Source organism: Gopherus flavomarginatus, chromosome 2 (assembly GCF_025201925.1).
Source record: "Gopherus flavomarginatus isolate rGopFla2 chromosome 2, rGopFla2.mat.asm, whole genome shotgun sequence".
Lineage (NCBI taxonomy): Eukaryota > Metazoa > Chordata > Testudines > Testudinidae > Gopherus > Gopherus flavomarginatus.
The window spans coordinates 2,629,529-3,527,488 of NC_066618.1; the positions used below are offsets into that span (position 1 = coordinate 2,629,529).

General features: G+C 50.3%; 28 protein-coding genes, 1 long non-coding RNA gene and 1 pseudogene across 82 annotated transcripts; 11 read left to right on the forward strand and 19 right to left on the reverse strand.

Annotated features, from left to right (window-relative positions):
- Window positions 1-20,060: 20,060 nt before the first annotated feature.
- On the reverse strand, window positions 20,061-22,451 carry LOC127045900 (gastrula zinc finger protein XlCGF52.1-like). Its single transcript, XM_050942747.1, has 2 exons — window positions 22,352-22,451; window positions 20,061-21,878 (listed from the first exon to the last, which is right to left on the reverse strand). The coding sequence occupies exon 2, from the start codon at window positions 21,811-21,813 to the stop codon at window positions 20,716-20,718; it is 1,098 nt and encodes a 365-aa protein (XP_050798704.1). The 5' UTR covers window positions 21,814-21,878; window positions 22,352-22,451; the 3' UTR covers window positions 20,061-20,715.
- A 9,297-nt stretch (window positions 22,452-31,748) lies between these two features.
- Window positions 31,749-48,556, reverse strand: LOC127045870 (zinc finger protein 436-like). 7 transcript variants are annotated; one of them, XM_050942633.1, is made up of 7 exons: window positions 48,408-48,556; window positions 40,598-40,680; window positions 40,313-40,439; window positions 36,222-36,326; window positions 35,538-35,624; window positions 34,655-34,756; window positions 31,749-33,579 (listed from the first exon to the last, which is right to left on the reverse strand). In XM_050942633.1, exons 2-7 carry the CDS (start codon window positions 40,628-40,630, stop codon window positions 32,450-32,452), a joined length of 1,584 nt encoding a protein of 527 aa, XP_050798590.1. In that variant the 5' UTR covers window positions 40,631-40,680; window positions 48,408-48,556; the 3' UTR covers window positions 31,749-32,449. The 7 variants fall into 7 exon arrangements, with proteins under 7 accessions (XP_050798590.1, XP_050798594.1, XP_050798591.1 ...); XM_050942637.1 differs by lacking the exon at window positions 48,408-48,556 and adding an exon at window positions 41,234-41,400; XM_050942634.1 differs by lacking the exon at window positions 48,408-48,556 and adding an exon at window positions 41,230-41,393.
- Window positions 48,557-54,677: 6,121 nt separating this feature from the next.
- LOC127045807 (protein KRBA1-like) lies at window positions 54,678-97,607 on the forward strand. The gene is made up of 22 exons (XM_050942433.1): window positions 54,678-54,760; window positions 69,372-69,498; window positions 74,470-74,583; window positions 75,375-75,473; window positions 75,588-75,740; window positions 76,223-76,378; window positions 76,787-76,945; window positions 79,711-79,884; window positions 80,399-80,560; window positions 81,101-81,283; window positions 82,174-82,335; window positions 82,884-83,057; window positions 83,241-83,405; window positions 85,589-85,753; window positions 86,678-86,845; window positions 87,772-87,951; window positions 88,802-88,975; window positions 89,911-90,057; window positions 90,222-90,365; window positions 92,059-92,214; window positions 93,729-93,902; window positions 94,535-97,607. Exons 1-22 carry the CDS (start codon window positions 54,734-54,736, stop codon window positions 95,437-95,439), a joined length of 4,068 nt encoding a protein of 1,355 aa, XP_050798390.1. The 5' UTR covers window positions 54,678-54,733; the 3' UTR covers window positions 95,440-97,607.
- A 5,571-nt stretch (window positions 97,608-103,178) lies between these two features.
- On the forward strand, window positions 103,179-104,401 carry LOC127045946 (zinc finger protein 777-like). The gene has a single exon (XM_050942845.1). The coding sequence runs from the start codon at window positions 103,210-103,212 to the stop codon at window positions 103,861-103,863; it is 654 nt and encodes a 217-aa protein (XP_050798802.1). The 5' UTR covers window positions 103,179-103,209; the 3' UTR covers window positions 103,864-104,401.
- A 5,486-nt stretch (window positions 104,402-109,887) lies between these two features.
- On the reverse strand, window positions 109,888-181,889 carry LOC127045842 (zinc finger protein 436-like). Of its 11 annotated transcripts, none has more exons than XM_050942547.1 (7): window positions 181,789-181,889; window positions 124,519-124,677; window positions 120,712-121,086; window positions 117,270-117,393; window positions 116,364-116,477; window positions 115,775-115,888; window positions 109,888-114,465 (listed from the first exon to the last, which is right to left on the reverse strand). In XM_050942547.1, exons 1-7 carry the CDS (start codon window positions 181,810-181,812, stop codon window positions 113,222-113,224), a joined length of 2,154 nt encoding a protein of 717 aa, XP_050798504.1. In that variant the 5' UTR covers window positions 181,813-181,889; the 3' UTR covers window positions 109,888-113,221. The 11 variants fall into 11 exon arrangements, with proteins under 11 accessions (XP_050798504.1, XP_050798512.1, XP_050798513.1 ...); XM_050942555.1 differs by lacking the exon at window positions 181,789-181,889 and adding an exon at window positions 162,968-163,173; XM_050942556.1 differs by lacking the exon at window positions 181,789-181,889 and adding an exon at window positions 145,881-145,901.
- LOC127045869 (zinc finger protein 282-like) lies at window positions 164,763-177,835 on the reverse strand. Its single transcript, XM_050942630.1, has 7 exons — window positions 177,120-177,835; window positions 174,003-174,129; window positions 171,525-171,638; window positions 170,063-170,176; window positions 169,409-169,522; window positions 168,100-168,219; window positions 164,763-167,590 (listed from the first exon to the last, which is right to left on the reverse strand). The coding sequence occupies exons 1-7, from the start codon at window positions 177,561-177,563 to the stop codon at window positions 167,028-167,030; spliced, it is 1,596 nt and encodes a 531-aa protein (XP_050798587.1). The 5' UTR covers window positions 177,564-177,835; the 3' UTR covers window positions 164,763-167,027.
- Window positions 181,890-184,729: 2,840 nt separating the features above from the next.
- Window positions 184,730-292,305, reverse strand: LOC127045844 (zinc finger protein 777-like). Of its 7 annotated transcripts, XM_050942563.1 has the most exons (9): window positions 292,267-292,305; window positions 216,876-216,945; window positions 209,302-209,703; window positions 206,541-206,667; window positions 205,345-205,458; window positions 205,042-205,155; window positions 204,644-204,757; window positions 187,986-188,099; window positions 184,730-186,163 (listed from the first exon to the last, which is right to left on the reverse strand). In XM_050942563.1, the coding sequence occupies exons 2-9, from the start codon at window positions 216,897-216,899 to the stop codon at window positions 185,052-185,054; spliced, it is 2,121 nt and encodes a 706-aa protein (XP_050798520.1). In that variant the 5' UTR covers window positions 216,900-216,945; window positions 292,267-292,305; the 3' UTR covers window positions 184,730-185,051. The 7 variants fall into 7 exon arrangements, with proteins under 7 accessions (XP_050798520.1, XP_050798519.1, XP_050798518.1 ...); XM_050942562.1 differs by lacking the exons at window positions 216,876-216,945; window positions 292,267-292,305 and adding an exon at window positions 232,023-232,295 and having other exon boundaries at window positions 184,730-186,160; XM_050942561.1 differs by lacking the exons at window positions 216,876-216,945; window positions 292,267-292,305 and adding an exon at window positions 232,023-232,293.
- Window positions 236,078-305,347, reverse strand: LOC127045999 (uncharacterized). Its single transcript, XM_050942900.1, has 14 exons — window positions 305,197-305,347; window positions 303,936-304,334; window positions 260,847-260,973; window positions 259,786-259,899; window positions 258,622-258,732; window positions 257,181-258,129; window positions 254,008-254,137; window positions 253,200-253,375; window positions 253,031-253,094; window positions 250,412-250,804; window positions 246,386-246,512; window positions 244,274-244,390; window positions 243,242-243,496; window positions 236,078-239,008 (listed from the first exon to the last, which is right to left on the reverse strand). Exons 1-14 carry the CDS (start codon window positions 305,218-305,220, stop codon window positions 237,909-237,911), a joined length of 4,086 nt encoding a protein of 1,361 aa, XP_050798857.1. The 5' UTR covers window positions 305,221-305,347; the 3' UTR covers window positions 236,078-237,908.
- LOC127045845 (zinc finger protein OZF-like) lies at window positions 279,708-544,952 on the reverse strand. Of its 10 annotated transcripts, none has more exons than XM_050942571.1 (7): window positions 544,789-544,952; window positions 317,818-317,850; window positions 315,867-316,256; window positions 314,723-314,849; window positions 314,160-314,273; window positions 313,787-313,900; window positions 311,392-313,457 (listed from the first exon to the last, which is right to left on the reverse strand). In XM_050942571.1, exons 2-7 carry the CDS (start codon window positions 317,839-317,841, stop codon window positions 312,139-312,141), a joined length of 2,088 nt encoding a protein of 695 aa, XP_050798528.1. In that variant the 5' UTR covers window positions 317,842-317,850; window positions 544,789-544,952; the 3' UTR covers window positions 311,392-312,138. The 10 variants fall into 10 exon arrangements, with proteins under 10 accessions (XP_050798534.1, XP_050798533.1, XP_050798532.1 ...); XM_050942570.1 differs by having other exon boundaries at window positions 315,867-316,259; XM_050942569.1 differs by having other exon boundaries at window positions 315,867-316,259; window positions 317,818-317,849; window positions 544,783-544,952.
- LOC127045866 (gastrula zinc finger protein XlCGF57.1-like) lies at window positions 331,258-344,691 on the forward strand. Of its 2 annotated transcripts, XM_050942626.1 has the most exons (4): window positions 331,258-331,365; window positions 333,486-333,593; window positions 334,101-334,227; window positions 338,937-344,691. In XM_050942626.1, the coding sequence occupies exons 2-4, from the start codon at window positions 333,561-333,563 to the stop codon at window positions 340,388-340,390; spliced, it is 1,614 nt and encodes a 537-aa protein (XP_050798583.1). In that variant the 5' UTR covers window positions 331,258-331,365; window positions 333,486-333,560; the 3' UTR covers window positions 340,391-344,691. The 2 variants fall into 2 exon arrangements, with proteins under 2 accessions (XP_050798583.1, XP_050798584.1); XM_050942627.1 differs by lacking the exon at window positions 333,486-333,593.
- Window positions 355,485-355,966, reverse strand: LOC127045942 (histone H2A-like). The gene has a single exon (XM_050942838.1). It carries the CDS (start codon window positions 355,964-355,966, stop codon window positions 355,538-355,540), a length of 429 nt encoding a protein of 142 aa, XP_050798795.1. The 3' UTR covers window positions 355,485-355,537.
- On the forward strand, window positions 365,640-382,368 carry LOC127045872 (zinc finger protein OZF-like). 4 transcript variants are annotated; one of them, XM_050942639.1, is made up of 4 exons: window positions 365,640-365,706; window positions 373,549-373,675; window positions 374,258-374,374; window positions 376,147-382,368. In XM_050942639.1, exons 1-4 carry the CDS (start codon window positions 365,647-365,649, stop codon window positions 377,421-377,423), a joined length of 1,581 nt encoding a protein of 526 aa, XP_050798596.1. In that variant the 5' UTR covers window positions 365,640-365,646; the 3' UTR covers window positions 377,424-382,368. The 4 variants fall into 4 exon arrangements, with proteins under 4 accessions (XP_050798596.1, XP_050798597.1, XP_050798599.1 ...); XM_050942640.1 differs by having other exon boundaries at window positions 374,261-374,374; XM_050942642.1 differs by lacking the exon at window positions 365,640-365,706 and adding an exon at window positions 365,953-366,133.
- Window positions 371,845-373,259, forward strand: LOC127045965 (uncharacterized). Its single transcript, XR_007772882.1, has 3 exons — window positions 371,845-372,839; window positions 373,012-373,097; window positions 373,183-373,259. It is a non-coding gene; the product is annotated as an uncharacterized LOC127045965 (long non-coding RNA).
- On the reverse strand, window positions 390,834-399,149 carry LOC127046000 (oocyte zinc finger protein XlCOF6-like). Its single transcript, XM_050942901.1, has 3 exons — window positions 399,074-399,149; window positions 396,008-396,109; window positions 390,834-394,112 (listed from the first exon to the last, which is right to left on the reverse strand). The coding sequence occupies exons 1-3, from the start codon at window positions 399,147-399,149 to the stop codon at window positions 392,122-392,124; spliced, it is 2,169 nt and encodes a 722-aa protein (XP_050798858.1). The 3' UTR covers window positions 390,834-392,121.
- Window positions 406,079-414,342, reverse strand: LOC127045913 (zinc finger protein 585B-like). Of its 2 annotated transcripts, none has more exons than XM_050942794.1 (4): window positions 414,262-414,342; window positions 411,572-411,698; window positions 411,082-411,183; window positions 406,079-408,584 (listed from the first exon to the last, which is right to left on the reverse strand). In XM_050942794.1, the coding sequence occupies exons 1-4, from the start codon at window positions 414,274-414,276 to the stop codon at window positions 407,935-407,937; spliced, it is 894 nt and encodes a 297-aa protein (XP_050798751.1). In that variant the 5' UTR covers window positions 414,277-414,342; the 3' UTR covers window positions 406,079-407,934. The 2 variants fall into 2 exon arrangements, with proteins under 2 accessions (XP_050798751.1, XP_050798750.1); XM_050942793.1 differs by having other exon boundaries at window positions 411,076-411,183.
- On the forward strand, window positions 453,787-462,895 carry LOC127045861 (uncharacterized). 2 transcript variants are annotated; one of them, XM_050942613.1, is made up of 4 exons: window positions 453,787-453,852; window positions 456,145-456,821; window positions 459,069-459,272; window positions 460,336-462,895. In XM_050942613.1, exons 2-4 carry the CDS (start codon window positions 456,284-456,286, stop codon window positions 461,373-461,375), a joined length of 1,782 nt encoding a protein of 593 aa, XP_050798570.1. In that variant the 5' UTR covers window positions 453,787-453,852; window positions 456,145-456,283; the 3' UTR covers window positions 461,376-462,895. The 2 variants fall into 2 exon arrangements, with proteins under 2 accessions (XP_050798570.1, XP_050798571.1); XM_050942614.1 differs by lacking the exon at window positions 453,787-453,852 and adding an exon at window positions 454,527-454,599.
- On the forward strand, window positions 499,497-500,443 carry LOC127046002 (zinc finger protein 239-like). The gene is made up of 2 exons (XM_050942902.1): window positions 499,497-499,577; window positions 499,640-500,443. The coding sequence occupies exons 1-2, from the start codon at window positions 499,497-499,499 to the stop codon at window positions 500,441-500,443; spliced, it is 885 nt and encodes a 294-aa protein (XP_050798859.1).
- On the reverse strand, window positions 515,291-517,105 carry LOC127046003 (zinc finger protein 436-like). Its single transcript, XM_050942903.1, has 3 exons — window positions 517,021-517,105; window positions 516,648-516,761; window positions 515,291-516,315 (listed from the first exon to the last, which is right to left on the reverse strand). Exons 1-3 carry the CDS (start codon window positions 517,103-517,105, stop codon window positions 515,291-515,293), a joined length of 1,224 nt encoding a protein of 407 aa, XP_050798860.1.
- LOC127046004 (zinc finger protein 850-like) lies at window positions 519,358-578,060 on the reverse strand. Its single transcript, XM_050942904.1, has 14 exons — window positions 577,335-578,060; window positions 558,159-558,252; window positions 556,131-556,487; window positions 555,347-555,473; window positions 540,284-540,397; window positions 538,285-538,398; window positions 536,290-537,622; window positions 532,438-532,639; window positions 528,676-529,077; window positions 527,993-528,119; window positions 527,240-527,353; window positions 524,962-525,075; window positions 524,415-524,534; window positions 519,358-520,241 (listed from the first exon to the last, which is right to left on the reverse strand). Exons 1-14 carry the CDS (start codon window positions 577,403-577,405, stop codon window positions 519,526-519,528), a joined length of 4,005 nt encoding a protein of 1,334 aa, XP_050798861.1. The 5' UTR covers window positions 577,406-578,060; the 3' UTR covers window positions 519,358-519,525.
- LOC127045925 (gastrula zinc finger protein XlCGF64.1-like) lies at window positions 547,853-549,806 on the reverse strand. 2 transcript variants are annotated; one of them, XM_050942814.1, is made up of 2 exons: window positions 549,443-549,806; window positions 547,853-549,291 (listed from the first exon to the last, which is right to left on the reverse strand). In XM_050942814.1, the coding sequence occupies exon 2, from the start codon at window positions 549,218-549,220 to the stop codon at window positions 548,534-548,536; it is 687 nt and encodes a 228-aa protein (XP_050798771.1). In that variant the 5' UTR covers window positions 549,221-549,291; window positions 549,443-549,806; the 3' UTR covers window positions 547,853-548,533. The 2 variants fall into 2 exon arrangements, with proteins under 2 accessions (XP_050798771.1, XP_050798770.1); XM_050942813.1 differs by having other exon boundaries at window positions 547,853-549,294.
- Window positions 575,872-609,715, reverse strand: LOC127045848 (zinc finger protein 777-like). Of its 3 annotated transcripts, none has more exons than XR_007772831.1 (8): window positions 609,596-609,715; window positions 608,356-608,712; window positions 607,608-607,734; window positions 602,367-602,522; window positions 601,580-601,693; window positions 601,231-601,335; window positions 592,099-594,367; window positions 575,872-576,919 (listed from the first exon to the last, which is right to left on the reverse strand). XR_007772831.1 is itself a non-coding variant. In XM_050942584.1 (7 exons), the coding sequence occupies exons 1-7, from the start codon at window positions 609,617-609,619 to the stop codon at window positions 593,247-593,249; spliced, it is 2,004 nt and encodes a 667-aa protein (XP_050798541.1). In that variant the 5' UTR covers window positions 609,620-609,715; the 3' UTR covers window positions 591,007-593,246. The 3 variants fall into 3 exon arrangements, 1 of the variants encoding a protein (XP_050798541.1); XR_007772830.1 differs by having other exon boundaries at window positions 575,872-576,242; window positions 591,419-594,367; XM_050942584.1 differs by lacking the exon at window positions 575,872-576,919 and having other exon boundaries at window positions 591,007-594,367.
- Window positions 578,062-579,814, reverse strand: LOC127046005 (gastrula zinc finger protein XlCGF52.1-like). The gene is made up of 2 exons (XM_050942905.1): window positions 579,439-579,814; window positions 578,062-579,290 (listed from the first exon to the last, which is right to left on the reverse strand). The coding sequence occupies exons 1-2, from the start codon at window positions 579,452-579,454 to the stop codon at window positions 578,062-578,064; spliced, it is 1,245 nt and encodes a 414-aa protein (XP_050798862.1). The 5' UTR covers window positions 579,455-579,814.
- Window positions 609,716-612,347: 2,632 nt separating the features above from the next.
- LOC127045835 (zinc finger protein 282-like) lies at window positions 612,348-703,381 on the reverse strand. Of its 8 annotated transcripts, none has more exons than XM_050942531.1 (9): window positions 703,201-703,381; window positions 627,040-627,633; window positions 624,338-624,739; window positions 621,698-621,824; window positions 619,936-620,049; window positions 619,637-619,750; window positions 617,522-617,626; window positions 616,789-616,902; window positions 612,348-615,028 (listed from the first exon to the last, which is right to left on the reverse strand). In XM_050942531.1, exons 2-9 carry the CDS (start codon window positions 627,391-627,393, stop codon window positions 614,028-614,030), a joined length of 2,331 nt encoding a protein of 776 aa, XP_050798488.1. In that variant the 5' UTR covers window positions 627,394-627,633; window positions 703,201-703,381; the 3' UTR covers window positions 612,348-614,027. The 8 variants fall into 8 exon arrangements, with proteins under 8 accessions (XP_050798488.1, XP_050798491.1, XP_050798492.1 ...); XM_050942534.1 differs by lacking the exon at window positions 703,201-703,381 and adding an exon at window positions 628,414-628,754 and having other exon boundaries at window positions 627,040-627,465; XM_050942535.1 differs by lacking the exon at window positions 703,201-703,381 and adding an exon at window positions 628,414-628,754 and having other exon boundaries at window positions 621,698-621,779.
- On the reverse strand, window positions 628,891-646,537 carry LOC127046006 (gastrula zinc finger protein XlCGF7.1-like; annotated as a pseudogene).
- On the reverse strand, window positions 660,511-674,113 carry LOC127045899 (zinc finger protein 777-like). Of its 6 annotated transcripts, none has more exons than XM_050942745.1 (5): window positions 673,859-674,113; window positions 671,674-672,260; window positions 669,426-669,546; window positions 666,467-666,559; window positions 660,511-665,197 (listed from the first exon to the last, which is right to left on the reverse strand). In XM_050942745.1, exons 2-5 carry the CDS (start codon window positions 672,037-672,039, stop codon window positions 664,665-664,667), a joined length of 1,113 nt encoding a protein of 370 aa, XP_050798702.1. In that variant the 5' UTR covers window positions 672,040-672,260; window positions 673,859-674,113; the 3' UTR covers window positions 660,511-664,664. The 6 variants fall into 6 exon arrangements, with proteins under 6 accessions (XP_050798702.1, XP_050798700.1, XP_050798699.1 ...); XM_050942743.1 differs by lacking the exon at window positions 673,859-674,113 and adding an exon at window positions 673,781-673,844; XM_050942742.1 differs by lacking the exon at window positions 673,859-674,113 and adding an exon at window positions 673,678-673,768.
- A 731-nt stretch (window positions 703,382-704,112) lies between the features above and the next one.
- LOC127045851 (zinc finger protein 398-like) lies at window positions 704,113-719,616 on the forward strand. 2 transcript variants are annotated; one of them, XM_050942588.1, is made up of 7 exons: window positions 704,113-704,221; window positions 705,921-706,304; window positions 709,907-710,033; window positions 712,862-712,975; window positions 713,110-713,169; window positions 713,587-713,700; window positions 716,218-719,616. In XM_050942588.1, the coding sequence occupies exons 1-7, from the start codon at window positions 704,198-704,200 to the stop codon at window positions 717,318-717,320; spliced, it is 1,926 nt and encodes a 641-aa protein (XP_050798545.1). In that variant the 5' UTR covers window positions 704,113-704,197; the 3' UTR covers window positions 717,321-719,616. The 2 variants fall into 2 exon arrangements, with proteins under 2 accessions (XP_050798545.1, XP_050798546.1); XM_050942589.1 differs by having other exon boundaries at window positions 716,221-719,616.
- A 2,094-nt stretch (window positions 719,617-721,710) lies between these two features.
- LOC127046007 (uncharacterized) lies at window positions 721,711-772,097 on the forward strand. Its single transcript, XM_050942906.1, has 14 exons — window positions 721,711-721,928; window positions 724,104-724,502; window positions 725,377-725,458; window positions 725,859-725,966; window positions 726,277-726,390; window positions 734,307-735,852; window positions 744,817-744,942; window positions 745,600-745,780; window positions 746,000-746,271; window positions 746,418-746,788; window positions 761,830-762,068; window positions 763,350-763,476; window positions 764,214-764,321; window positions 767,003-772,097. The coding sequence occupies exons 1-14, from the start codon at window positions 721,737-721,739 to the stop codon at window positions 768,232-768,234; spliced, it is 5,097 nt and encodes a 1,698-aa protein (XP_050798863.1). The 5' UTR covers window positions 721,711-721,736; the 3' UTR covers window positions 768,235-772,097.
- On the reverse strand, window positions 742,363-754,558 carry LOC127045827 (zinc finger protein 135-like). Its single transcript, XM_050942497.1, has 4 exons — window positions 754,481-754,558; window positions 750,013-750,139; window positions 747,806-747,910; window positions 742,363-746,954 (listed from the first exon to the last, which is right to left on the reverse strand). Exons 1-4 carry the CDS (start codon window positions 754,505-754,507, stop codon window positions 744,757-744,759), a joined length of 2,457 nt encoding a protein of 818 aa, XP_050798454.1. The 5' UTR covers window positions 754,508-754,558; the 3' UTR covers window positions 742,363-744,756.
- A 2,497-nt stretch (window positions 772,098-774,594) lies between the features above and the next one.
- On the forward strand, window positions 774,595-790,150 carry LOC127045883 (E3 ubiquitin-protein ligase TRIM39-like). Its single transcript, XM_050942686.1, has 7 exons — window positions 774,595-777,088; window positions 780,638-780,724; window positions 783,298-783,528; window positions 784,672-784,694; window positions 785,798-785,913; window positions 786,957-786,989; window positions 789,537-790,150. The coding sequence occupies exons 1-7, from the start codon at window positions 776,669-776,671 to the stop codon at window positions 790,046-790,048; spliced, it is 1,422 nt and encodes a 473-aa protein (XP_050798643.1). The 5' UTR covers window positions 774,595-776,668; the 3' UTR covers window positions 790,049-790,150.
- An 8,204-nt stretch (window positions 790,151-798,354) lies between these two features.
- CDC25A (cell division cycle 25A) lies at window positions 798,355-823,532 on the forward strand. Its single transcript, XM_050942629.1, has 16 exons — window positions 798,355-798,527; window positions 801,434-801,519; window positions 803,176-803,224; window positions 804,083-804,121; window positions 804,310-804,346; window positions 804,746-804,847; window positions 809,045-809,164; window positions 811,278-811,415; window positions 812,733-812,807; window positions 814,620-814,772; window positions 815,145-815,234; window positions 815,842-815,904; window positions 816,002-816,100; window positions 817,774-817,904; window positions 818,254-818,365; window positions 820,655-823,532. Exons 1-16 carry the CDS (start codon window positions 798,355-798,357, stop codon window positions 820,793-820,795), a joined length of 1,608 nt encoding a protein of 535 aa, XP_050798586.1. The 3' UTR covers window positions 820,796-823,532.
- The last annotated feature ends 74,428 nt before the right edge of the window (window positions 823,533-897,960 follow it).

Sequence of the window (897,960 nt, forward strand, 5' to 3'; positions counted from 1 at the left end):
CGCAGGGAGCTGGCGAGGGAGGCAATGGGGCAGCCCTTCACTTAGCAGGAGTTGTCCGGAGCAGAGCTCCGGTAAATATTCCAAACCCATGGGGCCAAAGTCCCAAGCCCTGGCACCTCCTGCAGGGCTGAAGCCCTGAGACCCCCCCTCCCCACAGGTGAATCCCGGAGCCCAGCCCCACCACCCCACCGCAAGGCAGAAGCCCAGAGTTCCCCTCACAAGCCTAGCAGCCGAAGCCTGGAGCCTCCCAGCCCCACTGAGCCCTGGGATTTTTATAGTACTGGTGGGAGGGGGCTCTGGGAAATACTCCGTGACAGTGGTCCTCAAACATTTTTTTCCGCAGGCCACTTGAAAATTGCTGAGGGTCTCAGCGTACCACTTAATGAACTTTCCAAATGTTGTTTGTGCCATTAGCTAACTATTGTAAAGCGCTTTGGATAAAAATGCTATATAAAAAAAATTAACTTTTTTTGTTCTACAAATAAAAGCCCACAACTCATATTTTAATATCAGTAGTTTTATCTTTCTAATACGATGGATGTGCCCTCTCTTCCCCACTGCAGCAGCTTCCAAGCTGGGGCTGGAACAGAGGGGGGTATCTCCCTCTCTCCCCCACTGTGGCAGCCCCCGAGCTGGGGCTGGGAAGGGGGGGGTCTCTCCCTCTCTCCCCCACTGTGGTAGCCCCCAGACTGGGGCTGGGAAGGGGGGGTCTCTCTCCCTCATGGCAGCAGCCCCCGAGCTGGGCCTGGGAAGGAGGGCCATTTCTCCCCAGCAGCCCCTGGAGCTGGGAAAAGTCACCTCTTTCTCTGGCTGCCGCAGCCCTGCACATCCCAAATTCCCCCCACCCCCCTGGTCTTACCCCACTGCCCCCTCCCACCTACCCCCTATTCCCCCCCCAAGTCCACCACCTCACCTTACATGTGCGTCTTCTCCAGGGTCCAGGCCGCTCAGGCACACACCTTAGAGGGAACTATCCGCGGACCAGCTGAATGGAGCTCGCAGGCCACTGGTGGTCCATGGACCCCAGTTTGAGAACCTCTGGTCTATGAGAATTTACGCCCTGGGTGTGGGGCTCAGCTAGGCCCACAGGTCTGGGTTCTGGAGGAGGGCATGTGCTGGCCATTGACCCTCAGGGAGTGGGGTGGGAGGACAGGTCTCCCCAGAGCACGGGTATTGAAGGCTATGTGCTGTTCAGAAAAGACAGGAAGAAAGGCAAAGGTGGGGGAGTAGCCTTGTACATCAATGATGAAATTAAATGTAGCGAAATAAGATGCGATGGAATGGATAAGACAGAGTCCGTCTGGGCAAAAATCACGCTGGGTAAAAAAGCAACTAGAGCTTCCCCTGAGATAGTGCTTGGGGTGTGCTACAGACCGCCGGGATCGGATTGGGATATGGATATGGATAGAGACCTCTTTAATGTCTTTAATGAAGTAAACACAAAGGGGAAATGTGTGATTATGGGGGACTTCAACTTCCCAGATATAGACTGGAGGACGAGTACTTGCACGAATAATAGGGGTCAGATTTTTCTGGATGTGATAGCGGATGGATTTCTTCATCAAGTAGTTGAAGCACCTACGAGAGGGGATGCCATTTTAGACTTGGTGTTGGTGAGCAGTGAGGACCTCGTAGAAGAAATGGTGGTAGGGGACAACCTTGGTTCGAGTGATCATGAGCTGATTCAGTTCAAACTAGATGGAAGGATAAACAAATGTAGATCTGCGATTAGGGGTTTTGACTTCTCGAGGGCTAATTTTAAAGAGTTAAGGAAATTAGTTAGGGAAGTGGACTGGACGGAGGAATTAGTGGATTTAAATGTGGAGGAGGCCTGGAATTACTTTAAGTCACAGCTGCGGAGACTGTCGGAAGCCTGCATCCCGAGAAAGGGGAAAAGAACCATGGGCAGGAGTTGTAGGCCAAACTGGATGAGCAAGCAACTCAGAGAGGGGATTAGACAAAAGCAGAAAGCTTACAGGGAGTGGAAGGAAGGCAGGATCAGTAAAGAAAGCTACCTTGCTGAGGTCAGAACATGTAGGGATAAAGTGAGGAAGGCTAAAAGCCGCATTGAACTGGAACTTGCAAAGGGAATCAAAACCAATAGTAAAAGGTTCTACAGCCACATAAATAAGAAGAAAACAAAGAAAGAAGAAGTGGGGCCGCTATACACTGAGGATGGAATGGAGGTTAAGGATAACCCAGGCATGGCCCAACATCTAAACAAGTACTTTGCCTCAGTTTTTAATAAGACTAGTGAGGAACCTTGCGATGATGGAGGGATGATAAACGGGAATGTGGATATGGAAGTGGATATTACTGCAACTGAGGTAGAGGCCGTACTTGAACAGCTCGATGGGACGAAGTCGGAGGGCCTGGACAATCTCCACCCGAGGATATTAAAGGAACTGGCGCGTGAAATTGCGAGCCCGTTAGCGAGAATTTTTAAGCGATCGATAAACTCGGGGGTTGTGACGTATGACTGGAGGATTGCTAATGTAGTTCCTATTTTTAAGAAAGGGAATAAGAGTGATCCGGGTAATTATAGGCCTGTTAGCTTGACGTCTGTAGTATGTAAGGTCTTGGAAAAAATTTTAAGGGAGAAAGTAGTTAAGGACATAGAGGTCAATGGTAATTGTGACGAATTGCAACACGGATTTACTAAAGGTAGATCGTGCCAAACCAATCTGATCTCCTTCTTTGAGAAGGTGACGGATTACTTAGATAAAGGAAATGCGGTAGATATAATTTACCTAGATTTCAGTAAGGCGTTCGACACGGTTCCGCACACGGAGCTGTTAGTTAAATTGGAAAAGCTGGGAGTGAATATGAAAGTTGTAAGGTGGATAAGGAACTGGTTAAAGGGGAGACTCCAGAGGGTCGTATTGAAAGGTGAACTGTCGGACTGGAAGGAGGTCACCAGTGGAGTCCCTCAAGGATCGGTTTTGGGACCGGTCTTATTTAACCTTTTTATTACTGACCTTGGCACAAAGAGCGGGAATGTGCTAATAAAGTTTGCGGATGACACCAAGCTGGGGGGTATTGCTAACACGGAGAAGGACAGGGATACTATTCAGGAAGATCTGAACCACCTTGTAAACTGGAGTAATAGAAATAGGATGAAATACAATAGTGAAAAGTGCAAGGTCATGCATTTAGGAATTAATAATAAGAATTTTGGATATACATTGGGGGCGCATCAGTTGGAAGCGACGGAGGAAGAGAAGGACCTTGGGGTACTGGTTGATAGCAGGATGACTATGAGTCGCCAATGTGATACGGCTGTTAAAAAAGCAAATGCGATTTTGGGATGCATCAGGCGGGGTATTTCCTGCAAGGATAAGGATGTGTTAGTACCGTTGTATACGGCGTTGGTGAGACCCCATCTGGAATACTGTGTGCAGTTCTGGTGTCCCATGTTCAAGAAGGATGAATTCAAACTGGAACAGGTTCAGAGACGGGCTACGAGGATGATCCGAGGAATGGAAAAACTGCCTTATGAAAGGAGACTCAAAGAGCTTGGCTTGTTTAGCCTGGCCAAAAGAAGGCTGAGGGGGGATATGCTCGCCCTATATAAATATATCAAGGGGGTTAACATTAGGGAGGGAGAGGAATTATTTAAGTTTAGTACTAATGTAGCCACGAGGACGAATGGGTATAAACTGGATATTAGGAAGTTTAGACTTGAAATTAGACAAAGGTTTCTGACCATTAGGGGAGTGAAGTTCTGGAATAGCCTTCCGAGGGAAGTAGTAGGGGCAAAAGACTTTCCTGGCTTTAAGACAAAGCTTGATAAGTATATGGAGGGGATGTTATGATAGGATCGTTAATTTGGGCAATTGATCTTGAATTACCACCAGACAGGTCTGCTCAATGGTCTGCGGGGAGATGTTGCATGCGATGGGTACTGAGTTGCTGCGGAGAATTCCTTCTTGGGTGCTAGCTGGTGACTCTTGCCCACATGCTCAGGGTTTAGCTGATCGCCATATTTGGGGTCGGGAAGGAATTTTCCTCCAGGGCGGATTGGCAGGTGCCCTGGAGGTTTTTCGCCTTCCCCTGCAGCGTGGGGCACGGGTCGCTTGCTGGTGGTGTCTCTGCAGCTTGAGGTCTTCAAACCATTTTTGAGGATTTCAATAACTCGGTCCTGGGATAGGAGTTGTTATAAAATTGGATGGGTGGGGTTCTGTGGCCTGCCTTGTGCAGGAGGTCAGACTAGATGATCAGATTGGTCCCTTCTGACCTCTGAGTCTATGAGTCTATGAGTCTATGAGAAGCTGCGAAGGGAATGTGGGTGAGGATGCAGGGGGATGGGGAAAGCCCTGCAGCTTTGGAGTGGAGCCCGGCGGAGGCGGAAAGGGGGCATGGGGGCTCCCCTCCCCAATGGAGTCACCTTCATTTCCACAGGCTCCTGCTGCAGGTGATGGTACAGTACAGCTTCCCCTTGTCTCTACCAGACAGCGGGTAACTTGGCATCTTCCCCACAGTCGGGCCCCAAATGCTTTGCAGACAGATTGGCCTGTTACAGTCACACCCTGTCCTGCAGCATCTCCTGCTTCTCCTCTCAGAAAGCCGAGCCCTGGGGCACCATGGCAGTGGAGGTGCAGCCTCGATGGGAAGCAGGGCCTGCCTGTGCGCTCCCTCCTCCCACAAGACGCCTGCCTCCTCCTGTGCTAACCAAGCCAGCAGCATCCTCCGGCTGGGCTGCAGCAGGGCGGACACCGGAGACCCACATCCAGCCCAGAATACCGCTGTCAAAGTTAGAATCAGGACTCACAATTTGTCAGACCACTCTGTTTTATTAGCGCAGCGCTCCACCAATAACACCCAGGTAATGTGAGTGGCCATGCAAGACCCAAACAGTCTTATTTATACAGATAAAAGAGTGGGAATTAGACAAAGAGACAAAGAAAGCAAAACAGTAAAATTCACCAGGGGCATAGCATGCATATTCTATTTCCTTACTAACTCATCGATCTAAGGCTAATACTTTACCAATTGCCCTTAAATGGTGCAATTGTTCTATGTGAATGTCTGTATTCCTGACACCTGGATTGCAGCATTCCAACAGTTTTGCTTAAAGGTACAGACAGCATTTCTTTAATCCTTTCTATTTTCACAATATAATTCATTCTACTTTCACAATCCCTCCTTTTGGTCAAGCGCACGCCATGACCAACAATTACTGGGTTCCACAAATTAACCGTTCCTTATCTCTTTGTTCATCAGTGATATTTAAAATCATCATATTAGCACTCTGTTTTGGGGCAGTCATCTGGGTGACACAATTCTGGATAAAACAGGAGATTAACTGAAAGCATACAAAAATCACTAAGATTCCAAACAGGATAGTTAGGGCTCCCTGAAACAACCAGTTTCCTGTGCCAGAGAAATTGAACAGGTTACTTAGCCACTTTCATAAAGAACTCGACTCTTCATGGGGAAGATATGTGATTTGTTCTAAGTGGCTAGCACGATGTATTACCTCATTGGTATTGTCAGGTATAAACACACAACATTCTTTTCCAATGAGAGCACAGGTCCCTCCTTTGGCTGCCAGCACTATGTCTAATGCCTGACAGTTTTGGAGGGCCACCTGTCCGATCGCCCCTATTTCTTTAGCCAGGGTTTTTAAACTTTCTCTAGTTTCATTTGCCATTATTTCAACTACTGCTGGTAACCTCAGGAGCCTTTTTGCCTGGTGTATTACTCCCCCAAGTGGGATAAAGGAACTGCCAATAGCCTCTGCCCAGGTGTCATTACTGTTCCATATCGTGTTAAATTGACAAGGTCCTCCAGTGAGGTCTGGGGAATTGAATGGGTAGCCAGGACAGGAACACCAGTTTGAGAGTGGGCTGGGATGTGGCTGCAGACCCAGCATTTAGAAATATTAAGGGTCTGAGCTATCCACACTTGCTGCTGGATAAAAGAATTGTCATTGTGGGCTCCCCAGACCTTAAGACACCAACAGCCGAGGAACAGGCACCACCAGAGGTGCATGTTGGAGGCAGGGCCCTTCTGGTTCTGACAACCCCAACTGAGGGAACTGCAGTCACAGTTTTATGTCCACCAGGCAGCAGGCGCTAGGCTCTCTACTGCTTCTTCTTGGGCCTTGCTTCATGTAGTCGTCTGCTTCCGGCAACCCTTACGAGAGCGTAGATTGTAAGGTATTGCAGGCTGTTTCTCTACGTCTTCTTCTGGAGTCACAATTGACTCTGCGTGGTCCTGAGGTGATGACTGGTTCACTGGGGGTGGTGCATTCTCACACTGCGAAGCATGTATCCACTCTGAGATGCCAGACAGTTTAACAGCCGTCAGGGTAGTAAGCACTGCCTGGTGATTCTTTAATGTTCTTTAAGTCTCTTTACTACTTCTTCCTTGACTCTGGCTATAATAATGGCCTTCATACTTTATTTTTTCCTGATGCATACATTCCTCATTCACACAAACAGATTGAGAATACAAACAGTAGTATTTTATATTGAGCAAAAAAAAAGGCATTGCAAATTAAACCTTGCTAAGTTTTACAATTGATAACCAAGACAATTTACATTGAGACCCAGGCCTTTAATGTTTTTTTAATTTATTTAACATAGACACAATAGAGAATCCTGTCTCTTACTAACTAAATCTTAAAGAGTTAAGAGAGGGCCCAATTTGTAATGCATATGGGAAAACAGAATCTTATAGTCCCAGGGGGTCATTTCTTTCTGCTATTTAAAAAAGTGGCTAGCAGGATGAAATCAAATTATACTTTAATTCTTATGGGACATTATAAAATCCTGCTCCTACACATCCTCCTTTTGACACTAAGATTATTAATCGCCAGTGTCACTTTTTATTTAGTTCACGTAATAGAAAATACTGGGAGGTGATTTGGGCCTGTGACTTTAGCTTTGCACACATTTGTTTTATTCACCAGCACATTTTAAACATTTTAATTAAACACATACAATTTAAAACCAAAAACATAATTAGGGGTAGTAACATTAGTATGCTAGTAGTTGTGGGAGACCATAGAAAATATATGTTATACCAATGGTAAGCTGTTATGTTTTTTTGTAGTGGCAATTTTTAACATGTTTTTATTTCTGTGTATAATATGAATGGTTTAGTTTTTTACATTACCTTTTTACCTTTTAACAGATGATTGGTAACTGTTTGCCGTTTAATGCCAAGCTTGACAGAGAACTGAGCTAAATTAGTGCTTACAGTAAGCTGAGACTTTTTTGTTGTTGTTGTTGTGGCAAATACTAAATGTGATTATTGGTAAACACAGTACTTACATTACCTTTACATTTACATTTATTTATTGGTGGGTTGCTAACACTTTTTAAACACTTTTTTTAAAGAATTAACACATACACATAGCCCATTATACAGTACTTTGGATTATTTGAAAGACAAAGATAACATTTTTTTACCCCTTTTGGGGTGGCATTGATTATTACTTAAAAGATTTCTTTCTTTTACAAATACCCTTGCTGATTGCAGGCAAAACAGAGGAATTACCCCCATATTTTTGTGGGTTTTTTTGTTTGTTTGTTTTATAGGCAGGCCAAGTTTTAATGGCTTTTACTTTTTAAGGGTTATGCGGAAATTATTTTACTGTTTAGTTATTAAATTCATGAGGTGGTGTACCTCAAGTTGTTTTTTTATATAGCAGACCAAGTTTGTAATGTTTTTTCTGCTGTGTTAAGCTTTAAGTTTATTTACAGGTAATAGCTGAGAAGCATTATTACCATATTATTTAAAGGATTTTTTCAAAAATTATACACACTATAAGTTGTTACAGAGGTACTTACTAACATTAAATTTATTTTAATGTTTAATATTAACAATAATATTAGCATCAAATCTATTAAAGGTATCTTGTTATACCATGCCTTTTATGTAGGCAATTTGTTTGCTGACCAGGTATGTTTTTTATTTGCAGCTTTTTTTGTGCTGGCAGTTCTTACCTTTCTTTATCAGTTAGGTAATTTGCATTAACACAGGCTTGGCTTTTGGATTTAAAGCCATCAGCAGAGCTCAGAGACTCTGTCTTAACACACAGGGATCTGAAAAAGAAAACACAGCCTATTGCGGCTTTTTTTGGAGCCCTAATAGGATTTTAATTTAGCAGCACGTTTTATTTGCATTTTTTTTTACCCCTTTCTACAATATATACTGCACATGTCCTAGGGAAAATGCACATTTTTTTATACTATAACTTTTCTAAAAACATTAGCCATATTAATTTTTACATATGGTGTAACTGTTTGTTTTGTTCTTGCAGAGTTTTTATGTACCCTTGTAAAAGTGACAGTCTTTTTACACAGAGCTATTTTAAGGCTCAGTGTTTTTAACATTGCTTTTTTTTGTTTTATGCACCTTACCTTTGCTGTTGCTTCAGAGGGTTACTGTTAATTTCTTATTTTTTTATTACAGCTTTTACTTGCTATTTTTACAAAAAAAAACCCAACCAAACAAAAAGACTTTAGAATTTCTTTCTATTTTTCTGATTTTGACTGCTCTATTGCAGCCATGACTTGGTTTTTATTTAAAAACATTTTAATTTTTGTAAAGAATTAAGATATTTCTTAAGGGTTAAATGCTAAATTCCAAAGCCAAACAGCACTAATTACCTGGGTTTTGCAAAAAGGTTTGTCAGTTTTGCAACTTTGAATTAAAGAGTCAAATGAATTTTTAGTGGCATTAAAAACAAAAACAAAACCAATTTATCTGACACCTAGAAAACAGGAGTTTTACAAACCAGATGTGTTGGTTTAGATTCTTAGAATGTTACATATTTTCACAGACAAATATATACATACACATATTCTTTTCCTTAACATTTCTTTACACTGCTTTGTTTTTACATAGCTGTATATATATATGGATTATTTACAGGCATTCTTCTGGAAAAAGGGCCTATTTTCCCTTCAGAATGGCTGCACAGAAACCAAGAATTTTTTCTCTTTAACATGGTCCTTTTTTAACATTTTCCACAAAGTTTAACTGCTTAATTCTCTTCAGCCTCTGTAGAGTTAACTTTTTACTTTCTTTTCTTAAATCACTTGTTTGTTCCAAAATGACCCCTTTATCACCTCAGATTTTACCATTTTAAGTATTGTTCCAAGGGTTCATGCCTGCATTTACTGCTTTTTTTACTCCTGACACTATTTCCTTAGGGCTTTCAACCTGTTTTTCAGTTTGTTTATCTGTTACTTGCCTGCTTGTCTGGGCCCGATCCTGCTTTTTTTTTTCCAATGAACCGTTTGTGAGTGATATTGTGGTCATTTTACAATTTTGAAAGAAATGTTCAAGGAAAGGGACCAGGAAGGGTGGGGGCTAGTTGAGGAGCCCACCCTCCTTGCTGAATTGGTAGTGGAACACTAAAGAATCAGTTTTTGAGGCAGACAACAAAGGGGAACAGAACAAGGGGCTTTTTGTCCTTTTTACAATTAGATGGGAGTATGAAGGGGGTTGGATCGATCCGGGGTTTGGAGAACGGGGTAAAGGGGAGCGCTCAGTCTAGTGGTGGGAGAGGAGGCTTTTAATAAAGCTTTTAACTTATTATTTGAATATTTGAGAGAGGTGAGTTTTGATTTTGTCCACCTATGATTTGCCTCTTGCCACCACTGCATGAAACAATTAACCTCTCCTTTAGTCAATTTAGTTTTAGGTTGGCCGAGTTTGTCTTTTAAGACGTCCACTCAGTCTTTGTTTCAAGATTTTAACAGTGGTCACTGAGTTTTGGAATCCCCCTGAGTTAGCCTAGACCATTTTTCCAATAATTTACAGGAGTCTGGACCCTTTTTACAGGAGTCCAGTCCCATCCTAAATACGTAAAATGAGCCGGTGTTCATCTAGGAAACTGTCCCGACGTAGACATCTGGTTACCAATACAGGAGGACTTCACACACCAATCACACAAGAAGGAAATTCGGGTTCGTCAGAGCGATGCCCAGTGCAACACACAAAAGGAGCCCACAGGCTACTGCCTCAATCGCCCTTGCTTTCACACCAAGGGTTTTACCCAAAGTGCGGTGCGTCTGCGATTGTGCAGATTCCACTCACTCAGACCGCGGGGACAGGAACCCCTTGGTCGGCCTATCCCCAGACGGAGACGGCACCCAGACTCAAACACTCCACAAGAGGACGGATAGACACAGAGACAGAACAGTCCTCAGTCCGGACAAAACACAGAAATAATTACCTGACCAGATTCCTGATGTCAGATCCCGGGATCCCTACCAGAACAGAGTGGGAACCAACAGGTTCGATGGCGTAGACCTCACTGTGGCTGTGCGCCTTTCTGCTCTAGTGGAGGACCGCTTGGGCCAAATGCCCAGGTGCGGCTACCATGGTCATCCTACAAAAACGGTCAGGAATCACACAGTCCCAGTGAAGACGGTTGCCATCTCGGTGGAACCTCCAAATTGTCAAAGTTAGAATCAGGACTCACAATTTGTCAGACCACTCTGTTTTATTAGCGCAGCTCTCTGCCAATAACACCCAGGTAATGTGAGTGGCCATGCAAGACTCAAACAGTCTTATTTATACAGATAAAAGAGTGGGAATTAGACAAAGGGACAAAGAAAGCAAAACAGTAAAATTCACCTCGGGCACAGAATGCATATCCTACTTCCTTACTAACTCTTATCGATCTAAGGCTAATACTTTACCAATTGCCCTTAAATGGTGCAATTGTTCTATGTGAATGTCTGTATTCCTGACACCTGGATTGCAGCATTCCAACAGTTTTGCTTAAAGGTACAGACAGCATTTCTTTAATCCTTTCTATTTTCACAATATAATTCATTCTACTTTCACACCGCTCAGCTCAGGAGGCCTGAGACTGCACCACACTGCCCGTGGACCGGCCCAGCTCTGCTCTGTGTCACGCCGAAGGCGATGGAGTGACAGCAGGCTGGGATGGGGGAGGAAGGCAGGGACTCCAGGAGGCAGGGTTTGAAAAGAAAGGCAAACAGGTGGCCTCGCAACAAGAGGTTTGGCAAAGACACTCAGTGAATGGCTGTAAACATGAGGTGCTCTGAAGAGGAAAGCGCAGGTGTCTAAACAGGACGAAGATCACGAGGAGGGCACAGAATCGGGGCCAAATCAGAAAAGCAGGAGTGGGAGAAACCCGCATATCAGCACGTGGTCTCCTCTCCTTGGGCCCAGCAGTGTTAGCGGCACAAGTCCCGTGGGTCTCTCCCCGAGTATCGGTAGCACCGGAGAGCATGGGGTGCCTGCCAGAAGGGAAGCAGGCGCTGAGCAGAGCAGAGGGACAGCCAGTGTGGTGATACAAGTTCATGGGGTGTGTGTGGGGTGGGGATGACTCAGCTCACCCCCTCCAGGGAGTTGCTATGTGTCACCGATTTACCACCGATTTACTCCCCATGGCTGCATTTTCTGGTGTGTGTCCCAGTTCCCAGTGTCAGTTTTTTCCTGCCTCTCCTGAATCCCCTTCAGGGCCCACCAGCTGCAGGGCTGCCAGGAGAGTTAATTTAGTATCACGTGGCCCAGTGACACAGGTGGAATTCCTAGGGGTTGCAGAGCTGTGGGGCTGAGCATGAGGCCATCCTGCGCCTTGTGGACAAACTGAACCAGAGCAAAGCTGCCTTGCTCTTTGGAGCTGGGAAGACTCCTCTGCTGAGGATCTGAACTCAGGTGAGGGCTGCGGGGGCTGCTCCCCTCCCCCAGCTGCTTCTCACAGGCAAGAGAATAATGAAGATGGCTGTGACGGGCCCCTAACTGTGAGCTGGGCATGAAAGGCCAGTGCAAATCCTGCCCTTCCTGAATCAAACCCACCCCTTTGCTCAGAATTCCAAAGTGCCTTTTTGGTGGGCAGCACAATGCCTGTGCCCCAAAGTGCCAGCATCCAGGGAATGCATTTCCCATCTCCAAGGGTAAGTCAGTTCCATCAGATCCCAGCTCCTGGGTTTCTCCAAACAAGTACGATTCCAACACATGGTAGAAAGTGGGTCAAAAGACAACTTGCACGGTTGCCATTTGCTAGAAGATTAAAGCGAATGGCGACAGACCTCAATTAATGAGATTGCAAAAACTGTATTCAATGTGTCAGTGCCCTGCCAGTGCCTCAACGGTTTGTATTTTTCTCGCTCATCTGGGAAGCTGCTACAACCAATTTTCCCCTTGTGCCCTGATAATCCCTGACCCACAGTTCTTCCCTTCAGTCCAGCCAGGATCAAATATCCAATCTGGAAACTGGGAGCCCTGTTGATGGGACAGAGAAGGACAAATTGCACTCACAGCCTGCTCTGTAGTCAGCTGTAAATTAGTTTCACACTGTAGGTTTTTCTCTTGCACCACAGGTGTTGTGTATTCTTACTGCTGGTGCTCCCATGCGGCCGGTTCCCTCAGCAAGGAGTCCGTGAGGGTGAATTGCTCACAACATGAAAGCGCCGAGCCAGCATCCATGGTGCCAGGTTCCCCAGTGGGAAAGTCACTGCAGAGATTCTAGGAGGGAGATGGACAGGGTCAGAGTGGTGGGAAGGGAGATATTTGAGCCATAGCATTTGGGATGGATGGGCCTGGGGAAGGATGTAATTTAGTTAAAAATTAACTGGGAACATTTACAGCCACCTTAGGGAATCAGTTCAGAAGTACCTGGGCCTTACGATTTTTTTAACCAGTTTCAGAAACTTGTTTTAAAAGTTGCTTGTTCCGGAAGCTGCTCTCGGAGGGCTGTTGAAATCAGTGGAAAGGCTGTTACTGATTTCTAGCAGCTTTGGATCAGGCCCAGGGTCAACTGCTCTAATGAGGGAACAACAAGGTTAAAGTCACTGTATGGGATGAAACAAAGACTATCAGGAATCCCATGCTCCGTTGTTCCACTGAGTTCCCACATTGAGTCACGCCATTCTGCAGTCACCAGCGGTGCACACGCAGCACCTGTGACGGCCACACCTGAGTCTCAACCAGGAGGGAGCCTTTAAGAAAACCACAAACATCATGACACTTGTGATAAAATTGCAAGAGTTGACAACACTATGTTTGCAACAACATAAAACTTGCTCTTGCTTAAAGATGCACAAGCATTCTTGTGACCACTGGTGTCAGCAGGCAGCTGACAGGTCCAGCAGTTTGTCCTTTCTCCTTAGCCATAAGGAGTTCATCTACCAGTCCTCATAGACTCATAGACTTTCAGGTCAGAAGGGACCATCATGATCATCTAGTCTGACCTCCTGCGCATTGCAGGCCACAGAACCTCACCCACCCACTCCTGCCAGAATCCATCTCCTGATCTGAAACCTGGTTGTGTCAGTCCCCAGATTTTGGAATGGACCAAATGTTATCAAAGTTGGTTGCAACACTACCTTTGTTGATTCAGCTCAGGGAGGCTTGCTTAGAGATTGGATACGTGGAGGGACCGATTCAGTGTGTTTTTGGAAAGGCAATAATTAATCAACTGGACTAACCTGGCCAGTTCAACAACTTTGAACAGTATTTTTGGTTGCAGTTTCATTTACATAGACATTCAAGTCAAGTGTGTTCATCTAAATGTCTTAACCATTGAATAGCTGAGGGAAAAGCATTGTGCAAGGCCATGGGGGAATCAGGCAGCCCTTCCTGATGGCTGCAGCCTGCAGATATATGATCTATGTGTTCTAACTGGCCACAGTGGCGAAGAGGAGAGTCATGGCTGCCCCACTCTGAGGCATTTGTCACAGCAGCGCATTCTTTAACCGTGAGGGGAATTAACTGTTGGAATAATTTACCTAGGGATACGGTGGATTCTCTGTCACCTGAAGATGGTAACTCAAGACTGGCTAGCTTCTAAAAGATCTGTACTAGCTCAGACAGCTGGGGTGGACTCGATGCAGAAATTATGGGAGGTTCTTTGGCACGTGTCATGCAGGAGGTCAGACAAGATGATCATAATGGTCCCTTCTGGCCTTAAACACTATGAAACCCGGCCAGCCGTACTGACAATGTCCCTGCCCCCAAAGGAGCACAAAGCTGTCTAAGGGAGACAGGAGAATGTTTTTATCTAGCTACATCTGGGTAATTAATGAATTGCGTTTATTAAATTTAATGAATTGTATTCATTAATGAATTGAATTAATGAATTCATTAATTGTATTCAAATGAATTGTATTCCTTAAATTGTAACCACTGGAGATACTTTGCAGTGTCATCTGAGGAGCTCAAAGAGCCTGACAATTGTCCAACCTGCTTCGAGAATGGAAATGAACAGATACGCCTGTTACTCTGCCTTGAAGGACGGGGCTGTCACCAAGTGGCGCCATGCTGCCAGGCCCATCTGCTGGGGTGCTCAGTAAAAGCAGCAAAGAATCCTGTGGCACCTTATAGACTAACAGATGCATCTGAGGAAGTGGGTATTCACCCACGAAAGCTCATGCTCCAAAATGTCTGTTAGTCTATAAAGTGCCACAGGATTCTTTGCTGCTTTTACAGATCCAGACTAACACGGCTACCCCTCTGATACTTGGGGTGCTCAGAGCGCTCAGTCTGGCTTGAGTAGAGGAACTTTGATTAAGCCACACAAACCCCTGCTAAGAAGGCGAGAAATTTGGGTTTCCACAACCAGTCAGTGCTGGAGTTGGGAATAGAACCCAGGAGTCCTGACTCCAGAACCGCTGCTCTGATCAGGGAGAATTCAACTGACAGTGCTGCCATTTGCATGTCACTGGGTTTAATCCAGCTAGTAGAGGTAACTAGCTGTCAGTTAACGTGAGTCCCAGGCGCACGTTTACACACACTTGGAGCCTGGCTTGAAGCTGACAGCTCTGCATAGTTTGTAAATCCCGGTATCCAACCAATTAAGGAAAAAGACTCATTTGGAGAGTGGAAGATCTGAGGACTCAGAGACATCCAAGGTGCCAAGCTGGTGTCATCAGCACTGGGTTAGTCACAGCCAGGGGACCAGGCTGCCATGTCTGTGAATAAAGAGCTGCAGCATCCTCGCACCTGTAATAAATGGGGTGCTGCTGAGCATACCTTTTATTCCTGACCCCGCGCCCCTCCCCCCAGCATACGCACCCCTGTTGGGAAGTGTCAATCATGGATCCTCCCCGACTGACTGGAAGAGTTTGGCTCAGTTACCTGCAGGGAGCAGTGATGCAGCTCTGAGCACCAACAGCCCCATCACCAAAGGAGAGGCTCAGCGCCTCACCAGGAAGTGTGAATTAGCTGATTGTCCCTGTGGGGATCCGGGCGACTCTCCCTGAGCAGAGAGGTTGTTCTGCTTGTGCAGAGCGGTTCGGGGGGGGGAGGGCCGCTCTCCAGTAGTCAGGGGGATGGTGGCCATTTGGGGTCTGAAGCCAGCTGGGTCTGCCTTGGTAAGGACTCTTAGGGTCTGTCCACACCACAGTGTAAGTCCAGGGTTAGGAGAACTCAAGTTAGCAAACCCAACCTAGGGCTTGAGCGTCTACACTCATTTGTAACCCCAGGTTAGGAATTGTTGCACTCAGGTCCCCTGGGGGCTCCAGTGTCCAACCACCCTCGTCCCGGACTTTCCTAGCCCCCCTCCCAACTCCTTTGTCTGTGGTGCAGTGTGAGAAAACTTGACTGTCCACAGGACGAAGCAAGCTGACCCAGGGGACTGTGGGATACTTTTGGCAGCCCTGGGTCCCAGCTTGACTCAGGCTCAGAGCTTCCACCTTTGTGGGGTCCTGGAGCTGAGCCGGGGGTTAGCGCAATTTGTGTATCAACGAAAGGGGGGTTAGGCCTGAGTCTGGGTTCAAAGTCTGGCCTTACACTGCGGTGTGGACACACCCTTAGCCACAGACCACCCTTATTGACAAGTGAGACGTGGTAATGGGGAAATCCCCCTTCCAAGGAGAAATGGGGCAGCACTGATCACCCCCATGAAGCTGCCGACGTAAAGGCCGCTGAGCGCTGGGAAGGGAATGACCTGCTGGGAGAGCTCATCCCTCTGGGCAATCTGAGTAGCACAAGCTGAGACCTCAGGCCACGTGCAAGGCACCAGAAACGTGGCCCCGCGGCTGTGAGGGTGGATCCTGGGAGGGGCTGCAGGAATGACGGGGATTCTGGGCACCGCTCATCAGGAGAGAGCACTGACAACCAGGATCTTCTGCATTAACCGGTGACAGTGAAATTACCCCATGAGCCAGGAGGGTGTGCAGGATACCAGGGTATTCCTATGCCGAGGGGAGCAGCAGGGAGCTGCCATGGGATAACCGGACAGGGAGGGCCCACCTGTGTGCGGACAAGTGCGTGGAGAGGGGAGGAGACAGAGCAGGAGGAGCTGCCAGAGTCGATTCCTCTTAAGTAAGCAGCTTTCAGCAGCGGGGGTGGGACGCCCCCTTGTGGGGAAAGACGCACTTCCACAGCTGTGAGATGCAGGAGCGCCACAGATGCCCTACTTTCCCCTGGCGCTTCTCCTGATTTCCCACACAGCAGGGGGGTGACCCCCTTCCTCAGCCCCACACCGTCCTCCAGGGCTGGGATTGAGACACCAGCACCACCCTCTGCCCCATTCCCTCCCTCTCACTGACCCCCTGCCACCAGCACAATGTGCCAGCTGCCTGGTGGGGTGGGGCTGTGCCCACAAGGAGGGTTCCCCCCTTGGAACAGTCAGTCTCTCCCCCATTTCTCTGTGTCTTGGTTCTCGTTCCCCAGGGGCTGAGCTCTGGTCTCTGGCCAGTATGGGCAAGAACACGGTGATGCTTTTGGCCGGGCAATGCAAAGGGATGATATAGGAGCCCTTGGATAGGCCAGTGCAATGGGGCTGCCGGGCAGAGTAACCCCAGTGGAGGACTGTCCCTGCACTGGGACCTCGACCCCCAGGCACAGAACCACCAGCCCTGCGCTGCCCCAGAGCAAGGGGCATTCTGGGGTGGGGAAAGACAGGCTAATGGCAGGGACCTGTGCAGAGCCCACAGGGGCCCCTGATGCAGGAGCCGAATTTAAAGCAGTGCTTGGGGCTGCTGAGCCAATGCCAGGGGCACGCTGGTCCCTGCAGTCTCCCCCCGCCCCTGCCTGGGAAACGGGCCCAGTCTCCCCTTTGTCGCTGGGTGATGCGGCTGGGGAGGGAAGAAGGGAAATCCCTGTCTCTGGGAGATTCTGTCCCTGGAGGATGTGGGCGGAGGAAACTGGGGGGAGAAACCCTGTGTGCCTGGCCAATGGGAGGGGGGAACCCCCGTGTGCCTGGCCAGTGGGGGTGGAGGAGGAAACTCCTGTGTGCCTGGCCAATGAGGGGGAAACCTCGTGTGCCTGGCCAATAAGGGGGGGAACCCCGTGTGCCTGGCCAGTGGGAGGGGGGAACCCCCATGTGCCTGGCCAGTGGGGGTGGAGGAGGAAACCCTTGTGTGCCTGGCCAATGGGAACCCCTATGTGACTGGCCAATGGGAGAGGGGAACCCCTGTGTGCCTGGTCGAGGGGGGGTGCATTAATTCCATAGCATCTGGCACAGGCAATATCTGGTGCACTCTGGGGGGAAGAGCCCCCCTCCCCAGCCAACTCTGGGACTCAGGTGGGGCGGGAATCCTGTGCCTGGCAAACTCCAGGCCTGGGGGAAATTCCCTGTCCTTGGGGTGAAGCGTAAACACTCCCCGCTCTGGTAGACCCAGGGAGGACCTGCAGGAAACTCTGGATCTGGCCACCAGACTGATCCTTCCCCTTCCCACACAGCCCCGCCCCAGGCTGGCATATCCATGGCCCCAGGGCCCCCAGGTTCTGGCCCATTTACAAACCCTGCTGTCTCCACCTGGCTTCCCTCTCTCCCTAGTTTGTCACTCACAAATCTTTGGGAGCATTTCTCCCCCTCCCCCTCCCCTTCCCTGGACACCCCAGTTGGACTCAGGACAGGACAGAAGCCCCCAGCCCCTGCGCGGTTCCTCTCCCATTAACTGTCATTCCCAACTGCCACAGGACCGGCCATCTCCCCTTCCCAAAGCAAAGGGGCTGTCCCCCTCCTCCCCCCGTGTAACATGCTTCCCCAGCAATGTCCACCAGCCCCCCAGGAACAGGCCACCCCGCAGAGACTGCAGCCACCTAACTCACCCGCACTGCTGGGCTCTCAGGCTGCCTCCTACAGCTCAGGAATGTCAGTGGCGCAGCGGAATGGCCCATGAGGCCACAGCTGCATGGCAATAAAAAGCCCACAGCAGCGAGTCGCAGATCCCAGGTCAACTGACTCAGGCTCACGGAGCTCGGGCTGCGGGGCTAAAACTAGCAGTGGAGTCGTTCAGGCTCAGGGCAAGGCCTGGACTCTGAGACCCTCCCCCCTCACCAGGTTTCAGAGCCTGGGCTCCAGGCTGAGCCCAAACATATACACGGCCCAGATGTGTATGTACTAGAAAATCTGTGGAAAGTGAACACACAATGGACACAAGGTTCACGGTGACTAGATACTCAACACAATGAATATTAACAACCAGGGGGAAGGAACGCAAGCCGAAACAGGGAAAGAACAGGTTAAAGAGTATTTGGATAAGTGAGATGTATTCAAGTCGTCAGGGCCCGATGAAATTCATCCCGGGGTCCTTGGAGAATTAGTTGAAGCCATCTTGAACTGTTAGCAAATCTCTTGGAGAACTACTGGTGGGCGAGTGAGGTCCCAGAGGACTGGAGAAGAGTAGACATAGCACCTACCTTTCAAAAGGGGAACAAAGGGGACCAGGGAATAAGAGACCAGTCGGCCACATTTCGAGACTGGAACAAATGATGGAACAATCAGTTTGTAAGCACGTGGAGGATAGCAGTGTTACATGGAATAGCCAGCAGGGATTTATCAAGAACCAGTCATGCCAAACCAACCGAATTTCCTTCTTTGACAGGGTTACTGGCCTAGTGGAGGGGGGAAGCAGTGGGTGTGATATACCTTGATGTTAGGAAGGCTTTTGACACAGTCCCACATGACATTCTCATACACAAACTAGGGAACTGTGGTCTGGATGAAATGACTATAAGGTGGGTGCACAACTGGCTAAAAGGCTATACTCAAAGCGCTGTTAAACTGACAGGGCGTATCTAGTGCACTTCCACAGTGGTTCTGGTACTATTCAATATTGTCATTCGTGACTTGGCTAATGGAGTGGAGAGTATATCAGATATAAAATATGCAGATGACACCAAGCTGGGAGGGGCTGCAAGCACTTTGGAGGACAGGATTAGAATTCAAAACTGGCCTCGATAAATTGGAGAACTGGTCTGAATTCAACAAGATGAAATTCAACACAGACAAGTGTGAAGTACTTCATTTAGGAAAAATCAAAAGCACAGCTATAAAATGGGGAATAACTGGCGAGGTGAGAAGGAGCGGAGGTTACAGGGGATCACACACTGAATCTAAGTCAACAATGTGAGACAGCTGCAAAAAAGGCTATTATCATTCCAGGGTGTATTATCAGGAGTGTCATAGGTAAGGCGCAGGAGGTCATTGTCCCACTCTGCTTGGCACAGCTGATGCCTCAGCTGGAGAACTGTGCAATTCTGGGTCCCAAACTTTAGGAAAGATGTGGACAAATAGGAAAGTCAAGAGGAAAGCAACAAAAGTGATAAAAAGTTTTGAAACCTGCCCTACGAGGAAAGGTTAAAACACTGGACATGTTTAGTCTTGAGATAATAAGAGTGACGGGGAGATCTGATAACAGTCTTCACATGTGTTAAGGGCTGTTCTAAAGAGGACGGTGTTGGATTGTTCTCTGTGCCCGCTGAAGGTAGGACAGGAAGTTGAGTTTAATCTGCAGCAAGGGAGATTTAGGTTCGATATTAGGAAAATCTTTCTAACTATAAAGATAGTTAAGCTCTGCTGTGGGCATTCAAGGGGGGCTGTAGAATCCCCTCACTTGTGGTTTTTAAAAACAGTTTGGACAAACACCTGTCAGGCATGATCCTGCCACAGCACCACTGGGGACTGGGCTTGATGACTTCCCGAGGTCCCTTCCAGCCTGACATTCCTAGGATTATAAACCAACAGCCTGGGAAGTAAGGCAAAAAGCAAATGAACTGGTAACCGGTTCCAATTTTTTTTCAGCTTTCTTTTAATTGATATTCAGGCAACTGCCAACAATGAACAAAGCGCCAGCAGGGAGTGGCTCAAACCTGATGTACAATGCTGGGTGAAAAGAGGCACCCCTCATATAAGAGAGAGAAACATGCACCTGTTCTCACTGACCTGGTGGTGTGGATGGGATTAAGACTCCCCTCTCCTGTATTGCAAGATGACTGTATTCATATTATCCATTTGGACTGGAGTCAAAACATGCCTCTATACCTTGGTGGAGGGCAATGGGAAAACCCAGCCACCATGCAACAGTAAACAGAAGGAATGTTAGAGCTAGTCTGTAAAATGAACCGGGAAGAAACAGCCATTGAAACACCAGAGGCTGACAGAGCCGTTCTCAGCTCAGACCCCTGAAGCACCCAGGCCATGCCCAAGGGGGTCTGTCGCTGAGAGTCCTGGCTGACACTGACCCTTCCCCCACATCCCCAGAACCACTTTTGGATTGACCCACAGAACTGGCATCTCCCTACATCTCCCAACTCCTGCTATTGTTCCATATCTTTTCAGAGTAGAAAAGTCAAACGCCCCAGTACATCCTGGACTGATATTCCCTGTAACCACCTTGTACTGAACTACAGGCTATAAACTTCTAACACACAAAGAAACTGTCAAAAGGCCCTCATGCAGTCAGTGCTCCCAGTCGGCTGCAGAAAGGATTGGGCCATGCAGGCTCTGCCTTCCCAGGACTCCCTGTGGTGCAGAAGGCTATCCCGTTTCTAGGGGCTGAGCCGTGGGTGGGTTGCCTGGTGTCGCACCAGAGTGTGCTTAAGCCGGAAGCTTTTCCCACATTCGAGACAAGGGTAGGGCCTCTCTCCCGTGTGAACGCTCCGATGTCTGTTCAAATCCTTCTTCTGCCGGAAGCTCTTCTCACAGTGGCTGCAGGAAAAGGGGCTTTCTCCCGTGTGGATCCTCTCGTGTCGCAGAAGATCTTGCCTCTTGAGGAAGCCTTTCCCACAGTCCTTGCAGGTGTGGGGCCTGGCCCCCGTGTGCACCTTCCGATGGGCGTTGAGGTTTGACACGTGGCTGAAGCATTTCCCGCACTCAGTGCAGGGGTAGGGTCGCTCTCCCGTGTGGGTGCGCTGGTGTTTTTGGAGGTCTTGGCTCTGCTTGAAGCGTTTCTCACAGGTGCCGCAGGGGTAGGGCCTCTCTGCCGCATGGGTTCTCTGGTGGGCAGCGAGATGCGCCAGCTGGCTAAATCCCTTCTCGCACTGGGAGCACAGGAAGGGTCTCTCTCCTGTGTGGGTTCTCTGGTGGCTTATCAGCTCCTGTCTCAGGCAAAAGCTTTTCCCACAGTCCATGCAGGGAAAGGGCCGATCCCCCAAGTGCGTCTTCTGGTGCCTCGTAAGTCCTGCCATTTGGCTGAAGCTTCTCCTGCAGTCCAGGCAGCTGTAGAATCTGTCTCCAGTATGGACTCCCTGATGTCTGGCCAGATCCTTCTTCCGCAGGAAGCTTTTCCCACATTCCCAACATTCATGTGACTTCTTCTGACCATAAAACCTGCCCAGGCTTTGGAAGAAGATCTTCCCCTTCAAGCTCTGCTCACAGGAGCAGCTGGGCACCTTCCCATGGGCCTTGGCTCCCACCTCTGAAGAGGATTCCGTGTGCTTCCTGGAGCACTTTTCGTTCTCCCTTGGACTGTCCGGCTCCTTCTCTGCTGGGATTCTCTTGGGTGTTTGCAACTTGCGCCGCCTCTTGTAGGTTCTTCTTTGGCTTGAGCTCTGGAAAACTGTCTCTTCACCGTCTCCTGGTTGCACTGTTTGTAGAGTCGGGGTCTCAGACCCTTCCTCCGGGTGCTGCTCCTCAGCTCTGTTCATGTCCCCTCTGCTGTATTTCCCAGGGGCGGTTTTCTCTCACCCCCCCTCCTTTTTCACCGTCTCTCCTAAGCAGGATGGGAACCCAATAAGACAGCGTGAGCCAAACTCCCAAAGCCAATGCAAGAGGGAGAAAATTCTTCTAATAAAAAGAGTTAAAAAACACCAACACAACCCCCTGGAAGTGACCTCCTGGGTAGCTGGGTGGGAGACAGGGGCAACAGAAACTAGGGGACACCTTCAATTGCAAGGGTGTCAGAGCACTTTGCAATAGAATGGAAGGCTCAGAATCTAGGCTGGGCAAAGTAAGCAGAAGATCGCTGTGGTGCGGTGAGACAGCTGGAGACCCAGCTGCACCAGCCCAGCAGAGGCTGGGTTCTTCCTATCCTTCAACACCATGGGAAAATTCTAGTAATAAAATCCGGAGTAACAACACTCGGTGCTCACCCAGGGCTGGGGAGCTGGGCACTAGTTTGAAGAGAACAGAATTAAATTTCCCAAGACAGCAGCACGACAGACCCTGCTGCACAGTTAGACTCACCTGAATTTCACAGCAGAAAACCCAAGGAAAGACTTAAGGACCTGGAAACACTAAGGGGAAATCAGAGGTTTGCAGAGCACCCTGGGAGTTACCAAGTTGGAACAGGAACCTGGAAAGAAAAAGGCTCTGATAAGACAAATACTTCATCTGACCTTCCTGCTGCTTCGCACCATAGCCCCAAACCTCAGGGGAGACTGCAGGCTCAGAGGGGATCCTGCCTGCTCACAAGGTGTGGAAAGCTGCTGCATTTGAGGAAGAAGATCTCACGCAGTTCCATGGACGTCTGGAGAGATGAACAGAGTGAGGGGGCTAAGCAGGTAATTTACACATAATTTCACCAATATGATGAAGCTCCAGAATTCAGCCCAAGAAAAGGGACTGAGTTAGCCAGACTGGGGAAAAGCCTGCGCCTTGGGGTTTGGGACCCATGCCAATCAGAACTGGGCAGGGCCAAGCCTAGAGCAAGGAAGGGGAAAGAGAAATCACAGCCCAAGCTCCCACAATGGAAGAGCTGAGAAAGTCTGTGTATCCGCCGTATCCAAATGGCAGCACAGACACCCAGAACCAGTTAAAGGCACCTCAGTAGGTATAGGACTCATCAGAGAACACATTTAGAGCAGAGAGGGGGTGAATCTGTGAGCTCAGTTAAAGACGGGACATCCCCGAGTAACAGGAAATTGCTGGTGAATTGGGAGGGCCCAGCCCGGGAGGAATGATTAGCGACTGACGGAAGACAGGAAAGTACAAGGCTCCCTGAAGGTGCCCAGCAGAGGTGCAGCGCTGTGCCCTGCTACAGTTTCTCTATCTGATGGGGGCTGGGAATGTGGAGAAGGAACTTGGAAACTGAGAGTCTGAGTGTCCGGGGGCCCCGGGTCGCAGCAATTTTCAATGTATTTTAAGCAGATTTTTGACAAAAATGCCTGTTAAACTTTTCCCTGGCAGTCATAGGTGTGGAACTAGGGGTGCTGGGGTGCTGCCGCACCCCTGGCTGGAAGTGGTTTCCATCATATTCTGGGTTCACAGTTTGGTTCTATGGCTCTCAGCACCCCCACTATAAAAGTTATTCCAGCAGAAGTGAGTTCCTGTGTGACCCAGAGCAAACAGGGTCCTGTCTACAGTGATTAAAGAGGCGAAGCCATTAGGCAGTTGTTTAAATCAGCAGCTCAGTGAACTGAAAACTTTCAAACCATCCCCAGAGAAGCTCCCTTAAAGCAGTGGTTTTCAAACCTTTTTTTCTGGTGACCCAGTTGAATAAAAATGGTTGAAGCCCGTGACCCAACAGAGCTGAGGATGAGGGGTTTGGTGTGTGGGAGAGTCTCTGGGCTGTGGCAGAGAGTTGGGGTACAGGGGTGAGGGCTGTGAGGTGGGGGCGGGAATGAGGGGTTCAAGGTGTGGTAGGGGACTCTGGGCTGGGGCAGGGGGTGTGTGCTGAGGGTGCAGGCTCTGGGGTGGGGCTGGGGATGAGGGGTTTGGGTGCAGGAGGGGGCTCTGGGTTTGGGGGGCCCAGGGCTGAGGCAGGGGGTTGGGGTACAGGAGGGTGTCAGGGCTCTGTGCTGAGGGTGCAGGCTCTGGGGTGGGGCTGGGGATGAGGGGTTTGGGTGCAGGAGGGGGCTCTGGGTTTGGGGGGCCCAGGGCTGAGGCAGGGGGTTGGGGTGCAGGAGGGGGTCAGGGCCCTAGGATGGGGGTGCAGGTTCTGGGGTAGGGACAAGGATGGGGGTTGGGGTGCAGGAAGGGGCTCTGGGTTTGGGAGGTTCAGGGCTAGGGCAATGGACTGGGGCATAGGGTTGGGGTGCGGCTTTATCTCGGGCGGCTCCCAGTCAGCAGCGCAGGGGGTGTTAAGGCAGGCTTCCTGCCTCTCCTGTCACCGCGGACCGCACTGCGCCCTGGCTCCTAGGTGGACTTTTAACAGCCGGATCGGCAGTGCTGACCAGAGCCGCCGCGCCCAGTGCCTTCCGCTCCACGACCCGGTACTGGGTCCCGACCCGCAGTTTGAAAACCACCTCCTTAAAGTGACTCGGAGCAGCCTGATTTCCACTGGCTGCGGCTGGGCCCTGAGGTCTCCGTGCCGTCGGCCTCCAGCTGGGCAGAGGAGGGCGAATCCTCACTCAGGCGCCAACTCCACTAGCAGAACCAGTGACACAGAGCAGGGGTGGGAATCAGAGCCACTATTCGCCCCAGTCCGTGCCGGCCGGGCCATATCGGGTTTAATGTACATGAGGGCCCCACAGTCTGGGACAATGACTGTTCTGGCCATTGTAATCCCTTCCCCACTGGAGCACGCAATAGCCCCTGTCCTGGCTGAAGATGCAGCCCCAGTGAGCCCTGACAGCCCCACCTTGCCCGAAGAGACTGGCCTGGCCAGGGCAGTTTCCAGGAGGCCCTCAGGAAATCCCTGTTTCTGCTGATCTCTGACCCAAGTGAATACGCCCACCTAACTCAGATGGGGACCTGAACTCAGGGCTGAGCTCAGCCCGTGCTCGCTGTGCTGCTGGAAAAGCGGAAGGCCGCTCCTGGGACGCACTCAGCCCAGCAGCTTGGAGTGGGCAGCTGCAGCAACAGAGTAGAAATCTCCCTCAGAATTCCTGCTCCCGCACCTCGGCCCCACGGAGGCCATTTCACAGCAGCCTCTGCCGTGCCTGGGAAGATGGCGGCTGTCTGCCAAGCTCTGCAGTGGCGGTGAAGTCAGGCTGCCCTCCCTGAAGATGGCCACCACCAGCCAGGAGATAGGGAAGGGGCACTGTGAGTGCAGGCAACTCTGGGAAGGACACGACAGCAGCCTGGTGAATATGGGGTGGGGCAGGGACGGTCACTGCAAATGTCTACATATGTATTCAAGCAGTTTTACACACTCGCACAGCTCTGCACACAGGGGATCAGCCTTACACACTCACACATCTCTGTACACATGGGACCAGCCTTACACACACAGTCCTGACACACTGGACCAGCCTTACACACTTGCATGGCCCTGCACACACAGGATCAGCCTTACACACTCACACTGCCCAGCACACATGGGATAAGCCTTACACACACACATCTCTGTACACATGGGACCAACCTTGCACACTCACACCACCCAGCACACACAGGATCAGCCTTACACACATAGCCCTGCACATATGTATCATAACCTTAGTCCCAGATTTGGACCTTAGCGTCCAAAATATGGGGGTTAGCATGAAAACCTCCAAGCTTAGTTACCAGCTTGGACCTGGTACCTGCTGCCACCACCCAAAAAATTAGAGTGTTTTGGGGCACTCTGGTCCCCCTGAAAAACCTTCCCTGGGGACCCCAAGACCCAAATCCCTTGAGTCTCACAACAAAGGGAAATAATCCTTTTTCCCTTCCCCCCTCTCTGTTCCCAGTCCTGGAAACAAAAGTACTTTCCTATTCCCCCACTGCTGCCTACTCCACAACTTTGAATGAGCAGAGAAGAAATGGAGGGGATGCGTGGGCCACATCACTGCCACTAAATAACTAACTAACCCAGGAACATACATGAAACGTAAGCTTGGGTGCCCTGCTTTGCCACTGATGTGTAATATACAGGTGGGGAGTGCCGGATTTTAAAGCCAGAAGGGACTATTAGAACATGTAGTCTCACCTCCATGGCCCAGGCCAGAGAATTTCACCCAGTTACCCCTGGATGGTCTATTTCTCTGTCTAACGTATCCCCCAGTTCTAGGAGCTGATGCACCTGGTGCAGGAGGAACTGCTGGACTGGGGCCTTTGACTGTAAACTCCTTGATGCTTGGCTCCCCTTCGGTACTCAACTCAAGCGAGCACCACCCCGTTTGCTCTCAGTAAATAATAGTAGTGGTTTTAGGAACAAACTTTATGTAAGACTCTTCCCATAGAAAAAAAAAGGCGCAAGGAAGTTAATGGTCAGCCTGTGAAATAAACAATGCTCACTGGGTCATCCAGTCATTTAAAACTTTTCTAGGTTTTCCTTTTATGAAAAGTCAGGCCAAGAGAAACAAACCACAAACATACAGGGGAGAGCAGCTCTCATCTGACATACAGTGCCAAATAGATTGTACCTCAAACTGCCCACAACACAAGTCCATGGTCCAAGAATAGACATAAGAATTACCTTCAAAACAAACTGTTAAAAAAACATTCAGGTTGCAAAGTCAAGCACTGAGGTCAGGAAATGCCAAAATTAAGTTGTTCTGGCCACCTTAATTCTGTCTCCTCTATATCCCAGTCAGGCCATTTCCTTCTCCCCTGATCTAGAAAGGGTCTTATCCGGTGCTCATCACTGGAGTATCTGAATGCCTCCACGCTGCCTGGGCACCAGCATGACACTGAAAGCACAGGGCAGCCTCCTTGCTCTCACTTCCTTGCCGCTGGGAGGAACAACGCCAGGGAAAGTCCTGCTCGTCCTTCACACAGCCCTGGGCTGGAGCATGCTCAGAGTAGACTGAAGAATTTAGCTGCAAGCTTTCAAGTCCCAACTGAGCTTGTGCAATATTTGATATTTTGGATGCTGATAACTGGGCCAAGTCTGCGTGGTTTTTCAAGGGAACAGCAGGAGGCATATCCTGTGCCAAATTTCAAGTCCCTGCTCCAGAGTATGAAGGCAGTAGAGCTTCTCAATGAAAAGGTTATACGAATATTTTAACATGGGCAAAACTGTCCTTTCCCCTAATCTCATTCTTGGAGATGGCTGAATTGTCTCATCTGAAACTTTCCCCAGTTGTTCAGCCTGAGGCAAACACCTGGCATGGAAAATGTCAGGCCCCATGGTTAAAGTCTGGCTAAGTTCCAAGCAACTGAACACAGAGCCCAATAACGGACAGTGTTAGGCGAACTGTACTATAGGTCAGGAAAGTCTATTTTTTGCCAAGGTAGAAATTTCTTGGTCAAGGTACAGTCAAGGCCCAGACGCAAGAGAAAATAATAAAATAAAATAGAATAACAAGTAAATAAAGATTCCGGCCTCCATTCAAAAGCATCTGGCTGTGTGGATTTGGCCCATGATCCACCTATTGACTGCTACAGGCAGTGCTACCAGCTCCACCTATAACAACTGCCATTTATCTTTACAAAGGACTTAGGTTCAAACCCAGGGTCTGTCTAGTCTGGGATGCTGGCTCCAGAAGTATCCGGTGCCTGCTGTTTCAGAAGACAATGCAAGAAACCCCCTAGTGGACAATGATAATCTTGTTTCATTTGACTGGATGATTTAGGTTTCCAGCATGTCAGGATCCAATGCCAGTAATACTATCCATTTCTGTGTGGATAAAGTACGAAATAGCTTCAGTCTTCCACCACAGGGGGGTGCAGCAGTATAATTGCAGAGAACAGCGATCATGCAAAAATTAACAGAAAGGGACAGAGAAATCATTAGTTCTTAAGGTCTACAGATTAGTTGAGACTGGCCACTGAAAGAAAGAAATACAATACTCAGTGTAAAACACAAAACAAAAGATACCAAGTGGAGAAATCTCAGGCCCTTGTCCACATGACAAGGCCAACTGTGGGTTCTGGAATCATTTCCCAATGTCTCCATCCCACCTGCTCACAACAAATATAGTGGAGTTGTATTCATTCACCAGTTTTTTTCTGGTGTGAGGCCTTGTGCTGAAGCAGCGGGCAAGCTTTGCTGATATAAAGCAAAATTAGCAAAAGTCAGGCTGTGAGCAGACGTCAGGCTCTGCCTGCTCACAAGTCCATAGAATTTGGCAAGAACAGGGCTGATATTGCAGAAACACACACATTCCTAAGAAGTGCTAGGCACAAAGTGCTCACGCAAACACCCTCCGATATCAAATGGTACCAGAACATCCCGATGTCAAGGATGGTACAGACACATTGAACACACTGACCCCTCCTAAAGATGAGGTCAGGATGACAGTACTTAATAGAGATGTTTTAATTGAACTAACACGTACAAGGTGCTGGGTAATAACTAGCAATGTCAGAAGGCAGTAACTAACTATAACAGAGGGGCAGTACTAACTTGTTTGTATCAGTATAAAGATGGATCTCAGAGGGAGCATCTTTGTCCAGCTGAGGGGGAATAGAAAGTCCTGCCGCTCACTGAGCTGTGTCCAGTGTCCCAGGCATACGTGTCTTAATATCCTTGTAGAGTCTGACAGGTGCTATTACCACGCTCTGTCGACAATAAACCTGGCCTGGTGCCTTTGTCCCTTAACTGATCTTGTGGTCACTGGGCGGTTTGCTCAAGGTCTGCTGTGCTGGCTGTCTGCGCAGGGCTGGGGCAGCACACAGTGAGAACACACACACGCAGCCGAACATCTAACCACACTGCCACATTCACTACAGATTTCTTCACAAATTCCAAGAACAGAAGCAACCTTTAGATCAGGGATCAGCAGCCTTTGGCACACAGCACACCAGGGAAAGCCCCCTGGCGGGCCGGGCAGATTTGTTTACCTGCCACATCCGCAGGTTCAACCAATTGCAGCTCCCACTGGCCACAGTTCTCCGCTCCAGGCCAATGGGGGCTGCAGGAAGCAGCACAGGCCAAGGGAGCCTTGTCCTTCATTGGAATGCAGTCCATTGGAGTGGTAGAAGGTCAATGCACAGCATTTTCCAAGGTTGGGAAAACTGGCAAAGAGTTGCCCGTGCATTCCAGGATTGTCTGTGCCTGCAGAATGTGTGTTTTATAACGCTGGCCTTCCTGTTAATCAGCTGCACACAAGACCAACACCAGAGCATGTAAACAAAAATCAGCAGTAGAGTTGAAATTCTAATGGGACTTTTTGTGTTTTAGGGTGGCTCAGGGATATGATGTAAAAAGTTAAACAAAAGAGAGGGTGTTTTTGTTGTTAGTAGACACTTGACAAAGATAATATATATGTGGGGTAGATTGTGAATTGTTAACAATTAAACATTTACCCGATACAATTTTAATGGTTTGAATGTTTACTTTCTTAATGCTATTTACATCCCTAATATGCTTGAGAGCTCTTTGACTGAGAAACTTTCCATTGGCGCTGCTGGGTCTCTGAGGATCACAGGGTGTGATCCAGTTACACGTGGTGCATCAAACATATTCTGAAGGAGCTCTACATAAAATCTAGGGCGGGGTAGTCAATTATTTTTTGTCAAAGTCCAAATTTCTTGGGCAAGGTATAGTCAAGGTCCAGATTTCAGTCAAAGTAACCAAAACCCAACAACAACGACAAGTACAGTAGAACCTCAGGGTATGTTTACACTACAAAATTAGGTCAATTTTATAGAAGTTGATTTTTTAGAATTCAATTTTATACAGTCTATTGTGTATGTCCACACTAAGTGCATTAAGTCGGCAGAGTGCGTCCTCACTACTGCAGCTGCATCGACTTACAGAGGGGTGCACTAGGGGTAGCTATCCCTCAGTTCCCACAGTCTCCGCTGCCCATTGGAATTCTGAGTTAAGCTCCCAATGCCTGATGGGGCAAAAGCTTTGTCGTGAGTGGTTTTGGGTACATGTCGTCAGGCCTCCCTCCCTCCATCCTTCCTTCTGTGAAAGCAACGGCAATTGTTTCGCACCTTTTTTCCGGGGTCCTGTCCACCGGACCCGCTCAGCCCGCTGCCTGCCTGGATGATCTGAACCCCAGGCAGGCAGTGGGATGAGCGGGGCCGGCTCAGTCTGCTGCTAGTCTGGGGCTCCGTCCGCTGGCTCCTGCCAGCCGGGGTCCCGCTCAGCCCCACTCAGCTGGCAGACCTCAGTGAGGTCGATCGAGGTGCCTGGACAGACATGGCTATCCTCCTCACAGAGCACCGAATGGGAGTGACTTCAGGTCATTCTCTTCTTTAAGTTTTGTCTCATGGAGATTCAGTCCTGCCTAGAATATCATGCGAACTGGAGGCTTCTGCCTCAGGCTGCTCTCCCAGCCAGCAGCACCGCGTGGTCGCACCTACCCCAGGCTGCCTCTTGCTCCCATGGCTCATAAAGCCTGGACAGTAGTAAGGAGCAGTTCAACTTGTGCAATGACAAATCCAGAATGAAGGATTGCACTCTGTGGGCCTCATTAAGATTATTTCAGAGTCCTAGATAGCATTTAGTCCCTATAAAAGGCTTCATGAAAATTTTCCCTCGCCCTGCAACTCATCACACGGAAAGGAGGGGATTTCAACCCACCTAAGGGCTCATTCACAAATGGCCGATGGGAGCTGGGAGCACTGGAAGATATTTGGGTTGGGTTCACAGATTTTAAAAATTTAAGGGGAGTTCTCATACTCGCCTGGGAGCAGGAAGTTGCACTGTGAAAACCCAGATGACCAGAGTGACTGTTCCTTATTTAGATTCTCTCTTCTCCAGCACTAGATCACATCGAAAAGGCACAATTTACATAGTCAATAGGGGAACCATAGACAACTCGCCCCTCAGGCCAAGTTCTGCTCTCACACTAAAGGACGGGGATCTAATGCTAAAGTTAGTGGTGGAACTTTGACAGACTTGAATGGGAGCAGCACAGGGCGCCAAGCATGGAGTAACCCCGCCGACCGCCGTGATATCGCTCCGGATTTCCACAGGTCAAACGAAGTAAAACAGGCCCGAGCCAGATGCTACGCCAGGTCTGCCTTATTTGCTGCTGTTCAGCCCCACTGAAGACAATAGGGTGGGAGCCGTGTAACGGTGTCTGGTGCCTGTCCTTCCAGCTGCTTTTCTAGAGCAGGGTTCTCACAACCACCAAACCTCACTGGCGGCCGCTCTCACAATTTTTCCTAAAATACTTAATTAACTTTAGGAAAAACAAATCAATATGCACAGATACACATCCAGATCATTGTAATTTATTTATGTAGGGTTTTTGCAGACTCAATATTAAAAATAATGCACAGCAGTCTCTATTCTTTACTGGGCCTAAACAGAATAGAAACACAAGGTGCTCTGCACGTTCTTGTCTTTTGTCTTGTTGTTTCTTTTGCTTTTTTGGTTGTTTTTTAGACTTGCTACAGAGTAAGTCTGTTGTGAGACGTAACAAACGTACAAATATCACTTTTCCCAGCAGACTTACTCAGTCCTGGCAAGCCTGGGGACAAATTAAGCCCTGGATGGGGGAGTGGGCATGGAGACAGTGGGGATCAGTGACGATGGGGCACAGGATGAGGAGTGGGGGCCAGGGTGAATGGGGGGGTGAGCTTGGGGCCAGCGTCAGCCACCCCATGGCCAGGGAACAAAGCCTAAAGTGCCATAGCTGGAGCTCGCCACTAAAGGGCTGATGCCCGACCCCACTCCCCCCAAGAAGGTGAGGAACTCACGGGCTGCCTGCTCCTCAGGTTTGTCTCTCTCCAGATGGGGGCAAGACTCAACCACTGACAACCCTGGAGGTGGGGCCAATGCTTTGTGCCCCCCTACCTCACCCCGTCACTGCTTAGGAGGCCGTGGCTGCAAGAAAAGCCCCTGGTGGCCGCATTTGAGAAACTCGAGACTACAGCCCCTATTACCGCAGTCACCTGCACTGTCTGGGCCAGGCAGCTCCACCCAGGGGTGAGGCCCGGTCAGCAGGGCGAGGCTCCCATCGGGGTGAGCCGCTCAGGAAGCAGGACTAAGCAGTAATAGAGTGTAACACACACAGAGCTGGTTGCCAGGGCCCAGGCCACAAGAACACACAGGGGAGATGGATGTTACACGGAGGTTAGGTTCTGAAGTCAGCGCGTAAGGCGAAAATCGCGTATAGTCAAATGCTCATTGAGTGGAATGGCGGGCGGAATCGCCCGCGCTACAGGTACAGTATTTCAATTGTTATTTCTCTCTTTTGTTTTGCCGAGCGCGTATAGTTAAAATCACGTAAATTAAATGTGCCTGTGATGCGACTCCACTGTAACTTCGCTTGCTTGAGATGTCTGGGGGCGGAGAATCAGACTCTGGTGAAAGTGCTGTTGAAACCAATGGGATCTCAGTCCTGGAGGTGCTGCCAGACATGTTGGCTGGGGTGGCTTGTTCTAGCCCCCGCAGCTAGTCCCTTTCCCTGCTCCCCCCTCCGCTCAGCTCCCTCAGTTAGCACATCTGCTGACACTGGCTCCTCATTTGCACCGGCTGGAAGGGGAGCAGAACACGGGTCATGGCCCAAGTCACGTGGTTCCATCACCCACCCCAATTTCCCGACCGGCTCACAGCAGCACCCCGATGGTGGTTCATTCCTTGCCGGGCTGGGCCCGGCCGGCCGCTGGGAGCCGCTGGCCCAGGTGGGTCCGTTGGTGGGCAAGGAGGTTGGACACGTTGCTGAAGCTCTTGCCGCACTGGGCGCAGGGATAGGGGCGCTCGCCCGTGTGCACCCGCTGGTGCTTGGTGAGGTCCTGCTTCTGGCTGAAGCTCTTGTTGCAGTCCGTGCAGGGGTAGGGGCGCTCGCCCGTGTGCACCCGCTGGTGCTTGGTGAGGTCGTGCTTCAGGCTGAAGCTCTTGCCACAGTAGGCGCAGGGGTAGGGGCGCTCGCCTGTGTGGGTCCGCCAGTGCGTGTACAGATTGGAGACCTGGCTGAAGGCCCGGCCGCAGTCGCTGCAGAGGTAGGGCTTCTCTCCCGTGTGGATGCGCCGGTGCGTCTTGAGCCGCTGGCTCTGGCCGAAGCTCTTGCCGCAGTCAGCGCAGACGTAGGGCCGCTCGCCGGTGTGGATGCGCTGGTGGATGGTCAGCTTCTGCTTGTCCTTGAAGCTCTTGTCGCAGTCAGTGCAGGCGAAGGGCCGCTCGCCCGTGTGGATGCGCTGGTGGCGGACCAGCACCTGCTTCAGGGTGAAGCTGCGCCCGCAGAGGTTGCAGGCGAAGGGCCGCTCCCCGGTGTGGATGCGCTGGTGCTTGATGAGGTTGGAGACGTGGCTGAAGCTCTTGCTGCAGTCCGTGCAGGGGTAGGGGCGCTCCCCCGAGTGGGTTCTCTGGTGCTTGGTGAGATCCCACTTCCTCCGGAAACCTTTCCCGCACTCCGGGCACTTGTGGGGCTTCTCTTTCTTGGGAACGCTGCTCTCCTGCACGCCGGGAGGGGCCGTCCCATTGGCTCTCGGGGCACACACCAGGCACGGGCTCGGCCCCTCTCCAGTCTCAGGCCCTGACCGCATATTTGGGGAGGTGCTAGAGCACCAGACACACCCCCGCATGGCCCCCAGCTCACTCTCCAGTCTCTGAGACCCACACGAGCTCAGGGCAGCTCCTTGCAGCTCAGGGCTCAGGACAGCTCCCTCTTCTGATCCCCGGAGTAACACCCTGTAGGGCTGCAGGGTCTCAGCCCCTTCATCCGGATGCTGCTCCTCAGAACTGCTCCTGGACCTGCCATCTGCTGGGTGGAAAAGAGAGTCCAGAGATTATCCCTCAGGGAAGAGGGGGCACAATACTCTGGGACCAGGCACACCCCTTCTTGCACGACACTTCTCCCAGGAAGCACTGCAGCTCCTGCAGGAAGTGGAGAAGGGCCTGCGATTTCAGCAGGGAATAGACAATGGGCCAAATTCATGCTGAGGTAATTCCATTAACTCCAATGCAGTTACCCCGCTGGCTCAGTGTGTTCTCAGGAAAGTGAGTTTTCTCTTGTGATTGCCCCAGAGCTCCCAGTGCTGAACTGCCAGCCCCAGGCAATGGGCATCTCCAGGGTGAAGGCCTCACCCTGAGCAGCATCCCTGACAGGCGATTTGTGCCGTGTCTCCCAGCATCCGGTGAGTGCAGCAGCCACCGGGAGAAAGTCACCAACACTGCAAAGCACTGAGGGTAAAAGAGCAGGGAAGAGCCTGACCTGCCCCGTGCAGAGAGAGTCCAGCATGGGCAGAATCAGTGTGGGGATGACCAGAGGGAGTTTCCCGGGGGCTCTCCTAGCAAGCCCACCTGCGCCCAATCAGGGGATTTAGGGAGAGTGAATCCAGCAAGAGTTTCCCCTAATCTTAACCACCTGAGCATTAAAAATAGCCTCCCATGAGAGAGGCACCGGGGTGTCTGACCCTGGACGTTCTGTAAGGGACTGAAGGCATCAGGGCTGTAGGGAGGAAACTGTGTGTGTAAGGGGAGAAGGTGAATATTCCTCATCTAAACACCCACTGACTGGAGGGGCCGGGGTTCTGCCCTGTGCGTGCGCCGAGTGTGAACGCCCAGTAGCTGCAGAGAGTGCAATGGAGAGTCTGGGCGAACAGCGTGGCAGCAAAGCAGTATCTGCTCAGCAGCTGCATTCTCAGATCTCTCCGCAATATCCCAGAGAGAACAGGAAACAGGTGGGCAAAGAGCTTGGCCTGAGAGGGGACGGAAGGCCGAAGGGCACCTCCTGAGACACAACAAATCCTGCTGGAGGAAGCCCGGGCAGCAGCAGGGACAGAGTCACTGCTCCCTACTCTGGAGTCAGCGCGGCTCCCAGGATCACTGCTGCTCACCTCGGCCGATGCTCTCGGGTCTCTCCCATGCCACGGCGCACTGGAGGATGCTGGCCCATAACTGGCGCTGCTGCTCCCCGGACCCACTCAGGACATCGCCGCCTGACAGGTGAAAAAGAGAATCCAGAAATTGTCTCACAAGCTGCAGCCAACAGCTCCTAACCACCAGCAGTGGGATGGGGCTGGGACATCCCCCCAGCTGGCACGCACAGCCTGGCACCCGCAGCACAGAACTCCCAGCTCCTCAGAGCACAGAGGGGTGGTGGTGTCATTTGGGGAGGGTTGGATTGCAGCAGGGAGGAAGCAGAAACAAGGGGCCAAATCTCCTCTGCTGTACACAGGTCCCACTGCATTCAAGGCTTCCCCCAGGGCTGATGATACCCCAGGAAGCCTGTTTCCTTGACCAACGTCTTGCGAGTCCCTCATGGGTACCAGATATGCTGGGAAGGTGGCATCGCCCAGTCACACCCACCTGGGAGGACACAGCCCAAATCTTCCCCCACAGCAGCCTGTGGCAGCATTCCCATGAAGGGGCCCCTATCCATGGGCTGAGAATAGGACACCGTCGCTGCCCATACAGAGACACTGCTGAGGATGAAAGCCCAGAAGCACCTACCCTCTCCCCAGCAGGAGGCGGGGGCCAGTGAGCAGGCAGGGAAGAGTCCATGCTGGATGAATGGGATGTAAGATAACCAGACACAGGTCTGCATGGGCCCCCAACCCAGTCAGTGATCTTAGGGTAACGGAGCACAGGGCCTTTTCCTAACCTCAGCCCCATGTGAACAAGGAACAGAGCCCTCAGCAGCCTGGGACAGGGTCTCTGCCCAGCTCTTCTCTCCGGGGTCCAGGCAGCACCAAGGGAGCTGGGCTGGGTGCTACTCACCTCGGCAGTGACTCTCTGGAGGCTCCCACATCCTGGAGTCCTGCTGGGGGCTGACCCATGGCTCACAGAACTGCTCCTCCTCCTCTGCTGGAAGGAACATAACCCAGATGCTACTTCCTAGGCCTGGGAAACACTCAGACCCCCTTGCAGTGGGGCCTGACTGAGGCAGCCCCACATCCTTCCCCCAGCATATGCGTCCGTACGTCGCCCTGTCAGCACAGCGCTGACAGCTCTGCCTGACCGCGGTCGTGCGGGAGGATGATCCCACTTGGGAGCAGCAAATACTAGAAGTGTCCAGGAGGGCAGCAGGGATGTGGGGGTGAAAGAGCCAGCACCTAACAGCCCCCTCCCCAGGAGAGACCGAAAGAGGAGAGCGTGCCCGGTCAGCGGACAATTCTCACTGAAATAATCATGGTCCACAGGGAGCCTGAAAACTGAGGAGCAAGGGCTTGTGCTGGGGATGAAAGGGCAGGGGAGGGGAGGCAGGTGGGACAGGCCCAGACATGACACCTGGGCTGGAGGAAGCCGGGGAGAAAGAGAAGCCAGGGCAGCAGCCTGGGACGGGGTCACTGGACTCTGACCCTTACAGCCCCCTCTAACCATACGGTTCTACGATTCTGCGATTCCAGTGTCTCACTGCAGAGCATGAGCAGCGCGGAGGGAGCTGGGATTGCTGATACTCACCCGGAGAGGGGCTCTCCCACGCCACGGGGCCCTGTGGGGTGTGGACCCACGGCTCTTCCCCACGCTCCAGCCGATATAAGAGGTCAGGCTTGGGGCCCAGGTAGCCTGTGAGTGGGAAGAGACTGGTACGGTCAGGGCTTGGTATATATGAACAGTTTTGTCTTGATTTCAGTGAACAGTTCGCCATCACCTGAACAATTGATGTAAAACCCCTCAGGAGCGTCCCAGTTCTGAAATGGACAAGGACTAAGAGGGTGGATAGGAACAGGCTGAAAGGTGTGGAAATGCCACAGAAGAAACAATACGTTTATCACCTTGAAGTGTTCCTTTTAACTGACACTCAGCCAGTGAGACGAAAGGGCCACGTCACACCTCTCTGTGCCCCTACGTGCTGCAGAAGGGTGCGCAGATCCTGCATTTATCGACTCCAAACACCATTTGCTGCAGCACTGCCCATTCAGCTGGCTTGTTTAGAGCTCTCTGAGCAAGCGTCTGCCCAGGGACACCGGGGAAGTGCCAAAGGGCTTGTCTACACTTGAAATGCACCATTGCTGTGCATCAGAGTAGACGCCACCTGCACCGACAGGAGGGGTTCTCCCATTGGCACAGGTAATCCACCTAGCCGAGACACAGGCAGCTAGGTCAATGGAAGATTGTTCCATCAACCTAGCGCTGTCTACACAGGGTTAGCTTGGTTTAAGTACATCACTCAGGGGTGCGAATTTTTCACACCCCTGAACAATGGGGCTGGGTCAACCTAACTTTTCAGTGTAGACCAGGCCTTAGTTTGCTGGAATTTATTCCTCCTCCAGATTAAATACAATGAACTAAAGCCCCTGTACTCCTGAGTGAGACCATCCATATGGGAGTTTAATGTGCTTTCATTTATGCCCATTGACTTCACAGCTTTGGTGGATCTGTGACACTGGCAGATTGAGTGCCAGCTCTTGCCCAGGCCCCTATGCCTCAGTGAACACTGACTAATGCATCCCTGGAAACCAGTTTGACTCACCAGTGTGTTAGTATTGTTAAAATAGATATTAGAGTGATAAGATTGTGTTTAGACTTTATGAAATGCATCTAGGATGCTGCCTGTATAAATCTCACTTATAACATCTGTATCCTATGTTATAAGGTAATATTTAAATATTTGCTCTAATGTAGCTATAAAAGTGTTTGCTATGAAGTTGGAAACCCTCCCAGTCAGGAGAGAAGCATTGCCAAGTATGAAATACTAGTTTACCACAAGAGGTGTCTCTCCGGCCCAACAAAAGAAGTTCTGTGGACATCAGGCAAGCCCATGTGTAACATCAGTGGACAGAAGACTGTTAATTGCTTCCCCCATACCCACGAAGAGGAGACATACACATACACTCGACCAATCGGTGGGAATTCTAGGGAAAGGTAACAAAAATGCCAGACCAGAAGGAACTTTATCTTTATGCTGTTTGGACTCAGAGAGGCAAAGATCCCCAGCTGCTCAGGTTGGGTTAGCCCTAAAGGACATATAGAGCTTGCTTCTTATAGAAGCTTCTATTACCTTTCAGACTTAAGACTGTAACTCATTTGTGTGTGTCTGTTTACCTGCCTTAACCTTGTAAATAACTATTTATTTCCCCTAGTTAATAAATCTTTAGGTAGTTTATTACAGGAGCGGCTTCAAGTGTTGTCTTTGAACAACTTGACCTTCAGGACTGGGAGTAACCTGAATATTGCTGTGAGTTTTGGTATATCACAAAGGCAGGCTTGCCTGGATGGCCAGATAGACAGCATGACCAAGGGGACTGTCGGTGACTCCATGCCTGAAGCGTTCACACTTGTCACTTGAGGGGTGAAATCTACATATTGAACACAAGCAATTGGGGGTTTATGCCACCCACGTTTATGAGCCATTCCAGACAGCCTGACAGGATCCACCTTAGCTGTTCTGATTGTCCCTATGCAGACATGGACTGCAGGCCCTCACAGCCCTCTCTGGGCTTCAGTAATGTACCTCTGTGCCATCTGCGCACCTTCCTTTCTGGAGCAGTGAACACCACAGGACCTGCTAGAGAACCTCCCGGCCCCAGCTGCTACCTTCTGTCATGATGAAAATGGACCACTGAATCCCACTCTTGGATTTCCAGCTCCTTGCCAGTTGCTGAGCCATGCCAATACTTTGTCTCTCAGGCTCTGGGAGCTGGCAAGAGCCACTGGGAGTCTGTTGTAAGTCTGGCTGAGGAAGGGCTGGCCCATAATAAGTAGCGTTATGTGGTGTGTCTCAGAACTGTAGTCACTCCTTGGTCTGCGTGCGCACTGACGAACCTTCGCTGTGTTAGAGGTGGGAGAAGCATTACAGTATGTGACAAAAGGGAAGGAAGCTGCCATGTGAGGGTGATGGACAAATTCTTGGGGTTAGGGCACAAGGGATACGAAGTAGGGGCATCTTCTACAGTCACCACAACAGGACGACGAGAGAAAGAGAAAAAATCCCTGCACCAAGCCCCAGTCCACACACCTCTGTAGCTGTGGGGGATCTGAATTACCCAGATATCTGCTGCGTAATAAATACAGCCAAGCAATCATTCTCAAACAGGTCTTCTGAAAAAGGCAGCTTACGATCCTGGCTGTAGAGTTACCAACCAAACAGGAGAGGCCATCCTGGGTCTGTTTCCTAATTCTAAGGAAGAACTGACTGAATGTAACAGGAAGGCTTGAAATATACCACCATAAAATGCCTGAATTTATCCTAGTCGAACAGATTCACACGGGGCCTTATCCAAAGCCCACTGAAACCAATGGGCGTCTTTCCGTTGACTTCAAAGAGCTGTGGAGCAAATCCAGAATGCAGCACTCTTCTGCAGGATGATTCACAGGGATGACTCGTGAGAAAGGCCTACAGGATTCGATTCCTAGCAAGTGAGGGGCAGTGGGAGGAAGTAGGGACGTGAGCCAGTGCGGAAGACGACAAGATAATTAAGGCACAACAGAGCACAGTTCCTCTGAAATGAATAATGTAAGAAAGAAAAAGCGGGCATAGCTTCCTTCAGGAGGGACTGTTCCCGGTGCAAGGGTCTGTGCTAGAAACAGAGGGAGGAGGCGACTGAACAGAAAATGCACAATGCAGAGAAAAGATGAGGGCAGTAAAGAGGCCAAATGAATTAACGCAGATGAAGGGCAACGGTGAAGAGAAAGGCTTTTACGAGTGTGTCATGGAAAAACGTACAAGGGGGAATCATCAGAAAAGGAACCCAAAATGGCCACGGTATCTGCTCCTTTTGGAAATCTTTCTTCAAGAAGAAAAATAAAGACATCTGAACAACCTGTAAGGACGGGAAACCCAGTAAAAATAACCATTGATCTAGAACTGGTGAGAACACACTTGGAAAATACACACCTATCCAGATCAGCCTGTATGGGTGGGATGGCACCCTAGGGTACTACGGGAATTAGCTAGCCAATTTACTGGCCATTGCTTGCAAAGAGTCGTGAGCAGATGGACAGGTAACAAGCCAGTTTGGTGCCGATTTTCAAAATGTGCAGAAACGACACAGAAAATATAGAGGTTATTAATAGCGTAATAGACATCCATGCATAGGTCAGAATCCTTGACATAACTCAGGCCTCAGCCTATAGCAGCAAATGCTGCTTTTGTGTTTCACACACAGATGTAGGCTGGGTAGCTGCAATGGCTACCTAGCTAGGCCTAACCACAAACCCTCACACAGCTGTGAAGTGACTGGCCAGTGAGCACGCCCTGTTTGTCTTGCCCCTGACAAGCAGCCTATTACCCGTTTTTTTTGAAACCTCACCTAGGGAGATCACTTTGACATCTGGAGAGAGAAAACAGCAGCAGCTGTCATAACACCTTGAATGAGTCACCCACACGACCTGCGCAGCTTGAGAAGCTGGTCATCCCTGCAAGCGCGAAGCAGAGCTGGAGAACCCACCGTCATGCCAGAGTGTTATTACACAGACTTTCAATGGTTTTAAATCACCCCTTGCTTTTCTGGGGGACGGCTGGGATTCTGAATGCAGATCAAACATGCTAATGGAAGCCCCAAAACAGAGCCCACACACATCACAGCAAAAGAACGAAAAGAGCTCTTTACCCAAAGAAAGCAGCATTTCATAGTTCTCCGTCATCACCTCCCGGTACAGCTCCTTCTGCCACTCTGCAAACATGTCCCACTCCTCCCGGGAGAAATAGACAGCGATGTCATCAAATACCACTGGCACCTGCAATCACAAGCATTCCACGCTCAGCACTGCCTGTAGCCCCGAGTCCCAGCAAAAGGACTTTCTAAGGGGGAAATTCACTCCATGCAGAAGGCTAGCACAGGACCCAAGCCCCATGTCAGCCCTAGCTCTGTGAAAAATTCACAGAAATAACCCACAGAAAATATCTTCAGGGGGGTATCCATCCCCATGTAACTCAGCCAGACTGGGTGATCACAGTGGTCCCTTCTGGACTTGGAGTCTATGGAAAAAACATGCAACATCAGCACCAAATGCAGCCTGGAGCAAGTAGGTTCAACCCCCACGGGAGTGTTTGGGCCAGATTCAGTGGTGATGTAAGTGGCAGCATGAGAGGCTAATAGAATGTGTGTCCTGATCTAGTCTGGGCTAGCTCCCAGTCCGGTGTGCAGGATGAGGGTAATGCACCTGCCAAACCGGCCGAAAAGGAATTATTCTTGTGCAGCCTTTGTCCTGTCCATAGCTATCCGTGTGCGTGGCAGCACCCACCCCAAGGAAACCCTGGGCTGGGGCACAGCAGCTGCAGTAAATTCGAGCAGCCTGATTCTGTGCTTTACCCGCTCCTATATCACTTTGGTACAGGTGTAAATACTGAGAAACTGCACTGAAGCCAATGACGTTACACAGGTGTAACCTATATCACAGTCTGGCCAATGAGCAGTTCCTGGTCCCACTGAAATCAGTGGCAAAATCGCCAAGCGGTTGCAGGAATCGGCCGGAAGTCCCCCGAGAGTTTACCAGAGCCAGGGTGCAAAAGGAAAACGTCACTAACGTACGCACGGCGGGGGGAAGGAGGATGCTGAATAGATGCTCTGCACCACTACAGTCCAGGGTCCCTGCAGTCAGCCCGAAACAATGGGTGAAATCCAGAATCCATTGAAGACAAGGGAGGTTTTGCACAGACTTCAGTGGGGCCAGGCTTTCACAAGGCAGCTCTAAGAAAGGCGTGAGCTATCCCCACTCACGGCAGTGTGTTCATCAGGAAGGTGGTCTGGGGACTATTTAACTATCACATTGTTCACTCACTGATCAGCAGTCCAGCCTTATTAGGTAACTGCCTGGTTTATGCTGCTAACCCAGACAGAGAAACATGGACTTGTGCTTGTCTCTGCTTTTCTAATGAAGCATAAGACAGACCTGTTCACACTGAGATTGTATTTGGGTCTTGTCTGCCCTGGGTCTCCTGGAATGCTCTGTGCATGACTGGAGAGCTAGGGGGCTATTTACTGAAAGTGCTAAAGAATGTGCCCATTGCATGCTCTGGGCACATGAACAAAAGCAATAAAAATAGCATCACAATTTACAAATAGGACCCAATGGCCCAATAACAAAGACCCTGCTAAGCCCCAAAACCTCTCACAGCGCCCCTCATCCACCATGCAACATTCCCTCCTCCCTGGAGACCTGGCACATGGCCCTGGCTGCTGAGGGCATGGGGCAGCCCACCCATCCCAGAGCCATTATCCCAAGCTGTATTGTCTGCTCATAACCCTGGCTGCTGAATGCACGGACACCACACACCACAGAGCCGTGTTCCCAGGCCATACTGTCTGCACATGGCCCTGGCTACTGAGTGCACGGAGCGCCACACACCACAGAGTCATGTTCCCAGGCCATACTGTCTGCACATGGCCCTGGCTACTGAGTGCATGGAGCACCACACATCCCAGAGCCATGTTCCCAGGCCATACTGTCTGCACATAGCCCTGGCTACTGAGTGCACGAAGCACCACACACCGCAGAGCCATGTTCCCAGGCCATACTGTCTGCACATGGCCCTGGCTACTGAGTGCACGGAGCGCCACACATCCCAGAGCCATGTTCCCAGGCCATACTGTCTGCACATGGCCCTGGCTACTGAGTGCATGGAGCACCACACATCCCAGAGCCATGTTCCCAGGCCATACTGTCTACACGTGGCCCTGGCTACTGAGTGCACGGAGCGCCACACATCGCAGAGCCATGTTCCCAGGCCATACTGTCTGCACATGGCCCTGGCTACTGAGTGCACAGAGCACCACACATCCCAGAGCCATGTTCCCAGGCCATACTGTCTGCACATGGCCCTGGATACTGAGTGCATGGAGCACCACACACCGCAGAGCCATGTTCCCAGGCCATACTGTCTGCACATGGCCCTGGCTACTGAGTGCACGGAGCACCACACATCGCAGAGCCGTGTTCCCAGGCCATACTGTCTGCACATGGCCCTGGCTACTGAGTGCACGGAGCACCACACACCGCAGAGCCATGTTTCCAGCCATACTGTCTGCACATGGCCCTGGCTACTGAGTGCGTGGGGCAGCCCACACATCCCAGAGCCATTGTCTCAGGCGGTATTGCCTGTACATGGCCCTGGGCTCAGGTCCACAAGGGCTGTAGCTTCCTTTCCTTTTGACACGAAGCTTGAACTCTGCAGACCCAGCTGGGAAGGCAGCTGGCCTTGCTCAGCTCGTGCGGTGGGGACTAAGGCCTGGTCTACACTAGAAATGTACGTGGGCAGTGCTACGGCGTCTCCGGGCAGGTCTATGCTTAAAATGCTGCGACACTGCAGCTGCGCCGCTGTAGTCAAGCCGCCGTGTGCCAGTGGGAGAGAGCTCCCGGTGTAGTTAATCCACCTCCGAGAGAGGAGGTAGCTGTGTAGGAGAGAGAGAAGCTCTCCCGCCGACATAGCGCTGTCTACACCAGGGTTACAGTCGGTATAATTACATCATGCAGAGGTATGGATTTTCACACCTCTGAGCTGGGAGGGCAGTGGCTTGGGGTCATGGGGGGGGTCTCACTGGGTGGGAGGGGGAATGGCTGGGGAGGGTTACTGGGGGTCCTGCTGGGTAGGGGGCAGTGGCTGGGGGGGTTCACACGGGGGGGTCCCCACTGGGTGGAGGAGCAGTGGCTGGGGGGGTCACACGGGAGGAGTCCCGCTGGGTGGGCTGGCAGTGGCTGAGGGGGTCCCACTGGGTAGCGAGGCAGTGGCTGGGGAGGTCACACGGGGGGGTCCCCACTGGGTAGGGGAGCAGTGGCTGGGGAGGTCACACAGGGGAGTCCTGCTGGGTGGGAGAAGCAGTGGTTGGGGGCTCACACGGGGGGTCCTGCTGGGTGGGGGGAGCAGTGGCTGGGGGGTCACACGGAAGGGTCCTGCTGGGTGAGGGAGCAGTGACTGGGGGGTCACACGGGGGGTCCTGCTGGGTAGGGGGAGCAGTGGCTGGGGGTCACATGGGGGGGTCTTGCTAGGTGGGGGGAGCAGTGGCTGGGGGATCACACAGGGGGGCCTGATGGGTATGGGGAGCAGTGGCTGGGGGGTTACACGGGGGGTCCTGCTAGGTGGGGGGAGCAGTGGCTGGGGGGTCACATGGGGGGTCCTGCTGGGTAGGGGGAGCAGTGGCTGGGGGGTCACACGGGGGGTCCTGCTGGGTAGGGGGAGCAGTGGCTGGGGGGTCACACGAGGGGTCCTGCTGGGTAGGGGGAGCAGTGGCTGGGGGTCACACAGGGAGTCCTGCTAGGTGAGGGAGCAGTGGCTGGGGGGTCACACGGGGGGTCCTGCTGGGTAGGAGGAGCAGTGGCTGGGGGGTCACATGGGGGGTCCTGCTGGGTGGGGGGAGCCGTGGCTGGGGGCTCACACGGGGGGTCCTGCTGGGTGGGGGGAGCAGTGGCTGGGGGTCACACGGGGGGTCCTGCTAGGTGAGGGAGCAGTGGCTGGGGGGTCACACGGGGGGTCCTACTGGGTAGGAGGAGCAGTGGCTGGGGGGTCACACGGGGGGTCCTGCTGGGTGGGGGGAGCAGTGGCTGGGGGGTCACACGGGGGGTCCTGCTGGGTAGGGGGAGCAGTGGCTGGGGGGTCACAAGGGGGGTCCTGCTGGGTAGGGGGAGCAGTGGCTGGGGGGTCACACGGGGGGTCCTGCTGGGTGGGGGGAGCAGTGGCTGGCGGGTCACACGGGGGGTCCTGCTGGGTGGGGGGAGCAGTGGCTGGGGGGTCACACGGGGGGTCCTGCTGGGTAGGGGGAGTAGTGACTGGGGGGGTCACACGGGGGGTCCTGCTGGGTAGGGGGAGCAGTGGCTGGGGGGTCACACGGGGGGTCCTGCTGGGTAGGGGGAGCAGTGGCTGGGGTGTCACACGGGGGGTCCTGCTGGGTGGGGGGAGCAGTGGCTGGTGGGTCACACGGGGGGTCCTGCTGGGTGGGGGGAGCAGTGGCTGGGGGGTCACACGGGGGGTCCTGCTGGGTAGGAGGAGCCGTGGCTGGGGGGTCACACGGGGGAGTCCTGCTTGGTAGGGGGAGCCGTGGCTGCGGGGTCACACGGGGGGTCCTGCTGGGTAGGGGGAGCAGTGGCTGGGGGGTCACACGGGGGGTCCTGCTGGGTAGGGGGAGCAGTGGCTGGGGTGTCACACGGGGGGTCCTGCTGGGTGGGGGGAGCAGTGGCTGGTGGGTCACACGGGGGGTCCTGCTGGGTGGGGGGAGCAGTGGCTGGGGGGTCACACGGGGGGTCCTGCTGGGTAGGAGGAGCCGTGGCTGGGGGGTCCACACGGGGGAGTCCTGCTTGGTAGGGGGAGCCGTGGCTGCGGGGTCACACGGGGGGTCCTGCTGGGTGAGGGAGCAGTGGCTGGGGGGTCACACGGGGGGTCCTGCTGGGTAGGGGGAGCCGTGGCTGGGGGGTCACACGGGGGGGGTCCTGCTGGGTAGGGGGAGCCGTGGCTGCGGGGTCACACGGGGGGTCCTGCTGGGTAGGGGGAGCAGTGGCTGGGGGGGGTCACACGGGGGGTCCTGCTGGGTAGGGGGAGCCGTGGCTGGGGGGTCACACGGGGGGTCCTGCTGGGTGGGGGGAGCCGTGGCTGGGGGGTCACACGGGGGGTCCTGCTGGGTGGGGGGGAGCAGTGGCTGGGGGGTCACACGGGGGTCCTGCTGGGTAGGGGGAGCAGTGGCTGGGGGGGTCACACGGGGGGTCCTGCTGAATAGGGGGAGCAGTGGCTGGAGGGGTCACACGGGAGGTCCTGCTGGGTAGGGGGAGCAGTGGCTGGAGGGTCAGACGGGGGTCCTGCTGGGTGGGGGGAGCAGTGGCTGGGGGGCCACACGGGGGGTCCTGCTGGGTGGGGGGAGCAGTGGCTGGGGGGTCACACGGGGGGTCCTGCTGGGTAGGGGGAGCAGTGGCTGGAGGGTCACACGGGGGGTCCTGCTGGGTAGGGGGAGCAGTGGCTGGAGGGTCACACGGGGGGTCCTGCTGGGTAGGGGGAGCAGTGGCTGGGGGGGTCACACGGGGGGTCCTGCTGGGTAGGGGGAGCAGTGGCGGGGGGGGGTCACACGGGGGGTCCTGCTGGGTAGGGGGAGCAGTGGCTGGGGGGTCACACGGGGGGTCCTGCTGGGTGGGGGGAGCAGTGGCTGGGGGGTCACACGGGGGTCCTGCTGGGTAGGGGGAGCCGTGGCTGGGGGGTCACACGGGGGGGTCCTGCTGGGTAGGGGGAGCCGTGGCTGCGGGGTCACACGGGGGGTCCTGCTGGGTAGGGGGAGCAGTGGCTGGGGGGGTCACACGGGGGGTCCTGCTGGGTAGGGGGAGCCGTGGCTGGGGGGTCACACGGGGGGTCCTGCTGGGTGGGGGGAGCCGTGGCTGGGAGGTCACACGGGGGGTCCTGCTGGGTGGGGGGAGCAGTGGCTGGGGGGGTCACACGGGGGGTCCTGCTGAATAGGGGGAGCAGTGGCTGGGGGGGTCACACGGGGGGTCCTGCTGAATAGGGGGAGCAGTGGCTGGGGAGTCACACGGGGGGTCCTGCTGGGTAGGGGGAGCAGTGGCTGGGGGGTCACACGGGGGGTCCTGCTGGGTAGGGGGAGCAGTGGCTGGGGGGGTCACACGGGAGGTCCTGCTGGGTAGGGGGAGCAGTGGCTGGAGGGGTCACACGGGAGGTCCTGCTGAGTAGGGGGAGCAGTGGCTGGAGGGTCACACGGGGGTCCTGCTGGGTGGGGGGAGCAGTGGCTGGGGGGGCCACACGGGGGGTCCTGCTGGGTGGGGGGAGCAGTGGCTGGGGGGTCACACGGGGGGGTCCTGCTGGGTAGGGGGAGCAGTGGCTGGAGGGTCACACGGGGGGTCCTGCTGGGTAGGGGGAGCAGTGGCTGGGGGGGTCACACGGGGGGTCCTGATGGGTAGGGGGAGCAGTGGCTGGGGGGGTCACACGGGGGGTCCTGCTGGGTAGGGGGAGCAGTGGCGGGGGGGGTCACACGGGGGGTCCTGCTGGGTAGGGGGAGCAGTGGCTGGGGGGTCACACGGGGGGTCCTGCTGGGTGGGGGGAGCAGTGGCTGGGGGATCACACGGGGGGTCCTGCTGGGTAGGGGGAGCAGTGGCTGGGGGGTCACACGGGGGGTCCTGCTGGGTGGGGGGAGCAGTGGCTGGGGGGTCACACGGGGGTCCTGCTGGGTAGGGGGAGCAGTGGCTGGGGGGTCACACGGGGGGTCCTGCTGGGTGGGGGGAACAGTGGCTGGGGGATCACACGGGGGGTCCTGCTGGGTAGGGGGAGCAGTGGCTGGGGGGTCACACGGGGGTCCTGCTGGGTAGGGGGAGCAGTGGCTGGGGGGTCACAAGGGGGGTCCTGCTGGGTAGGGGGAGCAGTGGCTGGGGGGTCACACGGGGGGTCCTGCTGGGTAGGGGGAGCAGTGGCTGGGGGGTCACACGGGGGTCCTGCTGGGTAGGGGGAGCAGTGGCTGGGGGGTCACACGGGGGGTCCTGCTGGGTGGGGAGAGCAGTGGCTGGGGGGTCACACGGGGGGTCCTGCTGGGTAGGGGGAGCAGTGGCTGGGGGGTCACACGGGGGGTCCTGCTGGGTAGGGGGAGCAGTGGCTGGGGGGTCAAACGGGGGGTCCTGCTGGGTAGGGGGAGCAGTGGCTGAAGGGTCACACGGGGGGTCCTGCTGGGTGGGGGGAGCAGTGGCTGGGGGGTCACACGGGGGGTCCTGCTGGGGTGGGGGGAGCAGTGGCTGAAGGGTCACACGGGGGGTCCTGCTGGGTGGGGAGAGCAGTGGCTGGGGGGGCCACACGGGGGGTCCTGCTGGGTAGGGGGAGCAGTGGCTGGGGTGTCACACGGGGGGGTCCTGCTGGGTAGGGGGAGCCGTGGCTGGGGGATCACACGGGGGTCCTGCTGGGGTGGGGGGAGCAGTGGCTGAAGGGTCACACGGGGGGTCCTGCTGGGTGGGGGGAGCAGTGGCTGGGAAGTCACACGGGGGGGTCCTGCTGGGTAGGGGGAGCAGTGGCTGGGGGGTCACACGGGGGGTCCTGCTGGGTAGGGGGAGCAGTGGCTGGGGGGTCACACGGGGGGGTCCTGCTGGGTGGGGGGAGCAGTGGCTGGGGGGTCACATGGGGGGTCCTGCTGGGTGGGGGGAGCAGTGGCTGGGGGGTCACACGGGGGGGTCCTGCTGGGTAGGGGGAGTAGTGGCTGGGGGGTCACACGGGGGGTCCTGCTGGGTGGGGGGAGCAGTGGCTGGGGGGTCACATAGGGGTCCTGCTGGGTGAGGGAGCAGTGGCTGGGGGGTCACATGGGGGTCCTGCTGGGTGGGGGGAGCAGTGGCTGGGGGGTCACACAGGGGGTCCTGCTGGGTGGGGGGAGCAGTGACTGGGGGGTCACACGGGGGGTCCTGCTGGGTGGGGGGAGCAGTGGCTGGGGGGTCACACGGGGGGAGGGTCCTGCTGGGTAGGGGGAGCAGTGGCTGGGGGATCACATGGGGGGTCCTGCTGGGTGAGGGAGCAGTGGCTGGGGGGTCACACGGGGGTCCTGCTGGGTGGGGGGAGCAGTGGCTGGGGGGTCACATGGGGGTCCTGCTGGGTGGGGGGAGCAGTGGCTGGGGGGTCACACAGGGGGTCCTGCTGGGTGGGGGGAGCAGTGGCTGGGGGGTCACATGGGGGTCCTGCTGGGTGGGGGGAGCAGTGGCTGGGGGGTCACACGGGGGTCCTGCTGGGGGGGGCCCGGTGCGGGCTCCTACCTGGGCAGGCGGGGCGGGTCGGTGTCTCCCGGCCATGCCCGGCGGGCGGCTCCCCGCGCAGCAGGAGGCTCCGGGCCGCGGCCCCTGGGCTCGGCCGGCCCGGCCCGGCAGCTCGGGGGCCCAGCGACACCGGCCCGGCCCCGCACGGCTCGGCGGCCACCCGGGCACGGCATGCTGGGAGCTGGGGGCCGGGCCGGCAGCAGCGCCCACCCACACACTGAGAGTGACACACGGAGCGCGGACTGCACACACACACACACACACACTGACACACACACACACACTGACAGTGACACACGGAGCGCGGACTGCACACACACACACACACACACTGACACACACACACACACTGACAGTGACAGACGGAGCGCGGACTGCACACACACACACACCCACACACTGACACACACACACACTGACAGTGACACACGGAGCGCTGACTGCACACACACACACACACACACACACACTGACACACACCCACACACTGACAGTGACACACGGAGCGCGGACTGCACCCATCCACACACACACACACACACACACACACTGACACCCCCAGCACACACACGCACTGACAGTGACACCCACACACACACTGACAGTGACACACGGAGCGCTGACTGCACCCACACACACACACACTGACACCCCCGCCACACCCACACACTGACACACACACACACACTGACAGTGACACATGGAGCACTGACTGCACCCATCCACACACACATACACACACTGACACCCCCGCCACACCCACACACTGACACACACACACACACACTGACACTGACACATGGAGCGCTGACTGCACCCATCCACACACACACACACTGACACCCCCAGCACACACACTGACACTGACACACACACACACACTGACAGTGACACACGGAGCGTTGACTGCATCCATCCACACACACACACACTGACACTGACACCCCACCCACACACTGACACACACCCACACACTGACAGTGACACACGGAGCGCTGGCTGCACCCATCCATACACACACTGACACCCCCGCCACACACACACTGACACTGACACTCCACACACACACTGACAGTGACACACGGAGCGCTGACTGCATCCATCCACAGACACACTGACACACACACACACACTGACACACACACACACACACACACTGACACCCCACACACACACACACACTGACACTGACACACAGAGCGCTGACTGCACCCATCCACACACACACTGACACCCCCACCACACCCACACACTGACACACACCCACACACTGACAGGGACACACGGAGCGCTGACTGCACCCATCCACACACACACTGACACTGACACTCCCCACACACACTGACACCCCACACACACACTGACAGTGATGCACAGAGCACTGACTCTGCACCCATCCACACACACACTGACAACCCCCCACACACACACACACTGACAGTGACACTGACACACACAGAGCACTGACTCTGCACCCATCCACACACACACTGACACCACACACACACACACACACTGACACACACACACACAGAGCCCTCCCTCTCACACACACAGCTCTCACACACACACTGACACAGCAACACAGACACACACAGAGCACAGACTCTGCACCTATCCACACACAGCACTGACACACACAGAGAGCACTGAGTCAGCGCACACACACAGCACTGCCTCAGACTGAGCTTACACACATACAGAGCTCACACACACACTGACATACCTATCCGCACACAGCACTGACTCAGCACGCGCACACACACACACACACACACACACAGAGCACTGCCGAAGACTGAGCTCACACACACACAGGACTGAGCTGACACGACACCCACTGACACAGACTCACACACACAACTGAGTAGGCACTCACACTGACACAAACACAGCACTGAGCTGACACGACACATACTGACAGAGCTCAGCTGACAGCGCACACAGCACTGACACACAGCGCTGACTAGGCACACACACACACAGCACACACTGATACAGACTCATACACACAGAACTGACACACACAGAGCACTGATTCTGCGTGCATGTGCACACAAATAAGCACGTAAGAACGGCCACACTGAGGCCTTGTCTACACCACAAAGTTGCAGCGCTGGTGAGGGAGTTATAGCGCTGCAACTTAGGAGGTGTACACATCTGCAGGGCATCACCAGCGCTGCAACTCCCTGTTTGCAGCGCTGGCCGTACACCCGTTGAAACTCGGGTGTAGAGGATCCAGCGCTGGTCATCAGGTGTAAACACTCACCAGCGTTTTTCTTGACCTCCGTGGAATAAACAGGTATCCCAGCATACCAGAGGAAGCCTCTCTGGTAATCAAGCAGGTCTCCTTCCCCGCGGTTTGCTCTCGCGTTCCCCTAACCCCCGTGCAAGCAGATCTCCTTCCCCGTGGTTTGCAGGGGGGTTCGGGGAACGCGACAGCACACTGCGGGGAAGGAGATCTGCTTGCACGGGGGTTCAAAAAACACCGGAGCAAACCGCTGGGAAGGAGACCTGCTTGCACGGGGGTTCGGGAACGCGAGAACAAACCGCGGGGAAGGGGCAGTGGCTACCCAGCAGGACCCCCGTGTGACCCCCCAGCCACGGCTCCCCCTACCCAGCAGGACCCCCCGTGTGACCCCCCAGCCACTGCTCCCCCTACCCAGCAGGACCCCCCGTGTGACCCCCAGCCACGGCTCCCGCTACCCAGCAGCTTCCCCGCGGTTTGCTCTCGCATTCCCCTAACCCCCCTTGAAGCCGCCCAACAGCGCTGCAGTGTGGCCACATCTAACACCACTTGCAGCGCTGGTTGCTGTAAGTGTGACCACTCTGCAGCGCTGGCCCTATACAGCTGTACTAATACAGCTGTAACAACCAGCGCTGCAAAATTGTAGATGTAGACATACCCTGAGTCAGGCCAAAGGTCCATCTAGCCCAGTTTCCCGTCTCCTGGCAGTGGCCAATGCCAGGTGTCCCAGAGGGAATGAACAGAACAAGGAATCATCAAGTGATCCATCCCCTGTCGCCCATTCCCAGCTTCTGGCAAACAGAGGCTAGAGACACCATCCCTGCCCATCCTGGCTAATAGCCATTGATGGACGTGTCCTCCATGAACTTGTCTAATTCTTTTTTTGAACACTATTTGTATGAATGTATCGTTCTTGTATCTGAAACTAGGAATATGTAGCATAACTCTGAGGTCCTGTTGTAATTATACAAAGTGTTGGCCATTAATGGTGGTTTAGAATCTTGATGGCTCCCATTGACTAGGACAATTGACTGTGGATGGCTCTGTTTACCTGCAAGACTCCACTGCATACCTGCATGCAGCCGGTCCTGGAAGAATAGATGGGGGCTCACAGGACATGTGAGCATGTCACATGATACTGGAATCCATCTTTAACCTGGTGCTTTTCCATTTAGAAGGAGGGGTGTGACCCCAGAGAGGGACAAAGGATTCTTGCCTTGTGCCAAAGCTATAAAAGGGGGTGGAACAGAACAAAGGGGGCTGCCATTCACCTGAGCTGGAACAAGGAATGTACCAGGGGAAAGGATTGGCCCCAACTAGGAAAAAGTCTAGTCCGTGAAAGAAGCTTATAGGAACATCTCTAAGAGTCAGATTTACCTGTATTCAGTTTCTTAATGTATTAGATTTAGACTTGCATGTTTTGTTGTATTTTGCTTGGTAACTTACTTTGTTCTGTCTGTTATTACTTGCAACCACTTAAATCCTACTTTTTATACTTAATACAATCACTTTTGTTTATTAATTAACCCAGAGTAAGTGATTAATTCCTGGGGGAGCAAACAACCGTGCATATCTCTCTATCAGTGTTATAGAGGGCAGACAATTTATGAGTTTTCCCTGTATAAGTTTTATACAGAGTAAAACTGATTTATTTGGGGTTTGGGTCCCATTGGGAACTGGGTGTCTGGGTGCTGGAGAGAAGTGACCTGCTGAGCAGTTTTTGGTTATAGTCTGCAGCTTTGGGGGCCTGGACCAGACCTAGGTCTGTGTTTGCAGCTGTCTAGCATGTCTGGCTCAACAAGGCAGGGTTCTGAATTCCCAGCTAGCAGGGAAAATGGGCTCAGAGGCAAATTCAGCACATCAGGTGACAGTCCCGTTGCTTCCCTCCTCTCCCAGCCCTCCCGGGCTACCTTAGCAGTTATCCCCCCATTTGTGTGATGAATTAATAAAGAATGCAGGAATTTGAAACAACACTGACTTTATTGCCTCTGCAAGCAGAGATCAAAGGGGGGAGAGGAGGGTGGTTGGCTTACAGGGAAGTAGAGTGAACCACCATTATTCACTTGCTCAGCCTATAGTTGAACTGCTCCTTACTACTGTCCAGCCTTTATGAGCCATGGGAGCAAGGGGCAGGCTGGGGTAGGTGCGACCACGCGGTGCTGCCGACTGGGAGAGCAGCCTGAGGCAGAAGCCTGTGCTGATGAGCTCTGCATGGTCACCTTGCTGATCAACTCTCCGCTGGCCAAACAGGAAACGAAATTCAAAAGTTCGCGGGGCTTTTCCTGTCTACCTGGCCAGTGCATCTGAGTTCAGATTGCATCCAGAGCGGCCACAATGGTGCACTGTGGGATAGCTCCTGGAGGCCAATACCGTCGAATTGCGTCCACGCTAACCCTAATTCGAACCAGCAATGTCGATTTCAGCGCTAATCCCCTCGTCGGGGAGGCGTACAGAAATCGATTTTAAGAGCCCTTCATGTCGACAAAAATGGCTTCATTGTGTGGACAGGTGCAGGATTAATTCGATTTAACGCTGCTAAATTCGACCTAAACTCATAGTGTAGACCAGGCCCGAGAGTCTATGGTCTGTGTGTTCACAGCAGTTTGGATGACCCATGTGTAATGATTGTGTGGGGTGTGATTATCCCTTCCTGGCTGTATATGGTCATGCACAATATTTTATCACCCTTTTTATGTCTTAGGTGTGATTTTATGGGCTAAAAGTGTTTTTCACGCCCTACCTCCTTCCTCAATGGTGCCCACAGAGGTGTCTGTGATGGGCTAAGCTATCCCCTGTGGAGGATGTGCACACTGACACCCCTCAGCTGCTGCAGCCAGTGGGTCTCTCTGGACTGACTGCTGCTGCTTGATTCCTTATAATGTTTATTGACAGGCCTAGCAGAGCCACTCGCATCAGTGCCTGAGGGAGGGAAGGAATCAATATGTCTGCGTGAGGGGTGGCATGTCCCTGCCAGGCTGGAGGCGTGTGAGACAGTTCCCAGCCGGAAGTTTTTTGCCTTCCTCTGCAGCATGGGGCACGAGTCACTTGCTGGAGGATTCTCTGCATCTTGAGGTCTTCAAACCACAATTTGAGGACTTCAGTAACTCAGACATAGGTATGGGGTTTGTTCCAGGAGTGGTTGGGTGAGATTCTGTGGCCTGCGTTGTGCAGGAGATCAGACTAGATGATCATAATGGTCCCTTCTGACCTTAAAGTCTATGGCTAGAGGGGCAGAAAATGTACTGATCCCAAAACCAGAAGGGACCAGCCTGATCATCTAGCTCAGGGGTTCTCAAAGTGGGGTTTGGGACCCCTCAGGGGGTTGCAAGGTTATTACATGGGGAGTCCTGAGCTGTAGCCTCCACCCCAACCCTGCTTGCATTCCAGCATTTATAATGGTGTTAAATATACAAAAGTGTTTTTAGTTTATAAGGGAGATCGCACTCAGAGGCTTGCTATGTCACAGACTTTTGAGAACCACTGATCTAGTCCGACCTCCTGCCTAACCGGCTGGAGAGCTGCCCCCAAATCATCCCTGGAGCAGATCCTAGACCCCCACACCCACTTGGCCCAGAGAGTGGCAGCAAGTGGCCACCGACAGCCGCACAAGAGCCCCGGATCCCTGCGCCCCGAGCCGGGCACCCCTGGGTGATCCGAGCCCAGGGCAGCGCGTTGATCTGTTTCCTTTCCAAGGCGGCCCCGCTCCGGGCGCGCCTGCCTGGCCCGGCGCTGCAGGCTGCAGCGTGTGGAGCGCCCGGTGCCGCCGCAGGGTCCCAGCCCCCGGGACTGCCCCAGCCCAGGGCTGCGCGCTCCGCCCCGGCGCGGGGAGGCTGCTGGGAGCTGTAGTCCCCCCGGGCAGGGGGCAGGCCCGCTCCCAGTGATGCTTTGCTCCCGCGCAGGGAGGGAGGCAATGACAAGCGGCTGCTCTGCCCACGGAGCTTCCCCCCTTCCTGCGTGGGCGCCCCACGCCCCTGTGCCGCCCGGCTGCGCCCAGCCCCCGGGAGAGGCCGAGACCGCGCCGCGCGAGCGGACAGCGGCTGCAGCCCCGGCCCGGGCTCCGGGAGAAGCGGGGAGCGAGATGTCTGCAGGGGTCGCCGCTGCCCAGGTGAGGAGCGAGGCGGGGGTGGGGGATCTCGGCTGGCCGGGGCGCGGCGGGGCTGGGCTGGCAGGAATCAGGCACCCGCCTGGCCCTGGGGCTCCTGGGTCAGAACTTGGGGCGCTGATCCGTGGAGTAATTGTCCGGTGAGCTGCCTTGTTCCCGATCAGGCTGGGCACCCAGATCCCGAGTGGGGAACGGGGAGGTTTGAAGGGGCAGGAAACCCAGACAATTCCCGGTGCAATGGGGTGGGGGGGTTAAAAAGAGGAGATTGCGCGTCCCAGTGCTGGGAACGGTGCTGGGTGGCACCGGGACACCTTACAGGGGTTTCCAAAGAACAGACCCTGCAGATTTTCTTCCCCCCTCGGCTGGGTTTCAGAACATGCCCAGCCGGTGACACCAATCAGAGTCACTTAGCACTTGCCAGTGGTGGGCTCTCACTGGAAACCCCCTGGGACGGGTATGGGGCTGCCTGACACCGCCCAGAGTTAGTTTCTCCTTGGGCTGCCCTCGCTGAGCCATGTGCATGCTGGAAAGTGCTGGGTGAAATAACCCAGGCTCACTCCATGCTTGGGACACAGATATCCCCGGAGCTTGTCTGGCGCTGAAATGTTGCTATTTTCACCAGCCTGCAATCAGCAGGCACAGATTTGTGCAGGGAAATTCTGTCTGTTAGGCACATGGCTGGTTAGCCTGACTTGTCACCGGGCAGAACGCCTGCCCCTTCTCCCGACTAAAACCCCTTTCGCGGTGCAGCCTGCGCCACGGCTGTCATTTGTGGAGTGCTTTGCCTGCCGTGAAGAACCCCAAGTGCATCCCCAAAGTTCTTGCTTTTCCATGAGCCCTCAAACCAGCCAGCGCCACTTTGTTCTGTTCGGGCAGGAGTGTGAATGTGTGTGTGGAGCTCTGTGCTGCGCCTGCAGCTTGGCTGGAGACCATCCACAGCTCCTGAGAAAGGGGGGTAAAAAGGGGGGAAACATGCCGAGGTTCCTTGCTCTTTCTTTCAGTAGCCAAAGCAAAACCCCGCTGTGCCATGGGGCTCATTAGGGATGGCTGTCTAGGACATACGGCTGCTGTTCAAAAGACCTGGGTTCTGTTCTACTCTGTCACTGACCTGCTGCATCATTGACCTTGGGCAAATCTCTTCATCCCTGTTTCTCCTCCCACCCTTCGACTGTCTTGTCTGTTTAGATCAGGGGTCGGCAACCTTTCAGAAGCAGGGTGCTGAGTCTTTAGTTATTCACTCTAATTTAAGGTTTCGCGTGCCAGTAATACATTTTAACGTTTTTAGAAGGTCTCTTTCTATAAGCCTATAATATATAACTAAACTATTGTTGTATGTAAAGTAAATAAGGTTTTTAAAATGTTTAAGAAGTTTCATTTAAAATTAAATTAAAATGTAGAGCCCCCCGGACCAGTGGCCAGGACCTGGGCAGTGTGGAGTGCCACTGAAAATCAGCTTGTGTGCCACATTCGGCACCCGTGCCATAGGTTGCCTACCCCTGGTTTAGATCATAAGATCTTCAGGGCAGGGTGTGGCCTGGCTTTCACTATGTGTTTGTACAGCGCCTACCACAATGGGGCTCTGATCTCAGTTGGCGCCTCTAGGGACCACTGTAATTCAAATAAATATTATAATAATCCTCACTGTTATTACCGGTAAGGTTTGAAGTTGGGACCTTTGACACCAAAACAGTTTTGCCTCTTGAACTAAAGGTGCAGTAGCTTCAATAGTGGTTAGCAGTAGTAAGCTGTTATCCACAATAACGTCTAGCCCCTAGAGGGAGAAATGAAACACACTTTACAACCACATTACACAATATTAATTTCCTGGAGACAACTTTGTCTTAGTTCTCTTTCAAGCCTTTTACTGCTGGATGACTAAATACAACACAGCTAAAAACAGCAGCAAACAGCAGGTCAGGAGCCGAATGACATGGGACCATTTTTTTTAAAAAATGGGGTTTGGGGAATGATCCTATTCAGGGGCAACAGAGAATGCAACTGCAAACAAAGCTGGTGTGTTCAGAGGCTGTTTAGACTGGAGGAGGGGATCAGTCACAGGGGAGTCTCTGGGGGGGACAGGGCACACATGCAGCACGTGAAGAAATGCCACAGCCACCATTCCATCCCCTGCCTAGCTGAGGTGCAGTGAGGGACATGCTAGATCACAGGAGGTGTCGGTCAGGGCACTGAACCCAGTAGGGAAGAGGCCCTGGAGCAGATCTCACCAGAGCAGATATTACAGGAGGAGCCCATATTTATTGATGAGCAGGCTGGTCGGTGTCTCTGAAATGGAGTCACACAGGTGTGTGAATTGAGTGCTGATGGAGGTGCCAGCCTGTGGAGAGAGAAGCCCTCAGTTTATCCCTGTGGGGGATACAATATGGACAGCGGCAGGGCAGTCCTCTCCACACAAGCCCAGCCCAGAGCGGAGCGGCGACTTCGGCCTCCATGTCCAGGCACCCCTGGTCTCTCTCAGCACAGAGCTCAGCTGGCAGCTGCTGCACTGGTGCTGTGGGACTCGGGAAGGAGTGTGAGCTCCACCAGACCCTGGTGAAATCAGGCACCCTTCGACCTGAGTGAGGGTCTCCGAATCTGGCCCTTGCTGGCCAGTGGCACAACGGGCTCTCAGCCCAGCAGAGGGCACCCTGAGGCAGGTCAGTGCAGTTGCCCTGGTCGGTGATGTAATGTCAAGTGGTCTTTGGGAAGAGCAGCCCTGCTGTCAAACCCGAGCCTTCTGACCAGCAGCTTGTTGTCAGTGTCACGCCAGCAAGGCTGTGTCATCAAATCAGCATAATAGGGCCCAGCAGCCTGTGTTTCACCGGACACTGCGGGGTGAAGTGTTCCTTCAGAGGCTCCCTGGGAGGACATGAGGCCCTCGGGGCAGATCCTGAGGGGTTACTGCAGTGGGCACAAGGAGAAGGTCAAAGGGCAATCCAGCATTGCATTAAAACTTATCATGGCTCACCTGTGACTCTCCCTGAAGCAGAATGTGATACCCCCACAGCCCGGACACGCACATGCAGGGAAGTGTGTGCAGAGCAGGGACTTTGCACGTTGATGTAAACACACATGGGCCTGATTATTCCCTGCCCCCACCCCCGCTGCCTGGTGTATTCATTTGCCCCTGTGCAAAATAGATACAGGCCCCAGCAGAGGGAGATGTGTCAGGAATGTGGGGGATGGGCAAGGCAGTCCCAGGTAGTGCTCTCTGCTGTGGGATTGGGGGCTGAGGTGCAGCCCATGGGGCTAGTACCAGGGAGGCTGCTGTAAGTTAGGGGCTCATCTTCGGGAGAGTTTTTTGCCTGGAGCTAGTTGATGGCCAGTTAACTCGAGGTGATTAAACACCCTCCGTACAGAGCAGCTGGGACACTCCCTTCATATTTGTTCCAGGGCACAATATTTGTTCTTCCCCCAAGACTCTGCACTAGGAGTTTATCTTGGCCAGCTAACACGTATTAAAATGATCCCTTGCCTTGCCTACACTAGGATTTTGATGTGTGGTAGTTAACACGTGTTCAAAAGGCACCTCTCTGCCTAGTGTGGACATGGCCTGAAGTCCCGCTTGGGTCATGTTTGGAGAGTCTAAGGGGTGCATAGGCCTTTGGGTGGGCCCCAGCACTGGATGTCTTTCACCCTGTGGTGATAGTTTATAATGAGACTTGCCTCCTTCCTGGGGGCGGAGGGTTGTGAAGTGTAATTGATCCATCCTTGTACCCAGGGCCAGCCCCAGGCGTCAGCTCAGCAAGCAGGTGGTTGGGGTGGCCAATGGAGAGGGGCGGCAAGTCCGACTCTTCAGCGGCAATTCGGTGGCCGGTCCCTCACTCCCTCTCAGAGCAATGGACCAGCCGCCGAATTGCCGCCGAAGACCGAAGCGGCGGTGGTAGAGCTGAAGTGCCGCAGATTGTGATCGCGGCTTTTTTTTTTTTTTCGCTTTTTGCTGCTTGGGGCTGCAAAAACCCTGGAGCCGGCCCTGCTTGTACCATGCTTTGAGATCCTTAGATGAAAGGGTCAGGTGGTTTTCTCTTCCTGTGCCCTAAAATGCAAATGTCCTTGGCTAATCTTTGCATGATTGATGTAACCCAACCGGCCAGGATGTTAAAGAACCATGAACGATTATCACACATTCTACAGGAAGCCGAGCCAAGGAGCACATAGAATTAAAGGTTTGACAAAGTTACTTCTTTTGAAAATATCACGGTGTCGGACTTAATTATGTCACGTCAGCATCATGTCATCCCTGAAGGAGCCTTAACCAAACACTGAAATGTCAACAGGCAGCGGGGGGAGAACAGCACTAGGGATACCTTAGATCCTGCATCTGACGGTGCACATACGCACAAGCACACTTGGACCAGAAACCTTTTGCAACAGAGGCAACGGATCATTATTATTGCTGTACCTGGGCTAGAAAGGGGCAACACAGGCTGCTGAGGAGAATGTGGAGTCGCTTCCTGCCGCTCTAGGTGGACGCTCACAATCCTGTTGGTAACCATAGGGACCGTGGCCTTTTAGAAGGTATCAGTTAGGTAAGATGCCCAAGTTTCTCAGTGCTCAGGCTGAGAAATCTTAAAGGGCCCTAATTTTCCGAGGGCAGGTGCTCAGCACTTTGTGAAAATCAGGCTCCTTTTAAGACCTCTCAGGTTGGGCGCCCAAAATCACTAGTCACTTCTGGGAACATTGGCCTTGTCAGGGTCTGTCGGGGGGAAACTTACATTGATCCATGTACAGCAATGGGAGTGCCTATCACCTGACACGGGAGACACATGCCTTACGCCCTGCATGTCATTCTGTCTGCAAAACCAAATCGCCCTGTTGACCGAATGCTGGGAGACTCCAGCTCTGGATCAGAACTTGGGGGTTGGACCCATCTCGAGCAGTGAAACGTTTTGTTTGAAATGTGCTGCGGAGTTTGATTGGTAGCAGATTCCTTGTGGAAGGGATTGTTCCTCTACCTGACAGTACCCTGGGTAGTGGGGCTTGGGGCCAGTTTGGAGCAGTACCCAAAAGTCTGGTTGGTTTTCCTACACATTCACCTCTCCCAAGTAGCATGAGAAGAAGCCTGGCCGTGTTTCCTGCTTTGCGTCGGGATGGAAATAGCAGAACAGCCTGCGTACCCCAGCATGTACGGTCCAGGTCCCCACTGGTGCCTGAAAGAGCAGCTGTGCCAGTGGGAAGAGCGGGCAGCAAACCCTTCTGGAATATTTGATCAAACAGTTCGGTTCCAGCACCGGGCAGATGCTTCAGGGCTGAGCCTGGGGTAGAAGCATCTAATCCAGGGGAGTTTGAGAACTTGTTTTCAGATCCCTAGTGGGTCCCCAGTAATTTAAAACACTCACATTCCCTGACCCCCCACGCATTCTCTCCTCCCTACACATACCCTCTCCCCACATAACCCCTCTCCCCACACCTACCTTCACCCCTCACACCTCTCTCCCCACATCTTGTTCTGCTTACAGGGCATGGAGGCCTGTCACATTTGCTTGTGCCATTTTGTCCTCATCTTGACATGGGGTTTCCAGAGGTCAAACCTTGCTGCCCTTTAGAGGGGCTCCTACCCCAGGGATGTCTGAGTAACCTGAGTATCGTCTGCAAACTTTATAAGTGTACTCTCTATGCCATTATCTAAATCATTGATGAAGCTATTGAACAGAACTGGACGCAGTATTGATCCCTGTGAGACCCCACTCATTATGCCCTTCCAGCTTGACTGTGAACTACTGATAACTATTCTCTGGGAACGTTTTCCAACCAGTTCTGCACCCACCTTATCGTAGCTCCGTCTAGGTTGTATTTCCCTAGTTTGTGTATGAGAAGGTCATGTGAGACAGTATCAAAACGTAAGAATGGCCATCTAGCCCAGTGTCCTGTCTTCCAACAGCGGCCAATGCCAGGTGCCCCAGAGGGAATGAACAGAACAGGAAATCATCAAGTGATCCATCCCCTGTTGCCCATTCCCAGCTTCTGGCAAACAGAGGCTAGGGACACCTTCCCTGCCCATCCTGGCTAATAACCATTGATGGACCTATCCTCCATGAATTTGTCGAGTTCTTTTTTGAAACTTGTTATAGTCTTGGCCTTCACAACATCCTCTGGCAAGGAGTTCCACAGGTTGACTGTGCTTTGTGTGAAAAAATATTTCCTTTTGTTTGTTTTAAACCTGCTGCCTATTAATTTCATTTGGTGACCCTTAGTTCTTGTGTTATTAGGAGTAAATAACACTTCCTTATTTACTTTCTTCACACCAGTCAGGGTTTTATAGACGTCTGTCATATCCCCCCGTAGTTGTCAATTTTCCAAGCTGAGAAGTCCCAGTCTTATTATTCTCTCATCATACAGAAGCCGTTCCATGCCCTTAATCATTTTTGTTGCCCTTTTCTGAACATTTTCCAATTTCAATATATCTTTTTTGAGATGTGGCAACCACATCTACACGCAGTATTCAAGGTGTGGGTGTACCATGGATTTATATAGAGGCAATATGATATTTTCTGTCTTATTATCTATCCCTTTCTTAATCATTCCCAGCATTCTGTTTGCTTTTGTGACTGCCGCTGCACATTGAGTGGATGTTTTCAGAGAACTATCCACAATGACTGCAAAATCTCTTGAGAGGTAGCAGCTAATTTAGACCCATCATTTTGTATGTATCGCTGGGATTATGTTTTCCAATGTGCATTACTTGGCAGATGAAATTCAATGTCGATAAATGCAATTTGATTGTCCAGTCACCCAGTTTTGTGAGATCCTTTTGTAGCTCTTCACAGTCTGCCTGGGATTTAACTACCTTGAGTAGTTTTGCATCATCTGCAAATTTTGCCACCTCACTGTTTACCCCTTTTTCCAGATCATTTATGAATATGTTGAACAGGATGGGTCCCAGAACAGACCCCTGGGGGACACCTCTATTTACCTCTCTCCACTCTGAAAACTGACCATTTATTCATAAGAACATAAGGACATAAGAACTGCCGTACCGGGTCAGACCAAAGGTCCATCTAGCCCACTATCAATCTACCGACAGTGATCAATGCCAGGTGCCCCAGAGAGAGTGAACCTAACAGGCAATGATCAAGTTATCTCTCTCCTGCCATCCATCTCCATCCTCTGACAAACAGAGGCTGGGGGCACCATTCCTTACCCATCTTGACTAATAGTCATTTATGGACTTAACCACCATGAATTTATCCAGTGTTCTTTGGCCTGGTCTACACTACGCGTTTAAACCGATTTTAGCAGCGTTAAACCGATTTAACGCTGTACCCGTCCACACTACGAGGCCCTTTATATCGATATAAAGGGCTCTTTATATCGGTTTCTGTACTCCTCCCCAACGAAAGGAGTAGCTCTAAAATCGGTATTACCATATCAGATTAGGATTAGTGTGGCTGCAAATCGACGGTATTGGCCTCCGGGCGGTATCCCACAGTGCACCACTGTGACCACTCTGGACAGCAATCTCAGCTCGGATGCAGTGGCCAGGTAAACAGGAAAAGCCCCGCGAAATTTTGATTTTCATTTCCTGTTTGCCCAGCATGGAGCTCTGATCAGCACGGGTGGCAATGCAGTCCCAAATCCAAAAAGAGCTCTAGCATGGACCGTACGGGACATACTGGATCTGATCGCTGTATGGGGAGACAAATCTGTTCTATCAGAGCTCCATTACAGAAGACGAAATGCCAAAGCATTTGGAAAAAAAATGTACAGGCTACACAGTGCTGCGTGACAAGCGTAACGGGAAACCAGAAACTCAAACGGATGCTCATGGAGGGAGGGAGGGGGTACTGAGGACTCATAGACTCATAGACTCATAGGTCAGAAGGGACCAATCTGATCATCTAGTCTGACCTCCTGCACAAGGCAGGCCACAGAACCCCACCCATCCAATTTTATAACAACCCCTATCCCAGGACCGAGTTGTTGAAATCCTCAAAAATGGTTTGAAGACCTCAAGCTGCAGAGAAACCACCAGCAAGCGACCCGTGCCCCATGCTGCAGGGGAAGGCGAAAAACCTCCAGGGCACCTGCCAATCCACCCTGGAGGAAAATTCCTTCCCGACCCCAAATATGGCGATCAGCTAAACCCTGAGCATGTGGGCAAGAGTCACCAGCTAGCACCCAAGAAGGAATTCTCTGCAGCAACTCAGTACCTATCGCATCCAACATCTCCCCGCAGACCATTGAGCAGACCTGTCTGGTGGTAATTCAAGATCAATTGCCCAAATTAACGATCCTATCATAACATCCCCTCCATATACTTATCAAGCTTTGTCTTAAAGCCAGGAAAGTCTTTTGCCCCTACTACTTCCCTCAGAAGGCTATTCCAGAACTTCACTCCCCTAATGGTCAGAAACCTTCGTCTAATTTCAAGTCTAAACTTCTTAATATCCAGTTTATACCCATTCGACTCCAGCTATCCCACAGTCCACAGCAGTCTCCGAAAAGTATTTGCATTCTTGGCTGAGCTCCCAGTGCCTATAGGGTCAAACACATTGTCTGGGGTGGTTCAGGGTATAGCTCGTCAATTTACTCCCTCCCCCCCACGTGAAAGAAAAGGGAAAGAAATCGTTTCTTGACTTTTTTCAATGTCACCCTATGTCTAATGAATGCTGCTGGTAGACGCAATGCTGCAGCAGTGAAGAGCAGTATCCGCTCCTCTTCCCTCCCTGGTGGCAGATGGTACATGCTTGATAACTGCTGAATACCCCTGGCTGGCCTCAGGGGCGCCTGGGTAAAAATAGGAATCATTCCTATTTTTAGGATAGTACAGATAGTACAGAACGGCTGGTAACCGTATTCATCATAGCAACTGGGGGCTGAGCTCCATCAGCCCCCTCCCTTTCTGGTGTAAAGAAAAGATTCTGTGCTGCCTGGACTGTCATAGCAGCAGGATGCTGGGCTCCGCTCCTCTCCCCTACACCGCTTAATGTCCTGCCTGGACTGTCATAGCAGCTGGAGGCTGCCTCCCCCTCATTTTATCTCACTAACAAGTCACTGTTTCTTATTCCTGCATTCTTTATAACGTCATGACACAAATGGGGGGGACACTGCCACGGTAGCCCAGGAAGGTTGGGGGAGGAGGGAAGCAATGGGTGGGGTTGTTGCAGAGGCACCCCCCGTGAATGGCATGTAGCTCATCATTTCTGCAGGACCTGACACAGAGCAGCTGTACTCTCTGATACACTGCTTGTCTAGTACGCTTGCCCCAAATTTTAGGCAGGACTGACTCTATTTTTAGAAACCATAAAGGAGGGATTGACTTGGGGAGTCATTCCCAGTTTTGCTTTTGTGCCCCCAGCCGACCTCAGCCAGGGGTACCCATGATAGCAGGAGACAGCACAGAAGGACAGATAACCGTCATCTCATTGCCAAATTACCCTGGCAGCAGACGGTACAGAATGACTGGTAACCATCTCTGCTATCATGCAAAAGCAAATGAATGCTGCTGTGTAGCGCTGGAGTATCGCCTCTGTCCACGGCATCCAGTACACATACAATGACTGTAAAAAAAAAAAAAGCTGAACGGGCTCCATGGTTGCCATGCTATGGCGTCTGCCAGGGCAATCCAGGGAAAAAGGGCGCGAAATGATTGTCTGCTGTTGCTTTCCCGGAGGAAGGAATGACTGACGACATTTACCTAGCAGCACCTGTGACAATGATTTTTGCCCATCAGCCACTGGGCTCTCAACCCAGAATTCGAAGGGGCGGGGGAGACTGCGGGAGCTATGGGATAGCTACGGAATAGCTACCCACAGTGCAACGCTCCGGAAATCGACGCTAGGCTCGGACCATGGACGCACACCTCCGAATTAATGTGCTTAGTGTGGCCGCGTGCACTTGACTTTATACAATCTGTTTTATAAAACCGGTTTATGTAAAATCGGAATTATCCCATAGCGTAGACATACCCTTTGTTTCCTAGCTTTTAACCAGTTAGCAGGACCTTGCCTCATCCATGATAGCTTACTTTGCTTAAGAGCCTTTGGTGAGGGACCTTGTCAAAGCTTTCTGAAAATCTAAATACACTATATCCACTGGAACCCCCTTGTCCACATGCTTGTTGACCCCCTCAAAGAATTCTGCTAGGTTGGTGAGGCATGATTTCCCTTTACAAAAACCATGTTGACTCTTCTCCAACAAATTATGTTCATCTATCTGTCTGACAATTTTGTTCTTTACTGTAGTTTCAACCAGTTTGCCTGGTACTGAAGTCAGGCTTACAAGCCTGTAATTGCCAGGATCACCTCTGGAGTCCTTTTTAAAAATTGGCATCACATTAGCTATCCTCCAGTCATTTGGTACAGAAGCTGATTTTAAAATGATAGGTTACAGACTACAGTTAGTAGTTCTGCAATTTCTCATTTGAGTTCCTTTAGTACTCTTGGGTGATACCATCTGGTCCTGGTGACTTATTACTGCTTAGTTCATCAATTTGTTCCAAAAGCTCCTCTAAGGACACCTCAATCTGGGACAGTTCTTCAGATTTGTCACTTAAAAAGAATGGTTTGGGAATCTCCCTCGCATCCTCAACTGTGAAGACTAATGCAAAGAATTCATTTAGTTTCTCTGCAATGGCCTCATCATCCTTGAGTGCTTCCTTTAGCATCTCGATCGTCCAGTGGCCCCACTGGTTGTTTAGCAGGCTTTCTGCTTCTGATGTACTTTAAAAAAAATTGCTATTACTTTCTGAGTTTTTGGATAACAGTTCTTCAAATTCTGTTTTGGCCTTCCTAATTATATTGTTACACTTCATTTGCCAGAATTTATGCTCCTTTCTATTTTCCTCACTAGGATTTAACTTTCAGTTTTTAAAGGATGCCTTTTTGTATCTCACTGCTTCTCTTACTTTGTTGTTTAGCCACGGTGGCTCTTTTTTAGTTCTCTTACTGTTTTTTAATTTGGGGTATACATTTAAATTGAGCCTCTATTATGGTGTCTTTAAAAAGTTTCCATGCAGTTTGCAGAGATTTCACTTTTGGCACTTGTAGTGGGGTGATCTGCCCCACTCCCTGTGAGAGTGGGCTGCGGCAGGCTAGGGCGCCTGTGCAGACAGGGAGCCAATCACAGAGGGGCTTATTGGGAGCCAATCAGGGCCCAGTTTGGAGACAGCCAATCAGGGCCAGGCTCCGCCATATATAAAGGCTGCCCAGAGCAGGAGCAGTCTGTCTGTCCCAGGCATTTGACAGGTAGGGATGGTAAATTTAATTATATTATGGTCACTATTACCAAGTAGTCCAGCTATATTCACCTCTTGGACCAGATACTGTGCTCCACTTAGGACTAAATCAAGAATTGTCTCTCCTCTGGTCGGTTCCAGGTCTAGCTGCTCCAAGAAGCAGTCATTTAAGGTGTCAAGAAACTTTATCTCTGCATCCCAGCCTGAGGTGACATGTACCCAGTCAATATGGAGATAATTGAAATCCCCCATTATTATTGAGTTTTTTATTTTAATAGCCTCTCTAATCTCCCTGAGCGTTTCACAGTCACTATCACTATCCTGGTCAGGTAGTCGGTAATATAGCCCTACCGCTGTATTCTATTCAAGCATGGAATTACTATCCATAGAGATTCTATGGTACAGTTTGGTTCATTTACGATTTTTACTTCATTTGATTCTACGCTTTCTTTCACATCTAGTGCCACTCTCCCACCAGCACAACCTGTTCTGTCCTTCCGATATGTTTTGTACCCTGGTATTACTGTCCCATTGATTATCCTCATTCTGCCAAGTTTCTGTGATGTCTATTATATCAATATCCTCATTTAATACGAGGCACTCTAGTTCACCCATCTTATTATTTAGACTTCTAGCATTGGTATATAAGCACTTTAAAAACTTGTCACTATTTAGCTGTCTGCCATTACATGATGTAATTGAATGACACTTTTTTTCATTTGACTGTTTCTCATCAGATCCAACTTGTATTTTATCATCTTCCATCCTCTCCTCCTTACTAGGACATAGAGAATCTCCATTAGTAGATCCTTCCCTAGGGGATGTCTCTGTCCGAACCACGGCTTCCCCCAGCTCTTAGTTTAAAAACTTTTCAATGACCTTTTTAATTGTAAGTGCCATTTAAAAGCCTTACTAAAGTCAAACTATACCACATCTACTGCTTCCCCTCATCCAAAGGCTTATCTGTCAAAGAAACCTATTAGGTTGTTTGACATGATTTGTCGTTTTGTCCTGTTGGTTTAACTGGGTGTTTATCCTTTTTAAAAAATTGTTCCCCCCCACACTCGCCCCATCTTTTCATTGCTGTCTCTGTCTGAGCAGGCACGGGAAATGTTAATCTACTAACGAATGTCGTTTCAGGGGGTGTGATGCTGTATGGAATCTGAGGGACACTAGGTTATTATGTATCAGAGGAGTAGCCGTGTTAGTCTGGACTTGTAAAAGCAGCAAAGAATCCTGTGGCACCTTATAGACTAACAGTCGTTTTGGAGCATGAGCTTTCGTGGGTGAATACCCACTTCGTCACCCATGAAAGCTCATGCTCCAAAATGTCTGTTAGTCTATAAGGTGCCACAGGATTCTTTGCTGCTCTTAGGTTATTATGAATACCAGTATTGTAAAACTGCAATGAGTTATGCCATGTAAAATATCTGCAAAAATATTGTGATTTGCCAGATATGATAATCTTGTTTATATGTTTGTATCGCCTTTTGTATTATGTGTTATAGATATGTCTGTATTTCAAACTTGTGCTATGCTTCTGGGTGTCACCCCCAGACAATTTGACATCAGCACTCCCTAGCCTGCTGGATGGCTTGTTAAGGACCATCCGCTAAACAATTGACCCATTGAGAGAAGACAGATACATCTTATGACTTAGCAAGGCAGGGACATGCCTATGGATAGAACTCTAAGGTTTTCAAGTAGGGTGACCAGACAGCAAATGTGAAAAATCGGGATGGGGTGGAGAGTAATAGGAGGCAATATAAGAAAAAGACCCCAAAATTGGGACTGTCCCTGTAAAATCAGGACATCTAGTTACCCTACTTTCAAGCCATGTGCTGGGCAGCTTGTGTTTGAAACAAAGGAAGCACAGGTTGCATGGCAAAAGACTATAAAAGGCAGCTGTATCTTATCCATTTTGTCTTCAATCCTGCTTCTTACCTCTGGAGGGACTTTGCTACAAACTGAAGCTCTGAACAAAGGACTGATTGGCCCATCCCAGCTGGGGATGTTCCAGGGGAACTTTCAAGCCAGCAAACTCACCAGTACTGCTAAGAACCTGATCTATGGACTCTGAAGTCTTTGTATGTGACTGTTTTACCTTTAACAACTCTCTTCTTGTTCTTTCCTATTTCTTTATAATAAACCTTTAGTTGTAGACAATAAAGAATTGGCTGCAGCATGGGATTGTGGGTAAGAGCCAACCTAATACTGACCTGGCAATGTGGCCGGCCCTTTGAGGTCAGAAGAACATTTTGTAAATGTGAGCAGAGTTTAAAATAACTTCTCACTGTATTGGTCCTAGGTGCTGATTGGGAGCCAGAGACTGGAATGCAGTAAGGGGGCTGGGTGATTTTTTTTCTTTTGCTTCTTGATAACCAGTGTGGGAATCAGAAGCTCAGTTTGTGACTGGTTGGGAGGTTTAACTTCAGTGTTACTCCCGAGCCAGGTGGGTATCTGCTCTCCCTCTTGCAGCCTGCCCTGACCTTGGCATTTCCAGCAAGGGCTGCCCTGAGCACCCCCGGTCCCAGGGAGTTCCCCTGTATTGAAGTGAGTGTGCGAATGTCCATGACGGGTTCTGAACATGAGCAGGACTGTATAAGAAGGGCTAAGAATTGTTGATGCTCGGGCACGTTCTTCAGCGTGTTTCAGCTCCCTGGATCCCATTGGCCATTCTGGCTCGTCACTGCTCTCCCTTCCTTGCTGCTCAGCCCAGATATTCAGGCTGGGTGCCTGGCAGCGGGTAGTTCTTTCAAGTGCCTTCCCCTTTAAATGGGTCTCTCCCTGTTCCATCCTGCCCCACTCCTGGGCTGTGTCTGCATGTTGCAGCAGGCAGGACATGGCACTGCCTACCCGGAGCACTTCCCCTTGGAGTGTCTCCTGCTCTCGAGGCAGAGAGGCTGGTGGCTCGGAGGCCTGTTACTGAAGTGGCTTGGGGAGTGTTTGGAGGGGGTGTTACCACAGGTGCTGGAACTGGGGGCGCTGCCGCACCCCCTGGCTGGAAGTGGTTTCCATCATATCCAGAGTTTGCACCTTGGTTCAGTGGCTCTCGGCACCCCCACTATGCAAATTGTTCCAGCCCCCCAGGGTTTCTGACAGGGAGAGTTTTTTTTCTTCCTGCCTCAGTCTCATCCATACTCTCCTCCTAGGCTTTAGGCAAACACTTGGTGTGAGGGTGGGAGGGGTGAGGCCGGAAGGGGAGGGGTAGAGATGAGCTACCGTATGAAAACACTTGCGCCTGCTTGCTCTGGTTAGCGTTCTAGGTGCAACGGGCGTGTTAATGACGGTCTGAGAGAGATTTAGCAGGGAGTGCCTTTCCCCATTAAAATCACAGAGGGAGCAAAGTTAATAAGGCTCCGAGGCATGGTAAGCTCGTTTATAGGACTCCCGTACTCTGCCCCAGGCCCGGAATCGACCCAGCCGTTTGTTTGTCTTCAGGTGCCAGTGACATTTGAAGATGTTGCTGTCAGGTTCTCCGCAGAGGAGTGGCAGATCTTGGAGGAATGGCAGAAGGAGCTTCATAAGGAAGTGATGGAGGAGAATTACCAGTTGCTGATCTCGCTAGGTAAGGAGCGGCACGTGTCATGTCTGCACGGAGGGCTGTGGGCCATTCCCTGGCATTGCAGTTACAAACGTGTGTCTTTCCGACTCTGCCTACGTTAAAGTGCAGGAACCGTATTTAAACCTCTCTCCAGCTACGCTGGTTTTCAGTGCCTGTATAGGGAGGGCCAAACTGTCCCTGTCTACACTCATAGATTCCAAGCCCAGGAGGGAGCATTGGTGTGTCTTGTATAACACAGGCCACAGGTCTTCCCCCAAAATAAGCCCTGCAGCAGATCTCTTAGAAAAACATCCCATCTTGATTTTAAAATTCCCAGTGATGGAGACTCTACCCCTTCTCTTGGTAAATTGTTCCAGTAGTTAATTACACTCACTGTCAAAAATTTACACTTTATTTCCAGTCTGAATTTGCCCAGTTTCAGCTTCCAGCCGTTGTATTGTGTTAGACCGTTCTCTGCTAGACTGAAGAGCCCATTATCAAATATTGGTTCCCCATGTAGGTATCTATAGGTAGTAACCTTCTCTTTGGTAAGTTAAATAGATATGAGCTCATTGAGTTTGTCACTCTAAGGCAGGTTCTCTAATCCTTTAATCATTCTCATGGCTCTTCTCTGACCCCTTTCCAATTTATCAACACCCTTCTTGAATTGTGGGCACCAGAACTGGACACAGGATTCCAGCAGCGTTGCACCAGTGCCAAATAGAGATGGTAAAGTAACCTCTCTACGCCTACTTGAGATTCCTTTCTTTCTGCATCACAGATCTCGTTACCTCTTTTAGCCACAGCGTCACATTGGAAGCTCATGTTCAGCTGATTATCCACCACGACCCCCAACTCTTTTCCAGAGTCACTTCTTCCCAGGACTTAAGTATGGCCTACATTCTCTGATGCTAGAAGAATGCATTTACATCTAGCCGTATTAAACAGCACATTGTTGGCTTGTGCCTAGTTTACCAAGCAATTCAGATCTCTCTGAATCAATGACCTGTCCTCTTCATTATTTACCACTCCCCCGTTGTGTGTGCCATCTGTAAACCTCATCAGTGATGATTTTACGTTTTCTTCCAGGTCTTTGATAAAAATGTTAAATAGTGTAGGGCCTACAACTGATCCCTTCGCGGTGCCACTGGAAACAGACCTCCTCAATGATGATTCCCCATTTACAGTTACATGTTGATGCCTTTCAGTTAGCCAGTTTTTAATTCATTTAATGTGTGCCATGTTCATTTTATATTCTAGGTTTTTAATAAAAATGTGCGCTACCAAGTCAAACACCTTACAGAAATCTAAGTATATTATATGAATACTGTTCCCTTTGTCAGCCAAACTTGTAATCTCATCAAAAAAAGATATCAAGTTAGCTTGATAGGATCTGTTTTCCATTAACCCATTGACTTGCTTTAATTATATTACCCTCTTTTAGTTTGTTTTCAATCAAGTCCCGTATCAGCTGCTCCATTATCTTCCCAGGGATCGATGACAGGCTGACAGGCCTATAATTACCCAGGTCATTCTGTTTACCGTTTTTAAAAACTGGCACAATATTAGCTTTCTTCTGGAACTTCCCCAGTGCTCCACCTCTTGTTGAAAATCACCGTTAGCAGTCCATTGAATGCCTCAGCCAGTTCTTGTAAAACTCTTGGATGCAAGTTCTCTGGACCTGCTGATTTTAAAATGTCTAACTTTGGTAGCTTCTGATTAACATTCTCCACAGATTCTAGTGGAATGGAAGGAGTGTTATCATTACCATATGATGAGACAGCATCATCAGTTTTTCCTCAAATACAGAACAGAAGTATTTACTGAACACTTCTGCCTTTTGGCATTATTGTTGATAATTCTACCATTTCCATCTAGTAATGGAGTCTTTTAGTTCCTAATATGGAATCCTAGAAAATCAGGGTTGGAAGGGACCTCAGGAGGGATCTAGGCCAACCCCCTGCTCAAAGCAGGACCAATTCCCAACCAAATCATCCCAGCCAGGGCTTTGTCAAGCCTGACCTTAAAAACCTCTAAGGAAGGAGATTTCACCACCTCCCTAGGTAACCCATTCCAGTGCTTCACCACCCTCCTGGGAAAAAGTTATTCCTAATATCCAACCTATATTTAATAAACTTCTTATTGTTCTTAACTGTGCTTTCAATAGATTTCTCCTTGCGTTCTTTTGCTTCCCTTATCAATTTTCTAAAGTGCCTAACTTCTGTTTTATATTCATTACTATCAACTTGCCATTTCTTCTATTTGTTACATGTTGTTTTTCTATTTTTATAGCTGCCTTCGCTTCCCCTCTAAATTAGGTTGGGTTTTTAACCAGCACCACCTTCTTCCTCAGTTGTGAGATTGAGGCTTTTGGGGCAGGAAGGTGTTCTTAAATGATTCCCAAGTATCATTCACTGCAACATTAGCCGTGTTTAACCACCTTAGTTACAGCAGTGTTTGTTCTTGCTTGTGTGGAAAATACAGGTTCTATCTATGATACAAGAATGCCCTCCATCACCGCAGTATATGAGCACCTCATATTCTTTAACTCGTTAACTTTCACAGCACCCCGTATTGTTATTTCCATTGGTCCTGCCATGAGGGCAGGGGACTGGACTTGATGACCTCACAAGGTCCCTTCCAGTCCTAGAACCTATGAATTATGCAGATGAGGCTCAAGGCTACACAGCAGCTCAGGGCTTGCGTCCCAGCTCGAATAGACATACGCCGCTGGCTCTGCTTGAACTAGCAGAGTGGCCATGGCAGCAGCTCCGATGAGCCACACGAGTATGTGCCCAGGCTGTCAGGCAGGTTGGCTAGCCAAAGCCACCACCCATGCCACTGCAGCCATGGCGCTATTTTTAGCATCCTAGCTCAAACACAGCTGGTGTGTGTACGTCAACCTGAGTGGGGAATTACGCCTCCCAGCTGTTGTGTAGACGTGCCCCGAGCAAGTAAGTGACTTGTCTGGGTCACACGTTAACCCTTGTGGCTACCCCCTGGTTCTCTAATGCATTCCTCCCCCATTTCTTTTTTGCCTGTTCCCAGGCAGGAGTGAACTCTGTTATAACATACTTTGGCCATAGCTGGGCTGGATTTTGGTTTTGTAGTGTAGATCAGTGGCTCTCAACCTTTCCAGACTATGGTACCCCTTTCAGGAGTCTGACTTGTCTTGTGTACCTCAAATTTCACCTCACTTTAAAACCACTTGTTTACAAAATCAGACATACAAATACAAAAGAGTCACAGCACATTATTACTGAAACATTGTTGACTTTCTCATTTTTACCATATAATTCTAAAATAAATCGATTGGAATATAAATATTGTACTTACATTTCAGTCTATAGTGTATAGAGCAGTATAAACAAGTCATTGTCTGCATGAAATTTGAGTTTGTACTGACTTTGCTGGTGCTTTTTCTTTAGCCTGTTGTAAAACCAGGCAAATCTCTGGATGAGTTGATGTACCCCAGGAAGACCTCTGTGTGCCCCCAAACTACAGGCAGCTTCCATTGGGAGTGGCTCATGGGAAGGTTGGGGACCCTCAGAAGCCGGAATGAGAGGAGAATCTGGTTCCTTCATTTCCTCTCTGATCCACATGGAGGTTCCTCCTCTGTCCTGAGCTGGACTGGTGTTTCAAAGCAAAGCTCAGCCCAAAGCTATTGCGATACAAACCCGCAAGTTGCCCCAGGTTTGCTGAGGATACTGACGAACATTGCACCAAACCAAGCATGTACTGTGAGCCTGGAACTAGATCCCGAACCAGGTGGCTCTGGTGCACTCATGGGTTTCACGGGAACCCCGCTGGCTCTGACTTCCATTGGGAGGTTTTAATTTCAGCTAAGGCAATTGAGCAAATACAAAATCTCTGACTGCGGCAAAGAGCCATCTCCCCCCCACCCCCACCACCCTCTGCACAGAACCATCTCCGTCTCCAGGGGGGCTGTCTCTTCCCTGGCCAGGGGGATTCTGACATTTACAGCTGCAGGATGTAGACCATAGATAAGTCAGAGTGAAACTGGAAAGGATCCAGAGGCAAGCAACAAAGATGATCAAAGGGATGGAACACAAGCCATATGAGCAAAGGCTGAAGGAACTGAGTGTGTTTAGTTTGGAAAAGAGGAGATTAAGGGGGAGGATGGGATGATAGTGGTCTTCAGGTACTTGAAAGGCTGCCATAAAAAAGATGGAGAGAAGCTGTTCTGTCTTGCAACAGAGGGCGGGACAAGAGGCAGTGGGTTCAAACTACAGTGTAGCAGATTTAGATTAAATTTTGGGAAAACTTCCTAACTGTAAGAACAGTAGGGAAGGAACAGATGCTGGGGGAGGGTGTGGAAGCTCCTTCACTGGAGGTTTTCAGTAGGAGGCTAGAGAGCATCTGTCTTGGGTGGTTTAGACACAACAAATCCTGCATCTTGGAGGGGTTAGACTGGATGAGCCTTGCGGTCCCTTTGAACGCTGTGGTTCTGTGATTCTAGGAAACATGTCCCCAGCCCAGGCAGCAACACACACCGAGGTTTGCACCAGCTCCTGCCCCTGCTTTGCACCGTCCTGCCTGAAGTGCAGGGTCACCCTGTTTGTCAGCCCCCACTCAGACTGGGCCTCGAACCAGGACCCAGTCATATGTTAAGGGCCCTGTCTGGCACGCAGCTGAGCTGTAGCCAGGTTCCTAGACATGCGCGCAGAGAGGGCTGGATTCTGGCCCGAGCTGAATGACTCTGCTGGCCGTGGTGGACAGAAGAGAACTGGGGAGACCAGATGGGAGTTGCTCTGAGCTCCATGGATGGCCGGTGAGGTGCAAAGAATCTTTGGCTCCGTCTTGCTCAGCAGCTTCATCTTTTCTCTGCCCCCAGGACAGCTCCGTCCCCAGCTGGGGTGGCTTTGAGCTCCTGGGTGGCTGCTCGGACTGGCTGCTGGTCGTCCAGCCTCTGGCTGCCTGGGGTAGCTTGCCAGAGTGAGACTCCTTGTTCTGGGTCTTGTTTTCCCTGACCAGGTCAGCCAGTTCCCACGCTGGCTCTTCTGGCCCTGGCTGCGGAGAGGGAGGCTGCTGGCAGCCAGATCCACGGCGTCTCCGGAGAGCCAGAGCTCGCCAGCGGCAGCTCGGAGGGTGAGTGAGCCCTTCAGTAACCAACGCTAAGCCACTGCCCCCGATGCCAGCCTGGCAGTGGGTAGACTGCAGACGCCTCTGGCTGGCTGGTGTGTAAGGGATCTGCTGCACACCCGTCGCTGGGCTGGCTGAGACCTGACAGCGGGCCCAGCCCCCAGAAGGTATAAGCTAGATCCAGAGTGTCTGTCTTCTCCCCTCCCGCACCTTCCTAGGGCCCCTTTCCGCTGTCCGCAGAGGGAGCCCCATTGGGTCCAATAGAGCGCCTAGATTATTACGAACTGACTCTGCCCCCTCCCCCTACTCTAGCCCCACACACCTCTGGTGGTGCCTAGGGGCTGGTGATGCAGCCCCAGGGTTCAGGGGAGAATTCCCCCAGTGCAGGCACCCTGGCCCCTTGCAAGCCCCAGCATAGATGGCAGATTCGGGGAGGGAGGAGCTGATGGTGTTAGGGGGAGTCTGATCCGTGCAACAGCCCAGGACAGCTGCTTTGACTTGCACTGGGAGCTGTCAGCCCAGAATCTGCAAGCACAGCCCCTCCTCCGGGGGGTACCACACAGAATGGGACCCCCTGTGGTCAGCTTTCTCCTACCACCACTGAGTAAAGATGGTCTCCTGATGCGAATTCCACACTGGCAGCCAACAAACCTCCCAGCGGTGAAGTGATGGGAGGCCTCTGGTTCTGCAGCCTGAGGCATTTCATAAGGGTAATAGGAACCATGTGGACGGAGACCCCCCCATAATAAAATGGTGCCCATGGTGACATCCACTATTCCATGCACCCGTGTCTTTAGGTGAAGAACTGGCCTTTCCAGAGGATGACCCAGATGTGGGCGGATTCTGGGACTCAGGGCAAACAGAAGAGGACGGGTGCCCCACAGGGGATGAGGAAGGTAAGAGATTCCCTGCCCAAGGTGGAAAAAAAGGAAAGAAAGAACTGCTCTTTCCTCAAGTCAGGTGCTGATCGCACTGGGCTTCTGGTAAGTTTTTCTCCATGTCTCAAGCAGGAGCGCATCAGGGCAGCCTGCACCTTAGCGCACTGATGAAGCTGGTGAAGGAAATCCCGGAATTTCTCTTGGGGAATTTAAAGGCCCCTGTGGAGCCAGCTGAGGCTGCCGATAGTGAAGCTGAGATGGGCTCTGAGAGGGCGTATGCTGATGGTAAGCGGGGTACCATACACAACCGCAGGGAGAAAGTCATGGATCTATTTTTTTATGAACCCTGAGCTTGGCTTTAAGGTGCAGTTTGAAAGCTGAGAACTTAGTGGCTTTGTGGATACCTACCTGAGATCCTTTTGTGCACCAGGGATGGCAGGGGGAAAAGCAGGAAATTGCAGGGGGAAACTGGACTAAAGGATGGTAAATCTGGTCTCTCTGGCAGAGCAGAGGAGGGGTCAGTGGGTCAGTAACATAGAGAAGTTGATAGATACAGATCTCCTGAGGCCGAGGCGAGAGCCTTTTGCCCACAAGACCATCCATCCTCGCCATTAGTGGTTCACGGATGCCCATCCAGTGACAGTGGAGAGGTTTCTCTTTAACACTAGGTCTAAATATCCACTGTCAAAGATCCAGGTTTTATAGGGTTAAAATGAACCCACTCCTCAGCAACAGGCCCTGAGCTGATACTGGCTTTGTCTGTCTAGTTAAACCAGAAGTAACTCCAGAGACTCCACCTCTCCTTGGCCTGGAGAACTGTTTAGTGGAAGTATCTGTCAATAGACCCAGTCATCCCGACACACCGAGCAGCTGCGTGTCCACCAGCAGCACAGAAGGGGCTCCGCTTAGGAGACTGTACGCAGGTGAGTCACAGAGGAGTCAGACTATGCTAGGTACCAAAACTGCCTTGGCAGGCCAACACGTCCCAGAATAGTGCTGTAGGAGTGTGGCACACAGCCGTCCCGTGTGTGTGAGGTGCATCGGGGCAGGAGGGTCTTAGAATGATACGGATTTGGGCTGGACACAATCTGTTGAGTCCCATCTGGCTCATCCTGGGGCGCCAGATCTGAATGCCTCGTTCCACAGGCAGTTTTGTATAGACGACCTGCTCCGGGACGTGCTGGATCTGTATGGCTGGCAGGAGCGTGAAGAGAGAAAAGAGAAGTGTTGGGGGTTAGTGTAAGTTCCTGTAGATTTGACAGGGCTCAGAGACCGGCTGCCATGGCTACGCATCTCCCGCTGATCTATTTCTTTTCTTACTATTAACACAGAAGTGGCTCCAGAGAACAGCCCCCTCCAAGGTCTGCTGAACTGCCTGAAGGAAATTCCCGTCCACAGACCCCGTCACCCCAACATGCAGAGCCCCGGCGCACAAGGAGACGTGGAACACAAGGGAGTTGTGGGGGAGGTGAAGAGCTTATGTGCTGCAGGTGAGTTAAAATGTGTTCATACCTCAATGCATGAAGAGACAGTATCTCGCTAGGCAGAGCAGAGAGATCAACCACTCTGTTTCTTCCTGCATGTGGTATAATCAGAGAATGAGCTGGGGCTGGCTGACTGACACTGGTTTTACACTGATGTAATTTCCGTGGAGCGACTCCTGATTTACACAGAATAAGTTAATAGCATCAGGCCCCCAGGGTGCAAAACTACACAGCCTGAATTTGGGGCCCAGTTAAGCCCAGATTATTTGGGTGCCAGCTGGATAGGAGCCATTCGTTATTCGAGAGTCTGGGTCGATCCAACAGCGATGTCACTGCATTGGTCAGGATTCTTGCCTGAATCTGGGAGCCCCCCCTTTGGTACATGCATGTACCAAAATCCATATTGCCATGTTAACCTCCATATGGCCATGCTCTGTCCTTCCTACACTGCGTCTCCTTCCGCGCACTGGTCACTGGAGAGAGGTGTCTCAGAGAGGGGAGAGGCGCTGAGGCCATGTGATTTCTGGGATTGTGGATTTCCCTTGGTTTCAGGCATTCTAAAATCAAAATGAACCTAGTTTCTGGTTGAACGCTTGGCAGTTGAAAGAGGCGTGTGTCCTGTCTACGGTCTAGCCGCTGATCCAGTCAGCTGTGTTGACCGTGTTCAGGAGAGAAGGAACCGAACCATTCGGCTGCAGGACTTGGACTGAGATTGAGTTTGTTTCTATAGTTAAAACAGAAGTCATGACAGAGAGTTCCCCCATCCAGGGGCTGATGGACCTCGCTATAAAGAGGCCCAGTTATCCAAGCACCCCAACCAGCAGCTCGTCTACCAACAGCGCACAAGGGGATGTGGAAGACAGGAGGCTGGAGCTGGGGCTTTGGAGATGTTCTCATGAAAGTACAGTTCAGTAAGGCAGAGGATAGCGCCTGACGCGTCTCCCGGTAGAGTCCATGAGAAGGCCTGTTGACCTCAGTGTCAATGGATTGGCCCCTCCTCCTCAGAAGGAGGATGTGGTTTGCAAATGTATAAGATTCGTGTGGGATGGAGTTTTGGCAGCAGAGTGATGTGCCATTAGCCAAACACTCTAGGTCTTGGTGATGGATTTGACCTAAAACCTCAGTGTGTTCTCAGGACCTGGTCACTCCATTGCTGGGGCTTGTGAGCTGACAGAAGGGTCTGAAATTCTCAGAGATTTGGAGAGAATGTGGAGGGACGTCTGGGGATCGGAAGACAGGACTGCATAACCCCATATGAACACAACTGATTCATACACCAAATCAAATAGGTCCAGAGAAGCCCTTATTTCCTCCCCGGTCAGGACCAACTCAGCCAGTGCACACTGGCACACGAGAGGTAACACGGTCACCAGTCAGGCTGTCTGGGAAGAATCTCCGTAAAGGCCCCTAGAAATATAAACTCTTGGATTTTCAGGGTTAAATTCCATAAACCACTCATCAGCCCAGAGTCCTGTTTCCTACAACCCTTGGGGTACTCTACTAACCCCTTCCACCCGTATGTTATCTACAAGTGTTCACAGGCTCCTGATTGCTGGCTCTGAGCCGCCACCTCTGCCCTGCTGCTCTGGCTGATCAGGGCTTCACTGATGTTCCCAGTATTGACCCTCTGCATTCTAGATCAGCGGTCCTCAACCGGGGGTCCGCAGCCCTATGGGGGTCCATGAGCCATTTCAGGGGGCCGCATGGCCCACTGCTGAAACCCAAGCCCTGGCGCTGAAGCTGGGAGCAACGCAGGGCTGAAGCCAGAGCCCCCACATCACATGAAGCCAGGAGCAGCGCAGGGCTGAACCTGCCTCCCCCAAGCTGGGAGTGGCGTGGGGCTGAAGGGAGGCGCCTGAGCGCCCCCTACCCCTACCCACTGAATCTGGGAGCCCCCCGCTTACTGTACACAGCCCCTAGTCCCCCTTTCTGCACCCTGAGCTCTCCCCTCCATTGCACACAGCCCCTAGCTACCTCTTCCCTGCACCCTGAGCGGTTTTCAAACTTTTAAACTGAGTCCCCCCTTGGAGTTATATTTTTTGGTTGCATCCCCCCACATCCCAGATAGGCTGGGTGGCCTCCTGTGTGAGTCAGGGGGTGGAAGTGGCATTGCCATCCTGGACCCCGCAAACCATGCCAGCCTTTCCCCCGCCCCCCCCCAAAAAAATAGAAGTAAAACTATGCCTATGCCCAAGGGTCCTGCCTGGCCCGGAGCCCGGAGTCCCCCTTCCCTGGGCCCTGGAGTTTTTATAGCATGTTGAGGGGTCCTGTCCTAGATCTGTGCAGGAGGCTCTCCTGGCAATGGGGAACCCGCCCCACCCACTCTCCTGGGGGTGGCACTCAGTGCCTGGTGTTTAAAGGGCTCGGGTCATTGGCACTTTATTTTTCCTGCATCATTCAAATGAAAACCTTTCCCCGAGCTTTTCAACCCAATTTCCTGGTTAATGTACCTCCAGTTACAAATGTGACCCTCAGTCTCATCGGAATTCAGGAACGTCTCTGAGCTACTCGGCTGTGCAGGGAAATGGAGACCTGCCCTGACTTTGTTGGTCTTCCTTTACTCACTGAACACAAATGAGCTAGTGACCAAAATACAACATCCCACCCAACTCAGAGTGTGGGACCCCACCAGAGAGAATTCCAAGCACGTTCTGGTGCTGGGATTTGGTTAAAGACCTAGGCATTTTTGTATGATTCAGAGTCAGGTGGAATCTTCTTCGTGCAGGGCGAGGGATTGAGTTAATAGTGTGTTTATTTTAATATTCACACAGCGGGGACGGCAGAGAATAGCCCCCTCCAAGGCCTGCTAAACTGTCTGAAGGAAATAATTGTTCATAACCCCCATCATCCCCACCCATCGCCCTGCAAGTCGGCCAAGGGCAGCACGCGAGGAGACTCAGGAAAGAGGAGGCTGGAGAGCGAGGATGGGAGCTCGTCTGTAGAAGGTGAGTGTGTGTAAAATTATAGCATCCCCTTTGGAATCGGGAACAGCTCTCTGCAGCCGGTGCTTGGCTGCCCCTCGCCTGACGGTCGCTGTAAGGGAGGGGCAGTTGGCGAGAGACACAGGAGCAGGGTGACTGGCTCTCACAGTGTGTCTGCCTGTGGTGCCTGGTGCATGTTTCCCACGTTGTCTTGCACGTATTTGCACAACCTTGGAGGGGTGCCTCTCGTAGGGAGCTGGCTCAAAAAATCTGCTATCCGCATCCGAGGAACAATAACGCTAAGCACGTGCACCGAGAAGCAGTCGCATGGGCAGGGCTTGGCAGGCTTTGTGGGGGTGGGAAGGGTCGTTATCTCTGCTCTGGGTGAGTCTTGCTCAAGTGAATCATTGACAGAGGTGGGGATAAAAGCCAGGCTTCCCCATCGGTCTGCCAGACCCTCAGCTGGCTTTAGGAGGTTTGGGGATGGACTCAGCCAGCCCCACAGGTGCTGACCCTGACTTTGCTGTTCCGCATACAGTGAAAACAGAAGTAACCGCAGGGGATCCACAGGACCCCGGCTTGGAGAGCTGCCCTTCAGCCAGGCCTGTGAGCAAAGCCAGCCCTCCTGCCACGCCGTCCAGCCGCTCCCCCCGTAACAGGGCGGAAGGAGAGGCCGGGGGTAGGAGCCTATTTGGTGAAGGTGAGCCATCGAAGTAACACCCCATCCCCTGTACGTGCCTTGTGTGAGACAGCACCAGACAGGGCGCAGGCCATATGTCGCTCTGTGGTTCAGACAGACGGCCGTACCCCAGCCTGCCTTTCCTCTCTGGCCTTGCCACTGCTGATCAGCTCCGCCGAGATGACCAGGTGGTGGATGGCTCTGTGCTACTGGGGTCTGTCTCTCCTGTCAGCCACTATCACTTCCAGCGGCCCGCCTCCGTCCAGGCCTCCTGGTCATCATATTTATACCTGGAAAGTAGATCCAGTCCGTCCCTCAGGCCACACTGCTGATGACTGATGTAAGGAATCCCTGGCCCCACAGACAAATATGGGGTCAGCCCGTCCTCCAGGGACCTGTCTGAGGGGAAATGCTATACCAAGGTATCGGCCTCGAAGGGGGAAGAGGCAGAGAGTCACATGGCTGCTGCCTGCGGAGGTCAGAGGAGGGGGGCAGCGAGTCTCTATTGTGCCCCATAGCAAAGTGACCCACCGAGAAACTGAAGTTCTGACTTGTTCATAGGAGCTGTTAAAAGGGAAGGAGCTGCGGAGAGCTCCTCCGCCCAGGGCCTGCTGAGCTGCTGGAGAGACGTGATCAGCCCCTGTCATCCCGCCCGGCCAGCCTGCAGCTCTCCCACCAGCAGTGCCCACCGGAGAGTGGAGCAGAGGGGGCTGGAGCCAGGGCCCTGGTGCAGTCCTGGAGAAGGTTAGACGGGGACTGGGAGGTTCTCCCAGACTGGGGAGGGAGACGTGCGCCGCAGACCTGAGGCCCTGCTGGTTTAAGAGGCAACAACCTCCCACTTATCCCCAGGCTAGTCGTTGCTGAAAACACTTGCAGAGCGTCAGGAGCTGAATGCTCCTCGAGCGGGCCTCCAGGGCTGGGGAAGAGGCTCAGGCCAGGGTAGTGATGAGATGCGCAGCGAGGGAGCGGAGGAACGGCCAACGAGTCACCCGCTGCGAGCGGGATGGCCTGGTTCCCTGCTGAGAACCCAGCCAGACGTTAGCAGACCAGGTGACCGCCAGGGCACATGCTGGGGAGCGGTTGCCACGCTGCATTCACACTCTGGCACAGACCTAGGCGTTCCCTGTGCAAGGGGGGTTGCACTGATATAACTGCACCAGTGTCGCTGGGCGGCGCTGGTGTAAAACAGGGCTTGCACTAGTGCATTTGAAATGGGGGCAAGCCACAGTGATGCACACCCCAGTACGCACTGGTGCAAAGCATCTATTGCACGTTAGCTCTGCCAGTGGAAATAAACCCTGTCTAGACAGTGTCCTGCTAGTGCTGTAAAGGCCTGTATGCCCAGCATGCACTCAGCACTGCCCTGTGTTACCAGAGCCGTGCCTAGTAACTCCGGCTGGCTGCTAGCCTCAGAAGCCAAATTCTCTCCCCAGCACAGGCTCATAAAGTAAAGGCCTCTCAAAGTGCATCTCAGGTCAAGACCTGCACAGCCCCCTGTGACTCTGCCCATGTGGGGATGGGGGATCTCGCTGAGGGAGTCCGGGAGGGCTGGCTAGTGAGTGGTACAGCGTGTTGGGAGCAGACACAGCCTGTCCTGCACCCGCAGGCCGTGCCCTCTCCATTGTCCGTTAAAGCAGAGGCAGCACCTGAGGACTCCCCGCTGCGCGGCCTGGAGAACTGCCTGAAGGACATCACTGTGACCAGCCCCCGTTGCTCCCACCCGCCCGCCAGCCACAGCGCGCAGAGAGCCCTGGGGGAGAGGCCAGAGCGAGGAGCTGGGAGCCTGTCCGCCGAAGGTGAGAGCCATAGTGTGTGGTGGGAGGCACCCCCACTGGATACACTTCGGAGACAAACGCTCTGTTGCTGGGTAGGAAGGGTCAGCTCCTCTGCTTGGAAACAGGACTGTGCGGGGGGGAGGTTCAGGTCCCTAAAATCTCAATTATTTGGGCACCAGTGGTGTCAGACGCATTCCGTCCACACGGCGTTGCCCCAGACATTGGTCTGCCTGCTCTGCAGAGGAGGGACTGTACTAGGGAACATGCAGAAATCAGCGTGTCCTTACCAGGTCCTCCTTGGTTCCCTCCCCAGCCCTTTCTGTGCTGCCCGTCCCACAGGGATGCAAGGGTGGCAAGGAGGGTCCTTGGAGTGCAGTTGATTCCTGGTCATGTCCATTTTGAGTTGAATTCGCCGCTGGCCCAGTCCCCGGGCTCTGATCGCAGGGCATCTAGTTCTGGGAGCTGGGGAATGGGCTGGTGGGTTTATCATGCGCAGAAGGGCCGGGATGCCTTTTCCAGCCACAGGCACTGGGCTGTTATTCTGGGCATTGTTCCTGTCCTTAAAACAGAAGCAGCGACAGAGGATTCCCCCCTGCGTGGCCTGCTGAGCTGTGTGACCAACACGGCTGTACCCTACCCCCAGCATCCCAGCCTGCCAACCTGCAGTGCCTTGGCCAGCGGCGCCGAGCGGGAGATGGAAATAGGGGGAGTGGAGGCCAGGCTCTGGAACTCGTCCCCTGAAGGTAGGACAGTGTGCCAACCAGCGGTCCCAATTGAAGTCCATGGGACTCTGCCACGGACTATATGGGACCAGGACTGGGCCCTAGAAAGGGGTGGGATCCACTGTTCCTATCTGCGGCTTAGGAGCAGGTCGATCCTTTGGCTGCTGATCCTGAGCTGGAGCTTGTCACTCCATGTTTCTCAAGCAGAGATGACGCCAAGGACCAGCCCCCTCCACGACCTGGCGAACTGCCTGCAGGAAACACCAGTCAGTACATCCTGGGCTTCCCGAGTGCTGGCCCGCAACGCAGGAGCAGATGTGTCATCGAGGAGACCTGCAACGGTCATGGTGCGGAGCTGGTGTGGAGAGGGTGAGCGCGTGTGTTCTTGGGCTATCACACTGTGGGTGTTGTCGACGGCTGCCCGGGTTGCTGGAGGGTCCCGGCTGCCCACAAGCAAGCGCCTGTCACTGAGCGGTCTCTGCCTTACCCATCTCCGACCCTAGCACAACACTTAAACATCCTTTTCGGTCACTCTCACGTTACGATTCCATTTCTAAATGGCTTCAAAGGGGTACTGAATGATGAATGGATGTGACGAGCAGGATGTTACAGGTGCATCTTGGCACCTCACTGGGAGATGCTATAGATTGTTATAAGCAGGAGAGGTAGAGTTCAGGGTGTTTTAAATATTTTTGACATATAATATTGATACTGATTTTTAAGCATTTTTTCCTATTTTTAGCCATTTAAATGCATCAGTTGCACAAAACTGTGAGGCGGGGGAGGGGTCAGACACTAGGGGGGTCAGACAATAAATATTTAGTGACAGTAAACACTGAGGTTCAAAAATGTAAAGCTTTATAGCCATTAAAACACACGTCAGCATCACGTGTCAGTAACTATCCTTACATTAAACCCTACGTTCCCAAGCAGGATTCTTCCTGCTTTGCCCATAAATCACAGGACTGGAAGGGACCTCGAGAGGGTCTGCTAGTCCAGTCCCCTGCGCTCATGGCCAGACTATGTAGATGTACATTTTGATGGCGATTGAGGGAAATATTTTTGTCAGTTTGTGTGTGTGCAGTGAAACGCATGTTTGCTGACACAAATCTAACCCTGCCAAGCCTAGTTATAAGCCATAATCAAAAGCAATTTGTTGGGCTCAGTAACAATTGATTAACGTGTGTCAATCATTTATTAACCCCTTTATAAGCTATTTATACAGGGAACCTTACTGTAGAGCAGTGGGTCTCAAACTTTTTTATTGGTGACCCCTTTCACATCACAAGCCTCTGAGTGCGACCCCCCCCTAAGAAATTAAACGCTCTCTTTAATATATTTAGCACCATTATATATCCTGAAGGCAAAGCAGGGTTTGGGGTGGAGGCTGACAGCTCGCAACCCCCCATGTAATAACCTTGTGACCCCCTGAGGGGTCCAGACCCCCAGTTTGAGAACCCTGCTGTAGACTTTGACCTCCTCTTCTCTCCCTGCTCTTGCTGCTATCAGCACTCTGTTCCTCCCATGAGGCTGTGAGGTTGGGTTTCCTCCTCGTCTCTCCTGTCTTTTCCTCAGTGTCTTGCACAGCTGTCCGTGCTCTCTGGTGTCTGTGCTCAGGTCGCTCCTCCTTTCCCTTCTCCATTCCTCTGCTACAGCTCCAGAGGGGTCTGGTTCCTCCTTTCAGCCACCTGGTTCCCCCCGGTTCTGTGTGCACTCTCTGATTCGCTTGGCTATGCTAGCGTTGCTGCATTCCTTGGCTCTGGTTTCTCTCAGGCTTTGAGTTGGTTTGGGGGTCTGGAGAGGAAGGATGGCACGGTGGGTAAGGCACTGGTGTGGAACCCAGGAGAGCTGGGTTCTGGTCCTGGCACAGGCTGTCTGTGTCCTGGGTCAAGTCACTTTGGATCTCGTTTACACTGGTAAAAACAGCGAGGAGTCCTTGTGGCACCTTAGAGACTAACACATTTACTTGGGCATAAGCTTTCGTGGGCTTGAATCCACTTCATCGGATGTATGAGGTAAAAAATACAGGAGCAGGTATGAAAGGATGGGGGTGTTTTACCAAGTGTGAGGTCAGTCTAACGAGAGAAATCAATTAACGGCAGGATACCAAGGGAGGAAAAGTAATTTTGGAAGTGGTAAGGGAGTGGCCCATTACAGACGGTTGACAAGAAGGTGTGCACTGGTGTACATCACGAGTAGGTGGGCCAGGTCCTTGGCACTGCCGAGATCCCTTTGCCTCCCAGAGACTAGGTAACAAGCTTCATGTGTTCAGGATAGCAGGAAAGGGATGAGTGAGACACTGGGGAACTTTAGATCATCTAGCCCGACCTCCTGTATAACACAGGCTGTTACCGTTACCCCTGCGCCCAGCCTGCCCTGCGCTGCCCCTACAGCCAGTCCCTGCGTTTGGAAGGGAGTACGTGTCTCTTCAAAAGCAGGAAGTGGGCCTAGTGTCTGCCCAGGCCGAGCCTGTCTATGGCCCAGTGGGTATGACAGGGCTCAGCGATATGGAGCTCTGGCTGATACTGGCTTTGGATCTTTTCTTTAAACAGACATCAGAACGGAGACCTCACCCCTCCGAGGTCTGGAGAACTGCCTGAGGGACATCCCAGTAAATAGCCCCCACATGCCAGCCAGCATCTCCTTGACCAGCGCCACGCAGAGAGACATGGGACAGAGGAGGCCAGGGGCCGGGACAAGGAGATCACTTAGAGAAGGTCAGGTGAAGTGTTTACACCAGTACCCAGTGTCACCACCATAAGGATCAGGTGGCAGGGAGGGTCAGATGGGGCCAGAACAGCACCCCATGGCACCTATTCCAGTGCTAGACGTATTCCTGTGCAACCTGGCTCACTTCCATCTCCATTCCGCACAGTGAGCAGAGTTCACCCCTCGGCAGTGTCCCAGCATGCGGCCTGGGGGCCACTTAATCCTGTGGGCTCCAGGGATGAATTCCGCCAGACCTGCGGCCCCTGCACTGCTGCTGACTTTCACTGTGTGTCACACAAGTGGAAATAACTGGGGAAAGAGCTGGCGCTCCCGGCATGCAGGTTCTGATCTCGCATACGTCTGTTTTGGCTTCTGCTTCGCCCTGTGCGGATGAGTGCAGAAGCAGACCTTGGTTCTGAGTGGTGCGTTGTTCTGGTACACGCTTTGCCTTATGTAGACGTGGGGATGGCATGTAACCTGTTATAACCACAATGGGGTGGGGGGGGGGGTGTTTAACCCAATAAAAACAAACAACGGGGGTGGAAGCCAGAGGTGTCTACAGCAGATTCTCCCCTAAGCTTTTCCGAGAACCAGCTGGAGGTAAACCCACTTCTTCCAGCCTGCTGCTCTTCCTGCAGCAATAGACGTGAATCCAGACAGATTCGGTCTCTTCCCTGCAAAGGCTTCTATTTACCCCTGGTGTAACGGCTGACCTGAGTGGAGTTCCTCCAGGGATGAACCCAGCTTAGTACCTCAAAGTCCCTGCAAGACACCTAGAATTCATAGCCAGAGGTATTCCCAGCCTCTGCCTGGCCAGTCGCAGTAGGATAGCGCAGGTGAATTGCACTGGACGCAGGCTCATTCAGCGATGCGGGAACCCATCCCAGAGCTGCAGGCCGTGCACTGACGCGGGCTTGGTGTTGTTTAAACAGACATCAATGCAGAGAATTCACCGCTGCGAGGCCTGGAGAACTGCCTGAGGGACATTCCTGTACCGTGCCATAATCAGTCCAATACCCCCAGCAGCCGCTCCTCTCTGAACAGCTCTCCGGCTCCGCAGGGCAGACTGGAGACAGCGGGGTGGCCAGTGAAAACAGAAGGTAAATAGAGAGTTCACAGTGTCCCTGGTTCAGCTTCGCAGAACCGAGCATGGCATGGACCTGAAAGGTAACGTCTGACTGGGTCGCTTTTCGGTCTGTTTTACTAGCCCTGGAATCACAGGGGGCTGGCGGGGGAGGAGCGCTAGTTTTCATGGAAGCCTTTCACTTTTTAAAGCAGGATTTTCAGATGGGGAAGTAGCCCCTTGTGGACCCACTGGAATTGGAGCTCAGCCCGACTTTGGGGGGAAATGATACGTTATGGGCATATCGACAGCACTGTATGTCAGCCGCCAGTGAAAACCTAATACCCTCGAATGAGTCTGTTCCTAAGTTCCCTGTAAGCCGCGCAGCTGCCTGGTTAGCACTCCGCTGCTGCTCAAGGAAGGTTTGGACCCTCTGAGCTCTCCTTCGCTGGAATACTTTTTGCTTGTCTCACAGACTTTAAGTGCTGCTCCTCTTGCCTCTCGCTGCCTTCGGTTTCGTTCTTAGGATCCCTCAGTCCCAATACTCAGCTGATGTACATCAACAGAGCCCCAGTGGCTCCTGTGGCTTTGTGCTGGGCATCTGGCCCTCGGCGCGCATGCAACACGTGGTTCCTTTCACACTTTTCTGGCGGCTTCTCCACGGATTTCCACTCCCCAAAGCCCCCAGGCCCTGAGGTACAGTGAGCCGTGGCTTGCTGGGAAACCCATCGCTGCGGCTCCTTGCCATGGCCCCGGCTGTGCTTGGGGCTCCTTTCGGGGCTCCGTTTGGTAACACACTGCACTCCCGCTAGAGAGCCGGAAAGGCTGGGGGTTTCAGCGGGCCTGGCGGGGGCTGGGAGCTGCTAGCACTGCCAGTTGGCTTCACGAGCTTCCGAGGCGGATGGAAGCAGGGCTGTAACTCCCAGCCTCCCGCTGACAGAGATGTTATGCCTCTCGTTAAAGCAGGGTCTGTCTCAGAGGTCACGCCACCCCTCCAAGGCCTGGAGAACTGTCTGAAGGACATACCCGTGGCCAGGCCCAGAGGCTCCAGTGCAACACCTAGTTCCTTCTGCACCAGCAAAGCCCCAGGAGAGGTGGAGCAGAGGAGACCGGTGCCGAGGCCCTGGAGAGCATGTGCGGCAGGTGAGACAAGGAGCCGAGAGGGCTACAATGGGTGGGAGCTCGGCAGGACAGTGTCCGGCTGGGGCTGGGCAAGCAGCGCACACAGCGGGGGCGCACGGAGGAGGTGGGAACTGCCTGTGACTCCTCAATGCACCTCTGGGACAGAACGGGACCAAGGAGGGCGAGAAGGCAGGATTAAGATTTGACCCTTTTTGAAATTCGCCTTAACCCCACTCTTCTTAAATCTAAAAATGTTTTGGGCCACCGGGTCCTGAAATCCCCTGAGTGCCCATGACACGTCCCAGCCGACCCTGATGCTGGGGTGTTTGTATGGTTAATCCAGCAGCTAGTACGGAGAGATCGCCCCTCTACGGACTGCTGAACGGCTTGAAGGAAATGCCGACCGGCCGGCCGCGCTGTGCCAGCATCCCGTCTAGCTACTCCTCCAGCAGCAGTGCCGACGAGGAGAGGGACCCATGGGGCGCCAGGCGGGGGGTGTGGAGGTGGGGCAGTGAAGGTGAGCCGGGGGCTTCGTGGCGTCTCGTGGACCGTCAGACTGTGCCGATCGCTCCGTGAGCTCTCCCCGGCCTCACACAAAGCAGCGGGAGTTACCGTGCCAGCCAGTTCTTACAGCTGCTGTGCTGGGGATGGGGTTTTGTGTCCTGGCAGGTTATCTGGGGGCATTGTGGGGGTGGTGGTGGGCTGAGGAGCAATGCTGAGAGCGGGGAGCTGTGGGGTGAGGGGACCAGTGGGCTGAGGAGTGATGGTGGTTGGGGGGGATCGTGGCTGAGGAGCCCTGGTGAGCGTGGGGGACCGCTGACAGCAGCTGCTCTGTGGCCCAAGCTGTGCTGGTTCTATTTTGTCTAAACAGAACTGAGCCCCGAGAACTCCCCTCTCCGAGGCCTGGAGAAGTGCCTCCAGGAGATCTCGGTGCCCAGGCCCCGGGCCCCCAGCGCCCCAGCCACAGCCGGTGTGGTGGGCAGCCGGCAAGGAGACACAGCGCGGAGGAGGCCAGAGACAGGGCACTGGGACTGGCACGGTTCAGGTAAGAGAAGGATCAGGTTCACCATGTGAAAGGAGGGGCTGTGCCCTTTCCTGCTGCCCCGCTCTCTGCCAAGGCCCCTGGCTTGTCTGCTGTGAGAGACCCCAGTGCCGGGCCTCTCCCCCTGTCCTGTACAGAACGGACGGGACAGTCAGTGAATAGGACACATGGAGGGGGATAGTGGAGTTTTCCTTCTCCCTGTGTCTGCCCCCCAGAGTCCGGGTAAACAGAGGCGCGGGGCAGAACTGTGAATGCGGGGGAAGAACGAAGCGATGGAGCCTCCGTTGGAGGTGGAAGGAACTGGACAGTGAGCTTTGCCGAGGTCACTGCAGAACGCTCCCTGCTCCATGGCCTGCAGCGCTGTCTGACAGGCCTAGTGGTGAAAGGCTCCAGCAGGCCTGCCAGTGACAGCCCCGCGTGGGGGTAGCACGCAGAGCCCTGAGGCAGGGTTTGGGGATCACAGGCCAAGGTGTCCAGCCGCGGCGCTGGCCTGGGTTAACAATCTGAACGTCGTGGGTGGGGCTCGGAGGCGAATGGAGGTCATTGGGGTACGAGTTCTGCTGGGCGAGAACAATGGTCCCTACGCGAACCACCTGGCTCGAACGAGACGATCTTACTGCAGGCATCTGGCAGATCCAGGACAGCCCTGGGCTGTGACTCGGTGTCCAGGGTTTCCATGCAACGGCCACATGGCTGGGATTGCTCGGGGGAACCGAAACCAGCACAGCAGCAAATGACTTGTTAGAAATACGCGCTTAGCCGTGCTTCCGAGACCCCACAAATCCACAGGGCCCTGGCACAGAGAGGCCATTCCCCAAGGCCTGTCTCAGAACCGGCTCGTGCTAGCGACCCCAGGGCACGCTCTGTAACGCTGCAGTGTCTGGACCCAACGGCACCTGGCAGGAGTCTGACTCTAGCTCTGTCTTTGTGTGTTGTAGCTACAGTCAGCGCCCGTGTCCTCAGCCCAGAGAGCTGTCTGAAGGCTCTGTCTGGAACCAGACCCAGGCATGCCAGCCGCTCATCTCCCCACAGCACAGAGGGATGCAGCAGCCCAGAGACTGGGATTTCGAGATTTCGGGCTGAAGGTGACCAAGTGAATGCAGTTTAAAGTCCCACTGAACTGGGCTGGTTCCTGGCTCCGTCTCTGGGCAGGGAACTGCAAACCCTTAGGCCCGTTGGTTTTCCAGGGCTTGAGGAAAGGCCTGACCTGGCCTCATGCCTACACCCATGTCTGCTTTCTCGGCTGCAGATAAAAGGCAAGCGGAAAACCTCCCGGGCCTGGAGGAAGTAGCTGCGCCCAGCTCCTGTCCTGCCCAGACCCCTCCCAGCAGCGCTCGAGGAGATGCAGAGCAGCAGGAACAGGACGTACACGCGAGGAGCTCTGGTAGCAAAGGTGAGCGGAGAGCTTGGATGTTACGGCTCTGTCTAGATCAGGTATTTATCTGGCCCCCAGCACCAGAGTGCCTGGCTGCCTCCCGGTCTGCAAAGGCATTTACCCCCCTGCACGGCTGTGGGCAGGGCAGGGATGAGATCCCCACAGTAGGGATAGGAACTGGTCACACAGTCTATGGCTGAGCTGGGGCATGAACCCCGGTCTTTGGAGTCCTAGTCTAATGCCCTAGCCACGGGATCACCCAGCCTCTGCTTGTCCTGCCTCTGGCTCTCCCACATGATGCAGGGTCTGTGCTGGTGAAATCCAGCCCATCTCGGGGGAGCAACAAGGACAGCCATAGCGTAGACAGGGCTCAGGAGGCTGCTCAGTTCAGACTGGCAGTACAGACTCAGCACAGCTCCATGCTGTCCTGCCCCTAACACAGCGGGCCCAGTTCCCATCGGCTGCAGTCGGAGCTGCCCCCACGGAATGGGAAACATTCAGTGATCAGCCCTGCTCATGAACCCTGGCACTTGGGAAGTCGCTCTCAGCCCCTGAGAGCCTCCTCCCCCGGCGGCCCTTTGCCTGCCAGCCCGTCGTGCCAGGCGCTGCTCCTCGCCCAGCTTGGGGCCTCCATGGCAGGGACGTCTCTTTCCGCATTTGCCCTGCAGGGGCCTGGCTGACTGGTCTCCCGTCTCCTGTGGGCATAGGAAGGGGTCTGCCAAAGCTGAACCAGGCAGGAGAATCCAACCTGCTGCCACGGGTCTGAGAGGCAGGAATGGTCACAGAGTCTGTGAGCGGCTGACTCGGCTTTCCAGCAAAGGGCCTTGAGCAGCTTTTCAGTTTGCTTAGACCAGAGGGACCAGCCATCAGTGACCCACAGAGCTGTCGGAAGGAGAGTCCTGTGACCAGCCTGTCACCCCAGCATGACGGGAGTTAGGGGGCGGAGGAGACGGGGGATGGGTGCTGGGAGATTCCCGAAGGTGTCAGAGGGTAAGCCAAGGTCCCAGCTCAAGGTACAAAAGTCTAGTGCAGACCAGCCTCAGGAGGGGCTGGTGTCTGCCTCTTGCATGGAAGGCAGCGGGAGAGGCAGTCCTCAGCCCCAAGACTGGGGTGTCATCTGCACGCTGGTGCCGCTCGTTCTGGGGTAACCAGGGACTCCAAACCCCAAAGGACACGGCGAGTAAGGTACCAGTGTGTAGCCCCTAGAGCCACTCCTGTGGAACCGTGTGTCGCACTCAGCAGAAAGCACCACTCGCGCTTAGATTATAACGAGCGTGCTTCTGCTTGGGAACACCCATGCTTCCCGCCTCTCCCGGGATGGTGGAACAGAACATTAGATCGGCCAGACTGGGTCAGCCCAAAGGTCCATCTAGCCCAGTATCCTGTCTGCCGACAGTGGCCAGTGCCAGGTGCCCCAGAGGGAATGAACAGAACAGGGAATCATCAAGTGATCCATCCCGTCGCCCATTCCCAGCTTCTGGCAAACAGAGGCTAGGGACAGCATCCCTGCCCAGCCTGGCTAATAGCCATTGATGGACCTGTCCTCCATGAACGTATCTAGTGCAGAACAGCTCGGGCAGAGCATAAGCAATGGACGTGGGACCTGGGCCACAACCCGGCTCGGGCTTGATGTTGTTGAGGGGCAGAGGGAGCTGGCCCTTGGCTACGGGCCAGGAGCAGGCAGCAGACTTGGGTATTTCTGCATCGGCAGAAGTGACGGCGAGGAGCTCGCCCCTGCCCAGGCTGAACTGTGTGAAAGAGCTCACTGCCGACAGAGTAACGCCTTCCTCGCCGCCTGCCTGCGCTGCGCAGGGGGACGTGACGCTGCAGGGAGCAGAGAGCAGGGGGAGGACGCTGTCCGAGGAAGGTGAGCAATGGAGTTCATGGCTATAACACCTCCTAGGCAGCAGCACTGCAAGGCCTGGCTGGTCCACGGGGTCTGAGAAGCGTGAGAATAAGCCCGGGGCATGTGGCTTGCCGGGGGCCAGTTTCCTCCCCTGAAATCGAGGTTCTGCAGGTGCTCGAATGCACACACAGCGTGGTCTGCATTAGGGCTTGGTCTGCATGCCGGGCCCAAGGCTTGTCGGCTCAGTGGAGATGCTCCTAGACTCGTAGGACCAGACAGGATCGCGAGAGGTCACCTGTTCAGCCCCCTGCACTGTCATATGTATCACTCGCCTGAGGTGGAGAGGGGGAGAAAACCACAGCTGCCACCACAGTAGATTCAAGACACGGGTGGCCCTCAACCATTTCCCCAAGGGCTTTGGTTGTACGTCTCGGCTGGGGACATACGGGAGAGGAGAGTGTTCCCATGAGACAAGGGGGCTAGTGAGGGGGGAGGCCAGGGGATGTGCAGCCCCTCTTGGAGGAGGCTGGGGAGGATGCGGTCACACGGTGGGGGGCTGGGGGACATGTTGCCTTGGGGGGAGGCTGGGGTGCAGCCCCATTGACTCCACTCTGGCCCTCGGGGTGTGTGGGCTCTGAATGTACCTACGGGGTCCCTGCCCCTGTAAAATCAACGTGTGTACAAGCGAGTGTACGAGTGGGTTGAGGATTCCATCCCGAGTGGGGATTGGGGAAGCCCCAGTCAGTGTCCATGGCTATAGCAGAGGGGCCTGGCCTGTCGCTGACATGGATTTCTTGGTTTAAAACAGACAGTGCAGCTGAGAGTGCCCATCTCCCAGGCCTGGAGACTTGCTGGAGCGCAGTGCCTGTGAGCCGATGCAGCTGGGCCAGCACCCCCCTCGGCATGTCCTCCAGCCGCAGTCCACGTGGGGCCAGGGGGAAGAGGGGTCCACAGCCAGGGCTTTGCAGGCTGCACAGAGAAGGTGAGCCAGCCAGCGGGCCTGGGACGTGGGGCATGTGATCTGCACTGCAGGGGCAATCAGCCAAGTCAGCGGAGCTGTGCCTTTGTGTTGTGAAAAACAGCAGAGAAACTCTGTCCGCAGCTCCATAGTCCACAGGCATGAGGGGAGCTGGGGGGTGGGGGGTGAGGACAATTCCTGCCAGTGCCCCGTCCTCCTGGAGTATGTGGGGTACCTGCAATTCTGGGCTGGGAGCCCAGCTTCCGGTGGGACTGATGGCCCCTAGAGAGGGTCACCGCTCCTCCGTCCTGCTGTCCTGAGCTTGCTACGCTCCTATGTTCACAGACTCTGAGACACTGGAGCTGGAGAAGACCCACTAGATCTCCGCGTCCCAAGCGGTGCAGGGCTGTTCCCAGGGTCTATTCCCGCTCCAGACGCTCCAGTGACGAGAGCCCTAGACGTGCCAATAGATAAATGGTTTCCCTTAGGAACAAGGCTCCAGCAGGTCTGTAGCACTCGGTGGAGGGTGGGACCTGGCTTAAGCTGATGCAGGTTTTGTTTGTGTTGGTAAAATCAGAAGTGATGCCAGCTGACGCCCCTCGCTATGGCCCTGCAACCTGCCCACAGGGAACCCATGGAACTGGGCCCAGTCGTTCCAGGACGCCGAGTGATACCTTGCCTGCCCGCGATGCCCCGGGCCACAGGTGTCCAAAGAGACCAGGGACAGGGGTTAAGAGACCACACACTGAAGGTACCTCGATCACCATGCGCCTTCCCACTAGGTTCCTCGTTAGGCCCCCAGTCTATTTTCAAAGGTGCTGAGCACCCGCAGCAGGCTTAGTGGGTGCTGAAACCAGGCCTGCCTTTAGTCTGATCCAGTTCTTCCCTCCTGGGGCTGGGGTCTCATTGCTCTTGTAAGCCAAGCTGAGTTTGGATGGGAGACCTCCAAGGAATTGTGAATGAACAGGTGGCGATCTGCCCCTGAGTCCATCCTGAGCCAGCGCCCCAGCCCCACCTTTCACATCTGCTGTAAGACCGAGGAGCAATGTATTGGTGGGCGTTAAAAATCCCATGGCACTTTGTGCACAAGTAGAGGGGTTAGCCTGGGACCTGATCCAGTGCCAATTGGGTATTTACACTCAGTTTTACTTAACTCCCTCCCACAGCATAATGGGATCTCCTGCCCTTAGCTCCCTGTCCTAAGCTGTTGGGTAGCGTGGCTGGAAGACAATCAGCCGCCACCTTTCACTCCAAAGGAGGCTGCTGTGCTGTGGTGGGTGTGGGGTTTCCTGCCTAATACAGTGCTAGGGAATTGACTCTAGAAATGGTGCTGACCGTTGCTTTGTGTTGCCGGGTCTGATATGTTTGTCCCCTGAACCGTAGCCAGGACAGATGCTGCCCGACCTCCGAGCACCGGCTCCTGCACTTCTAGTGAAGATGGTGGACAAAAGGCAGATGCCGAGTGGGAGGAATTTCCCAAGAGACATTGCTCCAGTGCAGCGCCATCTCCCTGGGAGTGCTGCGGCTGGGAGAACGGGACGCCCCTGGACCTCAGGGTGGAGAGGAGCGCGCTCGAGGCCGTCCTCTCGGAGAGAATGGACCGGGTCTCCCAGGATTTCATGGCCATGTGCAGGGATGTGTCAAGCATGCAGAGCCGTGTGGCTCAGCTGGAGCGGGACTCGAGGGGCTGGGCTCTCGAGCTGGCTGCCCTCCAGAAAGGCAACAAGCGCCTGAGTGAGACCGTCCGGCGGCTGGAGAGCCGCTGCCATATGCTGGAGAACCGTGCCCACCGCAACAGCCTGCGGCTGGCGGGCCTGCCGGAGGGGGCGGAAGGGGGAGACCCTGTCGCCTTCCTGCAGAGGACCCTGCCCACGGTGCTCAACCTGCCGGCAGACTGGCCACCCCTGGAGATCGAGAGCGTGCGCCGTGTGCACGGGGGGGCGCACTGGGACCCTGCCACCCGGCCCCGGGCGCTGCTCTTCCGCCTGCTGCGCTTCTCCGACAAGCTGGCCATCATGCGAGCGGTCAGGAAACGCACAGAGCCCCTGACCTGCGGTGGCGCCAGGGTCGCCCTTTTCCCGGACGTCTGCCCCAAGCTGTGCTGGAGGAGGCGGGTGCGGTACGCGGCCGTCAGGAGGCTGTGGCGGGCAGGGGAGCTCCGCTTGGGCACTCAGCCCTCCGGCTGCTGCCACAGCCGGGCACGAGGACACTGGGAGCCGCTGCCCAGCCCCCCGGGGCGTGCGCCCGCTGCAGACGAACAGGGGAGCAGAGTCACCAAAGGGCAGTGACAGAGAGCGGGGGACTTGGAGCTGCTGGCTCCGCTCACCCCCCTTTGAGTCACAGGTCCGTCTCCATTCTGCCCTTGAGATCACAGCACCCCCTGGGTCCGGCCTGGAGCTCTCCGGGTTCCCTGACTGCAGCTAAGTGGCAGCACTCGGCTGTGTGATTCCAGCGTGTCCGTGTTTTCCCCTCCGCGGTGTGCACCTGCTCTGCTCAGCTCACAGGCTGGGGGGCTCCGGGAACTGCAGAGCAATAGAGACTCGGCCATTATCAGGGCCAGCACTGCAGGGAGCCCTTGTATTGTAACAGGTGGGATAGCATCAGAGCCGTGTGTTAGCGAGTGCTCAGGGAGCCGACCGGGTGCTAGGCAGTCTGCGGTGAGGGGCTGGGCTAGGGTCAGGCACTCGGATTTGCTTTGCTCCCCCTGACAATTGCTCCTGGCCAGCAGGGGAGAAATTTGACATGTCCCTTTTTTCCCCTGTCCATCGCCACTGCTCAAGCCAGCGTCTTTTCTGTCCAGCTTCTAACTAGCCCCCGACTCTGGGTGAGTCGCACACGCTGCTACATCTCGGCAGCAGCTTCCCAGGGAAGAGCCTTCAGGTGCCCGGCCTGTGTGTGCAGGGGCAGAAACCTTCCTGGTGCATCTCACTCACAGGGCTGTTGTCAGAGTACAGGCTGCCCAGCTCCCTACTCTCCTCTCCAACTCCCCAGGCATCCCCTGGCACTCCGGAGAGTTCCTGGTTTTTCGGCACAGGGAGAAGCTGCCAGATTTGGAGCCCTCTGCACCCAAACAGGTCCCACCCCCCACATGCATGAGCCCTGCCTTGGAGGGACCATCTCTGAGCCAGAGGGAAGTTCATTCTCAGTGGCCTCCTTCCTCCCCGCTCTGGCCGAGACTACAAACAAAGGGACCGAAGGCTCGATCCTGCCAGGTGCTGAGCACTCCGGCCCTGCTGCAGCTAGGTATGTTAGCTTGTGCTTAGCTTTAAGCACCTGAGTAACCCCTCTGAAGTCAGTGCTTTCCTGGATCGAGGTCTGAGTGCTCAGTGCTGCAGGATTGAGCCCACTCACTCCAAACCCAGCTGCACCTGCCAACTCTCCCAGCAGCCATCTGTATGCAATCGGAGCTGGATTTGAAGTGGAGACCTGCAGTGAAAGGCTCCTGCACGCATAACTAGGTCTCCTGTGCCCTAATCTCACACTGATCTCATCTCAATAGGCCCTGATCACTTCAGTGTCCAAGTGCCGCTCTCCCAACAGAGTTTCTTTATCAAATGTATTTCCAAGCTGTCCTGTCTGTGCAGCCCCGTCCTGCGTGTAAAGCACAGAGCTGAGCAGCGAGGCTGAATGCAGACTAGGGCTAGGCAGGACTACGGTAGAGGATGTGCCGTGTATTGGGCCAGGCGGCCCTGTGAGTGGTTGCCTGGACGATCCCAGCATTTTAAGAGTTAATCGATCCAACGAATCATCCTGTTTGCTGAACAGAAGTGACAGGTGCCTCCCTGGAGCCGTATTTATTAAGTTCCCTAAGCTGGCCCCATGTCTCAGCCAAAATTTACTGGAGCTGGAATTTCTTTGTCTTCAAGACACCCTCTGCCTATTCCTACTGGGCAGCTCAAAGACGTCTGGTTACAGGTGAGTCACCTTCTGGTACCCACACCTGCCGCTTGAGTTCGCCCCCACCCTTAGCTCTGCTGTGTATTGCACCAGGGCCTGCTTTTCCGTGCTGGGCGGTGGCTGCTCTGCAGAGCAGGAGAGCTCTAACCCTGCTGGCTGTCCCATCGCGCTCAGCTTTCCTCTACCTTGATGGCCCTATTCAGTAGCCTCGAGGCACTGTGGGCCTGATTCTGAGCTCTTAGTGAAAGCGGGAGTGACTCCGCCATCAGGAGCAGAGCCCTGCTGGAAGCAGGAGTGACAGTGCCGGCGCTCCGGGCTGGAATCAGGAGTGACGCCGTCGGGAGCAGAGCTGGGCTGGAAGCAGGAGTTGCGTTGCTGTTGGGAATGGAGCTGGGCTGGAATTGGGCACTTCATGGCCTGGGCTCCCTTCTGTTACCAGCGCGGTGTTTGTGAGATCCTTTCCTGCTGCCGGGGTGGGCGACACGTGGCTGTGGTGATTGCCCTGTGTTCTGTGCTCACGGCACAGCTGAATTGCATTAAAACACTGATTTGTAAAGCTGCTTGGCCCCCTGGCCTGGTGTTTTGAGTACCCTGCACCTGCGTTACGGGCGTATGTCAGGCAGGCTACAGGCCGGAAACTGCCATCTGGGTTAATCCGAGACACTGCACAGCCTGCAGACTGAGGAGTTCCCTTTGTAGCCTAGAAGTTCAGGCACCCCCTGTATGAAACCCCCCTTCGGCCCCCGGAGAGAACGCAGCGCATTTGCTGGAGATTTGTGAGTGGGCATGAGGGATTATGGCCTGGGCTGAGGTCCTGAGTGTTATAAACCAGGAGCAAACCCCACCAGCCTATGGATTTCCATCTGGGTGAGGCAGTGCGAAGTGCTAGGGAATCAATCCCCTGTGCACTAGCCAATCAGATTTGCTCGAATCACCACCCAGAATTCCATTCATTTGAATAAATCTACATGGTAGATGGCTTCTTAAGCACAGAGCATGAATGTTCCCTTCCCCCATGTTCAGTCTGCAGCAGCAACTTTCATTCACTTTTCTCTCAAGGCCCCAGTGTGCGAGGCTGGTCGTACCCGGCAGATGGCAGCTGTATACAGAAGCCCTGGCCTCAGAGATACAGTGGGGATAGAACCCAGGACCTTCCCCTCCCAACACACCAGCTAAAGGAGGTGCTTTGTTCGGTATGAGCCCGCCCCAGCCTCCCTGAGCAGCCGCTGGAGGGAGACAAAATCTCTCACGCACACGTGCACACCTACATGCACATGGAGCAGCCACTGGAGGGAGACACCATCTCGCACGCGCACAGTTAAGGGATCCAGTGATGGAGAGGAGGGGAGTTGGTGGCTTGCTGGGTGTGGCTGTGGGTGCAATATAAATTAAGACCCAAAACCCAGTGTGAAGGAGCATGACTGGAGAGGGCCCAGGCCAGTGCCCTCTGCATGGGGGTCACGGAGGCCAGTGTTGCCATGGGGGTTCTACCCAGAGTGCCCTCCCTGAGGGGGTCTCTCTCTCCCCTCAGCTCTGCCCATGTTTAAGACTTAGGACACTGGCCAGGAACTGGTGTTAAAGCACCATGTGCTGGGAGTTTCCAGGGCTGGGGAACCTGTAGGGGGCACGGTGGCTGGATCAGGAGCTGGGAGAAGGTATGGGGGGGGGAAGTCCGGGTCTAAGCCAGTTCCACGTCACCTGCTCCACGTCACCTGCCTCTCCTCATCCATGAACCCCACACCTCTGTGGGGTGCTTGGCCCTCCTAGTGCCACCCCGCCCCACCCGGGGGAGTAACGGGGAGGAGGCAGCGCAGGCATAGGGCATGGGCCCAGGCACAGAGGCGTCTGGGGATGGGGCCTGTGGGGCTCTATAGAGCCGGGGGAGAGGGTGCTGTGGGGCTGCTGCAGGAAACTCTGCTCCCATCCACCCCGGGAACCCAGACAGCAAGTGGCCTCCGCCCTCGGGGCTGGGGGCTGCCCCAGCAGCTCCTCTGCTCTGTGCAGGCAGCCCCTGGCAGCAGGGCGTTTGCAGCTGAGGCCTGGTGGTGGTTTGGTGCCCAGAGCAGGGCACCTCGGTGAAACACGGGAGCACCGCGGGTCCGTGCCAGCCCCAATCGCACCCAGCAGCAGCCGCGGGCGCCCCAGCCCGTCAAGCGGCAGTAAACGCGTTTCACGCTCCTCTCCCCTCGGGGCACGTGAAGGTAATCCGAGCTGACGGCGCCCCTGACATTTCCCGCTGTCCCCTGAGCCAGGCAGCTTCTTGGCTCCCGCCCCGCATCGCACAAGTCCCGCGCACGCCCACCCGCCCCATCGCTCCCCAGCCCTCACACGCTCTCGTCCCGCGGGGGAACTGCCCCGTGTCCGTGGCGATCGGCGGCTGGTGCAGCTCTGAGCCCCTGGCTCCGAGGGCGGAGAACGAGGCCCGGGCTGCTCCGGTGGCTGAGTTCTTGGACCGCCTCCCTCCCCGTGAAGGACTGAACGAAGGGCCCTGGGTGCTGGCGGAGCGGGACGGCTGGAGGACCGCTGCTTGGACACGCTGGCCGGAGGAGGGGAAATGCAGCCTCCCCTCGCGCGCTGAACTGCCCATAAATGTAGCAGTGGGTCCGTTCGCCCGCATCTCGGCTGCTGTGGGTTTGCAAGGTAATTATGTTGCTTCAAAAGCAAGTGAATTAGGAATAAAATGAGCCTGTGACAGGTGTGGGGTCCCTCTTGTGGCCATTTCAAGCCAAGGCCCCCTTGAGTGGGGTTTTCTGCAGACTGCCCCGGTCAGACTCGGGGTGCACAGCCCCGGGGTGTCTCTCCTGTGACCGGCAGGGCTGGCAACGGGCAGCCTCCCTGCTCGCCACTGCAGGGTTTCCTCGAACTCAAAGGCCTTCACAAAACACGCTCTGTCTTCTCCCCCTCCTCTGCTTGGTGGTGTAGCTAAGCACCTAGTGCACCAGGAACACACAAATCTGAGGCCCTGACCTGCTCTGCTCATTAAAGATCCCACGAGCCTGGGCACCAGGGGCCTGACTCTGGTAAGTCACTCTGCTTCCCTGCACTTTCAGTTGGCTGTGCCATTCTTCCCTTCCTAGCCTACTACCATACCCGTGTGCCGTGCTAAACAGCTGCTGCATCCCACCCAGAGGTGGCTGCATTTACTTGGTGTGTGACTGATCCGGTTTATAGTCTATGGGGGCCTACAGGCTCGTCATGGCTAAAAGGCCCTAGCCAGGCCCATGATCTGGTCGCTTTCTTCACTGCGGTATCTGCACCTTCCAGCGGTGCATTAAACGCAATGAGACTCAGATCCCTCCCGTCCCGAGGGAGACGCGCGGGCAGAGCCGTGTTTGGTTTTGCAGGGGGTCGGTGTTCAGAGACGCGTGGGTGTTGGTAGAAAGGCGATAGCCAAGAGCTGCGCCTTGTGCTTGGAGCAGAAAGTGGGATGTTCATGCCAGTCTCGGCCCACCCCCCTGAGAAAGTTCTGTCTCCCGCATCTGTCCTTATTACAGCTTCCACTGTGCCAGGGGCCCCGGCGGTCCCCTGCCGGTTTTGTCACAAACCCCGGGCCCAGGCCCTGTGGCGCTGCGAACAGAAGGCCTGAGAGCCAGACCTTGCTTTGCAACCCCATGGGCAGGGCGCTGAGGAGACCTGCTACTGCATCTGTCCCAGCTGGAGTTTCCTAAGAGCTGAAGCCTCTGGTGCCCAGACGCGGCTGGTGTTTGACCGGCGCTTAACTCCCCAGCTCACAGCTTTAGCACGCTGAAAATGGGCCTGATCCTGTCCAAAATCCAGCCCCGGCCATTCATCGGCCGGGTCCGCGCCAACTCTCGGCGCTCGAGGCTTTCCCGGCCTGTCGCGGCTGTGACTGCACCGGAGAATGACGGTGCAAGTCCCCAAGCCCCCCCTTGGGCCCTTCACAAGCCCACGCGCGGCGAGCGCTTTGCCTGGCTGCTTTGCTCGCCTTGTTTTCCGTGAGGCTGCGGGGCAGGGGGGCCGGACGCTACGGATGATCAGCGGAGGCTGCCTGCCCCTCGGGGAGGGGGCGTTCGGAGCAATTCTAGCCTCAGTATTATGTTACTGGGGGGGGGCTCTTGGGTGCTGTTTTCATAGCTGCGAAGCCCCCATAGCTATGGCCCCCGCTGGCCAGGCGGTGGGCTGAGAGCTGCAGCACACGGGGGTTTAGGGCACGTCGTGACCTCGCCCAAAGACGGGGGCTGCAAGTGCAAAACTCAGAAGGCAAATTCAACAGAGCCCCAACGCATCTGTGTAAAATCTCCTGAGCGTCTGGGTCCAGTTCACCTCCCTCGCTTGGGGCTGGAGCTGCAGCCAGCAGGAGACTCCCCGTGGGTCAGAGACTGAGCTAGGCAGAGTGGGAAGCGGATGCTGACATGCACCGTCCTGGGCGAGGGGAAATTAAAAACAGCCCCGTGCCCCGCCCCAGCCGATGTTTGCTACCGCAGCAGCCGGCTCATCCCCTCCGTGGGGTTTCCCCTCCGCTCCGCCACCGCCTGGCAGGGCCGGTGCCCTGTCCTGAGCCCTGGCCCCGGCCCCTCTCCAGCTGTTTGATCGGTGTCTGCAGGGCCCCCGCCCACCCCCGCTCCCAGGGGCCTCCGCTCACCCCGCGGCCGGCCGGGAGCAGAGGGCAGAGCCGCGGTTCGGCCAGCCCAGGAGCGTCTCCCCCAGGAGCCGAGCCCGAGCCCGACCCCCATCCCCATCCCACGGGCGGGCCCCGGGCAGCCCCCAGCCGCAGCCCTGCTGGACAGCTCCGCCCCGGGGCCCCCTGCCCGGCCCGGCGCCGCGATCCCCGCCGGCAGGGGCCGCTGCCGCCCCGCTCCGCCCGCCGCTCCCGGCCCCGCAGCCAGGCCGCGGCTCCCTGCCTCCCTCCCGGCTGCGCTCGCTCTGCTCCGCCCGGCAGCGGCGCCGGGACTCTGCCCAGCCCGGAGCGGGAGCGGAGCTCGGCCGGGCCGGGCCCGCTGGAGAAGCCCCGCCCGCCCGGGGGGGCCATGGCCGAGCGGGCCGCTGCCCAGGTAAGGGCCCGGCGGGCGGGGGAGCCTCGGGCCCCGGGAGCTTCTCCCCGCCCGGCCTGGGCCCCGGGAGCCGGGCCGCGGGGAGCGCGGAGCTGCCCTGCGGGGCCGGGGCTGAGCTCGAACTGATCCGGTTTGTGTTGCTCAGCTTGGCTGCACTTGAACAGGGCCTCATCCTCCCTGATTGAACTAACCTCTTTATCTCTAGCTTGCCTGCATATATATACCTGCCCCTGGAAATTTCCACTACGTGCATCTGACCAAGTGGGTATTCACCCAGGAAAGCTCATGCTCCAAAACGTCCATTAGTCTATAAGGTGCCACAGGATTCTTTGCTGCTCTCAACATAGTTACTGCCTCTTGGGGAGGTGGATTCACTACAGTGGTGGGAAAACCTTCCCTCGCTGCAGGAAGGGTCTACCCTATGGCACTACAGCCGCGCAGGCACAGCACCATGGCTGTGCCACTGGAGTGTGGCCATGGTCTTTCAGGGACATTGGTATAAAACACAAACCAGAAATCCAGGAGCTTGAGTTAGTTACATTTACCCCAAACACTTGGGTTTCCTGTATGGAAACTCACAGTTAAGGTGGGCAAACAACCTTAACTGTGCCCCTCAGCAGCATCTGAAAAGAAAATCAGGAAGGCGGTCTGCCCTATCTATCTTGAGCACACATTTTCATCTGCTCTGAGACTAGAATACAGGAGACTCTCCATCATCTCTGCCTTGTAGGCCTGCTAGGTAGGTGTGTGATGACACTTGGCTCACTGGCTGGCGTGGGCTACGCTGAAGAGCTTTGTTCAGGTTGGGGAAGGCAGGCTGCCTTCTGGAGGTTTGGTGCTCCTGGATTTCTAGTGTTAAAAAAGAATCATAAACTGCAGAACAGCCCTGATACAGGGAGGCTGCAGTTTTCTTGCAGCCTTGATTCCTCCTACGCGTCCCCGTGCCCTCCGTGGTTACAAAACCCCAAACCAGGTCAAATCTCATGATCCCGTTCCAGGAGCATCCCAGCTGAGTTTCTGTTCCTCGAGGATATCGTACTGACTCCATTGCATGAGCTGAGTAAGTGTCCGGATTCTCTCTTTCTTTCTTTCAGTGATCAAAGCTGAGGAGCGGCCGGTTGAGAAAAGCCTGAAATCCTGGAGCTGACGATGACATTACTGGGAAGAGCAGATGAAGAGGCTTTCCAGAGCCAAGACCAGCCTGTAGAGAGTCCGTGCGGCTCAGACAGGCAGCAGGGAGCCGGAGAGGGCCTGGAAGAACCCACCGCATGCGGGAGCAATCTGTGCGAATTCAAGCCAGGGGCGGCGCAGAAGGAAGCCCACGCGGACCAAGGTCCATGTAAACCTGCAGACCATGGGCCAGGCGCCCAAATGGAGCAGCTATCTCCCCTGCCCCCGAGAATCCTGACAGGAGAAAAACCCTATAACTGCGCTGAGTACAAGGAAAGCTTCTGCCTCCAGCCCAGCCTCCGGAAGCACCAGCTGTCTCATGCCGGACGGGGGGCTTACGTCTGTGCTGAGTGTCGGCAAAGCTTTCGGCTGAAGAGGAGCCTTCTAACACACCAGCGAACCCACATGGGGGAGCGCGACGGGTCCTTCATTTGTACCGCCTGGGGGAAGAACTTCGGCTGCCACCCGGAGTTCATGCGCCACCAGCGGCTGCACGGCGTGGTGCACCGGTACGAGTGCCCCGAGTGCCCAAAGAGCTTCCTGCAGAAGCGGCACCTTGCGGATCACACGCGGCTGCACTCGGGCGAGCGGCCTTTTCCATGCCCGGTCTGCGAGAAGACCTTCAGCGAGTAGTCCAACCTCAACAAGCACTGCCGGATCCACACCGGCGAGCGGCCCTACCACTGCGCCCAGTGCGGCAAAAGCTTCATCCAGAAACACCATCTTCAGAAGCACCTGCGCGTCCACGGGGGGCCGAGGCTGCAGCAATGGGGGACGTGGGGGGATGGCTTCCCCGTCCCAGCTCCCCAGGCAAATCCGGCTGGGGAGAGAGACTATCCCTGCATCAAATGCTTGGAGAGCTTCACTCAGAAGACGTCCCTGGAGCAGCACCAGCGAATGCTCACCCAGGAGAGGCCCTTTCAGTGCACCAAGTGCAACAAAAGCTTCCAGCACAGGCAATCGCTGAACAGCCATCAGAAGAGCCACATTCCCTCCAGGGGTTCACCCCGCCACGGGCAGGGGACGGAGACAGCCCCCTAGCAGGGGAAAGGCTGAAAACAGGCAGTAGCACAGTGGGCTGGCAGTGAAGAGGAGGCAATATACAGGCTGTTTCCTTCCCCAGAAATACAGCAATGCATTCCATGACAGGCCCATACACTCTATAATAGCAGCTGGCAAGACTGACCTACCTACCTCACAGTGAAAGTGACTTGGCAAAGATCATGGAGTGACTGAGTGGCAGAGCCATGATGAGCACTCACTCCTCCAGGCCACGCTGCTTTTTTAAAGTGTATTTAACTGAGGGGGGGAGGGATAGCTCAGTGGTTTGAGCATTGGCCTACTAAACCCAGCATTGTGAGCTCAATCCCTGAGGGGGCCATTTGGGGATTGGTCCTGCTTTGAGCAGGGGTTGGACAAGATGATCTCTTGAGGTCCCTTCCAACACTAATAATCTATGAAGTGGGACTTGACCCAGGTAACTAACATGTAATGATTGTAAATAGCAGATGCTACATTAAAGACCTTTACCTGAAGGCTGTTTTGAGACCAGTTATTTTTGTTAATGTACATGAAAGACTATCAGGGGGGTTAGGGTTTGGGGAGGCTGGGAAGTCTAGTTGTGGGGCTGGGACCATCAAACAAGCTGGGAGGGGCATGGGGATGGGAGTGGGGGCTCCCTGAGCTGCTCCCAGCCCATGTCCTGCTTTGGGTGGGGGTGGTAACAGTCCATGCCTCTCTCCCGGCAGCCCCTGGCCTACCTGGATGCTGTATCCTGAGCCACGCTCTGCTTTGCTGGTGCAGCTTTCCCCAGAGTCCAGGCACATGTCCCAGTGCTCTTTCCTGCCTGGCTTCAACAGCCAGGGCCAGGTTAATGCAACCCAGGGCCCTAGCAGGTCATCACACTGTGGGACCTGCCTTGCATACCCCTTCTTACTGCTTCTTTGGAGGAGCAAAGGGTGTGGTAGTAGCAAACCCGCCCCCCCTCCCCCGAGTGTGTGTGTGTGGGGGGGTGCAAATAGCAGCCCCCTAGGAGCAGCAAGGAGTCCCCTGTACTTACCTCAACAGCCAGAGTATCTGCCTGGGCCTGCTGCCCTCTTCCCACGCCCTTCCCACCCCCAGCCCCACGCCCTCTGCTGGGGGGCGGTGCTGCTGAGTCTCCTCAGAGCTGTGGCTTATTGAGCTGCACGGGGCAGGTCACACCTCTCTGAGCTATGGTTTCAGGCTGGCTGCAGGCTCAGGCACAGGGCCGGCTTTAGGTCTATTCCATCAATTCCCCCGAATTGGGCCCCGTGCCTAGGAGGGCCCCGCACCCAGTGAGAACCCTTCCCTGGCTAGAGGCGCCTTTTGAATTTTTACTCACCTGGCAGCTCCCTGGGTCTTCAGCGGCACTTTGGTGGCGGGTCCTTCGCTTGCTCTGGGTCTTCGGTGGCACTTTAGCGGCAGGTCCTTCAGTGCCGCGAAGGACCTGGAACGAGTGAAGGACCTGCCGCTGAAGACTCAGAGCACCGCCTGGTGAGTACAAGCCCCACGTGGTTTTTTTACCTTTTTTTTTTTCAGTCATCCCTGCCGGGGCCCTGCCGAAACTGTTCGAATGGGGCCCCGCACTGCCTAAAGCCGGCCCTGCTCAGGCAGGCATGGCTGCAGACTAGACCCATGTTTTTTTCTTCACAACCAGAGCCTTAAAACGAACCCCAGCCGTTGGTGTACTCACAGGACTCCAGGAGCCCAGGCCACAGGAATAGGCCCTTAGTGCCTAAGCCTTAAATCCAGCCGTGGGGGCCATGGGCTAGAGACGTTCCTGCTTCTGTGAGAGGCTTGGGCTGGCGACGTGGCTTCGCCCACAGACAGCAAGCCGCTCTGCTCAGCCTTTAACTAGGTCGAGCCAGGCTCCTGCTTGAGTGCAGCCCTCAGAGCCGGGTGCCACTCGAAGCAACCTGGCCACTGTGCTCCTAGGGAAGGCGGCACAGCCTGGCTTTATAGCCCGCAGCCCTGCCCACTTGCCAGAGCACTTCCTGCCAGGGCAGTCACAGGGCACAGACTGGCCACACCCGTCATAGAAAGGTGGCAGATTACACCCCACCCCCCAGCTGCTGAGATGAGGCATCTGCCTAGTGACACCTTGCTCACCCCCCCCACTCCCTCCCCCAAATATCCCACACAGAGAGGCCTGGACTATACAGCCCTCTGCCAGGGTGGGAGGTAGGTACCTGGGTCTGGCCAGCTGGGGCTGCCTCCTGCTTTAGTCTGCCATCCCCGGGTATTGGGTGATCTAATGTCTGGGAGTGAGAAGAACGGTGGAGTGGGGGGGGGGGCGCTTGCTGGCATGGTGGGGCCTCGCCCACGTGCCTGGGTGGTTGGTGACTGTTAGTCGAAGCAGGACGTGCCAGCCCTTTTAAAGGCCAGTCCCAGGGCAGCGTGGGCTGCCATTGCGAGCTGTGGTGGCTCGTAGAGCATTGACACACACACACACACCCATTTTCTATGTCCTGTACCAGTGATGCCCAGCAGCCCCCGACTCATTAGCGATAGACCCAAACCCATGTCTTGTACTGGGCCTCTCACCCCGCCGCGGCCGCGCAGGTGCCTGACTCAAGCCCCTGACGCTGTTCCGGGTGCTTTGTGACATCCCTTCACTGGGCTCCAGCTAAATGAAGGATTTGGGGCGCTCTGGCCTCAACCACAGGAGGTTCTCAGCCCCGATGGTGGGTGCATGGAGCCTTCCTGCTGCCATTTTAACCAGCAGGCTGCACCCCATGAGGCATTATTGCCACATGCCCAGAGCCTTGGCTACACTAAGGCGCCCATTGAGTAGCTTGAACAGCGAGACCTTTAGGGGGCAAAGTCTAGAGTAGGCACAGCAAGGGCTGCCAGGCCAGCCGCTTCCACCAGCACGAACCAACAGGTGACCCCGGTGAGGAAACAAATGACAGGCCGGTGGGAAGGCCAGGAGATGGGTGAGCAATTGTGCCACGGCCATGGGAGTGTTTTGTCCAATGCTGTTTGCCATTCCTGGTGGCTGTGGGTGAGGCATGAACTGGATGACCTGCAGCCGGCTGCCTGGGCCACCTCACAAAGCCGCCCCCCCACCTTGCAGCAGAGGCCAGACTGAGCGGCCCCTTGGGGAGGGGACACGCCTGCATTGGGCAGGGTGGGGAAGTGTTGCCATACCTGCTCTGTGGATAAATGTGGGACCTTCCATTGAGTGAGTCTTAGCTGGAACAAAACCAGCTAAAAACACTTCTTAGGAGGAGCCACTTAGGGCAACACCCTGGGGGAGGCAGAGGCCGTGTTGGGGCCAGATGGGTCCAAGCAAGGAGGTGCTGCTAGCGCCGCTGTCCAGGAAGGAGTGGGGCTGCCCTGAGAAACCCAGGCCCAGGACAGAGAGAGATCTGGGAGCTAGTGAAAGTGGAGCCTGCTAGGGGCAGAGGCTCTGCAGACAAGCGTTTTCCTCAAGAGAAAGCCATGTCCTCCTGCCCCCAGGAGATGGAGGGATTTGCCACCAGCAGCCTCATATCAGGGAGCTGCTCATAAGAATGGCCAGACTGGGTCAGATCAATGGTCTATCTAGCCCAACAACCTGTCTCTGACAGTGGCCAGTGCCAGGTGCTTCACAGGGAATGACCAGAACAGGGCAACGATCAAGGGACCCAGCCCGGTGTCCAGTCCCAGCTTCTGGCAGTCAGAGGTTTAGGGACACCCAGAGTTGCGTCCCTGACCATTTTGGCTAAGAACCAGTCATGGACCTGTCTTCCACAACCGTATCTAATTATTCTTTGAACGATTATACTTTTGGCCTTCACAGCATCCTCTGGCAATGAGTTCCACAGGTTAACTGTGTTGTGTGAAGAAATACGTCCTTCTGCTTGTTTTAAACCTGCTGCCTGTTCATTTCATTGGGTGACCCTGGTGCTTGTGTTATGTGAGTGGATAAATAACACATCTTCATTCACTTTCTCCACACCAGCCATGAGTTTATATCATATGGGCTCCATTCAGCCCCCAGGGGTGCAGGCCTGCAGCGTGCATCTCTGTGCCCTGGGTGGGGGAACAGATGTACCATGCCATGTTTATACCTTCCCCCTCCCGCAAGAGTACTGCCTGGGGCGCACTACCCCCTCCCCCGCCACTACTGCCTGTAGTGAAGACTGCATGAGGGGGGGTCTGGGCCCACTGTGAGCAGTTGGGTGAGTGGTTCGGACTGTCTATCTGTCCAGCCACCACCAGCCATTGGAACTTCAGGGTGATACTAGGCCTGAATGCGAGATGGGGAATGCAGATCTTCTCCCATGGCAGTTTGATCATCAGTAAGTGGGAAAGGGGGAAGTGTTACGTTCTTCCCACCCTGGATTAATTCATCCGTACGCTGGTGCCGAAGGAATCCATCTACACTTACCACTTGGATCAGCACAGCTGGGAATGGCACCCCTCTGCCCAGCCTACGTCTGCTGCCAAACCCCAGTGTAGATGCAGCTGGACTCAAGGCAGGACTATGTACACTGCTCCCCCGCTATAACACAGTCCTCAGGAGACAAAAAATCTCACCGCATTATAGGTGAGACTGTTTATCAAACTTGCTTTGCCCCCCCTCCAGACGCCCCCCCATCCCTAATCATCCCCAGGACCCTATCCAACCCCCCTGTCCCCTGACTGCACCAACCCCTATCCACCCCCCGCGCCCCACAACAGGCACTCACCGGCAGCGATGCGAAGTGGGGCAGCCCGGCCCCCGCCCGCTCCCTCTGCCACCTCCCAGCCGCAGTACTCCGCTTCCTGCTGCCAGCGAATGCAGGGAGGTTGGGGAAGGATGGCTCCCCGCACTCACCTGGGGCCCCAGCCTGCTCCGCTTTCCTTGCCCCGGCCCCAGCTGCGTGGCTCAGGGGCAGCTGAGGAAAGGTCCTGCACTCAGCACCATGGCTGGGAGCTGGCAGAGTGGAGCTGGCTGGGGCTGGGCTGCTCCGCTTCCCACCACAGGTGAGTGCAGGACCTTTCCCCAGCCACCCCCAGCGACACGGCTCACCTGTGGCAGGAAGTGGAGCCCTGCATCTGGGAGCTGGCGGAGTGGAGTGGGCTGGGGCCAGGCTGCTCTGCTTCTGCCACTGCTGGTGAGTGTGGGGAGGGTCCCTTCCCCCGAGCTCCCTCCCCCAAGTGACACGGCTGGGGCCAGGGCGAGGGAAACAGAGCGGGCTGTCCCAGCCCCCTGCTAATTGCCCAGGGCCACTCTGGGACTGTGGGGCCCACAAAAATGCCCTCCCACAGCTCCTGCCCCCTAGACCTTGGGGGGGAAGCCCCTGATGGCCCTGCAGACCCTCTGCCCCTTATCAAACCCCTCAGCCCCAGGCTGGCCTGGCACTCTTAACAAGCTGCTCAGAGCAGCATCTCCAAGCTTTACCGCACTGTATGCATGTCACGGAGTCCCCGGGCGATGCTCTGGAACTGCTCCCCACAAAGCCAGTCAGGACTTTGGGGAGCCTCCTCTCCCTTGGAGCAGACTTGTTCAGGGCAAGAACCTCACACGGCTTCCTGGGTCTGACCTTGGAGCATTCAGCATCCTCTGCCCCTCCGTGCGCTTCCCACAGCGAGTCTGCCCCAGCAGGGTCCTGTGGAAACCACAGGGTCCTGCACCCTCACTTCACAGTCAGACGTGACACTCAGCCAGCCAGTAAAACAGAGGTTTATTCAATGACAGGAACACGGTCTAAAACAGAGCTTGTACGTACAGAGAACAGGACCCCTCAGCCGTGTCCATCCTGGGGGGCAGCGAGCCAGACACCCATGTCTGCACTCACTTCCCATCCCCAGCCAGCCCCAAACTGAAACCCCCTCCAGCCCCTCCTCCTCTGCTGAGTTCCTTTCCCGGGCCAGGAGGTCACTTGATCTCTTTGCTCTCCCACCGCTTTAGCATTCCCTTGCAGGGGGGAACGGCCCAGGCCATTAGTTGCCAGGAGACAGAGTGTTGGCCAGAAACTGAGGCACCCACACAGTATTCAGAGGAAACATTACAAACAGTCCCACTTCGACACAATGCAAACCCACATTATATCGGGGTAGAAGTGTAATAACTAGACCATCCCTGACAGGCGTTTGTCTAACCTGTTCTTAAAACCTCCAATGACAGAGACTCCACAACCTCCCTAGGCAATTTGTTCAGGTGCTTAACCACCCTGACAGTTGGAAAGTTTTTCTTAATGTCCAACCTAAACCTCCCGGGCTGCAATTTAAGCCCATTGCTTCTTGTCCTATCCGCAGAGGTTAACGAGAACCATTTTCCTCCCTCCTTGTAACCACCTTCTGTGTACTTGAAAACTGTTGTCAGGTCTGCCCCTTCAGTCTTCTCAAGACTGAACAAACCTAATTTTTTCAGTCTTCCCTCATGGGTCATGTTCTCTAGACCTTCAATCATTTTTGTTGCTCTTCTCTGGACTTTCTCCAGTTTGCCCCCATCTTTCCTGAAATGTGGCACCCAGAACTGGACGCAATACTCCAGCTGTGACCTAACCAGCATGGAGGAAAGCAGAAGAATTACTTCTCGTGTCTTGCTTACAATGCTCTTGGCTAGTACAGCCCAGAATGATGTTCGCAACAGTGTGGCCCTGGTGACTGCTGATTAGCTTGGCCTGTGTTAGCCCACAAGGTAAACACACAGCAACAGGCAGCTGACAGTGTCTTCCCTTGCCTGGAGATCCAGGCCAGCACACAACTATGGCACAATAGCCAAGTCAGTGCGCTGTTTACTATACAGCATAGGGAACCCCCTAGTGATGCCGGGATTTGGTTTGGGCTCTTCTCCTTCACACCTGCTCATTGCAGAAGGACATGCTGGGGTTCACTAGCCCCTGTGAACAGAACAGCTACACTGCGTCAGACCAATAGTACATCTAGCCCAGTATCTTGTCTTCTGACAGTGGCCAATGCCAGGAACTTCAGAGGGAATGAACAGAACAGGGCATTTTGGAGTGATCCACCCTGTTGTTCACTCCCAACTTCTGACAGACAGAGGCTACAGATAGAGCATAGGGTTGCATCCCTGCCCATCCTGGCTAATAGCCATTTATGGACCTATCCTCTATGAACTTATCTGGTTCTTGTTTGAACCCTGATATAGTCTTTGCCTTCACAACATCCTCTGGCAAGGAGTTCCACAGATTGACTGTGCATTGGGTGAAAAAATACTTTTTTTTTTTAAACTGCTGCCTATTAATTTTATATGTGACCCCTAATTCCTGTCTTATGGGAAAGAGTAAATAACATTTCCTTATTTACTTTCTCCACCCGTCATAATTTTATAGACCTGTCATATCCCTCCTTAGCCGTCTCTTTTCCAAGCTGAAAAGTCCCAGTCTTTTAATCTCTCCTCATATAGAAGCCGTTCCATAACCCTAATCATTTTGGTTACCCTTCTCTGTATCTTCTCCAATTCTAAAAAGCTTTTGTGAGAGGCAGTGGCCAGGACTGCACTCACTATTCACGGTGTGGTTGCACCTTGGATTTGTAGCGCGTCATTTTGAGAGTTTCTGCCTTAACTATCCCTTTCCGAACGGTTCCCAATATCCTCTGCTTTGGGTGCTCTAGCTCCTGCTGAAGCACTACAGAACAGCAGCCCAGAATGCACCGATCAAACCCCAGCTAGGCCCATGGCAGACCTGCAAACACAGGTATGATCACAGCTGCTCTGCAGGGAACTGTTACCTGTCATCTCCTCAGGGAGTCAAGGCCCCCAAAAACGAACAAACCCAGCTGTGTAGACAGGCCTGAAAGCTTCAAAAGCTCGTAGCTGAAGGTCTCATTTGAGGAAGGCCTGCAGGCGGCTATTGGGAAGGTAAATAGCTCGTAGCCAGAGCAGATCTGCTGTGTGATTAGTGGGGGAGGGCTGAACCCCCAACTGGACGCTCCGTTGTAGTTAGCGCTGCTGTGGCAGATGCAGTGGCTGCTCTGGAGAGTTCTCACAAGCACCCACACTACTCCTAGGTCAGGCGATGGTCATCGGAATTGAGCTTGGCTCCAATTCTCCCCTAGCCCTTTTAACTTCTGAATTACGTGTTTTGACCTTTACAGTGAAATACTCCTAGAGTCGGCCTTCCTGCGGCAGAACATCACACCTCACTGACACTCCCGCTTTGACCACCCTGCACCCAGCTTAAGTTTATTTTTTGCTGCTGCTCCAGGGTATTTGAGGGTATCACCCCCCCACCAGCTGCATGGGAAGCAGGAATGTCACAAATAGAACCGGTCACCAGTAGACCAGAAATCACTGCTTCGAGTTTGCCAATCGCTTCCACAGACAGGCGAGCCAGACGCTGCATACCTGCTCTCATCCGCCAGGGTGGAGCTCGGCTTCCATTTCAGGAGGGCTGAAGGTGGTGAGGCTCAGTGGTAAGAGCATAGGCGGCCTGTAGTGTAGACCTGGCTCTGCCCCTGGCTTGCACTGCAAATGCAGGCACTTCTCAGCCTCACCGCACGTCCGAGCCCCCAGCCGTACGGACTGCGGGAAGCCGTCCAGCACGGGCAAGCAGAGTGCGTTTGTCTGTAGCACCCTGGAGGACAAAGTACTGTTAACCCAGCACGCCTGCCGACGCTCACTCCCAACAGCCTCTGCTCCACTTCTTCAGTCGTGGTAGGAAGTTGTTCATGTTACAGTAGCTCGTAGGCCTGCACTACCCATCCCTGCAGAGCACAGCCTGCTGGCGACGTTCCCACCGGCGGTGCCAGCGGTCAGGAGACTGTTCGTACAAACAAAACAGCTGCGGCTGCTTAGATGCTTCCAACGCATTGTTCAGTCCGTCGTGGGGTCTCTTCCCCAGGCGCGGCACGTAATGGCTGCTTGCAGCTCACATTCAATACGGTCCTGCGTCACCTCGCATCGAGCGCTCCCCTCCCATCTGGCATGCAGAGAGGGCGTGGGATTCACTGCAGTGTTTCATATGGGGCGGATCTGGCTAGTCTCTGGGGGAGGCTCTCCCCGTGCAGCTCCCAACGCAGGGCTCGACCCCTACTACCCAGTATTTTCCATTTTCAGGTACAGCAGCTGGTTCTTGAACTCGGCCCCCGCCGTGGCCGGCGTGCCGCCCTGCTGGCTGGTGTGTGCGCACTGGTGCAGCCTCAGGGACTGCTGGCAGCGGAAGCTCTTGGCGCAGGCGGAGCACTGGAAGGGCCGCTCGCCCGTGTGGACGCGCTGATGCTTCAAGAGGTGCTCCTTCTGCACAAAGCTCTTCCCGCACTCGCCGCACTGGTAGGGCCGCTCGCCCGTGTGGATCATCTGGTGGCGCACCAGCCAGGAGTGGCAGACGAAGCTCTTGCCGCACTCCAGGCACTTGTAGAGCTTCTCCTTGGTGTGGTTGCGCAGGTGTTTGAGGAAGTAGGGCTTCTGGGCGAAGCTCTTGCCGCACTGGGTGCACTTGTAGGCGCGCTCGCCGGCGTGGGTGTTCTGGTGCATGGTCAGGTTGGTGAGGCGGGTGAAGCTCTTCTCGCACTGGGCGCACTTGTACGGCTTCTCGCCAGTGTGCGTGCGCCGGTGCTCCACCAGTGTGGAGAGGCGGCTGAAGCGCTTCTCGCACTCCGGGCACTTGTAGGGCTTCTCGCCGGTGTGGGTGCGCTGGTGCTCCAGCAGGGTGGAGAGGCGGCTGAAGCACTTGGCGCACACACTGCACTGGTAGGGCTTCTCGCCGGTGTGGGTGCGGAGGTGGGTGGTGAGCGTGGACTGGTGGATGAAGCCCCTGCCGCACTCGGGGCACACGTGGGCGCGCTCGCCGGTGTGGGTGCGGTAGTGGTTGGTGAGGTTGGACTGCTGCATGAAGCCCTTGCCGCACTCGGGGCACACGTGGGCGCGCTCCCCGGTGTGGGTGCGGTAGTGGTTGGTGAGGTTGGACTGCTGCGTGAAGCCCTTGCCGCACTCGGGGCACACGTAGGAGCGCTCGCCCGTGTGGGTGCGCTGGTGCTGCACAAAGTGCTCCCTGCGGCTGAAGCACTTCCCGCACTCGGAGCAGAGATAGGGTCGCTCCGTCACGGGGGCCCCCAGGCACACGGTGCTGGCTTTCAAGGGGCTGAAGTCTCTCTCGTGCTGGGTGGGTTTCTCTGGCATATGTACTGCCAGGGTCATGTCTGGACCGTTGGAGGGAAGGCCGTGCTCAGCACTATGGTAAATATTCTCTTCCGGTCTTTGAGCCGCAGTCCAGTGTGGCTCCAGCTCCTGTGAATCCTGCTCCTTGTTCTTCTCGTGGCTGGTGAGCCAGGTGTCGGCTGGAACAGCAGGGAAGGCAAATGTAATTCACAGGGCAGACTGGGAGAAATGAAACTATGCTGCATAAAGGGGTGGGGGGAACCAACTCTCTGGCCATGCATCAGAGACCAAACGAGGGGGAGGCTGGGCCTCTGGGTACATCACTAGAGTCCTTCTCTGCCACAGACCTAGGGCAGAACACAGCCTCTCCCTGCCTCACTTCCCATCTGCTAGTGGGGGACAGCAATCCTGCCCTATCGCTCAGGGCTGTGGGGAGGATAAAGACACAGCTTGGGAGGTGTTCTCCATAAATCGCCCCAAAACTTCCTCGTCATCCATCTTCACATTCCTCCACAAAACTCTCCTTCGGCACACCACCATGCAGCCTCTGACACACAGGCTGCATGGCCTGTCATACGGACCAATATTGTCCCTTGTTCTCCTGTCCTCCCCCATCTGTTTGTACCCACAGGTTGTCTCATCTTACGCTTAGATTGTAAGTCCCTCAGGGCAGGGACCAACTTTTTGTTCTGTGTCTGTACAGCACCTAGCACAGTGGGGTCCCGATCCAGGACTAGGGCTCTTAGCAGCCACAGTAATACAAATAATTACTACCAATCATAATGAAGATCCTGCAGGACTCAGACACTACAGGGATGGGGCTACCGAAGAGACAGACCAATAGGTCGAGATGCAAAGGACGTTGGCATGTCTTTGGGTACAAATCCTCCCTGCCACACAGGCAAGTAAGGTAACGACTGATTCTATCTGGAATCACAACTGAGAGAGTTCTCCCTAAATCCCAACACGGGGAGACACAAAACGGGAACTTCACAAAGGGCCAAGTTCTGCACTCAAATGTGCCCATGCAGCTCCCACTGATCACACGAGCATGCACTTGAGAGAAGAGTTTGCTCCAGCACCTCAGTGCCACTTGGAGCTGAGAGTCACCAGGCAAGAGAGCCTAAGGGAGAACATTTCTTGTCCCTGATCCCTTCTAGTCAATCTAGCCATGCATTTCTACCATGCTCCCCTCCGGGACAGCATCTGAGCACCCCAAGGGGTATCAGCACAGCAAAGTCCCACAGGTGGTGTCACTCCCACCCCCAAAGCAGTCCTGCTAACGGTGTCCCATCTGAATCTTCAAAGGGATAAACTGTCCTGTGGGGTATGCAGCATTCTTCTTCCTGCTGTGACTGAGGCCTGCCACAGAGATCACGCTGCTCACACTGGACTACAGGAGAGCTTTACAAGTGTAACACTTTTCTTTGCGCTCATGCTTTTAAACTGGACTGCCAGGATTCAGACACAGCTGGGCCTATCACACACCTGCCATGGGCTCTGTAGGGGCTTCTCTTTCTTCTGCATCCTGCTGCTCCTCAGCAATTGGCTCTTCCTCTTGTTTAATCTCAGCGGCGGTTTCGAGGATAGAAATCGCAGACGCTGTTCATTGAAAAGAGAACTGAGTGAGGGCTTTCTAACAATCACAGGACATAAATAGCTTGTGCCTCCCGGGTGTCGCTGGACAGCAAAGACTTGCCACACATGCAGCCGAGCCAAGTCCTATTGCTAATGCAGCCCTCGCTCCTTTGGAAAATTGTTCCATAAACCTTTCCAAATGAGCCCAAGCCCCAAAACCTCCATCTCTGGGGCAGGCAGTCACTGAGTAGAAACCTGCCTTGCTAAACAGGATCTAGAGGAAACAAACCAAGTGGTTAAGTGCACTGACTGGTCCGCACACTCAACAAGGAGGGACTAGAGCCAGAAATAGTTTTGATTGCTAGAGACAAAATCTGACATAAGAAAACTACTGATTTTTTTTTTTTAAAGCAAGCAGTTCCAATGGCAGATGGAGGCTTGCTGAAGTTACAGCTGCTCGCTTCCCCCGCTGTTTGAGTCCATTTCAGCCAATCCTCACCTGTGCTGGGATCTGCAGTGGTTTCTCTTTCCTCCGACTCCCGCTGACCCCTCACACATGGCTCTTCTCCTCGCTCAATTCGGGACAGGATGTCAGGTTTGGAAATTGCATAGTCTGTTTATGGGAGAGGACATAGTGGCTATTAATAAACAGATAACTTATAGCAAAGAATTGTGACTTGTTTTAAATCAATCCCCTTCTATCCCTGTAGGCGACCTGTAATCTGAGTAAAAAGCAGCCCCTGCGTAGCACCTCCTATGCGGGATGTCGAAGCACTCCACAAAGAGCGGATGAATCTCAGCCACCCAGAAGCCAGAGGAGTATTGCTGCTGCATTGCACGGAGGGAAGAGAGCAAGTGACATGCCCAAGGTCCCATAGGGTCTGTGGCACAGCTGGGACCAGAACCAAAGTCTCGAGTTCCAGCTCTGAGTTTAGTCCCACCATCATCATTCCCTTATGCAGGAACATCAGTTACTTGCACTGCTTCTCTATGACGCACCTTTTATACAGCTGAATTTACCACACCCCACACAACATCCGATTCGCATCTCTCATGCGCACGTGTAAGTTACAGGTGAGTGAGTACATCGATGCCAACAGGAGTTATACATGTGTTCATGTCAGAGCAAGATCAAAATCAGGCCCACAAAACACGAAGGGGTTTCCACATACAAGGGCTGAGCCTATGAGTAAAGACAACTGCTATTCATGTCTTCAGAGCACCGAACACTGACCACTGCCACCACACTGTGCATCGGCTTTCTGCCATGACAAAACTGAATGCAGGCAGGCGTGCACGGCCCCAGAACTCCCAGGAGTTTGAGAACACCCCTTAGCTGGTGGAGTCCAGCCAACACTCCAGAAGTCAAGCATTTTCTAATAAATAAGTGAAACATGTTCCTTACCCAGTGAGATCATATATTCATAATTCCCCTTCATCACATTCTTGTACAGCTCCTTCTGCCAGTCTTCTAAGTTCTCCCACTCCTCCTGGGAGAAGACGGCGCTGTCATCAAACATCACCGGCACCTGACATCAAACGTTCACTTAGCACTTTGCTTTAACTCACATCTCTTATACTTGTGTCACTAATATATAAAATAGATCAAGAGTGCCTAAAAAAGACAACTAGATTTAATGCAGAAATGGGCATTTTTTTAAACACACTGTTTATGCTACAATTTAATGTTCATTATATTTGAAAGAACAATAGTAAAACGATGCAACAAATGAAAACAAAGGGGGATAGAATTCACTGACAGAGAGAAGCAAAGGAATACAGTCTGTATTGTGATGCCACAGAACGAAAGCTGAGTTACAATGAGACTAACAAAAGCCAGAAGGGTCCCATTTAATACCATCACTCCATAAGATTCCAGCTGCACCAAACATGGAGCAACATTTCTTCCCCTTTAACAAGCATTTTTCTTAGATATTTTAAAGTTTATGGTTGCAAAGATACAGGGCCAGATTCAGATCTTTTGCATTGGTGTGAATCTAGCGTAACACCACTGAGTTACTCCAAGGCAGTGGAAAAGTATGCCTTGTTTTGTGGAAAGTAACCAATTCGTCTCCAGTTGTATTCCAGACCATTAAAGCTGCTTTACAGCACAGTAAGATGCTGAGTTCTGAGTTATGAAAAGCATGTTGGAAACACTTTTTCTAGGACATCTGCACGCTGCACTCGGACACTACACAATGGGCGCTAATACGAGAACCTGGACATGCTGCTGTAAATCACAACAATCCAAGTCGTAACACTGGAAGCGGAAGAGGGATTATTTAGCTTGGGAATGAATTATGAAAGGAGGAGAAGCCAGAGACGACATCACCAGTGTCAGAGGGATGGGTAAGGAAAAGGGACTCTCTGTTAGTGTTCCCCTAGCTTTGGCTGAGGAAGGACTCCTGCAGGTCTGAGCAGCAAAACACCATATCTTTATCTGAGAAGTTAGTGTCTGTGTATCATCATCTGCAGGAAGCCTTCTAGAGACCCTTTAGGGGATCACAGTTCAGAGACAAACTGCAAAAAACAAAGTGTCTGCTTCTGGCTGTACAGACAGGCCTCAGTACAGGGAACGAGGGAAAATGAGTCCGGACATACCCGATTTGATGTCTTTCAAAGCTACGAGAGCTAGACACACTCAGGCACGGTTATTGGGGGGGACTGGATCCTAGGTTGGGGAGGGAGTGTGGGCACAGCAGACAGTCTCCTGGAGGAACAACTATGGCCTGAGGCACTGTTACCAGCACGCTACCAACAGCTGATCTTAGTAACTTACCCTTCCCTTGGAGCAGCATAGCTCCTGGCACAGGCTTCTCTCCTCTCTGAACAGGGATTCTTTGGCTGGCCTGGAGGTTAGGGGTGCTACCTGCATGCTCAAGAACAAAGGACCCTCTGCTCCCAAAAGAGGATAAACTCACCCCAACAGCCAGCACAAGAGGGCTGCAGTGGGAGTTGGGGTTCTCCCGATAAGAGCCCCAGATGGATGGTATAGGAACGATTTCTAGGTAACTATCCAATGAACCCTCCAGACAAATGTGACTAGCTAATGCTAGTGGCTAATCAAGGCACTGACTCTATTCAACCCATTTTGCAATGGGGAATCAAAGGGCCTCTGAATCAGAGATATGAAAAATCTAGGACTATCAATTAATCGTAGTTAACTCAAGCAATTAACTCAAAACAAATTAACTTGATTAAAAAAATTAATCTCAAGTAATCACAGTTTTAATCATACTGCTAAACAAGAATAGAATACCAATTGAAATTTATTATATATATTTTTGGATGTTTTTCTACATTTTCAAATACATTGATTTGAATTACAACACAGAATACAAAGTGTAGATTGCTCACTTTACATTTTATTACAAATATTTGCACTGTAAAAAAAAGAAAAGATAGTATTTTTCAATTCCTCTCGTATAGGTACTGTAGTGCAATCACTTTATCGTGAAAGTGCAACTTACAGAAGTAGAAATTTTTTTTATGTAACTGCACTCAAAAACAAAACATTGTAAAACTTTAGTGCCCACAAGTCCACTCAATCCTACTTCTTGTTCAGCCAATCGCTAAGACTAGCAAATGTGTTTACGTTTACAGGAGATAATGCAGCTCACTTATTTACAATGTCACCTGAAAGTGAGACCAGGCGTTTGCATGGCACTTTTGTAGCCAGCATTTGCATGGAATTTATGTGCCAGATATGCTAAACATTCGTATGCCCCTTCCTGCTTCAGCCACCATTCCAGAGGACATGCTTCCATGCTGATGACAGGTTCTGCTCGATAATAATCCCAAGCCGTGTGGACTGATGCATGTTCATTTTCATCATCTGATGCCACCAGCAGAAGGTAGTTCAGGTTCTGTAGTTTCTGAATTGGAGGGTTGCTCTTTTAAGACTTCTGACAACATGTTCCACATCTCGTCCCGTTCAGATTTTGGAAGGCACTTCAGATTTTTAAACCTTGGGCTGAGTGCTGTAGCTATCTTTAGAAAACTCACATTGGTACCTTCTTTGCATTTTGCCAAATCTGCAGTGAAAGTGTTCTTAAATCAAACAACATGTGCTGGGTCGTCATGCGAGACTGCCACAAAACATATGGTAGAACATGGGTAAAACCACAGAGCAGGAGACATACAATTCTCCCCCAAGGAGTTCAGCCACAAATTTAATTAACACATGTTCTTAACAAGTGTCATCAGCATGGAAGCATGTCCTCTGGAATGGTGGCTGAAGCACAAAACGGCATACAAAGGTTTAGCACATCTGGCACATAAATTCCATGCAAATGCCAGCTACAAAAGTGCCATGCAAACGCCTGTTCTCACTTTCAGGTGATACTGTAAATAATAAGCAGGCAGCATTATCTCCCATAAATGCAAACAAACCAGGTTAGCTACTGGTTGAACAAGAAGTAGGACTGAGTAGACTTGTAGGTGCAAAAGTTTTACATTGTTTTGTTTTTGAACGCAGTTATGTAAAAAAAAGAAATTCTACATTTGTAAGTTGCGCTTTCATGATAGCCTGCTCTACAGCACTTGTATGAGGTGAACTGAAAAATACTATTTTCTTGATCTTTTTATAGTGCAAATATTTGTAATACAAAATATCAAGTGAGCACTGTACACTCTGTGTTGTTTTGTAATTGAAATCAACGTATTTGAAAATGTAGAAAACATCCAAAATATTTAAATGTGGTATTCTATTATTAACAGTGCGATTAAAACTGTGATTAATCACAATTATTATTATTTTTTAAACCATCTGACAGCCCCAGAAAAATCCCTTTGTTACCCAATACAGGCTCAGCCTTTACTTCCTGTATTAACTGGGGTATGATTACCTTTGGGACTTCTCCATTAATACCAGGAGGAAGCCTCAGGATCCAAAAGTTCCTGTTCTTCAGCAGGTTCTCCATGTTCTCCAGCCTCCTCTGCAGCAGCCCGTACTCCTGGATCAGAGTTCCCAGCACAGTCCACTTACTCTCCAGCTGGTTCCCAAACTCCAACTCGGTTTTCTCACACTCAAATATTTTCTTCTCAGCCATCCCAGTTCTCCCCTCCAGACTCAGCAACCGTGTGGCAAACGAATCCACCTTCCTCTCCACAGCTTGGATGGCAGCCACTAGGGTCCACATTGAAATCTCTGCTGTTTGCACAGAGGTTCGTTCAGGCTGGGAAGACATCAGGTGCTGTGACTCTGCATCCCATTCCTGAGCCTGTTTGCAAGGAGAGAGAAGGGAAATGGAGCTAGAGTCAGATACAGAGAATCAGCACAAGAGCCGTTCACATGCCGCAGACTCCTCAGCACCGTGCAACCTTTACTCCGACAGCGTCACTGTCCTGATGCGACAAATGAGCTCTGTTGACATCTTCATTAGAATTATAAACTCCTCGAAATGAGGCTCATAAAAAGTTCAGCTGCCCTGGGCTGACTTGTGACATAAATATTAGCTACGTAACCCAGCTATTTTCTTCTTAAATTAGGGCTGTGACGGCCTGAAGTGGAGTTTGTCAGCAGAGTCAGGAACCCTAGACAGAACTTTATACCCACACAGGGGAGGTTTACAGGCTGCCTCCAGCTTGAAATTGTGTTAGTTTCTAAAGTGCGAGTTAAGACTAGCATCAGCTCTTACAGCTGCCCTTTAGTCAGCCTGCTAGTTTCGATGATGACACACTCCTAAGTTCTGTTAAATGTTTCTCATCCCTGTTGCCGTGTGAAAGACCCAGAGTGAAAACGCCTACACGAAGGGATGTCAAGTGCCCAGTGTAAATAAATAAAGAAAAGATCCTATAATCTTCCTCAAATTTCCTTCTGTTGTAGTCTCTCTCACTGTTACTTGTAACAGTATTAATGATTTTAAGTTGATGTCCCCTTGAAGTTTGCTGACGCCATGTTGTGTAAGTTCATGTTGCTACAGCTGCTGCATGAGAGATGCTACAAACAATTTTAGTGAAATACAAGCGTGTGTACACACTGTACAAATAAAAAGTGGTTTTAAAAGCAGTTTTGGAGGTGGCCAAACTCTCTACCTGCTGGTGGCTTGATCATTTTCCATTCAAAATGCCAAGTTCGTTTATTTGGAAGAAGCTAGTGCAATGTAGCTCTGCTACTGGGAGTCACAACCCAGTGGATTCTGGTTATATAGGAATCTACAGTGCTTTCCTGCCAACCAGCAGATCCTGACTGCTGTACTAGGAACCACAGAGTTAGCAGTTCCGTGTTTTTCACGGAATATCTTTATCCACACTTCTGACATTTACACACTGAGGGGTCCCTCAAATTCTCAGGAACTATTCAGACATGTAAAGTTACTCACATGAGTAAGTGCCACTTTCATTCCTGCAGACTATTATCCTTTGCTGCAGGTCAGCCATGCAATTCTAGTTCATTTCATTCACAGCCTAAGCGACTGAATGGCAATGATGCTTGATAAAGTTTTGTCACTGACATGACCTCTCATGAGAGCGCCAGCGAAACAACGTACAAGCAAGGGAGGTCGTGTCATCTTTAAAACAGTGTCAGACACTAGAGGAATGATACAAAACTGTACAGCAGAAAGGATCTATTTTAAAATGAAGAATCACAGTGACGGTCAGAATCTAGGCTGCCTTTTCAAAACTGATCACCCTTACACACAACACTCAAATGCAAGACAAAGGTTATCTTTGCACACAGCTCAGAGGTAAGCAGCAAAAAAAGGCATGAGTCCTTGTCCACATGGGAAAGTTTGACCAGTTATACTGGTATAGGCACACCAGTATAACACCACACCCCACGTGGACACACTCATTTGGGTATAACAGCACCTTTTCCCAGTTTAGAGTCAGAGCATTTAAGGCCAGAACCACCCACCAAACCATTTAGCCTGTCACAGCCCACCAATCCCAGCCAGCTCCCTCACACTGAACCCAACATGTGACATTTGCCCCGAGTAACACAGCCCACAAGAGGCTAGTAACTCCTTCCCAAGCAACATAACTAGGCTAGTTTAAATTCCTACCTTAGCTTATACAAAAAACCCAAAACAAAACCCAAAATCTCTCCCGTGTAGACCAGACCTGAGTCCTTAACACCCAAATCCTACACAGTGAAAGAGAATTTAGCTCATCAGAAGCTTGGTGCTTGTTTTCTATGGGCCAAACCCAATACATCATCCCCCACATATTTTTTACTCAGGATATTCCACACACTGCTGGGATCAGTGTTCCAAGAACGTCTAGAGGTCCCAATCACAGTCAAGGCTCCACTGAGACTGACATTCCTGTAGCGTCAAAGAGCCCCCATTACAGACCAGGACTCCATTGTGCTATGCCCCAAAGAGTTCACAGTCTGAAGTGTAAGACAAGAGACAACAGATGGAGACAGACAGAGACATGGGGGAGTATAAGGAGACAACGAGACAGTACTGGTCAGCATGTAGGCAGAGGGCTCTGCATGCTAGCTGCCTAACCGTGGTGAAGTTTTTTGTAGGCCTGGTAGCTTAGTGGCTGTTGCGGGGGGAGGGGGGAGGAGGGCTCTCCCAACATGAGGGGAAGCAGGGGAGAAAGCACATAGGTGACACGTTTGAAAATCTAACCAGTGGGTGACAGTGGCTGGCACTGACCTTGAAGGTGGATGGGGAGGGTGGGGCTAGGCTGTCAAGACACTTGAAAGTGAAGATAGGCTTTTGTTTGTTGAACTGGAGAAGAGGGAATGAACAGGCAGCACATTTAAAACAAACAAAAGGAAGTATTTCTTCACACAATGCACAGCCAACCTGTGGAACTCCTTGCCAGAGGATGTTGTGAAGGCCAAGATTATAACAGCGTTCCAAAATGGAACCAGACAAGTTAATGGAGGATAGGTCCAACAATGGCTATTAGCCAGGCTGGGCAGGGATGGCGTCCCTAGCCTCTGTTTGCCAGAAGCTGGGAATGGGCGACATGGGATGGATCACATGAGGATTCCCTGTTCTGTTCATTCCTTCTGGGGCACTTAATTTTGGCCACTGTCGGAAGACAGGACACTGGACTAGATGGACCTCTGGCCTGACCCAATGTGGCTGTTCTTATGAGCCTGTGGAAGGATTCAAAGCAGGGAATGACGTGTTCAGAGCAACAAGCTATGAAAGTGACCTTGGCAGCAGCACGCTGAATGGACACAAGCTGGGCAAGACTGCACTTGCCAAGGCTGGGGGAAGAAGGTGGCAGTAACTGAGAGGCGAGCAGATGAGAACCTGGGGGTGAGTGTTTCAGCTGTGAGGCTGGATAAGAAAGGCTTTCTCTCAGAGATGTTGTGCAAAAAGAATCAGGAAGATTTAGACATAGCTTGAATGAAAGGGCCTAGAAATTGATCTGAGTCAAAGAGGAGGCCCAGGTTACAGGCCTGAGTGACAGGCAGAATGGGGGTGCTGTCCACAATGATCAAGGAACGAGGTAGCAGGTAAGAGTAAGGTGAAGGGAGAAAAATTAAGAGCTCTGATTTAGCCACGTTGAGCTTAAGCTGACAGCTAGAAACCCGCAAGGAGATGTCAGAGACAGGCTGAGAGTCCAGCTTGGCCAGAAGGCGCCAGGTCTGAAGCAGAGGGACAGGTCTGCGTGCCACCAGCATAGAGAGGAGAGCTGGATTTGTGCCTGCAGAGATTACCCGGAGGGATTGTCCTGCGCACCGCAGACGGTCTGTGTCGTGCAGAGCTAACGTGCAAGGACTCAGTGCAGCAGCCCCCTGCCCCGGCCGTGCCCCACGGGTCAGCGGTCTCCCTGAAGCCAAGGGGACTCCCTGCAGGGCAGAAGTGATGCAAGTCTGGAAGCGTTTCCAGGATCGGGACCTAAACAGACCAGACAGACCCAGGGTGAGAGAAGAGCGAGCGCCTCACTCCGCGGCAGCCCGAGCCCAGTGCCTGTCGGCGGGCGGGGGGGCGGGGGGCTGCGGGCCCCGCTAGGGCCGGGCCGGGGCAGAGTGGCGGATCGAGGGGCACTGAGGGAGGCCGGGCCGGGCTGGCGCTGGGGGTCCCCGTTCACACAGCAGCGCCACCGCCCAGGCCGGTCCCCGAGGAGCAGCTCCGGGGCGGTGGGGGCGGGGGCCGCGCGGACCGGCCCGGGGGACTCCGGCAGCTCCCGCCCCGCGGGAAACGCGCCGAGACCCGGCACCGAATCCCCGGCTGCGCTCGTGCGGGGCCGCTCGGTTCCGAACGGAAAACACCGGCCCGGGCCCGGCGGCGCGTCCCCGACAAACGGAGCCCGCCGGGCCCTTACCTGGGCAGCGGCCCGCTCGGCCATGGCCCCCCCGGGCGGGCGGGGCTTCTCCAGCGGGCCCGGCCCGGCCGAGCTCCGCTCCCGCTCCGGGCTGGGCAGAGTCCCGGCGCCGCTGCCGGGCGGAGCGCAGTGCATGCCGGGAGCGGGGCTGGCGGTCCGCGGTCTCCCAGCGCCCCCTGGCGGCCCTGGGGGGAGCAGCCCCGCTCGCGCGCCGAGGCGGGGGGGGCGGGTGTCCCCCCCCTCCGCCGGGACCCTCCCCCACATACCCCCGCCCCACCCCAATCTCCCTCCCCCTCCTCCTGCCCCCTCCCCACCTCTATCCCCCACATACCCCCGCCCCACCCCAATCTCCCTCCCCCTCCTCCTGCCCCCTCCCCACCTCTATCCCCCACATACCCCCGCCCCATTCCATTCCCACCCCACATTGCCTGCCCCAACCCTTCCTCCTGCCCAGCCCCCTCCCCACATTCCTCACCCCCTGGAGATGCTCCTTCAGCAGGGCCTGGGCACATTAGATTAGTGTGTTTGTATTGCTGGGGGTGGGGGGACACCTGCACCCACCTGACTCAACTGCTGGGGGTAGGAACCCCACGGGATCACCCATTTTCACCCTCTCCTCCCCACTTTTCAATCAGTAATTGTTCCTCCTGCCCCATTGTCCTCTGTGGATTTTGGAAGAGGGGCCGGGGCAGGAGCTGTGTTGACGCCACATGTGGCCAGTCTGAACTTGGGAGAGCGGGCAGTGAGCACGCCTGGCTCTGAGGCTCTTTGGTGCACGTGTGGAGTTCCCCAATGATATCACCAGACCTCCAAGAGCAATCAAGCTGTGCCCCAGGGCAGCCCTTGGGAACACCGGCCCCAGGGGCCATTGCGGTATTGAGCGAGATTAACACACTGTTGAAATCCCACGGAGGCTCTGAGTTGCCCAATTTCATGGGCACAGGTTTGGAAAATTCTGGCCTTTGTGCACCAGCTCTATGAGACACCAGCTCTATGGGGCTGAGCCTGTGAGCCCCACAGGAGGGCCCAGGCCTGGGCCTTATCCTGAGTCTCCTTTCCATAAACATGTACACATGCCCAAGCTGACCCCGCTCTTGGGATTCAATAAGAAATTCCAGGTGGTTTCCAGATACGAGATAAGATTCCCAATCCCGCTGCCCTTACCCTGGGGAGTCCTCCCACTGAGGCCTTGTCTACACCACAAAGTTGCAGCGCTGGTGAGGGAGTTATAGCGCTGCAACTTAGGAGGTGTACACATCTGCAGGGCATCACCAGCGCTGCAACTCCCTGTTTGCAGCGCTGGCCGTACACCCGTTGAAACTCGGGTGTAGAGGATCCAGCGCTGGTGATCCAGCGCTGGTCATCAGGTGTAAACACTCACCAGCGTTTTTCTTGACCTCCGTGGAATAAACAGGTATCCCAGCATACCAGAGGAAGCCTCTCTGGTAATCAAGCAGGTCTCCTTCCCCGCAGTTTGCAGGGGGGTTCGGGGAACGCGAGAGCAAACCGCGGGGAAGCAGGTCTCCTTCCCCGCGGTTTGCTTCCGCGTTCCCCTAACCCTCGTGCAAGCAGATCTCCTTCCCCGTGGTCTGCAGGGGGGTTCGGGGAACGCGACAGCACACTGCGGGGAAGGAGATCTGCTTGCACGGGGGTTCAAAAAACACCAGAGCAAACCGCTGGGAAGGAGACCTGCTTGCAGGGGGGTTCGGGGAACACCGGAGCAAACCGCTGGGAAGGAGACCTGCTTGCACGGGGGTTCGGGGAACGCGACAGCACACCGCGGGGAAGGAGACCTGCTTGGGGGGGGGGGTGTTGAGGGAACACTGGAGCAAACCGCGGGGAAGGAGACCTGCTTCCCCGTGGTTTGCTCTCGCGTTCCCCTAACCCCCCTTGAAGCCGCCCAACAGCACTGCAGTGTGGCCACATCTAACACCACTTGCAGCGCTGGTTGCTGTAAGTGTGACCACTCTGCAGCGCTGGCCCTATACAGCTGTACTAATACAGCTGTAACAACCAGCGCTGCAAAATTGTAGATGTAGACATACCCTGAGAAGGAGAAGGCTAATCAGGATTACACTGAATAGGCTTTGGCCCAAGAATGATTAGGAGGCAGACAGGTGTCACAGCAGGTTTAATGAAGTGGGACTGGAATAGGTTGGTAATCACAGAGACACAGCTCCACTCACACTGCTGTATTCTGATTAATTATCTTGAATGCACCTATGTTGTCGACAGATTAAAGGACAATTTCTGCCCTCAACTGCAGCAGCATATCAGGACCAAGTTCACTGAAATCAGTGGGGTTCTCTGGATTTACTCTGGCGTAACGGCAGAACTTGGTCTCCAGTTAGAACACATTAGAATACGCAGCTCCATTTCCCACAGCATGCGCTTCCGTGTCGAGATGGTGGCTTGGCATGGGAGTGTCTGGGACCCAGCATTCTGCCCCAGCTGCTCCTTGTGGTCTCAGCATCCATCAGTACTGGAGGGCCACATTTATCAGAGTCGAGAAGTATTTACATCAACGCTCACGTTGTAGAACAACTGCTAAGGGCCATCTCAATGCCAACACTTAGTCTTAGGTGGTCTATGAGAAGCTGTTCACAAGAAGTAACTGCACCTATGGTACTTGGATGCACTATACAAAGTATGTTAGATTTAAATCCAGCAAGGGCTGTTTCTTGTATATTTCACACATTTCCTACATCTTACAATGACCCAGCACAAGGGGCCAACTTGCAACCCTGTAACTGAAATAACTGCCTTGCTTTTTTCCCCCCACTAAATGTTGCCAACTGCCCCCTGCCCCTCTTAGGTCCTGTACTGAAGGAACTCCCGCAGGTCTGCAATCACAGAATATCAATATATTAGAAGCAAGAGGAAGACAAAGGACAGGGTAGGCCCACTGCTCAGTGAGGAGGGAGAAACAGTAACAGGAAACTTGGAAATGACAGAGATGCTTAATGACTTCTTTGTTTCGGTCTTCGCTGAGAAGTCTGAAGGAATGTCTAACAAAGTGAATGCTTATGGGAAGGGGGTAGGTTTAGAAGATAAAATAAAAAAAGAGCAAGTTAAAAATCACTTAGAAAAGTTAGATGCCTGCAAGTCACCAGCGCCTGATGAAATGCATCCTAGAATACTCAAGGAGTTAATAGAGGAGGTATCTGAGCCTCTAGCTATTATCTTTGGGAAATCATGGGAGACGGGACAGATTCCAGAAGACTGGAAAAGGGCAAATATAGTGCCCATCTATAAAAAGGGAAATAAAAACAACCCAGGAAACTACAGACCAGTTAGTTTAACTTCTGTGCCAGGGAAGATAATGGAGCAAGTAATTAAAGAAATCATCTGCAAACACTTGGAAGGTGGTAAGGTGATAGGGAATAGCCAGCATGGATTTGTAAAGAACAAATCGTGTCAAACCAATCTGATAGCTTTCTTTGATAGGATAACGAACCCTGCGGATAAGGGAGAAGCAGTGGATGTGATATACCTAGACTTTAGTAAGGCATTTGATACGGTCTCGCATGATATCCTTATCGATAAACTAGGCAAATACAATTTAGATGGGGCTACTATAAGGTGGGTGCATAACTGGCTGGATAACCGTACTCAGAGAGTAGTTATTAATGGCTCCCAATCCTGCTGGAAAGGTATAACAAGTGGGGTTCCGTAGGGGTCTGTTTTGGGACCGGTTCTGTTCAATATCTTCATCAACGACTTTGATGTTGGCATAGAAAGTACGCTTATTAAGTTTGCAGACGATACCAAACTGGGAGGGATTGCAACTGCTTTGGAGGACAGGGTCATAATTCAAAATGATCTGGACAAATTGGAGAAATGGTCTAAGGTAAACCAGATGAAGTTCAATAAAGACAAATGCAAAGTGCTCCACTTAAGAAGGAACAATCAGTTTCACACATACAGAATGGGAAGAGACTGTCTAGGAAGGAGTATGGCAGAAAGATCTAGGGGTCATAGTGGAACACAAGCTAAATATGAGTCAACAGTGTGATACTGTTGCAAAAAAAAGCAAATGTGATTCTGGGATGCATTAACAGGTATGTTGTAAACAAGACACGAGAAGTCATTCTTCCGCTCTACTCTGCGCTGGTTAGGCCTCAGCTGGAGTATTGTGTCCAGTTCTGGGCACCGCATTTCAGGAAAGATGTGGAGAAATTGGAGAGGGTCCAGAGAAGAGCAACAAGAATGATTAAAGGTCTTGAGAACATGACCTATGAAGGAAGGCTGAAAGAATTGGGTTTATTTAGTTTGGAAAAGAGAAGACTGAGAGGGGACACGATAGCAGTTTTCAGGTATCTAAAAGGGTGTCATCAGGAGGAGGGAGAAAACTTGTTCACCTTAGCCTCCAATGATAGAACAAGAAGCAATGGGCTTAAACTGCAGCAAGGGAGATTTAGGTTGGACATTAGGAAAAAGTTCTTAACTGTCAGGTAGTTAAACACTGGAATAAATTGCCTAGGGAGGTTGTGGAATCTCCATTCTGGAGATATTTAAGAGTAGGTTAGATAATGTCTATCAGGGATGGTCTAGACAGTATTTGGTCCTGCCATGAGGGCAGTGGACTGGACTCGATGACCTCTTGAGGTCCCTTCCAGTCCTAGAGTCTATGAATCTATGAATCAGGGTTGGAAGGGACCTCAGGAGGTCATCTAGTCCAACCTCCTGCTCAAAGCAGGACCAACCCCAACTAAATCATCCCAGCTGAGGCTTTGTCAAGCCAGGCCTTAAAAACCTCTAAGGAAGGAGATTCCACCACCTCTCTAGGGAACCCATTCCAGTGCTTCACCACCCTCCCAGTGAAAAAGCTTTTCCTAATATCCAACCTAGACCTCCCCCACTGCAACCTGAGACCATTGCTCCTTATTCTGTCATCTGATACCACTGAGAACAATCTAGATCCATCCTCTTTGGAACCCCCTTCAGGTAGATGAAAGCAGCTATCAAATCCCCCCTCATTCTTCTCTTATGCATACTAAACAATCCCAGTTACCTCAGCCTCTTCTCATAAGTCATAAGCAATTCCTTGCTGAGCCATGACAGCAGCTGCTGTGGAGCTTTACAGGAATCCCTGGGAAGGATTCCAGGGCACACCTGAGCCCTGAAGATAGACGCCTTTTTTTGTTTGTTTAAAAGGAAGACAGTGATTCTGCATTGGCAAATTCCCCATAGAAAGAAAGAGTGGAACAAAAGAATAACAAAGGCACCTCAACTTTTCCTCATTTATGGAGGACAGTCTTATAATATGCATCCAGATATCCTCCAATCACACAAGCTGAAAATTGTTCCACTTTACTGCAGCTCTGTAACCATATGGGAACCAATCCTGTCTGTGTTCTGTGCACATCTAAAATTCCTGCTGAATGACCCACCCTGGGAGCAAGTCACCAGTGACCCAGGGCTGCGGTGGAAGGAGAGTGCAGGTGGAGGCGGGGAGGGAGAGAGCCCAAGGCTGGGGCAGCAGAGATGTGGGGGGGGGCAATGGTGGAGGGAAGAGGGGAGCCCAGGGCTGGGGCGGTGGGGGGGAGAGCCCAGGGCTGGGGCAGCAGGGGGGTGCGGCAAGGAGCCCAGGGCAGGGCCGGGGGCAGCAAAATTTTTTTTTGCTTGGGGCGGCAAAAAACCTAGAGCCGGCCCTGGTATTGATTAATCTCTTAGATCGCTGTGGTCAACAAAAGTTTCGACGCCTGAGGACTACGGCATCAGGAATATCATCATCAATATCATTGGAATAAGAGACTCTAGGAGCACATGAGAAACAACTGCAATTCATCATAAGTCCCTTTATTAACAAATCCACCCAGCAGATAAACAATCTCCCACATACTGAAACACAACAGTAGACAGGGCGAGAGTGCAGAGTTTGGCCTCCAAGCACTCCCTCCTGCTCCGTTCCCCAGGAGGGGAAAGCCCCAGTTATCCAACCTGTGGACTCTCCACAGTTCAGACGGGTCCCCTCAGTTCCAAGCTCCACCTAGATGCTAACACGGTTTCTCTGAGACTCCAGCCACCCTAACATTTCAGAGGCAGCTGTACAATGCTCAGCTGGGCATCGCTCCCTGGATAAGGCCAGAAGGGACCATTATGATAATCTGCTTTGATCGCCTGCACAACCCAGGCCAAAGAACAGCACCTAGCACTTCCTGCATCCTTTCCCAAGTGGTAATTTATCAGTCCTCGCTGGCCACTGCCTTATTTCCTGTTCTTACACCCAGTGGGGCTGGGCTGTCCCCGGTGCACTGAGAGCTGGGAAGCCCCTCCCTTCGCCAGTGTGAAATCTGTACTGGTAACTGAGGACTGGTCACAGTGGAAGCTTTTGTTGCAGTGGGTGCAGTGATCACGTCTCTCCTGGGTGTGTTGTCTGGTGAGCCGTGAAGGCTTCTGTGGACTGGCAGCTGGCAGCTTCTCCCTGCAGCGGCTGCCCCGGCGCTTCAGAGGGCGGCGGATGCCGGGCGATCTGTTGGTGTATTCGCCGCATCCTCAGGATCTTCTCCCTGGCATGGACCCTCTGGTGCCGCAAGAGGTTCATCTTGCGGGCAAAGCGTCTCTCGCAGACAGGGCAGTGATACGGCCGTTCTCCAGAATGGACCATCTGGTGCCTGCGGAGGTTGTAGGAGCAAGTGAACGTCTTCCAGCACACGGTGCACGTTGGGAAGATCTTGCCGTGAGTCTTCTGGTGCCTCATTAGATCTGTCTCCTGGGAGAAGCGTTTCTTACACTGGCGGCACATGTACAGCCTCTCGTCGGTGTGGCTCGGCTGGTGCTCCCCGATGCTGGATTTGCTTCTTGTGCTTCTGCGGACGGTTCCCTTGGACTCCATTCCTGGACAGAGTCTCAGCTCCAGATCGCGGCTTTCCCCAAGTCCAGGCGCTAGGGCTCTCTCTCCTGTGTGGATCCTCTGGTGCAGAGCAAGATGCTGCTTGGAAGCGAAGCTGATGTCACACTCAGGACACTCATACGGCCCTCCGTTTGCATGGCTCCTCTGGTGAATGATAAGGTTTATCTTCAGCCGAAAGCTCTTCCCACACTCTGTACAAGGGTGCAGTCTGTCCCTCGGGCGGTTCCGCTGGCAGACTCTCAGAGTCTTTAAGCCACTCTCATTGTCAGTGGAGTCACATAACCTTTTCTTCTCAGGGTTTGCCTGCTGTATCTTAGAGCACAGCTGGCTTTCAGCCTCAGCCAAGGTCTGGAGGACCTTCTCTCTGGCTTTTCCTGATAATTCCCCCTCTGCCTCCAGATTTTCAGGTTCACAATCTCCATCACACCTGGTTTCTTTTGTCATTAACTGGCCATCTCCTGAAATGAACCAGCAACACAAAGGTTATTCGTTTCATTCTCTTGGGACACAAGAGTCCTTTGAAGACTCATGACAATTCTGAGCCACACTCGGGTCCCAACAGGGCGGGTTTCTTTGCAGAAAGGGAGTGTCAAGGAGTCTGGGAACGTGCACTTCAGGGAAGGGGAGGGGCACCATATTTTAGCCTATTTCAGCATGTAGAAAAGGAAAGACTTTAGCAGACACACTGAAAAAACTTGCAGGAACACGGTAAATGCAGGACTTGCAAACGACACTCTCTTCTGCAGCCTCTATACTTTCTGTAGAATCAGAAAACAAAATATGTATAGAGAAATAAAATACACATGCACACAGAGTACAGACATGTTATGTTTTCAGATCCTACTGAAAGTATAGAGAGTAAGAAAGTGGAGTTTGCAGATTCTGCAATTACCTTGCACCTGCCATTCTGACACTAACATGAGCATTAAGTGCTGAATATTGCAGGCAAACTACTTTCCCATTAGAAATGTGTAACTCTAGCAAACCCAGCAAGCTCCGTACAAACCCTCCGAGAGCAGCCATGTGATCTCACTCAGGTAACCCTCATCCTCCCTCCCTCCCATCCCCGTGTTTTCTTTTGTATGCAGTGTCTGCAAGGAGATTATAAAGTGCTCTCTGGAGCAGGGACTGTGTCTTTGTATCAGCTGTGCAAAACAGAGGGTGACAGTCCCAGAGGATGTGCACATGGGCAGCACAGGTTAAGCTATGCATAGATCTTGTACTGGGGTCCTCTGCACAGGAGATGAATTTCACCCTGTAGAAATGAATTTCCATACAAAAAAACCCCACTACGTTAAAAGAATGCGAAGGCTGCAAAGTCAACCACTTGTAAGTTAGAAATGCCAGAAGTAACGTTGCCCGTGCAATCTTTCATTCAGCCTTCTTGTGCACATGCATTATGCCCCCCTCCCTGGCTCCGACACCTGCCCGCTCTGCTCCAGCAACTGAAAACAGCATCTTCTAATAGAAAGTATTAGTCAACCTCCCTGAACCATAACATCACTGCCAGCTCCCCCTACACCACAACAGGGTTGGGAGGGAACCCAGCACACTTGCCAACTAAACTTCCTTTGCCCTCTATCTTTACTCCAGAGTTCTGAAGGAACTCAAATACGAAATTGCAGAATTACTAACTGGGGTAGTTAATGTATCACTTAAATCAGCCTCTATACACCAGACAACTGGAGGATAGCTAATATACTGTTAATTTTTTTAAAAGGCTCCAGAGGTGATCCCGGCAATTACAGGCCGGTAAGCCTAACTTCAGCACCAGGCAAATTGGTTGAAACTATAGTAAATAACACATAGATGAACATGATATGTTGGAGAAGAATCAACATGGCTTTGGTAAAGGGAAATCATGCCTCACCAATCTATTAGAACTTTTTGAGGGGGTCAACAAACGTGGACAAGGAGGATCCAGTGCATATAGTTTACTTGGACATTCAGAAAGCCTTTGACAAGGTCCCTCACCAAAGGCTCTTAAGCAAACTAAGCAGTGATAAGAGGGAAGATCCTCTCATGGATCAGTAACTGGATAAAAGATAGAAATCAAAGGGTAGGAATAAATGGTCAGTTTTCACAATGGAGAATAAATAGCTGTGTCCCCCTGGGATCTGTGCTGTTCAATATATTCATGATCTGGAAAAGGGGGTAAACAGTGAGGTGGCAAGTTTTTCAGATGACAACTATCTCAAGTTATTTACTAAGTCCAAAGATGACTGCGAAGAGCTACAAAGGGATCTTAAAAAACAGGATCAAAATGGGAGATGAAATTCAGCGTTGGTAAGTGTAAAGTAACGGAGGATAAGTCTATTAATGGCTATTAGCCAGGCTGGGCGGGGATGGTGTCCCTAGCCTCTGTTGCCAGAAGCTGGGAATGGGCGACGGGATGGATCACTTGATGATTCCCTGTTCTGTTCATTCCCTCTGGGGCACCTGGCATTGGCCACTGTCAGTAGACAGGACACTGGCCTAGATGGACCTTTGGTCTGACCCAGTGTGACCGTTCTTATGTCCTTAATGCACATTGGAAAAAATAATCTAAACTATACATACAAAATGATGGGTCTAAATTAGCTGTTACCACTCAGGAAAGATCTGTGAGTCATTCTGGAGAGTTCTCTGAAAACACCTGCTCAATGTGCAGTATCAGAGGGGTAGCTGTGTTAGTCTGGATCTGTAAAAGCAGCAAAGAATCCTGTGGCACCTTATAGACTAACAGACGTTTTGGGGCATGAGCTTTCGTGGGTGAATACATGCATCTGACTAAGTGGGTATTCACCCATGAAAGCTCATGCTCCAAAACATCTGTTAGTCTATAAGGTGCCACAGGATTCTTTGCTGCTTTTACAGATCCAGACTAACACAGCTACCCCCCTGATACCTAGCAACCATTAGGAAAGGGATCGATAACAAGACAGAAAAAGTCATAATGCAGCATTATAAATCTGTGATACACCCACACCTTGAATGCTGCATACAGTTCTGGTCATCCCATCTCAAAAAAGAGATATTGGTATAGGAAAAGGTTCAGAAAAGGACAACAAAAATGATGACAGGTCTGGAACAGCTTCCACGTGAGAGAAAAAAGACAGGGACTGTTCATCTTAGAAAAGAGATGACTATGGGGGGAATATGACAGAGGTCTAGAAAACTAGGAATGTTGTGGAGAAAGTGAATAGGGAAATGTTACTTACTCCTTCACATAACACAAAAACAAGAGGTCACCTGAAAATTAATAGGCAACAGATTTAAAACAAACCAAAGAAAATATTTCTTCATGCAGTCCACAGCCAATCTGTGGAACACGTTGCCATGGGATGTTGTGATGGCCAAAAGTATAACGGGGTTCAAAAAGGAATTAGATACATTCATGGAGGATAGGTCCATCAAGGGCTATTTGACAAGAGGGTCAGAGACGCAACCCCATGCTCTGGGTATTCCTAAGCCTCCAGCTGCCAGAAGCTGGGAGCGGACGACAGCAGAGTTCACTCAAAATTGCCCTGTTCTGTTCAGAGGGAACGAAGCATCTGGCACTGGCCACCATCAGAAGACAGGACACTGGGCTAGATGGATCATTGGTCCAACCCAGAGTGGCTGTTCTTGTGTTCTCTCTTTTCCATGTTGATCCACAAATTGCAAGTCCACTGATGACACTGACCCACACCTGAAGAGCACTAGGGCCTTGCAAGATAGTAAGTCAGGCTCCCCTCATCTCACCTCTCTGCCCCACCACCTCTTACAGTGATGTGCCATCTAGCAACACTTGCTTTTCACTTTTCTGATCTCATGCTCTCTGCAAACCAGAATATCAATAGAATTATGATTCTCTCTCTCAGTTAGCACAGGAGGAAAGGCAGCACATCACGAGCTGGTGACACCAAACATTTACACAGTGCTTTTCAGTGGTGGGCCTCAAAGCGCTTTACAAGGGAAGGAATACATCAGTCATTCTCCCCATTTTACAGAGCAGAAAGATAAAGAAGCTGCCCAAGGCCCCAGAAAAGCCTGTAACAGAGCGAATAGAATGCATGGGACCATGTGACGTCCCATATGCAGAAAAGAGGTAGAACCATAGAAATCACAGGGTTCTGTTGGGTTAATCTGTTTCTCACCGGTGCTGTGGTCTGTAGGGCTTGGTCTCTCCTCCAGACCTGGCCGATTGTTCTCACAGGGCTCCTCCTCTTGTATAACCCACGATAAAATATCCGTGATAGAAACAGGAGATTCTGTCCACAGGAAAAAGAGCAACTTTCATTACATGCTGGACACACACAAGGCTTCTGAAAGGTCTGGCCCCCTTTCTCTGCCCTCTGCTGATTCTTGGATGGATGAGACTCACTTTGAATGGATTCAAACATGTTCCCGAAGCTCCAGAGGAAGCTGAAAGTTAAGCAGCCATGAAATGTTCTGAAAGGGAACGGGTCAGTGTAAGAACTAGCTGGGACTGGAGCAAAGACATGGAGGAAAACGACCAGCAAACACCCAGATGTCCGTAAGGGAGGGCCACCGAAGTCCCTCTGGATTCTGGAACTCCAAATTCCACCTTCTCAGTTTCAGTTGCTGCCCTTTCCCCTGCATCCTCAGCTCTTATTGACCTTCTTCACCACTACTACTCTCAGCCCCCACCATGCCCCTCACCCACCTTCCCGTGTGACCCTGCATTTGAAATCCCTCCACTTCCTCCATTCAAAAAACCAACTTTCACATCATCGAGACTTGGTACGTGACCCCATCATCCCTCCTCAGGGACACACCCCAGCTAACAACATTCTGAAATACCCTCTGCCTGCAAAGCTCCGGCTGCTGCTGCCCAGCGAGCTCCTGGGGACTCTCCTTTCCCCCTTCCACCACTCTCCAGCATGAAACAGGGGCATCTCACCCCATCAGTGTCTTCTCCTCTTGCCATGGGATCAGCATCCAAGTTCATGACCCTTCAGACCATCTTCCATCTCCTTCCCAGTCATCCCCCTTTAGCAATCCTATCTACTCTGCCACCTTCTTAGGGTCACACCTTTGGCCTATTCACACTGCTCTCTCCAAGCCTGTTCACTATAACCCTGAAGCCACCCCAGTCTCATGTTCCCATTACCCCTGCAACTGCTACGGTCCTCGTTTCCCCGTTCTCTCCGCCCATCTCCCCAGTGCTCCCCACAACAACCTCCTTTCCTCATCTTTTAATCAAACTCCAGTTGAGTCCTTGTGCTCCCATATGCATCACCTGCTCGCTTCGGTGCTTCCCATCCGCAGGAACTCACCCACCTCTACTGGAGCGAGCAAACAACTTGGATACACACAAGAAGTTCAGCTTATTCGCTGCCAAGCCTCTTGTTGGAGGAGGGGACCCCACTTGTGTTGTCAGTCAACAAGGTGAGTGAGTCCCGAACTATTGTGTCCTTATTCCATTCTACGCCCCACTTCTCTCTCCATCCCTTTTCCAGGAGGACTCTTCTAAATTCTTCCTTGCAACAATCACACATAACCCCATTGTATTCCTATCCCAAGATCTACCTCACAGACCAAGGGTAGGCAACCTGCGGCACACGAGCCGATTTTCAGTGGCACTCACACTGCCCAGGTCCTGGCCACTGTTCCAGGAGGGCTCTGCATTTTAATTTAATTTTAAATGAAGCTTCTGAAACATTTAAAAAACCTTATTTACTTTACATACAACAATAGTTTAGTTATATATTATAGACTTACAGAAAGAAACCTAAAAACATTAAAATGTATTACTGGCACTTGAAACCTTAAATTTGAGTGAATAAATGAAGACTCGGCACAGCACTTCTGTTGCCAACCCCTGTCATAGACTCTAAGGCCAGAAGGGACCAGTGTGATCACATCATCATCACAGGCCACAGAACCTCATCCACTCACTCCTGCAATAGACCCATAACCTCTTAACCCTTAAACTCCTGAAGTCCTCAAATCATGGTTAAAAAGATTTCAAGTTACAGAGAATCCACCATTCACTCTAGTTCAAACCAGCAAGTGACCCATGTCCCAAGCTGCGAAGGAAAGTTGAAAAACCCCCAGGGTCTTTGCCAATATAACCCGGGGAAAATTCCTTCCTGCCCCCAAATACGGTGATCAGTTAGACCCTGAGCATGTGGGCAAGACCCACCAGCCAGACACCTGGGAAAGAATTCTCTGTAGTAACTCAGAGCTCTCCCCATCTAGTGTCCCATCTCCGGCTGCTGGGGATTTTTGCAACTAGCAGTCACAGACTGGCTATGTGTCATTCTAGGCAGTCCGATCATACCATCCCCTCCATAAACTTATCAAGCTCAGTCTTGATACAACTTGGGTTTTTTGCCCCAGTGCTCCCCTTGGAAGGCAGTTCCAGAACTTCATTCCTCTGATGATTAGAAAACTTCATCTAATTTCAAGCCTAAACTTGTTGATGGCCAGTTTGCATCCATTTATTCTTGTGCCAACACTGGCATTTAAGCTAAATAACTCCTCTCTCCCCCTAGTATTTATCCCTCTTGATGCATTTAGAGAGAACAATCATATCTCCCCTCAGCCTTCATTTGGTTAGGCTAAACAAGCCAAGCTCCTGGAGTCTCCTCCATTCCTTGGATCATCCTAGTAGCCCTTCTCTGCACCTGTTCCAGTCCGAATTCATCTCTCAAACATGGGAGACCAGAACTGCATACAGTATTCCAGATGAAGTCTCACTAGTGCCTATTATAATGGCAATAACACTTCCCTGTTTCTATTGAAAATACCTCGCCTGATGCATCCTAGGACCACATTAGCTTTTTTCATGGTTGCATCACATTGACGGCTAATAGTCATCTGTGATCAACCAATACACCCAGGTCTTTCTCCTCTGTCGCTTCCAACTGATACATCCCCAGATTATAGCAAAAATTGTTGTTAGTCTGTAAATGTATGAGCTTGCACTTGGCACTACTAAATTTCATCCCATTTCTATTACTCCAGTTTTCAAGGTCCTTCAGATCTTCTCGTATGATATTCTGGTCTTCCTCTGTGCTGGCAATAGCCCCCAACTTTGTGTCATCCACAAATTTTATTAGCACACTCCCACTTATTGTGCCAGGGACATGAATGAAAATGTTAAATAGGATTGATCCCAAGCCTGATCCCTGAGGAACTCCACTAGTAACCTCCTTCCAGCCTGACAGTTCACCTTTCAGTACGACCCGTTGTAGTCTCCCTTTTAACCAGTTCCTCATCCACCTTTCAATTCTCATATTAATCCCCATCTTCTCCAATTTAACTAGTAATCTCCCATGTGATGTGTATCAAATGCCTTCCTGAAACCCAGGTAGATTAGATCTACTGCATTTCCTTTGTCTAAAAAAAAAAAAAAAAAAAAAAAAAATCAGAGCAGGCCTAAATGACACAGTGGTCTAAACACCCAAACCCTGTCCACCCTAGTGCTCCCAACATTGCTACCAATGGTAGCACTGCACAGCTAGATTTCCTGAAAAAAAACGGGGTTGGGACAGCCATCGTGAAGCATGCTGGGACGCCCTGTATAACTCACCTGGACAGGTGTCTATAGGGGCTTCATTCTCCTCTGATCCCTTTTCACTCTGATCTTTTTCTCCCAATCTATCCTGGGAGCCTGGCTGATCCCTTAGGTAGGGCTCTTCCCCTCGCTCAATCTGAGACAGGATGTCAGGTTTGGAAACAGCATAATCTGTTCACAGGAGAGGACATTAAGAGACCGCATGTTTCATTCATAACCGGTTGAGCTCTTTTTACACAGACCTGTAAGTGATTTTAAGCCAGCTCCTGAAATCACTGGAAGTGGTGGGCGAGCTGGACAGAGGCAAACATTTTATTAGGATTCCTACACAAAAGCGACACAGGTGAGATGGATTTTTTTCTTAGAAGAGGGGAATTCAAGGGTTCACATATGCAAGGGGCCTTGATGCCTTATGGGCTGTACAAGCCAAACCTCTTGCTTATTTTCAAGCCTGCAGCCAGCCCACATAACCAGATGACGACATGAGATCTTACAAAAGGGGACTGGCTTTATTAATAGGAAACATTTTGTTTCAATAATCATTTAAAGAGCAGGTCTTCTGACCCACGTATTATCAGCTGCATGTGCCTGTCTGGGGAAGGGACACAGAAACTACTGCGACATGGAGGTGTCTGGAGAATCAGCAGGAGAATATGCTCTTTCAGTCTCTATAGACCATTCTTCAGAAGTGGGGATCATCCCCTCTGAACAGACTGTAAAGTTACTGTTGCTACCTGAGAGACAGACTTTGACAAAGGAGATTTTACATCACAAACCACACAAGGAACCTAGCAGGTTTCTTTATGGGGACCGGACATGAATAAATAAATGTTCTACCAAGTGATGTAGGAGAGTCTCCATCATTAGCACCTTTTATATCAGGACTGGATGTTGTTCTAAAAGGCAGGATCTGGTTCATACACGAATTATCAGGCTTAAGCCATGGAACTTCACCCAGCAATTCCTGAATTGTGTTACAAGAGGTCAGGCCAGATGATCACCATGATCTCTTTTGCCCTGAAAGTCTGCGTATGTAACACTGGAAAGCACTTGAGATCAGAACCATCGTTGTGTATCTCATGCTCTCCTTATAAATGAGAGAGCGTGTGGATCTGACCACTGAGAACTGTTCCGCTGGCTGTCAGTGCTGACCACCAGAAATCAAAGGAAGGTGGGGGCAGCCAAGCTGGTACCTAGCAGAGCTGGAAATATACAAGTAAAACCCGAGCCCTACCCAGCGAGATCAGGGTCTCATAATTCTCTTTCATCACGTTCTTGTAAAGCTCTTTCTGCCATTCCTCTAAGTTCTCCCACTCCTGCTCGTTGAAATAGACGGAGACGTCATCAAACATCACCGGCACCTGTAATCACACGCATTGCACATTCAGCACTTTTTGCTGCAATTACAAATAACGGTCTTGAATTGAAGATGAAGGTACGCAAGAGAGCGTTTGTCTTTTACTATATGTCTTTGCTGTGCCTTGTACAATGGAGCCCCACCGTGGATGGGGCCTGTGAACGTGAACACAATACATACCACAAAGGTCTGCTCCACTCCCGTTTACACAGTGTCTAGACTAGTGTGTACAAATGTGCTCTCTGACTTAGTTAGCTGTCAATCATAGAATATGAGGGTTGGAAGGGACCTCGGGAGATATCTAGTCCAACCCCTGCTCAAAGCAGGACCAACCTCAGACAGATATTTACCCCAGTTCCCTAAATGGCCCCCTCAAGGATTGAACTCACAACCCTGATTTAGCAGGCCAATGCTCAAACCACTGAGCTATCCCTCAATCAACTCAAGTTGGAAACTCCACTGTACTTATCCTAGGTGAGCTGCCAAAGGCTACACAAATCATAACCAGCTGTGCTGCGTGGCCCCGAGATTTATGTGCTAAACGACAGCTACCACTCTAAGGCCATGTCTACACTAGCACCTTTGTCAATTAGGGGTGTGAGAAAACCACATACACACACACGACTGACAGAAGCGCCAGAGTGGACAGCACACTCAGTGGAGGACGTTCTCCTGCTGACATAGCTCCTGCTGCTCGTTGGGGTGGTTTAATTCTGCTGGCGGGAGAGCTCTCTCCCATCAGCACAGAGTGATCACACGGAGACCTTACAGCGGTACAGCTGTGCCACTCTAAGGTCTCTAGTGTAGACAAAGCCTAAGCCTCAAAGGAATGAGGAAACAGCATGGAGAGCTGGTCAGGCACAAATCAGACAGTTCACTCATTATTAACCATCGTATGATGCTGAACTTCAGAACCTACCTGCCATATATGCAAGGCCCTTTCAATACAGCTGACACAAGGTTGGGCTTTATTTTTGCTGCTGGAGTCTCTGTTCTTGGAGGCTTTTAAGAACAGGTTAGTCAAACACCTGTCTGGGATGGTCTAGATAACACTTAGTCCACTCCCTTTCTCTGAGGCAGGACTAAATGACCTCTCAAGGTCCCTTCCCGTCTTAACCTTCTATGGTATTGTTACCTTGGGCACCTCCCCCTCAGCGCCTGGGGGGAGTCGCAGGATCCAGAAATTCCTGTTCTTCAGCAGGTTCTCCAAGTTCTCCAGCCTCCTCTGCAGCAGATTATTCTCCTGGATCACAGTTCCCAATATGGCCCACTTACTCTCCAGCTTGATATCAAACTCCACTGCTGTTTTCTCGCAGCCTGTTAGTTTCTTCTCAGAACTCCCCAGTCTCCTCTCCAGATTCAGCAGTCGCATGGTGTATGACTTCACTTTCCTCTCCACTGCTTGAACTGCTGCCATCACCGTCCCCAGAGAACACTCTGTAGTCTGATCATGAGCTTCTCTCACTGACCTTTGTTTGAGGACAACAGAGGGGTTTGGAGGCAGCAAATGCCATGAATCTGCATCCCATTCTGAACCCTGTGTAAACAGACAGAAATTGATAGTGGAGTTGTGGTCACGTCCCAGTCAGGCATAGCCAGCTGCAGCTAGAAATGGCCAGACAGGATATGTCTACACTGCACGCTAAGCCCGGATCTGTGGGACCCAGGCTTAAGCACTCCGTGTTTCCAAACCCGTCCACACTGCAATGGGAACCTGGGCTTCACAATTATCCTGGTGCATCCCTCCTACAATACCCAGACCTAAGCGTGTGACGCTGTGAGATACATAAACAGGGCACTCTCAAGTAGGAGTAGAGAGATTATTTTGCCTCTGTATTTGGCAACTGCTGCTGAAAGACTGTGTGAAGTTCTGGTGCCCACCATTCAAGAAGGATGTTGATATCTTGGAGAAGGTTTGGAGCCATGAGAATGATTAAAGGATTAGAAAACCTGCCTTTGAGCTCTTTGAGTCTCTCACTCTATCTATTTAGCTTAACAGGGAGGTTAAGGGGAGACTTGATTACAGTCTATATGTACTTACACAGGGGACAAATATTTAACAATGAGCTCTTCAACCTAGCAGAGAAAGGCAGAACACGACCCAACGCCTGGAAGCTGAAGCTAAACAAATTCAAACTGGAAATAAGATGGAATATACATATATTAACAGTGAGAGTAATTAACCGTTGCAGCAGTTAGCAAGGGTCCTGGTGGAGTCTCCATCACTAACCATTTTTAAATCAAGGCTGAATCTAAAAGATCTGCTCTAGGAATCATTTTGGGGCAGTTCTCTGGGCTGTGTCCCACAGGAGGTCAGACTAGGTGATCACAATGGTACCTCCTGGCCTTAGAATCCATGAGTCAGAACATCAGCTTCTGTGGGCATTTATTACTGTACCCCAGGATTCCTAGCTCCCTTGCCAGCTGAGGCTCTGGGGCTTGTTTCACTGTGGGTTGTGGGAGAACTTGTCTGCCTGTCTCATGGGAGTTGGCAAGAAGCATTCTGGGTGTTTTGAGCCCACGAACACATCCAGCCAAGCCATTTTGTGTCCGCACGCTCCCTGCAGCCAGAACCGATGTGGATCCCGAGCCGGTGAAAGAACTTCTCCACCTCACACTGTCAGCCCTGTTTCCCGTCACAGGCGGAGCATCTGTGAGATGCTGGTGGACATTTCCGTGGCAGTTTTTGACCTGCCCAAGGCACCTCCCAGAGGGGTGTACAGACATGCCAGCTGATCATGTCTTTTGCGTTAGATGCAGACTCCTCCTACGCAGACAGGCACTTCTGGAGCAGGGCCACAAGCACAGACTGGTGGGATCCCATCATCATGCAGACCTGGGATGAAGAAGCAGATGTCCCTGAAGGTTTGTGATCAGCTTGCCCCTCACTCAGGACACATGCACAAGGGGGGCCACGCCTGTGCTGAAACAGGTCACAGTAGCCTTCAGGAAGCTGGCTACCCCTGACTGCTACAGGTCTGTGGCTAACCAATTTGAGGCTGGCAGATCAACTGTGGGGATGGCTGTGGCAGAGGTCTGTGAGGTGACCAGGACTGTGATGCACCCAAAGTTGGTGGGCATTGCAAACGTTCCTGTCATAATTATCAGCTTTCAGAGAACGGGTTTTCCAAATTGTGCCAGGGCCACTGATGGAACTCATGCACCTATTGTTTGCTCGCTGCAGGGAGCACACAAGTACATACACTCCATCATTACGCAGGCCCTGGTCCACCATAGATTCATGGACCTGACTGTGGGATGCACTGGCAGGATGCATGACGCTAGGGCAGGGGTAGGAAACCTATGGCATGCATGCCAAAGGCCGCACGCAAGCTGATTTTCAGTAACACTCACACTGCCCAGGTCCTGGCCACTGGTTCGGGGAGCTTTGTATTTTAATTGAATTTTAAATGAAGTTTCTTAAACATTTTAAAAACCTTATTTACTTTACATACAACAATAGTTTAGTTCTATATTATAGACTTATAGAAAGAGACCTTCTAAAAATGTTAATATGTATGACTGGCACACGAAACCTTAAATTAGAGTGAATAAATGAAGACTCGGCACATCACTCCTGAAAGGCTGCCGACCCCTGCGCTAGGGTGTTCCAGAGATCCAGACTTTACTGTCATGGACAAGCTGGGACATTAGTCCCACTGCATGACATTGTTATACACTGTCCTCACAGTTATTCTACGGGACCCTGCTTTACCCCGTTGCCAGGGCTTATGAAACCTTAGCCCGATTTCATAGGACCTGACAAAGAAGGGTTCAACCACACACTCCGCAGTTGTAGGATACTGGTGGAATGTGCTTTTGGCAGATTGAAATCTCATTGGCACTGCCTTCAAAACCATATTCATTAATGTGGTCTACGTTACTGTGGCCTGCTGTGCTCTGCACAACGTTTGCAAGGAGAAGGGGGAACCTTTTTTGCCAAGAGTAACCTCAAGATACTGCAGGATATCTGAACTGGCACCTACCACCCAAGAGTGCATCTGTCATGACTGGTAGAATATCAGGGTTGGAAGGGACCTCAGGAGGTATCTAGTCCAACCCCCTGCTCAAAGCAGGACCAATTCCCAACTAAATCATCCCAGCCAGGACTTTGTCAAGCCTGACCTTAAAAAACCTCTAAGGAAGGAGATTCCACCACCTCTCTAGGTAACCCATTCCAGTGCTTCACCACCCTCCTAGTGAAAAAGTTTTTCCTAATATCCAACCTAAACCTCCCCCACTGCAACTTGAGGCCATTACTCCTTGTTCTGTCGTCAGGCACCACTGAGAACAGTCTAGATCCATCCTCTCTGGAACCCCCTTTCAGGTAGCTGAAAGCAGCTATCAAATCCCCCCATATTCTTCTCTTCTGCAGTCCAAACAATCCCAGTTCTCTCAGTCTCTCCTCAGAAGTCATGGGCTCCAGCCCCCTAATCATTTTTGTTGCCCTCCGCTGGACTCTCCAGTTTTTCCACATCCTTCTTGTAGTGTGGGTCCCAAAACTGGACACAGTACTCCAGATGGGGTATCTGGAGTATCCAGAGCAGTATTATGCACAGTTGTGAGGCCTTTTGGCCTTTTGTCGAAAGCCTGGCTCAGTAGCATCACGATAGGGTCGAGCTTTAGTGTCATGTTACTTCAAAGCTGGGCAACCCCTGCCCGTTAAATAGCACCTCCCACGCACGTGGGCCGAGACGCTGGGGCCTTTCCTGACTAGCCATGCCCTGAAAAGCCGTTCTCCTCCCCAGAGCTGGCTGCATGTCCGCGCACACCAGCTTTCCCGAGCGCTGGGGGACCCTGGCTCCCGCGGGGGGAGTAGAGGCGACTGCTGGGCGGGGGGTTTCGGACCCGCTGGGAGCCGGGCGCCGCCCCCAACCCCGCCCGGCCGGGCCACGTGGGGACCCCGGGCGGGCGGGCGCCAGGGGCTCCGACTCCAGGCCTGGGCCGAGCTGCCGCCCGAGAGACCCGGCGGGGTCCCGCCCCCGGAGCCGCCGCTCCCCGCGCGGGGCTCGGTCCGGGGGGCGCAGCGCAGGGACCCCGCCCGCCGGGCCCTTACCTGGGCAGCGGCCCGCTCGGCCATGGCTTCTCCAGCGGGCCCGGCCCGGCCGAGCTCCGCTCCCGCTCCGGGCTGGGCAGAGTCCCGGCGCCGCCTCGCCACGGGCCGGGGCAGGACACGGCTCCCCACCGGAATCGGCAGCGTGGGGTGTGCACTGAGCATGCGCACGAACTGCACATGCTCGGTAACATCTGGTGACGCCACTGCCCTTCCCCCTGCCCTTACTAGCCCCAGGATTCTGCGGGCTGCTTTGTGCAGGGGGGCGGGCAGGGTCTGAGCAGGGGTCGGAAGTTGATGGGGGGGTCAAGCAGCTGGAGGCAGGGTTAGGAGGGGGCTGGGGGGAGGAAGAAGAGGGAGTTAAGCCCAGGGTGAGGCGCTGCAGAGGGTAAAGCCCCAGCACGGGCAGGGGGGTGACAGTTACCCCAGGGCTCATCCCCCAGGGTTTGCAATAACAGGGTGGGGGGAGCAGCGGGGCTTTTTTTTTAATCTCCCCTCACACAGACAGCATCTCTCAGCATTGTCACTCCTGCTCCTCTTTAATGTAACCTACTGAGGTGCTGCAGCAGGAGGCTTAATTCAGTGAAACTGCCTCCCCCCCCCCCCAACTCCCCAACACCCTCCAGTGGTCAACTAGTTACATGCAGTGCTGCCAATTTTGTCCTTGGTTGGAAATTGAAATTGAAACATCAGTACACAGTCTAAAAGCAGATAGAGTGTATGATAAAATACTTGTACCTGGAAAAAGTATAATTGGTTTGAAAAGTCTGAACAAAGATTAGCCTCCTCATACAGCTGTTGTTTTTGCTGACATGGTCAGCGCATTGGTTTCAGCAATGTTGGCCAACCTTATAATTTGAAAATATGATTTATAAGCAAGGTCTGAATGAGCTCTGCCCTGATAGCTAGCAGTGACCCACGGACGGCAGAAAGGCTTTAGGACCAGATGGTATTTACATGAACTCACCTCTGCCAAGGCATCCAGCAGACAGAGCTGTGTTGCCCAAGTGATCAATTTTGACTGATGTTGGGAATTTCTGTACTAAACATTTTTATTATATTATAATTAATTTTTACATAAGAACAGCCATATAGGGTCAGACCAATGGTTCATCTAGCCCAGTGTCCTGTCTTCCGACAGTGGCCAATGCCAGGTGCTTCAAAGGAAATTAACAGAACAGGGTAATTATTGAGTGATCCATCCCCTATGGTCCACTCCCAGCTTCAGCCAAACAGAGGCTCTCAGAGCATGGTGTTGCATCCCTGCCCATCCTGACTAACAGCCATTGATGGACCTATCCTACACGAACTTATCTATCTCTTTTTTTAATCTTGTTCTAGTTTTGGCCTTTACAACAGCCCCCGCCAAAAAGTTCCATAGGTTGACTGTGTGTTGTGTGAAGAAACACTTCCTTTTGTTTGTTTTAAACCTGCTGCCTATTCATGTCATTGGGTGACTCCTAGTTCTTCTGTTATGTGAGAGAGCTTTCCATTTTCTCCACACCAGTCAAGATTTTATAGACCTCCATCATGTCCCTCACTCAGTAGTCTCTTGTCCAAGCTGGAAAGTCCCTCCGTCTTTTTAATCTCTCCTCATACGGAAGCTGTTCCATACTAATCATTGTACTTGCCCTTTTCTGTACCTTTTCCAACTCCAATATAACTTTTCTGAGATGGGGCGACCAGGACTGCACACAGTATTCAAGATGTGGGCATACCATGGATTTCTATAGTAAAAGTGGAGGGGCTTGGTTTGCCAGACTGATCAGCAAAGCCAATGCTGACAAACTATGTGAAAAGGCTAATTAGGGCACTTATATTGACTCCTTAAATAAAGAAGACAAGAAGCGTTTGTTAAGCCAGCTGAAAAAGCAAAGTATACTGACTTGATTCTTACATCGCTACAACTACTTCTGGATTCCATCAATCTCTACAGAGCTTCTACTGATGCCTGTCTTATAAAGCACTGACAGCTGAGTGGAGTGCGGCACTACCTGCACTGGGGCTGCCATGTGACCAGGACAGAATAGAGAATTTGAACAGAGTGGAATAACGTACAATGAACTAATATAGATCTGATTTCAGCTTCTTCTTCTTCATCATCACTAATGGTTCAACCCAATTTTTGTGCTCTGTTTCCTGGGATGAAAGAAGTAGGAATTCATCTCTTGATACCTAGTCCCAGTAGCTACCCAGCCCCCAGAGAATAAAATATAGCTGCATGGAGACAAACCCATCCGGCTCATCTTTACTCTATGGACTTCAGAATCTCTCTCTGAACAAGCCCTTTCATCTCCAATGAGGTTATTACCCCAGGAGCTGGCTGAAATCTACCCTCCCTTTGATCAGAAACCTCTCTCGGTCAAGGCAACAGGACAAGTGCATTGCTGCCTGTGCCTGCCTGCTGAGCTGATGAACTGTAACGGTCAGAGATCGCACCAGCATAGAAGTATATTGAAGGTGAACCCTAAGGAAATTAAGAGTTTAAATTATACTCCACGTTTCCCGCATCCCACTAACATGAATCCAGGCAGGGTCGTTTGGAAGCTGAACACTTTATGCTTCCATCCCACACCACTGTCAAGTTTTGGCAGATTAGGACAAGTCAGCACATAAGAACAACCATATGTATCAATAACTGCTAATGGTAACAATTCACTACCTCTCCCTGCTACAGGTAGCAAATTCGTACTGATAGCCATTTCATATACCCTAGAGTGAGAGAAACTGCTATTTGTAGGAATTAGTTACAGCAGAGAGCAGTTTCTAGCAAAGCAGGACCTGTCACTGCTATAGGTAGCGCATTCGTAGACAGCAATTTCACATACCCTGACAGGCCGCAGGTTGCCCATCACTGCCATAGGGTAACCCACTGGCGGGCCGCCAGACTTTGTTTACATTTGCACAGCCGCCTGCAGCTCCCAGTGGCCGTAGTTTGCCATCCCCGGCCAATAGGAGCTGCAGGAAGTGGCGTGGGCCTGGCCGGTGCTTCCCACAGCTCCCATTGGCTGGGAACGGCGAACTGTGATCACTGGGAGGTGCAGGCAGCCATGCAAATGTAAACAAAGTCTGGCGGCCCACCAGTGGATTACCCTGATGGGCTGCAGGTTGCCCACCACTGCCCTATGGTGTAAGCAACTGCTATCTGTAGGAATTAGCTCTATCAGCACGTTTACACACCCAATAGTGTAAGAAACTGCTATCTGTAGCAATTAGCTACATCATATTGCAGTTTTCAGCAAATTAGGACAAGTCAGCAAATAAGAATCTTATGTTCCTGGTGGTGATGGGGGACTTCAACTACTCAGACATCTGTTGGGAAAATAACACAGCAGGGCATACATTATCCGACAAGTTTTTTGAATGTATTGGAGACAATTTTTTATTTCAGAAGGTGGAGAAAGCTACCAGGGGAGAGGCTGTTCTAGATTTGATTTTGACAAATAGGAAGGAACTGGTTGAGAATTTGAAAGTGGAAGGCAGCTTTGGTGGAAGTGATCACGAAACGATAGAGTTCATGATTCTAAAGAATGGTAGGAGGGAGAGCAGCAAAATAAAGAGAATGGATTTCAAGAAGGCAGAGTTTAGCAAACTCAGGGAGTTGGTAGGTAAGATCCCATGGGAAGCAGTCTAAGGGGAAAAGCAATTGAAGACAATTGGCAGTTTTTCAGAAACATTATTAAGGGTGTAAGAGCAAACTACCCCACTGTGTAGGAAAGACAGGAAGTCTGGCAAGAGACCACCTTGGCTTAACTAGGAGATCTTCAGTGATCTAAACATCAAGAAAGAGTCCTACAAGAAGTGTAAGCTAGGTCAAATGATAAAGGATGAATATAAACAAATAACACACGTATGTAGGGACAAAATTAGAAAGGCCAAGGCACAAAATGAGATCAAACTAGCTAGAGACATAAAGGGAAACATGAAAACATTCTACAAATACATTAGAAGCAAGAGGAAACCAAGGACAGGGTAGGCCCATTACTCAACAAGGGGGGAAAAACAATAACAGAAAATGTGGAAATGGCAGAGGTGCTTAATGACGTCTTTGTTTCAGTTTTCACCAAGAAGGTTGGTGGCGATTGGATGTCTAACATAGTGAATGCCAATGAAATCAAAGTAGGATTAGAGGCAAAAATAGGAAAAGAACAAGTTAAAAATTACTTAGACAAATTAGATGTCTTCAAATCAGCAGGGCCTGATGAAATGGATACTAGAATACTCAAGGAGCTGACTGAGCAGATATCTGAGCCATTAGCAATTGTCTTTGAAAAGTCATGGAAGACAGGAGACATTCCAGAAGACTGGAAAAGGGCAAATCTAGTGCCCATCTATAAAAAGGGAAATAAGGAAAACTCAGGGAATTACAGCCTAGTTAGCTTAACTTCTGTACCCGGAAAGATAATGGAGCAAATAATTAGGCAATCAATTTGCAAACATCTAGAAGAAAATAAGGTGATAAGTAACAGTCAGCATGGATTTGTCAAGAAAAAATTGTGTCAAACCAACCTGAGAGCTTCCTTTGAGAGGGTAACAAGCCTTGTGGATAGAGGGAAGCAGTAGATGTGGTATATCTTGACTTTACTAAAGTTTTTTATATTGTCTCGCATGACTTTCTCATAAACTAGGGAAATGCAACCTAAATGAAGCTACAATAAGCTGGGTGCAAACAGGTTGGAAAACTGTTCCCAGAGAATAGTTATCAGTGGTTCACAGTCACGCTGGAAGGGCATAACGAGTGGGGTCCTACAGGGATCAGTTCTAGGTCCGGTTCTCTTCAAGATCGTCATCAAGGATTTAGATAATGGCATAGACAGTACACTTATAAAGTTTGCGGACGATACCAAGCTGGGAGGGGTTGCACATGCTTTGGGGGATTAGGATTAAAATTCAACATGATCTGGACAAACTGGAGAAATGGTCTGAGGTAAATAGAATGAAATTCAATAAGGACAAATGCAAAGTTCTCCAGTTAGGAAGGAACAATCAGTGGCACACATACAGAATGCAAAATGACTGCCTAGGAAGGAGCACTGTGGAAAGGGATCTTGGGGTCACAATGGATCACAAGCTAAGTATGAGTCAACAGTGTAACACTGTTGCAAAAAAAGCAAACATCCTTCTGGGCTGTATTAGCAGGAGTGTTGTAAGCAAGACACGAGAAGTAATTCTTCTGCTCTACTCTGCGCTGATTAGGCCTCAACTGGAGTATTGTGTCCAGTTTGGGGCGCCACATTTCAGGAAACGAGGACAAATTGGAGAAAGTCCAGAGAAAAGCAACAAAAATGATTAAAGATTTAGAAAACATGAGCTATGAGAGACGACTGAAACATGATAACCATTTTCAAGTACATAAAAGGTTGTTACAAGGAGGGGGAGAAGAATTGTTCTTCTTAACCTCTGCGGATAGGACAAGAAACAATGGGCTTAAACTGCAGCAAGGGAGGTTTAGGCTGGACATTAGGAAAAATGTCCTAACTGTCAGGGTGGTTAAGCACTGGAATAAATTGCCTAGGAAAGTATCAGAGAGGTAGCCGTGTTAGTCTGGATCTGTAAAAGCAGCAAAGAGTCCTGTGGCACCTTATAGACTAACAGACGTATTGGAGCATGAGCTTTTGTGGGTGAATATCCACTTTGTCGGATGCATGGGACGGGAAGGGACTCTCCATCACTGGGGATTTTTAAGAGTGGGTTGGACAAACACATGTCAGGAATGGTCTAGATAATACTTTGTCCTGCCATGAGTGCAGGGGACAAACTGCTACCTGTAGGAATGTGCTACATCAGGTAGCAGTTTTTTACAATAGCAGTTTCTTACAATCCATTCTGCAACAGTAACTGCTACGGGGAGCACATTCCTACAGGCGGCGGTTTCCCACACTACGCCAGCCCCACGGCCAAGCAGAGTGAGCGAGTGCAGTCGGATGGGAGCTGCGGCCTGGCTGCCAGGGCCCGGGAGCGGTGGGGAGGGCCCGGCCAGGGAGCTGGACACTAGCCGCCCCTGCTGGCAGGAGGCCGCTGGGACCCAGCAGCATGGGCGGTGCCTGAGGGGGCCAAGGCAGGGTGGGTGGGGGCGCAGCAGGGCTGGAGCCGGTTCCTGGCACCTTCAGGAGCTGGAGGATCCAGTCAGTACCAGGGCAGCAAAGGGAGCCGGGGGCTGCTGGGCTGTAGCTGGGGCCAGGACAGCTCCCTCATTCTGTCTCCCCAAATATACCCCCACCCTGACCAGCCAATGCTGCCTCCCTGGGACTCACACCTTGTCCGAGGCCGGGAGACCAGAAATGAGACACAGGCTGCCTGCCGTGCCGCATCCTAATGCCTCCTCCCCACCAGGGAGCTCTTGTGGCCCAGGGTCCCGCGGGGTAATTGTTTTGTAAAGGAACATTTCCCTTTCCCAGGGGCTGCCCTTGCCTTTCCCTCAGCAGCTCCCTGTTCTTTCATCAGGGTGACCAGGTGCACCCAAGGCACCTGTTCCTGCCCCTTCCTTGTTTTATAAACCTCCATCCTGGCCCCATTTGTCGCATCTCTACACAGCCCTGCTCTTAATAAATCTTCAGTTCTTTGCGATCGCCAGTCATCTTCCACCCTCTATGTCTCTCCTTTCCTCTTGCTCTGTCCTCATCTCCTCCTACCACCCTCACCCCACCCCATTCTTCCTTTTCTCTGTCATCCTGTCTTCCCCTCCTCTCCCACCAGCTTATTCTCTCTCATGCCCATTGGCATCTCAAGCTGGCTCCAGCCCTCATCAGCAGCCCCCACCTCGTCTCCTTTCACAGCCCTGCAGAGGTAGAGGGGAGGGTTCCCCACATTCTCACTGCACAGGACCACAGGGAGGTCAGGTGGAGCAGGGGAACCTGCTGCAGGGCTCCATGCTCCCTGCGTTCAGTGGGCGTTTGGAATGGACAGAGAGTGCAGGATCAAGGACAGACACCCCCACCCCCACCGTGGGCTGCTGGGGGCTTTTACCTCACACAGAGCTGGCAGCACACATGGGCCAGGACCCTGCACCAGCAAACTAGCAGCTGGCTTCCCAGCGCGTGAGCAACACAGTGAGAGCAGCGCCCTCCCCTCTCAGCCCAGCCCTGCCCCCAAAGGTGGAGCCCCAGGATCCCAGGCAATTAACAATTTTCAATCAAGACGGGGGTATTTTTTGTAAAAAAAAGAGTTGCTCTATTTCAGCCGAAGTCACATGGTGTGCGTTATACAGGCGGTCAGACCAGGTGACCCCAATGTGCCCGCCCGGCTTTGGAATCTGTTTAAATACTGACACGTATTAAACGCTGAACACAGGAGTCACTTCTCTGCTGCCGTGAGCTGCCCATCGCCACACTCCATCCATTTGTATTGTCCCATTAAAACCGGAGCTTTTCACTTCAATATTCATTTGCTGCCAGTTCATGTTCCTGTGAACATGACATCCTGCTGCAGTGCAGTCGCTTTATTGTAACCTCTTATCCAGGAACAAATCTGCCTGGATTGTCACGCCTGGGTTTACCATCGGCACTGATGCACTATGGCTTGGCCTTAATTGCCTTAGCAGGATAAGGTGAAATCAACAGACACCCTAGTCTCCCAGGTGAATAGGCCGCAGCTCATTAAAAATCAAAGACCAATCCTCCCCTTGGCTACACCTATGCAGCCCCCCAGCTTGGCTGGCTGTGAACGCGGGCAGGCCAGAGGCAGCTATTCCGACTGGAAGCCGTTGAGCCATTCAGCGTCTCCCTCCTGCAGATTGCCCCGCTGACCCCTCAGTGTTTCTGCAGACCGGCTCTCTCACCTGTTACGATTTCTTCTTCCTGTGGCTGTGTTTGTGCTTGAGGAGGTGCTGCCTGCGGATGTAGGCTTTCCCGCACTCGCTGCATTGATAGGGCCTCTCTCTCTCCGTGTGGATTTTCTGGTGGTCCACGAGGTGGTGGTGCCGGTTGAAGGTTTTGTGACACTGGCCACACTGGTAGGGCCGCTCCCCAGTGTGGATCCTCTGGTGCCGGATGAGGTCAGAGGGACGGGTGAAGCTCTTGCTGCAGTATGGACACAGTATGAGCGACCCCTTGCTGCGGTCGGCGTGCATCCTTTTGTGCACGACGAGACACCTCCTCTTAGAGAAGTGCTCCATGCATTCCCTGCACGTGTACGTCCTTTGCACACGAGGCAGCTGGTATTTGCTCAGACTCGATTTGTGACCCAGCCTCTTGAGCCGTTTGGTGATACCGCTGGAACCGTCGTCCGTCTGGCTTCGGGGCTGGGACTCAGGGGGAGCCGCTTGGCTTGAGCGTTCCTGAGGAGCAGAGAGCAAGCAGGCCCCCGCAGCCGTCTGGTGTCGCAGATGCAGCAGAAATTTCTGCTTGGCTCTGAAACTTTCCCCACAGTGTGTGCACTCGTACAGCAGCTCGTTTGCGTGGCCCTTCTGGTGGATGATGAGATTTATCTTCAGCCTGAAGCTCTTCCCGCACACTGCGCACACAAACAGTCTCTCCCGAGTGCTCTTTCTCTGGTGGTGGATCAGGGCCCCACCCCAGTGAGCGGAGGTCACTGTCCTGCTCTCTGCGTGGCTTCTCTGCTGTGTTACTGAGCTGCACGCAACCTCCTGGGATGTTACCTCGCCAGGATCCTGGAAATCCTCCTCTTCAAATCCTCCCAACATCGTCCCCGGCACCTTCAGGTTTTCAGAAAGCTCCTCCCCAGGGTCCTGGACACGCTCCCAGGATCCCAGGACAGCTTCCTCTTTTGCTCTCTCCAGCGATGTCCCTGGCACATCCTCCACTTGCTGCACCTCGGTTTTGATCACAATCCCCTCATCATCAGCTGGAAATTAAACAGAATCCACAGATTACTCACTCCATCGGTTTGGCATGAAGGAAACCTAAAGGTCTGGACTTTCCTGATTTCTAAGCTCAGGGGCTGGGTCCCGCCTGCAGGGATGATGCTAGGCAGTGGCTGTTCAGAAAAAGGCAGACATCTCCCACCTCAGCGTTTACAGAGATTAGGAAATGACCTACTATTGGCAGAGTAAAATTGACCTCTGGGCTTTAAGTGATGCACAAGCCTCACGCTGGGTCACTGCCCCAGGTGAGTCGCACCAAGAGACTTTCCTGTTGGGTAATCCCCTTCCAAAGCGGCCCCAGGTTTCTCTCGGAGAAGACAGGCTTGGCATCACCCTTGAGTTCTCTCGTTATGCTTCTCTGAGGTATTGTCATGGATAGCCTGACGTTAACAGTATGGGACATGGAGGCTGCTTTGACTGGTCAGTGATTTAACAAAGTCACTCAAAAGTTCCTCTCTGGCTGAGACCTGAAGTGATGAGTTTCGACCCCACATGAATTGTAAGAGCCCTGTTCCAAAGCTCTCTCATTACAGATAGGGAAGGACACTGCTGGCAGACTCTGACCCGGCTGCCCCAGAGAATTAAACAGGAAACAATGGGCACGTTTGAGTGCAGCGCTGGAATAGCAGCTGTCTGTTTTTAACAGCTCTGCTCATTAGGTGACTTCAGTCGTTTCTAGTTCTGAACAACCTCAAAGCTGGGCTGAAAGAGTAGCCAGCCACCTACCATCAGACACGATCACTGGAGTTACATAAGAGAGGAATGGGACCAAATGTACTCCATTCAGCCCGGGGGGAGAGAGGGCGGAAATATAATGAACATACCAGTATCGGGGGTAACCGTCTTCGTCTGTATCCACAGAAACGAGGAGTCCGGTGGCACCTTAAAGACTAACAGATTTATTTGGGCATAAGCTTTCGTGGGTAAAAAACCCACTTCTTCAGATGCACTTAAGGTGCCACCGAACATACCAGGTGTTCCGTCTCTGCAGCAGAAACAGCCAGTGATCGCATACACCATGGCATTTCTTACTCTTTACAACCCTTTCTGGTGGACAGTGCAATCTGTAGTCATTGCTCGACCCCTGGGGACCATCTGCATCCTGTAAAGGCCCATCCTGAAACCTTCAGGCAGAGACAGGCATGGGAACATCACGTCATCACCCGAGCAGCTTAGTGCTGTCTGCAGCTGAGGCACCTGATGAGGTGGTTTAAGAGTTACAACAAAACACAAACGCTGCTTGCAACAAATACCTTCGTCAGAGGGAAGAGGAGGAGACCAGCTCTGCTTCACTGACTCCTCGGAGGAAGGATGGGTGATGGGAGGGATTAAGTGCCTGCAGTTGGTTAGGATTGGTGGGAAGCCATGAGGAACATCTGCCATGAAGAGATACCACTGGATTACATACAGCAAGAAGGCACTTGTAAAGACAGGATTTACTGCTCGTGCTGTTTCTGGCTGGGTTAGTCTGTTACTCACCTGGGCTGCAGTGTGGTGGGTCTGTTGGGATTTTACTTTCCTCCAAGGCCCCTTGATCCTGCACATGGGGCTCCTCCTCTTGTTTGATCTTTGACAGAGTGTCACTTGTCAACCTGGGGGACTCCGGCCCTGAGAAAGAGAATTACGTCATTTTACCGATAGCCACCGATTTAAAAGCAGCACCTTGGGTTTGTGCTGGCCATCCGCGCAGGGATTTCATCCTCACTAACGTTTGCAAAGCACTTTGAGCTCCATGGGAAGACGGTTTTGGAAAGCAAGTCACTAGTTAGTCACTGGGGGATATACTTCATCAGTTCCGGGTGGTGTCACAGCCTAGTGAAAAGCATAAGTGCCGTTTTCACTAGGTCATCCCACCGCAGTGAAAATCCAATCCCATCAACACAACCTCGCCGTGCGACAGACCTCAATCCCTGAGACTAAGAACCTGGGTTCTCAACCTGAGGCTCACGAACTGGTCGCAGTCACTCTGCCCTTCCTTTATTGTTAAATGAGGGAAGGATCACAGTTAGGCAGCACGGGGGATGCTGGTATAGAAAGAATGACCGATTTCGAAGGATTTAGAGCTTCAGATTAAAGAGGAAGTTACTCACTTTGTGCAATAACAATGGTTCTCTGAGTAGGATGCCTATGGGTGCTCCACTGTAGATGTATCTGGGCCTCTTTGCCTCTAATCAGAGAACCTAGGTAGCAGCATTTGTTCAGCCTGCACATGCGCTCTCCCTCCCTTGTGGCCTGCCTGGAGGCCATCAAGCGCTGTGTGGGCAAACCATCCCTCCGTTCCTTCTCTACCGCAGAGCCCCTCGTCGAGAACTCTGAAGTCGGGGGAAGGAGGGTGGGTGGTGGAACACACATAGGGGTCACACATCTCAAAAAAAACATCGTTACTGCACAAGGTGAGCAACGTCCTCTTCTTCTTTGAGCAGTGTCCCCATGGGTGCTCCACCGCAGTGACTTCCCAGCAGTATCCCCCATGGCAGGCTGGGGCTTCGGGGTGGAGTCTGTTACTGATGATGGTGCTGAGGAACTGAAGATGGCATGAGAGGCTGAGTCCCGAGTAATTGCGTAGTGTTCCGCGAAAGCATGGGCAGAGGCCCAGGTTGGAAACGCAACCAAGATAGAAACAGCTCTCGTGGAGTGCTTGCGGCTTCCTTATGGGGCAGCAGGTTACGCACATGGTAACAGTGGTTAGCGCAACCGGAGACCCATTTTGAGAGTCTTTGAGCTGATATTGTGGTGCCTCTGGATCTTTCTGCGAATGAAAGGAAGAGTTTAGGAGACTTCCTAAAGTCCTTAGTCCTGACCAAACAAAATGCTAGGGCTCTCCTAACAGCCAGCATATGCAGTATTGCCTCTCTGTAGTCACAGTGTGGTTTTGGAAAACAGGCAGGGAAGTGAATTAGCTGGTTCATACGAAAGGACAAGGTTACCTTGGGTAGGAGCGTGGGACGTGCCTCAGGGTGACTTTGTCCTTAAAGAAGACGGTGAACAGCGGCTGTGCCAACAACACTGCTATTTCCACATCTGCCGTGCTGAGGTAATGGCCACAAGGAATGCTGTCTTCACGGACCGATGTAGGAGGGAGCAAGTGGCCATGGGTTCAAAGGGTGTTCTAGTTAGTTTTCAGAACCAAGCTGAGGTCCCATGTTGGAGTGGGTGATCCGACCTGTGGGAAGAGGTTTCTAACGCTCGTGAGGAATCTGCGTGTTGCTGGACAGGCAAATACTGAGTGTCCGTCCACCTGATGGTGACAAGTTGCTATGCCCACTAGATGTACTTTAACTGCGAGCTAAGAGAGAGACCAACCTTCTGAGACCTAGAATAGAATCTAGGATCAAAGGGAGGGAGGAAGATGTGGGAGCCACGTTTGGAATTGCACCAACTTTGGAAGCTGTGCCTGGGTGCCCGGATAGGTCACTCTAAGAATGCCACACTCAGGGCAGACTGCAAGAAACAAGGCTCGCACTTCTCCAGAACTGGTGGTTTATTCTATAATGGAGTCACAAAATCAATATCAATCGAGCTTTTGTAGCACCACACTGGTTAACAAGAAGCCAAACACGGTCCCCTTTAAGCATTCCAGTCCTTGGCTGCTATGTAGGCAAACAGGTCTAATCTAGTCTGCCTAATCGGCCTCCTTGGGGGGCACGAAACATTTTTTGTCTGCCCTTTTGCAGGTTGATGCAATAGAGGTGTGTATGCCAGATGGCCGTGGCAGGATCTAAAAGCACCTCATTGACTGGGAGGACAATTCTGGAAGAGGAAGAGGTGTGCAGTATGTCCAGCAATTTGTGGTGTGAGTCTTTCACTTCCTTGAAGGGAGTTTGCAGAGCCTCAGCCACCCTCTTGGAAAAGCTTAAAATCATCAGCTAATGATGGAGGAGGGGGCATCGCCACCTCATCAGGTGAAGAGGAGATGTTCATTGGTGGAGTGGTGTTCACCTCCAGTCTGGCCTCCTGTTGCTTGAAAGTTTCTTCCCAAGCCTCTGGGGCTCTGGATACAGAGTCCAGAGGGGATCATCTGGTGGACTCTCTGTGGGAGATTCTAGATCCCCGAGAGGTGTGGGGCTTGTAGGCTGCCCGTGGATCCCAGCAAGGCCACTGAAGGGGAAGGGCATGGGTGGCATGGGTGACCATACCAGGAAGATTGGGGATCTCAGCGTGGATGCAGTTGTGTAGGTCTCAGATGCTAAAACAGAGGGTTGTGACGTAAGACCAGAGACAAGCGGTCCTTCTGGTCACTGTCTGACTCCCCGCTGGAGTAGGGTGGGGCTGATAAGGGCGCTGGAGGTGAACGCCCCGGTGCTGATGGTGGTTCTGGGGACCGAGATGGGCTCGGTGCTGGAGCCTGGGTACCGAGTAGTGGGGACTCTCGGGACCTTATGGTTGTGGAGGAACCAGAGAAGCAGAACTCCAGTGATATGACTGTGGTTGATGCTGTCAGGAGCTGTTGTTGATGCTGACTCGGTACCAACGGCCTTTTATGTGCGGCTCATTCCGACTGGAGCTGTTTTGAAGTGCTTCATGCCAAGGATCTTTTTGTTGGCACCAATTTTGTAGAGACGGTACCGACAGTGGTGCCCGTTCCCCAGCCTGGGCCCCATGGGTCCCTAGGCATTACGTGGGTCCCTAGGCATATGGAGCTCTTGGTGCCACTCTTTGCGGTCATTGGTGCCAAAGTGACCGAACACACCAGGGATCCCCTTTGGCTGGTCAAGAGCTTGGTTTGAGGGCTTGCAGCCCTTTTCTCTAGAGACTTTAGAGGGGCAGTCAGCCGACTTTCTCTGCAATTCTCCCCCTCTGGAGGTTGAAGGCTCTTGAGACGACCTTCATCCTGGAGTGGATTCGGGACCAGGGGAGGAGTTTCAAATTTTGTTGCCGGTTCTTTTGGGATCTAGCCTTCAGCTGCTGGGAGAAGCTGCACTTCTGCGGAATATGTGCCTCTCCGAGAGACGCGGGACACAACAAGAGTGTCCATCCAGCCCTGGCATTGCCTCCCTGCAGGAGAGGGGCCTTTTAAAACAGGGCGGGAAACGGTCATGCCCCTACTTAGGCGCTGACTTTATGGGTGCTCTGGAGCTGGAACACCCACGGAAAAAAATAGTGGATGCTCAGCACCCCCTGGCAGTCACCAGCATCAGCTCCTTCCCCTCCCCCCAGCACCTCCTGTCCACCGAGGATCAGCTGTTCAGCGGTGAGCAGGGGGCAAGGGGGAGGAGCGGGGGCAGGAAAAGATAGAGCGAGGCAGGGGGGTGGAATGGAAAAGGCAGGGTGGGGCATGGCCTAGGGGAAGGGGTGGAGTGGGGACCGGGCCTGGGGCGGAGCAGGGTTCAAGCACCCCTTGGGGAATGGGCTCTCTAGGCACTACAAACGCTAATGGAAATGCTGAGAACTAAAAACTGAAAACTACTCGTTCAGTTCCCAGGCCAGGGGCGACGAGAAGGAGCAGTGGGCGGTTCGCCTGCACAGCGCTGGATGACCTCCAGGCAGCCCACAAGGGAGAGAGGGCGCATGTGCAGGCCGAACAGACGCTGCTACTTAAATTCTCCAATCAGAGGCACAGACACACCTACAGTGCAGCACCTAGAGGGACGCTAACTGAAGAAGCAGCAGCACTCACCTGTGCAAGGCTCCACAGGGATTTCTACTCTCTCCGAGTCCTGCTGATCCCGGATACATGGTTCTTCCCCTTGTTCAATACGGGCTAAGATGTCAGGCTTGGAAATGGCATAATCTATTTCAAAGAAAAGAATGACAGCAGGGAACACAACACTACAAAGAACTGCAGATTTTCCAAAGAGCACAGAATGGTGGGAGCACGGCTCTTTTGAAAATCTGGCCCAGTGGCGGGGGCTGAGCATTTGAAAATGTGGCTCTTAATCTCTCTGGGCCTCAATTCCCCATCCATAAAAAGGTGACGCTACTGCCCTGCCTTACAGGGGTTTGTGAGGATAAGGCACGCGCGTGCTACCTACAGTACGGAGCGTGCATAAGAACCAAGAGAAGTCAGAAGTGGACATCATCAGATTTCTGTAAAGACAACTCGGGCCGGAGCAGATAAATGCAATTATTATCCAGCGGGAGAAAGCAAAGGACATGGAGAGCTCAAGCCACCACTGGGTAACTTTCACTCTCTGTTCCTATGGGAGGATGTACTGAGTTGAACTTTCAGAAAATCTTCGAGAGCTACAAGTGCTGACCTAGTAAAATGCAACGTAAGTGGAGGATAATTCCGAGCTGGATTCCAGACTACAAACTGCACACAAGTTACCGCTTCTAACAAAGGAGGGAAAACAGATCCTTACCCAGTGAGATCAAAGTCTCATAATTTCCCTTCATCACGTTCTTGTAAAGCTCCTTCTGCCATTCCTCTAAGCTCCCCCACTCCTGCTCATTGAAATACACTGAGACGTCATCGAATGTCACCGGCACCTGAAATCACACGCGTTGCATGCTCAGCGCTTGCTGCTTTTGTACCATCCTGTTAATAGCTCCTTACATCTTTTATTAGTTATGAGACAAGGAGAACAAACAACCCCCAGCCCCACAGTCATCAAGCCAGTCACAACCCCTCTGGACAAGGCAAGGAAGCCTTTCTTCCGTCTCTGTACCTTAAAAGGACTTCAGGACCTCCCCGACTCAAGGGGACCCCTGCACTGCTGTTGCTTAAACCTCCATCCCTCTGCAGGCTGCTGACAAACCTAATTGTGTACGTGCTGGGGCCACATACATCACAATTTGCAACTATAGTGCAGGGACTCATGGGACATCCCGAAGTGGTCCCAAGATTTCACAGCATGGTGGATGAACAAGATCATCTGATAATTCTATATTATATTTTGCTCGCATCCCTCGGCACGAGCTGGGACATAGTTACCTGGGGGACCAGCCCTTTAGTGCCTGGGGGGAGTCTCAGGATCCAGAAGTTCCTGTTCTTCAGCAGGTTCTCCACGTTCTCCAGCCTCCTCTGCAGCAGATTATTCTCCTGAATCAGAGTCTCCAGCACGGCCCACTTACTCTCCAGCTGGTTCCCAAACTCCACCACTGTCCTCTCACAGTCTATTAGTTTCTTCTCAGTCGTCCCTGTTCTCCCCTCCAGGTTCAGCCACCGTGCGGTGTGAGCCTCCACCTTCCTCTCCAGGGCTTGGATTGAAGTCATTACAGCCAGGGAAATCGCTGCTGTGCCCAGCTGAGTTTCTCTCACAGTTTGTTCCGGGACGGCAAGGGGTTGTAAAGGCATCACACCCTGTTGCTCCAAGTCCGGTTCCAGAACCTGTTTGCAAGGACAGCAAGTGAAAACTGAGCCGGAGATAGTACCCTGATCTGGCTGCAGGGGAAAAATTATGGTGACCAGATGTCCCAATTTTATAGGGACAGTCCTGATATTCAGGGCTTTTTCTTATACAGACGCCTGTTACCCCCCACCACCTGTCCCTATTTTTCACACTTTCTATCTGGTCACCCTAGGCACAATACAGAGCTGCTCCCACGCTGCTGAGCACTTCCCAGGTTTCAAAGTTTGCCCGCACTCCGGGTGTGGCAGGCACAGATCTCCTAGTATTTTCATCATAGGCTTCAGGGGGGATCGCAGACCTTAGCACCTGAAAACTAGTGCGACACAGGGCGGGTCTGATTACAAGACTCAAGGGGTTTATTATGGTCCCATTCATTACCTGCAATTCTATTAAGTGGGTAGATGCATTTTTAGATCCCAGCCTTGGCAGCAACCAGGGTCCAGGCAGAGTCAGAACCCACCTTCCAACTCCAGTGGGCACAACGCGCCTCGTGGTGCCCATGCGGGAGGCCGGGCAGTGCCGGCCGGGAGAGACGCCCTGGGGGCCCAGTAAGAGCCCTGACCTCCCCCGCTGGCCTGGCACGACAGCCGGCGGCAGGTGGGTGCTCAGCTGTCCGCTCGGTGACCGCACGGGCCGGGCCCGCTGGCACCGCCCCAGTGACACCCGAGCAGCGCTAGGCCCGGCCTCTGCTCGGACACGGGCCGGGTCCCCACGCTCCTGCCCCGGCTGCCGAGCTCACGTCCCGCTACCCCGGAGGTGACCGCAGCGGGAGGCAAACCCCGGGGGGGAGAAACGGGCCGGGATCGCACCGCCCCCGGCAGCCCTGGCCAGGCTGCGTGAGCCGGACCCGCCCCGGGACCCCGGCACCCCCGCCCGGCCGGGCAGCCCCGCGCTCCCCGCGGCCCGGCTCCCGGGGCCCAGGCCGGGCGGGGAGAAGCTCCCGGGGCCCGAGGCTCCCCCGCCCGCCGGGCCCTTACCTGGGCAGCGGCCCGCTCGGCCATGGCCCCCCCGGGCGGGCGGGGCTTCTCCAGCGGGCCCGGCCCGGCCGAGCTCCGCTCCCGCTCCGGGCTGGGCAGAGTCCCGGCGCCGCCTCGCCACGGGCCGGCCCCGCTGCCGGGCGGAGCAGAGCGAGCGCAGCCGGGAGGGAGGGAGGGAGCCGCGGCCTGGCTGCGGGGCCGGGAGCGGCGGGGCTGCAGCGGCCCCTGGCGGCGGCAGGCGGGGCCGGCCTGTGCGGTGCCAGTCGCGCCCGGAGCGCGGCTCGTTGTCGGATGTGACAAGCCCCGCAGCGGGGATCGGGCTGGGAGCCGCTGGGTTCAGGCCCCTGGCGCGGACCCCGTGGGGCTGCAGCAGAAGCACCCGGGGCTGGAGGGGGAAACTCCTGCGGGGCAGCCCCACGCCTGGGCTCACGCTGCCTCTTCGGCACAGCGCGCTGGGACCCCGGGACCCCACCAGGGCAGACCTGGGGCCATGGTGCCAAGTCTGACTGGGGCCTGGGCCAGCTGCCTCAGAGGGACTGAACAGAGCAGGGCAATTATCGAGAGATCCCTCCTTTGTCAGCCACTCCCAGCTTCTGGCACTCAGAGGTTTGGGGCACCCAGAGCCTGGGGCTCAATCCCTGAGCAGCTTGACTAATAGCCATTGATAGACCCAGCCTCCATGAATGTATCTAGTTCTTTTTTGAACTGTTCTAGTCTGGACCTTCACAACATCCTCTGGCAAGGAGTTCCACAGGTTGACTGTGCCCTGTGTGAAAAAATACTTCATTTTGTTTTAATCCTGCTGCCTACTCATTTCATTTGATGACCCTTAGTTCTTGTGTTATGGGAAGGAGTAATAATGCTTCCTTATTTACTTACACATTCACTGTATGTTAGCGCCTCCCTTGTCTCCCAAGTCCCCCACCGTAAGCTCCTGGGAGGCAGACTCCTGTCTAGCCGGGGAAGTGCCTAGCTCACTTGTGGACACTAAAACAAGGTGTGGTTTTCCCAGCTGCCTGCAAGAGGCCAGCTTGTGATGCTGTGTAGCAATGCAGAGACAACACAAAACACACTGCTACATGCTAGACACACTGCTGAGCCACACGACAGCGCTGCACTGTGACATAGCAGGCCAAAGGTGATGTCTGTTTCCTGCCCTCTGAACACACTGCATCTAAAAAAGGCTGGGCTGAGATCCAGCCGCCCACTCTGGAGCATGTACTGCACACGAACAGGAGCAAGTAACCCCACAGGGTAGAAAAATAGGTTCTCCTTGAAAGTGCTCCCCTCCTTGGCCGCCTGGGGCCTGGCAGTCGTTAAAAAGGAGAAGCCCAGCTCAGGCTCATTCAAATCAGGCTGACCTGCAGGCTACCATGATCATATCCTCCTGGACAGACGATCACAACCTCTGCCCTTTGCTCCTACATTCCTGCGTTTCCTCCTGGGTGCTGCACCCAGACTCACAGATGCTTTGGGCGGGCACAGCCCCTTCTCTTGCTAGGGTTTGAGTTACAAGAAGGCCTCAACCCACCCAACCTCCATTTTTGTGGGTGCAAAGTGGATCCAGTTTCCACTCCTGTCCTGGCACTAATAGGAGCCATCGATACCTGTCTGTTTCAGATGTCCACAGACCATGGGCTACAGAATTCAGAGGGGCTCCACCTGCATATGGCAGGGCTAGAGTTTGTCTGAATAGCTGCAGCAAACTGTACACTCCCCCCTCTGTTATTCAGAGACCAAAACACACTTCTGTCCTCCGCCACAGGAGGACAGAAAGGAGCCAAGGCCCGTGGAATTAGCTTTTACAATTTTATTTACAGACTTTAGAAAAACTCCATTTCTACCAAGCTGCTCTTTACATGTTTTTGGAGCAGACAGGTTTACAGCAGCCCTTTGACCCTGGAAATCATGGGAAGGGGATTCTCTTCCCCTGGCCCCTCCTGAAAAGGAAACCCCAGTGTATTTTAGGTGTTAGAGTGTCAGTTCACCTCTCAATTGGAACTAAAGAAAAACTTCAGCAGCCCAGATCTGTGATGCAAAATAAACACCTCGACATGTGAGCCAAGGCAGAAAAGGAGAAGCCCACACAAGGCTGGTAACAGGCTGAGCTGGGGAGATCAGAGAAGACAGGCAGCCGCCAAATGCAGCATTTTGAAAGTAATTCCTCCCCCCAGCTTATTCTGACATTTCACTGTGTACGTTTCCACTTCCCCTGAGCAGGCAGGAACGTGGACTAGAACCAGCAGCATCAAGGATTTATCTCAATCCAAACAACGTTCTAGAGAGGAGTTAAGCTCCAAGGCTCCAGCTGGGATTTTCTGAAGGCACCTAAAGGGAGCCTGGTGTCCAGCTCCCATTGACTCTGAATGGAATTTAGGCACCTAATTCCCAAAGGCTGTTCTGAAAATCCCAACCTAGCTGTCCTCGCTGGAGAACCGTCCATGAGTGCAACTCAGGGCCTGTGTCCCCCATGCCTTGCACCCTCTGCTCAGTGACGCTGGCCCAGAGGGAGAGGCTGCAGCAAGCTGATCTGGAAGCGTTCTGCACCCACTTTGCATGGGGGAAAAGACTGCATAGGGTGCAAGGCAGCGGATAACTACGCCCTCTGAGTCTTTCCAGCGCCAAGAGTTAAATTCCTGGGCTGTTTCCAAGTCGGTAACAGCTGGTTTGAGGGTAGAAATATCGAAGAACGGCTGAGCGACCTGTTCTGCTTCAGAACAGAGGAGCCCAGGTTTGAGTCCCTGCTGCAGACCCAGGGCCTGTCCCCAAGAAGGAGCATGTCCTGCTGTGACTCTCAGCAGGTAATGGGGAGATGCTCATACCAGGAGTTTTTGCCGCACTTGGTGGTTGTTCTCCAGTCTGTGATCTTGTGTCTCAATGACATCAGAGCAGCCAATTAGCTGGGAACGGGGAGGACTGGTCACAAGGGACCTGGCCAAGCGACGTTATCAGACGTCGTTGGAGCCCATTGGTCAGATCGTCCAGTTACCAACAGGCAGAGCGTGAGACCCAGATCCTCACTGGAGTTTCTGTGGTTAGGAGCAGCCCAGCCACCCCAGAAGAGAAGGGCCTGTTGGGGGCGCTGGTGTGGTCACCATACATGCTGGACCTGCTCTGGGGACGGACACGGTCACTGTCCAGCCCTGGTTAACCTGGCATCCACATGCCCCAAATCCCCAGCCCGGGGGACAGGCAGAGGTGTGGAGGACTCAGGGCAGAGTGGAGAGAGCTGGAGCACCAGGCACTTTGGCCGAGGCCCCTGTACAGGTTTGGGTGGCCAAGGTCCCATGGGAGCCAGGTGCACAAGGTGAGAGCTCCCCTGTGCCCAGGGATTCTCAGCTAGCCCGACCTGGCTGCTTTCTGCTCCTTTTGTGCCGCCCGAACACAGGGGGGCGCAAAGGGACCCGAATGCACCGGCCCAGCTGGCTCGTGGGGTGCAACCAAGGCTGTTCCCACAGCGAGCGACGCCTCCTGCCTGGATTCTCAGTGTCCGTTTAACCTTCCCCGTGCCCAGGAGCGGTGGCTGCTCCTCCCAGGGGGTGCTGGCCCCGGCAGTGCTCTGACACGACGCGTCCCCCCAGAGCTGGGGGAAGCCCTGTCCCCGCACTCTGCACAGATGGTTTCTCTGCAGGGCTCGGGTGGGCAGCAAACCCCTCCCCAGGGACTCTATTCCTAGAGGGTCTCTGCCTCGCCTGGCCCAGGCCCGGCTGGCACATGGGTGGGATGTAACATGTCACATGGGCACAGTAGGGGGTTGGCTCACCAAGCCCAGCTCAGGCCACTGCAGCCTGAGAGGCCCTGGCTCCCTGCTGCCAGCCCCGCGGTGCCCTCGGCAGCCTCGTGCAGGAGACGAGTCCTCTGGTGCTCTGCCGGCCTGTCCTGGTGGGCAATGCCCCACCCACACTGAGTACCCTTGGAGGGACCCACTGGTGCATGGCTAGGTGGGCGAAGCACCTCCTGCACTGGTGGGGCAGCCTCCCATGGCGTGCACCCACTGGTGCTGCATTTACTCCTCGGGGGCAAAGCCCTGGCCACAGGCAGCGCACATGGATTTGTGCTCTCAGAGGTGGGTCTTCTGGTGAGCCAGGAGCGTGTCCCGCTGGCTGAAGGCCTTGCCGCAGGCGGGGCAGGAGAAGGGCTGTTCGGCCTCGTGCGGCTCGTGGGGGAAGAGCAGGGGTCGCTTCTTACGGAAGCGCTTCCGGCACTCGGCGCAGGTGAAGGGCAGCTTGCCCGGGGGCATGTGCTGGTGCTGGAGGCAGCACTGAATCCGGCCGACGCTCTTGCCACACTCCCTGCACTTGGCAGGCTTCTCCGCCAACAGGCTCTTCTGGGGGCTTAGCAGTGACTGCTTCTGCCCCGAGCACTTCCCACGCTCGGCACAGGGGCCGGGCCCCTCACCCCCCACGGTTCTCTGTTGGCCCCCGGCTGCTGTGAGCTCCCCAGTACCCCTCTTGCCCTGAGCCGACCTCCCCAGGACGCTTCTCCGCTGAGCCGCAGGGCCCTCGCGGGGGCTCTGGACCATGGTCCCTTTGGACGTTGCACAAACCGCCCTGGGGGGTCCTGGGCCCTCGCCCCGCTCCTCCGCACGATGCTCCTCTGCAAGTTGGAGCAGGATCTCGTCACCTGCCAGGGCAGAAGAAAGCAGACGTTATTCATGTCACCTGCCGGGGAGGGAGGGAGTGAATTCTGCGATTCAGGGGCTCCTGCTTGGGAGTCAAGGCCCATGAAGCTGGCTATGGTGAGCGAGCTGGGACACTCGTCAAGACGCTGGTTTACCAGACCGGGCTCTGCAAATCCTTTGTTCCCCGAGAGAAGGGCAGAGGGGAAGTTTCCCCATCCCACTGTCTGAGGTGCTGGGGTCGGACCTGGGCTTTGAGATCACCAGTGACGAGGCTGCTTTGAGCTACTCTGGGCTTGCAAAGCAGCCTCACGTGGCCTGCTGGGAATTCCCCAGGTGGAATAATGCTGGCAGGGCCAGGCCTACGCCCCTGGCCGAGGGGCCGTGCTGGCGGGGGATGGGAGGGGCCCGATGAGCCCGGCGCCCCGTTTGCAGTCGCACTGCGCTGGAAGTTGGCTTTGACCAGCTCCTTTAGCCACTCACTGGTTCCGAGCTGTTGCTCCCCAATATTCACCTGCGCTGGGCTCTCCAGGGAGCCCCCTTTGCTCCAAAGCCGGCTGAGTCCCAGCACACAGCTCCAGCTCCGGCTCCGGCTTAACCCAGGGGGAACGGGCAGGCGCAGGAGCAGGAGATTCTGTTCACAGGGAAGAGCAGGCTGGGAATTAGCAGACGGTTTCTAACCATCGGGACAGACGTCCTGGAAGGGGCTCCCGACGGAAGTGGAGGCAAGAGAAAGGGGTTTGAAAGTGGAGCATGTACGTTTCTGAGCGGGTCGGCTTAGTCTATCCAGGGTTAAATGCACTTGACTACAGAAAATCTGGTTTTGCAGGTTCTGTAGAGGGCAGGCACTTCTCAGTTGTGGGAAGAGGTGAAAGGAGGAGTCCAGCCAGCTGTGCCAGGCACCAGGGGAGGCTTTGCTGGAAATACTAAACCAGAACCTTTGCTGATGAAGTCAGAAGGAAAATTCCTTGCCCAACTGGCAAAGGCCAGAGAAAGAACAACTCCGAACTACCTAATCCCTGGCTTTTAGCGAGCTCACGGCCAGCGACAGAACATCACTTGTGTGTGAAAGGGTATAACGGGCTGAGCTTCTGAAGGGGCCATTAGTGTGTCTGCCTGTCCAAGCAGGAGCCAGCCAGTGGGTTTGAGCACCCCCCGCCGGGCCTACTCCTTTTTGGGAGTCTCCGTCGTCAACATCTGTACAGCTTAGCAAGGTTCGTCACTCTCTGGATGTGATAACTCCTGACTAGTGGGGCTTTTAGGCATGTTTGGAGCAACTGCACAAATTCTGCTTGGATTTAATACAGACATTTATGGCTAAATTAATATCTGGTGCCATCCTGGAAAATCAGGGCTATAAACAAATTTCCAGCAATGGGTTCCATGCTGGGGTGGCCTGCGATAGTGGGGACTGGACTCCGGGTCCCAGAGTCCCTGCCGCTCCTGGGGGATTAGGCTCCAGTTTGGTTTCTACTCCCACTTCCCCCCAAGTTGGGGGTTTAAAGCCGGTGCTGGCTCTTGCTGGAGGAGAGACGACACCTCTTTTGAATGGCTACAAAGGTGTTGGTGAGGCGTAAGAGGACGCAGAAAATGAGGGGCTAAGACCAATGGTCAGACCACCCAAAGAGGGAGAGGAGGAGGGGCTCTGGGGGGTGGCAGGGCCGGGGGGAGGAGGAGGGGTGCAACCGGCTGGCTTGCGGCCTGTAAACTAACAACACATTAGAGAGGTTGAGCCCAGACAAGCAGAAATGGTAAAACGGTCCAGCTGGATTCCCCGCTCGTCCCCTCACACCCTGTGCCTACTGCTCTCAGCTGCTACTCACCAGGGCTGGGGCCTGCAGGGGTTCTGCCTTCTCCACAGACCGGCTGATCCTGCGCACAGGGCTCTTCCTCTCGTTTAATCCAGGACGAGGCATCGGGGGGAACAACCTGAACCTCTGTTCAGGGCATAGAGAATTACACCGTGTTCCCCACTCTCGGCCGGAGCCGAACACCCGATCTCAGGCCCCACCACCTTCACTTTGGACCCCTCCTCCACTCCAAGACAAGTTTGTGCGGCTCCGCTGAACGGCCAGAACACTATGGGACACCCCCGCCCCGCTGGGCTTAATGAACGCAGAGCATGTGCACTAACGGCCAGACGGGTCAGGCTCCCACGCTGGAGGCAAGGGAGCGAGAGCATCCTCTGCACGCAGGGCAGGCCCCGTCCCAGCTCCTGAGCGGAGGGGCTGCTCCCTGCCAGCACCCCCAGGGCACTGCCAGCCCCACATGGGGCGAGGCGATGGCAGGGTGTTGCTGTTGAAAGGCAGGAGGACAAGCCAGCAGAAGTTCGGTACAGCAATGCAGACGTGGGTGACAGTCTGCCCAGAGGGTAAGAAAACTGCTGCTGGTCCCTGGAGATGGCTGGGCGCAGACGTAAGAGCTCCGGTTTGATTACTGCACTCGCCAGCTCCAAGATGGCAAAATCCGTTACTCACCAGAGCAGGGGCTTCCACTGATTTCGTTTTCCCCAGAGTCCCTTTGGTCCCCGCAGCCCGGATCCTCCTCCTGGTTAATCCACAATGAAATGTCTGGTGCAGAGACGGGGGATTCTGTTCAGAGGAAAGAGAAGCGCTCCGATTTTCAGAGGAGCCTAGGGGAGTTGGGCACCCAGTTCCCATGGAATGTCATTGGAAGGTGGGGGCCCGAAGTCACTAGGCTGCTTAGCCAATCCCAGCCAAGGATATTAAGGGTACATTGACTTTTGAGCTGGACGTGTAGCTGTGGCGGTGGGAGGGGCTGGCTGCCCCAGGTACATCTGTCACGGCTCAGATGAGATTGTACGTGGCGCAGCTAGTCCCTCCCACCGCGCGCCCCCATGGCTACATGTTAGCCTGCTTGTTTGATCAGAACTCCTGTGGGTCCGGCTCCTTGGCTGGCACTTCCGCTTCCAGCCTGAACGCAGACACACCCTGCGTGTTTCTCCTCCTCACTGAGAGCTGGGCCAAGGAGCTTCACACCCATCTCCGCCCAGCACCATTTTTCAGAGGGGGCCTGCTCTGAATAGACGCTAGCGCAGCTCTGGTGGGAGGGGAAATGGAGGGCTGCAAACGGGTTTGATGCCAGAATGGTCAGGAAGGGGGTGGGGAGTTGAGGTGGGGTGGGGGGAGAGCTGCAGATGGCACTCGCCGGGGACAAGGACAACAGAAATCCACATATGGGGAGGAGCAGCACGTTCGGAGAGCTTGCTGGAATTTCAGCTTCCCTTTGCTCTAGTGCTTCCTCCGGGGGCTGGACGAGCCTGTCTGGTCTCAGAGCCCGTTCAGGACACAGGACGTTCTGCAGCACACAGGCTGCCAGGGTTAAATTGTGTAACTGCCCCTGGGCTGTTCAGGGCTTTGGGTTCTCAAAGCTTTTCCCACTTACTCCTTCCAGAGAGATCTTCTCTCTTCTCCCTGCCCTGCCTAACCTGGGGGTGGGGGGGTAGCCAGGGGACGTCCCGTGTCACAGGGTGTCTGGACACAGGTGATCAAACCAAACTAGAGGGAGAGGGGAGGAAGCGGTTGCAAGATCCTGATCCAAATTTGTGGCTTCATCCCATCGCTGCTTTCACCCGCTGGCTGGGATTAGATTAAAAAAAGCAAAGAATGGGAATAACACACACAGGACGCTCAACCCCCTGGTGCAATCTCAGGGATTCGGGGGAAGCAACGTCCATTTCACCCAAATTCCCCCAAACGTTCTCCTGTCCCTGGCACAAGTGTCGGATTGAAACGGAGGGAATGAAAGAGCTCACGAAGCTTTCACAGGATAGAGCCATTTAACTTCACTCCTGTGCATGTTCACCAGGCAGCCACACCTCCAGCAACGGGAATCCCCGGCCGTCAGTGGAACAGGACGACTGGGAACCCAGCTAAAGCGAGAGGCCTCAGGGCTCATTTCTGAGCGGTTTCAATGTACCTGGGCTGCAGTCTGCAGGGATCTCGCTCTCCTCTGAACAACCCTGATCCCCCACACACGGCTCCTCCCCTCGTTCAATCCGGGACAGAAGGTCAGGTTTGGAAATGGCGTAATCTGCAGATGGAGAGAGACGCTCCAGTGTTTCATTTACACAGAAGGACACTCGTTACAGATCATTATCAATGGTTTTAAATACCCAACCCCCGACTGCTGGGGTGACAGACGACGTGAAGAGACGCTGCACAGTTACAGGGATACCCTGCACTGGGGCGGGCGCTGCTCCTCTGATGGGTGGGGCTCTCTGATTCTTCCTAAGGGACAGGGCTGCCATGGGCACAGCAAGTATTAATCCACATGCCTATTTATTAAGCACCAAGAAGCTGAGCAGGGAGCCACGCACAGAGGGGCAGCAGGGTTCCTTTGGACACTATTTATACTACAATATAACCGTGCCAGGGAGCTGGGGGCCGCCGGGGCTGCTCTCTGACACACAATGTACAGTCACATCCTGAAATTCCAGGTGCAGGATCTTAGCCAAGGAAAACTTGGGGCGAAGTGGGCAGTACATCTGGGGTATCGAATTTGCTGTCCACTGTCAACCCTCGGGATTATTCCCTTCCTTCCTCCTAATTACATGATGTATCCTGGGGATGGAAATATTGGTTAAAAAAGTGACCATCCCCGCCCCTGCCATTCTGACGCGCGGCCGCTGGGGTTAACGGTTAACTTGGGTTAACCAGTGAGCCTCATGCTTACCGGTTACCCGGTTAACCTTTTACATCCCTAATGTGTCAGGCTTTTCCCCTCTTCAGCTGCTTTTCGGATGCTCCAGTTCTCTGTCCGCTAGGAAATGTTACGACTTGCGATTCTGCACTAGTGGTGCTGACTGTGGAGGCTGCGAAATGAAGTGGATCCAACTCATTTTGCTGGAGGATCCAGAAAGGTTCAGGGGCTGGGTTCCCATTACAAAGTGACCAGGTGAACTCAGCCCAGCTCTGCAGCAGCGAACAATGGACAGGTGACAGGAGACGGCTCAGGGACCTGGGACAAGGGCAGTGAAGGTCGTTGCTATGGCAGCCTGGCTCGTGCGAGCCCTGGCGCTGGTCAGTCTGAACTCTTGTAACTGCTGGTCTCTGCGCTGCCCCAGGCATGTTCCAGCTGGCTAATAAACCCGCCCTAGTGCCTAGCAGCCACTCACTGAATAACAGGTCCATGTTCAGTCCCTTCCCTGGGCCTGTCTACACTCCCTTCTCTCAGGGCACTGCCACTTTCCCCAATGGCTGCTGGGGGACAGGGGAGATTTAGACCTGCCCTCTACTCCAGGTCCTAGGCCCAGGGAGCCTCTGAGTATCAGCCACATGCCACACCCCTTTAACTACCTGCGTTTCCCTGGGCCACCTCTCCGTAGCCTGTCAATTGTCCTGGTAGCCAGCCAGCAGCAATTCCCTCATTCTCTGGTACCCGCCAGCAACTACCTGCCTTCGCCCCTGCAGCCAGCCAGGAGCACCTCGTTCCCCTGGTCCCTGCAAGCAGACTTCCCTGTGCTCAGTCCTGCCTGCAGTGAGCTGTCCAGGGTCTTGCTGCTCTTCCCGCCAGCCAGGAACCCAGTTTTTCCTCTTCCAGCTCCAAGCAGCAACTGACAGCTCTTCCTCCGCTGCTCTCTTTTTATGGCCCTTCTGGCCCCTGATTGGCTGCTCCAACAGCCCCTCTGATTGGCTGCTTCCCTTGCCGCCACTCTAGGCTGCACGGGGCCTCCAGATGTAGTTCACCCTGTTACAGGAACCCACACACACCAGCACTGAATTTGGTCCACTATCTAGAGTTGGAATGGGATGGTCCATACAATCAGTGATAGGACATGGAATCTCTCTCCTAGGTGACTGGTTCAAATCCAGCTCAGGTCAGTGGGGAACACAAACCATTACCCTCTGGCGGCTGGTTGGAAAGTACCTGAGTAATGCGACTTGGGGTCTCCATGCAGTCGAATCACAGAAACCACCTTCGCAGTTAGAACTAGTAACTGGCTGTTCTAGCCAACAGGTCACGGAGGGAGTGGGAATGAAGTTCATAGATGAAATAGCGAGACCTTCAGAGCTCCCAGCTACACCATGTCACTATCTTCACTTGGGACCAAAAAGGTTTCCATTAGCTCAAATACAACTTCTGTCTTCAGTCAGGAGATCTGACATTAACACAACAGTGCCAGAGTATCTGTGCATGTGTAGAATATGCACAACTCAATAACACCCACCATTTAGGCTACATGTAGAAAGCACTGGAGGTGGAGCAACAAGGAACAACACGGTGTATTTTAATCTCTTTTTAAAAAGCACCATCAGTCAAAGAGGCACAGTACAAGGATTTTACCTACTGATCAACCAGGAATCAAAAGAACTGGAGAATAAACTTGAGCTGGAGCCAACTCTACCTTCAGTGATCTCACAGCTTCTCGTAAGCGAGTGAAGAAAAAAGAATTACCCAGGGAGATCAGGGCCTCATAATTCCCCTTCATCATGTTCTTGTAAAGCTCCTTCTGCCATTCCTCTAAGCTCCCCCACTCCGGCTCGTTGAAATAGACGGCGACGTCGTCGAACGTCACCGGCACCTGGAATCACAAGTGTTGCACACTCAGTACCTCCTGGGTCAATCCCACCTGTCGTATGAATCAGCAGAGATGGGGAGGATCAATGTCACCTGGCTATTATTGGGGAAATTATTAGAAATGGGTTTCACAAAAAGCACTCCAAACATCACAGCTAAAGCTGCATGAGGCTATGCTGCCCCTACCCCCGCACCAGCAGAGCTGGAAAGGAAAATCTGAATTTGGTCAGGTGGAGAGTAGAGCAGAGACTGCTTCCAGCTCTCCATCAATGCAAGTTGCCACTCTCCCCCAGGATCAGTGCTGGAGCTTCCATCTTGCCCTCCAGGTACCAGGCAGCACAGCTCAAATGCTGCTAGGGACTCCACGTCTGCAGCTGCACCCAGATCCTCCTTTCACAGGGGTGACCCTTCCCAGGCCCTCAGCAGGTTTCAGGAACTGGGATGATGCTATTGTAGAAGCAGTATTCTCCGAGTACTGATCCAAAGGGGATCATCTGGCCCCAGCAATTAACTGAGCTAGGAGGTCCCTGGGGAGCAACTCTTTGTTCAGGTTTTGCCTACAGAATTTGTTCTCTGAAGCTGCAAATACTGAGCAACATTTGAACTTAACCAAGGTTCCTGTTACCACCATATGTGAGCACCCCACCGTCTGATGTGTGTAGCCTTACAATAGGCCTGTGAGGCAGGGCAGTGCTGTTATGCCCATTGTACAGATGGGGAACTGAGGCACACGCAGGCTAAGTGACTTGCCCCAGGACACACAAGAAGCCTGGGACTGAGCCAGGTCTCCTGAGTCCCAGCTCAGTGCCCTATCCCCTAGGCCGTCCTTCCTCCCCTGCAGACATCTGAACACTGCACTCTGATATGGAGCCTGAGCGCTGATAGCTGGGGGCTGACGCCACGGAGTAACAGCGGGGAGGGAATGGCCCAGCACAGCCACGGTGTTCCTAACCAGTGTGATTTCAGGCACCGCCATACAGGTTGGCAGGCAGATCGTATCACTCCGTTCGTCCAAACCACTTTAGGCTGGTGAATAAGGAACAGCCAATGCAGCGTCAGAGCAGCAGGTCACAACACAATTCGCCTGTGTGCTATTGTAGCACGTTTCTGTAACTTGGTTAGAACATACCCTGGTCCTCCCAGAAGAGAGAGGAGCAATCACGCTACAGAGCATGGCCCTGACTGGGGAAATCTTGCTGTAGACATAGGCGCCAACTCCGTGGGTGCTCCAGGGCTGGAACACCCACAGAAAAAAATTGGTGGGTGCTCAGCACCCACCAGCAGCTCCCCGTGGCCCTGCCTCGCCCCCCTGCTCCAGCTCACCTCCGCCTCCTCCGCGAGCACGCCGCTGCGTCCTGCTTCTCCCCCCCCCCCAGCGCTTGCACCGTGAAACAGCTGATTCGTGGGGCAGGGAGGGAGGGGGGGAAGGGGGAACGCAGCACACAGGGGGAAGAGGAAGGGCCGGGGCCGGGATTTGGGAAAGGGACCCAATAGGGCAGGGGTCCCCAACGCAGTGCCCGCGGGCACCATGGCACTCACCAGGGCGTCTAAGTACGCCCGCGTACTGGCTGGTGGATGAGCATCCGCCAAAACGCCGCTGACAAGCTGTGTCATCCAGAGGCGTCGCTGCTGAAATGCTGCCGATTTTCGATGGCATTTCAGCGGCGACACCGCTGGATGATGCTGCTTGTCAGTAGTATTTCGGCGGCAACAGCACCTATTGATGTTGCGGTATTTCGACGGCGACGCCTACTGACGTTGCCGCTTGTCAGCAGCATTTCGGCGGATGCTTGTCTGCCACCACAGTCCTCCTTGGCTCGTCCAGATGAAATAAGTTGAGGACCACTGCAATAGGGGCAGGGAGGGGGTGGAGTTAGGGTGGGGACTTTGGGGATGGCGTTGGAATGGGGGTGGGGCCAGTGATAAGGGATGGGGGGCACGGACACCCACCAGCGCCAGAGAAAGTTGGCGCCTATGGCTGTGGAGATGGAATGTCAACGGGGAAAATAAATCTTTCAATAGACTGACGAGAGAAAGAGGCCACGATTTTCAAAAGTGGATGTCTAAAGCAGGGCCTGGTCTACACCTAAAACTTAGATCGATCTAATTTCATGACTCAGGGCTGTGAAAAATTCACACGCCCAAAAGAAGTCGTTAACCTGACCTCTAAGCCCCAGAACTCTTCTGTCAATTTAGCTACCACCTCTCGGAGAGGTGGATTGTTACAGTGATGGACAAACCCCTGCCATTGCAGTAATGAATGTCTGTAACACGGTAACAGTTCCAGGATACACATACCCATCGGCTCAGGCATTCACCCTGTTATGCCAAGAGGTACAGTGACTGCAGAGGTCACCAACCTCTGACACTGGATGTAAGCGCTTCTTTCAATTAACATAACCATCGGGGGAAATTAATCCCAAAATCTCCACCTAAGACAAAATCTCCACCATAACACACAGAAATGACGACACTGAGGAGGGAGAAAGCCAGCAAGTAACAGCTTGGGTGTTAGGAACACAGGTTAGTATTGGACCCTAGGAAAGCCTAGAGAGATTTTGGCTTTGGTGCTGGCTACAGAGGCTTGGGGCTATAAGCTACGACAACACTCTTTTAGCGTTTGGTTCCTCTCCTGCGTTGGTAGAACCTGGACTTTGTACCTTCCTTGTAAATAAACAGCATTCCAACAAAGAAGATACCATCAATATTGAATTCCAGTGGAACATCCCCAAGGCCCTGCACTCTGACTAGCTGCTCAGGTCACAAAAGGCAATATTTAGGCAATGAATAAATACCCCGATATTCCAGAGTGCCGAGCACACAGCAACACCCGCGGACTCCAACGGTAGCGGCTGGGTGCTCAGCACTTGGAGAATCAGGCCACTTATTCATTGCCTAAATACAGAGGTAGGAACCCAGCTTTAGGCACCGACTCTTGAAAATCTCCGCACGTGATTTAGTTCTGCCCCTCAGTGCCAGCTGGGATATCGTTACCTTGGGGACCTCTCCCCTACTGCCTGGGGGGAGTCTCAGGATCCAGAAGTTCCTGTTCTTCAGCAGGTTCTCCATGTTCTCCAGCCTCCTCTGCAGCCGTCCGTACCCCTGGATCAGAGTTCCCAGCGCCGACCACTTACTCTCCAGCTGGCTTTCAAATTGCATCATTGTTTTCTCACAATTGACTAATTTCTTCTCCGCTGTTCCCACTCTCCTCTCCAGAGTTAGCAACCGCGTGGCATGGGACTCCACCGTCCTGTCCACAGCTTGGATTGCAGCTACTGCGGGCCACATGGAAAGCCTTGCCGGTTGCAGCCGGCTCTCTCTCTCAGACGTCTGTCTGGGGTCAGAGCGGGATTGGAACGGCATCGGGCGCTTTGACTCCGGGGCCCATTCTGGAGCCTGTTTGCAAGGACAGAAACGTAAGCGGAGCTGGGGGCTCATTATTCCACAAACAAAACTCCACTGAAAAGGGACTGAGGCTGAGCAGGAGTGAGATGCCCTGAAAAGCCAGGAAAGGCCAACGACCTCCTCTGAACCTGCCGTCCACACAGAGCACGTCCGCTAAGCACCCAGCTCTGTGTCAGCAGACGGAATTCCCCTGTGGAGACGCACAACGCATTCCTCCCGCCCAGTAACCGCAAACCCTTCCCCGACACCCCCACGGATACTGTGACATGGGCGCACAGGACCAGCAGGGGAGTACCCTGTCTCTAAGGTGGGGAGGGTGACATGGGCACAGGACCAGCAGGGGAGGGGGTGTCCTGTCTCTATGGGGGGAAAAGTGACGTGCGCACAGGACCAGCGGGGGAGGCGGTGTCCTGTCTCTATGGGGGAGAGGGGGCACAATGCTGCCGTTAAGGACGTGCTAGGAACGTGGTGCACAAAGAGCATTTCCAGGTCACTGGCGGGAGCAGCAAGTTCCTTGACACGATGCCGAGTCTCTCGCTGTCTGTGGGAAGCTGCAGTGTGGGGTACGGTGAAGGGGAGCCTCAGACACTGTCAGTTCCTTGCTCATTATGATTTCCCTCAGGGGGGGGGTGTCACACCTACCCAGCCAGACCTGTTAGACAAAGGTTTGGTTTGTGGAATTTCCACAGGGTTTAATACATGAAGTGTAGGAGGCTTTTTTGTGGAGGCGGGGAGGAGGGCTTGGAAAGGCAGAGCTGTCCTTCCTTCCCCCACCCCCATCTCTGATGGCATGTGGGCATATGGAGAGAGTGGGGGTTTCCAGCGGGGGAGAAGGAAAGAACAGGGTGACTGGAGCTGAGGGATCTAACTGGGTGGATGGGGGAGCTGACAGAACCAGCTGTACTCTCCCTAAATCCAGCACAACAGTGCCTGAAGGGCGTGGGGGCTGAGCACCGCTCCGAGCCCTTGTGGGCGAGGAGAGATGGCCACAGTGGCGCTTCCCAACCTCTTTGGCCCAGGACCCACTGGTAAAAGATGAGGGCTTGTCACAGCCCAGTAAATAGGCCCCCCGGGGGGGGGTGTTTTTGAACTGCCCCAGAAAGGGGGCTCAGGGCAGGTGGGTGGACGTGCAGAGCCCACCCCACACTCACCTTGCAGCAGCAGCTCCTGCTCTGCTCAGCTCCCTGCTCCAGGAGTCGTGACCTCCGGGGTTGCAGCACTGCACAGGTTTGCCCCTGCCCCACTAATGGGGGCCAACTGCTCCACATGGGTGCGAGTGGCCTTGTGACTGGGCACATGGGTTCCGCGCCACTCACTCCTCTCTGGCTTGGCAGGCCCCCTGTTGTCATGATGGAGGGGCAACTGGGCCAAACCCGAGCGGCACTGTGACCCCAAAGATCACAGTCCCCAGAGCGGGGTGTCAAGCCCAGCCTGCCTCACGAGACTGGAGCTGCAGGAGCCGCCACGTGGCCCTTTGAAACGTTCTGGCGCTCCAACTTTGGGTCATGGCCCACAGGCTGAGAAATCCTGGACTAGAGCATTGCCTGCTAACGCTCCAGCTCCGTGGGGGACTGTGCGCTAGGTTGCATCTCCCTGCTGGTTGCAGCTGTACAGGACTTTCAGCCCCAAACTCTGCTTCCACTCACCAGTGCTGGCGAGGATCAGGGTCCCCTGGAGACCGAGATACAATAACACTAGGAATCGGCCCAGTTCCAGCTGCCTCTCCTGACTGAAACAGGCCCTGTCAAGATTTCTATCCTAAATAATCCACCTGAGATCTTCCTGCTGCTGCCTGAAATCATCCCCACCCACACAGGGCCATGCAACCAAGCCAGAGGTAATGCTTACACTCTGAAGGCCGGATCCTGGGAAGAGCCAAGCACCTCCTGAAAAGTGGAGCTTTGTCAGTACTTCTCAGGAGATGTGCAGCTCCTTGTCGCAGGAGCAGTTCTTGCCGTAAGACACAGCACAACGAAGGGCGGCAATGAGTATTTGGAATTGTGTGTGTCATGTGGTAATGGCTAAGAGACTCAGAGGTGGCCCAGACCCCCCTGTGCCCAGTGCTGTTCAAACACAATATGATCAAACTGTTCTGTATTTGCAGGGAGCCTGGCACAGAGGGGTCCTGGACCCTGACGGGGGCTCTTAGCCATTACCACAAGACACACAAATAATGTTTGCAATTAATGTTATCTGCTTTGTCCTCCCTTCCCCCACCTGCCCCTCCCTGCTCACTCCCCCTCCAAATACTTGTTACTCTGTGGGAAGAGGGAGGGGTTGCTATAGGACTGGGGCCCTAAGAAATAGCACAAGGGTCCTCAAACTGGGGGTTGCACTCCTCAGGGGGTCGCCAGGTTCTTACGGGGGGAGTCGCCAGCTGTCAGCCTCAACCCCAAACCCTGCTTTGCCTCCAGCATTTATAACGGTGTTACATATATAAAAGTGTTTTTAATTTATAAGGGTGGGGAGGGGGTCGCACTCAGAGGCTTGCTGTGTGAAAGGGGTCACCAGTGCAAAAGTTTGAGAACCACTGAAGTAGAGTACCCCTTGCTCCCTAGCTCAGGGGTAAGCAGTTTTACTCCCCATCCATTGCTCTCTGCCCTGCTGCCATTAAATACATCCCATGGCCGACAGGCTCCAGCAGCCTGGACTGACACTCACGGAGCAGACTTCTCAGCAGCCTGGACTGACTTCTCAGGCTTCAGTGTGGGAGGCCTGAATGGAGAGACTTTGCCCCGCTTTCCAGGGGTGCCTGACACTGGGCCCCAAACGCTGAGGGTATGGCTACACTTGCAGCTGTACAGCGCTGGGAGTTACAGCTCTCTTCGTACAGCTGTGTAGGGAAAGCGCTGCAGTGTGGCCACATTTGCAGCATTTGCAGCGCTGTTGTGAGTCTCTGAACAGGCATTCTGGGATACCTCTGAAGGCCAATTACAGCGCTTTTGGTGGCCACACTGGCAGAGCAGCGCTGCATCACCAGCGCTGCTATCGTTATACCCCAGGCAGAGCAGGAGTACAGCCAGAGCTGCAGAGAGGGAGATGCAGCACTGTATGTGCCTTGCAAGTGTGGACGGTAAGTTGCAGCGCTGTAAACCCACCACCAGCGCTGCAACTCTCCAGTGTAGCCAAGCCCTGAGGTGCAGGTGGTCAGCGAAGGTCTCTGGCAACGCCAGGCTAGGGAACAGGGCACTTCTCTCCAGCTCCAACTGACAATCAGATCCCAAACCGCCAGGCTGGAGGGGCTGGAGAGAGAGTTTCCAACCCCTGCCCCTGACTCCAGGACCCAGCCCCCAGGGAATTTAGAGTTATGCTCCTCAAAGCACAAGGCAGCACTGAAGCCAAGATCAGTTTAACTCCCCTCCCCGTTCAGACACCCTGGAGCTAGAGAGCACGCTTATAAAATTTGCAGGTGACACCAGGCTAGGAGGGGTTGCAAGCACCTTGCAGGACAGATTTAAAACAAACTGACCATGACAAATCAGAGCATGGGTCTGAATTCAACAAGACGAAATTCAACAGAGACAAGTGCAAAGGCACTCCACTTGGGAAAGAAAAATCGAGGCTCAGCTACAAAATGGGGATGGACTGGCTAGGTGACTGGGCTGCTGAAAAAGATCTGGGGGTTCCAGCTGACCACAAACTGAACAGGAGTTGTCAATGGGATGCAGCTGCAAAAAAGCTAATGTGATTCTGGGATGTGTTAACCGGAGTGTTGTAGGTAAAACGGCTGGACTCTGGGGAGCTTCCAGGTCAATTCTGGGCACCACGACTGGGAAAAGAGGTGGACAAAGTGGAAAGAGTCCAGAGGAAAGCGACAGAAACCCTGACCTGGGAGCGGAGGAAGTGCTGAAAACACTGGGCACGTTTAGTGCCAAGGAAAGAGCCCCGAGGGGAGCCCTGCTCCAGGCGCGGAGGGCTGTCCCCCCGGCGGAGGGGCGCACAGGGGAGAGCGGGCTGCTCTGCAGCAGGGACACTCTGCAGCCAGGGAGGGGGGTATTTGAGAGCCGCTTTTCACCCCGAGGCGCTGGCCCGGGCTCCCCAGGGGGCTGTGGCGTCCGCAGCACTGGAGACGTTTCAAAACAAGTTGGACAAACTCCAGTCAGGGCTGGACCGGGGTTACTGGGCCCGGCCTCAGCGCAGGGGCTGCACCCGACCCCCCCCCCCCCCCGGGGCTCAGCCCCGGCCCGGCTCCCGGGGCCCAGGCCGGGCGGGGAGAAGCTCCCGGGGCCCGAGGCTCCCCCGCCCGCCGGGCCCTTACCTGGGCAGCGGCCCGCTCGGCCATGGCCCCCCCGGGCGGGCGGGGCTTCTCCAGCGGGCCCGGCCCGGCCGAGCTCCGCTCCCGCTCCGGGCTGGGCAGAGTCCCGGCCCCGCTGCCGGGCGGAGCAGAGCGAGCGCAGCCGGGAGGAAGCCGTGGCCTGGCTGCGGGGCCGGGAGCGGCGGGCATCCGGGTTTCCGCGCGGCCCAGGACGCTGCTTCCAGGCTCTGTCCCCAGCCCGAGCTCGGCCCGCCCCGGGGGAGGAGGAGGGGGCGGCTGCCGGGGCGCTACGGGGCGGCAGCACCGAGGGGCGGGCCGGGTTTTCCTCCCATTGAGAAACAGGCGGAAACCCGGGCTCTGCATTTACCTAATTTGCTTTGAACTGCAGCTGCCCTCCCTCGGGTCCCTGGGTTAGCCCCAACCCAGGCAGCTCCCCGCAGTGGGGCCAGGGTGACCAGATGGCCCAGCTTTAGGGTCTTTTTCTTATATAGGCTCCTGTTACCCCACAGCCTGTCCCAGTTTTTCACATTTGCTGTCTGCTCAGCCTAAGTGGGCCTGAGGCAAGATCTGCCAGGCAAAGCCCTGCGCCCAGGCTGCAGCTGTGAGCCCGGTAGAAACCAAACTACCCCCCAGCCATCAGCCCCAGATAGAAACCAAACTACCCCCCAGCCATCAGCCCCGGATACAAACCAAACTACCCCCCAGCCATCAGCCCCGGATAGAAACCAAACTACCCCCCAGCCATCAGCCCCGGATACAAACCAAACTACCCTCCAGCCATCAGCCCCGGATAGAAACCAAACTACCCCCCAGCCATCAGCCCCGGATAGAAACCAAACTACCCCCCAGCCATCAGCCCCGGATAGAAACCAAACTACCCCCCAGCCATCAGCCCCGGATAGAAACCAAACTACCCTCCAGCCATCAGCCCCGGATAGAAACCAAACTACCCCCCAGCCATCAGCCCCCGATACAAACCAAACTACCCCCCAGCCATCAGCCGCTTGCACCGGCTCGGAAGCATTTCTCCAGGAGGGGAAAATCTCTCCCATCCATTGCCAGGCCCCTGGGCCATGGAGCTGGCTTGGAAAAGAAGCTTCTCGTTGCTTCTGGGGAGAGACTCGCCCAGTGCCAGGAGCGGAAGCTGGCCCTGCCTGGGAAAGGAAAGGCACAGAGAGGATAACATCTCATGAAGAATAAGGCTCTTTGGCCCCAACAGGGCAATATAATAAGGGAAATGAGTATCTGAATGTTCACGGCCCAGTGGCTCCCTCCAGCCCACCTGCTAAACGCTAACCCCAGTGCAGGCCTGTGTGGGGAGGGCCGACCCTAGGCCCTACGGCAGAATAATCATTCCCGCCATCTCCACTCCCCAAGCTGCATGAGACTCTGGGCCCCCAGCAGTTGCAGAGACACACATTCCCACTTGGTGAGGGCTGGCAGCCTTGGCCAGTCACAGCCATGGCAGGACACACACAGGCTGGGATGCTGCACCAGGAAGCAGAGGAAGGGCTGAGAGGGCTTCACATCCCCAACCCCGACAGGCTATTTTCCAGCCTTCACTTGCCCTTCCCAGCATTTGTCTGACAATCCTCCAAACATTACGCTCCTGCTCTCCCGCTGATTTTATTCATCAACATGTGGCACACAAACATGTCTTCTTTTGGGCGGTGACTGTTACCAGCTAAGTAAAATGGCACCTGATCAGTGCTGGATGGAGGACCAGACCTCCAAGAAAAGGCAGGAGGCGGCAGGCATTTCAGCAATAGCACGTGTAGCTTTACTTGGGGCACTGTATTCTCCCACCCACCCAGTACAAAGAGGTGGGGTGATCTCCTAGCAAGGAAATATGTACAAGCATGGCAAAGGATGGCCAGAGCTAGAGAAGACTGGAAGACGTGTTGTGATCGGCTCAGTTTCAACTGATGAAGGACTGACAGTCTACACTGTATTCTGTTCTATACAGGTTCTCGCCCCACATTCCTCCCCAGAGCACTGGAGCACCTTCTGGCAGTGCATTAAACACTGTGACTAACAGCTGGGACATTTGTTCTCTCCCCAGGTGTAACAGTGTTTGCAGTGGAGCGTCCCGGCTGGATACACGCACAGCTCTGTGGTTATGTCAGAGAAGGCAAGGTCTAAAAACTGCCCCATGCACGTAGGACACGGCTACATGGCCCCGCAGGTCAGACGACCAGGCTGTATGCTGCAGTGTGCATTATAACGCTGCACTGCACCCACCCTGTGTAGACCTTGCAAGTGCAAACAAAAAAGGACTTTAGTTCACATGACCAGAGGTGGACTACACTTATGTGAAGTAGGTCACTCTCCATCCACACTCACAGGATAATCACAGGGCAGCACTGCAGTTTACACCCCTGCAGTTCAAACTACCGGGCCATGTAGATGAGCCTTTAGAGCAGAGAGTGGTGAGGTTTGTGACAGGCCTTAGCTCTGGGGGGAGTTCATTCCATAGTCTTGGGCTTTGTCTTTAGTTTATGCAATGATGGTGAGCAAGATGCCCACCATGCTCCACCTCAGAGATGGCAGCATTTACATAGGGTATGTCTAGACTACCCGCCAGATTGGCGGGTAGAGATCAATCTATCGGAGATCGATATATCGTGTCTCATCTAGACGCGATATATCAACCCCCGAACGCGCTCCCGTGGACTCCGGAACTCCGACAGGGCAAACAGCGGAAGCAGAGTTGACGGGGGAGCCGCGGCCGTCAATCCTGCACTGTGAGGACGGGAGGTAAGTCGGAAGAAGATACGTCGACTTCAGCTATGCTATTCCTGGAGCTGAAGTTGCATATCCTACATTGACATCCTCACCCCAGTGTAGACCAGGCCACAGAGTATTAAATGACTCCTATACATGCACTATAAAACATAGAGGGAACCTTTAAAAATCACTCTGAAATCACCACGTGAACACCAAATAGGTGGAATTCCTTTGTCATAATGATATCAAGTGTTTCAAAAGGAATGCTTTATAAATGTTACAGCACATTAACAAACATTTCACTGCAGGTCAATACTGCTAGCCCTGCCATACAGCTCACTGAAGGCAAGGTGAACGCAGTACCTGCAGGATCAGACTTTCATTTCTTCTTCACTCGTTCCTTTTTCTGTGTTCACGAGGCTTTCACTGTAAAGAGATACCAGCCTATAAGTCTCCCCCCACTGCCAACACATTCTCCATGGACGAGCCTGCTGGTTATACTCCGGCCCTCAGCTGATCCTGTTCTCCCAGGTGACACTTCAGAGTCCACTGGTGTCTAAAGTATTCGGCGCACTCGGGGGCTCTCTCAAGTGGACCCGCCAATGCTCGCGGAGGTGCTGCTTCCGTGTGAAGTTTTTGACACACTCCGTGCACTGGTAAGGGCGCTCCCCAGTGTGAACACGCTGGTGCCCCAGGAGATGATGCTTCTGCGAGAAGCGTTTTGGGCACTGGGTGCAGTGATATGGCTTCTCGCCCGTGTGGATCTGCTGGTGCTTCAGGAGATGGTGCGTGCGGCTGAAGCTCTTGCCACACTCATTGCAGTGGTAGGGCCGCTCCCCAGTGTGGATCCTGTAGTGGTTGGTGAGCTTGGATTTATCCGTGAAGCTCTTCTCACACGCTGGGCATTTATAGGGTCTCTCCCCCGTGTGGCTCATCTGGTGTCGGATGAGGTGGGAAGAGCGGCTGAAGCATTTCTCACAGTATGGACAGATAAGAGGCCCTTGGCCCTTCTCTGCATGGGTTCTCTGGTGTATGAGGAGGTTGATGTGCAGCCGAAAGCTTTTCCTGCACTCTGTGCACATGTACAGCCGCTCTCCTGCCTGCAGGAGATGAGGATTGCTTAGGCTTGAGTTCGGACTGAAGCCGCTATCGCACGCCGTGCTTGGACAGCATCTGCCTCTTGCTGGGTCAGACTGGAGACTGAGCATCTGTGCTACGCTTTGCTGATGGTCTGGAAAGCTGCCAGCTCCCTCTCCTGCATGGACTCTCTGGTGCAGCAGGTATTGCTGCTTGTGACTGAGGCCCTTTGCACATTTCGGATAGTCATAGGGTCCTGTTCTTGTGTGACTCCTCTGGTGAATGATAAGGCTTTTCTTTAGCCTAAAGCCTTTCCCGCACTCGGCACACTTATTAGGCCTGTCTTTGGCAGACTTGCTCTGGTGAATGGCGACTGGCTTGTTGCTGAAACCTCTTTCATGCTGAGCTGGTCCCCTCCTTCCTGGGTGGTTCTTCAGTTGTGATACTGCACTGGACCAACCCTCCTCAGGACCCTGCCCAACGTCCTCCTGGGGCATTCCTGTTAACATTCCAAGTGCTTCCAGGATGGCAGGGCATTCCTCTTGCTCAGTTTTGATCAGGATCCCATAATCTGCTGGATAGGAGAGAGAGCAAGCTTTTATTTCAGCCTTGTTATTCATGTCTATTATTTGTTGGCTGCCTTCCCCTGCATGCACCAAAGTTTTCAAAACTGGGGGCCTAAACTCACAGACCTAAATCCACAGTTACACCTCTACCTAAAAGAGGCCCACTTTTCAGAGCCGTTGAGCACACGCTGGCCTGGCTCCTGGTGCTCAGCTCATGGGAAAGCCCAGCCAGAGAAGAGGCCACAGCAGTCAAAGCAGGAGGTGATCAAGGTGGGGATAAAGGTTACAGCTGCAGGGGGTGCGAAGGAGGGAGGGATTTCTGAGGTGATGTAGACACAAAAGGGGGAGAGAAGCTGGAATGATCAGAAGACAATGGGGTAGGGAACAAGGGGAGCACCTCCTGACTTCCAAACTTCCCACTTCCCTCCCTACTGTCCGCATTTCGGAGCCATCTGCGCCCCAGCTGTGGCCTCCTCTCCTTCCCACAGCCAGGCCTCTCCCTTGCTTTGGATGGAGGGGTGGAGGGAGGTCAGTCATTTGCTTGTGCAGTTCTGGTGTCCCATGTTTAAGAAGGATGAATTCAAACTGGAACAGGTACAGAGAAGGGCTACTAAGATGATCCAAGGAATGGAAAACCTGTTTTATGAAAGGAGACTCAAAGAGCTTGGCTTGTTTAGCCTAACCAAAAGAAGGCTGAGGGGGGAAATGATTGCTCTTTATAAATATATCAGAGGGATAAATATCAGGGAGGGAGAGGAATTATTTAAGCTCAGTACCAATGTGGACACAAGAACAAATAGATATAAACTGGACACTAGAAAGTTTAGACTTGAAATTAGATGAAGGTTTCTAACCATTAGAGGAGTGAAGTTCTGGAACAGCCTTCCAAGGGGAGTAGTGGGGGCAAAAGACATATCTGGCTTCAAGACTAAGCTTGATAAGTTTATGGAGGGGATGGTATGATGGGATAGCTTAATTTTGGCGATTAATTCATCTTTGATTATTAGCAGGTAAATATGCCCAGTGGTCTGGGATGGGATGTTCGATGGAGTGGGATCTGAGTTACTACAGAGGATTCTTTCCTGGGTGCTGGCTGGTGAGTCTTGCCCACATGCTCAGGGTTTAACTGATCCCCATATTTGGGGTCGGGAAGGAATTTCCCTCCAGGGCAGATTGGCAGAGGCCCTGGAGGTTTTTCACCTTCCTCTGCAGCGTGGGGCACAGGTCACTTGCTGGAGGATTCTCTGCACCTTGAGGTCTTTAAACCACAATTTGAAGACTTCAATAACTCAGACATAGGTTAAGGGTTTGTTACAGGCGTGGGTGAGTGAGATTCTGTGGCCTGCATTGTGCAGGTCAGACTAGATTATCATAATGGTCCCTTCTGACTTTAAAGTCTATGAGTTTCATCTACCTGCAACACTTTTCTCTCCCTCTTCTTTTTCTTCTAACCACACCTGAGGATGTCAGCCTATTACCTTGGGTCTACAGTCAGCTGTAACCCCAATTCCCCCCCCCACATACATACACACATTACTGGACTCAATGCAGGAGTCACTGGGTGGGATTCAATGGCCTACGCTATGAGGAGGTCACACTGGTCCCTTCTGGCTTTAAACTCTGCAGACTACAGCCTCCTTCCATCCTGTCCTCTGGGCACGTCTGCAAGAGGACTCGCTTGCCTATCTGCCCCTCCAATACATGAGCCTGCCCCTGTGCCCCCATTCTCCCATCATTTCCTGTGCTGTAAATTCTCTGCTTGGGTAAGAGTCTGCACCCATTTCTGTAGGGTGCTGCCTTTCCATTCACTGACTGGCAAGCATAACTCACCTGGGCCGGGGTCTGAAGGCATTTCTCGCTCCTCCAAGGCTCCTGGATTCCTGACATTCGGCTTTTCCTCTTGTACAATCCAGGATAAAATGTCAGGTTGGGAAATTGCATAATCTATGGAAAGACATTGGGGGCCGTTATGTTTTATTGACACTGACAAAGCTGACGTCTCAAACCAAATGTTTTTGACCAGATGAGAATAAAACAGCTGGGAGGAAATGGATTTGTCCCATGCAAGCCAGTCAGGGGTCCCAGGACACCAGGGGACTGGATGGCTCATATACAAAACAAGCATTAGGGCCTTGTCTCTGTTACAAATTCCTAACCCGAATAGCTGAGGTCTCTGGTGTAGAGGCAGCTTATCTCAACAGGAGGAGTTTTTCCTGTCAGTACGGTAAAATCACCTCCCCAAATGACATTACCGTGCCGATCACTTACACTGGAGGCTTTGCCTGCACAACTGTGTCAGCTACCGGGTGCCGGGGGGGAAGTCACATTCGTGACCAGCACAGCTATACCAACAAAGCTTTGTTAAGACAGACCTTCCCTAGGCAGCTTCCCTGTTTACAAACCTCCTGAGAGCCCAGGGAGATGTTTGGAGAACAGATCGGCTCCAGAAAGAAATCAAGGCTGACTGCTTTGAGAAAGTCCATGTGCCCTGTATGCCGGGCTCCAGAGTCAATGTGCCACCTTCTTCACCCCCACCCTTCTATACAATGGCAGCTGGGGGCCAAAGGAAGATGGGCAGCATGGCAGGACCAACAGAGACACTTAGAGGGAATGGGAGATTCAGCATCTGACAATTTCCTGTCAAACAGGAGGATGTGGGGAACCCACGAGAGGCCCCAGACAGGACTAGGAAAGAGACGGCAGCATCCCAGTTCCCCCAGGCACTGTCCCTGCAGCCGCCAGAGCCAGGCAGCTCCCCAAAATGGAACATGGGCATTTCAGCTTGTTCCTCACCAGGTGGGCACCCAGGAGTCTCTGACTGCAGGGCTGGCAGCAGCATCTGGGCCAGTCCTGTTACAACGCTTAGTCCTCTTCAGATGAAAGACATTTTTGGTTTGTCACTTCCTGATACAGAGAAGGGGTGGGGCCTGCAGGTGACACCGCTGACAACCAGCCACCGAAAGAGCTGGAGGGGAGGCCACTGGCTGAAGGGAAAAATTTTCAGATGGGTTTCTAGGGTATTTAATAACGTTGAAAGAACAGTTCTTCTGACCCATGTCCTATTGTTGCTCCTGTCTCCCCTCCTTCCCCATCTGCATCCACCTGTCCAAGAGCACAGGGAAGGAAGAGAAATTGGCCCTTTTTAAACTGGCGTCTAAACAGAAAGCCTGGAATCACCCTATGGGAACTGGCCACTAATCCCATTTTACCTGGTGTCTGCCTCAGCCAAGAGACTTTGAATCTAGATGCTACTTGGTCAGCTGTGCAATACTGTGTCGCACCATGATATTTCTTTTCAGCCCCTGGCTCAGATTAGTTCTGAAGCACGAATCTCAAGAGTGCACAGAACACTTAAAATCTAGATTTCTTAGCTTCTCAACTTTGTAGAGTAACAGGACTTAGGGAAGTGAAGCACTTCTCACCTGGTATCAAACAGCAGTCCACCTTTAATAGCTAAGGCAGTATTAGGGAATGGAGACTTTACATCCAACGTAATCTACTGACTTTATTAATGCTTAGGAGGCTTAAACAGAAATCATTTTAATTAAAAAACTCCTTATCAAAAGTTAGTTACTGGCTATCTGCTTTCTTCTACCCACCTATTTCTAAGGTGCCTAGTGTCTGCCTGTACCTGCAAAATATTTAGGAGTAGAAAGACACAGGAAGTAGACACCATATCAACCAACCAGTTAACTTCTCTCTCTCACTAATGCTCTGAAATACGTCTTATAACACTGAAGAATTAAAAGATCAACACTAGAAAATACACTAGAAAGAACAATTCTGCACTGGCCTGGATGGGTAGGCTCATACTCAACAGAGTAGAGATAAAAAAAAAGTTCTAGGACTTTACTGCTGTGCTTGTCGTCTTTTTGTAGAAGATACCATAACAGCCTAGAAGTCACCTGTGATTACCGTATTTGTAAACGAAATTATAATTTGTGCAGGCTACAGAAATAATCTCAAACTAGAGAGAGGATTAGTGCAGGAGAGCATGTTACAGGGAAATCAAACACCTGAACTTATGGGGCTCTGCATGGGGGTAGAGATAGCTCAGTGGTTTGAGCATTGGCCTGCTAAACACAGGATTGTGAGCTCAATCCTTGAGGGGGCCACTTAGGGATCTGGGTCAAAAACATCCATCAGGGACAGTATTTGGTCATGCTGGGAAGGCAGGGGACTGGACTCAATGACCTTTCAAGGTCCCTTCCAGTTCTATGAAATAGATATATCTCCATATTATTATTATATCCTTTGTCTTATCCTGTTTATTTTGCATCTTTATCTTGGAAGGTCTGTGAATTCCTTACAATCAAGTCAGGGGCCATGCTGGAGTCAGTAATGAAGTCCGCATCCTCTAGCAGCTGACGGCTTATTTTACTGCCAGGAGGATGTTTGCCTGGATGGCCTGGTCAGTCTGTAAAAGCATCACTAGATCCCTAGTTACTGAGTGGCTCCTTGTTTACACGCCAAGTTTAGAAGGTTCTCTCTGCTGCCTGGCATTTGCATGGGCACTGCCCTGTTCAAAGCTGGTACTGGCTATGCGTGCGCGCGCGCGCACACACACACACGCTCCACTGCTGTATTTTTTAAAATCAAGTCTTCCTGGTGGGAGGTGGAGAGTCACTCACCTATGACCCCTTCTCTATTGAGAGAATGAAGCATCACAAGAATGTCCCCTGGCTTTAGGTTTTGCTCTTAGCAGCAGAATTCCCTCTTTTAGACAAGGCACAGGGGGGCCTTCCAATTGAGAAAAAAGGCCTAAGACACATCACATATTCCTTAGGAGCTCAGTGGTGAAGACTGCGCAGCTCCTCCTTAGCCTGCACCCCGGGACCACGCAGAGCTGCTTTCACAGCTAGGGCTTTGTCCAGAACCCACAACAAGATGGACATCACAGAAAAGAAACATTCAGAACTTCACAGCTTCAGCAGTTTGTTCAAGCTTAATTTTATTATTATGAATAATCAAGCATCTACTGCCGTCAATTTACCCAGCACTTTACAGAGACAGAGACAGGTTCCCTGTCCAAGAGGGCTCACAGTCTAAACAGTACAAGTGTAAAAGGGAAATAAGGGGGTTCAGTGAAGTAATTAAAAACCCAGACACTGAAGAACTGGCTAGTATACACGTACTGGACAAAAGCAGAAGTGTTCCTCCACCTACCACAGGCCCCATGTTGCTAAATGCTAAGAGAGATTCTCTTTTTGCACATGTGGCAGGGCCCTGTGTTTCTGGAAGATCTGAGCTCTATCCCTGCTGCTCTCTGGTGGTTCAGGATGGCCATAGCCTGCAGCAATTTGGCACAGGGGAAGCCTGAGGTGCTCATGGATCAGCCCACTTTGAAAAATGAATACACACACAGAGACCAACAAGAGACCTGATCACAACCCTCAGAGCCCCTGGGAAATCAAAGAACTCACCAATGCTGGGAAAAATAAACTTCTCAACTAAAAATCCAACACAGTATATTAAATACGAACTCCCAGCTGCACAAAGACTAAAACAGTCATGAACTATTTAAAAAAAAAAACTCTACTCAGGTTCATTGGGTTTAAACCCAGTTTGGCTCAGGAGTGCGGATGGGTCCAAATTGGGTTAGGCAGGGAGTGAGGAAAAGGCCTGTAAATGGCTACAGTCCCCACTCCATGCGCCCATAATGGTTACTGTCCAAATTCAGCGCCCTTCTGGAGTTTGCCTTCATTTAAATGACCGAACAAGACCTTACGGCAGGATTGTACTGAAACAAAGGCCTTATCCCAGCCCCCAAAGTCAATCACCAGCCAATCTCTCTCCCGCAAAACTGTATTAAGGTTTCTCCCTGCAGGTCCCCCTTTAGCATTCTCTTCCTTAAAGGCCCACAGCCTTTGATGTTCCCAGCTGGAGCTAATGAGACCCACCCGGGTCTGACTACCAGACTGAGTCAGTGGAACAGCTCTGCCTCTTCATAAGGGGTCTAGTCCTAACAACCAGACAGCAGTTACAGGCCCAAACTGGAACCCAGGAGAGGACAATATAGTTTCTAACCCTGGATTAATATGATGTGACCAACTAAAACAGATTTTAAACCACTTCAGGTAGCAGTTTTAGCCCCAGTGTAGCGGGTATATTTAGAAAATGTACAAAATAAATAAACTCACAGAACTTGGTAACATTTAACAGTCCCGGAGTATGACAAGCCCTGATTCCCAAAAATGAGAGTAAAAGAACTGAGAGGAGAATAAGAGAAGCAGACACACCATGAGATGCACAGAAAGGAAACAAACAAAATACTGTGCAGAAAAATACTGATCAGATAACAAATAAACAGAAATATTATGCTACAGCTACGAGGAAAAAGAGGACAATCAAGACAGTAATTCACTGTAATATGAAATTCAGCAAGCGTTTGAGTGTAGTGAAAGTACTGTCTCCTGTTAACAATTTTTCTATTCAATTGCATTGTTTGTCTCTTAAACAGAGGTATAAAAGGGAACCTTGCAAATGTGCTCTTGCCTGCAGACGTACTCACGTGACATGAGTCTTGGACTGAATTCTGATCACAACTACTGCAGCATAAGTCTGGAATTATTCCAGAGTCTTCAGTGGGTTCCCCCAGACTTACAGTGTCATTTAGAAAGAATTTGGCTCAATTGACAGCACACGAGAAGTCAGTTTCAGTGCTAGATGAGGAGTTGGATGGATAGTTCTAGGGAACTTGGCAGCTGCAGAGCAAACTTCCTCTGTCTGCCCTGTTCATACGCCTCATCACTGCCCTACCCCTAGCAACCAACTCCCATTCCCTGGCACCTGCCCAGAGACGGTCAGCAAGGGTGTCACTTAGCGCCCCGTGTGTGTGTACTTTCAGTAAACTGTAGACCGTTTGGGGCACGTACGACATGTGACTAACTTATGGAACTGACTGCTGCAGGCGTGACATACCCAGGCCAGTGGGGTACAGGAGTCTGGTAGAGGGCAAATATACTGGTCACTGGATGAGTAGTTTTCTGTTCCCTGAGTGACCAAAGCAGGGGTTGCACTAGAGTAATCAGGAACCTGCTAGAACCAATTAAGGCAGACAGGCTGATTAGAACACCTGCAGCCAATCAAGGCAGACTAATCAGGGCACCTGGGTTTAAAAAGGAGCTCACTCCAGTCAGGGAAGGGGGATCCAGAGGAGAGGAAGTGCGGGTGAGGAGCTGGGAGCAAGAGGCACAAGGAGCTGAGAGTGAGAGGGTGTACTGCTGGAGGACTAAGGAGTACAAGTGTTATCAGACAACAGGAGGAAGGTCCGGTGGTGAGGATAAAGAAGGTGTTTGGAGGAGGCCATGGGGAAGTAGCCCAGGGAGGTGTAGCTGTCATGCAGCTGTTACAGGAGGCACTCTAGACAGCTGCAATCCACAGGGCCCTGGGCTGGAACCCGGAGTAGAGGGCGGGCCCGGGTTCCCCCCAAACCTCCGCACTCCTGATCAGACACAGGAGGAGTTGATCCAGACTGTGAGGAAGATCACTGAGGTGAGCAAATCTGCCAATAAGCACAGGACCCACCAAGGTAGAGGAGGAACTTTGTCACAACTAGTGTCAGGGGTGGGATTTTGGTGTGCACAGCGCGGCAGAAGAAGGAAGGTGATTTAAAAAAGAATAGTAGAGGGTTTATTTATTTTTCACCACAATGGATGACCTAGTACGGGCACTGATACAAGCTATGGCGGCCCAGCAGGAGGCTACCCGTGTCCAGGCAGCTGCCCAACAGGAGGCAGTGTAGCTGCAACAAGAGACTAATCGCCTGCTGATGGACCAGGCTTCTCAAGACCGAGCTATGTTGCGGAAACTGGTAAACCAGGTAAAGACCCTTACAGAGCTGAACCGTGGCCATGATGGGACGCAGATCATACGGGCCAGCCATTGGCTGCAGAAAATGACGCAGGAGGATGATGTAGAGGCATATCTTCTGGCCTTTGAGAGGATAGCCCTATGGGAGGCCTGGCCTCGAGATCAGTGGTCTGGCATCCTTGCCCCATTCCTGTGTGGGGAGGCCCAGAAGGCCTACTATGATCTGCCTGAAGAGGCTGCAGCAGACTACCCCCGGCTGAAAGCAGAGATCCTGGCCAGATCTGGGGCAACAACTGCAGTGCGGGCCCAGCGATATCACGAGTGGAGGTACCAGGAAAACAAAACCCCACGGTCCCAATTGTATGACCTCATCCATCTCACACGAAAGTGGTTGCGAACGGAATCCCGGAGTCCGGAAGAGATACTAGAGGTTCTGGTCATCGACCGATTCATGAGGTGACTACCGCCAGACCTTCGTGCTTGGGTAAGCCAGAACGAACCCTCCACCTACGATGAGGTTGTCGCACTGGTAGAGAGGCGAAGGACAGCGAGGGAGCTGACCCGACCAGTTAAGGAAGAGGCACCCCGGGTTAAACTAGCAGCACCAAGCCCTAGAGCTCTGGTGACTGGGCAACCAGGGGATCACAGGTGGAAAAAGAGAGGGGCTGAAGGCCCACCAGAAGCCACAAAGAGTCAGAGCACTGAGGGAGAAGAGAATCGTGATGTTAGACTGCCCAAACCAAGAGACCGGGGAATGCCTAAGGCCCCATACAGATGTTATGCCTGCGGGGAATGGGGACATATAGCTGCACAGTGTCCCAATGCCGAGGAGCCTATGCAGTGTAACCTGGGGAGCTGGGCAGACCCATGCTCCCTAATCCACCTTGTGGGGGTCTCACTAACCCCACATATGTACACCAGAGCAGTAAAGCTAAATGGGGTAGAGACCACAGCACTGGTTGATTCGGGGAGTGCTATCACGCTTGTCTCGGGGAAGCTTGTGAAGTGTAGTCAGCTGCTGCGGGCTAAGCATACGGGGATAACATGCGTCCATGGGACAGTTGGTTATTACCCCACCATCCCAGTAAAACGTGAGATTCAGGGGAACACTACTGAGGTAGCAGCAGGTGTAGTCCCTAAACTCCCATACCCTGTGCTCATAGGGAGGGATTTCCCAGGGTTTGGACACTTACTCCCAGTAGGAGGACTGGAGACTTACTCCCAGTAGGAGGATTGGAGAAAGAGGGGAACCCTGAAGTTAGTGAGGCATCCACAGTAGACTGTCAACCCCCAGTCTTCTCTGAAATATCCCCAGATTTATTTTCCATTCCCAGACAGGGTAGAAAGTTGAAAAGGGAAAGGAGGGCAGCTAAGGCCTTGGGAACTCGAATATTGGCCCAAAGCCAGAGGGTCGCTCTCATAGGTAGGCGAACCCGAGCAGCTGAAAAGAAGGCCATCCAGGATGGAGAAGCACCTGAGTCTGACCACCACCCTCACGCTTCTGAACCAGTAGAGGCAATAGAGACTGGGCCCCTAGATCTTGGGCAGATTAGCCTCGGAAGAGGAAATTTTGGATGGGACCAGGCTGAAGACCCAAGGTACAACAACATTAGAAAGGAGGTGACTGAAATAGATGGGGTCCCCGTGGAAGGGAGAACCCAGGGACCAGGACCCTACTTCATAATGAAGAAGAATCTCTTATACTGGGTTGCACCAGTACAGGGGCAGAAGGTACAGCAGATCTTAGTACCTCAAAAACACCAGAACGCTGTATTAAGTCTTGCTCATAGTCACCTTTTTGGGGGGCACTTGGGGGTAGAGAAGACCCTGGCATGAGTCCTACGACGGTTCTTCTGGCCCGGAGTACATGAAGAAGTGCGGAGGTACTGTGCGTCCTGCCCAGAGTGTCAGCTGCACAGTCCCCGTCCCCACCTGAGGGCACCTTTAGTACCTCTTCCCATCATAGAGGTTCCCTTTGAGCGAATAGCCATGGATCTAGTGGGACCCCTGGAGAAGACGGCTCGGGGTCACCAATATATACTTGTTGTTTTGGACTATGCTACTCACTACCCAGAAGCCGTCTCCCTGCGGAACATAGCCTCTAAAATGATAACCAAAGAGCTGGTGGGGATCTTTGCCCGAGTGGGGCTACCAAAGGAGATATTAACAGACCAAGGAACCCCATTTATGTCAAAGCTAATGAATGACCTCTGTACGCTGCTCCATATACATACCCTGAGAACTTCAGTTTACCATCCGCAGACTGATGGGTTGGTAGAAAGGTTTAACTGAACCCTCAAGGCTATGATAAGGAAGGCGGTAAGTCGGGACAGGAAGGATTGGGACACCCTAGTGTCTTACCTTATGTTCGCTATCCGGGAGATATCTCAGGCCTCAACTGGGTTTTCCCCATTCGAGTTATTATACGGATGTCACCCTTGTGGCATACTAGATATCGTCAAAGAGATTTGGGAAGAGGAACCCAATGAAGGGAGAAATATAATAGAACATGTAATACAGATGCGAGACCAGATAGCCCGTGTCACCCCTGTTGTATGGGAACATTTGAAAAAGGCACAGGAGGCCCAGAGAACCAATTACAATCACTAGGAAAAGTCCGACAGTTCTAACCAGGGGATCGGGTGATGGTGTTGGCACCCAAGGCAGAAAGCAAGCTTCTGGCTCAATGGCAGGGGCCCTATGAGGTGGTTGAATCCGTGGGAGAAGTAACCTACAAGGTGCGGCAGCCAGGACGCCGAAAACAAGAACGGATCTATCGCATCAACCTTCTGAAACCCTGGCATGCACAAGAGGCATGCATAACTGTCCGAAAACACCTAACCCAGGAAAACAAGCCTTCCAAACAGGAGAGTGTGTCTCCCGAATTAACACCAGACCAGAAGAATGAGGTGTCTGAGATGATCTTCCAGAACCAAGATGTGTTCTCGACAAAAATGGGTCGAACAACCGAGACATATCACCACATCGTCACAAACCCTGGGGCCAGAATAACAATGAGGCCCTATCAGGAACCAGCAGCCAAAAGGGAGGAAATAAAAGCAGAAGTAAAAAAAATGCTGGAGATGGGGATCATCAAAGAATCCCACAGTCAGTGGTCCAGCTCAATCGTGCTGGTGCCCAAACCTGATGGCACCACAAGGTTTTGCAACGACTTCCGGAGACTAAACGAAGTATCCCAGTTCGACGCATACCCCATACCTCACACAGATGAGCTAGTGGACCGTCTTGGGAATGTCCGGTACTTGACTACCCTGGACTTGACAAAGGGGTACTGGCAGATTCCCCTTGCAGAAGACGCAAAGGAAAAGACTGCGTTCTCTACACCACCAGAGGGTCTTTTTCAATATACTGTCCTCCCTTTTGGACTACATGGAGCTCCAGTTACTTTGCAGCGCCTCATGGACAAGCTATTACACCCGCATAACAGTTATGCTGCTGCCCACTTGGACGATGTGGTCATTCATACTCCAGACTGGGAAACCCACCTAGGGAAGGTGGAGGCAGTCCTTGATACCTTCAGGTGAGCTGGCCTTAAAGCAAACCCTGCCAAGTGCACTGTAGGGTTTACAAAGGCCAAATATCTTGGCTTCATTGTGGGAAAAGGTCTGGCAAAACCCCAAGTGAACAAGTTGGAGGCCATCCAAAATTGGCCCCAACCACGTCGCAAGAAACAAGTCCGGGCATTCCTAGGTGTAGTGGGGTATTAACGAAGATTTATCCCCCACTTTGCCACAAGGGCAAGCTCCCTGACAGACCCAGTGAAAGCCCATGGGCCTGATCTGGTGAGATGGTCTGACGCAGCAGAGGAAGCATTCACAGACCTAAGGACTGCCCTCTGCAGTAACCCCGTACTGATAGCCCGATTTCACCAAGGAATTTATCCTGCAGACAGATGCATCGGAAGTAGGGTTGGGGGCCATTCTATCACAGATGGTCAGGGAGGAGGAACACCCAATTCTCTACCTCAGTAGGAAACTCCTTCCGAGGGAACAAAAATATGCAGTGGTGGAGACAGAGTGCATCACCGTAAAATGGACCATGGAAGCATTGTGCTACTACTTGCTCGGGCGCAGATTTGGCCTCGTGACCAACCATGCCCCTCTTCAATGGATGCAGCGGAACAAGGAGAAGAACACAAGGGTGACCAGGTGGTTCTTATCCCTCCAACCTTTCCAGTTCTGTGTGCAACACAGAGCAGGGAGCTGTAACGGTAATGCCGATGGCTTGTCACGTGTGCACTGTCTCGCATCCCAAGCTGCCTAACCCCTTGGTGTTGAGCAGGTGGGAGGGATATGTGACAGACCCAGGCCAGTGGGGTACAGGAGTCTGGTAGAGGGCAAATATACTGGTCACTGGATGAGTAGTTTTCTATTCCGAGTGACCAGAGCAGGGGCTGTACTAGAGTAATCAGGAACCTGCTAGAACCAATTAAGGCAGACAGGCTGATTAGAACACCTGCAGCCAATCAAGGCAGGCTAATTAGGGCACCTGGGTTTAAAAAGAAGCTCACTCCAGTCAGGGAGGGGGGAGTCAGAGGAGAGGAAGTGCGTGTGAGGAGCTGGGAGCAAGAGGCACAAGGAGCTGAGAGTGAGAGGCTGTGCTGCTGAAGGACTAAGGAGTACAAGCATTATCAGACACCAGGAGGAAGGTCCTGTGGTGAGGATAAAGAAGGTGTTTGGAGGAGGCCATGGGGAAGTAGCCCAGGGACTTGTAGCTGTCATGCAGCTGTTACAGGAGGCACTATAAACAGCTGCAATCCACAAGGCCCTGGGCGGGAACCCGGAGTAGAGGGTGGGCCCGGATTCCCCCCAAACCTCCCCACTCCTGATCAGACACAGGAGGAGTTGATCCAGACTGTGGGGAAGATCACTGAGGTGAGCAAATCTGCCAATAAGCGCAGGACAAAGAGGAACTTTGTCACACAGGATATCATCGAGGGGAGTAGCTTGCATATTGCCAATTCCAGATAAATAGACATTCCCAAGAAACATATTTCGTTATCACTTCAATCAAGTGATTCAATTCACTTGTTTTAAAACTTGGAGCATTTCACATTAAAAGTATTTTCAAGTGAGCTACGAGATATTGCAACATACCACCACTCCAGCAAGAAGATTGTGTGGCCCCTACCCTACAGTGTGCATCCTTTGGCGATAAACTGTTTCTTTTGAGTGTCTGCAGCACCGAGTACATGGTAAAAGTACAGGGCCCTCGCACTGAGTCGGCCCTGCGTGACTAGAAGAAGATGTTATCTAGCAAAGCCTCTCTCATGTTCTGCACATTTAGACGGTTCCTCTCGCGGGTGTGGATTTTTTGGTGTTGGAGCAGATGCTGCTTTTGCGTAAAGCTTTTTGTGCACTCAGTGCATTGGTAGGGTCTCTCCCCCGTGTGGATCCTCTGGTGTCTAACCAGATCCGAGGGGTGAGTGAAGTTCTTCCCGCAGTACGTGCACATTAACGACCCTCCACTCCTTCCCGTGTGCGTTCTCTGATGCATGATGAGGCTTTTCTTCTGAGAGAAGCACTCCTGGCACTTATTACACTTATAGGGTCTCTCTCGCACGTGGCTTTTCTGGTGCTGCCTGTAAGGTGATTTGACGCTGAAGCTTTTTGTGCATTTAGTGGCACTGAATGACTTGTCCGCTGCCTGGATTCTGGGGTGGGATTTCAGGTGGTGATTCTGTTTGAAGCTTTCCTCACACTCCACAGAGCTGTAAGTGGCCCCTCCGGTGTGGATTCTCTGATGCATTGTCAAGTGCTGCTTGTACACAAAGCTTTTTTCACACGCTGCAGGTTCGTAGCATCCCAGCTTCGTGTGACTTCTCTGGTGCATTGTGAGGCTCTCCTTCAGCCGAAAGCCTTTCCCACACTCAGCACACATGTGTGGTCTCTCACCTGGGCAGCTTCGCCGGTAAAAAGTCACAGCATTGCTTTCCCTGAAGCTTTCTTCTCCAGGCACTGACTCTACCAGCCTGTCCTTGACATGGTTCCTTGGCTGTATTATTGAGCTGTCTGGACTATCCAAAGACCTTCCTTCCCTGGGAGTCCGGAACACAGTTTCTTCGGACAGTCCAGAGAATGTCCTTCGCAGCTGCAAGCGTTTGAGATGTTCCCCATGCTCCAGCAGCTCAGTTTGGAACATGATTCCATTATCTGCTGGGATAAAACAAAAATAAAATACAGAAATTTTTATTTTGTCTGCTTGGGAACAAAGGAAACCTGTTAATCATTCCCATGTCATCCCAAAAGCCCATTACATTGGGTTTCTCCCAAGCAAACGAGCTAGGACAGTCCTGTGCAACAGTTTGGGTTTAGAGGAGGACAGGGTGAAAAGACAGATTCCAGCAGTGCTGAGCATCCGGCTCCCCTAGGAGACCATGAGCTCAACAACAGCCTGTTTTCCTGTTTCAGTGCTTGGAAACAGCAGACTGTTACCAAGGCCACTGGAGAATCGGGGCGAAGCAGCTACATTTCCCCTCACAATCTAAGCTTTCGTTTCTAAAGAGACAAAATGCATTTCACTGGCTGTAATTCCCCCAGTGCAGAAGACTCACCCAATGCACTTAAAGCCTTCACACAGCACTTAAACTTTGTAAAGCCACAAGACAAATGGCATCAGGAGTTTCCATCTTCACTGACTCTTAGCTGCTCTGCATTAGCTGTGCTTAGTTTACTAATCAAACGGTGCGTCCTCTGGCTACCAGCTCTGCAAACTCGGCCTGGGATCTGAGAGGCAAGACGGGTTCTTCCTTATAGCACATCACCCCAAATCCCAAAGATTCCGCAGGCCGGCTCAGGTCTTTAGGGACGCCTTTACAACCTCCCTTGCCTTCAGTGGGCGTGCACAGGCGTAACGGACTATCCCTGTCTCTGGAACCTACCGAACAACTCTGCTGATAATGCACGAGGAATCCAGCTCACTCTCTTTTAGGCTTTGAGTTGTAAGAGCTTATTTTAGTCTCTCATGCCAGCAGAGGTGAATGAGTAAACCTAAGAGCCAGCTGAGTAAGATGGGGTCATGTTCACACACAGCTCCAGAGTAGGACAGGGAGCCCTGGGGAGACCGTCTGCACGGGGTGAATTTCACCCTTTGGGAAAGGTTGTCAAGGGTTTTGCTGGACACACTGGATATAGATTTAAACCAGATTTTTTTAAATATCCTCCTAATGTTGTCCCAGCTGTTGCTGAATTCCTCACACCTGCCTAGCCAAGGGTTGCTGTTCCCTGGCTCCTATATATGGCAGAGGACTCTGTCCATGGTGCCTTTTCCTGGCAAGGCCAGACCACAGTTCTGCCAAAAGCTCTTCCTATGACCTGGGGGCCAGAGAATCCAACCTCTCTTCCTCCACCGCGGGGACATGCAGGCAGCAGCTGTTGCCCCGCGTCAACCAAGTTACAGTAGCATCTAAACAAGAGACTTTATACAAAACAGAGAAAAGCATTTACACTTCGCCTAGTCTGGCAGTGACTGTGGCTAGCCGCACTAGTGCAGGCTCAGAGACTTCGATAGAAAAGGGGAGAAATCAGTAGCTGTGGCTTTCCATGATAAAGCTCTCTCATAGCCACGTCAGTCAGCATTACTTGTCCTTATAGACACTGTCTGTCCAGTGGGCTCTCAAAAATATGCCCCTTGCCTTTGTTCTCTCCCTCAGGTTCAGTGCTTCCTGGAGGAGCCCTCCATCCATCCTCACAACCCCCGGCAGGGAGCCAGTCAAACCCTCTTAAGAATCCTCGGTTTGGGTAATTGTAGTGTTGAGACCTCATGAACATGAGACGTTCTCCACGTAACCACCACCGTCCCATGGCCATTGCCACATTACAGCATCTTTCACTAAGCTTCCTTTGCTCAAACAGTCGGTGCTGCTGCTTCCTTCGCTATACAAATGGGTCAGCATCTTTCATTCTTCAAAGGGAGTGGGCTCATTTCCGATGGCTCCTTGGATCCTGGGCACACACCTTCCCCTTTGCTCCCTTGGGAGTATCTGCACAGACGTCCTTCTTAGAAGAAGAAACATGAGCAGGCTAAATATTTCCCATTCCTCGGCAGGACAACCACTATCTATGCACAAGGATCCCATCACAATGGGTCAGACCACACAGAAGGTTTCATTGTCAGGATATTTGCCAGTTCTCCAGTCACAATCTTCCCAGAACCCTGACAGGCTAATCCTGCCCAGGACTCGTTCCAGGGAGACGAGGCCACACCATCTGGCCATTCCAATCTGAGCATTTCATTCCAACGGGCTTGGCTATGAGCACAATGATATGGACCACAACCCAGCCAAACGGCAGTGCATGAAGAGCATCGATAAATAACAGCTATCGAGTCGGGGGTGGAGTCCAACAGGGCAAGGCAGGGATCAGGCTTATTTTAGGTCTTTACTAATGACTGGAAGGAGGAGTAAATAGCGTGTTAATGGGATTGACAAAGGTTACTAAACTGGCCAGGTTACAAGATCAAGAGGAATAACCAGGAGAAGATAACAAGGTGGGTAAGAGAACAAAAGGAAATTCAACCTGGAAAACACAATTAGCACATTGAGGGGGAAACAACCTGGGACACACGTACCCAGAAAGTGGGAGCAACCTCAAAAATAGGGAGTGACCCATGGGGTGGGAACAGACTGTTCATTAGTTAAGAGCTTTTACAACAACGCTGGTGGCAAAAAGAGCCAATGCAGTTCGGGGCAGCACAGAGACATCTCCCCGCTGGGCAGAGAGAGCATCGTCCCTCTCTATACCCCAGTTGAGAGACTGTACTAGGGTTGCCAACTTTCTAATCACACAAACCAAACACCCCTGCCCCGCCCCTTCTCCGAGGTCCCACCCCTGTCCCACCCCTTTTAAGAGGTCCTGCCCGCCACTCACTCCACTCCCCCTCCCACTGTCGCTTGCTCTCCCTCACCCTCACTCACTTTCACTGGGCTGGGGTGCAGGACAAGGTGAGGCTCCGGGGAGGACCAGAAAGGAGTAGTTCAGGGTGCAGGAGGGGGCTCTGGGCTGGGGCAGTGGGTTGGGGTGCAGGAGGGGGTCCAATAAAAGATATTCCCTCCCACACCTTGTCTCTCTAATACTCTGGGACCAACATGACTACAACATCACTGCATTCAGGGTTATTTCCTTAGTGTTTCTGGTACTATTCAACCTCTACGCACAGCTACTAGGAAAACTGGTGCAGGACTGGGCGTGGAGTGCAGGCTCCGGGAGGGGGCTCAGGGCTGGGGCAGGACTGCGGGCTCTGAAAGGGAGTTAGGGTGCAGGAGGGGGATCGGAGCATGGGCTCCAGCTGGGCAGCATTTACCTCAGGCAGCTTCCAGTCTGCAGCGCAGCAGGGCTAAGGCAGGCTCCCTGCCTGCCCTGGCTCTGCTCAGCTCCCAGAAGTGGCCAACATGTCCGGCCTCTAGGCGGAGGGACCAGGGGGGCTCTACAGACCTCCTGCACCCACAAGCACTGTCCCCACAGCTCCCACTGGCGTGGTTCACGGCCAAAGGTAGCTGTGCAGCTGGCGCTGAGGGCAGGGACAGCGCACAGAGCTTCCCTGATTGACCCTCCACCAAAGGGCTGCAGGGACATGGTGGCCGCTTCCAGAAGCTGAGTGGAGCCAGGGCACAGGGGGCCTGCCTTAGCCCTGCTGCGCTGCCAACTTTTAAACAGGACTTTTAACAGCCTGATCGGCGGTGCTGACTGGAACTGGCAGGAACCCTTTTCAACTGGGCGTTCCGGTCGAAAACCGACGCCTGGTAACCCTAGACCGTACCTGGAATCCAGCTTTCATTTCTAAACACATTGGTGCCAGCATTAGTGAGCAGGTGTGAGGAATTATGGGAAGAGCAGGCAAAGCAATCCGGTGTGTCGGGGCTGATTTATGAGCGAAGACTGAAAGCTTTAGTGGCCAGGTCCTCAGGCCTGGCATCTGGAGTACGGAGCCCTCAGGAGCTGTGTAGAGCACACGAGCCCAAAGCACACCTTTGTGATTCCCCATCCCCTCCTCAGGGCTGGAGTCAGCGACTCCGCTCCATCTGGGTGCCTGGGGATGACAGCAGGGAGACAGTGAGCATGGGCAGGGCTTATGAGACCCCATGCAGGGGGCAGACTCCTCACTGTTGGCCCGACAGACTAAATGGGCCATGCTCCTGGTTGGCAGCCCCAGCACGGAACCGTCAGCTAGGAGCTGACCATGGAGCCCAGTGTCCCCACAAAGTGATCAGGGAGCTGCCTCTCCCAGCCAATGTACTCACCTTGTCTTTCATCTTCGGGACCCTCCCTGGTCATCCGTTGTCTCCCCCACATGGTGGCCACAGCCATAGCATCTGCTTCCCCCAGAGGCAGAGAGGGAGACCAGGAGCATGTGTCTGTTTTATTTTGGGGGTGGGTTACTCCATTGCTTAAGTTGCCACATGTTTCTGGTGCTATCCCTCCATTAGAGGGACATTCTGTACTCAGCTCTGGCCTTAAACCCTTCCTTCCCTTCCCCTCCCCTTGTCCTCAGACTGGCTCTGGACCCTTGTCCCCCTCACGAGCCTGCAAGAACACTCCCAGCTCTACCCTGCTTCCTCCCCCTCCACACATCTCCCACCCAGGAAAGTCCCTGTATGGTGCCAGCTCTCCACTCTACCTCAGGCCGCACAGCATTTTGTGAGACCGCTGATAACTCACCAGTGCTGGGCTCTGAGAATATTTCCACTTCCTCCAAGGGCCCCTGCTCCTCGACACACAGCTCCTCCTCTCGCTTTACCCGGGACACACAGCTTGGCTGGGAAAACGTGCACTCTATTAATGGAAAGAGAAAACAGGCGGCAAGTTGACTTTCTTCTGTGAATCCCCTTTGCCCCCATCGCAGCATCCTTCTGTCCTCCCCTTGCAACAGCCAGCAGGTTCACTCCAAGCTGTATGGCTTTTACACAGGACTTCTTTTTCCACGTCTTCTGCGCCCTCTGCCCCTTTTCATAAGAGCCTTCCCCAGCTCTCTAAAGCAGGAGCCTCTCTCCTACTTCACTCCACACATTCTCTGACAAGCTAGCTACCAAAACACTGCTGTTGCGCATAGCACTCACCGACTGGAGGTTCAGCTGGGATCTCTCTTTCCTCCGAGTTCTCCTGTCCCTTGATGCACGGCTCTTCCTCGCCTTCACTCTGGCAGGTCGCCTCAGGTGTATACACCAGTGAGTCTGTGCACGGGAAAGATAAATCCCATCATGTTGTTCCAACATCTCTACGCTGTAGCTGCTAACAAGTCACTCAGCTGGAGCTGAAAAGCTGCATCTATAGCAGTTCACAAACACCTTTGTTTCCTGCTTAGATATGATGGCGAGGACACCACGGAAAGCCCTACAATAAGGAAAAGATGATGGGTTTACCTGTGCTGGGCTCTGCAGGGATTTCTCTCTCCTCTACGTCTCCCTCCTCCCCCTCGCAGGGCGCTTCCCCTCGTTCAATCCGCGCCAGAAGGTCAGGTTTGGAGAGTGCATAGTCTATTGATGGAGAAACCGATCAGCGTTCCCTGGCTCCAGGCTACATTGAGCAGTGAGAGATTTTAGGCACCCGTCACTGCTCAAAGTGGTGTGTAATGGGAACGAAGCTCCTAGAGAAACAAATGCCTGGTGAGGGAGGAGCAGGGCTGCCTGCTGGAGGTTCAGGGCTCTCCATGCAGAGGGAGAGTGTTATCTTTCAGGCACTAAGTATTAAGCTAATTCCCTAGTTATTAACCTGCAGTCAGGCCAGAGAACCAGCCAGGCCAGAGCCTGTCTACGGGGTAAGCGATGGTTATTTTGCGTCCACAGTTCCTGAGACCAGAATGAGAACCCGCTTGGTTTATTAGTCTCCTACATTAGACCTAAAAGGTGGATTACAAGCACCAGATCCCACCACAAGCTGATTGTCCATCAATCCCTCCCCTTTGTTGAGTTTTTCCCCACCTGGCCCCTGGTCTCTCCTGCCCACTGCCTTTAATCCAGTTCCCATCAAAGCTTGTGAGGTTTCCAGCAGCCCAGGTGTCTCCAACACACAGTTTAGCTAAAGGCCATCAAGTCAATGCCTCCCTAATCAACAGTGCTTGTGTATTACACCAACAGCACATGTAGTCATGCCTCCCTCGAGCTACAAGGATGCCCCTGTGCATTTCATAGACTCATATACTCTAGGACTGGAAGGGACCTCGAGAGGTCATCGAGTCCAGTCCCCTGCCCTCATGGCAGGACCAAATACTGTCTAGACCATCCCCCACCTAACGATTCTCTGCCTCTGGTGTTCTTCCTCTGTTACCCTGTTCAGTGGGAGATTTGACATCAGCACCACACATGGAACATAGCAGGTTTCTGGATGCGTACTGCCAAGTAACTGCAACCATTATCCACAGCCCAAAGGCACTGGAGATGGAGGGACCAGGTCCTCCCTGCATACCTTTCATTCTAGACTGGCACCAATAACAGTGAAAAATGTGCTGACCCACCACCCATCTATGTCACATGCAAATCCATTAGCCCAGTGCTGGAGCTGGCCCATGAATTTCTTAGATTGTAGATTATTTACTAAACAAGTGAGAACCAATATTTACCCAGCGAGATCAGAGACTCATAGTTCCCCTTCATCACGTTCTTGTAAAGCTCTTTCTGCCACTCATCTAAGTTCTGCCATTCTTGCTCAGAGAAGTAAACTGAGTCATTTTCAAATGCCACCGGGACCTGCAATCACAGTGGTTACAGATTCATTCAGCCCCTTTACGGCCCCCCAGTGCCATAAAATCACTTGCCCCTTTCATCTTCTTTAGCATTTAAGAGACTGGTGGGGCGAAAAGGGACACAAGAACATTTCTCATTATTACAATTTGTTTTTACAGTTTCCATAAGAGTTCCAGGTACTGTAGAGAAATCCACAATGCTTTCCCTCCGAATGCCTAGAATTCAAACGCAAACATGAGGAGAGGAACAAAAGGGAGGGGAACGACCACACTCTCTAGAAGAGCATCATTTGTGCTACTTACTGGGAAGCCCATTGTGAATGCCAATGCACTGGTGCCCTCATTCCCACTGAGCAGTATCTTAGAGCGTGTCTACATGGGGCAGAAGCCCATAAGAGCTAGTGCAGAACAGCTATTCGTGCCTTTGTGTAGTGTAGGTTAATCCATTTTGGAAGTGGATTAACCCAGACAGCAAGAAGGCAGTCTTAATGCCGAGTAAGAGCATCCACCTGGGGTACTCTGCTTTTTAGACACACCATATGGCCGAGCATTGTCGTCAGAGGCACCTGATACCAAGTGGAAGTAAGACTGGCGAGCGCCTTCAACTTTCATCATGCACAAACAGACAGAGAGCTGAACGTAGTTCTCAATAGTCCGCGATAAAACACGATTCACACCTGGTCCTTCTAGGCGTCACGTTGAAGAGAACTCTCACATTTCATGACCATCTTACAAAGACAGCAAGTAAGGTCAAAACACGCAACAACCTGCTGGGAAAACTGGCCGGGAAGCCATGGGGCACCAACGCCCAAACGTTACACACTTCAGCCTTGGCACTCTGTTACTCAGCAGTGGAGTGCTGCGCTCCAGCCTGGGCTCGCTCATCTCACATAAAGATTGACGTACAACATAATTCTGCCACGCGTGTTATTTCAGCCATGCTTAAATCTACTCCTCTACCATGACTACCAGCTCTCCGAAATATTGCTCCACCCAGCGTTTGCAGAGAGGAAAGGGTAGCAAAGCTTGTGATGAAATTACGTGATATGCCACATCTGCCACTAATTAAAGACTTGTTTAATCCACCACATGGTCCTCTGCCCTCACGGCGCCCTTTGTGGATAAGTTTACAAAGTGAGGGATTTATGGTAGAGGATGCGTGGCGAGCTTCATGATCCGCAGAGAAAGTGACAAATAACTATCTTGTCTCATATCAGAGGGGTAGCCATGTTAGTCTGGATTTGTAAAAGCAGCAAAGAATCTTGTGGCACCTTATAGACTAACAGACGTTTTGGAGCATGAGCTTTCGTGGGTGAATACCCACTGTGTGAAGTCGGTATTCACCCACAAAAGCTCATGCTCCAAAATGTCTGTTAGTCTAATACGACGAAGTGGGTATTCACCCACGAAAGCTCATGCTCCAAAACGTCTTTTAGTTTATAAGGTGCCACAGGATTCTTTGCTATCTTGTCTCAGACCCCACTCAACACCAACCCGGGTTTGATTTACTGCGAAGGCAATGGTGCCTTGTGAATCGGTTTCATACTGGACATGGAATTTGTGGTACAGCAGAATTTCGGTGGCATTTTAGAGACAGTCCATTAGGTTGATGTGGGCAGCCACAAACCATGACACACATTGCTGAGGACAGCAAAATGACTCAACTTCCGGGTGGTTTTCATGTCTTGAACATCATTGATAAGAATCCTGTGGCTTGGCTTGACCAAATTGCATAGGCCAAATAAATACACACCACAGCTATTTTGCAGTAACATCCCCATGTGGACAAGCCCTTACTTCAAGAGTAGTTCCAGTGACTTCAGTGGGACTACTGGTGGATGAAGATACTGCTCAGAGTGAGTAATGGTTTGTGCATCTGCTCCCTTGTGATCAGATACAATACAACGTTCATTTAGCTGATGAATTTAGTTTTATTTACGACACTTCACAGCAGTCAAGATTTTGTAAAGAGTAATGAAAAGGCAATAATCCGAGTTACCCCTGCAGAGCCCTATTCAATATTAAATGAGAAGCAGAGAGAGGCTGACACCTGCGAGTGAGTTAAAATAAATAGCACAAACCTCAATGACAATTTAAAAATTGAATAAAGCTTCCAAATTCCTTCAAGCAAACTATTTGGCCTATGGACTGCACACACTGTTCAGGCCATACTTGCAGAGCACTAACCAACTTACCCCAAATGTATTTGGTTTGTAGTATTTACAAAGTCCACTGGCTACTGCTGTAGAGTTTATAAATGTGGCAAGATCAAAAAGATTATAAAGTCCACAGACACAACATGGTGCTTTCAGAGTCACTCCAGTTTCTATCATTATAGAACATATTGCACTAGAGCTCACAGAGGAAAACAAATAGATATGGGGTTTCTACACCAAGTTGTGTAAGAGATCAACTTACAAAAATAAAGACTCCTTGAAGAAAAGGTTCCTCTCTCAAAATCAGTGGGCCCATTTAACACTAGACTTTCCCAGAAAACCCCTCTGCTGCCAACAGGCCACGTATACAAAATTTCAGGCATAAAGGCATTTGGGAATGTTAGACTCAGGGTGGTAATAATTAGAGAGATCATGAAAACTGTTTTACTACAGTTCTTGAATATTATTAGCTACATCATTACCTTGGGGATTTCCCCCTTGGTGCCTGGGGGGAGCCTCAGGATCCAGAAGTTCCTGTTCTTCAGCAGGTTCTCCACGTTCTCCAGCCTCCTCTGCAGCAGCCCGTACTCCTGGATCAGAGTTCCCAGCGCAGCCCATTTACTCTCCATTTGGTTCCCAAAATCCACTACTGTTTTCTCGCAGTCAAAGTATTTCTTTTCTGTTGTCACTGTTCTACGCTCCAGATTCAGTAACCGCGTGGCATGAGAATCAACCTTCTTTTCCACTGCTTGAATTGCAGCTAGAACAGTCCAAAGCGAAATCTCTGCAGAGTCTGGCTTTGTCTCTTTAGCAGAAGTTTGCTGAGGAACAGTAGAGGGCTGGAAAGGTGTCCACTGCTGGGACTCCATGTCCCACTCCTGATCCTGTTCACAAGAAGAGAAACTGAGATCAAGTTGTGGTCCCATCACCATCTGTCACACCCAGCTACACAGAGAAAGTGAAAGAACGGCTCACCACGGGCTGCTTAGCACTTTCTATGCCTGGATGTTTATTTTTATAGGGTCACACTCCAGATGTGATCATAACAAGCATGTTAATACTATTATAGAACTAATTTGCTAGTTTTATAACTGACAGTTTAGACTGCATTGGGCTGAAGCTTGATAGCTGCATTGCACAGACAATCGCCATGTTTTACTAATATTTGGAACTGATCCTTGTTTTCAGCAATGTCCCATTACACCAGTAGTTCTAAGACTTCTGTACTGGTGATCCCTTTCACATAGGAAGCCTCTGAGTACGACCCCCCCTTACACATTAAAACACACTTTTTTATACATTTAACACCATTATAAATGCTGGAAGCAAAGCGGGGTTGGGGATGGAGGCTGACAGCTCGCGACCCCTCATGTAATAACCTCGCAACCCCCCGAGGGGTCTCGACCCCGTTTGAGAACCCCTGCGTTATACCATTAGGGAAGCATAAAGGGGCCTTAACTGTTAACGAGGATCAGGTTTTTTTAATTAGCTTTAAACAATTTTCACTTCCAAAATGGCTCTTAAGCAGTTTCAGGCGCTCTTTTTTTTTTCCTCCTTTGCCTTGGTAACTGCATCTTTTCCTAACCCAGTATTTTTCCTGTGCTGGTGACTTTTGCTTTATATTTCAAGATATTCAGTTTATGCTGGTTTGTAATGTACCCGATGCACATATCCAGCAACTCTTTCTCTGGCAAGAGTCAATAACATGCAACTACAAAATGTTACCACTGATACTGTCGCGTAACTCAGGCCTAATGTCACACCAGAGAAAGGGAAAGTGATGTGTGTGTGTATCATATTGAAAAAAGAAACCCTCAGCATTAAACTCTGACATTTTCGCAGTGTCTTTCATCGGAAGATTCAGACCTCAAGGCACTTTTCGGGCTATTCAACCACTGTAGTAATTTGGAAACAAAATGCAGAGTAAGCACTGCCGTTAGCAGATAAATTCTGCTCTCAGTTACACCAATATGAATGTAGAGTAACTCCACAGAAGTCAATGGAGTTACTCTGGATTTGCACCAGGATAAATGAGAAGAAATTATCCTCCTGTTTGAAGGATCATGCTTGGTGTTAGTGACAACACTGAGCACTGGAACTTAACTCCTTTTCCAGGCAGGCCATATCTACACCACACAATTAACTCGACCTAAGTTAGGACTTGTCTCCACTACCAGATCAACGCTCAGAGATGGATTTAGCAGGCCTAGTGAAGACCTGCTAAATCGACGGCAGAGCGCTCTCGGGTTGACCGTGGTACTCCAGCTCTCTGAGAAGATCTCAGAGTAGCAGCTGTGTTAGTCTGTATCCGCAGAAAGAACAGGAGTACTTGTGGTACCTTAGAGACTAACAAATGTATTTCAGCATGAGCTTTCGTGAGCTACAGCTCACTTCTTCGGATGCATAGAATGGAACACACAGACAGGAGATATTTATGCATACAGAGAACATGAAAAAAACTTTTGAAAAAACCTTCTATGGGTCATCTTAATTATCACTTCAAAAGTTTTTTTTTTCCTCCTGCTGACGATAGCTCATCTCAATTGATTAGACTCTTCCAGTTGGTATGCATACTTCTACCTTTTCATGTTCTCTGTACGTATAAATATCTCCTGTCTGTGTGTTCCATTCTGTGCATCCGAAGAAGTGAGCTGTAGCTCACGAAAGCTCATGCTGAAATAAATTTGTTAGTCTCTAAGGTGCCACAAGTGCTCCTGTTCTTTCTCTGAGAAGAGTAAGGGAAGTTGACCAGAGCAGTTAAACACTGGAATAAATTGCCTAGGGAAGTTGTGGAATCTCCATCTCTGGAGATATTTAAGAGTAGGTTAGATAAATGTCTATTAGGGATGGTCTAGACAATATTTGGTCCTGCCATGAGGGCAGGGGACTGGACTCGATGACCTCTCGAGGTCCCTTCCAGTCCTAGAGTCTATGAATCTATGAATCTATGAACGTCTCCCATCGACACAGCGAAGCGAAGACACCGGGGTCAGTCGAACTAAGCTACGTCGACTCCCGCTACGTTATTCACACAGCAGCTGGAGTAGCGTAACTTAGGTCGACTGACCCCCTTAGTGAAGACAAACCCTTAGGTAGACGTACAGCAACCGCAGTAATTACTGCGTTTTTCACGTCCACGCTACCCTCCTTCTGTCAGTGGGGCACATCCTCACCAGGAGAGCTTGCACTGACTTGAGAGGGGCAGGCTGGGGGAGTGAGAGCCCAGATGCCACCCAGGCTCTCAGCTCCCAGCAGAAGGAGCGCTATGCAGAGTGGGAAGATGAGAACCCAGGCGGCAGCCAGGCTCCAGCTGGGAGCTCTATGCGGAGTGGGGAGATGAGAACCCAGGCGGCAGCCAGGCTCCAGCTGGGAGCTCTGTGCGTAGTGGAGTCAGACAGCCTGGGTTACAGCTGGGAGCTCCGTGCGTAGCGGGGTCAGAGAGCCCGGGTTACAGCTGGGAGCTCCGTGCATAGCGGGGTCAGAGAGCCCGGGTTACAGCTGGGAGCTCCGTGCATAGCGGGGTCAGAGAGCCCGGGTTACAGCTGGGAGCTCCGTGCGTATTGGGGGGTCAGAGAGCCCGGGTTACAGCTGGGAGCTCCGTGCGTATTGGGGGGTCAGAGAGCCCGGGTTACAGCTGGGAGCTCCGTGCGTAGCGGGGTCAGAGAGCCCGGGTTACAGCTGGGAGCTCCGTGCGTAGCAGGGTCAGAGAGCCCGGGTTACAGCTGGGAGATCTGTGCGTAGCGGGGTCAGAGAGCCCAGGTTACAGATGGCTCCAGCCGGGAGCTCTGTGCGTAGCGGGGTCAGAGAGCCCGGGTTACAGCTGGGAGCTCTGTGTGAAGTAGGATCAGAAAGTCTGGGTTACAGCTGGCTCAAAGTGGGAGCAATGTGGGGAGCCCACAGCCCGGTCTCTCAGCGCAGCGCAGTGAGGCTCCAGCTGTCAGCACTTCTGGGGCTCACAGCTGGAAAAAAACACTTTCCCTCCCCTCCACCCCCACGCTCAATTTCAAAACAGGGACTTTACCAGCAGTGAAACTGCCATTCTTGTCAACTTCACAGCTCCAGCGGTCAGTCACCCTGGCAGCCAACAGGCGATGCAAGTAATGCAGTGTCTATACAGACACTGTGTCACCCAAACTATGTCGACCTAAGCCTTATGCCAATCCTTCAGTGGATTTACTAGGTCGGAGTAACAGGCGAGTTACAGCAGCGGGAGGAACACTATAGCATGTACACTTACAGTTAGGTTGATGTAAGCTGAATTAACGCTGTAGTGTAGACATGTCCAAACATCACATACCCCCAAACTAATTTTAACAGGTTTCTGAAAAAATGGGAGAAATCTATAGCCATACTAGAAAATTACAGTTCTGTTCAATTTCTTTTAGTAAGAAAACAAACTAAAATAAATTCAGCTGGCTTTTCACAAACATTTGTACAGTATATAGGCATAGCACAGTATTAGCTATGAGCATGTGTTTAATTCTGTGTCTATTGTCTCATAATTCTTTTTCTTGAAAGGAATGTTCACTCATAAGCTCAATGTTTTGTTAAGTATATCAGAAGCAGGAAGCCTACTAAACAATCAGTGGGGCCACACTAGATGATTGAGGAACACTCAAGGAAAACAAGGCCATTGCAGAGAGGCTAAATGAATTCTTTGCATCAGTCTTTACTGCAGAGGATGTGAGGGAGATTCCCACACCTGAGTCACTTTTTTTAGATGACAAATCTGAGATGTCAGTAGAGGAGATTTTGAAACAAAACTGATAAGTTAAACAGTAATAAGTCACCAGAACCACATGGTATTCATACAAGAGTTTTGAAGGACATCAGATATGAAATTACAGAATTATTAACTGTGATATGTAACCTATTGCTTAAATCATCTTCTGTACCCGATGACTGGAGAATAGCTAATGTGACGCCAATTTTTAAAAAAGACTCCAGTGGCGATCCTGGCAATTACAGACCAATAAGCCTAACTCCAGTACCAGGCAGACTGGTTGAAACTATAGTGTGAATTGTAGGGGAAGAGTCAACACAGTTTTTTTAAAAGAAAATCATGCCTCACCAATGTATTAGAATTCTTTGAGTGGGTCAACAGCCATGTGGACAAGGGTGATCTACTGGATATAGTGCAGTTGGAATTTCAGAAAGCCTTTGACGAGGTCCCTCACCAAAAGCTCTTATGCAAAATAGGCAGTCATGGGATTAGAGGGAAGGTGCTCTCATGGATCAGTAACTGGTTAAAAGATAGGAAACAAAGGGCAGGAATAAATGGTCAGTTTTCAAAGTGAAGAAATGTAAATAGCAGAGTCCCCCAAGGATCTGTACTGGGACCAGTGCTGTTCAACATATTCATTAATGATCTGGAAAAAGGGGTAAACAGCCAGGTGGCAAAGTTTGCAGATAATACAAAATTACTCAAGAGAGTTAAGTCCAAAACTAACTGTGAAGCGTTACAAAGGGACCTCACAAAACTGGGTGACTGAGCAACAAAATGGCAGATGAAATTCAAAGTTGATAAATGCAAAGTAATGCACATGGGAAAACATAATCCCAACTATACATATAAAATGATGGGGTCTAAATTAGCTGAAATCACTCAAGAAAGAGATTTGGAGCATCATGGATAGTTCTCGAAAACATCTTCTCTACGTGCAGTGTCAGTCAAAACAGCTATCAGAATGTTAGGAACCATTAGATGATAAAACAGAAAATATCATAATGCCATTATATCCATCGATGACATCCACATCTTGAATACAGGGAGAACTTCTGGTTACCCCATCTCAAAAAAGACATATTAGAACTGGAAAAGGTACAGAAAAGGGAAACAAAAATGATTGGGGTATGGAAAAGCTTCTGTATGAGGAGAAAATAAAAAGACTGGGGCTGTTCAGTTTAGAAACAAGACAACTAAGGGGGGATATGAGAGAGGTCTATAAAATCATGACTGGTGTGGAGAAAGTACATAAGGACGCGTTATTTACCCCTTCACGTAACACAAAAACCAGACGCCTTCCAATTGAATTAACAGGCAGCAGGTTTAAAACAAACAAAAGGAAGTATCAGAGAGGTAGCCGTGTTAGTCTGGATCTGTAAAATCAGCAAAGAGTCCTGTGGCATTTTATAGACTAACAGATTATAGACTAACAGTGCACAGTCAACCAGTGGAACTCATTGCCAGGGAATGTTATGAAGGTCAAAAGTAGAACTGGATTCAAAAAATGATTAGATAAGTTCATGGAGGATAGGTCCATCAATGGCTTTTAGTGAAGATGGTCAGGGAGACAATCCCATGCTCTAGGTGTCCCTACATCTCCGACTGACAGAAGCTGGGACTAGACAACAGTAGATGGATCACTAGATTATTACCTGGTCTGTTCTTTCCCTCTGAAGCATCTGGCACCAGTACCACTGTTGGAAGACAAGCTACTGGGCTAGATTGGTTCATTGGTCTGACCCACTATGACAACAGGAGTCTGGTGGCACCTTAAAGACTAACAGATTTATTTGGGCATAAGCCTTCATGGGTAAAAAGCCCATTTCTTCAGACTAGGTTCTTCAGTTGCATCTGAAGAAGTGGGTTTTTTATCCACAAAAGTTTAGGCCCAAATAAATCTGTTAGTCTTTAAGGTGCCACCAGACTCCTCGTTGTTTTCGTGGATACAGACTAACATGGCTACTGCTGATACTCGACCCACTATGGCCAATCTTAAGTAGTAGGTTTCTGTTGAATTTGTGGAACAACATGGAATTATTTTGGGGTCAAAACAGCACTTGTAAATTCTCACAAATGCTTAGCAAATGTTGCTTATCTTGTACTTCAAAGGAACCAAGAATAAATTTGGGGTCAAATCATGAGCTTCAAGGGGAACAGCAGGTGCTCAGCAACTCTTAGTACTTGTCCCCTTGCTGGAGATGTGGTTTTACTTTTCAAAACAATCCTGGCGCATTTTCAACTCAATTCTCTTTGCCTGACAAACACAAACCTCTTCCACACGTGACTGCTCCCACTGACAATGGGATGCGGCGTAAGGATTTCTCATGTGAGTAAGAGATGCACGATCTAGCACGTGTTGAGTTTAATACGATTAATAAAAACATGGCTTAGACAGAGAATCAAAATGTAATCACAGTACTAAATATAATTTACATGACATTAGTCTACCTCCCTCCCAGAGGGCTATGCAACCATTTTTGGTACACATGGAAACAACACTTTAAAATTCTATATAACACCAACATGGAGTGGCTTTACCGCATTCCCAGAAAACAGTCTATTCCTCTGGGGAATAGTCTCCCAGGAAAGGGCTGGGAGCGCTGTTGCTTGGGAGGCTGGAGCCAAGACTGCACAAAGGCCTAGGTATGGGAATGGACAATATGATTGTATTGTTCTTTCCCATTTCCATGATCCAGATTTGCCTGGTGGTTTATTTTTCCTGTATGAGTTCCAACCACTTTGGCCAGACTTGTGCTTTTTTCTTTTAAATTGGCATTTAATTTCAAAAGCAGTTACAGCTGCTTCCCGGAAACCAATGGCTGACTAGCTCGTGGCGCAGGACACCCCACCAGTAACAGGCCAAGGCCCCAGTTCTGCACCCGTGTGATGTGCCAGGTGAATTCAGTGGGGCTCTGTGCCAGACTGGGGCTCTGCACAGGCACCTACAGAGGATCAGGGCCTAGAACAAAAACCATCTCAAATGAACCCCAAGGGGGAACTCTGAGAGATGAAAAAACCCACAGGGAAAACCATGAAAAATGACTATTCAGAGGCCGGCTGTGACCCAGCCCATCCAGTGCCACGGACCCGTAGGCCGCGTGTCCCGCTGGAGAGGGCTGGGCCGGGACAAGCTGAAACGGGCCAGGCTGGGGGATCGCGGGGGGCCCAGCCCCACACTCCGGCAGGACCGTTTTATACTCGCTGGGCTGAGCCGGGGCCTCGCTGGCTTCCTGGGCCGGCCCGCGGCACCCCCCGGATTTACCTTCGGGCCGGTATCAATGAGAATCAGCCCCCCGGCCCGGGCTCAGCCGGGGCTTTCCCGGCCCCTACCTGGGCAGCGGCCCGCTCGGCCATGGCCCTTTGTCCCGGCCCGGGGAGCGCCGCTGCCGCCGAACCCGAGCTCCGCTCCCGCTCCGGGCTGGGCAGAGTCCCGGCCCCGCTGCCGGGCGGAGCAGAGCGAGCGCAGCCGGGAGGGAGGCAGGGAGGGAGCCGCGGCCTGGCTGCGGGGCCGGGAGCGGCGGGCGGAGCGGGGCGGCAGCGGCCCCTGGCGGCCGGGGGGTCGCAGAGCCGGGGGAGGGTCTCCCAGCCTGGCTGCCCTGGGCGCGCGGCCCCGTGATCCCCCCGCTCCCCTCAGCGGGCCCCCGGCCCCGGCTCACCCGCACCTCGCCTCCCCCCGCCGGGGCCAGCGGCTGCCCCCGGGGCTGGGCCTCATCCCCCGCCTTTACCCCCCCTGCCCCCCATGCCGGGAAACCCGCCCACCTGCTGCCCGCAGGACGGGGCTTGGGGGGGGGGGGGGCTGCACAGCAGGGATCCTCCTGTCCTGCTCGCCCCCTTTCCAGGGAATTACCCCCCCCCCACCAGGCCGGCTTTGGGAGGTGCAGGGCCCAATTCGAATACCCGCCAGCAGGCCAGGTCTTGGGCGGCACTTTGGCCTCAGGTCCTTCACTCGCTTCGGGTTTTCCGCGGCACCGAAGACCCAGAGCAAGCGAAGGACCTGCTGCCAAATGCCACCAAAGACCCGGACCACCGCCAGGGGAGTAAAAATTACAAAGGGAGGTGCTCTTCTTTAGGGCGCGGGGCCCTTGTAAGCACGAGGCCCAATTCGGGGGAATTGCGGGAATTGGCCTAAAGCCGGCCCTGCTCCCCACCCTGATGCGCGCAGCGTGTGCCACTGGCAGGCTCATCTGAGAGACTCCGGGGGCAACAGCTGGCCACAGCAGAATTGCAGGGAGCTTCCCCTCATAAGCATCGCATCATAGAAATGGGGGGCTGGAAGGCACCACAAGAAGTCATCAAGTCCAGCCCCCTGGGCTGTGGCAGGACCAAGTAACCTAGACCAAGGAGTCCCAAACTTCATTGCACCGTGACCCCTTTCTGACAACAGTTACTACATAACCGCAGGAGGGTCACCAGGCAGCAGGAATCGGGCATTGGCAAGTCTAAACACCAGCCCTGGTGACCCCATTAAAATAGAGTCCTGACCCACAGTTTAAGAACCACTGGCCTAGACCATCCGTCAGGTGTTTGTCCAACTTGTTTTTAAAAGCTTCCAATGATGGAGACTCCACGACTTCCCCTGGGAGCCTATTCCCCAGCTTAAATAACCTTAGCCCTAGAAAGCTTTTCCTGAATACCTACCCTAAATCTCCCTTGCTGAAGATTAAGTCCATTGTGTCTTGTCCTACCTTCAGTGGACAGGGAGAACAATTGATCCCCATCCTCTTATCTAACAGCCCTTAAGGTAGACTGTTACCAGGTCTGCCCTTGGTCTTCTTTTCTCAAGACTAAACATGCCCTTTCCACATAGGTCAGGTTTTATAAACCTTTTATCATTTTTGTTGCTCTCCTCTGGACTCTTTCCCATTTGTCCAGCTCTTTCCTAAATTGTGGCACCCAGAATTGGACACAGTACTCCAGGTGGGACCTCCCCTGTGCCAAGTAGAGCAGGACAATTACCTCCCATTTCTGATGTGACACTCCTGTTAATACTCCCCAGAATCATATTAGCCTTTTTTGCAGATGAATCACATTGACGAGCCATATTCAGTTTGTGATCCACCATAACCCCCAGAACCTTTTCAGCAGCACTACCGCCCAGCCAGTTAGTCCCCATTATGTGGTTGTGCATTTTATTTTTCCTTCCTTTACACTTCTCTTTATTGAATTTCATCTTGTTGAATTCAGACCAGTTCTCCAATTTGTCAAGGTCATTTTGAAATTTAAACCTGTCCCCCAAGGTGCTTGCATCCTTTCCCAGCGCAGTGTCATCTCAAATTTTATAAGCATACTCTCCACTCTATCATCCAAGTAATGAAAATATTGAATAGTACTGGACCCAGGCTTGAGTCCTGTGGGACCTCTCTAGATACACGCTCCCAATATGACAGAAAACCATTGGTAACTGCTCTTTGAGTACAGTATTTCAACCAGTTTTGCACCCCCCTTATAGTCATTTCATCATTCTAGACCAATTTCCCTAGTTTGCATATGAGAATGTCATGTGGGACTGTGTCTAAAGCCTTACTGACATCAAGGTATATCACACCCACTGCTCCCCATCCACTAGATCAGTATCCCTGTCAAAGGAGGAAATTAAGTTGGTTTGGCATGATTTGTTTGTGACAAGGCCATACTAACTATTCCTTATAACCAACCCTATTGTCCTCTGGATGCTTCTAAATTCATTAACCATTTGCTCAAGTATCTTTCCAGGTACTGAAGTTCAGCTGAGTGGTCTATAATTCCCTGGGTCCTCCTTGTTCCCCTTTATAAAGAGAGATACTGTGTCTGCCCTTCTCCAGTATTTTGGACCTTTCCCGTCCTCCAGTTCTCAAAGATAATTGCTACAGTTCTAAGATTGCTTCAGCTAGTTCCTTAAGTACCCTAGACTGAATTTCATCAGGCCCTGCTGATTTGAATATATCTAACTTATCTAAATATTTTTAACCTGTTCTTTCCCTATTTTGGCTTGTATTCCTTCCTCCTCGTTAATATTGTGTTTACTGAGGGACCATCTCCACTCATTGATATATTTTGCTTTCCACAACCAAATCCCTGTACAACTTTTCATGAGTGATGTACGTGAGTGTTCAGCTTCTAATATCTAAACTGTATTGCTAAATCTATTCACATAAATTGGGGTTATTGTTGATTATGCACTCTATGTATCAGATGTCTTTTAAAAACAAACTTTGTATTTGTGGCTGATCTAAGCACTATACCCAGCTGTACAGAGCCTTTTCCCAACCTCTGTATTATATACTTTTTTTAACATTAGCTTTAAAATTTTTAAATCCGGTCACCATTAATCTTTTTAGTGAAGACTGAAGCACAATAGGCATTAAGCGCCTCAGCTTTCTTGATTTCATCAGTTATTGATTAGCTCTCCTTTCCCACTAAGTAGAGAACCTACACTTTCTTTCCTCTTTCTCCTAATGTATTTAAAGAACCATTTTTATTGCCATTTTTGTTCCTTGCCAGGTGTAACTCATTTTGTGCCTTTAGCCTTTCTGATTTTGTCCCTACAGACTTGTGCTGTTTTATACTCTTCCTTATCAATTTAACCATGTTTCCACTTTTTGTAGGATCCTTTTCTGATTTTCAGGTCCTTGAAGAGGACTATTTTTACTATTCTTCCTATCTTCACTTTGCAACAGAATAGTCTGCAGTTGTGCCTTTAATATTGTCTCCTTGAGGAACTGCCAGCTCTCCTGAACTCCTTTTTCCCTTTGATTTTCTTCCCCTGATAACACTGGTCTACAATTTTTGAGAAGTCGTCTGCTTCAGAGATAAAATGTGATATTTATTATGTATTTTGATGTGGTGAATTCAAATATGACAATTAAAACAACTGATTGGCTACTGTTTCTAAGATATTTAAGTTTTTACATTTTATGTCTATGTATATTGTGTAGATAGTAGAGTTTTAATCATAAATTGTAAACCTAGGTCTTTGCATGTGTTTATGGTTGCTTTACATGATAATATTTCACCTGTCCTGTTTATGTAACACTTTAAAAATCAGCAAAAGGGTTATATAAATAAAATTTATTATGAAACAAAAGGCAAAAAACTATTATGTACATAGTTTAGTCCTATTCAGTGTCTACTCGGCGCTTCTTGGCTTGTCTCATAAATGGAGCATCTCTCGTCACTGTCCAGCAATAGTCTGCAAGCATGGTTGGGCTCCATTTGCCCTGATTGCCTGCCAGGAGATTCCACTGCTGTAGTCTGGAGCCCAACAGCTCTGCCTTACTCTTGGGTAGTTCCAAATCCCTGACAAGGTCATTCAGTTCACCTTGTGTTATGAGGTGTGGTTCAGAGGAGGAGGATGGGAGAAAATGTGGGTTCTGTGACATTGATGGTTCAGGACCAGAAGTTTCATCCTCTTCCTCCTCCTTGTCTGACTCAAGTGAGAATGATTCTGGTGCATCAGGAACCGGCAGTCCTTCTCCGTGGGGTACTGGGCGTATAGCTGATGGAATGTTTGGATAATGCACAGTCCACTTTTTCTTCTTTGACACACCTTTCCCAACTGGAGGCACCATTCAGAAGTAACAATTGCTGGTATGATCTGTTGGCGCTCTCCAAATCATTGGCACTGCAAAAGGCATAGATTTCCTTTTCCTGTTCAACCACTGGTGAAGATTTGTTGCACAAGTGTTGCAGCATATGTGTGGGGTCCACCTCTTGTCCTGATCTCCAATTTTGCAGCCAAAATAAAGGTGATAGGCTTTCTTAACCATAGTGGTTATACTGCGCTTTTGTGATGCAAAAGTCACTTCACCACAAACATAGCAGAAGTTATCTGCACTGTTCACACAAGTATGAGGCATCTCTGCTCACTTTGGCTAAACAGGAATGTGTCCCTTTGCAAAATCAAACACTGACAAATAAGAGAGCACAACACTGTATGATTTCTAGAGCTGATATAGGGCAATTTGTTCAGCAGAGTGATGTAAGCTTCGTTATGATTGCATCATCCATGACTTCTAGGAATACCATGATGCAATTCATATCATGTATGATGCAATACCAGCTTCAGATTGCATCATTCATTGTTTTGCCTAAAAAGTACTGTCCAAACCCAGTCATAGATTTATTCATAGATCCAGTCAAAGATGTATTTTAGTCATTTCTGGTTTAAATTGAGATCCCTTCCCTTTATAACTCACTTATCCTCCGCCATTCCCAAGTCAAGAGTCGTATATACTGACCCAATAGCATATCTTGAAAACTAGAGCCAATCAACAATTTTAAGCATCATTTTTGTTCTCGGTGACCCAGAATTAGTAAAGTTGGACTACATTTATTTCAGAAGCATTTTGGCTGTAGAGCAGTGTAACTTACCTACCAGTTCTCTGAGTTTGATGAAGTCTCTTTTTTCAAAGCATATAAATAGCAACCCAGTATCATAGCTCTGCTGCCATCAGTTGCCACACTTGGTGGAAGGGCATCCCTCCACCACATTGTTTGTTATTCTGAGTCACTGCATCACATCTAAAATTATACTGTAAACTCTTCAGGGCAGGAGCCTTCTCTACATTCCTTCTGTGAAGTGTCTAGTACACTTTTATGCTGTTTAAATAACAAAGCTGTACTGTACAGAGTAATTTGCAAAAGGGGAAGAGAAACTGAGGCACAAATAATTAAGTGACTTGGCTACAGTAACTCTCCAAGCCAGTAGCTGAGGCAGGAGTAGAACCCAGGTCCCTGGAATCCCACTGAGACACTGCCTTCATGGAAGCATAGAATTGAATCCTAGAATATTAAGGTTGGAAGGGACCTCAGGAGGTATCTAGTCCAACCTCAACTAAATCATCCCAGTCAGGGCTTTGTCAAGCCTGACCTTAAAAACCTCTAAGGAAGGAGATTCCACTACCTCCCTAGGTAACCCATTCCAGTATTTCACCACCCTCCTAGTGAAAAAGTTTTTTCTAATATCCAACCTAGACCTCCCCCACGGCAACTTGAGACCATTGCTCCTTGTTCTGTCATCTGCCACCACTGAGAACAGCCGAGCTCCATCCTCTTTGGAACCCCCTTTCAGGTAGTTGAAAGCAGCTATCAAATCCCCCCTCGTTCTTCTCTTCTGCAGACTAAATAATTCCAGTTCCTTCAACCTCTCCTTATGCATCGTGTGCTCCAGCCTCCTAATCATTTTTGTTACCCTCCGCTGGACTCTCTCCAATTTTTCCACATCCTTCTTGTAGTGTGGGGCCCAAAACTGGACACAGTACTTCAGATGAGGCCTCACCAATGTCGAATAGAGGGGAATGATCACGTCCCTCGGTCTGCTGGCAATGCTCCTACTTATAGAGCCCAAAATGCCATTAGCCTTCTTGGCAACAAGGGCACACTGTTGATTCATATCCAGCTTCTCGTCCACTGTAAGCCATAGGTCCTTTTAGGCAGAACTGCTGCCTAGCCACTCGGTCCCTAGTCTGTAGCAGTGCATGGGATTCTTCCGTTCTAAGTGCAGGACTCTGCACTTGTCCTTGTTGAACCTCACTGTTGTCATATGCTTACCGGTGTGGTGCTCTGCTCTGTTCAATGTTGGTATCACTCGGTTGTGTGCGCGTGTTCCCTCTGTGTGCTGCCCCAACTCTGCAGATAGCTGACACAACAGACCTGAAGAGAACCCCCTAATGACCACAGAGTCTAGTAAGGTACGAAGGCACATCGGCCAGGTTTATTGCCGTATTGGACACAATAGTAGTTCCCTGTAGATTTTTACTCTAGCTCAGGACATGCTACGAGAAAGTGCCCTTTGGCAATGGACTCGGCTCAGTCAGTGGCAGGACTTTCCACTGCCCCCTTGGCTGGACAAAGACATTGCCCCAGGGATGCATTCTTATACACAGCCACAAACAAGTTACACATCACTCCTGACGTATGAGGTGCAACCCCTCTACGTAGCAAGGTGCCGCCTCTCACCTTGTACATGTTGGTTCGAACAAAACAACTCTCCATCATGTTATCCTTTTGGCCCTGTCATTGGGATGGGTCAGCCTGTTCCTTGTTATCTGTGTGGAATGTGCCAGTACGTGAATGTTCTGATCTCTAGTGTTCAGTACCTTTTAGGTACGTATCTTCTTGCAGCATCAGCCCTTTCCTTGCCAGCTTCTGTGAGCAGGGTCTGCCTCTGGCTCACAGCTTCACTTTGCTTTATGTTAGCAAAGTCTTGACCATTACTTTAGTTCAGGCCTTAGGCCTCATACCGGGCCTCTGATACCAAGGTTTATATCTTAGGGCCTCCTCTTACTACACTCATCAGATTTCTTTTCGCCCAATCTTCTAATTTGTCTAGGTCGCTCTGTATACTATCCCTACCCTCCAGCATATTTACCACTCCTCTGAGTTTAGTGTCATCAGCAAACTTGCTGATGGTGCAATCCACACCATCCTCCAGATCATTAATGAAGACATTGAACAAAACTGGCCCCAGGACCGACCCTTGGGGCACTCCACTTGACACCAGCTGCAACTAGACATGGAGTCATTGATCACTACCTATTGAGCTAGACTATCTAGCCAGCTTTCTAGCCACCTTATAGTCCATTCATCCAGCCCATACCACTTTAACTTGCTGGCAAGAATACTGTGGGAGACTGTATCAGAAGCTTCCCTCTTGTTAGTTGGAGGGTTGGACAGCTGCTTCTCAGCCACAAGATCCCTTGTGTTATAGGTTTGGGAAAGACATTTGTTTAAAGGTCCACCTTTCTAAGTGTTCTAAAATTAACATGCTTAGTCAGATTGCTTTGAAATTTGGCGTAACTCAGGAGGGTGCAGTCTACAAGTGATGAGCCTACTAAGAGGCCTATATCCCCATCTTTGTAAACTGCCTGTAGAGAAGTTTTTATTTGGTTGGGTTTTTTTGTATGCTGGGCAATGGACGGGTAGGCAAAACTTTCAAAACAAGCTAACTATTTTTTAAAGGTGGGATAGTATATCTTTTAAACAGAATGAGCATCCTCCTCTTTGGTTAAGACAAAACCAAACTGTCTTATTTGTGAGCGGTGGGTAGGAGGAGGAGGCTGTGCTACAGCTTACAGTTTTAAAGGTGCTGCACAGTGAAGAGTTTTATAAAAGGGCAGGGAAATTAATTCTTTGGGGCCACTTCAATGTGATGACAAAGAAAATAGGGAAAAAGTAATTGTTTTGCAGCTAGCTCTGTAAAGTATTGCTCCAGAAGTAAAGATATTGATGTGTTTTGATTATATTACAGGGCTTTGTATCAGTGAAAAAAATATGTTTGGGCTTGAAGTTTTGCACCAGTGCTACTGCACAGTGCAGCCAATAGCTTTGTTCACCCATCATTCCTTTAGGTTTCATGTTTAGTCACTCTGCTCTTCGTTTAGGGTCCGGTGTGTGTCTTGAGGTACTAATGAACAAAGGTTCTTTTTGCTTTTCAGGTAATTCTATAAATAATCACTCAGGCTGCAAAGAGAAGGAATGGGTTATTATGGTAAAAGGGGCGTTATTCAGCAGAAATGACCAGTCTTGCAGTTTTGCCCCAGGATGTATACTCACAACTCCTGATGCTTTTGTAAATGTTATTTATTTACTATTTCTGTCCCCCTGTGAAAAGTGATTAGAAAAACTGGAAAAACAAAAGGGATAATATAATATGTCATGAGGCTGGGGAGAATTTTTGTATGACACGTGGTTCCCCCAGGCTAAAGCAGGGCAGCTACAAAGAACAGGTATAAAACTGTTTAACAAAATAAAGTTTTTAAACATTTACCAAAATGTTCCTACAACACTCCTAAGAATCCAGACCAACTCTCATCCTTCAGCTCTGTTTGTGTGTATCTTTAAAAGTCTAAGTGTTCAATGATTTTTAATTTCTTTTTTGTATTTTGCTAAATGTCTAATAAGTGAATAGTGTTAAATAGTTACTGCTAAAGTATTTAAGATAGATTGAATGTTAAGAACATTTTATTTTTATCTACTACCTCTGAAATACCAAATATAGGTTTCTATAATATTCCATTGCTGGTTTTATTTTATTTATTAAATCTATGTTAATAATTTTAATTAAATGTGCATTCCATACCTTAAATTCTGAAAGAGTTCCTGGGTTACCATAACAAAAAGGGAACAGTTTGTGGGAAAAAAGACGTCAAAAGTGTTACAAACTCTTTTTACATTAAACATTTACAGTGTTACTTTATACATAAGTAGTTTAAATTGGACTTGCATTTTATCTTATACAAGGGTGTATTACCCAATTTTACAGCATTAGAGTTCCTTGACGTTAGGTTATGTGTGGGTTTTCCATCAAATAATACTGAAAAATAAATGTGTGTGCGCGCGCGCGCACATGTGAGAGAGAGAGAGAGAGAGAGAGAGACACATCTATAAAATAAAACTAATTTGAATTTATGCTTCACTTTGTAAAATAATATGCAGTTTGGTTTGAATGTATGTTTAATTGCTCTGGGAAGGAAGAGGGAGGGGTAGCTGTTGGTGTTGTGTGTACGTGTGTGTTTGTGAGTTACAGGGAGAGGACAGTATTATTATCTCTGATAAAAAGTGTAATAAACTTTGACATAAAATAGTTTAAACTAGGTCTGCATTTTGCCTACTTGGAGTGTATTAAACAATTTTACACCACCAGATTTCTTTTAAGTTAGGCTGTGTGTGTATTTTGTATAAATAATGAAGAAAAATAAGTGTGAAGATGTATGAGTGGGTCTTACCTGTAATAAAACACTATAAAACTAGTTTAAATATATGCTTCACTTTGTAAAATAATATGCAGTTTGGTTTGAATGTATGTTTAATTGCTCTGGGAAGGAAGAGGGAGAGGTAGCTGTTGGTGTTGTGTGTACATATATGTGTTTGTGAGTTACAGGGAGGGGACAGTGTGTGTATTTTGTATAAATAATGTAGAAAAATAAGTGTGAAGATGTATGAGTGGGTCTTACCTGTAATAAAACACTATAAAACTAGTTTGAATATATGCTTACAGTCATTTATCTATAAAATAGTATACAGGTTGGCTTAAATGTATGCTTAATTGTTTGTGGAAGTAGGGCGGGGAGGGGCATCAGTGGTTGTGTATCTGGGGGTATGTTTTGCTAAAAAAGAATAAGAATTTTATGGGCATTTCAAAAACTTTACTAAAAACTAAGAATCCTCTAATACAGTCTAAGACAATAGGTGCTAATTTCTAATAAATATCAAAGGTTATGAAAAATACATTACTTTGAGTAAATGGAATAAGGGAAATTGGAATAAAGTTTAGCCATGTAATTCCATTGTGGTCTCTCTAGCAGTTTTTAAAGACATTTGCCAAAGGAAATGTGTAAAAAGAGGAAATTTTATTCCTGGTCCACAATTAAAAATATATATATATTGCTAAGTTTACATAGCTGTTGTACAAAGTTGGCTACATGTATATGCATACTTATTTTGCTTGGGATTAATTACACTTTAATATGATACGGAGAATAATCCCATAGAAGGCCACGAGATTAGAACAAACCTAGAGACTGGCTCAGGAAGATGTGATGCAATTCGATAAGGTGATATTGTGCAAAAGGTCCCATAGTTAAAGAATATCTTCTGATATGCTCAGCCAATGAGATGTGTTTTTGTCCTATGGTCCCAGAACAGGGGTTTCTGCCATTTGTCTCATGCCAGTCAGAGGGGGTGGGGGGTTCTCTTCCCTCTGCCTTTTTCCTTTTTTGTGTTATTTTAAAAAGAACTTTCCTGGTCATCTAAAAGGGTGTTATCAGGAGGAGGGAGAAAACTTGTTCACCTTAGCCTCCAATGATAGAACAAGAAGCAATGGGCTTAAACTGCAGCAAGGGAGATTTAGGTTGGACATTAGGAAAAAGTTTCTAACTGTCAGGGTGGTTAAACACTGGAGTAAATTGCCTAGGGAGGTTGTGGAATCTCCATCTCTGGAGATATTTAAGAGTAGGTTAGATAAATGTCTATTAGGGATGGTCTAGACAGTATTTGGTCCTGCCATGAGGGCAGGGGACTGGACTCGATGACCTCTCGAGGTCCCTTCCAGTCCTGGAGTCTATGAGTCTATCTCTGAAGGGAGGCTGGAGAACAACTGTATCCTGTACAATATAATTAATTCTCTCCTTATATTATATGTGTATATATCTATATAAATAAATAATGACAAAAAGAAAATCTATCTATACACACACCGTGGTTATATTTTCTCTGTCACTAATACTTTGCAAGCCGTGTACAGTTGTTTAATGAACTTTATTTGAAACTGTACTAACAGCATATGAAATTTTTTCCTTTAAAAATGCATGATTATATGTCAGTAGTAATACTTCTTTATTCCTCTGACCTTAAGGCTTTGTTTAGAAATGCACTAAATGCATATAAAGATATTTTTTCTAAAAATTAGAAAAATGCATGTATATGTATTAAGGTCTCCTTTTCTCTGTCATTAAGCCTTTACACGATTGTTAATGACTTTCTTTGGAAATGTACTAACTGCATATAAAATTATTTTCCTCTCAAAATGCATTATATGTATGTATGAAGTAACACTTTTGGTTTATTCTTTTCTAGTAACCTTTTCTACAATTATTTAATAGATTTTATTTAGAAAAATACTAATTCCAGAAAAAAATATTTTTCTCTAAGAATCCATCTTAACACTTCTCCTTTATTCTTCTGTCATTAAGACTTTGTACAGCTGTTTACTGTAGAATTGTACTAACGGCATAAAAGACATTTTCCGCTATAAATGCACAATTTTATATAACACTCCTTTATTCCTCTATCATTAAAGCTTTGTACAATTATGTAATGAGTATTTAGAAATGTACTTAATGCATAAAAATATTTGTCTGTATACATTTGGTGTACATATGTATTATATTTGTCTATGTATTATACATATATATGTATGTACTACCACTTCTTTATTACCATCTTTAAGACTAGGTACAATTATTTAATTATCTTATTTTAAAATGCACAAAAAATACTCTCTAAAAATGCATAATTCTATATATGATGTATTAACATTTCTGTATTGCTCTGACATTAAAGTTTTATTTAGAAATGCACTAACTGTGTATAAAGATTGTTTTTGTAAAATATAGTGTTAATATATATTCATTAAATCTGTATTCTGTAATTACTAAGGTTTTTGTAAATTATTTATTTCTTTTATTTTGAAGTGCATTAAATAACTGCATTAAAATGATAGAATCATAGAAATGTAGGGCTGGCAAGGACCTTGAGAGGTCACCAATCCAGCCCCTTCACTGAGGCAGGACCAAGTAAACCTAGACTTAAACCTAAACCCGTTTTTCTCTAAAACAGAGAAAATTGCCTGTGGTTTTACATGTATAGATGTGGTTGACATGCATCTGACGAAGTGGGTATTCACCCACGAAAGCTTATGCTCCAATACTTCTGTTAGTCTATAAGGTGCCACAGGACTCTCTGTCGCTATGTATTAACACTTCTCCTTTCTCTGTCATAAAGTCATTATATAATTGTGCGAAAGCTTAATTTAACAAAGTACTAATGCCATAAAAAAAAGTCTCTAAAAATGAATGTTAACACTTCTCCTTTATTCTTCTATCGTTTAGGCTTTGCACATTTGTTTACCAGACTTTATTTATAAATGTACTGACTGCATAAGAAGCATGTTTTCCTCTTAAAATTAGGAAAAGACATAGATATTATGTTTAATTCATTTATTTTTAATGCTTCCAGTAAGGATAAATTAAATAAATGAGATGCATTTACATATTTGATAAACAAAGCTAACAAATTGGGGGAAGAGACAGCCTAGCTACACCTCAGCCAGGAAGAGAAACTTTATCTGAGCTATAAAGATGGGGGGAGCATCTAAACCTCAGATAATGTGCAATTGAATCAGCTGACTGAATGCAATAGTCGAGTGTCATGGAAGGTCTTTCATGAATGCCTGTAATACACTGTGGTTTATATTGTAAAATGTATTAAAACTATAGGAGGACTTATGAATATTCATATATTTCATGTTTTAAAGTGTGTGGTCCAACAAAGGCAGGAATAGTTCCTGTGCAGACAGCAGGGGGAGGGCAGCTATTTACCTGTCTCTTGTGTAAATTAAGCATGGTAGCATCAAAACGGAAGCCCTATTTACATATGGGGAATGGGAAGCTCACGGGAAGGGAACAGGGTGACAAGACAGCAAATGTGAAAAATCAGGATAGGGGTGGGGGTAATAGCAGCCTGTATAAGAAGACAACCCAAAACTTGGGACTGTCCCTATAAAATCGGGACATCTGGTCACCCTAGAAGGGAAGGACAGCAGGAGTTCACTGCCTGGTAGACAGATCAAGCTGAGTATCCAGAAGGGCTTCTTATCTTCTGAAGCAAGATCATTGAACTCTGGGCGATATAAGCATAAGCCATTTCAGGCATCCTTCACTAGATGGACACAAGAGGTCAGAACTCTTGCAAGCTTAGAAAGACAGGTCCTTCAGCAAGGGGGAGCTGAAGTCTCTGAAACTGAATTTACATGAGAAACCTGCTTAGGTAAAGATCTTTCACCTTGGAAGACAAAGGAAACCAGCCCCTTGTGATTTTGTGAAAAGTCCTGAGAGAAAGTCAGCCCTGGCTGGGAAGAAGAATGACTGGTGAGAGAGTCAAGCATCAGAGGGGTAGACGTGTGAGTCTGGATCTGTAAAAGCAGCAAAGAGTCCTGTGGCACCTTATAGACTAACAGATGTACACATGCATCTGATGAAGTGGGTATTCACCCACGAAAGCTCTGCTCCAATACATCTGTTAGTCTATAAGGTGCCACAGGATTCTTTGAGTGTTTTGAACAAAGCTTGTATCTTGCTAAATTAAGTTTAAGACATTTAGATGTGTTTTCACTTTTGCTTATAACCCTTTCTAATTTTTTTTCCTTTTACTTAGCATCACTTAACCTATGTCCTGTTATTAATCATTTTGTTTTATTTTACTATAAACCAATTCAGTGCTGTGTTTGAAGGGAAGGGTATATTCACTGCAGTTAAGCTAATAAGCTGTGGTGTGTTTTGGTGTCTTTAGAGGAACAAATGAACCGTATTATTTCTCCGAACAGTCTAGGACATTGCAGAGTTCATGGTTTGGGAAAATTCGGAACCGAGAGTGTCTCAGGGTGCAAGTAGTAACCCAGTCTGACGGAAATCCAAATGGGGCTGTATTACACTGCTGGGGTCACAGCTGCTTACCCAGGACTGTCTACCACACAGACACTCAGGGTGTGACCTGCATGCTGGCTGCGAGCTACAGCAGCAAAGCATTGTGAGGCGCCCAAGGTTAAAGGGCAGGCGGTGACGCAACCTCTCACTGGTCTGGGTTTGCATCCCACACCGACTGGATCATGACACTAACCTTTCCTTTTTAAATGAGCTCTGTGACCTACACCAAGGATGACTCTGAATTCTAATTGCTGCTCAGACACCTCCTCCTTCGGTTACCATGGCTAAAGTAGTTAACCAGCCTGCCTGAGTTTCCCAACCTGTAAAACGAAACAGTTCAGGGAGTGTTGTGTGGATTAACATGAACAAAAGGTTTTGAAATTAAAAAGTGTAAACGGGAAGCATCATAGATCCTGCTATCACAGAGGAGCCAATGCAATGTTACCAAATTCCTTCCCAAACCTTACAACAGAGTCTGATAAAGTCCTTACCTATCTCCTGGTCACACCTGGTTTATAATATTGCACTTCCCTGTTTCATGATCTTCCAAAATCCTTCCACTCTGATCTGTGGGAGGTCCTGAATTCTGGAGCTAGCCTGTTCTATTAGCTGTGATAGTGAAACATGTCCATGGGCCAGAGTTTTATAGATTTCTCTCTAAATCAAAGTAGTCAGAGGTCTAGCAACCAGCAGATCAAATAACGCCATGTCTAACTACTCATATCTGCGCCACGATTGCAGGCAGAACAGTGCAAACACGATTTTCGGGCACAATATTGTTCCCATTAGCATGAAAGCGAGGTTGTGACACAGCTGATATTAGATACTGTATCCGTCTAATCCTTTGTCATGTTCAATGGCTTCCTACTACAATCTCGGACATTAATTCAAGATTGTTCTCCTCATTGCAGAACTCTCAGCAAACTCATTCCACCACCTCTGCACTTGTACAGCCACCCACACTGTTCTCTACTCATTGTGCGCCCCCTCCCCAGGGTTGTACTGAATGTGATGGTACAGACACTACATGGAACACTTTGCGTCTCCAAGACCCTGACCCACTTCCTGTTTTCTATTCCCTTTGGATTAAGATCTTCTCTGAACGCTATCACCTTTTCCAAAATCTCTTTTGCGATCTCTTCCCATCCTCTCCTGTCAGTAACTAGAGAGCTTTGCTGCTTTTGAAACCTTTGCTACTTTTTTCCTTTCCAGCCCTTTACCTTTCTCTCAATGCCCTCTGCATACAAAAATTCCCTTTCTTCCCCAACATCTCACTGCAATATTTTGTGTAACTCACCAGTATAGGGATCTCTCGCTCCTCAGATCCTCGATGCATGCCTCCTCCGTCTTGTCCACTGTAGCTACAAGGCAGGGGTCAGAAATAGTAGAATCTGTTTATGGAACAATATACAATTAATTTAAATCCTGGCTGGAAGGAATTATAAATGATTATTGAGCAATCTGCTTGTGAAACTGGAGGTGAAGAATGATCCAAAGCAAAGAAGCTACTAAGGAATCTGCAGAAAAGTAAAATGTCTGATAGGAGGTAGGTCCTGCTCCCAACAGCGCATTCAGAACAACACTGGTCTCTAAGCCTTGACCCTCCAGAACCCACAGCGACTAGAGAAAAAAAGCTAGAACTGGGGACAACCCAGAAACGTCACCAATCTCCAAGCTTCTAATAAGGGAGTGGAAAGTTCTCTTCACCCAAAGGGATCAAAGATTCATAGTTCTCCATCATATTCTTGTAAAGCTCCTAAATGATCCCACTTCTCCCAGGAGGAATAGAGCAAGATGTCATCAAACGTCACCAGAACCTGAAATCATGAGTGTTCACACGCCACACTTTCTTACGCATTTACATTATTATTAAATAGGAAGAGGAGGACAAGAATATAAAAATCCTCATATAAACATTCCTCACATTCCCCTAGTACCATCGTTGTGCAGATTACAGCCAACATGTTTCTTTTGCAATTCACGTTCCTTTGCATCTTCAATTCATTACTGAGAGAGTCAACATTTAATTAAACTTGAATACAGCAGTTCAATTAAACTGCTGAATAAAATGTATTAACTGAATAGCCATGTATCTTGAAACACAAACATATTTGAAATGCCCAGATGATCCAGTGCTGGGGATCACAGGAGTGCCTCACAGGTATCTTCCTCACAACACTCCAGAGAGATAGGCAAGTACTATTTTCCCTCACTTCTAAAACAGAGATCTTAGACCCAGAGAGGCAAAATTCCAAGTTATCAGTGGTAGCTTCAGTGTGCCCTCAGTTCCTGGGTATCTAACATTATAGATCGGAAGCCAGAATCTCAGAGGAGGAAACAGCCAGGTCAGCCCTACGTGTCTGAAGATGGGCAACCGGGAACGGAGGGATCCATAATAAGAGACTGCTTTTAAAAATGTGATCCTCACTTTTTTCCTAGATTTGGCTAAACTCTGCTTTATTGTCCATTCATTCCCCGCAGCTGTCTGCTCTGCCCACCTGTTGCATCCTGTCCATCACCTAGACTGCAACCCCTCTGAGGCAGGGACTGTTTTCTTTGTTACTTCTCTGTACAGCAGCTAGCACAATGGGGCCTGATCCTAGACTGGGGTTTCTAGGCACTACGGTAGCATAAATGACTTGCCCAAGGTCACACCGGAAGTCTCTGGCAGAAGCAGAAATAGGACCCAGATCTCATGACTCTGTTGTGTGTGTTAATCACAAAAACTTCTTTCCACCCATGACACCTCTTTAATGTCTGACTCAGAGTCAGCCTTTGCTCCTACCCCCCAGCACCAGCTGAGATATTGTCACCTTGAGAACTTCACCATTAGTGCCCAAGGGAGTCTCAGAATCCAGAAGTTCTTGTTCTCCAGCAGTTTCTCCATTTTCTCTGCAATAGAGTGTACTCCTGAATCAGAGTTTCCAGCACGGCCTGCTTACTTCCCAGCTGGTTAGCAATTTCCATCACTGTCCTCTCACAGTCTATTAATTTCTTTTCAGCCGTTCCCATTCTCCCCTCCTGACTCAGTAATCGTGTGGCATAAGAATCCACCTTCCTCTCCCCAGCTTGAATTGCAGCCACTATTGTCCACAGGGAAATCTCTGCACTTTGCAATGAAGTTCATTCACAGGCTGCAGGGGGTTATAAATGCATTGGATGCCATGACTCCATAACCCATCCCAGAACCCGTTTCCGAGGACAGAAAATTAGAGGAATGCAAGGTCATATTCTCCCCTGGCAGTCAGCTACAAGAGACAGCTCAAGAGCTCTCACTTGCCACTAGCCCCTCAGTGCTTCTTGAGCTTGGATCTTTGTTCTTACAGGGTCACATTCCAGTTGAGATACTTTACCATTTATTGAGGTGTTCATTATGAAGCTGATTGAGGAGGGAGTTAAATCTCTTGACAGCCTAAATTGCATTGGGCTGAAACTTGACATGCACATCACTCACCAAAGCAGGGCTGTTTCATATCCTGCCCCCCAAATTCTTTACATCAGCTTTCAGATATTTTCTGTCTCTAGAGCAGTCCCAGATAAGTCTCTGATCCTTTTGGACCTTGTGTTTGTAAGACAGACTCTGGCCCCCATCCTGCAGTCAGATCCGCATGGGCAGATCATATGATGTATCACAGCAGCACCAAGAGGCCCCAACTGAGATGGGACTCCATTGACCACAGCACTAGACAGACACATGCTAGGCACACAAACCAGTGCCCCTGCACCCACACTGATCTGACTGCAAGATCAGAGGCTCATTTAAGAAAAAAACCTATTTAAGATGCTTGGTGTCTTGTCTGAACTGGTGACTTCTGTTATTTGGTTCAGTATGTTCAGTTTACATTGGTTTGCAGAGCAGCTTCTGCACAAGCCTACAAACTCTTTCACCGAAGCACCTATAACTTGAGAATAATCCAATTCCACTGACAAATACTCATCTCAGAGGGACCCACAGCCCATGTGTCAAGACAATAAGAGAAACATTCTTAAATCTTTAACATTTAGAAAGGAACTTTAATTTAAAGACATACTGAGAAAATAGAGCCAAATTCTTCTAACGGCTGCATTCAGTGCCTGTACGAAAATGAGAGCAGAACTTGATGCTATGGGTTTAAATTAAACTTAAATACAGAGAGTGAAACAATGACAGCCCCTAAGGTTTGGGTTGGCTGGCCTGATTCAAAGGATTACTAGTCTGGGAAAAGGAAATCTCCTTCCAAGCGTGACAATAAAAATAATACATATGCAGTCTGGAATGTACAACACAATTGTCTTTCCCCACCTGAGAGTGGAGTTGTGTTGCACGTGCAGCCGATGCTCACAGGCCAGCGCTGTCCCTTTCTACTAGCTGGACAACACACAAGTCTGAGTTTGCTACAGCCTTTGAGCCAATAGCCCTGAGTCTCTCAGATGAGGCAATACAGCTTTATATTTTCAGATCCTAGATTAAATGGCTCACCTGAGCAGGAGCCCACGTTCAGCCATGATCCACCTTCCCAAGCCCAGATGCAGAAGGAACTCAGTGGGGCAGGAGGACTCCAGATCTCACCCCCTCATCTCTGCACAGGGGTGGACATTAGTGTTTCCCCAACTCTCCCTCTCCCATGCTAGGCTGGGCAGTCCCAGTTTCTCCTCACTAGGCAATGGGCACAGCAGCTATGCTGAAGAGACAGAGTGCAGCCTGGAAACCAGCCTGTAGCCATTTAAAGCAAAACCCAAAGAAAATTCTTCCCCAGCTCTGGGCGTGAGCAGCACCACCTGCACAGGGGAAGAGCTCACAGAACAGGCCAGTCTCCAAATAATATGGACACCAGCAGTGAGGCCATAGTTCAAATGCTGAGACAGTCCTTGACCACCGTATCACTGACTGGGTTTATACTGGTTCCCACTATCTTTGTAGCATATCTTGTTACTTTTTAAATTCTCTTGAGCCAGAATGCTTGTATTTTATCCAGAAGAAGAGAATTCCAAGCATTACAGCCATGCAATTAAAACGGTCAGAGGAAATATGTGGTATTATAATTTAGGGGAGGGAGGCACGACTGCAATTTCCAATGAAATGCTCTATTGCAAAATCAGGTTGTAAGGGCCCTCTAAGCAAGGGTAGTCCAGTGATTAGGCTGTTGCTTCGCATGTCTAGGACCTGAGTTCAATTCCTTACAGCGTGTGAGGGGATAAACACATTACAGGTTGTAAAGTACTTAGACACTATGATAATTGGGGCCACATAAGTGCTTAAGATAGAGCCAGTGCACAGCTAGCTAATACATTACACTTTATATAAACAGTACACTGATACCTCTAAGGAGATGCTTATTTTTAGACAGCACACAATTTAGTCTGAAAAACATGTTAACAGCTTAAAAAAATAAACAAACGCCATGGTTTATTGGAGATATTGTCCAAACTGGTGCAATTTATCTATAGTCAGGCCAGAATAAGGCGCTGGCAGCATTAAAATCCTATTTAACTCACCCAATTGCTGGCCATCTGCACAGGGCAGAATTTCATCCAACAGGCAAGCATTCTGCATTGACACCCAGGAGCGGACTGTACTAATACAACTTTTTCGCTCAAATTTCTCTAGATTTAATCTGTGACAAAGCCAATAAAATTAAACTTGATGCCACTAATCATGTGAACTGCAAGAACCATGAAACGACAGAACTGGAATAATCACGGAGCTGTAAGAATTTCAGAAAGGCACGGGGAGGAACGAGTAATCCAGTAGCACAAAACTGGATTGTTTATAGCCCAGGATGAAGATCTATTGGTCCCTCACTCTGCACTGACTCCAGTGTGACAATAAAATGAAATTCAATACCTGAATATTCACCATTCAGTGGATCCCTGGGAAACACCTACTGACCTGGGCACAACCGGATCTAGCAAGGGGTGTTTCCTAAACCCAACCAAAGGCTTTATTTCTATTTCCACCCTGTCCCTGGGCTGCAGGAGATTCAGAGCCACCTCTTCTACCCCAAAACACACACAGATGAGCATCTGAGACACAGCCACCCCACCCCTGTGCTGCTGCTGCTTTTTCCCATTCACAGCAGGACACACTAGACAGGGACACTGCACAGGGAAACCAGCACCTGGCTTCACATCAGTCTGAACACTGTGATGAAAGTAGGGCTAGGAGGACTCCTCCAAGGACCACATACTCACCAAGGTTCTCCCAGCCCTGCCCTCCCCTCCCAGACCTTACTGAATGAACATGCACTGAGCCAGTGCCCCAGGGCAGTGCTCTTTCAGATGAAATAGAACACCACAGCCCTGACCATAAAGCCCATTAGAGAGTTAGCATATATCCGCAAACTTTCTAAGGCTGAGATGGGGCAGCTGAGAACAGCTGGCCAAGGGATGCTGTGGAAACTTCACCACTTGGGTCATTTGAAATTAGAATGACCAACACACTTGGGAACATCATGTGTTGGCAGGGAGACAGACTGGATAACTGAGTAGATCCTTTTCATCACAAGAGCAGGATGTTTACATCAGTCAGCTAGACAAAATTACACTTTACACTGTCTCCCTTCCCAGAAGGGTAAAGAGGTGGCTGGCTGGCTTCCAGATGGCATGACTATTTTAATGTGACTGGGATTCCACTGTATTGTATAATTAATGACTGTGTTAGGGCAAGCCATCCTTTATCATTTTACATCTAAATAATCCATACAAAATTCTTTTTGTAGTTTCTGTGTGGATATACAAATAACCTCAACCGGGATTGGCGCACATACCATTGCTGTGCACTGTTAAAGAGATGCCATGTTCCACCCTGGGGCAGCTGCATCTCAGCAGCAGGTGACACAATCCCTGTAGAAGGCATGTAAACCACTCCGGGATTTTCCAGATTAAAAGGAACGATGTACAGTGTGATATTATATATTTAAAAAAACTGAAATCTTAAATTTGCTTATCAAATAAAAGTTACTTCACATTTATTATCAAAAGGAATAGATTTAAAAAGCAGTTAGTCCTACTTCAGCAAAATATCCTGTACATTATGATGAATATTTACCCTAAATTAGCTTTTTCTGGTCTTTTAAATTTTGCTGCATATTACTTGCTTTGTTTTACAACAAAATATCAGTCCCTACACACTGTTGCACCACTGCTTCCTTCCACAAAGACTCCTGACTCAAATGCCCCGGTGAGATGCAGCTCCCATTGGCTCCTACTCCCCCGTGTGCGTCCTCAAGTGGTACTTAAGGGACTGTTTATACCGGAAGCACTTCGTGCACTCAGTGCAGGGGTAGGGCCTCTCGCCGGTGTGAGCCCGCTGGTGCTCCAGCAGGTGGTGCTTCTGAGTGAAGTTCTTGCCGCACTCAGTGCAGTGGTAGGGTCGCTCCCCAGTGTGGATGCGCTGGTGCTCTAGCAGGTGGTGCTTGCGGATAAAGCCTTTGCCGCACTCAGTGCAGGCATGCGGCCGCTCCCGCGTGTGGATGCGGTAGTGGTTGGTAAGCTTAGACTTCTCACTGAAGGTTTTCTCGCACTGGGTGCATTTATAGGGCCGCTCCCCCGTGTGAGTCCTCTGGTGCCTGAGGAGATGGGAGGGGCGACTAAAGTTTTTTCCACACTGAGGGCATATGAAGGACATCTCGCTCTTCCCAGTGTGGATCCTCTGGTGCATTATCAGGCTGATCTGCAGCCGGAAGCTCTTCCTGCACTCACTGCACGTGTATGGCCGCTCCCCCACATGTGTGATCTGGTGTTTGCTGAGGCTTGACTTGTGGCTGAAGCTGCTCTCACACTCTGTGCACTTATAGGGTTTCCCTGCCGGTGGCGTTCTCTGCTCTGGCTTGAGGCTGTGCTTGTCTCTGAAGTTCTCCACACGCCGGGCCGGGCCGACTCCCCGTCGTGTGTGGCTGCGCTGGTGCAGGATAAACTGCTGCTTGATCCTGAAGCTTAAGTCGCACTCATTACATTCGTAGGGCCCCTCTTTGAGATGGTTCCTCTGGTGGATTATAAAGTTGATCTTCAGCATGAAGCTTTTCCCACACTCAGGGCAGATATAAGGTCTTTCCCTGGTGCGGTTTCTCTGGTGGACGATGACTGTCTTCGTTTCACTGGCGTCTCTTCCACAGGGAGTAGATTGCCCTGGCCTGTTTCCGACTGGAATTCTCTGCTGCATTTTGGAACTGCACTGAGCCTCACAAGTTGTCCCCTGCTCATGATTCTGGAAAATCTGCTGCTCTGCTCTGCCTGAGAACATGGCATATGGCTCCAAGGTGTCAGGATCATCCTCCTCCTCAGTTTTGATCACAATCCCGTCATCTGAGAGAATTTAAAAGAGAACCAAGACATCATTAATTTCATCTGCTTAGGATAAAGGAAGCCTCTAATGATTAAGACATTCTTGATACACAACGGAAATTGCCTGAAGAGTTTTTAAGAGCAAGTGACATAAGAACGGCCAGACTGGGTCAGACCAGAGGTCTATCTAGGCCAGTAGCCTGTCTACTGACAGTGGCCAATGCCAGGTGCCCCAGAGGGAGTGAACAGAACAGGGAATCATCAAGTGATCCATCCCCTGTCGCCCATTCTCAGCTTCTGACAGACAGAGGCTAGGAAGACTCAGAGCCTGGGGCTGCATCCCTGACTATCTGGGCTAATAGCCATTGATGGACCTATCCTCCATCAACTTACCCAGTTCTTTTTTGAACCCTGTTTTAATCTTGGCCTTCACAACATCCTCTGGCAAGGAATTCCTGCCAGAGTTCCTGTAGAAACCCTCTGGATTTGCTACTTAGAGAGGCAGTCAAAAGATGTTGCTTGCCTGTCTCAATGTTTGGCAATTCTAGGACATTACAGATTCCATCGTTTTAGAGCTGCTCAGCAATTTGCTGCCATTTTCTAAGAGGTTGTTTTGAGGGTATCAGGCTTTTAGCTGTCCCTGTTGCACAGAGCTATTAGGGCACCACTGACATTCTGCTACCAGGTTAATGCAGCTTGGCAGGAAACTGTGCAAGGACTTTAGCTCCATCATCACTCCTGGTAACTCTGTTCTCAAGGCTAGAAGTCTTGCGTTAATCTGTCCTCACTCTTCCACATGTCAGTGATGTGCTGGCAGGGGCTCCCAGGAGCCCTTTGTAAAAATTCTGCTTTCAAATTGAGACAGTGTGGGGCAGTTTGCCTGTCTCAGGTACAGTCACTTCCCTCTTTGGCTCTGGATACACCAGACCCTACCAGAGAGGACTTAGTCTGAGGTTTTCATTGTAAATATTCTTCTGAAGCACCCTTTTTTTTGCATTTGAAATGGATTCGATTTCACTAAATCGCAAGAATTTAAAAAACATTAACTGGGGATGGACCCATGCAGATCACCCTATAAAATCCCACATCAGTGGGCTTTAGATCAACACCAAATGAACGCTGAGCTAAATTGTCTGTATACTCAGGATATTTTTTCAGGAAACCTCTCCAGCAACGTGCAGCTTCATTTAAGCATGACTCCTCAGCAACGTTGTCTCCCTACTTAGGTATGAGGAGGCACATGTGTTTAAATGGGAAAATAAATTAATCTATTCAGCAGCCCCCTCACCCACTTCTCCCTGAAACAAATGTGGCTTGGCATACACTTCAGGGACACAATTCTGTGGTGTCTCTTTGTTAATAAAATATTGGTTGAATATAGATCATTCTCAGCAAGATCAGAAGCATCCTCAATGACAGTGTGCAGCCCTCAACCTGAGAACAGCGCTTGTTTGCCAGCCTCAAGTCCTGCAGCAGGAGTCTGACTCGGTCTTGCCATTTGTATATACACAAAGCTATTAGCTTTTACACTTTAGAGAGTCAGGGTTTGTAAGTGAGACACAGCTCAGTTCCTACAGGACAGCACGACACCACCACCACAGCAGCAGCAAATTATCATCACATGCATCAAGGATCACCTAGGATGGAGCTAAACATATCTATGAAATAAGCTAACTAAAAGTCTTGTCAAAAATTGTTCCAATTCACTGTGTGTGGGTAGGGGATAGGTGAGAACACCGAGAAATGCACATATAACCTAGATAAATAGTTGGCTGCCAGCTACTGAGAGAAACAAGAAAAGGTTTCTTAAATGAAAGAAAGGCTGTTGGGGGGGAAATATGTGTGTTTGCTGATCTTCACAAAAGCCAAAGAGATCCTGGCAACACAAAATACCATAAAGCAGCACATAATACTTAGTTACAAGGTGGGGGACTTTCATCCACGTTTCACTTTGGATGGTAAAGTCCTGGATGGGATAGAGTACTCCACTAATGTTAATTTGGCTAAAACAATTTGATCCATTTTAGGTTTGTTTTAGGATTCTCCCTCTGCATTCCCCAATTGTAGGAAAAGGATGTGTTAGGTAAAACGGGCTGAAATCACTATGATTTCAATATCTTCATCAACGATTTAGATGTTGGCATAGAAAGTACGCTTATTAAGTTTGCGGACGATACCAAACTGGGAGGGATTGCAACTGCTTTGGAGGACAGGGTCAAAATTCAAAATGATCTGGACAAGTTGGAGAAATGGTCTGAGGTAAACAGGATGAAGTTCAATAAAGATAAATGCAAAGTGCTCCACTTAGGAAGGAACAATCAGTTTCACACATACAGAATGGGAAAAGACTGTCTAGGAAGGAGAACGGCAGAAAGAGATCTAGGGGTCATAGTGGACCACAAGCTTAATATGAGTCAACAGTGTGATACTGTTGCAAAAAAAGCAAACATGATTCTGGGATGCATTAACAGGTGTGTTGTAAACAAGACACGAGAAGTCATTCTTCCGCTTTACTCTGCGCTGGTTAGGCCTCAACTGGAGTATTGTGTCCAGTTCTGGGCACCGCATTTCAAGAAAGATGTGGAGAAATTCGAGAGGGTCCAGAGAAGAGCAACAAGAATGATTAAAGGTCTTGAGAACATGACCTATGAAGGAAGGCTGAAGGAATTGGGTTTGTTTAGTTTGGAAAAGAGAAGACTGAGAGGGGACATGATAGCAGTTTTCAGGTATCTAAAAGGGTGTCATCAGGTGGAGGGAAAAAACTTGTTCACCTTAGCCTCCAATGATAGAACAAGAAACAATGGGCTTAAACTGCAGCAAGGGAGATTTAGGTTGGACATTAGGAAAAAGTTCCTAACTGTCAGGGTAGTTAAACACTGGAGTAAATTGCCTAGGGAAGTTGTGGAATCTCCATCTCTGGAGATATTTAAGAGTAGGTTAGATAAATGTCTATCAGGGATGGTCTAGACAGTATTTGGTCCTGCCATGAGGGCAGGGGACTGGACTCGATGACCTCTCGAGGTCCCTTCCAGTCCTTGAGTCTATGAGACCACACGGAACTAGGACGAGGCTGGCTCTTCCTTTTCGGCCACATTAGCAAGACAGACTTAGCAGAATGAAAAACATTTGCACTAATCACAGGACCCAGTTAACCATCACTCTGGGTCTCCTTGGAAATCTTGGCATGGTGATCAGGCCCCTCTGGGTTAAGAATGAGGTAGATTCTGCTTTCCACTGGGCGTGGTATTTGATTAGTTCCCAGTCATGCTGCATGGCACAGAATGTCCAAGGTGTACATACAGGCCCGGTAGATAGTCTGGGTGTCTGCATTCCCTAGCAGGTTCAACCAATAACTTTATACCCAATTCCTTGCCTTGTACGAATAAGCCCTTTAACAGGTTACAAGACTTAATTCTAATTCCTAGTAACAGTCATTCTAACACACTTCCGCTTCTACCTTAATCCTATTTTAGCTTGTAGTATTTACACAGCAGTTTTCTTCTACCCAGAGGGGGTTGCTTTCGACAGCTGACTAGGGTGTGGTAAATCCTCAGGGAAAGCACTGTTTGGGGATATCCGAGCTTGTTTATCTCTGAAGCACTTCATTTCTCCAGTGTTTTGATCCAGTTTCTGAGCAGACTAGCTGGTGATGGAGAGGCAGATATGGCTGGCTAATGCTTTCCTCCATTCCATGTAATGACCGTCTGTAGTGTGGGCTCACTGGCATTTTACAAGATGTTGCACTGTAACAGAGTTCCTCTCACACTCGATGCATTGGCAAGATGTATCACATGACACAAAAAGTGGTCGAAGCCTTCACCCCACCAGGAACATGCTAGTGACCTGTTACAGCCTAATGAATGAAGTCTCTGCTGTGCAGTAGGACTGGTCTTCAGAGAGACGTTTCTGACATGTACTAGATGTGTCTGGTGTGTCTTACTCTGGAGTCCCGTGCCTTGATGTGTGACTTCCGCTGCTCTCGTGGTCACTACTTCCACAGGTTTTCCTCCTGCATGGGTTTCTGGGGGGATTTAAGACTGTTCTTTTGCTTAAAAGTTTCCCCCCAACCCAGGCAGACTCTGGGCTTCCCTCCCATATGGATTCTCTGCTGCACTGTACATCACTGCTGTACCCTGGAGCTTCTCCTCACTCTGTACATTCACACAGTCCTCCTTTTGCTCAGCTCCTCTGATGTAACACAAGGCTTCTCCTTGGCCTAAAGCTTTTCTCACATTCAGCACATACAGCACTCACCTGTGCAGTTACCCTGCTGAACAATGACTCTTCTGATTTCGCTGAAATCTGTTTTATATTCGGTGGACTCATCCAGACAGTTCCCTGAGGGGTTTCTCGGAGGCGTTACTGAGCCATACGGACTACCATGGGCTACTTCCTGGTCTGGATTCTGGAAACTTCCTTCTGATCGTTCCAACATTCTGTCCAGCTCCAGGTTTTCAGGGCAGTCCTCAGGATGAATCTCCTCTGTTTTGATCACGACCCTTATACCTGCTTAAATAAAGAGAGAACCCAGATATGATTCATTCCACTGAGTTGAGATATAAGAAACCATTAGCAATAATCCTTTTCTGATTCACAGAGAATTCTCATCACGGAAAGAATTGAGGACACCACAATTTTAGGGCTGATTTGCCATTTTTGCATTTTCCTGCAGCAGGTGATTTGCCCTGACCTTAAACCACTACTGCCGAAGTCTTTAGTAGAGCCTCAGTCACCTCAAACATTCCCGGAGTTAATGATCTTCCTAAATCCCAACACTGCAAACTTCAGGGGGGTCCAGAATCTGATAGCCAGTATAATCTCTTTCTCCAAGACCATCTCACCCCAACCCTCCATCACCTTTCTGTGCAGCTCCATATCCAGCCTCTTGGCTGACTGCAGCTGTATTGTCTTCCCTGCTGAGTCACTCCACCACTTACAGTGCCCTGTTCCCATGACTCTCTGCAGCCTGGAGAGTCACTATTTTGTAGGCTGACCTATATCTGGATGCTGAGTAATTACCTGTCCAAACCTTGCTCCTTGGGTCTAAGATTGTCCCTAACCCCAACTGTGCTTTCCCTCTCCCCTTACGGTCTCTGTTCTTTCCTCACTGTAGCAACCCAGCAAGGAATACTCTGCCCTTGTTCTCTCTCTGCTCCATCTCTGATAGAGCTCTGCATTCTGCCCAGAATCAGTGCCCCCTGATGTGCAACGCACCGTATCATTCTTCTTCTTCTCAGATGCTACAATTAATACATTTACCCTGTATTGTGTTAATCTGCTACTCACCTGCACTGGGGTCAGTAAGGATCTCTCTCTCCTCATCTGAGTCCTGCTGCCCTCTGACCCGTGACTCTACTCCTTGTTCGGTATGTGACAAAACACCAGGTTTGGAAATTGCAGAGTCTATTCAGTGAGAAAGAGATTATTGTGCCATAAGCTTTAACAACGTTTCCCCTCACCTGGATATGATAGGTACAGTGAACGGACACAAAAATGTTTTAATGCAGACTCTGCAAAAGGGAAATGAATCTCATGAACATTTGACTGGGCTCCCTAGATGAAAATCAGGAATTTCCAGGCCTAATGGAATTTGAGACCCCTCATGTACAAAGAAAGGATTAAAGGGGCACCCTCAACTTTAAAACAAAAAGAACCGCGCTGAGAATTTTTCAGCTTCCTGGATGAAATCCTGGTCCCGCTGAAGTCAACAGTAAAACTCCCATTGACTTCAACAGAGCTGGCAACCCACTCTTGCTACAACTAACACCTAAGACAAATGTAACTGTCAGAGTAGGCAAAAGTTATTCCTCTGCTTCTTCCAATTTGTTCAGTGTGCGGTTGACAGCACTGCCTGCACAGGCAATTCTACTGTTTCTCCTGCATGTGTGTGTGTGGTGGTTGGGACTGGTATGTCTACATTGGAGCTGGAGGATAATTTCCAGCTCAAGGAGACATGGACTAAAAATAGAAGCGTAGCCACGATAGCGTAAGCACCAGGAGAGGTTAAGCACCTGAGTAACTACCTAGAGTTTCAGATGGGTTTGTATTCGGGACGGGCAGTTCCTCCTTCTGCTTGTGCCATTGCCCCTACACTGCTATTTTTAGCACATCAGTTTGATCAGAGCTAGCACAAGCATGTCGGCTTGAGCTGGAAATTACAAACCCAACTTGGGTCAACTTTCCTTGTGTGTGTGCGTCTCTACGCGCATGCACACTCAGGCACAGGTGGGCTTCAAACAGCAAAAGGAGAGTTTATTTTCAGCTTGTTTAAAAAATGCAATGAAGTCACAAAAATCAGCAGGAGGACACAGGAACCAACATAAGACCTGAAATATTATATTTAACTCGGAGTCTGAAATCAGCTAGACAGTGCCCCTTTAGGGTACTTGCTCTTTATCATAATGATTTGAAAAGTATCTGCGTACAGGAAGCATTCCTTGCCATTTTCCATAAAAGTCACTTCTCCCCCACCCCCAGATTCCAGAAGTGATGACCAACCACCACCCTTTAGCAAAGGAAATTTTGTGGGGGACATTTCAGAGGAGTTCAGCATTGGCCAAACTCCATTCCCACTGAAGTCAGTGGTAAAACTCCCATTGACTTAAACGGGAGCAGCACTAGGTCAATGCTGAAAGTCAGCCTTTCATTGTGTGTCTACACGGCATGTCTACAGCAGCTTTTATATCCACAGCATCATTTTAAAGAGAGCTCAGCACTCCTTAAAAGCACTGGATTAAAACTTTTGGAGACCTGTGTCCTGTGCTTATCCAGCAAATAGGTGCAGCATAAGCAGTCAATGCAGGCTTTTCCCATACTGCTCTGCCAGCATGTCTCAGCCCTGATGTGAGGATCACCTAACAGTGTTTATAAGTAACACTAAGATGTTGTTATGGATATTTTTAGTAAAAGTCATAGACAGGTCAAGGGCAATAAAGAAAAATTCACGGAAGCCCGTGACCTGCCCGTGACTTTTACTAAAAATATCCATAACAAACAGGGAAGCTGAGCTGCAGGGTCCCCACACTGTCCCGCAACGGCTGGGCAGCTGCAGGGACCCACTCAGAGCTCCGGGGGGGCAGGGCCACTCAGAGCTCCAGCCACCTGGGGCAGATTCCATGACTTCCACGACCATCTTGAAAAAAATCAGAGCCTTATTTCTAAGGGATGAACACACTCATGTCCAGTAACTACCCAAAGCTAGAAAGCAAGTGAAGGAGGGGTACAAACCTCGTGCATTTTTAAGTCCACTTTTAAAAGGGAGCTGACCTTCTGTCATAAAGGCACTGAGGACACTACGTGCTGACCCACCAAAAGGAATGAAAAAATACCCTGCGCTGAAGCCAGCCTGTAAAATCTCTGAAGTTCATTTATAACAAACAGGTGAAAACTGATCTTTACCCAAGGAGATCAAAGATTCATAATTGCCCTTCATCACATTCTTGTACAGTTCCTTCTGCCATTCGTCTAGTTTCTCCCACTCCTTCTCATTGAAATAGACTGAGACGTCATCAAATGTCACGGGCACCTGGAATCACAAATATTACACACTTAGCACCTTCTGCAACACTTATATCTTGGGATCTGATTTCTTAACTTCAGCAAAGGAGGAATAAAACCTCTCTCCATCCCACTCAGATGTCAAAGCTAATTCAGTGAGGTAAACAATCCACAACACAGAAATCTATTCACATGTGTATCTGGAAACAATTCTCAGGTTCCTATTTTCACAACATAATGGATCTCAGTTGAAATCCTGGCTCTGAACACAGCTGGCTTCAAATCCAGATCAGAATTTATCCAAACCCCACAGATCTGGTTCTGATCTCACTCACATCAATACAAACTGGGACCTAGGCCACTGAAATTATTCAAGTTATAATGTGTGTCAAATTATTAAATGAGATCACAGTCAAGCATCATGGTTGATCCCCATTTCTGTGAAGGACATAACCTCAAACCCCATGTTCAATTGCTGCAGAACTCTGGAGAAATTCTGTTCCAGACCTGAGGTTCACAGCTTGGACTGTCACTAGTTATAATACAAATCTGATTCAGAAATGTTTGCAGTTTTTAGATACACACAGAGACAGCTCTTTTCTGCAGAGCTGGGTAAATATTTGATAATTTTTCATTCATACGGTGAATTCCACCTGATGCAAATCATCAAACAGATTGCAGTTTTCAAGGCTATTTGCCAGCTAATTATTTCTGAAGATAATTCCAAACCGCAGCTAATTTGCAAGGACTCTTATGAGTATTTGCAAGGAGCAGTTTGGATTGGACACACAGCCCTTTGTTTCAGTTCCGATTGGACAACTGTGACTCAGAATGAAGTTTCCAGTCAAGGATTCACACTTATAAATTTGATAGTGTCTGTGAATATGCAGCACTGTTTTAAAAAAAACAACAAAAACAAAAACACCATTTTCATGACATTTCCACAAGTAAACATGCTCACTAAAATATTTGTGAAGCGCAAAAGCTGTCAACGCAAATATAAATGAACATTAAAGGAACTTTTATTTTTTCTTTGGTTGCATTATTCACCCAGTCTCAATTTTAAGTACATCAAGCCTGTTTCCTTCCTCCCGAGTCCCAGCTATGCCCTTTTGCCTGGCACCAGAGAACACCTACCTGTTGCTTCCTGCCACCCTTCCCTATCCTCAGACACCCCTTACCTATTCTTTTCTGCTGCTTGGTTGCCTCACTAATAGCAGCTTGTAATATCAGGGAATCAGTCTGGCTACTGAGGGCATGGATCAGCATTCGCGTCACACTCCCCGTCAGTACCTGGCCTTGGCCGCGGAAGCTAATGATCCACCAGCAGACCAAATACAATGATGAATCCTGGTCAGGTGCCACCTGAGGCACGTTATGCATACACTAAGAAGTCTGGCTTTTGGTAGAAGACTGCCAGCCATGAACCGTTACCCCCAAATCCTAATGAACTGGATCTGAGAAATTCCTACTTCAAAAAAATCCCTACAGAAGAAAAAAAAATGTAGTACATCAGAAGCAGGAAGCTGGCTAAACAATCAGTGGGACCACTGGACAATCAAGGTGCTAACGGAACAGTCAAAGAAGATAAGGCCATTGCAGAGCAACTAAATGAATTCTTTGTATAGGATCTCACTGCACAGAATGAGAGAGATTCTCACACCTGAGCCATTCTTTTTAGATGACAAATCTGAGGAAGCTTAGGGAACATATTGATAAATTAAACAGTAATAAGTCATCAGGACCCGACGGTACTCACCCAAGAGTTCTGAAGGAACTCAAATACGAAATTGCAGAACTACTAACTGTGGTATGTAACCTATCACTTAAATCAGCTCCTGAAACAGATGACTGGACAATAGTTAATGTGACACCAATTCTCAAAAAAGGCTCCAGAGGTGATCCTGGCAATTACAGGCTGACAAACCTAACTTCAGCACCAGGCAAATTGATTGAAACTATAGGACAGAACAGAATTATCCAACATGGATGAACACGTTTTGTTGGGGAAGAGTCAACACAGCTTTTGAAAGGGAAATCATGGCTCACCAATCTATTAGAATTCTTTGAGGGAGTCAAACAAACATGTGGACAAGAGTGATCCACTGGATACGGTACATTCAGACTATCAGAAAGCCTTTGACAAGGTCCCTCAACAAAGACTTAAGCAAAGCAAGCAGTCAAGGGATAAGAGGGAAGGTCCTCTCATGGATCAGTAACTGGTTAAAAGACAGGAAACAAAAGGTAGGAATAAATGGCCGGTTTTCAGAATGGAGAGTGGTCAATAGTGGTGTCCCCCAGGGGTCTGTACTGAGACCAGTGTCGATCTACATATTCATAAATGATCTGGGAAAAGGGGTGAACAGTGAGGTAACAAAATTGGCAGATGATATAAAATTACTCAAGATAGTTAAGTCCAAAGCAGACCGCAAACAGTTATAAGGGATCTCACAAAACTGAGTGACTGGGCAACAAAATGGCAGATGAAATTCAGTGTTGATAAATGCAAAATAATGCACATTGGAAAAGATAATCCCAACTATACATACAAAATGATAGGAGTTTAGATTAGCTGTGACCACTCAAAAAATATATCCTAGAGTCAGTGGATAGTTCTCTGAAAACATCCACTCAATATGCAGCAGCCGTTAAAAAAGCGAACAAAATGTTGGGAATCATTAGGAAAGGGACAGATAAGACAAAAACAACGAGGAGTCCAGCGGAAATTTAAAGACTAACACATTTATTTGGGCATAAGCTTTTGTGCATCTGAAGAAGAGGGTTTTTTACCCACAAAAGCTTATGCCCAAATAAATCTGTTAGTCTTTAAGGTGCCACTGGACTCCTCGTTTTTTTGTGGATACAGACTAACACAGCTACCACTCTAATAGATAAGACAGAAAATATCATAATGCCTCTATATAAGCCAAGGTGTACATGCATCTTGAATACTGCATGCAGTTCTGGTCACTGCATCAAATAATATCTCAAAAAATATATATATTGGAATTGGAAAAGGCACAGAAAAGGGTAACAAAAATTATTGGGGTATAGGACAGCTTCCATACAAAGGGAGATTAAAAAGACTTTTCACCTTGGAAAAGAGACGACTAAGAGGGGATATAATAGAGGTCTACAAAATCTTGACTGGTATGGAAAAAGTGAATAAGGAAATAGTATTTACTCCTTCCAAGAACTAGGGGTCACTCAATGAAATTAATAAGCAGCAGATTTAAAACATATGAAAGTAAGTTCTTCTTCACACAACGCACAGTCAACCTGCGGAACTCTTTGCCAGGAGATGTTCTGAAGGTCAATACCAGAACAAGGTTCAAAAAAGAATTAGATAAGTTCATGGAGGACAGGTCCATCAATGCCAGGATGGGTAGGGATGCAACACCATGCTCTGAGTGTCCCTAATCTCTGTTTGCCAGAAGCTGGGACTGAGCAACAGGGGATGGATCACTTGATAATTCCCTATTCTGTTCATTCCCTCTGAAGCTCCTGGCATTGGCCATTGCCAGAAGACAGGACACTAGGCTAGATGGACCATTGGTCTAACTCAGTATGGCCGTTCTTATGTTAATATTTTTGTTCATAACAGAGACAGTCCCCTCTGATCCACTTCCCACCAACAGCTCCCGAGAGGGAAAAGAGGTATGAAGCTAATAAGGGGCAGTTTTATTTCTGAATTTCTTTGAGCTCCTAGTTTAATTAACTCTCACCCGGGCTCACTTGTTCCCAGCTCCTCCCAATCCCTGACTCCAGCCATAGTATATGTGCTACTGTTCTCTAGTCTGCAGTAGGCACTTGTAAAACGTGCCTCTAATTCTGCACCCAAACTGCAGGCTTGAGCTTGCATGCAAAGCTCTAGAGCCTGGTTTAACATTTAGTCTTCCCTGCCAGCACTCGCTGAGATTTTGTTACCTTAGGGACTTCTCCATTAGTGCCTGGGGGAAGTCTCAGGATCCAGAAGTTCCTGTTCTTCAGCAGGTTTTCCATGTTCTCCAACCTCTTCTGCAGCAGCCCGTACTCCTGGATCAGAGTTCCCAGTGCAGCACATTTACTCTCCAACTGGTTGCCAAGCTCCACTGCTGTTTTCTCACAGTCTATTAATTTCTTCTCAGCCATCCCAGTTCTCCCCTCCAGATCCAACAACCGTGTGGCATGAGAATCCACTTTTCTCTCTACGGCTTGAATTGCTGCCACAACAGTCAGGGAAATCTCTGCAGTCTGAGTTTCTCTTTCAGAGGTTCGTTCAGGGACAATGGGAGGTGGTAAAGGAGATGGGCACTGTGTCACTGCATCCAGTTCTGCACCCTGTTTGCAAAGACAGACATTAGACGTGGAGTTGTGGTCACATGGTTAGCAATAGAGAGAAACAGAGCAACAGTCTCCTGCTCTTAGCAATACCTGGTATTGGATCTTAAGTCTTATGGGGACATTCCCATGGGTTTCAAAAACAGTCAGTGCACATGTCGAGTTACTGCTCATATCTAAGGGACCCACATACTTCAGTTAAAGGGAGAGTTATTTTTCAACCTTGTAATTGATTTAGAAAAGGGGAAATTAACATCACGCTCTTATATGTGTGTAGTCCCTTTCCGCTACATGTACCAGACTCTTAAATAGTATTTAGATTGTTGAGAGTCACAGTATGGATTTGAAGCCATTAAGCAGCTCACTCCTATACCATCCTTAGGTTACATTCTCACTGGAATACACAAAATAAGGGAGAGACACCTTGTCAGTTCTCAGGAGGAAAACCTGGAAGGCAGATACTGGCTGCTGCTGGAAATGGTTTTGGCAAGTTGGTTCTGCACTGATGTCTAAGCAAAGATTTATCAGAAATTCAAGAGGCGCTGTGCTACTGAGGTGCCATCTTTCAAGGTATGTCTACACTGCACTCTCCGTATGGCAGTAGTACATGCCCCCCAGCACAGGTAAAAACAGCAGTGCAGACACTGCTTAGGAGAGTAAAGACAAGTCAGAATCTTCCGGTCTGTACCCTACACAGCTCTCTACAAGCCCAAGCCCAAGCTGTGCCTCCCTTGTATATACTGCTAGATTTAGCAGTGTAGTGACCCACTGTCTCCCTGCTGGTGGAGCATTTCCCCACCGCAAGGAAAGCTCTGGCAGCGGGGAAGATCTCTGCAGCGAGGAAAGGCTCTGGCAGCAGGGAACTGCCGAAGTCTTTCCCCGCCACAGTGAAAAAGACTCCAGCCGCAGGAAAAGGCTCTGGCAGGGAAGAGGCAACAGGAAACGTTCCAGCAACTGCTCACTGCAGAAGCTTTCCCCGCTGCCTCCCCTTGCTAAAGCCTTTGACTGCTGGGTGTAGCTACATACTACAGGGTGGTTGCAGCCTACCTACGACTGCAGCGTGCAGCTACAGAGACCCCTACAAGCCGTGACCAGTGGTGTGCAACACAGACATACCTTCAGATGAGAGAGAAAAAGTGAGAACCTGACTCTTTGTGGTGATTTAACATTCCTCAATACTTTCCACAAGAGTCATGGTATTAACAAGAGAATACTGGACTTTCCTCCTCCGTAGATTTCACCCACAGAATTAGCGTAATAGGCATTTTTGATATCCTGTCCTGGACTTTGTGTACATGTGTTCCACACAGTGGTAAAGAAGGCACATTCCACCTAGAGGTCTCTCTGTTTAGGGAGCCCAGTAGATATGAATACTTTTTATGAAAAGCTTTTGAACTCGGGGAGGATTAAAGTAGCCATACAAAGAATAATAAAAACCAAGTAATTAAATCAGAGAAACAAAGCCACCATTACTAACAACACAGAGCCCTTAAGGTCTGTTGGGATGTGAAATAAAGTCACGGAAATGGGATTGTGGAGTTATGCGTCAAGTCAACAGACACTTTAGGGTTTCACCCCTGCAGTCCAGACTATGAGAGAAAAGAGAGACAAAATTCAACACCTGAAGTGTTGGGAAATAAAAGAAAATGTATTATTAACCATCATTATTAACATAAACATTTTCCCCTTAGTTAGAGAGAGGGACTCTCCAATAGTCACAAGGTCCCATAAAGCTCATTTCTGCCACCTCTGGAAGGCGGCTGCGATGCTACTGTGTGTGCGCGCAACACAATACCCTGAGTTATGGTTCGACAACCAACGGGTATGAACTGCTCCCCTCGAGCTCCGCAGTAGGGGCCCGATCCTGCTCTCCTGGCCAGGCTGGAGCGTTGGCTGGTGCCAGGGCGGGCCTGGCTGGGAGGCCGGTCCCTGCAGCTGGGGGAGCAGCAAAGCCCCGGGCCCTGCTCCCCAGACCAGCAGCAAATGGCCCCGCACAAGCGGAGCTGCCCCCGGTGTCTGAGAAACACCAGCCGGGTCACCCGCCCCAAGGGCTCAAGCCCCTCCTCCCCATTCAGCTTCCAGCCGGGACCGTGCCCTGCCCCGGGGGCGAGCGGGCAGCGCCGCGCTCCCCGGGGCCAGGCCAGGGAGAAGCTCGCCAGGGCCCACTCCAGCTCCTCCGCCAGGCGGTTTCCTGCCCCGCTCGGGGAACCCCCGCCGGGCCCTCACCTGGGCAGCGGCCCGCTCGGCCATGGCCCTTTGTTCCCGGCCCAGGCGCAGCCGGAGCTCGGATCTGGAGCTCGCCCCTCACCGCGGCCCGGGGGCGGACATGAGCGTGTCCCCGCAGCAGCGTCCCGGGCCCGAGGAGCTCCGCCGCCGGCTGGCCCCAGGCAGGCACCGGGCGAGGCTGCTCCGCGGGGACCCGGGGAAGTCACGACGAGACTCGCCCCGCTCCGGGAACGAGCCGCGCGGCTGGATCCCCAGGGGGCCAGGCCCGGCCCGGCCGACCCCGAGCTCCGCTCCCGCTCCGGGCTGGGCAGAGTCCCGGCGCCGCCTCGCCACGGGCCGGCCCCGCTGCCGGGCGGAGCAGAGCGAGCGCAGCCGGGAGGGAGGGAGGGAGCCGCGGCCTGGCTGCGGGGCCGGGAGCGGCGGGCGGGGAGGAGCCGGCCGGGGAGCGGGGCCGGCAGCGGCCCCTGGCGGCGGGTGGGGCGCAGGGCACCGGCCGGGCTGGGACTCGCCTCTCCGCGGGCAGGTGGCGGCAGAGCCGCGATGGCTCCTGCGTCAGCGCTGCAGCCGGGCTGGGGTCACTGCGAGCGCCGGCTCCCGGAGTCAGGGGATCCCCGACGCTGCTTCGGCTAAGGGGCTGTCACCGGCCGCTGTCCCATCAACCGGGGCCTTCCCGGCTCTCCGGGGTCCCAGGGCTGGGGGCTGCCTCGGGGAGTCGGGAACCCGGGCGGGCTCACGCTCAGGTATCCCCCGTGCTCACTCCAGGACCGGTCTGGTACCTCCTCCTCCATCCCCTCTTCCGACTCCTCAAGGTCACGGCCCCTGGGTACCGCACTGCCCGGCGGAGGGGGGTTTGCAGCAGTGACACCATCCGACCCCCAGCTACCACCGCCCCCAGCGCAGCGGGGAGTTCCCTGCGTTCACCGGCCCAGGTTACTCCGCACTCCCCAGCTCTGTCACCGCGGGGGGCACCCAGGTACCTGGCTGAGGCAGCGCAGGCCTGAGGCGGCGAAGAGGGGCCGATGCGCCCGGGGGCTCCGCTCTCTGCGGCAGCAATGGGTCTGACTCGCGGGCGCAGGGGGGTCTCTCCCCGAGTAGCTCAACAAACCCCTGTCAGGGCAAAAGAGACAAGGGGGGGGTCCCTCTACTCCCCCTCAGGCAGGGGAGCGGTACTGGGGGGGCCACCCGTGCTTCTCCGGGCAGAGGGGCAGGCGGGCAGGGCATTGCCTGTGCGCCCCCCCCCCCGGGCACACAGCGGGAGGGGCATCCCCACCCCACCCCTTCCGCAGACGGGAGGGGAAAGCAGTTGGGGGGGAATCGCTCACGCTCCCTTCCGGCGGGGGGCAGAGGCAATTGCGGGAGACGGGGGCTGCCTGCATCCCGCTCCAGCATGGCAGTGGGGGAAGGCAGGCTGGGGGGGTCACCTGCCTTTTCCAGCAGGGGAGGAGGCAGTCGAGGGGGCGGGGAACCGCCCATGCCCATCTCAGGCGGGGGGAGGCTGGGGATGGCTCGTGCTCCCCACAAGAACTCCCCTTGGGCAGGGGGATAGTCGGGGTCGGCCCACTCCCCTCAGGCAGGAGAGACATAATGGGGAGGGGTGGCAAGCGCTCCCCTCAGGCAGGGGAGGGGGGTGGCCCATGCTCGCCTCGGGTGGGGGAGGGGGAGTGGCCCATGCTCCCCTCAGGCAGGAGAGACATAATGGGGAGGGGTGGCAAGCGCTCCCCTCAGGCAGAAGGGGGGGTGGCCCGTGCTCCCCTCAGGTGGGGGAGGGGGGATGGCCCGTGCTCCCCTCAGGCAGAAGGGGGGTGGCATGTGCTCCTCTCAGGCAGGGGAGGGGGTAAGCGCTCCCCTGGGGGGGAGGTGGCTGCCGCACCCTTCCCCTCATGCGGGGGGGGGGCTTGCGCTCCCCTCCTCCCCACTCCAATAGGCTTAGCCAGCCCTCCATCCCCCAGGGTTCACCCAATCACAAGGCTCCGACTTCCTGGGACAGGTGAGCACCCTGCAGCCTTTCCCCATCTCCTCTCATCTGCCCGGCAACAAGCCTGGCTCCCTTCTTCCTCACCTCCCTTAACCCGGGTTAGGCTGGTAATCCTGAGGGCTGCAGCAGAAACTTTGAACACGTGGCCCAGGGGCACATCCCTGCAGTAAATCTGCTGCCCCATCTACCTGTTGCATCTTGTCTTGCAAACTGTAGGCTCTTTGGGGCAGGGACTGTCCTGCATTACGTCTATACAGTTAACTGCACAATGGGGCCCTGACCTGGTTGCAGCCTGAGGTACTACCACAGTATCAATGTTATAATTTAACAGTAAAGGACCCTTGGGCCAGGATGCTGCTCAGGGAAACCAGCTTCTGGTTCTACATCTGTGTGAACAACATGGCGTAGGTGAGTCTCAAAGATCTCTACATGTACAACAAGCTGTTCTCAGCACCACCATTCCCTCCCAGCTTGTGTAGGCTGGGCCCAAACCCTCTGGACTAGATTTTGAACTCCTTTCTCTCACTGGTGAGCACTTATCCTAAGCTCAGTCCCCCGGAAATCAGTGGGGCCAGAAACTGTTCCATTAGGGTTGGAATGGAATTCACAATCAGGCAGATATGGAGGTTACTTCCGAGGATCTTAATCTGACAATTTTTTCAATAAGCTTTTTTTTGTAATTATCACAAACGTCAAGTAAGAATTCTTTTTAAATCACTTCCCCGTCTCATGGTATTTCAGAGCGGACGGATAAGTGCAATGAAAGGTACTGATGCTGCATGCCAGGCTGAGCTGCATTTGGCAGATAGTCTGTTTCTGATGGTATCTTTGTTTTGCTGTTCACTTTATTATTGTGCATTTTGAAAAGAGGATTCGAGAGAATGCACGTGAATGACTCTCAGGGCAACAGCTCTACTCACATGGATACAAACATAGCAGTGGTTCTCAACCTATTTATCATTGTGGGCCGTATATGCAGCCCACAATACGTTACCTGGGCCACAGGTTGAGAACCAAAGCGCGCGCCCACCTCCACCAACCCCCTAACCCCAGCACCTCCCACTCAGAGACCCCTCGACAGAGTGGGGTCAGGAGCAGAGCCCCGGGCGGGGGGCCAAGCAGCAGGAACTCTGGTCCCCACTGTGTGCGGTCGGGCAGGAGACTCGACACTGGACCCAGCCGCATGAGGCCCGATGACAGGGCAGTTGGGTGACAGGTCAGACCCCAACCCCGCGGGGCCAGACAACTGCCCCAACCCTGGACCCCAGACCTTTTGGGGCCAGGCGGTAGCGCTGGATCCCAGACCCCCTGCTGTGTGGGTCTGGGCAGCAGCCTTGACCCCCCACCACATTGGGCAGCCTGGCCCCCATCATGCAGTCCGGAAGCCTTTACCTGTGTGCTAACTGGGCCGCATGCAGGCCACAGGTTTAGAACTACTGGAACAGAGGAATATAAATATTATCCAGCTACTTCCCTTGGGGGATGGGCCCATGTGGAAGAGTCCCCGTTCGAACCCCTCCTGGAAAGTCAATGGGACTGCTGAAAATGTCCCCCAAGCAGTCTGTTACTTCAGTGGACTCCTGGACATTTATCCAGATTTCACGATGCTTCACAGGTTAATAGCAGCCCTGTTACGTCTCAAGCATGGAATCCATCATTTGAATGGTGCCTGAGACAGCCCCAAGGAAAGATGTCCGCTGCCATCAAGAACACTGAACATGAGCCAGTGACAATGATTAAAAATTGTAAAAGAAAGTGAATGTGTTCCATTAACTGACAGAGATGGTTTCCCCTTTCCAAAGGGCACCTTACCTCCGTATCATAAGCTGGGAATCCTGACTGACAGGTCAAACACCTATGGACACTGAAAAGTAGCTCTCCTTGGTTTAAGAAAGATGCAACTACCTTTAGTGTAATGAATTAGCAAGAGAGAAACACAGGAAAAGAGCGACACGCTTCCCATGGAGCACTGAGGCTGCCTAGCTGTCTTTTGCCACAGTGGGAATGGACTCAACTGTTAACAAAGCAGCAGCCAAGACCTCTCCACAGATCATCCCACTGACATTCAGTTCCCTGTTCAACACCCAGAGACTTGGTCTCGCTCCCTTGCTCAGATGCCATCATGATCATTGTCCCCAGCCAGAGTTCCCTGGTAGCATTTAACTCAGCATCTACGGGGGGAACTCCTTTTGCAGCAAGTGCAGAGACACAGGCTCTCCCCTGTGCGCTTTGCCCGGCAGCTCGTGCAAGCGTCTCTGTGCTGCCAGCGTCCCCCAGAGTTTCTCCCCAGTGTGGATGCGTTGGTGTCCCACCAGGTGCTGCTTGCGGGTGAAGCTCTTCCGGCACTCGGTGCACTGGTAGGGCCGCTCTCCCGTATGCAGGCGCCGGTGGGTGAGGAGATGCTCCTTCCGCATGAAGGTTTTCCCACACTCGGTGCAGCCATAGGGTCTCTCCCCAGTGTGGATCATCTGGTGCCTAATGAAGTTCGAATGGTGGTTAAAGCCCCTCCCACATTCGTTGCAGATATACAAGCCCCTGCTCTTCCCCGCATGACTCCTCTGGTGTATCATGAGGTTAATCTTCAGCTGGAAGCTCTTCTTGCACTCAGCACAGGTGTATGGCCGGTCCCCTGTGTGGGAGAGCTGATGTTTGCTGAGGCTCGACTTGTGAGAGAAGCTCCGCTCACACTCAGGGCAGTTATAAAGTCTCTCCCCTCGCTGGATCTGTGGGCAGGATTTGAGACTGTGGTTTTGCTTGAAGTTCTCCCTGTGCTCAGGAGGTGTGTGGGCTTCGCCATGGATCCTCTGGTGCAGTACGCACTGCTGCTCGTAGAGGAAGCTTTTCCCACATTCAGAACAGACGTACGGTGCCTCTCCTGGGAGGCTCTCCTCTTGGACAATGATTGTGGTGAAGTTACTGAAGTCTCTCTCGCCTGCAGCCGAGTCCCCCAGACTGTTCCCATCAGGGTATTCTCCCTGGATGCTGACGTTGCCCTGATCGTCACAGATCAGTTCCTGCTCAGGGTACTGGAAAACAGTCTCTTCTGGTCGTCCAGGCAACATGCTGTACAGCTCCAGGCTCACTGGGATTCCCTCCTCAGCTTTGACTACAACCTTGTCGTCTGCTGGACTCAGAGGAAAAACCAAGAGTTATAGTCTTCTGCCCGTTATCCATCCACCACCTGCCTCTTAGCACCCTGTCATCTTTCTGCTTCCAGGCACCATCTGCCTGAGAAAACTGCCAGCAACTTACTGCCCCACTCTAATAACCCTACACAGGGAGACAGCGAGCAGGGACTTACGGCACAAACACAGTATCTAAGTGCTAGCCAAGGAGGCTAAGAGACTTAGAGGAGAACGTTCCTTTGCCATAAAAAGGAGAAGAATCAATTCCATTCCAACCCACCTTCCAAAGAGCCCAAAAAGAGATGGCTGAATGGAAATCCAGCCTGGTGGGAAGCTGCGTCTGAGCCCTGCGAAAGCGGTCTGAGAAATGCAGTTTGAGAGAGAGGATTATCTGACAACGGTCTTAGAACACTAAGAGCTGACAACGGTCTCTCTTGACTGACAAATTCCTGTTGCACTCACTGTTTGAGTCATTCTAATCACTCGCTCACCTGTGCTGGGCTCTGTAGAGATCTCTCTCTCTTCTGAGTCCCACTGATCCCTGATGTACAGGTCTTCTTGTTTTACCCATGATACAGTGTCATGAGTAAGGCTCAGCAATTCTGTTTGCAAGGGGAGAGAAATTACATTGTGATTAGCTAAACATCCACCCATTCACATTTCTATTATCTAACGTTTACACAGAGCACCCAGGTGCTATACAGAAAGAATAGAGACGCAACCCATGCCAAAAGGTGCCTACAGTCTGGGCTAGGTACAGCACGATGCAGGGAGAGATGAGAGCAAGCGAGAGGGTTGCACAAACTAAGGCAGTGAAGATGCAGCTCGTGTTGGTTCCTGATTTTTAGGTCAATAGAGAAATTTGGTGTGTATGGTGGGGAACCAGGCTGGATTTCACGGCTCTTTGCACTTGCACCCGAACGTTATGGCACTCAGAGTCATTAGTCCCTTTGGAAAATCTTGGCCAGTGGGCACAGGGAGTATGAAAAGCAGCAGGTGGAGGCTCAGTCCTTACCTCCCTCCATCTCTGCTGAAATATGGGGTCCTACCATAACCTAGTACAAACCCTTCTGCGTTGCATTTCCTAATTCCTGGCCCTCAGCTCCAGGGAGTTCAGCCTACTCTGCGCCAGAGAAGGCACATAAGCTTTCCTGGCTTCTTCTCCATCTCCGAACCCCTCCATGGCTCTCTCCATCCTGGCTGGCTGAAGTTAAAGCAAACTGCTTCCAAACCAGCCAGCTCTGTGGCTTCACTCGTCGCTCTCTCTGAGCCATCCGGCGTACCCGATGAGTAAAGAACCACCTCCCACTCCACAGCTGGAGGGAGCTCCTGTGCTTGCTGTGCCTCTCCTTCTCTATCTGTGCATCCAGCTCTGCGCGGCACTGTCTTACCTACCTATCCTGCTTACAAAGCCTCCGCTACTGTAATCTGAGAGCCCTCACCCCAAGTATTTATCCTTAGAACCCACTCTGTGAGGTAGGGAAGTGCATTTTGCAGATAGGGCATATAGACAACGAGGTTGCAAAGAAAGTCTGGGGCAGAGAAGGATTTGAACCAGGGTCTCCCATGTCCCAGGCTAGTGCCCTGAGCACTGAGCCATCCTTCCTCTCGAACATCTGCCAGCAAAGCACCTCATGACACTCCACATAACTCACCTGTGCTAGACTCCATCGGGATCGCGCTCTCCTCAGAGTCCTCCTGAGCCCCCCCACATGGCTCCTCCCCCCGTTCAATCCTGGACAGAAGGTCAGGTTTGGAGATGGCGTAGTCTGTTCACGTCAGAGGACAGGAAGGGGTGGGAGTGTTAGTTATAGGCACTGAGTATTATTTATAGACAAGCAAGGGTGATTTTAAACCAATCTGCCCTCCCAGCTCAGGTGCAGGGAGGAGCCCTCCATTCCTGCACACCGAGAAGACCAGATCCCCAGTTTTCTGCATGCCTGTTTCAAGCTGCAGTGCCCTCCCACAAGCCCAGAGAGCTGGCTGCTAGGAGGGAGGTGCTGGTGGGTTGCTCCCCCTGCCCCACACTCCCAAATTCAGACATCCAAAGGCACAACAGAATAAAGCTATAAGATGTGCTATGTATTGGTTTCCTGACTATTGCATCCTTCCTTCTCCTGAGCTTTTAGCTCTTGAGGTTGGTGATACCAGAAACTGGGAGACCTTTTAATGGCTGGGACTACAATTCAAATGCGAAGGGAGAGAGAGAACACCTAGCACAGCAAAGTAATGACGGCGAGCACCCAAGTCTTCACTCACCACCCTCAGCAGGAGCACCAGCCCCACGAGTCACAGCCCTCCGCCTAGTCCAGCCCAGCCAATAGCAGTAATGTCAGGGCACATTCATAATGCACAGAGCAGGCCTGGAATATTCAAACTGTATCAGCAACAGGGTGTGTAGGCTGAACACATACAATGAGAGGGAACTGCTGTTCAGAGCTGGAAAGCTGCAGACAGAGCAATCGCTGCAGATCTCTCCTTCTCTGCTGAATGGAAGGAACGAGTGAAGCACAAACTGAAGGCTATAAGGGCTGCTGCGCTGGAATTATCATTGCTGGTGAAAGGTGCCTGTTGCAGCTGTGGACTGAATGCCTTTATGCACAGACTGGATATTGCACTACCAACAGCACCGCAAGTCCTAGAAGGACCATCTCTAGGGTTTACTTCAGAGATCACTGACATTCTAACAGATGAGTGAAAGAAAAGTGATCCTTACCCAGTGAGATCAATGATTCATAGTTGCCTTTCATCAGGTTTTTGTAAAGGTCTTTCTGCCAATCGTCCAACTTCCCCCACTCCTGCTCAGAGAAGTAGACAGAAACATCATCAAACGTCACTGGCACCTGAAATCACACGAGTTAACCGTTTGTAATATAGGTAAAGAATTAAAAACAAAACACGATGTTAACATGACAATATCCACTTAACTTAGGGTTTGCCCTTTGTTTATGGGCCTTCCCTCAGTTTTCTATCCAAGTAACAATGCCAATATCCAGCCAATCTAGATTAAGCTTGTAGTACGAATACAAGACACTAAATTAAATGCTTTATTTGTGTTCAGACAGTGCATAGCCCTGTCCTCCAAACCCTCAATCACGCAGGAAGTCTTTACTCATGTGACTTCAGTGAGGTTATACACCCTGAGTTGGTGTGATAAATCAGATGAGAATCCTGCGATTCAATCTAAAAAAAAAAGCAACTCTATGTGGCAAAATATGTCCTTTGTTAACCTTCAGTGCTTATCACTTCTGTTCCTCGTGCCTCTTGGATTCACGTTGCCCTCTTGGATTCACGTTGCCCTGACCTACTCAGATATATAATATAGCCTCCTTACCTGAAATTTGTTTTATATACACCAGCAGCTACACCATCAAGCCTTCCTTGCCTCTTCACTGCTCAAACACCTTGTTTTATTTTTCTCATTAAAGATAAATTTAAAAGAGCAATTCAGCATTTCTGCCATTTTAGACTCCTGATCATTTATCAATTTCTTTCTCCTTAGATAAATGTGTAAAAGCCCTTCTTACTCCTGTTAGCTCCACAGGGCGTGGCTACGCTCGAAACTTCAAAGTGCTGCCACGGGAGCACTGCTGCAGCAGCGCTTTGAAGTGTGAGTGTGGTCACAGCGCCAGCGCTGGGAGAGAGCTCTCCCAGCGCTACACATACTCCACCTCCTCATGGGGATTAGCTTGCAGCGCTGGGAGCCACGCTCCCAGCACTGGGGCACTGTTTACACTGGCGCTTTACAGCGCTGTATCTTGCAGCGCTCAGGGGAGGGTTTTTTCACATCCCTGAGCGAGAAAGTTGCAGCGCTGTAAAGCACCAGTATAGCCAAGGCCACAGAAATCAAACTGCCCAGAAAAGCAGTGATGGCACAGAATCCAAATGACTGGGTAAGCAAGGATGGAAGCAGCCAGAGAGAGTGGAGGAGGAAAACCACACACTACAAATTATATTAAAATAAAAGAGTACATATGATACAAGAGAGGATTGTTTCTCTTCAATTCCCCTTTCAATATCTGATCCAGCTGCAAGACGTTATAGCTCCCCCTCAGCACCAGCTGGGATATACTTACCTTGGGGACTTCTCCCTTAGTGCCTGGGGGAAGCCTCAGGATCCAGAAGTTTCTGTTCTTCAGCAGGTTCTCCATGTTTTCCAGCCTCCTCTGCATCAGTCCATATTCCTGGATGAGAGATCCCAGCATGGCCAGTTGGTTACTAAACTCCATCATTCCTTTCTCTGTGTCAGATATTTTCTTCTCAGCTGTCCCTGTTCTGCCCTCCAGACTCAATAACTGTGTGGCATGGGAATCCACCTTCCTCTCCACGGCTTGAATTGCAGCCACTACAGTCCACAGGGAGATCTCTGCCGTTTGCAGCTGGGTTTCTCCCGCAGCAGTTCGCTTGGGTACAATGTGGGGTTGCAGAGGAGCCAAGTGCACGGACTCCATGTCCCATTCCCGAGCCTGGGTGCAAGGACAGAAATTGAGAGAGTTGAGGTCTTGATCAAACCTAGGAGAGTCTCCTCCAGCCCTTGTCTACATAAGATCATTGTACCAATTTAACTAAATCAGTTAAGAAACTGCAGCCCCACAGTGAGGGCACTTTGACTTCAATATAAAACTGCCCTATAGCCATGTATCTTAAGTGAGTTCCTTACTGACAGACAATGGACAGGGTAGATTTCTCAGACCACAGTGTGAGCATCTGAGATCTCAGTGTTGAGCCAGCTGCTTTGTCTGTTATTTTCTATTTTTAAACCAGTGAAATAATTGTACATCTACCTAATCCCTGGAGTGTTTTCACAGCTGTTCATTTGAATGTTATTACATCTTTTTTTTGTGGACACTGTGGTAAAACTGCTAAGATGGCATTTCCCGCTCAAGAGGGGGCGGTCAAAGGGAGCAGCAGCAGGATGGAAAACACACGAATGTGCTTCAGGGGGTTCGCAGAGGTTTGCATAACGTAGCCGCATCTCAATGGAGGTCTGCCCTCCTGCACATCACCCTTCCTACAGGCCATCACAGAAGAAGAGCCCTGGAGAAAAAGGCAGCTGCTGCTTATGGCAAAGTAACCTGAAGAAAGCAGCGCTGTCCTGTTTGCCTGTGATGCAGGCGGCGAAGATTTGCACACCCGGTGCTTACATTTTGGCTTCTGCACTTGGGTGCCCTGGTTTTAAACCTCCCCCCCGCAAAAACCACCAACAACAGAGCAGGCAGGGAAGACTCCGGGCAGGTTCAGGGGGCGCTGGGGCCAGAGGCGAGCGAGACCCGGTGACCAGCCCGCTGTTCGGTATTTCTAAGGCACAAAGCGCGGGGTGTTTGCCGCGCCAAGCAGCCGGGCCCCCCTCCTGCAAACCCCGCTCCGCCCAGCGCTGCAAGCCCCTGCGCGGCCCCTCATCCGGCCCGACCCGGCCGGGCAGCCCCGCGCTCCCCGCGGCCCGGCTCCCGGGGCCCAGGCCGGGCGGGGAGAAGCTCCCGGGGCCCGAGGCTCCCCCGCCCGCCGGGCCCTTACCTGGGCAGCGGCCCGCTCGGCCATGGCCCCCCCGGGCGGGCGGGGCTTCTCCAGCGGGCCCGGCCCGGCCGAGCTCCGCTCCCGCTCCGGGCTGGGCAGAGTCCCGGCCCCGCTGCCGGGCGGAGCAGAGCGAGCGCAGCCGGGAGGGAGGGAGGGAGCCGCGGCCTGGCTGCGGGGCCGGGAGCGGCGGGCGGAGCGGGGCGGCAGCGGCCCCTGCCGGCGGGGGGATCGCGGCGCCGGGCCGGGCAGGGGCAGGGCCGCCCCCGGGCGCTGACCCACTCGCCCCGCCGGCCTGGCCCGCAGCCCCGACGGGCGCTAGGGGTGAGCCTGGACTCGGCCCGCGGGACCCGGCTCCGCGGGGTCGGTCTGAGAGTGACACCCGCAGCAGTGGGGGCCAGGGGTCTGTCCGCTGCTGCTTCCTTCCCCCAGTTATCGAGGTCTGCATGGGCCACCCCCCAGTCATGCCCGTTGGATAACACTTGGCCTGGGTCACAGGGGGATTTGACTGCACATTGTCCATGGACCCGGCTGGGTCGGTGCTAGCGGTGCTGTAGCCGGGAAGAAGTACTTGGAAAGCTTTTATGTACTGGATGTGCATGTGAACTTGGGCAAGTCATGTTTTCTGTGCAAGTCGCCCCCAAAATGTGTCTATTCATTCGTCCCGTCCCCAACCCTCCTTTCTAAAGTGCATTGGGATCTGTAGAGGCAAGAGAAGCACCAAATTCTGCCGGTCACATTTCACAGAAGGGAAGCAAGATGCAGAAGATTGGCATGACTTGCCTCAGCTGCTGCCTGCTGCACTGGAACAAGACATTGGTGTCACAGCCTTTCAAACCCTTGTAAATGCCAGTGGATCCATCTGTAAAACAGAGCTAGGTCAGATGAAAGAAGGCTTTATTGGGACATCTGCTCAGCGTGCAGCCAACAGAATGTTGGGAACCACTAGGAAAGGGATAGATAATAAGACAGGAAATATCATAATACCACTATATAAATCCATGGTGTGCCCACAGTTTGAATACTGACTGTAGTTCTGGTCACCCCATCTCAAAAAGATGTATTAGAATTGGGAAAAGTACAGAGAAGGGCAACAAAAAACATTAGCGTTATGGAACAACTTCCATCCAAGGAGAGATTCAAAAGACTGGGACTGTTCATCTCGGAAAAGAGGGGATGGGACAGAGGTCTATAATATCATGACTGGTGTGGAGACAGAGAATAGGGAAGGGTTACTTACCCCTTCACATGACACAAGAACTAGGGTGTGACCTGGTGTGCCGAGGGCAGCCCTCACTGGACATGTCAAGGTCAGGGCAGGCTGCAAAGGGGAGAGAAGATACTCCAAAACTAGGGCCGGTGCAACCATTTAGACAACCTAGGTGGTCGCCTAGGGCACTGGCATTTGGGGAGGTGCCATTTTCTTCAGCAGTGACCGCGGCGGCCAGATCTTCGGCCGCCCAAATCGCCACCAGCATTTAGGCAGAAGGAGCTGGGGCAGGGGAGTGTGGGGAGGGCCGTCTGCAGCAAGTGGGGGGGGCAGCACGCAGGGGAACTCCCTGCCCAGCTAACCCCTGCCCCTCCTCCCCAAGTACGCCATCACTTCTCCCGCCTCCCAGGCTTGCCGTGCCAATCAGCTTAGGTGCTGCAAGCCTGGGAGGCGGGAGAAGTGAAGCAGCCACGGCGTGCTCAGGGTGCTCGTGTTCATGTGCGGAGCAGGGGGGAGCTGGGGTGGGGGGGTGCCTCAGGGTGGAGGGTGGGGAGCTTCTGCGGGGGGGTGCCTCAGGGCAAGGGCGCGGGGGGAGGAGGGTGCAATGTGGAAGTTTTGCCTAGGGCGCGAAACATCCTTGCACCGGCCCTGCCCAAAACTGGTAGTTAACGGTGAAGTTAAACCACCCAACCAGTCACAAATTGTGCTTCTGATCCCCCACACTGGTTATCACAAAGCATAAAAAAGGAATCACACAGCCGCCCTTATTGCATTCCAGTCTGGCTCCCAATCTGCACCTAGGGCCAGTAAGGGGAGAGTTATTTAAAATTCTGCTCGCTATACAACATGTTCTTCTGACCCCCAAAGGGCCGACCACATTGCCAGGTCAGTATTAGGTTGGATCTTACCCACAATCCCATGCTGCCAGCCAATCCTTTAGTGTCTGAAACTAAAGGTTTATTATAAAGAAAAAAAAGAAGAACAAGAAGAGAGTTGTTAAATGGTAAAACAGTCACATACATCAAAGACTTCAAAGTCCATAGATCAGTCCATAGATACTAAACTGCGCAAGATACTTAAGGCCAAAGCAGATTGTGAAGAACTTCAAAAAGATCTCACAAAACTAAGTGATTGGGCAACAAAATGGCAAATGAAATTTAATGTGTATAAATGTACAGTAATGCACACTGGAAAAAATAACCCCAACTATACATACAATATGATGGGGGCTAATTTAGCTATGAGTCAGGAAAAAGATCTTGGAGTCATCGTGGATAGTTCTCTGAAGATGTCCACGCAGTGCGCAGAGGCGGTCAAAAAAGCAAACAGGATGTCAGGAATCATTAAAAAGGGATAGAGAATAAGACTAAGAATATATTATTGCCCTTATATAAATCAATGGTACGCCCATATCTCGAATACTGCTTACAGATGTGGTCTTCTCATCTAAAAAAAGATATACTGGCATTAGAAAAGGTTCAGAGAAGGTTCACTCCCTCTGGGGCACCTGGCATTGGACACTGTCGGTAGACAGATACTGGGCTAGATGGACCTTTGGTCTGACCCGCTACAGCCGTTCTTATGTTCTTAGGTTCTTAGCAGTATTGGTGAGTTTGCTGGCTTGAAAGTCCCCCTGGAACATCCACAGCTGGGATGGGCCATTCAGTCCTTTGTTTAGAGCTTCAAGTTTGTAGCAAAGTTACTCCAGAGGTAAGAAGTAGGGGCTGCCAAGTCTGACAAGATAGCGAGCTGCAGGCCCTTTCACAGCAAGCCCAGAACAAGCCATTTGGGGGGTGCTGCCCCTTTCCAACAGCCTCCCTCCCCCACAGCCCCATCACCAACCACAGGCACAGTTTTTTACTTCTACATTTGGGGGGTGGCTCCAGTCAAACCACTGGGTCTGCATATGTGGGGGGTGGTGGGAGGCAAATTCTGTGCTGTCCCCTAGGGGCACCATTTCAACAATCTTATTTTCCTATAGTTCCCTGGTATTGCTTTGATGCATGTTAAAGACACTTACGTTATTCAGTCGAGTCTGTTCAATTGATGACTGGAGATAATTTTTAAATCTTCAGAAGCTGGAGAATGAGTTCAAGATGATACAGGCGTGGTGAGAAGTATTCTTATGAATTTGCAGAGTACTGTAAATGACTCCAAGATCTCTTTCTTGATGAGTAACAGCTAATTTAGGCACCATCAGTTTGTATGGATCGTTGGGATTATATTTTGCCATGTGCATTATTTTGCATTTGACACTGAATTTCATCTGCCATTTTGTTGCCAAGTCATGTAACTCTTTGCAACCTGTTTTGAACTGAACGCTCCAGTAATTTTGTATCATCTGCAAACTTTACCACCTCACTGTTTACCCCTTTTCCCAGATCATTTATGACTGTGTTGAACAGCCCTGGTCCCAGACCAGTATAAGCCCCTCAGGGGACACCACTATTTACTTCTCTCCATGCTGAAAATGGACCATTTATTCCTACCCTTTGCTTCCTATCTTTTAACTGGAGTGCCTGGCAATGCTTTCAGGATCATCTAAGGATTCTTAATTTACTGTGATAAGAAGCCTTTCGTTATCTCAATCACCCTGCCTCTGTTTATAAATAAACTCCCTGCCCCAAGGGCAGAAGTTGTTAGCAGCAGAGAACTCATCACAGTCCACACTCAAGCTCTGGCTCCTGGATGTTGAGCAGCCACTACTTTTTTTCCCCTGGGTGCTTGAGCTACAGAGCACCCACGCATGGAGTCAGCACCTGTGCATGAGAGACCAGAACTGCACCCAGTACTCCAGATGAGTACCAGTGCCTTGTATAATGGCATGAACATTTCCAGAGGGGTAGTCAGAGCCATCCCTAGCCATTTTGGTGCCCTACGCAGCCCCCCCCCCCATGAGGGAGTGTGGCCCCAGGTCTTCATGGGGGGGCGCACATAAGCAGGCATGGGGCCAGGGGAAAACACCCCCCAGCACAAGCTGGTGGAGTGCAGCAGGTTGGGGCCAGGTCGCTCCACTTCCTGCTGCCTGGTGAGTACAGGGCAGGCCCAACCCCTCATGCCGTCCTCAGAGAAGGGGTGGAGTGAGGGCAGGGCCGGGGCAGAGCAGGAGCGGGGGCTTTGGGGAAGGGGTGGGGTGGGGGTGGGGTGGGGCGGAGCAGGGGCTGGGGCCATGCGAAAGAGGCGGAGCAGGGGCCGGAGCAGCATGCAGCAGCATACTTTGCGTATGGGTAAGGACGGCCCTGGAGGTAGCTGTGTTAGTCTGTATCAGCAAAAATAACCAGGAGCCCTTGTGGCACCTTAGAGACAAACACGTTTATTTGGGCATTTATTTTATTAAATTTTTGCCCACAAAAGCTTATGCCCAAGTAAATCTGTTAGTCTCTAAGGTGCCACAAGGACTCCTCCTTGTTTTTACTAACACTTTCCTGTCTCTACTGGAAATACCTCACATGATGCTGCACCCCAGGACCATGTTAGCCTTTTCCATGGCCACATCACATTGACAGCTCATAGTCGTCATCCTCCTGTGATCAACAAATACACCCAGGTCTTTCTCCTCCTCTGGGTCACTTCTAACTGATAAGTTCCCACTTTATAGCAAATATTCTTGTTGTTAGTCCCTAAACACAGGACCTTGCACTTTGCACTATTAAATATCATCCCATTTCTATTACTCCAGTTTACAAGGCCATCCAGATCTTCTTGTGTGATATTCTGGTCCTCCATATTGGCACTACCTCTCAATTTTGTGTCATCCACAATTTTTATTAGCACACTCCCACTTTTTGTGCCACGCTCAGTAATAAAAATGTTTTATAAGATTGGTCCCAAGACTGACCCTGAGGAAGGCCACTAGTAACCTCCCTCTTGCCTGACAGTTCACCTTTCAGTATGAGCCTTTGTAGTCTCCCCTTTAACCAGTTCCTTTCCCCCTTTCAGTTCTCATATTAATCCCCATCTTCTCCAATTTAACTAATAATTTCTCAAGTGAAACTGTATCAAATGACAGCAAGGTATTGGATCTACTGCATTTCCTTTGTTTAAAAAAATCAGTTACCTTCTCAAAGACATTAGTAACTTGTTACCACCTCTTGAATCCAACAATTGAAACAATTGTAGAAAAATCTTCAATTACTTTTTATCATTTATGCTACTCACTTTTTGCAGTTCTCAAGCTTGGAACAGATCATTTAACTTTAGAAAATATCCTAACAGACCTTTTGTATTGTAATCACCTGTTAATCAGTGTTTATAAACACAATTCTGACAGCTCAGGGGCCAAAGGAAGGTTTTTTAAAGGCTTTTTCAGTTCCCCCTAGAATTATGTGCATGTGCACAGCAGAGACTGAGTGAGAAAGCAAAACAAAAAGCAGAAGAAACCTTCTCCCAAAAAAACCCAAACCCACAACCCACTATTTATAACTAAGGCTCCGTGTTTGTCAGAGAGGTCACGGAAGTCCCAGATTCTGTGACTTTCTATGAACTCCGTAACTTCTGCAGCAGCCTGTGCAGATAGCCCGGGAGCCACCTGCGCAGTTCAGGAAGCCCCTGGGCATGTCACACTGGCCACTGTGGGGCAGTCTTGGGCCCCCCCAGCCACAGGAGTTTGGGCGTGGGGGGGGGGGCTCAGGGCTGGAGGTTGGGGTGCTAGGTGGTGCTTACCTGGGGGGGGCTCCCCAGCAGGGTGACAGAAACTTCCCTCCCTCAGCTCCTAGCTCCACCTGCTGCCTCTGCCCACAGGCACCACCCCTGCAGCTCCCATTGGCCGTGGTTCCCAGCCAATGGGAGCTGTAGAACTGAAGCTTGGGTGGGGCGGAGCAGAGGCAGCACATGGAGCTAGGAGCTGGAGGCTGACACTTCCCAAGAGCTGGATAGAGAGTCTGCCCCAGCCCTGCCAACCCCCACCCTGACCACCTGCGGCACCCCCCACCCAGACTGCAAGCCCCCTGAGCACCCACAGCACCCCCCACGGGCCGCAACCCCCCCCAGGCACCTGCGACAGCCCCTTCAACCTGGCTCCCCGAGCACCTGTGGTGCCCTCCCCAGGCTGCAACCCCCCCCGAGCTGCAACCCCCCTGAGCACCCACGGCATCCCCCAGTCAACGTCCCCTGAGCACCTGCACCCTCCCCAGGGCTGTGCCCCCCTGCACCCATGGTGCCCCCTGGTTTGTGCCCCCTGGACCACACCCCCCACGTGCCCATGGCACCCCCAGGGCCACCCCTATACAAGTTTTAGTCAGGGGTATATAGTAAAAGTCATGGCCAGGTCACAGGCCATGAATTTTTGTTTACTGCCTGTGACCTGCCCATGACTTTTATTAAAAATACCTGTGACCAAAACGTAGCCTAATTTATAAGTATCTTTGTTATACCATGCCTCTTGTTTCTTCATATCCCTTGGTTGGCCAGGTGTGTCCTCTGTGCTAACAGCTATGGGCAAATATTCCCCCTCCCTTGTCAGCCAGGTAATTTGTATCAATCCAGACCCTAGCTTTCAAATTGTCATCTGCTAATACTTCCAAGTCTGGACACTGTTCCCATCTGCAGGACTGGGTCCTTCTTTCCCCTCCCTACTCCTTTCTCCTAGAAGGTTGAAATCTGAACCTTCCTGCTTATGGGACTGTTCACCAACTACAGCCCCGCTGTGCTATGAGCCTCTATGCCAGAGGTGGGGAACCTTTTTTCTCTATTGACACACATTAAAAATCAGTCGGGGGCCACACGCAAATAAAAAGCACGGCTAGGAAAACTGGGTGGGTCCCAGCTTTTGGGTGTGTGGGCAATGACAGGGGAGCAGTCTCCTCCCACAGAGGGGGAGTACAGTTTTGTGGGGCCCCCTCCCCACTTCTTTTGCCTGACAGGGAGCAGGATCCAGGCACGGGGGCTTTCCCTGCTCTGCCCACCTCTCCTGATGGGGAGTGGGGCCAGGGCATGGGCTGGATGCATTTAAGCAAGGGTCCAGATCTGGTCCGCTGGCCATAGGTTCCCACCCCTGCTCTACACAGACACTCTCCTGTGTGCATGCTTTTGGATATACCACCACTAGCAGCAGCAGCTTAGAGACTGGACTCCATTTTAAAGAGCTACCAAACATATCCAAAGTGTCTAGAGAGGAGAGTCATAAGGCTGTTCTGTTCTGAAAAAAGAGTAACCCAATATTTCCTCAGAACCTGAGTCACAGACTGCTTACGTAAAGGGTCAGCCTGGAGACACTGATGTTCCAACAACACTGTCTCCCCACAAGACTGTTCACCTTCTGTAGGCCATCCAGACTGGATCTTTCTAAAGCAAGGTCAGTGTGGATCCATACACCTCTGAGAGACCGGCAGTTAGGAACTGAAACAAGTCTCCCAAATGAACTGTTGCTTTCTCCATACAGTGATGCACCCTGAGTTAACTCAATCAAATCACATCCATCATTTGCAGAAAACTGCTTGCAAAAATTACCATGAAGAGTTTTCTCTTCAGGAAACTTTCTGAACAACAACCCATCTTTTTTCTGTTCTACAGAAGCTTTGCTTTGTGGAGCTGCAACAAACTTCTTCTGACTTTCACTTACATCCAGAATCACCTCTGGAACATCAAGAGGATTTTCACATAATCTCCTTTCAGGCAAGCTGCTAAACTCCATGGTTAAAGAGTTAGAGGCACTCTCTTTCCCGCTGCAGCTTTCCTCACTGGCAATATACCCACACACAAGCTTAGGAACAATTCCTTCTTGGGGTCCAGAACCACGTCTGGGACAACTGAAATATCCTCATCCATCGTAGGCTGAAAGGCACCTGGAAGTACAGTCTCCTTCTCTAGCAGGCACACTGCTATTTGCAACAGGCAAACAACTGGAAACAGTTTCTCCCTCAACAGCTAAACTGCTGTTTTCCACAAACAGTGGCTGATCATACTGCGCTACTTTAGGCAAAACATTTCTATTTAGTTCAGGCTCATTTTTACAAACTTCACTTGCCAACACTCCATCACTCACCAAAACCCTGCCCATAGTTAAGGCTTGAACTTGGTTAAACACAGAAAACTGCTTACTGTCAGACACCCCTCCTTCACAAATCTCCTTGTTAGTTACAGATAATAGAGAGGATTGACATTCATACTTTTTCTGGGACTGGGTATGACATTAACCTGATTAAGCATATTTGTCATGTCATAATTAAACAACATACCAACATTGTTATAAACTGGACAGTTTATCTCCCAGACTTCGCTGTTGAGAGGATCTGGACTCCCAGGAAGATACAGTTTTTGCTGTTCTTTTATTACTTTGATTTGGAGTTTAAGTCTGGCAACTCTTTCCTCAGCAGCCAATTCCAGTTTTCTGCATTCCTTGGCAGCTTTCTCCATAGCAGCCAGCATTCCATCTGCTTCTTTTTCCAGATCAGCTATCTTCTGCTTTTCTTGCCATCAAAGATCTGCCATTTCCTTCTCATGCTGAAGATGCTGGCTATTTCTCAGGGCTTGCAGTTTTGATTGTGGATCACTCCTTGTGCCTAATGTTAACCTTTAACACTCTCAGTATCAAAATTTTAAACTTGGAATAATGTGAGGGTTCTGATCCAAAACCCAAATGATCTGAGTCTGTGGATCCTGCCGACTACGCCAATGTGACCTGGCGTACCTAGGGCAGCCCTCACTGGAAATGCCAAGGTCAGGGCAGGCTGCAAAAGGGAGAGCAGATACTCCCCAAACTGCTGGTTAATACTGAAGTTAAACTCTCCAACCAGTCACAAACTGTGCTTCTGATTCCCACACTGTTTATAATGAAGCACAAAAAAGGGAATTACACATCCCCCTTATTGCAGTCCAGTTTTCTGTCTCCCAATCTGCACCTAGGGCCAGTACAGTCAAAAGTTATTTTAAAACTCTGCTCACATATACAAAACGTTCTACTGAACCAGCCACATTGCCAGGTCGGTATTAGGTTGGATCTTACCCACAATCCCATGCTGCCAGCCAGTCCTTTAGTGTCTGAAACTAAAGGTTTATTATAAAGAAAAAAGAAAGAACAAGAAGAGAGTTGTTAAATGGTAAAACAGTCACATACATACAAAGACTTCAAAGTCCATAGATCAGGTTCCTAGCAGTATTGGTGAGTTTGCTGACTTGAAAGTCCCCCTGGAACACATCCACAGCTGGGATGGGTCATTCAGTCCGTTGTTCAGAGCTTCAAGTTTGTAGTAAAGTTCCTCCAGAGGCAAAAGGCAGGAATGAAGACAAAATGGAGAGGATGCAGCTGTCTTTTTATAGTCTTTTGCCATGCAGCCTGTGGTTCCTTTGTTTCTAACACAAGCTGCCCAGCACATGGCAAGGAAACCTTAGAGTTCTGTTCATAGGCATGCCCCTGCTTGCCTTGCTGAGTCATGAGATGTAGCCGCTGACCCTTTCAGTGGGTCCACTGTACACCTGATGTCCCTTGATGGGTCATCCAACAGGTTGGGCGTGCTGATGCCAGTCTGTCTGGGGGTGTTACCCAGATGCAGAGCACAAGTTTGGAAATACAGATGTACCATGCATATCTATAACTTACAATACAAAGGTGATACAAGTAAATATAAAAAAGATTATCATACTTGGCAAATTACAGTATAACATTTTCACAGATACCTTACATGGCATATCTGCACAACTCATTGCAATTTTACAATATTGGTATTTATAATATCCTAAAGTGTCCCCCAGATTCCATACAGTGTCATACAAGGGTCGCCCAATTAAACTAACAGACATCAGGTTTAAAGCAAACGTTGGGAAGTTCTTCTTTACCCAATGCACAGTCAACCTGTGAAAATCATTGTGAAGGCCAAAAATAGAACTGGGTTCAAAAAAGAATTAGATCAGTTCCTGGAGGACAGGTCCATCAATGGCTATTAGCCAGGATGGTCAGGGACACAATCCCATGCTCTAGGTGTCCCTAAACGTCCAACTGCCAGAAGCTGAGAATGGGCAACAGGGGATGGATCACGTGATAGTTGCCCTGTTTTGTTCATTCCCTCTGGGGCACCTGGCACTGGCAATTGTCAGAAGACAGGATACTGGGTTAGATGGAGCATTGCTCTGGCCCAGTGTGGCTGTTCTTATGCTCTTATGAGATTGGCACAGGCTGAATGTTTCAAAAGCAGCTAGTGATATGAGTGTGACAGGATCCCCAGGGTGCAGCCTGGGATTGTGGGACCGCTGTGCCCCCCTGAACGCTCTCCAGCCTGGGCTGTCTCTCACAATGCCTTGCTAGTGATCAGCAGCAAACCTGTCCACGTGCTGTTATCACTCAGCACAACCACATGTGGAGCCCCACATCCAGCTAGATTGCACGAATGCTCGCAGAGCCACTCCTGAATCACACAGCGAAAGACACCAGAGCCAAATCCTCCCAGCTCCCAACCTTGTACCTCAGGACTATACCTTCTTGCACGGCTCAAGACGAACCATGCAGATTTATTAATTGATTCACCACTTCATCAATGGAAAGTGAATATACACCAAACATTGCAAACCTGAGCAGATTTACTACACTTCAGGCAAGCTAACCGGTAAAGATAAGCAGTTAAACAAATGTATTGACTACAAAAGATAGATTTGAAGTGACTATAAGTGACAGGCAAAAAGTCAGAGTTAGTTACCAAAATAAAATAAAATATAAGCATGCAATCTAAACTCTCCACCCGGTTAGACTGGGCAACATCAGGATTAAGCAGTTCTTCTCACCCCACTGGATATTGCAGTTCACAGTACCCAGATTTCACCCTTGAAACCTGGGCCAGTCTTCTCTGTTAGAGTCTTAAATCTTCTCAGTGTCGTTGTTGCTTGCAGCATCATAGGGCAGGAGAAAAGTGATGCCTGGGCCTGCTGTGTTCTGTTTTATACCCTCAGTCCCAAGTGCTTGGTGAACACACAAGTCCAGGCATGTCTGGGGGACACTGCTGAGTCTCCAGGCAAGTCTGAGCAATTCCCCTGGTGCAGCCTCCTGCAGGTGACTCATTGCATTGTAGCTCCCTTGCTGGACAATGGCTGTTGATGGGTTGTTTGACACCCCACCTGGGCATTAGTTTCTTTCCTTGTTGTTGCCTCTGGGGAGCTTAATATCTGGCTGATTTCCTGATTTACCATGTTTTAGTGACAGCAACACAACACAATTCTCAGAACTTCATGTGCATTCATGTTATACAGATACGGACAGAGAAATGACTTTCAGCAGATCATAACCTTTCCCCGATACCTCACATGGTCTGCTTTATATGCAAGGTCACAATTATAGACAGATGAAGAATGGGGGTTACAGTACCCTCCCCCTAAGCTATAGTATGTCACAATGAGGTGACATGTTTGGGTGTCCAAATTTAAATATGTGGATGAGGCCCATGGTTTTTTAAGGGCTGAGTAACCTGCCTCTGAAAATCAAGACCCTTTCCGATGGCTCACATTGGGCACATGGAAATCAGGGCACCCCAAATCCCCCATTACTGATAAAAATTGAGGCCACCGATTTATTATTAGTTTTAGCTACAGTAGTTTATTTTGCGGGCTTGGTATTTTTCAGTTTCTCCACATCCCTAGAATGCAACATAGGATTTGCATAAACCTGGCTCCCATCCCTCACCCAGCCCTAGCCTTCCCCCCTCACAGCCTTCCACCTTTGCCTGTGTGGGTCTGGTGCAGAGACCCTGAGTGAAGATATACAGAGCTTGTGCAGTATAAGGGTGGGGAGTAATTGTTGTTTTTATTTTAAATCTAGGAAATTAAATATAAAAAATGGCATTAAAAATGTAAAGGATTCAACGTGAAACACTTGAAGATCAGGAAACGACCAAGTTGCAGTTGTGTGAAATTGAGGTTTAACTCCAAGGAAAAATTTACATTTAAAGGACTGGACATTGGCGTGATGGGTTGGATCACAGAAATCCCCTTGAAGACTGCCAACTGATGTGCTGAGACTACCTCTGAGCCCGTTTTCCCTGGCAGCTTGGGACTTCAGTGCCCTGCCCAGTTGGAGCCAGACATGCTAGTCTGCTGCAAACCCAGACCCAGGTCTGAACAATGTCCCCCAAAAGCTGCAGGCTTAACTGAAAGCAGCTAACAGAAGTGTTCCTGTCTCTAACATGCAGATGCCCAGCTCCCAATAGGGTCCAAACCCCAAATAAATCCATTTTATTTTGTATAAAGCTTATACAGGGCAAACTCATACATTGTTCACCCTCTATAACACTGATAGAGAGATATGCACAGCTGTTTGCTCCCCACCGCAAGAATTAATACATACTGTGGGTTAATTAATAAATAAAAAGTGATTTTATTAAATACAAAAAGTAGGATTTAAGTGGTTCCAGGTGATAAAAGACAGAGCAAAGTGAATTACCAAGCAAAATAAAATAAAACATGCAAGTCTAAACCTAATACAGTAAGAAAGCGATTATAGATGAAATCTCATCCTCAGAGATGGTCCAGTAAGCTTCTTTTACAGACTAGCCTCCTTCTAGCCTGGGTCCAGCAATCACTCACCCCACTCTGTAGTTACTGTCCTTTGTTCCAGTTTCTTTCAGGTATCCTTCGGGGTGGAGAGGCTCTGTCTTGACCCAGCTGAAGACAAAATGGAGGGGGCTCCCAGGGGCTTAAATAATCTTTCTCTTGTGGGTGGAGACCCCCTCCTCTCTCCTGTGCTGAATCCAAGGCCGACTCTAGACACCAGTGCTCCAAGCATGTCCTTGGGGTGGCACTTTCCAAGGGGTGCCACTCCGGCTCGTTTTTTTCTTTTCACTTGGGGCGCAAAAAGCCAGGAGCTGGCCCTGAGTGGAGGTGAGCTGCGGTGGTGGGGGGCGTGGAGATGGCTGCAGGAAGTAACCCTGGAGGGGGCAGAGGAACCGCTCCCCACAGCTCACCTCCACTCCACTGCCACCTGATCCCCTGAGCACACTGCTGCTCCGCTTCTCCCCTCTCCCTCCCAGGCTTGCTGTGCAAATCAGCTGTTTTGTGGCAAGCCTGGGAGGGAGAGGGGAGAAGCGAAACGGTGGCAGCAGGCTCAGGGGGCAGGCAGAGAGGAGGTGAGCTATGGGGGGGGCACGGGGAGGGCCACAGGAAGTAACCCTGGGGGGGGGCAAGCCTGGGAGCGAGGGATAGGAGGGGAAATGTGGCACGCCTGGGGGAGGAGGCGGGGCCGGGGATTTGGGGAAGGGGTTGGAATGGGGTGGGGAAGGGGCAGAGTTGGGGTGAGGCTAGGGGGGGCAAGGGAAAATTTTTTTGCTTGGTGCAGCAAAAAACTTGGAGCCGTCCCAGGCAGAATCCAGCTGCAAGTTGGAGTTTTGGAGTCACATGGGCAAGACACATGTCCATGATGTCCATGCATGACTCAGAACTTTACAGGTGGCAGGCATTGCTCACATGCTACCTTGAAAGTCCCCAGGTAGAGTCTTATGTGGATTGAAGTCTTCCAAGGTCCCATTGTCCGTTAAGTGTTTCTTGATTGGGCACTTAACTTGCAAATTCCTTTCTTAAGAAGCTGTCCAAATGCCTTACTGAGGCTACTTAAAATCAAACCAGTACACAGCCAATATTCATAACTTTGAATACAAAAATGATACGTGCCTACAAATAGGATTAATAGATTCAATAGATGATAATCTTTGCAGAGATTTGTTACATGGCATATGTAGCATAAAATATATTCCAGTTATGTCATATATACACTCATAAGCATATTTTCATAAAGCCTCATGGGGTGTAATGTCACAATTGGATTTAACCCTTGCTGTTAACAGAAAAAGAAAAGACATTCACGCACACAGATCTCACTGATGATGAAGTAGCTAGTACACACCAATATGTATTTAACCAGGATTTAAAGGCTGAGAGTATGTCACGTAAGGTCCTGCGCTTTGGGGACAGCAAGACGGTCTGGAGTTAGAAGTTCTTCGTAATAAGCAGCTGGCTTCATCTACCTGCAGGTTCATATCCAGCACCAGCAAACTGGATGGGACTGATTCCGTCAATGATTTTCATTCTTATAAGAGCTGGTCAAAAAGTAGAAAAACAATTTTGCAAAAATTTCAAAGTTGTTTCCGTTTGTCAGGATTCAAAATGGAACAATGTTTATGTTTTCTAAAAATCTTCACATACTATTTTAAAAAAAGGAGATTTGCTGTTTTCTCCCCCTTTTTTCCTTCTTGCGACTGTGTGTAATAAAATGAATGCTGGTGAGGCTTTGGGTTTTCTCCACTTTTCACTTTTCATTTTGCTCATCCATGACTTTTCAAAACTTTCCAACTCTGGAAAAGCTACAGCACGGCAGAGACATGTAGTCTCCTTTTGTCTCTTGCCAGAGTTGGGGATGTGAGTATGTGGCAAAAGAAAGAATAAAAAAATGCAGGGGGGCGGGGAGGAGTCCCAGCCTGAGAACTTATTTGATTTCTGGTGTTCTGGGGCAAAAAAGGAGAAAAGCAAAACATGAAATTTGCAGTTTTGACAAAACAAATGGAACAAGTTCAGGAAAAAAGAAAGCCTTTTGTGTACATTTTCAGGCTGAAAGCCAGGCAATTTTTTATCAGAAAAAGGTCTGAATGGAAAAGCAGCAGCAGTTAATCCACGACCTAACAATCCAACAGTGGCAGCTAGTACCACAGGTGGTCACCATACTATGGCCGCCCTCTACAGGAAATGAGCCTTGATCTGGAAGTGACCCCCATTCCCATTAGGCTTACAGAGATAGGGCCTGATGGCCTTGCCTGAAAACTGAGCAGGGTGTCAGAGCAGCCTGGTGGTCCGTCGAACCTATGGTCAGTTTGCTGGCCCCGCACCTAACTGGGATGAGTCAAATGGCTGATCACGCTTTACGCCATGTTACTGCCCAAGATGATGTGCAAGTCAAAGCAGCCGTTAACGTTCTGGACATTGGGGAAGAGACATTCTGTCTCTGTTTCCAGAAGTGGGATCCTCCAGGAAGACGGCCATGTCTGATCACCCTCAGACCTGGGATGAATACAGGAGGCCCAGTTGGCAGAGACAATTTTATTTGAACAGTTCTCCCAGATATTCCCCCCTGGGGAAAAGGACGAGGTCCTATGACATCGACCTGAGATGATGGCTGATGCTGTTTGCCTCAGGGAGAACTACCTGCCAGTGAAGACCCCTGTGATGATGATGCCTCGCAAGGGGCCTGCTAAGGTCAGCACAGACCAACAAGAAAACTGGCCACACCCACAAGGGCACAAGGTGGTTTGGTCTGAAAACTGACCATGTGCCATCCTTACTCCGGCTGATGCTGGTGGGTTTCACCAGCTCTTCTGCCAGAGACGGAGGCAGCTTCTCTGTCATGTTTTTTTTATTGAATTAAAATCAAGGCCTTGCTCTTGCAGGGGGATCCACACAGGCATAAGGGTCCATCTAAATATACCCCACAGCAGGATGTCTTATTGCTGTGGGTGGCCAAAATTCTGGGCTCTCAGTTCCCCCCCCTCCCAAGCTTCGGAGTACATTATTCCAAGGTTCCCCCGACCCGCATGGTCTGTTCTCCCCTCTCCCGCCACATGCCACCCCTTTTCTCCTCCCCCTGCATGTTCTTCTTTTCTCACCTTCTCCATCCCCCAACCCCGACCCTGCATGGGCTTATGGGTTTCCAAAGTCTAGATCCCCCTGTTCTCCAAAGTTTGCCCCCTCCTTTCTCCCCTCTCCTGCAGTTCTCCATCCCTCCCGCCTATCTCCCACCCCACTGCCTTGCTCCTCACTTCCCCTGGAAGCAGCCCAGACTTCAGAGCTGTCTCCAACTCCGGAGATCTGCTCACCAACTCCGGAGATCTGCTCAGCCTAGCTAGGGCTTAGGTGTGTTCTCGTTACACTGTCAGAACGGACAAAGTAGTTACACCGTAAGGGGAATAATCATCATTTATTAAGTGCCAGGACACAGAACACTTGTCTCCTGCCCCTGAAGAACTTACCGTCTAAACAGCCAACACAAACACAGCTAGTCACCTCCACAACTCACACTGGTCATGGGGGTGGAGTAAGTGTGGGGGAAACTACAGAAAGGAAGGGGGTAGCAGATCAGCAGTGGGGAAGGGGCATGGGGTGGGAGCTCTCAAGAGGATCAGAGGGGAGAAAACTGCAGAAAGGTAAAAGATACAGACTAGCACCTGACAGGACCCAGTCACAGCCAGTTCACAGCTTTCCTCCATCTCCTTGCACGCTCTGGAGAGCCTGGTTAGCGGGGTCACTTTAAAGCCATCTTTGCTTATATTTCAGGCAGACATGCGCCAACGGGCTGCCCCAGCACAGAAATTCTTCGTGGACCAACCGGCCCTTGGTGGCCGGCCATCTATGGAGACTGTGAGTCGGACTACTGCAGCGGGCCGGGGGCAAGTCACGTCAGATTCAGTCATGAGGCTGGGTGGATTGTTTTTACCATCCCGTGTGGCCAAAAATAAATCGATCCCAGATCAGACTCTTACTGCTACCAGCCTGTCCCACTCCGCTCCCCATCTCCAAATGGCACCGAGAAGCAGAATGGCCCAGTGGCTAGGGCACCAGCCTTGGATTTCAGTGACCTCAGTTCAGTTCCCTGCTAAGCCACTGACTTCCTGAGTGACCTTGAGTGAGTCACTTAGCCTGTGCCTCAGTTTCCCCAGCTGTAGAGCGGGGTAATAGCCCTGCCCTTCCTCCCAGGCTGTGGCGAGAACTTCATCCCATGGATCTTCCAACCCACCAAGTTCCTCCCTTCTGGCTTTCTGCCCTTGTTTCCAGTCACTGATGGCAGGGGAACGCCCTGCGCCATGAAGTTCCCTCCAGCTGAGGTAACTTCCACAGCCAGGATAATTCCATTCTATTTTCCTAAGTTCTAAATGGTGTTGACTATACTCTCTCTGCTTCATCCCACCCACCTTGGCCCTTCTCAGGCCATGTGCCCGAGGGGCACTCTGCTCTCATGTGCTTCAGGCAGTGTGGGAGCCATGCCCGGCTCAGTGATGCTGAAGCACATGGGGTGGGATCCGTGCCCCGAAGCTGCAGCAGGCGACGTGCTCTGCCCCATCTCGCTGAAATGGCCTTACAGGGGGTGGAGGGAGATTACAACATACAGGGGCTTGTGACCCACAGACTCCTTGGTGGCCCAGGGTTTGCAGGGATCCCCTAGGTCGGATGTACACCTCAGAGTGCACCCAAGGTCTCTACTCAGAGCCAGTAACCTACCGGTCATCAGAATCACTGCATGACATATGTATGGAGAACAGTTAAGGAAAGCTGGCTCTGGATTTCCCAGGGAGGGAACAAGGCAGGTCACCAGGATGCGACACACCTTGGAAATGCTCTTTCAGGCAGGAGGTAGCAGACCCTGCTCTCCCTCCAGAGCCGCGTGTGACGGGGCAGCTCACTTCACGGGCCCAGATGCACACTGAGCCACAGGCAGAAGAGGAGACCATGAACGTCCTCTCATGCAGACTGCACCTGCTGACACAAACAGCAGCTGATGTCCTGTTTATGAATAAAGACAAAGGATGGGAGTGATAGAAGCTAGGGGGCAAAGAAACACACGGAACCCCTCCCCTCGGAGGCAAGCAGCTAGTGGGGGGTGAGCAATGGCTCCCAGCCGTGGGGGCTCTCGGGAATGGAAAGGCCAGGCCCTACAACACTCCTTGTGATTTTATTTTAGCTGGACCCATCTGCTATTGCTTGACGTTCTGGGCTTCGTTAAATAACCTTATCCTCGATTTCATCAAGTACCAATCTAAGCGCTGGGTGGGAGCGGAGCGGCGAACTGAGGGGCAGGAAATCTGTGAATCCTGCGAGTGTCTGGCAGGCCAGGGGCTGGACACTCCAGGGAGACGCTGCAGGTTCCAGGGGGCCTATCGGTAACCAGCAGAGAGGAAGTGGGTCCTGCCAGGCCTAGTGGGGAGGGCCTGTGTTGCCCGAGGGAGTTGGGAAGCTGAGCCCTGGCAGGCACAGACCAAGCTTCCCCATGCTAAAGGCAGGTGGTAACAAGGTGCCCCAGGGAAGCGTCACAGGGCACCCCAGCCAAACACCAGGCAGGTGGGGAAATTAACTGCGAGGAGGATCACCACAGGATCAAACTGGAGAGCCCAAGGAAGGAAGGAATCCTGAGCAAGGTTCCTGGAGGATCATGGCTGAGTCATCCATGGCCCCTGCGATGAGAATACACGGATCCTGCACACATTCCCAGGCTCCACCGGGGCAGCAAACTGAGGGAGCCGAATATCTGAATATACATGAGCTGGGGGATCCCCAGGGAACACCCTCTAAAATCCAGCTGCCTGGTGCGGGCGTTCTGCAACCCAGGCCGTGGCTGCAGGAGACCCAGGGCCTGAGCCGTGGACGCCCCCTTCCCGTGCTGCCGGGCACTTTGCCACTCAGGCACAGCAGGACACAGGGGCTGGGACACTGCAGAGAAAGCAGTGCCCAGCCCCACATGAACAACTCAGTTGAGGTGGGGCTAGGAGGGCCCCATGTCCCCTTCGAGCAACCCCCCATCTCCTCACCTTTCCCTCCCAGCTAGGCTCTGCCAGCCCTGAGTCCAGTATAGAGACCCTCTGCCTCCTCTGTTTTAAAACCAATCTGACATGCCAACTTCTCTTAACAAAGGCTGCACTCAAAATATAGCTTAGTTCCTGTAAAAATCTCCCCGCAATAAAGTCGCTGCAGTGCGTGCTGCCGTGCCAGCCCGCTGGAGCTCCCGGGTGTTGCTTTTGGAGGGAGGCAGCCCCCTGTGAGCACCCCAGGAGCATGGATCCTGGCCCTGCTGTTACCCCACGTGGTCTGGCCCCGGTCCAGGGAAGCCCTTCCCAGGGTGGACGTTCTGGTGGTAGTACAGCGAGCGCTTGTAGCGGAAGCTCTTGCCACACTCGGCGCAGTGATAGGGGCGCTCGCCCGCGTGCATGCGCTGGTGCTCCACCAGGTACTGGTTGCGCGTGAAGCTCTTCTCGCACTCGGTGCACTTGTAGGGCCGCTCCCCCGTGTGGATGCGCAGGTGCCGCGTCAGGTTGGAGTGGTGGCTGAAGTACCTGCCGCACTGTGTGCAGATGAAGGAGCCTTCGCTCCTGTCCGAGTGGATCCGCTGGTGCAGCACCAGGCTCACCCTCTGCTTGAAGCTCTTCCGGCACTCGGCGCAGGTGTAGGGCCGCTCCCCGGTGTGCGCCAGGTGGTGCTTCCGCAGGCTGGACCTGTGGCAGAAGCTGCGCTCGCACTCGGAGCACTTGTAGGGTTTGCCTCCCACCTGGGCCCCGGGGTGGGGTCTGGGGCCGGGTTTCAGGGCGAAGCTTTCCCTGGGCTGCGGCAGGCAGGCCCCTGCTCCCGCGTGGTCCCTCTGATGCAGGGTGAGATGCTGCCGGCTGCGGAAGCTCTTCCCACACTCGGCACATACGAACAGCCTGGCTGCCGTGGGACTCTGCAGGTGAACAAGCAACGGCTTGAGCTCCTGGGGGTCTGTCCCGCACTGAGATGGCTCCTCCAGGCCATTTCCGGGCAGGTCCGCAGGCTCCCTCTCAGGGCTGCACAGACTCTTCTCATGAGTTGTTCCCTGCTCCGGACACTGGAAAACCTCCATTTCCGGCAACGTCCTTTGTAGCTCCAAGTTCTCCGGCTCCTCCTCAGGGCTCTCCTCCTCCACTTTGACCACCACCCCGCTATCTGCTGCAATACAAAGAAAATCCAGGCTTGATTCACTGCATAGGTGGGGGATGCAGACAATCTCCTGAAGCTACGGCATCCTGGATTCCCAATGCAAGCCCATGGCCGGGCTGGGACTGACCAGGGCCAGGGAGCTGAAACAAGCCCCTCACAATACCCCTGGTAAAGAGGGGGCAGTTATAGTGTTTTACCGATCGTTTAAGAAAGGGAAAAAAAGTGATCCGAGTAACTATAGGCCTGTTAGTTTGACATCTGTAGTATGTAAGGTCTTGGAAAAAAATTTGAAGGAGAAAGTAGTTAAGGACATTGAGGTCAGTGGTAATTGGGACAAAATACAACATGGTTTTACAAAAGGTAGATCGTGCCAAACCAACCTGATCTCCTTCTTTGAGAAGGTAACAGATTTTCTAGACAAAGGAAACACAGTGGATCTAATTTACTTCGATTTCAGTAAGGCATTTGACACGGTTCCACGTGGGGAATTATTAGTTAAATTGGAAAAGATGGGGATCAATATGAAAATTGAAAGGTGGATAAGGAACTGGTTAAAGGGGAGACTCCAATGGGTCGTACTGAAGGGTGAACTGTCAGGCTGGAAGGAGGTTACTAGTGGAGTTCCTCAGGGATCAGTTTTGGGGCCAATCTTATTTAACCTTTTTACTACTGACCTTGGCACAGAAAGCGGGAATGTGCTAATAAAGTCTGCGGATGACACAAAGCTGGGGGGTATTGCTAACACAGAGGAGAACCAGGATATCATACAGGAAGATTTGGATGACCTTGTAAACTGGAGTAATAGTAATAGGATGAAATTTAGTAGTGAAAAGTGCAAGGTCATGCATTTAGGGACTAATAATAAGAATTTTAGTTATAAATTGGGGACACATCAGTTGGAAGTAACAGAGGAGAAAGACCTCGGAGTATTGGTTGATCACAGGATGACTATGAGCTGCCAATGTGATATGGCCATTAAAAAAGCTAATGCAGTTTTAGGATGCATCAGGCGAGGTATTTCCAGCAAAGATAAGGAGGTGTTAGTCCCGTTATACAAGGCACTGGTGAGACCTCATCTGGAATACTGTGTGCAGTTCTGGTCTCCCATGTTTAAGAAGGATGAATTCAAACTGGAACAGGTACAGAGAAGGACTACTAGGATGATCCGAGGAATGGAAAACCTGCCTTATGAAAGGAGACTCAAAGAGCTTGGCTTGTTTAGCCTAACCAAAAGAAGGCTGACAGGGGTTATGATTGATATATACATCAGAGGGATAAATATTAGGGAGGGAGAGGAATTATTTAAGCTTAGTACCAATGTGGACACAAGAACACATGGATATAAACTGGACATTAGGAAGTTTAGACTTGAGATTAGAGGAACGTTTCTAACCATCAGAGGAGTGAAGTTCTGGAACAGCCTTCCAAGGGGAGTAGTGGGGACAAAAGACATATCTGGCTTTAAGACTAAGCTTGATAAGTTTATGGAGGAGATGGTATGATGGGATAGCCTAATTTTGGCAATTAATTTGGCAACTGATCTTTGATTATCAGCAGGTAAGTATGCCCAGTGGTCTGTGATGGGATATTAGATGGGATGGGATCTGAGTTACTACAGAGAATTATTTCCTGGGTGTTGGCTGGTGAGTCTTGCCCACATGCTCAGGGTTTAACTGATCGCCATATTTGGGGTCGGGAAGGAATTTTCCTCCAGGGCAGATTGGCAGAGGCCCGGGAGGTTTTTCTCCTTCCTCTGCAGCATGGGGCACAGGTCACTTGCTGGAGGATTCTCTGCACCTTGAGGTCTTCAAACCATGATTTGAGGACTTCAGTAACTCAGATATAGGTTAAGGGTTTGTTACAGGAGCGGTTGGGTGAGATTCTGTGGCCTGCGTTGTGCAGGAGGTCCGACTAGATGATCATAATGGTCCCTTCTGACCTTAAAGTCTATGAGTCTATCTCAGGCCTTGTCTGCACAGAGCTCCAGGCAAGTCTCCCACTGCCCCGGTTCAGTGCCAACAGTGCAGGCTGCCTTTTGGCGCCAGCAGCATCTCAACCACCACATCACTCTTCTGGAGGGCAGGTGGCGAGCGCGTGAGTGGGCAGTTTGTACCAGCGCCCCTCGGGACGGGAGATCTCCCTCCATTGTGAGCGTGCGCCGGCCTCAGTGCCTAGCAGACAGCGTGTGTGTGTGAGCTCAGACCAGCAGCACCTTCTCTCTCTCCTACCTCTGGCCAGAAAGCATTTTGTGAGGCTGTCTAGAACTCACCCGAGCCGGGATCCGGAGGGATCTCTCTCCTCTCGGAGTCCTTCCGATCCCTGACACACGGCTCTTGCCCCTGCTCTATCTGGGACAGGATGTCGGGTTTGGAGACGGTGTAGTCTGTTCGTGGAGAGAGATATCGACATTCACTGGCGACCCAGCACACAGAGCGGGACCGGATTTCAAACGAGTCCCCTCTGGTCGCCGTAGGCGATGGGATGGGGAAGAAGGATGGAGGCAAACACACCACCAGCAAAGCTACTCTCCCCACCCCGATGGGTCAGTGAGGAACCGCAGGGAGTGGAGCCCTGCTTGCTCCATATGGGCCCAGCTGGGTACGAAGGAGAAAGGGCCAGCTGATGGGACAGCCACCAGGACTCACCTCCACGCAGGGAGGGAATGGCACGCTCCCGAGCCCAGCTGCAGGGAAGGAACAGAGAGAGGAGAGCACCCTGGGCATGCGCAGGACACTCTGGATCAGCAGCTAGGTCAGGCCCCTGCCCCACATGTGCATGTGTGCTCTGGATGGGGCCCATTCTCCCCCAAGCACATCTGATGAAGTGGCCAAGCAGCATGTCAGTTGTGATGGCTGCGGCCTGAGGGGTGGGAACCCTCCTCGACTGACACCAGCATTTAATTCAATAGCTAGTAACAGTTGCCCGACCTGCCAGCCCTGCAGCAGGGGAAACCTGCTGGACAGAGGACGTTAAATTCATTTGAGTCTTACAGTCCCTCAACAGCTACCGGAAGGCAGAGACCTGAACGTATCCCTCCCCCAGAGCAAGGTCGGTACTTCAAAGGTCACAGGTTTTACGAGAGGCTCCTTACCCAGTGAGATCAGGGTCTCGTAATTCCCCTTCATCGTGTTCTTGTACAGCTCCTTCTGCCCTCCGTCTAAGTTCTCCCACTCCGGCTCGGAGAAACAGACGGAGACGTCATCAAACGTCACTGGGACCTGCAACCACAAGCATTGCACACTCAGCAGCAGCTGTCAAATCGTAATGGTGGCAGCAGGCGCTGGCACGTGACGCTACAGGAGACCAGGGGAGAATATTTAACACATGCCGCAGAAACACTTTTATTCTTCTTCTAAGCACGTTACTGGGCAAACTGCTCAGATCAACTCGCACAGGCAGGAGGAAATAAACATCATCACATTTCATCCCCTTCTGTCACCCAGGGCTAGATGCTGGTGAATAGGGCGTGCACTCAGGTGCTACTCGATGTGAGTGAGGGCGTGACAATCTGGGCCTGTTTCCTGTCCAGAATTCCCTGTCCCCTGCCGGATCTGTCAAAGCTCCTCCTCCCACTTGGCCCTACATGAAGAGGTGAAGTCACCCGAGGAAGCAGCCCCGGCAGTAGGATCCTTGTGGCATGGTAAGTGACGGGCGTGCTCCAGTGAAGAACACGCAGCAGTATAGCCCTTTCACGCTTTATCCCTCTCCGTTCATTGGCCGGTGGGTAGAAGGAGCAGAATGGGGTTAATCAGCTCTGACTGGGGCTTTGCAGTGCCCGCATAGGCTGGTTTATGTCAGCTTTATAGATCACCTTCCATTGCTTCTATTACTGGAAGGCCCAGCTGCGCTCAGGGCCCCATTGTGCTGTGTGTTGTACACACACATGGGATGTGAGGCCCCCTCCCCGCAGAGCTCACAAGGCAGACATAGGGTGGGAGGGGAAAAAGGCTCCAAGAAGGGAAGAGATTTGCTCAAGGTCACAGACCAGGTTGGTGGCAGAGCTAAGAACAGACCCTCACTCTCCGGATTCCCAGTCCAGTGCATGCTCTGATCCGGTTCAAGATCACTCGTTATTTTTAAAGAGGTGCCCTCAACTTAACCCCCCCACCATCCTTGTTGATATGTAACTCTTACAGAGCCCAGAACTAAAAGAGATGTGCGGGGAGGGGGGGAATATTCCTCTCTTTTTTTCAGCCTCTTTGCTATGTGCACGACAGCACCTTTGTGTGAGTCGCATTTCCGTTGTCTCCTTTGCAAAGCCAGCTGGTTTCCCTGTTGTTTGCATGGGTCTCCCACGGCTTAACATGAAAGAGCAATTTTAAAACCCTCACAAATTGGCCGGGGGACCCAGGGGTGAAAGACGACCTGAAGCCACTTTCACGTTGTTTCGAGCCGTTGATTCTATCCTAGTTCTTTGTATCGTGATGGCCCCTCGTGGTCCCAGTCGGGAGGGGAATCTATAGAGGCACAACACAAACATCCCACAGAAGGGATTCCCTGCTCCAGATAGCTCACTGCCCCCCTAGGGAGGAGCTGTGACTGGTGTGTGCAGAACACAGTGGGAGGAGGACAGGTGGGTGATGGACGGAATCACAAGGTAACAAGAAGCAGATGCTGCTTCTTAGGCCATGTCTACATCTAAAATTTTGCAGCGCTGGTTGTTACAGCTGTATTAGTACAGCTGTATAGGGCCAGCGCTGCAGAGTGGCCACACTTACAGCAACCAGCGCTGCAAGTGGTGTTAGATGTGGCCACACTGCAGCGCTGTTGGGCGGCTTCAAGGGGTTTCGGGGAACGCGAGAGCAAACCGGGAAAGGAGACCAGCTTCGCCGCGGTTTGCTCTCGCGTTCCGCGAACCACCGTGCAAACCGCAGGGAAGGAGACCTGCTTGTTCGGGGAACGCGAGAGCAAACCGCGGCGAAGCTGGTCTCCTTTCCCGGTTTGCTCTCGCGTTCCCGGAACCACCCAGCAAACCTCAGGGAAGGAGACCTGCTTGCTTGGGGTTCGGGGAACGCGAGAGCAAGCCGGGGAAGGAGACCAGCTTGATTACCAGAGGCTTCCTCAGGTATGCTGGGATACCTGCTTATTCCACGGAGGTCAAGAAAAGCGCTGGTAAGTGTCTATACTTGATTACCAGCGCTGGATCACCAGCGCTGGATCCTCTACACCCGAGACAAAACGGGAGTATGGCCAGCGCTGCAAACAGGGAGTTGCAGCGCTGGTGGTGCCCTGCAGATGTGTACACCTCTTAAGTTGCAGCGCTGTAACTCCCACACCAGCGCTGCAACTTTCTGATGTAGAGAAGCCCTCCGTCAAAAAACAATTGATCAGCTTAATACCTGTACATCCTGCATGGGGCTGGGTGGGGTGTTACATCCGGCCCTTGCATGTGTGGAGGAGAAATTGACTCAATGACTTCATAATTCCCTCCATCTTTAATCAGTATGATCTAAGTAGCTGGGATAGTTACCTTGGGGACCTCCCCCTTAGTCCCTGGGGGAAGCCTCAGGATCCAGAAGTTCCTGTTCTTCAGCAGGTTCTCCACGTTCTCCAGCCTCCTCAGCAGTTGCCCGTACTCCTGGATCAGAGATTCCAGCACGGCCCATTTACTCTCCAGCTGGTTCCCAAACTCCACCACGGTTTTCTCACAACCTATCAATTTCTTTTCAGCCGTCCCTGTTCTCCCTTCCAGATTCAGCAGCCGGATGGCGTGAGCATCAACTTTTCTCTCCACTGCTTGCATGGCAGCCACTAGAGTCAGGGAGATCTCCGCAGCATGCAGCGGGGTTTCTCTCGCAGAAGTCCGGTGGGGGACAGCGTGGGGCTGTGAAAGAGGCAAGTGCCAGGACCCCATGTCCCACTCTGGAGCCTGTGTGTACGGAAAGACATGGACAATGGAGTTGGGGGCTGTCACAAACAGATAGTTAAGGGTTAATGTCTCTTATACCTGCAAAAGGTTACAAGCAGTGAACCTGGAACACCTGACCAGAGGACCAGTCAGAAGACAAGATACTTTCAAATCTCAGTGGAGGGAAGTCTCTGTTTTGTGTTGTTTGTTTGTCTGTTGTTCTCTCTGGGTTCTGAGAGTGACCAGACGTACCTACAGGCTCTCTAATTTTCTGTTCAAGTAGTAAGTACAAGTAGAAGGCGGTTTAGTCTTTTTGATTGTTTTCTTTATTTGCAAATGTGTATTTTGCTGGAAGGATTTTAATTTGTATTTGTGCTGGGGGGAAGGTTTCAGCTTATAGACACTAGAGAGAAAGACCCTGTAACATTTACCATCTTGATTACAGAGACAACTTTTACTTTTTTCTTTCTTTTATTAAAAGCTTTTCTTTTTTAAGACCTGATTGATTTTTTCCCTTTGTTGAGTCTCAAGGGAATTGAGTCTGTACTCACCAGGGAATTGGTGGGAGAAAGGGAGAGAGAAGGGCGGGGGGAAGGTGGAATTCCTCTGTTTTAGATTGACGGAGCTTGAATCTGTATTACCTCTTGGGGAGGGGAAAAGAGGAGGGGGGAAGGTGCACTCCTCTCTGTTTTAAGATTCAAGGAGTTTGAATCACAGTGATCTTCCAGGGTAACCCAGGGAGGGAAAGCCTGGCACCGATGGGGGGAAAGGGTTTACTTTCCTTGTGTAAGATCCAGGGGGTCTGGGTCTTGGGGTCCTCTGGGAAGGTTTTGGAGGGACCAGAGTGTACCAGGCACTGCAAGTCCTGGTTGGTGGCAGCACTACAAGATCTAAGCTGGTAATTACGCTTAGGGGGATTCATGCTGGTACCCCATCTTTTGGATGCTAAGGTTCAGAGTGGGGGTTATACCATGACAGGGCACATTCCCCTTTGCCAACATCAGCTCCAAAGAGAAACAACGCTCCCGTGCTGCTCGATGCTTTGTGAGACTCAATTTTTATTCTTACTGAATGCACAGACAAAACCTCCTAGAGCATTAGTATGAGGTTATGCAAAGGTCAGGTGGAGAAATCAAAGTAACGAGATTCCAGAAGCTAAGGTTGAAAGATCAACTACCAGGCACATTTCTGCTTTCAACCCTGATTCTGCAGCAAACAGGCCCTAGGACTCCATGTTTGTGTCTATGATTTTCAGATCAATGTTGCCCAGGGTGGAAAGAAAAAAACTGGTACAAAGATGCTAAGTCAGCCGGTTCTCAACCTATGGCCCATGGACCACGGACACATAGCGTGAGCTCCACCTTCGCCCTTCATAGGCGCTTCATTGGAAGAAAGAGCTGCTGACCTGTAGGAAGCGCAGGGAACCAGGCGGAGGCAAGCCCAGCTGCCTGTGGTAGTAGTTGCTGGAAAGGAACCAGGAGCCACTCGCAGGGACCGCTGCCACCAGAAGAACAATTACAAACAGCCAAACACTTTCCGAAGATCATTTCTGTGTGCAAGGAATTGCTGTTGTTGCCACAGGGAAGCTGTGCAAAGCAGCAGGAGATGGGCTGGGTGCATGGCAGCCGTGGGAGGAGGGCGGGGGGCGCAGGACACACACCTTATTAAGATGTGTCTAGGGTCCTGGTGCTGGTTAGGCCTCAACTGGAGTATTGTGTCCAGTTCTGGGCACCGCATTTCAAGAAAGATGTGGAGAAATTGGAGAGGGTCCAGAGAAGAGCAACAAGAATGATTAAAGGTCTTGAGAACATGACCTATGAAGGAAGGCTGAAGGAATTGGGTTTGTTTAGTTTGGAAAAGAGAAGACTGAGAGGGGACATGATAGCAATTTTCAGGTATCTAAAAGGGTGTCATCAGGATGAGGGAGAAAACTTGTTCACCTTAGCCTCCAATGATAGAACAAGAAGCAATGGGCTTAAACTGCAGCAAGAGAGGTTTAGGTTGGACATTAGGAAAAAGTTCCTGTCAGGGTAGTTAAACACTGGAATAGATTGCCTAGGGAAGTTGTGGAATCTCCATCTCTGGAGATATTTAAGAGTAGGTTACATAAATGTCTATCAGGGATGGTCTAGACAGTATTTGGTCCTGCCATGAGGGCAGGGGACTGGACTCGATGACCTCTCGAAGTCCCTTCCAGTCCTAGAGTCTATGAGAGTCTATGAGTCCCCCCTCCGCACCCACTTGAAAGACCAGCTGAGTATTTGGAATCACCCTAGAGACCCAGCAAAGCAGGAACTGGAGCATTTCCCGGGCTCAGGGCCCAGCAGGCCCCGCATTGCAGGGCTCCATGAATTCCTCAGCGGGTCCAACACGATCCAGGAAGGTGCTCGGAGGCGCAAAGGCGGCTCAGGCCGGGCTGCCGCTAGAAAAGCACCGGGGGGGCGGCGCGCCTGGACCCGGCGATACCCGCCGTTCGTTGGGCCGCACCCAGTGCGCCCCCCACACACGTGCTCGGGCCGGAGGGAAGGTGGGAAATCCCCGCTCTGGCCCGGGGCCGGGGAAGGAAGCGGGGCCTGTTCCCGTGCCGCTGGCAGCCCAGGACCGGCGCTCCCCTTCCCCCGGGCGGCGCCGCAGGCTCCCGGCAATGACAAAGAGCGAAGCTCCGGGGCCGGCAGGCGGAGCAGAGGCCCCAGTTTAACCTGCCCCCGGCCCGGTGCCATTGGCCGCCCGCTGCTCCCCGCCCCCAGCAGGGCCAAGCCCCAGCGCGTGCGGCCCCGGGGCAGGAACCGGCAGCGGGGCCCCTGCCCGCACCGCCCGGCCGAGACCGCACCCCCTCCGCGGCGGGGAGCAGCAAAGCCCCGGCCCGGCCCGGCCCGGCCCCTACCTGGGCAGCGGCCCGCTCGGCCATGGCCCTTTGTCCCGGCCCGGGGAGCGCCGCTGCCGCCGAACCCGAGCTCCGCTCCCGCTCCGGGCTGGGCAGAGTCCGGGCCCCGCTGCCGGGCGGAGCAGAGCGAGCGCAGCCGGGAGGGAGGTAGGGAGCCGCGGCCTGGCTGCGGGGCCGGGAGCGGCGGGCGGAGCGGGGCGGCAGCGGCCCCTGGCGGCGGGGGGATCGCGGCGCCGGGCATCCCGCTCTCCGGGGCCTTGTCGGAGGCTCTGCGGGTCCGGATCTGTCCCGGCCCCACGCGCTGGTCTGATGAGCGAACCCGGTTCAGCCGCCCGGAGGTCGGGCCGGGGCAGGGTCCTGCAGCTCCCCGGGCCGGCTGCAAGGCCGCTCCCGCTGTCAGCTCCCTACCGTGCAAGGCCGGGCGCGGGGGGCTGAGTATCGCCCAAGGGGCGGGGGTGGCCAGCAGGTGCGGGGCCCCCAGCAGACGGGCCCCTCCCGGAGTTCACTCCCCCAGGCCAGCAGGCTCGCTTAGATGCCAGTCCCCTGCTGCAGTGTGACACCCAGCGACCGCTCAAGCTCCCACTCAAACGTCTCAGAGGTACCAATACCCCTGAGCTTCCCCCCCCCCCCCCGACACAGCACTGGCCCCAGAGCCTCCCCTTAATACCCTACAGCAGGCTATGTCTGCAGTGCTGCATGCAGGGGGAGCCCAGAACCCCCACAGCACCATTGCCATGGGAACCACGGGCAGTGGGGGGGTCCCCGGGGTCCCCTTCTTACTGGCCTGCAGCTCTAGATGACACGAGATTGTCTCTGCTTCACCTTCAGGGGACACTGACTAGCAGCAGTGGACACTTCGTGTTGCTGTCATCTCACATGCCCTGGTGTTTTTCTTAACAGCCCCATTTCTGAGCCCTGGCCAATCACCACTTTCACTTCGACTAAAAGGAAGGTTCTAAGTGTCAGGAAGAGCTTTGAAAACACACACACATCTCCATCATTTATTACTTTTAACATCTCAGGATGCTGAAACCAATCTCATGATTTGGAGGTGGGGGGGGGGTGACATGATTTTTCAATGCTTGGCCTTGACAATATTGTTCTCAGTGACTACAAGCCAGAGCTAGTTCAGATCATGCAATTGACAAACTAATTTGGTTGCTAGGAAAGTGCCACGAAAACTTGCAACTCTAATAGGTACAGCCAAGCGTGGGTCAGGCATGGGAGCAGGGAAAGGGAGAACAAACTATACAGCAGGGAGAGGAGGAGACTGGCAGGGAGGTAGGACAGAGCTCCAGCCACTGATTCGCGGGACAAGGGCTTCAGAATGGAAACACTGTATTGACAGGTTTTGCAAAAAAGGTATTACAAAAACACAACCACAAACCAGCAGCTGACATTACACAGAGGAAGAGACATCTAGTTACAGTCACTCCTTAACAACACTTATTTCTTATATAATTCAACCAATATTTACAAAAGTCTGAAAAACTTGGGTCAGTTATTTCATACATTTAAATAGCTTAGATCAACTGTGAAATATAGTGCCACATGTTTTATTGTATCTTAGAATAATATCCTAGTTCTGATATATCATTAACTAAAACAACCCCTTCCAGGGTTAGCATAAGTTGCTCTGACTTGGGTCACTTACCCTTGTGACCAGTAAAATCACCTTCAGTGGAAGTTCATATGAATGAATCACTGGCACCTTTCCATTGGGCCAAGTCCAAAATAGAGTCTAGAGCCTGCTTGGTAGGTAATTTCACCCCCTCGGGGTGGAATGAGAAGAGTATCTCTGCAGTCACATCCTCCTCTGGAGTTAGTCTCCCACCCAACAGCCTTCATCCACGTCCATCTGCCTCCCACCCGGTCGCCTCTTCTCCAGTCCCCTCTAGCGTCCCATTCCAGGACCCTTTCTGCAACCACTTCTTCCTGCTTTTTTCTTTTTTTGTGTGTGTCCCTTTCCCCACCCCGCATCACCTCCCCAGCCAAGTTCTTCTCTTCTGCTAGATTGACTGGCCTGGTGGCTGGGAATGGTGCCCCCTCCATGCTTCCAGCATTGCAACAAAAGCAGAGGGGAAGGGGGGGGGGGACAATGACCTTGAAAATTCATATCACTCCTATAAATATGCACCAGAAACAGGATAGGTGGGGACACACCTGCTAAATGCTGACCCCAGCTGGCAGCCTGGGGAATAGCTCATTTATTCTCTAGGGATGAAGTCCACAAGGCCTATTAAGTCCCATGCAACCCCCACAGGGTTTAAGTGGTGCATAGGCCTCATGCTGGCCCCCGGCATGGGGTGGATTTCACCTCAATAGTTATTAAGAGGAACTCCATTTAAACATCAGGGAAGCAAAGCTTTGTAACATGGCCACAAGGACAGGCCGTGGCTTCCGTTCATTCGCCGTTGTGCTGCACCTCACATGCTTCTATTTTAAATGCAACAGCCCCTTAGTCCCCACCCAGGGGGAGCTACTGTTTATTTTCTTTTTTCACACCGAGGAGGGTGGTCTGGGTTCCCGTCTCCAGCTGCTGTGAACTCTCCAGGGGCTGGGGGTTCCGCGTGTGAATTTTCTGGTGGCAGTTCAGCGACTCCTTGTAGCGGAAGTTCTTCCCACAGACGGGGCACTGGTACGGCGTCTCCCCCGTGTGGACTCGCCAGTGCTTCAGGAGATGATCCCTGCGGATGAAACTTTTCCCGCACTCCGTGCACTGATACGGGCGCTCTCCAGTGTGGATCCGCTGATGTCGGATCGCTTTGGAGAGATCCCGGAAGTCCTTGCCACAATACGTACACGTCAGGGGCCCATCACCCTTCCCCGTGTGAAGTTTCTGATGTAAGATAAGACTCACCTCCAGACTAAAGCTCTCCCTGCACTGAGTGCACGTATAGGGTCTCTCCACCATATGGTTTGCCTGGTGTTTTACAAAGCCGTACTTGAGATTGGAGCTTTTCTCTGGCTCAGGACGCTTAGGGGGTTTTGAACGGACGGGCGCCTGGGTTCTTGGAGGAGTTGTGACTTTGGGTTTCTGTCTAATGTTTTCTCCATGCTCCAGAGAAGAAGTGCAGGCTCCCCCTGACGCATGGATTCTCTGATGTGTGGCTAAAAGCTGTTTGTCTATGAAGCTTTCCCCACACTCGCAGCATATGTACGGCCCCTCTGCTGCATGTGCTTCCTCAGAGACGGTTTTCATTAAATCTCTTCCACGGCGAGCAGATCGCCTCAGTCCACTGCCGGGAGGGTTTCTCTGCAACACTGCTGAGCTGGACTGGCTCTCCTTCGTCAGTTCCTCCTCAGGACTGGAGAAAAGCTCTTCCCAGTCACCTGGTAACAGGCTAGGAAGATCTAGGTTTGCGGGACCTTCCTCACCACACTGCTGCTCATCTGCCAGAACAGAGAGAACAGAGACATTCACATCATCCAGTGGCATAACAAAAGCCTCATTCTGTAAACTCTTGGGGCGGACTGTCCTGTTAGGTGTGTGTACGTGCCTAGCACAATGGGGCCTACAGACCACACTGGCATGCAAATAGACCAAAACATTTCTGATTCACAACTGAAGCCTGAATCTATGGCGACGAGGCCCAGCTAGATTGAGATGGAGGGTTTCTTAGGAGATGAGGCACAACAGATCTCGGAGAATATGGCATTTACTTTGGAAAAGATACAAAATATTTTTGAGGCAGGGCCCCATCTTTGTTCTATGTTAGTACAGCACCTAGCACAATGGGGGTCCTGCTCCGCTTCAATGTTTGGCAGTTATCAGACACTGGAAAGAAACACAGAGCCAGGACTATTGCTGACTCAGCAATTTTGGTGAGATCTGCAAACATCCCCGATTTCTGCAGAATTTCACCTTTGATGGGCTAATTTCGCTACAACTAATCATTGTGGATAGTTTTCTGAAGACATCCACATAGTGTGCAGCGGCAGTCAAAAAAGCAAACAGGATCATTAAAAAGGGGATAGAGAATAAGGTGGAGAATATTTTATTGCCCTTATATAAATCCATGGTACGCCCACATCTTGAATACTGCGTACAGATGTGGTCGACTCACCTCAAAAAAGATATATTGGCAGAAAAGGGCAACTAAAATGATTAGGGGGCACCTGGCATTGGCCACTGTTGGGAGACAAGATACTGGCCTGAATGGACCTTTGGTCTGACCCAGTATGGCTGTTCTTATGTTCTTATGATTTTAAAACTAGTCACAGGTGGGGCTGGGCTGGCAGCATCACTTCTTATTAAAGTTGCCCAGCACTTTCCAGTATAACACCCTGTTTTCAGTTGTTTAGAACTTTGCCAAATGTTAATGCTTCAAGCTGAAATGTTCCGTGCTGTGTATCTGCCTCAGGCTGAATTTTGTGTGTGGGTAAATTTTCAGCCAAAACAGTTCAGCCATTTATGAGAACAAAGCTAGGGGAAAATACTTTGTTTTTCAGTGTTAAAACCGTAGCAACCTTTCTTTCTGAGATGCTCTGGCACTCCCGTGCTTTGGGGCAGGGACTGGAAATTTGGCAGCAAGAGGTGGGTCCTTTGAGCCAAGGATGTGCTTTTTGATTTCCTGTGAAAATCCTCCCAAATCTGGCCAAGTTATAACCCCACATGCTCATTAGACTCTCACAGCTTCACTGATTAGTTATTCAAGGAATCTGTCTGTGCCACACATGCCAGACCCTCCTAGCTTGTGTGTGCTGGACTGCGCATGCACCATCCCCACCGAGCGACTGAGCATTGCATAAGCCACCTTAACCCCAGCATTTCCTAACCCATGAGTGCTTCACTTGCAACCTTAATGTACTGGTAACATGGTGTCTGTGCGTCCCATTACGTGTCCAACGTCCCTTTAAACAGGCTTTGCAGGAAGCCCCAGCAAAGGTATGACTTCCACCCTCCTTCACTTCCATGGGATCCCATCAGCAGAACCCAAGTGTGACACAGGAAGTGCTCAGCTGGCCTCTAGATACTTTTAAATACTATTTTATGTGCCCTCGTCTCTCTAGGCTGGATTCTCCACCCCCGACCCATCAGAGAAGACGGTCATTGTTCCTGCTTGTAGTCCTGGCTACACCGACTACCTATGACCACAGGCTGAAGTCCTCTCTCCCCAACTCCGTTACGGCTCTCCATAGCTTTCCTTTCAAGGCTAGGAGCCTCACCGCTTATCCTTTCCCCTGCAATGCAACTCTACTCCTCTAAATCTCCACTCCCCAAGCTTCAGGGATCAGACAGCCTTTACACCAAGCAACTCTTGCAGTCCTAGTATCAGGCCTGCCCCCTCATTCGCAGGTTTCCTAGCTCTCTCCAGATCCCTCAGCAGATGCTTTCTCCCCTAACACTCTGACCTGTATCTGCCTACTGCACTGCCTGCTGACTCCATCCACGGGAAACTCCTCCTCCTTCCTTCCCTCCCTCTCACCCATCTCTTTCCCAGGGAGACTATGATCCATCCAAAGCCCCAGAGCCCACGGCCTCTCTGTTACTGTCCCCTCCCTCACTGCAATCAACCACTCTCAGCCTCCGCACTTCCCTTCTTTGTCCAGGTGCAGACTCAGAGCCTAGATCGACATAGCGCCATCTCTGTTCCACCTCTGACTACGCAGAGCTCTGTGACGCTCTGTGTCTAAAACTCACATGTGCCAAGGTCCGTAGGGATCCCTCCCTCTTCAGAGACTCCCTGATTTGCAACAGGTGGCTCCTCGTATTTTGTCCACAAGCTCTCACTGGGAGTAGAAACGGGAGATCCTGTTCATGGGGGAGAGAATTCTGTGTTGTTTTACTAACATCCACTAGGTGCTTTAGAGAAGATTTCAGGAGAGAGATCAACATCAGATTAGAACCAGGGCTAGCTAGAAAAGGCAAAAAGGCCTGACAAGAAGGAAAACATTGACAAACTCATCAGCAGAGCTACGCAGGAAAGACTCAGGCAGACTGCCCCAGGTTTCAACATCTCTCTCACACTGTTTATGAGGAGTTTTAATCTATTACTCACCCAGGCCGGGATCTGCAGGGATTTGTCTTTCCTCAGAGTCACTCTGATCTCCCACACTGGGCTCCTCCCCTCGTTCAATCCGGGACAGAAGGTCGGGTTTGGAAATGGCAGCGTCTGTATATGGAAATGGATATTGGGGGCAGCAAGTTTTATTCATACGCACAGAGTGCAGGTCAGAATACATACACACCCTTAAAATCACTGCCAGCTACCCCCTTTCGCTGCGAGGGGTGATCGGAACAGGGGCTAAAGAAGATGCTCTCACACCCACAGTCTGAGCAATCACACTCAATTGCCCGTGGCTCGCTCTGCTTGGCTCAGGCACCAGGAGCATTCCCAGGAGTGCTCCTGAGGCACACACCCTGCAGCGAGCGCCAGGAGACGCACCCTGCAGCATGGGGAGGAGAGTAGGAAGCTTTACCTGTGCTTATCTGAACATTTCCTTTCTTCAAGAAACAAGGTTCCCAGATTCATTGCAACAGGTACTAGAGTCTGCTTGCAGCTTGGGGGCAGAAGCCGCCTGGTCAGCCCTGCACATGCAGTTCTCTCCAGTCGAGGTAACTTCCACAGCCAGGCTAATTCCATTCTATTTTCCTACGTTCTAGACTGTGGTAACTAGACCTCGAGGAAAAGGCACAACAATTTCTCCTACTGCAGAGCACGGTAAATTCCACCTAACAACAAACCCGAATCCCTGGAAGTCAATTTCTGTCTCTATTCTGGAGGATGCATTTGTCTCCAAGGGGGGTGGATCTTTGGACCTTATTACTCAAAGAATGGCTCAATCTAGGAGTTTCCTTTCAAGGCCAGAAAGGACCCTACTGATCATCCAGTCTGATGCCCCTTTAGAACACAGGCCAGAGAACTTTCCCTAAATAATCCCGAGAGCAGAGCTTTTAGAAAATAGCCAATCCCAATTTTAAAATTGCCTGTGATAGAGAATCCACCATAACCCTTGGTAAACTGTTCCAGTGGTTCATTATTAACCATATTTAATAATTTGTCCATTATTAAATATTCCCCCCCATGTAGATACTTGTAGACTGTAACCAAGTCACCCCTTATCTTTTTCTTTCTTAAGCTAAATAGACTGCACTCCTTGAGTCTACCACTCTCAGGCAGGTTCTCTAATCCTTTAATCGTTCCCGTGACTCTTCTCTGACCCCTCTCCAATTTATCACCATCCCTCTTGAACAGTGGGCACCAGAACCGACACAGGATTCCAGCAGCGTTGCACCAGTGCCAAATACAGAGGTAAATAACTCAAGATTCCTCTGTTTCTGCATCCCAGGAAACCTATGTGAATGATGGGAATGTCATTATTCCCCACCCATTCTCCCGGGGGGAGTCCTTAGGCCATGTAATGTATAGACCAGGGGTCGGCAACCTTTCAGAAGCGGTGTGCTGAGTCTTCAGTTATTCAGTCTAAGTTTAGGTTTCGCATGCCAGTAATACATTTTAACGTTTTTAGAAGGTCTCTTTCTATAAGTCTATAATACATAACTAAACTATTGTTATATGTAAAGTAAATAAGGTTTTTAAAATGTTTAAGAAGCTTCATTTACAATTCAGTTAAAATGCAGAGCCCCCCGGACCGGTGGCCAGGACCCAGGCAGGGTGAGTGCTACTGAAAATCAGCTCGCATGCTGAAGGCAGCAAGCGTGCCACAGGTTGCCTACCCCTGGTATAGACTGAAAGGGACCACACTTGCAATACTGTTCACCCACGTTAGCATTGCTTGTGGAAGCATGGGGGGCACTTTGAGCATCAGATGACAGTTCATATTTGTTTATTTTGGTTGGCTGATGTCACCTGACCGTTTTCATGCCCAAAGCAGGGGCTGAAATGACCCCGGGCTGGCCTTGGCTGCCTGAGAAGGGCCTGGAGAGTGGGAAGTCCATTCTTCCAGGTAAAAACTTCCCCCGGTGAGAAACGCTGAATGGCTGCCCACCAGGGGAAATAATCACACTTGTCCTTGTAGTGATACTAGGTGAAACTGACTTGTGCACAATAAGGAAACTTCTGGCCTTAGAAAATGGAGACTGGAGTCAGGTAGAAACTAACAAATGATGGGCCAAGAGGCCTCCTGATTCTTCACAGCCGGGCTGCTGTCCCTCTCCTCACTCCATAACCATCTGCTGGGGAGCAGCGGGGAGGTGGCAAAGCACTGGACAGGCACTGGGCAGGACGTCAGGGCATGTTGCCCCACAGCAGCCATTGGGGATGACAGCTCAATGCTTTCTCAGTCTTTCAGAAGAGGCAGGAAATCCCTGTCCTCCATTACACCTTCACAAGGTGCATGAGGCTATACACAGCTATAGCTTGTCTGGGGCAGCTGCAGACCCCGTCAGCGAAACTCCACAATACTCCATTCGCTCCTGCCAGGAAGAGTCGATCCTGTTTTGTTTTTTGCTATTTGATTCTTTCCTCTGCTTTAGGCTGCTGGCCTCCCTCTCCCTTTGTAGGGGAGCGTGTGCGCACATGGACCTAGAGGAATCAGTGTATTTCCATGGCCTGGTCTTTTCTGCATTGCTCTGCCCTGCCGCACGCCAGGAAGGTGAGTGTGGAAAATAGCGCTAATTTTATTTATTCATTTTCCCCTTTGGGAACACATCCCCATAGGGCCGCTTCAGCAGAAGGTGTGCAACTGGGCTCAGATTGCTCTGAAAATACCGCCCGGGACCTCCCTGTCTGCAGAGGCTGGGGTTCTTTATCTCTTCTGAGTCTCTCAAGGAAGGCACTGCCTGGGGCTCAAGGATGGGCCTCCCAGAAGTTCTACTGCACTCTGTGGCCTGGGATCCACATGGGCAAGTCAGGCCTGGGTTTACTTTAGAAGTGTCAGCCAGGGATATAAGTAAGGATCCAGGCAGGGGAGGATGGGGGGGCTTTAGAGAGATGACAACAGGGGCAAAGCTGGGCTCAGAGGTCTTTCCTGCACTCCCTGGTGTTGGCAGCATCTGTGCTGTGCCAGTTCCCTCCATCCACAACCCGCGAGGAAGTAGAGCAGGAGGTGGCAGCAGAGCTGCAATCAGAGACGTGGCTGCTGGTGCGGGCTCTGGGGACTATGGCAGGATCTCCATGCTGGTTCACTGCCCTTCTAGCTCCATCCCCTTCATGTAGATGGGGCACCCTTTGCCCAAGGGCCAGCGCTTTCCAATCCTCCCTGCTACTTCTCCTGCCCACGGAAGCTGGGCCCAAGGTGGGCTGTGAGCAAGCTGCACTCCGCACACGGCACCGGCTGAGCACTCAACAAGACACTTGGGAAGGGAGTGAAGCAGGAGACAGATCTGGCTGTTCCCAGCCTAGCTCCATCCCCGAAGCCTGGAGTGACAGCAGCCGCTTCAATGCCTCCAAATGGGAAGCAGGGCTGAGGGAACCAGCTCCTCCAAATCCAACGCTGCCCTGGGAAGCAGACAAAATACGGAGCCCCGCCGTAGTTAGGGCGATGCAGTCTGTGTTACTTACATCGCCTGTTGCCTGACAGCCCAGAGCCTGGCCACGGGGACTGATGGCCCCGGGGAGGGACTGGGTGGGGGACAGGGGAGGAAAGCCTGAACTCGGCTGCAGCCCAGGCTCGGGCTCTCCTCCCCCTCCAAATCCTTGGCTGGGAGATGGCTGGGCTTGGACTCCCCTCGCACCCCACTCAATCCCTCCCTGGGAGACGGCAGTGGGGTTCCTGGCTGTCAGCCCTGGCAGGGGGCTCCAAGCGGGAGCCCCACCCCAACCCTGGGGCTGACAGCCTGAGCTGTGTGCCCAGCACTGGGCTCCATTTCACAGCAGGGAGCCTACCAGCAGTGAAACTGACATTCGTCATGTTTTGTCTGGGCTCCAGCTGTCAGCCCCCAAGCTGGGGGGGCTCTAGCTGGGAGCCCTGCCTGGGCTGACAGCCTGAGCCAGAGAGGAAATGTAACACAGCAGCAGCTGCTGGTAGGCTCCCTGCTGTGAAGCCGAGCCCAGCGCCTGGCTCATGGCTAGGGCTGTCAGGCCTGTGGTGGGGAGCTCTAGCTCTGGGCCCTGCACGGCTGTCAGTGCCCCACAATGCACCACTTCAGTCGGTGCAAGCATTCTTGGTGAGGACAAGCAACACCGGCAGAAGGAGGGGAGTGTGGACACCAAAAGCTGATTTCATTATTGTGGTGGCTGAGGACCTAATTTTGTAGTGTAGACAAGCCCTGAGCAAGGTGTGCTAATTGTGGGGGTTCTTTTGTGATGGACACACCCATCCACTGACTATCAATAGGGACTGACAGTGCAGCCTGGATAATTAACTGAACACCCGCTATTGTGTCAAAGTCTCGATATCCCATTATCAGACCCCCCTGCCATCCAGACCCCTGATCCAGCAGGGCGCAATGGAGCTCATACAGCTCAGACCCTGGGGAAATCTGGCACGTCAGAGACCACATAGCTTCGAAGAGAGGAACAAAAACCCAGCCAGTCTTTACCCAGGGAGATCACCGCCTCGTAGTTGCCCTTCATGATGTGCCTGTAAAGCTCCTTCTGCCATTCGTCCAAGCTCTTCCACTCCTGCTCAGAGAAATTAAACGAGTTGTTGTTGAAAGTCACCGGGACCTGCAATGACAAGGATGATACACTCAGCAACTTCTGCTCCCTGTCTACATGCCACCCCTTGTTTCCTCCAACACCCCATTCTGCCCTGTCTTCTCCCTCCCAGTGCTCCCTCGGTCACCATATCCTCTTCTGGATTTTATTGTTCTGCCTCATTCCCACCTGCTGCTCCCCAAGATTGGGCCTGGCTCCCGTCAGCTGTACACAGCTGAAATCCATTCCTCACTGAAGTCTGTGACAAAACTCCCATTGACTTCACTGGGGCCAGGATTTCACCTCATGAGTCCTTGCCTCTTCCTACAGCCGAAGCCTTCTGTATGATTTCCATCGCAGACCCTTAGGACAGCCTGCTGCCTGCTTCATCCTTTTGTTGGGTCTATTGCAATTGACCCCTGATCCTGCAAAGGGAGGGACATGAGCAGACATGGGACGCGTGCAGAGCCCCCCAAACTGCATGAGACTGTGCAGGAGCAAAGGGTCAGCCCACATGGATCAGACAGCAGGATCAGCACCCCAGATTGTAACTAACTCAAAGCAGCAGTGTGTCTTACCTATGTGTTGTCAAACGCCATGCATACACCAGACACTATGCAGGCTGAGCTGCCTTGGGCACTTTGCACAATCAGTATCCAAAAAAAGATACTTTAGTTGCAAAGTCCTGTTCCAATTAGCTGAGTTGGCTTCTCTGGGGATGTCACACCCTGCATTTAAATCCCCCATTAAATACAGCTATGCCATTGCCGCCCACACTGTTACATTTACATTAGAATTCTCCATACAACCAAATACATAAGTCCGATGGGCACAGAAGAGGAAAAGAAACACTGCTGGTTTTCTCTCCGTGGCTGGTTAATGGTTCGTTAGCCTCTTCCCTTTCTCAAATGGTTTGTCACATGATTACTGAAAGCCTCCCCCCGAGCTAAGAGGTCAAATTTCCAAAGGAAGCAATGTTAGAAGCAGAATCCATATATCTTCGAAATGATGGGACAGAGGGAAGCTGCAGAGCAGGTGAGCAGAAAGAATGGGGATGGGAAAACCCACAGTACGACTCCTTTAAAACAAATATACTTGTGCAGAACATTCTGAGCGTACAAAACGCCCCTTCAGTGTCTGGTACAGGGTCTGGCTTTACATCCCCTCAGCACTAGCTGGGACCTTCTTACCTTGGGGACTTCTCCATTGGCACCAGGGGGGAGTCTCAGGATCCAGAAGTTCCTGTTCTTCAGCAGGTTCTCCATGTTCTCCAGCCTCCTCTGCAGTTGCCCGTACTCCTGGATCAGAGTTCCCAGTGCAGTCCACTTACTCTCCAGCTGGTTCCCAAACTCCACCGCTGTCTTCTCACAACCGACTAGTTTCGTTTCTGCCATCCTCATTCTTCCCTCCAGATTCATCAGTTGTGCTGCCTGAACCTCAACCTTCCTGTCCACAGCTTGGATTTCCGCCACAACCGTAAGGGAAATCTCTGCCGTCTGAAGATCTGCTTCTTCCATAGAAGTTGGTTCGGGGACAGCAAGAGGCTGTTCAAGTGACAGGTCCTGGGACTCCATGTCCCATTCAAGAGCCTGTTTGCAATGACAGACATTGGAAAGGGGGTCACATTCCCAAGTAGCAGAGTCAGTCACAGAGAGAAACAAAACAACAAGCAACATGCCATGGCCTGCTGAGAGTTTCCCGGGTCCAGGTCTTTATTACTATCGGGTCACATTAAAGATGCAGCAATGAGAATGTCAAACTTGAAAGCCAATCAAACATGCATTAAAAGTAATTTCAGTTCTTCTCTCTGTTCCTGAAACCCCACCGATGTTTGTTTTTACAGTTGTATTTTTGATATTTTCCTCTCTCCCCTGGTGCTGTGTGAAAGCCTCCTCACTCCCAACAATGGGGGAAACAGACCGCCCGCACCGAGGAAACAGAAACTGAGTAGCCACAAAGGGCTGTCAAATGCACAAAGCAAATAACGGGGGGAAAAACCCAACCACGCAATTTCCTCTTCTCTAATCTGTGACTGGTAAGAACATTTGGCATCCCACGTAACCAGGGCAGGTAAGAGCTTTTCAGCCAGATGGCTCTTTGCACTGGCGGAGCCCTTTGGAGCCTTCTGCCCTAGAGGTTTCTCTGCTAGGGCAAGTCTCTCTGGGCTCCAGAGGCGGCGGGAGCAGCCCTATTCAGAGCATTTGCTGCCATAGAAACACACGGGGGGGGGCGGCTCTTGTAGCTAATGAAGCAGCAAAGCTCCATTCCCCGCCCCCGGAGCCAGGGCGCTGCCCCCAGCGTGAAGAGCCGAGAAACACCCGCCCCCAGCCCCTGGGCCTGGCCAGGGGACCCCAGGGCGCCCCGCTGGGCCGGCTCCCGGCTCCCGGCTCCCCGGCCCAGCGGGGAGGATGCTGCCCCCCCCCGGCGGGCCCTGCCCCCCCGGCCCGCTACCTGCTCGGGCGCCCACTCAGCCATGGCCCTGGGGAGGGATCGTCGAGCCGGAGCCTGCCTGGGAGCGGGGCCGAGCGGAGCGACGGCTCTGGGCTGGCAGAGTCCCAGCGCCTCCTCAATAGGGGCTGGGCACAGCGGCCATGCTGGGGCGCAGTGCATGCTGGGAGCCCGGCTCGCCGGCCGGGGAGCCCCGCGCCAGCAGCGCCCCCTGCAGGGGGGAGGGCGCACGGCGCGTAGGGGTTTGCACAGCGCCCCCCAGCGGGGAGGGAGGGTGTCAAGCTCAAACGGAAAGCGGGAGTCGCGTCACCTGTGGGTGCTGGCCCAGCGCACAGCCCGGCTGCAGCACGCAGGGGGCCCCCGCCCATTGCCTTTGCATTGCCCAGCTCCTAATCCTGCAGCCTTAGCATCGTGCGACTGCAGCGCTAGACTCTAACCCACGGGCTGGTACCTGTCCGCCCGCTGTGTGTCATTGACTCGGTACTGCTAACGGGGAGTCTCCTTTCACGCCAGCGGCAGGGAACTGGCTTTTGGACACACGTCGCGGGGAAATTTGCCTAGCGTGGTGTGTGACATTTCTCAGAGGAGAGAAAGCCAGGGCTGTGGTGAGGGGGCCCAGGCAGCCTTTCGCACTATTGCTGAGGGCGGAAGCATATGAAGCAGCGGGTGGGTGGGAGTTTGGCAGCGCGGGTAGGGTTGGGGCTCCAGAGGATCTTAATAGTGAGACGGGATCAACTGGGGCAGCTGGTGGCTGGCAGGATGCCAGGGGGTACCTTTGGGAGTTGAAATTTGGGGGTGTCTAGGGCAGCTGGAAGTGGGTAGATGTGGGGAGCTGCATTATTTAAGTCAGGGTTATCGGGAGCCGGTCGGGTGAAAGGGCAGCTACCTGGAAGGAATGAGGGGTACCCCAGGGGGTGTTTCTCGGGCAGCTGCCAGGGGGAGCTAGCTCGGAGGGATGCCAGGGGAACTGCCTGGCAGGGACACAGGGAAAGTACCCCTGAGGGGCCAGTGGGTACCAGAGGGCAGTGAGGGAGCTGGGAGGAAGAGGTACGGGGGTCGATGGGGGAGCAGCCTGGGGGTTCCCTAGAGCAGCGGGCAAGGGGGTATCAGGGCATCAGGTGGGGGTCCCTGGGGCAGGGGGTACCAGGGAAGCAGCCTGGGGGGGTTCCCTGGAGCAGAGCGGTATCAGGGCACCGGGTGGGGGGTACTTGGGGAGCAGCCTGGAGGGGGTGCCTGGAGCAGTGGGGTATCAAGGCACCAGGCGGGGGTCCCTGGGGTGGAGGGGTGCTGGGGGAGCAGCCTGGAGGGGTCCCTGGAGCAGCGGAGTATCAAGGCACCGGGTGGGGGTCCCTGGAGCTGAGGGGTATCAAGGCACCGACAGGGGTCCCTGGAGCTGCGGGGTATCAAGGCACCAGGCGGGGGTCCATGGAGCTGCGAGGTATCAGGGCACCAGGTGGGGGGTACTGGGGGAGCAGCCTGGGGGGGGGTCCCTGGAGCAGCGGGGTATCAAGGCACCGGGCAGAGGTCCCTGGAACTGCAGGGTATCAGGGCACCAGGCGGGGGTCCCTGGGGTGGGAGGGTACTGGGGGAGCAGCCTGGAGGGGTCCCTGGAGCAGCGGGATATCAAGGAACCGGGTGGGGGTCCCTGGAGCTGCGAGGTTTCAGGGTACCAGGTGGGGAGTACTGGGGGAGCAGCCTGGGGGGTCCCTGGAGCAGCAAGCTATCAGGGCACCAGCCGGGGGTCCCTGGGGTGGGGGGGTACTGGGGGAGCAGCCTGGAGGGGACCCTGGAGCTGCGGGGTATCAGGGCACCGGGCGGGGGTCCCTGGGGTGGGGTGTACTGGGGGAGCAGCGGGGTATCAGGGCACCGGGCGGGGGTCCCTGGGGTGGGGGGTACTGGGGGAGCAGCCGGGGGGCGTCCCTGGAGCAGCGGGGTATCAGGGCATCAGGTGGGGGCCCCTGGGGTGGGGGGGCACTGGGGGAGCACTGGGGGAGCAGCCGGGGGGGGGTCCCTGGAGCTGCGGGGTATCAGGGAACCGGGCGGGGGTGCCTGGGGTAGGAGGGTACTGGGGGAGCAGCCGGGGGGGTCCCTGGAGCTGCGGGGTATCAGGGCACTGGGCGGGGGTCCCTGGGGTGGGGGGGCACTGGGAGAGCAGCCGGGGGGGGGTCCCTGGAGCTGCGGGTATCAAGGCACCGGGCGGGGGTCCCTGGAGCTGCGGGGTATTAGGGCAGCGGGCGGGGGTTCCTGGGGTGGGGGGGTACTGGGGGAGCAGCCGGGGGGTCTCCTGGAGCTGCGGGGTATCAGGCCACCGGGCGGGGGTGCCCGGGGTGGGGGGGCACTGGGGGAGCAGCCGGTGGGGTCCCTGAAGCTGCGGGGTATCAGGGCACCGGGCGGGGGTCCCTCAGGTGGGGGGTACTGGAGGAGCAGCCAGGGGGGTCCCTGGAGCTGCGGGATATCAGGGTAGCCGGCGGGGGTCCCTGGGGTGGGGGGTACTGGGGGAGCGGGCGGGGGTCCCTGGGGTGGGGGGTATTGTGGGAGCAGCCGGGGGGGGTCCCCTGGAGCTGCGGGGTATCAGGGCCCCGGGCGGGGGTCTCTGGGGTGGGGGGTTACTGGAGGAGGAGCCGGTGGGGTCCCTGGAGCTGCGGGGTATCAGGGCCCCGGGCGGGGGTCCCTGGGGTGGGGGGGCAGTGGGGGAGCAGCCGGGGAGGTCCCTGGAGCTGTGGGGTATCAGGGCCCCGGGCGGGGGTCCCTGGGGTGAGGGGGCAGTGGGGGAGCAGCCGGGGGGGTCCCTGGAGCTGCGGGGTATCAGGGCCCCGGGCGGGGGTCCCTGGGGTGGGGGGGCAGTGGGGGAGCAGCCGGGGGGGTCCCTGGAGCTGCGGGGTATCAGGGCCCCGGGCGGGGGTCCCTGGGGTGAGGCGGCAGTGGGGGAGCAGCCGGGGGGGTCCCTGGAGCTGCGGGGTATCAGGGCCCCGGGCGGGGGTCCCTGGGGTGGGGGGGCAGTGGGGGAGCAGCCGGGGGGGTCCCTGGAGCTGCGGGGTATCAGGGCCCCGGGCGGGGGTCCCTGGGGTGGGGGGGCAGTGGGGGAGCAGCCGGGGGGGTCCCTGGAGCTGCGGGGTATCAGGGCCCCGGGCGGGGGTCCCTGGGGCGGGGGGTACTGGAGGAGGAGCCGGGGGGGGTCCCTGGAGCTGCGGGGTATCAGGGTAGCGGGCGGGGGTCCCTGGGGTGGGGGGGTACTGGGGGAGCAGCCGGGGGGGTCCCTGGAGCTGCGGGGTATCAGGGCCCCGGGCGGGGGGTCCCTGGGGTGGGGGGGTACTGGGGGAGCGGCGGGAGTCCCTGGGGTGGGGGGGGCAGTGGGGGAGCAGCCGGGGGTGTCCCTGGAGCTGCGGGGTATCAGGGCCCCGGGCGGGGGTCCCTGGGGTGGGGGGGCAGTGGAGGAGCAGCCGGGGGGGGTCCCTGGGGTGGTGGGGTACTGGGGGAGCGGGCGGGGGTCCCTGGGGTGGGGGGGCAGTGGAGGAGCAGCCGGGGGGTGTCCCTGGAGCTGCGGGGTATCAGGGCCCCGGGCGGGAGTCCCTGGGGTGGGGGGGGCAGTGGGGGAGCAGCCGGGGGTGTCCCTGGAGCTGCGGGGTATCAGGGCCCCGGGCGGGGGTCCCTGGGGTGGGGGGGTACTGGGGGAGCAGCCGGGGGTGTCCCTGGAGCTGCGGGGTATCAGGGCCCCGGGCGGGGGTCCCTGGGGTGGGGGGGCAGTGGAGGAGCAGCCGGGGGGTGTCCCTGGAGCTGCGGGGTATCAGGGCCCCGGGCGGGGGTCCCTGGGGTGGGGGGGGCAGTGGGGGAGCAGCCGGGGGTGTCCCTGGAGCTGCGGGGTATCAGGGCCCCGGGCGGGGGTCCCTGGGGTGGGGGGGTACTGGGGGAGCGGGCGGGGGTCCCTGGGTTGGGGGGGCAGTGGGGGAGCAGCCGGGGGGGGTCCCTGGAGCTGCGGGGTATCAGGGCCCCGGGCGGGGGTCCCTGGGGTGGGGGGGCAGTGGGGGAGCAGCCGGGGGGGTCCCTGGAGCTGCGGGGTATCAGGGCACCGCGCGGCAGGGAGGGGCCCCCCGGAGCGGCGCAGAAGGGGGTTCCGGGGGTTCCTTGCACCGGCGGCCCAGCGCTCCCTTCCCTGCCCCGCCCACCCCAGGAGCCCCACGGTCCCGGAAGGACGTCGCCGCCCTGAACGCCGCGCGGCAGCGCCCTCGGCGGCTCGGCGGCGGAACTGCAGGGGGCGGCAGCCGGGGCAGGTCTCTGCGCGGTCCGGCAGTGCCTTAGCTGTGGGGCAGGGCGCGGGGGACGCCCCTCACCGTGCCCTGCAGGGGCTGGCTAGACCCCCCCCCGTTACACCTGGCAGGGGCGGGGCGGGGAGGGGAAGTGGCTTCTCCTCCTCCCCCCCTCCAGCAAACATGCCCCGGTGGGCACCCATGTCCCAGGACCCCGGGCAAGCTGGTGCTGGGCAATGGGGGATGTGTCCCTGCTGTCACCCTCCCCTGGCGCCAGCCAGTGAGATTCTCTCGTGCCCACATCTCGGTGCTGACCCCTAGTGGCAGGGGGCATTTGCTAGTCCCTCAGCCACAGGCCTGGCGGGGGGAGGCTGTGTCCTACCCTCCCCCCTGGAAGAGCTTTCAGGGATCGGCAACAGCAGCTCAACACCAGGCACCTCCCCAAAACCAACCGAGGGGACTGGGACCGGCCACCTAGCACCCCCCCTGCCATTCCTAGGCAAGCCGAGGAGATGGGCCCCCAGACTGGAACAGAGGGAGATCAGGGTGTGCAGGCCAACGTGGCCATGCATAACCACAAGCTTTTCAGGAGCGCACACTGGTGGCTCCATTCACACTAAGTCCTAAACTTCAGGTTAATGCACAAGATTCACTTAAGTGTTTCATACACCTCTAACAGGAGCACTAATAACAGCCCTGTACTAGTGCCTTCTGCACTTACTGCCTCTGTTTCCCCATCTGTGCAATGGGCATATTCACTGACCTCACAATGCTGGGGGTGTTAATTAATAGGCCTGACCCTGAAAATGGGTCTTTCACCTGACAAGCATTGGGAAAGTGCTAGTGAAACTCAGCTTGTGACAGGAGTAGGTTAGAGTGGAGGCAGCAAGTGGGAGGAGTGGAAATAGACCAGTGGAAAAAACAGAGGTGGGCTGGGTTAGGGACGCTCAGTAAGCAAGTTACACAGGTGGCTGAATGGAAAGCTTGGCAGAAAGGGGCATGGTACAAAACACAGACGTGCACCAGACTTGAAACCAAGGGAAAGAGATTTCAATAGAGGCACCATGTTCATTCAACTGATATTTACAGAAATGTTTGAATTCCCTCCTTGTCCGCATGGCTTGGCTCATTCAGGAGACACCGTCAGGTTTTACTGTCACAACCCAGCAGCTCTTTAGGAGGTGTACTGGAAAGGGTACTCAGAAACCATGAGCTGCTTGACCAAAGCAGAGTGACACCCCCTCCATTTATGAATCTGAATGGACTGTGGCCCCAAACCGAAGCAGCCTGAGCCTGCCTGCTATCAAGCTCTACCTCACCAGAGGCGGAGCGAGGAGCTGCGGGACTCAGCTCTCTAGCTCTGCCCTTCTCCTGGGAGGCTCACCTCTCTCTTCTCCCCGCACTGCCACCATCCCTCCTCCCTGTCCCCTTTGCTTCATTCTCCTACTCACTGCCACCTTCCTCCCATCCCTTCCAGTGCTGCCCCTTCCATGCTTTCTTTACTCCATCAAGCTGCTCACTGCAGGCCCTCGGGCCCTCTTGCTTTTACGCTCTCCACACTGTGGGTCTAATCCTACAAAGTGCTGAGCTGTGCCATCAACTCCCACTGCAGTCAACAGGACCGGAGCCCACTCAGTATCAGGCTTAGACTGTGCATCTGCCTCCTTCATTCCACCCAGCATAAACGTTCCCTTCCAACAGGGCGGAGAGGAAGTCCCATTCCGTTCCAGCCGCTGGCCCATAGGTACGCATGCTGATCATGGCGTTTCACACCACTGGGCTTTTTAGTCTAGTGCTTCCCTCTCCTGGCTCAGTGGGGCAGCAAAATGAGATGGAACAACCGTGAAAGTGGAACCTGTACCCCTTCCACATATCCACAAGCCAATGAATAGCTGGCAACACCTCCCAACCTGAGAGCCCCCCCCAGGAAAAAGTTCATATTTATTACCAAAGAGACTTTAAACAGGAGTCGGTTGCACATCATGGCCTATGTTCTTCAGCAGTGTCTTGTGATTGGGGGGCCCCCTCAGTTTTCGGTTGGGCCTGCAAGAGGTCTGATTTTAAGCAAGTGCCAAACAGTTACCTTCTGAAAAACCAGACTCCTTTAAGGCTTCTCCAGCTGGGCTCCCAAAATTTAGACCCCGTTAAGATAATTTTAAATTTGGAAAGCACTCTGGGCTCTACTGATGAAAAGTGCCATGTGAGAACTAGGTAGCTTTATTAAATACCCCTTACAGAATGGTGGCATGAAACTGCCAGCAGTTATAGAACAGTTATCCAGCACTGGCTGTAGGCTGGATATTTAAGGAATTTAGTGGGTTGTTTTAGGCTGCGATTTTCCAAGCAGCCTGAGGGAATGTGATGTCCCGGAGTTGGATGTCTAACTCCGGTAGGGAGACACAGTGGGTGAGGTAATATCTTATCAGACCAACTTCGCTTGGTGAAAGAGACAAGCTTTCCAGCTTGACCTGAAGAAGAGCTCTGTGGGGCTCGAAAGCTTGTCTCTTTCACCAAGAGAAGTTGGTCCAAATAAAGGAGATTCCTTCACCCACCTTGTCTCTCTCGTATCCTGGGACCAACACAGCTATGACAACACTGCACACTCCTGGAGGTCCAACTGGAAATCCCAGCCTCCCTGTATGTCACATGACGTCAGGACCTGCAAAGCGCTCCCAGCCCAGGGACTCCTGCCCCGTCTCTCTCACACACAAAGAGGTCTAGCTGGGGTTTGTTGCTCAGGGGACAGGGCACTGCCCATGGGGCAGTGGTTCCCCAGGTGGATTTTCAGATGGCAGTTCAGTGACTGTTTGTAGCGGAAGCTCTTCTCACACTGGGGGCAGCGGTGGAGTCTCTCGCCCGTGTGCACACGCTGGTGCTTCAGCAGGTGGTGCTTGCGGATGAAGCACTTGTCGCACTGGGCGCAGGCGTAGGGCCGCTCCCCGGTGTGGATGCGGAAATGGTTGGTGAGCTGGGATTTCTCCGTGAAGCGCTTCCCGCACTCCCCACAGTGGTAGGGCCGCTCCCCCGTGTGGATGCGGAAGTGGCTGGTGAGCTTGGACTTCTCCGTGAAGCTCTTCTGGCAGGTGGGGCACTGGAAGGGGCGCTCGCCCGTGTGCAGCCGCCGGTGATCGACCAGGTAGTACTTCTGGGTGAAGCTCTTCTCGCACTCGGGGCACTGGTAGGGCCGCTCACCCGTGTGCACGCGCTGGTGTTTCAGCAGGTGGTGCTTGCGGATGAAGCGCTTCCCGCACTGGGCGCAGGCGTAGGGCCGCTCGCCGGTGTGCGTGCGGTAGTGGTTGGTGAGTTTGGACTTCTCCGTGAAGCTCTTCTCGCAGTCGGTGCACTGGTAGGGCCGCTCCCCCGTGTGGATCCGCTGGTGCCGGACCAGCTGCGAGGGGTGGGTGAAGTTCTTCCCGCAGTCCGTACAGAGCAGCGAGCCCTCGCCCTTCCCTGCATGGAGTCGCTGGTGGACGAGGAGGCTTATCTTCAGCCTGAAGCTCTTCCTGCACTTAGTGCAGGTGTACGGGCCCGTGTGACCGACCTGGTGCTTGAGAAGGCTGGATTTGAGGCTAAAGTTTATCTCGCCCTCAGAGCATTTGTAGGGTTTTGCACCTGCCAGGACCTGGCTTCTCTGGGGATGTAGGAGACTGGATTTCTGACTGAGGCCTTCTCCACATGCTGGAGAAATGCAGCCTCCCCCTGCTGTGTGGACTCCCTGGTGCACTGCAAACAACTGCTTACAGACAAAGCTTTCCCCACATTCATTGCATATATACGGCCCCTCTCCTGGGGGACTTTCCTCCTGCTCAGTGGCTGGTGCAAGGCCGCTGAAGTCTCCTCCACATGGAGTGGGCTGGCCCAGGCTGCTTCCTGCAGGGTTTCCCTGCTGTGTCAGTGAGCTGCACTGACTTCCGTGGCTCCATCTCTCAGCAGATCTCTGGAAATCCTCCTCCAAGCTTCCCTGCACCCCCCCGGGAAGTTCCGGGATGGCAGCACTGTCCTCAAGACACCACTCATCTGCTGGAATACAAAGGGAATCCAGAGAGGATTTAACAGCAACCTCTTCCCAGGATGTTCCTCATTCACCAGGAAAGCCCAGGAAGGTTTGAGAGTGGAGAGGGTTCCTGACTGCAGGGTGCCTAGCACACTGCTGGAGCCATATAAATAAATAATCATAAAGCCTTTCCCACTCCTGCCCCCCCATACTGCTTCACCATAGCTACCTTGTCCTTACACATTTATCACTTTCCCACCCCCATGTTCTGGTCCTCCCGCCAATTATCTACCTCCACTGCCCAGTCACATCCCTCTCCTCTGCCGGCAAAGCATTTCCTGTGTACATAACTCACCCTTGATGGGCTCCGTAGGGATTTCTCTCTCCACCAAGCCCCCCTGACTCTCAGCACATGGTGTTTCCTCTTGTTTAATCCATGAACTGTCACTGGGAGTAGAAGTGGGAGATCCTGTTCACGGGAAGGAGAATGACATTAGGTTTCTCTCACATCCGCTGAACCCTGCAGGGAGGATTTCAGGGCAGATGGCAACATCTGACTGGCATCAGCACTAGCTGTGAATGGCGAAAACTCCCACAGAGAAGGAACATGTTGATCAAACTCATCAGAAGAGATATAACAATTACAAGAGCACAGGAAGCTCATATTAATTTCCTGCCCTTGACGACTTCTTGCTGCTTCCAAGTTGCTCTGGTCCATTCCTGCTCACCTGTGCTGGGAGGCGGCGGAGATTCTCTTTTTTGAGATTCCTGCTGTTCCTGGACTCGAGACTCTACCCCGGGTTCTACTGGGGACTGAGCATCAGGCATGGAAGCAGCATTGTCTGTTCATGGGAAAGGACATTAAGGGGATTAGGGTTTGGTTAATAATTCACTGAGTTCACATCTACAAATCCCCAGAATTTTTAACTAGTTTAAACCAGCCCCTTCCATAGGCCATGGGTAGCACCCGGGGCAGTAAATGATAGGGTGGCTGCTCTTTTCTTAAGGACAGGGCTGATGTGGGACTGGCTTTGTCTGGGCTCAGGCACTGTGAGCCGATCACTGCCAAGTAGTGTGGAGCAAAATGGGGCCTGCAGGATACGCTTTAGGCACCCCCTATCATGCGTGGGGAGAGAGATCAGGAAGAGGGGCTCCCTACCTCCTTGTGCATAAGACCAGAGCCTTCCAGAGGCCAGGCTAGCAGGTGCCTACAGCCTGAGCACTATACTGAGGAGCATCTGGCACTTCCAAGATCTGACTGATACTAAAGGAATTTTCAACTCATCTTTACCCAGCGAGATCAACGTCTCATAGTTGTTCCTCATTGTGTTCTTGTGAAGCTCCTCCCGCCGTTGCTCTAAAGCCCCCCACTCCTGCCCGGAGAAACAGCCTGAGACCTCATCGAACTTCACAGGGACCTGAAATCACAAGCGTCACACCCTCAGCACTTCCTGCCCCCACTGGGGAGAGGATTCAGCGCCTCCCCTCCCCAGCACAGTGTCATACAAACCTCCTTCGTCACCACCTTCAGAGCATGACGCAGCTCACCCATGCCTCTCACAGTGCCCCCAACGCTCCCTCTCATGCCTGTACTCTGCCCAGTTCCCTCTTCTTAACACTCTGTCAGCTTCACCAGGTTCTGATGTTATGTCTCCTCTCATGCGGCCCCTTACATCAGGAAAGCATCCAGCAGTGCGTATGCCAAGCATTCTCCCTCATGCCTTCTCCGAACCCAATACTTTCATCTAGCCTTCCACTGCTGATTGAGCATGGCTCTACTCCCCGCTTCATGCCTTAGCCTGCAATAGTTTGATTGGTGTAACTGCAGGTACCTCGCCCTGGCCCCTTCAAACCTCTCCCTGCAAGCAGGGATACCCACTCGCCGAATCTGTGATAGCGCTATGGGCAGAGACCACAGCTAGGATGCTCTGGACCAATTCATATCACCTGTTTTCCCTTTACCTCATTTCCTCCTCTCTCCGGGTGCCGAATCAGCAATTGCATCCCTCGCTCCTTATGAAGGAAAATACACAAAACCAAAAACTGGCACTTACTGATCACTGACCAGTTGCATACCAGGAAAAGCTGCAGGCTCAGTACTACAGGTTAAGACTCGAGTACCAACATTCCAAACAATAGCTCTGGACACTTGCTAATTTCCTGTTCTCGTTGCATGGCTCCCTGTACTCACGTGGAATCTGAGAGCCTGTCACAGCATCTTAGCGTAAGACAGAGTGTCTTGTAGGTCTCCCCCTTTGACTTGTCTGTAGATGGGGAGGAGAAGAATGGAGCTAAGGAGCCCCAACCAGTGCCTTGTTGTGCACCAGTGCACCCAGTCTATCCAAGACATTTTGTAATAGCCTGAATATCCCTGGGCTACACACCCCTGGGACAGCTTTACTCCTGCCCCTCCGTGCTAGCTGGGATATTGTTACCTTGGGGACTTCTCCCTGTGCGCCTGGGGGAAGTTTTAGAATCCAGACATCTTTTTTCTTCAGCAGGTTCTCCATGTTCTCCAGCCTCCTCTGCAGCAGCCCGTACTCCTGGATCAGAGTTCCCAGCACGGCCCATTTACTCTCCAGCTGGTTCCCGAACTCCACCACTGTCCTCTCACAGCCGACTAGTTTGTTCTCTGCCATCCCCATTCTTCCCTCTAGCGTCAACAGTCGCGTGGCATGTGACTCCATGGTCGTCTCCACCGCTACCTCTGGCCACATGGCAGTTTGTTCCAGCGGCAGCTGCATTTCTGCCTCAGAAGTATGATCGGAGGCAGCCAGGGGCATTAAAGGCACCGGTTGCTCTGCTGTGACATCCCATTGCGGAGCCTGCTTACAAGGAGAAAAGAAGAGATGGGCCACAAAGAGAAAGGGCGTAAGGCCGGCTCACGTGTTCCAGGCTGCTCCATGCTCTCTGGGCCTGAGAGTCAGTCTTTTATGGCTGCCTTCAAGACAGGGCCACCCAGGGGGGCAAATGGGGCGATTTGCCCCAGGCCCCGAGTCCTGCAGGGGCTCCCACAAGAATATAATAATCCATAGTTTTGCAACTTTTTTTATGGAAGGGGCCCCTGAAATTGCTTTGCCTCAGGTCCCCTGAATCCTCTGGGCGGCCCTGCTTCCAGATGCAACAACAAAAATGACAACAGACCCTTCCCTGTCAGACTCACATTGGTTTGGGACTCTCAGGCTCGTCACCGACGAACTCGCTATATCCGCTGATCTGAACACTTCTTCCACCAGGGGACCTAATTCTGCTGCCATTTCAAAACAGACGTGGAGAAGGTTCTTGGGGACCACATGCCAGGCCTATCCCACACCAGAGGCTCTTACCACTCAGCTGAGTGGCGCTCCATGCGTGACATTTCTCACCGCTGGAAAGGGCCAACCATCGCCCCCACAGCCTGCCCGTGAGCAGCATGAGAGGTGTGCGGGGGAGGGAGGAGCAGGGTGGACAGGAGTCTGGAGAAACCAGCAAGATGGGGGTATTGGAGAGGGACCAGTCCAGCCTTTGTTCAAGTGGAAGGAGTGGTAGAGCCTGGACAGGCCAGTTGGGGCCTGGAGGCTCTGGTGCTGCCAATATCTGTCTCTTGCAACTCCTCTTCCCTGCTCCTGACAAGCACACGCCAACTGGGCACCAGCGGAAGAGACAGTGTCCAAGCACTCAGTGCTGAGAAAACCCCGCTGGGTCCCTGCTGAGGGGAGAGACTCTGTGAGCACATGTGAGGATGGCACGGATCAGCCTCACAGCCCTGGGACTGCACGGGCAGCCAGGCCTGCTAACCAGGTTGACGCTGCTGTTGCTAGGACGCCCCAGAGTGCATGGCCCCCACGTGCTGCACTGCATGTTGATTTCTGGGCACACGACACCTGCGGCCAGCCGCCACTCGGGTAGGTGCTGGATGAGGCCGGAAGGCACGGAAACAAGCTCTGTAGGGAGGACGGAAAACGGCCCTGGGCTGGAAAAGGGGCTGAAGAGACACAACTAAGGCGGGTTTGATGCAACTGGTTCAGATTCGCCTCCCAAACTGGGCCAAAAACACTGCTGCGGTTATAGAGCAGAGGGACCTCCAGTTCTCATCCCCCTGCAGCCTGAACCCTGCTTGGCTCTCAGCCACTTCCTGGCTTCCCCCAGGGTGGGACCAAGCCCCAGGCCGCCCGGGCACTACCCGACACCGCACAAACCCGAGTCCTCCAGCGGCCCATCTCCCGTGAGGGCCGGACGCCAGCGAGGGTGGTGGGAGCGGGGACCGATCCCTGCTCCCCGCTCCAGCCAGAGCCGCCCCCGCCCGGCCGGGCAGCCCCGCGCTCCCCGCGGCCCGGCTCCCGGGGCCCAGGCCGGGCGGGGAGAAGCTCCCGGGGCCCGAGGCTCCCCCGCCCGCCGGGCCCTTACCTGGGCAGCGGCCCGCTCGGCCATGGCCCCCCCGGGCGGGCGGGGCTTCTCCAGCGGGCCCGGCCCGGCCGAGCTCCGCTCCCGCTCCGGGCTGGGCAGAGTCCCGGCGCCGCTGCCGGGCGGAGCAGAGCGAGCGCAGCCGGGAGGGAGGTAGGGAGCCGCGGCCTGGCTGCGGGGCGGCGCGGGGCGGCAGCGGCCCCTGGGTGTGACCGGAGCCCGGATGAGGAAGGCGGCGCTGAGTCTCGGGGATTCCGGCGGCGCGAACGCAGCTGGGGGCGCTTGTGGCATCCGGGCTTGTCCTGGGACCGGGGGCGGGTGGCCTGTGCCGAGCATCTGCAAGGCAGCCCCGTCTAGCGGCTAGCCTGGCTCTGCTGGTGTTTGTTAGCCAAAGTGCCCAGCTGCCACCCCAGGGTGCCCCTAAGCCTCTGGCTGCCAACCAGGGACAGGCGGGCAGCTGGATGATTGATCTGTTCATTCCTTCTGAAGCACCAGGCATTGGCCCCTGTCCGAGGACAGGCCACTGGGATGGATGGGCTATGGCCCTTGACCCAGTGTGGCCCTTTTTAGGCTTGGCAGGATCAGATTTCATAGAATGGTAGCATATCAAGGTTGGAAGCAACCTCAGGAGATCACCTAGTCCAACCCCCTGCTCAAAGCAGGACCAAGCCTTAATTTTTTCCCCCAATCCCTAAATGGCACCCTCAAGGACTGAACTCACAACCCTGGGTTCAGGGCCGGCTCCAGGCCCCAGCACGCCAAGCACGTGCTTGGGGTGGCATGCCGCAGGGGGCGCTCTGCTGGTTGCTGGGAGGGCGGCGGGCGGCTCCGGTGGCCCTCCCGCAGGCGTCCCTGTGGAGGGTCCGCTGGCCCCGCGGCTCCGGTGGAGCATCCACAGGCACGCCTACGGGAGGTCCACCAGAGCGACGGGACCGGAGAGCAGCAGAGCGCCCCCCGCGGCATGCCGCCGTGCTTGGGGCGGCGAAATGGCTAGAGCCGGCCCTGCCTGGGTTTAACAGGCCAATGCTCAAACCACCAAGCTATCCCTCCCTTGGATTTTTTGTTGGGAAATGTCAATTTCACATACACTTAAACCTACCAGACATGTTCCTATCTTTACTAATGGACATTTACAGACAGGTAAAAAGAGACAAATGCTACCTAAGAACTTATTAGCGTTTGATTTTAAACAAAGGGGTATTTGTATATTTGAACATGTTGACCATTGGTGTTTAACAGTGTAAAGCATTATCTTTTTGACTCTCAAATTTGACTGTTGTAAAATAATTATTGGCTGACCCCCCCCACCCCAATATCCATCAACTGTGAACTTTTGCATTGATTTGATTCCTACCCCTAACTTTGCACAACAGTGAAAAATTAAAATCAATAAGTATTGGGAAGGGAAGGCTTTAAAAAGAACCTTGATATTATAAAATTATTTTAAAAATAAGTATCAAATTCTGCCAAATCTATGGAAAAAGCAGTCAGGACACCACAATTCTCATCTCTGTCTGCCACCAACCTGCTGGGGGAATCTCTTGCACAAGTCTCCACTCCGTGCCTGTTTCCCCTCTGACCGTCCGTCTTTATTTAGATGGTAAGCACAGTGCTCAGGACCCAGCTGGACCATTAATGTTGATATGACTCAGTGTAAAGATATACATCTAGGAACAAAGAATATAGGCCATACTCACAGGATGGGGGATTCTATCCTGGGAATCAGTGACTCTGAAAAAGATTTGGGGATCATGGTGGATAATCAGTTGAGCTCCCAGTGCAATGGGAGCTGTATCTGGCACTGGTGCAACTGCTGCTGGAATCCTGTGTCCAGTTCTGGTGCCCACAATTCAAGAAGAATGTTGATAAATTGGAGAGGGGTCGGAGAAGAGCCATGACAATAATTTAAGGATTAGAAAACCTGCCTTCTAGTGCTTGAGCTCTTTGAGTCTATCTATTTAACTTAACAAAGAGAAGGTTAAGGAGTGACTTGATTTCAGTCTATAAGCATCTACACGAACAAATATTTAATAATGGGCTCGTCAGTCTAGCAGACAAAGGTATAACATGATCCAATGGCTGGAAATTGAAGCCAGACAAATTCAGATTGAAATAAGGTGTAATTTTTTTAATGGTGAGAATCATTAACCACAAGGGTCGCGGTGGATTCTCCATCACTGACTATGGAGTGTTTGGTGAGAAAGCACTTAGCCCTGCAGTCCTTTCTCTGAGTGCAGTGACCCGGCATCTCTGCTGCGTGAAGGCTGGTGTGTTCTCAGCAAAGTTCCTCTCTTGCCATGGGCAGCAGTACAGTCTGCGTGGGTTTTGGAGGGCCTGGTGAGCAGGTGTTGCTCAATGAAGCCTTTCCCACACACAGTGCAGCAGAAGGGCCTCACCCTGGGTGGGTCCATTTGTGAATGGGGAGATACAATCTAAAGCTAAGGCTTTTCAGGCACCTAGAGTGATATGGACTTCCTTCCAGGCCTTCTGAGACCCTGCTCTTGGCTAGAGCTTTCCACACAGCTATATGGTTCCTTCACCACAGGAGTCTCCTGATGTTCAATAAAATCCAAGATCATAGAATCATAGAATATTAAGGTTGGAAGGGATCTCAGGAGGTCATCTAGTCCAATCCCCTGCTCAAAGCAGGATCAACACTTACTAAATCATCCCAGCCAGGGCTTTGTCAAGCTGGGCCTTAAAAACCTCTAAGGAAGGAGATTCCACCACCTCCCTAGGGAACCCATTCCAGTGCTTCACCACCCTCCTAGTGAAATAGAGTTTCCTAATATCCAGCCTAAACCTCCCCCACTGCAACTTGAGACCATTGCTTCTTGTTCTGTCATCTGCCACCACTGAGAACAGCTGAGCTCCATCCTCATTGGAACCCCCCTTCAGGTAGTTGAAGACTGCTATCAAATCTCTCATCACTCTTCTCTTCTGCAGACTAAATAACCCCAGTTCCCTCAGCCTTTCCTCATAAGTGAAGTGCCCCATCCCCCTGAACATTTTTGTTGCCCTCCGCTGGACTCTCTCCAATTTGTCCACATCCCTTCTGTAGTGGGGGAACAAAACTGGACACAATACTCCAGGTGTGGCCTCACCAGTGTTGAATAGAGGGGAATAATCACTTCCCTCGATCTGCAGGCAATGCTTCTACTAATGCAGCCCAATATGCCATTGGCCTTCTTGGCAATGAGGGCACACTGCTGACTCATATCCAGCTTCTCGTCCACTGTAATCCCCAGGTCCTTCTTTGCAGAACTGCCGCTTAGCCTGTCGGTTCCCAGCCTATCGTGGTGCATGGGATTCTTCATTCCTAAGTGATATGAATATGCCATAACTAAGGTATGTTTTATGCAAGATGGGCCATGTGAGGTATCATTGGAAAGGTTATGATATACTGACTATGCTTATCCTATTTGTATACATGTATCATTTCTGTATCTGAAGTTAGGAATATTGACTATGTAACAATTACAACTGTGTTTACACCAGGGGAATGCCCACCAGACAGTAGGAAATCAGCCTGAATGGGCCATTAAGGAGAACAATAGGACTTTGAAGATACTAATCTTCCTGAGAAGCTTCCTGGGATGTTGCTTTGACACTGCAGGGTTATGTGATCATGTCACCTTGTACTGGACACTATCTTGGACTACTAGTATTTTTCCCCTAGTGGGGGTGGGGATCAAACTGGGAAACAAAGGATTCCTGCCATATGTAAATCCTATTTAAGGCTGGGCAATGAGTTAATCAGGGTCAGTTCTTCACTGAATCCCGACCCAAGATGACTGCTAAAAACACCTAAAACTGAACTGGGGCAGAACTGGACCTAGGCTAGAAATGTCTGGCCTGTGAAAGGAATATCTGAAATTCTAAGCTGCCAGCAAAAGAAGTTTGTCTTCAAGAATCTCTGCAACCTGCTTAAAACAACATTTAGGGTGAAAAATTACTACTTGTAGCCAGTTTCTTTAGTGTATTAAGCTTAGTTTGTGTGTCTGCTTTATTTGCTCAGTAATCTAACTTGATCCATTTGCTATTCCTTATAATCACTTAAAATCTATTCCTTGTAGTTAATACATTTTTGTTTTCTATAAACCAGTTTGTGCAATTCAGAACAGGGGCGGAGAGGAACGCTATGCATATCTTCCTCCACATTGAGGGAGGGGGTGATTGTCCTGAGCTTACGCTGTACAGAATTCTGGGTTTGCATCCCGGGGGTGGGTGCACTTGAGTCCTGGGCAATCCCCAAGCTGAGTCTTCCCATGCAGAGCTGATTTCAGTGTCTGTGTCTTCCTGCAGCTGGGCATGTCCCTACCTGTGTGTGTGCGTGGTAGAGGAGGCTTGTGGGCCTGGCACAGCAGGACAGGGTGATGGAGCCCAGGCTGGTGGAATGAGTGGTCTCACTGGGACCCCAGTATGTCAGGTGGCATTCCAGAGTGGATGGCAATCTATCACAAGGAGATTTTCCAAAGGGTAGAGCAGGAAATGACCCATGGGAGTTCAGAGAAACAGCAGACTGACAGGACTGGAAAGAGCCCCAAGGAATCTGCTTGGCATAAGAGAGGTTGCAGTGAACTCCTTGTTCTGGAGGACACTCACATGGAAGAGGGACCACATTTCTCCACAGATCCTGGGCAAAGGCAGAGGGATCTCTTGGAACGCGCCAAAGTCCTGACTCTGGAGGTAGCTATGGATCCTTGCTATGCACTGAATGTGAGTATCTATGCATCAGGAACAGTCAACTTGGATTCACCAAGGGCAAGTCATGCCTGACCAACCTGATTGCCTGCTATGATGAGATAACTGGCTCTGTGGATATGGAGAAAGCAGTGGATGTGTTATATCTTGACTTTAGCAAAGCTTTTGATATGGTCTCCCACAGTATTCTTTCCAGCAAGTTAAAAAAGTATGGATTGGATGAATGGACTATAAGGTGGCTAGATTGTCAGACTCAACAGGTAGTGATCAACAGCTCCATGTCTAGTTGGCAGCCGGTATCAAGCAGGGGCCCCAGGGGTCAGGCCCGGTGCTTGTTCTGTCATGCAGCACTGGCTTGCTGGATCTCCTGCAACTTGTCATCCTGAGCCCTCTTCGTTCTCCTTCTTATCTGGCGCAGACGTTCCATGGTTGAGTAGGGGAAGGCCCTGAGCGCTGCAATGGTAGCAGCTGCAGAGAAAACACACAGAGGTACTGTTGTCAATATCTGGAGGCAGATCCTCAGCTGCTGAAAACCAGTGTAGCTCCATTGCATTCAATAGGACTCTGACCATTTACACCTGCTGAGGATCTGGCCCTTTGAATGCATCCATATTAAGGAAGCACAGGAATGGGTTAGGGAGGAGAACCTAGAACTCATGGAAGGAAGATGAACCAAGAAAAAATTAGATTGGATCTCACCTTATTATCCTCTGGGAGCTTACAATTTTTTAAATCATTTGTTCCAGTATCTTGCCAGAGATCAAAGTAAGGCTGACTGTCTATAATTCCCCTGATCCTCCTTTCCCCCCCTCTTTAAAGATAGGTTCTCTGTTTGCCCTTCTCCAGTCCTCTGAACCTCATCCATCCCAGGAGCTCTCAGAGACAATCACCAGTGGTTCAGAGATGGCTTCACCTAGTTCCTTAAGTACCCTAGTGACTCAAGCTCTGCCAACTTGCATACATCTCACTTATCTGAATAGTCTTTAACCTGCTTTTTTCCTACTCTGGCCTGTTTTCCTTCCCCCTGAATATTAATATTAATTGTGTTAAACATCTGGTCACAATTAACCTTTTCAGTGAAGACCGAAGCAAAAAGGGGATCAAACACTTCAGCCTTCTGTGCCATCTGATAAAATGTCCTTCTGTGTCATTAGCTCTCCTTCCCCATTAAGTAATGGACTTGTACGTTTCTTTGTCCTTGTCTTGCTTCTAATGTATTTATAGAACCTCTTTGTCCTGCCTTTTATGTCCCTTGCTAGTTGTGACTCATTTTGTGCCTTACCCATTCTGATTTTGTCCCAGCATGCTTGTGCTGTCCTTTTGTAGTCATTCTTAGCAATCTGTCCACGTGTCCTCTTTTTACTGCTTGATTTTCAGGTCATTAAAGATCTCCTGAGATAGCCATATTGGTCTCATATTATTCTACCTATCTTTCCTTCACATCAGGATAGTTTGCTATTGTGCCTTTAATATTGTCTCTTTTACAAACTGCCAACTCTCCTGAACTCCTTTTTCCCTTAGATTTTCTTCCTGTGGGACCTCCTTATCTACACATTCCCTGCCTTTAGTGAAGTCTGCTTTTCTGAAGCCATTGCCTGTTCTGCTACTCTCACTCCCTTCCTGCCTTGAGAACAATGACCTCTATCCATGGTCATTTTCACCCAAGCTGCCTTCCACCTTCAGATTCTCAGCCGGTTCCTCCCTGTGAGTCAGAATCAAATCTAAAATAGTGCTCCCCGGGTACATTCTCCACCTTCTGAAACAATCTATTGAGCGCTGTATTTAATTTACCAGAGGAGTGGCGTTTCATGCTTAAAAGCAATTTTAGGGGCATCTGAGAAATGTGACGGGAGCTTTAGATCCTGTGCAGAAGACTGGAGGCACCAGTGCCAGAAGTGTGGCCCTGCTTCCTGCTCCTCTTCTCCCCAAGGATCTGCCCCCTGGCTAGGCTGGAAGCCAGAGCCAGGACATGGTAAGAGCCACCCAGGGAGCCCAGGCAGCTGTGGGGAGCTCTGGATCCTCCACCTGCCTTGCATGCAGGGCCAGGATACCCGAGAGCAGCCCCTGGCCATGTCCTCACCCCCATGAGCACATTGCCCAGGTCAGATGGAGGGTCCGGGGCTCCTTACCATGGCTTGTCTCTGTCTCTGGCCTGGCCAGGGGTGGGGCCTCGGGGAGAAGAGGAGGAGCAGAGGACAGGACTCTGTGGCGAGGGGGGACTAACTTAAGGCCTATCTCAGCCCCCACTGGGAAAAGGGAGGTGCTTTGTGGTGGGGGAGCTGATCACCCTGCTGCAAAGTGCAGCCCTTACTGCTCCGTACCTGTCCGAGGCTCGGAGGGACAAGCGGAGAGGCGCCCTCAGGGGAGCAGACAGATCTGTCACTGAGTGGTGGCCTATGTGAGTTAAGCTGCAGTCCAGTTACCACATGTCCACATCACAAAACCCCACCATTAGCTAACTGGGTCCCTCAGCAGCCTGTGTTTAATGGGGATCCTTTGTTCAGGTAAAATGCATGTTACCATCTACCTTAAAATGTGTTGGTTGGTCCCCTGAGGTTGCAGGGCGGTTGCCTCATTGCATTTCTCCATCCAAGCGGGACATTGTGCCGTGTTTTATTATGGCACGAGGACACAAGTGTCACAGGGAATTACGTTGTCCTGGGAGACAAACTGCTTGGAATGTCTCCTGCTCCATAACAGGGTGAGGCCACATCCTGTGCACCCCCTTGTGGCCACTGTCTGGTCAGGGGCAACGTGCCTCAGTTGCCATCTTCCTCAGGCCTTCAAACTCCACCCACTGGGTCAGTGCTGGAGATGTGGCTTAGCCTTCTGGTCAAGCCACAAACAAACAAGTCCAACTGAAAAGTCCCAGCAAACAAAGGGTTCTTCTGCCCCTCATGGGCTTTTCTTCAGTCTGCCCTCTGGGCCCTGTTCTTAATCCCTTTTTGGGCTACCTTTGAGTCTTCTCCCTGCTCCAGTATAGAGCTCTCATCCCCCAGGCTAGCTCCACCGGCATCCTGTCTGCAGACGCTGGCTCCGGGCCTTCTCCAGCAGGGGTCGGGCAGCCAGCCCACTTCCTTTGATTTCTCTCCCAGCCTGAGCTCTCTCAGCCCTTGTAAAAGGCCCAGGTGCCCATTAAAGCATCAGAGGACCCCTCTAGTCACACCCCCTCAGGCTGGGAAGCAGCTAGCTAATTATGGGTATGGCTACACTGCAGCTGGGAGCGTGCCTCCTGGCCCAGGGAGACAAACTCATGCTAGCGCCGCTCAAAGTAGTGGCTAAAAAGAGCTGTGTGTACTTGGCGGCATGGATGGAGGCCACCCAAGCTCAGACCCTGGGGGTCTTGGACACCGGTGGCTAGTCTGAGCCGCCGCCTGTGCAGCAGCAGCCACATGGCTATTTTTAGCACGCCAGCTCAAGCAGAGGAAGAGGTATGATATAGTAGAGGAAGTAGCATAACATTTTACAGGAAAGGGAAAATGAGGCACCCAGCGACTAAGGCCAAAATATTCCAACTTGGGTAGCTAAAGTAGATCCCTGTATCCATATTAAAGCACTTAATAAGTAGCCTCATTTGCAGACAGGCCGAGTACTCAGCAACTCCCCCTGAAATCAATAAAATACAATCTAGTTCAGGGGTAGGCAACCTATGGCACACGTGCCGAAGGCGGCACACGAGCTGATTTTCAGTGGCACTCACACTGCCTGGATCCTGGCCACTGGTCCGGGGAGGGGGCTCTGCATTTTAAATTAACTTTAAATGAAGCTTCTTAAACATTTTTAAAACCTTATTTACTTTACATACAACAATAGTTTAGTTATATATTACAGACTAATAGAGACCTTCTAAAAATGTTAAAATGTATTACTGGCCCGTGAAACCTTAAATCAGAGTGAGTAACTCAAGACTTGGCACAGCACTTCTGAAAGGTTGCCGACCCCTGGTCTAGTTCCATACCATTCAGCACTCAGCTTTGAAAGGTTTGGCCTAGCTGATCTATCCAAGGTCACACAGGGAGTCAGTTACAGAGCCAGGAATGAAACCAATCTCCTGATTTCCAGCTCTGGATTTCACCACCAACACCCTCCTCCTTGCCCACTTCAGACAGACGTCATGTTTGAAGACTGCACAGTGTGTTCTTCTGTTGCTAGATAATCTCACACACTAGCCTCTCCCACTGCTGAGGGCTCCGGGGCTGACATTTCTGAATCACATGCTCTCTCCAGGTACTCACCTGGCCCCCAACACCTGAACACCTGACGCTCTGTAATGTATTTATCCTCACAGCCCCTGGGAAGGTCAGGATGTGCTACTAGAATTGTTGTACAGATGAGGAACTCAGGCCTTCCTGGAGGGGTTGGGTTTCTGTCCAGGAATCGGGCTTGGTTACTTCATGGCAGGAATCAGTCTCATGGCAGGAACTGGGCTCACCTTCTCTGTGGCCAGTGTCAGGGTCCTGAGTCCCAAAGAGATCCTGGCTTTTCTGGCCTCCTTGTTCTCATCCTCTGATGAGTTTTGCTGGTCATCCTCAGGGGGCCGGGAAGGAGCAGAAAGCAGGGTCCACAGCCTTCCTGGGTTGGGTGATAGTACAATTGTGCAAAATTGTGCACAACCGGTTGAAAGACCGTACTCATAGAATTGTTACCAATGGTTTACTGTCAAACTGAGCGGATGTATCTAGTGGAATCTGTAGGGGTCTGTCCTGGCTCTGGTACTAGTCAGTATTTTCATTAGTGACTTGGACAATGGAGTGGGGAGGATACTTATGAAATTTGCAGATGGCACCAAACTGGGAGGGGTTACAAGCACTTTGCAGGACAGGATTAGAATTCAAAGTGACCTTGACAAATTGGAGAATTGGTCTAAATTCAATAAGATGAAATTTAATAAAGACAAGTGCAAAGTACTTCACTTAGGAAGGAAAAATCCAATGCACAGCTACAACATGGGGGAAACTGACTAGGTGGCAGTGCTGCTGAGAAGGATTTGGGGATTATACTGGGTCAGAAACTGAACATGAGTCAACAATGTGATGCAGCTGCCAAATAGGCTAAGATTGTTCTGGGGTGTATTAACAGGAGTGTCATAGGCAACACACAGGAGGTCATTGTCCCACTCTGCTTGGTGCTGGTGAGGCCTCAGCTGGAGCATTGTGTCCAGTTCTGGGTGTCACACTTTAGGGAAGACGTGGACAAACTGGAGAGAGTCTAGAGCAGAGCAACAAAAATGATAAAAGTTTTAGCAAACTTGATCTATGAGGAAAGGCTGAAAAATGGGGCATCTTTAGTCTTGAGAAAAGAAAACTGAGGAGGGACTTGATAAGTGTCTTCAAACATGGGAAGGGCTGCTGTAAAGAGGGCAGAGCTCAATTGTTCTCCATGTCCACTGAAGGTAGGACAAGAAGCTTAATCTGCAGCAAGGGAGATTTAGATTAGACATCAGGAAAACCTAATTCTAAGGATAGTTAAGCTCTGGAACAGGCTTCTAAAGGAGGTTGTGGAATCCCTGTCACTGGAGGTTTTTAAGAACAGGTTGGACAAACACCTGTCAGGGATGGTCTAGAAGTTATTTCGGTCCTGCCTCTGCGCAGGGGGCTGGACTCGACGACTTCTCAAGGTGCCTTCCAGCCCAGCATTTCTATGATTCTATAAAAATCTTGTCCATCTCCACAAAAAATTGACAGGTCACACTGCTACTACCAGTATCCCTGGTTTTAATGTAAGTCCGACTGAGCTGTTTGCCCTTCATCCAACACTGATTGGTGTCCTGGTTCTGGCCCCTCACAGTCATCTGCTTAGCAATGGTCACAAAAAGATCTCTGTTCTGGTTGGCTGGCCACCAGAGCTTCCTGTACCGATGCCTCTCCACAGATGTGATGAGATTCAGGGTCTCAGCACAGTTCCAAACAGCTGCTCAAGGCATGCTGCAGAGGCTTCCAGAGTAATATCACAGCAAGGTGGATATACTCAAACCCAGGAGCAAAGGGGCAAAGTTTGGCCCCATGCCGGTTTTAAATGGAGGACAGGACAGCTGGTCAATGGGACACCAGAGCAGTAACTGAAAGGAAGCCGGTCTGGTCCAGTACAGCATACCGACAAAAGCCAGCACAGCATACCAGACTGGCTTCCCCAGGCTGGCGATTTAAAGGGCCTGGGGCTCCCAGCGATTTAAATTGCCACTAGAGCCCTGCTTCCGGAGCCCTCAGGTAGTGGAGGTGGCCAGAAGCCGCGGGGCTCGGGGGGTGATTTAAAGAGCCTGGGGCTCTGTTGTTGTACCAGCGGCTGGGAGCCCCGGCCCTTTAAATCACCGTGGGAGCACCGGGCCACTGCTGCTACCCCGGGGGCTCCGGCAGCGGGGCTCCAGGGGCAATTTAAAGGGTGTGGGGATCCGCTGCAGGAGTGGTGGCTGGAGCCCCAGGCCCTTTAAATGGCCCCTGAGCCCAGCCACCTCTGCAGCTAGTAGCTCCAGTAGTGATTTAAAGGGCCCGGGGCTCCCAGCTGCCGCTACCGCAGCCCCTGGCCCTTTAAATCTTAAATATTAATGACCCAGATCCTGAACTGTGCTTTGGATGCTTGCTCCTGGGGCTGTCTTAGTTCAGCTAGTCATGGCCCCAAGGGGCCAGTCCAGTAGCCGGGGATCAGCATAACACAGGGATGCCTGTGCCACCCCCTGTTTTCTTGGCTATGTTCTCTGCTAAGATGGGGGCATGTAAGAATCATTATGGGGGCTCTTCGCCCCCCAAGCTGCCTCCCTTATACAGGGCTTCACAAGCCATAGTTAGTCCCTTCTGGCATCCCCCTGAGGTGAGAGGCAGGTGGAATTCGCTCCATTTCTCAGGGGGAGGAAGTGAGGCACACAGAGCTTAAGTGATGTGCCCAAGGCCACAAAGCATTGTGTTGCAAAGCCAGGATCAGGAGTCAGCTTAGCTCCCAGCCCCATGCTCAGGATCCACCTCTCTCTAATGTAGTCCCCAACAACATGACACTGAGCTCCAGGTCCTGACACACACAACATTTCTGGGCCCAGGGACTGCCTTCTGCTGCAGCTGGGGTGGCGTGACTTCCCATAATGTGCATACAGGGCTTTGGGGCTGATGCCACCTACTGCGCTTGAGAGCCCCAGACCTTGGTCCCACCAGGACAGAGAGACCTGGGTTGGCTTAATGGAAGGGTGTCAGGGACTGGGAACACTGTAGGGTTTACCTGACAGTAGTGTGGGACCCAGAAGCCTGTTGGCAGGAGCCCAGCTTCATCGCTGTCCTGGTGCTGCAGGCCGAAGATCCAGGCTACTCCAGAAGAGGGTAAACTGAGTGATCATTGGGGATCCTGGAAATCTGTTTGCCAAGGGAAAAAATGCAGAATTTGCATTTTTACAGAGAATCTTTAGTTTTAACATTGTGTAAAAAAAGAAAAGCCGGTGTTAACGAGTCACTATTTGTTACTGACAGCACCAGTGTCCCCGACTGAATGCACCTCCCCCTTCTGGGGGTGATTTTTGAAAGCACTTTGAATGTACAGCAGATCCCTGTTTATCCACTTGGACTGGGCCCGGATGGAGAAACCAAACTTGGGATAATCAGGAGAACTGGCAAAGACCTTTCTAACCTTTACTTTTTGATGGGGGGTTGGGGCTGACTGCTCCACCCCCAAGTCACCGTCAGCCCAAGGCGGCTGGTGGTTCGGGTCATACAGGAGCTGGATAATGGAGACTCCTATCAGTGGGGTTCTCCTGTACACAGGGCCACCCAGAGGATTCAGGGGGCCTGTGGTCTTCGCAGGCAGGTTCTGGGGCAGAAGGACCCCCCAGCTGTGGGTCTTTGGGGCACTTTGGCAGTGGGTCCTGGAGCAGAAGAAGCTCCAGGGGCCCAGGCCCTGTGAGTTTTCCGGTACCCCCAGAGCGAGTGAAGGACCTCGCTCCAGGGTCCCCAAAAAACTCTCATGGGGCCCCTGTGGGGCCTGGGGCAAATTGTCCCACTTGCTCCCCCACTCTGGGCAGCCCTGCCGGTACATCAGGACAGGTGTTCAGCACGGATACTGGTGTCTGGACATTTGTGGCTGGGGAAACTCAAGTTCACTTTAAACCTGGAAAAACGCGGATTTTTATGGGTGACTTTGGGGGTTTTGTCACGGAAGATCCGGATCCCTAGTGATCCGGTTTAGCACGGCTACAGGCTGCCTGGTGATCCGGGTTAACACGGCTAGGGGCCGCCTGGTGATCCGGGTTAGCGCTGCTAGGCTCGCCCGGTGATCCGGTTTAGCACGGCTACGGGCCGCCTGGTGATCCGGGTTAGCGCTGCTAGGCTCGCCTGGTGATCCGGTTTAGCACGGCTACCGGCCGCCTGGTGATCCGGGTTAGCGCTGCTAGGCTCGCCCGGTGATCCGGTTTAGCACGGCTGGGCCGCCTGATGATCCGGGTTAGCGCTGCTCGCGCCGCCTGGTGCTCTGGGGACGGATTATCCGGCGCCAGAGGCACTGCTGTGACCCGGGCTCGGTGCCATGGCCGCATGCCCGGAGCGCGCCCAGCCGCGCCGCTTTGTGTCCACACTCGTGCGGGCAGATCGGGAGACATCTCGGGTTCCGCGCGGCTCCGTCCCCTCCCCGCTCGCCAGCCTTTGTCTCCCTCCGCCCCCGGCCCCTCCCCAGCTCCAGTTCCAGCCGGAGCGCGTCTGAGCCCGGCCGCGGCTGCCCCGGGGAGCAGAGCTGCGAGCGCAGCAGGACGGGGGAACCCCCCAGCTGGAGCCGGGGCGCTCCGCGAGGAGCCCTGGCCGCTTGGCCCGCTTCCAGCCCAGCCTCCCCCCCGCCTGCGGCCGAGCCGCCGGGACAATGCCGGGAGGGGCTTTGGCTCAGGTAGGATATTCCACAATAAACTTCCCTTGTGTGGCTATGGAGCGGGATGGGGGCCGTGCGCAGCGCTCGCTGCCCGCCGGGGCCGTTACCCTCTGCACCAGGTGCACCAGGGATGCGCGCAGACATGTCCGGAGAGCCCGCAGCGCGGTACCCTGATGCACACGCTGGCTGGCTGGCTGGCTGGCTCCTGTGGCCGCAGCGTGTGAGCCATCGCCCGAGCTTTTTAACTAAAGAGGTGACAGTAACAATTCCTTCCTTCCTTCCTAGCCGGTGGGGGGGAGGGAAAGCTTGGTTTATTTAATTGGGGTGTGTGGGGTGTGTGTATATGTGTGTGTGTGTTGGTGCATATGTTTGTTGATGTGAAAAACTTCTTAGGGGACAAATAATGGAACAGTTCTAAGGCTACCAACAGAATTTGAACCTAGGTGCTTCAGAACCAAAATAGGAGAGGCCACTACTTGAGCCGAAGGGGCAGCGCTATTAGATGGTAGCAGTAGCAGGCTATTATCTTCTATGCAAACCCGCCACTAGTAGGAGAGGCAGCACACTTCATAAGCATATTGCATTAGGACGTGGTATAAGTTTTGCGTGGGGTATGCACAGGGGCAGAAGAATGGTGCATACTCAGTACAAGAGAGGATATCAGATGAATCTGCAAGACACTGGGGAGAGAGTGGTGAGTAGGTGTCAATGCAACTGGGAGAATTATAATTCCCTGGGTCCATGTGAACCGAAACGGCTGGAAACAGAAAAAGGGAAGCAGCCAAACAGGAATAATCAGTCTGTGAAAGCGAAAGATAAGGGCAGGAGAAAGTCAGGACGACCTTGCGGCAGCTGCCCAGGAGTTGTCTCTGGAGTTGAGTTAATAACTGGGTTTGAGTCAGGGGCCAAACCGAAACAGCCAGAAAAAACTCTGGTTGGCTTCACACCAAAAATGAATTTTAAATAAAATGTTCTCAGCAGAATGAACAAACACAAAATTTCATCTGGGTCAAACTAAAGATCTCAAATGTCATTTGGAAACAACATTTGGTCTGGAAAAAGTCATTTCAGAACAAACTCACCAAATGGTTCAAAATGTGTTACCATTTCTGAAATGTTCATTTTGGTTTTTTGTCCAAAACTATTCATTGATTTTGACCCACATTCACAAATCGTTTCGGTGCCCAGAAAAATGCCTTTACCAGCAAATTCACTGTTTGCCAAAAATATGTTGCCTAGGTCTAGTTTTGTCCCAGCACGTCTTGTGCCAAGCGGAGAGGGGACCTCCAAGCCATCCTGCACTTCGAAATGGCCTGGACCCATCTGAGTAGGCCACCCCGTCACAGGAGCTAAGAGGAATAAGGACGACTTTGAAAATTGTGGTGATTTGGGATAACAAAAAAATGCTGTAGGAAAAGATAAGGCTGGGAGTGAATGCAGGGGATGAAATCAATGAGAGCTCTACAATGGCTCGCTTAATAACATGCTGCTTAAATCTGGCCATCGGTAAGAAAATTACCAAAAAGGAGGTGTGGTCACGTAGCCTGGAGCTGTGGATGGACAGCAGGAGACGGGATACGTGCAAAGAACAAGAATATATACAAAGGAGCTCATCCTGATAACAGGCATTGTAAAGCTTAAAAGGAATTTGCCAATGACCCTGGAGGCTGAGCAGACAGGAAGAAGGTAGATCGTGGCGCGTGGAAAATGAGAGAGATCCTAGCAATCGCTGTGTGGTTTGTCACACTTTAATCTCTAGCAATGTCTATCAATATATGGATAGATATCGATGGTAGCCTAGAGGCTGCAGTCAAGATCCAGACCTAGGATGACCAGACAGCAAATGTGAAAAATCAGGACACGACAGGGAGGTAATAGGAGCCTATATAAGAAAAAGACCCCAAAATTGGGACTGTCCCTATAAAATCAGGACACCTGGACACCCTATCCGGGCCCCATTATGCCAGGTGCTGTACAGACGGGTAGCAAGAGATGGTCCCCTCCACCGGAGGTTACAGTCTAAGTAGACAGTGGGTGGGAGGGGAAACAGACAGGAGGTGTTTTGCCCAAGATCACGCTCCTGCTGCCAGGAATAGAACCCAAATCTCCTTCGTCTCAGTCCAGTTCTCTCCCACTAGATTACCCTACCTTTCATCACTGGAAGGAATGTTAAGAGTTAAAAGCCCTGTAAGCAACTGGAGGCTGGCGGAACCATGAGCAACGAGAACCAACCACGCCAGATGAATGTTAGTGCTTTTATTCTAATGAACTCACAAAAGTAGTGGCTGTCAGGAGATCCGTAGCAGCAATGGAATTAGACGCTAAGGGAGCCTAAGTGCAGGGCGTCACGAAATCTTAATTTTACTGTTAATTGGCACTGGTTGGACACCGCCGCTGTGGTATGGCTTGGAACCTGGGGGCGCGGTGGGGTGGGGTTGTAAACGAAAATGAAGGGGAATGAGTAACAACGCCGGTGGAGCTGGAGAGAGATACCCAGGAGGGTTTTGCTAGGCTTGATTTTTAGCTGGGTTTTAGTTAGTGTGTGTTGCATGATCTGGAAAAAGAGGAGCCCGGCCCATGAATTACATGCACCAATGGCACTGCAGTGGGAAGCCTTTTCAATGCCAGGGCAGACAGGGAAGGATATGATGGGGCCTCGAGAGGTCGGAAGGCTGGGCTGGAACACCACAACTGCCAGGGACAAGTGGTGACTGATGCAGCAGGTGCTGAGGGTATGGTCCTTGTTATTGCAGGTTCCGGTGACATTCGATGACGTCGCCATCTATTTCTCCCGGGAGGAATGGGAGATGCTGGCAGACTGGCAGAAGGAGCTGTACCAGGAAGTGATGAGGGAGAATTATGCAAATCTGATTTCTCTGGGTAAGGATCAACCTTCATTGTTTTACTGGGTGCAGCAAGTTCATTGCAATCCCTGGGCTGTCTTTAGTCTATTATTATTTGTTTGTTTGTTTTACAGTAACCCCTAGGGGCAACCAGCCCAGGATCAGAGCCCCACAGTGCCAGGTGCTGTACACATTGGCTTTAAAAAGCTAGTCCTTGCTCCACGGAGCTCCCCATCCTAGGATAAGACTTGCCTGGTAAGCGTGCAATAGCCCAGATCATCAGCTGAGGCAAATGTCCGTAGTTCCATTGACGTCAATAGAGCTGTACTGATTGACACCAGCTATGGATCCGACCCCTGATGTGACATTGCTGGGGAAAGACAGTGTGCTCCAGAGGGACAGTAACAGACAACCACCCCCGAGTGACACTGCACCCCATGCTGCTCCAGCCTTCACCCTCAAACCTCTTGCATGTGGGAAACACAGGCCTTTCTAATGCTGCTGTCTCTGATGTGGGCTTCCAGCACCTTCCCAACCCCCCCAGAGGCTTTCTGTCTGAACTCCACTTGGTAAAACAGGAAGCAATATTCTTGGAACCGCTCTGCAGCAAAGGAGGACACGGAAAGCAGACACGCGCATTCCCAGCGGCCCTCAATGCAGCTCTGTTCTCAGTGGAATGAGTCCCAAGCAGGTCATTGCTCAGTTTCCCTGAATCAAGGGAGGCAAATTCGCCCCTGGGCAGAGGGCCAGCGCATGGCTGAAGCACCAGACACGTCCCGCTCATGGTAGGGGAGTGGACTGCTACAAAGCAGCAAATCAGGAGGAGGAGGTGTTTTTAGAAGAAATAGCAAAAGCATCCAAAGGACAAATCCCGGGGGTGATGGGGAAATTGAACTCCCCAGAGGGCTGTTGGCAAGGCAGTATGGCAGGACACAGACACTCCAAGCAGCTTGGAATGTGTTGGGAACAACTTTTTGTTTCTGAAAGAGGAGGAAGTAACTAGGGGGCTGCCAGTTTAGATCTGATGCACGATTTGTTTGCACGATTTATCCCTGTCATATAAGTGGCTAACAATAAAAACAGCACCCTGAGCCCGGCGCCCCCCAGGCCTAGTACTCCAGGCTGTCGCCTGGGTTATCTGCCCCTGATTCCGGGCCTACCACAGAACACCCTGCCATAACAAAGGAAGTAGGGGATGTACTTTGTTGTGGGTAGGCAAAAAAACCCCAGACTTTGAGAGTTTGCAGGAAAACACAAACTCTGTTGTCAGTTTACTAAGAGTAGCCGATTTGGGAAATTGCTGATTGTTTTGTTTGAGTTTCTCTTTCCTATCCGTGTGATCTCCCTCACTCCGAATCCAGTGGCCGTCAGGGTCAAGAATCCCACTCCCAGATTGTGTTGTTCGGTGATATCACATACACGCACTAAGTCACTGGGGTATCCATTTGCTCTCAGGGCTGTGAGCAGTTTTTCCCTTAAATGTTTTTTGAAAAGCAATAATAATCCTGACACATAAATAACTTGGATGGTATGTTTCAAAGTTCCAAAATCGGTGCTTAGAGATCAATATGGCTGCCTCTTTAATACCTGAAAATCAAAAAGGACTTGCACAAAAAGAGGAAACATGGACAAATTGCTAAGGATGACTGTAAAAGGGCAGCACGAGCATGTAGGGACAAAATCAGAAAGAGTAAGGAACAAGATGAGTGATAACCAGCAAGGGACATTAACGGCATTAAGAAGACATTCTGTAAATACATCAGCAGTAAGAAAACACAAAGGAAAGTGTAGGTCCATTACTTAAAGGGGAAGGTTTTGCATCAGTCTTCACCAAAAAGGTTAATAACGACCAGATGTTGAACACAATTAATATTAACATCAGGGGACAGGAACACAAGCAGGAAGAAGGAAAGAACAGGTTAAAGACTATTTAGATAAGTGAGATGTATTCAAGTCAGCTGAGTTTGATGAAATTCACACTAGGGTACTTAAGGAACTAGCTGAAGTAATCTCTGAACCGCCAGTGATTGTTTTTGAGAACTCCTGGAGGACGGGTGGGGTTCCAGAGGGTGGGAGAAGGGCAAACAGAGCCGATATAAACCTGTCAGCCTAATTTTGATACCTGGAAAGATACCAGAATAAATTATTAAACAATCAGTTTGTAAGCCTCTAGAGGATGTGAAGGTGATAAATAATAGCCAACATGGATTAGGCAAGAACATATCATGCCAAACCAATCTAATTTCCTTCTTCGATAGGGAAATCTGCCTAGTGGACGGGGGGAAGCAGTATATGTGATATATCTTGACTTTATAAAGGCTTTTAAGACATCCCATGTGACATTTTCATTAGCAAACTAGGGAAATGTGTCTAGATGAAATGACTATAAGGCGGGTGCACAACTGGTTGAAAGACGGTTCTCAAAGATTAGCTATCAATGGTTCACTATCAAGCTGGGAGGGTGTCTCTAGGGGGGTCCTGCAGGGGTCAGTCCTGGATGTGGTACTAGTCCTGCGGTCAACAGGATAATGGAGTGTAGAGTGTGAAATGTACAGATGACACCAAGCTGGGAGGGGTTGCAGGCACTTTGGAGGTCAGGATTAGAAATCAAAACAACCTTGACAAACTGGCTGAAATCAACAAGACGAAATTCAGTAGAGAAGTGCCAAGTACTAAACTTAGGAAGGAAAAATCAAATGCACAGCTACAACACAGGGAATAACTGGCTAGGCAGTAGCGTTGCTGAAAAGGATCTGGAGGTTGTACTGGATCAAACTGAACTGAATATGAAAGACACAAGGTGGGTGAGGTAGGTATCTTTTATTGGACTAACTTCTGTTGCTGACAGAGACAAGAAGTTGGTCCAGTAAAAGATATTACCTCACCCACCTTGTCTCTCTAATATCCTGGGACCAACGTAGCTACACACATTCCGCTCTGATCAGCACTGGTGAGGCCCCAGCTGGAGTTCTGAGTCCAGTTTTGGGCACCACAATTTAAGAAAGATGTGGAAAAACTAGAGTGGGTCCAGGAGAGCGACAAAATGATGAAAAGTTTAGAAAACCTGACATACGAGGAAAGGTTGAAATAATTGACATGTTTAGTCCCGAGAAGACAGGGGCAGGGGAAGCGGGAGGAACCTGATAGTCTTCAAATCTGTAAAAAGTTGTTAAAAAGCAAACAGAATGTTGGGAATCATTAGGACAGGGATAGATAATAAGACAAAAAATCATATTGCCTCTATATAAATCCATGGTACACCCACATCATGAATACTGTGTGCAGCTGTGGTTGCCCCCTCTCAAAAAAGATATATTGGAATTGGAAAAGGTTCAGAAAAGGGCAACAAAAATGATTAGGGGTATGGAACAGCTTCCATATGAGGAGAGATTAAAAAGACTGGGACTTTTCAGCTTGGAAAAGAGACAGCTAAGGGGGGATATGACAGAGGCCTACAAAATCATGACTAGTATGGAGAAAGTAAATAAGGAAGTTTTATTTACTCCTCATAACACAAGAACTAGGGGTTTAAAACAACCAAAAGCATTTTTTCACACAATGCATAGTCAGTCTGTGGAACTCATTGCTAGAGGATGTTGTGAAGGCCAAGACTGCAACAGGATTCAAAAAATAACTAGATAAGTTGATGGAGGATTGGTCCATCAATGGCTATTAGCCAGGATGGGCAGGGATGGTGTCCCTAGACTCCATTTGCCAGAAGCTGGGAAAGGGCGACAGAGGATGGATCACTTGATGATTCCCTGTTCTGTTCATTCCCTCTGGGGCACCTGGAATTGGCCACTGTCGGAAGACAGGATACTGGGCTAGATGAACTTTTGGTCTGACCCAATATAGCTGTTCTTATGTTCTTATAACTCTCCAAACGTTGGGGCCAGACTCATTCCCGATGTCAGGGAAGCCAGTGGAGCTACTCCAAGGATACATGCAAGTCTAGGGTTTTCCTTCAGTTTATCCGAGAGATGGTTAAGAAATGCCTAGATCACAATCTCTGAGTACCTACATAGAGAAGAGATTTTTGATAGTAGATGCCTCTTTAACCTTGCAAACAAAGGCCAAATGGTAGGTGAGGCAAGAGAAGTTCATGTTGTAAATAAGTCAGACATTTTGTAACAGGCTGGGTAATTAACTGTTGGAATAACTGACCTAGGGACGTGATCGTTTCACCATCACGTGAAGGCAGGGCCGGCCCCAGACACCAGCCTACCAAGCACGTGCTTGGGGGGTGGATCTGGGGACGGGGCGGCATTGGGGGCTTGGTTTTGGTTTTTTTTGGTTCGGCCAGGCGGCGTTGTGGGGAGGCGGGGACTTGGGCGACGCGGCGCCATGCTGGGGGGGCGGGGACTTGGGCGGGGCGGCACTCGGCGGGGGCTTCAGCGGCATGGTACTCAGGGGGGTGGGGACTGAGGCGACGCAATGCTCGGAGGGCAGAGCGATGCGACGCTCGGGGGGCGGGGCAGTGCTCTTTGTTTTTGCTTGGGGCTGCAAAAATGTTAGAGCCGCCCTGCGTGAAGGCTTTAAATCAAGATGATGTCACGCTAAAAAACATGCATTAGCTAGCCCAGAAGTTTTGGTCTGGATGTAGAAATCACTAGGTGAAATTTTCTGGCTTGTGTTCTGTAGGAGGTCAGACTGGAAGATCAGAGTGGTCCCTTCTGGCCTTAAAATCTATGACTCGTTACCACCATCCCATCCATAAGTAATGCCTGGACTCTTTTCTCTATCCAGCAGGGGACTGGCCCAGGAAGAGAAGTGAGAAGAAAAATGAGGAGGAATGTGTTGAAAAGTTGGAAGCCCCAGAGCTGCCGACTGGAAACGGCTTGGCCAACGGCTCAGAGAAGGCAAAGAACTGCAGCACTCAGAGCATCTGTGTCCCAGAGCCAAGCAGCAAGAAAGGCAGCTGGCTGGGGCAGCCGGTTGAAGATGGAAGAGAGAACAGCCAGTGCATGCGGCCCAGTGGGCACCAGGCACCCAAGAAAAGGGCAAAGCCACACAAGTGCGACGAGTGCTGGAAAAGCTTCACCTGGAGATCAGAGCTGGTTCAGCACCGCAGGACCCACACTGGGGAGCGGCCGTATAAGTGCGCTGAGTGCGGGAAGGGCTTCAGCCAACACGTCAACCTGACCATCCACCAGCGTATCCACACCGGCGAGCGGCCCTACCGATGCGGCGAGTGTGGGAGGGGCTTCACCCAGCATATCAACCTGACCCTCCACCAGAGAATCCACACTGGGGAGCGCCCGTACCAGTGCAGTGAGTGCGGAAAAAACTTCATCCGCAAATCCAACCTGGCCAAGCACCAGAAGATCCACACGGGCGAGAAGCCCTTCCAGTGTGCACAGTGTGGGAAGAGCTTCGTGCACAAGTCCGGTCTGGTGTCGCACCACAGGAGCCACACGGGGGAGCGGCCACACCAGTGTGAGGCGTGTGGGAAGCGCTTCGGCCACAAGTCGGGCCTGCTGTCACACCGGAAGACCCACACGGGCGAGCGGCCTCACCAGTGCGCCCAGTGCGGGAAGAGGTTCCGGCATAAGTCAGGCGTGGCCTCACACCAGAGCACCCACACGGGCGAGCGGCCTCACCAGTGCCCTCAGTGCGGGAAGCGGTTCTCCCGCACCTATGAGCTCATCTCCCACCAGCGTCTGCACACAGGGGAGCGGCCCTACCCATGCGCTGACTGTGACAAGAGCTTCGTGCGCAAATCCAACCTGGTGAAGCACCAGCGCGTGCACACAGGGGAGCGGCCCTACCAGTGTGACCAGTGCGAGAGGAGCTTCTCCCAGAGGTACGAGCTGGTGGCTCACCAGATCACGCACACTGGGGAGAGCCCCTATACCTGTGCCCAATGTGGGAAGATCTTCAGCCAGAAGTCGAACCTCGTGAAGCACGAGCGCATCCACACTGGCGAGAGTCCCTTCCCCTGCACCCAGTGTGGGAAGAGCTTCAGCCAACGCGCCAATCTGGTCAAACACCAGCGGATCCACACGGGGGAGCGGCCGTTCCAGTGCGCCCACTGTGGGAAGAGCTTCAGCCAGAAGTGCGAGCTCGTGTCGCACGAGCGGATCCACACTGGGGAGCGGCCGTTCCAGTGCGCCCACTGCGGGAAGAGCTTCAGCCAGAAGACGAGTCTGATCACTCATCAGAGGAGCCACGTGGATCAGCGACTGAGTGAATGTGCCTAGGGCAATGCCGTCCCATCCAGCAATGTCTGGCACCCCAGATGATGCCAATGGGGGGCTGACCTGCAGGTCGAGGGGGGTGCATGGCTCTGGGTATGGATCCATTAGTAAATATCTTCTCGCCTACCAGGGAGCAAACAAGGGAGAAATTGGGGCTCTCAAGTTGGGACAGCTTGAGATTTCCAAACATGTCCCAGAAAGAGTTAAACGGCTCCTTGCATTGCCCTTGTCAGGAGAGGGGGGATATTTCAAACCTTCCGGTTAACACAGAGACCGTGTCAGACTCACTAATGCTCGGCAGATCGGGAAACACCATGTAATTGTCGAGAAGTCCAGAAAAGGTCTGGCAAAGCAGGAACCATGTTGAACAGCAGAGTGTTCCCTCAGGAGAAGAGGGGGCAGGTTCAGAAGACACAGGGCTGATTCAAACCTTGTGTTTTCCAAATGGCTGATGATTCATAGATTCATAGACTCTAGGGCTGGAAGGGACCTCGAGAGGTCATCGAGTCCAGTCCCCTGCCCTCATGGCAGGACCAAATACTGTCTAGACCATCCCTGATAGACATTTATCTAACCTAACCTGTGATGAACCTTCTGAGCTTGACTGATCCTCAGGAAGACTGTAGGATGGGGGTATGGTGTGGTAGCCCCCTCAACTGTACCCTCAACTAATGGGAACATGGAGGGCTGGAAGGGGTGGAGAATGATTAATGGGGTATGAAGAACAGCTGGTCAAATAATATTCAGCAAATATATGATTTGGTTCTTGCTGAACAATGAATCAAAGAAATAACTTTTTGAAGTGTTCGTTCAGCTGTTGAAAACTGTTCCCCAAATAAATTATTTGGGGAGAGGTTCACAAAGGTGTTTAGGTGCGTAAAGGTGCCGATAGGTGCTGTTGTCAATCTCATTAGCACCTAAGTGAGTCAGGCACCCCACTCCCCTTGACTCTCAGTGGTATCTCTGGCCCAGGTCCTCAAAAGTAGTTACGCACCTAACTCCCAGGCGGAGTTATACTTGGAAGATCTGGCTGGAGGTGCCGAATCTGCTTAGGAGGTTTTGAAAAGTCTCATAGGTGCTTAGCTGCATCTCTAGACACCAAAATAGTTTTGTAAATCTGGCTGTTAACCAATAATGTAAAGGCCAGTGAGTAATGCTGAATCCATTTTTCTGTTCTTCTCCCAGACACAGTTCTATTTCTATGTGGCAGGTTTAAACGCATCCTGGTGCATGGACGATCAAAAACCATTATTTCTGACGCTTTTTCTGTGGTGAGTATGAAATAATGTCATGCACCAACAGTGAGGGGGGCTTCTTGAGCGAACAGGCCTATGCCGTCTCTAGATTCTGTTCAATAAGCTGATGATTTTAGTCTGTTTCCTACTGGATGGGAGCCCATATATCAATAAGCCAATGGCATCATTGGCACCTCCATTAGCAGGTGAAGCAGAGAGATCAAGAGCGAAATCAGCATGAAGACTGCACTACTATTGGACTGCTACATGTGGGGTGAAATCGTGGCCCCTTTGAAGCCAATGGGAGTTTTTCCATTGATTTCAGTGGGGCCAGGATTTCTCCCTTGCTCCTTTGGAAAGAGCAAAGCAACGGTGAATATAATAATCCAGAGTAGGGAACGATCCTGCATGGTTCCCCTTTGGATTGGGCGACTGAACAGATCTTCCATTTCTAATCAGTGTTTCTCCAGATCAGGGCTAAGATACATTACTCAAAACTATCCCGATAATAGTTATTTCCTGGAGGCTGAATTGGTTACATTTATCCCAACTACTTCATATATATGAACCCGTTCTTTCAAAAACATCATTAAAGAAGGACACTGCCCTGATTATGTGGAAATATATATGCTATGACATGGCTAAGATCATGAAACTGTGTGTTCTGATAGCTTCCTCTCCAGTGTGGTCCCCATACATCACCCATTAACTGAGAGACTCTTTTCAGAACCATTCTTTTAAATCAGGGGTAGGCAACCTATGGCACGTGTGCTGAAGGCAGCAGGCAAGCTGATTTTCAGTGGCACTCACACTGCCCGGGTCCTGGCCACCGGTCCGGGGGGCTCTACGTTTTAATTTAATTTTAAATGAAGCTTCTTAAACATTTTAAAAACCTTATTTACTTTACATACAACAATAGTTTAGCTATATATTACAGACCTATAGGAAGAGCCCTAAAAACGTTAAAATGTATTACTGGCATGTGAAACTTTAAATTAGAGTGAATAAATGAAGACTCGGCACACCACTGCTGAAAGGTTGCCGACCCCTGTTTTAAATGAACGGTATCAACCAGATTTAAACTGGTGTCTTCTTTAGCCCAAGGAGGAAGTTACGTTTATCCAGACAGATCAGAAGAAAATATAACACAGTGGCCTCAAGCTTGTAAAACTGCCTCTCAGGGTGGTATTCCTCTCTGCGCTCCTCACACATGATCCGACGCATCTCTTTAATGAATGCCGTTTGCTTTTTGTTTATGCCCTGATCTCATTGTTTCCATTATGTACCATATAAAAAAGCCTCCCCCATTTTAATAGGTGCCTTTTTAAAGCACAACGTGTAGTTCAAAGGCAGGAGAATTCTTCATGCTCTTTGACTCATTGGCTTTTATTGGTCTGCCTTATGTTTTGCTTCCTGTACTGTAACTTCCATGTCTTGCTGCATGCACGGAGGCCTGGATGTGGAGCGGGGAGCTGGCTTGGTTTGAGCTCCGCACTCCTTATTGTCCAGGGGTTTGGGTTATAATTTGGGTATGATTCTGTAAGTGCTCCATGCACGGGAGTCTGGTTAACTCCGAAGACAGTTCTATGACTGGAATGCTCATGGGAATGGGGCCTGGTGTTTCAATTCATCTTAGCCATGGATGGCTCCCACCTCTACGTTGCCTTCTCATCTGACGTGAATGCTCTGATTTCCGTTACGCCAGAATGGAGAGCTGGGCAAGGAGCAGCCGGCTAAACCTCAATCCAGACAAGGCACAGAGGTGATGCAAGTGGACAGGGGAAGTGTTTTGAGGAACTGTTTGCAAAGGTGACCTTGCCCTTCACTGACAGAGTATATTTACCCTGCTACTCAAAGCAGAATCCTGCTTGGTTACTCATTGCTCTTGAGTTTCAGCTAGCTGCCGTGATCAGAAAAGCCTGCTGCTACTTCCCATTGGCCAAACAATTATGTTCGTTCCTTTCTGATGTGGACCCAGCCACAGAGACCCATGAATGTATTGCAACCTTTTCTAGCTGGGCTTACCAAGGAGCTGCGCCTTCTAAGCAAAACTGTCTGGCATCAGTCAAATGCTGGGTCCATTTCTAGGTGCTTGCCCTGAATGGGCTAGAGTCCAGAGACCTCTGGGGCCACCTGTCTTCTCCATTCCCTGCTATCCTTCCTACACTCAGCTGGGACACTGAGGGTGACAGAGCCCAGATTTCATCTTGTGACAGCGGAACAAGGTTCTTGGTGAAAAGCCCACGCTTGTGACAACAACTTCCCCAGCATATCAGCTTGATACGCACATCTCACTACCTCAAAAGGGTGCTGCAAGAAGACACCCGCTTAAAGTAGCACTTAAACCATGCAACCAGGTTGTAACAACACCATTCCCACACATCATCAGATACCAATGTAAGAAGACAGATTAAAGGGAGAAAGGTTCAGAGTTTTACCTCCTACATGCAGAATGAAGGATCAATACCCTGAGTCACTCAGCCACTGGTGATGAGCGAGACAGCAATACTTATGGATAAATCAAATCAAACAGTGCATTCAGGGAAGAAGGCCAAATCCTCCTTGTCATTAACTTCAGATACAGGACAAGAACAGATCGTATAGCTGAGTGGATAAGGTCTCTGGATCAAATTCTTCCTGGACATAAGCAGACAAAACTCCCATTGAAATTGCTGGGAGTTGCAACCACTCATACTAGAGTGGGATTGGACCTTGGGGCTTTCAAAGGTGTGAATTCAAATCCTGTTACATGAGGATACTTTGTTCTCTTGGCATCAAATCAACTGTTATATTTTCACTACTTAATTATCATCAACCACCAAAAATGCGACTTTATCCTTCAAACACTTAGTATCTGGAGTGGTGCTTTCTATCATGTAGGCAGTTCTGCTGCTGATCTTGAATATTTACAGGATCCGAGTCTTGCTTTGTGTTCGATGAAAGTATTTAAATAGTGTTTTTTCCTCAGTGAAGTAACAAATCATACAGTACATCATAGATAGCTTGCTTGATTATTCACTATTGTTATTTGATTGTATTATTTATGTAGTACCAACACTGTACATTAAATGTGACGTGCATGCAGGTCATGGTTGAAGATCCTTGCTGGTGTCGATCAGATTAGCTCCACTGGCTTCAACAGCTGAGGATCTGACTGACGGAGAGAGGACTTTGCAAATCTATTCCTATGCGTTGTTCAGTTATTGGCCATAAAACACTTTGAAACTGGCAGGTGCTGTATTCCATACAGTGGTTGCCATTTGTAACAGGTCAGGGCACTCACCGGCACAGTGCCTCCTGCTGGTCCGCCTGGGAATTAGCTCATCCAGCTCAGGAGTGCCCTCCTCTGGCCAGTTTCCCTGCCCTTACCTGCCTCTCTGCAGTCCCTTTATCTCTACCATGTGTAGGCCCCACATCCCTCCTGGACCATGATGCCACTTCCCTTGGGGTGCTGCCCCTCATCCAGGGAATCCCACTCCCCTGAGCCCACCTTGCCTCAGTGACCCACTTCCAATCATCATCTAGCCCCTTCTCTCAAAGGGCAAAATGAAGTCTGAAATGGCCACTCATTACTTGCCCTGACTGCCTCTCTGCAGCTAGTACCTCCTCAGGCCTTTGCTGCAAGGCCACAGCCTGGGGGGTCGCCAGGCCAGAGCTCCCCAGGTCAGCCTGCCCTTTCCCAGCACTGCTCTGTCCAAGGTACTGCGGTCTCTACCAGGCAGCTAGGTCCTTCTTGTTCCACTGCTGAAGCAAGACTCACCTCCTTCCCCTCTCCACCCCCAGCCCTTCTTATACTGGCCTAGTTGGGCCCTGATTGGCTGCCTCCAGCCCGCTCGTGATTGGCTCCCTAGGGCAGCCCTCTCTCAGGGCTGTTTTTAACCCCTTCCAAACCGGAGCAGGGTGACCACCCCACTACACCATTATGCAGCCAACATGTGTCATCGCCCTAGTGACGATGTCACAGTTATTTCCTATGCTCAGTAGCATAGCTAGGGAGGGTGCAGGGGAGCAGCTGCTTCCCCTCAGCACATTTTCCAAAAGTGGTGCCTTAGTTAGGGGTTACCATGGCGCCAGTGGGCGGGGCTCACACTCCGCTCTGAAGGTTGGCCTGCCAGGCCAGCGCTGGGCTCCTGCAAGCAAGGAGTGGTGGCACGGCCGGAGGAGCCATTGGGGGGAGCTCGGGGGCGGCACGGCATGGCCAGAGGAGCAATGGGGGGGGGCACGGCATGGCCAGAGGAGCCAGCCAAGGCGGTGGGGCGCAGAGAGGCCGGAGGGGGAGCCAAGGGGGCGTGGCCAGAGGAGGAGCCAAGGGGGGCGCCTTTTTAATGTTTGCTCCCCCTGCTCTGAGAACCTGGCTACGCCACTGCCTAAGCTCAGTATGTCTCTGATAACCCAAAGTTGGCAGAGGCTTGCCTTTCATTGGTGATCATCAGGGATCCTAGTTTTCAGTGATAAAAAAGCCCCAAAATTCTCCGATTAAAAAAAAATGCATGTTTTCCCACGATTAAAATTCAGGATATGTTTAGTGCTTTTCATGTGTTCTACAGCTGTCTGCCTTCGAACGTACATAGCACATTACCATCAGTGGAAAATTTGTCCTCGCCAAACTCAGTGACACGGTCTTTAGGGGTGATTTTCAGGTTTGTGGCATCATTTCATAACTTTAATTACTCATGGCTGGAGGCTGAAGTGAAATTTGAGATGCATTAAAACACGAAGCTCTGTACGCCAGAAGCAGTTTATTGGAGTGTGTTTAGCTAGGTACATTTAAAGCACATTCAAAAATCAACCACAAGGAGGGAGGCTGCATGCACTGAATACATGACACTGGTACTTTCAGTAAAATCTAGTTAATAGTTAATGTATGTTTCTATTTTTTCACAAAATGTAAAAAACAAGATTCTCTGTAACAACGCAAATCCCACGTTTTTCCACAGCAAGTGGATTCCTAGGATCACTGGTGATCATTGTAAGAATCAAGCATTATTTTTTTAAGTTTAAGTTTTAAAATAAACAACCCAATCCAGCTGTCCCACTGAAACCAATGCCCCTCCTGATCCTGGTGGAAATACTCCTGCTGACTGACACTTGCATGAGCCAGATCAGAATCCAGCCCCTTGCAGCTGAAGGACTGCCAGGTGACACAGTTACAAAGTGGTGCAGTGATTTGGCTGAGATCACACAGCAGATCAATGGCAGAGGTGGGACTAGAACCCAGGTCTCTGAAGGGTCAGGGTAGACCACTGCTTACAACTATCTTGAGCAGGGAGTGCTCCCATGAGGCTGGGTTGCAGGCACAGGCCCTGTGTTTGTATTGCAGCCTAATACCTCAGAGTTACAGACACACTAGCCAAGGGGACATAGCCTGGGGGAAGGAAGGCCCTGAGAGGAACATTTTTTCCCTTTGGACTCTTGCATCCCTCAGTACCCTGCTGCATTACTTGTGCTGGGTGAAATCCACCCCCTGGGGCTTGAGCAGCATGTGGAAAATTCCTAGGTCTCCCCTGGCTCAGAGCTGCTGCGCTAAGACCTGGCCCTTCCTTTTTATTGTTGCAGATGTTTCAAGAAGCTCTTTGTGTAGCTGAAGCAAAGTGAGTGCTGGCTCCTTTGCAGGTGCTTGTGCAGGGACATAGGTCTCGGCGTGGCCCAGGGAAATGACTTTGTAGCCCTGCTCTTTGCTTTGGATTTTTTAATGTGGTATTGTCTCTCTATGGCACCTTCCCTTTAGTGGTTTTCAGGCCTGTAAATATGGGTCCGTTGTACCAAAGGACTAGGTAGCCTAATGGGTAACGTCTCTGGTTTGAACTGCCAACTCTTACTGGGGTTATACTTTTATTAAATGTGTAGGCAGACTGCGCCGTCACTGTGCTTCTAGATTAGCTCATCCTTGAACCACGGCTGTAAAGGGAAAAAAATCCAAAATGTTTCCCACATCAATAGATCCAAGCTGGAAAATAAACATTTCAGCCCTGTAGAGATGCCTGTGCAATCCACTGGCAAAGCGCGTGTCATGTCCCCCTCAACTGGCTGGCCCCTATAAGGATAATGGCCTACTACTGCTATTGCTGTTAAGTTACTCCTTTAACTCAGGTGGTTGAGGTTCATTAGGTAGAGCTGAAGATTTGGGACTGAAACCCTGCTGAAGACCTATGAGGCAGGGTTTATTACATCTCCACTCGGTTAGAAAAGGGTTAACTTGTTACGTTTAAAGGGCAACATGCAGATATGGTAATTTGGTCTCCCCTTTTGTGATTGACTGCGGCTTGGTCTACACGACATACTTACTTCAGTCTAACTATGTCGCTCAGAGGCATGAAAAATCCACACCCCAGAGCGATGTATCTATGCCAACCTTCACCCACCCATGTAGACAGTGTTGTCTTGGTGGGAGAGCTTCTCCGGCCGCATAGCTACCTCCTCTCCCGTTGGCTTAGAGCATCTTCACCAGGTGTGCAACCGCGGTGGAGCTGCGCCGACGTAACTTTGTAGTGTAGACCTGCCCTAACTCACTCCTGGGAGCTTTAAACTGAGGAGCGGCAGCTCCACGTGTCACATTAGCCACCCAGCAGGGCATAAAGTCTAGTGGTTACGAACTGACACTCACCCGCTTTTCGGTCCTTTCTCTGCCCTTGAGAAAGGTGCTTCACCTCTCTGTGCCACAGTTTCCTCAAGTGTAAATGGGGGGTTGTATTCATTGCACAAGCGGCTTTATTAACTAAAAGCTCAATCTTGCCAGCCCATTATTTAGTCAATGGGAGGTGTTTCATGTACCTAGGGCTCACAGAATAACATGGCTGCCTCTTGAGCTATCAAGGGCCAGATCCTCAGCTGGTGTAAATCCTCTAGCTCTACTGACTTTACACCGCTGAAAATTTGGCCCCACATCATCATAGAGCTGAACTCTTCATTTTCCTAATTAGGGTTTTTTATTAAAACCCGTGAGATGTGCTGGCTCAGATGTGGTGTCAAGATCCCCGCTGTGTTTATTGACATCCTAGAGGGGAGGGATCATAGTGACACACTGTATTGTTATTTCTACACAGCTGCCTCCGTGAATCCAAATCAAATGGAGGACAGGTCCATCAATGGCTATTAGCCAGGCCGGGCAGGGATGGTGTCCCTAGCCTCTGTTTGCCAGAAACTGGGAATGGGCAACAGGGGATGGATCACTTGATGAGTCCCTGTTCTGTTCATTCCCTCTGGGGCACCTGGCATTGGCCACTGTCAGCAGACAGGATATTGGGCTAGATGGACCATTGGTTTAATCCAGTATGGCCAATCTTACGATAACAGGGGTGCAGCCAGGCCAAATTTGAGTGTGTGGCCATGCAACCCATGCACCAGGTCACAACACCAGTCATGCAAATTTGGCCTGGCTGGCCACCCCTCAGCAAGGGCCAAACCTGAGCAGCACTGCAATCCTGAAGGTCACAACACTGGGAGATGGGACCCGACCGAGTCCAGCCAACCCCATGGGACAGGAATGGCAGGAGACACCCCCACAGTGATGGTATGCACAGCGTGCCTAGTTAGTACTTATTACATTAATGTGTGTATTATATATTGTGGATACGAAATATGTAGTAAACCAGATGTTTTTGCATTAAAGCTATTTACTGGGTCACGACGGGCCGCCAAGGTTACGAATGGGTCCTGAGCCCAGCCAGATGGAGAACCACTGGTCTAGGCGGACCTGAATTCAGTTCAGTATTTTGGTGCATCAGGATCCAGGATGTAGGTGGCCCCTCTGCTACTCATGAGGAAGTAGCGAGTCCCAAGTGAATTGCTTTTATTCAGTTATTACACCAAGAACATAGTGGATGAAATAGCTCACTCAGAGTCTGGCGTCTCCTTGTGTCACCCTAGCCTGTGTCCTCTCGCCTCCGCACCTCCTGTTGGATACAGGCAGTGCCCACAAGACGGCCCTAAGCTGCAGTCTCCACTGCAAGGACTGGGGCTGGTTATCTCTGATTCTATGAACCAATGACCCAGATGTCTCATGCCCCCCGCCATGGGGGAACTGTCTGTGCCGTCCATAGTGTGCTACAGGACAGGTCTTCTCTTGTGGATTTGCTGGCTCCAAGCCTGCACTGCAGCATCTACACTGCACAGCAGACCTGGATTTACAATTGCTGGACACAGATCTCAGAGCCATGCGAAGGCATCCACACTGCACTGCACAGACCTTCTGACTCGAGTCTGTGGCTTGAGCTGTGTGTCCACACTGCAAAGTGATAGGGTTTGGACTCGGGCTCTGACCCACCCTCCTAGCCAGGTCCTAGGCCTTGAGTACTTGCTGATTTGTGTGTGGATGGAAGCGGGGCTTGGACTCAAACCTGAGTCAGAGCCCAGCCTTGGAAGGCATCCTCCTTTGGTGTGCTTTCTCCAGGGTGGAACAAGATGGAATTTACCCTTCTCTGAGCCAGCATGTGTGAATCTACCCCCCTCCTCTGGATGACACTATTTATGAGAGTCAGATTGTCCTTGCCAAATTCCAGTTTAATTACCCTCTGCACCTCCCTCCATGCCTTTTCCTCCTGGTTACAACTGGATCTGCTGTCCTTCTTCACTTCCTTTCCTTAACCGCTGCACTGCCTTGCTAGTGGCTCCATTTCAGTGGTTGGGTGGATGATCTCCACACAGTAACAACCCCCCTGTTATGAATCGTAGGGTCTGAATGGTCACATCAGTTGGGGCTATTAAACCGCGTGTTCCCACACTGCATGAATGAGAGTTTAAGTGTCTCATTAAAATGCCCTGCAAAAATCTGAGGAACCAGACACATGCACAGGCCAGATGTGGCAGAGTCAGCCTCTGCAGTGCCCCCTGGTTGCCCACTGTGACATTACTCACCCTGCCTCAGTTTACCTCCTTTCTTGGTTGACCGCTGCCTCCCACGTGGTCTGAATTACCCCTCACTCGAAGTTCCACCCCTCCCAGGAAACCGACGTTCCCAAACAAATATAACAAAAACAGCAGAAGATCCTCAGTCTCAGTCTTGGGCTGGGCCCCATCCTTCTACTTGGGTTTAGCTAGTTACCCCCACCAGCAGTCCCTGCCTCAGGCCTGCCTTTCCTCCGAGGAGACACTCCCAGGCACTGGTCTCTCTCTGCCCCGGACACACACTTAGACAACAGTCCCGAGGGCAGCATGAAGAGAAGGGCCTTGGCCCCTCATGGGCTCAGCACCCAGTTCTTCCTGCTCCTCTCTTGGCCCTTCCTCCAGGAGCCTCCCCTCTTCCAGGGCCAGTCCCCAGAGCTTTCCACAGCTCCTTGCACTAACTGAGCAATCTCGCCCTTTGTTGGCATTGCAGGACCCCTTCCCAGCTGGGCTTAGTAACTGACTAGGGCTGCCTGCTCCCTAACTGTGGCGGGGTGACGACTCACCAACACGGCGCCTCCTGCTGGTCATCCAGGGAATTAGCTCTTCCAGCCCAGAGCGCCCTCTGCAGGCCGGTGTCTCACCTGCCACTGGCCCCCATGACCCTCCTGGACCCTGGTGCCCTTCTATGTCAGGATTCTGCCCCCACAATAACCCCAATCTGGGTGTCCCCATGCAGGGGAACCCCCAACCCTCTATCTTCACCTTGCCTCAGTGGCTACTGCCCATTATCGTCTAGCCCCCACTTCCTGGGGCAGACTGCAGTTTGTAAACCACTCATCATTGGCAAGGGGGGTTGGACCAGCTGCCTCTGCCTATATCTGGGCTGCCCCTCTGCAACCCCAGTACTTCTTGTGGGCCCTTAACTCGGCCTGCAGCCTGGGGCTTAGCTAGACTGGAGCTCCCCAGCTCCCTCTGCCCTTCCCCAGCACTGCTCCACCCTAGGTACCTGCCTCAGCTTCCCAGGCAGCCAGGCCCTTCTCTCTCATGCAGCTAGAGAGAGAGTGTGTCCTTCTGGCCCACCGACTTCTTATACGGGCCAGCTGGGCCCTGACTGCACTGGCTACAGCTGTGGCTGCTTCCCCACCAGCCCAGCTTTTCCCCTGCTCCAGCCCTCTCCGAGGGCTGTTTTCACCCCTTCAGGGCAGGATGGGGTGACCCCCCCCGCTACATTAGCCAATCGGGATCAGCTGGGGGAGGTGATCTGTCACAGGTGGGCCTGGACCCGACTCTCCCTAAAGGGCCAGCCAGCCTGTGGCCAGCCAGGCCTCTCCCTTTGCATACAGTCCAGTGAAACAGCAGGCGGAGGAATCTCAGCTCCCAGAAAAGCCTGCATGCCAGCAGCTTCCTCAAGGGCTGGTGCGTCTGGGAGAGCCCCTCTGCCAGCCTTTCCTGCACTTGGTCCTGCAGAGCCAGGCACTATTGCCGCCATGGCCCCTTCCCGGAGTGAGGCCCCTGCAATGCACCCCTGGTCCCACGGGCCAAGGAGTGGGGAACACGGGTGGCAGCGGTGCTCGGCTGCACTGGCAATGCACCGAGGGACTGGGGAGTGGATCAGAGCACCCCTTGGTCCCCTGTCCTGCGCCTGGCGCAGGCTATTCCATCCCCTCCGTCTCCTCTGACTGTACAGTCGAGCGCTCAGAGGCCCATCCCCAGCAGGGCCAGCTCGCCCCACGATCCCAGCCGGAGGTGCTGCTGGCAGCCAAGGCCCATCTCAGGCTGAAGTGCTGCAGGTGTCTTTTATTTGTGCCTCTTCTTTTCAGCCAGCGGAGGAGAGGGAGAACCAGCAACCAACAGGCAGGCAGGTGACAGTTAATGGGGCTGGGCTGATGAAGGAGGCTGGCATCCTCTTACTGATGGGGCTTTGTGCACTGAGGGCAGAGCTGCAGGGTCTCCTCTGCCCATTGCTCCCCCGTAGAGACAACCCGCTGCCTCCAGTCCCAGATCCCTCCTGCCCCGCTGTTCCTCTTCTCCACTCACCCAAGATCCTGGCACCACCTCTGCCATGACCCTTAGGCCAGGAGAGAGAAGGACCTGGCTCAGCCCGGCGTGTCCATTACGCCGGCTGCTTTGCCACCTCCTGGTTGGGAAATCCAAGCTTCCTCTGGTGAATTCAGGGGAGAGGAGGAGGAAAATCAGGGGCTCTATTTCAGATTTCGGTGAGAGGGGGGGCAACTTTAACTGTGTTTCCAGGGGCTATGTAGCAGTAGGCACCTGAAAACTCTACTTTGTATGTGGTCTGTAGGAGCCTGAAAACTCTAGTTTTCTAGCAGATAACGTAACAATTAACTGACAGGAGCCCTGTATCTAATTCCTATATAAAAGAAAGAACATTTAAATAACCATTAGCCCCACGCAACTTGAATATAACATGTTCTGACATCTTGTGGCAGTCACTGAAGGGACACCGATTAGGTTTAAAATTGTAATGTCTATTCTTACTTTGTTACTAACTCTGCAGAGAGAGAGAGACCCCGTCAGGACTCCTGGGTTCTAGCCCAGCTCTGGGATGGGAGTGGGGTGTAGTGGGTTACAGTAGGGGCAGGTACATCTGGGTTCTATATAAGAACAACAGAATGGCCATACTGGGTAAGACCAGTGGTCCATCTAGCCCAGTATCCTGTCTTCTGACAGTGGCCAGTGCCTGGTGCCCCAGAGGGAATGAACAGAACAGGGAATCATCTAGTGATCCATCCCGTTGTCCAGTCCCAGCTTCTGGCAAACAGAGGCTAGGGACACCACCCCTGCCCATTCTGGCTAATAGCCATTGATGGACTTGTCCTCTATGAACTTGTCTAGTTCTTTTTTGAATCCTGTTATAGTTTTGGCCTTCACAACATCCTCTGACAAAGAGTTCTATGGATTGGACTGTGAAGATATATTTTCTTTTGTTTGTTTTAAATCTGCTGCCTATTAATTTCATTTGGTGACCCCTAGTTCTTGTGTTATGAGGAGGAGTAAATAACACTTCCTTATTTACCTTCTCCACATCAGCCATGATTCTATAGATTCAGTCATATCCTCCTTTACTCACCTCTTTTCCAAGCAGAAAAGTCCCAGTCTTATTAATCTCTCCTCATATAGCACTTGTTCCATATCCCTAATTATTTTTGTTTCTCTTTTCTGAACCTTTTCCAAATCCAATATACAGAAGCTCTCTGACTTACATTTTACGTAAGTAGGGAACGTATCTCCGACAATTACAAAAAAAAAAGCGTACAGAACTTTTTCTGTAAATCCAGATTTCTGTAAATCGGGTTTGCGTAACCCGAGGAGTGTCTGTATCTCTTTTGAGATGTGGTGATCACATCTGCACACAGTATTTATGATGTGGGCGTACCGTGGATTTATATAGAGCAACATGATATTTTCTGTCTTATTATCTATCCCTTATTATCCCTTTCCTAATGATCCCTAACATTCTGTTCGTTTTTTTGACTGCACTGCACATTGAGTCCATGTTCTCGGAGGACTAGCCACAATGACTCCAAGAGCAATTTCTTGAAAGGTAACAGCTAATCTAGCCCCCCATCATCTTGTATGTATAGTTGGGATTATATTTTCCAATGTGCATTACTTTGCATTTATCAACACTGAATTTCATCTGCCATTTTGTTGCCCAGTCACCCAGTTTTGAGAGGTCCCTTGTAACTCTTCTCAGTCAGCTTTGGACTTAACTATCTTGAATAATTTTGTATCATCTGCAAATTTTGCCACCTCACTGTTATCCCCTTTTTCCAGCTCAGTTGTGAACAGCCCTGGGCCCAATACAGACCCTGGGGGGACACCATTTACCTCAATCGGCTATGAAATACTGACCATTTATTCCTACCTTTTGCTTTCTATCTTTTAACTGGAGCGCCTGACAATGCTTTCAGGATCATCTAAGGATCTTTAATTTACTGTAATGAGAAGCCTTTTGTTATCTCAATCACCCTGCCTCTGCTTATAAACAAACTCCCTGCCCCAAGGGCAGAAGTTGTTAGCAGCAGAGAACAAATCAAAGTCCACACTCAAGCTCTCTCTGGGGGCTGGGGCATGTGCTGTGAGCAGACCTCTGGTTCAAAACCTGGGGGGGAGGAGCTCCCCCAAAGTGGTGCCCCTGCAGGAAGACTAGGATTAGGGGTCCAAAGAACATGCCTGGGCAGATGCCATTGGCTCCACCAGGGAAGATTTGGGACAGACAGCCTTTGTGGAGGAAGTGAAGCTCTGAGGAAAGTTTTGAAAATAGCAGAGGCCTGTTAGATCGAGGGTGGAGGCCTGGCAGACCAACCGACTGACACAGCAGCATGAAAAGTACTAAGGGCTGGAATCTCAGCTGGTGTCAATCAGCAGAGCTCATCCATTGAAGACTTGGAGCTATGCTGATCAACAGCAGCCGGGGATCTGGCCTACGTGATTAATACGACATTTTAAGTTGGGTTTCAAACCAACAAATCTAACATTGTTTCATCTCTCCTCCCCTGCCAGGCCTTTCATGCCCCAGGATAAGTTTGTTTTCCTGCCTTTTACTTTCCAGCACCTTAGTGCAAATTCAGCTGCTCTCATGGGAGGAATGATCAGGCTTCCAGCCTATCACAAAAGACAGAGAGCATAATATGCTGCCAACAGCCATGGTTCTTTAAGCCACGTCTCCATACAGCACCTAAGACTTTATTGTCCAAATTCTGGTCTGTTGAAGCCAATGGTAAAACTCCCATTGGCTTCAACAAGACAGGGTCTAGCCCTTCATGTGCAAAGTGTTGTGGAGATATTGACTAGTCCACGGTAGGTAAAAACTGATTTCTCCCTTTTACAGATAGGGAAGCTGAGAGACATAGAGATTAGGAGACTTGCCCAAGGCCTGACCGCAAAACTGGGATTAGAACTCAGGACATCACGCCTCCCGGGCTCAGATACATCCCATGTGGCACCCTCTTTCTCTTCTCTATATACACTTTTATGAATCCATCCATGGCAATGAAAAGCAGCGCTGGGTTTGTATCTTTTAATAGAGCACGTGGGTGGCTGTGAAAGGGAAGGGTCAAAGTCACTCCTATTTCTCCTGGAGGGTGTTATCCCCCGGCAGGTGAAGACTCTTGCTCCTGGAGGATTTGCTGCTCTTGGCCTTCAGCAGCATGGCCTGGCTGTTGGGTAGGATTCCCTCTTGGAAGACAGCATCACCACCCAGCAGTAGCTTCTGGAAGTCCTTGTTACGGCGGATGGCAAGCCACAGATGCCGCGGCATGATACATCTCCTCGGGTCGTCCTGAGTGGCGTTCCCAGCCAGTGCCAAGAGCTCAGCGGTCAGGTACTCAATCACAGCAGCCAGGTAAATCAGTGCTCCACCTTTGATCCGCTTGACGCAGTGTCCTTGACGCAGCATCTTCTCTATATGGTCCACAGGGAACTGCAACTTCTCCCGAGAAAACTGGGACTTGGAGTTTGCCTGAGGTGCCTCCCTGCTCTTCCCCGGCCCAGACATGGTTGCAAATTCCTGCGGCTCAGTGGCTTTCCCTGCAGTAAACAGCAAGAAGAGCGAAACAGGCTCAGACTGAGGATTCAACACTATGGTGGTGGGGAGAAGGGAGGGAGGAAGGATGGCAACCTTACATTTTGATTTGTCAGGTATGAACCAATGGGAAGCAAGATCCTTTATTAGCCAATGGGGATATTTCCTTTCTTTATGATGTCATTTTCATTAACAGCCTGTTGACCTTTGCAGCTTCAAGGGAGAGGTGGAGACGAACGTAGGTCTTTTTAGAAAAGCTCTTGTGTAATATGATCTTAATTTACAGGATAATTCCTTTAACTCATCCCGTTTACACACATCATGTGCAGAGGGGTGGGAAGATGTTGTCTTCCACTAGCAAACACTTCCTTCTCAGACACGGACCAGCAGGGGTTCTTCCCTGAGCACTCCTAGCTGATGGGCACTCATTGAGCTACACAACCTGGAGATGGAAAAGACCAGGTTGTAAACACTCCCAAAGGACCTTGCCCATCCTCCCTGTGTGGATATAAGGTGGCCTCCTCCCAACCTTCAGGAACAAGCCCCAGAAACACCTTTATACCAGATGCAACGTGCCAGATCGACAGCTCTGGATCCTCAGCGAAAAGGTACAAAGCTGGAGGGGCACAATAGCCTATATTTCCCCATGCCAAGATGCCTCAGTACTGGCCCATGAAGCGTCGGTGCCGACTCCGTGGGTGCTCCGGGGCTCAAGCACCCATGGAAAAAAAATAGGGGGTGTTCTGCACCCACAAGCCACAGCTGTTCAGCGAGGCTGACGTCTGGCGGGAGGTGCTCAGGGGCGGGCGGAGAGTAGTGAGTGGCATGTGGGAGGCCTCGGGGGAAGGGTAGGACTGAGAGTGGGAAGAGGCAGAGCAAGGGCCAGGCCTTGGAGGAGGGGCTCAGAAGGGGCAGGAAGAAGTGGAGTACAAAACTACTCAAGATAGTTAAGACTCAGGCAGACTGCGAAGAGCTACAAAGGGATCTGTCAAAACTGGGTGAATGGGTAACAAAATGGCAGATGAAATTCAATGTTGATAAATGCAAAGTAATGTACATTGGAAAACATAATCCCAACTGTACATAAACAAGTATGGGGTCTAAATTAGCTGTTACCACTCAAGAAAGAGATCTTGGAGTCAGTGGACAATTCTCTGAAAACATCCACTCAATGCACAGCAGCAGTCAAAAAAGCAAACAGAATGTCGGGAATCATTGAGAAAGGGAGAGATAATAAGACCGAAAATATCATGTCGCCTCTATATAAAAGCCTACAAGGAGTGGAAGATGGGCGGGATTAGCAAGGAAAGCTACCTTATTGAGGTCAGAACACGTAGGGATAAAGTGAGAAAGACTAAAAGCCACATAGAGTTAGACCTTGCAAGGGGAATTAAAACCAATAGTAAAAGGTTCTATAGCCACATAAATAAGAAGAAAACAAAGAAAGAAAGAAGAAGTGGGACCGCTAAACACTGAGGATGGAGTGGAGGTTAAGGATAATCTAGGCATGGCCCAATATCTAAATAAATACTTTGCCTCAGTCTTTAATGAGGCTAATGAGGAGTTTAGGAATAACGGTAGGATGACAAATGGGAATGAGGATATGAAGGTGGATATTACCACATCTGAGGTAGAAGCCAAACTCAAACAGCTTAATGGGACAAAATCAGAGGGCCCAGATAATCTTCATCCAAGAATATTAAAGGAACTGGCTCATGAAATTGCAAGCCCATTAGCAAGAATTTTTGATGAATCAGTAAACTCAGGGGTTGTACCGTACGACTGGAGAATTGCTAACATAGTTCCTATTTTTAAGAAAGGGCAAAAAGGTGATCCGAGTAACTATAGGCATGTTAGTTTGACATCTGTAGTATGTAAAGTCTTGGAAAAAAATTTGAAGGAGAAAGTAGTTAAGGACATTGAGGTCAGTGGTAATTGGGACAAAATACAACATCGTTTTACCAAAGGTAGATCGTGCTAAACCAACCTGATCTCCTTCTTTGAGAAGGTAACAGATTTCCTAGACAAAGGAAATGCAGTGGATCTAATTTACGTCGATTTCAGTAAGGCATTTGACACAGTTCCACATGGGGAATTATTAGTTAAATTTGAAAAGATGGGGATCAATATGAAAATTGAAAGGTGGATAAGGAACTGGTTAAAGGGGAGACTACAACGGGTCGTACTGAAGGGTGAACTGTCAGGCTGGAAGGAGGTTACTAGTGGAGTTCTTCAGGGATCAGTTTTGGGACCAATCTTATTTAACCTTTTTATTACTGACCTTGGCACAAAAAGCTGGAGTGCGCTAATAAAGTTTGCGGATGACACAAAGCTGGGAGGTATTGCTAACACAGAGAAGAACCGGGATATCATACAGGAAGATCTGGATGACCTTGTAAACTGGAGTAATAGTAATGGGATGAAATTTAATAGTGAAAAGTGCAAGGTCATGCATTGAGGGATTAATAACAAGAATTTTAGTTATAAATTGGGGACACTTCAGTTGGAAGCAACAGAGGAGGAGAAGGACCTCGGAGTATTGGTTGATCACAGGATGACTATGAGCTGCCAATGTGATATGGCCATTAAAAAAGCTAATGCGGTTTTAGGATGCATCAGGCGAGGTATTTCCAGCAAAGATAAGGAGGTGTTAGTACCGTTATATAAGGCACTGGTGAGACCTCATCTGGAATACTGTGTGCAGTTCTGGTCTCCCATGTTTAAGAAGGATGAATTCAAACTGGAACAGGTTCAGAGACGGGCTACTACGATGATCCGAGGAATGGAAAACCTGTCATATGAAAGGAGACTCAAAGAGCTTGGCTTGTTTAGCCTAACCAAAAGAAGGTTGAGGGGGGATATAATTGCTCTTTATAAATATATCAGAGGGATTAATATTAGGGAGGGAGAGGAATTATTTAAGCTTAGTACCAATGTAGACACAAGAACAAATGGATATAAACTGGACACTAGGAAGTTTAGACTTGAAATTAGATGAAGGTTTCTAACCATTAGAGGAGTGAAGTTCTGGAACAGCCTTCCAAGGGGAGTAGTGGGGGCAAAAGACATATCTGGCATCAAGACTAAGCTTGATAAGTTTATGGAGGGGGTGATATGATGGGATAGCCTAATTCTGGCAATTAATCAAAGATCAGTTGCCAAATTATCAGCAGGTAAGTATGCCCAGTGGTCTGGGATGGGATGTTAGATGGGATGGGATCTGAATTACTATAAAGAATTCTTTCCTGAGTGTCTGGCTGGTGAGTCTTGCCCACATGCTCAGGGTTTAGCTGATCGTCATATTTGGAATCGGGAAGGAATTTTCCTCCAGGGCAGATTGGCAGAGGCCCGGGAGGTTGTTCGCCTTCCTCTGCAGCATGGGGCACGGGTCACTTGCTGGAGGATTGCCTGCAGCTTGAGGTCTTCAAACCACAATTTGAGGATTTCAGTAACTCAGACATAGGTTAGGGGTTTGTTATAGAAGTGGATGGGTGAGGTTCTGTGGCCTGCTTTGTGCAGGAGGTCAGACTAGATGATCATAATGGTCCCTTCTGACCTTAAAGTTTATGAGTTTATGAGTCTAAATCCATGGTACGCCCACATCTTGAATACTGTGTGCAGATGTGGTTGCCCCATCTCAAAAAAGATGTATTGGAATTGGAAAAGGTTCAGAAAAGGGCAACAAAAATGATTAGAGGTATGGAACAGCTGCTGTATGAGGAGAGATTAATAAGACTGAGACTTTTCAGCTTGGAAAAGAGGCGACTAAGGGGGGATATGACAGAGATCTATAAAATCATGAGTGGTGTGGAGAAAGTAAATAAGGAAAAGTTATCTATTCCTTCTCATAATATGAGAACTAGGGATCTCCAAATGAAATTAATAGGTAGCAGGTTTAAAACAAACACAAGAAAGTATTTTTTTACACAATGCACAGTCAGCCTGTGGAACTCCTTGCCAGAGGATGTTGTGAAGACCAAAACCATAACAGGGTTAAAAAAAGAACTAGAAAAGTTAATGGAGGACAGGTTAATCAATGGCCATTAGCCAGGCTGGGCAGGGATGGTGTCCCTAGCCTCTGTTCGCCAGAAGCTGGGATTGGGTGACAGGAGATGGATCACTTGAGGATTCCCTGTTCTGTTCATTTCCTTTGGGGCACCTGCCATTGGCCACTGTCAGAGGACAGGATACTGGGCTTGATGGACCTTTGGTCTGATCCAGTAAGGACGTTCTTATGCGAGCAGGAAGAAGCGGAGTGGGGGCACGGCCTTGGGAGAGGGAGGATCAGGGGTGGGAAGAGGCAGAGTGAGGGCAGGGCCTCAGGGCGGGGACGGAGCAGCCACCGGGAAAAGTAAAAGTCAGTGCAATAAAAGTCACCAACAATAAAGACTGCCATGGGCAGCGCGTATTGTAGGCTGGGGCAGCCTATGGCACCCCAAATAGCCCAGCGTGGCCCCTGTGCTTGCCCTTCCCCCTTGGCCCTCGAGCCCAGGCAGGGTAGCTGCTCCTCTTCAGGAAAGCGTGCTGGGGCTGGGGCTAGGGCTAGGGACTTGGGGTGCTGGGGAGTCCCTGGGTGCTGGGGGCATGCTGCCTGGCTCTTGGGGGGGGCAGGGCTAGGGAGAACCGCATACTGCTTGCCTGGGGGGCTGCATGCTGCCTGCCTGGCACTTGGGGGGCACCCACCTGCTTGGGGGGGCGTGTGCTGCCTGCCAGGTGCTCTGGGGGGGGAGAAGGGGCTGGCAACTATAGGGGTGGGAGCTCTGGGCTCTGCTGGGGGAAGGGGGGTGGGAGGGGCAGGGCCAGCCAGGAGCTAGTCTCTGCAAGCTGATGGGTCCACCGCCACTCATGAAGACCGCACAGTTAGAACGTGGTTAACATTCTGCTGCTGATGCCTGAGATGGACTAAAATGCGGCGAACTCTCACCCACTCTCCAGGACCAGCGCTAGAGTCTTTCGTGTCCTAGGCGCACGGCCATTTCGCCGCTCCCGCGGCTCCGGTGGAGCTGCCGCAGCCATTTCTGCAGAGGGTCCGTTGGTCCACGGCTCTGGTGGAGCTGCCGCAGCCGTGTCTGCAGGAAGTCCACCGGAGCCGCGCGGGACCAGCGGACCGTCCACAGGCACGACTGCGGCAGCTCCACCGGAGCCGCGCGGGACCAGCGGACCGTCCACAGGCACGACTGCGGCAGGTCCACCGGAGCTGCCTGCTGCCCCACCCCCACCCCGTAGCAAAATGCCGCCTCCCGAAAATCCTGGAGCCTGAGGCGATTGCCTAGTTCGCCTCAATGGAAGTGCTGGCCCTGCCACTCTCTGCCACTGCAGGGCTGACTGGAGTGAAAACCAGGAAAAACTTTGGAGCTCAGACGCTGCCTGTGCACAGGGAGTAAAGAGCAAGACGGTGCCACGTTAAAGTTCCCGCCACAATGAAGTTCAAGAAGAATCAAAGTTAAAGTAAGCTCAGACGGGTCCTGTGCAATATTGCCCCTGCTAGGCCAGACCAAACAATGACAGATGGGCATGGGGCATTAAACCTACTGTGAAGCCTGTGACAAAGTGGATTTTTCCTCCTTATTATGATGTATGCAAGCCTATGTGAGTCTTACTCTTTTACACAAACACTGTGCGTGCCTCAGTTTCCCTGTGAATTGCACCAGTGCCTAGGTGGTGGGGATAAGAGTGTGTGATTTTTGCTGAGACCCTCGGGGGCAGGTGAGGGTGTCCAGCTGCCTGCGCATAGGCGAGGAGGGGGATGCAACCAGGTGACACTTGCCCTGGAAGCGAGACAAAGACTAAGAGGAGGGGCAACGGGTGTGTCGGAGGTTGGGTTGCTGGAAGCTGGGCAGTCTCCTGTTTGGAACTCGGAGGGGGTTTCCAGGATGTCTGGCCCGGGATTGCCCAAGATGGACTTTGCTGAAACTCACTGATTTCTGTGCTAACAAGCTCTGTTCTACGCGGTATTCTTGCTGACTAATAAATCTTCTGTGTTACATGCTGGCTGAGAGTCACGGCTGGCTGCAGAGTTGGGATGCAAGGCCCTCTGGCTTCCCCAGGGGTCCTCTCCATGTGCACCCGCCAGGGTGAAGTGTGCGGTGTGAACGGGGGGAGGTGCTGAATGCTCTGAGGTCAGATTGGGAGGGCCGTAGCCAAGGGGTTTTTTTGCCCTGGACAGCCCTGAGGGGTCGCGCTACCCAGAGTCCTGGCTGGCTGCAGACAGAGCAGTTCCAGAGCATCGGGCCTGTGACTCCATCACAAAGCCCAAGATGAAAAGACACGTGGGAGGAAGGGTGGTTTTGTCATTAAGGCATAGGGCCAGCACTCAGGAGACCTGGTTTCAGTTACCGACTGTCACATATGTTTCCTCTGGGGCTTGCATGCATTGCTTAATCTCTCAGGGCTTCAATTTCCATTTGCATAATAAGCACATAAGAGTAGCCAGACTGGGTCAGACCAAAGGTCCATCCAGCCCAGTGTCCTGCCTTCCAACAGTGGCCAATGCCAGGTGCCCCACAAGCATAGGTGCCAACTCCATGGGTGCTCTGGGGCTGGAGCACCCACAGGCAGCCTCCCTATCAGCTCTCTCCCACCTACCCCCAGCGCCTCCCATCCCCCCCCAGCACCTCCCACTTGCCAGCAAGCTCTGCAGATCAGCGCCTCCCCCTCCCTGTCCGTGCCTCCTGCCCGCTGCAATCAGCTGTTTCACAGCATTTTCAGGAGGGGGGGGAGGGGAGAGGTGCGAGAACGCAGCACCGTCGGAGAGGGGCGGATCTGGGGGGGAAGAGATGGGGCGGAGCGGGGGTGAGAAGAGGCAGGGCGGGGTTGATGCCTTGGGGAAAGGGGTGGAGTGGGGCCTGGGGCAGAGCCAAGGGTTGAGCACCCGCTGGCACTTTGGAAAGTTGGCACCTGTGCCCAGAGGGAATGAACAGAACAGGGAATCATCAAGTGATCCATCCCCTGTTGCCCATTCCCAGCTTCTGGAAAACAGAGGCTAGAGACACCATCCCTGCCCATCCTGGCTAATAGCCATTAGTGGACCCATCCTCCATGAACATACCTAGTTCTTTTTTGAATGGTGATAACAGCCCCCATGGGGAATGTTGGTGCTTGTATAAGGATAAAATCATTTGTTTGTGAACTGCTTTGCTCCCTCTACGCTGAGCACCACAGGAGAGCCTGAAAATAAACCTGACTGTATTTGGGATCAAACACTAGAAGGAAGCTTGTATGGGAGAAGCGGAAGGAGACACATACCCATTGCAAAGCCCTACCCCCTGGCCAGTACATTATATCAATGAAACTGGAGATTTAAAACTGAAAGCAGGCAATCTTTTTCACACAATGCACACTTAGACTGTGGAACTGCCTGCCACATGGAATCCAAGAATGCAGTAAGATTCAAAGAGGAATTTGATGTTTGCATGGCTCACCAAGATAGTCAGAGTTTCTATAGTTAATGCTAACAAAGAAGGAAGGGAGCTAAACCTTGTGCTTCATGTTTTAAAACAGTGGTTCTCAACCAGGGGGATGCAGCGGTCTTCCAGGGGTACATCAGCTCATCCAGAGATTTGCCTAGTTTTACAACAGGTTACAGAAAAACACCACCAAAGTCAGGACAAACTAAAATTTCATACAGACAACATGAGACAGTCAGCGATGTTTCAGTAAGGATGCGCTGTGACAGTCTATGTTTTTATGTCTGATTTTGTAAGCAAGTAGTTTTTAAGCGAGCTGAACCTTGGGGTACACAAGACAAATCCCACTCCTGAAAGGGATCCAGTCGTGTGGAAAGGTTGAGAGCTACTGGTTTAGAACAATTTCCAACTATTGGAGAGGAGGATAAAACTCCTAATGGGGCAGATTATCCGACAGCTACTGTGGGGTTTCTTGCATCTTCCTCCGAAGCTGTCCGCTAACAGCGATGGTACTAAAGTTAGTTTAGTTAGTTTAGTAGTAAAGTTAGTTTAACTTCTGTATAAGAAGCGGTGGATGTGATATACCTAGACTTTAGTAAGGCATTTGATACGGTCTCGCATGATATTCTTACAGATAAACTAGGAAAGTACAATTTAGATGGGGCTACTATAAGGTGAGTGTATAACTGGCTGGATAACCATACGCAGAGAGTAGTTATTAATGGCTTCCCAATCCTGCTGGAAAGGTATAACAAGTGGGGTTCCGCAGGGGTCTGTTTTGGGACCGGCTCTGTTCAATATCTTCATCAACAATTTAGATGTTGGCATAGAAAGTACACTTATTAAGTTTGCGGACGATACCAAACTGGGAGGGATTGAAACGGCTTTGGAGGACAAGGTCAAAATTCAAAATGATCTGGACAAATTGGAGAAATGGTCTGAGGTAAACAGGATGAAGTTCAATAAAGATAAATGCAAAGTGCTCCACTTAGGAAGGAACAATCAGTTTCACACATACAGAATGGGAAGAGACTGTCTAGGAAGGAGTATGGCAGAAAGAGATTTAGGGGTCATAGCGGACCACAAGCTTAATATGAGTCAACAGTGTGATACTGTTGCAAAAAAAGCAAACGTGATTCTGGGATGCATTAACAGGTGTGTTGTAAACAAGACACGAGAAGTCATTCTTCCGCTCTCCTCTGCGCTGGTTAGGCCTCAACTGGAGTATTGTGTCCACTTCTGGGCACCGCATTTCAAGAAAGATGTGGAGAAATTGGAGAGGGTCCAGAGAAGAGCAACAAGAATGATTAAAGGTCTTGAGAACATGACCTATGAAGGAAGGCTGAAGGAATTGGGTTTGTTTAGTTTGGAAAAGAGAAGACTGAGAGGGGACATGATAGCAGTTTTCAGGTATCTAAAAGGGTGTCATCAGGAGGAGGGAGAAAACTTGTTCACCTTAGCCTCCAATGATAGAACAAGAAGCAATGGGCTTAAACTGCAGCAAGGGAGATTCAGGTTGGACATTAGGAAAAAGTTCCTAACTGTCAGGGTAGTTAAACACTGGAATAGATTGCCTAAGGAAGTTGTGGAATCTCCATCTCTGAAGATATTTAAGAGTAGGTTAGATAAACGTCTGTTAGGGATGGTCTAGACAGTATTTGGTCCTGCCATGAGGGCAGGGGACTGGACTTGATGACCTCTCAAGGTCCCTTCCAGTCCTAGAGTCTATGAGTCTATAAATCCCTGCTCTGATCCAAGGGGGTAGGTGCTGTGTTTTTGCTTTCAGGTGGCATGGAGACCCTGGGCTTGGGCCTCTTGGAACAGTGGAGACAGAGGCCGTCACAGCTTGTCTGCCATTAACCAGAGCGCCGGTTGGGGGCTGCCGTAGCAGTGCCCCAGGCTCCCCGTTTCAAAGCAGGGGTTCCCCAGGCCAGGCCGGGCACTGCCCCTTCCCCTGACTAGCCAGCAGCCCGGCCCGCTCCCAGCACAGCCAGGAAGGGCGGCGAAGGGGCTGAGGGCGCAGAGCGGCAGGACACCCCGGAGCCCAGCTGCGGCAGCCGGCGCGGCCCCGGGGGCGCAGCGCAGGACGCGCTGGGAAGGGGAGGAGACCGGCGAGGGGCCCTGCGCTGCGGCTCTCCCGGCAGGTCGGGCTGTTCCGAGCGGGGCCGCCAGGCGTCCCTGTGGCAGGACTCCCGGCCCACGGCTCCCCGCCCTCCCGGGGCGCCAGCGGGGGCGCGGCCGGGCGCCATGGGGAGGAAGAGGCCGCGGGCCGGGACCGGGACCGGGGCCGGGGCGCCCCCTGCTCAGGTAGGCCGGGGCTCAGGGCGTGTGAGCGGGGAGCTGCCCCGGCCCAGCAGCGATCACAGCGGGGCCCGTGTCCGCTCCTGCCTCGGGCTGGCCGCAGGGGGCTGCCCCCTCTCCAGCCCCTGGCCCTGCGGGGAGCCCGGGGGAAGGCGCCGCCGGCAGCCGGTCCAGGCGAGCTGCGGGTTTGCCCGTGGCGCCCTGGGGATGCTCTGGGCTGGCCAGAGACCCGCCTGCGGCTGCAGGTGGCCCCCGAGCAGAGTCCTAGGAAAACAGCCCGGCTGGGCTGAAACCTGGCCGGGGACGGGCAATGCGCCCGCCCCGCGGTGCAGCCTTGGCCCTCTGCTTAATTACCCTCCCCAGGAAAGTCCCTGAGCCTTGAGCCAGCAGGGACCGGTCCAGCCCCCGCATTTCCCGGCATCTTCTAATCATGGTTCGTTTTATTTGGTGGAATTTATTGTTTTATCCATTTTATTGCGGGGGGGCAGGGGGAGTCCTGGGTAGGGGCGTGTGGGATCCTGCCCCCAGAGTGGGACAGGAGGTTGGCTCCTGTCTTTTTCTTCATTTCTTATCTGCTAATGTCTATTGATTTCTGTCTAGTTTCCCTAGAGTGACCAGATGTCCCAATTTTATAGGGACAGTCCTGATATTTGCAGCTTTTTCTTACACAGGCATCTATCACCCCCCCATCCCCTGGCCCAATTTTTCTCACTTGCTATCTGGTCACTCTACATTTCCCTTCTTTTTACTTTTCTATTGATTTTTATACCTAATTGCTGCCTCTACTTCAGCACTGAACCGGGATGGGCTGTTAGCCAAAGCTGCCCTCTTGATTAGAGACACCAGGTGGGTGAGGGCCTGTGGTTGACTGGACCAGCTTCTGTGGGGAGAAAGCCGAGATTTGGCACTGTACAGAGCTTTTCTTCGGGTCTGGGAAAGGTCCTGGAGCCTCGCAGCTAAATACAAGGTGGAAGAGATTGTTTATCCACGAGTAAGTCATTAGGACCATTCAAGGTGGAGTGGCTGGTTAACATCTCTGCAGTCAAAGGACAAAAAGTTACAGTTTGTTGTAATAAGGCATAAATCCAGGGTCTCTGTTCAGTCCATGTTTTTTAGTGCCTAGCAGGGTTATGAATTTAAGCTTCCAGGTTTCTCTTTTGAAGGTGTTGTGCAGGTTTCCTTTGGGGAGGAGAACTGAGAACTCAGATATGGAGTGATCACCCACAGGTGACAAGGTGTTTTTGTCTTTTAACATTTTCCTGTATGAGGTCATTTGAGAGCATCGTGATAGTCTGGTGTGACCCACATTGTTGCTATCAGGGCATTTAGTCCAGGGCACTGGACAAGGCACCCCACAGGTTGTGATCGGCATGTGTAGGAGCATGGATCTTGAAAGGGGTGTGGTGGGTAGTGTTGATCATTGTAGCAGTGGAGATGTGTCTGCAGGTTTTGCATCTGTTCTGGCAGGGTCTGGTGCTGCTTTGAGTTGGTGTGGCCAGGTCTGTGGGAAGCTTGTGGCTGATGAGTTTGGAGTTGTGGGGGGCTGTTTGGTGCCCAGAAGTGGGGGTTCAGGAAATATTTCTTTCAGGGTGGGGTCTCCATTGAGGATGGGTTGTTTGATGATTCCCCATATGGGTTCCAGTAGGGGGTAGTAGGTGACAACTAGGGGTGTATAGTCAGGGGGCTTTATTTCTGTATGAAAGCAGGCTCTCTCGAGGTATGTGGGTGGCCCGTTCCATGATACAATCTAGTTCTCTGGTAGAGTGTCCATAGGCGCCGACTCCGTGGAGCACCCACGGGGAAAAATTAGTGGGTGCTCTGCACCCACTGGCAGCCAAGCTACCCTCCCTCCCCCACACCACCTCCCCCTCTCCCCCAAGCATGCTGCGTCCCTGCTCCTCCACCTACCTCCCAGAACTTCCCCCCCTTTGGCAGCGTGCTGGGAGGGAGGGGGAGGGGCGGGAATATGAGCGTGCTCAGGGGAGGAGGCGGGGAAGAGGCAGGGCGGGGATTTGGGGACGGGGTTGGAATGGGGGCAGCGCAAGGGTGGGAAGAGGTGGGGCAGGGGCAGGGCTGCATGGAAGGGGTGAAGTAGGGGCAGAGCTGGGGGCGGGGGGGGTCGAGTACCCAGGGGAAAGTGAGGAAGTCAGTGTGTATGGGAGTGTCCTTGTCTGGTGAAGGTGGTTTTGAGTGTCTTAAGGTGTGAGTCCCGGATTTTCGCCTCAGAGCATACTCTGTGGTATCTGAGTGCCAGGCTGTAGATAACAGATTTCTTGGTGTGTTTTGGGTGGGGCCTGGATCTGTCTGGACAGGTGTGGAGATCCATGGGTTTCTTGTATGTAGTCATCTGTAGGGTTCCACTGCTGAAGTTGATCAAGGTGACCAGGAAGTTGATGCTGGTGTGCAAGTGTTCCAGAGAGAGTTTCATGGATGAGTGGTGGTTGAAGTTGTGATGGAAATCTATGAGGGAGTTTAAGTCGTCTGTCCAGAGGATGAAAATATCATCGATGTATCTCAAGTCTATCATTGGTTTTGTGGTGCATTTGTTCAGAAATTCTTCTATGTGTAATAATAGGGTGGCACATTGGGAAGCCATCCTAGCACCCATGGCTGTTCCCATGGCGTGGACTAAGTGTTCGTTGAGTGTGAAGTTGTTAGGGGTGAGGATGACTTGGATGAGTTTGACGACGTGTTTGGTGTGGATCTCTCAGGGTTGTCCATTGTCTTGCAGATATTTGAGGTAGGCAGCGATACTGTCATTGTGGGGGATGTTAGGGTTAGGGAGGTGGTTAAAGTTGTAGCATTTGTGGAGGAAGCTGATTGTGTCCTGGAAGAAACTGGCCCTTTGTGTGGTGAGTGGTTTGAGGATGGTTTGAGTGAGTCCTGATATTCCTTCAGTAGGAGATACGATAGGTCTGCCTGGGGTTCCCTTTTTGTGTGTCTTTGGAAGCATGTCAGAGGTCCCTGGGGTGGGCTCGTGGGGGATACGTTTGTAGGATTTCTCTTTCTTGATTGTGGAATCGTGGCTTTTTGGCCCTCTAACCAACTCCTGTTAAAGAACTCCCAATCTTCAGTCAAATTTTTCTGTCTGTGTTTTTCCTCCCAGTCAAATTCACTGAAAATTTTCCTCAGCTTTGGGAAATTAGCCCTTTTGAAGCACCATGTATGTCTCACTGGTTGGGACTTTCCTGTTTGCCTATCCTGAATGTAATCAGGTCATGATCATTGGAAGCTGTGGTTGCCTCAGGACCAGTCTAGTGGTTAATTTATCTTTGCCAGCCAGAATGAGGTCCCACACAGTTACCCTGTGTTGGGGGCAACACCTTTCGGGTTAGACAAATAATAATAGCATTGCTGTAGTGTCTAGAAGCGCTTGTCAGACCAGATGCCATTCGTTGGACTGTACAAACACAGAACAAAAAAATAGCTCCTAATTTTTAGAAACTCCTGGTGAGGTTTTATTATTGGCTGCATGGGGCCCCCAACACATTGTTCCAAGTTGAAGTCTCCCAGAGTGGCCCAGTTTTTCTTTTCCCCACATTCCAGACGGTGCCTCTGGAGAAACTCACTCTGTTCTTTGGCTTGATAAGATGATGTGTGCCAGACTCCTACCAGTACCCCTTCCTGTGCTTTGCAGTTAGCACATTGATCCACATGCATTCAAGAGCCTGAGGTTCTGAGATATCAAAAACTCTAAAACAGGTGTAGAAATCTGTCCCCCTGTCAGGGTCTCTTTCCCACTTTGAACTTTAGCCTCCAGAAAGTGGGGACCTGCATGTTCTCCTCTAAACTTAATTCCTAGCTTAGATCTGATAGCGCTGCCACCAACCAGAGATTTCAGAGTCTGGTGCACTCCTTGTCCCCCCCAAAACCTTCCCTGGGGAGACCAAGACCCAAACCCCTTGGGTCTTAAAACAAGGGGAAGTAAACCATTCCCCTACCTTTCCCCTCCCAGGGTTACCCTGAGAGATTACTGTGATTCAAACTCCTTGAATCTTAAAACAGAGAGAAATTCACCTTCCCCCCGTCTCCTTTCCCCCTACCAATCCCTGGTGAGTTCAGACCCAGTCCCCTTGGGTCTTACACAATGACAAAATCAATCAGGTTCTTAAAAAGAAAAGCTTTTAATTAAAGAAAGAAAAAGTAAAAAATATCTCAGTAAAATCAAGATGGAAATGTTTACAGGGTCTCAGTTTTACATAGACCAGAGGGACTCCCTCCCCCCAGCATAAGATACAAGTTACAGAAAACAGAGGTAAAATCCTTCCAGCAAAATATACATTTGCAAATAAAGAAAACAAACATAAATCTAATCCGCCTTTTCTAGCTAATACTTACTATTTTGAACATGGAAGACTGTTTCAGAAAGATTGGAGGAACCTGGTTACATGTCTGGCCTCTCTTAGCCCCAAGAGAGAACAAAGAACAACCCAAAAAGCACAAAACAAAGGCTTCCCTCCAACAAGATTTGAAAGTATCTTGTCTCCCGATTGGTTCTTTGGTCAGGTGTCAGCCAGGTTCACTGAGCTTGTTAACCCTTTACAGGTAAAAGAGACATTAACCCTTAACTATCTGTTTATGTCTTTTAGCTCCTATGTTCGTTCTAAACAGGTTATAGCTGTTCATTTTAACATGCCAGTCTTGCACATTGTCCCACCAGGCTTTAGTAATTATAGAATCGTAGTACTGGAAGGGACTTCGAGAGGTCATCTAGTCCAGTCCTCTGCACTCTAGGCAGAGCTAAGTATTATCTAGACCATCCCTGACAGGGGTTTGTCCAACCTGCTCTTAAAAATCCCCAATGATGGAGATTCCACAACCTCCCTAGGCAATTTATTCCAGTGCTTGACCACCCTGACAGGACCTTTTTCCCAAACTCCAACCTAAACCTCCCGTGCTGCAATTTAAGCCCATTGCTTCTTGTCCTGTCCTTGGAGGTTATGGAGACCATAACCCTCCCTTCTCCTTGTAACAGCCTTTTATGTACTTGAAAACTGCAGTGCCAGTTGTATCAAATTCCTTCTCATCCGTGAGAACTTCCAATTCCCTCTGCTTGTTACCCGGATTCGTACATTGGTATAGAAGCAATGGAAACATTTCTTCCCTTCCTTCTCTGTCACATTCATTCAGATTGTTTGTGAGATGCTGAGTTTGAGTTTATAGCACTTTTGCTTCCTTAACACGCCCCCCCCACCCCCTTTTTTGTTAGTTTAATGCCCTCCTGGTTGCTCCAGCTAGTCTCCAACGAGATTAGCCCCCCCACACACACACACACACCTGTGAGATGCAGGGTGTCCTCTCCATACAGCCCCCTCTCCACTGGAATGTGAGGGGCAGCTGCCAACAAGCCCTTATAAACTCAGAATGGTCTTTCTTTTCTGCTGCTTGCTCCAGACCCCGTGCACCCCCCTCCAATTTGTTCACTTCAGCTGCCCTCCATCCTCACCTCTCCCTGCCCTTGCCTCCCTCAGTCCCTGGCTTCCTCTCCTGCATCTTCCTTTGAGCTAATCAGTTCCTGTGTTCCCTTCCTTCCCACTCCCGTCCTGTTGTAGGCCGACCATGTGTAATAATTAGGGCCCTACCAAATTCACGGCCATGAAAAACGCGTCACAGACCATGAAATCTGGTCTTTTGTGCGCTTTTGCCCTATACTATAGAGGTTTCATGGGGGAGACCAGCACTTCTAAAATTGGGGGCCCTGACCTAAAAGGGAGTTGCGGGGGGGGGAGGGTCACAAGGTTATTTTAGAGGTGTTGTTGCTGTATTGCCAACCTTACATCTGCGCTGCTGCTGGCAGCGGCTCTGCCTTCAGAGCTGGGCTCCCAGCCAGCAGCCGCCGCTCTCCGGCTCCCCAGCTCTGAAGGCAACATCGCTGCTCGCAGCAGTGCAGAAGTAAGTGTTGCAGAACTGCAACTCCCCCCCCACACACACACACACCTGCACGACTCCTTTTTGAGTCAGGACCCCTACAATAACAACACTGTGAAATTTCAGATTTAAATAGCTGAAATCATGGAATTTACAATTTTTTAAAACCTATGAGCCTGAAATTGACTAAAATGGACCGTGAATTTGGTAGGCCCTAATAATAATGTAAGAAAACCCTACCCCCAAATTACAGATCTAAACAAAAATATTGTGGAAGGTACCTGACACTTTCATGGTTTGCTCTGCTTGTATGTGGAAGTAACTGGCTTGGTGGCAGCGCTGCTGAAAAGGAGCTGGGGGTTAGAGTAGGGCACAAACTGAATATGGGTCAGCAATGTGATGGAGTTGTGAAAAAGGCTAACAGCATTCTGGGGTGTATTAACAGGAGCGTCGTACGTAAGACACAGGAGTTCAGTGTCCTGCTGCGCTCACATTGGTGAGGCATCAGCTGAAGTCCTGTGTCCAGTTCTGGGCACCTCACTTCAGGAGAGAGGTGGCTACAAACACCTGTCAGGGATGATGATGATAATAATAGGAGATATACCAATCTCCTAGAACTGGAAGGGACCTTCAAAGGTCATTGAGTTCAGCCCCCTGCCTTCACTAGCAGGACCAATTTTTGCCCCAGATCCCTAAGTGGCCCCCTCCAGGATTGAATTCTCAACCCTGGGTTTAGCAGACCAATGCTCAAACCACTGAGCTATCTCTCCCTACAAGTTTATTTGGTCCTGCCTCAGTACAGGGGGCTGGACTTTCGATGACGACCTAAGGTTGCGTCCAGCGCCGCGTTGCTCTGATTCTGGTATTGTGTGTTACAGCTCCTTTCCCAGCTCGGGTTTGTCTTGCCCACTTACACTGTCAGCTCTTTGGGGCTGGGGCTGTTCCTTAGTCTGCGTGTGCGAAGCCCCCAGGGCAGTGGGGCTCTGGGTTTGCCTGGGGCTTCTGGGCACTACCAAAATGCACGTATTAGATAATAAAAGCATGTCTGAGGGGAGGCCGGACTCAGGCCTGGCTTCCCTGTTAATATCCTAGGATAGCTTATGCACCATCCGAATGAGCCACGAGAGAGCTCTGATAAGGCCCTGGATAGTGTCCGTCAGCCCAGTGAGCCCTGAGAAAGCAAAGGGGCCTCCTGTTCCCTTCCAGGACCTTGACATTACACCCGTGCGAGGTGCTATGATCAGATGACAGCTGGACTCCCCTCAGGATGGGTGCCTCCTGTTCCCTTCCAGGACCTTGACATTACACCCATGCGAGGTGCTGTGATCAGATGACAGCTGGGCTGCCCTTAGGACAGGTGCCTCCTGTTCCCTTCCAGGACTTTGACGTTACACCCATGCGAGGTGCTATGATCAGATGACAGCTGGACTGCCCTTAGGACAGGTGCCTCCTGTTCCCTTCCAGGACCTTGACATTACACCCGTGCGAGGTGCTATGATCAGATGACAGCTGGACTCCCCTCAGGATGGGTGCCTCCTGTTCCCTTCCAGGACCTTGACGTTACACCCATGCGAGTGCTGTGATCAGATGACAGCTGGGCTGCCCTCAGGGCAGGTGCCTCCTGTTCCCTTCCAGGACTTTGACGTTACACCCATGCGAGGTGTTGTGATCAGATGACAGCTGGACTGCCCTCAGGGCAGGTGCCTCCTGTTCCCTTCCAGGACCTTGACGTTACACCCATGCGAGTGCTGTGATCAGATGACAGCTGGACTGCCCTCAGGGCAGGTGCCTCCTGTTCCCTTCCAGGACTTTGACGTTACACCCATGCGAGGTGCTGTGATCAGATGACAGCTGGGCTGCCCTCAGGACAGGTGTCTGCTGTCAGGCTGGTGCACACAGGTGTGACCCTCCTGCCGGGCGGCAGGTGTCAGGAGGTGGGAGCAGCAGCAGGGGCTGAGCGTGAAATGCTTGTGATTGCAGGGCCAGCTGACGTTTGAGGAGGTGGCCGTCTGGTTTTCCCGGGAGGAGTGGGAAATGCTGGCAGACTGGCAGAAGGAGCTGTACCGGGCTGTGATGCTGGAGAACTATGAGAATCTATTTCTTCTAGGTAACAAGTGACTTGGGCTGGAGGATATGGGATTTTGGAGGCCTGGTCACCGCTTCATGTTCAGACGCGTTCAGAATCCCTTTGATAAGCATTTGAAATATCCTGGGATGGCCTGAAATAACCTATGCCCTTTTTCACATTCACTCAGGTGTTAGCCATGCAGCTGCCGTGCTTGCCAATGCGGGAATCAGTTCAGCTGCAGGGAGCTGGCCAGTAGCCAGGAGAGAGCCCTAGCCCCAACCAAGCTAGCCTGGCTAGCGCTAATTTTGCTGCCAGTTGGTTTGGTGACCTCCAAATATGCAGGGATCCACAGATGTGAGTGTTGCAGATCCCAAGATGGGTTTTACATTAACCCTTTGCAGGGGGCACCATCTGTAATCAGTGATGTACTTCCAACCCTGAGGATTAGTTAGATTTTTTGAAGCCATCTCTGCAGTACAAGAGTAGAAACTGATGTTTCCCGTCAGTGAAAGTTAAAACCAGATTGACATTTAGAGCCCTAAAATCAGGCAGACAAGTGAGCTCTGCAGGTGCCAGGGCCTGGCTCTGTCCAAACCTAATGCATTTTTCTCTCTACATAAGCAGGCCATGCAGATGCCAAACCTGAGATCATAACCAAACTTGAACGAGGGGAAGAGCTGGGTGTCGGGGACCAGCAGGCCCCGGAGGGGAAAGAAATTCTTCCAAATGCTTCCAGGGGTGAGTATTCCCAACGACTGCTTAGACCAGGGGTCTCAAACACGCAGCCCGCAGGCTGCATGCAGCTCGCGGGGCTCTTCTGTGTGGCCCGCCAAGCTCCCTGCACCCCCCCCCCGCCTCTCTGCCTACCTCCAGGCCAGGGGTGAGTATTCCCAATGACCCTCAGACACTGCTCTGTCAGCCCTACCAGCCAGCCAGCCTGGGACTTTCCCTGAGCTACGATATCAGGATTTGGGTTGTTGAAGTTAATGCCAGATTTGCCTGAGTTGAGACAGATCAGAACCTGAGACATGAATTCAAAGTGCAGCCCATTATAAACAGGGAGTTTTCATCAAGATTAGTGACAAAAAAGCAGCATTTTATAAATGAACCTCAGTCCCTTGTAGGACCTTGGTACCTAACCATCACAAAAATCGGCTGGGATAATAGTCTTTTCCTACTGCCAGCTAACGTGGTTCGTCTAATACAGGGGTGGGCAAACTACAGCCTGCAGGCTGGATCTGGCCCATCAAGGCTTTGGATCTGGCCCCCACAGCTCCCATTGGCTGGGAACAGTGAACCTCGGCCAATGGGAGCTTCAGGTGAGGTACCCGCAGGTGAGCGCAGCGCGCAGAGCCCTCTGCTCCCCCCTCCCCCAGGAACCACAGGGACGTGGCACCGACCACTTCCGGGAGCAGCGCAGGGCCAAGGCAGGCAGGAAGCCTGCCTTAGCCCTGCTGGATGCCTCTGCCACTCCAGAGCCGCTCAAGGTAAGCTGCACCGGGCTGGAGCCGGCACCACGAACCCCTCCTGCATCCCAACCCCCTGCCCTGAGCCTTCTGCTGCACCCTGCACCCCAAACCCCTGCCCTGAACCCCCTCATACACCCTGCACCCCTCCTGCACCCCAACCCCTTATTCTGATCCCCTTCCTGCACACCGCACCCACTTCCACACTCCGCACTCCCTCCTGCACCTCAAACCCCTGTTCTGAGCCCCCTTGTACACCCTGTACCTCTCCTGCACCCCAAACCCCTGTCCTGAGCCCCTTCCTATGCACCGCACCCCTTCCCACACCACGCACTCCCTCTCGCACCCCAGTCCCCTGCCCCAGCCCTACATTCATGGCCCTGCATGCAATTTCCCCACCTAGATGTGGCCCTTGGGCCAAAAAGTTTGCCCACCCCGATCTAGTAGCTCAGGTGGGAGAAGTTAGGTAGCAGTGCTAACAGCTTGGGGTTCAAACCTGACTGATGATGCAGAAAAGAGTGGGTGGGGTTGCTGCAGTTGAACAGAATATCATTGTTTTTCCCCCCGTTTCCATTTAAAAAATAACTAGGAAATTTCAGTACAAAATCCAAGTTAAAATAACATTATTTGGGTTGCAGAGTCAGACACTCCAAAGTTAGGAAATGCCAAATGTATGTTTACCCATGCAACTTAAATTCAGCCCCTTGTATCATTACGATCTTTAATTACATGATCACATACTGGTTCTGCGCAGGACTCTGGCCTCATTCAGCGCACAGGGCAGATGTACAAGGGGGTGGAATTATGTTTGCGTGGGCATCTGTCAATCTGAATTTTCCAACTTTCTGATGCTTGGCTTTGCCATCTAAATAACGTTCCTTTAATGCAGTTGTTCTGCATGGAATATGTATTAATTTTACCTGGAGAGTGTCTGTAACTTGACCTTTCACAGTGGTTAGACAGTTAATTCCCACCTCATCATGATACAAATTTCTAATACGAAGCCTATCATCAGTGCAGAATTTCTCTGTAATTTTCCTTCAGGGAATTGGTCCAGGAAGAAAACTAAAAGCGAGTCGGACCTGCAAGAATGTCGTGGAAATCCAGAAGCTCAAGGGACCTCATCAAAAACGTTCAAAGAGAAAGTTTTGTGCAAACAAACCAAAAGATCCAGCAAACTCTCCAGCGACCCTGATCTCCAGAGCTGCAGCACAAAAGAGAAGCTGCTGAAATGTACCGAGTGTGGGAAAAGCTTCACCAGGAGGCAGAATCTGAGCACGCACAAGAGAATCCACACTGGAGAGAGACCTTATGAGTGCAGCGAATGTGGGAAGAGGTTCAGCCGCATGCAGCACCTCGTGTCGCACCAGCGAATCCACACGGGCGAGCGACCCTACCAGTGCACCGAGTGTGGGAAGCGCTTCAGCCAGAAGTCCAACCTCCTCACGCACCAGATCATCCACACGGGGGAGAGGCCCTTTAAATGCACAGAGTGTGGGAAAAGGTTCAGCCAGAGAATCTACCTGACCCAGCACCAGAAAACCCACACGGGAGAGAAGCCGCATAAATGCCTGGAGTGCGGGAAGAGTTTCATCCAGAGGAAGGTGCTCCTGACGCACCAGAAAAGTCATGCCGGGGAGGGAGGGCCCTACCTATGTGCCGACTGTGGGAAATGCTTCACCACACGGCCAGGGCTGAGGTATCACCAGAGAATCCACACTGGGGAGCGGCCGTACCCCTGCGCCCTGTGCGGGAAAGGTTTTGCCACCAATTCCCGCCTGAAATATCATCAGCGGATCCATTCAGGAGAGAGGCCTTATCAGTGCAGCGACTGTGACAAGCGCTTCCGGCACAAGTCAGCTCTTGCCTCCCACCAAGGCATCCACACCGGTGAGAGGCCTTATAAATGTACCGAGTGCGGGAGCAGCTTCCGCCGCCGGAACGGGCTTGTCAAGCACCAGAGGATCCACACGGGGGAGCGCCCCTACCCGTGCACGGAGTGCGGGAAGAGCTTCAGCACGAGGAGCACGCTCACGGATCACCAGAGGACCCACACTGGGGAGAGACCCTACAACTGCAGCCATTGTGGGAAAAGCTTCAACCGGGTCTCACAACGCCGCAAACACCAGAGAATCCACACAAAAAAGCGACCGGAATGTGCCGAGTGCGGGAAAAGGTTCCGGAGTGAGAAGGAGCTCGCCACGCATCAAAGGGTCCACACTGGAGAAAAGCCGTACCAGTGTCCCCAGTGTCAGAGGAGCTACCATCGGAAGAACGAACTGGCCAAGCACCTGAAAAGCCATGCAGGGAAGAATCCGTAACCTCGTGCTTATGGAAGCTGGGCGTGGACAGCACCACACTAGACATGTACCAGCCCTCTGGGCCCAGCACTGCCCCATTCCAGGAGTGTCTCCAAGAGACGTTATCTGTGAGTTAGGAAATGTGGGGAGGAAGAGGGAGTGGTCTTGGGAGGGCAGGGTGTGGTCAGGGAAGTATCTCCCGACTGCTGCCCCTATTCAGGGCCTGAGCCAGTATTCCAAGGTGCAGGCGGGTCTGGAACCCTCTGTTTTTAATATTGAGGGATTTAGCTGGTTCTGTATGATGCATCCAGCCTCTCTTTCACCAGACCCACAGAGCAAGGCAGTCTGGGAATTGTAGGCTCCAGAGAAGCCAGGACTGTAATAGGCCTGTTGAGGATGGGCTGAGGTGGAGTATATAAGAACCTGCCTTCCTTCAAATGTGGGAGAGACTCAGAGGAAGCCGGGAGGGGTCTCTGAGAAGAAGGGGCAGCTTATCTATCATTTGGTTTGGTTTGCTCATTTTACAGAGGCTGAACTTTTGATTTAGGGGTTGTGTACACACACATTTGCACCAGTTTAGTTAAACCAGTACAAGCCCTGTATGGACACTCTTAGTTAAGTTTATTTGGGCTTAGATTAAATCTGTTCCTGGTCAGTTTAAAATAAATGAAGTAAGCCTGGTTTAAAGAGAGAAAAAAGTGTTCACATGAGTTTTTGGCCCTTTTAACTAAAGAGGATCAATATCAGACCTGTTAACTGGTGCATGTAAACGTTTGGGATTTGAAATGCCTATGGGACATTCCCTACCTCGAGGGGGCTGGGTGGGGGTCTGTGCGAATTCCAGAAAGCTCGGGGAATGAAAAGCCCTGAACCACAGACTGGGCTAAGGGAAAAGGATTTTGTTTTAAAGGAGGGCCATGGCCATGGCTCCTTGTTTGGTTTAGCGGAGTGACTGGCCTCCCATGGCTCTGCTGAAGTGGAGCTGGAGAACTCCGTTCTCTTAAATGCTGCCTCTTCTAAGTGCTGTAACTTGGATTGCTTGGAAAGATACATATGGAAACAGATGGGGAAAGTTTCCCTCCGAAGTTGAATCGTGCGCAGCCCCTGAAAATTCCTACGAGAAATGGCTGCTTTGTAATAAACATGCTCTGGTTCAACCACAGAATACAGGCTTGGTGCGGGGATTGCGGGGTGGGGTTCTGGGTCTAGGCTGTGCAGGAGGCCAGACTAGATGATCACAATGGCCCCTTCTGGCCTTAAAATCCATGATTAGACCTTTAGCTGTGTGGATTGTGCAGAAGAAAAAGAACCCCGAGTAACTATCTGTAGCCACGGTGCCAGGCTTTGCAGCGGGTGGGACAGGCAGCCTCCACCTGCCAAACCTCATATATCAGAGCTACCGAATCAAGGCCTAACACTGCATTGGATGCAAAGTCAGAGTGTCGGGGCAGGGAGCTCCCCAAATTGCAGGTAGCCGCCGGGGATGCTGAACATCAGTAACCAAGTGTGTCAGCAGCTGGTACGGAGAGTGGGGAGGAAAAATCAAACCGCAGAGCCCAGTGGTGTTGGAATTGCAGCTGTTGGGAACCAGCTCTCGGAACACGCTGTGTGCTGAGCAGTTGCATGGAAAACAGCTAGGTCTGTAATAGTCAACTGGCTGGGTTCCTAGGGATGCTCCGGCTGTAAAACTAAATGTCCCAGAGCGAAACGGGAGAGCTACAGAGACAAAGGGCTGCTTCCAGCAACAGCTCCGGTGAATTGAGATCAGACCACCGATGTGCATAAGAATGGCTATACTGGATCAGACCAAAGGTCCATCTAGCCCAGTGTCCTGTCTACTGACAGTGGCCAATGCCAGGTGCCCCAGAGGGAATGAACAGAACAGGGAATCGTCACGTGATCCATCCCCTGTCGCCCATTCCCAGCTTCTGGCAACAGAGGCTAGGGACACCTTCCCTGCCAAACCTGGCTAATAGCCATTGATGGACCTGTCCTCCATGAACTTATCTAGTTCTTTTTTGAAGCCTGCAGAGTGGGAGGGATTGTGTTGTTGTTTTGTAGGGTACCATTTTGACTGGTAAAGATCACAGAGATACTCGGGGCATCCATGCCCACAAGCCCCTGAAGACGCAGACACTTGGTCCTTCCTGTATTGAGCAGTATAACTTACCTATGGCTGTGGGGACTGCTCCTCTGGGTTCTGCACTGGAGATGAGTACACTTGGTGCCTCTCTTCCCCAGCTGAGAAAAATCACCCCGACTCCCCCTAGCACCCGAACACCTTGCTGACCCCACCTCCCTGCACAGACTCTTGAGCTGAGCGGGCTCCATGCTTGCTGTGGTATGGCGTCTGCACAGTTCACCCAGGAAAAAAGGTGTCAAATGGTTGTTTGCCGTTTCTTTCACGGAGAGAGGGGGAGGATGTACCCAGAACCACCAGCAACAATGTTTTTTGCCCCATCAGGCACTGGTATCTCAACCCAGAATTCCAATGGGTGGGGGAAACTGGGAACTATGGGATAGCTACCCACAGTGCAACGCTCCAGAAGTAGACGCTAGCCTCGGTACATGGACACACACCCGCCGAATTAATGTGCTTAGTGTGACCGCGTGCACTCGACTTTATACAATGTTTCCTAAAATTGGTTTCTGTAAAATCAGAATAATCACGTAGTGTAGACATACCCAGAGTCTCTCCACGCAAAGCCAGTTCCTCCCTGCTTCCTGGCCGGCCCAAGGAACCACCTCCTGCTGGTTCCCAGCCTGAAGGAACGCTCAGGATCTGACGCCAGGGCGGTGGTACAGGGCAAGGCAGGAGGGTGGAATCCTACTAGGAAGGGAGCTTTTGCTGTGACTACCACCCTTATTTCCCCGCAGCCAGGAATCCTCCCCTCCCTGCTCCGGCATGGCTGTCCCTGCCTCTGTCAACTCCTCCACCAATATTAACCATTTCCCTGGTGCCAGCCTCGTTTCCAAGGGTTACAGTGTGTTCCACTGATCTGCTCAGTGGCTTCTCGTTAGATACAGCAATGCTATGACTGGTATCCGGAGAGCTCACAATGAAGGGGAGCCAGGTCCGGGTACAAACCTCGCCTGGAAAAGGCAGTTCCTGTGTCCCTCTGTGCCTGGGCAAGTCACTTCCCTTCTCGCTCCATTTTCCCTCTGAAAGAGGGACTCTCGTGCTTTCTGTGGGGGATAAAGTTTGTCCGATGCCCGGGAAGAGGTCCAGCATTACAGAGCTCTGCCAACGAAATGAGCGCAGCTGTTCTAACTGGAGGCGAGAGGACGAACGTGAACTCAGCCCAGGCAGCTGTAGAGGAGCTAAATATTTCCTGCTATTAAGCTTCTCTCACTTTCTTTGCTGGGCGTTTGGTTTCGTTCCACCACGAGGCCGTAGCCTGACGCTGCAGAGTGGAATGCCTCGAAATGTGTTTCCCTTTGAGGATCAAAATGTGCCTATAGTTGGCAGGTCAGAATCAGCTGCTGCTGCCCTCCAAAAGCACCTGCCAGACAGCTAAGAATTAAGGAGCTGGGTGTGGCTTGAAAGCTTGTCTACCCAATAGTGGCTGGTCTGATAAAAGACATCACCTCCCCGACCTTGTCTCTCTAATCTCCTGGGACTGACACAGCTACCACACCACTGCCATCGAGGCAGTTCTGTTCCATATCCGGGGCAGCGCTGGGGGGGGTTGTGGGGGCTATTGCCACCCCAATATTTGCCTTAGTCCTCCCATAGCCACCCCTCCCAGAGCTGTGCGCCCGGCCAGCAGCTGCCACCAGCTCTGGCCACCCAGTTCCCGCCGCTGGGGCAGTCTCCCCTTCTGTGGCTGGTGTGGCACTGGGGGAGCTTGCCCAACGCTAGAGGTGGGGGTGCCCAAGTGGGTCTCCGCTGAGCGGGGGGCGGAGGAAGGGTGCCTCTGGCTCAGGAGTGAGAGCTGCAGCTGCTTCTGCACTGAACAAGCATTCAGGCTCCTGAGGGTTTGATTTAAAGAGACAGCGCACTGACACACTCAGGCACACAGGCCCCACACACACTCACACAGTCTCTCACATGCGCTCCCACAACACACACACACACTCTCTCTCTCTCTCCCTGCAACATGCACAGTTTCTCTCGCTCTCACATCCTTGTATTATTGTTGTTACTTCTTGGTACTTCCTGTTGAAATGCGCAAGACACACACATTCTGGTATCTTTCAGAGTTCATTCAGGATCACAGTGCTGTTATTTTAGTTTCTGGTCTGGTCTGTGCATTTCATAATTTTATTTCTCTCTTATGCTTAAATTGAATTCTTTGAGTAGCCAGTGCTAAAATGCCTAACCTGTCCTGGCTGGAGTAATTATCATTGTTACATATTGTGCTTTGTCATTTATTATTTAAAGTGGTACAGTCAAATAGTAATATTATGCGACTAGAATGTAAATTTAGCTTGTACTCACCTTAGCAGTGCTAGTAAACGCATAACTTTAGACACTGTGCAGATGAAGGTTGCTTATTTTCAAATTGTATTTTTAATTATATCTGTAAAATAATTTAATACAGATGAAAATAAATGTGGTACCATGTCTGCTACTAATAGTAATGACAGACTCAAACGTTAGTGAATCATGTACATGATTGAGATCAGTAAATGTAAATGCTGAATTAATCAGAAAAATAAATTCCTGTTAATAAAAGAGAAAAACTTAACCATGTTAAAATTAAGTAAATATGTTTATAGTGGAGTGAGAAACAATTGACTGAAATAGAGTAGATAATGGCAGTAACACAGTGTGTCTGTAAGCAGATTTTATTTATTTTTATTTATCTCTACTATCGATAGTGTACAAAGTAACAAACTTGTGTTGCTGATATCTGTGTTAAGGCTCCAAAACTGACACCTCAAAGTTTGGGATTGGGAGTATCGTGCTGTATTATCTTCTAATCGTTCTAAATTTACATATAAACTTAAAATGTGGCTTTAACTGGTGTATGTTTGTTTTTTTTTCTTTCTTTATATAGAAATTAGATGCAGGGCTCCTGTCAGCTAATTTCTAATTATGATCTGCAAAGAAACTAGAGTTTTCAGGTGCCTAAGTAGCCCTTGGAATCACGGATAAAGTTGTGAGGGCCCCCCCCATCTGAAATGGGCCCCTGTAAGGAGGGTTTGTGGAATTTAGGAAAAAAGGTACAAAAATTATGGGATATGTATAAAATTATGGTATGATGAATGCTGCATTATGGGAAGCTGATCCCATGTTCCCAGTCACCCCTGTGCAACCATTTGGGCCCCAGCATGTGTTCCCAAAATACAGTGCAGTGGACTGTGATGAGCTGCCCAGTGGGATACATACCCGTTATGCACCGCACTCTGAATCAAAACAAGCGCTCCTGGGCATATGCTCACCACTGACACAAGGAGCCAACTAGGCACATGAACAAGTGACATACTAACTCCAGCACCTGAATGCTGACGTAATTTAACAAGTTTGTAGTGTAGATATGGCCTTAGGTATATGAATTGTTTGGGAGAGGTAACAGCAAAAGTATGAGGCGAGGCTGAGATTCACTCAGGGGTTTAGACTCCTACTTCTGTGGATCTGGACCTCCTGCATCTGAAAGACTCAAGATCAGAAGGGCACATAAAGAGAACCCAATCTCATTTATTTCTTTTTTAAATGTCATGACTTGGGGTTGCATAACTCATGATTTTTGAATTTGTGTGGTTGTCAAGCAATCTTGGGGCTGTAGATGTGTGTTCAGTATGTTGTGAAGGCCAAAACTATAACTGGGTTTAAAAAAGAATTAGATAAATTCCTGGAGGATAGGTCCATCAATGGCTATTAGCCAAGATGATTAGGGATACAACTCTATTCTCTGGGTGTCCTTAGCCTCTGGCTCCCAGAAGCTGGGACTGGACGACTGGGAATGGATCACTCAGTAATTTCCTTGTTCTGTTCATTCCCTCTGAAACACCTGGCACTGGCCTCTGTCAGAAGACAGGACACTGGGCTAGATGGACCATTGGTCTGACCAGTATGGTGGTTCTTATGTACAGTAAAAATTATAGTAGATTTTTGCCTTTGAGAAGGAGTTAATGTTCGATAGTATGCTGCCCTTAATGAATACTTGGGAAGCAGGTTCAACATGCATGCGGAAAATCACTAAGGGCTGGACTGAGAGGCAATATAAGAGTTGAGAACGGCACTCCCCATTGGTGGATGAAATGAAAATGAAGATGTTTTGACACCAGGCCAGGAAATCTGTCAGACTGGAAATCACATGAGCCAACAGAATACATTTGTGCTAGAAAAAGAAAAAAATTGAATTAAAAATTCCAATAGAAAAATCACAGTAAAATATAGGAAGTGCAATACTAGAAACACAGGTGTCATTGCTAAAACTACTAGCAACTAGTTACTTATAAATATTTTCAATGATTATTTGCTATTAAGCTATAACTTAAATAGCACAATGATACCCATCTGCACAATGGTGACAAAGGTGAATGATGGAAGTGCTACGAGTAATAAGAATAGTAAAAACATTTTTTAAGAAGTAAATTAGAAGGAGCAAAGCTATATTTAAAATTCATTACAAGAAAGTGCAATTCAGGAAATCAGCAGCAGATAAGACACATTTGAGAACTGCTAGGAGATGTTATGCAGACATATACTTTGTCCTTGGTCCTGCGATGACTGCAGGGCCTGGACTAGATGACCTCTCATAGTCCCTTCCAGTCCTATGATTCTATATAAACTGATAAGGGATTCAATACTCAAAATATATGACACACTTTTTTGGAGGGTAGGGGAAGGGGGAGGGTGCATGTAAACTGTGCAGTCAGTTTCTGCCCCCTGCTCATCCCCCCCACTGATTTGCCCCTTTGAACAGGGCCGGCTCTAGGTATTTTGCCACCCCAAGCACAGCAGGCAGGCTGTCTTCGGCAGCTTGCCTGTGGGAGGTCCCCGGTCCCGCGGATTTGGTGGCCCGCCTGCGGGAGGTCCGCTGAAGCTACGGGACCAGCGGACCCTCCGCAGGCATGCCACCGAAGTCAGCCTGCCTGCCGCCCTCGCAACAACTGGCAGAGCACCCCTTGTGGCTTGCCGCCCCAGGCACGGGCTTGGCGTGCTGGTGCCTGGAGCCACCCCTGCCTTTGAAACCCTGTGAATGGCAGGCAGCAGATTTTAACCTCAAGTAAGGGCACAGGGAGGGCAGTACCTTCAGCAGATATTACTGAGCATGCTCAAACTATTTCCACATGCTCAGTACAAGGCAAGCAGCAAATTCTGCCAGGCAGCAGGTTTTGACATTACACCAGCTGGCAGCCGCTGCCCTCTGGCCCTCCTGCTCTGAAGGCAGCCCCCCACCCCCACCCCGCACCAGCAGCAGCAGCAGCACAGAGGTAAACACAGGCGATGGGGGGGGGGTGGAGAGCAGCCCATGACCCACCAGGGCATGCTGCCAAGGGCAGGGGGAGGCTCTGGGGCTCCCCACAGCAGCCCAGACTGACCTGCTCCAGCCCATGCTCCTGGGCCCTGCCCCCCTGCAGCCAGCTCCCCCTTGCCCAGGCAGAGCTTACGGACTGCAAGTGGTCGAAAGGCGGTGGAAGCTGAGGAGCAGCTGCAGCCCTGAGCAGCAAGAGGAGATGGGAGTGTCACAGCCACCTGCACCATAGAATTGTAGGACTGGAAGGGACCTTGAGAGGTCTCTAGTCCAGTCCTCTGCACTCACGGCAGGACCAAGCACTATCTATCACATCCCCAACAGGTGTTTGTCTAACCTGCTCTTAAAAATCTCCAGTGATGGAGATTCCACAACCTCCCTAGGCAATTTATTCCAGTTCTTAACCACCCTGATAGGAAGTTTTTCCTAATGTCCAAGCTAAACTGCCTTGGCTGCAATTTAAGCCCATTGCTTCTTGGCCTGTCCTCAGAGGTTAAGGAGAACCATTTGTCTCCCTCCTTCTTGTTATAACCTTTTATGTACTTGAAAACTGTTAGGTTCCCCCTCAGTCTTCTCCCAAACTAAACTAACCCAATTTTTTCAATCTTCCCTCATAGCTCATGTTTTCTAGACCTTTAATCATTTTTGTTGCTCCTCTCTGGATTCTCCCGTTTGTCCACATTTTCCACGTAAAGTGGCGCCCAGAACTGGACACAATACTTCAGGTGAGGCCTAATCAGAGCCGAGTAGAATGGAAAAATTACTTCTTGTGTCTTGCTTACGACACTCCTGCTAATCCATCCCAGAAGGATGTTTGCTTTTTTTGTAAGTGTAACGCCGTTGACTCATATGTAGCTGGTGATCCACTATGATCCCAGATCCTTTTCTGCAGGACTCCTTCCCAGGCAGTCATTTCCCACTTTGTATGTGTGCAACTGACGGTTCCTTCCTAAGGGGAGCACTTTGCATTTGTCCTTATTGAATTTCATCCTATTTACCTCAGACCATTTTGTCTAGATCATTTTGAATTTTAATCCTATCCTCCAAAGCACTTGCAACCCCTCCCAGCTTGGTATCGTCCGCACACTTTATAAGTGCACTCTCTGCCATTATCTAAATCATTACTGAAGCTATTGAACAGAACCGGACCCAGAACTGATCCCCGCAGGACCCCACTCGTTATGCCTTTCCAGCATGACCGTGAACCACTGATAACTACTCTCTGGGAACATTTTCCAACCAGCTTTGCACTCACCTTATTGTAGCTTCACCTAGGTTGAACTCCATTATCCTTACTGTGCTGTTTCCCCTCCTACAGTCAAGCTGTTTTCTCCCTGTATACAAGTTCCCTGTATTCTTCATACTGCAGAAAAACGTTGACTCCAACTGTGACACTGGCAGACCGGGTGCCAGCTCATGCCAAGGCCCCTAGGCCCCAGCTGAACACAAACCATGCATAGCTGGAAACCAGTCTGGCTCCCCTGTGTGTGAATGTTGTTCAAATAGATGTTAAGCTTCTAAGAATGTTTTTAGTGTTTAGACTTTATGAAATGCTTGTAGGCTGCTGCATGTATTGATCTCATTGCTCAGTAGCCCATTGTACAGTGCTTGTGTTTGCATTGTAAACCTCTGTCTCTGTAAGTCAGCACACAGGAAAGCAGCATTACTGGTCAGCTGCAGGGTTCTACAGATGGTGCTCGGTCCTGCCCACCAAGGAGGCCCATTGAAACCAAACGAGCCATCGTGTGAATGAGTCCATCAGCTCAGACTCTGGGGAGAAGGGGATAAAAAGCCCCAACAAGAAGAATTTGGGGTCCCCCTGCTGCTTGAGGTTTGGGAGGGCACACATTTCTAAGCATGAGGAAGGGTGCCCTGACTGGAGTGCCTAGGTTAGCCCTAAAAGATGTACAGCACTGCCATATTACAGCAGCTCTATCACCTTTTGTAACTCATTTGTGTGGGTATGTTTACCTGCTTTAACCATGTAAATAATGCTCATTTCTTTTCCTTACTTAATAAATCTGTAGATCATTTACTCTAGGATTGTCTTTGGTGTGAGATCTAAAGTGCAATTGACCTGGGGTAAGTAACTGGTCCTTTGGGACTAGGAACGACCTGAATATCATTGTGATTTTGGGTGTAAGTGATCATCTATCGCACAGGCAAGCTTGCCTGGGTGGCCAGACAGACCAGAGTACCCCACGGGATGGTCTGTGACTCTATAGTAAGACGGTTACAGTGCCTGAGGAATTTATACTTGGTTGGTGAAATCTCAGTATAGAACTCACAGCCAATCTGGAGTTTGTGCCCTGGTTTTTAACAGTCTGCCCTGAGGTTGGTACTCGTGCCCTTCCAGACAGCTCAACGGGGGGCAGATACCCTGTATTCGACATACACCAGGAAAAGACTGAAACCCACTTTCAGTGAAAAACAAAGCAAAACTAGTATCAGCAAGACCTACAGCAGACGAGTTACAAGCTGCCTTCAACCTAAACTTTGAGGTGCCCAGATACTCATGGACTTGAACGGGACAGATGGCAAAAAGCTCCAGAAATTCCGCTAACATATTCAGTGTTATGTGATCTGTACCATCAGTTACAGAGAAGGCCATGTTTGGTGCCTACCAGAGCACTACTGGTACCAGAGGCACACTGCCCCCTCTCCTTAGTGATGCGCCTCTGTGCGGAGCCCTGGCACCACCCTGCTGCCCACCCCACAGCACCATGAGCATGAGATGGGGGTCAGGAGCAGCTCAACTTCCTTGTAGGTCAGAGGCGAATGGGAGGCAGCAGACACTGGCTGGTATTCTGCCGCTTGTAAATGACAGCGCCCCCCAAAAAGGTTGGGAGACGTTGCTGTAAGTTCATCAGGGCCTGCCTGGTTGAGCATTTTTACCCATCCTGTTGCAAATGTTCTCTCATCACTAGCCCGAGTCTTCAGCCTTGCACAGCAGCACCTGCTGCGTATGTTCAATCCCCTGAAACTCCACTGGCCTGACAAGGTATGATACAAATGTTGCCAAAGTATAAGGAATAAAAGAAAAAAGGACAGGGCCCTCACCTGTCGCTCAGGGGAGGGTACCACACACCCAGGATAGGGTTACAGATTGTTTGATCCCATGTCCATGTGATTCTCACCAGGAACTGGACTACACGGGTATTATACCACTACAGTTCTGCCCGTCAACTTCGCCATGTAGACAAGCCCTCACTCTGCACCCCTTCTCGGAGTGATTTGTGATGAACCTGGGAAATCAGCATCTTGGCTGTGCAAGGACAGAGAAAAGCCGGGTGGGGTGGAAAATGGAAACATTTACCAGGGAGCTGAAAATTTTGTTTTCGAAGTACTTGTGTAGCTGCCAAATCTCTTGGATGAAGCAGGAGTGTGAAAAACCATTGCCGGGGGAAAAGTGCTCCTTTATTTTATTGTTAATTGCTAAGTTCTAGCTCCAGCATCTGGCTCTTTAGACAAAGTAGAAAATAGAACGGGGCTTTCCCATTCCCAAGCGCTTTTTTCCGAACATTTCAAAATGCTTCATTACTATTACATCTCACAACCCTGCTTTCAAGGAGCTGAGTTTTACTCTGTCTGCAGTTGGGGACAGTGAAGCACAAAGAGATTAAGCAGCTGGCTGGGGTCATGCACACAAATACCTGGGGTGTCCTGACCCCATGCCAATGCTTTAGATACAAGTCCCTCCTTCCTTCCTTGTGGAGAGAAAAATGGAGTCCAAAATGTCCTGGCTGGACTGACCCTGCCAGCAAAGACTTGACAGCAAAGCACTGAGGGCTGTGGCAGATATCCCGGGGAAGGAGTTCCCGCAGTGAGGTGCCTGGTCAGAAAAGACCCTACCCGTAGCCCTTCTCGGGGAAAGTCAGCCAGACAGCACATACCACCCTGTGGAGTTCAACGGCCTTAGAGAGACAGAGGGGAATAGTCACTGGGTTGTTATAGTGGTTGGCTGTGGTGGTTACAGCAGCATCTTTCCCAGCCAGGTCCCGCACAGCAACTCCCTAGAGCGTCACCGTCATTTTGACCAGAGCTGTAGCCCCCACTGGAAGCCCTCCTGGGCCCTGTTTACTGATGGACTCAGACCTATGAGCTGCAGTTTCCCCTGCATCTTTAGTAGGTCCAAGTCCTGGTTCATTTAGGGGAGGGTCACTTTGCCCACAGGTTTGTGCTTTTTGTCCCATGCCCCAGTATCCCTGTAAAACCATATTTACCAAAAATAAGTCTCTGACTCGTCAGTCCCCTACTCGGACCCCTAGACACACTGTCCCCAAGAGTACAGTGACTCGTTGTGCTGCCACCAATGCAGTGTGGGGGGGGGAGGCTGAGGTAAGGTGGCAAATGAGAGTTAACACAGCTGAGCGCTAACAGAACCCAGCTCTTTTTCTCTGCCACTGGGTAAAAATGCAGGCAGGGGGCAGAGGAAACAGAACACGAATCAGCAAAATTGATTCCATGAAGCAGCAGCAGGTGTTTCCATGTTACACACCTGCTGTTGCTTTAATGCCGAGCCTCCAGCAGAACAGACACAAGCTAGATCCAGCAACCCTCTGATTCAGAGCTCTCCCTCCCCCCCCACCCGCCCACCCCAGAAAGGCCATGGGGAGAGCAGGCAGCTGAGGGTTACTCTATGAGTCCCTCCCTTTCATTTCGGTACAGTGTCAGCACATTCTGACAGAACAGGGATACCGCCCAAAGGGTCCAAGCCACCCCAGCTAAACGGATTGCTCTCCCGTCACACCGCTAACTTCCTTATGGGACAACGAGCTGCAGCCAAGCTCAAGTGCTAGATAACCCTCCCTGTGTCCGAGCGATCAGGAAATAGGTCACCAGGACAGTACCTGATCTCCCCAAGCCCCCAAGGGAGTCAGCGTCAGAACTCAGGAGCTCACAGCTCCTAGGCTGCGGCTCACAACATACCTGCCTCTGTGGCTACACTTCGTGAGCTGTTCGCTATGCGGCTATGTCTACACTCCGTGCGAGGGCACGAGGCTCCTGCTTGTGCACGCATGCTTGCACCAAGCTAGCACAAGTATCACTAGCAGTTTCGCGGCAGCAGCACGGGTAGTGGAGGCACAGCTGAGCCATGCAGAACACAGACCCGCTGCTTTCAGGCGTGTTTGTACTCAGCCCAGCTCAGTCGTGCCTCCACTGCTGCCACAGCCACACTGCTAGTGATACTTGTGCTCGCTCACTGAGTGCCAGCGTACGTGTGTGCACGCCAGGGCCGCTGGCTGAAGTGGGATTTGAGAGGTGCACAGGCTATCTGCCTGGGCTGAATTTTCTCCACAATGCTCTCACCATTAGACCTCTGGACAAAATTCAGCCACAACTCCTGTTGAGGGCAATCTATTTATTGGCCCTCTCTTGCACAGCGCCCATGGAAACCAGAGAGCCTCCAATGCCTGCTCTCTCCTCTGCCCACCTCCCCTGCTGGTGGGCAGAGCTGACCTCTCATTTGGATTTCTTTTCCAGAAGATGCACAAGATGCTGGGTGCTGAGCCCCTCCCAGGCGGTGCTGCATGCTCTCCCTGGCATCAGCGGGTGGGCAGAACGTTCCATGCCATGAGCAGCCCAGCCCCACATCTCTAGATGGCTCTTCCTCATGTGGCTAATACCTGCCTCCCAGCTTTATCCCATGAGCTCAGCATCACAAGCGGGGCTCTTGTAACTGGCCTGCAGGAACCTGCTTCACGAGGCTCTCTCTGCACCAGCTGGAGCAAGGAGCTTTCTTCAGCCCTTCTGGGGTTACTGGGTGTGTTCCTACTTGACCTTTTAGGTTGCTCCATGATGGGCACAATGAAAGAAACAAAACCCATCTGTACCCCCCGTCAGGTCTTTTCTCCAGCTAAACTTTGGTACGTTTCTAATAGAACTGCCTTGAAACAAAGCACATGGGATATCCTGCACCCAAGGCTGGACGACTGGTTGGCCTGTCTGTGACACCCCAGCCAGCTCGTTTCTTTAAGTAGCGAAATACACACAAAACACTGGCAATGCTTCCTCTCCTGTTTATAGTATGAGACCAAGGGCCAAATCAATCACTGGTGTATTGCCACTGAAGGCAGGAGATTTACATCAGGGATGCCTTTGGCCTATGGATTTGAGGAGGACTCATTGCAGGGTGATTACTTGGAGCGTTGTCAAACGGCAAATCCACTCACGTCCTTCCTCTGGACACCCCTTTGAAGGACAGCCTGATCCTCAGGTGGTGTAAACTGGGATAGCGCCTTTGAAGTCACTGTTGCTATACCAGTTCACACCAGCTGAGGATCTGGCCTTAACGGGGCATCCCCTTGAACAGTAGGTGGGTTGGGTTTGGTTTTCATTTCCAGCTGTCGTCTTCGAGTCCTGGTTTCTCGCTTCACTGGTCTGCTGTGGATGATAACTTGATTTTGCAGCTGAACATGAGAGACATATTAAGCCACCTCAACCACTCCTAGGGTGACCAGATGAGAGGGAGAAAATATCAGGACATGTGTGGGGAAGGGGATCCGCCGGCAGAGCAAAAAAAAAAAGATAATAAGCCGAGTGCTGCCGGTGGAGCAAAAAACTATTGGGACAAATTGTGTCCCGACCAAAGATAGGTCAGGACGTGGGACAAACACCTAAATATCGGGACATCTGGTCACCCTAACCACTCCTCCCCTTTGCCATGGCAACACCGCTCCCCCAGGCTTTGCTCAATCTTCTTTTAAAAGGTCCCAGCTTTGGGGCTTCCACCACTTCCTCTGGGAGACCATGTCACAGACGAGTAGGTCTCCCTTTCGGAGACTGTTATTCAGCCCACATTTACCATTGCTCCGTTTCAGCCAGCTAGTCCACTGATTCCCCTTTTGCCACGCTAGACATCTTGTCTCCTTCCTTTGGTTATTACTCTGCTCAGCGATCTCCAGTCATACACCCGATCGCTCCATTGATTTGGCCTCTCTCCTGCGTGGGCTCCCTTGTGCTGAACGGTTCCTTGCTTGTTTCTGAAACTCACTCTCACAGCCTTCCCTGGCTGACCAGAAGTTCATACACCTGAAAGATTCCTGCCATTCTTAAGTCCATAAGGCGGCCCACTTTGCTGAAGAGTTTTCCCCCAGATATGTGTTTCTACATCTCCCCATATTTAAAAGGGGTAGATGGTTACCCTGGATTTCTTGTGGCTCGTTAGATGTTCACAACAATTGGGAGCATCTCCAATATCTTTTGTTGATCTTCACTCACCCAAGAGATTTTCCTGGATTCAGTTCCCAATGCTTGAGATGTTCATCTGCCATCTCCTTCCAGATAGGCCATTACCCCGGTGCCTCATTGCCAGGAAAAGGAAAGTCATCGACAATGACCACCCGGAATGGGAGCTCCCCACTCAGCTCCTCCCTGTACAGGTGGCTTTCCAGGGGACACTGCAGACGTTCACCCTGGGGGAAGACGGGTGCGTATCCCCCATCCACATGTGCTCTGTCCCCGTGCTGGGTTCGCTGGTGCTTGAGGAGATGATGCTTCTGACTGAAGGCCTTTCCGCACTGGGTGCACTGGTAAGGTCTCTCTCCCGTGTGAGTCTTATAGTGGCGTTTCAAGTTCTTGCCCTTCTGGAAGCTCTTCCCGCACTCGCTGCAGGTGTAAAGCCGGACCCCTGTGTGCTTGTGCTGATGCATCCTGAGGAGCTTAAGAGTCCTGACGGCGTCTCCACAAAGGCTGCAGCTGTAGGGCTTCTCGCCAGTGTGCGTCCTCTGGTGCGTCACCAGAGTCTGCTTGTGCCGAAAGCTCTTGCCGCAGTCGCAGCAGATGAAGAGGCTCTCCCCGGTGTGAGTCTGCTGGTGAACTTTCAGCACCCGGTGTGTCCGGAAGCTCTTCCCGCACTCGCTGCACAGGTAGGGCCGCTCGCCCGTGTGGATTCTCCAGTGGATCTTCAGGCACTCGCCGGTGCTGAAGCTCTTCCCGCACTCGCTGCACAGGTAGGGCCGCTCGCCCGTGTGGGTTCTCTGGTGCGTCACCAGGTGCTGCTTCTGGATGAAGCTTTTCCCGCACTCGGTGCAGAGGAATGGGCGCTCCCCTGTGTGCGTGTGAAAATGGCGCTTCAGGTTCTCGCTCTTGCGGAAGCTCTTCCCACACTCGCTGCAGGTGTGCTCGGAGGCCGTCTGCGCAGCGTGACTCTGCCGATGCTGTCGGAGCTGCTTGTGCACCGCGAAGCCTTCGCCACAGTCGTCACACGTGTAGGCGCTCCCCCCGGCATGAGTTCTCGCGTGCCTCACGAGCGATTGTCTGTGGCTGAAGCTCTTCCCGCAAGCCTCACACACATGGAGCCTCTTTCCCGTGTGGGTTTGCTGGTGAACGCCGAGATCTCTGCGTATCCGGAAGCTCTTCCCACACTCGCTGCACAGGTAGGGCTGCTCGCCCGTGTGGGTCCTCTGGTGCTTCACCAGGTGCTGCTTCTGGGTGAAGCTCTTCTCGCACGCCGTGCATGCGAAGGGTCGCTCCCCTGTGTGGATCCGATTGTGCCTCTTCAGGTGCTCACTCTTCCAGAAGTTTTTCCCACACTCGTCGCACGTATGGGGCCGCTCCCTCATGTGGATCTGCTGGTGCAATTTGAGATGCACGGGCATGCAAAAGCTTTCCCCGCAGCCAGGGCTTCTGTAAGGTTTCTCTCCAGTGTGGATTCTCTGGTGGACCCTAAGAGTTTGCTTACAGCTGAAACTTCTCCCACAGTCGTTACACACATGCAGCTTCTCCCCAGCGTGAGTTCGCTGGTGAACCTGAAGAACCCTGTGTGTCTGGAAGCCTTCCCCACTCTCGCGGCAATGAAACACCCTCTCCCCCAGGTGCGTGCTCTGGTGTGTTTTAAAGTGGGCTGATGTGCTGAAGCTCCTCCCGCACTGGGGGCAGTTATACGGCGCCACCCCTGAATGGGTTCTCTGATGCGTTACCAGATGGTGCTTTTGGCGAAAGCTCTTTCCACACTCCGGGCAGGGGTAGGGTCTCTCCCCGCTGTGCGTCCGAAAGTGGCGTTTCAGATTCCCACGCTTCTGGAAGCTTTTCCCACATTCGCTACATTGGTGAGGTTTCTCATCTGGGCTGAGCTGCTGTGGATTTGTGGTTTCAACATGCTTTCCTTTCAGGTGGGCTTGAGCTAGTTTGTTTCTTCTCCCCACAGCACGGCTGCCCTGGATGGAAAAAAGCAAATTATATTCCTTTTCTGGGTCTCTGAATGGTGTCTCGAGTTGTCCCAGGTTCTCAGCAGTTTCCTTATCATCCTCATCCTCCTTAATTAGGAGCCTGAAATCAGCTGCTGGAATTAAAAAGAAAAAAAACATTCTGGGCATCCACATATGTTGGTTGCAAAAACCAAATCTGTTACCAACTAACACTTGCTTCCAAGACATTTCAGCCCTTGTCACGCAGGTCTGCTACAGCTGCGGCAGCAAGCGTGAGCCTGACCTAATTACGGGTCTGATTCTGCCACTCTTGCATTAAGCACACCCATTGAAATCAGTGGGACTATCTTTGGAGTAAGGGGAGACAGGGGTGACAAAAATCTGGCTGGATGTTAGAACAGTTTTCCAAAAAGTGTGTGGTATTGAATTAAGCTGTAAGGTCAATGCAGCTGAGGGCTTCTCTGAAGCAGACTTCAGGAGCACACTTGCAGGAGTAAGTCCTGTTTAGACAACACAGGTTTCACAGCATGGACCCCTCGGGGTATGTCTACACTACTCGCCGGATCAGCAGGCAGCAATCGAGCCACCAGAGGTTGATTCATTGTGTCTAATCTAGATGCGCTAAATCGACCCCCAAGGGCTCCCCATTGACTCCACCACCACGAGAGGCGTAGGTGGAGTAGACGGGGGAGCAGCAGCAGTCGACAAACCGCCGTGAAGCCACCGTGGTAAGTTGATTTAAGTAAGTCGACTTTAGCGATGATATTCACATAGCTGAAGTTGCGTAACTTAGATCGATCCCCCTCCCAGTGTAGACCAAGCCTCAGAGTTTTCCTGGATACTCAGATATCAATCCATTCTGTGTTTGCTCTAAAAATCCTTGACTCTCCACTCCAGCTCCACACTCCATTGGATCTCGTCCTCCAGTTAATCTCCCCAAAACAAAAAGTCATTCTTTTCACTAGATAGTAAACTGCCCCATGGGTCCCTGGGATTGATAACAGCCTGGATCACTTTCCCAATACAGCCTGTCATAAACAGATAGCTAAGGGTTAATGTCTCTTTCACCTGTATAGGGTTAACAAACAGTGACCTGCAAACACCTGACCAGAGGACCAATCAGAAGACAAAATACTTTCAAATCTCGTGGAGGGAAGCCTTTGTTTGTGGGTTTTGGGTTTGGCTTTGTTCTCTCTGGGTCCTGGACGGGACTAGAGGTGCAACCAGGTTTCTGCCAATCTCCCTGCTACAGTCTCTTATCTATTCAGAATTGTAAGTAAGAAAAGGCGGTCATAGTCTTTTAATTTGTTTTTTTTTTATTTGCATATGTGTACTTGCTGGAAGTAGCTTAAATTGTGTTTCTGCTGGAGAAAGTTTCTTTCTATTGTTTATAATTGAAAGACCCCGTAACTTTTTACCATCTAAAGTGCAGAGATAAACCTTTTACTTTTTTCTTTCTTTCTTATTAAAAGTTTTGCTTTTAAGACCTGTTTAATTTTTTTTTCTCCTAGTTAAGGTTCAAGGGAATTGGTGGGGAGAATGGAAGGATACATTTTTTCTTTGTGTTAGATTCACGCAGCTTGAATCTGTACGGCCTCTGGGTGAGGGGGAAGGTAATACTCCTCTCGGTGTGGTGATTCAAGAAGTTGAATCAGGCGATCTCCTAGTGTTCCCAGGGCAGGAAGGAGCTGGGAGGAAGAGGGGAGGGGGAAGGGAATGGTTTATTCCCCTTTGTTGTGAGACTCAGGGAATCTGGGTCTTGGGGTCCCCTGGAAAGGTTTTGGGGGGACCAGAGGGTATCAGGCCCTAAAAATTCCTGATTGATGGCAGCCTATCAGATCTAAGCTGGTAATTAAGCTTAGGGGAATTCATGCTAGTACCCATATTTTGGACGCTAAGGTCCAGAATTGGGAATTATACTTGACATAGCCCAACACAAATACTCATCTCTGATTGCTCCTCTTGTCTCAGATGGTAGCAACCTGCTCATGGTTTCTGTGGCAGAGAAGCTAGGAAAGTTTCTACTCACTCTCAGGTAATTCTCTTTCTTCCAGATCCTGATGCTCCCGGAGCGATGGCTCTTCCTCCGGATTGTTCAGCAACACAAGAGCAGGTCTGGGAACTGGATATCCTGTTCACAAAGACAGGATTACACAACAGTCTGCAAGGTTCTCCTTCCACCCTGTGCTCAACCTCCCCATTCCCACCCCTGGAGCAAGAGGCTCTCAACAGCGCTAGCAATCCACACCCGCATCTGAGCAGCATCACTCACAGCAAGGCCAGGACTTGGCACTTCAATGTTCATTTGCAAAAACTCTGCACTTTTTATGTACGGGGAAAGCTGGGGGATCAGATATTCGCCTCAATCTCTGATCCCACCCAGGAACGTAAAAGCTCCTCCAACACGCAGTCGAACAATGAAAACTGCTCTTTACCTAGTGAAATCAGATGATCATAATTCTCCCTCATCACCTCCCGGTATAGCGCCTTCTGCCATTCTGTCAATTTCTCCCACTCCTCAAGGGTGAAATAGACAGTGATGTCCTCAAATGTCACTGGCACCTAAAATCCAGAGGGACATGCATCAGCAGTAGGTGCTGAGTGTCCTGAGACTCAGCCAGGCAGAGGGACATGTTTCTATGCTGTACAGCATGGTTTTATTCTGCTGTGGATGTTTCATAGACACAGTCTCGTTTTTGGACATGGGTAACTCCTAGGAATAGGAACTGTGTCTGGTACAGAGTCAGTGCTCACTAATTTATCCAGTGGTATCTGAGCACCTCAACAAAGAGATAAAAAGCTCTGAAGGAGCTTAGACATTGTAGTCTGAGCTTTACTGCTGCCGCTACATGGCTTCCTCATTGCTCCATCTCTACACACACAGGCCTCTCCTCCACTCCTCCTAGACATCTGGAACTCCACAATACATTGGCCAATCACTTGCTACAGGCCCCTTCTGACCAATCAGAACCTCCCGAGCAACGTCCAGTCAGTGACATAGCGCTTGCATGAGAGAAAAGTAAAGTCCTGATTGGTTGGAGGCACTTTACTATCCAGAGGTTTTGTCTTTTGAGTATATAGTTCTGCACCCTGCCTTTCTGTGCCCCAACTAGTGGGTTATTCCTTACAGTGTGTTCAATCCATCGCCTCTACAAACTGCACATATACAATCTCCACACCTAATAGGAGATTACGGCTTCTCGCGAAAACACATCTGCGTGGTCTATCTCACAGGGGGATGATCCAATGCAAGTCTTTCTAGGACTCCAGTGGGCTTTCAGCACAGCCCAACACTTTTGCATCTCTTCCATGCTCTTCACAGCTCTGAATGCAAATATTTTCTTGGAACATGCTGGGCTCATACTGACATTTATTTTTCGGCTTTTAACAGTTACATGAGGGAGGTCCCGTGTTTACGGCACCAACTTCCTTGCATTTTAGAGCATGAGCAGCCGGTTGCAGGCTATGAAGTGCTGTGGCCAATTTTCACATGGTGAATAAGCACCCCGACTTTCACAATAAGCCCCAAATCAAGCTAATCCCATTTCAAAACAAGGCCAAAATCAGCCAATCCCCAAGAACCCCCAATACTCTATGTGACTAGATCCCCCCAGAGTGCAGCCTGGGACTGTAGTGGGCCTGCTGTACACCCCTGACTCTCTCCCCCCTTGCCGCTGCAGCCTTGCCCTGCTTGCCAGGAGCGATCAAAAAAAGAGCAGCGGCAACAAGCTACAAGCAAAAAACTAGTCAACAAGCAACTCACAAGCCAATTTATATATGAGCACATTATATATGAGGAGAGATTAAAGAGGCTAGGCCACCTCAGCTTGGAAAAGAGGAGACTAAGGGGGGATATGACAGAGGTATATAAATCATGAGTGATGTGGAGAAAGTGGATAAGGAAAAGTTATTTACTTATCCCCATAATACAAGAACTAGGGGTCACCAAATGAAATTAATGGGCAGCAGGTTTAAAACAAATAAAAGGAAGTTCTTCACGCAGCGCACAGTCAACTTGTGGAACTCCTTGCCTGAGGAGGTTGTGAAGGCTGGACTATAACAGCGTTTAAAAGGGAACTGGATAAATTCATGGTGGCTAAGTCCACAAATGGCTATTAGCCAGGATGAGTAAAGAATGGTGTCCCCAGCCTCTGTTCATCAGAGGATGGAGATGGATGGCAGGAGAGAGATCACTTGATCATTGCCTGTTAGGTTCACTCCCTCTGGGGCACCTTGCATTGGCCACTGTCGGTAGACAGGATACTGGGCTGGATGGACCTTTGGTCTGACCTAGTCTGGCCGTTCTTATGTTCTTTTCATGTAATTAACCCCCAAACAAGCCCAAATTGCTGCATTTTTTCCACAGGTTTGGCATATCTGCCCCATCGGTTCCAGGAGATTAGAGAGACAAGGTGAGTGAGGTCAGATCTTTAACTGGCCCAGCTTCTGCTGGGGAGAGAGACAAGCTGCTCCAACAAGAGAGATTCCCTCACCCGCCTTGTCTCTCTGCCCAGACAGCAGACTGGGAAGGGCAGAAGGGTTGAGCGTGACACCTGCAGGGAGACAGGAGACAGGGTACATGTAAGGAGCACCCTGGTCGGGCTCTTTGCTCCAGTCTCGGCCCCATCCTACTGCACACGCCCCGTGCTGGGCAAGGCCTGGCTGGAGCCCAGTCCCGGCGCCAGGGCTTATCCCATGGAGTGCAGGTGCCCGGCGGCGTGGGGCGATCAGAGCCCGCGGGAACGGGGCCAGGGGACCCACCCCCTGCCCTGCCGCGGGGGGGGGGGCTCTGCCTGGCACCAGCTGATGGCAGCCCTGGGAATCCCCCCCCAGTTACAGCCCCACGGCCGGGGGCCGCCCCCCCAGCTCCCCTGAGCGCGAGGCGGGGGCAGCAGCGGGGCAGGTGTTCCCGGGAGCAGGGGAAGCTCCTCCCGCAGCCCCACAGGAGGCCTCCCGGGCCCTGCAAACTCCGCCCCGACTCCCGGTGTGCGGGGTCCCCGCGAGCGGCCCAGCCCCTTTCTCCAGGACCCTCCCTCGTCCTGCTGGGAGCCACCCCCAGGGCCCGCCCAGCACCCGCTGCTTCCCCGGCTCCTACCCGAGCACCGGCCCCGCCAGCCATGGCCCGGGCGCCGCTGCAGCCGAGCCCGCGCCCGAGTCCTGACCCTGCACATGGAAGCCGCGGGCTCTCCGCACGCTCCCGCTCCGCCGGGGCAGCGCCTCCTGCGGCGCTTTCCGACCCCCCAACGCCACGTGTGTAATTACCGGAGACCCCGCCCCCACGCGGCCACGTGCGAGCGGGCAGGAGCTTCAGGGCCCGGACCCGCGCCGCGGCTCTCAGCCCCGCTCGGTGGGGCGGGGGTCGCGGCCAGGCCACTCCTAAGGCGCCAGTAACAGCAGTTGGTTCTGGGTCCAAAAACCACCGACCCTGAAGCATGTTAGGGGTGGGGGCTGGTTCCTCCCATTAGCGACTTGCCCCAGCCCAGGGGGTGACTGGTGGAGAAGGTGAGCTGGGATTTGATAGCAGCCTTCAACTACCTGGAGGGGGTTCCCAAGAGGATGGATCTAGACTGTTCTCAGTGGTAGCAGCTGACAGAACAAGGAGTAATGGTCTCAAGTTGCAGTGGGGGAGGTCTAGGTTGGATATTAGGAAACCCTATTTCAGTAGGAGGGTGGTGAAGCACTGGAATGGGTTACCTAGGGAGGTGGTGGAATCTCCTTCCTTAGAGGTTTTTAAGGTCAGGCTTGACAAAGCCCTGGCTGGGATGATTTGGTTGGGAATTGGTCCTGCTTTGAGCAGGGGGTTGGCCTAGATCCCTCCTGAGGTCCCTTCCAACCCTGATATTCCATTATTCTATGCTCAGTACTTTCTTTCCAGCAGATGTGGTTTGGGGGTTGGTCAGAGGACGCGGTTTTCGTTGTGTAAGGTGATGATGCAAATCAGGAAGGGCAAAGAGCTTTTTCAGCCCTGACTTCAACATGGCACAGGGCTGGTGGGCCCCCAAGCCAAACTCTGGTACGTGTATAACAGCATGCGGTGCAGCTGTCTATATGCTGCTCAGCTCCAGGTGTAGTCACTCTGGATTCACAGCAGTGTAAAAGCAAGAGGAAAATTTCACCGGGTGTCTGGAATGATTTATCAATTCTCACTTCTTCAGGCTGCATCCCACCCTAAGAAAACTCCACTACAACCACTCGATGAGGTCCTCTTGGCAGTGGGCACAGGGGTACATAAGGGTGCAAGGATCCCCTGGGTCTGGTGTGTACGCAGTAGCCGGCCCATAAATGTCATGTAGGGTCTCCAATGAAAGCCTGTGTCACACTGATTATCATCATCATTTTAAGATGCATATATGGAAAATATGCTTAAAACTCTGTTTTCTAGGTTGGTGAGTTAAGGCAAGTCACTGACAGGTGATCCACAAACTCCTGTCAGGCAGGGGGTAATTGGTGCTCATCTCATTCTGGCTGGTCACTGTGATTAATTGAGCAAAAGTATTGGCCAAGCTTAAAATGAACAAAGGCATTGCCAGTGTTATGCCTCAAACTTCCGTTTGGCAGAGATGAAGGGGGCACGCTTGGCAGAGGTGAAGAGGGCATGCCTGGCAGAGGCAAAGGGCAACCTTTGCAGAAGTAAGCTAAGACCTGTGGTCAAAACGCACTGCAACCAGATAACACATTCTAGCCCCTATAAAAGAAGATAAGTTGTGCCACGGGGCACAGCTTGTCTAACTCACAATTAAAACAATTGGCTACAAGAAAATACATAAGTATAAATTATACAGTCAAAGCCACACAAGGAAATAAGCAAGCATAAATTATACAGCCAAGGTGGCAACACTAACCACAATAAAGATTTGGCTGACCCTAATTGGTCAATCTGTTTTAAAACATGGTGGACAGACCAGATAAAAAGTGTGAAGGCACAGGACTGTGTGTGTGTTTTGAACATAAGAGAAACCTGACCCACGCCCCCGAACCGAAGGGACATGCACTTCAGCGTCTGTACCTGGCTGTGCAGAAAACAGCTGACTGAAGGGTAACGTATTCTTGGGTGAATGCAGGCTAAGGTTATGGAGTGAAGAAGTCTGGTTGCTTGGACAGAATTGATCTCAAGTTGTATTGATATTATAGTGTTAAAATAGTAATAAATAGCTAATGAATAATAATTTTACATGTACTTGTGCTTGTCTTCAGTATAACTTGCCATTTATATTAATCCTTATTCCGTGCTGGTCTTTAATTTTGCTTTTCTTATTTTGTTCGTGTTGCTTTTATAGTCGAAAGTCACTAAAAACCTTTTTTGAGGCATAATCAGTTAATTTTTCACATAAAGGCACTACTCAACCTCATTCCATCTGTGCTGGGCAGTGGGAAGTAATGATCACCCAGGGCCCAGTTAGGGTCCTGATGAGAGACTCCCTCTTCCTTTATTTCTGCAGCCATGTGCAAATTAAGTATTGTCCAATTCACAATGGACTGAGCAAAATGCTAGTCACTAGACTGTGGAGGTTGCAGGACAAAACAAGAACACTTGGGCTTATCCTGTTTACAGTATATCTGGGGTGTAGATGAACCCCCAGTTCTCCTTCAATCTATGTGAACAAACCACCAGCAGGCTTGATCTTATGGGAAGGGGTTCGAGCAGAGGTGAAAGTAAGCCGGTCCAATACGGCATACCGGCAGGAGCAAGTGCGCCGTGCTGGACCGCACCAGCTTCCACAGCGGGCACTGAAAGGGCTCTGGGCTGCCCGCGGCTGCGGGCAGCCCAGAGCCCTTTCAATCCGGGCCGCGGCTAAGATTTAAAGGGCTCAAAGCTCCCCGTGGCTGCAGGCAGCCCAGAGCCCTTTAAATCCTGGCCTGGCTGAGATTTAAAGGGATCAGAGCTCCCCATCGTTGCAGGCAGCCCAGAGCCCTTTAAATCCCAACCCGGCTGAGATTTAAAGGGCTCAGAGCTCCCCACAGCTGCGGGCAGCCCAGAGCCCTTTGAATCCCCACCATGGCTCTATCGGCTGGGCTGGGGCCAGGATTTAAAGGGCTCGGGGCTCCCCTCAGGAGCAGGAGCTCTAGGCCCCTTTAAATCCCTGCCCCAGCCCTGCAAAGTTCGGGGTTCTCCCCAGCAGCCAGAGCCCCGAACCCTTTAATTTGACCCTGAGTCCTGGGGGGCTCCCAGCCACCTCTTCAGCTGGGAGCCCCTGGCTGATTTAAAGGCCCTGGGTCTCCCAGCCACAGCCGGTGCCCCAGGGCCTTTAAATCTTGAGAGGCCACGCCCCACTCAGGACTCCAGCAGTAGGGGTAAGTCCTGTAAGTTACTTTCACCGCTGGGTTTTAGCCAAACTGGTTGAAAAGGCTGGGGAAAGGACGGGGGTCAGCTAGCTTGCAGGAGCCAGGGCCGTGCCTTGAGAGTTCTGTTTAGGTGCTAGTGAGCATGTTATGATTTTGTTTCATATGGAACCGTTTGTTTCCAAATTCTTTCTGTCCCTCGCTTGATTCCCAGTTCTCTGATGTTAAACGTATCGCTGTTGTCGCTATACATGTACCAGAGCTGTGTGACGAGGAGCGGGGATCCTGAGCGGGTGTGTTCTGTTCCTTTGGGAGCAGCAAATGCAGAGCTCTGTGTTCAGTGGTATTAGGAATGCAAGTGATAATGTAGGATTCAGGCCTGTATTTTCACCTGAGATAGAATATCGGGCCTTGTTTGCTTGTTTGATTCTTGATACACTTACATTCTTACTAGTATGTGTGAACAAAGGACAGACACCATGCGTGTTGCTTCTGCCTGGCCAGATGGGTTTATTAGTATAACCAGGGACGGCACTTCTATTAGGCGAACCTAGGAAGTCACCTAGGGTGCCAGGATTCGGGGGGCAGCATTTTGTGCGCTCCCCACGGGGTGCACGGGTGCTTCCGGTTCCGCTCCTGTTGCGCCGCCGAAGAAGGACCTCCTGCTGACGTGCCGCGGGAAACAACAGCAGGCAATTGACCATGAGTGCCGCTGTCACCTGCGGCTTTTTGGCGGAGGGTCCTTTGGCAGCGTGATGGGAACGGAACTGGAAGCTGCCGCCTGCCCCATGGGGAGCACACAAAATGCCGCCCCCCGAATTCTGCCTAGGGCGCCAGAAACGCTGGTGCCACTCCTGAGTATAACGGGAACAGATAAGAACAGTTGAAGTGTAGAAGAGATGATAACAGTCGAAGTGTTACTGGGCATGGTGGGAAGGTAACACTTGAAGACTGCCTATCCCTATCTCAAGGCAAGGTCAAGCAACCACTCGTGAGGGACAAGGGGGTTGGGGGGAAGGTATAAAACACTGAAAGGCCAAAGAAATGCCTGTCCCTGACGGTAGCACAACCTCGTTCCTTACCCCTCCCATGGGGTACAAAAGAGGTGCAACAAAGACCTCAGACTCATGACCCCCCCCCAATGGGACACGCCCATAACTTGTAAGGGGTGGGACCCAGGGTGTGCATTGCAGGTATAATTATGCTTGCTAGAGGGAAGGGGGACACAGGCAAAGCTCTGTGGCATTGGGGCCGGGTGGGGGGATGTGAGGTAAAGGCTCTGCAGCGTCGGAGCTGGGCAGGGGGACGCGGGGTAAACACTCCGCAGCATTGGGGCCAGGCAGGGGGACGCAGGGTAAAGGATTCGCAGCGTCGGAGACAGGCAGGGGGATGCAGGGTAAACGCTCTGCAGCATCACAGCCGGACAGGGGGACGCGGGATAAACGCTCCGTGGTGTCAGAGCCGGACAGGGGGATGTGGGATAAAGGCTCTGCGGCGTCAGAGCCGGGCAGGGGGACGCAGGGTGAACACTCTGCGGCGTCGGACCTGGGCAGGGGGACGCAGGGTAAAGGATTTGTGACGTTGAAGCCAGGCAGGGGGACACAGGGTAAAGGATTCGTGGCGTCGGAGCCAGGCAGGGGGACGCAGGGTAAAGGATTCGTGGCGTTGGAGCTGGGACCAGGACACTGGGAAACAGGGCTGTGTGGCATCAGAATTATGGACATGCTTGCTTGAAACTCACCCCAATAAAGATCACATTGCCAGCGCTTCAGACTTCTGGTCTTCTGCTGTGTCTGTCTGACAAGAACCGGGGCAGGGGGTGAAAGGAAAGCCCTTGAACAAGTGGATCAGGGCTGAGCGCTCCAGAGGGATGTTCCAAGGACTTGGCCATTGGCAGATGCTGATCACTAACCTTACAGAGAGCGAGGGCAGAGGAGGCCTGGGAGGCTGGTGGGAGCTAATCCACAGCAGGCCCAGACAAGACGTCCTCCCACTAAGGGCAGGTGGGGGGCTGGGGTCGTGGGAAGCGTCACAAGCTGCCATTAGTGAGCAGACAGCACGGGGATTGGGTGCCTTGCCCTGCACCACGGACTAGACCTGCCTTCGTCCATCCTCTGCCAACCCAGGCTAGGAGCTGTCGGGACAGAGGGTTCCACATGGAGCGGAGGCTGGAGGAGACGCACAAATGAAGGCCAGATTCTCCGAGCTGTAAGTTAAACAGCCCTTAGATGGACTATTGAGTGTAGGGGTGTCAAAACTGTTGGAACTCAGCGAGGAACCAAGAGGGGAGGGTGGCCTGGAAACTACACCTCCTTTGACTCTCTCCCACCCACCCTCCGGCTGTGTAAGTAGGTACTGTGGAGTCTGCACTGGACTCCCTTCTCCTGTGGGATTTAGGAAACTGTTAGCGGGATTTGTTGAGGCATTATGTCAATTCTGCCCCAGCTGAATGCATAGGTACCAGCTTCCTCTCCACCTGGCAGGGTGCTCGACCCCCTCACCCCCCACCCCGCTCACGCCTTGCCCCTACTCCACCTCTTCCCGCAAGCCGTCACCCCACCCCTTCCCACCTTTGCTCCACCCCCAGCCCCACCCCTTCTCTGCCTCTTTCTGCCCCCTCCCCTGAGCATGCCCTGTCCCCACTCCTCGCCTTCCCTCCCAGCACTTCCTGCACACCAAACACATCTGATCTGCGGCAGGTGGGGGGCACTGGGAGGGAGGGGGAGAAGTTGATCAGCGGGGCTGTGGGAAGGGGAGAGGCACTGGGAGGGGGGGAGGGAGGGGAGCTTGGCGGCTGATGGGTGCTAAGCACCCCCAGAGTCGATGTCATAAACAGATAGCTAAGGGTTAATGTTCTTTTACCTGGAAAGGAGTAACCTGAAACACCTGACCAGAGGACCAATCAGGAAACAAGACTTTTTCAAATCTGGGTGGAGGGAAGTTTGTGTCTGAGTTCTTTGTTCTAGTGTTCTGCCTGTACTCTCTCTCGGCTATGAGAGGATTTCTGTCTCCTGCTTTTCTAATCTTCCGTTTCCAAGTTGTCAGTACAAAGATAGGTTTGGTTTTTTTGTATTTACATGTGTGTAGTTGCTGGAGTGTTTTGAATTGTATTCTTTTTGAATAAGGCTGTTTATTCATATTTCTTTTAAGCAATTGACCCTGTATTTGCCACCTTAATACAGAGAGACCATTTTTATGTATTTTTTCTTTCTTTTTATATAAAGCTTTCTTTTTAAGACCTGTTGGAGTTTTTCTTTAGTGGGAACTCCAGGGAATTGAGTCTGTAGCTCACCAGGGAATTGGTGGGAGGAAGAAGTCAAGGGGAAATCTGTGTGTGTTAGATTTACTAGCCTGACTTTGCATTCCCTCTGGGTGAAGAGGGAAGTACTTGTGTTTCCAGGACTGGAAACAGGGAGGGTGGCGTCCCTCTGTTTAGACTTACGGAGCTTGCTTCTGTGTCTCTCTCCAGGAACCCAGGGGGGGAACACCTGGAAGGGAGAAGGGGGGGAAATGGTTTATTCCCCTTTGTTGTGAGACTCAAGGAATTTGGGTCTTGGGGTCCCCAGGGAAGGGTTTTGGGGGGACCAGAGTGCCCCAAAACACTCTAATTTTTTGGCTGGTGGCAGCTTTACCAGGTCCAAGCTGGTAACTAAGCTTGGAGGTTTTCATGCTAACACCCATATTTTGGACGCTAAGGTCCAAATCTGGGACTAGGCTATGACAGTCGGCGCCTATGGCTGAATGGATTGAGGCTGTAATGAATCCCTGCTTGAGAAGCCAGCGGCCGTGCCCTCGAGTTAATTAGATCTGCAGAAGGAGCTCGGTTTGTCATACACTATTTTTATTGCTCCAAACACCCTGCACACGGAACATGAGATTACACAGGATTCACAGGTACTGCTGTTAGGGATGTAACTGGTTTAAGGAAGTACCTGTTTAAACTATTACAATTATATTGTTAACCGTTTAATCATTCACCAGTTCACAATCTACCCCTGGCGTGGGTGGACCCACGCTGCTGTCTCTCCTCGGAGGTGGAGTGCAGTGGCCTGGGGGATCATTTGCATGTGCATGGCTGGGCGCTGCCACCCCTCGCTCTCCCAGTTTCTAGGCACCAGCTAGTTCGGCAGATCACTGCTGGGAGAGCAGCGGTGCCAGGGCAGATCCAAGTGTTTCTGCAGATCTGTGTTTCCAGGCAGACCCACCGCTGCAGCCAGCTGCAAGAGAAGCAGAGCTGGGCGGGGCTGCCGGGCTGCCCCCAGCGGTGCCCTCTCTGGCAGGCACAGGCTGATCCAGCCGCACCCTGAGCTGCGAAAGTTCTGCAAGCTCCCGCATCCCCTGGGTATTGCTGTGCCATCTTTGATGTGCACGTTGGCTATTCCAATCTGTTTTAAACGTTAACTGGAATCTATTAACAGTAAGACTACTGCTAATTGTTAACCATTTAACATTTTACATCCCCAACTGCTGGACGGTTCTACCCCATGCGACAACAATGCAATAAATCCCTTCTCTCACCACGAGAGAGAGACACTGGTTTCTGCCATTGCTCTTCACACCAGTGAACGAGTAGTGTGCATTCCGAGTGAAGTCTGCGGCACACGCCCAACGCCGTCGCTGATGCCAGCCGTTCTTGGGCCTTCCAAGCTCCCAGAGAGGAGGAGGCGCAAGGACAGGAAGATCAAGCCCATGCCTGGCTCAGAGAAGCACCAGGCACATAAACTTCACACAAGATTTTTTTTAAAAGTCTGAATGTTTGCGTGTGTCAGCATGGTGCTGGAGAAGGTGACAGCCCAGGAGACAGGCTTCCTCTATTCCCAGAGCATGTACATAGCGTGGTGCAAGCAACGCAAGCCATGCTCTTGATCTGGGGAAGTCCAGTTCTAGCAGGCAGGACCAGTAATTCTGCACAACTCATTCAACCTCAGCCTCTCTGCTGGGAATACCAGGAAGGGGGCCAATATAGGAAGGGTACATGGAGATCTGTCTACTGGTAAAATGGCTGAGACCCAGCATACTCATTTCCCATAGGCCACATTCCATCACTATCAACCCCAGCGAGATTTAAACTGGCAGCCTAGCAGTAGAAAGCTCACCCTCGCATTAGGAATTGCTATTCAGTGCTCCTCGACTTTTTAAAAAATTGCCTGGAGATCCTGAAAGCCTGGTGGCTCCATCAGCTCTAACACCTCAGCACATGTTGCATCACCTCATGTCTATCAGAAGACAGCTGAAGCACCGCACCACCCTGAAGGTCACAAAGCAATTCCTGGAGACTTTCCTAAGTGACTGATCTGTGTGTGCGCACACACGTTTTCACAGTCCTCTCGACCGACTTTAACGACAAAGATGTCCACTACTTTGACTCCGTTTAGTTCTCCAGCGCTACACCAGGTAAGGGGGAGAGAGATAGATTCTAAACCTTCTTGGACATCAGCGAGAATCACTGTGGGGATTTTCTATGACCTGTGTTATCCAGGTCAGACTAAGGGTGTATTGAACAATGGGTGTAAAAGTGTCCATCCCATCAGATGGGTGGGGGAATACCTCTTACACTTTTTGGACGCTGTTCCTACCTTGGGCGCATGATGCGTTTCCATTTGTTGGGCAAGTTTTCCCCTCGTGCAACGAGATGTTGCATTTTTGTTCTTTCTGTGCAACTTGCTGCTCAGCGGATTAAGCCTCCTGGCTTGTTTTATTGTAACGCACAACAGGAAACGTGAACGTTGGAACCATGATCACCGAGACCGGCGTTTTTCTTGCATGAGTGACCTGGAGGCGCCGAAGATCACAAATGGCTTGAAAACGTCTCCCGCACTCTCTGCACAGGCACGGTGGCTTGGTTACGTGGGTCTCCTGGTGCCTGAACAGCTGTTGCTTCTGAGTGAAGCACTTCTTGCACTTGGTGCATTTAAACCGCTTCTCCCCTGTGTGGACTCTCAGGCGCACTGCCAGGTCTCGCTTTTGAGCAAAGCATTTCCCATACTCAGCGCACACGCAGGTCCACTCTGCATGTGTGAGCTGGTGACGGTCCGGATCTGCATGCTTTGAGAAGTGCTTCTCCCATTGGGTCTTTTTCCTCTTGTCCCACCCCGAGGGATTTGGGATTGGAGCTGACCTCCTGTCACTCAGGCTGGACAGAGCTAACGTCGTGGGCAGCCTCTTGTTCTGCTTGGAGACACTGCTCTCACTTGGGCAGTCTTCTGCCTTGATGGAAGTGTGCAAGGCCTGCTCCTTAGAGTCCCCAGGTAATATACTGACTTGTCCCAGGCTTACATCATACCCTTCGTCATGCCTCTCCACCTCGAGCTGGACCCCGAGAGCATCTGCAGGATTAGAATCAATGGCCAGACAATGGTCAGTGACAAAGAACCTTGACAGGACAATAGATTTTGTTTCACAGGGGATTCCAAGACATGGAGACTTTCAGAAACTTCATATGGGCCTGCCAGGGGGATCACTCGGGACTCACAAATCCACTTGGCAAGAGGAACTCTGCAACGTGTAGCATCAGGCTCTTAGACCAGAACACAAGGGCTCTTCTCAGGCCTTGTCTACACTCGGCAGTTTTGTCAGTAAAACTTTTGTCGGTCAGGGGTATGGAAAAAACCCACTCCCCCGATGGACATTAGTGTCACCAACAAAAGTGTCAGTGTGAACAACGCTATGTCGGTGGGAGACGCTCTCCTGCTGACATAGCTCCTGCTGCTCGTTGGCAGTGGTTTAATTATGCCAGTGGGAGAGCTCTCTCCTGCTGGCACAGAGCAGCTACATGGAGACCTTGCAGCGGTACAGCTGTGCTGCTGTAAGGTCCGTAGTGTAGACTTGGATGGACAAAATTGACTCCACAAACCCACCAACATGTCTTGGCAGGTAATTTGCTATCCAGACACCGTGCTCTAGACCTGAACTGCAAACCTCCCCGCCCCCACCATCTACACCAAGATGTGAATTCAACAGTGAAATGAATACAACTCCCCCCCTGAGGTTTGGGGCCTGGATCTGACCCACATCACTTTCTCAGCTAAGTGCGGGTAGAGCAGAAGCCATTTCATCCAGAACAACAGACTGGCAGAATTTTGTTTTTGGCAAAGGGAGAGAACTGTTTACATTTCTAATCGCCCTGACTCCAACCATTACTGGGGGTTGCAAGGTTGGTCGTTCCAATGCAGCTGAACCCCCTTCCCTGTTACTGGCTGGAGGATTATACCTGCACAGAACGGCACTGAGTTGCTCAAAATACAAGGCAGGAATTCCATATTAACAGAGGTCACTGTCGACACCTTCTTTTCTGAGCCGTGTTGAGCAAAGGAAGGGAATCCCTAGCCAGCCAGACACCACAGAACCCACCGTAAACGTCCCGTTGATAAAGGGAGGCAAGAAGGAAAACAAAAAGTGAGGGAAGACGGGTCTGATCAGAGAGGGGCTGTGAGATGTAGGCATGCCCCGACTAACCCAGGTAGGCATTAGATCTACTGCATGTCCAATCACCTCCTTGATACTTCACCTAAGGGCAGGGTCGTGTGTGGTCTCTGCCGAAAGCTCAGAGCTCCCTGATCATCATGGAGAATATGAGAGGTTTGTAGAGCTATGGAAAATATCGGACGTTACTTGTTGGAGACACAGCATGTCACCTGAGGTAGGGCAGGGCTCAGAACTAACTCAAGAGTGCGAACACGACCAGCCCAGCATCTGACCGCCTGCAGGCCTGAGCACTGAAAGACAAAAGGACCCCAAGAGACGACTCCAAAGAGGGGGCCCTGAGGGCTGGGCTGAGCTGAAGTTAATGTGATGGCCCGATTATGAAAACAGATAAAAGTCTGGGCTGTATAAGGGCTGAAGAAAGGGCACACGATGTTATCCATCCAGAGGTGCTGCTCTGCCAGCGGGAGTGTCTCATGGAAAGGGGATCCCTGCTCTCTGGGCTGGACAAGTGCTGGCTGGACGGACTGACCGACCATTGGGTGAGAAATACCTTATTAATGAGAGCCTTGCCAGTCTAATAACTAACTACAGGCTCTAGTGTGTGTTTTACGTATCTGTATCCTTATGTTTCCAAATCCTTTCACTTGCTTCCATTTGAATCTTTTACTGAAGCTTTGCTAAATAAACTTCCATTTGGTTTTACCATAGACACATCTAAGTGCCTTGTGCCAAAGAGAACACTGAACTGAGGTGAGGCCAGTGAGCCCGAGAGCTCTCCTTCCAGGGAGACCACAGATCAGCGCCCGTTGTGGGTGTCCTGAAGACAGGGGACGAGGCACTCGCTGTACTAATCTGCTAACCTGCAGTGGGAAAGAGCAGGGCTTGCGATAACCTGCTGTGGAATTTGTGTAGCTTTGGGAGAGTTTCCCCTGGTGGGCACAGACAAAACTCCCTCATGCCGTTAGCAGGTGACAGCGATTCACTCCACCTAGGTTAGCCCTGAAGGGTGTCACACATGCACTCTGGTGCCAAGAATAAAACATTTGCTGTTTTCTGCAGTGATACGAACCCTCTCACATCTGCACCAGTGGCCTGACGCTGAGCCTTCTTCTCCAGCAAGGAAGGCGGTAATAACACCAAGCACTTGAGCAGCACTTAGCCAGTGCAATTCAAGGGGCCAGCTCTGCAGGGGCAATGCCTGATCCTGCATTCCTGATGTGCCCGTCACCCGGACTTCACTGGATCCACAGCTCGTGGGACTGCCACAGCCCCAACAACTTCAATTTACGCTCCATCAGCTTCCCCCCACGCCAGGAGCAGATCTGCCCCGGGTGTTGAATGCACTAGGAATGCAGGCGCAGGCCTACTGACTATGCAAATGTTGCCACTCACACTCACACGCAGGTGATTCTTTTCCTTTCAGATCCAGCTGATCCGAGAGGCCCGGCTCTTCCTCTGGGTCAATCTGCGATAAAATGGCAGGACTCTCAAACTGATACCCTGTGAACACAGACAAAGGGATTACAGAGCCATTGGTAGGAGCTGGCCCAGTCCCATGAGCTCCTGATCACCATCTGGAGGAGCTGAGGGTGCTCAGCACTTAGCAGGATCAGATCCCGAAATGTCAGTTGCAAAGAAACATTAATCTTAAACTAGAACAAAGCTGTAAATCCTATTTCTGTCCGTCTGTGCTCCGGAACTCCATCGTGCCCCATTCCACGTGGATGAATGGAACTAAGCGAGATTGCTCCACTTTTGTTTAGAGTGGGCATAGCTGGGCTCCATCAGGAATCCCCGGGTCGGAAGATTAGCCCTGAATCAAAAGCCTTTAAAAAAGCCCTCCAAAGATCCCACAGCTCCATGCCAGAAAACAAACACTGATCTTTACCCAGTGAGATCAGACTGGCACAATTCTCCTTCATCACCTCTCGGTACAGTTTCTTCTGCCACTCAGCTAAAACCTCCCACTCCTCCCGGGAGAAAGAGATGGTGACATCTTCAAAGGTCAGTTGCACCTGAAATCACAAGAAGTTAATCAGCCCTGTCTGCATCCATTGGCTGCCAGGTTTTCCTTCCTCAGTTTCCAAGGTCACCTCCTATCCTAATCTCTGCAGGGAAGGGCCAGTCATTTACTGTGTGTGTGTTCAGCACCTCACACAATGGGGCCTGATCCTGATTGGTGCTAAAGTAACATACAGCCAGAGCCTTCCTTTAAGTAGGGCATCTGATACCTGGCAGTCACTGGAGCTAGACTCCATGCCATCCTGGGGGTAGAGGTGATGGTTCTTTGCATGGTACCTCCTCCAGACAGGAATTGCAGGCTGAGGGTAAGAAGAGCAGGGCAGGAGCCCATGCACAGGAGGGGCTCCAAAGCTCTTTCTATAGCCCTGGTGCACTTACTTTGGATACAGGTCTCTGTATTTTTATGGCACCTTCCATCTGGGGAACCCAGAGCATCTGGTCATTCTCACAATCCTCCTGTCAAGTAGGAAAAGAGAGTTATCCTCAGTCTACAAACAGGGAAACCAAGGCAGAGAGAGGTTAAGGGACTTGACCAAGACCACACTGGCAGCATGTGGCAGAGCCAAGTCAAAAACCAATATTATCAAATGGGGTCATTTCAATTCTCCGAGTAGGAAAACTTGGACAGCCCTGAAATCACTGCACAAGCTGTGCCTCGTTCCCATACCAAACATCCGAACCAAACCACTTCGGTTTGCTCACAGTGGGGGAGGTCACCGTCCATTTCTGTTTCCGTGGCCTGGGCTGCTACAGGCTGGTTCACCTCCTCTTTTATGTCTCATGTGAGCCAGATTCTCAGTTACACCAAGGCCTCTTTACACCACTCTGGCAGCACGGAGCTGCCTGAAAGTGGATGGAGCCAGCCCCTGATTCTATCCCCTTGCCAGCCAGTGTAGGTGTAAGAGCTCCAGGCCTGCCCTGTTCCAGTTCGGGGGCAGATCACTGAATCCTAGAATATCAGGGTTGGAAGGGACCTCAGGAGGTATCTACTCCAACCCCCTGCTCAAAGCAGGACCAACCCCAACTAAATCATCCCAGCCAGGACTTTGTCAAGCCGGGCCTTATAAACCTCTAAAGATGGAGATCCCACCACCTCCCTAGGGAACCCATTCCAGTGCTTCACCACCCTCCTAGGGAAAAAGTTTTTTTTAATATCCAACCTAGCGCTCCCCCACTGCAACTTGAGACCATTACTCCTTGTTCTGTCATCTGCCACCACTGAGAACAGTCTAGATCCATCCTCTTTGGAACCCCCTTTCAGGTAGTTGAAAGCAGCTATCAAATCCCCCCTCACTCTTCTCTTCTGCAGACTAAACAATCCCAGTTCCCTCAGCCTCTCCTCCCCAGATCAGAGGCACAGGCAGAGTACACTGCACTCTGGCTGTTCCCAGCTCCTCAAGGCTCATAGGCAAGTTATGTGTTTACTAAGCAGGGGAGCAAGAGAACTACAGGGTCTGTCTGCAGCCAGCAGCCCCTGTAAGGAATCTCCTTTACACTCAGTACAACCCAGGCCTATCCCTCCTCCCCCAGGAGCCACTGCACCTTCCCCCAGCACAGAACTCCTGCTAATTCCTTCAACCAGTCTTCTGAGCGATAGATGGGCAGCAGGGGGTTGTGTTCACAGCTTAGCATACGTCTGCACTGCAATTAGACGGCAAAGCTGGCCCATGCCAGCTTGCAGGGTTACCCTTAGGAAGCAAGAGACCCCAGCTCAGCACTCCTCCAACCCCCAGCAATTGCAATACTGGCTCCGGCAGGGACGAACGTAATTGTGTGCATGGAAGTGAAGTGCTTTCGCACACGGCAAAGGAAGAGCAAAGTGCACACCTCAGACCACTTCACACTGCAGCCACCTCTCCCTCCCAACCCCCGGGGGATCGCATCAGTGCCGCCCCCCCACGGTCACAGTGGGGAAACAGAAGCAGTGCACAAAGAGGTGAAGTACTCAGCAGGGCCCAGAGACAAAGGGGGGGGGGAGATTCCTGACTCCCATGACTGTGCTCAGGCCGCTAGGCCAGGCTGCCTCTCCCAATCCTTCCGTTTAAAACACCTCCAAGAATCGAGGGGCTGATCCGCCCCTAATTCCTCCAGGCTGCTTCTGGGCCAAGGCAAGACCACTCCTAGTATTAGTAGGGTTATGCCGGTGCTTAAAGACCCCGGCCGGCCCTGGGGAGGGCACAGAGGGAGCCGAGCCAGGCAGAGGATGAGAGCGGACAGCTGCCTTTTGGGTGTGATGAGCTCTGAAGCCGGGGGATTCCCCCCCACTGCAGGCGCCCTGCCAAAGCGCATCTGCGCCGCGGAGCCAGCCTGCCCGCTTTGCTGGGAGCCTCCCCCCCGGGCTGGGGAGCCCCGCGGCCAGCCCCCCCGGGCGGGGAGATGCACCCAGCTGTGCTCACACCACGGGGCTCCAAGGCGGGGTCTGCAGCCGCCTCCCTCCCCCCAGGTGCCCAGGGTGCGGGCTGCAGGGGGCTTCGCCCGAGCCATCACGTGCCGGGCCCGCCGCACCCCAACCCCACGGCGGGGCAAGCCCGGACCCCGGCGCATCCCAGCCTCTACCTGGGCCGCAGCCATGGCCGGGGGCTCCGCCGGAGCGCGGCGCGGAGGCCCACGGGCGGCGCGGCGCGGCCCGGCCCGGCCCGGCCCAGCTCAGCTCAGCTCAGCTGATGGCAGCGGCAGCCGCTTGGTCCACGCTGCCCCTCCCCCTGGTTCCGGCTCGCCTGCGAAATGGCTGCGGGTCCCGCGGCGGAGCAGCGCCCCCAGCGCCCGGGCTCTGCCCGGCTGCTGCTCCGAGGGTCCCCTCCCCTCTGCTTGGCGGGGCCGCCTGGGAGTCCGGGTTCAATCCCAGCGCTGCTGCGAACCGCTGCCTCAGTTTCCCCTTCTTTAAAATCGGGACAGCAGCGTCCCTGGCACGCTGGAGCGTCATTAAGCGAGGAGGAGTTAGGTGAGATCATGTGAGGGAAACCTCTGGTTCGCAAGGTCCTTAAGGCTTCCGAGTGGGGCTGCGGGTGCGCGTCAAGTTGGATAAACCCCGGTCAGGGTTGGGATGGGTTTACTCAGTCCTGCCTCATCGCAGGGGGGCTGGACGTGGCGACCCCCTGTCATAAACAGATAGCTAAGGGTTAATGTCTCTTTCACCTGAAGCACCTGACCAGAGGACCAATCAGGAAACCGGATTTTTTCAACTTTGGGTGGAGGGAATTGAGTGTCTAAGGTCTTTGTTTTCTGGCTGCCTGCTTTCTCTGAGCTTTGGAGAAGTAGTTCTACTTTCTAGTCTTCTGTTTCTAAGTGTAAGGACAAAGAGATCAGATAGTAAGTTCTATGGTTTCTTTTCTTTGGTATTTGCATGAATATAAGTGCTGGAGTGCTTTGATTTGTATTCTTTTTGAATAAGGCTGTTTATTCAATATTCTTTTAAGCAATTGACCCTGTGTTGTATCATCTAATACAGAGAGAACATTTGTACTTATTTTTCTTTCTTTTTATATAAAGCTTTCTTTTAAGACCTGTTGGAGTTTTTCTTTACTTCAGGGAAATTGAGTCTGTACTCACCAGGGAATTGGTGGGAGGAAGAAATCAAGGGGAGATTTGTGTGTTGGATCGCTAGCCTGATTTTGCATTCCCTCTGGGGGAATAGGAAAGTACTTTTTGTTTCCAGGATTGGGAACAGAGAGGGGGAGTCTCTCTGTGTAGTTTCACAGAGCTTGTGTCTGTGTATCTCTCCAGGAGCATCTGGAGGGGGGAAGGGAAAAAGGATTATTTCCCTTTGTTGTGAGACTCAAGGGATTTGGGTCTTGGGGTCCCCAGGGAAGGTTTTTCAGAGGGACCAGAGTGCCCCAAAACACTCTAATTTTTTGGGTGGTGGCAGCAGGTACCAGGTCCAAGCTGGTAACTAAGCTTGGAGGTTTTCATGCTAACCCCCATATTTTGGACGCTAAGGTCCAAATCTGGGACTAAGGTTATTACACCCCCCCACACCCAATCCCTTCCAGCCCCACCTTTCTAGGGTTCTGTGATTCTGCAGCTTCTGCCCTTCGAGAACGCTGAACTCAGCAAACTGCAAATGTCTGAAAACCAGGACATGCTGTGTTATGCACCAACATAACCTTAACTCTGCCTTCTTTGAGCGCTGCCCATAGCTTGCACCCTCCAGCTCTGCCTTCTCCCTGTACCGGACAGGGCGCTGCCTGCATTTGCTCTGTGCTCAGACAGTTACTCTGCTTCCCCCACAGAATGCCACATTTGGGCGATTTAACAACCCCTTCACACCCCTTTATAGCCCTGTCACACTGCACACAGGATACCATCGAGCCCTGGGCTTTCCCCTCCGCATCGCTGAATCCACAGCCCACTCTCCTGTCCCACCTCACTCCTGGCAATGACCCAGAAGTCACCCAATTTCGAGGCTCTGCTACAACCTCGGCAGTTCTGTGCTGAAATGGCGCGGACTGGAAGTTCTTCTCGGTTCGCATGCACCTGGTTCTTTGATAACACACATGGGGCGAGATTTCAAACCCAGCTCTCCTCACATCACAGAGGTTCTCCACACTACTCCAGCTTATTCCTCCTCAGTGTTTGTCCTCCATTTCGGGGAATGTCTGCAGACTGGCCACCTCCAGGGGCACCTCTCGAGTTCTGGGAGAAGCGTGTGCCTGCCCACACCTGAAGGCCCCTCCCCCAGCCGAAGAGGAGGAGCAACCAAACCCAGGGTTCAAGTGAGGTTGGGGGATAATGGCAAATAAGAGGCAGGACTGAGGGTGCTAGGTACAAAATCAGAGATCCAGAGGGGGACACCAAGCAGAGAACCCCAGGCAGCGCCCACTGCTCCTCGAAGGTGTCTAGGGAGCCAGCGGACACGGCCCAGAGGAACGCTGCTCAGACGCGTGATCAAAGGAAGGAACAGAAGTGGGCCCACAGTCCCACAGCACCTCTCTATCCAGCATCCTCCTCCTGGTGCTGGCCAAGGAGGCCATCGATTCCACCAGGAGGAGGTTGGTGAGGAGGTCTCGTGACTTCGTGGGGCCACGGACAGAGCGTGCGTAAATCAGGAGGTGTGGGGAAAAGTGCAGCCAGAACCGAAGCAGAAGATTCTGGAGCAGAAGGAACCGGGGCTGCAACCTGGCACACTCAAGGTAGATGTGCACCATCTACCTGCCAGGTACACGCCCTTGCTCACGGCTCCATGAAGGAGTTGCCAATTAATATCCCCCGCAGGCCAGGGAATCAGGGCAGAATACAGACTGGCCCACCAGGCACCTCCAGGAGCAGCTGAGCCTGTGACGATGGTGTGAATGAGCAGGTAGGGAGAAGAGGGTGAGAGCTGGGCAGGGCTCAGAAAGAGGGAATAAATAGATCGAAGGATGAGGGAAGAGAGAAGAAGAAGGAGCAGAGGGAAAAGAGGATTAAAAAAACCAAGAAAGTAAAAGAACAGAAGGTGTCAAAAAGGAAGAGAGAAGGCAGGATTTGGAGCCCGGAGGCCCCTATTTGAAGAAAGGCCACAAGAAGATTGAGGAGGCTGGAGGGATCCTCCTGCCTTGGCTGAGAGACATTTGAGAGGGGCACATAATAGTCTACCAATATCTGATGGGGGTAAACACCAAAGAGGCACAAGAAATAATTACCAACGAGGGAGAAGTTTATTTAGTGTGTGATCGATTCCCCCACCCCCACCGCCCACTCACACCCAGCCAAGCGGCCGCTACGCAGTGCAGTACTTCTCAATTACCAGCTTGCAGGGACGGGCACACAGCATCCTATTGCTGCTGTGTACTCAGAAATACACTAGTCACTATGATGTGCGAAACACCCTCCGTGACTGCTAGCAGGGATGCAACTGGGCATATACTGCATAGGCCCATGGAGAACAGCACCATCCACAGCTTTCCCCAAAACTTCCCCAGATGGTTGAATTTCATGCCGATCTCCAGCATGGATGTGCAAAGCCTGCCCAGACAAATGCAGTATTTCACAATCAAGATGTTATATTTCACAATCAAGATGTTAAGCTGCCATAGAAATCGCTCTGACACTCAGCTACAAGGCACCTAAATAGCAGATAAAGGCTCCCCTCTACAGCTCAAATTAACTTGCAGTCCGTTAAAACAGGGTAACAAAGGTTCGTCACATATGCACGGACAGTATGGAACACTCTGGTGTTCAGACTTGCTGAGATTTTAAGTCGTAAGCCATCATGATTCCTACTTAGGGATTAGGGCCCAGAGGAAATTAGAAGCCTGAATATCTTTGTAGATCTGGGCCTATATTTTTATTGCTGGTCTCTAATCTTGGGTGTATGACTGCCTGGGAGCCCAAATTGAGACATCTGTCATCAGTGGTGACTGAAAATTTGCGGCTGTATAACTCTGTGATCAGAAGATTCCCTCCTGCAGCACACCTCTGTCAGGAGCACACGCTGTTCCACACTGCACACCCAGCACCACACCCACTGTGCCCCTCTCCCACACAGGAGACCGTGGCCAGCGATGGTTACTATTCAGCTCATTGCTCATCAGATACAGGAGGTGGCAGCTAAGCACTACAAAAAGTGTTCCGGTCTCTACAATGTCAGACTGCCAAAACCTCGACTTCCTGCTGCTTAATTAGGCCCTGCTCCAGCAAAGCACTCAAGCATATGCAATGGGATTATTTGTATGCTTAAAATTAAGCACTTGCTTAAGTGCTTTGCTGGCTCAGAGCCAGAGTATGTGTCCTTGCAAAACACAGGTGTATGCTGGTAGGCTGGAATTTGAGTGAGGGACAGTGTAAAAATAGTTAGCAGGCCACTGCTTGGGAGATCTGATTGGTGTTTGCTGGTTTATATGGAACTATGAAACATCATGAAGCCTTATTAGTCATTCAGTAACCCTCCCTCCCCCCCCCCCCACACACACACACAGACTTCAGCTCCATACATCCCCCAACCAACCTCTGCAAAAAAACAAAAACCACTTCAACTTCTGGTTGTTTGGTTTGGCCTCTGTCCAGCAATGCACTTAAACACATGCAGTGAGACTACTCACATGCTTAAAATTAAGCATGTATTGAAGTGCTTTGCTGGAGATGGGCCAGCGGGCATGGGCTCACAAATCACTGGTGGCTGCTGTAATGAAAAAAAACAGACGTCAGTTTGGAAGGTGCCTCTGAAGCACTGGGTAGGGGACCGTGTAAAACTGCCTTGCACACAGCTGGTTGGGAGATTACGCCAGTGTTATATGTTGGTTTAGATTTTGTAGCTATGAAACATCATGGAATCTTATTCAATCGCTTAGCAGATTTCACTAAAAAAAAGGTTCAGTTCCATTCAATGCCACGTCCCCCACCTCAGCTTCCTGCTGCTTAGCTTGGCCTCAGTCCAGAAAAGCACTCAAGTACGTGCAATGGGACTATTCACATGCTTAAAATTAAGCACATGCTTTAGTGCTTTGCTGGACCAAGGCCAGAGTGTGTGGTCTTACAAATCACTGCTGGGGGCCAGAACAAAGAAACAGATGGATTTTGCCTTTGCAATACCAAGTCAAGGACAGCGCAAAGCCAGCTTGCACAAAGCAGCTTGGGAGAAAGTAACAACTCCATAGTAAAAGTTCAGTTCTGGAAGGCAGCCTTATTGCATGTGAAATTTCATATGGTGTTAGCTGTCATGCCCCTTGAACTTCTGGTGTAGTGTTGGCTGGGTTCTGTGGAATCCATTTGTAATGAGTGGCACAGGCGCTGACTTTCAGTTTTCTAGGTGGGTGGGTGCTCCATTCTGGCTCTGCCCTAGGGTTGCCAACTTTCTAATTGCACAAACCCAAACACCCTTGCCCCGCCCCTTCTCTGAGGTCCTGCCTCAGTTCACTCCAGCTCCCGAAGGGGTTGGGGTGTTGGTGGGAGTGCAGGCTCTGGGGTGTGGCCAGTAATGAGGGGTTCAGGGTACAGGAGGGCTCTGGGCTGGGACAGGATGTTGGGGTACTGGAGAGGGTGAAGGCTCTGGCTGGAGGTGCAGGTTCCAGGGTGGGGCTAGGGGTTTGGGGTTTAGGAGGGGGCTCCAGGCTGGGGTCAAGGAGTTTGGAGTGCAGGAGCGGGCTCAGGGCTGGGGCAGGGGATTGGGGTGTGGGAGGGGGTGCAGGCTCTGGGATGGGGCCGGGGATGAGGGGTTTGGAGTGCGGAAGGGGGCTCAGTGCTGGGGTGCAGGAGGGGGCGTGGGCTCCAGGAGGGGGCTCAGGGCTGGGGTATGGTGTGGGAGGGGGTGCAGGAGCAGGATCTGGGAGGGTGTTAGGGTATGAGAAAGGGTTCCGACCTGGGGCAGGGGGTTCAAGGTGCAGGGTCTGACTGGGCGGCACTTACCTCAAGTGGCTTGTAGTCAGTGGCACAGCAAGGCTAAGGCAGGCTCCCTGCCTGCCCTGGCTCCATGCTGCTTCCGGAAGTGGCCGTCATGTTCAAGCCCTAGGCAGAGAGGCCAGGGGACTCTGCGTGATGTGCACTGCCCACGCCTACAGGTGCCACCCCTGCAGCTCCCATTTGGCCACAGTTTCCGGCCAATGGGAGCTGTGGAGCAGGCGTTGGAGGCGGGGGCAGCACATGGAGCTTCCCTGATTGCCCCTGCGCTTCAGGTCCAGACGTGTCAGCCACTTCCGGGGAGCGGCACCGGGGCAGGCAGGGAGCCTTCCTTAGCCCTGCTGCGCCACCAACTGGACTTTTAACAGGCCCAGTCAGAGGTGCTGACTGGAGCTGCCAGGGTCCCTTTTCAACCGGGCATTCCGGTCGAAAACCAGACTCCTGGCCACCCTACTCTACCCCATAGCCCTGCCCTCACTCTGCTTCTTTCCCCAACACCCCATTCTCGCTTTGCCCCACTCCCCACCTCCGCTGCACCCCCTCCCTGTTTGTATTTCTTATACATTATTGCTGATGTATATCTTCAAAACAATATTGGGTATCTCCGCAAACATTGGCTGAGAGGTGCATCTTGAGAAGATCTGGTACAAGGTGGCATTTTTGCAAGAAATAACTGGGATTAAGGACTATTTTTGCTGTTGTTTTTCGTAACTGAAAGTTTATCTTTCAGTGGAGGTTGGCACATAAAATCTCCTTCAGAGAAACTCCCAAAGAAGTGTCCTCTTTTAAAATGTCTACTTCCATCTCTCCCAATGAGACAGGCCTTTTCCCTACAGCCTATGTAGTTAGGAGTTTTGTGGTGTGAGGTTCTCTGCTTGGTTTCCCCCTCTGGATCCCTTGTTTTGGCTCTATGACTCTCAGTTCCGTCCTCACTTGCCGACTGGACTCCGTGGTTCCTCCCTCTCAGTTGAGGGAGCGGACCTTTGTTTTTGGGGGGACTGGACTTGCCCGGCCCAGTACGCACCATAGGTACAGCCTATGTAGAAGAAGATTTAGTTCAGTGGCAGTCAACCTTTCCAGACTATGGTACCCGTTTCAGGAGTCTGATATGTCTTGTGTACCCCAAAATTCACCTCACTTAAAAACTACTTGCTTCCAAAAATCAGACATAAAAATACAAAAAAGTGTCCCAGCACACCGTTATTGAAAAATTGCTGACTTTCTCATTTTTACCATATAATCATAAAATCAGTTGGAATATAAATATTGCACTAACATTTCAGTGTGTACTGTATAGAACAGTATAAACAAGTCATTGTCTGCACGAAATTTCAGTTTGGACTGACTTTGCCAGTGCTTTTTAGGTAGCCTGTTGTAAAAGTAGGCAAAGATCTAGCTGAGTTGATGTACCCTCAGGAAGACCTCTGTGTACCCCCAGGGGTACATGGACCCCTGGTTGAGAACCACTGATTTAGGTGCTGCTTCTCTTTGTTACCAAGAAGAGTGAAGCCAGGTTACCCACAGGAAAGGGGCCTGCTCCCTATGCCAGGAAGCCTTGGGGCGCCCGGTTTTTTGAGGGTTGATGGATGATTTTTCAGTGCTTGTTTTTTCAGTGTTGCTCCAGTCCTCCTCCAGTGCCGCAGAGAACCAGCGCTGGGCCGGGGGGGCATGCCAAGGACAAGGCAGAGGAGATGCAGCATTGCAGCTCTAGCCATCTGGGACTGGTTTTATACCTGTCTCAAGAAAATACCATGAAAGGGGCCTACTCTGAATTTTCCCTTATTCAAAATGGCCATCATCTCCTATTACTGCCAATGAGTTGAAGCCAGAAAAGTCACTGCCATGGCCCTATAGTCGATATCTCCCCATGGAAGTGTGAGGCTGCCCTTAGTAAAGATGGCTGCCACCTCCCAGTATTTTCAATGGGATTGAAGCCCTGACCACAGGCATAATTGCTGCCACTGCAGGGTTCAGGGGGCTGGACAGGGCACAGGGACTGTGAGGAGCAGCAGAGACCCCATGAAAGGGAGATGGGGAGCGTGAGGGGCAGCAGGAGGCAGATTTAGGTGGTGCAGGGGTTGTGGGAGCAGGAGGGAGGGTGATAGGGGACCAGGGGAGTATGGGGCAGCAAGGAAGCTGAGGGAGATGCAGCCGGAGTGAGGGGCAGGAGGGAGGCTGAGTGGGGAGCAGGGTGGTATGGGGGGCAGGAGGAAGTCTGAGGCGGGAGCAGGGGAGTATGGGGGGCAGGAAGGGAGTTTGGGGGCAGGAGGGAGGCTGAGGAGGGAGCAGGGGAGTATGGGGGGCAGGAAGGGAGTATGGTGGTCAGGAGGGAGGCTGAGGAGGGAGCAGGGGAGTATGGGGGGCAGGAAGGGAGTTTGGGGGCAGGAGGGAGGCTGAGGGGGGAGCAGGGGGAAGTGTTGTATAGCAGTGAGGCTGAGAGTGGAATGGGGGGATTTGGGGGCAGGAGGGCGGCTGAGGGAGTGCACAGGACAGTGACAGAGGTGGGAGGTGGACAAGATTGGATGGCAGCTCCCCCAGCCTGGGGGTGGGGTGGGGAAGGGGAGTCCCCTCCAAGTAGCCGGGGGAAGGAAGGCCATGCTGCAGTGTTGCTATGTCTGTGCTGCACTTTCATCATTAAAACTTTCGTTGCTCAGGGATGTGAAAAAAACACACCACAAATGACAAAAGTTTTAACAAGGAAAGCTCTGGTAGGGACACTGCTTTGTTGGTGGGAGACACTCTGCTGCTGCCAAAATACTGCCCCAAAATACCGCTGGGGGTGATTTTATTTTGTGGTCAGGAGAGCTCTCTCCTGGTGACAGAGGGCAGCTACTCTGTGTCCCTTACAAAGGCGCTGCTGTCGTGGCACAGCTGTGCCATTGTAAGGTGCACAGTGCAGATATAGTGTATCTCTCGTGAACTGATGACCAGTGAGTGCCACAGGTTGACTGTGCATTGTGTGTAGTACTTCCTCTTCTTTGTTTGAAACCTGCTGCCTATTAATTTAATCAGGTGACCCCAGGTTCTTGTGTTATGTGAAGGGGTAAATAGCGCTTCCTTATTTACTTTCTTCACACTATCCTGATTTTATAGACCTCTATCATAACCCCACTCAGTCCGAGTATGAATACCCCAGTTGTAATAGTTTCAGGATTAACCTACTCAGCATTTTTTGCATTATTCTTGTGGGTGTCATAAGTAGCAGAAAGTTTTGCAATGCAGAGAACTTGCCCAGTGGAGTCTACAGCCAGAATGTGCAACGTAACATGTTATGTTTTATTTATTTGTTAGCTTCAAACAGCCCTTCACAATTTGCCCTTATCCAAAGGAGAATATTGGTTGCAACTCAAAGTCAATGTAATTTTTGTTGTAATTTGTATAAAGAACTTGTAAGGGCATAATTGTATGTGAGAATGAGCGTATCTAAATGTAGTTAAATAAAGTTAAAGTAGAAAATATGGGATAGTGTCTGTGTTGAGTTCATTTGGATGTTGGAAAAATATGCCTGCTCCTTATTATTAATGACTGTACTATTAATCAAATAAACACGGGCAGCTTGAAATCTAGTCAATTTCAAAGAAGTCTCACTGCCAAATTTTGGGTGGTTTTTTGTTTTTTGTTTTTGTTGTTTACAATCGTAGGTTCCTATTTTTCCAGACATCTTTCTCTCCCTTGTTGCTGTGTGAAAGTCTGGCAGAAGCAGCAGGGGAAAGTGACTGACTACACAAGGAACAGTGACACCAACTTAACCCAGAGTACTGTTGAATGTACAAAACTCACTGGAAAAACAGATTTTTTTCTGTCTAACTTCTTTCTGCTACAGCCTTCACAGATGTTCCTTTTAGTAACTGGAGGTAAAACTCAGATATCTACGCAGGACACTCCTTACAGTAACACAGGAACAAATCAACATACCCTTAGAGCCCCAACTGGGGTTATTCTATCTACTACCCAAGATCCACAAACCTGGAAATCCTGGACGCCCCATCATCTCTGGAATTTGCACTCTCACTGAAGGACTGTCTGGATATGTGGACTCTTTGCTTAGACCCTATGCCACAAGCACTCCCAGCTATCTGCGTGACAAAACTGATTTCCTGAGAAAATTACAATGCATTGGTGATCTTCTAGAAAACACCATCCTAGCCACCCTGGATGTGGAGGCTCTCTACACAAACATCCCACGCACAGATGGAATACAAGCTGTCAGGAACAGTATCCCTGATGATGCTACAGCACAACTGGTTGCTGAGCTCTGTGACTTTATCCTCATGCACAATTATTTCAAATTTGGTGACAATATATACCTCCGGATCAATGGCACCGCTATGGGCACCCGCATGGCCCCACAATATGCCAACATTTTTATGGCCGACCTGGAACAATGCTTCCTCAGCTCCTGTCCACTCATGTCCCTTCTCTACCTACGCTACATTGATGACATCTTCATCATCTGGACCCATGGGAAGGAGACTCTGGAAAAATTCCACCACGATTTCAACAGCTTCTACCCCGCATCAACCTCAGCCTGGACCAATCTACACGGGAGGTTCACTTCCTAGACACGACGGTACAAATAACTGATGGTCACGTTAACACCACCCTATACTGAAAACCCCACTTACAGCTATACCTACCTTCATGCCTCCAGCTTCCACCCTGGACACACCACATGATCCATCATCTATAGCCAACTGCTGAGATACAACTGCATTTTCTCCAACCCCTCAAACAGAGACCAACACCTACAAGATCTTCACCAAGCATTCTCAAAACTACAATGCCCACATGAGGAAATAAGGAAACAAATCAACAGAGCCAAACGTGTACCCAGAAGCCTCCTGCTGCAAGACAAGCCCAAGAAAGAAACCAGCAGAACTCCACCGGCCTACAGTCCTCAGATAAAACCTCTCCAACGCATCATCAGTGATCTACCACCCATCCTGGATAATGATCCCTCGCTTTCCTAGGCTTTGGGAGGCAGGCCAGTCCTCGCCCACAGACAACCTGCCAACCTGAAGCATATTCTCACCAGCAACCACACACCACACCATAGTAACTCTAACTCAGGAAGCAGTCCATGCAACAAACCTTGATACCAACTCTGCTCACATATTTACACCAGCAACACCATCACAGGACCTAACCAGATCAGCCACAACATCACTGGTTCATTCACCTGCACATCCACCAATGTAATATACGCCATCATATGCCAGCAATGCCCCTTTGCTATGTACATCAGCCAAACTGGACAGTCCTTATGTAAAAGGATAAATGGACACAAGTAGATATTAGGAATGGCAATATACAAAAACCTGTAGAAGGACCCTTCAACCTCCTTGGACACACAATAGCAGATTTAAAGGTAGCCATCCTGCAGCAAAAAAAACTTCAGAACCAGACTCCAAAGAGAAATTGCTGAACTTCAGTTCATTTGCAAATTGGACACCATCAGCTCAGGATTAAACAAAGACTGTGAATGGCTAGCCAACTACAAAAGCAGTTTCTCCTCCCTTGGTGTTCACACCTCGACTGCTAGGAGAGGGCCTCATCCTCCCTGATTGAACTAACCTCATTATCTCTAGACTGATTCCTGCCTGCATATTTATACCTGTCTCTGGAAATTTCCACCACATTCATCCTACGAAGTGGGAATTCACCCACAAAAGCTTATGCTCCAATACGTCTGTTAGTCTATAAGGTGCCACAGGACTCTTTGTCACTTTTTACAGATCCAGACTAACATGGCGACCCCTCTGATACTCAGGCAGGAATGTGATTTTATTTTAAGTCAATGATGTCTATTTAAGCAGAAAGCTGCGTAGATCAAAATGGAGCGAAGCACATTGGCACACACAGGGCCAGATCCCCAGCCCCTCCTCAGATCAGGGGCTTTAGACCCTAAGGAGGTACCTCAGCAGACGGATACAGAAAACTAGGCATGTAAGACCCTTAGCAGTGAGCCAGTTCTCGCTGTCTCAAGGTGTTTGCTACACTGTGTACATACCCTGAGGAGAGCTAAGCCACACGGCTTTTTGGCCAATAACAGCTCTTGCCCATCAGTCCTATGGAGGCCAGGACACAGATGGCCTTGGGCCCTCCAAATACTGCAGCCCTTGATGTCCTGGGGCCTCCAGATATGACCCTCCCCAACTTTGTCAAAGTGGCCTGAATCCTGAGGCAGCTCTGCTGTGCGATCAGGCCAGCTCCCAGGTGGGGTCAGCAACTCCTCCCCCTCCTCTCTGGGCTCCTAGGCACTGGGCTCCTTGGGGTACTGGCATTTCCCCAGTTCCCAGGCGGGCAGTCTCCTGGCTCTCTATACTGCTAGCTGATATGCCACTGCAAGTGTTACCCTTCATGGGGCCTCTCCCAGGGGAGTCCCATTCCTCTCCCTGCGGCCACATTGCTGGGTTGGGATCCTCCTGGTAAGTTCCTGTGGAACTGTCCCTGCACAGAACGGCCAAGCTTGCTCTGGTGGCCAGAGTGTGTGTATCTGTCTTCTACTTTGAGGCGAGTTCCTCCCTTGGTCTGCCCTGGATCGGTCTCCGTAGTTTACATGGGTGAGGGCCAGCAGTCCCTCAGGCCCTCCTCTCCCAGCCAAGGGACAGCTCCAGTCCTGAGCTGCTTCCAGTCCTGCCTTTGACCACGGAGCTTACTGCTGGGACCCGCTCTCCCTGGGCAGCCAGAGCCCAAGCACCTCAGCTTCTACTGCCTCCCTCCAGGCCAGCCCCATCTCCTTGGGGGCACCTCCAGCTGCCACTGCATGGGGACCTTCCCTTATGCTGGAGTCGAGCTGGCATCCAGTTCTGCACTGTCTTGGGGTGGGCACGTCAGGCTGCCTGTTCCTGCCCTGGGTCACCTTCTTTTGGCTATCCGTGTAGCTTCACCTCTCCCAGGAGCTCACTGGCCCAGATTAGGCCTTTGGGGGCCTCCCCTCACCCTGCCCAATCCAGTCTCTGGCTGGTACCTCCAGCATCCTGGCCAACAGCCCCCGTGCTTGGAGTCAACAGTCAAATGGCCATAATGGAATTTCTTGTTTCTGGTGGGTGAGGAGAACAGAGGAGGGATTTGAGCCCTAGCAGTTTTTTGAGCCAGACTCCACTTCCGATGCTGGCATTTTCTGCTGCTGGCCACTCATTCCCAGACACTCAACAGAACTAGCTCAAAGGCAGCCCTTGAATCATGGGAGATGGCTCCTGAACTGGCTGGAGGCAGAGAGATTATTATTTATGTTACTATAGCATGTAGATGCCCCAGTCACGACTCAAGGTGTTTGATGCTGTGCACCTCTCACAGTCTAGGTTTAGGATAAGCACCACTGGCGGATGAAACAGACAAGAGGGAGCGAGAAGGCTGGGTAACAGTAGAACAAGCATTGCAGAAATAAGCAGCAGTCGCAGCTCAGCGCCTGCCTGGCCCATATGAGCCAGCAGTGTCCTGAGGGATCCAGGCAGAGGTGAGTCTTCGGGGAGAGCCAAGGGAAGATAAGGTGGTGCCCAACAATCCGGCTTCACAGAAGAGCTGCAACCTTAACTCTGCCCTGGTGGGAAGCTTGGGGAAGGAGATGCTACAAGTCTGAGGCAGTTCGGGTTACAGATGCGATCTCTAGCATACATTGGCTGTACTAATAGTGATGTCTGATGCTCATTTACCCCAAGGATTTCCACACTGCTTGGGCAGTCCAGAGGAGCCTGAAAAGGCGGGTAAATGTAACTGATGCATTTTAAGGCCACTTTCCCCTGCTAGAAGTAGAGGCCACCACCGAAGCTACACTTCCATTTTGAGTGCAGTAGTTTGATCTGGAAATTACTCCTCCAGCACAGGGCCGGCTCTAGCCATTTCGCCGCCCCAAGCACGGCGGCACGCCGCAGGGGGCGCTCTGCCGCTTGCCGGTCCCACGGCTCCGGTGGACCTCCCGTAGGCGTGCCTGTGGATGCTCCACCAGAGCCATGGGGCCAGCGGACCCTCTGCAGAGACGCCTGCGGGAGGTCCACCAGAGCCACCTGTCGCCCCCCCGGCGACCGGCAGAGCGCCCCCAGCGGCATGCCACCCCAAGCACTCGCTTGATGCCAGGGCCGGCTCTAGCCATTTCACCACCCCAAGCACGGCGGCACGCCGCGGGGGCGCTCTGCCACTCGCCGGTCCCGCGGCTCCGGTGGACCTCCTGCAGGCATCCCTGCGGAGGGTCTGCTGGTCCCGTGGCTCCAGTGGACCTCCCGCAGGTGTGGACCCTCCTCAGGGACGCAAGTGGGAGGTCCACCAGAGCCGCCTTCCGCCCTCCCGGCAACTGGCAGAGCATTCCCCCGTAGCATGCCACCCCAAGCATGCACCTGGTGCGCTGGGGCCTGGAGCCAGCCCTGCTCCAGCACCAGGGCAGACGTCCCCTTTGTGCGACTGGGACTAAGGCTGAGTGTCTCTGGACGGGTCTGTATTGTTAGGTGGTTCAGCCTCATTCCCTTGCTGTGCTAGTTGTGTGTGAGGGAGGTTTATGTGCAGCAACGCACAATGCAGTGTTGTTTCAGCAGGGCTTTCTCCCCCTGCTCCTGAGTGGGATTAGAGCAGACAGAGACCCCTGTCCAGCAAAGGATTTAAGCATAGGAGTAATCCCATTGCACATGCTTAAGGCCCTGAACCAGTCGAGCATGGAGTCATGTGAGTAGCCAGCCAATGAGATGACTCACATGCTAAATTAAGCACATGCTTAAGTGCTTTGTTGGAGTGGGGCCTAAGAGCTTTGCTGGATCAGGGTTTGGGGTTTTTTTTTTTCCTGCTGACAGCAGCAAGTCCTCAAGGCGCTGACCCAGCAAGGCACTAAAATGTGTGCTTAATTTTAAGCACGTGAGCAGTCCCATTGCACGTGCTTAAGTGCTTTGTTGGCTCAGTGCCTAACTAAGCAGCAGGAAGCTGGGAGGTGGGGGGAGTTTGCTGGGGCTGGAGCAGGATGAAGCTGAACACTGTTAAGTGAAGCCTGCTGGGGATTGAATGAGACCCTGTGATATGTCAGAGTCACAAAGTATAAAGCCGCCACCAGCAGGATAATTAACACCCGGCTTTGCTGTGGAACAGTTCTGTTTCTTCCACACCCTACACACCTGACACAAAGCCCCAACAGCAAGAAAAGGAAAAGTTAAACTACCTGACAGTACGTAGCCTCTGCTCTTCTCCCCAAAGGTACCCAGCTTCCCACTGCTCCACACCAAAGACGACACACTCACCATAGCTTTAACTCTAGGAATACCAGCCTTCATGTCCTCCCCATATCAAAGCACCCCTCAGCCACAAGACTGTCAGCCTCAAGAGATCAAGAATCATGAGTCAGACCCTGAAAATCATGAGATCAGCTCCAACACCACGAGATTTAAGAAAAAAAAATCAAATCATGGTGTAGTCTGTGCTTTGACATTTTAAACTCCCCTCTATTCCTCTGCCAACCTGTGTGATAACCTCAGGTTGAAATAGGGTGACCAGACAGCAAGTGTGAAAAATTGGGACAGGTGGTGGGGGGTAATAGGAGCCTGTGTAAGACAAGGCTCCAAATACTGGGACTGTCCCTATAAAATCGGGACATCTGGTCACCCTAGGTTGAAAAGTCAACCGTTAACGAATACCAAATACACGCCTCAGCAAAGTTGTCCATATGGAGGTGGCACTTACTGTCTTCTTGTCCCTAAGACGGGGGACTGCCAGCCATTTCCTGCTACTGTCTTGATCCAGCAATGCCACTTCCCTGCCTCCCAGTCTCCTTCCCCCAGTGTGCCAGGACCTGCTCTTTGCTCTAGGGCCATGTGTGAAGGCAGGACTCAGTGGCAGGCCAGGTTTGTGTTCTCAGCCCTTAGGCTCTCGCACAGAGCTCTGCCCAACCCTGAAAATCATGGGAGGAGCCTCTCATATCATGATGAGAGCTCCTCCTGCAAGCACAAAAATCCTACGGACATCACTATTTATTTCTCCCCATTCTGAGAGCTGACCATTTATTCCTACTCTTTGTTTCCTGTCTTTTAACCAGTTATGGATCCATGAGAGGATCTTCCCTCTTATCCCATGACTGCTTGCTTTTCCAAAGTCAATTTAAATTAAATACATTTTTTAAATGTTTTGATATTTTTTGTTCTAAAAATCTAGAACTTTTATGTGTGTTGGCGTAACTTGCATTATCCATGTGTTAAGTTTGCATTACCCTAACAGAACATTTAATTTATTCGTATTTTTATATGTTTCCGGTCAAAGTGAAAATGAAAAGACAAAAATCAATGCTACAATTTTTGCACTCAAAGATCTCAAAAACCAAGCAAGATGAAGAGCACACCAAGAACCCAGAATATACCAACATGTCATCTCAAGGTTCAAGTGGTGTATCTACATCCAACCAGCCCAAAGCACAAATACAGCTACCTACTGAAGAAACAGTCTCTCCAAAACCTAAAGTTCCTGATGTTTTTTGATCAAAGTTTTCCAATTTAGTGAAGTTACAGAAGATGGTTACCAGTGCACCTCTTGCAAAAAAGCTTACGAAGAAGGAAATCTTCCTAATGCTTCAGTTGGTAAAAGTGGGGAAGCTTGGTTTGCTAGACCAGTCAGCAAAGCCAATGCTGGCAAACTATGTGAACAAAACACCACGCTTCTGGATTGTACTGACATGCAGGAAGCCTTATTAGCCAGTTACTGTCAAAGCCAATTGTAAAAGTACTGAATGAGGCTGTTAAGAATGCTGGAGACACAACCCAGTTTATGTGAACTAATTTGGCTGTCACATCATAATTCGTATTTAAGCAAGAGATACCACATACGACAGACTGGAGGCCATGTTAAGTGCATTGTCCTTTATTAATCCTGAAGGTGGACACTGGTTCCGACCAAGACCAGCAAATGCTCACTATCTTTCTGCAAGAAACTCAACGGACTGGTTAGAAGCATGCAGTGCAACAGTGAAAGACTCAGCAACTGAAAAAGTGAAGAAAATCTCTCACCACAGTCAAAAAATTTGCATACATGGCTGATGAATGGCCTGATGCAAAAGGGTGTCAAGTATTAAGTCATTGCATATCTTATCTTGATGTCAGTGGTAGGCCAGTAGATGCATTTCTAGATGTTCTGGTTATAAAAGACACATCAACTGCATCTGTGACAATCCACATCTTAGAAGAGTTAAATGCTTGTTAATAGAACCCCAGACAGATGGCGGCTTGTGCATTTGATGGAGCTGCAAACTTTTGGAAGACATGGTGGAGTACAAGCTTTGCTCAGAGAAAAGTCTAACCCTAATCTCTCTTATACACACTGCAGAGACCATCTACTCCAGCTAGTGCTAGTATGAGCTACAGACTCTTCAAAAGACATTAACAAAGCTACAAATTTTAATGGCTTCATTATACTCTTTTTTTTTAGCAAGAGTCCAAAAAGACTGAACATTTTGGAAAAAACAGAAGATACACTGGGTCTGAAGTTCAAATTAGTCCACCCTGGGAAAACCCGCTGGCTTTCTCATGAGTGATCCTTGGATGTTGTCTTAAAATTACTGCAATCATTATTACTGGCTTTGGAAAGTATCTACCAAGATGGGATGGATCTAAGTAGTGAGGCTGGTGGACTACTTTTGCTACTACATTCAGAGAAGAGTATCACCAGTCTCTCTCTCTTGTAAGTCTGCTATTGAAACCACTTGGGTCATTATAAAATGCCATCCAGGCATTTGCTACAACAGTAGTAGATCTCTGTCCAGCAATGGAAGCTACATTTGGATCAATCAGAGAGAGATCCACTGAAAACATACAGGAAGAAGCAAAGACTTCAGTCCAGAAGTTGACTAATGAAGCCACTTTACTGAATCCTTAAATGAAGAGAACAAGAAGTGTTTGTTAAGACAGCTGAAAAAGTACACAGACTTGGTTCTTACAAATCTACAACAGCAACTTCTGGATTCTACTCAACCGCTATGTAGTTTTTACTAATGCCTGTCCTATAAAACACCGACAGTTGAGTGGAGTGAGGCACTACCAGCAATGGGGCTGCTATGTGATCAGGCCAGAATAGAGAATTTGAACACAGAGTGGAATATCATACCATGAATGAATGAAGATTTGATTGCAACTTCTTTTTTATGAGCACTAGTGACTAGACCCGATCTTTGTGCTCTGTTTCCTGGGATGAAAGAAGTAGGAATTCATCTCTTGCTACTCCCAGTCACAACAGCTACAGTTGAGCGTTCTTTCTCGTTCTGTTTGGCTGGGCCGATGCTTTGGGGGGGCCTCACAGACCTGTGTAAACTTTGCACGTTGTGGGCCAGCCCCTTATCAGGAGGACTAAAGAGTGACAAGGCACAGCCCTAGGTTTCTCTTCTGGAGACCCCACATGTCTCACCCCAGAGACGAGCTGGATGTGGGAACTAGACGTGAGTTCAACATGGAAAATATCAATCAAAATAAAATAGCCCTCCAGGATCTGAGTCTGGTTTCATCTAGGACCTCAGGGCTTAAGATTCCAGCTCTGAGTTCACAGATATAGCTCCCATAGGATTGCAGCACTCACTGTCTGAGACGAAGTGGGGTGAGGGTATCTGTGAGGTGGATTGGGAGAGTGCCCAGCTCCAGGTTATAAGAACAGCCATACTGGGTCAGACCAGTGGTCCACCTATCCCAGTATCCTGCCTTCCAACAGTGGCTGGTGCCAGAGGCTTCAGAGGAAATGAACAGAACAGGACAATGTATCAAGTGATCCATCCCCTGTCTTTGCAGTGAGAGGTATAGGGACACCCAGAGCATGGGGTTTGAGAAATCACTTACCAACAAGTTGTGGTTGTGAAATCCCCATTTCTCTATTGTTTATTTGTCTGGGCTCTGTCTGGCTCTTCGATTGATTCTGTCTGTTGCATAACTAATTTTGCTGGGTGTAAACAGGGCCGGCTCCAGGCACCAGCTAAAGAAACAGGTGCTTGGGGCGGCCAATACTCTGTCCGCCATTGGGGCGGCTGGTCCGGGTCTTCTGCAGGAATTTGGTGGCGGGTCCCTCAGTCTCTCTCTGCCTCTTTGATCTGCCTCCGAAGTGCCGCCGAAGAGGAAGAGAGGGAGCGAAGGACCCACCACCGAAGAATGGAGCGGCACGATTGAGCTGCCACTGATCGGCTTCTTTTTTTTTTCCCTGCTGCTTGGGGTGGCAGAAAACCTGGAGCTGGCCCTGTGTGTAAATCAACCATGGTGGTGGGGTATGATTGGCTAAAGTTTGGTTTACGACATGTTAGGATTGGTTAGAAAATTTTTTAGTAAAATGATTGGTTAAGGTGCAGCTAAGCAAGTCTCAAGTTTCACTATATAAACTGGGGTCCAAAAGGAAATTCTTTGGAACCAACTCCAGGGCACAGCCCAAGCTCACAGCTGCCAGACCTCACCACCCTGCTGATGACCCTGGGCAGAAGCTGGAGTTCCCCAGATGACCTGATCCTGACTCGCCATCAAGAAAAGTTCATCTGTCTTATTGGGAATGGTGAGCATTGCATGCTTAGTGTGCGCCTTCTGTCTTGGTAATTGTTAATAAATAGAGGTTAAGTAGGATATTACTGTGTGTAACCCTTCTGCCCGTCAGAGTTGGCAGCAGCAAGGGCCGGGTTCAGTATCTAGGGGTTCCATTTCAATAACACAATGCAAAACCGGCTTGAGCCCCCACCCAGTGACCTGGGACAATTACACACCACCCCCCTGGGTGCCTCTTAAGAGGCAACGCTTCCCCTCTTGCAAGCACGGAGTCTGAGTTTAGCAAAAGCCTTTTAATAAAGGAGGGAAACAATGCGGCATTACATTGGGGAAACACTACAAACAGGCTTAATGACACAAACCATGAGCAAAAGACCCACCCCCAAGTAAGTTTGGCAGTGTCCTTTTCCCCTCAGGGTCTTAAGTCCAGCAACCCAACAGTCACCCCACCCACAGTCTCTGTCCTTGGTCAGCATAGCCCCCCCAGAGTTCAGAAGTTCATCCACAGAGTCCACCTACCAGTCTGCGTGGAAGAGGGGGGAGGTATGGGGACACCTTACATGCTCGGCTGCTTGGGTCGACCGCCGATTTCCATGACCCTCCGTGGGGTTCTGCTGCAGTCTTCACCGCCAGCCTCTCCTCTCCGCTAGCCGTCCTGCTGGCCGCTCCTCTCCGCCAACCACCCTGCTGGCCGCTCCTCTCTGCCAGCCGCCCTGCTGACCGCTCCTCTCCGCTAACCTTCCTGCTGGCCACTCCTCTCCGCCAGCCGCCCTGCTGACCGCTCCTCTCCGCTAACCGTCCTGCTGGCCACTCCTCTCCGCCAGCCGCCCTGCTGACCGCTCCTTTCCGCTAACCGTCCTGCTGGCCACTCCTCTCCGCCAGCCGCCCTGCTGACCGCTCCTTTCCGCTAACCGTCCTGCTGGCCGCTCCTCTCCGCCAACTGCCCTGCTGGCCGCTCCTCTCCGCTAAGCGCCCTGCTGTCCGCTCCTCTCCGCCAGCCGCCCTGCTGGCCACTCCTCTCCGCTAAGTGCCCTGCTGTCCGCTCCTCTCCGCCAACTGCCCTGCTGGCCGCTCCTCTCCGCTAACCGTCCTGCTGTCCGCTCCTCTCCGCCAGCCGCCCTGCTGACCACTCCTCTCCGCCAGCCGCCCTGCTGACCACTCCTCTCCGCTAACCATCCTGCTGGCCGCTCCTCTCCGCTAAGCGCCCTGCTGTCCGCTCCTCTCCGCCAGCCGCCCTGCTGACCACTCCTCTCCGCTAACCATCCTGCTGGCCGCTCCTCTCCGCCAACTGCCCTGCTGTCCACTCCTCTCTGCTAACCGCCCTGCTGGCTGCTCCTCTCCGTCAGCCGCCCTGCTGACCGCTCCTCTCTACCAATTGTTCTGCTAGTTGCTCCTCTCCTCCAGCCGCCCTGCTGGCTGCTCCTCTCCGCCAGCCACCCTGCTGACCGCTCCTCTCCTCCAGCCTTCCTGCTAGTTGCTCACCAATATGTCTTCAGGCTCCTCCCCCGTAGTGTGGGCCCCTTCTAAGGGCCCTAAACACCACTTTGACCCCTCCTCTCTCCACTGTGTAATAACAGAGCTAATTTTGCATGATGTCAAGTATCAGAGGGGTAGCCATGTTAGTCTGGATCTGTAAAAGCAGCAAAGAATCCTGTGGCACCTTATAGACTAACAGACGTTTAGTAGCATGAGCTTTCATGGGTGAATACCCACTTCGTCAGACGCATGTAGTGGAAATTTCCAGGGGCAGGTATATATAAGCAAGCAAGCTAGAGATAACGAGGTTAGTTCAATCAGGGAGGATGAGGCCCTGTTCTAGCAGTTGAGGTGTGAAAACCAAGGGAGGAGAAACTGGTTTTGTAGTTGGTAAGCCATTCACAGTCTCTGTTTAATCCTGAGCTGATGGTGTCAAATTTGCAGATGAACTGAAGCTCAGCAGTTTCTCTTTGAAGTCTGGTCCTGAAGTTTTTTTGCTGCAGGATGGCCACCTTAAGGTCTGCTATAGTGTGGCCAGGGAGGTTGAAGTGTTCTCCTACAGGTTTTTGTATATTGCCATTCCTAATATCTGATGTGTGTCCATTTATCCTTTTCCATAGAGACTGTCCAGTTTGGCCGATGTACATAGCAGAGGGGCATTGCTGGCATATGATGGCGTATATTACATTGGTGGACATGCAGGTGAATGAACCAGTGATGGTGTGGCTGATCTGGTTAGGTCCTGTGATGGTGTCGCTAGTGTAGATATGTGGGCAGAGTTGGCATCGAGGTTTGTTGCATGGATTGGTTCCTGAGCTAGAGTTCCTATGGTGTGGTGTGCAGTTACTGGTGAGAATATGTTTCAGGTTGGCAGGCTGTTTGTGGGCGAGGACTGGCCTGCCACCCAAGGCCTGTGAAAGTGTGGGATCATTGTCCAGGATGGGTTGTAGATCCCTGATGATGCGTTGGAGGGGTTTTAGCTGGAGACTGTATGTGATGGCCAGTGGAGTCCTGTTGGTTTCTTTCTTGGGTTTGTCTTGCAGTAGGAGGCTTCTGGGTACACGTCTGGCTCTGTTGATCTGTTTCCTTATTTCCTCATGTGTGTATTGTAGTTTTGAGAATGCTTGGCGGAGATTTTGTAGGTGTTGGTCTCTGTCTGAGGGGTTAGAGCAGATGTGGTTGTACCTCATTGCTTGGCTGTAGACAATGGATCGTGTGATGTGCCCGGGATGGAAGCTGGAAGCATGAAGATAGGCATAGCGGTTGGTAGGTTTTCCATATAGGGTGGTGTTAATGTGACCATCACTTATTTGCACCGTGATGTCTAGGAAGTGGACCTCCTGTGTAGATTGGTCCAGGCTGAGGTTGATGGTGGGGTGGAAGCTGTTGAAATCGTGGTATAATTTTCCAGAGTCTCCTTCCCATGGGTCCAGATGATGAAGATGTCATCAACGTAGCCTAGGTAGAGAAGGGGCGTGAGTGGACAAGAGCTGAGGAAGCATTGTTCCAGGTCGGCCATAAAGATATTGGCATATTGTGGGGCCATGCGGGTTCCCATTGTGGTACCACTGATCTGGAGATATACATTGTCATCAAATTTGAAATAGTTGTGTGTGGTTTTCACACCTCAACTGCTAGAACAGGGCCTCATCCTCCCTGATTGGACTAACCTCGTTATCTCTAGCTTGCTTGCTTATATATACCTGCCCCTGGAATACCCACACATGCATCTGACGAAGTCGGTATTCACCTACGAAAGCTCATGCTCCAAAACGTCTGTTAGTCTATAAGGTGCCACAGGATTCTTTGCTGCTTTTACAGAGCTAATTTTGACTCTGCTTACATGTGTAAGGCTCTTTCACTGATAAAAGACACCATAAACCCACAAAAGATTAAGCCCTGAGTCCACAGGGAATGGGTGTTTGCTCTGAGTCCGCAGGGAATGGGTGTTTGCTCTGAGTCCGCAAGGAATGGTGTTTACCTGGAGCCCTCAGAGGAGTAGAGCCCGGAGCCCACAGAGGGGTAAAGTTCGGTGCCTTTTGCCAGGAGCCCTAGGAACTGAGAAAGGGGTGGGTGCCTAAATCAACCGGCTTATGCCTGGAGCCCTAGGAACTGGGTAGAGGTGGGATATCCTAGAGTGTGCAGACAACCAATTTAGGGTAAAGTTAGATGCCTTAGAGCGTGTATAACAGAGAATTTTGTGCCGGTAACAACCCTAGTGAAAGACCCTGGCCGGGTCTGGCCTGACCCCAGTTCTTAGTTTGGTAATGGACTTTGACTTTGCAGCTTTTACCTGGCCTGGCCTGGCCCCAGACTGATCTCTGCCCTTCGCTTCGGTCCTGATAGTAAGCAGCTTGCTCTACGTCCACCGACTGGCCCTAACGCTCAGCCTGGTGTGGTTTTGTTTTTGATTTTGGTTTTTTTGGGAGGGGTGGGGGGGTTTGCCCCCAGGGCTGGTGCAACCATTTAGGCGGACTAGGCGGTTACCTAGGGCGCCAAGATTTGGGGGCGCCAAAAAGCACCCCCAATTTTTTTTAAATGGTTGAGCAGCTGCTGCTGCTTGGACAGAGAGGGAGTCTGAGCTGCTGGTGGCAGTCGGCAGCCCAGGATGTCCCCTGGGTCAGGGCGCTGTCTCGGCTGCTGGCAGCCATGGGGGTCCCCTGGTACTCAGGTAAACAGAGACAAGCCTGGAGACAGGCTATCGGAGCCCTCCAGGGACCTCCCTCCTCCGGGGTGAGTGAGGGAGCATTACAAGGACCTTCCCTGGATTAAGAATAGACAGTGCATGTTTTTGCTTTGAAACTAATCTTCTATTTCCTATAAATAGACAGGTAAACTAGTTGCATTCATTCACATAAGGCAAATAGCCAGTACTTCATTATAGCATAGATAATTAAGCTGAAGACAATGTAAATAATATTTGTTTCCTGCAGTATCTTACATCTTTAGTACCAGAGGGGTAGCCGTGTTAGTCTGGATCTTTAAAAAGTGACAAAGAGCGACTGACGAAGTGGGTATTCACTCATGAAAGCTCATGCTCCAATACTTCTGTTAGTCTGTAAGGTGCCACAGGACTCTCTGCGGCTTTTTACATCTTAAGTTAACTGAAACATCTGCTTGGATAATATAAAGCAGTTAAGACTTGAAAGGGAATTAGCACCTACAAGCCAATCTGGCTACATTGTTAAACTTCTAACAAGAAAGAGGTAAACAGAGACAAATACATGTAGCATCCAGCTTTGATTTCTATTACTACAAATAAATGGGTGAATGATTGCTCGTCTAGAACATCTCTTTGAAATTCACATGCAGGTAGATTGTCTTGCTTACATTTCAATACCTCTTGTTAAATTGTCATGGGTCACACCTGGGTCGGCTAGTCTGTCAGTATCACAATGGTTTTTGTATTTAAACTCCTTCTTGAATTATATGTTACCAGCATTGCCAGCCCTGAATTTCCTCACAATATGATTTTGGGTCTGCAGCTTGTCTCACGAATGCCCTCTCCCAGGTTTCTGCACTTACTAAGTGACATGGTACCTACTGCACATCTCATGCAGCTGGAAGTGTGGCCAGCACCCAGGTCCCTAACTTGCTGGAACCCACAGCAGCTCTTCTCAGTTTCAGGGACCAGCAGGAAGCCTCAAGCCAGCAGGGAGGAAGGGTATGGTAAGGAGTAAGGTGGGGGAGTCAGGGGCTCATGGGATGGAGTGCGTAAGGTAGCTGAGGCCAACTCTACCTGGCAGGCCCCCATGCTGGAATACATAGTAGCTACTTTCAGTACCAAAGGAAACCTTGAGCCAGCAGAGAGGGTTAAGGAGCAGGGTGGGGAAGGCAGGAAGATATGGCACAGGGAAGGGGGAACCTCTGCTGCCACTACTAGTGGGGCAGGGGGATGCCCAGTTAATGCGCTCCTGCAATTCCCTCCTAGGGAGTGGGGAGCAGAGCTGGTTGTGGGCATAGAGAGGAAGATCCTAAAACCCCTTCCCACAAGGAAGCTTGAGCCAACAGGGAGGGATAAAAACTGGGACTCCTGGAGGGGACAGTAGGTCAGCTTCCTCAGGTCTGAGGCTCCTGGGAGGAGGTGGATAGGGTCTCCGGGGAGGAAATGCAGGGGATCTCCTACTTCGCTAGGTTTCTAACCTTGCGTAGTTTTTAACACAAACTCTTGAAAGTTAAAAGGTACTCCAACCACTGCTTTGTGTGCCCATGTGTGTATGTATTACTGAAATGTCTCTTTATAATACCTAACACTTTTCAATGTTCCAATGTTTTGTCCAAGGACAAAAGTGTAGTGTTCAGTGGTGTTTGTAAGCCTGCACTATTTTACTGAACTATGTACTGTATGTAATCTATTTAGTTTGAAGTACTATCAAGCAAAAATTCTCCATCAAGATTTTTTTTTTATTCTATATTTGAATTCTGATCTGAAAAATTTGCCCTTTCCCCCACTGGATGTATCTGAATTGGCACCAGACTGCCAGCTGTCCATTTTTGTGGTAGTTTTTCCAGGAAATTTGAAAGGGTGCTCAGTACCCACTGCAAGCTTTCCAGTTTATGAGCTCAGGATTTTTTAATTATTATTTTGGTCTCTCAGAGGAAGCAACCCTGTCCTCTGCTACAAAGAGGAGTTTTTGTGTAAGGAAAGGGGGAGTGGAATGAACCAACATCATTCTTGCAGGAGGGAGGGAAGAAGGGAGATGAGAAAGCCCGGCAACTCAGAGCATCTCTCGTCCTTCCGCCTATTCTGTTCCTCCCCCATCCCTCCCTCCAACATCTGGCCTGGGAAGGGAGGAGGGGGGTGAAAACCACCTGAAGCTGTAAGAGAAGCAGAAATGGGGTTGGATGGCACATAATTAACTGCTAGGCTGGGGGACGAGTCAAGTGGGAACCACAGGGGAACAGAATCATTTCAAAATTTTTGAGTTTGGGAAGAAGCCAGAATCACCAGGCCATCAGGCAGCTAGAGAAAGCTCCTGCAGTCATAGGTGATGACTCCAGCCCTGGATCACCAATGGAAAAAAAAATAATGGGTGCTCAGCACCCTCTGACAGCCAGCTCCCAGCGCCTCCCTTTGGCCCCGTTGATCAACTCCTCCAGCCTCCCTCCCAGCACTACCTGCCTGCCGTGATCAGCTGTTCTATGGCATGCAGGAAGCACTGAGGGGGGAAGGGGAGAACTGAACAAGAAGAGACAGGATGGGGGTAGAGCAAACACCGGGCAGGGATTTGGGGGCAGGTGTGGGCAAGGGATTGAGCTGCCCCGGGGCCAGTAAGATGCCTGTGCCTATGACTGCAGCAGGGGATAAAACCTGACAAACTTGGCTATGCTAATTTTCTTACGCATGCACACAGTGGGTGGAGAGCTCAAAAAAAATAATAATCAAGAGAGTCCAAAAAAAACCTCACATGTGATCAAAGAAAATCCTCATGATTTTCAGAGATACAGATGGGTGAGGTAATATCTTTTATTGGATCAACTTGTGTTGGTGAGCGGCAAGCTTTCAAGCTTACACAGAGCTCTACTTCGGGTCTGGGTAAGAGGTCTGAAGAGCTCTGTGTAAGCTAGAAAGTTTGCCTCTCTCACCAACACAAGTCGGTCCAATAAAAAATAGTACCTCACCTACCTTGTTTCTCTAATATGCTGGGACCAACACTGCTACAGCACCACTGCATACAATTTGTGATTTTCTGGTCAGACTCATGATTTGTTGAAGTCTGACTACTGGTAGGGCCGGTGCAACCATTTAGGCAACCTAGGCGGTCGCCTAAGGTGCTGGAATTTGGGGGGCGCCATTTTCTTCGGCAGCGACCGCGGCAGCCAGATCTTCGGCCTCCCCGGTCACCACCAGCATTTAGGCAGAGGGAGCTGGGGCCAGGGAGCACGGGGAGGGCCACCTGCAGCAAGTAAGGGGGGGGCGCAGCATGCAGAGAAACTCCTCGCCCCAGCTCACCTCTGTCCCGCCTCCTCCCTGAGCACGCCGTGGCTGCTTCACTTCTCCCACCTCCCAGGCTTGCAGCACCTAAGCTGATTGGCACCACAAGCCTGGGAGGCAGGAGAAGTGAAGCAGCCACGCGTGCTCGGGGAGGAGGTGTGGCAGGAGGTGCTTCACTTCTTCCACCTCCCCGGCTTGCGGCGCCAATCAGCTTAGGTGCCGAAAGCCTGGGAGACAGGAGAAGTGAAGAAGCAACAGTGTGCTCGGGGTGCTCGTGTTTGGAGCAGGGGTGAGCTGGGGTGGGGGGGGGTGCCACAGGGTGGAGGGTGAGGAGCTGCCACAAGGGGGACACCTCAGGGCAGAGGGGGGACACTGCCATAGGGGGGCGTCTCAGGGCGGGGGGGCACAACCGCGGGGGGGGTGGGGTGCAAGGTGGAAGTTTCGCCTAGGGTGCGAAACATCCCTGCACTGGCCCTGCTGCCAGCCATCCTGCTAGCTGCTCACCAATATGTCTTCAGGCTCCTCCCCCGTAGTGTGGGCCCCTTCTGAGGGCCCTAAACACCACTTTGACCCCTCCTCTCTCCACTGTGTAATAACAGAGCTAATTTTGCATGGTGTCAAGTATCAGAGGGGTAGCCGTGTTAGTCTGGATCTGTAAAAGCAGCAAAGAATCCTGTGGCACCTTATAGACTAACAGACGTATTGGAGCATAAGCTTTTGTGGGTGAATTCCCACTTCGTAGGATGAATGTGGTGGAAATTTCCAGAGACAGGTATAAATATGCAGGCAGGAATCAGTCTAGAGATAATGAGGTTAGTTCAATCAGAGAGGATGAGGCCCTCTCCTAGCAGTCGAGGTGTGAACACCAAGGGAGGAGAAACTGCTTTTGTAGTTGGCTAGCCATTCACAGTCTCTGTTTAATCCTGAGCTGATGGTATCAAATTTGCAGATGAACTGAAGCTCAGCAGTTTCTCTTTGAAGTCGGGTCCTGAAGTTTTTTTGCTGCAGGATGGCCACCTTAAGGTCTGCTATAGTGTGGCCAGGGAGGTTGAAGTGTTCTCCTACAGGTTTTTGTATATTGCCATTCCTAATATCTGATGTGTGTCCATTTATCCTTTTCCAGAGAGACTGTCCAGTTTGGCCGATGTACATAGCAGAGGGGCATTGCTGGCATATGATGGCATATATTACATTGGTGGACGTGCAGGTGAATGAACCGGTGATGGTGTGGCTGATCTGGTTAGGTCCTGTGATGGTGTCGCTAGTGTAGATATGTGGGCAGAGTTGGCATCGAGGTTTGTTGCATGGATTGGTTCCTGAGCTAGAGTTCCTATGGTGTGGTGTGCAGTTACTGGTGAGAATGTGTTTCAGGTTGGCGGGTTGTTTGTGGGCGAGGACTGGCCTGCCACGCAAAACCTGTGAAAGTGTGGGATCATTGTCCAGGATGGGTTGTAGATCCCTGATGATGCGTTGGAGGAGTTTTAGCTGGGGACTGTATGTGATGGCCAGTGGAGTCCTGTTGGTTTCTTTCTTGGGTTTGTCTTGCAGTAGGAGGCTTCTGGGTACATGTCTGGCTCTGTTGATCTGTTTCCTTATTTCCTCATGTGGGTATTGTAGTTTTGAGAATGCTTGGCGGAGATTTTGTAGGTGTTGGTCTCTGTCTGAGGGGTTAGAGCAGATGCGGTTGTACCTCATTGCTTGGCTGTAGACAATGGATCGTGTGATGTGCCCGGGATGGAAGCTGGAGGCATGAAGATAGGCATAGCGGTCGGTAGGTTTTCGGTATAGGGTGGTGTTAATGTGACCATTACTTATTTGCACCATGGTGTCTAGGAAGTGGACCTCCCGTGTAGATTGGTCCAGGCTGAGGCTGATGGTGGGGTGGAAGCTGTTGAAATCGTGGTGGAATTTTTCCAGAGTCTCCTTCCCACGAGTCCAGATGATGAAGATGTCATCAACGTAACATAGGTAGAGAAGGGGCGTGAGTGGACAAGAGCTGAGGAAGCATTGTTCCAGGTCGGCCATAAAAATATTGGCATATTGTGGGGCCAAGCGGGTGCCCATAGCGGTGCCACTGATCTGGAGATATATATTGTCATCAAATTTGAAATAGTTGTGTGTGGTTTTCACACCTCAACTGCTAGAACAGGGCCTCATCCTCCCTGATTGGACTAACCTCGTTATCTCTAGCTTGCTTGCTTATATATACCTGCCCCTGGAATACCCACATATGCATCTGACGAAGTGGGTATTCACCCACGAAAGCTCATGCTCCAAAACGTCTGTTAGTTTATAAGGTGCCACAGGATTCTTTGCTGCTTTTACAGAGCTAATTTTGACTCTGTTTACATGTGTAAGGCTCTTTCTCTGGTAAAAGGCACCGTAAACCCACAAAAGATTAAGCCCTGAGTCCATAGGGATTGGGTGTTTGCTCTGAGTCCGCAGGGAATGGGTGTTTGCTCTGAGTCTGCAGGGAATGGTGTTTACCCGGAGCCCTCAGAGGAGTAGAGCCCGGAGCCCACAGAGGGGTAAAGTTCGGTGCCTTTTGCCAGGAGCCCTAGGAACTGGGAAAGGGGCGGGTGCCTAAATCAACCGGCTTATGCCTGGAGTCCTAGGAACTGGGTAGAGGTGGGATGTCCTAGAGTGTGCAGACAACCAATTTAGGGTAAAGTTAGATGCCTTAGAGCGTGTATAACAGAGAATTTTGTGCCGGTAACAACCCTAGTGAAAGACCCTGGCGGGTCTGGCCTGACCCCAGTTCTTAGTTTGGTAATGGACTTTGACTTTGCAGCTTTTACCTGGCCTGGCCTGGCCCCAGACTGATCTCTGTCCTTCACTTTGGTCCTGATAGTAAGCAGCTTGCTCCACGTCCACCGGCTGGCTCTAACGCTCAGCCTGGTGTGGTTTTGTTTTTTATTTTGTTTTTTTTGGGAGGGATGGGAAAAAGTTGTGAAACCTGAGCTGTATTATCTCGTCCATGGGCCCTTTCTGTAGGAGGGAAATCCCCCTTTGAGTGGGGGTCCTGGGGAGGGGAGGTGGAGACAGGAATGGCCCTGGTAACACAGCTACATTAGATCCGTGCTGCTGGGGGGTGGGGGTGAGGTAATGTGGGTGCCGCAGTCTCCAGATCCTGTGGGAGTGGGATAAGGGATAGCTGAGAATCCCACTGTGCTTGGGGGAAGGCCCTGCCCTGTGATTTGTTCTGTAAACCCAATGGAATGATTTGGGGGGAGCTGCAGGAGCCCAGCACCCCTCAGAATCCAGCCCACAGGGTAGATTTTTATCTTCTGTTATTTCAGTGATCAGAGAGTCAAATATTCTGTATGTTTTCCAAACTCTCAGCCTTATTGCTGCAGAACATCTTCTCTAATGAGCGGGACTTCAGGAGCGTCTAGCTTTGCTGGATGAGGGCTCCAGCTGGGTGTTTCTGACATGAAGATCAGCAATGAAAGGGTTAACAACATCAGCCTTTAAAGGGCACCATCACCCCTGGACAGGTCATGCTTCCTTCAGAGCTGCTGGTGCAGCCCGTACCAATGCAGATCCCCCAGGGAAACAGGGTTACATTCGGAAGCCTCTACCCAACCAGAAGGGCCGGAAATGTGCCATTATTACTAACAAAATGTTAGACTCTGAGGACCACAGAGAGCCACTGACAGGACAAATCCTGAGATCCTGCCTGATCTTGATTGTCCTTGCCCAGGTCTCACCTTGGCAGAAGCCCCTGCAGCCATTTCCCCTGTCACTATCACCTCTGAATTAGCCATCCACAGATTCTAGCGTTTCTCAGGGTACGTCTACACTACGGGATTATTCCAATTTTACATAAACCGGTTTTGTAAAACAGATTGTATAAAATCGAGTGCACGCGGCCACACTAAGCACATTAATTCGGCAGTGTGCTTCCATGTATCGAGGCTAGCGTCGATTTCCGGAGCGTTGCACTGTGGGTAGCTATCCCATAGCTATCCCATAGTTCCCGCAGCCTCCCCCCGTCCATTGGAATTCTGGGTTGAGATCCCAGTGCATGATGGTGCAAAAACAGTGTCGCGGGTGGTTCTGGGTAAATGTCGTCACTCATTCCTTCCTCCATGAAAGCAACGGCAGACAATCATTTCATGCCCTTTTTCCCTGGATTGCCCTGGCAGACGCCATAGCATGGCAGCCATGGAGCCCGTTTTGCCTTTTGTCACTGTCACTGTATGTGTACTGGATGCCGCTGACAGAGGCGGTACTGCAGTGCTACCCAGCAGCATTCATTTGCTTTTGCATGATAGCAGAGATGGTTACCAGTCGTTCTGTACCGTCTGCTGTGCCATTGTAAATTGGTGATGAGATGACGGTTATCAGTCGTTTTGTACCGTCTGCTGCTGTCATGGGTGCTCCTGGCTGAGGTCGGCCGGGGACACAAAGACAAAAATGGGAATGACTCCCTGAGTCAATCCCTCCTTTATGGTTTATCTAAAAATAGAGTCAGTGCTGCCTAGAATATGGGACAAGTGTACTAGAGAACCAATGTACCAGAGAGCACAGCCGCTCCGTGTCAGATCACGCAGAAATTATTAGCTGCATGTCATTCATGGGGGTGCCCCTGCAACCATCCCACCTGTTGCTTCCCTCCTCCCCAACCCTCCTCGGCTACCGTGGCAGTGTCCTCCCCATTTGTGTGATGAAGTAATAAAGAATGCAGGAATAAGAAACACTGAGTTTTTAGTGAGATAAAATGAGTGGGAGGCAGCCTCCAGCTGCTATGACTGTCCAGGCAGGACATTAAGCCGTGTGGGGGAGAGGAGCCCAGCATCCCACTGCTGTGATAGTCCAGGCAGTACAGAATCTTTTCTTTAGATATGAAAGAGGGGGGGCTGATGGAACTCAGCCCCCAGTTGCTATGATAAGGACGGTTACCAGCCATTCTGTACCATCTACCGGGAATGACCAGGAGTCATTCCTATTTTTACCCAGGTGCCCCCGGCCGACCTCACCTGAGGCCAGCCAGGAGCACTCACAGGATGATGAGGACAGCTATCAGTCCTTTTGTACGGTACCATCTGCCACCAGGGAGGGGAGGGGAGAGGATGCTGCTATTCATTGCCGCAGCACTGCATCTACCAGCAGCATGCAGTAGACATAGAATGACATATAAAAAAGTCAAGACATGATTTTTTTCCCTTTTCTTTCATGGGGTGGGAGGGGTGGTAAATTGACGACATATACCCTGAACCACCTGGTAAAATGTTTTTGACCCTTCAGGCATTGGGAGCTCAGCCAAGAATGCAAATGCTTTTCGGAGACTGCGGGGACTGTGGGATAGCTGGAGTCCTCAGTCCCCCCTCCCTTCCTCCATGAGCGTCCATTTGATTTTTTGGCTTTCCGTTATGCTTGTCACACAGCACTGTGCTGTGGACTCTGTATCATAGCCTGGAGATTTTTTCAAATGCTTTCTCATTTCGTCTTCTGTAACGGAGCTGTGATAGAACAGATTTGTCTCCCCATACAGCGATCAAATCCAGTACGGTCCATGCTGGAGCTCTTTTTGGATTTGGGACTGCATTGCCACCCGTGCTGATCAGAGCTCCACGCTGGGCAAACAGGAAATGAAAGTCAAAAGTTCGCGGGGCTTTTCCTGTCTACCTGGCCAGTGCATCCGAGTTCGGATTGCTGTCCAGAGCGGTCACAGTGGTGCACTGTGGGATACTGCCCGGAGGCCAATACTGTCAATTTGCGACCACACTAACCTTAATCCAATATGGTAATACCGATTTCAGCGCTACTCCTCTCGTCGGGGAGGAGTACAGAAACCGGTTTAAAGAGCCCTTTATATCGATATAAAGAGCCTCGTTGTGTGGACGGGTGCAGCGTTAAATCGGTTTAACGCTGCTAAAATTGGTTTAAACGCATAGTGTAGACCAAGCCTCAGGCTTGCTGGGCAGAGGGCAGCAGAGCTGGCTCTTTGGTGCCTGGTCCTCTACGTTTTCCCTCCCCTTGCAGATCAGTCTGTTCTAATGGCTGCTTTGCTCACTCGTTGGAAATGAACTTCCGGCTTAGAAAATGAGCTCTTCAGATCTGTGGGGCCCAAAATCACCACCTACTGCCTCTGGTCCACAAATTCTTATTTTCCTCGGGTAGCATTCCCTTGTGTCCCTTTCCCCCGGCTCGCATCTGTCTCTCATTGCGTGACCAGCTGTTCAGATTTGCTCCATCCTTTGTTTTTACCTGGAGTTTCCCTAATGTAGACAGGTCGCCAGCACTGGGACCACCGGGCATTTGAATCCTATTCAGGGCAGCTCGAGACCCTGTGCTGGGTTAAATGCCAGCAGCCACCGGGCTACGCTGGAGCTGGCCAGCTTGTAATAAAGGAGTGCTTGGCCAGAGACAACTGAATGTTACTTCCTGGCTCCAGTCACCGGATGAGGTCAGGGTTACACAGGTTCCTCCCTCTCTCACTTGATGATGGGACTCCATGCCAGCTGCCCCCATTCATGGATTCCAAGGCCAGAAGGGACCACGGTGCTCATCCAGTCTGACCTGCTGTATTGCACAGGCCAGAGAACATCCTCACAATCACTTCCCTACAGCAGATCCTTTAGGAGAAACTCCCGGTCTTGTTTAAAAATTGCCAGCAATGGAGGGTCCACCACGACCCTTGGTAAATTGTTCCAATAGTTATTTACTCTCACCATTAAGAATTTAGACTTATTTCCAGTCTGTATGTTTCTAGCTTCAATTCCCAGCCGTTGGAGGGTGTCAGACCTTTCTCTGCTGGTACATCTTTCATAATCCCGATAATGCCAATCACAAACAACCCTCACAGACCAACACAGGTTGTGGATAAACCCATCTGTGGACATGTCAAGGAAGGAGGCTGGGGAACGACCTCAACCCCTGACAGATAAAAGCCTCTCGACCTCAGTGGCTTACTGATCACACAGCCACTTCTTGGTCTCAGAACCACTCTGCTCAGTGGCCATGGTGGGACTGCGTCCTAGAGCGTGTGTTTGCTGCAGCGGCTGCTGGTTTTCATTTTCACCAAGGGGGTGGAGACATTGTAAGGAGCCTGCTGGCTCATTTGGGGGGGGGGACAGGGGGGCACTGTGCTAGCCACTAGTTTAACACCCAACCTGCAGAGACTCCCTAATCCCTACAGCACAGCAATCAGTGAAGGAGGTCAGAGTGGACCTGGCTCAGGAGGGAGCCGGAGGCAGCAGCCTGGAAGCTGGCTGCAGAGGGTGGCTGGAGGCCTTGAGAGCTGGACAGACACATCCTGGTGCTGGCTGTAGCTACAGCAGGAGGACACAGGGCTGTGGCCTGCAGGCAAGCGGACAATGTGGTGAGGTTACCAAGGCCTTTGTTAGGTGCCATATCGCTGGACTAGACTGCTGCAAAGGTCTGGCCGAGGATTGGCTGGGTTCTCTTGGTTTAACTGGTGCAGTAACCATGCCCAGCGCGCCTGCCCCTGTTTATTTCAGCCAGCCCTAGGAAAGGAATCCTCTGTCACTCAGAGTGTGTGCCTGTTGTGTGCGGACCCCAGAAGGGCTGGAGTCTGAGGTACAAAGAATTGGGACAGCTGGGACGATCCTGAGCCCATGAGATTGGACAGCTGGTGGTGGGTACAGAGCACCCTGGCAGATTCCCTGGGACAGTCCTAGGAGACCCTGGGCAGGTGCCAACCCTGCTGGAGCCTGCAGAGCTCACTCCATTGCTGGCCTCTGAGTGCATGGTGCACCCTGTGAGCTATCACGCCACTCGCGACTGGTGTCCCCCTGCTCTCAGCCACTCCCTGCAGTAGGGCTGGTTACGGCACATCACAGGAGCACAGGCGGTAGCGTTGTGGATGTCCATAAACAAGGGAACCACAGTGCACCACTGTGACCGCTCTGGACAGCAATCCGAACTTGGATGCACTGGCCAGGTAGACAGGAAAAGCCCTTGGTTCTAGCGACATGTCTCCTGCACCTCCAGTAGCACAGAGCCTCGGGGTGGTTATGACATCAGCTATTGGGGTAAATGGTCTCACTGCTGCCTTGGCTCTAATTTTCTGTGCCACTTGCAGGGAGGGTATCTGGTTGGCCTTTGTACCAGGGCATTTCTTCTCTCCTTTGCTGGCATGTTGCTGCATCGGGGTTAACTCAAGACGTTTATCAGATGCTGGCACCTCTGCCCATGGATTGCTGAGCTGGTGACTCTGATAACGTGCTGTGATGGGTGTTGCAGAGTTCTAACAAAGCTAAATACAGGACCCCTTGAATCTGCTGGGACTTTTTAAATGGTTGCTTCTAGGGACTTTTCTGTTAATCCAGTTGCTGTGAGGGGCTCAGCTACCAAAGAGAATTGTCAAAATGAGCCACTCCTGCATTATGGACTAGTAGTAACTCATCTGGAAACTATAATACAGAACAGAATTATCAGACACATCCATCGACATGATTTGTTGGGGAAGAATCAACATGGCCTTTGTAAAGGGAAGTCACACCTCACCGATCTAGGAGAATTCTTTTGAGGGTGTGAACAAGCACGTGGATAAGAGTGATCCAGTCAATACAGTGTAGTGGGATTTTCAGAAAGCCTTTGACAAGATCCCTCACCAAAGGCTCTTAAGAAAACTAACTAGTTGTGAGATAATAGGGAGGTCCTGTGATGGATGAATAACTGGTAAAAAGACAGGAAACAAGGGGTAGGGATAAAGGGCCAGATTTCACAATGGAGAGTTAAACAGCAGGGTCCCCCTGGATCTGTACTGGGACCTGTAGAGTTCAAAGTGTTCATTATTGGGGAGTGAACAGTGAAATGGCAAAAATTGTGGATGATACAAAATGATTCAAGGTAGCTAAATCCAACACAGTCTGTGAAGAATGACAAGGAGATCTCACAGAACTGGGTGATTGGGCAACAAAATAGCAAATGAAATTCAACATTGATGAGTGCAAAGTGATGCAGATTGGAAAAAATAATCCCAACTACACATATATAATTATGGGTTCTAAATTAGCTGTTACCACTCAAAAGAAAGAGATCCTGGAGTCACCATGGATACTTCTCTGAAAATTTCAGCCCAATGCACAGCAGGGGTCAAAATGGGTAACAGAATGTTAGGAGCTATTAGTAAAAGGTCTAGAAAATCAGACAGAAAATATCACAGTGCCACTCTATAAATCCAGACCTTGAGTATCGTGTCCAGTTCTGGTCACCCCATCTCAAAAAGAATAGAGTGGAACTGGAAAAAGGTCCAGAGAAGGGGAACAAAGATAATCAAGGCTATGGAATGGCTTTCATATGAGGAGAAACTACAAAGATGAGTTCTTTTAGAAAAGAGACAACTAAAGGAGGATATGATAGAGGGCTGTAAAGTCATGAATGGTGTGGAAAAAGTGAACAGAGAAGTATTATTTACCTTTTCCCGTAATACAAAAACCAGGAGTCTCCCAGTGAAATTAATAGCCAGTAGGTTTCACATAAAGAAGGGGAAGTAATTTTTCACACAATCCACAGTTAACCTCTGGACTTCATTGTCATGGGATGCTGGGAAGGCCAAAGGTATAACTTGGTTTAAAAAAGGGATTAGATAAATTCATGCAGGATAGGTCCATCAGTGGCTATTAGCCGGGATGGTAAGAATGCAATTCCATGCTCAGGGTGATCCTAAACTTCAGACTGTTCTGTACAGTCCCCCTGAAGCACAGGTACTGGCCACTGTCGGAAAACAGGACACTGGGCTAGATGGCCCATTGGTCTGACCCAGTATGGCCGTTCTTAATCTAATATTCTTAATCCACGCTGAGCAAACTGCTCCTCAGGCTGTGTTGTGTTGTGATTAAGCACATTGCAGGGTGTGGGAGGGTGCTCAGCACCTCGCAGACCTGGCAGTGGCAGGATCAGGCCCTTTGTGAAATTCTTTTTGTAGGAAACAGAACGCCAGGAAAGGTTGGTCCTCGCTGATGACCATTTACAGCCATTCTCTTCCTTGGGGGCAGAGGCGGTTCACTAGCCAGAGGCAAACACCCTCCCTCTTCACCTGCTTTCCTGCCTAAGCTGAGACTCCCGCAGATATTGCTTGGCCACTCCCTCCTTTGGTTTCCAGGTCTGCAGATGTTGTTGCCGCGCTGTCACTGGGCAGAGAATGAACCAGGCACCTCTTCCCTCCCACTCCAGTTCTGCTGCTGCCTCCTCTCCTCTGACAGCTGCTCTTCTCCAGAGAAACTCAGCATCCAGTGCCACCAGCTGTCCGTGAGCTGCTAATATTCAAATTTGGAATGGGATTTACTAGTCTCTTGAACCTCCCACAGTCCTGTCCTTGACTTGGTCCCTGTACCCCATCACAGGGGAGCCCAAGGGACAAAAGCATTTCTCCTGGAGTCTCAGATCAGCCACAGTCTCCCTGTAACTTTCCTATAAGACCGCACCTAGACATAGCTTTTGTACTGAAAAAGAACAGGAGTACTTGTGTCACCTTAGAGACTAACACATTTATTTGAGCATAAGTTTTCATGGGCTAAAACCCACTTCCACAGATGCATGGAGTGGAAGATACAGTAGAAAAATATATATATACAGAGAACATGAAAAAATGGGGTTGCCGTACCAACTGTAATGAGGGTAATTAATTAAGGTGAGCTATTATCAGCAGAAGAAATAAAAACTTTTGTAGTGATAATCAGGATGGCCCATTTCCAACAGTTGACAAGAAGGTGTGAGTAACAGTAGATGTAGCTTTTGTACTGGTATAACTATTTTGAGTAGGGTGTGATTTTTTTTAACCAACTTCGTTATATCAATATAACTGCTAGGGTGGTCACAGGTTCACCAATATTATAGCTTATTCCCCTTTCTGACAAGTAGCGTTATAAGCCCCTTTATACCAGCAGAACTGCATGCACACTAGGAGGGTTGTACCACTTTCACTATACCGGTATAGTTAAATGGATTCTAATGTGTGTGTAGACAACATATAATCCTCTGTCCTATCAGCTCACCATCTGCTTTTCAAATCTCAGCCAAATCCCCTGACTTTCTCTACCAATCTATTAGATTTAGATTGTGCGCTAGTCTCCCAAGGGAACCTCCATCTTGGACTGGATATAGAACATAAGAATGGCCATACTTCATCAGACCAATGGTTCATCTAGTCCTGTATCCTGTCTTCCAACAGGTGCTTTGGAAGGAATGAACAGAACAGGGCAATTTTGAGTGGTCCATCCCCTGTGGTTCAATCCCAGCTTCTGGCAGTCAGAGATTCAGGGACAATCCAGGAGTGAGGTGCATCCTGGCCATCTTGGCTAATAGCCATTGATGGAGCTATCCTCCATGAACTTACCTAGTTTTTTTTTTTATGTTTTTTTTTAACCCCAGTTATACTTTTGGCCTTCACAACATCCCCAGGCAATGAGTTCCACAGCTTGACTGTGTGTTGTGTGAAGAAGTACTTCCTTTTGTTTCTTTTCAACCTGCTGCCTATTCATTTCATTGAGTAACCCTGAGTTTTTGTATTGTGGAAGCAGATAAATAACATTTCTCTGTTCACGTTTTCCACACCATTCATGATTTGATAGAATTCTATCATAGCCTGCTTTAGTTGTCTCTTTTCCAAGACGAACAGCCCTAATCTTTTGATTATCTCCTCAGATGGAAGCTGTTCCATACCGTGGATGATCTAGAACCTTTTGCAGTTCTATTCTGTCCTTTCTGAGATGGAGTGACCAGAACTGAGCACAGTATTCAAGGTGTGGGGGCACCATGGATTTATACAGTGGCATTATGGTCTTTTCCCTTATCTGTTTTATCTTTCCTAATGGTTCCTAACATTCCATTTGCTTTTTTGACTGACACTGCAGGTTGAGAGGATGTTTTCAGAGAACCATCCAAGACCACTTTCTTGAGTGGTAACAGCTAATGTAGATCCCATCATTTTGTATGTATAGCTGGAATTATTTTTCCCAGTGTGCGTTATCTAGCACTTATCAATAGTAAATTTCCTCTGTCCTGTTGTTGCTGAGTCACCCAGTTTAAGTGAGACCCCTTTGTAACTCTTCACAGTCAGCTTTGGACTAAACTATCTTGATTATGCACCAGGAAAAATCCTGCCCAGGCTCTCCCTAGATGGACTGCATGTGACCCAATGGTGTAGCTTTCTAGGTTCCAAGATTCCTTTTCCTACACTCAGGTTGAATGTAAGAGACATGCCTCATTGTGCAAACGGCTGTGTAGAGGAGTAACAAAGAGAACCGTCCTTGCTGGGGAGTTTACCATCTAGGCGTCAGACAGGATGCAACAAGTGGATATAACAGACTGGGGTTGGGAGATAAGTGAAACAAAACGATACAGAAACAGAGAAAAATTGCATCATGTAACTGCAATCTTTTTATCTGCGTAGACACTTCACCCCCCATCTGAGCACCTCCTCCTAGATATTTATGGATTAATCCTCACCTACTCCCTGGGAGGTAGGGGAGCATTACTGTCCCCCCGTTTAGTGCCGGGGACCCGAAGCACAGCGAGGCTAGGGGATGTGGCCAAGGGTACCCAGGAAGGCTGTGGCAGAGCCCCAGAGTAGAGGCCACCTCTCCTGGCCTGAGGGCTTCTTTCCACCTGAGGGTTCGGTGCTGGGGAGCTCAGCCAGGCAGAGAGGAGGGAGAGGGCAGCATTTGTGCAGCCCAAGGGGAGGGGGGCGGCCGTTCACAGGGTGCCTCCGACGAGCAAACCCCGCAGATGACACCCCCCCGCACCTCCTTTGGAGAACAAGCCTCCGTGGGGCGGGAGCCAGCAGAGGGCAGCAGCAGGCCCGCCGGCGGCGCGTCGAGCCTGCCACTCGGAGGCAGAGGAAATGAAGGCGAGTTCCTCCGAGTCAGGAGCCATTAGCCCGAGAAGCTGGAGCGCCCAGCGCGGGGAGCCGGAGCCGGAGCCGGAGCCGGAGCCCAGCCCAGCCGGCGGCGGAGGGGCCCGAGCGCTGCCGCCAGGCGCCCTGCTCAGGTGGGACGGGGCCGTTTGGCCCCCGCAGCCGGGCACGGGACGGGCGGCGGGGCTGGGAGTTCGCGGACAAGGGCGCCGCGCCTGGCCGCCCTCCCCCTCCGGGCGCCCCCGGGAGCCGAGCCGAGCTCTGCCGCGGGACCCACTTGCTGCTGCGCGGGGCGGCGGGAGCGCGAGTCCCAGCACGGGGCTGGGGCTGCCCCGCTGGCCAGGGCCCTTCCCCGGCCCCAGAGCTTGGGCCGCCGGGCGAACCCCGGGGGCTCCGCGCGTCCTTCCCTGCCGCAGCGGCGGCTCGGCCGGGCTGGAGCCGAGCCAGGCGCGGGGCGGGGGGAGGCGGCTGCCGCGGAGCCCGCCCGGCCGCCAGCGGCTCCCATTGTCCTCGGCCGGGGGCCCCGGGCTGGGCGCGCTCTGCCGCCGGGTGCGGGGCGGGAGCTGCAGGGGGCGGTGCTGGCCGCCCCTGGGACGGGCCTGCCCGGGGTGCGGGGGCCCAGGCGGGCCGGCCCCGCCCCCGGCTCATCCCGGCCCCGCTCCCCGCCGCGGCGGAGACCCTGCGGGGGAGGGGAGCGCGAACAAAAGGCTGCGCCTGCCGGCCCCGCCGCTGCCGCAGGAGCAGCCCGGGGGGCAGGGCGCGGGGGCCGGCCCGAGCCCCCAGCCGGGCGGGCTGCGCTGCGCTCGCAGGAGGCCTCGGAGCGGCTCAGCGCTGGGGCGGGGGGAGGAGAGCAGAGCAGATTAGCTCCCCAGCCCGCCGTGGTATGCAGAAAATGCTGAGCTTGGCGGGGGGGGGGGGTGTGTGTGCACGGTCTGGCTCTGTGTGTGTGTGTGTGTGTGTGTGCACGGTCTGGCTCTGTGTGTGTGTGTGTGCACGGTATGGTTCTGTGTGTGCGCGCATGGTATGCTTTGTGTGTGTGTATATATGGTATGGCTCTGTGCGCACGGGGTGCGTGTGTGTGTGTGCACACGGTCTGGCTCTGTGCGTGTGCGCATGGTATGAATTTGTGTGCGTGTGTGTATATGGTATGGCTCTGCACACGGGGAGTGTGTGTGTGTGTGCACGGTCTGGCTCTGTGCATGTGTGTGTGTGTGCACGGTATGGTTCTGTGTGTGCGCGCATGGTATGCTTTGTGTGTGTGTATATATGGTATGGCTCTGTGCGCACGGGGTGCGTGTGTGTGTGTGCACACGGTCTGGCTCTGTGCGTGTGCGCATGGTATGAATTTGTGTGCGTGTGTGTGTATATGGTATGGCTCTGCACACGGGGAGTGTGTGTGTGTGCACGGTCTGGCTCTGTGCATGTGTGTGTGTGCACGGTCTGGCTCTGTGCATGTGTGTGTGTGCACGGTCTGGCTCTGTGTGTGCGCGCATGGTATGGCTTTGTGTGCGTGTGTGTGTATATGGTATGGCTCTGTGCGCACGAGGTGCATGCACACCATCCGGCTCTGTGCGTGTGTGTGTACATGGTATGGTTCTCTGTGTGTGTGCATGGTATGGCTCTGTGTGCGTATGTGTGTACGTGGTATGGCTCTCCACACGGGGGTGTGTGCGCACAGTATGGTTCTGTGCACACAGTATGGCTGTGTGTGTATGCATGGTATAGCTGTGTGTGTGTGCACGCTATGGTTGTGTGTGTGTGTGTGTGTGTCTCCATGGTATGGGTGTGCGTGTACACTATAGCTTATATTTTATAACCTATTGAGTAATATCTACAAATGAAATAATATCACAAAACCAAATTCTGAAGTCACTTTGAAATGAGACGTCAGAGCATTCCGTCTGGACAAGGTCTCAAGGGACCATTTCAAGCCTTGTCCAAACGCTTGGTTTCTCTGTTTTTTCCCTCTCTAAACCGAATTTCACAGGCATGGGCAGGTTCCCATGGAACGGTTCAATTTTGACAAAGGGGCATTTTCTGACAGAAAACCAGGGTTCTGCTGGGCAATTTTGGACCAGGTCTGGTATCCAACTGTTTCGGTACTTCGCTGGTCCCCATCGCTGTGGTCTCTGTGCGCCTTGCAGTCCTCATAACTCCCCAGTGAGGCCAGGAAGCAGTATTATCCCCATTCACACATGGAGAAACTGAGGCACACAGAGCTTAGCAGGACTGGCAAGTCTCTCTTCTGTAATGCATGTCTGACAGAGCAGGTGTTAGCTCTGGTTCTCCACCCACGGAGGATCCCAGGCTTGGAGTGGGCTGCCAGGTCTCGCTGGGGGTTATTAACTCTTCCACTACAAAATGGATTGTCTAAGGAGAGTGCTTAGACTGCCCGCGTTTACCTCTGGCTTTCTCTCTTCTCTCAGGTGCTTTCAAGCTGGGATGAGCATCTCCCTCGCCACCTGGCACTCTGGAGCAGTTATTTAATCTCCCCAAGCCACCCATCTCTGTCCGGATTTGTGTCCGGGAGCAGGATTGGCTCCAGGCTGTTTTCCCCCTGGCACCATGGATTCCTCAGCTGCTCTGGCTTCTGCTCCTCCTTCTTCAGCTCCCTCTGGGTCCCGGAGCCCGATGTTTTCCTCAGGAGCCGACCGAGAGGAGTGGGGACCTAGGTTCAACTGTGCCCCTTCCACTTCTGCCGCAGCATCCCAGGGGTTGGCCGCATCTGGCCGGAAGAGGAAAGCCAACTTCTCCAACGATGAGACAGAGACTCTGGTCTGGAACGTGGTTCGGCACTTCAGCGCCCTCTACGGCTCCGAATCCCTCCGAGCTCATCCTGTGCGGCGGAAGCAGCTGTGGACCCAGATCCAGAGCCGGGTCAACTTCCTGGGCTACACCGAGCGCTCCATCGATGACCTCAAGCACAAGTGGCGAGACCTTCGGCTGGACGTCAAGAAGAAGATCACCTCCAAGAAGCATCCCCCTATGAACAGGGCAGGGGGGCCTCTCCACAAACCCCGCCTCACTCCCCTGGAGAAGATGGTGGCCTCCACCTTCTTACAGGCCAGCCATGATTCAGAGCCCGAGATCATCTTTGATCCCGGTGAGCTAAGCTTTGGGTTTCTCTGATAGCAGGTCTGGTGCGCATGAGCTTACAATGGTGGTAGGGTCGGGGAGGTCTATGGGTAAAGGAGATGGAGCCAGAAGACCATTCCTCCAGGAAAAGGGGCTTTCATAATCATCTGTTTTCCATCCAGTTGTCACCATCTGAACACATCAGCCTCACCTAATAGTAATGTAACAAATCCCTGGCCCTCTGGGACTTTTTGTGGTGAACATGTACTTACTATGCTAGCTCAGAGAGGATGGTGAAAAAAGACTTGTCAATTTTGCCTTTTTACTAGTCAGTTTCCCTTTTGGGTTTTGCTGCAGTAGGAGAATACTGTAATGTCTCGGTGGCAAAGGCTGCTGGGAAATATTTATACTCAAATAGCCAAACTAAAGGAAATAGTTTTCCCTGGAATTTAAAAAAAAAATGGTGGAAATATTCCTGTTGATCTTCGGTTTTGTAAAACTTTTTTGTTTTTAAAAACGTCTATATACTGCATCTCGCATGATCACATCCTTTTTACAGGTGACTTGCAGGGGGAAAGGTCATGGGTTCGTGCCCCCTTTTGACTACATGGGTATGTGTTCTTCTGAGTTAACAGTGCCACTGTGAAATAGCTCTGAAGCTGTGCAGAGTGGTTGCGTGTGCTGACACGTTGTGCTCACTTGAGCTTTAGCCTATATCCGCAGCTGAGCCAGCCAACGCGAGTTCAGGGTTTTTGTGTGTGGGCAGGATTTGGGCAGCACTCGAGTTAACTCTGCAGTGACGACAAGTCCTCAGGTGTAACAAGTAGGGTTGACAAGTTTCTCCCCCCACATCCAAAAATCAAAAGGAGGGGGGATGGGTAGGCACAAGGGACTCAGCTTGTTTTTACATTAAAAGAGAGCAGAGGAGACTTACATGTCTTCCGGGGAGACTCTTTGCGCTACTGTGGAACGTGAAGGAACGTGACATCAGACAAATCATGCAAGAGTCACCCGATGAAGGCGCTGATTCAGCAAAGCATTTATGCACCTGTCTAACTTTTTAAACATACTTAAGGCCATCCCTGTTAATCAAAGCACTTAAGCACATGCTTTTACTTCAGTTATACTTACCCACATGTGCTTAAAGTTAAGCACGTGCTTAAGTGCTTTGGTGAATTGGTGCTAAAGTTAGCCATGTGCTTAACTACCTTGCAGAAGTGGGGCCTAACTGAGAGAGTGATTAAAATTCTGTTTTATTTGCTTTTTGTTACCCACTATTTGACTCAAATACAGGAGACACACGTGGGAGAAAAACCTCTGGGTTAAAGACTCTCTCCCTCTCCCCCAATGAATCATGGAACAAGCTCCTAGTCCAGATGTCTGGAACTGCCAATAAAGCAGGGAAGACCAGAGTGGACATTCTCAATATGCTGAAGATCAAACAGACAAAACCTCAGAACTTTGGTTCTTTTGTTGTTTGTTTAAAGACCCATCTCAGGCAGCCTTTTATACCTTGTAGAGGACCAAAAATAAATAAAAGGGGCCAAATCCAATTTTCGTTCCCTTTGCTGGTCACCTTTAAGTTCAGATCAGACCACTAGCTTTTGGTGAAGGAGGGACGTACAAGCACGAATTGTTAGTTTAAATATATACTGCAAAAATCCTGGCTGGTTTTGGGCTAGACATGGCTTATATAAAAACACAATGGAAATATCCTCTTGGACTTAATAGAAAATCCTGATCTTTCTGTAAGGTGTTTTTTGGACCGTCCCGTAGAGCTGATCAGAGAATGATCTCCCTGCTCGGTAATTGTATAGGACCATTCAGAAAACCCATAGAAAGGATTTAGTTCACTTAAGTTCTGTAGTTTGTTGAAGTAATTTTTACATGCCCCTGTGGGTTTCATCCCAGTTCCAATGGCTGGGTGAAGCTAGACAAATTCAGATTGGAAATAACACATACGTTTTTAATAGTGAGAGTAATTAACTGTTGGAAGAATTGACCAAGGGTGGTGGTGGATTCTCCATCACTGACCATTTTCAATCAAGGTGGGATGTTTTTCTAAAGGATTTGCTCTAGGAATCATTTTGGGGCAGTTCCCTGGCCTGTGTGATGCAGGCAGTCAGACCAGATGATCGCAATGGTCCCTTCTGGCCTTAGGATCTCTGAAAAGTCCTATAGGATGTTTCCCTAGGGGAATCCTAGCCAATGATACACGAAGCCTATGGAATGATCGTCTCTATCCTCTTAAGTCAATCGTCTCTTTCTCCTGCAGACTTGTTCTTCCCAGGTGCATCCAAGCAATCGATCATGTCCTTCCAGCCTGCAGTCAGCCACCCCAGCATCTACATAGACACCAATGGGCAGCCCTCCTCTTTGCCTGATGTGGAAGGTTCCGCTGTGCCCCGGCTCGCAGTCCAGAGTCCAGACCCTTCTGTGATCTGTGAATACAGCCGAGGCGAGGGGCAGAGCAGCTCAGGTAGGGGTGATGGGGAAGCTGCCCACAGCTACAGCAAAAGCCAGGCTGACTGTCAGGGGCACAGGCCTCTTTGATAGCTGGGGGCAGCAGTTGCTGGTGCCTGTTAAAGGGTCAGCCAGGGAATCCTGAGCATGGGTCTGACAATGACTTTTCTGTGATGCACTGTCTCCAGCAGGCGCTGCAGTAGGGATGCTGTAGAAGGCCCAGGAGTGGTTACTTTTGTTGTTAAAAATGGTGAAATGATTGTGACTCAGAACCTGGGCCAAGCATGTTCATTCCGTAATCCCAGTGAAGTTACACCAGGAATGGAGTAGGGTCCCAGAGTCAAATCTCAGACCTCCACACACTCCTAGAGAAACTCTTTGCAAGGACGTGTCCCCACTGTCAGCTTCGAACAGCCTAGTGGTTAGCTTTAGGACAAACACTTGTGCGTTCACAATGCTCAAACTGTGGGTAACTATTCCAGCGCTCCTGCCCTCTAGTGTCCAGGTCTCCTAACGCAAGAACAAGGAGATGGTCAATGAAACGAAAAGGCAGCAAATTCCAAACTGATCTAAGACAATAGAACATTTTTCCTGCAGCACGCAAGTTCCCTGTGGAACTCACTGCCACAGGATGTCGTCAAGGTCAAGAATTTAACAAGATTCCAAGAGAGATTGAGCATTTATATGGATGAGCAAAATATCCAGCATTATCCAACTTAATCCTCAAAAAGATGTTGGAAGGGATGTGACAGCCTCAAAGTATTGGGGTTTAGGAGGAGACTCCCTCTGGGGGCCAGATTATCCCATATCTGCTACCGCAGGCTTTTTACACCTGCCAGCAAAGTAGCTGGTTCTGGCCACTGTCGGGAAAGGAACGTTCCTGTTGGGTCTGACCAGCACCCATGCAGCCCTGCCAGGATGTGTGTGTCTGTGGCTGCTTTGAGTGATTTTTTTAGTAAGATGATGATCCTGGGGCAGTCCCAGGGCTGTGGGGAGAGGGGACTGATTGGGAATCTAACGCACGGTGCCAAAGGGGGTGAAGCTGATAGACTGACCTGCTAGCTTCTCTTCTCTTTCAGCTGAATCAGGGCCGGAGCTGCGGACTCCAGAGATGTCGGCAATGTCCCCGCCTCTGAGAAATGAGTCCCTCGTCTCCTACGCCTCTATGTCGGAGGAGGAAGAGCGGGAAGGCCAGGAGGTGGACGGGTGCCCCAGTGCAGCGATGGGCCTTCAGCCTGGCCCGGAGCCCCAGCTGTCGGCAGAGGACAGCGCGAAGGCATCTCGGCAGGCCATGCTCATCCGCCGGTGCAATTCCCAGGGCTCCATGAGCTCCCTCCCCGAGGACACGCTCAATCACGTGGACGCTCATGCAGACTGGGCCCACGAAGGGGTCTCTGACATCCCCTCCTTGGGCAGGGTGCTTGATGCCTCCCAGCCGGAAGAGGAGGAGGGCAGCCAGGGCCCTGAGGTGGGCTCCTTGCCCAGGGTACTGATGGGGCCCACGTGGGAGAAGCAGCAGCAGCAGGAGGAGGAGCAGCAGCAGGGGCGCTCCCCGCTGCATGGCGCGCTCACCGAGGAGTCCCTGCCCTCCTCCGCCTCACCTCAGGAGGACCAGCCCCCCGCCCCGGTGCCACCGCCGCGCGGCCTGGGCTGCTCTTGGCTTCGGGAGGGCAGGAGGGAGAGCTGGAGGACTAACATCCACCGGCTGCTGGACCTGGAGGAGCAGTGGGACCAGCTGTACCACCAGGAGCTGGCCATGTGGCAGGAAGAGCGGGCCACGCAGCGCGAGGAGCGGGCGCGGGACAGGGAGCTGCAGTTCCGCCTGCTGGGCGTCCTGACGGACATCCGGGACGAGCTGCGCTACCTGCGGCAGGAGCGGGCCAGCACGCGCCAGAGCCAGGCCCCGCCTGCCGAGGCGGGGCCTGAGGCCAGCGGGCTCTTAGACCAGCCACCCAAAGTGGAAGTCAGCTTCCCCGGGCCAACCCTGGGCAGCACCGGCTGGGGGGAGAGCGCCATGGCCAGCAGGAACCCCTATGGCAGCCGGGGGCGGGGGCGGCGCCGGGGACGGCCGCGCGGTTCCGCCTCCAAACACAGACGCCTCTTCCTGACCAATAGCTAGGAGTGGCTGGGGGCTGTCAATTCCAGTGACGGACATGGTGTGTGGACAGCCCTCCCGGAGCCTGGGGGCGAGCGCACGGGGTGGGCACGCAGCGTGCGCCTGGACATGGAAGGGCAGGGGTGAGTGTTGGGGGGATGCGTGCGACGGGGGCTGTGTGTGTGTGCTGGAGGTGTGTGTGAGGGGGAGAGAGAGAGGCATCTGGGAATATGCCTGGTGTGCAAACGCATCGGTGCATGTGTGTGAGCTGGGGAGTCGAGCGTGCCTGTGTAAGTTTGACAGGTGTGGGTGCAGTTTGAGCATCTGTGCACCAGCACCTGTTGAGGGAGGGTATGTGTGGGGAAGTGTGCAAGCCTGTGGAGTGTGTGTGAGAATGGTGTGTGAATGCATGGGCTGCAGGTGTGACTGCAGCTGTGTGTGTGTGGGTGAATGCATGTGCTTGTGAACTTGCAGCGGCAGATGTGTAAACAATGCACGGGTGTGAGCATGTGGCACGTGTACGGGAGGGCTCTGCAGGGCTAGTGGGGAGTGTATGAGGCTGCAGTGTTGTGTGTCTGAGTGCAGGCGGGGAGCATATACTTCATTGTGCGTGTGCACATGTGAGTCCAGTGTGTCTGAATGAGGCAGCCATGTGGCAGGAGAACGGAAAGGTGAGTGTGAGTAGCCCTGGGAGGCTGTGATTGATTGGCAGGGAGCATGGGGGGGGTTTCTGTGGCACGAGAGTGAGCATGTGTTAGTGCAGGTGGGAGTGTTAGTGCACAGTCCACATACACAGGATGTGTGTGCACACAGCTGGGTGTCCATGCCCATGTGGGAGTGCCAGCTGTGGCAACGGGTGAGTGCAGGGCATGCAGGAGGGGCATGTATCAGGCACGCTGTGTGGGTGTGAGTGACTGGCTGTGATTGCACCCCGAGAGGTGCGTGCACAGGAGTGTGTGACTGCCCGGCAGGGCACGTTGAGGGCACAGGGACAATCAGGCAGCAGCGCACTTGTACAAGCAGGAGCGGCTGGGGGTGGAGGCTGAGTGCACGTGTGAGCGCACGGGGAGGTGAGTCCAAACAGCAGTGGGAGGGTGCGTGTCTGTTGTGCATTTAGGAGAGGTGCTTGTATTGGGGAGGGGGTGTCCGTGGAGCCGGAAGGGGGGGTGCTATTTTAAGGCAAGGCCTTGTGGGAGTGGCTGAGTGAAAGTGCTGCGCTTCTGCATCTGGGAAGTGTATGTACGTGTCACCCGAGGCATGTTCCCGCCGGCAGGGGGTAGATGTGAGAGTGCGCTAGGCTGAGTAGGGTTGCTACTTTCTGGGGGGGAAGGGAAATTAGGAATAGTCGCTGTCCTGCGAGAACATTTTATGCAAATCATTTAATGACCTAATTTGCATATAACATAAACTTCTGTTTAAAAAAAAAAACCCAAACCCAAGCCGTTGTGTGGACTCAGTGCTGGTTAAAGCTGCGGGGATGGGCACTGCACCCATTCTTGGTTAATAGTCAGTTCCACTTTAGATGCCGCTCCTCTGGCTCCAAAATGCAGCTTCTCCTCCCAGGCTTTCCTGGGGCAGGCTAATCAGTGGCTGGAGGACAATGGGTGAGTGCAAGGCCTGTCCCAGGGCACGGATGGCTACCTGGGCACTGGCTTTCCTGAGCGGAGGGCTGATAGGCAGGATGGTGTGAATCCAGCCAAGGGTGAGTCATTGGCCTGCCGGATCCTGCATCTGCATACACCTGTTCCCTGGTACAATGCCCGGGGTTCCCAAATAGCTCCTGAGCAGACTGAGAACTCCATCAACTCTCTCTCCAGGTGGGACACCTCTTAACAGACTCCCCAGCTGGCTGGCAGGCAACATGTCTCCTGGAGCCAGACTGGCTGTGGGATGTAAGGGGCAATTCAAGCCAGGGGTGACTGGACTCTGTTGCCCTGCTGGGCAGAGAAGCGTGGTTTGAGCCGCGCAGGGCGAGGACTTGACCCTTCCGTCTTTAGTTCGACTCGGTCCCTGCCTCACTTGTGGCCAGCTGATCAACCCTGCCATGACGGGGCTGCTCAGTTCCTGCCTGGGCCTTGTGGGCGCAGCGTGGTAAGGATGGCTGCCAGAGTGGGTCCCCGGATGCCCAATCGTGGAGCAGTGTGTGGAGGGGTGCCCGCCAGGTGCCACTTGGCACGGTGGTGTTATCCATTGCCTGATGGCTTCCTTCCTTTCCTCTCCAGTGCCAGGTGTGTGTGGACCCTGCTGCACGGACCAGCTGGGGTTGTGCCAGCCAGGTGATGGGATGGCCACCTGTGATCCATCCGGTGTCTGGCCAGACTTGCCGACATCTTAGTCATATTGGCCACTAGGGGGCTCATTGCTCTTCTGCCCCTCCCCCCCCGGCATGCTTTGCCCAGCTCGGCTGTGTGTTCACACTCAGGCGGCACTTTGGTTTTCTGTGCCCCTTCTGCTCAGTACCATCAGCTGGTCACTCAGAAGCTGAGCCAGCCTGGCCATGCCAGGCAGCGCTCCATGGCTCTGCCCAGAATCGTGGTACCAAGTGTGCTCAGGTCTGGGCTGGATTTTCCCATGTGGAGATGAGACCCACCGGGCAGCTCCATCTGCTTCCGGGCAGCTCCTCCTGGCGGAGTCATAGCAGAACTGGGCCCTCTTCTCCACTCCGCGTAGCGTTCTCCAGGGTAGCCTTGGGGAGCCTGCAGACCTGGGAAGGGAAGTGCAGCTCCTTCCATGGCCAAGGGGGGGCACCGCAGAGCCATCCAGCCCAGAGTTAGATGCTGCTGAGTGAATAGACCCTGGAAACGTTTCCTGCGAGGATTCGTGCCCTGGGCAGGTTCCATTCATTTCTAATTTAGAAGCAGAAAGGCTCTTTTCCTGTTTTCAAGCCGGCCCTGCTGTGCGGTGCCCCCTCGCGACACGCTTCACCACCGTCGGTGTGACTCAGGCTATTGCCAGGGAGGTCAATAAAGGAGCTGGCCATATGCTTTTGAGCGAAACCTTGTTCGCTCCACATTGCAAGCATGAGAACTGTGCCCACCCGGGGCTCCTGGAAGCAGTGTTCCCACGTGCGTGTGCCAACCAAGAAATGTGTTTCCCAGGTAAGAGGAAGGCAGCAGCATCTGATGGGGGCATGGCACTGCACTGGGGCGTATTACTCGTGTCCTGCAGAGCTAATTAATGCACTGGGGCCTGGGCTTGAGTGGAAGTGGACCTTGGTTTAACAAAAGATACCCAAGGGCAGTGGCTCTCAACCTTTCCAGACTACTGGACCCCTTTCAGGAGTCTCATTTGTCTTGCGTACCCCCAAGTTACACCTCACTTAAAAATGACTTGCTTACAAAATCAGATAAAAACACAGACGTGTCAAGGCCACTGTTACTGAAAAATAGCTGACTTCTTCATTTTTACCGTATAATTATAAATCAGCTGGACTATAAATATTGTACTTACATTTCAGTGTATAGAACAGTATGAACAAGTCATTGTATGAAATTTTAGTTTGTACTGACTTCACTAGTGCTTTTTATGTAACCTGTTGTAACACCAGGCAAATCTCTAGATGAGTTCAGGTCCCCCCGGAAGACCTGTGTCCCCCTGCAGGGGTAAGCGTCCCCCTGGTTCAGAACCACTGCCTAAGGGTATGGAGCTCACGCCTGATGCTCTAACTAGCCCCTACCAGCATGGGGGGTTGGAATTGCTGACTTCTCGTGGTCCCTTCCAGCCCTATCCAGCCTGTCTTTGCAGCGAGCAGGTTTGGCTGAAGCCATTAGCAGCATCTTCCTCCCTAGATTTCCACAGCCCGTTTCCCCCAGTGTGGCCCCCCCTCGTGAGCAATTCCCACCCGAAGAGACGTTTGCTGTTCCTCCTGCCCTGTGCTGGGGTGGAGCGGAGAGCCAGGCTGGCATTCTGCTACAAGAGCTGCTCCTGGCAGCAGTGCCCCGCTCCTGATATTAGTAGCCTCTTTAATCGCCTCTGAGAAGTGTTGACAAAACAAGGAGAGGTAGGTAAGGTCCAGAGACAGGGCCCTGGGCTGGGTTCTAGCCCCTGACTCTGCCACTGATTCCTTACACGACCGTGAGAGAGTCCCTTGCTGCTGGCTGCCTCAGTTGCCCCATCAGTAAAGCGGGGTTAACACTGCCTTTGGGAGCTGTGGATGAAGGGAGCTGTACAGGTGCTGGGTTGCGCACTGGCTCTCGGGGGCTGAGATGCCCAGTGCTATGTGCAGCTGGAGAGGCAGTGGCTCTGTTCCTGTACGAACCCAGTGGCAATAGGCATGTTAGCCTCTCCTTGCGGAGATAACTCGTCCTTCCCTGCCCTGAAATGCTCCTAATCCCACTGGCTTCCTGACTGCCACATTGCATGGGAAACTACTTGCTCATTTGCTGCCTACCCAAGGTCCCTCTCCACTTTAATCCTTCCCAAGCCTCCCCTCCTCTTCCTGGGCCTGTGTTATCCTGCTGACGTGTGAGCTGCCCACTCTATTCTGGGACTGCACATACTGAGCAAAACTGCTTAAGGAGGGGAGGAAGCAGGTGACTTTCCCTTTATCAGCTGGCAGCTTTTCACGTGCTACTGAAAATCCAGGGTCCCTTGGCTCCGAGTTCCCCTCCCTTCAGCTTTGCAGAGCACCAGGGGTGAGCTCAGAACCCCCCGGGGCTGATAAACGGGTCCCGCAACAAATCCGTGGCCGACGGCCTGTATGGATTGCATGCTGCAGCCACCCAAACCTTCACACTGGCAGCTGGGACCAAACTCTGAACCTCCTCCACTGACAGCACAGGGCTAAAGGAGAATCTCCATATGGTGCCAGCAGAATAGGGCTTATGACACTGTCCAGTAGAGGTCAGTGCTGCACATACTCACTGGCCGGTGCCTACAACACAAATATGAGAACAATGGACAGGAAAGAGGCCGCTTGCCCTATGTTTGGCTGGCTGCTATCAGCCTGCAGGTAAAAGCTGTTCAGGGCCATGTAAGAACAACTGGTGGAGCCTTTAAATCCTGGTGGATTTGTAATGCTAATTAATGAAAGAGCCCTGTGAGTGCCTCCCACCCACCAGCTCTTCCAAGGACTGTAATTAAATCTCCCTGGCTCTGGCTGGACTGGGAAAAGGAGGCATGTTTGGCAAACCCATTAGCTAAGGTGGTAATTAACACATTCTTAAACCCTACTTAGCACCAAGTGTAGACAAAAAGGGGGGTTTAAAATGCGTTAGGTGGGACTCTGGTACCAGTGAACATGCTCTTAAACCTTACTGTCTGTTTACACTTGGTGCTATATCTAAGGCTTGGTCTACGCTACAAAGTTAGGGTGACATAAGCCATCTTGCATCAACCTAGCTCTGTGTGTCTATGCTTACATCAGTGGGAGACAAATTGAAGCTCCTCATTATGGCGACACGGTAACAACACTGCCCGGCGTGGTGTTGAGCCGTGGTTGAAGTACTGAGCAAGCATAGAACCTGTGTTTCCTAGGTCAGCCCCACCAATCGTCCAGCAGCTGTCTCACAATGCCGGACATTGACCGCTCTGGTCACAGTTGTGAACCCTACTGACCTGGGATCATGGAGACCAGAAGCCCCACCTCCTTCCACTGTAAAACCCTGCACATTTTTGAAATGCCTTTTCCCGATTGCCTGGCTTGGTGAATACACCTAGCCACTCTCCATGCTGACCACATGCTCCAGGAGACATGGGACTTCCTTGGCCGGTGGAGAGAAGAGACCAGCCACAGAAAGGTGGACCTCTGAGCGGATTGCTTGGGTCCGACGGAGCAGCAGCAGTGCCCCATGAAAGCAAAGGAGCTGGGGCAGGCAGTCCAGTCCATCCCCGCAGCTGAGCACGAGTGGCTCTGATACAGGGGAAGGAACCTCGGGTAAGTGTGTAAATGTATTTCCACCACAGTGATGTATTGATAGTGTCTCCAGCTTAACAGGACACAGCTGCCAACTGTTCATTAATTTACTCGTACTGGAGAGGCAGTGATACACCAAAGAGAGGGAGGCACATGTTTATGTGCACAGGGATGTCCCTTGGATCCTCCTGAGAGAGTTCAATGCAATGTCCATGGGGGTGCTCTGTGATCCTGTCCAGGGCCGGCTCCAGGTTTTCTGCCACCCCAAGCGGTCAAAAAAAAGAAAAAAAAGCCGCAGCAGTGAGATTGCACCGCTCCACTCTTCTGCGGCAATTCAGCAGCGCGTACTTCGCTCCAAGAGGGACTGAGGGACCCACCGCCGAATTGCCGCCGAAGACCCGGACATGCTGCCCCAATAGCGGCCAGAGGGCAACCCCTTGGTATTGGCTGCCCCGAGCACCTGCTGCTTTAGTTGGTGCCTGGAGCCGGCCCTGATCCTGTCTCAAAGGGTTCTAGGGATGGGTGCCTTGTTTCTTCCTCCCCAGCAGGACACTTTATCACCAACTGGTGTGGTGGGAACTTTGGCGGGCACCTCTGTGGAATACACAGGCTAGCAGCATACAGGCCCAGGTGGCTTAGGGATGCTAGAAGCAGCTGTGCTCTGTGCCTTTATTACTTGGGAGTGAGAGATCTGCTGCAATCACCACTGTCTGTGGAAAATGGTGCCAGGATTTAGGCCGTTGCTCTGTACTCATAGCTTCATGGAGCCCAGTAATTCCCTCCATTTCCCTCACCCCTGGTGGGCCACACTCACCAGCAGGTCCGTCCCTACCCGTACGCAAAGTATGCAGCTGCATAGGGCGCCAGGAAATTTTGGGCACCACATTTCCTGGTTCCCTGCGCAGCTGCGTGCTGCTCCAGCCCCTGCCCCACCTCTTCCCCATGGCCCCCACCCGAGCTCCCCCCCAGGCCTGCACTCATGGGGCAGTGGGAAGTGGAGCAACCTGGCCCCAGCTCGCTCCGCACCACTGGCTCCCAGCCACGCCACTGTTGAGTGCTGGGGGGCGGTTGCCCCTTGTCCCCCAAGCTTGCTCTTGCTCCCCTGTGGAGGCCTGGGGCAGCCCCACCCCTCGTGGAGGCTCCCCCACCCCATGGAGGTCTGCGTAGGGATGGCCCTGCTTACCAGGGCAGGTGCTGTGGGTGAGGTCATGCACAAGCGCTCCAAAGCAGATGTGTTAATAAACATGTCTTGTTTCACACTTTAGGGAAGCAAGGGAAGGGGGTGTTCCCTTGTCTTTGGCCCTCTGTTGTGAGTATACTGACAATGGTACCTCTGTGTGTCTTATCTGTAGCAAGTGCTACTGTGGCCTGGAGAAGTTCCTGTTATATCCTTGGGGGCAGCCGGTTTAGGAAGAAATCACTTGAGGCCAGAGAGCAGACAGCTAACAAAACTACCATTTATTTACAGACACAGAGCTCACCTAACCAGCCAAAGGTGGCTGAGCTATCCCCTAATAATCTAACTCAGTTGCCATAGGAACAAAAACCATGACAACCAAATACACAACATATTCCTCCCCCCCCCCCCATAAGAACATCCCCTAAATAAAACACACACTAGACTAGAGAAGGAGGGTAGGCTGCCTCCATTCCTGACTAAACCATGGGGATTATTTTGCCCCATAACCGTGGGTTCGCCCTAGCTAAAGATGCAGCCGATGAGGAGGCCTTCTGTCTCTAGGTGGATTACTGCAAACTTCTGGTGTTGCACCTGAAAGTACCATGGGCTCAGGGTCCGCGGCACGAACAGATGAGGAGGTGGTATCAGCTCGTGCTGGGCAAAGGGGTATCTCAGCCGCCGGCAGTAACGGAGGAGAACAGTCAGGAACAGGTGATTTGTGATTCAGTGTCTCACCAGAAGAGGTGAAGTCAGACCACTCAACTGCAGATGTCCTGAGGACTGGCATGACCTGGCGACAGCTGATCTACATGTCGCCGCCAGGTAAGATTCTCTGCAGTCCGGACAGTGTAGGAAACAGGTCCTGTTTGAGTGATGATTGTGGCAGGGACCCATTTAGCTCTGGAAGTATAATTCCTAGCCAAAACTGTCTGTCCCGAGCTAAAGGTTCGGTCTTTTGCTCTGGGTGCCCGTCTGATGACTTGATATTGCTGCTGATGTTGCACAATTTATCGGGGTTTAGAAGGTTTCAGCAGATCAAATCAAGTGTGCAGCTGTCTTCCCATCATTAGAAAGGCCGGGGATGCCTTGATTGTAGCATGAGGTGTGTTCCTGTAGGAAAGAAAGAAGGTATCCAGACGCTTTTGAATGGAGTGTTGTCCCCTTGCTGATTTCAAAGCATGTTTCATTGTCTGCACGAATCTTTCAGCTAATCCATTGGTGGATGGATGATATGGTGCTGAAGTGATGTGGTGTATCCCATTTGCCTTCATAAAATTTTGAAACTCCTGAGAGACGAACTGCGGTCCATTGTCGCTCACAAGTTGTTTTGGCAGACCAAAACGACTTAAGAGTCCCCGTAGTTTTTGGATAGTACTCTCAGCAGTAGTGGACTGCATTATAGAGACTTCTGGCCATTTAGAATGGGCTTCTACTGCCACCAAGAACATGCTTCCTTCAAGGGGGCCAGCGAAGTCAATGTGAATACGTTGCCACGGGTTTTCAGGCCAGTCCCATGGGTGTAGGGGCACCCACTGGGGTGCATTCCTCACACCTTGACATGACATACAAGCTTTTGCTTTCTCTTCAATAGCACTGTCCTATCCAGGCCACCAAAAACAGCTCTGTGCAATTTCCTTCATGTGCACTATTCCACAGTGACCAGAATGTAGCTGTTCTAACATCTGTGATCTCAGTGGTGGTGGAATAATAACACATCTCCCCCACAACAAACAACCAGATTGGACCGATAACTCCTTCCTCCTGGACATGTAGGTAACAAGGTCAGGTGAGACCGGACAGGTTTGTCGAGATTTTCCATGCATCATCAGGTCCATAACTTGGGACAATACTGGGTCAACGTGAGTTGCCTTCTTTATCTGAGTAGCAGTGACGGGTGTATTCTGTACCTGTTCAAAGTAGAAGATTTCCTTTTGGGCACTATCTTCATGTTTGACCAGCAAAAGCAACCTTGAGAGGCCATCTGCATTGCCATGCAGAGTGGATTTCCGATATTTGATTTCATATGTGTGTGCTGAAAGTAACAATGCCCAACATTGCATACAACTAGCAGCTAATGGGGGGAATGCCTGTGTAGGGTCCAAAAATTGATGTCAGAGGTCGATGGTCTGTGAGAAGAGTACACATCTGCCCAAACAGGTACTGATTAAATTTCCGAATTCCGAAAACAATTCCTAATGCCTCACGTTCGATTTGGGCATAGTTAGTTTCTGCTTTGCTTAGAGTGCATGATGCAAAAGCAATAGGTCTCTCTTCTCCCGAAGGCATAATGTGTGACACGACTGCTCCCACTCCATAAGGGGAGGCATTGCAGGCCAATTGTAGGGGTAAGGATGGATCAAAGTAGGTTAGAACTTCAGAATTTAGCAACGCACCCTTAGCTTTGTTAAATGCAACGTCACAGGCTTCAGTCCACTTCCAGGCCTGGTTCTGCCCCAGGAGCTCATGAAGTGGTTTTAGCAGTGTGGCTAACTGTGAGGTGAACTTTCCATAATAGTTAGTAGTCCTAGAAACGAGCGCAGCTGGCTTACATTTCGAGGTAGGGGAGCCTCCACAATAGCCTTAACTTTTGCAGGGGCCTTATGAAGACTCGCAGCATCAATGATGTGTCCCAAATATTCAATAGAGGGCTGGAAGAATTCACACTTGTCTTTGCGAACTCGTAGGCCATACTCTTCCAGTCTTTGTAGGGTAGCCTTTAAATTCTTTAAGCGATCCTCTTCATTCCTTCTAGTGACCAGGATATCATCCAGATTGCACTGAACTCCTGACAAGCCACACAAGATCTGGTCCATAGCCCTCTGGAACAGGGCGGGAGCAGACGTTATTCCGAAGGGTAGGTGACAGTATCGATAAAGCCCCTTATGCGTCACAATAGTCAACAGCTCTTGTGACTTTTCATCAACGTGCATCTGTAAATATGCTTGACTCAGATCAATCTTACTGAACTTTTGTCCCCCAGCCAGGCCGGCGAAGAGGTCATCGATGCAGGGAAGTGGGTATTGCTCTGCACACAACACTGGGTTGACACTGACTTTAAAATCACGGCAAATCCAGACAGAGCCATCTTTCTTCACTATTGGAAGAAACCAGTCTAACCCCCAATAATCTAACTCAGTTGCCATAGGAACAAAAACCATGACAACCAAATACACAACAGTTCCCCCTCCACACCACAGAAACCTTGAGCCAGGGAAGGAGGAGAAAGAAGAGGACTCAAGGCAATATGTTTAGTGAGTGCCTGCAAGCCAGTGTTGCATCGGCCTGTGAACAGAGGGGCTGGAGGATGAATTTTGCAGTTAGCCTGGACAGAGAGAGAGAGAGAGAGAACAGACAGAAACCAGGCTGAGAAGTCCCAGCAGAAACCAAGTCTAAGGGGAAAAACAATAGAAGACACTTGGCAGTTTTTCAGAGACTCATTATTAAGGGCACAAGAGCAAACTACCCCACTGCGTAGGAAAGAGAGGAAGTCTGGCAAGAGACCACCCTGGCTTAACCAGGAGATCTTCAGAAATACCTGAAACTCAAAAAAGAGTCCTACAAAAAGTGGAAACTTGGTCAAATTACGAACGATGAACATAAACAAATAACACAAGTACATAGGGACAAAATTAGAAAGGCCAAAGCACAAAACGAGATCAAACTAGCTAGAGACATAAAGGGTAACAAGAAAACATTCTATAAATACATTAGAACCTAGAGGAAGGCCAAGGACAGAGTAGGGCCGGGGGAAAACAATAACAGAAAATGTGGAAATGGCAAAGGTGCTTAATGACGTCTTTGTTTTGGTTTTCACCAAGAAGATTGGTGGTGATTGGACATCTAACATACTGAATACCAGTGAAAATGAGATAGGATCAGAAGAGGTTAATAGAGAAAGAACAAGTTAAAAATTTCTTGGACAAATTAAATATCTTCAAATCACCAGGGCCTGATGAAATGCATCCTAGAATACTTAAGGAGCTGACTGGGCAGATATCTGAGCCATTAGCGATGATCTTTGAAAAGTCATGGAAGACTGGAGAGATTCCAGAAGACTGGAAAAGGGTAAATCTTGTGCCCATCTATAAAAAGGGAAATAAGGAAAACTCAGGGAATTACAGCCCAGTCAGCTTAACTTCTGTACCCGGAAAGATAATGGAGCAAATAATTAAGCAATCAATTAGTAAACATCTAGAAGATAATAAGGTGATAAGTAACAGTCAGCATGGATTTGTCAAGAAAAAATTGTCATACCAACCTGAGAGCTTCCTTTGACAGGGTAACAAGCCTTGTGGATAGTGGGGAAGTGGCTGAGCCCTAGCTTGGTAGCTTTGCCAGCATCGTAGGCTTTCGTAGGCTATAGGCCCAGATTCAAGGTGAAAATCTGTGAGGACAGTCTTGCACAGTGAGTTTCGTGAGGGCACATATTTGAAATTTTTGGACATTATCCCTTTGTCTGTACCCATGTCTGCGTTACTATCTGTATGTCATCCCTTTGTCTTCAGCTCAGCCTGTTGTACTGTACTTTGTGGGACTGAGTGGGCCAGGCAGACTGAGTCCCCCTCTCACTCTTAGAGGCGGCTGGTTTCCCCACCCCAGCCCTGTGGGGCAGAGGCCCACTGGTGGTGTGGAGACCAGGCACTGATGCTGTCCCTGCTCTGCTGATGATTGCGTTGCCCAGTGCATTTCACCAGCTCGGAAACCCTCCCCCCGCTTTTATCGAATGCCCGCTAGTGAAAGCTCCCTGTGTCAGCGAAACGCCTGGGTTCATCTCCATGGCTCTCCAGCAGGGGAGCTGCGCCTTCCCCTCTGGTGCTCATTCAGAACCCAGCACATCACTGAAACCAGTGCAAACCAGAGTCAGGCCTGCTCACGCGCTGCCAACAGGGCTTCCAGTTCCCGATTTTAGCCTGGACAGAGCAAGAGGAAGCCTGCCTGCCGAAACCCCCGGGGCTGGACTGAGAACCAGCCAGGTGAGAATGACTGGCAAGATCCAGAGACCAGTCCGACTGAAAACGACGAACACTTAGAATGATCTTGTCCCGGCTAATGGCCAAGAGCAGCTGCAATGCCCCAGTTGCTTGCTGGAACAGCTGGAAGGACTTTGTGAAGGGGCCCAGCTTCCTGGGGCCTATCCACAGCTCTGTCCTGCGTGGGACTCGGGTAAGGCATCTGCACTCCATGGTTTTCAGAAGTGGCCACTGAGCTTTTGATGCCCAGTGTGGGCCAGATTTCCAAGGGTGCTCAGCACACCTAGCTCCTGTGGTCATCCACTAGGGCTAGGCATGCCCAGCAATTCCGAATCACAGGCCCCTAAAGGGCAGAGATTATGAAAACAAACTGGAGAAGATCAGTAAGGGCTAAAAACCTCCACAGGGAAGGTGCAGAGCTGTGGAGGTGGCAGGTGGGGGCAGAGTTTAATAGGTGATGGTGGGGTGAAGGGACCCCTCTTTCCCCCTTGCCGGTAAATGCAGGGGTTGTCCTACGGTCTGGTACTCGTGCGATGGAGACTTCTCTAGGCAGCTGCCCCAGAGAGCATTGGAATTAGCTGTTGATGCCAGGAGCAGCCAGTTTCCCAGCTCAGCTGTGACTCAGAATCTGCTGATGTCTAAATTAAACACACTAAGCTGACCCAGGCTCTTTGCTCCACCCAGGCACTGGGTGACTTTTGCTGGGGTATGACTGCAAACCCGGCCTGTGAACTGGCTTGTGCGTAGAGTCCCAGCCAATGGGGATGGAGGAAGAACCCACCGGGGCCCGTTCTGATTTCACAGGGTGGTGTCAGTTACGAGTGACGATTTGCGACGGGTGTGAAATGGCGTCGTTCTGTACAGCTCAATGGATCTGTGCGGGTCTACCCCAGCTGAGTAGCTGGCAGGTGGGAGTGGGGAGAGGCAAGGCACAGTGGTGGTGGGTGGGGTGGCGGATGTAGCATTGTCCCCTTTCACCCTCCTGCTAGCTCCTATCCTGCTTCATTCCCCCTTCCCTTATGTAAACAACAGCCAGGTTTATGTCCCTTCTGGATTTGGCCCATTGGTCTAGGATCTCTGTGGCACAACTGGCTGCCTGAGGCAGGGGCAGCTCTAGCTTTTCTGTCACCTTAAGCATGGCAGGCAGGGAGCCTTCGGTGGCGCATCTGCGGGAGGTCCCCAGTCCTGCAGCTTTGGCGTACCAGCCGCTGAATCCACAGGACTGGTGGACCTCCCACAGGTGTGCCGCTAAAGGCTGCCTGCCTGCCACCTTCACGGGGCCCAGCAGGGCGCCCCCCGTGGCTTGCCACCCCAGGCACGTAAACTAAACCCACCTTCGCCTCCGTTCTCTGGGTCCAGCCCAGCTGGGAAGTAGCTTCCCGGCTCTCCGGCTGCCATGACAGGACCACTCTCTCTAGGCCCAGCTTGCAGAACAACTCCACTAGGGGCCTCCCAGAGCAAGGGCCTCATTTGCTATGGGCAAAGGGGGGCAGCTGCCCCCCCAGCCTTGGTTTGCCCCCATCACCTCCCCCCCAGACTTGTCCTAGGCCTATATGTTCCTCTCCTCCAGCCCCCACTTTGCCGGCCAGAATAGAAGCCCATATAATGCTCTATAGGCCGAGACAGCTCTGTTGTGTCCCGTCCCCTCCCCTCCCCCCCGAATTTTTCTGAAATGATGCCTCCATCCAAGTAAAGGAGCGGGATGGCAAGGACATAGCGCTACCTCTGTGGAGAGGCTAGCAGACGCAGCGAGCGGGACGTTGGTCCTGCTCAGTCCTTTGCTAGCTAGGCAAGAAGCTCCCAGGAGCCTCTCGCCATTGTAAATATGTGAAGAACCTTTAGCATGGTGGGTCGTTTGGGCTGGGAAACGTGAGGGGACGTCTGCACAGCCGTCAGGAGGGGCGATGGCAGCAAATGGCAGCATGCCCCAGCTTGCTAAAAATAACACCATAGCCATGGAACACGTGGGGCGGCCCCTCGAGTACAAGCCAGGCCTGGGCCGACAGACGATCTCAGGTGTACCCTCAGAGAGACAGGAGCGCACCAGGGAGCTCAGGAATGAACCCAGTGCTGGAAATACCAGATTAACATGGGGAGAAGGCATCCAAATGTCACTCATATTCTTAAAACCTCAGGGCGCCCAGTTCCACTTGGTGTGCCCAGCTAGACTCGGGGTGCCTAGTTCTGCTTGGACACCCAGTTCTGCTCGGAGTGCCCAATTGAGGGCAGGGAAGGGCCCTTGGCTAGTAATAATCTCTCTGAGCCCAGGATGGCTTCCATCCATGTCTGATTTTCTCCAGATTTCCTATTAACCAAAGAAAACAGAGTTCAGCTGGCCTGGCCCACATCAGCTTGCCTCAGCAGAGCAGCAGGGAGGGGCAGGACACAAAGCCCCCTTAGCCAGCAGGCCACACCCTAGCCCTTCTGTCCAGAGCATCTGGGTCAGTAGGACCCAGGGAGCCAGCTGGAGTGTCTGGCCGTTGGGGCGTCCTGCTATCAGCTGGTGTATCTTCAAATGGCACGGTCTGACTGATTTCACCCAGCTTTCTGCTGAGCCCACCTGCCCCCTGCCTCTGCATCTCTGCTGCAAACCCCTTCGCATGAACAGGCTCAGAGCGGCCGGATGATCTAGCACAGAAAGATGGTTTCTCTGGGGGAGGAGAAATCTCATTGTCCAGGAGCTCAAGGGACGTGCAGATGAAAACGTGTTTCTGGTGTACGCCGTTAACATGGTTCTACTGATGGGCTGATGTTACCGTCGGCCCTCGGGGCACCAAGCCAGGAGTGTGCTGGCCGGATGCTCAGGACAAAGACATGCTTACAGGTAAATGGCACCTGATGGGGCAGGCTCCTCTTTAGCTAAATCACTTCTTTTGCCAGCCTTCCTACCTGAAGCCCAGGCTATGCTAGCGCTAATGCTGAACCCTTTCACAACCATCAGCTGCGAGGGTAGGGTGGTCTAATGGTTAGATCGGGAGAGTGGGTGCCAGGACTCCTGTGGCAGTTTCCCAGCTCTGCTAGAGTGACCTTTGACAAGTCAGTTAATTACTCTGTGCCTCAGTTTCCCCCTCTTTGAGGCGAGGAGGGCAGGGTTAACAAACAGCTGCCTGCAGAGCCGTGGGGCTGTGAGCACAAGCTGTTCTTTGCTGTGGTGCACTAACCTGCGTGTGTCTCAGATCCAGCCCAAGCCAGGTTCTGGTGGGCTCTGAACATGGCCTTGTTCCATTCCCAACCTAGGAGAAAACTCCCCCGCCCGCTGCACGCTCAGCTGGGGTCAAGCCAGGCGGCTCAGCTGAAATTGACACTAGCTGAGGATCCAGCGTGGTGGCTTTTGGTGCCTATCTGGGATTCATGGAGTGAGGAGAGCAACATATCAAAGTCTTGAGGGGTCACCACATCTTGCCTGCTCAGAAGCCAAGCAGGCCTAGCTGTTGGGTCTTCTGAGATGAGCTGCCTATGATGTGGCCACATCCCTGATTTTGGGGCAAATCTTGAGACAGAATACCCTCCGTCACTGTGACCAACTGGCTCTTATGCCGCCCGCCCACTGGATGGGAACTGCTTCACCTGTGTGTCACAGACCCTATCTTGCTGAGATTCTCCTTCTATTCAAGTGTGCTTGTGGAGCAGGCTGATCTCAGTTCTGTCCCTCCTGGGGCCATGGAGTCCCAGGAGGGGAGCAGGGGGCAGCATTCACACAAGTCCCAGTTGGCCTTGCGTTTGTGCAATGTTTGGGGTTTGGGTTTTTTTGGCAAAGCAACAACGTTAAATCCAATAGCAAAGGGCGGGGGGGTGTAACTGCTACAGCTTTATCGATGTGCCGCAGTTAAATGGAGTGGCCATGCGGTGGCACCAAAGCCAAAGAAAGCAGCCGTGCTGTACTGCACAGGCAAAGAACCAGGGGCGGCGTTCCATTTAGGCGACCTAGGCAGTGGCCAGGGCACCAGGATTTGGGAGGGCGGCGCCGCCCTCGGAGGCAATTCGGCGGCGGGGGTCCTTCCTCGCTCTGGGTCATCGGCGGCAATTCTGCTGCAGGTCCTTTACTCGCTCTGGGACCTGCCGCCGAAGTGCCCTGAAGACCGGGGGCGTGGAAGGACCACCCCCCGCCGCAGAATTGCCGCCAACGACCAGGAGCGCGGAAGGACCCCCGCCTAGGGTGCCAAAACCCTGGCGCCGCTCCTGCAAAGAACCATCTGCAGATTGCTTCGCTCGGGGTCAGAGGCAGCTAAGCGAAAGACATTCTGGGCCCAGAGGCTGATCTCACTTGGGAGCGGGGTGTCAACGCTGAACTCTGAAAATCTGTTATTGCCTCTCAGATTATAATGAGCGATGGGATTGCTGCCGGGTACCCATGGAAGGATCCATGCTGTGTGTAGCAGACACACTATGAGATCAGTTTCATGTGCCTGCTGCCCATAGTACTTTGCCCAGCTCTGCACACACACTCACAAACGTTATAAGAATCTGAAAAATTAAAAACGGGGGGTGGGGTCTCTCAGGAACCCCTGGGCCAAGTGACCCAATTTGCACCACTCACTCTGGTCTGGGCATCCTGCTGATATACTAGCTGTAGTTAGATGAGGCCCGGAAACATAAACCCTTGTGTCAGAGGCCCGGTCTGAGGCCTAAGGCCTGAGCTAAAGTAATGGTCAAGACTTTGCTAACATAAAGCAAAGTGAAGCTGTGAGCCAGAGGCAGGCCCTGCTCAGAGTCTGGCAAGGAAGGGGTGATATTGCACAAACACACATACCTAAAACGTACCTGACACTAGAGATAGAAACCTGTGCCAGGATGGTACCAAGAACACTCCAGTACTTGCACATTCCACACAGATAACAAGGAACAGGCAGGCCCATCCTAAAGAGGTAAAGGGTAATATGATGGATAGAGTTGTTTTGATCAAACCAACATGTACAAAGTGAGAGGCGGCACCTTACTATGTAGCGAGGTTGTACCTCAGTACGTCAGGAGTGAGGTGTAACTTGTTTGTACCTGTGTATAAGAATGCATCCCTGGGGCGGTGTCTTTGTCTGGCCTGGGGGGCAGTGGAGAATCCTATCACTGACTGAGCAGGTCCATTGTCAGGGAGCACATATGTACTAGCAGAACTGTAGACATCTGATCCGGGGAGCTAGAGACTGTGTTTCGTTTGACAATAAACCTGGCCGGGTGCCTTTGTACCTTATTGGAGTCTGTGGTCATTGGGGGTTCTCTCGGGGTCTGCTGTGCCAGTGACCTGCGCAACACACACGCAGCCGACTGAGATCAACACTGGATAGAGCAGAGCACCACACCGGTAGCGTCTGACAGCATTGGTGACCCTGACCGCTGATCGGGTGAGTAAGCGAGCTGTCCGCTGTAGGACTCGCGATCTAACATGGCAGAAAACCACAAGCTCAGGAACCCCCTTATCCCCTCCCTTCCAATCCTCACAGAGTTTGATAACTCGTGGACCCACTGAATTGCCAGTAAAGGGGGTCCATATGAATTTAAAATAGAAAGTGAGGAAACATGGACTGGCCTATGTAAGGCAATGGTAGAAACAGAAACTCTAAAGAATAATAGTAAACGTAGAAAAGGCAATGGATTTTGCAATTAATGTCCATGGCAGTAAAATGGCTTAAACAACACGCTGATATACTGGCCAGGCAAGTAACTAAGAAAACCAGAGAAGTAGAAGAGATGACTGAAGACCTGGGGGAAGCAACCCAGGCGGTTGAGCACTGGAAAGCCCAAGCTCTTTTAACAGGGCAACAGGTGGTCCAGACTCACAATCTGCTCGAACAGATAAAGCAGGAAAACAAAAAATTGGAGACAGCTGTGGAGAACCCGCAGAAGAAAAAGGCACCATCCCCTGTTGCTCAGCAGACTTTGGGTGCTTTTCCAGTCCCTGATGGATGGGGGCAGAAATGGAAACAGGTGGCCCTGGCTAAAATAAAAGATGGAACATGGGATAGCTGGAATGGAGGCTGCATGGGGGACTTGTAGAATGACTCAGCTGGATCATCCTCTCTTAACCCGTGTGCAGGGGCCACTGCACCACAACTGCCACCTCATGCTGAGAACCAGGTTTTGGACAAACCCTCCCCAAAACCTAGATCAATTCCTGTTAAAATAGGAGAAATGTGGGAAAATGGGAGAGAAAACTCTATCGCGGAACCTGACCTTGACACCCCGCCTACACCCACTTTACCCCACAAACTGGTGTTCCACCTCCATTGCAGTGGAAACTGCAACAAAAAAAATTAATGGATACTTTAAAATAGCTAGGGCCCCGTGGCAATTATCCAGAAAGGGAAATGGAGGCACCCAAGTGCCGTACAGATACACCTCACCCACCTCGAGCAAGCGGCTTACCAGCTAGGCTCAACGCTTTAAAAATTGATGAACTAACTGCATTAGCTGGAGCTGTCGGCCCCCTGCCTGCTGAGAATTTTAACGAGTTTATGGCATGGCTACATAAATGCTCGCAGCTTTTAAAAGCGGTGGGAATTGGCATGTTATAGCAACCAATTCTAGTACAAACCCCGTCGGGACCACTGAATTGTCAGACCCTTGGTTTTGATGATGATGTTAACGCAAATGGTTAAACATGGGGCTCAAACGCATTTTAAGTTATCCAGTGAATTAGCTGCACTTAAAGGAATTACAGGAATGCCAGGAGAGGCTCCGGCCAAGCTGGCTGACAGAAGGTAAGTTAACAGCGGGGGATACTGATCTGGAGGATTTGAAGTAACTTGTTTTGGAGGCGCTGCCTTCTAGGGTGCTAGAAGGGATGAATGCTTGGTGTGAGAATGGAGGCAGAGACATACCTTGGAATGAATGGACTGAAAAAGTAGAGACTGCGGTTAACCAGCAGGAAGGAACTCCTGTCAGTGAGCTGTGAACATAGTTAGGACAGTGGAAAACAGAGGGTCCTGGACTGGAGAGGTCATGGAATGAACAGAGTAGAGGAGTAAATAGAGTGAATGCGTGTCACCTGGAGTTCTGAAACAGGAGAATCTAGATCTTAAAGGAGAGAATGAGAAGCTGTGGGCACAGCTACAGGCATGTCTGGTTGGCAAGGGGGTCTCAAAAGGAGGAAGAAAAGGCAGAGATGAAGGTGGCCAAGGTGCCTGGTTTGGCATCTGGATTGAATGATCTGATTGTTAGTAATTCCGTAGCATAGGCCAGCCCTCCCAGCAACTCGGAATGCGTTTTCCAGCACCCCATGACAAGAGATGTCTGGGGCGCCCCCACCTAAGAAGCCGAATCAGGGATGGGCTTGCAGATTTTCTGTTGGACCCAGGGGCTGGAATTCCTATAGTAAAAGATCTATTTAATGTCTATCCAGTTGTGGACTCTGTACAAATACGGGGCATATCAGGAACTAAGCAAACATATGATGTTAAAACCCTCCCTTTCCAGTTTGGTGTACGGACCATTCAGGAGAAGGGGGCTAGTGCAGGGAGAGAAAATCTAATTGGGGCAGAAACTGTCAAACGATTGGGAATAGTTCTGGACTTCCCAAACGTGTATCAGACAAACGATACTAACCTGATCCCCATGGGACTGGCTACTCAGATGATGAAAGTCACCACCTGCGCCGGAAAGCTGGGAAGGCTTGTGGGCTGCGATTCAACCCATCTGGGCAGCGGACTCCCTAGATACAGGAAAAATACAAACCTCCGTTACAGTAGAAGGAGAAATGCCCCCATACATCAAACAATGCCCAATACCTCAGGAAACAAAAGAATCTTTAAGGCAAGTTATAGAAGAATTGGAAAAATGAAAATTTATTCAAAGGTGTCCAGTACCTAACGGAACACCGATCTGGCCAGTTAAAAAACCCAATGGGACATGGAGATTAGCGATGGACTATTGGGGGTCAAACAGAACTGCCAAGCGGGGGGTACCAGTAGTGGCTGCTTACCCAGCGTTGTTGGAGGTGGTAACCTCTGACATGAAGTGGTTCTCAGTACTTGACATGGCAAACGGCTTTTGGAGTTTACCTTTTAACCCAGAGTCTCAATACAGAACAGCTGTTGTATTCCAGGGTATGCAATATTGCTGGAATGTTCTGCCTATGGGGTACTGTGATGCACTCACAATATTTTATGCTGTAGTTTTCATGCTGTAGAGAAATATGCTAGAGAAGGAGGGACTGTTACAAACGGGAAGGATAGTCCAGTACATAAATGACATCTTAATAGTCAATGAAACAGAACAGGCACATGAAGCGTTAATGCGGCAGTTACTGACTAGCTGCCAAGCGTAGGGCTTGAAACTTAACCCCTCTAAATCCCGGGTGAAACCGAGAGAAGTGCAGTATCTTGGAATTCGACTCACTGCAGGGGGAAGGTCTGTGGACAAGGAAAGGGTGAAGGGCATTATTAACCTCCCTATACCTAACCTCCTGGTAGATACTAAATCTTTGCAATCTTTTTGGGGGCTCACTAATTTCTGCAGAAAGTTTATGGTTGGGTAGCAGAGAAGGCAGGTTCCCTGTATGAGGTACTTAGAAGACCACAGTGGACCTGGACAGAGGAGGTAACTAATGCATGGGAAAGCCTGAAAAAAAGGGTTAATGGAGGCACCTACGTTTGCCACCCCTAACAATGAATTCCCCTTTGCAGTGTACCCTAGTGTGAAGAGTGTCTGTATTGTTAGTGTGCTTACACAGGATGCTGGTGCTGGGGAGAGACTCGTTCCTTATTACAGCAGAGCATTAGCAGCTCCAGAAAACAAACTGGGAAGTTGTGAGCCAACTGCTCTCGCTGCCAGCTGGACACTACAGAAAGCTCAGGCAATCATAAGAGCAAGCAAGGTGATTGTAAAGAGTCACCATGTGCTAGGAAAATTACTAGAGTCGAACAATCTGTCTGAAGGACATGTGAGAGTGAGTAAGTTCATTCAATGGGTCTTTGCTCTCATGTCTGAGAATGTTCAATTGGTCTCGCTAAAAGAACCTGAAATATCTGGATGGGGATTGACTATAAATGGTCGAGAACATGTTTGTGAACCGCGGTGGGAATCCAAAGTGCACCTGTCTTTAAAGCAACCCCAGTTGAACAGGTGATTGGAAAAAATCATTTGGTTTGTGGACAGTAGCTCATATTACACCGAAGGGAAATGAGTCACTGGCTTTGCAGAGATTTGTTTAACTGGAAACCTGCAGAGAGTTAACTTCTTCCAGTACAAACTGATCAAAGGAGGAACACAGTCTGGAGAATAGTCAACGGCCTTAGAAGTTTTAGCTAGGATGAGTAACAAGCAAATGGAGCTAATAATAGGAACGGATTCAGATTATGTTTACGAGGGAACCACCATCTACCTACCATGATGGAACAGTGTAGGTTTTACAGGAACTGAAGGATCCAAAATTAACACAAGACCTTATGGCAGCAAAGAGAGCAATTGGCAGGGCGTATCAGAGGATCCGGATGGTTAAAATAAAAGCACGTAAGAGGACAGGTCCATTGACAAAGGGAAATGAACAAGTAGGTACATTGGCTAAGGAAGCAGCCCTCATTGGAACACTGTGGGAGCACATGCCCTTGTCAGTAACCACCCGGGTACAAACAAAACAAGAACAAGAAAGTGAAGAGAACAACCAGAAAGAGCCACAGTTTTTACAGGACCTACAGACAGAAGATGACTGAATATAGCAATGGATAATGGAATGCCTCTCATAGGGGCAGAGGGAACCACTGAGAAAGGAGGGAGACCTAATTCTGGCAAAACCAGAAAATGACTGGGTCCTGGTAATCCCTCAGTGGATGCAGTACCTCCTTTTAGGATGGGGGCATGGTTCAATTGTGGGAGGTCATCCAAAACAGGAAGGGGCGTTAGAAAAACTTAAAAAACTGGGATGGTGGCCTGAATGAAAGAGGATTTAAACCTGCCTATTCTTAGCTGTTTAATGTGTGCTAAGCAAGACCCTGCTAGAAGAAAAAGAGATGGAGAGTAAATGCATCAAATGTTAAAAGGCCCCCTCCAACATTTACAGGTTGATTTTGTAGGACCCTTGCCCCTCTTATGTAAGTAGGGGCATTGCCAGCAGATCAAGGGATGTGATCATTCCCCTCTTCGACATTGGTGAGGTCTCAGCTGGAGTACTGTGTCCAGTTTTGGGCCCCACACTACAAGAAGGATGTGGAGAAATTGGAAAGAGTTGAGCGGAGGGCAACAAAAATGATTAGGGGGATGGAGCCCATGACTTATGAGGAGAGGCTGAGGGAACTGGGATTGTTCAGTCTACAGAAGAGAAGAATAAGGGGGGATTTGATAGCTGCTTTCAACTACCTGAAAGGGGGTTCCAAAGATGGTGGATCTAGACTGTTCTCAGTGGTGGCAGAGGACAGAACAAGGAGTAATGATCTCAAGTTGCAGTGCGAGAGGTTTAGGTTGGATATTAGGAAAAACCTTTTCACCAGGAGGGTGGTGAAGCACTGGACTGGGTTCCCTAGAGAGGTGATGGAATCTCCTTCCTTAGAGGTTTTTAAGGTCAGGCTTGACAAAGTCCTGGCTGGGATGATTTAGTTGGGGTTGGTCCTGCTTTGAGCAGGGGGTTGGACTAGATCCCTCCTGAGGTCCCTTCCAACCCTGATATTCTATGATACTGCTCCTAGGGGAAGAGATTTTTGTTGATAATCATGGATAGTTTTAGCACCACACTGGTGACGTCTGACAACACCAGTTTTCAGGACAGTCTGGGAATGGATGTGAATTTCATACTTGGAGAAATCCCCATTAAACAGTCCCTGCTACTCAAGCAGAACTATGGTGTAGCAATGGTGCCGCCCATTAAGATCATATGGGAAAAGCAGGCACCAGCCTCTCAGAGTGACAGCTGAACTTTGGTTTCTCTGCCCACAAGAGAGTTTCAAACTAACAGCGAGCGGTGAAGAAATGGAAACATTAGTCTGAAATAATAGAAGAATTCCCTATGGGTTAATGACCACCTTTGATCACAGACTCGGATGGCCTGGGACAACCTTAGATTTTAACTTTGGGAGGAGCGGATATATGTTCTGATGCATTTAATTATTTGCATTCCTTTCTTCCATTTTAAGAAATACGTCCATCGTTACAGCTGGGTCTCTTTTTGAACCGCATATGGACTAAAAACCTGTGAAATGTAACAGTCTTGTAGAAACTTAACTGCACCTTGGCAGTGACTGTTTCCTTTCTCTCACCTCTGTGGCCAGATAGAATTTCCTAGTGTGGTTTACTGCCCTCCCTCTTGTGTTAGCCTGGGATAATTGCCTGGAATCAAGCGGAGTTACTGCATGTTTATATGTCCCTGCAACTGACAGCAGAATCTGCGCTTGTGTTTGTATAAGGGATGGTGTGAAATGAAACTCCGATGTTGCAAGTGCCCCAAGTCTGTGGGGCTGTTTGAAAGCAGAGCCATGTTTTGGATCCTGAACCCATCAAGATGACCTTGGCACAATAACGCGGTTGGAAAACTCACAAACATCTCAAGGCCCATTCCTTGAGCGTTCCTTGCTGCAGCGAAGCAGTGAGATAAACCTAGAAGGCTTTACTCAGATCTCAGACAATAGAACTCCTCTCTTACAACCTAATTTGGGGTTGAGGAGTTCATAAAATTGAACATCACAAAATAACAGTATGGCTGCTGCAAACATTGCTGTATGGACTATTGTCTCGCTTTCTTCTTGTCTTTCAAATCACCACATGTTGGTCTCCAGGGGTCTGGAGATGTTGGAATGGGACAGGGTCACTTCATTGTTAGGTGGGTTACTTCTTTTTTTCTGTTGGTGTAACCACTCATTTGGCAGGTCGGTGTTTGTAAACTCCAGGTTCTACTGTATGGGCAAATTCCCAGGGGCAGGGAGACTGAGTGAAAAATGAGGCCAGATTGTGAGCTCAGGGGCTAAATCTGGAATAATTCTGCTGCAGTGAGGAGTTCTGTAGAAATGCCCTGTTGACACCAGTGGGGTCACCCCCAATTTAGACTCATAGAATATCAGGGTAGGAAGGGACCTCAGGAAGTATCTAGTCCAACCCCCTGCTTAAAGCAGGACTAATTCTCAGACAGATTTTTACCCCAGATCCCTAATGGCCCCCTCAAGGATTGAACTCACAACCCTGGGTTTAGCATGCTAATGCTCAAACCACTGAGCTACCCCTGTCCAGTCTGTTTCACACCCCTTGTGCCATTTTGGCAGCAGAAAGGAGTCACAAACTGAACAGAACTGGCCCCTAGGGAGCTAAGTCCAGCATAAGAGGGTGCCCTGGCCAGCACTGAGCGATTGAAAGGGCTGTAAGACAGTCCCCAGCAAGTGAACGTGGCCAGCACAGGGAGGGAAAGTGACCAGGAATGCCTGGTGCTCTGGCTATTAATGGCTGATGAATGGCCCATAGAGGGCTGCTGCAGGCAGAGCAGCCCTAAGGCTGCTCTAACTTGCCTGGGAAGTGAAACAGTGGCTTACAGTCGCTTCTTTTCACACCACACCACCACCACACACAGGAATGGAGAACTGGGGCCTGGGTGAGGACCCCCCAGTAGCTGGCCCAATGTGTGGAGTGGCTGGCACCCAGCACCCTCCAGATCACCCCTTCACAGCATACCCCTAGGTTAGTGGGTTTGGTTTTCAATGAATAAGCAGTAACGACATAGCTTGGGAGGTGGAATCCCCACTGGTGCAGCCTGTATGCAGGGGCTGTGATGCAGCCTGTTCCGCTGCCTTTGTTTCGCTGAGTTCCTCCACAGGTAGATTCTCCATCCCTGCGCTTGCCCTCACACAGCGCCTGGGTCATCCTGGCCTGTGCACCATGCTGGCCGCTCTTTGAACCGTGCCAGCCACGAGGGCAGCGGGACCTACCTGCCCTGAACACTAAGGAGAGAGCCTGGAGGGTTTTCACCTTCTCTTTCAAGGGCAGCACCTTGTTTGCTTGGTGGTGGGTTGGCACAAGGCAAGACTTCGGGGGAGCCGGTCTCATTTGTTAAGACGCCTCTGCATCCCCGGTCAGGTTTCCTGACTGATCCAAGCAGCTAGTCAAAGTTCAGAGCCCAGGGGAGGTTCCCATTGGAAGGAGAAATGTCTGGAATCTGAGATGGGCATTGATACAATCTTGGTTATTTACAAGGAAAGTACAAAGTCCTGCTTCTCTGAATGCAGGAGCAACCAAGAACAGAAGGAGCAGTTTCTTACAGTCCCAAACCTCTTTAGCCAACAGGTCCCAAACTCTCTGTAGCTTTCCCAGGGACACATACCGTGCTCACTGGCTCCTGCTTGGCTTTCTTGCTTTTTGCCACTGCATCTCTCTCTGTTCTGTGGGCTCTCAGTTTGTGTGTTCCATCTTCCTTCAGACAAACACACACACACCCTGGCCACAATACTCCCACCCACATGATGCCACTTTCTGGGCAGACTCGATTAAGCCTTGTTTTAGATGTGGCCCCTTAAAGTGTTCCTTGCAACTATCCAAAGGGTGCTTTCACCCCTCCCCCACCACCACTCTCAAAGAGGTTTGTGATTCAAGCAGGCACCAGTCCGGTCAGCATAACTGTGTTTTAACTGGAACCCATCTTGGTCAGGTTAATCCATAGTTGTCTATTACAGGATTTCTTGCACCTTCCTCTGAAGCAGCAGGTGCTGGCTGCTGTCAGAGCCAAGACCCTGGGTTAGATGAACCTGCTTTCCAGTGATGGCAAACTTGACAACAGAATGATGGTGAGACCGTCTGGAAAAGACCTTCTGAAAAACTACAGAGAGGGAGTATTGTTTAGATGTCAGAACATAGGGCCAGGAGACACCACTCCTGAGTTCTGATCCTTAGCTCGCTGCATCATCTTGGCCAATTCACTTAATCACTCTGTGCCTCAGTTTCCCAACCTGTACAACAGATGAGCTATATTTAGAACTTGTTTTGAGATCTTCAAGCAGAATGAATGATAGAAACTGGGAAAGCAGGAATGACCAATGGAGACAGACATGTCATCATAAACAGCAGATTTGACCTGAATGTACAACATGGTCTGGCTGAAGTAAGGCCAGAAGAATCCAGGCTGGCTCCCTCCCCCACAAAGATGTCCCATCCAGGAGAAAGAAGGCAATAGACTCTGTCCACACAGCTGTGGTGTGAGCACACGTGGAATATAATGTTCAGTTTAGGTCAATGTAAGCTACTGACAAATGGAAGTGAGTTTGGAGCAGAGTGACACAAATGATGTGGGGGTTGGGATCTGAGCAGTGATCGACAGAGCAGGGCATGTGCCATCTGGCGAAGTGAAGGCTAAGGGGAAACATAACAGCTGATGTAGGCTGTTAGCACCCAGGCAGGAGAGTTGTTCGACGTGGGGCATGCTGCTATGAGCACAAGAAGTGAGAGGAAGTTCAGGAAAGGAGAATTTCAGCTGAACGGCAGGGGAGCCTTCCTGACAGGCCGGTAGGATAGTCTCCCAAGCGACAAAACTGGTGAAACACGGGTGAAGTCTGCAGGGAACAGCTCTGTGTGGGCAGTGCCATGGCTGGATGACTCCAAGTTTATGTCTACACAGCAATTAAACACCCTCAGTTGGCCCGGGTCAGCCCGCTTGGGCTCATGGGGCTCAGGCTGTGGGGCAGTAAAATTGTTGTGTAGATGTTTGGGCTCAGACTGGGGCTCTGGGACCCTGTGAGGTCCAGCTTCCAGCTACCTATCACCAGCTTCCTTTACCTCCTGGCCTCTCCAGCTCGCTGGCCCTGTCTCTACCATTGCTCAAGTCTCTGCCACCACCTTCCTGTTCAGCTCCTCACTCAAAAACCTTGGGGCCACCCGAGTTCTGGGGCATTCCACTAACTCTGAAGGGGTTTACAGGAATGTGCCGGGTGCCTTGTCCTCCAGGACGGTTACTCCACTTGGCTGCATTTACCTTCCAGCCAAGCAGCTGCTGGGCTTTCCCAGGCAATCGGCAGCCTGCGTCACTTTCTAGCGAGGCTGCCAACTGAACGCACCGACCAATACAAGATCTGGGGGACCATCTGTTTCCCTGCTATGAAGGCCCAAGGTTCTGAGCCCTCTACACAAAGCTGTTGACTGGAAGTAAGAGGGGGAGCAACATGCCTAGATAAAGTGGGGTGACTGAGCTGGGCGGGGGGGGCACCTTCCTCTTTGAGGGTCTGTCCAATCAGACAAGGAGGCTTGGAGAACGGTCTGTAGGGTCCGACTCAGCACAAGGACGTGCTCTCCATGAGATATCATCTACCCTAAGGCTTTAGGGCTTCAAGCCCAGGCCCAGGGAAGGTGCAGCGAGCAGCAGCATCTTCAGGAAGGTTTCCTGCTGACTCGGCCTCTGGTGCCAGAGACAGTCTAAGCTGGAGTGGGATCTGGGCCACCCTCTGACACGGGGCCGGCCTGGGTGGACGCAATGAGAACATGGCACCTGCCCTTGCCGCGCCCCTCAATGTAGGGACTCTGCTCCCAGCTCTAGCCTCCCCAGCTACTTATGCCGATGGCGCCCAACAGCTCAGCGGGGCTCAGGCTTGGCGAGGGGACGGAGTCACCTTGCACCTAGTGCAGTATAAGAGTCTCCCTTACAACTTTCTCAGGTGGTCTTATCAGAGCCTGCTGGTGGTGGAGTCAGCTCTAAAACCCCAGTGAGCTTCACTGGAGGAAAAACATCAAGTCCACAAACTCAAAGGGCCAAATCCTGGTGCAGACAAAATCGCCACTGACTTCAGCGAGAGTTTGACCACACCCAGGCCTTCAGGGTTTGGCCTGAAAACTTCACCCAAGATCATACACAGATGCAAATTATTCTGCCAGCTAAGCCTATGAAATGAGCTGGTGGGGTCTAGCTGCCTGATAGGCCAATGCATTAAAGGGGTAAAAAAATCCCAGGCAGAGCCAGGCTCTCTTGCTGGAATTCGAAGAGTGTTTTGTCAGGTGACATTTCCCGTTACTCCTGGTCAACAGCTTCAGAGCCCTGACTGGAACTGTGGCCTCAGTGACACCAATGACAAAACCTCCACTAGCTTCAGTGGGGCCAGAACCCCCCGCAATGAGGAAATGGGCCTGTCTTAGGGCTTGAGCGTTGGGTGTTGAGTTCATAACCACAAGAAGTTACTCAGATGTCAGGTCAGGGGAGAGAAGAACACCAGGAAGCCGGCACATGGGGGCCGATGGTTACGATAATGAAAAACATTAATAGTAAAAGTCTTGTGCCAATCGTTTCAAACCTGTGAGCCTACAGCTTAGACACCTAAATACATATTTAATGTATATTCTAAATACAATTGGTCCGGCTTTCTGCAGAGCTAAGCACCCAGCAGTCCCACTGAGAATGGGTTTGGTCCCTCTGGAAATCAGCCCACTCTCAGATAAGCTGCCTAGAAATGCATTCAGGGGCCTGCCTGTGGCTGGAAACACTGGTCTTTTATCATCAGTGGGTCTCAAAGCACATTACAAAGTGGGTAAGCATCATCGGCCCTGTTTTATAATTGGGGAAACTGAGGCACATGAAGGGCTCCTCATAGTGCTGAGGTCTCAGGGCACCAGGGAGCTGAGGCAGGAAATGTCCGTGATTTGGCAACATTCTAGGCCCACAACTAGAGGCACAATGCACTGCACCCCGTGGAGGTGGGGTTGAAATATGAGCTCAGGAGATCAGGGCAAATCCCTGGTCTCATCCCCAGGCTCGTTAATGTCCACACCAGGGAGATGGGACCTAGCATTTCAGTCTCCTCTGAGTGATTCCCACACACTCAGAGGTGCCCCAAGCCTCCGGCTCAGCACTAGCCCCAGGGCCCACTCCAGCAGAGGGGCGAGCGAGTGGGACCGGAACAGGTGCTTCTGCAGCTCCCCTCTCCTATCCAGTGCCCGGCTCTCAGCCCAGGCCCGGCTGGGAGATGTAAAATCCCCTCTTCCCATAGGAAGCTGGGGAGGGTCTGTGCTGGGGACTGTGGCTGGCACATGCAGGCATCCCACAGCAAAGCCTGGGCAGAAGAACTACGTCTCCCAGCGTCCCTCTCTAGCAGCAGCCCACGCGGCCCCTTCCGCCGAGGCTCCTACAAAGGGAGCTGGCTCTGATGTAGGGAGATGCCCCCCTGATTTGAGGACCATCTCAGCAGAGGGGGATTTGATCAGTCAAAGCAGTGACCATCTGGAGCTCTGTTTGGGGTGCTCCTGCTTGTCCCCCTCACTGGCTCTGAGGGCCACCCCCTCCCCATATCCCCTGCCCCTGCTATGAGCTGTGACAGCTAATCTTCCCCAGCCCTGTATCCATCAGCTTGTGGAGCGGGGCAGGGGGCGGCCTGCACTGGCTGACTGGAAACTGGCTCTTGCAGTCACATGAAAACGTGAGCGATGGAGCCCTGCGAGGTGGAGAGATCTGGGTGAAGGCTGCTGACTGGCTCCCAGTCCCGGACACCGCACCTCACCTGCCGACATGTCTGAAGGGCTCTCTCGCAAGGTAAGGGTTGGGTGTATGGTCGGACCCGAGCAGCTTGTGGTTACTGGTCCCTGTTGGACTGACTCAATGCCCAGGGTTCCCTGTGGCCATTCCCACTCTTCTTAACCAGACACCCCAAGCTCACCCAGGCCTCGCCCCCGATTGAGGAGAACAGTCCCCACGTCACCAATATGTTTATCATTGTCCCGTCCCCCCTCCTGGATGGCCTAGTTCAATGGAGTGAAAAGCCCGGCCCCTATCTGCCTCTCTGAGCAGCTTTCAGACGTTGGCAGGTGCCAGTCGGTCGTGGCCCCAGCACATCACAGACCAGGGCTGCTGCTCGGCCCTGACAGGGGTAAATTAAGCAACATGTCTGACATGTCAGTAGGTTTCTGAATTGAAAGTGCCGGAGGCCAGGGCTCTGGGAGTCATGGGCAACGTTCCCTGGTGGTTAATTTCCATGCTGGGCAGTGGGGTGGAGGATCGAGACCTGACCACATGAGTAGGAGCCATTCCTCTGAATCTCCCCAGCATCGCAAGGGTTAAAACTACACACCCACATGCACTCCTCACTCCCCATCCGGACAGCCCGAGAGACAAGACTTGTGTGGTCCCTTTGCCTGTGTTTTAAACACAAATCTCCAGCCCAGCAACAGGAGACAAAAGACCGGGTAGCTCAGGCAGCTTTGTATATAAATCCCCAGCATCAGCTGTGCCTTTCCCTCTCTTTGCTCCTATTATGGGGGTTGAGTCTGCCGGGAACAGAGCCTCCCTCAGCTCCCACTAGCTGCACAGGGAGCAGAGAGTGCTCAGGGGGAAAGGTGCACTTCTCAGGATCAGCCCCATTGCCTTATACCCCAGGGCCCTGACTGACTTCTACAGAGCTCTTGTGGCCCTAGGCTTTCCCATAGGTGGGGACCCAGGGACAGTCTTTTCTGACCTACCTGTCCACTGGCTTGAAATGTTCCTCCCTGCCCTTCTCTCTGCATTGATCACTTGCCATGGAATGACAGGTCTGCACATTGCGTGGCAGTTCCAAGGCCTGCCCTTCCCAGCTGGTAGAAACAGTGTCAGTGTGCTCTGGCTGTGGGAAAGTGCCTTTCAGCCAAGTCTGTTTGCCACGAGTGGGGCTTTATGTGCAATAAGGACAGGGCACCTTCTCTTTAGGATAGATCACAAACGGAGCTTTCCATGGCCTCATGAACATTAGACGCGGGAGGAGAGAGAAAAAAGACTGGGATTGTTCAGTTTGAAATAGAGGTGAGTGAGGTGGGATATGACAGAGGTCTATACGATCATGACTGGCGTGGAGACAGTAAATATATACCCCATTATATAAGACAAGAACCAGGGTCACCCGATGAAATTAATGGGCACCAGGTTTAAACCAAACCAAAGAACATTCTTCTTCAGACAAGCCACAATTAACCTGTGGAACTCATTGCCATGGGATATTGTGAAGGCCAAAAGTACATCTGGATTCAAAAACGAATTAGATAAGTTCATAGCAGATAGATCCATCAACAGCTGTTAGCCAAGATGGTCACGGATGTAACACCATGATCTGAGTGTCCCTAACCCGCCAACTGCCAGAAGCATCTGGCACTGGCCCCTGTCAGAGAAAGGATACTGGGCTAGATGCATAGGCACCAACTCCATGGGTGCTTCGGGGCTGGAGCATCCATGGGGAAAAAATGGTGGGTGCTGAGCACCCACCAGCAGCCCCTCTATCAGCTCCCTCCCACCCCCCAGCACCTCCCGCCCACCGGCAAGTCCCACTGATCATCCCCTCCCCCACAGCCTCCTGTATGCCATGATCAGCTGTTTCGCGGCATGCAGGAGGCTGGGGGGAGGCGAGCAAGGATGAGGCACGCTCGAGGGAGGTGGGGAACTGGGCAGGAAGAGGTGGTGCAGGATGGAGCGGAGGCAGGAACAGATGGGGCAAGGGTGGGGTCTTGGGGGAAAGGGTGGAGTGGGGATGGGGCACAGCTGGATGTCAAGCACACCCGGAACTTTGGAAAGTCGGGGTCTGTGGCTAAATGGACCATTTGTCTGACCCAGTATGGCCGTTCTTATGTTTTTAATATTCTGTTAAGTAATTGAGTCCATCTATGACATTGCAAATTTGTTTCTTATTGTACATGAATGGGCAGATCTCAGTTATCTGGATAGGGTGAAATTCACCCTGTGCAGGGGACCAGCACAAACGGAACTTGAGTGATGCATAAATCTTGTAGGGCTGAAATGGGATGTAACTGGTCTTTGTGCTGGTCCCTACAGGGGCTGAATTTCACCTGTATATTTCTCACCAGTTCTGAACCTTATTCAGTTCTTGGCCTCAAGAATATCCTGTGCCAATGAGTTCCACAGATTAATTAGATGTTGCATTTTTTAAAAAAAGGGCTGTCTTTGTATCCCTTGTAAATCTATTGCCCTCTATCTCTCCCCATCCTTTCTAAAGAGAGGTTTCTAATAGGACAGGGGGTCTCAAGGGTTATCATCATCCCGCACGCTCAGATGGTGACCTCCAGACCCAAATCCAGCACTGTCCCTGCAGCACCTTGGGTATGTAGAAAAATCAGGGTAAGAGATTGGTAAGGAGACAAGACGGAAGGAAGCTTGTTGAATGCGATCTAGTTAATGGCCAACTGGGACCTATGATTAGGCAAGGAGTGAATGGGCAGGGCCAGAAAGATTCTAATCCCGTTCACTTCACTGGAGCTATCCCAGGGATAATCTGACGCAGCGCTTTGCCCATCTCCATCATAGACGATAAACTTCCCAAGCTCCCCTTCCATAAAGGTTGGGGGAGATCCCCAGTGGGCCTCTGGCAGATGCGTCGAAAGTCCAAGACAATGCTGGGATTGTGTCTAGACAGAGGCTCTGCTCTTCACCTGCTCCCTAGCTCCCCCCGGCTGCTTCAGCAGGAGACAAGATTCTTTGTACTTCCTGCCCCAGCCACAGATCTGCACTGTTGAGGTGAAATGCCCTGGAAAGTCTCCACTGTTATCTGTTTGGCAGGCTGGAAAGGCCCCTGGATGGTTCGCTGCCCCAGGAGCCATCAGGTTGAACTAGAGGGGAACTGAAAAAAAATCCAGAAACTGGCAAAAGCTGAGGTTTTAAAACATGCCAAGAGACAAAGGCAGAGGTTAAAAAAAGCAGCTCTGATTTCAGTGTGACTCCGTCCCGCTGCCATCTCCCTTTTCTCCCCGTCTGGGCCAGTCACTCCTCGCGCCGGCTGTTGGCGGTACAGTCGCTCATAGCACGTAGAGGCCACAGCTGAAAGAGACTGACCCTTCCCCAAAGACCATAGTCTAAGGCCTGGTCCACACTACGCAGTTAAATTGATTTAAACAGCGTTAAATCGATTTAACGCTGTACCCGTCCACACTACAATGCACTTTAAATCGATTTTAAGGGCTCTTAAAATCGATTTCTGTACTCCTTCCCAACGAGAGGAGTAACACTAAAATCGATATTACTATATCGATTTAGGGTTAGTGTGGACGCAAATCGAAGTTATTGGCCTCCGGGCAGTATCCCACAGTGCACCAGTGGCCGCTCTGGACAGGTAACTGAACTCTACTGCACTGGCCAGGTATACAGGAGAAGCCCCGCGAACTTTTGAATTTCATTTCCTGTTTGGCCAGCGTGGAGCTGTCAGCAGCACAGGTGACCACGCAGAGCTCATCAGCACAGGTAGCAATGCAGTCTCCTGAGAATAGAAAAAGAGCTCCAGCATGGACCGCACGAGAGGTACTGGATCTGATCGCTGTATGGGGAGAGGATTCAGTGCTATCAGAACTGCGTTCCAGAAGACGAAATGAAAAAACTTTTGAAAAAATTTCCAATACCATGAGGGAGAGAGGCCACAGCAGGGACTCGGTGCAGTGCAGAGTTAAAGTCAAGGAGCTCAGACAAGCCTACCAGAAAACCAAAGCAGCAAACGGCAGATCCGGATCAGGGCCAAAAACATGCCGCTTCTACGCTGAGCTGCATACAATTTTAGGGGGCTGCGCCACCACAACGCCCCCCTTGTCCGTGGATTCTGAGGTGGGGGTTATAATCTCACCCATGGATGAGGATTCAGCAGAGGGGGAAGATGACGAGGAGGAAGAGCTTGCTGAAAGCACACAGCACTCCATTCTCCCCAACAGCCAGGAGCTTTTTGTGACCCAGACGGAATTACCGTCCCTGCCCTTCCAAGCCACTAGCCCAGACAGTGAAGCCATGGAAGCGACCTCTGGTGAGTGTACCTTTGTAAATATAAAACATAGTTTAAAAGCAAGCGTTTTTTAATGATTGATTTGCCATGAGGGCTTGCATGCATTAGCTGGCATTAAAGTTACTGGAAAAGTCTGTTAACATGTCTGGGGATGGAGCGGAAATCCTCCAGGGACATCTCTATGAAGCGCTCCTGGAGGTACTCCAAAAGCCTTTGCAGAAGGTTTCTGGGCAAGGCAGCCTTGTTCTGTCCACCATGGTAGGACACTTAACCACGCCATGCCTGTAGCTAGTAATCGGGTATCATTGCATGACAAAGCCTAGCTGCATATGGTCCCGGTGATTGCTGGCATTCAAGACGCATCATTTCTTTATCTCTCTGTGTTATCCTCAGGAGAGTGATATCGTTCATGGTAACCTGGTTAAAATTAATGTATTTTATTAAGGGGACAGACAATTCCCTTAGGGGTAGAGTATGTCGTCTGCTGCTCCTTGTAAAAGCGGAACAGGGAGAAGATGTGCTTTTTAGCATTTGGCCAGCAGGAATCTTCCCAGCTACTAGCCACGCAGTGGGGCGGGGGGAGGAGAAAGGGGGGGTGATTAGACATCTAATTCCCTTAGCCTGAGAACTAAGGTCCAGTTGATCATCTAGGCCCCTAACCCTAACCCTAACCCTTCCTACGGGGCTGCTTGCCTGCTGCTTAAAAGAAATCTTTCCTTGCAGGTAGCCCTGCGGGGGGAGGGGAGGTGGCTTAATGGCGCTGAGATTTTTAGCATTTGGCCAGCAGGAATCTTCCCAGCTACTAGCCAAGCGGTGGGGGGGTGGGAGGGTAGGAGAAAGGGGGGATGATTAGATGTAGGCCTTACCATGAGCGCATGCAAGCTGAATTGTGATCCCCAGACCTGCGTCTGTGTTGATCTGTTACACCACAGCCACAGGCACTAAATACTAAAAGAATCCAAATGCGACCTTGTAGTGAAATGACATGTGCTTTGTAAGATGAATTGTGTAGTTCACTGTGAAAGAGTATAACCATTGTTCTGTGAAATGTATCTCTTATAATCCTTCTATCACTATTTTCCCCCACTCATGCAGCTGCAAATTTTTCAAGCCTCCCTACTTCATCCCGAAGGCTAGCTCAGATAAGGCGGAGGAAGAAGAGGACACGAGATGAAATGTTCACAGAAATCATGGCAGTAACCCGCAATGAAAGAGCTCATCTGGGGGAGTGGAAGGACATGGTAGCAAAGTACAGGAAAGATGCCAGTGAACGTGAGGACAGGAGGGCCAACGTGAGGATAGGAGAGACGCTCGAGATGAGATGTGGCGGCAGGAAGATCAGAGGTGTAGGCAGGAAGATCAGCGGTGGCGGGATGCAACGCTGGAGCTGCTGCGCGATCAAACTGACATCCTCCGACATCTGGTGGATCTTCAGGAAGAGCTGCGGGGTCACAGAGTGCCGCTCCAGCCCATGTTTAACCACCCTCAGTACTCACCATGTTTCATATCTTCCACACCCAGACGTGTAAGAACGCGTGGGGGAAGGCTCCGTGCACCTGCCCACTCCACCCCTGTGGACAGTCCAACCAAAAGGCTGTCATTACATTGATGGCCTTTTTCTTCCCTCCTATCCTCCTCCCAAACCACTCCCGGGATACCTTGTTATTTCTCTTACTCTTTTTATAATTACATGCTTTTTAAACGAAGTGGGAGGGTGGGTTGCTTACAGGGAATGACTTTTAATAAAGAATACAAGCTTTTTAAACGATAGTAACTATACTTCCATAAGCAAGCTGAAATGGAAGGAGGGGGGGTAGGTTGCTTGCAGGAGGAGTCAATAAAGGGGGGAGGTTCATGAAGGGGAAACAACACAGGCAATGGCTGAAAGGGGAAACGGAGGCACAGCAAGAGGGAGGGACTTGTACAAATCACCCAGCAAGTCAGCAGAAGAGCCAGGAACTGAGCCCAGTTCTCCTGTATCCCAGCCCAGCCCTCTGTCCATTGAACCATATCTTGATTTAAAATTGGGTTGTGCATGCCCGGGGACAGGGCTGTGTCTCCCCATGCGTTTGTTTAGCCCCTGGCCCAATGAGGGCCCATGCGCGATTGGGTGCTGCTGTCCTATGAGACTAATCATACCACACGTGCACTCGTTGCTGTTTCAGGTCCCAGTGACGTTTGACGATGTTGCCATCTATTTCTCTGAGGAGGAGTGGGAGATTTTGGCAGAATGGCAGAGGGAGCTTTACAAGGAGGTGATGAAGGAGAACCTGGAGACTGTGCTTTCTCTAGGTAAGGCACCAATCTACCATCCCTGTACCCGGTCTCTCCCTCCTGCGTTACTTTGGGCAGGATTCTCTAGTGTTGTTACACTGTAATGAACTGGCTCGGGTGCGGAGGTGCACACTGCCCTCTAGTGGATGGGACTAAACTGGCCAACTGTGTGTCCTAGGGCCCATACTGCTAACAGCTAAATGAGATTGTCCTTTGGCTCAGGTAGTAGAAGACTGTGATTTTGGAGCAGGGGGATCCATGTCCTAGTGCCATCCCACCTCCAATTTCCAGCTGACTGTAACAAGCAAACTAGTTAGAACAGTGAAGTCCCAAATGGCCCTGGGTCTGTTACAATGCAGGTGTAGAATTATACATGCTCCTTCTTACATTCCTCCCAGCGACGTTCAAGGAAATTAAAAAATCTCTCTCTAGCGTAACGAAATATCCCCCAGCTAAACTCCCACTGCGGGGCCTGAGTGGTTAGACTGAGTGGAAGAAGGGCGTCTCGAGAAAGAGCCGGCGTTACCAACTCGCATGATATCATCATGCAGCTTGTGATATTTGCTGTTCTTCTTAAAGCCCCAACTCCTGGAATCAGGTGATTACATGAGAGTCTCAGCTTTCCTTAAAAGAAAAAGTAAGTTTCTAGCCCTCCTGTTCACGGAGAAAAGCTCTGCTGAGTTTCTCAGAGACTCCTCAGTCTGAACCCTAAAGCTTGTCATTGTCTTTTTCGGGAAGGATTCCAGATCCCCAGGCCAGCTGTCGTGTCCCTGATGGAGCGAGGGGGCGAGGCGTATGTCCAGTATCCCAGGGACCCTTCACCTAAGACCCACTTTGAGGGTGTGTGTGTGGCTCACAAGGTTCTGTGGACAAATCTGACGGGGGTCCAGTTCTCTCTCCTAAAGGGTTTGCACAGGCTATGTCAGGGGTAGCCGAACTGCAGCTCTTTTACCATTCAAGTGCCACTCGCAGAGCCCCCTAAGCCTCTCCCATTCTCTGCCTACCACACTGGGGGTCGGGGGGAGAGCTCAGGGCTTCTGCCCTGCGGGGGGAGTGGTGGAGCTAGGGGCTTCTGCCAGAGACGACTGGTGCCTGCTGAGAGGGGGCACAATTTAAAGATTCCCCCCCATAGCTTGAGTCATGCCGCACCCTTCTCTTATCCTCAGCGGGGTGTTAACTCCCATGGAGAGGCAGCCGCAAACAGCTGGGAGCTGCAGGGAGGGGCCACTGCTTCAGCTCTTTGGGGAGAGGCAGCCGCAGAAACTGCAGCTTTCCCCACAGCCGCAGCAGCTCCCAGCTCACCAGCTCCCGCAGCTGCTGTGCAGGGAGGGGGCCCTGCTTCACCATGTGACCAACAAACCCTGGCAAAAATCTGGGGAGGCATGTGCCCTACAGGCCCCCCCATACATTGTCTCTGGCTTCTGCCCGACGGGTGTAGGGGTGTCTCAGGAATTCAGTCCTGGGGAGGCATGTCTGCTGGGGCTCAGGGCTTCAGCAGGAGCCCCAGCAGGTGAACCCTGTCTCTCAAATGTCTGAAGATTGTCGTCTGCGGCTCGGAGGGCCAGTAAGTTTGGCCACCTCTGGGCTACTACAAAATCTGTACCCAGCATCTCAGACAAAATCCTGGTGGAGCGGGACCATATTCCCGCGCTTACCCCTAGGAAGCCCAGGGGTTGAATTGTAGTGGGACATGGTGACTGATACGGTGGCTGCATTTATAAAATCCTGGGCTCTGAGAGCCAAGGCCGTAACCCTCAAATGAGTGCAAAAGGACTGGCCACGCCCACAGCCACCCTGGCCCCGGGGCTGGGGTTACCCCTGAACAGGTAAGACAGAGCGACGTCCTTTAGCTAATGCTCAGTGATGGACCTGCCCCCACTGTTCAAACTTCCTCCCGCCCCAGGAGGTGAGTGGCCGGGACAGTGCCCCCAACGGGGGTTTGCAGCACGCAGACTGAGCAGTGAGGGGCTGGGGCTGGGGCTGGGGCTGGGCTGTTTCAGAGAGTCAGTGGCATCATGCTGTATTTGAACCTTTCAGGAAATGGCTTCCTAGGCCCTGACCAAGAAGCGGACGCCATCAATGGGGCTGCTGAGCAGCTGCAGCAGCCTAGAGAAGCCCCCTCTCTACCCAGCTGTGATGCACGTGTCCAGTGGGGCCGTAGCAGCTGCAGTGAGTTTGGACCATGGGTGCAGCCTGGCTGCCAGCTGGGGAAGGCTCCTGAGTTCCTGGGCTGCTGGGGAACTGGCTCTGGAGCAATGCACGATGGGCATGAGGACACCTCCGGGCTGCCGCCGAACCGCCAGCAGAGCTAGGCAGAGGAGCAGCGGCACCGGCGCCCCAGAGGTAAGGGCAGTGTGGCTGCGGAGCACCGCCCGAGAGCTGAGCGGGAGACGAGGCCGTTGCAGGGCCCCCACTGCGTGAACAGCTTCACCGCCCGGCCCAGGCTCACCGAGCACCTGCGGACGCACTCGGGCGACAGGCCCCTCAAGTGCCTGGACTGCGGCAAGCCCTTCAGCAAGCACTCGGTCTTTGTGGTGCACTGCCGCAACCACACAGGCGAGCGCCCCTTCCCGTACCCGGCCTGTGAGAAGCACTTCAGCCACTGCTCCCACTTGACGGTGCGCCAGCGCATCCACGAGGACGAGCACCCCTACCCCTGCGCCGACGGCCGCAAGAGCTTCATCAGCAAGTCCCGGCTCACGGTGCACCAGCGCACGCACACCGGCGAGCGGCCCTACGCCTGCACCGAGTGCCAGCGATGCTTCAGCCACCGCTCCCATCTCATCGTGCACCAGCGCACGCACACGGGCGAGAAGCCCTACGCCTGCGCCTGGTGCGGGAAGAGCTTCATCAAGCGATGCAACCTCCTGGTGCACCAGCGCACGCACACCGGGGAGAAGCCGTACCGCTGCACCCAGTGTGACAGGACCTTCATCCAGCGCTCCAACCTGGCGCTGCACCTGCGCATCCACTCCGGCAAGCGCCCCTACCGCTGCGCCCAGTGCCAGAAGGGATTCATCCGCCACACCCAGCTCACGGTGCACCAGTGCATCCACACTGGGGAGCGCCCCTACCACTGCCTCAAGTGCGGCAAGGGCTTCCACCAGCTGACCAACCTGGCCGCTCACCAGCGGACTCACCTGGCAGAGAGGGCCCTGCCGTGCAGCCAGCCTGCCCATGCCTTGCTGAGCCCCAGGGAAAGCACCTAGGAGGGACACAGCCGACGCGGTCAGAGGCTGTTGGAGCCTGCTCCTGTTCAGCCAGGTCTACATTCCTCTGGAAACTGGGCAACATCCAGCCAAGCACCATACCTTCCCCAGCCCCCAGAGCGTGGCACGGGACCATGTAACACCAGGGATCCCTGCTGCCACTGGGCCCCTGGCGACAGCCACACTCTGAATGCTTTAATGGCAGCTGCGAGCTTCCCCCAGCGTCTGTTGTTATCCTGCAAGGGACCGCGGCCGTGATGGGGAGGGTCTGTCTCTCGGCCAGACTTACAAGGAAATTCCTAATTAATCCTGCCAGGGTAGTCTCAGCTCAGCCGCTCAGCATGCCTGGGTAGATGGTAGCATGCATGTGGAGTGGGGGTCTCCGTCACAGCACCACGGGCCTCTCTGTGAACAAGTGTGAGCACATACGTGGCCCTGTCCCGCTGCTCCGATTATTTCTTTGTATTGCAGAATCATCTAGTCCTCGGCCAGGTGCTAGGTGCTGTACAACACACAATAGAAAGGCCATCCGTGCCCCAACAAGCTTATTGCTAAGAGAGGAGAAAACAAATGGCTAGAGACAGACAGAGGAGCCGGGGAGCCTAGGGAAACAATGAGCTGGTACTGGTCAGTGGGCAGCACACCCACTGCCGAACCGGTGCCAGGTTTCCTATAGCATTTTCGTCTCCCACGGGACCTTTCATCTATCTATGACCTTTACCGGGGGCGGTCTAGCTTTTTTGCTGCCCCAAGCATGGCAGACAGGCTGCCTTCGGCAGCATGCCTGCGGGAGGTCCCCGGTCCCGTGGATTCGGCGGTGTGCCTGCGGGAGGCCCCCAGTCCCGCGGATTTGGCGGCTTACCTGCGGGAGGTCCCCAGTCCTGGCGATTCGGCGGCTTGCCTGTGGGAGGTCCCCAGTCCCATGGATTCAGCAGCTTGCCTGCGAGAGGTCCCCGGTCCTGGCGATTTGGCAGCTTGCCTGCAGGAGGTCCCCGGTCCCGCGGATTCGGCAGCTTGCCTGCGAGAGGTCCCCGGTCCCATGGATTCGGCAGCTTGCCTGCGGGAGGTCCCCGGTCCCATGGATTCGGCAGCTTGCCTGCGGGAGGTCCCTGGTCCCGCGGATTCGGCAGCTTGCCTGCGGGAGGTCCCCGGTCCCGCGGATTCGGCGGCTTGCCTGCAGGAGGCACCCGGTCCCATGGATTTGGCGGCTTGCCTGCGGGAGGCCCCCGGTCCCGCGGATTCGGCGGCTTGCCTGCAGGAGGCCCCCGGTCCCATGGATTTGGCGGCTTGCCTGCGGGAGGCCCCCGGTCCTACGGATTTGGCGGCTTGCCTGCGGGAGGCCCCCGATCCCACTGATTCGGCGGCTCGCCTGCGGGAGGCCCCTGGTCCCGCAGATTTGGCAGCTTCCCTGCGGGAGGTCCCCGGTCCCATGGATTCGGCGGCTTGCCTGCGGGAGGCCCCCAGTCCCACGGATTTGGCAGCTTGCCTGCGGGAGGCCCCCGGTCCCGCGGATTCGGCGGCTTGCCTGCGGGAGGCCCCCGGTCCCGAAGATTCAGTGGCTTACCTGTGGGAGGCCCCCGGTCCCTCTGATTCGGCGGCTTACCTGCGGGAGGCCCCCGGTCCCGCGGATTCGGCGGCTTGCCTGCGGGAGGCCCCTGGTCCCATGGATTCGGCATACCCACCGCCGAATTGCCGCCGTCTCCACAGGACTGGCGGACCTCCCCACCACGCTTGAAGCGCTGGTGCCTGGAGCTGCCGCTGCCCTTTACCTCCTTTGCTGCAGCGAGCCGTGCACACAGGCTCAGGGGCCCTAACTCCTCACGTTTGCTCCTTCTTGCACTTGTAACGCCTTCAGCACTGCAAAACCCACCCAAGGAAGGGCTCAGTCATAGTTTATCTGCACTGAGCTCCACTCCCTAGGCCCTGCATTGCCCTCTGCTTGAGCTAGCACACATTAGCTGCTCTGTCTGAGTCCCGTTGCTCTCTGGGAGGCGGCTGTGGGGGGTGCACTGCAGATGCATTAGGTCCTCCAGCTGGGCTCTCCGTGTGGGCACCAGGGCGCTTCCTTCCCAGCCAGGCTGCTGGCACCCTGTGCTGCTTTAGTTTTTGCTCACCTCACAACAAGCTACCTCAACTCGCTCAACAACCAAGCTAGAGCTACCTCAGCCCCCTTCGGTCCCAGCCTCCTGGCACGTGTTCCTTTCTGGGGAGTCTTCTCTTAGCAGACGTGTTGCCAAATGGCTGCTCCCAAACACAGCACAGGCTCAGTGTCAGTCCTTACCAATGGGGGGGCATCCAGACCCGGGAAAATATACAGCCGCCTTTTCCTTGCACAGGCCCTGCTTGGTCCGACCTGCTTCATCCCCTCTACCCCTGCTAGGCAGACATGCTAATCACCCTCCTCCCGTTACAAGACTTGGGGGGAGACCCCCTAGTTGGCTAGCAGTGTATTAGGGCATTTTCACGCACCCTCTAGGACACTGACGATGACGAGATGTTTCTTGGCACTCAGCTATATGAACCTGCAATATCCAAATGCAATTGACGTCACCCGTTTTACTGGGATTTAGAATCCCAAAAGTTGGTGACAGAAGGACCTAGTAAAATCACATCATGTTTATCCCGGGGGGACAACACAAAGCTGTTCCCTGCTCTGTATTCTCCATGCCTTTGCCAGGCCAGGCCAGGCTTCAGAGACAGGGCTTCCACTGCTTCTCTTGGGCAGCCCCAGGCTCTGGGTGTCCCTACACCTCTGATTACTAGAACCTGGGACTGGCTAATGGGATGGATCACCCAATAATTGCCCTGGTGAGTTAATTCCCTCTGAAGCACCTGGCACTGGCTGCTGTCACAAGACAGGATACTGGGCTAGATGGCCCATTGGTCTGACCCAGTGTGGCCGTTCTGCTCTTAAAATAGTCCCCAAGTCAGAGGTAAGAAACTTGTGTCCCTAGCGCGTTGAAAAGCGATTGGAGGCAGCAATGCGCTCCAGATTTCTATGCACCCTGGCCATGCAGCCTCTGCAGAGTCAGAGACCAGCACAGGGTGGGTTCCCCCATCGCGCTGCTGTTCATGTGTCACTAAGTTCCTACTGTTTTCATGCTCTAGAGACCTAGCCCAGGGATTAGACCACTGGAAACGACTGAGTTCTGACCCTGGCTCTGACCATGCTACCTAGGGCACATCACTTAACCACTCTGTACCTCCACTCCCTCCTCTGTGAAATGGGGTGACGGTATTAACCCTGGGGGAGAGATGTCATGTAGATTCATTAGTGTTTGCTGTGCTTGGCTCTGGGGGACGGAGGGCCAATGCCATTGAAATCCACAGGGCTGCCTCAGTTTCTGTCCATAGATCATTTGGCCCTGAATTGCTGCAGTTTCAGGAAACGGAGGGACTCTTCAGTGACATTAACCATGGGGGGGTCGGCATTTCAAAACATGGCATTTTTTTGAATACCAGCGAGTCCACCCTGTGTTTAGAGGCAGAAAATGCAAAATATTCATTCTTATGAATCATTAATACTAGTAACAATAAATAGACACAGTGATGTTTGTTATCTGGCTGTTTGAGGGGTGCACAGTCGGACTATTGCTTTACTGCCAACATTTCTGTTAGCACAGAGTCCTTTCTAGGGCTCACTTTAACGCCTCCTCCGGCAGGGGGCTGAAGCGAGGTGATGGAGCCTTTAGGACAGACGCGCTGTTTACTTGCTTTCCTAAGTTTAAGGCAGACACTTGGGGCCAGCAGCTCAGTTATGCCAATATAAATCTGCAGTGACTTCTCCTAAGTCATCAGGCAGAACCTGAGGTCAGACGTGCCTCTCGGTCCTTTATAAGCATGTAACAATTGGGCGCATTTCCTCCTTGTGGTATGGGAGTGCATGTGTCAGTCCAGTTTGGAAACTCTTGGGCTCTGTTTCTGAGTGTGATGATGGCCCCAAATGTCTGGTGGTAATTATCTAGTAGCCCGAACACTCTTTGGTAGCCGCACTAGTTTATCTTAAAGCAGGACTCCTTGATCCTCCCTCAAAACTGAGACGTGAACAGAACTGCAAATGCACCTGCTGCATCCCAGAATTCAAAGCCATAGCCAGTTTGCATAATAGAAAATTGCTTTATCCCAGCCCCCTGCCTTTCCATTAGCTGTTTAATCTCCTTCTCATCCTAACACCCTCTTAAACCCCTCCACTACAACGGAATTGTGTGGCAGCCATTTTGCATTGTCACACCAGCCGTGAACATAAGACCATACAGCAAGCATGTGAACATTCAAAATGGCTGCTGGGCCTGCTCCTTTAATTTGGGTTTTTTGGCCATTCGCAGCCCAAGCACTGTTTGTAGAGAGAGGATCTTCTTGCTGCTTACAAAGCCACGGGACAGCTGGCGGGAGTGGGGAAAAGTCATAGCTTTTAATCTCTGGGTTTAAAACTGGATGTAAATAAATATACGAACTCAAGTCAGGAATAAGGATGATCTGGTATTTGTGATTGGGGGGGTACTTCTGTTTTTAAAGGTTTATGTGTTGAGAAATGTATTGAATTGTATGTTAAATATTTCTGTGTATATGTAACCTCACCTAATTTCTGATATTTAATTTCAGTGAATAATCAAATGATTGTTTCTATCTTGGTCATTGATGTTAATGAATTTCACTGCAAATATAGCCTGGAGATGAAACTGACCAGCTGCTGCTTTAAAAGTGACTTTTTCCTCCCAGTGCCTCTGCCTGGGTTTCTTTCTAATGCTCCAGTGGAGTATAAGTAATGCAAAAACCATAAGTAATCATGTGTGAATGTCAGGCCAGGGATCATTACGATTTCTTTTGTGCGTGTGTTGAAGGCAAATGCTTTAAATAAAAACCAAACCAAACCCAACACCCATCCTATCTTTGTCAAACTATCAGTAGGACTCTCTTGTTCTTTTGTGTTAGCTGTTAGGGATATAAATTGAATGTTTAAAAGGTGCAGCGTGCTTGCATTTTATTTACAGATGGAGTTATTTACAGAAATATGAATGAATAAATGAAACTTTGTTTGTTTTAAAAGCACAATGTGTAATTCACCTGGGGAACTCATTAGCCCAAGATATCACAGAGGCTAAGAATCAAAACAGAGCTGTGTATTAGCAAACAGCCACAGTTAGCTAAAGGCAGCGTTTTTTACGTGAGTGATAAAATATTGCACTTCAGGGCGTAACCCAACTATTAGGCGTTTAGGACTAATTTTCCTCCATAGTATGGGCCCCTTTTTATATCCTTGTCCATTATAGGGTTTCTCTCACTCTTCACCAAAGTATCTGGCACTGGCCTTGGTAGCCGAGGGGACATGCAAGTGGTCTGAGCAGGTATGGCGATTCCTGCGTTGACTGTCTGGGAGAAAAACTCTGTGGTAAATGGTTATACTAAAGCCTCTGGTCAGAGCTTGAAAGCGGAACGGTTCCCCTCTGCCCCATGAGGCTTCCTTGTCTGTTTTCTGTCAGTGAACCCATCACCTGCTGCAATAAAGAGCGACAAGACTCACTCTATATTTTCCACGTTCCATATGTAATAGATGGGAGTTCGGGAAGTTCAAAGACTGAGCCAAATTGTCAGGGGTTTTGAGCCCCACAGCTCACACTGAAGTCAGCCAGCCAGCCACGTACACTGGCCCTGCTGGGATCTAGGCCCCATGAAATGCGGTGGGTTCTGGGGATTTGGAGCATTAATAATTATGGGCCACAGGTTTTACTTGCCTAACACGAACTACCTGGAACCCAATTGCCAGCAGGGCTGAGGGCTTGCAGCATTTCCCACACTCGGGACATTTGTAGACTCTCCTGTATCCATTCCCTGGGGTTCTTCAAGACCTGGTTTCCTACCAACCCTTTTCCCACTCACCATCTGAGGAACGGGCCTCTCTCGAGCACGGATTCGTTGGTGAATTTGCAGAAGTGGTTTCAGTCTGAACCAGGGGCAGCGCTATGTATTTTGCTACCCCAAGCACGGCAATCAGGTGGCTTTCGGCGGCGCACCTGCGGGTGATCTGCCAGTCCCGCGCCTTCGGCGTGCCCCCTGCCAAATTACCGCCGAAGCCGCAGGACCGGCGGACCTCCCGAATGCAAGCTGCCGAAGGCAGCCTGACTGCCACCCTCATGGCAACCGGCACGCCGCCCCCCCCATGTTTGTCACCCCAGGCAAGCGCTTGCTGTGCTGGTGCCAGGAACTGCCCCGGTCTGAACCTTTTGCCACATTTCCCCGCATTTATAAGGCGTCACTGTTGTGTGGCTTCCCCTTTCACATTGTACGGCCTTTGGGGCCATTTCTCTTGCCGGGTTCCTCTGACAACTTTTTGGATTTCTTGTGACTCTCGCAGGCTCTTCCCCCCTGAGAACTTCCCATAATGGTTTCACTGGCTCTCTCTGAGGCCATTTTGAGTAGGTCTCATTGTTCAGCACATTCCCTGTGGTGGCTCTTTGTTTTGGTTTATTTGGTGAACCTCTCACCTGCTGCAACAAAAAGAGGGTCAAGACATCATTATAGGAGGCACTGGTAATCCTGGAATCATAGAGCTGGAGGGCTGGAAGGGACCTCAAGCGGTCACCTAGTCCTGCCCCCAGGGCTGAGGCAGGGCCAGTCCATCCGTGACAGGGGTTCTTAAAAACCTCCACTGCTGGGGATTCCACAACCTCCCTTGGACCTTTTCTGGGTCCTCGTTATCCTTATAGCTGGAAAGTTTTTCCTAATATTGAACCTGAATCTCCCTTGCAGCAGATTAAGCCGACTGCTTCCTGTCCTGCCTTCAGGAGACCTGGAGAACAATTGCTCACTGTCCTCTTTAGAACAGCCGTGAGCGTATTTAAAGGCTGTTACCAGGTCCCCCTCAGTCTTCTTTTCTGAAGACTAAATATATCCAGGTTTTTTTAACCTTCCCTCACAGGTCGGGTTTTCTAAGCCTTTGATTGTTTTTGTTGTGCTCCTCTGGACTCTCTCCAATAAACGGTGACATCCAAAGCATCACAGTTCTCCAGCTGGGGTCTCACCAGTGCTGAAGACAGCAGGACACTGACCTCCTGTGTCTTACCTCTGACACTCCTGCTAATACACCCCAGAATATTATACTAACCCCCACCACGCCTAGTCCCCCCGACTCCCCCTATACTCCAGGCCTCACTGGCTCTCCCAACACTTCCCGCTGTCCCCCATTTTCCCCAGGCTGTCCCTGTTTCTGAGGCTCCTGCCTACCCCATGCATGGAGGAGGGCAATAAGGCAAAGGAGGAAAGGGTGGGGATGAGGAGCAATAGGAGGAGGGGAGAATGAAGGTGGAGATACATAAAGAAACAAACCCCCATGTCCCGGCCTGCTTCAGGGAAGGAGGAAGGGGAATTAGGCCAGTGACCTGTTGTGCTTTTGGGTCTCAATTAATAGACAGAGAGATAAAGAGTGAAAGGGAGGGAGGGAGGGAGCGATTTCACCCACTTCAGCCGAAGGAGGCGCCACCGATTCCCAGCATTCAGAGCTGGTTGAGTCTTAGCAATCTGGCATGTTTGGTTTGGATGGGGGCCGTCACTGGTTTAATCCGCTGCTCTCTGAATTCTCTTGGTGTAAGTGGACACTGCCGGCAGCTAACAGGCTTCTGACAATGCAGCCGCTTCAGCTAGACCTGCTCCTGGAGCCAAAGAAAACCAGCAGCCCCGGCCACCCCTCCATACCTTGTTGAAGCGAGGATGGTTACAACATGGGGCGGGGGGGGGAGGTCAGTGGCTCTGAACTAGATAAGGTGACTACTGCTGATGCTTGCACCGATAACTCTTGGAGATGACACTCCTCCCATACTTTGTACACGTTTTCCCCCCCATGAGATCTCTGGTGCATAGAAAGATAATGCTGGGAACTGTAGCGGTTACCAAACACCAGACATCTATAGGCTTCCTTTTTGTAGTGAAGTCTCTGGTGTGACAGGATTTAAACTTTTCCCACATTCAGAGCCTTTGTGTAGTGGCTGCCCTTGGGGACAATTTGGGTGGGATTACGGGTTTTGTTGGAATGTGAACGTTTGCCCACACTCAGCACACTGGAAGGGCTATGCCCCCACCAAATTCTCTGCTGTGCCTTCAGGTATTACTTAGAGCTAAAGGTTTTCCCACACTCGTTCCATTGGCTCTCTCCTGTGTGGGATGTATAGTGCAGTTGAAGGTAACACTTACAAAGGTATTCCCACAGACCAGGCATTGATGCACAATCTCCTGCAGGTGACTTTTTTCATGCATGGCAAGATCACTCTTCAATGAAGTACACTATATCCACTGGATCACCCTTGTCCCATGTCCTCAAAGAATCCTACTAGATTGGTGAGGTATGATTTCCCTTTACAAAAGCCATGTTGACTCTTCCCTAACAAATTGTGTTTGTGTGTCAGATAATTCTGTTCTTTACTATAGTTTCAATCAATTTGCCAGGTACTGAAGTTAGGCTTACTGGCCTGTAATTCCCAGAATCACCTCTGGAGACTTTTTTTTTAAAATCAGTATTACATTAACTACCTTTCAGTCATCTGGTACATAATCTGATTTAAGCGATAGGTTACATATTACAGCTAGTAGTTCTGCAATTTCATATCTGAGTTCCTTCAGAACTCATCTTAATACCATCTGGTTGATAAATGCAAAGTAATGCACATTGGAAAACATAATCCCAACTATACATACAAAATGATGGGGTCTAAATTAGCTGTTACCACTCAAGAAAGATCTTGGAATCATGATCACGATCATGGATAGTTCTTTGAAAACTTCTGTCCAATGTGCAGTGGCAGTCAATAAAGCTAACAGACTGTTAGGAATCATTAGGAAAGGGATAGATAATAAAACAGAAAATATCATATTGCCTCTATATAAATCCATAGTATGCCCACACTTTGAATACTGCATGCAGTTCTGGTTGCTTCATCTCAAAAAAGATATATTAGAACTTGAAAAAGTACAGAGAACAACAAAAAAAATGATTAGGGGTATGGAACAGCTTCCACATGAGGAGAGATTAAAAAGACTGGAACTGTTTATCTTAGAAAAGAGACAACTAAGGGGGGATATGATAAAGGTCTATAAAATCATGACTGGTGTGGAGACAGTGAATAAGAAAGTGTTATTTACCCCCTTCACACAGCACAAAAATTAAGGGTCACCCAATTAAATTAATAGGCAGCAGGTTTTAAACAAACAAAAGGAAGTACTTCTTCACACAACATCCAGTCAACCCTGTGGAACTCATTGCCATGCGACGTTGTGAAGGCTAAAACTATAACTGGATTCAAAACAGAAATAGATACGTTCCTGGAGGACAGATCCATCAATGGCTATTAGCCCAGATGGTCAGAGACGCAACCCCAAGCTCTACTGTTCCTAAGCCTCTGACTGCCAGAAGCTGGGAGTGGATGACAGGATAGATCACTTGATAAACTGACTGTTCTGTTCATTCCCTCTGAAGCATCTAGCCCCAGCCACGGTCAGAAACAGGACACTGGGCTAGATGGACCATTGGTCTGACCTAGTCTGGCTGTTCTTATGTACTTACATAGATAAATTACTGCTTACCTAGTAAGATCAATGCTTCATAGATCTCCCTTGTCACCTCTTGGTATAGCTCCTCCCATTCTTCTAAAATCCCCCGCCCCTCCTGGAAGAAATAGACTGTGAAATCCTCAGAAGCCAGAAGTGGAAGATGGGGACATCACTTGATAACTGAGTCATCACTCATGGCCTTGAGTGGTTGATTGGAGGGAAGGCTTTGAGCCAGGTCACATGCTTCGAGCCAGCAGCCTTATAAAAAGGCAGCCAGTTGTGAATCGAGTGAGCAGCGAACAGAGGACAGGCTAACAGAGGGAGTTTGTCTGCGGGGAGTTTGTACACAGTGTTTAAGCCTTTCAGGCTCCTGGGAGCAGTACATACAACATCTGAGGAGCCTCTTAGAAGGAAGACATGGATAGTGAGCGATCAGCTGTTGTGACCTGGTCAGAATGTGTCACGTTTGTCTTTCTCCCAGAGGACAGACATGACAATCAGGAGCAGCGCCAGGGTTTTTGGCGCCCTAGGTGGGGGTCCTTCCGTGCCCCCAGTCGTTGGCGGCAATTCTGCGGCAGGGGGTCCTTCCCCACTCCCGGTCTTTGGGGCACTTCAGCGGCGGGTCCTGGAGCAAGTGAAGGACCCGCCGCAGAATTGCTGCCGAAGACCCGGAAAGTGGAAAGACCCCACGCCGCCGAATTGCCGTCGAGGATGGCAAAATGCCAACCCCCAAATTCTGGTGCCCTAGGCGACCGCAGTCGCCTAAATGGAAGCGCCGGCCCTGGACTTAATCTGTACGAAGTGCAAGCTGGTCTGCATATTGGAAGAGAAGGTTAGAGGACTAGAGAACCAAGTATCAACCCTATGTTTCTTCAGAGAAAATGAAGATTTTCTGGATAGAAGCCAGCGTTTGGTTCTGGAAGCAAAACATGCTGAAGAATCCAGGAGTGCGGAGCAGAGCAGGGAAGAAAACTGGCAACGTGACCTCCAGAAGAAGACAGAGGAGAACTCATGTATCCCCAACGCAGATAAGAGGTAAGAAACCATTTTCAGGCTCTGTGCACAGCTACTACAGCAGAGAATGATTTGGAAGAGCCCTCTGAGGGAAGGTATCAGAAGGAGACCCCATTGGCTAGAAGGCATGGGATGTATTGTCCTAGGAATGGGGGTTCCATGACCACCACCCACAAGAGGAGGAGGGAACTCCTCCTAAGGGGGACAGAGTCATCCATCTGCCAACCAGACTGGGAGATTCGAGAAGTGTGCTGCTTGCCTGGAGCTAGAATCCAGGATGTGACGGAGTGTTTGCTGAGACTGATCAAGACCTCGGACTGCTACCTCTTCCTACTTCTCCATGCGGCACCAATGATACTGCAGACTGTATTGCTCTGGGAAGAAGGATAAAGGACTTTGAGGTGCAAGTTGTGTTTTCGTCCGTCCTTCCTGTCGAAGGAAAAGGGCCAGGTAGGGACCATCGAATTGTGGAGGTGAATACGTGGTTATGCAGGTGGTGTTGGAGAGAGGCCTTTGGATTCTTTGACCACGGGATGTTGTTCCGGGAAGAAAGATTGCTAGGAAGAAGTGGGATCCACCTAACGAAGAGAGGGAAGAGCATCTTCGCAGGCAGGCTGGCTAACCTAGTGAGGAGGGCTCTAAACTAGGTTCGCCAGGGGATGGTGACCTAAACCCATAGGTAAGTGAGGGAGTGGGATACTGGGAGGAAACACAAGAAGGAGGGTACAAGACGGGAAGCCTCCTGATTTATACTGAGAAAGCAGGGCAATCGGCTAGTTATCTTGGGTGCATGTACACGAATGCAAGAAGCCTGGGAAACAAGCAGGGAGAACTGGAAGTCCTGGCACAGTCAAGGAACTATGATGTGATTGGAATAACAGAGACTTGGTGGGGCCGTTCACATGACTGGAGCACTGTCATGGACGGGTATAAACTGTTCAGGAAGACAGGCAGGGGAGAAAAGGTGGAGGAGTTGTACTGTATGTAAGAGAGTGGAATGATTGCTCAGAGTTCCAGTATGAAACTGGAGAAAAGCCTGTTGAGAGTCTTTGGGTTACATTTAGAGGCAAGAGCAACAAGGGTGATGTTGTGGTGGGCGTGTGCTATGGACCACTGCATCAGAAGGATGAGGTAGATGAGGCTTTCTTCGGACAACTAACTGAAGTTTCCAGATCACAAGCCCTGATACTAATGGGGGACTTTAATCACCCTGACATCATTGTGGGAGAGCGATACAGCGGTGCACAGACAATCCTGGAAGCATTTGGAGAGTGCTGGGGACAACTTCCTGGTACAGGTGCTGGAGGAACCAACTAGGAGCCCTGCTCCTCTTGACCTGCTGCTCACAAACAGGGAAGAATTGGGTAGGGGATGTAGAAGTGGGTGGCAACCTAGGCAGCAGTGACCACGAGATGGCTGAGTTCCGGATCCTCACAAAAGGAAGAAACGAGAGTAGCAAAATACAGACCCTGGACTTCAAAAAAAGCAGACTTTGACACCCTCAGGGAACTGATGGGCAGGATCCCCTGGGAAAATAACATGAGGGGGAAAGGAGTCCAGGAGAGCTGGCTGTACTTTAAAGAAGGCTTATTGAAGGCACAGGAACAAACCATCCCGACGTGCAGAAAGAATAGCAAATAGGGCAGGCGACCAGCTTGGATTAACAGTGAAATCTTCGGTGAGCTTAAACTCAGAAAGGAAGCTTACAAGAAGTGGAAAATTGGACAGATGACTAGGGAGGAGTATAAAAATATTGCTCGAGCATGCAGGGGTGTAATCAGGACTGCCAAGGCACAAGAGGTGGAGTTGCAGCTAGCAAGGGATGTGAAGAGTAACACGAAGGGTTTCTACAGGTATGTTAACAGAAAGAAGGTCAGGGAAAGTGTGGGACCCTTACTGAATGGGGGAGGCAACCTAGTGACAGAGGATGTGGAAAAAGCTGAAGCACTCAATGCTTTTTTTGCCTGTCTTCACGGACAAGATCAGCTCCCAGACTGCTGCAACATAGTATGGGGAGGAGGTGAGCAGCCCTCAGTGGTGAAAGAACTGGTTAAGGACTATTTAGAAAAGCTGGACATGCACAAGTCCATGGGTCCAGCTCTAATGCATTCGAGGCAGTTGGCTGATGTGATTGCAAAGCCATTGGCCATTATCTTTGAAAACTCGTGGCGATAGGGGGAGGTCCCAGACAATTGGAAAAAGGCAGATATAGTGCCCATCTTTAAAAAAGGGAAGAAAGAGAGCCTGGGGAACTACAGACCAGTCAGCCTCACTTCAGTCTCCAGCAAAATCATAGAGCAGGTCCTCAAGGAATCAATTTTGAAGCACTTGGAGGAGAGGAAGGTGATCAGGATTCACCAAGAGCAAGTCATGCCTGGCCAACTTGGTTGCCTTCTATGATGAGATAAGTGGCTCTGTGGATATGGGGAAAATGGCGGATGTGATATAGCTTGACTTTAGCAAAGCTTTTGATATGGTCTCCCACAGTATTCTTGCCAGCAAGTTAAAGAAGTATGGGCTGGATGATTGGACTATAAGGTGGATAGAAGGCTGGCTATATTGTCGGGCTCAATCAGTAGTGATCAACGGCTCGATGTCTAGTTGGCAGCCGGTATCAATTATCTGGATAATGGGATTAATTGCACCCTCAACAAGTTCACAGATGACACTAATCTGGAGGGAGAGGTAGATACGCTGGAGGGTAACGATAGGATAGAGAAGGACCTAGACAAATTGGAGGATTGGGCCAAAAGAGTGTGCCGGGGTGGGGGGAACCCCATGCCCCCTAGCTATGTTGGCAAACCCCCCCAGCATAGGTGCAACTATGAAATGCTTCTGGCAGCAAAGCTCACATGCAGTATTGCTGTCGCCGCGTCGGTCCCAGGATATTAGAGAGAAGCTGGGTGAGGTCAGATCTTTCGTTGGACCATCTTCTGTTGGGGAGAGAGACAAGCTTTCAACTGCGACGAGCTCTGCGCAGGCTCGAAGTGTCTCTCTCCCCCCAGCAGAGATTGGTCCAGTGAAAGATACGAGCTCCCCCGCCTTGTCCTGGCCTAGCGAACATCGTTCAGGGACATGGGGTACCTGCTGGTAGAAAAAATCTGTCTGTTGGCACACCCCGTGTCTCCACTAGGAGGCGCTGCCGGCCTAGCTATACCAGGCGTTTCTAGCGCTGCAGGCCCCAATTCTCCTTGTTCTGGGTCTGCGCATGGGAGGGACACCAGAGAGGACTGCTAGCCGGGTCCCTTTTTTCCATTTCTCCTCCTCCTCTTGCCTCCAGGACAGCCCCTTGCCACAGACTATTGCACGACTACCACTGCAGGCCAACCTTGGGGCACCCTCTGCAGGGAAACTTCCCTGGCACGAACAGCAGCAGGGCTGCCTGTAGCAGTTCACCGCTAGGAAGAACATCGCTCTGTGGCCTCGCAGACTACAGCTTTAGCATTGCCCACTGTAGTGGGAGTGTTAGTGTGGACAAGGTAGCAGTGGTCCCCAGGTCACAGTTAGGCCTGGCTGCATTTGGGCAACGAGCGCCCGTGTAGCTACCCCAGTGCAAACCCCTAACGCAGAAGGGCTGCAGCCGTTCAAAATGGGAGGGCTTTCCCCAGCCGTTCACCAGCGCTGCACCAGGGCAGCATCCCCGCAGGACGGGGCTGCGGTTCTCCTGAGCACGGCAACCTTTGCACAGACATGCAGGGCACTCCAAGGCGCCCAAGGGCCAGAGAGACATGTGAGCTGCAAATTCAGCTGGCTGTACCATCCCAGCAGCTCCACTGCAGGGTTATGTTTTCAAGCAGATGCTGGCTCCCCAGAGCTGACAGCCCTGCTGTGAGAACAGGAGAGAGCTGCCTGAATTGCCTTTGGCTTGGGGAAAAAAAAAAAGGCCCAGTCCGGCAGAATTCAGCCAAACTTTATTTTCCATTGTGTAAGAGAATAGAGGGGAATGGGAGCAAGGTTGGCTACCTACATCCCCAGGAGATCTGAAAGCAGCTGGAGAGGTTCAGAGCAGCAGGAGCTGCAGAGAAGGCTGTGATGCCCGTAGCTGAGACACTGCTCCAGGTGGCAGAGATGAGTTCTACACGAGCAGAGAAATGTGCCCAACTCACATTCAGAAGGGGTTTTAGCCAAAAGAATTTTCCTGCTACAGAAAAGCACTGTGGACTAGTGGTTAGAGCACAGGGCTGGGATTCAGGAGACCCAAGTTCTATTCCTGCCACTGTGTCCTTTCACTTTTCCTGCCCCATGCTTGGGGAGAGCCAGGCTCCCCAAACATTGCACAAGGGCTGAGTATTATCATCAGCTCCCAGACCCGCCCTTGGCTCCCCTCTCACACAGAGGTGTCTGCTTTCTGAGCCCGGATCCTGGGTGCAGGCCACAGGGCAGCCCTGGCTCAGCATCGTGAGTTCTCTGATGGTCTTTGAGGGACTCCTTGTAGCGGAAGCTCCTCCCGCACTCCCCGCACTGGTAGGGCCGCTCCTCGGTGTGGACACGCTGGTGCTTCAGCAGGTTCTGCTTGCGGATGAAGCTCCTCCCGCAGGCGGTGCACTGGAAGGGCCGCTCGCCGGTGTGGACGCGCTGATGGTACTGCAGGTGTTCCTTGCGGATGTAGCATTTCCCGCACTCATGGCACTGGAAGGGCCGCTCACCGGTGTGCAGCCGCTGGTGGTTCTGGAGGTGCTCCTTGCGGCTGTAGGTCTTGCTGCACTGGGTGCAGGCATAGGGCCGCTCGCCGGTGTGGATGCGGGCGTGGTAGGTGAGCCGGGAGCGGTGGAGGAAGCTCTGCCCGCACTGGCTGCACTGGTGTGGCTTGGCCTTGCCGTGGGTTCTCAGGTGGGTAATGAGGTTCTGCTGCTGCTTGAAGCCCTGGCCGCCCTCGCTGCAGGCATGGGGCCTCTGCCCACTGGGCTTGGGCTGGTGGGCGGCCAGGTTCATGGGCTGGGGGAAGCTCCCTTCACACTGGACTGGCTCATCTGCCAGTGAGTGGGCCTGGGATTTCACAGCACTCAAGGCATGAGGCCACTCCCTCGCCTGCGCGGCGTAAGGGGCAGCCACGTCTCGGCTCTCGCAGGGAACTCTGGCCTGCCCAGGGCCTGATCCTGCCCCCGCAGAGGGCAAGGGAGGTTCTGACCCTGGGAGCAGGACTGGCTGCTCAGGGGAATTACTGAGCGCAGCTCCACACTGATCCTCCACCCTGTGGGGATCCTGGGGACCTCTCTGCTCGGGACTCCAGAAAACCCGCCTTCCCGATGCCATCTGGCGCCGCTCATGGTGGGGGTGATGCTCTTCAAGACACTGTGCCTCCTTTTTGGTGATGATCCCACCTGGAACATAGAGAGAGAATCCAGCCACCTTTGTGCCAGGAGAACGAGCCCCCGCTTGGCTCCAGCCCAGATCGGGTCCCTACTGTGCCCGGCATGGTTCAAACACATCCTAAGAAACATCCCTGCTCTGCAGAGCTCCGGTCCTTTGCTGCTAAGGGCCACCTGAGAATCCACCTAGACAGACAGAATCTGAACTGACCAGTGTGGGCTGGGGAGAAAGGTCAGATCATTATCCTGAGTCCCAGTCCAGTGCTGCCTTCTCTCATTAGCTGGAGTTCGTGAAGCCTGTTAGGAGCTATGGGCCAAAAGGCCACATTCAAACTAACGCTCACCAGTGCTCAGAGCCACCGATGTTTCTCTTTCCCCAGAGTCCTGCTGGCTCCCCCCACAGACCTCTTCCCCTTGTTCTGTCCGGGCCACAGCTCCAGCTGGGGAAACGAGAGATTCTGTTGGCGGGAGAGAGAACAACATTACAAAGCGTCCTGCGGAGATCAGAAAAGCAGTTCCCGAAACAGGGCTTGGCCCAGAGGCGTTCTCTCTGGCGGGGGGGGGCTAAACGGACACACCTGGGGATCGGAGCCAAAGGAAACCAGGGGGCCTCGAGACCTGTCGGAAGGTAAAAAATGGCAGGTTTAGCAGCTGGGATTGGTGGGAAGCCATGAGTGATGGTCCATTATGGGGAGGGCTTGTGGCAAGCACTAGCACCTTGTGGATGCTGCTGCAGTACAGTGTTCAGGAAGCTGCTACGGGAAGCAATGAGACTCTGGAGCAATTCCGTAGCAAACGCCATTTCTACCTCTGGCTCTGCCAGGGCTTGAGGGGCGGTGGCTGAGCGGCTACGGTGCTCCACTGCAAGCCTGAAGGGCGTGGGCTGCCACCTCGCCCTGGTTGGCTTCGGGCAGTCACAGGCGGCTGTGTGTGATGCTGACCGCAGAGCTCCCTCGTGTGTGGCTGGCTATGAAGCTGACATGCCTTAACTGCCTCAGCCCAATGAGCTGTTGGCCTGGGGGGACACTGACTTCACCTGTGGCCCCAAGCATCTCCCAACCTTTCATGTGTTTATCTTCACACACAGGCAGCCGTTCGCCTCATTACGCAGATGGGGAACCGCGGCACAGCGTGAGTCACGCAGGCAGGGAATTAACTCAGATCTCCGGAGTTATAGGCGAGCACGCTGACCACTGCACCGGCCTTCCTCATTACATAAGAGCTGATGAGGATTTGGTTAGGTCTGTTTTTCTTTCCAGCTCCAGCTGCAGTAGGTGATTACTGACCTGTCCCGAGTCCCGTAGGGATCACGCTCTCTGCTAAGCCCCCCGGGTCCCTGACACACGGCTCTTCCGTCCAGGACAGGAGGTACGGTTTGGAAATAGCACCATCTGGAAAAGGACATCAGAGGCGGTTACATTTCATCATGTCACCGGCTCCCTGCCACTTTACGAGGCCTTGGAACCAAGCACCTGTCATTGCCAGAGGCCAAAGGACTCTGCTGAGGAGAGAGAATGATTGAGGCCAGTGAGGACTAGGGCAGGGACAAGATGCACCAGAAGGACCCAACAGGAGAACACGGTGGCACGCCCAACACAGACCAGATCAGACCAAGGTCAGAGACACGTCAGCCGGTCAGGTCCACGGAGACTCTGGACCACCTCATGGGCACTGGGGGGACGGGAGATTGGTGGTTACCCCTCCCCCTGCAGTATGCATCTCAAGCAGCTAGCAGCAGCAGGGGCTTCCTCTCACCGCTACCTCTCTGTGCTTGCAGAGGCCGGGACGAGGGACCACCGAAGTCCTATGCACTCACTGGGCTGTGCAGGTGAAGAGGCTTCTAACTGGAGATCACAGAGCGTTTCCTCGTGCCCGCCGAGCTAACAAATAAGGAAATGGCAGAGGAGGGCAGGGGCTGCCAGCTCGTGGGGAAAGGAGCAGCATGTTGCTGGGTCAATACCCAGTTCCTGGTTAGCATGCAAGGACTCTAATCACACCACTGCTGATCAGCCCAACCCGACAGGGCCAGAACCAGCCACTTCCACGTGCCAGGTTCTGATGTGCCTCTGCCTGGCGGCTGGTCCGTTTGGCCTGTAGCCGCCCTAGCTCCGGTGATCCCAGCGGGAAGCTTGTGGGGACCCAGTGGGGGGGCTGTCCTAGTGTGGCGCACATCAGACGAGCCCACCCCGGCGGATGCCAGTGGCACTCTCACTGCACCCAACGTGGGCAGAAGCAAACCCGCAAGGAGGGACTTTCCATTGGGTTCTGATGAGAAAAGGGGCCCGATCCTCATTTACATTAGAAGCCCTGCCCCCGCTCCAGCAGCATAGAGGAGCTTGGAAAGTGGGTGGAGCTATCCCAGCCCCTTCATGCCAGCAGAGCTTTAGTGTAAACGAGAATCCGGCCAGGGTGCGCTGGCCCTGGTGGGCCACCATCAGTGTAAAAAACCCGATTGCTGCGTTCTTGGCAATGGTCTCCCATAGGATTTCATGGGGCCGGCCGGCTGAGTAGGGTTAGCTGTAGGAACGATCCAACACCAGGAACAGGCCAACACAACTTTATTTTGCATTGCATCTGCCATATAAAACTACACCGCCAAACACTTGACAGAGTTTAACTGCACGCTTATGAAATTAAAATGTAAAAACAACAGGGGGGCGGGAGAAGGGCGGGACACAGAGCAACGGGTGAGAAAGAGTCAATCTACATCCAGTGAGAGGAGAAATGTGGGGAGAGGCGGCTCTGGGGGCAGGAGCTGCAGAGGAGAAGGCTCTCACACAATCGTGCTGCTGTGGGTGTGGAGCGGGAGAAAGGAAGCGGGTTCTAGAGAAGAGCCCCAGGAGGGGGTTTAGAACCAGAGCAGGACATTAGTGGGGACTTGGGAGGGACGGGGCTGCTCTTTGGGCACGGGAGGAGGCGGGGAGCAGCGTTCGGCGCATGCACCGGCCTTTCCGGCTCTCTCTGCAGGTTGCATGGAAGGGGCTTGTCCAGGGGATGGGAGATAGGTATGAAAAACGTGCTGGGGGCCCCTCCGAGGACGTGCCAGACAGGGCCCCTCCGAGGACGTGCCAGACATCCCGGCTGCCTCGCACCCCGCGGACGTATTTGGTAAAAGCTTCGTTTCTGGCACTGGTTTTCACTTCGCTGCCTTGGATTTAACTCGCGGTCAGTTACGACCCAGTCCCGAGCTGCCATGTGGTCTAGGCCACGGAGTCCCGGGATCTAGTCCCCACTGCCCAGGGCCGGCGGGAGCCCAGGGGGGGCCCCCAGCTCCGTGCCGTGAACCCGCTGATGGTCCTTGAGGGACTCCTTGTAGCGGAAGCTCCTCCCGCACTCCCCGCACTGGTAGGGCCGCTCCCCAGTGTGGATGCGCTGGTGCTTCAGCAGGTTCTGCTTGCGGATGAAGCTCTTCCCGCAGGCGGCGCACTGGAAGGGCCGCTCGCCGGTGTGCAGCCGCTGGTGGTTCTGGAGGTGCTCCTTGCGGCTGTAGCACTTCCCGCACTCCTCGCACTTGTAGGGCCGCTCGCCGCGGTGGATCATCTGGTGCCGCACCAGCCCCGAGTGGCAGTTGAAGCTCTTGCCGCACTCCCCACAGGCGTAGGGCCGCTCCTTGGCATGGCTCCGCTGGTGGATCTTCAGGCTCTTCTTCACACTGAAGCTCTTCCCGCACTCGGCGCAGCCGTGCGGCCGCTCCTCCCCCAGCGCACCGGCTCCCCGTGGGATCAAGGTGCCTGGTAACTCGCCGAAGCTGGCATCCGAGCGGAAGGATTTACCCAGTCTGTTCTCGCTAGGGTCGGCTTGCTGTGTCACCGAGCCACGCTGGCTCCCGTAGGCAGGGGCCTGGTACAGCGGCTCCCCAGAGCTCCCCAGCAGCCCCAGCTCTTCTGGGCCTGCCTGGCGGTGACGCTGCTCCTCCGACTTCACCATGAGCCCGTCGCCTGCCGGAAGAAAGAAAGAGAATCTCATCCCTGGCTCTTTGGGGGAAAGGGCCCCGATCCACAGCACGGTCCCACGGAGCCGAGGGTCTCAGTGGCCTGGGCTAGGCTGAAGCTGGAATGGAGACCGGCGGTGAGAAGGGTTTGAGCTCTCTCCGTTACATCCAGCTCTTTGCAGAAGGCCAGCCCCAGCCCCGGGAGACAGGGACGGGGGGTCAGTACCAGGTCTGAGCACCATTCAAGTCCCATTGACCCAAGCCACTCCCTGGCTAATGGGTGGACTTCATCCAGAGAGAACTGGGTCACCGCCACCCAAAGCACCCTCTGGTCCCAGCCAAGTAAGAAACAGGGCTTTGCAGATCATTCCCGACACGTCCTCGCAGGGCCAGAGCCAGAGCAGCGGGGCAAAAATCCCTGTTTGTTTGAATGTGTCAGAACAGTACTTTCCCCTCCTAGCACACCTCCCAACCGAGGAACTCAAAAAACTCAGCAAACATTAACCACTTCGCCTCCGGCTGGATGAGCTAATGGTCCCTACTGGCCTCACAATCTCTGAACAGCCCAGGGGAGCTGGGTCCCGACTCCTAAAATCTACAGTATACTCCTTCACGACTTCCTGCCAGGAGAGGCTGGGGGTAGGGAGAGAAACCAGGAGTCCCAAATCCCTCCCTCGAGAGCATCTTTTGTCCCAGTTCTACTCTGTTCTAGGCAGGTCCTTACACCATCCTCATCGCCAGAGCATCTGAGCGCCTTCCAGCCATGCTTTAAATGACGAGACAACCCTCCGTCACATGGCGATCAGATAGTGGAGCGCGAATAAAGGTTTCTGGCTTGGGAAGGGATTGTGTGTGTTAATTGTCCACTCTAAGCATATTACTAAGATCGGTCGAACAGGCACCGAGCTGGCATTCAGGAGATCTGGGTTTCATTCCCAGCTCCATCACATCCACCTCAGCCAAGGCATTTGTCTCTCCAAGGCTCAGTTCCTCATCTGTACAACGGGGATTTTCTCTGTCTGGTCTATGGTGCTCGTGAGCTCTGGTGGTGGGGCCGTCTCTCACTGTGGGGCCGTGCAGCACCCAGCACAATCTCAGTTAGAGCCTCTAGGTGCTACCAAAACCCAAAGGTGCTCTCATCCCTGCAAACACCAAGCCAGCCACTCAGCCACGAAAACCAAACAACCCAAAGTCGTATTTTCACAGCTGAGCACGTTAACCAGTCGCAGGCTGAAGACAAAAGTTCCCAGCTGGGTGCCTATTCCGAGCCAGGAGCAGCCGTCTCCCAAGGTTCGGCATACATGGAGTTGAACGGGTGCTGTGAGGTGGGGGAAATGTGCCACGAGACTCCAAGGCTACAATCCCTGAGGCTCTAACCACCTGAGCCGCACAACCCTCCCCTGGGACTAAACAGCGGGGGAAGTTCCCCATTAGGCCCCATGAACGCGCTCTGTGCAGGGATCAGCTCCGAGCCATCTAGGACCGGGTGTAGGAGAGGAGGCAGCATCTAAGTTCCCTCTACGCTGTGTGGCCGCGCAGCTGCCTATTAAGCCCCATGAAAGGGCTCAGGGCTGCCCCAGCGCAGACTGCCCCAAACTTGCCGCCGCCGGGGGAGAGGAGCCCCTCCCTCAGCTCAGCTCAGTCTTGCCAGAGCTGCCCCAGGGAGAGGTCCCTCTCCCCCGGCCCCAAGCTGCTGTGGTGAGAGAGGGCTGGGGGGAGGGAGGGGTGGAAAAAGAGTCCTCTTTCCCCACCACAGCCCTGGAACAGCCTGCACCCCCAAATCCCTCATCCCTGGTCTCACCCCAGAGCCTGCACCCCAACCCTCTGCCCCAGCCCTGAGCCCCCACACCCACAGCCGGAGCCCTCACACCCCTGCATCCCAAACCTCTGCCCCAGGCCTGAGCCCCCACAGCCAGAGCCCTCACACCCCTGCACCTCAAACCTCTGCCGCAGCCCTGAGCCCCCACACCCCCAGCTGGAGCCCTCACACTCCTGCACCCCAACCCTCTGTCCCAGCCCTGAGCCCCCACACCCACAGCCGGAGCCCTCACACCCCTGCACCCCAAACCTCTGCCGCAGCCCTGAGCCCCCACACCCCCAGCCGGAGCCCTCACACTCCTGCACCCCAACCCTCTGCCCCAGCCCTGAGCCCCCACACCCACAGCCGGAGCGCTCACACCCCTGCACCCCAAACCTCTGCCCCAGGCCTGAGCCCCCACACCCCCAGCTGGAGCCCTCACACCCCTGCACCCCAACCCTCTGCCCCAGCCCTGAGCCCCCACACCCCAGCTGGAGCCCTCACACCCCTGCACTCCAACCCTCTGCCCCAGCCCTGAGCCCCGCAACCCCAGCCGGAGCCCTCACACCCCTGCACCCCAACCCTCTGCCCCAGCCCTGAGCCCCGCATCCCCAGCCGGAGCCCTCACACTCCTGCACCCCAACCCTCTGCCCCAGCCCTGAGCCCCGCACCCCCAGCCGGAGCCCTCACACCCCTGCACCCCAACCCTCTGCCCCAGCCCTGAACCCCGCACCCCCAGCTGGAGCCCTCACACCCCTGCACCCCAACCCTCTGCCCCAGCCCTGAACCCCACACCCCCAGCCGGAGCCCTCACACCCCTGCACCCCAACCCTCTGCCCCAGCCCTGAACCCCACACCCCCAGCCAGAGCCCTCACACCCCTGCACTCCAATCCTCTGTCCCAGCCCTGAGCCCCGCACCCCCTTCTCACACACACACATACGCCTTCCAAACCCCTCAGCCCCATCCCCACATGAATTTTGTTATGTGCACTGACACAAAGGTGATGTGTCCGTACTGTCCAACCTCCATACTGGTGCCCAGAGCAAAATTCATTCCACACATGGACATAAAAACTACAGGGAACAACTGGCCAGCACCTCCTTGTACAGAGGAGACAAAGGCCTGGTCTGCATGAGACCAGAAGGGACTACTGTCATCATCCCCTCTGACCTCCTGTATAACAGAGACCTGCCCCCAAAAAACCCTAGAGCAGATTTATTTTATTTTTTTTTTTAAACATTCCATCTTGGTTTAAAATGGTCAGTGCTGGAGAACCCACCACAACCCCTGGTAAAACCCACCCACAACCCCAGGGGCGGCTCTAGGCATTTTGCCACCTGAAGCATGGCTGGCAGGCTGCCTTTGGCGGCTTGCCTGCGGGAGGTCTGCTGGCCCCGCGGCTTCAGCAGACCTCCCGCAGCCGTGCCTGCGGGAGGCCCAGAAGCCGCGGGACCAGCGGACCTCCCACAGACAAGCTGCCGAAGGCACCCTGCCTGCCGCCCCCGTGGCGCCTGCAGAGTGCTGCCCGTGGCTTGCCGCCCCAAGCACGCACTTGGCGTGCTGGGGCCTGGAGCTGCCCCTGCACAACCCACCTTGACTGTTAAAAACTGCACCTCGTTGCCTGTCTGAACTTGTCTAGTTTCAGCTTCCAGCCACTGGGTTGTGTTAGACCTGCTGCCTCTTCGAGTCTGGATATTGTTCCCTAGGTAGGTACTTACGGACTGTCATCAAGTCACCCCTGCACGTCCTCTTTGCTGAGCTAAACCTGCTGAGCTCCTGGAGTCTGTCACTGTGCTAGGAAAGGATCCCTGTCTGGCCTGATCAGCAAACCCTCTTCGTGCAGATGTAGTTTATACCAGCAAGAGTCCTTTTGCTGTAGTGCTGATACCCGTTCCCCAAATGACATGAGCTATGCCAGCAAAGAGACTTTTTGTCGGCATAACCGTGTCTACACTGGGGCTTTTGATGGCACAGCTCTGTTGGTTGTGTGTGTGTGGAGGGGGATTTTTCACACTTCTCACCAACACAGCTACGCCTGCAGAACATTCAGATGTAGACCCAGCCTGACGCCACTTCTGCCACAGGCAGCTGAAGACTCTTCAGAAGGCTGTGTGCACGAAGGGAGAGAGAAGCTGCCCAGCGCTAGACCTATCAGAAAGCTTCTGCAGGGATCACTTGGAGGGAGATTCTTTGACAAGCCTTATACACGAGATCAGACAACCCGATCACACTAGTCCTTTCTGGCCTTAAAATCTACAAACTGGTGTCTGCCACGAAGACAGGACAAACTTTCCCATCCGCAGAGCTCCCAAAGGGCACCTGGACTGCTGACTTTTGCACTTTACTCACTGGTTCTGGCTTCTTTTAAGCCATTGCTCACCTGGGCCAGGGCCAGTGAGGATTTCTCTTTCAGCCAGCTCCCATGAATCCCGGACACAGGGCTCCTCCTCTTGTTTAATCCAGGATAAAAAGTCATGGGCAGAAATCAGAGTGTCTGCTCCTGAGGGAGAAAGTGGAAACACATTATGTTCTAACAGCCACGGAACACTCTGCTCTCAAACTGATGGGCAGGCTCTGCGTTGAGGGGAGCCAGAAGAGATGCAAACAGGGGCACGAGGCAATTCAGGTCTGTACTGTGCCCTGGAGGTCACACTGCTCACCAAAAGGAGGGATTAGAATCAGAAGAAGCTGGCATCTAGGAGGAAATGGAGGCCTCCTCACCCTTCCCCTCCAAAAAAGTCAGAGGTTGCTAAATTTGGGCCTCAAGGGACTTGCCCAAGGTCAAACAACAAGTCAGTGTCAGGATAAGACCCATGAAATGGATGAGCAAAGCTACAGAGCTAGCAGACTTCTGAGAGGAAGCTAAGCCCAATTTCCTGCTCTTTGCCGCACTCATTATCTGTAAGTTGTTTGAATCGATGAGTCACCTGCGCAGGGGTCCGCGGGGATTCCTCTCTCCTCCGAGAACTGCTGCTCCCCGACAAAAGGCCCCTCCTCTTGTTTGATCCGGGACAGGATGTCAGGCGTTGACATCAGGGATTCTGTTCGAAGGATAGAGAATTAGAAGCTGTTCGCGTATCAGCCACTGAATCGTTCACACCCAGCTCAAAGCAATGCCATTTCCACATGCTGGAGAGGGCATGTTCTGAATAGACACGCATGTGCTGGCAAGACTCCTGGCCGAGGGGTGAATATGGTACACAGCACATCACCTTGCTATGCGTGAAAGTGCCATCAGCGGGAACATTACAGTCAGGGGTGAATCCCTTCCTAAGAGTATGTCTACTCTGCAGTAACACACACGCAGCTGGCCGATGTCAGCTGACCTGGGCTAGGGCCTGGGCTTCGGGATCCTCTCCCTCCCACGGTCCCAGAGCCCAGATGTCTACACTACAGTTTTATAGCCCTGCAGCTCAGGCCAGCTGACGGTGTTTTATTGCAATGTAGACGTGCCCTATGAGTTCCCTTTCTCCAGGGGGCCTCAAAAAAGTGACCAAATACGAACTGAATACAGGGTGCAGTTCTGGTCGCCCCATCTCAAAAAAGGAATATGAGAATTGGAAAAAGGACAGAAAAGGGCAACAAACATTATTAGGGGTATGGAACAGCTTCCATAGGAGAGACTAAAAAGCCTGGGACTGTTCGGCTTAGAGAAGAGACGACTAAGGGAGGACATGACAGACATCTAGAACATCGATGGCTGGTGTGGAGAACGCGAATATGGAAGTGTTATTTACCCCTTCACATAACACAAGAACTAAGGGTCACCCGATAAATTAACAGGCAGCAATTGAAAACAAACGAAAGGACGTACTTCCTCCCACAACGCACAGTCAGCCCGTGGAACGCACTGCCAAGGGATGTTGGGAAGGGAAAAAGTGTAACTGGGTTAAAAAAAGAATGAGATACACTGACTGAGGATAGGTCCGTCAATGGCTATTACAAGATGATCAGAAGGCACAGCCCCACGCTCTGGGTGTCCCTAAGCCTCTGACTGCCAGAAGCTGGGACTGGATGACAAAGGATGGATCACTTGATGATTGCCTGCTTTGTTCCTTCCCTCTGAAGCACCTGGCACTGGCCACTGTCAGAGTCAGGAACAGGGGCTGCATGGACCATTGGTCTGACGCAGTATGGTCATTCTTATGTAAATATATGTAACACCAGAGAGTGAAACCTTCCTCAGTTCCAGTCTGCTCCTGGATTCTGTTTCACATGAGCTATTTGGAACATGGGACCTGCTGAAGTGCTTTAGAAATATTAATTCATTAAACTCCAAAATCTCCCTGTGAGGTAGTTCAGTATTAAGCACTGATCACTTCTACAGGTGGGGAAACTGAGTCACAGAGCGGTTACACCTATACTTTCCAATAGGGACCTAATTTTAAAGTAATTAATTATCCAGGTGCTGAGTATCCATTAATCTGAAGTCAATGGGAGCTCCAGGTGATCAGCATTTCTGAAAACCAGGTATGAGGGGTCTCAAGCTAGGCACTAAAAAATGGAGACCCCCAAATCAGGCCACTTTTGAAAATATGAGCCTAAGTGACTTGCCCAATATCCCACAGCAAGTCAGTGGCAAAATTAGGAGCAGAACCCAGGAGTCCTCACTCCGAGCCTCAATGCGCACCAGCTAGAATTTACTGCTTTCCCATTACGTAAGAGCTGATGTATTGGGTCAGACCAATGGCCCATCTAGCCTAGCGTCCTGCCAGTACCAGACCTTCAGGGGCAGTGAACAGAACAAGGCAATCAAGGATTCATCCACCTGTCTTCCACTCTCAACTTCTGACAGCCAGAAGTTTAGAGACACCCAGATCATAGGACCCTCCTGGCTAATGGCCATTGCCAGACCTCCATGAATGTATCCGGTTCTTTTTTGAACCCAAGTTACACTTTTGCCTTCACAACATCCCCTGGCGAAGTGGAGCAGGAGTTAAGCCTTAAGAGAAGTGGTCTAGCGCCCGAGGTACAGCCATCACCAGAGATAAGGAGCAAGCAGTGAGAGGCAGAGGAGTGGAGCCAAGTAAAAGGGTTCACCAATGGCCAGATGTCCTGAATGGTTAAAAGACCAAACAGAGCCGAAGTGGACGAAGTCAGGACTGGAGGAAAACCCTGAGCGATACCATGACCAGGATACGGCCACATCAGCTGCAATTCACATTCCACTCCCTGCCCCTGATTTGCTCAAATCTCATTCCTCACCTGTGCAGGGCTCTGGAGGGATTTCTCTCCCCTTTAAGTCCTGCTGATCTTGGACACATGCCTCTTCCCCTCGTTCAATCCGGGCCTCGGGATCCGCTTTGGAACGGGTACGGTCTGTCCACAGAAAAGATATCGGGGGACCCAGTGGTTCATTTTACAGCGTGCAATTGTTAGAGACTTTTCATTTATTTCAAGCCAACCCCCTTTCATCACTGGAGGGGACGGGGGGAAACTTTGCAGCAAAAGCTATTGGCAAAGAGCCTGTGGGCCAGGGAAGCATTCAGCGGAAAACAAGCTGTGCTCTAAATTCAGAGCTCTCCACATAGAGAGAAGCTCACAAAGTACAAATGATAAGTCACTCACCTATTCATAAAACTACAGACGCTTAAACCAGTCCAAGGCAGGGCAAGCAACACCCATCTGTACCATTTACTCACCTGGCTCCGCACTAACGAAGCAGATTTTTCATCAGGGCCATGCTAAACGTGCATAAGATCAGATCAGCACTGGGCCAATTTTAGCGCTGATTTCAGCAAGTGCGACTCCAGATATAACAAACCCTGGAGATGGACAGGTTGGACCCACGACAGGGTAGGTGAGTCTCTCCCATTAAAGGGGAGGACGTGTGGATTTGAGGTCTAATTTCTAGCCTTCGGGAGGGTATAGCCACTGCTCCAGCTGAAATGAAAAGGGCTGGGGCTGCCACAGATGTCACACACACTATCTGGTAAGCAAGTGAAAACGCATGTTTACCCAGCGAGCTCAAAGATTCATAGTTCTCCTTCACCAGGTTATTGTACAGCTCCTTCTGCCAGTCTTCCAAATTCTTCCACTCCTCCGCGGAGAAATAGACAGCCACGTCGACGAACGTCACCGGCATCTGCAATCACAAGCGTGTGGGAGGTCAGTAGAACTGGCCTGCGTTAAGCAAGAGCTCACACCAGACAATCGCAATGGGCCCTAAAAATCTACCTGTGTAATCTGGCAGTCTCAGTCCAACGCCCAGGGAACAGTGTCCACACAGCCGAAGTCAGCATCCCTTTTGGTGCCAATTGACACCTTTGTTGGCAGTCTCAGCAAACAGGCCAAAGACCGAATGGGCCATGGAGACCGAACTGCCCTAGTTCAATGGCTCTTCCAGGAGAGGGTCGCAGTGGGGCAATGGAGGGAAGCTTGGAGTGCTGCCCGCTGCTCTCAGACACGGGACGACTTCGGTCTCCAGTGCCACCCAGCCAACACCTTCCCCCAACGTCCATTTCATGCAAAGATTCGCAGGAAAGAAAGGGGACTTACACTGACCCACCATATTGTGCAGCATGCCCACTCCTCCTCATTCCAAGCCATTCCACAGCAGTAAACACAAGGGCCTACACATCATGGGGATAGTACAGAACATTTCAGCACATGCTTCTCAGCACTCGCTGGGATACCATTACCTTGGGGACCTCCCCCTTAGTGCCTGGGGGGAGTCTCAGGACCCAGAAGTTCCTGTTCTTCAGCAGGTTCTCCACGTTCTCCAGCCTCCTCTGCAGCAGCCCGTACTCCTGGATCAGAGTTCCCAGCACGGCCCACTTACTCTCCAGCTGGTTATTGAACTCCATTGCTGTTTTTTCACAGTCTATTAATTTCTTCTCGGCCGTCCCAGATCTCCCCTCCAGGCTCAGCAGGCGCGTGGCCAGCAGATCGATCTTCCGCTCCATGGCCTGCACTGTAGCCACCACAGTCCAGAGAGAGGCCTCTGCCGTGTGCAGCTGTGCTTCTCTCATGTGAGCGCGCTCGGGGACAAGGGGCGGCTGCAAAGGCAGCAGATGTTGCGCCTCGACGTTCCATTCCTGAATCTGTTTGCAGGGAGAGAGATCGACAATGGCTGAAGTTGTGTTTATTCAGTGGCAAAACACTAAAGGATCAGGGAGGATGTGGATCAGGGTCCAAACACCCCAATGTTTGTCTGAACCTCACTGGCTGGGAACTGGCCTGAATCAATAAGGAACTCGAGCTCTCGGCTGTGAATTCCAGCGCATCCTGTTTCCAGCCAGTCTAGAAATGCAAGGCCATCCTTCCCCCTCCCTGTACTTCACTGCTTGGGCTTCCAACCCCAACTGGAAAGAAAGTGCAGAGACTGGCGAAAATCCACAGGCCAAAAGGAAAAGAGGCAAATTAGGTCAGTTCTTATTGTAGCTAATTCCTCCTCCCACAACACCGTTCTACCCTGCAGAGGAATGTCCAGCCAGGCCAGGCCAGTGTGGGGAGAAGAGAGCCGATAGGCCAAGGGAGGAAGGGAGTATGTGCAGGGGAGACAACAGAAATTAGCTTCAGTCACAACAAACAAAGCACCCAGCACTTGAGAGACATCCAAACAAAACACCTCCCTGATGTTACACTGTCCCTGTCCTACGCTCAGTTACTCCAGTGGAGCCTATCCAGGTATTTATACCATGCTCACCAGTGGGGCACCTGGAATAGCCATCGGCTCCCAGTAACACCAGTTAGGACCTGATCCAAAGCCCACTGAAACCAACGGGAGTCTTTCCATTCATTGTTATTCCAGTGGGAGTTAGGAAGCCTAACCGCGGATCAAGGCTCTGTAGTGGTAGATGCTGCACAGAAAAATGAGAGACTTTGAGCTCACAATCTACAGGGCAGAGACAGGACACAACAGACGACTAATCAAATGAGGAGGGCGCAGGTTAGGAGGATGAGGGCAACACAGATCCAAAGAGTTTAGCAGGAAAGTAGAAGCCATAGTCTGGGGACTCTAACTGGCTTTGGGCTGACCTTTCATGGCCATTAGGAACTGGGCCGCCCAGAGGATTCAGGGGGCCTCGGGCAAAGCGGGGGAGCTGTGCTGCTTGTACTCACCCAGAGGCAGGCCGGGTCTTCGGCGGCATTTCAGCAGCAGGGGGCCCTTCAGTTGCTCCGTGTGTTCGGCAGCACTGAAAGGCCCCCCATCGCCAAAATGCCGCCGAAGACCCGGAGTGACTGAAGGGCCCCCCATCGCCAAAATCCAGGAGCGACTGAAAGGCCCCCCGCTGCTGAAACGCTGCCGAAGACCCAGACTGCTGCCGGGCCAGGGCTCACGGGGCATTTTGATGGCAGGGGGCTCTTCAGTCGTTCCACGTCTTTGGCAGCACTGAAGGGTCCCCCGCCACCAAAATGCCGCCAAAGACCCGGAGTGACTGAAGGGCCACCCACAGCCGCAATGCTGCCGAAGACGTGGAGTGACTGAAGGGCCCCTCACCGTCAAAATGCCGCCAAAGACCCGGATGGCTGCCTGGCCAGGGCTCACGGGGCATTTCAATGGCGGGGGGTCCTTCAGTCGCTCCACGTTTTCAGCAGCACTGAAGGGTCCCCCACCACCGAAATGTCACCAAAGACCAGGAGCGACTGAAGGGCCCCCCGCCGTCGAAATGCCACCAAAGACCCGGATGGCCGCCGGGCCAGGGTTCACGGGGCCTCTGCCAGGCCCGGGGCAAATTGCCCTACTTGCCCCCCCACACCCCCCCGGGTGGCCCTGACTAGGCATGAATGGCTAATTTTCCATCAAGGCAAATGGTGAAGAGTGAGGTGCCCCAAGGATCTGCACTAGGATCAGTGACTAAGATATTTACTAACTGGGAAGAAGGGGGCAAAGGTCTGATGATGGCAAAAGAAATTCAGGTTAGTCAGGACTATAGAAGACTCAAGAGGGACCTTTCCAGGCTAGGTGGATGGGCAGCACAAGGGCAGACGATATTCCTTGCTGAAAAACACAACGTAACCCACGCTGGAGGATGTATTTTGAGCTTCCCGAGCACGCTGTGTGAAATTCAAAGTTCAGTCTAGCAAGTCAACATGTAGCTGTGGTCAGAAAAAGCAAGATGTCAGATGCATGAGGAGCAGGACAGAAAACAATACTGAGCAGGTTATTGTTCTAGTGGGCTGAGAATTTATCAAACATTTTCCCCCCACTGGAAAATGCTGATTTGTCTAACCTGAAATTTTTCCACAGAAATGGATCTGTTTTGAGGAAACTTGTGTCCAGAAGCTTTCCCAGGTCTAGGATGGAATTTCCGGTCAAAACCAGAGAGCATCTCACCCCAGTGGTTAGAACAGGGATTTGAACTGGGGTCTCAGACATCCCACCACTGGACTATTGGCTATTCTAGAGGAAATCTCTCATTCATGTTTTTTCATGGAAAATTTCAAAATTTTTCCGTTTCCTTCTGATGCAGAATGAAAATAAATTCTGAAAGCGCAATTTTTTTTTGCGAAATTGAATTTGTGTTTTCCGCCAGCTCTAGTTTTTACACCATTATACCAGTCAATGGGACCCCCGCCGCTGGACTCCTGGGGTCAGTTCTGGTCACTTTCTCAGTGAAAATAAGCAGAGCAGAAGGGGATTAGAGATGGACAACAAACAATTAGAGGCCGGAAAGAGACTTCCTTATGGGAAGAGATTGAAACGATTGGGGTTGCTTGGTATAGACAGAGCGGGAGACGATACAGGTCTACAGAATAGCGAGTGGTCTCGAGACAGTCACTCAGGAACCCCTGTTCACCTTCTCTCAGAGCATAAGAACACAAGGACAGTCAATTAAAGTGAAAAGTAAATTATTTTAAGCAAGTAAAATTGTGTAAGCCAGTGGAACTCACTGCCACAACATGTGTGTGACGCCAAGAGCTCCATGAGGACGAACAAAGGACTGGACATTCCCATGAATCATAAAAGCCTCCCGAGAAGGCTGGGAATGTATAAGGACTCGTGCTTCAGGGAACGAGCCAACTGGGCAAGAGTCTGTAGCGCCGATGATTCCCCAGCTCAGCTGAAAACAACCTCCCTGCCACCGGGAAGCCCCAGTGGCCCTTTCCCAGTTCTGAGCTGCGGCGGCCCCATCCGGCCCAGAAGTCCCCAGCTACCCTGAATCCCAAGGTTCAAATCCCGGCAGGGGCGAGTCAGTCCCCTCACGCCCGCTGTTCCGCGTGGGCAATGAGGAGGGCAGGGCACCTCCAAAGCCGAGAGGCCTCACCCCACTGCCCCTGCCCAGCCACCCCGCACGCTGCTGGGCCCCCCGCTGATTCCCCCCCCAGGTGCTACGGGAGGCGCGGGGTTGGGATCGCCCAGGAGGGCCGGGACGAGAGGGGTCACTCTCCGGGGGCGAGCCCGGGGCCAGCCTGCCCTGCCGGGAGCTGCGAGCCCCGGGCCCCCGCGTGGCCCTTACCTGGGCGGGCGCCCACTCGGCCATGGCCCCGCGCTGGGTGGCTCTCGGGGGAAGCGGCCCGGCCCGGGGCTCGCTAGGGGCGTGGGCTGGGTCCCGCTGCCATGCTGGGGAGGGCGCGGCCCGAGTGCAGCCTGGGAGGGAGGGACCCGCCGCCGCCTCGATGGTCCTGCGCGCCAGGGGCGGCGAGCCCGAGCAGTGCCGCCTACCGGGCACGGGCGCAGCGAGCTCCGAGCCCGCCGCCGGGGCCGGGCACGGGCGAGCGGAGCCGTGTGATCGCCCCGCAGCGGGACCCGGACCGGTCCGTACCCGGGAGCTGGGGCTTGTCCTTTATCCGCGGGGGGAGGGACTCGCCTGGCCCCGCCAGCGCCCTGCCGGACCTCCAGCCTGGGGGGGCTCCCGGGCCCCTCCCACAAAAGCCTTGATTCCCCCCCCCCCCCCCGCTCTCCTGGGTCCGACAGAGCCCCGGCACCGCCGCCCCCGTCTCATCTCGGGGGGCAGAGCCCCTCGTCCCCGCGCACAGCCCGGGTGACCAGATGTCCTGATGTTACAGGGACGGGCCCTAGAGTTGGGGCTTGTTCTTATATCGGCCCCTATTACCTCCGTCCCGGCCTGATTTTTCACACTTGCTGTCTGGTCACCCTGGGCACCGCTCCGGCTGTTAGCCCCGGCCTGGGGTGCTCCTCTCAACGCCCCAGCTCCTGCCGTCCTCAGGCTCTGTTTTCATTGAAAAAGAAATGGGGGGTGGGAGTTTTCCTAGCCCCTGGGGCTGCAGAGAAAAGCTGGGCCGGGGAGCCCCTGAAGACAGGCTCAACCAGGAGAAGGCAAATCAATTTATACACAAATAACTGATATTTAGGGCCAAGCTTTGATCCCGCTCCCATCAATGCTCATGCCATTCCTACTGAGTTGGGGGCAGCCAGCTCTTTGCAGGATCACACCCTCAGGGTACATCTGCACTGCAATAAAATGCTCTGGTCTGGCCCATGGCAGCTGACTGGGCTCTGGGCCCCCCACCCTCACAGGGTCCTGGAGCCCAGCTGACAACAGAGCGATTTTATAGCCTCGCAAGCCCGAGTCAGCTGACACATTTTATTGCAGTGTAGACATACCCTGGGAGACCCAGCATCAACCATTTATTCAAATACCATGAGGGGGCTGCCCAGGAATTCTGGCAATCCCCAGCTCCTGTTATAAACAGCCTGGACTGAGGCACTGACACAACTGGCAATCGAGGAATAACTCACTGCTCTGTCACGTATTCTATTTTGCTCTTGCAGCCCTAAGCCACCATATCGCAGGGGGGAGGAGAGGAAAGGGGGATGCTGCCCATTCTCACAGCGGAGATTTCTGAGGAAAACAGGGGCTGGCAAATCACTGACCGCAGGTGCTAGGATTCCTGAGGTTGAGGATGGTATAAATCCCTAGCCAGAGAAGAGACCCGTGCCTCAGTTTCCCACTCTGTGCAGAATAATGGTGTGAAGCTAGTGGACCTGATTTAACACTCCCTCACAGGCTATGCTGGTGTAATTCACCCAGTGGAGTCACACTGGTGTAACAAAGTGAGACAGGGCCAGTATCTGCCTCAGAAGGAAGTCTCTGTTCCATGGAAACATTAGGCAGGGAAATCCTCGCTTTTTCACTGATTCACTTAGGCCAGTCACAGCATCCCCATGCTTCAGTTCACCCATCTGTAAAATGAGGATAATGATACTCAGCCACCTACCTTCCAGGAGTGACCCCAGGATGAATTAGCTTAGCGTCTGTACAGTGCTTTAAATATGCGAAGAGCTATATAAAAGCTGATGACCTGATCCCTGTCTCTCACACCAGTATCAGTCGGGGTAATGCCACCAAAATCCGTGAAACTACACTGGCCTAAGACCCACAAGATCAGAATCAAATCCTCAGTGTGCTCAGCCCTCCAGGGATGGGTCATTTTACTACTCAGTTGCTCTAGAGCAGTGGCTCTCAACCTTTCCAGGAGTCGGATCTGTCCTGTGGGCCCCAAGTTTCACCTCACTTAAAAACCACTTGCTTACAAAATCAGACATAAAAACACAAAAGTGGCACAGCACATTACTAAAAATTTTTTGACTTTCTTATTTTTACCATATAATTATAAAATAAATCAGCTGGAATATAAATATTGTACTTACATTTCACTGTCTAGTATATAGAGCAGTATAAACAAGTCATTGTCTGTATGAAGTTTTAGTTTGTACTGACTTCACTAGTGCTTTTTATGTAACCTGCTGTATAACCAGGCAAATCTCTAGATGAGTTAAGGTACCCCCAGGGGTTGAGAACCACGGCTGTATAGCACCTCCACTGACAAACTAACCCTCACAGCAGGCCAGAAACTAATTCTCTGTTTCCCAGTGGTTAAAATGAGAGAGAGAGAGAGAGAGAAATGATTCACCCAAAGTCACAGAGGGAACGAGTCCGCACTAGGAGAGGAATTCCCTGCTCCCAGTCCTGTGCTCTGACCTCACCTCTCAAAGCTGAGTTGGGCCCCTCACTGCCCAGACAGAGCAAAGCAAAAATATTCATCACAGAGCCTCAGCACCAACAGCGCCATCTACAGGCTGAAGACCCAAACGCTGAAACAAAATCGCTTTGCTAAAAATAATGTTTATTATTAAGGTGAAAGAACATTATTAGAAAACTATTTTTAACACATACACAGAGGTAATTACATCATTCCAGATCACACACATACCGTACAGGTTAAGCCATATGGTAACAACACGCCACTTTTTAAACCAGAGATGAAGGAAGATACCGTTTCTGACCCGAACTGGTGGCTCTGGAGCAGGTTCTCCAGCAGTGACAAGGTTAGCAGGAACAGCTGAATCCCAGCGTTTGTAGTGATAGGGCTTTTTTGTTGTTGTTTTTGCCTTTCATGCTAGTGTCAAGGTAGATACAAATTTCAAACCTTATTCTTGTTTTATATACAGCTTTCTCCATAGACAGGCTGGGAGCTCAGGCAGCCATTTTTTGGTGTGATTAGAGGTGTTTCCCAATTTAAACATATTACATTATTATTATTAAATAAAAACAACAGGGTTTGAGATCCCAGCCCATTAAGAGAACACATGGCCAGGCTTGAAATTACATAGACACATTTTTTAAAAGGTAACTTGAAAGGGTTTTTACCTGCCAAGATCTCCACTCAGGCTGTATTGCAGGGGAAACCCCCAAATTACTTGCCAAGGACACCATTTTGCCAGTTACCCCCATTTGCTAACCTCTGACTGCTGGCATCTTATCTCTCTCAAGCAACTCACGGGCTCGCCAGGCCTGGAACATACAACTTACACCGCCATTTACTGATTCATTTGGCCCCACTCATTTGGTAAGTGCCTCAGTTTCTCTTCCCTTCAGCACGTCTTCCTCATGCCCCACAGGCGTTTCCCTCCCCCCCCCCCCCCGCATGGTTATCTTTAGGGATGTAGCTTTCACGCTGTGGCCCCCAATTCTAACTCAGATATTGGAGGTGCAACTATAAACGTAAAGCAAGAGTTGTTTTCCTGCATCAAAAAAGCAGACTGGCAGCTCACATTCCCTTGGCCGATACTTCCTCTGCACAAACAGCCTGCGGGTAAATTGCTCATGCTTTTTGGTTCAAAGACGCGGCTACGTTCCCCCACACCCACGTGGCTAGTGCTCTTTGTCAAGCTGCACGGCTGTGACAGGAGGGAGTGTGCACAGGTTCTCATGGACTGTGCAATTTCCCCTGGGACGTAAGGACAGACAGGTGTCTGGGGCTTGTCCATTTCCTGTTGCATTACCGTGTTGCTGTTCTCAATGCCTGTTCACTGGGATGCCATCAGCACCAGTGTTTATTCTCACCCCACGGTGCCCATCTTCAATACCTGCCTGGGATTGGGAGCAGCTTGCGGGTGACTCAGCTCTGTGCCGTGAACCCTGGCGTGATCCTTCAGGGATTCCTTGCAGCGGAAGCTCCTCCCGCACTCCCCGCACTGGTAGGGGCGCTCCCCGGTGTGGATGCGCTGGTGCTTCAGGAGGTGATGTTTTTGGATGAAGCTCTTCCCACAAGCGGTGCACTGGAAGGGCCGCTCCCCGGTGTGGATACGCCGATGGTTCTGCAGGTGCTCCTTGCGGCTGTAGCTTTTGCCGCACTCGGTGCATTTGTAGGGGCGCTCCCCGGTGTGGACCAGCCGGTGCCGGACGAGGTAGGACTGGCAGATGAAGTGGACACCGCATTCGGAGCACTGGTAGGGCCGCTCCGGGGCATGGCTCCGCTGGTGGACGACGAGGCTTTTCTTCAGGCCGAAGCTCTTGCCACACTGGAGGCAGGAGTAGGGCTGCTCGCCGGTGTGAACTCGGTAATGCACCGCCAGCTTGGAGGGCTCGGCAAAGCGCTTGGCACATTGGGCGCAGGCGTAGGGGCGCTCCCCCGAGTGGATGCGGGCGTGGTAGTTGAGCCGCGACTGGTGGATGAAGCTTTTGTTGCACTGGCTGCACTGGTAGGGGCGCTCCCCGGTGTGGATGCGCTGGTGCAGCAGGAAATGCTCCTTGCGGCTGAAGCGGCGGCCGCACTGGGTGCACGGGTAGGGGCGCTCCCCGGTGTGGGTGCGCTGATGCACCGTCAGGTTGAAGTACCTGCGGAAGCTCTTCCCACACTGGCTGCAGATGAAGGGCCGCTCCTCCGTGTGGGTCCTCTGGTGCTGGGTGTAGTGCTCCTTGCGGCCAAAGGTCTTGGCGCACTGGGTGCAGGCGTAGGGGCGCTCGCCCGTGTGGGTGCGGCGGTGGCTGCTGAGTTTGGACTGCTGTGCAAAGGTCTTGCCACACTGGGCGCAGGCGTAGGGCCGCTCCCCGGTGTGGGTGCGCTGGTGGCACAGCAGGGTGTCTTTCCGGGTGAAGCTCTTGCCACACTGCAGGCAATGAAAGGGCCTCTCCGCAGGCTGGCTTAGCCGGGGGACGGCGCCGCCGCCCTGGGGCTCAGCGATTTCATTCCGGCCCCCCCTGCATTCGTTGGGCTGCCCCAGGTCGCTCCTCTGATGCACCACCGGGCCAGACAGACTCTCACAGGGTGCTCCCCACTCGGGAGCCTGCCCCTCGCTCTCTCTGCATGTCCCCAGTTGCACTCCAGGTGGCTCTGGGCTGTTGTGGCCTTCCCTGACAGTCCCGTCCTCCGTTTTGATCACAAGCCCATCACCTGCTGCAACAAACAGAACAGAATCCAGCACTGGTTTTATTTTTCCACATTTCATCTACTTGGGCCATAAGAAACCACTGAGAATGCATTCGCTTAATACATGTGATCATATCCCCTGCGCTGGGCATAGCAAATACAAGAGCTTCCTACTTTCTGACAGCTAATTAAGTTACTCCAGGGGCTTGGGCTGGCAGCTGGACCAACGCTGCCACAACCTGCTGGCCCGAAGCCGAACGCGTGCTGAATTACCCAACCAGCCAGATTCACAGGGGCAGCTGATATACTACAGTGACAGTTTCAGCTTTCCCCTTTTCCAGTCCAGAGCCCAGCACTGATCAGTAACGTCACGTGGGTCAGGCTAAGGCATAGAGCTGACATTTCGGAGCTGGCAGAGACCCCAGTCTACTGAGCACTGACTCTGCATGTCCTCGGGCAAGTCCCTTTTGTGCTTCAGTCTCCCAGTCTGTAAAATGGGAATAATGGCCTTTTCCCACCTTTTCCAAGTCCCTATGGATAAAAGAAGAGCTGTGGAAGTGCTATCCCGCCCCCTCCCCCCTCCACACACACACACACCCCTGCTCAGTGTGATACCCACAATAGATTTGCTGGAGACTCTTGTTTAACTTCTGTCCCAGTTTACGAAAGTCTATTACTCTATAACTCACACAGGCTGCAATCCGCAGGGATTTCTCTCTCTTCCAATTCTTGCTGATCTCTGCTGCACGATCCCTCCTCTCGTTTAACCTGGGATAAAGCGTCAGGTGTCGAAACTGGAGAGTCTGTTCATGTAAACAGAGTTATTTTATGTAACGCCTAGTAGCTCATCCTGCTAGGTTCTGTGCAAACACAGATTTGCATATACCTTTCTAATGCAATTATAATGCTTCACAGAATCACAGAACTGGAAGGGACCTCGAGAGGTCTCTGGTCCAGTGCCCTGCACTCTCGGCAGGGCTAAGTATTATCTAGACCATCCCTGACAGGGGTTTGTCCAACCTGCTCTTAAAAATCTCCGATGACAGAGATTCCACAACCTCCCTGGGCAATTTATTCTAGTGCTTAACCACCCTGACAGGAAGTTTTTCCTAATGTCCAACCTAAACCTCCCTTGATGCAATTTAAGCCCATTGCTTCTTGTCCTGTCCTCAGAGGTTAAGAAGAATTTTTCTCCCTCCTCCTTTTAACAACCTTTTATGTACGGAAAACTGTTATCATGTCCCCTCTCAGTCTTCTCTTCTCCAGACTAAAAGTAATACTTGAATATTATTTTTCATGCAGAAGGCTCAAAATGCTATACCAAGATGGGTACACATTATTATCCTCTCATACACATCCACTTTGAAGGCATCAGGAGGCTGACCTGGCTTGCCTCAGGCCACAAAGGAAGGCAGTGGTGTACCAGTAAGAGACTTCCAGCCTCCCGAATTCCAGTCCTGAATCTGATCCACTAAGCCACAGACACCACTGAACACTTTATAACAGATTTCAAAACTGACTGCAAACCGTGGGATGCTTTGGTATCAGGTATATTCCTTCAGCTTTGGAAACTTTTATTCATGCCTTTTTGGCCATGTTAACTAGCTCCTTCTATCACTCATTCCCTGAGCTCAGATGAGAGGTGATGGCTTAGAATCAGATTGGAAATCCCCAAACACTCTGGAATCACAGGTTCAAATCCCAGGAGAGTCAGTCGAGCTCTTAATTCTTCTCACATAGAGAAATGGAGCCTCGTGTTGTTTACCATGTATGTGGCTGGATGGGTGCTGGGGAAGGTATTTCAGAGAAGACCTTAAAAATAGAGGTGCTCTCTGGAGATGGCAGGAGCTCAGACACGTTCCTCAGGAGTACTCATCCTTAGCCCAAGTATCCTCGCTCCACTACTTCTGTCGAGCATGCAACATGGTCGTTATGGCATTCCATCCCAGAGGTGGCTGCATTTCAGTGGTGCTGTGCACATGCAGTTTGTGACGGCTGCTGGATGAAAGGCCCTTTATAAATGTAAAATACTGTTGTTCACACATAAGAGAAACATTGCTTTGTTTTTTAAATTGTCGCTGAGAAATTAAAACTGGATCTCAGACCTTTGCTGGGGTGAGGCATGCACTGAATGGACATGGGCATGGACATGGACATTAAGAAGGCTCCAGATGGGACAAAGGGAAACTGTAGGGTCCAGATGTGCGGAATGCCCAGAATGCTGAGAACACAGAGGGTCAGATTCAGTCGGCTGGGAACGAGATCGGTGGAGATTCCAAGAGTGACAACTCTCACAGGCAAGGACAACAGAAATCCACGGGCAAGGGAATCATGTCAGAAACAATAGGAGCTACCAAAGGGTTTATTTGATTTTTAGCTAAGTAAATAAAATGAATAAATAGGACAAATGTGGAGTCCTGGGCTGTCAATCTAGCCTCTTCCAGAAGCACTGAAACCACATCATATAAACGTTTACACAAAAAGAAAGTTGAAGTGGAAGGTCAGATACCAGGTAAATACACAGATACCACAGTGAGGGGCACCGTGCAAGTTCTTCGAGAGAGTTTAGTCCTTTGACAGTAAGTTTACAAAGGCTGAAGAAAGCAAACTGCTGGCTAGTGATCTTTTAATCTGAAGATATAAGTAGTCAATTGACAAAGCACTGTCCGTTTCAGATCTATTACTCACCAGTGCTGGGATCCACAGAGGTTCCTCTCTCCTCCTGATCTCCCTGCACCCCGACACCTGGTTCTTCCTCCTGATCATTCGGTGATAGGACGTCAGGTTTGGAGATGGCACACTCTGTTCATGGAAAGAGACATTAAAAGACAAAGTGTCCGATTAATATTCACTAGGCACTTGGCAGAATTTTTAAAAAATCTAAACCAAGCCCCACAGCCTCTGTTTCTCACTAGAAAAAAGAGAGCAATCTGAACAGATTCTAATGTTAACTAAGACCAGAGATGAGCAAACTACAGCCCCTGGGCCACATCCGGCCTGCGCGACCGTCCTGCCCGGCCCTTGAGCTCCCGCCGGGGAGGCTAGTCCCCAGCCCCACCCCTGCTGTTGCCCCTCCCCAACAACCTCAGTTCGCCGCATCACCAGTGCTCTGGCCCACTGCTCCTGCTGGGCAGCGGGGCTGGCTCTGGCGGGGCTCCAAGCTCCTGCTGCTCTGAGCGGCATGGTAAGGGGGCAGGGAGCTGGGGGGTTGGGTAAGGGGCAGAGGGTCCGGGGGGCAGGGAGTGGTTGGATGGGAAGGAGGTTCTGGGCAGGAGGGGGGAGGGGGTGGCCAGGGGATGGGGAACAGGGTTGGATAGGCGTGGGAGTCCCGGGGGGCCTGTCAGGGGGCAGGGGTGCGGACAGGGGTCAGGGCAGTCAGGGGACGGGGGGGCTGGATAGGCGTGGGAGTCCTGGGGAGCCTGTCAGGGGGTGTGGATAGGGGTTGCGGCAGTCGGGACAGGGAGCAATGGGGGTTGGACAGGGTGTGGGGTCCTGGGGGCCTGTCAGGGGGAAGGGGTGTGGATAGGGGTCAGGGCAGTCAGGGGACAGGGAGCTAGGGGGTTGGCTGGGTTGGGGGTTTGGTGGGGGCAGTCAGGGGACGGGGGGGGTTGGATAGGGGGTGAGATCCTGGGAGGGGGTGGTCAGGGATCAAGGAGCAGGGGGGGTTGGATGGGTCGGGGGTTCTGAGGGGGGCAGTCAGGGGGCAGAACATGGGAGGAGGCAGATAGGGGGTGGGGGCCAGGCCTTCCCTACCCCGCCCTTCATACAGTTGCGTAACCCCGACATGACCCTTGGGCCAAAGAGTTCGCCCACCCCTGAGTAAGACCATACAAGAAGGTACATTAAAGTGCTGGTAGGAGCAGGATTGTAACTCCTAGAAGGGATGCGGGGTTCCCAGAAATGATGCAATTTGAAGACTTCTTCACTGCACCAGTATAATCCCCTTGTCCATCGACAAACCTGCAGAAAGGCCAGAGTCCATTTCAAAGGCAAGGCCAGGCCGGGCCAGGGAAGGGATATGGGGAGAGGGAAGACATAGAATGGTTTAGATAATTGCATGTTTCTGAGCCAGTAGAAATTAAAATATCGTTTTGGTTTATTGCTCATTAATTACTATATTGGGGGAAAAACAGCAGCTCCCTTGACTCAAAACACAATCTCCTCTAAAACCTGCGTGCGTGTGCACACGTGTGTACGGTTTTAAATGGTATTAGTAATAAACATGGAACATAATGTTAAACTGCTAGAGGCTACCACTATAATCTATGCAGCTTTGATTCAAGAAACACCCTTTCAAGGCAGCGGTGGCACATAAACCCTGCACACAGATTAGCACAGTTTTTTCCATGCCGAGGCAAAACACATGCATGAATAAATGCAACCTGAAAATAAACAAACAGGACGCTAGTTGAAGGTATCAAAGCCAGGGCTGTATGTGTTCCAGGCTCCTTTCCAATGGAGGATGGGTGGAACTGACCACCCATCAAAGGCTTTGTAGGACCTAGAGGTTCATTCACCAGAAACCAAAGGAGCTGTCACCCCCTAACTATTTATGCAGCTCGCCAAGGGGAAAAACTAGGAAGAACTAGCTGAGGGTGGGGGTGTCCCCCTCTTTCTTTCATCACCCTAGGCTCCGGCTAGGCCTAAGCTTTAGTCAGTGAACCTGGCAACCTGACACTTTGCTAAGCTCACAGCTTCTCATCAATGTGTGAAATCTGATCTTTACCCAGGGAGATCAAAGAGTCATAGCTGTCTTTCATCAAGTTCTTGTAAAGTTCCTTCTGCCATTCTTCTAAATTCTCCCACTCCTCCCTGGAGAAGTGGACTGAGATGTCTTCAAACATAACCGGGACCTGAAATCAAAAGCATTACACACACAGCACTTTCCGCTGCCATCCCATCTGCACACACCTTGCTTTTTAAAAGGTCACTGTCGGTGCCTGCCCAGCCATCAACACCCAGCACGTCCCACCAGCTGTTTGGTAATACACATGAAATGTGTCGAGCTAGTTCTCCTCAGAGGCAGCCACTTCACAAATGGCACGAACTGGTACCCTTGCTGGCATTCTTGCCAGAGGAGACCAGGAATGGATAAGGAGAAGATTTACTCTTTGATCCTTACCAGTGAGGATTAATGGGAAGGAGCATGGCCTAGTGGTAAGGAAGGAAAACTCAAGTTAGCAGGCTTGGGCTCTAACCTCAGCTCTGATACTGACATGCAGTCTCGTAAAAACATACTGAGTCCGACCAATGGTCCATCTAGCCCAGTATCCTGTCCTCCAACAGTGGCCAGTGCCAGGTGTTTCAGAGGGAATAAACAGAACAGGAAATCATCACGTGAGCCATCCCAACTCCCTTGACCATCCTGTGCCTCTGTTTCCCCATACGTACAATGGGGATAAAGCTGCTTCCCCAGCACTTTAATGTGCTGACAACCCAGCTGAAAGGTGCTATACACATGTAAAGGAGACTTCCCCTTCTAGGCTACCTCTTTCTGCTCCTCATGACAGCTTACACCTGGTTTAAACTGTGTCCCACAGGAGACCAGGAAAGCTGGAAAGCTAAATAAAGATGCCATGGCCTAAAACAAACTGCGGCATTTATATATCTGCCTACAATTACCCAGTTCCCTTGCACCAATCAGTGGAGAAGCTATGGCACTGCTCCCACACAACGGGCCCAATATCTCGGCATCTCTTGGGTACATTCATGGGTCCATCAATGGCTATTAGCCAAGATGGTCAGAGATGCAACCCCATGCTCTGGGAGTCCCTAGCTTCTGACTGCTAGAAGCTGGGACTGGATGACAGGGAATGGATCACTCAATTAAATGCCCTGTACTGTTCACTCCCTCTGAAGCATCTGGCACCAGCCACTTGTTGGAGTACAGGACACTGGGCCAGAAGGACCATTGGTCTGACTCAGCGTGTCCATTCTTACGTTCTCTGCTGGGTGTTTTGGGGCTTGCTCTGTCTGAGGCCCAGCAAATGGCAAAGCAGGAAGCCCAGCTGACTGTTGGTAAGTATGCAGCCAGATTGGAAAAGCATTTTGGAGATCATGAGAGTAAGGGAAGAGAACGATAAACCGGGTCCGACAATCAAACGTTAGGCAGGTGTTTACCTCATACCACCATGCTCCTAAATCAGACTGTTCCAAGGTGGTGCAGAGATCATGGGAATATTAAAGATCCTGTCAAAAGGTGACCCAGCACCAACTTTACTTCTGCTCCTCATTGAGAGCTGGGATATTTGCACTTGGGGCCTAAATACCTTTGAGGATCTGGGCCTCAGATACTACAGTGATGAGACAACGGAGGTCCCTAGACAGCAGATAGTTACCTTGGGGACCTCCCCATTGGTGCCTGGGGGGAGTCTCAGGATCCAGAAGTTCCTGTTTCTCAGCAGGTTCTCCATGTTCTCCAGCCTCCTCTGCAGCAGCCCGTACTCCTGGATCAGAGTTCCCAGCACGGCCCATTTACTCTCCAGCTGGTTCCCGAACTCCACCGCTGTCCTCTCACAGTCTAACAGTTTCTTCTCGGACATCCCAGTTCTCCCCTCCAGACCCAGTAACCGGGTGGCGTGAGCCTCCACCTTCCTCTCCAGGGCTTGGACGGCAGCCAGGCCAGCGAGGGGAATCGCTGCTGTGCCCAGCTGGCTCTCTCTCCGGGGGGGCTGCACAGACACGGGGCGGGGGGTGGCCAGAGCCTGTTCAGGACAAGACACCAAGCTGAGGCTGGGGGGCACGTTCCCGGGTAACAAGCCGGGGCACGGGGAAAGGGGGGGCCAGTCCCCAGCTATGGCCCAGGGGAAAGGGGCTTTACAAGGCGGCATGACCCGGGGGCGCGACGCCCGCAGCACACACCTGCTCTACTCCCGGCGAGGGACGGAAGCTGGGGCCGGAGGCGGATCCGGAGGAAAACACCCCAAGGGGGCGATGCCGGGTCCCGCAGGGCTCACACCGCAGCGGCGCCGGGCCGGGGTCTCGCTTTCACCCCGGCCCGACCCCCGAGGCAGCGCAGCCCGGTCCGTGCTCGCCAGGACCCCCCGCCCGGCCGGGCAGCCCCGCGCTCCCCGCGGCCCGGCTCCCGGGGCCCAGGCCGGGCGGGGAGAAGCTCCCGGGGCCCGAGGCTCCCCCGCCCGCCGGGCCCTTACCTGGGCAGCGGCCCGCTCGGCCATGGCCCCCCCGGGCGGGCGGGGCTTCTCCAGCGGGCCCGGCCCGGCCGAGCTCCGCTCCCGCTCCGGGCTGGGCAGAGTCCCGGCGCCGCCTCGCCACGGGCCGGCCCCGCTGCCGGGCGGAGCAGAGCGAGCGCAGCCGGGAGGGAGGGAGGGAGCCGCGGCCTGGCTGCGGGGCCGGGAGCGGCGGGCGGAGCGGGGCGGCAGCGGCCCCTGGCGGCGGGAATCGCCTCCCTTTCCCCGCCGTCACCGGGCGAGAACAGGCTCCGCCCCCAGGGGACCCGCCCATCCCCGTGTCCTCAGAGCACGGGCGGCCCCGCCAGCCAGAGAGCTCGGGACAGCAATGGGGGGGGCACCTAGTCCACGGCACACGAGTGGGACAAAGGACTGACCCCCTGCTGCTAGCCAGTGCCATGGGCCCCACCTGGGGTGACCCTGAGCTCTCTCCGGGGGGGGGGCCTTGGCCTGGGGGGGATTCCAGCCAGTAGCAAATTATCCCCCAGGAAACCAGCTCTGGGACCAGAACATAAGGACGGCCATGCTCGGTCAGACCAAAGGTCCATTGAGCCCAGTAGCCTGTCTACCGACAGTGGCCAATGCCAGGTGCCCCAGAGGGAGTGAATCTAACAGGCAATGATCAAGTGATCTCTCTCCTGCTATCCATCTCCATCCTCTGACAAACAGAGGCTAGGGACACCATTCCTTACCCAGCCTGGCTAATAGCTGTTAAGGGACTTACCCTCCAGGAATTTATCCAGTTCCCTTTTAAACGCTGTTATAGTCCAGCCTTCACAACCTCCTCAGGCAAGGAGTTCCACAAGTTGACTGTGTGCTGGGTGAAGAAGAACTTCCTTTTATTTGTTTTAAACCTGCTGCCTATTAATTTCATTTGGTGACCCCTAGTTCTTGTATTATGGGAATAAGTAAATAACTTTTCCTTATCCACTTTCTCCACATCACTCATGATTTATATACCTCTATCATATCCCCCCTTAGTCTCCTCTTTCCCAAGCTGAAGAGGCCTAGCCTCTTTAATCTTTCCTCCTATGGGCCCCTCTCCAAACCCCTAATCATTTTAGTTGCCCTTCTCTACAACGGAACAGGGAGTGGTGCTTGGGCTACTGGGCCTGCTGTAAAACCCACAAGGGGTGAGGAGAAATGGGGCTGAAGATATTTGTAATGCAAAGTTGTTAGAAAGTTTGCTTGGTATCATATTATCAGTGACTCATGGGGGTGTTTAAAAGAATCTAAAATAACTTTAGGCCTTTTGTCTCCACTCCTCAGCACCAACCCATTTTTGGATGCTGAGAGTCACCTACATTTTTGTTCTGAGAGCTGACAGGTACATCCCCCGTTCTCTCTCCCCTGATTGGCCCATTGGTCTGACCCTATATGGCTGTTCTTACGTTATGGTCTTATGAGATAGTAAACCAACAAAACCCATATCCTAATTGTAGTGCTCAAGTAAATAAGGCACCTCGTACACTTAAACTTTACCTCACAACATTTTAGAGTTTTTAAAAACCAGAACCCAAAGTAGCCCAGATGTGTATAAGAAACTATGATACAGACAATAAATTAAACTTAGCAGCAGCCAGGGAGGCACACAGCATCATGAGAAGGCTTAGATCAGGGAGTGGTTTGGTGAGGAAAAACAGACATGCTTTGAGGAAAATCTGTTAGGAAAATACAGGCTTTGAGTCTGCTCTCACTCATAGTGGTGTAAATCAAAAGTAACTCCACTGAAGTCAAAGGAATAACACTGCCCTACGTGAGAGATAAGAGTCAGGCCCAAGGAAGCTGAAATGGAGTAACCCTAATGGGTCAGAGGCCTTGAGCAGTCTCTGTACAGTGTGGATTCTACCCACACAAAATAAATACTTGCAGCACTGCCAACCCCCCAGGTTAAAAAATCGTAAGTCAGCCCCCCCGGAAAGGTTATTTAAAAAATAAACGTTCCAAGACTCAAGACAAGACTGCAAGAGTTAGCAGTGTTTTTGGGGGGGAGTGAAGGTTCTGCTTCCTGATTAGTGTAAATGTATTAAAAATCAGTAAGGAGAAAACCACATCAATGGGGAGTGCAGTAGCACATGAGCAGCTGGAAGTAGAGCCCTGAAGCAGGACTGGGTAGGCAGAAAAACCCAGAGTGCTGTAATCTGCAGGCAAACACTAAGGGTATGGCTACACTTGACATTTCGGAGCGCTGCCGCGGCAGCGCTTTGAAGTGAGTGTGTGGTCGGAGCGCCAGCGCTGGGAGAGAGCTCTCCCAGCACTGCACATAAACCACAACCCTTACGGGTGTAGCTTCAGCGCTGGGAGCCGCGCTCCCAGCGCTGTGGCACTGATTACATCGAGGCTTTACAGCGCTGTATCTTGCAGCACTCGGGGGTGTTTTTTCACACCCCTGAGCACGAAAGTTGCAGCGCTGTAAAGCGCCAGTGTAGCCATGGCCTAAATCTCTCAATTTATCAAGAGCAGCTTCTCTGAGAAATTGCTCATTGTGTATCTCCCTCACTCTGAATCCAGTGTAATACACCAGCTCAAGCCAGGCCACAGAATCCCACTCCCAGATCGTGTTATTCGGTGACATCACATATGCGCATACAGTCACTGGTGTATCAGCTTGCTGTCAGGGCTGTGAACAGTTTTTCCCTTAATTTTTTTCTGAAAAGCAATAATAATCCTGACATAAATAACTTGGATGGTATGTTTCAAAGTTCTAAACTCAGTTTTAAAAATTCCAGTTTTTTTTAATAACTTACTTTTTATAATCATTAAAAAACCTTTACCTTATAAGGCAAAACAGTGGTGCAATTTGTTTTGACATTCCATGTATTATAAACAGCAGAAGTTTGTCATGGATTTTCAGCAGTGTAAAACAAGATTTTCTTCTTTTTTTTTTAATAAAGGCTTTAATACTAAAATGTAAGCAAGGAATAGAAAGATCTGATGTCTATTATAACAAGAGCTAAAGGTTGGTTTGGGGGTTTTTACATGGTTTAAGCAAGATTTGTTTTAGAGGTAAAACTTGTGTCTGAATTACACACACACACATGCACACTTAACTGACTATGTGTTTTCTTGGTTTTTCTAAGTACCATGGGGGAATCTCTCTCTCTTGCAGGATCTAAGGTTTTTCAGGGTAGAAGCAGGATAAAAATACAAGAAACAATGTAGGAGCAGGTGGAAGGAAGAGTGAGTACTGCAGAGCGGAATGGGAGCAGGATTAAAAACAAATAATCAGGCAAAGGGATCTAGCTGAAAGCAGGAAGCCACAGGAGCTTTCACCCGACTGCCTGTCTCTACACATTGCAATAGGGCCCATGTTAAAAGTGGGATTTGCTTGTCGATATTTACAATATCCTGAACACTGTAGCAGGTAACTGCAAGCCCACTGCGATGTAACGGTATGTGTACCTATTGCTGGGCTCACTCAAGAGGCCCTGTTAAATCTTGGTTAACAGTGGACAATGGAGTGGGAGATGGCGGCTTTCACGGGGGCCCACTCTGCTAAATGAGAATTCACAATGAATGCCATCAACTCAACGACCGAATATCACTCAGCGATCTCCCGGTTATTAGAGAAGCAATTCATTCCTCCTCAGGGCCATACGACATGCTAAATAGGCCCTTGAATAAGAATCCTGCAACTTAATGATGAAGGAGTGTCATGGACAAAATGCGAGTATCTTGAAAACTTGCTTGAAGACTTGTAACATAGATGTCCTCATGTTGCAAGAGACCCATGTTGGCAATGACCAACAGGCTAGGTGGGGCTGCCCTGGTGGGGTCTCTCTTCCACGTGATTTCTTTGGTGCTTCATGAAGCTTCTCTTGAGCATGAAGCTCTTGCTGCACTCAGTGCACTGGAAGGGCCGCTCGCCGGTGTGCAGGCGCTGGTGGCTGAGCAGATAGTCCTTGCGGCAGTAGCTCTTCTCGCACTGGGTGCACTTGTAGGGGCGCTCACCAGTGTGCAGGCGCTGGTGCGAGATGAGCACGGCCTTCTGCCGGAAGCTTTTCTCGCACACCGTGCACTGGAAGGGCCGCTCCCCTGTGTGCACGCGCTGGTGGTTGAGCAGATACACCTTGCGGCTGTAGCTCTTCTCGCACTCGCTGCACTTGTAGGGCTTCTCCCCGCGGTGAATCATCTGGTGTCGCAGCAGCTCCGACTGGCAGTTGAAGCTCTTCTCGCACTCGCTGCACTTGTAGGGCCGCACCTTGGCGTGGCTCCGCAGGTGTTTGACAAAATTCCCCTTCAGCCGGAAGCTTTTCCCGCATTCACTGCAGGCAAAGGGCTTCTCCCTCGGCTGCACCACAAAGCCCTTGAGCAGGCCGAAGTCTCGGTCGCACTGGGTGGATTTCTCCACTCTGATCACTGCAGGGCTAGCTAGCTGTGCAGCCGCTCCCTGCGGTAGGCTCTGCAAAACCTCCTCTTCTGATTTCACCGATGACATCCCTTGCGGCTCCAGCTTCTCCAAACATCCCTTCTGGGGCTTCTCCTTCTCTTTGCTCGCTGTCCCATCATCTGCTAGATTACGGAGAGGGAGACGGGCATTAGGACGGGCTTTGATCTGGAAGGAAACTCCCCTGACTAAGAGACTTTGTTCAGAAAAAAACTGACACTTTTTAATGGCCCAATAAGAAGTTTATTGCTTCAGTGTATGAGTTCAGCAGACCTGAAGTAGGTCTCGTCTTGGCTTGAAATCCTGTGTGCTAGACAGCACAATTTGGGTTGGGTGTCAGGACACTTCTAGCCTACACACTGCCTGCATCACAGCACGACTGATGTTATGAGCCTGAAGCCACCTCTCCAAGCAGAGCATCAAGGGGCAAACATTCCCTCACAGAAGGCATGGGGGCAGGGTAAAGGAGGGGCCCTGTTCCTCTGCATCCCATCAACCACTCAGAAAGCTGAAAGACGGCATAACTGCCCCCCATTACTTCAGACAGGTGGGCGCTTGACCGACACCTGCCATCAAGTGACGGCTGTACATTTCCAGTGGGGCTATCTGACTGTAAGCTCTTTGGGGCAGAGATTGTCTTTTTGTTGTGTTCATACAGCACCTAGAACAACGGGGCCTTGATTCAGGACTGCAGTACAAACAGCACTTAGAATAGGAAGTAAACCCAGAATTGGAGGAGTTCCGAGGAGCCGCAGGGAGCTACTCCACTCACCGCCGCTGAGGTGTTTCAGTCCCTTAGGGCCCCACTCCCCCTCAGAGCCAATGGGAGTTTTGCACAAGGGCAGCCAGCCATTGCTCACCCATGCTGCAGCCTGGGAGAATTCTTCTTTCCCCCAGTTCCTGCTGGTCCCCAGCATCCAGCTCTTCCTCTTGTCTGATCCAGAGCAAAGGGGCAGATGTGGAAACTGGTGATTATGTTAATGAGAAACAGCAACAAATTAGTGTGTGTTTTACCAACACCCTTTGACCTCTTTCTGCAAAGGATTTGGGGCTACACCTCTCTGGGATGGGTGGAAGGGTGAGTAACGTTTTGTGAAGAGAAGGAAAAACAGATGAGAAAACACATCCAGACAGATGCGATTATACAAGCTGATGGGCCAGGTGCTGTTCACTCCCCTCAATGACTCCGAGTTCGAACCCAGTGCTCACCTGTGCTGGGCTCCTGGGGAATTTCTCTGTCTGCAGAACCCCCCTGGGCCCCGATACACGGCTCCTCCCCTCCTTCAGCCCGGGGCAGGATGGCAGGGTTGGAAATGGCATGGCCTATTGATGGAGACAGAGATGAGGGGAAACGAGTGTTTTATTCATAGTCACCAGGCCCTTACATGTGATTTTAAACCTGAGCTGAACAGAGGCAGAACTGGTGATCCTCAGGAAAGCAGATCTCTGTTAGGAAATGGACGGCTTTCCCTGGGGGAGCCTAAGGAATCCTCACACTCCTCTTATATTGTAGCCTGCAGGGTCACACAGCTGCCCCTGCCATGCCCACTTCTCATCCTCTTGTCTCAGTGGGTTCACTTCTGCCTGGGCAGAGGTTAGGGCAAAAAGGGGGCGTGGCAGGGGCTGAGACAGGGCGTGGCTGGCATGTAGTTTTTAAAGTGCAAATCCAGTTTATGAAAACAATGCGCCTGGCAGGTAATTTGAGGGCTCTGAGAGACTCCTATTGCCAGCCAGGAGTAGCAGATCACCTGAGTGTGCTCTGGAGCTGCACTTCCAACAAGGAGTTCGGTGCCTCATATGCTGACCACAGGGCGCTTCCTGGCTCACTGGCCTGCAGCCCCGCTCCTCTCATCTTCCTTCAGCTTGTTGGATGACAAGTAACAAAGCACTGGGCTCAGCAGCCCTGCCGATGACTCTCACACAGCCCTCACCCAAACCCTGCACTGTCAAGCCCTTACAGTGGACGTGTGGGTTTGTGATACTTGGTAGAACTCACCTGTGCTGGGGTCCACAGGGATTTCTCTTTCCACCAGCCCTTCCTTCTTCTGGACTCTTTCCTCCAATCCTTCCAGAGATTCCCACTGATCCCCGACACACGGCTCCTCCCCTCGCTCAATGCGCGATAAAAAGTCTGGCTTAGAAACAGCGTAGTCTGTTCATGGTAGCAGATGTTAAGGGAACATCATGGCCTATTAATATTCATTTCAAATAATACTAAATGATTTTCAACCAGCTCCCCTTCTCTTGGTGAAGCTGATGACAGATCTGAAAGGAGGCCAATACCTAATAAGGATCCTGTAAAAAGAGAATACCATTCCTTATGGAGGTTGGGTGTGCTCCCCAGTAGAAGAGCCGGAGTTCACCACACAGAAGGGGAGGTGATATGCACAGTGGAATATTAACCCATTTGTTTGTGAACCTAACCCTGGACAAAGTCTACAGAGCCCCTTTGAGGCCAGAGCCAGTTCAGGGAGGAATGCTCAATGCTCTATTACCAAGTGACACAAAAGGAGAGGTTACTTAGCTTACAGTAACTTGAGTTCTTTGAGATGTTGTGTCCCTATGGGTGTGCTCACCGTAAGATACGTGCACACCTGTGTACTCTCAACCAGAGACAGCAAAGCAGTATCTGCAGACCTGCACAGAGCAGCCCCTTATGCCTCCAAACAAGAGCCTATAAGGAGGAGTGGACTCGTCACCACTCAATTCCTTCTCTACCACCTAGCAGAGCTGTACAGCTGAGTGGAAGGATGGTAGGAGGTGGAGCATCCATAGAGACAAAGCATCTCAAAGTACTCAAGGTCCTATAAAGTAAGTAACCTCTCCTCCACCTTCAAGTGTATATATGTCCCTATGGGTGCTCCACCAGGGGAGACTCCCAAGCAGTAACTTGATGGGGATGCAAGTCCAAGATTGTTTGGAGGACTGCTTCACCAAAGGTAGTATCCCTAGAAGTAGGTAAGATGGTGGACTGCTTGGTAAAGTTCTGAACAGAAGACCAAGTTGCAGTCCTACACATTTCTCTTATGTGAACATCTTTCAGCAGAGCTATAGCTGTGCAGTGAGCTCTGGGGAGGAGTGTGCTGTTCTAACGGGTTGAAATGCAACCTGAAACTCTTTAGACAGTCTGGGAGTTGAAATAGGTTGTCCATTCCCCGTCTCTGCAGATGACACAAATAATCTTGGAGAAGCCCAGAAGGTCTTAGCCCTGTCAAGGTAGAAAGTGAGATCCCTTCTGACACCTAGTGTAAGTACGCTGGTCTCTCCCCTAGAGGCTTTGGGTAAAACATTGAAGGGCGGCTCTCTTCATTAATGCGGTATTTTGCAGAGACCTTAGGAACAAAGCGAGGATGGGGATGCAGTGTAACATCATCTCTATAGAAGGTAGTAAATGGCGGGTCTGCCATAATGGCACCAAGCTCTCCCACTCTTTGAGAGATGGCTATAAAGAACTAAGTCCTGGGGGAGAAGTGCAGGAGAGAACAGGTGACCATAAGTACAAAGCTGGGGGTCCTCAGGGCACTGAGAACCACATTAAAGTCCCACTTGGGATCCGGAGTCTCTACAAGGAGAAACAAGTTGTGTAGCCCCTTGAGGAATCTGGCATAATAGTGATGTGGGCAAAAACCAAGAAGCCCTCAATGGGTGAGTGGAAGACTGTGACAGCAGCCAAACGTACTTTGAGCAAGGCAAGTTTATAGTGTGGACCTGCCATCAGTATAACTCAGTCACTCAGGGGTGTGGATTTTTCAGAACTCTGAGCAACGGTTATACTGACCTAACCCCCGGTATAGACACTATGTCAAGACGAGGGCTTCTCCCGTCGACGTAGCTACCGCCTCTCACAGAAGTGGATTAACAGGCAGCCCAGGATTTTGGAGAATGGAACCTCTGATGCTTGAGACATGTGCAGAGAACCGCAGGAATGGAAGCTTTTCCACTTCTGAAGGTAAGTTTGCAAGTACTAGTTTTACTGCTAGAGGAGTATTGACTGGACCTTATCCGAATGGGTTACTTCCATGCTCAAAACTCACCTAGAGCGATGTGGTACTGGCAGTACCGGGGCCTCTTTCTGGATGGAGCTCTATACAGTTGTTCACCAAGGTGACCCTAGGGATTCCAGGAAGCTCAACTAACGGGCTGATAGGGGAAGGTTCCCATAGATACTTGCAACGCCTGGATATGGAGCATCTGATGGGGTACTGAGCACTCCTCAAAATAGTGGCTCAGCATGGCTTATAATAAAATAATAATTGGAGATATACCTATCTCCTAGAACTGGAAGGGACCTTGAAAGGTCATCAAATCCTGCCCCTGCCTTCACTAGCAGGACCAAGTACTGATTTTTACCCCAGATCCCTAAGTGGCCCCTTCAAGGATTGAACTCACAACCTTGGGTTTAGCAGGCCAACGCTCAAACCACTGAGCTATCCCTCTCCATATGGAACAATGCTGAAAAAGAACCCTGTACTGAGACGTCAGAGTCCAAAGAACTATTATGCCCTGGGCTGAAAGTGGGAGAACCAGATACGGGTGCCAGTAGCAGAGGCTGGACGTCTGACCGGCGTTCAATCCAGGAGGATTGTGGCTGCAGGTGTCTGAGCGGTACCAGGGAAGGAGCTTTCGTAGAGGTCAGTGATAGAGGAGACGCCGGTTCCTCTGTATGAAAAGGCCATCTGGAGAGAGAAACCTGGAGGGTACTGAAGGGTTACGGTATGCACAAGTCTGAGTTTCTACCAAAGCCTGGACAAGGGCGTAGTGCTGAGATGGTGAGCGTGGTACTGGAGAGGCTTGTAGAGAAACTTCTTTGAACGCCAAGCTCTGGTGCAGGGAAGGCAACAGTACTGGAGTGTGAGAAGGAGGCCTGTGCACATCTCAGTGCCGAGAGGGGTCACTCGGTACAGAGGTATATGACTCCCTGTGCTATTAGAAGACTTCTCTGCATGCTGCTTCTTGTCAGTCCTGGAATCAGACGGAGCCTCAGCTGTGCCCTTCGAGGGACGCGAGGCCTCCTTAGAGTGGGATCTAGTGGGTGACCAACCCCTCTTTCTTGTTTCCCTGATAAGGCAAAAGGCTGCTTCTTCTCAGAAGTCCTCGCCTCTCCAAGTGCTGCTGGAGTGGCCTGGAATGTGGAGGCCAACATACAGAGGAGGCGGCAGGCCCCACTGGGGCTAGTGAGCATTCCGTTAGAAGGAGCTTCAGTCTAGCCTCTCTGTCTTTCCGAGACCTGCCTTTAAACCCGGAACTGCTCTTACACTTGGACAGAACGTGGCTGTCTCCAAAGCAGCTCAAATGCCTGTCACTACAGGGAAAAGACCTGCGGCAGGTTTGGCAGGACTTAAACCCGGGGATCTTTGGCATAATGCAGAGCGTTAATGCAGCAAAACGCATGATAGAAAGAAAAAGGGTGGGGAGATCCCTCCTCTCAAGGCAGCTGTGTTAAAACTAAAAGCAGAAATAAAATAATGATACAAATAAAGCAAAAACTAACAATAAATCACTATGTTGAGAAAGGCAGGAAGCAGAGAACCAGCGGACATGCAACCACTCCATCTCGAGCTGCAGGCAGTTGAGAAGGAACTGAGTGACAGCAGGTCTGCGTCCCTCTATAGCCCGTCATTTGGAGGTGCCATTCTGGCAGGCCTGGGCTTGCAGACGCTGCTTGGTAGTCTCCGGTCAAGAGTGCATGGCGTGTGTGCATCCTACGGTACAGCACCCTATGGACATACGCTCAAAGAACTAGCTGTTACAATGCTAGGACTGAGATTTTAAATCAGCAGAAGTCTGATTTTACCACAGGATGGGATGATCTGGCTCTTTGTGGAAATGAAGGAGGGTCTTGTATTTAAGGCACGGGCTTGCTACTCAGCCCATCTGGGTTCAATTCCTCGCTCTGCCACAGACCCCCTGGGTGACCTGGCAAGTCACTTAAACTTGTCGAATGTGATCTGAAGTCCTTGGAAGTCAATGGGAGACATTTCACATCCTTCAAAGCGTTTGGGAAAACTAGATATTAGAAGAAAAGAGTTTTAAATAGGAGGGTGTGTGATATGAGCAGTCTATCGCTAATGCTCTGGAAAGCAGTGATCCACGGAAATCAAAAGAACTGGAGAATAACCTGCAACGGGAACCAGAGTAGGAACTGTTTCTAATCAGAGAGTGAAAACCGATCCTTACCCAGGGAGATCAGGGTCTCATAGTTCCCCTTCATCACATTCTTGTAAAGCTCTTTCTGCCATTCGTCTAAGTTCTCCCACTCCTGCTCATTGAAATAGACGGAGACGTCATCAAATGTCACCGGCACCTGGAATCACAAGGGTTACAATAAGCTTATTTCTTAGACTGTAACGGCTTGACTCAAAGCCCAGAGTGAATGCCCTTGACTTCCACAGGCTTTGGAGAAGATCCTTATGGCAGGGATTGTATATTATGCTGTGCTCTTTGATGCACCAAGTCTGGACCAACAATTTTAGCAGAAACTTTGAAGAGTCAGGGCCAAAATCAGCTAAAAGACGTGTGTCTCCTGAAAGGTGCAGAGCACCCTCGCCTCCCACTGACTAAATGCAGTATTTGCAGCAAGTAGTCTCTTGAGAGCGTCTGGTTGGCTGGGCACACGGCACTGGCTCTCATCTAGGTTTCCAACCACTGTTTCCAAATTGCAACAGAAGTGATGCATTAATATTAGGAACGTACTTCTTTTCCACATCAGCACTTCCTGGAGGTGAACAGCAAATCAGTGACAGAGTAGGAAACAGAGCCCAGATGTCCTGTACATTATACATAAATGACTGAACCAACTGAGTCTGGCCAGCGAGTTATTGGACATCATGAAGCCCATAAGATCACTCCCTGCATCCACACTCTTATACAGCGGTGAATTAAAGGGCCTGCATCTCAGAAGATAGGAAAACTCGTTCAGTACCTAAGTTTGTACCCCCAACACTAGCTGGGATATTGTTACCTTGGGGACTTCTCCCTTAGTGCCTGGGGGGAGTCTCAGGATCCAAAAGTTCCTGTTTCTCAGCAGGTTCTCCATGTTCTCCAGCCTCCTCTGCAGGAAGTTATTCTCCTGGATCAGAGTTCCCAAAATAGTCCATTTACTCTCCAGCTGGTTACCAAATTCCATCGCTGTCCTCTCACAGTCTGTTAACTTCTTCTCTGTTGTCCCTGTTCTCCCCTCCAGATTCAGTAATCGCGTGGTGTGGGAATTCACCTTCCTCTCCACGGCTTGGATGGCAGCCACTACTGTCCACAAGGAGATCTCTGTAGTGTGATGATGGGCTTTGCTCACAGGAGTGTGTTCACGGACAGCAGGAGCCTGCGTGCAAGAAGAGAAACTGAAAGTCAGTGTCAGGAAAAAAACAGCCTAAGAGCCCTTCAGCGCTATCTGGGGCTGGATCTTCTCCTACAGTCAGGATCCACACAGGGGAAAACTGTTTCCCTTCCTGTACTAAAGCAGATTTGAAACGGAAACCCCACAATGTCTGACTCATATGAAGTACGGAATATTCATAGGCTATAGGGCTACAAGGGACCATTCGATCATCTAGCCCAGTGGTTCTCAAACTTTTGTATTGGTGACCCCTTTCACATAGCAAGCCTCCGAATACGACCCCCTTAGAAACATTCTTGTCTATGTTTAACACCATTATAAACGCTGGCAGCAAAGCGAGGTTTGGGGTGGAGGCTGACAGCTCACAACCCCCAGTCTGAGAACCCCTGATCTAGCCTGACCGGACACAACAGGCCATTCGCTTTTACCCAGTTAGTCCTATACTGGGGCCAGTAACTAGTGCGCTTCTACGGCCAAGAGCTGGTGTTTGACACTGTCCCCAAGCCCGCGCTCTGCACCCCCGGCCGGGCCCTACCGCACCCCAGGGTGCCCATTGCCGGCGGCTCCCCGGAGGCTGAACACAACAGAACGAAGCCCGAACACGATGGAGGGTTTCTCCGGGGCAAGGGAGGCTCCGGCTCCGACCCAGACCCAGACCCTCCCCCGCCGGAGCGGGCCCGGGAACCGGGCTCCTTCCCTCCAGCGCCGGGGCGGGTGTCAAACCCCGGGTGTAACTGGGGAGCAGCGCCGGGCACCGGCCCAGCCGCCCGAACCCCAGCCCGCCCCGGGGCTCCGCCCCCGCCCGGCCGGGCAGCCCCGCGCTCCCCGCGGCCCGGCTCCCGGGGCCCAGGCCGGGCGGGGAGAAGCTCCCGGGGCCCGAGGCTCCCCCGCCCGCCGGGCCCTTACCTGGGCAGCGGCCCGCTCGGCCATGGCCCCCCCGGGCGGGCGGGGCTTCTCCAGCGGGCCCGGCCCGGCCGAGCTCCGCTCCCGCTCCGGGCTGGGCAGAGTCCCGGCGCCGCTACCGGGCGGAGCAGAGCGAGCGCAGCCGGGAGGGAGGGAGGGAGGGAGCCGCGGCCTGGCTGCGGGGCCGGGAGCGGCGGGCGGAGCGGGGCGGCAGCGGCCCCTGGCGGCGGGAATCGCCTCCCTTTCCCCGCCGTCACCGGGCGAGAACAGGCTCCGCCCCCAGGGGACCCGCCCATCCCCGTGTCCTCAGAGCACGGGCGGCCCCGCCAGCCAGAGAGCTCGGGACAGCAATGGGGGGGGCACCTAGTCCACGGCACACGAGTGGGACAAAGGACTGACCCCCTGCTGCTAGCCAGTGCCATGGGCCCCACCTGGGGTGACCCTGAGCTCTCTCCGGGGGGCGCCTTGGCCTGGGGGGCGGGATTCCAGCCAGTAGCAAATTGTCCCCCAGAAAACCACGTCTGGGACGAGAACAAAACAGGGAGTGATGCTTGGGCTACTGGGCCTGCCGTAAAACCTACAGGGAGTGAGGAGGAAAAGGGCTGAAGCTATTTGTAATGCAAAGTTGTTAGAAAGTTTGCTTGGTAGCGTATTGTCAGTGACTTAGGGGGAGTGTTTAAAAGAATCTAAAATAACTCTAGGCCTTTTGGCTCCCTCCTCAGCACCAACCCATTTTTGGATGCTGTGAGTTACCTGCATTTTCCTTCTGAGAGCTGACAGGTAAATTCCCCATTCCCTCTCCCTGGGTTGTAACAGGCTCAGTTCCATCTTTAGCACCCACACTGTGCTGGGGGGATAGGAGATAATAGACACCACGTTTAAAACAAAAGAAGTACTTCTTCACACACCACACAAAGAACAGGAGTACTTGTGGCACCTTAGAGACTAAGAAATTTATTTCAGCATGAGCTTTCATGGGCTACAGCTCACTTCTTAGGCTGCATAGAATGTGTGAAAGTAGAATGAATTATATTGTAAAAATAAGAATGGGTTAAAACGTTGCATGTACCTTTAAGCAAAAATCAGACATGCTGAAATATAGGTGCCAAGAAACATTAGGCATAAACAAGGGTGCTAATGGCAAAACATTAAAAGATCAGTGATAGTTAGTAAGGAAATAAGATATGCATGTTCAACCCAGGTAAACTTATCGGATTCTGCTTCCTTTGTTATCTTATTAAGTTCTTTCCCTTTTATCTGTATAAATAAGATAGTTTGTCTCTTGCATGGTGCTCACATTATCTGGGTGTTATTAGCAGAGCGCTGTGCTAATAAAACAGAGTGGTCTGACAAACTGAGTCCTGAGTCTAACTTTGACAAAATGGAACACATAGACAGAAGATATTTACACATACAGAGAACATGAAAAGGTGGAAGTATGCATACCAACAGGAAGAGGCCAATCAATTGAGATGAGCTATCATGAGCAGGAAAAAAAAAAAAACTTTTGAAGTGATAACTGAGATAATCCATAGAAGGTGTGAGGAGAACTTAACATAGGGAAAGATTCACAAGGATGGACTACAAGCCATCAGGAATAGTATCCCCGATAATATCACGGCTAACCTGGTGGCTGAACTTTGTGACTTTGTCCTAACCCACCACTATTTCACATTTGGGGACAGTATATACTTTCAAGTCAGCGGCACAGCTATGGGTACCTGCATGGCCCCACAGTATGCCAACATCTTTATGGCTGACTTAGAACAACGCTTCCTTAGCTCTCATTCCCTAACGCCCCTACTCTACTTGCGCTACATTGATGACATCATCATCTGAACTCACGGAAAAGAAGCCCTCGAGGAATTCCACCCTGATTTTAACAAATTCCATCCCACCATCAACCTCAGCCTAGACCAATCCACACAAGCGGTCCATTTCCTAGACACTACTGTGCTAATAAGCAATGGTCACATAACCACCACCTTATACCAGAAACCCACTGACCACTATACTTACCTACATGCCTCCAGCTTCCATCCAGGACATACCACATGATCATTGTCTACAGCCAGGCTCTAAGATACAACCGTATTTGTTCCAATCCCTCAGACAGAGATAAACACCTACAAGATCTCTATCAAGCATTCTTAAAACTACAATACCCACCTGCTGAAGTGAAAAAACAGATTTACAGAGCCAGAAGAGTACCCAGAAGCCACCTACTACAGGACAGACCCAACAAAGAAAATAAGAGAACACCACTAGCCATCACCTACAGCCCCCAACTAAAACCTCTCCAGCACATCATCAAAGATCTACAACCTATCCTTAAAGATGATCCCTCACTCTCACAGATCTTGGGAGACAGGCCAGTCCTCACTTATAGACAGTCTCCCAACCTGAAGCAAATACTCACCAGCAACCACACACCACAGAACAAAAACACTAACCCAAGAACCTATCCTTGCAACAAAGCCCGATGCCAGCTCTGTCCACATATCTATTCAAGGGACACCATCATAGGTCCTGATCACATCAGCGACGCCATCAGGGGCTCGTTCACCTGCACATCTATCAATGTGATATATGCCATCGTGTGCCAGCAATGTCCCTCTGCCATGTACATTGGCCAAACCGGACAGTCTCTACGCAAAAGAATAAATGGACACAAATCTGACATCAGGAATCATAACATACAAAAACCAGTGGGAGAACACTCCAACCTCTCTAACCGCTCAGTGACAGACTTGAAGGTGGCAATTTTGCAACAAAAAAACTTCAAAACAAACTCTAAAGAGAGACTGCTGAACTCAAATTAATATGCAAATTAGATACAATTAACTTAGGTTTAAACAGAGACTGGGAATAGTTGGGTCATTGCACTAATTGAATCTATATCCCTATGTTAAGTTCTCCTCACACCTCAATTATCACTTCAAAGGTTTTTTTCTCATTCTGACGATAGCTCATCTCAATTGATTAGACTCTTCCTGTTGGTATGCATACTTCTACCTTTTCATGTTCTCTGTATGTAGAAATATCTCCTGTGTGTTCCATTCTATGCATACGAAGAAGTGAGCTGTAGCTCACAAAAGCTCATGCTGAAATACATTTGTTAGTCTCTAAGGTGCCACAAGCACTCCTGTTCTTTTTGCGGATACAGACTAACACAACTGCTACTCTGAAACACACCACACAGTAAACCTTTGGAAGTCATTGCCAGTGGACAGTGTGAAGGCCAAAATTATAGCTAGGTTAAAAAAAATTAGGTAAATTTGTGGAGGATAGGTTCATCAATGGCTATAGCCAGGATGGCCAAGGGATGCAACCCTATACACTAGATGTCCCTAAACCTCCGACTGCCTGGAGCATCTGGAACTGGCCACTGTTAGAAGACGGGATACTGGGCTAGACGGACCATTAGTCTGACTCAGTAGGGCCACTCTTATGCTCTTATGACATTGGCAATGGGTATTTTTTTGTTTACTAATTGTATTGCTTAAGTAAATAAGGCACCCTCATAGTCTTAAAATTTTGCCTTTAGTTCTCATCAATCACAAAATCAGTTTTTAAAACACAGTATCCAAAATAGAAATGATGATACAGAGGATGGGTTAAACTCAGCAGCCAGAGAGGCACAGAGTGTTATCAAAAGGAAGGCTTTGTTAGGAAAGGGGTATTGTGAGGAATGACAGACATGCTTTGAGGAAAATCTGTGAGGAAAATACAGGTGCTGAGTCTACTCTCACTCATAGTGGTGTAAATTAACAGTAACTCCATTGAAGTCAAAGGAGTAACACTGCCCTACATGATATAAGAGTCAGGCCAGAAGCAGCTGAAATAGGGTAACCGCTATGGGACACAGGCCTTGAGCAGTCTCTGTACAGCGGGGGGACTCCACCCATGTGATGTAGCCACATAAGAGAGATACTTGAATCATTGCCAATGCCACGGGTTCAAAAATCGTGAGTCAGCCCCTCAAAATCATGATTTAAAAACTGATAAATGTTCAGTTCTTCTTTTTTGCCTTCTGAGATTTAGCACCTTCAAGACTAACAGGTTTACGTGGGCATAAGTTTTCATAGGAAGAACACCCACTTCTTCAGATGCATGGAGTGAAAATTACAGGCTGTATTTTTCACTCCATGCATCTGAAGAAGTGGGTTTTTTACCCACGAAAGCCTGTGCCCAAATAAATGTTAGTCTTTAAGGTGCCACAGGACTCCTGGTGGTTTTTGTGGATACACACTAACATGGTTACCTCTCTGATACTTGAGATTTTAGGTTACACTTGGTCACATTTTCAAGTTTTTCTCCACAACAAGGAACAGAAGTGGGGGGGGGAAGTGTGTTGGAGGTGTTAAACAAAAGATTAGAGCCTCCTGTAATCAGTTGCCTCTAAAAGATGAGTATTGAAAAACACCCAGTATCCCAAGACTTGAGACAAGATTGCAAGAGTTAGCAGCATCTTTTCGGGGGGAGTGAAGGTTCTGCTTCCTGATTAGTGTAAACATATTAAAAATCAGTAAGGAGAGAACCAACGCAAGAGGGACTGAAGAAGCATATGAGCAGCTGGAAGGAGAAAGCAAGAGCACCGTCACCACAGTGCCTGTCTCGACACATTGCAGTAGGGTCCATGTTAAAAGTGTGATTTGCTTCATAATGATATTTACAATATCCTGAATGCTGTAGCAGATACCTGCAAGCTCGCTGCGATGTAGCAGTACGTGTCCCTATTGCTGGACTCATTCAAGAGGCCCTGTTAAGCCTTGGGTAACAGTGGACAATGCTAATTACAGTATATACATCAATATAAAATGAAATGAAATGGCCAGGTGGTGTTGCAGGGGAGGTAGGAACAACCGCCTTCTCACTCTGAAGGATGAGGTGACAGTGTTAACGTTAGGTCTTAAGAGTCACGATCAGATTTGTACATGTTACATGGTAATAAGCAGCTCAACTATTTCCCCCCACACACACACCCCACCTGCCCAAGTGAACAGCTCCACTGTGGTGACCTGCCCAGATAGTTCCTGGGTCAGGACTCGGGGAGAACATCTCTTTGAATTTACCGGCAGTACTAACTTCCCATGTGTTCCCAATTCTTTCAGGGCATTTCTCATTATCTCCCTTTTTATTTTACTCCTGAGTCCCTCTTCTACTGGAGTCACTAGAGAATTCACATGACCTCAAGGTGCGTGAAGGCTAAAGCGAGGGTCACATTAGTAACAAGAGCAGACCAGACCTCCGAAACTATATTGGACCTGGGCCATGAGGCTGAACTGGAGATGTCAGCTTATAGCTCAAGCAATTGCAATTGTCTCGTCCAGCGAGGCCCAACGACACGCCTTCTATACAGACTGCCATCCCCCTCTACTCCCAGTCATTCATGTCCCTTCTAGTTCTTCCTCTCCTGGTCTCGTCCGCCTGCCATCATGTGGGGACGTTTCCCAAGCAGAAGTCGGTTCCCCTGCGTGTCCCCATGGTGTCGTTGCTGCATTTTCGGTTGAGAGAGAAGAATCCTCCTCAGCTACTGTCCCTGGTTCCCCTTTCAGGTGGTGACAGAATTTCCACCTCTCCTCCAGGGGCTCAGACACACAGACAGATCTGATGAAGCTCTCTCTAAACCATGGACGTTTCAACTCCTCCTCTTGCCTTTTCTCTGACTAACGCACCTGCTACGTTAACTCCACTGGCTACCACGTATCTTCCATCTTTACAATCAGGAGTCCAGCCTCTGCTCCCTGTCTAGGGCTCTGAGAAACCTCTGGATGCCCTTGCTCTGTGCTGTGGAAACTCTGATGTTCTTTAAGAGATTCCTCATATCGGAAGCTTTTCTCACATGTGCCACACTGATGTGGCCGCTCCCTGACATGGACCTGCTGGTGTCTCTCTAGCTCAGGCTTCCCCATGAAGCTTTTCCCACACTCAATGTGGTGTTTCAGCCCTTCTCCCAGGTCATTACCCTGATGGTTAACAGACTCATCATGGCTTTTAGCAACAGGGCTGCCCTGGTGGGGTCTCTCTTCCACGTGATTTCTTTGGTGCTTCATGAAGCTTCTCTTGAGCATGAAGCTCTTGCTGCACTCAGTGCACTGGAAGGGCCGCTCGCCGGTGTGCAGGCGCTGGTGGCTGAGCAGATAGTCCTTGCGGCAGTAGCTCTTCTCGCACTGGGTGCACTTGTAGGGGCGCTCACCAGTGTGCAGGCGCTGGTGCGAGATGAGCACGGCCTTCTGCCGGAAGCTTTTCTCGCACACCGTGCACTGGAAGGGCCGCTCCCCTGTGTGCACGCGCTGGTGGTTGAGCAGATACACCTTGCGGCTGTAGCTCTTCTCGCACTCGCTGCACTTGTAGGGCTTCTCCCCGCGGTGAATCATCTGGTGTCGCAGCAGGTCTGACTGGCAGTTGAAGCTCTTCTCGCACTCGCTGCACTTGTAGGGCCGCACCTTGGCGTGGCTCCGCTGGTGTTTGACAAAATTCCCCTTCAGCCGGAAGCTTTTCCCGCATTCACTGCAGGCAAAGGGCTTCTCCCCCGGCTGCACCACAAAGCCCTTCAGCAGGCCGAAGTCTCGGTCGCACTGGGTGGATTTCTCCACTCTGATCACTGCAGGGCTAGCTAGCTGTGCAGCCGCTCTCTGCGGTAGGCTCTGCAAAACCTCCTCTTCTGATTTCACCGATGACATCCCTTGCGGCTCCAGCTTCTCCAAACATCCCTTCTGGGGCTTCTCCTTCTCTTTGCTCGCTGTCCCATCATCTGCTAGATTACGGAGAGGGAGACGGGCATTAGGACGGGCTTTGATCTGGAAGGAAACTCCCCTGGCTAAGAGACTTTGTTCAGAAAAAAACTGACACTTTTTAATGGCCCAATAAGAAGTTTATTGCTTCAGTGTATGAGTTCAGCAGACCTGAAGTAGGGCTCATCTTGGCTTGAAATCCTGTGTGCTAGACAGCACAATTTGGGTTGGGTGTCAGGACACTTCTAGCCTACACACTGCCTGCATCACAGCACGACTGATGTTATGAGCCTGAAGCCACCTCTCCAAGCAGAGCGTCGAGGGGCAAACATTCCCCCACAGAAGGCATGGGGGCAGGGTAAAGGAGGGGCCCTGTTCCTCTGCATCCCATCAACCACTCAAAGCTGAAAGACGGCATAACTGCCCCCCATTACTTCGGACAGGTGGGCGCTTGACCGACACCTGCCATCAAGTGACGGCTGTACATTTCCAGTGGGGCTATCTGACTGTAAGCTCTTTGGGGCAGAGATTGTCTTTTTGTTGTGTTCATACAGCACCTAGAACAACGGGGCCTTGATTCAGGACTGCAGTACAAACAGCACTTAGAATAGGAAGTAAACCCAGAATTGGAGGAGTTCTGAGGAGCCGCAGGGAGCTACTCCACTCACCGCCGCTGAGGTGTTTCAGTCCCTTAGGGCCCCACTCCCCCTCAGAGCCAATGGGAGTTTTGCACAAGGGCAGCCAGCCATTGCTCACCCATGCTGCAGCCTGGGAGAATTCTTCTTTCCCCCAGTTCCTGCTGGTCCCCAGCATCCAGCTCTTCCTCTTGTCTGATCCAGAGCAAAGGGGCAGATGTGGAAACTGGTGATTATGTTAATGAGAAACAGCAACAAATTAGTGTGTGTTTTACCAACACCCTTTGACCTCTTTCTGCAAAGGATTTGGGGCTACACCTCTCTGGGATGGGTGGAAGGGTGAGTAACGTTTTGTGAAGAGAAGGAAAAACAGATGAGAAAACACATCCAGACAGATGCGATTATACAAGCTGATGGGCCAGGTGCTGTTCACTCCCCTCAATGACTCCGAGTTCGAACCCAGTGCTCACCTGTGCTGGGCTCCTGGGGAATTTCTCTGTCTGCAGAACCCCCCTGGTCCCCGATACACGGCTCCTCCCCTCCTTCAGCCCGGGGCAGGATGGCAGGGTTGGAAATGGCATGGCCTATTGATGGAGACAGAGATGAGGGGAAATGAGTGTTTTATTCATAGTCACCAGGCCCTTACATGTGATTTTAAACCTGAGCTGAACAGAGGCAGAACTGGTGATCCTCAGGAAAGCAGATCTCTGCTAGGAAATGGACGGCTTTCCCTGGGGGAGCCTAAGGAATCCTCACACTCCTCTTACATTGTAGCCTGCAGGGCCACACAGCTGCCCCTGCCATGCCCACTTCTCATCCTCTTGTCTCTGTGGGTTCACTTCTGCCTGGGCAGAGGCTAGGGCAAAAAGGTGGCATGGCAGGGGCTGAGACAGGGCGTGGCTGGCATGTAGGTTTTAAAGTGCAAATCCAGTTTATGAAAACAATGCGCCTGGCAGGTAATCTGAGGGCAGACTCCTATTGCCAGCCAGGAGTAGCAGTTCACCTGAGTGTGCTCTGGAGCTGCACTTCCAACAAGGAGTTCAGTGACTCATATGCTGACCACAGGGCGCTTCCTGGCCCACTGGCCTGCAGCCCCGCTCCTCTCATCTTCCTTCAGCTTGTTGGATGACGAGTAACAAAGCACTGGGCTCAGCAGCCCTGCCGATGACTCTCACACAGCCCTCACCCAAACCCTGCACTGTCAAGCCCTTACAGTGGACGTGTGGGTTTGTGATACTTGGTAGAACTCACCTGTGCTGGGGTCCACAGGGATTTCTCTTTCCACCCGCCATTCCTTTTTCTGGAATCTTTCCTCCAGTCCTTCCAGGGATTCCCACTGATCCCCGACACACGGCTCCTCCCCTCGCTCAATGCGGGATAAAACGTCTGGCTTAGAAACAGCGTAGTCTGTTCATGGTAGCAGATGTTAAGGGAACATCATGGCCTATTAATATTCATTTCAAATAATACTAAATGATTTTAAACCAGCTCCCCTTCTCTTGGTGGAGCTGATGACAGATCTGAAAAAAGGCCAATACCTAATAAGGGTCCTTTAATAAGAGGATACCATTCCTTATGGAGGTTGGGTGTGCTCCCCAGCAGAAGAGCCGGAGTTCACCACACAGAAGGGGAGGTGATATGCACAGTGGAATATTAACCCATTTGCTTATGAACCTAACCCTGGACAAAGTCTACAGAGTCCCTTCGAGGCCAGAGCCAGTTCAGGGAGGAATGCTCAATGCTCTATTACCAAGTGACACAAAAGGAGAGGTTACTTAGCTTACAGTAACTTGAGTTCTTTGAGATGTTGTGTCCCTATGGGTGTGCTCACCGTAAGATACATGCACACCTGTGTGCTCTCAACCAGAGACAGCAAAGCACATACCCAGTATCTGCAGACCTGCACAGAGCAGCCCTTTATGCCTCCAAACAAGAGCCTATAAGGAGGAGTGGACTCGTCACCACTCAGTTCCTTCTCTACCACCTAGCAGAGCTGTACAGCTGAGGGGAAGGATGGTGGGAGGTGGAGCATCCATAGAGACAAAGCATCTCAAAGTACTCAAGGTCCTATAAAGTAAGTAACCTCTCCTCCACCTTCAAGTGTATATATGTCCCTATGGGTGCTCCACCAGGGGAGACTCCCAAGCAGTAACTTGAGGGGAGGCAAGTCCATGATTGTTTGGAGGACTGCTTCACCAAAGGTAGTATCCCTAGAAGTAGGTAAGATGGTAGACTGCTTGGTAAAGTTCTGAACAGAAGACCAAGTTGCAGTCCTACACATTTCTCTTATGTGAACATCTTTCAGCAGAGCTATAGCTGTGCAGTGAGCTCTGGGGAGGAGTGTGCTGTTCTAACAGGTTGAAATGCAACCTGAAACTCTTCAGACTGTCTGGGAGTTGAAATAGGTTGTCCATTCCTCTTCTCTGCAGATGACACAAATAATCTTGGAGAAGCCCAGAAGGTCTTAGCCCTGTCAAGGTAGAAAGTGAGATCCCTTCTGACACCTAGTGTAAGTACACTGGTCTCTCCCCTAGAGGCTTTGGGTAAAACACTGAAGGGCGGCTCTCTTCATTAATGCGGTATTTTGGAGAAACCTTAGGAACGAAGCGAGGATGGGGATGCAGTGTAACGTCATCTCTATAGAAGGCAGTAAATGGTGGGTCTGCCATAATGGCACCAAGCTCTCCCACTCTTTGAGAGATGGCCAAAAAGAACTAAGTCCTGGGGGAGAAGTGCAGGAGAGAACAGGTGACCATAAGTACAAAGCTGGGGGTTCTCAGGGCACTGAGAACCACATTAAAGTCCCACTTGGGATCCGGAGTCTCTACAAGGAGAAACAAGTTGTGTAGCCCCTTGAGGAATCTGGCATAAGTGATGTGGGCAAAAACCAAGAAGCCCTCAATGGGTGAGTGGAAGACTGTGACAGCAGCCAAACGTACTTTGAGCAAGGCAAGATTATAGTGTGGACCTGGCATCAGTATAACTGAGTCACTCAGGGGTGGGGATTTTTCACAACTCTGAGCAACTGTTATACTGACCTAACCCCCGGTATAGACACTATGTCAAGACGAGGGCTTCTCCCGTCGACGTAGCTACCGCCTCTCACAGAAGTGGACTAACTACACTGACTGGAGAAGCTCTCCCGTTGGCAAAGTGGTGTCTTTAATCAAGTGGTGCAACTGCACAGCTGCAGCATTTTAAGTGTAGACCTGCCCTGGGTTCACTGCTAGACCCTGTGTCTTCAAATCCAACAGGCAGCCCAGGATTTTGGAGAATGGAACCTCTGATGCTTGAGACATGTGCAGAGAACCGCAGGAATGGAAGCTTTTCCACTTCTGAAGGTAAGTTTGCAAGTATTAGTTTTACTGCTAGAGAGGAGAACTGACTGGACCTTATCCGAATGCGTTACTTCCATGCTCAAAACTCACCTAGAGCGATGTGGTACTGGCAGTACCGGGGCCTCTTTCTGGATGGAACTCTATACAGTTGTTCACCAAGGTGACCCTAGGGATTCCAGGAAGCTCAACTAACGGGCTGATAGGGGAAGGTTCCCATAGATACTTGCAACGCCTGGATATGGAGCATCTGATGGGGTACTGAGCACTCCTCTAAATAGTGGCTCAGCATGGCTTATAATAAAATAATAATAATAATTGGAGAAATACCTATCTCCTAGAACTGGAAGGGACCTTGAAAGGTCATCGAATCCTGTCCCCTGCCTTCACTAGCAGGACCAAGTACTGATTTTTACCCCAGATCCCTAAGTAGCCTATTCAAGGATTGAACTCACAACCTTGGGTTTAGCAGGGCAACGTTCAAACCACTGAGCTATCCCTCTCCATATGGAACAATGCTGAAAAAGAACCCTGTACTGAGACCTCAGAGTCCAAAGAAGTATTATGCCCCGGGCCGAAAGTGGGAGAACCAGATACGGGTGCCAGTAGCAGAGGCTGGACGTCTGACCGGCGTTCAATCCAGGAGGATTGTGGCTGCAGGTGTCTGAGCGGTACCAGGGAAGGAGCTTTCGTAGAGGTCAGTGATAGAGGAGACGCCGGTTCCTCTGTATGAAAAGGCCATCTGGAGAGAGAAACCTGGAGGGTACTGAAGGGTTACGGTATGCACAAGTCTGAGTTTCTACCAAAGCCTGGACAAGGGCGTAGTGCTGAGATGGTGAGCGTGGTACCGGAGAGGCTTGTAGAGAAACTTCTTTGACCGCCAAGCTGTGGTGCAGGGAAGGCAACAGTACTGGAGTGTGAGAAGGAGGCCTGTGCACATCTCAGTGCCGAGAGCGGTCACTCGGTACAGAGGTATATGACTCCCTGTGCTATTAGAAGACTTCTCTGCATGCTGCTTCTTGTCAGTCCTGGAATCAGACGGAGCCTCAGCTGTGCCCTTCGAGGGACGCGAGGCCTCCTTAGAGTGGGATCTAGTGGGTGACCAACCCCTCTTTCTTGTTTCCCTGATAAGGCAAAAGGCTGCTTCTTCTCAGAAGTCCTCGCCTCTCCAAGTGCTGCTGGAGTGGCCTGGAATGTGGAGGCCAACATACAGAGGAGGCGGCAGGCCCCACTGGGGCTAGTGAGCATTCCATTAGAAGGAGCTTCAGTCTAGCCTCTCTGTCTTTCCGAGACCTGCCTTTAAACCCGGAACTGCTCTTACACTTGGACAGAACGTGGCTGTCTCCAAAGCAGCTCAAATGCCTGTCACTACAGGGAAAAGACCTGCGGCAGGTTTGGCAGGACTTAAACCCGGGGATCTTTGGCATAATGCAGAGCGTTAACGCAGCAAAACGCATGATAGAAAGAAAAAAGGTGGGGAGATCCCTCCTCTCAAGGCAGCTGTGTTAAAACTAAAAGCAGAAATAAAATAATGATACAAATAAAGCAAAAACTAAGAATAAATCACTATGTTGAGAAAGGCAGGAAGCGGAGAACCAGCGGACATGCAACCACTCCATCTCGAGCTGCAGGCAGTTGAGAAGGAACTGAGTGACAGCAGGTCTGCGCCCCTCTATAGCCCGTCATTTGGAGGTGCCATTCTGGCAGGCCTGGGCTTGCAGACGCTGCTTTGTAGTCTCCGGTCAAGAGTGCATGGCGTGCGTGCATCGTACGGTACAGCACCCTATGGACATACACTCAAAGAACTAGCTGTTACAATGCTAGGACTGAGATTTTAAATCAGCAGAAGTCTGATTTTACCACAGGATGGGGTGATCTGGCTCTTTGTGGAAATGAAGGAGGGTCTTGTATTTAAGGCACGGGCTTGCTACTCAGCCCATCTGGGTTCAATTCCTCGCTCTGCCACAGACCCCCTGGGTGACCTGGCAAGTCACTTAAACTTGTCGAATGTGATCCGAAGTCCTTGGGAGACATTTCACATCCTTCAAAGCTTTTGGGAAAACTAGATATTAGAAGAAAAGAGTTTTAAATAGGAGGGTGTGTGATATGAGCAGTCTATCGCTAATGCTCTGGAAAGCAGTGATCCACGGAAATCAAAAGAACTGGAGAATAACCTGCAACGGGAACCAGAGTAGGAACTGTTTCTAATCAGAGAGTGAAAACCAATCCTTACCCAGGGAGATCAGGGTCTCATAGTTCCCCTTCATCACATTCTTGTAAAGCTCTTTCTGCCATTCGTCTAAGTTCTCCCACTCCTAAGCTTATTTCTTAGACTGTAACGGCTTGACTCGAAGCCCAGAGTGAATGCCCTTGACTTCCACAGGCTTTGGAGAAGATCCTTATGGCAGGGAATGTATCTTATGCTGTGCTCTTTGATGCACCAAGTCTGGACCAACAATTTTAGCAGAAACTTTGAAGAGTCAGGGCCAAAATCAGCTAAAAGATGTGTGTCTCCTGAAAGGTGCAGAGCACCCTCGCCTCCCACTGACTAAATGCAGTATTTGCAGCAAGTAGTCTCTTGAGAGCGTCTGGTTGGCTGGGCACACGGCACTGGCTCTCATCTAGGTTTCCAACCACTGTTTCCAAATTGCAACAGAAGTGATGCATTAATATTAGGAACATACTTCTTTTCCACATCAGCACTTCCTGGAGGTGAACAGCAAATCAGTGACAGAGCTGGAAACAGAGCCCAGATGTCCTGTACATTATACATAAATGACTGAACCAACTGAGTCTGGCCAGCGAGTTATTGGACATCATGAAGCCCATAAGATCACTCCCTGCATCCACACTCTTATACAGCGGTGAATTAAAGGGCCTGCATCTCAGAAGATAGGAAAACCCGTTCAGTACCTAAGTTTGTACCCCCAACACTAGCTGGGATATTGTTACCTTGGGGACTTCTCCCTTAGTGCCTGGGGGGAGTCTCAGGATCCAAAAGTTCCTGTTTCTCAGCAGGTTCTCCATGTTCTCCAGCCTCCTCTGCAGGAAGTTATTCTCCTGGATCAGAGTTCCCAAAATAGTCCATTTACTCTCCAGCTGGTTACCAAATTCCATCGCTGTCCTCTCACAGTCTGTTAACTTCTTCTCAGTTGTTCCTGTTCTCCCCTCCAGATTCAGTAATCGCGTGGCGTGGGAATTCACCTTCCTCTCCACGGCTTGGATGGCAGCCACTACTGTCCACAAGGAGATCTCTGTAGTGTGATGATGGGCTTCGCTCACAGGAGTGTGTTCACGGACAGCAGGAGCCTGTGTGCAAGAAGAGAAACTGAAAGTCAGTGTCAGGAAAAAAACAGCCTAAGAGCCCTTCAGCGCTATCTGGGGCTGGATCTTCTCCTACAGTCAGGATCCACACAGGGGAAAACTGTTTCCCTTCCTGTACTAAAGCAGATTTGAAACGGAAACCCCACAATGTCTGACTCATATGAAGTACGGAATATTCATAGGCTATAGGGCTACAAGGGACCATTCGATCATCTAGCCCAGTGGTTCTCAAACTTTTGTATTGGTGACCCCTTTCACATAGCAAGCCTCCGAATACGACCCCCTTAGAAACATTCTTGTCTATGTTTAACACCATTATAAACGCTGGCAGCAAAGCGAGGTTTGGGGTGGAGGCTGACAGCTCACGACCCCCAGTCTGAGAACCCCTGATCTAGCCTGACCGGACACAACAGGCCATTCGCTTTTACCCAGTTAGTCCTATACTGGGGCCAGTAACTAGTGCGCTTCTACGGCCAAGAGCTGGTGTTTGACACTGTCCCCAAGCCCGCGCTCTGCACCCCCGGCCGGGCCCTACCGCACCCCAGGGTGCCCATTGCCGGCGGCTCCCCGGAGGCTGAACACAACAGAACGAAGCCCGAACACGATGGAGGGTTTCTCCGGGGCAAGGGAGGCTCCGGCTCCGACCCAGACCCAGACCCTCCCCCGCCGGAGCGGGCCCGGGAACCGGGCTCCTTCCCTCCAGCGCCGGGGCGGGTGTCAAAGCCCGGGTGTAACTGGGGAGCAGCGCCGGGCACCGGCCCAGCCGCCCGAACCCCAGCCCGCCCCGGGGCTCCGCCCCCGCCCGGCCGGGCAGCCCCGCGCTCCCCGCGGCCCGGCTCCCGGGGCCCAGGCCGGGCGGGGAGAAGCTCCCGGGGCCCGAGGCTCCCCCGCCCGCCGGGCCCTTACCTGGGCAGCGGCCCGCTCGGCCATGGCCCCCCCGGGCGGGCGGGGCTTCTCCAGCGGGCCCGGCCCGGCCGAGCTCCGCTCCCGCTCCGGGCTGGGCAGAGTCCCGGCCCCGCTGCCGGGCGGAGCAGAGCGAGCGCAGCCGGGAGGGAGGCAGGGAGCCGCGGCCTGGCTGCGGGGCCGGGAGCGGCGGGCGGAGCGGGGCGGCAGCGGCCCCTGCCGGCGGGAATCGCCTCCCTTTCCCCGCCGTCACCGGGCGAGAACAGGCTCCGCCCCCGGGGGACCCGCCCATCCCCGTGTCCTCAGAGCACGGGCGGCCCCGCCAGCCAGAGAGCTCGGGACAGCAATGGGGGGGGGGCACCTAGTCCACGGCACACGAGTGGGACAAAGAACTGACCCCCTGCTGCTAGCCAGTGCCATGGGCCCCACCTGGGGTGACCCCGAGCTCTCTCCGGGGGGCGCCTTGGCCTGGGGGGCGGGATTCCAGCCAGTAGCAAATTGTCCCCCAGAAAACCAGGTCTGGGACCAGAACAAAACAGGGAGTGATGCTTGGGCTACTGGGCCTGCCGTAAAACCCACAGGGAGTGACGAGGAATAGGGCTGAAGCTATTTGTAATGCAAAGTTGTTAGAAAGTTTGCTTGGTAGGTATTGTCAGTGACTTAGGGGGGAGTGTTTAAAAGAATCTAAAATAACTCTAGGCCTTTTGGCTCCCTCCTCAGCACCAACCCATTTTTGGATGCTGTGAGTTACCTGCATTTTCCTTCTGAGAGCTGACAGGTAAATTCCCCATTCCCTCTCCCTGGGTTGTAACCGGCTCAGTTCCATCTTTAGCACCCACACTGTGCTGGGGGGATAGGAGATAATAGACACCACGTTTAAAACAAAAGAAGTACTTCTTCACACACCACACAAAGAACAGGAGTACTTGTGGCACCTTAGAGACTAAGAAATTTATTTCAGCATGAGCTTTCATGGGCTACAGCTCACTTCTTAGGCTGCATAGAATGTGTGAAAGTAGAATGAATTATATTGTAAAAATAAGAATGGGTTAAAACGTTGCATGTACCTTTAAGCAAAAATCAGACATGCTGAAATATAGGTGCCAAGAAACATTAGGCATAAACAAGGGTGCTAATGGCGAAACATTAAAAGATCAGTGATAGTTAGTAAGGAAATAAGATATGCATGTCCAGCCCAGGTAATCTTATAAGATTCTGCTTCCTTTGTTATCTTGTTAAGTTCTTGCCCTTTTATCTGTATAAATAAGATAGTTTGTCTCTTGCATGGTGCTCACATTATCTGGGTGTTATTAGCAGAGCACTGTGCTAATAAAACAGAGTGGTCTGACAAACTGAGTCCTGAGTCTAACTTTGACAAAATGGAACACATAGACAGAAGATATTTACACATACAGAGAACATGAAAAGGTGGAAGTACCCATACCAACAGGAAGAGGCCAATCAATTGAGATGAGCTATCATCAGCAGGAAAAAAAAAAAAAAACTTTTGAAGTGATAACTGAGATAATCCATAGAAGGTGTGAGGAGAACTTAACATAGGGAAAGATTCACAAGGATGGACTACAAGCCATCAGGAATAGTATCCCCGATAATATCACGGCTAACCTGGTGGCTGAACTTTGTGACTTTGTCCTAACCCACCACTATTTCACATTTGGGGACAGTATATACTTTCAAGTCAGCGGCACAGCTATGGGTACCTGCATGGCCCCACAGTATGCCAACATCTTTATGGCTGACTTAGAACAACGCTTCCTTAGCTCTCATTCCCTAACGCCCCTACTCTACTTGCGCTACATTGATGACATCATCATCTGAACTCACGGAAAAGAAGCCCTCGAGGAATTCCACCCTGATTTTAACAAATTCCATCCCACCATCAACCTCAGCCTAGACCAATCCACACAAGCGGTCCATTTCCTAGACACTACTGTGCTAATAAGCAATGGTCACATAACCACCACCTTATACCAGAAACCCACTGACCACTATACTTACCTACATGCCTCCAGCTTCCATCCAGGACATACCACATGATCATTGTCTACAGCCAGGCTCTAAGATACAACCGTATTTGTTCCAATCCCTCAGACAGAGATAAACACCTACAAGATCTCTATCAAGCATTCTTAAAACTACAATACCCACCTGCTGAAGTGAAAAAACAGATTTACAGAGCCAGAAGAGTACCCAGAAGCCACCTACTACAGGACAGACCCAACAAAGAAAATAAGAGAACACCACTAGCCATCACCTACAGCCCCCAACTAAAACCTCTCCAGCACATCATCAAAGATCTACAACCTATCCTTAAAGATGATCCCTCACTTTCACAGATCTTGGGAGACAGGCCAGTCCTCACTTATAGACAGTTTCCCAACCTGAAGCAAATACTCACCAGCAACCACACACCACAGAACAAAAACACTAACCCAAGAACCTATCCTTGCAACAAAGCCCGATGCCAGCTCTGTCCACATATCTATTCAAGGGACACCATCATAGGTCCTAATCACATCAGCGACGCCATCAGGGGCTCGTTCACCTGCACATCTATCAATGTGATATATGCCATCGTGTGCCAGCAATGTCCCTCTGCCATGTACATTGGCCAAACCGGACAGTCTCTACGCAAAAGAATAAATGGACACAAATCTGACATCAGGAATCATAACATACAAAAACCAGTGGGAGAACACTCCAACCTCTCTAACGGCTCAGTGACAGACTTGAAGGTGGCAATTTTGCAACAAAAAAACTTCAAAAACAAACTCTAAAGAGAGACTGCTGAACTCAAATTAATATGCAAATTAGATACAATTAACTTAGGTTTAAACAGAGACTGGGAATAGTTGGGTCATTGCACTAATTGAATCTATATCCCTATGTTAAGTTCTCCTCACACCTCAATTATCACTTCAAAGGTTTTTTTCTCATTCTGACGATAGCTCATCTCAATTGATTAGACTCTTCCTGTTGGTATGCATACTTCTACCTTTTCATGTTCTCTGTATGTAGAAATATCTCCTGTCTGTGTGTTCCATTCTATGCATCTGAAGAAGTGAGCTGTAGCTCACAAAAGCTCATGCTGAAATACATTTGTTAGTCTCTAAGGTGCCACAAGCACTCCTGTTCTTTTTGCGGATACAGACTAACACGACTGCTACTCTGAAACACACCACACAGTAAACCTTTGGAAGTCATTGCCAGTGGACAGTGTGAAGGCCAAAATTATAGCTAGGTTAAAAAAAATTAGGTAAATTTGTGGAGGATAGGTTCATCAATGGCTATAGCCAGGATGGCCAAGGGATGCAACCCTATACACTAGATGTCCCTAAACCTCCGACTGCCTGGAGCATCTGGAACTGGCCACTGTTAGAAGACGGGATACTGGGCTAGACGGACCATTAGTCTGACTCAGTAGGGCCACTCTTATGCTCTTATGACATTGGCAATGGGTATTTTTTTGTTTACTAATTGTATTGCTTAAGTAAATAAGGCACCCTCATAGTCTTAAAATTTTGCCTTTAGTTCTCATCAATCACAAAATCAGTTTTTAAAACACAGTATCCAAAATAGAAATGATGATACAGAGGATGGGTTAAACTCAGCAGCCAGAGAGGCACAGAGTGTTATCAAAAGGAAGGCTTTGTTAGGAAAGGGGTATTGTGAGGAATGACAGACATGCTTTGAGGAAAATCTGTGAGGAAAACACAGGCACTGAGTCTACTCTCACTCATAGTGGTGTAAATTAACAGTAACTCCATTGAAGTCAAAGGAGTAACACTGCCCTACATGATATAAGAGTCAGGCCAGAAGCAGCTGAAATAGGGTAACCGCTATGGGACACAGGCCTTGAGCAGTCTCTGTACAGCGGGGGGACTCCACCCATGTGATGTAGCCACATAAGAGAGATACTTGAATCATTGCCAATGCCACGGGTTCAAAAATCGTGAGTCAGCCCCTCAAAATCATGATTTAAAAACTGATAAATGTTCAGTTCTTCTTTTTTGCCTTCTGAGATTTAGTACCTTCAAGACTAACAGGTTTACGTGGGCATAAGTTTTCATAGGAAGAACACCCACTTCTTCAGATGCATGGAGTGAAAATTACAGGCTGTATTTTTCACTCCATGCATCTGAAGAAGTGGGTTTTTTACCCACGAAAGCCTGTGCCCAAATAAATGTTAGTCTTTAAGGTGCCACAGGACTCCTGGTGGTTTTTGTGGATACACACTAACATGGTTACCTCTCTGATACTTGAGATTTTAGGTTACACTTGGTCACATTTTCAAGTTTTTCTCCACAACAAGGAACAGAAGTGGGGGGGGGAAGTGTGTTGGAGGTGTTAAACAAAAGATTAGAGCCTCCTGTAATCAGTTGCCTCTAAAAGATGAGTATTGAAAAACACCCAGTATCCCAAGACTTGAGACAAGATTGCAAGAGTTAGCAGCATCTTTTCGGGGGGAGTGAAGGTTCTGCTTCCTGATTAGTGTAAACATATTAAAAATCAGTAAGGAGAGAACTAACGCAAGAGGGACTGAAGAAGCATATGAGCAGCTGGAAGGAGAAAGCAAGAGCACCGTCACCACACTGCCTGTCTCGACACATTGCAGTAGGGTCCATGTTAAAAGTGTGATTTGCTTCATAATGATATTTACAATATCCTGAATGCTGTAGCAGATACCTGCAAGCTCGCTGCGATGTAGCAGTACGTGTCCCTATTGCTGGACTCATTCAAGAGGCCCTGTTAAGCCTTGGGTAACAGTGGACAATGCTAATTACAGTATATACATCAATATAAAATGAAATGAAATGGCCAGGTGGTGTTGCAGGGGAGGTAGGAACAACCGCCTTCTCACTCTGAAGGATGAGGTGACAGTGTTAACGTTAGGTCTTAAGAGTCACGATCAGATTTGTACATGTTACATGGTAATAAGCAGCTCAACTATTTCCCCCCACACACACACCCCACCTGCCCAAGTGAACAGCTCCACTGTGGTGACCTGCCCAGATAGTTCCTGGGTCAGGACTCGGGGAGAACATCTCTTTGAATTTACCGGCAGTACTAACTTCCCATGTGTTCCCAATTCTTTCAGGGCATTTCTCATTATCTCCCTTTTTATTTTACTCCTGAGTCCCTCTTCTACTGGAGTCACTAGAGAATTCACATGACCTCAAGGTGCGTGAAGGCTAAAGCGAGGGTCACATTAGTAACAAGAGCAGACCAGACCTCCGAAACTATATTGGACCTGGGCCATGAGGCTGAACTGGAGATGTCAGCTTATAGCTCAAGCAATTGCAATTGTCTCGTCCAGCGAGGCCCAACGACACGCCTTCTATACAGACTGCCATCCCCCTCTACTCCCAGTCATTCATGTCCCTTCTAGTTCTTCCTCTCCTGGTCTCGTCCGCCTGCCATCATGTGGGGACGTTTCCCAAGCAGAAGTCGGTTCCCCTGCGTGTCCCCATGGTGTCGTTGCTGCATTTTCGGTTGAGAGAGAAGAATCCTCCTCAGCTACTGTCCCTGGTTCCCCTTTCAGGTGGTGACAGAAGGAAGTCCACTGCCTGGGTTTCCACTTCTCCTCCAGGGGCTCAGACACACAGCCAGATCTGATGAAGCTCTCTCTAAACCATGGACGTTTCAACTCCTCCTCTTGCCTTTTCTCTGACTAACGCACCTGCTACGTTAACTCCACTGGCTACCACGTATCTTCCATCTTTACAACCAGGAGTCCGGCCTCTGCTCCCTGTCTAGGGCTCTGAGAAACCTCTGGATGCCCTTGCTCTGTGCTGTGGAAACTCTGATGTTCTTTAAGAGATTCCTCATATCGGAAGCTTTTCTCACATGTGCCACACTGATGTGGCCGCTCCCTGACATGGACCTGCTGGTGTCTCTCTAGCTCAGGCTTCCCCATGAAGCTTTTCCCACACTCAATGTGGTGTTTCAGCCCTTCTCCCAGGTCATTACCCTGATGGTTAACAGACTCATCATGGCTTTTAGCAACAGGGCTGCCCTGGTGGGGTCTCTCTTCCACGTGATTTCTTTGGTGCTTCATGAAGCTTCTCTTGAGCATGAAGCTCTTGCTGCACTCAGTGCACTGGAAGGGCCGCTCGCCGGTGTGCAGGCGCTGGTGGTTGAGCAGATACTCCTTGCGGCAGTAGCTCTTCCCGCACTCGGTGCACTTGTAGGGCCGCTCTCCCGTGTGGATGCGGTAGTGGTTGTTAAGCTTGGACTTCTCGCTGAAGCTGTTGTCGCACTGGGTGCACTTGTAGGGGCGCTCGCCAGTGTGGATGCGGTAGTGGTTGGTCAGCTTGGACTGCTGAGTGAAGCTCTTACCACACTGGGTGCACTTGTAGGGGCGCTCACCAGTGTGCAGGCGCTGGTGCGAGATGAGCACGGCCTTCTGCCGGAAGCTTTTCTCGCACACCGTGCACTGGAAGGGCCGCTCCCCTGTGTGCACGCGCTGGTGGTTGAGCAGATACACCTTGCGGCTGTAGCTCTTCTCGCACTCGCTGCACTTGTAGGGCTTCTCCCCGCGGTGAATCATCTGGTGTCGCAGCAGCTCCGACTGGCAGTTGAAGCTCTTCTCGCACTCGCTGCACTTGTAGGGCCGCACCTTGGCGTGGCTCCGCTGGTGTTTGACAAAATTCCCCTTCAGCCGGAAGCTTTTCCCGCATTCACTGCAGGCAAAGGGCTTCTCCCTCGGCTGCACCACAAAGCCCTTCAGCAGGCCGAAGTCTCGGTCGCACTGGGTGGATTTCTCCACTCTGATCACAGCAGGGCTAGCTAGCTGTGCAGCCGCTCCCTGCGGTAGGCTCTGCAAAACCTCCTCTTCTGATTTCACCGATGACATCCCTTGTGGCTCCAGCTTCTCCAAACATCCCTTCTGGGGCTTCTCCTTCTCTTTGCTCGCTGTCCCATCATCTGCTAGATTACGGAGAGGGAGACGGGCATTAGGACGGGCTTTGATCTGGAAGGAAACTCCCCTGGCTAAGAGACTTTGTTCAGAAAAAAACTGACACTTTTTAATGGCCCAATAAGAAGTTTATTGCTTCAGTGTATGAGTTCAGCAGACCTGAAGTAGGGCTCATCTTGGCTTGAAATCCTGTGTGCTAGACAGCACAATTTGGGTTGGGTGTCAGGACACTTCTAGCCTACACACTGCCTGCATCACAGCACGACTGATGTTATGAGCCTGAAGCCACCTCTCCAAGCAGAGCGTCGAGGGGCAAACATTCCCCCACAGAAGGCATGGGGGCAGGGTAAAGGAGGGGCCCTGTTCCTCTGCATCCCATCAACCACTCAAAGCTGAAAGACAGCATAACTGCCCCCCATTACTTCGGACAGGTGGGCGCTTGACCGACACCTGCCATCAAGTGACGGCTGTACATTTCCAGTGGGGCTATCTGACTGTAAGCTCTTTGGGGCAGAGATTGTCTTTTTGTTGTGTTCATACAGCACCTAGAACAACGGGGCCTTGATTCAGGACTGCAGTACAAACAGCACTTAGAATAGGAAGTAAACCCAGAATTGGAGGAGTTCCGAGGAGCCGCAGGGAGCTACTCCACTCACCGCCGCTGAGGTGTTTCAGTCCCTTAGGGCCCCACTCCCCCTCAGAGCCAATGGGAGTTTTGCACAAGGGCGGCCAGCCATTGCTCACCCATGCTGCAGCCTGGGAGAATTCTTCTTTCCCCCAGTTCCTGCTGGTCCCCAGCATCCAGCTCTTCCTCTTGTTTGATCCAGGGCAAAGGGGCAGATGTGGAAACTGGTGATTATGTTAATGAGAAACAGCAACAAATTAGTGTGTGTTTTACCAACACCCTTTGACCTCTTTCTGCAAAGGATTTGGGGCTACAGCTCTCTGGGATGGGTGGAAGTGTGAGTAACATTTTGTGAAGAGAAGGAAAAACAGATGAGAAAACACATCCAGACAGATGCGATTATACAAGCTGATGGGCCAGGTGCTGTTCACTCCCCTCAATGACTCCGAGTTCGAACCCAGTGCTCACCTGTGCTGGGCTCCTGGGGAATTTCTCTGTCTGCAGAACCCCCCTGGGCCCCGATACACGGCTCCTCCCCTCCTTCAGCCCGGGGCAGGATGGCAGGGTTGGAAATGGCATGGCCTATTGATGGAGACAGAGATGAGGGGAAATGAGTGTTTTATTCATAGTCACCAGGCCCTTACATGTGATTTTAAACCTGAGCTGAACAGAGGCAGAACTGGTGATCCTCAGGAAAGCAGATCTCTGCTAGGAAATGGACGGCTTTCCCTGGGGGAGCCTAAGGAATCCTCACACTCCTCTTATATTGTAGCCTGCAGGGCCACACAGCTGCCCCTGCCATGCCCACTTCTCATCCTCTTGTCTCTGTGGGTTCACTTCTGCCTGGGCAGAGGCTAGGGCAAAAAGGTGGCATGGCAGGGGCTGAGACAGGGCGTGGCTGGCATGTAGGTTTTAAAGTGCAAATCCAGTTTATGAAAACAATGCGCCTGGCAGGTAATCTGAGGGCAGACTCCTATTGCCAGCCAGGAGTAGCAGTTCACCTGAGTGTGCTCTGGAGCTGCACTTCCAACAAGGAGTTCAGTGACTCATATGCTGACCACAGGGCGCTTCCTGGCCCACTGGCCTGCAGCCCCGCTCCTCTCATCTTCCTTCAGCTTGTTGGATGACGAGTAACAAAGCACTGGGCTCAGCAGCCCTGCCGATGACTCTCACACAGCCCTCACCCAAACCCTGCACTGTCAAGCCCTTACAGTGGACGTGTGGGTTTGTGATACTTGGTAGAACTCACCTGTGCTGGGGTCCACAGGGATTTCTCTTTCCACCCGCCATTCCTTTTTCTGGAATCTTTCCTCCAGTCCTTCCAGGGATTCCCACTGATCCCCGACACACGGCTCCTCCCCTCGCTCAATGCGGGATAAAACGTCTGGCTTAGAAACAGCGTAGTCTGTTCATGGTAGCAGATGTTAAGGGAACATCATGGCCTATTAATATTCATTTCAAATAATACTAAATGATTTTAAACCAGCTCCCCTTCTCTTGGTGGAGCTGATGACAGATCTGAAAAAAGGCCAATACCTAATAAGGGTCCTTTAATAAGAGGATACCATTCCTTATGGAGGTTGGGTGTGCTCCCCAGCAGAAGAGCCGGAGTTCACCACACAGAAGGGGAGGTGATATGCACAGTGGAATATTAACCCATTTGCTTATGAACCTAACCCTGGACAAAGTCTACAGAGTCCCTTCGAGGCCAGAGCCAGTTCAGGGAGTAATGCTCAATGCTCTATTACCAAGTGACACAAAAGGAGAGGTTACTTAGCTTACAGTAACTTGAGTTCTTTGAGATGTTGTGTCCCTATGGGTGTGCTCACCGTAAGATACGTGCACACCTGTGTGCTCTCAACCAGAGACAGCAAAGCACATACCCAGTATCTGCAGACCTGCACAGAGCAGCCCTTTATGCCTCCAAACAAGAGCCTATAAGGAGGAGTGGACTCGTCACCACTCAGTTCCTTCTCTACCACCTAGCAGAGCTGTACAGCTGAGGGGAAGGATGGTGGGAGGTGGAGCATCCATAGAGACAAAGCATCTCAAAGTACTCAAGGTCCTATAAAGTAAGTAACCTCTCCTCCACCTTCAAGTGTATATATGTCCCTACGGGTGCTCCACCAGGGGAGACTCCCAAGCAGTAACTTGAGGGGAGGCAAGTCCATGATTGTTTGGAGGACTGCTTCACCAAAGGTAGTATCCCTAGAAGTAGGTAAGATGGTGGACTGCTTGGTAAAGCTCTGAACAGAAGACCAAGTTGCAGTCCTACACATTTCTCTTATGTGAACATCTTTCAGCAGAGCTATAGCTGTGCAGTGAGCTCTGGGGAGGAGTGTGCTGTTCTAACGGGTTGAAATGCAACCTGAAACTCTTCAGACTGTCTGGGAGTTGAAATAGGTTGTCCATTCCTCTTCTCTGCAGATGACACAAATAATCTTGGAGAAGCCCAGAAGGTCTTAGCCCTGTCAAGGTAGAAAGTGAGATCCCTTCTGACACCTAGTGTAAGTACACTGGTCTCTCCCCTAGAGGCTTTGGGTAAAACACTGAAGGGCGGCTCTCTTCATTAATGCGGTATTTTGGAGAAACCTTAGGAACGAAGCGAGGATGGGGATGCAGTGTAACGTCATCTCTATAGAAGGTAGTAAATGGTGGGTCTGCCATAATGGCACCAAGCTCTCCCACTCTTTGAGAGATGGCCAAAAAGAACTAAGTCCTGGGGGAGAAGTGCAGGAGAGAACAGGTGACCATAAGTACAAAGCTGGGAGTCCTCAGGGCACTGAGAACCACATTAAAGTCCCACTTGGGATCCGGAGTCTCTACAAGGAGAAACAAGTTGTGTAGCCCCTTGAGGAATCTGGCATAAGTGATGTGGGCAAAAACCAAGAAGCCCTCAATGGGTGAGTGGAAGACTGTGACAGCAGCCAAACGTACTTTGAGCAAGGCAAGATTATAGTGTGGACCTGGCATCAGTATAACTGAGTCACTCAGGGGTGGGGATTTTTCACAACTCTGAGCAACTGTTATACTGACCTAACCCCCGGTATAGACACTATGTCAAGACGAGGGCTTCTCCCGTCGACGTAGCTACGGCCTCTCACAGAAGTGGACTAACTACACTGACTGGAGAAGCTCTCCCGTTGGCAAAGTGGTGTCTTTAATCAAGTGGTGCAACTGCACAGCTGCAGCATTTTAAGTGTAGACCTGCCCTGGGTTCACTGCTAGACCCTGTGTCTTCAAATCCAACAGGCAGCCCAGGATTTTGGAGAATGGAACCTCTGATGCTTGAGACATGTGCAGAGAACCGCAGGAATGGAAGCTTTTCCACTTCTGAAGGTAAGTTTGCAAGTATTAGTTTTACTGCTAGAGAGGAGAACTGACTGGACCTTATCCGAATGCGTTACTTCCATGCTCAAAACTCACCTAGAGCGATGTGGTACTGGCAGTACCGGGGCCTCTTTCTGGATGGAACTCTATACAGTTGTTCACCAAGGTGACCCTAGGGATTCCAGGAAGCTCAACTAACGGGCTGATAGGGGAAGGTTCCCATAGATACTTGCAACGCCTGGATATGGAGCATCTGATGGGGTACTGAGCACTCCTCTAAATAGTGGCTCAGCATGGCTTATAATAAAATAATAATAATAATTGGAGAAATACCTATCTCCTAGAACTGGAAGGGACCTTGAAAGGTCATCGAATCCTGTCCCATGCCTTCACTAGCAGGACCAAGTACTGATTTTTACCCCAGATCCCTAAGTAGCCTATTCAAGGATTGAACTCACAACCTTGGGTTTAGCAGGGCAACGTTCAAACCACTGAGCTATCCCTCTCCATATGGAACAATGCTGAAAAAGAACCCTGTACTGAGACCTCAGAGTCCAAAGAAGTATTATGCCCCGGGCCGAAAGTGGGAGAACCAGATACGGGTGCCAGTAGCAGAGGCTGGACGTCTGACCGGCGTTCAATCCAGGAGGATTGTGGCTGCAGGTGTCTGAGCGGTACCAGGGAAGGAGCTTTCGTAGAGGTCAGTGATAGAGGAGACGCCGGTTCCTCTGTATGAAAAGGCCATCTGGAGAGAGAAACCTGGAGGGTACTGAAGGGTTACGGTATGCACAAGTCTGAGTTTCTACCAAAGCCTGGACAAGGGCGTAGTGCTGAGATGGTGAGCGTGGTACCGGAGAGGCTTGTAGAGAAACTTCTTTGACCGCCAAGCTGTGGTGCAGGGAAGGCAACAGTACTGGAGTGTGAGAAGGAGGCCTGTGCACATCTCAGTGCCGAGAGCGGTCACTCGGTACAGAGGTATATGACTCCCTGTGCTATTAGAAGACTTCTCTGCATGCTGCTTCTTGTCAGTCCTGGAATCAGACGGAGCCTCAGCTGTGCCCTTCGAGGGACGCGAGGCCTCCTTAGAGTGGGATCTAGTGGGTGACCAACCCCTCTTTCTTGTTTCCCTGATAAGGCAAAAGGCTGCTTCTTCTCAGAAGTCCTCGCCTCTCCAAGTGCTGCTGGAGTGGCCTGGAATGTGGAGGCCAACATACAGAGGAGGCGGCAGGCCCCACTGGGGCTAGTGAGCATTCCATTAGAAGGAGCTTCAGTCTAGCCTCTCTGTCTTTCCGAGACCTGCCTTTAAACCCGGAACTGCTCTTACACTTGGACAGAACGTGGCTGTCTCCAAAGCAGCTCAAATGCCTGTCACTACAGGGAAAAGACCTGCGGCAGGTTTGGCAGGACTTAAACCCGGGGATCTTTGGCATAATGCAGAGCGTTAACGCAGCAAAACGCATGATAGAAAGAAAAAAGGTGGGGAGATCCCTCCTCCCAAGGCAGCTGTGTTAAAACTAAAAGCAGAAATAAAATAATGATACAAATAAAGCAAAAACTAAGAATAAATCACTATGTTGAGAAAGGCAGGAAGCGGAGAACCAGCGGACATGCAACCACTCCATCTCGAGCTGCAGGCAGTTGAGAAGGAACTGAGTGACAGCAGGTCTGCGCCCCTCTATAGCCCGTCATTTGGAGGTGCCATTCTGGCAGGCCTGGGCTTGCAGACGCTGCTTTGTAGTCTCCGGTCAAGAGTGCATGGCGTGCGTGCATCGTACGGTACAGCACCCTATGGACATACACTCAAAGAACTAGCTGTTACAATGCTAGGACTGAGATTTTAAATCAGCAGAAGTCTGATTTTACCACAGGATGGGGTGATCTGGCTCTTTGTGGAAATGAAGGAGGGTCTTGTATTTAAGGCACGGGCTTGCTACTCAGCCCATCTGGGTTCAATTCCTCGCTCTGCCACAGACCCCCTGGGTGACCTGGCAAGTCACTTAAACTTGTTGAATGTGATCCGAAGTCCTTGGAAGTCAATGGGAGACATTTCACATCCTTCAAAGCGTTTGGGAAAACTAGATATTAGAAGAAAAGAGTTTTAAATAGGAGGGTGTGTGATATGAGCAGTCTATCGCTAATGCTCTGGAAAGTAGTGATCCATGGAAATCAAAAGAACTGGAGAATAACCTGCAACGGGAACCAGAGTAGGAACTGTTTCTAATCAGAGAGTGAAAACCGATCCTTACCCAGGGAGATCAGGGTCTCATAGTTCCCCTTCATCACATTCTTGTAAAGCTCTTTCTGCCATTCGTCTAAGTTCTCCCACTCCTGCTCATTGAAATAGACGGAGACGTCATCAAATGTCACCGGCACCTGGAATCACAAGGGTTACAATAAGCTTATTTCTTAGACTGTAACGGCTTGACTCGAAGCCCAGAGTGAATGCCCTTGACTTCCACAGGCTTATGACAGGGATTGTATATTATGCTGTACTCTTTGATGCACCAAGTCTAGACCAACAATTTTAGCAGAAACTTTGAAGAGTCAGGGCCAAAATCAGCTAAAAGATGTGTGTCTCCTGAAAGGTGCAGAGCACCCTCGCCTCCCACTGACTAAATGCAGTATTTGCAGCAAGTAGTCTCTTGAGAGCGTCTGGTTGGCTGGGCACACGGCACTGGCTCTCATCTAGGTTTCCAACCACTGTTTCCAAATTGCAACAGAAGTGATGCATTAATATTAGGAACGTACTTCTTTTCCACATCAGCACTTCCTGGAGGTGAACAGCAAATCAGTGACAGAGCTGGAAACAGAGCCCAGATGTCCTGTACATTATACATAAATGACTGAACCAACTGAGTCTGGCCAGCGAGTTATTGGACATCATGAAGCCCATAAGATCACTCCCTGCATCCACACTCTTATACAGCGGTGAATTAAAGGGTCTGCATCTCAGAAGATAGGAAAACCCGTTCAGTACCTAAGTTTGTACCCCCAACACTAGCTGGGATATTGTTACCTTGGGGACTTCTCCCTTAGTGCCTGGGGGGAGTCTCAGGATCCAAAAGTTCCTGTTTCTCAGCAGGTTCTCCATGTTCTCCAGCCTCCTCTGCAGGAAGTTATTCTCCTGGATCAGAGTTCCCAAAATAGTCCATTTACTCTCCAGCTGGTTACCAAATTCCATCGCTGTCCTCTCACAGTCTGTTAACTTCTTCTCAGTTGTTCCTGTTCTCCCCTCCAGATTCAGTAATCGCGTGGCGTGGGAATTCACCTTCCTCTCCACGGCTTGGATGGCAGCCACTACTGTCCACAAGGAGATCTCTGTAGTGTGATGATGGGCTTCGCTCACAGGAGTGTGTTCACGGACAGCAGGAGCCTGTGTGCAAGAAGAGAAACTGAAAGTCAGTGTCAGGAAAAAAACAGCCTAAGAGCCCTTCAGCGCTCTCTGGGGCTGGATCTTCTCCTACAGTCAGGATCCACACAGGGGAAAACTGTTTCCCTTCCTGTACTAAAGCAGATTTGAAACGGAAACCCCACAATGTCTGACTCATATGAAGTACGGAATATTCATAGGCTATAGGGCTACAAGGGACCATTCGATCATCTAGCCCAGTGGTTCTCAAACTTTTGTGTTGGTGACCCCTTTCACATAGCAAGCCTCCGAATACGACCCCCTTAGAAACATTCTTGTCTATGTTTAACACCATTATAAACGCTGGCAGCAAAGCGAGGTTTGGGGTGGAGGCTGACAGCTCACGACCCCCAGTCTGAGAACCCCTGATCTAGCCTGACCGGACACAACAGGCCATTCACTTTTACCCAGTTAGTCCTATACTGGGGCCAGTAACTAGTGCGCTTCTACCGGCCAAGAGCTGGTGTTTGACACTGTCCCCAAGCCCGCGCTCTGCACCCCCGGCCGGGCCCTACAGCACCCCAGGGTGCCCATTGCCGGCGGCTCCCCGGAGGCTGAACACAACAGAACGAAGCCCGAACACGATGGAGGGTTTCTCCGGGGCAAGGGAGGCTCCGGCTCCGACCCAGACCCAGACCCTCCCCCGCCGGAGCGGGCCCGGGAACCGGGCTCCTTCCCTCCAGCGCCGGGGCGGGTGTCAAAGCCCGGGTGTAACTGGGGAGCAGCGCCGGGCACCGGCCCAGCCGCCCGAACCCCAGCCCGCCCCGGGGCTCCGCCCCCGCCCGGCCGGGCAGCCCCGCGCTCCCCGCGGCCCGGCTCCCGGGGCCCAGGCCGGGCGGGGAGAAGCTCCCGGGGCCCGAGGCTCCCCCGCCCGCCGGGCCCTTACCTGGGCAGCGGCCCGCTCGGCCATGGCCCCCCCGGGCGGGCGGGGCTTCTCCAGCGGGCCCGGCCCGGCCGAGCTCCGCTCCCGCTCCGGGCTGGGCAGAGTCCCGGCCCCGCTGCCGGGCGGAGCAGAGCGAGCGCAGCCGGGAGGGAGAGAAGGAGGGAGCCGCGGCCTGGCTGCGGGGCCGGGAGCGGCGGGCGGAGCGGGGCGGCAGCGGCCCCTGGCGGCGGGAATCGCCTCCCTTTCCCCGCCGTCACCGGGCGAGAACAGGCTCCGCCCCCGGGGGACCCGCCCATCCCCGTGTCCTCAGAGCACGGGCGGCCCCGCCAGCCAGAGAGCTCGGGACAGCAATGGGGGGGGCACCTAGTCCACGGCACACGAGTGGGACAAAGGACTGACCCCCTGCTGCTAGCCAGTGCCATGGGCCCCACCTGGGGTGACCCCGAGCTCTCTCCGGGGGGGCGCCTTGGCCTGGGGGGCGGGATTCCAGCCAGTAGCAAATTGTCCCCCAGAAAACCAGGTCTGGGACCAGAACAAAACAGGGAGTGATGCTTGGGCTACTGGGCCTGCCGTAAAACCCACAGGGAGTGACGAGGAATAGGGCTGAAGCTATTTGTAATGCAAAGTTGTTAGAAAGTTTGCTTGGTAGGTATTGTCAGTGACTTAGGGGGGAGTGTTTAAAAGAATCTAAAATAACTCTAGGCCTTTTGGCTCCCTCCTCAGCACCAACCCATTTTTGGATGCTGTGAGTTACCTGCATTTTCCTTCTGCGAGCTGACAGGTAAATTCCCCATTCCCTCTCCCTGGGTTGTAACCGGCTCAGTTCCATCTTTAGCACCCACACTGTGCTGGGGGGATAGGAGATAATAGACACCACGTTTAAAACAAAAGAAGTACTTCTTCACACACCACACAAAGAACAGGAGTACTTGTGGCACCTTAGAGACTAAGAAATTTATTTCAGCATGAGCTTTCATGGGCTACAGCTCACTTCTTAGGCTGCATAGAATGTGTGAAAGTAGAATGAATTATATTGTAAAAATAAGAATGGATTAAAACGTTGCATGTACCTTTAAGCAGAAATTAGACATGTTGAAATACAGGTGCCAGGAAAAGAAACATAAGGCATAAACAAGGGTGCTAATGGCGAAACATTAACAGATGATTAGTAATAGTAAGGAAATAAGATATGCATGTCCAGCCCAGGTAAACATCAGATTCTGCTTCCTTTGTTATCTTGTTAAGTTCTTGCCCTTTTATCTGTATAAATAAGATAATGTGAGCACCATGCAAGACACAAACTATCTGGGTGTTATTAGCAGAGCGCTGTGCTAATAAAACAGAATGGTCTGACAAACTGAGTCCTGAGTCTAACTTTGACAAAATGGAACACATAGACAGAAGATATTTACACATACAGAGAACATGAAAAGGTGGAAGTACCCATACCAACAGGAAGAGGCCAATCAATTGAGATGAGCTATCATCAGCAGGAAAAAAAAAAACTTTTAAAGTGATAACTGAGATAATTCATAGTATCCCCGATAATATCACGGCTAACCTGGTGGCTGAACTTTGTGACTTTGTCCTCACCCACCACTATTTCACATTTGGGGACAGTATATACTTTCAAGTCAGCGGCACAGCTATGAGTACCCGCATGGCCCCACAGGATGCCAAAATCTTTATGGCTGACTTAGAAAAATGCTTCCTTAGCTCTCGTTCCCTAACGCCCCTACTCTACTTGCGCTACATTGATGACATCATCATCACCTGAACTCATGGAAAAGAAGCCCTCGAGGAATTCCACCCTGATTTTAACAATTTCCATCCCACCATCAACCTCAGCCTAGACCCATCCACACAAGCGGTCCATTTCCTAGACACTACTGTGCTAATAAGCAATGGTCACATAAATACCACCCTATACCGGAAACCCACTGACCGCTATACTTACCTACATGCCTCCAGCTTCCATCCAGGACACACCACATGATCATTGTCTACAGCCAAGCTCTAAGATACAACCGCATTTGTTCCAATCCCTCAGACAGAGATAAACACCTACAAGATCTCTATCAAGCATTCTTAAAACTACAATACCCACCTGCTGAAGTGAAAAAACAGATTGACAAAGCCAGAAGAGTACCCAGAAGCCACCTACTACAGGACAGGCCCAACAAAGAAAATAACAGAACACCACTAGCCATCACCTGCAGCCCCCAACTAAAACCTCTCCAGCGCATCATCAAAGATCTACAACCTATCCTTAAAGATGATCCCTCACTCTCACAGATCTTGGGAGACAGGCCAGTCCTCACTTATAGACAGTCTCCCAACCTGAAGCAAATACTCACCAGCAACCACACACCACAGAACAAAAACACTAACCCAGGAACCTATCCTATCCTTGCAACAAAGCCCGATGCCAGCTCTGTCCACATATCTATTCAAGGGACACCATCATAGGACTAATCACATCACCCACGCCATCAGGGGCTCGTTCACCTGCACATCTATCAACGTGATATATGCCATCGTGTGCCAGCAATGCCCCTCTGCCATGTACATTGGCCAAACCGGACAGTCTCTACGCAAAAGAATAAATGGACACAAATCTGACATCAGGAATCATAACATACAAAAACCAGTGGGAGAACACTTCAACCTCTCTAACCACTCAGTGACAGACTTGAAGGTGGCAATTTTGCAACAAAAAAACTTCAAAAACAAACTCCAAAGAGAGACTGCTGAACTCGAATATACAAATTAGATACAATTAACTTGGGTTTAAACAGAGACTGGGAATGGTTGGGTCATTGCACCAACTGAATCTATTTCCCTGTGTTAAGTTCTCCTCAAACCTTCTATGGGTCATATCAATTATCACTTCAAAGGTTTTTTTCTCCTTCTGACGATAGCTCATCTCAATTGATTAGACTCTTCCTGTTGGTATGCATACTTCTACCTTTTCATGTTCTCTGTATGTAGAAATATCTCCTGTGTGTTCCATTCTATGCATACGAAGAAGTGAGCTGTAGCTCACCAAAGCTCATGCTGAAATAAATTTGTTAGTCTCTAAGGCACCACAAGCACTGCTGTTCTTTTTGCGGATACAGACTAACACGACTGCTACTCTGAAACACACCACACAGTAAACCTTTGGAAGTCATTGCCAGTGGACAGTGTGAAGGCCAAAATTATAGCTAGGTTAAAAAAAATTAGGTAAATTCGTGGAGGATAGGTTCATCAATGGCTATAGCCAGGATGGCCAAGGGATGCAACCCTATACACCAGATGTCCCTAAACCTCCAACTGCCTGGAGCATCTGGAACTGGCCACTGTCAGAAGACGGGATACTGGGCTAGACGGACCGTTAGTCTGACCCAGTAGGGCCACTCTTATGCTCTTATGACATTGACAATGGGTATTTTTTTGTTTACTAATTGTATTGCTCAAGTAAATAAGGCACCCTCCTAGTCTTAAAATTTTGCCTTTAGTTCTCATCAATCACAAAATCAGTTTTTAAAACACAGTATCCAAAACAGAAATGATGATACAGAGGATGGGTTAAACTCAGCAGCCAGAGAGGCACAGAGTGTTATCAAACTCAGCAGCCAGAGAGGCACAGAGTGTTATCAAAAGGAAGGCTTTGTTAGGAAAGGGGTATTGTGAGGAATCACTGACATGCTTTGAGGAAAATCTGTGAGGAAAACACAGGCGCTGAGTCTACTCTCACTCAGAGTGGTGTAAATTAACAGTAACTCCATTGAAGTCAAAGGAGTAACACTGCCCTACATGATATAGGAGTCAGGCCAGAAGCAGCTGAAATGGGGTAACCGCTATGGGACACAGGCCTTGAGCAGTCTCTGTACAGGGGGGGGACGACAACTCCACCCATGTGATGTAGCCACACAAGAGAGATACTTGAATCATTGCCAATGCCACAGGTTCAAAAATCGTTAGTCAGGCCCCTCAAAATCATGATTTAAAAACTAATAAATGTTCAGTTCTTCTTTTTTGCCTTCTGAGATTTAGCACCTTCAAGACTAACAGGTTTACGTGGGCATAAGTTTTCATAGGTAGAAAACCCACTTCTTCAGATGCATGGAGTGAAAATTACAGGCTGTAATATTCACTCCATGCATCTGAAGAAGTGGGTTTTTTACCCATGAAAGCCTGTGCCCAAATAAATCTGTTAGTCTTGAAGGTGCCACAGGACTCCTGGTGGTTTTTGTGGATACACACTAACATGGTTACCATTCTGATACTTGAGATTTTAGGTTACAATTGGTCACATTTTCAAGTTTTTCTCCACAACAAGGAACAGAAGGGGGGGGGGCGAGTGTTGGAGGTGTTAAACAAAAGCTTAGAGCCTCCTGTAATCAGTTGCCTCTAAGAGATGAGTATTGAAAAACACCCAGTATCCCAAGACTTGAGACAAGATTGCAAGAGTTAGCAGCATCTTTTGGGGGGGGGGAGTGAAGGTTTTGCTTCCTGATTAGTGTAAACATATTAAAAATCAGTAAGGAGAGAACCAACGCAAGAGGGACTGAAGAAGCACATGAGCACCTGGAAGGAGAAACCAAGAGCACCGTCACCCCACTGCCTGTCTCGACACATTGCAGTAGGGTCCATGTTAAAGGTGTGATTTGCTTCACAATGATATTTACAATATCCTGAACGCTGTAGCAGATACCTGCAAGCTCGCTGCGATGTAGCAGTACGTGTCCCTATTGATGGACTCATTCAAGAGACCCTGTTAAGCCTTGGGTAACAGTGGACAATGCTAATTACAGTATATACATCAATATAAAATGAAATGGCCAGGTGGTGTTGCAGGGGAGGTAGGAACAACCGCCTTCTCACTCTGAAGGATGAGGTGACAGTGTTAACGTTAGGTCTTAAGAGTCACGATCAGATTTGTACATGTTACATGGTAATAAGCAGCTCAACTATTTCCTCCCCCTCCCTACCCCCAACACACACACCCCACCTGCCCAAGTGAACAGCTCCACTATGGTGACCTGCCCAGATAGTTCCTGGGTCAGGACTCGGGGAGAACATCTCTTTGAATTTACCGGCAGTACTAACTTTCCATGTGTTCCCAATTTTTTCAGGGCATTTCTCATTATCTCCCCTCTTTATTTTACTCCTGAGTCCCTCTTCTACTGGAGTCACTAGAGAATTCACATGACCTCAAGGTGCGTGAAGGCTAAAGCGAGGGTCACATTAGTAACAAGAGCAGACCAGACCTCCGAAACTATATTGGACCTAGGCCACGGGGCTGAACTTGAGATGTCAGGTTACAGCCCAAGCAATTGCAATTGTCTCGTCCAGTGAGGCCCAGCAACACGCCTTCTATACAGAGTGCCCATCCCCCTCTACTCCCTTTCATTCATGTCCCTTCTTCCTCTCCTGGTCTCGTCCGCCTGCCATCGTGTGGGGACGTTTCCCAAGCAGAATTTGGTTCCCCTGCATGTCCCCATGGTGTCGTTGCTGCATTTTCGGTTGAGAGAGAAGAATCCTCCTCAGCTAATGTCCCTGGTTCCCCTTTCAGGTGGTGACAGAAGGAAGTCCACTGCCTGGGTTTCCACCTCTCCTCCAGGGGCTCAGACACACAGCCAGATCTGATGAGGTGAAGCTCTCTCTAAACCATGGACGTTTCAACTCCTCCTCCTGTCTTTTCTCTAATGCACCTGCTACGTTAACTCCACTGGCTACCACGTATCTTCCATCTTTACAATCAGGAGTCCAGCCTCTGCTCCCTGTCTAGGGCTCTGAGAAACCTCCGGATGCCCTTGCTCTGTGCTGTGGAGACTCTGGTGTTCTTTAAGAGATTCCTCACATCGGAAGCTTTTCTCACATGTGCCACACTGATGTGGCCGCTCCCTGACATGGACCTGCTGGTGTCTCTCTAGCTCAGGCTTCCCCGTGAAGCTTTTCCCACACTCAATGTGGTGTTTCAGCCCTTCTCCCAGGTCATTACCCTGATGGTCAACAGACCCACCATGGCTTTTAGCAACAGGGCTGCCCTGGTGGGGTCTCTCTTCCATGTGATTTCTTTGGTGCTTCATGAAGCTCGTCTTGAGCATGAAGCTCTTGCTGCACTCAGTGCACTGGAAGGGCCGCTCGCCGGTGTGCAGGCGCTGGTGGTTGAGTAGGTACACCTTGCGGCTGTAGCTCTTGTCACACTTGGTGCACTTGTAAGGCCACTCTCCCGTGTGGATGCGGTAGTGGTTGTTCAGCTTGGACTTTTCGCTGAAGCTGTTGTCGCACTGGGTGCACTTGTAGGGGCGCTCGCCAGTGTGCAGGCGCTGGTGCGAGATGAGCACGGCCTTCTGCCGGAAGCTTTTCTCGCACACCGTGCACTGGAAGGGCCGCTCCCCTGTGTGCACGCGCTGGTGGTTGAGCAGATACACCTTGCGGCTGTAGCTCTTCTCGCACTCGCTGCACTTGTAGGGCTTCTCCCCGCGGTGAATCATCTGGTGTCGCAGCAGCTCCGACTGGCAGTTGAAGCTCTTCTCGCACTCGCTGCACTTGTAGGGCCGCACCTTGGCGTGGCTCCGCAGGTGCTTGACCAAATTCCCCTTCAGCCGGAAGCTTTTCCCGCATTCACTGCAGGCAAAGGGCTTCTCCCCCGGCTGCACCACAAAGCCCTTGAGCAGGCTGAAGTCTCGGCCACACTGGGTTGATTGCTCCATTCTGATGACTGCAGGGTTAGACAGCTGTGCAGCCACTCCCTGCTGTAGGCTCTGCAAAACCTCCTCCTGTGGTTTTAACTTTTCCAGACATCCCTCCTGGGGCTTCTCCTCCTCTTTGTTTGCTGTCCCATCATTTGCTAGATGACAGAGAGAGAGAGAGAGAGACACGGGCATTAGTGCTTTGATCTGGAAAGAAAACTTCCTTGGCTAAGAGACACTGTGCAGAAAAAAACCTGACACTTTTTAATGGCCCAATGAATAATTTATTGCCTCAGTGTATGAACTCTGCAGACCTGAAGTAGGGCTCGTCTTGGCTTGAAATCCTGTGTGCCAGACAGCGCAATTTGGGTTGGATGTCAGGACACTTCTAGCTCACATACCTCCTGCATCACAGCACAACTGATGTTATGAGCCTGAAACCACCACTCCAAGCTGGGTGTCGAGGAGTAAACATTTCCCCGCAGCAGGAATGGGGGCAAGGTAAAGGAGGGGCCCTGTTCTTCTGCATCCCATCAAATACTCAGAAAGACAGGATCAACTGCTCTCATTAGTCACACGGGGGGGGGGGGAGGGGGAGCTGTGACTGACATCCACCATCACGTAATGGCTATACATTTACAAAGGGGTTATTAGACTGTAAGCGTCAGGTCAAGCTATGCCTGCTACCGTAATGAGAGTAGATGGTACTACCTGTGGCTCCTTAAATCCACTGCTTTATGGGCAGTCAGGGAGGGCATAAGGCTAAGGGAGCAAACCCTGACAGAAAAGCCCCACTGCTTTGCGGGTGAATTCAGGGGAATGTAAATCTATGTGAGTAAATTCAGACAGAAAATCTGCAGGGGAGCCCCAAAGGCGGTCAGGTACTAATATTTTAGTATCTTTCCGGCAACTCCTGCAACAGATCAGGTACCAGACGTATTGGTTCTTCCTCTCCTCTGGATTTTACCAGTGACGCCAAGAGGGGGGTCCTGATGCATGGGCAACTCAGGGCCTCCATATCATTTTCCCAGGCTTGCGCCCTGGAGAGGTACTCCAGCTTCACCTCAAGCGTCGACACAACTTGGGAGGCAGCAGTCACCGGTTCTAAGCTCTTACTCTATTGGCGTAGAGTTGAGCACCAGCCGCTGTCTCTGATGGTGGGAGAGATCATCGTATCTTATAGACTCATAGACTCTAGGACTGGAAGGGACCTCGAGAGGTCATCAAGTCCAGTCCCCTGCCCTCATGGCAGGACCAAATACTGTCTAGACCATCCCTAATAGACATTTATCTAACCTGCTCTTAAATATCTCCAGAGATGGAGATTCCACAACCTCCCTAGGCAATCTATTCCAGTGTTTAACTACCCTGACAGTTAGGAACTTTTTCCTAATGTCCAACCTAAATCTCCCTTGCTGCAGTTTAAGCCCATTGCTTCTTGTTCTATCATTGGAGGCTAAGGTGAACAAGTTTTCTCCCTCCTCCTGATGACACCCTTTTAGATACCTGAAAACTGCTATCATGTCCCCTCTCAGTCTTCTCTTTTCCAAACTAAACAAACCCAATTCTTTCAGCCTTCCTTCATAGGTCATGTTCTCAAGACCTTTAATCATTCTCATTGCTCTTCTCTGGACCCTCTCCAATTTCTCCACATCTTTCTTGAAATGCAGTGCCCAGAACTGGACACAATACTCCAGTTGAGGCCTAACCAGCGCAGAGTAAAGCGGAAGAATGACTTCTCGTGTCTTGTTTACAACACACCTGTTAATGCATCCCAGAATCACGTTTGCTTTTTTTGCAACAGTATCACACTGTTGACTCATATTAAGCTTGTGGTCCACTATGACCCCTAGATCTCTTTCTGCCATACTCCTTCCTAGACAGTCTCTTCCCATTCTGTATGTGTGAAACTGATTGTTCCTTCCTAAGTGGAGCACTTTGCATTTATCTTTATTGAACTTCATCCTGTTTTCCTCAGACCATTTCTCCAATTTGTCCAGATCATTTTGAATTTTGACCCTGTCCTCCAAAGCAGTTGCAATCCCTCCCAGTTTGGTATCGTCCGCAAACTTAATAAGCGTACTTTCTATGCCAACATCTAAATCGTTGATGAAGATATTGAACAGAGCCGGTCCCAAAACAGACCCCTGCGGAACCCCACTTGTTATACCTTTCCAGCAGGATTGGGAGCCATTAATAACTACTCTCTGAGTACGGTTATCCAGCCAGTTATGCACCCACCTTATAGTAGCCCCATCTAAATTATACTTTCCTAGTTTATCTATAAGAATATAGACAACTTACTGGACAACAACCGCCCGCCATAAAACTAGACAGTCCCCAGACAATAGGGTGTTGTTCTGCCACAGTCTGCCTGCTTCAAATGGGTGCTTGGAGCTTAGAATTTTATAACTTGACAAGGGGCCTGTGACCAATGCACCAGGGAAATCAAGTAAAAGAAAGAAAACATCCTTAAAGATAGGGTGCTGGAACGTTCGCACCATAACAACTGGATTGCCTGAGGACCTTCAACAGGTCAACGATGCATTTAAAACTGCCGTGGTCAACGACAAGCTGAAACAACTCAACGTGGATATTGCACCCCTCCAAGAAACTCAGCTAGCATCACACAGATCTCTCAGAGAAAAAGACTACACATTTATCTGGCAGGAGAAATGTACAGAAGAAACACGAGAGAACGGAGTGGGATTTACTATCAAGAACTCACTTTGGGGGATGACTGAGCCACCTACAAATGGATCAGAGAGAATTTTGGCACCACACTTGTTCACATCTGAGGGCCTAGTCAACCTTGTGAGTATGCATGCCCCAACACTCCCCCGTCTTCTGATATCAAGGACCAGTTCTACAACCAGTTGAACACCATCAGCAGGATTGTAAAACACAGAAATGTTTTCCTGCTAGGGGACTTAATGCAAGGATGGGAGCTGATCATAAAGCATGGACCAACTGTCTTGGTCAACACGGAACCGGTAAGATGAATGTAAACAATCAGAGACTGCTAGAATTTTATTCCTATTATCTCGGTGTAACAAACTTATTCTTCCAAAGTCGCAACACAAAGTGTCTTGGAAACATCCCAGATCTGGCCACTGGCACCAAGTGGATCTTATCATCACAAGGCATGCCAACCTTAACATTGTCCTCATTACCTACAGTTATCAAAATGCTGATTGTAACACAGACAACTCTCTGGTATGCAGCAAGATCAAACGTAAACCAAAGAAAATACAGAAATCTAAAGTAAAAGGATGTCTTTGTATTAACCTCAGTGCCACAGCGGACCAAGAAAAGTCACAGCAGTACAAGAACATACTACAACAAGCCCTTGCCTCCAGTGATTGTGCCACAAGCACCCAGCTGAAGTGGGAGCAACTGAAGAACACAATCTACGATGCAGCTCTTTCCTTTAGTGAGAAGGAAAACAAGACTAACAACTGGTTTGATGCATATTCCAGTGTCTTGACACCAGTCATAGAAGCTAAACGCACACCCCAGACCAACTACAAGAGATACCCAAATGAAAAAACCTTACAAGTGCTGAGAGTGGCAAAAACCAAGGTACAACAAACTGCTCGACACTGCGCCAATGACTATTGGCTGCACGTATGTGAAAGCATCCAAGTAGCAGCTGATGCATACAAGATCAGAAACATGTATGACGGGATCAAGAAAGCCTTAGGTCCAATTTCAAAGAAGACAGCTCCATAGAAATCAACAACGGGGGAAACAATCAATGACCACACTAAGCAGATGGATCGCTGTGTAGAATACTACTCTAAGCTTTACTCTTATTAAAATATTGTTACGGACATAGCCATCACTGCCATCAAAAGCCTGCTTGTTATGAACCAACTTGACAATGAACCAACTGTCGAGGAGCTTAGCCTTGCCATAGATGGCCTCCCCAGTGGAAAGGCCCCTGGAAAAAAAATGCATACTGTCTGAGGTCATAAAATGCAGAACATCTGTTCTACTGAGACATCTCCATGAGCTGCTCTGCCTGTGCTGGAAAGAAGGCAAAGTACCATAAGAAATGAGGGGCATCAACATCATCACTCTATAAAAACAAGGGTGACAGGAGTGACTATAACAACTATCATGACATTTCTGTTCTTAGTATTATGGGAAAAGCCTTTGCCCGAGTTGTCTAGAATAGACTTCAGACCCTTGCAGGCAGAATCTATCCTGAATCACAGTGCGGCGTCAGAGCTGAAAGGTCTGCTATCGACACGATCTTCTCTACTGAGACAGCTACAAGAGAAACGCAGGGAACAAAGAAGCCCCTCTACAGAGCCTTCATCGATCTCACAAAGGCTTTTGACCTTGTCAGTAGAAATGGACTGTTTCCGCTTCTAGAAAAGACTGGATGCCCCCCACGCTCTTTAGCGTGATTCGATCCCTCCATGAAAACACGTACAGCACAGTCCAATACGATGGCTCAGTGACTGAGGCTTTCCAGATTCATAGTGGAGTTAAGCAAGGCTGTGTACTTGCCCCAGTTCTGTTTGGGATGATCTTCTCCCTGCTACTGAAACAAGCATTGGTTCCTCAACTAGGGGAATCTACTTGCACATAAGGTCTGATGGAAAGCTGTTCAATCTTGAAAGACTCAGGAGGCCCTTATCCAACACCTTCTCTTCGCTGATGATGCACAACCCACACAGAAGCTCACCTTCAAAGCCTAATGGACAGTTTTTCCAAAGCCTGCCAAGACTTCAAGCTTACTATAAGCCTAAAAAAGACATGCCAAGGAGTTGAGGAAGCACCCTCCATCAAGATCAACAACTATGAACTCTAAGTGTTGAATGAGTTCACATACCTGGGGTCCACTATTGCAGTCAACCTTTCACTTGAAACAGAACTCAACATCTCCATTGGAAAAGCCGCCACAACAATGTCTAGACCGAACAAGAGGGTCTGGTAAAACAACAAACTGACAGAACACACAAAGATCTGTGTGCAGCACGCATGTGTTATCAGCACACTTCTGTATGGGAGCGAGACAGGGACCTGATACTCTCATCAGAAAAAGAGGCTCAACAGCTTTCATATGCGTTGCCTTCATTGAATCTTTGGACTCTCTTGGAGGGACAGAGTCACCAACATTGAGGTGCTCAAACAGGCCAGCATACCCAGCATGCAAACACTCCTCCAATAGAGACGCCTCCACCAGCTTGGCATGTGTGCAGAATGAATGATGGGCGCATCCCGAAGGACATCCTCTGCAGCAAACTGGCATCTGGAAATAGACCCAAAGGACTCCCAAAATTGCATTTCATGGATGTGTGCAAGCGAGACCTCAAAGAAGTGGATGTGGACAAATGGGAAGATCACACTCAACACCACAGCCTTTGGAAACAAGAGCTTAACAAAGGTCTCCGGAGTTCCAAGAGGAAGACGTCCAGTTTAGGAGAGGAGAAAAGAGCCTGCAGAAGGCAGAGCCCAAAGGGTCAAGACACCACCTTTAAATGTGACAGATGCGGCAGAGATTCTCTCTCTCAGGTGGGTCTCTTTAGCCACAAAACCAACTGAGTAAATTCTTTACCTCTCAGGGGCGCACACCCATGGGCTCCCAAAACTGAAAGATGCCTACTACTATTAGACTGTAAACCCTTTGGGGCAGAGATTATCTTTTTGTTGTGTGTTCACACAGCAGGTAGCACAATGGGGCCCTGATTCAGGACTGCAATACAAACAACAAACGATCACTTAGAACAGGTAAGAGCACACAGAAGCGGAGGAGCTCCGAGGAGCCGCAGGTACTACTCCGCTCACCTCCTTTGAGATGTTTCAATCCCTTAGAGCCCCACTGGGACTCCCTGACACTTCAATATTCACCACTGTCATGTAGTTAGGATATCTTTTGTACAAAGTCTGTCTCGTGAGGTATCACTCAAAGTCTTGCTCTGCTAAACATTAATATCTCGTTGGATTGTATGTGCTATTGTTGTACGTGAAGTTATGAAGTTTGGCTATGTATGTGTTACTGAGACACACTGGGTTGAAACACCCACAAGCAGCCTTTCAGGTACAACAGTAAAAAGGCCAAACAATGTTACTGGCTTATTGAGGAAATACACACAAACACAAGGATTACTCCAGGAACTGTGTACAACAGAAAGCTCTCAGAGATAGCACTGCACAATGTCTGACCTAGGTCACAGCAAAAGAGCTTTCCAGCAAGTGGAGAGAAGATATAAAAGGGGGACAATGACATCGGGGGGGGACCTCACTCCCTCTGCAACAACACTCCTGGAAACACCTGGGGGGCAAGAACCGAACTGTCAGAAGTGATGGTCCCCGGCTAGAAGGATTTTTAACCTGAGTATGAAAACCTGAGCAAACCAAGGCAGTTTATGCCTTATGAATCTGCCAGCCTGTTTATCATTCAGGGTGAGAATTTGCTAATTTATATCCTTCCTCTGTAGTGTTTTAAGCTCAGTTCGCAGGTTTTGTTCATTTACTAAGGTAATCTGCTTCGGTCTATTTGCTATCACTCACGATCACTTCAAATTATCTTTAGTAGTTCAACTTTTTTTTTTCTCTAAAACCAGTTTGTGGAATTCATAACTGGGGGGCAAAAGGCTGTGCATCTCTCTCTCCACATTGAGGGAGAGAGCGAATTTTATGAACTTGTGCTGTACAGTTCTTTTGGGTTTACACTCGGGGGGAGGGCACTTGAGTAACTGGGCAGTTCCTTAGCTGAGCCTTCCCATGCAGAGCTGATCTCCGTGTCTCTGTGTTTCTGCACCTGGGGGTGTCCTTACCCGTATGTGTGCTGGTAAAGTGCAGCCTGAAGCCTGGGGAAGGGCTTGAGAGGCTGCATAGCAGTACAGCGTTAAGGGAACCCAGGCTGGTGGGTCAGGCAGGCGCAGTGGAACCTCAGTACATCAGGAGGCATCCCAGAGCAGCAGGGCAACCCGTCACACCCACTCCCCCCGCAGAGCCAATGGGAATTTTGCACAAGAGCAGCCTGCAGGATCAAGTCACTGCTCACCCATGCTGAAGTCTGCGAGAATTCTTCCTTCCCCCAGTTCCTGCTGGTCCCCAGCATCCAGCTCTTCCTCTTCTTTAATCCAAGTTAAAGTGTCAGATGTGGAAACTGGTGATTATGTTAATGAGAAACAGCAACAAATTAGTGTGTGTTTTACCAACACCTTTTGACCCCTTTCTGCAAAGGATTTGGGGCTACAGCTCTCTGGGATGGGTGGAAGAGTGAGTAACGTTTTGTGAAGAGAAGGAAAAACAGATGAGAAAACACATCCAGACAGATGCGATTATACAAGCTGATGGGCCAGGTGCTGTTCACTCCCCTCAATGACTCCGAGTTCGAACCCAGTGCTCACCTGTGCTGGGCTCCTGGGGAATTTCTCTGTCTGCAGAACCCCCCTGGGCCCCGGTACACGGCTCCTCCCCTCCTTCAGCCCGGGGCAGGATGGCAGGGTTGGAAGTGGCATGGCCTATTGATGGAGACACAGATGAGGGGAAATGAGTGTTTTATTCATAGTCACCAGGCCCTTACATGTGATTTTAAACCTGAGCTGAACAGAGGCAGAACTGGTGATCCTCAGGAAAGCAGATCTCTGCTAGGAAATGGACGGCTTTCCCCGGGGGAGCCTAAGGAATCCTCACACTCCTGTAATATTGCTGCCTGCAGGGCCACACAGCTGCCCCTGCCATGCCCACTTCTCATCCTCTTGTCTCAGTGGGTTCACTTCTGCCTGGGCAGAGGTTAGGGCAAAAAGGGGGCGTGGCAGGGGCTGAGACAGGGCGTGGCTGGCATGTAGGTTTTAAAGTGCAAATCCAGTTTATGAAAACAATGCGCCTGGCAGGTAATTTGAGGGCTCCGAGAGACTCCTATTGCCAGCCAGGAGTAGCAGTTCACCTGAGTGTGCTCTGGAGCTGCACTTCCAACAGGGAGTTCAGTGACTCATATGCTGACCACAGGGCGCTTCCTGGCCCACTGGCCTGCAGCCCCGCTCCTCTCATCTTCCTTCAGCTTGTTGGATGACGAGTAACAAAGCACTGGGCTCAGCACCCCTGCCGACAACTCTCACACAGCCCTCACCCAAACCCTGCACTGTCAAGCCCTTACAGTGGAAGTGTGGGTTTGTGATACTTGGTAGAACTCACCTGCGCTGGGGTCCACAGGGATTTCTCCTTCCACTAGCCCTTCCTTCTTCTGGACTCTTTCCTCCAATCCTTCCAGAGATTCCCACTGATCCCCGACACATGGCTCCTCCCCTCGCTCAATGCGCGATAAAACGTCTGGCTTAGAAACAGCGTAGTCTGTTCATGGTAGCAGATGTTAAGGGAACATCATGGCCTATTAATATTCATTGCAAATAATACTAAATTATTTTAAACTAGCTCCCCTTCTCTAACTGGAGCTGATGACAGATCTGAAAGGTGGCCAATAAGGATCCTGTAAAAAGATACCATTCCTTGTGGAGGTCGGGTGTGCTCCCAGCAGAAGAGCCGGGGGTTGCCGCATAGAAGGGGAGTTGATATGCCAGAGCCAGTTCAGGGAGGAATGCTCAATGCTGTGTTACCAGGTGACACAAAAGAGGAGGTTACTTACCTCACAGTAACTTTAGTTCTTGGAGATGTTTTATCCCTATGGTATGCTCACCATAAGATGCGCGTGTAACCAACTTGCCTAAGAGGGAGATATCTCTTTAAGACAGTAGATCTTAACCCTCAGCCCAATCAGCACACAGCTGTGGCCCATGTGACATTCCCAGGGCCATACAGGTAGTCTATATATTGTGTGGATGCAGCTCACATAACACATAGAGAACTACATATGTGGCCCACAACGGTGAAGCGGTGGAGAACCACTGCTTTAAGAGATCTGTGAGGGGAGGAGATGGGAATAAGTTGTTCCGGGCCATTGTTGCTAGGCAGATTTAGAACTCACATCCAGAAGTTTCTGAAACAGGGTGTGGTAGTTTTAGGTCTGCTCCAATAGGTTCCCTGTGGCTGGGGTCAGACACCAGGAGGGCAGGTGGTCAGGGCCTTTTGCAAAACAGCTGCATTGTGCACTGCATGGGCTGGGAGAAGCTGAGCCCAGGAGCAGAAAGGAGGTTGCTTTCCCTAACTCTGAAGCATTTTGCAGCAGATTAGTGATGATGTTAACCTGACAACAGGGAAGCACAGCCAGTATTAATTTAAAAAAGGGAAAATTGGGAAGGAAAAGTAATTTATTTTATTGTAATTGTATACTGTGAATATTGTATTGATTTTATCCAAAGTGTTTTAATTACATTAACTCAACTAATATGATTCACCAGCTTTTATTTAAATTTGATCCTGGGGAAAGAGTCATTTATATTTTGCATTTTCTGAGTTTTGCATTTTCTTGAACAGGGTTTGTTTTAAATCTATACACTTCACTGAGTGATTGGTTAATCGGTTAGCTGACTGGCTAACAGTGATTTCAGCAGCGGAAGAGTCTGCATGGATTCCAGCTGAAGATTCCTACAAGCCAGTGGAGGGAAGATGTTGCTTTTGACTCAGACAACAGTACAGATTTGGTGGTCAAAGACTCAGATGAATTCAACCTAAACTTTTGAGAACTCTGAGTTTCCTCTCACGATCTTTCTGTGGAGACTGAGCTGTTTAATTTGTTTTCTTTATTTCTGTTTATGCATAGCTGTGAAGACAATGTATGTGGATTATAAAATTGCCATGTTATGTTGTAGAAATTAAGTTATTATTCATTATGTTTCTTTATCATAAGAATTAACATGTTGGAACTTAGTTAAGTTTATTACTTTTTTTTTTTTGGGGGGGGGGGGGGACTTGAATGTGGAGACATTGACCCTGTGCAATCCTTTCTGAAAATCTTTAGACTGAATTCTGGGTCTCCAGCTGCTTTTCTATGGGAGTTGGGGGGTTTTAGGCTCTAGAGAAGGCCAATGAAGTGAACTCTAGCCCTCCCAAAGGTTACACATGCACAGCCATGTGCTCTCAACCAGAGACAGCAAAGCAGCGTCTGCAGACCTGCGCAGAGCAGCCCCTCATGCCTCCAGACAAGAGCCTATAAGGAGGAGTGGACTCGCCACCACTCAGTTCCCTCTCTACCACCTAGCAGAGCTGTACAGCTGAGGGGAAGGACGGTGGGAGGTGGAGCATCCATAGAGACAAAGCATCTCAAAGTACTCAAGGTCCTATAAGATAAGTAATCTCTCCTCCTCCTTTGACTATATATGTCCCTATGGATGATCCACCAGAGGAGACTCCCAAGCAGTAACTCAACGGGAGGCAAGTCCAAGATGGTTCAGGGGACTGCCTCACCAAAGATAGTATCCCTAGAAGTAGGTAAAATGGCAGAATGCTTGGCAAAGGTGGGAATGGAAGCCCAAGTTGCAGTCCTACACATTTCTGGTAAGGGAATGTCTTTCAGCGGAGCTACAGCTGTCGACTGAGGTCCAGGGGGAGCGTGCTGTCACTCTGTGAGGGGGCCGCATCACAGCGTGTTCTAAACAAGTTGAATTGCAACCCATTAGACAGTCTAAGTGGAAATAAGGCATTCCTTCATCCTCTCAGTGGATTATACAAATAACCTTGGAGAAGCCCAGAAGGTCTTAGTCCTGTCAAGGTAGAAGGTGAGAGCCCTTCTGACACCTAGTGTAAGTAGACTGGTCACCTCTCCAGAGGCTTTGAGTAAAACACTGACAGGCGGCTTCCTTCTGGGTCTGTCATAATGAGCTCTCCCATTCTTCTAGCTGAAGAGATGGCTACAAAGAACTAAGTCCTGAGGGAGAGGTAGAAGTCCTCATCTCTCAAGGTACTGCTGGAGTTGCAACAGCTACTGGAGCGGCCTGGGATGTTGAGGCCAATGTAAGAACATAAGAATGGCTATACTTGGTCAGACCAAAGGTTCATCTAGCCCAGTATCCCATCTTCCAACAGTGGCCAAAGCCAGGTGCCCCAGTGGGAATCAACAGAACAGGTAATTATCAAGTGACCCATCCCATCATCCATTCCCAGCTTCTGACAAACAGAAGCTAAGGACACCATCCCTGTCCATCCTGGCTAATAGCCATTGATGGACCTATCCTCTATGAATGTATCTAGTTCTTTTTTGAACCCTGTAATAGTCTTGGCCTTCACAACATCCTCTGGCAAGGAGTTCCACAGGTTGACTGTGCATTGTGTAAAAAAAAATAGTTCCTTTTGTTTATTTTAAACCTGCTGCCTATTAATTTCATTTGGTGACCCCTAGTTCTTGTGTTATGAGGAGTAAATAACACCTTATTTACTTTCTCCATACCAGTCATGATTTTATAGACCTCTGTCATATCCTCCCTTAGTCGTCTCTTTTCCAAGATGAAAAGTCAGTTTTATTATTTCTCCTCATATGGCAGCCATTCCATACCCTTAATAATTTTTGTTGCCCTTTTCTGAATCTTCTTCCAATATATCTTTTTTGAGATGGGGCGACTACATCTCCACACAATATTCAAGATGTGGGTGTACCATGGATTTATATAGCGGCATTATGATATTTTCTGTCTTATTATCAATCCCTTTCTTAATGATTCCCCACATTGTTTGCTTTTTTGACTGCCATTACACACTGAGTAGATTTTGTCAGAACTATCCACAATCACTCCAAGATCTCTTTCTTGAGCGGTAACAGTTAATTTAGATTCCATCATTTTATATGTATAGTTAGGATTATGTTTTCCAATGTACATTACTTTGCATTTATCAACATTGAATTTCATCTGCCATTTTGTTGTCCAGTCACCCAGTTTTGTGAGAGCCTTTTGTAGCTCTTCGCAGTATGCCTGGGACTTAACTATCTTGAGTAGTTTTGTATCATCTGCAAATTTTGCTACCTCATTGTTTACCCCTTTTTCCAGATCATTTATGAATATGTTGCATAGGACTGGTCCCACTACAGACCCCAGGGGGACACCACTATTTACCTCTCTCCATTCTGAAAACTGACCATTTATTCCTACCCTTTGTTTCCTATCTTTTAACCAGTTACCGATCCATGAGAGGACGGAGGAGGAGGAGGAGGCGGGCCCCACCGAGGCTAGTGAGCATTCCATTAGAAAGAGCTTCAATCTAGCCTCTCTGTCTTTCCGAGACCTGCCTTTAAACCCGGAACTGATCTTACACTTGGACAGAATGTGGCTGTCTCCAAAGCAGCTCAAATGCCTGTCACTACAGGGAAAAGACCTGAGGCAGGTTTGGCAGGACTTAAACCCAGGGATCTTTGGCAAAATGCAGAGCGTTAATGCAGCAAAACGCATGATAGAAAGAAACAGGAGAGGGGATAATCTTCCTTCTAAACACAGCTGTTTTAAAACTGAACACAGAAATAAAATAACCACACAAACACAGGAAAAACTAAGAATAAATCACTATGTTAAGAAAGGCAGGAAGCTGAGAACCAGTGGACATGCAACCACTCCGTCTCGAGCCGCAGGCAGTTGAGAAGGAACTGAGTGGCAGCTGGTCCGCACCCCCCATATCCTGTCATGTGGAGGTGCCACTCTGGTAGGCATGGGCTGCAGACACTGCTTTGTAGTTTCCACTCAAGAGTGCATGGCGTGCGTGCATCCTATGGTGAAGCACCCTACAGACATACACTCAGAGAACTAGCTGATAAAATCTCAGTCCTATGATTGTAAATCAGCAGAAGTCTGATTTTACCACAGGATGGGGTGATCTGGCTAGTTAAGGAAACAAAGGATGGTTTTGTATTTCAGGTACTGGCCTGCTACTCAGCACACCTGGGTTCAATTCCTGGCTCTGCCACAGACTCTCTTCGTGACCTCACAAGTCACTTAAACTTGCTGAACATGTTCTGAAGTCCTCTGAAGTCAATGGGAGACATTCCACATGTTTCAAAGGGTTTGGGAAAACTAGGTATTAGAATAAAAGAGGCATCGCAACTATGAATAGGCTACTCACCTACTCTGCGGCATGTAACTACAACAGTTATCTGCAGCTAGGAAGCACTGGACCAGATCTATATCCGCAGTTTCCAATTTAGTTTTAAATAGGAGGGTGTGTGTGGTATGAGCTGTCTATTGCAAATGCTCAGGGAAGTAGTGATCCATTGGAAATCAAAGAAACTGGAGAATAACCTGCAATGGGAACCACAGTAGGAACTGTTTCTAATCAGAGAGTAAAATGGCTATTAGCCAGGCTGGGCAGGGATGTTGTCCCTAGCCTCTGTTTGCCAGAAGCTGGGAATGGGCGACAGGGGATGGATCACTTGATGATTGCCTGTTCTGTTCAATCCCTCTGGGGCACCTGGCATTGGCCACTGTTGGAAGACAGGAAATTGGGCTAGAGGGACCTTTGGTCTGACCCAGTATCGCCGTTCTTATGAAAACGTATCCTTACCCAGAGAGATCAGAGTCTCATAGTTCCCCTTCATCACATTCTTGTAAAGCTCTTTCTGCCATTCCTCTAAGTTCTCCCACTCCTGCTCGTTAAAATAGACGGAGACGTCATCAAATGTCAGCGGCACCTGGAATCATAAGGGTTATAATAAACTTCTTTCTTAGACTATAAGAACCTGACCCAAAGCTCACTCAAGTGAATGCCAAGCACTTTCATAGGTTTTGGCAGGGAATGCATCTTGTGCTGTGCTCTTAGATTCACCAAGACTGGAGCACTAATTTTAGCAGAAACTTTGAAGAGTCAGGGCCAAATTCAGCACGATATATGTGTCTCCTGAAAAGCTCATAGTGCCCTCACCTCCCACTGACTAAATGGAGCATTTGCAGGTGGTCTGTTGAGAGCATCTGGTGGGCTGGCTCTGGCCGAGGTTTCCAGCCACTGTTTCCAAATTGCATCAGAAATGATGCATAACTATGCTCCTAATATTACTTTTCCATATCAGCAAACCAGTGACTGAGCTGGAAACAGAGCCCAGATGTCCTGACTCTCGGTCCTGTACATTATCCACAAACAACTGGACCAACTGGGTCTGGCCAGTGAGTTACTGGACACCTTGAAGCCAGTAAGATCACTCCCTGCATCCACACTCTTATACAGCAGTGAATTAAAGGGCCTGCATATCAGAAGATAGGAAAACCCGTTCAGTGCCTAAATTTCTACCCCTCAACAGCAGCTGGGATATTGTTACCTTGGGGACTTCTCCCTTAGTGCCTGGGGGCAGTCTCAGGATCCAAAAGTTCCTGTTTCTCAGCAGGTTCTCCATGTTCTCCAGCCTCCTCTGCAGGAAGTTATTCTCCTGGATCAGAGTTCCCAAAATAGTCCATTTACTCTCCAGCTGGTTACCAAATTCCATCGCTGTCCTCTCACAGTCTGTTAACTTCTTCTCAGTTGTCCCTGTTCTCCCCTCCAGATTCAGTAATCGCGTGGCGTGGGAATTCACCTTCCTCTCCACGGCTTGGATGGCAGCGACTACTGTCCACAAGGAGATCTCTGTAGCGTGATGATCAGCTTCACTCACAGGAGTTTGTTCAGGGACAGCGGGATCCTGTTTGCACGAAGAGAAACAAAGTCAGCATCAGGGAAAGACAGCCCAAGAATTGTTTCCCTTCCTGTACTGAAGCAGATCTGAAATGGAAACCCCACAATATTTGACTCATATGAAGCGTGGAACACTCATAGGCTTTAGCGTCAAAAGGGACCATTTGATTATCTAGCCTGATCTTCTGCACAGCACAGGCCAGTCAGTTTTACCCAATTACCCCTATACTGAGCCAAATAACTCAAGTAGCCGGTTCTCAAACTGTGGGTCGCAATCCCCTGACTCCCTCTTCATGAGGTTGCCGGGGCTGAAGCCGGAGGCGGCAGCTCCACGAAGCTGAAGGTAGCGGGTGGGGTTGCCAGGTGTCCTGTTTTCAGCCAGAACGTCCAGTTGAAAGGGGACGTGGTGGCTCCAGTCAGCACCACTGACCCAGCCGTTGACACGCGAAGGAGCAAGCTGGGAGCTGGTGTTTGACACTGTCCCCAAGCCCGCGCTCTGCACCCCCGGCCGGGCCCTACCGCACCCCAGGGTGCCCATTGCCCGCGGCTCCCCGGAGGCTGAACACAACAGAACGAAGCCCGAACACGATGGAGGGTTTCTCCGGGGCAAGGGAGGCTCCGGCTCCGACCCAGACCCAGACCCTCCCCCGCCGGAGCGGGCCCGGGAACCGGGCTCCTTCCCTCCAGCGCCGGGGCGGGTGTCAAACCCCGGGTGTAACTGGGGAGCAGCGCCGGGCACCGGCCCAGCCGCCCGAACCCCAGCCCGCCCCGGGGCTCCGCCCCCGCCCGGCCGGGCAGCCCCGCGCTCCCCGCGGCCCGGCTCCCGGGGCCCAGGCCGGGCGGGGAGAAGCTCCCGGGGCCCGAGGCTCCCCCGCCCGCCGGGCCCTTACCTGGGCAGCGGCCCGCTCGGCCATGGCCCCCCCGGGCGGGCGGGGCTTCTCCAGCGGGCCCGGCCCGGCCGAGCTCCGCTCCCGCTCCGGGCTGGGCAGAGTCCCGGCGCCGCCTCGCCACGGGCCCGCCCCGCTGCCGGGCCGAGCGCAGTGCATGCCGGGAGGGAGGGAGCCGCGCCCGCAGCGTCCCGCCAAGAGAAGCACCTGGCGCTGAATCCGCAGGGCCGCTGCGAGCGGACAGCGCCGCCTGCCGGGCCCGTCGGAGAACGCAGCTCTTGGCCTGGAAGGTCCCCCCCCCGTGTGCGAGCCCCCCCCCGGCACCAGGCAGTGATGACCTTGTAACATACGGATATTGATTCAGAGATTTTAACCCCCCAGGGCCCATAGGGTCCCCTGGACTGAGCTCCTGTACCAGACCTGCCATTGCACCCCTCGCCTGTCCTGAGCCCAAGCTCTCCTGTCCCACTAAAGCAGGGGCCAGAAAGAAATCCCCTTAAATAGCAACAACTGGTAAATAAATACCTGGCCCTAGGGGTAGGGTCCAGGCTGGGCCGTTAAAACAGATCACACACCGAGCAAGCCCCTGCCAATTGCCTTTGAAGGGTCACACCAAATGTTACGAAATCTCCAGGAATTTGTCCAACCAAAGTTGGCAACCTTACCGAGAAGATCAAGGGCTCAGTCCACCCTCAATTTGCTCCTGTGAATAATGGAAAGACTTCAGGGGGGCAACTTCCAACCCCAGCCTTACACACTCCCTCACAAATAAACCACATTCTGCAGCATGGTGCCTGGATTCTGCAGGTGTTTAGTTTAAATTAAGAAATTACAGGTCAGGTCCTCAGATGACCTAGAGCAGCCTTGCTCTGTTGACTTCAACTGAACTGAGGTGGTGCACACCCCTGGAGGAGCTGGCCCTAGATTTTATTAAATGAGCTGAAATATGAAATGAACAGTATGACCAGCACAGGAGCCTGCATGTTATTCATTGTGATACTGAGCACAATTTATGTTTTCAGCATTCAATAGGCCATAGATTTTTATATTAACCATGACTCACTGCATCACTGAAGTTGTCTAAGGGGAAAAGATTCAGGCAGCTGGGAACTGGAGGATTAGCACAAATTGAGACATTAAAGGCAGTTTGGGACTGTAGGATAAGCACATTAGTTTGATATTTCTGCTAAAATGTGTAGCAGACACTGATTTTTTTCATTTAAATTACCACTGTTAGGATCCAGAAGTAGCACCCTATACAGATGTGTAGGGGAAGTCGTTTTAGACAGCTTGCCAACAGAAGAAAGCCACACTGCAGGCCAGGTCTACACTACAGACCTAGATCAGTATAAACGTGTCACCCAGGGTGTGAAAAATCCACCCCTGAGCAATGTCATTACACCGACCTAACTCTTCCCATCAACAGCGCCATGTTGGCAGAAGAGCTTCTCCCACCCCCAGAGCTTCTGCCTCTAAGAGAAGTGAATTAACGACACCAATGCAAGAAGCTCACACATTGGCGCTAAAGCACTACAGCGATGCATGTGAAGACCAGCCCTTAACCTTGGAAACTTGAACTGAGTGTATCTTGACAATCATGAGACCTGCAGCCATAACTTGAATAAAAAACACCAGATTCTGAAACACATGCTCTCTGGGGCTGGTTCTGGATTACCACAGCATTACAAGCACTAACTTTTACCCACTCTCAACAATGATTTCAATAGGACTACTCATACTTAAAGTTATGCACCTAGACATTATGCTTTATAAATAGTTTCAGGTGCTCATTTTTGCTCTCCGATTTGTAGGGTGAGCTATGGTTTTGGATTGAACTGTGCTGCTTCTTATATACTGTCTTGCTGTCTGAAGTCTGAGACAAAAGAATTGCCGTTCCAGATGAGACCGGTTCTCCATCCACATCCAATGGTCCATCTCTGACAGCGACCCATACCAGCTCCTTCAGGGGAACAACAAATTCCATAATCGAAGCTTCTTCCTAATCACAGGCAGTTCGAGACAAATTTATCCAATAGCACCTTAATCGTTGATTGGGGGTGCGGGAGAATAAATTCCCTGAAACAAGAGAGTTTAGATCCCTTATATCTTGTTATCCTAATAAGTGTAACTGTGGCTGTTCTCATTATCTGTATAAGCATTGAATCATGCTTCTGGAACCCTACTAAAAAATGGCATTGACAATATCTTGTGGCAGAGAGTTCCACTGGCTCATTATGTGTTGTGTAAAATAGCATTTATTTTTATTACATTTAAATTAGTTGCCTTTCAATTTCACTTGACATCCTCTTGCTCTTCTTTATGAGACAAGGAAAACAGGAGCACCCAATTTACCTTCCATGCCATTTAACTTAAGTACCAAAAATGGGGAAAAAAAGCAGACTATTAAATATTTAGCATTTTCGCTCATCTAGTTAAGTGCTGACAGAACTCCCAATCTACATCTCTAGCTCTTCCAAAAAGACCTTTACAAAAACAGGGAAGAATAAACTTGATGTCAAGCAGGAAAAAGAAATGTTCTTTGGAAATTAACAAAAGTCTTTTGTAAACATCACCACAAAAACCCCTAAGACAACACACACCTAATTCTTCTATCCCCTTTGCAATTCACTGTTAGGGATGGTGTGTTTTTAACCATAGTCCTCCAAAGAGGCACCAGGTCTGGTTTTTGTAGTCACCACACCCAACCCTCACCAATATGGACAATTATTTTTTGAATCAATATGTTTTGTGTCCATTTCACTTTTTGTTACAATTATTTTTATTAGAATAAATGTCAGATGGACAATGTTACATGACAGATTTGTCACCTAGGTTACAAGACAAAGAGGTACAGAAGAAAGGCAGACGAGAGCTTTGCATGGTAAACAGATCCGAACTGTCTTGAAATGGATGCAGACTATATACAGCCCAACCAGTAATAAAACCAAATTAAGCCTCATATGGTACAAAAAGCAAAAGCAAAATGGTACCCAGCAATAGTAGAGGGGAATATAAGTAACCTGGTGTTATTAAAACACCGGGGCGAGTGGAAGTGGAAGGTGAGGAGCGGTATCAGAAGCAATACACATTTACATAAGAAAAACTGTGCCGTTTCCGTAACTTCACAAACCTGGAATTTCCATGCTCAGAGTATTTATCAAACTGCTCCCAAACCGTAGCATCATCGGGAGAATCGTTGACGCTACCCAAGTTCAGCTTCTCAGTGTTCATAACAGCCCACTATTCCCCACAAACCATTCATGGTGGGGAAGGATCATCAGCCATTCCCACCAGTGAGCGACGATGGGGTTTAGCTGCCATTAGACATGTGAGAACGTAAGTCCCTATAAAAACCCACACAGAGAGATGCAAGAAAAAAAAAACCCTAAACAAACAAAACTCAAGAAGGACAGGCCAGGCGCAGCCCTAATGCTGAGATTATCCTCTGAACCTCAGACCAAAAGAAACCTATTTTGGAGGAGAGCCAGTGAGAGAAGGGCTTCGGCGCTACAGGATGGCGACACCTTCCCACTGGGAGAGCAGGTATTAGGACACAAATCTTGCAGCAACAACTGATGAGATTTCAGCCCCATTGACTCTAACCTAAACGCCTAGCCCTGACTCTGCTCATCGGGACCCAGACATGCTGCCCCGCCAGCCCAGCTCGCAGGGAACTGTGGGGCAAGCTTGTGAACATTCGGTCTGATGTCTTCAGAAGTCATTTATCCAGCAAGGTGCCACATATAAATAGCACTGCACAGACCTATTTGGACACTGTCCCAAGGCCCAGAGTTTACCAGCGAAGTAGGATAAGACGCGGCACAGGAAAACAGATCGGGAGTGGGCATTATTGACTGGCAGGAGGAAGAAGGGACAGGGGTTGCTTGGAGAGGAGAAATGGCTCTGTGCAGATGAGAACAAGGAGATCGCTCCAGGGGTGCAGGGGGAGCATGATCCTGAGAAGGGGAGGAGTCAGGCAGACCTAGGAAGAAGGATCCGGACTCAGCACTCCGAGGTTTTTACCATGAAGGTACCAGGTATTTGCCGAACTGCAGCAGTTAATCCTTTCACGCAGGCAGATTTCTTCAGGCTCTGGTGAGCTAGAGAGCAGGCTTTTACGCCACCTGCCCTTTGGCAGATCCTGCCTCCCCGTGCAGCATCAAGTGAGCAAAGCACTGGAATCTCACATGCTTTAGTCAGCTGGTGCAGAGCAGAGATCAGACGCTCTTCATGGGTTTGTCCAGGGAGCCTGCGGGAGGATGAGATGCTGGGGGAGCACCCTTGAGTGCTGCCCAACAGAGTCATTTACAATTGGCCAAGGAGGGCCCCACCCCACCCACCCTCCAGCCCCGAGGCCGGAAGGAGGTTGTGAGCGTTTTTCCAGCCTACCAAGCGCAGGGACGAACTGGTCGGGATGCAACATGCTAGTTACCACCTAGTCACCCATCCCACTCCCTGGTGCTTTCCCGGTCTCCAGTCTTTGCCCTGGGGAAGCCTGCTCGGTCTGGTCTGCCCTCTGCTGACCCTGTGGCAGTGTCGTACCTGGGAAGTCAGCCCTGCACTTTGCGCGCTTGCAGGGCGTCCCGGTCTCGTGGCTCTGCAGGTGCTTGTGGAAGCTGGCCCTGACCTTGTAGGTCTTCTCGCAGATGGTGCATCGGAACGGCCTCTCCCCAGAGCAGGCTCGCTGGCCACTGGGCAGACACTGCTTCTGAGCGGACGTCTCCCCACCCTCAGCGCACTGGCCGGCCTTCCCCCCAGCCTGGCGGTGCTGGCCCGCACAGAGTTCGGCGTGGCAGCTGCAGCCCTTGCCGCGCTCCGTGCAGTCCTGGGGATTCTCCTTCCCGTGGCCCCGCTGGTGTCTGAGGAAACTCCCCTTCAGCCGGAAGCTCTTCCTGCACACAACGCACTGGAATGGCCTCTCCTCCACCCGGACTTGTCGGTGATTCAGAAGGAACCACTTCCAACTGCAGGTCTGCTCACAGCTGGCGTATCTATATGGCCTCTCCCCAGTGTGGCTCGCATAGCGTTGGATGAACTCCAAATGGCACCGGAAGCTCCTGGCACACTCGGTGCACTGATAAGGTCTCTCTCTGGCACGGCTCCTGTGCTGTTTCCCACAGCTCACTTTCAGCTGGAAGCTCTTCCCACCCTTAGTACACGTGACATACGGCCTCCCTCCCGCGTGGCTTGCCTGATGGACGAGGAGAGGCTTGATGCCACTGAAATCTCTTCCACGTGGAGTCGGCTCCCCCAGGACAATGCCTGCCGGGCTCCTTGGCGGCGTTCCAGAGCCGCACTGACCCTCCCAGGCTGTGGTAGCAGCCAGACTCTGCGAAACACTTTCCCCTGAACTTCCCAGGAGCATGTCATGCGGCTCCAGGTCTTCAGGATCTTCCTCATGCTCCTGCACCTCTGTTTTAACCACAATCACCTCATCTGCAGCAAGAGAGAGAGAATCAGAGACATCGCTCCCTTGGCCTGCGAGCCAGGGAAAGGAAGCCTCAGCTGATTCAGCCATTCAGTGACGCAATGCAGAAAAATAAACGTGTCGGCTTACTGAACTTGGCCGATAAAGTAGACAAGGGTACAGTGTTCAAAAGAGCCTAGGGGACTTATGAAACTTACTCCCGTCTTGAAAAGTTACTAGAGACTTTTGAAACTGGGATTAAGGTGCTTTTGAAAATTTTACCCAAGATAAATAATGGGTGTGCACACACGATCTAGGGCCCGGTTTTCAAATCAGCAGAGCAACCCCCCTTTGGGTGGAGCTCTGGGAAAAGGGCATATTTAAGTACCAGGGAGTATGAAGGGTCAGCGCCAAGTCCAGAAGGTCTAGACAACTGGAGAGCAAAATCTATCTAGTTAAGGTTGAAATTCTGTTCCATTATAATCCTATTTTCAGAAACTCAGTCTTCAAAAGTTACCCGTTTGCCCTGAAACTTTTCATACCTGGTCTGAAACCAAAGGAGATTTCTTTTCCCCCCCCTTCCAAAAGTTGGAGTGAGATCTGTCTGGACATTTATGGAGAAAGATTAACCTTCTCAGTTTTGTAATTTTGCTGCTGATATTGGCGCTAAGTAGTATCTTAAACATGTGGGTCAAATTTCTCAGCTGTGGTAAATTCTCATTCCTCCCCTAGGCACCGATTCCATGGGTGCTCCGGAGCTGGAGCACCCATGGGGGGAGGGGAAAAATCAGTGGGAGAGCTCCCTGACCTGCTCCACCTCACCCCCTCCGTTTCATCCCGAGTGCGTCACATCCCCGCTCCTCTGCCTACTTCCCAGCGCTTGCTGCCACCAAACAGCTGTAGCAAGCTCTGGGGGGTTGGGGGGAGGAGCGGGAATGTGGCTGCTCAGGAGAGGAGGTGGGGAAGAGGTGAGATGGGGTGGGGATTTGGAGAAAGAGTCAGAATAAGGGCAGGGAGGGTGCGGAGACTTTGAGGAAGGGGTTGGAATGGGGTGGAAGGGGGCGGGGGGTGGTTGAGCACCCACTGGCGCCAGTAAAAGTCAGCGCCTATGATTCCTCCATTGACCTTGATGGAGCTCCACCAATTTACAACAGCTGAGGATCTAGCCCATTTCAAACTTCATGTGTGGCGAGTCACTGAGGAATAACTGCTCAGTACATTCTGGGGGGGAGCTTTAAACAGTAAAGTCATAACGCATAAAAAGTGTTTTTTGTGAACGTGCTGTAAACATGTCTATGAAATAGTTAGTCCGTGATTCACTACAGCTGCAGAGTTTACACTGTGCTATCCTGCCAATGCTGCTGCTGGGCATTTGATATATTTACTGAGTGCTGCAAACAAACACAACATACGGTGTTGCAAAAACCTGACAGACACGTCTCAATAGCAGCACAGGTAGCTTCTCCCTCCTCCCCTATTTTTTTCCTCTTTTCTGTCCTTTTAAAAGAAAAGAGAGACGAAAAAAAATTAAATGCAAAAAAAAAATCTTGTGTTAATGCAATGCTAAGCTCAGAGGTTGAGCTAAGAACTATGGGTAATGCATAAGAGAAGATTCGGCTAATGTTAACTCAGCTACATCATGCGACTGTCAAGCTTAGGAAACAACATTTCTCTTGTAATAGTTCCCTTTGGATAGTGTCGAGATTGCAAATCGTCTCCTCGATTTGAGGAAAAGAGGATTTCCAGCTGTTATTTCACAGCCTATCAAAGTTATTACAATCCATCTCACCTGTGCAGAGCTCTGTATGGATTCGCCTCTCCTCCAACACCTGCATATCCCGCACACTTGGCCCTTCCTCAACGTCCCTCCGGCATGAAGCGTCGCATGCAGAAGCTGGGCGTCCTGTTCGTGGCAGACAGAGTAACGCATTGCTTTGCTGATCTCCACAAAGACTACACAAGGAAACGTAAACTGATCGTAACCCAGTGCTGTTTCTGGGCTGGAGGAGACACATTCTGATGGACTACAAACATTTCTCTGAGGATCCAGAGGAAACAAATGCAGAAGGGCTCAGAGCCAGGAGAACTTGAGATGGGTGGAAATCCAAAGGTGCTGGTTGCGTCCATAAAGGGGCAGGTGGTACCAATAGGCGTGGGTCTAGAATGGAGCTGTGCAGAACAGCACTACCCCAGGCTTTGCTTCAGGAGAGCTCCCTGGGAGCCCAGAGTCTGCACCAGCCCTTCGGCGGGAGCAGCGTGCACTCACCTCTGTCGTTGGCCAGCCCTGCTAGTAGTGTGGAAGTGGGGGGGAGGGGTAAGGACCTATTGTCTCCTTTTCGGGGTACAGCTCACTAGGGGACTAGTAGGGAGCAACATCAGCACCAAGGACTGCAACTGCCAGGACAGGAGAAGGTGCTTTGTGCTATAATCTCTTGCTCATTTGTACAGGGACCAGCCAGAGTCTGGGCCAAAGGTTTCACTGGATTTCCCTCACTGTTTGGGCAGCTTAGCGCATCACTCACCAGCACTGGGGTCTGTACAGAGCTCTCCTTCCCCAATGTGGTCCTGATTCTCAGCACCAGACTGTTCCTCTCGTTTAATCCATGATAAAGCATCACAGCCGGAGACTGTATAATTGGTTCGTGGAAAGAGGTAATAATAGAGGCTGTGTTTTATTCATACACCTCACTGACTCATTCTTACCAAGCACCAGGTGCGATATTAATCTGAAGAGACACACACACTGGCTAAACTAGAAATAACATCGTGATTGTCCATCCCTTCCTATTAAGTGCTGACATGGGCAGAGATTAGTCCCCAAGACAGTTTCACAGAGAAGGGGGGACTTTGGAAAGTGTTCTCATCTCTCTTGATTATGTAACAAGTGCTTTAGTGCAGCGATGGATGCTGTAGAAATATAAAGAGATATGGTAGAAAATGATAAAAGGGCCTAGCCACTACAGCAGTGGACATACTAGAAATACCCAAGATGGACAGGGAATTATACAATCTGTAGAAGCCAGCAAAGGTTTTGTGGAGGGCTAGTTTCTCTTTCTTTAAGCTCTGTGGATATCCAGAGAATGCTCACAGAGGTAAGTCCAAAGGCGGGCAATTGGTATAACCACATGTGCAACATTACAGAGCTTTAGGTCATTGTTAAAAATCATTTAGATAGTGCTGCAGACTCTAGACAGCACATCAAACCACACTGAAGTATTCAGATTCATGGATTTTTAATACCAGAAGGGACTGTTATATCTTACCTGACTTCCTGCATGATGCAGACCAAAGAAAATCACCCAACAATTTCTGCATCAAGCCCTAACTTTGGTTTGAACTACACACTGGCAAAAGGGAAGGTATAGGTGATCTTGGTGATACAAAAGACAATATGTAGGTATATACAAGCACACGATAAATGGCACAGGTATAGATAAGGAGATAGTATCAGACATATGCCTTGATGCTATCAGTACAGAATGGGAGTATTACTAATGCCTTAGCTAAATTAGAAGGTACTGTACAGGTATATATAAGGAGAGGTTGAACTGTGTCAGTCTGTAGCGGCTACGACAGCCTGCCCACATTTCCTGGTTGCTGTTACCTTGTGCTCCAGAATCTAAGCTTTCATTTAAAAAAAAAAAATCTGGCCCTTATAGTTGCATGCTGACTGAATTTAATCAACACAATTATATCTGCTTGAGTGTGCAAACAGCTTTGAACTATAGCTCAGAAAGATACACACTGCTCCTATTCAAATTGATAAGGTGTGGCCTCTGGAGCCTACTGGTGGCAACTGAACTCCCAACATTTTAAACTTTCACAGCTGATTGAAGCTCACAAGGGGAAAAAAAGGGGAAGTATCACGCAATGACCTGAGTCATCCACTGTGGAGTCCCAAAACGGCAAAGCGGAGATTGGAAGTGAGTCTTAGGAAGAATCCCACCACTTTTTTCATCTCTGATCACACTGTGCAAGCAGGTATAAGATGATGGGTATTTGGAGGTAAATATTTCTACCCGTTATCCTGCATTTTGACTGAAGATCAATAACTTTCCTTCTGTCAAACATGTTAACTGTAGAGTGGTAAGTGCTGTTAGGCAGTGGTAGAAAGCTGGCATTAGATACTGGATTCTGTAAATTGAGGCAGATCTGATTACTCCTTCACCATTACCTTCATTTTGCTGTCAATCAATGTGTCTATTTCAGAGGCATTTATTTTACCCCACTGATATGAACATCTCTCACTTTTTCCTCTTCACTAAGTCACAACTCCAAGCCTAGTTTGAGAACAGCTGTTCAGCAGGCGACCAAGGAATTGATTTGGTCTGACTCTGGCTGTTCCAACAGCTTTCATTTCTTTTAGTTGTTGAGGCTCAAATGGGAGCCACTGTCGAGTTACATTATTTTTGGTTGGGCAGCTGCTCTTGCAAGCCGGAAAACGTGGTTTATCTTGTTACTGTTGCATTCAGTTGAGGTCTGGCTTGGGCAGAATTGCCACCTTTCTCCTTCACTCACCCCTGTGTAGAAGGACAGCACAAGCCCAATGGGACTTACAGGGTGTCTAGCCTTTGTGCAGATGCCCTGGCTGAAGAGGTGAACTTGACCCTTTGGAATGGTTTCAATCCATTACTGACCTGTGCTGGGGTCTGCAGGGACACCTCTTTCCTTAGCATCGCCCTGTTCCCCAACACACGGCTCTGCGCCTTGTTCAATCTGGCACAACCGGCCAGGTGCAGCAACGGGAGAGTCTGCTTGATGGGGAGGGGGAGGAAAGAGAGAGAATTCCATTATATTTATTGAATATCTGTTTAGCTGCTGGCAGCACATCACAATGTCTGAAAAGCTAGAGCCACTGAAGTTCACAAGAACTTTGGTTCTTGCTTTGCCCTTCCCACACTCTGTCTAAATTACTGTATTTTAATCCATTACTCACTGACACGTGGTTCAATAGAGATTTTCCTTTCTTCAGAGTCCGGAGGATCCCCGATATATGGCTCCTCCCCTCGCTCTATCCGGGACAGGATGTCAGGTTTAGAAACAGCATAGTCTGTTCATGGGAGATGATATTAGGTAGGATATTTTATTCAGATCAGTTACACAGGGATTAAAATAATCCTTTCAACTGAGATATTCATTAGCTATTCATAACAAATCAGTTTCAATGAAAAATAGAACCTGGTTTACTTAAACATTGGCTAGTGAGGGGCCAATCCTGCAGGTGCTTACTTCCAAGCACAGGATTTATTGCGGTGATTAGGGCCATTAACTTCCCCAGTCATCGCTGTTATTACCTGCAATATAGTAGCACCTAGAGGCTCCAAACAAGGTCAGGGACCCATTGTCTCTACTGCCCAAATGCTGGTTCTTTTCGCTCCCCATGTTATGGATAATGAGGCTGGGACGAATAGCCTGGATTCATCATCCAAACTGCTGATATTGCTCCAGAGAGGCCAGATTCCAGGGAAGATCTTGGAAGCTCTTTTACTGGAGGAGGTTAATTCTATGTTCTCCTTTGGGAATGATGAATGGCTGGTCATTTCAAGGCTTGATGCCAGAGCCTGAACTGGACTCTGGGATTGTGTTTACTGTGGGGGATGTGAAGAGATCATTCAACACCCTCCTCCTCTGTTCCTAGCAGGGGCTGAGAGTTGGACTCTAAGTTGGTTCCAAGCATTCTTTACGCCATACAGTCATTTGACCATGGGGGAAAGGGTCCCTAAATGGAAGAGTTATTGTATGTCAATACAGCATATTACTCAAGAACAAAGCAACTCCACAGGGATTGACGCATGGTCATTGCATCATAGCTACGCTGTTGAGGATGGAGAACACCAGAATGCCAAAGCAGCTGTGGACTGGAAAACTGGAAGCGAGTAACTGTACACGAGGCAGTCAGAAGAAACTTTTCAAGGACACACTGCAGCACAATCTGAAGCAGTGCAACATTGCAACTGGGAGTTGTCAGCAACGGACAGATCGCGCTGGCGAGCAATCAGGGATGGGGTTACTCAGATCGTGAGCCTGAGGCACTGAGTCATATACAGCAGCAGGCACAGAGCGTAATCCCTTCCTCAATCCTGAGCTGCATATGCCCTCGATGCGGAAAGGACCGACACTCTCACATCAGCCTTTTCGACCCCAATGTAACACTGTCATCAGCATCATTTTTGGTCACCAAGGGCAACAATTCCTCAAGAACGGTGAATTTGAATGAGCTATTCTGTCCCTGTCAACACAAAACCATGCTGGGGGGAAACCCACAATGCCAGTTAAAGCACTGTTCCTTCTCCAGTACAGATGGGACCATCAGTGCTCATGATCTTATGCTTCCCCTGGATCTGCAGGAGGAAGTGCACCTGCTTGGGGTTTATATTGCCCTGGAGTTGACTCTTTAGTTGTTTCTCTTTCGAGAGATTTTGTATCAACAGCTGACATGGAAACTAGCAACTTTCTGATTCTAGACTGACTTGAACCTGTAGCTCCCACTCTGCTTCTAGTATGGGATAAGAAGTGGCGGCCTTAGGCCCAATAGTGTCTATTTTGGTACTTCTTCCACAGAAGGATCAGAGGAACTTGAGCTTTCCTAAACTGATGACATTGGCCCAGCAAAAATCAAAGAAACTGTGAGCGGGAGGAAATCCAAGTCCATGAAAGTTCTCACCACTTCTAATAAAGGAGTGAAAACCGATCCCTACCCAGTGAGATCAGGGTCTCATAATTCCTCTTCATCATGTTTTTGTAAAGCTCCTTCTGCCATTCATTCAAGCTTTTCCATTCCTGCTCGTTGAAATAGACCGAGATGTCATCAAATGTCACCGGCACCTGAAATCACAAGGGGGAGACACCCACCACCTTCTGATTCCGTCACACCCACCTCTTTATTTAAACTATAAGAATGCTTTAAAGTTAATTTGAGTTTAGCGAGAATCAAGATACTATGGGCCAGATATTCAGCTAGCATAAATCAGCAATACTCCACTGACTTCAAAGCAGCTACGCCTAGTTACACTAGCTGAGGATCTGGCCCCATACAAGGGTCAGAGTTTCCAGCTTGACACTGTTGTTATTTAACATGACAGTAGGTCCCTGAGGCCCCCGTCAAGATCCATCTCTATTGTCCTTGCAGAAACACGTGAGAAGCAGAGTGTTTATAACAGATTATCTTTGAACATGGAGATTCAGAGAAATGTTGGATTGCAAACATTGCAGTTTGGGACTCTTCTGAATCTGGGGTTTTGTTCTGTCCATTATAGCAACAGGATGCTTAAAACCAGAGCTTTGGTTCATGCCCATCTCTAAATTACCAGTAATTGTTCATAAAAGCAAATCTAACATTGAGCTCCTCTATTAATTCACAGAGCAAGCAATGGCACCCCCATCTTCATTGTCATCTGGACGGATCACGTTTAAAGAACAGGGTCGTTCCATGTCTGCAACCCATTCAGACATTGGCTTTTCCATCTGCCAACCAGGGGGACCAGCTAGCGCTAGTTGTGCCAGTGGTTTCCGTGATTGGAAGCCTGTCTGCAGAGAATGTCTGAGCCCATAACCACCCATCCACTCTCATGCAGGATAATGGGAGTTTAATCAATAAAAAATGATTCACTTTGCAATCTGCAGCTTAAGCATCTTTGATTTTTCAATGAGAAGAGTCTAACTAACATTGACTGGATTTGACAGAACAGCTCCAAGGAACCATAATCAGCTGAGAAGCACACTAAATGCCAGTCAGTAAGGTGCATTAACTAACCACATATGACTGGATTGTTTTCACTGTGTTGGAATTTCATAACATTCAATTTCAGTAACACTGACGTTAACCAATCTAAGCGGTTCCCATTTGCACCCCCTCTGTTCATGGGTCCATCTATACAGTTCTCTCCCATGTGCAGCAAAGTTTCTGAAGAAAAACAGACAGGAAAGCATACCAGAGAGAGGCAAAGTAGGTTTCATTGCAAGTGGGGTTTCACACACAAAAGAAAAGTTTGAGTGTGGAGAATCCAACCTCTTTCAGGCTGGTAGGCTTATTAGAATCGCTCACCTGGTCTCTGGGATGAGAGGGTAACATTTTGAACTGCACAGGCCCAGGGGGAAGTGCAGCGTGCTGCGGGGGAAGGCTCTCAAATGGCAAAGAGGCAGTGGGGAAAGTCAAAAACTGAAAAGGGCAGGTAAGAGCAGACAGGAAGGCTAGTCAAGTGGCTACAGCGCTAGCCGGGGTTCAAATTCCTGTTCTTCCATGAATATCCCGAGGAACCTTGGGCAAATCACAGTCTCTCTGTGCCTCAGATTCACACCTGGGCATTATAGCACTGCCCGACCTCTCAGGGAAGTTGCAAGGATAAACACGTTAAAAGATGGGGAGGCACTCTCATCCAGGGCCATATAAGTACCTAAAATAGACAGATGGGGGGGGGTCTCTCTCCTTTCTCTGGCTATAACTTTGGGCTTCTGTGCTTTCCTTAATCTGGAGGGGGTTTTCCAGACGTTAGATTTGTTCTTCCATTCCCTCCCCTTTCCCGCAACTGCTCCCACCAGCATGAGATGGGCATGGGGTGAAAGTTGTCTAACTAGTTCTGACCAGCGTGGCGGTTGGCTCGAAAAACCCTCTGCAGCCCCGTCAAATCTGAGCACTTTTAGAACAGCAAAGACAGAGATTGGATGGGGAAAAGAACAGGCCTGTGAAAAAAATCCCTTGTGTATCTGGTAATAGAAGGGACTTACTTAATAAACCTTTTAACATGGTATGGCCCCTTCCATTTGAAGCATTAAAAATGCTTTACTAATACTGGTGGCTTAAACCTCAGGTATCCCTGTGCAGGAGGTAAATATCATCCCCATTTTAAAGATGAGGCTCAGAGAAGTTAAGAGGCATATCCAAGACCATACAGGAAGTTTGCGGCAGAGCTGGGAAATTAATCATAGAATTACAGCAGGGTAAGACTGAAAGGGACTCAGTAGATCATCAAGTCCAGTCCCTTGCACTCAAGGCAGGACTGAATAATAACTAGACCCAGGTCTCGATTCCCAGACCTGCGCGTTAACTACAAGACCATCCTTTCTACTCCATGCTGACTTCCACCTCCTTAGTGCTAGCGGAGATGTGCTGCTACAATGCTTATTTTCTAAGCTCATCGCTTTGACCATGTCACCCTCCACTGCCCATCACATCAACAAGAAACATCTCCTTGTCTTTACCCCCATTCCAGCTCATCCGATACTTCTAGTGTAGATTCCTTGGGATCTTTCTGTTGTGTTTCTACAGCACTGCCACAGTAGGGTCCTGGTCCATGACTGGGGCTCTTAGGCATTACCACCATATAGATAAAACTAGTTACCTTGGGGACCTCCCCATTAGTGCCTGGGGGCAGTCTCAGGATCCAGAAGTTCCTGTTCTTCAGCAGGTTCTCCATGTTCTCCAGCCTCCTCTGCAGCAGCCCGTACTCCTGGATCAGAGTTCCCAGCACGGCCCATTTACTCTCCAGCTGGTTCCCAAACTCCACGACAGTTTTCTCACAGCCTATTAGTTTTTTTTCAGCCATCCACATTCTCCCTTCCAGACCCAGCAACCTCGTGGCGTAAGAATCTAATTTCCTCTCAACAGCTTGGACGGCGGCTAGTACAGTCTGAAGGGAAGCCTCTGTACTTGGAGGTGATGGTTCTTTTTCAGACGTTTGCTCAGGGAGGACCAGTGGCTGCAAGATGGCCAGGGGCTGCGGTTCCACCTCCCATTCATCAGCCTGTTTCAAGGACGGAAAATGAAAACAGAGTTGGGGTCATGTTCCCTATCGGCAAAGTTAGCTTTAAAAAAAAAACAAAAAAAAAAAAACACACAGGACAAGCAGCCGCTCACATGCACCAGGCCGCCCAGACTGTTCAAGGGTTGCATCTTTGTCATCATCATCGGCTCACATTCCAGAAGTGATGGTTAAAAAGCTGCTGACATTTTCATTATAATCCTCAATTATAAGGGTTAATGGGAATGGCATTGAACTGAAATGTCCCATGCAGCTCGGTTTTTATCCTAATTTGTTTGAGGAAAACTGCAATATAAGGCAAGAGCTTTTCTAGTCACGTTCATTTACAAACAAGAGTCAATCACTACAACAGTCTTACGAGAAGAGAATTGATGAGCCTGGCATGAGGTCTCCTTGCCACAGGGCCCCAGAGACTCCCAGGGAATGTCCGCACTGGAGCTGGAGGGGGAATTCCCTGCTTGAAGACACACATTGGCACTAGCTCTAGAGAAGCGTCATGTCAGCTGTGAGCGGCAGGAAGTGCTAGCCGTTCTGAGGACACGCTGCACAAGTCCAGCAGCACACACTCGGGGCGGCTCGCCCCTCCCACTCTCGCACCACCGCAACTGTGCTCTATTTTAGCATGTTAACTCGATCCAAGCTAGTGCAAATATGCCTCCTTAAAATGGGAATCACACAACCAACTCGCAGTGTGGACATACCCTGAGTCTCTCGCTCTCTTATGGCCCATCTGCGCCCCAATATTTATCCCGTCAGGAGATGGTGTTATATCCCAGCAGGGACCAGATGGGATGGGAACAAACTAACTGTACAAAATCAGTGCTACAGTCTGTACAAACTTCAATCTCACAACACCCCAGGTAGGTAGGCAGGCAGGCAAGTATCCCTATCTCCAGCATTCACATGCAAAAGCCATTTAGAAACGTTAAGCAACTTGCACAAGGGCACAGAGTAAAGGTGTCTAGACCAACATTTGAATCCATGTCCCCTTCTTCTCCTTATGTCCTTGTCACAAACTTGATGTTTTTCCAGAACTGTCCCCAAATAATATCTAATGTCCTAGATCACTATGATTCCTAGGCAAATCATTTCACTGTGTCCTAGTTTTCCTCTCCGTAAATTAAGATCTCCTCAGTCATCAAACTTACTTGGCTTCCCAAATAAAGCATGTCAAGTATCAGAGGGGTAGCCGTGTTAGTCTGGATCTGTAAAAGCAGCAAAGAATCCTGCGGCACCTTATAGACTAACAGACGTTTTGTAGCATGAGCTTTCGTGGGTGAATACCCACTTCATCGGATACATGTAGTGGAAATTTCCAGGGGCAGGTATATATATTCATGCAAGCTAGAGATAACAATATTGTTAGTTCAATATTGAACCTACCTCATTATGTCTATCTTGCTTGCATATATATACCTACCCCTGGAAATTTCCACTACATGCATCCGACGAAGTGGGTATTCACCCACGAAAGCTCATGCTACAAAACATCTGTTAGTCTATAAGGTGCCGCAGGATTCTTTGCTGCTTTTAAATAAAGCAGGATTATTGCTGTTTGTACAGATGGGAAAACTGAGACCTGCTGGGGATAAGAAACTTGCCTGAAGAGCATTGTGGTCCAGCAGTTTAAATACAGGCCGGAGCATCAGGAGAGCTAGGTGTGTGAGAGCATGAACCTCCATTTATCAACTCCCCAATTAGACAGAAGACTGCAGTGAACCCTGCTTATGAAGCACTAGAGAAGCGTAAAGCATTATTAAGGCCAGTCAGTAGCAGACATGGAAATAGAGTTCAGGGGTCTTCGGCCTGTGCTCATTTCTCCAGGGCTACAGAGATCCTCCAGGTTGAAGTTTCATTCACCTCTTTTGTCTCAACCAACTTCCCCCCCCGCCCCCCCAAAAAAAACTGCTACATTTTTGCCAAAGTTTCCCCAACATCTAAAACCAGCTAATTCCACGTAGAGTTCGGCAACAAATATTCCCCTAGTTCTAATCCCAATACTTTGCATTTCTGCAGCACTTTCCTTTGGAGGACCTCAAAGCAATTTACAAATACAGACACATTAAGACTCATAACCACCCCAGGGAGGCATAAGTATTATTCCCCAGGTAGAAACAGAGAAACTGAAGTTAAGTGGCCTGTCCAAAAAAAATCACAAAGCAAGTCAGTACAGAAGTGGGAACAGAAACCATGACTCCGACACTCAGTCCTTTGCTTCAGCCATGAACTGGCCTTCCTCTCAATATAAACACAGTGTTATTTATCAACCAACATTTAGGTACCTCTTGGAAGACTTTTTTCCGGAAGGCTCCTCTTCCTTTTGGTTTTGATGGGGACTGTGGGTTCCCGTTCACGCTTGGGCAGACGTTCAGAGTCGGAACTGCTATTTTGGTTAGAAGCAACCGCTTTCCAAATTCTAATTTTTTTTGTGTCACGCTTGAAATGTCAAAGCACTCGTCCGTGAAGTGCGCGGAGCAGATCAGCGAGCGGTCATGTCCCCCTCTCCAGTCTGCTCTCTTCATCCGAACAAATCTGTCCCAAAGGCTCCTAACGTGAGGGTCTTTTGGAAATTTGAACAAGGATACACCATCTTGGGTGGTGTTGGAACACCTGGCCACTACGCAGCGAGCTGGCATGGTTTGTAATGTAAAATGTTACTACATTACAATGTCACTAGCAGGCAAGTTCTAGAGATTCCTCCAGCTGATCTATTAGGAAAGAGACGTCAAAGGTTTCTAAGTAGCTCTGGGAGTTGGTTGCATCCCGTGCTTCCTAGTACAGTTCTTACACTGTAGCTGTTCAGGTTAATGTTCAGAATCCAAACAAGCGAGAACACCCCCTTCGTCAAACTCCTTGGCTTTTCATTTGAATGATACCTAAAAAGCAGAGAGAAAACCCTCTCATGCACATAACTCTAATGATGATGTGTAGCCACACCAGGTGCATGTAAATATTCAGTTACTTATTTTAAAGGCAAAATTATGCAATGCTTTACGAGCCTGGTTTTGAAAAATTTAGGTGTGGAACTGCACATACAAAAGGAGTGCACAATTACACGCACACAGTCCAGGTAAGGGCACATGCATATGCCTGGTTCTGGTCATTTCCATTCATTTCCCAGACCGGAAGAAGAGCTCTGGCTGCCTCAAAAGCTTGTCTCCCTCACCAACAGAAGTTGGCCCAATAGAAGATATAACTGCACTCACCTTGTCGCTCTAATATCCTGGGACCAACATGGCTACAACTACACTGTACAGCACATTGGCAGTTACACAGTTTGTGTGCACAGTCATAACCGCATGTGAAATATGCACATCTAGAAGTTTTCAACGTTGGGCCCTACCTGTTCAAACTACTGTGCTCCTCCCCTTCTGATCAAGAGTCTTTCATCCCTGCACATTTTCAGAATCCTTATGTGAGAAATAAGAATGTATTCCCACTCCCAGTTTACAGCTTGCGTGTGCCAGGCTGTCAGGGATGAAATGCCCACTGCTTAATTTGTGCCAGGGCTTGCCAGAGCTGAGCCCAGGCACCTCTAGGCTTAGCACTTCATATCCCGGGCATCTCTGTCCTTGCCATGGCAGTTATGAAAGTCAAAAAATTGCTTGAGCCCAGGCACCACTTTCATTACAAATTAAGCCCTGGAAACAACTCACCCAAGCCAGTAGCAAAATCAGAAATAGAATCCAGGCTGCTTGACATTAGGGAACACACTGCCACTGCAATGAGCCTCCTGCCTAAAGCGATGCTGGTGCCCTGCTAAACCCCCTGCAGCCGCCAAGCCCTGACTACCACCCTCCTGGCTGCACCTAAGCACGAGCTCCAAAGCCCACCTGAGGCAGGTGAGCGAGGGGCTAACCAGAAATCAAGGCGGGTCCAGGGAGCGGCAGCGCTCGCCCCGCTCTCTCTGGCGCTGGCTGCGCCCAGGGGCCGGGGGCCCACAGCACTACGCCCCCCCGGACTGGAAGTCAGGAGCGGACCCCGCAGGGAAAGGCAGCTCTGCACCTGCCGTCCCTTCGGAGCAGCCGTGTAGACGCCCCGCCCAAGGGGTCTCGAGCCAGCGCCTGCGGGAGCCGGGGGCGCTGGGCCAACGAGCCCCGGCTCTGCAAGGAGCCCGCGGGCCAGGCACCGGGCTACGTACCGCAGCGCCCCTGCTCCGGGCCTGCCTGGGCAGCGGCCCGCTCGGCCATGGCCCCCCCGGGCGGGCGGGGCTTCTCCAGCGGGCCCGGCCCGGCCGAGCTCCGCTCCCGCTCCGGGCTGGGCAGAGTCCCGGCGCCGCTGCCGGGCGGAGCAGAGCGAGCGCAGCCGGGAGGGAGGTAGGGAGCCGCGGCCTGGCTGCGGGGCCGGGAGCGGCCCCTGGCGGCGGAAGCTCGGAACCGGCGGCGGCTGCCGCTTTGTTGCCGGGGACTTTTGTTAGCGGTTGTCACACGTGTCAATACGGCTTCAAAACGGGGCCGGGCCGGGGGTAGGGGCCACCCGAGGGGCAAAGCCGCGAACTAAAGGGCGGTTCCTTTAACTGGGCTCCGGTCACCCTCCGTGCAGGTAGGGAGAGTTTTAGCACCTGTGAGCGGCAGAAGAAAGGGGCCTCCCGCCCCTGTGACTGACTGTCAGCCTGAACCCCGGACAGGAGCTCTTTTCTCCTCCCACCCATGAGCCTTGGCCTCCAGCCCACATCCTCAGAGCCCGAAATCCATGGCCGTTTGGAGCCTTTGAGGATCTGGGCCCTATTCGGGGGCTGGAACAATTTATATAGTGGGGGTGCAGAGAGCCATGGAACCAAACTGTAAACCCTGTGTATGATGGAAACCACTTCCAGCCAGGGGGTGCAGTAGCACCCCAAGTTCCAGCACCTGTGGCCCTACTCCTCCTTTTCCCCTTCTCTCCCACTCTCACTTCCCCTCTTTCCCCTACCACACCCATCCACTTCAGTCTTGGTTTCCCTTCACTCCAGCCGCAGCAACAGGCTCCCTTGTGGGTAATTTGCTGGAAGCACCAGTGTAAGTGGACAGCTGCATTCCACATCCACCCAGGCTTCTGCGGGGCCTTCAGGTGTCACATCAACAGGTGAATACAACAAATGAGTGGATGGATGGGTCGGTGGAGAAAGCACAAGGTAACAGTGAGAAGTTTATCATTAGTGGAACTAGCAGCAGTTGCAACGTATCAGCCAGTTAGCCATTGTCATGTATTTTGTAAGCAGCAGGGCATGGGTGAGTTTTAATTACTTTTTTCAGAAAACCCTTGCTGCACTCTAATAGATATCAGATCTGCTTGTCACTGTTTGATTGTTCAAACACTCCTTGCTCATGTCCTCTGCCGTTTGGACTGTGGGGTAGATGGTCATGTGTTTAACATCACCCACACTTAAAATGTTTCTTTAGAGAAAAAAATGGCTAATCTCAATAGTGTGAAATGGCCCAGGTATATTTAGCATACTATTGCAGAAGAATAGTACATGTACAGATGCACTGAAAATCCAATTGAAAGGCAGCACAGCATATACGCCCGTTCTGATTCAGATCAGAGTTCACATTTCAGCCATCCAGCAAGGGATTGGCAAATCTGAATTGAAATAAACTGGTTATACTTATTAGCCTGAAGCAGTATGGTGCTCCCTTGACATGCTTCTGTCCACAATGTTTCATGTTTATTACAAAACAGGCACAATTCCAATTTATACTTTCCATGTTTTGCATCAGGAAGAAACAAGACAAAGTATATTCCAAAGCCCTAAATGTCTAGGTGAGATCTTTACTGTCCTTTAGAAGTAATACTTAGGGATAGCAGAAGTCACTTTAGACAAAGGTTATTAAAAAGCGACAAAGAGTCCTGTGGCACCTTTTAGACTAACAGACGTATTGGAGCATAAGCTTTCATGGGTGAATATTCACTTCGTTGGATGCATGTCATTAAATATACCAACCACTCATTCATTATGTTAAAACAGTTTAAGAGATAATCGCCATTGGCTCTGAATGGGCTGATGAGGTCCCATATACTTCCTTATTTTCTGTTAGGTCCAATGAAGTCTCTGCCCTCTGTGGAGCAAGATACAGGTTATCACCATAGTGGATTCTTAGCTTACTGAGCTATATTAACATTATGGTTACCCGCAGATTGTCAAAAGGAGTGTATGACAAGAAAAAATAGTATTGTGGTAATTTACAGGTTATTTAAAAGTAAGTGTATAGTGCAAGTGAATGAATGTTTTCCACTGTTGCTCAAGTAAGATGCACAATAGATCACAGTTCCAGGTCAGGTTCTTTCAGCTCTGCTCTTGTTGTAGGAACATGACAAGCCCTTTTAGAGGCAAGTGGATCCACTTTGGGATCTCACATGAATATCTCTAGTAGCCAGTATTCAAAAAATAATATAGGATCCTCAGTGTTCATTTGATGTTCTCAGGATCTCAGTTTTATTGCTTAGAAGGTTGTGATATTTCACTATCCGGTGCATCATGCAAGTAGTATTTAGTTTTGCTGTTGAATGCTTTCAGAGTTTATTTTTTTGCAAAGCACAAACAGAGAGTGTTCTGGTTTCGCCTTACGCACGTTTGGTTTACTTAAGCAAGCTTGTCAAACTTTGAATCCTGAATGGCTAATGCTGCTTGCATGTTGTCAGATAGTCTGTGGCTACCCTCTGACATTGCCACCAAAGAGTTCTGTTGTGTAGTGTCCTGAATTGGGCAGGAGTTTCCAGATGGCTGGTCCCTTTAGTTAGGAGTGCAACTTGCATAGCGGGAAAGTCCTTCACAGTTTCTAGATTTTATTCACAGGGTATGTCTGCATCTACAATTTTGCAGCGCTGGTTGTTACAGCTGTATTAGTACAGCTGTATAGGGCCAGCGCTGCAGAGTGGCCACACTTACAGCAACCAGCGCTGCAAGTGGTGTTAGATGTGGCCACACTGCAGCGCTGTTGGGCGGCTTCAAGGGGGGTTCGGGGAACGCGAGAGCAAACCGGGAAAGGAGACCAGCTTCGCCGTGGTTTGCTCTCGCGTTCCCCGAACCACCCTGCAAACTGCAGGGAAGGAGACCTGCTTGTTCGGGGAACGCGAGAGCAAACCGCGGCGAAGCTGGTCTCCTTTCCCGGTTTGCTCTCGCGTTCCCCGAACCACCCAGCAAACCGCAGGGAAGGAGACCTGCTTGCTCGGGGGTTCGGGGAACGCGAGAGCAAACCGGGGAAGGAGACCATCTTCGCCGCGGTTTGCTCTCGCGTTCCCGGAACCACCCAGCAAACCTCAGGGAAGGAGACCTGCTTGCTCGGGGTTCGGGGAACGCGAGAGCAAGCCGGGGAAGGAGACCAGCTTGATTACCAGAGGCTTCCTCAGGTATGCTGGGATACCTGCTTATTCCACGGAGGTCAAGAAAAGCGCTGGTAAGTGTCTATACTTGATCACCAGCGCTGGATCCTCTACACCCGAGACAAAACGGGAGTACGGCCAGCGCTGCAAACAGGGAGTTGCAGCGCTGGTGGTGCCCTGCAGATGTGTACACCTCCTAAGTTGCAGCGCTGTAACCCCCTCACCAGCGCTGCAACTTTGTGATGTAGACAAGCCCACAGATTGTAAAGTCAATTGCGATCATCTAGTCTGACCACCTACATTCCACTACAGGATTTCCCTGAATTAACTTCTGTTTCACATACAGCAGCTCTTTTAGAAAAACATCCAATTTTGATTTAAAAATTGCCAGTGATTTAAAATTCAACTACAACACTTGATAAATTGTTCCAATGGCTAATCACCCTCACCGTTAAAAATTACTGCCTTATTTCTAGTCTGAATTTGTCTAGCTTCAGCTTCCAGCTACTGGATCTTGTTACACCTTTGGCTCCTAGAATCATAGAACCACAGGGTCAGAATGGACCGCAAGGGTCATCTAGTCTAACCTCCTGCCAAGATGCAGGATTTGTTGTGTTTAAACCATCCAAGACAGATGACTACCCGGCCTCCTATTGAAAACCTCCATTGAAGAAGCTTCCACACCCTCTCCAGGCGTCTGTTCCTTTGTCCTACTGTTTTTACAGTGAGGCCGTTCTTCCTGAGATTTAATCTGTCTGCTCTGCTGTAGTTTTAACCCAATGCCTCTTGTCAGACCTCTGTGGCAAAAGAGAACTTTTCTCCATCTTTTTTATGGCAGCCTTCATATCTGAAGACCACTATCCTGTCTCCCCCTTAATCTCCTATTTTCCAAACTAAACATACCCAGTTCTTCCAGCCTTTGCTCATATGGCTTGTGTTCCATCCCTTTGATCATCTTTGTTGCTTGCCTCTGGATCCTTTCCAGTTTCAGTATATCCTTTTTATAAATGGTGACCAAGATTGGACACAGTACTCAAGCTGAGGCCTAACCAGTGTTGGGTAGAGTGGTACTATCACCACCTCCCATAACTTGCATGTTAGGCCTCTGTTAATGAAACCTAAAATTGCAGTTGCTTTTTTTGCAACAGGATCGTATTGCTGACTCATGCTGAGATTATAAGCCACCAGAATACCCAGATCCTTCTCAGCAGTGCAGCTGCCAAGCCAGTTTCCCCCCATTCTGTACTTGTGCATTTGGTTTATGTAGTACTTTATATTTGTTTGTTGAATTTCATTTTGTTGTCTATAGACCAGTTCTTCAATTTATCAAGATCCCTCTGAATTTTAGCTCTATCCTCCAAAGTACTGGCAACCCCCCTACGTTTGTGTCATCTGAGAACTGAAGAGCCCATGTTGTAGTTAAAGTACTGCACAGGATCTTTTCAGGGGCGATAAGGCAAAGCGCTACATTTACTGGTAATATAGGTATCAATCAACACTGTATCATATGCATATCTCATATATTACACTCATGCACTCACATGCACACACTGTCTTGTTGTTGTTACCAACTAGTTGCTCCCCTTAACTGCACTGGCCAGATGAGTTAGATGGGGGAGGGGTGGAACCGGGCTTCTGTCGATCCGGATTGATGCTCCCATGTTGACAAGATAAGACCTGGGATCCTCTGCAAGACATCTCACATCTATAGCAGCTTCCCTCTCACGCAAATTTGTATCAGATGCAAAATCTGTGTTTGTGTCAGTTGGTCATCTGTGGTGCTTCTGGCCGAGTGTTGTCTTCATGCTGCCATATTTATTTTCAAAGAGGGTGTTTTCAAAAGAAGGTGCTCGCTTCTAACTCCGAGGCCATCAATATGTCTGATTTTCTTTACAAGTTTTATTGGTTTTGGGTCTGGCTTCCATCCCCCTCCAACTGTTGCACCTGTCTAGAGGTGCCTGCCTTCCTTACTCATTCACTCAACAGGGCAATTGATTAAAAGGGGGGAGATCTTATTCTATAACATTATACCAAGGCTCAGTACAAAGTTTCTATATAACGATTTGATGCAGAGTTCCTATATCAAAGGCCTTGATACAAAGTTGTATGAAAACAGAGGTTATATATGGAAAGACTTAATACAAGGTTATATGAAGAGGCATAATACAAAGTCATATGAAAGTGATGAGAAGATGCTTAATGCAGAGGTTTATCTACACCAGGGGTAGGCAACCTATGGCACACGTGCTGAAGGCAGCACACACGTTGATTTTCAGTGGCACTCTCACTGCCCGGCCCAGGGGGCTCTGCATTTTAATGTAATTTTAAATGAAACTTCTTAAACATTTTAAAAACCTTATTTACTTTACAGACAACAATAGTTTAGTTTTATATTATAGACTTATAGAAAGAGACCTTCTAAAAATGTTAAAATGTATTACCGGCACGCGAAACCTTAAATCAGAGTGAATAAATGAAGACTTGGCACACCACTTTTGAAAGGTTGCCGACCTCTGGTCTACACCCATTATGAAACCACCACTAATTTAGAGACGCACACTGTAAAAACAGAGTTTTTTAAATTCCTAAATAACCCAGTTTCACTTGAGAGAGACCAGGTGAACCAACCTCTGTTGATGGAAGGGAGAAGCTTTCAAACTTCACAGCACTCTTTTTCAGGTCTGGAGAAGAAAACTAGGTTTCAGTTTTACTTCTCATTTATTAAATTTGAGTGCTTAGGATCATAAAAACATCTCAGAAAGCCTCATAAGACATACTATAAGTCAGTGGCCAGGCTTTCCTGCTTACCACCCCAGCAGATATTTTTACGCACTTAGTTTTTATAAAGTCAACACACAGATTTCCTGGATTTGTGGGAGTTGTTTAAAGTGGGATGGAAAGAAACTTCCCATATCCAAGCACAGGTAATGTAATTTCATGATAAACCCCTCTAATGATTAGATAGTTGATGAGTTGTCCTAGGCTTTAAAGCTGATTGAAATAACACGGGTTGAATAGGATTTTTTCACCAGTTATTTCTTGAGCAGATTTTGGTTCCCATCTTCCTTTCACTGCTACTTTCTTTGCATGTAGAACTGTAGCTGCCTTTTACTTTGTAGAGATGAATAATCCCACATCAAATGACTTCTCAGGTTTTAAAGTGGAGAGAGGAGTGAGAGTACTGGGAATCCAACTCTCCACTCTATATTTATAAGTGCAAAATATTCCCCCCCCCCCATTTTCATATCAAGAAGTTTGGTCTTTAATTGCTGTAACAAGCCCCAAGGAGCCTACAGAGGATTGTGCCACGAAGAGAACCTTTTGGAAGGTCTTTAAGGGACCATTTACCAATAAAGTTTCTTGGCCTCAGCATTGTTCGGGTTTTTCTGGGCCACATCCTGAAAGGTGCCAAGGCTCAGAAACTAAATGAATCTGACGACAGTAGTGGATGTTGAGCCTCTCTCAGGCGTTCCCCATCTACATTTAGACAGTCCCTTTGCTACATGGGGAAGTTGGCATTATGGACGAGGATAGTCCTTTCAAATTTAGTGTCTGTCACCATCAGTGTGTTTAAACAGCCTCCTGCTGTGTAAGTCGCCTGCTGTACTGTACCAACCTCAGTGACCATTCAAGTTTTAAAGGACAGGCTGTGCTGACCAGGGTCCACTTTTGCATGATTCCTTTGGTGCTTTACAAAAGTCATCTTTAGCCTGAACAGGGCTGGTGCAAGGATATTTTGCACCCTAGGCGAAACTTCCATCTTGCGCCCCCCCTCCCCCCACAAAAAAAAAAATCACATACATTATACACAATACACGGTCACGAAATTGTGCCCCAGACCTTTTTTTTTTAATCTGCCATGAGGCTGCATCAACTGTAAATGAAAAAAAATGAAATTTTATTCCTATCAGTCCTTTTTCTTGTTCACTATTAAAAGTAAAGGATAGAGAATGCGTGTCACTTACTATAATTAACTATTTGAATTTCATCAACTGTTTGACTTAAATATTGATTAAGAGATCAAGATGACTTTCCCTTAAAATTAAGCAATGTTGATTGTAATCAGAAATACACCTTTTTTAGTCACGTATATGTCCTTCCTTCATATCAAAATCTGACTGGGAGTGCTGCGGAACCCATTCTGCCCAACTCGCCATGCACCTCCAAATGATTAAAAACATCAAATGGTACAAACTCAATTTGAATGAAAAATTCCATTTTCTAACTAAATAGGTCACACACACTCAAATGGTTGCCAAGTGCTCTCTGTGGTGGTATGTTCATCTGCTCTAAATGCCTACTAATTTCCCTGTGAAAATAATCTTTCACTTTGATCCAATGAAAGCAGGATGGAAAAGCTCCCCCCCCCCCCCCCCAGAAGACCTAAGACACGATGGCTGGATGACATAAACAGACACCTGTCCCTCACAGGCACTACCTCATAACATGCCAATTGTGCTCAGGACAGAACATCACAGAGGAATATTATGCATTCAGTGGTCTCTACACTGGCCAAGCAACAGCACGACAACTAACCTAACCAGTCCATCCAACTTTTTTGACGGCTTCTTGGGCACTGGTGAGGGGTAACGGTGCCAGACTGAGCCCGGTGATGGGTGCAGTACAAGTCCACAAACTGAGGCAAGGTGCTGGGCCTAGAGTCCTGCTGAGACTGCTGTCCTGCACCAAGTGGAGCACAGCCTCCATGAGGAGAGAACTCAAACAAATATCACGCTCCTTCTGCAGGATTCCCCCAAGCACTTCTTCAGGCAGCTGCTGTGGGGGTCACTCACAGGCTTAGGCCTGCCTGTTGCAGGCAAAACACAGCAGCAGAGCTTAAAACTCAGACAGGGCTGCCCAGAGGATTCAGGGGGCCTTGGGCAAAGCAAAATTGGGGGCCCCTTCCATAAAACATTTGCAATACTATAGTAACATGTATTAGGAAATGTAAAAAATAACTAGTGAAATACATTCAAAAATTAACTTGTAATAATTTGAAAATACACTAAATACATTATTTAAAAACATTAAAAGCTGTAATGGTCTGTATACATTTGCAATTACATAATGGGCAGATGATGGGTGATTGTGATAGTTGGTACCAATGGGCTGTCGCTGCCTGGGGGTGGTGCTGTTGTTGCCCAGGGTTGGGAGGGGAGCTGGGCTCTGGGTTCAGGGGTGCCCAGCTCACAGGGGCTAGGCTCAGGAATGTGGGGAGATGGGGTCAGGGTGGTGTCCAGCTCAGAGGGGCTGGGCTCAGAGCTGGGGGTCAGGGCTGTGGGGGGGATGGGGTCAAGGGTGGTGCCTGGGGGCACTGGGGCAGCTCAGCTCTGCAGGCTGCTGTTCTCTCGAGCCGCCCACATACAAGGGGAGCAGGAGCAGGGACCAGCCAAGGACCAAGGGGGCAGGAGCACAGGCGCCTGAGGCCGAGCTATGGGGAAGCACTTGCTTACCTTGCCCAGCACATGAGCGTCAGGGTCTTCTTTCTTCCTCCACTCCACCAGACCACCGCTGAGGCTCTTTTCTTCTCCTGCCCCTCGCTGGGGCTGATGTGGAGGCTGAGCCAGGGGGCAGCCCCCGCTTTCCTCCGGAAGCCCTTGTGTTGCGCCATCGCAGGGCTCCTACCACATGCGCTAAGCAGAGCTGCGCAGCTCTGCCCAGGCCCCCCCCATGAGAAAAATTGCATAGGCTGGAGCCCCTGCTCTGGGAGGGAGAGGGATTCTGATTTCTGAGCCTCTGTTAGCAGCCCAGGGATTCCCCTGGGTCAGCGTGCCGCCGGCAGCCTGAACCTCTGGGCAGTCACAGAGGAGCCCTGACCCAGGGGACTCCCTGGGCTGCTGGCTGCCACGGCGGCACCCTGACCAGGGGGACCCTGTCATAAACAGATAGCTAAGGGTTAATGTCTCTTCCACCTGAAGCACCTGACCAGAGGACCAATCAGGAAACCGGATTTTTTCAACTCTGGGTGGAGGGAGTTTGTGTCTAAGTCTTTTGTCTTCCTGCTTTCTCTGAGCTTTGGAGAAGTAGTTCTACTTTCTAGTCTTCTGTTTCTAAGTGTAAGGACAAAGAGATCAGATAGTAAGTTCTGTGGTTTCTTTTCTTTGGTATTTGCATGAATATAAGTGCTGGAGTGCTTTGATTTGTATTCTTTTTGAATAAGGCTGTTTATTCAATATTCTTTTAAGCAATCGACCCTGTATTGTATCATCTTAATACAGAGAGCCCATTTGTATTTTTCTTTCTTTTTATATAAAGCTTTCTTTTAAGACCTGTTGGAGTTTTTCTTTACTTCAGGGAAATTGAGTCTGTACTCACCAGGGAATTGGTGGGAGAAAAAAGTCAAGGGGAGATCTGTGTGTTGGATTGCTAGCCTAATTTTGCATTCCCTCTGGGGGAATAGGAAAGTACTTTTTGTTTTCAGGATTGGGAACAGAGAGGGGGAGTCTCTCTGTGTAGTTTCACAGAGCTTGTGTCTGTGTATCTCTCCAGGAGCACCTGGAGGGGGGAAGGGAAAAAGGATTATTTCCCTTTGTTGTGAGACTCAAGGGATTTGGGTCTTGGGGTCCCCAGGGAAGGTTTTTCAGAGGGACCAGAGTGCCCCAAAACACTCTAATTTTTTGGGTGGTGGCAGCAGGTACCAGGTCCAAGCTGGTAACTAATCTTGGAGGTTTTCATGCTAACCCCCATATTTTGGACGCTAAGGTCCAAATCTGGGACTAAGGTTATTACATGGTGGCAGTGGGTGGGATATAGACAGAATCCAGAAGCCAGTAGGAATATTATATTTTTCTTTTCTCTGCTAAGGGCTTTTTAGCAGAGAGAAACAGTTGGTTTTAAAAGGGAACCAGAGAGAATTTTTTTTTCTGCTCTCTCTGGCAGTTTGTGGCTTGCATGTTAAGCGAGAAGCCATTAAGAGACTGTGAGGGTCTTTTGTCATGCAATAGCCCTCCCATTAGGAGGCAAGTACCAGCACTTATATGCATGCAAATAAAGTGGTTTTTCTGGTTTCCCTTCATTGAACATTAGCTAGAGAGAGAAAAGGAAAAAAGCACTGTTGCTAGGCAGACTCCAGGAGGGAACAGAGCCTGCAGTTCAGAAGATAAACACCGGAGGGCACCCCAACACAAGAAAACAGGAACCATGACTTCTAAGGCAAAAATCGACGCCGAAGAACAAATCAAAGAAGCTGAACACAGGCGACAACTGGAAATAAAACAAAAAGAGATGGAGATGAAAGAAAGAGAAGAACAGATCAAAGAGGCAGCCTACCAAAGAGAACAGGCAGCCTACCAAAGAGAACAGGCAGCCAAAGAGGCAGCCAAGGAGGCAGCACACAAAAGAAAACTAGAAGAAGAAGAGGTGGCCTACCGAAGGAAACAAGCAGAAGAAGAGTTGGCCCACAGAAGGAAGCAAGAAGAAGAGGAGGCGGCCCACCACCGAGAAATGGAAAAACACCAAAAAGAAATGGAAAAACAACAAAAAGAGAATGAAGAGAAGGAAAAACAGAGAAAACATGAACTGGAGTTGGCAAAAGCTGGGCTGCCTGTGCCAGCCAACCCTAACAACCCAGCGCCAAATATTGCTCCACAGCACAGGAAATTTCCCACCTACAAGGCAGGTGATGACACCGAGGCCTTCTTGGAAAATTTTGAAAGAGCCTGTCTTGGGTACAACATCCCCGAAGACCAGTACATGGTAGAATTGAGGTCACAGCTCAGTGGACCTTTAGCAGAGGTGGCAGCTAAAATGCCTAAGCTGCAAATGAATGACTATAAACTTTTTCAAACTAAGGCCAGATACCGAATGGGGATAACCCCAGATCATGCCCGTCGGCGCTTCAGAACCCAAAAGTGGAAACCCGAGGTGTCATTTCCCAAACACGCCTACTACATTGCAAAAAACTATGAGGCCTGGATAACAGGAAACAACATTCAAACCTTGGAAGAACTGAACCTCCTCATACAAATGAAGCAGTTCTTGGATGGTGTTCCTGAAGACATCACACGGTACATACAAGATGGAAATCCCAAAGATATCGCTGAGGCGGGGGAGATTGGAGCCAAATGGATGGAACTGGCAGAAAGCAAGAAAGCTACTGTCAAGGGGAACGATTACCCCAGGGGGCACACAGACCATAAACCCTACAACCAAGGACAGCCAAAGACCCCACATACCACCCAAGTAAAGCCACAGATACCCTACCCTTCAACCTCACCAGTCTCCAGTAACTCACCTCGGCCCAGTGACCCATCAGATGGAAGATGCTTTAAGTGTAATGAACTGGGACATATCAAGGCCAAGTGTCCCAAGAACACCATGCGAGTGCAATTCATTACACCACCATCACACCAAAGATCCCCAGGCCCGGATGCCTCTCAAATACCCTTGGAGCGAAGGGAAAATTTGAGAGTGGGCGGAAAGAAGGTTACTGCGTGGAAAGACACGGGGGCACAAGTGTCAGCTATCCACCAATCCTTCGTTGACCCCAAATTCATCAACCCAAAGGCCAAAGTTACAATTTACCCCTTCATGTCACAAGCTGTAGACTTGCCTACAGCTCAACTGCCTGTCCAGTACAAAGGCTGGTCAGGAATGTGGACTTTTGCAGTCTATGACAATTATCCTATCCCCATGCTACTGGGGGAAGACTTGGCCAACCAGGTGAGGCGGGCCAAGAAAGTGGGAATGGTTACACGTAGCCAAACCAGGCAAGCTTCCAGACCCATTCCTGTTCCTGAACCGTCCACAGAGGCCCCGTCTGTGTTACCAGAGACCCAGACAGAGGTAGTGGACCCGGATTCCATGCCAACCACTGAAACAGCCACAGCACCTCCAGTCCCAGGCCCGGAACTGGAACAGCAACCAGCACCAGCAAGTGCAACCCCATCTTCAAACTCAACGCCAGAGGGCGCCAGCGAGCCAAAACTGGCAGAAGCAACAGACAGCCATACCCAAAAGGCTCAGCCAGAGCCTGAAATACCCTCAGGTGCACCAGGTTATTACAGACCCCCTGGCCTGCCGGCTGCCGCGGCGGCGCCCTGACCCGGGGGACCCCCTGGCCTGCCGGCTGCCGCGGCGGCGCCCTGACCCAGGGGGGCCCCCGCCTGCCGGCTGCCGCGGCGGCGCCCTGACCCAGGGGGGCCCCCGCCTGCCGGCTGCCGCGGCGGTGTGCGCTGACCCAGGGTCAGGGCGCCTCCGCGGCAGCCGGCAGCCCAGGGTTTCCCTGGGCCAGGGGATCCCCTGGGCTGCCGGCTGCAGTGGCGGTGCGCTGACCCGGGGGACCCCTTGGGCTGCTGGCTGCCTCAGCGGTGCGCTGACTCGGGGGACACCCTGAGCTGTGGGCTGCGGCGGCGGCGCCCTGACCCGGGGACCCCCTGGGCTGCGGGTTGCCGCAGCGGCACCCTGACCCGGGGACCTCCTGGGCTGCGGGCTGCCGGAGAGTCGCCCTGACCCAGGGGACCCCTGGCCTGCCGGCTGCTGCGGCGGCGCCCTGACCCAGGGGACCCCTGGCCTGCCGGCTGCTGCAGCGGCGCACTGACCCAGGGGACCCCTTGGGCTGCGGGCTGCCGCAGCCGCGCCCTGACCCGGGGGACACCCTGGGCTGCCGGCTGCCACCGGCAGCTCAGACTCCCTCTCTGTCCCAGGAGCAGCGGCCGGTCAACCATTTAAAACAAAATTTGGGGGCGCTTTTTGGCGCTGTCATAAACAGATAGCTAAGGGTTAATGTCTCTTTCACCTGAAGCACCTGACCAGAGGACCAATCAGGAAACTGGATTTTTTCAACTTTGGGTGGAGGGAATTGAGTGTCTGTGTCTTTGTTTTCTGGCTGCCTGCTTTCTCTGAGCTTTGGAGAAGTAGTTCTACTTTCTAGTCTTTTGTTTCTAAGTGTAAGGACAAAGAAATCAGATAGTAAGTTATATGGTTTCTTTTCTTTGGTATTTGCATGAATATAAGTGCTGGAGTGCTTTGATTTGTATTCTTTTTGAATAAGGCTGTTTATTCAATATTCTTTTAAAAAATTGCCCTGTATTGTGTCATCTTAATACAGAGAGACTATTTGTATTTTTTCTTTCTTTTTTATATAAAGCTTTCTTTTAAGACCTGTTGGAGTTTTTCTTTACTTCAGGGAAATTGAGTCTGTACTCACCAGGGAATTGGTGGGAGGAAGGAATCGGGGAGATTTGTGTGTTGGATTGCTAGCCTGACTTTGCATTCCCTCTGGGGGAATAGGAAAGTACTTTTTGTTTCCAGGATTGGGAACAGAGAGGGAGATTCACTCTGTTTGGATTCACAGAGCTTGTGTCTGTGTATCTCTCCAGGAGCACCTGGAGGGGGGAAGGGAAAAAGGATTATTTCCCTTTGTTGTGAGACTCAAGGGATTTGGGTCTTGGGGTCCCCAGGGAAGGTTTTTCAGGGGGACCAGAGTGCCCCAAAACACTCTAATTTTTTGGGTGGTGGCAGCAGGTACCAGGTCCAAGCTGGTAACTAAGCTTGGAGGTTTTCATGCTAACCCCCATATTTTGGACGCTAAGGTCCAAATCTGGGACTAAGGTTATTATATGGTGTGCAGCTGGTGGGAGATAGACAGAATCCAGAAGCCAGTAGAAATATTATATTTTTCGTTTCTCTGCTAAGGGCTTTTTAGCAGAGAGAAGCAGTTGGTTTTAAAAGGGAACCAGAGAGAATTTTTTTTTTCTGCTCTCTCTCGCAGTTTGTGGCTTGCATGTTAAGCAGAAGTCGTTAAGGACTATTAACAGTCTTTTGTCACACAATAGCACTCCCATTGAGAGTCATACCAGCACTATATGAATGCAAATAAAGTGGTTTTTCAGGTTTACTTGACATTGAAGATTAGCTAAAGGCACTGTTGCTAGGCAGACTTCAGGAGGCAACAGAACCTGCAGTTCAGAAGATAAACACCGGAGGGCACCCCAACACAAGAAAACAGGAACCATGTCTACCAAGACAAAAATGAAGGCTGAGGAACAAATCAAAGAAGCTGAACACAGGCGAGAGATGGAAAAACACAAACAGCAACTGGAAAAACAACAAAAAGAGAATGAAGAGAAGGAAAAACAGAGAAAACATGAACTGGAGTTGGCAAAAGCTGGGCTGCCTGTGCCAGCCAACCCTAACATCCCGGCGCCAAATATTGCTCCACAGCACAGGAAATTTCCCACCTACAAGGCAGGTGATGACACCGAGGCCTTCTTGGAAAATTTTGAAAGAGCCTGTCTTGGGTACAGCATTCCCGAAGACCAGTACATGGTAGAATTGAGATCACAGCTCAGTGGACCTTTAGCAGAGGTGGCAGCTGAAATGCCTAAGCACCAAATGAATGACTATAAACTTTTCCTAACCAAGGCCAGATACAGGATGGGGATAACCCCAGATCATGCCCGTCGGCGCTTCAGAACCCCACCCTACCGAGTGTCTCCTCATGCCCAAGCTGCTATAGAACAGGAGATCCAGAACATGCTACAGATGGGTATAATCCGCCCATCTACCAGTGCCTGGGCATCTCCAGTGGTTCTGGTACCCAAACCAGATGGGGAAATACGCTTTTGCGTGGACTACCGTAAGCTAAATGCTGTAACTCGTCCGGACAACTATCCAATGCCACGTACCGATGAGCTATTGGAAAAGTTGGGACGTGCCCAGTTCATCTCTACAATAGACTTAACCAAGGGGTACTGGCAAGTACCGCTAGATGAACCTGCCAAGGAGAGGTCAGCATTCGTCACCCATGCGGGGGTGTATGAATTCAATGTCCTTCCTTTCGGCCTTCGAAATGCACCCGCCACCTTCCAGAGGCTGGTAGATGGTCTACTAGCTAGACTGGGAGAATTTGCAGTTGCCTACCTCAATGATGTGGCCATTTTTTCAGACTCCTGGCCCGAACACCTACTACACCTGAAAAAGGTCTTTGAGCGCCTCAGGCAGGCAGGACTAACTGTTAAGGCCAAAAAGTGTCAAATAGGCCAAAACAGAGTGACTTACCTGGGGCACCAGGTGGGTCGAGGAACCATAAACCCCCTACAGGCCAAGGTGGATGCTATCCAAAAGTGGCCTGTCCCACGGTCCAAGAAGCAGGTCCAATCCTTCTTAGGCTTGGCCGGATACTACAGGCGATTTGTACCACACTACAGCCAAATCGCTGCCCCACTGACCGACCTGACCAAAAAGACCCAGCCAAATGCAGTTAAGTGAACTAATGAGTGTCAAAAGGCCTTTACCCAACTTAAGGCAACGCTCATGTCTGACCCTGTGCTCAGGGCCCCGGACTTTGACAAGCCATTCCTAGTAACCACAGATGCATCTGAGCGTGGTATAGGAGCAGTGCTCATGCAGGAAGCAACAGATCACAACTTCCATCCTGTCGTGTTTCTCAGCAAAAAACTGTCTGAGAGGGAAAGTCACTGGTCAGTCAGTAAAAAGAAATGCTATGCCATTGTGTACGCCCTGGAAAAGCTACGCCCATATGTTTGGGGACGGCGGTTCCAACTACAAACTGACCATGCTGCACTAAAGTGGCTTCATACTGCCAAGGGGAACAACAAGAAACTTCTTCGTTGGAGTTTAGCTCTCCAAGATTTTGATTTTGAAATTCAACACATCACAGGAGCTTCTAACAAAGTAGCTGATGCACTCTCCCGTGAGAGTTTCCCAGGATTCAGTCGTTAAAAAGTGTTCTTAAAATGTAGAAGTCTGTTAGTTATATACTTAGGAGTATATGTAAAGGTGTATGTGTTGTATTAATCTGTTTATTTTCAAGTTCTAGAAGGAAATCGCCGCCAGTGAGCTTCCCCACTGTCTGCAATTTGGGGGGCGTGTCATAAACAGATAGCTAAGGGTTAATGTCTCTTTCACCTGAAGCACCTGACCAGAGGACCAATCAGGAAACTGGATTTTTTCAACTTTGGGTGGAGGGAATTGAGTGTCTGTGTCTTTGTTTTCTGGCTGCCTGCTTTCTCTGAGCTTTGGAGAAGTAGTTCTACTTTCTAGTCTTCTGTTTCTAAGTGTAAGGACAAAGAAATCAGATAGTAAGTTATATGGTTTCTTTTCTTTGGTATTTGCATGAATATAAGTGCTGGAGTGCTTTGATTTGTATTCTTTTTGAATAAGGCTGTTTATTCAATATTCTTTTAAAAAATTGCCCTGTATTGTGTCATCTTAATACAAAGAGACTATTTGTATTTTTTCTTTCTTTTTTATATAAAGCTTTCTTTTAAGACCTGTTGGAGTTTTTCTTTACTTCAGGGAAATTGAGTCTGTACTCACCAGGGAATTGGTGGGAGGAAGGAATCGGGGAGATTTGTGTGTTGGATTGCTAGCCTGACTTTGCATTCCCTCTGGGGGAATAGGAAAGTACTTTTTGTTTCCAGGATTGGGAACAGAGAGGGAGATTCACTCTGTTTGGATTCACAGAGCTTGTGTCTGTGTATCTCTCCAGGAGCACCTGGAGGGGGGAAGGGAAAAAGGATTATTTCCCTTTGTTGTGAGACTCAAGGGATTTGGGTCTTGGGGTCCCCAGGGAAGGTTTTTCAGGGGGACCAGAGTGCCCCAAAACACTCTAATTTTTTGGGTGGTGGCAGCAGGTACCAGGTCCAAGCTGGTAACTAAGCTTGGAGGTTTTCATGCTAACCCCCATATTTTGGACGCTAAGGTCCAAATCTGGGACTAAGGTTATTATAGGCGCCCCCAAATCTCGGCGCCCTAGGCAACCGCCTAGTTCGCCTAAATGGTTGCACCAATCCTGAGCCTGAAGTGTTCACCACAGATAGCGCAGGTGTAGGGCTGCTCTCCTGTGTGGATGAGCTGGTGGCTTAGCAGACACTCCTTCTGAACGTAGCTCTTGCTGCATTCCACACATTTATAAGGCTTCTCTCTAGTATGGACCTTTTGATCTCTAATAAGGCCTGACTGGCAGCTGAAGCTCTTTCCACATTCCACACACTTATAAGGCTTCTCTCCTGTATGGACAGTCTGATGTCGGATAAGGCCCAACTGGCAGCTGACGCTTTTCTCACAGTCACTACACTTGTAAGGTCGCTCTTGCGCGTGACTATGCTAGCGCAGGTAAGTCTTCCTCAGTCTGAAGCTCTTCCTGCACTCAGGGCATTTGTAGGGCTTCTCTCCCATGTGGATACGGTAGTGACTGGTCAATTTGGATTTGGTGATGAAGCTCTTCTCACAAATGGTACAGGCATAGGGTCTCTCTCCTGTATGGACTCACTGGTGACGTAGGTGGTGTTTCTTTTGGATGTAGCTTTTGTCACACAAGGCGCACTGATAAGGCTTCTCTTTGCCATGACTTATCTGGTGATTTATAAAACTCATCTTCAGCCAGAAACTTTTCCCACACTCTTTACAAGCATAGGGTCTCTCTCCGGTGTGGATTGTGTAGTGGTTGGTCAGCTTGGATTTCTCATTGAAGCTTTTCTTGTATTCTGTACATTTATACAGCCGCTCCCCCATGTGGATTCTGTGATGCTTGATGAGAATAGGCTGGTGGCTGAATCATTTCCCACACACAGTGCACTGATACGGCCTCTCTCCCGAGTGGATTCTGTAGTGACTAGTCAGTCGTGCTTGATCAGGAAAGCTTTTGTCACATTCAGTGCAAGGATATACTTTCTCTACAGTGTGACATTTCGGGTGAGATTTATCAACAGTCTTGTAAGTGAAGCTCTTCGATTTCTGTCTTGTGCAGGGCTGGGGTTTTGGCGGGAGTTCACCAGAACCTGCCTCACACGGAGTAGATTTCCCAGGTCTGATCTCTGCAGTGTTCTCCTGTTGTCTTTCTGAGCTGCCCTGCCTCTCTGAGGGCATTCCAACCTCAGGACTCCGGAAAAACTTCTCTGCAGATCTTCCCAATAACTTCTTATTTATTTAAATTTATTTTATTTATTTTTTTAAATTTTATTTCCTTGGTCAGCTCCATGCTCACAGAACCTTCACCATGATGCTAATCCGCAGATCTGACAGAAGCCCCTTCACCTGATAGAATAAAGGATTATTATTATTTGCATACATTAGCATCTAGAGCAGGGGTAGGCAACCTATGGCAGGTGTGCTGAAGGTGGCACACGAGCTGATTTTCAGCGGCACTCACACTGCCCAGGTCCCGGCCACCACTCTGGGGGGGCTCTGCATTTTAATTTAATTTAAATGAAGCTTCTTAAACATTTAAAAAACTTTATTTACTTTACATACAACAATAGTTTAGTTATATATTATAGACTTATAGAAAGAGACCTTCTAAAAACATTAAAATGTATGACTGGCACATGAAACCTTAACTTAGAGTGAATAAATGAAGACTCGGCACACCACTTCTCAAAGGTTGCCGACCCTTGATCTAGAGGCTGCTCTTCGCACTGGATGAAGCACCAAGTACGAAAGTCCCTGCCACCCTAGAATCCAGACAAGGATTTAAATAAAATGCTTGATTTTTAAAGAAAGTCTCTTCACCTGAAAATGCGGGGGGAGGAGAGAATATATCAGATGATGAGAGAGCTACACTGCCCAAAGTCAGCCAGGCATGGTAGGAAGCCAGGACTGAGGTCGGAGATGAAGATGTGTCAAGTTCTGGTTACAAAACAGAACTACATGAGAAAGAGGCAGAACTTTTAAGAGCTCCTCAGAGTTTTGTTGGCATTTTCAACATTTTACTTATTCATTGCATCCAAGCTGTTTTAATTACTCACCGGCGCTGCGATCTGGAAGGCTCTCTTTTGGTTCTGAAGCCGGCTGATCCCCAATACGTGGCTCTTCCTGTTGCTTAGTTCGTGGTGAAATGTGTGTGGAAACGGAAGATTCTGTTCAGAGGAAAGAGAATCACAGTATATTTTTCTAGTGTTCACAGAACCTTTTTTTAAAAAGATATGAGACCCAATTTCAAACCTCGGCCAATTCTTTGCCAAAACAGACAGTTCTTCTGAACGTATAAAAATATGCCTGCAGTCATTTAAGGCACATTGACATAGGGATAGAAAACCTGCAGCTGGCCTGGGTCAGCTGATAGGGGCTCAGGCTCTGCAGCTCCAAAATCATAGAATATCAGGGTTGGAAGGGACCTCAGGAGGTCATCTAGTCCACTCATCCCAAATCACCCCAGCCAGGGCTTTGTCAAGCCTGATCTTGAAAACCTCTAAGGATGGAGGTTCCACCACCTCCCTAGGTAACCCATTCCAGTGCTTCACCACCCTCCTAGTGAAAAAGTGTTTCCTAATATCCAACCTAAACCTCCTCAACTGCAACTTGAGGCCATTGCTCCTTGTTCTGTCATTTGCTACCGCTGAGAACAGTCTAGATCCATCCTCTTCGGAACACTCTTTCAGGTAATTGAAAGCAGCTATCAAATCCCCCCTCATTCTTCTCTTCTGCAGACTAAACAATCCCAGTTCCCTCAGTCTCTCCTCATAAGTCATGTGCTCCAGCCCCCTAATCATTTTTGTTGCCCTCCGCTGGACTCTTTCCAATTTGTCCACATCCTTCTTGTAGTGTGGGGCCCAAAACTGGACACAGTACTCCAGATGAGGCCTCACCAATGTCGAATAGAGGGGAAATGATCACATCCCTCGATCTGCTGGAAATGCCCCTACTTACGCAGCCCAAAATGCCAGTAGCCTTCTTGGCAACAAGGGCACTCTGTTGATTCATGTCCAGCTTCTCATCCACTGTAACCCCAGGTCCTTTTCTGCAGAACTGTTGCTTAGCCAGTCGGTCCCTAGTCTGTAACAGTGAATGGGATTCTTCCGTCCTAAGTGCAGGACTCTGCACTTGTCCTTGTTGAACCTCATCAGGTTTCTTTTGGCTCAGTCCTCTGATTTGTGTAGGTCCCTCTGTATCCTATCCCTACCCTCCAGCGTATGTACCACTCCTCCCAGTTTAGTGTCATCTGCAAACTTGCTGAGGGTGCAGTCCATGCCATCCTCCAGATCATTAATGAAGATATTGAAAAAAACCAGCACCTGGACTGACCCTTGGGGCACTCCACTTGATACCAGCTGCAATTAGACATGGAGCCGTTGATCACTACCCGTTGAGCTCAACAATCTAGACAGCTGTATAGATTCTCAGGCTCAGGCTGGAGCCTGCGGTCTGGGACCCTGTGAGGATGGAGGGTCCTAGAGCTCAGGCTGCAGCCCCAGCCTGAACTCTACACAGTGATTTTTAGCCCCAGAGCCTGAGCCCTGCAAGACCGAGTCAATTGAATTGGGCCAGCCATGGCCATGCTGTGGGAATTTTTATCCCTCTGCAGACATACCATCACAGGCTCCCCAGAGCAGCACCGCTGAGCTCCCAGATGAGAGCCACAATTAACAGGCCCCCAACACTTCCCATTTTAACTTTGCCTTTCAAAAAAACCCAAAAAAGACGGTTACTCACCGTTGTAACTGTTGTTCTTCGAGATGTGTTGCTCATATCCATTCCAGGTAGGTGTGCGCGCTGCGCGTGCACGTTTGCCGGAAACTTTTTACCCTAGCAACTCCAGTGGGCCGGCAGGTCGCCCCCTAGAGTGGCACCACTATGGCACCGGATATATACCCCTGCCGGCCCGCCCGCTCCTCAGTTCCTTCTTGCTGGCCACTCCGACAGTGGGGAAGGAGGGTGGGTGTGGAATGGATATGAGCAACACATCTCGAAGAACAACAGTTACAACGGTGAGTAACCGTCTTTTCTTCTTCGAGTGATTGCTCATATCCATTCCAGGTAGGTGAATCCCAAGCCTTACCTAGGCGGTGGGGTCGGAGTGAGAAGTCGCGGCCTGGAGCACTGCAGAGCCAAAGGCCGCATCATCTCTGGACTGCTGAACCAGGGCGTAATGGGAAGCGAATGTGTGGACCGATGACCAGGTCGCCGCCCTACAAATCTCTTGGATTGGCACGCGGGCAAGGAAAGCCAGCGATGATGCCTATGCTCTGGTGGAGTGAGCAGTCACACGGCCCGTCAGAACGTGGGCCAGCTCATAACAGGTCCTGATACAGGAGGTAACCCAGGAAGATATCCTCTGCGAGGAAATCGGCAGTCCCTTGACCCGGTCCGCTACTGCCATGAATAACTGGGGGGACTTGCGGAATGGTTTGGTCCTGTCCACATAAAATGCTAGCGCTCGACGGATGTCTAGCGAGTGGAGCTGTTGCTCCCGGCCTGACGAATAGGGCTTTGGGAAAAAGACTGGGAGGAAGATCTCCTGGTTAATGTGGAAAGCTGAGACCACCTTGGGGAGGAAGGCTGGGTGTGGTCTCAGCTGCACCTTGTCTTTATGGAAGACCGTATACGGGGGATCTACTGTGAGGGCTCGTAGTTCCGACACCCGTCTAGCAGAGGTGATGGCTACTAGGAAGGCGGTCTTCCATGAGAGATAAAGCAGGGAGCAAGTAGCTAACGGCTCGAACGGAGGACCCATGAGCCGAGCTAGGACCAGGTTGAGATCCCATGAAGGGGCAGGGGGGCAGATCTGTGGATAGAGACGCTCCAGTCCCTTCAGGAATCTCGCCACCATAGGGTGGGAGAAGACGGAACATCCGTCCCCTCCAGGATGAAACGCGGAGATAGCCGCTAGGTGGACCCGGAGGGACAACAACGCCAGACCCTGGGCCTTAAGGGACCAGATGTAGTCTAGAATAGTGGTGAAGGGAGTCCCCCTAGGGAGAAGACCTTTCTCCGCACACCAACAGGAGAAACGCTTCCACTTAGCCGAGTAAGTAGCCCTGGTGGAGGGCTTTCTACTGCCCAGGAGAACCTCCCGAACTGGGGTAGAGCAGCGTAATTCGGAGCCCATCAACCACGCAGGAGCCATGCCGTAAGGTGCAGAGATGGAAGGTCCAGGTGACAGAGCCTGCCGTGGTCCTGGGTGATCAGGTCCAGATGTAGGGGCAGGGCAACTGGGTTGGCTACTGAGAGGTCCAGCAACATGGGGTACCAATGTTGTCTGGCCCATGCTGGAGCTATGAGAATCACCCGAGCTCTGTCTCTGCGCACCTTGAGGAAAACCCTGTGTATCAGCGGAACGGGAGGGAACGCGTAAAACAGGTGGGTTGCCCATGGGATCAGGAAGGCATCCGCTATAGACCCGGGCTCCTGACCCTGGAAGGAGCAGAATGCTCGACATTTCCTGTTCTCCCTGGACGCGAAGAGGTCCATCCGGGGACGACCCCACCTCTGGAAGAGTGAGAGGGCGACGTCTGGACGGAGGGACCACTCGTGGGAGCGGAAGGATCTGCTCAGTCGGTCCGCTAAAGTGTTCCGCACTCCCGGGAGATAGGAGGCGGAAAGGTGAACGGCATGGGCTATGCAAAACTCCCAGAGACGCATCGCCTCGAGACATAGGGGAGAGGACCTGGTACCGCCCTGCTTGTTGATATAAAACATGGTCGTCGTGTTGCTGGTGAACACCGCGACACAACGACCTTGAAGGAGATGGACAAACGCTTGACAAGCAAGACGGACCGCTCTCAACTCTCGTATGTTGATGTGGAGGTCCATCTCCTGAGGGGTTCACAAGCCCTGAGTTCTTTGGGCGCCGCAGTGCGCCCCCCAGCCCAGATCTGAGGCGTCCGTAGTCAGGGATGCTGAGGGCTGGGGCGGATGAAACGGGAGCCCCACACAGACTACGGACTGGTCCAGCCACCACCGAAGGGAGTCCAGTACCCTTTGAGGAACGGTGACGACTGTGTCCAACGAATGTCTGGCCGGCCGGTACTGCGCGATGAGCCAAGATTGAAGAGGCCTCATACGGAGTCGGGCATACGCCGTCACGAACGCACAGGCTGCCATATGGCCCAGGAGGGCCAGACATGTTCGTAGAGAGGTCAGCGGGGCCGCCTGCAAGCGCAGAATGATGGCCGACAGTGACTGGAACCTGGGCAAGGGTAGCAAGGCCCTGGCCAGGGTAGAGTCCAGAACGGCCCCGATGAACTCTATCCGCTGCGTGGGGAGCAGAGTAGACTTGTCCACGTTGATCACGAGGCCTAGGGCAGCAAAGAGGCTGCTGATCCTGTGGACGTGGTCGCGGACTTGCAGCTCCGACGTGCCCCGGATCAGCCAATCGTCGAGATAGGGAAACACGTGAATGCGGCAACGCCGAAGGTGTGCGACAACGACTGCCATGCATTTCGTGAACACCCTTGGGGCCGTGGAGAGGCCAAACGGGAGGACCGCAAATTGATAATGTAGGTGGTCGACCACAAAGCGGAGGAAACGCCTGTGCTGGGGGGATATGGAGATATGGAAGTAAGCGTCCTGCATGTCGAGGGCGGCGTACCAGTCTCCGGGATCCAGGGATGGGATGATGGTTCCAAGGGATACCATACGGAACTTCAACTTCACCATATACTTGTTGAGTTCCCGCAGGTCGAGGATGGGTCTGAGGCCCCCCTTGGACTTGGGGATTAGAAAGTAGCGGGAATAAAACCCCTTGCCCTTCTCGCTCTCTGGAACCTCCTCTATGGCTCCCTTGACAAGGAGCGTGTGCACCTCCTGACGGAGGAATTGCTCGTGAGAGGGGTCCCTGAAGAGGGACGAGGATGGTGGGTGGGAGAGGGGGGGCGATGAAAACTGCAGGCAATAACCGGCCTGCACCATACGCAAGACCCAACGGTCCGATGTTATTTGGGTCCACGCCGGGAGGAAAAAAGAAAGACGGTTGGAAAACTGCGGGGAAGGATCCGGAAGGGAAACTGGTACTGCGCCCTCGGGCGCACCTTCAAAATGAAGGCTTAGGTCCAAGAGGGGCCTTGGCGGAGCCTTGGTTCTGCCCCATTTGGCCACCTGACTGCCTGCGTCGGTTGTTCCTGCCGCGGCGCCTAGTGAGGTCCTGCCGCGGACGGAACTGAGGATACGGCCGACGCTGCTGCTGCTGGTTCTGCTGCCGGAATGGCCTGCGCTGTGTCGCAGGCGTATGCATCCCCAGCGACCGTATTATGACCCGATTGTCCTTAAGGTCCTTTAATCTGGGGTCTGTTTTAGTGGAAAACAGGCCCTGGCCTTCGAAGGGGAGGTCCTGGATAGTATGTTGGAGCTCCGGTGGAAGGCCAGAGACCTGCAGCCAGGAAATTCGGCGCATCGTGAGCCCCGAGGCAAGGGTCCGAGCGGCCGAGTCCGCAACATCTAAAGAGGCTTGTAGCGATGTCCTCACTACTTTCTTGCCCTCATCCAGGATGGTGGTAAACTCCTGGCGGGCGTCCTGTGGCAACAGCTCTGCAAATTTCCCCGCCGCTACCCAAGAGTTAAAGGAGTAGCGGCTAAGGAGGGCCTGCTGGTTCGAGACCCTGAGCTGCAGCGCCCCCGCTGAATAGACCTTGCGGCCCAGGAGGTCCATCCGTCTCGCCTCCTTCGACTTGGGTGCCGGGGCCTCTTGACTGTGTCGCTCCCTGTCGTTCACCGACTGGACCACAAGGGAACAGGGTGTCGGGGGAACGTGCAGGTATTCATAGCCCTTGGAGGGGGCCATGTACTTCCTTTCCACCCCTCAAGTGGTCGGAGGGATGGAGGCCGGTGACTGCCAAATAGTAGCGGCGTTGGCCTGAATAGTCTTGATAAAAAGCAGGGCCACTCTGGTGGGCGCATCGGCGGAGAGGATGCTCACCACTGGGTCCTCGATTTCAGAGACCTCCTCTGCTTGCATGTCCAGGTTTTGTGCCACTCGTCGGAGGAGGTCCTGGTGTGCCCTAAGGTCTAGAGGGGGAGGGCTGGAGGACGAGGTACCCGCCACTGCCTCATCCGGGGAAGATGACGAGGAAACCCCCGGCAACAGAGCATCCACGGGGGGTTCTGTCTGGGGCTGCACCTCCGTCACTGGAGGGAGCTCTGGGTCCTGGTGGCTGGACCTGTCTTCAACTTCCGGGGAGGGAGGGGGTCTAGACACCGTTGCCTCTGGTGGCCTGCGCTCCGCCGCAGGGCGGGGAGTAATATGTTGTGGACCCTGGGCTTGGCGGTACGCCCATGGGGTCCAAAACCCCCACTGTTGAGGCCCTCGTTCCTGAGGCGGAGGGTCCTGAAACAGGGCCGAGTGTCTGTCCTGGCCCAATGCATAGGCGCTCTCTGCCTGAGAGGACACAGATGGTTCCCTTGAAGGCCATGGAGGCGCTGAGCCAGTTTGATAGGCCTCTCCATATGCCGATGCTCTCCTCGGTGCCGAGGATCGGTGCCGCGACCCGTATCGGTGCCGGGATCGGAACCGGGAGCGGTGTGGCAGTCGGTGCCGGGATCCGGATCGGGATCTGCCTAGAGGTCGGTGCCGAGAGCGGGATCGCGACCTTCGTTCAGCGTGGTGCCGAGATGGCAGTGGGGACCGGGACCTGCCACCGACGCGGTGCCGGGAGGTCGACCGGGATCGGGACCTACCACCGGCTCGGTGCCGGGAGGTCGACCGAGGAGCCGAACGCCGAGGTGAACGGCTCCTAGAGTCTCGGTGCCAGTGGAAAACAGAGCCAGAGCGGGACCATGCAGAAGCTGATCAGCACCGCGAGTGCGACCGGTACCGCCGTGGAGAACGGTGCCGGGACTGCGAGTGGCATCCCGAGCGCGAGCGCTCACGTCTCCGGGGCGATCAGTGCCGAGACTCCGGAGACAGCGCTCTCAGCATCGGCTTGCCTCTGGAGGCTACCCGTCCCAAGGGTGCCGTGGTCTGAGGCTGCGATGGCTCCGTGAGTGCTATCAAGTCCCATGCCGAGGCGAAGGTCTCCGGCGTCGATGGGACTAACAGCTCGACCCCTGATCTCACGGGGGAGCTAGGAGGGGCTGGACTCGACGGACCGTCCGGGCCCGGAGTCGACAGCAGCCCTGCAGGCGGTGCCACGGCCAAGGTAGATGCCGGGCGTTCCATTCGAGCCTGCCTCGATGGTGTTGCAGACGTCGATGGATCTGCTCCCGGTGCCGGGGATGGACGGTGCCGGGGAGTCTTGCCGGTGCCGGCGCGGTCCAGTGCCGAGGTAGAAGCGGCCGGTTGCGGCGCCGGTGCCGGAGTCAGTGCCGCTTCCATAAGGAGAGCGCGGAGTCTTTGATCCCTCTCCTTCTTTGTGCGAGGCTTAAAGGCCTTGCATATACGACACTTCTCGCTGATGTGCGATTCCCCCAGGCACTTGAGGCACGCGTTGTGGGGATCGCTAGTCGGCATCGGCTTCTTGCATGCCGCGCACTGCTTGAAGCCCGGCGAACCAGGCATGAGCCCGGTGCCGGGCGCCAGGAAGGGCAACGGCCCACCCGCGAACAAGTTAAACAACTATATATAATAAACAACTAACTAACATACTACTTAAAACTATCGATAAAACTATCTACAACGACGATATGAACAGAGTACAGGAGAGTTAGATACGTGGAGGACAGCAAGCCGCACTCCACAGTTCCAGCAACCAACACGGCGGCAAGAAGGAACTGAGGAGCGGGTGGGCCGGCAGGGGTATATATCCGGTGCCATAGTGGCGCCACTCTAGGGGGCGACCTGCCGACCCACTGGAGTTGCTAGGGTAAAAAGTTTCCGGCAAATGCGCACACGCGGCTCGCACACCTACCTGGAATGGATATGAGCAATCACTCGAAGAAGAACATTGAATTCCACATTGTGTTGATGAGATTCTAGGATGGGGCGGGCAAACTGTTTTGCCTGAGGGACACATCGGGTTTTTGAAATTGTATGGAGGGCCAGTTAGGGGAGGCTGTCTCCCCCCAAACAGCCAGGCGTGGCCCAGCCCTCCACTTCCTCCCCCGACGGCCCCCCCAGAGCCCCTGCCCCATCCACCCCTCTGCTCTGTCCCCTGATCACCCCCAGACCTCCTGCCTCTAATTGCCCCCCCAATCCAACCCCCCCACCATTCCTGAATGCCCCATCTAACCACTCCCTCTCCCTGACTGCCCCACCGCCCCATCCAACCCCTCCTCCTTCCTGACTGCCCCCCCAGGACCCCTGCCCCCATTCAACCCCCCGCATTCCCCGGCCTCTGACCACTCCACCCCCTAACCACACCCCCACCCTCTGATCACCCCATCTCAAACTCCCCTGCCCTCTATCCAACCCCCTCACTCCCTGCCCCTTTACCACACTGCCTGGAGCACTGGTGACTGGCAGAGCCAGCCATGCCACCGCGCAGCACAGAGCACCAGGTCAGGCCGGGCTTTGCAGCTGCACTGCCCCAGGAGCTCGCAGCCCCAACACCCAGAGCATTGTGCCGGCAACAGACTGAGCTGAGGCTGTGGGGGAGGAGGAACAGCAGGGGAGGGGCCGGGGGTGAGCCTCCCGGGCCAGGAGCTCAGGGGTCAGGCAGGAGGGTCCCGTGGGCCGGATGTGGCCCACAGGCCATAGTTTGCCCACCTCTGTTCTAGGATACAGATATCCCTGTGCCATACATAAACAACATCATTCCTTCACAGCCCTACATAATCGGTCACCACTCACCTGTCTTGGTGTCTGTAGACCAGGGGTAGGCAACCTATGGCAAGCGTGCCGAAGGCGGCACGTGAGCTGATTTTCAGTGACACTCTCACTGCCCTGGTCCTGGTCACCGGTCCAGGGAGGGGGCTCTGCATTTTAATTTAATTTTAAATGAAGCTTCTTAAACATTTTTTAAAACCTTATTTACTTTACATACAATAGTTTAGTTATATATTATAGACTTATGGAAAGAGACCTTCTAAAAACGTTAACATGTATGACTGGCACACGAAATCTTAAATCAGAGTGAATAACTGGAGACTCGGCACAGCACTTCTGAAAGGCTGCTGACCCCTGCTGTAGACACTTCCCTTTCCTCTGGCTCCCCTTGATCCCTGACACATGGCTCTTCCCCTTGTTCAGTCCAGGACAGAATGTCAGGTTTGGAAATTGCATAGTCTGATCATGGAAACAGATACCAGGGATCATTATGCTTCTGTCATGGTATATTTCCCCAATCTGAACCTTAGAGTCCAAAAGTTGGGGTACCAGCATGATTTCCTCTAAGCTTAATTACCAGCTTAGATCTGATAAGCCGCCACCAATCAGGACTTGGAGTGCCTGATACACTCTGGTCCCCCCAAAACCTTCCCTGGGGACCCCCAAGACCCAAATTCCTTGACTCTTACAACAAAGGGGAATAAACCATTCCCCCTCCCTTTTCATTTCTTTCTCCCAGATCTTTCCCTCCCTGGGTACACTAGGAGATCGCCATGATTCAAACTCCTTGAATCACAACACAGAGAAATCAGGGGTTTTTTCCCCCTTCTCTCTCCTTCCTTCTCTCACCAATTCCCTGGTAAGTACAGACTCAATTCCCTTGAGCCTCAACAAGGAGAAAAAAATCAAACAGGTCTTAAAAAGCAAAACTTTTAATAAAAAGGAAGAAAAAAAGTAAAAGTTATCTCTGTAATTTAGATGGTAAAAGTTACAGGGTCTTTCAGCTTATAGACACTAGAGAGAAGCCCCCCCCCCCCCCCCCGCCAGCAAAATACAATTTAAAATACTTCCAGCAAACTACACATTTGCAAATACAGAAAACAATCAAAGACTATAATCGCCTTTCCTACTTAATACTCACTATTCTGAATATATAAGAGACTGTAGCAGGGAGATTGGCCAGAAACCTGGCTGCACGTCTAGTCCCTTTCGGGACCCAGAGAGAACAAAACAAAACCCAAAAAACACAAACAAAGGCTTCCCTCCAGCAAGATTTTAAAGTATCTTGTTTCCTGATTGGTCCTCTGGTCAGATGTTTTTGGTTCCCTGTTTATTAACCCTTTACAGGTAGAAGAGACATTAACCATTAACTATCTGTTTATGACACGCCTCCCAAATGGCAGACAGTGGGGAACCTCACTGGCGGTGATTTCTTCCTAGAACTTTAGAATGAACAGATTAACACAACACATCCACCTTTACATATACTACTAAGTATGTAAACTACAAGGCTTTGTACATTTGAAGGACAAATTTTAACCAGTGGATTATGGGAAACTTTCACAAGAGAGTGCATCAGCTACTTTGTTAGAAGCTCCTGAAATGTGTTGAATTTCAAAATCAAAATCTTGGAGAGCTAAACTCCATCGAAGCAGTTTTTTGTTGTTCCCCTTGGCAGTATGAAGCCACTTTAGCGCAGCATGGTTGGTTTGTAGCTGGAACCGCCGTCCCCAAACGTATGGGCGTAGCTTTTCCAGGGCATACACAATGGCATAGCATTCCTTTTCACTGACTGACCGGTGACTTTCCCTCTCAGACAGTTTCTTGCTGAGAAACACAACAGGATGGAAGTTGTGATCCGATCCTTTCTGCATGAGAACTGCTCCTATACCATGCTCAGATGCATCTGTGGTTACTAGGAATGGTTTGTCAAAGTCCGGGGCCCTTAGCACAGGGTCAGACATGAGCGCCACCTTAAGTGTGGTAAAGGCCTTCTTCATTAATAGCCACTGACTACTTGCTACAATTTCAAAGGACTGAGAATTATGTTAAACTATTCCCCTTCCATCACCAGAGAGGATTGGCAATTTGAGTGTAGACAAAATAGTTAAAAAAACATAAAACATCTGGTAGAAGATCAGTTTTGGACCCTGCAGCTGAGTCAGAAATATCCACTTATATAGGGGGTTGTTTGTTTAATTTTGTCTAGTTCTGAGCAGGTAGATCTAGATTTTCTGTCCAATCTCTCTCTGTATCAGTTAAATACCCACAAGAAAAATATAGCTAGTGCTTTGATACTGGACACTAAAGAATTAAACCCATCATTGGGTATTTTTAGTCTCTTTACATGGGGGCTGTGTAAAGTGGATCAGTCACAAAAGTTCTAAGTGAATGCTGATCTACCCAAAACCATGGGAAATGTAAAAAGCACTGATCATAGAACTTCTGATAAATGAATGAAAATACATCATTACCCAGTGAGAGCAAAGTCTCATAGTTGCTCTTCATCACATTCTTGTAAAGCTCCTTCTGCCATTCAGGCTAACAGAGGGAGTTTGCCTGGGAGTTCTCCTGGGGAGAGCCCACTGAGGCTTTCATCTCGTGGGCTTGTGAGTTGCTGCAACAGCTGAAGAAGCTCTTAGAAGGAAGAAATTATGGAAGGTGTTTGCATCGTTACACCTGCTGCAGGAGCAGCAGCAATTTCGAGTGAGAAGTGATGGCTCAAGGGGGTTGGTTTGGTCCGACAGCCGGGTGGGGGCTGCTGCACGAGAGCCCATAGAACGAGCCCGAGACACCGGGTCCAACTCGCGGCGCCGGGACTCTGCCCAGCCCGGAGCGGAAGCGTAGCTTTTCAACCACAAACCCCATCCCTCCTGATTCACAACCCCATGGACCAGATGGCAGCAAGTCCTGAGCAGTAGCCCAGATGGTCACATTGCGTGGAGGAAACTGCACCTAGCTGCAAAACAGGAGGGTTGCTAAACGTTTCGTCACACAGCCAGCCCCCCTTTAGCGTCAAGTTTAACTGCCCCTGGCCTCCAGCCACTCTCCCCACTTAAAATAAAGTGACTCTTAGCCCCGCCCTCTAATACACAGGGAGGTGCCCATCAGTCCCCTTGCACACGCTCTGCACTGCCTGTACTTATTTGTGACTGTGTCCACACTGGCTCCCGCAAGTGCCCCATTGTGAGGACACAATAACACCAGGTACGGACCGCAAGGAAGAGGAGCCATGTTCAACCTACTGGCTCTGGTCAATGAAGTGTGAGTGTAAACGCCCTCACAGTCCTCCAGCAGCTGTCCCACAATGCCCAAGTGACCGCTCTTTGTGAACTCCTGCAGGGAAAAGAGGCTGTGGATGCACAACTGTAGGCCTGTCATGGAAATGTGGGTATGTACAAAGATTGCATGGGGGAAGCAAACAAAGGGGTACCACAGGGATCAGCAACAGTGCCCCATGTGGCCAGTGGTCCAGCTACAGCAAGAGTCAGGATCCGTTTGCAGTGGAGTCTCAATCTAGCCAGCTTTCAGAGTGGTAGCTGTGTTAGTCTGTATCAGCAAAAGCAATGAGGAGTCCTTCTGGCACCTGAGAGACTAACAAATTTATTTGGGCATTTAACCTGTCCCACCAGCAGCCAAACACAGATGAACCGAATCCAGGGGCAGGAACCTCAGATACCTATATGCAGCATGCATTCTCCCTTACAATAGTTAAATATGAAGATGGCACCAGCCCAACCCCAATTTAGCAGGACATGGGTATCTACTTCTCATTGTTTTACTCGCACAGCAGAGGAACAACAAATAGACTTGTTATCTGCTTTTCATTCCCCCTTAAGAGTGAGGCAGTGAGGGACCATGAGCTTATTTGTTATTGTACATAGGGATCCTCTTCCTGAAAATGCTGCTACAAGTTTACAACCTGTGGAGTCAGTATTGTTATTTATTATTACTTAGCACCCACAACATATTAGTCACATTATGGATTTTTTTCAAAACAAAACAAACACCTATGGACGATATTAATGATGAACTGTCAGACTGTACTGTAATCACAAACCGGACAGATCAGTGTGACAGAGAAAGCTTATTTATGTCAGCAAGACAATTCAAACCCATTAAAATACAAAGTGCAGAAAATCCTTACACGGCATTTTGACCTTAATCTGGCTGCTCAGCAGAAGACAAGACTCTGAAGGCAACATATGTTTTATTCTACTGTCTGCTTCACTACAATTCCTGGCAAAATAATATGCTATGGCCCAAGGCTTATTTTACATTCTCAGGGCAACTCTGGCAATTGAGGAAATTCATAGAATTTTGTGGCCCCTATATACGTAAAGACATAATATGACCATAGCACAAGGGGGTCCTAGTCCATGACTAGAGCTCCTAGGCACTACAAATAGTAAATAACATTTACTGTGTGCCTGTAATGTCACTTCTCTCCCCTCCCCATTTACACACTTTGGGGCAATCATTTAACAAATGCTGGATAAAAGTTACTATATTTGGCATCTTTCCTGCACTTCTTTGAGAGTTCAGATCTACTATCATTTATTCTAAAACATCCCCTTGGACTAGGACAATTGCTTATTGGGTTGTGCTCTCGGATGTGTTGCTCATGCTGTAATTTGTCATTTGACAGCAATCACTTAAAAAAAAAACTTTATTGAATCTTAACAGCAAACTAGCTTCAAATATGGTACGTGTCAGATTGTTGCAACATAACAGGACACCATAAAATGAAGCATTGAAAATACAAGTATCTACATGAAAACATCATGTTTATGGGTTGTATGTATATTCATTCTGTCTGGAAACACAGTAAATGGCTCTGCAACAGTCCTCTCATTGGGTAAAAAGGGGATTGGAATAGTCCCGTTCAAGTAGTCATTCCACTAGCAACAATGTTTCATATTTTATTAGTGGTAGGCATGAATCTAAAGTATGTTTTCAGGATCTGTGTTGAGAGAATAGAGTTTCTTTTAGCAGAGATTCAAGGCACAAACATTTAAATAAGATGTTAACTGAACTCAGAAAAGATACCTTCAGAAATAACAGTAGTAGTACAGATGCCTAACCTCGCATGAAAAATACCTGTTCATTTACATAGAATAACATTAATTGCTGGGGGGGGTGTTAAATTCACATACAAACTATTCGCTTATCCACTATGGGTCCAATCTTGCTCCCATTTAAGCCAATGGCAAGATTCCCATTGACTTCAAGGGAATCAGGAACAAGCCCTATATCTTTGGAAACAAAACATGAAACTTATCTTCATTAGCTCCAAATGACTGTTTTTTAGCAGGATAGAATAATGTTAATTCAGAGAAACACTTAGCAGAAGACTCTTAAGAAGGGGAGTAGTTCTCTTTTTGCAAATGTGCTCAGTCCCAGATGGGGAAAAGCATATATTGTGTCATTTACACACCCTATCATGGTGCTTCTGCTGCCTACATACATGTGCAATTTTCACAAAGGGACAGATACAAAGACTCACGATTCCAGGCTCTTTTACTGGTGTCATTTCCAACTAAGGAAAAACAATCCATTTCAACAAAAAAGGGGTCTGCTTCTTGGTCTCCCAAGATTTTGAGCTGTTGGTCAAAAAATACAGAATGCTCCATTTCTATACCCCTCCCAAACTCATGACTCCTCTAGCTATTAATTCCCATTGGATTCTATAGGAGCTCACCCCTATGGCCAAACAGCTTTCTGTGGGAGAATCTAATTTTTTTCTATTCTGTGGGAGAATCTAATTTTATTGCCAAGCCTCTTCAGTGTTCAATGTTTTCTGCTTAACGTTTTATTTGATTACCATTTGTACAGCATTTGAACATATAAAGTGCTATCTGACTAGGCTTGGAAGGATTAGATTTTTATCAGTAAAAGTCAGAAAATGTCAATTTCACCACGCATAAGCACAACTCAACAAAAAATATTTCCATCAATAATAACTGCTGTTTACAGATAGGCAAGGTAAGAAAAATGCCGATTGAGAACTTATTAAAGTCAAATCCAGTGATTCAGACTTCTGGATAAGGCTTGGTACAAATGGAACAGAGAATGAATAATTAAAACAGGTAGAATTTGTTGATTTAAGGCTATTTTGACATGTGATGTTGAAAGTTTGTGTTTTAATGGTTTATAAAGCTTTAACTTTTTGCATCTCAATGTCTATCATCTTTAAATAATTGTCTGATCCTCCACAATTTCCTATAACTGTGAAAATTCAAACAAACAAACAAAAAAGCTTAAAACTCAGTGAAAGTGTAAATCAATAAAAACATTTCAAATGCTTACATGGGAAAATAATAATTGAAAAGTATTTAATGTAGGTTTAGTTGTCTCTCATGTGATTTAGCAGTTGTAAGGAGAAGTCAGCAACATGAGAGCAGACAGCTGTCTGCATACCCACCGCCAAGCAGTCCATGGATCACCTTTTGCTCTATTGAATGTGCTTCTTGCAAAATTAATTATTTTAACTGCTTACCTGCTAGGTAATAATACAAACATTTAATAGAGGAAAAATAAGACTAAGAGCAATTAGAATAATAAAAATCTTGGTGAATCTCCCCATTAGTTCAGTTACCAGTAGGGTTGCCAACTTTGTATTTAAAAATTGGACATTCCAGCTAGAACCAACCTGCCCTAGCTCTCCAAGCCCACCCCTGCCCCCAAGACCCGTCCCCTGCCCCATCTCTTCCCCCAAGGCCCCACTCCCATTCGCTTCTCTTCCCTCCTCCCCAGTCACTTGCTGCTTTTCCCCTTTCTGCCTCTCTGCCCCGGTCAGGAGGGACACGCCTACAAAGCCAGGGCTGGGAGCTGCAGCCACTCAACGCAGGTAGGAGGAGGCCCCAGCTGAGTAGGAGCTGGCACAGATTAGTGACCACACACCTCCCCGCCCTCAGTGACGGGACTTTGGTTGTCCGGTCCATAGATTGGACCGGACACTGTCAGGTCCCCTTTTGACTGGATTTTCTAGTCGAAAACCAGGCACCTTGCTACCCTAGTTACCAGGCATCATTCATGGAAACAAATGTTATTATGTATACTACAATGTAGCACTCTTCACTGTAACAGCTGATCATACAATACAAAATTTTACTCTTTTCCCCTCTCTTTAGTTCTCCCTAACTGCTCATAATATAGGCACAATTGGGCAATGGTAAAATCAACACCCTATAGAATTTGGAGGATTTATTTTAACACCCCCTTCCCTGCTCCCGCCCCCTCGAGGCAAGAAAGTCCACATCATAAGGTTTTAAAACAAAAAGGGCACAAAAACAGGTGTTTTTTAATTCTTTGCAGGCCACCTTTAAGCAAGGCGTTTAACAAGATGCACAGGTCTGGTAAGATTTTCTGACCTGTGTTTGATTATGTTTTTAAGCAGATGACTCCACTGTTTTTTTTCCCCTATCTCCATCTGTTGACGCTTTCTCTGAAATTGGAGCCAGTGCTGCTTTTGGTTTAGAGAGAAGAATAATCCCACATAAATTTTGCCTCCCATCATTCATGTTGCACAGAAGCGACAGAAAGGAGAACATTATCCGTTTCTGTTTTCTCTTCCAGGAGCTCAGAAATGAAGCCTGCATCTCATGTGCTGTAAATTACTCTAAATTGTGGAAGTTTGAACTACATTTTGTCTTCGGCCTACTAACATGCCTTGGTTCTTTCACTGCTGACACCACTGTCATTTGACTGCGCTTAATGGACTTTACCATTTATTTCCTATTTTTAACATCAAGAAGCCCAACCTCTTAAACTGATCTAAGGCTCGTTGAAGCTCTAATTTCTATCTAAAATTATCTTGCTCTGTTCCATAAATTCTCTGGTGATGTGGTCAAAGGTTCCTCATGTCAAACTTCTCCCACATTTTCTGCAATAATACAGTCTCTCTCTAGTATAGGTTAGTTGGTATTTTAGAAAATGTTTTTTTTAATGACATTTTTGGTATAGTCAATACACTTTTATACGTCTGTTCTCCCCCCTTGCATGAATCATTTTGATAGCTAATAAATTCAGTTGCTTCTCAAGGCTTAAACAGATGAGCTACAATGACAGATCCATCTCATGCTTGAGTTCATTTCAATGTTATAAAATGTCTTCTTACACAAAAGCTTTTCCTACAGTTGGTGCATGTGTATGGTCCATATTCTCTGATGGATTTGTTGATGACTGAGTGGAAAATCAGTTCCCATAAAGCCTTTGCCACAGTGGTTACAGGCAGATGTTGTGAGTTCGTAGGTGATTAGTAAGTCTTGGTTTCTCAGTAAAGCTTTTCTCGCATTCTGTACATTTATAGGGTCTCTCGCCTGTGTGAGTTCTCTGATGTCTAATAAGATCTGCATGGCGACCAAAGTTTTTTCCACAGTCTGTACATATGTATGATGATACCGGACTCTTTTTTACATGAATTCGCTTGTGTTTTAAAAGACCTATCTTCAACTTAAAGGTTTTCTTACATTCTGTACATAGGTATAGTCTCTCTCCTGTGGGTGTCTCCTGGTAGAAAAGGATACCTTTGAATTTATTGGAATCTCCTTTCCCAAGAGTAGAGTTACCCATTCTGCTTCCAGGAAGATTACTTGGCTGTGTTTCTATGCTCCAATGACTCTCACAAGTTATTCCCTTGTCAGGAGTTTGGAAAACCAGGTCTTCTGATCTTTCTGAAAACGATCCATGCAGTTCCATATTTTCTGGAGCTTCCTCATTATCCTGCACTTCAGTTTTGATCACAATCCCATCATCCACTGGAATAAAAAGAATCCAATCATTCATTTCATCAGCTTGGGAAAAGGAAATCTCCTAAGAATAAAACATTCCTGATCCATAATGCACAAAATGCTTGTAGGTCATATTGCTCCTTGAGGGAAACAAAAAACAGAAAAGTGATAACTTATTGGACCAGTAAATAATGTATGTCACTCAAACTTTTGCATATAAACTGCCAAGTTTAAATAATTTAGATTGAAAGAACTCCACATTATGTCATCTAATCTATCTCCCTGCATTTTAACAAGATAGATTTGACTTCGTAAACCATCCCTAGTAGAAGCCATGAATATCACCAGTAATGATGATTCTACAACTTTAATACCCTCAAAATTCACCTGTGCCTCTCTATTGCTACAGACAAAACCCGTCATCTCACTTCTTGATTTTTGTAACCTTCTCTGTGGCTGCCTGGATTCAAACCCCTTCCAATCTACTCCATACAAAAATCTGCAGCTAGTGTCATCTTTCTCCCTGTCACTCAAACTGAATCACCTAACTCCCTTCCCCCTTCACTTGCTCCCTCTTTTTTACTGCATTAAATAGAAATATGTCCTTTCCTTCAAGGCATATATCATCCTGTCTCCAACGTCTCTGCTCTCATTTTCCCCCTACTCTCTCTATATTTCCCATGCTTCTCCCTGTTCTCTCACCTTACTGCTCCCTTCTCCGATTCTTAGCTTTGCTCCTTAGAGTGCCCCTAAACCTGGAATATCATCCCTCTTCTTTACCAAGCACCCTCTCTTGCCTCCTTCAGATCTTTTGTTAAAACACTTCATGGAATTCTCCCTACCCCTCGCTCCTTACTAATAATAATTCACCACCAGCACCCTTCCTAAATTATTTTTCCATGTCACACAACCACTATGATAGTAATGGTGGCCATATAAGTACCAAAAGAGATGTTTCATCTCAGACTACATGTTCTGCAAGGTAGGGCATGTGTCATACCATGTTTAAAAAGGGTTATGTAAATTTATATCAGTATGTGATTTTTAATATTAAAAAGATACTAGTAACACCACAACATTTCATCCAAACACTCAGAAATTGGAGGGATGAAAGGAGAGATACTGCCTTAGGCCAGAAAGTTCACTGGTTCCCATATCTATAAAGAACTTCTGAGAAGATCTTGTTATAAAATAGCAATACATGAGAAAAGACAAAACTATAAGAGTTCATCATGATGGTTTCTCTTGCCAGCTTTAATCATTTACTCTTCTGAGATGTCTTAATCCATTACTCACCTATGCTAGGACTCATAGACATTTCTCTTTCATCCAAGCCCCGCTGAGCCTTGACACATAGCTCTTCTCGTGACTGAATATCATGTTTGGAGACTGAATAGTTTAGACAAAGAATAAAAAAAATTCCCATAATATCTTCTTAATATTCACTGATTATTTTTTAATCTTCAAAGAATTTCACATTATCTGAAACTAAGATGCTTACATTGCTGAGGTAGCAAGTAAACTAAGCAGAGGTAACAGTGTTAAAAATGGTCACCTCTAAGTCTGTTCACCTTTTGGTCTACTTATTTATTTTTTGTCAAAATCCCTGTTTTCATTAATGTCTGTTTAAAAAGAGTGGTTTTGACCTCCCCAGGAAAACCCACGGGACTGGAATTTAAACTCTGCCCCTTGCATTTTCCTCCTCCTCCCCACACAACCATCCCTCCCCACACAACTCCTAAGTACTGAAAGATGGCACTGCACCATCCCTACAGAGCAACTGAGCATGCTCTATCCCAGAGATGCATGGGCTGAACAGGACTTTCCCTGCAATTGCTCTTCCTACTTGCTGGGGGACACTAACACCAGCCACTAAAACCAAGAGCAGGGAGACTCTCTCTCCTATGCTTTCAATGCTCCTGCTGCTGACACCTAGGTAGCATGGAGGAGGGTGAAGCTGGCTGATTCAAAGGCAGAGAGGTGAGGAGAAAAGAGATGCAGAGCTGGGGCAAGGGGACGGGACAGAAGACACTGGAGGGTAGGAGAAGGCACAGGAGTCTGCCAGGGGATAAGAGCAGACAGGAGGCTGGGAGCACAAGGGTGGAAGGCTCTATACTAGAAAACACTCTCTGAAAAACACATGTCATTCAGTCAATTTAATATTCCTTTGCTGTCTAGCAAATACCTGTGAACCCACTAGCTAAGTGTGTACATCCCCCTCTAGTGCCACATCCTCACAAACGATAAAAACCTTCTACTCCTTCCACTTACTCTATTACCTCAAGTAGTTGAGGTCTGTATGGATCTAAAGATCCTAATTCTGCTGATGACCTATGTGGGAGGGACAATATGGTTCCTCAGGATAAAATAAAGGGAAAAAAAAAGAATACTTAAGAAATTACATCTAAAAAACATTAAAAGAACATGAAGGTTACAAAGTCAAGCATGAATGAAGGATGCCTATAATCTTAATTCAGCCCCCTTATGCTTATGCATTATGATAGTCTTTAATTATTGATGATATACTACGTTTTCACACAACTCCTGCCCCATTCCTTGTAAAAGATGGATTGTACTTTGACAATAGATCAAGGTTGTGTTGTGAAAGAGGTTGTGGTCCATAGGACCCCTGCTTCATTTATTGCAGAAGTTGGAAGGTGTGCAGCGAATGAGGCAGGGAATTGCAGGAAGAGAAAGGGTGGCCTCATGGTTAATGCCACTGAATAGTGCCCTGGAGAACTGGATTCTATCCCTGCCTCTGCAGCAGAGTTCCTATGTGATGCTTAGCAAGTCACTTAAATCAAAATTTTCACAGGAAGCTGTTGTTTTTTTTCCCCAACAGGTGTTCCTAATTTTCTGAAACAGCACCGCACATGGGGCTGTACCAATTTAACTACTTTGATAACCCCCATGCCCCCCATAGCAGTTAAATCAGTACAAAAACTGTATACAGACCAGGTACTGGGAGGTGAGGTGAGGTGAGGTGGGGAGGGGAGGAGAGGGAGGAAGGGAATCAGACTAGAAGCAGCTCCCACTACAACTTCATGATTAAAAGGTCCATGGGGTTTGTGATGGAATTCTTTCACCTACAATTAAGCAAAAACTGCCAAGAATGAAAGTGTGCGCCCAAAAGGCAAACTAAGGGGGAGAGGGGGCAGTTAAAAAAAAAATCTTAGAACTAAAAAAAATACATGCTAAAATATAAGTAATCCTAGAAAAGATCAGAAATGATTTGCAGATTACTTTAATAAAGATCCTACAGACAGGTAGAATGTTTGCCAGGAAATCAGTTTTGCTCCCTTCAGGAAATTCAGGGACAATCCCAATCACACCACATGTACTAAACCACTTGGCAGTTTATAAATCAGCTGAAAGTCCAGATCCCCTTCAAGAGAAAGAGAACACACACTTAATCTTTCCCATTGCCATTTTTTCTGGTTTTAGAGTTGGCATATGGATTAGAAAGGATATAATCACAAATTACTTAAATACTTTATTCTTGAAATATCCTTTACTGAAGGAGTGTTTCATCCACATCACACATGGAAAATAGCATCTGTATATGTGGCTTCAACATACACAACTAAATAGTGTATAAGCATTATTCTCAGCAGGAAAGCGGTGGATATAGAGGTATTAGAAACATGACTGTGTCTATCAATCTTCTTTTACAGAAAAGGACGTATGGAGTTGATCTTCTATCACAAAGGTTTTGGAGCATCTAAGAACTGGTCCACCAGCAATCAAAGGCTAGGTTTACACTGCGGGGGGCTGTCGCAAACAGCATAGCTGAAGTCAGTGTATCTTAGGTCAATTTATCTGGCCGTGAGGATGGCGGCGAATCGACCACTGCCACTCACCAGTTGACTCCGGAACTCCACCGTGGCGAGAGGCGGAAGCGGAGTTGATGGCAGAGCAATCTCGGGGGAAGGATAGCTCAGTGGTTTGAGCATTGGCCTGCTAAACCCAGGATTGTGAGTTCAATCCTTGAGGGGGCCATTTAGGGATTTGGGGATTGGTCCTGCTTTGAGCAGGGGGTTGGACTAGATGATCTCGAGGTCCCTTCCAACCCTAATAATCTATGATTCAATCAGGGATCAATTTTATTGCGTCTACACTAGATGCGATAGATCGATCACTACCCGCCGATCTGGCAGGTAGTGTAGACATACCCAAAGGATTTGAGAAAACAGACCAGAGCCAGCCCAAGAACTGTACATATTTCACAACTTCCAGAGAATGATTGAAAACTTACCTTTACCCAGTGAGATTAAAGATTCATAATTATCTTTTATCACTTTTTTGTAAAGCTCCTTTTGCCACTCTTCTAAATTCTTCCTTTCAGGAGCTGCAACATTATCAAATGTCCCTGGGACCTGAAATAAAAAATATTGCATACTTAGTATCTTTGATTACATCCTGACAAGGGCCTTAAATGAGCAGTCATTTGCCGGATGTTTCTGATGGCATTCATGCTACTGTATATCTCCTTTACAAAGAGGAATTAGATATTTATACTGCTATGACTATGTCTCTCTCAAAGTCAGTATAATCGTTTCAAGGTGGTATTCCTTAGCTCTTCACTGAAATCATGACTTCCCAAGCAACAGAATCAAAAGGTAGAAGTAAAGACTATCAAAGTCATCTTAGCCAAACTCTAAAACTCAGTGCCGTTGTTCTCTTCAGCACATTCTTCAGTGCTTTCTTTGTCCAATGTATTTTAAATGACTCAAGCTATGAGGTAACTCCACATTTTAATAGATCTCACTGCCAGGATTTCTTTTTCCTGATAATCAACTTAAATTTTCCTTTGCTCGTTTACAATTCTTTACTTCTAGCTATACTCTCTTGCACCACACTGAATAATTCCTCTCCCTCTTTAGCATTTATACCTTCCAAATACTGGCAGACTGTTGTATCACTCCTTCACCAATACATATTTTAAAAATAATTTTTTTAGTAAATCTTTCCTTATAAATCAAACCCTCCAACCCTTTAATCTATTTTGTTACTCCTTTTTCAATTCCTTCTAGATCTTTCTGATTTGAGGTGACCAGAGTTGGGTACAGTATTATAGCTGCAGTTTCTTAAATCCACTTCCTCTTCCATTTCCCAGATAGGAAGTGCTTCTTTTGGCCTTGAATCTTGTGTAATACCCACAACCTCCACACAGGTTAAACAATCTCTGAGGAGATGTTTGCCATATTTTTGCTCCTACAGTTATAAACATAAAATTTAGAAAATAAAACAAAACATCAATGAAAAGCTAGTGCAAATACATCCAAGACTGCCAATTTCACATCTAGCTTGTAGCTCCCCGCCCAATTAATTTTAATATTAAAGGACACAAACTACATGTAAAGTTGTATCAATACATACCCGATCAGTATTATTGTTCCCATGTGGCCTGTATCCATTAGGTAATATTAGGAGCGAACACTCTGCCTTTATGTATTGCCTTTCATTCCGATGGGTATCTAAGTGTTTCACAAATGTTATCAATTGTACAATCTATGGACCTAGTTCTACAAATCATTAGGAAACTATTCCATGAGTAAGCACTACGCAGATGATGGTTTGTAATATCTGGTTCTAAACAGGATCACCATCCAAAACTGATGTACAAGATACTGAACTGAATCGAAACTTAGGGCATGTCTACACTTACCTCCAGAGCGATCAATCCAGCAGGGGTCGATTTATCGCATCTTCACTAGATGCAATAAAATCCACCACTGAGCGCTCTGTGCCTCTCACTCCAGTGGAGTACTGGAGTCGACGGGGGAATGTCAGCAGTCGACTTACCACAGTGAAGACACCACAGTAAGTAGATCTAAGTACATCGACTTAGATCAATGCCCCGCAGTGTAGACCAAGCCTAAGACACCATTTAACAGTCCCCAGTAAGGTCTGCCCAGATCTGAAGAAAAGGTCTGTGTAGCTCAAAAGCTTGCCTCTTTCACCATCATAAATTGGTCCAATAAAAGATATAATCTCCCATTCTTATCTCTCTAACATCCTGGCTACAACAATACTATACACAACAAACATACACAGTATAAGCTCTATACTACAAATAAGTCATCCCAAATCAAATGAGATTATTCATACGGGTAAGGATTACTCACTAATACGAGTGCAGGTTTGCAGGATCAGGATCCATTTTAGAGCAGGAAGTAAAGAAGAGTACAGTATCCAACTGAAATGCCAGACAGAAATTTTTACTTGGGCGGAATGTAATTGCACAAGCTGAAACGGGATCAAGAGAAAAGTACCAGGATATTTTCCGTATTCACAAGTGTTCAGCAACCATGTGCCTCCTAACTCCATGGTGCACAATGTTAAGTAGCAACTCTTAGGAAAAAGTGCAACCTACTGAATCATTTATATTTTTATTTCTGGCAGCACCTAGGTGTTCCCTTGGAGAATGCCCATCCAAGTATTCTCCTATTATGCTCTCTTAATTTAAGAGAAACAAATAGAATATAAAATATTTAAATTACCTTCAAATGTTCAGGATTCCTGATTCGTTTTCGAGTTTTATTACTTATTCCACCACAGAAACTTTGAGGTGTTCCAACAAGCCAGTTTCCATCTTCACCCAAAATGAATTTTTGGGGAACTGCTTCTTTCAGTAGGCGCCGGTTTTTCCTAATTTTTAGAGGATCAATTTCAAAAGAACTGTCCTCAAAATGTTTAGAACATAGTCGCTGATGTTTTGATGGAGTTCCCATTTCCCGACCCATGTTGTGAATCCACTGCTTCAAGAGAGGTTTGTTATGTAAAGGAAAGCCATAGAAAGTAACTGTACTGTTCTTATATACCCCACTCGTAGCATTTTGACAGTTCAAAGCTGAGCAATAAACCATTGTAAAATGAGCAGTAGAAGCAAATCTAAAACAGTAATAAGATGCCAAGAGGTCAGTCTGAAGGGTTTATAATCAACTATTGCTTTAATATTAAGAGCAGTAGATATATGCACCTCTACAATGTAAAGTACAGGAAAAGATTAAGTTCACAGTGAAGCAAAGTGTAGTCATGGAGCCAGACTTCAAAATAGGACACATGCAGACCTCAGCATAGTTGACATCTGTAAAATACAAGGAAAAGTCAGGCTCTTGCTTCTTAAATTATATATCGCTCTTCCTTAAACCATATACTGGCATACAGTTTCCACAACTCCAACTACCAATTTACAACACCCAAACTAAAATGTTCCTTTTAAAATAACATAATTTAACATTACCATGCACATCTCCCATATATTAAACACCCCTACATTATGAATACACAAAAGTACACCCTATCAATCAAGATATTTACTAAGAATTTTGCCATTTTCAGGAGCAAAGGAATATTTATAACATTAGGGTTACACAGAAGGCAGCAACGGAAAGGTGATATACAATCTCCAAAAGAAGTGATTCATTTGAGGAAATGTCAGCTTTATACTTGTCAGGAAGAGGAGGAGACTTTGGTTGCACACTGATGCAGAAACAAGTCTCAGAGGATCGACATATGGAATGTCCAATGGCAGGAAGGAACTCTTAGAAGAAACATGTTGGAGTGCAAGAACTCAGGTATATCCTGATGCACAGAGGACTGCAGACAACAAGTCAGATATGTACCTACATTTTAAATTGGGATGGAGTCGTGTGAAGGAAATGTCAAGAAAAGCGACTCTAGAAGGGAGAATGTTGGGAATGCATTGTACAAACAAATTTAACCCCAGATATCCCAGAACCAGTTCTGGGGTATGTCCTTTCCCTGGAATAAGTCTCTTGACCATTTCCACATATCTGAAAGCGTCTGAAGTTCCTGACCCTCTGGTCGCACAAGGAGCACACCAACATCAGTGTATTCTGTCAAGGAGAAGCACCATCCCATCACGCTGGGGAAATGCAGGTAGCCCAGCACATCAGTGGAGGGAGAAGGGGCACAGTGAACCCTCCACTCTGGTTCATCCTGCCTGGGCAGCCCTGATCGATCAACCCAGCACGCTATGAGGAGCAGGCAGCCCCTGGCTCACTGCCCTGATGCACTGTGGGGGCTGCGGGGAGTGGGCAATCAGCCCCACTCCGCACCCCAGTGCATTGTTGGGAATGTACAATCCACAGCCCCGCTGCATTACGGGTCGGGGAGCAGACAGCCCTACTCTATCCTGGAGGGTGGGCAACCCCCAGTGCAACGGCCCACAAAGAATTATTGGGGAGCATCCCTACTCCATCGCCCCCGGGCACCCTGAGGAGGGCAAGCCCCACTCCATCGCCCCAGGGCATCATGGGAAGTGGCGCCTCTCCCCCCTGGCAGCCCCTTCCAGAGGGGCTCATGAGATTCTCTCACCTCCACTGCCGGGCAGCCATTTCCCCCTCTCAGTCCCTCCCTTCATCACCGACCCACTCCCTTCCCCCTCCCGCAGCGCGCGCAGCAGCCTGTAACGGACCCGCCTTGCGCACACCTCTGGTCTCCGCCCACTGCCCACCAATGGGAAACGACCAGTCACTCACGAGAGCAGGGAGAGCTTATGATAGGCCGCGAGGACAACGACCAATCAGAATCAACGCCAACTAGGACGGATAATGGCGGCGCCACCCGCCCTGCCACACTAACCGGGCCAGCGAACGCCGGCTCCAAGCTTCAGTCTACCAGGATGACATCATCTTCCGTCCTCCACTTTGATTGGCTAACCTGTTCCGGCGCCTGTCCTCAGACTGGTGATCGACGGTCCCGAGGAACCAATCAGCCTCTTTATCCCTCCACACCCCCCCCCGGGAGTCTCCTCTCCACACGACAGTGGTGGGCCGCTCCCACATTGGCCCGCAGCTGGCAGGCCACCTCGTTCTGATTGGTGGAGACGCCTGTCGACCTTGCTGAGGAGCCCGTACAGAGAGAGAGCGGGGAGCTGGGGCAGGCTGGGATCCTATGGTCAAAAACCGCGGTGCGAAAAACAGGGACTTGTTGTTAGTCCTCCCGCCCCACCCCCAAACTGGGTGGTTGGTGGGTAGGTATTACCGCGCCCCCAGAGCCTGCCTGCCGCCCGCCGCGCCCCCAAACACGGCCCCTCAGTCACACCCAGCCTACCCCGCTCTCCTCAGAGCTCCCCCCAGTTACATCCAGCCCACCTCCCATCCTGCTCTCCCCAGAGCTCCCCCCAGTGACACTCTGCCCCCTCAGCTCCCCTCAGTGACACTCAGCCCCCAACCCCCATCACACTCAGCCCACACACACCCCTCCTCAGAACTCACCTGTCACACCCAGCCCACTCCGCTCTCCTCAGAGCTCCCCTCAGTCACACCCAGCCCACCTCCCCGCCCTCCCCAGAGCTCCCCCCAGTTACATCCAGCCCACCTCCCATCCTGCTCTCCCCAGAGCTCCCCCCAGTGACACTCTGCCCCCCAGCTCCCCTCGTCACACCCAGACCCCCCGCTCTCCCCAGAGCTCCCCTCAGTGACACCCAGCCCCCCAGCTCCCCTCGTCACACTCACCCACCCCCCGCTCTCCCCAGAGCTCCCCTCGTCACACTCAGCCCCCCTTCCCCGAGCTCCCCTCGTCACACTCATCCCCCCCAGCTCCCCTCAGTCACACCCAGCCCACTCCCAATCCCGCTCTGCCCAGAACTCCTCTCAGTCGCACCCAGCCTGCCCCTCCAATTGCCCTCAGTCACACCCAGCCTGCCTCCCAGATCCCCATCGCACCCAGCCCCCAAGCTCCTCTCAGTCACAACCAACCCACCCCCAATCCCACTCTCCCCAGAGCTCCCCTCAGTCGCACCCAGCCTGCCCCCCAGCTCCCCTCAGTCACAGCCAGCCCCCCAGCTCCTCTCAGTCACACCCAGCCAGCCCCCCAGCTCCTCTCAGTCACACCCATCCCATCCCCAATCCTGCTCTCCCCAGAGCTCCCGTCACACCCAGCCTGCCCCCCAGCTCTCCTCAGTCACACCCAGCCCTCCTTCCCCCCCCGAGTTCACCTCAGTCACACCCAGCCGCCCCACTCTCCCTAGAGCTTCCCTCAGCCACACCCAGCCCCCCAGCTCCCCTCAGTCACACCCATCCCACCCCCAGCCCTCCTTCCCCCCCAGCTCTCCTCAGTCACACTCAGCTCTCCTTCCTCCCCAGCTTCCCTCAGTCAGTCAGCCCCCAGTTCTCCTCGTCACACTGAGCTCCCTCCCCTGAGCTCACCTCTGTCACACTCAGCCCCCCCAGCTCCCCTCAGTCACACCCATCCCACCCCCAGCCCTCCTTCCCCCCCAGCTCTCCTCAGTCACACTCAGCTCTCCTTCCTCCCCAGCTTCCCTCAGTCAGTCAGCCCCCAGTTCTCCTTGTCACACTCAGCTCCCTCCCCCGAGCTCACCTCTGTCACACTCAGCCCCCCCAGCTCCCCTCAGTCACACCCAGCCCGCCCTCCCCCCAAGCTCCCCTTGTCACACTCAGCTCCCTCCCCCGAGCTCACCTCAGTCACACTCATCCCCCCCAGCTCCCCTCAGTCACACCCAGCCCACCCTCCCCCCAAGCTCCCCTTGTCACACTCAGCCCCCCAGCTCCCCTCAGTCACTCAGCCCACCCCCTTCCCTCTCCTTAGAGCTCCCCCCAGTCACACCCAGCCCTCCCTCCTCCCAAGCTCACCTCAGCCACCTCCAGCCCCCCCAGCTCCCCTCAGTCACACCCATCCCACCCCCAGCCCTCCTTCCCCCCCAGTTCTCCTCGTCACACTCAGCCAGCCCTCCCCCCCCCGAGCTTCCCTCAGGCACACCCAGCCCCCCCAGCTCCCCTCAGTCACACCCATCCCACCCCCAGCCCTCCTTCCCCCCCAGCTCTCCTCAGTCACACTCAGCTCTCCTTCCTCCCCAGCTTCCCTCAGTCAGTGAGCCCCCAGTTCTCCTTGTCACACTCAGCTCCCTCCCCCGAGCTCCCCTCAGTCACACTCAGCCCACCCAGCTCCCCCAGTCACACCCAGCCCTCCCTCCTCCCGAGCTCCCCTCGTCACACTCAGCCCCCCCAGCTCCCCTCAGTCACACCCAGCCTGCCCTCCCCCCAAGCTCCCCTTGTCACACTCAGCCCCCCAGCTCCCCTCAGTCACACTCAGCCCACCCCCTTCCCTCTCCCTAGAGCTCCCCTCAGTCACACCCAGCCCACTCCCAATCCCGCTCTCCCCAGAACTCCTCTCAGTCGCACCCAGCCTGCCCCTCCAATTGCCCTCAGTCACACCCAGCCTGCCTCCCAGATCCCCATCGCACCCAGCCCCCAAGCTCCTCTCAGTCACAACCAACCCACCCCCAATCCCACTCTCCCCAGAGCTCCCCTCAGTCGCACCCAGCCTGCCCCCCAGCTCCCCTCAGTCACAGCCAGCCCCCCAGCTCCCCGTCACACCCAGCCAGCCCCCCAGCTCCTCTCAGTCACACCCATACCACCCCCAGCCCTCCTTCCTCCCCAGCTCCCCTCAGTCAGTCAGCCCCCAGTTCTCCTTGTCACACTCAGCTCCCTCCCCCGAGCTCACCTCAGTCACACTCAGCCCCCCCAGCTCCCCTCAGTCACACCCAGCCCACCCTCCCCCCCAGCTCTCCTCAGTCACACCCAGCTCTCCTTCCTCCCCAGCTTCCCTCCGTCACAGTCAGTCCCCAGTTCTCGTCACACTCAGCTCCCCCCGCAGAGCTCACCTCAGTCACACCCAGCCCTCTCTCCCCCGAGCTCACCTCAGTCACACTCAGCCCCCCCAGCTCCCCTCAGTCACACCCAGCCCACCCTCCCCCCAAACTCCCCTCATCACACTCAGCCCCCCCACCTCCCCTCAGTCACTCAGCCCACCCCCTTCCCTCTCCTTAGAGCTGCCCCAGTCACACCCAGCCCACCCTCCTCCCGAGCTCCCCTTGTCACACTCAGCCCCTCCCTCCTCCCGAAACTCCCCTCGTCACACTCAGCCCACCCCCCTTCCCTTTCCCAAGAGCTCCCCCAGTCACACCCAGCCCTCCCTCCTCCCGAGCTCCCCTCGTCACACTCAGCTCCCTCCCCCGAGGTCACCTCAGTCACACTCAGCCAGCCCTCCCCCCCCCGAGCTTCCCTCAGGCACACCCAGCCCCCCCAGCTCCCCTCAGTCACACCCATCCCACCCCCAGCCCTCCTTCCCCCCCAGCTCTCCTCAGTCACACTCAGCTCTCCTTCCTCCCCAGCTTCCCTCAGTCAGTCAGCCCCCAGTTCTCCTTGTCACACTCAGCTCCCTCCCCCGAGCTCACCTCTGTCACACTCAGCCCCCCCAGCTCCCCTCAGTCACACTCAGCCCACCCCCCTTCCCTTTCCCAAGAGCTCCCCCAGTCACACCCAGCCCTCCCTCCTCCCGAGCTCCCCTCGTCACACTCAGCTCCCTCCCCCGAGGTCACCTCAGTCACACTCAGCCAGCCCTCCCCCCCCCGAGCTTCCCTCAGGCACACCCAGCCCCCCCAGCTCCCCTCAGTCACACCCATCCCACCCCCAGCCCTCCTTCCCCCCCAGCTCTCCTCAGTCACACTCAGCTCTCCTTCCTCCCCAGCTTCCCTCAGTCAGTCAGCCCCCAGTTCTCCTTGTCACACTCAGCTCCCTCCCCCGAGCTCCCCTCAGTCACACTCAGCCCACCCAGCTCCCCCAGTCACACCCAGCCCTCCCTCCTCCCGAGCTCCCCTCGTCACACTCAGCCCCCCCAGCTCCCCTCAGTCACACCCAGCCTGCCCTCCCCCCAAGCTCCCCTTGTCACACTCAGCCCCCCAGCTCCCCTCAGTCACACTCAGCCCACCCCCTTCCCTCTCCCTAGAGCTCCCCCCAGTCACACCCAGCCCTCCCTCCTCCCAAGCTCCCCTCGTCACACTCAGCTCCCTCCCCCGAGGTCACCTCAGTCACACTCAGCCAGCCCTCCCCCCCCCGAGCTTCCCTCAGGCACACCCAGCCCCCCCAACTCCCCTCAGTCATTCCCAGCCCACCCTCCCTCCCGCTTTCCCCAGAGCTCCTCTCAGTCACAGCCAGCCCCCCAGCTCCCCTCAGTCACACCCAGCCCTCCCCCCCCGAACTCCCCTCAGTCACCTTCAGCCCACCCCCCCTTCCCACTCTCCCCCAAGCTCCCCTCAGTCACACGCAGCCCCCCCGCCCGAGTTCCCCTCATTTGCACCCAGCCCACCCAGGCCCCACCCAAGCTCCCCTCAGGCACACCCAGCTAGCTGCCCCTGGAGCTCCCTTCAGCTCTCGCCAAGCCCCACCCATCAGTCTCCTGCCGACATGTCCCCAGACATGGCCCATCCCCTCTCCCAAGCTCCCCTCAAACATAGCCAGCTCCTTCCTCCAGTGGCCCCTTTCTGCCTCCCGCAGACCCCTCCCCACTTTCAGCTCATTACCCTGCAACCCAGAGCCCCCACCCCACCCCATCCCCCAATCAACCACCCTGGAGCGTTGTGACCCCACTGCAGCAACATGAGAGTAAATGAGAGACCACTATTCTAGGCAAGGGAATAGGGGAGACCAAAGTGCATGGTGGTGTGGAAACATAGAGGGAGCATGTGACGGGTTCAGTCACAGAGATCCCGTTAAGACTGTTCCTTGATGTGCTGAGATTACCTTTGAGCCTCTTTTCTCTGCCAGTTTGGGACGCCAGAACCCTGCCTTGTTGAGCCAGACATGCTAGCCAGCTGCAAACCCAGTCCCAGGTTTGGTCCACACCCAGGGCCGGTGCAAGGATGTTTTGCGCCCTAGGCGAAACTTCCATCTTGCGCCCCCCCCCCCCCCAAAATCACATACATTATACACAATACACGGTCACGAAATTGTGCCCCAGACCTTTTTTTTTTTTTATCTGCCATGAGGCTGCATCAACTGTAAACGAAAAAAAATGAAATTTTATTCCTATCAGTCCTTTTTCTTGTTCACTATTAAAAGTAAAGGATAGAGAATGCATGTCACTTACTATAATTAACTATTTGAATTTCATCAACTGTTTGACTTAAATATTGATTAAGAGATCAAGATGACTTTCCCTTAAAATTAAGCAATGTTGATTGTAATCAGAAATACACCTTTTTTAGTCATGTATATGTCCTTCCTTCATATCAAAATCTGACTGGGAGTGCTGCGGAACCCATTCTGCCTAACTAGCCATGCACCTCCAAATGATTAAAAACATCAAATGGAACAAACTCAATTTGAATGAAAAATTCTATTTTCTAACTAAATAGGTCACACACACTCAAATGGTTGCCAAGTGCTCTCTGTGGTGGTATGTTCATCTGCTCTAAATGCCTACTAACTTCCCTGTGAAAATAATCTTTGACTTTGATCCAATGAAAGCAGGATGGAAAAGCTCCCCCCCCCCCAGAAGACCTAAGACACGATGGCTGGATGACATAAACAGACACCTGTCCCTCACAGGCACTATCTCATAACATGCCAATTGTGCTCAGGACAGAACATCACAGAGGAATATTATGCATTCAGTGGTCTCTACACTGGCCAAGCAAGAGCACGACAACTATCCTAACCAGTCCATCCAACTTTTTTGACTGCTTCTTGGGCACTGGTGAGGGGTAACGGTGCCAGACTGAGCCCGGTGATGGGTGCAGTACAAGTCCACAAACTGAGGCAAGGTGCTGGGCCTAGAGTCCTGCTGAGACTGCTGTCCTACCCCAAGTGGAGCACAGCCTCCATGAGGAGAGAACTCAAACAAATATCACGCTCCTTCTGCATGATTCCCCCAAGGACTTCTTCAGGCAGCTGCTATGGGGGTCACTCACAGGCTTAGGCCTGCCTGTTGCAGGCAAAACACAGCAGCAGAGCTTAAAACTCAGACAGGGCTGCCCAGAGGATTCAGGGGGCCTTGGGCAAAGCAAAATTGGGGGCCCCTTCCATAAAACATTTGCAATACTATAGTAACATGTATTAGGAAATGTAAAAAATAACTAGTGAAATACATTCAAAAATTAACTTGTAATATTTGAAAATACATTAAATACATTATTTAAAAACATTAAAAGCTGTAATGATCTGTATACATTTGCAATTATATAATGGGCAGATGATGGATGATTGTGATGGTTGGTATCAAAGGGCTGTCGCTGCCTGAGGGTGGTGCTGTTGTTGCCCAGGGCTGGGTGGGGAGCTGGGCTCTGGGGTGCCCAGTTCACAGGGGCTGGCCTCAGGGATGTGGGGAGATGGGGTCAGGGTGGTGTCCAGCTCAGAGGGGCTGGACTCGGAGCTGGGGGTCAGGGCTGTGGGGCGGATGGGGTCAAGGGGGGTGCCTGGGGGCACTGGGGCAGCTCAGCTCTGCAGGCTGCTGTTTCTGGAGCAGCCCACATACAAGGGGAGCAGGAGCAGGGACCAGCCAAGGACCAAGGGGGCAGGAGCACAGGCGCCTGAGGCCGCGCTGTGGGGAAGCACTTGCTTACCTTGCCCAGCACATGAGCGTCAGGGTCTTCTTTCTTCCTCCACTCCACCAGACCACCGCTGAGGCTCTTCTCTTCTCCTGCCCCTCACTGGGGCTGATGTGGAGGCTGAGCCAGGGGGCAACCCCCGCTTTCCTCCAGAAGCCCTTGTGTCGCGCCATCGCAGGGCTCCTACCACATGCGCTAAGCAGAGCTGCGCAGCTCTGCCCAGGCCCCCCCCCATGAGAAAAATTGCATAGGCTGGAGTCCCTGCTCTGGGAGGGAGAGGGATTCTGATTTCTGAGCCTCTGTTAGCAGCCCAGGGATTCCCCTGGGTCAGCGCGCAGCCGGCAGCCTGAACCTCTGGGCAGTCGCAGCGGCGCTCTGACCCGGGGGACTCCCTGGGCTGCCAGCTGCCGCGGCGGCTCCCTGACCCGGGGGGCCCCTTGGGATGCCGGCTGCCGCGGCGGCTCCCTGAGCTGGGGGTCCCCTTGGAATGCCAGCTGCCGCGGCGGTGCACGCTGACCCAGGGTCAGTGCGCCTCCGCGGCAGCCGGCAGCCCAGGGTTTCCCTGGGCTGCCGGCTGCCGCAGCGGCGCCCTACCCCCGGGGTTCCTGGGATGCCGGCTGCCGCGGCGGTGCGCACTGACCCAGGGTCAGTGCGCCTCCGCGGTAGCCGGCAGCCCGGGGTTTCCCTTGGCCAGGGGACCCCCTTGGCTGCCGACTGCCGCTGCGGCGCACTGACCCTGGGAACCCCCTGGGCTGTGGGCTGCTGCTGCGCGCGCTGACCGGGGGACACCCTGGGCTGCGGGCTGCTGCGGCGGCACCCTGACCCAGGAGACCCCCTGGGCTGCCAGCTGCTGCCAGCAGCAGCGGCCAGTCAACCATTTAAAAAAAAATTTGGGGGCGCTTTTTGGCGCCCCCAAATCTCGGCGCCCATGGCAACCGCCTAGTTCGCCTAAATGGTTGTACCAGCCCTGTCCACACCCAAAGCTGCAGACTTAACTGAAAACGGCTTAGCAAGTACTCCTGTCTCCAGCACCCAGAAACCCAACTCCTACTGGGATCTAAACCCCAAATAAATCCATTTTATTCTGTATAAAGCTTATACAGGGTAAACTCATAAATTGTCCCCCCCATAACACAAAGTCATGCACAGCTGTTGGTTCCCCCAGGTATTAATCACTCTGGGTTAATTCATAAACAAAAGTCATTAAGATTTCAGTGGTTTCAAGTAATAACAGACAGAACAATGTAAGTTACCAAGCAAAATTGAGTAAAAGATGCAGGTCTAAGCCTAATACATTAAAAAAATGATTACAGATGAAATCTGACCCTCAGAGATGTTCCAATAAGCTTCTTTCATAGACTAGACTCTTTCATAGTCTGGGACCAATCCTTTCCCCTAGTACAGACCTTGTTAGTGCCAACAGGCATCTTGGGTGAACAGTAGGGGATTCCACATGCCTGGAACCCCCCTTTGTTCTCTTCCACCCCCTTTTAGATCTTTGACAAGATGGGAATCCTTTGTCTCTCTCTATTCCCACCCCTCCTTCTAAATGGAAAAGCACCAGGTTAAAGACAGATTTCAGTGTCATGTGACATGTTCACACATCCTGTGAGCCCCCCTCCATTCTTTCAGGACTGGTCCGTACATAGGCAGTGGAGGCTTGCAGGTAAACAAAGCCATCTACAGACAGTTGTTCTAGTTCAGTGGTTCCCAAACTGGGGTTCGTGAAATGTTACAGGGGTTCTCGGGGAAATAATTCCCTAATGACGGACAGAACTGTCCCTAGGGATCCCGGGCAGCACGGGGCCAGCAGCCTGGAGCCCCTGGACTTCCAAGAGCTAAGCAGATCAAAGCAAGCATATCTATCATGCTGAGGAGATTTAAACTTCAAGACTCCTTATAAGAAATGGAAAGGGAGGTGAATATTTTTTGCTGTTTTTTAAATGAAACAGGCAGCTAGTATTGTTTTTTAAATTATGAAGAACAAGTTTAAGCTTCGTTGTAACGTGCGCTGTTTGCCTGGACTGCTCAAGACCTGAATGTTTGTGTAGGAGGAACTCTTCTGAGTTGGCTTCATGCTGTTTCACATCTGATACTCCTTGATGAAACATAGGAGCCTTGTCTTAGAAGAGGCTTATTCAAAGGGATACAAGCTACGAAGTGAGATCTTGGAAGAGTGTTGCCGTTTTCATAATGTAATAAAAATACTATAATGATAAATAATTAATAATAAGTAACGTGTAATAAGCATATCATAAAACAAATTTTATATTTCCAATATCACTGCTTTTATAATTTATACTCAGGAATGGATAAAATCCCTGGAAATATTCATTTTTAAGGGGAGGTTGTGAGACTTGATGTGCTAGTGAAAGGGGTTCACAGGCTGTTAAAGTTTGGGAACCACTGTTCTAGTTAATGGCAGCCATCAAAATTCCAAGCCACCATTAATGGCCCACACTTTGCATAATTACAATAGTACTTCAGAGTAATACTTCATATTTCTAGTTTTAGATGCAAGAATAGAACATACATACAAATAGGATGAACGCATTCAGTAGATTACAAGCTTTGTTATGATACCTTACAAGAGACCTTTTGCATAAAGCATATTCCAATTACATCAGATTCACACTTTAAAACATTTTTAAAAAGTATTATGGAATGCAACATCACAGAATCATATCCAGCTCTTAGCAACTTTCCCTTCTGTCTAACCCCCATTTTTTCTTCCTGGTGGTACCTCCTCTCCCTGTTCGAAAATATACCTGTAAATCTCAGAGCTGTTCAGTCATCAAGTTGTTTAGCTGAAGGCACCATTCATTTGATTGTAGCACAGAGCGTAGATATCTTTAAAAGCTTGGTGAAAGAGGTATTTTTTTTTTATTTCATGAAATGTGAAAGGACACAATGTCATAAGTACCTAAGATGATGATGTCAGGGACACAGAAAAGGAAACAAAAAGCTCATAGACTCATAGACTCATAGGTCAGAAGGGACCAATCTGATCATCTAGTCTGACCTCCTGCACAAGGCAGGCCACAGAACCCCACCCATCCAATTTTATAACAACCCGTATCCCAGGACCGAGTTATTGAAATCCTCAAAAATGGTTTGAAGACCTCAAGCTGCAGAGAAACCACCAGCAAGTGACCCGTGCCCCACGCTGCAGGGGAAGGCGAAAAACCTCCAGGGCACCTGCCAATCCGCCCTGGAGGAAAATTCCTTCCCGACCCCAAATATGGCGATCAGCTAAACCCTGAGCATGTGGGCAAGAGTCACCAGCCAGCACCCAAGAAGGAATTCTCTGCAGCAACTCAGTACCCATCCCATCCAACATCTCCCCGCAGACCATTGAGCAGACCTGTCTGGTGGTAATTCAAGATCAATTGCCCAAATTAACGATCCTATCATAACATCCCCTCCATATACTTATCAAGCTTTGTCTTAAAGCCAGGAAAGTCTTTTGCCCCTACTACTTCCCTCGGAAGGCTATTCCAGAACTTCACTCCCCTAATGGTCAGAAACCTTCGTCTAATTTCAAGTCTAAACTTCCTAATATCCAGTTTATACCCATTCGTCCTCATGCCTACATTAGTACTAAACTTAAATAATTCCTCTCCCTCCCTAACGTTAACCCCCTTGATATATTTATATAGAGCGAGCATATCCCCCCTCAGCCTTCTTTTGGCCAGGCTAAACAAGCCAAGCTCTTTGAGTCTCCTTTCATAAGGCAGTTTTTCCATTCCTCGGATCATCCTTGTAGCCCGTCTCTGAACCTGTTCCAGTTTGAATTCATCCTTCTTGAACATGGGACACCAGAACTGCACACAGTATTCCAGATGGGGTCTCACCAACGCCTTATATAACGGTACTAACACATCCTTATCCTTGCAGGAAATACCCCGCCTGATGCATCCCAAAATCGCATTTGCTTTTTTAACAGCCGTATCACATTGGCGACTCATAGTCATCCTGCTATCAACCAGTACCCCAAGGTCCTTCTCCTCCTCCGTCGCTTCCAACTGATGCGCCCCCAACGTATATCCAAAATTCTTATTATTAATTCCTAAATGCATGACCTTGCACTTTTCACTGTTGTATTTCATCCTATTTCTATTACTCCAGTTTACAAGGTGGTTCAGATCTTCCTGAATAGTATCCCTGTCCTTCTCCGTGTTAGCAATACCCCCCAGCTTTGTGTCATCCGCAAACTTTATTAGCACATTCCCGCTCTTTGTGCCAAGGTCAGTAATAAAAAGGTTAAATAAGATCGGTCCCAAAACCGATCCTTGAGGGACTCCACTGGTGACCTCCTTCCAGCCTGACAGTTCACCTTTCAATACGACCCTCTGGAGTCTCCCCTTTAACCAGTTCCTTATCCACCTTACAACTTTCATATTCACTCCCAGCTTTTCCAATTTAACTAACAGCTCCTTGTGCGGAACCGTGTCGAACGCCTATACCTAATGACTGCAGTGAAGAAAGATGTAGCCACGATGAAAAAATACTTAAAATATGTTAACAACCCGTGCAGTACTAGCAGCAAGACAGTCGCAGCAGAGATATCAGATGAAAAATGTATAGATGGTCCACAATTCAACGTTCAAGAATTATCACGAGAAAAACAAAGATCCAAACAAAACAGAAATTCTTTATCCAAACCACAATAATGACAATGCCACTAGTGACAGAGATTAAATGATTCCCATTATAACCACTGGCAATACCATTTATGGTCCAATCTAACACCCAAAATTCAAGATCTGCTAGTGATCAATGGTCCACCAAAAGTAAAAGACATGGATTTTTCTCTGGATAAGCAGAATTGCCATTTTTCTATGTTTTTATTCAGAAAACTTGAAAACAACGAAGTGTTGAAGCGGCGCTGGCTGCTTTACTCAGATTCCACTGACAAGGTTTTCTGTTTTTGCTGCAAACTCTTTGACTTGAATCCAAAAATCATCCCTAGCATTCAAGGTGTCGAATGATTGAAGAACATGTCTCAGGTTCTCATGCATCTTGAAAAGTCGCCTAGTCATTTCAGTTCCTACCAAATGAGGGTCAAAGCAGAGCAAAGGCTAAAACTGGATAATTGCATGAACAAGAGACAAAACACTGGGAGGCTTATGACAATAACACTTTATCTTCCTAAAAATAACATGGCTTTCCAAGGTTTATCTGACAGGCTCTTCATGAACTTCCTAGGTTTGGTGGAGTTACAAGGAAAGTATGATGAAGTAATGAAGGAACATTTGCGACACATACTTTCCGGGGAGGTGATGAATCACTACTCTGGAAAAACAATTGAGAATGAGATAACTGAATTATTGGTGAAGAAAGTGTTGTGAGATAATGAATTATTGGTGAAGAAAGTGCTGCAAGATATTCTTAAAAGTGCTAAGTTCTACTCCGTTATATTGGCTGCACTCCAGATGAGAGCCGCAATGAAAAGATGTCTTTCACTGTTGGGTTCCTTTATTAGTTTTAAAACAGTGGATGAGTCCACAGGGGAAGCACTAACTGATACTATACTTACTACTCTGAAGGAATGCAACAAATATCCAGGGCTGCCCAGAGGATTCAGGGGGCCTGGGGCAAAGCTGGGGAGCTGTGGCGCTTGTACTTACCCAGCGGCGGTCCAGGTCTTCGGCAGCACTTCGGCGGTGGGGGGGCACTTCAGTCACTCCGCGTCTTTGTCAGCACTGAAGGGCCCCCCGCTGCTGAAATGCCGCCCAAGACCCAGAGTGCTACTGGGCCAGGGCTTGCAGGGCCCCTATGGGGCCTAGGGCAAATTGCCCCACTTGCCCGCCCCTCGTGCGGCCCTGCAAATATCCAAGACTGCCAGGGCCAGGGTTATGACAACAGTGCAAACATGAAGGGGAAGAACAAGGGTGTACAGGCAAGAATCCTTAATCAAAACCCAAGAGCATTTTTTGCTCCATGTGGATGCCACTCACTTAGTCTTGTGGTGGGGAATGCTGCAATATCTTCACTGGAGTCCCTCTCCCTCTCTGGCATTCTGCAAAGGAGCTACCTTCTAGTTCTCTACCTCTGTTCATCATTGGAAGATTCTCACAGATCATGTCAATATCACTATGAAGCCAATATATGAAACACACTGGGAGTGCAGAATTGACATTGTTAAAGCTGTTGGATACCAAACAGCTGAAATCCACAATGTCCTCATCGCACTGGCTGAATCAGAGCAAGTAGATTCTGGTGTCCCTCCTGAAGTACTCACTCTGGCATGTGAACTAACTGAATTCAAGTTTCTTGTCTCCATTGTTGTGCGGTACAATGTCCTTTTTCAAGTCAATGTGAACAAAAGAAAGAAAAACTTCAATATTGTTGCAGCCATAAACTTGGTAAATGCTTGCTGTGACTATATTGTAAACTACAGGGAAGTCAGGTACAAAGGAGCTGACAATGTAGAACTGATAAATGAAATTGTTTTTAATTTATTAATGTAACTTCTGTTCACCATCCACACTACACTTGCCTACACTGTAACTTCTGTTCCATATTGTAATTCAAACCCCATTTTAAAACACTCACTCCATTTTGTAAAAGCTTCCTCCAACCTTCATTTTTGCAAACCCTGCTGTAATCTTATTAGTTTAGTTTAGATGTGTGAATGAGGTATGTATGGATGACGGAATCAACCTCCAGCCCCAGCTTGTCCTGATGAGATAAAGTTCAAATACCAACGGCTGAAGACCTAGACAACAGCCCTAAACAAAGCAAGAAGCATCCACCCTAAAAAGAAAAGGACAACAGAACAACAGAAGGAAGATCAAAGCCAGGTTCAAGGCTGAAAGTCACGCCTGCAATTGATGGGTGATCAATCTAAACCCAGAGGCAGCGTGACACAGCAAGATCTATAGACTTTGAATCCAAACTAAAAGCCTATAAAAAAAGAAGGGTGAGATGAGAGACTCTGGGTAACATTCTGCTGCCAACATGGAAGGACATCAGTGCCTGCCCAACAGAGATCCAGCTTGTCCTTGTGCCTGGCTTTCCTGGCCAGTTAGCCGCCACAAGCTACGAACCCAAGCTACAAAATCAAGCTATGAACTTAAGCTATCTTCAGGACTGGTAACTATGCAGCAGCTGCAGAACATCTGATGGATGTGTGTGTGTGTAGGTATTAGGTATAATGTGTGTGTATAAGAATTAAGATATTAGTTATTAGTCATAAATCAAATTGTTATCATAATAAATGTGGCATCTTTGTCTTGTCCCCTTTAATAAGATCCTGCTGGTTTTTACTGGTCTAATATAATTGGTATAACAACAACAGCTACAGAAATAGTTGAAAATCTTGGTGTTGATATAGAGTTTAAACCACCCCCACGTGTTCATGATTCAAAACATCAATTCAGCTATGAATATGAAGACGAAACAGTTTACAATCCAGAAGTCAAGTTTAAAATTGAATTTTTCAACCGGCCTTTAGACACTGATGTCTCTGGAAGAATGGTTTGAGCAAATGAATCAACATGTGAACCTTTGGGGCTTTCTATATAACATAACGCGACTCCCTGACAAAGAAACTTTGATGAAGCACTGCAACAACCTTCATAGTGCACTGACATATGAAGAGAGCTCTGACATTAACGCAGTGACTTCTGCAAAGAACTTGGCTGTCTCCAAAGTCTGCTTCCAATGGACTGTAGTGCTCCTCAAGAAATTCTGCAATTTATTTACAACAATCAACTTAATGACAACTTCCCAAACACACAGATAGCACTCAGGATCCTGTTAACCATATCTGTAACAGTGGTGTGCAATGACTGGAGCTTCTTGAAGTTGAAGCTCATAAAAACATATTTGCGATCAACCATGGGAGATGACAGACAATCTTCGCTGGCCATCCTGTGTATTGAGAATGCTGTGGCTCAAAATATAGACCTGCCATAAGCAATATAGAATTTGCAGCAGCAAAGGCACACAGAGTTGCCTTCTGAGTCTTGGTAAACAAAGGTTGTTTTGTTAATTTAGCTTAGTGTTTGTCATTTAGCTATGTTATTTTACATAATTTATTTGAATAAAACTGAATTGTCTTTTGTATTTTTTAATAAATTATAAAAACTTCTGAGATTACAGCTTTATTTCTGAAACTTCTGTCAATATCACTACATAACTTAACTCAAAGAAAGGGCACAAAAATTCAAGTTTGCCTAGGGCGCCATTTTCTCTAAGGTTGGTCCTGTGAGAGGACACACTGCCAACCGCCAGGAATTATGAATATGAGGTACAAGATATGGCTAGATGGCTGGCAAGTAAACCTAACCCACCCTCTCCCTCAACTCTGTCCGTCTGGCCACATCTCTCCCACCATATTACCACTCTCTGAACTACTCTCTCTTACTATCTCCCAACATAAAGAACAGAAGCACCTCTCCTCCCCCAGTCCTAATCCCAAATGAATGCCTTTTTGGGCTCAAATAACTTGTTTCCCTCTGTGCTGGGGTGGCTGCCTCACCCCTAGGAGAGACTGGGTTAGGGCAGGCCAGAGCAGCTGCGCCAAGAGGCAGCCAATCAGGGAAGGCCTGTGGGAGAGCCAGTGAGGGCTGAGCAAGAGGTGGTCAATCAGGGCCAGGCTCAGCCCTATATGAAGGCTGCATAGGAGAGGAACAGGTAGTCTCTCCCAGACCTCCAACAGGGAAGGTCTGTCTCCTGAGCTAGAAGACCAGAACTACAGACAGAGTAGTGTTGGGCAGGCTCAGGGGAGCCGAAGGGAAGGGCTTAAAGGGTCAAAGGAGAAGTGACTCAGGGAGAGTGGACAGCAAGCGAGGGGCAAGAAGCGGGGCAGGGAGGCTGGCCCTAGAAGGTCCCTGGGTTGGGACCCAGAGTAGTGGGTGGGCCTGGGTCTCCTGCTTCCCCTTTATATTGCACCGAGCCATGGGAAGTGGCAATATTGGACTAAACCATACCCCTGACAGAAGGGGTTAGACTTTGGGGTGTGGATGGCCACTGCGGCTGGTGGAGGACTGCTGTTAACACCCTGCCCCCCCAGAAGGGGGTGAGAATGGACTAGGAGTCACTGCTGGAGGGTAGTGTCCTGAAGGGGATGCCGTGAGCAGAAGGGAACATGTGGGTCCAGGTGCCAACAGAAGGTGAGAGATAGACGGGACACCACCAGGAGAGGGTGCTCTCCATGGACTGAGCTAATTCCTGGAGCGACCAGTGGGAGGTGCCACAGGGGTGAGTCCCAACCCTGTCACACCCTCTAACAGCAGTGCTGAACTGATAAAGCATCCTCTAGTTCCTCAGACCTAGACTTCTCAACCAGCAAACTACAGCTGGTTTGAGTGGCAGTGCTGGAATCTTGGCTTCAAAGATGTCTCCTCTCCTTGGCCTGTCACTACTAACATGTATTTTTGTGTTTTGTTGGGTTTTTTTTTAAAAGAGGGGTCAGCGTATTTTGATAAACACAACCCTCCTACTAATGGATTAGAGTTCTATTTATTAAGTAAATGAACAGCCTCTACTGTTCATAATTTTAATTACATAGTATCCAAAATAGACCATGAGTCTAAAACATTGTTATGAGTACGATCCGGTATCCCAATGGCCATGAGAGAGACAGACACATCATTCATGCAGATAAAGCCTTGCTGGGAAGGTTTTCATCAAGGTTGAAGTTAACTCATGCAAAGATCCACTACTATGCACTGCTTAGGAGACTGATAGACTTAAGTGGCATATAGACCTTTTGTACACTGCTCGCTTAAATGGGAAATTTCAATTTTAAATCCCCCTTTCTAAAAGGTAATGAAACTATTGCATATTTAAACTATACAGCAGAACCTTTATTTTTAAATTAACTGGGGATTGAATAATTCATAAAATTGAATATCTCAATTAGCCATTGCAGTATGGCGTACTACATTGTTTTCTTCCTGTCCTTCAAACCACTGCAAGGTAATTTCCACTGGAGGCATCAGAATTTGAATGGATGTTGATTTGTTCTTCAACATCACTTCCACTGTGTAATTCCCCTACCTCACCCCGAATTATGGAAAATAGTTGGTATAGCTGCTTGTTCGTAAGATTGATGTACTGTATTTACCAGTATTTGTATTTCATAAAATATCACTATTGGAGAACACACATAGAAAGCCCTGTCGTGCTGCTGTTACTCATGGGAGTAGCCCTACTAAGGTCAACAGAACTCATGCACGCTAGGGCTGGATGTAAGGCCCAAATGTATCTAGACAGCTCCAGTGACTGGTTACAGTATCTATTCCTTTAATTGAGGGAAGGAAATACAACATGTTCTGTGGCAAATAACTATTCCCAACAGTGTTAATTTAAGAACAAAATGTTATCCATGGCAATATAACGCACAAGATAATCCATTCACAAGGATAAGAACAGTAGAATTACACCTCTAACAAACAATCACAACAGCTCACCAGCTAATTAATGGGGTGAGAGAAAAACAGATTCTAGTCAGATTGAGTGAAAGGTCCATATTAACAGAAAAGTAACAAAATTACCCATAAAGATTTTACCAAGACCATGAAATGATTCTTTTGCTGAATATATCTGCCTATACCAATTTTCCATCTTCTGTAATTTAAGTAGAATGCATTTCCTTCACCCACAAGGAATACACTATAAAGAATACCTTGCGCCTCTGTTTTGGGTTTAGCACACAGTTGTGTTGTTCATGGCTGTCTTCCGAATTCTCCAGCTGAGACTCCCTTCACTTTAAGTGCAGTTGGTGGGCCGAACTCTTATTCTAAGCCATAATCATTTGATGTAATGCTGCACCTCAAGCAGAAAATTTTTGATTTACATTTGGGGCCCCGCCCCATGAAGGGCAGAATGCCCTCACAACCTCCACTGACTTAACAAACTGAATTCCACCCTGTGAGACTGTAATATGAGACTTTAAGTGGTCGATAGGCTGAAGACATGATTGTGAAGAATCTGCTTTTTTAACTTATTTTTTTTGTTTGTATTTTTCCCCACCTGTAACTCATCAATGGATTGTTCCAAAACAAACTCGAAGGGAGTGCCATCTGGATGGAGCTTACAAGGTGATTAATGCCAGAACTAGGTTTTGCCCTGCTGGTTTGTTTCCCTCCCCTCCTCTTTTCTATAACATAGCTCAGTCCCCCAGAAGAGGCATCAGAGGGTGCTAGAAACAATCCTGGCAAGTTTGAGCCAGAGGATTTTTCCTGACAACTTTATTAAAAAAAACCTAAAGAAATTCCCACACAAACTTCAGTAAGAGTTTATAAATACAGAGCCAGCTCCTTAGCTGCTGTAACTTTTAACATCTTCACTGACCGTAAAGGAGCTGGGACAAGTTATACCAGCTGAGGCGCTCACTTGTATTATTTATTGACTTTCATGGCATTTTGCTCAACTTAACTACTCAGCACTGCTGCACCTAAAGTTTTTTTTCCCCTGAGGGGCCACAGTGTCATCAAAAGTGAGATTAGAGAAATTTTCTTTTATTACATCAAGAACCTGGTGTTACTGAACAGGGCTGGTTCCTGTCTCAGGTACATTTTTGTCCTTCCAGTGAAAGGTAGCGATAGCAATGACCTATAGCTGCTGCAGCACAACAAATGCTTATCCACTTTATTCCCCATAATGTTTCCTTCAAAACCCAAATGTGGTGAAAACTAAGAGAAAGTGTTCTCAAAACCAGGACAAATAGCATATAAAAATCTTCAGTGTCCAGTAATGCACACATCAAACCATATATACAACAGTCTGTAATATGGAACATTACATTTGGAAGGTGGAAAACTCAGGCTGTCCAAAAAGAAATCTATACTGTAAGCTTTCTCTAGTCAGTCTCCAACTCTTAAGGGGTCTCAGCCAGGTAATCTTAAAATATCTCCATTTGCCTGGCTTCAATGGATTAAAAGTGTGATTTATAGAGGTACTGAATACCGAGAGCTACCTTTGACTTAAGTGGCAGCTACAGGTGCATTTCACCTCCCAAACTCCATTCCTAAGTATCTTCTGCTTCTCTGAAGAAGAGTTCAGAAATGGGTTCTAAATTTCAAATGGTAGGAGTCCCTCCTCTCAGTAAAGAGCCAACAATCCCTTCTTCCTGTTGTGGGTCACACTAACATGCATTTTCTGACGTATTTTCAGTTAGCTCTCTCTCACATAGTAACTTGTGAAAAGATATTAATGCATCCTCTCCTTTTCCATTAAGCTGGTCTCTGTGTATCCAGGTCCCGGTGAAGGCCTCAGATGGAGTTACTGGTGATAGGATTATTTTTTAGGCTCATAGATTTCCTACTCAGTTTTTCGCTCACCTAGGGATTGTTCCAGCTTCTCTGTGTGAATCATCTGGTGTCTAAGAAGACTCAACTGGCTAAGTGGATTGGGTCTCTTTCATGTGAGTTTTTTGATGCTTAACTAAGCTTCTTTTCAGCACAAAGGTTTTCCCACACACGTTACACTGGAATAATTTCTCCCCTAAATGCCGGCGTTGGTGATTTAGAAGATAATCCTTTCTACTGTAGCTCTTGTCACATTTGGTACATTTATATGGCCTCTCTCCACTGTGAATCATTTGGTGCCTAATGAGCCATGAGTGGCAAATGAAGCTCTTCTCACATTGGCTGCATTCATAGGGTTTCTCTTTTCCATGGCTCCTTTGGTGTTTTGTCAAACTTACCTTCAGCTGGAAGTTTTTCCCACACTCAGTGCATGCAAAGTCTCTCTCTCCTGTGTGGGCTTGTTGGTGATTCTGAAGATACACTTTTTGAGTATAGTTTCTCTCGCATTCAGTACTTGTATACAGTCTCTCTTCTGGGTAGGGTTCTTCTTGATGGATTAATACATTTTTGTCACAGAGAGATGAAACCCCCAAACGGTTCCCAGTAGCAGTTGCCTGCTGCATTTTTGAATCGTACAGACTCTTCCATGTCACACTCTGTTTGGGATTTTGCAAACACTCTTCTCTGGGTTTTCCATATAATCTAGACTTGTACACAATGCTGTCAAGAGGTTTTCCAGGGAGCTTATCCTTGTTTGTGCTTCCATCTTTTGCTGAAATAAACATACAATCACAAGAAGATAACACGAATAAGGAAACCTCTTCTGATTGCAACCAACCAAAGGTCTTAACCAGAAAAATGTTTGTGGCTATATTGTTCCTGAAGAAGAGATAAGCGAGTTAAATAAAAATATAGACTTTATTACTCAGTAGAACAGCTTGGAAAGTTTCCACTGAAATTAAAATGTTGATGAAAAATAGAAAACATTTGTGAAAGTCTCTGCAACCAGCTCTATTAAAAATCATTTATGCAGAGTCATAGATTTGATCAGCACTTTACAATCTATGGCAAGACCTGTGCCCAGCTTCAGAGTTTAGTCTTAGCACTGGATCAGTAAATACACAAAAGTTTTGGGGCCTGATTTTCAGAGACACTGAGTACCCACACCTCCAAATAAAATCAGACAAGAATCTGTGGATGCTCAGCACCTCTGAACATCAGGCCTGCAGTGTGAACTGATTGTGTACTGACTAAATTCCTGAATAAGAGACACCATTAACCTGAAAGCTTATCCAATTGAGGCCTAACCAGTGCTGAGCATAGCAGAACATTAGCCTCACTGAGAGCTCTGATCCCACAACAAACTTTGTATAGGGCAACCCCATGCGCACACCCAGAGCTCTGGGCTACTGCCCATAGTGTATCCATGCTGAGAGTTCATTGCAGGGCTAGGCCCGATTATATACTTGATACTCCTCTTAATAGAGCCCAACAGAGTAGGTGACATTCTTGCTACTGCATTAGTGTACTGCCACCCCGTGGGCATGTTCCCACATTCTGTAAGGAATTATTCCTCCCCACATCGATCACTTCAAATTATTCCTCCCCACATCGATCACTTCACCTGCAGCTTTAAAGATTAGTTTTTCAACGGATTTCAGCAGAGGTGTCCAGTGTCTCATGATCACTATATTTTAATAATCTCCTCAGTGTTTCTAATCCATCTCAGCTTTGTATTATCCATGCATTCAATACATTAAGGCTCCACTACACCCACTAGGTTGTTAATGAGAAGACTGAATGGCATCTGTTCCACATACCATATTGGGACACCACTCGTTTCAGTCTGTTATTTTTGTTCCACACAAACGTGGTGTCCCCTCACTTCTATCGTTGGCAATTATTTACACCAGTAATAAACGCACACATGAAGCTCAGGTTACAGTCATTTACACGAAGGGAATTAATGCCACACGATTAGCAATTTCCTGCCCAAACAATTGTTGGGTGTCCTTCATTTTGAGCCTTTTCACAAATATTTCATCCTATATTTGGGCCCTGGCAGGTTGAAAGATGAATAGTGCTAGGTCTAAACCATACAGGATTCTACTTGATACTGCTTTCCTATTTGACACAACCATTTCCTGAGTTTTTAACCAAACTTGTGTCTATTTTGTAGTAACTATAGCTAATCCATTTACCCATGTTAGGAGGATGCTTCATCATATATCAAAAGGATGACACTGAATTATTGGGTTTGCGGGGGGACAACTAAAAAGGTCCTGAATTTTCTGCATTTTGATTAATTTAACTTTGCATTAATTTTCCTTTCCCACTGGGAGCATTATTCCTTTACTGACCTGTGCTGCAATCTGTATGGATTTCGTTTTCCTCTGAATCGTGCTGCTCACAGACACTCGGCTCTTCCTCTTGTTTAATCCGTGATAAAATGTCAGTTGCACAAATCTGAAATCCTGTTCATGGGAAAAGAATTACATTACAAAGCATTCACTTTAGAAGTTAGGAAAATGAAGAATTTTGGAATAGTTAGGAAACCCAGATTACATCTGGTCGAGGTTGCTGGAAAGTCACATTTGTCATGCAGATAAGAAAAGTGCTGATAAAGCATCAGGAAAGACATGGTTATAAGAGCTCCCAAAGGTATTGCTGGGTGTCCAGCTTTGTCCTACACTATTTGAGTTGTTCTGATCTATTACTCACCAGTGCATGGGTCTATAGGCATCTCTGTATTCTCTGATTCTAGCAGTACCCTGATGCATAACTCTTTGCCTTCCTCAGTCTGAGATAAACTGTCAAACTTGGAAACTGCATGGTCTGTTCAAGGAGAAATGGAGATACAAGTATCGTGAATATAACAGTAGCTGCAAAATCTGTTTTTCCCCTCCCCAAACCTGGCTTGCTTTGTAAATCTCAATTAAAATACACATTAAAATAAACACACCTGCATACCCAAGGTCTTATACACCTTACTCAGCATAAGGGGGTCTACAATTCCAGTTTCTTTGTATCATTATGTATTATTTAGCAGATAATATGATTATATTTAACCAAAAGGAGTGAATGCTACGATTGAGCTTTTAGCCTTAATTTCATGTGCCCCATTTATGAAATTTTCTTAAGAAATTTCCTTCTTTCAAAAAAGAGAGACTTTGCCAATGAAGCGTATACATTTCTTGATCTGTATTAGTTTGGCTTGATACTCCCCAGAACACAGCCACCCTGAACTCCAAGTCAGACTTTGGCTCTTTAGTTTAGATGGAAGTTTATTTCGGCATTTAATGTAAAAACACTTTGTGTTAGAACATAAGGGAATCTGGTTGTGTTTTATTAAAATACACCCCGCACTCCCCCCAAAAAAATAGATTTCCTCAAAATTTCCAAAACAAAGCACTTAGGCTCCAGGCAGAAGCATCTAAGGCAAAGGAGTCTGTTTCAGAAAGTTATAAGAAACAGAAAAAGATGGGTGCTGGAGCTCAAAACTGATGTGCTAGATGGACCCACTATCACTGCATTTATACAGTACATGTGTATATACTCATGCGCTGTATATTATAGGAGGAGCTGGTAGTACCACTTATTGTTAAAGTTACTCAATACTTCCCATTTTAAGACCCTGTTTTCAGGTACTTTTAAATTTTGCCATAATTTTAACTGCTAGGGTTGATGTTTTCCATGCCAGGTGTCTACCTCAGGCTGAATTTTAATAGGTTTCAGCGTAGCAGCCGTGTTAGTCTGTATCCGCAAAAAGAACGAAAGCTTATGCTGAAATAAATGGTGGTCTCTAAGGTGCCACAAGTACTCCTGAATTTTAATAGAAAGTTTCAGCTAAGAGAGTTCAGCCATTTCCAAGAACAAGATTGGGGGAAAACAGTTTTACCCTGATAAAAATAATTCTTACAACCTCTTCGTTTTCCTGCATCTCCTTGATTTGGAGCAAGGACTTGACTTGTGGCACAGGGTCCCACAGGTGTCAGGGGTGTGCTTATTGCCACCCCCATGAAAATTCACCCACATTTGACCAAATTATAAGCCTCTCATCAGCCACAACCCTAATTCTTCCCCACAGCACAGTCCATCCTGTTCAGTGAATGAGGCAGGGCTCCTGTAGAAAAAAACCAGTACGCGATCACTTAATTAAAGATTGTATCATATTGCATATGCACAAGGGGGCCACATTTAGATTGCACAGGAAGATTAATTCTGGCATTTCTTAACTTTTGAGTGCTTGATTTTGCAATCTTAAATGTTCTTTTAACAGAGTTTGTGTGTGTGAAATTTTTATATATATGCACATATCCAAATACATGCACAAAACTGGCTTTCCTTTCCCAGGTTAATGGATCAGTTCTATGCTCCCTGCACCATCTGCCTGAAAAGACTAATAAAATAAGGCCTTGGTCCAAAAGTCTTATTTAGAAAGAGAGAAATCACAGTAATCATCTGAGCTGCTGATAGCCACCTGGGCTGAAGACACCAAGCAAGGAGGGTTAAGGGAGGAAAACTATTTCCTACATCTACCACCTTCTGCACACGAAAGAGGCAGTCACCAATTCATCCCTCTCAGAAAATGGATAGAAGATGGGAAAGAGAAAATGCCTCAAATCAGTCAGGACTGATTGAAAGCCTGATTGACGTCATGCCAAGTGTTGGCTGTAGATTTGGAACATGTAGAAGAGGATAAAAGAGCTCACAACGTTTATTAATCTTTCAATTTCCCTCCACATTTGAGTTACTTTACTCTAACTCACCTGTGCAGAGCTCTTTAGGGACTTTTCTGCCCTCCAAATCCTGCTGATCCCCAACACACAACTCTTCCTCTTGTTTAGTAAGTAATAAACCATCTTGTGTACAAACTGGAGAGTCTGTTCACAGGAAGAAAAATTCACATTGTTTTTCCAACATACAGCATATGCTTTAGAAAAGAGTTTATGAGGGATTAGCTCAAATTACAAAAGGTCTCAATGGTGTTTGTCAAGAGAGTAGGAAAACATGGATAAAACACATAACAAGATACCAAGGGCCTGATTCATCATTGTGTTACTCCAGTTTTACACCAGGGTAACTCCATTAATGATTCAGACCAACGGTTTGCATGCACAAAATGTTACATTGGGGTTACATTTGCACCAATAAGGAAATAAACATTGATAGGGTGTTTCAGTTTTACAAACTAGTATGAACACCAGAAATTCAAAGAAAGCTACACTTAAAAACCATAGAGATTTTGGAACATATAGAAAGAGAGTTAAGGTACCTCAAACAGCCTTAACTCTGCCCCAATATTCTTGTCACTCTGTGCACTCTCCATGTAAGCTAGATCTACAAGTCTATGAAGAGTATCATAAGATCACAGTTAAGTTACATGTTAAATCAGGAACCAAGGGAGCCAAATACATTAATCCTCAAATACAGTATTTTGGTATCCAGTGTCCACAGCTGGAACACCTTTGATCACCTCCACTTTTGTTTGGCAAAGAAGATACAGCTTAATTGCAAGGGTTTTGAGGATTTTACATGCACAGTTGCAAGAAGCTCAACTACCATGGACAGTAAAGAGTTGTATGATTTCAAGCCTTCTGGCATAGTTAGAGGTGGGAAAGTGGACACATGCCAAGAGTCAGGCTGATCATGCAAAGCTGGTCACAGCCACAACTATGGAGAGATCAATCTCTCTCCACAAAAAGAGTTCAAAAGTATTGCTGAATTTCCAGCATTTTACTGTATTACGTGTGTGAGTTCTTCTGCCATATCAGTCACCTGCGCTGGGGTCTGTAGGAAATTCTCTCTTTTCCGCATCTCCTTGATCCCTGACACTTAGCTCCTCCCCTCGTTCAATCCGGGATAGGATGTCAGGTTTGGAAATGGCATAGTCTGTTAGTAGAAAAAGATATTAAGGGATAGTATATGGTAATAGGCTAGATTGCATGAGTCTGTCCTGCCAGAGCATGTATGTATATCACTGTATTCTACTGGATGGGCGTATCTTTTGAAGGCTGCAGCCACCACAGAATGATTTAGGAGTGGGGGGAAGGAAACAACTTCTGCTACTGCTTCCGCCCCTCCAGTTCCATCTTATCTCCTGCATGGCAGCAGCCACATTTACATTCCATCCAATAGAGGCTTGTAATGCAGGTATTAGCCACAAGAGTCAGAGGACATAACAGAGATATTTAATCATTTGTAAGCCTGACCCATGACAGGTGACTAGGGACAGGAATGAAAGACAAGCCTCTTACCAGCACAGCAGCATGTCACAACCCTACCAATCCATGTATCCTTCAGGAGTAGCAGTTAGTGCTCTATTAACTTTCATTAAAGATTTTGAGTTATTTTAGTTCATCCCACTGCTAGAGGCTAGAACAGAAGCAAAAGTGTTACTGAAGGCATTGTAGGGAAAAATGCCAGGTGCTATGAAGTACTGAGTCAGAGACAGTACGCTGTCTGATGCGGCCCTCTAGGCGGCCTCACACAGCGGATAAGGGATTACTCCTACATAGGTGCGCTCCGTTAGCTCAAGTGGTAGAGGACTGTGTCTCTACAGCTAAAGTAGCAGGGTCCCAGTTCCAGCAATTTGGGGATACGAGAGATTTATAAAGCAATTGTGTCAGTTGCTAGCTGCTCATTAATTTGTTACAGAGGGAGGTGTGTGCGCGCTTTCTGGAAGGGTGCCAGAGATCTCCACACACTGGTAGATTTATGCATAGCACAAGTGAATGGTTAAAATCCATGTGCATTTTATATAACAACCTGGTCTATGGATTGTGCCAGCTCTTTTTCAGACCCAAAGTCCAGAGTATGGTCAAGAGACCAGAGGCCTAGCAAATAGTGATCAGCTAAGGGAAAGCTGGGGTAAATAGATAATCTTGTTTTGCTAAAATAGGCCTCATCAGCAAATTGCCAGGTGTTGGAACTGCCTACCCCGTCACTTTCCCCTGCCCATGGAAAAATCTATATGGTTCATTGTAATCAATTGATTGGCAGTGTCTCTGAGCCTAATAAGCAAGGTGACAGTCCACCAGTGCTGTATGTAATAAACTCCTATGCTTGGCCTCTACATGGTGTGGATTTATGTCCTTCAACAAGTATTAATCCACTTGCTAGCTATGTAGGTTCTCACATTGTTCCCACCACTTCAGTATCCATGCACCTTGTAAATCTGCACAAAGTCCAGGTCCCATAAGAGGCCAAGGTCAAGCCAAGAAAAAGCACAATGCTTATTAAACAAGTGTTATCTAAAATTGAGATTGTAAATATACAAGTCAGGAACAATCAAAGTTATGATTTCCAAATAAAACAGTCATTTGAATGCATAAACATGGAGATAAATGCAGCATGTGCACATTCCACACTGCAGAGCTGGCGTTTTAAACTCTACAGTGTTAAAAACTGAATGGATTGGAATGTCACATGTCATGCAGACAGCAAAGGGAATTGAGACGATATCACCAAGTTACCACTAACTAGAAGGCCCAACCACCAGAAATCAAAGGACCAGAGCAAAAGAGCAAAACTGATCTTTACCCAGTGACATCAACGTCTCATAGTTGCTTTTCATCACATTCTTGTAAAGTTCCTTCTGCCATTCGTCTAAATTTCCCCATTCCTGCTCATTGAAATAGACTGAGACGTCATCAAATGTCACGGGCACCTGGAATCACAAATGTCACACATTCAGCGCCTTCTGTTGTGATCACATTCTGAGGCTTGCTTCCTTTTACGTTCCATTAAAAAGACTTCCCTCACTTTTGTTTCCTTTGAAATAAAGTATTAAACATATTTAATTGTGAACTAGCACATCACAAGCAGCCAGATCAGTTCCCTTCGTCTAAGCCATTTTATTTAATGGTGAATTAAAGGGCCAATATACCAAGTTCTGAAAAAAAACAACCCACTTCAATAGTTCATGGTCAGGCTTTGTAACTACTTTTCATCATTAGCTGGGATATTGTTACCTTGGGAACTTCCCCCTTAGTCCCTGGTGGGAGCCTCAGGATCCAGAAGTTCCTGTTCTTCAGCAGGTTCTCCATGTTCTCCAGCCTCCTCTGCAGCAGCCCGTACTCCTGGATCAGAGTTCCCAGCGCGGCCCATTTACTCTCCAGCTGGTTCCCGAACTCCACCATTGTCTTCTCACAGTCTATTAGTTTCTTCTCAGACATCCCTGTTCTCCCTTCCAGATTCAGCAAACATGCAGCATGAGAATCAACCCTCCTTTCCATGTCTTGAACAGCAGCCACAACAGTCAGGGAAATCTCCGCACTCTGCAGTCGCGTCTCTCTCAGCGAAGTTTGTTTGAGGCCGGTGGGGGGATGCAAAAGTGTCGGGTGCTGGGATTCTAGGTCCCATTTTGGAGCCTGTTAGCAAGGACAGAAATTGAAAGTTGGGCATGTGACACTGATACACCTGGCAGTCTCCTTTCCCCATCTTGTCAAATGTTTGTCTAGCACCCTAGCACAATGCAGCTCCAACTGAGGGTCCAGAGAAGAGCAACAAGAATGATTAAAGATCTTGAGAACATGACCTATGAAGGAAGGCTGAAAGAATTGGGTTTGTTTAGTTTGGAAAAGAGAAGACTGAGAGGGGACATGATAGCAGTTTTCAGGTATCTAAAAGGGTGTTATAAGGAAGAAGGAGGAAATTTGCTCATCTTAGCCTCTAAGGATAGAACAAGAAGAAATGGGCTTAAACTGCAGCAAGAGAGGTTTAGGTTGGACATTAGGAAAAAGTTCCTAACTGTCAGGGTAGTTAAACACTGGAATAGATTGCCTAGGGAGGTTGTGGAATCTCCATCTCTGGAGATATTTAAGAGTAGGTTAGATAAATGTCTATCAGGGATGGTCTAGACAGTATTTGCTCCTGCCATGAGGGCAGGGGACTGGACTCGATGACCTCTCGAGGTCCCTTCCAGGCTTAGAGTCTGTGAATCTGTGGCATGAGGGCACTAGGGTTTTACTGTAATTTAAATAAAAATAATATGGAAATGAGAGTCAAGCTACCTTCTTCCCCAGTCATGTACTACTACCAGTAATAAGTATTCAGCAAAGCAACTTTTACCCTTACGGCTATTTTGGCTTTAAATTATGCCCTCTTTGACACACCTATAACCCCCACTGCCTTCAGCAGGTTTTCACAGGTATGAATGAATGAAATGTAAACAAGTCTGTTGTTGCCACACAAGAAACAGAATCCAGCAAGCTGACAGGAGCAAAAAGCAGGAACCATTTATTTTTGTCCTTTGAACATGCCGCTGTGGTTTTGAGCAGATCCCTGGAGTATGATGGTGCAAGGCAAAAAGATGCAGCTAACGGTGCAGGGGACCAGGCGAAACATGCAGGGAAAGGAGATGGGAGAGCCCAAGGCTGCTTGCCAGCTAAGCACTGCACACTCACTAGTGGGATTGTTTGGATGGCACAGGGGGGTTCATGAGGCCATGGTGCTGTTAAAACATGCTCCACATCAGGAGTCTGTGAGAGTGCAGCAGGGTGGGGGGGGGGGTCGGTCCCTGCAGCTTGGGGAGCAGCAAAGCCCTGGTCCCTGCTCCCCGGACCATCAGCAAATGGCCCCGCACATGAGGGCATGGCTACACTTGCAGACATAGAGTGCTGCGAGTTAAACCAGCCTTCGGAGAGCACCCTAGGGAAAGCGCTGCAGTCTGTCCCCACTGACAGCACACAGGCATGGCCGTATTTGCAGCACTTGATGATGGGCAGCTATCCCAGCATGCAAGTGACTGCAACGTGCTTTTCAAATGGGGGGATGGGGTGGAGTGTGACAGGGAGTGTGTTGTGTGTATGTGCAGGGAGAGAGAGTGGGTTTTTTTTGGGGGGGGGGCTGAGACCATGTTATCATGCTGGCTTGTAAGTTCAGACACCAGTAGACCTCCCCCCTATTCCACACTAAGGCCTTGCATGCCAGCTGGAGCTTTCAAAGGGCATTTCCACATTCCTACAGGAGTTCACAACAATGACAAGAGTGGCCACTTGACTTGAGGAGATTATGGGGCATTTCCAGAGGCTGATCAGAGCACAGTAATGCAACACCTCATCCACACTGACACCTGGCCGTTGTAGCCAAGGCACAAGGAACCTTAGTCCTCTGGCGGAGGTGGAGAACCAGCAGCGCTGTAACCGCGGAGTCAGAGCGCTCTACATGACTTGCCAGTGTGGATGGGGTGAGCCAGTGCGCCCGCGGCTGCTTTACTGAGCACTAACTCGCAAGTGCAGCCAAGCTGAGCAACACAAACCGGATCAGTTCGGGCTCAGCCCCCGCCCGGCCGGGCAGCCCCGCGCTCCCCGCGGCCCGGCTCCCGGGGCCCAGGCCGGGCGGGGAGAAGCTCCCGGGGCCCGAGGCTCCCCCGCCCGCCGGGCCCTTACCTGGGCAGCGGCCCGCTCGGCCATGGCCCCCCCGGGCGGGCGGGGCTTCTCCAGCGGGCCCGGCCCGGCCGAGCTCCGCTCCCGCTCCGGGCTGGGCAGAGTCCCGGCGCCGCCTCGCCACGGGCCGGCCCCGCTGCCGGGCGGAGCAGAGCGAGCGCAGCCGGGAGGGAGGGAGGGAGCCGCGGCCTGGCTGCTGGGCCGGGAGCGGCGGGCGGAGCGGGGCGAGCGCAGCTGGGAGAGAGGGACGGATCCACAGCCTGGCTACTGTGGCGGCTCCGCGCTACCAACCACGGGCGGCACCTTGCTCCGCCCCCTCCAGGCCCCGCCCACGCTCCGCCCCCTCCAGGCCCCGCCCTTGTGGGCTGTGTCAGGCCGGTGGCAGCGGGTGAGCCATTCCGGGCCCGTCCACTAGGGGGCAGTGGTGCGCGCACACGCGGGACTGTTCCGCGCCGGGTTCTCCCCAGCCCACGTGGAAGATGGGGCCCGTGTGTGAGACCCTTGGGACCGGCCTCCCTCCGCCGGTCGGGGCAGGGATCTGATATTCACTGATACTCAGCGCGGCTACTCCGCCAGTCAGGCCGCCTCTGCGCAGCCGGTGCTCGGGTGGGCCGGTCACGGGTGGCGCTGGCAGCAGAGAGCAGCGGCGCTCAGGCATGAAGCCCCTAGACGTGGGCAAAGGGGTGTGGGCAGATGCGAGGAAAGCGCCAGCAGCCGCCGGGCCGGTGTTGCCCAGTGGGGTGGGGGCAGCCGCAGAGCCCTAGAGCCGCCCCGGATGGAACCGGGGACACGCGCGCTGCGGCCCGCCCCCTGCAGGTGGCGCTGTTCTCGGTGCGGGAGCGGGGCGCTGGCTCCCGGCATGCACTCTGCCTCCCGGCATAGCCGCGCCGCCCAGCCCGTCCGCTAGCGAGGCGGCGCCGGGACTCTGCCCAGCCCGGAGCGGGAGCGGAGCTCGGCCGGGCCGGGCCCGCTGGAGAAGCCCCGCCCGCCCGGGGGGGCCATGGCCGAGCGGGCCGCTGCCCAGGTAAGGGCCCGGCGGGCGGGGGAGCCTCGGGCCCCGGGAGCTTCTCCCCGCCCGGCCTGGGCCCCGGGAGCCGGGCCGCGGGGAGCGCGGGGCTGCTCGGCCGGGCGGGGGCTGAGCCCCGGGGTCGGGGGTGGCTCCGGTTGGGAGCAGCGATCGGGGCTTTGGTGCTTCCCCAGCTACAGGGACCGACCCGCCCCCGCTGGGCACAAATACCCTGAGCCAGGTTGGGCCAGACACCGCCCGGGACTTGCCTTTCACGCGGGAACACAGAGGCTCTCGGGAGACTGTTCCTGAGCAGCCCCGGAGCTTCCTGTGAGCTCCGCGCTCGGTCCTGTTGCCCTGGGCAGTCAGCGAGCGTCCCAGCTGTGCTCCGGGCTCCCCTGGGCAACAGTAAATCGCAGGCCCTGGTCAGAGCTTTACAATCCAAGGGACTGGTCCCCGTGAAGACTGTGCAGCTCCCTGGGGTGCAAGGGTGGGTTCAGTTGTAGGCTTGGGACCTAATGTTTAGACATGACTAGTGAGTGTAAGGAGGAGAAGGGAATGGATATGGGGCTCCGAAGAAGAAATAATCTTACAGCAGTATGATTATCGGTCAGCCAAGTCGGGCCCTGATCCCGCACACTGTTCCTTGGTGATGGCCTTCTGCTTTCACCTGGAGTCCTGTTGATTTCTGTGGGGCACTGCACAGGGTTCTGCCCGCTCAGAGCAGCCTGCAGGATTTGGGTATTGGATATACACATATTCTGGTGGTTCAGTTAAGTTTTTATTTTTTCATTAAACGTATTACTATGGTTGAGTTGCTTTTTGTGGGCCTGTAGAAGAAGTGAGTCTTAAGGAGGGGGTTGAATGAAACGTGTGTTGCAGCTTGGCAGACAAGGAATTGGGCAGGCCAGAATATTCTAAAGACAGAAAATAGCAGGATTGCTGTAATGAATTTAGAAAATCAGTAGCAGCTCTGTTGATGTAAGCTGGGGGGCACGTCCCAGACCAATGTATTATAAACCTCTAAACACTGCTTATAGTGAAAACATTAACAGACCTTCTAACTATTCTATCCAGACTAGAATTGCAGAGTGCTCACATTATCCCATATGAAATTCCCATCCCAAATCTTGTTTCGAGGTTCAAACAGACCCAAAGCCTCAAATCAAATCTCAGTAGCAACCAGAGTTTTGCTTGGCTCTGTTGTAAACTGTCCCAGGTGTGTTAGCAAGGCTTATGAACCTTAGTGGTGCACATCATTTGAGTTTCCACTTTGTAATAATCCCAGCACAGATGAGTTGGTGTGGTGGTGGTGGTTTTTATTACAATAATGACCAAAGGCCCCAACCAAGATTAGCACTTCAATGTGCTCAGCCTTCACAAACCCATAGCAAAAGACAGTCGTTGCTCCAAATAGCTTCCCATGTAGACAAGAAGCAGGCACAGAGAGGTGAAATTACATGTCACGTATTGCAGCGCAGATCAGTAGCAGAGGTGGGAATAGAACCCAGGTCTCCTGACTACCAGTCCACTAGATCACACTGGGGTTTTGTTGGGGCTGTTTTGCACAACTCTAAATTTGACCGTATTAAAAACAAAGCTCTAATCGCAAGAAGGTTGGAGCAGCGTGTAGCACGTGTTCTACTTTTATGTTTGTTTCTCTTTGCTAGAGGGGAACATGAACCCAGCTCTCTTTAATTTTTGTCCTTGCAAACAGGCATCGGAATGGAACACAGAGGTACAAGCTCCCCTTATCCCAGATGTAAGTTTTATGAAAGAAAGCCAGCTGCAGACTGCAGCTATTTCCTTGTGGACTGTGGTAGCTGCTGTTCAAGCTGTGGAGAGGAAAGTGGAGGCTCATGCTATGCGATTGCTGAATTTGGAGCGGAGATCAGGGGCAGCTGAGAAGAAATTTGTGGACTGCGAGAAAACAGTGGTAGAGTTTGGTAACCAATTGGAAAGTAAGTGGGCTGTGCTGGGAACTCTGATCCAGGAGTATGGGCTGCTGCAGAGAAAACTGGAGAACATGGAGAACCTGCTGAAGAACAGGAACTTCTGGATCCTAAGAATTCCCCCCACTAGTAAAGGAGAAGACCCAAAGGTAACAGTAACCAATCTAGTACTTTAGTGTAAAACTAATGTGTACTGTGTCAGAGAAGTTTTTATATCCCTGTGAATCGCCACTGTAAAATAGCGTGGCTGGAGGGAGCGGTCCGACTGGCTGCTAGCTGTGCTGCTTATTAAGCAAGTACTTGATCCACAAGATGCGTGAAAGCAATTACGAAATGTGTATCCATTTTGCCCTGCCCTACTCCGGTGTATCATGCGGAATGAGCATTCTGCTGCAGTCCAGGAAACCGTTCAATTTCAGTAAAAGGAAGAAATCTCATTTAAAAAAAAAAAAAACAATAAATTTCATATAAAAATCCTTATGTTAAAATAATATTATGCTTCCAAAGTGAAACACTTAAGTTTGGAAATGCCAAAATCCGTTGTTCCCCTAAGCTTAACTCTTCTGCTTGGTCCATATGCATTACAGTAATGTCCCTAGATATGCATGATTACATTTTATTTTTTTTCCTTGGGACCCAGGACCCTTGCGTGACACCATAAAAGTTGGGCACTATCTAGTGCGGTGTTTATCCCAGACTTTATCATGCCGTGACCCCCATTGGGTTCATCTCTGTTAATGCGACATGCCCCCGCCCCCAATAATTAGCATTCGGGGTGGATTTGCACAAACAGAATCTCCATTTTAACAGCCTATTTGAAAACTACTGGTGGGTTGCCAGGTCCAGATTAACCAGTATATACTCACACGAGGCCTTGACCGCTGGACCATAAAAGGGATGGGCAACTGGCAGCCCGGGCAGGGGGCACATGAAGCCTGCCAGATCATTTTATTTGGCCCACCACCCTGTGTGCAGAAAGGGGAGGGCTCTGCCCCCTTCGTCTTCCTCATCTCACCAGTTGCTCCTGTGTGGCCTCCATGTGTGGCTTGTGACCACCTGCTGGCCATTAAAGGCATGCTGCCCCTACTGCTCCGAGAGCTTTATATTGCTCTGGTAGCAGATGCTGCTGCCTAGCTGCCCAGAGAGCTATTTGCTTCGAAGCTCTTCATTTCATAGGCTACACTTGCAAATGTAACCTTCTTTTAACAAAGCTTCTTGGGTGGGATATTGGATGCTTGCAAATTTTAGATGCCTTTTTCAAAGTATCTTCGACCAGCTGAGTAATGCTGCTTTCCAGGATAAGTGCAGGGCTTAAAACTATAAGGTTTTTAATTGAATTGAATTTCGTTATTTTTAAAACGAGAGAACTAAACCAGAATCTCTGAATGGAAGTCTCCCAAACTTTAAGAAATGCAAGCTATAGATCTGACTTTCTGGGTCGGGACCATCTAAACAATTTCTATTTAAGCTTAAAAAATATATTTTGCTGAAATAGGTATATTAACCAAGCCAAGAATGGATGACAATGAATACAATGTGCTATTAGTCATAATGATCCATGGCCAGACATTCATCTGTTTCAAAATAAATATTTCAATGGGGAGGAAATCTATTCAGTCTGTTTTTATATGGATCACTTGATCATTACCTGTTCTGTTCACTCCCTCTGGGGCACCTGGCACTGTCAGCAGGCAAGACACTGGGCTAGATGGACCTTTGGTCTGACCCAGTAGGGCCGTTCTTATTTTACTTTTATTATAATTTATAGCTTTCTACATTGTTTATAAAAGGCAATAGTCGTGTTGCTTTCTTTAGAGGCATGTCACTTTCTACAGGGCCAGTTTCTATTGTCTCATAGACTTTAAGGTCAGAAGGGACCATTATGATCATCTAGTCTGACCTGCTGCACAACGCAGGCCACAGAATATCATGTCAAACTGGAATGACTTCACCACTGACTACTTCAGATTCTGCTGCAAGTGAAAGCAGGATCTGGCCCAAAGTCCCATACTATGTTTGAGGTGGCTTCCAGCCTACAGCTTTTACCAGTTGTCTTTCCACAAACTCCTGCTAAGCCTGGTGTTTTGAGCTGTACCTTGTTGCAGTTCAGTATCTGCGAACAGTGGAATAATACTTGATTCTAGAAAATATTATTGAAAATAGGGGAAAATTGCCAGGTGCAGTTAGTCACCTCTTGGTCCATAGCCTCTCCAGCACTTCAGAACCCGAGTGACCCAAGTTAAATAACATAGTTACGAGTAACGGGTTTCTGGGTGATCAGAATAGATGCACAGTGAAGTAATCTTACTGAAAGGAGCTTGGATTCCAGGGTGGTGTGTGGTATAAATACTCAAAAGACAAATGTTTGTACAGCGCAGGGGTTCTCAAACTGGGGGTTGGGACCCCTCAGGGGATCGCAAGGTTATTACATGGGGAGTCGCAAGCTGTCAGCCTCCACCCCAAACCCCGTTTTTCATCCAGCGTTTATATGTTGTTAAATATATAAACAAGCGTTTTAACGTATAAGGGGGGTTGCACTCACTTGCTATGTGAAAGGGGTCACCAGTACAAAAGTTTGAGAACCACTGCTATAGTGCATGCAATGTTCTTCAGTACTGGATAAAGCAAAGTAGATTTTTGACATGCAGCGATGTCAGCACTAGGGAGCTGGTTAACAAGCAGAAGTGAAAGGCATTTTTAAATAATACCTTAAACCAGGGGTGGGCAAACTTTTTTTGGTCTGAGGGCTACATCGGGGTTTCAAAAATGTATGGAGGGCCAGGTAGGGAAGGCTGTGCCTCCCCACACAGCCTGGCCTCCGTCCCCTCCCACTTCCCAACCCATCCAACCCACCCTGCTCTTGTCCCTTGACCACCACCACCGCGGGACCCCCGCCCCTAACCGGCCCCCCTGGGACCCCACCCCCATCCAACACCCCCCACTCCCTGATTTCCCCAACCCCTATCCACACCCCCATCCCCTGACAGGTCCCCTGGGACTCCTACGCCTATCCAACCTCCCCTATCCCCTGACTGTGCCCCTTCCTGCACTTCCGCCCTATCCAGCTGCCCCCTGTCCCCTGACGTCCCTCTGAGGCCCCCCGCCCCCTTACCATGCCAGAGCCAGCCACGCTGCTGCACTGCGCAGTCGGGAGCTCAGGGGCTGACAGGACAGTCCCGTGGGCCAAATGTGGCCCGCAGGCTGTAGTTTGCCCACCTCTGCCTTAAATTGTCACTTAACCTATATAAATCCTCTTGAAATCAAAGGCTATAACTACACGCTGCTGACTTCTAAAATGCTTTGTCTAATTTTTTTAATATGGCAAATCAACTTTAAAGTTTCTGTGGGAATATTATTTAAAATGTTTTCCATATAAACATGACTAATCCACTCCCTCTGCCTCCCAACTCACAGTGCCGTTGTCGCTCATACTGTATCTGATCTGGAGAGACCACCTCTAAGGGTGAGCAAGTAGTTCACTCTCCAAGCCCATTCCAGTCTCAACGCAGAGACTTCTAGCAAGGCCATTATTTGGTGCCAGTTTTCATGGTGGTTAATCTGGTGTGGACACCTGTTGCCTGGACATGGAATGGAGACCCACCTGCTTACATACTGACCATTGGGCAGTCATCCCAAAGCTAAATTTCTGCAGTTTCCAACTCATTTCTCTGTTATACAAGGTGAAAGGATAGATGGTGTCAGGAGGTGATAGCAGCAGAAGGTACTGAGTGTGTGACACTTGTGATTTCAGGTCCCAATGGCGTTTGATGATGTCTCAATCCAAATTCCCCGGGAGAAGTGGGAGAATTTGGAAGAGTGGCAGAAAGAGCTTTACAAGAATGTGATGAAGGGCAACTATGAGTCTTTGATCTCACTAGGTAAAGAGCAGTTTACACTTATTGGGGGCTTTGCAATCTGACTTGATGAATTTCTTCTATTTCATGGCTGTTTTCAACTTCCTCTAATTTCTGGTGGATCAGCACCTATCTCAGACCCTGTGTGATAGACCAGCCCCACAAATCTTCCCAATTTAGAGAGATTTCAAAACGTAAACGTGGTTCCTGATCCCTCCACCTTCTGAGTTTTCTGGTACTGAGTTAATTGTGTTTGTGTAAGCTCAGGCCATGTCCAGAAACCTGACCTATTTGTTGTGTGAAGGTGTTGCAAGATCTTCTGCATTAATGGCTGTCTCAAGGCTTCTGCCCATGTTATACTAGAAACACACATTTTAAAAATTATGACTTTACGAAAGGTTCACACAGAACCCTGAGCCACCTGATATTGGTGAGGATTGAGGTGCTGTTAATTTATGCAAACCTGAGAGTGCCAGCAAGTTGTGAGGAAGTGATTACTAGGTCCTTTCTCTGGAAACCGTCCCTTGATACAGACTGTCTGTCTTTCTGATTATTGACCTGTCTTGAATCCCCCTTTCTATGGTGAGGATTATAGCAAGGCAACTCGGACAGTATCTGGAGGAGCCAAGGAAGTCTGAGCACAGGCAACTTTGGTTTAGACTGGCTCCTTAGTCAGTGATCTCTTCCTGGCAAGGAATGAAGATCCAAGTATCTAGACTGATTCTTTTAGATCTCTCAGATACCTTTGATACCGCCAGCGTCATGGTATTCTGAACATGTCTGCATATCTTACTGTGCAGATTGACAGCTGCTCATGAATGGCAGCAGCGTTTTCTCTCAAGAGACGATGATGAGCTTTGGAGAAGTGCTCAACACATTTAGAGACCTGCCACTTCCTTGATATCCTGTAGCAGGGGTCGGCAACTACGGCATGCGTGCCAGTGGTGGCACGCGAGCCGATTTTTAATGGCATGTCAAGGTCCTGGCCGCTGGCCCTGCTCAGCCTGCTGCCGGCCTGGGTGAAGGGAACCCCAGGCGGGTAGCGGGCTGAGCAGAGCTGGTAGCTGAGACCCCGGCTGGCAGGAGCCAGCGGCTGGAACCCCAGACTGGCAGCGGGCTGAGTGGGGCCCCGGCCTTGCTCAGCCCGCTGCCAGCCCAGGATCCCAGCTGCCGGTCCCACTCAGCCTGCTGCTGGCCTGGATGGATGGAACCCTGGGCTGGCAGCGGGCTGAGTGGGGCCGGCGGCTGGAATCCCGGCTGGTGGAGCTGGTGGCCAGAACTCCAGACCAGCAGCAGGCTGAGCCACTCAGCCCGCTGCCACTCTGGACTTCTGGCCACTGGCCCCACTGAGCCCACCGCTGCTCTGGGATTCTGGCTGCCGGCCTCTTGCCAGCCAGGGTCCTGGCCGCCGGAGAGAAGAGAAAGTAAGGCGGAGCATGCACGCTCGGAGCCGGCTGATGCTGGGGCGCCCCGCTGCGGCTGGAGGCACGGCGCGTGGTGCGCTCTCAGCTGGGGTCCTGCTGGCTGCCAGAACTCTCCTGCAGGCTGGCGCTGGCGGCCCTGTGCACCGGACTAAGCAGCAGGCAGTCAGGCAAATGAAAGTGCCGGCGGGAGGTGCGGTGGAGGTGTCCCAGCCTGTCCTGCTGCCCCTCTCTCACCACTGTGGCTGGATACCAACGCACTACAGGCACGTGCCGGCCCTGCATCGTGCACGGTCCCTCAGGGGGAAGGGAGCGGCAGGCCAGGGGGGTCTTCTGCCGCTGCTCCCCATTTGCCTGCAGATGCAGTGCCCCCACACAGCTGGCCCACAGCTCCCCTGGCAGGAACAGGAACAGCGTAGGGCAGGAACCCATCCAGGTAACCCGTCTGCCACCGGGACTGTCCCAGGCCAGCCCCAAGCCCCACCCCCTCCAGGACTTCCCCCTACACACACACCCCAACCCCCTGAGCCCCTCATGCCACCCAACCCTGACTCCTGCACCCCATATGCTCCCAGTCCTAACTCCTGCATCAGCCACATCCCCGCATCCCAACCCCCTGCCCTGACTGCTCTCCCCTACACCCTCACATTCCCAGCCCCTGAGCTCCTTCCCCTGAGGGGGCTTGCAATATGACAGTACCTGTAAGAAATGTAAGTTACTTTCACCCCTGCTGGAGCCTCAGACCAGCAGTGGACTGAGCGGAGCCGGCGGTGGGCCGCTGATCTGAGGTTCTGGCTACCGGCCCTGCTCAGCCCACTGCCAGCCTGGGGTACCTGCAGCCAGCCCAGGGCTCTGCTCCTGGCCTCAACCCAGCGCTCTTCAGTCACCCCCTGCTTTAGCCCACACTGGAAAACTCAGCAAGGAAAAGGGAGAGCAAGGATCACACTAAACTGATAAGGTCTCCATTTTAATTTTATTTTAAAAGAAATTTCTTAAATATTTTTAAAACCTTATTTATTTTAAATACAATAATAGTTTATTTATATAATATAGATTTATAGAGAGAGAGTGTCTCAAAATGTTAAAATGTATTACCGACTCGCGAAACCTTAAATTACTGTGAACTTGGCACACCACTTCTGAAAGGTTGCCTACCCCGTCCCACAGGTTGCCTTTATTCTCCAGCAGCACAGGAAAGCCCAGCAGTCTGCATTTTGGGTCTGTGTGTGGGAACCCCCCCATCCTGCAAGGAGCTCCCATTTTCCAGCAGACATTTGTTCTTCTGCATGATCTTCGTTCACCGTTGCTTACATCTGTGCAGATTACCCGTCTCTTCCAAAGAGGCAAGGAGGTTGGCTTAAAACCGGGAGAACCCTTTCAAAACTAAAATCAGTACTTCCTATATCCTCAATACCTCTTTCCCCTGAACAGATCATGCCATGTCTAAGCCTGATATTTTATCGCGGATTGAACAAAGGGAGGAGCTCTGTGTTGGGGAGATGCAGGGCTTGGAAGTGCGAGAGATCCCTACAGAGTCTACTACAGGTGAGTAACAGACTGAAATGGAAAAGTGAGTGCAGTTAAAAGCAGGGAATTCCACCAAAGAATAGAAATATATGAGGAAAAACCACATGAGCTTGATAAGTTTTTTTTAATTTACTGTTTTCTTATCTTTGCAGGTGTCATTCATGACTTTCCACCTGCCCCAGGTACTTCTATCTCTACCGGTCCCAGCACAGGTAATACAAAAAATCTGCTTGCAACACTGAATGCAGTTAATGTCGAGACTCCTGCTCATGTAGTCACAGCTTAAATTTCTGTGAGCAGGTTCTGATTATCCTGCTCTTGCACCAGTCTCTCTTTGTTCTGGCTCTTCAGAGAATTCGGATCATCTGACCTATTCACCCCATATTTTTTAATTTCCATTTTAACGTGTACACCCCCTCAGAATGTGCATCTCTTCCAGCAAAGACACAGTCAAATTCACCAGTGGTATATGCTAATGCAACTCTCCACGAAGTCAGTGGAGTTGGGCCAGTTTGCTCCAGCTGGATACTTGATCCATTGTGTTTGTTTCAGATCAGCTCTCAAATACTGAATAACGTGTTCCGTGGATTATAGATAAGCTGTGATGTCACCCTTTTTTCTCTGAACAGAATCTCCCATTTCTACCACGGACATTATGTCATGGATTAAACAAGAAGAGGAGCAGAGCATACGGGCTCAAGAGAATGCTAAGGAAAGAGAAACGCATAGAAGTACCTGCACCAGTGAGTACAGGAGTGAAATATCTGAGGAACAGTGAGTAAATTGCCTGAGAGTTACTTTCCTGAGGCGACTAGTCCTCTGGATTTGTTGGGAGGCCCAGGCAGTGCCATCTCTCTGTGCGTTTTGGGTTTAGAGTGCCATCCTGGAGGGAGGACGTTCACTGTGGATGCAGCTCCAATGGAAAGACAGATGCAGGGCTTTGCTAATGAGTCAGAGGTGAAGGGGCAGCTGTTAGACTTCCTGAGAGGTGCAGATGGAGAATCCACTTGGGAAAGTTTTCAGCAGCTGTGTGGGCTAGGAACCCTAGTTGCCCAAACATAGAGAAACTGGGGATATGAATCATTTTTCCTCTCCTCCTGGAAAGAGGGCCCATCTCTTGTGACTGATCTCCACAGAACTGGACTTGGTCTTCAGTTTCTCTGTTAGCAAGAATGGCCCAAAAGGCAGAGTCTGGTGTAGAGAACCAGAAGGAGACAGACTGCAATATGACTGATTTCCTCCAGTGTTGGGATTGAGGGGCCTGTAACATTCAGTTTTTATTTTATTTAAATTTTAAAGGTGTTTTATTGCTAAAAGAACCAGTAGTTGCCCATTCAGTATTCATCCATGCTCGACACAGTACATACCAGCTAATACCACTTGGCCAGATAAAATGAATATTAATACTTCAACGATTTTTTGACAGCACTTGTAAATCTCTTGTAAGCCTATTAATTCTTATACAGTTGGGAATATTGTTTTTCCTCTCTCCATAACAGTGAAAGCTTCACTCCGCTCCATAAGAGGTTTTTATTCCTATATATAAAACTTTCTGTAAACAGATGAGCCCTGATCCTCCCCTGACCTCTGCACAGTTCTCCATCTGTGCAGAACATCTTGCAAGATTGGGGCTTAAAACACTAATCACGTGTACGTACAAAGCTGGTTCCATACAGCACAAGGCTCTTCTGTGACTCTGATTTCTCGGTAGAAGTCCACAGTTTCTCTTTGGAAACATTATAGGGAATGATCTTGTATTTTGAAAAGCACTAGGAAATCAGAGTGACTGTCCCCTTTTATCTTGGTGTGACTGAATGCAGATCTAGATTCATGTATTCCAGCTCCTTAGTTCCAAAGCTTTGGATTTAGACTTTTCTTAGAAGTGAAACTCATCACAAAAGAACTCAGCTCAAAATTTCTTCTTGGTGTAATGCACTAGGAAGAAAGTGGAAGATTTTTCACTCAGCTTCTGTCCCGCACCTGTTGTACGATCATGCAGTAGATAAGGTTTAGGACCAGCTGCATTGTTGTTTTGGTGGAAAATAATGGGACGTGACAAGAATGATTCTTAGAGCTACATTTTTGACTAGTCAGTCTAGAGGCCAGTTTGGGGTGAGAAGCTAGTCCAATGGAGAACTCTCTGTAAATAGCTGGATATAGATAACTTCCTAAACAAGAGTGGGCAAACTTTTTGGCCCCAGGGCTACATCTTGGTGGGGAAATTGTATGCAGGGCCATGAATGTAGGGCTGGGGCAGGGGGTTGGGGTGTGAGAGGGGGTGCGGTGTGCAGGTTGGGGTGCAGGAGGAGGTACAGAGTGTGGGAGAGGGCTCAGGGCAGGGGTGAGGGGGCTCAGGGCAGGGGGTTGTGGTGCAGGAGGGCTTGCAGGGTGTGGGAGGGGGCTCAGGGCAGGGGATTGGGGTGCAGTAGGGAGTGCGGAATATGTGAGGGGGCTCGGGTGTAGGAGGGGGTGTGGACTGTGGAGGGGATCAGGGCAGGGGTTTGGGGTGCAGGAGGTGTGTGGCAGGGGGCTCAAGATGGGTTTAAGGGCAGGGGGTTGGGGTGGAGGAGGGATGCGGGCTCCGGCCTGGCGCTGCTTACCTCGAGCAGCTCTAGGGTGGCAGTGGCATGCAGCGGGGCTAAGGCAGGCACCCCGCGCTGCTCCCAGAAGTGTCCAGCATGTCCGGCAGTGGTTCCTGGGGTTGGGATGGAGGTTGGTAGCTCTACCACATGCTGCCCTGTCTGTGAGTACCACCCCCAAAGCTCCCATTGGCTGTAGTTCCCTGTTCCCGGCCAGTGGGGGCTGCGGGGGGTGGTGCCTGCAGGCAAGGGCAGTGCATGGAGCCCTCTAACACCACCCCCGGCCCCCTCCAGGGACCACAGGGACATGATGCCAACTGCTTCTGGGAGCGGCGTGGGGCCAGGGCAGGCAGGGAGCCTGCTTTAGCCCTGCTGCACCATGGGGCTGGCAATCCCACGAGCCGAATTGAAAGCCCTGACAGGCTGTAGTTTGCCCTTCCCTGTCCTAGTACCTACAGACTGAGAGTAAAATCTTTCTTACCTGGCAGTGTCCCAACAGATCATTCCTAGCACATTTGTAGCATGTGCAGAAGAGAAATCTAATCTGACTTCATGGGATTCCATTATGAATTAGAAATCTCCAATTTTGAGGGGTTTCTTTATTCCAAATTGATGCATAAGTAATGTAAGGATTATCTCTCTCCCCTCTCTCCTCCCCTTCCCCCCCACCCCCCTTTCTAGCAGATGATAGGATCTTGGTCAAACATGAAGAGCGTCCTGAGGAGAGAGGTCCTGTGACCCAGGAACTGCCTGTGACCTTATCAGGAAGATCAGAAGCATGCATTTTCCAGGTAGCCAGCTGTGAAAATCAGCCCAACTCAAACATGCAGCTCATCTCAAACACAACCCCTACAGCAAACAATCTGAGGGAATCCACTCAAGGTGAAACAGAGTTTGGTCAATTTCCAAACGTCGCCGCCCAACAGGGAAGCCAACTGGGGGAGAGACCATATTTGTGCAGTGAGTGTGGGAGGTGCTTCAGCCGGAAAGACATCTTCATATCACATCAGAGAACCCACACAGCCGAGAAACCCTATTCCTGCTCTGAGTGCGGAAAAAAGTTTGCCCAGCAATCCAACCTGAACAACCACTTCCGGCTCCACACAGGTGAGAGGCTTTATGTGTGTTCACAGTGCGGGAAGAGCTTCATCCACCAGTCCAGGCTCACCTACCACTACAGAGTCCACACGGGAGAGCGGCCCTACATGTGCACAGAGTGCGGGAAGGGCTTCACCGAGCAATCCAAATTAACAAACCACTATCGAATCCATACAGGCGAGAGGCCACACACCTGTGCCGAGTGTGGGAAGAGCTTCAGTCTGAAGATAAGCCTTATAATTCACCAGAGAAACCACGCCAAGGAAAGGCCTTATGAATGCACTGAATGCGGCTTAAACTTCAATTGTCACTCAGGACTCATCAGGCACCAGATGATTCACACGGGGGAGCGACCCTATAAATGCACAGACTGTGGGAAAGGCTTCATGCGGAAGGAGCATCTTCTGAACCACCAGCGACTGCACACGGGAGAGAGACCCTACCAATGTACGGTATGCGGGAAAAGCTTCATTCGGAAGCATCATCTTCTGAAACATCAGCGGATCCACACTGGGGAGCGGCCCTACCAGTGCGCTGAGTGTGGCAAGAGCTTTAGGTATAAACAGTCGCTCAAAGATCACCTGAGAATTCATAGTGCAGAGCAGGGGCAGCCGGAAATTTCTCAGGGCTTTTTGCAGGAAATAGAAACTGGGCTCCTTGATGTTAAAATAGAAAATACATGGTAGCATGATTGTAAGTAGTCAGTTGCGTAATAAAAGTACATCAGCTCCAGCAAATTGGAAGAGGATGTTATCACATTATAAAGGTAAGGAAAAGCAGACGTTCAAACTTCCCTCTCTTAGAGGAGCACACTCATGAGCTTCTAAATCCATGAGCCCTTGAGAAGAAAGAATGCTCAGTGTGCTCATGTGAACTCTACAAAGGGGAAGAGAAAGGCATGAACCTTGGCTCTGTCTGTCAAACTCATTATTGAGATAATTTTTACCTTAGTGTTGGTCTAACTCCTGTTTGAAGATTTTCCCGGTTAAAGCTTACCTTGCTGTGTATGTCAATCTGTTACACACACTGTATAAAAATGTCTTGAATCGTTAATTTGAGCAGTCAATGCTTTTCTTTAGTTCTTGGACTTTATTTTAGGGAAAACAGGAACAAGAGGTTAGATGTGACCCAGGTGAGAACTTTGTTTAAAAATAATAATAATCACTTGTTTTAAAAACCAATACCGTTAGGATCCTGCAGTGTTTTACAGATTAAACGCTTTCCAAAAGAGCGTCATCAGCATGAACCATGTCTTGGAAAACTTGAGTGGTCACTTCTGAGAATTCACTGATTTAAAAAAAAAATATGCAGCAGAGTTAATGTAGTTTTTATAAGATAGTCAAGTGTTGTTTGCATGCATAACACTGCCGATATTAAGTGTAAGACCACTGTTTATAAACCAAGCATTTATTACTTCGTGAATTTATTAAGTGTTGGGTTTTCTTTCTCTCAAAAAAGACAAGATTTTTGCAATTCCTCAGTATTTAAAAGTCTAGTGACTGGAAACAAAAGTGGGTTTTCTGTACATACGGGAAACGGGAGAACTACATAAAAAATTATCAGAACTTTTGTTTTAAAGATTTATTTTTCTCCCCCAGCTATGCCACTGAAATAATGTTGTAATACTGTGATCACTTCAGCAACGAACACCTTTCTATACTGGAATATGAATGGCCCTACAGCCTGTACATGGCACTGTTTGTACACAGATTCCAGGAAGAACATTTTTCTTTGGCTGGTAAAGAATGTAATTCTTCTGAGGCACTTTGTTCTCCATGGTTTAAACATTGATGGACAGAGGATAATGTGGGTCTGTGCTTCTATATAGGTCTTTATTACATGGCTTAGTCACATGTGCAAAGTGTTAGCGCCAAATTAAGGCTCTGATCACTTAACTTCTTGAGACTGAATGGACTGCTCACCTGGATCACGCCCTGCTGAAGACAGAGGGGCTCTGTGTGGACCCAAGTGCTCACATGCAGGAAGTTGCAGGATTGGGGCCTAAATTTGACTGTATATGCACCAAGGCCTTGATCCAGTTTCCCTTGAAGCAGTGGGTTTTTTCCATTGGCTTCAGTGGGCTTTGTGGCAGGCTGTCAGTGTGTTAAAATATAGAAAACTCAGCACAAGGACCAAGAAGACCCTGCAGTTGCGACATTTAGTATAGTAGTTGGGGCTTGTTTGGGGAGGGAGATGTTCTGATTTTTGCTTTGCTGCTGTTTTTAGGCTTCCTAGTTATCCTGTAAAGAACCAAACTCCTGGAAAAAAAAAATCTTAGCAAAAGTAAAATAAATATCTTCCACCATGCTTAGGAGCCAGGTCTTCAGTCTCTGAATCGGAACAAAAATTTGTGAGGGGGAGACACTGAAAACTCAGTATTTTTTTTTTTTTCCATTTACATGAATTGCAGCTGGCTGCTAATAGTGTTAGCATCAGAGCAGTGCATGCCCCTGGGGACTTAACATGAAGCTACTACAGTGCATTCAGGTCAAAAACATCTTTGTAAAGATTATACTATATGCTGGATGCAGGAGAATATTGACCTGAGGCTTCAGAGCTGAGCACTGTCCAGTCCTCTCAGCATTTTGGCCTGTTATTGGTAGTTTGAGTAAAAAGGAATAACTCTGCAGTTACAGGGGCTATGTTCCACCAGTAGTCACTATGGCAACAGTTTTTCTCCTTTTTCTAATCTCAGCTCACATGATCAAGTACAGTACGTCCATTCCTGTTTACTGCTATTCTCAGTCTGCTCTTGAAAATAGGTGAGGATGCAGAAAATACCTCTCAGCAGCCTGGGGTGTAATCATCCTTTGAGATATAGTCAATGCCATTGTGTTAATCTAAATCACTGTGAACACATCCATACAACCTTTTATGTAAAGTCTCTGCTTTTGTATAAACTGCCAGCACTTGAATAATTTTAACGTCTTTGGTGTGAAAGCTTGTGTTAACTTTTATGGACCAATAAATGGTACTACCTGATGTATGCTGTCTGCTGTGTTTTAACATGTTGTAGCAGATGTTTTGTCATTCTGATGTAACACAGGAGGTCATCTGCAGCATGAGCGTTGTCCCAAGATGGATGGACTCTCCTACAGCTAAAATCCTCTTCCTAGCAGCCTCTTTCTTGTCATCACCTCTCCTTTCTTCCCATCTTGTGTGTGTTGCAGCTAATCAATGGAGTTTGCTGGGTCAGTAAATGGCAAGCTGCAAAATGGAAGAGAAAAAATGTGCTCACTTACAGTGGAAGCTCTTCGGGACAGGGAATCCTTTGACTTTTTGTATCCCATCTCATACAATGGAGTCCTGCTTCGTGCCTGCAACTCCTAGGTGCTACTGCCATGCAACTAAACGTTTCAACCTTGCATAAGACCTGTAGTTTTAAACAATGTTTAAAGCATTTTGACACAGTTTAAAACATAGTTCTAGTTGAAAAAGTGTAAATGCACTTTAGCTCGCCAGTGTGGAAAGAGGCCTTTTAAGGGAACTAGAAATGATTTTTGAACACAACTTCTTGTACCATTTCTCAGGATGTGTGGTTAAACTGGTTCAGCAAGAGCAGTGCAAGGTGTAATTCTAACCTGAAAAGTGAAATTGAAAATAGCATCTTCTTACTCAAAAGATCTGCTCTTATGTGTATTGAGAGCCTTAGCTCTTGACTTAACAAAAATAAGTTTTTCTCCTGCTCCCCCCTTTTAAGTCTGCAGAGCTAACACAGTTGAGAGAATGAGCTGGAGTCTATTCCTTCATGTGCTCATTGACAGAGTTGTTTACTACATCCTAAGCAGTTACACCTCTGTAAACCTATTGAAAGCAATGAGGTGTCATGGCTGTTGAGGGCTTAATTTGGGGATGTATAAAACAGACCCTGGCCTGATTCAGATGAACCCAGTCTGAGAGTGCAGGGCTGGGAAAAACAAATGTTATTTATTAAGTGTGCTCATGCTACAAAGAAATAATGGAATGACAGTAAACAAGCCCCCACAGTGCCAATTTGAGAGGTGCTTTTCAGAACAGAAATACACTTTTTAAAGATCAGTTACAAGAGAGTCTGAAAGCTCCATAACAGAGGGTGGTGCTATAAAACCCTCCTTTAGTGCTTTACATTCCCAGTGCTTTATATCAAGAGGAATTGGTGCTCTTCACCTGTTTGCGGATGGCCTGTAATATACAAGGTCAGACTAGAGCTGCTAGTCCCTTCTATCCTTTAACTGTATGACCATGCATCACGTTCACCTGCAAACCATGTGCTGCCATTGGCAGTGGGGGCTGCTGCCAGAGATGACTAGAGCAGTGGGGGAAATTAAAGGGACAAAATTAATGTATTCACAAAGTATGTCTAGGGTTTTTTCTCCTGGACTGTACAGCCCAAAGGAATTATGGAGCCAGTCGTGAGGTAGGCCCAAATGCTGGCCATGGTTCTATGGGAGGAACAGGGCTGTAAGCTGGCTCTGCACCGAGCTGGCCAGTCGAAACAGGGTGTGGCTGGTGTGCACAGAGGTAAGAGCTCACACACATACTCCTTATTCCCATCCCCACCCTGTGCCTTATGCTCCTCTCCACACAGGAGCCTTGTGAAGCTTCACTTGTAGGACACAGTCCCACAGTATTGTGGAGCCAGGGCTTCAGCCTCTGCAGGGCCCAACAGCAGTGCTGCAAGGGGGGGAATTGCTGTTTTAGTTTTATGCCTTAGATGCAGTAATGGGGGGCGTCTATCAACTGCGAGCTTGGTGCAGATGCTTTCCTCCCCCCCCCCGCTTTAATTTCCGCGGCAGCTAAGCAGGAGGCCAGGCCCATGTTCCCGGCAGCGGGAGGGACCCCGCATGGGAGCAGGTTATCAGCACGGGCCCAAGGGCTGGCGTCAGAGGGGCTGCCCCAGGCAGGAGCGGGAATCGTGGGTGTGGAGCTGGACAGATGCAAAACTGGCTGTGGGCGGCGGGGGGCCCTCCAGGGCTGTGAGTCCCGGGCTGGGTTAAGCGCCCGCCCCACAGGGTGACGCACGTTCCCTAGGGAGAGCGCGGCCGGGCGCTGCTCCCTGCCAAGAGCTCGTGCGAACACCTGCCCGCTGCGCAGGCGGCCCCGGGTTCAAATCCTGCGGGCTGATGCTGTGTGCGCGGCCGCTCCCGGGCCCCGGCTGCGCTCGCTCTGCTCCGCCCGGCAGCGGGGCCGGCCCGTGGCGAGGCGGCGCCGGGACTCTGCCCAGCCCGGAGCGGGAGCGGAGCTCGGCCGGGCCGGGCCCGCTGGAGAAGCCCCGCCCGCCCGGGGGGGCCATGGCCGAGCGGGCCGCTGCCCAGGTAAGGGCCCGGCGGGCGGGGGAGCCTCGGGCCCCGGGAGCTTCTCCCCGCCCGGCCTGGGCCCCGGGAGCCGGGCCGCCCGGCCGGGCGGGCGGGGGCGGAGCCCGGGGTGGGGGGTCTCTGCGCCCCATGGACAGGTCACAGCGGTCCCTGTCGGAGCCGGCTGGTGTCGGGGGCCGCTGGCACCGGGCTCCCCTGGGGCACTGGCCGCTTTGCTATGGAACCACCCACAGCTAAAGGCTGCTGGGAATAGGGTGACCAGATGTCCTGATTTTTGGGTCTTTTTCTTATATAGGTTCCTGTTACCCCCCACCCCCATCCTGATTTTTCACATTGGCTGTCTTGTCACCATAGCTGGGAATCTGAGGGGCTGAGGCTGCTGCCTGGGGCAAGGCCCACTTCTCCTGCCCTCTGTGTACGCCCCGGGGGGCTTGCTGTGCCCGCTGCACTTTCCCCACCCAGCACAGGGGTTAGAGTCTGACCAGGAGGCACAACAGCAGGGCAGTGCCAGCTGTGGAGTCGGCTCTGATGCCAGGAGTAAAAAGCAGAGTGGGGAGGAGGAGGGTGGAAGTTCCAAAGTTATCTTGTTTCTGACCCCTTTCGCACGCCCCCCCTCCTGGGCAGAGATTGGCTTTTGTCTCACTTGACCCATCTGGGTCAAGAAGGACAATAGACCCATCTTCTACGTTCTCTGTCCCGCAGCTTCTAGACCTAGCAAAGTATTCTGGCTCTGGGGTTCTATAACTGGCCCAGTATGTGGAGAGGGGAGAGTTTGTGTGTAACATCCTGGCTGTTAGAGTGTGAGATCTAAATTCCAGCTCTGTTCCTGAACTGAGTGCAGATGGCTGGTGGTGGAGGGAGGAAATGTTTCATACAGGGACTCTGGCTGTAGAGACTGGGTTCTCTAGTAGTTTTCTTTCTCCTCCCCATCCCAATCATCCTTTCTGATTGACCTGTCTCAAGTCCCAGGTCATCATGACTCTCCCTTCAGTCAAGATCCGAATGCAGCTCTCTTCAGAGCAATGCCTGCTGGCATAAAGGGGCTGCCTGAGGGTTGTGAAGGCCTCTCTTCCCTGCAGCACAGCACACTCTGCTAGCCTGGGGGACCAAATGTTAGGCCCAGACTCTTAACCGCACTGGGGGAGCGAGGGCTGCAGTCCCTGGGCCATCACAACACATGTTGGTGTGCAACGGTAGAGGAACATGCATTTCACCCAGGAAATACTAGGCCTCCCTCTCTTCTAATCAGGGGAGATGCCCTGAGCTGTCTGATGATACTGATTTTGGCAGCTTAAGGTGATTGTTAAATAATAGTAAAAAATAATTCTCCCATTCATTCATATGGTATTAAGATGCGCATTACAACCTTTGCTAGGGTCTCCAACTGAGATCAGGGCCACAGTGTGATGGACACTGTATCTACCCATCATGAGAAATGGGCCCTGCCTTAAAGAGCTTGCAGTCTAAACAGATACGGCTGAAAAGGACAGGTGAAAGGGACTCTTCTCATCCCCCATTTGACAGTGGGGATCTGATCTAGGGAGGAATGTGACTTGTTCAGTTTCACACAAGGAGATTGTGGCAGAGATGGAAATAGGTCACACATCTCCTGAGTCTCTGTCCAGGGTTTTAACCGTAAACCCATCCTTGTTCTCCTTCTGTTTTGGGCTGAGGGGTCACTCAGGCAGAAGACTATTTGGAAATGTTTTCCTATCATGCACTAAGCAGAAGCTTAGGAGTAAAAGCTAAGAGTTGTGGTTTTCAAACCAAAAGCTTTAGTGTTTTGAAATAGAGAAAAGTTCACCATGCAGGCAGAGTATTGACTATCTACAAAGTCTGTTTTGTAAAATGAAGCTATTGATCAAAAAAAAGTTTAAAAAAAAAAATGTGAACCTGCTGATGAAACCAAATTGGGGCCTTTTCAGAAAACATCTGAACAGTTTGAAATTGTATTGCAGATGGAGTTCAGGTTTTCGTGTGTGCCAAATTTAAGGCTGATGTAGGTTAAATTCCCAGAGTTTAAAAACACAGCTGATGATGAAAATATCAACAAACTTTGATACATCTGGAGAGTGACTCTTTTGGAATAAAGATCCAGCCCCAGACACTGCTGAGTGGCAGTTTGTGTATTGTTTACCTTGCTAGATGTCTTTCCATTTCTGTCCTTTCAAATAGGTTCCAGAATGGGACACAGAGTCATGGTGGCCAATGCCTTTGCAGCCACCTGCTGTCCCTGAAGAAACTTCCCTGAGAGAAACCCAGCTGCAAAGAGCAGAGATTTCTTTGACTGTGGTGGCTGAAGTTCAAGCTGTAGAGAGGAAGATGGATTCTCAGGCTGCACAGTTGCTGAATCTGGACGGGAGAATGGGGACGGCTGAAAAGAAACTGGTTGGCTGTGAGAAAACAATGGTGGAGTTTGGGAACCAGCTGGAGAGTAAATGGGCCGTGCTGGGAACTCTGATCCAGGAGTACGGGCTGCTGCAGAGGAGGTTGGAGAACATGGAGAACCTGCTGAAGAACAGGAACTTCTGGATCTTGAGACTCCCCTCAGGCACTAAGGGAGAAGTCCCCAAGGTAATGGTATCCCAGCTGGTGCAGAAGAGCCGAGGTAAAGCTGATTGTCAGATATCGAAGGGGTATTTGTGTCGTGTGCCTGGTAGGTTCTTTAAGGCACTGCTGATTTGGATCTCATTGATAGATACTTTTGTACCAGGAATAAAATCTTGGGGGGGATAATATTGCTTGTCCCTTTAATTCTGGTTTCATTCCCCCAGTCAGCATTAATGTAACTCTCAAAAAGACTCTGACATCATCTCCTGCCTCTTCTCATTCTAATTACTGGGTTGTTGGATCATGTCCAAGACCTGAGGTAGGAGGGGTCCCTATGTATCTAAATTTCATTCACAGTGCTGACCTCCTGCGGGTGAGGTTTTCTCCTGTCTGCATTGTCTCTTCTCATGTTCTCTCAATGTTATTTAGGACTAAACTTTCTGCCTATGTAGCTATATTAAAATCAGTGGAATTCCACCAGCAGAGAAATTGGCCTTTAGCTTCTATGGCTGAAGAGAGTTCTGCCTCTGTGCACATTTGAATTTTGGCCTGTTTGGGTGTATCCGCCAACAAGGGAACTACTTGATCACTTCTTTGTGGACATCTAGGGTGTGTCTACACTGCACACTCCTCATGGCAGTGTGCAGAGTTCATGCACTGCACGCTGCCCTAGCTTGGGTATAAATACCAGTGCAGACAGCGAAGCACGGTTTAGATGAGTAAACCCACATGAGAGCCTTAGGGTATGTATCCTACACGGCTCTCCACACACCCGAGCAGTGCCGTCTCCGTCTACATTGCTAATGTTATCCATGTAGTATCCCAAAGGGGAAAGCATGCAGCGCTTGTGATTTCAGTCCCAGTGTCGTTTGATGCATCTCTGTATTTCTCTGAGCAGGGATGGGAGAGTGCAGCCAAATGGCAGAAGGAGCTTTGTGAGAACGTGATGAAGGGGAACTTTGAGACTCTGATCTCCATGGGTAAGGATCAGTTCTCACTCGCTTATTACAGGCTTTGTGATGTGGCAGGGGCTGGGTTGGCTCTAGCTCAGAGTTATTGATCAAGGGTCAGATTCTCCCTGGTGTAAATTGTCCGTTGGAGAGAATGGAGCTGTGACAGTTTACACCAGGTGAGGATCTGCCTCCAGATCTTTATGCACAATGCATTGTGTTTCTCTCCATCTTATGAGCCCTGAATCTGCTGCTGGGAGTCCAGCTTACCTGTCACCAGCGATCTCCATTTTCTGCATGCTCTTCATTAACACTTTTGCAACTTGGTTCACAGGAGCAGGCACCTTCAGTGACAAAAGGGGGTTTAAAATCACATCAGGTTTTATGTAATTAAAGACCAGAGAGCCCTATTCTTCTTCTCCATGAACAGACTCTGCGATTTCCAAACCCAGCATCCTGTCCCGGATTGAAGGAGAAGAGGAGCCATGTACTGGGGATGAGCCGGAGGAGACAGAAATCCCCATGGAGCCCAGCATGGGTACGGACATGGTTAATACTCCAAGAGCCTGATAGGCTCTTTAGATTTCTCATATCCCAGGGTTCCTTATCCTCAAGACAATTCTGACCCCAGATTTCTCCACCCACCCCAATAGGTTCTAAATCTAGCAGCTCCCCTTTCTGACGCTCTGCCCACTGATCCTCTGTCAGTTTTCTCTGAATCCTCATTATTACCCTGTTTACATTTATTCAGGAAAGAAATAGTATTGGCTAGAGATCGTGTTTTCCCAACATCCACAGAATGCTTAGCAAAGGGTTTGAAAAGCAATTTCCTTCTTTCCCCTGAACAGATTCTCCAGTTCCTACACATGAGATTTCATCCTGGATTAAACAGGAGGAGGAGTTGTGTATCAAGGATCAGCAGGACTCAGAGGAGAGAGAGATCCCTGCAGATCTTAGAATGGGTGAGCAGTAGATTTAAACAACTGAGAAGTGACACAGTAGATGGAGCTGGAAATCCAATCAAACCTTCCCAAGCTCCTATCATTCTATCTTTTTGTACATCTGTCCTAGCTTTGTAAGTAGCCTTTGTTGGTGCATAAGAATGGCCATGCTGGATCCATCTAGCCCAGTATCCTGTCTTCTGAGAGTGGCCACTGCCCGATGCTTCAGAGGGAGTGAACAAAACGGGGCAGTTTGAGTGATCTATCCCCTGTTGTCCAGTCCCAGCATTGAACAGTTAGAGGCTTAGGGACACACAGAGCATGATGTGTTCCTGACCATCTTGGCTAACAGCCATTGATGGACCTATCCTTCATCAACTTATCTAATTATTACCCAGTTATATTTTAGGCCTTTACAACATCCCCTGGAAACAAGTTCCCCAGGTTGAGCATGTGTTGTGTGAGGAAGTACTCCCTTATGTATGTTTTAAACCTGCTGGCTGTTAATTTCATCAGGTGACCTAATTCTTGTGTTATGTGAAGGGGTAAACAAAACTTCCTTATTCACTTTCTGAAAGTCCAAGTACACTGAATCCTCTGGATCCAGCCTTGTCCATGTGTGTGTTTGACCCGCTCACAGAACTCTAGAAAATTGGTGAGGCATGAATTCTCTTTACAAAGGCTGTGTTGACTCTTCTGCCACACATTGTGTCCATCGTCATGTCTGAAAATTCTGTTCTTTACTATAGAATCAACCAGCTTGGCTGGCATTGAAGTTAAGCTTACCTGCCTGTAATTGCCAGGATCGCCTCTGGAGCCTTCTTAAAAAATTGGCATCACATTAGCTACCCTCCTGTTACCCGCACACTCCAGGGCACCCATCATTACCCTTCCTTGGGCTCAAGGCCTAACCGTTTTCATTTAGGCACCTACCCTTCCCCAGTTCCTAGGGCTCAGGGCGTACTCTTCTGCAGGTTTGCGGGGCCTTTTACCAGTGAAAGAGCCATACACAGTAATATCCTTAACTTCTATTTATTAAGTTACCAAACTGAATGCACATGCTAAGCATACAGTGCTCACCCCTCCCAATAAGGTGCACACACTTTTCCTGGTGGCTAGTCAAGATTAGATCATCTGGGGCTCTGGCTTCCAGCATGGTGTGATTGGCAGGGTATTGAGGTCCGGCAGCTCTGAGTTTGGGCTGTGTCCTGAAGTTAAGCTCCCAAAAACTTCCTTTTGGACTCCAATTTATATAGTTAAACTTGAGTCCTGCTTAGCTCTACCTTAACAATCATTTTAAAGAGAAGTCCTACCAAACAGTATTTTTCACCAGTCACAGCCCATTACGAAACAATTGTTTACGCAATCAGACCCCACCACCTTAGTTGATTTAAATCTTGCAAAATTAGTTATGCCACAGACCAAAACGATCAAAGAACCAGACAAAGAAACAATACAGAAGTGAGGACCATAAAGGCAAAACAATGGAAGTAGAAATTTCACAATCACAACTGTTGATAAGCAATTCCGTGCCAGACAAAACATTGTCAAACAAAGTTTTCTTGAAAGATTTTAAGACCTATTTCTTTATCTGGTGATGATGGGTCCTGTTAGGACAGGAGCACCTTCTTAACAGTCTGATGTTACGTTGCTTTGAAACAATGTAAATGGTTGTTCTGGTTTTGGTCCTGCGATCTGCTCTCAGTCATTCTTGTCCTAATACAAATTCATTGTGTGCATGTGATGAATTACAGGACCTTGTGACGCACTTCATTTATCTTGCACCACTCCTGCCCTCTGATCTATCTCACCTGAAACTTGCAGTGTTCCAGACCTCTGAGCTGCTTCAAATCAAAGCCTGCTCATCTGCCCAAGGCTTAGATACTCACTGATTCAGAAGTAACTGGCTTCACTTCCAATATATTACAACTCTGCAGGACTAGAAATGGGAAGCTTATTTCACTCGAAAGGGGGAAATCCCCAGCTTCCCAACAGGATACACAGCACTTGCTTCTGGCCCTGAAATGTCCTGAGAATAAACATAGAAAAAAAATGTAGAAAAGCTATTTTAGGTTCCTGTTAGAAATTTTGATGATTCCATCTTCATCTGAAAAATTTAGAATCATGGTAGCGAAGGGAGACTAGCTTTAAAGGCAGAGGGATACAGAAAGAATCCTAGCAAAAAGCATTGGTTAGTTATTGGAGTAACGTGGCATATGCAGAATGCATGGTGGTGCAGTCCTGTCTAAAGGCTTACCTGGCCCTTGTTTGGGATGACCTGTGTGACTCCAGGGTGGTGTAGCCATCCCAAACTCAAGCTGATTAAAGCCATTGATTGTGTAGATTTCCCAACCCGAGAGTGTGTTCCCCTGGCAATTTACTAGAGTATTCTAGATAAATCCCATTTCTCACACCAACTTTGAAAGCTCTGACTTCCCACTGCAGTGCTGACCTGCATTTCCTGTGTGTGTCTCATACTGTGCCCCAGCAGGAAGGTGAGTCTGCTGAAAAGGATTCTGGGTGCTCTGACATCCTGTTGCATGTGTAGGGGTGAAGAGGTGAGTAAACCAGCAGGAGTGTCTGTCAGACAGGAAAGAGGTAGGGGAGTAGAGGCTGTCACGGAGTCCCCGGGCGATGCTTTGGAACTGCTCCCCACCAAGCCAGGCAGGACTTTGGGGAGCCTCCTCTCCCTCGGAGCAGACTGTCTTCAGGGCAAGAAGCTCACACAGCTTCACCTCCTGGGTCTCTCCTTGGAGCATTCAGCATCCTCTGCCCCTCCGTGCGCTTCCCACAGCGAGTCCACCCCAGCGGGGTCCTGGGGAAGCCACAGGGTCCTGCCCCCCCACTTCACAGTCAGACGTGACTCTCAGCCAGCCAGTAAAACAGAGGTTTATTCGATGACAGGAACAGGGTCTAAAACAGAGCTTGTAGGTCCAGAGAATGGGACCCCTCAGCCGGGTCCATTCTTGGGCCCAGCAAGCCAGACAACCCCATCTGCCCTCACTCCCCATCCTCAGCCAGCCCCAAACTGAAACCCCCTCCAGCCGCTCCTTTCTGGCTTTTGTCTCTTTCCCGGGCCAGGTGGTCACTTGATCTTTGTTCAATTTTAGCTATTCCCTTGCAGGGGAAAAGGGCCCCGGCCATTTGTTGCCAGGATACAAAGTGTCAGCCATTTATGCATACTGGAAACTTAAGAAAGGCATAGGGGAAACTGAGGCACCCACACAGTATTCAGAGGAAACATTAAGAACAGTCCCACTTCATCACATCTCTCACCACTTCGAGACTGAACTGAGCGAGGTCACTTTAGCCGGTGTGACAAAGTTCCTCCTCTACCTTGGTGGGTCCTGCACTTATTGGCAGATTTGCTCACCTCAGTGAACTTCCCCACAGTCTGGATCAACTCCTCTTGTGTCTGATCAGGAGTTGGGAGGTTTGGGGGGAACCCGGGCCCACCCTCTACTCCGGGTTCCCGCCCAGGGCCCTGTGGATTGCAGCGGTCTATAGTGCCTCTTGTAACAGCTGCATGACAGCTACAAGTCCCTGGGCTTCTTCCCCCTGGCCTCCTCCAAACACCTTCTTTATCCTCACCACAGGACCTTTCTCCTGGTGTCTGATAACACTTGTACTCCTTAGTCCTCCAGCAGCACAACCTCTCACTCTCAGCTCCTTGTGCCTCTTGCTCCCAGCTCCTCACACGCACTTCCTCTCCTCTGGCTCCCCCCTCCCTGACTGGAGTGAGCTCCTTTTTAAACCCAGGTGCCCTGATTAGCCTGCCTTGGTTGGCTGCAGGTGTTCTAATCAGCCTGTCTGCCTTAACTGGTTCTAGCAGGTTCCTGATTACTCTAGTGCAGCCCCTGCTCTGGTCACTCAGGGAACAGAAAACTACTCATCCAGTGACCAGTATATTTGCCCTCTACCAGACTCCTGTACCCCACTGGCCTGGGTCTGTCACACCGGTGACCTGGGGAAGTTCGAACCCACCAACGTTCCCATGGATGCCCCATCATCTCTCCTGTTTCTTGGTGGGACTTACACCAGGCCCTTCCAGTTCCAGGTCCTCCCGTGGGTCTGTTGTGCTTGATGGTGCTGGCAGGCTGCATGTGGGAAGGTTTATGCAGCCCGTACCCTTTTGCCACCCCAATACCCCTGGGGTTTAAATTGGAATTAGGTCTTTTCCCAGTGCTCCAGTTTGGAGGGCTGCAATTTGGGCCCTCTTGGTTAAGAGCCCCCATCTTGACCTTGGCCACCCTCTGACCAGGTGTCTCTGTCTCCAGCAGCTCAGCATCAGCCCTTGCATTTGACGCCACCACGTCGGAGGAGCGTGGTCAGTATACACAGTAAAGCGCCACCCAAATAGATCCAGCTGCAGCTTTCTAAGGGCCGGCACCATGGCCAGGCATTTCTTCTCTGAGGCCACAGAGTTCTGCTCCCGGGGCAGCAGGTTCTTGCTCAGGTACCCGATGGGGTGTCTCCCCCACTAAGCATTGGCTTGCATCAGCACCATGCCCAGCCCTGCATCTGAGGCATCGGTGAACACTGCAAAAGGCTTGGCAAAGTCTGGGTTTACCAGATTTACCGGGCCCTGGATTAGAGCCACCTTCAGTATACAGAGAGCTCTCTGGCACTGCTCAGTCCAGACCACCTCGTCTGGCTTACCCCTCTCACATAGCTCAGGGATGGGGCAGCTAGGGGGCTAACCTGGGGTACAAACCTCCAGTAGGGCCCCGCCATCCTGATAAAGGCCTGGACTTGTTTCTTGGTCTGGGGAATGGGTCAATCTCTGATCATCTCCACCTTGCACTTTTCGGCTTTTACCGTCAGTCCTGCCTCCTTGAGGCAGCCCAGCGCCCTCTTCACCTGGAACACGTGTTCCTCCCAGGTCTGGCTAAAGACACACCTGTCATCAATTTACGCCAAGGCCAAGTTCTCCATCCCCCTCAGCTTGTCTAGAATCTCCCCAGGCCTAGGCATGGGGTAGGCATCGGACACCATGATGGCTTTAAGCTTCCGATAGTCCCCACAGAACCAGATCATCCCGTCTTCCTTGGGGACCAGCCCTACGGGTGAGGCCCGTAGGCTGTCGAACGGCTGGATCACATCTAAAGCCAGCAGGTCCTTGACCTCTCTCTCCAGGTTCTGGGCTGCTTTCCCAATGACTTTGAACGGGGAACACCTGATGGGGAGATTGGCTTCCAACTTAAGGAGGAGATCCACCAGGGATCTTCCCCCTTCTCCTCCTAATCCTCCCCTTCCAGGTCCAGGGGTTCCCTCTTCTCCCATCCAGCAGCTCGAAGGGGAAGAATCCTGTGGATTCCTGGGGCACCACCAGCTGCCTCCCAATTCTCCCCAGTTCTACTACCCCTTGGGGAGCCCATTCCTGGGACAGGAATCCCTTCTCCCGTAGGACTCTGTCCCTGCAGCCTTCCCCAAAGGGGTTTGCAGCGCTGTGGCCAGCAAGTTCCCTCAGCTTCTCCAAGGAGGGATCCCTCTGCAGCTCAGTCTGGAATTCAGCGGCTGGGGAAGGGAGTGGGACCTGCTCCCTCTCGCTGGCTGGGCCTGGGGTCACAGCCCCCCGAGCCCTGTCCCTGGTAGCTCCCTTCCTGCTGTGTAATCACTTCCCAGCAGCAAGTCTGGACCAGGCAAACCTGGTTGGCAGCCGACCTGCCCTGCCTGTGTGTCCCCCCCACTCAGCTGGGGTCTCAGCTCCCACCGTGCTCAGCGCTGCCCTTGCTGTCTCAGTGGGGACAGGCAGTGAGCTCTCTGCTCTCCTTACAGCATCAGAGCCAGCGTAAGCTCCCTCTCTGGTGTGCAGGGGGTGGGGAGCATCTCTGTCCCACTCAGCCCCAGGGGTCTTGCCACCCCAGGCAGGTCTCCCCACTGACCCCCACCTTCCGCTCCCACTGGGGGTCCAATGGGCCTGAGCCCAGGAGACTCCACGCAGACATAGAGGCCAGGGCCAGGAGTGGGAGCCTGTCCACCATCCCACCCATCCGGCTGACAGCATCTATGGCCTTGGGACCCAGAAAGGGAGCTACATACCGGGGCTTTTCCACAGAGTCCCCCTGGTTCAAATCACCAGCCTGCTTGAAGGCCGTGTGGTGAGCATCCACATCCCCCCACCCTCCTTAACTAGGGGCAGCAATTTAGTGTCGAGGTTCCCTGCAGAACTGGCAGCCCGGGGTCTATCCCCACTCACCCCTGGGAAACCCCCTATGCCTCTCTGCTCCACTATCGCCAGTCCATGCTGCTGTTGCTTCTCCTGCAGCTTTTCCTCAGGCTCTTGCGCGCTCTCTCCCAGTTCTCTCGCTCTCTCGGGCTCTGCTCCAATCCCATCCATCTCCGATCCCCTGATGGGGAACCTGATCGTGAAGAGCCCCATCTGGTTGGGGACCAGACTCTTGGGGATGTCTGGCTACCACTCCAGCTGCTCCCAGATCCTCTTGTAGCCCCATTTGGGTCAGGAATCTGCTCCTTAGAGTGGTCCTCCTCATCCAGTTGCACGATTAACTGTGCCTTGGTGAACTTCCCAATGCGTAACCCTCTCTTTTGCACAGGATCACAACGTCCTCCTTGAGGAGATGGTGATAGGCCATCACTTCTTCACTGTTCCTAAGTTGCTCTGGACTCACCCGCCTGTGTGGTCTTGGCTCCCCCACGGTTTCCAGGAAGAACCTCTAGTGTGCCAGCCCTTCTCGTGGTCACCACCTCTTTGCCAGGGTAGAGCTGCAGACTCCTCCACCCCTGGGACTGCTCCTGCAATCCCCAGGGGAACCCTGCTACTGCAAAAATCCTTCTCTCTCCCAGGGTCAAGCGGCAAGCTCCTCCGCCCCTGAGACTGCTCACTGCAGTCCTCAGGGGGACCCTGTTACTCCAACAGTCCTTCTCACTGGTCACACACTCCCAGAGGTTAATTGCCCCCTGAAACCGTCCCTCTCTGAGCCTTCAGCACGCCTGGTCCTCATTATCCCCCCTTTGTTTTACTGCTCCCCAGTCACTTACTGCAAGAAGCGCCATTCACGGGGTGCAGTACATCCCAGCGCTGCCACCAGTTGTCACGGAGTCACTGGGCGATGCTCTGGAACTGCTCCCCACCAAGCCAGTCAGGACTTTGGGGAGCCTCCTCTCCCTCGGAGCAGACTGTCTTCAGGGCAAGAAGCTCACATGGCCTCATCTTCCTGGATCTGACCTTGGAGCATTCAGCATATGCCCCTCCGTGCACTTCCCACAGCAAGTCTGCCCAGGTGGGGTCCTGGGGAAGCCAGAGGGTCCTGCATTCACCCCCACTTCGCTTCACAGTCAGACGTGACTCTTAGCCAGCCAGTAAAACAGAGATTTAGTCAATGACAGGAACACGGTCTAAAACAGAGCTTGTAGGTCCAGAGAATGGGACCCCTCAGCCAGGTCCATTCTGGGGCCCAGTGAGCCAGACAACCTCGTCTGCCCTCATTCCCCGTCCCCAGCCGGTCCCAAACTGAAACCCCCTCCTTTCTGGCCTTCGTCTCTTTCCCAGGCCAGGAGGTCACCTGATCTTTGTTCACCTTTAGCTATTCCCTGGCAGGAGGGAAGGGCCCCGGCCATTTGTTGCCAGGATACAAAGTGTTGGCCATTTATGCACACTGGAGACTTAAGAAATGCATAGGGAAAACTGAGGCACCCACACATTATTCAGAGGAAACATTAAGAACAGTCCCACTTTGTCGCAGAGACGCTGTAGGTGGGGACTGTGCAGGTACCAGATGCCAAGCCCCAGAGAGGAAACGTTTGGCCATAAAGCTTTGTGTTATACAGTGGTTTTTGCTCTAATAAAAAGTGTCATTTCATTTACCTTTTCGCTTCAAGACTAACGCTGCTGCCAACCCTTTTGGTGTTATGTATTGGAGACGTCCTTCATCTGAGCCAGATGAAATGAATGTCTTGATTCTCTTTTGTACCAGCAGATGTTGAGCTCATGATCAAAACAGAGGAGCAACATCCTGAAGAAGGCCCTAGCAACCTAGAGCTAGCTGGGCAGTTGCCAGGCCGAGCAGAGGAGAGAGCTTTCCAAGGTGCTGAACAGGAAGCAGCTGCTGGGAGTTCTGGCACTTCAATCAGCTCTCCAGGTAACAACCTGGGGGAACTTACTCAGCATGAAAGAGAACTCAGAACTGTTGCTGCCCATCCCAGGGGCGATGCAGGAATAGCTCCCTATGCATGTGCTCACTGTGGGAGGAACTTCACTCGAAAGGACATTCTCCTGTCGCACGAGAGACTCCACACGGGTGAGAGGCCCTACATGTGTGCTGACTGTGGGAAGAGCTTTAGGCTCAAGATCAGCTTTGTGAAGCACCAGAGATGCCACACCAAGGAGCGGCCCTATCCATGTAACGAATGCCAGAAGAGCTTCAAGTGCCACTCAGCGCTCGTGCGGCACCAGATGATCCACAGGGGAGAGCGGCCGTATAAATGCGACCAGTGCAACAAAAGCTACAGCCGCAAGGAGCACCTCCAGAACCACCAGCGGCTGCACACCGGGGAGCGGCCCTTCCACTGCGCAACCTGCGGGAAGAGCTTCAGTCAAAAGTTCGTGCTCGTCTCACATCAGCGGATCCACACGGGGGAGTGGCCCTATAAATGCACGGAGTGCGGGAAAGGCTTCAGCGAGAAATCCAAGCTGACCAGCCACTACAGGATCCACACCGGTGAAAAGCCCTACAGCTGCACCCAGTGTGGGAAGAGCTTCCGCCTTAAGGTGAGCTTCTTAAGGCACCAGACGAGCCATGGCAGTGAGAAGCCCTACCCATGCACTCAGTGCGGCAAGAACTATAGCTACCACTCAGGCCTCCTCCGGCACCAGCTGATCCACGCGGGGCAACGGCCGCATCAGTGCAACAAGTGCGGCAAAAGCTATGCCGAGAAATACCGCCTGCGGAATCACCAGCGTGTCCACCTGGACGAAGGACCGCAGCGGTGCGTCCCATGCGGGAAGAGCGCCTCGGAGAAGCAGGACCTCCTGAGCCACCAGCAGAGCCATGCTGATGGATGCCATCAGCGTGCCATGTGCGAACAAAGCGTCTGGCTCATGGAGAGCGGCTTAAAGCACCAAGGAAACCACAGCAAAGAGAAGCCCTACGAATGCAGTGACTGCGGGAAGAGCTTCAAGTGCCAGTCGGAACTCACCCGCCACCGGAGGGTCCACACGGGGGAGAGGCCTTACGAATGCACCAAGTGCAACAAAAGCTACAGCCAGAAGTACCATCTCCTCCAGCACCTGCGCATTCACACGGGGGAGCGACCCCACCAGTGCAGTGACTGTGGGAAGAGCTTCATCCGGAAGGAACATCTCCTGAAACACCAGCGGATCCACACTGGAGGGAGGCCTCACCAGTGCAGCGAATGCGGGAGAAGCTTCCAATATAAGCAGTTGCTGAAAGACCATCAGAGGGCGCATAGAGCGGAGCCAGATCACCTAGAGGTTTCTCCCAGGACTGAAGCCTGGGTTCCTTAATGCAGAAATGGGTTCCAGCCTGCCACTTATCGTCTAACACGCAATGGAAATACAGTACAGCGGGTCTGTGAGTTAGCACACTAACCATGCCCTGATCTGGCGAGCACTTACGTGCATGGTTAACTTTAAGCGTGTGACTTCAATGGGACCAGTGACATCCTTAGTTTTTTGCACGTTTGGGCTCCATGTCTGTATATCTCATACAGCAACCAAAGCTGCTGAACCTCCTCGGAGCTGGAGGAACATTCACTGCCAAAGATCGCTCACCCTTGGGGCTGGGAGGGAGCCAACACGGAAATAAACCTGAGCCCTATCTGGCAGACTGTGCTAAACTGGAAACTGACTAGAAACTTTTGACAACTAGATTCCCCCCCCGCCCCCCTCCATGTACAGCATGGGGCTCTTTTATCCTCCAGCTGGTGTCTCGTAAGAATTCTCATCACAGATTTGTTTTATAGGTGGAGTTTGTTTATGGCCCCCATGGTTTCAGGTTTGCACATGTCCATTCTCTTCTAGCTCAGAGCTGTACGCTACTTGTGTTTTACCACTATTCCTGTGTGAGGTTCTGGAAAGACTCTCTATGGAAAAACAGAGGGTAGGTGAGCTATTTCCCACTTGAATGTCGTCTTCTAGAGACAGGACTGCTTATGCATGGCCTTTGGGGCTGGAGCCAGCCCTATCCCGGCCACTCAAAATAGGTTCTTTGGGGTGAGCACTGGATTGGAAGTCATGCGTTCTAATCCTGGCTCTGCCTGTCTGACCTTGGGCTGTGCCTCCATGGAGATGATCTGGGGCTCCCTCGTTACGGTGCTGTCAGCATCAAGCGAGTGCAGGGGTTTGAATAGATGAGCTGCTCAGTGTTTGCATTCCTGCTGCTACTGGCTCGTGGCTGACCGCTGCGGCGGAACGTGTCTCTTCTAGAAAGGGGAATGAAGGACTTGTGTAGAGTTGTGGTTCTTCAGTGACCATCCCGAGCAGTGACTACTTGTCTACAGTTTGTGCAAGTGGAAAAAATACAAGCGAACGCTAGCGATGCTGTAACAACAAAGAAACTCTCTTTCAATGCGGTCTGTAGTGAGAGGGCCATGTCTGGCTGCTGGCCTGTCTCATTACATTCAGAATGGAGGAGGGCTTGTATGTGACTTTGGATAATGTGTGACTTTATTACATTCATCAGTTATAAATTAAACGTGTTTGATTTACTAGATAATTTGTTTTAAACTGAGTTTTGTGTAACTGTCAGAAATAATGAAAGCCCAAGAGATGGCGATTCCTATGTATGAGCCCAGGCCACGCGGGCAGATGCTGGGAGGAAAGCAGGACTTACAACCACAGGGATCTTGGCAGGAACTACTCTCTTGGTGCTCCCAAACCTACCGAAGTCATGAGGGGGGGGCTGAAGATGGCCAGGCAAATGCAAGCTTCCCTCTGCCCCCAGCCCCATCTCAAGTGCTTGGTACTTTCTTACAACGAAGACGTGTTGATGTATTTTGAATCTATGTATGACACTAAATAATAGAGGAGCTGGTACAGGACATTGTGCGTGTTGAGTCCTGACCCCAGATGGCTAATCTGACAGCAGGAGGAGTCACAGGAGGGGGGAACGAAGACAAGGAAGGTTATGTCACTGTGTGAGCGTACAGACCCTAGCATGAAGGTTACATAGGCATGTTTAAATATACACAGCTGGAGTCTAAGCCCACTTGAAGGAGTGAGTTTAAATAAACTCTTTAAAAAGCCAACTGTAGACAGCATGTTCTTGAACCCAACTCCACAGGAAGAAGTGAAACAGGAGTGACCCATTTCCCTCCCACCAGTTTGTTGGAGGCAGGGAAAGACGTGTTCACTACAGCAGCATTCTCACGGGCGTGACCCTGGTTCAGCAAAGCAAAAGACTTATTACAAAATTAACTGTGGCCTCAACCCGCAATGTGGTGGTCTGGCAAAATTCCCATGAACTTCCAATGTGGACTTGAGGTAGAATGCGTTTATTTTACCCACTTGTACCAATGTTTTCCCCCTTCCAGAGGTGCTGGCCATCCCTACTTTAGCTGTATTGAAAATGTACTTAAGTTCTGCCCAGAGAGAGCCTAAGCCCATGGAAAGCTGCTCATTGGTAGCCAATGGCTGTAGCATCGGGTCTTAACTTCCTTTCCATGCTCAGTGGTTAAATTGCACTCTGCCTTACTTACCTGGAGCAGAGTCTGGAGGGCAGCAGAGAGCCCGTCCCGCTACAGGCAGCTAGTTAGTTATAGGCAGAGTGGGTTGAGTCAGACCAGCCCTCTTATCATGGGGATCAGCTGCCACCATCCCCATGCTGAATGTGCTTGTAACGGGGGCCACTCCCCTCTCGAGTGCCTGCTGGTGGTGGGGTGTGATACCGCAGTCCTTTTCCCGCTCTTGGCATGCCCCTGTAGGTTGTCGACCAGACTTGGTGGGTCTTCAGGGGCTCAGCCCTCCGGCCGGCTCACACAGTCAAAATAAACCCCTTCCAAAGTCCAAGGGAACTGTCTGCCCTCCCCTTCAGCTCTGGACCCTTTAAATTCAGCCCTTCACTCAAGCTTCCAAACAAGCCCGGTCCTCTTTTCTGGGTTTACACCACTTTGCCAGTGAGGGAAGCCAGGCCACCTCGTGCTCCAGATTTCACCTCATGGATGCTATAAGCACCAGCCACATGCTGCCGACTGCAATTCTTTGCAGCACTTTCCCTGGGCCTCTTCCTGTGGCCCTCTTATCAGCGCCCCTTACCTCAGGGTTAAAGGTTCTCGGGGCCTCTCTCTCCAGCCTCAGCAAGTGCAGCCAGAACCTAACTCTGGCAGTCCTTTGAGCTTCTGCAGCTGGAGAGGGGCACCCGGCCTTGCCCATCTGGTCCCAACCAGGAACTGACTGCTAAGCCCCTGCAGATCCTTTTATCTGAGCCTGCTGGGCTCTGACTGGCTGCTTCCCTGAGGCCTCCCTAGGCAGCCCTGGATGATCCACCTTCACTGTTCTTCTCTTGGGGCAGGGTATAGTAGGACCACAGGGCTTCCTGTAGGGAGCTGTAAAAGCCAAGTGTGTCCCTATTACCATGCTATTTTAATTTTTCTTGGAGTGGAGCCTCTTTCTGGGTTAACAAAAACAACAAGGAGTCCAATGGCACCTTAAAAACTAACAGATTTATTTGAGCATTAGCCTTCATGGGTAAAAAAACCTCACTTCCTCAGATGCAGATCCTTGACACCTTTCTGGGTTACAATTCATGGCCTCTGTTATATAGGACTGGGCCCAAAAGGAAGGAGTACAGTGCCCCATTCATCTCGAGGTGTTGAGTCTGAACCCGAATTATGACAATTTAAACATCATTAGCATTAAATATTTCACTGCTGGTCACTTGATGAGGACTATCCCCCTCCACCGGGACTATGAATGAAGTGTGAGTAGATGGTCCTGGCTGCAGAGGCCTGCTCCACCATTATTTCTGTCAGCAGCTGGTTCAGTCACGCTCTGGTCACAATCCTTGAGCTGTGCTCAGAGCAGCTCCATGGGTGGCGGATGCCAAAATGATCAGTTCAGGCCCCTACTAATGCTCACTAAACAATGCCAGCTGGCAAGGCCGGGGTAGCACCCTTTGGGGTGGCAATAGCAAATAAATAAGCTGGCCCCCTCTTCCCCAGTGTAAGAAGATTGCTAGGGCTCAAAGTGCCCCTGAATTCTCCCATCAACCACCAGGGGTCCATGGCTTGCAGTAAATGCTATAACAGCCACTCCGGGCTTTTCCCCTGCGGGGCAAGCAATAGGCTCCTTGCACAAGCTGGGGGAGGCTGCAGGGACCAGCCAGGCATGGGCCAGGGAGGGAGGGTAAGTGAAGGCCCTGAGCTGGGCATACGATGGGGGTTCTTAATCTACTGGGGGAGCCAAGAGGAAGGGACTCAGGGCAGGCCTGGCCCTTCAGCCACAGGCAGCCTGACACCTCCATAGTGAGAGCCCTGCATGGGCAGCAGCAATGGCCACCGGTCCCAGGCCAGCGCTGGCCCAAGCAGCCAGGAAAGGGCAGTGGGAAGCTGGCTGTACAAGCAGATCAAGGCCAAGGGTGGGGCTGGAGCTGTATCCTAGCTGGGAAAGGCGAAGGTGCCTGACCACCAGCACACACTCAGGACCACAGCCAGAGGCCAGTCCAGAGCACAGTGCAGGCGCAACCTGGCTCTGAGGCCCAGATTTGGAGAGTCCCTTGAAGAACTTACAAAGGGCTCCTTTTCCCAGCAGTCAGACTCTGGGGGGGCGAGGGGGGGCTACATGGATCACCCTATTGAAGGGACCCCAGTGTAGCTAATGCCCAGGCTGGGGAGGCAGGAGATGCAATCCCTAGAGATCACTGAGAATGGTGCTCAATAGCTAAATCTGATGGAAGCTCCTGGCCCAGCTCTGACATGGATTCTCACACAAGTCACTGCACCTCTCCGTACCCCTCTGGAAAAGAGGTGTGGGGTCAGGGTGAGGAGTCCCATTTCTGAAGGGCTCAGCGCACCACCAGGTTACTAGCGCTAAATTACTATGTTCCAAACTTGTTACTGCTGTTAGAGGAAAAGCCAGCTGGTCGCTACGTCATGCGTTACATCGGCTGAGCACTGAGCATGCCACTGGGCCTATACGGCGCACAGCTGGTGTGGGCAATGGGATACAGTCACTGCAGCATCCTGGCATGGAGTGAGGATGTCAGGCCCAGTTGCTTCTGTTCAGCTCTGGAGAGAGCAGAGCTTGAATCTTCTTCCATTTCCACATATGTGGGCACCAGCACGATACAGAGGGCAGGGGCAGGCAGATGGCCCCAAACACTAAGGGCTAGCTGATGTGTGTAAGCCACAGCTCATAAGATCCAAGAAGCCCTGGCCACATGCAGGTGCCTGAAGTGAGGCCCCCTAGGAATGGGCTGATTTTTCTGCAGGGCTGGACACTCCCAGTTTGCCACCGATGGCAGTAGGAGCTCTAAGAGCCCAGCCCCTTCTGCAAGCCGGGTCATAGAATATCAGGGTTGGAAGGGACCTCAGGACGTATCTAGTCCAACCCCCTGCTCAAAGCAGGACCAATCCCCAGACAGATTTTTGCCCCAGATCCCCAAATGGCCCCCTCAAGGATTGAACTCACAACCCTGGGTTTAGCAGGCCAATGCTCAAACCACTGAGCTATCCCTCCCCCCATCTTTCCCAGGCCCCAGGCAGAGCCTGTGTTTGCCTGGCAGGCAAGGGCATTGCACACTCTGGGCGCTGCACCCATCCAACAGGACAATAGTAAGGAATAGTGTCAAACTTTTTAGATGCTTGCAGAGTTTGAGCAGTTGACCCAGCAAGTCAGTGGCAGAGCTGGCCCGTGCTCCCAGGCTGGCGCCCAACCCTGTACACCTCCCTGCCTCTTCTGCTCCAGGAGAACCTCCTGGCATCTCGCTAATGCTGGATGATACATGCCAAGCAAGTCACGTGCTTTTGGCCTAATGTTTCAGGCACACTCTTATTGACAAGGGTGGCTGAAGTCCTCCCTGTCTCCCAGGAGAACGGAGGAAGCTGCGCATGGGAAGGATTCTGTCTCCAGCTTCCTGCCAAGGTCCACTGGGATTTGGGCCCGGTCATATTCCACCATCAGAACATTTAAATAAAAGACCCAACAGTTAGCCTGAACTCAGGTCCTATTCCAAGATAATAACCAGCCAAGACACTTCTAATTAACCTTTTTATTGTCCATTTACAGCAAAGCCATCGAGTGCAAGAGATCCAGTCTCGGGTTACGGCGATAGAACTGGAATCGATATCGACTAATCAGTGCAATTGGTTCTCACTCTTGTTACCTACAGTAAAAACCATCAGTCTTTAAATAGGTGGCTGAACCAGAAGCAAGAGGAGGTCTGTATTGCGGAGGCTGGATGCTGCGCACCACACACCTGTTGGCCACCCAGATACCCAGTCAGCTACACTCTGATACCAGGCTGCATTTACTAGAACGCCTTCCCCTAGCCTATGGGTACATGTCTCTTGTGGGAGGCCAGAGCTAGACATTAGTGATAATATCTTGCACGTCTCGTTCTTTGCAGTCTTCAACTATATATACTGGAAATTAATCCTCGACTCTACCACTGATATGCAGCTGCCTCTGGGGTCGAACATGGCAACAGTTCAACTACATGCGGTAACACGGCAGAGCAGGAAGAATATCCCATCAGACTGAAAGAGTGGGGACAGATTTCCAGGTTAGCTGAATGCTGTTACCAGAGATGGGATCGGGCCAGGATAGCACTCTGGACACATTTCAGGAGATCTTTAATGAGGACAAGTGGTGGACCCCGGTCTTACATCTCGGCCAAATGTCAGCACCTCCAGAAGCACTATGCCCCTTAGCACCATGCCTGGCCCTGGGTTTAGCACCAACTCACGTGGAAGAGTCACATTTCGAATTCCCATCCCGCCTTCAGCAGCTGGTCCCCCGTCCAAGTACAGACCTGGCGTGACCAAGCTTAGCGTATGAGAGCGGAGGGAGTCTCAGCCCCAGGTGAGAAAACACCCTTTAAAATGTAAGCTGCAACCACTCACGGCAGTGCTCTGTCCCCCTCTAGTGGGGGCTAGGCCACAAATAGAGGCTGATGAGCCTGCTACTGTGGTGGCTAAGACTACGTCTACACTTTTGGCAATAGGTAAAGTCCAAATGCTGCACACCCCCTGGCACCGGCATAAGCAGCAGTGTAGACAGTAAGACACGGTTTAGGTGAGTAGCATCCCCTATGCACCTGAACTCTAGGGCATATTCACCCGACACAGGTCTCTGCACACCCAAGCAGCACCTCCCAAATCTACACTGCTATTTTTAGCAGTGTAGTGTTCTGCTGCTTCCCCCTGCCAGAGCCTTTCACTGCAGCATGCAGCTACAGGCATAGTACCTGTACTCTTCACACGGCTGTACATGTAGACGTGTAAACAACTTTTTTTTTAAAGTTCCAGAGGTGACCCCGGCAATTACAGGCCAGTAAGCCTAACTTCAGGACCAGGCAAATTGGTTGAAACTGTAGTAAACAACAGAATTATCTGACAATAGATGAACATGGTTTGTTGAGGGAAGAGTCAAAATAGCTTTTGTAAAGGAAAATCATGCCTCACCAATCTATTGGAATTCTTTGAGTGGGGTCACCAAACATGCAGACAAGGGTGATCCATTGGAATATAGTGTACTTAGATTTTCAGAAAGCTTTTGATGAGTCCCTCACCAAAGGCTCTTAAGCAAAGTAAGCTCTCATGGGATAAGAGGGAAGGTCCTCTCATGGATCAGTAACTGGTTAAAAGACAGAAAACAAAGGGTAAGAATAAATGGTCAGTTTTCACAATGGCAAGAGGAAAATAATGGTGTCCCACAGGGGTCTGTATTGGGACCAGTCCTATTCAACATATTCATAAGTGATCTGGATAAACGGGTAAACAGTGAGGTGGCAAAATAAGCAAACACTACAAAATTATTTGAGGTAGTTAAGTCTAAAGCAGACTGCGAAGAGTTACAAAGGGGTCTCAAAACTGGGTGACTGGGCAACAAATGGCATATGAAATTTAATGCTGATAAAATGCAAAGTAATGCACATTGGAAAACATAATCCCAACCCTACATAAAAAATGATGTATAAAGAAAGATCTTGGCGTCATCATGGATAGTTCTTTGAAAACATCTGCTCAATGTGCAGTGGCAGTCTAAAAACCGCACAGACTGGCAATAGGAGGAGAATAGAGAATAAGAGAAAATATCAAACAGCCTCTATGTAAATCCATGGTTTGCTCACATCTTGAATATTGTGTGAAGATCTGGTCACCTCATCTCAAAAAAGATGTATTGGAATTGGAAAAGATACAGAGAAGGGCAACAAGAAACATTAGGGGTCTGAAACAGCTTCCATATAAGGACAGAATAAAACTGGGACTTTTCAGTTTGGGAAGGAGATGACTAAGGGGGGATATGATAAAGGTCTATAAAATCCTGACTGGTGTGTAGAAAGCGAATAAGGACATGTTATTTACTCCTCATAACACAAGAACTAGGGGTCACCCAATAAAATGAATAGGCAGCAGGTTTAAAACAAACATAAGGACATACTTTCTCACACAACGCACAGTCAACCTGTGGAACTCTTTTCCCGAGGATGTTCTGAAGGCTAAACGTGTAACAGGATTCAGAAAAAGAACTAGATAAGTTGATGGAGGATAGGTCCATCAATGGCTATTAGCTCAGATAGTCAGGGATGCCATCCCAGGCTCTGAGTCTCCCTAGCCTCTGTCTGCCAGAAGCTGGGAGTAGATGACGGGATGGATCACTTCATGATTGCCGTGTTCTGGTCATTCCCTCTGGGGCACCTGGCATTGGCCACTGTTGGCAGACAGGATACTGGGCTAGATGGACCACTGGTCTGATCCAGCATGGCCGTTCTTATGTTCTTAGCCCTAAACAGCTGAGTCTTTTAGCCCAAGCAGGAGAGAGGCTCCTGTTGATATCCAGATATCCCAGGTTCAATCCCCACTGCTGGGGACTCACCCAGAGGCATAACAACTAGCGCATGCATCTAAATAATTTCTCTTATGTTTTACATAACCTCCAGCCTGCTGTATGATCCAAGCAAAGCTTTCCATGCCGATTCTTTGTCCACTGCAGTCATGAGAATAACCCTAGCGCATTTTTTAAGGGGGAGACACCCAACACTTGACTAGAGCCCTTCTCCACTTTGGCAGTCAGCAAAGCTGGCCTTTGGAGTGACTCCCTGTCCCGTGCAGCAGCTGGCTACAGATCAGCGGCTGGCTCATGCAGGTATTCCGTGCTTCTGGAAACGGAGTCACACAGTGAGTGCGGCCGCCCTACCGTGCATTTTCTGGTGCATGATAAACACCCAGCTCCACAGTGAAGGTTTTCTAGCAGTCGGTGCAGCAGAGGGGTGCACACCGGGTGTGGATCTGCTGGTGCTTGGTCAGCGTGGAGCGGCGGCCGAAGCGCTTGTCACACAGTTCGCAGGGGAAAGGCTTCTCGCCGGTGTGGATGCGGAGATGCTCGGTGAGGTGTGATTGCTTGCGGAAGCTGCGGGCGCAGCAGCTGCAGGGGTAGGGCCGCTCGCCCGTGTGGAAGCCGTAATGCTTGACGAAGTCGCACTTGAAGATGAAGTGTTTCTCGCAGAGGGCGCACTGGTAGGGGCCGTTCTCCAGGTGCACCCGCCGGTGGACGCTGAGGTAGGAGCGCCGGCGGAACTGCTTGTGGCACAGGCTGCAGGAGAAGGGCTTCTCCTCTGTGTGGCTTGGCTGGTGCCTCTTCAAAGCCAGCAGGCTCCTGAAACTCTGGGGGCAGAGGGGGCAGGGGTAGGCTTTGTCCTTGGCAGGAGCAGGCGGATGCTCCGGCGCTCGCCCCAGGACGCTCGCCCCTGGGAACAGCCTCTCCTTGAAGGCAAGTGGTTGTGACCAGACCCCGTTCCTGTGGCCCTGGGGCCAACACAGCTCCTCTCCCTGGGAGCCAGTCTCCTGCTTGACGGTGCAAGTCTGCCTGCCAAAGCTCTGGTCGCCCGCGCCAGGCAGATCCAGCCTCTCCTTGGTGTGAGACCTCTCGTGCCGCAGGGCATAGGCCCGGGTGCTAAAGCTCTTGTGGCACCTACCGCAGGGGTAGGGCTTGGCCGCTGGGTGACTGTGGCGGGGCAGCTTGTGGAGGGGGTCCCTGTCCCGGGCGGCGCGCAGGCCTGGCCGCGTGTGGGTCTCCTGGTGCTTGTTGAGGGTGGAGCGCCGGGTGAAGCGCTTGGGGCACAAATGGCAAGGGAAGGGCTTCTCGCCGGTGTGCGTGCGCAGGTGGTCGCTGAGATGGGAGCGCCGGCGGAACCACCGGCCGCACAAGCCGCAGGGGAAGGGCTTCTCGCTGCTGGGCGCCCGCTGGCACCTGGCCAGGGCCTGCTGCCCGGTGAAGCTCTCGGGGCCCAGGGCGCAGGGGTAGGGCCACGCCTCCAGGTGGGCACGCTCGTGCTTGGCGGCGTAGCAGCGCGTGCTGAAGCTCTTGCCGCAGACGCCACAAGAAAAGGGCTTCCCCTTGGCGTGTGTCCTCTTGTGCTGGGCCACGGGCCCCAGCGTGGTGAAGGTCGCATGCCCCCTCCCACTCGGGTAGGCCTTGTCCACCTTGCAGGCCCGGCGCGGCTTTGGCAGGTCGTTCTGCCAGGCTGGCTCCCTGGGGCGCTCGGCGTGCCTCCGGGGCCGCTCCTTGGCATGGATCTCCTGGTGCTTGTTGAGGGTGGAGCGCCGGCTGAAGCGCTGGGGGCAGAGGCTGCACCGGAAGGGCTTCTCGCCCGTGTGTGTGCGCAGGTGCTCGTTGAGGTGCGAGCGCCGCCGGAAGCCCTTGCTACAGCGGTTGCAGCGGTACGGCCGCTCGCTGCTGTGCACTCGGCAGTGCCTCACCAGGTCTGAGCGGCACAGGAAGTCTCTGTCGCACGTGGAGCACCACAGGAGCCGTTCTCTTTGCTGATCTCGCTGCTGCTCGCCGGCCGGGGACTCGCTCGGGTAAGGCTCCTCCACTACGTGAACCTGGAGGTCATCCATTATCTCAGTCTTGCAGATGACAACACTCTGCTCTTCGCTGCCGCTGGACGGATCTGCTCCCACACGAGTCCTCTGGCAGCCGGCGGCGCCCAGCCATGGGCTGTAGCTTTCATCATATTTGGTGCATGGAGGCGCCTCTGCCTCTTCTCTGGGGGCGCTCTGGTACTGCTGAGCACTGAAACCCATTCCATAGCCACCATCTCCTTCAATCTCTTCCTTCGCACGGCAGCGAGCCTCCTGCGGGGCGGGGCTGTCGGCCTGGTGCTGCCATCGCAAACTGCCATCACAACGGGAAGGAGGAATTTCCACCTCCCCGAAGGGCTCTATCTTGCACTTAGTGAGGACATTGGGAGCTTTACCAGCGACATCGCCAAGAGCAGTCTGGGGGGCCGTGTGCAGCTGACCACCCAAAGGTGAAGCGTTGTTCTCCGAGCCCCAGGAAACAGGCCTTTCCTCCACAGACAAAGGGAGACGCTCAGAGATTTGGATTTCAACTTCACTGTCCTCCAGTTTCACCTTTCCATTTGCATTCAGGCATTGAGCAACTGGAAGGAAACAACACCCATCTCATTAGGCATACGGCAGAGCAAAGCTCCCCCTGCATTTCTTGGCTCGATTTAATTCTCTTAGGAATTCCTAGTCACATGAATCTGAAACTAAGACATGCCCCTGAACTCCGAAAGAGCCCATATGTGAAGCAGGGAGCTAGCAAGAGTAATTAACCACTGGAACAATTTACCAAGTGCCATGGTGGATTCTCCATCACTAACAATTTTTAAATCAAGATGGGATGTTTATTTTGGGGAAGTTCCCTGCCCTGTGTCATGCAGGAGGGCAAACTGGATGATCACAGGGGCCCCTTCTGGCCTCGGAATCTATGAAGCGAAGAGAAAGGTGATACTTATTCAGCGGAGACACAACCACGTATTGTGCCTGAGGTCACTAATCCCAGCGTCCATACCATAATAAGCTGGGCCTATTGCAGGTCCTGGCTGTTTTGCTGACAGAACCACACTGAGCTGCCTGTGAAAAGGAAGCTTTTATGCAGGTTTCCCACTTAAAACAGAGCTGGTTTAAAAAGTGGAAATCACAGTTTTGCTACAAATTTCTAGCTGGTTTCCTTTCCGTAGGGTTCAAAACTGCCCCATGTTTTGTTTTTTCAAAATTAACTGAAATTGTTAGCAACACACCAGTTTCTAATTTTTGTCATGCACCAGAAGCCTGGAGCACAATAAATGTCAGTAATTGTTCTGTAACGTCAGTTTTTCAAGAAGATTTTTCACTCCCAAAACAAGGCCCCATTTCCACAACAGAAGCTTTGGGTGTGAAGAATTTCAGCCAGCTCTCCTTTGCTCAGGGACGTTTCTTTTCTCTTGCCATCATTTCCCGTACTTACCCATGGACATGGGGGCCAGGGCCTCCCGGGCAGAGTCCTCCTCTGCATGGGGCTTTCCTCCTTCCTCCATCAGCAGCAGGAGGGCAGGTTTTGGCATATCACCACCTGCATGTTACAAACAAACAATCAGAAATCATCAGAGCTGGCTCGCAGCAGTCATATCCTTCTGCTAAGGGCTGTACATCAAACCTTCCTGAGCCCTTCATACATATGTGGGCTTTCCACCGCTTCCCAGGAGAGAGGTGCCTCCTAGTGGGTTGAGACGCAGGCCTTCCTGAGCGCTAATCCCGGCTCTGACCTAGACTCCCTCTGTGGCTTTGAGAGGCTTCACTTGGCCTCCGTGTCTGCTTTCCTGCCCTGGACTAGGAGTCTGACAAGTGGCTGAGAGGGGAGAAGTAGTCATGGCAGCAGAGGAAGCTCTACCCAGAGACAGACCAGGAGATAGAGAAGTGGGGTAGGAAGGAGGCCAGGGAAATGCCGACAGGGACTGAGACTGAGCAGCCCTGGACTGCTAGTCAGAGGGTCCTTGCACCGGAACCTGGAGCTGGAGGGGGGCCCAGGTTCCCCTACCAACCACTGGGCAGTGGCACAGGACCTAGAGATGGAACAGAGACCATCTTAGGCAGCATCTGGACAGCTTTGTCCAGTGGGACCTAGGTACCCCGCAAAGGGGAGACTGTCCAGTGGGGTGTCTTCAGGGCCGAGTTACACAGGGGGAGCACTTCCAGGCGCGAAGAGAGGGAGGGACCACATGCGAGCAGCCGAGGACACAGGCACCAGACAGGGTGAAAGCTGATTCCCAGACCTAGCCACAAGTAGGTGCATCTGCGGTGAGTGGAGCCCTTTACAAGGAGCATAGCAATTGCTGGATGGGATCAGATCGCCTAGTCCAGGACCTTCTTTCCAAACAGCAGCCCACACCAGCCACAGTACAAGGTGAGACACACCCTGCACTAGGCACTGCTGGAATAACCTGCCCACAGGGGAAAATTTTTTCTTAAAGTCCCTTCCTCAGTTAAAGGCAGGCTACAGCCTTGAAGCATGAGGGTTTCTGTTCCTTCCAAACTGCTTTTTAAACCTTTGTCTGGTGTTACAGCAAATTCTCACTATCCATATAAACACCCAGTCCTTTTTTGAAACTGGCCAAGTGTTTGGCCTTAATGATATCTTGTGGCAATGAGTCCCTCTGGCTGTTTTACCACTGTCAGCCCTGAAGAGCTAATAGATTGTACATACAGGCAAGAAAAGCTGCACCTCATTCTGCCTCATGGATTCCCAACAAAATTACCAGTTAAATCCCTATTTCAGGATCTTTATGGCTCGCAGAAAAAACACAGCCTGGTTTTTCAGAAGCTAGGTTGAGTCTGCAGGGCCGAAAATGAGGCGGGGGGTTAGCTAAGCCCACTCATCTGGAAGCTATTTCTGGGAATAAGTGGCCAATGCTAAAGTATCAATTTTAGGCACTTTTATGAAAACCAAGAACAAAATTGTTAGTGTTAACAAGAGGGAACTCCATTCTGTAAGACGGTAACATTTAAAGGCAAAATAGATGAACACTGAGGGTTATTTACAGAAGTGGCCCCTCATTTATGCAAAACCAAAAATCTTCAAGACACCAGTGTGAAACAAGGTGGGAATCCCAGTTCCCAACACGGCAATCACAAAAAGCTGTCAGCACAACTGCCACCAAGTGGCTCTGACGGGTGGTCTCATCAGATTGACTAGACCATGGACAGCGACTCCCCTTTGGTCCAGAATGTTTTCACGCTGGAAAGGTGGGACAGCACTGGAACAGAATGTGAGAAGCAGGCACTGCTGCTGCTCCCCTGCTTTGTAGATAAACAAGACCTAGCTCATAGGTTTTTTTCCACTAGTAGATCTCAAAGCGCTTCAACAAAAAAAGATCAATATCATTGGGCTAATGATAGTGATCTCCTCTGGGAAGTGCTTTGCATTTTACAAATAGGGAAACTGAGGCACAGAGAGGTGAAGTGAGTTGCCCAAGGTCAAACAGCAGGCCAGTGGCAGAGCCAGGACTAGGACCCAGATCTCCTGAGCCCTAATCCACGGCTCTATCCACTAGGAGACACTGCCTTCCATTTCCAGGGCTGCCAAGTCCACACCCTTCATTAGAAGATTAAAAGGAGGGGAAAAACTCTCAAAGCCATTCAGATGTGACAGCTCCCCATTAACATACAGTCACTTACCCAGTGATATCAGTATCTCATAGTTCTCTCTCATCACGTCCCAGTACAGCTCCTTCTGCCATTCTGCCAAGATCTCCCACTCCTCCCGAGTGAAACTGACTGAGACATCGGCAAATGACACTCGGACCTGAAATCACAGGAAATTATTATTCATATGTACCGCGGTCGCAGCTCAACATGGATTTCAACAGCAGAACCAAGAAGAAAACATGGCCCTTTACGTTCCGCCTTTTTGCATGATTAGGAGGAGGAGGAAGAAATATGGGGTTTGGTTTTCTAATCGCAGGAAAAGTATCCTTTCCCCCCTCCATCAGTCAAACACCAGCAGAGTTCATTTGTTCTCTTTTCTTCCTTTGCCTTTCGGTTGAGATTCGAGCTCTCTCCAACATTTGATTTTATTTGATGAATTTTTTAAAAATTATTTGACAATTCTCACCGGCATTCATCCTATTTGTGAAGCTGGGCAAATAATGAACATATACAAAAAGGAGCCTGCCATGAACATGTTAGCTGAATAAAATGAACACATTATTTTCATTACTCCTCCAGCTTTGACTGAGATCAGACCTGAAGTTTCAGGGGGAAAAACACCCGAAGAAATTGTTATAATTGTTTTAAAAGAATTTACCTCTCAAAAGACACCACATTGAAGAGTCATTTCCCCAAACACTGCAGTATCGCTACTGTCAACTGGAGTGGTTTGGACTGGTGCTGGAGAGTGATGCATGTTTTAGAGAGAGAACAAAGAAATGCCTTCCCAAACCTAACTAACCCACCCAGCAATATCGTCAATCTGTCCAGCTACACACTCAGCCCAGAAGAAAAGTCTGTCCTATCTCGGGGACTCTCTTTCTGCCCTGCCACCCCCACCAACATGATACAGTTCTGTGGCGATCTGGAAGCCTACTTTCGCCGTCTCCAACTCAAAGAATACTTCCAGGACAACACTGAACAGTGCACTGATACACGGGTGCCCTCCCACCAACAGCACAAGAAGAAGAACTCCACATGGACTCCTCCTGAGGGTCGAAATGACAGTCTGGACCTATACATTGAATGCTTCCGCCGGCGTGCACAGGCAGAAATCGTGGAACAACAACATCGCTTGCCTCACAAACTAAGTCGTGCAGAACGCAATGCCATCCACAGCCTCAGAAACCACCCTGACATTATCATCAAAAAGGCTGATAAAGGAGGTGCCGTTGTCATCATGAACAGGTCTGACTACCAAAAGGAGGCCGCCAGACAACTCTCCAATACCAAATTCTACAGGCCACTTCCCTCAGATCCCACTGAGGAATACACTAAGAAACTACAGCATCTACTCAGGACACTCCCTACACTAACACCAGAAGAAATCAACATACCCCTAGAGCCCCGACCAGGGTTATTCTATCTACTGCCCAAGATCCACAAACCCGGAAATCCTGGACGCCCCATCATCTCGGGCATTGGCACTCTCACTGAAGGACTGTCTGGATATATGGACTCTCTACTCAGACCCTATGCCACCAGCACTCCCAGCTATGTCCGTGACATCACTGATTTCCTGAGGAAACTACAATGCATTGGTCACCTCCCAGAAAATACCATCCTAGCCACCGTGGATGTAGAGGCTCTCTACACAAACATACCACACACAGATGGAATACAAGCTGTCAGGAACACTATCCCTGATGATGCCACAGCACAACTGGCTGCTGAGCTCTGTGCCTTTATACTTACACACAACTATTTCAAATTTGATGACAATATATCTCTCCAGATCAGTGGCACTGCTATGGGCACCCGCATGGCCCCACAATATGCCAATATCTTTATGGCCGACCTGGAACAACGCTTCCTCAGCTCTTGTCCACTCACGCCCCTTCTCTACCTACGCTCCATTGATGACATCTTCATCATCTGGACCCATGGGAAGGAGACTCGAAAAATTCCACCACGATTTCAACAGCTTCCACCCCACCATCAACCTCAGCCTGGACCAATCTACACGGGAGGTCCACTTTCTTGACACCACGGTGCAAATAAGTGATGGTCACATTAACACCACCCTATATCGAAAACCTACCGACCGCTATGCCTACCTTCATGCCTCCAGCTTCCATCCCGGGCACATCACACGATCCATTGTCTACAGCCAAGCAATGAGGTACAACCGCATCTGCTCTAACCCCTCAGACAGAGACCAACACCTACAAAATCTCCACCAAGCATTCTCAAAACTACAATACCTGCACGAGGAAATAAGGAAACAGATCAACAGAGCCAGATGTGTACCCAGAAGCCTCCTACTGCAAGACAAACCCAAGAAAGAAACCAACAGGACTCCACTGGCCATCACATACAGCCCCCAGCTAAAACCCCTCCAACGCATCATCAAGGATCTACAACCCATCCTGGACAATGATCCCACACTTTCACAGGCCTTGGGTGGCAGGCCAGTCCTTGCCCACAGACAACCTGCCAACCTGAAACATATTCTCACCAGTAACTGCACACCGCACCATAATAATTCTAGCTCAGGAACCAATCCATTCAACAAACCTCGATGCCAACTCTGCCCACATATCTACACCAGCGACACCATCACAGGACCTAACCAGATCAGCCACACCATCACTGGTTCATTCACCTGCACATCCACCAATGTAATATATGCCATCATATGCCAGCAATGCCCCTCTGCTATGTACATCGGCCAAACTGGACAGTCTCTATGGAAAAGGATAAATGGACACAAATCAGACATTAGGAATGGCAATATACAAAAACCTGTAGGAGAGCACTTCAACCTCCCTGGCCACACTATAGCAGATCTTAAGGTGGCCATCCTGCAGCAAAAAAACTTCAGGACCAGACTTCAAAGAGAAACTGCTGAGCTTCAGTTCATCTGCAAATTTGACACCATCAGCTCAGGATTGAACAAAGACTGTGAATGGCTTGCCAACTACAGAACCAGTTTCTCCTCTCTTGGTTTTCACACCTCAACTGCTAGAACAGGGCCTCATCCTCCCTGATTGAACTGACCTCGTTATCTCTAGCTTGCTTGCTAGCATATATATACCTGCCCCTGGAAATTTCCACTACATGCATCTGAGGAAGTGGGTATTCACCCACGAAAGCTCATGCTCCAAAACGTCTGTTAGTCTATAAGGTGCCACAGGATTCTTTGCTGCTTTTACAGATGCAGACTAACACGGCTACCCCTCTGATACCTAACTAAAGTGTTCTATTTATCTAGGCAGGTGCAGGGCTCATCACCAGGGTACTCATGGTAGCTGTCACAAGTGTTATATTATTAAGTCTTATGCAAAAAACAAACACCCAGGAGCCTCCACATAAATGTGCACAATAATTTTGCATGTGTTTTTAAAGTGGCGATCAATGATTTGCTATAAAATGACATTGTAAATCACGGATGATCACAGACATTTTACACAGTGTACTAACGTTACACAGCGATCTCGCAGCAAAGGTGCGCACCATTTTCAATTTACCATGCATGCACCAGGGACAAGACAGGTGGGGAATTTATCAAATCACCTGATGATTCCTGAAGTCAATTCCTCACCAAAGCCATGTTTAGCATTTGGCCAATCGGACATTGCATCAAATACTCAGCCTATCTCATTCAAGCTTGGTGCAAGTCCTGACCAATCCGCACCTAGAGTCAACATCCCAGGTCACACTTGGTGCAAGTTTTCCCAATTTAATAAAAGCTCTGAGCACTATTTGTGTATTCGAGCAGACCAATTAAAAATTTCAGCTTCCTGCTTCTGCCTCTTGAAATGGCTGCCCCGGTGAGGACTGTGAGAATTTGGTGGGGATCTGTGGGGAGCAAAGGGCTGCAGAATCAAACAGAGCACCCCCCTGATGAGGATAGAGTATCCCCATTTAGCATCCAGGGTTTTACCTGGTCACTTTGGGGGCTGATCTTGCACTCTCTTTGCCCAGCTGAAACCCACTGAAGTCACTGGGAGTTTTGCCTGAGTGAGGACAGCAGGATTGGGCCATATGACATATTTGCAAATTATTTTTGCCCGCACTGAAGCATTGTTCAATACATCAAATGAGAGCATTGCTTATCCCCCCGCCCCCATTCTGTTCATGACATTTATCGTGTCGGTTTTTAAAATGACTGGATTTCATTCTGGGATTGCTGAGTTTAAAAACGGGCTTACATTACAGTGAAGGCTGGTCTCTCCTTATTTCTGAAACCAATCGCACAGGGTTCCCCGTGGTTGGTGTTTAAAACATGAATGTGGATGCAGTTAACAAAGCTATAGCTGGAGGGCAGCAATTTTTGTAATTATTAATTATTAGTAATATTATTATTGTCATGCACAGTGCAGAGGCCGAAGGAGGGAAGACCCAGCGCCCTGTTTGCTGTTTTCATGCTGCAGCATCACCTGCCAAGCACAAGGGAAGAGGCCAAGCCTAGAGTCCGAAGATGCATTTCCCCTACCTGCAAGATAGAAACCCTTTCAGACATTTTCCTTCCACCTTCTCAGCAGCCCCAGCCTGCCAGAATCTCTGCAGCAGCAGGAGCCCCTGGGCCCCCAGCTGCATTCAGGCTGGCTCTGGTTTCCTGTCTCCCACACACGCTGCAGCAGCTCTGAGTCCTGGGCAGTGCAGGCAGGAGGAAGCCCCCTCCCATTGGTTAGCCGGGGAGGCGAGCGGGGAAGAGACACGCACGATGCTTGCGCGCTCCCTAGAACATCCCGCTCCCAGGGCGAGGATAGGCCGCCCCCTGGTGGACGTTGGGAGTGGGACCTTGGAACAATCCTTACAGACCCAAAACACCCAGCAGATATTTTCACTCCGTGCATCTGAAGAAGTGGGGTTTTACCCACGAAGGCTTGTGCCCAAATACATCTGTTAGTCTTCAGGGTGCCACCAGCCTCCTCATTGTTTTTGTGGCTACAGACTAACACGGGTGCTCCCTGATGGGTAATATTTTGCACTTCTGCAGCATTTGAGGCACTGAAAGGGCTTTAGGTAAAGCTCCCAGCATCCCTTTGGATGAGTCTTCTTATCCCCCCTCCCACCCCTTACAGGTGAGGAAACTGAGGCACAGGGGAGTTCAATAACTTGTGTCTGTCTCTCTGGGCTCTTCTGCGGCACCCATCGTGGGTATTTAAGCCAACACCATTCAGGACACACTTCTGCTTGGCATGCAGGGCTGGGGCTGAGTGGGTCGGGTTTGTGAGTGCAGGTCCCAGTGACATTTGGTGATGTCTCGGTGCACTTCTCCCGAGAGCAGCGGAAGGAGCTGTAGCAGGAGGTGATGAAGTACAACTATGGAATTCTGGTCTCGCTGGGTGAGCCTCGGGTGGGAGCAGCACCCAAGGGGGAGCAGCACCCGCACCTTGAGGCTGGGCCGGGCAGGCTCCAAACAGGGGATACTCAGGCTGGGGGCCTCCCCACTGGGCACACAGAGCCGCCTGCAGGTGCCACAGGGCGGCCACCCTCCAACGGTGACCTGGAGAAAGGCAAGATGGCCCAATGGTTAGGCCCCTTGGGGTCAAGTCCCTGGTCTGCCACAGACTTCCTGTTGTGTGACCTTTGGCAAGTCTTTTAGCCTCTTTGTGCCTCTATTTCCCCTCTGTATAATAGCACCACCCTACCTCCCAGGAGCGTGTGAGGATAAAGGCATCAAAGATTGTGAGGTGCTCAGCTAATATGAAGGGGGCTGGATACGTATCAAAGAGAAACGGGTCTCTCGTAGCTCGTTTATATGGTTTGATATAGAATTACAGCCAGGTTTGCTTTGGACAATTTTTTGTTAATCACAGAGGACTGAGGCGAACATACCCCAGATCAGTAATTTCCTTGATTATGTTTGTGATGCTGTATGACTGAAAACGACCTTTTGTACTATTGTTGCTGCCACTGTTACAAATACAACAAATTTGATACAGAGTGTCTCATATGATTGCTATTTATAAATATATCAGAGGGATAAATATTAGGGAGGGAGAGGAATTATTTAAACTTAGTACCAATGTAGACACAAGAACAAATGGATATAAACTGGACACTAGGAAGTTTAGACTTGAAATTAGATGAAGGTTTCTAACCATTAGAGGAGTGAAGTTCTGGAACAACCTTCCAAGGGGAGTAGTGGGGGCAAAAGACATATCTGGTTTTAAGACTAAGCTTGATAAGTTTATGGAGGGGATGGTATGATGGGATAGCCTAATTTTGGCAATTGATCTTTGATTATCAGCAGGTAAGTATGCCCAGTGGTCTGGGATGGGATGTTAGATGGGGTGGGATCTGAGTTACTACAGAGAATTATTTCCTTGGTGCTGGCTGGCGAGTCTTGCCCACATGCTCAGGGTTTAACTGATCACCATATTTGGGATCAGGAAGGAATTTTCCTCCAGGGCACATTGGCAGAGGCGCTGGAGGTTTTCACCTTCCTCTGCAGCATGGGGCACGGGTCACTTGCTGGAGGATTCTCTGCAGCTTGAGGTCTTCAAACCACAATTTGAGGACTTCAATAACTCAGACATAGGTTAGAGGTTTGTTATTGAAGTGGATGGGTGAGATTCTGTGGCCTGCATTGTGCAGGAGGTCAGACTAGATGATCATAATGGTCTCTTCTGACCTTAAAGTCTATGAGTCTATGTAAGGTGTCAATGGAGAAGTTACAGTCTATCAAGTATGATGATCTTGATTAGATCCATGTATCATGTGTGTACCTAACGTTAGGAATATCGGCTGTCTATCTGTATCTCAAACCTGTGTTGTGTGCCTGGGGTGACACCCCCAGATTGACATCAAGGCTAGCAAGCGAGGTGTTCATGGCCCATTAAGGACACTCCACTCTCACCATGGGCCATTGAACAAACTCATCCCACCCAGTAAGTATTTCCTGTGGATGCCTCAGACAGCAAGGGGCCAATGGCTGCCCCCTGTCATTCAGCAAACCATGTAAGGACAGTGTGGTGTGGACATGTGAATATATTTTGATGCGTTTGTGTTATTTCTTGGAAGTCTCCAACTATCTGGCAAGTAAGTGGGGATTACTCTGTAGGTAGAATTTTCTGCCCAAGCTGCCCTGGTGACCCTCCCAGGAAGGAGCGAGGGAGGTGGAGGCACCGCCAAATAATTTCATAGGAAAAAAAGAAAGAAGATACACCCTGCTGAGTCGGTGGCGGGATCCAGAAGAACCCAGACCTGTCCATCAAAACCTGTACACAGACTGGCATTAAAGGAGGTAGCCAGGTGGAGAGGGGCGCTACACACAGGGGCTGTGGGCTTTGTCTGGGACAGTAAATTTTCATGCACATGGCAGAGGATATAAAAGACACTGGAGACATCTCCACTTTACGTCTTTCCTGTTCCCGTTCTCTAAAAGGAGTGTTTGGAGCTGTGGACTGAGGACCTTCCAATCTTTTGGCAGTTACCAGAGAGAGACTTTTGCAAGCCTGGGGTCTGTTCCACCTCTTCTGTGATCCTGATCTATGAACATTGCAAATCTCTTGTATGTATGTGATTCTTTAACCATTCAATAGCTCTTTAATTAATAAATCTTTCGTTAGTTTACGAAGCATTGACTGACATCATGATATTCAGGTAAGACCTGAGAGACACATTGACCACAAAGAGATCCTTTAGGATCAGCAGAACCTCACATCTGGTGAACTGGATTTTCAGTAACCCCTCACTAGATTAGACCTGTTTGTCAGGGCAGCAGTTCAGTGACTTTAATTATAGAGAAAACCACCAGTTTTGGGGGATTGTCTGCCCTGCTTCTTGCAGTCTGCCCTGAGTGAGCCATTCGACATGTAGCCAGGCACCTGGTCACAATGTTTATTACAATAGCCCAGTGCCCTGCAGTACAAGGGGGACTTTGTGTAACGCAGAAGCTACAGGGACAATTCCTTGGGACAGCTCACACTTTGAGCCCATCGTCCTTTCTGAAATGACAATGGTGGCTGCCCAATATGGAATGTTCCTTATTCTCAAAACATAAAGAAACTTTCCATAATGGTTCAGCAAGCATGTGTATAGAACCTCATGGGAACATCAGACCTGGGTTATATTTACAGTAACAGCAAGATGAAATAAATCCTTGGTATAACGCAGTGTCAGATGCCTGGTGACTCTTTGTGTTTTCAGTCTGTCATTAAACCAGGCTGAATTGTATGTTAAACTGTCAAATGTCTGAGTCACCTCACACTTTAAAGAGATGCCAAGCCAGAACACCTCCAGAAAGGTCAATGGAGTTACACCGCTCTTAAAATCTTGCAAAGATCCACCCGTCACTCACCTGTATTCCTGACTGACCAGCAACCTCATAGAATATTACCATGGTGATATCTAAACACCTCTGTTATAAGGAGCTATCAACATGTCTATGTAATATACTAGTCTGGGGTCTGAATTCTTGTCTCTCTCTAGCTTCTGGTCCCAGTACTTGCACAAGCCCCATGAGCTAAAAACACTCTGCAGTAGTTGTCAAGTGGTAGATGCCTGAGCTGCCCTTCAGCTGAAGCCCCGAGCCCCAGCAAGTGCCTCCCACAGGGTTGAAGCCCCTAAGCCCCCCTCCCCTCTGGGCAGAAGCCCCTAGCTCCACCACCACACCACAGAGCAGAAGCCCCGAGCTCCCCCTCACCCCAATGTGGTCGGTGGAAAAGGGGGGGAGTGGCATAGGGTGCTCCGTGAGCCACATTTTAACAGTTTGGGAGCTGGGGTTTGGCCACCCCTAGATTAGAGGATTGCCTAGAGGCCCCTGCTGAAATCAGAGCCCCATCACGCTAAATGCTGCGCACACAGAATAAGACAGTCCTTGCTCCAATTACTCACAGACTAAACAGACAAGGGAGACAGAGGAAGGATTCTTACATTACAGACCCAGAGACTGAGTGACTTGGCCAAGGTCCCTGGGAGTCAGTGGCAGAACTGGAAACTGAACCCACCTCTCACAAGTACCAGCCCTGCGCCTCCACCCTTCCTGTGGTGTCAGCGTGCAGAGGGGACTGCAACCGGTTATGTCTGCACCTTCTCCCAGCGTGTGGCCTGCTCCCCACCGATTGCCTATTGAGTGACAGGGGCCTTCGCCTTCCCTCCGCATCCTGCCCTCTCCCTTGCTGTTACGGCCTGGCTGTCCCCTATTCGTGCCCTATCATCCAGACGGGAGCTCAGTGTCCCTCCGCTGCTCCATGTCCAGTGACAGGAAGATTCTGTGGCCGAATTTGCCAGTTTGTGAGGCCTGAATGTTTTGGGGTTTGACCTTTTTGACCTTTTGGAGGTTTTCGGTGGGGTTCTGCTAACCAGCGCTGCAGACCCTGAGCACCCAGCAGGGTGAGAGACCCAGATGCGGGCCATTCAGTTGGGGTTTTCCAAAGGGCTGGGGGGCCCTTCACACAGCCAGCCTGGTCCTGCTGCTCCTGCCGTGGCAAGGGCAAGATTCCAGTTCGGCTCCTGCAATGAACCCTGAACACAGAGCTTCCAGCAGTCGCCTAGAACTCATTGCCCGTGAAATTCTGTTGTGTGTGTTATGCAGGAGGTTTGGCCTAGACTAGCTTAACCCTTCTGACTTTAAACTCCACAGATCTATTACTGAGGCCTAACTAAGCAGATGCAGGTTAAGCCACCCTCCTACCAGGCACTCGGGGTTGGATGCAGGTGGAAAAGCCATTGCACAGGCAATGAAAACTCACCAGCTGCCCCGGAGGTAATTCAGGGCCAGACTGGCAGAGCAGCTGCAGCTCCAGCTGCTTTTAGTGGGAGTTGTGAGCATGCAGCACCTCTGACTGTCAGGTGTGCGTGTCCCAGGCTGGGCATCCAAAACGTGAGTGCCCCCAAATTGATGGGCACTTTTGGAAGTTGAGGCCAAAATGTGTTTCTGCATCAGGAATTTCCATTCATGTCTCATGTGAATGAATACAGTTCTTACAGCTGCTCGCACATGGTTTGTTACTCCTATAGGCTGAGTTCATTGCAGGCTCCCTGCATCTCTCCATTTGCCCCACAAGTTCTCTGTCTGCCCCATATCCCCCAGTTTCAGGAACTCCCTACACTTTCCTCCAATCCCTCCTCCACCTGGAGTTCTGTGGGGCCTCTCGCTGCTGCTTCTAGGGTCCCCCATTCTCCCCCCATGCCAGGGGCTCTGTGTCTCCCTTCCCCTATACCAGGTGATGGTCCCCCCTGTGTCCCCTACTGTACTAATTCCAGTGGAAAGAGTGGAAGGGATTAATATAACCCTGTCACTCACTGCCCAACATGAAACACAGTTCAGCAAGGTTCAGGGTTTGGTACACAGAGACCTCTGCCTTAGAGTGATCAGATGTCCTGATTTTATAGGGACAGTCCTGATATTTGGGGGTTTTTTATATGGGATCCTTTTACCCCTCACCCCCAGTCCTGATTTTTCACACTTGCTATCTGGTCACCCTACTTTGCCTGCTTAACACGAGGGGGAACACCCCAATGAAAAACCTTTTCACCAGCCAACAAGATAATGCATTAATGACAGGGGTGGCTCTAGGTATTTTGCTGCCCCGAGCACAGCAGGCAGGCTGCCTTTGGCGACTTGCCTGAGGGAGGTCCCCGGTCCTGCGGATTCAGCAGCAGCCTGCGGGAGGTCCGCCGAAGCCACGGGACCAGCGGACCCTCCGCAGGCATGCCACCGAAGGCAGCCTGCCTGCCACCCTCGCGGCGACTGGCAGAGCGCCCCCCGTGGCTTGCCGCCCCAGGCATGTGCTTGGCAGGCTGGTGCCTGGAGCCACCCCTGGCTAATGAAGCAAGTGGACTAGTTCATAATTCAATGCAACATTAAGGGCCCGGCTGTGGCCATAGCTCTAGACTGGCCTTAGGGCAGGGGCAGCAGGAGTCACGCCTCTTTAATGGGATGGGGGGGAGGTTGGGGCATAGTCTCTCCCAAAGCTCCAGGGAGCATGCCCATTGCCCCATGCAGCTGTGGTATGCCACAGGGGCCGTGTCCAAGGCTATGTTGCAGGGATGAATGCAGAGACGGTTTATGATTGCCACATACACGCCCTCTCCCCATTCTCCTTCTGCATGAGGGGCTTCCACTATCTCGCCCAAAATGTGTGAAGAGCTCAGTGTGGCCAGAGCTTGTCTCTCTCCCCAACAGATGATGACCCAGTAAAAGATACTGCCTCCCTCATCTTCTCTCCCTAATGCCATAAGCGTCAGCTTGAGTAATTCCCAGCTCCCCCCTCCCCTCCCTTCCCCTCCGAGTTCTCCATAACTTCTGCACACCGGCAGCCAGGTGTGACTCTGAACCTGCTCCCCTCCACAGCTCTCAAGCACCGCGCCCCTTTCACTCTGCAGCCCGCAGACCTGTTTCCTAGCCCAGTGGCTCTCAACCTTTCCACACTACTGGAGTCTTTCAGGAGTCTCATTTGTCTTGCGTACCCCCAAGTTACACCTCACTTAAAAAGGACTTGCTTACAAAATCAGACATAAAAACCCAGACGTGTCACGGCCACTGTTACTGAAGGGTAACTGACTTCCTCATTTTTACCGTATAATTATAAATCAGCTGGAATATAAACATTGTACCTACATTTCAGTGTCTAGTATACAGAGCAGTATGAACAAGTCATTGTCTGTGTGAAGTTTTAGTTTGTACTGACTTCACTAGTGCTTTTTATGTAACCTGCTGTAACACCAGGCAAATCTCTAGATGAGTTCAGGTCCCCCCTGGAAGACCTGTGTCCCCCCAGGGGCACATGCACCCCTGGTTGAGAACCACTGTCCTATACACCAACCCCTCTGCCCCGGCTGCAGACACTACTGTAAAAACATTTTTTCCCTGTCTCTGAAACGCCCCAGCTCCACCCCGGGGAGTTCTGGGAGTAAGATCACTTCCTGGCTTGCTCCACTTCCCTTCTCAGGCTGCAGCCGCAGGGCTGGACCAGAAGCAACGCGTGAGACGCAGAGCTACCGCAGCGAGCGCTCGCCAGGGCCCCGGGCTGCAGGGGGGATTTTTCCGGCTGTTGCAGCGCAAGGATCCGCTCGACATGCAGGGAGGAGAAGCTGAAGGGAACATGCCAGCCGGGGCCACTCTGCAGGTAGGAGACAGGCAGCGAAGTGTGCTGCGGTGGTGAGACAACAGGCCGTATTCGGGGCTGGTGTGAACAGCTGCTACTTCGTCTGCCAGTTGCCCTGCGCCAGGCTGGTCTGAATGTGGCCCCCTGAGGCCCATCTAGCCCTGCCTCCAGATCCCATTTTCCTCAGTGCAGCCGCCTGACTGATCTCATGGCAAGGAGCTGTCTGGGGATGGAAAGTGACAGTGGACCCCTCTGAGGGGGCAGTCAGGACCTGACAGGCCCCCATGAGCCATTTCCCATGGGGCTAGTGTGCTAAGGAGAAGGCCTGAAGTGTTGCATGTTCACACTGCAAAGCCCCTTGCAATGACGATGTTGGTTGAGGGTAGGTTTAAATAAATGTTCTTCGTTTATTTCATCTGAATCTGGGCTCCTACTGAACAAAATTCTCCATTGACAGCAGTGGGAGTAAAACGGGGCCCTTCACTTGCACATAATAAGTTATCTTCCAACTTTCTGTTCGTTTGGGTGTCAGGGCCCAAGGCTGCTCCCCACTCTGACATCCAGAGAGGGGGCAACTGTCACTAGAATGGTCCCACACCACCCTCCAGCTGGCGTTTGAGCTCCTCAGTTTCACAGGGCAGTTCTCATGTGGTATCACAGTGCTGCAAAGTTTAGGTATCAATTCAAACCAATAATGTCATGAAACCATTTCAATTAACATCAGCTTGTGCAGCCCCTTTTCCTTTTAGAAACCTCAACACTGGCCTTAATCTACCTAGTGCTGTCGCTTCTAAACCCCTCTCTGTTACAAATCCTGGAACATTTCCCTTTACCTGTCCTGGGGCAGGGACTGTCTCTGTGACTGGATAGAGCTCAGCATAATAGGGCTCCAGCCTCACTTGGCAGAAGAGGCGCAGTGAGCATATTGTAAAAACAATCTAGTGCAAAGCCCATGGCTAATAAAGAAACGTGACAAGCCTGCCACAGTGCAAAATGTCATAGTGCTTGTTTATTACATCTAGCAAAGTGACCTGCATTACACAAAGCAAAACAAATTCTATGTTGCATCCTCAAGCTCGCTCTGAAGGAAGCTCTCAAAATAACAACCTGCCGTAGTGTAGTGGTTAGAACAGTGGATTGGGAGCCAGGACACCTACCTGCTGTTTCCGCTCTGGTACTGACTCAGTGTATTACTTTGATCAAATAACTTAGGCCAAAATGATATAAAGTGGCCACTGACTTTGGGTGCAGGTGTCAGGAGGTGGCTGCAGAGAAGGTGCTGAGTAACGGTTGCAATTCCAGGTCCCGGTGACATTTGAGGACATTGCCATCTATTTCTCCCGGGAGGAGTGGGAGATGCTAGCAGAGTGGCAGAAGGAGCTGTACCGGGATGTGATGAAGGAACATTATGACAATCTGAATTCCCTGGGTAAAAGTCCATTTTCTTTTTATACTCTGAGCTTTGCAAAATTCATCCATGTGTTTTAAGGGTGGAGCTCACCTCCAGTCATGCATTTCCTAAATTGCTGGGCCTGTTACAGTAAGTCATTATGGAGGGTTCACAAAAAACTGAACAGCTTTGTTCCTGGTTTTAGTTCCAGCTGTCATGTGTCCACACAAAAAGCAACTGTATTGTGTTAATCCAAAATGTGTATTTTAGATTAAAGGAAAACAGCAACAAGAAAAAGTCTCCATGAAAGAGCAAAGTGTTTGCAGCTGTTCTCCTCTATAACCAGCTGCAGGAACTCTGACAGCAAAATGGCTGCCTCCCCTGCAGAGAGGCAGAGGTCTTAAAAACGTGAAGGAAAACAAAGGTGTAATGGTTTCAAGCTACATACGCCAAGCTAGCTGCAGCCACAGCTTTCTGCAAGCCTGTCATTCAGAGGACTGGGCTGTAATCAGAAAGTTTGATTTTTGAGAGTGATTTAAGGGCAGAGGAGCGACATAATTGGGATCTTACTGCAAAGGGTGCATCCATTTCTAAGGAGCAGCTGGATGGTGGAAGTGGGAATACCTTGATCTCTATGCTTTAAATCCATTCATAATACACAATGCTTTTAGCGAAGGGAGGGAACTGATGTCAGACCATTCACACGGCTTTGTAACAAGCATCCCATGGTGGCAGTCCAAACTATTACATCCTCTGATCTGCATCCCCACAAACAGGCCATGCAGACACCAAGCCTGACGTTTTATCCCGGATCGAACAAGGGGAAGAGCCGTGGGTCGTGGATCAGCGGGAGGAAAGAGAGAGGCTGGAATGCACCTCACTGGGTGAGTAGTTATAACCTCCTTTGCCTTTAGATCCACAAGTTCTGACGATAGACCCCAGAGCTGGGGCAGGTGCCACTGTCGCAGGCTGCTGCCCCAGTCTCTCTCCCACATGGTTTTCGTAAGCAGGGCTGTTCTGGCAAGTGTCAAACCACAAACACGCATGGCCAGCTCACCCCCTCCACTAGCTAACTCTTGGGCCCAGGGTCAAGCTGGGGAGCTGGCAACAGGAAGCACACTCCCAGGATTAATAGCGGGGTTGGACAGAAATCTTGCTCCAGGTCAGAATCCCAACCAATCCTACTTCCCAGTGCAGTGTCAGACCCCTCCGCCCCTCCCCAATCACTGGCATGATCACCTCCTGCTTGCCTTTCAGAGGTCCTAAAAATGGCAGCCTTTTATGTTCTGTCTCAAGGGTTAAACCAAGTCCCTGCTGGTGCAACTCCACTGAATTTCACCTATTGTCTCCACTCCCAGGCTCTCCAGAACTCTCCAACCCTTCCCATACGTCTCTCAAAGCATTACCCTAGGGCAGGGCTCCAACCAAAGCAGTAAGTGCCTGAGGATCATAGCAATGTAGGGCTGGAAGGAACCTTGGGAGATTATCTATTCCAGCCACCCTGTGCTAAGGCAGGATCAGGTAAACCTGACAGGGATCTGTCCAACCTGTTCGTAAAAACCTGCAGTGACAGGGATTCCACAACCTCCCTTCATAACCTGTTCTAGTGCTTAACTGTCCTAAGAATTAGAAACATTTCCCTCACAGCCAACCTAAATCTCCCTTGTAGAAACTAAGCTAATTACTTCTTGTCCTACCCTCGGGGCACATGCAGAACAATTGGTCACCATCCTCTGACAACTCTTAACATATTTGAAGACTGTTATCAGTTTCCCCCACCCCCTGCCTCCCAGACTTCTTCTCTAGATTAAACATACCCAGTTCTTTCAACCTTTCCTCATAGGCCAGGTTTTTCTAAATTTTTTATCATCTTTGTTGCTCTGCTCTGGACTCTCTCCAATTTGTCCTTGAGTGTGGCACCCAGAACTGGACACAATGCTCCAACTGAGACCTCATCCGTACTGAGTAGAGGGAACAATTACCTCCCATGTCTTACATACGACATTCTTGCTAATACACCCCATAATGAAATTAGCCTTTTTTGCAACTGTGTCATATTGTTGAATCATATTCAATTTGTGATCCACTATAACTGCACGACCCTGTTCAGTAGTGCTACTTAGCCAATTATTTGCCATTTTGGATTGGTGCATTTGATTTTTCCTTCCTCAGTGTAGTCCTTTGCACTTCTCTTCACTGAATGCTATCTCTCTGCTTTCAGACCAGTTCTTCAATTTATCACCATCATTTTGAATTCTAATCCTGTCCTCCAAAGTGCTTGCAACCTCTCCCAGCCTGAGTTCATCTGTAAATTTTAGAAGCATATTCACTACTCTATTATCCAAGTCATTTAATAAAATTATTGAATAGTACAGACCCAGAACAGCCCCTTGCAGACCCCACTTCATAGATCCTCCCACTTTGACAGCGAATGATTGATAACTACTCTTTGAGTTCAGTTTAGCAGCCAGTGGTGCACCCGCCTTATGGTAATTTCATCTATACAACATTTCCCTCGTTTGCGTATGAGAATGTCATGTGGGACTGTGTCAAAAGCCTTACTGACATCAAGGCATATCACATCTACTGCGTCCCTCCTGTCCACTAGCCCAACTACCCTGCCAAAGAAGGAAATTAGATTAGTTTGACATGATTTGTTCTTGACAAATCCATACTGGTTGTTACTTACATTGTTATCCTCTAGGTTTGAACAAACTGATTGTTTAATAATTTTTTCCACTGTTAGGCTGACTGGTCTATAGTTCCCCAGGCCCTCCTTTCCCAGCTTTTTAAAAATAGGTACGATGTTTTCCTTTCTCCAGTCCTCTGGGTCCTCACCATCCTCCATGAGATCTCAAAGATAATCCCTAATGTTTCAGAGAGTGCTTCAACTGGTTCCTTAAGTACCCTAGGGTAGTGGTCCCCACACTTTTCAGGGTTGCACCCCCCTTTGCCTCTGTCCGCCCCCCTGGAGCCAGGGCCGGGAGCGGGGCCACGGCTCCCAGGGTGGGGTATGCGGACAGAGGTAAGGGGGCTGAGATTGGGACCGCAGTGGAGGGTGGGTCTGGGACCAGGAGCGGGGCCAAGGCCGGGTACAGCACCACGGCCGGGCTTGGGGCCAGGAGCCAGGGCTGTGGCTGGTGGCGGGGCTGGAGCAGAGCTAGGAGCAGAGCGGGGCTGGGCGGTGCGCCCTCCCTGCCCCCCGTGAGGGCTGGCCTGGGCCCTGCTGCTCCCCTGAATTTTCCTCCTTGTTCCCCTAGGGGGGTGCATCCCACAGTTTGGGCACCTCTGCCTTAGGGTGAATTTCATCAGGCCCTGCTGACTTAAATGCATCTAAAATCCAAATATTTTTTAACCTCTTCTCTCCCTATTTTGGCCCAAGATCTTTCCCCCTTGTCATTAATATTAATTGTGTTAAGCATCTGTTCACAACTGATTTTTGTAGGAGTATCCCATTTTTAGGGGTATCCCCTGTCATTGCGGATGAGATGATTCTGCCATAGAAACCCCTTCCCCCACTGCGTAGGAGTAAAACACGAAGTAATGTCTGGGTTCTCTTCTCCAGAGGATGCAGGCCTGAGCAGAACTGAGGAGCAGCAGCAAGAGGAAGGGCCTGAGAACTTGGAGCCACAAAGGACTTTACCGAGTGGGTCAGAAGAGAGAGTTTTCCAGAGTCCGGAGCAGGAAGAAACTTGCCAAATGCAGCGCAGGTCGCTGAGGCTGCAGGGGATCTCGGCGAGGAGTGAGCCAGATACCCCAAGGGACTGTGAAAGGGGTGGCCAGGAACCTCCGAGGCTCCCTGCGCAGGAGAGACCGAAGATGAGCCAGAGCCCACCTACGTGTCACATATGTGAAGTGAGCTTCAAAGGAGAGAAAGACCTTAGCAGACACAAGCGCAGCGTCCATGAGATAAAGGATCCACGCAAGTGCCAAGTGTGTGGGAGGTGCTTCCGGCTACAGCAGGACCTCAAGAGGCACCAGAGGATCCACACAGGGGAAAAGCCCTACCTCTGCCTTTACTGTGGGAAGAGGTTCAGCCAGACTGCCAATCTCTGCACCCACAAGAAGATGCACAGAGGGGAGCGACCGTACCCCTGCACCACCTGTGGCAAGAGCTTCCGGCAGAAGCAGCAGCTGGTGTCACACAGCCGGATCCACACAGGAGAGCGGCCCTTCCCCTGCACGCAGTGCTCCAAGAGCTTCCGCTTGAAGCAGGTGCTCAGGGTCCACCAGAAAACCCATGTGGGAGAGGGAGGCTCTGAGGGGAGCCAGGCCAAGGGGCGGGTCTTCACCTGCCGCAAGTGCAAGGACGTCTTCGCTCACAGGCACGACCTCCAAGAGCACCGGCGAGAGCACACCACCAGTGAGCGGCCCTACCAGTGTGCCGACTGCGGGAGGTACTTCAGACAGCGGCAGCAGCTGATTCCGCACCGCCGGATCCACACCGGGGAGCGACCCTACAGCTGCCCTCTCTGTGGGAAGAGCTTCCGGCGCAGGCAGGAGCTGACCACACACCAGAGAATCCACAGGGATGAGAGGCCCTTCCGCTGCCCCGAGTGCCCATTCAGCTTCAGGGAGAAGCAGAAGCTGAGGAGACACCAGAGAATCCACACGGGCGAGAGGCCCTATGCCTGCCCAGAGTGTGAGAAATGCTTCCGGCAGAAGCAGCAGATGATGTCCCACCTCCGGATCCATACGGACGAGCGGCCCTACACCTGCTCAGAGTGCGGGAAACGCTTCCGGCGGAAAGACTCCCTCGCCAAACACCAGAGAATCCACCAAAGGGCCCAGACATAGGGCCATCTACTCTACCACTTAGGTCAATGTAACGTACATCGCCCAGGGACATGAAAAGTCCCCCCTCCCCCCCCCCGAGCGACGCAAGTTACATCAATTTAAAGCACTGTCAACACCCTGCTATGTCGGCGGGAGACACTTTCCCGCCAACATAGTCCCTCCTCTCATAGAGGTGGAGTAATTATGCTGACAGGCAAGTGCCCTCCCATCACACAGTGCATCTTCACCATACGCACAACAGCAGCGCTGCTGCATCTGTGCGTGGTAGTGTAGACTAGACCATAGTGTGACAAAGTTCCTCCTCTACCTTGGTGGGTTCTGCACTTATTGGCAGATTTGCTCACTTCAGTGATCTTCCCCACAGTCTGGGTCACCTTCTCCTGTGTCTGATCAGGAGTTGGGAAGTTTGGGGGGAACCCAGGCCCACCCTCTAGTCCAGGTTCCAGCCCAGGGCCCTGTGGATCGCCGCTGTCTATAGTACCTCCTGTAACAGCTGCATGACAGCTACACCTCCCTGGGCTACTTCCCCATGGCCTCCTCCAAACACCTTCTTTATCCTCACCACAGGATCTTCCTCCTGGTGTCTGATAACGCTTGTACTCCTTAGTCCTCCAGCAGTACACCCTCTCACTCTCAGCTCCTTGTGCCTCTTGCTCCCAGCTCCTCACACACACTTCCTCTCCTCTGGCTTCCCTGTCCCTGACTGGAGTGAGCTCCTTTTTAAACCCAGATGCCCTGATTAGCCTGCCTTGATTGGCTGCAGGTGTTCTAATCAGCTTGTCTGCCTGAATTGATTCTAGCAGGTTCCTGGTTACTCTAGTACAGCCCCTGCTCTGGTCACTCAGGAAATAGAAAACTACTCAGCCAGTGACCAGTATATTTGCCCTCTACCAGACTCCTGTACCCCAGTGGCCTGGGTCTGTCACAATAGACAATGCAGTTGTCCTGCCCCAAACTCCCTCCTCGCTTCCCTCACGGAGGGGAAACCGCTTCCACAGGGACTCAGAGAAACCACCCCTGCAGCCAACACCCCTTCACAGCTCCTGGCAGAGAATGGAGGGGAAGAAACGCTACAGACACACACTGCACCCCGGAGAAGGTGAAGGAGCTGCACCTCCATTCCCTCAAAGGGTCCAGGCGGCCACAGTCTCACAGCTCTTATTGTTTCTTTGATGTATTTGAATCATTATAGAGGGATCTTGTCCTTCCTGTGAACCCCCGATGAATGTGTTAAATAGCACTGGGCCTAGTGCCAATCCTTAGATAGCCCCGCTAGAAACACTCCCCTTCAGTGATGATGATTCACCATTGACAACTACTTTGTGAGCTCTGTCAGCTTGCTAGTTCTTAATCCTTTTAACTGGTGTTTTAGTGCTATTGTACAGTGCTAATTTTGTAATCAGAACGTCATGTGGCACTAAGTCAACCCCCTCACAAAAGTCTATTATATTTAGAATTATCTTTGTCAACCAAACATGTAATCACATCAAAAAATGATATTGTGTCTTTTAACAAGACCTATTTTCCATAAATCCATCTTGACTGGAATTAATTATATTGCTATCATTTAATTCTTTATCAACTGAATCCTGTATCAGCTTTTCCATTATTTTATCCAAGATTGACATTAGGCTACCTCGCCTGTAGTGCCCCAGGTCATCCCACTTGCGTTTTTTGAATATTGGCACAACGTCACCACCAGACTTCTGGAATTTTGCTGATATTTCAAGATTTATTAAAAATTAACATCAGCGGACCAGACTTAGGTCTCTTGGGTGCAAGTTATTTAGGCCCGCTGATTTTAAAATGTTTATCCCTAGGAGATATTGTTTAACATCCTCTTTGGTTACTAATGGATTGGAAAGTACTCCATCATCCTCATATCATATGAGTACATCATCCTGCTTCTTTCCAAATACAAAACAGAAATATTTATTGAACACTTCTGCCTTTTCTGCATTATTATTAGCCATTTTACCATCTCTATCTAGTAATGGCCTATACTATTGTTGGATTTCTTTTGTTCTTAATACACTTTAAAAACTCCTTCTTATTGTCCTGATTCATGTCAGCTATGGATGTTTCCAGCTTCCCTTATCAATTTTCTACACTTCATAACTTCTAATTTGCATTGATTGCTATCCAGTCCCCTTTTTTCCCCATTTGTTATAGTGTATATTATTTTTTATTTCTAATTGATGCCTTCAATTCACCCTGAACCAGGATGGCCTTTTAGCCAAAGTCATCTTCTTTTTGATTGTAGAATTGTGGCTTTTTGGCCACCTAATAAACTCTTCTTAAAGAACTCTCAATTTTTCTTCAAATTTCTCATCACAACCAATTTCCTTTGTCTAGGGAAAATTTGCCCTTTTGAAGTACCAAGGGTATATATTACTAGTTTGTACTGTCCTCTGTTTGCCCATGTTGAATGTAATGTTCATGACCATGTGATCTTATTGTTCCCCTCATCCCCGCTTCTCCATCTTCCCTCCTATCGTTTTTTTATACTTATGTTTTCTTTCTAATTAGATTGTAAGCTCTTTGGGGCATGGACTCTCTGTCTGTGTTTGCATAGCCCCATGCATAGTGTAGCTCTGCTCCGGCCTCCAGCCTCTGGGTACTACCACCTTACAAATAATAATTATGAAAAGATGTCAAGTATCAGAGGGGTAGCCGTGTTAGTCTGGATCTGTAAAAGCAGCGAAGAGTCCTGTAGCACCTTATAGACTAACCGACGTATTGGAGCATGAGCTTTCATGGGTGAATACCCACTTTGTCTGATGCATGCTCCAATACGTTGGTTAGTCTATAAGGTGCCACAGAACTCTTCGCTGCTTTTATGAAAAGATGATTTCTCTGATGTAATCTGGAGGTCGGTGCTCATCTGACAGAAAGCGTCTCAGTCTGGTAGAGCTGTGCAAAACTGGTGAAAAACGTCTCTGTGAAATCTTGCAGAAACATTTTTGGGTGATTTTGGGCCCCTCATATTTCACTTTTCTGCTCATCCAGACCGTGCCTAAATATTGCTTTTTCTTTCATCATATTCAATAAATGTTTAAAAACTTTTCTGTTCTATCCCATCATCCGAAACTCTCGTCTGTGCGCCACTAGTCTCCAGTCCTGATTACCACAGTCTTCTCTCTTTCAGCTTCCACAACACCTTATTGTGTCCTTTCCAATTCATCCAAAGTGCAGCTGCTGAGGGCCAGGAAGCTATGGAGGAAAGCACTGCCTTCGCTTCTGGAAACAATCACAAAATTGCCAGAGGACGTGTTAAATATAAAATACAGGCCTCACCAGGAGCTTTTCATAGTGGACATGCTTTTGGGAGTGCCTATAAATTATGAAAGCCTGGAGCTGCAGGAGTATGAAGTAAATATGTCTCAGCTGCTTCCTACTTCTGGAAAATAAAACTGTCACCAGAATAAGACAAATGATGACAGCAGCTCGAGAGAGTGATTCTAGATGGATGGCCAGCTAGTGAAAGGCCAGGAACTTCCAAGCATTTAATGTTGGGATTAAAGGAATGAAGTTGTGTGTGACTGGATTCTGTACAGAGGACGCCATGCTATGCATGCTCAATACCATCCATCTGGGCAGTGAGTAGTGTAAGAGTAGTGCCTGATATAACTTGTCTGTTCTGACCCCCATCTAGACTGTAAGTTTACTAGCTGGCTGTATTAGCTGGCGGTGGTTGTTTTGGGACAGTATTATGTTTTATTTGTATTTGAGTTTCAAAAGGAAAAAATAGGAAGATTAACAGCACCACTGAAAGCAGCAGATACTGGCACTTGTCATGGGGCAGGGGATTCTGTTTTGTACTAGGTTGGGACTAGGAAATAAAAATCAGTGTCTTGCCAGCAGTCCTGTGTGTCACTCGTTTCTAACAGGAACAGCGCCCTCCTGGATTGCAGCCTTGAGACATACATTTTAGCTGCACAGCCTCTAATAAAGAATAGTTCGTATAGGCTATTGAAGGACGATTCCACAAGTGGGAATATTTGTATCTATGTTTGCAGTGTAGTTGTAGCCATGTTGGTCCCAGGATAGTAGAGGGACAAAGTAGGTGAGGTGATATTTCTCCCACCAACAGAAGTTGGTTCAATGAAAGGTACTACCTCGCCCACCTTGTCTCTCCAGTATTTGCAGCTCTCTTTTATTCGTGTCTCTGTGTAACACAAGTTGATCATCATCTGGATGTTATCGAGTTCAGTTAATTCCACCTTTGGTTAGTTCCCTTCATTACTGCAGAAGACAATCAACTGTGTGTATTTGTTTAACTTGATTTTACAATTATTTATATACAAATGATATAATTCAGGCTGCCCGGGAGAGATTTGTGGTCTGAACTATTCCTGGTGCTTCAGGAGACAAGGAAATTGTAGACATGGACGAACAGCTATTTCATATCTACATAGGGTATATCTACACTGCAGCTCGGCATAGACAGAGATGGACTAGATCAGCTCGATCTAGTGTGCTAAAAATAGTACTCAGGGTAGCGCAAGATAAATCCATTCAGACCCCCTGGGTATGTACTCAGGTGACAAGTCCAGACTGCCACCTGAACTATCCCTGGCTGCTAAAGCTTACCCATGCTGGGAAGCGTGTCCCAGCTGCAGTGTACATGTACCCATAGATTTTAACATCAGAAGGGCTCATTATGAGCATTAAGCCTGATCTGCGTAGTACAGACCATGGTGTTTCAATAGTTTAGTCTATTCCATTTTTCCATGTTGTCTCAAATGTTCTGCATCAAAATGAGAAACAAAATACAAAGCAACACATGCAGGAGGAATCAGTAGATCCAAAATGAGCTAAACAGTCTCACCCCATGGTCAGCAGTTAAAATCCAGCGGAGGCCAGTATGGAAGGGCAACAAAAATAATTAGGGGAATGGAACGGCTTCCGTATGAAGGCAGATTAATAAGACTGGGACTTTTCAGCTTGGAAAAGAGATGTCAAAGGGTAGATATGATTGAGGTCTATAAAATCATGACTGGTGTGGAGAAAGTAGATAAGGAAGTGCTGTTTACTCCTTCTCATAACACAAGAACTAGGGGTCACAAAATGAAACAAATAGGCAGCAGGTTTAAAACAAACAAAAGGAAATATTTCTTCACACAACGCACAGTCAACCTGTGGAACTTCTTGCCAGAGGATGTTGTGAAGGCCGAGACCATAACAGGGTTCAAAAAAGAACTAGATACATTCATGAAGGATAGGTCCATCAATGCCTATTACCCAGCATGGGCAGGGATGCTGTCTCTAGCCTCTGTTTGCCAGAAGCTGGGAATGGGCGACGGGATGGATCACTTGATGATTAACTGCTCTGCTCACTCCCTCTGGGGCACCTGGCATTGGCCACTGTCGGAAGACAGGACACAGCTAGATGGACCTTTGGTCTGACCCAGTTCTTATGTTAATGGAATTATTACTATGTGATGGTTGCTGTAGGTACTGGAACTAGGGGTGCAGGGGGAGGGTGTGCTGCAGCAACACCTGGCTTGAAGGGGTTTACAGTTTGTTTCAATGGCTCCCAGCACCCCCACTATAAACATCATTCCAGCACCCGGGATGGTTGCTCAGGAGTTGCTATGTGAATCAGTGTTGCTATCTTGTGCAATTCTGTTATAAATCTTGCAATATTTGGTGGTTTTTCTAGAGCTTCAGCTGCTGGAATCAAGAGAATAGGTGCAAATGTTTGGTTTTTTTTTTAATGTAAGTTTCTAGCCCTCCTGGTTGCAGGGAAAAGCTTGAAAACATGAAGCAAGTGTAACTTAAAGGCTCAGAAAACAGAAGACAAATAAAAAGGACTTAATTTTTTAGACTGTGCCACAGACTTCCTGTGTGACCTTAGGGAAGTTACTTGGCCTCTCTGTGCCTCAGTTTCCCATCTGTAAAATGGGGATAATAGCACTGCCCTACCTCACTGATGTGTCATGAAGATAAATACATAAAAGATTGTGAAGCGCTTTGAGCTCTCCTGATGAAAAGTGCCATGGAAGAGACTGATTTATTAATTTATTAACCCCGGGCAGGGTTAGCTGCCACAGAGGGAGGCAGGGTTAGCTGCCAAGGTGGGTGGGGTTAGCTGCCATGGAGGGGGGTGGGGTTAGCTTCTGAGGTGGGGGCTCCCTGGGCGGGGTTAGCTGCCGTGGAGGAGGGGCTTTCAAGGGGGGGTGTCTGCTGTGAGGGGAGCTCTCCAGGTGGGGGGGTGGGTTAGCTGCCACGGCAGGTGGGGTTAGCTGCCGTGGGGGGGGTCCTCGAGTGGGAGGGGTGCATGGATGTGGTTAGCTGCCACAGGGGGGCGGTGGGTGGGGTTAGCTGGGGGGGGATGGCGCAAGGTGGAAGTTTCACCTAGGGCACAAAACTCCCTTACACCAGCCCTGAGAGGAGCTGAGTTCGGCTAAGCCAGAGCCAAGGAGATTTCCTTCCACACGTAGCAAGGGAGCTGCTGTCCCCCTGTTACTTGGACCCCTGTTCATCCTCTGGGCTGAGCCGAGAGCTGGGCCAAGACCTGTAATCAACGCTAGCACAAGCAGCAGGAGTGACCACCTTGACAGACCTGCAAGCTGGCAAGGCCCTCCCACCTGCGGAGGTGTTCCTCCAGCCAGGGCTAAGGTGCAGGAGACTTGTACCAGCATTGCCTGTGCCAGGGCTAAACGGGGTGTGCTAATATCAGAGATCTCCTCAGTCAACTCTTTCAGGGTTCTTGGGTTCAGGCCTGCTGATTTAAAAATGTTTATCCCTAGGAGATGTTGTTTAATATCCTCTTTGATTACTAACAGACTGGAAAGTACTTCATCATCTTCTTGTGATTGAGTACATCAGCCTGCTCCTTTCCAAATACAGAACACAAATATTTATCCTTTTCTGCATCACTATCAACAGTGTTACCATCTCCATCGTGTAATGGGCCTATACCAGTGCTAGGATTTCTTTCATTTCTAACATAATTAGAAAACCTCTCACTTATTACCCTTAGCCATGCCAGCCATGGATTTTTCCCTGATGTCTTCAGCTTCCTTTATCAATTTTCTACAAATCCTGATTTCTAATATCTGTTGATTGCTATCTATTTCCCCTTTTCCCATATGTTATATATTGGTTTTTATTTCTAATTGCTGCCTTCACTTCATCACTGAACCAGATGCAGTTTGCTGCCTCAGCAGAGATCTTGTTTAAGACTGCTTTGCTCTTATCTAGCACCTGTCTTCTCAGGATCTAAAGCTCCTTTGCAAACACTGATATGTTACACCCCTCAAACCTCTTTGAGGTTAGTTAGTATTTTCCTCATTTTTTTACAAAAAGGAGAAACTGAGGCAAAAAGCAGTGAGGTGATTTTCCCAAGACAGAGAGTGAGGTCAGAGGCTGGTGTAAAGCATAGGAGAAACATTTTCAAAAACTCTGAAGTGACTTACATAAATACATCCCATTATATTTTTGAAAATGGGACCTAGGATACATCTAAAAGAACCCATGGGAGCCCATCTTAGAGCCCATGTCAACTGGCTCAGGCTCACAGAGCTCACATTATGAGGGTCAAAATAACAGTCTAGATGTTCCCGCTTGGGCTGAGCCCCAGGCTTTGACAGTTTCAGAGCCCAGGCTCCAGCCGGAGCAGGGATGTCTACACTGCTATTTTTAGCCCCCTAGCACAAGCCTGAGTCAATTGACCCAAGTTCTGGGACTCACTGCCATGGGAGGAGTTTTTGCAGTGGAGATCTACCCTTAGGCACCTAAGTCACTTAGGCACTTTTGAAAATGTTACCATAGACCTGCTGATTTTGAGTCCTTAATCCCAAGATACTCCTTCATCTAAACTGACAGGTCTGCAACACTCCTGTTTTCTGCACAAGAACATTTCTCTTGCTCCTGGGGAAGGGTGTAGGTGTGCGTGTCTTTCCTCCAGGCACCAGTATTGACCCTCCAGGACAATGATGCTCAGACCGAGGCTCGAGAGCTGCAAGCGGCTCTTAAATGTGTCTCCTGTGACTCTTTGCAGCACGATATGAAAACACTGTGATTTAATTATTAACCAATCAGGATGCTTTTACTATTTCATTAACCAATTATGCTATTAACTTACACTAAGTTATTAACATATTTGCTATCAGAATTATATATATATATAAACTAAATATTTCCCCTGCCAGACTGTTTTAATATGAATATAGAGCACTATAATGAATGAAACAGTGAATTCACGCTCCTGTGACTCTTTTCGGCAATGTTGATCACTAATTTGGTTCCTGAACTACTGAGCCCTGAGAATCACTGCTCTAGGGTGTGACTTAGGAGCTTGCAAGGCAAACGACTTTCAGGGCACAAAGCCAGAGGAGGAGGGAATCCACACCCTCTCCTGTCAAATCCACTGCTGAGCAGATGAAAGTGAAACTCATTTAGCGTCTGTTTCCTGGAGAAAAGACTCATGGCTCAGGCTGCTGCGAATCTGACTGAAAATCTCCAGAATGAAGCTACTTGTCCCATCTGCCTGGACTCTTTTAAAGATCCAGTGATCACAGAGTGCAGCCACAATTTCTGTGGGGCATGTATCCGTGAGTACTGCAAGGAATCATCGAGAAACCTCTCCTGTCCTCAGTGCAGGAGGACAATCCAGCCAAGAAACTTCAGGCCCAACAGGCAGCTGGCAAACATGGTGGAAATAGCTGTGCAGCTCGGTGTCGAAGCAGCAAAGAAAGCGCGAGACATTGTGTGCAAGGAGCACAAGGAACCTTTGAAGCTCTTCTGCGAACAAGACCAGAGCCCAATCTGCCTGGTATGCAGGGAGTCCCGGGGGCACAGGGACCACGCTGTGGCGCCCATAGAGGAGGCAGCACAGGCCTATAAGGTAGGAAACCTGACACTGTGAAATGTCTCCGAAGAGAAGCTCAGCCCAAGTCACTGGAAGTTTTGCCATTTAATTGGGGGGGGGGGGGGGAGAAGCTCATTCCAGTAAGTGAGCCAGGTCAAGGGAAGGTCAGACTCTCTGCCTCCCACCCCACCCCGCCCCGCCCCGCCCTGGGAATTCACTGCCCATCGTGCCCTATAACCCTCAGCTCCCCGCTCTCCCCCCCGCCCCGGAACTCACTGCCCATCATGAACCCCCAGCTCCCCACTCCCCCCCAGAACTCACTGCCCATCGTGAACCCCCAGCTCCCCACTGCCCCCCAGAACTCACTGCCCATCATGAACCCCCAGCTCCCCACTCCCCCTCAGAACTCACTGCCCATCGTGCCCTATAACCCCCAGCTCCCCACTGCCCCCCAGAACTCACTGCCCATCATGAACCCCTAGCTCCCCACTCCCCCCCAAACTCACTGCCCATCATGAACCCCCAGCTCCCCACTCCCCCCCAAACTCACTGCCCATCGTGCCCTATAACCCCCAGCTCCCCACTCCCCCCCAAACTCACTACCCATCGTGAACCCTTAGCTCCCCACCCCCCAAACTCACTGCCCATCGTGAACCCCCAGCTCCCCACTCCCCCCCCAGAACTCACTGCCCATCGTGCCCTATAACCCCCAGCTCCCCACTCCCCCCCAAACTCACTACCCATCGTGAACCCTTAGCTCCCCACCCCCCAAACTCACTGCCCATCGTGAACCTCCAGCTCCCCACTCCCCCCCCAGAACTCACTGCCCATCGTGCCCTATAACCCCCAGCTCCCCACTCCCCCCCCAGAACTCACTGTATTGTGCCTTATACCCCCAGCTCCCCACTCCCCCCCCCGGAACTCACTGCCCATCGTGAACCCCTAGCTTCCCACTCCTACCCCCCCAAACTCACTGCCCATCGTGAACCCCCAGCTCCCCACTCCCCCCTCCGGAACTCACTGCTCATCTTGAACCCCCAGCTCCCCACTCCCCCCCCCCGAACTCACTGTCTATTGTGCCCTATACCCCCCAGCTCTCCCTCCTCCCCCCCCCCCAAACTCACTGCCCATCCTGCCCTATAATCCCCAGCTCTCCCTCCCCTGGAACTCACTGCCCATCCTGTCTTATACCCCCCAGCTCCCCACTCCCCCTGGAACTCACTGCCCATCATGCCCTAGAACCCCTGCTCTCCCTCCCCATCAGAACTCATTGGCCATCCTGCCCTATACCCTCTAGCTCTCCCTCTCCCCCCCCCTCCGGAACTCACTGCCCATCATGCCCTATAACCCCCAGCTGCCCCCCACCCGGAACTCACTGCCCATCGTGTGTTATACCCCTCAACTCCCCACTCCACCCCCCCTAGAACTCACTGCCCATCGTGTGTTATACCCCCCAGCTCCCCACTCCCCCTGGAACTCACTGCCCATCATGCCCTATAACCCCCAGCTGCCCCCCACCCGGAACTCACTGCCCATCGTGTGTTATACCCCCCAGCTCCCCACTCCCCCTGGAACTCACTGCCCATCATGCACTATAACTCCCAGCTGCCCCCCCCCCGGAACTCACTGCCTGTCGTGTGTTATACCCCCCAGCTCCCCACTCCCCCTGGAACTCACTGCCCATCATGCCCTATAACTCCCAGCTGCCCCCCCCCCGGAACTCACTGCCTGTCGTGTGTTATACCCCCCAGCTCCCCACTCCCCCTGGAACTCACTGCCCATCATGCCCTATAACCACCAGCTGCCCCCCCCCCCCCCCCGGAACTCACTGCCCGTCGTGTGTTATACCCCCCAGCTCCCCATTCCACCCCCCCAGAACTCACTGCCCATCATGTCTTATAACCCCCAGCTCCCCAATCCCCCTGGAACTCACTGCCCATCATGCCCTATAACCCCCAGCTGCCCCCCACCCGGAACTCACTGCCCATCGTGTGTTATACCCCTCAGCTCCCCACTCCACCTCCCCTAGAACTCACTGCCCATCGTGTGTTATACCCCCCAGCTCCCCACTCCCCCTGGAACTCACTGCCCATCATGCCCTATAACTCCCAGCTGCCCCCCCCCCCCGGAACTCACTGCCTGTCGTGTGTTATACCCCCCAGCTCCCCACTCCCCCTGGAACTCACTGCCCATCATGCCCTATAACTCCCAGCTGCCCCCCCCCGGAACTCACTGCCTGTCGTGTGTTATACCCCCCAGCTCCCCACTCCCCCTGGAACTCACTGCCCATCATGCCCTATAACCACCAGCTGCCCCCCCCCCGGAACTCACTGCCCGTCGTGTGTTATACCCCCCAGCTCCCCATTCCACCCCCCCAGAACTCACTGCCCATCATGTCTTATAACCCCCAGCTCCCCAATCCCCCTGGAACTCACTGACCATCATGCCCTATACCCCCAACTGCCCTCTCCCCCCACTCCCCAGGGCCCTGCCTGTCCTGCTGAGAAGCCAGAGGAGAGGTCAGCACAGAAATGGACGCTGTATGAGCAGACAAATTTGGATCTGGCTCACTGATCCTGCTGCTTGTCTTCTAACCCCTTCTTGCTCAGGTTCTGGCTTGAGTCTTCTACTCATTGAGGCTCTTCTTGGACTGGTTTGTAAACTGTGAATGCTGATAGTTCTGGTGGAAAAGTGCTATCGACACAGCTGTGTGTCATGTAGGGAAATTCACAAACAAAACCTTTCTTAGGGTTTGTAAGGGTGACAGTATATTTCAGTGGAATTTACCTACCACTCAGAAAATGCATAGAAGAGCTAGGTATTGTTGTTCATTCACTGTGATTTTATTTTTTATACTCTCAATAGGGTTCTTCTCCCTCAAAAACTCAGCAGTAACTAGTTGAAGCTTCATTCATGCCAGATATTCCTCCTTCACTTGCAGTCACCCCATGCAAGTTACACTGTAGCTAGTCTTCGAACATTTGCAACAAAAGGGATAACAATAGATAACATCGTAAGTGTTTATTATCTGGAGAATTCAAACTTTAAAACTGCGCATTATATTGGTTTTAAACTTCTCCTACTGACTCTTGCAAGTCTCCACCAGACTAAAAGTATGACTGAGAGTACAATGAATTTGACATGCCAGTAACTCTATGGGTCCATTTTATTAACGTAAAAACAAGTGTTTACATCTTTTCAAACCCCTCCTCGCTCACTCAGCCCCGAGATAGCAGCAGGCCCTTCTCGGAAAGATCCACAAAACATCTTTGGAGTTTCCATGTCAAACATTTTAGAAATATTATTGGCCAAAAAGTTAGAATTTTTTTTCAACAAGTAAACTGAAGTTTCAGACACAATAACTTTAAAACTCCTTGCCTGAGTTGTTTGGCTCCTTTTAGGGGATGTTCGAGGAGGGCTTGAAAACTGGACTTGTAACGGGGAGCTGGCCTTAACTATAGAGCTGCTACTGTTGCTCCATAAGGGAGCTTTGCACATGTGTAGAGCTGATGTAACCACCCATAATACTGCTGCATACTGTGTAAAATAAAACATGGACATCATCGAATCCATATTTCTTTCCAGGAAAAGCTTCAGAGCAATTTGTGTTTCTTACAAAAGGAGAGAGAAGAATTTGAACCATATGGAGAAGAGAAAAGCGACGAGCTGCTGGTAACTACCTACCTACCTGTTTATATGGGCCTCATCACAGCAGTGCTAGAGCACCCAATGGGTGTTCACATGACAAGTGGGTTCGCACCAGGCCATTGACAACACTGCCACTACCCTGCACTTTCAAACAGTTCACTAGGGAACTATCAGGCAGGGTCACAGGGCCAGTTACCGCACACAAGCTGGTAGATTTACATCTGAGGCCATGTCTACATCTAAAATTTTGCAGCGCTGGTTGTTACAGCTGTATTAGTACAGCTGTATAGGGCCAGCGCTGCAGAGTGGCCACACTTACAGCAACCAGCGCTGCAAGTGGTGTTAGATGTGGCCACACTGCAGCGCTGTTGGGCGGCTTCAAGGGGTTTCGGGGAACGCGAGAGCAAACCGGGAAAGGAGACCAGCTTCGCCGCGGTTTGCTCTCGCGTTCCGCGAACCACCCTGCAAACCGGAGGGAAGGAGACCTGCTTGCTCGGGTTCGGGGACCGCGAGAGCAAACCGGGAAAGGAGACCAGCTTCGCCGCGGTTTGCTCTCGCGTTCCGCGAACCCCGAGCAAGCCGGTCTCCGTCCCTGCGGTTTGCAGGGTGGTTCCGGGAACGCGAGAGCAAACCGGGGAAGGAGACCAGCTTCGCCGCGGTTTGCTCTCGCGTTCCGCGAACCACCCTGCAAACCGCAGGGAAGGAGACCTGCTTGCTCGGGTTCGGGGACCGCGAGAGCAAACCGGGGAAGGAGACCAGCTTCGCCGCGGTTTGCTCTCGCGTTCCCCGAACCACCCTGCAAACCGCAGGGAAGGAGACCTGCTTGCTCGGGGAACGCGAGAGCAAACCGCGGCGAAGCTGGTCTCCTTCCCCGCTTTGCTCTCGCGTTCCCGGAACCGCCGAGCAAGCAGGTCTCCTTCCCTGCGGTTTGCAGGGTGGTTCGCGGAACGCGAGAGCAAACCGCGGCGAAGCTGGTCTCCTTCCCCGGTTTGCTTTCGCGTTCCCGGAACCACCCTGCAAACCGCAGGGACGGAGACCGGCTTGCTCGGGGTTCGGGGAACGCGACAGCAAGCCGGGGAAGGAGACCAGCTTGATTACCAGGAGGCTTCCTCAGGTATGCTGGGATACCTGCTTATTCCACGGAGGTCAAGAAAAGCGCTGGTAAGTGACTACACTTGATTACCAGCGCTGGATCCTCTACACCCGAGACAAAACGGGAGTACGGCCAGCGCTGCAAACAGGGAGTTGCAGCGCTGGTGGTGCCCTGCAGATGTGTACACCTCCTAAGTTGCAGCGCTGTAACTCCCTCACCAGCGCTGCAACTTTCTGATGTAGACAAGCCCTGAGCTTGCTGTGCACTAACCCGCCATATAGACACGACCTTAGTAACATGGCAGTAATACGAGCCTGTTTTGCACTTGGCTGTTGCATGAGCAGACAGTGTGGACTACACTCCCTCATGAGTAACATGCCGCTCTCTCTGGGGTCCATAGAGCTGGCAGAGCTATTCATTGCAAACCGTGTTGGTTACAGTTGTATTCTCGTTCTGGTTAGCAGATCACTTCCCAACTGATCTTGATCTTCTACTAATGTATCTGTTATTCCCTCCCTCCTCTCCCACTGTCTCCATATCCCTTTTAACCTCCACTTTCTACTGCTACTGCTAGCTCTCCTTTACCCTCACTGCCCTCCTTCCCCCCTTCTCCCCACAAATCTACATCTCCTTTCCACTGCTTCTGCCTCGCCTCTGATGATATCTGCCCTAACCCAGGTCCTCCCTCTATCCCCACACTCCCTGCCTTCCACCCCCATCCCCGTCACCACCTCTGTCCCTCTGGATCTTCTCTTTCACTCTCAGCCCTCATTCACAACCTCCCTCTTTTCCTTCTCTTGCTCTCCCTGGAAGGCTCACTCCATCTCCAAAAAAGTTGGTTTGCCATGACCTCTTCATCTCCTGGCACCCACATAAAATCAGATGTCCCTTCTGACACAGCTTCAATAGACACTTTTCCCCCATGATGGCCTCCTCTACTCTCAACCACTGCCCCCCCCCCATGCCTCCCTGGTCACCTTCTTTGACTTTGAGTCCTGGCTCTTCCTCTCTTCACAATCCCCACCCTCACCATTGGGGACTTCAGCTTCCATACTGATGTCCAGCCCAATCTCTTAGCCTCCCCCTCCTCTTCTCCTTTGACCTTCAGCCCTATTTTGGATCTCCTTTTTGACAAAATGGCCAAGCACTTGACCTTCTCTTCTCTAAACACTGCTTCCTCCCTAACCTCTCAGCTCCATTTCTTCTGTCCTACCACCACTTCATCTCCTTCAACAACATGCACCAGGTCCTCTTGTCATCTCCAGTAGCTTCTCTACCACTCTTCCTGCTGTCTTCTCCACTGGCTCAGTTATGATTTACTCCACTTCTCAAGCTCCTATCCCTTAGACTCTTTTGTCCTTCTTTCTCACTGTAAGATTTATTCTTCCAGTCCCCAACTCTGTCTCACCTGCCACATCCATACACACAAGGATTTATGGAGAGTGAAAAGACTTCACCTGTAATACCAACATGCCTCTCCTCTCTTTATATCTGTTCCCTGCAGAGACAGACAGAATTGGAGAGATGGAAGATTTTGTCGGAATTTGAGCAATTGCATGAGTTTTTGAGTGAACAACAGTGCCTTCTTCTGGCGCAGCTGGAAATGCTAGATGAGGAGATTTTAAAGAGGCGGCATGAATATGTCACCAAAGTGTCAGAGAAAAAGTTACTACTCAACGAACTGATCAGCGAGATACAAAGGAAATGTTCCCAGCCAGCGACAGAATTCCTTAAGGTGAGGCTGCACTGTACATACCCCGTGACCCTGTGCAAAGAGGAAAGACTCCTGAGATATTGAAGCCCAGCTATGGGATACTGGAGTCCAGGACTCAGAGCTCATGGTATAACTGAAATACTGACTGTAAAATTGAAATACTGAACTATACAGTGTCAGTGCATCTCTGAATTATATGTAAACAGAGGGAGCATTTCTTCCTCTGAATGATCTTGAATAGAAATAGAGGAAAAATTACCCATGAGGAGAAACTCCAAACAGTCTCTGGGGCTTCAGAAAGTATGTGGTGTCCAAAAGGTTAATGTTTAACTGTTTAATTCCCACCTGGGCTGTCACCTGGGAACTGGTTCATTTCCTGGGTTCAGAGAAAGCCAGTAGGTCGCTATGTAGGCAGGCATGAAAGGAAGATTTCTGGCTGCTGGGAGATGGGTCAGGTCAGGACTTGTAGGAGGAACCAATTCCACCATTTGAGGAAGTCCCCTGGCCTTCACTTCCAACCAGAGCAGGGACACATTGCACTTGGGTATCTGAGGCTGACTGTGGAGAAGAATTGGGAAGGAGCCCAGAGGGGCTGCATGCAGGGAGGTGGCCTCAATGATGTCATGACTGAAAGAGAGGGTGAGTGCAAGGCTTCTGTGCTTCTTAATGTATGAGGCGGGGGAAGAGGTGGGTGGTCCTACGTCACTTGCCGCAAGAGGCTGGAATGGTTGGAGGAGTCTTATCTTGATGAGGTGGGAAGAGGAAGGGAAAGAGGTGCTATGGAGATGAGAAGATGAGGGAGCCATCCTTGGGAATCAAATAAAGCCTCCCTTTTACTTCTGACTTCGGTGCTGATCCTGCAGTGAAACCCATGCAGGCAGACCCCTTCGCCTTCATAGAGTCCCACTGATGGGCAGGCATCTGCCCACGTGGAGTCAATTGCAGGATGGGGGCCTAAGTTACCAGAAATTTAATGTTTCCCATTGTGGAGACCTGCAGATGAGACTCAAACTGCAAACACAGATTCATCCCCCCAGCAGAAAACATGCTGGGCTGGATTCACCAGCATAGCCCCATTGACTTGCCGTGGTATAGCGAGGAGACACATTCAACCCTCCTTTCTTGTGGCACATGACCTGAGCATCTGTTTTCTTTCCCTTCTAGGATGTTGGCAGCACCTTGAGCAGGTACCTTCTGGGCTCATTCTCATTCTCCCTCCCACCATAGTGTGCTCAGAAAAGTCTTGGAAACAGTCCTGAAGACCCAGCTTCCCAACATGCAGCAGCTGTGGGATGTTTTGTATTTAATATAACTGTCACTGGTACAAAGGGGCTGAGTTTTGGTTGCCAGGGGAATGGTACTTGGATAAAATCTCAACTTTTTTTTGGTTTCATTTTACATTTTTAAAATAATACTAAATGGCTCCTCTGCATTTGGTGAGACAGAGCGGTGTCGGGCAAGTCCCCTATAGCCAGCTGAAGTCAGCGAGAGTTGTGGCTGCTCAGCAGCTCTGAAAAATCAAGCTTTCAGCCTCTAAGTACCTTTCTTTCTCCTTGTGTAAAATGAGGTGTTAACTCCCCTGTGGACAGGGCACTAAACCAGGCATTGGGAGAGCCGAGTTCTAGTCCTAGCTCTGCTACTGCCCTGCTGGGTGACCTGGGGCAGTCACTTCCTCTCCCTGTGCTTTTGTCTAGTTAAGACTATAAACCCTTCAGGAAAGGGATTCTCTCTTCCTGTGAGTTTGTGCTGCTTCCAACCCAAAGAGGCCCTAATTTTATCTGGACATCTCTGTAATCTGACTAACAATGATAGTTCAAAGGGGGGCAGTACGGTTCTCTTTGTACTTGCTAACCAGTATAATTGCTGCCCTTCCTATTTCTCTAATTGCCATGCGGATTAGAAGCCTTGTCCCTGTTAGAGTGTTGATGGGCTCAGCAGGCTGAGGTCTTTAAGCTTTCTGGGCAGGTGGAGAGTTCGGGATTAGACCGTTGGGTGAATGCTCTCAGGGTGTGTCTACACGACAAGCGCAGCTGCAGCACCGCTGGAGCATAGACACTGACTAAAGCAACACAAGAGGGTTTCCATCACTGTAGTAAATTCAGCCCCTCATGAGGTGGTAGCGAGGCTGTTGGAAGAATTCTTCCATCGATCTTGTGCATCCACAGTGGGGGTTAGGTCAACCTAACTGCATTGCACAGAGCGTGAAATTTTTCACAGCTCTGCGTGATGAAGGTACATTGACCTAAATTTTAGGTGTAGACCAGACCTCAGGATATGTGTGTTTTCCTAGGTGTGAGTGTGTGAAGGTCCCAACTCCAGAGCCCGTTTCTCCTGTGCTGAAGAAGAGAGTCAGCAACTTCTCTGAAAATAATAACCTTGTAACAGGGGTGCTGGCCATGTTCAAAGGTAAAACAAAGTGACCTTGTGGGTGATGTCTCCAGTCCTGTCTCCCCAGGGACCCATTGTTTCTCTCTTCTACCCCATTGTCTGGTTCTTGGTGCCCCATACGCTGTTGCTCCTTTGCCTCTGTCCCCCTCCCCCATCTCGCTCTTTCTCATCTGTTTTTTGTCATTATGGGTCCCCACCACATCTCTCACTGGACCTTAGCTTTCTTCCTCACCACTCCTGAACCATCTTCAGCTACAAAATCTCTGCCAGCTGATTCCTTGTACAGAAGTGCGTCTGCCATTGGTTCTACTCTGTCATGTCTTGTTGGCACCTATGAGTCTCCATCCACTCTTGAGTCCTGTGAAGTCTCACTGCAGCCAGTGTAGAGGGTTCTGGGAACTAAATGTGTTTGCTGTACATGAAGGGGCAGAGAGGGGAATCCACAAGTTTGGGAGGTGATATAACAGAGCACTCGGCGGGAGCTGGGAGGAAGGGAGCCATGGGGTGTACTTGGGGAGTGGGGCAGAGGAGTGTTCCAAATTTTGGCTTCCGTCTCCTCTAACTAGAGACAATCATGCTACTACCACAGTGCTACAAAGACCAGCAGGAAAAGACACACACACACACACACCTAGCCTACTAGGGATTGTCACACCAGCCAGAGTGACCATGGGTGATGGCATCACACCAGGCACCATGTAGCAAAGTTCAAAAATCTGGCTCAGTCCTGCAAATCCATGAATCTCTGAGGCGGCCGCACAGGTGGCCCCAGGTAGGGTCATGGTATGTGTCCCTTTGCATATCTCTGGAAAGTTAGAGAACTCGGTGTGCTGTGATGATTTCATCCTTCCTGGTGACATGGCTGAAGGGTGTGCAATGCCATTGTTGGATATGATGAATGACTGATGGGAGGCCAGATCCGTGTGAGACTGTGACATTTTGCACAAATTCAAACCACTTTATACTCAGGATTTGGTGCTGATAGCACATCTGGAATAGTGCTATGAGAACTGGTGTGCATGAGATCTCATCCCTCTCCTGTCTCCTTTTTCTTCATCTAGAGAATCTGCGAGCTCAGCTGGATAAAGAAAAAGGTATGTTTCTGTCACTGCTGGGAACAAATAAGAGGCAAAGGTTTTCTAAAATGAGGAGCTAGAACAGTACTTCATTGCAGAGGTGGGCGTAGGCCACAAGGTCTGGATGTGGATTTAGAACACAGCAAACTGGCGAGAGCTCAGATCTGGGTTGTGATTAGACCTGTTATAGAAATACATGCCCAGCATTGTTCTGTGACAATGGTAAAGAATCCCAGAAACTTGCTGTCTTCTAACACTGAACAGGAAACGTTATTCAGAACAGTATAAGCTCTAAAGCTACACCGTCCCTCTCTGCTTCTCCCTTCTGGCTCAGATTCAGCAAGGTATTAAATATGTGTAACTTTAACAGGACAATGTAGGTGGTTGAAGTTATGCACGTGCTTAAGCACTTTGTTGAACTCGGCTCTTAAAGAAACAACTCACATATCCTCAAAGGCACTTTTGGATTGGGATCCAGATTCATAATGTAAACAAAGTTCAAGGGTGCTCTGATCCACAATTTTGGTTCAGACCATTGCTGCTCCCTCTGGATTTTCTGGGAGAAGAGGCAGCTGAAACCAAAGAGAGGTTTTCACCATTAGAAGAGATTGTCTCCACCAGCTATATGAACTCTGAAGGCATGCAGGTGCCATCCTGTGACTGTGTTAGTTGTTGCTGGAATAGTGGTTTAAAAGGAGGGGCTGAGGAACCGTAAGTGTAATGATAAGTACGAAATAGGACTGAGGTGAAAGGGCTGGATTATATAAACATAAGATGGCCAAGTGATGGCAGGCCAATGAGGAGGTGGTCACTGCTTTCTAGAAACTACCTTGGAGTTAGCCGTGGCTGAGTTTTATTAAGACTGACTGTAAGCCCTGGCTCCTCTATACCTGTGGGCTTTAGTGCAAGCTGCTAACCTGAGATACAAGCTCAGTTGCCACGTCTTCACTGCTGTTGTAACCCATGAGCTGACCCAAGTTAAGAACAGGCCTCTTTCTGTAATCCTAAGAACTGTTACCTTTGCTGACTCCTTAGTATTTACGCCCTGTCCACAGTAGAACTGAAACCGCTGTAGCAGCAACAGTGTTTTTTAAACATGATGTTCTATCATCTTCTCCTAAACCAGAGTAGATAAGGATCTACATCCCCTATAGAGTCTGTGTAGAGGTGTATACTAGTCCAGTTAGAAATAGAAATAGGCCTGATCTGGATATGCGACACCCTTAAATTAAAAAATATTTGGAACCAGAGGTTTGATTAAGGCCATGGCAGCAACAGGAGACAGCCCCAGAATTTAGATCTAGGTTGGGATTCTTAACATCTCCCTCCATTACCACCCCAAAAAAGCCAGGGATACATGCATATCCCTGCTTATAAAAATCCCTGTCCACGCTGATCAAGGAAATGGTGCTTCTGCTGAACTGTTGCTAGCACAGCTTCCACCATTATGGCATAAAAACATGCTTCTCTCCTGAAAAGCATAGCACAGAAAGTCATTGGGGAGCTCACTGCACCTGTGTCTCTCACTGCCGTGTCAGGGTTGAAACAGAAATTGAGACGAGTCTCATGTACATCTGGGCTGTGGGGTAACAATTAGAATCCAAAGTGGACTGGAAATGGTCCAACGTACAATCAGCTGAAGCTAAAGCCAATTGCATTCATGGGGTTAAATCCTAGCTCTCCTGATGTCAATGGCAAAACTCCCATTAGTTTCAATGGGTCCAGGATTTCATCCATGTGGTTTTATTTATGGGTGGCGAATATAAGAGGCCAGGGAAGGCTAAACCTCTCCAAACAGGATTCAGTGCACTTCCCTCTGGAGGTGCAGTGGCTGCCGTCTTTGGAGCACCGCCACTGCTGAAAGGGCACCTGGCCCATAACACCACTCGTGCTCCGCCCTGAGGCTCCACTCCCATTCGTCCTCTTCCCCTGTTGCCCCACCCACGCTGCTCCTCTTCCTGCCTTTGCCCCGCCTCTTCCTCCCGAGGTCCCACCTCTTCCCGCGAGGACCCTGCTGATTGTGCCTTTCTGCCGCCTTCCGAGGCTCCCCCACTGCTCCTCTGCAGGCAGGGGAGGCCCCAGGGAAAGGGCTGAAGAGGTACGAGCAGCGGGCGGGGGAGGCCTCAGAGGAGGGGACAAAGAGGCAGGAGCAGGCAGGGATCTCGGGGGAGGGGGCCGAGTGGGAGTGAGACCTGGGCAAAGGGAGGTGGAGTGTTGGCAGGGCCTCAGGGGGAGGAGGCTGAGCAGGGATGGGCCTTGGGGTGGAGCAGGGGGTGGGGCCATGGTCTGGGTGTCAGTGGCCCCTCTCATTTCTGGTGCTCACACCTAGCCTCCCCAAATGCGTGAGTCACATGCCGGCCATGGTTTTATTCCTGATTTAGCTCCCGTGGAAGGAGTCTTTCCTGTTCTTGGCTCAGACCATGAATATTCCTCCTGCCTTCCCCACTCCATTTAATTCTGGAGGAAGGAAATTCACTGATTTGCTCCAGAACTGACCTAGAAATGGGTTCTGCCTCTCTCTGATTGTCTCTTTCTCTCTCTTTCTCTATCTGCATCATTCTCTAGTCAACGTGACTCTGGATCCGGAAACAGCAAATCCCCACCTCATCCTGTCAGAGGATGGGAAAAGTGTGAAACTCAGAGCAGGGAGGCTGGATGTGCCTGCCAATCCCAAGAGGTTCATGTCGAGCCCCTGTGTCCTGGGATCTGAGGGATTCACAACAGGGAGACACTATTGGGAGCTGGAGGTTGGAGATGGGGACGGCTGGGCTGTGGGGGCTGCCAGAGAGTCTGTGGAGAGAAACAGGCCGTCAGTGCTTCAGACGGAAGGGATCTGGGCTGTACGTCTGGGCTGGGATCGTCAATACACAGCTCTCACTTTTCCTCCAACCCCTCTCTCACTTGATGAGAAGCCCAGGAAGATCCGAGTTCACTTGGACTACGAAGAGGGGCAAGTGACCTTTTACAACGCAGAGAACATGACCCAAATCTTCAATTTCTCTGCCTCTTTCAATGAGAAAATCTTCCCTTACTTCTGGCTCTGGTCCCCGGAATCATGTATCCAGATGTGTCCCTGATGGTATCAAGCTTCTTATAGTGGCTCTCACATGAGAACTCCTGCACACTTGACTGCAGCTGGAGAAAGAGAGGATTCATTAAAATAACGCTAACTAACCAAACGCTCAGAAATTATCTGCTTGTATTGCTCATTGCAGTAAGTTCATCTGCACTCGTTACCCAGAGCCTTGGGCTGGATCATCTCCTTTGTGTATTGCCATAAAACTTTGGTGTCTACTGGATGTTCTGTACTGCCCCTTTAAGTGTTGATGCCAGGTTTTCACCACAAAATTCATAGCTTCACTCTGCTAGCACACTTCTGTCAGTCAAGGGTGTGATGAGGTGTAATTTGTGACCCACGAAGCTGTGCTGGCAAAAGCCCCTAATGTAATACTTTCAAATGTGCACTTTTACCACTATAGGTAAGGCTAAGATGTTGTCATGGTTATTTTTAGTAAAAGACAGGGACAGGTCTTGGGCAATAAACAAAAATTTACAGAAGCCTGTGACCTGTCCCTGTCTTTCGTTAAAAATAACTGACAACATGGGACTGATCCGGAGCCCTGCTGCGGGAGAGGAGGGATGGAGGTCCAGCACCCACCGCCACTGCGGCTGACAGCTCTGGGGTCCCGCCAGTGGCTGAGAGCTGCATGGCCCCCACCCCCTGTAGCAGCTGAGAGCTCCCAGGGCCCCCTGTAGCAGCTGAAAGCAGCAGGGGCCCGTGCTGGCTGACAGTTCCAGCCCCGCCATCCCCTGGTTGAAACAGAAAATGTCACGGATTCCGTGATTTCCATGACCTAATCTTAGCTTTAACTATAGGTTATGTCTCTTGGAAGGGATACAGTCACTTATGCCAACCAAAGCACAATTTTGACAGTATAAGCTGTCCATACTAGGAGTGCTTTGCTGGTATAATACACCGGTATTCTTACAGCAAAGCCTTCCAAATGGGAACCTGGCCTAAGAGCTCTGCCTTTTTGCAGTGACAGCAGCCATTTTGTCCCTAGAATTGCTGCAGCCTGTTACAAGAGAGAGACAGGCAAACTTAATTCCTACTGCGAGGCAGTTGCAAATCCTGTTTCTACGGCACTCTGTGAGTGGGGTTCTGAGCCTTCGTGTTTTACCGCAGCAAAGAATCCTGTGGCACCTTATAGACTAAAAGACATTTTGGAGCATGAGCTTTCGTGGGTGAATACCCACTTCCTCACATGCATGTAATGGAAATATCCAGGGGCAGGTATATATGTGTGCTAGCAAGCAAGCTAGAGATAACGAGGTCAGTTCAATCAGGGAGGATGAGGCCCTGTTCTAGCAGTTGAGGTGTGAAAACCAAGAGAGGAGAAACTGGTTCTGTAATTGGCAAGCCATTCACAGTCTTTGTTCAATCCTGAGCTGATGGTGTCAAATTTGCAGATGAACTGAAGCTCAGCAGTTTCTCTTTGAAGTCTGGTCCTGAAGTTTTTTTGCTGCAGGATGGCCACCTTAAGGTCTGCTATAGTGTGGCCAGGGAGGTTGAAGTGCTCTCCTACAGGTTTTTGTATATTGCCATTCCTAATGTCTGATTTGTGTCCATTTATCCTTTTCCGTAGAGACTGTCCAGTTTGGCCGATGTACATAGCAGAGGGGCATTGCTGGCATATGATGGCGTATATTACATTGGTGGATGTGCAGGTGAATGAACCAGTGATGGTGTGGCTGAACTGGTTAGGTCCTGTGATGGTGTCGCTGGTGTAGATATGTGGGCAGAGTTGGCATCGAGGTTTGTTGCATGGATTGGTTCCTGAGCTAGAGTTATTATGGTGTGGTGTGCAGTTACTGGTGAGAATATGTTTCAGGTTGGCAGGTTGTCTGTGGGCAAGGATTGGCCTGCCACCCAAGGCCTGTGAAAGTGTGGGATCATTGTCCAGGATGGGTTGTAGATCCTTGATGATGCGTTGGAGGGGTTTTAGCTGGGGGCTGTATGTGATGGCCAGTGGAGTCCTGTTGGTTTCTCTCTTGGGTTTGTCTTGCAGTAGGAGGCTTCTGGGTACACGTCTGGCTCTGTTGATCTGTTTCCTTATTTCCTCGTGCGGGTATTGTAGTTTTGAGAATGCTTGGTGGAGATTTTGTAGGTGTTGGTCTCTGTCTGAGGGGTCAGAGCAGATGCGGTTGTACCTCAGTGCTTGGCTGTAGACAATGGATCGTGTGATGTGCCCGGGATGGAAGCTGGAGGCATGAAGGTAGGCATAGCGTGTTTTACATCTATTTGAGACCTTGGGCAAGTTACATGCAACAATGCTTTTTTTTTAAAAAAGGTTAAGAAAAACAAAAAATGAACAGAGTTCTAAAAGGAGTGAATAAAAACCCATTCCCTTCTGAATTAATCATCTTTTATTTCTTTATTGTCATAAATCATGCAGTTCTCCAGTCAGCCATAGAGTCTCCCAGGGTAAAGACCTAAATTTCTGATGTAGATGAAAACTTTGCTGGCCTACTATATACATCATAAAGATGCACAATCAAAAGGGCACAAGCCCAGTATTTTTTCTTTGCGTGGAAAGAGTTAAAGTAAGGTGTGCTAAGTCAGTGGTACTTCAATGAACAGGAATGGTGGAGTTAAAAAAAAAAAAAGCTTAAGTAATTGTTGGTATGAACGTTCTAGTCTGGATTGTGCTCCATCCAGACTTATTCAAGCCAGTTTTAATTCTGACTTCCTAAATGGTCGTTTTGAATAGTGTGTAAGGGATGAGGGTGTAGGTGGTTTGGCCTAACAGTTGCAGCTGGGCTGGTTTCCACAAATCAAGAACAGCTATGAGGTGGTGATCAGTGAGCAGGGATCAGAGTAATCACTAGATCCGGGCTCAGTAGGTAAGAGTCAGGCCAGAGTCAGAGACCAGAGATAGTTACTAGACTGGAATCAGAAGTGTTAGGGGCAGAAAATGGAGATCAGCAAGCGAGGTCAGGTCAAGAGTCACAGCAATCCAGAAGTCTGCATGGTTGCCCAGACAACTTCCTGGGGCACTTCCCAGAGTTGAACAGTGAGCACAGGCCCATCAGAAGGCCACAGGGTGCTGTCGCTCTGGTCCTTTTGGACAGTACTTCTGCTGCACCTCATGTGCACAGTGCTTCTTGGATATAATGCTGCATGGCCTCCCAGCGGCGATGTGGGAACATCAGCTGTCCCAGGTTCTAGTCCCATGGATCCTTACGTAATGATTCAGCAGGTGGTACTCCCTTCTTGGGGACAGTACTGAACCAATGGAATGTCTGAGAGAGTTCAAATTCTCCTTGCAAACTGTGCATCTGGAGCTCGTCTGTCAGCCCTTTGAGATTGAAAATGTTTTGAACAAATCAAGCTACTTTCATTCAGTTCCCCGTCATCTTGGTCATCAGTGACATGGGCCTGTGGCATCTGCAAAGGGGCGAGGCTGTGTATCTAAAGGTCTATACTAGAAACCTACATCGGTATAACTACATCACTCCAGGGTGTGAAAAATTTTTTCTCCTGAGCAACATAGTTACATCAACCTAACCCGCAGTGTACACAGCGCTACCCCAGAGAATTCTCCTGTCGATGTAGCTACTGCCTCTCGGGGAAGTGGATTAACTATCCCGTCTGGAGAAGCTCCTCTGTATTTAATTTTACAGATATGCCAAACCCATGAAAAAAAACACAGATATTGGGCTTCTTTTTGGCTTAATTGGCTTGTGAATTTCTTGTTGGCTAGTTTTTGGCTTGTTGCTTCTTTTTTTTTAATTGGCTCCTGGCAAGCAGGGGCAATAGGGGGCAAGGGGCAACAGGGGCAATGGGGGAGAGAGTCAGGGGTGCACAGTGGGCCCACCACAGTCCCAGGCTGTCCGCTGGGGGGATCTAGTCACATACAGTGTTGGGGTTCTTAGGGATTGGCTTGTGTTAGCCTTGTTTTTAAATGGGATTAGCTTGATTTTTGGCTTATTGTGAAAGTTGAGGTGCTTATTTACCGCATGAAAATTGGCAACTAGTTTTATTTTGTGTATTTTGTTTGAAAGTGCCGTTTAGTGGCTGATGTGGGTAATTGTAGCTCTTAGATCACAAGGAAGTCATTGGGGATGCTCAGCACCTTGCAGGCTCAGGCTTTATGCTCTAGAGCAGAGGTCGCCAACCTTTTTGGCTGGCAGGTGCCAGACAAAGGACCACTGCGGCGGTGGAGCACCCACCGAAATGCCGCCGAATTTCTGTGGCGACGCCTCTCGATGACACCGCTTGCCGTCGACAAGTGACATCATCAAGAGGCGTCGCTCCCGAATTTCAGCAGGGACGCCTCTCGATGACGCCGCTTGCTGTCGACAAGCGACGTCATCGAGAGGCATTCCGGCCGAAATGCCACTGAAATTTGGTGGCATTTCGGCGGGTGCTCTCCCGGGGGCCAGGATGCGGGTGCATTAAGATGCCCCTGCAGGCGCCATGGTGCCCGCAGGCACCGCATTGGGGACCACTGCTCTAGAGAACAATGGCTCTCAACCTTTCCAGACTACTGACCCCTTTCAGGAGTTTGATGTGTCTTGCCTACCCGCAAGTTTTACCTCACTTAAAAACTACTTGCTCACAAAATAAGACATAAATATACAAAATTGTCACAGGACATTACTGAAAAATTGCTGATGTTCTCATTTTTACCATACAATTATAAAATAAATCAATTGGAATATAAATATTGTACTTACATTTCAGTGTATAGTATATAGAGCAGTATAAACAAGTCATTATCTGTATGAAATTTTAGTTTGTACTGACTTTGCTGGTGCTTTTTATGTAGCCAGTTGTAAAAACTAGGCAAATATCTATGACTTGATGTACTCCTGGGAAGATCTCTGCGTCCTCCCAGGGCTACATGTACCCCTGGTTAAGAACCACTGCTCTAGAAATTCTGAGGGCAGTGAGACTTTATCATGGGAAATTAAAAAAAATTACACCATTTATTGTACTGTATACGACTTACTGTACAGAGTGACTGCGGTCACCATAGTAAGACTGGAATGAGAGCATGAGAGGAATCAGACAGCCACACTGATGATCATTGATAGGGAGGGTTTGGGCATTTGTTTTCCCCCATCTTTGGTACATAGACATCCAAGAAAGTCATGGGCTTTCCCAGCCGAGTTAGGACCTGGGCAATGACGGACTGTGCAGTGTAAGGAACCTGGTTCTTCATGACCCCAGTCATTTACCCCATTAGGTAGAAAATAAGTCCTGTTTGTCCAAGTATCGAAAGGCAGTGGTTCAGGTCTTGGATTTCTCAGTCATGGATGCAAAAGAGAACCAACTGGACAGACACACAGGGACAGACACTCACACACTAAAGCCACAATTCCAGAAACTCCATTTCACATAACACAAGAACTAGGGGTTACCTGAATAAATTAATCAAGCAACCTCTCACTTATGTGAATGCACATGTGGACACTGAGATTCTACTGCTATCAGATGCTCTCCTTACACAGTGTGTACCTGCAGCTCACCTCTAGCTGGGCATGGTTGGGAAGCACCGGTCCTGGCAGTTCTCCCTGCAGTCAGAACAGTAGGGGAGATTCCAGAAATGTTGCTCCACTTTGGGTTCAGCCTGTCCGTACATGCACTTGATCTCTGGCTGTCATTCCAGGAATTACCATATAAAATAGGGGGCGGGGGAAGAGGCATAAATTAGCATACAGCTTATCTTTTGTAAGTGCACTAGAATCCAGGGGGTGAGGGTATACAGATTGCTGATAGCCAACTTTGGCTCCCTCTCCCCTCCTATTCCCTGGAAGCTGCACTGAGTTTGGTGCAGCTCAGAATCAGGCCCAAAATTTTCCACTCCTTATGTGCAATGACTTTTTCTTTTTTTTTAGGTGCTGATCATTTTCCTTTAGTAAATGTTTCCCAAAGGCAAGTGCCACACTGCACTCGTTTATTGTTCTGGCGAAGGTCTGACTTTGATCAGAAATGTTGGTGTCATTGGCCCACTCGGGAGGGTGGGAAGCCACTGTGTCTCAATGAAGCCCCCTGTTAAGGCCTCAGTGAACCAAAGTCCTTCCATGTTTAAACTCTCAACGACCTGACAAGCTAGCTTAAAGAATGGAATGTAAGGCGGGCTAACTATCAGCTACAGTGCTGGTACCAAAAGGCACTAATAAGGCCTGTAGGCACCTGGCTAGGAAAGTAAAATAACAAACTAGAATAAAATAGTAATTTAAAAAAAAGTCACTAACGAAGATAAATTAGTAGGTGCCAAGAGTAATCTATCTGCTTGGAATAATTGCTTTTGTAGCAGTCACAGAAAAAGGCGGGAGGGGGGAGAGGGGGGCATGGGGAAAATAAAAACGGCTTGGCTAAGTTATGTATAAAAAAAAAAAAACTGTTTGTATCAGTGTGCATAATCTAAGACGTGCCTGTCTCTGTGCATCAGGTTTGCCTTAAAATCTCAAATAAACTTAGTCTGCTTCTCCACCTTGGTGTGTTCTTTGGCGTAAAGCACACCGGGCGACAAACACCCACACTGTTGCTGTCCTCGGGCACCCTGTGTGCTGGCAACAGAAATGACATAGAAAACTTAACAGCTGTGGATGTGGGCTCCCAGTTCCAAAAGCCCAAGTGCACACTTTCATTAGTGAACAGTGTTTGTATTGTACATCACCACTGTGGGGTGTGATGCTATGGGAGAAGTATCACAAACTCCCAATGTGCTTCTCTGATTTGTGGGCAGCAGCCTCAAAGCTCCCTTACAGTATTGCTAACCCCAAATGTTTAAAAATCATGAGTCAAGTGTCCAAAAGTCAGGAGATTAAAAAAATAAAATAAAACATGGGCTCTTTTTAGTCGTGTTTTACCCTTTAGTTATGTACTTGAGTCACGTTCTGAGGCTTTCCTCTGTAACCTGGAGGGCTAACAATATACTTTCATTTTGTTTTTAATGAAAGCAGAGATAAAAACTAAGTATGATTATATTAGTCTAACTTTATCACATGCCTCCAGGGGCTGGGGCTTTAAAGAAAAACACCAAATGTCATGAGACTTGTGCAGAGGTGCTGGAATTAGGGGCACTGCCACACTTCCTGTCTTGAAGTAGTAATAACAACCACCCAAATTCATGGTTTCTGCCTTCCGCACCCCCACTATAAAGATTGTTCCAGCACCACTGGACTTGTGCTAAAATCACAAGATTTGGGAACATTGCTCTCACAAAGAGTCAGAAAAGTTGCCCTGTAAAAATGTCATCAGGGTGGTGGAGTGTTTCCATGTTTGTACTTCATTGATTTTGGCATCACAGGTGCTCAGATTACAAGGTGAAAGATCTGCTTTGCTTGTTGTGGGCCTGTGACCTCCACCAGGGATCTGAGGGTCAAGCTGGTTCTTTCCCACCCTGGCCAGCATCACCAGACACAGAGGTTCTAGAGGCCAGGTTATGGCCCCAGTGATGCCTATGCAGCCCCATTGCCTTCTGGTGGTTATACCCCGTGACTCCTCTTACAGCCCCATTCCCCTCCCAATGATGCCCTCAGTGATGGCGCCTACTGAGGTGCTGACGTGAGGTTACTGGAGACTACAAGACCCAGCATGCAACGCTCCACCTTGAGCCAAGCGGCCTAGCAGCTCAAGCTGGAGCATTGCATGCTGGAACTTGTAGTGCCAACGGAGCGTCTCGGGCCAGGCGCGCAGAGCGCGGTTGCTAACCCCTTGATCACGCCCCTTATATACGAGTGTCAACGAAAAAACCCGCCAGCGCCAAATGGGTCTATCTGCAATTCTAGTGGTCGAATTTCCTGTCAAACAATCCAGGGGCGGGAAGAAAGAAGATTCGGCTGGTTTCAATTGGTCGTCCTTCTTGCCGACTCTTCTATTTGATTGGTCAGACTTGCTGAGGAGGCGGAGAAAAGCCGAAGCCTGTCTTGATTGCTCAGCATTCTATTGGCCTTTCACTTAGAGACTAGGAAAGAAAAGGGATGAGACTTGGTGATTGGCCGTCTGCAGGGAAGGGTCGCATTCTACTGGTCAGTGTCTTTGCCGTTCAATGTGGTGGGTTGGAAAAGAAAAAGAGTCTGGTTGTGATTGGTCTGATAAAGCTAGCGCTCTCTTTCACTCACCGGACTTGCTGTCGCTCAGAAAAGTGGGCGGGCCGAGGCGCGGGGAGACCGCTTCTGATTGGTGGGCCCAAGTTTGGCGCCAGCTTCGGGTGTATGCGAGGCGCGAGAGAGAGCGCGCGCGCGCTGGTTGCGCAGCGTTTGCTTGACTGGGGTTTGTTCTCTACGGGTGACCGGGAGGGTCAGAGCGTGCGGGGGTCGCGCTGACAGCAGGAGCCGCTCGGGTCCGCTCCCACCCCACGCCGGCCTCATGGATCCCGGGCCCCCCAGCCCTGCCCCACCGAGCTCCCACCGCCGCCGCCTCCTCCTGCCGCAGCTCCCGGCCGCCGGGCCGGGCGTGGTGAAGTCCCTGTTCCCCTCCGAGCTCTCCCCGGTCTCCGGCCTCAGCCTCACCATGAAGCAGCTGCAGGGCCTGGGCTACAGGTGAGACCGGCCGCGCCAGCCCCGCCGCCTCCCCCCCGGCCCATATCCCCCGGGTGCGTGGTCCCCTCACGACCCATCCCCTGCAACCCTCCGAGCGCCCTGGTGCCTCTCACATGGCCCCATGACCCCCGCCCCTGCAACCCCCAGAGCCCCCCTGGTGGTGCCTTCCTCTTTCCCCCATGCGGCCCCCCCACGACTCCACCCCTGCAGCCTCCACAGCTCCCGGGTGCCTTTCCCACAGGACCCCATACGCTCACCCCTTCAGCCCCCACAGCCCCTCTGGTGCCTGTTCTCCCCCCCCCCCACGTGGCTCCCAGGACCCCACCCCAGAGCTGCCTCGTGCCTGCCCCCCATAACTTCATCCCTTCAGCTCTTTTTCCTCCATATGGTTCCCAGGACCCCACCCAGAGCTGCTTCGTGTCTTCCCCCCAGGATCCCAGCCCTTCAGCCCCCATAACCTCACCCTTTCTGTCCCCCTCTTCTGTACATGGCTTCCATAACTCCAACTCTGCAGCCTCCATAGTCCCTTGGTGCACACGTGGCTCCCCTCAGAGCCCTTTTGTGCCTGCCCCACAAGGCTCCCATGACCTCACCTCTTCAGCCTCCATAGCCTCCTTGGTTCCTGCCCCAGGACCCCACCCTGCAGCTTCTATAGCCCCCTGGTGATTGTTCCCCTCCCCCACATATGGCTCCCAGGACCCCACCCCTGCAGCCTCCAGAGCCCCTCTGTGACTGCTTCCATTTGACCCCTGTAGCCACCCCACCTTCGGTGCCTGCCCCATGACCCTGCTCCTGCAGCCTCCCTAGTCCCCTGTTGCCTGTCCCCTCCCCCATATGTGGTTCTACGGACTCCCCCCTGCAACCCTCCAGAGTCCCCTTTTGCCTCCCTCTTTCCCTGACACATGGCTCTCATGACCCCACCCCTGTATTCCCAATCCCTGCAACCCCTGTGAATCCTGGTGGCTATCCATATACAGCCCTGACAACTCCTGGTGTTTGCCCATCTCCCCAACATATGGCCCCTGTTACCCCACCCACGTAACAAACACTCTTGCTCCCTGTTGCTTCTCTCCAGCTCCCATTACCCCACCCATGCAACCCCCACATCCTCCTGGTGCCTGGCCACTTCCCCTATGTGTATTCCCCTTGAACTCATCCCTGCCACCCCATAACTTCCTGGCACTGGCCTCCTTGGTGCACTCTTTCAACACACAGCACACACATGGTGCCACACGATCTCCATTATATCTATAGTGGTTGACACCTCCCCCACACATGTGGCCCCCGTGACCTGGCCCCCACACAGCTCCCATGACCCAAGCCTTGCAGCTCCTCACCCCAGCTCCCCACACACTGCTACTGGTACCTGGGCTCCCAGATCCCTGTAATCCTTCTCTATATGCCACTCCTGTCTCTCTGTTCAACCCCTATCTTGCCCTGGCAGCTCCACCTGGCCCCTGCAGCCTTCTCTTCCTCCTCACACAGCCCACATGATCACATCTTGGTAGCCCCTCAATTCTCCTTGGCTCCTATTTCTATTCTCCAGGCTCTCTGACCCCTGCAGCCTTCTCCCCCCACCCTGACTCCCCCAAACAATACCAGCAGTCCCCTGCATTCCACTTTCAATCTTCTTTGCTCAAACCCTGCATTCTGTTATATCACATCATCTCACTTCCCAAAGCCTTCTGAACACATCCTGTAGCCATTCCTCCACCCCTCACCATGTAGCCTCTTACCCATGCGATGCAAAGTCCTCCTCCATTATTGTCTCAATATTTCTAGCCTTTCTCTGCACTGAAATAACTGAGACTGTGAATTAATGATAAAGGGCCAAGTACATCCCTGATAAGCTGCTAAGTTTGGTACCGATAGTTTATAAGGGATGAATCTGCTCAGTATGTTGGTTTGGCCCATTCTACCCAACTCCCAGAATTAGATGTTGGCAATAATATTGCAAAAATAATAATTTAATCACTAGTCAATAATTACACAATATGAGCAAAATTCATCCCTGTGCATAGGGCAGCACAAGACCAACACAGCATTTAAAACCTGATTTTTTTTGGGGGGGGGGGGGGGGGAGTGCGCATAAATAGTATGAAGTTGTTTTTAGATGGCCCTCTGCACAGGGATGAATTATTTTCTCCCACCATACTCTTCCAGGTAACAAAGGAATTAAACATGAGATTATTTCGGTTGGGTTGTCTGCCACTATTCTACCTTTTGGCTCTTTGATAGACCACATAACACCTATAAATTCATTCGTACAATAAGTACTCCATTACACATGCAATGTTGCCAACACTCACAACGTTATTTCAAGTTTTAAAATATTTGGGGTTTATTTCAAAGCCCCTGCTCCTGGAGACATGAGATTAGAAGAGAATCTCAATTTTAATTGTAAAGAAGATAGTTTCTATCTCTGATACATGCAGAGAAACACTTGCATCAAGATTAAACTTATCTGAATGAAATGGAAACCAGAAGGCAAAGAACCCTAAATATATTGCCCAAAGCAACCTGCCTGCATTGCTGAGGAGAGGCGCGTGACCGCTCTTGTGGCTTCCTTTTGCTTCCCCATCAGAAGTCATTTATCTGTGGGGGAATCAAAGAAATTTGCAGGGGACAGGAATTCTTTGTATGTGCAGTGACGCAGAATTCCCCCAGGTGTAATGTGTTGCCCCAGGTGTATTGTATTGCTCCTACCTGTAGTGTGTCTATGGTTACTCAAAACTTCGATTTGCTGGACTGTTAAACTGGCACCTTTTGCATTGTCCACTACATAAGCTGATCAAAAGTAGCCATTCCAATGTGAGCTCATCTGCTGTGTATTTCTATATTTTAAACCTATTGCGGTTCCTGTCTGAAACATTCAGTAAAATAACTCATTTTTTTAACCTTTACAGTCAGTATGAGAATTCTGTGAAAACGCTGGGAACGAGGAACAGTAACAATCTACAGAGAACAGACTCATCAGAATCTACTGATTCAGGTTACTTTTTAATCCACACATAAGTACTAAGGAATGAAAAAGCTTGACATCCTCTTGCCTTGTATTATAAAGAGCAATATTCAGGTTTAAGAGGAAGCTAATACTGTGTACTTGCATAATTCTCTGAAACAATAATTAATCCTAGCAACCTTCCTAGCCACATTAAAAAAAAAAAAAAATGTAAGTTCAGATGTTAAGTGATTTGTCCAGCATCGCATAGTAAGTCAATGGCAGAGCCTGTGTAAAAAATCAGTTCTGGCTCCCATTCACTAGTGTGTTCTGCCTCTTTTTAAACCATTGGCTGGTAAACATAGCTGTCCCGTGTTAATTTGTGGTTGCTGACAATCAAGAGGTAATGGCTTAATGATCTAAGCAATGGGTTTGAAATACCTACGCTCCTTGGAGTCACAAATTGAGTTCTTAGCAGAACTGACTGTCCTTTTCGTCCTTCTGAGGTAGATAAACTGTGTGAATATAACATAATTTCATGTTGGTCGTCTCAATTAAGACCTCAAACCATGATTGTGTGCTTTGTATGGTCACTGGAGTTCATGGGGTGTTAAGAGGGTCTTTGCACAAATCCACTATGTTTTACACCTACTGGTGACATATTGTGTGATTTTGGTTGTCTGACTACTGTCCTTGCACCCCAGATATATGTAGAGCCACTGAAATACAGCTGTGTCTAAAACTTGAAGTATTTTGGGATAGAACGTGCTACATCAATGTAAATATTGTTTAGAGTGATATGATTAATTAATACTACTAAAATCATGGGGGTTTATAGGACTCTATTGAAGCAACCTAGTATAGGGAGATGGCTTTCTCTCTATGTGTGTCTCATCATGTGTACTGCCATGACTGTACCAGGGTACTCTAGACTACAGATCATAGGGGGCAAGGTGGTAATAGGATAAGACAGGGAGACATGGAGATGTAGTGTGCTTCTACCTACTTTTTGTCAAAGCAGTCCTTTTAAAGCACAACTCTTTTTGAAAAAGTCTTCATAATCTTAAACCTAGCAGAAGCAGCTGTATTGCCTGACTTTTGTATGTCAATAAGGTACTAATTATCTTGCTACCTGGACACTGATTTGTCTTAGGAAGGCTTTTTTTGATAGATGACTGTGAGATGTGATAATATTACCTACTTTGGGCAGGGGAGGGGGGTAATAAGAGAGCATGGCTAAAAACTTGCGTATAGGAAACAATTTGTTGGCAGGGTTAACCTGCAAAGGAATGGTACTTTATTAGCCTGTGTGAAAAAAGGCCAAAATATTAGTTAGGCTGTGGCTCTGAAGCAGTATGTTCCTATCTTGTGGGATGGTTTCTCATACAGGGCAGTATGGTGGGATATTTTTATTCTGCCTTTTCTCACTCACCCCAAAGGCCCAGTATCAAACCAATACCTGTGGTCAGAAGTAGTAGCTGGGTAATATTCAAGGCTGTCTTTCTCTCCCCCTCCACCCCCCTCCCCCGGCTTCAAGTAGGGGATGAGTTATGGACCTGGACCTGGTCTCTGACTCTCTCTGCAAGGCAAACAGTTGCCATGCTGAGGAAATCACTGTAAACTTTTGTGGGGAGAAGATCTAAGACTCCTTGCTAACAATGCCCTGTACTTTATTTTCAATAGTAAAACCATTTTTGTCTTTCACAGGCTACTGTCTGGATTTTCCTGATCCCCTGAACTCGGACATTGAGGAAACGTATGTAAAAATGCTAAACTTCTGGCATTTTAGACTGTACTATTAACTGCTACATGTGGGCTAATGGGAGGCTTGATTTCAAATTTCCACAGCTAGTACATGTAAAATGGGCTCTTCTCACTTAACCTTCTCGAAGTGTATGTCTTGGCACATTGCAGCTTGAGATTTTAGGTTTTCTATCACAATAGAATGTGGCTCAGACTACTTAAGTCTTATGTCTAAGTTAATGTGTTGCCCGGACCAAAGTATGTACTTCTGAGGACCCTAGACTCTGAGCATCACATTGGCACCTTGCTTAGGAGTCTGAGCACTGCACCTAACTTGCATGTAACTTATAGTTTCCATTTAGGCTAATCTGCTGTTAATACTATCCTGAATTAAGAAATGCTAGCTAGTCTTCTTGGGGAAACTAGGGTGGGGAAACTGGGTTTAGTCCTCCAGCCCAACTGAGACGACAAGTCTCTAGAAAACAAAGAGCAAGATGGTCTGCTGTTCTTAAGGTCATGTCTATACGTACAGTGCTGCACTATGTGTGGCGAAGATGCTCTGTGCTGATGGGAGAGAGTTTTCCCGCCAGCATAATAAAACCACCCCCTCAAGCAGTAGAAGCTTTGTTGGTGGGAGAAGGTCTTACACTGACATAATGTATGTCACTCAGGGGAATGCTTTATTCACACATAATTTATGCTGGCATAAGATGTAGTGTAGACATAGCCTAAGGTGCACAAGTTTGTAACCTGGGGACAAGTAGCAGCAATAAACCTTCCATGACTTTGAATTAAACAACACGAAGTTCAAAGTATTGGGTGATGAATTAGCAACAAAGGTAACTAATGTCCTTTGTCTGCTTTTTTCCAGCTTTGAAAAAAGAGTTCTAGAATCTGGCAGACTTACCAAGTGAGTACAATTTTAATTTTAATTTTCCCTTCTTAATTAGTTGTCTATTGGTCTGTTAAATTATGCTACTAGCTAATTCAGTTTTGCAGTGGAAAATCTGAGTTCTGTTGTCCGTTACTGTTAATAGCTTTACAGCTTAAATGTTAGAGTAAAATTTGATTCTATTTTTGTTTGTGTTCTCATTGCAGTATTCAGTTACCCATCAGAAGAATACGTTCCCTCCCGGTAAGTGAGGGGGATTTTGGTCTTTTGGGAGTGGCAAATAGTTTTTCAGTATTAAGTGTTATGCTACTTATCTACCCACTTTATCAGCAGATATCCATCAGAACGCATTAATCTTCCAGTTGCAAGAATCTGGTGTTGCTTGTTGCTTAAAATTAAGATAATAGAAAGTCATAGACTGTAATCTTGAAATAGATCAAAGTGTAATCTGTTATATTCTACAAGGCAGCCTGTCACCAGCTTTATGTGGAAGTATTGCATGCCGGGATCTGTTGTCTCCAGGGGCTGCGTGTCCATGGCCAGCCCTTACATTCTTGGCAAGCTGTCAGCATGGCCTCTCAATTGCCCAAAATTTGGGGATCTGGTTGATACTGAGAAGGATTTACCCTCTCACTTTTGCAGCAGAAGCTTCTGGGGTCTAGTCCTGCTCTGAAGAGGAGCAACTCAGATTCATTGGATTGTGATGTTTTTCACCTGATTGAACCAGATGACAACAAAGAGAATGTAAGTTTAACTCACTCTACACATCTCTGAAGTAGTGTAATATGGGAAGCTATACCCAGGAAGCTGTGACTTGTGATAGTAAGGGGCTTGAAACATAGGGATAACTTCTTATTTGGGGAAGAGGTTTGTAATGTATTTGGTCCTTCCATGAGGGCAGGGGATTGGACTTGATGGCCTCTCGAGGTCCCTTCCAGTCCTAGAATCTGAGTGGTTGATGTGGTGGGTAAGGCCTTTCTTCTTCTTTTGGTGAACTGTGGCATTCTTAAACTTCTCCGTGGTTTGTCTTGCAGAATTTGCACTTATCTGGTGCAAAAGCTGACTCCACTTTCTGTATTGCCATAATGCCGAGGAGCCCCATTGTGCTAGGTACTATACAAATGCAGAACAAAGCACTTACAGTCTAAGACAAAAAGACTGATACAGACAGAAAGACATCAGAGTACAAGAGACAGCTAGACAGTGTCAGTCAGCCTAATAGGTAGTGGTCAAGTCTAGCCATTGTGAAGTTTTTAGGCATTGTGGCAAAGAGCTCTTAAAAGGGATTTGAAGGAAAACACTGCAGTGGCTTTGTAGATGTTTAAGGGGCTGGGGGTCACCCAAGCATAAGGTGTTAACAAGTGAGCAGTGAAGGCTGACATGGGCTGACTGGAGGCAGGAGTCATCTGTTAATACTGAATGACAGGTGGTAGAGTGGGGGTTAGGTTGTGCAGGGTCTTGAACATGGAGACAAGTAGCTTATGTTTCATCTGATGGAGAAGAGGGAGCCAGTAGAGGGATTGAAAAAGAGGTGACACGATCAAAGCTGTAAGTTGGATAATCATCTTTGCAGAAGCATTGTGAATGGATATGAGCCAGGAAACCCTATTTGTCAAAACCAGAAAAAAGAACATTTCAGTAATGAAGGTGCAAGTCTGGATGAGAGTTTTATCTGTTTGGATGGACAGGAAAGGCCACATCTTAGAGAAGTTATGCAGAAAGAATTGACAAGACTTGGACCTCTCTAGAGCCTCACATCAAGGCTATGTCTAAGTCAAAGATGATGCCTGTGTTACAGGCATGAGTGACAAGCAGGATGGTGTTGCAGCACGGTTATTGAGAAGGAAGTTGGTGGAAGAGCTCTGGTTTAGCCATGTTGAGCTTGAGTTGATGGTGAGATGTCCATCTGGAAAACATTATGCTGAGATATTAATTTGGACAAAAGGAGATTGGCCTGAAACAGAGAGGTAGATCTGAGACATCAGCATAAAGATGTGTTTGAATTTGTGGATGAGATTACCCAGTGATAAGATGTAGTGGGAGAAGAAAAGGGAACCAAAGACAGCACTCTAGAGCCACAAAAATTGGAAGGTGGATGAGGAGGATCCTCTGAAGATGCGCTGAAAACATGATTAGAGAGGTAGGAGGAAAACTGGGAGTGGACAGTCACGGAAGCCAAGAGGGGACAAGATTTCAAGAGGAGGACCATGGTCGACTGTATCAAAGGCAGCTGACTGGTTAAGGAGGGCTGGGTGCAGGTTCTGAGTCTTGGCCAAGAAGACATTGGTGAGAGCAGTTTCAGTTGAGCACAAGAGGCGGAAGCCAGATTGGAAAGGATCTAAGATAGATTTGGAGGAGAGGAACTCTGGATGGCGACTGTAAACAGCACATTCAATGAGCTTAGAGATGACAACTGAGACAATAGCTGAAGAGTTAAGTGGGGACAAGGATGAGGTTTTTCTAAAATGGGAGAGATTAAAGTGTGTTTGTTTTTGTGAGAGGGATGAGGCAGAGAAGAGTGAGAGGTTGATGAGGAATGTAGGTAAGGATTGAGAGTGGGCATGAGGGAGATCAGAAAATGGATTGGGGTCACTAGGGCAAGTGGAGGGGTTAGAGGAGGAGAGCAGAGAAACTTTTGCCTGTCACTGGGGAGAAGAGAATTATAGTCGGGGACAGGAAGGCAAGGTGAGGGAAAGAGGAAGGTCATGTCACAACTTGTCAATTTTCTCTTGGAAGAAGTCAGTGAGAACCTGTGTGGAGAAAAGTGGAGGGGGGATGGGAGGGTTTGAGGCATGAGTCAAAGGTGGTAGAAAAAGCAGCTGGGATTGTGGTATGAGATTCAGTTAAGTTAAAGAATTAGATTTGTTTTGCTAGGAAGATGGCAGAACTGAAGGAGAGAGAGAACAAATTTGTGAAAGAGGAAATCAGCCTGGTCCCAGAATTTCTGCTGAAGACTTTCCACAACATGAGAGCAGGGGTGTAGGAAACGGATGTTGGAAGTGAGCTAGAGCTGGAGGTTGGCAGGATAGACCTTGTGATGGGGGAGAAGGACATCAATCCTACAAAGAGAAGGGGCTGAGAGCAGATTAGAAATCATCGATGCTGATAGACTGGAAGTCACAGAGAGACCCTGTGAGAGGGCACAAGCTGATGGGTGGTGCTGAAAGAGATCAGGCGATGATTGAAGAGAGGGATCTCAGCAAGAGAGAGATCAGTGAGGGTAGTGCCTCTTGAAGACCAAGTCAAGTGAATGGCCATTTTGGTGATTGGGAGAATTGAACCAGGGCTCCAGATTGAATAAAGAGCTGTATGTGAGAGATTGTGCAGCTAGAGGGTCAGATGGGTCATCAGCATGGAAGCTGAAGTTACCAAGAATGTGTGTGGTATATAAAGGAGAGGAAGAGAGAGCCAGAAGTTGAAGTTGGAGAGGAAGGCTGATGGGGAGGAGTTGGGTGGATGGTAAATGACAGCAACATAGGGGGAGACGAACCAGATACAGTGATGTTGAAATCAGAGGAGGGCGGTATTGGAAGCGGCAGTAACTGGAGAGAAACCCCATCCTCACCAGGATCTGATCTGTAATGGTTGGGTAAGGGAAGAGCCCTCTGTAAGAGCGCAGCTACAGAGGCAGGGTTCTGAGAGCGCCAGAAGCTGGAGGGAGAGAGAGATGAAGAGATTGTGAATGACTGAGACCTTGTTAGGGAGACAAGGTGGTTGTGGAAATATGTCGTTAGATTCCCTTCTGTTGGTGGAAGGGACAAGCTTTGCTTCACAGATGTTAGAGATGGAATGGGTATTCAACAGACAGCAAGAGGAGAGAGATGGGTGTGAGGGTAAGAGTGGTGGCATGTGAGGGGACAGGTTGGGGTGTGGGGATAGGAGGAGCGCCCCGGCTAGGGCAAATGTCACCAAAAGTGAGGGGGAGGAGGTGGATGTGAGACCTATATTCTGATGAAAGAAAGGGGGAGATTGGGTGGGTGGGAACTGTAGAGGCGTGAAGGTAACTGGGAAGGGGAGATGGATGCTCCCTAATTCTTGTGCCCTATTAAAATGGAGGATTGTTCTAGGACCACTTCAGCTCTGTTAGGAATGTTCCTATCTCAAAACTAATCTGTGGGGGATGGGCCCTAACCTAATTAGGGCATCCTACCTTCACTGAGGATCTGGAGTCCAAACCTACTGCCTTGTCATCCCTCTAACTTCCAAGGCTTCCCCTTACTGGCTCTCCGCACAATTGCCCTATCAGCTTGTAATTACCAAACTGTAAACATCTGTGATTTCATTACACTGAGTGAGTAAATCTTTAAGGAACTTGTCTGGGGCTATTGAGTCCAACTCCATTATAGACCAAGTAAAAGCAGCAAAGAGTTCTGTGGCACCTTATAGACTAACAGACGTTTTGGAGTGTGAGCTTTCATGGGTGAATACCCACTTCCTCAGATGCATGTCCCAACTGGCTGTGAATGTGATCAATGAAGAAATCTTACAAGGGCTCAGATTTCTGCAGAATCATCTGTCATTCTTAGGAGTAGTGGGAGGATGGTGCAGCTTGTCGCACAACAGCAAGTTCATTCTAGTGATTTAGGCACAGATCTGGCTGCCTATGAAATGATTAGACAGGACTCTTGCTGGAAAGTTTGATAGATGCAGGGCTGATAGTTGACTGTAGAGACCTAGAGGAAGTGAGTCTAATTCTCCTATATTAATCACTATTATAACAACTTTCCTTTGGAAATGCACATATCCTGAAAGATTTACTTACTCCCTTGGATTGCAGGGAGCTGAGTCCAAGAGGGATGGGCTGTAAAATATCTCTATGCAATGGGCCCTTCAACCTCTACATTTGTTAGTCTCTAAGGTGCCACAAGTACTCCTGTTCTTCTTTCAACCTCTAAGCTTTGTTGGTTTGATAAAATGTTTGTCTTGCTCCCTTTCATTAAGGAGTCCTTTGAGTTTAAGAAGCCAACCAGGCCTGCTTCTCATAGTTGTCTGCGTATCCGTTCCCTTGAAGATGGAAGAGATGTTCTTGGGCAAAGACAGAACTCTGCCCCAGCTCGAATGGTATGTATCAGGCTGTCCTTGGCAACTAACCCTTTTGCCTAGTCTCAGACTTGCTTGGGTCTAGGATGAAGAGCACACTCAAGTGGTGGTCCTGAGACATGATGCTCTCGGGGTGGGAGAGGGAAGAAGCACCAACTATTTTCTGTATCTTTATTGATAACACACTGAACTGGAAAAAAGCCCCCCCAGCTTTCAGGCTTTAAAGCTGGGAAAAATCTCATTCTATCTTGAATATGGGAAATCAACTAAGAGTGTTACCATGACACCACTAGTAGTAATTGACTATAATCCTTCATGAAACTTAAGCTAAACTGCAATAAGTCAAGTGAGCATGGATGTCTAACAAAGCATGGATTGGATGAATCTTTTTATGTTGTTGCTGGTTCTGCAGTGAAGCAGATGTGTTGAAATTTAGATGCATTTAAAAGAATAAAATTGAAAATTGCATCTGTAATATAGGGATGAAGTACTATTCTATGGCAAGTTCTGTTGCTTGGCCAGGGCATCCAGGAAGGGGCCAAGACCACTCTATATAAGCTGGGAATTGGGGACTCTCTGATTTTCATCTCCTACTTAAGTATGGTGATCCCTCTTCTTTCTGAATACCTCTCCTGTCTGCATGCACAAAACCTGGAGACTTGTGGTAACATCCTCTTACTTAGACCTCCCCTCTCTGCACCATCCGGGAAGTGAGTTCCCCTTTGCAAACACACTGGATTGTATAATTTTCAAGAATGCAGAATTATCCCTTAATGAAAAACGAGCAGTGAAGTTTTTCACTGTTCTTCTGGCCAAATAACAGCGCCAGAGCCAGGTTTGGAGCTGCCTAAGCCAGTTGATGAATAGGTGAGATGATCGTGTGAGCGCCTCCTGTAAATCCATTTCAAGGAATGGCACTGCCTTAGCTGCTAGAACCAGTGTTCCTAGTCATCTAGAAAGGGAGAGCATAGTGTCACGCTGTCTGGAGTGGCTCACAATTGAGTGCCAATCTCAGGTCAGAAAGTAGGGCCGACACCCCAAACTGGTGATATATTCTAGAATTAGATTTCACCAAGACAGTAACAAAAGTGCACTTCTGGATCACTGTACCAGTGTTACCATGGTGCCACAGACTGTCACCTTAGACCTTTCAGCCTGGTTGCCACCCAGACAAACTGATCTTAGTGATAAAGATTATTAAAAGCAAAAATCACACCACGTCCAGTTCCTTGCAACTCCAAAAGGTCTGTCACTTACCCCAGGTCAATGGATACTTTAGATCTCACACCAAAGACAATGCTGGCAGCCAGTTTCTGTAGTAAACTAACTAAAGTTTCATTAGCTGAGAAAAAGAAATGAGTCACTGAGAGATTAAAGCAGGTAAAATATATTAACAGGTGAGTCTTAAGTTTGTAAGTCCAAAATGATAGCAGAGATGTAGTAATCTGCTAGTTTTCCATGAGTGTCTCAAGGTTACCCAGAAAAACTTTGGAGATCTGTCTTGCATCTGTAACGCTTCCCTGTGATTGTCCAAATAGTTCAGAGACAGTCTCGTTCCCTGGATCCATTCTTATAGCTCCTTTCCACGGAAAGCCATCTGGCAAGTGTTTTCATTCACAGCATGGGCTTCTCCTTTGTTGACTAAATGCATACTGGGTATGAGAATTTCCATTGTCGAACACAATGACGCATGCTTTGAAGTTAGCAACTTTCTTTTATATTTCCAAAGGTCCAATCGCATTTGATGAGTAAACTTAATTACCAGGATATATGCTATGTAAATTGTAATGTAATGGCGCATAACAATCTTTCATTAGTTTTCATGAAGTTTATGCATCAAGTAAATTCTCATCTTAATACTAACACACACTTTTGATCTATGGTTAATTAAGTACAGGGATATACACAATGTAACGTGATAGCAATCAACAGGGTATGGATAGGTGAAAACAATACCTGTTAACACATCAGTGAATTGGTCTCTGCATACTAGTATGCTTAACATTTCTTTGATATTCACACACAAGCGAATTGGCCTATGGCTCTGACCTGCTGACCTGTCAGTGTCACACACAATCCCCAGAATAAAGGGCTGGATGCAGGCTGCCATTCAACCAAAATATCTTTTTTCCAGTTTCCCACTGGTGAAGCCCCTGAAGGTGACTTGGAAAACTATAGGCCTGCTTTCATGCAGCAGTCATCTCTAACTTCCCCTGACACTGAGGAAGAGGATGATGGATTTCTAGATATATTGGATGGGGAGGACTTGAAGGTATGTGAAAGGGGAGTGATTGATTTACACTTGTGGGGAACAGCATTCCTGTGTCTCTATTGAACACTGATTTAGAAGTAAGGAATCTGCAGATGAGAAGCAATGTGTATATATAGTGTCCTAAGTGCAGAGTCTTGATGCAGGTTTTTAAATGACCATAGTAGTGTAAATTCTAGTTAAGCCTTATAGGGCCATCAACCATCTGTTAATGGCATTTGTCCAGGGTGAACATCTATGTTGAGCAACTGCTCTAACTAAGATAGATAGAGCTATAGAATTCTTTCATCACAAGTGGCAGAAAGTTGGTAATTGCAGATGATCTTCCAAGAAGACTTAATGCTGTAGGCCATGTCTACACTACAGACCTCAGAGCAGCACAGCTGTACCTCTGTAAGTTTTCCCATGTAGCTGCTCTATGCTGACGGGCGAGAGCTCTCCCACTGGCGTAATTAAACCACCCCAAATTGGTTGTAGCTATGTCAGCGGGAGAGCATCTCCGGCTGACATAGCACTGTCCATGGGGGTCAGTGAAACTTATGTCCATCAGGGGGGTGGGTTTTTTCACACCCCTGACCGACACAAGTTTTAGTGACAAAAGTGCTAGTGTATACATAGCTATAGTCTTTTCCACCTCTTATTGCCTTTCATAGAATTGCAGAAATGTTATGCTTCTGCTTCTAACAGCAGACTATAGACCTTGTCACTTCAGCTCCTCACCAGCAGACAGTAGTAGTTAAATGGAGACAATTTGCTGCTGTTCCTATGTTGATAAAATACTCACATTGCAATTTACTGGGGAATGTCCAGGAAATAGTGGGAAGGAAACCATCTGTCTACAGTGGGGTATTTAATGTAGAAGCCATATTTCCAGGAATGGAGTCATGACTGGTAAGCCCAGAATTGGATGTACCTTCTTCTTTGCAATCTTTTGCTTAAACAGGATGCTGTTTTCATTTGAATGCGTGTGAGCAGGAGACTCTCAAAGTTGTAAAGCAACATTTTAAAAATCATAAATGGATTTTTTGTTAAATGAATCAACTGCTGTAACTTCCCTCACAACAGCTGTAAGACTCTTTCCAGTATCCTAGTCTTCATTAGAGTGGAGTTCCTGTTAATCTAAGAATTACCAGATAAATGGTAGTTCCCACAGCAGTGAATTAGTAAGTAATCCCAAAGAACTGTTCTGTCATCTGCATTAAATTTAAATGCCTGCTTGAGCTGTGCAAAAGCCTTAGACATGCTGTGTAGCCACTGTCCATGATGAAATGTGGTTCTCCTGAAATGTGACAGAACTGAGGTAACTTTCTCCTTCCTCAGAACGATGAAGAGATGCCATCTGGTGTGGCAAGCCTTTGGACTGCTCCACTGGTCATGAGAAAAGCAGACAACCACGTAAGTGTTCCATCCCACCATAATGAAACTTGCATCTCTTTCAAAGGGTCATCTACACCATTGAAATTCCTTATTAAAAACTGATCAAATCATTACTTTTAGTTAGCATCCGTCATACACTCAGGGCATAAATTTGCTAATATGGCATTCGAAAACTGCCTTTGAGACAAGTGACCATAATTGCTCCATTGAGCCTGCACCTCTCAGGATCCAGGCATGGTAGTCCCTACATGTTTGCTCTTAACCTTAGCCTGCCTAATGACTAGAGGGTTCTGTCTTTGTAGCATTTGGAAACAGTAGGACGGTGTCTATAGGATTTAACTGTATTAAAGTTTTCCCTTGAGCCATTTGAGAGAGATGTCCAAAGTTTGCATCCTAAACAGAATCTTATAAATGTCTCTCCAGCCCATTCTACATACACCCATCTGTAATGCCTCCAGCCACCATCTTTTAAGGCTGAAGTCTGGACTCCCTTCACAGTCCATCAACTCAGTACTTTAATCTGCTGGAGGATTTTCTGTCAAGCTATAAAAAAACTCCCTCACACTAAGGCCTGATAATGCTTTTCTTGTAGTGTTTCCAACTCAGTAAACCTGCATAGCAAGAGACCAACATTAGGATCTAAGATCCCTATAAACTGCATGGCTGTGCAGCAGCCTATTTAGCACTGCGCGGGCGCTCAGGGAACCCACCCAGTTGGGACTGGGTGCAGGGTAGGGAAACACTCTCCCGGGCCTCTGTAGGCACTGACTTCCCCTTTAGCTGGGATTGCTCAACAACCTCCCGACTCCTTACCCCTGTCCTGTCTCTTCCCCACCTCCTCCCTCAAGTGTGCCCCATCCCTGCTCCTCCCCCTCCCTTTCTACATGCCACGAAACAGCTGTTTGCAGTGGGCGGGAGGGGAGAAATTTGTCAGCAGGGCTGCCAGCAGATGAGAGATGCTGGGGGGCAGGGGGAGCTAGGCTGCCAGTGGGTGCTTATGTATAGCACCATTAACTTTTCTCTGTGGGTGCTCCAGCCCTGGAGCGCACACAGAGTTGGTGCCTATGGTGGTGCTCCTCCCACACCCCCAACTCAACCCGGGACCTGCTGGGGTAGGGGTGGCCCTAACACAGCCCTGGCCCAGATCTGCCACGGCCTGAGTGCCCCTCTCTCAGCCCCAACTGGGACCTGCCCTGCCAAGGGTGGGGCACCTATCCCATGGCCCTTGAGCTGGGGGGGAAGTCCTCTCTCCCCACCATAGCCCCGGAGCACTCTTCTGCACCACTAATCTCCACCCCAGAGCTTCACCCCCAGCTGGAGCTCTCACCTCCCACACACTCCAACCCTCTGCCCAAGCCCTTCAGCCCCACCCCCGAGCCCGCACCCCCAGCCAGAGCCCTCACACCCCTGATCCCCAACCTTCCGTCCCACCCCGAGCCCCCTTCCACACTCCAAACCTCTCAGCCCCTTCCCCACATGAATTTTATGTGCACCAGTATAAAGGTCATGTGTCACACATCACCTCCGTATTGGTGCACATAACAAAATTCATTCTGCACATGAAAAATTAGAGGGAACACTGATTAGGACCCAGATTTCTTGCATGGCAACTAAATATACGGCCAGTATTGAAGTTAAGAGATCCGCTGGCTGTGGCATCACATTATGCCTCTGCTACTTTGCTGTGACAATCCAACACCCACTCGTGCTCTAGTGAAATCTTATATAAACAGTTTGCAGGAAACTTTGTTTGAGACTGATCTAGATTTCAACTTCATCCTTCTTGGCTTGGGGGAGTGTCTTATTTTTCTCTGTTTTTTTTTTTTCCAGATTAAACGGTGCCGATTGTTTGGATCACCATCTCTTCCCAATGGTGTGGCTAGGAATGCCCTGAAAAGAATGGAAAGGTCCCAAGAAGAGACATCTCCAGGAAACAGCAAAAGGAGGAAAAATGTGCCTGGAACACCTTCTGAAGAAGCAATGGTTGGTGGCTTAATAGCTAATATTAATCCTTGTCTAATCAGTTTTATTTTGTGAGGATAGGTATCCAATTCTTTTATAAATTATAACAAGGATGTTCAAGAGAACAATGCTCTTCCAGGTAGATAACTGTTCATCTGACAAGCTGTAGTCTCGTAATGCATGATATTAGGGGATGGGTTAAGTGTGCTTGAGCTCAGGTCTTCCACTGTGATCCCAAGTGAAAATAAATTTGAGGGTGTGGCAGGCCAAGATTTATCTATGATATATATCAGTTGATATTCATGTCTACTCTCAGTGAAGTGCATTGATTCTCTGCGAAGGGATAATAGGCCATTGTTACTCAGCAGTCATCTCTAACTGTTGTTCCTGTAGAGTCTGAAACTAATTAGGACTCAGTCATCCTCAGAGATTGAGAGCATTTTGGACAATGACCAAAGGAATCTTATTGGCGATTTCTCAAAGGTAACGCTGATTTTTTTTTGTTTTTGTTTTTTTTTAATAGCATCTTTGTGTGTCAAACTAACCCAAGTCAGGTTCTCTCTTGCTCCAGCAGTGCATGTTTGAGTGCTCTATAAATGCTAAGCACTAAAGTGCTTTAACAATTATTTACTAATTACCTCACCCAGGTGAGGAGTTATTCTGAATCCTTTCCCACAATTATTCATAATCCTCTAACTCCCTGCAAACTGTTAAATTGCATTCATTTTCCGTCTGTCTCTTTAGATTGTATGGTCTTGTGGGTGGGGTTTTAGAGACAAGCTACTATGTCAGTATGGGCAGCCACAAACCATGACACGCATTGTGGAGGACTGCAAAATGACTCCACTTCCTGGAAGTCTTCGTGCCTTGAATATTGTTCAGAACACTGTGGCTTGGCTTGACCAGACTGCATATGCCAAATTAATAATAAAATAATGGGCAGGTGCCTCTGCTGATCTCTAAATTGTCTAGTTATACTTGTGGGTGCCATAAAATCAATAACCAGACAGACTGTAACTGGGATGTATGGTTAACACTGTCATAAATGGGATTTCCTCAGTCTGAGTTAGCCTTCTGTTTTATTTTTTAGGATTACCTTTTCCACACTGTAGATGGGAAGCATCAAGATTTAAAATATATCGACCCAGAAATGGTATGTATCCCAGTGACAATGAGAAATTGCTTTGTACAAAGAAGCAAACTCATGTAGCACATAAGATAAACTCCTGAAATCTTCTTTTTCTGTGTAGATTGTATTTGTTCTGACTGGGAAGTTTGCAAGCTTCATAAAGGAGTGTGTGATAATTGACTGCAGATATCCATATGAATATGAGGGAGGCCATATCAAGGTACAGTGACCCTGGAGAAGAATTGTATAGGTGTCTGATGCCTGGGCAAATCAGGGAGCACTGGGAAGTATCTTAAAGATGCTCATTCCTAGCTGTTCATGAGCAAATCCAAGGGTAGGCTGGCAATTGAGGGCTTTTTTTTTCCTTCAGGTTAAGAAGATGGTGTCTGCGTTTATATTTAGTCTTATTTAAAATTCTATTACAGCCATGCCCAAAGTCCCCAAACACAATTGGGACCATGTTGTGCTGTACAAACTGCTTAGCACTACACTCACTCTCCCTGATCTCTGCATTAGCTTTCCCTCCGAAGGGAGGAACACTCAGCTCTCCTTGGCTAGAAGCAGGGTTTGCCTTAATAGGAGGTATAGGGCAATTGTAGAGAACTGACCGTACACTTGTTTCTCTGTAGAAGAATCAGAAAGTTAGGATACCTAATGTCTCTAGGGAAACCGATATTAAAAACTTCCATAGCTTAATCTGACATTGTTTACTTTAACTAAATTTTAATAGTCTAGCCATAGAAGAAACGGCCTTATTCTCTTACACAAGCTTTGCAATGTGAGCAGTTATTTTGAAGAGTGCTGCTTGAGTAAGCTGGCTAGTTCTAAAAAGCAGTTTAAAAGAGCACTGTGCTTTGAGAGGAAGACTCAAATCAGGAAAAAGATCTTGGAGTCATTGTGGATAGTTCTCTGAAGATGTCCGCGCAGTGTGCAGAGGCGGTCAAAAAAGCAAACAGGATGTTAGGAATCATTAAAAAGGGGATAGAGAATAAGAAGGAGAATATATTATTGCCCTTATATAAATCGATGGTATGCCCACATCTCAAATACTGTGTACAGATGTGGTCGTCTCATCTCAAAAAAGATATACTGGCACTATAAAAGGTTCAGAGAAGGGCAACTAAAATGATTAGGGGTTTGGAGAGAGTCCCATATGAGGAAAGATTAAAGAGACTAGGACTTTTCGGCTTGGAAAAGAAGAGACTAAGGGGGGATATGATAGAGGTATATAAATCATGAGTGATGTGGAGAAAGTAGATATGGGAATAAGTAAATAACTTTTACTTAATACAAGAACTAGAGATCATCAAATGAAATTAATGGGCAGCAGGTTTAAAACAAACAAAAGGCTGTTCTTCACGCAGCTCACACTCAACTTGTGGAACTCCTTGCCTGAGGAGGTTGTGAAGGCTAGGGCTATAACAGTGTTTAAAACAGAACTGGATAAATTCATGGAGGTTAAGTCCATTAATGGCTATTAGCCAGGATGGGTAAGGAATGGTGTCTCAAGCCTCTGTTTGTCAGAGGATGGAAATGGGTGGCAGGAGAGAGATCTTTTGATCATTGCTGTTAGGTTCACTCCCTCTGGGGCACCTGGCATTGGCCACTGTCGGTAGATAGGATACTAGGCTAGATGGACTTTTGGTCTGATCCAGTATGGCCGTTCTTATGTTTTGAAGGCTAAATCCTACCAATGTTGTGCAGTCACCCAAGTGACCACAAGAATGGGAGCTGTTCCAGGAGAGAGAGAGCTGCTCTCCAAGGAGTGTAAACAGCTTTCTGTTACCAAAGGATAGCAAAGCTAACTGTGCTCAACAAGAAGATAGAAGTGGCTTTGTTACATCTCCCCTCCTAACTTGCGCTGTATGCTCAGTTGTGACTCTGCCTTCCCAGGGTGCTGTAAACCTCCACATGGAAGAGGATGTGGAGGATTTCCTACTGAAGAAGCCTATCATGCCATCAGACAACAAACGAGTAATAATAGTATTCCACTGTGAGTTCTCCTCAGAGCGGGGTCCCCGAATGTGAGTATATGAGCATGGTCCTGCCTATACTGAGATCAGAATAGCACAGCTGTGCTTGTTACACAGTTGTTACTAGTAAGCTTTTGAAGATGGTTTAAGACTTTAGGTAGCAACATGTCAACCGCTTATGCAATTTACTGTAGTAGGCGCTGGCTCTGTCATTTCTGATAGACAACTAGTTTTCAGAATCTGTCTGACAGTACAGCATGTTTTTCCTAACAGACGGTGGCTGGCTGCTGTACTCTGTTCTTTGAGTAACGGGAGGCACAGGTTAAGAATGTGGTTTGCACAAATATAACTTCCTTTCTAAACTCAGGTTTATAGGTTTTAACCTCTGTCCCTTTTACAGGTGCCGGTTTGTGAGGGAGAGAGACAGACTGGGGAACGAGTACCCCAACCTGCATTACCCAGAGCTCTATGTGCTAAAGGGGGGCTATAAGGACTTCTTCTTAAGATGCCGAGTAAGGATCGCTCATTTATGAACTTCTCATTGCCCTTCTGTTTTCACTCTTCACAACAGGGATAACACTGAACAAATGCCTCTCTCTCTAGCTATATTCAGCTATAGGGCTTAAACTGTACTTCTGAACAGATGAAGAGTAACTCACTGCACTATACTTCATTCTTCTTGCTCTTTTTACATAGTGGTCTTGCTGTGCTACAAGACTAGATTGATTGATTGCAATGATTAACTTGCCATTTGAGGAGTTTTTGTAATAAAGGCTGTGACCAGGGTCCCAGTGGGGGCCTGCTGTGATCACTCAATTAGGTGAACTGCAAAGAATGGGGCAGCCAAACCCCAAAAAGCTGGTGGATATTCCAATACTTAGATTCACCAACCAGCATAAAACAGCTTCTTTATTACCTTACTGGTTACTCAGAAGTCCAAACAACACAGTTGCCTTGAAGTGATCCAGCCTCAGGCCTCCATCCAGGTACCCAAGTCAAATATGATGAAAATTTCTGTAAATCTTATTTTATCATATAAAAGAAAAGGCTCTACCAATCCCAAAGGGTCGGATACATTACCTCCCAGGTTAGTGAATGTTTCAGATCTTACCCAAATACATGCTACGGCCAAATCTTATTCATTAAACTAAAAATTTATTTAAAAATGAAAGAGAGAGTATGGTTAAAAGATCAACATACATACAGACATGAGTTCAATCCATTGAGGTTTAGATTCATAGCAGAGATGGTGAGCTTTGTACTTGCAAACAGTTCCTTTAGAATTCAGTTCATAGGTCATAGTCCAATGTCCAATTCTCATATTCAGGGCATACCAGCATAACTGGGACCTCAGTCTTGCAACTCAGACGTCCCCCGATGAAGCTTAAGCAGATTTGAGATGACAGAATAGACCCAAAGATCTTTTTTTCAATTTAATGTCTTTTTTGGCAAGTTGGAGTTCCTCAGGGAACAAAAGGTAATTAGGATGACTTTGAAGGAGGACCATCACCAGTACTTAGCTATACAAATTAACATAAGGCTATTTGCTTGTTCCTCCTCCATTCACAGTACTCTTCAACGAGAGATGAATACCGAGAGATCCCATTTTTACAATTTATTTAAATGATATCAAAATACAGCATAGATAGGGACTGTTGATTACATTGTCGACCCTACTCAGACATATATAAATACACAAAAACACAAACATTATCTCCCCTAATGTCTTTTGAGGGTTATTTATTTTGCAGGATGTTCAGCCCTTTCTAGCCATGCATCTCAAGGCTCTTGTCTAAACCCTCTCCACACCTCAAAGCTACCTGTTGTCACTCCTGGCGCTCACCAATGTCTCTTGGATGAGGTATAAAATTGACCTTTTGTAGTTACTAAAATCCATGGCATTCTTCATGAAAGCAAGAACAAAGGAGAAACATGGGGTTTGTCATTGTCTGATGCTGTATGACGAACGAAAGCCTGAGTTTCTTCCAGTAGATTCTCAGCTTGTTTTTACCTTAGAAATATCAGGAATGTCAAATCTGGTCTTTGCTGGGGCTCTTCCATGTATGCTTAGCCCTTAATTTGAAGGGTGGTATTAAATCTTACAGCTTTTTCTGCCTTAGTGCATTTAAAAGTTTGAACAAAAATTGTTTTCCATCTCAATCAGGTTCCACTTCCTTGGTGCCATGTACTTATTCTACTAGTTCTCCAGCTAGCTCTCCATACTATTCCAGCATAGGCAGGGAGAGTGGTTTAAAAAGAAAAAAAAAAGGTGCTCCCCTCCTCCACTTCCTAGCCTTTCTATTGCAAATAAACCCATTTCTTTTTATTGGCATGCTAGCCAAATTTCAGATAGAACAGCTAGACTCTACCTCCCTGTGTTCCCCCTACACTTTCAGGATGGACACTTTGTTTGTTAAATGGCTGTGAGTGTTGCTGTGTTCTGTTGGTTTCATTGGTGGGAAGAATGTTTCTTGGCAAGAGGCTTTGGGATGAGAACGATGTAAATATAAGGTTGTGCCCCCTGCTTTGAGAGAGCTATCTTTAGGAGGAGGATGTCAAGCAGAGCTGAGTGATGAGTTCAGTCTGTGAATGTTGGCTTAAACCAACTTAATCAGTTGTTAAATTGCAATTTGGGGCCTGGATCTAGATGCCATGGTGATAGGATGGTTGGGTAGTTGTATGGATGGTTGTAAGCATGAGCTTGTTTGCTTGAGGCCTGGGGTCAGACAAGGTTCAGATAGGAATGTCATTTGTACACGAAGCAATGACAAATTGAAGTGAAACCAGCTTTTCTTTCCCAGAACTATTGTGAACCCCAGAGCTACCGCCCCATGCACCATGAGGACTTTAAGGAAGACTTGAAAAGGTTCCGCACAAAAAGTAGAACATGGGCAGGTGAAAAGAGCAAAAGGGAACTGTACAGTCGCCTGAAGAAACTCTAAGGGCTGTATTGGTGGGCAGCAGAAGACTGCTCACCTTGTAGGAAAACAGAAGTGGGAGGGGAGAAGAGTGTATCTGTTCCTTGGTCATGATTATCTTGCACCAGATCACTCCATGGACTCTTCGCATTCTTGTCAGTCTTGCTGGAAGTGATAAGAGAAACAATATGGAACACTTCTATTCACCATGCTGCTCATGTGGACCTAATGATCTGACTGCAAAGATGACTTTTCTGTATGCCTTCCTCAATATGGTTCATGGAAATGGATTCTCTTCTATGGCATACGTAGAAACAGCTATCCAACAGCCTATTGTAGGTGCAGTGGCTTGAGCTGGCATGTGCCACGTAAGTGTTAATGGTGAGATTATTTTAGTGCCTGTTTTAAAACTATGCCTTATTTTATTATTTAAGTACAGTCGAATGAAGCTAATACCACTGCAGGTGAGTCATCTGGATTGCACTGAGACCTCATTTCTGCTAACAGGCAACCTACCATGGGGTTCTCAAGTCTTTCCTTTCAACCACAGCTCTGATTGGTTTTTGTTGGCAGTGTAACGCACTGTAGTGAAGTGGGATGGGGAGTGGTGCTTCCCTATGAGGTTTCTTACCCAACGAAAATGCAACACCTACAAGAAGCCTACTGACAGTATAGTGGGAAACTGCTTGTTGTGCAGATATCATGTTCGTTTAATTTATTCTGTGACCTAGGTTGCTTTATTTTATATTTTAACTTCAGGAACTTCTCCTTAGCTGTTTCATTAAATCTGAAGAAACCACCATTTCAAAGCGGGCAGAATTACTGCTACTTCCTGTAAGCCAGAGAACAGGTTGCTTCTGGTGAACTCTGAAATGCCAGGTGGCAAACCTGATTATGTATTTAGTGTTGCCAAATTGAGCAGTGATGGAGCAGCATGTTGCTGCTGCTTTCAGTTCTAGTTGTTATCATGGTTTATATCTGGAAGAGAACCTGGCTGTGTGGAATCATGCTTATCCTGTCATTTGCAAGTTGATCTGCTTCTCAGTGAAACTTCAGCCACCTCCCACTGTGCAACTGTGCTAAAACTACTTCAGCAGCTATGGATTTTTTACTTCAGATGTTTACAACTGGTTTGTTGGAAGGACAAAGCAAGAGAGGAGCCTACAGCCAATGAGTTTTCACCATCAGTAAATAGTTGATGCTGGTAAAAGGAAAAACTTTCAAAGGCCAGCTTTGTGTCCTCCAGTAAAATAAACAGCTTATTCCAAGAAATTAGCTACCCAAAAAAGTCTGAGGATCCCATGGCAAGAGATTGGGCCAATGTTAAACCTGTTCTAGTTGCTTCTTTGGCAACATGTAAAGCGTGTCTAGCAAATGCTAAAGCAGTCTAATGACTTAGCATGTGATCCGGCTCTCGCTTTGAGCAGAGCGAGACTGTAGTATGCTGGTTTGGCAATGGCTGTGCTTCCCCGTGTGCCAACATATCAGTGAAAGCAGCCTTACTTTCCATAGATTCTCAGAGACCCTTATCTTTATCTTAGCAGAAATCCCAAAGTGCTTCAGATGGCTTGACTTATGGCCTTCAGGTCAATGTTACAAAAGTGGTATTTACATCAAAGTATAAGAGGGGAAGGTTTTGTGGCGTTTTATTTTGTTTTTAAGTTTCCCATTTCCTAAGGTCTGCTGTTCAAGTTTTATTTCTTTAACTTTCAAAAAGATTATGTAACACTTTTTTTTTAAAGTCTCTTATGGGTGGATTAATAAGTGTTAAATCAGTGCTGGTGCTTTACCAAACTTACAGTAATAAAAAAGGAGGGAAGGTTGTATTCCACATCCTCGCATGGTATTTTGTGTTAGGAATTTCTGCAAGAAGCCCAGTGAAATGACTTAATTCTAAACTTTCTGAATTGTGTCAGTATTAAATCTGGGAAGGGGAAAGCTCTTATGAAATCTAATCAGTAATCCATTTGTCCAAAGTACCTTCTGGTACATGATTACCTTCACTGTATGCAGGTGATCAGTATGTACTCAAAGCTGGCAACTTAGCAACATATCTGGGTAGTAAATCTGACACACGTTCCTCCAGGGCAGCCTGGTAAACAAATGTCATGTATGTAACAACTGTGAAGCTGCAAGTCACATCCAAAAAAAGCAGGTGGGAGACTGTTTGTTTGAGTAATAATGTTTTTTTCCCCCCATCTGAAAGGGGTCATTCACTTTTGGTTTCTTGTGTAACATAACCATTATAGCAATCTGTGGCTTTACAATTGTATTTCCTGAGAATACCCCCAACTTCCTGGTATTCAGGATATTAAATGTGTGCTGAGTATCGCTGTTTAACACTGCTGTACCACACTGTTAATTAGTGGCAGTGTTTGGTTTGAGTTAAGAGTTCCATGTAACCTTGTTCAGAGGGGTGGAAATACAAAACCTTGTTTTATACCTGACCTTGTTCTTTTGTATGTACCCTGGTTTGAGGATTTTGTGTGGGTGGGAGGGAAGTTGTACGATGTACATGGTCCTGACTAGGATCTGTACTAAAAAGAGCCTGCATCTGTAATAGACTCTTGCAGGCAGAGGGAATAAACTACCTAAAATCCAAGCTGCTTGTTTCCGCTGTAGTTCCATCTTTACTATCCTTGAGCAGTGTGGTGTAGTGTGGATAATTCCCATGCTGCCTTTCACAGTTGTGAGAAGCTCCCTGTAAACATCTGCAAAACCAACTCATTATCCTCCTCCAAATCTCTCCTTAAAACTCCTCTGCCATGAAGCCTACAAAAGACTTAATGGTCAGGCTGCTGGTGTGCTGAGGCCACAGCACCAACCTTGTCTCATTGTTTCTTGTACTTCTCTGCTGGACGGTGTATCCACCTGTCTGTCTCAGATATATTGGTATTGTAAACTCTTTGTGTTGGGGGCCATCTTTTTGTTCTGGGTTTGTACCACTCCTACACAATGGGGTCCTGGTCCATGACTGGTGCAGAAATAATAAGAATAATATATACTATGAAATAAGATGTGGAACAGCATCCTCATATCACACTGAAAACAGCACAAGCCTAAGTTTAAAACAGACTACACTCATTGTATCGTGAAATTGCTTTCTACTAATTTTCCAAAATCCCTTTCACTTCACAGAATGCTTCCAGTGCAACTTCGAATGGTTCTGCTGCAAAAATGGCTAAAAATGTCTCCATCTTACTCACTAGATCTGCTTCCTGGATGTATTCAATCCTGTCTACTAACTTAAAAGGCAGCAGGCTTATTTGCTCCTAACTCCTGTTATGTCAGTAAAGTCACTCCAGTCGAAGGAGGCCTTCAATCTTATTTCCATTGGTGCCCCAGAAGAACTGTCATCCCTACTCCCAATCAGTTTCAGTTATGCAAACCCACTGCTAGCAGTGGAGGGTTGCACAAGTACCTATAAGGGCCTAATCTGGCCTCTAGAGTTTTGTTACTGGCCATGATGCACAGTAAGAAAAGAACCCAGTTTAATTTCAATCCTAGGTTCTGTTTGCAAGGCTGTCAGGCTAGAGGCTTCTCAAAGCAGGACTACTAAACTAATATACTACAGGTATAATAAATAATAATTGGAGATACACCTATCTCCTAGAACTGGAAGGGACCTTAAAAGGTCATTGAGTCCAGCCCCCTGCCTTCACTAGCAGGACCAAGTACTGATTTTTGCACCAGATCCCTAAGTGGCCCCCTCAAGGATTGAACTCACAACCCTGGGTTTAGCAGGCAAATGTTCAAACCACTGAGCTATCTCCCTCCACCCCAAGTGACTAGAGAAGGATAATACTGGAGTCGTAGTGATCTGAACTTTAGAGAGATTGACATCAATGCTTTTCTCCATACCCTATGCGAAGAGAATTGTACAACTCACTATGTGGCAAAGATCCGTATGTGTTTGTTCTGGATGCTTTCCCAGTGGAACACCTGCATACTGTATTCAGGTATGTTAATAGTTTCAGAAAATAGCACTGAGATGGAGAACAGGTGCTTAGAAGTGGGATCAGAATCAAAAGCTTAAATTAAATACAGTAATGTGACTTCAAATCCACTGTAGACTAAAGCAGAGAACTGTTCTTTCTACTTCCATCCATTGTCCTATCAAAACTGATGTGGAAAGCTGCTTAGAGGCTGGTGAAGCTATAATGTAAGCCCTTGAATACAAAGTGAACGTTTGCTTTCACATCACTTTCCATCTGTGACCCAAAGGTGGAAAAATGCACCCTATTTCTTACTGTATTGAAATCTCAAGTGTTGCAAGAGAATTTTGGTCAGTTTAAAGGCCAACAAAGGCATGTATGAAGGGAGTGTCCCCTAAAAACAAACCTTGACAGAATCAGGAGCAGGGAAGAAACTTCATGTAAAATTGCAAAATATGTATCTCTCGCTGATTGATCTTTACCCTGATTCTAGGTGTCTTTATTGTAATTGACAACTGGCAAGGATCATGCTCTGCAGCTTTTTAAACCTTGTTTCCTGGCTAGGAAAATGAAGGGAGGGATTGAACCCTGGCTTAAGCTAGATGCTTTGTCTGAGGGCACTTGAAGCTTCCTCACCTTGGGGTGTCAGACCATATTCCTAAATAAATAGCTTCATCAGCTGGAGGAGAAGAGAACTCCTTCAAAGATAAGACTAACTAAAATTAACCCTTTCCCCGTAAGAGCAGAATGTGATACCGTGGGACGATCTGCTTAGTACTAAATTGGACTGAGTCAGGGGACCAAGAAGTGAGCACATCTAGGGAAAACGAAACATCTGCCAGTGAACTTCATTGTTTGATAGTGAAGGTGATCAATAGCAGCTGTCAATATGCTAGCCTCATCCATACCCAGAAGAGCAAATATTCTTGCCCTGTTCTAATCAGCTAGTCCAGACACAATTATGTCTCTGTTCAAAGTCATTTTTCAGAAGCCATATTTGTTTCCACTATATCTTCCTCTGTAGGCGACAGAGACCGCTGCCATCTTCAGATGATTCTCTAATGAGGCACAATTATGAAGTTACGTAGTCTGTGATGTTGAGAGGAGCAATGGTTGCTAATTATCAAACTTTCTCCTCTCCCCCACAACCCCATGGACTAATTCTAAGCTCCCAGAGGCTCAGAAAGATGGTACCAAATTACATACTTCACTGTACCTCATTCATCACACTGATTCTCTTATCAATATTATGCTATTCAATTAAAGGTAGGTCTCCCCTAAACAAGACTTAGTATTGTGTATCCAGTAAGCGGGAGGTTGTTACACTAGATCAAAGTGCAGCCACACAGTGGAGTTGTTGCTTATTTAAAATGGTGTGTCTGGTTGCCTGAAGGTGAAGATGGGTAGATAATACTGCACTGAGTATGTCAGTTATGCAGTATGCAGTATCCTGTTTATAGGTAAGTTTATTACAGGTTTAATAGAAAGCTCTACTTGGATTTTATACTCTTTAGGGCAGAGACCTTTGTTCTGTGTTTCTACATAGCCTGGTGCAGTGGGTTCCTGGCCTGTGACTAAGGCAATACAAACGAGTGCATAGGTGTATACACAGTATAGTAGGCAGGTACAGTTTATACTGTATGTCGGAATGTTTGATGCAACATAGCTAGAAAGGAGGGTTTTGCAACCAAGTAGGTGGTTACATTTTACCAAAGTCTTGGAAACCTCCCCCAGCATAAACTCTGTTAATGCGACACTTCAATTCCCCACTATGTTAAGGAAATAATTCCTTTATTGTTACTGGTGGGAATGTGACGGTTTGACCCAGAGACTCCTGACAGAAGGTGTTTTGGGAGGTTTTGCATGGCAAATCTTTAGAGCAGGAGAGCGGGGATGTACAAGGGATTTCTAGCTATCATTCCTTTTCCAGCCTCCTTGGAACTCATTTACTACTAGCTGTTCACAGCTGTCAGATTCCGTTGACAGCATTGAGGTGGGGTCCCTCTGTTTAAACAGGTCCTAGGGTTACCTGCCTCCTTCCATGTTGTACGTGCTCTCATCTTGGAAGGGCTATTTTCAGTCATAACTGATCAGAATTTCCCATATAGTTGGAAAATGGTGTGATGTGTTTTCTTGTATGCTTATGTCATTATTTTCCTTTGTTCTTCAACCACCACCCAAAAAACCCTGCCAAAACAAGATATTCCCTGGGGAGATGAGAGAAAAAAACGTGACAGATGTTAGTCACATCGCATAATGCACTACTAGGAGGTGCCTAGATACCATGGTGATGAGCACAGTATAACAACCTATATAAAACAGGACTGAAGAATAGCTTCTCTGTAATTATATTTTTATCAAATAGTAGTAAACCAGACTTTTTTAAAACCAGGCCTGGATTCTGTACATGGGGGGCGGGGGAGGACCCTGCAAGGCCCCATCCCTATCGCTGTTCCCATCATGGTGAGGGCTAGTCCGGTTTCAGCAGACAGGAGTCCACATCAACCGTACTCCCACCCCTCCCACAAAAAAAGAGCACTAGTTGGCAGCTTCAGCAGAGGGGCCTGGGACTTGCATAGTCCATAGAGATTGAAATCCTCTTAGCTCTACAGGAGGTCCCTCCAGAATAGGCTAGAGGTCATTGGCAAGGGACAGTTTGCGGAAACTTGCCCTTACCATGGCTTGTGCATCTGGTCTGTGTGTGGGTCAAGGGCTTTGGTCTACAGGGCCGGCAATGTCACTAGTACGACATGCAAAAACTTTCTTTTTTTTTTTTTTTGTTTTTACAAATCTGCATCCAAATGGGAGCAACACCTTAAGTCAGGCTGCAGCGCCTGCTGGGAAGTAACAAGCCTTAAACTGTACTTAAATGCCATGTTCAGTCATATTTAGTACATATTTAAATACTATATTCAGTGCATTCTTCCTCCAGCCTTTGAACAGTGAGGGAATTGAACAAATAGAATTGACTCCCATTTCTGTGAATTAATTCCTCCGTTTTTAGTAACAATAATGAAAATACTTCACTGTTTCCATAGCACTTGGCCATAATTCTTCAGGTGGGTGGGTATCATTATCCTTCTCTTAAGAGAAGAGGGAAACTGAGGCTCCAAGGGAGGCTTGTCCAATGTAAGTCTGACTCCAGCAGTGCTGGAAACAGAGCACAACCCCTGCCTTCAAGGCAATGGCCCCATCCACTGGAGAAGATTTCCACATCCTCCAATTAAATAAGTAACCGTCCTTCAGCCCAGCCAAGGTCTGGAGGGTCTTTCAACCACTCCTAAGAACCATAGGTTCCCTGGGCCCATCTCAGCTCAGGAGCCATGCTTTAATTTTAGTCAGGCTGAGCACCATTAACAAACTTAATGTGTTCAAATGCTGAGAGTCAAGGTCTTAAATTTGATCCCAACACTTTTTCTCATTCAGGGAACATGGCCTATCATAGCTACAGGAAAATGTCAGGTTTATCAGAATCTCTGCATTTTTAGAGCTGGTTGGAGGGGTGAGCAGGCACAGTGGAAGGAAGATCTGGTTAAAGTGCTAGTCAAGGAGTCAGATCAGAATTCCCCTGAAGCCTCACTTGAAACTTTCCTGTCTTTTTCCTGCACTGTTAAGGGGCTAGTGCTGCCCTGTCCCACATAGGGGTTGTGTGAGGCCTAATTCATTACTGCTTGTGAAGTGCATTGAAAGCCTTGGATGGAAGGAGCTGAGAAAAAGGGCACAGTCTTTTACATGTAAAAATTGAGCAGCAAGTAGAGAATTGCTGAAGTTTGTCATCAGGTTTGACTGCTCCCTGAGAGCACACAACTAGAAAGTCCACTAGATGGTACTGTAACTTCAGTCTGTACCAGAAACTCCAGATATAAAATGGGGGGGGGCGGCGCAGGGGAATGCCATATTAACCGCTGATAGCCCATGCCTCTCTACAGTCAGCCTGCACCACTGCTCCAGGTGAAAGGCTTGCTGGCTTTTGGCAGAGATGGAGGAGAAAAGATGGTCTTGTGGTTTTAAAGACTGCAGTAGGTGCTGGTAAAACTGTGTGTGGTGTCTGGTTCTTTCTGTGATTTTAGGCAAGTCAAACATTTTCCTCTGCCTCAATTGCCCAGCTGTAGAACAGAATATTACATGTCTAACTCCCAGATGTCCCAGTCTTAATAGATGACAGGGTGTGAAGGGCTTTGAGATTCTCCGATGGAAGATGCTATAGAAGAGTCAAGCATCCCAGTGATTTATGCAGCCTGAATCAAACGCAGGGCCAAGCGGGTGCTGTCATCTTGTATTTTATTTCTAAAAATAAGTTTCTGGCTCCTCTGGGGCTGCATGATGTGCTGAGGTGATGCAGTGAGGTTTCACAATTCACAACTCCCTTTTTCTGCTGCCTCCTTACAGGGGCTGAATACAGCTCTGATCCTGTTAAGTCTGGCACTACCCTGATGAATCACTGCAGGATCTCAACATGCAAAGCAGCTGTTTGGCAGGGGTGTGCATAGTTCATCTTAATAGCTATTGGATTTTTCAGTCCCAGGATTCCCTGTGTATGAAGGGGAGAGGCCATCCACCCCTAAAAGCTGCTGGAGATTGCAGGAGTGTTCTGGAAGTGGTGGTTATTAGCTCTTTCTGAGCGGAGCCCCTTCAGTTCTTTAGCCAACCCCATGCTGAGGCAATGGTTGCACACTGAAAGTGCCAGCTACTGCGTCACTAACAGTTACTGCAGCTCCCTGGGGCCTCCTCAGAACTTGTTTCCCCAAAGTTAGAACTCACTCCAGATCACAGGATTTTGACTTAGCCTTGGGCTCCAAACGCTGGCAGTTTAGTTTCATTTGGCTCATATAAAACATGAATTCTTGACTTTGGGCTGTGTTTTTAATTCCTATGTCTACCCTAGATTTTATTTAGGTTTGTAGACATAATAAAAAGCCCAATCCAAAGGGGCTGCCCACCTTTCCATTCATTGCTTAGTTTCCAACACAAGTAAATGCCCTACCCCCCTCTTCTGTCCCCTTCCTTCTACCCTAGCCTGTGTGGACATCCCCAAAGCATGAAGCCTGATCTATCAGACCAGAGGGGTATCTATTGTGAGGGCCTCCGCTGAGCTCACCCTGACACAGGCCATGCTTGTGAGAGGTGGTGTCTCAAGTAGGCCAACCCCAAATCCCTGGTGGACCTTATTTACTGTCTAGGTAGAACCTTTGTTTGGAAAGGATTCTATGTCACTAAAAAAAAACAACTTAAACTGAATTTTCCCCGAGGACCAGGGAAGGCGGGAGTGGGAGAATATCACCTGCAAGATTAAAATTTCAGAGAAGCCCATTTTGGGGGGAGAGAAAAATCATTTGGGGTTAGTGTAGGTCTGCCCAGGCTCCCATGGATGCTGTCCTGCTCAGCTGTGCCTCCTGGCAGTTCTGAGTTGATCACCATGCATATGCTGCAATGTTCAAACAGCATGGCTATAAGTCAAAGGGGCCTGTGGGCGACCTGATATCTCCTCTGCCACTGGCTTGCGAGGGAAGCTTGCCCAGCCACATTAGTACAAGGAGCACTTTACTGGCATAGGATTACCAGTATACGATGCTGGCAAAGTGTTCCAGATGTGCATAACTATACTGGCAGCTGGTATAGCTGCTTCTACACTAGGCAGTTCTAGCACTGCTCCGTTGGTTGGGTCAGACCTCTTCACACACCTGCCCAACAGAGCTATGCTGGCAGAAGTCTGTAGTGTAGACCTGGCCTTAATCTCCGTGGGCCTCTCTTGATTGGGTCGAGGGCCAGTCTGCCCTAGGAGAAAAGTTGATATTTAAAAATATAGCCCCCTCTAGCCTTAACCCTGACAAGTTAAGTCTGTAAGACAGCAATGCCACTCTGCCATGTACATTGGCCAAACTGGCCAGTCTCTACACAAAAGAATAAATGGACACAAATTTGACATCAGGAATCATAACACACAAAAACCGGTGGGAGAACACTTCAACCTCTCTAACCACTCAGTGACAGAATTGGTGGCAATTTTACAATAAAAAAATTTCCAAAACAGACTCCAAAGAGAGACTGTTGAACTCGAATTGATATGCAAACTAGATACAATCAATTTAGGCTTAAATAGAGACTGGAAATGGCTGAGCCATTTCCCATACTGAATCAATTTCCCCATGTTAAGTATCCTCACAGCTTCTTGTCAAACTGTCTGAAATGGGCCATCTTGATTATCACTACAAAAGTATTTTTCTCCTGCCGACAGCAGTTCATGTTAATTAGCCTCTTAGAGTTGGTTGGGCAACTCGCACCTTTTCATGTTCTCTGTATGTGTATGTATCTCCTCACTATATGTTCCATTTTATGCATCCGATGAAGTGGGCTGTCGCCCACGAAAGCTTATGCTCAAATTTATTAGTCTCTAAGGTGCCACAAATACTCCTGTTCTTTTTTCTCTAAACCATACTGACTATATTTGGTGCTAAGAAATGAGTTAGTTAAGCAGCAAAGAATCCTGTGGCACCTTATAGACTAACAGACGTTTTGGAGCATGAGCTTTCGTGGGTGAATACCCACTTCTTCAGATGCATGTGGTGGAAATATCCAGGGGCAGGTATATATATGCTAGCAAGCAAGCTAGAGATAACGAGGTCAGTTCAAACAGGGAGGATGAGGCCCTGTTCTAGCAGTTGAGGTGTGAAAACCAAGAGAGGAGAAACTGGTTCTGTGGTTGGCAAGCCATTCACAGTCTTTGTTTAATCCTGAGCTGATGGTGTCAAATTTGCAGATGAACTGAAGCTCAGCACTTTCTCTTTGAAGTCTGGTCCTGAAGTTTTTTTGCTGCAGGATGGCCACCTTAAGGTCTGCTATAGTGTGGCCAGGGAGGTTGAAGTGCTCTCCTACAGGTTTTTGTAAACTGCCATTCCTAATGTCTGATTTGTGTCCATTTATCCTTTTCCGTAGAGACTGTCCAGTTTGGCCGATGTACATAGCAGAGGGGCATTGCTGGCATATGATGGCGTATATTACATTGGTGGACGTGCAGGTGAATGAAGCGGTGATGGTCTGGCTGATCTGGTTAGGTCCTGTGATGGTGTCGCTGGTGTAGATATGTGGGCAGAGTTGGCATCGAGGTTTGTTGCATGGCAACTCTGCCCACATATCTACACCAGCGACACCATCACAGGACCTAACCAGATCAGCCACACCATCACCGGTTCATTCACCTGCACGTCCACCAATGTAATATACGCCATCATATGCCAGCAATGCCCCTCTGCTATGTACATCGGCCAAACTGGACAGTCTCTACGGAAAAGGATAAATGGACACAAATCAGACATTAGGAATGGCAATTTACAAAAACCTGTAGGAGAGCACTTCAACCTCCCTGGCCACACTATAGCAGACCTTAAGGTGGCCATCCTGCAGCAAAAAAACTTCAGGACCAGACTTCAAAGAGAAAGTGCTGAGCTTCAGTTCATCTGCAAATTTGACACCATCAGCTCAGGATTGAACAAAGACTGAATGGCTTGCCAACTACAGAACCAGTTTCTCTTCTCTTGGTTTTCACACCTCAACTGCTAGAACAGGGCCTCCTCCTCTCTGATTGAACTGACCTCGTTATCTCTAGCTTGCTTGCTAGCATATATATACCTGCCCCTGGATATTTCCACCACGTGCATCTGAAGAAGTGGATATTCACCCACGAAAGCTCATGCTCCAAAACGTCTGTTAGTCTATAAGGTGCCACAGGATTCTTTGCTGCTTTTACAGATCCAGACTAACGCGGCTACCCCTCTGAGAGTTAGTTAAGGTCCTTTAAAACACTGCTTTCTTCTTAGTTTAGACTAGGGTGACCAGATGTCCTGATTTTACAGGGACAGTCCCAATTTTGGGGTCTTTTTCTTATATAGGCTCTTACTACCCCCCACCCCGTCCCAATTTTTCACATTTGCTGTCTGATCACCCTAGTTTAGACAAGCCCTATCTGCCCTCATCTGAAATATGGTTACCAACTTCCTGGTTCTGTTGGGAAGAGAGGAGAGATTAATGTTCGCAAAAAGCTCTACAGAAGGTAAAGCACCACAGCTCCAGTGCGCAGTAGAGGCAGGAGCAACAGTGTGTCCTGAGTGGCCAATCCATTACTGCCTCCTCTAAGTCATCAGAGCTCTTGTGCTCTTAATGATTTCATGCATCTTCCAGATAGGAGAGGCGGCCCCAGTCTCCCTGGCTAGGCCTGCTTCTGCGCACATGGATTGCTAACAGAGCAGGTGCAGAGAAAGCACTAGCTGTTAGCAGGTCTGAGGAGCAAAGAAAGCCTGCCCAAGGGGAGAGCTGGCTCTGGGAAACGAATAGCTGTGTGAATGGTATTGTGTCGTAGGCCTACCCCCCTACCGTGAATGTGGGCGAGGTGCATTGATTATGTCTCTATTTCCTCTTTGTTGCCTAGATGCGTGAGCCATGTGCCGCCCTCCTTCTCTCCAGGAGGTGAAAGAAGCAGACCCTGCCTCATTAGGCATCACTCGCCTGCTGGGAATGACGCTGTCCCTGGCACGCTCTGTATTTCTAGGCTGTTTTGAGTAGCTGGCGCAGAGCTGGCTGGTGGGCAGAGGGAAGTGCATTCTTAAGAGGATGAGAGTCAATGTGGGGGGGGACAAGCATGACTGCCAGCTGCTGAGGGAATGATGTGATTAAAGGACGGACAAAGAGGCAGCGAAGGGGGTAATGGATGGAGTAAATGATGGGGGGTCGGGCTCAGAGGGTAGGTAGGGGACCTCCGCTCTCCTTGTTTGGAGACATGCACCCATAGACATGTCCTCTCCACTCCTGCTCTGGTAGGAGCCTCCCAGCTTTTCTTGCACATGCTCCCCTTCACGCCTGGCCAAGCTGTGGGAGTGGGTAGGGGGAACCAGATTTTCAAACAAAGGCTGAATATGAGCTGTCTGCCCTGGTTGTCCCCCCCACCCCACACACACACACCCCATATCCATGGCTTTCTGCCTCAGCGGGCAGGTCTAGTTTCTGTCCGCGGCACAGTATGGGCCAGGCTGGGGGTGCTCCAGCCAAAATGTTCTACAAGTTGGGTGTGGGTAGATGTGAATGTGTGGCTGGTCTGCACTGGGGCGTGGCAGGGGGGCTGTTGTGTGCTCGGGGCTGGGGTGTGGCGGGAGTCGGGGGGGCTGTTGTGTGCTCGGGGCTGGGGCGTGGCGGGAGTCGGGGGGGCTGTTGTGTGCTCGGGGCTGAGGCGTGGCGGGAGTTGGGGGGGCTGTTGTGTGCTCAGGGCTGGGGCGTGGCGGGAGTCGGGGGGGCTGTTGTGTGCTCGGGGCTGGGGTTCTGCTCTGTTATTTCATAGCTATGATATCTGTTTGTTACCAATAACAATCCAGGTAATCCCAGCCCCTGCTGCAGTGGTGCCCTGGCCCTGTGAGAGCTAGAGAGTGCCCCCCACACACACACACACCCCTCTGCCGGCCCCAGAGCTCCCACACTTGCCGACTCCTCTCACTAGCCCCATACTCCCTCCTTCCATGGCGGCACAGCCCCCACTGCTGCTCCCTGTTTGAAAGGCTGCACTGCTGGCTCCCTAGACCCTACATTGGCACCACCATGCCAAGTCACCCCATTCTCCCCTGGGCTGCCTGGATGTCTGCGCCGCTTGGAGATGCTGTAGGGCGAAGCAATTGCAGCCACTGTGCCCCATGGTGGCCCTATGGGACCATGAACTGCTGTTGATGAGAGAGAAGAGTTGAGCCAGAAGAGGAGTTTGTTTTCCCTCCCCCTTGTGGCGCTCTCGTGAGTGGGGTGGGGGAGCTCAGCGGCTTGCCCAGGCTGGCACACATGGGCCATGCAGAAACCACTTGCCACTTCCCCCTAAGGGGAAAGGACCTCCCCCTGGGGCTCACACAGAGGGGACCATGATGGGTGCCCCACAGGAAGATAGAGGGGTTTGGTGTGGGAACAGACCACAGAGCGAGAAGGAGGAGCTGGAATTTGCAGCTGGCAAGGGGGGACAGTATAGCCTGGGGGCCAGAGCTGAATTGACAGAGAGGAGGAGAGGTGCAGAATGGATGAATTTGTGGCAAGGAGAGAGAACTGGATTGGAGGGTGAACCCTGGCTCTAGCTACAGCTGATGGGGCGCAAGAGGTGAGCTCAGGCATCCCTGGGAGGAGCAGCCTGGGGAGCTGCGAGGGAGAGAACATGCAATGCTCAGGATCACCGTGGCCCGACCAGCAGCTGGTCCAGGGGATGAGGCAGGGTTAGAATTCCCTTCCCCGACTAACGTCAAGTCCCTCTTGTAGCATCTAACAGCTCCGGAGGAGAGAGACGGTCGCTAAGCAAAGCTGGAAGCATCCCCCGTTATGCATATAACACAAGCTTGGCTGGGAAAATCAGAACACTGTCCAGATTGTTATGAAGGCCTGTGGGATAGCTTGGGAGAGACGGATAGGAAAGTAGGAGAGGAAATGGCACAGCCCCAGTGCATCTGGGAGTGCTCAGTAATGCTGGAAGGTGGGCGTGCAGGACAGGGCCAATGGTGCGGGAGAGACTGAGAGAATGCAGTGCCACTAACTAGGAATAGTTAAAGGGTCGTGTCCTGAGGAAGCCTGGATTGTGAAAGGACTGTACAATTTAAAATGAAAGGCTCTCAGAGAAGGAGTGCTTCGAACACCTCAGGAAGAAAGAGAGAGACCCTTCCTGGAGGCTGAAGCAGCAACCTTTGATCTATAATCTTAAACAGGCGCTCGTAGCATCTGCTGCATTTCAGAGTCATAGGAGCCTTCAAGTGGGAATGCCACATTTGGAACCAAAGCTGTATAATTAACATAAGAACAATCATACTGGTCTGACCAAAGGTCCATCTAGCTCAGTATCCTGTCTTCTGATAGTGGCCAATGCCAGGTGCCCCAGAAGGAATGAACAGAACAGGTAACCATCAAGTGATCCATCCCCTGTTACCCATTCCTAGCTTCTGGCAAACAGAGGCTAGGGACACCATCCCTGCCCAGCCCGGCTAATAGCCATTGATGGACCTGTCCTCCATGAATTCATCTAGTTCTTTTTTGAGCCTGTTATTGTCTTGACCTCCACATCATCCTCTGGCAAGGAGTTCCACAGGTTGATTGTGTTGTGTGAAAAAATATTTCCTTTTGTTTGTTTTAAACATGCTGCCTATTAATTTCATTTGGTGGCCCCCTAGTTCTTGTGTTATGAGAAATTTATCCACACCAGTCAGGATTTTATAGACGTCTATCATATCCCCCCTCAGTCATCTCTTTTCCAAGCTGAAAAGTTCCTGTCTTATTAATCTCTCCTCATACAGAAGCCATTCCATACCCCTAATCATTTTTATTGCCCTTTTCTGAACTTTTTCTAATTCCAATATATCTTTTCTGAGATGGGACAACCACATCTGCACACAGTATTCAAAATGTGGGTGTACCATGGATTTATATAGAGGCAACATGATATTTTATGTCTTATTATCTATCCCTTTCTTAATGGTTCCCCACATTCTGTTTGCTTTTTTGCCTGCCGCTGCACATTGGGTGGATGATTTCAGAGAACTATCCACGATGACTCCAACATCTCTTTCTTGAGTGGTAACAGCTAATTTAGACCCCATCATTTTATATGTACAGTTGGGATTATGTTTTCCAATATGCAGTACTTTGCATTTATCAACATTGAATTTCATCTGCCATTTTGTTGCCCAGTCACCCAGTTTTGAGAGATCCTTTAGATATTTGCAGTATGCCTGGGACTTAACTATCTTGAGTAGTTTTGCATCATTTGCAAATTTTGCCACCTCACTGTTTACTCCTTTTTCCAGAACATTTATGAATATGTTAAATAGGACTGGTCCCAGTACAGACCCCTAGGGGACACCATTATTTACCTCTCACCATTCTGAAAACTGACCTTTTATTCTTGTCCTTTGTTTCCATTCTTTAAATGAGTTACTGATCCATGAGAGAACCTTCCCTCTTATCCCATGACTGCTTACTTTGCTTAAGAGCCTTTGGTGAGGGACCTTGTCAAAGGCTTTCTGAAAATCTAAATACACTCTATTCACTGGATCCCCCTTGTCCATATGCTTATTGACCCCCCTCAAAGAATTCTAGTAGATTGATGAGGCATGATTTCTCTTTACAAAAACCATGTTGACTTTCCCTCAACAAATTAAGTTAATCTATGTGTCAGCCAGTTTGCCTAGTAGTGAAGTCAGGTTCATCAGCCTGTAATTGCCAGGATCACATCTGGAGCCCTTTTAAAAAATTGGCTATCCTCCCGTCATTTGGTACAGAAGCTGATTTAAATGATAGGTTACAGATGACAGAACTCTTGGGTGAATACCATCTGGTCCTGGTGACTTATTACTGGTTAGCTTATCAATTTGTTCCAAAACCTCCTCTAATGACACCTCAGTCTGGGACAGTTCCTCAGATTTATCAGCTATTACTGGACCTTCGCTCACATTCAGGCCTCTCCTCTTAGAAGGGAAAAATATAACCCCTTTCAGTTTTTTAATATATATTTTTTTCTAGCTGTTTGGGGCATGAAGAAAACCTTGTAAACATGTCCTGGTGCAGGCCTGTCAGTCTGTAGACAGCCTAGAATGATTTCTCCAGGAGAAAGGGGACCTGCTCCATTCCTCTCACAAGGGCGTTTACTCTGGAATATAGTGATGATCATTAAAATATCAGCATTGTTAACTGCTGATTATTTTAATGGCAACATCAACTAATATGCCTATCCAGTGTGGCTGGGGCATCCAGTAAAAGACCTAGTAGGACTGTGAGTTACAATGCACCAGCACGATCCCACCCCATCTCCCCAGATTGCCCCCCGCTTCAGCATCTCCCTGGCTTTCTGGAGGAGCAGCATAGTGTCAGGGCACAGGATGGGAAGGGAACCTCATTGGGGCTGAAAAGTACACAGTGGAGCATGTTTCTGCTTAAGCAGAATGAACAGATTTGGTGGATTCATGGAAGGCTCATTCTGCAGCTGACTTTCGTCTCTCAGTGTGGACTCCACTCTCTGCAAGTCCAAAGCTGCTTCTTGGCCCTCAAGGGCTGTTCATGGAAGAAGGGAGCAGATACCTGTGCTCCAGGGCGCTTGCTTTGTCTGTGGGTGCCAGGAGAGCAGGAGGGAGTGGCAGGTTTCCTTACTGCAGCTTTCGTTTGCGGTGGCAAACGGCTTCATGGACAGCTTCAGTGGAATGACCTTCCCCTCTTCCTGTGACAGTTTGCCCCTGAGCTGCAGGGATCAAGAAGCTTCACGATTTGATTGATCCACGTCTTCAAGTTCTATTGGTTTTCAACTGGATGTGAAGAAGCAGAAGGGCCAAGTACAGACAGCTGATTGACTGACAGTGTTCTAAAACTGGGGATTGTGACCATTCAGAGGGTCATGAGGCTATTACAAGGGGGGTTGCGAGCTGTCAGCCTCCACCCCAAACAAGCTTTGTCTCCAGCATATATAATAGTGTTAAATATATGTGTTTTTAATTTATAAGGGGGGTTGCACTCAGAGGCTTGCTGTGTGAAAGGGGACACCAGTACAAAAGTTTGAGAAGCACTGTAAAATGTCAGGAAGGGAAATTCTGTAAATATTTGTGCCGAACCCGAAGTCCAAGGAAGGCTGCTATTTTTAGAGCCTTGCATGGATACAACATTTGTATCCACATCTGAACTGTGATCCAAAAAGATGGTCCGTGAGTATCCGCAGATTTGCACATCCCTTCAGGGAGGTACTTACCTTGCGAACAGATCCTTTATTTTTTTTAATTCTGAATCTGAAAAAATGAAACAGCACATCCATTCCAGCTTTCACCCAGAATTTCATTGTGCGTATCCACCTATAAAATAATGCCAGATGCCAAGAAGCAGCACCAGCCTTTTCATTCATGCACCTTTCTCTGTGGCCTGTGTGGCATATCTTGTCTTTGTGTTCTCCCTCCCACCAGTGTTTTCCCCAGGAATTGAAATTAGGGGGGATGTTCAAATTTACGGGGCGTGGGGAAGGGCCAATGAGGGATGAGACCATGAGGGCGAAGGAGAGCTGTATGGCAACATAGTAAAAATGGAAAAATGTTTCAGGACCATTTTATTAGATTTAACTCATGTTTTAAAATCAGCACCCCAATTACAGTTGGCTACTCAAGCCTTCTGTGAAGTACTACGTCTACATCCTTCTTGGTTTCTTGTTATAATTTTGCACAACTTTGTTAATTAACTTCTTGAATGCATTCATCTTTGGTGGCTTCTCATGTGTCCGGTACTTCCATTCCTTCAATTGATATGCTCATTAGTTCATTCACATGATCAGGCAGAAGGTGACTTCTTTCAGAACACACAGTTCTATTCAATGATGAAAAAAACACTCAACTGTAGCTGTTGTGACTGGGAGTAGCAAGAGATGAATTCCTACTTCTTTCATCCCAGGAAGCATAGCACAAAGATCGGGTTGAGCCACTAGTGATGATAAAAAAGAAGTTGAAGTCAAATCTTTATTAATTTGTCATATGATATTCCACTCTGTGTTCAAATTCTCTATTCTGTCCTGATCATATGGCAGCCCCTTTGCAGGTAGTGCCTCACTCCACTCAACTGTCGGTGTTTTATAGGATGGGGATCTGTAAAAGCTACGTAGAGGTTGTGTAGAATCTAGAAGTCGCTGTTGTAGATTTTTAAGAATCAAGTCTGTGTACTTTTTCAGCTGTCTTAACAAACACTTCTTGTCCTCTTCACTTAAGGATTCAATATAAATGCCATCATTAGTCAACTTCTGGTCTGAAGTCTTTGCTTCTTCTAGCACTTTTTCAACGGATAGCTCTCTGATTGATCCAAATGTAGCTTCCATTGCTGGACAGAGATCTACTACTGTTGTAGCAGATGCCTGGATGGCATTTTATAATGACCCAATTGTTTCAACAGTAGACTTATGAGAGAGAGAGACTGGTGATACTCTTCTGTGAACGTAGTAGCAAAAATAATCCACCAGCCTCACTACTTAGATCCATCCCATCTTGGTAGATACTTCCCAAAGCCACTAATAACGGCTGGAGTAATTTTAAGACAACATCCAAAGATCACTCATGAGAAAGCCAGTGGGTTTTCTCAGGGTGGATTAATTTGAACTTAGTCCCAGTGTATCTTCTATATTTTACAAGATATTCAGTCTTTTTGGACTCTTGCTTGAAAAAAGAATATAATGAAGACATTAAAATTTGTAGCTTTGTTAATGTCTTATGAAGAGTCTGCAGCTCGTACTAGCGCTAGTTAGAGTAGATGGCCTCTGCAGTGTGTATAGGAGAGATTAGGGTTACACTTTTTTCTCTGAGCAAAGCTTGTACTCCACCATGTCTTCCAGAGAAGTTTGCAGCTCCATCAAATGCACAAGCAGCCAACTGTTTGGGATCCAATTGACAAGCATTTAACTCTTCTAAGATGTGGGTTGTCACAGATGCAGCCGATGTGTCTTCTATAACTTGAATATCTAGAAATGCATCTACTGGCCTACCACTGACATCAAGATAACATACACAATGACTTAATATTTGATGACTATTTGCATTGGTGCATTCATCAGCCATGTATGCAAGTTTTTTGAAAGCGGTGAGAGAGTTCTTCACTTTTTCAACTGTTGAGTCTTTCACTGTTGCACCACATGCTTCTAGCCAGTCAGTTGAGTTTCTTGCAGAAAGATAGTGAGCATTTGCTGGTCTTGTTCAGAACCAGTGTTCAACTTCAGGATGAACAAGTGACAATGCACTTAACATTGGCCTCCAGTTTGTAGAGTGTGATATCTCTTGCTTAAATAGAAAGTATGATGCCACAGCCATGTGTGTTAGCATGGTCGGTGTTGTGTCTCTAGCATTCTTAACAGTCTCATTAGCACTCACCGGTGCTGTCCTTGGTTAGTGGAGACTCACAGTTCAGAGGTGCTTTCACATGAGTTCACCTCTCACGTGGGGGCAAGAAGGCAACTTGCTTGTTCCTCCAGCTGCTCACTGTTCGCTGTGGCCACTGTTGTTCATTGTGCCACCGTTCACTCCACCGCTCTGTTGCCAATGCTCCTGCGCCATCACCTTCTGTTGCCACCTGTCACTGTGACCTCTGTGAGGTGGTCTCTTGAGATTCCACCAGCTCTCAATGATTTCAGCTCAGCTCTTAGTGGGGGAACCTCGCTGCTAGGGCAGACTAGGACGTCTCTTCCAGAGGAACACTGTCCCACAGCAGGACTAAGGACTTAGACCTGATTATTAGAAATTTCAGCTGCACTGGTCACTTAACAAAACAAAAGACTCTCTATGGAGCCTAATCATCTTTGTCTTTAAAGAGTGGAGAGGGGCAGGTCAAATAGTACTCGTGACTCAGGCAGACCATCAAGCAAAACACCTGTCCCCACCCTCTCTCTTGATGCCCTCAATCAGCACAGGCTAAGTACAGTTCTACTGCCCTTTACTCATACAGTAGGAATAACAAGATTTCATCCCCCTCCCCCTGCATTCAAGTGATTTGTAACCCAATCTCCCCAAAATCTATCACTTGGGCAAAACAGCTGTTTCCTGGATACCTAGGTAGGCTAGGTGTGAATGTAACTACAATCTGGTTCTGAAGCCTTTCCCCCCTAGCTCACCATTAGCTGTCAGGGAGAGCTCATGTAGACTTTGCTTACAAATCATCATTTTAAATTATTAGGGTGGCCAGTATCACCGAAATGAATGCACTGACATTGTCATAAAAAACAACAGCTGTGTAAGGAAGCTAGTCTATGTCCATACTTTTCAGATATTATACTTTTTCAGATACACGTATTTTATCATACACTTTATATGCTTTTAAAGTGTGTATCAGTGGTTGGCAACCTGTGGCATGTGTGCCAAAGACAGCACGCGAGCTGATTTTTTAATGGCATCCTGCTGCCTGCCGGGGTCCGGGCCCCACCCAGCCCCCCTGCCACTGCTCTCTCCTGCAGGGGCAGGAGGCAGAAGCTTGGTCCTAGCAGCAGCCAAGCTCCCCCCCTCCCCCCGCGGCTTCTTCCCCCAGCGTGCTGCCTTTCTGCACCTCCCCCCCTCCTTCCCTGCGCCGATCAGCTGACCGCCCTTGCGAGGGGAGCGGAGCCGCAGCATGCTCGCTGCTCCGGGCAGGAGGCAGAGAAGAGGTGGGGATGGACGGGGCCCCGGGGAAAGGGGTGAAATCGGGCATATCCCCTCCAGCCTCCTGCCGTGAGCTTCTCATGGCAGGGGGCTGGGAGCACTCCCATAAGCCGAGCACCCCAGCCCTCTTCACTGACCCCTGAACCCCTACAAGCCCAGCCCTGACTTCTGCACCCCTACACATACCCTGATATTCCACACCCTGACTCCTGCACTCCCCTCACACACCTCCAGCCCCTGTTCTGAATCCTGCATCCCCCACACATACCCAGCCCCCCACACCCTATGCCCTGACTCTTGCACCTCCCCACATCCCCACCCCCACCCTGAGCACCAAACTGGAGCTCCTGCACTCCCTCCCACATTCCCACCTGCACCCCTGGACTGGGGTCCTGGCCACCGGCCCCGCTCAGCCTGCTGCCGATCTGGGGTCCCGGCTGCTGGCCTCTTGCCGGCCAGGGCCCCGCAGGCCCTGCTCAGCCCACTGCTGGACTACGTGCAGCGAGCTGAGCGGGCCGGCAGTGTAAGATCAGCATTTTAATTTAATTTTTAATGAAGCTTCTTAAATATTTTGAAAACCTTGTTTACTTTACGTACAACAATAGTTTAGTTATATATTATAGACTTAAAGAGAGAGAGATCTTCTAAACCTGTTAAAATGTATCACCAGCATGCGAAAGCTTGAGTTAAAGTGAGTACGTGAAGACTCGGCACAGCACTTCTGAAAGTTTGCTGACCCCTGGTGTGTATTAATGTTTCAATTTCAATTCAGATGTCCAAACAATCACTGCATTGGCAACACTGCATGTAACTAGTTCACAAAATGGGGGGTGTAGGGAAATCCCTGCCTCCCACTCCTTTTTGACTTAAAGATGAGGCTCCACAGACAGCTAGGGCAAGGTTTCCAAACCGCCTGCAAGAGAAGGCCTTATGGCTAAGATCAAGTAGTACCTATTCTTAGCAGTTTAATATCTGCAAGAGAAGGAGGAGGCAGCTATCTCTGGCTATTGCTTGAAAATCCCAGAGCTAGGTGAAAGTCAGGGCACGGTGCACAACCCTCCATTTTGCAAGTTGTTTTGGGTGGTGGATGGGTGCAGGGGAGGGGGGTTTCCTTAGGAGTGATGCTGACCCCTTACTTTTGAGGCCCTGCCTGATTTATAAAGGGGTCCTTTGCTATTTGACCATCTGTTCATCCGGTGTATTCTGTCTGAATGACGTCTGTCTGACTTAGACCGAGATTTTGGGGGTCAAGGATTAAGCTCTGTCTCTGGCCTTCGGAGGGCCCTGCGTGCTGGTCCTGCATGGAGAATAACAACGCAGCAGCACAGGCTGGCTCTGCTTCCCAGCCTAGGTCTATTCCTGTAGCAAAGAAACTACCCTGAGGCGGCAGCAAAAACCTTGTTTGGGAGCAGCCTCCATTCTGAGTACGTTTAGGGATGAGCAGCCCCTGCGGCTTGGTCACCCCACTGACACAGCTGGAGACTCTGGGCCCAAGTCTGCTTTCTCGTCCTTCCTGCTGCTTGCACTGGGACTTGCACCCATGGAGCAGAGTGTGAGATCTGGTCCCTCCGCTGCATTACCTAGGTACAGTCAATAATTCATGACCTGGTGTGCTCCGTGGCAGCCCATCAGCCAGCAAAGAGCTTTCAGCACTGAAAGACCTGGTGCTCATGCCTCAGTTACCATCACAGGGAATGTTTTTATTATTAACACTGAAACTTCCCAACTTGGCTGCCTTATCCCCAGGGAGAGACTCCAGGGATTCTGTGTAAGTCGCAGGGTGTTATCCAAAGCACTCCAGTGTTTTCCCTCCCGGCCTGCAGGGGCTCTGTGCTCGGCTGTTAGTTTCTCCCTTCTGAACATCTCAATTAAATGAGGGGCTGCGTCAAGCCAGCTTGGATCCTGGCCAAAGGGAAAGGTGCTAGGGAGCCTGGCAGGGTACAGGCATTCAGGTGTAAACTTGCCTCCTGTGTAACAACGGGATTTTGCCTGTCTCTGGTGCCCTTCAGCTGTGCATCTCCAAGGTGTTTCACAGACACTGAGGGCTTGATTCTCCACTCCACCCAGGGGGTGGGGCTGCAACTCCGTGGGCCTGGTGCAAGATAAGGTGGAGCTCTGCCATGCCATATCCACTTTCCCTTCCCCGTCCTGCCTCATGTCCCTCCCCTGGAACAGCCCCCTTCTGCCCCTCATGCTGGGGAAAGGAGTGGCCAGCAGAGGGAGAGGCAGAGCCACACCAGCCAGCTTTACACTTATTTCAAGTTCCCAAGCACAGGAGCAATTTTCCACTGGCCGCTGCCGACCGCTTTAGGGATACTTTTAATAATAATGCCTAACTTTGCTCTAGCGCTTTTCATCAACAGCTCTCACCGTGCTTTACATGGGAGGCCAGTTTCATCCCCCCCACCCTTTACAGCTGGTGAAACTGAGGCACAGAGAGATGAAGTGATTTGCCCAGGATCGCCAAGCTGGGACTAAACTCCCAAGTATCCTGAGTCCCAGTCCAGTGCTCTATCCACACAGCATAAGGCATCATTAGCAGATAAGAGCCTAACTAAATAAAGGCCTGATCCTGCTCTTCTTGTGCCGGCAAAGCTTCTAAGCCCCCAGATATCTGGGAAAAGTAGATGAGTATTGCAGGCACCAAAGAAATATCTAACATCCTGGTTATTTCTCCCCATGTTGAGCTGGATAAGCAGAGGCAAAGAGCAGCTGTGATCTGATGAAGGCCAAGGTGAGTCAGTAGCAGAGCTTGGAATGGAGCATCTGAGTCCTGATTCTTAGGCCTCTTCACTAGCCAGGGGTCAAGCAGCCCAAACACCCATTTGGGTCCAGTTTTGGGGAGATCTCATAGTGTTAAATAACCCAGTAACTCACAGACTCCTGAAGTCTGGCTGCCAGAGCAGAAGAAGTGCAGTCTCCCCTCTGGCATGAACCATAAAGTGGGGCTTGATGCTGGCCACTGCCTGCACAGGAGTGAGAGGTAGAAGCCCAGCCTCTGATTGCTTTGTGGAGCTCGGTTGGCCATGACGCCATGTGTAACCAGCGCAAGGTCGGAATCCTGCTGGAGTCCATGGCTGGGGTATCTGGCTTTGTTCCAGGGGAAATTACCTGGGATCCAGTAAGATGAAAAGGAACTTTCAGACAGCTCGTGTGAATCCGTCAGCCATAGAGCAGCCACGCTGTATTTCAGTGGAGGTGGCACCTTTCCAAACTGAAGAGGGAAAGAGCAGTGGGAAACCGAGGAAAGGAATCTAGGGTGAAATGGACTTTGCATTGGGTTGAAAAATACCCTGTTTCTCTGTGGAGGGGAAATGGGAAATTTTGTAATTGTTTTTTGATCTTGGAAATATGCCATTTTCACTGAGAACAGGGTCAACAGAAGAGAATTGTACAAAAAATGGGCGGTGTTTCAAGTGAAAATAGGACGCCGGTGTATGTGAGTGTGGATCCATTTGAAAATGTGCAAAACTTCACAGTTCCACTGGTTTGGATCCTAAAATTCCATTTATGAAATGTTGGGAAGAGGCTAGGACTTTCAGCCCATTGTATCTCGCACACCACAGCGGTGTTTCTACTCAGAGAGACCTTAGGGTAAGCAGAGGGAAAACACAGTAAGTGTCTGACCCCATGCCCATTGAATTCAGTGGAACTCTGGCTCTTGGCTTGCAGGGGAGCATGATCGGGCCCTAAAACCTAACAGAGTCGGAGGCACAGCAGAAAAACTGCTTGGAAATTACTCTTCCCTCATGGCTCATAACTCTGGGCCGTTGGTCTGTAGCCACCTCTTGCTGCTTGGCCATCTGCCCAGCACCATCTGCTCCCCTAAGAAAGCCCTCCCTTCTCTCCAGGCCTTGCAGGCTGTCATCTGTATGTCTGTGATCAGCACCCAATCCCTGGGCCTGAAACCACCACTGAAGGATGGGCTGTGTCCATCCACTTTGGTCTCTCTGGAAGACACATGGGCCTGTTTTGATTCTCTGAGCAATCTGCTGATTCTATCAGATCATCTGAGGGTGGCCAGGTCGAGGGAACGAGGTCCATGTGACATACGAAGATGCACTGTGGATATGACAATCATTCCTCAGCCAGAGGGCCTAGAACAGAGCTCAGATCGGTGCCACTTGGAGAGGGAGGTGGGCGCCAGAGGGGCTCAGGGAGAGTTTTAGGAAGGAGCCAAGGATGGCAAATAGCTGGCTGCAATTGTAGCTGGACAGCCCTACGGGAGCAATAGCATCACCTGGCAGGGCATAGTGCAGAAGCAGAGGTGGGAGAGATGTATCTGTAGTGGAGGGAGTAGAGGCCTGGCCGTGGGCTTTCCCCCAGAGGTGCTCAGCACTGTGAGTGCACACAGGAAGGGGATGTGGGAGGAGATTGGTGGGATGGATTTTGTAGAGCGCCAGGGATGAGGGAGTCCTGGGCACTGAAGTGGAGTGAATAGGCAACTGAGTCTATGGAGGAGGAAGCTCAGTTAAAAACATGAGAAGGGTGAACTGGGTCAGACTTTTGTACTGTGGGAAGGGGTAAATAAAATGTCTCTATTCACTTTTTTCCCACACCCCATTCACGATTTTATAGCCCTCGATAATATCCCCCCTTAAGTGTCCTTTTTCTAAGTTGAACAGCCCTAATCTTTTTAGTCTTTCCTCATATGGGAGTTAATTATAACACTGTCTGTAAACATAGTCCTTAGCATTTTACATAGTGTTGTGCAAACATTAACTGAGTCCTCATAGCCCCATGGCAGAAAGGGTTTATCACCACTTTATAGATGGGAAAACTGAGGTAGAGAGAGCTGGGCCTGCGTTCTCCAGAATTGCTCAGCTGGAGACATCTTGGGCCTGATTTTCAGAGGTGCGGAGGGGCTGCAGCTTCCATCGATTCCAGTTGGAAAATAAGGCCTGAGTTATCTCAAACTGGGCCACACAAGATCAGTAGCTTCTTTGGAAAACGGAGGCTTTAGTGTTTCGCCGGAGGCTCTGGGAGTTGAGAGTGAAGCTGGGATGAGAATGCAGGAGCTCCTGCTTCTGAGCCGTGTGCTCAGGCCACCGAGGGTAGAGTTTCTGTTTGGGCCAGTGCCATGCTTTGTGAGCTATGTATTGCCTTTAATTCCTGCTGCCAGCCTCTCTCTTCCTCCGAAGATGGTCAGGCCTGCATGTAGCGCAGAAGCAGATTAGACTGGCTAAAACAAGATTACTTATTACGGCTGAACTAGAAACATGCATTTAGATTAAATCGGAAGCATTCATGTGGATCATAAATATACCAAGAGAATGGATTTATGAACCGAATGGGACCTGTACCAAGGGCTGCCAGAGCTGCACATCCCAGAGAAACATGAGAGAGACATGCGAAGGAAAGGCCTGTGAGCTGAACGGCAGAACGAAGTGTAAGGCGGAGAGAGCATCTCAAACTTTCCCAGAGGTCAAACAAATGACAACCAAAGGCGGCTTCCGCCACAGCCCTGCCTAGCTCAGTAACTAAACACCGGTGCCCTTCTCACGGCTGGAGCCGGCATTGTGACAGGCCTGCCACCAAAGCGAGGAAATGGTTCTGTCCTCAGAAGAGCCATGCGCGGGCCAGGGAAAGCCCGCAGGAATTGACGCAGTGCTACTGCAGAGACAGCCTCCAGCTGGGAGCAGCTAGCGCTGGCCCAGCTCTGTAACAGAACCAGCACAGAGATCCCAGCCCTTTGGAAAATGTAAGGAAAGTGGTGGCCTCTGCTCCCAGACCCTTGCCCCAGGGGTAGTCAAAAGGCAAACTGTGGGCCAAAGCCGGACCACTCGATGCTTTTGAATGGACCCTGGAATCTTTTTAGTTACCTTTTTATTCTTATTATTTTTCTGGAATCTGGACCTTGACTAGACCTTGACCAAGAAATCTGGACCTTGACAAAAAATAATTGACTGCTCCTGCCCTAAACCCTGAACTCTCCAGTCAGGGGCACCGGAATAGGGGGAACCAGGGAGCTGTGGCCCTCCCACTTTTTGCCAAAGGCCCTGGCCAGGCCGTCAGTTGGAGCCCAGCTGGGGAGCGCAGCCTGCCCAGGCAGCTGTGGGGAGCCGTGGACCCTTCACCTGCCTGGGGTGCAAGGTGCGGCTCGAGAGCAGCCCCCACCCCCTAGGCTCCTGTCCAGGGCAGATAGAGGGTCTGCGGCTCCGCACAGCTGTCCAAGCGGCTCTTACCATGGCTGGGCTGTGGCTCCGAGGCCCCCCTGGGAGGATGGGGGCAGGGACATAGGCTGAAGACTGCTCTCAGCCTCCTTCACCCTGGGCAGGTGGAGGGGCCTGAGCTCCCCACCTAGGCTCCAGCTGCTGGCTTGGCTGGGGGCAGGGCTTCAGGGGGAAGTGGCAGAACAAGGGCTCCGGGGCCCTGGCCTGCAGCTCCAAAGCCCCTGTCGGAAAGCGGCCCTGTGAGCACAGGCCGGATGACTCAGGAGGAGCAGGGGCAGCCGCGCAGCCAGCGGCCGGAGAGAAGCAGCACTTTCCCCTTCAAAGAGCCACTACTCTCCAGCTGGCTCTGAAGGGGAAAGCGCCGCCTCTTTCCTGCCGCTGGCTGCGCGGCTGCCCCTGCTCCTCCACGGGCTGAGGACTCAGGGCCGCTTTCCGAAAGGGGCTTTGAGTTGCAGGCCAGAGCCACGGGACCTACTTAGCACAGCAGCCCCAAAAGCCTCTGTGCTCCGAGTGGCCCTGCCTGGCCCCGGAGCTGGGGGGATAGCTTCCCTGCTCACTCCCTCCTCCAGCCACCCTTTTTTTTCCCCTCTGGCAGCTCTCTGCCTACCACACCGCCCTTTTGCCCCAGTCGTGCTCCTCTCGCCATGCCCCACAATGGATCATCTTGCGCACCCCCTGGGGTGTAAGCAGCCATGTATTATCGCCTAGGCCAACAAAGCCTAGGCCTAGGGTGGCAAATTTTCAGTGGTGTCAAATTTGCTCATGACCCCTCCCCACCTCCGCCCCTTCCCCAAATCCCCAGCCCACCTCCCCCAGGCGCGCCGTGCTTCCCTCCTTCCACCTCCCTCCCAGGCTTGCCGCGCGAAAGCACTGGAAGGGAGGGAGGAGCAAGTAGTGGCGCTTGGAGGAGGCGGAGCAGAAGTGAACTGGGGCCCGCGGGTGCAGGGAGTAACCCGGGGGGGCCAGGAACCGCTCCCCGCCCCAGCTCACCTCAGCTCCACTGCTGCCATTCCCCAAGCACCACAACTCCCCTTCTCCCCCCTCCCACCCAGGCTTGCCTGGGGGAGCGGAGGTGAGCTGGCGCAGGGGCAGGGTGGCAATTTTTTGAGGGCCTAGGGGTGGAAAATTTGTTAATCTGCCACTGGGTGTACGCACCCCCCTTTGGAGACCATTGCACTATAACACCCAAACTATGGTGTCATCTCATGATCACCTCTTGTACGTCCACAGAAGATTCTCATGCCTTGACTTGACCTCCATCTTCCCTGCTTGTCTCTCTTTTCCTTCCTGTGCAGCAACTGTTGATCATGCTGTTCTTCCACACATGACAGCTAAGGTGGCCAGCTGCCTGGTTTTCAACTGGAAAGGCTGGTCAAAAAGGGGACCTGACAGTGTCTGGTCAGATGTACTGACTGGATTCCCAAAGTCCAGTTACTGCAGGTGGGGGAGGTGAGGAGGTGCCGGGTCATCACCCGCATCACTGGGCAGCTGCAGCAGGTAAATCCTTCTCGACCTGGGCAGAGGGGAGGGGAGGGGAAGAGCAGTGAGTGACTGGGGTAGGGGGAAGAGGAACAAATGGGAGGCAGGGCCTTACAGGTAAGAGATGGAGGAAAGACAGGGCCTAGGGAAGTGGTGGGGCCAGGAGCAGGGTTTTAGGGGAAGAGACAGGGCAGGGGAGGTTCTGGCACTCCTGCTGGAGTGTCCATTTTTTAAAAATTGCAAAGTTGGCAACCCTAATGACAGCAGCAGCAGGTGGAGCTCCCTGCAGCCCTGATCTATTGCAGATGGCAGCACTGAAGCACCGTTTGTCTCCCCATGGTCTCCTCTCCCTCAGCAGCGATAGGTGAAGATCTCCTGGCCGACCACAATGATTCCCTCCAGATGGCAGCACTTTTCTTGTAACAGTGGGGACCCTGGGTAATCCCTCTTCCCCCAGCTCAGAGCATGTATGTGCTCATGAGCACCCCGACTCAAGACTCTTGAAATACCCACTGCATATAACAGACAATAGAGACAGGAAAGACCTATTACCAGTCAGTCAGCTAGGCAGGGGGTGATGCTGGCAGGCCAGGTGCTAGCTAGCTCAGGCCAAGGTCCCCATGGCTCAGCTGGACACTGAGAAATACATGGCCGGAATCTGGCTGGCTCACTTGTGGGTTAATATTGATAGAATGATAAGTGTTTAGTGTTTGGACTCTATTAAATGCTCGTCAGACGCTGCCTACATTAGTCTGTCTTGTCACATCCGTGGTTGTAGTGACGTGAGACTCACTGCCACGGTGCCGCCTGCTGGCCTTCTGGGAATTAACTCTTCTTCAGCTCTCGGCACACCCTCTGCTGGCTATTGGCTCGCCTTCCCCAGGCCCCATGTCCCTCCCAGACCCTAGTGCCCCTTTCGTCAGGTTCTGCCCCCAGCTGTACCCCCTTACTCTGGGTCTCCCCACTGGGGGGAACTCCCAACCTTCTAAACCCACCTTGCCTCAGTGGCTTTGCCAGTCATCGCCTAGCCCCCTCTCACTGGGGCAGACTGCAGTCTGTCCTGGCCACTCATCATCAGCAAGGGGTTCAGACCAGCTGCCTCTGCCTAAGCCCAGGCTGCCCCCTGCAATCCCAGTATCTTTTCATAGGCCTTCCTCCAAGGCCTGCAGCCTGGGGGTTTGCCAGGCTGGAGCTCCCCAGCTACCTTTCCCTATTCCCCAGCACTGCTCCAGTTTCAGGTACTGCATATTCCCCAGCAGCTAAGCCCTTTCCCTCCAGGTTGGACTCCCCTACCTTCTGGCCCACAAGCCTCTTATCAGGGCCAGCTGGGCCCTAACTAAGCTGGCCGCAGCTGTGGCTGCTTCCCCAATCAGACTAGGTTTGCTGCTTTCCCCTGTTCTCCAGGAGTGGGGCAGCGGTCTGACTGCAGTAGTCCATATTGTAATGTAATATTATAGCAGCTATAGTGTGAGTCTCTGTGACTGTATGAATCGCCATGGAGGAGAGAGCTATTCATTAGTGCGAAGGGCTGCTCTCTCTACAGAAATTGGCACAGCCCTCCCAAAAGAGAAGACTCTCAACAGAAGACAGGGTAGGGTTGGATCTTACAGCTGGAAACTCTGTACATCTGGGTTGAGAAACAGTCAACAAAAGGATTAAAGATTCTTATTGTTGTCCTGCTCCCCTACCCATGAAGATGAGTCGTGTAAGTGGAGGTTAGAGCACATGGCAGGAGGGGGGTAGAAACTACAACTGAAAGGAAGTGAGATTATCTATGTTGCTTGGCCTCGGGGTGGAGGGGATGTTTCTAGGCATAAACAAGAGATCCCCAGCTGGGTTAGCCCTAAAGGACAAACAGAGCTTGCTGATTATAGAAACCTATATTACCTTTTGAAACCCAAGATTGTAACTCATTTTTGTGTCTATATTTGCTTGCTTTAACCTTGTAAATATCTCTCTAATTTCCTTTCTCTATTTAATAAACCTTCATGTAGTTTACTACAGGATTGGCTACGAGCGTTGCCTTTTGTGTGAAACCTGAAGCTCAGTTGACCTGGGGTAAGTGCCTGGTCCTTTGGGATCAGGAATAACCTGACTATTGCTGTGATTCTTGGTGTAAGGGGCCATCTGTCACAGAGATACACTCACCTGGGAGTGCCCAGGGGGGCTGCCTGCCATTCTGTATTCAGGCTGTTAAAAGTGCCTGAGGGGGTTGTACTTGGTGCAGCTGGCTGATGAAACCGATGTTCAGAACTCACAACCAGTCTGGGGTTTGTGCCCTGGTTTTAACAGTCTGCCCTGAGGCCAGTACACACGCTCTTGCGTCACCATTGGGAGCATCACAGGGGGTTTCAAAGGAGCCAAAGGAAGTTAGGTGCCAAAATCCCACTGAGCACATGCACACACACAGCGTAGTAGAAGCCTGTTGTATACTCACTGCCTGGGGTTTGTGTCTCTTTTGGAATGTCCCCTTTGTGACCTTCCTGTTTGCCTCTCTCTGGGCCGACCGGGACTGGGCGAGCACAGGCTGTTCCTTCCAGGCAGCCATGAGCTAGGCTGGGGGTCCCCTCTTCTGGAAGCGTTATACCTTGAGAAGCACGTGCCTGTTGTTACGTGTACCTGGAGTATGTCTCTTTCCTCCCGAAGGCAGCACTAAGCAGCTGTGGTAATGTTCATATACCAGTAGTTACTTTCACATAGAAAAGACAACACAATACTGTGAAGTAATTGATCACAGCTGAATGTCAGTGTTAAGAGATGTAAAACAAGGGTCGGTTAGCGCTAGGAGCCTCTGGGGGCATGCAGCAGCCTCAGCCTGTCTACACGGATAACAACCTTGCAGACATACACACAGATCTCCGACAATGTAGTGCAAACAGGAGTTACTCCAGGCCCAACAGGGGGCATTGCTGCACGTTCAGACCAAGCTGGGAGTACAGGGACGTTGTAGGAGAACTGGCCTCGCTTTCTGATGTGGATATTTTCAGTGCATGCCCTGTCCCACTCAAGAAGCTGGAGAATAAGGGCCCAACCTAGCAGACTCACTCTGACTTAGGTAGTGAATTGGCTGGGAATTCCCCAGCTGCTGACAAACAGGGGCTTGGTCACAGGCTGTAGTAGGGAATCTGGCTCTGGCTTGTATTTAGAAACTGACTCCTCAGTGTCACATAGCAGAGTAACAGAGGATTTCAGATTCTAAACACTGGGTGACCTTCTGGATTTTGACATACAGAGGCAGCTGTTCGACTTGCCCCTTTGCTTCCAAGCAGGATGAAGGAATTGCCAGAAGTAGGAGAGAAATAGGCAGTGAGAGAAGAGGGCACTGGTCAGAGAAGAGTGAGATGTCTGGACCACTGATCATATCAATGTTCAAGTGACCTAGCCTGGAGGGCCAACTGCAATTAGATGGATAGCTATGCAAATACAACGTTTGCTCCAAGTCTCCTTGTCATCATAGGTGATGGTGGGTATGTTGTTTGATCTTCTGGGCCACTCACAGTAGGAATGACAAAGGCAGCATGGCCTGCTGGATACAGCATGGGACGGAGAGGCTCGAGTGCTTGGTTCTACACTCGGCCGTGCCACTGACTTTGCTGTATGATCTGTCACTGAGTCTCCATTTCCCCTGCTGGGAAAGGGGGTTAATGAAACTTACCCACCTTAGCAAAGCACGCTGAGACCTATTAACACTAAGGCCTGGGCTACACTAGCGGTGGGGTTCGAACTAAGATACGCAACTTCAGCTATGCTATTCACGTAGCTGAAGTCAAAGTATCTTAGTTCAACTTACCTGGCCACCCTCAGGCCGGCGAGTTGACTGCCATGTCTTCCCCATCGACTCCACTCTCTCCTCCTGCGAGGTGGAGTACCGACATCGATTTGGGGATAAATCAATCCCCGATACATTGAACACTACCTGCCGATCCAGTGGGTAGTATAGATGTACCCTAAGTGTTACCAGCATCTCATCCATACTTAGAGGAATAGTCATAACAAAGTATAAGTCAAAAGGCTCTGAACTAAGTTTGGGCCTGACTCTGTTATGCTAAGACCTAGTTAGAAAACTCTGGTAGAATAAAGGGGCCTTGAGGAGGGAAGAAATAACCTGCTGAGATATCCTGATGCAGAGGGTCCCGTGGCTGGTGTAGCGCTAATGTAAGGATTCTACACTGATCCTGAGCCTGTCCCCTACACAGGGAACTTGTCAGGGATATGAGTGGAGTGGGCCTTGGGAAGCAGAGCATAAGTGAGAGCAGCCTCAGGGCTGTTCTAACTTACACTACGTGTTGGACAGGGGCCTACATGGCCCCAGAATACAGGAAGTGCAGCGGTGGATCAATCTTTCCCATCCCCACCCCAAGCGCAGGAATGGACTAGCTGAGAGTCAGGCTCCGACTCTCTTCGTTTTTAAGTTGCTTTGGTTTCACATGTATTTATATTTTTATAGGCACTAATCTCAAGTCCTTTTAGTGCGCGCACACACACACACAGCTTAACACAAGAGTGAAACGCAAACGTGTACAACCTGGTTCAGTGCCAACACAGGAGTTGCACCTTTACTATGCATGTGGCAGGTTGAAAACCTTGCATTTAATGGAAAGCAGCCATCCTCTTTTTGAATCCACCTTTGATTTAAAGCCACAGAGGCATGTGTACTCACATGTAACAGAAACCATAGCTTTTAAGCAGCAACGCATGGTGAGCCAATTACCTTTAATGAACTGAGCTCATTAGGCATATGGCAAAAGAAAACTTTCTCTGGTTTAGGGCCTCATCCTGCTTCCATTGCAGTTGATAATAAAACTCCCTTTGATTTGAAAGTTCAGGATCAGGCTCTTAGTGCAGCGAATGATGAAGATGCTTCTGTGTCTTCTTTGCTTCAGTTGTGACAGTCGGCGCAGCTGGGTTCTTCAAATCAGAACACTTCTTCGGTTACCTAAATATGGATTTAGGAGCCTAACTCTGTTCCCTCATTTCATGAAAATCTTTGCCCAGGAGTCTGAGTTACTCCCTAGTCTTGGCCTCTTGAATATTTCAGAGCAACCAGGTATTTAAACCAGGTATTTCCCACGTTCATAGATTATTCCTAGCCCATCTCCTCTGAATAGTATCTAGGACTGCCTTGCCCAAACCTATCAGTCCTCATTCTCAAAAGAAACCTGCACAACACTTTAAAAAGACAAGCCTGAGAGCTTAAATGCATTACTCTGCTAGACACTACAAATCATGGGCTGAACAGAGACACTGGATTTATGCTTTATTACAACAATCAGTAACCCATTAACCCGCTCTTTTTGTCCTATGACTGCAGAGGTGTTAATGGGCCACTCTACCTTGAATGATCCTTGACAATATGTCCTGACTACTTATGCTAAACAATCTGTTCCACCTTGTATTTAGCTGTGACTCTGGGAGTACCATTCCCAGACGGGAAGAAGAGCTCTGCGTGGCTCCAGAGGTTGTCTCTCTCACCAACAGACGTTGGTCCAGTAAGATGTTACCTCATCCACCTTGCCCAAAGGTCACAGTCTTTGCTAAACAACAAGCAGGGCCAGCTCCAGCTTTCTTGCCACCCTAAGCGGTGGGGGAAAAAAAAAGAAGACAGCTGCAATCGGCGGCACTTTGGCGCAGCTCTACTGCCCTGCTTCATTCTTCGGTGGCAATTCGGCAGCAGGTCTTTCCCTCCGAGGGGGACTGAGGGACCCACCGCCGAATTGCCGCTGAAGAGCTGGACACGCCGCCCCTTTCCATCGGCTGCCCCAAGCACCTGCTTCCTGCGCTGGGGCCTGGAGCTGGCCCTGACAACAAGGTTTATGTTATATGGAACAAATCAGCACGACACATCACCTGAGATGTGCAGACATAGAACCGTGGCTCCTGTCCCTTTAAATGACAGCCTGCCTTTATGCTATGCACTGTGGTTTAATCTCTTTGGTGCTTAGTTAGATGGCAGTAATTATTTCCTGTGACTCGCTGAGCTCCCACAGGCTAATATCTTCATGACAGAACTGCCTGAAGAAAGAGAGGCTGGTTTGCCTAAAGAAGGCTGGGTTGGATTTCTTTCTTTAGTGGTAATTCACCCCCCACACCCAATGATGCACTGAATGCTGTATTTGCAAGGAACTGGAAGAGCATATCTGCAAGACACAACACAGCATTAAAATGTACAGTAAGCCATGATCACTGCTGCTGTATGCATCAACAGGTTCTCCACCATTTATGCTACCAATTGCATCCTTATAACTTCCATCCTGGGTTCTAATCAGAGCTCTGCCTTGTTCTGTGTTCTTGGCCAGTTCAGTCACATGAGCTCTGTGCCTCACTTTGCCCATCTGTACAATAGGGATAATAGCATCTAGCTACCCTTCCAGGCTGACGTGAGGATGAATTAGTTAATATTTGCAAAGTGACAGTTGTTGTTATACCTTTGATGGAGAGTTTGTTATGGGGCTGTTTTATGGCATGAAAAGGAACTGCTTGGTGGGATGTCAGTGAATGTGAGATAATGGAATTGTTCAGCACCAAAAACAACCACCCAGTCTTAGACAGCAAGGTTTCTTCCCCTAGACCTCTTCTCAAAGTAGGTCATTTAAACAAGAAGGCAAAATAGCTACACAAAACCAAAAAAGAAAACCCAGTGGGGCTCAACCAAGGTAAGTTTAACCATGAGGCCTGGGCCCCAGCCCCCAGTTCTGGCTGCGATTTTATCCTCAAGAATCCAAGAGTTTTGTATGTCAGACATGAGAGGCAATTGTCCCACTCCACTCAGTGCTGGCAAGGCGCCAGCTGGAGCACTGTGTCCTGTTCTGGCTGGGCACTTTAGGAAAGACGTGGACAAATCAGAAAAAGAGTCGTGAGGAGAGCAACAAAAATGAAAAACGGTTTAGAAAATCTGACCTGTAAGAAAAGGTTAAAAAACTGAGCATGCTTAGTCTTGAGAAAAGAAGACAGTTTTACGTCTTAGGTTAAGGGCTGTTATAAAGAGGATAGTGATCGATTGCTCCCCACGTCCACCGAAGGTAGAACAAGAAGTCATGGGCTTTATCTGCATCAAGGGAGCTTTAGGTTAGATATTGGGAAAATCTTTCTAACTATGAGGCTAATGAAGCTCTGGAATGAGCATCCAAGGGAGGTTGCGGAATCCCCATCATCAGAGGTTTTTAAGAACAGGTTAGATAAACAGCTGTCAGAGATGTCCAGGTTTACTTGGCGTGGCCCCAGCACAGGGGGCTGGACTTGATGAATTCTCAAGGTCCCTTCCCGCCCTACATGTTGATGAATCTATAAAATTGCAGGGATTTGGTTTGTTTTCAAAGCCTCTAGCCTTTCTGGTTGCCAGAAAAAAAATAAAAAATCCTTGAAAACGTTAGACAATGATAATCAATGTAGTGTTGTCTGCCTGAGTCTAGAGACAGTTTGAGGCAAAGTCTTAGAGAAGGAGGGGGGCCATAGTGGGGGAACATGACCACACAGTGGAGGTGTGTCTCTATGGCCCGTGGATTGCCTCAGTCCAGCCCTGGTTTCAACCCAGTCCTATAACGCTGGACGTAGAGCCTGACCTTCCCAAAGGTAATCCCCTGTCCTTTGTTTCCCAAGCAGTGCTCTCATAATCCCTGTGCCAGGAGACTGGGGAGCTGGAGGACACCCCCCACCTGTTCTCCAGGAATTATGCTTTGCCACTTCACCCTGCTAGAGCATCTGTGCCAGAAATGTACCATCTTACGTTGCTCAAGACCTTCTCGTGAACAGTGCAAGCTCATTAGTTAGTTCGCCACTTCGTCAAAGGAAAGTGGACATGCACTAGCCTTTGGAATCTGACCACATTCCTGTAGCACCTTAGACAAATTCACTAGTAAGGATAAAACATGCAGCTGAGTTTATTAACCACAGCAAGATAGATTTTTAAGCAATTATAATGTTAGGCACAGAGGTCAAGGTTGGTTATATAAGACATAGAAATAGAGTTGCAGTCTCAATTCTAAACTTGAACAGACAAAGCAAGATTTGAATCGAACAGCTTTTCTCATCCCCACTGGATGTTCCAGGCAGTTTACAGTTCTTGATACACAGGCTGAATTCCCTTCTCAGCCTGGGACCAATCTCCCCAGTTCAAAGTCTTTGTCTCTCAAATGATCTTCCAGGTGGTGAGATGGGGGAGGAGAGAGGCCATGTGGTGATGTCATCAACCCTTGTTTATATTTTCTTTCCAGGAGCTAGAAAGATCCTTGCTGTGATATGGGGAGTTAGGCCGCACCCGATTGCGTCCCTGCTCTCTCTGAGGAGTCTCTGGGACATTGGATTCTTCTTGGTGGGCCATCAACACATGTCTGGCCAGTCCTGGTGTAAATCTGCCTTATAGTTAGTGACTGCCTTGTTGCCACTGAGAGACTATCTGCGGGTGTTTCCCATTTACCACATATTTCAAAAACAAACCTCTTGCAATACTTCATCATTTCCCATACAACAACAGCACAGACAACCCAACAGGATATTAATGTTCAACAAATCCAACTTCTTAAATGATACCTCACAAGGCATGCATTGTACAAAACCTACGATGTCACCACGGTGAATATGGGGGCTCCAGGGTTTTTTTTTGAGGTACAGAGTGTCACAGCATCATTTTGGGGGTTGCCACTTTTCAGCCCCAATGAGGTTTGCCACTGAGCTTGAGTAACGTCAGCTTCCTGGGAGCTCCTTGAATCAAAACTCTGAGACTCAGTAGCAAGGTGAGTGATTCTCAGCTTCCCTGCAGCTGCTCGCCGTGCATGGCAATACCCAGACGCACTGTGCTCAGAGCACCGATGACACACCATTTTATTCCTCTGATCCCGCTCCACCTTTCGCCTGCTCCCTAGAACTCTGTTGGAGTGCAGGGAGCACAGCCCCATGATGTGCAGACTCCTCTCATCTTGTGCCCAAGCCCCTCTAAAGCCATTCGCTTCTGCTGCTCTCAGAGCTCCTTAGCGACTGTAAGGTGGCAGGATTTGCCTATTAGTAGGTCTCCCAGTGTAGCTATACTTGCGACATGTGCCATAGACAATGTCCCTTAGCGTGTACTCGTTCCTGGCTGTCCTTCACCATGGACAAGTGTATCCGTGTCCCTCGGCATTTGCCAGATGTTCCTCAGCCTCCAAAACAAAACGACAGTCCCTTGTTCACAGAGTGACAACCCTCCCCAGTATTCCACATCCAGGAAATCCATTATCAAAATCATTAGAATGTTTAATAGGCTTGGGGCTGGGGAAGCTGAAAATCGAATTCCTCCCATCACTAAGGTACTAATGATTGTTCATTGTAAGTCTTAGAGGCTTAACCATAAAATGCAAATGACAGTATTACTGGCTTGAATTAAAATGTGAAGTTTGATGGTACTAGATGAAATTTAACTCCTGAAATGTTGATATTATGCTTTCCTCCAGCCTATTTTCATTTCCTTTGCAGCAACTGTCTTGTGCATATGCAAAATTTATTTTTGCTGCATTGCAACAGATGCCTGTAATATTCCTGTAAACCATGTATGCTTTTTGATCTGTCAATCCCATTAATCCTCCTTTAATAGTATGTATCCCCAAGGCATGACTTGCCATCAGGTTGCTGCTTGATCACTGTGACAGAAGCAGAAGGGAATGGGGAGAAATATGCAGGGTCCAGTTCTTTTCTGATTGACACACTTTTCATGCAAACCATATGAATAAGGGGAGAAAGTGAAAGAGTGACCTGAAGAAGAGCTCCGTGGAGCTCGAAAGCTTCTCTCTTTCACCAACAGATGTTGGTCCAATGAAAGATATTACCTCACTCACCTAGTCTCTCTTAAAAAGAGTGAAGGCAGCAATTGCTGTGTCTAATTGTAGCAGAGATCAGTTTCCTTGCATCAGGGGAGTAAGCGTATTAGTAGGAGTATTGCCAGCAGATCGAGGGAAGTGATTATTCCCCTCTATTCGGCACTGGTGAGGCCACACCTGGAGTATTGCATCCAGTTTTGGGCCCCACACTACAGAAGGGCTCTGGACAAATTGTGGAGAGTCCAGTGGAGGGCAAAGAAAATGATTAGGGGGCTGGGGCACATGACTTCTGAGGAGAGGCTGAGGGAACAGGGATTGTTTAGTCTGCAGAAGAGAAGAATGAGGGGAGATTTGATAGCAGCCTTCAATTACCTGAAGGGGGGTTCCAAAGAGGATGGATCTAGACTGTTCTCAGTGGCTGCAGTTGACAGAACAAGGAGCAATGGTCTAACTAACAGTACTAACAAACAGGAAAAGGCCATTTTCATGATCACAGTTCCCATGCCTGACCCTCCAGTGAGTCCTGTCTCCCAAAGAGCTCTTACTCACGCCATCTGCTGCCTTTCCTGCTTCTCACACATCAGTCAATCCTCTAGCCCCTCCATTTGCAAGGAGCCCCAGGAAAACCCTTCAATCCACATGGCTTAACTCTCTGCAAGCTTTGTCATGATGCCTAGTACCTTGGGCAGTAGCCTCTTACTTTCCTCCAGCTCTCTGTCTTTACAAAGGGACTTAATTGCTCCTTCCATTTAGCTTGAAAGAAGGCACGTCCATTAGCTATAATGAGATCTGTGACGGTCAGTAGAGAAAAGACCTGTTTGACGCCAGACATTAAGATCTTCCAGTGACTCTCAGATATCACTGGGGCCTTATTTTCCACTGCCTTTCACCTCATATGGTTACACATGCCTGTGCAAAGTGGCGGTAATTCACTTCAGCCTTGATGATCCATTCCACTGTGGCTCCTTTACTGCAGCTCCACCGGTGTAAAGGGACCAAGTGGCTGGCAGATATCCCCACCACGGAGAACACTCATCGCTAAGGAGATTCTTGGCAGTGACGGCTCAGCAGAATGGCGCTATGCTATTTTCCTCCTACACTTAAGGCATATACTGGGGGAGAAAACGGGTGTGGTGAGAGGATTGTGCTCTGGTTATTCTGAATGGGTGCAACAGCCCACAGAGGGTCTTGCCATGACATATATGTTACAGAAACTCAGCCTTGGTGCCAGAACCGAGAACCTGCTGTTCTGATGCGGTAGCTTTTTGTCCCCATTCTGCACAGGTGTAAAATGACAACACAAGGTACATGCAAGTGGCAGTTCAAGCCCATGATGTGTAAACTACTGCAGCTCAATGGCAAAGTGCTAAACCACGGCTGGGAAGTCGGGAGACCTGTTCCAGCACACATCCAGGTAGGCAGACTCTTCTTGGGAGAGCTTAACAAAAAGCGGGCAGCATGCAGTGGTCTGAAGCAAATACTCAGAGTTGATATCAGGTCTGATCTTAGGCCTCCTGCTATTTTCACACCGATCCTGGGTGGTTCTACTAAGCACTTAGAGGATACGTCTACACTGCAAAATCCAAAACCACAACAGCAAGTCTCAGAGCCTGGGTCAACAGACTCTGGCTTGTGGGGTTCATCCTATGAGGCTAAAAATAGCAGTGTAGACATTCCTGCTTGGGGTGGAGCTCAGGCTTGGAAACTGCCCCCCTCGCTGGGTTTGAAAGACTGGGCTCCAGCCTGAGCCAAAACATCTACGCTGCTATTTTTAGCCCTGTAGCATGAGCCTCAGTCAGCTGGCCCAGGCTCCAAGATCTGCTGGCATGTTTGTGTGTTTGTTTGTTTGCTTTCGCAGTGTAAGTGTACCCCAGGGTCCCCAGAGAGGCTTGGCAAGCTCTTTGGACAGCATAGACGGGATGTTAGCAAGAACAGCAGCAGTCCGGCTACTTGATTTCAAAGCTGATCTTTTTGGTGCAAATATTTGGGCCAAATCCTCTGCTGATGTAAACTGGTGCAATGGCTTTGATGGAGCAGTGCCAGCTTACACCTGCAGAAAATGTGGCCCTTTCTCTTTTGTTTTCATCGGACAAGCTAGTCAGCCGTGTTTATGTTAGAGTTAAGAAGGGGGGAGCCTTAAAACGAGAAAAGAATATAAATGGAAGAAAGTGGAAAAGCTCTGAGGAGGAGCAAAGCAGAATTCTCTTCTCTGCGTTCCCTTCTGTGTGGGCGGAGGGGTTTTTAATGTAGTTTGTTTAGTTATTACTATCTTAGGCTATTAAAGTAGAGGCTGGTGAGCAGTGGAGAAATAATAGCCCAGTACTGTGCCCAGGTACAGCCCCTTGACTTCAGCAGAACTCTGTGCAGGTGTAAGGGTCTGCCCGTACGGATCCGATTGCTGGATCAGTGCTGATGTGATAGGGAAAGAGAGAGGGGGGAAATCAGAGAAGGGCTCGGTTAGGGGAGAAGGTTAACTCAGAAGACGTTTGGAGAATGAGTTCCACCCAGGAATCAGAATGAAATAATATTGTTTAACTTCTCTTTGAAACCTCTCTGGCCATATAAGATTACTTTTGTATTTCTAGTTTGGGTTGACACAAAAGATAGATTATAACTGGTATGTAAACTGTCAGCGTAGTGCAATGAAGTGGCCTAATTCCAAATTTGCCCACAGAATTAATTAGGAAGGGAGCAGAAATGTACAGAGGGGTATTTTGTAGTTACAAGGTTAGTGCATATAAACAACACACACAAAGTTGCACAATCCTATATAAACAATAGCCAGAGACAGGAAGGTGCATCTCAGACTTCCACTTTTCACTGCTAAACTCGGTGCGTTTTGTCACCACACGCCCCATTTGTCTGTGTTGTCCTATCTGACACCTAGATTGAGAGCCCTCTGGGCCGGGGACTGTCATCCTTGTATTTGTTTGTACAACACTAGCAAGTGGGGCTCTGATCTTTAATCGGGGTCATTAGGCGCTGCTGTAACACAAGTGTATCATAAAATGACGTGCGCTATTTACAGGACAAGTACAAGGGCTCTATGCCACTTAGGCCGTGTCTACACATACAGTGGTGTGGCAGCACAGCTGTACCCGTACAGGTGCAGCACATCTGGTGAAGACACTATGCCGATGGGACAGCTCTCCCATCAGCATAGAAAACCCACCCCCATGCAAGGCGTAAGCTATGTCAGCCAGAGCACTTAGGTTGGTGTAACTGATGTCACTTGGGGGATGGAATAGTCACCCCCCATTTTGCCGACACAGGCTGCAGGGTAGATATAGCCTTAGGCCCTGATCGAGAAATGAGCTCCAAGCACGGTGCTGCCTGTGCCTATATGGAGCCTTTGCCCTAGTCTACACGACAGAATTACTTCAGTGTAACTACGTTGCTCAAGGGTGTGAGTCGTCCACATGCCTGAACGATGTCATTATACCGACCTAAGCGCCAGTGTAGACAGCACTATGGTGGTGGGAGAGCTCCTCCCGCTGACACAGCTCCTGGCTCTCATGGAGGTGGAGTGACTAAGCCGACAGAAGAGCTCTCGCCCGCCAGCTTATAGCTTCTTCATTAAAGCACTACAGCAGCGCAGCTGCATTTGTGCCACTGCGCCAGTGCAGCATTTTAACTGTAGACCTGCCCTTACCGATTTCACTGAGGCTTTGCACAAGTGCAGGGGTCTGCCCCCAGTAACCTCGATTGAGGTGTTCCTAATTAATAGGTTAAAGATAAGGAATCAAATCAAACTGAACTCTAAGGTTCGAGCTGCTGGGGCAGTTACAGATAATTGCATCATTCAGTCCTCCACTAAAGTAAATGAGTGGTAGAATTAAAGACTTTATTTAAAATAAAATAATTAGTTAAAGCAAACAGGCATTACAGCATAACCACACACTGCATTTATACTCTCCCCTTAAGATGAAAGGGTGCATTCCGAGGTTATCAGTTCCTGGATGAGAAGAATGGCTATGTAATCCTTTCTGTAACAGTACTCTGGTGGTGCATGAGCCCACTGACCTAAAATGACTGAACTATAATAGCACACTTAATTCATGAGCATTGTCTCTCTTTTCCCATGTCTATCTTCTGCTACCATATTTAATTGTCCATACCCCAAAACGCAACTATCTTCTCATCAAAAGTCATTCTAATGATCACTTCCATTGATGTAAATTCTGTGGTTAACAATTTTCCAAAACATCCAAAATTGCCCCTGCACAACACCTGCTAAAACAAGACCATGTTTACTACACAACCCAGGATTATGCCTTAAGTCACTTCTATTAACACCTCTTATTCATTCATGCTCACAACTGAACTGTAGCTAACTTGAAGCCCAAACTTCAGGCCTAAAGATCTGCTCCCGGCTTACATTTCAGCACATTTTAATTAGCATAAGCAAACATGACCCTCATGGTCTACAACATTCAGAACTCATTGATGGAGTGGGACTTTGGGTCCATCTTTTGAGGGCTTATGTGGTGCCTAGGCCTTGTGCTGCCCTTTGCACATGAGTGAACTGGGTTTTGTCCAAGAAATTAGTTAAGGATCCTTCAATTCACTGACATGAGTTTTATTTACTAGATGCTATGTTAATGCTGTACACAATAAATACAGCATCATATCCTAGGCAACTACACATTGTGTCTATATTGTGACAGACCCAGATCAGTGCGATGCAGGAGTCCGGTAGAGGGCAAATATACTGGTCACTGGATGAGTAGTTTTCTGTTCCCTGAGTGACCAGAGCAGGGGCTGCACTAGAGTAATCAGGAACCTGCTAGAACCAATTAAGACAGGCAGGCTGATTAGAACACCTGCAGCCAACCAAGGCAGGCTAATCAGGGCACCTGGGTTTAAAAAGGAGCTCACTCCAGTCAGGTGGGGAGGAGCCAGAGGAGAGGAAGTGCGTGTGAGGAGCTGGGAGCAAGAGGCACAAGGAGCTGAGAGTGAGAGGCTGTGCTGCTGGAGGACTAAGGAGTACAAGCATTATCAGACACCAGGAGGAAGGTCCTGTGGTGAGGATAAAGAAGGTGTTTGGAGGAGGCCATGGGGAAGTAGCCCAGGGAGGTGTAGCTGTCATGCAGTTGTTACAAGAGGCCCTATAGACAGCTGCAATCCACAGGGCCCTGGGCTGGAACCTGGAGTAAAGGGCGGGCCCAGGTTCCCCCCAAGCCTCCCAACTCCTGATCAGACACAGGAGAAGCTGACCCAGATTGTGGGGAAGATCACTGAGGTGAGCAAATCTGAGGTAAGCGCAGGACCCACCAAGGTAGAGGAGGAACTTTGTCACAATATGTGACACAGTGTATCTAATACAATGATCACTCATGTTCACTGTGTTGTACTTGACACAGTGTATGGAATAAATAGTACATTGCAAATAAATTCCTAGCATGTATCCATAATATAAACACAGTTACAAAAATGAAGGCAAGCCAGTGCAGAAGGTGTTATAATTATATAACCTACATTATATTGTCTGAAATCATGAATGTATTATAATATAATTCATGACAGATGCATATTCTGCTAAGTAACTCAGCCTGCCCAGTTCCACTCCTGGTGATTCCTTTCATGCTGCAGCAGGATTCTGTATCAAATGTCAGAAGTCACACTGATTTGATAATATCCAAAAGAGCACTCAACAACCCACAAACATCTGCCCTTTCCAGAAAAGTGCCCAGCTATCCCGTGGGGTTTACATCACAATACAAATAGAGAGAGATGGCTTCAGCTACTGTCTGTCAGTGCTGAGTACAGTCAAAATAGCTACCATAAAATGATCAGATGCCCTAGAATTATTTACATGCTGGGTTTTTAAGCGATGCAGATCCCTGCTCAGCTTTCAGACAATTGGAGAAGATAATAATGATGTTTCTATGAGACAAGAAACAACTTTGCCAGCTGTTCAAGAATTCGATAAAAAGCTTGGCTTTCTGAAGGGAGGGCTTACAAACCATATACTTAGCTTTCCAGCACCATCCTTGCCCCCAGGGTGAAATTCACCCCCTGCAGAGGGCCAGCACAAGGTTTATGCATCTCTGAAGTTCTGCTTCAACTTAAACAGGACTTAAGTGGTATCTAGGGCTTATGCTGCATCTCTGCTCAGGGGTGATTTGCACCCTTTAGTTAACTAGTTATGCTCCACTTTGGCTCAGAATAGAAAGGATGCTGAGTGCACCACTGGAAGCATGACATGGACCAGCACCACTGTGTGTTTAAAAAAAAAAATTCACTGCTTCTTGGACTCCATATGTTCCAGTGTAGCAAGAACATCCCCAGCTTCAAACTCAGCAATTAATTCCTAACTCCTCTATGGAACAATCCAAGCTTTCCAGTGAAATTTCAGTCATTGGAGGCTGGCTGGGCATCACCTACTATAAAGAACTCAAAAAAGATCCCACACCAGTTTACCCAGGAATTTATGGATATCATCAGGCCCCCAAACAACTCTAGGAGAAAATCTACAACCTCATCCCCTATTCACCCACCCACCCCAGGGACCTTCTACATATCTCCCCAGATACACCAACAAGGGAACCCAGGCAGACTCATCGTATCTGGCTATGGCACTCTTACTGAATATAGGGACTCATAGAAACCATCTTGAAACCACTCCTCACACAAAGGGCCAGTTTCCTCCAGGACACAACCAGCTTCCTCCAGAAACTCTGCAACATTAACTGCCTCCCTCAGAACACCATCCTTGCCACCATTGATGTCACCTCCCTATACACCAATATCTCTCACAATTAGGGCATTTCTGCCTGCCTCAAATATCTATGAGACAATGGACAAACCTCAGAGGTCCACCCAAAACACATCGCCAAACTCATCCATTTCATCCTCACCTATAACACTTCTACATTCAACAACAAACATTTTCTCCAGCTGTGGGTACTAGGATGGTTCCCTAATATGCCAACCTCTTCATGAGATACCTTGAAGAAGAATTTCTAGACAAATCCTCCACAAAACCAGTGAGATACCTGAGATACATCACTGATATTATCATCCTCTAGACAGACGACTTAAACTTCCTCATAGATTTCCACCAGAACTTCAACCACCACCACCACCCATCCATTCAACTCTCTCTGGAACATTTTCCCACACCAGTATCAACTTCCTGGTCACCTCGATCAGCTTCAGCAGTGGAACCCTACAGACAACTACACAGAAGAAACCCATGGATCATCACCCCTACCCTGACAGATCCAGTCACCACCCAAAACACACCAAGAAATCTGTAATCTACAGGCCAGCACTCAGATACCACAGAATATGCTCTGAGGAGAAAGTCTGGGATATGCACCTTAACACAAGTAAACTGCCTCCACCAAACCAGGACACTCCACCGGAGAAGTAGATCGCATCATGGAATGGGCCACCCACATACCCCAAGAGAGCCTGCTTCCATACAAAAATAAACCCCTTTCCAACTGCACACCTCTAGTTGTCACCTGCCACCTCACTCTTGAACCTGTACGAGGTATCATCAAACAGCTACAATCCACACTCGATGAAAGAAATCTTCCTGAACTCCCACTTCTGGCCTTGAAACAACCTCCCTCCCCCAACGGTACCAAGTTCATCATCAGAAGCAAGCTCTCCATAGACCAGGACCTACCAACTCAAAATGGTGCCAGTCCCTGACAGAACAACAGATGCAAAACCTGCAGACATACCTGCATTGCTATGATGAGCAAAAACCCCCAACACATCTTTCATAATCCACAGGTCCTACACATGTTGTCAAGGTTCCTTCCCCACTCTGAACTCTAGGGTACAGATGTGGGGACCTGCATGAGAACCTCTAAGCTTAACTACCAGCTTAGATCTGGTTTTGCTGCCACCACCCAAATTATTTATGAGTTATTTGGGAAACTCTACCTCCCCCCAGAATATCTCCCTCCCAAGTACTATAACCCTTCCTTGGGTAGCCTTGAGAGACTTCTCCACCAAGTTCCTGGTGAACAGCGATCCAAACCCTTGGATCTTAAAACAAAGAGAAATTAACCATTCCCCCGTCTTTCCCTCCACCAATTCCTGGTGAGTCCAGATCCAATGCTCTTGGATCTTAAAACAAGGAAAAATCAATCAGGTTCTTAAAAAGAAGGCTTGTAATTAAAGAAAGAAAGGTAAAAATCATATCTGTAAAATCAGGATGGAAAATTACTTTACAGGGTAATCAGATTCAAAGAGCCCAGAGGAACCCCCTCTAGCCTTAGTTGCAAAGTTACAGCAAAACAGAGGTAAACCCTCTAGCAAAAGGAACATTTACAAGGTGAGGAAACAAAGATAAACCTAACATGCCTTGCCTGGCTGTTACTTACAAGTTTGAAATATGAGAGACTTGTTCAGAAAGATTTGGAGAGCATGGATTGATGTCCGGTCCCTCTTAGTCCCAAGAGCGAACAACCCCCAAAACAAAGAGCACAAACAAAAGCCTCCCCCACCCCCAAGATTTGAAAGTATCTTGTCCCCTTATTGGTCCTTTGGGTCAGGTGTCAGCCAGGTTACCTGAGCTTCTTAACCCTTTACAGGTAAAAGGATTTTGGTGTCTCTGGCCAGGAGGGATTTTATAGTATTGTACACAGGAGGGCTGTTACCCTTCCCTTTATAGTTATGACACATGCCGATCACAACTTGTGGCGTACCTTATCCCATGCACTAAATGCCCCAATAGCAATACTCCTCAGGGCATTCTGCACCAAACAAGTTCAAATTCTGTGCACAATATTTTAAAATTCTGCAAAACTTTGCACCTTTTATTTGTCAATAAATAAATGCAGAGATTCCAGCATGGTAGTGGGGAGCACAGGCCACTGGCTGCATGAAGGTGGGAGATCACCCTGCAGCCTCCCCCTGGGACATGGACTCAGCAGTGAGGCTGCACCTGACACAGCACAAGGCCTGGGCTTGCCCCAGAAACACCGTGGGGCCCTGCCCCTCTGCACCAGGTGTGAGGCTGGCAGGCTCAAGCAGCAGGATCCAAGTGTGGAGGGGCTCAGTGTGGGGGGATCCAGGTGTGGGGTGAGAGGGTTCTGTGTGGGGCAATCTGGGTGCAGGCAGCTCAGTAGAGGGGTCTAGGTGTGGGGGGATCTGGATGCCAGAGGCTCATTGGGTGGGGTTCCAGGTGCAATGAGACTCTGCAGGGTCTTGCAGATGAAAGTGGTTGGGGCTGAGTGGAGGGTGTGAGGTCTCAGGAGGGGGTTCTGGATGCTGGGGGAGTGGAGCTTGGGAGTGGGGGGTCTGGGTGCAGCTTGTTGGAGGTCTGGATGTGGGGGCTCAGGGTAGTGCAGGAGGGTGGGGCTCATCAGGGTGGGGGTTTGAGTGCATGGAGCTCAGTGGGGGGTGGTCTAGGTGCCAGGGTGGTGGTCAGGAGGCAGGGGGGCCTCCAGATGCAGGGGTTGAGGTTCATGGGGATGGGGTTTGGGTATGGAGGGCTAGGGGAGTTCTGGGTGTATGGGTTGAGGCTTGGTGGGGGTGTCTGGGTATGGGAGGTCCAGATGCAGGGGGTTGGGCAAATGGGGGAGCAGCTCCCCGTATTGTGACTCCTCCCATGCAGCTGAGGAGTGATGGGAGCAGGAAGCAGTTGAGGATACTGAGCTTCCTTCAGGGAAGGTTTCTGGGGGTGGGTCTGACACAGCCCCAGCCACTCCTTGCAGGGGAAGAGGAAGTCCCGTCCTCTTCTGCCTCCAGCCCAGTTGGGAATAGAAGCTGATCCCCACTCAAGGTAGGAGCCACTGACTGGGGTGTCCCCAGCCCTACAGTGATTTACCTCTCCACCAGCTGCTCCGGGTACCCAAAACCATGTACCTGTGCAGTTAGGGAGTGGTGCGTGACTGCTCTTGCAGCTTCCTTTTGCTTCACTGTTAGAAAGTCATTTTTCTGTGGGGATGCAAAGAAATCTGTGGGGGACATGAATTCTGTGCATGTGCAGTGGCACAGAATTTCCCAAGGAGTAATAGCAACTATGTAGGTGAAACCAGACCATCATGACACTCTCGAATGAGCTCACACAGAGAAGACTAAAACACCTTGTCACCTGTGGGCAAACACTTTTCACAATGTGGTCACTCCATATCTGACCTCTGTCCCCATTCTCAAAGGAAACCTGCACAACACCTTCAAAAGTTGAGTCTGGGAACTTAAAATCATAACTCTGCTAGAAACTGAAAATCATGGACTGAACAGAGACCCTGGATTTATGGCTTATTACAACCATCTGTAACCCACTTAAATCCCCTTCTCAGCTTTTGTTTTGTCCTCTCCCCTCCCATCCTATGACTGGAGAGCTGTTAACAGAAGTCACTTCAGAAGTTGGCCCAATAAAAAATATGATCTTACCTGTCTTTGGGCTTGTCTACACTTGAAATGCTACAGCATCACAGCTACAGGTGTAGCACTTCATTGTTGACACTACCTGTGCTGACGGGAGGGCTTCTCCCATCAATGTAGGTAATTCATCTCCCTGAGAGGCAGAAGCTAGGAGAAGGGAAGAATTCTTCCATTGACCTAGTGCTGTCTACTCTGGGGATTAGGTTGGCTTAACTATACTGCTTAAGGGTGTGGATTTTTCACTCCCCTGAGCAACATAGTTAAGCCAACTTAATTTTCTAGTGTAGATTAGGCCTTTGTGTCTCTAAAGATACAACTGGCAGTCATCGCATATCTGCAGAATAAATGCTGCATTCCTTTGTCACATAGTCAATGTATCCACAGTGACATGAGCTTAATAATATCCAGACAGAGAAGCAATGGCCCACAGTAACTTATTCTCCCGTAGAGGATTACTTTGAAAAAACTTGGCAGCATGAGTCATTTAGCAAGGAACACACATCATGCTGGCTCAGCTCTCTTCCATATACTCTGGGTCTAAGGCTGCAGGAAGAGTAGGAACATGAACTCAATTTAACTATCTCCAACAATAACTGGAAGAATATTTGGCAAAATGTCAAGGATACTAGACAGGGTTCAAAAGAGAACTAGATACGTTCATGGAGGACAGGTCCATCAATGGCTATTAGCCAGGCTGGGCAGGGATGGTGTCTGTAGCCTCTGTTTGCCAGAAGCTGGGAATGGGCACAGGGGATGGATCACTTGAGGATTCCCTGTTCTGTTCATTCCCTCTGGGGCACCTGGCATTGGCCACTGCCAGGAGACGGGAAACTGGGCTAGATGGACCTTTGGTCTGACCCAGTTTAGCCATTCTTATACTTCTAATTTCTCACCTTTAGGGTTTTACCAAAATAAAACTGGAAAGGCTACATCAATAAAAGCACAGCAGAGGCTGGAGGTTCCAACAGCAACATTGGGGTGAGGATGAAGCCTAGCTGGAGTACCCTTTCCCTCACTTCACCTGGACTTGAAACTGTAAGGGAAACCCCTCATCCGGGACCACTTCCAGGGCATCTGAGCCCACCCTTTGCTTCAGCCACATGGGCTCAGGGGAAGAAGAACTCCCAGGGAGGAGGGAAACTTGCCCCACCAGAAGCCAGCAGCACCTTACGACAGCAAGAGGCATTCTTCCCTTTGTCTTCCGTCTTTGTATTATTGTGATAGTCAGACTACAGAAGCGGCTAAAGGGCCCAACTGAGACCCAGGCCTCATGGTCCCGGGTGCTGCACATACACAGTAAGATACAGGCCCTGACCTGAAGAATGTGTGTAACCTTTGGGTGGGCTAGAGTTCACTTCATTACCCTTCTGCAGTGCCTTAATCCCCCCCCCAACTCCCATAGAAAAGTAAATGGAGACCCAGCATTCAGTCTCTAAGGATTTTCAGCAAGGGTTGCACAGGGGCAACCTCCCCACATTCAAGTCCCAAAAGGAACTAAAGAAATGAATTTAATTAAATAACTTTATAAAACCTTATGATACATAATCTAATTTTTACAGCATAACATGGCTATTTTATAACCCACAGACATTATCTTCACAGTTATACATAAACATGAAGAAAAATTAAAATCTGAACAGTTCAGTCCCACAGAAACACAGTGAGAAGAAACTGAGAGTTCCCAAAAGCTTAGGTTTAGTTCATCTAAGTCTCAGTCAGAGTCTTTGATCACCAAATCTATACACTTTGCTGAGTCTAAAACAACATCTTCCCTCCACTTACTTGTAGGAATCTTCTCAGGCAGACTCTTCCTCTGCTGAAATCACTACTAGCCAGCCAGCTAACTGATTAACCAATCACTCCGTTAAATCACAAGTGTACAGATTTAAAGAAAACCCTGTTACAAGAAAATACAAAACTGAGAATAGCAAAATATACATGACTCTTTCCCCATTACTGCATTTAAAGAAAAGTTGGTGAATCAGACTGAGACAATTTAACTAGAACAAGTTGGCTAAAATCAAAGCAACATTCAAAGCATACAATTAAAATAGAATAAATTATTTTTCCCTTCCTATTTCCCCTTGCTATAAGTAACATTGTCCATGCTTCTATGTTAGAGAGTTAACAATATCACTAACCTGCTGCAAAATGCTTCGGGACAAGAGCCTGCTTCCTGCTCCTGGAGCAGCTTCTCCCAACTCACACAGGGCACACGGCCCTTAGTAAAGCAGCAGCCCTGCAGCTTGCTCTCATGGAGTCTGACCCCAGCAACAGGGAACCCATTGGAGCAGACCCCAAACCACCACACCCAATTCCAGAAGCTTTTGGATGTGGAGTGCTAAATCTGCCTAGCAACAATGCCCCAGACACAACTCACTTCTACCTTCCTCAATGGGTCTCTTCATAGAATCGTAGAACTGGAAGGGACATTGAGAAATGTCATCAAGTCCAATCCCTTGACTCATGGCGGGACTAAATATTATCTCGACCATCCCTGACAGGTGTTTGTCCAACCTGCTCTTACAAATCCCCAATGATGGAGATTCCACAACCTCCCTAGGCAATTTATTCCAGTGCTTAACCACTCTGCCTGTTAGGAAGTTTTTCCTAATGTCCAACCTAAAACTCCCTTGCTGCAATTTAAACCCATTGCTTTTTGTCCTATCTTCAGAGGTTAAGAAGAACAATTTTTCTCCCTCCTCCTTGTAACAACCTTTTGTGTACGGAAAACTGTTATCATGTCCCCTCTCAGTCTTCTCTTCTCCAGATTAAACAAACCCAGTTTTTTCAGTCTTCCCTCATAGGTAATGTTTTCTAGACCTTTAATAATTTTTGTTGCTCTTCTCTGGACTTTCTCCAATTTGTCCTCATTTCCTGAAATGTGGTGCCCAGAACTGGACACAATACTCCAGTTGAGGCCTAATCAACGCAGAGCAGAGCAGAAGAATGACTTCTCGTGTCTTGCTTACAACACTCCTGCTAATCCATCCCAGAATGATGTTTGCTTTTTTTGCAACAGCATTACACTGTTGATTTATATTTAGCTTGTGATCCACTATGACCTCCAGATCCCTTTCCACAGGACTCCTTCCTAGCCAGTCATTTCCCATTTTGTATGTGTGCAACTGATTGTTCCTTCCTAATGGAGTAGTTTTCATTTGTCCTTACTGAATTTCATCTTATTTACTTCAAACCATTCCTCCAGTTTATCCAGATCATTTTGAATTTTAATCCCATCCTCCAAAGCACTTGCAATCTCTCCCAGCTTGGTATCGTCTACAAACTTGATAAGTGTACCCTACTCTCTATGACATTATCTAAATAATTGATAAAGATATTGAACAGAACCGGACCCAGAACTGATCCCTGTGGGATACCACTCATTATGCCCTTCCAGCATGACTGTGAACCACTGATAACTACTCTCTGGGAACAATTTTCCAACCAGTCATGCACCCACCTTATAGTATCTCCATCTAGGTTATATTTACCTGGTTCATTTATGAGAAGGTCATGCGAGACAGTATCAAAAGCCTTACTAAAGTCAAGGTATACCACATCTACCACTTCCCCCTATCTACAACGCTTGTTATCCTGTCAAAGAAAGCGATCAGGTTAGTTTGACACAATTTGTTCTTGACAATTCCATGCTGACTGTTATTTATCACTTAAGGTGTTTGCGAATGGATTGCTTAATTATTTGCTCCATTATCTTTCCGGATACAGAAGTTAAGCTGACTGGTCTGTAATTCCCTGGGATGTCTTTATTTCCCTTTTTATAGATAGGCACTATATTTGCCCTTTTCCAGTCTTCTGGATTGTCTCTCGTCTTCCATAACTTTTCAAAGACAATTGCTAATGGCTCAGATATCTCCTCAGTCAGCTCCTTGAGTATTCTAGGACACATTTCATCAGGCCCTGGTGATCTGAAGACATCTAACTTGTCAAAGTAATTTTTGACTTGTTCTTTCCCTATTTTAGACTCTGATCCTAGGTCATTTTCACTGGCATTCACTATGTTAGACGTCCAATTGCCACCAACCTTCTTGGTGAAATCTTTTAAAGAGCTATCTCCCTATTAGGGTTACACTTACAGTCTGAATCAGGGGTTCTCAAACTGGGGGTTGGGACACCTCAGGGGATCATGAGGTTATTACATGGGACATCGCGAGCTGTCAGCCTCCACCCCAAACCCCATTTTGTCTCCAGCATTTATAATAATGTTAACTATAAAAAAAGTGTTTTTAATTTATAACAGGGGAGTCACACTCAGAGGCTTACTGTGTGAAAGGGGTCACCAGTACAAAAGTTTGATGACTACTGGTCTAAATAGGCAAGACAAACAAAACAGGGAGAGCAAGGCAAGGTTATTGTCCTCATTTGATGGGGAACTGGGACACAGACAGATGGAGTGATTTGGCCACGGTGATGCCAGGAGTCAGAGATTTGACCCCAGATCTCTTGAGTCTGGTGCTCTTAAGTAGTATTGTTCTGTGCTGTGAATTAGCAGCTGCTTTGAACCCCAAAGGCAGCTAGAGTTCATTGAAAACAATTCCCATAGGCCCTGTCTGCCAAGGACATTCGCTGTGTCATTAATTCTGATCTTGAAAATGGAATAAGTTGGATGATGAGGCTAGCCTGGGTGGATTGGACCCAATTATATGTACCTCATAACTATTGCTTACCTTCAGTAGGGATTTTGGCTGCGTATAGATGGCAGAATTCAGACCATAAAGTCTTCAATAGAAGTGCAAATCTCTGTCAGAGCTTCGTTAAAGATACCACAGAAAAATTCAACTTTGGGTTTTGGCTCAGGCTCCAGCCCAAGCCCAAACATCTACAAAGCAATTTTTAGCCCCACATTCCAAGCCCCACACGCCTGAGTCAGCTGATCTGGGCCAGCCCCAGCCATGCCATGGGGCTTTTATCCTTGTGTAGACACGATAATTCTTCTCTCTTGCAGCCCTGTTACTAAGGCCTCAGTTCAGCCAGGTACTGAAGAATGTGTTTAAACCCAGCCCTGTTCAGCAAAGTATGTAACACATGCCTAAGGCTGCATACAAGCCTATGTGTTTTGCTGAATAGGATTTTTCTTTTGTTTTGTTCCTGAATCCAGACCTAAATGTCTTTTTTTCCCTAGAATTACTCATCCTTGAGATCCAGAAGATACCAGTATTAGCTAGAAAGACTATTCTCCTTCACTGTGGGAGGCTTTCTTTCTTTCTTTCTTCTTTCCTGATGATGTTGTTGACAGAAATATGTGGCCTTCTAGACACCCACCCACTCATAAATAACTGAGTTGTTATTTCCAAAAGGGGTTGGTTGTTGGCATCATTTCCTGCGGTCTCCTGTGTAATCATGCCATCTCTGTATGGTAGCTAGCCCTGCTCTGCTCCCAGTGCAGGTTAGGCCTAACTGGAATTGCATCTCTGAACCAGCTCTCTGAAGACACAGCTCGTCAAGCAGGGAATTAGGCTGAGTCATAGTATCAGGTTGCTGAAAGCATCTGTAGCAAAACATCACAATGAATCTGGAAGGAGAAGCTGTTAAATTAAAAAGAACAAAATGTTTAACCTCTTCAGGGCTCAGCAGCATGAACTGGGACTCTGGCGTAGCACTTGCAAAGCCCTGAAGCATATGCATCCGAAACCCAGATCAATGCCCAGAACTATATTCTTCCTGCAAACCAACTGGATTTTCTGCATTCTGAGAGATGAGAATATAAATGCTACAAACTACAGGGGCCAAGACTTTCAGAAGTGATTACTCTTATTTTTTTATTAGTGATTTTGGGTGCTCCACTGGAAGCACCTTATAGGAACCTCATTTTCACAAAATGCTGACTCCCACCCTCTGAAAAGCAGGCATCTTCAAGGCATCTCATGAATGGCACCCCCAAAATGGAGGCACCCAAAACAACTAGTCCCTTTTGAAAATCTTGGCCAGGAAATACTCCATGTAAGATTCAGCCCCAGCCTTAAACCTGCCCCATATACCATATCCCCACCCACCTAGAAACAGACTGGAGACTACGCCCTTTTCTGCTGGAGTGCCACACCAACTTTAACCTTCCCATCATACTCCTACCTACGAGTTTGTAATAATACTTTATACAATTAAAATACAACTATAGTAAAAATACTATACTATACTGTACCCTCTTGTAAAATATATATGGTATCGATATAAAAAGCATTAGCTGAAGATATGTTATATCTATCGATTTATTTATTTAGGAAGTTTTAACAAGTTTACAAATCATTGCCAGATAAATAAAGGGAAGATGTGTCATTATAAGAGTGAGCTCATTTCTTTGTTTAGAGAATCTGCACTAATATAATCATCAGATCTCTCTTTAACCAGGGTGGTTCCCATAGTATATAGAATGAGACTCTTTATATCACCCAGGCCATGTTGTCTCTGATGATTTTATTCAGCTGAGAGAAACTACTGACTCTACTCATATTTATCAAGCCAGGCATGTCTATCAACCTGAACATTAATCAAAAAATTGGACAGGTGAGTTGGGGTTTTTTGCAGGTCAGTGTACTTTGTCTGAATATTGAATAAGTAGTAACCAAATACTTAAGTGTCTATTTGTCCTCTGTCTGGTTTGCTGGGTACATAATTGGTCCATTAGTTGTTCCATAACAACAGCCCAATATTTTTGGAACCATGTGTGACATAGTGCACTCACCCTGCTCTGTAGGGTGACCAGATGTCCCAATTTTATAGGGATAGTCCTGATATTTGGGACTTTTTTTTATATGGGCTCCTATTACCCCGCACCACCTGTACTTATTTTTCACACTTGCTATCTGATCACCCTACCACTCGGGGTGGGAAAGGGTTAACTCTCTCAAACCTACTGGGTATTCGCCAAGTGTAGCTGTAGCATAAAAGGGAGCAGGTCAGTTCAGTTTGAGTGGACAGCTGAGGTGGAAGGATGCTTGTTGCAGGTGCCAGCCTGGAAAGAGTCCAGGTGGAGACTCAGACCCTGGCAGAGGTCTGAGAACCCAGGGTTGTTGGGAACCATCTGTGCTGAAGAGCCTGGAAACCCTGGAGGTGCCCAGTGATTGATTACAAGGAACAAGATGCGAAGTAGCCCAGGGAGAGGTGGCAGCTGTATGCCTGGAACAGTCAGTGTGTTTTGGTCTGGATCTCTGCTGACTCAGTGGCAGAGACCCTTGCCTCTGATAGGGCCCGGGGCTGGGACATGGTGGAGTAGGGAGGGCCTGGGTCCCCATACCCTGGCTGTCACCCATCCCTAGGTGGTGGCCCACTTGCCTGACTGGCTGCTAGGCCAAGCAGCCCTGAGAGAGGGGGCAGCCATATTGACTCTGGCCATCAGGCCTTAGAGCCCTGGGAGCTGGGGCAACACCACTGACTGACCATTAGGCCTTACAGCCCTGAAGGCAAGGTCAGTTTGGGGTGCACTCACCCTGCACTAAATGGGGTTCCCACACCCTGTCACACTGCCTCTAGTTGTGGACAATTTTATTTTTCATGTGAGAGGCTATCAGTAGTAACCTAGTAAATGAGAGATCAGCTCGTCATTGAGTGTGACCATTTCTGCTAGGAGGTGCCAGGAGGATCACCAAAGGATCAATATCCAACAATTTATATTCTCTTCAAATCTCCTCTTTCGCCAACATTTATCCCCATTCAATCTCTCTACGTTTTTACCTTGACTGGCGTGGGATACCACTGAAACAGTATCTTAAAGACATTTTCTTGTCTTGTGCTACACATTGAGGTTCCTGATTCTCTTTTCCAGATCAAACCCCATTTCTCTGGAGTAATCTGTTTATCCAAATCCTTTTCCCACTGTGTCACATTTGGACAGGGGTGAAAGTAACTTAAAGGACTTACCGGTACGTAGGGTGAGTGGGGTCCCGGGCAAAGTATGGGGGGGGATCTGGGCCCCCTGAAGGGCTGGGACCTCGGGTGTAAGGGGTGGGGCTGGGGCCAGACTCCCCCCCCCATACCTTGCCCAGGACCCCACTCACCCTGCGGGGCTGGGGCCAGACTGCCCCAGCCAGCCCTCCAGCACTGCCCAGCCTGGGGCTCCAGCAGCGATTTAAAGGGCCTGGAGCTCCGACTGCTGCCAGGAGCCCCAGGCCCTTTTAAATTGCTGGGCCCCAGAGCAGCTGCCCCTTTGCACCCCCCTTCCCCTCCATCAGTGGCCCTGCCGGTATGGTCAGCTGTGTACTGGCCCATACTGGTGGCCACTTTCTTGCCGGTACCCTGTACTGATGTACTTCCACCTCTGCATATGGATATATATTTTTTTAAGAAAATTGTTTGCAAAAATGGATATAAACTACTTATAATTGTTTTAATTCATGATTGACTAGAAGCCATGTTTTCTATAAAAGCTAGTTTTCTGTAGAAAACTACTTCACTTTTCTAGAAAGTTGAGAAACATAATGCCTAACTTGAGATATTGGTACCTAGGGAGACAGAACCAGTTCAAGTTAGTTTTGATTTCTAAAAACATTAGAAAAATGTCTTTGGTGCATAGGTGACCAACCATAGGTATTCCATGGTTCTCCCAATCTTTAAAACTCTCTGGTTCATGATGTGGGTTGAAATGTGGATTATTTTTACGAGGTATCATTAGCAAGGGAAAAGAACTCCTTATTTTTAGTTCCATGCCAGACCCGGAGAGTATTAAAGCCCCACATTAAAGGACAAGTTGCTGGAGGGAGTGACTCTTTTATTGATCCATGGTAACCTAGCAAAGTTGACACTGCCACAATTGTCTTCTTCAATACAGACTGTGCATGGCTGGGTTAGAATGCCGCCAGTCCACCACTGCTTTGAGCTGTCTGGCTTGATAGAACCATATGATATTTGGAACCAACTAGTCCACCCTCTTCACTGGGTTGGTACAAAGTATCTGATTTCACTCTTGGTCTTTTCGTATTCCGTACAAATTCTAACATTCTTTGTATTCCTGCTACAGTGTTATCTGGGAGGATTTTAGGAAGATTTCTGAAACAAGAAAGATTATTGGCAAAACTTTCATTTTGACTGGGGCCTTTCTTCACAGCTAAAAGCAGCAAAGAATCCTGCGGCACCTTATAGACTAACAGACGTTTTGTAGCATGAGCTTTCGTGGGTGAATACCCACTTCGTCGGATGCATGTAGTGGAAATTTCCAGGGGTAGGTATATATATGCAAGCAAGCTAGAGATAATGAGGTAGGTTCAAAAAATGACCCGATATAACACAAATTCTGATAATGTGGTGAAGCAGCACTCCAGTGGGGTGGGGCTGTGCACTCCAGCAGATCAAAGCAAGTTCGATATAATGCGGCTTCACCTATAACGCGGTAAGATTTTTTGGCTCCCGAGGACAGCGTTATATCGGGGTAGAGGTGTAGTAAGTGGATTCACATTTAAATCACATAGCTCTTCTGGTTTTTTTAGAGTTGAATTTCCAAGTATCTTACAGTCTTTGTGGTACTTCTGTACCCAGATATTTTCTGGAAGGATTACTTCTCCAAGTCTAGCAAATTTATAACTCACCTTACAGATTTGGCATAATTTACTTAAAAGTCAGTTGTTTTCACAAAGTCATTGATGTCTTTAGATAGTACTTTTATCTAACCTGAACAATTCCCTAAAATTAACATTATTCCATCAGCCTATATGACTATTTATTGGTATTACTGTATCACCTAGCAGCCCCAGTCATAGGTGCTGCTGACTCCGTAGGTGCTTCAGGGAAAAAATGAGTCCCTACTGGCAGCCAGCTCCCCCTCCCTCCCGCCCATAGCAATCAGCTGTTTCGCGGCATGCAGGAGGTTCTGGGAGGAAGGAGGAGGAGCTGGGACAGGGCATGCTCGGGAGAGGGCGGAACTGGGTGAGAAGGGGCGAGGAGAGCAGGGTGGAGTGTTGGTGGGGTCTGGGGTGGAGCAGAGGTGGGAAGAGGCAGGATGGGGGTGAGGGTTTGGCGAAGAGGGCGGAACCTGGGTCGGAGCAGGGGGTTGAGCACCTCAAGCGCCTGGAGGAAACCAGTGCCTAGGGCCCCAGTCACGCAGCAGGACCCCATTGTTCTTGGTTCTGTACAGACCTAAAGAAACACCCTGCCCCAAAGAGTTGCAGTCCAAGTATAGGAAAAAAGACAAGAGATGGATACAGACAGATATGAGAGTACAGGGGAACCATACTGGTCAGCAGCATGGGCAGTGATCACAACACACCAGCTGCCAAGCTGTCTTCAAGCTATTTTCTGACCTGCTCCTGCACATTTAATTCCTGCAATAAACTCATGGTTCCCTATCCACTGTGCCAAAGGCTCCATGTCCAATGCAAAAAGTAAAGGAGACAATGGATACCCCTGCCTAGACCCTCTGTGTAATTCAACTGAGGAGATTTAACCACTTTAACTTGACCAACTGCTTTTGGGCTGGTGTTAAGAGCATTTGTCCGTTTAAGGAACTGGGGGCCAATGTCCATATGGATCAAAAAAATTTTATCCAAAGCTTTCTTTGTGTCAAGAGATAGCAAAGACATGGATCTCTTTTTGAGCTGGTACTCTGAATGATTCCAAGTACAGCACTCTACAGATATTAGCTGACACAGGTCTATTCTTAATGAATCCAGTTTATTCTGGGTTTATACAAACTGAAAGCATGGACTGCAATGGATTAGCTAGTATTTCCACTAAAAAAATTATATCATGATTTCACCTATAAGCATAGCTGACTGGCAGGGGCGGCTCTAAGCATCTTGCCACCTCAAGCATGGCAGGCAGGCTGCCCTCGGCGGCTTGCCTGCGGGAGGTCCCTGGTCCCGCGGATTCTGCAGCACGCCTGCAGGAGGTCCACCAAAGCCGCGGGACCAGCAGACCCTCCGCATGCATGCCACCGAAGGCAGCCTGCCTGCCGCCCTCGCAGTGACCGGCAGAGTGCCCCCCGCGGCTTGCCGCCCAAGCACGTGCTTGGTGTGCTGGTGCCTGGAGCCGCCCCTGCTGACTGGTGAAAATCTTTGGCGGAGGGGAAGGGGTTGCTGAGCCTGTCCTGCATGCACCCTGCAGCAGCCTGCTGGCGCTTGCTGCTTACAGATTCACATTCACTTGATGCCTGTGTCTGTGTGCTGAAAAGGCCCTGCCCCCATGATGCCTTGCTCCATTCCTGGCTCTGGTGCCCCTGGCCATGGGGCTTCACCTGCCAAGCTTGGCATGCAGTGGGATGGCTCATCAAATGACAAGGCAGAGATAGACAGGAGAGAGGGCTAAGCCCCATCTAGCGCTAGCTGCCAGCTGCCAGCTGCCTAGACCTATGATAGCTGCATGAGAGAAGGTCTTTTCCAACTTCGGGGAAAACAACAGTAGCTTCTTTCATACATTGTGGAAGCTCCTTTCCTAACAGAATGACACTAAATGTACCCCTTAAGGGACTAACTAACTTCACTTTGAAATACTTTAAATGCCTTGAAAAATGCCGCTGGAAAGCCATTAGGTCCTGGCATTTTACCACTTTTCATACTTGCTATTGGCTATACGATTTCTTTGCCTGTTATTTCTTTAGCTAACATTTCTTTATCAATTTCATGTATCTTTGGAAAGCCTGCAATCCCCAGATATTTTGAATAATTTCAGAGCTCGGAGTATGTGTACTACAGAGGGTTTTGTGATAAGCAGCAAAAGTAGCACATTTCTCTCAGGCGTGTTTTTTAATTGGTGGAATAATGTGTTGCATTTGTGTCCTTCTAAGCTATTGGCTCAATAGCTTATCACTTATTTCCTTTTTCATAAAATACCTGTTTTATATGCCAAAGGGCTATTTCAGAGATCTCTGTCATCAACATATTCAATTTCCTCCTCATACTAGTTATACTTTTTTACCTGTGGTTTTTATCTCTTGCACTTATCTCTATTCTACTTCTATTTTTTCTGAACTTTCTTTTCTCAGATGAGAGGCTCTGCTTATCAGCTGACCCCTAAATACTACCTTATCTGCCTCCCATAGACGATCTCTCTTTATATTGTCTTCACCATTAATTTGAAAATATTTCTGTGATGGGATATACAACCCCAAACTGGGCTGGTGTGGGTTCAAGGACAGGACTACTGGGGCCATGCAGAGCATGCTTCAACTGGAGACAAGGTTGAAAAGGGAGTAACCCAGCTCAGAAGAGGAGCTGAGCGGGAGGAGACAGGCTTACCGGCAAGGCTCCTGACCAAAGTGCTGGAGAAGTCTTCTTGGGGGACAAGACTAGATACTGAGCCCAGCTGGGACTGATGGTTTGATTGGCTGTTTTGTCTTTTATATACCGTATGTGAGACCAGAAGCTGAAGGAGAAAAGTAACGGTAGGAAGTGACTCAGGGAGGTTAACTTAGAGGACCCCATGGGAGGCCAGATGCTGTTGACCCTGTTAGGGCCCTGTGTTACAGCCTGGTAGAGTGCTTGGGCCCAGGGTCCCCTACCACCATCCCACTACTGAAGGGGGCAGGGGTTGCTAACAACTAGGCCAGTGGTTCTCAACCAGGGATATATGTACCCGTGGGGATCCACAGAGGTCTTTTAGAGAGTACATCAGCTCATAGACTCATAGACTCTAGGACTGGAAGGGACCTCGAGAGGTCGAGTCCAGTCCCCTGCCCTCATGGCAGGACCAAATACTGTCTAGACCATCCCTGATAGACATTTATCTAACCTACTCTTAAATATCTCCAGAGATGGAGATTCCACAACCTCCCTAGGCAATTTATTCCAGTGTTTAACCACCCTGACAGTTAGGAACTTTTTCCTAATGTCCAACCTAAACCTCCCTTGCTGCAGTTTAAGCCCATTGCGTCTTGTTCTATCATTGGAGGCTAAAGTAAACAAGTGTTCTCCCTCCCCCTGATGACACCCTTTTAGATACCTGAAAACTGCTATCATGTCCCCTCTCAGTCTTCTCTTTTCCAAACTAAACAAACCCAATTCTTTCAGCCTTCCTTCATAGGTCATGTTCTCATGACCTTTAATCATTCTTGTTGCTCTTCTCCGGACCTTCTCCAATTTCTCCACATCTTTCTTGAAATGCGGTGCCCAGAAGTGGACACAATACTCCAGCTGAGGCCTAACCAGCGCAGAGTAGAGCAGAAGAATGACTTCTCGTGTCTTGTTTACAACACACCTGTTAATGCATCCCAGAATCACGTTTGCTTTTTTTGCAACAGCATCACACTGTTGACTTATATTTAGCTTGTGGCCCACTATGACTCCTAGATCTCTTTCTGCCATACTCCTTCCTAGACAGTCTCTTCCCATTCTGTATGTGTGAAACTGATTGTTCCTTCCTAAGTGGAGCACTTTGCATTTGTCTTTATTGAACTTCATCCGGTTTACCTCAGACCATTTCTCCAATTTGGCCAGATCATTTTGAATTTTGATCCTGTCCTCCAAAGCAGTTGCAATCCCTCCCAGTTTGGTATCGTCTGCAAACTTAATAAGCGTACTTTCTATGCCAACATCTAAGTCGTTGATGAAGATATTGAACAGAGCCGGTTCCAAAACAGAGCCCTGCGGAACCCCACTTGTTATACCTTTCCAGCAGGATTGGGAGCCATTAATAACTACTCTCTGAGTACGGTTATTCATCCAGTTATGCACCCACCTTATAGTAGCCCCATCTAAATTGTATTTGCCTAGTTTATCAATAAGGATATCATGCGAGACTGTATCAAATGCCTTACTAAAGTCTAGGTATACCACATCCACCACTTCTCCCTTATCCACAAGACTCGTTATCCTATCAAAGAAAGCTATCACCTATATTCAGTTTTCTCACCTATATTCAGTTACCAGGGACTTTATCTCCCTTAGTTGAAGGACACATAGTTCTCAGCTTGCCAGAGCTCTGCCCCATTGGCTGTCTAGTGATGGATGCCAAGATGGCTTCTTCTCTTTCCTTTATTTTTCCCAAACTCACTGCTTTGTCCCCAGACTTGGGATGATCTCATGCTGTTCTTCCTTGCCTGTGGACTTCCCATCCCCCACCACTGTAGATAGGGCTTCCAGTACTTTGAGTCACACCTTGCTTAATTTCATTGGAGAGAAGCAGATGGCTGCTTTCCCTTCTGTCTGGCAGAAAAGGCGTTTTTCCCTTTTTTTGGTCACAGCCTTTAAAGCATATCAGTGAGTATTCATCATTCCTCAGATAGTGTTAATATATACATTTTACAATGATATAAATTACCACTGTCATTAGCTTTAATAAAAGACTTGATACACTTTTATAATAAAATAATATTGTATATAATCAGTTGATCCAATTGCCTATCATTTGAGGTTCAAACCCTGTATTATAGCCCAGATCAAGTTTCTCTTTTCTGCTAGGGTGTAGATGCCATGCTGTCTTCTCCCCTGCTTTATCTCTTTTTTTTTTAAATTATATGTAAATGGACCTTCCTTGTCCATCCAGCCTCGTCATTAGGCTGCGACAAACAAATACATATTCTTTTGTCAAAGGGCTTATGCGTTGCTTATGTTTAAGAACATAATTTTTAGCACCTATCCAAAACTTGTACACAACCCCTACATACATCACACAAGAATATTAATGATCAGAGAGTTACTTGATTTCCAATTATATTTTATGATACCTTTTAGATACACCTAACACTCTGTTGTCATAACTTGTATGAGTACGTCAGGACTGACAAGAACTGCTGATACAGAGTAATGAACAACTAATGGGCCACTGTGTCACAAATACAGAGATAATATTAACTTTCTACTCCTACTCAGTGTTGCCCTGAAAATCCAAGGACTGCATTAGCCCTTCTAGTCACATTGGGAACGCATGTTCTGCTGATTAATCATCATGACCCTCAAAGTCCTTTTCAGAATCACTGCTTCTCCGGATAGCGTCCCAAGCCTGTCAGCATGGCCTATGCTTTTTGTTCTTATGTGTAAGACTTTACATTTAGCCCTATTAAAGGGCATATTGTTTGCTTGCACCAGCTCACTCTGTCTCACTTGCACCAGTTAATTTTGTACCACTCCCCCAATATGTCATCTGCAAACTTTATCAGTAGTCATTTTATATTCTCTTCTCAGTAACTGATAAAAATATTAAGTAGAATAATTCCTGCAGGATCCCACTAAAACATACCCCCTCAGTGATATTTCCTGTTTTAGAATTAAATTTTGAGACCTATCAGTTAGCTAGTTTTCAATCCACTTAATGTGTGCCATGGTCATTTTGTATTCTAGTTTTTAATCATAATGTTGTGTGGTACCAAGTCAAATGACTTAAATTACTGTAAGTATGTTACATCAACACTATTACCTTTATTAGCCACACTTGTAATCTCATTAAAAAATACCTTGACAAGATCTATTTTCCATAAACCCATGTTGAATTGGCATTGAGTTGACAACCTTTCATCATGTTTTCATGGGGCAGGTAAAAAGACACACACACCCCTGCTCCCCACCTCCCAAATCACCAGAACTGCAGTAAAACTAGCAACAGTGCGGTTCATTTTCTTCATTCCTGCCTGTTTTGGCTGCCATGTCTTCCCTTGGAGCCAGAGAGGCCTCCATCTGCTGTAAGCCTGAAACACTCTTCTTAGTAAAGTATATATTTTTCAAATGTGCAGAGTTTTTTTTGGAGGGTTTATCCAGGTTCTGTTTTCAAGTTGGGTTGAGTAGGATTAGGATGTTGATGGAGTCAGATTATGCCACTATCCCCTCAGAGTTCAGGCTTCGGGCAACCATTTTAGTTCACCCCTAATGGTCACCCCAGGCGATATTTTTGGCGGGTAACTGAGGAGAGTGGACAGTCTCAGAATTGCAAGTGGAGGGTAGGCAGCAATGGGACTGATTCCAATTTATAAATGAAGGGTAGGTGGGACTTGAAGCAAAAAGTGGAAGACAGGGGTGTGGGCTTGTGCCTGTGTGTCTCTGGATCATCTCAGAAGGATGAGTGGGCTTATCAAGGTCTCTCGGGGCCCATAACAGAAGGTGAGCATGGTTCTGTACTGAACAAGTGGGAACTAGAAGAGTCTTCTGCCCGAATGTGGGGGATGGTTAGGGTTATCGGGGGGGTGCCAGAGCTCCATGAACAATGGGGCTAATGGTCACAAGGCATATCCCTGTATGTGATGGTTGTCTTGACACCACTATTCCATCCCCTATGAACAGCTGATTGATTAGCTTTTTCTCTATATGTCCAATATCCACTTAAAAGTATCTCTCTGGGCAAGCTGACTTTAAAAAACAAGGTTTACTACATGAGTACTAATTCCTTCCTTACCAGGTGGCTGTTTCATAAGAGAAAAGCAACATTTACCATGTGTGTATATAGAGTGCCAAAAAGTTATCCCACTCAATGCATAAAATACAATGTCCTAGAAATGGGAATTGATGCCTCAGTGCAAATAGTATATTTAGCAATGTGGATGTCTATAAGTTAAACAGGTTTTTTTTTCACATAACTGTATATTTTAATGACTGTTAAGGACCAGACTGTGGGTGATTTTGCCTAATGGTCAGAGCAGGAGGCTTGCCTCATGGTTGGAGCAGAGGTGATCAGGCCTAGTGGCCAGAGCCCAAATCAGGCTCCAAGTTACTAAGTCAAGGGAAAGACCTGAAACCAAGAGCCAGAGCAGGGGCAGAAACCAGCAACGAGGATCAGGGACAAGAAGAAGCTGAGAGTGGGAGCAGGCCCAGAAACACAGCTGAAGCATGATCAACCAAGGACCCACCTTTGCTGCAGGGTTTAAGAATGTGCCTGCTGAAGTTTTCAGCCAATCAGCAGGCCAGGTCATTAGCCGAATCAGCTGAGGGCAATAAGTTGGACCTGAGTTCAGCTGTGGCTCCCTGACGTCGTTAGTATGTTTGTGTGCACACGCAGGTCCCCTGATAGAAGTTCCAGGCCCCAGGGCAGAACAGTCAATGAGCCTCCTAGAGAGAGATGGCTGAAAATCTTGGGTGGTGCTGTGCCTGCAATGGTTGGTGTCCAGTGAGCCTTTTTAAACCATTGGGGCCCCTGGGCAATTGCCTCCTTTGCTCCCCACATCAGCAGGCTTGTGCACACTGACTTTCCTCTACTGGAGGGAATCAGAACTGTTCAGGTATGACATAGCTAGGATACTGTTAACAGAGCCATCCCTTGGGTAGGGTGAATCAGGGTGACCGCACTGGGCCCCGTGCTTTGAGGGGCCCCACACTTTGATAAAATCAGGACTTTCAAGATATTTAGCCCTTTGTCCCACGTCCCAACTGATGTATGAGCGGGACGCCATTTGTTCTGATATTCAGGTGAGGAGGTGGGCACAGAGGTGAGTCCGGAGGCGAGTGGCGGGCGGGGGGACAGCGAGAAGGAGAGTGGCAGTCAAACAGCAGGGAGAAGGGACGCTGGATGGTGTGGAGACTAGTGGGGAGGTGAGTGGTGGGTGGACAGTGTGGGGGAGAGCAGTCAGAGAGCGGGGGGTGGGGTGGGGTGAGGAGGCGAGTGGCAGCCAGGCGGGAAGACTGATTTGTCCTGGGCCCCATGCCCCACTGGGGATGGCCCTGACTGTTAAATACTAAGGGAAAGTGTTATTCAGAGTGCAAGGACCTGAGGTTTTGAAGCAAGAATATCTGAGTTCTATGGCTGCTGCTGTGACATCTGGCATCCAAACAGAAGACTGAAGCTATTTTAACCATGAAGGGCATTTTTTGTGGCTGTCACATTGTTAATACAGGGCTCAAATTTAAAACAAGGTCTCCAGTCTTCATTTGGGTGTCTAAACTGATACTTAGATCAGGGGTGTAAAATGGGCCAAGATGTGGCTGTATTGCAGTATCAGATTCATCTATATCCACAAATACAACGAGGAGTCCAGTGGCACCTTGAAGAATAACAGATTTAGTTGGGCATAAGCTTTCACGAGTAAAAAACCCACTTCTTCAGATGCATGGAGTATTGCGGTGTGGACACCCAAACAATAATAATTAATAGCTCTTATATATCATTTTTCATGAGTGGCTCTCAAAGCACTTTACAAAATAGAGTTAAGCGTCAAATGTGAGCTCTTTCCATCATATGTGTTCTTCATAAAAAAAGGTTGATGCAAAATGCATTAACTGCACTGTGATGGGGTTCCTGAGGTGCAACCTGAACTGTGGGACCAGTGAACCCTCTGTCCCACCAAGCTGCGGTATCCCTCTCATGCTGTGATGCTATTGGCAAGCTACAAACTTCTAGCAGGTGCTGCACTTACACAGACATCCACAGGCAGGGACACACCCAACTGAGTTACACGAATGCTTCTTCCAGCCACTCATGAACCAACACTAGAGAAGCTCCAACCAAGTCCTCCCCAGTTCTGCACCCCAGAACTGTACCATCTTGCCCTGGTCAGAAGCCTGACCAGTGTACATTCATTACCCAGTCTGCCCCTCACTCAGCGTGGAGAGGACACATGCTAGCCTTTGAGCTGAGATTTCCCAAACACTTCAACCAAAACATACTATTTTAGGTAAAATATAAAACATTTATTAACTACAGAAAGACAGTTTTTAAGCTATTATAAATCATCAGCATAGAGACCAAAGCTGGTTACCTAAGAAATAAAATAACTTCACAGTCCAAATTCTATAAACTAAACAGGATTTGTATCAAGCAGTTTTTCTCAGCCCTCTGGATGTCGTAGATAGGTTACAGTTCTTAATACACAGGTTTCCCCTTTAAACCTGGGCCCAGTCTCCTCAGTTCGTCTTTGTCTGCCCAGCATTCTTGTTGCTTACAGCAAAGGTGAGGAGAAAGGCCAAGTCATGATGTCACGTCCCCTCTTTATAGTTTATTCCAGCTTGCTGGAAAGATCTAGGTTTGTGATGTGGTGGGTCCAGCCCCATTGGTCAAGCATTCTTCATTGTCTACATGCTCTGTCTGAGAAACCTTATGGGATGGCTGTTGGGAACATGGATTCCCTTTAATAGGCCATCAGCATGTCTGCCTACTTCACTGTGGTACCTGAAAGGCTGGTTATGGGTGTTCCCAACCTCACAACATACTTCAGTAATACACACATAGCAAAACTTCAGAATTCCACATACAATGATAGCAGATATAATCCAACATGAAATTAATATTCAACAGATTAAGACTTTCAAAATGATACCTCACAAGGCATACTTTGTACAAAACATATCATACTTATATGACAGTGCTGAATATGGAGGCTCCGGGGTGTTGCTTTGAGGTATAGAGTGCCACGCTGCTTAATTGAAAATAAACAAGAGAATGTTGCTCAGGAATTATTCAAACAGTCACCATGCCTGATTTTATTGTCTGTGACTTTTGTAAATCAGGAGGAAGTCCATTAAAGTCAGGGTTCTAAATGAACGATATCAACTCAGTAAAAGGGATTTGGCCACTGTTGTAGATAGCTCACTGCAGACTTTTGTTCAAAGTGCACCTGCAGTCAAGAAAGTTAACCTTAGACTACTGAGTAGCCTGGTGCTTAGGGCAACTTCCTTGAAGGTAGAAGATCTGGGTCCAAGTCCTTAACCCATATCAGGGATTCAAAACTGGGTGGTCGGCCGGGAGAGAGACAGATGCCAGCCATCCAAGTTCCTGTTCTGGTTCCCCCAGCTGGCTTTCGTGGTAAGGGTGCTCTGAGAATGTTTGCTGGATCAGGCTCTGTGCGTGAGCTAGGCAGAGGAATACCTGGCTGAGATTCCTGCCAGGGTTTAGATGTAAGATAGGACTTAGTGGACATGAATAAAGCCACTATCAAGCTGTCTGGAGTGGCTCAAGCATGTGAGTACCAACCTCAAGGCAGACTGTTACAAATCAGGGCACAAACCCCAAACTGGTTATGAGTTATACTTACATTTCACCAATCAAGCATCAAGTGTGAACTCCTCAAACACTACAACAGATGTCCACCCCCTCCTTGGAGAACAAACCCCAAATTATAATGAAATTCGCCTCTTTCCTCAGTGTGGAGTAGGGTATGGGCAACTTCTCCCCCTCTCCCCGCCCCCGGTCATAAATCACATAAACTGGGTTATATTGTAAACCAGAAATCAATTTATTAACTATAACCAGTGTATTTTAAGTAGTTAAGGAGGTAGCAGACAGAACAAGGTAGATTACTAAGAAAATAAAACAGAGCACACAAACTAATCTTAATACACTAAAGAAACTGGTTACATGTAAATTCACACCCTAAATGTGGTTCTAATCATCTTCACAGGCCAGATGCCCTTCCAGCCTGAGTCCAGTTCTTTCCCCCAGTTCAGTCTTAGGGTATGGCTACGCTTGACATTTCAAAGCGCTGCGGCGGCAGCACTGCGGGAGCGCTGCCGCGGCAGCGCTTTGAAGTGTGTGTGTGGTCGGAGCGCCAGCGCTGGGAGAGAGCTCTCCCAGCGCTGCACGTAAACCACATCCCTTACGGGTGTAGTTTGCAGCGCTGATTACACTGAGGCTTTACAGCGCTGTATCTTGCAGCTCTCAGGGGGGTGTTTTTTCACACCCCTGAGTGCAAAAGTTGCAGCGCTGTAAAGCGCCAGTGTAGCCATGGGCTCAGTTGTTTCCAGCAGTCTTCTTGTGTAGGGTAGAAGGGGAGAATTGACAACCTGGATTACCTCACTCCCTACCCTTAAATAGGATTTGCATAAGGTGGGAATTCTTTGTTTCCTTTGACACCCCCACCCCCCAGCTTCTTGTGGAAAAGTACAGAATTCAAGATGGGTTCCAGTATCAAGTGACATGATCACCTGCCTCTGTAAGACCCTTGTAGCCTGACCGGCTGACCCACAGGTTCACAGGAAGATTACGCTCTTCTACAGTCCATTGTCTCTTGCTGATGGACCATCAGCACTGTCAGGCTTTTTCACTGTTGTACCTTAAGTGTTAGCAGTGGGCATCACCCAAAGTAGCATAACTGAAATACAGATACGTACTCAATATTCCTAATTTCAGATACAGAAATGATACATGGATACAAATAGGATAATCACATTCAGTAAATTATAACCTTTCCAATTATACATTACATGAGTTATCTTGCATAAAGCATATCTTAGTTATGTCATATTCCTACCACAAACATATTTTCATAAAGAATATGGAGTATAATGTCACAGTATTAGGTCCAAAAAAATATTTTTTATAATGTTAAAGTAGTCAGACACACACACGAGTTACAGTCTTAAGTTCCAAAAGGTGGTAAAAGCTTCTATAATAAACTATCTCTGCCTGTCCTTTAGGGCTAACCCAGGGCTAAGCCGCTGGGGATTACTTGCTTATGCTTAGAAATCTTGCCCTTCCATAGTCCAAGCAGAACAGAGATCCAGGACTTGGCTGCACTTGTGAGTTAGTGCGCATTAAAGCAGCCCTGGGCGCACTAGCTCACTCCCTGTCCACACTGGCAAGGCCCATAGAGCACTCTGATTCTGCAGCTAGAGCCCTCCTGGTACTCCACCTCAGCAAGAGGAATAACGTTTGCTGCATCTTGGCTACAACGCCCGGGCGTCAGTGTGGACGAGGTGTTGCATTACTACGTTCTGATCAGCCTCCGGAAATGTCCCATAATCCCCTTAAGTCAAGTGGCCACTCTTGTCATTGTTTTGAATCACTGTAGGAATGCGGATGTCCTTTGAAAGCTCCATTTCTGACAGCCGGCTGCTTATCTGCTCTGAGACAAAGCAACAATTAGTGTGGAATGCTGTGTGTGAGAGAGAGAGGTGGGGAAGAGGGGGAGGTCTGCTGCTGTCTGAACTTAGCATGTCAGCACGCTGACTTGTATCAGCCACCCAAAATCCCATTCTCTCTCCCCCCACATACACACAACACACTCCCTGTCACACTCCCCCCCCATTTGAAAAGCACGTTGCAGTCACTTGCATGTTGGGATAGCTGCCCATAATGCACTGCTCCCAATGCCACTGCAAATGCTGCAATTGTGGCCACACCAGTGCGCTGTCAGGTGTCTGTGCGGACAGACTGCAGTGCTTTCCCTACTGCACTCTCCGAAGGCTGGTTTAACTCTCAGTGCTCTTCATCTGCAAGTATAGCCATGCCCCCCCATTTCTTCTTCTCAGACATTTTTACTCTCTTCTGCCCAGAGCTCAAGCTGATGGGTGAGTTCATGAGCAGGTCTCCCCTTAGGAGACAGGGGGAGGAAAGCAATTAACAAAGTCTTTGTTCTTTGATATTGCACAATGGCTTATTTGGGTGCAATGGACCTTCCTGGTGGGCAGGACCTACCACCTTCTGCAGGAAGTCAGCATTTTGCATTAGTTAATGCTTCTTTCCTGTTTGGTGAGTTACACAGTTACAGAGGTGTACAATGCAAACATGCCATATAACCTTATTACATGGGGTGCAGATGTTATAAGTGAGATTAATACATGCAGCATCCTAGAAGCATTTCATAAAGTCTAAACACATTCTTATAAACTGAACATCTATTTTAACAATACTAACACACAGGCAGCCTGACTGGTTTCCAGATACATATTGGTCAGTGTTCATTAGTTGAGGCATAGGGGCCTTGGCATGAGAGGGCACCTGGTCTGCCAGTATCATACCCGCCAGTAGGAATTTACATCGCTAGGGGTTAATCCCAGCTCAGCTGCCACCTTTCAGGATCTCAGTGGTGCCTAACCTGACACCTGTTACCATCTTTTCTCCCTCCATCACTCCTCCCCTTCTCTTCCTGTCTCTGGAATATCCACTCCATCTCTAAAAAGATCTCAGCCATCTATGACCTCTTAATATCTCAATCCCTCCAGCTCCTGTCTTTCTGACACCTGGGTTCCTTTGTCTGACATTGCCTCTGCAGCTTCCCTCTCTTATGGAGGCCTCTCCTTCTCTCACACCCACTGCCCTGTATCGTGCTGTAATGGGGATGCTGGGTTTCTCTTCTCACATTTCCTTCCACTTTTTTGTTCCATATTGAACATCGCCTAGCACAATGGGGTCTTGGTCCATGACTAGGGTTCCTTGTGCTACGGTAATACAAATAATTAATAATAATGTTAAAAAAAAAAACCTCATGCTTCAGGGCTTAAGACAATCAAAATATCAGAGATCACGAGGAGGCCTAACGTGGGGTAGCTGATTATCCCGTATCTGCCTACGGCAGGCTTCTTGCCCCTTCCACTGAAGCATCTGGTACTGGCCATTGTCAGAGACAGGATGCTGGACTAAATGGCCTGGGGTCTGATTTATTATGGCAATTCCTATGTTCCAGTGTAAAACCTGTTTTAAATGAGATCAGAATCAGGTACATGGGAGGGACAAGCTCCTTCTTCCTGGGTACCAAGCACTGTGCCTTGCTCTCTTCACATGCACTTCTTTCATCTTCCTGTCCATCACCAGTCTCCGCTCTGATGCTCTCTGCCCCTTGTCCTGTGCTTGATCATATTGGGGAAGAAAGAGAAATCCAAAACTGAAACAAACTCAATTCCTGATTCTGCTGGTGCAGAGCTCAGCTTTTCTTCCTCCTCTCTCTCAGCTCACAGCCAGCTGTCATTTCTAGTTATGTTCTCTGTCTAATTTAGGCTGGAAGCTCCTCGGGGCACAGAGACATCACTCTGTCATTTGTCTTCCGCGTGCCCTGCACAGCAATCATGCTACAGAAATAGCAAATCATAACAAAAGTGATTAGCAATCATTTGTGAGACATACATTTAACACTGTCAAGGAGAAGCAGATAATAGTGTTTTCAAAGGACAGTTATGTAGAGCTGAAAACATGATGGGAAATCCCCCTTCCTCCCCATTTGGTAGTTTGAGGAGAATAATTTATTGAAAGGCAAATCCCTTAATCTCCAGATATAAATCAACAGAATGGCAGAATTGCTGAGGACAGAGAATATCATATAGGCATGCACTGTATGTCTATTTCCTAATCAAACATAGGCCCTCCAGCTGTTACCATATTTATGAAAAGGTAACTCAAGGCTACACATAAACTCCCCAGCACAGGCTGCCTCATAACAAACAGACAAAGTTTAAAGGCAGGGCTCATGGGACTTGACTGTAGAGGGATCCTGTGGGCCTGATCCTTGATTCCCATTGACTCAAATTAAAGTTGAGGGTGTTGAACACTGGGCAGGATTGGACTCTTTTAGTTTTTAAACTACTTTAGAGCTCAAAAGTGACTTGTATGTTAATGGTTGGATCCACACTTTGAATTGGAAGACAATTGAACTGTTGGAGGCGGTTCCACACCCACTCTCTGAATCGGTGGGTTCCTGCTGTAGAATGGTCCTGCTAGGGGTGGTCCTTTAGAGAGATGTGCTATGCCAACAGCTGCCCTTGTGCTTTCTAGGAATTTTTGGCCCATCAAATGACCCAGGTGATGGTGAGTGACTCAAGATCGCATACTTCCTGGCTCAAAGAGGACTTGTTGAATCTGCTGGGCCCTGGAAAGACAGCACCATGTGACTATCAAGGTGGGAAGCAAAGTAAGGGAATCATTTAAAGAGACGAAACAAAGGGAAGGGAAGTAATAGTTCTGGTTTCTTGCACAGGGGAGTCACATAGGAAACAAAAGAGAGGGTCTGTTTTTAGCATTTCCCCCCATAAAGCAAGGAGCAGAGCCCTCTCCTTAAACTAAAGCATCAGGAAGCTTTGATTTAAAGTAGGGCCCTCCAGAAGCAGGGGCGGCTCCAGGCATCAGCATGCCAAGCAAGGGGCGGCAAGCCATGGAGAGTGTGCTGCTGGTCGCCGCGAGGGCGGCAGGCAGGCTGCCTTCGTCGGCTTGCCTGCGGAGGGTCCGCTGGTTCCGCGGCTTCGGCGGACCTCTTGCATGCATGCTGTGGGAGGTCTGCTGAAGCTGCGGGACCAGGAGACCCTCCGCAGGCAAGCCGCCGAAGGCAGCCTGCCTGCCGTGCTTGGGGTAGCAAAATGCCTAGAGCCGCCCCTGTCCAGAAGTGACACTAAACATAAATAGAGAGAAAAGGAAAAAGGACCACTAATGTTTCTGGTGAGGAAGGATATGCCAGACTAGGGTTGTCACTGCAGTGTCCTGAGTATATCTCCTCCCAATGTACAACCTTGAACAGCCACCAAAGGGAATCCATGCTAGGTTTTACGAGCTCATGCTGGGTCAGGCCTTTGTGAGTTCCGGGAGTGTTGCATGCACAACTGGATTCATGCTGTGCAGATGAGAACAATATAGCTCATAGTTATCTGTTTTCCTACTGAATCTCAGTGCCCTCTAATCAGGAATATTCTCTAGATGTATGCTGAGGTATGGAACCCTCTCCTTTTACAGACAATAATAAAACTCCAATGGACTTCAATGGGAGCAAGATAGGACCCAATGGAATTAGGAGCCCAGCTCTGAGTTTACAGAGGAACATTGTACACAATGGGGTTAGGAAGCCCAGGTCAGAGTGTATATGTAGACATTGCAGACACTGAGAATAGGAAGTCCTAAAGAGGGAATAAACAGACTTAAGAGAGGACCAGTGTGCAGGTGGCTATCATTACCTCACACTAAATTTTCATGAAAGGAAAGTGATTGGAAATCTATATCCTGGGTTTGGACAGCGGGGCTACATATCAAAGAAACAGGTGTAATTCATATCGGGGGAGCCAAAGTACAGCCTTGGAGCTAAAGGCAGCCTACTACGTTCTACAAGGAGGGCCTTCAGCTGCTTTCACCTTTAATGTGGAAAGGTGGATCTTGGAAATTAGAAGTTCCAGCATGCAGTGCAGTATGGATGTTTACACTATGGTGGCTTTTTGGATGCTGGGACATGTTGTCTCTATTGGTCACACTTACAATATTAAAGATGCGTAGTAACTGCCAGCCTTTTCTCTCAGGGATTATGGTGAGTTGCCAGTGCCACCACTTGGCTGGGCAAAGTTTGGGCACTCCTGACTCAGTGCAGCCCAAATGGCCTGATTCTTGTTTGGTTTTAACCTTGTCTTGTTTTAACCTTTGGTTAAAAGGTTAGCCTTCAAAGACTCTTATTTTCCCCTTTTTTAAACTCCAGTTTGGAACTTGGCAAAGCAAAATGAAGTGCCCCTGGAGCCAAATCCAGGGCTGGCCTGATGGTCAAAGACACTAATTCCTCAAACCAGAGCCAGTGTAACCCACTGTGCAGTCTCTGTTACATGTCACCCTTCAGTGGTTGGTCCACAGTGGGTCAGAGCCTACATAGGAACATAGGAATTGCCACACCGGATTAGACCAAGGTCCTTCTGATCCAGTAAATCATCAGACAGTGGCCAATGCCAGATGCTTTAGAGAGGAAGGTGTAAGATCCTGACAATAGGCCGCTGTGAGATACCTTCCCTCACACTTTAGAGCTCATCCTGTCTTTTAATAGTTAGAGATTGGTTTAAACCAGGGGTGGGAACCTTTTTTCTGTCAGGGGCCACTGACCCACATAAAATGGGCCACATATAGCCCCGAGGGGGTGGTGGGGTGCGGAGGCTTGGGGCTTCCCTCTTCAGCGGGGTGAGCCAGCACTCGCGGGCCCAGCTCTGCGAGGAGGTGCAGAGGCTCAGGGCTTCCTCTAGGCTTCGGAGTGGGGCCAGAAATGAGGGGTTCATGGTGCGGGAGGGAGATCCAAGCTGGGACAAGGGGCTGGGGTGCAGAAGGGGATGAGGGCTCTGGGTGGGGCTGGGGATGAGGGGTTTGGACTGCAGGAGGGACTCTGGGCTGGGGCCAAGGGGTTTTGAGTGCGGGAGTGGGCTTAGGGCTGGAGCAGGGAGTTGATGTGCAGAAGGAGGTGCGGGTGCAGGCTCTGGGAGGGAGTCTGGGTATGGAAAGAGGCTCAGTTCTAGGGGTGTGGGTGGTGGTGCAGCTCCAGGAGGAAGTTTGGGTGCTGGAGGGGGCTCATGGCTGTGGCAGGGTGTTAGGGTGCAGGTGGAGGTGTGGGCTCTGGAAGGGAGGCTATGGAAGGGGGTTCCAACCTGGGGCAGGGGATTCGGGGTGTGGGCTCCGACTTGGCAGTGCTTACCTCAGGAAGCTCCTGGTTGGTGGCTCCCTGCCTGCCCTGGCTCTGTGCTGCTCCCAGAACTGGCCGCTATATCCAGCCCCTAGGTGGAGGGGCCAGAGGCCTCTGTGCAGAGCACGCTGTTCACCCTCGCAGCTCCCATTGGCTGCAATTCCCGGCCAGTGGGAGCTGCGGAGCTGGAGCTGGGGGTGTGAGCAGTATGTGGAGCTTCCCTGATCACCCCTACACCTAGGGGTCGCAGGGACATGCCGACCAGTCTTTTAACAGCCTGGCAACCCTCCCCCCACAGCGGGGAAAGCCGGCGCTCACAGCTACAGCCCTGCAGGAGGGTGTCAAGGATCAGGACTTTTGGCCTGCAGGACAGAGACTTGCTGTGGGTTGGATGAAATTAAGCAGGGAGCTGGAGGTTCCCCACCCCCATAGATGCTCACTTTGTGCACCCATGGGGAAAAATTAGTGGGTGTTCTGCACCCATTGGCAGTCAAGCTCCCTGCCCCACCTCACCTCCTCCTCTGTTTCCTCCCTGAGCACGCTGTGTCCCCACTCCTCCGCCTACCTCCCAGTGCTTGCCACCACCGCCAAAGAGCTGTAGCAAGCTCCGGGAGGAAGTGGGGAGGAGCGGGAATGTGGCGCACTCAGGGGAAAAGGTGGGGAAGAGGTGGGACAGGGGCGGGAATTTGGGGAAGGAATTGGAATGGGGGTGGGAGGAGGCAGGGCAAGGGTGGAGTTAGGGTGGGGCCAGGGGTAGAGGGGGATCAAGGACCCACCGGGGCCAGTAGAAGTCGGTGCCTATGCCCACTTCGGTTTAAACCCTGAAACATGAAAAATTTTGTTATAATTAATCATGATAACTCTGCTTATTCTCGTTATCCATACACATGTCCAATCCCTTTTTGAATCTTGCTATGTTTTTGGCCTCAATAACTTTCTGTGGCAATGAGTTCCACAGTCTAACTATATGTAGAGTGAAAAAAGTATTTCTTTGTATCAGTTTTGGATTTGCCATCTTTTAATTTAATTGACTGACCCCTTGTTCTTGTGTTATTTAGCTCAAGTGGATGGAGGCTCATGCTTCTAGCACTAAAAGGCCAGTCAAGGACTCATGATGACAGGCTGTCGTTAAGCCATCCTGATGGTAAGAGACGACCTCCTCCCCTCCTCAAAATTGGGGCCAGCCATTTTAGTGAGACATGCCCTCTCCCTGTCCTTTAGTATCAGCCTAATGAGGTCCATCATCTATACTCCCTAAGAGATTAGCTATTCCCCTTTTCTACTGATGAAACCCCTGCCCACAATCTCCCCAAGCACCCTCTCCCCTTCCACCCCCATAACCCTCAGCCCCACAGATCTCTCCCTGCCCTCATGTTGCCACCTCTTGATGTACAAAAACCCAGGATATTAGGGAT

Bases quoted from the DNA above. Each gene is read 5' to 3' on its own strand.
- LOC127045900 (XM_050942747.1), bottom strand. From the start codon at position 21,813: ATGAACAGAGCTGAGGAGCAGCACCCGGAGGAAGGGTCTGAGACCCCG.
- LOC127045870 (XM_050942631.1), bottom strand. From the start codon at position 48,443: ATGGCCGGGAGACACCGACCCGCCCCGCCTGCCCAG. The intron at 40,440-48,407 runs GTAGGAGCCCGC...TTGTGATTGCAG, and splicing joins GACCCGCCCCGCCTGCCCAG to GTGCCAGTGGTATTTGATGA. The intron at 34,757-35,537 runs GTGAGTAGCACC...TTCACCTGTCAG, and splicing joins TCCAGAGAGTCACTGCCGAG to GCGGCGATGTCCTGAGTGGG.
- LOC127045807 (XM_050942433.1), top strand. From the start codon at position 54,734: ATGTCTGCAGGGGTCGCCGCTGCCCAG. The intron at 75,741-76,222 runs GTAAGCGGGGTA...TTGTCTGTCTAG, and splicing joins TGAGAGGGCGTATGCTGATG to TTAAACCAGAAGTAACTCCA. The intron at 88,976-89,910 runs GTAAGAGAAGGA...TGTGTGTTGTAG, and splicing joins CTGGGACTGGCACGGTTCAG to CTACAGTCAGCGCCCGTGTC.
- LOC127045946 (XM_050942845.1), top strand. From the start codon at position 103,210: ATGACATTACTGGGAAGAGCAGATGAAGAGGCTTTCCAGAGCCAAGAC.
- LOC127045869 (XM_050942630.1), bottom strand. From the start codon at position 177,563: ATGAGCCCCCAGCTCCGCTTACGTTTCTGTCCTTGCAAACAGGCTCCA. The intron at 174,130-177,119 runs GTAACGATATCC...TTGTGATTCCAG, and splicing joins GTAGGGGAGAGGTCCCCAAG to GTGCCGGTGACGTTCGACGA. The intron at 171,639-174,002 runs GTAATTCTTTTT...CTCCATCTGCAG, and splicing joins TGAGGCCCTGATCTCCCTGG to ATTACGCCATTTCCAAACCT.
- LOC127045842 (XM_050942547.1), bottom strand. From the start codon at position 181,812: ATGGCCGAGCGGGCCGCTGCCCAG. The intron at 124,678-181,788 runs GTAAGGGCCCGG...TGGTCTGTTTAG, and splicing joins CCGAGCGGGCCGCTGCCCAG to GTCCCGATCCTGGAAACGCT. The intron at 117,394-120,711 runs GTAATCATACCC...GTTTGATGTCAG, and splicing joins TTAATGGAGAAGTCCCAAAG to GTGCCGGTGATGTTTGATGA.
- LOC127045844 (XM_050942561.1), bottom strand. From the start codon at position 232,061: ATGCATCGAGGATCTGAGGAGCGAGAGATCCCTATACTG. The intron at 206,668-209,301 runs GTAATGATGTAG...CTGTGATTGCAG, and splicing joins CCAAGGGGGAAATCCCCAAG to GTCCCGGTGGCATTTGAAAA. The intron at 186,164-187,985 runs GTGAGTTATGCT...TCTCCTATCCAG, and splicing joins GCCTTCAGACCCCGGCCCAG to CAGATTATGGGATCCTGATC.
- LOC127045999 (XM_050942900.1), bottom strand. From the start codon at position 305,220: ATGGCTGAGTGGGCGCCCGAGCAG. The intron at 254,138-257,180 runs GTAGATGCTGAG...TTGCCCTGACAG, and splicing joins CTGCAAAAGGAGTTCCCCCC to GGGTTTGTTGAGCTACTCGG. The intron at 250,805-253,030 runs GTGAGGGCCCGG...CTTTGCAAACAG, and splicing joins CCGAGCGGGCCGCTGCCCAG to GGTGCAGAACTGGATGCAGT.
- LOC127045845 (XM_050942570.1), bottom strand. From the start codon at position 317,841: ATGGCCGAGCGGGCCGCTGCCCAG. The intron at 314,850-315,866 runs GTAACAATATCC...TTGTGATTTCAG, and splicing joins CACAGGGAGAAGTCCCCAAG to GTCCCTGTGAAGTTCGATGA. The intron at 314,274-314,722 runs GTAAAGATGAGT...TCCCATGAACAG, and splicing joins TGAGACGTTGATCTCGCTGG to ACAATGCTGCTTCCATGCCT.
- LOC127045866 (XM_050942626.1), top strand. From the start codon at position 333,561: ATGAGCAACGAGAACCAACCACGCCAGATGAAT. The intron at 333,594-334,100 runs GTTAGTGCTTTT...TTGTTATTGCAG, and splicing joins ACCAACCACGCCAGATGAAT to GTTCCGGTGACATTCGATGA. The intron at 334,228-338,936 runs GTAAGGATCAAC...TTCTCTATCCAG, and splicing joins TGCAAATCTGATTTCTCTGG to CAGGGGACTGGCCCAGGAAG.
- LOC127045942 (XM_050942838.1), bottom strand. From the start codon at position 355,966: ATGTCTGGGCCGGGGAAGAGCAGGGAGGCACCTCAGGCAAACTCCAAG.
- LOC127045872 (XM_050942639.1), top strand. From the start codon at position 365,647: ATGGGGAGGAAGAGGCCGCGGGCCGGGACCGGGACCGGGGCCGGGGCG. The intron at 365,707-373,548 runs GTAGGCCGGGGC...TTGTGATTGCAG, and splicing joins CCGGGGCGCCCCCTGCTCAG to GGCCAGCTGACGTTTGAGGA. The intron at 373,676-374,257 runs GTAACAAGTGAC...TCTCTACATAAG, and splicing joins TGAGAATCTATTTCTTCTAG to CAGGCCATGCAGATGCCAAA.
- LOC127046000 (XM_050942901.1), bottom strand. From the start codon at position 399,149: ATGTGCAGGGTCAGGACTCGGGCGCGGGCTCGGCTGCAGCGGCGCCCG. The intron at 396,110-399,073 runs GTAGGAGCCGGG...CTTTGTGAACAG, and splicing joins CTGGCGGGGCCGGTGCTCGG to GATATCCAGTTCCCAGACCT. The intron at 394,113-396,007 runs GTGAGTAGAAAC...TTTTAATTCCAG, and splicing joins AGAAAGAGAATTACCTGAGA to CAGCTGATTTCAGGCTCCTA.
- LOC127045913 (XM_050942793.1), bottom strand. The intron at 411,184-411,571 runs GTAAAGATCAGT...CTGTGTTCACAG, and splicing joins TGCCAGTCTGATCTCACTGG to GGTATCAGTTTGAGAGTCCT. The intron at 408,585-411,075 runs GTGAGTGGCAAC...CTAATCCTGCAG, and splicing joins AGAATCACCTGCGTGTGAGT to ATGCTCTCGGGGTCCAGCTC.
- LOC127045861 (XM_050942613.1), top strand. From the start codon at position 456,284: ATGGATTCCTCAGCTGCTCTGGCTTCTGCTCCTCCTTCTTCAGCTCCC. The intron at 456,822-459,068 runs GTGAGCTAAGCT...TTTCTCCTGCAG, and splicing joins CGAGATCATCTTTGATCCCG to ACTTGTTCTTCCCAGGTGCA. The intron at 459,273-460,335 runs GTAGGGGTGATG...CTTCTCTTTCAG, and splicing joins CGAGGGGCAGAGCAGCTCAG to CTGAATCAGGGCCGGAGCTG.
- LOC127046002 (XM_050942902.1), top strand. From the start codon at position 499,497: ATGGGCATGAGGACACCTCCGGGCTGCCGCCGAACCGCCAGCAGAGCT. The intron at 499,578-499,639 runs GTAAGGGCAGTG...AGGCCGTTGCAG, and splicing joins GCGGCACCGGCGCCCCAGAG to GGCCCCCACTGCGTGAACAG.
- LOC127046003 (XM_050942903.1), bottom strand. From the start codon at position 517,105: ATGGCGTTTGCTACGGAATTGCTCCAGAGTCTCATTGCTTCCCGTAGC. The intron at 516,762-517,020 runs GTGCTAGTGCTT...TCCCGCCAACAG, and splicing joins ACTGCAGCAGCATCCACAAG to AATCTCTCGTTTCCCCAGCT. The intron at 516,316-516,647 runs GTGAGCGTTAGT...TCTATGTTCCAG, and splicing joins ATCGGTGGCTCTGAGCACTG to GTGGGATCATCACCAAAAAG.
- LOC127045925 (XM_050942814.1), bottom strand. From the start codon at position 549,220: ATGTCATCGGTGAAATCAGAAGAGGAGGTTTTGCAGAGCCTACCGCAG.
- LOC127046004 (XM_050942904.1), bottom strand. From the start codon at position 577,405: ATGTTCTCCCCGAGTCCTGACCCAGGAACTATCTGGGCAGGTCACCAC. The intron at 537,623-538,284 runs GTGAGTTATAGA...TGTTTGTTGCAG, and splicing joins CCCTGCGGATTGCAGCCTGT to CAGGTGATGGGCTTGTGATC. The intron at 527,354-527,992 runs GTAAACATGCGT...TTCTGTGGACAG, and splicing joins TGAATCTTTGAGCTCGCTGG to ACCGTACCCGTTCCAAAGCG.
- LOC127045848 (XM_050942584.1), bottom strand. From the start codon at position 609,619: ATGGCCGAGCGGGCCGCTGCCCAG. The intron at 602,523-607,607 runs GTAAGGATACGT...TACCATGAACAG, and splicing joins TGAGACTCTGATCTCTCTGG to ACTACGCTGTTTCTAAGCCA. The intron at 601,336-601,579 runs GTGAGCACTGGG...CATAATCACCAG, and splicing joins TCCCCAGGAGCCCAGCACAG to TTTCCACATCTGACACTTTA.
- LOC127045835 (XM_050942531.1), bottom strand. From the start codon at position 627,393: ATGCCAGCTCGCTGCGTAGTGGCCAGGTGTTCCAACACCACCCAAGAT. The intron at 621,825-624,337 runs GTAACTAGTTTT...TTGTGATTTCAG, and splicing joins CTAATGGGGAGGTCCCCAAG to GTGCCGGTGACATTTGATGA. The intron at 619,751-619,935 runs GTGAGTAATGGA...CCCATCAAGCAG, and splicing joins CTCTATTGAACCACGTGTCA to ACTCTCCCGTTGCTGCACCT.
- LOC127045899 (XM_050942745.1), bottom strand. From the start codon at position 672,039: ATGGTTTATTGCTCAGCTTTGAACTGTCAAAATGCTACGAGTGGGGTA. The intron at 669,547-671,673 runs GTAATTTAAATA...TTTTTATTTCAG, and splicing joins GGAATCCTGAACATTTGAAG to GTCCCAGGGACATTTGATAA. The intron at 666,560-669,425 runs GTAAGTTTTCAA...TAAACTATTCAG, and splicing joins TTTAATCTCACTGGGTAAAG to TCTCCAAACATGATATTCAG.
- LOC127045851 (XM_050942588.1), top strand. From the start codon at position 704,198: ATGGCCGAGCGGGCCGCTGCCCAG. The intron at 704,222-705,920 runs GTAAGGGCCCGG...CCTTGCAAACAG, and splicing joins CCGAGCGGGCCGCTGCCCAG to GCATCGGAATGGAACACAGA. The intron at 706,305-709,906 runs GTAACAGTAACC...TTGTGATTTCAG, and splicing joins GTAAAGGAGAAGACCCAAAG to GTCCCAATGGCGTTTGATGA.
- LOC127046007 (XM_050942906.1), top strand. From the start codon at position 721,737: ATGCTGTGTGCGCGGCCGCTCCCGGGCCCCGGCTGCGCTCGCTCTGCT. The intron at 744,943-745,599 runs GTAGGGCCGCTC...GTGCTTGTTGAG, and splicing joins CGGGCGCAGCAGCTGCAGGG to GGTGGAGCGCCGGGTGAAGC. The intron at 762,069-763,349 runs GTAGGAGACAGG...TTGCAATTCCAG, and splicing joins CAGCCGGGGCCACTCTGCAG to GTCCCGGTGACATTTGAGGA.
- LOC127045827 (XM_050942497.1), bottom strand. From the start codon at position 754,507: ATGTCTGAAAGGGTTTCTATCTTGCAG. The intron at 750,140-754,480 runs GTAGGGGAAATG...CTGTGATTTCAG, and splicing joins AAAGGGTTTCTATCTTGCAG to GTCCGAGTGTCATTTGCCGA. The intron at 746,955-747,805 runs GTAAGTACGGGA...GTTTCCTTCCAG, and splicing joins CCTGGCCCCCATGTCCATGG to TTGCTCAATGCCTGAATGCA.
- LOC127045883 (XM_050942686.1), top strand. From the start codon at position 776,669: ATGGCTCAGGCTGCTGCGAATCTGACTGAAAATCTCCAGAATGAAGCT. The intron at 777,089-780,637 runs GTAGGAAACCTG...ATTTCTTTCCAG, and splicing joins AGGCAGCACAGGCCTATAAG to GAAAAGCTTCAGAGCAATTT. The intron at 784,695-785,797 runs GTACCTTCTGGG...GTGTTTTCCTAG, and splicing joins GTTGGCAGCACCTTGAGCAG to GTGTGAGTGTGTGAAGGTCC.
- CDC25A (XM_050942629.1), top strand. From the start codon at position 798,355: ATGGATCCCGGGCCCCCCAGCCCTGCCCCACCGAGCTCCCACCGCCGC. The intron at 804,122-804,309 runs GTGAGTACAATT...TTCTCATTGCAG, and splicing joins GAATCTGGCAGACTTACCAA to TATTCAGTTACCCATCAGAA. The intron at 804,347-804,745 runs GTAAGTGAGGGG...TCACTTTTGCAG, and splicing joins GAAGAATACGTTCCCTCCCG to CAGAAGCTTCTGGGGTCTAG.